A 1153433-nucleotide genomic window follows, 5' to 3' on the forward strand; every position below is an offset into this window, starting at 1 on the left:
ATTAACCAAAAGATTCAGAAGCTCATAGCTTTTCTTATATCTTGACAGTGAATGGCAGAATGAGCAGAAAGGGAGGATGTTTTGAGGCAAGGACTGAGCAAAGTTAACAGTTTTCCTTTGTTATCGGGCAGCCTCATTGACAAGGAGGTGTCTTTCTTTTTTTTTTTTTGTTTGTGAATTTGAGAGAAAGCAACTGTAAAGAAAGGGCTAGATATTCCTTGAGATTTCTTCTTTTCAAAATTGGTAATAAATATTCAAAAGATGCCACAAGCCGTCCAACGGTATGAGTGAGAGAGTGAGAGAGCAAGAGAGAGACAAGCTAGATTTTCTTTAAACCTTTGATTTTTCTTTAAATGCAAACACAATAATAAATATAAAAATTTACTTACCTGAAATTAATAAGAAATTTGCTACTATTCTTTTTTATATTTTATTAGACAACAAACTTCAAAAGCGAAAGTGGATTATTTTTACTATTTGTAACCAACAAAAAATGATATTGTATTAAGTATGGAGCTGATGTCATCCCTCCTTGGTGTGTAGGAATACGTGCATTTACAAAGGGTTTTCTTCAACATGGGCAGAGCACTGATTAGTAAATGAACTCTTTTTTATTAGATGGTCACTTTATTTATAGAGGAAGGCATAGAAACTGCCTATTCTATTTTTAGAAATCATGAGTGTGGAAGTCCTCAAAGTGATAGTTGGAAAATGACAAAATTTTAATTTGAATAACTCTCTGGTTGTACATTCTTCTGTGATTGCAATGGGTTAGCAAATCAAGTAAGGGAGCTCTGGAATACATAGTTACATAGGTTATGAGTAACTGTGTATTGATATGTATCCTTCCTATATCAGTGGGAGATATCTACATACTTTGTGGCATTACATTACTTTTGTATACTTCAAATTTCAAGTAAAATTAGTTTTATTCAGTTAAGGTTTGGGTAAATAGAAGTATTTGTATACTTAGCTAGGCCATTGCAGGGGCCATAAAGAAAAAGAGATTTCCCCTACCCTTGATAACATATAACTTATGTCATTATGGGGAAAAAATAACATGAAACAATAATAAGACTAATCGTAGCTACACGTCTTTAATGTCTACAGTCTACTACACCTGGTCTTTTGTTGGATGCCATATGTATATTTTGTAATCCTGTTTATAGTTCTGTAAAATAAATATTGTTCTTGTATGCATACAGGAATCAAGGTTCAAATAACTTCCTGTAGGTCACAGTGCCAATAAGTGGCAGAACTAGGATTTAAATCCATGTCTACTTGATTCCAGTGGTTTCTCTCCTTCCAAAATGCACACTGCCACCTTGGAGTAATGAATTAAATAAATATTTAATTAAACAAAAATTTAATGAGATCTTACTATATGCCAGGCATGATGCTAGATAGATGCCGAGTTTATAGAGGGGAACTAGAGAGATATGGAACCTGCCCTCTTCTTGGGCGTATCATTCGGCTCATTGCTCCCTTTTCCCAGACTTACCCTTCCTTTTCCTTTATGAAAACCTAGTTGAGCAAACTATAAGTCAAGTGTGAGGAATACAACAATGAGTCACCATCTCCATCTTCTATTACAGCCTAGTAGATAAGTACAATATTAGTGACGTATGCTATGACAGATGAATACACAGACCTAGGTGAGCACTCACTGTATTGCAGCTACCCTGGAGGTGCGGGCTGGGGGAGGAGGGGAGGAGGCTGGACTCACACATGTACTGGTGTCATTCCAAGGCAGGCCTCCTACTCAAAGCCACTTCCTGTTTTTCACAGGAAAAACTCTGCTCTGTAGAGGCTGCTCTTCTCTTTCCAAACCCATCTTTCTTTTCCAACATCTCAACATCCCAATGGAATAAAAATTATAAACACCATCTCTGTGCCCAGGTGCTTCAGTGTTCTCACTTTCTTTTGGTTAGTATAAACCCCCCCAAGTGGACAGTATTCTTGTGAAGGTTTGGCTAGTAAGTTAATGGTCTTTAACTTAGGCACACTACAGAAGACAGAACAGTTTTAAATACTATTGAGCATGCGCTCCAGCAGGGAGCCACCTCCCCAGGAGGCATTGCTCCTAGCTGGACCTATAACAAGTCTCCTCACGATGGGCTTCACTCTCTCAGCTAAGAGTCTTATCTTTCTAATACAATCCGAGAAGACACCTGGCTTTCCTTCCTCCTCTGCAATGCATATTCTCACCACTAAGCCTCTTGACACTGAATTTGATTCTTCTGCTCTAGCTCAGAGCATCTATTATCTGATGCTTTTTTTTCATTTTTCTTATCTTTTCTGTTAAGAAAAATTCATCTTTTCAAATAAGCTGGACGTTAAAGAAAGAGTCCTTAAGATGTTTCATTGCCAGCAAGGACACCAGATTGTAATTTGACACATATACAGCTGTTGCCTCTGGTGTGGAGAAAACCAGATTGCGTCTCAGGAACAGTTTCTTCAGTTTCATGTCCACTTTTATATGAAAGGGAGAGACCTAAATGGAATCACTGTGCTTTGTGTCTTCCCCATTTCTTTGCAGGTGGACTCTTTTAACTTCCTGCTCTCAAGTCCCATGGTCTGTGCTTTGAAGGGCACCAAGCTCCATCCTTTTTAGGCTAGTGTATGCATTTTCCTGCTCAGTCAGATTTTGACACTAGCTCTTAGTTTCACAATGTGAGCTGTCCCACTGATAGTCACTGAATTAACATATGAGACCATTCATCGAAATATAAGAAACAGTTATTCTTTTATTTCTTAAATAACCTGACTTTTATGTTTATTTAGCTATTTACATAAGCAATATTAATCACATGAAAATAACATTGAAACATAATTCCAATGTATGCCTTCAAAAGGAAATACAGGCATATATTCTTCAAGAGTGTCAATAAGGACATTGTATTAAACTACTAGAATATAATGAAGAGTTTTTTTTAAATAATAGATTTTATTTTTTAGAACAGTTTTAGATTTACAGAAAAATTAATAATACAGAGAGTTCCTATATGCCCGTATGCCAGGCACCTAGTTTCCGCTTTAACTAACATCTTATGTTAGTGTGGTACATTTGTTACCATTAATGAACTGATATTGATACATTATTATTAACTAAAGTATATAGTTTATTCAGATTTCCTTAGTTTTACCTGATGTCCTTTTCTGTTTCAGGATCTCGTCTCAGATACCATATTATATTTAGTTGTTTTGTCTCTTTCGCCTCCTCTTGACTGTGATAGTTTCTCAAAATTTCCTTGTTTCTGATGACCTTGATAGTTTTGAGGAGTACTAGTCAGGTAGTTTGTAGAATTCCCCTGTATTGGAATTTGCCTGATATTTTTCTCATGATTGGGTCTTTAGAAGGAAGACCACAGAGGTTGTGCCATGTTGACATCATATTCAGAGTCATACTATCCATGTGACATCACTGTTGATATTGACCTTGGTCACCTGGCTGAGGTGGTGTTTGTCAGTTTTCTGCACTGTAAAGTTCATATTTTTCCTTTATTTTTCATATGGACCTTTTCAGAAGGAAGTCACTATATGTAGAACACACTTAATGAGAGGAGGTTTGTGCTCTCCCTTTTTGAGAGAAGAGTATCTACGTAGACTATGCAGAAATCTTCTGTGATGGAAATTTGTTGCTTCTCTCCCTTTTTGTATGTGTTCAATCACTTATTTATATCATGTGCATATCATATATATATGTATTATACCAAATTTGTAACCTGTTTTCTATTCCTTGTACTTGCTCTTTGTTTACTTTTTACTTCTCTTTTCATGCCTTCTCTGGATTTAATCGAACATTATACATGACTCCATTTTCTCTTTTCTCTTTGCATATTATTATTTCTTTTTAATTTCTTTTTATTATTGATTGCCTTAAAGCTTGCAGTATACTCTAACAGGTAATCTAAGCCCACTTTCAAATACCGTTGTACCATTTCTGTGGATAGAGCACATCACTTATAACAGTATTCCCAAGTTTTCTCTCCTCCCTTATGATTTTGCTATGATTCACTTCGCTTATCCACATAATATAATCACATAATACATTGTTACTATCATAACTTTGAACAGAAAGTTACCTACTGTATCAATTAAGAATCAAAAAAAATAAAATTTTTTATTTATCTTATTTTATTCTTTTTCTGATTATTTTCCTTTATTTATGTAGATCCAAGTTTCTGACCTATAGCATTTTCCTTCTTGTAGAGCTTCTTTTAACTTTATCTTGAAGGGCTGGTTTCATTGCAAAGAATTCCCTTACTTTTTATTTTTCTGAGAAAGTCTTCATTTCTCTTTCATTTTTGAAGGATAATTTTGTCAAATAGAGAATTCTAGATTGGTGGGTTTTACTTTTAACACTCAATATTTTATTCCACTCTTGCCTTGTTTGCGTGGTTTCTAATGAAAAGTAGGCAGAATTTCTTTTTTTTTCTGTAGGTAGGTATTTTTTACTTCTGGCTTCTTTGAAAATTTTGTATTTGGTTTTCTATAGTTTGAATGGATATGCCTAAGTGTAGTTTTTTTGGTAATTATCCTGTTTGGTATTCTGAGCTTCCTGTATCTATGGATTGGTATATGTCATTAATTTTGGAAAGTTTTCAACCATTGTTACTTGAAATATTGCTTCTGCTTTCTCTATCTTTTTTCCTTCTGGTGTTCCAATTATAAGGATATTATACCTTTTAAAATTGTCTCACAGTTCTTGGATGTTCTGTTTTTTTCATGAGTTTTTCTCTTTGTATTTCAGTTTGTGATGTTTCTATTGACAAATCTTCAGGCTTACTCACTCTCTTGGTAAGCCCATCAAAGGCATTCTTCATTCCTGTTAGTGTTTTTTATTGTTAGCATTTCCTTTTTATTTTTTCTTAGTTTCCACCTTTCTGCTTACATTACCCATCTGTTATTGCATGTTGTCTACTTTTCCCATTAGAATTCTATTCATAGTAATTATAGTTATTTTAAATCCCTATTTGATAATTCCAACTTCTGTGTCATATCTGAGTCTGGTTCTGATGCTTGCCTTGTCCCTTCAGATTATATTTGTTCTTGCCTTTTAGTGTGTCTTTTAATTTTGTTGAAATATGGACATGATATATTGAGTAATAGGAATGCGAGAAACATGCTTTTAATATGAAGTTGTATGTTAATTGGGCTAGGAGTTGGGCTGTGTGTAACATTTGCTGTAGGTGCAGGTTCCAGGGTCTTCAGATTCCTCCAGTATCCCTGTCTCTCATGCTGTCTTTGATTCCCCAAGAGCTCCTTAGATTCTGTGTCTTGTGGCTCTTTCAGCTGCATCCACTGTCATTATACTGGAGTCATTTGACATGTTGGTAAGGAGTGGGGGATGGGAAGTGTTCTGTAATCTCTGATGAAATCTCGGTTTTTTAGTAGGCTTGTGTGCCTGGGATGTGACCTTCACAAGTGTATCTTAGCTTTTTTAAAATTTCTTCCCCACCCTAGGTGAGACAGGAAATGTAGAGGGCCTCCAGTTGGGTGTATTGCTCTTACTCCTAGGTGAACTGAGGCTCTGATAAAGTCTTTTTTTATTGGAGAGCAAGCCTTTCTTACGGAAAACACTCTGGGTATATTTTTAAATGGCTACTTTTACTTCTCCCTGCCAGAGCCATGAAGGGATCTTTCCTGGCTCTTCACCATGAGAATTTTGTGGGGTTCCTGGAAGTAAAATCCACAGAAGTGTGGGTTCTCATAAGACCGAGCCTTCAGGACTTTCTTACTCTCAAGCTAGCCTACATTCAACCTCCAGAAATTCATGAAAATTGCCATTTAAATGTTCCTACCAGTGTTTGGCGCCAGTGGTTTCTGCTCCAGGTAAGCTGATCTGGGTGGTGATTCTCTGTATTCACTCGCCTCTCGAGAGTTCTGGGAAACTATTTGTCATGTTACCTCAATTCTTTGATGGGTCTAAGAAAAGTCATTGATTTTCAGTTTGTTTAGCTTGTTTCATGTTGTAACAATGGGACTGATGCCTTCCGAGCTCTTTATATGACTAAGCTGAAAACAGATATATCGAGAAGAGATTTATTAAATAACCAACATATTTGAGTTGAAAGAACAACTTAGGCAGTATTTACCTTATTCATGATTACGATTTTACTTCAAAATCATATATTTTCATGTGCTCACATCAATATAGTAAATTGAATTTATAGAGCCCACACAACCACTTTAGTTAACTTAATCCCAAAATCTCAAACTTTGACATTCTTTTTTTTTAAACATTTATTTATTTATTTATTTATTTATTTATTTATTTATTGTGAGGAGATCAGCCCTGTGCTAACATCTGCCAATCCTCCTCTTTTTTTTTGTTGAGTAAGACTGGCCCTGGGCTAACATCCGTGCCCATCTTCCTCCACTTTATATGGGACGCTGCCACAGCGTGGCTTGATAAGCAGTGCATCGATGCGCGCCTGGGATCCGAACCGGCGAACCCCGGGACGCCGCAGCAGAGTGCGCGCACTTAACCGCCTGGGCCACCAGGCCGGCCCCCCAAACGCTGACATTCTGATACTGCTTGAAATTTCCAGCTTGAGTGAATGGATCTTTCACATTAAGAGGATAATTACCTAGCCTCATTTGATACTTTATACACACATTCATATATATTTTATCATATAGCTTAAAAAATGTTTAAAATAACATAATTTATTCTGTATTTGTTCCAAGGTTTCTATAGCCTATCTCAGTTTCTGTTGTTATACAACAGAGCAAAAATTATTAACCTGGCTGGTCTTGAAGAACAGCTGGTAACCTTGACTGCCAAACACTCCACAGACAGAATCTGCTAAGAACAGCCTGGATAACACAAGTTGTAACTTCCAACCCAACGCATAATACCCTCTCTGAGCTGAATAAATGCTCATGTTCTTATTTATAATTATACTCAGTTCAGTTAAGCAACATTTTTTATACCCACCTGGATTCACTGGAGATTTGACTTGATGTTCAGTTCTTAAATTGTCAGCAGTAACCCGAAACTAAAAAAAATGCAGGCTGAGTAGAAAAATCATTACGAAAACTTAAGTTTTGCGTATACTTTGTAGAGTGTTGCCCCAGTCGTCAGACTCTGATAATTCCTCCTGCACTTGATCTTCTCTCTCATCCAAGGTCATTACCCATCTACTCCCACACCTTTTGATTCAAAATGACAGAAATGGTGTTTTTTAAAGCTATATGCTGCTCTATTTCTATGTCATATTGCATAACATAGACAGTGCACTTATTTAGACATATGAGTAAAATATACACTGTGGCCTGGTCTCGGAGCTGTAGTTTACTTTTAGATCCTGCACACAAAAAGAAATGAGTGGAGTCTGCTCTTTTATAATTTTTAGTCTGAGTGTGCTGACTGAGAAAGACTCCCTCGAGCTGAAGGATAGTAGAGAACTAGACTCACACATTATGTGTTTCAGTTTTCACATCTTTGATAGGCACATAAGGGATACACAAATTGATAGAATGTAGTCATTTGTGGAGTTATTCTTATCTTTGAATTTACAGTCTAATAGCAAGGAGTGTCTTAGCAAATTTTGACATGAAATATTATGGAGGCACGAGCGATACTTAACACACTTCATAATCTAAGATTAGAGAAAGTTTTGAGAAGGACCACCCAGAAGAACAACAGCCTTTGATTCACCGGTTGCCTAAGGTAGGGGTACAGTGGGCTTAATACTTAGTTACTTACTCTATTTAGCCGCTTCTGAAACTTGATATGATTTCTTTGGCATGTAAGCTCTACTTCTTTGGTCAAAAGTTACAGTACTCTTTGGGGGTAAATGTAATGCTTTAGCCATTTTATTAATCTCACCAGTAAGAATCTAATTCTATAAAACTTATTTTTGTGATTGTACAATTAAAAAAATAAAAGATTCCGTAAGAGAGGATAAAGTAATTTGAAAAAAAAAAACTACTCTGATGTTTTGTTGGGTAGAACAAAAAAGGTCAAAGAAACAGTTTTATAATATTTGTTATGATAACTCTAAATCAGACCTATGTAACATATCCTATCTTGTGTGTTACCTATGTAACATATCAACACATCGTATGTATTTCTTGATGGTCTTTATTACCCTCACTTTTCTAAACTCTCCCCTCTGCCAAAGGAAGGTAAACCCTGAAAACTATTTTTCTCAGCCTTACTTACCAGCAGTATCCCACAGAGATTTCCTTAACAAGAGGCATTTGACATTCGAGCAAGATGTAAAGGTGGAAGAGAAAGGGAAGTTATTAATCTCCAGTTTTTACGTGGCACCCGATTGGATTAACTGACCTTATTCTGAAATCTACAGCATCACATAGGATGTGTGAAAAAAGAGAGAGTAGGCTCCTCTTCCTGGGTATATACATCACACCAATAATGCATTTTCAGAAATTGTGAGCTTATGTTCTGAATAGGTGGATACATTTGTTTACGGTAAGATCCTTGAAAATTTAGGTAAATCTAGTGGAGGAAGGAACCTCTAGAATGGCCTAAGGTAGTCAGAATTTTGCAAGTGCCTGAGGGAATCTGGCTCTCTACCTTAGGCTGACGCTATCCCAGGAAATGAAACTACAGTTGGAATCCTGAGTGGGGATGACTCCTGAAAACCGTTCAGAATCAAGAGTTAATTGATTTTAGTTTCTGCTACGGGAAACTGTACAACTATAGTAACAACACTGTTGTTTGAGGCTGTGATTTTAAGCTTTGCTACTGAAGGGGATCAGAATATGCTACCTCAAAATATGCCACTTTGGAATACAGATTATTTTGAGCTGAAGGCAATTGAGAATCAATAGATTCAGGAAGGAGTCTTCTTGGAGCTTTCTTTGTCTGACTAAAAGTAGAAATTTCTGAGAAATGAAGACTGCCATAAATTCTTTCCCCAGGGGAGTTTTATGGCTACAGGGAAGACAGGAAGTCAGCACTAAGATGATTCTGCACAAACAAATCTTACTAAAATAACCCTTATCTTCCATTAGTTTCCCCATATATTTACCTTCCCACAATTTACTGCCCCTAGAAGCCCAAACTCCCTTTCCTTTGTCTAGTCACTTCTCCAGAATTTATTGCCCTGTGTTAAAATGGTATATAAGCTCTCAAGTCTAACCACCTCTTTGTCTCTTCTTTTCTGTGAAGTCCCTGTGCATGAAAAAACATTAACATCAATGAAATTTGTATGCCTTTTCTCCTGTCAATCTGTCTTTTTCTATATAATTTGTTGGGCCCAGTCATTAAACCTAAGAGGGTAGAGGGACAGTTTTCTTTCCATACATTACTTCCATAGAAAAGAAGTGACTAATAATATTTTTTCCTTTTGCAAGATGAAAAATTACGAGATGAGACAAAGTGACTTCACAAGCTTTTGTTAGAGTTGGGAATAAAATTATTCATGTAATGTAAAAAAAAAAAAGCTTATTTTCTAAATCCTTAGTTGATTCAAGAATCCGATCTTGCCCCTATTATCCTTTTTCTTCCATAAATTCTCATTTCTGGATTTTTATGGATTGGGGTAAAAGCACGGGTTCCCAGGTCTTGTTCTGCTACCCAAATTCAAAGCAGGCTATAAAGTAGTGGCAGAAGGGGAATACTTCTGGAAATATTTTTTATGCCAACTTAGACTGCACCAGCCCTAATATCAGTTCCCCTACGTTAAACCCAACATATGTGGGCTTAAAACCAAAGGCATTCATCCTCTTTCCCCGCTTCTCTAAGTTACATTCATATGTAAACATCGGTTTTTTTAAACCTTTGTGTCCCTGAACTTCAGAAGGCAAATAGAAGTTACAAATTGTTAAAAGTGGAGATGAACTCACACTGGGCTTACACTGAAGTTTTGGCTAGGGATGGGTCTTTTGAAGTTTTATTACAGGGAAACTGATACCCAGAGAATATCAAGAAGCTGAAGCTTCCCAGATCCCAACTCCTGCTTCCTGGCACCAGAATCCACCCTCCACCACGGAGGCAGACAACCAAGGACACCCACCTGCGGATTCCCTTATCTCACCGTTCCCTTCCCTGCAAGCAGCCTCACAAGGCCAAACACAGGCAGGTGGGAAAGCGCCGACCAGCAAGACCACAGGCTCCCCCTCCCTACAAGCAGCCACATTCCTCTCAACCTTTAAAACCCCTTGCCTCCCATCTTTCAGGGAGATGAGACAAATTTGAGGGCTCACTCTCGTCTCCCGGCTGACATCACCCAAAGTAAAAACCCTTTCCTTGCCATAAGCCTGGTGTTCCAGTTTTTATTTGGCCCTTCTTGTGTGGCAGGTAAAGAACCTGTGTATGTGTCCGGTAACAAAAGCCAATTTGAAAATTTAACTTTAATTCTCATTATTTAGTGTATTTCACTATGCCTTATTTTATTGTTTTTCTTGCCAAACACAATTTAAAAAAGATTTTGCCTCTATAATGGCCAATTACAACAACCAATCAACTAGGAAAACAAAAATCAGCCAAAACTTGCATAATAGCTGAGAGTATTTTTCCCTTAGGGTATATGTATATTTGACACGTTCTATGATTATTGTTATCTTAGAGGCAGGAGTACGCATTATCTGCTCAGAGACTCTATTTCTCAAGAATTTCTTTTTCCTTTCTGTAAATTCTAATCTGAAGCTTCACCTTCTAATTTTTTCCCTCACGTCCAAAACAAAACAAAAACAAAAAGACCTCTAACAATGCTAAATACACAGCAGTGCTTCAATAAATACCTAATTGTTTATCATTAGTAGAAATTTAAATTATTTTAAAGCTGAGGATGTATCTTCATTTTTGTATTTTTGCAACTGCCTTTATTCCTTTGATATACTAGTTACTCAAATGTTTATTTTGAATAGGAATAAATTAGCTGAGTATATACTAATTTATTACTTAAGAAACATTTAATGTTCATATGAATTTATTCCTTATGTTAATTTGCAGTTTTATGTCTGTTTTCCCTTTCTTCATTCAGATGTACTACTGTGTTAATGGGAACAACTGCTGATTTTTAAAGGTAAAAGGTCTACTCTCTATGTGTATATGATTTGGCTGAAAAGAATTTTATTTTATATAGGAACAACTAAGTGTAAATGGACAAAATAATAGTAATAACCACATCCAGAAAAACTCAGGGCCTTCAAGAAAATAGAAATATTTCAATTGCTATGGTAATTTCAATTCTAATTCAAAATAGAAAATAGAAAATTTCAATCGCTTCACCCTATGTATGAGAAGACTGGGTGAGAGAATTGTTAAGAATTTTGTCTGGAGTCTGTTCAAGAGAAATCTTTTATTTCAAACATTTTGCCTTCCTTTCTATTTGTAAACATAGATACCTAGAATATATGGCCTTTTGTTTGCCATCTAAGGGTTTTGGATGTTCAAGGATAGTTGTTTTGGGAAAATGGAGAGCTAAATTGTTCTGATTAGGATGGTAGCAGGTTGGAGCTGGCATCCAGAGAAGAGTGAAAGATGTAGAGAAGAATGTAGTAAATGAGAACCAAGAGGAATGTGGCCAAAGAGAAAATTCCCATGGCAGCAAATGGCCAGTGAGTTTGAAAACAATGAATTCCTTGAGGTCAGGGGTTATGTCTTATTCATCTTTTTATCTCCAGCTCTTCATCAAGTGCTGGTCATTTGCTGGGACCTAAGTATACGTTTGTTGAATTGAGTCAATTGAACTATCTTATAGCAGTTATACAATGGCCCTATTAGGTCTGTAATATTTCCTGTTCACATGTGGTGATATCATGGATCAAAAATTTAATTAACAGAGGCAGAACTGGGAGGAATTGGGATTTGAATGTACAGTAGTCCCCCATATCCGTGTGAGATGCGTTCCAAGACCCCCAGTGTCTAAAACCATGGATAATACAAACTCTATACTATATACTATGTTTTTCCAATACATACTTATCTATGATAAAATTTAATTTATAGATTAGGCACAATAGCAGATTGACAACAATAACTTCTCTTTGGCATGTCCGAATTGCCAGCATCACTACTCTTGCACTTTGGGGTCATCATTAAGTAAGATATGGGTTACTTGAACACAACTGAGAACTGAGAAGGCTACTAAGTGACTAATACCGGGTAGCATGTACAGCATGGATATGCTGGACAAAGGGATGATTCACATCCGAAGCGGGACAGAGCGGAATGGTACAAGATTTCATCATGTTACTCAGAATGGCCTGCAATTTAAAACTTATGTATTGTTTGTTTCTGGAATTTTCCTTTTACTATTTTCAGAGTGTGGTTAACCCAGGTGACTGAAACCATGGAAAATGACACCGTGCATAAGGGGCATCTGCTGTAGTCTTCAGGAATCCAAAACCCATAATATTTCCACTATACCAAGATTTTTAAAAATATGTCTTCAGTCCTATGATAAAGTTGAAAACAGAAGGGTTCCATGGTTACAGATTTTCAGGAAATCTCATACCCCATGTTGCCCCTCCTGAAATTTCATAAAGCATATTATAATATTAAAATCTCTGATAAAACTTTTAGTTAAGCACTTGTTCTAACTTTCTGTCAGCATTTCTCAAAGCTGGTTTATGGCAGTTTTCATATCTTTCTTAAATGGGCTATTTTTTGAAGGATGGGAGGAAAATAGCAGGAAATGTTTACTATCCATCATAGTAAAATAAATTATATCACTGCGTAAAAACCATGATGAAATATCATAGTCATTACATTCTGGAAGAAAATAATTTTAGCTTTTAGGAAGGTATTGAGAGAGTATAAACTAATGGTTTGTAAGTTTTCAGTACTTGTAAGGGTATTTATACAGAGCTTAATTAGCTGTCTACATCGATATTTCCTGAAATGACAAGACTTACAATGGGAAACATGCATTTTTAGCATCTACTACTTCCCTGAAATAAAATGACAGGAGAGAATTTTCCTTTACTTGTCCAAATATTTTCTATTCAATTATATTATAAACTTTGATATTTGGAATTACAAAATCTTTTTCCATTTAGGGAGTTTATTGTAAGTGTTGTATCACGCATGGCTCCTTCCTGTCTTTATTTAAAGTTCAAACAGATTAAACTGTGGATGAAATTAGAGATACTGTAGTCTTTAAAGGAGGTGGTCGAAAGCAAATTAATTGATTCTTAAGTAGATAGTGGGCCATAGAAATTGTACCTTATAAGTGGTTAGGTAAGATATTAAACTAAAATATTCTCTTTTATAGATAAGATGTTTGACACTCACAGGCATATATCCCCATATCGATAAAGCCTAGGAGAGAGAAATAAGCAAAATATACTTACAATGAAGTGTTAACATAGCCTACTTAATGTTAACAGCAAACAAAGTCATGATGATTTATTCTGAATTTCGCTAAGTTGATTTGGAATAAGACAGCTTATATTAATAGAGCTTAGGCAAACCAGACAAAATATCTACTAAGTTTCTGGCATTTTCATTATACTGTATAAAAATTTTTCCAAAGACAACCTACCATTTCTCTAAAATCTTCCCAAGTTAGAAAGGAAAAAATGAAACTCACTTTACCTTCAAGAGAACATCTTATTTTCTTAATAAAATGTATTCATTAATTTTCATTAAATAAATGTGTACATTAAATGTTTATCATGTGCACAATTTCTCTATCATAGGAGTTGAAGACTAAACAAAGGATATTAATAAACAGATATTGATTGAGCAGCTTGGTTGTGGACCCAGTGTCTGACACATGTTATGAAATCAATATATTATTGTTTTTAGATGAAACATAAAAATGTGAAAACAACACATTATGTTGTATTCTAACAGCATAAGAATGCAAAGAGTAATTACTAAGGAATTTAGGATAGTGAGCTATCAAAGTGGATTGGAACACAGGAGAAAGCCTCAAGTAGAAGTGGGGCTTAACTTTAGAATTTCAAAGGTGAGAATATTTTTTGTAATATAGGAAGTAAGAAAAACATTAGAAGACAGGCACTAATGCTTAAAACAGAGGCATTCAGAGATGTAAGTAAATGTGGCACATTGGAGTAAAGGGAGAGAGATGGCAAAGATGGTTGCTGGTTTGATGTAAGAGGAAGATACCAAGATGGAAACTGAGATTGTAAGTATACATAAGGGAAGACTTTTTTAGAAGAAATTAAATGAGAGGCAGGGAAAATCTAGTAGAATATGAATTTTAGCCATTGAACATTTTTATTGGGGAGAAAGGCTCATTTCCATTTGCTACTGAACTAGGTTCATTTTGCCTGAAGCATGAAAAGACATTCACTGAGATGACGAGTTTGCAGCAGAGAAAGTGTTTATTCACAGGGCAGCCAAGTGAGGAGATGGGAGAACAAATCTTAAATCCACCTCCCTGAAAAATGGGGATTAGGGATTTTTATGGGGTAAAGGCGTGGGGTGGTCTGAAGTGTGGAAATAGATGATTGGAGGCAAGGAGGAGTGAGGTAATTGATGATCTGCGCAAGCACAGTCAAACTTCATGGCTCTTCATAGAATGCATGTTCACAAAATGGCGGTGTTGACATGGTCTAAGGGTGGAGTTTTCGGCTCCCTGATGTCAGGATGTCACCTATTCGACCCCTTCACTGGCCCTTGGTGGCTTGGTGGTCTCGATCAGCCTGAACCAGATAGGGTTGACTCTTAGCTCCTGAAAAACGACTCAAGCACCTGTTACTATGGTGACCCAAGCGTCAGAGAGATGTTATCTATGAGGAACCTAATGGGAATCAGATAATATATTGCCTATCTACTTGACTTTTAAAAATAATCAGTACATGAGCCAGCCCTGATGGCCTAGCGGTTAAAGTCTGGCACGCTCCGCTTCGGCAGCCCAGGTTCGGTTCCTGTGTGCAGAACCACATCACTCATCTGTCAGTAGCCATGCTGTTGCAGCAGCTCACGTAGAAGAACTAGAAGGACTTACAACTAGAATATACAACTGTGTACTGGGGCTTTGGGGAGGATAAAAGAAAGAGGAAGATTGGCAGCAGACGTTAGCTCAGGACAAATCTTTCTCAGCAAAAAGAAAAACATAAAACAGTACAGCTAACAATGAGTAGGTGAACAAGTAAACACTACAATTAATAATTGCCAAAAAAACTTTAGTTACTAGCTACCTAATCATTAATAGCTAACTATCCACCGGTTTTACATTCATTAAGAAATTCTCTACGTGGGGCCGGCCCGATGGCACAAGCGGTTAAGTGTGCACACTCCGCTGTGGCAGCTCGGGGTTCACTGGTTCAGATCCCGGGCATGCACTGATGTACTGCTTGGCAAGCCAGGCTGTGGTGGCATCCCATATAAAGTGGAGGAAGACAGGCGTGGATGTTAGCCAGCCCAGGGCCAGTCTTCCTCAACACAAAGAGGAGGATTGGCAGATGTTAGCTCAGGGCTGATCTTTCTCACAACAACAACAAAAAAGAAATTCTCTATAGGCTAGATTAGGGTTTGGTGAAGCACTAGACAACAGACAGATTTGAGAAGCTGTTCTGGAAATTCAGGCCTGATGAGAATGGGGACCTGGTGTAAGAAAGTACAAGATGAGGTGCAAGCTAGTTAGGCGTGAGGAAGGGACAGATGTGAGAATATTTCAAAGAGAAATGCTGCAGGGATTGCAAATTACTAAAATTAATAAAATAGCAAATTTACTGAAAGTAAGATTGATATAAAATAACGAACTTCATTTCTACCTATGTTATCAAAAGGAAAATTTTACTTAGCATAGCAATGAGAATAGATTACCAAAGTACCAAAGAATATATCTGAATGCTACTAATAGCATGTGAGGGGCTGGCCCAGTGGCATAGTGGTTAAGTTTGCGCACTCCGCTTCTGTGGCCCGGCGTCTGCATGTTCGAATCCCAGGCACGGACTGATGCACCACTCATCGAGCCATGCTGTGGCGGCATCCCACATACAAAATCGAGGAAGATGGACACAGATGTTAGCTCAAGGACAATCTTCCTCACCAAAAAAAAAAAGCACGTGTATGTTGTTAAACAAAAAATCCCTTTTGCATAGCAACAACATCAATAATAAGTACCTATGAATATATATAGCAAAGGTATGCAAAACTTTGTGGAGAACATTATAAAACTTTATTGAAAGATATTAAGTAAGACCTAAATTTACTAGAGAGATGTAAAATGTTCCTAAGGTGTCATAACAATGTCAAATTCCCTGAAAACAGATCAAGCCATGGAATTCCAACCAGAAAGCCAGTATATATATATTTTTAACTTGAAAAGCTAGTTCTAAAATGTATATGTAAGAATAAGTAGGGGGAACTTTTGTACTTGGTATAAAAAATTACCATAAAATTGTAGCAACTAAGGCAGTGTGCTTTTGGTTAAATGATAGGAAAAGTAAAAAATGGAACATAAAAAAGAGCCCAAGATCAGACCCATGCACACACAGGAATGTGGTATATGAATGAGATGGTATTGCAGACCAGTAGTGAATGGGCAGACTGTTCAATAATAGCTATCTATCTGAAAGAATATATTTATTGGGATCCTTATCTCATACAATACACAAAAATAAATTCTAGATATGTTAAAGATAAATGTGAGAGGCAAAATTTTTAAAATTTTAGGAGAAAATTAACTTTGGGCTAGGGATGGATTCACTAAATCAAACCAAAAAGTTTTGGTAAATTTAATTACATTCAACTTAAAAACTTCTTTGCAACAATGAAATCATATGAAGAATATATAAAAACTTTTGAAACACAGCAAGCAAGTGACAATAAATCCAATAGATAAAAACAACAACAGACATGATCAGACATTTCATATAAGAAATAAGAATGCCTCAAAACAAATGAAAATATTCTGCACATCGAGTCATTAGAGAAATGCAAATTTAAACTAAAATGAGGTACTAGTTTACATGTAATACATTGGCAGAAACTAAAAATATCTGAAAATGATAGAGATGTGGAACAGAACACTTGGAACCTGCTTGTGGAATGTAAATTGGTACAATCTTTTTGGAAAATATAATGATATTACCTATTAATTAGATATGAGACAACACTATGACCTAGCAATTTCACTGCTAGTTATATATCATATGAAAACTATTTCTCATATCCACAAGGATAAGGTTCATAATAGCATTGTTTATAGTAACAAAAAATTGGAAACCACTTATTGTCTATTAATGGGAAAATAGATAAGCTTATTTTGGCAAATTCATATAATGGAATAGTATACAGCAGTGAAGTTGAATGAATGATAGCTATACACACTAACAGAGTCTTCGAAACATATATTGAATGTAATTCAATGAGAAAGTAAATTACTGAAGAATTTATACACCTACATTTATCAAGGTTTGAAAACATAAAGAAAAATCAGAGAATGACAAATATAGAATTCAAAATAATGGTTAACTTTGGTGGGTAGGAAAGATAAAATTGGGAAGAGGCATTCGGAAGGTATCAGTAATATTGCCAGTGTTTTTTTCTTAGGCTCAGTAGTGGCTTTTTAATAAATATTGTATTATATATGTGTAAATATAAAATATATATAACTTTTTGTATATTCATAGTTCATTCAAAAAGAAAAAAGCACCAGGAACGTTTCATAAGAAGCTGTAGCTATGAAATGACTCCTGAATTTTAAGCCTGGTTTAGTGTTTGTGTTAAAACACTGATAGTCATAGAAAATTTGAATTTTGAGATGGAACACTCTTGAGTATGGGGTGATGACGTAATGATTTGTTTTTTGCACATTAATTTAAGGTGCTGGATAGTACAGTTCATATTGTTAGCCTTAGATTTTTGGATGTGTCAGGAAAATTTATACAGATTTGACAAACATCACCAGTTGATAGGACTCCATGAGAGCACACGAGTGTGTGGTTCCTGAGAAGTATGACTGGTGCCTCTTCCTCCTCCCTGTGCTCTGAATGGCTGGCATCTTTATATCCTTCCAGTTCCAACTCCTCCGAAGGCCTGCTCTGTCTAAGCTGTCTACGTGTGTCCTTTCCCTTTGAATATTTACCTAGCTTCTGATTTGATTCTACCATAGCATCATTCTCAGGTTATTTCACATTAGTGTTTGATTGTTTACTTGTATGTTATTTCTCTCTTCCTCTAGACAATAAGCTCTAACAAAGAAGAATATGTCTGTTACATTTGCAACTGTGTGTAGACATTTCTGAATATATATTTGTTGAATAAATGAACAAGGACTGTGAACCAACCAATAATGGAGAGTGGAGAGATATCTTTTCACCTCCACACATCACTGAGAGCAAGTCCAGACTAATTTCCTGAAGGCTAGTATTTTTCTCAGTGAAATAGATGCCCCTTTGTATTATGGATGATCCAGGACCCTTAGGTCTCAAGAGATTAGACCCAAGCCACGTCATTAGACCCAAGCCACGTCAGATTGCTTCCTTGTGTGTTATACCCCTTGTGGACTGAGCTTAGAGATATGTTCTGTGGAATCCTGCAGGAGTAGAAGCGTCACTCATACGATTCCTTTGCCATGACTTCATCAGAATTGCTGCCACTCTATTACCTTATTCTTTCATTTTCAAGTATGGGGTCAGAGAATTGAATTCCACATTGTCTTTCACTTGTTTTCATCTTCCATCAATGCTTGTATATTCTTAGCTCCCTGGGCCCTCAGGCCAAGTCAGTCCATTAGCCATGCCCCAGACTGTGACAAGACATTAATTTGTATCTGCACTGGGGCCTCAGTGTCCACAGTCCTGAATATCAAGCCCATAATTTTCCTGAACCTTGAAAATTCACTTTCCAAACAAAAATGCAGACCATACTACTGCCGCTATATTTCTCCCATCTATTTTACAGAGAAAAACACCAAGCTTGAGAAAATTAGTCTGGACTTGTTCTCCCAGATACATGGAAGTAAATACTTATCTCTTTGCTCCCAGTGTTGGTTGGTCATGGCAGTCTCCATTCATTTGGTTGCTTCACACCTCCAGTGAGATTCTTTTCCCTGCCACCCAAAGTTGCTTCATCTTACGGACCTATTGTGATGCATTAGGAATAGAAGTACTGATAACTTAGACTATTATAGTAATAACCTCCATGGCTAGAAAGATCAGGTCGGAAATTTTCAAACTCAGTATGGACCTTAAATACGACAATATAATTCACAAATAATTGTTTTATTTTAACCTCACTATCCCGTAGAGTGATAATAACAGGTATTTATAAAATGAGCCTCCAAAGATTTTAAAAATTAAAAAAATAATACTCAGTGAAGATGGTATATTAAAACATTTAGTTCTATCTTTTTACTTCATTCATCTTCTCTTTCTTTTTTTTCACTCAGCGTATCCTAGAGAATAAAAATGGATTGTGTGTTTTCTTAGCCTTTCCAACTTGGAGAGAGATGAGGACCTGTGAAGCTGTTTGCTCTAATGTATTTACTAATAATTAGCACATGGTTTGCACTTGTATGTACATTAGACAATGCAAAAATGCAATGCAAGCAACTTCTTTTGGTGATAAAGTCAAATTATTATTTTTTTAACTTATCTATCTATCTATCTATCTATCTATCTATCTATCTATCTATATATACAAAATTTGATGTAATCCTAGAAATATTCTGGTTTACATTCCATTCATTTAAGTTGAAACCAAACAACAACAACAAAAGTTTTCACCAAATGTTTGCATTACTAGACAAAGCTGGGGATGTGCCAATTGTTCAATAATCTTAATCGACTAACTTTCTAACAATTACTTCATTTTTCTTGATAATAATTACTTCATTTTTCTTCATTTTATTTTAGGATATTGTGACCATTTTGCAGGTGAGGAAATAGAATTGTATGGAAGTTAACTAATATGCCTAAAGCTGACAGTTAATTATAATTTGAGCTACTATTCAAAACCAGATCTGTAAGCTTGAGAGCTTGAGCAATTATTCAATATATTATGTAACAGTCAATCAATAAATCTTTGTTTAAGTGAATTTTGCTACCTGAGAATCAAAGTGCCAAATTATAAGCTGAAAGGATTGAAGAAGTGAATTCAGAATTTGAGAGAATGGCAGAATGATTATAATGAAACTTTAATCTTTTAGAAAATGCTGGACTATGTCATCTGTGTATATGGGGTGGAGTGGGGGGTGTGTGTGTGTTTCTTTGTAATTTGCAGTGCCCAATATTCAGAGACTCTTTTCAATAAATATTATAAAAGGCAATGATGAAAAGTATAAGTGGCAAACCAAAAAGAATTTTGTGCTCCATAATTACAAAAGGCAAAGAAACCAAATTACTTTGAAATGAAAATATTCACATTCTTTACCTGTTCTCACAGTTCCCAAGTGGAGTCATAATTTGCTTGATTTCTTTCTTTTATGCTAAAGCTACTGATGAATTAATTAAAAAGTATGTACAAAACAGCAGGTGTTTCTTGTTTTTGTTTTGGGATAATACTCATAAAGAGCTAGTGAAAAGAATTATGAAATGAGAATAATCTGAGAATAACAAGTGGAGCTCTTCCTCGTGTAACTAAGGGTTCTGTTTCCACAAAGTCGTTATGGTTGCATGAACCACATACTGAGAAAACAAGAAGCTGGGAATAAACTGTTACAGTATGTGTTGTAAAGCATTTGACGATGAAAGCAATACACTGATTTCTTTTATTTAATTTACTTGACATTTTCTTTCTGTTTGGGGGTTTCCATTTTCAAATTCCCAGTTTATCTTAATCTTTCCGTGATAATCATATTCTCCCATACCAGAAAAATGTATCCCTACCTTGCTGCAAAGCATACACACACTCTCTCATGCAAATGTACATGAAAACACACACCCCCATGCCCACAAACACACACACACACACACACACACACATCTCCCAAAACATACAAACAAGCCAGTACATGTACATGCTCACTTAGATTAGAAAAATCACCTTGATGTAAATATAATTTATAATTGTTAAATAGCTTCCTATTTCCAAAGTATCAACTACTTTAGCAAATGACAAAACGAGGAATAAAAATTTTCAAAATATTTTTCAGGCTGTTCATCTGTATACCTTTTTTTTAAATGAAAATTTGACACATATACAGAAAAACAAATGAAACTGAAATGTAGGTTTTATGAATTGTTATAAGGGAAACATTTATTTAAACCCTATCAAGGTCAAGAAATAAAATATTTGCACAACCCCAGAAACCTCCAGTCTTTCCTCTCCTTACAAGTAACAATGATTTTGAAATGTTGTTAGGGTTTTAGTCTCTATGAATGTCTATCCAGTAACGATAGTTTAGTCTGTTTTTGACATTTGTGAGCGTGCTCATAGAGTATGTACCCCTTTCTGTCCTCCCCTTTTACCTTAGGTTTATATGTGTATGATTCATCCATGTTGTTCCACTGTTTCATTTTCATTTCTGTAGTAATCTATTCTATAACAAAACTATGATTTATTTATTCATTCTTCTGCTTTTGAGCAATTGGATTGTTTCTAATTTTAAGCTCTTATAATACAGCTATGAAAATTTTTGAACCTGTCTTGGTGATCTCGTGCATGAATTCCTCTGGGTAAAGAACAAGGGTATTACTTATTCATAGGCAGCATTACCATAGAAGTTATTTGTAGACACTGGAACACTGTGGGAGTTAAAGGTGTTCTAAAACAAACAACATTATTAATTTTAAGTTGGTATTTATTGACTGATAAATAGGTTATAATACATTGGTTGACGAATTAAATAATCCAGTCCTAAAACTGTTTTTAGGAATCAAATTATTTCTGAAAATTAAGATAACATCTGTGTACAAGGAATAAAATTGAAAAAACAACATTATATTTATTATTTAAGCATTTAAATAAATAAGCAAAATAATCTTAGATTTAGATATAATCACTTTCATTAATCAGTTGATTAATCAGTCTCCATTTGCATGTTGAATGTATTTTTTTTTATACGGTCTTAATATTTTCAAATTTCTTCCATAAAATTGTCATGTTTTTTGAAATTTTATTTTATAGATTATAAATCTAAATTTTTCACTCTTCTTTGTAATTGGGAACAATATTCTCTCTATAGGAGTAATATAAACCTATGCTCAGAGAAAATTTTGCTCACTGGAGAATATTTTGTATGGAAAATTTTCAATATTTTAGCCTAAATATTTTCATAGATATTGTCTTTTAGTGTACTTTGGTGTACACTAAGAATTCTTTTCTTTTTCGAATAGTTTCAGTAGAAAAAAAAACTCTTGAAATAAATTGTTTTGTTTATGCTGCAAAATTATAGGCCTTCTTAATTTCATTCCACACTAGTAAAAAAAATCCACTTATCCTGTTAAAAATAGAAACCTCATGAAAAATTTCCTCCTGTATGTCAACATATTATAGAAAGAGCTTATACAATTTACAAGTGAAATTGTTTGAACAGGTTGCATGCTCTTTCTTTAATTTGTTCAGTTTCTCTCTTGATCTTCTAATGTATTTTTGTTTGTATACTTTGTTTATTCAGTAAAAGCTTCAAACATTTTTGATACTATATTTATTGAATAATTTGATTAAATATTTTAACTGGTGTTGGAAACAAAAAGGCTCCCAGCTTTAGTGGACCCATTTACAAAAAAGTTCAATACAATTGTAGTATGCTCAGGTTGATTTACAAGATAATTCTTCAAAGATTCAGACATTTCTAAAATCCAATATGTGGTACACACTACTGTGCTGAAGGATTATTTATTTATTTTTATTGAGCTATAGTTGACATGCACTATTATGTTAGTTTCAGGTATACAGCATAGTGATTTGACATTTATATACATTACAAAATGATCCAGGATAAGTCTAATAACCTTCTGTCACCATACAAGTTATTACAGTATTATTGATTTTATTCCCTGTGCTATATATTACATCCCCAAGACTTATTTATTTTGTAACTAAAAGTTTCTACCTCTCAATCCCCTTCAACTGTTTCACTCAGATCTTCAAACCCCTCTCCTCTGGCAACCACCAGTTTGTTCTCTGTGTATATGAGTCTGTTTCTGTTTTGTTTTGTTTGCTTGTTTTGTTTATTTAATTCCACCTATAAGTGAAATCATATAGTATTTGTCTTTTTCTGTCCGACTTATTTCACTTAGCATAATATCCTCTAGGTCTAATGATGTCGCAAATGGCAAGATGCCATTCTATTTTATGGATGAGTAATATTCCATTGTATATATATATACTGCTTCTTTATCCACTAGTCTATTGATGGACACTTAGGTTGCTTCCATATCTTGGCTATTGTAAATAATGCTGCAATGAACATATGGAGTGCCTATATCTTTTTGAACTAGTGGTTTTGTTTACTTCAGAGAAATACCCAGAAGTGGAATTGCTGGATCCTATGGTAGTTCTATTTTTAGTGTTTTGGAAAACCCCCATACTATTTTCTATAGTGGCTGCACCAATTTACATTCTCACCAACAGTGCGCAAGGCTTCCCTTTTCTCCATGTCCTTGCCAGCACTTGTTATTTGTTGTCTTTGGTGAGAGCCATTCTGACAGGTGTGAGGTGATATCTCACTGTGGCTTTGATTTGCATTTCCCTGATGATTAGTGATATTAGGCATCTTTTCATGGGTCTATTGGCCATCTGTGTGTCTTTCTTGGAAAAATGTCTATTCAGGTCCTTTGCCCATTTTTTAATCATTTTTAATTTGTTTTTTTATATTGAGTTGTATGAGTTCTGTATATATTTTGAATATTAACCCCTTATCAGATATATCATTTGCAAATATCTTCTCCCATTCAGTAGGTTGGCTTTTTATTTTGTTGATAGTTTCCCTTGCTATGCAAAAGCTTTTTCATTTGATGAAGTCCCATTTGTTTATTTTTGCTTTTGTTGCCCTTGCCTGTAGAGTCAGGTCCAAAAACATATTGCTGAGACTGATGTCAAGGATATTACTGCCTATGTTCTCTTCTAGGAGTTTTATGGTTTTGGGTCTTACATTCAAGTCTTTAATCCGTTTTGAGTTGATTTTTGCATATGGTGTAAGGCAGTGGTCCATTCTTAAAAGATAGTTTCATTCTTTTACATATAGCTATTCAGTTTTCCCAAGACCATTCATTGAAGAGACTGTCTTTTCCCCATGTATATTCTTGGCTCCTTTGTCATAAATTAATTGATCGTATAAACATGCATTTATTTCTGAGCTCTCTATTCTATTCTATTGATCTATGTGTCGTTTTTTGTGCCAGTACCATTCCTGTTTTGACTACTATAGTTTTGTAGTATAGTTTGAAATCAGGGAACATGATACCTCCAGGTTTGTTCTTTCTCAAGATTGCTTTGGCTATTCAGGGTCTTTCATGGTTCCATACAAATTGTAGGATTATTTATTCTAGTTCCGAAAAAACGCTATTGGTGTTTTGATAGAGATTGCTTTGAATCTGTAGATTGCTTTGGGTAGTATGGACATTTTAACAATGTTAACTCTTCCAATCCATGAGCATGGTAAATCTTTCCATTTATCTGTGTCATCTTCAGTTTCTTTCATCAATGTCTTACAGTTTTCAGAGTACAAGTTTTTCATCTCCATGGTTAAATTTATCCTAGGTATTTTATTATTTTTTTGATGCAATTGTAAATGGGATTGTTTTCTTAATTTCTCAATCAGATGGATTTTTCTTAGTGTTTAGAAATCCAACTGGTTTTTCTTTGTCGATTTTGTACTCTGAAACTTTACTGAATTCATTTATTAGTTCTAATAGTTTTTTGGTGGAGTCTTTAGGGTTTTCTATATGTAGTATCTTGTCTTCTGCAAACAGTGACAGTTTTTCTTCCCTTCCAATTTAGATGCCTTTTCTTTCTTTTTATTGTCTAATTGCTGTGGCTCAGACTTCCAATATCATGTTGACTAAAAGTGGTGAGAATGGGCATCCTTGTCTTGTTCCTGATCCTAGAAGAAATGTTTTCAGGTTTTTAACTGTTGAGTATGATGATAGCTATGGTTTGTCGTAAATGGCCTTTATCATGTTGAGGTATATTCTCTCTATACTCACTTTGTTGAGAGTTTTTATATAAATGGATGTTGGATTTAGTCAAAAGCTTTTTTCTGCATCTGTTGAGATGATCATATGATTTTTATCCTTTCTTTTGTTAATGTGGTGTATCACATTGATTGATTTGTGGATATTGAACCATCCTTGTATCACTGGAATAAATCATGTGATATATGACCCTTTTAATGTATTGTTGAATTTGGTTTGCTAATATTTTCTTGAAGAATTTTGCATCTATGTTTATCAAGCATATTGGCCTGTAATTTTCCTTTTTTATAGTGTCTTTGGTTCTGGTATCAGATTAATGCTGGCCTTATAGAATGAGTTTGGAAGTTTTCCTTCCTCTTCAATCTTTTGAAATAATTTGAGAAAAATAGAGATTAACTCTTCTTTCAATGTTAGGTAGAATTCACCTGTGAAGTTCTCTGGTCCCGGACCTTTGTTTGTTGGGAGTTTTTTGATTACTGATTCAATTTCATTACTAATAATCAGTCTCTTCATTAGTTCTATTTGTTCCTGATTCAGTCTTGGAAGATTGTATGTTTCTAGGAATTTATCCATATCTTCTAGGTTGTCCAATTTGTTGGTGTATAATTGTTCATATTAATTTTTTAGGATATTTTTGTATTTCTATGGTGTCAGTTGTAACTTCTCTTTCATTTCTGATTTTATTTATTTGGGCCTTCTCTCTTTTTTTCTTGATGACTCTGGCTAAAGTTTTATCAATTTTGTTTATCGTTTCAAAGAACCAGCTCTTAGTTTCATTGATCTTTTCTAGTTTTTTTTTTTTTAGTCTCTATTTCATTTATTTTTGCTCTAATTTTTATTATTTCCTTCCTTCTACTAACTTTGAGTTTTGTATATTCATCTTTGCCTAGTACCTTTAGGTTTAGGTTAGGTTGTTTATTTGAGATTTTTCTTTTTTCCTGAGGTAGGACTGTATTACTCTAAGTGTTCCTCTTAGAACTGCCTTTGCTGTGTCCCATAGATTTTGAAATGTTGTTTCCATTTTCATTTGTCTCAAGGTATTTTTTTATTTCCTCTTTGAATTCTTCATTGACCCATTGGTTGTTTATTACCATGTTGTTTAGACTCCACATGTTTATGTTTTTTCCATTTTCTTCTTATAGTTGACTTCTTGTCTCATACTCTTGTGGTCAGAAAAGATGCTTGATATGATTTCAATCTTTTAAAATTTATTGAGATTTGTTTTGTAGCCTCACATGTGATCGATCCTGGAGAATGTTCCATGTGCACTTGAAAAGAATGTGTATTCTGCTGGTTTTGGATGGAATATTCTTTATATATGTATTAAGTCCATCTGGTCTAATGTGTCATTTAAGGCAAATGTTTCCTTATTGATTTTCTGTCTGGATGATCTATCCATTGATGAAAGTGGGGTATTAAAGTCCTCTTCTATTATTGTATTACTTTAAATGTCTCCTTTTATGTATGTTAATATTTGCTTTATGTATTTATGTACTCCTATGTTGGGTGTATATACATGTACAAGTGTTATAACTTCTTGTTGGATTTATCACTTGATCATTGTGTAATGCCCTTCTTTGTCTGTTGTTAGTCTTTGTTTTAAAGTCTATTTTATCTGATATAAGTATTGTTGCTCCAGCTTTCTTTGCATTTCCATTTGCATGAGATATCTTTTTTCATCCCCTCACTTTCAGTCTGTGTGTGTCCTTAGATCTGAAGTGAGTTTCTTGTAGGCAGCATATATATGGGTCTTTTTGTTTTATCCATTCAGCCACCCTAAGTCTTTTGATTGGAGTGTTTAGTCCATCTACATTTAAAGTAATTATGGATAGGTATGCACTTATTGCCATTTTGTTAGTTGTTTTCTGGTTGATATTGTAATTCTTCTCTGTTGTTTTGTTCTCCTTCTTTCTTCCCTTGTGATTTGAAGACTTCTTTTAGTATTATGTTTGTATTCTTTCCTCTTTATTTTTTTGTGTATCTATTATTGGATTTTGGTTTGTAGTTACCATGAGGTTCTTATATAATAACATATATATATATATATATATATATATATATCAGTCTATTTTAAGTTGATAGTGGGTTAAATTTGAGCAAATTCTAAAAGCATTACATCCCCCCCAAGTTTTATGTTTTTGAAGTCATATTTTACATCTTTTTAGTCTGTTTAACCTTTAGCTACTTATTGTAGATATAAACAATTTTACTACTTTTGTCTTTTAACTTTCATACTAGCTAAATAAGTGATTGATCCACTACCTTTACTATATGTTCGCCTTTACTGCTGAGATTTTTTCTGTCATAATTTTTATATTTCTGGTTAGGGTCTTTTACTTTCCATTTAAATAAATTCCTTTAACGTTTCTTGTATGGTCAGTTTAGTGGTTATGAACTCCTTTAGCTTTTGCTTATCTGGGAAACTCCTTATCTCTCCTCCAATTCCGAGTGATAACCTTGCCAGATAGAGTATTCTTACTTTTAAGTTTTTTCCTTTCAGCGCTTTAAATATGTCATACCATTCCCTTCTGGCCTGAATAGTTTCCATTGAAAAGTCAGCTGATTGTTTTATATAGGCTTCCTTGTATGTAAATAGTTTTTTTTCTCTTGCTGGTTTTAAGATTCCATTTTTTATTGTTTACTTTTGACATTTTAATTGTGTGTCTTGGTGCAGGTCTCTTTGGGTTCATCTTGTTTGAGACTTTCTTTGCTTCCTGGACCTGGATGTCTGTTTCCTTCACCAGGTTAGGGATGTTTTCAGCTATTATTTCTTCAAATAGGTTTTCTTTGCCTTTCTCTCTTTATTCTTTTTCTGGAGCCCCTATAATGTGAATGTTAGTACATTTGATGTTGTCCCAGAGGTCCCTTAAACTATCCTCATTTTTTAAAATTCCTTTTTTGTTTTGCTGTTCTGATTGGCTGATTTCCACTACCCTGTCTTCCAGATTACTGATCCTTTCTTCTGCATCATCTAATATGCTGATGATTCCCTCTAGTGTATTTTTCATGTCAGTTATTATATTCTTCAGCTCTGATTGGTTCCTTTTTGTATTTTCTATCTCTTTGTTCAAGTTCTCACGGTATACCTCCATTCTTCTCCTGAGTTCAGTAAACAACTTTATGACCTGTACTTTGAACTCTTTATCTGGTAAATTGCTTATCTCCATTTAGTTTAGTTCTCTTTCTGAGGTTTTGTCTTGTTCTTTTGTTTGGAACATATTCCATTGTCTCCTCATTTTGCCTAAGTCTCTGTGTTTGTTTCTATGTATTAGGTAGATAAGCTATGTCTTCGGTCTTGAAGGAGTGGCCTTATGTAGAAGATGTTCTGTGCTGCCCAGTAACACGGTCCTCCCTGGTTGTCAGAGCCAAGTGCTCCATGGGTGACCCTGTATAGGCTGTGTGCACCCTCCTGTTGGGGCTGGGCTGTAATTGCTGTGGGCATGCTGGCAGGTAGGGATGCCTCTGGTGCACCTGGTTATGAGGCCTGGCTGCAACTGTTGCAGGTGTGGTGGTGTTCAGGGCTGGAGCCCCAGGACAGAAACCACTTTGGGAGGATGCCAGTGCCTGCTAAGGCCAGCCACCAGGTGTGGTGAGGTGGGAGAATACTTTGGAGGGAATCTGGAGCTGGCCAAGGCTGCCTGCCAGGTGTGGTGGGGTAGGGGTCCACTTTGAAGGAGGGCCAGCCTGGGCAAGTCTGCAGAGGAATGCTGAGGAAGGGCAAATAGTGCTAGTAAGGTAGATGGAGAGTCAGAAATGGCACCTGCCAACACTAGGCCAGCTAGGCAGAAGGTGAGCAAAAAAAATGACACCCACCAATGCTTCCAACTCCAGAGAAAGTTCCAACGGATCCTAGTCCCTCCATCACATGCCCTAAAATTAGTCAATAAATCTTCTTCACATATGACCTCAGAGCTTTTCACTACTGCCATTGTGCTGGTACTCAGAGTAAGTGAGTTTTTGCACATGCCTTTAAGAGTGAAGTTTTGGTTTCCAACAGCCCTCTGGCTCTCCTGGACATGAGCCCCACTGGTTTTCAAAGCCAAACATTGTGGGGGTTCATCTGCCCAGTACAGATCTCCCTAAGCTGTAGAGCCCGATGTGGGATTCAGACCCCTCACTCCTCAGAGAGGAACTCTGTGGGTGTGATATCCCTCCTAACCATGGGTCACCATTCTGGGGGTGTTGTCCCAACTAGACTGCATCTCTGACCCTCCTATCTGTCTCGATGTGGCTTTTTCTTTATATCCTCATTTGTGGAAAATCTTTTCTGCTAGTCTTCAGGTCCTTCTTGGGGATAATTGCTCTACATATAGTTGTAGTTTTGGTGTGTCCATGGGAGGAGTTGCGTCTAGGATCTTCCTACTCTGCCATCTTGAGCCCTCCTGAAGAATTATTTTTTGCTTGTTTTCAACATCAATTTTGTTATAAAAACTTTATAGGGCTGGCCCCATGGCTTAGCGGTTAAGTGCACACGCTCCACTACTGGCGGCCTGTGTTCGGATCTTAGGCGCACACCGATGCACTGCTTCTCCGGCCATGCTGAGGCCCTGTCCCACATACAGCAACCAGAAGGATGTGCAACTATGACATACAACTATCTACTGGGGCTTTGGGGAACAAAAAAAAAAAAAGGAGGAGTATTGGCAATAGATATTAGCTCAGAGCTGGTCTTCCTCAGCAAAAAAGAGGAGGATTAGCACGGATGTTAGCTCAGGGCTGATCTTCCTCACAAAAACCAAACAAACAAAACAAAACAAAGAAAACTTTGTAGTTTAGTGACTCAAATTGTGTACATTGTAAAACTTGACAAATACAGCTTCTGTTTAGGTCACTGGGATATTACTGCTTTTTTGGATGCTATTATGAAATTTGTATGTACCACAAATCCAAGTATACTTTGTTAATTTTGTAAGAATATTGTATTACCATGATGCTGTTTCATCAAAATTTGTATTTTTATTATCACCATAAAGCAAGTAATTTTATCTTCAGTGTTAAACATTTTAATATGCTCACAAAAGCATGTATTGCAAAGTTGCTTATTTTACCTTTGTCAGATGAGTTCCTAATCACTTTACTTTGATTCCATAAATTCAATGAAAAAAATTTTATTGGAATTAACTGATTTCTCTTGGAAGCATCTGATGAAACTGATAAACCCAGGCATTTTTTAACAGTAAAGTTTTTCTGTTGATGAAGTCAACACGTTAAAAGGTATTGCTTCACTTTTGACTATTCACAATAGCACATGGAGATGAAAAAATTTATTTAGGAGAATAGTCATTTGATTTAAATGAAAAGTCATGCTTCACAGACTTATGTTTCCCATGTGAATGCATCTTCTTCGGTGTTGTATGTTAAATCGCCATTTTTTTGGGTAGTTGTGCTAAATTCACTAAGTTTTGAAGTAGATGTTGATTCTCCTTCCACAGGATTATGTCTTAAGTATTTCTTTTTAAAAAATGTTGACAACAATATTACTTCAGCACATAGGAAAACCCTAACTATTCATAAACATTTTGTGAAATGTTTGTCCATTTCAGCTTTCTAAGAAATGAAAATTCCATACTTAATTTTTTCAGTTTACATGTACTTACAGTTTATAGAATTTTATAGCAACTTTGGACATTTGAGCCACTTATTCTGAAAGATGTTTTGCAAAATAAAAGGAATATTACCAAACAATAAAATAAGTAGTTATAGATGTATACTACATGATAAATACCAAAAGTACTTTAGCAAGAATATTCAGATTATTATTTAGAAATTCTACAGCAAGATGGCTTGGCCTCTATTTCCTGTATAGTTCACATATATTTTAACTATAATTTCCTACATTTCCCTCTGACCCCACCAATTGGTGGCCTGAAACTTTTCACATCCTGCAGACTGCAATGCCAGTTTAGGAAAAACTGGCTGGTAGGCCAAGTGGCTGCCAAGGACACTAATGTTGAATAACTCTCTGACCACTACCCTAGACCAGAATGAGTTAGCTGCCTCAGTGCTTTTATCAGCAAACACATTAACATTACTGAAAGTAAGGTCTGAGCTATATTGCGTCTGGAAAGAGTTAGGAAAGAGAGATGAGTTGTCACTGATTATGTTTTTCAGATTTCACTACGTGTTTACATGAGAATTATGTTTTCTGATAATATGTCTCACATACTAGTAGAAAAGAGCATAGGAGAAACTAGAAGTACAAGTGGAATTCTCTCTCATCCTTAATTGTTTCAAAACAACTACTAACAATAATCATTGTTAGAAATGAGAAACATCTGGGGCAAGTACTAAACAGGGCTGGATGAGAAAACAGGTAAATTGGAACTATCTTGAGCAAATTATGATTATATGAATCATCAAGTTAGTAAATAATGCTAGAGTATTCCAAAGTATATATATTAGTGTGCCCATTGTTTCATGTTTTCTTTGATGCAGTAGAATGGAGCTTTTCTCATTTGGTATTTCGTTTTTCAAGTTCATTAAACGATATATATTTTATTTTTATTCTGCATCTCATTTCTCAAGTGTTTCATTATCTTTAGCAGAGAAAACCACATTTAATTTAAATTTATTAATATACAATTCAAAGCAATAATATATACTATAATATTAATAATTCAATGTAAACTATGTTTTTAATTTTTTTGAGTATACACATATAAATGTGTATATATATGTGTGTGTATATACACACACAACTTAAGTGTTCCATCTGAAAAGTTAGAAAATGAAAAATAGACTAAACACTATAATAGAAATTAGAAAGACAAGAACATATATTAGACAAAAAACAAAACAAAAAACAGTACGAATGATAAATGAAAGTTCTAAGGAAAGAAGGGACAAAAGGATGGTGCAATTTAAGAAAAAGACAAATGATAAAGTGTTCCTAATTATAGATTGAATACAACCTTAAATTTTAAAAAATCCCACCCTTAATACTATACTCTTCAAAAAGATGCTAGGACTAGATCATTTTTATAAATACAGGTTTCCCTCACTATCTGAAAGTTCACTTCATGCCACTTCGCTTTTATGAAAGACCTCCATTAGTATCTGTTTTCGTGAACTGACAGAAATCTGAAGATTTTCGCTTCGACAAAAAAGGGTGAAAAGTGAAAATGACATTCAGCGGTTGTTTTGCAGCGAGCTGTTATAAAGGCAGCACGCACTCCAAGCAGTAAGAGTGGCACCTCCAAGCTCCTTCCCCAGGAACCACACTCGGCTTCTAGGCATCAAGCCGCCACAGCTTTGAACTGAGCCTGTGAGCATCTGGGCTTTATCTCAACTTATTTTGGTAGGTTATTTTTTGGGTTTGGGAACACTTAAAAATGTTTTCCATAAATTCATGGTCACTGCTTCTTCCGTTTACACCATTTTGGCTTGTGAAAGTTTTCATAGGAACACTCTATTTTCCTGTAGTGGGGGAAACCTGTAATCATCTTTCTAGACCAGAGAATAGAAAGAGGAGGCTGGTGGCTGTAGGACAACTATGTAACTATCAATAGTACTGGGTGACAATGAGGAGGTAAAGACCGGGCCCACACCCCACTTGAGTAAGTAAAAAAAGTTTGGCTTAATTATCTACTGGATACTTAAGGGAGTTGACGCAGCCGAGGATATACCTCCAGCTTGACCTCACAACCATCTATCCTTGACTCACTTGAATAAATAGGCATTATTTAAGGGCTATTGTTAAAATGGCCCCTTCTCCTTCCTTTCAAAAGGCCAGATGTTCCTGACATTTTTTATACTAATTTTTTTCTCATTATTTAATCATATGACTTGCTTTTCTTTGAAACCTCTCCAAATTATGCACATTTATCTAAAATAGTGGGCTCTAAAAATAGAACCATAAAGTAAGATCTAGAAAATTATGCCCAGGATAAAAATATTTCCATTGAAGTTAAATGTATTCTGATGATTCATACAATTGTCTTTTTTTTTTATCAAAGATTCCATTGCTGGTGGTTTTATAACATCTATGAAGGAATTGGTCAATTGAAAAGTTTGTCCATAGGAAAGTTGTTTTCTTAGGTCAGGTTTCCTGAGAAATAGTCTCAGAGAGGGAGATTGTGTGCAGGAGGTTTACTGGGGAGTACCCTTATAAGCACTTGTAACATCTGTAAGGCAGTGAAAGAAAGATGACTGGGCTCCTGGAGAAGCTGCCCTGCAAGAAAATTAGAGCAAAGGTCTCAACAATTTCAGAACCGTTCTAATTTGAGATAAGATGTGGTCTTCATACTCCACATCCACCAATCAATGGATGTTGGGTGTCCCTGGATGGAGCTGTAACCTTGAGCTAGGCAGCTTCCATTGGTCTGAGCGCCTTACCTAGAGAGGGAGTGAGACTTGAGCCTTCTCATTCACCTTGGTCCTGTGGAGGGGGTCTGGGCAGCATGGCATCCAGTATGGCTGCTTATTGATTTGTAGTTTCAAGTACTGGTGATAAACAGTATTTATCCTTTTGTGTGTCTCATCATTCCAGATCTGTTACTCTATATCTGACTCTGAAAAATTGCTCTGCTTAACTACTCATTCCTTACAATCTGCCGTGGCTCAAGCGTCATTCTCATCTCTCCTGTAGAGGCTCTTTCTAACCACATGTTGTGCAATCTGCCAAATTTAACACTTCCTACTTCTCTAAACTGAACTGTGCTTTGATTCTTTAATTACAATAGGATGGGACCAAAAGCCAAAAAACCAGTCAAAACTCTTTCTACATTAAAAACAATGCATCGAACAATATGGAGAGTACCTATTCCACTAGACTTAGGTTTATTCTGCCCAGCTTCCAGCAGTTTTCCTGAAGGTAGGAAACTTTAATTGTCCTAATGGTCCTGAGCTCTACAGTTGGTATTTCTTATTACATGTTTGTGATGAAGGTGGTAGGGGAGGCAGCAGATAACAGAAGATTCTGGATAGTAGCTTACCCCTGAGCTCCTGTTGGGAGTAGTAAGTGACCACTCTAGCAAGCTGCAAGTTTTTTAAAATTTTTATTTACATTGCTTTGGGGACAAATTGTTGATCCCCGAGGAAATGAAATGTCAACATTCTTTTGCCTTATTTTGGATACGAAGGGAAAATTTCTTCCTTATCTCTACATATGAATAAACAAAGAAACAGAATTCCTAAACGAAGGGCTTTTAAGCGAGGGGTAGTATTCATCCTCCATGAATGCAAATAGAAATAGGTCATAGTGAAATTTTCATATCTTGCTTAATGAATATTGTCATTATTTTTCTATTTGTTTTATAAACTCATTCAAGTAGGATATCATATTACATACTGGTGTCCAGAGTTTCACATCTGATTGTTGTATTTTCCTAAGCATTCCCCCATCACATGTCACCAGGAAAAAATGATCTCTCTCATCTTTGAATTCATATGGCGTGGTGATTATGAGTCAGTATCATGTATCAATAAAAGCAGTATATTGGTCAATAGAAAACCTGAGTGTGAGTTGAGGCACTGCCAGTTACTTCTCATATTATTTGCCAAGGTAATGTGGAAGAAGACTAACCAGAGTGCATTAAACATCAGCCTTTATTTGTAATAGCAGTGGCATGAGAAAACTCTGGAGCAGCGTTCTACCTTGCGAAGGAAAGGTGGAGTTTTTACAGAGCTTTAGCCAGAATCATAAGCTGAAAGTTAGCTAGTTTTAGGAATCGTTGGTCAAACAGTTTTTGGAAGACAGAGGAGTTATTGTTGCAGTTTAGCAATTGCTGATTGGACAGTTTAGGTTTAGCAAGAGGTGAAGCAGGAACTGTAGCAGAGGCCAATGTCGTTGACAAAAATGGTGAGAAGGAACAGCTGCAGGGGCTCAAAGTAATGCTACATTCACAATAGAAATTGTTGGTCTTTCAGGGTCTCTTATGTGTCCTCCTGTTGATCAACAGGGAAACTGTCGTGCTGTTCTGACCTCTAGAATAACTACATCCTTGCGTCCATTGCAGCCTAGACTCTCTGGACATGACTGCCATCAGGAATCTTGTGGCTTTTGTCGCTGTAGTTGGGTTTCAATCATTTGTTGAATGAGGAGCTGTGCAGAAGAATTTAAGAATTGGAAATAAACCCAGTAAACTGTGGTAAAACAAGCATTGACGTGAGAATTATCAGAAAGCTTGGGACAATGCCTCTTAGACCAAATCCTGCTCCACCTGGAATCAGCCAGGAGAATAGATCTATCCCTTCTGGAGTTTATAGATAAGACAGGTTTGATATCCATGGATTTGTGTTCATTCTTTAGATTTGCCTAGAGAACCAAGATTAGGAAAAGAAACTTTAAGAACTTCATTTTAGCAATCAAAACTTTAAAGCAAGAGAGATGGGGAAAAATGGCAATGGAAAGACGAAACGAAAAGGAATGAATAGACTCTGGTAGTCAGGGGCCTGGAGTAAGGAGGTCTTGATCTAAAGGTCTTGAGCAGAAGCCATCCATGTCTACTTGGATGATTGATTTGAAGTTCTCGGGAGAGCTGTCTCCATCGTGAAGAAGTTTAATTCTGGAGAATCCCAACCCCTTTCATCAGTGCGGATATTGTTGAGGCCCAGCGCGGGCCACCCCCAAATATCCCACAATAGCATATTAATTATTTTGAATTAAAATTGTTTGAGAAGCAAAGAGGGCATTCTGACCCTCTTATCTCTGTTCCCCCTGAAAGCAGGAAATAAATCTCCCAGGTGAAAGGTGCTCTCCCGCATCCTTATCACCAGAGCTAGGGAACTCAGGGCCAAGAAGCCTGCAGAAATAAACCTCGCTAATTTACTACCTCAAGCCTAAACTCTGCTTAAATTCCTCACTGATTACATACCCCAAACCTAAGTTTCTTTGTCCTGTCAAATTTTCACAAATTTATGTTTCTTTGTGTAAAAGATATATATACTACCTACTTGGTTCATTCTCAGAGCCTCACCTTCATGATTCTCCCATGTGTACATAATTAAATTGGATTTTTCTCCTGTTAATATGGTCTTGTGTCAATTTTACTATTAGTCCAGCTGTAAGAACACAAGAAGGGAAGAAAGGGGATTTTCCTCCGCCCTGACAATATCTAGTAGGTAAGCGCAGGAAATCTCTTAAACTTGGAAACAAGAATCCAAAAGTTTAAAAAAGCAGTGGAAACTACTTTAAAAAATAAAATTGAATACTGTATGATATTTTATTAAATAAAACTAATAAAATCTGAGCCATTCTGGTTGAGGTAGAGGATGGGAGAGCTAAGGGCTATGCTATTGTCAGTTCTCTCCAGGCTTCTACCTGCCTTTGTAATAATCCCTGTGACCTTTGGCTAGATCCTATGAACAAAGCTTTAAAACACTGTTATGGAGAACATAACATAAATATGTATGTGTGTATAAAATGCAAACTAGAACACATAAGATGTAGCAATATTTAGAAGTAGATTTTATGACAGTTCAAGAGGGAAATATTATCATTACCTATTGACATGCATGATGTAAACAAAAAATCTCAAAATGCTGTTGATGATTATTAACCCAATGGCAAGGTCCAGTTTTGGAAGAACAGTCAGTGAATGGAAAGGTCTAGTGAAAGACAGTTTGAAAGTAGTTTTTGGACAGCCTGATAAGTTATGCTAATGAGTTATCTTATAAGCAAAGGGGAGTCCATTGAAAGTGTTTGATCAGGGAACAGGGATTAAAGATGTTCTTGAGGAAGTTTCCTATGGCAACGGTGTGTGGTTTGGCTTGAACAGAGAGAGCCTAGAGTCAATAGGACAATTTAGAAGTTATTGGCATAATCCAGATAAGGTAATAAGGGTTTAAACTAATGAGGTGGCAGTGGGAATAAAAAAAGGGACATCTCTGTATATCTCAGAGATATTTTAGAAGTAGTATATTTTAATTTATAGGGCTTTGCAACTGATGAGATTTTGAAGGGAGAGAAGAATTTAAACCCAATTTTGAGGTTTAAAACTTGGGTATCTAGGATGATAATGCCTATTAACACAAATAAAAGCAGCAAGAGTACAATCAGGTTTGGTGTGGCTGGCGGATGTACCAAGGATTTGCTTTTGGACATTGCCAGGTGGTCATCTTGTCACTAGTTCTCACTGGTAACATATATTAAATAGAACACATCAGATCAATCATTTCGATTAACCTACATTTGTGAAATGACTATTAGGCCTGAAGTGTGTGCATCATCTTCTCACAACTTATATTTTTAAAATAAATTTCATAATAGCTTTTATGATGACCATAAAGGCAACTTGCACTGTACAGTAGGTTTACAAAGCCATTTATTCTAATGAATTTTTAAACTCTGAAAGGTAGAAAAGTCCCTGTACTTGTGCGAGAAATAAACTTGATAAGATAGAAACACAACACAGTACTGGCAGATAATTGGCAGCTTATTTTGGTGCAATAATAAAAGGACAATTTAAATGGAAAAATGTTCCTCAGATATTATTGCAAATGTGCAACAGAGCAGCAACACAGCTCAGACAGACATGAAAAGCTCTTCTCCCATTTAAGCCCACTTGTGTACCAATAGCACAGTTTCTTTCTTTCCTGATATAGAATACATTCTCCTAACATTGACCACTGCTCTTGTGTGTGTTGATTCTTTCTCTACAGGCACAACTGAATAGGTGACAGAGATCCTCAGCTGTAGATTTGTTGTGGATTACATGGTGGAGCATGTACGAGAGGGAAGTTGAACTTTTTGTAGGCGCAAAAGTAAGGCTAGGCCTTACTTTTAAACCCCAAGGCAAACAATTTAAAAAATTCTCCTTTGTCATTGATAAGTTGCAAAATGAAAGATCTCCTTGCCTTTCTGTAACTCATGAACTTATTTTTTGAGAGAAGTAAGATTTGTACACTTTATGGAGGAAAATCTGAGCTATTATCTGAAACACAGATGTGCATATAATAATCCTTCATTTGGGTACCTGCTATCTCAAAGACAAATTCACAACTCCATGTCAATACCCACAAAATATGTCCCAACGAAGCTTCAATCTCCCCAACCCTCTCCACCCTCAACCACACTGACTTCATCCTTTCCCAGAACACCTTTTTCAGCCTCTTGTCTTTGGACATGGTGCTTCTTACATAATAAATTTTTCTTCTAATCTATCTAGAAAACCTGTGGTTTTTTTTTTTTCTGAAACTAAATTCAAGTATGCCATTTTCTATGATCTTTCTGGAATTTCTTTAGGCAGCTCTATATTTAAAGTAACCATTATCCTGTCATATTTTGTTTTCCATTGAACATTGAACACGTCAATGTGTTTTCATATACATATATTAATTGTTCGGTTGAGGTCTGTCTATTCTATCTCATGATATGCTTCTGTGGGAGATCAAGATTTGGCCACCCTGAAATATATCTCTTTACCTTGATTGTTTTCTCTGAGGGACATTTGACCTCCCCCACAAACTGCCTAAAAAATTTAAAACAAAAGATCTGTTTCAGGAAGGAGTTATTATCATGACTGCTATAAAGATAATGTAGGATAGAGGTTACAATAGAAAAGGCACCAACAAGCCCATCTTATGGGGAGTTCTGTCTCTCTGGCCACATTCTTTGGATGGCCCTGTGAGGAGTTGCCAGATAATCATTTACAAGGGAAGTCTCCATTTGTAAAGGTATCTCCCTCTCTGTATTGGGAAGAGGGGTGATGAGTTCATTTCTAGAGACTTATCAATGTGGAAGGTGAGGCCTTGGGGCTACATAATAAATCTTACTCTTGTTTACTGTGCTTTAGTGGTAATCTCCTGTAACTGACTCCCCCCCTCCAAAATCCTCCTTTGTCATTGGCTGAACATGGTATTTAAGATGAGAATTTCTGCTATTGTGTGGAGAAACGCAGTGTCCCTGCTTTCTCCCATGTATACATGCTATTAAACTTGATATTATTTTCTCCTGCTAACCTGTCTTGTTAATTATTTGGCCAGCCAAAAGAACCTTAAGGGAAAGGGCAGAGGGAGATTCTCCCTCTTCCCCCTACACTTCTAATTCAGGGCCCTCTCAGAAACTCAATTAACGAGAAAAAGTCTTCATAATAATTATTATTATGTACCAGGAGTTGTAAATACATTATCTCATCTAACCTTAGAGCAACGTTCTATGTGGTAGGAATTATCATCCTTAATTTACAGATGAAATGGAGTCCCATAGAAGCCTAGTGACTTGTCAAGGTGACATACCTAGAGAACAATTGAGGAATCAAACCCTGGTTTACCTGACTCCAAAGACCTTACTCTTAAACATAATAGTATATGTTTCCTTTGAGATGATCCTACTTCTAGAGAGTTATTAAATTATACATGCCTTTGTAATAGCTTGGTCAATTTCTAATTTATTTTCTTCAAAATACAACTATAGTGCTTGAGCTTAGTTGTGAATATTCACACAAAAGATCAGGATGAAGCCTGTTCTACTACTAATTTTATTTCTAAAGGACTCCTGAAAAATTGTACTCTGAAACATTCATTTCCAATCAGCTATCTTAGCCACAGAGAAGAGCTCATTGAGATGAGTAGTGCGTGAATTATGAAACATTGCTTGTTATAAGTAGACTCTCAATAAATTATTGTTGAATAATGGATTAATTATTCAACAATAATTGTTACAAGTTTTGACACTGTCCTAACTCTGCTTTTGACATATAAATGTTGCTCTCACGTTGCTGAACTTGTAGTATGTACTTAATTAATATATACTATTGGTTACCTTAAGCACTTTATCTGGGCTTCTCTAGTAAAAACAGAGGGTAATAATTACTTAAATGGATCATACTCCAGCTCTAAAAATTAATCAACTAGCATATATTTAAGTTTATTGGGAGTTAAAAAAGAAAGATGCTGCTATAGATGTATTTTCTAAATTGCAAGTGCTTTCTTCTTCTTGTGCCGCTGTACTTCAGGCTGTTGGATTCCATTTGGAAGATGTTGATACTGACAAAGATTCTCTCTTTGACCAAATTCTCTCCAGCCTCCTCTGAGCCCTCTTCTCTGCTAAGTCTCAACTCTGTCTTATAAAGACTTGAACAAACACTAACATAGTTTCTAACAGCTCAAGGTCACATCCCTAGAATGACCCTAGCCCCCCTTAAAGTGTCTGCCTGAGAAAGCTCAAGACTACCAAAAGAATTGGCTGCTCTAGGATAGGCCCCTTGAAGCTGGCAAACAGCCATTGATGATTAAACAGCTAGTAACTATGGGGGATTGGAATTTGGGAACTCAAAATATGTCTCTGCCTGAATGACATTTTGACCCCCGCCCCCACTAACTGAACAAAGGAGTTTGGGATGGGAGTCCTGCCCCCAGAAAAGGCCTTTACTATAGATATCTCTGCATACCTGGGTGGGTCGCGCTAAGCCCATTCTTAGTTCTAGTTTCCCTTTATGAGAGACATTTACATTTGTAAAGAACATCTCCATTTGTAAAGGTAACTTCTTCCCTGCACCATGAAGATGGGGGGGATGGCCTTACCTAGAAACTTATCAAAATGGAAGGCCAGGACTTAAATCTGCATGATAAACTTACTCATTGTTAACTGTGCTGTTTGGGCAATATGCTATCTGACTCCCATTAGGTTCCCATAGATGACATTTCCCTGGAGCCTGGGTTACCATGGTAATCGGTGCTTGAGCTATTTTTTTTTCAGGAACTGAACCCCTTGTCCACTTCAGGCCTGATTAAGACCACCAACCCATCACCTGGGCCCTTTTGACGGCAAGAGGTTGGAACTCCACCCTCAGGGCGTGCTAATGCCGCCATTCTGTGAAGATGTGTCCTACAAAGAGGCATGAAGGCTGACTACACTTGCACAGATCATCAATTACCGCATCTCTCCCCACCTCCAATCATTTCAGACCACCTTGCCTCCTTCCCCATAAATACCCCTGAGTCCCTATTTTCCGGGAGGTGGATTTGAGACTTGTTCTCCTGTTTCCCTCACTGGGCTGCCTGGTGATTAAACCCTCTCTCTCTGCAATCTCATCGTCTCTATGATTGGCTTTCTGGGCAGCGGGCAAAAAGGGACCTGGTGCGGTAACACCCTCACCATCCTTTCTTAGAGCATTTATTAAAAACGGCTTGCAATTGTGAATCCTTCCTCTGTCCTTTTGAGACGTATATGTATCTCCTACAACTCAGGAGTGTCTTTCTCAAGGTTCTGAAAACGAGCCTCTGAAATGTAATCATCAGGAAGGATAGGGTCGCTGTCTGCTGGTCTCTGTGGGAGGACGGAATCCTAACTTTGAAAATTGCCAGCTAGCAGGCACAGCTGGCCTAATCAGCATTTACATTGACCAACTCTTGGTAATTTTTCATTTCCTTGACTCTACTGAGCCTCCACTTGCCCCCCTCCCTACTCCTTCATTCTTCCTTTAAAATGCCCAATCACCTCTGTACAAATCCAAGTTGAGTTCAGTTCAAGATGGATTCTTCCCTGATTAAAATCTGTCCTGAGATGGACCTTGAGGGTATTATACTAAGTGAAATAAGTCAGATGGAGAAAGTCAAATACCTTATGATCTCACTTATAAGTAGAAGATAAAAACAACAACAACAACAAACACATAGATACAGAGGTTAGATTGATGGTTACCAGAGGGGGTGGGGGAGGGAAGAGGGTGAAAGGGGTGATTAGGCACATGGGTGGTGATGGATTGTAAATTAGTATTTGGGTGGTGAACACGATGTATTCTACACAGAAATTAAAATATAATGATGTACACCTGAAATTTATATAACGCTATAAACCAATGTTACTGCAAGAAAAAAAAAAATCTGTCCTTACCACCTTAAGTAGTGTCTGGCTTTGTTTATCTTTGACCATAGTATGGCAATCACTTGATCCTCGTTACACTTAGATATTGGAAAACTGAATCTAGATTAGTCAGTTTACTATGAGGTGAAATATCAAAAGTAGGAGTGATTTACATCATATTGATAATTGAGATAATATAGAGAATATTGGCAGTGCGTCCATTTTGATTTGCAAGGATAGATACAGTCTAAATACACCTTTATTATATAAAATTCAAATTTCTATGTAATATTCTTATGTTTATGATAGATTTAATATTTATTCTTTGGAAAATACAGAATATATGGTAAATAGGGAATCTCACAAATACTCACCACCCTTAGCTAGCCACTGTTAATATTTTGTAGCATTTCTGCTAAGCTTTTTCTGTTTTCTTACAATTAACATTATATCATTAACAATTCTCAAAAACCTGTATTTAATGCTTACATAGTATCCCAATATATGTATGTATGTAGAACTGTTTATAGAACACCCCTAATTAAAATGGTTCTGATAGACTTGCTGTAGAATAGTGCAGAAAAGAGTACCTGGATAGACAAATACTTTTATTCATTGGGTTATTTTTTAAGCTTCATTTGTAGAAGTGAAATTACAAATTCAAAGAGCAGAAGCGCTTTATGCTTTTGATGTGTGTTACCAATTTGCTTTCTTTCCCACAAGTCTATCTCAATTTAAAACCTCTTTGGAAGTGTAACAAATTGCTGCCTGTAAACATTCTTAAAAAAATATTACTCCTTTTAAGTTTTTTCTCATCTGATTGATGAAAAATGGTCTTTTACATGTGTATTAATTTCTTCTTTGATTATTGGTGAAGCCTAATTAAATCACCCGAAGAGAAGTTTAGGATGACGGTGAGGCTGAGGAATACAGTGTGAAAGCCATAATGATGAAGTCTTCCTTCCTGGACACCTTTCAAAATATGTAGATATTTGTATCCTTTGAGAGGTTTCATCTAATGCCACCTGACAAAAAGAAAACATCACATTCCTAGGACATCACCTATTATAGTTCATCTAAACCAGTGGATCTCAAATTGTTCTTCAGGTTGGGAATTCTCCATTCAAATGGAATCTGATGCAGACTTCCAAGATAGAACAATTGCTCAGGCTGAAGCAGAGTGAGGGCTACAAGCCTCACTGATTTAGGTGCTCCAGATCAGAGAAATGCCTGAATGGGCTACAGGGAACGTTGTTTTCACATCACTGATATGGATAAAGAACCAACAAACAAAATGAAGGAACAGAGAGATTATACAATTTGTCAGATGTCACACAGCTCATAGTGATGTAGCCAAAACATCTCACAATGCTTTACAGACTTATATACACCATGTATATTTTCTCACTTTTTCTATCTTTTATGCCTCTATAGTCCCCATTCTATTTGGCAAGAGGACTGTTTTCCTAAAAAGGTACCATCCTATCCGTTGGCAATATTTGCTTCAAGTGTTACTCCTGCCTAACTTCACAGCTATGGATTTCATGCTATTCTCATAATCTAGGTTTTATTTGTTTCTAAAACATACTTATATGAAAATATTGAAGAACAGAGAAATAAAAAGACAAGTTAAGGAAACGAATGGAAATGACAGTATTTTAATGTTCCAGAAGTTGCTGCATTTCTTAAAAATAAGCATAATGTGGTTACTTGAAAGAAAGAAGCACAGAAAATGTTGGTTTCTTTTAACCATTAATGGGTCATTGGTAGCTTTCTGGTGAAATTCATGTCAGGGGCTCCATTTTTCTTCCATGTGAAAGTAATAGTTGTTACTATTGATTTGGCAACGTTTTTAGCCTCTCAAAATAGATCACTAAATAGTGAAAACAATTTTTCTTTCTTTCACATGAAAATATTGGAATTTTTCAGTTTTTTTTTCTTATTGGTTAATCTTATTCCCCCTTTTCAAATGGTATCACAAACATGTAGAATTTGCAATAAGGAAAATTTCAAGAAATACATAATTTATTGCTTTTTAAGTCTCTAGTTGAGTCTCTGTCAGCTAAATAACCAGACTATGACATCCTGGGTCGACTCATTTAGCTCAGTGGGGTTGAAGTTCTGGGATGTTACATGCTTTATGAATCCAACATATAATTCTCTCACTCAGTCATGTATGTTTGTATCTAAATTCCACAGCTCACAAAAATAGTCCTGACTCACACCAAGGCTAGAGGTCACCTCTGGGCCTCTGTGTGCCCAATTAGCCATTAAATATTTAACAATCTTTTCACTTGTCAATGTTTCCTCTTACATAATAGGGCCCAGAATCCTGGTAACTCCATTTCTCAGAACCTCAGCCAGCACTTTAGAGGCATCAATTAGAGACATTTGAATGAGATTTGGGAGGTGGAAGACAAACAATAGGCATAATGGCCTCTTGGCAGATTCAGGCAGGAGTGTGGGCTTTGGCCTTGGAAGCTGTGAGATATTTCCAGAGATTCTGGGCATCCTGCTGTGAGTCACGCGTCCAGGGCAGCAGGTATCTGAGCTCACTGGCTGTTGTCTCCTGCAATTCCTGACTTCTTGAACATCAGTAGCATTTTTCCTAACCTTGGTTGCTAGGTCTCCAAATGGTTTTGAGAGCTGCTAATTTTCTGTATCGAATGCCTTCCTTCTTGAAATACCTGCGGTAATGTCTGTTCTCCTAAGGAAACACTTACTGATGTGCGACTTTTCTCCGTTCCTGAACAAAACTGATCTCAAATTTCCTTCTACAGTAAATCATTCTGTTTGCTAAGTTAGACAAGGCATTACTTTATTCACTTCTCAATTTAACGTGACATACACACTTCTTGAGTTGCCATAGTGTGTGTGTACTCTTTGTGAAGAAGCATTGCTCGTGGTACTGGTAAAGCATAAAGATGAATAAGATTCAGGAGCTTAAACAACACGTGCTGGAAGAGAAAAAAGCCCACCACTTATATAAGGTAGACTGTGAAATGATATGTGAGGTGTAACAGAGGCAATAAAAATAGAAATTAAAAATACTTGAACTAGGGAGATATGGGAAAGTTTCATAAGGGATGTGAAATTTATACGTTAAAAAGTTGGGGAAGGGCCACTGTAGGAATTCAATAAAAGGAAAAGAATAGTGTCATGGAGGTATATGATATACTTGTAAAATAATGTGAATTTCCATAGTGAGTTGAGGGTAGTGGCAGACAGAAAGATGTTGGGACTGTTTGGCAGATGACTTTGAATGCCATGCCAAGGAGTTTGTTCTGTATTCTGTAGTGAGCCAACTTTCAATAATTTTTGAGCATGGTAATGGTATAATTATATTGGTCTTTCTAACATGAAACTGTTTAGGAAAGAATATTGAGCAGTATCTACACTTAAGGCATGAGTGGAGGAAGAGTCACCATCAATAGAAAGGTAGTTTGAGAGTGTGAGACATTAGATATGGGGTGTTCCAGATGTCTAGAGAAGAGAGATTTAAAAATGAGGATACAAATAGCATCTATTTGTCGTTTCTTTCTGCTCGTCTCAGGTGGAATGAATCCAGAAATCTTACTATTTACGCCAGCTACCCAGTATCTTTGATAAATGGAAAGTATGTTAAAGGAACTGCTTTCTTCTTTACTCCTTGCCATTCTGCTCTCAAATGTTATTCCTGAACCTCATTTATCTGGGGAAGAGTGGAGGGAGAGAGCTGCTGCAGGGAATCAGTCACTCACTGGCAAGAAGGGAATAGATTTCAAATACAATGTTTCATTCAAAAGACCACTTTCTTGTTCAATTAGCCTAAACTCAAACATTGTCGGTTATCCTCTACCCTCCTGTCAGTGGGGGTACTTCTTAGGGAATAAAAACGGAGATTTCATAAGCACTCGCAAATATACTGCCAAAGGCCCGATAGAGTGGGTTGACAAATTGAAGATATAGAACTTTCTTATTTAAAGTATTATTTACAAGAAGGGAAACTGACCTTCCAAGGATCATGGTGAAAAAACACACAGTGATTCAAGTTAATGTCATGAAGGCAAAGCCTGGGGAGAATAATTTGAGTTTTATTTCTGCAAAGTTTGATCCAGGGCATTGGGAGATTTGAATAAATTAGATTAATTTTCTTGTAGCAATACATGGGTAGTGTGGTCCAGCAAGCTGCTGCAACTCAAGATTGGAAGGAGCATCCCTAAAGAGAGGTGGTCTGCAAGAGTAAATGAGTAGTGGATGAGACGCTCAGGAGAGGGGTTCCAGGACCACCTCTGATACAGGCTTATTGTGTGTCTTGAGCAATTGATTTAACTTTGCTGGCCATCCATTTTCTGACTTCTTTAACCTGATGAGGTTGAACTGAAGGGGCTTAACTTGTATTTTAAGTTCTCTAAAATTCTATCACTATGATAGAAAAAATAGTATAAAAACTTCAAAAACTCTCTTATGTGTTCCTTAAAATTCACCCTGATTTTTCTCAGGGATTTATTATTTGCTTTTTCTTTTTTTTCAAGAATCCCTAAGGTAATGTGCCACCGCCCCCTTGTTTTACTAAAATTCCCTAGACTTAATTTTTGGTGGAGAAAAGCTTTTGATGGGGAAAATTTTTCTGATAAAATTATACTTACTGTTTTTGTTTCTGAAAGGGGCCTCAAAATATTGGGTAGTGAGTGAAGGGTGGAGGTGGAAAGAATAATTTGAGCATGTTTACCAAAGACATTAGTATAGGTACTTTAGGTGCTTGGCATGTGTTCAAATTAAACTTTGTATTGTCTGGCAAATATTTATATGATTTAAAGAAAGGATGATTACAAATAAACTGAGAACCATGCTTGTGCAGATAATGGACATCAGGGTGATTTTCTTTTTGTGTGTAAATTTCCCTTTCTTTCCCACCGGTAATTCATGTGCAAATTGGAAGATATTTTCCTTTGACAGAAATAGCATTGCAATTTGATATTTACTATAGATTGCCTACATTTTAATATTTTATTTATCCTATTCATCAACTTTAAAGTAGACTAAAAATTTGCGTGATTTCCGTTTGTGCTGAAAATCTGCTATATCAGTTTCGCAAAGGGAGAATCCATATGGCTTTGTTCTATTTATAGGAACCGTTGTATTTGGTTAATATGTATTCATTATGGTTTTCATGCTCATATTATTTGCATGTCTTTTTCATTTATTCGTAATGATCCTGGTTAACTTTTCATGAATGTGATTCTGAGTTTTCTCTTCATAACATCAAGCAAATGACTCAGTTTAAGGCAGATTTTTTTTGCTTGTGTTCTTTACTGTATAGGGTGCTTTTATCTCTTTCTGAATTGTTGAAAGCTAGACTGTTTTAGACCTTTTCTGAAGATTTTGCCAGCTTCTGCAGAAAGGAAATTCCAATTTGGAAAAACGTGGAGGGGATTGAAAACACCTTGCACAACAGAGACAAATAAGCAGATATTTATAAGTATTTCACATGATGATACTGGCTAAGGAGGGAAGCAGTTCCTGCAGTACATCACATTGTCAGCCATCTGATACCAAGGGCGGACATCTTGAATATTTCTGCAGTGAGAAGAGCCAGATTTCTTTTAGTTTTCAGGACCAACTTAATGAAAATCAAAGCGAAATAAAAAATGCTCTTCAATGAGGTAATGCATCTCTGAGGAAGTTGGGATGAGTATCTAGAAATCTGCTTTTCATACATGCATAAATGACATTTCTCTGGATAGCTTAAATATTTCTGTCTTCTGTCCTATCTCCAGCTCTTCAGGCTTTTGATGTCATGCTTGTAATAACCAGCCACTTTTTCTTTTTGGGAGGTTGTTTTCTTTAAAAACAACTTTTCTTGAAATGTAGTAAACATTCAAAAAGCCTACAGCTTAATGGAATGTTCACAAATTGCCCACACCTTTATAAACAGCATTCAGATAAAGAAACAGAACACTAAGCTACCCTTATGTCCAGTGACTTTCCCAGCCAAGAGCAACTATTGTCTCGATCTCTAATAGCATAGTATAGTCTTGTCTGTTTTTGAAATTTTTATGAATGGAATTATACACTGTGTACTCCCTTTTTGTCTAATTTCTTTCAGTCAACATTAAGTTTATGATATTTATCCATTTCATTGCATACAGTTACAGTTTGTTCATCCTCAGTGTTTTATAGAAGTTCATTGTCACTGTAGATTATTTTTTCACTCAACTGTTGGTAAGCATTGGTATAGTTTCTAGTTTTTTGTTTTTACAAATAATGTTTACTTGAACACTTTTGTGCATGTTTCCTGTAAATGTGAATGCGTATCTATTGGATATATACCTAGGGGTAGAATTGTTGGGTCATAGATGTTGCACATATTCAGCTTTATTAGTCACTGTCAAATAGTTTTCCAAAGTGACTATATTAAAATACACACCACTAACGATGTGAGTCAGAGTTTTACTACTCTCACCTAAACTTGCCTTATATTTTCTTATCTTCTTTCACCTTCTTTTTTAATTGTATGCATTCTAATAGGAATATAATTGTATAACATTGTGCTTTTTGCATTTTCCTAATGTCTAATGAGATTGAGCACATTTTATATGTATTTTGGCCCTTTGAATATACTCATATGAATTTCATGAATGAGTGTTTTGCCCATATTTTAATTTTATTTGGACATTTTCTTATTGGCTTGTAGAAATTCTTTACATATTGTGGGTACAAGTCCTTTGTCAGATATAGCAAATATCTTCTCCCACTCTCTGGCATGCCTTTTTCTCTCTATTAATAAAAGTCCTTAATTATAATATGTTCTGTATCATCAATGTTTTTTGTTATTATTTATGATTATTTATTTTCATGTCCTGTTTAAGAAATTTTTACCTATTCCAAAGTCCCAAAGATATTCTTGTATGTTTTCTTTGGAAAATTTTATTATTTTGTCTTTTTAATTGAGGTCTAATGAACATGGCATTAATTTTGGTGTGTAGTGTGAGGTTTGAATCAAGATGCAGTTTTTCCAAATGAATATCTAATTGACACAGCAACATTTAGTAAATAAAATTCCTCCGTGCACTGCAGTGGCATCTTTGTCCAAGTATCCCATACGTCTGTGTGGTTGCTCTCTTTTTTGAAAGTACAAAACTCGGGTAAACCAAGAAGTATATAGTGGTTTGGTATGTGTGTGCAGGTGTGTGTGTGTGTATGTGCTTGTTTTAGTTCTATTGCAATGTAATTTACATATGACAAAATTCACAGCTAATAGATGGATACTTTGATGGATTTCATTAACTGTATACAGTCATATGACCTCCATCAAACTCAAGGTATAGAAACATTTCATCACTTTCAACAGTGTCCTCATGTCCTTTTGTAGTCAGCATCCTCCAGACTCCCATCCACAGGCAACCACTGATCTGCTGTCACTATAATCTTGCATTTTCAAGAATTTGATATAAATATGATCCCACTGTGTGAAGTTTTTCGTATTAGACTTAACTCGCAAGCATAACGATTCTGAGATTCATCCCTGCTGTTGTGTCTATTAATATTTGGTTCATTTATATTGTTAAGCAGTATTCCATTGTATGAATATACCACAATTTGTTTATCCCTTTACTAATTGATGGACAATTGGTTGCTTCCAATTTTGCACTACTATGAATAATGCTGCTATGAATACCAGTATATAAGTTTTTGTTGACGTATGTTTCCTTGTGTTTCTCTTGGGTAATATCTCTAATGAACCATGATATAGTAGAATGTTCTGTGATGATGGAAATGTTCCTATAGCTACACTGTTCAATATGGTAACTATTAGCCACATGTGACTATTTAGTACTTGAAATGCGACTGAGAAACTTAATTTTTTATTTTATTTCATGTTAATTTAAATTTAAATAGCCACATGTGACTAGTGGCTGTTGTATTGCACAAAACCATGAGTGGGATTACTAGGTCAAATGGTAGATATATGTTTAATTCTATAGCATATTGACATAGTGTTTTTCAAAGTGGTTGTACCATATGTCATTCCCACTAGCAATGCTTGATAGTTCCACATTCTTGCCAACACTTAGGAAGGTCAGTTCTTTCCATTTTAGCTCTTCTAATGGGTAGTTTTAGAATGTAGTTCCCTAATGACTTGTGATTTGGGATATCTTTTCATGTGTTTAGTGGCCATTGTATATCTTCTTTTGAACTATCTGTACAAATATGTTGCTTGTTTTTTATTGGATCATTTGTCTTATTATTGAGTTCTAAGAGTTCTTTATGTATTCTGGATACAAGCCCTTTGTCAGATTTATGTTTTGCAAATACTTCCTCCCAAATGTAGCTTGTCTTTTAGTTAACTTAAATATGTCTTTTGAAAAGTCTGATAGTTAGTTTTATGTGTCAACTTGGCTAGGCCACGGTGCCCAGATATGTGGTCAAACATTATTCTGAGTGTTTCCATGAAGGTATTTTTTGGATGAATTTGACATTTAAATTGACGGATTTGAGTAAAGTAGGTTATCCTCCATAATGTGGGTGGATCTCATCCAATCAGTTGAAGGCCTTAATAGAACAAAGACTGACCACCTCACCAGCAGACTGCCTTTGGACTCCAACTGCAACTCTTCCCTGGGTCTCCAGCCTAACTGGCCTACCCTGCAGATTTTGGACTGCCAAGCCTCCATATTCACAACTGCCAATTCCTTAAAATAACTCTGTCTCTCTCTCTCTCTCTCTCTATATATATGTGTGTGTGTGTGTATATATATATATATCCTGTTGGTTCTGTTTCCCTCGAGAACCTGACTAACACAAAGGGTAATGTTTTTAATTTTGATGAAGTTCATTTTATTAATTGCTTTATTCTTTTATAGATTGCATTTTTTGTGTTCTGCTTAAGAAATCTTTCCTTACCAAATATCACACAGGTTTTCTCCTTTATTTTCTTCTAGAAGTTTTATGGTTTTCACTCTCATATTTAAGTTTCTGGTTTATTTTGAGTTATGATTTATTTCTGGTGTGAGGTTAGGGTTTATTATTTTTTTCCATATAGATATCCTATTTTTCTAATACCATTCATTGTAAAGATGATGTTTATCCATTAAACTAAATGTCTATCTTTGTGGAAAATAAATTTACCAAGTAATTATGGATTTATTTATAAAGCTATTCTGTTCCATTGATCTATATATCTCTTCTTATGCCAGTACCACACTGCCTTGATTAATGTTGCTTTATAATAACTCTTGAAATCAGGAAGTGTAAGTTCTTCAAACTTGGTCTTCTTTCACTTTTAGCTGTTTGAAGTATTTTTATTGACATATAAATTTTAAAATCAGCTTGTCTATTTCTTTTAAAGTAAAATCCTGCTAATATTTTGATTGGAATTGCATGGACTCTATAGATTAATTTGGGGAGAATTGCCACTTTAACCATATTGAGTCTTCCAACACATGCAATATTTTGTAGTTTTCAGTGTATCATGCATTTTTCAACAATTTATTCGCAATTATTTTGATGTTATCATCAATGGAATTCTTTCATAATTTTATTTTCTAATTGTTCCTTGCTGGTATATACAGATACAAATTATTTTTCTACGTTGATCTTGTATCCTGTGATCTTGCTAAACTACTTTTTAATTCTAGTAATTTTTTTCTGATAGATTAATTAAGGTTTTCTAAATATTTGAACATGTCACTTTAAATTAAGAGTTTTATTTCTTCCTTACAAATTTTTATGCTTTTTGTTTCTTTTTCTTGCCTTACTGCACTGGATAGGACCTTCAGTACTATACTGAATAGAAGTGTTGAAAATCGACATTCTTGACTTGACTCTGGTCTTCTCTAGAAAGCACTATGCCTTTTGGTGTTGACTACGATGTTAGCTATAAATTTTATCATCATTGCCTTTAATCCTATTGAGGAAGTCCCCTTTTACTCCTGGTTTCCTGAGAGGTTTGATCATGAATGGGAGTTGGATTTTGTCAAGTGCTTTTTTCTTGTATTGATTGCAATGGCTATATGTTTTTTTTCCTTATTTCATTAATATGGTGAATTACACGGGTTGATTTTAAATGTTATATATCCTTAATTTCTGAAATAAACCTCACGTGGTCATGAAGTATGGTTCTTATACATATATTGTTGAATTCTATTTGCTAAAATTTTGTTAAATATTTTATATCTATGTTCATGAGGAATAATCATCTGTAGCTTTCTTAACGTTATCTTTGGCCGGTTTTGGTGTCACGGTAATAATGGCCTCTTCAAACGAGTTGTGAAGAATTTCCTGCTCTATTTTCTGAAAGTTTGGTTAAATTGGTAATAATTCTGCCTAAAATACTTGAAAGAATACACCAGTGTAACCATATCAAAATTGTCTTTTGAATTGAATTTCTTTAATTGGTATAAGGTTTTTAAGTTAAAAATTTTTTTTTAGGTCAATTTTGTTGTTTTCCTTTTGAGGAATGTGTCCATTGCATCTAGGTTGTTGAATTTGTTGTTATTAAGTTGTTCGTAATACTCGCTTATTATCACTTTAATGTATGTAGGAAAGGTAGTTATGTTCCCTCTTTTATTCCTAATATTGCCAATTTTTGTTTTTTCTTTTTCTTTTTAGACTAGTCTAGTTAGAGGCTTTGCAATTTTCATGACCCTTTCAAAGAACCAGCTTTCATTTCATTCATTTTCTCTATTTTTCTATCTTCTGTTTTACGGAATTCTGCTTTTATCCTTATTCCCCCCCCCTTCAACTTATTTTGGGAATAGTTTCTCTTCTTTTTCTAATTTCTTAAGGTGATGAACAGATTATTAATTTTCAATTTTTCTTTTCCCCCTAAAAAAAATAAAGTCTGAGTGTTCCCTCCTCAGTGCAGGTGGGAGATTCAAACCCCACCAGGACTGTCTGAGCACAGCAGCCATCACTGCAGCCCCAGTGCCGAACTACAGTAAAGACTCAGGCTGTTCCTTGTGAATCTGCTTTAGTGGTGTGCCCTGCTCTCTGCAAGGCTTCAATTATGTAAGTCATCAACCTTTTCAAGCCCTTTTGGTGGTGTGTCTGTGATCTCATCAGTCTTGACATCTGAACCAAATTGTGGGTCGGGGTTCATCTGCCTCTGCAGGGGACAACAACAGCTGTTCCTTTAGCCACTGCAGCCTTCCTGGCTTCCTGTTTGCACGGCATATGTTTTCCACATATTTACTTCATCTTACCTCTCTTATGTTTAAAGCTTCACTTGTGTAGACGTCCTATAGTTGAGACTAGTTTTTAAATCCATTCTGACAACCTCTGTCTTTTAGTTTTGTTCAATACATCTAATATAATTTTTCATATGTTTGACTTTGGGTCTATCATTTTATTATTTTTTATCTACTTATCTCTTCTTTTTTTTTTGTTCCTCACTTTCTCCTTTACTGACTTTTGTTAGACGATTTGAATATTTTCAGAATTTCATTTTCATTTTTCTTTCGGCCCTTTAGCTAGAATTACTATTTTTTTAAGGTGGTTTCTCTCCAGTATTAAATATATGCCTCAACCTTTCAGAGTCTAACTATTGTTAATACTGTATCAATTCATATAAAACGTAAAAACCTTGCCACCATATAGGTCCACATCCCTCCCCAATTTCATCTTATAATTATAATATGTGTCATATCCACATAGATTATAAACTCTATAAGAAAATGTTATAATTTTTGCTTTAAATAGTTATATGATTTATACAGAGATAAAGAGGAATAAAAATCAAAAATAGAAAATTCTTTCCTTTTTTTTTCGTTTACTTGGACATTTATCCTTTTTAGCATTCTTTTTTCTTTCTGTGAATCTGAGTTTCTGTCTGATATCATTTCCATTCAGCTTGAAGAACTTCCTTTATCGTCTCATATGAAGCAGATTTGCTGGTAAAGAATTCTGTCAGTTTTCTTTTATTTGAAAATTTCTTTATTTTTGCCTTCATTTTTGAAGAATATTTTCACTAAGATATAGAATTCTGGGTAGATTTTTTTTTTTTTTTTGCACTTTATAGTTGTTCCACTTTGTTCTGACCTCCATGACTTCTTATGAGAAATAAGCTATTACTTTACTCATTCTTCCCCTGTTTGTAATATTTCATTTTTCCTTGGATGCTTTCAAGTTTTACCCTTTATTTTGACTTTCAACAGTTGCATAACGGGAAAGTCTAAGAAGCCAAGCAGGTTCAGCCACTGCAGATGGAAAAAAAAGGGAAGATTGCAGAGGGGACCATGGGAAACTGCTGCACTGTGTAGCTCTTCCTCTGTGGGTACACATCCAAGGGCTGGTGGAGGACCTGGGGCTGTTCTTAATCAATAGGGCTACAGGGTGGAAAGATAACATGTATATGGAACAGAGAAGAGAGAATAATCTGAGGCCTGCTGGACACCTTTACTTTTGTTTTTCACAGTATCTGACCCACTATCACTTTCTGAGAGCAATGAATTCTATCCTTCAAATCTTACTCAATTAGGAGCAATGAAGTTTTTCAAGCACATATGAATACAGTGTTTTATAGGTATTGCTCTGGCTTAATTTTGGAGAATGGCTTGGAAGAGGGGAGGAGTGCTACATCAAACCTGTGAAGGCAAAAACTGATAATAGCTAGGACAAGGAATGCAATAGTGTGGGTGGTATGAAGAAAATGTAATCGAGGTACCTGCTGGAGGTAGATCCAAAAGAACTTGGCAGTGGATTAGATGTGAAGGAAAAATAGGGAGGATGAGTCAAAGATGATTCAAGAATAAATGGGTAGATGGTGGGGATGGGAGCACTGAAGGCAGAGCTGGTTGGAAGACAGCAGAAGGAGACTTGACTTGGGGACATAAAGGCTTAAGGTTCTTGTGTCACATCCACATATTATGGGAACTAAGCAGTTGGATGTATGCTTCAGGATCTCAGGGCACTGAACTGAGATGGAGATCTAAATCTGAGCATCAACAGCAAACTGATGGTAATTGAAAGCATTATAGATATGATATCCCAGAAGAGTGAGGAGAAAAAAACAATAGGATAGAAATTATAGGATGGGTAGAAGAGTCCACTAATGGGCCTGAGATGGAGGACTGTCTTTCATACAACAACATATATTTATTGTTGGTGATGGTAACAATTTGTAAATCTCACTCTGGCTGTTCCTTGCTGTGTTTTAGAACATAATGCAATACGAAGGTTCACCTTTCCTTAGGTTTACGCTGTGTTCCACTTTTTATTTTGTTTTGATAACATTCATGTAAAGTGTCTTGTTAATAAACCATATAATGCTCGTTTCACTGTTCTATATGACCATCAACCTAATACACAGACAGACAACCTGTCAGGATTTCTCTCTGGGCATTTCTAATTACGTGTTTTCTATTTACGAGGCAAATTGTACTTGACAGCTTTTCCCCAACTGCAATCTTACTTTAAACTGCTATCATTTTATCAGTGGAAAGGAGAGAGAGCATTAACAAAATTACAAATGACTAGCTGGATAGACAGCTACGGCTTTCAACTTCCACATTCTGTTCACTTGGATGGTAACCAGTATGGACCGCCATGTCTAGTTAAAGACTTACTAAATACAAATAATCTTATTTGAACGTTTAAAGGATAAATTGTTTAAATTTATACTTTCTTGAAACAAAAGTGATATCAGACTTTATAAATGCAACTGCCAGTGTCTGTCCCTCAGGCAGTTACTGAAGGAGATTTTCATTGTGATCTTGTGTATTGTAATTACAGTTCAAACTTGAAATATATGCAATTATTAGGATTCTCTAAATTAAATATCAGTTGCCTCTCTGCCGAATTATCCTTCAGGGAATGTTATTATACTGTGATGTTCTATCTTTTCCATTTTAAAAAATAATTTTATTATTAAAAATATGAAAAGTTCTCAAATGCAACCATCCAAAGATTTTGTCTGTGTAGCACTCTTATGTAAAAAATAATATTCAGAGAAACAGATTAATTCAGAGACTATGTGGAATAGTTACCTTTAAGTAACACATTGTCACTGGTAAAATCATTAAGGATATGACTGTGGACTTGTCGGGGGAAGAGGGAGAATCTCCCTCTGCCCTTTCCCTTAAGGTTCTTCTGGCTGGCCAAATAATCAACAAGACAAGTTAGCAAGAGAAAATAATACCAAGTTTAACAACATGTATACATGGGAGAAAGCAGGGACACTGCGTTTCTCAACACAATAGCAGAAATTCTCGTCTTAAATATCATTTTCAGCCAATGACAAAGGAGGATTTTGGGGGTGGGGGAGTCAGTTACAGGAGATTACCACTAAAGCACAGTAAACAAGAGTAAGGTTTATTATACAGCCCCAAGGCCTCATCTTCCACATTGATAAGTTACTAGAAATGAGCTCACCCCCCCTTTTTCTCAATACAGAGAGGGAGATACCTTTACAAATGGAGACTTCCCTTGTAAATGATTGTCTGACAACTCCTCGCAGGGCCATCCAAAGAATGTGGCCAGAGAGACAGGACTCCCGATAAGATGGGCTTGTTGGTGCCTTTTCTATTGTAACCTCTATCCTAAATTATCTTTTATAGCAGTCATGATAATAACCCCTTCCTAAAACAGATTTTTTGGTTTTAAATTCTTTAGGCAGTTTGGGAGGGGAAACTCAAATATTTTTCCTGAGCTCTCTGAGTCCTTATTGTTTTCAGCTCGAAATAATCCGCATACCAGAGTGGTGCTTCCTGGGGCAGCTTGCCCTGAGCACCATCAGTTCCCTCCTCTGAAACTTCTCTAGAAGTTTCACATATTAAAAGCCGAGCTGGTGACTGTGGAGAGAGAAATCGTGTTAGTATCCGAGTGATAAGAAGTCTGCAAAGAAAGAAAAGAACGTAGATTAGAATGAGGATGAACAGGCAGAAAAGAACAAATCGGAGCACATTTCCCCACACTCCATTAAACCAGTCCCCCAATCCTGGAAATAAGTCAGTCCAATAAAATGTGTGAGCTTCGTTTATCTGATGAAAAATGTCAATCTTCTCTTTTAATAGATTTAAGTTAGATATTACTTGACCTGTTTGATTCACATAAAAGCAACATTTTTTTGCAATGATTGCACATGTTCCTCCTTGCTGGGCAGTGAGCACATCCAGAGCACGTCGATTTTGGAGCACCACAGATGCTAGGCTGTTAATCTCTGACTGGAGTATGTTCAAGGTTTGCATGGTGGTGTTGAACTCTTGCTCCATTACCATAGAGGGATTTAATATTGCTTTTTCTAACTCATAATCTCCAAAGCTGGGGAATAGGACTCTCAAGGCTGAAAAGAACTTGGAGTTGTGATACACAAATGGATTTTTCACGATTTCTCGACTGGCACGTTTATGTGGCACAATCTTATGAACAAACGAACCCAAGTTTGTAATTTGGCTAGCATTTAAGGTGGAGTGTTTGGTGACAGAAGGAGCCAGGTATCCAAGTCCGCATCGTCCTGACCAATTAGGTGGGAATCCTTTATACACTTTGTTGCCGCATAAAATGAAAAGACCAGTGTAGTTTAAAGACAAGGTTAGAATTGAGTCTGTAGTTCCCAGGATCTGGACTATTTCATGATCTGTGCCACTTGCACTGTTACTACCTAAACATCTCTATTTCCCATGAGCTCTTGTCAGTCTACGAGAACAGAATAGATTGCGGAATAGCTGGTACAGGAGGCCTGCAGTCTGATTTTGGCAGCTATAAAGCCTGGTCTTGTCACCTGACCAGGTGAGTCCAGATTTTTGATCCACCCATATATAGTCTGTGGCATTGGGCAGCCTAACCACGAGGATAGCTGCGATACCCCAAGTTGCACACGGGTGGCTCGTAGGCCATCCAGAGCACTTTGTGATTTGGCAAATGTTTGTGTCAGAGGGAGTAGTGATAGAGTCACTTACAATTCCCTTGAGAGTTCTGAAGATGCCACCTGCGGAATCAAACCACAGAGTTTGCTCGGTATGTCACCCAGGAAAGGTCCAGCGCCATGTTTATTTTCAATGCAGAGGGAAAAACTTTCACCTATTGCTTGTACTTGGGCAGGGGACAGTCCTTGACCTTCTAAGTAGTCTTTCTGGGGCCCAAGTGACTCACCAGGAGAAGAAGCAGAGTGAAGTTTCCCTTGTTGCGGATACCATACTCTGTTATTCATCCATTTTTCATACTTAGTCTACCAGGTGTTCATATCAGCAGGAACAAAGACTAGTTCAGGTTCTTTTGCACTATCTAGCTGTTGACATAACCAACAGTCAGATTGATTAGTTAGCGTGGCTAGGGCTTGGTAAACTGGCATAAGGGGGTGTTTGGTCTGTGCCCGGCCTGTTGAAAAGGAGAGAGTTAGTAAAAGCAAGACATAGATCGGAAAAGAGCCCATAGCGGAGACTTAGAGAGGGGAAGAGGGACAGATAGAGACCAGCACTCTCCAGTCAGCTTTCTATTAAATGATTAAAAAAAAAATATATATATATATATATATCTCCACTAATAGTTTGTGTGTGTGAGTGTGTATATATATAGGGAGTTTTGAAGCAAGGGGGAGGAAATGGGTCAAAGTAGGTTTTCTTGATCCGTGATCTTGGGAAAAGCTGTCTACTTTGTGATGTGGGCTGCTTCTGGGGCCTGGGTTTTGGCCCTTGAAATCCTTAGTTTAAGGTCTCCTGTGGGGATTATCTCCCAGTTGTCTTGAGAGCGATGTTCTGGGTCTATTTTGGCGTGGCTCGCATGGATCTAGGAAAATTTTTCCTTTATTTTGATGGCAGTGCAGGTCATCAGTAAGACTTTATAAGGTCTTTCCCAGCGAGGTGACAGTGCGTGTTTTCTTCTAAAGATCTTGATGTACACCAGGTCTCTTGGTCGAAAGGGATGGCAAGGCTTGTCAGAAGGTGGTGGCCATGCCTCTTTTACCTGTTGACGATATGCTTCAAGTATATTAGTTAATTTTTGTATATAACAAGTCATAGCATCAAATTGTTCACTTAAGTTCCCATAATATTCATTTAATCCAGAAATTGAAGGTTTAGAGACGCCAGTAGGCATCGGACGTCCAAAAACTATTTCAAAAGGAGTCAGTCCATGCCTTCTATTTGGAGTATTTTGAATCTTCATAAGGGCCAAGGGCAGAGCCTCTGGCCATTTAAGTCCAGTTTCTTGACAGACTTTTCTTAGAGTTCTTTTTATATCTAGATTTTTACGTTCCACTTGCCCTGATGACTGAGGGTGATATGGGGTATGAAATTTTAATGAATACCCCAGAGTTTTTGTAAGCAAGTGGTTTATCTCTGCTGTAAAATGAGTTCCTTGGTCTGATTCAATCCATAAAGGAATGCCAAAGCGAGGAATAACTTCAGTTATTAATTTCTTTACCACTGTTGTGGCATCTGCATGTCTGGTCGGATAGCATTCAGTCCATCCACTAAACATGCAGACAATAACCAAACAGTGAGAGTAACCTAAAGCTGAAGGCAAGTCTATAAAATCCATTTGGAGTGCCGCAAAAGGCAACGTGGGCCTGGGAGGACTTCCTGGATCACACTGATTTTTCCCAGAGACTTGGTAAGATTTGTAAGTTGTGCACTGGGAGGTGATTTGGCCAGAAATTTTATGGATGCCGGGGCAAAACCAATTGTCTTTCAGTTCCTTAACTATCCCCCGTTTGCACATATGTCCCACTTGGTGGGAGATAAGTGCAAGTCAAAAAGTCAAAAGAAAAGGAGTTACTGGAAGTCCATTTGGTCCAATGTATAATCTATCTGATAATTGTTTGGCACCCTTTTGTATCTAATTGTCTTTTTCAGATTGTGGGGCATTTGCCTGATAGTTAATAACATCAGTCAGGGATAAAGGCAGATTTAAAAATTGGGTGGAAAACGGATAAGGGGGTCCATAGTGAGCTGTATGTTTAGCAGTTCTGTCAGCCCTGTCATTCCCTAAAGATATGACATCAATCTCTTTAGTATGGGCTGAACAATGAACAATGGCAATTTTTGAAGGAAGGTGAATAACTTGTAATAAGGCTGCAATTAAGTGTCCATTAGCAATAGGAGTTCCTGCAGAAGTTAAGAATCCACAGGATTTCCAAATTGTGCCAACAGCATGGCAGATTTTAAAAGCATATTTGTGTAAATGAAAGAAAAACAAGGTTAATGGTTAGAGCAAATTGTAAATCAGTTTTTGAGTTCAGAGGACAGCCAGTGAAGAAGAATTTTAGATGTCAGCGTCAAAGTATCTTTTGCAGTTTAAAATGTCTCTGATGGTGTCGTCAGGTCATCTCTTAAGTTTATATCAAGTTTATCAGCTTTAGTTTGTAAGGCTTCAGGAAAAAGTGCAGGTTCAGTTCTTAGTGATTTCAAATGAAAATGATGGAAAAAAATCAAAAACGTTAGTTTGGACATCTGTAGCCAGATATTTCAGGAGACTAGAAGAAATCAGGATCCAGTCTAGTCAACAGATATAAAACAAAAACCTCAAAAGACAACAAAACTAGGATCTAATATCTAATAGGTACAGCAAGAATAGCAGTTGATCACATAGGCTCTTTTAAATCTGCTTTGCTGGAACTTTTTATAAGGAATCTCAGATTGAACTTTAAAGGTCTCTCAAGGCCAGGAAAGCCAAGCCAAGGATTTTGTCATCAGACTTTGTCTGTAATACCTACAGATTTGGGTGAATCCTTCTCTTCCGAGGTTCTCCCCAAATATTTCGAGGTTCCTTGTACCTGTCAGATAAGTGACATTCGTTACTTATCCTGGTAAGTGCTGCTTGGAACATAAGGTACCAGGCCAATATTTCCACGTGGCTTTATTCTATAAAGTCCAATCTTCATTTTTCAAAAGCTGTATGGTTATATGGCAAATATGATGTTCCAGTCACAACCTTGGTAATATAACCAGTGTTTTCAATTGTGTCCTGTTATAAGGAGAACAGATTCTTACCGAACTTATGTAAATAACTATATTGCCATGAAAACAACAATACTCACTTACTAAGAGTTTCCAAATCCTGGAGGGATCAGGTAGAGAGAAAAAGATAAATATTTTCATTTTATTTACAAAAGTATCATTTACCAAATTGTTATAAGTCATAGCTATCTCGGGAGAAAAGAGAAAAAGTTTTCTTTAAAGCTGAAAAAACAAAACATTAAAAATTCAGCAATACTTCAAATGAAAAATCATAAAAATTATAAGCATCTTTATCAGTTTATTCAGTCCTGTGTAATCCATTTTTGATCCCACTCTTTTTGTTAGTGGCTTTATGAAGTCATCAGTTTCTCCATCGGATTTCTGTAATTTTTTTACCAAGTTCAGTTTTATGATCAGAAAGTTTGTCAGAAACCTGTACTCCAGTGTAAATGTCAGAGTCCTTTCCATGAATTTTTCTGAAGTCGAAACATTTTGTAAAAGCATTAGAGCAAAGAAATAAGTCTGTAAACAACAAGACCTCAAAATGGCAATTGACAAGGAAATTTGGTTAATTTTGTGACATACAACACTTTAAAATAATAATAACCAGAATTATGACTGATAACCCGGACAGATCAGAATTTCAGTAATGTTATACAATTTTAAAACACCTATGTCAATAACATTTGCCCACATAATAGCACCTAAGCAGGCTTATCATCACTGTTCTGACAATGCTTTCCATGTAATTGAACATATTGAATAAGCCTAATAAGTTTAGTATCTTTCCCCTTATAGGAAGAGAGCAAATTTTTTTGAGAAGTTCCAGGGCCCTTTGAAAATTCCCAAAGAAATAAAAGTTAAAAAAAAGACTTTAAGATATGAATTTTGGGGGAGCTTGTCAAAAATATAAACAATCAAAGCAAACAGAGATTCCAGGAGGCTGACGTGGTAAGAAGTCTTACCTTTTGCTGGCTTTCGTCAGGCGTTCCCGTATCTCATCATCTGCAGTAGTCCAGGGAGAAGGCAGGTCTTCCAGCCAGAGAAGGCAACTTACCAGCCGGTGCTTCTCCTGCCTGGCTCGCCAAAACTGTCGGGGGAAGAGGGAGAATCTCCCTCTGCCTTTTCCCTTAAGGTTCTTCTGGCTGGCCAAATAATCAACAAGACAAGTTAGCAAGAGAAAATAATACCAAGTTTAATAACATGTATACATGGGAGAAAGCAGGGACACTGCGTTTCTCAACACAATAGCAGAAATTCTCGTCTTAAATATCATTTTCAGCCAATGACAAAGGAGGATTTTGGGGGTGGGGGAGTCAGTTACAGGAGATTACCACTAAAGCACAGTAAACAAGAGTAAGGTTTATTATACAGCCCCAAGGCCTCATCTTCCACATTGATAAGTTACTAGAAATGAGCTCACCCCCCCTTTTTCTCAATACAGAGAGGGAGATACCTTTACAAATGGAGACTTCCCTTGTAAATGATTGTCTGACAACTCCTCGCAGGGCCATCCAAAGAATGTGGCCAGAGAGACAGGACTCCCGATAAGTTTGGGCTTGTTGGTGCCTTTTCTATTGTAACCTCTATCCTAAATTATCTTTTATAGCAGTCATGATAATAACCCCTTCCTAAAACAGATTTTTTGGTTTTAAATTCTTTAGGCAGTTCGGGAGGGGAAACAAATATTTTTCCTGAGCTCTCTGAGTCCTTATTGTCTTCAGCTGGAAATAATCCACATACCAGAGTGGTGCTTCCTGGGGCAGCTTGCCCTGAGCACCATCAGACTTAACACCTGTTACAATACAAAGTACTATCATTTGTGTAAGATACAAGTCTTTATCATCTGTAGTCTCCTGTAGGTAGGGTAGCTGTCTTTATGTTTTCATGAATGTAACACCCTTTGATGCTCTTTATTTCATCTTGTAAAGCTTCTGAATTAACATAGGCATAGAAAGCAAAGTGCTTTTGTTTGCCATGTTTTGCTTGGTTTGCATATTGCTTTACTTAAAAAAAAGACACTGTGCATGCTTTTTCAGATAAGGGCTATTTTCCCTAGTTCACTAGGGACCCCTCCACCACATACTGGATTTCTCGTTTAACTGACTGGTTTTCACCCTTGTTCAGCATTTGGATGTGTAATTTTTGTAATGATTTCCTTATGTGGAAACTTCTCAGTGGCTGTTTTAAAAAGTCTTATTTTTCAAATTAGTTCTTATTATTAGTGTGTCAACACTACTGTGGGAGATCAAGATTTGGACACCCTGAAATCTATCTCTTTACCTTGGTTGTTTTCTCTAGGGACATTTGACCTCCCCCACTAACTGCCTAAAGAATTTGACATGGTAGCTCCTTCCTTCCAGATCTATCATGATGGCTGTAAAGATAACGTAGGGTAAATATTACAATAGGAAAGGCACCAACAAGCCCCTCTTATCAGAAGTTCTGTCTCTCTGGCCACATTCTCTGGATGACCCTGCGAAGAGTTGCCAGACAATCATTTACATTTATAAGGGAAATCTCCATTTGTAAAGGTATCTCCCTCTCTGTTTGGAGAAGAGAGGGGGATGAGCTCATTTCTAGTGACTTATCAATGTGGAAGGTGAGGCCTTGAGCTACATAATAAACCTTACTCTTGTTTACTGTGCTTTAGTGGTAATCTCCTGTAACTGAGTCCCCCTACCCCCAAAATCCTCCTTTGTCATTGGCTGAAAATGATATTTAAGACGAGAATTTCTGCTATTGTGTTGAGAAACGCAGTGTCCCTGCTTTCTCCCATGTATACATGTTATTAAACTTGGTATTATTTTCTCTTGCTAACCTGTCTTGTTGATTATTTGGCCAGCCAGAAGAACCTTAAGGGAAAGGGCAGAGGGAGATTCTCTCTCTTCCCCCTACACTACAAATCATATTAATAGGGCCTCTTCTTGAATGAATTAGTTGATATGGGATACGATATGCTGATATCACACATAGTGAATCAACCAGGAAGAGGCCTGGCTAATTCTACATTCTTTAAAGAGAAGTGTTTACGTGGTCTACACACTCCATGCATGAAAATTTTTTTTGAAATAGTATTTGGGTTAACTTCAATCCAGTCTTTTCAATCAGTCATAAATAAACATCATAAATAAAATAATAAATTGAGAACACCTATACACGTGGATGCTGACATTGGAATGAGAACTACATATGATTATTTTATGGCTAAATGTAATTTTATACAAAATTTATAAATAATATAGAGATAGACTTATCTTAACCTAATGTTTCCTATTGAGAATTGGCCCACTGTGGCTAAAAGGATACTCTGTAGTGCGTTGATTCTACTTTATTTGACATCCAAGTACAGTGGGATCCTCTTTGGGATGCTGCATGTTGTTTTGTGCCCTCATCAGACTGGCCAGTATTGTCTCTTCTTGGTAAAAACAGCTTTATTTACTGGTTGTAGAGGTGTCTCACACTCTGCACGTGTCGTTACTCAAAGTTAAGGTTTTTTAATATTGCTTCTTCTTGAATTGTGTTATATCAAAGTCCTGGCATTTGTCAAGTCCCTGAAGCTATTTACTCACTGCCTGGAAGTGTTTCTCTTGGTGGGCCTCGCCCTCTTGCCTTCCTCATCCCCATCCCATCCCCCTTCCTCACACCCTCCTGCTGCTACTGGGGCCAGGTCTTGGCAGTGGGTGAAGTTTAAATTTGCTCTTCTTGTAGGAAAAGTAAATTCAAGGCTGAGCGAAAGCTCAAAAGGATCTCCCCCATTGAGGAGCAGCACAGATTCTATGGTACGTTTAAATATTCTGTCTTGCTATAGCCATTTGGATTTATTCATGTTTGGAATTATGTAGAATTCAGTTATTGTGTTTGAGGTAACTTTAAACTAGTCTCTAAAATATTAATTAATACTTTCATCTAAAATATCACGCACTGTGTCCGTTAGGTGGGACTTATTTAATAGTAAAATATAAACTATCTTCCAACTCAGACAAATGTAACTTTATTTAGAGATAACACACGGTATATCTGAAAGGAAGTCTTACAGATTGAAGTTGGATTTGGCTGATTTGCTTTATTTGCTAGAGAGACATATATTTTAAATATATGAAATGTGGGTCTCTATTTGTACTCTTGTGCTGAGCAAGATGATGAGTAGAGAGCAGAGTGTAGCCACAGTTCCTCCATGGGGCTAGCAGGCTATAGATGTCAAATGGGAAACAAATTCTACAGTGTCTGTGGAACAAGCCACGCCTAGTTATCACACTGAGTTCGGATCTGACAAATCAGGGTGGGTCGGTGAGGTCTTGAGTGAGTGTGAAAGACCGAAGAGTCCTGTGTGGTCTTGAAGGAGGCGGGTGTGGAGTTGGAGCCTGGCTGTCAACTGCTGCTTCTGAGCTATGTAGCTTAAGGTTGGCCAACATCACTACAAACAGACCGGACTTGAAAAGAGGACTGTGTGGTTTGCTAGGCTCTTGCACACATTTCCACTGGTCTAGATTTCTCATGAGGTTTTCCCCAGGTCCTCCTTTAGCGAGTGCACGGAGGGGGATTCCTCTAGTGCAGGCTAGTTCCTTTGCGGTTAAGGCACACATGATATGCTTCTGGGCATGGATTCTGCACAGATAGTTGTGCAGTAAATGTACACCAACTCTTTTTGAATAGCCAACTAATTAGCTGCCTTAGTAACTAAATATTACACCAAGTTACATTTAAGAAAATGGACGGTGGAGTCAGACAAGCAAATTCAAATGATGTTTCTTCCACACACTGTTGTGTGATTTAGGACAAGTTAATCATTTTGAGTCTTAAAATTATTTTCTCTGGGAGAATTTTCCATACTTTCTAAACCAGATTAGGTGGTCTTTATGTCTGCTTTTGTAGTATCTCCTATGAACGTTTTCATAACATAAAAAGCCATTACAAAAACGACAAACAAATTTAAAATAACAATTTGTACAATAGATGTGTTCACTGACAGACATAAACCGCATGAGGCCAAGAGACTGCATCCACGTTAGTCACCGCAGAACCCTTAGAAAATAACACCATGCCCAGTACACAAGACTTTCTGGTAACTGACTGCCTGAGAGATTAAATAAACGATGCCTGTTTTCTTGTCTTTGAATTGGAGAGAATGTAATACTTACCTAAAAGGTTTGTTATGAGAATCAAGTGAAAGAATATGTAAAGCACCTAACACAGTTCCTGGTTCTCCATAGGTTTTCAATGTGTGCTAATTATCTGAGCAAACTGTACACATAAGAGAAAAACTACTTACAATGTATTTATAAGGTATTTCTAAAATGTTATTTTATGTATTTGCCTTCTAGAAATATTTTTGTGATGTGCTTTCTAAAAAGTGATCTAATGAATCCCTGACTCTAACTTGGTCTGGATTTGACAATAACACAAGATGGTTTAACAACAAACTATTTTTTTCTACTAATACTGCATTCACTAAACTAGTTTAGAAGGGTACACTTGGAAAATGTATATTCTCTTCAAAACAGAATCCATTATTTCTCTCTCAGCTTCTGTCAGCCTGATATATTTTTCTATCACCCCAGGCAGAATACCCTTCAGTTCAAAGGATGATAGTTCACATTCTGCACAGGCACAGTCCATTAAAGGATAGCACATTCCTTGCCTCCCTCACTTAAACACAGTGCACAGAGCTTAATCCATAACACAGTTTTTCATTTTAACAGAAAAGCATTAAGATTTTATAGAAATAGTTGTGTCATACAGGAGAAACCCTACCAAAGGAATGGTATTATAAACAGTATTTATAATGCTAAAGAAATGTACAGTTGGGAAATTTGGTCCATTAAACTCTGTCTATGTCAGTCGCATTGAACTCCTTGTTGTAGAATTACTTGAAGTGCTCTGGCATAAATTCACACTTGGAATTGTTTCTAAATCATCCTACTTTTAAAAAATGGTCTACTGTGTATGAGGGAGGGTGGATATTTTCTCCTATGAACTTTAACTTTATAAACTTTTTGATGCCATTTAAGAATCTTTTCTCTTTCAGGAATTGAGCTGTAATAATGTCACTACATATTAGGGATTTATGCTTTCCTTTAGGTTACTGAATATTTTTGAACTAAGGGCTGATGAATGCCTGTTTCAAATATTTCAAAAATTTCTTATATGGGTCTATGTTAATAATTATTGAAAAAGAGTGTGGAATTGAATTTGGTTGTCTAAAACCACTCTTTATTCTCTATTCAACGCTATAGTCATTTGCTGTTCACTGTTGAAGGTTCTTTCAGACCAAGTGCCTCTTTAAGGGATATGTTCATATTAAGATAGGATGTGAATTTGGTAATAGTCTGAGGTATTTATTTTTTTCTCAATGAAAGGCCATTCGTTTTTGGTTTGTATTTTTACTTTTTAAAACAGGTTTCATAACTATGCTTAAGAATTATTAAAAAAGAAGGTCATTTAATTGGTTTTGATGCAGGCTTACTCTGAGTTAAAGGAAAATTAATTGGTTAGTACTCAGAAAATAAGTATACTTGAATATACATATCTATGAATATATAAAATGAATATATATAATGAATATACATACATATATGCATTTTACATATATATATTTACATATATGCACCTTAGTTATTGCTAGGTAGAAAATTTAATTTCCTTCAATTATTATGATGCCAAACAATTTTATGGCTTCATTCTTAGAAATTTAAATTAATATTTGTGATATATTGCAAATTATATTGAATTAAGAATGGAAATATTTTAAAAACCATTAATTTTGTGCTAATATTTATTTCAGATTTTAAAATACTCTTATTTTATTAATTATTGTTTTACCTGGAGCCTAATGAAAACTGATTTCTGAATATCATTAGAAACAGCACAGGCAAATAATATAGTCTTTTTATTATGCTTCCTTCAAAAGATATCATAAACTGTCTTTTCCCCAGTACATTATTAATTAGAATTTGAAGAGGCGAGTAAGATCATTTTCTAAATTTTAAAATTGTAGTAATTTTTTCTTGGACTTCTTGTGACTAAGTGTCTACACATATCTGTGTGGTGATTAAACTTTGATCTCTTTTCATTGTTCTTGCTCTGGGATTGACAATCCTACTCACAAATACTCATACAGTAATTAAAATAAAGCTAAGAGGAATATTTCAACTCAATTAAAAAACACTAAAACACTAAACACACTCTTGTAATTTTTATTTAATTTCCTCATGCTTGATTCCATTAATTTGCTAATCTCTACTTTTTTTTGTTCAGCTTTGACTTATTTTTCTGTATTGAACTTGAGTGTAACCATTTCAGGACGGCCTTCTTGACCCCTAGACTCCTCTTTTTTATGCTCTGATTACCTGCTGCATTTTGCTGTTCCATTTACTGCAATTGATTTATTTACTTAATTGTTCTTTTTTTTTTCTTGTGATAGTCTGTAAGTTCTGTGAAAGGGAGACCCTTGTCTTCTTTTCACCATTTTATCTCTCAACTCTAGGACAGTGCCCAGCATATAGTAGACAGTAAATTATTGCTGGGAGGGATAAATGGATAAAAAAATAAACGAAGTGACCTCCATAGTACATGTGGTAAAGCACGTGTCTTGGAATTGCAAATCTGTGATCTCACCATTGGGAACATTGCTTCTTATCAAGGGTCAGAAAACAGTGAGCATATACTAACCAGGTAAGGAAGATATCCTGAGAGCTGACCTTCTCTGGATCCTGAGTGGGCTATTGCAGATATCTTAGAGGAATTAACTGGCATATATAGTCATAGGAATGTATTTCTTAAAATGGCATAGGTGTTTCAAAAAATTTAGATGAATGATAGTGATTTTCTGTCATTTTCAATGTGTAAGTAAGCAAACCAATGAAAGATTGTTGCCAAGTTGTCATGAGTGCATAAAAAATAATCCTCCCAAAGACGAAGAAGCTTCAGAAGAAAAGATACAACTCTGGTTAGATCTTTGGGTATGATTTTGAATCATGAGATGATCCAGGTGAGCTATGTGCAAAAGATTTGGAGTGAAAGCAAAACTAGTCAAATTCATTTTACCCAAGTCAGCTGGAATTAAATGATCAGAGAGAATGAGAAAGAGAAGAGTGTTTTTTTTGGTTTCAGTTTTAGTGGCCATGATGAACTTCACGTTTCAGCTCAGGGATGTAAAATGATGGAAAGAGCATGACTCCCACTCTTAGGACAAGAAAAAAGCTGGATAACTTGCAAATTAATGGCTTTCCTTGAACACTTCAGAGAACAGAGATTGCAGAGCAAACAACCAGGCGAGAGATGGGTGCCTATGGAGAGATACAGGACCCCAGCATTTGTGAACCAGACATTGTCAAACACCATTTAAGCTGCTAAAAAGATTTATCTAGGGCTGGCCCTGTGGCTTAGTGGTTAAGTGCACGTGCTCCGCTACTGGCGGCCCGGGTTCGGATCCCGGGCGCGCACCGACGCACTGCTTCTCCAGCCATGCTGAGGCTGTGTCCTATATACAGCAACTAGAAGGATGTGCAACTATGACATACAACTATCTACTGGGGCTTTGGGGGAAAAAAAAGGAGGATGATTGGCAATAGATGTTAGCTCAGAGCTGGTCTTCCTCAGCAAAAAGAGGAGGACTAGCATGGATGTTAGCTCAGGGCTGATCTTCCTCACAAAAAAAAAAAAAAGATTTATCTAGAACTGTTTAAAAAATTGCTAAAGGCCAAGTATGATGAGTGTGTGAACCTCCTTGGAAAGCAGACATAAAGGGGTTCCCACCCTCTTGCAAGCTTTTCCTCCAGTGATTCCACTAGATACTCAGGGGGAAGATCAGGGAGAATTCAGAGAAGGATCCCCTTTGGTACTGGTTGGCTGGGGAAACAGCAACCAGTACCAAAGTCGACTCACACTGTGTCTCCCATCTCCCCTATGGAACAAAAACCTTAATTAGTCTCCTTCCTGTGCCTTGGCTTGGAAACTTTCTCTAGGCAGGAAGCTACGCAATTAGAGGGCTCACCTTGTTTGTTTCCTGTCTCGCAGGCATCACCATCCTTCATTGCCTTATGGTCCACATCTTGAAAACTATTGACATATAATTTCTGGTTGTTTGTTTTAGGGAGGAGGGTACATTGGTCTCTATTATTCCATCTTGACTGGAGACACAAATTCCCCACCAAGATTTTAGCACCAAATTTATAAAGAGATTTCCCCAGAACCTTTTGCATTTTAGAATTATGAATAAAGGATTGGGGATCCTTATAGTCTTCACTTGATCTAAAGTATAGGCTACAAAAACTTGAGATGCACAATCAATTCTCATGCTGAAGAATAAATGTATTCTGATATGGTTATTTCTTATAATCACAATTTTACAGCATAGGATCACTACAAAGTACATTTATTATTATTTCCACTCTAAGAAAATATCCTATTCATTTTTATATAAATTGTATATTTTTTCACTGAAAGCATTTATAAAAAATTGATGACATTTTCCCAATCATCTTCCAATCCTATTTGACAGTTTTGTTAACTATTTTAGTAAGAGAGATACCTTGAAGTGTTTTTAATTCTATTTCTTGAACTGAATATATTTCAAGGAATCTTTAAAAATTCTTTCAAAAATGTAAGAGTGAGTCATGGAGTTTTCAGGATTATTGCTTGTCAAGGTCTTGTATTATCTGGCAAAATCTTAAAGTAACATTATATGTTTCTAAAACACTTTGTTCAATGTGGCAGTCTTGTTTCTGGATTGCTGTTCCTCTAAATTGCTGTAACTCTCATGAAAGTAAAAAGATTGTATTTTATTCATTCTCCTTTTCAGGCAATTGCTAACTCAGTTTCTCCTATCTTCTGTTTTGTATTCCCAGTCTGATAGTTTTTCATATGTTGCAAATTTTCTCATATTAATTCAAGAGAATATTCCCTCAATTTGTAATTTATAATCAGAAATTTTTATTATTTTATTTTTATTGGTGCACAAGTCCCCCAAACTGTGTGACGAAGTGCCCTGGGGCATCATGGCAAACTCACATGGCACCCTGGGGTATTTTTAAATGATAAAGAATCACAGGGATCCTAGCCATGTTGGACACTGTGTGAACTCTCAGCTTGAGTTAGTTCAAAATGTGCAACATTCTTTTGATTAGAATATATCTTTGCACAGCTGGTTTTTGGCATTTGCTGCGATAAATAGGAAGGGCCATGCAAAAACTGATGTGAAATAGGAAATGAGGGCAGTGTTGCCCAGTCTGATCCCCAGGTTTGAGAAGCTGTAAATGCCCAACAAATGCCATAACTCAGTAACTGTGATTTCTTTCTTTTTTTTTTTTTTGGTGAGGAAGATTGTCCCTGAGCTAACATCTGTGCCAATTGTCCTCTGTTTTGTGCATGTGATGCCACCGCAGCATGGCTTGACGAGCAGTGTGTAGGTCTGTGCCTGAGATCCGAACCAGTGAATCCAGGGCCCCCAGAGCAGAGCGTGCGATCTTAACCACTATGCCACTGGGCTGGCCCAGTAACTGTGCTTTTTTAACAGTGAAAGTAAAATATTATTTTTAATTCATGTGTATTATATTTTTAAGTAGTTACTAAATTGTTAAGACAAATATTATTGAGTTATTTGGATTTGTTTACTTAATACAAGAAACAATTGTTTTGGAGTAGGGGTGCTATGAAACAATTACAGAGATACTAAGGGAGCCATGAAGTAAGAATGTGTGCGAACATTTGTGTAATGCCCTTCTGTCAATGGCCATAACAGTAAAAGTAATAACAACGCAAAGTAGAAAAAATATGTATTATATACACATATATATATATATATAAAGTTGAGCACCTTCTTTGTGCAGGAGTATTATATGTATTCTCTCTAAAATATACTATAAAACTGTAATGTTAAAATCATCTCAAGATTGAGAAAAATGAGCCTCTTTTTCCTTAACCATATGCGGAATAGGAAATAATGCATAGTTATGAAGTGACAGGCAGTTCTGTTTTGAATCTAACTGTGCCTGGAAAAGATAAAGATATTTTACTATCTTTTTCATGACAATAAAAAAAATAACATATAGTATAATCATTAACTGAGTCTCATTAGAGGTATCTAGTTAGAGGTAGCTAGATCTAATTTTAAGTTTAGCTCCTTTTTCTTTTTTTTTTTAATTTTTTATCTCCAAGTTAAAAGTGAAAAGAGACTGGAAAAGAAAATATCTTGGGCACTAAGATTCTATAATACATAGATCCTTATTTATCCACTTCAAATTTCCAAAATTTTTAATTATTCTTAAATTTAATATCACTTTCATTTTTTTTCAGTGTCATAATTTGTGTTAGGTTTTGTAAGAGCCAACCAATGAAGCAGCATTAAGTTTAAAGCCACTGCCTACTTATTTAGATCCATGTAACACGTCTAAAAAAGGTTTGAGGCAGTGAAATGTGGTAGGATTTCAATACAAAGAATCTTTGTTATACCAATCAAAAAAGCACTGTCTTGTTAATTTGAACTATAGAACTAATGCAATAATCTGAATTAATACAAAACAGAAATACAGATTTTATTTAAGAAAATTTACTTTCATTACCTTCAAATTATTAGTCAGCTTATAGTAGATGATTAGCTCATTATCAAGCAGAGACTCTTTACCTCCTAAGTTGAACTGAAGATTTTGTGAAACATATTAACTATAAAAATATGTCCTACTTACATTTTGCCAAATAAAAAAAAGATTGACTAACAATGAGATTATTCAAAACTACTTTGATTTCCTACGCTGTGTTCCAGCCTCAATGTTTTAATACTTAAAGTACATTATGAAACAAAAAATACTTCATTGAATTTAATTTGCCTGAGAAAAAATCAACAAAAAGAAATGTACAAAATATTCATTCATTTTTGGATTTAAAAAATCATGTATAATTACAAAGTATAAATGCACAGTCATAAGTACATAATTTGATGAGTTTGACAAATAGTTACACTTGTTTCATCCACTCTCCAGTCAAGATATTGAACACTGCTGTTACCACAAAAATCCCTTGTCCTTCATTCTAAGCAATCCCCTTCACTTTGAGAGCCAACAGTTATCCTAATTTCTACCCATGTTGACTTCTTTTGCCATCTAGACCTTCATAAATGGAATCATATACTATGTTCATTTTTAGATCTGGATTCTTTTATTCAATACAATGATTTTGAGATTCAGCTCTGCCCTTGCATGTGTTACTAATTCATTTCTTTTTACATCGAAGTAGTTGTTCATTTCATGAATATACCACAGTGTATCAATTTCACTGATGGAGCACTTGTATTGTTTTAATTATTTTTTTTATTATGAATGTAGCTGCAAAGCACATTCTTGTGCAAGTCTTTTTGTGGGCACATGTTTGATTTCTTTTGGGTTAATATGTAGGAGTTGACTTGTGGGTAGATAAAGTAGGTGTACTTTATAAGGAACCTTCAGTTTATCAAAGTAGTATTTTATACCCTAACCAGTGATATATAACAGTTGGACCATCTGATATTGTACCACAGATCTCTGAGGTTTTGTTCTTTTTTATTCAGTCTTTTTTCTTTCTGCTTTTTTTTTGTTTTTGCATAAGATCATTTCTATTTCTATCTAATCTGTTCATTAATTCTTTTTCTGCCATCTCAATCTGCTCTTGAGTACATCTAGTGAACGTCTCATTTCAGTTATAATACTTTCAAGTTCTTGAAAATCCATTTGGACATTCAAAAAATATTTCTTTCTTTTGACATTGTTTGAATGCTAATTAAACATATTTTAATTTAATTTATGTTAATTATAGCTGCTTTGAAGTCTTTGATAGCTAAATCCACCATCTGAAACCATTCAGTATTTCTTTTTATTGACCATATTTCTCACCTAGACATGCTTCACGTTTTTCTCTTTTTTCCATATTTTGTTATTTGGGGGAGAACCAGACTGTGCATAATATGTTATAGAAACTCTGGAATCTGTTTTGCTTCTTTGACGATTGATTATTGTTTTCAGTTCTGGAAGGCAGTTGTCTTAGACCCAACTTGTACAATCTGTGTCCCCTGCAATGTGTGGCAGCTGTTCCAATTGCTATTGCTGTGTAACAAATTATCCTAAATCTTAATGGCTTAAAACTATTATTTTACTATGATTATGGATACTGTGGGTTAGCAATTTGAGAAAATCAAGTCAGGATAGCTTATATCTGCTCTATTGGGATGAGTTCATCTGTGAAGAGTCAAAGATTGCTGTGACTTGTTGGCTAAAGGCCAAATTCAGTAAAGGACCATTTATTGCAGTTGGCCTGGGATAACTCAAACACTAGGGTTGCTGATGAAGTGCCTATATGTGGTCTTTCCCTGTGGCTTGGATTTTTCACACTATAGAAGTCTCAGGGTGGTGAGACGGTTTCGTTTGTGGTTTAGAGTTTCAAAGATGAGTGACCCAGCCAATGTGGCAGAAGCGGCATGGCTGTTCTGTTCCGCCTTCAGAAGTCATGCAGCATCACTGCCACCACGTTCTGTTTAAAGTGAGTCAGCAGCCTGCGAAGATTCAAGCAGAAAAGACATAGATTCTACCTGTGGATGGGACGCGTGTCAAGGTCATAATATAGAAAATTATGATGGGAGCTATTGCTGTGGCTGAGTCATTTGTAGTTTGGCATTTGTGATTTTCTTTTGTATTCTCTCTTCTCTCAACATATTTATATTCTTTTCATACTTCCTCATATTTAATATTATGCAGTACTTTGTATATAAAAAAATAGTGAAGATTGAAGTAAACCACTACTTTGCTTTTACTTTTTTCAAAGAATGTGAGCTGTTTTTCTTATATCTGGAAGATAAAGTGAGGTGGTGGGCTTTCAGATTTTACGAAGTTGTGAGTATATTGGGGACTAGGCTGCAGTTTTAAGACCATTGAGCTATGTGAGTTCATTTTGCTTTACAATCTGAAATTACTTGCTCTATCCTCAGCAAAATTCAGAGGTGAAAGTTGGGGAGAATAATTGTAATGCTATGCCAAAAATGTTGTATTTGGGAGTCTTTTAGACTCTAATCCATTCCTGCCTATCCTTACCATTGCCAGTGGCTCAAGTGGTGTCTTCTTTGCCTTTAGCAAACCTTCTCTTTTACCTAATGTCATGTTTGCCCACCAACATTGCCACAACTTGGTACTAACTTATGAAGTTCTCTAGATCTCTCTGGAAATCAGTTCACCAAGGAATTATGTGTGTGTGTGTGTGTGTGTGTATGTTTCTCCACTGCTTTTTGATGGTGCCATTCATAAGGATGCTTTTTTATTTTATCTGGATTTTTCTTAGTCCTACCATAATGGTGAAGGTCTTTTATACCCTTTTACATCTTAGTCAGAAGAAAAATTTGTTTACTCCATTTTAACGTGACAAAATTTTAAAGAGATGGAAACAAACCTGCAGAAACAAAAAATTTTTTATTGTCAAACCCAATCCCACCTTCTAAATCCCCCCAAATTTTTTCTTACTGTTTTAGACAGTAAATAATAGTCTATATTTATTTACTTTTCCACAAATAAATCAATTGAAATATTTAAGTACTTATTACATAATATGCTTACACATACACAAATTACGCATACAAGATAATCTTTACTTGGTCATGATATTCAAGATCACAATTTATTTAATAATATAACTTACCAGAACAAAAACAAAATAATATGTGAGCAGTTGAGTTGAATTGGTGTTTATAATTATAGGAGTGCCTGGAAAATACTCTTTCAAGATTAAGAAGGATTTAAAAAATACTGGCTAGCTCCCCAAATAGATTTAACATCCAGGATTTCTAATTTATTTGGTTACAGAATCTAATTTTGTAGAGTTTTGGGAAACCAGTGTTCTCAGAAAACACTTTGAGAAATATTCCGTATAAATTCTGAGCACGGAAAAATACTTTTGAGTGGAGTCATCAGCAGAAATTTCTAAGGAAGTGGAATTTCCGGTAAACTATAAGAAGGTAGAGGTTCAGAAGAGATGAAAGGAAGAGGTTATGACAATTCTAGATAAATTTTGTGGGAGATGGAACAGCTGAATTAAGGGAGCAAGATGTAGGCGTACGAGGTGTATGGGCTTGGGACGGATTGGATGCCAGCTCTGTCACTAAACTGGTTTGATGACCCTAAGCATTTTAAATTCCCTGAGACTTAGTTTTTGTTCTGTAAAATTGGCAGTACCATTCTCCTCCCGGGCTGTCTTATGGATTAAATTAGATCAAAGTGTAAACTTAGAGCAAACATTAGCATGTAGGGACACTCAAAAAATGTTGGTTTCCTTCTCTCCCCAGGGAACAAAAGAAGCAAAATGTGGGAAAATGAAATTAAACAGGAGGTTGAATTAGTTTAAGGATTTTGTTACTCCTTTCTTTAGAAATGTTTTGCCGCTGTTATCCATGTCCAGGTCCTTATGACCATAGACATATGACAGCAAGAACAATCTACTCATTCTTCTTCTCAAGTCTACAACATTACTTTAATTATGTCACTCTTCTGCCAAGGATTCTTCCAGAATAAATATCAGTGATGCTTAAGCTCTAATGTTTATCCTGAATTGAACTCTGCCCATTCCAGAAGGAACAAGTGCCTCAAACCAAACCTAATTCTTTGGTTAATTCCTGAACACCTCCACCAAATCTGTACTTCGCACATTATTCATTCTCTTCTGGATAGTAGTCTTAGTACTTACACCCCCCTTACTCTCCCACTTCCTTCAAATTCTGTGCATACTCTGGCTGATTCCTTTACCTTCCCTGGCTGACTTCACCCATTCCTTTGGCTTCAGCTATACACTGATCTCTCTAAAATTCATATTTCAGGTCATCAGCTTTTAAGTTTCATACCCATGTCTCCAATTTATACCAGAAATCTCCAACTGCAAAACAGAAGTGCACCTCACATGTACACATTTTGAATTTATGATCTACAGCCATCCTTTCCCTCTTGTCCAAGCCAGGACCTAATCCTATTATATCTCAGTGAATAGCAATGTTATGTACCAGTAGCTCAAGGTAGAATGCTGGAAATCATTAGTAACTTTCCTCTTTTTTTTTTCCTGAGGAAGATTCACCCTGAGCTAACATCTGTTGCCATTCTTCCTCTTTTTGCTCGAGGAAGATTTGCCTTGGGCTAACATCTGTGCCAATCTTCCTCTATTTTGTACGTGGGTCGCCACCACAGCATGGCTGCTGATGAGTGGTTTAGGTCCATGCCCAGGAACTGAACCCAGGTCACCGAAGCAAAGCGTGCCGAACTTAACCACTAGGCCGTGGGGCCGGCCCCATAACTTTCCTCTTTTATTCTTATTCCTGCAATCCACACACTCCTCTCCAATTAAATATGAAGTCCTGTTGATTCCACCTTCTCAACATTTCTTGAATTTATCCCTTCGAAGAGGGAAGTGAAAGTTCATGAAGGAAAAGTTTTACTGGTAGTATTTCAAGTTCTTCACCATGTTGAAGACCCTAGTCTTCGATTTTGAAGGCCCAGAGATGCTATCTTGTCAGTGTGTAGAGAGAGTAGGCCTTGAGAAACTGATATAGTTAGACAGGAAGGGGGGCTAAACAGTGCAATTGACTATTAATAAATTACAAAGAGAAAATGCCTATCGCAGGAACTAGAATGTCCTTTTTTCCCTTGGGCTGTTTGGATATCTTCTTTTGTTATTTGTTTCGTCCCTTTAGGGGTATTCATAACACTATTTATAATAATGTATTAATATTCATGCTAGTAATGCCAAGCTGCCTAGAACTACATCCTGTTGGCAGACTCAGAGGGATTATTTTTTCACACTCAAGTTATTATTTAGGCTCGTGGGTTTAGAACTGACCAAATCTTCCACTGTGTGTTACTTTTATAATTTAAATATCAGAGAATAATCTATTTTTCCTCATTTACTGGGATTTTTGGGACAACATGCCATGTGCTCAAATACACAATAATTTACATAACACTGCCACTCTCTGATTTCTACACAGCCTCCTATCTGAACACTCTGTGAAAAACCTTGTCACTCTCCAACTGCTTTTTCCTCTGCCACCAGAGTGAACTTTCTAGAATGCAAATCTGCCTGTGTGATTGTCCTGCTACGACATCTTCAGTTGCTTCCTATCATCTTCATGATCAAGTCTGCCCTGCTCAGAATGTTGCAGGGGCCCTCGGGGTCAGCCCTTTGTTCATCTCTCCCCTCCACACTCACAGATGTGTGGTTTTTTTCTCACTAAAACATGTACAGACTGCCACAAATATTTCATTTTCTTTTGGCCTCTGATCCTTTCCACACAACGACTCTTTTTGACTTGAGTGCCCAGATCTCTTAAGAAGGATAGTCCTGCTCATCCTGGATTCCTTGCAGAGTTTCTCCTCTAGATAACTCTTCCTGATCCCTGATTCCCTGATACCCCTTGGACCTCAGCTGAATGCATATACTACATCCCATGTGATGCTGTGTATATGTGTGGATTCATCTCTCTCTCATGCAGTCCCCTCATTAGTATCTAACTCCCTGGCTAGATTCTTGAGAGCACAGACTTGGTCTTAAGCCCGGTGGTCACCTTTCTGTTTGTACAATGCCTAACATACAGTAAGCCTGTGACAAATGTTTGCTGAATAAATGAATAACTATTTGCTTAATCATTCACAACATAAATAAATCACTCATCTCTTCATTTTTCTGAATGGAAATTTGTTTCCCTGACTATGATTTGCCTCTAGAAATATATCTTATATCCATTTTATGTTTTTGACAGTGCTAGCATAGTGTTTAGCATATAGTAAAGTCTCAATAAATAATTTCCAGTGGATAGATTAATATGTCACATTCTGTAGTTTTCTTAATTTTATTTTTGCAGTTGTGTACATTTTATACTATGTTTAATTTATGCTGTGTTTCTAAGACTATAATCATGTGCTGCATGACAACATTTTGGTCAATGACAGACTGCATATACGACAGTGGTCCATAAGATTAGTACCATATGGCCTAGGTGTGTAGTAGGCTATACCATCTAGGTTTGTGTAAGTACCACAGAGGTGGAAGAAATTTTCCTCTATCCGTCTAGGTTCTTCTGGCTAGTCTAAGAATTAAATTGACATGAGACAGATAACAGGAGAAAATCAAAAATTTAGTAAGATGTATATAGGGGAGAAATCCAGGTAAACTGAGTAACTCACCAAAATGGCCAAAGCCCTCACCTTAAATACCACCCTCACCTAAAGACAAAGGAAGACGTTGAGGGGGCTGGCCCCATGGCCTAGTGGTTTGGCATGCTCCGCTCAGCAGCTCAGGTTTGGTTCTTGGGCACCGACCTACACCACTCATTGGCAACCATGCAGTGGCGGTGACCCACACACAAAATAGAGGAAGATTGGCACAGATGTTAGCTCAGGGCTAAACACAGATTTTTAGCTCAAGCAAAAAGAGGAAGATTGGCAACAGATGTTAGCTCAAGGCGAATCTTCCTCAGCAAAAAAATAAGAAGATATTGGGGGTAGAGAGATTCAGGGACTTCAAAACGAAGGAAGGCAATTCACAGGTAGATGAAAAGGAGCAAATGTTTGGAAAACCAGTGTTTGTTTGGCCGCATAGAAACAGAAGAACACAGAGGGGAGACCAACAAACTGGCTTTTCTAGTTTCCTTGCTGTCATGTTATGCTATGGTGATAGCTCGCTTCCTGAGATAGGTTTTTTTATCTGAATACTTTTAGGCAGTTAAGGGGGACATAATAAGAAAAACTTTCTGAGTCTTTTGTTTATTAAAAATAATCAACCTATAGCGGTTAAGTGCGCGCGCTCCGCTACTGGCGACCCGGGTTCGGATTCTGGGCGCGCACCGACGCACCGCTTCTCCAGCCATGCTGAGGCCGCGTCCCACATACAGCAACTAGAAGATGTGCAACTATGACGTACAACTATCTACTGGGGCTTTGGGGAAAAAAAAAGGAGGAGGATTGGCAATAGATGTTAGCTCAGAGCCGGTCTTCCTCAGCAAAAAGAGGAAGATTAGCATGGATGTTAGCTCAGGGCTGATCTTCCTCACAAAAAAAAAAAAATCAGCCTAAAATAATCCTCATTTTAAAGAGAGATATTTTGGGGTGGCAAATTTTGTTCCCCTTCAGTCCACACAATCATGTTCACACGACGACAAAATTGCCTAAGGAGGCATTTCTCAGAATGTATCCCCTCGTTAAGTGACACATGACTGTAGTGATAAAAACATAAACATATCCAAAATGAATACAAGACTGAAAGATTATTATTAATTAAATAGTGGCTATTTTCATAATAGAACCTCCTGAATTGCGTCAAGTGTTCTACAACCGTTTAAGTCCTACATTTTTCATACCTATTCTCTTTGTTTGATGGGGAAGGACAAATACCAAATTCATAAGTGATTTTTATTTATAAAAAAATTCCCTAGGCAATTAAGTCAGGCTTTATATTTTGATGAAAGACAAGAAATTATGTGCTGTTTGTGTGGAATGGAGATTGTGAAATGAAAACATGCTTCTGAAATTCAAGTGCACTTTATTATTAGTGAATTCTAATGGGCTTTAATTAAAAACAAAACTGTTAGGGGGCTGGCCCGGTGGTGTAGTGGTTAAATTCACACGCTCTGCTTCAGTGGCCCAGGGTTCTCCGTTTCGGTCCTGGGCGTGGACCTACACACCGCTCATCAAGCCACGCTGTGGGGGCATCCCACATACAAAATATAGTAAGATTGGCACAGATGTTCACTCAGGGACAATCTTCCTCACGAAAAACAAAAAACAAAAAACAAAAACACCCACAAAACTTTTAGAAAGCAAGAAGTAAATTGTAGATGGTTGTTTTTGATACTGCGGTAAAAATAAAACTGGACAAAACAAGTAGTTTTAGATCAAATACGTGAAAACCTGCTTTCCAGGATGGACTTCCTTTCGATAACTTGCATTAATTTTCTTTTACTGCCATAGCAACTTACCACAAATTCAGCAGCTTAAAACACAAATTTGTTATCTCACAATTTATATAAGTCAGGCTGAGTCCTCTGCTTAGGGTCTCTGAAGGCCGAAATCAAGGTGATGTGAGGCTGCATTCCTTACTGAAGGCTCTAGGGAAGGATTCACTTGCAAGCTCGTTCCAGTTGTTGGCTGAATTCAGTTTCTGGCAGTTGTAGGATTAAGGTCCCAGATCCTTGCTGGCTGTCAACCAGGGGCTGGGCTTTGCTTCTAGAGGCTGCCCATATTCCTTTCCATGCTTCCCTTGTGGTCCTGTCCCCCTCCAGCAATGGTAGTTGGTAAAGTTCCTCTCTCTTTGAAACTCTCTGACTTCCCTTCTGTCACACCTCTCTTGCCTCCAGCTGGAGAAAGTTCTGTTTCTCCCCACCCGATAATCCAGGATAGTCTCCCAATTTTAAGATCCATAAACTTAATTACATCTGCAAATCCCATTTTTCATTGTAATGAAACAATTTAGATTCCAGAGATTAAGGTGTAAACATCTTTAAGGGGCCCTTTTACTTACCAAATAACCTGTGATATTAGAATATGGAATAGAAATCCTCACCACAACCTAAACTTCTTGTGATAAAGCCAGTGAATTATCTCAATTGATTTTTTTTTTTGAGGAATATACATTTAACTTTAATCCATCATCTTTACTAACATCTCCATTTAAATTCTTAGAGAGATGTGTGGATTTTTAATGTCAAAACCAAGAATTTCAATGTTATATCCAAATATAATTAATTTCAATAACAATATTTAAATTGTAGTATTATAAATACAGGTCTAACAAGATGGGTTGAAACAGACTAAAACATATTTCACTGAGACTCACTTTGTGTTGACTGCATTCACTGTTTTTCTTTTGGTGAGGAAGACTGGCCCTGAGCTAACATCTGTTGCCAATCTTCCTCTTTTTGCTTGAGGAAGATTGTCGCTGTGCTAATGTCTGTGCCAATCCTTCTCCACTTTGTATGCAGAACGCCGCCACAGCATGGCTTGGATGAGTGTTGTGTAGGTCTGCACCAGGGATCCAAACCTGCAAACCCCAGGCCACTGAAGTGGAGCACAGGAACTTAGCCACTCCTCCGCCAGGCTGGCCCCTGGCTTTGCTTTCGAGAAATGCAGGTTAATACTGAAAGGCCAAAAAAGGGACTAGCACCAAAACATGTGGAGAGACACGGATCTAAAAATCCTATGATTCAATAGATGGCATTGAAATCACTGAAAGCTGATGCAAATTCTTCAGAGGAACTTGTGGAGTTTCGGGAGAAGAGAGAGGATTGTACAGGCAGATCTCTTTTTGAGATAAATTTTGCTAAGGAAATAAAACCTGAAAGAATCTCTCTGAAGGAAGTAGGGAATCTAACTTTTTCTTGATACATGTTTTATGTAGGTTGTAACTTAAAACACTGATAGTATTTGAATATAGAAAAATGAAAAAAAAAAACTATGGATTTTTACAATGTTCAGTCTTGAAGAAATTAAAGATATAAATGTGATAAATTTATGTCCTAATTTGATAGGAATAGTATAATATGTGAAAATAATCTTGCAAGGACTGCTAAAATCTTTTTCTTACCATTTGTCCCTCCTTCTGAATAAAATTTTGCCGTGCCATAGCAGGTAGTGTAAGCGTGCCCTTGACGTGCGGTCTTCCCACTTCCTTGTTTTAACCTGTGAGTGCAACTCTGCCACTTAACACCTCACTGAGAGCCTTTCAGAATCATCCAGGCTATAAATCAGTGAAAACAGCTTGGTGGGGGGTTTCTGGTTGTTAAATATAAAGTTTAACTTGAGATTTTTATTTGAAATGTGTATCAGATATTCCACACCATGCTACCACTGACCCATGACTAAGTGGGACAATATCCACTGTTCGTTATCTTATTTCCAAAGATTTCCAAGTATTGCTAGGTGTGAATGTACCATTTTCTTAGTTAAGAGGGACAAAACTGAATTAGATGAACAAATTGTCATTAAAGGCTACAAAGAGTATAATTGAGATGCTCTTAGTCAATAGGAAAGGGCAAGAAATACCAGCATAAATGTCAAATATTCTTTTGAGGTCTTCTTCTTGGAAAACTTCTTGGTTGATATCAATATTTTACAACTCCTCTCACATAGAAAATTTGAAGTAAGGCCTTTAATTTTTGTTAAATGACCCAAAACCTGAGGAACAAAGAGAAAATAAAGAAAACAAAAAGAGAAAAACAAACAACGTGAAATGTCAGCCCCCAAGACGGCTTTATGTGTGCCTGTTCCAATTTTATGCATTATGATTATTTTCATTTTATACCAACACAAAAGCTGAAAACAGTATCTTATTTTGTAAGTTATATTCATTGCAATGCATGTTTATGGACATATCTTTTTATGTATATCAGCTTGACCACTTGTGTTTCTTCTTTTGCAACATATTTATACAATTGCCTATTTTTCTCTTGAGCACTTGTTCTTTCCCTACAGAATTGTACGATCTCTTGATTTATTGAGGTTATTAGCTTTTATCTATGATACATGTAAGAAATGCTTTTCACCAGGGGCTTTTTTGTCTTCAGCCTTGTTTATGGGGTTTTACACTTAAAAATTTTCATATTTTTATTTATTCAGGTTGACTAAATGTTTTTTGTCATTTCTAACTCTTTAATTGTACTCAAAAAGACCTTTCCATCACAATATTTAAAAATTTAAATATATATACTCCACCTTTTATGTTTTCATATTTTACATAAAAATCTCAATCTATTTGGATATTATTTTAGTGTTACTGGCAATGTATTTTTCCAAAAATAGCCTAAGTAAACACTATTAATTAAATATATTGACAAAATAATCAAATCCTTTTGATTTAAAATGACTTACTGTAGATTAAAATGTATGTGTGCTTGAATCTGCTTCTTGGCTCTATCTATTGGTCTAGTTGCCTATGATGCCAAGAAAACATACTTTTTTGATTAATTAGCTTTCTACTTTAAATGATTGATGGGGTTTATCCTCCTTTATTTAAGCTAAAATTTCAGAAATTTCCTGACTATTCTTTCACATAAATGTAGCTGTATTTTTTAAGATCCAAAAAATTAGATTGAGATTTTAATTGGGATTATTTTAAAATTTTAGATTTATTTTGGGGATAATTCAGTCCCTCCCTTCAGTACTCCCAACTATCTGAGAAACAGAACAGTACTCCCTCTACTTTCTACCGGGAGAAGTTTTTGCATACACGTTTACTATATTATAGGTCTATCTTGGTCATACTCATTTGATTTAGAATAGGTCTACTGACGTCTACTTTTGTGGAGAAATCTGATAATATTTTTACTATTTTTAACCTCTGCATTTAACAAATTTTCTCTTGCCTCAAGAATTCTATTGGTTCTTGAAATAAAATACGTTAGTCATTATTAAATTATAATCTAGATGCTACCTGCTGATGATTAATTTTATATGATGAGCTCCTTCGATCTTATAGTTTAGGAAGATTTGTATTTCTAGTATTGCTCTCTGTGTTGTTAATTTTAAATTTGGTCTTCTCTCTTCTTCAAGGAAATCTTTTATCTATGTGTTAGTATTTCATTGGCTGTTGTCCTTCATTAATATCTTCCCTATAATGGCTTCCACATCTTTCTCCCTTTCCTCTTTTTTTTTTTTTTTTTTTTTTTGTGTGAGGAGATCAGCCCTGAGCTAACATCCGCCAATCCTCCTCTTTTTTTGCTGAGGAAGACGGCCCTGGGCTAACATCCATGCCCATCTTCCTCCACTTTATATGGGACGCCGCCATAGCATGGCTTACCAAGCAGTACTTCGGTGCGCGCCCGGGATCCGAACCAGCGAACCCCGGGCCGCCGCAGCGGAGCGCGCGCACTTAACCACTTGCGCCACCCGGCCGGCCCCTCCCTTTCCTTTTTTATGTATGTGATTTTCTCATTGTCATTCTCCACATCATTGATCCAAGTTTCAATACTGTTGATTCTACTCTTTACTTCTTATATGCCATTTTCTTCCATCATGTTTTTCTAAGTTTAAAATCATCTCATATTTCACTAAGTTCAATTTTTTGAAAAAAATACGTAGTAGGATTCAGACCACCTCCACATAATTTTTTTTTGCGTATCATAGAAAACATTGATTTGTAATTCCTTAACTATGCTTTAAATATTTTCATAAATGCTTTCTCAGTTCTTTAGGGAAAAATTAACTGGATAAATACATGTACCATAACCATGAAGTAAAATCAGTGATATATTCTAAAAGAATGGAAAATAATGATATTTCATTATATTGTGTACTGATAATGCAGTAATACCCAATTAAATATAGAGATATAAGTGAATCAAATCTTTTTAAACATATCACCCTTCCTCTCACACATCTATGAAAGTGTCAAACTTCAGAATCTATATTTCGTTAACAGAATATAACGAGGTGCTATAATTGTATCTAGCATAAATTCATTCACCTACATAGAACATTTTACTAGAATGGCGGAAATCATCATATCCCTGGGTGGTTACAGTGACATCATGCCTCAGATGGAGAGTCTGCCATAAAAAAATCATCCTATAAAGTACTTTCATATTTTAATAATGGTAAGTAACCTTTTCATAAAGTTTTACATACAAAAATAATTTTATATATGTTATCTCATTTGATTTAATCTTGAAAAAACTAAAAAGGCCTTATTACAGTGTATCATCTCCATTTGTGGTGGTTAATTTTATGGGTCAACTTGACTCGGCCATGAGATGCTAAGATATACAGTGTCCCTGGTTCTCAAGCCTTTGGACTTAGACTAGAACTACACCACCAGCTTTCCTAGGTCTCCAACTTGCAGATAATAGATCGTAGGACTTCTCAGCCTCCATAATCACATGAGCCAATTCTTTATAATAAATCTCTTTATATATCTCTATCTAGTTATATCTATCCATCTATCTGTCTAGCCATTATATTCATATATATATCTCCTATTGGTCCTGTTTCTCTGGAGAACCATGACTAATACACCATTTTTCAGAAGATTAAAGGTAGGCTGAAATTTTTATTTATCCTAGGTAACTTAACTAGTTTAGGGACAAGATTAATGTCAAACAAATGTCTTTAGCCTCTGAAATAATGTCCCCTTTCACTGTAGTATGCTGCTTTTCAATAAGGGTGATGCTCCCAGCTTTTATGTCATGGAAAAGTTTATTTTTTATAGATGGGAAGAGAATATATTTGAGGAAATGCACCAACACTCTATTCCTTATGACTAAATATTCCATTTTCTCTATAGGCCAACGAAATTGGAGACTATAGCAAAGTAGAAAAATAACTGGATCCCACAAAACTTTAACCTTGGCTTCATCAGTCCCCTGCTTTCACTGAAATAAGTTACAGCTAGCAGCTTCTGGGCATTTTGACTCAGCAAAAAGTGGAGAATAAAATTGTAATTCCTAGTCAGATTTAAAAGTTGCATTTGCCTTTATATCATTTTTCATTCTATGTCAGTTAGAATTCCTCACTTTAACGTATAAACTCTTGTGGAGAAAAGTTTGTCATCATCAAAAGCTAAAATCTTGATCTTACAGAGCTCAAATATGAGTTACTACTCTGCTAAACTCTTCATTAAAACTTCCCCATAAGCTCTAGCTCGAACAAAAAAGGAAATACCTTCCACAGTTAAATCCCAATTTCTGACCTAAATGCAATTTGCAGAACTTTCTGAAGTGTTTGTTCTTAAAAGACTCAAGGGTCAGCTGACGTGGGAAGCAATCTGGCAGGGCTAAGAGAGCTAAACACGATTATATTAAAACTGTCAGAGGGACAGAGTAGAAGCAAACTGGAAACCTTGACGTGTTTCAACTCATCCACCACATGATGGCTGAGGCTATCATGGGATAGCACTTTTCTAAGTTCTGACACCAAATTATATTCTACTCTTTAAGAAAAATTAAAAATGAGTTACTTGCATAATGTTTTGCATTTTGTATTCTGAACTTCTTTTTTATGGTGTTGTATCCTAAAGTGGAATATTTAGGTGACCATATGGAAAACTTAGTTGTCCAAACATAAACCACTAAATTATACCAGCGACTGAGGTAAATTAGCTTGACTTAATTAGCAAAATTAATATCAATTTTCATTCTAAGTTAAAACCACTTTTTGGTTATCAGAGGTAATGCAATTTCTTTAAAAATCCTGAGGAAAATAGGATTCTAAGGAGAAATCACACGTAGGCAATTTGGGTTGGTTTTCCTGAAGCTGCTGACTTTCTAATGCCTACTATTCTAGAATTTCCTTGTTGATTTCCAAAATAAAAATAACTTTTTTTCTATTAAAGTCAAGTTCTAAATAAAGAATTGCTAGGCTCTTGGTGAAAGAAAACCATGGCTATTGGGCTAGATGATTTTATCTATCATTTATCTACTATCTATCTATCTATCTATCTATCTATCTATCTATCTATCTTTCTATCTCTTTATCATCTATCATCTAACTATATCTACATACATACAAGCATATATATAAATGTTTATGTGTTTATATCTATGTAATACTGTATATGTGTATATATGTAGGTGTGTGTGTATATAATCTCCATGTTAAGACATTTAAGAGGTTTTCCCAAGTATTCCCAAAGAGTAGAAATTATTTCTCATCATAGTACTTTTTGCAATGATTGTAGATTTGTGAGTTATTTTCTTGTAATTTTCCTCTAAGGCATGCTTTCTGGTTTATATTCTTATAGCCCCTCAAAGTATATCCTAGGAGCACCTTACCTGTAGTATTAATCAGATAACGCTAATTAATACATGACAAACTATGCAGTAATTTTTCTTTTGTGAAGAGCACATTGTAAATAAAAAGCATATACATTAACCTGATGAAAAGATTATTTTTTATTTTCAATGATAGAATATATCTATTTTCTCCACCTACTTTTTAAAGAGATATGTACATTGCTAAAGCTACGAAGACTGTCAGGTAACACATTCAAGGAAGTTTGATTAGAAGCTTACTGCTTTTAATCACAGCTCCATAAAATGTGGTTTCATCTCAACAAAACAGAACAATAACAACAAAAACAAAACAGGATGCAGTATTTTTATAGTTCTGTTTAATTTCCGCCGCTTCGTTTGCCTAAACTTTTTTCTTTGATATATTTTTTTGTAACTAGAAAAGTAAATACAAGCCATTTCAATAAGTCAAACTATATGTATATACAATAGATTAATATATATATTAACTTTACCCTATCATTTACCGATATCCTTGTTTTAAGGTAATCTTTCGTATCAGCAGTTTATTTTTATCATTCCATACAAAATATTTTCCAAATACGTACAAATATATTACATATCTATATATTCTATATATTTACTATTTTGTTTTTTTCAAATATCTTCAAATATATAGAATACATATTCTATATATATATATATTTGTGCATGCATAGACTTACATACAAACAAACATAGATTAATTTCTGTAACAGTAGATATAGCTTACAATTCTGGAGACTGACTTGAGAAGCAGGTAAATTTTTTTTAGGATAATGGCAGGAAATGGTAAAAAAATATCCTCCTGTCAAAAAATCTTACAATGGATGCAGCCAAAAACTACAGAGCTGCTAATATGATGTATAAATGCAGGCTACAAAGAGAAAAGAACAGTTTTCTGCTCTACAACTTTTACCACAAAAATACACACAGTGGAACATTTCTTTTGCACCACTTCAATTTCTCTCACTTTATGAATCTCTCCTTGTCTCCTATACTGAATATGTGAACTGTGGGGAATGTAGGGAACTCACTCCGATTGCAGTCCTGTGGGTACAACCTTCAAGTGGAGGGGTGGCATTTAAAACCACAAGGTAACTCTTGATCGACGGAGACAGGACCCAAGAGATAAGTGCTCCTCTCTTTCTTTTCCCAAGCACCTGATCCAAGATACATTTCATATGATCAGTCAATCAATCACTTATTGGTCAGATTATACTATTGGTACATAACTTGGTAACATATGCTTGTATTGGCTTTTCCTTTCTTCCTGTTTCCACCTCCTTGCTCCTTACTCCAGGCACTGGATGACACTTGCAAATAAACTATCCACAAATAAACCTTTTTCTCAAGCTTTGACTTGGGAGAAATTAAGTTTACAACATAGAGTAAAATTACAGTTTGAATCAATATAAGGATAAAATGTAAACTCATTTAATACAAGAATATTTCACTTTTTTCTCAATAGATTCTCCACAATTTTATGTGTTACCTTTTGCCGTAAAAATCCTGTTACTTCTTTTTGATAAAAACCTGCGTGGGAAGAGGAATGAAAACAAGATCAAAGAAAGGCTGGATCTTTCCCATGTTAGCAGTCAATATAAAATTCTCCCCTAGACTTAAAATACTAAGTTACACATGTCTAATTTCCTAGGTGAATGGAAGATTATAACTGAATTGAATTGTTTGTAATATTAAAGTTGTTTAAAAGAACAAAACAAACTAATTACAATGAAAAGGAAGTCTTACTAGGCAGCAATTCAAGAAGTTTTCAAGGAATCCCCTCTAATATGTAGTCCCAGAATCCAAACCAGAAACATTACAGGTAAATTTATCATAATTTTAAAGAATAGAAACAGGTTTTATAAACTATTTTAGAAGCACAGAAAATAATATAGGCTCTTTTAAATTCATTAAGTTATCAAAATCTTATTCCTGGGTTTCAGTCATTTGCTCTTTAATGGCATATTTAATAAATAGCTACATTCATTTAAAAATAAATTCAAAAGACAGAAATAAAAATGAACTCAATGATAGCAAGAAAGAGTTCAAATTTCCTAGAAAAAAATTAACAAGAAATGTACAACTCTGTGAAGCAAACTATGCTTTATGTATGATAAAAAGAGGAATTAAATAATTGGGGACTCCTAGTTACTTGACAAACCATTTCAAAAGTAGAACAGTGGTTGCCAGGGGCGGGGGGTGAGGGAAATGGGGAGACGTTGGTCAAAAGGCGCAAACTTTCAATCATAAGATGGATAAATTCTGCAGATCTAATGTACAGAATGATGATTATAGTTAATAATACTGTATTGTATATTGAAAATTTGCTAAGAGAGTAGATCTCATGGGATCTTACCATAGACACAAAAATAGTATGTGAGGTGATGATGTGTTAATCTATTTGATTATGTGAAATGATTATTTCACAATGTGTAAGTGTATTAGAACATCATGTTGTCCACCTTAAGAAATCATGTTGTACAACCTAAATATATACAAGTTTTACTTGCCAATCATACCTCAATAAAGCTGGAAAAAAATTTTAAATAAAATTAAATTTTAAAAAAGTTCATGTGGGAAGAAAATTAGGACAATATTAGCCAATATAAAAATGTAAGAAAGGATTGTACTTTCATACATCACAAACTCTAAATTGTCAACTTTTGTGTTATTGACAAGAATAGACAATATCACTGGGCGGAAAAGAAAGTATGAAAAAGGATTAAGTTTATCATTTAGATTACTGTGATTTAGAAATGTATAAATAATAAAATAAATTCTCAATTATATGATCAACACCAAAATAATATGGATTCAATCAATGACTGTATATAATGCCATAGTTACTATATTAGCATATACTAAAATATGATTTATAAAAACATGGTTCAGCATTTAAATTGACAGCAATTCCTCAACAAAATATCAAATACCTAACTAGATCTTACCTCAAATAGGACTTCAATATTGCCCTGAGATTTTATTTTGTTCAGATAGTAAGTTGGGTCATTGAGATATGTTGGATCTCAATGGATTCTAACGTATCATTCTCTTCAGAAGCACTGACATCTCAAACATAGCATGTCCAAAACTGAACTTGTGATTTCTGATTAACTTCCAACTTAATCTTTTCTCTTCAATTTCCAACCTCAAAAAATGCCACCCTATTGGCACAATTGCGCATGTCTGGGATGCGTCTGTGATAACTGGCTTATCATCACCCTTCAGATCCAATTTAATATGAAGTCCTGGCAAACAACATCTGAAATGTCATTTTCATTGAGTCTAAGATATCATCATTTGAAAGAAACACAGTTATCATATATACCCTTAAGAGAGATTAAAAAAAACCCAAACTGCTAGCTAAACTATTTGTTGTTAGTGCCCTCGAATCAATTCCTTCTAGTAGTGACCCTGTGTATAGCAGAGTGGAACCCTGCCTGGTCTGTTTTGCACCATCCTCTCGCCTTCCAGGGCAATATTAGAAAATGCTCCACTGCTACTCATAAGGTTTTCATGGCTAATTTTTTCAGAAGTGGGTGCCCAGGTCCTTCTTCCTAGTCTGTTTTAGTCTGGGAGCTCCGCTGAAACCTGTCCACCGTGGGTGACCCTGCTGGTACTTTAAATACCAGTGGCACAACTTGCAGCATCACAGCAACAACTAAACTATGGCATACCTTAAATTATAAGATACATCTTAATTTCAGAGATCTTAATACTTGCAAAGTTCACAGCCATCACACTAGCAAAAGTGATCATCACTCTCACTTGTATGATTGAGATGACTTCGAATGGTCTTCCTGTCTGCTTTCTTGCCTTACTCTAATTGGTCCACACAAAGCAGCCAATTATCTTTTTTTTTTTTTTTCTATGAGGAGATCAGCCCTGTGCTAACATCTGCCCACCCTCCTCTTTTTTTTGCTGAGGAAGACTGGCCCTGGGCCAACACCTGTGCCCATCTTCCTCCACTTTATGTGGGACGCTGCCACAGTATGGCTCCTCAAGCAGTGCATCGGTGTGCACCCAGGATCCGAACCGGCGAACCCCTGGGACCCTGCAGTGGAGCGCGCGCACTCAACCTCTTGTGCCACCGAGCTGGCCCCCCAATTATCTTTTAAAAGTGCAAATCTGATAATGTTTCATGTGTGTAAATTGCACTGATTTTCAACTTAGAATATGACTTTTAAAAGTCATTTTACCATGGTCTGCAATATTTTGCATGAACTGGCCCCCGACTCTCTCAAAAACTTGACGGCAAGCCTCTAACTCATTATGGCTCAGCTGCATGACTTGAAGTATCTCATATTTGCCATGCTTCTTTTTGTCATGTGTCTAGATTACCGTACCCTTTCTCTCTCTTTCTACTCGACCTCTCTAATCACTACCATGAGTCTCGTTGATCTTTAAGGACTCAGCCTTCTCTGACCTTCAGACTAGGTAAATTTCCCTTGTTTTAAAGTCTAACTTTTTTTGCACTTGTCATAGAACTTTATAGAACTGCATAGAATTATCACTGTAGTTTCTGAGTCATTGGATGATTTGTATAATTAAATTTAACCTTTTTTTTTAATCTATTTTTTTTTTGAGGAAGATTGGTCCTGCACTAACATCTGTTGCCAATCCTCCTCTTTTTTCTCCCCAAAACTCCAGTACCTAGTTGTGTATCATCGTTGTAGAGTTGTAGCTCTTCTTTATGGGACACCGCTTCAGCATGGCTTGATGAGCGGTGAGTAGGTCCACGCCCAGGATCGGAACCGGTGGACCCCGGGCCCCTGAAGCAGAACGTGTGAACTTAATGGCTATGCCACGGGGCTGGCGCCTGAATTTTAGCTTTTATTGCATTGAAGCACACATACAGAAAAGAAACAAAATGTAAATGTACAGTTCAAAGAGTTGCCAAAAAATGAAACACTCACGTAACCACTACTATGAAGAAAGAGAAGGCTGTGGACATGGCAGAGCATCCACCCAACATGCTTGTCTCAATAGCTACCTCTCCATTGATTTCAGTTACTCTCTTTTCTTATTATATCATTGTTTAAGTATGATTGTTTTCAACTTTCCAATCATACAGCTTATTTTATTTCATGTTTATTTTCGCACTTTTTATATTTGTATAATTATCTATGCAGTGTGTAAGTAGTTCTTTCTCATTAATGTAAAAAAATTATCCGTCTTCTATTTTTGAGTATTTTCTGTCTTACTTTATTACCCATAATGCTGCTAGGACATTCTTGTACACATCTCTTAGTGTATATCCTCACATATTTATTTTGGAAAAATGACAGTGGATTTTCTTTGTCATAAAGTATACATCTATTCAGATTCGGTAAATCACGCTAAACTATTCTTCAACGTGGTTGTAATGATTTAAATTTCACACCAATATATGGCCGTTTCTATTGTTCCAAAGCTTTGCGAATATTTTACATTTTAGCCTTTCTGCTGAGTATGGAATGATATCTCATTGTATTTTTAATTTGCCTTTCCTTAATGACTTATCAATTTGATCGTATTTTATTATATATAACAAAATTGCCCATGTGGCTACATTTTTTGAAGTGTCTGTGCAAATCTCTTGTCCAATTTTCCAAATTTTCTTGTCCAAACTTTTCTTACTTATTTGGGGACGTTATTTATTTATGTTGAATATGAGATATTTTTCAGTTTTTCTTATACTGTGGTTTGCCTTTTCATGGTCTTAATGGTATTTTTTAAATTAAAAATAAGGCCTTAATTGTAATGCACAACGTTCACCTGTATGAAATTGCATTTTCTGTTGTCAAAAGTGGTCAAATCATGGCAATTTCATATGATTCCACCCAATGGTTCAATTTTTCAATTGTTCCCTTTTAAGGATGTATTTTTCCTGTTTTTAAAGAGTTATTTCCCTCCATCAGCTCATGAAATTCTCATATACTATATTTGAGGAGATTCCTTGTCTTTCCACTTACATTTAATGCTACAATTCATCTGAAATTCATTTTCTTGAGATTTTCATACACACTATAGTGTCATCCGTCTAAATCACGTACCCATATTTATGGATCTGTTTCTGGACTTTTATTCTGTTCCATTGGCGTATTCATCTAACATTGCTTCAATATAACACTCCCTTAAATACAGTATTTTAAAATTAATATCTATTAGAGAATGTGTTCCCACCTTACACTTCTTCAGGAGCCTCTTTTCTCTTCTTGGCCTTTTAATTTTTCACATAAATTTTAGACTGAGTGCATCAAGTTCTAAAAAAAAAAAGTTAAGACTTTTGTGGAATTGCATTTATTTATTTATTTATTATTTTATGTTATTTTATTGTGGGGCTTTGTTTTTCTTTTGGTTGATTGTAAGATATTATATGAAAATTTCAAAAATAACTTGAGACCTAGGATACTATTATCTTCCATTCGACATGATTTAAGTCTGACTTTTAAAGGTAGCCATGGATGCTAGAAACCCATTCTTATCGTACTCCAATTCTAATATAGTTTTAGGTTAAGCTATTTTTCTTTTCGAGCCTAGTATATTTCTGGTTCACCCTTTCTTTAAGGCAGAGGTTGACAAGCTATAGATTGTGGGTCATAATTAGCCTACTGCCTGTTTTTGTAAGTAAAGTTTTATTGAAACACAGTGATAGCCATCTATTTATGTATTGTCAGTGATTGCATTTCTGCTACAAAAGCAGAACTAAGTAGTTACTACAGATTGTATGGCCCGCAAGGCCTAGAATATTTACTACCTTGTCCTTACAGAAAACGATTGCTGACCTGTGTTTTAGGATACAGTACTTTATGGTGTCAACACAAAGTATTGGGGGGTTAACAAAGATTCCCCTCTTTGGAATGATCTGGATTCCAAATGTGTCCTCCAGCCCCAGGAGCCTGCCACAATCACTACTCAGTATCTCAGCCTCTTGTCTGCCTCTTTAGGAAGTGGCAGATTTCCCTTGTGAAAAAGATGTCCCAAAGGCTAAGTTCAACTATTTGTGTTCCCTTCTCTTACTTTATTGTTTTATAATTCTCCTTATGCTGCAGCATTCCTATGTCTTCAAATACATTTTTAAAATGCATTTTCCAGTATTTCTCACTGTTCTCAGTAAAAAGGTTGGTACACATTACATAATATGCCATTGGTATAAGCAGAATATTCTCTATTAAAAAAAAAAATTTTCTGCTCTGCTAGGATATCGGTTCCATGAAGTTCAGGATTGTGTCCTTGTTCTTTCCAGCAATGTATGTCTAGGCACTATCATAGAGTTTGCATTGTGTTAAGCAAATGGGTGTGAAGTCATATAAAACTGTAGAATTCAGGTACATTCATAATCCAGGATTCTTGTTAAATAGAGCATCACTTCCCTAAATTGAACTTTCTTTCATCAGTGGCAGCAAGGACAGACAAGAGCTTGATAAATACCACTCCCATTACAAGATATGAATAATCCTGAGTTGCAACAAAATGGTACTTTGTTTTATGAGAAATGTAAAGGTGAACTTTATCGGTTCAACACTTGAATTTATTTAAACTGCTTGTGACTGTTAAAACCCAAGAACTTGCTTTAAACTTTGAAAAAGTGCCTTTTTCTCCTTCTGGGAATAGATTTTTCATATAAATAATAAGTAGGCTTAGTGCTTCCCCTCAGAGAGAAGACCCAGATGTTTGTAGAATAGAGCTCTAGTTCCAAATAAGATTCATTTTTTCTGAGGGCCTATAATTGTAATTCAAGAGCTTTTGAGTTGATTCCTTACTGCAATGCAGAGAGGGTCTTAAAAATAGACTCTTTTTAAAGATTGTAATTTATATGAAGTGGTCATTCATGTTATAGGGTTAATTAACCCATCTTTATGATTTAGAAGAAATCACATGTGCTATCACATTTTCAGGAAAGTTCTGAAGAGGTTTGTATTGACTATGCTGATGTGCTAATGGGGATTGTTCAGCTATGTGTGTTTAGGATAATAGTATAGATAATTCATGCAGTTATTCATTACAAAATCATTTTAGTTTTTAAATTTTCTCTGTTGATATGCGCAGTACGTCAATGGTAGTCAGAAAAACAAGCTCGCAAAATTAAATTTAGTCTAACTTTTTCATCTTACTTTGATTTCTTAATTTAAAGAGACTCTCTAGGTACCTCTGTTCTGCTATGTAAAAGGCTAGTGTTTCAGATGGATTAGCAGACATTTAGTCCTGTCCAAAATGTCCATGAGCAAGTTTGGCCCATGCCAAATGGTTTTGGACAGGACCAGATATGACCACATATCAAGGAGTTTTTGGTGTGGACCCAATGTCTCCATGAATGTTTTGGATGGGACCAAATCTGACCAAATATCAAGGACCTTTTAGTGTGGACCCAATGTCTTATCGACATTTTGAACAGGACCAAACGTCCTGCAAGGTTTCAGATCTCTTCCTTCCCCTCCTTCTCTTCTCTAATAGAGTATCAGTACTGGGGACAGATCTAGCTTATGTGGTCTCATGGCAGCTGAGAGAAGACCAGATCCTAAGATCCCTGCTGTGGAGCTAGACTGATCTATTGCTTACCTTTTGAACATGGAGGAGTAATTCCTTTGGCTATTTGGACTGGTTATACTGGTTCCATTACTGCAAATGAGATTTAGCCTCTGAACCAACATCCCTGACCTCTACAAGCATTCAGGTGTGTTGCTACCTAACACACCACCTCAGTGTCACCTTACTGGGCAATCTGCAACTTCCAGGATCCTTGTATCCCATGTGTAGGTCATATAGAAGCAGATACTACTTTAGCTTATTCACCTACTTTCCTTCTGCTAACACTTTCACATCATATCTCTTGTGATGTCATCAATGGTTTATTTATACATTATTTGTATTTTTTGTGTGTGTGTGTGAGGAGGACTAGCCCTGAGCTAACATCCATTGCCAATCCTCCTCTTTTTGCTGAGGAAGATTCGCCCTGGGCTAACATCCATGCCCATCTTCCTCTACTTTATATGAGATGCCGCCACAGCATGACTCGATCAGCGGTGCATCGGTGCGTGCCCAGGACCTGAACCTGCGAACCCCGGGCCACCAAAGTGCAGCGCGTGCACTTAACTGCTTGCACCACTGGGCCGGCCTCTATTTATACATTATTTGAATAAAAAATTTTGAGTTCTTCCTATGTACAAGTTGTTGCTATATGTATATAGCAAACACCTAGCTACTATACATATAGCAAAACACCTATAAGCCTGTACCTTAAATGCTAGTAGTGTCTGTGCATAATCTAGTTCATTTGGCTTTTACATTTTTCAGTTTTCTAAAATTTTATGCAATACTTTTGTATTCAAAGAAAAGAGAAATAAGTGAAAACAAAAAACATGAGCAGAGTGTTTTATTAGAAAACAAAGGACATAGCCTGTTTGATAAACGTATAAAAGCAGTAATTGCATTGGAAAATAAATGGTAATTAAAATAAAAAATATTTGCTTTTTTTCACTTAACAAATCAGAAAATATACCAATTATTTTTCTGCTATACTACAGATAAATTTTGAGATTTGGGTGAAGACAAATTATGATGGCAATCAAAGAGCAGGCAGGAAGAATTGATTCCCACAGTACTCCACTAGGGACTAATTTTTTCCATTACTGGATAGATTAAAAATTGTTTTTAAGGTGGTCTTGACAATCTCATCAGTATCGTAATGTCAATAACACATTAGTGATACTTGTGAAAAGTCTCTAGTAGTCTTTAAATGTGAAAGAGAAAGGAACTTTTTGGAACTTAAAAAAATAAGCATCTTGAGGATGAAATTGATATGAAAAGAGAAAATAGGTCTAAATTTTAGTTAACACTTTGGTTGAAATTCAACCTGTTTCATAACACTTATGATTTTTATTTAAACTAATTTTCACAGTCTTTTTTTCCCTATAGAATCAGAATTGCTGGATATTAATCTAAAGCTCTTTCTCAGTGCAATGGAGTTTTATTAACTTGTGGTTGTTAATTGATAGTTTACAGACCCCCCTCCCATTTAATAAGGTTGTTTTCTTAGATTGTAAGCACCCCAAGTGGTATTTGAGATTAATGTACATTTTAGATCTCTTGGAACACTGCATTACTTAAAGTATATTGTGTGATGTGAATACTTGTTAAATTAGGGACTCTGTCTAAATAGATTTCAAAATTTCAAATATGTGTATTTTATTAGAATTGGTCAGAATTATTCATGACTTTATTATTATGAACACAGTTAAAATTTGTGCAGCAATTTATTGTTTAAAATGGACTTTCAAATACAATATCTCATCTGATCCTCACAACAATTCATTGATGTAGAGTTGTTATCCCAGTTTCATAACGTGGAAACCAGAGACCAGAAAAGTAAATGATTTATGCAAGATCACATAGGTTGAAATTGCAAACATTGGAAACTTACATTCAAGTCTTCCATTTCCACTTTATTGTGTCATCTCCCTTAGTTATAGAACACACATAAGATTCACAGTGCCTCTTCTGTTCTGGAGCTTGGTTTCAAACTCAAATGCTTATAGAGATTAGATATATAAAGTGAATGGGTGAAGCGAGAGGATGGGAAATATATTGAACTGGAAAGCCCAAGCGTAATCTAAAGGGAAATTTCTATTTATCTACTGATATTTGTCTTGTGGAATTGTAGGCCTAAGTCTCCAAATTTCTAATATTCAAGAGAAACTAGAAATTATATATTTTCATATGAAATTTTACTATTTTAAGTGACTGACACTAATTCTATTTTATTTTATGCTATGCACATCAGAAGCAAAACTAAACTACACTAAACTAACTAAACTTAAAAAGTATTTGTGCAAGCTAAAACTGCCGTTACTGCCGTTTTAAGAACTCTGTTCTAGAGTAAATGGTAACTAAATTGCTATGATTCCTGAGTACTCAAAGCTAAATAGGGTAAAAAATATTTTTGTAGGCTTCTATCTTTGAAATGATTTCAGACCAGAAAATTTGCAAGAATAGTGAAAAGAATTCCTATATACCCCTTTTCAAGCTTCCCTTATTTTAAATATTTAATTGTATTTGCTTTACAGTATTTTCTCTACACACACACACATAATATAGATATAAATATTATGTATCTATATGTGAACCATTTGAGAGTAAGTTGAGGGTTGAGGACATAATGCTCCCCTTTACAAATTCCACGTATGTTTCCTAGGCGTAGTGACATTGTTTTAACATAAGCTCAAATTTGAATCGGGAAATTAAATGATTCACACTATAATATAACCTACAGTTTTTATTCAGATTTCACAAATTGTCCTTAAAATTTCCTTTATAACAACAGAAAATCTCAGGTCATGTGTTGCGTTGAATCATCACATCTTTTTAGTTTAATTCGGAAGAGTTCCTCAATCTTACCTTGTGTTGCATGACCTTGAGATTTGTGAAGACTACCGATAGTTTATTTTTTAGAATGTACTTCATTTTGGGTTTGTCTGATGTTTTCTCAAGATTTGATTGAAGTTTTATATTTTTGACAGACATGGCACAAAAGTGACTTTGTCCTTCTCAGTGCATCATTTCAAGAATCACATGTGGTAGGTTCGTCCCATTACTAATGACATTGACTTTGGTCACTCAGTTCATTAAGATATCGTCTTACAGTTTTCTCCACTGTAAATTTATTATTTTTCCTTTTGGAATTAATATTGCAGGAGAATATTTGAGATGATATAGATTATTACTAGCATATGTATCAAATAGTGATTTTCTAACTGCATTGTTATTACGACATCTATCATTTGGTATTCTAATACAACGAAAGCATGTCTTTCTTTTTATTCATTTATTTATATCAGCATCGTCTCATGAATTCCTATTTTATTCAATAGATTCTAATTAATGTGTTATAATCCATTAATATAATTACTTATTTTTCCTCTGAAATTATCCTAGACTTGGTCAGTGGGAGCTTCTTCAAGGTGACTTCTGTGTACATATGACGATTCTCTATCATTCTTTAAGCACCTCTTTACTTTCTGGCACAAGAAGCTGTTCTATGTTCATTGTGTAGTTTCTTGCTCCAGTGCCGAAATCATCTCTCTGAGAAGCCAAGCTTACTTTAAGTGAATGGTATTTAGGAATTAATATCTGTGTGCCAGATGTGTTCAACTGTGTTGCTACTGGGGTTCTATTGCTTCTAGTCCCTCACAGTGAACAGAGATAGAAAATAAATATTTTAACAACCCCTTGTGATGCTGAAGGAAAAGAGCAAGCAGCATGCTTATTGCAAGAGTGTTAGGTATATCTTAAATGAAGTCAATGAATAAGATAACACTGCAAAGTTGTGTGGAGTATCTGAATTAATATTTGAAATATCCTTTCAATTCTTTGCCTTAAAATATCTTCTATGGGATTTTCAACATAATATTAATTATTATCAGAGATGGATTCAAATTGCATACAACAATCTATTACTGCAAGAATCTCCAATAATTTTAGTATCTTTCTATTTATGTTAAACAAATTGTTCAAGTAGAATTACATTTTACATCTCTCATTTGATAGATTCTGGCATATCAGCCAATACCCAAAAATTAATATGAAAAGAATGGTTCCTAAAAGGATCCTCTGCCTTTGTGAAATTTTATTTCAAAGGAAAGTTTTTCACAAAAACACTGTCTTCTCTCCAGGTTTGCTGTTCTTAATAGTCAAACATATTTCTTCCTTTTTAAAGAGAAATGCTTCAGGAAGATGAATCTTGAAAAATGTGTAACTTCATATAAATAAAAATAACAAATTTTCCGTCAAGTTGAACTTGTTTATTAATAGATTTCTGGGAGGTTACCTTCCTGAGAGAGACATGAAAGAGTCCCTGAGCTCATAATTTATGAGACTGATGGTGTACAAGGGTATACTTTAGAAAGCCATAATAGTACTGAGGTAAGATAACATTCTAACATAAGTTTATAATAAAGGTCATACTTAAGAAAACAAATGTCCCGATGTTCTAACATTGTTTCAGAAATATGAACATTTGTGCATTGTTTGAGGAAGTATGAAAAAATTGAAACCTTGAATACGGCTCAAAAAATATCTTGAGAACATAGTTGCTCTTCAATCTCTAAATTAGAACTCTTCTACATTCTTGGCCAAGAGCTGAAAGTCAGTGCTTTGTCTTGTTTGCTATATTACAAGACAATACAATATAATAAAATATAAAATAAAATGAAATTCCTCTATTTCTGAAATACTGTTTGGATCTGATCAAAGACCTTGGCAGAATGTTGATTTTCAGATCAAATCACAGGTAAATAGTTCCGTTAATTGAATAGATTGACATTTGTGCTGATTGCTTATTGGAAGGGATCCATCCTTAAAAGATACCACATCTTAACTAAAGTATTATGATTATGCAAGAAGGATGATTCTTGGTTTCTATATTTAAAATTTAACATTTTAGTACATAATCATTTAAGTAAAAGAAAGCCTTTTAAATAAAATTTCTTTTTTAGGAAATAGTTTATTTTTCAAAATTGTTTTATCAGCACATATTATTTTTGTACTTATATAGGAAATACATGAACCTTGAATTTTTTTCTCATAATAGTAAATTTATAATGGCAGAAATTTCTTCTCTGTAAAAAATGATTTTAAGATCTGCCAATTGCTAGATTTGATTTTTTAATGAATTACATAACATAATTATTTAAGCAATATTGTAGATGTTTCATCACATGTGATATATGTTTTTTTTATATTGATTTACTATGTTACTCAAAAGGAATTGGTTAGCAAAATCCTCAGGTGATGTGTCTAAGAGAAATACCCCAGTTCTTATCTGGCCCAATTTTTCTTCTTGTGTCAGATTTTTCTTCTTGTCAAATCCTTCTGATCTTCCTGGTGTCCAACATGGTTCTTTCCCTTCCTCATCTTGCTGCATCTTTGTAATTATAGGTTTGATTGAAAAAAATTTCTCAGTCTTGCTGTGCAATTACTCAAACTTGAGACTTGAAATATCAAATCCCTTTTAAAATAGTCTTGTTGGGGCTGGCCTGGTGGCGCAAGTGGTTAAGTGTGTGCACTCTGCTGCGGCGGCCCAGGGTTCGCTGGTTCGGATACCGGGGCGCACCGACACACCACTTGGCAAGCCATGCTGTGGCAGCATCCCATATAAAGCAGAGGAAGAGGGACACGGATGTTAGCCCAGGGCCAGTCTTCCTCAGCAAAAAAGAGGAGGATTGGCATTGGATGTTAGCTCAGGGCTGATCTTCCTCACAAAAAAAAAATAAATAAAAAATAAATAAAACAGTCTTGTTAGTAAGATTTTATTTTCCTTCGGATATGCTCTGTAAATCTGCATGTCACTTACTTTTGATTCAACAAGGGCTTCTCTTTCATTTGTATCCCATCCTAAATCCACTCCAGATTCTGTCTATATCAAGTCTGAGATCTTGTGGACATTTTTAGTGTTAAAATCAGAGAGTTCTGGAACTTTTAGTAGAAAATTCTTGAAAACATACCAGTGAAGGGACTTGCTTTTTTATTTCCTTCTAGTTAGAAAGAATTGAGGGAGAAATAAAGTAGGAAGTAGGTAACACTTACTGACATTACTTTTATTGTGAAAATAAAATCTATTACCCACTGGTACATTTCAGGCAGTGTATTGATTGGAGGTTTTTTTTGTTTTTGTTTTTTTTAATTGGGAAAGAACTGAGCACTAATTGAGTTTGCCTTTTTGTTAGAAATCTATTGAATTGAACTGCTGTAATTCTCTCACATAGCAATATTGTTGATGAACTCCTTTAGGTCCAAAGTATTTGAAGTATATTTTTGATGTCTACTTCTAGTAATGACAGACCAGCAATATTGGTTTTGTTTGTTTAGTTTCATTTTTCTTAGTGATAAATTTTGTTGCGCCAACTACTGAATCAGAACTTTGTTCTGTTGATAGCATGGTTCAACGAGTATCGTTACTCCATGATAGTGAGCGTTGATGTTAGTCTGATCCTTGTTTTTTCTTTTTCTTTCCTGCCACAATGATTGTCACATTCCTTGGCACCTTGACCTCGCTGCCACTGCTGAGGTACCAATTATACATTGGAGATCTAGGATGCAGACATTCATGTTGTGGTCCTGGGCATATTTGTACTTCACCCTGACCAGGTATAACAAAAATGACCTACTAGTAAGGCTCATCTTGTTCAAGTACTATTGTGACCAAAAGTAAAAACAAATACTTCTACTGAACTCTTTTATTGAAAAATGCTAAAACAAAATTGAAACATGAGGAAAAAAGAATGAATTTTCAGTAACTAAAGAGGATGATGCTTAATCATATGTTACCAGATATTTATAGATATATGCAACATACAAATTGGTATATATAAAAATAACATATTTAATCCTGAGTTGTGAAGAAAAAAACACTGTATATTTAACAGGCATCTAAATATCACTTAAACATTTATAGTAAATTATGATGTAAAATTAAGAAGTAAAGCTTTGGAATTGGAAAGTAAGAGAGTTCTAGAATTGGATTTTAATTTTAAATCTTACAGTTTCTTGGCATAGGTTTGTGGTGAAGTTACTCAGCATCTTGTGTTTCTTTCTCCATATCTGTAATATGATGATATTGATAGTATGTACCTCAAAGAGTTTTTGAATGGTTAAAATAAGATAATGAATGCAGAGTTTATAACTACCCACACACCTGAGATACCCAGTAAATATTTAGTTATAATTATTATCATTATTAATAGCTGTTACTGTGGAATAAAATCCAAAATTTGCCTGATGTTTGAGAAATAAATGAATAATTTAAATAAATTTCTTGTGTATTTATTCTACCTGTACCTATGGTCAAGTCCTTCCTTTACCTCTCAACTTGATTCCGCCTTCATTGTGACTTCCTACCCACAAGGTGAATGATTTCCTGATCATATGTGTATCATATCAAGAGTATTTCTGTAATGTTTAGTTTGGATTTATAGTTATATTGAGTTCACAGAAAAAAAAAAAATCTAGTCTGAGTGGTTTGACTAATTCATACCACTCTACTCTTATTCTAACCTGTGTGGGATTTTGAGAAAAATAACTAATTTCCTGGCAAAGGAAAATGAGGAAGATTAAGCCAACAGGAAAACAGAAAACCAAACCAATCTGTACTATATAACCTTCTCCTGCCTATCATTTAAATGGAAGCCCAACTACGTACTGGTGACAGGGTCTTTAGACTGTTCATATTTTTAACACTTTAAATGGTTTATTATTTCCATAAGAGCTTTTACTTTTGCTAAATTAATTTAACTATTTTGGGGAGGTGGGGTTGCTGAGATGAGGTTAGTTCAAACAGAGGAGTGACCAAAGGCATATATAAGGATAAGACTGAAATTCAAAGATATTTCCCCAATCCCTAGTTCATTCATTAGTTTTACTTATTTACCATACCTGTTCCCGTTACATAGCTAGTTATGAATAAGTGATGTGTTTTAACAATAAAAGTTCTGTGTGTTTCCTCTTTTCCCACACTAGCCACTATATTACATTGCATAAGATATTGGACTAATGATTTGTGAAATATTTTACTTTCCGATGGGAGCAAATGTTCCATATCTTGCGACATAGAATTTAGTTTTTAAGAATGAATTTTTTATTAATAAATCAAGAATCACAAAATAATTTTATTTACACTAAAGCTCACAGAATCCAGGGAAGGTGTCTGTCCATAAACATGACTACTGCAGCAATGATTATTCCTGTGCACAGAGATGGAGGAAGTCTGGGAAGCAGTTGTGCCTTAATGTGAACTCCATGGGGCTGAGTTTTGGAGCAACTGCAAGCCCCCAAGAAGATTCCATTAGGCAGTCTGCGTGCATTCCCATGAACATAGCATGGCAGTCTGCCATAGCATCTGTGCTCGTTTTCCACTGAGTCACCCTGATCGCTCCTAAACTCACCCACTCTTCCCTAAATCCTTCATCTCAAAATATGTGGTATACTTAGGAGCACTCCCTGAGTGAAATAAATAGAAATCTGCAAACTAAAAATAATAGATGATATGCTATGGTAATTGTCAGCCTACTCAATCTTCTCAGGCTGTTCTCTACAGCTTTTAAATATAAATTTTTTCTTTTTCTACCATCTGCTCTAGTCCAGTGAGAGCATTTCCTGCTGTGCCGCTCCTTCAAGTCCTCCTATGCCAACTCTCTGACATTCTTTTAGATCCTTCAGCATAGCTCCTTTTTATTCTCCAATGCTCCTTCTCTCCTATTTCAGGGCTTAGCATCACCAACCCATGCTTCTAATACTGCAGAGACGTCCAATCTTTTCAGAATTTGCTACTGGCCTAATCTGATAGCTGGCAAACTTGAGTGTTGTTGAAAATAGGATTATCAGGCAAAAAAGCAACCACAAAATAAGATTTAAGAATAAAATTCCAAACAAATGAAAGTAAAATTTAAAATTTTATTAATCACAAAGGAGATAGAAAACCTTAAAGGAAAGCTTAAAGAAAGCTTGTATATTTGCTCTTCAGAAAAGCTTCCCAGGTCTCCTCATTCATAGACTCAGACAGGTTCCTCTCTTTTTCATATTAGCCTCTCTGTACACATACCTGTTATAACATTTACCAAACTGATATATTCTTGGAGGTTTATTTATCTCTCTCTTTTATTAGAATGAAAATTTCCTGTGCATAGACACTCTCTTGTTTATCATTGGTGCTTGGCACATATTATGTAGTCAGTATATGTTTTTATGATGAAATAAATTATGGGAGACTATCTCATTCTTGATGGAATATGTATAAAAAGAAAAAATATTATACGAGTTAGCTTTATCTCAGATTTAAGAATTTCACTATTGATATAAATAATCATTAATAAGCTTATAAAGGGAAAAAGTAAATAAGAATTGTTACCCATTATATGTCCTAATCTATAGCAAGAACACAAGAGCTCTACGACCTGCCACTTATGTCTTCACTGAAAACCTAATATATTCAGACGCCTGTTCTTGATACAAAGCAATTGCACAGAACTTATCACAGATTTGATTTCTCAGCTCCAAAACACTTGCTGTCAAGTGATTGAACCAAAGTGTGCCCTCACCTTGATTGCTCTCTGATTTGAAAGTTTCTTACACTAAAAATTCACCATCTTAGATTTCAAGCTGTCTCACTTTGCTAAAATTGAGGGAATTAATAGGGAAAGTTTTATATAAAATGAATCCTTAGTTAACTTTTAAATGACAAGTATAAAATGACCTATTTTCTTACAAATGATTAGTATTTTTAGTAACATACAAAATTTGAAAAAAAGTTTAAAAACTACAAAGAGTATATGGAGAAAAGTATGACTTCTTCTCTCCCCAGAAGAATCCTATCTTCTCTTCAGAAGTACGCACCCTCTTTTATTTATTGTCTTTATCTCAGAAATGTTCTACACATATTAAAGCATGTATTTACATACAATACTGTCTTTGTTATCTATTGTTACATAACAAATTACCACAAAATTGGCAGCTTAAAACAACCCACATTGATTATTTCACAGTCTCCAGGAGTCAGGAATCTGGACATGGCTTCACTGTACCCACTGCTGCAAGGTCTGTCACAAGGCTGCAGTCAACATGGTGGCCAGGGATGGGGTCTCAGCTGAAGGCTTGACTGATGAAGGATCTGTTTCCAACCTCACGTTTGTTGGCAGGATTTAGTTTCTTATAGGCTATATGACTTAGAGTCTCTGTTCCTAGCTGATGGGATTCCAGAGGCCACCCTCACTTCCTTGCCCCATGGACCTCTCTGAGAAGGCAATAAGGAGAGCCTGAGAACAAGACAGAAGTTAAAATCTTATGTAATTCTAATCATGAAAATTATATCCCCTCAACTCTGAGGTACTCTATTGGTTAAAGGCAAATTACTTAAGGGAAGGGGTTTGCACAAGTCCATGAACACGAAGAGGCAGGAATTGTTGGGAGTCATCATAGAAGCTGCCTGGCAAAGTCTGTGGTCTGGGCCCAAAATATTCACATCACTTTCACATGCCAAACACATTAATCACCCACCACCCCCCACTCCAAAAGTTCTTAAGAGTACTGACTTATTACAGAATTTTCTCCCACTCCAAAATCTCATCTTCAAAATCAGCGTTAGGTAGGGATGAGTGTAGTTTGTTAAGCAGAACTCCTGGAACACAAGTTCTCTTGATCTGTGGACATGTGAAACTAAAGAAACAAATTATCTCCTGCCTACCTACCCAACATACAATGGTGGGTGAGCCACAGGGTAGCAGCTGCAGACATTCTTATTCAAAAAGGGAGAAAATGGGAGGTAAAAAATGAGTTCATAACTATTTTGAAATTTAGCTGGGCAAATGTTGGAACTTCCTTGATTAGGTTTCAAGGCTTAAGAGTCTTTTTCTGTAACTTTTTTTTTTGGTATAGATTCATACATCCAGTTTAGAATCAATTTTTTCCAGGAATCTTACAAAAGTGTTAACTGCATTACTAAATTTACTAAATTTCAAAATCCCAGTGGCCTTAGTTAGCAAATTTAGAAGAAAAAAATTTAACTGCTAGTTTCTGGCTATTCAATTTGCCACCTCTTAGGACATATCCCAGAGGTCAAGACAGCTTATGGTACACATATCTTTGCAGATATAAAGGTAGTGAAAGACTCTATTTCTACCTCTAAAAACTTCTATCTGTGGCAGTAGGAGAAATGGCAGTCACCCACAGGCCACCGTCCTCTTTAATCCTTTTACTGAAGTGAATCCATCCTAGACTAGGTGAACATATACTTGAGAGACAGCATTAAAATATTGCCCTTTACAAAGACTGACAGATGGGGCCAAAGTGCAGAAAGCAACAGTTTTCACTCAGTTTGTTTCCCTGTTAATGTCACAGCTGTGAGAGGTCTTGGCTCTGCCTTCTGCACTCTTGGTTTCATCCTCGAAGTCTTTCTGCATTTTTCATGAAAAGTAGTGTGTGTTTGCACCTGAGTAAACTAGTATGCTTCCTGTCAGTAGAAATTTAGCGGAGACGGACAGTGTCTTTTCATTTTCCAGTGTCTTTTTTCCTTTTAGTTCAAACTGTCAGTATTTTTGGTAATATAATATTCTCAAAAATTTGTGGGCATTCTGTGAATTTCACTGGGATTCACTCCATTACACAAAAGCCACACCCACAAATGTCTTCTAGGTAAACCCTTTTCTACCTTGGGTTCCCATAGAGATAGCTGAGGACAATGCCCTAAATCTTCCTAGATACTCTATGGTTTGATTGAAGGGTTCTATTAGGCTCACCAGTAATCTGTCTATATGACTCTTTTTGTCACGTAAATGTTTATGACCATTTAACAAGTTTACTAAGTTTATCAAGTAAATGTTCTGTTTTCTACATAATTGAAATGAAAATTTTTCTAAGCTTTCTGCCACTACATAATAAGGATCCCCCTCCCTCCAGTTTCCAATAACACGTCCCTCACTTCTTTTGAACCCTTGCTGGCAGGGTCCTCAAGGTACAAATTTCTACTAACATCCTGGTCAAGGCAATTTAGGCTTTCTCTATTATTTTCCTCCAAATCCTTCCAGCCTTTGACTACTTCCCAGTTCCAAAGCCATTCCCACACTTTAATTGTTGTAGAAACACCCCACTTCCAGGTACCAAAATAAGTATTAGTTGTCTATTGCTGCATAACAAATTATCACACAATAAGCAGCTTGAAATAATGCATATTTACCATCTTATAGTTTCTCTGGGTCAGGTGTTCAGATACGGCTTAGCTGGGTGCTCTGCTTCTAGACATTTTCTAAGGCTTCAACCAAGGTGTCGTCCAGGCCTTGGTCTCTTCTGAACACTCAGCTGGGCAAGAATCCACTTATAAGCTCTCTTTGTGGGCTGTTTGATTGAGGGCTTCAGTGCCTGTCTGACTGCTGGCTCAGGCTGCACTCAGTTCCTTGGCTTATGGACATCTCCAACATGGCCACTTGCTATATATCAAAACATGCAAGCCATGGAGACAATAGAATCTGCAAGCAAAACAGAAGAATTATATTATATTAAATAATATATTTGACAGTCATTTCATAGAAGCATATAGATATTTGTTGTTGCTGTTGAGTTGATTCTGACTCCTAGAGACTGTACAGCAGAGAGGAAACCTGCCTGGACATTTTGCACCATCCTCTCACCCTCCAGTGCTGTATCAGACCCTGGTCCCCTGCTATTCATAGAGTTTTCATGGCCAATTTTTTGGAGGTGAGTGGCCAGGTCCTTCTTCCTAATCTGCCTCAGTCTGGAAGCTCTACTGAAACCCGTCCACCATGGGTGGCCCCGATGGTATTTGAAATACTGGTGGCATACTGTCACCTGCTAACTGCCCCGAGGAACTCAAAGGTGAGTTCAGAAGCATTTAACTGTTTTTCCAAATTACTTTTTCCTTTTGTTATGTTAAGGAGATGCAATTGCCAACCACCTTGAACCAGAGGAAGCCTCACCACAGAGCTAAACCTATGACCTTTGCCATATTTTTAATGCTAAAATCTCTCCAGGAGGAGCTTAGGCCTTATGACCATAACCTGCAGTGTATGTGGAAGCCTGTTTTCCAACTGAGCCTGTGCAAGAAAATACCCAACTCTCCCTTTTGAATATTCATTCCCCATCCAAAATAAAAGGTCCCTGCTTCCCTTTGTTCAGAGACCCGTGACCTTGGAAATGATTCTGCATGGTCTCCTATTTGCTGCAACTATACCTTACTTTGTGTGACAACTACTTCTGGTGGAGAGTCTGATTTAACAGGCCAGGAGGGGAACCCCATTTGGTTTCGGTAACAGCACGACATCTGACAGATGGGTGGTGTGATTCCCCGACTGGGATAGGAACCCAGGCGGTGGTGGTGAGAGTGTGGAATTTTAACCACTAGACCACCAGGGCTGGCTATATGTAGATATATCTCTTTCTTAGAATGGCTTCTTAATATTTTTATCTACAAACAAATCTTTCTGTATATTATATCCTTGCTCAGCGGTATTGTATAAAGAAAAATGCAATGAGAAAGGAAAGGTATGTGAAAACTATTATAAGTAAGTTTCATAATTCTATAACATGTAAGTGAGCAAATTTTACTGAATTCTACTCCACAGAACTGTTTTTTATTTTATTTCTTATTTTAGTTATTACATCTTTTTATTCAAGTTGTGATTCAACACAGTGGAGAGAGTTAAAATCTTGGCTAAGAATTAAAATCTCTCGGCTTGATATGTAGCATACTAAAGGCTTAATCATATGACCACAATGAAGTTAAACCTGAAAGTGATAATGATTATACTAACCAAACTAGTAGGTGTTGTGAATCTAAAAGTAGAGCTGGTATCACTTCGTAATGAAGAGAACATGTAGAAATTTCTCTGGGTCAAATACTTGAGTTGAATCGCCGAAACTATGACGAGGGGATAGAAGAAGGATTGTGCTTTGAATACTTTGTTGATTCATTGCATTTAGAAATCTGTTTCTGTATCGCTTCTCCCTCTCAAGTAAATAGCACTGTGTTTTTTTTACCTCACTTCGTTTTTAGGCTCCACACCTTCATCTGACCATGTGTTTCATGTACATTCTTGTCAAAGGAAGTAGAGAAAGTTGACGCTTAAAACAAGCAGCTTATTTCAAGACTCTCTTTGTGAATCTGGAAAAATTACAGTTGACTTCAGGAATAGGAAATTTACTAAATTCCCAATATCACATGCCTCCCTTTTATAATAGAAAAATATATCTGGAAAATACTCTAGAAATGTTGAAGCAAGTCTCTAATGTATAAAAATATTGCCTTTTAAAAAACTTTCATTGATTACAGCAAGACTGTTTAGCACTCCCATGAATTTCCAAGAAAATCTGCCTATTAATAGGAACTTATTTTCTTATTTATTATGTTTGGTAAAAAAACTACATTAGAAGCTTTCTTAATAGAAAAGACTCTTTATATATTTTAATACAAAGCATGATTGACTTGTAATATGACCAAATCTGGTAAAGTGATTTTGTAATAAAGTCTTGACTTATCTTACGTTAAATCTCTGAGTAATATTATTATTTTTACTTTGAAGCTAATCCAAACTTTCAAAACTTTTAAAGTTGAGTTAAAATTTATAGTATTTTCTTCACAGTACTAATAAATATGTACTTAATGAATTATCTTGGCTGAACCACATATTCAGAGTAAGATAAAGTTAATATCACTTCCTTCTCCTTTTTTGAACAATTTATTTTTTTAATTTTTTGATCATAGACTATGTTTTCCTATTTAAATGTTTATGTTGCTATTTCTTTGAATTTATGAAACACAAAGTGTGTATTGGCATGGCACTTGCTAAATTTTGTAATTGTTTACCTTTTCCTGCAATGGACTTTACCTCTTGTGAAGAAAATGTTATAATTTTCTTCAGGAAGCATAATTTTTTTACAGAGCTATAGATTTCAGCATTATCACACATTAGATTTCAAAGGGACACATTGACAGTGCCAACTAGAGATTATTATCTTGAACTATGGTCACAGTAGCAAGTCCCAAGAAATTTAATCACATAGATAATTCTATCCTTTGTTGGTAGAGCACATGTATTTTTGACTCAGAACTGGGTTCAGGTTATTATTTGAGCAAATTTCTTACCTTCTTTGATATTCTTGGTTTATATGCATACGATAGATATGACTTTTAAATGGATGAAAATACCCAAGAATATCAATCCTGATACTTAATAAACACTCACTAATTAGCAGTAATAAAATATGCCAAATATGTATATCACACCTAACTCTCTTTTTAGTCTCTTTCTAATTTTATGTCATGTTGTTGTGAAGCATATACTCCAGAAAAATAAAATTTCTAGTTATAAGTTGCATAGCAATGGAAGTGATTGTTGTTGGCTATGTTATATGCTGAACTTCAGTCCCAGGGCTGTTTTTGACTAATTCATTACAGACATGCATGACTTAACAACAGACGTATGTTCTAAGAAATGCATCGTTAAGGTGATTTCGTCATTGTGTAAACATCATTGAGTGTACTTAAACCTGGGTGATATAGCCTACTACACCTAGGCTATATGGTACTAATCTTACGGGACTACCATTGTATACATGGTCCATTGTTGACCAAAACATTATGTGGCGAATGACTGTATATTATTTCTAGAGCCTAGTAGGCAGTTGGATAGAATATTAATTTCCTAGGGCTGTTGTAAAAAAGTATCACAAACTGAGTGGCTTAGAACAATAGAAATTTATTGTCTCACAGTTCTAGAGACCAGAGATCTAAAATCAAGGTATCAGTACCACCATTCTCCCTCCAAAGGCTCTAGGGAAAAGATCTGTTCCAGGCCTCTCTCCTAGCTTCTGGTAGTTCCTTGGCTTGTGGCAGCACAACTCCAATCTTCATATAGCATTCTCCCTATGTGCCTCTCTGTCTCTGCATCCAAATTTCCCCTTTGTATAAGGACACCAGTCATATCGAATTAAGAGCCCACTTTATTCCAGTAAGATCTATCTTAACTTGAATAATTACATATGCAATGACCTATTTCCAAATAAGATCATATTCTGAGATACTAGGGGTTAGGACTTCAACATAAGAATTTTTATGGAATGCAATTCAACTCATAATAGATAGTAATTAAATAAATATTACATTGCATTCAGTCGATATAGGATATAACCTCAATAAATAACCTTTAAAGTATTTGTAAAAATTGCTTGTTTTAAAAAGAGTTTTATGTGATTTTTACCTACTAATACAATTTCACAAGAAGTTACCTTTTATTTTCCTTAATTGTATTTTAATATATATATTTTTAATCTGCCCAATTGGTTTACCTCAACTTGTGGGTTTTCTCTCCCAAGAAACACCATGAGGTAAGAATGGAAGACACAGAAATTAAATCCCAGTCTGAAGACAGACTAATTACCACACTGATATTTCTGCAGAAGATGAGTGTGTAGCTGGGTATTTCGATTTCTCCTATTTAATCAGTGTGTGGCTGTTTCAGATCTCTATTGTATTCACATCTGTTCAAAATCCAATGGTGGAACACTCCAAAGAAGCTATCATGTATGTTGTTGCTTCTAATCAGTTAATCAGTTTTATTAATTGTTTCCTAGTTTTCAATAGAATAATTGCCATTGTTTTTCATGCAATCCTTTTTTTTTCTTTTCTCTTTCTCTCTCTCTCTCTTTTTTTTTTTCATTTTGGGGGCCAGTGATGGAATATAAATCAACTTTGCCATTATTTGGATATTTTTGTGTTCACTAATGTTTTTTATTTTCCAGAAATGATCTTTAATGTTTTTAAGTCTGGGGGTGCAACTGACTTTTTTAGTGATTATAAGCAACTACAAAAATAGGAAATGCTTAACATTAGCAGTTCTTATATGTCGGTAGTGTTCTAAGCACTTCAGATATACTGATACGCTTAATCCTCACAATAACTATATGAAGTAGGTACTATGATTATAATGCTGATTTTACAGATGAGGAGACTGAGTCACAATATGCAAACAGTAATATATTTCACAAGTGTTATAAAGCTGGAATATGTTCAATCCTAATTTTAGGTAAGTGCTTAAATTTCACTCTGCTTATCTACAAGATGGGTGATCAGCAAACTTTTTCTCTAAATAGTCAGATTAGCTGGCCATGTAATCTCTGTTACGACTAATGAACTTTGTCGTTGAAAATATGTGAATGAATGGATATGGCTATATTTCAATAAAACCTTATTTATAAAAACAGAAGCTGGGCCACATTTGGTCCATGGACCATAATTTAGCAATTTCTGATCCAGAATATTTTTTAAAATACAGTATTCACTTATTCTTAAGTTGAAAAAAATTTACTTAGCTCCTACTTCAAATGATGCATAGATTCATTTCCTTAGAGAACATTTCAGGACCCTTTGTAAGGGAATGCCTTGCCTTAAAAATTAAAGATTTTCTTCCGTTTTTAATTTAATGTTTATGTTAAATGCATATCTAAATTCAGAAAGTAAATGTAATAAAAAATGCAATATTGCATCAATTCTAAGATGCACTCTCTTTATACTTCAATATCTGTGAAATCAGGACGTGTCTTGCAATTTACAGTGTCTTACATTTGAGGAAATACAGAATTAGCTCATTTTGTTATATTATATTGTAAATACTTTTTGGTGAAAGACACTAGAAACACCCCTGGTAGTTGAACAAGTTGTGTTTATTACTCATTTCAGGGAGGGAGAAGGCACACCAGAATAAAATGGTATTGAAAATGACTTACAGGATTTGAGTTAGTGTCAGCAGATTTGAGGGAGTGTTTATAAAAGTGGATATTTGTTCTGGATTGGATGCTCTTAGAAATTGTGGGTGATTCTATCAGTGGTATCTTAATAAATCTCATCTAGAAGATGGGCGGTATAGATCAAGGCTAAGCTATAGTGGTAAAGGGGCAGTAGTCACTCATATTATCCAGAATAGAGGGATATTTTGTCACTTTTGTGCCTTGGACAATGGTCACAATTACAGAGTGGTCTTCTTTTTTGTCTCAATCCATCATGGTCACAGAGTGGCCTTGTCTGATGTTGATGTTCTGTGAAAGTGTTTTATGTTCAAGAATAGAACGCCACAGCCTCTCTGTGCATGCCAGGCCAGCCTCTGGATGACAGACACTGCTTTTCTCTATCTCTGTATAATGTTACATTAATCAACTTATCATATTTCTATAAACTTTTAGTTGATATCAAAGAGCTCTATATGTAGTTTTGTTTTGTTTTTGTTTTTATTTTTGTTTTTGTGAGGAAGATCAGCTCTGAGCTAACATCCATGCCAATCCTCCTCTTTTTGCTGAGGAAGACTGGCCCTGGGCTAACATCTGTGCCCATCTTCCTCTACTTTATATGGGACACCGCCACAGCATGGCCTGACAAGCGGTGCATCGGTGTGCGCCTGGGATCTGAACCGGGGCAGCCAGCAGCAGAGTGTGCACACTTAACCGCTACGCCACAGGGCCAGCCTCTATTTGTAATTTTATTCTTAGAATTTATGATTACTTGAAATAATTAAGTTTGAACTATCATACTATCAGTTTCCTGACTACAGTAGGTATTCATCAAATAATTACTAAATGAGTTAATTCCACTTTTCTAAGGTATAGTTTTCCCCATGAAAATTGATGAGTGAACTCTAAATAAAATGTATAGGAAATGAGTGGCATGTTAGACTGATGAACTTCTGTTATTTCATTGCAACACTGGACGTTTTTCAATCTATTTTCTCACTCTTGCCCAAGGTAATACCACCTTCAAAAGAAAACAAAATGATTTACAATTAGGCCAAAAGACCTCTCAACTATGAAATTGCATTAGAGAAATATGTAAACTATTCACCCTAAATGATAAAATAAAAAGCTAAAAATGATTCCAAGAGCCATAAATTTTAATACTTCTGACTGGAGAGTTATTGACTGATTTATTGTGGCTCCTAATTCTTTCCAAGTCTTTGTCGCAGAAATTATAGCTTCACATAATAAGGGTCAAAAATCTCTGTTGCTAAGACTTAGAGTAATAGGGGGAGAAACAAAGGTAAAAGAAACATAGTAAACAAAGCACAGGATCTGATACAGTGAGAACATTCTGCACTAATAATGGGCTTGAAGCCATTTAAATTTCTTGTCTTAAATTTTTTGGTTAAGCACATCATTCTTTTCTAAAATGTCATCTTTTTCACAGCAACATCCTTCTCATAAATAAAACGAAAAGAAAGTTGTTTCTGAAAGTGTCATTTTTTAACACCAAAAGCAGAGTTGTAAAATGTGTTTCCTTACATAAGTGGGGAATCATGGCATCATTTAAGCAAAAAGTTTTCTGAAAAAATTTCTAGAAAGTCCTATGTGTATCTTGTTAGGATGGAGTTTAGCTCTGACTTATAGGATCGCTAAAACACTCCTTATTAAACTGTCATTCAGAGGCTACATCAGTAGAAAAAGCTATTACTGATTTAATTAGGTCTTTGGGATTTTGCAGTTTTATAGTGACAATTGCCCACATGTGGACAAGAATGCATTATTGGTATTTTGATGTCATTAAATTTAAAGTTGATGATAGAGTGAAGGCAGAACACTGCCCTTTTCTTAGCTGTAGTAATGGTTTATATCTGATGTCTCTCAGTTATGGAACATGGCTTTTTAAAATTCAACTCCATTAGGTTTTTCAGTATGGCATGGGCTGAAGAAGAAGGGACTAGAAAGTGGTTCTAAACAATAAAAGAAGACGTGTACTTTTTGGAGCATAAGGAGGCATGCAAGAGTAAAAGAGTACAAAGCCGTGTTTCAAAAAGCATGCTCTCTATTAGGTCATAAATTCCTTCTGCCTGGACACTTTTTTGTTCATCAAAATACGTAACTGCGTTTCTTGGCACATGGTTAGATTATCTATTGAATCTAACCATTTAGTGTAATCTCTCAAAAACCTTATTTTAAGGCATCATTAAGGATCCATTTTTAAAATGTAGTTATTTGTGATAATACAAATTGGCTAGTTCAATAACTAAAATTTCTTGTATAGAGTCCAAGATAGGCCCAAACTTCATATGAAATTTCAAGTTGCAATAAAATGGAAAATTTAGTATATGATCAGTCTAAAATACCTACACTGACTGTTTCCATTCTGGGCAAGATTCTTCACAGCTCTAATTATCCATTATTCCTGAGCACACCTTTTGGGAAGATATGAGTGAACAGAATGTAGAAGTTTAGTAATTTAGGCAAAACATGCCACCCCACCCACAAAGAGGTGCTAGGATAACAAATCTCTCTACTGGACATGGGTGGTGGGGGGAGGCGGGAGTGAACTCCTATTCTGAACACAAACCATACCAGAGATCTTGCTACATGGCATCACATTCAAGATGTCTTTGAGTGGAGGGGAAAAATAGCCCTATCAGACAGGTCAGTAACTGAAGATCTCTTGGTAAGCATACTCTGTGTGACCTATGGAATCTTGTAGAATCTCTTCTCCACGCTGATATTACATTTTTATGCTGTTAGTACTTATACTGCACTGATTAATCCATGAATTCAGTGATCTATACTGATCAACAAACTCTCCCAGTGTGAGCCTTTCTACATGTAGCGTGCATAAACTTTGTTAGCTTCATGATCCTATTTTGACCAGGTTTTTTGAAAATCTGCAAAAACTGTCATCTCCTTCACGTTAAATTCGTCTGTACTCCTCATATGAGTGTAAATTGGTATAAATACCCTGGAAACTACTTGGAAGTATCTGAAAAAACGAAATGAGCATATATCACACGACCCAAATTTCCATTCCTTGGCATATGTACAATAGAAATGTGTAGCTGTATGTTCAGTAAAAAGAAAAAAATGAGTAAGAATGTTTATAGCAGCTATATTTTAACAGTCCTTGTATTATCTTGCTACGTTGCCATAACAAAGTACCACACATTGGGTGACTTAAACAATAGAAATTTACTGTCTCACAGTTCTGGAGGCTAGAAGTTTGAAATCAAGGTGTCGGCAGGATTGGTTCCTTCTGAAGGCTTTGAGGGAGAATCTGTTCCAGGTGTCTCCCTTAGCTTCTGGTGGTTTGCTTCAATTTCACATGATTTTCTCCTTACATGGATATCTGTCTCCAAACTTTCCCTTTTCATAAGGACATCGGTCACCTTGGATTAGGGTCCACACTGTCAGAGTGGGGGAAAATCCTCTTTCTTCCCTTCTTGTGTTCTTACGGCTGGACTAATAATATAATTGACACAAGACTAGATTAACAGGAGAAAAACCCAGTTTAATATATATGTATTGGCGATCATAAAAAAATGATGCTCAGAGAGTGAACAAGGCAGGCAGGATATATATCTTATACACAAAGAAACAATAAATTTGTGAGTAATTGACAAGACAAAGAAACTTAGATTTGAGGTACATAAATTGTGAGGAATTTAAACAGAGTTTAGGCTTGAGGGTATATTAGCCAGGTTTGTTTATTTGGGCTTCTCAGTCCTGAATTCTCTAGTTCTGATGATAAGGATGCAGGGAGAGCACTTTTCACAGGGGAGATTTATTTCCTGCTTTCAGGGCAACAGAGACAGGAGGGTCAGGATGCCCTTTTTGCTTGTCAAGGAGCTTTAATTCAAAATAATTAATACGCTATTGTGGGATATTTTGGGTGGACTGCCCTGGGCTCCAACAACATTATGATCAGTTTAACTTGATTACATTTCTAAAGACCTTATCTCTAAATGAGGTCACCTTCTGAAGTACTGAGGATTAGGACTTCAACGTATGAATTTCTGGGGATCACAACTCAATCTCTAACAGTCCTAAAATAGAAATGGCCTAAGTATCCATCAACTCAGAATAGATAAATAAAATATAATATATTCCTAAAAAGGAAGAAATGCTATATGATAGTAAGAATAAATGATGTATTGACAAATGAATCAGTGTGGATGAATCTCACAGTCGTAAAACTGAGCAAAAGCAGCCAGAAATTTACATACTGAATGAGATATGAAGAATACATACATACTGAATCAATGCATATAAAGTTTCAAAATAGCCGCTATGCTTCAGAGATAAGCGCAGTAGCGACTAGAGAAGGCTCAAGGATTGTGACTGGGGTGATCTAATTCTTAATCCAAAAAATGGTCAAATGGATGGAATCACTTTAAATTAAATTAATCAGTTAAGAAATTAATTGAGCTGCACACACATGATTTGTGTGCTTTTTAAAAAAATTTATAAAGATATAATATGAAAAATTCTAGGGCGCAAAAGAAAGGCACAATATGCACTACCTTTAATTAAGCCACCAAAAAATGTCTCCAATCAATTTCAATAAGATTATTTTCCAATTTAAAACATTGCTTGTAGTCTAGCAGAAAATAAATGTTTTAGTAAATACACAAACATGGTCATATTGAAGCCCAGAGGTTGGAGTAACTAATTAGAAGAATATGTGCAAACTTCACAGAAAAAGTGATTTAAAGACAGATTTTTAATGGATGAGTAAAAATGCTACAAGTGGAAGAACATTTCTAGAAACAGGAACTAACTGTGGATTAGCTGAAATTCATAATAAGACTCTCTGACAAAGTTTGAACAGGAGTTACTGAGATATTCAATGTGAGTAAAACAGGAAGGACAAGTCTCAGAATAGTTGGGTTATGTCTTCTGCCGATAACCTACAGAACTCAGATCTTGGAATGCTTTTCTGTACTCTCCTTTGACTATTGACCCCTTTAACATGGTTTCTGTAAGCTAAACTTGTTTTGATGCCTTCCTAAATATCCACGTCTTATAACTGACAACATATTGAATCTCAAACAGATATTTCCTCTATTCAGCAGATAGAATACACAGTGTGGCTAAGAGTGTTGGCTTGGAGTTTAGTTTCTGGTCATATGGAAGACCTTTAGACAAACATCTCCTAAGACTGTTAGATAAAATATTCACCTAAAAACATCTTTTCTAATGCACAAGTAAGTGGAATTTAAAATAGCAGTATGAGTCAGTGATCAGACATACAATAAAGGGCAACTCCATAGAGGTCAGGGGTTCTATAACAAATGTTTGTCCCAAGTGCATTTGTCAAACCAAAGTGTTCTGATGTCTGACTTTTAAGGGCCACATATGTGTGACAGAGGAGACAAAGACTGGCCTGAGCAAGGTGGAAGTTCAGATTAGAGATCCCCTGAGTAAGACTGAGACAGTAAAGGAGAGTATCTCCCTCTGGTTTGCATTGGTATAAAACAAAGTACGCTTCAGAAAATGATCTGCCTTTCCCAGCTCTGTCTCTAAGTGAAGAAAATTCTCACTTAGAAAGCCTTAATAAATCAAGTGATTGAGGTCATTATTCATACTACCTATCGGGACCCTAAAATCTAAATTCAAGATTTGCAGTAAATATGATATTGATGAAATGATTCATAAATTTGAAAATTTCACATTCATATTTATTAGCTATGTTGCATATAAATATGAAATCTGAATTTCTAATGCTACTAGGCATCTGGCAGAAACCAGGGCAAATTCTCTTCAGAGGAACTCATTTAAGTGCTGGTCTCAAAGTTTTCCCAAAATTAAAATCAAAGAAAAATAAACCCAAACTCAAAAATCACTGAAAATAGTAGGAAACAAAACAATGCAAATGGGTCAACAGAAATCAGCAGAATCACTTTTTAAAAGCTTGTAGACTAGAATTTTTAGAGAGAATATAAAATAAATTATGTTTAATATATTGAAATACATAAAGAACAGAATTAAAAACATGAGAAAATAAGGGATTATAAAAACTGACTAAAGCAGATTTGTAAAAGTACTAATATGAACTTTCAAAAATAAAAAAATATATAAATGAAACTAAAAAATCAATTGATGTATTAACATCAGATGTGTCTCAAGAAAGAACTGACAGATTGGAAAATATATATGAAGAAGTAACACAGAATTCAGCACAGAGAGATAAATAAAATATAAAAGAGAGGTTTACAAATATATAGGATAAAGTAATAATGATCAAAATTCATCTAATCCGAGATCCAGAAGTACATTTGGGAAAAAAGAAGCAATAGCCAAAAAGAAATTTCTAGAACTGATGAAAAACATCAATCTTTCAACTGATTGGAGGAAGATTAATGAATAACAAACGTAGTAACTCAAAAAAAGAAAACTGAAACACCTTAAGATTAAAGGTAAAAGGCAGATTTTCCATAAATAAATAATTATTTGACTGAAAGCAGCAATGGATGCCAGAGACTTTAAAATAAGTTCTTTACAATTTGGAGAGAAAAAAATAACAATTCAACTAGAATTATATATATAGCAAAATTATATATCTAAAATGATGGCAATATTAGGTGAATAAAACTTGAAAGATTTTATTAACCACACACCCTCAAAAAAGGTATTTCTAAAGAATGAACTTTAGAAAGAAGAAAAAGATTCCAAAAGAATGGTGTGAGGTGAAAAAGGTAGGATAAAATTATAATTGTGTGTAAATCTATTCAAATATTCTGTATAAAACAAAAAAAACTCTCTGGAATTTGTGGAGTTGAAAGATCAAGATAGAATAAATAATCTAGAGAAAAGAGCACATATCTTACAATGAGAGTGATAGTGTTTTAAAAGTTCCCCAGTCTTGATTTTCTTAAACTGTCTAAAGCATCCCCTAAAAGATTAGATACATAGTGTGCAATTTTCAAAATAGAACAGGCAAAACTGAAAGGAAAGGAAAAAAGGCAAATGAATAAAAGGTAAAAGGGATAGAGGAAAAAGAAACAGAGGAAAAATGTAACAGAGTACAAAAATATAATGCTAGAAATGAATCTAAACATATAAGTAGTTTTAATCAATATAAAGGGATTAAATTCTCCAGTAAATGACAAAGATTGTCAGAATGACTTTTCAAAAAATACAGTTATGTGTTGTTTACAGGAGACATACTTAAAGCATGAGGATATAAAAGTTTAAAAGTAAAATTGCTAGTAAATTTTATTCCATGAGTCTTGATTAATATTAGTCAAAATAGATTTAAAGCAAAACATTGTAAGTGATGAACAATAACCATATGCTAATAAAGACTTTGTTCATCAAGAATCTTTATCGATTCTTCACCAGTATACAGTCAATAACATGACTTCCAAACTTATGAAGCAAATATTGACAGAGTAAGAAGGAAAATGGAAAAATTCACAACTATAGTAGAAGATTTTAATTCAGTAATCTCAATTATTGTTGGTTCAAGCAGAGAGAAACTCAGTATGTATGCAGGTAGTTTAACATATCTAACAAGCTTGATCTGATAAACCTATACACAATATTTCATTGAATAACTGGAGAATGCACATTTGTATACAAATTCTTCCAAAAAACTAAGAAAGAGGAAATACTAACTAATTTTCTGAAACCAGTATTACTGTCTTACCAAAACAAAGATATTATAAGAAAGGAAATTTTATTAATATTTATGAATCATTAATGTAGATGCAAAATAATAAGATTAGTGAAGCTGGTGTGGAAAACAGTGACGGTTCTTCAAAAAAAATGAAACATGCAATTACCATGTGGTCCAGCAATTCCACTTCTGGGTGTATACCCCAAACAATCGAAAGCAGGGACTCAGACAGATATTTGTACATCTATATTCATTGCAGCATTATTCTCAATAGCCAAAAGATGGAAGCAACTCAACTGTCCATTGATGGATGAATGAATGAACAAAATGAGTTATATGATATATACAATGGAATATTATTTAGCCTTAAAGAGGAAGAAAATTCTGACCCATGCTACATTATGGCTAAGCCTTGAAGACATTATACTAGGTGAAATAAATCAGTCACCAAAGGGCAAATATTGTATCATTCTACTTATGTGAAATATGTAGTCAAATTTATAGACAGAAAGTGAATGGTGGTTGCCAGGAGCTGGAGAAAAGGGGAATGAGGAGTTAGTGTTTAATGGGTATGGAGTTTCAGTAGGGAAAGATAAAAACATTCTGGAGATTGATGGTGTTGATGATTGCACAACAATGTGAATGTGTTTAATGTTACAGAACTGTACACTTAAAAATGGTTAAAATGGTAAATTTTATGTTATGTATATTTTACTAAAATTAAAAAATCATAATGAAATATTTGCTAATTGAATTTAACAGTTTATAAAAATTAATATGTCATGATATAGTTGGATTTATCTTAAGAATTGAAGGATGATTTAATATTTAGGAATACATGCATTTTTAACAGATTAAGAGAAAAATATTATCAAGAGAGGTACAAAGTATTTTTAAAATTAAATACTCTTCATGAGTATAAAAGAAAAAAAATCTTATGAATAAAAATGGGGAAAAGAAGGGAACTGTATTAACTTAATAAACCGTATCTATAGATGATTATAGAGCAAAGTACATCATCCTAAGTGGAGACCTCTTTAAAGAGAAGCAATCTGTTTAAAACCAAGTGAAAAAGATGATCACTATCACTACTTCCATATCAATATACTGGCGATCTGGACCAGGATATTCAGGCAAAAAATAATAAACAAACAAACAAATATAAATAAATAAACTAGAGGATAAACTAGAGGAGATGAAATGAGGAGATAGGGTGGTTAGATACAGGACATTGTTCAGGTCCTAGCTTTGGTTTTGGGTGATGTCTAATATAATATAATATAATATAATATAATATAATATAATATAATATAATATAGTATAATATAAATACGTTATAAATTTTAAAAACTAGATAAGAAACTAAAGTGTTTACACATGGACCAATAATGAGAGTCCGTCACGATGTTCATGTTAAATATTTGTTTATATTTATAGGTTACCAAAATGGCATTGACACAATTAACATTTGGTTAATGTGTCTATTATAAAGTTAAAATATTTTTTTCATCAAAAGTCACCTTAAAAAAGGTAAAAAGATAAATTACAAATGAAGACAATATATGTGTCCTCGGTTGTCCTTTTCCCATATATGAGGAAAACCATAAGTTAAAGCAAAGGAATGATTATCCCAATTCATGTTAGTGGTTAACTCTGGGCATGAGGGAGAAGGCTGAATGAGGGAGGACACAATGGAGGCTGTAAAGCTACTGGTAATGTTCTGTGTATTAAGCTTAGAGGTGGATATAGGGCTGCTTTTTCTTATTACATCATTGTTGTATGCAATATTTTGCATTTATATTGTGTTAATATATATAGGCTCTGGGCCAAACTATCTGGAATCATCAATTTCCACTCTAATACCTTCTAGTTGTATGAGATACATGATTCAAACTGATGTTAGAGTTAAATAATTTACTACATATAGATAAATTAGAACAGAGTCTAGCACATAGTAAGTCCTCAATAAATGTCAACTGTTATTGTTATTGCAAAGCTCCATAAAAACCGTTTGCAGACTTATTTAATCAGCAAGACCATCTTCTACAGTGGGCATCTTTAATGACATTTTACAGATAAAGGGTTTTATGTTTCCCAACTTAAATGACATTCTCTTGGTCATATTTTGAATGTGGAATAGAGTCAGAAGCCAAATTATTATACTCTAAATCATAATCAGTTTACTATAAAATGCCTAAAAAGAACTCAGTGTTAAAAAGAAGGCAGAATGCCATGGCTGGAAAGAAACGTGGCCCGGGATTCAGGGTACCTGAGTTCAGCCTCCGTTCTGCTGCCTTTTAGCCTGTGACTGTGGCCCCTTAACCTCTGTGGGTCTCAGGAAGTGATTTGGGCTGGATGCGGTTATATCTTAAGCACGATTTCTAGCTCTAGGATTGAGTCACATCTCTGATTTTTTTTTTCTTATTACCACTGATATTTTTGTAAGGTTTGACAAGAGAGTGGGTGGAGGGGGGGGGATACATCCATGTTAATTTTCCAAGATAAATTTAGCTTCCTGTTAGTCTATTTCTTATCCCTAATTGCTTCACCTCTATGTTTCCTTGTCTCTTTTTCTTTTTATGTGTGCCAACATAAAACTATCAATTATTTTTTTCTCTTCAGCATTTTTTATTAGGAAAAATAAAATCCGCGTCTTTGGTATAGAACCAGAGCTTCCTAAAATTATACACAGCCATAGTCTTTGTGGATAATATACTTTTGTTTGTTTGTTTGTTTATTGCAGTAACTGTATAAATTTCAGGTGTACATCATTATACTTCTATTTCTGCATGGATTACATCATGTTCTTATGTTCACCACCCAAATACTAATTACAATGCATCACCACATACATGTGCCTAATTATCCCTTTCGCCCTCCTCTCTCTCCCCTTCCCCTCTGGTAACCTCCAATCCAATCTCTGTCTCTATGTGTTTGTTTGTTGTTGTTATTATCTACTACTTAATAAGTGAGATCATATGGTATTTGACCTTCTCCCTCTGACTTATTTCACTTTGCATAACATACTTTTGACCAACTCTATAATCCAGTGGTTCAGAAGTGAGGTTGTGTTGTACATCTTTAAATTGTTGAAAATATTTTATTGGCTATTTTGTAATCCATGAAGTTTAAGCTGGGGAAACACAGAAAGACAGAAAGAATAGAAGGTGCTCACATTTCTATTGCTACTTGAAAAGTACTTAAATTGTCTAGCACATAAGAAACAATGACTAAAAATCAGTTATCATCATACTAATACTAATAAAGTGGAATTAGACCTAATAAGTGAAACACTTTTAAGTCGTCAGTCAGTTACCTGGTAAGATAAATAAAAATTTCAGTTGAGTTTGGAAATTGTTTTTTATAATATATAACAGACAGGCACTGGGTTCCTGGAGAGATGAGATAAGGTCCAAAACCAGTTACTGGAGGCACTGAAAACATACTTCACTGATTTTGCATTTGCTTAGGGACAGGCTTTGAAAAAGGAACCACACAATTAGGTAAAGATGTTAAAACAACTTCCATGTTGATACACAAGCCTTAAAACACTGAGCCCTTAAGTTAGGTGACCCACTTTGGAAATAATAATAAATATTTACGTTAAGTGCCATTTTAATGTACTTCACATACATTAGACAGTCCTAAAATTATACTGTAGATGGAATAACCAGAAAAATCTAAATATTAAAGGAACTAATATTATTGGGAGTGTTAGATGTAATTTTTAAGGTAAATGAGCAATGATTACAAGAAAATTGTGTGGATAATGAGAAAATAAACATTGTAATTAGAGGGAATTCAACATCCATTCAAATAACATCAATTCTATACCTAATATGAGTAAAGACTCCGTTAGGTATTGGATTTTATGGTTTTAAAGACAAAAAGAAAAATATCGATTGCTTTTCATAGGAAAGAAGGGAAGATTTTTAGAACTACATAAAAAGTCAAATAGTTATTGATTCTCCGTCCACGGATGTATTTGAATAGCAATTCTTTGGTGTTACAATGTCAGAGAATGCAAAAGACAACAATTGCCTCCAAAGGAAGCAATGTGCATATTTTCTGAACCTTCCAAAGATCTCCTCCAACGTACTATCTGTATATGTTAATAAATCATCCAAAATTCTTTCACACCAAAACCTTTTCCTTTTCTAAGCAAGTATTTCAATGAAAGACTCTTATTTTTCTCTAGAAATATATTTTACTCTTAAATGATGATATGTTCAGATTTTTTTTCTGAGACAAAATTCTACTATATTTGTAGCAATTGTGGTATAAAAATATAGGTGGAGTGGCAGATAATAGTGGTATTTTTATTAATATACTTTCTGCATATCCTTTTTCAAAAGCATAATTTGATGGACTATATTAAGAAGCTCATCAGTTGCCAATCATCTCTAAAGAAATATTGATTTTATAAGGCCAAATATGTAGAATATTTATATATTCGACATTCTGCACCAAATAATTTGTGACAGTAGTATATGCACTTGGTATAATGTAAAATAATAAAATAACTTTTTCATGTTTTTTTCTCTATTCCATTACTCTGGCATCTTAATGTCACTTGAAGATTGAAAGGCAGCCAGGCATTTTCTTAGGAAACATTTAGAAGACTGAAGTACTTAGAAAATTGAAGATTTCAAGAGTGCTATATTTCAAACGTATTATTTTCTAACGTATTTTATTTTAATTTTTAAATACTTATTTTTGAGAGGAGAAAGAGGAAAAATTGTGAGTAAAAAAACCTTATAGAAAAAAAAACACCAATTAATTTGCACTGGTTCTTTCCAGGAAACTAATTAGGCAGTTCAATAATGAGTCAATGTAAGATTCTAAAAGCAGTCTATATTTTAACTCATTTATTGGTTGCATACTAATTTGAAAAAAATCGGAAGATTCTGGGAAGATCACAGCCTTAGTACAATAACACAATTTTCTTTTTCCCAGAAGTTGACCTTGTAAGTATTTGTGCGTGCACAGGAACATGCATGTGCATTGGTGATTAGAGAGGGAGAGACGAATCTGACTTACTAATTAATCCCTAAGCATACGATGGGGGATCTCTAATCCATTTCCAGTGTGCCATCATGGTGTGGGTAGGTGTGGGTATAAGAAAGAGAGGATCTAGTGTTTTGGAAGGAAAGTTCCCTATCCAAGTAAGCCCAGATAACTGCACCTTGGTATGTTTGCTGACGGAGGGTACCCAAAGAATTTACATATCGTATCTTCTTAGCCACCTGTTTATTCATTCCTTTGTGTTCATTCATTTTACATGCATTTATGGAGTATTTACAATTTGTTGGGAACTAACTCGGTATTGGGAATATAATGGGAAAAAAACAGACATGGTCCTTATCCTCATGGAATTATCAATCTGATTGGGATTGGGGTCATGGATGTGTGATGGGAAGGAAATAATCAAATAAAAAAATATATTCTCCTTCAGCAAAACATACAGGAAATGAAGAGACTATAATGAGCACAATCTAGCAAGAGGATGTCCAGAAAAGCTCCCCTAAGGCAGTGACATTTGAACTAAGACTGGAAAGATAAGTAGGAGGTAATTAGCTCAATAGACAAAAGACTTGGCAAGGGCATTATAGAAAGAAGGGGCAGCATGTTCAAAAGTTCTGAGGCAGAAGGGAGTGTGGTTCATTTAAGGAACCGAGAGTTGGACAATTTGACTGGAATGAAGAGAAGGAAGAAGAATTGTACACCATGATGCCAGAGAGGCTGAGAGTAACCAGGTTTTGTCCTTAAAGCTAAGGCAAGTTATTGATTGAAGTATTTAAACAGAGGAGTGTTGTGATTAGACCTGTGGTGTATAAAAGGCCCCTGTTACTTCAGTGTGGAGAATGGACTAGATCGTCCCAAGAGTAGATGTGCAGAGACTATTAGCAGGGTACTACTATAGCCAAGGAGAAATTGATAGTGGATGGGACTAGAGATGGTGAAGAGAGGACAGACTTATGAGATATTTTGGGGAAAAAAATATCATGTACCGGGATGTGATAAAATTTAAAGGACTATCAGTTTATTGCAAAGGAGTATTTTGTGTTGGATATATTGAGTTTGAAGAGCAGTTAAATTGTCCATATGGAGATTCAGAATAGTAGTTGGATGTGTGTAATTGGAAATGTCGCACATGTCTTGGACTAGAGGCTTATTTAGATTTTAGGAGTCAACATCATATGTAAGTGATATCTGAAACTGTGTAAGTGGCAGAGTTAGCCAGAATCATGTAGAAATCTGAAGGAAAAGAAAATTACAATAGTAGTTTGAGGAATAGGAAGAATGCCCAAATGAGACCAGAAGGAAGAGGCAGAAAGGTAGGAAAAGACTGACAGAAGAGTAGTAAATTTTTTAATTGGAATGATATGGAAAGGTCTGAGATAAAGACTGAAAATGTCCATTTTTAGGAATAGGGAGGGTCACAGAAGTTATTGGAGCCTTTGAGAAGAGCAATTTTAGTGGCGTGGTGGGCATAGAATTAGGCTTGCCTTGGGCTCGGGAGTAAGTGCAATGTGAGGAAATACAGAGAGCGAGTGAAGCTAGTGTTGTAGTAGGAGAGAGAAGGAGGAAGATAAGAAAAGACCACTTGCCCCTGTGTGTCCCATCAAGGATGGGAACGAGTTGAGTATGTTGAACTGCTGATGGAGAAGGAACCAGTTGAGAAGGAAATGTTGACTATAAGAAATATAAAAATAGAGAAAATCTAGAAAATGTTGACCATGGAAAAGTAGTAGGAGTCATTGGGGTCACCTTAATCCAATCAGGCATTTGACTCAAAACTGGGGTGCAATTTTGGTATGGCTTTTTCTACCTTTGCTTTCCCCCATGTTGTAGGGTGTAGATTTCCAGGGAGACCAACTGCTTTATAGGACACCTATTTAGTATAATCTCGGTTTTATCCCTTAATCTGTTTGAGGCTACTGGTGACTCTGCTCTGCTTTTCTAGTGGTTTTACGTTTCATTTTTAGTATCTTGCTCTTCCCTGGTTAAAAATTCAGCAAATGCCTCCAGGGGGAACCCCTGAAGTTTGGCATTACTTCCCTGCACCTCACTTCTCAAGATTTTAGCTTATCGAATCATGAATGACTGGCCAGCAGCTAAGTCCAATTTTTGTCTCATCTTCTCCTTGTGAGGTTTTCAAAAGTTTACCTTGCTCTGCTGATTATTTGCTGCATTCCTGTGACTGGTTTATCAGCCTCTAGATCTACATTATGTATTCACAAATACCCTTAACAGAAAAGCAGCTCCCGTAGTACTAGCCCACCTTTCTGGGGTTCTCTTTCCTCCAAGATCTTGACCTCTCAAATGATAGTTTCTTCAGCAATTCTGTAATGGATTCAAACAACTTGATTTTATGTTTTATCACACTCTTCTGGTTGTTCCCAGTGGGAGCATGGCTTTGCCGCAAGCTACTTCATCATATTCCAAGGTGACTAAGTCATGCTTCATCTAATTCTAAATTCCATGATTAACTCAATAAAAATCTCAAAAGTTATGCTCAAGGCACTCTCTTATTTTATACTGTTATGTCATTATAGTGGAGATTGATTCAAGGTTCTGATTTTGCATAGAAACGATTAAAATTTTATGCTGTCAGCATCCAGTACCCACTGTAAAAGCAAAGTTCTTTTAATTAAAACACCCTTGTTCCTTAGGGACAGTGCACAGTTTTCTAAAGATTGGTAAAGAAGGACCAAGGCTTTGGATCCAAGTCACAATTCTCAGGCCATAGATTTTAGAGTGTCCTCAGAAGAGGCAAAGCAATTTTTTCTCATTCCAATGATTTCAGGCACAGAAAGGTGCCAGATGGAGTCTTTAGGGCTAGCAATGCTCCCTTTAATCTATATTGTTTTTAACAGAGAAGATTTAATTTTGCAAAATTTATAGAATTAAATAATGAAACATTTTTTTATATGCTTCAGTTTATTCTATAAGAATTTCCTGTTCTAGAGCGTTATAGGAGGCAATTAAACAGCATCATTCCTCATGTATAAAGTTGAACTGAAATTATGATTCACTTGATTAGAAAGAAGAACTCCATAGATGGCATGTTGTCAAGTTATGGCCCTATTAAATTCTCCTCCTACCATCATCCTTGCCTTTGTCTGGATAGTGATTGGACACAGCCCCTCCCCAGTGGACTGTGGACATGAATGTATCCTGATTCAGGGCCTTGTCTTTTAAATTCTGTATTTCCGATCCAAGTTTCCACTAGAAATCAAGGAGAAACTTATCTCGACACTAGGAGATAGCTAAGCACTTATTTATCTACAATATTCTCGGAACATATTTTTAGGATACCAGATAGAAGATTATTTTTTACTTGCTAAATAAGCTGAAAAACTCTTTCTTTATCAGGTGAGATTTGTTAAATCTCTCACAAAGTTTCAATAATTTGGCTCTTAACTTCTTGTTCTCTATTGCTTTAGTGTTTAAAGAAGGGGAATTGAGTATAGGGGTGATAATGTATGTTTCTTTTGAATACTGAAATGTAGTTTCCAAAGAATCTAAACATCAACTTTCAGCCTTTGTGTTGACGTGTTCATCATTGGTACAAAGTGTTAGGCATGACGTAATGTCAATAAGAAGGACTTTAGAGTATAAAAATTCTGATATTTACTAGCCATATCCTTGGGCGAGTTGCTTAATTACTACTCAGCTCTATAAAAATGGAAGAATATAACAATGATGCTGTCCTCAAAGATATTTCCTAAAATGCAAATCAAAGAATGCATGAAATCATTTTCTAACCACAAAATACTAGGCAAATGTTAGATCTGACAATAGTTAATAATAAGTAATAAGAAAAATATCAAAGATGGTCAAAAGGTAAACACTTTCAGTTATAAAATAAGTAAGTCTTTGGGATGTAATGTACGGTGTGGTGACTACAGGTGATAATATTATATTGTATATCTGAAAGTTGCTAAGAGAGCAGATCTTAAAAGTTCTCATCACAAGAAAAAGAATTTATAACTATGTGTGGTGGTGGATGTTAATTAGACTTACTGTGGTGATCATTTTGCAATATATCTACATATAATGAATCGCTATGTTGTACATCAGAAATTAATATAATGTTTTATGTCAATTATATCTAAATAAAAAAACAATTAAAAAAGTCAATAAAGATGAATTTAACTCTGGACTTAAAGATCATAGTAAATTCCAAACCACAATCTAATACTTTCATAGAGTAAACAATGAGATTTAAATGGAGAAAATGGAATTTAGAAAATAGTGTTTCCTGTACCTCTTAGTGGTATAAAAATCATTGTGGACCTTGTTCTTAACATCATGACTTTTAAACACAAAATGAGATTTGTCATTTTGTGTGTAAGCACTTCCAATATTTTAACTTGCCAGTGACCAGTCATCTAATTTATAACATGCATGAAAACTTTGGGCTTCCAAATAATTGTTAATTCCATAGAGAAGGCAACGTAGATAATCCGAAAAAAGCTTTTAGCGTTGTGTAGTGTTTTCGTTTGGGTTAAATTCCCCTTCCAATCTGAGTTAACATTTATAAAGCAATTACTCTCCATAAAAGCTCTGGCCTAGGCTTGGTTCAGAGCTTATTTCTTTCTTGGTCTCCATTTTCTGGAACAATCACATTACAAACTACTTTATAGATATTATGGTGTATCACATTTTTTTCAAAACACATCTATTGGGGTATTGTATAAAATATAGCGTGAGGAAAGTACGATTCACTGCAAATCATTGACTAAATGCTTCTAAGAGTCCATTTCTATTTTGTTGAAGGTCTGATTTTAAGGATGTATAAAAGACAATAAAAAGAAAGCTCAACTGAGAAATCACAGGCTCCTGGGAAAACCAAATAATAAAACCGTAATATTTAGCGAAAGCACAAAGTTATATTACACAGGTGCCTCTATACCTATAGAATGAAAGTGTTTCTGTTCCTTTTAAGATAAAAGCAAGGGTAATTTAGGAACAAGAATGAAGAAGTTGAGCTTCTCCTATTATTTACTTCCTTGAAAAACTTTCTGCTTCATGCTTCCCTTGCCTGAGGTGGTCACTGGGATCTGAATCCCAGCCACGGCCTCACAAAGCATTGAGTGAAGGAAGGAGGGCCAGGTGGGCTGTGTAGGGAAGTGAGCACTGCCTTCCTTTATCACTTGTTTTGTGAAAATTCAGTTGAGAAGTTTTTGCCCTCTCTCCCTTTTTTTCCTCTCTGGGTCCAGTTCTAGAGGTGGGTGGGTGGCAGGAGTAGCTGAGGGCAGGCAGGGGAGAGCAGTAGAATACATGCTTATGTTTGTGTACACACACATGATCAATACAGATTACCAGGAATTAACTCACAGACAGTAACCAGAAGAGCCTTCTTGTGGCTGCCAACTCAACAAAGATACAACAATGACCCTGTTTATTTTGGGTGTTGGTTGTGATTGCCCTTCAGTTTCTACAGGTTTTCCTCTCATCTCTCTCGTCTGCTTTTGAATTCCTTGGCTCAAAGATTTCCCAGTCTCTTACTATTGTCTCTGGGATGACACGCCCAATGTGACAGGCAAAGTCTCATACTTTAAAGTTCTGCATCAATTTTTTTTCTTGGCTTCCCTGCTCCCCACTCTGTGTGTTTACACTCTGGCACAGGTCCAGCCTGCTGCTGAGTATCGGTAATGAAAGATTGGATTCATCTAAGGAAGCTCTTAATCCTATTGTGTTAGTTAACATTATGAAATACTTATGAAACTGCAAATACTTGGAAAAAGCCCTCAATAGTTTGTCACAAAAAATACTAGAACTTAAAAAAATAATACATTAAAAGGTACCCTGTGTACATATTGATATGAGCCCAACTCAAAGGGTATTTATTATACCCTTACAAACTAATAAAGCATTTACGAGAAAAAGACAGATTAAAAGGCACAGTCCCTGTTTTTATGGAAATTCAGGGTGTAATACAGACACAAACAAATAACTAGTCACACAGAGATTGAGCATGTTATTTTTTTTTATGATGGAGTAATAATCATACAGAGGATGAAGAAAGTATTTTGATTGGCAAGATGAGAAAACTTCACAGAAGAGGTAACATTTGACTGGAGATTTACATAATTTCAGCTGACTGAATTGAGATTAAGAGGGCAAATTCACCAACATGAAGGAAAACGTATGAAAAAAAGTAAGAAACTAAATGATCAGAGAATTGGGAATCATCCATGGGTTTCACCTAACAAACAGTTATTGAACATTTGCAAACAATGTTTAATAGAATAACATGGTCTTACTTTCAAGGAGTTACAGCCTAGCATTGAATACAAACATTCAATAAATGAGTAATTGTAATTGTGACAAATACCATGAAAAATATTGTAATTGTGACAAATACCATGAAAAATATCTGTGACTGTGTTTTCATAGGTCCTTACTTAGGCAACTCAGGGTAGAGAAGTGGAAAAAACCATCTGATAAAGAGATTTTTGAATACTTAAGTTAGATATGAAAATTATTTATATTTTGCCATATTTATTTCATCCTTTTTGCTAAATTTTTGAAAGTAAATTATAGAAATTATCATTTCATGCCTAAATATTTTAGTAGACATCTCTAAAATATAGGAACATTTTCTACGTAATCTTAAAATCATTATTAAAACAAGAAGGTACTAATATTTCCCTAATATCATATAATTCCCAGTCATATTCAATCTTCTCAAATTGTTCCCTTAAAAATGGTAAAACTTATATTTTTAAACCAGACTATTACATTGATCTCCCTTAGTCCATAACATTGTCCCCTTTCCTGCCCAACTTTTTGTGTGTGTGTGTGTGTGTGTGTGTGTGTGTGTGTGTGTGTGCGCGCGCATACGCACACACATGTGATATTGGCTTGGGCAATATTCTACCTTCTGGATTTGTCTAAATCATTTCCTTTTGGTGTGTTTTAATTTGTTTTTCTATACTCTGTATTTTCCGTTAACTTAAAGTTAAATATTGAGACTGCATAAGATTCACTCCATACATAATATTGAGTACTTTCTATCACATCAATTCAAAAGGCATATAACGTATAATATACATATAACGTATAATGTAGGTTTTCTCATTATCAGTTATTTTAAAGCTTGATCTCTGAGTTAATGCAGAGCTGGCAAGATGTCTCCAATATGAGCTTATATTTACCCCCAAGACCAGCAAGTAAGAAACTGAGACAGTACCTCAGCTCCTTGCAAAGCATCCAGTTACCAACATAGTTTTAGTGTCCAATGATTATACGTCACTACCAATTCTACCATTACAGTTGCAAAATTGTGGTTTTCCAAATCAATATATTTTTATTAGCTGATAATTTTTGAAGAAGTTCTTTCCAATATCAATTGAGGATATTTGGTAATCTTGAAAAACAATTGTTACTGAAAAGGCAACACGAATGCCTATTTTTTTTCCTGTAATTACCAATTCTCTAAATGAGCAGTTAGTTTACTAACTCATTTGATCAAACAATTTTAAGCTAGAAACAGAAGGAAGAACAAGAAGCAGAAAAGAATTTTTTAGACAGGAGGAACAGCATTTCAGAGTGTAGACTTAAAAAAGGATACAGTTCATTAAAGGAAACAGAAGAATGGAGTGAGGATTGGATGGGGAAAGCGAAATAATGCTAGAAGAGAAGAGGTGCTGATTGTGGCCTTAGAGCCTATGGTAAGGAGTTTGGTCTTCATGCCTACGTAATTACAAAATCATTCAAAGATTTTAAGCAACAGAGCATAATGTACAGATGTGCATATTTTTACATACTTCCATTTTTTTCTTTATCTCTAGTTTGTAAATTAAAGCATATCATACATGGAATAAAGTGCACAAATTGTAAGTCTACAGCTTGATGAATTTTCTCATATAAATACATTCACATAACCATCACACAGATCTAGATATAGAACATTTCCAACACCCTGGGAGGTTCCCCCAAGCCCTTTCCCAGTCAAAGATAGCCCTATGATAGCCAGCCTCAAAATAGATCCCAATGAACCCTGCCTCCTGGTTTCCATATCCTTGTATAGTCCCCTTGTAAGTTAAATAAGGTGTTTTTTTTTTTATTGTGGATAAGATAGTGTGCAATTTTTCAGACTAGCTCATAAAAGTCATTGTATCTTCTTTCTTGCTTTCCTGGATTATACATTCTGGGAGAAGCTGGCTGCCATATCACATGGACACTCAAGTAGCTCTAGGAGGAGGTCCACATGATGAGGCTGAGGTCTCCTTTACAATGGCCATCACCAACATTAATAGCCATACGAGTGAACCGTATTGGAAACAGATCCTCTAGACCCAGTCAAGCCTTCAGATGACTACAGCCCTTGTCCATATCGTGACCGCAACCTCATGAGAAACCTTAACTTAGAGTCACCCTGCTAAGGTGCTCCGCAATATGACCTGTATATATCGTGTGAGATAATAAGCCTTCATTGTTGTTTTAAGATATGAAGTTTTGAAACAGTTTGTTATGCAGTAATAGATAACTAATACAACCCCCTAGAGGTTATCACCTAGATTGACAATCTACCCTCGTTTGCCGGAAAGTGAGAGTTTCCCTGTGTGAGACTTTAAGTATAAAAATAAGGAAGATTTTTGGCAAACTTGGATGAGTTCATCATCTAATCATGACTTTCATGTCCACAGATTATATTTTTCTGTTTGTAGACTTTATATTAATGGAATCATGCAGTATGTACTCTTTTTTCCCCAAATTTATTGAGGAATAATTGACAATAATAATTGTATATATTTAAAATGCACAAAGTGATGATTTGGTACACATATACACTGTAGAACGATTACCGAGATCAAGATAATTGACACATCCATCACCTCACATAGTTAATTCACATAGTTAATTCTTTTTTTTTGTGATGAGAACACTGAAGATTTACTCTCAGCAACTTGCAAATATACAATACAATAATACTAGCTAGAGTCACCATGCTGTATGTTAAATACTCAGAAATTATTATTCTTATAACTGAAAGTTTGTACCCTTTGACTTACACCTCCCCATCGCCCTCTTCCCCAAATCTTGGAAACCCCTGTTCTATTTTCTGTTTCCATGAAATTGACCTTGCAAATGACAGGATTTCCTTCTTTTTTATGGCTGAATAAATATCACATCTTCTTTATCCATTCATCTAATGAAGGACATTTAGTTTGTTCCCATATCTTGGCTATTGCGAATAATGCTGCAATGAACATGAGAGTGCAGATATCTTCTCAAAATGACTTCACTTCCTTTGGTTACACACCCAGAAGTGGATTGCTGGATCATACAGTAGTTCTATTTTTAGTTTTTGTGGAACCTTCATACTGTTTTCCATAATGGCCTCACCAATTTACATTCCCACCAACAGTGTCTAAGGATTCCCTTTTCTCCACATCTTCACCAACACTTATTATCTCTTGTCTTTTTGATGATAGCTATTCTAACAGTGTGAGGTGATATCTCATTGTGGTTTTGGTCTGCATTTTCCTGAGGATTAATGATGCTGAGCACCTTTCCGTACACCTTGTATGTGCTGATTTCACTATTGGGATTCCCTTGTATGTGATGAGTTTTTTCTCTTGCTGCTTTCAAAATTCTCTTTGATTTTTGAGAGTTGGATTATAACACGTCTTGGTGAAGATCTTTTGGGGTTGAATCTGTTGGGGATCTTTAAACTTAATGTACCTGGATTGCCATATCTCTCTCCTGATTTGGAAAGTTTTCAACCATTATTTCTTTAAATGTTTCCTATCCCTTTCTCTCTCTCTTCTCCTTCTAGGACTCCATAATGTGAATATTGTTTCTCTTGATGGTATCCCATAATTATCATAAGTTTTCTTTACTCTTTTTCATTCTTATTTATTTTTTCGCCTCTAACTGGATAATTTCAAGAGATCTGTCTTCAAGTTCACAGATTATTTCTTCTGCTTGATTGAGCCTGATGTTGAAACTCTCTATTGCATTTTTAAAATATCATTCATTGTATTCTTTAGCTCCAGAATTTCTGTTTGTTTCTTTTTTATGATTTCTATCTCTTTGTTGAACTTCTCATTTTTTAATGCCTTGTTTTCCTGAGTTCATTGAATTGTCTATCTGTATTCTGTTAAATCTCACTAAGCTGTCTTAAAATAAGTATTTTGAATTCTTTTTCAGGTATTTCATTGATCTTCATTTCATTAGGGTCAGTTACTGGAAAATTATTGTGCCTTTGGTAGTACCATGTTTCCTTGCTTTTTTGTGTTTCTGATGGCTTTGGGTTGATATCTGTGCATTTGAGGGAGCAGTAATCTCTTCCAGACTTTTTAGACTGGCTTCTGTGGGGAAAGACTTTCACCTGAGGGTGGCAACGAGGGCATTGGCTGGGTGGGGTGCAGTTTCTCTGGTTCTTGGGAGGGCATAGTGGTGGAAGTCTCCATGCAGCTCTCTCACCTGAGGACAACATTAGTGAAGACTGTGGGGTCTTCTGTGGCCAAGACTACAGAGGTCCTGTGGGTGGCAGTGGTGACAAGAGCTATTGGGGTCCTCAGAGGCAAAGGCTGCTGGGGTCATCCTGATCTCCCTTTTTGCTTGTGGAAAGAAGTTGTAGCTGAGGGCATCCCTTTTGGCAGCAGTTTTGGCATGCTAGCAGTCAGAGCAGCAATTGAGTTAGGGTCTTGGGAGCAGGTGCACCTGGTACTACTACAGCACCTGGATCCTGGGCACAGGTACACTTGCTGTGGTGGTGGTGCTGGTATCTGAGGTGTGGGTCGGTGCAGATCTCCCATGCCGTTGTGGTCTGGGTCTCTGGGTCTTGCTGCAGTGACTCAGGCTTTGTAGGGGCAAGGGGAGAGTAGCAGAATGGGCCCTGATTTGACAGGGTGCAGCAGTGGCTTGAGCCCAGAGGGCTGAGTGCAGTAGCAGCATGCCCTGGGGATGGTGGGTAAAAGTCCTGACTCTGGCCCCAGGGGACAGTCACAGAATAGCAGTAGCTCAGATCTGGTTATGGCAGGTCAAAGACCCAACCTGGGATCCAGGTGGGGTGCAGAGAAGCAACAGTGCAGCACTGTTATAATAGGTCAAAGCCATGACATAGAACCCTGGACATGGAACATAGAGCTGCAGCAGAGCAGCCTGGTGACAGAAGGTCGACAGCCCCAACTTAGGACCAGGGAGTGGGGTGTAGAGCAGTGATAACTCGGGCTTGGTAATGGCAGGTCAACACTGTGACTTGGACCTAGAGTCTAGAGGTGGAGTGCAAAGCAGTGGCAGCTCTGGTCTTGTGGATGGTGAGGAGCTGTGGTGTCCAGATCCCAGAGATCAGGGCACAGCAATTAATGGGGTCCCTGGGGGCAGGTCTCACCACAGCAACAGCTCCAACCCCAGGGAAGAGACATAGTGGCAGGGACTCTGGCAGCTCCATCAGCTGCGTTTAATATTAGTAAAGACTGTGGAGATCCTCAGTAGCAAAGGCTGCAAAAGTCCATGGCAGTGAGGCTTGGTGGGGTTCTCCTGCAGTCCTTTTCCCTTTGGAGTGAAATCTCTCCAAGGGTATCTCCCCTGGTCCCAAGCTGCTCTGGACTGGGGGATGGGGTGTTGCAGGTAAAATGTTTCCTATACTTTTCTATGCACCATCTTGGATTTTGAGCCCTGCAGGGTTTTTGCTGCTTCATCATTGTAGTCTAGAGCTTTCCCAGAGCTATTTTCTTTGGTTTGTGGTTGTTTATTTATTGTTTTTATTGTTTTGCTGTTTTTGTGACAGAGATGAGCACTGAGATCTCCTAGCCCTCCATCTTACTGATGTCACCCTTGTGTAGAATGTACTCCTGTTCTGAAGTCTTTTGCTCAATATAATGTTTTTGAGATAGATTCATATTGTTGGGCATGAATAATTTGTTCCTTTTTATTGTTAAATATATATGATTATGTGGATATACAACGTTAAAAAAATTCATTCTACCATTGATGGATGTTTGTTTTAATTTTTCCAATTTGGGGATATTATGAATAAAACTGCTATTTTCTATAAAGCTAGGACATTCTTGTGTATGTCTTTTCATGGAGTTATGCACTCATTTCTCTTAGGAATACGCATAGATGTATAACTGATGCGTCATAAGGAAGAAATTTGTTTAGTTTTTGGTAGATTCTGCCAAATAATTTTTCAAAGTTCTATCACGTTACACTCCTACCAGCAATATATGATCATCCTAATCACTCCACATTCTCACTTCCACTAGGTATTGCTCCATTTTGGTTTAAGTCATTTGGGTGGATGTATAGTGGTATCTTGCAGTTTTAATTTGCATTTCTATGGTAAGTTTTAATGTTTCATAGTCTGTGGCCATTTGGATATTGCCTTTGTGATATATCTGTTCAAGTCTTTTGCCCATTTTACTTTTCATTTTGATCTATATCTTACTGATTTGAAGAATTTTTAGGACTCCTTTATATAGTCAAGTTATGAGTCATTTGTTTTATATATGTATTGAAATTTTCTTTTCTCAGTGAGAGATTTGCATTTTCAATTTTTTAATGCTGTCTATTATTTAGCAGGAGTGATTAAGTTTAATAAAATCCAACTTATCTATATTTTGGTTTTATGTCTAGTGGTTTTTGTGCACTATTTAAGAAATTTTTGCCTACTCCAAGGTTATGAACTTATTATCCTAAGTTTTATTCTGAAAGCTTTATAATTTAACATGTCACACTTAAGGCTATGATCCATTTTAAATTAACTTTTGTATAAGGCATGGGGAATGGTCAAAGTTCATGTTTCTCTACAATATTCAGTTGCTTCAGTATCATGCTTTGAAAGGCCATTCTATGCCCTATGAATTGCAGTGATTATCTGTCAAAATCAGATAACCGTATAGGAAGTGGGTCTTTAAATGCAATGAATGGATCCTGGAACAGAAAATGGGCATTAGTGGAAAAACTAGTGATTCTTCAATGAAGTCTGGAGCTTAGTTAATAGTAATGTACCAATGCTGGCTTCTTAGTTTTACAAATGTATCATGATAATGTAAGATGTTAACTTAGAGGAAACTGGGTGAGGATATATGGAAACTTTCTGTATTATCTTTGCAAATATTCTCTATATTTTATGTTATTCCAAAATAACTATTTATTTTAAAGAAGTGGGATCGGCTTGGACTCTATTTTGACTATTTAGATTATTTTTCTACCTTTGCATTGATAGCACAGTGCCTTAATTACTGTAGCTATATATTAATCCTTGATATCTCTGATGGCTTTAACCAATTGAATGTGGTGGAAGTGAACTTTGCCAGTTCTGAGATTAAGCCTTAAGAAGTGCTGTCAGATTCTGCTTCTTCACTTTTAGGAGTCATGAGTCTCCAAGGAAGTAGTCCCAGCCAGAGAGACTGTATGGTCTCTATGACATGGAGAGATGACATGGAAAGGAATAGAGAGAGATGCAGCTATCCCAGATTCTCTGCTGAGCCCAACCTTCAAGATGTGCCCTTATGTCAGCAGACTTGGGAGTGAGACCTCTTAGAACTCCAGATTACTCAAGCTACTGCTGATATTATGTGGAACAGAATTCTCCAGCTGAACCCAGTCAACCTATAGAATTATCAAAGCTACTTTTTAAGCCAGTGAATTTTGGGGTGGTTTATTATGCCACAATAGCTGACCAAAATAAAAGCTCTAACAAAGTCCTAGGCTAGAGGTAGGGTATTTTGATGATTATTGAGGTGAAAAAAGAAGATACGAGTGACTGGGGAGGGGAGATATATAGATGTGTAGAATAAAAGGAAAGCGAAGGATCTAAAAAGATAGTGCTCTGAGGGATACGCTGCACAGCTCTTTCAGGAGGTGAAAGGAAGGAAAAAAGAATAATGAGTAACCACCTCTACTTCTAGACATGAGAGAATTCATGGATCAGACTTATTCTCCTGCCTTAAACAGTAAAATAAATATGACAAAACATAATAAAAATTGTTTTCACATCTTGGACAATAAGCAATGTAGGACTGATTCTTAAGAGAAGGAGAACAAACCCAGTGAGCCACATGAGTGCACCAGATTTTTGCTCAGAAGTAATTTCTGAATCATGGTGCAGGAAAAAGGAATTGAAACAAGGCCAATGGTCTTGCTTAGTAGAGGAGACAGAGATCAAAGTTCGGGAAAACTGCTGCAGGCAGAATTTGTAGGGCAGAACCCTGAAAAGAAGGGCACCATGAGGACAAAGCTCCAGAAATCAAAATGGGGTCCTATTGACTCTTTAGCTGAATACCTATCTACACATACATAGGTTAAAACCTCACAAAGGAGGGGGAATGCCAGGAGTCTTTAATGGCAACAATTCCCAGTCTTCAACAGGCCAGTGTGGAGACCACTTTGAACAATTTTTAAAGTGGAATCAAGAGAGACTCACAAAGGGTCAATCATTACTGGTAAGGCTAATTTAGCCCCGAATAGAGGATACTGTAGATCTGCCCTGCAAAAGCTTAAAAGTAAGCTTCCAAAATATCAACCTGATGTGCAAGTAAATTAATTGCCTACAAAAACAAACTTCTAAACTCTGAAAGAAAGTAAAATTCAAACACTCAAAACTCTTTAAAGGAAGAAAACAAAATCCAACACCCAATATGTGAAAGTCAAAATATCACAAATCCAAAAAAAAAAATGTTAAGCATATACGGACACAGAAAAAGGTGACCCGTTACCATAGTATTTAGTCAATAAAAACAATCAGAAATAATAGAGATGATAGAATTAGCAGACTAGGATGTTAAAGAATATGTTTTAAATATGCTCAGCATGTTTAAGGATTAAAGGATATTGGCATCAGAGCGAGGGAAGAAAAGAAAGAAACACATGGAAAAAGAACTGCAGGAAACTTCTAGAGATGAAAAATAAAATATCTAAAATAAAAATTCAATTGGCATAATTATAAGTAAATTAGTAATTGCAGAAGAAAATATCAGTGAACTTGAGCACACGGTAAAATAAACTATCTAAAATGAAGACAAAACAGAACTCTGTTGACCTGGGTGCATATATCAAATAGTCTAGCCTGACTCACCAAAGCATAATTATAAACACAGAGGAATTTCAATCCAATACAGGACAATTCTGATGGACTATTTCAGCTCCAGGGCTCTCTGCGGGGTAAGGTGAAGTTATAAAGTCTATATGACATCTTGACTTCTTTCTCTGTCCAGTCTTATTTCCTCCTCCATCACAGGTGTTAATCCTAAGGGCAGTCCCTAATAAACCTTACATTCTGTCTCACAGTCTACTTCTTAGAGAACCCAAAATGTGATAACAATCACTGAAAATAGAAGTCAAAGTGGTATAGCTAATAAGCTAATTGTTGAGATAAAATAGAATACAAGAAAACATAAAATTAATCAAAAAGAAGGCAGGAAAAAAGATGAAATGGAAAAGAACAGATGGGAGAAACGGAAAAGAATTGGACTACGATTGATTTAACTCAATCATGTCAAAAATTTTATTAAACAAGAACAAAAATCTAATCATTCTGACAAAGCAGAATTTTTAAATACAAAGATACCAATCATTTTAAAGAAAGTAAGAATTTTAAAGTAAGGTAATAATTTTAAAGTAAAAAAAAAATATATATATATATATCCCACTCTAATCATAATAAAACAGCAGTGGACATATTAATTTCAGAACAAATGGACTTAATAATGAAGAACATTACTAAGGATGAAGAGAAACACTTCAAAATGATGAGGAAGTCAATTTATCAAGAAAAACAGTTCTAACTGTTACTCACCTAACTATATAGCTTCAAAATACATGAAGTGAAAACTGGCAGAACTGAAAACAAAAAATAGACAAGTCTACAATAAGAGTAAAAGTTTTCAACACTCACAGCTTAGTAATTAATAGAACAAGTAGATAGAAAATCTCTAGGGATAGGGAGGATTTATAAAAAAGATTACCCACAAACGTGTTAGAATAAATTTTATAGAACACTCCACACAGAACTAAAAAAAATGAACATTCTTTTAAGTGCACATGGAATGTTCATCAAGATAGACCATATGATTACTTATAAAACAAGTCTGAATACATCCATAAGAACAGAAGTAATTCAGACTGTATTAACTGACAGCATTGAAATTAAACTGGAAATTAATAACAGAAAGAATGAAAAATTGCCAAATATTGGCGAAATATAACCCACACTTCTATAGAACTCATAGATAATAGAAGAAATCACATGAGAAAGTAGAAAATATTTTGAGCTGAATAAAGATGGCAACAAAATATATAAAAATTTGTGTGATACTAATGAACAGAGATTTGAGGGAAATTTATAGCTTTGAACAATGCTGTTAAAAAAGAGGATACATCTAAAATCAATGACCTAAGCTTTTCCCTTAAGCCATGAAGAAGAAGAAAAAGGAGAAGGAGGAGAGGAGAAGGACAAGGAAGGGGAGGAGAAGGAAGAGGGAGCTGGAACAGAAGAGGGAATTAAATCCAAAGTAAGTAGAAGGGAGGAAGTAATAAATATAATATAAAGATTAAAATCAGGAAAAGGCAAAAGAAAATATAAAAAACAATTTTTAAAAACCCAATTAAACCAAATGCAGATTTCAAGAAAAGGTCAAAAAATGGAAAAAACAAAAAAAGTCTAGTTATGAAAGAAAAACAAAAAGCCAGAGAAGACATAAATTTCTAATGCCAGGAATGAAAGGGGGCCATCTCTAGAGATTTTACAGACATTAAAAGGACACTAAGGGACTATCATGAGCAACTTTATGCCAATTTATTGAATATCTTAGACGGAATGGACAAATTTGTTCAAGAACACAGCTTACCAAAACTGACTCAAAAAGAAATAGAGTGCCTATCTCTTAATAAAATAAATTAATTTTTAACTAATGATAATTTGCCACAATGATAATTTTATCTCCAGAGGAGTTCACTGCTAATTTTTACCAAACATTTAATGAAAACTAATATCAATTCTGCAAAACTCATGAAGAAAATACAGGAAGAGGAAGTACTTAACAAATCATTTTATAAAGCCAGCATTACTCCAATATCAAAACCAGACAATGATATCAAAAAGAAAGAAATCCACAGTGCAATTTCCCTTATGATCATAGATGCAAAAATCTTTTTCATAATATTAGCAAATTAAATTTAATAATATATTGAAATGATAACATACCTGACCAAGTGGGATCTATCTCAAGAATATAAAGTGTTAACATTCGAAAATCATTCAGCGTACCTTACTATATTAACAGAATAAAAGAAAGAAAACGTGATTGTCTTAATAAATGCAGAAGAAGACATCTGACAAAATTCGACATCCATTCATAATAAAGACTCTCAGCAACTCAAAAATTTTCAACTTTTTCAAGTTGAAAGTAGACATCTACAAAATTTCAAAGCTAAAATTATACTTAATAAAAGCACTAACACTGTCCTCGTGAGACTGGGAAAATCAAGAATGTTACTCTCACTACTTGTGTTGAACATTGTACTGGAGCTCTTAACCAGTGTGCTAAGGAAAGGAGGAAAAAAAGCATACACACTAGTGTCAAATTAATAAACAGAAACCTCATTAAATTGGAGTTGGGAGGCCAAAAGGAGGAGCTCCCACACCCTACTCAATAGCAGAGCCCAACAGGAAGAAGAAGGTCTCCCTCTTCTTGATCCACAAGAAGCTCAGCCAAGAAAAGACTGTCACAACTCAGGCAATGAAAGGTCACTACACCTCAAACTCTTTGTTTGCAATAGCCCTCCCAACCTCCTCTTCTCCTCTATAAAAGGGTTTTTCCTCCTTTGCTGCAGGGGACTTGCACGTGGCTAGCCATGATTGCAGACCCCGAACTGCAATCCTTTGCTAATCCCAAATAAATCCATTTTTGCTGGAGAAATAACTAGGTATCTATTTGTTTAAGATCAAAACTAGAAAAAAAGAAGTAAAACTGTCTTTATTAAGTAGGCAATATGATCATATATACAGAAAAGTCTTAGAAATCTACAAATAGCTACAAGAGTGATTTTAGTAAAACTACTTGACACATGGTCAAGATGTAAAATTAATTGTATTTGTACATACTAGCAATGAAAATTGGTAATAATATTTTTAAAAAGTTATGATTTATAACAACATTAAACAAAATAATTAGGAATAATTAAAAATAAACAACCAAAAGTATGTGCAAGAATGGAAATGCAAAATTACAAAACAATACTGAGACAGTAACTAAAAGAGACCTACATAAATGTAGAAGTATACCATGTTGATATATCAGAAGATTCAGCATCATTAATGTTTCAATTATCCCACACCATGTTGGTGGAAAATTAAATTGGTACAATGACTTTGGAAATTGGTTTGGCAGTTTCTTAAAAAGTTAGACGACACCTATCACATGTATTTACATCCTTAGGAATTTATCCAAGAGAAATGAAAACATATGTCCACACAGATACTTGTATACAAATGTTTATAGAAGCGTTATTTAGAGCGGTCAAAAATAGGAATCAGCCTAACCATCAAAGGTAAATAGATAAATGAACTCTGGTGTATTCATACTATGGAATACTACTCAGCAGTAAGAAAGAACCAACAACTGATACATGCAACAACATGAATGAATCTCAAAAGTAGTATGCTGAGTGAAAGAAGACAGACACCAAAGAATACATGCTGTATGCTTGTATTTGAATAAAACACTAGAAAAGAGCAGTTGTTGTGGGTGGCTGGTCGGGTTAACGGTGTACTGGCAACAGCTACGTGGAACATTTTGTGGTGATGGGTATTTCTGTATCTTTACTGTGGTGATAATTACATGGATGTATACACACAAGTGTATACATTTGTGAAAATTCATCCAAACGTACGCCTAAAATGGATGCATTTTATAGTATCAGGGCTGGGGAAAATTCCCTTTCTTCCCTTCCTGTGTTCTTATGGCTGGACTAATAATAAAGTTGACAAAAGACCAGATTAACAGGAGAAAGACCCAGTGTAATACGTATGTGTTGGAGATAGAGAGAAATGATGCTCAGAGAGTGAACAAAACAGGCAGTATATATTATACCTTTTACAAAAAGAAACAATAAACTCGTGAAGAATTGACAGGAAAAAGAAACTTAGGTTTGGGATACATAAATAGTAAGGAATTTAAGCAGCGTTTAGGCTTGAGGTAATAAATTAGCAAGGTTTGTTTATGCAAGCTTCTCAGCCCTGAATCCCCTAGCTCTGGTGATAAGGATGCAGGCAGAGCACCTTTCACCTGGGAGATTTATTTCTTGCTTTCAGGGCAAACAGAGACACGAAGGTCAGAATGCCCTTTTTGCTTCTCAGGTAACTTTAATTCAAAATACTCAATACACTATTGTGGGATATTTTGGGGTGGTCTGCCTGGGCCCCAACAATAGTGTATTGAATCTAAAAAATTAGTTAAAAAATAGAGTATACAAAAAAACACAAAAACCCCGGAATAAAGGATCTGGATTGAGAGTGAGAAGAGGAGTGGAATAAATATTTGGAATTGCATATACCTTCAGATAATGGAAGGTCTTTAATTCCAATTTTGCATTTTGAGACTTTATTCTGCTCTTCAGGCTGTTGTAGTATCAAATCCTCACATTTAGTGTCAGACACTCAACTTTATGAATCATTTTACTGTTGTATCACATAACTAGACATATAAGAGACCTATACAAAAATCTAGATATGGACTAACAGATTTTACAAGGAAGGGTTCGCTTGGCCTGATCGTTGGGACTGGTTGTCTGAGGAACTGGCCTTTATTTGGAAGTCTACTCCTTAAACTATTAGAAGAAACTTGGTGAGCATACCATAAACAAAATAGCCTTCAGTATTCTGAATGGGGTATTTCTATGGTGGAGTGATAAATCTTCCTCTTCTACATTTAAAAATATATATTTTTTACCATACCTTTTAGGTGCTAATGGACAAGCAATGAACTCTCCTTTTTCATGTGTGATGATCATCCTCCACATTAACAAATTCTAAAACGTGACATAGCTTTACTGTTCGCAAAGCATTTTCATGTAAAGATATATATTATTTTTTATTAATTATATTAGTAATAGACAGTACACTGGATTTATTTATATTAGCTTTATTAAAGCTCCTTTGTTGGAGATAAGGAAACTGTGATTCCAAAAGTGAAGGGGAAGAAGATACAAACAGAACTGACCTTTATGGAACATTTCTTACTGTGGGCGTTAGATACAGAACCTCTATCTGCCGTCTGAGTTCATCCGCATAGCACCCTTGAGAAATAAGTCTATCTCTGTTAATAGTTGAAGAAACAGAGACTCAGGAGCAAATGTCCAGGCTAGTAAAGAATTAGTAAAGAGCAGAGCCAGTGTTTGAATCCAAATGTCTACCTTCGAAAATCAGTATGTTTCACTAATCAAACTGCCTTATGAGCATTCCTAAAGAAAATATAATGTGAATCCAGCATTTTCCATCTCAAATTTAGTTTTCTTCACTATGCATCTACTAGTCAAAGCTGATATTCCCCAACTTACTGTTCATTTCAAATTAGTTTTATAATGTAACAAATTTTAATTAATTCTCAAGCTTATAGGTAAATTTTTACCCATTTATGTGACCAAAAGTAGTTAAAAAACATATAATTTTATCAGGAACATGATGCAAACCAAACTCTAATACTGGTCGTTTAAGAAATGTTTAGGGCCGGCCCCAAGGTGTAGTGGTTAAGTGCTCACGCTCCGCTGCTGGTGGCCTGGGTTTGGATCCTGGGCACGCACCGATGCACTGTTTGTCAGGCCGTGCTGTGGCAGCGTTGCATATAAAGTAGAGGAAGATGGGCAAGGATGTTGGCCCAGGGCCAGTCTTCCTCAGCATAAAAAAAAAAAGAGGAGGATTGGCATGGATGTTAGCTCAGAGCTGACCTTCCTCACACACACACACACACACACACACACACAAAGAAATGTTGAGAGCCAGCCCTGCCAGCCTAGTGGTTAAAATTTGGCATGGTCCTCTTTGGTGACCTGGGTTCAGTTCCCGGTCGTGGAAACACACCGCTCATCTATTGGTAGCCATGCTGTGGCAGCGGCTCACATAGAAGAACTAGAAGGACTTACACTAGAATATACAACTACTGGGGCTTTGGGGAGGGGGAAAAAAAAAAGCTCTATGGAATATGAGAACCAGTCATGGCCAAATCCTCTAGTAAAAAGAAAAAAGAAGAAAAAGAAAAACAAGAAAGATTTAATTTGACATCTGCTCATTTCTATAATTTAGAGATTTTTGTAGACTGCATTCCCAGAAATATTTTCGGATGCAATTATCCCATCCTTTTATTTGACTTTTAACAATTGACTCTAGTTTTATATTTTGGGACATGTTTGTTTTAATTGTTAGTGAATAGTATGTTCTTTCTCCAGATGTCAATATTGACTTTTCTCATGTTGAGAGGCATTATGGTTTTCCTCCAAAGTCCACAATTTTAAATCATTTGCTGAGAGTCATGACTCCAAATTTATAGTCCAAGAATCCCATGAGATGTAAATATGGACTCATATGAAGGCAATTTTAAAAAATTTTCAGAACGAATAAGATAAGTAAGTTTATAACAAGATAGCACAAAGTAATCTTACAAAAATACAGATATACTTAATTTTTTTTTGTGGGAATCAACAGGCAATTAACAGGGTCATTTTGTTCCCACAGTGCTATCTACAGTGAAAAGAATCATAGACTCAAATGAAACTTATGGAAACTTATGGAAGAAGCTCGTAATGTGCTTGACCAATTTATACTCTCTTTCTAAGAATAAAACAGTAGAGCTGGCCTTCAACCACTAAAGTTTTCATTTAAATAGAATTGCAAACACTTGATCTCTCAGCAGATATTGAAATGCTCTTAATTTTTGAAACAATGAACTAGACTAATTCAGCAATGTTTAGGAATGTAGTTCTCTGAGATTCGATTTGTTCTCATTTCAGTAACAGCTGACAGCACTTGCTATTTATAACTAGGAGTAGAAAACAATTTTGGACACTGTGGACCTAACTAATAATATTGGAATAACTTCTAATGAGTTGATGAATTGCATAAGTCTTAAAGTACTGCTTTTCTTCTCTTTGGTTTTCTGGTCCATGAGATTTTAGAGTGAAAAAAATCATGCTCATTCAGCCTTTAAACAAGTGAAAAACCTCACTCATTTATGTTAATATTACCCAGATTTAAGCAAAACTTGTGCTTTCACTTCCTAGAGTTTTGTTTCTGTATGCTCGACCTCACAAAGGTTGTGATCTTACAAATTAAATTCATGCAGATGTTAATGGACCCAAGTAAGTTTGTCTAGTGAGTATTCATAATTTAAGCAATTTTGCCTGAAGAGGGCAGTGCTTCACCAATGGAAGGAATCTCTAAGGGTAAAATTTTGGAGACTGCAATGACTCTAGGAAAAGAGCCAATTAAAATCCACTACTTACTCAGCATACCTGAACAAACAAGTAGTCTTTTTGCTTGCTATTAATATAGTAACATATAGCTAATATGTCATCTTTATCTATCTTTGCCTAGTGGATAATTTCAGAAAATAGAGGCCTGCAGCTTTAAACATTTAAAAATGTATCTACGCTACATGAACATATTTCTTAAATATATTGTTCTTGTAGGAGTATGATGAAAATTACTGTTTTTACTAGCTGAAGCCAGAAATTCTTCTTAAGAATGGTCTTTATTTAGGAAAATCTCTTAATGAATCCCTAGAAGGTCCAAGCTGAGGTCTGATGGCATGGATGTGAAGGAGACTAGGAGGAGACCATCAAACTTTCCGCAAAAGAAGAAAACAAACAAATAGAACATATGGTAGCTAGGAGACATTGGGGCCACCTAAAATTGAGAGAGAGTCTGGGGTCTGATTAGCTGAAATGATTGAAGAGTAGAGAGTTCTATTCTTTATTTTTAAATTATCCACTGTATAGTCTTATGAAGTATCTCTCCCACCTTGTTGTTAAGAATTTCCACAAAAAACCTTTTCTTCCCAGTTGCCTTGTGTGCTTGACATTTAAGGTGGAGCAGAGACATCAATAGGCAAATGAGTCCCATGTGTTTCAGCAGTGAATGAGTTGATGATCATTCTTGTATGCATTCTCTATGACCACTGTTCATAATTATACAAGTGATGTTCTAATACTGAAAGACCACTCAGGCCCTCAAGATCCCTAGGCCAATTCACACCTCCATTAAGAGTCCCTGACTGTTAGGCTTCTGTGAGTTCTTAGGTTTGCCTTGTGCAGTTTTCCATCTTGGTCTTTCTACTGGGTTGTCAGTTGTACTTATGCCTTCAGTCGTTATATCTATTCACTGTGTTCAATTTTCTTCAGTGCACTAATGGTGTGAGTTGAGAACGTAAATAGCTGAAGTTATTAAAAATAATGTCAAAAACTAGAAAATAGGCTGTGATTCAGGTCAGGGACCATGTGTGATTTTGCAACTAATTTGCATAAATTTCAGCACATGATCTGTATGCTAGCTGCTCAGGTGGCCACTTTTTCCTCTCTTTTGTTGTCTTTCAGATATGTTCTTAATAGTTGAGATCACTAAATCAGTAAGAAGAGATCCTATTTGAGGACACCTTGGAATGGTGCAAGGGCACATAAGAAACAGAAAAAAAAATGTCAGGTGTGAACGGCTGGAGAGGGAAGAAGTCTCAGAAAATGAAGATAATGACAGTGCTTTACATAAATAAAAAAAATAAGTATCCATAACGATATGTAGACTGGTATAAAATTTATTTCAGATTAGAAATATTTTGGAACAAGCCATATGAATGCAATGAAAAGAAATACGAATGTTCTTCTGTACCTCAGCTAATATATGCAGGATTATTTAATGTGTGTTGAGAAATGTGCTCTCCTGAAAATGACATTTTCGATTTTTTTTTTGACTTGAGGATATCACTGCCAAAATGAATGTTAAAGAGGAGTAAATTCAGTAAAAGTGAGCAGAACAACACATTAACATGTCTTAAAAATAGTCCTGCATGTGGGAGAGAAGATGGTTGAGCTAAACTTCATTAAGCCAATTGTTGAGAAGACATCTGGAATCTCATACCAGAGGACGCCAGGCAATAAACATGCATAGCTATGTTATATTAAAATGCAACCATTTAAGTAGCATTTGTTTGAACAAAATGCATTTTTTGGTACTCATCAATTGAGTTGCCTCTGTGGGTTCTTGTTGGTGTTAGGAGAGGACAAGAGAAATGGGAGGTGAAGAGTTGGGGTTCAGTCTCCGTGACAGGACAAAGACAAGTAAGTGATGGGTAGTCCTAGGCCTGCTCCCCAAACTGGCTCAGTCTAGATCTGACTTACATATGTGAGCGATTTTATTTTTTCTTCCAGTATTATAAACTCATTGATGGTAAAAAAACCATGTGTTTTCTGTCTTCCTATCAACTAAAATAATGGGTGTTCAATGAAAATGAATAGTTTATTTCCCAATAAATAAAATGAAAGTTTTATTGGAAGAAAAGTCATTCAGAATTGGATATACCAGGAATTTAAAAAATTGTTCTTGTAAAATATCAAAAGGTTCATGAACCACTGTGTGTATTGTTTCATTCAATGAAGGATTAGGCTCTACTGTTATAAAGGTGAATAAGACACAGCAGCTACCTTCAAGAAATTTAAAAGCCACCGGAGTCATGCTATAAATAAGTACACTAAGTTTTTCTCTGGGAACTTCATATCTAATATTCCCTTAATATAAATCCATTGTTTATGCATGGAAAATGAAGTCTTATATTCAATGATAAAGTGGATGTCAATTACATATCCAAAGACATTTTTACATACTTTCATTTCTACTTTTATGATATTTCCCAAGACCCATCACAACATTGGTTTGGGGTTACACGTGATATATGGAATACAAGGAAAAAAAATTTTTTTCAAATAAAAGCAATAGAAGTAGGTTTGTTTAGCAATCTTATACTGATGTTATAATCTTTCATGGTATCTCTGCCTCAATGACGAGCTTTCTTTCAACTCTGGTATTGGCGTCAAATAGCTCATCTTTAATGTACTTATGAGTTCCTATTCATTCACTATTTTATTGTTTTACTTCACAGGCATTTATTGAGTGCCTACTAGAGGTCAGGGACTGTTCTGGACAGTGGAGATTTAATGATGAATAAAAGACATAAAAATCTTGCCTTCAAGGAACTCCTATTCTAGCCCACTCAGAGCCATCTCTCCCTTCCCATACCACTCGCACTACCATGTTATGTCTACTATACATATTTTGGCACCTGTGTAGCTTGTCCATAATGGTCGTTTTCCTGCAACTACTCATTTATTTGTATTCCCAGGGATTCTGAATATGTATAGGTCCTTAAAACCACCATCAACTCTTGCCTGACTCTGGTTAACAATCTCAGTTTTTATTAGTTTGTCATCTCTCCATGTGTCTTCTCTTTCATTCATCAAAGCACATTTTAAAAGGGCTGGGACTTTTTTTCTTTTTTGCTATTTCAAAGCAGATTTTTCAAAATATATACAAATAAGTTTATTTAAAAAGTATTGCCAAGGATTGTGCTCAACATAATCTCTTTGGCCTTGACTCCCACTCCAATAGCAGAGCATCTTTACTTTCTATTTTATACATCCGTCTACTGTTTGAAGATTCACAAGCATGTATTGCTTTTTCTATTCAGGGAAAACAATAAAGATATTAAAATTTTGAGTGAGCAGCTAAGGGGATGTGTCAAGCAAATATATCCTTAAAGAGTTTTCAAATATTAAATATAATTTGTATAACCTATTGAGAGAACTGTGAGAAATTTAATTGAGTTTTGCTTATGCAGAACAGAGATGATAAGAAATATTTTCCCAATCTCATCTCCTATATAATTAGGAACACCATGAAAGGTAGACATGTTCATCCTCTAGAATAAGTGGAACACTGAACAATTCCCATTTTCAGCATAGAAATTTATTTATTACTTCAAATAAATTACTGCAATCAAAGACTTTAAGCATAAAAGAGGGAATTTTTGAAGGACACCATTCAAATTATAGTGAACAGACCTTAGAATTTGATTGCAATTTTCAAAGGCCTTTACATGACTCCTGATTTTATGTCTTATTTCTATTCTAATCCCCATCCCAATCATTACCCTATTCTATAGACATTTCTTACCTCTACCACATCAGGGTCCCCAGTCCAGAGGCTAAAGGTTGAGATGAGATGAGAATCGTGGATATGATTCAGTCATCTATGGGTCTATGACTTTGACTTTCTTTTTCATTCCTTTATACTCACTGAGTCATCCAGAAATGCTTACATATCTCTTGTGTAGTACTTCTCCCACTGATATATGTTTTTTGTTGTTTCCAAATAGCTCTATACTGCCTGTACCTGAGATCTTTAAGAATATTTTTGTAACCCCCTTCCTAAAAGAGAGATTGTCACATAATAGGGGATAAATGCATTTGTGGAAAATAACATTAATGAATCTTTAACATGGGAAATTAGGCAACAATAATGCTATAAAAAACATAAATGCCATTTAAGAAACGTGAATCTAGGATGTAATGCTATACGTGGAAAGAATGAAGTCTGAGAGCATGTTTCCAGTGCTTTTCCATTTGTTGTCCTGTTTATTTGGGGGTAGACAGAGAATCTTTTCAATGGTTAGAAAGTAAAGATAGACAGTTGTAGTAGCCAGCTTCAAAGATGGCCCCCAGTGATTCTTACCTGCTGGTGGCATGCCATTGTCTTATCCTCCCACATGGAATAGGGCTCACCTAGGAAACAAGTAGGAGATTGGGAAAATCATTGCAGCTTCTGCCTTTCTTTTTTGGATCATTTGCCCCGGGTGAAAGCAGCTGCCATGTCATGAGAATACTCAAACAACCTTTGGAGAGATCTATGTGGCAAGAAATAGAGTCCTGCCAACAGTCAACACCAACTAGCCAGGTATGTGAGCAGACCCCCTTGATCCTCCAGCCACAGTCACACCTGCAGATGACAGCAGTCCTGGCTGACATCTTGAGCACAACCTTATGAGAGGTCCTGAGCCAGACCACCCAGATCAGCCGCTCCCAAATACTTATCCCCAGAAGTGATATAATAAACATTTATTATTTCAAGTTGCTAAGTTTTGGAGTAATTTGTTAGGCAGCATTGGCTAACTAGTACAAGCATCTTTAGTAAAGAAATCACTATAACTTTTAAAACTCTTTCTAACTTTCATTATACTACATTATAGCTATAAAATATATTTAAAATCAGAAAAAAATTTTCTAACAGAATTTAACTACTTTGTATGAGGTTATAAACATGAAAACACTCTAGGATAGGCATATCTAAATATATGTTGCTCCTGATATTTTTTATTTTTAACAATGCCAGCAGGCAACATAACAAGTCTTCTTAGTGCAGTTATGGAAACTTGGTCTTAGAAAAATTTTTACAGCTTTTGATTTAAAAATAACTTGAATATTTAATTCAAATTGTGTTAAATTAAAATGTATCTCTTAATTCTACTACTCCTAACTTCACATAATTTAATTTTAATAAGGTGTCCTCAAAATTAAAAAAATATGAACCGTAAATATATGCATATAATTCATCTGAAAACAAAGCGATACCTATTGCTAGGTTTTGACCTGCTATGCTTACCATGTTTTTAAAATCCTTTTGTAAATGGTGACTAAGATGCACAGCATTCGAAGATAAGAATCTGTCTTGTTCTAAATTAGAATGATAGGCTGACATTGCAGTTCATTTCTCTCTCAACCTTTATACTGGAAAAGAAGTGCAAAGAGAGAAAAATAATTCACCCATCCTCCTAGTAATTGCACTCTGTCATACTTATAACTGATCTATTCAAATAAGCTGCTATAGTTTTTCCTTCCAATATACACCTCTGATATTACCTCTGAGGTAATATCTATTCCATACTCTTCCCAAAGAATTTAATATATCCTTCATAAAAGAGCTACATTTTATGCCTCTTTTGAATAAATGTATTTTTAAGAATTTTGAGGTCCAGTATTTCTGAGGTATAGGTGGTAACTGGATTGAAATGTTAATATTATCAAATCAAAAAGAAACTCAAAACTATGAAGCCTGATCCAGGTACTTAACCTATTTCTCTTGATCAGAATTGACAGGTCTCAATTGGAAGCTCATCTCTCAACAAGTACTAATATTAAGTGCTGTTGTTTCTTAGATCGTTAGGGAAAAGTTAAATATATTTCATGGGCATAAATGGTTTGTAAGTCTCCCTGATTACTTGTCAATTGAGGGAAGGGAGAAAAATAGCATTGTTTTCCTCACCTAACTCCCTTAATACTGAAAAACAATCTGAGTCTTCCCTTGGTGAAAAGGTGTGCTGAATATACTCAATTCTCCTGCAGTAAAAATAACAGCATTTTTTACATTCGATCATTTCTAGATATTTTCCCTACATTGCTCAAGATATTTATTTTTTTAACCATAGTAATGTTTAAATCAGATAGACTTGGTTTGCTACTTTCTAGCTACCTTGGATACATTTTTTACTCATTTGTATTATACTTCTTATAGTGATTATATTTTTTAATCACTCTGAGCCTTAGGTTCCTCATCTACAAAATGGGAGTGATAATATCCAACATTATTTCTAAGAAATATGACTGATTAGTTTACCTTGAGAAAAGAGAAAGCGAGACCACCTAGGAAATATTTTGGTTTAGAATGCAGTACTCTGAAGATCACTTTGAGCTGGTCAATATCACCAAGATTTGGTGGCAGCAATATCTTCTTTTTAGGAACATTTATTCCCCCTGAATAAACTAAAACGGTTTAGCATTGATAATCATACCCTCACTTCTCTTAACACGTCTTAGGAGACATTAGCTTCTCCCTTGGGAAGATGTTGGGCAGCCAGTCTTCTGATGGACAGGGCTCCAGATGGTGGTACAAGATACCCTTAGAGGGCTGAGGCCAGGTATCCAGGTATGCCTATAATGTGGATTTAGTTGTTCCCAAAGCATTGAAGTCCTAGGGAGGCTCCCTATAAAATAACAAAGGAAGATAGGTCCTAGTACCAGCAAATCATAGTTTAACACAGGTCCCTGAAATCTGCTGCTGGCTCAGATATTGGAAGGGAAAATATCCAGTGTATGAGCGTTGTCTCTTACATCCTGGGGCACAACAATGGCAGAGATGGGAGACTGGTTCTTTTATTGTCCGTTGAACCTTATCAATCCTCCTTTTCCCTTGCTTCATCCTGAATGCTCTATGCTATGACGCATTTGTGTAATTCCTCTACCTAACACAGAAGCATACAGAGCACCAAAATGCACAAGGTTGTGGTGACGGTTAATTGAAATATGAATGACCATATAAAGTACCCAGCCCAATATCTGGCACATGGTGGGCATTCAGCAAATCATATATGTTCCCTTGCTCTATGCTTTGCATTCTTTTATTCAACAAGGCTTACTTTCAAGGAGTTTCCTTAATTAAACATTTTCTCTTTTTGTCTTAAAAATGTTTAATTTATGAAGGATTTTCATCTAAGCATGTTGAATGAAGTTATAGGTGATGAGAATTGTGCTCAGATTTGAGATCAATGCACTTTTTTAACATTAAAAAGACATCTGATCTCAGTTTAAGGCAGAATGACTCTTTGATTTGCTTACTTTAGCCATGGCCAGTGTCTCCTGCTACATATCAGTAGCCCTTGGGTGTGACATGTGAATCACTGAGCAACAAAGGGCTGAGAGGTGGCTGTAGTTGGATGTGAGGTACTGACTGGGCAGTGGGGAGGGGGCAATCCTGGCAGAGTGTCCAAGGGGCACAGCACTTTCAGCACTATTTCCAGAGCAGTTTTTTCTGTGACATCTAATAAAGTGGAAAGTTGTGATATCTCAAGGCAATCCAGGTGGGGATTAAAAATTTGGGAGTGGAGGCATGAAGAACATCATAACTACAGGTCTGTACATAGGTATCAGAGCGTTTCTGATCAGAGTTTAGTGCAAGGTCTAAGATGCTGGGGATAAAGGCTTTATGGAAAGAGTGATATAGAGTTCAGAGGGATAAGTTATACATTTGCTCAATTTATGTGGATAGAGATGTGAGACTGACCCACCCACCCACTGTCACCTTCCTCAGCACAACTGTATTAATTACGTTACTATATAATATTATTTCTGCTGCTTTGGGAAGAATTAATATTAAAGTCATTCTTGTGAATAATGCTTTGGTGTGTTTTGGAAATGATGCTCATTTTGGTTCTTGAGTTCTTTTTAAAAATGTCTTTATGAGAAATTTGTGAATTCTTATTTTCGGGATAAAATAGCTAAAAGATTAATTTAAGTTCCCTTTTAAAAACCAGATAATGAAATACAGCTAAACAAATATGTTTTTGTTTTTACTAAAACATTTCTTCTCAACTGTAGTAAGGGATTAAAATCAAGTGTACTTTCAATAGGTTCTGTTTTGTTTTATCTCAAACAGCTTAAGTTTCTCATCATCCCCAAACAGTTAAAGGTTAAATGGGATGAGTTGGTCATAAGAACAATGAAATATAGTATCATAAGGGCTTAAATAGAAAAATATTCCTTTGGACAAAAATCTCACTTTCTGTAGATTTTTCTCATGGAAGATGCCTAAAAAGTTTTACTCAGAGATTCAGATATTTGAACATATTCCATTCACTTTTGCATTTTTCAAAGGGTGAAGTATGATCTAAATTTATGTTGAGATTTTTAATATTTAAAAGTCTATTAATAATATTTAGCAAGACAATGGAATGTGCATTTATATATCCTCTTGAATCTGTGAGAAAAGAAATCCAACCTAATATTGAGCAAGAACATTGAATTATGGATCCTAACATATTCTGGATTTTTGTAAGACTCTACATCCTTTTATTCAACAAGTAAAACAATGTGTAAGACTCTGCGCTAGGTCAGAAAGAGTCAATGTATTCTAGGCCTCATGAATCATGGAATCTAAGAAGTAGGATAGGCTTTAAATAAATTAACTACATTTGGACAAATGAAAGCATTTATCAGAAGAAAAACTTGAAATATAATCTGAAGGGCCAGAGAAATATCCCTTGAGGGATATTGGCTGAGTCCTAACGGACGTGTAGGAGTTATACATGGTAGAGTGAGACAGCAGATCAAGGTCTAAAATAGCCACTATCTTTTAGTGTTCAGTTAGAGGGGGGAGGATGATGAAGGAACTGAAAATTAGGAGACGCCATAGAGACAACAAAGGCAGGGGGTGGGGGGCGGTAAAGGAATTGAAGAAACAAAACTAGAATTAGAAGTGATATGAAAGTTAAGGGAGGACAGTGTAAGATGAAGGAGGCCTTGGTCAAAACTGCCGACTGTTGTAGAGAGAGAGATAAAGTAAGCTGAATGTTGATAGCAGACCACTTCATTTGGTGACCTGGACATCATTTGAAACCTCAGCACCATTATGACACCACTGAGTGAGAGGTAAGTAGGAAAAGGGAATGAAGACAAATATTTACCACTCTTAAGAAGTGCAACTATGAAAAGATGAAAAAAATAGACATTCAAAGAAAGTAAGGGCAGTTGGAGAGGGTTTTTGTTTTGTTACGTTTTGTATTGTTCTGAGAACGCAGTGCTATTGCTATTGTCACATATAACCCAATGGGAGCTACAATAAAGAAAATAATTTGAACATGTTAATAAAAGTGAAAAAGTGTTGAAAGTGAATTTCTTTCTAATTAACAATTTAATTATATACAAAAATACTGACAATATGAAACTTAAGCAGAATTATGAGATGAGTGTGATTACATCTCAACATTTTAATGTCACATAAAATTCAGAATATTTTCAATAGCACTTAAATCTTCAAAGCTAACTCCATTATTCAAATTGACTTGAATGGTTCATGGCATAATGCCTGATTATTTTCTCTGCTTTCACCCAGGATATATAAGGATATTAAATAAAATCAAGCAGAAACTAACTCTACTTAAGAAAAGAGGCTTTGTCTAGCCTATAATTGTGTCAGATTAGATGGCTTAACAACCTTTGCTTTAGCTTAAATATAAACTCTTGATTTAGGTGTTGAAAAAGAATAACTTTCTGGACTAACTTCTAACAGACTAGAAGTTTTTAAACTGCTTCATTAACGAATGGGTGAACCAAAAATCAAGAGCAGTTTGAAAAAATACTCAGTTTTTTGGACGAAAAGTATCCCAAAGTGGTTCATGTCAATAACCACTAATGTTAAATTAAGACTAATTTAAAGTTAATGAGGGAATCTATTTTATCACTGTGACCTACAATTGCCAAATTTCTCAAAGTTCAGTATTATTTATATGTTCGATTAAATGATGGCCTTCTATCAATTATTAAGCACTTACCACTTCATTCAGCGTTTAGTAACTACTGTCTTATCAATTAAGATAATTTCATGGTGGCTTTGGATTAGTCCATCAGATGTATTATTTTCCGTGATCATGATTCTTTCTATTATAATTCTGTTTTCAAAAGCAGACATTGTAGCAATAAAATAACTGGCAGTGTTCATGATTTCTAATATTAAAATTATTTGAGTCAATTCAAGTAGGAATTTGTGTAAAATGCAGGTGAAGATTAATAGCTGATAATTTAATAAATGATATTAGAAAAACTGGGTAGCTGAGGTTGATAAAAATAAAATAAGATTCGTACTTCATTTTTTTTTTACATCAAAGTAAATTCCAGATGCATCAAAACTTTTAAAGTTAAAAATAAATCTACTTTTCTGGCTTCATCTCCAATATGCAAAGAGCTGGGAAGTTGCTATTCTCATTCTTACAACATGAAAAAGCTGGACAAAATGAAAATTGATAACTTTTTCAGGACTCATCAGATAACTGAAGTCACAGGACAGACTGACACCCCAGGCACATCCAGATACAGAAACCCAGATCTGGCTACCTGGAGCAGAATCCTCTGAAGTCAGAACCTGATAGGAGGAAATAAATGGTAATTTTGATTAATTGCTGGAGACTAAGTGTGGACTTGAGTGAGAGTTAGAGACTCCTTGGGCTCTTAGGGAAGCCCTCACACATTTTTCACATTGAAGGTCTGAGAATATCCCCTCCTAGCTCTGACAGGGTGCGGGAAAGAGTAATCATTGTGAAAGAAACCCAGAGCACTCTCCACCCAACTCTCCAAAGGATGAGGCATGTGGGGAAGAAGGAGAGACAGGACTTTGCCTGAGCTCAATTCTGAAAACTTATGTCGTTTGGGAGAAGGGAATTCCTCCTGCTCACGTTTCAACAGAGGATAGGGCTTCAAGAAAATAGATTGGAAATGTTGCAGCCAGGAAAGGCAGAAGAGGACAAGGAGAAAAAGCTATAGAGTCCAGAGGCACGGGTCCACTAAATGGCTGAGAATCACTCAGAATATTATAGAATGCTTCTCCTTCCCCTATTTTCCTACCACACCAACAGGGCTCCAATATAATAATAATAAATTATGGTTGAAAGAACAGCAGGATGTAGACTCTTTCTGATAAAGAGCTCTTGGATAAACCCAAAGTCAAGAGTAGAGACAAAAACAAAAGCTTTAGAGAAATGTGAAGTATCTGACACTCACAGCTACAGCAAGCATTAAGCACAGCCAACTCCTATCAGATTAACAAAACTCACACTGAATTCCTGTTACCTGATACAACATATCTGGCTTTCAAAGAGCAAAATTACATGGCTTGAAAAAGGCAAGAAATAACACACTATGAGGAGACAAGCAAGCATTAACGTCAGATTCAGATATGATACAGATTTTGGACTTATCACACAGGAAATTTAAAATAACCATGAATAACGTGTTAAGAAATCCACTTGAAAAGGAAGACAACATGCAAGGACAGATGGGTAATGTAAGAAAGAGATGGAAATTCTAAGAATGGAAAGGATATCTAGATATACAACATAAAGACAGTAACAGATATGAATACCTTTGACTGGCTCATCAGTAGACTTGACATGGCCAAAGAAAGAATCAGTGAACTTGATCATACGTCAATAGAAACTTCCCAAACTGAAATGCAAAAGAGAAGAGAGAATAAAAACAAACACAAACATCCCAAGCTGAAATGTAAAGAGAAGAAAGAATAAAAACAATAACAACAAAAAAACCCCAAAACATAATAGTGCATCCAAGGACTGTGGGATAATATTGAAAGATGTAACACGTATATAATTGGAATACCAGGAGAAGAAAAAGTAATGAACAGAGCAGAAAAAATATTTGAAGTAACAATGGCAGAGAACTTTCTAAAATTAATTATAGACCCCAAACCACAGATCCAGGAACCTCAAGAGACACCAAGCAGGATAAACACCAACAAAGACACACCAAGTCATATCATATTCAAATTGCAGTAAACCAAAGAAAAAGACAAAATCTTAAAGGACATTAAGGGGTTGAGGAACAACTTACCTATAGAGGAATAAAGACAAGAATGACAGCAGGCTTCTCAGTGAAAACAATGCAAGCCAGAAGACAGACCTCTCAAGGACTGAAATCAAAAGAATAAAATTGTCACCTTAGGATCTATACCAACAAATATATGTTTAAAAATGAAGGTGAAATAATGACATATTAAGGCATACAAAATCTGAAGTAAATAATCACTATGAGACTCTCATTTTAAGAAATATTAAAAGAAGTCCATCAGCAGAAAGAAAATGTCACCAGTTGAAAATATGTATCTATGTAAATGAATGAAAAAGACTGGAAATGATCTACATTTCAGGGAAATTATTGTTTGTTTGCATGATTTTCAATGGTTATAGCATTTCTATAAAACCCACAAAGCAAATTGTGCAGACTATGAGTGATCATCAAATGGGTTATATCATATTTTTAATTAGTAACTTCCAGACAGGGGCCACATTATAAGAATTTCTGTTGCTTGACTTTTTTCTGATGTATTGTTCTTTTCTGGTTTTTTGTTTGTTATTATTTTTTCATGTCATAATTTTTCGTGTAAACTGCATTTTAGATAATATATTGTAGCAAATGTGGTACTACCCACCTCTCCCCTGAAATTGTTATACTTTATAGTAAGTTGTTTTATTTGTTTAGTGACTCACTGGATTGTTTCATTTGAACATATTCTACTCCCATACAATTAACCCTTTATTGCTGTTCCTTAGGAGGCACAGCCTTGGTTATACCCAGTCACACTGGAATGTCAGTGGTTTTGGCATGGTTCTCTTTGTCTCTTTCCTTAACCACACCCAGCTCTTAAGTTCCATCAATAGCTCTACAGTTATCAATAATGTGCTGGGGCATAAATTCCTCAAAAGACTATACCAATCAATTTCAGACTCCTTTGAAAGAATAGTTCCTGAGATTAATGTTTGACATGTGTTTGGACCCCAATCAAGCTCTTCCTTGCTGTCTCTTTCCCAGGCTCTCATAGGCAAATCAACCAGCCTATAGTGTAGCTTATATGGACAATGAATCTACCAAGCTCTTCCTCACTGTCTCTCACTACAACCTCCACTGTTTTTGAGAGGGGTCTTAGGCTTGGACTTCTCCACACTCTATTGCAAATGAAGTCAGTCTGTTAAAGTAAAAGATTAGGAGCTTTTTAGTGCCCTGTTGCTGCCCCCAGGAAAAAAATCTCTGAACCTTGGATCTGGAGCTGGTGTTGGGGACAATTAAGTACTTCTGATTTCAATCACTGCATTAGGAGTGAAGTGCTTGGCAGAGGGGAAGGAGTAATCTCAGGTTTTCTATGCTTGCCTCTCTTGGCATGGAACCATTGTTAGAGGGAAGGTGATTGAGGCCCCAGGACTCTCAGCTCCATGCCCAAGGCAGACTCTTTGTCCCACAGTTGAGGGCTGAGTGAAAGAAGAGAGTCCCCACTAATCAGCTGCACTCACCAAGAACTTAGGCTCAGCAACTGTACCTGGGGCAGGATGAGAAATTCTCCTGTCTTGCTGTTTCCAGTAAGACAGCCCTCCATTAGGGCAAAGGCTGGAGAGAGAGCCCTGTTTCTTTGGCTATACCAGCCTGGCTTGGGATTTTCATCTAGCTGAATTGGGAGGGGGAAGGGAGGAAGCAGGTCTCTGTTCAAATTCCACAAACTCTGACTGTTCTTACCAAATGTTAGTAGAATTTTTTGAGTAAATCTTTCTTCATTTGCTGTATATCCCTGAGACCATTTCCAGAGACTGTTGATTTATAAATATATACATATATACAATTTTCCCCAGCATCACTGAGGAGTGCATCCACAGAGCTCCTCAGACTGTCATGCTAGACTATAATACTGCAAAGAAATTCTTAACAGCTGCTGATGTCCAATTCAAATAATGCAACTCAAGTGCTTGGGTTTTAATCTGATCCAAGGTATTATAATATAGAATTAACTATAAAGAAGATAAAAGGAGGAAGCAAAGTGATTCCTATTGTATATTAAAATTCTTCTGTTTGGAGCTCATGTGCTTAATTCAGTAACTTCATTTATTTTAAAGGCAGCAAACAAACATAATGAATAAAAAACGATGGTGACCAATTGTAATAGATGTTACGAAATCCGTACTTATAATACAAATACATGCTTATAATCAAGTTATTCAAGTCTTCATTCAGAATCAATTTACTTTCAATTTATACAGAATTCTAACTATCTTAGTTATCTGGTTTTGAAGCCAAAGCAGATGAAAAGCAGCTACTATGAAGGTGAATAAATTTTACTGCTGAAAAATTTAAAAGTGTAACAGAATAGATCCATTTAGTATAGGGGAAAATAGTCTGCGGAAATACAATAATTTATGTTAGTAATGATCATCTTGACACAAAAATAATTAAAATGTATTTTGTGTATTACTTTAGAAGACAGTGGTGCATATGATACATTTTATAAAGATTTCCTGCAAAATCAACTCACAATTTTGAATGCTATATGGAGGTTGAACTCTCAGCTCTACAGAAAATTTGGATATCTAGAGCAACACATTCCCCGAAATTCCAGCTAGCCAGAACTTACCGAATTATACTTGCATCTTTAGTCTCAACCCAATAGTTCTAAAATAGATACATTGGAAAACAGATTTGAAGTCACATACACAGTACTGTAAATTTTGTTTTTGCATCTCATTTAGAACAATTAAAAAGAATGAAATATTCAGCACTTTCCTGAAATAAATACAATTATGTATTGATTAAACACATAAAAATGATTAAAATCCATTTCTCTTTCAAAGACTGAATTCATTAGCAGAGTTGTAGAAACATGGATATATGAAACTGATTTAATACTTGAGTTATATGGCGAACACATACTCAATTCAGTATTTTGGCAAGTTCTTAGTGAAGAACTAAAAGGCTAAGGAGGTATGACAAGCATTGAAACTGGTATTACAAGGTCCATGCAGTTTACTGATAGAGGGGCCCTTTAGCCTTCTCTGAGTTTACTTATTCTTATTTTAGGCACAATTATAGAAGCTTGGCGATGCAGTTTTTCAGTGCGCAGCAGATTAGAAAGCAAATTAGGGGCCTCTTTCAGGAAGCAGACACATAGGCAGCAGCAAAAAGTGACAGCGGATTTAAAGGAAGATGTAGAAACATAAAAAAATTGGTGTAACTCAAAAAGCATACAAATTTTGGTACAAGTGGGAAAGAGCAAATGGCATTACATACTTCAGTAGCCCCGAGCATACCTTTCTGTTTTATTACACTGCTGTGTTCTTCATGATGACCAAGAAAAGTTAAATTATGTTTAGTAGTTTCTAGGAAAAGTGGGGAAATAGGAAACATATTTTAGCAAATTTTTTTTGCCAACTAAGTTGAAATAAACTGGATGATCAAATGAATTTGCCTAGGTTGCCCCAAAAATTAACATAGATAAGTTACTTGCCCGTCAATGATAAAAAGTAAGTGAATTGTTACAACATTTCAGGTATTGTTTCCATGTCTTCTCTTTCAAAACTATTTGTGGCTTCATTTTTTAATATGTGTGAATTGCACAGATGTGTTCTTACAAGTAGAAGTGGCAAAGTAAATCAGTCTTTATGCTTTGAAAAAAAAAAGATGATCAGGTAAGTGATATTTTGGTTCCTCCAAAGAAAAATCTGGCTTGATAACATTATCACCTTACAGAGAAGTCCAAGATTTAAAAGACCCTGTTCATAAATACACAACTTCCAACCAGATTTAATGTCTCTCTCTTAATGACTGGATTACACATTTATTGTAATTTAATTAGCAGTGAATTTTTTTTCTGTGCAACCTTGGATTTTATGGAATACACCTTAGACTGTGAGAATCAGCGCAGAAAGGAGGAAAATCTATAGCATGAAAGAGAGTCCAGAATAAACAAACAGAGCTAATAGAAAACAGAAATAATAGGGGCCAGCCCTATTATTTAACTGGCCAGCACGGGTTAAGTGTGCACGCTCTGCTTTGGTGGCCCGGGGTTCGCAGGTTCGGATCCCAGGCACGCACCAACACACCACTTGTCAAGCCATGCTGTGGCGATGTCCCATAGAAAGTGGAGGAAGATGGGGACAGAGGTTAGTGCAGGGCCAATCTTCCTCGGCAAAAAAAAGAGGAGGATTGGCATTGGATATTAGCTCAGGGCTGATCTTCCTCACACACACACACACAAAAAAAGACAGAAATAATGTCTGAAATAGAAGAAAACTAAAAAACTGAGAGGTAAGAGAAGATGTTACATTGGTGTGAGGAGAAGAAGAAAGGAAAAGCTGTTAGATATACATCATACAAACACACTGATTTTAAAAGTTTAGTATGAAATTTGAAAGTGCAGGAGAGGAAAATTTGGCAGATAGGGAAGGAGGAAAAAAGAGAGAATAGAAGGAAGATGAAAATAGAACTAGAAGATCAGTCTAGGAGAATTAGAAAGAGAAAACAGAGAAAATAAAGGGGCTAAGAGCTAAAGAAAGATATATTTGAGTAGATTGATGGAATTTGATTATGGACCAGTTATTAGATAACGGCAAAGAGTTATCATTTTTATTAAATGTGATACATTTAATAAAATGTATTGTTATCAAAATATCATTTTCTGTTAATTATGAATATTAAAATATTTACATGTCAGGTAATATCTACTGTGTTTTCAAATATGCCACAAAACAAGGAAGTGAGAGACAGATGAAATGAGACTGGCAAATGTTGATAACGGTTTAAGTTAGGTGAAGGGGTGAGGGGGGTTATTATATTGTTCTCTTTAGTTTTGTGTATATTTAAAAATGTGTCCAATAAAAGGTAAATGTATGTACAATGTATATAGACAATGTATATACAGTACAATAAAAATATGTAAGAATGACATTTTTTTCTAGCCGGAAACAGCTCACCAAGTGCCCAGGAAAATAAATTAGAAAAGCTTTCTACCTGGTCATTTCATTTTGAGAAATCTTACTAGAGATAAAGAGAAGATCTTCACAGCAAAATAAAGGAAGAAAGGAAAGGAGGAAGGAAAGGAGGGAGGAAGAAATGAAAAGAAAGAACTAAAGAAAGAAAGGAACTTTGGGTTCTGTAGGATAATTGTGCAGGCAGATTTCACCACATATGTTTGCAGTCACTATATAGATAGATTATCAAAAGAGCAACTAAATCCATTCAAACATAAATTTTCAGAATTACTAGGATAGAGAACATAAATTTCCTCTTACATGTAAGTGAGGAAACAAATATTTAAATCCAACAGAGCCGGCTCTGGGGCCTACGTTGGGAAAAAGTCAGGTGAAAAATGAGCAGAAAACAGGTGAATGCACTTGGTAGTGACTGAGTAACAGAGCAGTGGTGAAAGGACACAAACAGATCACCCCACACCAAGGGTCTCACACTGAAGGAGGAATTCCTGAGGGCCGGGTTGAGACTTGATGGATCAGAGTGCTGTATCCTGGGTAACTGAGAGGAAGGGCTGAAAAGCATGTGGGCGTAGACGAGGTGACCCTGGGAAAACAAGGCTTCTAGGGACGAGGGAGGCCACTTAGAAAAGGGAGTCACCCGTGGAAGCACTCTGCTGTGGGGAGAAAAAGAAGGAAGTGGTGCATATTAAAGGTCCTAATGAAATAGAGTATTTTCACACATCAATCCCCACAGATCCCACCTCAAAGAATCTCAATGTGTGAAAGAACTGCATCCCAACAAGCCAAGAAAAGTGGGTGCTCATACAGCGAGGAAACTAATAAGGAAACCCAAGTCCTCTCCCACTCACCCCTGCAGATAAACACACTATTGTTGGTCAGAAAAAGAGAAAACATTAAGAAAAAAAATGAATGGGCTGTATCTATACAAACTATGGGGAGACAAAAATAGAAAGTGAACCTCAAATAGAGGGAAGAATGTAACATGGTACCTCAGTGTGAATTCAGTGTAATTCAACAAGCACTTGAGAGTATGAAAGAATACCATGAGTGAGAATTTCAAACACTCAGAATAGAAATAGACATAAAGAAACACATAAAGTGAGACTTGCCTTAACCAAAAAAAAAAAAAAAAAAAGACAAAAAGAAAGAAAAAATCTCAGAAATGAAGAATAAATTATGAGAATTGATATTACCAAATATATAATAAAGGACATTGAAGAGAAGAATGAAAATAGCTAAGAAAGCCAACATAGAAAAGGAAAATGGTAAAATTTATTCTCTTAAAGTGCAGGCAAATGATATGTCAAACAATGCTAGATGTTAAGTACATGTCGCTTTTATCAGATTTTATGTGATCAGAATAAACCTAGGGTATTTCCTATCAACACAGATGTCTTCTTTTGTGATAATGTCTAAGAAGAAGTGCTGATAACCTGAGAAGTTTTTCAGCTAAAGTTTTAGTATTTAGGACAGAAGCATGACAATAGAGAAAGTATTTGAGGACTATAATTCTCTTTTTTAATTGCCTTATTTGAAATGAGGTGCTTCTGAAATAGTTATGTGCTAAATTTATACATTTACCTCGTATGTTATTGTTGTTAATGAGACACTGCTTTAAGATGAATGCAAATGCTTCATTTTTTTACAGCTATGCTGATGTATAATTTACCTACATTAAAACCCATCTATTGTCATTCCCGTTTTTAAGTATAGTTTTTGATGCAAGTAAAATTAATGCAACAAATTTTGATATTTACCTCGTCACATTTTTTTTTTTTTTTTTGTGAGGAGATCAGCCCTGTGCTAACATCCACCAATCCTCCTCTTTTTTTGCTGAGGAAGACGGCCCTAGGCTAACATCTGTGCCCATCTTCCTCCACTTTATATGGGACGCCGCCACAGCATGGCTTGCCAAGCAGTGCGTGGGTGCGAGCCTGGGATCCAAACCAGCGAACCCCGGGCCGCCGCAGCGGAGCGCGCGCACCCAACCACTTGCGCCACCGGGCCGGCCCCTACCTCGTCACATTTTTCACATTTAATTTATTCTCTTAGATTGCATGATGGTGGGCAAGATCTGCATCTTTTATAGATAAAATTTATTAGGTTAACCAATCATGGAATTACTCTACTTCCTGACATCTTATACAATCCAGAGCAAAGCCCCACTTCCTTAAGCTCTCTCCAAAATCACTCAACCCAAGACCAAATGCTATTATAGGGCTACAGTACCGAGATGTCCCTCAGTTCCCCATGGTGCTCATTTTCATTGCAACAAGTAATAAACCCAACTTGCTCAACTACATGTTTGTTCCTATTGGTCTTTGGCTGTAGGGTGTGGATAAATGTGAACTCTTAAAACATCTGTCTTCTGTTTCCAACTCAAAAACAAACACACAAACAAAACCAAATAACAACTCTTATAGTCTGTTATGTATTGTAAATGCTCAATAAAAACTGGGCTGATGAAGGAAGGGGTTAGATTCAATTGTTTTTATTATTTTCAAAGTGAAAACTTTTATGGTTAAAATAGATAATTAGTAAACTACAAATCACCTCCACTAGTTGAAACCACCATCATCTCTCCCTTAGATTAATGCAATGACTTGCTAAATGACATCTCTGCCTCCATCCTTACTCTCTATAATATCTTAACTCAAAGACCAGAGTCATCCATTTAAAATATGTTGAAACATGTTACTCTTCTGCTTAGAAAGTTTCAGTCTTTCCATCTCACTGAGAATAAAAGCTAAATCTTAACACCACTTACAACATCCTGCATGATCTGGTTTTCCCATTAGCCATCTGAACTCATCTATTTCTCTCGACCTATCTCTCTCTGCTCTGGCCATTTTGTTCTCTTTTCTTTTTTTGGAACATACTCTGCCATGTTCCTACTTCAGAGGTATGGCATCCCTCTGTCCTCTGCTTCAAATCCTCTTCCCCGGATATCCACAGAGCTTCTTTCTTTACCTCTGTGAAGTGTTTGCCCGAGTATCAACTCTGTAATTAGTCTTTCCCTGCCTTCTCTGTGTTAACTTGTACACCTCCTCACTGACATTTCCTATGCACTGTCCCTGCATACTCTCTGTAGCACCTGTCACCACCAGACGAATTTCTCTATTGTCTAACTCCCCTATGTAGGATATAGGGTCTATGACAGCAGGATTTTTTTTGTTTCTTTGTTTTGTTGATTGCTAAAGCCGAGCTCCTGGAAAAGTGTTGTTAGAATATACGTCCTGAAGAAGTAGGTTTTGAATGAGTACGTATGACCGGAACGCTATTCAGCTCAGGCCCTTAAATTCAGGTCGAAGAAGGAATCAAGAAAGATCATTTTGAGCAAAGAGAGAGGAGAAAGTAAGCCATACAAGTCATGGGTAGGAAGAGTCTCATGAAGGTTTGGATCAATGAAGAGTTTAAAATGTTCTAAGTCATAAAGATTTTGAGGTCAGATCATGTACTTTGAAAATAGGAGCTTGGTGATGAGAAAGAATCTTCCACAGAAGAACGGGTGTAGAAGCCACATTACACCCATGTTAAGAACGATTTGGAGTAGATGAAGTCAAAGCAGCAATATTTGACCATTATGTTACAAAATTAGACAGGGCAAAAAGAGATAGAGATTGAAAACAATTCTATGTGGATTTAGGCTTGAAAATATATATCTTTAGGATGTAGGATACTTGAGCTGAAAAGAAGGCTGAAAAGAAGGAAGTCAGTAGAGGTGGACTGTGAAAAATAATACAAATAAAGTTTTCTGTCTCCATGATCAATCTAACTGAAGAGGAAAAGCCGGAAATCGCCGTAAAGAACAAAATATAATCAATGTTGTTCGAGGAGTAATGGAGTTCAGCCACAACAGACAAAGGAAATGAAAAAGCTTTCATCAAGGTTCTGACACATGAGACAGGCCTTGGAAAATACAACAATACATTCACAGTATGTATATATTTAGACAGTTATAGTTTTCACCTAAGTATAAAGTTTGGCAAAAAAACATAGCTTTTACTTCTGAGTTTCATAGATGCAACACAATAAGCAGAATCAAGCTTCTGTATACAATTATTAAGGTGCAAGGAAAAGCAAACTGTATAGAAACACACTGTAAAGCTGTGATCCTGATAGTTTTAAGAAGTTCCAGAATGGATATGCTATACAGAAGAAACTCCAACAACAGCAGAAAACAAACCAAACTGAGCCAGGGAAAGGGTATTTTGAGGCAGTTACAGTAGCCTAAACCTAAAAATAATTCTTTGTGTTTTAGTAGGGAAATTTGCCTGCAGAAATTAGGGATTTTGGAGGTATAGTCCTAACTCAACTATTTTGATTGATTTCATTTTTTCTGGAGAGTGCTGTTAGGTCTTGAAATTTCTGGGTACATATTTATTTATAAAATTGGTTGTCTACTTTATTTGAAGGGTATTATAAGAAATGATAAATAGAATTAAACTTCAATGTCTTTGCTGTGCAAATAACAGGCAAGATGATATTGCTTCTTTGGTTTTAGAGACAGCACGGCACTGATATTTGAAGGTCTTTAAGTGTGACACAGCACTGGCTCTTGGCAAGGTCAATCTAATCCTAAGGATGTGACTATATGGCTCCCACATCTTGTATTACATGTCACATTGAGAAATTTAATGGTTAAGAATTCTATTTGATAATATATAATTTTAGAAAGCTTTCTAGTGAGGCATATGATATTGTATTTTTGTGGATAAAGACAACATATGTGAAGGAGTAGCTATTTGGAGTGCTCTTATGGGAACATTATTCAAATTGTCAAATCAATGTTGTTGACATGAGAGTACTTAATGAAAACAAGGATGGGGAAATACAGGGAAAACGATTTCTGTCAAGAGAAAAAAACATAATTTTGCAATGTTCTAATACATTAATTAAATATATTTCATGTTTGCTTTTCATTTCCCAGTGGTATGCTAGTTGAAGATGATTAGTGCTCTGAAAAATACATTATTTAAGTAATTGAATGTTGTGGGAAATTTTTTACCTATTTCTATAACAGTCTGGATTTTGTATTAACACAGTGATACATGGTTTCTGGGAATACAAAATTCCAGAAAGGGTTTTCATTGTATTTCAGGGGTGATGTAAAAATTATTTTCTTTTAGGAATACTTCCTTGGAAATATATTTTTTCATTGTTTAACTGAATGAAAAATTATCTAATACAGGTTATCCCCTTTTTCTTCTAATATGTAAGAGAAATAGAATGACTAGGATTTATAATGTCATTAAAAATGAGAATCATTTAAAATGTAAAATTTATCATTTTAAAAGAAGTGATTTCTGAAAAAAAAATTTTGTACTCATTTTAGTGCTATATATATTTTTAGGAACAGCTTTTCCTGCTGTTTTGTTTTAAGCAGAAATAATTCAGTGCCTTCTCAATATTAACCTCTTTTTTTATAATGTTAAATTATTCCATCTGTTCTTTGATTAGAGATTGGGAACATGAGTGAGTCAGTTAACAAAAAAATTTGCATAATCTCAGAGCTTAGACATTGGTAGCTCTTTGGCTTTTTAACTGTCAATGAATAAAAACACTCATCCCAATATTGACCTCTGAGTCATTGAATTAATCAGTTCTATCAATGATCACCTATTGTTATACAGTAAGCACCGTGCTAGGCCCTATGAGTGTTGAACAAGACTAACCTCAGGAAGCTCACAGTCCAATGGCAAAGAGAATAAAGAAAGAAATTCACTATAGCGCTGTAACTATATGCGGCTAGCAAAGGAAACGAACTCTACTTACCTTTAACAGAAATGGCGTTTATGGGAAGAACACTGGAGAGCACAGGGACACAAAGGGACCAAGGAAGGGTGGTTCTGGTGATGGAGTTGTTGGACACCCCCACTGGCATGTCCACTTGATAACTGCTTCACCACTGCTGGATTCTTGCTGGGTACACTGCTGTTGCTGTGAATGATGTCTCCTCTGGCCTTGCAATTCTGGGTCACTTGCTCAAGGTTGAAACTCGAGGAGGGCTATGGGTTTAGCTGAACTTAAGTTATGCATCCCATGCCCTGGCTGTGAAGAAGGGAGAAAATATTTGCCCCGTGTGGTCCCCAAGTCAAGATTCAAGGCCAAGGTTCTCATCACAAGAGTCAAGACGAGGGAACATGGGCTGACGGAGCATCCAGAAGAAAGCAGTTAAGTCTTGAGTGGTTTATGCCAGGGTGAGGTAAGTCCAGCTCTCATTTACATAAATTTGATAATAAAAAGAGAAAAATGTAATTTTTTAGTACCTGTTTTAGCAGAGTTCCCACCTGCTCATCCTCTATATTTATCCATATAACTACTATTCTTGGTTTTTTACATATCCCTCTACAGTTTCTTTCTCTATATTCAAGTAAATAGGAGTATAGAGTCTTATTTCCTTCCTATTTACACATAACAAAACATATTAAGGGGCTGGCCCTATGGCGTAGCAGTTAAGTGCATGCGCTCCAGTGCCATGGCCTGGGGTTTGGATTCTGGGCGCGCACAATGGCACCAATTGTCAGGCCATGCTGTGTCAGGGTCCCAAATAAAGTGGAGGAAGATGGGCATGGATGTTAGCCCAGGGCCAGGCTTCCTCAGCAAAAAGAGGAGGATTGGCATGAACGTTAGCTCAGGGCTGATCTTCCTCACAAAAAAAACAGAAAAAAAAAGAAAACATATTAAACCACGCTTGTACATCTTGCTTTTTGTATTTAATATATCTTAGAGCCCTTTCGCTATCAGTATGTATTTTCCTCCTTTTTTGTTTTATAGTTCCATACATCATTATTGATTAGCATAATTTATCTTGAATTTAAATTACTTAAAATAAACTGATTTAAATTATTTTAATTTAAATTACTATGATTTAAAATAAATCAATACCTTACTGATGTATAAGTGTTTCCTTCAATCTTTTGCCATCACAAACAATTTTTGCAATGAATATTCAACTTCATTTTGCAAGTGTGTATACATATCTGTAAACAAAATAAACTCCCATATGTGAAATTTCCAGGTTAAGAAGTATATTTATTTGTTATTCTGAAAAATATTGACAAAATTTTCTCCATTAGGGTTGAATTTTTGCTTCCACCAGCAGTGTATGACAGTGCCCTATTCATCACACCCTCTCTACAGAAGAACATTGAGCTTTTGTATTTTTGCCCATCTGATACAGTTTCAAATTTTTTTGTCACATTTTTTTTTTTTACATTTGTTTATAAAATTTTGCCAGTTTTAAATTTGGCTTTTAAAATTTTGGTTGTTGCTATTTATTAATGTAGTCAAATTTAATTTTCCCTTACTGTTTCTAGATGATTAGTCATAGTGAAAAAGTCCTTCTTCCCCCACAGAGTTATAATAGAATCCCCCCCATTATCTTCCAGAGCTTCTACACTGTTATTTTCACATTTAAATCTTTGATCCATTTGGTAATAATTTAGTGTAATGTGTATGATGGAGCTCCAAACTCATCTTTTCCACATGATATCCAGTTATGCGTTTATTTATGTCTAGAATTTGCTCACTCTCTTTGGTGTCAGTTATCTCCTACACTAAATTACTGTACATATTTGATTTATTTCCAGATTTCCAATCGTATTACATTTGTCCATTTGCTTCTCTTTCTGAAAGAATGAATTTCTCACCCACCAGGCTGGTGATTTACTTCTTAGAACATAAAGCAAGAACTTGATGCAAACTGCTGCACTGGATTTAATTCTAACTGCAGAAAAATAACTGGTAATATGAAAGCATAAGGAGGCTTGGGAGAAAGGTAGACACAGTGAAAGTTCGTTTTCGTCAAAAATCTCTCCTCTACCAGCCTTTCCATAATTCTTGAAATTATCACATAATGTATTCTTTAGAGTGACAGTGTTGACAGCTCCTTTTCAAATGCAAATATTAAACTGCTTAGAACATTTTTTTAACACAATAAAATGTAGCTAGAGGTAAACCCTTAGACACAGCAGTCAAAATCCAGGGTAGATTCCATTGCATCAGAGGCACTGGAGAATCATCCAGGAAGTCTTCCATTTTAAAAGATTTTATGCCTTTCTGTTATTTGTCCATCTATTTCCATAAAACCATATTAGATTAATCCCATAGTCGGCAATCTGCTGAGTACTGTGTCAGGAGCTCAGTGAAAGTTCAATATATGCTTTTAAAATGAGGAATTTTTTATCAAGAGTAAGGATTGATGTTGACTGCTGCCAGGGAGAGTTTGGGGATTGTTGGGCTAGGATCTTCCCTTTATCATTCTTACGTGTGACAGATGCAAGCTGAACTTCATTTCAAAAACTCACAGATTGTTCCCTAGAGCAGGGGCCCAAACATAGGTCCACCTGATGGCAAACCATAAGCTTCTTGATTGCAGCTGTTACAGTGATTTTTAAATGTGCTAGAATACATGAGCTACCCACTTTATTGCACGTCATGTCTCAAGCCCAACAGATCTGAAAGACAAAACCATCCTCTCTTGAGCCAACTTTCGTTTGCTCATTGGTCATTTGTTATGATATGAAGAGTATCTAAATCCTTAAGAGAACACATAAAGGGCACCCTTACTTACAATAGATTATTTTCTCTTTTCTCTCCCTTCTATTTACTGTATTTTACTATAGTTTTCTGCATGCTTTCTATTGAGTATAATTTATGCAATAAAAAATAGGTACATTTTGCTTCAAAATTAACTGTTTTAATGTGTAATGTCATAAAATAAAATGCACCTGTTTTAAGAGCACATTTTAATGAGTTTTGACAAATGTATACACCAAATTATACACTTCCCTCCAACACACACATACTCAAAGCCAAGAATGAAAATGTTTCCATCACCCCCAAAAGTACCCTCATGCTCCTTTGTCTCCTTTGCCGCTAATTGTGCACTGGTCTTCCAGGTTCCTCACCCCAGGCACCCACTAACATGCTTTCTGCCAGCATAGATCAGCTTTGCTTGTCTAGAATTATGTATTAATGGAATCACAGGATACGCACTTTTCTGAGTCTCTGTATTTTCTCTTAACAGAATATTTTGGCGATTCATCCGTGGGACTCATCGTCAATTCATAAATCTTTTGTGAGGTGCTTAGTTATATCTCCTGTCCATTCAAATACGGTTACTGTCTTTTTAAGTTGCAGACATTATATATTCTAACACCAGTCCTTTGTCAGATATATGTGTTGGAATATTTTCTCTAGTACGTACTATGCCTTTTCACCAGAAACCAGAAGTTTTTTATTTTTGATAAAGTCCAACTTATCATTTCTTTTTATGCTCCAACAAAGATATCTCTGCCTATCTTAAATTATAGAAGAAAATTCTTTCTCCTATGTTTCCTTTTAGAAGTTTTGTAGGTATAGATTTTATGTTTAATTATCGATTTTTAATTTTTCTGTGATGTGAAGAAGAAATTGAGGTTCGTTTTTTTCCTCCCAAGTGATATCCAGTTGGTCTGGCACTATTTATTGAAAAGGTGTTAATTTTCCCATTGAGTTACGTTGGCACTTTTGTTAAAAAGCAATTGCCCATATATGAATGATTTACTTCCTGGATCTCTCTGGTTCATTGATCTATATGTCGTCAGCTGCCTTCATCACTGCAGCCTGTTAATAAATCCTGAAATAAGGTAGTGTAAGTCCAACTGCTCTAAATATGTTCTACTTTTGCAAAATTCTTTTGCCATTCTAGGTGCTCTCTATTTTCATATCCTTTTTAAAATCAACTTATAAATTTCTACAAAAAAAAATCTTATTGGGATTTTGATTGGGATTACGTTGAATCTATAGATCAATATAGTGTTGGGGTGGGGGAAATTCCTCCTTCTACCCTTTGTGTTCTTATGGTTGGGCTAATAATAAAATTGACACAAGACCAGATTCGCGAAGAAAAACCCAATTTAATTAAGTGCACATGGGAGAATCATGAAAATGATGCTCAAAGAGTAAACAAAGCAGGTAGTATATACACATCTTTTACGCAAACAATAAATTTGTGGGGAATTGACAGGTCAAAGAGACTTAGGTTTGGGGTATGTAATTAGTGAGGAATTTAAAGAGAGTTTAGGTTTGAGGTAGTAAATTAAGATTTGTTTATGCAGGCTTCTCAGCGCTGTATTCCTTGGCTCTGCTGATAGGGATGCAGGGAGAGCACCTTTCACCTGGGAGATTTATTTCCTGTTCCCAGGGGAACAGAGACAGGAGGGTCAGGATGCCATTTTTGCTTCCCAAGTAACTTTAATTCGAAATAATCAATATGCCACTGTGGGGTATTTTGGGTGGCCTGGGCCCCAACAGTAGGGACAAATGATATCCTGACATTTTCCAAACAAGGGATGGTATATATCTATCTCCATTTATTTAGGGCATCAATTTCTCTCAGCAATATTTTGTAGTTTTCAGTGTACAGATCTTACACATATTTTGTTAAATAACTCCTCAACATTTAATGTTTTTGATGATGTTGGAAATTGCTTTTTGTTGTTGTTGATATTATTTTGAAATTGTTCATGGCTAGTGTGTAGGGATACAACTGAGTGTTGAAAACTAACCCTGTATCCTGTTACTTGACTGAATTAGCTTATTATTTGTAATAGCATTTTATAGATTCCTTAGGATGATCTACATACCCAGTCATGTCATGTACAGATGATAACAGATTTACTTCTTCTTTTCCAATCTGTATGCCTATTATTTATTTTTCTTGCCTTGTACTGGTTAGGATCTTCAGTACGAAGCTAAAGAGCAGGGATGAGAAGGAACATTCTTGGCTTTCTCAGTATCTTTAGAGAAAAGGTTTTGGGCTTTCACCATTAAGAATACTGAGAGTTTTCATCATTGGTGGGTGTTGAATTTTCTCGAATTATTTTTCTTCACCTATTAATAGAAGCATATGGTTTTACTACTTTTTTTCTCTTAATAAGGTAAATTACGCTAATTAATCTTTACGTGTTAAACTCCATGTTGCATTACCTCAAATATTGCTGCATTCAATTTGCTCATATTTTGTTAAGGATCTTTGCATTTATGTTTAGTGGGGCATTAATATGTAGTTTTTTTCCTTCACGGATTTATAATATTTCACTTTGATTAGTTTGGAAAATTGTATATCTGTGTAATGACTACTAAAAAAGGATATAGGACATTTTAGTCACACCAGGAAGTTCTCTCATGCCTCCTCACCCCAGGGCCAAGCACTGTCCTGATTTCAATCATTACAACTTGGTTTCCTTGTTCTAGAACTTCATATCAGTAGAATTATAGTGAATTCTTATGTTTATGTCCTTTTTTACTCAACTTGATATTTTTGCAATTCATTCATGTTTTTCCATGTAGCAGTAGATTTTTTCCCTCTATTACTGAGTAGTAGTTCATTTAGTGAATATATTGCAATTATTTTAAAACATTCTATTGTTAAAGGATGTTTGACTTGTTTCCAGTTTCTAATAACTGTGAATAAGGCTCCTAGGAACCTTCTTGTCGAAAGCTTTTTGGAACATATGGTCTTATCTCTCTTGGGTAAATACCTAGGAGTAGAATTGTTAGATTATAGGACAGATGTATATTTAACTTTTTAAAAAACCGCCAAAAAGTGTTTCAAAGTGGTTATACAATTTTGCATTCCTATCAGCAACGTATGAACATTCAATTTGCTCCACATTCTCACCAATATTTTGTATTTTCGGTCCCTTTGATTTAAGCCCCTTTACTAGGTATAAAAAGGTACTTAAATATTGTTTTAATTTGCATTTCCATGATAACTAATGAGACTAAAAACATTTCTATGTGGTTATTGGGTATTCACTTACCTTCCTTTTTAATTATCTGTTTATGTTCTTTATTCATTTTTAAGTAGTTTTTTTTCTTTTAATAGTTTAGTAGTTCATATTTTCTAGATATTAGTCTTTTGCCTGACTTTGGCCTACTGATTCATTTTCTTAATTTTATTTTTTGATGAGCAGAAAATTTTAATTCTGATGAAGTCCAAACAATCATTTTTTTCCTTTTTGATTAGTGATTTTTATGTCCCAAATCACAAAATCTCTGCTTATACACATTTGCAAAAGTATCATCTTATGTTTTCCTTTAAAAACGGTACAGTTGTAGCATTTATATTTATGCCTATGATCTATCTTGAATTAATTTTTGTATATGAAGCACGGTAGTGGTAAGGTTCTTTTTGTTATGTGGGTATACAGTTTTACAAAATCATTTATTAAAAATATTTTCCTTTTTTTATGTAATTGAATTGATGCCTTGGTTGAAAATCAATTACCTGTATATGTGTGATTCTATTTCTGGACTCTTCATTATGTTCTGGTGATATATATGGCTATCCTTCAACCAGTGCTACACTGTTTTGATTCCTGTAGCTTTACAGTCAGGCTTGAAATCAGATGTTGAGAGTCCTCCAACTTTGTTGTCCTTCTTAAGCTTCGTTTTTTTTCTTGGCTATTGTAGATCCTTTGCATTTCAATATTAAATTGAGAAGCAACTTGCCAATATATTAAAAAGAGCCAGTGGAATTTTAACTTAGATTGCATTGAATCTGTAGGTCAGTTTCATGAACATTCTATATGTTTCTATTTCTTTGTTTCCTTTAATTTCTCTTGGCAGTGTTTCATAGTGTTTAGGTCCTGCATATCTTTTGTTAAGTTTACTCATAGGTACTTGATGAGATACATTTAATTATTTTAAAATTCAATTAATTTTAAATTTAATGTCAAATTTTTTATGACTACTATAGAGATATAAAATTGATTTTATATTGACCTTGCTTAATTAATTTATTAATAATGATAGGTTTTTTAATAAGTTTCATAATGTTCCTACATACACAATCATGTTAACTGTGAATAATGACAGTTTTACTTATCCCTTTCCATACTTTGTGTCATTTTTTTCTTGCTGGAATCCTCATCAACCACTATAGTAGTCCCTCCAGATGTTATTTTTTAAACTTCTGTTTTGATAAAACTTTTTTTCTCTTTTTTTGTTAACAGCTTTCATAAAATATAATTGACTAAGACTGCACATATTTAAATTGTGCAATTTAATAGATTTTGATGTATTTTTATCTGTGAAATTATTGCCACAATTACTATAATTAATATACTAATTACCCCCCAAAGTTTCCTTTTGCCTTTTGTAATCCCTCCTTATTGTCCCTCCCCACATCCATCTCCATTCCCCCATTACTAATGGGCTGCTTTCTGTCACTATAAATTAATTAGCATTATGTAGAATTTTATATTAACGGAATCATACAGTATGTGCTATTTTTTTGTGTGTGTGTGAGGAAGATTGGCTCTGAGCTAACATCTATTGTCAATCCTCCTTTTTTTTTTTTTGCTGAGAAAGATTAGCTTCAAGCTAACATCTGTGTCCATCTTCTTCTATTTTTTTTTTTTTTTTAATATGTGGGACACTACCACACATGGCTTGATGAGCGGTGCACAGGTCTGCACCCAGGATTCGAACCTGTGAACCCTGGGCCACCGAAGCAGAGCACACAAACTTAACCACTACACCACTGGGCCAGCCCCTGTGCTATTTTTTGACTGATTTCTTTTGTTCAGTGTAATTAGTCTGTGTAAATAGTTCATTCTTCTTATTGCTGAGTGCTATTTTTTGGGTTTGACCTCAATAAATAATAATAAATTATAAAATGGGGTTAATAATTGTATCTAACATGATAGGAATAGAGATTCACATGATCCAGTATATTTATAGCACTTAGAACAATGTTGTGCTATATTAGTGTTAGCTATTTTTCAACAAGGGTGGTGGCAACAATGATAGGAAAAAGATGACAGATGAGATTATATTTAGAAAATGTGAGATTATTTGGAAATTTACTGGTTATAAAGGAGATGGAGTGAATCTGAGATTTTAAGGATGATCTTCAGGTTTCTGGCTTGATGCAAATGACTGTACCGTTTTCGGTCAACATGAAAAGCATTAAGATATCACATCTAGGGCCGGCCCCGTGGCTTAGCGGTTAACTGCAAGCACTCAGCTACTGGAGGCCCGGGTTCGGATCCCAGGCGCGCACAGACGCACCGTTTCTCCGGCCATGCTGAGGCCACGTCCCACATACAGCAACTAGAAGGATGTGCAGCTATGACATACAACTATCTACTGGGGCTTTGGGGGAAAAAAAAAGGAGGAGGATTGGCAATAGATGTTAGCTCAGAGCCGGTCTTCCTCAGCAAAAAGAGGAGGATTAGCATGGATGTTAGCTCAGGGCTGATCTTCCTCACACACACACACACAAAAAAACAAATTAAAAAAAGAAGATATCACATCTAAGGGAGCTCAGTTTTGGACATGAGGCATTGGGAATGGCAGTGGGATGTGAACACAGAGGTGTTTGGTAGACCGATAACTGGGTATAAAGCTTAGGGGTAAGTGCTGTCAGGCAATATCAACATACGAATTGCTAACATGTGGATGATAATTGCAGGCATGGAAAAGAATGAGCTATGGATGTTCCAGGGAGAGTGTGGGCAGTGGGAAGGGTGAAGGTATTATGCCAAGGCTCTGAAAAACATCCGCTTTTAAAGGGTAGATGGGAAGGATGGAAAAATGGAGTAAGAAACTAAACAAGACTAACTGGAAAGCAGGAGAGTATATTGTCTTAGAAGTCAAAGGAGGAAAGCATTTTGAGGAGAAATTATCCTATGTGGAAAGCAAACAGATTTAGTGGGGTCTGTGCATGAATCATTGTGAGTACTCTGTACTGCTTCTTTTCCTCTGCGCCAGTTTTATTTTCCTGGTTAGTTTCTACCAAGGAATGTATTTCAAGTGTCACCCAAAGGGAGAATGGTGTGCAAAAATAAAGGAAAGAAGAATGTTATTCATTATAATATCTTTGATAAAAGCTAGGAATGATAGTTTCAATATATTCCAAAGTAGACACATGCTTTTTTTTTTTCCTGTGCTAAATGACTACAGTATTGATTAAAATAAATGCATAAAAAAGGCAGAAATTTTGAAAATGAAAATTTAATAATTTGAAAACTTGAAAGTTATTAACATTCATTGAAAATGGAGAGGGAAAGAATGTCAATCTTTTAATTCACAACTAAACAAACCAAATAAATATCATAATTAAAAATGTAAGGAGTTGTGAACACTCCAGATTACTGATGGACTATAAGGACCATGCAATGATGGCCAGCTGCCTCACTTAACTTGTGATGCTTTTTGAGAAAGAATATTGACCTGAATGCAACATTGGCCTATACGACGTTTGTCACAATTCCTTGACATAGTTGGTAGATTATTTTCAAGATTGTGTTATTCTTAATCATTTTAATTAAGGAATAATTTATGAAATATTTGCAGTTTCTGAAGTGATGCCTATCATGGAAGATATTTATAATCTAGTTTTATAAACATTGTTAGGGAGTGAAATAGCCAATTATATACATATTTCCATATAATTCTGATACAGTGTTCTAAAATTAAGTGTAAAGGTAATAGAAAACTTACACTGATGGAAATTTATATTGCAAATTAATTTGCACACCAATCTGAATCCTAATGATTAAATATTATTTGTTTGTGGGGTGAGAAGATTGAAAGAGGGTCATTAGTGATGTAATAATAAAATCACTACTTATTACATAGCACTTAATTCTGTCATCTAAAAATGGAGTGTCAATGTTACTATGTTCTTCTCCAAGAAAATTGTGTGAAATAATGTGTTATCATAGATAAATGTAGATGAGCTGGGCAAGGGTTAGCAGGGCAGTTCCTTATAGTTTCCTTGCAGAGTCAGCCTGTTTCATTATTGACCACTAAAAAATTGATGTCCTGGCTTAACAGGCTGACCAGGCACTTTATGTCTCTTGGATTACTTTAAGGAGGCGAGGGAAGAACAGGAGGGGGTGAGGGCCATTAGTTGTTGGCAAAAAGCAGTGTATATAGCAGCAAGCTAAGTGGAGTGGCTGTAAGATAAAAAACTATTAGAGACTTACAGTTTATCAGGAGGTTAATTGGAAAAAGAAGAAAATAAATCACTAGCATAGAAGAGGAGATTAGGCGAAGAAATTAACAAAGTAAGTCAAGTGCAAATAAAGTGCAGAACAGGAGAAACAGGGAAAATGTTATCCTACTCACCTGGAGATAGAAAACTATGAATTCAGAAATACCCACCAAACTGACAAAATGAGCATTTCTGAGTATGAACTCTTACGGTTCGTTCAAATATCTGATATAAAGCACCATACGGGAATTGGACTGAAATAATTTTGAGCGTTTGAGAGGTCCACAGATTTAATGAAATGAAAATGATTTGAAGATGGGGATTTTGAAATATTTTATTAATTTATAGTTACTTTTAAGTCTTATCATGCATGGTAACGTGAATTATCACTGATAGTAGTTATCATTTTCCAAATCACAGATCTCTACCATTGCTTTCATTAAACTGACATGGCAGGTATATCAGTGGCATTTTTCCTCCAAGGTCTGGTAGGACACTCTTTAAATAAATGAGCTGGAAGTCACCTTAACTTTGGGCAATGCTAAGATAAATCAATACTAAGGATGAGAATGCATTTTCATTAAGAAAGGACATAACAATAAAAGAAAACATCCAGCAGATCACAACTCTTCTCCGATGGGCTTTAGAATGAAGCCTCGTTCTGTAGTTCCCTTTTAGTCAGAAAGAACAATATAATTTATTTTTTACTTCTCTTGAAGACTGTTTTAAAGCAAGCTTCAGCACTTACCTAAATAACCTTAAATAACCTAAATAACTTGCCTGCTCAAAACTGAATTTCTCCAAACTTTCTCAGATTCTGTTAAAACTAAGTGAAAATGCATATTATAGTATTAAACTTAAAACGTATTCCTTAGAAAATCTGACAACTTTTACTTCTATTGATTACTACATCCACCAAATAGAACATCAAATATATTATTTCTGATGTTTGTTTTAGGAATTTTCCAGAAGGTACACAGAAATATGAAATAGTACTCCATATTAGCAAAAAAAAAAGAAAAAGAAAGAAATTGGCACACCGGGTAGCACCACGTAGGAAAGTGGTCAAGAGCAGGGACAAATCTTGGGCGTGCCATTTACAGGCTGTGTGATGCTGGACAGCTCTCCACTTCAGATTCCCCTTGTGGAAATGGGAATATATTAGTACCTGATTCCTGGAGTTGTTGCGAGGATTTTATAAGGTGATGAATGTAAAGGACATAGAATAGTGCCCTGTGTGTAAGTGCCAATACATATATATTTTTCTGTTATTGCCTAAGGTAAGCCAAGGATTGCTGACTAAATTATATCTATAAATGACAACAGGAATTGGATTCATTTATAGTTTAGAGAGCCACGTTAAGTTATTAACAAAATTTAACCTTATTTCTTAATTTATGGAGAAAATTGTCTTATTTTGTTCGGTCTGCTGTAACAAAAATACCATAGACTGAGTGGACTATAAATAATACAACTTTATTTCTCACATTTCTCGAGGCTGAGAAGTCCAAGATCAAGTCACCATTAGATTTGGTGTCTGGTGAGATCCCACTTCCTGGTTCATAGATGGCTGTCTTCTCTGTGTCCTCACATGCTGGAAGGGGCTAGAGAGCTCTCCAGGGTCACTTTTATAAGGGCACTGCCCACCCTCATGGTGTAATCACCTTCAAAGGCCTCCCCTTTAAATAACATCACAGTAGGGACTAGGTTTCAACATAGGAATTTTGGGGAGACACAAACATTCAGTCTATAGCAACAATCCAGAAAACATATCTGTGTGAATGTGAAGACTATCTCCTACAATTGTGATCTAGGGACAGTGTTGCCCAATAGAAATTGTGTCATGACTAGCATGTTCTATAATCTCTACTGTCCAATATGGCATCTACTAGTCTCACGTGGCTCTTGAACCCTTGAAACGTGACTAGTTTAAATGAAAAACTAAAATTTTAATTTTAATTAATTTCAATTAAATAGCCACACGTGCCTAGTGGCTATGATATTGAACATCACTGGTGTAGGAAACATGATAGAGAACTTGAAAATATATTTTTTAATTATATTTTTTTGTTTACAGGTTATAAAAAGATTGCACAATCTTTTCAACAAATTTGCATGCTATATAAACAATAATAAAGGAAAAATTGCTTATAATTTCAAAATTTATAAGAAAGAACCTCTCATAAAACCTCAGTGGATTTTCTCCCAGATTTTAATGCATATATATAAAAATTCTACATACTTTTACTTTTTGAATAATTGGTATCATAATGTATGAAAACCAGGGAATTTTGAAAAATAGGCCCTTATCATGGTGAATGTTTTTTGGGGTTATTGGGTACCTCTAAAAATGGAGGGAAACATGTTTTGTATTTCGAGAAGTGTCACCAATATCAGACAAATTCAAACTGAGAGACATTCCACAAAATAACTGATCATTACTCACTAAAACTGTCGAAGTGATGAGGAGCTGGTTCAGGTTACAGTGATGTGGAATGCAATGTGGAATCCTAGATTGGGTTCTGGAACAGAAGAACAAGAGAAGTACATTATGAGTGAAAAATTGGTGATATTTTAATAAAGTTTGTATCTTAGTTAATAGTGTTATAGATGATAACTGTTCTATGGTTACATAAATTGCTAACACTAAGAGAAGCTGAGGAAACGGAATATGTGAACTCTGCAATATTTCACAACTCCTTTGTAAGTCTAAAATTATTTCGAAATAAAAAGTAAAATTAAAATAAGTTCTCATCAAAATATATAGGTTTAAATATAGGCATTCAATACATTCTCTTGACCTGAGTTAAACTTCAGTCAGCGTTACGTACCTGTATCCCTTCTGTATTACTCCCTCCCATTTCCCTTCAGCTTAAGGATAATGGGACCACATATCACACAAGTTGTGTGTCTTCAGGAAAATTGCTTAATCTCTCCGAGATTTTGTTCCTTCACTTAAAAAATCAAATAAAAACATATTGCCTGCCTAACTCAGGATGGTTGCCAGATTCAGATAAGGTTTGGAAAAGTAAACTTTAGCCTAATGTTCTTCTTTCCTTATTGAGCCTGAAAACCTAAATTTCGCTGATTTGTCCTGTAAATATTCAATGAATATCTAGTATATGCGTGTAAAATCACAGCTTTCAAAGTGTGCAAATCTAGTTGAAAAGACAAGAAAGTCAACAGATAATCAAATCCTTTAGGATTTCCTGGTAGGAGAATCTTATTTCAGGTTTTGGATATCAAAATGTTTTCCCAAAGGTGAATGTGAATCTGAGATCTAAAGAATTAATAGGTGTTATCAGATGAAATAAGACTTTCCCAAGTAAAAGGTACAAAGACCCAAAAACATGTAGTATAACCTATTTAGGAAACAAACTTCACTAGGACTAGATAGTGAAGTGAACAATGAGATCCTTAATTGTTATTGTCTAACTTAAAACAGAAACTGTATCATGAAGGCTCTTGAGCACTGTGCCAAAGGATTGTTATTTTATCTTTAAGGTTTTTGGGAGACAATACAGATTTTAAGCAGTGTTTTTGGGGGGCCTGCCATCATAACTACATTTTGGAAAACTCTGTTGAAACGTGTAGAATAAATTGGTGAACCTGTATGATTTATCCGAGAAGACTAAAAATAAGCTTTGGTGGGAAATTGTAAAAATAATTATAGATGCTATTGTTATTGCAGTAGCAGTGGGAGCAGAGAAGACAAGATTCCATAGGTTTAAGGAGAAATAATTGTTATGTCTTATGTACCAGCTAGATATTAGGAATGAGAATAGGTAATTGGTGGAATAAAGACGAACTACAAAGCTTTTGACTTGAATGAACAATGGGGATAGTCATCAAAGAAGGGAGTTAAGTTGATGAGATAAAAGATGGACTTGTCAGAATAGACTATAAGCTTAAAAAAAAAAAAAAAAGATGTCCACTGGGCAGTTAATTATGCAAGATTACGTATCCGGGATAAAATTGTGTGTGGAGATGTGGATTCAAAAGACGTCAATAAATATATTGTAGTGGAAAGCAACCAAAAAAAGAAAAGACAACTAGTGGAAATACATATACACATGTCACAAGAAGAGGTAAGGGCTGAAGAATGAAGTCCATGAAAGAAAAAGAGTCTATGGAGCAGTGTTGTGTAGGAGTAGCAAGAGAGATTGAAGAAGTGTCAAACATGGAGAAGGTTTCACAAAGAAATACATTAGTCGTGTCAAATACTGAAGAGCAGCCAAGACATTGACTTGGTGGTCAGTTGTTCACTGGCAACCTTCTGGAAAACAGATTTGGTAGAATGGCAGGGATCCAGAATGCAGAGAAGGGAAGAGTAAATGAGAGATAGTAAAATTGGAAAGGCAAGTATATAGTTAATTCCTTCAAGAAGCAACCCTGAGTCTATTTCTCTAGTTAAACAAAGTTGTTATACTCAATTATCTTCAAGAACACTCAGCAACTCTAAAATCCCACGTAAATAATTTTGAATGGAGCCATAGCATCACTTCTCCATATGTTATATGTTTGAACTGAGTGATCAGGATTCTTAGATGGTATGATCTTAGAAGAACCATGTCTTTTTTGAATTCTCTAACCCGCATACACATTACTGATGTTACCATGATCTAGGAGGTTATTAACGTCTCCTTGTTTTTAGTTTTGTCAGAGAATTTGATAAGAATAAAAAATTCAGCAGTTTCTCTTTTCTCTACCCAAGTAATAATCACACTTCTTAGCTCCTTTCTATTTATTTCTATGTTGAAATGCCTTCACTTGCATTATTAGGCTTCCAAATTGTGATTATATTGGTGACAATAATTCATCTTCTCCAAATAAATATATTTAGCTTAATCTGAATATTTACAGGTGAAATAGGATTAGGATACTCTCATTAATTAGAGGTTAAATGCAATTTGTGTCTAGTAAACAAAAAACCTAAATTTGTAAGGAAATCAGATTATTACTGGAAATAATACATTCAGTAGGTGCTAACTCTAGAGTACATACATTACATTGAACTATACATTGTACAACTTTACAATACACTGAGTAGAAGATCCATGAAAATATACTTAAATATTTCAGAATCCATGCTTAATTTTCCTTTCTATAAAACAGAAGTATTGAACTATGTGTCCTTTAAGGTTTCATACGATTTTTAAAACTTTTCTAACAGTTATATCTGATATTAAATAATATTGATTTTATGACAAAGCAGAGAATGATTAGTGTTAAATGACGGCACAGTATACCTTTACAGTAGAATTGTGGAAGAGCTAATTTCTTACACCTGTTGTCTCTTTGCCATTAGTCACTACTTTTAGGTCTACTCTTCATACTCTCAGGAGTTATAATCCTTTAATAAGGGAACAAGATAACACAATGTAAAACCCTCAACCGACTTTCTAAAAAAATACACAACAGTAGAATTGCGGAAGAGCTAATTTCTTACACCTGTTGTCTCTTTGCCATTAGTCACTACTTTTAGGTCTACTCTTCATACTCTCAGGAGTTATAATCCTTTAATAAGGGAACAAGATAACACAATGTAAAACCCTCAACCGACTTTCTAAAAAAATACACAACAATATAAAATAGAGCGGAAGCAAGGCCGGCCCTGCAGCGTTGCAGTTAAATTCGCACATTCTGCTACTGCGGCTCAGAGTTCATAGGTTCGGACCTGCGGCGGGGACCGACATACTGCTTGTCAAGCCATGCTGTGGCAGCGTCCCATATAAAGGAGAGGAAGATGGGCACAGATGTTAGCCCAGGGCCAATCTTCCTCACACACACGCACACACACACACACACATGCAAATAGAGAGGAAGCAAATAATATCAACTCCTGAAAAACCCACAACTTGATATCCCCCAGCATCTCAGAAGGCAGGGGTTATACTGAAGTTTAAAAATGGAGGGAATGTTCAACCTCAGCGGAGGGAGCAGTTGCATTCCTATGTCTCCTTTGAAACCTCTTAGAATCAGCTAGATAGTATCCTTTCTACTTATACCGCTACTGGAGACTGGATTTCTTCTCTGAAGACTTAAAAATCTGATGACCCACAGACTAACGATTACCAGGTACAAAGAAAGTTAAAGTTGAGGTTCAGGAATATAAACGTGAAATGAAAGCCTCAAGATTGAAAGAAAGTATTCATATCCCTCTTGCTCCACCTCATCCAAGAATACAGGCAGTCAGGAGAATCCTCTCCAGAAGGAACATTCCTCTAGATATTTGGGAGATTCTGAGTAGAAAATTAGCTCACTCTCTATTCATTCTACAAAGAAGCCTACGTGTTAATAAGAATAAGTCCTGCCCATGCACACATAACTTCCAATCAGCACATTTAGGTTGTAAAGAGCAACAAAGAATTCTACTTCAAGAAATATGGCTAACTAAGGAGAGTTGGTCCTCTTCCACTGTAAACACATGGAGATGATATCAAATAACCCAGATGAACTGGGCCCTACTGCCAACATTTTGTGACCATTTAGGCATAAATGTGACTTTGTTTATTTATTTTTTTTGTTGGGAACGATTCACCCTGAGCTAACATCTGATGCCAATCTTCCTCTTTTTTTTTCCCTCCTCGAAGCCCCGGTACATAGTCATATATTCTAGTTGTAACTTCTTCTAGTTCTTCTATATGAACTACCGCCACAGCATGGCTACTAACAGAGGAGTGGTGTGGTTCCATGACTGGGAACCGAACCGGGGCCGCTGAAGTGGAGCGTGCCGAACTTTAACCACTAGGCCATCAGGGCTGGCTCAAATGTAACTTTATTAATAGATAGCATCATCTACACATTAGTCCACAGTAAAAATTTCTTTATAATAAAGAACGTATAACAATGATCCTTGTTAATCTAATATAATACTATGTTATTATAATTATCATGATTTTGAATCTAATGAGGTACCTAGGAAGTTACTTCCAGCAAATGGTCATGCCTCATAACACTATTTTCAATATTTTCTTCCACATCAAGAAAAAAAGTGAGAAATATTATCTACATATAGATTGTTACACTGGCCTCTAGTTACTTTTTGTTTTTTAGCTTTTAGTCTATCTGTTAAATTGTTTTGAAAATCCTCCTTGTACAAGACCTAGAAAGAATTAACTAAAGCAATACCAAATAATTGTAATTGTGGTATAGAGAAAATAATTTTGTTTTTTACCTAGAAAAATATTGTTAGCATAAATAAATCTTTTTTCAAACCATTAAAAGAGTGGGTTTAGAAATGTTAAAATACTAATTTCAAGAAAATAATGAGATTTAGTACTCTGAGTCATCTACATGTTATTTTTCTTAATGTAAGCAGCTAATTAAATGGGTTGAACTCGATGAGGGTATAAATGCCTTAATTTTTCTCCAACTGCTGACATCTGTATGATCTCTCACTTCTTCTCCCTCTGGATGACATCTCAGGCACACACCTTCTTGGTCCAGAAGTCGAAGGGAGTGAAGGAGTAAGAGAGGAAAGGGACAAGTTATTTGTTTGTTTGTTGTTTGTTATTCATGTTGTTGTTTATTCACATTTAACTGTCCTGCTATGGCAGATCTTTCTTGGTTGGCCATAAATGCTCAAGATGTAACGATCATGCCAAATCTCATTTGGGGATACATGCATATGCTCTCTGGAGGTCCCTTGGGAGAAACACTACTTAGTTTCATGACATGGACAATGCACATTCTGACTAATGTCTTGTCACCTGCTCCCTATTTTAGCTCCTTTGCCAGAAATAAAATCCATACCCTCTAAACAGTTGGGTCTCCTAAGCTCAGCATTATGCCTACTTGGGAGGAATACCTTCAAGATGACTCAGTTCAGCTATCATCCAATGCATCCATGTGCCAATGGATTCCCACATCTTTGTATGCCAATCCAGAATGCTCCTCATCTTCACCCTCTCCTGACCCTACCATGAGGGGCTGTTCCAGATCATTTCATATATTTATAATTCTTAAGGCAGAGAGGTCAACCCCAGTTTCTATGTTTTCATATGTCCTCAAACTCCAATAGATACACGACCTTCCTCAGTAACTTTCTAATCACATTCCCTTTTTGTGGTGCCACTGGGGTATGCCTAAGAGTTTCTAAAACTCAGTCTTTCAGGTATCCTAATCTCTACAAAATATTCCCCCTTACTGTGTGTAACTGTAACATTATGTGAAGCTTGATATTTTATGAGATAAATAATCCATATTCATTAACTTCAAAATTGGCTTTGCTATTCTTAATAACTTGTTCTTCAATATGAATTTAATGAGAAGTAGCCCAGTGTCATTGTAAAACACTTCTGAGATTATTAGAATTACATATAATTTATATATTATAATGGAGAAAATTGTCATAAGATATTTAATCCTTCCATTTATGAACATGGTTTAATTCCACAATTAGATTCTTATTTGTTTATTTCAGTAGAAATTTTAAATATTCTTTGAAAAACTCTTACACATTTTTATTAGTCTGTATTTTCAGTTATTGTTACCATAGCATACAAAATGTTTTCTTTATTGAGACAAAATATACATAACATAAAATTGACCATTTTAACAATTTTTAATTGTATAGTTCAGTGGCATTAAAGACATTCACATTGTTGTGCTACCATCACCACTATGCACCTCCAGAACTTTTCCATAATTCTAAATTAAACTTTATTTTTTAAAAGTTAAATTGCCTAAGTTATGTTCTTGCTATTGTAAAGGATAACTGTTAATTTTGTATAGTACCTTTATATGTGGAAAACTAACAAGAGTCTATTATTTATTCTGATATTGTACCTCTAGATTCTTTTGGATTTGCTATATAGAAATTCATGTTGTCCTAAAACACTGACTATACTGATTCTTAATACTTTCACATAACATAATCTCTCATATATTATATCACTTTATCTTTCTGTTCCAAATCTTGTATATTTTCCTCACTTTGTTCTTAAATTTTTACTAATTTCCTTTTCATCTGTATCTAATTAGCTGTTTAACTCAGTTGCTGAAGTTTTAAGTTCCAGATTTTTATTTTTCTCAAATCTACTTGTTCTTTTGTTTCTAATGCTGGTTCTTTCATTATGACTTCTCTTCTTATATGTTACTTTAATAGCTCTAAATAATTTTTGCATCATTTTTAAATTCTTTTTCTATTTTAGTTTTTCTGGACGCTAATCTTCACATATGTTGTGCTTGTGTTCTCTTCTTCATGGTAAATTGTTTAATACTGAATTATTTAATTCAATTTTTTGCTCTTAGTTCATCTTCAGTTGCTTCCTCCTATCCTGTGGTCATCCCATAAATTATAGTATTAACTGTTCCTAAAGAGTAATTTCAAGTTTGTTCCAGCTAGTGCTCAATGGATTTCACTAAAAAGTGACCTATTTTTCCCTTTATATTAATTATTGGCTTGTACATATCTAAACAAATGAAATTCAACAATATGGGGCTCAGAATTTGTACCTGCTGGAGGCTATAGCTTTTTCCACATCCTGAGTTCAAGTTAAAGCCAAGCTTCCTATTCTATCTTGAGCTAAGGTAGGTTCCTTTTCACCTCCTTTGCATGTCAGGCTTCCTGCATTATGCAGATATCTCAGTTCTCGAGTCTGATTTTGCATGGAAAAGCCCTCATGCCACTTACCAAGGAATAACTTAGACATCCGCTCATTGTGTCCTACTTCTGGATCTAATTCTCTCAGACTGTATACCGTTATGTCAAGTTCGCTCTAGGTTTTGCACATTGACAAATTTCCTTTTCTTTTGTAAAATTTTTTCTGCTATTTAAAAAATTCTTCCTGTTATATTTCATCCAGGATTTCTATGGGTAGCAGAAGACTATTAGGTTTATTACGTTTTATTTCATATTGCTAACTCAGAAAAAAATCAAATAGTAAATACTGTATGGCAGTTTGGGTTCAAGGAGGAAAACATGATTTTGCGGCAACATGGAAATCAATACCAGCTGGGTCTGGGAAGTTAGAAACATCAATTTTGTAATTACCGTGTGCTTCTCTGCAAGATAAGACAAGGGATTAAAAACAAGGATCAGAAGTCAGTCAGGCTATGGTGAGATGGAGGTTGCCTATACTCAAACCTAATGTCTTATTCTGAAGACGGAGACATTTGTGTTCCCACAAGCCAATCAGGTCTCACAAGACTCCTATTTCTGGTTCTTCTTCTTTAGGGAGAATATTTTCCTGTATAGCCACATATGGAATTTTAGCTACACAACCGAAGTCCAAATATGCTTGAACTTTCAGCAATTAACTTTCTAACTCTACATTTTATCAACTTTCTTGGCAGAACTTGCTTTACCAGAGACAGTATTGTAAACTCTTTTGCCTTTCGTGAATTGTAACATTTTGAACTACATAAATAGTATCATTTCCCTTAAGATTTCTCATAATTTTACTAGGAGATACTACATTCATTTATTGAGAATACAGAGTACAATTTTTTTTAAATGTTCTTCCTTTAATTCAAGTCCTGAGAACAGTTGTTAAAGGTCCTGAATCTTGAAGTTTGAGTATAACCACATTTTAATGAAAAGATAGATGCTGAAAGAAATTGAGAGATCATCAAGTCTAGCCACTTCATTTTAGAGTGATTCTTCTTATTTATGCATGTTTCGCTACCGGCCAAAGTGAATACCTCTTATTCCCCTGATTTTAAAAGGAAAAAGTCCTCCAAATAATCTGACTAAATTAAAGTACAATAATATAGTCTATTTCTGTTCTATTTCAATACTAGACATTGCAGAATACATATATTTTTCTATCCTTTTTTTTTTTTTTTTGACTACTGATGCTTTATCAGGAAATGCGAGTAGCAGAAAGGATTATAAGGCAAGGAAGAATGAGAAATAAAGAGGTGGTGCATTACACACAGGTCTTTGCTTCATGAAGAGACACAAACTTTCCCTCTGTTACTTGCAACATCTACAGACAGGATACAGAGAAAACTTCATGCTCCAAAATGGACATAGATGGGGAAATGGAGAGAGATTTTATCTGTCTGCTTCCACCATCTTCCGTTGGTCAATATTTGCCATGGGGAGCTCAAGTTTGCATCTGACAGGGCAGACAATGGAACTGCCCAGACACGCATGGAGAGTGGCTCTCTCTTGCAGCAGCTGGAGCTGAGCAAACCGTCAAGGGCTCCAGAAACAGGCAAACTGAGAATCTGAAGCAGCACCTAAGAGGTGTCAAATAGTATATCCAGACCTCACCATCTTTCCTTCAACAGATTTGCTTGAGTGTGATGCAGCATCAAGTTTCCTTTCTTGAATCTCTGGAACTCTTATTATTAGATTTTAAGGAGACATGGATGACAGAGGTCTTTCAACATCAGAAACATCTGTGTAGTGGTGTCACAGCACAATCTGAGGGATACAATGGAAGATGACTCTGAGCATCAAAATTAGATATTAACCTTCCAGTCTTGTCCAGTCTTGAGCTGTTCATAGAGCTGTGGCTCTGGGCAATAGATTCTAGTGCTACATCCCTCGTAACACAGAGTTGTATGCTCATCCTGAACTTTCAAAAGAGGTTTTCGGTTAATAGAAATTGGAAATTTTGCCCTAGAGACATTCTTTTTAGTTATAAAAAACATCTTCTTAAAACACATAGAACCTGAGAAGGTAAATATTATAGACAAATTAAAAAGTGGTTTTAATTATGCAGTAAATCATTGGGATAGTCATTGTTGAAGGTAGATGCAGAATTCCTTTGTATTCTCTCTGTGAGTTGTCCTAAATGAAGGATGTTCTCTGAACTGTAACTTAATTATTTTAATATGTTTTAAATGAATAGATTTCAGAAATCATTTGAAAACATATTAAGTCATAGTTGAGTATTTCTCTGGATTTCTTTAGTTTTTATCTGTGGATTATGAAAATGAATTTGGTTAAGTTTTATCTGTCCTTCCATTGTGCTCCAGAACAGAAGTCATAAATAGTTCCTCACACTGGCCTGCTGACTTGCAGAAATAAAAACCCCTAAACCAGATGGAGCTCTTTGGATAAAGGATGCTCGATGTGCCTTGCATTTCAATTCTTGGAAAAGGATTATCGCTTCAGGAATTAGAGACATGGTTACTGCAATTTAAACTTTAAAGGGAATCACTTCAATTTTCCTTTTCTTTCATATACAAGTCATAGTTTTCTAGTAGTAAAAATAAAATGTTTATCCTGTCACAGTTTCTGTGAGTAAAATGATAAAGTCTTATGCCCTGAAGAGTCCTCAGGATATTTTCTTTACTTTTATTTCCAGTGCCCCTGTGCTTCTGAACCTTTTCCATGAAATGGTGCACATAGAAAATGACAATATTCTAAAGTTCACTGAATGTAGTAGATGGAGAAGGCTGCTCATGGCCTAATGTTACAGAATCACAGCTATGATTCCATAGATCCTGGTCAGCTGCCCTGATGGCTGAGGGAATCAATAAATGAATACTTATAATCCATATGTCATGGCACACATGATTGAGAAACTATGCTAAACAAGACCATACCAATCATTTCACAAACATAAAATGTTACATTTTAAGACTATCCGAACATTGTTAATTCACTAAATATTTATTTAGCATGTACTGTTGTGAATAATGCTACAGTGGATCCTGTGTTTCACTGCTTGGATCCCCTTCAGGATGGCACACTCGTTTCCCCAGCTGCTGGGAAGGTTGGCTCTTGGCAGCTCGTGATGAGTCTATCTCCAGGGAATTGCCCTCAGCAGAAAGGAGCTGCCTCACTCATGGTTATGTCACTCCTTCCCTCGGGGCAGCTCAGATCCAGTGTTTGTTCGATAGGGGAGGAGGCTAAGAAATCCATGACTTGGGCCAACTCTGAAGAGTCATCCTAGCTCCAGAGCTCTCTGAGGGATCAACTGAGGTCTCCGTTCCAACTGCTGTACCACCTAACTTCTCCCTCTGCCCAATCCCACGTCCCTCATTCCCTTAAAGAACCTGTTCCAGAGAGTACTTCCCAACAAAGCTTCTGTGGGTGAATCTTTGTTTCACTGTCTGTTTCCTGGTGAATAAACTGAAGACAGAAAAAAATAAATAAGGCTTAGAGCCAAACCTCAAAGAGCTTAAAATCCAGAGGAGGGAACAATATGCAAAAAAGTAAATATTATTATCATGAACGATGCCACAGTATATGTTTAAATAGGATATATTGAAGCGCAAAAGAGAGAGTGATCACTAATACCTAAGGAAGAGGCAGTGCGAAGGGGATCCTGAGAGGCATCTGCATTGTCCTCTGTGTCATCCTGCTCACTGTCCAGGGTATGACACTGCCTGTTACATAAATGTCTATTGAATGATAATATTGCCATAGTCTTAAAATTTATCATTTTACTATTTATCATTGTAATCACATTATTAGTTTAAGGGAAAGGTTGACAATATAGTAGATGGTGGTGGTGGGTCTTAAATGATAAAGGAGACTTCAGTAGACAGAAAGTGAGAAAAGGCCATTTCACCTAGGGAGAATACCATTTTTAAAATCCCAGATTGGTGTATTTTCAGAGATGCACAAGGAGTTGGGTATGATTCCAGCAAGGAGGAGGGAAAAGCTGCCGTGGAAGGAAAGGAATAGATTGGAAATGTTATCCTATCATATCAATTTACAAGCCAGGAGGTATTTTTTAAATTTTTTCTTTCACAAACTTGTTATAACGTGTATTGAATGAGTTACCGTATTAGTTCAGGTAATTGTTTGCTGCAGTAACATACAGTTCTCAAAATAAACTGGCTTAAATGAGATCGAAATGTTTCTTTCTCGTTATTATTTCAAGAGCAGTGGTACAAATTGGCAAGATGTTTAGCTTTCAGAGACACAGCTTCCTTCATTTTCCTTGCTCTGTCTTCCCCTCATTTACATATTATAAGCTGGGACACTGCCACATTTGTGATCTAGCACAGGGAAGAGGGAACGGAGGAAGAACAAAACTTTAAAAATATTTTTTATTGTGTTAGGAAGATCAGCCCTGAGCCAACATCCGATGCCAAGCCTCCTCTTTTTGCCAAAGAAGATTGGCTCTGGGCTAACATTCATGCCCATCTTCCACTACGTTATATGGGATGCCGCCACAGCACGGCTTGACAAGCGGTGCGTTGGTGCACATCCAGGATCCAAATCTGTGAACCCTCGGGCCACTGAAGCACAGCGCGCACACTTAACTGCTACACAGCCGGGCCAGCCCCCAAAATGTTTTAAGGTTAAGCCTGAAAGGTAGTCACTTCTACTCACATACCATTTGCTTGAACCCAGCGGCATGACATGTCTTATTTGTAAAGAGCAAAGGAGTTGGATGAGCACGGTTCTAGCTTAGCAAGGTGGAGAGACAGAGTACCACCACTAATGGAGAAGAAGACAAAGACACCAGTGAACATTCAGTGGGTTCCATCAGAGCTGCCAATGTTCAAAAACTTGGAGACTTCACATCTTAAGCAAGATTTCCGGCCTCTGTTGAAAAATTGGGCCTATATTTATATATGGCGTAAGTCAGCTGGTTCTGCGAAATGTTATCAACCCTCAGAGTATACAGTCCTTGGTTCAACATGGGCATAAGTAAAGAAGAAAAGACATGAGTAAAGAAAACCTTTATATACTTAAAAGGCAATGTATAAATATTTTAAAAGAATACAACGTGAAATTTGTTTATAAAATATACTCTAATTAGAATTGTGATAAATAGGGAAATTATCTTTAATAAAACTTTATGAATTAAAAAAATACTGGAATTCAAACAAGTGTTTTAAAATGCAGTTATGTATTAAATAAAAATACATGAAGTAAAAAATAAAGTGAAAATCCATTTTTTAATGATAGAGCATTTATAATAGTATTTATTTAGTCCCAAAGAAATTATGTATCCTTAGCAGAAATAAGCATTTGCAACCATGAGTTAAATTAGAAATATCATTGCCCAGAATGTGAAGATATGGCTAAATTTTTACTGGATGTGTTGGTGAAAAATGTAAGCCATCTGTGTCATTTACTCTCGGAAATGATGACAGCATAGATATATATATAACCGTCACACCTACTCCACATAACATTAGAGATGGCTTCAGGTTTGGATTGGCATTCTCATTCGCACAACCATGGGCCATAATCTGGCACCATGTTCACTTTAGTTTTGTGCAAAGATGTAGGACAGGAGTCTTAACACCCCTGACAGCTTCAGGAATGTTGTCTTCAAGGAGAATCCTTGTAGCTCTTAAGGACACATTGTTTAGGCCACACAGCATCAGTCCTTTTATAAGGGATGAGACCATATGTGCTGAGGTGGAAACCACCCTGGATTTGGTTAGTCACACTCAGCATTGGACCAGTATCTCGTAATATCCTTTGAGCAAAACTTTCAGGTCTCCCAAGGACCAGTTTGCTTAGAGGAGTCCACCGCACACAGAGATCTGAGCTCTCTGCTTCTGTATGTTTTAGTAGCTCACTCCCAGCCCTGCAAGCCCAAATGCAGTTTCTCAAATATGGATCATTTTTACAATAAACATCATTGCTTAGTAACAGAGCTTATATGCCACATTTAACTTAAACCATTAGGTTTCCAGGGAAACAGTGTTAGGAGAGGTAAGTCTGAGTTCATTCTTGCCACAGAAAAAGCATTTAGACTTGCTGTTAACTCTTCTCCTCAAATACCACTGAACTGTATATGTATATTTATAGTTTTGATAAGACTTGTGGTGTTAAAAATACTTTAGTCATGGTATCTAAGACAGTCTGAGCAACATGAAGCATCTTACAATTTTGACGAGAATAATCTTGAAAATATTAGAAAACATTGGTCAATATTTTGGGCTTGGCTAACTAATACTGCTTGTACCACACTGCCTCATACCCCTTGTGCAAAGTCATCATCACCGACTTTTTGCTTTTATTGTGCTTGGTAGATAATGATCATCATGTTCTTTAGGATTAGGATCAGAGTATATAGGAAACTTTCTAGTTGACAGTAAAGCCAAATCATTCCAGTCTCTACTTACTCTCCCTCTCCCACAATTCTATTGCCTGTGTGCATGTGTAAGTGTGTGAATGTATGCATAGATTTGTGTGCTTAGCAAATGAAGCTAACATTTAATCAAATAAAGAAGATTCAGGAGTTCTCAACTATAGTATTGACTCTTCTCTGACTTAGAAAATAACTTCTGGAAAAATGGTATCTTTGCTTCAATGGACTTTTGGGATCAATTTTCAGAAGAGTTGATTTTGGTTGGAGAAATAGATCTCTATATTTAAATACATAGACAGATATATGATGGATAGATGGACAGTATCTTAGTCAGTTTGGGCTGCTATAACAAAAACAGCATCGACTGGGTGGCTTAAACAACAGAAACTTATTTCTCACACTTCTGGAGTCTGGGAAGTCTAAGATCAATGTGCCAGCCAATTTTGTTCCTGGTGAGAACCCTCTTCCTGGTTTGCAGAAAGAGATCTTCTTGTTGAATCTTCATATGACAGAGAAAGAGAGAGAGGAAGCAAATACTCTCATGTTTCTTCTTATGAGGGCACTAATTCCATCATGAGGGCTCCACTCTCATGACCTAGTTACCTCTCAAAGTCCCCATCTCCAAATGCCATCACATTGGAGATTAAGGTTTCAACATACGAATTCTGGGGGGATACAAACATTCAGTCCATAGCAGATAGAGAGATAGATAGATGATAGATAGATTGATAAATTGATGATAGATAGACAGATAGATAGATAGATAGATAGATAGATAGATAGATAGATAGATAAACTCAAAGGAAAAATAATGACAACAACTCCCAAATTTATATCCCCAGCCTAGACTTTTTTCCTGAACTGCAGACTCATATATGTAACTCAGTATCTGGACTTGGATATCTAAAACACATTTTAACATAACAAGTTCAATAGTGAACTCCAGATAATTTTTCCACTCCTGTACTGCACCAATCCTGCTTCATGTCAATTTTTCCATATTGTTTAATGAGAACTTCATTCTAACAATTGCTCAGGTTAAAAACCTTAAAACCATCTTTAACATCTCTTTTTCTTTCAAATCCTATATCCAATCCATCAGAAAATAGGTTAGTTTTTATCTCCAAAATATATCCAGATTGTCACCACCAGCTCACTGTACCACCCTGACCTGAACTACCATTTTCACCCTCTTGGCTTACTGCAATAGCCTCCTAATGAGTTCCCCTGCTTCTATACCCATATCATGGGAGAATATATTTGCAAATCATGTATCTGCTAAGGTCTAATAGCCAGGATACATAAAGAACTCCTATAACTCAACAATGAAAAGAAAAATGCTTTATTTAAGAAATGAGCAAATGATATGAATAGACATTTCCTCAAAGAAGATTAAAAATGGCCAATAAGCATATGAAAAGATGCTCAACGTCATTAATCATTAGAGAAATGCAAATGAAAACAACAATGAGAGACAACTTCATACTCACTAGGATACTTATAGACAAAAAGTCAGATAATAACAAGTGTTGGAGAAGATGTGGAGAAATTGGAACACTCATACATTGCTAGTGGGGAGGTAAAATTGTGCAGCCACTTTAGATAGCGGTTTGATAGTCCCCCAAAAGTTTAACATAGAGTTACCATATGAACCAGCAATTTCATTCCCAGGTATACACCAAAAGAATTAAAAACATATGTCTACACAAAAAATTGTGCACAAATGTTTATAGCAGTACTATTTAAAATAGTCAAAAAGTGGAAACAGCTCAAATGTTCATCAAGTGATGAATGGAAAAACAAAATGTGATATGTCCATACAGTGGAATATTATTCAGCCATAAAAGGGAATGAAGTACTGATACATGTTTCAATATGGATGAACCTTGAAAACATTACGCAAGTGAAAGAAACCAGACACAAAAGGCCACATATTGCATGATTCCATTTGTATGAAATGTCCAGGATAGTCACATCTATATAAACAGAGTATGGATTATTGATTTCCAAGGGCTAAGGGGAGAGAGGTATGGAGTGTGATTGCTAATGGATATGGGATTTCTTTCTGGGGTGATAAAACTGTTCTGGAATTAGATAATGGGATGGTCACACAAATTTGTAAGTGTACTGAAACTACTAAATTGCATGCTTTAAAAGAGTGAATTTTATGGTATATGAACTATATGTTAATAAAAAAAACAAAAACCACAATGGTTAGGTACACTAACAGTTAATAAACCTAAAGCCAATAAGAGGAACTGGAATAGCTATAAGGAATGACAATATAACCAAACAAAAAAAAAAAATCACAATCAGAAGTTCCGGGCAATGGGTCCAGTTCTCACTGTAACGAATCAATTCTGAGATCCACTTTGTAATTTCGCTGCACTGTTTGGTTGTCAGGAGGAGTTGTCAGCAGACTTTCCAGAGCATTTCAAAGAAAATTTTCGGTAATGTCTCTTTCAGAAGACTTAATTTTCAGGTCATAAATAGGCTGTTCGATAGGTGTTATAGAAAGGAACTTTACACTTGTAGATGATAAGAATTAGAATATTGACTTAGTCTTTAAAAAATATGTAGCTAGATTTTCATGAGGCAAGGCAGAATTAGTGATGAGTGGTGATATTGCAAGACCATAGGTCTTCCCATTATTATTTTATAGAGTTTTAGTGTGTGAATTCTGGAAATGACTAACATATAATGGCCATTAAAACTAAGGTCAAAATTCTTGGCCAAAGGAATTCAAGATTCTCTGAAAGCTTGGCCAATATAAGTTAACAGTATTGTTTGTATGCTCTACTTTTCCTGAAGATGTGGAAAATGGAGACAATAAGATTTTAGATCAAGTGCTAATATTTTGTAAATTTCCTTTATGATGATTCCAACAAAGTAAGTACTTGTATGTACTAACTAAATATCAAGGACAATATAGCCCAATAATTTCTTTGCCACGGTTACTTCAGTGGTCTTTTTGCATTTGAAGTTTTCAATATCATTCAGAGAGTTATAAGATAATCATAAGCACATATTCATAAAATTGTAATTGAGCAACTGGATAATTCTACCTTTAGGAATTCAAATGTCCTTTGGAACTGCTTCAAAACTGTATCCCGTCTTTATGGTTTGCCTAGACTATTATGGCAGCAGATAGGGCATAAGCCAGCCTTATTCTTAGCTACAGAGGTGAAATTCTCCATTTTGTATGAAATGTCCAGATTATGGAATTATTATTCAGAACTACAACCATTTTATCTCTTCCAATAAGGTCTTGGTAAAGTACCTTTTTCAGGTGCAACCAACTGGTTGTCTTGGCCAACCCCACAGCCAGGAAAATGGACAGACATCTTGATATTAGCCAATGCTTCTTTTTGGAAATCTGGGGCTACATTCTATATGTTTGAATTATATTATGTACATATATAATGATTTCTAATATTTTCATTATCTTTAAGCAACCTCTGTGAATGAAGGTCAAAAAGCTGTTTGCTTTTCATAATGGTTTTCCAGTACATTCCCTATGGATTCTTCAGTGTTTCTTTTACTGTGTACCTCAATGTTTATTATGGACATTTCCATTGAGAACATCAGCACTACTAAAAATCCCCTATTGAGTCTCCATTTGTGTAGGATAACAACAGTAATTTAAAATTAGTTACTTGGATTTTGAAAAAATGCTCCGTTGAGTATCAGTAATCTAGTTTGATCAACATATAGAACCCTTCAATTTACTGATGTGGCAAGGACAACATCTGTAGGAATATCTACCATTGTTTAAGCTATTATCACCTGCATGCAAAAGGAGGTTAAGCCCTAGCTCATGGATCTGGAGAAGTATTTACATAGGAGATGAGTTTCTAGTGGTCTTCGTCTTACGGAGTTAAAATTCCTAATGCACATCCTATTTTTGGGACAAATAAAGAAAAAAATGCATATATTTAAAAAATTTCAGATAGACAGATAATTGAGGACATATGATTAAGATTAAAGACTGGGGGGCCGGCCCGGTGGCGCAAGCGGTTAAGTGCGCGCGCTCCGCTGCGGCGGCCCGGGGTTCGCTGGTTCGGATCCCGGGCGCGCACCGACGCACTGCTTGGCAAGCCATGCTGTGGCGGCGTCCCATATAAAGTGGAGGAAGATGGGCACGGATGTTAGCCCAGGGCCGTCTTCCTCGGCAAAAAAAGAGGAGGATTGGCGGATGTTAGCACAGGGCTGATCTCCTCACACACACAAAAAAAAAAATAGAAAAAAAAAAAAAAGATTAAAGACTGGCTGACTGATTCAGCCTCAAGAGTCCACGGTAGGAATTCCTTCATCCTCCGGTAGGTTTGTAAACGGATTGTATTATGCTGAAAAGATTGGGAACTCATTGCCTGCAGTATTCTGTAAATCTAAAAAAAACCTCAATTTTCTCTTGTTGTTGATTTTGGGTATTGCTTGAATTCTTATAACTATTTCTTGGCTAGAATGTGCCTATCAATAAAGAGATCAGGACCTAAATAATATACATGACAGAATTCTAAGTTTTTTCTTTGAGACTGAAGATATTTAGGCGGCCATAAGTTTGTTTACGAGGTAGATGGAGTCTTCCTGGGAGCTTTTCAGAACAGATGTACACAAGAGAAGATCAGCCATATACTGAGCGAGAGTTGAAAGTCTTGGCAATGTTATGTCTTTTGTATCATTATTTAAGTACTGAAAGAAATATTTATGCACCTCTGTGGACCCCTAAGGTAATATCATCTCAGTATCCTTTTGGTCATTCCAACATGAGGAGTTAGGTTATAAAGCAACAAAGCAAAATAAAAGCACATTCACAAACAGTGCTTATTTGTAAAGTCCTGAGTCTGTGTAGCCCCACTGGGAGCAGTGACCCTGGAGCCCCGGTGAAGGGTACTCTACATCCCATTGCATTGTTCTTTCATCAGGATGATGTCCTCAACAAACCTAATGTTACTAGTAGCCAGAAAAATTGGGAATTAAGGCTTATAATGAGAGGAAGAAGACAAATTGCATGAAAATTTTTCTTATTTATTTATTTAGGGAATCAGCCAAAGGAGAAACAAGGGAGACTGAAACCAAAAATTCTGCGCCTTAAGTCCCTTCCTCAATTTTGGGGCCAAAGTTGCTGAGATAAGTGCGAGGGCATTGATGGAGCAGGGAAAACTACCTGGAACGTCCCTCTGTGTTATGACATGCATTTAACCTATGTTGACTTCAATACTTTATGTCCTGGGAGGGTTGCACAAGAATTTCTTGAGAGTGGTTGCAAGCCTGCACAGACATATACACACAAACATGTTTCCACAGTGTTCTGCTTTCTTTGTTATATTATCTGGTCCCTATAAGCCAGTGCTTTATGCTGAAGTCAATCTCTTCCTTGCAAGATTTCTGGAACAATCTTATCATGATTCTGTCATTGGACAATGAAAGCAGTTAGCTGTTTCACTTTTTTTGCCTTTTAATATTCTAGGAGCCACCACCCAAAGAGAGGATCTGTTGCTGTCATAAGACCACTCTTTCAGAACACAGCATGTGAATGCAGAGAGTAAGGTACCCTGAGGTGCTTGTCAGTCTGTGAACTTTCTTAAGTAAATCCTAATAAAGGAGAGCGATACACAAGGGGGATGGGGTTGGGTGAGGAGGAGAGATCAATGTTATAACATTTTCCCTTCCCCCAGTACACTCAACCACTGAGACTTGCTTCACCCTTTCTCAGGAGCCTACTGTAGACAGGGCATCTCATTGATTGCTTTCTTGGCTTCTGAATCAGTCAGGTTAAGCTGCCATAAAACAATCAACCACAAAATTAAAAGAATTTATACAAGAGAAGTTTTTTTCTGGTTTGCATGAAGTCCCAACTGTGGTGAGAGAAGGGAAGAGGCTCTGCCCCACACAGTCATCTGGGGACCCATTCTGTATGTTAGTGCTCAGAGAAAAGGCCCAGATAATGGAGGAGAGAGAACATGGAGAATTGCACGAAAAGCTTTTCATAGGGGATAATTCCCCTGCCACATTCTGCTGTGTGTCTACAGCACAGTCACAGTGAACTGCAATGATGCTGGGAAATGTGCTCTAACTTTGTGCCCAAGGGGAAAAGAAAATGTGTTTTTGTGAAGACCTAGCCATCTATGTTCCAAATTTTACAACATCATGCTTTATTAAAGTTCCTCCTCAGTTAGTGGTCACACCTTCAGATATCCTTTGATGGCTGCTTCTTTTGACAACTAACTCTAAACATTGGTTGTCTAGGGGATGGGTCTGGACACTTGGGTCTTCCCTATATCTTTTAATTATAGTTTTCAAAGTTTTCTTCTGAATCATATATTGTGTCTTTCTTTCCTTCTTTCTTTCCTTCCTCCCTTCCTTCCTTCCTCCCTTCCTCCCTCCCTCTTTCCCTCTCTCACCCTTCCATCCTTTATTTCTTTCTTATCTATTCTTTTTAAGTCTCTGTCTTACATATAGAAGACTTGCTCAAATATTTAGTAATATTTGCTTGTCCATTCATGCTTAAAGATAAGTAACTAAAGGCCAATTGGATGCCCTATACGCATGGGCCATCAACTGGGAGCTTCTCTGTAAGGTAATCTGTCGGAAAACAAACGTGCATGTGTATACGTGTGTGTGTCTGTGTGTGTGCACACCATGTATGTATACATGTGCATATGCAATGTATCTATACATATGCATTTGGGCTGCCATCATACATCGAAAGAAATAGAGCAAATGGGGGAGAGGGATAGGAGTCTCATCATCCTAAACATAAACTTTTTCTAAACCTCCTCTTTCAAGTATGGCATCTTTCTGCTTAATATATCTGTAAGGGAAATTACTCTGGCCATTTTTAGCTGAAGGGATTTAACACAGCAAATTGTGTGCTTAGAAAAATACATTGGGAAAGTTAGAGAAGTAGTTCCAGGTGGACTTTCCAGGAATTATGTCCAGAAAAATACTCCAGAACTGGCCTGTGAAAGGACCCACAATATCTGTCAATCTTAAGAAGATCAGGAATCAGGAAATTATCCCTGGCTCTGTTGGTGCCAGGAATAAACTCTCTTACCAGCATTCCCATGATCAGGAAACCAGAGCCAAAAATATTTAGCTCAAAGAATATACTGCTTTGTCAAGAATCAAGAATCAAGAAGCCACCTCACTGTTGATTTTAGAGCCAACCACATCTGCTTTATAAACATGGCAAAACTGTATGATCTACCCCTTGCCTCTAGACTCTCGTACAACTGGTGACTGGCCATGGAGCCTTGTTAACAGTCTTGGAGAATCCCTACACCTCCTGGCCTCGATTTGCTATCAGAGTTGAAGAAGCAGGGCAGATTTGGCCTTTAGATTGAACCTCAGCTGCGAGGAAGTCTAGCAGAGGTAGTTTCTAGTTTTTCAATACAAGTGCAAGGTGGCGCAGGTACTATCCAAACCACTCGTTAACTCTCCCTGATCTGGATAGTTTCCTGGTTAAATTTAGAGCAGGATAAGGAGGGGAATCTGGGGTTCTAATTGCTCTCCTGTATAAGTATGCCACCAATCTTTCTGTTCACAGTTCCCTGCCTCACGTGTACCTTTTGCATTAAATAGTTCCTCTGATATTTCAGTCATCCTAGAGTTTTCTAGAGGAGTAAATTGTTCTTATTGGCCTCACCCTCCAGGCACTAGTATTCAGTTTCTCCGCCTCCTAACTCTTGATGTGCTTTCTATCTTCCAAAAGTTATTGACCACACTGCACTTGTTCATTGCCGTTTATCTTCCAATAGATTTGTTCTAGTAGGGAGACACAGTTTTAATTACATTACCTTTATTTAGTGGGATTTTGGAAGAAATCAGAGATAAATGTGTTTAACAAACTAAGTTTAAGCTAAAATCCACTCACATTCTTTTCTATCTTTAGTTTTTCCAAGGTGATCTATTCCACTATTCCATTGGTTGTAAATACTATATGCATGCCAATAACTCCTAAATTTGTATTTTCACCCTTGATTTCACTACAGAATTCCAGATTCTTATATCCCACTGTTTACTTGGCGTGCCCTCTTGAATATTTAATAGACATGATGGATATAACTGAGCTAAAATAGAATTCTTGATTATGTTCTCTTCTTGCATCTTTTTCTCCCTAGCATCTAAAAGACATACAAACAGACAATTAGGGGTTTCCATCTTGTTTGATTAAAAGAAAACTCACTTATTATTATAATATTAATCTTCCTATCTCCCAATGGCCAATATTCATTGTATTTCAGCTTCAATCGTCAATTGTAGTGTTTCAAGATTCCTTGTGTCTATTCTCTTCAAAACACACACACACACACACCATGAACATTTTACTTTTGCTTTTATTTCTCGGGATAAAAGAAGTTTTTCATGTTTATCAGATAAGTCACAATCCTGTGGATAAATCAGGATCTTTACAAGTTATTATTATATTTTTTATTTAAAATCTGATTTTAAAGCAAGTTTGTTTGTTTTTGTATCTTCTGTTCTGTGTGGCAAATGATCCCTAGATATAGTGAGTACATGTGTTTTATTGCTTTAATTTACTCTAGTTCTGATTTCCTTTAGAATGAGACTTTGTGTTACAAACCTCAAGTAAACATTGCATAATTTTTTTTATTACATAAAACCATACCATCAATAAACAGTATTATCATTTAAAAAATATCCTTGGAGACAGTTAAAAAAAGTCCAAAAAATATATGTTTTGAAGGTTGGGTATACTTTTTGTAATTGAGTTATAAATTCAATAATGTAAATATAATGTGTTGACTATATTAAGGAACCATAATATAAAGTCATATTTTGGAAAGAATATTTTAACTAGATGTTAAAATTATCTAGATGTTAAGGATGTTATATAGATAAGTCTGGTTAGAACTTCTTCACTATATTAAAAAGCAAAATAAAAAATGCCAAAAATTTAGGAAGAAAATCAACTCAAATGAACAGTCAAGGTTCTAACATGTTTAGAGTTGCATCTGAAAATGATGGATATCTCTGATTCCAATGATGTGTGCTTAGCAGTGCCACATGTAGTCTCTCTAAAATTCTAATTAAAATTCTTCTGAAGACATGAGGAAAGACAGACAAAAATTCCAAAATACAGAAAGTAAAGACTGGCAGAACACTTACAGCTAGATTCTTGGACTATTTGACAGTAATTATGAGACAGACAGATCTGAATTGGGAATCATCTTCCAAGACTTGAGCAGGTAGTGTACTTTGACTCTGCTTCATGAGACAAAGACTACCTGAAACAGGCAGGAGGCTGTTGAGTAGCTCCCTCACCATATATTATCAGGCTTAAATACACAGAGTGAGCACCAACCCGTGTTCCTCACTTGTGGAAATATTTTTAAGTCCAAGCAAATAATAAGAGGCCGATAAAATAACTAAGTGGAGAGTCAGGTAAACCGGTAGTGTATTCTGAGTGTAGTCTCTTGAGGAAAGGCAGGCATATGCCTTCAGGAAAAACCCTGATTGCAATGTATGCTAGGAAATTATGGTTTTACATTTACTATATCTTTCCGGAGGATTGGGGAGTTATGCAGCAGGAAATGAGGCTCAATGGAGATAAGACTATTGGATGTTCCATTAGAGCAGGACTTTTGTTTGTTTTTATCATTGCTTCAAGCTGGTGCCTAGAACAGTGCCTGGTGCACAATGGTTATTGAATATATAAATATAGAGAACTGACTGGAAAAGTGTTCTTCAGCTTTATTCCACTGCAAATTTTAGGGTAAATCTAAAGGATATGGGATGAACCATATAATCATTGTCATCATTACTATAAGTATCATACTTGAGTATAATTATAACTAATATTTATGGAGTTCTGTCCTTAGTGCCAGACACTCTGCTAACATTAATTTATTTTATGTTATTCATATGACAACCCTGGGATATAGGCAATAGTGTTATCCTCATTTGAAACAAACCTGTCAGAGGTTACTAAAAGTAGCAGATCTAGAATTTGAACTCAGGCATTGGCTCCATAACCCAAGCTCTTAACTGAACTAAAAACAAAGAAGTCATCCAGTGGCAGATACTGCTCTCTGAATATTTTTTCTCCTCACTTATAGTGTAATAGCTTTTCTTTTGGCATATGACTGCCAGAAATAAAGATAACATTTTACTGGCTCTGTTAAAAGCAGATGTAGTCATATGAATACGTTCTATCTGATGTAATGAAGTAGAAGTGATATGTGTAATGCTAGAAAACTTAAGGGAAGAGATTGCAGAGAATATTCTTCTTTGCTCCTTCCTTCTTCTCACTGGTGGCTCTGTGGCTGCAGCCTTATGTTTTGGAAATTTGTGATGTAGCTTCTTTGAAAGCAAAAAAAAAGAAGGAGGGAGGATGAGAAGAGCACAGGAACCAGTATGTATACGATCAACTTTTAGGCTTAAAAACTATGTCTAGACAAAAATATTTGGCTATGGTTTCTTGTACACAGAACCAAGCAAACAAGTCAAAACGCGTCTAAAAAAGACTTGAAGTGAGAAAAATCACGAGCCTGGTCTACAAAAATTTGGGAAGACTCATCCTTTAAAACCAACCGCTGGGGCTCCCAAATCTGTACCATCTGGAAGTGGGTCACAGAAACTTTGGACACTCTAAGAAAGGCATTCTCGGATGGGGCTACGGAAGGTAATGACCAGAAACAATTTCCCAAGGACAGAGACAGGGACTACAAATGAAAAAGGATTTTTTTCCCCAGAAAGTAAAATCAGAAGCTACCAGCTGGAATGCTTAAGGACTTTATTACCAGCAAAGGAAATCATTCTAGGAGGTGTTACCAAGGAAGGCTGGATAATTGTTATTTACCAGAAGCTTGCTACTTTATAGTTTAGACATTTTTATTATTATTACCCTAATGGTTTTCCACTGTTTATAAATATTCAGGCCATTGAAAGCCATGTCTTGGCTTAATGGAAAGAAATGAACGTCCCTAGGTATACTGGACTTGGAGTTTGTGCAGTAATTGGAAGCAACTTTGGAATTGCCTCTTTGGGCGTGCAAATGGGTATGTTCCATGGACAATGAAGGGTGCTCATGGATATATTGTGTCAGAGACTGATGGTTGTTGCCTCGTTTTATTTAGCCTTTTTCTTCACTAATAGGATCTTTAGATGTGAATTGGGCACATGACTGCCTACTATGAAGGTGGCATTTTCCAACTTACCTTGAAGCTAAATGTTGCAATGTGACAATGTTCTGGTCAATGGCACATAGGTAGAGGTGGTGTGTGTAACTTCTGACAAGTCTTTTTAACAAAGGCAGTGTCCCAATGTTATCATTTTCTGTTGGGTTGAATGGCAATGTGATTGACAGAGTTAGCACAACCGTCTTGGACTATGAGATAGAAATCTGGTGTAGAGAATCCTAGGTCCCTGATGATTTTAAAGCCACCATACCTGTCTTAAAATGCCTATGCACATGAAAGAGATAAACTTCTGTCTTTTTTAAGCCTATTAAAATCACTGTTATTTGTTTTTTTATTATTTCTATCTAAGTTTTATCCTGACTAATTCATGTTGAATGGTAATTTAATGAAAGAGAATCATATCTTGATAAACCCTGGAAAATTTTGAAGTAAATAATTAGGAAAAATATAAAAAGAGAAATATATGAATATTTTTGGATGCAAGTAATTAAATTGGATTCTTTTTTCTTTTATTTATTTATTTATTTTTGGAATATTGGCTCTGAACAAACATCTGTTGTCAATATTCCCTCTTTTTTTTTCTTTCTTCTTTCTCCTCAAAGCCCTGGTACATAGTTGTATATCCTAGTTGTAGGTCCTTCTAGTTCTTCTATGTGGGATGCTCTCTCAGCATGGCTTGATGAGCTGTGAGTAGGTCCGAGTCCAGGATCTGAACCTGCGAACCCCGGGCTGCCAAAGTATAGAGCAAGAACTCAACCGCTAGGCCACTGGGCCAGCTCGGGATTCTTAGTTTTAAAGTACTGTGGAGTAATGATCAGAGAAACTTCTTTTTTGAGTGCACACCTAGAAATGGTGGTTGAGGTATAAAAATACATCTTCCTAAATACCTGACGGAGCTGATATGAAAGGAAGGGAATTCTTCAGAAGTGACAGACTTCAACTTCATTGCGCCAAGCAAGTCTTGGATCTGTTGCTTTCGTGTGGCATATTTGCTCATTCCTGTTGACACAGAATCTAGATGTCAATGGATTAAAGAATTAGGGAACAGGAGGTGAAATGGGAGATCCATTCAATAATGCTGGAACCACTGAGAGTCCACATTCACAGCAGGCTGACTATATGAAAAAAGAGAGAAGTATGCTACAAAGGATGACTGTAGTATCTACAATTATCTTGGTCTTGGCTCTGAATAGAGTGGGAAAAAAAATTTACCTGAAAACTTCTAAACAAAAGCCTACTCTTGCTTAGATTTAGGGCAATTCATATTAACTATGTGGCCAGAAAAACTCCAAGCTGAAATATGTATTTTAATTGTTCCCAAGTTGTAAGTGCTGTTAGGGAAAAATGCAAAGCTTCTTTGGGACATGTATTTTATAAACAGACCTCAAAAATTTTCTAAATAAAGTGGCAAGAAACATAAACTCACAATCAAATATCTTTAAATATATGAGGGAAAAAAGAAAATAATCATTAACAAAACCAATAAAATGTACAACTGCAGATAAGAAAATTTATACAGCATACATATAATGGTGATTTTTATGTTGTTAAAATAGACTACAAAAAAACTACAAAAAAAATTTATCAATGTAATGAGGCATATTTGATTGAAAAGCAAATAGAATTTTAAGAAATTAAAAATGTAAGAATTGATTTTTTTAAAAAAATATCACTCGATGGATGGGATAAGCTGATAACAAGGCACACTTGGGGAGAGAGTAAACTGGATGAGACTTCTGAAAAAAAGAAAACCCAAGATAAGGAACCCAAAAATGGGAGCTGGGAAATGTGAAGGAGAGGAAGATTGAAAGCAATAAGTGTTTTGATATAAAATACAAAAGATTTATATATATATAGAAGATATACAAAAGCCGAAAGAAGAGGATAGAAAGAATGGAAGAGATGAAATTTGCAAAATATGTAAGAGCTGATACTGTTCAGCATTGGGGAAAGACATGGGTCCTTAGTTTCAGGAAGTGCAATGATTGCCAAATAGGAATAACAAGCACAAATTTATACCCAGAGACATAATAATGAAACTCAGAAGATACTCAAATCAAAGAGAAGATTTTAAAAGTCACCAAAAAGAAGGTCTAGACTGCCTACAAAGCAAGGGCAATTAGTGTGATAATTTCTTGCTTCTTAGCAATAACAATGGCAGCCAGAAGACAGTGAAATGATAACTTTGAATTAGGAGAGAAAATTGCCTTCAACTTAGAATGTGATGCTCTCTTTCAGAAATAAAGACTTTCATGAAAGAGTTTATCACTAAAAGATCCTCTCCACAGGGACTTTTAAAGATTGTGCTAAAAAGGAGTAAATACTATACAAGAAGGAAAGTGTGAATGAAAGAATGACACGTGAATGAAATGTTACACAGTGAGTAAATCTAAAAATAAATGTAAAAGTTTCAATTTTCTCTGCAACAATTTCTAAAAATCAGTAGAGCCATATTAATGAAGTTTAAAGAAAAAGATGAAAAATCAAGAGTTTTAATCTCTTTCTTTAATGTATAAAAGCTATACAAAGTTCTTCTAATGTATAAAATTTTTCTTTATAAAAACAAAAAAGAGGGGCCGGCCTGGTGGTGCAAGCTGTTAAGTGCGCACGCTCCGCTGCAGCGGCCCGGGGTTCGCTGGTTCGGATCCCGGGCGCGCACCGACGCACTGCTTGGCAAGCCATGCTGTGGCGGCGTCCCATATAAAGTGGAGGAAGATGAGCACAGATGTTAGCCCAGGGCCGTCTTCCTCAGCAAAAAAAAAAAAAAGAGGAGGATTGGCGGATGTTAGCACAGGGCTGATCTCCTAAAAAAAAAAAAAAAAGAAAAAAAGAAAGAGAAAATGAAAATTTAACAAGTTTAGGTAATGAGAAAGCCAAGGTATAAAAAGATATTCTATGTGTACTAAAATCATTTAAAATAGAGATAAGGTAAAATAACGATTATGAATATTACCTTAAAGAGAAGGCAAATGTAAAATTTTTCTCCAAAGAAGTTTTATTTGATGTAAAATCATATGAAATAATAAACTATGAAGAAAACATATTTAAAAAAGAAGTAACAGGTGCTATGAAAACAACATGGACGAAAAAGACTTGATATTTGTATAATTAGCTAGGATATGAACTATGTCTTACATTTGATTCTAAAATATAGAAAGCTTCAGATAATAAATACCTCTGAAAATCAAAAGTGTAATTATTAGTAGAAGGAAAAACACCCTGTAAACACACTCTAGAAACAGGAGAAGAAGAGAACTAAGAATTATAGTTGATATCACAGGAAAATTACAAAAAGATAGAAGCAAAACAACAACAAAAATAACAGAATGCAATAGATAAAATCAAATACACCTAATGTATCACTTATAAGTGCTGGCCACTGCAAAAACAAAGAATTCTTTATTATTGCTCCTCTTCAATTCATCCATCTCATGATGATTTGCTAAATTAAGGATTTTTTTCCAAAATTAAGCAAAATTGCTAAGTACATTAAAAGTGAAAACTATTAAAATATTTATCTTTTATATGTTAATTATAGAATTTGAATAGTTAATAAGATTCTTGATATATATATTTATAAATATATATATAGTTGACAAGCCTAAATATGCATCTATATTTATATTGATGTCATTCTGCCCTATATATGCAGGTATTTGTTCTAAATATTAAAGAATAATTTTAAAAATGATTTCCATAGAGAAATAACAGTTGATTCCAACAATAAAAATTAAGCAGGCCCCCAGATATTAATATAACATTAAATCTAGCAATCAGTTACAAAAGTAAGACAAAATGATCTCAACAAAATTATAAAATACATAGGAATACTAAAATAAGAATTGTTCAGAATCTATAGAGAGATAATTACCAAATTTTCTGAAGTGTTTAATAATTTAATAAATGGAAAACTATTTAACTCTCTTGAGATTTGATGAAATTTTGATGAAATCAGCAAGGTTTTCCTTTTCTTCACAAAATAGTTCTCATATCTATTTGGACAAATAAATAAGATAGAATAACCTAGAAAATTTTTCTAATGTAAAATTGCCCTCCCAGCTATTAAGTCATATTAATAGAAAGAGTAAAATAAATAGTTGTCAAACAAATTTCAAAAAGACAAAACGTGAAAAGATTTTCCAGATGTATACCTCTAATCTGTAATAAAAGGGCATCTCAAATCAAAATGCTAGATTGTATTATTGCTTTATGAAATTGGAAAATATACTAAATAATTTAATAGTTCAATTTCTCTTACATTGCTTACTCAAATAAATACTGGATGGACTAAATATTTAAATGTAAAGTGAGAAACCATAAGCATTCTAGAGGGAAATACAAGCAAGGTGGGGAAGGACTCTGAAGTGTGAACTCGAAGGCAGAAAATGTTAAGAATACATAGATAAAACTTCACTAAAGTGAAAAACTTCAAAGTTGGCAGAGTTTTGCCACATACGCATTCAAATACATGTTAAAAATTAAGCATTTAAAAATCTGTATAATAAAAAGAAATTGAAAGGTGTCTTGAATACATAAAGAGCTCTTACACATACTAATAAAACCACAAATAAAAAATAAGGAAGTAAATGATTCATAATTATATGGAGATGTTTCAACTCAAAAGTAATCAAAACTTAAAAATTTAAATGTTTTAGCAGAAATAAAAAATATTGATAATTGTCTGTATTAATGAGAGAATATACAAAATATTGTCAAGGGAATGATAATGGTATATATTTGAGCAATTTGATAATAAAAGTCAAAACACTTGGGCAGCACATGTTATTGGACATTTGATTGCCACTTTTACTTCTCATAAGGAATGCATTAAAAGGAATAATAAAAGATTTTATGAATCTTAGCTCTCTTACTATCTGTAACTAGCCACAGTTTTATTGTCCTAAAGGGGAGGAAGACTATTCTTTACCCACCCTGGGTCCTTTCTGGCTGGGCTACAAATTAAATTGACATGAGACCAAATAGCAGGAGAAAATCAAACAAAGCTTTATAACATGTATACATGGGAGAAACCAGGGAAACTGAGTTTCTCGACAAAATGGCAGAGGTTCTCTTCTTAAATAGATTTACCTAAAGACAAAGGAGGATGTTGGGGGTGGGGGAGTCAGCTATGGGAGATTGCCAGAAATGAAGAGTATGCACATGTAAGTCCTCGCTTTCCGCAGTGATGAGAGTTTCTAGAGATAAGGTCATCCCTCCTTCTTCCTGGTACAGAGAGGGACATACCTTTACAAATGGAGATTTCCCTTAAACAGAACTTTGATAAGAATGGGCTTAGCAAGGACCTTCCTAGTCTAATGCTTTTAGGCAGTTTGGGGGAAGGTCAAATGTCCTTCAAAGAAAATAATCAAGGCAAAGAGACATATTTTGAGGTGGCCAATTCTGATCCCCCACAGTCCATAACATGAGAATAGCAATAATATTTTCCTTTTATGTATTGTATTTATCGACATGGAAAGAAATTAACCTGTTATAAAGTCAGAAAAAAATACCTAATTGTATACATCCAGGTTCCCATTTATGTACATTAATAAATATAGGAAAAGGGTGGAATATAAACAAAAGTTATCCCTGAAGTGATTGGTTTACTTTATTTTTTTACCATAATAAACTAAAGCAGAAATTGTACTTCCCTACCCTTAAGTATAATCGATTATAGTGCCATTTACTGACCAACTTCATAACGCTTTCCTTATTGTGTTATCAGTTCTCCATATTGAGAGATTACTCCAAGTCTCTTGTGTGGATCTAACTTCTAAGTGAAGTCAAGGATGCTGACATCCTTATTTCTCTATTTGCAGGCTCCTCTGACCTGTGTTTTGTGCTATTGGAGCGCCAATGTTCCCTATAGCTTATTGGCCTTAAGTGTGATGCAAACCCCAGTCTATCATCTTACGGAGAGGGTGTGACTTTCTCTATTAATTTATTCTCCCTTTCCTGGCTTCTTACCATGTTTTCGCATTTCCTTGAACTCTTAATTATTCTCTATTCTGACACTAATAGCTTTAGTGCTAGCCTCATTTTTCAGTTAGTCCATTAGCAAACCAAACAACAACCTCACATTAAAGGATTTAGATGTCTTTCACCAGCTGAATTATCAGGTGATAAAGGTATTCAGGGAGATAGAATTTTGGTGACCATGACTTCCTTCTTTTAGGTGCACCATTTAGAATACCACATCATCTTGGCGCAAAACATGTTCAGAGATGTTGTAATATATGTCTAACACTGTAGGTTGCAATTCTATCTACATTATATGCAAAAGAAGAAGAAAAACAGGGCTATAAAGGAAGAGTCAATAGAGTACCTACAACAGCTGTTACTTGTCATTTATTAAATTTGTTTTAAGGAATAAGCAGGAAGCTATACAACTGTAGTGAAACTTCTACATTGCTTTCAATACTGCATAGAGCTAATTAAGGTTTTTATTGTAAATGTATATATATATCTCTTAAGGTTTAACTTTCAACTACATAAACACATATTTGTCAATTGCCATCTAATAAAACTCAGAATACTAATATTTAACAAAATTCTTATGAAGTTCTTTGTAGTTGGATGGTGATATATTTCATCAAATATTTTTATGGAGATGAAAGCCTGATACATTTTTCTACAGTAATAAATTAATCATGGTAGACTCAGATATAGTATTTTTTTCCAAAAATTTCTGAGGTTTAAATAATAGTTGGGATTGTTTTTATAACAATACCTGAATAATATTTTAAATACAAAATGTCATGGCTTGAAAATTGGAATGGCAAGATAGGATCTAGGATTTTTTTAACTAGAGAAGAAAAATGCAATAATGAAGTTAGAATATAGCAACAAAAGGAACTCAAGTGAGTGAGTTGGGCAAATTCTTTTCAATTTCCCACTAGTAAAATAAAAGGGTTGCAGCATGAACCATTATCAGAATGCTTGCTGAGATTTGTCTTTTTTAATGAACTCTTTTGATTCACATTGCCTCAAAGGGCGTGAAAAAAAGATGTTGGATTAAGAACCATTTCCAGCTTGTGGCTCCTATTTCTTTACAGATGTCTGCTTACATTCCTGGGTTTGGGCCTTGAAGGATGATGCCAGACCCACTTTTAAAAGAAAATGTTATCAGCCATCTCACACTTCTGAGCAACACTATCATGACACGTAGACACCTCACACTAATTTTTCAATGCAGGCATTCAGTGTGCAAGGCAATGGCCTTTAAAAAACCCCAAAGTTCTTAATTAGCTAACTCCTAGGCCATTGTGTATTCGGTCTTCATGGTTTTTACCTAATTTTAGTGGAAATAGTTTTTGAAGATGCGAGTAATTTTATGAAAAAAAAATCTGTTTTTGGAATAATTTAATTTTGAAGACAGCATTGTATCTGCCCATTGAATTTCATGTTGAATTGATTTAATTCAGAAGGAATTTATGAATTATCCAGCTGTTTTAATTTAAATTTTTTTCTAAATAGTTTATTTACTTACCTCTTAGTTATAAACTTAAATTTTGTTTTACTAATGGATATTTAGAATCTAATTGATACTTAAAAATTTTTAAGTTTGCTTTTTACCTTCAACTAGAGCCTGTCTAAATTAAATGAATGGTTAAAAGATTTAAAAATTAAGGCAATAGTAGATATTCTAATAGAAATGACAACAATAATTTCTAACTACTTATATTTAATTTCAGCGAAATATTATCTGTGCTTATTATCAGAGAACAATAACCTGCACACAATACAAAAAGCTGTCCCTATTTTCAATGTATTTGAACAATCTCTAGTTAGCTGGTTCTCGAAACTAAGAAAAGAAGAAAACGTATATTTTAGGCTTTGTATTGTGTGTCATATCGTAATTCAGAAACTGTATCATCAGCTTCTTTGCAGCACCTACATAGTGGGTAGATAGAACACAAAACACCCAGAAAAGACTCTAGTTTAGAAAATTTTATGTTTATTATATAAGCTCATTATCTGAAAGAAAAAAATCATTTCTTTCTTTTGGTCAATATTGTCTGAATTTTCTATAATCAGTGTACATATAAAATAACACACATTATCTGTTTGTTTGTTCTTTTAATTTGTACTTTCCTTTGCTTATTTTGTATTTTTATTCTCAGCCAATTATGCCTGGTTGGCTTGTTTAGACAGAGTTTCATAATTTTTCTTTTAAATTTTGCATATTATTACTCAATGATTTCATGACTCTAGAGCAATACATCAAGAACACAATTCTACCCATTCAAAAACAAACACTCTCACTGTATTGGAATAATAAAAACAACAAGAACATCAATATAACGATATCGAATATTTTTTGTGAAAAAAACCCCAAGTCTTTAATAAGCTAAATATGAACTGTACTTAATGTGCCCTTATTTATTGTGAGCTTACTGTATTCCAGGAACTATGCTGGGAACTTGAGCGTTAGTAAATCTTTTAATCTTCATAGTAATGCCTTGAGGAAGATACTGTTATTATGAACCTTAAGTCTTTTCTACTCTGGTTGCTGGAGGATCAAGCCACTGAGCAACCGTTGACAAGGTCAGGAAAGACCAGCAAGTCACTGAATAAGCTAAGCATTTTCTGTCCTCATCTACCTGGGCCAATCCTTGCTGCATTCTCCACCCCCTCCAACTCTCTCTCCCCTCTCTTGTCTTCCCTCCTCTCCTCTCTTTCTCTTTCTCATTCTTTTCTCCTTCTCTTTATCTTTCTTGCAGTGAGGTGAGGCTGAGCCGTTATGCCCTTCAGAAATACAAAAGTAGCAAAATTAATACGAAAGTCGCCGTCACTTCTCCAGTGTGTCACCTACCTACCATTTTTTTCTCTCCAGGGTAGATTTTCTTCTTATCGTTTAACGTCAGGGAATATGAAGTTTTGTTTCGCACTGTGGAATGGAGCCTTACTCTCCTATCTTCTCTTAGAATTTTGCCTTTGTTTTTCATGATGATTTAGATTCCAGTGGAGATTGTACCATTAGCTGTGGATTATTTATTCATTTGAATATTGTTTCAATTTATATTTATGAACATCTCCTATTTTGTAAGTACAGCACTGGTCTCTGTTCACGGGAGATGCAGTGGTGCAAAACCCAAAAACGTTTCCCCCAGAGGCTTTATAAATTTTGTTCAAATAATCCTGTGAACTGAGATAAATTGCCAGAAAGAAAGGAACATCTAACAAAGCAAATTAACCCAGACTAGAGGAGTTAGGGGACTCGGGGAGAGTGGCTCTGAAGAAGCTGTTTTTGAGCTAAGATCTGGTGAAAGGAGTGAGAGGAGCTTTCCTGGCAGAGGGAAAAAGTATTTGCATTTTCTAAACCTGCAGCCTCTCTTTTAAAGTGTATTTATCAAATCTTCCTGATCTCTCAGGTTGCAAGTTAGCTCTTGAAAGCCAGCATGAATATGTATGAAGCATACCATCAACTCTTCATACTCCTCTCTCAAACTACAGCTCTAAAATTCTGACTCCTCAGCTCTGTAGGTTAAACCCAAACACGTGCACACAGCATATAAAATAATGGAGATGCTTCTAAGGAAGAAGTAAACCCTTAACTGAATTTTCAGGTTACGATCCAAAACAAGTTATTACTTCCTGTGTTCTGAATTTTGTTGTTTTAAATTAAGAAGTGTGGTTATTTAAGGGAGAGATGCTGAATTATTTTATTGAGAATATGAATTCCCTCCCTAAAAGAAATAGATATGACAGGTTTCTTAATAGCTATCCATTGTTAAATTACAAGATATATTTGTCATTTATCATTGATGCTCGATCTTTGCATCTTTGCCGATTGAATTAATCGTGGATTTCAACTTCTTTTCTTACATGTCCTCTCTCATATTCTATACCTTTAAGCCTGAAACATTAAAATTACTATCAGTTTTTGTCATGATGAAATAATTTTGGGAAAATAGATTCATGAACATATTATCAAAGAGAGGTTATACTTTCCATTGACTAATCTAGATTTCTCACTTTGGAAATGCAAAAAGGGAATAACAAATAGATATAGTCTTTCCCCACCTCCACCCATCACAACCTCTCAGTAAAACAAACCCTTGTCAATGTCGGCCGATGAGTGGATAAGCAGACTGATCTATAGAAGTTCTAGTAATGAGTGGGCAAACCGATTCTAACCTGGGACTGGAGCCAAAACACATATCTCTTTTTTTGCTCTTTAAATGTTTGACAAGCAAAGTACTATAATGTCATGAGAGAGATGGTTCTTGTCATATTTCCAAATTGGCTGACTTGAGGAAGCATTGCCAGAAGTTTTTTATTCTATTATGATCCCTCTATAAATTCAAGACCTAGACTATCCAACTTGTCTCTCTACGCTTTTCTGTTTCGTTGTCACTGCCTTTTGTTTATGGTGGCCAAAACATCCCTGTCAGATTTGGTAATTTGGGGAAAAATCTTTTAAGGTAGCTACACAAAACAGTTTGTATATTACCCTTGGCCATCGATAATGACAGCATTTTTTCTTAAAACCTTGCATGCCCTTTAATAGAATTCATAAGAGTTTAAGTAAATGAGCTATAATACAAGGATGCACAAAAAAAGAAAATATATTCTATTTCTTTAAAATAAAAAAAATTGAGTTTTGAAATAATGAAAAACAAGTGAGTTGTGAAGAGAAGCAGAGAAATTAGGTGTAAACAATATAACCTTTGACCGTAGGCAGATTTGGGTTCAAATATTCTCCCTGCCACTTATGAGCTGTAAGACTTAGAAGCAATTTTTAAAATTTTCTTGAGGCCTCAGGTCCTCATGTTTAAACTGAGAATAATAATATCAATTTCTAAATGTTCTATGACAGAGAAGATTAAATGAGCTTACATATAAATATTACATGTTGTCGTATGTGTCATTTGTTTAAATTGTATCTTTTTTGCTGCTGCTGCTGCTGTTATTATTATTATGCCACCATCTCCATGAAGCCACGTCAGATTTAAGGTATGGGTGTTACCCCCAGTTTATGGATAGTGACTAGCCTGTGACTTCAAACATCTTTCTGTCAAATTGCATTTCAGATTATATGAAGGTTAATATATTAAAAGGCACGAAACGTTCAAGAGGAGATAACCACAGAATAAAGAACAGTGTCTCTTGAATCTTTAAAACATTGTGGTTTGATTTGCTCTGTAATTCGCCACAGACCGTCCTTGGTCGCAATATCCCACTTTCCCTTCTCATCCCTCTGCTGGAAAGGAGCTCTCTATCCTCACCATCTTACAAATTTCAGCTCAAATCTTTTTATGCCTACCCAAATTGTAAATTCTCGCAGGAAGAAACATGCTTTTATTATTTTTGTGTCTGGCCTGCTTACTAATTACGGAGTCAGGCGGAATGCTCTCTTAATAGAGGTTTATGAAAGGATGAATGAAACTAACGGGCGCCTCGGTGAGAATCTTTGGTTTGTGCTTCATTAATAAAAACAATTTACTTCATTAGCAGGGGGGAAAAAAAACAAACCAACAACACATAGTTGCTTTCTGCTTTAATTTGTGCTTGCTTACTACTTTGCAAGTATTTCAAAATCTTTTGCCAGGGTGTCAGTGTTATAAGGATCATTGAGTTCTTCTAATAGCATTATTAAATTTTTGAGCTTTTGTACAGAGTCTTCTAATTTTATTTTAAATTTCCATTTTGATTTCCTATGATCCCATGTTGATACAGAATGAATGTTGGTTGACACACTTCAGTCTTTTTGTTTTTACTGACTTCAAATAGTAATTGTATGCAACTAAATGATCTTCTAGGAGGGTATTATCCCATTTTTAACAATTACCTGCACTTTCTTCATTTTACTAATGTTCCTTAGTACTTAATGTTGTTATCTTAACACAATTCTTTCATAGAAATAGATATATAGAAAAATTTTTTTCAGGTTTTGTTAAACTTAGTCATAATTTAATTAATTAAACTCAGTACTTAGGAGCTATTTAGAATTTCTTTCAATTATAAAAACAATCAAATTAAAATTATCATACCATTTTAAATAATTCTCAAATTTGAGTGGTTAGTAGTATTATCCCCTTAGTTATAAAAATTCTTTGAATGCTAATTTCACTCTGTTGTTTACTTATGTAACATATTCAGCTTTTCAATATGTTCTCTAGACTAATTTAAATTGGAAGAAAGTTAAAAGATAAAGTTATATTATAAACCTGATGAAGCCAAGAAAGTCTTAATGCATGCTGATTTTGCACAATTCAATTTATACTGCCTATTTCAGTGACTTGAACGCTTATAAATTAACATTTCAGAAATTACTTGCTTTTATTTCATTTTTTTCTCACACAAATATAAAGAAAAGTTCTATCTTATCCTTATCAGTAGTAATCTGACAATATAAAAAAGGAAATATTTGAAACTATAGTGTAAATTACTTAAAGATACATCTAGTGTATGATCTAGCATATAACATATATTTAAAATAAAATTCTTTTCTGTTGAATATCATAAGACAAAGAAAAATGCTTTGCCTAAAATGAGATTTCAAAAGGTACAAAATTATGTAGTTCATACGTTTTTAAAGCAACCAATCCTACAGTTGAGAAAATATTCCTCTGAAAATAGACTAAAAAATTTCTCTAAAGCAGTGGTGATCAGTGCCACTGAAATGAAATATAGAATCCCAAACATGAGCAATTTTTTCCAGTTTTAATTAAATTGACCTTAGCAGTGCAAATATATTTCTGTCTTTAAATTGAGCAGAATTTAATGCAAACATCTTTAAAGTAATGGCCTCTTATGAATAATACTTAAAAGTTCTCATTTGCATTCTATGCTTTAAATGTCTTTATCTTTAGGGACACATTCTACTTTATTTGATTCATTTTTTTTCCTCTCTCTCAACTCTTATTCACCAAAAGCCAAAAGTTTAGTGTCTCAGTGGTTATAGAAAAATACATTAATGTAAGTTAAATAGCAGAATAAAGGAGGATATCTCTTAAAATCTTTCTCATACGTTTCTCTGTTCCACTCTCCATTAATAATCACATCTACTTCCATAGCTTGAGCCATAACCTAAATGTGGGCGATTCTGCTTCCACAAAGCCAACCTCAGACATTTGCCTGTGATTACTGATTTCTCTGCTTCTCTTTGTGCCCGAGTGTTCTTGAGCTTCACGATTCTATGGGAGCAATCAACACTAATGTTCAAATTATAGTGCCTTTTACTCTCATATAATGTCTCTCCCAGTTATTTCTGGGAGTCCCTGTAGAAATGTCACATGTGCTTTTTCCTTGTCATCAAGTGCCCCCCTCTGCCTCCCCATCAAAGTACCTGACCTCCTCTGTGCCATTGCTAGCTTCATTGAGAAGCTCAGTTACCAGGCCCAGGTGTTCCTGCTCTGCCTTTAGGGTGCCCCATCTGAACTGTGGCTTCCGGGGTGTGTGGCAGAGCAGTGAGGAGAATGGGACCGTAGTCAATCTGTGTGCTTATTATGTCCAAAAAACCTCTGCTGGTTCCTAGATGCTTAGACCTCCATGGATTCAGCTCTTGGGTTTTGATGTCTCTTTTCGTTGACTTCAAAAATCAGTCTATTAAATCAATCAATCAATATTGTAATAAATTAATCTTCTCATACCTCTCTTTCTACACCAAAATTAATTTCTTGCATCTAACCAATAATAACAACAAAAAGAAATAAGTTACTTAGGAAAGTCTGAGCCCACGGGTTTCATGAAGAGGCAGATCTGTCTCCCTTATGGACTCAGGTTTTGCACCCTACTAGTTGGTAGAATTAATATCCTTCCAGTTTCTCAGCCTTAAATTCTGAGTTCTTTGACTCCTTTTCAAATTGACTGACATATGCAGTCAATCTTTTTCAATACAGTGTCTCCTTATGGCCCTCTCTCTTCCTAAAGTTACCATACTATATAAATTTTGCTTTTTCCTGACTAATGCATTAGTTTTTGTGGAGTATGTCTATGTATGTGGGTGTGTGCATACATGCATTTAAATTTTGGATCTAGCTGTGACATTATGACAGTCGTTTAAAAATAGAAGAAGAGGAAGAAGGAGAAGATTAAGAAGATATTAATACATTTAGAGAGGGAGAAACAAAGTAAGTAAGTGGTCAAACTTAGGAGGCCCACGGAGAATTAAAGAATAGAGCTAGTCTAACACACTATTTTTTCATAAACCTAGGTAGGCAAAACCAAAATAATGCCCAAATTACACAATATTTAAAGGATAAGATGGCTGATAATATAGCTTAAACTAAAAGGCAAAATAGGCTTGTAAAATTCTCAGGTAAGAGAAAATATAGAACAGCCAACCAGAAAGAGTGGATTTGTTTAGTGCAATCAGGCATTACTATTTTATGCAGACAATTGGAAATAAGAGATTATTCTGTTGATGTGTTTGCATTTGAATAGAATTTTAATATTAAGCTAAAAGTATAATCATAGAGTAGTGATTTAAAAAGTAGGGATCAAGAAGATTGTGGTGTAGAAGCAGCATTAGAACTCCTATTGGTATTTAATCTACAAAATAAAGAGACTAAGATTTACTAATATTTAAATGCATTTTTAATTTACAGATTGACATTGGCCCGCTTTCCTGGTCTGAATACCAGATGGTCACATATCATATACATTAAAAGGCTGATCATATCCAACACTGAGATACTGACAGGAGTGCCTCACTCATTCTTTCACATTTGACAAATAGGAAGGTGTTGCATAATACGTCCCCAATTTAGAGTATCTACAGATTATACTTTCTAGTCTCAACTAATTTAATTTTCACATATAAAAATTCAAATATTTCACTCACACAAAGAGGGTTGCAGTGAACTTTAAATCCAGTTTGCAGATATTCTTATACTTTACAATAATTTCCAAACTTTTCTGATTGTGTACTACTATTAGGTAAAAGTTTAGCATGCATATTAAATGATTACTATGCACTACTATGCCAATACATTTTTTGTGTGTGTGTGTGAGGAAGATGGGCCCTGAGCTAACATCGGCCAATACTCCTCTTTTTGCTGAGGAAGACTGGCCCTGGGCTAACATCCATGCCCATCTTCCTCCACTTTATATGGGATGCCGCCGCAGCATGGCTTGACAAGCAGTGCATCGGTGTGCACCCGGGACCCGAACCGGGGGACCCTGGGCCGCCGCAGCGGAGTACACACACTTAACTGCTTGCGCCACCAGGCCGGCCCCTATGCCAATATATTTTGAAATTAAAAAACAAGAGAAGAATTTTAAAAGGATTAGATAAACAATATTTTAAAGTATCTTGCTACTTTCAATGGTTTCCTACTTTTATTACCTAACATCTTAATGGCAAACTGTTCATCGTTAAGAGTAGTGGTTGCAAATCAAATAGTTTGGAAAATGTCTAAACGTTTTATGACAATTTGTTGTCATATCGGATTAGATACCCATTGTGTTTTCCTGCTCCAAGCATTGAAAGAGTGTCAGATCCTCCTTTAATTCCTGATTAGGTCTTTGTTGTTAGAATGTTCAGTCCGTGATACATTCAGAAAAAGTATGTTTAAGGCCCTACTGTGAGGCATAATTTTGTTAATATATGGTGATGTAACCTGTGAAGTTCCTAAATCTTACTCTTTAAATATTTGACACTTTATAAGAATTTCTAGATAAACTAGTTTATCTAATTTGCTACCAAATTTATAAAGAAGTCCTCAATGTGGCATCCAAGCCTTCTATAACTCTAGCCTTGATATAACACTTTAATTAAGTTTCTAATTACAACCCTTCAAGCCCTCTTCTGTACACTCAAACAGATCTCTTTACGATTCCTTGGATACATTTCTCCTTTAAAGCTTTCGTTCAAAGTATTCTTTAGCCTTTTGAGGCCTTCCCCACCCTCAGAACTCTGAGTGTTGAAATCCTATTATCTCTCTCGACTCTCTCAAATGTGACCTTTTCTATGAGGCCTTCTTTGATCACACCAACGAGGAGTCACCTCTCCCTTCTTTGTATTCCCAGAGCACTTCATACATCTTGTATAGCAGTTATGATAGTGTGCTTTGTAGCAAAGTTGTTTATAAATACTTTTCTCCAACTAAAATATACAATACACCAAATCTTATTACTTGTCATATACCCTTCCACTCTGTAGGGTACTCGCTCAGTAAATAAATGATAGCAAAATGAATACATAAAACGAGTATCTATATTACCATTTAAAAATCATGGTTTAGAAGCAAGATTTCTTTGCTCTTTGGACTCTACAACAAAAATACCAATGACAATGTTTCTGAACCCACGCCTCATATAATATTTTGGACAATGTTAAAATTGTCATGTGTGTTCTCCATGCAGGAGTTCTTCTTGGTGTGACTTTTACCTTTTTTAATTCAGATTTTAAAAAATTTCTACCATTTTAATTTGTTTATTTCCACCCTCATCTAACTTCCTGCACGCAGTATTGATTTTCTTTGGTAGTCAACTTTCCATTTCACTTACTTTTACTGAGAAAATTTAACTCATGTTTATAAGTTTACATGATATTAAGTTAATGTCAAGTATTCAAAATCAGACTTCCTTTTGGAAAGAATAGAGGGTTTCACATCCTTCAGCAGGAATTATGCTAATCTTTTTTGTTTCAGATTTAGTACAATTGTCATTGAAACAAGCATGTCTTGTGTCATTTTAATGGAAGCTGTAAATCCTACAGCAATAAAGACAAATATAACAGTGAATTTAACCATGAACATTCAGAACACCATCTATAGAGCATAACCTCAGGATTGTAAAACTTGTTTTAGAACTGTCTATAATTAGGAAGAGTGAACATCATTGGGCGGGGAGGTTATCAGTATATATATCCATTTGTATTTACACTTTTTATCACTCTGTACTAAGCACCATGAGATGTTTTATGGCCATGTAGGTAACACATCTATGAAAATTCTGTGATGAAACCAATAAAACTCCTTCTTTAATGTTTTATTCAAGATGTTCAAGCTATTCTATCTTGTTAGAGGAAATATAGTCTCTATTTTATACTGAAAAGAACTTGAGGTCAGAGAACCTACTTTTAAGTCTTATTTTTCCCATTATATATTCACTATGGGATCCAAGGCAAGAGGTCCCTTCTATGCCTCCTGTTGTGCTTGGTGATAAAGATTATATTTTGTACCTTATAAGATTTTTGTGAATATCTAAGTTTAAATCACATTATCATTTAAATAGAGTTACAAATATTAGTTAGTATATATTATTGCTTGAATCATTCAACTTAATCACAGAAATTTTGTTATTAAATAAATTTATTTAAAAAGTATTCATCCTCATATGTGACCTAAGCCTATAAAATGCACATGAGAAGGTTAACTGAAGTCAGGGAGGCAAAAAAGTCGTTCTTTACTTGTTTGAAGAAAAGAGAAACTTTTCCTACAAAGTTGTGAGGAAAAAATATTATGACCCAGGAATTTCATGCCTTGCCAACTTATGATTCACATGGGTGGCAACATAAGTATTTAGAGGTGGAGGTATCCTTGTTGGAAAAGAATTACACAAGTAAATCTTTTCTCTGACTGACAAATTATTCAAAGTAAAAAGAACAGGGCAGGGACAATCTGATAATAAGATAATGATGTCAAGCAACAATAGTAGGAAAATACGTACTGTCTGTGTAAGGTTCATGGAACTATTCGAGGTCTAGATTCAAGTCCCCTAATAGACACATGCTTTGTAAACATTTTCTCCCATTCCGTGGGTTAGCTTTTCACTTCTTGATGTCTTTTTCAGTACAAAAGTTATTAATTTTTAGCTTTTTTTTTAATTGAGGATAATTTGTCTACTTTTTCTTTTGTTGCTTGCCTTTGGTAGCATAGCAAAGATACTATCGCTTTATCCAAGGTCATGAAGATCTGCACCTATGTTTTCTTTTAAGAGTTTATATTCATAAGGGATATTGGTCTGCATTTTTTTTTTTTTTTCTGTGTTGTCTTTGTTTGGCTTTTGTATCAGGGTAATACTGTCCTCATAGCATGAGTTAGGAAGAGTTACATCCTCTTCAATATTTTGGAAGAGTTTGAGAAAGATTGATGTTAATTCTTTAAATATTTGGTAGAATTTACCAGTGAAGCCATTTGGTTATGAGCTTTTCTTTGTTGGAATTTTTTTAGGTCACTGACTCAATCTCTTTACTTGTTAATGCTGTATTCAGATTTCTGTTATCTTCCTGGGTCAGTTTTGATAGTTTGTGTGTTTCTATAAAGTTGCACCTTATATCTAGGTTATCTATTTTGTTTTTTCTGGCATACAATTGTTCATAGTATTTCCTTAGAATCCTTTATATTTCTGTAAGTTCAGTAATAATAACTCCTCTTTCTTTCCTGATTTTGGTTATTTGAATCTTTTCTTTTTTTTCGTTAGTCAGACTAGCTAAAGTTTTGTCAGTTTTGTTGATCTTTCAAAGAACTAACTTTTGGTTTTATTGATTTTATCTATTGTATTCTATTCTATATTTCATTTATTTTTTTTCTCTAATTTTCCTTATTTACTCCCTTCTTCTTTTCAGTATAGTTTGATCTTTATTTTTTTTTGCTGTGTCTTAAGGTAGAAGGTTAGGCTATTGATTTGAGATCTTTCTTCTCCTTTATGTAGGTGTCTACAGATCTAAATTGCCCTCTATGCATTGGTTTAGCTGCATCCCATAAGTTTGGTATGCTGTGGCTTCATTTTTATTCATCTGATAATATTTTCTAATTTCACTTGTGATTTCTTCTTTGAATCATTCATTAATTAAGAGTATGTTGTTTAATATCAACATATATGTGTGTTTCCCAAATCTCTTTCTGTTATTTATTTCTAATTTCATTCGATTGTTGTATGAGAACATACTTTATATGGTTTCAAACTTTTAAAATTTATTGAAGCTTGATTTATGGCCTAACATATGGTCTATCCTGGATAATGTTTTACATGCAATTTAGAAGAATCAGTATTCTGGCTATTTCATTGAAATCTCTTTCTCCTTCATTGCAAAGACTAGAATGTTGATCTTCAGAGGTTGCAGCCTTGAGCATGCACACAGTCACCCTGGGATGACAGTGGTTTTAGCCGGACTCTCTTTGACTGTTGATTTCCCTGATGTCTCTGTTAATCTGTCTTCCTCTGTTGGTATTCTACTCAGCTTCACTAACTGCAAGCTGATTGTTCTGTTGTTTTTGATGACGCCTTGGGACATAAATTGCTCCATAGTCTGATCCTATTAAATCCAGGCTCCTTGGAAGAGGTGGTTTTTGAGGCAAGTCTTTGAGATTTATACTGACCTCAGGAGGTCTCATCTTAGCTGTCTCTTACCATGGTTCTCTCTAGTAAACTATATGGACTAAGGTTTAGCCTGTTGCTCTTAGTGCTTACCACTAAAATCTCCATTGTTTTGGGAGTACTTTTATGCTTGAACTTCACCACACTCTTTTTCAAATAAAGGCAGTTTCTGTGGGGAGAGCTTCAGAGTTGTCTTTTATTATGGACTGCCTTCTCCCTGGGAAAAATCTCTGAGCCCTTCTGCTGAGCTAGAGGAGGGAACAGTAGCCCCCTTCTCTTAGAATAACTCCCTTGTCTTAGAGTACAGTGCTGAATGGGGGCAGTAGCCTCTAGTCTTCTTTGCTTGCCTCTCCTGGAATGGAACCTTCACCACATGAGTAAGCAAGAATGAGGGTAATCAGAGCCCCAATATTCTCAGCCTACCATTCCTGGGAATCTACCTCTGCCTGATGATTGGGAGCTAAGTGAGGAAGGAAACTCCCACTCTCATGGCCACACTTACCAAGAATTTAGCCTCTGCAACTTGGAGTTTAGAGAGATGAGAAATGCTGGTGCCTGATCCTCCTAGTGAGACATCATATCCCTTGTCTGGGAGATGAAAGGAGAAGGAACCCCATTTTCTTGGCCATACCTACTGGATTGGAGATGAGTAGGAGAGGGATCAGGTCATTATTCAAGTGCTACAGACTCTTGCTGTTTTTAACAAAATTTAATAGATTTTCTTGAACAAATATTTCTTCATTGTTATATGCCCTTAGGACAATTTCCAGAGATTTTAAATGGTTATTTTTTAAAAAAGAATAATGTTTAGCACTTAGATTTGCTTGTGGAGAATGGGTATGCAGAGCCCTTCATGCTGCCAATTTGGCTCAAAGGATTTTTGTTTACCAGAGAGGCTGGATCTAAAATTTAGTAATAAGATCAAGTACTACCAATATCGTTTTGGAGAAGGATAATTTGGGGGTGAGGTACTTCCCCTTTGTCATATAAAGAATTATTATGACACTATGGTTAATTAGAATAGTGTAATAAGGATAGTGAGTGGACATGTAGACAGAATACAGAGCCCCAAAATAGATCCATTAAGGTATAACGTGATATATAAAGAGTGGTATCCCTTATTAGTAGGAAATCGTTAGACTTTCCAATGAATGGACATTCATTGGACAACTGATTTTACATATTAAAATGACATGGAGTCAAGAAATATGAATACTTTTAATATTTTTGAAAAATCACCATAATTGATTAGATCATGCCTTTATTAAATGTATAGTAATTACATACAATGACCTACAAACTATGAGAAGTTCCAGAGATACCTAGAGGATGAAAGAGAATGAGGGGAGAAGGAGGAGGAAGAGAATCTATGAACACTGCTCTCATGGGGTTATTCCACAATGGAGATTCATAAAATTATTTGCTAATCCATTATGTAAGAGCTATAAAATGCCCACAGTCATTTGAGATATATTAATGAAATAATTTGCCTAATATGGTGGTGAATATAGGGAGAAATTCCTCTCCAAGAATCATTTTCTTCTATTATTAGTTGTACACATAGACTGTATTTTAGGATGCCTTGCACGTAGGTGTGACCATTTGACTCTTTTCTAGCCAGTAGAATTTGTGCACTTTTGAGGTGTTCCACTTTCATGCCTTGCATATAAAATCTTCTGTGTCCCTTTATGTCTGTTTCCTCTTCCATATGATAGATGTAGACTGTGACAATGCCCTCGATGATGGAGAAGACACAAGAAGAAAGGAGCATGAGTCTCTGAATGATCATGTAATGAAGCTCTCCTGACAATCTTAACACCCACCCAGGACTCTTATATTAGCAACATATAAATATGTGTTATTAAGCCACTGAAGTTTTGGAGTATGTTAGTTCAACAAACCTAGTCCACAGGGTCTGTGTTTTAAAGATTTAAGCATGTTCAAATAGTATCACACTCAAATGGTATTACACTCAAAAAGAGAGTGTAAATTTGAATAATTAGAGGAAAAGGAGACAAACAATATCACTATATCAGTCATAAAACAAGAGAGATAAGGACAGAGTACACAGGTTGATGAATGGCCCATAGACAGAAGAGTGTTCAGGTTATCTATTCTGAAACTTAACAACTTAAAGCAACAATCATTTCATACTATCTTCTTAAGTTTAAGATTTTGAGGGTCAGGAATTCAGGCAGAGCTCAGCTGGACTATTCTTCTGTTCCATGTGGCATTGAGAGATTGTTGGTGGATGGGTGGGTCTGGACGATCCAAGATTACTTCATTCTTATGTCTTGTGTCTTGGTGGAAATGGCTGGAAGGCTGGGCTTTGTTGGGATTATGGACTGGGGGCCAGTATGTGATTGCCCCCCAGATCTCAGAGTAAACTAACTTCTTACATAGTGCTTCAGGCCTCCCAGAAGGAGAGTTCTATGAGACTTGGTTGAAATCTGCAAGGCTTCATGTGATTTAACCTCCGAGGTTCCAGCTCAATTTCAAAGACATAAAAATTAGATTCCACCACTCATTGAAAAGGATGGCAAATAATTTTCAGTCATCTTTAATGTAAAGCAGAAGGACAACATTTTTTTAGCAATCTGCAAGGAAGAATTAATTGATAAGGATATCAGTTTGCTTTTACAATCTCTGGGAAAAAAACTTGAGGAATTTCTATTGATTCTGAGGGATAGGACTATGATATAATATTTCTGAAAGTTTTTAGACAGAGTGTAGATGACTAAGTATACCGGTTCAAGTCCTTTTGGAAGCAGACACCAACATGGAATTGGACGTTCAAAAGATTTATTTGCGGAAAATTCAGTGAAGGACAAAAAGACAGAAGGAACAGGAGTTAACAGGGAGAGTTTTAGACCAAATGCAGGTCTGACAACTATTAAAGGAGATAGGGATGGGCTGGCCCCATGGCTTGGCGGTTAGGTGTGTGCGCTCCGCTGCTGGCGGCCTGGGTTCGGATCCCGGGTGTGCACCGACGTGCCGCTTCTCTGGCCATGCTGGGGCCACGTCCCGCGTGCAGCAGCTGGAGGGATGTGCAACTATGACATACAACTATCTGCTGGGGCTTTGGGGGAAAAATAAATAAATAAATAAAATTATAAAAGAAAAACAAAAAAAGGAGATAGGAAAGGAAGGATGATTGAGTGGGAGGAGTCTTAGACTGAAGTGCAGTTCTGAGAAATTCTCAATCAGTGTGATGGGGAGTTGCAGAGCAAAGAAAGCACATTTGAGGAATCCTTCATCAGAGAGAAATAATGATCTCCTGCCTCCACCCTGCACAACCACTGGCTGGGAGTAGCCCAGGGAAAATACGTCCTGTATGTGAATGCTGGATGGATCCAAAGTTGTGGCAGCTGGACTGAGTAAACCAACTTCGTTGCTCCCAGTGGATCTCTCCTGAAGGGAGATCTGAGAAGTACACATCCATGGCTGCTGCACTGGGTTAGAGAATAGTTGGGAAGGTGTGGAAAATTGTTGCATGGAATGGGAGAGTTGGTTCAAGAGACATAGTAATGGATTCTATGATTGATATAGCTAGCTTTAGTGTCCATGGATTTTGAGCAGAATAGACTTTCTGCGAATTTCTCTTGCTCAGCTGTCTAAGTTCAACATTAGACTCTTATTCCCTATTTTTCTCCACCCCTTAGTGCTCTGTCTTGTAAATTATTACACCACTCACACAGTTGAACTGATGTAGAAGAGAGGTTTGAATGACTTTAAAGCATACATTCAAATGATTTTTAAAAAGTTTGTTCCACTTTTTTTGACTAATCAGATTGGCTAAGTTAAAAACATTCATGCACATGTCCCTTGAAACAAATGGCCACCTATTCCAGGTGAGGGTATATTTATGAGTGAAATTTTCAGGTCACAGAGAATGCATATGCTCAAGTTTAGAAGATCAAGGAAAATGTTTTCCAAAATATTGTATTAATTCCCAGTCCCAGCCAGAGAGTCTAAGAATTCCTGTCGCTCCACTTAGTATTGCCATTTGCTTGTTTTCTGTTTTCTTTTTGCCATTCTGGGGGATGCATGGTGGAATTTAATTATGCTGTAATGTGCATTTTCTGATTACTACTAATAGACATAATATTTTTAGGTCTTTATTGGAGATTGGAATATCTTCCATTGTACAGCATTTGTATGTCTCTTGCCCATTTTATTACTTGGTTATTTGTCTTTTTCTTATTGAATTCTAGGAATTCTCTACATATCTGAATATGAAATCTCAGTCAGTTTTATATATTGCACATACCTCCAGCTGGTTTGTGGCTTGTATTTTCACATTCTTAATGATACTTTTTAATAATGTCTGTCAATGCTAAAATTGATACATAAATGGTGTACATTTGTATAAGAGAATTCTATAGAGCAAAAAAAAAATGAGTAATACAGCAGCTACTTACAAAAATGCATAGATCTTAGAAACATACTCTTTATAAAATAAATGATCTGTTAAAAAGAATACATCCTTGGGCCAGCCCCATGGCTTAGCAGTTAAGTGCGTGCACTCCGCTACTGGCGGCCCAGGGTTCGGATCCCGGGCGCACACCCACGCACCGCTTCTCCGGCCATGCTGAGGCCGTGTCCCACATACAGCAACTAGAAGGATGTGCAGCTGTGACATACAACTATCTACTGGGGCTTTGGGGAAGAAAAAAAAAATAAAAAAGGAGGGGGATTGGCAATAGATGTTAGCTCAGAGCTGGTCTTCCTCAGCAAAAAAAAAAAGAGGAGGATTAGCATGGATGTTAGCTCAGGGCTGATCTTCCTCACGGAAAAAAAAAAAAAAGAATACATCCTTTATGATTCCACTTATTACAAGTTCCAAAACAAGCAAAGCTAATCTATGCTGTTAGAAGTCAGGGTTGTGATTGGGTAGGGGTATGGAGGAGGTTTCCAGGGTTCTGGCAATCTTCTCTTATTTGATCTGAGTTGTGTTTACCTTATCATTTGCTTTGTTGGACACTGAGTTGTATGAGTGTGGTCTCCATACTTTTCTGGCATAGAATGTATACTATAACTCACCTTTAAGAAAAGATTAAAAATGTGAAATGTTAAGTTTTCCAAGAAAATACAAAAATTACCAAGAAAAGAAAAAGCATTCTTAATGCATGGTGCATTTCAAGGGAATCTCAGTGAAGATGGATACAAAAAAAAGCACAACACATTCAGAGAAATATTGCATCAACCTTCGTAAGTGTTATCATGTTTGATGTTACTATAGAACTGTTTTGCAGCCAAGAGGATTTTTTCAGTTATACATTAAAAATTCAGATTCAAACTTGTCTGAACAACATGGAAATCTATTGTCTCAAACAAGAAGTGCAGGATTATGGGAGCTCCAGATCATGTTGGACCCGTGTGTTACAGACTGAATGCTTGTGTGCACCCAAGATTCGTATGTTGAAACTCTAATCTCCAATGTAATGGTATTTGGAGATGGGGCCTTTGGGAGGCAAGTAGCTCAGCAGAGTAGAGCCTTCACAATAGGATTAGTGTCCATCTTAGAAGAGATATGAGAGAGTTTGCTTCCTCTCTCTCTCTTTCTTTCTCTGCCATGTGAGGATACAAGAAGATGGCTGTCTGCAAACCAGGAAGAAAACTCTTATCAGATTTCTAGCCTCCAGAACTGTGAGAAATAAATGTTTGTTGTTTCAGTCACCTAGTCAACGGTATTCTCTTATAACAGCCCAAAATGACTGAGATACCCTGGTTCAATAATGGCCTTAGAGACCTAGATTTTCAAAATCTTTCTGCTTTGTTATTTTATGTAAGATTATCTTAAGCTGGTTCATCTGTGTCACAATATCTCATTTAGCCCCTATAACATGCAGGGTTATAAAAGAGACTTTCCCTTAAGAGCAAGGACGTATTTCCCAGAAGCCCTTCAGAAGTTTCCCTATGTCTTATTAACCAAAACTGTGTCTCATAGAATTGTTTAATCCAATCATTGGTGAGGAGAGTAGAACCATTGTGATTGATTTAGATCAATCAAAACTCATTCCTGTGCTTGAGATGGGCATATCTACTGTGAATTATAGAGGCCAAAGGGGGCAAGAAACAGGGTTCCATTTAGAAGCAGAGGAAGTAAAAAGAAGAAAAAAGAAAAGAAAAAGAAAAAAATAGATTAGTGGAAAGTAGGAAGGAAAGAAGGAAGGAAGAAAAGAAGCAGAAGGTAAGGTTGTAGATACAATGATTAATTTTACTTCCAAGAAGAGAACATAGACATCTTTAGTAAGAGGAAAATAGGGTGAACAAACACACCATTTATATTTCTTACATTATACTAAATTGGGCCAATAAAGCTCATTAGCAGACAGACTGATGCAGATCAGTTCCTGGTATACTGTGAAATTATAGGATATCTTCCAGGGAACTCCATCATGTTTTTCAGTTTGCTTCTGCCTTACATATACTATGTTTTACTTTCCCTTTGAAATGTGATTTCTTTTCTAGCTACTTATATTTTATTTATAAATTTAGAATTCAGTTGGAATTTATTAAAACACTGTCTTGTTTTTTTTTTTTTTTTAAATATTGGCTGTATTATCAACCGATAACAGATTTATAGTTCTTTTACTCTTTCAAAGTAAATCTTTTCTCATTTTTCATACCAAGACAGGAAAATATTTTAAACTTTTCACTATTCAGTTTCAGAAAGTAAAATTACATTATATTTTTATTACCATATGTGTTGTAGCAATGTCACTCAAATGCTTAATAATTTTATAGTATATTATAAATAATATTATAGTTTTCTAGTTTATGTAAATTTAACTCTTTGAAGATAGAAGCCAAAAGAATCATTCTAGATGATTTGTAAGCATAGGCCATGTAATAATAATATTAATTCATGTAATAAATAGCAAAAAGTAATTTAGACAAACATCATAAGCATTCACAATACTAAAAAAAATTTCCACAACTATAAGAATTCTGAGTTATATATTAATATTTCTTTCAACAGAATTATTGTGTATCACTCTTCTAATAGGTATCTAGCATACACAAAGCACAGAGAATACAAAAATGAAGAGGAAATTAGTTTTGTTCTTAAGGAACTTAATCTAACAGAAGAGACAAGTGAAACCACTGCAATATCCCACAAATGCAGGCATTATTTAAAAGGAGCAAGGAGAGCCCAAAAAGAGGAAGCAATTAATTCTATTTCAGGCTTAGGAAGAAGGTTTGACAGGGTTCATGGCAATTGGGCTGAGTGTTACAAGATAAGATTTTCCAGGTATAAATAACAGTGTATATGTCTTAAAGATGTAAAATTTATGGCTTCCTATTACAACTATTTTTTCCCATAACTTAAAATAACCTGTACTACATTGCAAAAGGGCTTAGAACTTCTAGTTGGTACCCTATGCATATGTATATTTTGATATCAGAAATTTACAGATTTTAAAAATTGCTTCAGAATTTTCCAAACATGTGCCAAAGCAAAGATCCATAATTTGATGTCTTACTTATGTAAAATAAGTTCTACATAATTTATTTTATGACTTTATTAAGTCAGATATTGAAAGACATATACTTTTATGAATTAATATAATAATTAAGTTAAACTAACATTACTCATAGATGAAATCACAAAGCAACTTTGTCTTCAAGCCTCTTAAAAAACATATTCGTTAGAATTTTTTTCCATTGCCCTGGGTGAAAACTCAAGTGATGCCGGGATTTTTCTAATCACTTATCATGATTCCACATTATATATTAAAACATCATCTCATTTCAAAAACTAAATTACCGGGCCGGCCCCATGGCTTAGCGGTTGGGTGCTCGCGCTCTGCTGCTGGCAACCAGGTTTGGTACCGGGCGTGCGCCGACGCACTGCTTCTCTGGCCACAATGGGGCAGCATCCCACATACAGCAACTAGAAGGATGTGCAACTATGACATACAACTATCTACTGGGGCTTTGGGGAGACAAAGGAGGAGGATTGGCAATAGATGTTAGCTCAGAGCCAGTCTTCCTCAGCAAAAAGAAGAGGATTAGCACGGATGTTAGCTCAGGCCTGACTTTCCTCACGAAAAAAAAACAAAAACAAAAAAACTAAATTAGCTGGCACCATTATATAATGCAAGCTTTGAAATTACTTTTAAGTATATTTGCTATTCCCAGGTAAGAACTGCAGGAAGGGATTATTTGACCAGTGAAAATTTCCTCTTCGGCTTCTGGCTTCCTCTTTATTTACTTGTTTTTCCTCTCCAGCTTGTTAACTGTAGTTTCTGAGAAATAGGAGTGAAGGGAGAAAAAAAGAGGGAGCAGGAAAGTTCTCACTTGTACTGTTGATGTTTAATTGCTGTTGTGAGCTTCATTTTAATTTATAGTCATGCATTGCTTAATGACAGGAATATGTTCTGAGAAATACGTCATTAGGCAATTTCCTAGTTGTTCGAACATCATAGAGTGTACTTACACAAACCTAGATAGTATAGCGTAGCACACACCTAGGCTATATGGCACTAAGCTTATAGGACCACCATTGTATATGCAGTCTGTTGTTGACCGAAACATCCTTATGTGGCACACGACTGTATTTATTTTTTAAAGCATTGTTAAGTTACTGATTTTCTTATATTTATTTTATAGAAGAACACTTTACTGAAAGTTTTAACAAATCTACCAATGTGACAGATAGTTCTCTTGGTTCTTCTAAATGAGCCATAATAACATTGACATAAAGATATCTGTCTCGTCCGTTCTGATATTTATACCTCTTTTATTTTTATATCTTAGAGTGTTATGTAGGAACTTCAGGCAAATATTGAACAGTACAGATGATACTGAGCATCCATGTTTTGTTTGTTGTTTGTGATTTTACTATAAATGTTTCTAATATTTTGTTATTTCGTATAATGTTTGCTATAGATTTTTGAAGCTATTGCCTCAGATTATATAAAACTAATATGTATATAAATATATAATTTTTTTTCTTTTACACGGAAGGATTTGCCCTGAGCTAACATCTATTGCCAATCTTCCTCTTTTTTTTTTTCATCTCCCCAAAGCCCCAGTGCATGTTTGTATATCCTAGTTGTAAGTCCTTCTAGGTCTTCTATTCGAGCCACTGCCACAGCACGGCAACTTACAGACGGGTGGTGTGGTTCCACGACCGGGAAATGAACCCAGGCTGCCGAGCCAGAGAGTGTGGAACTTTAAGCACTAGACCATCAAGGCTGGCTCTCTCTCTCTATGTATATATATTTTTGTTTTGTGAGGAAGATTAGCCCTGAGCTAACATCCAATGCCAATCCTCCTCTTTTTTTTTTTTTGCTGAGGAAGACTGGCCCTGGGCTAACATCCATGCCCATTTTCCTCTACTTTATATGGGATGCTGCCACAGCATGGCTTGACAAGCAGTGCGTCGGTCTGCGCCCGGGATCCAAACATGTGAACCCCAGGCAGCCGTAGTGGAGCGTGCGCACTTAACTGCTATGCCACCAGGCCAGCCCCTCTCTATATATAATTTTTGAAAAGAGTTCTGCTTTGGGATCTTTTATTAGTATGAGAACTTATCAGAGAAAGTAGAATCAAGAAAGAAGAGGAGGGAGTTGGGGGTGGTCTCAGTAAAACTGAAAGGGGAATAAAGCTTGCCCCTCTGTACCCAAGAGATGGCAAGTGTAGAAGGAAGACAACAAAGTGGGACAATGATTAATAGGCCAGGTTTTTATTTCCTCTACTACTCCTTGAAACTGACCAAAGTGTTGCTTTAAAAACACCTAAATAAGTGTTGAAGAATATTGTTTCCCGTGCTCTGCTTCCCAAGACTTTGGCCCAGTACAATATCCAACGTGGGGTGGGAGTGATGGTGCAGAGACGAGAGTGGAAAGAGGCCCCATCGCAGAGTCTGAAGGCAAACTCCTGGGTGCACGTGGCCTGCCTGTGGTGTGAGAGGACCGAGAAGTTTCTGCTTACCCTAGTGAGAAAATACACAAGTTCTATGAGGTCCTGTGGACACCCAGAGGCCTAATCAGCGAGAGGAGGGTTCAGAAAGCATGAGAAAATGGCCAGGGCATGCGCTTGGATGCTGTATCTCAATATAGCCCTCAAAATTCCCAGTGGAATCTGTCACACTAGAGAGTTGCCAGATAACAGGTCAGATGGAAACTGCAGCAGAAAGCAAATTTGTAAGACACCGTGTGGATCCGAGTGCAGATCTTCTCTGCTTCCATAAAAATAGAGTGGACACCCTCATATCTCAGATTTTCTTTGGAGAAGAAAGGAGAAGTGGCATTCTGAAAGCATGTAACTCAAGAGAGAGAATCACCAAAAAAACTTTAATTCAGCAACCAATAAGAATCCGAACCTTGGAATATTTACCACATTACAAATTAAAACTGAGAAAAATTTTAAGTATTTATTAATTCACTTAAGATAGCACTAATAAACCCATCATGTGTTAATGTATTTTTGTTTAAAATAATTGTATTTTGGAATCCAAAAATAATTGTGGGAAGAATGGCACTATTTTACATTGTTGCAAATGTCTTTACTATCTTGATGGACTTTTATATCTGCTCCTAAATTCATTTATCACATTTGATGTATTTCATTTGCTTATCATACTTCTTGCAGCCTCTGGAAACTCCACTCTATACTCTCAAGAGAATAGCAGTGAAAAAGACACGCAATGTCTTGGTATCATTATGAACAGAGTTTTGACTATCTGAGCCACTGAAATATTGTCAATTTATGGTTTATGGTCAGGGTTTATGGCTTTGCTATAGAGATGTTTGAAATACCAAATATATCTCTAAGGTTTGGTGCATATCCACTGGCTTGAGTATCTTGGTGCCCACCACATTTCCTAGCCCAACCTCTGGTCTCCCCCTGGACTCCACTTATCTACATGTGATACATATTCTAAGGGGCACCTTCTAGCCATGGCTCTTTAGGATTCCACTCCAGTCCAGGCTGGTGCGCTTCTGCGTTGTTAGTGGCATGGGACTCAGCTGGCTCCCTGCATATCCCACCACTTGTGTAGCCAGTGGCTGCTTGCCTCCAAGCCTACTATGATGTGAGTTACTGTTACCTTGCAGGAATAATTCAGAAACTCAGCCAATTATCTACTAACAAACACATATTTGGGGTTCAAATTTTTGAAATTATTGGGGCGAATATTGACTGTTCTGTTATGCTGGTATAGACATAAGAGGTAATAAAACCATGAGTTTTTATTTTCAAAAAGTAGTTCAGTTTTTCTAAGACTATGGGCCTTTTCCTATTCAGACTATACTAAGTTTGGAGGTAAATTTGTGAAATTAGTGCCCCCTAAAGCAAATCTGGCTCCTGTGATAGGAAAATCACTGTTTCATATGCTAAAGCCTGCAGTGGCAGGGTGGAGAGTTGTTTGTTTTTATTTTTATAGAGCCTAAAGGATGTTTTGCTCTATATAAGCCTGCGTGCCTGTGAAGTTAATGATGTCTGAGAATACCAAAAAGGAAGTTTCCTTTGGATAAAATTTGAGGATTGCCCTCATGTGAAATTAATTTAACCAAATTTTGACAACTTAGACATAACAACTACTTTTAATGAAGTACTAACTCTTCGCCACAGATAGTAGATATTCGGAATATGTCAATTATGATTTAAACCATATAAAATTGCTATCACTTTCAGATTCAAAAAGCAGTTCTTCTCTCTCCCCCACCCTGAGGATGTATTGTCTCTCAATATTTCCAGTTAACTTCTTAAAACTCAGAAATTCAAAAAAAATTATTAGCAAAGAATAAATTGAAGAAATGTATGCATAGCCTTTATCTCAACCAAAAAGATGTCACAGTACTGGAAAGAAATTAAGCTTGTTTTAAAGTAGGAAATTAAACTTTTTGTATCATTCAGTCCTTTAGCAAACTGATGAAGTTTTGACTCCTCTCTCCAAAATCGAAAAATGAACAAATCCACAAAATGCTCCTTAAATTTCACTGAGTTCATGATATCTATCTATAAACTTTGAAAGGTTTCATGGATTTCAGACAGTTTAAGAAAACTTACAAATGAAAACACATATAAATTTTAATGAAATGGAAATTACCAGCTGTACTAATTTTGATAAATGTTTCAGTCTTTTACATTTAATGATTGTTATCTATTGGTGCAACCAAAGCTGAAAATTCCAAAAATTATTATTCCAGACAACATTTATGCATGCTTCTTTTGAATGAAAATTCTGACAAGTTCACAATGGTGCTTTCTGATTTGTGTCTACTCAATGCCAAAACTCAGAGAAAAATTCAGTTTGTTGAAAAAAAATCAGTCAAATGATGTCATTAAGCTAAAAAAAATTGTTTGAGTGAATATATCATATTTTATTATACGTTGTCAGATGAGTCATTACTATAGTACTGAGAAAAGAATGGCTGATCAAGAGTTTTGTGCTTTTTTCTTCTAGAGCAGCTGTCCACAAGAAATATAATGAGATCCATATATGTATTTTTCAATATTCTAATAGTCATGTTAAAAAATAAAAAAGCTGGTAATATTAATTTTAATATTATAACTTTACTTATCATATATCCAAAATATCATTATTTCAACATGTAATCAATATAAAATAAATGTCTATTTTACGTATTTTTTCCTAAGTCTTTGAGATCTAGTTCATATTTTATACTTATGGTTTATCTCACTGTGGAATAGACACAGCTCAAGCATTCTATACCCACATGTGGCTACTGTATTGGATGATGTGGGTCTAGAGACTGGTCTAAAGCAATCACAATGCTTTTCTTTTCTATATTTTGAGGAACTATGAGCTGTTTATATTATTCCATTTTAAAAACATTCTGTTAAAGTTAACAAATAAGATTAGAATTCTCTATTTATAATTACCTGTAACTGTGCAGTTTTTAGAAATTTTAAAAATTAGGAATCTGATATAAAGATATTGTAGTTTATAGATATTTTTAATATGCAATTTAGCTTGCGAGTCCAGTAGCAAACCACAGGGAAGGTCTTCTGATATGACATACACATACATATATGCATATATATGTATATGTATATGTATATTCTGATAGTTGCCTATTAAAAATCACAAAATTCTTTATGATGATTAAAATTATAAAATGTATCTATTTTCAAATTTTCAAGGTTTTATTTTTGCATTGAATGCAATTTGAAAAGACTAGTGTATAAAATGAAATTGTTATGTGATTTTTTTAACACATCTATAAAATATAGCAAAAGTGTCTTGACTAGGATAATCAAAGGCATGTGCACACCCTTTCAAGTATGCAATTTCATTGATATAATTTATCTATTATATAGAGCCATTAATTAGTTTTTTAACTTAACTTGTAGGTAATTAACATTGGCGGAGTCTGTGTTCCTTAATAATTAATTTAAGGTAGATCTAGAAAGCTGAACATATGAAATAGACTTAGAGGTGAATATTTTGGTCCTTGATCATTGACATGTAATATAAATTGGAAAATGCATTTGCAGGCTTACTCAAATTAGGTAACATGAAGAGGGTTGAGCTGCTGTAGCCACATCAATTTTGCATTTGCGTCACTTTTAGAATGACTGCTTTTGATATGTAAAGTTATCTTTTGTATCAGTTTACCAGCTTCATTTTCCTTCATAACATCTATGTAGGTTTAAAGCACACTTGGCTTTTTCAGCAATTTTTTATTAATCAGGAGAATGAGGTGAAGAGAAAATAAGAAAAAGATGGGTAGGGAAAGCTGTTGGTTGACTAAATAACATGAATAGAATAACATGAATAAGGACTCAAAAAATAACATGAATAAGAACACTTAACCAAGAGTTCTTGGCCTAATGGTGATCCAATCTTGTTTAAACCATAAATATTAAGATTTGAAACAATGTATTGAAATACATCTTCAGAATAAAATACACACATGCTATTGAATGTTAGTTTTGTGCTTGTTGCTTTTGCATATATTATTTTATTTATTTTTAATTAGATCTCATCAGGAAATTTTAACTGATTCCAATATCTTAGGTGAGAAAGTTGAAGATTAAATGCTTTAAAAAAATAATTCCTAATATCTAGGTAGCTCCTTAAATAAGGTCAAAGATAGATAATATCCAAATCATATCCATAAAGATTTTTAACATGTAGTATGCTCAGTCATGGTGAAAAATAGTATGCTTTTTTCATTAAATTTCAGAGCAATATCTCAAAATTATTTATAGTCCAAAATATAGCTGAAGTCTAGAATTATGCTAGCTATTCTATACTGCTACAGTTCCATGGGAAATTACATACAGAGTTAAAACTTGATAAATTTCAACTTCACATATCTTTCTGCAGAAAGAGGAAATTTTAGATCATTAATTGTTCTTCCAACACCTTCAAAAGGATATCTGACCCAAGAATGCTTGAGAAAGGAAAACAAGTAGTGTGGAGGAGGAAAAGATCACTCAGGGCTCTGAAAAGATGTGCAGTGGATAGGACACAGTCTCCCCTATGGCTACAAATCTCAGAAGCCAAAGGTATCAGCTCTTGGTATAACCCATTTTTTTTCTTTTATTCTTTTTTTTTTTTCTTTCAATAAACTTATTTTTTGGAGTGGTTTTAAGATCCAGCAAAATTGAGCAGAAAGCCCAAAAAGTTCCCATATATTCCCTTACCCCAATATGCCCAGCCTCCCCCACTATCAATAACCCTCACCAGAGGGGTACATTTGTTACAATTGATAAGTCTACATTGACATATCATTTTGACCCAGAGTCCATCGTTTACATTAGGATTCAGTCTTGGTGTTGTACGTTCTACGGGTTTTGACAAACAGATGTTGACTTGTATCCATTAATACAGTGTCATAAAGAGTATTTTCACTGCCTAAAATTCCTCTCTGCTCTACCTATTCCTCTCTCTGCCTCCAACACTTGGCAACCACTCATCTTTTTACTCTCTTCATAGCTTTGCCATTTTAGAATGTCATACAGTTGGAATCATACAGTATGCAGCCTTTTCAGATTGGCTTCTCCCGCTCAGTAAGAAGCATTTGAGGCTCCTCGAAGTCTTTTCATGGCTTGATGGCTGATTTCTTCTTTAGCGCTGAAAACGTGCCATTGTCTGGATGTACCAGTTTATCCATTCACCTATTGAAGGACATTTGGGTTATGTCTAAGTTTTGAGAATTATGAACAAAGCTGCCATAAACATCCATGTGCAGGTCTTTGCGTGGATGTAAGTTTTTGATTAAACTGCTGGATTGTATGGTAAGAGTATGTTTAGTAAGAAGTTGGCTGTACTATTCTTACAAAATGGCTGTGCCACTTCACATTCCCACCAGCAAGGAACGAGAGTTCCCCTTGCTTTACATCATTGCCAGCATTTGGTGGTGTCAGTGTTTGGGAGTTTAGACATTTTGATAGGTTTATAGCTGTATCTCATTGTTTAACTTGCAATTCTCTGATGACATTTGATACTGAACATCTTTTCGTATGCTTATATACCATCTGTATACCTTCTTTGGTAAGGTGTCCAGATCTTTGGCCCATTTTTAAATTGACTGGCTTGTTTTCTTATTGTTGAGTTTTAAGGGTTCTTTGTATATTTTGGATTACAGTCCTTTTTCAGATGTGTTTTTTGCAAATAATTTCTCCTAGTCTATAAATTGTCTTCTCATTCTCTTAACATTGTCTTGCATAGCAGAAGTCTTTTTGTGTGTGTGAGGAAGATCAGCCCTGAGCTAACATCCATGCCAATCCTCCTCTTTTTGCCAAGGAAAATTGGCCTTGGGCTAATATCTGTGCCCATCTTCCTTCACTTTATATGGCACTCTGCCACAGCATGGCCTGACAAGCGGTGCATCAGTGCATGCCTGGGATCCGAACCAGGGCTGCCAGTAGCGGAGTGCATGCACCTAACCACTACACCACGGGGCCAGCCTCAGAAGTTTTTAATTTAAAAAAAATCCAGCTTATCCATTTTTTGTTTCATGGATCGTGCTTTTGGTGTTGTATCTAAGAAGTCATCACCACACCCAAGGTCATCTAAGTTTTCTAGTATGTTTTCTTCCAGGAGTTTTATAGTTTTCATTTTACATTTAGGTCTATGATCCATTTTGCATCAATTTTTGTGAAGTGTGTAACATCTGTGTTGAGATTCATTATTCTGAATATGGATGCCCAATTGTCCCAGCACCATTTGTTAAAAGACTATCTTTTCTCCATTGTATTCCTTTCTTTCCTTTGGCAAAGATCAGTTGACCCTATTTATATAGATCTATTTCTGGGCTCTCTATTCTGTTCCACTGAGCTATTTGTGTATTCTTTCACTAATACCTCATTGTATTAATGCCTGTAGCTTTATTGTAAGTCTTGAAGTTGAGTAGTATCAGTCCTCCAACTTTGTTCTTCAATGCTGTTTTCGCTATTCTGGGTCTTTTGCCTAATTTTTAACCTGTCTTTATATTTAAAGTGTTTTGTTTTTATTTTTGTTTTAGTAGACAAAGTATAGTTGAGTCTTGTATTTTTACCCACTCTGAAAATCTCTTTCTTTTAATTGATATATTTAGATCATTTTCAATTAAAGTGTTTATTCACAAAATTGGACTAGTATCCATCATATTTGTTGCTTTCTCTATTTGTTGTCTTTTTTCTTATTTTCTTCCTTTTTTTCTAACATTTCTTATTTTAATTGAGCGTTTTCTGTGGTTTTATTTTATATTCTTTCTTAGGATATCAGTCACAATTCTTTAAAAAAATTGATGTTTCTCTTAAAGAATGATATAAAACTAATCTAAGTCCACTTTCAAATTACACTTCATGGGTAGTACAGTGGTATCCTATATCAATGTATTTCCGATATCTCACTTCTGTATCTTATGACATTGATGCCATTCCTTTCACTTATCCATTTTATAATTACCAATGCATTGCTACTATTACTGCTTTAAACAATGTCTATTATATTAATTGAGAATATAATAATATATATATCTTTTATATTAATAAAATAAAAACTTTATTTTACTTTCATTTATTCCTTATCCAATGCTCTTATTTTCTTTATGTATACCTAAGTTTCTTACCTGTATCATTTTCCTTTTTTATGAAGAACTTCTTTCAACATTTCCTGAAGGATAGTGCTCCTAGCAATGTATTTTCTCAGTTTTGTCTCTGAAATTATTTATGTATCCTGCATTTGAAATTATGAAAGATAATTTCACTGGCTATAGAATTTTAGATTGACAAATTTTTCTTTCAACACTTCGTATGTATCACTCTACTGTCTTTTGTTTGCATGATTTCTGACTACAAGTCCATCTTAATTCTTACCCTTGTCCTAATGTAGGTAACAGATTTTTTTTCTCCGTCTTCTTTTATTATTATTCTATCTTTGTCTTTGGTTTTCTGCATTTTGAATACAATATGGCTAGATGTAGCATTTTTGGTATTTGTCCTGCTTTGAATTCTCTGAGCTTCCTGTATTTGTGATTTTTGTGTCTGTCATTAATTTTGAATTTTTATTTCATATAAAAATATTTTTATTTCAAATATGTTTTCTGTGCCATCCTCTTTCTTCCCCTGCTAGCATTTCAATTAAATATAAAATTAACACTTTTTGAAATTGTTCCATTGTCTTTGGATGCATTGCTCTGTTTTTTTTGTTTTCATTCTTTATTCTCTTTTACTTTCAGTTTGGGAAGTTTCTATTTACATATCTTCAAACTCAATTATTCTTTCATTGGTCTTTTTTAAGCCGATTGTTGAGTCAGTAGAGGATATTATTCATTTCTGTTACCATTGATTAATATTTTGGATTTCCATTTAATTTGTCTTTTTTTTTGATTTTATGTCTTTCATTTAGCATTACCCATCTTCTCTTGGATGTTTTCTACTTTTTTACATTAGAGCCCTTGGCTATTGGACTGTGTTTAATATTTTCTCTAGTGGTAGGTGTCAGAGGCTTCAATTTTCCTCTAATGCCCTTGTTTTTTCTCCCTTATTATGTTTAGACTTCCTTAAGATCTCCTCATCAAATGGATTTTTTGCCTTGCAGCTCTTTTAGCTGTAATCCATAGTTATCACACTATAGCCTTGTTGCTGTGATGTTAACATATGAGGGAGGGAAAGCATCCTATGATCTTATGATTAGATCTCAGTATTTAGCAGGACTCTGTGCCTATGCTATGACCTTCACAAGTGTTTCATACTTCACTCTTTGCTTCCTATGGTTAGACATGAAGGATAGAGGGAGCATGAGTCAGGCAAATAACCTTCTGCCAGGTGTAATAAGCCTCTGATAAAGTCTTTTTCCTTGGAGAATAGGCCTCTGTTTTGAGGAGTGCTTTGTGGTACTTCAAATGGTTAATTTTCTCCTCCCCTTGTAAGAACCATAAAGTTATATTTTTGGATCTTCACTATAAGAACCTGGAGGGTTCCTTGAAGCAAAATCCACAAAATCCTGGGGAACCCCCAAGAGTGTGGTCCCCAAAAGAAGATTCTCTTTTGCACTAGTTCCCACTCAGCCTTTAGTAATCTTCAAAATTACTATTTAATTGTTCCTACCTCTTTATTGTTCTTGTTCTGCTCCAAGGAGCAGATCACAGCTGTGACTCTTGATTCACTTATCACTCCAGATTCAGGGATGGCAGATTTCCCTGCATTCAGTTATCTGAAAGGTCCAAGAAAATTCATTGATTTTTTTATTTGTTCAGCTTTTTCTTACTTTAAGAATGAGAGCAACAAAATTCAAATGCTTTACATGTCCGAGTTGAAACCACAATTCCCTAACTCCTCCTCAATAATGTTTTTATAGTAATCAGGTAGGATTTCTCTTCTTCTCACATACTACACCTTCCCCTTTCTCCCTTGCATGTACAAACATGCCATCACACACACATGCACACTTCTCAGGATGTCTTTGGGCTAATTTTAATACTTTAAAGATGTATTGGAAAGATCTTGATGGGTGTCTGGGGCATGTATGTGGGTAAGGGGTTGAGGGTATAACATATAGTAATTTTCTAAGGCCTTGGGGCTTTTAATGCTACTCTGGTAGATGCAAACTATTCTTTTAATAAGCACAGTAAATCATGCATGATATATATATATATTTTGATAATTTTATTTATTTATTTTTCCCCCCAAAGCCCCAGTAGATAGTTGTATGTCATAGTTGCACATCGTTCTAGTTGCTGTATGTGGGACACGGCCTCAGCATGGCCGGAGAAGCGGTGCATCAGTGTGCGCCCAGGATCTGAACCCGGGCCAGCAGCAGCGGAGCGCGCGCACTTAACCACTAAGCCACGGGGCCGGCCCCATGCGTGATATTTTGTGAACATTATTTTGAAATACTCACACTGAGATACCTTTCTAGGTAGGCTGAACCATAGTAGATATAGCTTGTGTAGGGAGTCTGTCTGGCTTTTTGAAACAGAAGCAAATAATCTTAATATAACTTAACATTTGTCTTAGGTCTTTATATGTATCCATTTTTATATGTACTACGTTATCTAAGAGTGGATTAATTTCTACATTTCAGACGTAATATATGAATTCTTACCATAACTCTGCAGAGCTGTAAATTTCTGTGCTTCAAACTCATTACTATTCATAGGTTATCCTCATACCCCATAACCTTCTATATGGAAAAATAGAGAATTACTACTGCTTGGCTATAGATACTTATAATGGGGGTAAAGGATAAAAATATGCATAAAATTTAGAATAAAATTTATTTTCATTTATATGTTTAGTTCTGAAGATTATTATTGATGCCAGATGTATGCTTCTCATTTGGGAGAGCACATTCCACATCAGTAGTGGCACTGAAAATTTGATTTTGAAAGAAACTGAAGCTCTCATATATCTCAGGAATTTCAATTCCATGCTAGTAATCACTATGCTCTTAAGAGCATTCAGCAACCACATTTTGAGAATGTGTTTGCACTGTTGATGAGATAAAATGTCATGAGTAGACCAAGTTAAAATAAAACTCAAAGGCATATATTCAATGGTTTCTACTAAAATAATCCTTTGAACAAGTGTATTCTTGAAAATTGCCAAGAAATTGGGGGATTTCAGCTGCTTCAAAATTACTATACCATGGACAGCTTTACCAAGCATTTTCTTTGTGACTGACTAAAATTCTGCTGAGATTATTTAGCTCATTTAAAAAAAGAAATATTTGAAATGTTGGAGCCATTGACTAACCAAGATTTTCTCTTTCTTTAACATTTCAAGATTTAATTACAAGCATACTTGGAGGTATATAATATTTTAGTATAAAAGAGAGACTACTGAATGAGATAAATCATTAATGTCTGACATGACTGATGCAAAAATGAACTAATAAAATGATGCATTATTCTTTTCTTTCCCCTTAGATAAACAAATGTAATTTGATATACAGCGTTCCAAGAAGTCATTAAGAAATAAAGGAAAGCACATCTGTGCTTGTATGTGTTTCTATACAGCGTGGTATAAGGAAAGAGATGTTAACAATTTTATCTATGCACCTCAAAAGCATGACTTAATGGCAAGAACTAAGAGAAAGTCAAATTGTTTTCTTAGAAAGATGTATCTTGTATAACCAAACACATTTATTTGTTAAGAGGTACACGGCAATATGGTTCATTCTTTGAAACTGAGAAAAAGAGTAGCGTTATTTCAGACATTTCTTTGCAGAACATTAAAAAACTTATGCCTTTTTCCCTACCTTCTTCTCATTATAGACAGAACATTTTTAAATTGAAAGGAACTCTATCTTCAGATTTTCTCAATATTTGAGATAATGAGAGTTTTGAATTCTGAACAATTCTGACAAAAGGAAACAGCTTGATATGCATGTGTTTTAATTTATATTAATCATATTAAAATTTCTGAGACAGGCTACCTCAATTACACAAAAAGCACTTACAAAATGTGTAATTTAAATAAATGTAGAATTTGAGAATAGTGGATGAAGAAACAGTCTACTTTTAATATTTCTGTGAATCAATACATTTTTCTCCACATATACACTTCCATATGAAAATAAATGCTATACCTTACCACTAGAAATATGAATTTTATTTATCATTATAGAATTAGAGGCATTTATGCTGTACCTTAACAATTTGGACTAAGCATTTCATAGTATATGGACTTGGAAGGATGTCGTTAACAGACATGGTAAGCTACATTTGATGGATGGTCCATCAAAATGATTTGATATTATTGTATACCTTTTGCGATACTTAGAGAAAACTGAGGCTCATTTTGTAAGATGGTTATATATTAGAAAACATGCTGATTCTTATAGTGAATATAATTCAAGAACCTTATTTGCGTGTTCATGAAATATAAGTTTGATATGTTCTGATGGGCTACCAAGTTAAAAAATAATTTCTGGAGACTTTCACTTCTGTCCATAATGGAGTAACTTGTATTGATGGTTTTCGACTTCGGACAATAGGCAGGTCAGGACTGAAAACTCCGAGAGAAAGGAAAGTAACGTGTTGTGAGTCTTAAGCTGGCCCAGGCTTTCTGCCTGGAGGCATTTGTTAAAACTGCGGAGGGTGGGAGAATCAAGAGAGCATGACTATCTCATTGAGCTAAAGATATAGGTATTGAAGTTATGGGACTTAGGAGATACAGAAATTGAGAGGTAGAGTATCAGAGAGAAGGAAGATATGCAGGGAAGATCTTCAAATATCCATTGAGTGTTTCCTTGAATATTCATGTGCACATACAGAGGGTAAATATCAGGTATAAAATTGGGTAAATAACTACCAGGTTGCTGTAAACTGAAAAACTAGGGAAGCACGCACAGTTAGAGTTTCAATTAATCAAATTGGAGATATATTCATGGATACTTGCAGAAATCAGGAGAGACCAAGAAAGGTAATGCCTGAGGAGTAAGGTTACATAAGCCTTAAGGTAAAGCTTAAAAACAAGCCTTAAAATGACCACGCTAATCTGCAATTAAACTGACTTCCTAAGAGCGCAAAACTCAATACCCTTTAAAGAAAGGCAATAACATTCATATACTTAATAATCTAAGATTCAGAATGTCCAGCAAGAATCCAAATTTACTAGACAGGAAGGTATGTCACATAATCAGAAAAAATTAGTCATTAGAAACAGATTTAGGAAAAAAAAGAGTTGAAAACTTTGGAAATTTTTCACATTTAATAAAATCTATAAACACACATATCCTAGATGCTGAACAAACTCCATAGTGGATAAACAAAGAAAATCATACTATAGTAAATCATCATAATCAAATTGCAGAAAAGCAAAGATAAAGAGGAAATGCAAAAAGCAGGCTATTACATATGGGGAAAAATAAAGAATGACTAACTGTCCTCAGCAAAAATGCTAGCCAGAAGAAAACTGAATAACATATTTAATGTGCTTAAAGGGGAAAGGGTGGAAGGGGGACATCAAAATCTGTCTAGCAAAAAATTCTTCTGAAAATGAAGATTGAATAGACGTTTCCCAGCAAAATTGGTTGGTAGCAGACATGTACCTCAATCTGTTGATACATGTAGCTAAAGCCTATTTTACAGGCTGAAACAAAATGATACTAAATATAAACTTGAATCTATAGAAAAATATGAAGACAAATAGAGAAAATAAATGTGGGTAAATAAATGAGACTTTTGTTTTATCATTTTAAAATTGTTAATAGTAAAATGTGAAAAAAGATACCATATCACAACAGAGTTAGAGTGACTATATTAGTATCAGAACAAGTAGACCCCCCAAAAAAAGTAATATTACCACTGGCAATGAAAGACATTTCATAATAAAAAGAATTAAGTTCCTCAAGGAGTTAATAATTCTAAATATGTGTACATCTAATTACAGAGCTGCAAAGTACATGAACCAAAAACTGATAGATAGGAGAAATAGACAAATCTGCAAATAGAGTTGAAGATTTCAATTTCTCTCTCAGTCATAGAACAATTACACAGAAAATCAAGAGATACATAGAAAGTGTGAACAACTATCATCAATCTTGTTCTCACTCATATTGTAGAATATTACACACGAAAATGTCAAAACATATTGTTTTCAAGTAACATGGAACATTCACTAGAAGGACCATAAGTTAGTCCTAAAAAAAATGTTGAGAGGCTGGCCTCATGGCGTAGTGGTTAAGTTTGGTGCATTCCACTTCTGCAGCCCAGGTTTGCAAGTTCAGATCCCAGGTGCAGACATACACTACTTGTCAGCCACGCTGTGGCGGCACCTCACATATAAAATAGAAGATTGGCATGGATGTTAGCTCAGGGCTAATCTTCCTCAAGCAAAAAAAAAAAAAAGTAAATACTTTAAATTCTTTTGAAATAATACATAGTTTATTTTCTGACTACAGCAGAATTAAATTAGAAATCAATAATAATGAGATATGTAGGGAAATAAAAAATATTTGGAAATTAAACAATACAGTCGTGCACAGCAGAATGACATTTTGGTCAATGACAGACTACATATGCAATGGCGGTCCCATAAGATTAGTACCATATAGCCTAGGTGTGTAGTAGGCAATACCATCTAGGTTTGTGTAAGTACATTCTATGATGTTCACACAATGATGAAATTGCCTAATGACCCATTTTGCAGAACATATCCCCATTGTTAAGCAACACATGACTGTATACTTCTCCATAATCCATGGGTACAAAGAAGAAATCATAAGAAAATTAGAAAAAACTTCAAAATGTACCATATTGGAAATACAGTCTATTAAAGTTTGTGGAATGCCACTAAGACAGTTTATTGAGGGAAATTTATAATTTCAATTACTTAAAGTAGAAAATAATAAAGTTTAAAACTAATGACATATGTTCCACTTCAATGAGTTAGAAATCAAAGGCCAAAATCAACATAAAATAAGTGAAAGAAGGGAAACAATAAAGATGAGAACAGAAATCAGCAAAATAGAGAACATGCAAGCACGAAAAAATAAAACTAGCAAAAACCTGGTTCTCGAAAACATAAACAAAATTGATCGATTCTTAGTTAGATTGATCAAGAAGGAAGGGAACATTTGTCTTCCATATCAGGAACAAAATGGATGCTATTACTATAGATCCTAATGACACCTGAGGGATAAAAAGTGATTTTTGTTAACAATTTTATGGCCACACACTTGTAAACTTCCATGAAATGGGCAAATTTCTTGAAAACTACAATTTAATGAAATTGGAATACAAAATTTGAATACTCCTCCATTTGTTAGAAAAATTGAACTCGTGATGAAAATTCTCTCAGAATAGTAACTCCAAACCCACATGGCTTCACTGCTGCATTCTACAAAATATTTTTTAAAAATTTAGCTGCAGTCAACAAACTCACAAAACACAGAAACAGGGAGCACTTTACAATTAGTTTCATGAGCCTGCTTAACCCCAAAACCAAAACCTGACAAAGACATTAACAAAAATGAAAAACAATCAATATTCCTCATGAATATTGATAAAACTATAGCAAAATATTAGTAACTCAAAGGTAACAATATGTAAAAACAATAATACACTACGAGCAAGTGAGATTTAGCCCAGCAATACAAAGTCAATTCAATATTCACACATCATTAATGTAATTCACTATATTAGAAAACAGAATAGAAAAACAAAACACATTCTCACATTTCTATTCAACCTCATAATGCTTTTCCTTGTCACTGCAAGAAAAAGTTAGATGACATGGTTGTCTACATAGAAAATCCTAAGAAATTGATAAAACAACTACTGGAACTATTAAATGAATTTAATAAGCTTGTAGGATACAAATTTAAGATATAACAACAAAGTATAATTTATATATTCAATAAATGTTGACTATTATACATTTTTTCTGCTCTAAACTGACCAGGGCTGACTCATAGTTTGTTGAAGGAATGAAATGATTTGATAAATATGAAATGGCTTTTTGTGTTGTAAAGGGCTAGTTAACTAAATGGTATTATTTGTCAATAATTTTCAAATAATGTTCTGGTACTAATAATCATAATTGGAAGTATTCAAAAATGATCAGATTTTAAAATAATACTGAAAAATCAATTATAGTTTTGGGTACTGGTAGAAAAAAGTATAACATGAAATTAAAAAGGCATATTTTACAATAGTGCCCAAAAAACATGGAATACTTAGGGACAGAGAATATGCAAGTCCTTTTCACTAAAACTACTGAATATTGCTGAAAGATATAAAAGAAGACCTAAATAAATGATGAGATTTATTGCATTTATGAATTGAAAGACTTAATATTTTCAAGATGTAATTTAATTACAAATTGATCTATAAATTCTAGAGAATTTCAACTATGATTCCACTAGGAATCTTTTAGAAATTATCAGGTTTATTTTAAAATATTTATAGAAATATTAATGACACAGGAGAGCCAAACAATTTTAAAGGGATGAACAAAGTTGGAGGAAAATACCGTTTGATTTCAACACTTAAGATAAATTCCAGTGCTAGCCAGAAGGAGTAACTGGAAGAGATTTACCCTCCATCCTTAAAAACTGGAAAAAGAAAAAAAAAGAAAGAAAGCAAAAAAAAATTTATGTCTTCAAATTTTGATTACATCTTATTTAATTAAATGTTTTACACTGGTTCATGTACGATCTTCCCAACTAGACTATATGTACCTTGTGATATAGTGCTATGTCTAATACTCTCCCTATATGTACTCTGACATTCATAGAACTTATAAACCACCAACTTGAAAGAGAGCTTTAGACCAAGTTTAAAGTACTGTGCTAAATACTGTTTATATACCCATATGAGGTAGAGCATCTTATGAAAGAATATGTTTTGCAGTTATTCAGATGGGTTTGAATTTATCTCTGCCACCAGCTAACTGGGGCTCCTTGAGCAAGTCTGCAATCCTAGTTTTCCTACTTTAAAAATAGCTACAAGAATGCCTACCTCATTGAATTATCGTGAGGATTCAGTAGATTATACAGTAAATTACCTTGCATAGTAACGGGTACACTATCTGCCCATTATAGGGAAATTCTCTGATTTCCTCTTCTTAGCATCTCCATATTTTATCTGGAGAAAACCATGTTAAAATAAATGCACTGACTTTTCTGTATGCTGGTGCTTCTGCATGGGAATTTGAATGGCTGAAAGTAGATGACAAGTCCCAAGTGGCCCCTGAACACACATATTCATTTTCTCTGATATGCAGTCACTGGTAATTCTCAGACTCAAGCTCTGTAATTGCTGCCTTTCAACTCCGCATGAACAGAGTTGATTTAGGACAAAACCCAGGAGAGAATAAAAAAGAAATAGATAATCAAGACAAAGTAATTTTCCTCAACGGAAAAGAAAGAGGACACCCTAGGAATCTGTAGATATCATTCCAAATCCCGAGAGATAGAAATGACTTTTAGGAAACAGATGGTTGCAATCAAATAAGTGATCACACTCTTTACACTGAGTCAGATACCATATCGTTGGAGATAAGATAAAATACAAGCTTTAGTGAGTTGAGAATCAACCATGGACTCGCATAGAATATACTAACAAACTTTTCCAATAAAGAAGATTCACTTAGAACTTGCTGTTGCCTTTACATTTTTACTACATAAAGTATTGTCAACTTTTTCTATAAAATGTCTATAAAATGAAGACATATGATTCTAGGTATGTTGGAAAAAGTATAGTAATTATATGGAATTTTTCAAAGTTACTGATTTTAAGAATTACTTTTTGTTTTTCTCTTTTCTTTCATGTATACTTATTTCTTATATTTTATAGTTGCAATCATCTCAACTTCTTTCTTGATCATTGATAATAAATGTATATATTTCAAATACAATGAGTACTTTATTTTTGTATTTATATAGTAAATTCGGTAAATTTCAAATGACGTCATGTATTCATTAAACAAATATTTATTAAACACTTATTAAGAGATTACTGGGTGTCTTGGCCCATTTGAGTTGCTATAACAAAATACCACAGACTGGGTAGCTTATAAATAATGGTAATTTATTTCTCACCCAGTGCTGGAAGATGGAACTCCAAGATTAGGGTGTCAGCATGGTCAAGTTCTGATGAACGCCCTTTTCCAGGTTGCAGACTGCTGACTTATTGCTGTGTCCTTACATCGTAGAAGGGGCTAGGGAGCTCTGTGGGGTCTCTTTTATAAGGGCACTAATCCCATTTATGAAGTCTCCATCCTCATGACCTAAGCACCTCCCAAAGGCTCCAAAACCTAATATTATCACATTGGGCATTAGCATTCCAACATATCAATTTGGGGAGACACAAACATTCAGACCATAGCACTAGGCTAGGCTCTGAGATTATAATAGTGATTAATGTAATAATATAATAAGTATAATATTATATAATATATTCAAGATACTACCAGTTTAAAGAAGGAATGACTGGCATGATCATTGCTCTGTTAAGATCATCTTACTATATCAGAACACAGAGAAGAGACTTCTAAGCTAGCTTTAGCAAGGCCTATGTAAGGGATTGGTCAATGATATGGAAGAAGTCTAATCTAAATTGAGTTGTGAAAGATAAGTAGGAGCCAGGTTTGGCAGGGAGAAGTGGTGGGATGAGGATATTCCAAGTTGAAAGAACAAAGTACATGAATTATCAGAAACCAAAGAGAACACTTGAAAAAAAAAAGTGCAAAAAAACCCTATGTATTTGTAGGAGAAAGAAAAAGATATGCTAGGTAGGGGGCCATAGCAAGAGAAAAGCAGATGTAAGTAAAGACTAGATAACGATATCATGAAGGGTGGTAAAGATTTTATTCTAAAAATTGAAACCACCAAAATGTTTTAACCAGAGGATTGCCTTGTCTAGGGTTGTGCTACAAAAATACTCTTCTGACTGCATTGTCAAAATTGATTTCAAAAATTTCAAGACTGGAGTCATGGATATTATCCAGAAGAATTTCCATTCATTCATCTGTAAACTGAATAAAGCTTGGGGCTATGTAATGACTCCATCTTGATCCAGTGTAACCTTCAAAGACATACAGGGTGGCATACGAAAATAATTACCAAGCAATTTAAAATCTTTCCAATAGTTTCTAAGAACATGCCAAAAGATGGGATGATAGGGTTAAATTTATAATAAAGAACAAAATTCCTCAAATCCTTTTACCCTATCTCTCTGTTTCTCAATATCTCACATGTTTCTCAGTTATTCCGAACGTCTTTCTTCAACTACACACCCGAGCCTCTGAAACTTGATTTCTAAACGCTCTCTAGAAAGGCTTATTAGCCCTTTAGTCTCTTTTAAAACCTTATTTCTTAAGGATAGGTATCTTTCGGCCATTTATAATGTAAATTAAGCTAGACTCTAAACCCTGTGGAACTTCTAGTCCTAGCTTCATCTATTATCTTGACCTGCCAAATAATATTTAAGATTAGAGTAGGTAAAACAGAATTTTTTGTGTTATGCATTCATTCAACAAAAATTCAATGGGCATATCTTTATGCTGGATACAGTTAAAATCCATTAAAGCAATTGTAATCCAGAGATCATGACAGTGATAAAATTAAAGTATGAATTCAAGAGATAGAAGGAATTAACCAGTAAATGGTTGTAAGCAATGAGGAAAGAAGATGACAAAAAAAAAAAAAAATTATATAACTTGGTAAATAAATCAATATTTATGATGTTCAAAATATGAACTCAGGGGCCAGCCCTGTGGCATGGTGGTTAAGTCTGGCACACTCAACTTTTGCGGCCTGGGTTCACAGTTTCGGATTCCCAGGCACGGACTTGTACCACTCGTCAGCCATGCTGTGGTGGTGACTCACATGCAAAATAGAGGAAGATTGGCACAGATGTTAGCTCAGGGCTAATTTTCCTCAAGCAAAGAGAAAGAGGATGATTGGCAATTGATGTTAGCTCAGAGCTAGTTTTCTTCACCAAAAAAAAAACCAAAACAATGAACTCAGGAGTAGTAACAAGTTGGGGTGGAGATGAAGATTTCCATTTTGGACTTTGGGGTTCAAATTGTTTGAGGAACACACTAAGAAAGGTATCCAGTAGACAAGTAATTTGGTGTATGGTTCTGAAATTCAGGGGAGATATCTAGATGCTAATACAGATTTGGTTGTAATTAAACTTGAGGTTCAAATTAACACTGCAAAAAGGGATGACTTTATGAAACAGAGTATGTAGATGGGGAGGGAAAAAAAACGGCAATGATTAAACAAAATTAGGAAATCATTTACAGAAGTCAAGGATAGAGAGCAATTTAAGGTGGAGGAAGTGGTTCTCTTGGGAGTTGAAGAAAAAAAATCATATGCAAATTTGCTTTTTGGATTTTTTAGCAAGTTGATCCCTTTCACAAGAAGCAGTATCAGTCGAGTGGTAAGCATTGATACCAATCTTCAAAACATGTCAAAGGAAATGAGAAGAAAGGAAGTAGCACCTTGAATATAAATAACTCTTAGAAGTATAATTGAAAAAATTGAAAAGAGAAGAATATTATAGGCAGTATATGCTTCTTCTTTTTTTTTTAAAATTTTTATTTATTTTATTTTTTTCCCCCCAAAGCCCCAGTAGATAGTTGTATGTCATAGTTGCACAGCCTTCTAGTTGCTGTATGTGGGACCTGGTCTCAGCATGTCCGGAGAAGCGGTGCATCGGTGCGCACCCGGGATCCGAACCCGGGCCACCAGCAGCGGAGCGCGCGCACTTAACCGTTAAGCCATGGGGTCGGCCCTGCTTTTTCTTTTTTGATACGGAAACTCCTTTGTGCATTATTCAGTGTTATTGGCTTTTCTGGAAATATTAACTCTGTACACATATAAACTCAGATTTTTTAATTATTGGGGGTCTATATGATATTCACTATTGTTAGCATTCTGATAAATGGTGAGCATTCTCAACACATTTAACATATGGAAGAGACTGGCATTTGATGAAATATAGTCGTTGTCAAGGGCTGTGACCAAATGGAAGAACTGGTCCAGTTGAATATCTTCATTCAGCGAGGCTGTGCTTCACTCCTGATCTACCCTTTCCTAAAATCTCTAATATTATTGGTGCCTCTACCTTAGAGTCAGTATTGCTCTCTTTCTTTCTTTCATACCTTACATTCAATCAATCAGGAAATCCTTGGCTCTGCCTTAAACATAAACCTAGCATCTAACAAATTCTCTTACGTCATCATCTCTCTCTTGGGTTTTTGGAACAGGTTTCACATTTATATCTCTAATTATGCACTTGCAGCTATACAGTCTATTCTTAATGTAGCAACCAGAGTATATTTTCTTTAAATTAAGCCAGTGTCCAGCAAACCAAAGAGAATTGCAAGCAGCTCTTATTGGAAAAAATTCATTGAGGCAACAGAAACAGCAAGAGTATGGGTCCCTTGCTGCCAATTTCATTATAGGAAAGTGTGTAGAAATCTAATGTGGATGGACATAAGACGTAGGGAGAATGATGTTGGCTTTTAAAAGCATGATTATGGAAGTGCTCCTCCATGGCTTGATTAGGGACTGAAATTCAATACTAAAATGGCATTTCAAATCCTTGGCTCTAGCCTTAATCTGCCAGCTCACAGTTACAGGAACACCACTGCCACTGGAGTGATAAAACACTTGATGTAGTCTCACAGTTGCAGCTATATGATGAGGTGAGCCAGTAGCATGATTTGTTGCCTCAGTACTAATGGTTGGAGAGAAGAGGAAGGCCTTTTGATGCAAGTCTTCCAGTTGACTGAGATTAATTTTTTAATCACTAGACAGTAGCTGGTCTCCACAGAGCTCTCTAAGAGACCAAGCTCTCTTCTGGGAGGCCAGCCTGAAGGAGATCATTCTTGGACAAATGGACCCTTACCTCTCTGCCAGATAACATCACTCTCCTACTCAGTAATTTCCAACGGCTATTCACCTAACTCAGAATAAAATTCAAAATTCTTACCATGGCTCTTAAGGCCTAGATGACCCAGCCCTCTTATCTATCTCTCTGATTTTATTTTCTACCATTTTCTCCTTTGTAACTGCACTGCAGCCACACTGGTCTCACTTCTCTTCTTCCTTATGGCTTTGCACAGGCATTTTCAGTGCCATTGCAATTCTCTCGTCATCACTCACTTGAAGATGAGTATTTGCCAAAATCTTGCACATTTTCAGCTATTATGCCTTCCATTGGTTTATGCGTCATTTTTCTTCTTTAGTTTGTTGATTTATTTTCAACTGTAGAAAAAAACATTCTTTTAAATTTTGTCATTCCAGTAGATATGTAGTGCTATCTCATTGTCATTTTAGTTTGAATTTCTCTATAAGTGATGATGTTAAGGATATTTTCATGTTCTTGCCACTCATATATTTTATTTTATTATTTATTTATTTTTTTAAAGATTTTATTTATTTATTTATTTTCCCCCCAAAGCCCCAGTAGATAGTTGTGTGTCATAGCTGCACATTCTTCTAGCTGATGTATGTGAGACGCGGCCTCAGCATGGCCGGAGAAGCGGTGCATCGGTGCGCGCCCGGGATCCGAACCTGGGCCGCCAGCAGCGGAGCATGCGCCCTTAACCGCTAAGCCACGGGGCCGGCCCTCCACCCATATATTTTAGTTTTCAAAGTGTCTTTCAAATTTTCTATCAATTTAAAAATTGATTCATCTTATTATTCTTGAGTTATGTAAGGCGTTTTTTATGTATTTTGGCTAGAAGTCCTTTGGCATATTTATGTTTTAAAATATTTTCTCCCTATTTGTGGATTGCCTTTTCTCATTTGTAACATTGTTCTAAAGAGCATTTTTTTTTCATTTTGAAGTCTAGTTTATCAATTATTTTCCTCTTATAAGCTGTGATTTTTGTACCCTATTTAATTAATCTTGGCCAAAATCCAAAGTCACTGGGATTTTCTCCCACATTTTCTTCTAGAAGTTTTATAGGCTTAACAACTACATCTAGGTCTTTTGGCAATAATTTTTGTATATGGTTAAAGGTAAGAGTAAATAATTATTATGATTTTTTGTGGTGTATGAATATCCAATAACTACAATACAATTTGTTGAAAACATTATCCTTTCTCCATTTAATCCCCTGGAACTTCTGTCAAAAATCAGACAATTTGAATGGGTCTATTTCTGGACTCTGTATTCAGTATCATTTACCTATGGATCCATTTTTATACAAATTCTACACTTGTTTAATTATAGTAAGTTTAAAATAAGTCTTGAAGTCAGGTAGTGATGATGTTTTACATTTTTTATTTCCTTTTTTCAAATTTGTTTTTGGCTGTTTTAGGTCTTTCGAACTTCCATACTAATTTTAAAATGAGCCTATTTATTTCTACCAAAAGCAATCTGGGATTTTAACTGTCACTGCATTAAATCTACAGTTCAATTTGGACAAGAATAGACATCTTAACAATATTTGAGTTTCTGAATCCGTGAATGGAGTATATATACCTCTCCACTTATTTTATTCTTCTTAAATCTCTCTGCAACGTTTATAGTTTTCAGTGTACAGATCTTATGCATCTTTTGACAAATATATCTGTAATTATTTTATACTTTTTGATTCTATTGTAAATAGTATGATTTAAGTTTTACATTTTCCCTTTCTAGAAATTCAGGTGATTTTTGTATATTGACCTTGCATTCTGCAAACTTACAAAACTCTACTAGTTTTAGTAGCTTTTTTGTAGATTTTTTCAGATTTTCTATAGATAGGATCTGTGAATAAAGATAATTATCTGTGAATAAAGATAATTTTAATTTTTCCTTTCCAATGTCTATAGACTCATGACTATTGTGAGTAGAACATTTATATCCATCTGGCTAAAATTGTTGGCGCACAAATGGATTTGTATTTTTAACTTAGGCATTTAGTATTTTTTACAAGATTTTATTGTCACATATGGAGAAGGAAAAGCTCTCTTTCAGCTCTGGATATATATGTAAGGATACATATCCACATTTCCTGTGGTCATAAGCCCAGCTGCATGGGGAAACTTAGAGAATAGAGATGAAAGTTGAAAAGAGAATGTTCTGACAGCATTTGAGTTTCTGGATCCAGCTATTTCTACCCTCTGGCTACTCTTATCATTTCTGTACAGAAGACAAGATCTTCCTCCTCCCTTTTAGTTTTTGCTCAACTTAGTTTAATTTGGGTTTACATCATTTGCAAGTGAAATGATCTTGAATAATACAACAACAATGAATTGCGAGAATTATAACACTTGTAGAAGTAATATGGATTCCAAAAATAGCACAAAAGCTGGGAGAGGGGGAATGGAATTATACTAATTGACAGCCTCGTAGGTAACTGCATATTTAGACTTGGGCAACAGCCACCCCTTATAAGGAGGTTTTGATTTGAGTGAAGCTAAATATAAACACAAATATATTCCATATAAGTCTAATTATTAAGTAATTAGAAAACAAATACAAATGTAGAAATCAAATCTATGTAGTTCATAAAAAACAATATAGCAGAAACTCTGTCAAGATGTATCAAAAATAAAAACACATGTGTGCACAAATACACACATAATTAAAAATTATAACAGGATAGATTCTGCCCTATATGGCAATTCTATGGCAAAACATTTTTTGTAATCCTGATGAAATAATTTTTCCAGGCAAAAAATTCAACACTCCTTCATGATAAAAGTTCTCAGTAAACTAGGAATAGAAGGGCACTTCCTCAACTTGATAAAGAACATCTACAATGAACCTACAGCTAACATCATACTGACTGGTAAGAAACTTGAAACTTTCCCACTAAGATCAGGTACAAGGCAAGGATGTTCCCTCTCACCACTTCTTTTCAACATCCTGCTGGATGTCCTAGCTAATGTAGTAAGACAAGAAAAGTAGATAAGCGTAAAAATGGGGAAGGAAGAAATAAAACTATTTTTTCCCCAGATGACATCATCATCTATTTAGAAAATCTGAAAGAATCAACAGCAACAACAAAAAACTCCTGGAACTAATAGTGATTATTGCAAGGTTGACAGAACATGACTAATATACACAAGTCAATCACTTTCCTATATACCAACAATGAATAAGTGGAATTTAAAAATAAAAACACAGTAACATTTAAATTAGCACCCCCCAAAATGGAGTATTTAGGTATAAATCTAACAAAATATTTATAGGATCTAATGAGGAAAACTACAAAACTCTTATGAATGAAATCAAAGAATAATTAAATAAATGGAGAGATATTCCATGTTCATGGGTAGGAAGACTCAATATTGTCAAGATGTCACTTCTCAAATCAATCTATAGATTCAATACAATCCCAAACAAAATTACAGCAAGTTACTTGGTGGATATGGACAAACTGATCTAAAGTTTATAAGAAGAGGCAAAAGACCCAGAATAGCCAAAACAATTTTGAAGGAGGACAAAGTTGGAGAACTGACACTACTGGACTTCAAAACTTACTATAAAGCTACAGTCATCAACATAATGTGGTAATGGTGAAAGAATACATAAATAGATCAGTGGAACAGAAGAGAGGACCCATAATTAGACCTATATAAATATAGTCAATTGATCTTTGTCAAAGGAGCAAAGGCAATGCAATGGAGAAAAGATAGTCTTTTCAACAAATGATGAAAATATTCATGCAAAAGAATGAATCTAGGTGCTTATCTTTCACAAAACCTAACTCAAAAGGAATCACAGACTTAAACATAAGAGGCAAAACTATAAAACTCCTAGAAGAAAACATAGGAGAAGACCTAGATGACCTTGGGTATGGTGATGTCATTTTAGACACAACATCAAAGGCATAATCTATGAAAAAAAATTGGCAAGCTGAACATAATAAAAATTAAAACTGCTCTTCAAAAGACAATGTCAAGAAAATGAGAAGACAAGCCACAGAGTAGGAGAAAATATTTGCAAGGACACATCTGATAAAGGACTATTATCTAAAATATACAAAGAACTCTTAAAACTCAGCAATAAGAAGACAAATAATAAAAAAATGGGCCAAAGATATGAACAGACACCTCAACAAAGAAGATATGCAAATGACAGATAAGCATATGAAAAGATACTTCACATTACATGTCATGAGGAAAATACAAATTAAAACAACAATGAGATACACACTATATACCTATTAGCATTTTCAAAATCTGGAACACTGACAACACCAAATCCTGGGGAAGATGTGGAGTAACAGGAACCTTCATTCTTTACTGGTGGGAATGCAAAATGGTACAGCTGCTTTGGAAGACAGTTTGATGTTTTCTTACAAAACTAAAATACTCTTACTATGTGATTCTGCAATCACGTTCCTTGGCATTTATCCAAAGGGGTTAAAAAGTTCTGGCCACACAAAACCTGCACAGAGATGTTTATTGCAGCTTTATTCATAATTACCAAAACTTAAAAGTAACCAAGGTGTTTTTCAGTAGGTGAATGGATAAACGAACTCTGGTACATCCAGACAATGAACTACTATTCAGAGTTAAAAAGAAATGAGCTATCAAGTCATGAAAAGATATGGAGGAAAACTTAAATTCATATTACTAAGTGAAAGAAACCAATTTGAAAAGGCTACATACCGTATAATTCCAAATATATGACATTCTAGAAAAGGTTATCAGGGGTTGGTGGGGTAGGGATGAATAGACAGAGGATTTTTAGGGCAGTGAAAAAACTCTGTATGATATCATAAGGGTGGATTCATATCATTATACATTTATTCAAACCCATAGAATGTACAACACCAAGAATGAATCCTAAGATAAACTATGTACTTTGGATGATTATGATGTGCTAATGTAGGTTCTTCAATTATAATAAATGTACCACTCTGGTGGACAATGTTGACAATGGGAGAGGCTATACATACGTGGGAGAAGGAGACACATGGGAAATCTCTGTATCTTAATCTAAATTTTGCTGTGAACTTAAACTGCTGTCAAAAAAATATAGTCTATAAAAAAATCAATTAAAAGTAGAATATCTAGATAGTCTAATAAATATATGCCAAACAACTGTTAATGAATTCCAGCCAAAATGTGCCAGGTACAGATAATTTTAGAAAATAATTTAATTAATTTTCAAATAACACGCAATGTAGGTAGCATAGTAATTTTCCAGGCAATATAAGAATTTACATATTAACTGTCCCAATTTATTTGAAGAAGATAACATAGCTCTAATAAGAAAACACACAGAGAACCCATTTACAGAATATAAGATGTTTTTCCCAAGGCCTTCCTCCTCTTTTAGGGAGCGTATTTCTGTATTTGCTTCCATCTGCACTGCATCTGATACAGTTCCTTAAAAGTTATTATATTTTGGTAGCTCCATGCCTTAGTTTTTAGTATGCATGGTTGCTTCTCCTTATTTTTATATTTCTTAGTTTATTTTAGAATTTTAGTAGGAAATAAGAGTATACTATTAAGCTTCCATTATTCATTTATAAACTCTTCCTTGTTAAGTGATAGAATTAGGGAAAACTCATAGATCATTGAGATTATAAAGAAGTAATAATCACTTTATTTCTCTGGCATCTGCTCAGTTCCCATTTCAATATCTGGTATTGCAGTTGTCCTGATTTAACTTCAAATTTTCTATTTAGAGGACCTTACTAACTTTTTGGATGACCTATTTTGTTTTGAAGTAGCTCCAATCGCGAGAAAGGAAAGACAAAATGTATGTATGTTCAGCAAATAGTCTTTTTATTTACAGGTTTATTTTATTTATTTTGGGGGAGAGATGAGTGTGTTTAGGATGTTGGGGTTTGGATCTGAGTATACAGCCTGTTAAAAACCATACGTTGCTATTGGACTACATTTTTCATGATGTGCTTTTTACATCTATTAATTTGAAGGCAGGGCACTGTGCCAGAAGGGAAGTGTGCTTTTGGCTCCATGTCAAAGCAGATCTGAAGAAATCTAAGGAAAAGGCAAAGAAATGAATATGAGCTGAGTACATCAGTTGGCTATAAAAAACACCATTAAAGATTTTTTAAAAAAATAGCTAACCATATAATTGTATTGATGTAGCAAAATTCTTATTTCTGACTTTGATTCAAATGATGGTATAGAGGTGATTTTGGGAATGTTATTCATATATTCTCACTGCAATGTGAGAATGTTAACATTATTTGTGACAATTTGTAAAGAATGTTAATGTTGTTAATGTTCTGTATATTGTTAAATTGTAAGAAATTTCTACTTAAAATAAAAAATTGAAGACAAGTTATTCATTATGCAAATTAACAGTAACAATAGTACTTCATATGTATTCATGAATAGTAACCATTCAATTGTGCTCCAATTTTCCTCAGTCAGCTTTTCATCCTGACATTTTGTTTTAAAATGGTGCAACATGGTTTTCTTTTAATTTTCGCTTGCATGAACAAGTTCAAAGCAACCAGTCTATAATTATCCATTCACAAACAATAGCTAATTGATTTTTGCAATTTTCTACTCTTTCATTTACCTACAGAGAAAATTAAGCACACATGAAGAAATTATGCGCTCAGTTTAGGTGTAGTGTAGATTTCATTTTACCTTTGGAAATGTTGATTAGAATTTTTGTTTGAGAATTGGACTCTAAGAATTTGTTTGCATCTAAGCTAAGGTGCTTATAAAGAAGGGATAGATTAATGCAATATCGCCACACATCTTGAGGTAAAGCAAAATATGTTTGACACTGTAAATACTAAATTGTTAAAATATATACTTTTGTTAAAAAACTAAATATTAATTGTTGATTTTTATAGAGCATATCTGTCAATTATTAGTTTATACTATTTAAAAATAAAGATGGCAAGTAAGCATTTCCCTGGGATAATTGGCAAAGCTACAAAAAAGTACTACTGAGGCTGGAAAGGGAAGAGGTTCCAAAGAATGGAGATATTAATTCTTGGCAATTGAAACATGATAAGGGCAGGTTTTGTGCTCTCAGGAGCGCCTAGGCTGTTTAATACAGTTGCCACTAGCCACGTGTGGTTATTTAAACATTAATTAAATTAAAATAAAATAAATAAATTCTGTCCCTCAGTTACTCTAGCCACATTTTAGGGGTTCAATAGCCACGTGTGGCTAGTGGGTATGCTACTGGCAAGTACAGAGAATATTTCCATCATCTTAGAAGTTCAATTGGACAGTCTTGAGGTAGACTACAAATAGAGATGTCTTAACAGTTGGGAATGTGGATTCGAAAGTGAGAAGTGGGATTCTGTATAGAATTCTTGATTTTATGGTCACTCATAGAAAAGTGAGATTTGGAGCTGTTGAGTTTAAACAGAGAGCCAGTTATTTCTCCAATAAAAATGGGTTTATTTGGGATCAGCAAAGAGTTGCAATTCAGGGTCTATAGCCATGATGAGCCACGTGCAAGTCCTGAGTGACAAGGGGAGGAGAAACTCTTTCATAGAAGGGAAGAGGAAGTTAGGAGGGCTGTTGTAAACAAAGAGTCCATTCAAGGAGACTGGGAGTTCCAAGTGTAGTGGCTTTTCATTGGCTGAGTTGTGACAGTTTCACATTGGCTGAGCTGTTGCTAGTCAAGAAGAGGAAGTCTTTCTTCTGTTGGGCTCTGCAATCATCGGAGGGTATGAGAGCTCCTCCTTCTGGTCTCCTGACTCCATTTTAAGGAGGTTTCTGTTTATTATTTTCACAAAGCCATGAAATAGATGATTGTTAAGAAAGCTAAGGTACAACCCTTTCAGAACATCTACTGCTAAGAGAAGAAGAAGGACGATTGGACAACCAAACAGAGAATGTTTAGTTAGAGAGGAAGATTCAAACTTGCTGATGTCATCAAGGTCTTGAGTAATTGGACCAGCCTTTCAGTATCACCCTGACATTATGCATTTCCAAAACTTTGTGCACTGTGCAATCTCACACTGAAGAGCAGAGACATTCCTCAAAGTAGCCAGATTTAAAAATATTGTCCTTTCAAGGACTATCACTACTCCTAGTTTGGGAAAATTTGCTTCTCTTTTTTGCCTTTACGATCTGCAGCAAGCTGGATTCCAAGTACACCAGAGTGTCTTCCTTTTGACGTAAATGAAAAACTTGTGGCAAATTCTTCTTTTGGGTAATTTTGAGGAAGTTTTCTATCTCTGAGAGAGTTTTAATTGAAAATGTAAATAAGTATTTTAAAATGAAATCTGTTTCATAGTATCATTTGGTATTCCAAAGGCTGTGTAAACTGAGTTAGCATCTCTATCAGTGGATCTGTTCTGCAACTTGTCTCAAAATATTTATGCTTTTTCTCACCTCCCACAGGTGGTAGGACAGTCACATCTTCAGCATTGCTCAAGGATGCCATATTGGAAGTTCCTGTTCATAGTCTCAGTGATTCTTGATATTAACAGACTTAAAATTGTGCATATTGTTGGTGTCAAATGAGACCTTACTTAATTTGCGTTTCTCTGAATAGTAGAACGTTTGAGCATCATTTCACATAATATTAGCCATTTCATACCAGCTCAACACGAGGTTGACATAAGGGAAGCCATATTGTAGAAAAGAAGCCATATTGCAACTGAAAATGACCTCTGGGGAACTAGCCCAGGTGGATATGCTCCAGGTTGCACATGGTCTAGGTAATTAATAGCCCCCTTTTAGGGAACATGCATGCTTTATAGATTTATGGGCCCTGCTTGTGTATATACCTCCCAGCTGTGATAAGACAGCTGTGATAATTTTTAAAGTTCCCTAGGAATGTAGTGACCCCCTGATGGAGATTCTATGCTGGTATCCATCATCGATGACAGCTGAAAGATCTGGTAAGGTGACTCCCAGTCTGTAACACCACATGGTCAACACTCCTAACCCTCTTCCCCTATAACCCACTGGCCTATTTAACTGCTTCAATATTCTGTACTCCCCCTTAAGATGGTTCTTTAGGATGCTAGTCCACTGTCTTCTGTTCAGCTAGCTCATTGCCTAATAAAAGTCCTTTCTCTACCACCATTTTGTCTCTTGACAGATTGGATTTTGTCTTGCAGTGAGTAGATTGTGCCCTTTGCGTGGTAATGCATTCAGTTTCTTTTTCTGTGAATTGGCTTGTTTCTCTGGCGAGTTAGTTTTCTTTTCCTTATTTTCAATAAAACGCATCTATTTATTTATTTAAATTCTTAATATACTCCCTTGATTGTTTATTCACATTTTAAAAAGATTCTTTTTCCATGGCTTGTCTTTTAACTCTCCTTATGGTGTCTTTCTATGAACAGAAGTTTTGCATTTTAATGTAGTCAATTTTTATTAAACTTTACTTTTATGGTTTATGTGTTTTGTACCTGTATCAATGCTACCCTACCTAAGGCTAATGACATGTTCTCTGACATTTTCTCCTAAAAGATATAAACCATTGCTTTTATTTATATATTTATGATAAATTGAGTTTATATTTGGTTTTTTAGGAGACAATTTTTTAGAAAAAGTATGAACAACCAATTGCTCAAAACCAATTACTGAAGAGTTCATCATTTTAGTATTACTCAGCAGAGCCATATATTAAGTTTCCTTATGGGTGATTCTGTGTGGGTCTTCTTGCTTTGTTTCATTGGTCCCTTTGGCACTGCGCCAATACCACGTCATCTTAATTACTATTGCTTGATATGAGATCTTGATATTTGATGGGCATAATCCTTCTGCTCCTTCTTCTTCAAAATTTTGATTTTTTTACTGGCTTAGGAAGCTGGTTAGCTTATTTCTCAGCTCGACAATCTCTTTTATTTATTGTCACTTTCAATATTTTATCTATGTTTATGGCAGGTATTACGCATCAAATCCTGAATTTACTATGCAGGCTTGCCCTTGTGAAGAGCTTGAGTGCCTCCATGCTGCTGATCTTGTTCCTATGTTTGATCCATTCAACTGTGGTCATAAAAGTGGTTATATTGAACGAATATGGTGCTTCCACTGTATGCTTGGAAATAGAAGAGTGCAAAAGGCTGGTAATTATCAGAAAGGAATGAATCACTAAAAGCTGTGCAGACAACCCAAATGTGTCTTCAACACAACTCTACTTCTGACATCATTGCAACTATAATTTCAATAGTTTCTTCTTGATAGTTAGGGTCAATCATTCCAGTCGACAGTGTGATCCACCTTCCAGAACCAGGTAGCAATATCAGATTCAAAGACTATAAAAACATTGTTTTGTTCCCTGATTTAAGTCTCCTATCCCTAGGAACTCATATACCACACTACCGCAGTTCAGAATCATAAGGATCAGAAACAACTATTTTAAGTGTCGATCATTTGTTGCAACTATAGGAGGTGACAACTCTAGCTTCACCTCTTGATGGGTGGGCTCGTTTTAATGTGCTAGCAAGAGGATGAAGAGTCTTCTTCATCATGGACCATATTGTGTCTTTTAAGTCAGTTCCTAGCTTCATATATTGGTATCGCCCAGCTTTTACAGTAGGCATTCTGTTGTTATGTAAGATCTTAACTCTCAGTTGATAGAGTGCATGACAGTATCAGTAAGTGAGTCCTATAGCTCTTCCCCACCTTTTTTTTAGTCTAACATGTATTTGTGTGTTAGGAGCAATGATGTGAGAAATACTCTGATGTAGTGTAAGACATTTAGCTAAGACATTCTTATAGATTGAATGTTTGTGTTCCCCTAAAATTCATATGTTGAAACATAATCCCCAATGTTATGGTATTTGGAGGTGGGGCTTTAGGAGATGATTAGGTCAAGAGAGCAGATCCCTCATGAATGAGATTAGTGCCCTGATAAAAGACACCCTAGAGAGCTTCCTTGCCCCTTCTACCCTGTGAGGACACAACAAGAAGACAACCATCTATGAACCAGGAACTGAATCTGCCAGCCCCTTGATCTTGGACTTTCCAGCATCCAAAACTGTGAGAAATAAATTTCTGCTGTTTATAAGCAACTAAATCTATGGAACTTTGTTGTAACAGCCTGAAATAACGAAGATGGACATAAGTAGCACATCTCTGTGATCAGCTGCTACATGACTAGCTGGCTTGAGAGAAATATGGAAGAATATTAATGACTGTCAGTTGCATTTGTTACTAAACAGAACATTTGGTTGATGTGGTAACCAAGTTGGATTTGGCTGTAATATCGTATCCATGTATAGTCTCTCTTCATACTTTGTTTATTGCACAAGTAAATGGTAGACTTTCTGAGGATAGAGGAAAAACAAAACTTTACACTGACTAGTTATAAAGGAAAACATCCACTCTCTTTCCTTAGTTTATATGAAACAAACTAGTCTCTACTTCTCTTTATCACTCACTTTGTAGTCATATTTTCTCTAAACTATATTTTAAATGTAGGGGTTCTTCAAGGCTTAGTTAGAGCCCATCTTCTTTTTTACCAATCTTTTATGACTTATTTTCTATGTCTAATGGATTCTTAAATGTACTCATCAAGTCCAATCTCTCCACTCAGTTTCAAAGGATGAGCACACATCTCGATTTTACTAGGAAATTTCTATCCTTTCTGATTTAGAATTTCTTTTGCTTTATTTTGGGGAGTAGTTCATTTATTACAGTGAGTTGTTAATTATATTGCCATTACAGTAAGCTACATTTATTTCATAGGACTTTGATACCTGCCCAAAGAAAGAATTTCCTTCTTTCTTTCTTCTTTTTTTGTAGTTTCCAATTTTATGCTTACATTCTCGATCAGTTCATAGATTATCCCCATATTTTTATTTATATCCTGAAAATATTTTAACAGGTTTTTGTGTGTGTGTGTGTGTGAGGAAGATTGACCCTGAGCTAACACCTGTGCCTATGTTCCTCTATTTTGCATGTGGGACACCACCACAGCACGACTTGATGAGCAGTGCATAGGTCTGCACCCGGGATTCGAACTTGTGAACCTTGGGCCGCTGAAGCGGAGTGCACGAACTTAACCGCTACACCACCAAGCTGGCCCCTTAATAGGTTTTTTCAAGCCATTGTCTTGTAATTCCAATGTCTTTCGTATCTGAGTCTGTTTCAATTGACTAATTTTTCTTATAGTTGCATGTCATATTTTTCTGCTTTTTTGCGTGCCTAGTAATTTTTTATTTTATGGTGAGTATTGTAGATGCTATATTGTTCAGTTTCTGGATTTTGCTCTCATTCTTTAAAGAGCAGTGAATTTTGTTCTTGGAGGCAAATACCTTCCTAGCAGATCAGCTTGACCTTGCTGAGGTTTAGCTGCTTCATGTTAGGCATTTTGATGGGGATATCAAGAAGTCCTTAATTTAAGACTAAACAAGAACCTCTCCTCAGATCACAGCTTTCTGGAGTCTCAACTTAATGCCCAGGTATTCATTAAGATAGTTCCTTTCTGGAGGCTGGAACTCCAAAACCTCATAACATTGTGTGGTCTCCAGAATCTTCATAATTTCCCACCTCTTTATAGCTGTACACTGCAAGGTTTTGCAGACTATTGCCCTGCACACATTTTAACTTATTATTTGACCAAATGCTCAAGGAGATGAGCATACAGATTTGGGAGCTCTCTCGCTGAGTAGCTACTGTTATATTCCTTTGAAAATTCCATCTGCCTCAGCAATTCTGACCTCTGATCTGCCCAGTGAGATTGTTCCCCTTTAACCTCCACTTCCTTATTCCACAATTTGAAAAATGCCCCAGGACAGAAGAATTGATGACTATGAAGCTCGGTTCATGTGTTTTCCTTCTGTCAAGGATCAAAGCTCCACATGTTTCTTGAGCAGTGCCTGAAAGAGTGGCTTAGTATATTCTTTCCAGTTTAACACTTGTTTACAGAGGATGGGTAAGACACCTCTTTCTCCATCATGGCCAGGAACAGAAACAATCTGATGAATATTTGATTTCATATTTGATTTTCAGTTTTAGGATTTTCATCTCGTTCTTATTTAAAGCTTCTGTATCTTTGCTAAAGTTCTCATTTTCTTACCTATTAAATCCATCTTTTCTAGGAGACTTTTAACATATTTGCTATCATTTTTTTACAGTCCTTTTCTAATGATTACAACTTCTGTGTCCTCTCTGAGTTGCTCCTATTGATTGTGTTTTTCTCTAGATTATAGGCCACATTTTTCTGCTTATTTGCATATCTCGTATGTTTTTATTTTTTTAATTTTATACTGGCCGTGTTGTATACTACCTTGTAAAGCTTCTGGATTCTGCTTTCTTTTTTTAAAAAATGTTAAGTTTTCTTCTAGCAAGCCAATCACCTCAATCCCGTGGAAGCTTATTTTAGCTTTTGTTGGGGCACATTTAATTGTGTTGTTTTTTCTTTAATTCTAAGGCATGAACTTTAGTCCTGAACTTGGTCTTTACTGCTAAACAATGGCTATTCTGAGGTTTTGTTGTAAAGCCCGATTGCAAATCTCCTGTAGATTGACATGACATAGATTTTGAACATGTTCTCCCTAGTCTTAGAAATTTGTTGGACTGTTTTGGCCTTCCATACGCTGCTTTCTGCTGGGCTCTTGTAGTCTCACCTCACACACGCAGAGTTGAAAAGTGAGCTAGGGCAATCGGCATTTGAATGCAGAATTAAACCTTCCCCTTTTGCAGCTTTGATGTTCCCCTGGTTTCATCGCTCTGGATTTACTGAATTCTCACCACCACTCTACCTCCCAGTAACACTGCTGCTTTTCTTCCATTTCTGGTATGCTACACAGACTACCTATGCGGTGCTTTCAGAGGAGAAAATGTTTAAATGTAGGTATCACACAGTGCACATCCCTGCTCTCGGGATCCTATCAAGAACTTTCGTATATTTTCTACTCTTGAAAAAAGTGTATTTGTTATTTTTCAATTATTTTAAGGTTGCAGGATTTGGAATGTGCACTATTCTGTTTTATATCCTCGGTGCCTAGTATAGAGTTTGGCTAGAGAAGACAATTGATATTTATTGAATGGTTTAACTAATGAAATATTTATGTCACATAACAACAACAACAACAACAGAATACTGTGTTACCATTGGATAGCCTTATACATCTTGGCCTATATGTAACTTGTTTAAGTTAGTGAAAATTGAAAACAAGTGTTGTTTACACAGATCAGCAAACTACCTAAGTGGGCCTTCTCAGAGTGACACTGTCTCATTAACGTGACCACAGATTAAAGTCTGATGCTTGGCTTTATTGTTCCAGAAATTCGATTTTGTCAAAATATCTCGAGAGCATAGTATTTGATGAACAGCTAGCCATAACCAAAAATACAAGGAGCTAATGCCTAAGCTGGAGGGACCATTGAGCAATTTCCAAAGGAGTCTATTTTATACTGTGATTAAAATATTCATAATCACAATCCAGGGGAGACTTCACTGTTTTAAGTAATTAGTAATAAGAATCCTGGTTAAAGTTTAATTATGAGAAAAGGAATACAGAACACAATATCTTTAATAAATAGTTTATTTAGATAATTCATGCAAGTATGTGCTAAGATCTTACTATGTACCAGATACTGTTATAATTATTGGTTGTGGTGAAATTTTGGTAAAATACAACTGTTAGCTCCATTTCCACAGAACTGATCCTGTGCCTATTTCCCTAAAAAGTGATGAATAAGTAAAGAACTTCCTCATTGAATTTCCAGTTTTACATTTCAAGAAGCTCAACCTAACTCTACTAGTGCAGTTTTTCTTAGGACAATGCATGATGTAGTTGATTAAAATCAAAATTTCTTACCACAGTCACTTTTCACTCCTACTGCCCTCAGATTTTACTTGAATCACTTTGATTAGAATTTGGGTATTTACTAAAAATTCACAGTCTATCCCATTGTGTGATGTCATACACAGATGAAATTATAAATGCTATTATGTACACACACATACAAACATATATACATACACATACAGAAATATATATACCATGCTAATCGTGGATATATGCTATGTGTAAGTTATACATACATATATATGTGCAAACACACATATTCCCAAGAGACCATCTTATTTTTCTTATTTTCAAGTTCTAACAATATTAGAGTAGACAAATGACACTGTTATTCTTTCTTTAAGAAAATATTCTACTAATGAATTAGTCAAGTGAATTAAGAAGGAGTACAAGATATTTAAAGAAATAGATATTGAGAATATAGCAGTAAAATTGTCATGGTGGTCACTCATTCATTTGTTCACACGTCTTTTGTGCTCAAATATTAAGTAACAGGCACTGCATCACTTGACAGAATTCCCAGGAAATTTTTTTCAGACACTAAATTACTTGATTTAGTATTAAATTTTAAAAATTATAACTCAGTATTTAATTTTATTGATGTCAATTTTTATATTTTCACTTACAGTAGGTAAATTATTGTCCTTTGAAAATCTGAGCAATACGTAGCATGGTGTTGGAATAATATGTATAAGCTCTAGCTATGTACATTCAAATATTTTCTTATTCTGTCTTTCCTCTCCTTGATTAGTTCTTATGTCTAGAAAATATTTCAGCTTCCACTACTAGCGAGGGAATGTCAGGTACACAGATTATGAGTCTATTATTCAGGAAAGAGTTTTAGCTAAAGATATAAAATTGGGAGTCTTCAGCTATAAATGATATCCAAAGCCATGTGGTCAAATGAAATGTACAGGAGAATTAGTTAGATCAAGAAGAGATTATGACCAATTATTGGGTCTAGGGCCTCTTCTACATTGAGTGTTTGGGTAAAAAGAAGACAAATCAGGAGCAACCAGTGAAACAAGGGCTAAAAAAACAAGGATTTGGGGCCGGCCCTGTGGTTTAGTGGTTAAGTTCAGTGTGCTCCACTTTAGTGGCCTGGGTTCAGTTCCCGGGTGCAGACCTACACTAATCGTTAGCAGCCATGCTGTGGTGGCAACCCACATACAAAATAGAGGAATATTGGCACAGATGTTAGCTCAGGGCTAATCTTCCTCAAGCAAAAAAAAAAACAGAGCAAGATTGGCAACAGACGTTAGCTCAGGGTGAATCTTCCTCAGCAAAACAAACAAACAAACAAAAAAACCCAAGGATTAAATAAAGATAGTGTATGAAAATCTGATCATAGGTCATACAAAAGAAGAGTCAAGTATAGATCATTGAAATTTGAAACAGATATCTTTAGTGCTCTTAGCTAGCAAATTTGGAAAAATGATGGGAAAAAAAACTCATTGGAATAAGTTTAAGGGAAAATGGGAAGAGAGAAACTAGCCCCAGTGAATACAGATAACTCTTCTGGTTTTGCTGCTGAGTAAAGCAAATAAATTATGTGATACCTGTTGGGCAAGTGAGGTTAAACAAAGATTTTTCCTTTTTTTTTTTTTTTTTAACAAGATAGATATAATGGCCAACTGTTGAGAATGACCCATTAGTGAGATAATAAATGTTAATATAAGAGAGAGACAGAGATTTGCTAATAGATGTCCTTGAATAAGTGAGAGGGAATGAAATGGAGTGGGCAATTGGAAGGGATGGCTTTTGGCTTTAGGTCAAGGGATCTTAATTTGCGTGTTTGTGTGCATGCGTGCATTCTATGGACCCCATTGAAGCTCTATGGATGCCTGTGGGCTCCTTATCATGAATAATTTCTAAATATATGAAATGAATTCCCATACAATTATTTTTAAAAATACAGTAAAATATTGCCATCAAAATATTTTAAAAATTCTACTATATTAATATACATTCATTACTAATTAGTTCAATAAGATAAAATATAACATGGACAAATTAAACATAAACTTATTATTTTAAAGACATAAATGTCACGGTTACTGTTATTTAGCTTGAATGATGGCTGAACAACTTTGCTTGATAGGGATAGGTATAAAAGACATTTTAATTGCCTTAGTACATTTGGGCTGCTATAACAAAATACCATAGATTAGGTGGTTTATAAACAACAGAAATTTATTTCTCACAGTTCTGGAGGCTGGGTAATCCAAAATAGGCATTTTTTAAAATGTTGGAAATAAAGCCATAGTATCTGCTAATACAACCATGGTTTTTCACCTGCATTTATGATTGAAAGGAATCCTAATTTTTTTTTTTGGTGAGGAAGATCAGCACTGAGCTAACATCTGATGCCAATCCTCCTCTTTTTGCTGAGGAAGACTAGCCCTGAGCTAACATCCGTGCCCATCTTCCTCTACTTTATATGGGATGCCGCCACAGTATGGCTCTATAAGCTGTGTGTCAGTGCGCCCCCGGGATCCCAACCAGGGAACCCTGGGCCTCTGCAGCAGAGCATGCACACTTAAACTGCTTGCGCCACGGGGTTGGCCCCCAGGAATCCTAATTTTTATTAGTGGTTAGTAAAATAAAGATATAGGTTTGCTTGTTTTTCCCCCATCTGGGTTTACTAACCATATGAATCCTATCCATGGACACCAGGCTCCCAGGTTAAAATAACTTTGGACAGTAGAATGGATTCGTAGTTCATCTATAGCAACAAGAGGGGAGTCTGAATGGCATGTGGAGACCCATATTTATAGGTGCACAGATGTGAACCTAGAAGTATCAATACTATTGTTTTAATTTTCTCAGTTGAAAAGGGAGCAAAATTTTCAAGATCGAAGATGTAGAGGAGGTGTTGGAAATAAGAAGATAGAAGAAGAACTGTAGAATACACATTGCAGGTCTTCAAGAGTGAATAAACTAGGGAAGCAGGATTAAGCACTCAATTGACATTAGTTGTCATGAATTCAAAGTGGATTTGGTCAGCATATTTATATATTTATTTACAGCCTTGGTTACCTGCATCGTGTATGCACAAGGCGGGTGGAAATTTGGATTTAATAAGTGTTATGATTTTGCTATGGAAATAGAATGAGGGTACAAATGAGTGGAGATGTATATCAGGAGTGATTATGACATGAATATAATATAATTGTTGGAAGAGCATATAATAACTACCACAATAATACATAATAATTACAGGATTATGTAAAATACATAATGGCATACAGTATTGCCTTAGTCTGTTTGGGCAGCTATAATAAAATATCATAGACTAGTGGTTTATAAACCACAAAAATTAATTTCTCATGGTTCTAGAGGCTGGAAAATCCAATATCAAGGCATCAAGGTGCTGACAGATTTGGTGTCTGGTGAGAACCCACATCCTGCAGTCTTTTCTTTGTAATCTCACATGGAAGAAGTTGGTGAGGGATCCCTGTGGGGTCTCTCTTTTTTTTTCATGATTTTATTGAGGTCATATTGGCTTATAACATTGTGTAATTTCAGGTGTACATTGTTATATATCAGTTTCTGTATAGACTGCATGGTGCTCACCACCAATAGTCTAGTTTTTACCTGTCACCATACATATGTGCCCCTTTATCCCTTTCACCCACCCCCCACCACCTTCTCCTCTGGTCACCACTAATCTGCTCTCTTTATCCATGTCTTTATCTTCCACATATGAGTGAAATCATAAGGTGTTTGTCTTTGTCTGGCTTATTTCACTTAACATAATATGTGGGGTCTCTTTTATAAGGGTACTAATCTTATTCAGGAACTCCACTCCAAACATCATCGTCCTGGGGATTAGATTTCAACATATGAATTTCGGGGAACACAAGCATTCAGTCTGTAGCAGATGTATAACGGCGATATACAATTTAATGGTACATAATACATAATAGATTGCCATAAGATTATAATATACATAATGATGTAATGATCGTGATGACAATAATAATAAGACAATGCTCTGGACATGATCAGTTAGTGTGCTGTTGGCTAGCTGAATGTATTTTTCTTTGCTTCTGCCCCTTTACAGTGATGAAGTCACATGGTGGACCATGAGGTTCTGTTGCTCTCCCACTTGTCTGAAACAAGGATGCTGATAACCTCCTAAGTGGCACCATTAAACATGGTACCAGGCTGCTCCTTTGTCATAATTTTACAATCCTTTTTAGGAACTCTACTAATATATGGAGCTATAGATATGCTGAATTTTATTTAAGAAAGCATAAAGCCACAACATAGAAAAAATATTTCCTATAATTCTAGCTTCCCTTTTCCCCATTGTAGTTGATCTTTGTCAAAAATACAAAATTTAGAAACATCTTTTTGTATACCGAATACGTTAAGATCTTCCAAATTGTTCTGTATCTCCCTCTCTCCCCCACACAAATTACTTTAACTCCAAAATTCAAAATAGTCAGAGAGATGTACCTGAAGATTTTATAGTTCCTGTTTATCCGTGTGTATATTATGAAATTAATTTTTATTAAACAAAATCATCATATTATTTTCAAATTTGATCTTAGCCAATGTTTTAAAATAAAATTTGGGAAGCTAAAGTCTAGTTAAAAGTATATGCTAATTAATTGAATACATATACAAATGATCATATAAATCTACGATTGACCCATATATTTTGTAGCATATTGAAGCTTCTTAATAATCCCATGCTTATTTAGTAAATATATTGGAAACTGGTTGTTTTAAAAAGGAATTTAAAAATCACTCTTCTAGTATGTTACAGTAATATAAAAATGGCATTTTCTGGCACCATAAAGTTAGGTTATAATTTTCTTATTTTGTCTCTAAGTTGTGCAAATTTGTACTGTCAAGGTAAATGTTAGGAGATGAAATAAAAGAAACAAATATGTATGGTTTTTGAAGAAAATTCATAGTGGTTGAAACTCTTACTTTTTCAATATTTTCAGTTTTCGTTTTCACAATCACGGAGACAGAAAGTCAAAAAGTAGCTAGATATGGGTGCAAATTTCAAAGTAACTCATATAAACTCCACTTGGGTCAATTAATAGGATGCTTCTATTTATACCTTTTGATTAACCATTGAATTTGTACACTGACCCAGAGGTGATCAGCCATTATTTTAAATCAAAGCAATTGCACTTCACTAAATAGAACAGGCCACTTTTACAGCAAAATCTATTTAATTCTGATGGTTTTAGCATATCTTAAGGATATGCATCAAATATAATAATATTTTAAAAGAGAATTACTATGTAAAATAACTTTGTAAGTCTGAAATTATTCAGTATTATACACATGTTCTTTGTAATTCCATTATCCTCCTAATTAACATCTAGTCTTAATTTAATTGGTGTGTTTTCTTCTTATTACAGTTCATTTGTTATTTTTAAAAAAATATATTTGCTGGGAACACACGATATGTCAGACCATGTGGAAATTATCATTCAGTAAGGGAGTAAAAAAAAAATACAGTGAGCAAGAAATGAATACATATTTGCCAATTGTGAACAGAACTAGAGAAGAAAAGCAGAAACAGGTTCTTCAAACATCGAAGAGCTTATGCTGATTACAAAACTTAAAGAGGGAAGGTTAAAAGTTGAGGAAGGTAGAAGACAGAGACATCTGAGACCTCTGGATCATGGCAAGTTTTGAATTTTATCCTGAGTGGTTGGAAGTCATTGAAGGGTTTGGAGTTTGAGGCAATACTACATTGGTGAAATCTGAAGTCACTGAATATGACTACAGCATCAACTAAACCCAAATCCAGCTCAGCTACTTATGAGATTCATTAAACCCACCCTAATATTGTACTGAGACAGGAAGGGGTATGCTCACTTCAGGGCAGGAAAACTATCTCGGTTGCTAATGACCAGAAGTCATTAAAAAACTATGAGACACATAAAGAAGTGGTAAAAATAACTGATTGATAACAGAAGAAATAGTCACCTGATGGAAATCCAGATATGGCCCAGATAGATGGAAACTATCTAAGAAGGCCTATAAAATAACTATGAGTAATATCTTCAAGGTTCTGGAGGAAAAGGTAGGCAATATGCAAAAATAGATTTAACTCATGAGCGAGTAGTGGAGATAAAATGAAATAAAAGAAATTGTCAAAATAGTCCAAAAGAGGGGAAGTAAAGAAGAAAAATCAAACAAAGAACACATGGGAGAAATAGAAAATACCAAGATGTTTATACCCAATCATATCCATCACTACTCTAAACCTAAGTGATCTAAATACTCCACTTAAAAAGCAGAAATTATTAGACTGAATTAAAAAGTAAGACCAAATTGGATGCTGTCTATAAGAAACTCACGTTAAATATAAAAACACAGATAAATTAGGGGTAAAGAAACAGACAAACACTTAACAAAAGAAAGCTGGAGTGGCTATATTAATTTCAGATAAAGGAGACTTCAGAGCTAGGAGTCAATTCATCAGGAAGACATGACAATCCTGTATAAGTATGCATCTAACAACATAGCTTCAAGATTCATGAAGCAAAACCTGATTGAACTGGAATGAGAAATAAAACAAAAAATCCAAACTATAGTTGGGGATCTCAACACTCTTCTCTCAGCAATTGATTGAACAAGTGGAGAAAAGATTAGCCAGGTTATAGAAGACCAGAACAACACTAGCCGTCAAGACTCAATTTGACCTAATCTATTCAAAAAGGGCAGAATCAATGTTTTTTTTTTTACCTTAGAGTGTTCTTTATTTCAATTTAGAGGACCTCTTTTCTGATTATGAAATTAATATACGCTTGTTGTAGAAAATTAGGAAAACATAAGACATATATAAGGAAAAGCATTTTAAAACCCTTAGTTCCTTTCTTAGAAATAACTACTACTTTTATTTTGATATAAATTCTGTTAAATAAATAAATATTCAATGATGCTTGTTAAAGATGGTAAGGCAGACAATATTCAGGACCATTGTGATAGGTACAGGCACCACTGCAATGGATTGTAGAGTCAGGGAGGGAGGGTGGGCTCAACTCTGAATACAGCATGGGCACTTGGGAATTTATAGCCAAGGAGCACGATGGGGTCAGTGAATGGAAAATTACTAAGTGGAAACATCAGAGGTAAAAGGGATTCTGGCTGAATTGACCTAACAGGATTCTTGGCTGAAGACAGGCCAGGGTGATCAGACATCCCCCGGGGGATGGTGGAGGATAAGGAACCAGATCAGATATCAAGGGTGATCAGATACTGACGGTAGGCGGTTCTGGTTAAATTGACTTCGCAGGATTCTTACTAAAACTAGATTTACAAGGAAGTGCACAGATGGGCCTAAGAGAAGGTTCAGGAGCCTGACTAAAGTTTGGTCAAGCAAACTATCATTGTCAATACTTTTAGGTAAGTTATTAAAAAGTACACACTTACCTATTGTTAATACAAAATTAAAATTATATAGCATATATAGTCTTTACCCACATAATTGTTTTTTACACTATGCAAATATATAGATGTACTTATTCTATGTAAGCAACATAATTTATTTCGCTAGCTCTTTCTATTTGGGCATTCAGGGAGTTTCCTTTTTGTTGTTGTTGCTGTGATCAGTGACTGATGAATTGTGCACAAAAACCTCATTAGCTCATTTATTTATTTATTTATTTTTTTTTGTGAGGAGATCAGCCCTGAGCTAACATCCGCCAATCCTCCTCTTTTTTCGCTGAGGAAGACGGCCCTGGGCTAACATCGGTGCCCATCTTCCTCCACTTTATATGGGACGCCGCCACAGCATGGCTTACCAAGCAGTGCGTCGGTGCGCGCCCGGGATCCGAACCAGCGAACCCCGGGCCGCCGCGGCGGAGCGCGCGCACTTAACCGCTTGCGCCACCGGGCCGGCCCCCTATTTTTTTTTTTAATAATGGAAACTTTAAACACCATAATGTGATTATATCTGTGTCAAATTCCTAGAAACAGATGCTTGAGTAAAAGGGTAGGAAGACTGTTAAAATACTCTTGCTATACAACTTCAAACTGTCCTCCATAAAATTTCTTTTAATGTATACTGACATTATCAGTTTGGGAGAGCATGTTTCCTGCACATTAATAATTTTTAAATTAAACTTTCAAAAAATTTTTTTAGATAATTGTAGATTCACATACAGTTGTATGATATAATGTAGAGCGATCTCATGTACTCTTTACCCAGTATTACCCAATGATAACATCTTGTCCACCCGGAGTAAGAGATTACTACCAGCATATTGCATTCATACAGTCAAGACACAAAACATTGCATTCACCACACAGGTACCTCATTATTAATATCATTCCCTTTTATATATAGTTACAGCCCACCTCTCCTCTGTCTCCATTTCTTATCCCCTGGTAACCACTAATCTCCATTTCTAAAATTTTGTCATTGCTAGGATGTTACCATACGATATTGGCTTTTTTTCACTCAGCATAATTCTCTGGAGAGTCATCCAGGTTGTTGTATGCATTAATAGTGCCTTCCTTTTTTTTTTTTTTGCTGAGTAATATTTCATAGTATGGATGTACCATAGTTCATTTAACCATTAACCCATTGAAAGGCATCTAGGTTGTTTCCAGTTTTTGCCTATTACAAATAAAGATGCTATACAATTGTGCAGAGATTTTTATGTGGACCTAAGGTTTCGCTATTCTGGGATAAATGCCCAGAGTGCATTTGCCGGCTTTTGTAATATGTGCAGGTCTTGTTTGTTTAAGGGACTGCCAAACTGTTTTCCAGAGTGGTCTTATCATTTTATATTCTCACAAGTAACGTATGAGTGATCCAGTTTCTCTGCATCTTTGCCAGTATTTGGTGGTGGTGGTGTTTATTTTAGCCATTCTGATGGGCACGTAGTGATATCTCCCTGTGGTTTTAATTTTCATTTCCTAACGGCCTTTGTGTGCGTATTTGTCATTTGTATATCCTCTATGGTGAAATGTCTGTTCACTGCTTTTGCTCATTTTCTAATTGGAGTTTTTTTTTTTAAACTGTTGAGTTTTGAGAGCTTTTCAAAAATGTTTTATTCTAGATACTAGCCCTTTGTCAGATATGTGGTAGATATGTAGTTTGCAAATATATTCTAATTGTAGATTTTCTTTATAGTCTCTTTGCAGGGTCTTTCACAGAGCAAACATTTTTAATTTTGATGATAGCCAATTCATCAATTTTTCATTAATGCATTCCATTTTGGTTTCAAGTCTAAGAATGCTTTGTCTCTTCCTAGATTCTGAAGATTTTCTCCTATTTTGTACCTAAAAGTTTCGTAGTTTCACCTTTAAGTTTGTGATACAGCTTGAGTTCATTTTTATGTAAGTTGTGAAATAAGATTGAGGTTCAATGTTTGACTATGGATGTGCAACTGGTCCAGTACCATTTGTTGAAAGGCTATCTTTCCTCCACTGAATTGCTTTTGCACTTTTGTCAAAAATCAGTTGGGCATATTTGTGTGGGTCTATTTCTGGGCTCTCAATTCTGGTATTGATCTATGTGTCTATCTTTCTACCAATATCACAAAATCTTAATTACCATAGCTCCATAATAAATCTTGAATCAGGTAGACATTTCTATCAGTCGTCTTATTTTTTCACAGTTGTTTTCATTATTCTAGTTCCTTTGCGTTTCCATATAAGTTTTTAAATAAGCTTGTCTATCTCTACCAAAAGGCTTTCTGGGATTTTTTTAGGAATTTCATTAAAACTTTATGTTAATATGCAAATAATTGACATCTTGTGTAGAACCACCCAATGATGAACACAGTATGTCTCTCCATTTATTTAGATCTCCTTTGATTTCTTTCATCAGCATTTTATAGATTTCACCATACAGGTCTTGCACATGGTTTGTTAAGTTTACACTTAAGTATTTCCTTGTTTTTTCTTTTTGAGTGATTTTAAATGGTATTTGTATTTGGCATGGTTCTCCAGAGAAGCACAATCAATAGCAAATATATAGATATAGATATATTTGAGGAGATTTGTTATAGGAATGGGCTCATGAGGTTATGGAGGCTGAGTAGTCCAACAACTGACATATGTCCCCTGCAAGATTGAGAACCAGGAAAGCCGGTGGTGTAACTCAGTCTGAGTCCAAAGGCTCGAGAAGCAGGAACTCTGATGTCTGAGGACAGGAGAAGACGGATGTCTCAGCTCAAGAAGAGAGAGAGAGAATTCACCCTTCCTCTGCCTTTTTGTTCTATTCAGGCCCCCATTGGATAGGAAGATGCCCACCCACTTTGGTGAGGGTGAATCTTCTTTACTCAGTTCATTGATTCAAATGCTAATCTCTTCTAGAAACACTTTCATAAACATACCCAGAAATATTGTTTTACCAACCATCTGGGCATTCCTTAGACCAGTCGAGTTGACACACAACATTAACCACCACAGTATTACCATTTAATTTTGGTATATGTGTGTTCGTTGCTGGAATACAGAAACGCAATTGATTTCTGTATGTTTACTTTGCCTTCTGTGATCTTCCTGGCTCATTGTTAGCTTTAGGAAGGTAGTTTTTTTTATGTACATTCCTTAGGCTTTCATGCAGAAGTAATCATGCCATCTGCTGACAGGGATAATTTTGTTTCTTCCTTTCTGATATGTATGCCTTTTCTTTCCCTTTCTTTGCCTCATTGCACTGGCTAGAGCTTCCCACGTTATGTTGAATGAGTGCTAAGAGCAGACCTTCTCACCTTGTGCTAGATCCTAGAGGGAAAGTACTCCAACTTTCATCGTTAAGTAAAATGTTAACTATAGATTTTATGTAGATTCTCTTTTTCTCATTGAAGAAGATCCTGTCTATTGCTTTTCATCTGGGAGTTTTTATCATGAATGAGTATTAAATTTTGCCAAATCCTTTTTCTCCACCAGTTGATATGATCATGTGTTTTTTCTTATTTAGCCTGTTGATATGGTGGATTGGGTTGATTGATTTTCAAATATTGAACTAGCATGGCTTCCCTGAAATAAATCCCACTTTGGTCGAGAATTATAATTCTTTCTATTTATTTCCACATTCTATTTGATAATACTTTTTCAAGGATTTCGTATCTGTATCACAAAGGATACTTTTCTTTTTCATTTTTCGTAGTCTTTATCTGGCTTTGGAATCAATGTAATATTAGCTTTATAAAATGAATTGGAAAGTGTTCCCTCCTTTTCCATCTTCTGGAAGAGACCGTGTAGAATTGGTGTTAATTCTTCTTTAATGGCGTGATAGTAGTCCAGTGAAACTAGCTGGGCCTGAAGATTACTTTTTGGGGAGTTTTTAAATTATGAATTTATTTTTCTGAATAGTTGTGGGGCTGTGCAAATTATCTGTTTCATATTGAGTGAGTTGTGGTAGTTTGTGCTTTTTAAGGAATTGCTCTATTCTACGTAAATTGTTAAATTTATGTGTGTAAGGTTGTTCATAGTATTGTCTTATTATCCTTTGGGTGTTTGTAGGGTCTGTGGTTATATCCTGTTTCATTCTTGATATTGGTAATTTGTGTCTTCCCTCCTTATTTCTTTGTCAGTATTGCTAGAAGTTTGACAATTGTATTGATATTTTCAAAGATCCACAATACATATTCTTTTAATTTGCACCTAGAAAATTCATCAAAATAGATCATATTCTGGATCAGAACAAGAACCTCAAGAACTTTAAAATGTTTAAAATCAAACAAAGTGTGTTTTCTGACCACAATAGAATCAATAACAGATATTTGGAAAATGCCAACATCTTTGGAAATTAAACAGCATACTTCAAAATAACCAATGGATCAGAGAAGAGAAGCCTAGAGAAACTAGAAAATATTTTGAAGTAAATGAAAAAGGAAAAATGAGCATGTAAAACTTCGTGGAGTGCAGCTACAGAAGTGCTTGGATGGAAATTTAAAGAAGTGATGCTTAGGGCCTGCCCCATAGCGTAGTGGCTAAGTTTGTGCCCTCCACTTCGGCAGCCTGGTGTTCGCAGGTTCGAATCCTGGGCGCGGATCTACGCACCACTCATCAAACCATGATGTGGCGCCATCCCGTATACAAAATAGAGGAAGATGGGCACAGATGTTAGCTCCGGGCTAATCTTCCTCAGCAAAACGAGGAAGATTTGCAATAGATGTTAGCTCAGGGCTGATCTTCCTCATAAAAAAAAGAAAAGTGATGCTTATATTAGAATATATTAGAGGAAAGGTCTCAACTGAATGATCCTAACTTGCACCTTAAGAAGATACAAAAACTACAGCAAATTAAACCCAAAACTAGCATGAAAATAAAATAATAAAAGAGAGGAAAAGTCAAGGAAATCAGGACTGGAGCTGTGGTATTGAGCCTGGGAGTCTTGCAGCTCTGAAAGAATCTGCTCCCCTATGTGATGCTGAGCTCCCCAAAACTTGGCACCCTTGGAGTCAAGATCCCAGCTGGAAGAGTCAGCACCAGCTAGTCCCTGGTGGGTGCTGCCTTCAATGTCAAGCACTAGGGCCACTGCCTGGACCTGTTCAGCAAAGGCCGGGGTCCTTTTGGAGTTCCTGAGCTCAGTGCCCCAGAAAGATTTCAAATTGCACAAGAAAAAGCCTAGAGAAAGAATTGCTTGCATTTCCTATACCACCTGGGCCCCACATTGTGCTGCTCTTGGATGTGCTCTCAGATACCTTGTGCAAAGTGGTTGGTTTCGTGAAGATTGCTCACCCAAAGCAGAAGAACCTTGTAGGTATATTGGCACCATGGGAGACAAGTTGAATATGAATGTGGAATTATATCAACGTTTGGAAAAACTGTTAGCTGATTTAAAAACTTGTGGATTCCTTTGATTCAGAAACCAGGCAAGTGGCTGACTTGTTTGTGTTTGACTTTGAAATCAATAGAATCCGTCTAGAGAAAGAAAAGCATAAAATAACAGTGGACCTTAGTGTTAAAATCTTGTATTTGTGTAGTACATTTCTTATGGGAAAAATTTTCCCAAGATTGATAAGCATTTCTTATCAGAACACATTTGTCTATAACTTTACACTTGATGGAGGCCATGTAATAATTGATGGTCTACATGCAGAAAAAGCAGATGACTTGTGCAAGAAGCTGCTTAGAAAATTTTTCATTATCCCAATGCTGGCCGGTTGAAATGTTTAGAAAAATTGCTCAGCAGCAGAGATCTTATGGCAAAGTTAGTGGGATATTTTACATTTTCTCACTGGGCTCTCCAAAGAACAATAGCTAAAAATCCAGAGACTGTCATGCAATCTCTTGAGAAACTATCTGACAAGCTTTCTGAAAGAACTATAAAAGATTTTTAGATGATATAAGGGACAAAAATGAAACTAAATCCTGAAAATTCTGAACTAATACTTTGGGACGCTCATACTACTGTGGTATGTTTCATGCAGAGAGGTATATTGCCCAGTTTATATTGTCCATTTTTCTCCCTTGGAGCATGAATGCAGTGTCTGAATGTTTTGTTTAACAAACTGTTAAGAATTTCACTATCTGCAGAGCTTCCTGAAAAAAAGACGTGTAGTATAAAGATGTTAAAAAACTAGCTATGGTTCATGAATCCAAAGGATTGTTGGGGTACATATACTGTGTTTTTTTTTTAGCAAACAGATAAACCACGTCAGGATTGCTGTTTTATAATCTGTGAAGGCAGATTAAAGGAAGATAGAGCCTCTCAAGTCCCAGTCCTAGTTCTTAAGCTGAATCTTACTCATTCCTCAAGAAACTCACCAACTTCATTAACTCCTGGAATGATGGAAAAAATCTTTTCCATGAATTAAGACATATCATGCATTCTATGCTAGGATGTACTCATTAGCAACATGTCAATGGGACCAGATGTCCCATGATTTTGCTGAGGTTCCTTCTAGACTGATGGAGTACTTTGCAAATGATTATCAAGTGGTTAACCAGTTTGCCACACATCATCAAACTGGGCAACCACTGCCAAAAAATACGGTGTCTCATCTTGTGAATTTAAAAAGTTTTGCACTGCAGCTGATATGCAATTTCAGGTCTTTTATGCCACTCTGGATTCAATCTACCACAAGAAGCATCCCTTGATGTTACCAACCACAGACATTCTCAAAGAAACAAAGGATAAACTTTATGGCTTACCATACATTCCAAATAGTGCCTGACAGCTGCGATTCAGCCACCTTGTGGGCTATGGTGCCAGATATCACTCTTACCTGGTGTCAAGGGTAGTAACTTCCATGGTTCAGAACGAATGTTTTCTACAGGATCCTCTTAACAGGCTACAGGTAAGTGCTATTGCAGGGAGATGCTAGAACATAGTAGTAGCAAAGAGCCCATATTCATGGTTCCATGAACTCAAAAAGGATCTATTGCTAAGTATGTTTGGGAAATGCCACATAAACTTTAAAGCTTTACTGTGCACATTAGAAGACCTACAATCACAAAACATATTTAGCTTTGCATGCGTAACTCAACATTTCCCCAAAATATTTGACTATAGGGTATTTACCCCTTTTTTGGACTATTGATGACATTTTTCAGAACATCATTCGGGTAGAAACAACAGGCTTACATATAAAGGGTAAAAAATCAATGGGATCGCAGAATACAATTGTTCATCAGCATCAAAAGCCAAAAGACAATGAAAAAAATTTTGACTGGTAAAGTCTGAGATACAAAATGACATTCCCAGATATAAAAGGCTCAGGAAATATCTCAAATTTGTATTCTTTAAATCTTCTTTAAAAATTGCTTAAAGAATAAGTAATTTTATTCAAGAGTTAAAGCAAAGGAAATCTTTAAGGAACTTCTGAGAACATGGAGAAGTCACTGCCTCTTTTCACAATAACATCTGGATAAATCATAATAGCAAATTATTTAATTATGAATGTCTTTCCTAATCATGAGAATAAACACAGAAGCACACAAGCAGTTCCTCTGGGAAAAATTCTCTCCTGAGTTTATCATCTATCACCAGCTTCCAAAAATCCAATTTAAAGTAGTTATGATTATGTAAACACTAAAACAAAATCAATCTAGGGAAAGAACTGGAGGAAAACGAATAAAATGCTAATGTATCTGCCAAAAAAAGTCAAGGAAATCAAGAACAAATAAATCAATAAAACCAAAAACTAGTTTCTTGAAAATATCAATAGAATTGATAAAGTTTTGGCCAGACTGATAGGAAAATATAGAAAAGACAAAAATTACTACATAAAGAGCAAGGAAAGAAAAGAGAAACCTCACAACAGATCCTATACACAAGTATGATAAAGAATATTATGCAAAACTTTATGCCAATAAATTGGACAACTTAAGTTAAATGGTCAAACTTCTTAAAATACCTAAACTAACAAAGATCATGAAGATCAGTTTTTAAGAAATAAGTTACCTGGAGCAAAACATACATTTAATATATATATATATATATACACACACACACACAAAGAGAATTCCAGGGTCAGATTTAGATGACTTCACTGGAAAGTTCTCACCAATATTAAGGAAGAAATAATACCAATTCTATACAATTCAAACAGAAATTTGAGCCACAGAGAAATTTCCTATCTCATTTTATAAGGCTAGCATTATACCAATACCCAAACCAGACAAAGATATCATGAGGAATGAAAACTACAGACCAATATCTCTCATGAATAAATACAAACATTCTTAAGAAACATTAGAAAATCAAACCTAGAAGTATTCTCAAAGAATGCTAAATTGTCACTAAGTGGAATTTTTCCTAGAAATCAGTATGTCAATATTTGAAAATCAATCAATGCAATTCACTATAGGTACCCACGAGTTTATTCTAAAATGTATATGCACATGCAAAGGGCCTAGAATGGCCAAAATAATTTTGAAAAATAATTAATTATATAATTAATATATACATAATGTACTTAATTATATACTTAGAGTAAAGCTATAATAATCAAAATAATGTGGTTTTGGGGAAAGGGTAGCTGTATAGGTCTCTGGAAGAGAATAAATAGTCCAGATGTAGATCCCACATATATATGGCCCATTCATTGTTACAAAGAGAAAGACAAATCAATTGAGTAAGGATAAGAGTTTTCAACACTTGGTGCTGGACTTATTGGAGGTCCATTTTGACTATTACTACATATCCTATAAAAATTAACTTGAAATGGATAATAAACATAAATGTCAGAGCTAAAACTACAACTCTTATAGAAGAAAACATAAAAGAGTATTTCTGTGATCTTGGCTTCAGCAAATATGTTTGAATTAGGACACATAAAAAAAATCATAAAAGAAAAAAATGATAAATTGGGCTTCATCAAAATTAAAATCTTGTGTTTTCTGAAAGATTTATTTTTAAGAAAATAAATAGGCAGACTACATACTGAGAAAAAATATTTGCAAAACATATATTTATAACATACTTGTGTACAAAATATATAAAGAACCCTTACAACTCAATAATAAGAAACAAACAACCCAATTTAAAAAATGAGGAAAAGATTTGACAAGACACTTCATTAAAGCAGAAGTGTAAATGGCCAATAAGCATAGGAAAAGATTCTTAATATTATTAGTCATCTGAGAACTGCAAATTAAAATCACAATATTATGACAATACATACTCAGTAGAATGGCAAAAATTAAAAGTGCTAACAAGACCAAGTTCTGGCAAGACTGTAGAGCAGAATGATGCATCATATATTGCTAGTGGGAATGCAAAATCACACAGCCACTTTGTAAAATTCTTTAGCAATTTCTTAGAAAGTTAGACATGCACTTACCATAATATTTAGCAAGCACATTCCTAGGTATACAATGGGTTACTACTTGAAATAGAAAAAGGAATGAAGTACTGATAAATGCAACAACATGAATGAATCTTAAATGACTAATGCTAAATCAAATAAACCAAAAGCAAAATGCTACATTATGTATGATTCCATTTGTAAGACTTCCTGGAATAAATTATATCAATAGAAAACAAATTAGTAGTTGCCAGTGGCTGGTTTTTGGAGGAGGAAATTAATTGCCAAGAGCCATGAGAGATTTTAAGGGGCCTATGGAAATATTCTGTATCTTGATTATTTTGGCAGTTACACAGCTGCATATATTTACCCAAATTTATGGAACTGTATGCTTTAAAATAGTGCATTTCATTGTGTATAAATTAAACCTCAATATAACTCACTTAAAAATCTATCCTTTTATTCCACCGGCTGCTCTACCAACAAAAGTAGCCACCCAAACTAGAAGCCACTGTAATTACTGCTACCTTGAGTCTATTTGGTGATGGATTTGGGAGTCTGAGGGTAGAGGCAGAGGATCAACAGCATGGGTAAAATCAGTGTGAACTATGTTGAATAATTATGGCTTTGGGAGCTTTTAATTAAAGCTATAGGCCAAGAACCTCCGTACTTTACTAGATTGTAACCTTCATTAACAGAACTCTCTTTTTTGTTATTGTTTTTGGACTTTTTGGTCTTTTTTGGATTGCTATGGGCTAATAGTGTAGCAGGTGCTTAATAACTGTTTATTAAATGAACGAAGGAGTGCAAATGAATGCCTTTAAGAATTGTAATTACAGATTAGTCAAGACGGTTAGAAATGAATGTTTCAGAAGACTAGGATGGCCTATAAGAAAAAGTTCATTTGGATACTTTAGTGACTGCATTTCAGCAGTTTCCAGTTGCTGGGAAAGAAGGAGACGGCAGTTCCATCCTCCATAGCAGATATTTTGCAAATATCTGAGGGCAATTTAGGTTGTGACAATGATTAGGAGAGCTACTGACATTCAGTGGAAGTGGGCCACGTGTGGTGTTTTCCTGCAGTGCCTGGGACAGTTCTGTGTAATTAATTATCATCCTTTATCTTACTTGATTTTAGAAAGTCATGTGGTTAAAACACCTCTTTATAATTATCTGAGCTTAGAAATAACTCCATTTTACACATAAACAGAAAACCTTTGTGCATAGTTGAAAGCACTCTGGACTTTCCAAGAATGCAAACACCATGAAAATTGCGAGAAAGTATAATTCGTTTCATTAGAAATTTATTGAGAAGTACTCACTAGTTAGAAAAATGATCTAGTGCCATGAATGTTGTTTGAGTTGCTGATAAAAAGTGTCTACATAAGAATGCATCTATAGTTAGTGCATTTACAGTGACATTCTATAACTACAAGCATCTATGATCTTCATTATAATTTCTGGTATAATCTTCTCCAGTATTTACATACTGAAAACAAATCCTTTTATAAATTATTTTTATTCTTTTTTCCTTTATACTACAATTTGGGTATTATATTGATTTTCCTAAAATTACACATATGGGTAAATTTTTTTTCCATATACATTTTCTTTTGTCCTAAAGAGCATCAAATCTCGTAGAGTTAAAAACAACTTATATGTGGTCACTGAGTTACTTAATATTTCTCTTCAGTGTATACATATGGCACAATGCAATCAACCCACATTTTATTCTCCTATTTTAGTTTTTTCTATTATGCTTTTAGAAATGTTTACCAGCTTTATTGAGGTATAATTGACAAATACAATTGTAAGGTATTTAAAGTCATCAGATGCTGACTCGATATATGTATATGCTGGAAAAAGATTCCCGCCATCAAGTTAATTAACACATCCGTCACCTCACATATTTACTACTTTTTTTTTTTTGGTGAGAACTTTCAAGTTCTACTATCTTCACAAATTTCAATTATACAAAATAGTATTACCAACTATAGTCTCCATATTATACCTTAGATCCTCAGACCTCATTCATCTTACAACTGAAAGTTTGTACGCTTTTATCTTCTATTATAGTTTTTAATTTTAAATAGTCTCCTTCCACATCAAACATTTTATTTGCCATGTTTAAGTATAAAAATAGTAAATAGCAAGAAGAGCACAACCTTTCCAAAAGAACTAAGCCACACACTTCAAATAAGTATGATTTATAATTCACATGACCTAAAATATATCAGAATATTTTATGTCCTAAATTCAACAGTAGAAGTGATGTCAGCATCGTGGCAGAGTGAGTTATTCCCTTTGTCTCTCCCCTCTTAAGTTACAACCAAATGGACACCCACTGACTGACAGAGGATTCCATAAACAGTACAACAGACCTAAGAGATCTATGTATCTACACATCTAAAGGTGGGTAGACTGGACCCATGGGAGGCAGTGGAACTAGAGGGCAGCTCCCTCCCCTGGCAGCAGTGATCCAGGGCACAGGTCCTCACACATGGCTCCCATGACAGTGAGAGGAGGTGGCGAGCAGCCCAGCCCCCATGACTGCTGGCAGAGCAGAGGTGAATGCAGGCATCACAGCCAGTACAACTGCAAAGTGACAGAGCAGAAAAAGCAGTCCCTGCCCTACCTCCAGCAGTGGAAGGTAGAAACTGTGACAACAGGCATCGGGAACCACAGCAGAACTGGTGACCCAGCCCCCATTGACAGCACCCCTGACACCAACTCCACCAGCAGTGGGGGCTGCATACAAGTTCCTGGGTCCCCAGGCCCCTGCCAGTGACAGTAACACCCAGGAACCCAGCACCCCTGGAAGTGGTGCAACTAGACAATGTGGGAGCAGCAGCACAGGTGGTGCACAGGGCACAGCATCCAAGCCCAAACATATAAAGCAACTATTAACAGTCCTAAGGGAGAAACTGACAGCAACACAATAATAGTAGGGGATGTTAACACCCCACTTATGTCAATGGATAGATCATCCAAACAGAAAGTCAACAAGGAGTTACTGCAATAAACAAAAAATTAAAAAAATAAAATAAAATAAAAAGTACACCTGAAATTTTTGCAATGTTATAAACCAATGTTACTGCAATAAACAAAAAATTAAAAAAAAATAAAATAAAATAAAAAAAAAGAAAGTCAACAAGGAAACATTGACCTTAAATGAAACACTAGACCAGATGAACTTAATAGATATATATGGAACACTCCATCTAAAAACAGCAGAATACACATTCTTCTCAAGAGCACATGGAACATTCTAAAAGATAGATCATATGTTGGGAAACAAAACAAGACTCAATAAATTTAAGATTGAAGACATATCAAGCAACTTTTCCAACTACAATGCCATGAAACTAGATATCAACTACAAGAAGAAAGCTGGAAAAGTCATGAATATGTGGAGACTAAACAACATGCTACTGAACAACTATTGGATCAATGAAGAAATCAAAGGAGAAACAAAAAATAAGTGGAGACAAATGAAAATGAAAATACAATATACCAAAACTTATAGGGTGTAGCAAAAGCAGTTCTAAGAGGGAAATTTATAACAATACAGACCTACCTAAAGTAACAAGAAAAATCTCAATTAAAGAAGCTTACACTATAACTAAAAGAACTAGAAAAAGAAGAACAAAGCTCAAAATCAGTAGAAAGAAGGAAATAATAAAAGTCAGAGCAGAAATAAATGAAACAGACACTAAAAAAGCAATAGAAGGGTTAATGAAACTAAGATCTGGTTCTTTGAGAAGATAAACAAAATTGACAAACTCTTTGCCAGACTCACCAAGAAAAAAAGAGAGAGGACTCAAAAAAATAAAATCAGAAATGAAAGAGGAAGAATAACAATGGATACCATGGAAGTATAAAGAATTGTAAAAGAATGCATATAGCTATGAAAAGCTATATGCCTTCAAATTGAATACCTAGAAGAAATGATAAATTCTTAGAATGACGCAACCTCCTAAAACTGAATCAAGAAGAAATAGAGAATCTGAACAGACCAATCACAAATAAAGAGATTGAAACAGTAATCAAAAATTTCCCATAAAACAGACGCCCAGGACAAAGATGGCTTCTCTGGTGAATTCTACCAAGCATTCAAAGAAAATTTAATACGATCCTTCTCAACTATTCCAAAAAACTGAAGAGAACAGAACACATCTTAACTCATTTTATGAGGCCAACATTACTCTGATACCAAAACAAGACCAGGACAACACAGAAAAGGAAAATACAGGCCAATATTGCTGATGAACATAGATGCAAAAGTCTTCAACATAATATTAGCAAATTGAATACAACAATACATTGAAAGGATCATACACCACGAGCAAGTGGGATTTATTCCAGAGATTCAGGGATGGTTCAAATCAATCGATGTGATACACCACATTAATAAAATGAAGAATAAAAATCACACGATCATCTCAATGGATGCAGAGAAAGCATTTGACAAGATTCAACATCCATTTATGATTAAAAGCTCTCAATAAAATGGGCATAGAAGGAAAATACCTCAGGATAATAAAGGTCCTATATGACACCCACAAACAACATCACACTCAATGGTGAAAAACTGAACACCATTCCCCTGAGAACAGGAACAAGACAAGGATGTCCCACCACTCTTACTCAACATAGTGCTGGAAGTTTTAACCAGAGCAATTAGGCAAGATAAAGAAATAAAGCAGAGCCATATCGGAAAGGAAGAAGTAAAACTGTAACTATTTGTGGATGACATGATTCTATATATAGAAAAACCCTAAAGAATCTACAAAAAACTATTAGAAATAATCAAAAAATACAGTAAAGTTACAGGGTACAAAATCATCATACAGAAATTAGTTGCATTTCTATACACCAATAACCAATTAGCAGAAAGAGAAATCAAGAATACAATCCCATTTACAATCACAAAAAAAGAATAAAATACTTAAGAATAAATTTAACCAAGAAGATGAAAGACCTATACACTGAAAACTATAAGATGTTACTGAAAGTAATCAAAGAAGATATAAAGAAATGAAAAAATATTCTGTGCTCATAGACTGGAAGAACAAATATAGTTAAAATGTCCATATTACCTAAAGTGATCTACAGATTCAAAGGAATCCCAATCAGAATCCCAATGACATTCTTCACAAAGATAGAACAAAGAATCCTAAAATTTATATGGAACAACGGAACACCCTAAATACCCAAAGCAATCCTGAGAGAAAAGAACAAAATTGGAGGTATCACACTCCCTGACTTAAAATATATTACAAAGCTATAGAAATCAAAAAAGCATGGTACTGTCAGAAGAACAGATACACAGATCAATAGAACAGAATTGAGATCCCAGAAATAAAACCACATGTCTACGGACAGCTAATCTTTGACTAAGGAGCCAAGAACATACAATGGAGAAAGGAAAGTCTCTTTGATAAATGATGTTGGGAAAGCCAGACAGCCATATGTAAAAAAGTGAAAGTAGACCATTATCTCACACTGTACACACAAATTAACTCAAAATGGATAAAGGCTTGAATGTAAGACCTGAAACTATAAAAACCCCTAGAAGAAAATATTGGCAGTATGCTCTTTGGCATCGGTCTTAGCAGTATCTTTTAAAATACCATGTTTACTCAGGCAAAGGAAACAAAAGGAAAAATAAACAAATGGGACTACATCAGACTAAAATCTTCTGCATGGGAAAGGAAATCATAAATAAAATGAAAAGACAACTCACTAAGTGGGAGAAAATGTTTGCAAATCATATATCTGACAAGGGGTTAATTTCCAAAGTAGATTAAAAACTCATACAGTTCAACAACTAGAAAATGAACCACCCATCAAAAAAATGGGCATAGGATAAAAAACAGACATTTTTCCAAAGAAGATATACAGGTAGCCAACAGAAACATGAAAAGATGTACAATATCACTAATTATTAGGGAAATGCCAATCAAAACTACAGTGAGATATCACCTCATGCCCGTCAGAATGGCTATAATTAACAAGACAAGAAATAACAAGTGTTGGAGAGGATATGGAGAAAGGAGAACCCTCATACACTGCTGGCGGGAATGCAAACCCGTGCAGCCACTATGGAAAAGAGTATAGAGATTTCTCAAAAATTAAAAGTAGGAATACCATATGATCCAGCTATTCCCCTACTGGGTATTTATCCAGAAAACATGAAATCAATTATGGAAATGATTTATGCACCCTTACGTGCATTGCAGAATTATCCATAATAGCCAAGACATGGAAGCAACCCATGCACACATCAATGGATGAACAGATAAAGAAGATGTGATATATACATACAATGAAATAGTACTCAGACATAAAAAAAGACAAAATCATGCCATTTGGGACAATGTGGATGGACTTTGAGGGTATTATGCTAATCAAACTAAGCCAGACAAAGAAAGACAAACACCTTATGATTTTACTCATACGTGAAAGATAGACAAACACATCGATAACGAGAACAGATTAGTGGTTACCAGAGGAGAAGGGAGTAGGGGTAGGACCAAAGAGGTAAAAGGACACATGTATGGTGACAGATAAAAATTAGACTATTGGTGGCGAACACAACGCTGTCTACACAGAAACTGAAATATAATTATGTACACCTGAAATTTATACAATATTATAAGCCAAGATGACCTCAATAAAATAAAAAAAAATTTTTTTAATTCAACAGTAGAAAAGTCATTTGAGCCATGTAATAAAAGAAAAAAATAATAATCTAAAAATACAAAGGAAAGATCTGATGTAGAAGAAAGCAAGCAGATTAATAATTGATCTAGTAAATGTAGTGGTGCTGAATAGTAGAGGAAAATCTAAGGTAAAATTCAAACTTTGTACTATGAAAGTCCTTCTTTATTGTTTTTCTTTACATTTCTAATCTTTTTTGCTACCTGTTATGGGATGAATTTTGTCCCCCCAGAATTTATATGTTGAAGTCCTAACCCCCAACGTGACTGTATTTCTAGGTAGGAGCTTAAGGGAGGCAATTAAGGTTAAATGAGATCAAAAGGGCCGAGTCCTAATCTTAAAGGACTAGTGTCCTTATAAGAAAAGGAAGAGACTCCAAAGATGTCTTTCTCTTTCCCTCTCCAGGAAAAGCCATGTGAGGACACAGCAAAAAGGCAGCTATCTGCAAGCCAAGAATGGAGTCCTCACTGGAAAAATGCATTTTCCATCACCTTCATCTTGGATTTCTTGCCTCCAGAACTGTGATAAAATAAATTTCTGTTGCTTAAGCCACCCAGTCAGTGGCATTTTGTCATGGCATCCCAGTAGAGTAATACACTACCTATTGTTTCCAATAACCCCTTTAAACCCCAGAACACATCATATTGCCCCTTTAACTTAGTCATATATTCCCAGATATATTCTGTATGTTGGGTACGGTTTCCGTTGTGAGGGATATAGCAATATACGAAACATATAAAAATTCTGACCTCATAGAATTTATATTCTAGTAGGAAAGAGAAAAGTAAATAGATCAATAATTTCACAATATAAAATCAGTTAAATGCTAGGACAACGTCGATAAAGAATAGGGAGGAAAATAATGGTAGGCATTGCTACTATAAAGAGTCAGGAAGTCTTCTCTGAGGAGACGGCAGTTGGACAGAAACCTGAATGAAGGGAGTGAGGGGGCTGGATGCACGTGCAGCACAGACGACTCACTCTGCAAGATCAACAGCCTTGAGACAGTAACGCGCGTGGCACATCTGAAGAATCACCCAAAGGCTGGAGTCTTGAGCTCTGTGAGCAAGTGAGAGAAATAAGAAAGACAATTGGGAGAGTATCCAGCTTTGGTAAGAACGTTAGAGAGAGTATTGGGAAGAGGTGTGACCATGACCTGATATAGTTTTAAAGGGCTATTTGGGCAACAGTTTGAATAACCGGATTTAAGAGGGGCAAAAGGGGAATGAAGGAAGACAACCAGGGTAATATTAATAAGAAGCAATTGTCCTTTATTTTCTCACTTTTAATTCTTCAACAGTGGCCAATGGGATCTAGCCCCTCAAAGGTAGCAGTTGAAGAATAAGAAGAAATAAGAAGAAAATGAGGCAGTATGAATTAATTCCCCTGTTAATATAAACCGTTTTCAGGGAGTCAGACAAAGTGAATTGTCCCATAAAAAAATTTACTCCAATCCCTCAAAGATTTAGTGAGGCCAGCATTAAAAGTTTGAAGATATTAAATCCTTGTTCTGTTAAGAAATTGTGATTCTGAAATCAACAGTTGCACATGTGCATTTTAAAAATACAGATGCTTATTTTAACAGGCTTCAGCCTGTTCATGAAAAAAGTCAATTACATGAGGTTATTAGAGATTTTTAGAGTCATGTAAAGTACAATCAACTAAGTTATGCCTAACCTCAAATACGAAATTCCATCTTGAAAAAGAAATGAAATATCCTATTTTTCAAAAAACTAGAAAGAAATATTACCTTTGATAAACCATGAAGTAAACATTGAGTAAGTTTTTATGTATACGTGTCGTGTGTTTGTGAGTGTGTGTGTGTGTCTGCGTTTAGGGGAATTTCATTCATATATTGCAAAAAAATGTTTGCATTCACGTTACCTAGAATACACACTTTTAATATAACTATCAGGCAATGAAATGTCATGAATCACAGTCGTTTTTATGGCTATAGTGTATTAAGTGATTAAACAATTAAATGGCTACATGAGACAATAATGCCAATATTTCCAAAACTGTTTATTGCCTTTCCTTAGAAATTGCTTCACTGATTGTCCTCTGTAGCTCATGTTTTCCCAGGCCAAAAATCATAAGAGGTACAGTGTTTTATTAATAATAATAGTCAATATTCTTTCTGGCTTTGCTTGAATCTGCCAAATTTCCTGAATTATTTTCAAACTGTGAAAATAATCCTCTAAGAGTTTTTTCACATATACGACCATATGTAATGTGTTTCTTTCTTGTTTCCTAACAGCAGTGATCACATGGATCTCTGTTGTTTCTGATGCAAAACTCTTCCTTCATTATCTAATAGATTTCAACAGCATCTGCTTTGCAAATACTGCCCATCAGACCCTCGTGAGACTTTAATCCACAATTTCTCAATGTTGTCAGCACCCAACCAGGATCTTAAGGACACTGGTGACTGGACTCTTTTCTTCCAGAGGCTTCCTCTGTTTGGGGGAGAGTGGACTGGTAGATTCTCCAAATGATATGCACTATGCTGTACCCAAATGCAAGCTATCCCCTCAGATGTTTCAATACAGACATTCTGCCAAACTTGTGCACATCAGTTCTGTATTAAAATGGATTTCTTACCATTAAAATCCTTAGCTTTCATGACTCCGAATTAGTCAAAATGATTGAAATTTAACTCTGAATGAGTCAAAATGATTGAATCTTAAACATCCATATCATCCCAAATTATAAATCTAAAAATCCAGGTCACTGAGGTAAACCCAGGCCCCATGAGTGAGTGGCTTAGGGATGCGGATATGACAAAATTCTCACCAATGAGACCTAAAGATAAATCCAAGGAGGAGTTTCTGGAAAAGTTTACTCGTTCCTAAAGTGAAACAACATAACAAATAGTCTCTCTTCTCTGGATTTTTCATATGTTAATATAGTTCCTGGAACTGCTACAGCTGTCTGTGATCACGAGGGAACCCCCTCTGTACCCTCTGCAGATGGCGGAGAGGAGAAATGGCAAGTACCTGTGACAGTAACGAGCAAGCCAGACATTGAAATCCAGAGCTAGTATTACTCTTAGCTCTCCCAATGTTATCATGAAATGGGAATACATAATTGCAAAAAATTAATGAGAAGCAGGCAATTTATCCAAAAAGAGCTATTTTCATTTATTAATTTTATTGAAGAATCATTAATTGAGCATAAACTCTATGAAACAACAGCTAGTCTCAAAGAACTTTGTGTATAGTAGAATGTGTCAATATTATGTGTCTGCAAGAAACTCAACAGCTAAGAAACCAAGGATTTTGACAAATCTAATGAAGGTTCCTTGTTTAAAGATATACCTAATCAAGCAGAAGAAATTCCTAATACTTTAAATATATTTTCCTCCACTCACAGAAAGAGTCTAATATTTGCATGTAAGTTATTGACCTGTCTTCCACATTGGTTTCTGAAAATTCAGAGTTGAAATGTGCTTTATTATTCTTTGTATTCTTGGTAGTCCCCAATACCTGGTCTACAGTAGGTACTAATAAATATATGTTGAATGAGGAGTGAATAAATTCCCAAGCATGAATTGGTAAAAAGAAAAACAAAATGAAACATAGCTACTATGACTTAATTCAACACTTTAATTGGACATAAAAGTGGATTATTTCTATTTATTTATTTGTTATTATGGGGTTTATGGGATTGAGATAAAGTATAAATTATATTGCTTTTGAACTTTTTAAAAAGCCATATTTTAATTTTATTATCAATTTTTTTGTAGAAATCCATCTGAAATGAAATGGTAACTTTCTTGTTTGCAACAAATCAGCATTTCACATCTATTCTTATATTGCCCTAGTGCTATGCTTACTTAAACCCACATTCAATTGGTAAAATTAATCATCGTATGTTTTTATTTCCTAAAAAGAGCTTACTACAAATTTACTGATACATTCATTAATATCAATATATGGCTGAGATTTTTTTTTTAATTTTGCAGATGATGGTGATTTTCAAATTTCAATAGCAAATACATTAGTCAATTCAGAGTCAGATGTCCCTCGATAGTTAAATCAAATTTCAGTGGTAATATCCTACCTGGCATCTATACAGAGATTCTTGGCTTTGATGTAAAAATCTGCCATGGCAATCTAGACGTTCTTCCTTTGTGTTCTCTGAGAATTGGCTCTGTTCTTATTTTCTGCCATCATCCCAGTGAGAAATTCAGAAAAATTGCCAGATGGCTCATCCTTTGAAGAACTCTGTGTAATCAGGAAGAATTTTGAAATAAAGCAAGCCTTGGCAGAAACCAGTTAACAGAACTCATCATTATTGCTGCTGTTTGAAGATCCGTTGTCCTGTTCTCAAGAAAAAATGCAATAGCTGGAAACCGAGATTTCCACAGAGTTAGATATCATAAAATCACTTTATTTTATGGGAATCTTTACTAATTATCCTGTACAAGACAAGATTAGTCCTTAGCACATACATGACAGAAAAGTCTAATTTGAACCAAAGAAGAAAAGCTTTCAAATTATCTCCATGTTCAATATGTGATTTATTTACAAAGAGAATCAATCAGAGGAAAATCTATGATTGAATATGCACTACAATTTTTGGATTAAGACTCTTGAAATAGAGACTAAGTCTTTTATATATAATGATATACAATGATGTGACAAATTAACAATATGGTTTTTGTTGAATAATATGAAGAGAAAAACATGAACTAACAGTCCTGTTGAAACTAAGACAGCACATCTCTTAAATCATTTTACCCATATATTTATTATCACCTGTCAAATTAAACTTAATAATAAATATTAATTTTCATTGTATCATTCTAATAAGGACCTATATTTCACCTAATTATTTGCCAAATCAAATGCAAACTCTTGAAATTGGAACAATTCCTTATTTCATATTCATCCTTGTTTCCCACAACTCCTAACACACAGTAGACAGTGTCTACTGTCAATTCAGTAATAGCGTCTTTATCCCACCACTATGCTATTTCCCTGACCTAGAATATACTCTCTCCGTTATGCTCGAATCCTATTCTTACTTTGTAATTAATTTTTCCATCAAGTCTTTCAAATCTACAGCCACCAAAAACGACTGTTTACTCTGAATTCCTTACGTAATTGTGTATATGCTGCACAACATTTGCTAATCTTCTGCCTTAAAACAATCTTTAACAATTCTTAAACACAGCAAAAGACTCGCTGACGTCACCACTATCAGTCTCTCCCATGTTTCCATTAGTCTCTTACTCAAACATCCACCTTATTAATAATTCTGAAACAATTTAGATTGTGACTCTTTCTTATTCTAAATCATTTCCTCATTCTTCAATGCCAATAGAAAAAAATTCAGTTCCTTGTTTAGGATTTCTAGGTCTGCCTTTTAAAAATCGCCCATTTGGGGGTGGCCCCGTGGCTTAGCGGTTAAGTGCATGCCTTCCGCTACTGGCAGCCGGGGTTGAGATCCCGGGCGCGCACCACCGCACCGCTTCTCCAGCCATGCTGAGGCGGCATCTCACATACAGCAACTAGAAAGATATGCAACTATGACATACAACTATCTACTGGGGGTTTAGGGAGAAAAAAAAAAGGAGGAGGATTGGCAATAGATGTTAGCTCAGAGCCGGTCTTCCTCAGCAAAAAGAGAAGGATTAGTGTGGATGTTAGCTCAGGCTGATTTTCCTCAAAAAAAACAAAACAAAATCGCCCATTCGTATACCACACATACATGAATAACATGGAACAGAATTGAGGGAAAAGTAAGTGTTCAATAAACAAGCAGTTTTCTTGGAAGGAGAGAATGGTAACTAGAACGTATAAAGTTGAGAGAAGATGTCTTTTGATGAATTTTGAGTTTGTTTTTTCAGTACTTCGATGATTGTGAAATACTATGTGATCTCTCTCTGTGGGTAAGGAAGAGAGGAATGTGGATGCATTGCAAGTCAAATCTGAGTGTATGAGGCAGGTGAAAAGCCAAGAAAAGAGAATAATGTGTGGAGGCTGAAAATTTGGAGCTATCTGGCAGTAACTGAGCATGTACAATTTGGAGAACAGGGGAAAATCCGAGAGGGAATATTGGTGACCTAGAAACAACCATTTCCTTTGGCATGTGACACTACACTCATGTTTTATTCCTCTTACCCCAAATTCCACATGCTGGCCCCCTACCTATGATGCACTCTCTCTTTTTTGCCAACTCAAATTTTATGTTAATTTCAAGCCCTGGTTTCCATCCCACACTTTTTCCTAGTCATTCTACTTACTTTTCTTATCTCCTCCTTTAGTGTGTAAATATTGGTGTTCTTTGGAGCCCTGTCCTCGGCTTTCCTCTATTTTTTATTCTAAAGACTCTTTCAGAGTTATTGAAAGCATTGCCATTTCTTCTTGCATTTGTTTGTTTGTTGTATGGATCCTCTTGTGTTTTTAATTGCCACTTCTACTATGATTAATCCCAAATCAAATCTCCAACAAAGATCCCTCTTGCAAGCAAGCTACAGACCTGTTTACCCACCTGCCTATTCCGTATCTTCACTTAGGTGTCTTCCGAAGGTCTCAAATCTCAACATGCCCCAAATGGATCTTATCATCTCTGGAACCCTTGCCTCAAAACTTGTACTTCTGTCACCTGTTGCTTGTACCAGAACTTGGAAGTTGTTGTTGATTCTTACTCATCCTTAGCCTAGGTCCTCAACATATAATCAATAAATTTTACATAGTTTCTACATATAACAATTTCAAATCTTAAATATTTACTGTTATACATTCCTACTTATACTAACATTATTTTAGCACAAGTTAATGCCCACTCTTACCCCATTTACTGAAGCAACCTTCTAACCCTACAGCTCTCTTTTCCCCCCATCTATGACTATTGTATCTAGCCACTTCATTTGGCTATATCTATTGCTCTTTTAGGTCTCAAACACAGGAGGTAAACTTACTTAGTTTTCTATGGTTCTTCATATTATATTAGGCCCTTCTAATTTATGCTTCCAAATAAACTGGTATTTATCTTTCTTAGCATACTTGTTCCTTAGAATTACTCAGCCAGTGTCTGTTTTCCCACCTGAATTGTGAGATTCATGAGTGAAGAAATGTGGTAGGCAGAATAATGGCCTCATAAAAGTTACTCACTCACATCTGATTTCAATGGTTTATATGTTGAGAATTTTGGAATTTGAATTGATGAGATTTCAGATGGGGTTAATGTATTTTGCATGTGGGATGGATGTGGAACTTGAGGGGCTCAAAGGCAGACTGTGGTCCCCTAAAGATGTCCAGGTGTTAATCCTCTGAACTTGTGAATACGTTACATTACATGGCCAAATGGATTTTGCCAATGTAATTAACGTTATGAACCTTTAAATAAGAAAATTATCCTGAATTATCCAAGTGAGCCCAATCTAATCACATGAGCCATCAAAAGCAGAGAGCTCCCTCAGGTTTGGAAGCAAAAGAGCTGTGTCAGAAACAGAAGACAGAGATTCCAAGCTTGAGAAGGTTTTGATGCACTATTGATGGCTTTGAGATGTAGAAGACTATGTGCAAGTACCAAAGAGAGGCCTCTGGGAGCTAAGGACAGTTCCAAGCTGACAGCCAGCAAGCAAATGAGGTGTCCATTCCTACAACGTCAAGAAAGTGAATTCAGCTGACAACCTGAAAGACCTTAAAAATGGACTCTTCTCTCGGATACCCCCAAAAGGACAGCCCTGTGGACACACTGGTTTCTGTTTTGTGAGACCTAGAGCAGAGAAACTTGTTAAGCCCACTTGGACTTCTGACCTACAGAGCTATAGGATAATAAATTTGGGCTATTTTAGGTCACTAAGTTTCTGTTAATTTGTTATAGCAGCAATAGAACACGAATTTTTTTTGTTTGTTCAGAAATTATCAATACATGTATTATGAATAATTAAAAGAATAAAGAAATGCAAGCTGCAAAGCTAGTTTGTGCTCATGGTGGACCAAATTTGTCTATGCATCCAGAAATGTTAGGGAATACATATTAAATATTTATTATAAATAGATATTTCCTGCAAATAATTTAATAAGCATAGGATGTAATAATATGCAGATTTCAATCAATTAAGAAGTGACTGGATGATGACTGCAAGTATAAACTGTTTGTTTGAGCATTTTGCATGAGACAGGAAAAAGAAGGACTAAAATTGGCAAGGGGCATACACTTTATCTCTGGATATATTAAAGTTGAGGAAATGAACGACTCAATACAAGTCATCGAATATCTGTAGTTTTCTCGTTTTATAAAGTGGTATACAGAGAGTTGTAAAGCTCCTGAAAACATTTTTAATTATAATGCAATGTATTTAATACATGAAGAAGATGGTATTCTTATAGTCAGCAGATATTTTATATTTTAGTCATTTTTAAGTTTTAACAAAACAAGACAAATAGTTGAGCAAATAAGGATTGCCCATATTTCTAACCAATTTGATTTATATGTGAACAATCCAGTTCATTATGAACCAGCAGTTTTGATGCAGCCATTTTTCTGCACGTGAATGGACCAGAAAAAGAAATAACATCTACATTATTTTCCATTTTTCTTTAATTTGAGAAAACTTTAATATCCTGAAAAATACATTGAATAACATAAAACGCTGTGACTTCTATAAACCCGGAACTAAATGATAGCATTTTTACAGCAATAGACTTTTTTGGTGAAATTATTTCCAGGAAACCACTAGCCCAGCTCTACATCTACCTGTGCTCTAGGATCAGGAAGAATCCTGACACTTCACCTACTGCAATAAGCTGTTATGTTAGTCTAACCTGCCATCAACTTTTACTTGAACTATTACAACAAATTCCTAACGTTTTTGTCATCAGCTCTTTCAGCTTTACTCAAACCAAGAGAGAAATCCTGACTTCTTGTTTAAATTTGAATTTCCAAATTATGAGTGCTTGAGGAACTTTTTTGTGTTTGTTAGCCCTGCTCAGTTTTCTTCTTTTGTCAATTTTTTGTTTCTCCTTTGACTTCTTTTTACTAGCTTTTTTTTAGTGATTCAAAAAATGTATATATTCTGTATGCTATTACTTCAACCAACGTGTATGTTGCATTGATAATATAATCATTAACTAGTCTTTAACATTGGCTAAGATTATTTTTGTAAAAAAGTTTTAATTTCAATGTAGTCACATATGTTGACACACTATTTCATGGTTTTAGGTTTTTGCAGTAAAGACCCCAAATTATTCTCTTAATATATTATCATATTACTTTTGGTCTGTGCTCTCAAAATTTGGTCCTCAGTCTCTGTATAATATTTTTAAATTATGAACATTGGAGATAAAAATTTTAAAGCAAAATTTTACTGAGGTATTAAATAAACACTAATAAGTGAATAAATCTTAAGCATACATGCGATGAAAGACAATGCTCTCTTATGGTCATCAGCCAGTCTAAAAATTAGAACGTTACCAATGCCCAGAAACCTCCTTCATGTCTTCTTCCAGTTACTAGATTTTTTTTACATCTAGTACAAGATAATCCAGGCCCATCTTGTTGTTTTATTGCCCCATCCCTGGAATCAGACATTTTTCCAAGGAGCCCTGGACTTAGAAAGCAAGAATAGTATTTAGAAACCAAGAGATCGGTGAAGATGATGTTTAGAAACCAAGAACTGAGTAAGCTAGTCAGAGCTACTACAACTTTTCACCATACTGCATAGGTACACAAACACATACAAATATAAATACATCAATAAATATATATTAATATTTGTTCATTTTTATCTCTTTGTGTATAAATTACACTTCATGGATATATAGCCCTGGATGTCTAGTGGTTAAGATTCAGTGCTTAAGTGGTTAAGATTCAGTGCTTCATGGCCAGGTTTCATTTCCTGGTCAGAGAACCATACCACTTGTCTGTTGGTGGTCACGCTGTGGTGGCTGTGCATTGCTGTGGTGCTGAAAGTTATGCCACTGGTATTTCAAAGACCAGCAAGGTCACCCATGGTGGACAGATTTCAGTGGCAGACATAGTGCTCAAATAAGGATGTTGTTATGAAAGCAAAAAACTAGACTTTTTTTTTTTTTTTTTCCGGTGAGGAAGATTGTCCCTGAGCTAATATCTGTGCCAATCTTCCTCTATTTTGTATGTGGGATGCCGCCACAGCATGGCTTGATGAGTGGTGTGTTGGTCCATGCCCTGGATCAAACGTGCGATCTCCAGGCCGCCAAAGTGGAGCATGCAAACCTAACCACTATGCAACTGGGCCGGACCCAAGAAACTAGACATTTTAATATGCAAGTAATGAACTTTGAGTCTTTTTGGATCATTGCTATATGCCAAGGGAAAGCTAATATGGTCGTTTGTAAAGAACATACTAGTTTTATTTAGTCAAGAAACTCTTGATTGTTTTATATACACATTAACAACTGTAGAATAATAGTATGAAATTTCTTTATTCTTTTGTCCGTCAAAAATGAATATCACATTTTTCTTAAGAGTTTTTAGGCATACCACATGCTAATTATATAATTTTTCTCTTTATCTCTCTCAATGTTATGAAATGCACTTTCTTTTGTGTGCCTACATGTATGTACGTATATGTGTGCCTGTGTATGTACTATATTCTGGCATGTTATTTGTTTTTTAAATAAAAGTTTATGTTTTAGAGCAGTTTTAGATTCACAGCAAAATTGAGGGGAAAGTATAGAGATTTCTCATGTGACCCCTGACTGCACACATGTATAGCCTCCACTATTATCAACATCTCCCATCAAACTAGTACCTTTGTTACAATTGATGAACCTACATTGGCACATCATAATCATTCAAAATCCATAGAGTATGTTATGGCTCGCTGTTGACGTTGTATACTCTACAAGTTTGGACAAATGTATAATACATGTATCCATCATTATGGTATCACACAGAGTATTTTCACTGCCCTAAAAGTTCTCTATGCTCTGCCTACTCATTACTCCCCACCTCTACCCCTGGAAACCACTGATCTTTTTATTGTCTCTGTAGTTTTGCCTTTTCCAGAATGTCATACAGTTGTAAGCATACAGTATGTAGTCTTCTCAGATTGGCTTCTCTCACTTAGTAATATGTGTTTAAGGGTACTCCATGTCTCTTCACGGCTTGATAGCTTTTCCTTTTTGGTGCTCAATAATATTCTGTTGTCTGGATGTACCACAGTTTATTTATCCCTTCAACTACTGAAGGATGTCTTGGTCACTTCCAAGTTTTGGCAATTCTAAATAAAGCTGCTAAAAACATCTCTGTACAGGTTTTTGTGTGGACATAAGTTTTCAATTACTTTGGGTAAATACCAAGAAGTATGAGTGCTGGATCATATGGCAGGAGTGTGTTTAGTTTGTAAGAAACCTGTCAAACTGTCTTCCAAAATGACTGTATCATTTTGCATCCCCACCTGCAATGAATGAGTGTTCCTGTTGCTACACATCCTCTCTAGCATTTAGGCTCTTCAGTGTCCTAGATTTTGTCTATTCTATATGTGTAGTGATATCTCATTGTTGTTTAATGGGCACACGATTTTTTGTGTGTGTGTGAGGAAGATCAGCCCTGAGCTAACATCCATGCTAATCCTCCTCTTTTTGCTGAGGAAGACCAGCTCTGAGCTAACATCTATTGCCAATCCTCCTCCTTTTTTTGTTTTTCCCCAAAGCCCCAGTAGATAGTTGTACGTCATAGTTGCACATCCTTCTAGTTACTGTATGTGGGACGCAGCCTCAGCATGACCAGAGAAGTGGTGCGTTGGTGCGGGATCCGAACCCGGGCTACGAGCAGTGGAGCATGCGCACTTCACCGCTAAGCCATGGGGCCAGCCCGCACGCCATTTTTTAATAAGAGAGTATTTAAAAGTTGTAAATTTGCTTAGACAGTCATTACTTTTTCAACTTCTTTTTTCCAACTCTACTTGAGTAGTTAGTTGTATAACAGAATATGGGATTTTCCTTTAGAACTTAATAAAATGTTGCTAATTTTCCTTTTTCTAGAACCACGTGATACTGATGAGAAATGTGATGAAAATTCTTTCTCTTTCTTTTATGGTTAAATTAAAAGTGTTTGGGATTTTCTTTTAACCTTGGAATTCAGAATTACTCCAGGAGGTCACTAGCTATTAAATTATTATTTTTGTTATTAATTATTATCATTATTTTATTTTCATTCATTCTCCATAGCACTTGGTGGGTCTACAATAGTCTGAAGACTCATTTGATTTCTGCCTTTAAGCATGCTCTATTTCTTCCTCCCTCCATTTCTCACTGTCTTCCTCCCTCCATTCCTTCCTTCCTCCCTCCATCTTCCTTTGTTAGCTTCATTCTCTTTTCTCACACTGTAGAATTCCTAGTAGAAGATATTTGACCCTTTAGATCCATTTTTTGTGTCATAATTTTTAGCTCATACTTTATTATCCTATTTTTTTAGTGTTAATCCCTTGTTTCTATCTTCCAGTTTATTTATTCACTTTTCATGTGTATCTCCTTTGTTATTTACTGAGATTTTGTTTCATTTATTACAAATTGATTTGGAATTTCTAGAATCTCCTATTGGCTCTATTACGTTACATACAATTCTTTTTTATGTAAGTTTATCATGTATAAAATTATATAAAATTCTCTTCAGCATAGTATAATTGTACTTAATTTAAAGTTTTCCCTTATCTGTATTAATTACTTTCTCAAACATTAATTTTTGTTTGAAGAACTTTGTATGATTATCTTTTTACATGTAATATGTTGTTTGAGTGTCTGCTGGTGCCTTACCCCTAAGCCATCTCCTGCTGTGGTCTCGAGGTACTGTGGGAAGGGAGTGAGATATGTTTCTGCTTATGATATGTTTTCTGGGCATAGTGTTTCTCTCTCCTTCTGGAGTTTGCAATTACCTGGTAAACTGATCAGACTCTCTGGTTCCAGTGCCTAAATTCACAGTCCTTAGGGGGAGAAGGAGAGGGAGAGGGACAAACAGCCTAGCTATGCTGGGACTTAGCTGCTGGAGATTTCCACAGATCACACTTCCTCCGGTCTTTGGTTGCCCCATCTTCTACCTTTCTGCAGTCCTCTCTTGCATATGTTTATGCCTAGGCTTTCCTTCAGCTTGGCTTCTGTATTGATCTTATCCTATCTCCTTTAGTACTTCCAAGAATTTCTCAAATATCATATATGTTTATGGTTCCATATCAAATCAATGTTGTTCTGATGGATTTATTTTTTTTTAAGTTTACAAATATATTCTGTAATTTTTTACAAACCTATGTTGGGGATAGTAGACACATATATTAAATATATGTAAACATGTATTTAGTATACATATACATATTTTCTCCCCCATAAATGATACTAGATCAATTGGGTATCCACAAAAGAAAAAAAAAGTACCTTGACTCCTATCTCATAGAAAAAATCCATTCAAGATGGACCATAGACGTAATTGTCCATAGACAGATAAAACAACAAAGCTTGTACAAGGTAACATAGCAGATGTATTTATTACTTTAGAAAATAAAGATTCCTAAAGTAAATAAAGATTTTTATAAAGTAGGATACAATAAAGTATGGATCATAAAGAAAAAGGCTGATAAATTGGACTACATCAAAATTAAAAACTTCTGTTAATGAAAAGACATGATTAAGAGTGAAAGATAAGTCACAGAATGAGAGAGATTCGTAATACTTCTCTCTGACAAGCAATTCATGTCAGAATACAGACTTCTGACACTAAATTAATTTTTAATAACAATTCTTACTTCCTATTAAATTCATATAATATAAAATTACTAGAGCATGAAAAATACTTAATAACTGAACAATGGAGTAAATTTCCCAAGGTAAACTTCCAAGTCAAGTGAGTAGTCAGGCTGAAAATTTAGTCTAACAAAATAATCCAAACATGGAAAAATGCTCAAATTTCTTAATTTGATCCAAAATTATCTTAGAAAAACTGATGCTTAGAAAAAGATGGCAAAGAAATAAAGACTTTTAATTAAATGTTTAATTTTTTAAATAGAGATATAAAATGAAGCATATCAAAATATATGAGATGGTTTCAACTTTTTAAAATATCTTAAGAAGATATGGGAGAGAAATATACCAAAATAACACATTGTCAGCTTAATTAGTGGTGATAATTTTTTCTTTATTTTTTTCCTAACTTTCCTCTAAGTGATTATTATTTTATAGTTAATTAATAGTGTATAGTCAGATCTTTTCATTGGAAAAGATATTATCTGGAAATCATCTGAGTAAGTGTAACAATTGTGTTTCCATCTGTTTTTCTTGTCATTTTGATTTGCCAGAAGATTGAAGACAGACGTCCAATCCTACAAGGCTCTCACAGGTTGCATATATTTTTAGCATGAAATACTACACTCATGTAAAGCTTGTTAGTTTTGGCAAACTTTTAAACTGCAAACAGATAAATAAAAATAAATTGCTTCATTTTACAAATATTTTTTAAAAATTTGTTTGATAAACCCTGGATAAATTATTTTGGAAGATTTTCTTATTTGAATGCTTGTAGAATTTTTCTAACTAAAATTGGTAGATCAAAATTCAAATTAAAAATGCTGCCTATATCTCAGTTTGGAAATGAAATTCCCCATCATTTCCTTTTCACAGAAAATGGTTTTAAGACAGGACTCTTCCTGTATTGGTTTCAACTGAAGTGTCAATATGATAGCTATTCATCCCCAAATAGAGTTTGAGACAGTTTGTTGTATGCAGAAATTACAAGCGAAAATTTTAAGAACTAGTTCCATGACCTTAGATTCTTCAGCATGATAAAAGATTTAAAAATAGGTCAGAGTGGAAAGAGATGGAGGGGATTTTGAACAGATTTTTTTGGAAAATTTATTTGCCAGACTAAGTCTGCCCACAAGAAAGGATGGTGGGATTACTAACTCCCTCACCTCAAGCCAGCAAGTGCATGGCTCCAAGATCTTCAAATCTGTGTACCCTTAAAGACACAAGGAATAGTGATTGACTCTCCCCCATGAAGCTAAAACAGCACATGGTAGACGGTCAGAAGTGGCTGCATTTGGAGTCATCTCCCAGTTCAGAGTTTACTGAGGCAAGGAAAGTGCTTTTTTTTTTTGGTAGTTATAGGCTACATGGGGGAGAAAAACAACATGGGGTCAAAATGGGCCTTATCTTTTAATGTCTCCAAGAGAGACAGAGAAAATCCATCAGCAAAAAGCCAGAGAAGAATGTGGTGTCTCTAGTGATTATATGAAACGTTACAAATGAACATCCTGAATAGAAACGCATCCACCTAGGCCCGTGCAGGAAAGAGGTCTCCAGGGATGGAATTCATTGAAGAATCTAAAAAGTGCTGCACAAGAAAGTGAACCTAAACATTTGCCTGGCCTTTTAGGAAAATACTCATTCAAGCAAGACTTCTCTTCCTCTCTTACCACTTGCAATTCCCACAGCTGAACTTAACCAGACTCAAAGGGATCAGAAACTGTCTAGCCAGTTGGGGGTGGATGGGAGAAGTTCAAGGTGAAGAAACAAAATGAAGACACCATGAACCCCGTCTCTTTAATTCAGGTAGCCACTAACTACAGATTTAGCAAGGGTAGGGAGAAGAAAATCTTATCTTTGAATGAAGACAAGAATTGATTTTTATCTTGACTCGGGGAACACTTTTAATTATTTAATCAAGACTGTATTTGATATCTAAATTGACATAGGACTGTCTAGTAGCTATGGGGAAAATTTAGTTTTGGATGTTCAATTATATTCTAGCTACGGTGGCTTGTTTGTGAGACAGAATTGAGAGCTATCTTCATTCCAGGATATTTGTATAATGCTACAAAGTAAGGAAAGTGTTACATACTTAGGCTTGGAATTTGAAGAAACCAACAAAGACTCTTGAACCTCAAGAAGCAACCTAGGCTTGGCATTGCTGTGGCAGCAGACACTGACTGAATATTTCCTCTTTCACCTGGCCTACCAGGGCACTGCTGATGTCCTGAGGTCCTCTCATCAGTCTCTTAGACCCATCGGGCTGGAGCTCTTGTTAAATGGTAGCAGTACCTTGCTAATCTCCTTTGACACTTGGCTTAAATAAAATGAATTAGCTTTTCTGGTGAAAATAACTTATTAAAAATATTGTTTTAGAGAAAAAGAAGACTTACTTTGTTTGTCTCAACTGATATTTATGAGTCAGGAAACCACAAAATGTTCTGCTCATATGTTGAATTTATTCATTGCCTTCTCACACAATTAAAAGTAACATGTAATTGGACAACATAGAACCAGAAAAACAAATGTGAATTATATATTAGGTAGCATTTATTGACTATGGAATATGTTTCTTTCCATAATGCACAATTATATGTAAACTGTCAGATTATACTGATTTCAATTAAAATCTCAGAAATTTTACTTTTAGTACTATCTTGATTGTTTAGGTATCTTTTCATATAAAACATAAATTTATATATTTTTCCTATTCATAGTTGATGAAATTTTAAAACTTTGCATTGTCATAGAAAATGAGAGATTTTTAATAAATTTTGCAAAGGGATACAAGTAAAATACAGTTCATCTAAGGGAAAAAGGATGAAAATTATGAAACAGTAATATACTACATTCCACTGGCTATGACACATACTTTCTAAGTTAGAAATAAAGTGCCTTCACAGATGAATATTTAAGAGAAATTACATTACTTAAGAAAAATTAACGCATGTAATAGTTGAATATACTGATTATGATTAACTTATTGTCACTCAGAGAACAATTATACAATATAAGAATAATACCTATATTTAGACAAATATTGAACTCAGAAATTTGCTGTTGTGAAGGAAAAATATAATCTAGGGATTTGAAATCTCACTAAAAATATTTTATTTGCAGAAGGTAAACACATCTTTCCTGAGTGGCAAAAGTTCCGGTGGCCCTATGTATTAGTTTTCAGGGGCTGCATTAACAGAGTACTGTAAACTGAGTGGCTTAAACAACAGAGATGTGTTATCTCACAGTTCTGGAGGCTGGAAGTCTGAGATCAAAGTGTCAGCAGGGCCATCCTCCCTCTGAAGCTGCTAGGGAAGGATCTCTTCTAGTTTTCTCTCCTAGTTTCTGGTAGTTCCTTGTCTTATGTCAACATAACTGTTACTTCATATGGTGTTTTCCTTGTGTAGGTGCACGTCTTTGTCCAAATTTCCATTTTTTATAAGGACACCAGTCATATTTGATTAAGAATTCCTCCTATTCAGTATGACTTTGTCTTAACTAATCACATCTGCAACAACACTATTTCCAAATAAGTTTACATTCTGAGGTATTGGGGTTAGGATTTCAGCATAAGAATTTTGGGGAATACAATTCAAACCATTACAACATGATATGAAACAAAGAGATAGAAAGCCTCATGGGGTTGATGACAGAATGCTATGACTTTTACTCATCCAAAATCTAGATGATCTGAAATAAATTAAAGATTACTTTTAGAGAAAACAGTTTCACATAGGGAAAACAGCATCAAATTTAAATATGTGAAGAACATAATCTATTTCTGGCTAACTGAGTTATTTCCTATTGGAAAAGATTGTTCTCTTTATCAGAGAACTGCAAGGTACAGTTTAATAAAATAGATGCAGACAGATTTATAAAGAATATTTCTTCAAAGATTGCACTTGTTTAAAACAATCTACCTGAGAGTAAGCAAGTAATGAAGCTTGGACATCAAAAATTACCAACTATCTTTGCTTTTACTGTGACCTCAGAAATAATTAGAAGTTGAAAATAGCTGCGTTTCTCAATATGTAGCCCAAGGGAAGAGATAATGTGATACCAAGTCCAAAATTTGATCTTGCTATGAAGACTAACACTCAATTACTAGACGGAAGGGAATTTCAGAACTGCATAGACAGCTGACACTCTGTGTTCACGGGAGCTGTATTAGTTTTCCCATAAATCTCAGTGATTTACAACATTTATTTCTGTTCACGCCATATGTACATGGTGGTGCATCAGCTGCCACGGCACTGTCCTCCCATTACAGATTCCAAGATGCAGGAAGAGACTTTATTTGGGTCATGCTTTTGTTATGGCAGAGGAACAAAAGTAAGACATAGTGGAAGCAACAGATGTCTCTTAAAGTTTCCGCTCTGAATTGGCAAGCTGTATCTTCCAGGCACATTTCTATTGGCCCAAACAAGTCACAAGACAAGACAATGGAGCAGAAATATTGTCTTCCTACAGGGAGGCAACACAAGCAATGTGGAAACAGGCAGTGATGCATAAGCTTCTTATAGAAAGAGAACAATAATGTCACTCATCAAGGAAGATTTTATTATTGTCCAAAATGCTGTCTGAACTAATTTTCATGAAATGATCTTTGAATTTGATATTGAAGAAGCCTCTTGCCTCACTTTAAGGAGATACAACAATTTGAATTAGAATGAAATCTAATCTTGGTGTAGCAAATATAGCAAGAAGAGTTAGAACTATAGTTGACTTTAATAAATCAAAATTTATTAAATTTAGTAAAACATACATTGCATAATAGAGTAATCAATCAATAATATAGGGGAAACAATATGATAGTATCTTTGTTAACTTAACGATTTCCTTGGTACATATAACTTTGAAATTGCCCTCAAATATTTTTTAAGTAACTGGGCTTTTTAAAAAATTCACTGGGGCCGGCCTGGTAGTGTAGCAGTTAAGTTTGTGTGCTCTGCTTCCGTGGCTTAGGGTTTGCAAGTTTGATCCCAGGCACAGACCGACGCACCCCTTGTCAAGCCATGCTGTGCAGCATCCCATATAAAGTAGGGGAAGATGGGCACAGATGTTAGCCCAGGGCCAGTCTTCCTCACACACACACACACACACACAAATTCACTTATACCTCAAGTGTAGTGACGTATGTGATATTATATGACACACAAGAATGTTACTGATAGAAAGATACTTGGCTTTGATATACTACCTCACAAATTTGAATAATTATATATTAAATCACTTTTGTTTATATGCTAAAATTTGTACTATTAGGTAATAAATCATTATAAAGTGAATCTGTGCTACTTAGGGCTTATATTCAGTAATTTAGAATGAAGGAAGAAAACATTTGTTTAGTTTGCTAGATGCTGCATTTTCTTCTCCAGATGCCTCATTTAACCCTCATGTCAACCCTATAAAGGAGCTGTGCTCTCCATTTGATGAACGAGGAAACTGACAGAGGGATTAAGTGGCCGCATGGCATGTCTAATTTTATTGCTATTTACTTTATACTAATTATGCTAAATTGTGAAAGAGTAAGATACATAAGAGAACTTAGCTCTTACAATTAAAGAGAAAAATGTTACACGGTCTGACAATGACAGAATCACTGCATAGCAGAATAATCTTGCTCATTGGTGCAAGGATAAATGTTCAATGATGCTACAGGCAAACCCCAGAGATATTGCAGGTTCGGTTCCAGACCACCACAATAAAATGAGTATTGCACTAAAGCAAGTCACACGAATTTTTTGGTTTCCCAATCCATATAAAAGTTATATTTACACGGGGCCGGCTCAGTGGCGCAAGCGGTTAAGTGCGCACGTTCCGCTGCGGCGGCCCGGGGTTCGCCGGTTCAGATCCCGGGTGCGCACCGACGCACCGCTTGTTAAGCCATGCTGTGGCGGCGTCCCATATAAAATAGAGGAAGATGGGCATGGATGTTAGCCCAGGGCCAGTCTTCCTCAGCAAAAAAAAAAAAGAGGAGGATTGGCATTGGATGTTAGCTCAGGGCTGGTCCTCCTCACAAAAAAAAAAAAAAAAGTTATATTTACACTATACTGCAGTCTACTAAGTGTGCAAAAACATTGTCTAAAAAAACAATGTATGTACCTTAATTAAAAAATACTTTATTGCCAAAAATTGTCTTCAGTACCTTCAGTGAGTCTTAATCTCCCTTCTGGTGGAGGGTCTTGTAAAAACCATAGTATCTTAGAAGCCCAATCAAGCCAACGGCAATAAAATGAGGAATGCCTGTATTCAAAATTGACAAATCTCGTAGTAAGCACAGTTAAGAATAAAAAGCTAAGCCTTGAAGAAAAGGTACTGTTTTCCCAAACTTGGTGGTAATATAAAAGGATGGAAAGGGGGAAAAAAGGGATATATGCTAATGGTATACAGATATAAGCTAAACAAAGAGAAATAATGAAATAAATGTAAAACATATGTGTATAAATTATCACTAGAACAGATTACAAATCTTACTAAATATAAAGTTTATAAAAGAGAGACTAAATGGTGAAAGATTTTATATTTTAATGCATTACACATATATGCATGTATACATATACACTTAGAATATAAGCTGAAAAAATAATATAAAATAGTATGACAGAACTACAGCAAACTTATCTGTCATATCAGTAAATGTAATAAAAGTAAATAGTGCTAACTTACTGTCTTAGCTCAAGCTAAAAAAATACCATAGACTAAGTAAGTTAAACAAGATATTTATTTCTGCCTCTTTTGAAGGCTGGGAAGTCCAAGATCAAGGAGCTGGCTGATTTGGTTCTTGGTGAGGGCTCTCTTCTGGGCTTGCAGACGGCCACCTTCTGGCTGACTCCTCACGTGGAGCAGAGAAAAAGCTCTCGTGTTTCTTCCTCTAGGAACAGGAAGGCACTAATCCCACCATCGGGGGCTCCATCCTCATGACTTCATCTAAACTTAATCACCTCCCAAAGGCTTTACCTCCTAATACTGTCCCATTGGGGATTGGGGCTTCAACATACAAATTGGGAGGGGCACAAACATTCATTCCATAACATTTAGCAGTTAAAATACAAAGATTCTCAGATTAGATCCAAAAGCAAAATCCAAATCTTTGCCAGACATACCTAAAACGAAGTGATCAAAAAAGGCAAAAATCATAGGCCAGGCAAAGGTAAATGAGGCAATACAGGTTTCCCCCGCTATCCGAAAGTTCACTTTATACCACTTCCCTTTTATGAAAGACTTATGTTAGTACCTGTTTTCACTCATTGAAAGAAATCTGAAGAAGATTTTTGCTTTTACGAAAAAAGGTGAAAAGTGAAAATAGCATTGAGTGTTTGTTTTGCAATGAGCTGTTATAGACGCTCAGCAGTCAAGCATACCGTCATGCTTCAAGCCTTCCACATCAGCCACAGCAGAGAATGGAACCTCGACCTTCAACATGGAGGCACACAGACATAGAAGAAGATGTAGACCTCCCACCATCCCAACCTCCGATGCCTCAGCCTAACACTCAATCATCAACACCACCTCTTCTTAGTCTTCCAGTGTTTGCTGTCTTCCTGATTCTGTTAAGTGAAACTACACTATACATACATTATTTCTACTTTATACAGGCTGTGTATTTATGTCATTCCTGCTTTTACTACATGTTAGTGTTATTTTAGGTTTTATGTGTTATGTGATGTGATCTGGTAGGTTATTTTTTGAGACTGGGAATGCTAGAAATTTTTCACATATAAATTAACTGTAATTGCTTCTTTGCTTTATGCCATTTTGGCTTATGAAAGTTTTCATAGGAACACTCTACTTTTGGATAGGAAGGGAAAGCTGTATATAAAAGCAATATTTAAAGAATGAGTTACTAGCACATTCACCACAAAATATCAAAAACGGACATTTGATAGTACTAAAGGATTTGATTCATGAACAGGATATGACTATCAGAAATATCTATGCAACAAATTAGCAGCAGTGTTTATGAAACAGAAATTATAGGAGATGCAAGGAGAAATAGTAGAAATGACACAAATTTTGCATTTTCTTAACCCCTCTCAGATCAAGTTAAATCAAGCAGAGAAAAAAATATTAAGAAGACACAAAGTGAAAATCAAGGTGGTATAATGGATTTATATAGAACATCTTATTCTGATAATAGAAAGTAAACCTTTGTTTCAAGATTCTAAGGAAATTCATATGAACTAATAATATACTGGGTCACAAACAAACCTTAATAAACTCCAAAGTATAAATAATGTAACAACATTCTCTGACCACAAGAGAATTAAAATAGATAGAAAACAGAAAGGTTCTTCAACTTGGAAAATTAAAATATAGATCTATATTTCATTCAAATAATTCTTCAAATCAAAAAAGAATTTTAAGGAAACTATGATAGTGAAAACACTACATAGAAAAACCTATGGGGCTCAGCTACAACAGTACTTCAAGGAAAGGTCAGCATGAAACAGTAATTAATAAGAAAACATGAAAATTAATACAGTAGGAAGCTAACTCAAAAAGTGAAGAAAAGTATAAAAATAAAACTAATGATATCAAAAGTAAGAAATTAATAAAAATGAAAGCAAAATTTAGTGAGCTTAGAAACAGAAAAATTGTGGAATGCATAAATGCTTGCTCTGATCCTTAAAAACCAGTAAAATTAATAAACCACCAGCAAAATGATCAATTAAGAAGTTGAAAATATGCAATGTAAGAAATTTCAAGATGAAAATAATCACAAAGTTAAAGGAAATTTTAAAAATCAAAATGGACTAATTTACACAATTCTGTGCAAATATATTCTTTGTGAAAATACAATTTACCAAAAGTGCCCATGAAAGACAGGATTAATTTGAATATAGTAATTTCCGTTAGAAAATAGAAAAAACAAAATTTAAAGAATATCTTTCAAGGCAATCACCAGATAGTTCCACACACTTCACAGGTGCATACAATAACAACTTTTTTAAAATTAACTTTCAAATTTTTAATAAAAGTAATACATTTATGCATTTTTTAATTAAGACTTCATTTTTTCAGAGTAGTTTAAGATTCACAAGAAAATTTGCAGGGAAGGTACAGAAATTTCCCATATACTCTCTGCCTTCTCCAGATGCATTGCCTTCCCCATTATCAACATCCTCCACCAGCGTGGTACATTTGTTACAACTAATGAACCTACACTGGCACATCATAATCACTCAAAATTCAAAGACCAGAGTTTACATTACTGTCTACTTCTGGTGTTGTACACTCTATGAGTTTGGGCAAATGTATCCATTATATGGTATCATACAGAGTACTTTCACTGCCCTAAAAATCCTCTGTGCTCTGCCTACTCCTCTCTCCCTCCCCCAGCAACCACTGATCTTTTTACTGTCTCCATAATTTTGCCTTTTCCAGTATGCCATATAGTTGCAATCATACAGTATGTAGCCAACAAGGCATAAAGTGTAATGTTACTTAAATAGTTTCAGACCATAGAAAAAGAAGAAACATATCCACAATATTTTTGTCAAGCAATATGACAATTACACTGAAACAACAAATATTACACATATACAAAAACTAGAGTTCTGTGTCATTTGTGAATATTGAAATAAAAACTTATATATTAAGGATTTCAGCAACATATAAAACAAAAAAATTTCATGATTAATTTCTTATTCCAACAATAAAAACATATTTTGATATTAGTATATCTATTAATATATTTCATATTATAAGGAGAAAATTTATAATCTCATCTTCATAAATTCAGCAAAATACATGTTAAAATTTAACAGAGTTTTTGATTTTAAAAAATGCTTTCAGTAAAATGGGAATCAAGATGTATTTTCATATATATCACAAAACTCGGTACATCTGTCTATCTGTGTTTCTATGTATCTATCTATCTATGTGTGTGTGAGTGTGTGTTTGTTCTAAAACCCAGCAACATACTTAATGGGGAAAAAAACAATACTGCAAAAAGTCCAACTAAAGTTTTACTAATCTCAGGAACAAAACAAATAACGTCCTTAACATTTTATAAGACATATTAGACAATGAGATTAAAATATAATCATGTAAGAGAAAGGAATAATCAGTATCAGAACATAAAAAGTGAAGGAAAAATATTTTGCTGATAGAAGATACTATTTTACATATAGAAAATTCTAAAAGAGTGAACTAAACAAAATCAATGTGCAGAAATTGATAGACTTCATATATACAAACAAAAACCAGTGAGAAGGTATAATGCCAAATATTGCTCCATCTAAAATAGCAACACCAACCAAAAAAACCCTCAGGAATAAAATTTAAAAGACTGGTATCAAACTGATGTAAAGAAAACAACAAAGCCCTCTTAAAGGACACAGAATGCGACTTGCATAAATGGAAAGACATCCTTCGTTTTTGGATCGGAAGATTCAAAACAATAAACAGGTCAATTCTTAGATTAATTTAAAATGATCTCCATAATAATACTTTGAAGTCTTTTACTCTGGAATTTTAAAAGTCATTCTAAAGTAAACAAGTAAGGCTATTTAGGAAAACTCTTAAAAGGTATAATATTGAAGCATATCCAAACGCCATATAAATTAAAACAAGAGAGTCCTGGTAAATGAATTCGCAACCAGACTAAATTTGCAAAATGGGAAGTCCTGATACAGCTGTAAATGCATAGGTGAATTCAGAATGTAAAAACAGCGTCTTGTATTTGTGAAATAAAGATAAAATTTGTAATAAATGGTGTGGCAAACAGAAATATCAATGGCTCATAAATACATGATGAGTCTACTCATAACAAGAGAAATGCAAATTAAAGCCAAATTGAAATATTTCTCACCCCTCCCCCCCATTGGTAAAACACCAAAAGTGTGAATACGCTTTGTTGGTGAGACTGTTAACAATGATTAAAATATCAAAGTAAAATATTTCCCTTTGACTAAGTACTTTTATGTGTCTGAATAGTTTTCAAATATTTTTGTATACTTATGTCATTAGGCCACAGTTCATTTAATTTCTAAAAAGTAATACACGAAAAACTTTTATAAGAGGAGAGGGAGTAGAGAGATCCTGGCAGGTGAAACAGAGATAGGAGCAAGACTTTATATTTTCACGTCATTTTGATCTTTACAGGTCTCCCCCGCTATCCGCACGTTCGCTTTAAGCCACTTCGCTTCTAGGAAACATCTATATTCGTACCTGTTTTCGCTAACCGAAATCCGAAGAGGATTTTCACTTGTACAAAAAAAAAGCGAAAGTGGCTTTCAGCGATTGTTTTGCAGTGCGCCGTCCTACAGAGTCAGCGCGCACTCCCAGCAGCCAAGAGCGGCGCCTCCAAGCTCCTGCCCCGAAACTATGCTCACCATCTTGGCATCAAGCCGCCACAGCTTTGAACTGTGTCTGTGAGCATCTGGGCTTTACCTCCATTTATTATACTAGGTTATTTTTCGCGTCTGGGAATCCTCAAACATTTTTCCCAAATAAGTGAATGGCAATCACTTCTTCGTTTTAGGCCATTTCGGCTTATGAAAGGTTTCATAGGAAGGCTCTACTTTCGGATAGTGGAGGAAACCCATGAAATAAGTACATCTACCAGCCGTATCCCTCTCTTTTAGACAGCTGTTTGTTATGTCTCTGCCTATGTGTCAATTCTTCTAGCAAACTGACCTGTCAGCTTGTTGAATGGTTGATTCAAATGAAAGGAGGCCGCTAAGATTACTGTAGGTCTACTAAAAAAAAGGTGACTTGAAGTAAACTTTTTTTGCATTTTGCTACTTTCCATTTTTGTTCATGGAAAATCTTTAAGTCCTTGAACTAATTAATTTCAATGTCAGAGATTACATCATTGCAAGAGAAAATTTGAAACAACCAAAAACTCCACATAATGATATGAAAAAAGATAAAAAATATAATGACTTCTTTGGTAAGTTATTAATTTAGAAGTTATATTAAATAGTTTATGCAGAAACAAAGTATGCAGATTTGCCAGGTTTGAAATCATATATCAGTACTGTTCAACATTTCTTTATTTTCAAATACATAATTAGCTTATTAAATGTGTTAGATCTCTGTCGTTCCTTTAATGAATTCCTTGCCAGATCAGAGATCTTTAGCATGATCATCCATAAAACAATTAGTAATAGCAACAACTACATGTATAATTCTTAAAGTGAAATTCAGAAAAAAATACTGACATCATAAGCTATTATTTTATTTTTAATGTTTTATTTGATCTCACCTAGACATCTTCAATTCAGTTTTTTCTGCAATAATTAATTTTATCTTCTCAACGATTTTGCAAATGGTTTTGTTTGTGTAAAGTTAAGCATTTTTATATATCTTGTTATCCAGTTTGGATAAAACAATTTACAGTAAATATAACCTATCAAAGTGATATTTGTATTTTCTTTCCTATAAATATACATTCTTTTTTATTCTCAGATAAAAAAATAAACCAGGCACATTTTAATTTCTAATTGCTGATTTTTACTTTATCATATAAAGAAAGAAGAAAGAATTCTTTCCAATACTAATCACATAAATGTATAAGCATCATGTTAAAATAGGATTGAACATATTTTTATCTGGATTGTTTTAAATTGTTTGAAAATATCTATGAATGGTAGATATAGAGTTTGTTTCGTGTCTGAGTTTTTGAACAAAGTTAGTGCCAGCTTGTTTACTTTGGTACTCTTTAGCTAAGATGTCCCTTACACTTAATTTTCTCATTCTTTTCCAGGCTGGATACACATTTGTTGACTTGCAACATTGTATGAGGTACAGGTCATATTGTTTTGAAATATATTGCAATAGGTTATTAGGTATTATTATCATATAAAAAGTCTAAAATATAGACTATTTCTTCAAATTATTATCCACAGTTTATACATTGTTAACTAAGTAAATATGTGTTAATAACTTTGTATGGGCATAGGATTCCACACTGCGGCTTCAAGTAATTTACAAGATACTTGAAGTGAATGAAATTTGTATCAGTAACATGATGTAGTCAGTAATTTTGACTATTCAAGTGTTATTATTCTTATTTGGTATATAAACCCAAATGAAATTGTGACCAAACCTGAGTCATGGAGACTAAGCATGAATTATAAACTGAAGATATTAAGTGTTCTAAGAGTTCAAAGAATAGATTTATCAATTATACTATTTGTAGTTAATAGATCCATTTTAATGTAAGTAGGAGTGAGCTGAGCTTTAAAGGCTAAAAACCTTACCTGAAAACATACTCTTCTGCAGTCCCCATTCTTTCCATCTCAGATGCAAGAGCGTCTGTCTCTTGCCTGCCATTTCTCAAACTGCCTGCCATTTCTACTCCTCTTCTTGGACTCCCTCACCCAATAAAAGTCAACCCAACCAGATTCATCTGAAAACCATCGTTCAGCCCAAACAGATCACTTAGTAGGGTTTTATAAATGTGTTTGTACCATCAGTTATCATGGATATTTAATTGTATAAGCTGTGATTAAGTCCTCAATATGTTCCATAATTCTAGCTGATAATATTTCCTGTCTTAAACCTTATTCTTTGTTGGGCTCAGCTGTAAATTCATTTATACTTATTTGTTACCCACTAATTATGCACTTCCATCTTTCCCAAGCTATACACTGCAGCCTTTATGCTATCCGTTATAACTATCCTTGAAACGCCCAACCACACAACTCCTCTTTTATATTTTAGCAGAGATTGCTAGAAATTCATCAAAACCCATTTCCATTTCTTTGTGCACATATAGCTGAACCACATTTCCCAATCTCTCTTGCAGTTAGGTATGGCCACATCAGTGATTTCAAACCAATACTTTGTGACCAAAATTGAGCTCTGCCACTGCCAAGTCTGTTTCATAAATCTTTCCAACACATGCTTCTCCATCTCTTTCTCTCTTCAGTGGGGCTGAGACGGAAACAACACATGAATGACTATAGGACACACGTGGAAAATAGCAGAGTTCCTGTAAATCTGGGAACTGTCTTGATCTGTTACATAATAAAGAAAAAAGCTACTATTACATTGAGCTATTCTTTATAGACCAACATGTTTAGCTCTATATCAGAACCAATGTACAGATAGTCCTTAATGTTAGTTGCAAATTTAGCTTCCTATGTCTGTTACATAATGTAAAAATAAACTTCCATTTTGTGGAACTATTACATATCTTAGTTTATGTGTTAATGCTGTCTACCCTAACCAAACAAATATACAAATGGATCCCACTGTTGTTGCAAACTTAACTTTTATTGTTGAGATCCTTGGGTCTTTGAATTGTGTCATTAAACATTGAGTTCAAGCATTTTCCAGGATTTCTTATTCAATTCAATGACAAATTCTAAAAGCTAAAAACTGCAATTTGGATTTCTAATGATTCTCTTGCGGTCAGGGTCTCAGATTTGTTTTGGGATGCTCAAGCCCAAGGCTATAATTTGAAATTGAACTACATAGAAGGAGGGCACAGTGTGTGGCCTCCATTTATTTGGTGTGGATCATGGCTGGTAGAGGCAGCATTGTTTTAGGTTTTGCATGTGACTTGCAAAGTCAGCGCCTTCCTGATCATAGCAGAGGCACTGCAGTTGTGTGGCTATAGCTTGTTTATCTACAGCCTCCTCAGTGTGGTAGAAAAATTAGCTTCTTTGGAATTCGTGTTGTGTGGTGAATTTTAACAATCATTCCCTGAAGTTTAGCTTAAAGTCTGTTTTTCAGCCCACTCTCTCTTTATGTCCTAATTAATGTCTTTCTGCTCAGTAGAGTAGATTCCCTGTCTACAAATAAGAGCTCTCACCAATGCAGTGACCTATATTTCTTAGATCTGCTCTCTTCCATAAGCTGCAGCACTATCTAGACCATCTCCTCTGCTTAATCTATTCCCAAGGTACTGTCAATGAAAATCACAATAGACAGTGAGGGAAATGAAGGTACTGTCATTGAAAATCACAATAGACAGTGGGGGAAATGACAGAGTTGGCTGAAAGGGGAATAATCAGTGTAGATATGGGTAATTAAGCCAGTGTTTATTGAATCCATGTTTTGCTCTATTTTGTCCAGAGTGTAATCATACTTCAAAACTTTGCATCTCTTTCTTATACATTAGCTATTTTTTTAGTGGAGGTCATAGTCTTCACGAACCAGTCAAATATGCTTTGGTCTTTAGTTTTTCATATTGTAAGAGCACCATTTGTTCTCACAGGATAGATGCAGTTCGAAATTAGAGAAAATATTTTAAAATACAACAATTTTTTGGAAATATTATAATCCAGCTGCTGCTGCTTCTTTATTAATGTTTAGAAATTCAGAACTGCATTGTTTATGGAAAAACAAACATCCCGAACTCAAATATGCATACGTAAAATCTTGAAGATAGGCAGTACTGTTTTGTTGCTTTTGTCTTGTTTCCTTTTGTTAAAGAAAACAGCACTTGGCTTCTGACAATAGCACTAGAGGGTTTTGTAACTAAAAGTACAAGAGGAGAACAGGAATGGTCAGATTTTCTGTTCCAGATGTATGCCTGGGCAGTATCTGGAGAGTGGAATGCCTAGAATGACTCTAAGTTATTTGTTCATTGAAGTTTTGGGAAATGTCTCAAGTTTTTAGGATATTAGTTTGTTTTTCTGTACACTCATGTAAGACTATTTTATTGGAACATATCCACGTATTGTCTATGTAATTATCTAAGGCTGCTCTTGTGTTACAATATCAGAGTTGAGTAGCTGAGACAGAAAATGGATGGCCGGCAAGCCGGAAATATTTACTGTCTAGCTCGTTGAAGGCAGGTCTGCAGACTCCTATGTAAGATCTTTAATATGCATCTTTAGTTTATCATAGTCTACTTTTCTGTAAGATCATACCAATTCAAGCGTAACATAACAGCCTTACAATTCCTGCTCTGTTCACTGTTTTGTCAAATATTTTTGCTGTTTTTCTCAAATATTTTCTTTCCGTGTATGTTACAAAACTCACAAATCATTTTTATTGATATTTTTTACTAAAAGAGTCAATACTTCTTTCTGGAATTTAAAACATGAGAAATAAGTCCTTTTAATTTCTCCAAGTATTTAGTCTTTTCTTCTCAAATGTTTCTCTAGTGCAGAATGGAAGATTTGTTGCTTCACATGTCCATCTTATTCTCTGTTGCGTTGGCACCTGAGATGAGATATTGTGCTTATGTTTAGGATGGAGTGCTCCAATAAAATTTTCTATGATGTTGGAAATGTTCTATAATCTGAACTGTTGAATATTGTAGCCTCAGTCAAATACTGTAGCTATAAAGAACTTGAAATATGACTAGTGTGACTGAAGAATTAAAATGTTAATTTCATTCATTACAATTAAATTTAATACAAAGAGCCACGTGTGTCCTGTGTCTACCATAATCAACAACACAGATTATAAAACCATCATGCTTCTGATTTCCAAATCCTACACATCCTTCATGACCCAAAAAGTCATCTCGTACTTTAATCTTTTCCAATTACCACATTTAGAAAGGATCTCTCCCACCTTGAAACTTCGTATACCTCATACTATTTTACCGAACATTTATTTTACTTTTCCTTTTTATTAATTTATTATAAATAAATAAGTTTATATAATTATAACTATTTATTTATTTTGTTTAACTATGAGCTTCTTGAAGGCAAGATTTGGTTTCTATGTCTAGATATGTAGACAGGGCTTTAGAAATAAAATATAGTCACTAAAATAACTAAATTGTTAAAGGATAATTAAATAAAAGAACCTAGTTTAAAAGCTGGGATGCTGTTTGCTAATTACTCACTGTGCCTTCTGTTATTCAAATTAAATGTTAATATGTATTAATATCTTTCAATATGAAAATGGAGCGTTTTTTCCTAAAAGCATACATGGAACTTACAATTTCATAGAATGAAAACCAGTTATGTTCCAATATATTTGACATATCAAGTGGTGCAAGGAAAACATTTTTGAATATTAAGTCCCATTGCTATAAGGCATTCTTATTTATCAAATATTCACATATTGTATAGTTGCTAAGTGTGAATTTTGTTCATTAGATAACTCAGAAATTTGCAAGTGCACAATTATTACACAAATAAGGAAAATAATTTTACCTGGATATTTTAATTTATATTTTGATTTTCAAATTAATGAACTTTACTGAGATAATTAATATTAAAAAGTGCAACCATTTCAAGTGTATATTTTGATGAGTTTTTACAGTGAATTCACCCATGTAACCACCATTGCAATCAAGACATAGAACATTTTCATCACCTAAGAGTGAATTCCAGCCATCCATTGGCCAAGACAAAAAAAGATCAGCTTTCTGCCACCAGTTATTAGATATGTCCTTATTAGAGTTTCATACAAATTTAATTATTTATTTTCCCTATTGTTTGTTGATTTTCTATTTATTTCAGAGTTCTTCTCTGGTCTCTATTTTTTTCCTTTCTTATATTTATTCTAGATTTAATTTTCCCATCAATTTTTAGTTTCTTAAAGTGAAAACTTAGATCATTGATTTAAGACCTTTATTCTTTTCTAGTATAAGAATATGATGCCACAAATTTACCTGTAAGCACGTTTTGGCTGTATCCCACAAATTTTAATATGTTGTGTTTTCATTATCATTCAGTTCTTATATTTTCTGCTACTCTTGTGGTTTCTCCTTTGATCCATGGGTTACTTAGAAGTGAGTTTTTAAATTCCCAGTTATCTGTGTTTTTCCAGAAATCTTTGTGCTATTGATTTCCAGTTTGATTCTCTTGAGATCAGAGAGCTAATCTGAATGATTTCCATCCTTTTATGTTTATGAGTGTATTTTTATGGCACAGCGTATGGTCTATTGATGAATTTTCCACATGTACATGAAAAGAATGTTGTACATGTTTAAAGCACATGTTTAAAATGAGGAAAATATATATTTATCCACATATGTATCAGTTCTAGTGCTTTTCTTTCCTTTGTGTAGATCCATGGAAAGAACTATTTTTCACATTTCTTATAATGCAAGTTTCCTGGCAAGAGATTCTCTTGTTTGGCTTGTCTGAAAAGAAAAAGTTATTATTTTTCTCTCCTTTTTGAATAACTTTTTTTACTGGATATAGCATTCTAAGTTCATAAAGTTTTTTCCTGGAAATTCATTATGATATATTTTTGTCTGATTTATTTTTGTATGTGTTTTTATCTTGCTTGGAGTTGGTTGAACTGCTTGAATATGTTGCTTTATGGTTTTCATAAGATTTTGGAAAATTTCCAGCCATTGTTTCTTTAAATATTTTTCAGCCCACTTTTTTCTTCTAATACTAGAGTTACTAGAGTTCTGCCACTTGATATTTGCTTTGATATTTTACATTAGTGAAATTGTGAAGAGGGAAACAAATAAGAATGTATGGGATTAGATAACTCATTTCATTCATTTTATATTTGCAATCTAGAGGTTAGTAGACTGAAAAAACAACATAGGTAGAACCATATTATGGTATATTTCATGCGCGTCTATTCAATCCCCTAAAGTTAACTAACTTCTACAACAGAGTAATGTGACTACTACTTATTTACTAATGTATAAGATATCTCTAAAATAAATGCCATATGGGTCACACACAAAGTTATTAATCTTATATAAATGAAGTTTTACAATATTTACCTGATATTAGTCTGCATGTAATTTATGTTTAAATGATATTCATTTAAGACTTCGTTAAGCACCTGCATAATTCCTTACACAGCTAAATAGCAAAGTAATCACTAACCACTCCTCCTCAAATATTTTTTATTATATTTGGAAAATGTCAATTTAAGATACTTTCATTCTTACTATAGTAATGCCTGCTTCTCAATTCTCAAGAATTTTGGAAGGTGCCTAGAATTATAAGGTCAGAATGAATCTTTGGTATCATTTACTCAGTGTCTCTCTTGCTGAAAAACATGTATACTGATGCTAAAGTAGCTGCTCATTATGACACAAATATCAGTGCTCAGCTGCAAAATTCAAGGCACATTAAATTGCCTTTAAGTGAATAAGTGACTTTTTCAGTGAATTTAAAGGAGAATTGGTTTTGGCGATTGCCTTATGAAAGAATGGTCCTGAAAGGTCGATGTGTTCAGGACAAATCGATTTGCCACAGAGCAGTCTGATTATTCAGGCCTTATGGAATACTTCACATGATTTTTAAATGTGGTGTAGAACTACTGTGTTACACAGTCAGTAAACATTTTAAATTAATTTTAGAAACAATTTTTCAGAAATTTTTAAATTCATTTTTCAGATCCACTGTTTAACACAGTAAGCGTGTCTTCTCAATTGACTAGGGATAAGAATTGCTCCTATTAACTTTTCCCCATGTGTTCTAGTTATCAATTGCTGTGTACTAAACTGCCCCAAACTTTGTAGCTTAAAGCAAAAACAATTATTATTCTGGAAATGAATCTGCAATTTGGATAAAGTCAGCATGGACATCTTTTTTCTTTGCTACATACCATCATCTAGGGGCAAATCAGAAGCTAGCATGACACGACAGCTGGGGGCTGGAATCAGCTGAAAGTTTTTCACTTCACGTGTCTGATGATAATGGCTGCCCTCAGAGTACCTCTCTGGGGCTGTGTGGCAGAACCCCTATAAGATGTCTTCCCACATGGCTGTTTAGCTTTCTCACAACATGTGGGCTGGGTTCCAAGACTGAAGAGCCCAAGAAAAGGGGGAGTGCATGGCATTTTTATGGCCTAATTTGAAATGTCTAAAGTCATATAGCATCACATCTAACATACTATATGGATCAAGTCAGTCATAAATGAAATATTTCAAGACGAAGTGACATATATACCACTTCTTAAGGAGTAGTGTCGATGCCATGTTTTAGGAAGTTTGTGTGGATATATGTGTAGATGTTGTGATGGACATCTTTGGAAAATAAAGAATTTGCTCTCTAACCACAACAATTCATGTGTCTCCCACATGCAAAAAACACTCAAAGCCCCAAGTCTCATCCTGTCATGTATGGCATTATATGAAATTTCAGATTCTCATCCTCTGCATCAGTGTGCAAATGCGGTTCCTTGGGTGTGGTTCATCAGACAATGACCTTTGAGTACAAGCCCTCTCTATTTAAAACTTGTGAACTAAGCGTAGAAGCTATCCAACATAAAACAGTGGGGCACACGTAGAAAAACTACTAGAGACGTTTCTATTCAAAAGTAGTGTGGGAAGAGTGGTTGGCAAACAACAGTCACTGGTTCACACCACTTCTGAAACCCAGCCAAGCACAATCGACCATTTCTTGATTAAGGCTAGAGCCTGGGAGTGATTCTTCACGGCCCTGAGCTCTGGCATCTGGGCTCTTAGTCTGCCTTCTGAGTCATTCTCTCTTTTCCACAAGAAGTAACACGTTTGCAGGTGAGCACTTTGAGTGTCCAAAGGCATCTTTTCATTTTGAACTGACATTGTTGTTTTCAGTCCAAGCTGGCATAATTAATTTAAAAACCTTAAGAGCGTTATGGAAATCAATGGAAATGTACTCCTTTCGACAAAAGGCATGCCCAAAATCTCATTGAAATAAGCATTTCGCTACCTTGGGCTTCCTGAAAATCTGCTTTGGGATAATAGCTTTAAGATTATTTGAAGCCATGTTGTTTAGCAGAGAGGATCTATGGGGTTCACCTTTCAGATTTTTAGAAGGCATTTTGTCTGTTTCAAAATGTATAGTCCTTGCAAATATTTTATTAATTTTATTCCTAAATGTTTAATTTTAAAATTTAATTATAAATGTTGTTTTAATAATTTGGTTTTTCAATTGCTCATATCTAGAATATAGAAATACAACTGATTTTTATCTAATCATCTTTTATTCTGCAACCTTGCTGAAATCACTTATTAGTTCCGGTAATTGTTTCTAGACTCTTTTATGATATATCATGTCTTCCACAACTAGAAGTGGTATGTGTGGTCATACTTGTTTTGTAAGTATTCTTAGAGATAGTTTTCAATATTTCATCATCCAATATAACATTGGTTGTAGTATTTTGTAAAAGTCCTTTATAAGGTTGAAGAAATTTCCTTCTATTTATAATTTTCTGATAGTTTTCACCTGAGATGGACTTTGAATTCATTAATTTTTTTCTCCATATGTTTGTTGATTTTTGTTTTTCTCTCTTATTTTGTCAATATGGTGAATGCCAATGCATCTGGTTGTCCAACGTTAAACTTTCATTTCTGGGAATAACCCAACTTGATCACAGTATAGTATCCCCTGTATAAATTATTGAATTCAATTTGTTAAACTATTTTAAGGAGATGTTTTCTATATACACGGCTGACATTGGTTTGTAATTGTAATGTCTTTACTTTTGATAGCAGGGTAATGTTGACCTCATAAAATGATTTGCATTTAAGCATTTCCTCCTTCTCTATTTTCTGAAAGAATTTGCTTATATTTGCTATTATGTCTTATTTAAATATTTAAAAGAATTCACCACTGAAGCCATCTGGTCCTTTTGTTTTCTTTTGGGAATGATTTAATTAATAATTAAATGTCTTTAATTTATATAAAGCTATTCATATTCTTTATTTCTATTTCATCTTAATCAGTTTTGGTGATTTCTGTCTTCCAACAAATTAGTCTATTTCATCTAATTTATCAAAATGATTGCCATTAAAATGTTTAGAATATTTTGTTATTATCCATTCAATATCTGTAACCTCTACAGACATATGCTTCTTCCATTTCTGATATTGAGCATTTTGTGACTTACCTGTTTGTTCGTGATCAGGAGTTCATCAATTTTACTCATCTTTAGACAAAAAAGCTTTTGGTTTCATTCATTTTCTCCATTTATGTCCATTTCCTACTCGATTAAATTCTACTCTCATCTCTATTACTTTCTTTCGTCTACTTATTTTGAGTTTGATATACACTACTTTTTCTACTCCGTATGGTGGAAACTTAGATTATTGATTTTCTTTTTTCATTTTTTTTTTTGTGGGGAAGATCTGCCCTGAGCTAACATCCAATGCCGATCCTCCTCTTTTTTGCTGAGGAAGATTGGCCCTGGGCTAACATCCGTGCCCATCTTCCTCTACTTTATATGGGACACTGCCACAGCATGGCTTGACAAGCAGCATGTTGGTGCCCGTCCTGGATCAGAACCTGCGAATCCTAGGGCTGATGAAGCAAAGCATGCACACTTAACTGCTAAGCCATGGGGCCAGCCCATAGGTTATTGATTTTAGACCTTTTCATTCTAGTCAAATATAAACATTTAATGTTCTAAAATTTCCTCTAAACTTTGCTTTAGCTGTATCTCATGAATTTTGATATGTTGTTATTGTTTTTAATTTTAGTTCAGACTATTTTCTAATTAGACTTGTGACTTGTTCTTTGGCCAGGGGCTATTTAGAAGTTCATTCTTTCATCTCCGAATATGTGAGAATTTTTCAGATTCTTTTCTCTTATTGATTTTAACTTAACTATTTCTTAATTTTGGAGAACATACTGCTTGTGATTTAAATTTTCTTATATTTATGGAGATGTGTTATTGCCTAGTGTGTGGTCCTTTGTGTGTGTGAATGTCTTACATGCATCTGAAAAGAATGTGTATTCTGATGTTATTGGGTGGAGCGTATAAATGTCAATTATTAGTAGTATTGTTCAAATCTTCTATAAGCTGATAAGTTTCACTTTATACTATCAAATACTAGGAAAAGTGTATTAAAATTTCCAAATCTAATTTTAGATTTGCCAGTTTCTTCCTTTAGTTCTTGTTATTTCAAGTGTTTTCAAGTTTAGTTATTAGGTGCACATATACATATTTAGAATTTTTTTGTCTTCAGGATGAATTGACCCCTTCATCATTAGGAAATATTCCCACTTATATCCTTGGCAATACTTCTTGTTTAAAGACTATTTAGTCTGAAGTTAGTATAGGCACTGGAATTTTCAAGATTTTTTTCATGAGTTTTTTAAGCTCTCTCTATCCTTATATTCCTTATATTTAATGTGAGTGTCTTGTAGACAGCAAATGATTGAGTCTTGTGTCTTTATCCAATCTGATGTTCTCTACTTTTTATTTCTTTTTTTTTGAGTGTTTAGGACCTTTACATGTAATAAAATTATCAATCTTACAGGCTTTAAATCTACCAACTTGCTATTTGTTTTTTGTTTGTCCCCCTTAATCTCTTTTTCCTCTTTTGTGGAATTTTTAATTGAATTGAGTTTATAATTTTATTTTTATCTCTTCTATTGGTTTTTGGTTATAACTTTTGTTTGAAATTTTTAGTCATTAGCCTACAGCAGGGGTTGGCAGCTATAGACCTGAGATGGCAGTGTGGTTTGCAAATTAAGTTTTAATACAACTGAGACAAACCCATTCATTTACATATTGTCTTAGGATGCTTTTGTGCTACAAGGTCAGAGTTATGTAGATGAGATGGAGAAGGAATGGCCTGCAAGCCTACAATATTTACTATCCATCCCTTTAAGGGAAGTTTACAGACTCCTTTCTAAGGTTTTCAATATGCATCTTTAATTTATCATCCTCTACCTTCATGTAACATTGTATCAATTCAAGTATAATGTAACAACCTTTCACCTGTACACTTTCCATCTTGTTCTTTGTACTGTTTTGTCAAATATTTTATTTCTATGTGTGTTCAAACCTCACAATGTATTTTTATTGATTTTATTTTTCTTTAAACACTAAATACTTTTTTATGGAATTTCAGAAAATGAGAAAAAAACTCTTTTAATTTATCCAAATATTTGTTTCCAGCATTCTTCATTCACTTTTGCAGATCCAAGTTTCCACTTGGTGTTATTTCTCTTCCTCTAAAGAAATTTGTGTCATTTCTTATAGTTCAGATCTGAACTGACTCCTCTAAATTTTTGTTTGAATAAAAACTCTTCATTTCACCTTTATTTTTGAAGGATGTGTTCTGTCAATATAGAATGTTGAGGTAACACCTTTTTTCAGCACTTTAAAAATTTTTTCCATAATATTCTGGTTTGCTTTGCTTCTTGTAAGAAGATTGTGTTCTTCTTATGTTTGTTTCTCCGTGTATTATGTTTCTTTTTTCTCTGGCTGTTTTCTCCAGGTTTTTTTTTTTTTTTTGTGAGGAAGATCAGCCCTGAGCTAACATCTATGCCAATCCTTCTCTTTTTGCTGAGGAAGATCAGCCCTGAGCTAACATCTATTGTTAATCCTCCTTATTTTTTTCCTCTTTTCTCCCCAAAGCCCCAGTAGATAGTTGTATGTCATAGTTGCACATTCTTCTAGTTGCTGTATGTGGGACGCGGCCTCAGCATGGCCAGACAAGCAGTGCGTCGGTGCGCGCCTGGGATCTGAACCCAGGCCGCCAGTAGCGGAGCGCACGCACTTAACCGCTAAGCCACGGGGCCGGCCCTCCAGTTGTTCTTATACAATTTGATTATGACGTACCTTGGTCTGTTTTTCTTTGTTGTTTAATCTGTCTAGGGGTCATTGAATTGTGGATTTCTAGTTTTCATTAAATTTGGTAAAAATGGTCTATATTTCTTTGTATATAGTTTTTCTAACACTCCCATTGTGACTCAGATTTCATATATTTAATTGCCTGAGATGAAATAATTGGTAACTGTTAATTTTTTTAGTCTTTTTACTCTTTGTGATTCAATTTGGATATTTTTCATTTATACATTGTCAAGCTCAAATATCTTTTTCTCTTATGCAATGTCTAATCTGCTATTAATTTCGAGTACATTTTTCATTTGAGAGAGTGTTTTTCGTCTATTATAGGATTTTTAAAAATGTTCTGTTTGCCTTTCCAATATACTCTTTTCTTTCCTCTAAATCTTTGTTCATGTTTATACTAGTTCTTTATATTACACTATACTCTATACAACTCTTTGTTGTTTGCCAATTCCATCAACTCTGTCCTCTCTGCATCTGTTTCTATTGACTGATTTTTCTCTTGGTTATGAGTCACATATTCTTGCTTCCTTTCAAGCCTAGTAATTTTGATCAGATGCTGAACATTGTGACTACATCTTTGCCAAGTTCTTGGATTTTGTTGTCTTCTTTTAAAGAGTATTGAGTTGGTTTTGGCAGGAAGTTAAACTTAATTTGTGAATCAATTCAATAATTCTAACTTTTGCTTTTAAGATTTGGTAGGGCAGGTTTAAGGTAGCCTTTACTCTAGGGCTAGTATAGCCTTCCTGCTAAGGAATGGGCTATCTGGAGCCCCTATTGAATGGCCTGGGTATTTCACGAGGTCTCTCCTCTCTGGGTTATCGGAACTCAGCAGTCTCTCAGGCCTGAAAGCTCGTGGAATTGGTCACCTTACAGATCCTCAGAAGTACTTTGCCTGGCCTGCTGGATTTCAAACAATTTGTGTGCAGATAATTCTTTAGTAACAGATTTAAGGGAACTCTTATTCAGATTTCTGGAGCTATTTCTCAGAACGGTTCCTTCCTTTCTCGTATTCGTCCCTATAAATTCCAGCTGACTCATCACTCTTAAGTTTCAATCTGTTTTACTCAATCATACAATACCAAAATGCTCTACTTGGTTCCATCACACCATTCTACTGTCTGGAATATACTTCCAGAAAAGAAAAGCTAAGTGTATCATAAGTATCACCTCATTTGATTCCATTTTATTTTGGAATTATATACTGCATGTAACCTAACGACTGAAAACTGCTGTTTTATATATACTGTCCGGTTTTCCAGTTCTTTATGATGAAAGGGCAGTAACATGGCCACTGGTAGAAATTATACCTCATTGATTTCTATTCATATCTTTGTTATTTTCTTCTTTCTAGACTTTTAAAAAATTTTGCTATTCTTTTTCTAACTTCTTAAGTTAAAACTAGGTTAACTTTAAACTTTCTGTTTTTCTAATACATATATTTGTAGGGATAAATTTCCCTTTCACCAACTCTTTTAGCTTAATCTCAAAATTCTATTATGTCATATTTTCATTGTCATATAAAGTCAAAATATTTTCTCATTTCTCTTCTACTTCTTAGACTCAGATTATTTTATGTTTGCTGCTTAATTTCCACATATTTGGGCATTTTCTAGTTAACTTTCATTATTGATTTCTACTTTAATTCCTATGAAGTCAGAGGAAATACTTGAATGACTTCAATCTTTTCTAATTATTTATACTTGCTTTGGAGCCCAAGATGGGGTCTATTTTTGTGAATGTTCCACATGCACTTGAAAAAAATTTGTATTCTGCAGTCTTTGATGTGCATTCTAAAAATGTCAATTATGTCAAGTTCGTTAAGATTCATTGCAAATCTCTCATATTCTAACAATTTTTTTGTCCGCTTATCTCAGTAACTAAAACAGGTGTTTTAAAAGCTTCCAACATGATGTGGATTTGTCTATTCCTCCTTTCATTTTGTCAATTATTGCTTTAAGTATTTTAAAAGCATATCGAGCGTATACAATTTGGGATTGCTATTTTATTGTATTGATTCATCTTTTTTAAAAAATTTGTACTGTATCTTTTTATCTCCACAAAATTATACCAAGTGAAAAAAGCCAATGCCAAAAGTTACATATTGTACAATTCCATTTACATAAGTTTCTTGAAGTGACAAAATTTTGGAAATGGAGGACAGATTAGTAGTTGCTAGGAAAAGGGGGGAAACGGTGGGGAAGGATGAAGCAAATGTGGCTATAAAAGTGCAATATGAGTGATCCTGATTATGGTATTGTATTATAGTGTTGCAAGATGTTACCATAGGGGGAATTGGGTAAAGAATATTTGAGATGTCTCTGTATGATTTCTTACAATTGCATGTGAACCTACAATTATCTCAAAGTAAAAACTTTAATTAAAAAATGCTTCCTAAAATTTTAAATTGAATAACAGTAACCTCTATTTTTAAAAAATTCTACATTTGTATATTTTGCCATTTCTTTCATTATGAAGACTTTTTTTTATGTTACATAATAGTCTTTATGCTTATGTTGATTTCTTCAAGATAGCAATTCATAGTTTTTCCTTTGTGTGACTTTTTATATTTAAGGATAGGAATTATGCCATAAAAAAAGGGAATCATGTATTCTCTCTTCTACTTCCTAACTTGAAATCTCCTGCTGGTTTAGAATTTAGCCTGGTGTGAATCAGAAGTAATATATATGATTACTAGAGATTGACGTGTGGTTACAGGGAGCATAGGAATTGATTGATGTTTTACTACTAGTTGCATAGCTAATTTCTTTTGATCTAGAAGTGAAAATTGGCCTTTGTCATATAAAATATACCTTATGTTTATTTCCTATGGTCTCTCTAATGCAAAAACTTAATTGGGTGATATTTATACATTAGGAGAAGAAAAGCAAACGATTCCTTTGATATGTCTCTGTTTTGAGATTTTGTACATCTTGTAGTAGTGGTATACATTGCTGAGGGTTCATAGAAATTCTTTTCCTCTAAATCATGGGCACACAGTTAGATTACATTTCCAGCATCCCTTGGGGTTAGGTCTCGTCATATAGTCAAGTCTGCTGAATGGGATGAGAGCAGAAGTGATGTTTATCACTTCAAAGTCTGCCCCACATTCTCTTCCCTGGTATCTGGCCTGATGCAGAGGATCAGTGGAGGATACAAAGGCTCTAGTCATTGGCTGGTCCATGAGATGGGAAGAGGCCAAATTCCCGAGTGACCAGAAAAAAGGTCACTTACTCATTACAAACATTGACATTCATCACTGAATGAGCTGAAAATTAAAAATTAAAAATTAAACTTTTATTGTTTTAGTCTGCTCATTTTTTGAGGTTTTTTTTTTTTATAGCAGTCAGCTTTTCATTACTATAATTACATTGGAATTTTGTTTAACTTGATAAGAAACTGGTTTTTTCCCCCAAAGTGGCTGAGTCACCTTGCTTTCTTACCAACAATGTGTGCACTTTCCAGTTGTTCCACATCCTTGTTGACACTCAGCGTCGTCAGTCTTTTCAATTTTAGCAATTTTAATGGGTACACAATCACATCATTGTTACGTTTTAATTTGGATTGCTTTAACAAGTAATTATTTTAAGCATCCTTTCATGTGCTTTTTTGCCTTCCACGTACTTTCTTTTTTGAACTATCTATTTATATTTTTTCTCCTATTTTATTAAGTTGCTTATAGTGTTATTGAGATGTAAGAATATTTTAAAATATATTTTGAATAAGATCCATTATTGGATATATATTTTATAATTTTTTTCTCAAGTCTGTGACTTGTATCTTCATTTTAATAATGTTTTTATTAGAACAAAAGTTCCTAATTTTGGTAATGCCCTTATGAATATTTCTTTTATAATTCCAGTATTTGTATCCTATCAAGGAAGGTTTTGCCTAACCTAAAATCACTAAGACTTTTTCTTATGTTGTCTTTAAAGTTTTTATAGTTTTAATGCTTAAATTCAGGTATATAATCTATTTGAATTAGTTTTTTTATGGTGGGAGGGTTTTTTTTTTTCTTTTTGCATAAGGATATCCAAGTGTCCCAGCACCGTTGTTGAAAAGATTATTTCTTGTCCATTGAATAGACATGTAGATCTATTTGTATGTAAGATATTTCTGGACTTTCTATTCAGTTCCATTTATTTATGTATTTATTGCTTATCTTTTTGCCAATATTGTACTGTGCTGATTACTATAGTTTATAGTATGTTTGAAATTGAGTGGTATAAGCTCTCAGTTTTATCTTCCTTTTTAAAGTTGTTTTGGTTATTCTAGGCCCTTTATATTTTCATACATATAGTGCACAATTCAGTTATCATTTTCTATTTTAAGAATGTTGCTGTGATTTTAATTGAAATTTCATTGAATCCACAGAACATTTGGGGAGAAATTAAATTTTATTTTTTTATTTTTATTATTTTGTGTGTGTAAGGAAGATCAGCCCTGAGCTAACATCCCATGCCAATTGTCCTCTTTTTTGCTGAAGGAAGATTGGCCCTGGGCTACCATCTGTGCCCATCTTCCTCCACTTTATATGGGATGCCGCCACAGCATGGCTTGACAAGCGGTGCGTTGGTGTGTGCCTGGGATCCGAACCTGCGAACCTCGGGCCACCGCAGCGGAGAGCGGGCACTTAACTGCTATGCCCCCAGGCTGGCCCAGAAATTACATTTTAAACATATCTCCTATGTAATAAGCATGAGATATCTCTTTATTAAGTTAGATCTTTTAAAAATTTTTCTGAACAATGTTTTGTAATTTTCAATGTACTGGTCTTGGGTCCTGGTTTAAATGGTATTGTAAATGGTATTTTCTTTAAATTGAATTTCATTTCTAATTTTCCATTGCTAATTCTATAAAAACAATGGTTTTTTGTATATTAAAATTGTGTCTTGTGCCCTTGGGCAACTCGTGTTATTTCCAGTATCTCTTTTGAGGATTCTTTATCCTTTTCTACAGAGATGATAATTTCTTCTCAAATAAAGACTGTCTGTCTCTTTTTTATCTATCTGTATGATTTCCTTCCTTTTCTTTCTGTATTGAAATAGTTACAACTTTCAGTACAATGGTAAATAGAAAGAGTGAGAGAGAACATCCTTGCCGTTTTCCTAATTCTGAGGAAAATATATTTAGCTTTTTCCCATTTTAGACTGTTAAGACAGTCTACTAGACTGTTAACTATAGGTTCTCCATAAATTTACTTTACCAGTGTGAAGAAGTTCCCTTTTATTCCTAGTTTCCTAAGAGGATTTTATAATGAATGGGTGTTGAATTTTTTTTTTTCTGTGAATATGATGAATTACATTAATTGTGTTTCCCTGGGAGGAGTGGTGGTGGGAAAAACTCACTGATCATGATGTATTTATCCTTTACACACAATTTGAAAATATAATTTAATCCAAATAATTTTATGCTTTTTATTAACTTTTAATCACAATGTTTAAAAAATTAAAAAGCCTACTTACTATTATTAACGTTTAACTTTTGCATGCATAAGGCATTTTAATGATATATTGGATCAGTAAAATGAGCAAAATGTGGTCAAGAGAAGCATACAAAATGTTAAGGACGTGACTACATCTAGATTAGAATTCAAAGTTTAAAATTTTACCAACAATTTTAACAACAATAACAATAAAAAAGATAATAACCTTTCACGATAATACTTAGTCCTTCCTTGCAAAGGACACCATGAGAATGCCGAGTACCTATACTTATTCTGAAATATGAAGTTATAAGTACTGTTATTACCGCAACTTTTCAATTCCATTGCCAATGCCAATCACAGAAGTTTGATTTGTAGTCCATGAGACAGAACAATGGGCATAAACTTGGATCCAGTATATGTAATTACAAGATCTTCTTAAAAAATTTGTCTAGTCTAAATATATAGAGATCGTTTTATAATAATTAAAAAAAATAGCATCCTTTGTTTTTCTTAGAAGATATTTTCCCACATGTAATATCCAATGTTGGCTTCTGTAAAACCGTCTAAATTGCTATGAAAACTATCGTTTTTTTTTCCAAATAAGGAAACAAAGGCATGGAATTATAAAATGTAGCACAGCACCCTTTGGCATATCTTTATGATTGCATTTGTTACATTGTACCTACAAATCCCTGAATTTGTATAACATCCTCCTGTAATTGCAGACTTCTTGAGCACAGGGAACTTTGTATTTCTGTCACCTAGCACAGTGATTGACGTATATTTTATATAAAGTAAATATGTGGTGGATTCTAAAGAAATGAACTAACTTATTTAAGTTGACTGTGTATGGCCAGAAATAGAGTTCTTATATGGTGAGATTATTTCTAAGTATTTCAGGCTAAGTCAACTAAATTTTAAATGAAAGAAAAACCCATTCATTATGCTCTTAAGATATTAAATTGTCTTTTAAGACAATTTAATGTATTTTTATGAGGAGCTTTTATTTTGATGCGATATGATGTATCTCTGCCTTAAATTTATTTTGTCACTAAATCATTAGTTATTTCGATGATTACAATAGTTTATTTGAACTTCTTTGCCTGAATACATTTTAATCTGCTGAAATTATTAAGAAATGCCGTGTTTGTATATATATATAAAAATATACATATATATATATTTTTGAAATGTTCAATTGAAACCACAAGTGTATAACTCTCTGGAAACAAGACACTGCTTTGAAACTGATTATAATTATAAGTTTTTAATAAAGTATGCAGACACATATATTATTTGTAATGGCCCATGTGATTAGTTGTTTATAACTCTTTTTGTGCAGATGTAGGTTTAACGTCTAAGCTACTTTTTCATCTCTGTTGCTCATAGGTAAAGATTTTTGTCATTTGAAAGGAAATATTTGGGGGCCATGTAGTAAACATTATCTATTTTGGTACTTAGTAAACTTTTGTTTCAAATATTACTTTTTTTTTTTTGCTGAGGAAGCGTCACCCTGAACTAACATCTGTTGCCAATCTTCCTTTTTTGCTTGAGGAAGAGTCACCCTGAGCTAACATCTGTGCCAATCTTCCTCTATTTTGTATGTGGGTTGCTGCCACAGCATGGCTGCTGACGAGTGGTGTAGATCTGCGCCCAGGATCTGAACCCAGGCTGCTGAAGAGGAGCATGCCGAACTTAACCACTAGGACACTGGGCGGCCTCTACAATTTCTATTTTGATCTTAGAGACCATAGAAAATACCACATAATATTTTAGGTCCTAGGGATCTACAAATCAGAAATTTATCTTTTGTAGACATGGAAATCCATGGAAAGTGTTTTATTGATGGAGAGTGTTTTATTGTTTATTGTTGAAGATTGTCAATCTGAAAGACTCAAAGTGCTTCTTACAGAATACAGAGGTGTGTTTGCTGACAGGTTAGACCATCCAAGATTGGCAGAAAGTGTTTTCACTTTAAGAAATAAAACCCTTTCCTAACTTAGACACCATAAACAGGAGTGAGATAAATTTGGAAGTGAAATGTATTAGCTTGAACATCACAGTGGTTTGCTTGGCGACCTGGATGACAGACGTGGGGCTTTGGTCACTTTTATATGTCGCCATAGCTTGGCTTCACAGCTTAACTGGTGTGCAGCCCCGCCAGACACAGCACTCAGCAGTCCACCCAGAGAAGATAATGTCAGGAAAGGAAGAACAAAAGACGTGGGGAGCTCATAGAAAACAGTGAGGGCTGTGCAATTTTAAGCTATGCTCTGGATTGTTATCTAACTGGTATTGCTTCCAGGTTAAAAAATGAAAAACTTCTTAATGTATTCAGGGAGCCTATTGGAGGCAGATAGGTTAGTTTGAGTTTTATACGAGGTAGTTGTTACAGTGTGCAGTCTAGAAGCTTTATAGACTCCTACATTTTCTCAGCCAATATCCCTAGCTCCTATTTCTTGAGATTGTCTGTATTAAAACTCACTTCTTTTATCTACAAAGGCAAAACTCTCTAAAAAGTCCTGTAGAAAACCCAGATATATTTTGATCTTAAATATTTTGGACTCAGTATAATTTCATAGAGTCACAGGACTTCAGAACTTAAATTAATAATAAATATCTTCTAGCAAAACTTTATTATTTTTCAAATAAGAATAAAGAGACACAAAGGTTACAGATAATCTATGTTTTTCTTCCTCTAATTAAGAGGTTTTCTCCCTTCATTTTCTTCTTATTTTCTCACTTTTAGCATTTTCTTGTTTGGTATTTATTTTAAAAACAGAATTTTAACTATTATTTATCACAACACTCTAATGTTATTTTTCTTAAACAATATCTTAGATTGTTGACTTTTCCCTCTGCTCCTTTATTCTGTGTGTGTGTTTGTTTAGGAAATAACCATTCCTTAGTTTTCCTAGACATGCCTTTTATGTCTCACTGGGACAGCAGCCCAGTGAGAGATGACGATGGCATGTCAAACGCTAGTAATTATTATGGTTTATCAATGCAAATCTGCCTTGATAATTTCATTCAGATTGAAATGTTCTTATTTATATCTGCATAATTCTGTCATTTTCCACACAGATCTAATTGCAATCCCAGATACACTTTGATCAAATATCAGTTTATATTTAGCCTGAGAAAACAAAACATTCAAACTCTATAAATCACAGGAGTGCTAGTTTGCCATATGTTTTAGGAATGATATTGGTAAATGACAATTATAAATTCAAATCTCCATTAATGAACTCCAATATCAGTCTATGAATAATGCAAAATCATATTTTCATTCTAAGCAAACAAATGTTCTTCTATTCTAGAACATCCATTTATTTAAAGGCTCTAACCTTTCTCCATTTCCCTAAGAGATTTATATTTTAAATCTGAAAAACTTAGATGAAATGGAAAATTTTCTAGAAAAATATGGAGAAAGATAAATTTAATATTACTTACTCATTAGATAAATTGAATTAATAGTTAAAATTTCTCACCAAGATAACTCAAAATATAAACTTGTCACCAAATATTTTATAGGTTAATTCTACCAAACATTCAAGGGATAGAAGTAGAATAGAAGAAAGAAGATCAATAAAATATTTACTTTATGAAGTTATTATCCTAACATCAAAATCAGGCAAGAAAAGTACTAGAAAATATATTTAAACAGCAGTCTCCTTCATGAAGGTAGATGCAGATATGCTAAATAAAATTTTAGTAACCAAATACAATAGAGTTATAGAAAAAAAAAAAATACCTTTAACAAAGGAAGATTTATTCCAGGATGTACTGAAAAGTCAGAAGCTTAGAACGCTTGGAATATTTATACACACAGATACACACACACACACACACACACACACACATTGACTCTAATAAAGTGATAGTGGAGTACATGATAAAACCACATTGGAAATATATGTCCAAGAAAGTTTACAGCAATGTTATTAAAAATCAACAAAACTTTAAACAAACAAAATATTAATTAACAGTAATATGAACAATAATTGGAGTGTATTCAAACAATAAACATATGTGACAATGGAAAAGTAATGAACTGAATCAATATGAGAAAACATGCATGACTCTCAAAGAAAAAAATAGTGAAACAAATGACACAAAAGAGTGCATGCTGTATAACTCACTTGATTATGTGTTCAAAAATAGGTGAAACTAAACTATGTTTCAAAAGAACAGTGGTTACCTTGTGGAGGTAACGATTGGGATGGACACTCAAGAGGCATCTGAAGTGCTGGCAGGTTTCTGTATCTTGATCTGTGTGTTGGTTGCACAGATGGGCACAGCTCATGGAGCAATAACTTAACATACACACACTTTACAATTTGTATGAAATATATTGTACTTCAACAAAAAACTTTAAAGAAAATATAAAGAAAAGACAGAAAATTAAGGAGAAATATGTTATAAACAAGTATATAAAACAAATGACAAGCTAGGTGAAACCACACTATATTCACATATCCAGATTATATTTAAAAACCAAAAGCCTGCAAATCAGTTAAAAGCAACAAACAAGAAACCTCTCACGACAAATGGAAAATGGGTAAATTATATAGAAAGAGGTTTCACAGACAAGCTAAACTTAATGATTTGTGGATAAAAAGTTGCTCCATCCACTAGAAATTAGCAAAATGCAAATTAAAAAGGAGACATTCATTAGGTTATTAAAATTAAGCTCCAACCAAAAAGTCTAGCAATAGCAGATGATCAGAGGGTAAACTGGCATTTCTTTGAAGAAAAATTAAGCCATATCTTATAAAATTCCAAATGTACATGCTACATAACCTTGCAATTACATTTCTATATCTAGAGATATACTCAGGATAATATTCAAGGACATATTCATAAGGATATTTCAAATCAGAAAAAATCAGAGACATATTAAGTATCAAATTTTAAATGTATAAATAAAACATTTTTTCCTTGAGTGTGATTTTATACAGAAATAAAAGGATTTTAGTATATCCATTTGTATAATTTGGGGTATATTTCCAAAATTAATTGTAAATGAATAAAATAAAAGCCAAATGAGATTCATAACCCACTATCATTAATGTAAATTGAAACAAACAGAATGAAAGTATATATTTTCATAGATATCCATCAATATGAAAATATATTTGTGTTATATTTGAAACACATACATTGAAAGTACAGTCATGTGCTGTATAACGATGTTTCGGTCAACGTCGGACTGCAGATACGACAGTGGTCCCATAAGATTAGTACCATATAGCTAGATGTGTGGTAGGCTATACCACCTAGGTTTGTGTGAGTACACTCTATGATGTTCGCACAATGACGAAATCACCTAACGACACATTTCTCAGAACACATCCCCACCATTAAGAGACACATGACTGTATGTCAACCTGCATCTTGATATATGTGCATGTCATTGGGAGGCTAGATAATAGGGTTGGCGATATCAAACGAGAGGGAAAACCTAAAATAACATAGAATTAAATAATAAGACAAAAGTGTTAGAGACTTCTAGTCTGTCAAGATGGAGTAGCCCCATTCTTCCCACGTCCTCCCTTTTACAACTAAAAACCTTCAGTTTTTATATCTAAAACAGCACAACAAACATAGGGAGACTCTGAAAGGTGGAAAGAAGAAAGTGGATTGCCTAGGGAATCTTGGGACTTTTCTTTTTGGATTTCTTATTGGATCTTACTGGATTTTCTTAATGGCACCCACGTATCCCAGACAGGATGTTACAATAGTCTCCATCATAAAACCACCAACAAGCATAGACAAAAAAAGTTTCAAGAAAAGTCTGCTCCCTCACACCCTATCAACAGAAAATCTTTTTGGCAATACCTGCTTTATTCCAGCCAATAACAGTGTAAAAACTGCATCACTTCCCCTGAGAGTTCAGTGAGCCAAGAGGGAAGTTAGTTATCTTCCAACCAACCCCTCTGTGTCACAGAAGCAGGTAATGCTCCAATTTCCCTGCCAGGTGGTTTCTATAGAACCCAGTGGGCAGCTGATCTTTCATCCCCCACCCATCAGAACCAGAGGATGCTCTGATCCTCCACTCCTACCCAGTAGTGGTAAGACTTAATGAGGCAGTCTCCAGAAGGTTTCACCTCCACTCTCCACACACACATACACATGGTATCATCAGAACTTGTGGGGAGCTGAGTCTTTATACCCACCCAACACCAAAGAGGCTGAACAAGGTGTTGCAAGTCAGAGGTAATAAGCACACCACTTCCCGCTACCTCTGGTATTAGCAAGGTCCATTATGAGGCTGCACCTCTCCACCTGCCTGGCAGGAACAAGGCTGAACAAGGCAGTGTGAAGTAGGCTTCTACCTTGCCCTGGTATCAGTGAGACCAGGCGAGGAGCTGAACTTCCACCTGCACCTGGTGTCAATGAGGCAGAATGAGGTGCTGAGAGGCAGGGCTAGTTGATACTCTACGTCCTCCCCCCTTTCCCTTGGTGTCAGCACACAGGTCGGGGGAAAGGGGCAGTGGGGAGCTGAGTTCCTATCTCACTCTATGGCAACAAAGCAGAATTTGTCGGCCCTCCATTTCCCTACCCCTAGTTGCAGCACAGCCCAAAAGGGAGCAAGGAGGCAATGACAGTTGTTACTCCACCTTTGGCAGGAAAATGTCAGTGGGGTCAGGGGCAGCTACACTTCCACCCCACCTGTCTACAGTGGGGCAGCATGAGTCAGTGCCCCACATTTGTTGGAGTGGTGTCAGCAGTCAAGTGGGAAGGTAAACATACATACCCACGAGGCCTTCAGCTACAATTTAATAGAAGGACTACTCCCTGAAAAAGAAGTAAATAGGATCCTGGGTCACATAATAGAGTATACAAAATGTCTAGGATAGAATTAAAAAATTACTCTTTATACCATAAACCAGGAAAATCCCAATAAGAATAAGAAAAGACAATTGGTGCCAAAATCCACATTAATCAGATGTTAGAATTATCTGACAAGGATTTTAAAATAGTCATCATAAAAATACTTTAACAAGCAATTATGAATTCTCTTGAAAAAATAAAAAAATAGAAAATGTTAGGAATGAAATAGAAGTTAATAAAAGAAGTCAATGAAAATTATAGAACCGAAAAATACAATAATCAGAATAAAAATCTCAGTTCACTTGCTCAATAGCAGAGAGGAGATGACAGATGATAGGATCAGTGAAGCTGACAACAGATCACTGAAACTTAGCCAATTTGAACAGAGGAAAGGTTGACTGAAAAGAAAAAAATAAAACAGAGTTTTGGGGACCTCTGAGGTAACAATAAGAGCTAAAATTTGTGTCTTCAGAGTCCCAGAAGGAGAGGAGAAGGAAAGTAGGACTGAAACATATTTGAAGAAATAATGGCTGAAAACTTCCCAAACTTGGCAAAAGACATATACCTACTTGTTCAAGAAACTCAGTCAACCCCAAATAGGATAACCTCAAAGAAACTCATGGCAAGCCACATCATCATATAACTTTTAAAACTGAAAACAAACAAAAAAAATTGAAATGAAACAGAAAGAAATGACACATTACTTGTATGGGAACACCAGTTTGAATGACAGTAAATTTCTTATTTAAAACCATGGAGGGCAGAAGGTAGTGAAACATTTGTTTCAGGTACTGAAAGAAAAGAACTGCCAACTACAAATTATATATGATGTTAAAATACACTTTAGGAATTATTGGGAAATAAAAATGTTTTCAACAAAGGAAAACAAAAATAAACTGATGTTAGCTAGTCTATCCTTAAATATCTATAGAAAGTTCTCCAAAAAGAAAATAGAAGAAATTTTGGAAATTCAAAAAGAAAAGAAGAATATTAGAATGGTAAATAAATACATTATTCTAATTCTTATTAGTTTCATAAATAATATTTGAAGATTGAAGCAAAAAACATAATATCACCTAATGTGGTGCTCAATGTGTATAGAGGAAATACTTAGAGGAATTGTATTTTAAAAGTGGGAAGGTAAAGGAATCTAAGTAAAAATTAAAATTCCTTTTTTCGAAGTGGTAGAAGTCAATACCAGTTGACTATTATTATTTACATTTATATATAGTAATATCTAGAGCAATTACTAAGAAAACCGTCAAAATTATATTTTCAAAAGCACTATAAAAAATAAAGATGAAATCCCAAAAAATGTTAAAAAATCCACAAGAAGTTAAGAAAAGAGAAACAGAGAAATGAGAAACAGAAAAAAACAGAAAACAAAAATAAAATGACAAATTTAAGCCCTAATATATCAATAATTATTTTAAATGTAAATGGTCTAAATATACTAATTAAAAGATGGAGGTTGGCATATTGGATAAAAAAGAACAAAACCCAACAATCTGATGTCTACAAGAAACTAACTTCAAATACAATAATATAGATAGGTTGAAAATAAAAACTTGGAAAAAGATATGCTATACAAACACTAGTTTTTTAAAAAGCAGAAGTTGCTATATTATCAGACAAGGTGCACCCCAAAGCAAAGAAAATTACTAGAGACAGAAAGAGACATCACGTGGGGCCGGACCCGTGGCTTGGCGGTTAAGTTTGTGAGCTCCGCTGCTGGTGGCCCAGGTTCAGATCCTGGGGGCGCACCGACACACCGCTTGTCCAGCAATGCTGAGGCCGCATCCCACATACAGCAACTAGAAGGATGTGCCGCTATGACATGCAACTATCTACTGGGGCTTTGGGGGGAAAAAAAAATTAAAAAAAATTAAAAAAAAAAAAGAAAGAAAGAGATATCACGTAATGATGAAAGGACAAATCTACCAGGAAGACATAACATTTCTAAGTCTGTATACACCAAACAATAGGACCTCAAAATACATTAAAAACTGATACGTCCAAACAAGAAATAGATAAATCCAAAATTAGGGTTAGAATTTCAATACGCTATTCTTAACAACAGATAAATCTGCTAGAAAGAAAATAAGCAAGGATACTGAAGAGCTAAACAATGCCAAAAATCCCCAATAGGACCTAACTGACATACATAAAACATTCAAAAGTGAAGAATGCATGTTTATTTCAAATGCTCATGGAACGACATTAAGATATACCAAATCCTATGCCATAAAACAAACTTCAACAGATTTAAAAGAATCAAAATCATACAGCCTATATTCCCTGAACATGATGGAACCAATCAAGCTAAGATTCAATAACAAAAAGAAAACAGAAAAATTGCAGAACACTGGAAATTAGCACACTAATAAATAATGCATGGGTCAAAGAGGAAAGCCTAAAGGAGATAATAAATACACTGAAATGAAAGAAATTGAAAACACACCTAACAGAATTTGTCTTTAAAACGATTTTTACAGCAGTACATGTATACATTAAAAAAGAAAGAATAACTCAAATCAGTAAACCAAACTTCCTCTCCAAAACCCCAGAAAAGAAGAGTAAAATAAACTCAAAGCAAGGGGAAGGAAGGAAATAATAAATATAAGAGCAGATATCAATAAAATCGAAAACAAAAAATAATAAAATCAATTTTTTGAAGAATCAATAAAATTGATTAACAGCCAGTAAGATTTGGGCCAGCCCAGTGGCGCAGGAGTTAAGGGCATGCGCTCTGCTTCAGTGGCCCAAGGTTCTCAAGTTTGGATCCCGGGCATGCACTGATGCACCGCTTGTCAAGCCATGCTTTGGTGGCATCCCATATAAAGTAGAGGAAGATGGGCAAGGATATTAGCCCAGGGCCAATCTTCCTCAGCAAAAAGAGGAGGATTGGCATCAGATGTTAGCTCAAGGCTGATCTTCCTCACAAAAAAAAAGACGAAAAAGAGAGAAAACACAAATCACCAATACCAGGAATGAAACAGGAAATCAGTACAGACTCTGCAGCTATTAAAAGGTTAATAAAGGAATACCACAAAAAGTTTACACTCAAATTCAACAACTTAGAAGAAATAGACCAATTACTCAAAAACTACAAACTACCACAATGCACCAAATATGAAAGACAAACTGAATTGTCCTATGACCATAAACATAACTGAAATAGCAATTTAAGATCTCCCAAAAGACAAATCCTCAGACCTATGGATTCATTGGAGAAATTTACCAAACATTCGAGGACTGATCATCAATATTAAACAATCTCTTCTAGAAAATAGAAAAGAAAGGAACACTTACTAATTTTATGTGGCTAGTATTACTGTGATATTAAAACCAGATAAAGACAGTACAAAAAAAGAAAAATACAAACCAATAACTCTCATAAATGTACAGAGAAAAATTTTTAACAAAATAGTAGTGAATTAAATACATCAATGTATTAAAAAATTATACACCACTACCAAGTGGGATTTATTCCAGATATGTAAAGCTGTTTCCACACTGGAAAATGAATCAATGTAATCTACCATTTCAACAGGCCAATGTCAAAAAATCATATGATCATCAATTGGTGGAGAAAAAACATTTGACAAAATGTAACACATTCATGATAAAAACTCTCAGCAAATGAGGAATAGAGGGAATCTTTGTCAACCTAATAAAGAGCATCTACAAAAAAACTTATCACTAACATCATATTAAATGATAAAAAATGGAATGCTTTCCCCAAGACTGGGAGCAAGGCCAAGATGTCTACTATCACTGGTCTTATTCAACATTGTATTAGAAGTTCTATCCCCTGCAATAAGACAAGGAAAAGAAATAAAAGTAATACAGATTGAAAGGAATAAATAAAATTCTCTATTTATAGGTAACATGATTGTCAATGTAGAAAATTCCAAGAAATCTACCAATAAAAGAACAAACACACAAATGAACTCCACCTAGAACTAATAAACAAGTTTAGCAAGCTCATAGAATATATGATCAACACACAAAAATCAATCACATTTCTATATACAGTCATGTGTCACTTAATGATGGGGATGTGTTCTGAGAAAAGCATCGTTAGGTGATTTCATCATGGTGTGAACATCATAGAATGTACTTACACAAACCTAGATGGTATAGCCTACTACACACCTAGGCTGTATGATACTAAACTTGTGGCACCACTGTTGTATATGTGTTCTGTCATTAACTGAAACATTGTTATGCAGCACATGATTGCGCTAACAATGTACTAGTGGAAACCAAATTAATAGCACAATACAGTTTACAATAAGTCAAAAGAAAAGTAAATATTAGTATAACCTTATCAACACATATATAGGCTTTGTGTGCTAAAAATTATAAAATGTTAGTAAATGAAACCAAAGACCTATATAAATGGAAAGATATACCATGTTCATGAATAGGAAGATCCAACTTCCATACATCTCCCATAAAGATGTCTAAATTCACATACAGGTTTGATAAAATTCCTATCAAAATTCTTACAAGGATTTTTGTAAATACAGATAAGCTTGTTCTAAAATGTATATGGATAGCATAAGCCCTAGAACAGATAAAGCATTTTGAAAGAGAACATTTGAGGAATCACTCTCCTCAATATTAAGACCTACTATATGGATACAACAATCAATACAGTATGGTATTGGCAGAGGGACAGACATGTAGATCAATGGAACAGAACAGAAAACCCAGAAATAGACCCACACATACATGCTCAATTCATTTTACCAAGATGCAAAAGCAATTTAAAAGATTTGGTTAGCCTTTTCAATAAATGGTGCTGGAGCTAATGGATATCTACAGGCAAAAACCAAAACCAAAAGCAAACTTAACCTAAACTCATACTTTATACAAAAATTAACTTAAAATGGATCACAGATTTATGTGTAAACTATAACAACAACCAGTTTACACAAAAATCATAGAAGAAAATATTAAAGATCTACGTTTAGACAAAAGGTCTTAGATTTGGCACTAAAAAACTATCCATCAAGAGAAAAATTGATGTTTGGCCTTATTAAATTAAAAACTAGTCTGTGAGAACCCACGTAAAGGGGATGAAAAGGCATGTAACAGCTTGGGAGAAAATATTTGGAAACCAAATATACAACAAATGACTTGTATCTAGAATATATAAAGAGCTTTCAACCTCTGCAGCAAAAAAAAAAATCAGTTAGAAAATAGTCAAAAGATGTGGAGACATTTCATAAAAAAGGATATATAGATATCATTACACTTACCTATAATACCAGCTAAAATAAAAACGAGTGACAACACCAAATACTGACAAGATGAAGGGAAACTGGGTCACACATTCATTGCTATTGAGAAGGAAAAATAGTACAGGCACTATGGAAAACTGGTTGGCAGTTTCTTGAAAAACTAAACATGCAATTAATATATGTACTCTTGAGCACTTATCCCAGAGAAATGAACATTTACGTTCCCATAGAAACTTGTGTACAAATGTTCGTAGCAGCTTTATTAATAACGACCCAAACCAGAAACAATCTTCAATGGAAGGATGGTTAAATAAGTTGTGGTACCTCCATTCCGTGAAATACTACTAATATATTCCATGAAGGTGGGTGTGGCTATAAAAGGGCAAGATGAGTGATGCTTTTATGTGTGATAGATTTGTTCTGTACCTTGACTATATCAATATCAATATCCCAGCTGTGATATTATACTATAGTTTTACAAGATATTAGCAAGGGGGAGGCTGGATAAAGAGTGTATATGCTCTATCAGTATTATTTCTTACAAATCCATGCAAATCTATAGTTTTCTAAAAAAATATTCAATTAAAATTATGTCTTTAACATCACTAATTATTAGGGAAATGATGTAAATCAAAACTACAATGAAATATCACCTCACACCCATCAGAATGGCTATAATTAACAAGACAAGAACTAACAAGTGTTGGAGAGGATGTGGAGAAAAGGGAACCCTTATACACTGCTGGTGGGAATGCAAACTGATGCAGCCACTAAGGAAAACAGTAAGGAGATTTCTCAAAAAATTAAAAATATAAATACTATATGATCCAGCTATTCTATTACTGGGTATGTATCCAAAGCAAGTGAAATCAATAATTCAAAAAGATTTATGCACCGCTATGTTCATCACAACATTGCTCACATTACCCAAGACATGGAAGCCACCCAACTGCCCATCAATGGATGAATGGATGAAAAAGATGTGATGCATATATAAGGGAATACCACTCAGCCATAAAAAAGACAAAATTGTGCCATTTGCAACAACATGGATGGACCTTGAGGGTATTATGCTAAGTGAAATAAGTCAGACAGAGAAAAGCAAATACTGTGTGATTTCACTCATATGTAGAAGATAACCAAACAAACACGTAGATAAGGAGAACAGATTGGTGGTTACCAGAGGGGAAAGTGGTGGGGGGAGAGTGAAAGGGGTAAAGGGGCACATATCTATGGTGATGGATAAAAACTAGACTATTGGTGGTGAACAAAATGCCATCTATACAGAAGCTGAAATATAATAATGTACACCTGAAATTTACACAATGTTATAAGCCAATATGACCTCAATAAAATAATTTTTAAAAATATATGTCTTTGTATTGACAACAATGATAATCTTTCATGAACTGAGGTTTAAGGTCTATTAAATTCTATTCATTTAAGGTTAAAGGGGAATAATGGATAGCAGTAGGGCCCTTTTTTCGTTTGAACTAGTTCCAGTTGTTAACATAATCATAAAATAATCATGTCTTTTCCATTTAATGAACAAAGGTCAGCATCTTCTTCCCATTGGAAACAAGAAAACAAACAAGAACACAAAACAAACTGCAACAAAACAAAAAAAGCAAGGGCTGCATCAGTCTGCACACCAAAATCTGATTTTTTTATAAATTGTTAAGGATTTGTTTTCCAGACTGGGGTATCTTTTTCATCCTAAGACTGATCACCCTTTCTTCTAGCACCAGGCTCACCCGATGTTCCCAGTTGATTGTTTGCTTCTTTAGGGCAAGGACACTGGTCTCTTCACCTCTGTATTTCCAACTGAACCCAAACTCCAACTGAAACTCAAGTTCCAACTGACTCAAATAAAAATATATTAAAAATAAAACTTAGGAAATATAAGAATTAATTTGTTGTAAATTTTAATATAATGGCCATAAAATGTATAATCTACACACAGCCGTTAAATTTCTCTGCAAAAAAATCTACATGGGAACTCAAGTCAGAATCATAATGAAAATGTATTAATTTAAAAAGAGAAATAATAACTATGGCATCTTAAATGTATAAGAAAATCATATTTTCTTCAGAAGACCATTGGTTTTTAGGCTGTATTTCATATGCAGACTTCAATGCTCCATTAACCTTCTGAAAAAGGTTTTCTGAATAAGTACATAATGTCATATTTTTCTGGGAGATGTTAGTTTTTGTTATGTAATACAGGCGTCTGTGCTGCCCCCAAAGTTGAGAATTACTGTAGATTTATAGAAAAACCTACAGTATTTTAGAGTTTTCTTTGAGTGTGGAAATAGAGCAAGAAGAATTAGTTGTAAATATAATATAAAATGGTTGCACAATATAATGAGTCCAAGGTTTAGAGAGTTTGATATTTCCATGACAAGGCAAACATTAATATGAGTGTTCCCAGAATTTCTTTCTACTTGCTCTCCCTTCTCAGCTGTTTTGCCTCTCTTTTCTTTGAATTTCCTCTGCTTGGTACATCTGTTCTGTCAGACACGTTGTGTCTATTGGGATGAGAATTGGAAGGACATGGAGATAGGAGAAATCTAATGGGAATTTAGATTTGGGACCAGAAGATTTTTCTCCAGTGTGTTTAAAGAAAGGGTATCAGTTCACATGATCCTACGCATTTTTAATTTTTGGAAAAAATGAAATAGATTCAATTACTTTTTTCTTTATTATGACTTTGCATATCTTTATTTTGATGTATTATTTTCTTCAAAATTTTATTTAAAGAAAACAAATTTTGTTTTATTAATTTCTCACTTGGGGAAGTGAGAACTATTTCATGACCATTTCCAAAACAGGCAAAAAAGGCTAACAAATTTGTTCATATTTCAACATTAATCACTGACACTAATAAGTATTGATATGTGCCTCATTTATAATAAGACTCATAGCAGTAATACAGTAAATGGATAGAATATTTTCGAAATTACTGAGTAGTTATCTCTTTCATCAAAGATTTTACACTCTGATAAACAGGACACGCTATACACACATATTCAGACATAGTGTCTCATAAAAATACTAAATAATAAAAAGTATGTGTCTGATACATGGTATGTATGGAATAAATATTTGATAAGTACATGAATGTAATTACATACTATTATTTTTAGAATACATTATAGCAGGAGTGAAAAACTAAAATAAATTGGCAATAAGTTAGAACGACGTTTAGAGCATATACAGCCTAAGCTGGAACTTGAAAGAAAGGCAAGATATGGGTAAATAAAGAAAAGATATAGGAAGATTCTAGGCTACCGATATGCATACATTCATAGAAGGAAAATACGGCCAGATTACAGTTTTTATATTCATGTTATAAAAATTTACACAATTGTGCCACTGTTAAATCTTTCTGACTATTCCCGTTTTCAAGGAAACATACAAAGAAAGCTAAATATATATTACATCATTTAACTTTTTTGTACAACGTTATTGTACTTTTTTTCTTAAAACGGAGCTGGAGGCAGGTATTTCCAAGTTCATTTCTGCTGTGGTCTAACCTAAAATGGATTGCTATCGCAACTTGTGTAGCACCTGATTTAACTGAGTGAAAACTTTTCATTAGCTCGTCATTTTTCTTTACTAACGATCAACTTATGTCTTTCTCAATATTCCAGGTAACAAGTATAATTAACACAATGTTACCTGTTTATTTCATTCTTTCCAGTTACTGGAAGTAATACACACAGTACGTTTTCCTCTCTCAAAGTTCCTTCCATGTATACTTCTGCCATAACTTCCTCCCCCATTTTTCTATTTGGAGTCACAATGTCTTTTTATGCTGAGGTCTACAAAAAGTCCTCAAAAAAAGAAAAAAATCACTGTTCTTTCTACCACTCACAGATTTCATTTTCTTCTTCTTTTTTTTTTTTGGTAGGGGCTTAGTATAGAAAGGAGGTGTAGAAATATGACGTTCAAGAGCATATTGCAGATAGACGTTTCAGCCATCACCTGTGGGAGCAGCTAACTATGCCTCATCATATCAACTCTGTTACTTAATTCAATGTAGTGAATCAGAGTTTCTAAATTAAGTATCCTATAATTTGCTCTTCAAGGCAATCCCTTGATGACTCATCCTGTTTTCAAAGTTGTAGTTATAGTTTCCGACAGATTAATGGCGGCCATGCCTTTGCCACCTGGGGTACTCTTTGAAACCCTTTATTTCCATTGACTTGTCCAAAACATTTTCTTGCCTACATCTCTCCTGCTTCAAAAATTTAAGTAAGCAAATCTTTGAATAATTTAAGCCTTTGAAAAGCTCTTATTTTAGAATATGTGCAAATAATAATTTAAAGAACAGAGGAAAAATTAACCACTTCCCTTCTTTTATATGTAATATGGAAGCACAAGCCACTTTCAAGGAGAAGAAATAGAATTGAGCTACTGAAATCATTTTATCAAGGCTAAAATTTGGTAACAAAGACAAGAATGGGTTATTTATTTATTATTGTTATTGTTTTTATACAGATCTTCCTCAACTTACATTGAGGTTACATCTCAATAAAACTATCATAAGTTGAAAATATCGTAAGTTGAAAATGCATTTAACAGACCTAACCTACCAAACATCATAGCTTAGTCTAACCTGCCTTAAACATTCTCAGAATACTTAACATTAGCCTACAGTTGGGCACAACCATCTAACACAAAGCCTATTTTATACTAAACTGTTGAATATCATGTAATTTATTGAGTACTGTACTGAAAGTGAACAACAGAATGGTTGGGTACAGAATGACTGTGGGTGTGTAGGTTGTTTACTCTCGTGATCAGGTGGCTGACTGGGAACTGCAGCTTGCTGCCGCCGGCCAGCATCACGAGAAAGTATCACACTGCACATCACTAGCCCGGAAAAAGATCAAAATTCAAAATTCGAGGTATAATTTCCAAGGAATGCATATTGCTTTCACACCATCATGAAGTTGAAAAATAGTAAGTAAAACCATCGTAAGTTGAGGACATTTAATGTTTGTTTGTGATAAAATAATACATAATACCAAAAGACAAAATACGCAGTTAATAATGTACTTATTTCTTCAAATATCCAGAAATTTTCAATGTTAAATGTTTCTTATGTAACGTTTGAGGAATTTTGCAGGTATATACATAAAAATATATATTTAATACAAATATGGTGTTTATACTCTGAATATTATAATATAGCCTGCCTTATTTGTGTACAATATATCTTTAAATAATTTCACAATATCTGTTTACATTTTATCCTAATTTGAAAAAAATATTTCTGTATCAAAAGATACTAGGTAGTTCCATACTTTTACTGTTGAAGGTATCGTCAAAATGAACATACTGGTATAATACCAAGTGGCTTTTTAAATCTGTATTAACAAAGTAAAAGGGAACATACATTTAAGTTCTACCATAAAATTTGTATTTGATCATTAATTGAGGGGTTTATGTATTTATTTGATATATTTTATTATTAGAAAAATAATTCAAGCCCATCTTATACTTCAAAGTGCCAAACAAAACTAAATGTGTATTCTGGAAAAAAAAATTTTCCTCGTGCTTCTGTCTACTCGTTCCTTTCTTTCAACAGAAACAAAATTTAGCAGTAATTTCCAGTACCAGAAATTTCCATTAATTCGTCACATTAAAGTTGTGGATTAATTATGGTCAAATTTACATATTTACAATATTTATACTTATTTAAGATATTTTTCCCTCTCACAGGAACTCTGATGTTGCTATTGTTGTTTTGTGATGCTTGTAAACAATAATTTATGTCACTGTATTTTAAAATTGATCACATTGGTTAAAATAAAGCTATTGTTATTAATTTCAAATGTTAAATTTTATACCTTTTGAATTTGCTTATTTTTTCCCTGCATTGTTCATGAGTGCAGTCATATATTTTTTAGCACAAAACATAGACTTGTATTTTCCTTTTCAGTTATACTGAACCATTTTGTGCTTTGATTGATTGCATTGGCCATGAGTTCCAAAGTAATTTAATAACGGCGATGCTGAGCATACTTGTCTTGTTCTTGATTTTATACAACTGTTGTAATATTTTATCAGGGATAATGATGCTAATGGATTTTTTGGTCTGGTTTTGTTTTTTATAAATGTCCACCTTTCCTGTTAACTTAATAAAATTCCTTAATTTTATCAGGAATGCATGTTGAAAGTATATATTTGGAAATTATGATTTTTTTCTCTAACATTAATACAGTGAAAATATTAATATTTTCCTATTCTGTTTTCATACCTAGAATTAATCCCACACATTAACAATGCACTATCTTTAAACATGTTTACAGATTACATTTGATGATATTTTATTTACAAATTTTTCATGAATATTCATAAGATTGATTTCTTTCATCTTTACACCTCCTTCTTCCCTTCATCCTCCCTCTCTTTCATCTTTTCTAATATTTTTGCAATATCAGTGAACTCTTAAAGGTAAAGCATTGAAGCTAAGGAGTTACCAAGGATGAGAGACTGCAGTAAAATATCAATCTTTTTAGTGTGAGACTCTGGACTAGCAGGAAGAATGAATCAGAAATACACCAACTCTCCCTGAAAACTAGACCCTAATGACACAAATACCTTCTTGATAAAGATGATCTTATTCTACTGATTAAAATCCTTTAAAATAAGGATTTTATCTTAAATGAGATAATATTTTCCTTAATCATTTTTCATATTCAATGTCATATATACAATTAAAATCGAATATGAAACATAACAGAAGATAGGGCCAAATGAATAAAAACCGGGTTAAAAAAAGAGAGAAAGAGAATAGAATCAGACATAGAGATGATCTATGTGATGGCTTTATCAGGTATGAAATTTAAAACAACTAGCATTAATATCCTCCAAAATATATGAAAAGATGGAGAAATACACCAGAGATTTGGACTCCTTAAAAAAGACTCAAACCAAAATCTTAGACATTAAAAATAGATACTTAGACATAAATTTCAAAATACAGGGTTAATGGCATATTAGACACAACAACAGAAAGGACTAGTGAACCCGAAGGTATGAGTCAGTAGAAAATATTAGACTGAAGAATTGGGAAAAGAAGAATGAAAAAATTATAAAAGAAAGAAGAGACATAGAATATGGAGACAAGTTTTACTGCATATATTAGAGTCTCAGAAGAAGAGGAGAGACAGAACAGATCAAAGGAATATATTTGAAATGATACTGGTCAGGTAGTTTTTCTAAAACTGATGAAAGATATTAAGCCATAGGTTAAAGATGCTCTGCAAATACTTCCCTGATAAACAAAGAGAAAACTGCACCTAATCGCCTTGTAGTAAAACTACCGATAACCAAAGACAAAGAAATAATAACTCTTAAAAGAAACCAGAAAAAAGACATGCTAACTCCAAAGGATATATTAAAAAAACACTGACATCTGAGTTTTCAACAAAAATAATGGATGTCAGATGATCATGAGCTGACGTTCTAAAACCGCTGCTGCAAAGAAATCATAACTTCCAACTTAAAAATGATCTCAAAATGAAGACATCTTAAAATGATCAAAATTGAGATATTTGTCACTTGCAGACTCACACAAACATAAAAACCTAAAAAGAGTTATTTAGGACTATGCATATGGAAACGTGGAAACATAGGAAGGACCAAAAAGTAAAAAGTAGGTAAATATTGACCATATAAAATCAATATAGATGGTATAAGCATCTATAATTTTTTATGAAGTTTAATACACTCATAGAATTAAAACAAATGACTATAGTACAGTAGAGGAAGGAAGAAGTTAACCGTAATTTGAGTTCTAAAAGTCTTTGAATTTCCCAGGGAGTGTTAAAAGTATCATTTTAAGTGGAGTTCCATAAATGAAGGATATATACCTACCATAACCTCTTAAATATTTATAAAAGAATATTAAGCTAACCAGATAAATAAGAGAGAAATCAATTAGAAATTTATAGTAATCCAGAATTTAGCAAGTAAAGGAGAAAAAAGAGTAAAAAATAACGGAGAGGACAAATAGAAAGAAAACAAGAAGTTGCAAGACATGAACTCATAAAGTGATTAATATAAATTGCAATCAAAATTTAAAATAAATAACACTGGATAAAAAGACAAAATCAGGGGCTGGCCCGGTCGCGTAGCAGTTGAGTGCACCTGCTCCACTTTGGTGGCCCGGGGTTTGCAGATTCAGATCCCACGCACACCGCCGCACAGCTTGTCAAGCCATGCTGTGGCGGCGTCCCATGTAAAGTAGAAGATGGGCACAGATGTTAGCCCAGGGCCAATCTTCCTTAGCAGAACAAAAAAAGAAGGATTGGCAACAGATGTTAGCTCAGTGCTAATCTTCCTCACACACACACACACAAAAGATAAAATCATTAATCCCAAATGAAATGATGAGGAAAAAATAATAAAATGAAGAAAAAATATATCATGCATGTATTAATACCAGAAGACTAGTATAGCTTTACTAATATCAGGAAAAGCAAACCTTAAAGCCAGAAGTGTTACAAGCATTAAAGAAGACTTTCATGAATACAACATAGTCAATTCCCAGAAAGAAATAAAATTCTATATCTTCACCTAATATATTTTCCAAATATATAAATCTAGCAAAAATAATTTTAAGAGATAATTTTTCAATCATAGTGATAGATTTTGATATACAAGAGCTAGTAACTTATTAAATGTGAAATAGAACAAAAGTAGGAAATAGAGAAAGGTTGAACAATACAATTAATAAATATATCTAGAATGCATGAAACATTCATGAATATTTATTATATAGTAGTCCACATAGAATTCATACAGTGTATATTCTAGTACCACAGTGGAATTATTCTAGAAACCAGTAGGAAAAAGATATCTAGAAAATATTTGAATATTTTAAAACTAGGTAATGCAGCAAAGCCTATATTGAGAAGGAAATGTATGTCTTTAAATGTATTTGTCTAAAAAGCAGAATGGCTGAAAATAAAGTAAAATTCTACATAAAAACTTATTAAAAAGAACAATATTTTACGTCAAAAGGAAACAGGGGGCCCAACAACAACAAAATACACATTCTTGTCAAGTGCGCATGGGACATTTTCCAGGATAGACCATGTTAGGTCACAGATTAAACTTAAATAGATTTAAAAAGAAGAATATCATACACAGTATCTTCTCCAACTACAAAGGGATGAAGTTAGAAATCAATAACAAAAGGAAAACTGCAAAAGTCACAATATTGTGGAAATTAAACAACATATTCTTAAATAACCAAAGGACCAAAGAAGAAATCAGAAGGTGAATTAGAAAATACTTAGAGATGAATGAAAAAAAAAAATACAACATCCTAAAACTGATGCGATACAATGAAAGCAGTGTAAGTGGGAAATTTATAGCTATAAATTATTACATTAAAAACAGGAAAGGTTTCAGATTAATAACCTGACTTTAGAACTTAAGGAACTAGAGAAAGAGAAACAAACAAAACCCAATGCTAACAGAAGGAAGGATATAATAAATATTAGAGCAGAAATAAATGAAATGGAGAATAGAAAAACAATAAAGTACATCAATGAAACAAAAAGTTGGTTCTTTGAAAAGATCAGCAAAATTGACAATCTTTATCTAGATAGACTAAGAAAAAGAGAAAACACAAATTACTAAAATTGGAAATGAAAGTGTGGGCATTGCTACCTATTCAACTGAAATAAAAAGAATCATTATAAGAGAGTACCATGAACAATTGTATGCCAAAATTGGATAACTAGATGAAATGGACAAATTCTTAGAAATGCAAAACCTATCAGCACTAAATCACGAATAAATGAAAATCTAAATAGACCTATAACTAGTAAGGATATTGAATCAGTAATCAAAAATCTCCCAACAAGCAAAAGCCTTGGACCTGATGGCTTCACTGGTGAATTCTACCAAACATCTAAAAAAGAACACCAATCCTTATTAAACTTTTCCAAAAAATTGGAGAGGAGAGAACACTTAGTAATTCATTCTTTGAGGCCAAATACCCTGATACTAAAGCCAGACAAAGACACTAGGAGAAAAGAAAACTACAGACCAATATCTTTTATGATCATTGATGCAAAATCCTCAATAAAAACTAACAAACCGAATTCAGCAGCATAATAAAAGGATAATATACTGTGACGAAGTGGGATTACACCAGGAATGCAAAGATGATTCAATGTAATACACCGTATTAACAGAATGAAGAAAAAAAATGATCATTTCTATTGATGCAAAGAAGTTTTTTGGTTTTTGTTTTTGGTGAGGAAGACTTGCCCTGAGCTAACATCTGTGCCAGTCTTCCTCTATTTTGTTTGTGGGTCGCTGCCCCAGCATGGCTGGTGAGTGCTGTAGTTTGGCACCCAGGATCTGAACCCATGAAACTGGATCACTGAAGCAGAGCACACTGAACTTAACCACTACGCCATGGGGCCGGCCCCCGGAAAAGGTTTTTGACAAAATACAGCATCTTTTCATGATAAAAACACTCAACAAACTAGGAATAGAAGAAAATTACCTCAACATAACAAAAGCCGTATATGAAAAATCCAGAGTGAACATAATACTCAACGGTGAAAAACTGGAAGCTTTTCCTCTAAGACCAGGAACAAGGCAAGAATGCTCTCTGGCCACTTCTATTCAATATAGTACTGGAAGTTCTAGTCATAGAAATTAGCAAAAACAAAAAAAAGAAATAAGCATTCAACATAGAAAAGAGGAAATAAAATCATCTCTGTTTGCAGATGATATAATTTTATATGTAGAACACCCTAAAGAGTCCACACAAAATGTTATTACAACTAATAACCAAATTAGCAAAGTACCAGGATACTAAATCAACACACAAAAATCATTAGCAATGAACAATCTGACAAGGAAATTAAGAAGTGATTTCATTTACATTAGCATCAAAAAGAATAAAAAAACTTAGAAATTAACTTAATGAAGAAGGATCAAGACTTGTACAATGAAAACTACAAACCATTGCTGAAAGAAATTAAAGAAGACATAAATAAATGAAAACACATCCCATGCTCATGGATTGGAAGATTTAATATTGTTAAGATGTCAATACTACCCAAAACTATCTACAGCTTCACTGCATTCCCTGTTAAAATCCCAATGATCTTTTTTGTAGATGTATCTATGATAGTCATATCCATTGTCAAGTTTTGATTTTAAAGTTTTTCTGGCTTAAAATGATTTAAATTTGGATTCTACCTTTTCTTTTCTCTAATGGTATTTCCATAGGTTTGATTTATCTCTTTGCTTAATGAGTGGCAGAATTTGTCACTGAAGAGTTTTCTTTGTGGGTTGGTCATTACTTCTGAATCAATTTACTTCTCAGTTTACGATTTCTATTTGTGGTTTGTTTTTATTTTTGGTGTGGTATGTTGTTTTAAATAATATTTTATATTATCTATCTCATTCAAATTTTATTATTACTACTCATTTCACTCAAATTTTATTACTATCCATTTCATTCAAATTTTCAAATGTATTGTTTTAACAGGTTTAATGATTTTAATTTCTTAAGATATGGTGGGATGATACTTTTTAATTGTTAATGGAAATATGTTCCCCTTTTTGGATCACACTCATTTATTAATTTATTTAGTCTTTTTCAGATTATCAATCTACAATAAATCAATAATCCTGATGTTTGTTGATTTCCTTTATTGTATGCTTGTCTTCTGTTTTTTTGATATCTTCCTTTATGTTTAATGTTTCTTACCCCATTGCCTTTTTTTATTCATAAATATTTCAGTAGGTATCTTTTGTCCAGTGTTTTTTGTTGTGATAAAATAGATATAACATAAAATTTACCATCTTGACACTTTAAGTGTATAGTTCTGTGGTATTAAAACCATTCATAATGTTGTGCTGCCATCACCTCCATGTGTCTCCAGAACTCTTTTCATGTTATAAAACTTAACTTCTATACCTATTAAACAGTAACTCCCTACACCCCCACTTCCTCCAAGCCCCTGGTAACCACCATTCGATTTTCTGTCTTTATGATTTTGAATACTCCAAGTACCTCATATAAGTGGACTCATACATTATTTATTGTTTTTGTGACTGGCTTATTTAACTTAGCATAATGTCCTCAAGGTTCCTTCATGTTGTAAATATGTCAGAATTTCCTTCCTTTTTAAGGCAGAATAATATTCTATTATATACAACATTTTGTTTATCTATTCATCCATCAGTGGGCACTTAGGTTGCATCCATATTTAAGCTGTTGTGAATAATGCTGCTATGAACATGGGTGTACAAATATCTCTTCAAGACCCTGTTTTCACTTCTTTTGGGAATACACTCAGAAGTGGAATTGCTGGATCATATAGTAGTTCTATTTTTAATTTTTTGAGGAACTGCCATATTGTTTTCCACAGCAACTGTACCATTTTACATTCCTACCAACAGTGTACAAGAATTTCAATTTCTCCACATCCTTGTCAACATATGTTATTTTCTTTCTTTTTTTCTTGATAATAACCATCCTAATAGGTGTGAAGTGGTATCTCATTGCTGTTTTGATTTGCATTTCCCTAATGACAAGTGATGTTGGGCATCTTTTCACATGCTTCTCAGGCATTTGTGTATCTTCTTTAGAGAAATGTCTGTTCAAGTTCTTTGCATATTTTTAAATTGGGTTGTTTGTTGTTGAGTTTTAGTTGTTTATTTATTGTGGATGTTAATCCCTTATCAGATGTATTATTTACAAATAATGTCTCCCATTCTCTGGGTTTCCTTTTAACTCTGTTGATAGTGTCCTTTGATGCAAATTTTTTAAAAAATTTTCATGACGTCCAATATCTCCTTTTTCTTTTGTTGCCTGGGCCTTCTGCCAAACATGTCAGCAAAAGATGAATCACCTTACAGAAATATCTTTAGAGAATAGAAAAGGTATACTCCACTTGCAAGTCAGAATAACTTTAAAATCAAAATGACAGTGGATATAACAATCATAAATATATCTACAAAAGTATTAACAAAGTATTAGCAAATCAAATCCAGAATATATGTCATATCCAATTTATGTTCACGTGAGTCTAACATTTAACTTTCAAACAATGAAATTACCACATTAATACAAATGAGAGGGATATCATATAACCATCTGAACAAATTCAGAAAAAAACTATTTCTTGAAATTTAATATCCACCCATAGAGAGTGCTCGCAAAAAACTAGGAATAGAAAAGAACTTTCATAACCTGATAAAGAATATGCACAAAAACCTACAAGTGAGGGTCCTGCCTGGTGGCGTAGTGGTTAAGTTCATGCACTCCACTTTGGCAGCCTGGGGCTCATGGGTTCAGATCCTGGGCACAGACCTACGCACCACTTATCAAGCCATGCTGTGGCAGGCATCCCACAGATAAAGTAGAGGAAGATGGGCATGGATGTTAGCCCAGAGCCAATGTTCCTCAGCAAAAAGAGGAGGATTGGCAACAGATGTTAGCTCAGGGCTAATCTTCCTCACCAAAATAAAAAACAAAAAACAAAAAACAAAAAAAGTACAACTGACATCATAGTTAATGGTGAAATATTGAGAACTCTCCCTCTGAGATCAGGATCACAAAAGTCACAGTGGTGCTTGAGGTCTTAGTATAATAAAGCAACAAAAATACAGAAAAAAAGTAAATTGGGAAAGAAGATGTAAAATTATAATTATAAAAATACAGAAAAAAATGTAAATTGGGAAAGAAGATATGAAATTATAATTTTTGAAGATGACAAGATTGTGTACTTAGAGAATAAAAAAATCTACATATACAGCAAGTTTTTGAGGTAGATGTTATTATACCTACATTTTACATATTGGTATACTTAGGCTTGTAAAGTTTAATTAACCTGCCCAAGGTCAGATAACTAGCATCACTGTGCTATAAAGCAAACTCAGGCTTTCAGGCTCTAGAGACTTTATTGTTATCTGCTTTGGCATTTTTTTCTTTGTCTCTTCTGAGAATTGCTGTCCTTGTAGATGCGTAAATATGAGAGGTTACTCAGGTTACTTTGTTTGTCTCAAAATGCAGCATCCCAGTTTAAGAAAAGGCTAGTTTCCCTGGTTTAAGATTTCATATACCTTAAAAGGGTATAGAGAAGACTAGAGAGTAGAGGCCAAGTGAGGTATCTTCTGTCCTGTGTGATTGACCTGTTCCGTTAAGAAAGCATGGACAGTCCCCTATTGTCTACGTTTTGGTACTGCAGAATGCATTTCTCAGACTCCCTACAGATACACATTTACACATATGTGACTTCTAACATATGTATAAATATACATATATAAGTATATATATGTATATAAGTACAATTTGGAAGATTTGATAAAGACAGAGACTATATGTTAATCTTGTTCTGCTGTTTCTGAGTGTACTTACTATTGTCGATATGCCTGATTTTTCTGCAGTGTCTTCTTGATCATAAAATTTTCTAAATCACAGATGAGGCAATGATTTCCTTAATACCCTGATTCTGCCATGTGGATCTCAAGTTATTCCTGATATCTCAAACTAGAGGCTGTTTCTTCAGCTTTCCAAGAGTTTCTGTAGGACATTCACTGCCCTTTAATAAATCTCTTTCTCCTTAAATAAGTTATTGCTTTAATTCTTTACCTGAACCAAACCCTTGCAGGATCATCGTCTCATAGTGTGTAAAAATAATAGTTAATTCTGAAGAAAGACTGTGAACTCACCTTTATATTTATGGCAAAACAATATCTGTACATCAGAAACATTTACATACAGGAATGCATCACATTTCACTGTCTCTCTAAGCCATCAAGTACTAGACTTACATTATATTCAGCCAGATAGTGTCATTGTAATAAGCTCAAAATAACTTACAGCTTTTGTGACATATAATAATCATGATGTCCCTTCTCTTTAACTCAGGAACATATACTTATTGACCAGAAAACTTTCTTTGGACTTATTAAAATTCTCTCAATTTGCATAAGAAAACATAGTTCTGGTGCCAATTTATTGCACATTTCAAAAATACTATCTATGAAGGCATTTTTTAAATTAAGACTTTATTTTTTATGGAGCAGTTTAAGGTTCACAGCAAAATTGAAGGGAGAAGACAGATTTCCCATTTACCCCTGCCTCCACGCATGCATAGTTTCCCTGATATCATCATCCTCCACCAGAGTAGTACATTTGTTACAATTGATGAATCTACATTGACACATCGTAATAACCCAAAGTCCATAGCTTACATTACTGTTCACTCTTCATGTTGTACATTCTACGGGTTTCAACAAATGTATAATGACATGTATTTGTCATTATGGTGGCTTTTTTTTTAAAGGCAAACACTAAACTGTCTAAAATAGAAACATTTTTTAAGCAAGGAATTAGAGAGAGTAAATCCTTGAGGTCTGTTTTATTGTTATAATCATTTTAACTAGGCTCTATGTTTATATATTTATATTTAAATTGAATATAAATAAACAATTTACATATTAATTTATCTTCTATTTTCTTATTACCCAAGAAGATGGAAAATAAATAATCAAATGTCAGCTTTTTGGGAAGCTCACTGGAAAGAAAAGAATAGAAAGTGTGGGGGAAGAGGGAGAATCCCCCACTGCCCTTTCCCTTAAGGTTCTTATGGCTGGCCAAATAATCAACAAGACAGGTTAGCAGGAGAAAATAATACCAAGTTTAATAACATGTATACATGGGAGAAACTCAGAAATGAGCAGCTCGTCCTTCTGTCTAAGCTGCTTGCTTAAGTATTGTAGCTAAAGGAGAGGAAGGTGTTGAGGGTGGGTAGTGGTTTGGGATTTCAGAGGGGAAGAAGACAATTCACATGGAGATAGAAATGCAAATGTTTGTCTGACAACACTTTTCAGGGTCACTCAAAGAGAATGTGGCCAGGGAGAGACAGAATTTTTGGTAAGAGGGGCTTGGTGCCTTTCCTAGTGTAACATCTATTTTACATTAATATTATAGCCATCATGATAATAACTCCTTCCTGAAAGAGATCTTTTGTTTTAAATTCTTTAGGCAGTTTGGGAGGGGAAACTCAAATGTTCTTCCTCAGTTTTCTGAGTCTTTATTGTCTTCAGCTCGAAATAATCTGCATACCAGAGTGGTGCTTCTTGGGGTGACCTGCCCTGAGCACCATCAAAAGGAAGGAAGGAAAGAAAGAAAGAAGGAAGGAAGGAAGGAAGGAAGGAAAGCGAGAAAGAGAAAGAAAAGCAAGAAAGCAAGAAAGAAAGAGAAAGAAAGAAAGCAAGAAAGAAAGGAAGAAAGAAAAGGAGAAAAAGAAAGAAAGGGAGAAAAAGAAAGAAAGGAAGGAAGAAAGAAAAAAGAAAAAGAGGAAAGATAGATTATTGTCTGGTAAGGATTTGCTCTGTCAACATCTCTGATGGCCAAGTCAATAACCTGTTTTAGAATATTTCTCTAACACATATGCATGTGTCTTTATTGATCACACATATTCTTTCCAGCTCTTTCAGTGCCCTTGGCCCATTTTCCTTTCATTTGTTCTACAACTGTAGAACCTCAATTTTGGCTCATTCTACCTAATTGCACAAAGAGCTACAATACATGGGGAAAATCAGAAAATTTCTTCAGTAAATTTTTGAATTTCAACATAGGTTGGCCCCACAGAACCTCTCAAGATCCTTTTAGGTGAGGTTACTGAGTTTCATTTTTCATTCTACAAACATGGCCTAGTTTTTTAGATTGGGATAGTTAGTTTAAGGATATTTCATATGAACTTTCCAAGGTGCTCAACTGGATCTCCTACAGATTCAAAATACATGATTGGATGCTTCACACATGATTTTAATTCTATGATTTGATTTTATTAAACATTTTGATACAATATATCAATCCAAAATAATTGTACAAGATCTCTTGGTCTCCCCTCTCCGTGTAACAGAGAGCATCAGGTAACTGTGGCACAGATTTCTGCCAAACTCCTGAATTTTTTTCCCCTTTTCCATTTCCAGGCTCCTGCTCAGCTCATCACTGGCTTTCCCAACACTTCATTATAAGTCTCGAAGTCATCTATTATGCCCTCAAAACCACATAGAATGTATTTTCAAATTCAAAATCCTCAGAAGAATGCTGAGCAAGTCTTAGTCATAGACAGTCTTAGTCCCTAGTTACAAAACTGACATTTTGAAATGAGAGCTCCTCAGACTTTATTCAAATGCTAATGGCAACAACTGGTGGAGAAGTTACCTGCTATGGATTACACTCACACTGGTTCAGGGTATGTTGGTGTCAACATCCCAGGTTACAGAAATCAGGGGGAAATAGCCTGTTGACACTACTCTGGCTTTCTCTTTATGTGGTGCAGAATGTTGCCCTCGGATTTAGAAAGTCAAAGCATGTTTTCACCTGATACACCCCACTGAGAGAGGTACAGGGATGGCAGCGTGCCAGCCAATTCTGCAGTAAACTTGAGTTTTTGAAGATTTTCCTTCCAGCTGAGAGGTGAAATAGCTGTTAAAGGAGAGATTGAAAGATGATTTTTTCAATCTCTGTCATTACTGTTATCAAAAGACACATCAACACTGTGTCACTTGCTCAATGTGCAAATAAAAAAACATCTAGGAATTGGTTAAAGCGTCCTCTGGGATCAATCACACGGTATACTTCAACAAGCATGTTAGTCTAATGGCTCCAATAGTTTTATCTAAAATGTAAGTCTAAAAGCAAAATATATATTCCCAGATCATTGATGAAGGTGAATAGCCTCTTATATTGGCAGCTCAGATTCATTTTCCTTAGATCAGAGCTTCTCAAGCTAGCCTTGATGAAGGAACATGTTTTTCGTTTCAAATACTTCATGGAATATTAAATTAGTAATTGCTAATAGACTACTAATAATAGAAAATTACAGGTTTAGATCTAGTCAGTAATTAGTAAATTACTAATTAACAATTAGTAAAATATACTTTAAATGAAATGCGAGGAAAATAAATGTAAAATAATATATAAAATAAAGCCCCAAATTTTTATTAGATCAACAGACACAAGTCACTTTGTCAAATTGCTATAAAAGTTTCTAAATGCTTACCCTCAATTTCTGAACTTATCTCTTTGTGGACCAGTGAGAAAATCCATGGGCCAGCACTAGGCCAAAGAGCTCCTTTGAGTAGTCTGACCTTAGATCCCTTTAGTTGCTAAGAGGCATCCATGCTTTCAACAGTATCCTAATTGCACTGAAGAATATTCCCAGATTTTGTGTAAGTAGAGAGCTATAATTGCATATGGGAACATAATATTTACAAAAAGTAATCATTCCTAATGTCATACTCCAATACCTCCATAGTATCTACTGTTCAACAATGATATATTAAAATTAGATAATTTCATAAAATATATTTAATTATATTATATCTATGTAATGTTTTTAGTTTTACTGAGGTATTATTGACAAATAATATTGTTTATTTAAAGTGTACAATGTGATTATTTGATACACATATATATTGTGAAAGTTTTCCCTCCACTGAGTTAATTAACACACCCATTACCTCACATATATACCTTGTTTTTTTTTCTGGTGAGAACATTTAAGTTCTACTCTCTAAGCCAATTTTAATTTTACAGTACAGTGTTATCAACTATAGTCACCACATTATACATTAGATCCTCAGACCTTATGCATATTAAAACTGAAAGTTTGTACACTTTTACCAACCTCTCTATTTCCCCCAGCCCCTGGCAACCACATTTTTACTCTGTTTCTATAAGTTCAACTTTTTTATTTTTTAGATTCTAGAGATAAGTGAGATCACACAGTATTTGTCTTTCTCTGTCTGGCTTATTTCACTTAGCATAATGCCCTCAAGGGTCCATCCATGCTGTTGCACATTCACATGCAAAAGAATGAAATTGGACCCCTACCTTACACCACTCACAAAAATTAACTTAAAATGGATTAAAGTCTTAACATAAGACCTAAAACTCTTAGAAGAAAACAGAAGAGAAAGCTCCTTGATGTTGGTCTTGACAACGACTTTTTGGATGTGAAAACAGAAGCACAAGCAACAAAAGCAAAAATAAACAAGTGGCACTGTGTCAAGCTAATAACCTTCTGCACAGAAAAAGAAACGATCAACAGAATGAAGAGGCAACCTACAGAATGGAAGAGAATATTTGTAAAGAAGGTATCAAATAAGGAGTTAAAATCCAAAATATGTAAGGAACTCATACAACTCAATAGCAAGAAAACAATCTGATTAAAGAATGGAAAGTTATCCATCTGTCCCTGGATGTAATTTATGTGGTATGAAATATGGGTCCAATTTCGTACATTAATGTAAGATATACTGTTGTTAGAACTGTTTATTAAAAAGTCATTCTTTCTCCACTGACTTGCTTTGCCATTGTAGGGGAGGAAGAACTATTCCTCTACCCTCTAGATCCTTCTGGCAGGTCTAAGAATTAAATTGACATGAGACAGAATAACAGGAGAAAATCAAACAAAATTTAATAACATGTATACCTGGGAGAAGCCCAGGAAAACTGAGTAACTCACCGAAATGGCTGAAGCCACCACCTTAAACATCATCTTCAGCTAAAGACAAAGGAGGATGCTGAGGGTAGTAGTTTGGAACTTCAAAGAGGAGGAGGACAATTCACATGGAGATGAAAAAGCAAATGTTTGGTAAACAAATGTTTGCTGGGTCATCTGTAGACAACAGGGTGAGAGAGAGAGAGGGAAAGAGAGAGAGGTGAGAAAAAGAGAGAGAAGGAGCTTTGATAAAAATGGGTTTAGCAAGGATCCTCTTAGTCTACCACACCCAGAGTTATCCATGGTGATGGCCTGTCCTCAGGACAGGCCTATCTTTTAGGCATTTACTGGGAAGATCAAAGATTCCGAGTCTTTTGTCCTTAAAAATAATCAAATCAAAGAGACACATTTTGGGGTGGCCAATTCTGATCCCCCATACCACCTATGTCATACAAATATTTATGATCATGCTTCCAGGTTTTCTTTAAGTTGTTTTTACCTGTTTGTGTTTCTCTGTGCTGAAATCATATTATTTAAACTACTATAGTTTTTAAGTATATCTTGACAACTGGTAGAAAAAGTCCTACTGCCTTGTTCTTGGAAATTCTTTCCTTTAGAATTATCTTGACAAATTCTACATAAAGATCTCCTGGGGTTGTGATTCAAATTTTAATTTAATTTATATATACTTCTGTGGAGAATTTACATATGATGACATCAGTATTCCATGAAATCCATGAAAATGTTATATCACTCAATTTATTTAGTTTTGTTTACTGGATTTTGATATTTGTCTATAATTATAGAAGGAAAATATGACATATTTTATATTAGACTGATTTCTAAGAAAATCAGTTCATATTAGTTGCTGCTATTTTAAATGATAATCTTTTAAAACTTAATTTTCTAATTGTATATGGCTGGAATATGGGAGTGAATTAAATTTTGTGAACTAATATCATTTCCAGCAACTTCTCCAAACTCTCTCATTAAATCTAATATTCTATATGTGTATTCCTTTGTACTTTCTACAGATACAATAATATCTGCAAGTATTGATGGTTTTATTCCTTGCTTTGCTCTCCCTGTGCTTTTTGTTTTTTTCTCTTCTTTACTTCATTTTTTAGGACTCCTGGTACAATGATGAATAGAATTGGTAACAGCAAGCATTTTTGTCTTGTCTCTGATCTCAAGGTTGCTAGTTTTATTTTAGTTTGCTGAAAGTTTATAATAATAATTATGATTATGATTATCATATGTATGATATCAGTATTCATGATTGGATATTGAATGCTATCAAATTATTTTTCTGAAAAGATTAATTTTTTGTGGTAGGCAACTTCTAAAATGGCACCCAGTGATCACCATCTCCTCATGTAATCCCCTGGAGTTTGGGTTGAATCTGATGAATAGAATATGGAAGTTTTGATAGGATGTCTATCTTTCAAGATAAGATTATAAGTCTCTGGCTTCTAACTTGCTATCCCTCTCTTAGAGCCAGATGTCATGTTGTGAGCTGTTCTATGGAGATCATCTTTTTATCAACTTGCTGAAGTAAAAATACTCATGAATTCTGGGTAGTGTTCAACAGCTTTCTGTTTAATCAAAGCCTGGAAGGAAGAAGATCAAATGATCTGTGACTAAAAATCAGGGGAAGAGGCATGAGGATTCACCTATGGGTGTGGGCGAAATGTATGCAGTGCTGTGGGTCTCATTTCCCTGCTCGCTAGAGAGCATCCACCAGAGAGAATACCCTGAACAGCCAGATCAGTAGAACGACTGATCCAGTATATGTTGCCACACTTCTGTTTATGGCTTCTGTTTATGCACTGGGCTTGTGCTATGGCTCCATGGCTGATTTACCTACATCCACGAGGGGTGAAGCTGTCGCAGTAGAGACCAATGTTAAGCACTTAAATGGTACCATCCTTTGAGGAGTCTAATGAACTAATTGACTGAAAGTTGATTTCATTGGAAAACTTGAATTCTGAACGGGGAAGCAATTAATCTTTACTAGGAGTTATATCTATTCTTGGTATGGATTTGCTTTTTTACTTGTAGTGGCTCAACCAGCACAATTATCCGTGTCCTATTTCTTCTCATTGGATCCTGCATAATGTCACACTGACCAAGGGACTTGTGGGAATAGGCATGTGACAATGAACATACATAGAATTCTCTGGTTTTACCTACAAAGCAGTCAACTCGACACAACACTAAAATGTTCAGTTAGGATATCAGCTTGAGTATGACACCCTGTGGGTTTAGGATATTGTTCTTCAACATGTGATGTATACATTGAACCAATGACCATTAGCTGAAATTCATGGGTCCTGAATCCAAAGGGTGAAAGTTAGGATGGGTCCTTCTCACCAACGCTTCCAGTGAAGCACTTGGGGAATTTCTTCTTTCCAAGTCTACTGTATTAGGCTCTGATATTTCCAAATAGAATGCTTTACCAATGGATAGAGTAAGGGAATGGCTAAATCTAAAGTGTGCTTCTTATATAGTTATTTTGGGCTATTCCTGTCAGTAGGCAGCAGGAAATAAAGAAATTATTATACGAGTAGGGGACTTTACCTTGATAGGGTTGTTGCTCCACAATGGGGAAAAAGAAGAATATTTATGTAACATAAACAAGAAATGACAGCTACTATGAGCCTACAAGGCAAAATAACCAGCGGTGTAGACCAGCCAGGAAGAAGATCTGGGCTGCTCCATCAGATAAACAACCTAAACCAGCAGACATGCCAAAGATGAGAGAGAAAGAGAATAGATGGTAGAGGAGGGAATTTGTGGATATTACTTATGGTCTCAAGATCACCTTCAATAGCAGAGACCTTAGCTTCTTCCACTCATCCTACTATTGTTATTAGTTATTTTTATTGTTACATTTGGAAAATCAATGAGAGGACAGAACACCCCTAACATGGGGCATTAATGCACTGAGTGGTGTACAGGGAGAATTGTAGCCTACCCTGTCAATGCCCTACTATATCCCTTCTACTTTCACCTCGACACATCAAAGACTACCTACTGCAATCATGTGTGATTCACTGCTGCAGGATTTTTATCCAGCTGCAGAGACACATTGGAATGTATGGAGGCAACCTGAAAGTGCCAGCAATCTCAAGCTTTCAGAAGCAGTCCTAAACCAAAGATAGACAGGGATGTGGTGGATAAATACACCATTTTCCCCATTCTTTGGTTGAAGCTACTGCAAGGCCTGTTCTACTCCATCTCCCAGAGTTGACCAGTTTAATTGAACTCCAGTTGCCTAGATGTTGTAACTGTGTTGATAACACACCCTCTACTGGCATCCTTCTCTTTCCTGCCTCAATTCCCCACTGGGTTACTAGTGTTTCCTAGGATGACCTCCTAAATACATTGCCCACACTTTAGTTCTTTTCTTGGACTCTGTCCCTAAGTAATCCCAAACTAAGGAACATCTACCACAGATTCCTAAAAATCTGTGACTTAGAATTGAAAAAGATTTTCTTGCAATTCTTCCTTTTTCACATTCTCTTTATAACAGGAATGAGAGGGCAGAGTATTACATACTGTTTTCATATTGTGATCTTGCATACAAGTACCTTTGGACAATCATGCAATTGACTGCTTGAATGTAAATTATTTATGCACAAAATTAGCCTTCATACAGAGACATCATGCAAGTTTTGTCTATAAAAATGTTTTTAATTTTATTTTTAGCTATTCATACTTTTATTATTTAAAATATTAAAACCAACTCATAGCTATTCCAAAATTTGAGCTCCCAGTGTGTATTTTTTATGGCCCTGATATCCTTCTACTTGCCTCAATATAGTAAGATTTGTTTTCAGTTTATTAGTGGTCAAATTATCATAATTTATTATCAAATTCTTAGGAAGTAATTTTGGAGGGGGGTAGCTTTGATAGCAGCTGCCAATTTATGATAAGAGAAATCACTGCTTACTGACAATATTTGGTAGCATTATTACGACTTTTCTCAATTTGATCCTCTTGGAAAATTCTGCTGCAAGTTTCTTTGATTCATTAATGTTATCTGCTTAGCATCAGTTTGCTGATTTCTTCAATTTTCATCCTGAATTATTTTACCATAAGATTTCAAAAAAGAAAAAACAATAATAATATAACAAGGCTTGAAATTTTAGATTCTAATCAGTATCTAGATGATAAAATATAATTTGTTTCATTTGAGCAATGCCAAGAACAGACATACGTGATACAGAGTTCTCTTTTCAGAAGTAAATACTGTGACGGCATTCAAAATAGGACCTAGACACTCTGACTATAGTTAGCCAGGTCGTATTTTCAAAATAAATCACCCACCCAGAAATAGTGCATCCAGGATAGGTAGAGTAAATGATGAGGATCACAGAATAACTCATGTATCTCTATCACCACACTTGTCAAAAGCTTTGAGCTTGAAAAATGCAAGTCTATATCCATACAATAAAAGACAAATGAGCTTACCCAATGCTTCTCTCTACTGTAGCTTATCAGATACTGAAAAATTCCCACATAAGATACCAAAAATATCACAAAGAAGGCAACAAGGAAATTAACTATTTTTAGAACCCAGAAACGAATTCCTACTGGCGATAGAAGGGTAATGTATGGAAGTCTATAACACAAAGGAAAAGCAAAGGTGAGCTCCACAGCCTCAATGAAATAATGGCATTAGGTTCTTCCATGAGTTAGAAGATGAATTCAGATTTTGGGGATAAGAAGCAGTTGCAGATAAGAGGCCTGCCTATGCTTCAAGTGGTTTAGTTACTTCAGCAAGAGATTGCTGTGTTGCTTGTTACAACTCGGGCAATTTGACGTTAAATCCAGGATTATTTCCCGTACCTAGTGCCTCTATGTGCTCAATATTGTTTAGCATCTGTGAGAAATTTAGCATCTACCATTTCCTCAAATATTTAATTTTCTAAGGAAAGAGTAATCAGTGGAGGTTATGTGAAGAAAGAAAGTACTGAATTAGCCTTTGAAAAATGGGGGCATTTGAGCACGTGTTTTCCATGATAAATATTTATCTTGGGAAAATTTTGACTTGATTTTCAAAAATGTTTTTATTGATGTATATTTATTTAACTTAAAATGCACAAAAGGTAAAAGTACACCACATTTAATTATCGCAAAGCAGCCTGTTCACACTAATGTAACTGGCACGCAAGCTAAAATTTGAATATTACCAATACCCTAGGGTTGCCCCCTCTGAATCACTTCCCCTTTTCTCCTCCCCAAAAGTAACAACTATTCTGATATCAGACACCCTAGATTGATTTTTGCCTGTTTATTTATTTATTTAGAAAATGGAATTAAATGGTACATATTATTTTGTGCTGATTCCTTTTGCTCAACAAAATGTCTGTGAAAGTCATCTTTGTGTTCAGCAGCAGTTTTCTCATTTTCATTGCTCTGTAGTATTCCATCACTCACTCAGATTATTTATCCTTTTTACTGTAGGTAGACGTTTGAGCTGTTTCCAGATTTTGCCAATTACAAATAATGTTACTGTAAACATCTTTGTACATGTTTGTTGGATCAAATATGTATGCATATCTATTGGATACAACCTGAGAGTAAAATTGTTAAGCAGTTGGTTATGCACATAATCAAATTAAACAGTAATGTAAAATATTTTCCTAAAGTGTGAGTATTCATTTGCACTTTTGCTTGTATGAAAATTTTCCAAGTGTTCCACACCATCCCCAACATGTGACAATGTCAGTAATTGTAATATTTGGCTATCTTGGAGGCAGGTAATAGAATCTATTTTGACTTAATTTGCATTTCTATGATTACTCATGAGATTGAGCAATTGACTATCATCTTTTATGAAGTTCCTGTTCAAGGTATTTGCCCATTTTTATTATGAGTGGTCTGTCCTTTTCTTATTGATTTGTCAGCAAATTCAATTTAACAGCCTAGTCTGGCCAGCTTTCTGTTTTTTTGTGTGTATGTGTCCCATGAGCTAAAAATTATTTTTACAGCTTTATACAGTTACATTTTAAATGGCTGTATAAGGGCCTGTATAATATCCATGGATGCATCTTGGCGCTAAAGCATAAAATAATTGCTATCTTGCCCTGAAAAAAAAAAGTTCACCAACCCTGAATCTGAAAGATGGTATTATCCCAAAATTAAGTTTTATTTTTTTCCACACAGTTATCCAGTTGACCCAGCAATATTTATTAAAAAGACTATTTCCCTACTGCTCTTCACTGTCGTGTTGTCAAAAATAAAATCTAGTGTCTGTATATGTGCAGCTGTGTTTTTGAGTTCTCTATTAAGTTCCATAGTTTGATTTGTCTATTTTTGTACCAATATCACACTATACTAATTAATGCCATTATAATAAATCATAACAGCTGGTAAAATAGGTCCTCAACTTTTAAAATTTTCTTCAAGGTTGTTTATGCCGAATTTGGTCACACAAATTTTAACAACAAAACTTATAATTAGCTTATAATTTTTTACAAATCCTGCTAGGAGTTTGATTTGGATCATATCGAATCCATACATCAATCTGAGGAGAATCGATATTTCTACCATATTAAGACATTCAATTTAGATACATGATGTATTGCTTTATTTATTTAGAATTACTTTAGTTTTTCTCACTAATTTTATGTTTTTATTATGTTTCTTCCCATAGTTCATGCTTTTGATGACTTTTTAATTGATATTTTAAAATGTTTTTCATTTTCTAATTGTATTCTAATGGTGAATAGAAATATATTTATTTTTGGATCGAGATCTTAGTTTCAGTAAACTTCATAAATCTGTTTGATACACTTAATATTTTATATGTAGATTCTTTTGACTTTTCTACATATATAATTCCATTATCTGTGAAAATGACCATATTAATGCCTTCTTTTTATTATTAATATTTTTTGTTTGTTTTTTCATTGCACTGGTGAGTACCTAAAGTAAAATATTGAATAGAAATTGTAGTGTCCTTTCTTATCTGAATATTAAACTCAGATGTGACATCTTTCAATTTTTCAGTATTAAACATACTGTTTATTTTCTGGAGATGACCTCTACTGGACAGAGGATATTTCCTTCATCAATTCAGTTTGAACGATCAGCAAAGTTGGGTTTAGGTTCATTCTCAAACCCATGGGACATTATCGACTTAATTCATCGCCAAGTTTATGTAGCTTTAAGAAATGTAAGGAAAGACAACACAAATGCATAGTGATAACACAGCAGAGGATTCGTGATTCCCACCGGCAGCTTCTGATGTCCCCATATTATATCACACTTAGGAATCACATTGTCAACAAGGATAGCACTTCGTGGGTATCAGCCACCTCAGCTTAGGAAAGGCAACAGCAGTGCAGTCTCTTCAGCTTTTGTTCATTACTCAGTACATAGCCCACGCGGGTATGTTGTTTGTTTCTGCTTTCTGTGCAGCTGCACCTTATCAATAACAGGTCACTCAATAAACAATCTCAGTAGGGACATAGCAAGTTCATCAGGATGCTCATTTAATTTTGATCCAACACATTTCTTAAGTTACTTTTGAAAGAGGAGTTCTCTGAAGCTAGAGTAAAGCCATGGAAAAGGTATTGATACTTTTCTTTTCCCATATATTCCTAATTTTCTAGAAGTTTTACACTGATATAGATATTGAATTTCATCAAATGCTTTTTCTTTTTTCATCTTATTGATATGATTTAAAAGAAAACTCTTAAAAAATCTGTTCTCTCCCTTGGGTGATTTACATTGAAGAATTCTCCAATACAAAATTCAATTTGTGTTTGTGAAATAAGTTCAAATTATTTATAATGTATTATCCTTTATCATATATTTCTGTATTCTGTTTGCTAATATTTTGTTAAGGACTTCTGCATTAATGTTTTTGAAAGAGATTAGCCTATACCTTTACCTACTTGTTATCTATTTGTCATGTTTTGGTATTGCAGCCTCATTGAAATGAATAGGAAATTGAGTTTACACAACAGGTTGAATTGTCAACATAGCATTATGTGAATTATATATCTTACCCAACACTTAACTTTATTATTTAGTCAAAGAATTTTGGCAAATATCAAGTATATATTAAACATTCTTTTCTTGAAGGTGTCCAAATAATTTGACATAGCTCCGCAAAGTGTCCCCTTTCTTCTACACTAGGATGTGTTTTGATTATGAAATAACAATCAAGTTTTAAAATGCATGAGGAAATATTACTCATGAAAGGAAACCAATTTGGATTAAGAACACTTAGAATATATAATCAATAATTGCATGACTATCCCTCATTTTTCATCCAGCCATGCCACATAAATTCAAAATATGTATAGGAAATATCCAGAATATACAAGAAAACTCCTAAAAATGAACTCAAACAACCAAATAAGAATAGGCAAATAATATGAACAGATATTTCACAAAAGAATACATGCAGATTCCAAATACACTTATGAAAAGATGCTAACGTTATTTATCATTAGGGAAATGTAAATAAAGACCCAAATGAGATTCTACTACACACTTATTGAGTTGGAAAGGGGAGTAGTTACAATATCAAATGATCCTGAGGGCAAGGCACAGTAGGAACTCTCATTCATTGTTGGTGAGAATGCAAAATGGTACAGAGACTCTGGAAGACATTTTGGCAGTTTTTTATAAAATAAAACATAGACTTTTCAATTGACTTGACAAAGGAATTCCCAGGTATTTAGCCAAGTAAATACGTCCATACAAAAATCTGAGCATTATCATTTATAGATGGTTTATTCATTATCAACAAGATCTAGAAATAACTAAGATGTATTTCAATGGGTGGCATAAACAAACTGTGGAACATCCATGCGATGGAATTCCACTCATAAATTTTTAAAAGGAGCAAGCTATTGATTCACACATCAACATGTATGAAACTTAAATGCATACTGATAAGCGAAAGAAATCAGACCTAAAATGCTATATATTATACAATTCCATTTGTATGACAGTCTGTAAAAGACAAAATGTAGAGATGAAAAACAGATCAGTGTCTGCCAGAATTTGAGAGCCCAGGGAGAGGCTTGCTATTAACCTCCCACACAAGGGAATGATTGGTGATGAAGTTGTTCTGTAAGATATGAAGCCTGTGGATACATGACTACGTGTTTGCCAATCCTATAGAATTCAGCACCACAAAGGGTAAATTTACTGTTTGCCAAAAGACAACAACGAAAACAGGATGTCAGGGGATCCCCATATGCAATACAGACTGTGACAAATGAATCTAACTGTATTACAAATGTGTGACACAACCTCACTGAAGAAGTGGGCTAAAAAGAACTAATAGAAGTAACTTCGGAAAATTTATATCTTTGACTAAATACAATAATGCTAAAGATAAGAGAACTATACTTTAACATTATACTCTAGTTGGTAAATTTGTTTCTGACAGGGATATTGGTTAACAACTGTCAAAACACTTGACAGAATATAGATTTGTGTGTCTACATGGGATAATATATAGATATTTGTATCTCTCTCTGCTGAGAGTACCTACAGGCTGTGACATCTAAGTAGAAACAAGCATACCCAGAGTCCAGATGTGGATTTCTAAATACTATTCTTGAAAAAAGAAATCAGGATTCCTGTAGAAATGGCTGATTCCAGTGCTGGTGCAAGGAACTACAAGATGAACTTGGAGAATTTTAAAGTGGAAAATAAGGAACTGCTCAAAAAAAAAAGGATGGGGGCATTTCAAAGTACATGAGAGCCAATCTAAAAAGGCTTCTGATGACAAAAACTGGAGGAACTTGAGTAACAAAATAAATAATAATAATATTAGATTATAACACAAATAATAAAATAAATATCCATGAGTTAATAATGACACAAATTGATGAATAAATAAATAAATTGAGGAGAAAGGATATAGATTCTTACAGACAAAATCCAAATAGTACGTATGATAACATTACAGTAGGGAAGCCTGGCACGTAACTAACACCTTAACCAAATCATCAAAGTTACCACTGCATGTAATTAAAGACATATGCCTTCTCATACAGTGCTCTGAGACACACTTAGCATCTTCTTTGACATGCCTCCTAAAAGTGCGTACCCTGAATTTAATGATAAGGAAACATGAGAAAAATTTTATAAAATATAAAATAATAAATATAAAATAAAATAATTTTATAAAATAACTAAGAGTACTGTTCAATAATTTTGATGTCATGGAGCCATAAATACTGGCACTGTTCTGGACTGAACAGATGAGACAACCGTATGCAATGGCATGATATTGTATTTTCTTTTGCTATGATGGACCTTCCTGGGAAAACTGGAGAAATTGGAATAAAATCTGTTGATTAAGTAATATATGTTATCAATATTAATCTTTAGATACTGATAATTGTAATTTCTTTGCATAAAAGAATATGTTACTTTTAGAACACATCCATTGAAATATTCAAGCATATTTAGGCATCATGGTTTCAACTTACTCTGCAGTAGTTTAGAAAAATAAATTTCATGTGAGAGGGACAGAGTGAAAAAAGCTGTGTGGGAGTTTTTAAAACACAATAAATTCGTTTATTCATTTTTGGCTCACCTAATTTTTAAACCCAATGCTTATTGAGTCTGATAATTTTTTCCTGTAAATTTGTTCATTTCACTTAAATTTTGAAATGTACTTGATAAACTTTGTTTCTAATTATTAATTGTTTTAATTTAGCTGTATCTACAATTATGCGACAACTTTTCATCCCCAAGGGTGTTTATTAGTTCATGTCCCATATACACTGCATTATATTTTTATTTTGAGGTTTATATTTAAACCTCAATCTGTGATCTCTTGCATTTGAAAGAACATACCTGTTTACTCACTCCATCAGCATTGAACACTAAAAAGCCTTTAATAAATTAAGTTTGATGATTATGTCATAAGGAGAGTGGCTTTCTCTACTTTATGTGACTTATGCTATTGACTGTGTTCTTTTGAATATAAATTTCTGTGTCTAGTCAGCACAATTTCAGAAATATCAATCATCAAGTCAGAGGTGAATTTACAAAGCTCTTTGACATATCTCATATAGTCAAATTGGTCACAATCCATCATTTATAATGTTATTATTTTTGAGCAGTTTAGCATTTGCTAAAATATTAATTAGACATAAGAGACCCAATAAAATGTTGATTATATATTTTTTAAGAAATAACTAATCACAGCACTATTTTATTTTTGATCCAAGTTAGAGTATGCTGTGCATTTTTAATTTTCCTAAAACATTTGTAATCTTGGAGTTTATTTAGAAAATTCTAGTATCTTGATCATTTCTGGAAATTACAGTGTTACTCTAAACTCTGAATAGCTTATAATATGTCATAGTATATCCAATTCTACAATTTTTTAAAATATGCATTGCCGAATTGAAGGGTTACCATAACAAAAACTAATATTTGAAAGGGTTGTGCGTGTTTAGTCTGAGGACGGGAAGAGTAACTGTCTCTTCTGTGACAGTTAATGAGGGTTACTGAGTGAGTATAACAGGAAAGAGCTTGTTTTCTCTTGTGTTTATTCTTCGCATTGTTTTGAAAGTCAGTATAGAGCCAATCTATTATAGTTATAGATCATCTTTGATGGAAAGGATTTACTAATAGTGTCTTCTAACTGTGGAATAGACCGTCTTGAATGTCATGATTTTCATGTGTGTGTATGTGTGTGTGTGGTTATTTAATCTGGAATTTGACAGCTGTATGCTAGAATATTGTTACTCAGTAGAACATGAACCAAAATAGCATGATTTTAAGATTATATTTCTCCAGTTGCTAGTGATGTACCCCAAGACTAACATGGGCATTGAAAGGGAGAGAGTCATTGAGATTCCTGGCTTCACATCCTCATTACAACCAGATCAGCTCCATTGTAATTTCTTTACGAACTAGGCCACGTAATATTTAGTATGAACAGAAGGATTTTTGCTGCTTTAATATTTTTTAAAATTTTGTTTGAATCGTCTCCTTGTTGGTACCCAGTTGGAAGTTTCCTTCCTGGTTTGCTTTCAGATGTTTTAAGAGGACTGATATAGATTGTTCTAACTGGACTGCAGAGTGCATGCTCGGCAAGGAGTCTTTGGGAGACTGACTCAGTGGTGGGAAGGGACTGAGAAGCCAGAGTGGGAAACAACCATTTATTCATCAAATACTTTGCTGGCATCTCCCATGCCTCAGGAACTGCACTTGGTGCTAAATGCATTAGCCAAAAAAAGAGATAAAGCCCCTACCTTCATGGAACTTACATCCTGATGAATGTGGGGAATAGATAGATAATAAATAAATGAATAGACATACAGTACACTAAAATATGAGTTAGTGAGAAGTGTTCTCAGTGGATAGGGAGTATAAATTTTGATAATACTGATTAAGAAAGGCCCATTGAATGAAGTGATGTCTAAACAGAAGTAAAGTCTGAGCAAAATGAGGGAGACAGACTTTATATACGAGAGGAAAGGGTTTTATTGCTGCGAAATACAACATGTGAAAGCTTTAAAACAGCAGCATTCTTAATTTGTTTGGAGAAACACTGGTAAACTTCGTCTTCTTAATGGATTGCAGTTAATCTTCATTAAGTAGAAACTACCTTAATAAAAATATATTTAAAGTTTTACATATACTGTAATGTTGCAAATATGCTGTGTTATAAATTTGATAAATCTGTTGGTGTTCAAGTTCTTTTTTGTGCAGGAACACTAGAGAATATTTCTTCCATATGAAAAATAATGAAGATTTTATGTAGACGTTATCTCACAACAGCCAGCACACAGAGAAATCAGTTAATTCAATCAAACTGATCAATCAGAGAAAAAAATGTAGCAATCTTTTATATTAGTTTTATTAGTCAATTTGATTACAATATCTGATCTATTGCATAGTTAAATTTATTTTTTATATGAAAATGATATGAATATGTACCCTAGTAATATCTGAATCAAAAAGAAGAAGCAATTCAAGTTCAATCATTTTAAATAATAATTTTTGGAAATTTCTATTCATTTCTAACCTATTTTAACTAAAATATTTGGGGAAGCAGATAAAATCATACTTTTAAAAAATCAAATCCGTTTATGTTGTTAAATGTTCTGTGACAGGAACCTTTCTAAGTCCTTCATATTTATTATGTTGTTTTAACTCAGATAACAATACTTTGATTAGAGTACTATCACTATCAATAGTTATCTCTGGATCCATCTCAGGAAAACAGAAGCCACACCAAGTGTTTCAGCCAACAGGTAGGAGTTAAATCAAAAAAAGTGTTAAACATGTATTGAAGAACTGAAAGAGCAGCCAAGCAAAATAGAAATAGTAAGTATAAGAAGCAGTATTCATTCTTAAATCTGAGAGAAGCAAGGAAAGGGTAGGTGTTAGCAGGATCTAGAAGCTTAGAGGGGAAACTTTGTGAAGTTGGGGAAATCCTTAAGTTGCAAAACTAGAAATCTCATATTAACTGGTTTACGAGGTCTGTGGCCTACTGAGCAAACGTCATTTGCATCCCTAAGTTTTAAATATACCACAAAGTTTAGAGAATAACACAAAATACTTAAAATTTGGGGTATATAATATTCACCTGTTATTTTCCTCAAGGTAAAAATTAATACGTAAAATCAGTTGCATTTCTGTACAATAATAACGAAGTAGCAGAAAGAGAAATTAAGAATACAACCCCATTTACAATTGCAACAAAAAGAATAAAATACCTAGGAATAAACTTAACCAAAGAGGTGAAAGATCTGTATACCGAAAATTATAAACCATTGCTGAAAGAAATTGAAGAAGACACAAAGAAATGGAAAGATATTCCATGCTCTTGGATTGGAAGAATTAACATAGTTAAGATGCCCGTACTTCCTAAAGCAATCTATAGATTCAATGCAATCCCTGTCAAAGTTCCAACAACATTTTTCACAGAAATAGAACAAAGAATCCTAAAATTTATATGGAACAACAAAAGACCCCGAATAGCTAAAGGAATCCTGAGAAAAAAGAACAAAGCTGGAGGTATCACACTCCCTGATTTCAAAATATACTACAAAGCTATAGTAACCAAAACAGCATGGTAGTGGCACAAAAACAGACACACAGATCAATGGAATAGAATCGAAAGCCCAGAAATAAACCCCCACATCTATGGACAGCTAATCTTTGACAAAAGAGCCAAGAACATACAATGGAGAAAAGAAAGTCTCTTCAACAAATGGTGTTGGAAAAATTGGATAGCCATATGCAAAAAAATGAAAGTAGACCCTTACCTTACACCATACACAAAAATTAACTCCAAATGGATTAAAGACTTGAATGTAAGACCTGAAACTATGAAACTTCTAGAAGAAAACATAGGCAGTACGCTCTTCGACATCGGTCTTAGCAACATCTTTTTAAACACCATGTCTGACCAGACAAGAGAAACAATAGAAAAAATAAACAAATGGGACGACATCAAACTAAAAAGATTCTGCACAGCAAAGGAAACCATCAACAAAACGAAAAGACAACCTAACAATTGGGAGAAGATATTTGCAAACCATACATCTGATAAGGGCTTAATCTCCAAAATATATAAAGAACCCATGCATCTCAACAACAAAAAAACTAACAATCCAATTAAAAAATGAGAAAAAGACCTGAACAGACATTTCTCCAAAGAATATATACAGATGGCCAACAAACACGTGAAAAGATGTTCAAAATAATTAACTATCAGGGAAATGCAAATCAAAACTACAATGAGATATCACCTCACACCCATCAGAATGGCTATAATTAACAAGACAGGAAACAACATGTGCTGGAGAGGATGTGGAGAGAAGGGAACTCTCATACACTGCTGGTGGGAGTGCAAACTGGTGCAGCCACTATGGAAAACAGTATGGAGATTCCTCAAAAAATCAAGGATAGAACTACCATATGATCCAACTACCCCACTGCTGGGTATTTATCCAAAGAACTTGAAATCACCAATGCGTAAAGATACATGCACCCCTGTGTTCATTGCAGCGTTATTCACAATAGCCAAGACTTGGAAGCAACCTAAGTGCCCATCAAGGGATGAATGGATAAAAAAGATGTAGTATATATACACAATGGAATACTACTCAGCCATAAGAAACAATGAAACCCAGCCATTTGTGACAACATGGATGGACATCGAGGGTATTATGCAAAGTGAAATAAGTCAGAGGGAGAAGGTCAAATTCCGTATGATTTCCTTCATTAAGTATTAGATAATAACAACAATAAACAAACACAGAGACAGAGATTGTATTGGTGGTCACCAGAGGGGATGGGGGGAGGGAGGAGGGGGAAGGGATAATTCAGCACACGTGTGTGGTGATGGGTTGTAATTAGTATTTGGGTGGTGAACATGATGTAATCTATGCAGAAATAGAAATAATGATGTACACCTGAAATTCATGCAATGTTATAAACCAATGTTACTGCAATAAACAAAAAATTTAAAAAATAAATAAAAAATAAATGGATTTTAAAAATTGGAAAAAAAAATTAATAAGTAAATAAAGTTCGGTAAATAATCTTCCCGTATAACGATTTCTCTTTCTTCCTTCCCATAAGTAATGACATAGTAAATTGGTGTTTATTGTTTCTATGAAGAATTTCATGATTAGGTATAAAAACCATATATTGTAAACAATATTGTAAACATATATGTATATATATTATGTATATTTATGATTGCCTGATTTTTAAAATTATTTTCTTGGGGTCATATTGGCTTATAACATTGTGTAAATTTCGGGTGTACTTTATTATCTTTTAGTTTCTGTATAGACTGCATTGTGTCCACCAATACTCTAGTTTTAATTTGTCACCATGCGTATATTGCCCTTACTCCTTTTGCTCTCCAGACACCCCATTCCCCTCTGGTAAACCAGGATCTGTTCTCCTTATCTATGTGTTTGCTTGTTTGTTTATCTTCCACGTATGAGTGAAATCATACAGTATTTGTCTTTGTCTGACTGATTTCACTTAGCATAATACCTTCAAGGTCCATCCACATTGTAGCAAATGGCAAAATTTTGTCTTGTCTTTTAATAGCTGAGTAGTATTCCATTGTATATATATATATACACCACATCTCCTTTACCCATTTATCTATCGATGGATACTTGGGTTGCTCCCATGTCTTGGCTATTGTGAATAATGCTGTGATGAGCATAGGGGTGCATGTACATGTATCTTTTTGAATTATTGATTTCATGTTCTTTGGATAAATACCCAGTAACAGAATAACTAGATAATGTGGTTCTATTTTTAACTTTTTGAGGACTCTCCATACTGTTTTCCATAGTGGCTGCACCAGTTTGCACTCCCACCAGCAGTGTATGAGGGTTTCCTTTTCTCCACATCCTCTTCAACACTTGTTATTTCTTGCCTTGTTAATTATAGCCATTCTGACAGGCATGAGGTGATATCTCATTGTAATTTTGATTTGCATTTCCCTAATAATTATTGATGTTGAACATCTTTGCATGTAGCTGTTGGCCATCTGTATAGCTTCTTTGGAAAAATGTCTGACCCCATCCTCTGCCCATTTTTTGATCAGGTTGTTCATTTTTTGTTGTTGAGTTGTAAGAGTTCTTTATACATTTTGGAAATTATCCCCTTGTCAAATATACGATTTGCAAATATTTTCTCCCACTCGGTAGGTTGTCCTTCCATTTGGTTGATGGTTTCTTTTACTGTGCAGAAGCTTTTTAGTCTAATGTAGTCCCATTTATTTATTTTTTCTTTTGTTTCCCTTGCCTGAGTAGACGTGGTATTCGAAAAGATACTGCTAAGACCAATGTTAAAGAGCATACTGCCGAAGTTTTCTTCTAGGAGTTTTATGGTTTCAGGTCTTACATTCAAGTCTTTAATCCATTTTGAGTTAATTTTTGTGTATGGTGTAAGATAATGATCTACTTTCATTCTTTTGCGTGTGGCTATCCAGCTTTCCCAACGCTATTTATTGAAGAGAATTTCCTTTCTCCATTGTATGTTCTTGGCTCCTTTGTTGAAGATTAGCTGTCCATAAATGCAGGGTTTTATTTCTGGGCTCTCAATTCTGTTCCATTGATCTCTGTATCTGTTTTTCTGCCAGTACCGTGCTGTTTTGATTACTATAGCTTGTTAATATATTTTGAATTCAGGTAGTGTGATCCCTCAAACTTTGTTCTTTATTCTCAGGATTGCTTCGGCTATTTGGGCTCTTTTGTTTTTCCATACAAATTTTAGGATTATTTCTTTTATTTATGTGAGAATGTCCTTGGAATTCTGATTGGGATGCCATTGAATCTGTAGATTTCTTTAGTTAATATGGACATTTTAACTATGTTTATTCTTCCAATCCATGAGCATGGAATAGCTTTACTTTTTTTATGTCTTCTTCGATTTCTTTCAGTAATGTTTTATAGTTTCAGTGGATAGGTCTTTCACATCATGGGTTAAATTTATTTCTAGGTATTTTATTCTTTTTGTTGCAGTCGTAAATGGGATTGTATTCTTGATTTCTCTTTCTGCTAGTTAGTTATTAATGTATAGAAATGCAACTGATTTTTGTATGTTGATTTTATACCCTGAAAATTTACTATATTTGTTGATTATTTCTAACAGTTTTTTGGTGGATTCTTTAGAGTTTTCTATATATAGAATCATGTGATCTGCAAATAGTGACAGTTTCACTTCTTCCTTTCCAATTTGGATCCCCTTTATTTCTTTTTCTTGCCTAATGGCTCTAGCTAAAACTTTCAGTACTATGTTGAATAAGAGTGGCGTGAGTGAGCATCCTTGTCTTGTCCCTGTTCTCAGAGGAATAGCTTTCAGTTTTTCCCCATTGAGTATGATGTTTGTTGTGGGTTTGTCATATACGGCCTTTATTATGTTGAGGTACTTTTCTTCTATACCCATTTTATTGAGAGTTTTTATCATAAATGGATGCTGGATCTTGTCAAATGCTTTCTCTGCATCTATTGAGATGATCATGTGTTTTTTATTCTTCATTTTGTTAATGTGGTGTATCACATTGATTGATTTGTGGATGTTGAACTATCCCTGCATCCTTGGTATAAATCCCACTTGATCGTGGTGTAGGATCCTTTTAATGTAATGTTGTATTCAATTTGCTAATATTTTGTTGAGGATTTTTGCATCTATGTTCATGAGCAAAATTGGCCTATAATTTTCCTTTTTTTTTTTGTTATCCTTGTCTGGTTTTGGTATCACAATAATGTTGGCCTCATAAAATGAATTAGGAAGTGTCCCATCCTCTTCAATTTTTTGTAATAGTTTGAGAAGGATAGGTAGTAAGTCTTCTTTGAATGGTAGAATTCATCAGAGAAACTGTCTGGCCCTGGACTTTTGTTTTTTGCATCTATGTTCATGAGCAAAATTGGCCTATAATTTTCCTTTTTTTTTTTGTTATCCTTGTCTGGTTTTGGTATCACAATAATGTTGGCCTCATAAAATGAATTAGGAAGTGTCCCATCCTCTTCAATTTTTTGTAATAGTTTGAGAAGGATAGGTAGTAAGTCTTCTTTGAATGGTAGAATTCATCAGAGAAACTGTCTGGCCCTGGACTTTTGTTTTTTGAAAGGTTTTTGATTACTGTTTCAATCTCTTTACTTGTGATTGATCTATCCAGAGTCTCTATTTCTTCTTGATTCACTTTTGGGAGGTTGTATGAGTCTAAGAATTTATCCATTTCTTCTAGGTTATCCAATTTGTTTGTGTATAGCTTTTCATAGTATTTTCTTATAATCCTTTGTATTTCTGTGGTGTCTGTTGTAATTTCTCCTCTTTTCTTCCTGATTTTATTTATTTGAGTCTTTTCTGTTTTTTCATAAGGAGCATGGCTAGGGGTTCATCAATTTTGTTTATCTACTCAAAGAGCTAGCTCTTAGTTTCATTGATCCTTTCTATTGTTGTTTTTAGTCTCTACTTCATTTATTTCTCCTCTGATTTTAACTATTTCCTTCCTTCTATTCACTTTGGGCTTTGTTTGTTCTTCTTTTTCTAGTTCTTTTACATACAGTGTAAGATTATTTGAGATTTTTCTTGTTTTTTGAGGTAGGCCTTTATTCTTATAAACTTCTCTCTTAAAAACATTTTTGCTGCATTCCATAAGTTTTGGTATGTTGTGCTTTCATTTTCATTCGTCTCCAAGTATTTTTTTATTTCGCCTTTGATTTAGTCCTTGATCCAATATTTATTCAGTAGCATGTTGCATAGTCTTCACATATTTGTGACTTTTTCAGCTTTTTTCTTGTAGTTGATTTCTATGTCATAACATTGTGATCAGAAAAGATGCTTGATATGATTTCAAGCTTCTTAAATTTATTGCATCTTGCTTTATTTCCCAACATATGGTCTATCTTTGAGAATGTTCTATGTACATTTGAGGAGAATGTGTTTTCAGATGGGATGTTCTATATATATATATATCTATTAAGTCCATATGGTTTAGTGTTTCATTTAAGATCAATGTTTCCATGTTGACTTTCTGTCTGGATGATCTATTCATTGACGTAAGTGGGGTATTAATGTCCTCTACTATTATTGCATTGCAGTCAAATTCTCCCTTTAAGTCTGTTAATAGTTGCTTTATATATGTTGGTGCTTATGTGTTCAGTGCATATATTTTAATGAGTGTTATGTCTTTTTCATTGTATGTCCCTTTTATCATTATATCATGTCTATCTTTGTCTCTTGTTATCTTTTTTGTCTTGAAGTCTGTTTTGTCTGATATAGTTATACCTACTCCCATTTTCTTTTGCTTGCCGTTTGCTTGGAGTATCATCTTCCATCCCTTCACTCTGAGCCTCTGTTTGTCTTTAGAGCTGAGATGTGTTTCCTGGAGACAACATACTGTTGGGTCTTGTTTCTTAATCCATCCAGCCACTCTGTGTCTTTTGATTGGTGAATTCAAATCATTTACATTTAGAGTGATATATGAGGGCTTAATACTTCCATTTTATCTTTTGTCTTCCAGTTGTTCTATATTTCCATTGTTTCTTTTTCCTTGCATTTCTGTCTGCCATGTCAGTTTGGTGATTTTTTTGTGATGTTTTTCTCAGTTTTCTCTTTATTTACGATTTAGAACTCTGCTCTGATTTTTTGTTTTATAGTTTCCATGAGGTTTGTATAAAAGATCTTGTAGATGGGTTAGTCTTTTTTTTGATAGCCTCTTATCTCCATTAGCCTATGTAGGTTCCATCTTTTTCCTCTTCCCTATTTATGTTTTTGTTGTCTAAAATTATTCTTTTTTGTGTTGTGAGTTTGTGACCAAATTGAAGTGCTTATAGTTATTTTTGAGGCTTTTTCTGCTTTATCCTTTATGTTATATTTAGGTGTTTACTAGCCTATTCTGATAGAGAGATTTAATTTTGTGATTCTGTCTATCTGTTTATCTCCTTGCTCAAGTTGTGTAAACCTTTGCCTTTTTGTTTCAAGTAGAAGGGCTTCTTTCAATATTTCTTGTAAGGCACGTCTAGTGGTGGTGAACTCCTTCAGCTTTTGTTTGTCTGGGAAAGCTTTTATTTCTCTGTTATATCTGAAGGATAATTTTGCTGGATAGAGTATTATTGGCTGATAGTTTTTGTCTTTCAGTATTTTGAATATATCATTCCACTCTCTCCTAGCCTGTAGGCTTCTGCTGAGAAATCTGCAGAAAGCCCAATGGATGTTCCTTTGTAGGTTATTTTCTTCTCTCTTGCTGCCATTAATACATTTCCTTTGTCATTGATTTTTGATAGTTTGAATATTACATGCCTTGGAGAAGGTCTTTGTGCATTGAGGTAATTAGGAGTTCTATTAGCTTCATGTATTTGCATGTCCAGTTCTTTCCTCAGGTTTGGGATGTTCTCAGCTATTATTTCTTTGAATAAGCTCTCTGTTCCTTTCTCCCTCTCTTCTCCTTCTGGGATACCTATAATCCTTGTGTTACTTTTCCTAATTGAGTCAGATATTTCTTGAAGAATTTCCTCGTTTTTTTTATATGTTAGTTCTCTCTCTTCCTCCACCTGAATCATTTCCAGGTTTCTATCTTTGAGCTCACTAATTCTCTCCTCCAAATGGTCTGCTCTATTTTTAATGCTTTCTACGTTATGTTTCATCTCTTTAATTGTGTTCATCAGATCCAGCATTTCTGTTTGTTTGTTTTTTTTTTTTTTTTGAGTTTCAATCTCTTTGGAGAAATACTCCTTCTGCTCCTTAATTTTATTCCTGTGTTCGTTGAACTGTCTTTCTGAGTTTTCTTGTAATTCGTTGAGTTTCTTTATGACAGCTATTTTGAATTCTCTGTTAGTTAGATTGTAATCTTCTGTGACTTCAAGTTTGGTTTCTGGATAGTTGTCACTCTCTTTCCGTTCTGTGATGTTACTGTAGTTCTTCATGGTACTTGAACTGATCATCTGCTGGCACATTTGTGGTAGTAACCACCTTTCTTATTTGGGTAAAGCTTTGGTTACTTTGGTTCTGATGTACTTCTGGTTATATTTAAGAACCTGCGGTTTCCACCCTCCACTGTCTTTGCTAGAGGCATCATCAGTGCCCTCCTTGTGCTGCTTGTGCCTCTGAGGTTGCAGATGCCTTTCTGCTTATGAATGTCACTACAGTCTCAGTTGTCACCACTGGGGTCACCAGGCTGAGAGCACTTTTGCTGCTTCTGAAGTTGCCTGGGTCTCATATTCCTCCACTGGTTCTCCATGGGCTTAGATGCTGCTGCCCCATGTGCCACCTTTGCTGCTACCCCCTGGTTGTGTGGTGATGTGGGCTGCACCACTGCCAGGGGTGCTGGGTTCACATGTGTTGCTGTCACTGCTGGGGACCCATGGACCTAGGGACTTGTATGCAGCCTCTGCTGCTTATGGAGCTGGTGTCAGGGGTGCCACCGCTGGATGCTGGGTCACTGGTTCTGCTCTAGTTCCTTAAGTCTCTGGTTGTGGATTCCACCTGCTGCACGTGGGTGGGAGAAAGGACTAAGCAGGGAGAGGTTGTTGCTGCTGCTTGTTCATGCAGGCTCTAGTCTCTCATACCAGCCAATGTGTTTTGAAAACTCAGGTCAATGTGCCCTGCTCCAGCCAGGAAAATCTGAGTTTTGTATCCTATCCCCACCATTGGAAAGACATGGACACTGCCAGAGGAGGGGGAGGGGATGCTTGTGCTGGATCCTCACCTGTTTTTTCTGTTCTTGCTGCATCCACTCACAGTTGCATGAGCTTTGGCATCTGCTGTTTCTGCTCTGCTTGCAGTTCAGGAGCCAAGTGCCTGCTGTCTCTGTTCCCACAGAGATCACTTACAGGTGCATGTGCCAGCGTGAGGATCTGTGCCCCGGATCGCTTCTGCTGGGAGAAGGTGAGGGGGCTGCTCCTCTAGTTCCACTGTCTCCCAGGGGTCCAGTCTACTCACCTTCAGATGTATAGGTGTATGGATCTCTTGTGTGTCCTGGTGTGCTATGAAGGGAATCCTATGTTGGTCAATGGATGTCCGATTAGTTGTAACTTAGAGGGGAGAGACAAGGGGAACAACTCACTCTGCTATGATGTTGACATCAATTCTCCAATTTTTTTATACATATGCCATATTAGAAATATCTCTCAACAATATCCCCACATTTTGAACTTGACTTACTACACCCACGTGATGTCCTTTAACATGTTTGTTTTTCTTTAGTATTTCTTATATCAAGGTATTTGTATCTAGAGTCTTGATTAAATTCGGGTTTAAGTCTTCTGGGAAATATTGCATAAGTAATATACTATATTGTCTATTGCTTCTCATCAGGAAGCATGCAATGTCTGGCTATTTTACCTTAAATGATATTTGCATTTATGAGTAGGTGGTGGTGGTGTTAGCATTCTACATTCACTATAATTTTCCCCATCAAGCTTTCAACTAAGGCTCTTTGGCAGCCATTGTTGATTGTTGTCTAAGTCCATTATCGCATTATCCCAGTAATCTAGAGAGCCTCTCACTCTTTGGCATGCTATTTTGTATAATTCCTGATTCAGATTTGTAACCAGTCATTTTTTTCCCAAAGAGGCTCCACTCCTTTTAGTGGGAATTGTTATTTAAAGATCACAGTCTTGGTGCTGTGGTTGCTCATTGTGACTAAATAATTAATTTCTTCTCAGGTTTTTCAGTGACAAAAATAGGTAAAACAAATGATATTGGGCAGAAAAGATGCATCAGGAGTTCATATTGACATTTCTCATTCAAATTTAAGATTGCATGGTTTATTATTTAACTTCCTTAAATTCTTTTTCTATACACACACGTAGTATATGCACACACATAATACGTGATAGTTTTAAAATAATGACATCAATATTATTACCAACAACACAATTACTCAACACAGTTTAATGTTTTTGCCATTTTTTTCTTAGGGTATATCCCACTTAATATGTAAAATCAAAGTACTACCATTTAACACCATCAAAATAATTATGAGTGGTTGTGCTACAATATGATATTCAATTGTTTTATTTTCCTTTTTGATATAATTATGTCTTTTTTAACTGTGTAAAACTGTAGCATAGTTTAGAATAAAACCTACACAACTACTTACGTTCAAAAAGATCCCCTTATCTCTCTTTCATCCCTTCTCCTATAAGTAAGTATTTTAAATAGCTTTTGGTCCATCTCTTTATGTTCCTTTCAGACAATGTAAATTTATACACATACATGTATTTATAAGCTATTTTTACACTATAGTTCCTATATTATAGACAGTCTTCTGAATTGTGCTTTGCTTTCTTTGACAACATATCCTGGAAATAATGTATAGTTGTACTTAGTGGCCTTCCTTTATCCTTTTGGTAGCTGCATAACAATATATTACATGGATATATCATATGTCTTTAACTATTTCCCTATGAGTATGTAGGTTTTTTCAAGACATCGGGTATAACCAGTTGTGTTGCAAAGATTATCTTTATGCATTAATCATTTCGTATTTGTGTCACAGTAATTTTGGAATAGATTGCTAGAAGTGGGATTTCTTAATCAAAGGGTAAATTCTAAGATAATTCTGCTAGAAAATGTCAAACTCTCCTTCAAAGAGGTTGCATTTTGCATTCTTACCAGAAATACATAAGCATGCTATTTATCCACAGCCTTATCAACAGTATATATTTTCAAAATTTCAGATGTTTAACAATTTGCTAAAAAAATGAATTGCAGCTAATGATAGTATTAATTTGCATTTGCCTTGCTATGAATGAAGCTGAACATCTTTTCATATGTTTAAGCATCATTTGTGGGTTTTTTTTTTTCTATGATCTGTTCTTTCATATCTTTATCTGTATTTCTATTGGGTTGTTGCTCTTCTGGACTTTTAGAAAATCTTTCTATTAGTCAGGGAACAGTCAGAAAAATATAAACCACACTAGATAGTGCCACAAAGGAAATTAGGTATAAGGAGAGATATCTAAACACATGTTGATCTAATATAGCAAAACGTTTATACTGAGTAATACAGTAACTGCAGGAAGTAGTTCCTCCCTTTGGGGCTGGGGAAACAAAGAAAAGCTTGAGATTATCAGAACCTAAAGACTCAGAGGAGGGCCGGCCCTGTGGCTTAGCGGTTAAGTGCGCGCAGTCCGCTACTGGCTGCCCGGGTTCGGATTCCGGGCGTGCACTGATGCACTGCTGCTCCGGTCATGCTGAGGCGCCGACCCACATACAGCAACTAGAAGGATGTGCAGCTATGACATACAACTATCTACTGGGGCTTTGGGGGAAAAATAAATTTAAAAAAAAAAGTTAAAAAAAAAAAAAGACTTAGAGGAAAGGCAAGGCAGAGCAGAAACTCAGATCACTGCGGATAATTCAGGAGCTCAGAAGAGGAGACCTGTGGGTCGGTTGATCGGATGCTGCCCATTTGCTTCTGGTACTTCTGAGGGTGTGCAGTGAGACTCGTTCTGGACGTGCTCAGTATGAGAACCTAACTGGAGCCAATCTCTTCTACTGGGACAAAACTCTCAGGAACAGCTGGTAAACAAGGGAGCAAGTCCTTTCTTCCCTCTTCTGTTTTCTAGTCTCCATCTGGTGCTCTATCAGCACAACCTACAGGGAACACACCTAGCCAAGTTAGGAATATAGCTTGCAGATTGTGAGAACCAGCCTAAAGAGCGCTGTACAATAGAGTTGATTTGGAGTTGAGAAATAATAGCTTAGTAACCAGCATTATCTATTCTAGGAATATTAACTCTTTACTGTGAGGTAAGTTTCAAATGTTTTCCCTCAGTTTATCATTTGTCCTTTTATTTCACTTGTCTGTACAGTAGCCTTGTAAACTTTTATTTCTTCAGAAATATCTATCAATAGTTATCCTTATTGCTTCTGGATTTTTATTTCATTTTCAGAAGAAAGTATTCCCCCTTTCAGATCATAAAGTAATTCACTCATGTTTAATTCCAACATTTGCATGTTTTTTTTAATCTAAACTTTTGAATCTCTTGTGTGTGGTGTGGGAAAAGTTTTATCTTTTTTTCTATATTATTTTGATGTCTTATTTCATAACACTTTTTTCTCTGTTCATTTGAGATATTAGTTTTATGAGGTATAAAAATTCCATTTACATATTTCTGGGTTTTTCTAGTCTGTTCCATCATACTTTCTACATGGCCACTATTACCGTACATTTTTTTTTTTTTTTGGTGAGGGAGATCAGCCCTGAGCTAACATCCATGCCAACCCTCCTCTTTTTGCTGAGGAAGACTGGCCCTGGGCTAACATCTGTACCCATCTTCCTCTACTTTATATGGGATGCCACCACAGCATGGCCTGACGAGTGGTGCATCAGTGCACGCCCAGGATCCGAATCCGGCTGCCAGCAGCGGAGCACGCACACTTAACCGCTACCCCACGGGGCCTGCCCCCCATACATTTTAATTATAGACATTTCATTAAAAGTTTTGATTTGTGATAATGTTAGCTTTTCCCTCACCCATCAATACTCTGGGGATTTTTCTGGCAACATTTTACCATTTATTCTTTAAAATGAACTATATATTCAACTTACCTAGTTCCTAGAAAATACAAAAAAAGTTAACGGTATTTTGAGTAGATTGCATGAAATTTAAAAAATAACTAGGAAAAATTAGATATTTATGATGCTGAGTTCTATATAAAAGAATATTTAGATCTTATTTTTCCTTATGAATATCCAATAGACCCAGAATTTTTATATTGTGATGATGTATTGTTTTTCAAATAAATGTGTTGTGTTTACTAACTGTATAGTTTCTCTTCCTGCCCTCAACATCTTTCCATTCTTTACTCTTTAGAAGAAAGTCACTGTGCACATCCCACACTCAAACAGTGGAGGCTTATTCTACATCACAATGGGGTCTTATCTACAGAAATTATTGGGAATTCTTCTGCATGGGAAATCTATTCTCCCCTGTTTGTTTATTACACTTTGGCTTATAATCCAATACTATGTTTTTTATTTTGTTGCTCAAATTGTTCCAGCTTTGGTCATTGGGAGCCCTTTTAGGTTGGTTTTGTGTCCTTTTGACATAGCCCATCATTTTGTTTTATGAGCACTTCCTTGCTTTCTGGCACCATAATATGCTCCAGGCCTATATCTATTTCCTGCCCCAACCATAGAATCAGCCATTTCTCCGAGGATCATTGATTTCTTTTATTATAGAACAGTGATAGAAATCAAGATCTGGGAGGCGGGTATTGCTCATTGCTACTAGGGTATTATTGCTAGTCTAGGCCCTTTCTGTGGACAAAGCTAAGAAATACATATAGCAGGCAAACATATCTCATGTGTGTGTGTGTATCCATCTATATCTATGTTAGGCTAATAGTATATGTATATCCATCTGTATCTATATTAAGCTGAAAATAAGTTCCCACTGTCTCCTACTGTCTCCACTGTATTCTATCTAGCCTCTTCCACTTATCTGTATCTTCTCACTCCAACAATGAGAAATCTGTCTCCCACAATCTGCCATCTATTTACTTATTTTTTTTCAATCCCAACATACATAGAGAGTGGTTTCAGAGTTGTTCACGCATACTCCCATGAGAAACAACATTATTGACTGAAGTATAGTGGTTAATACAGTTCCCTTTGTCTTCAGTCTATAGTTTCCACTCATTTCCAAAACTGGGTATGTCAGCAACTTTTCCCCCCACCACTTTAAGTGAAATAATGTTTTACATTTGTAATACAGTTACATTATTTTTATCACAGTTTGTACTTCATTCTGGGGTCCTTCCATCTTCTATTTTATTGTTATTTTTAATTTGAACATATTTGCTCTTTGCTGTAGGTTCTCCAGGTTATCACAAGTACATAATTCATGTGTGTATCACTATAGTATCATAGTTCACTGCCCTAAATATTTTCCTCTGTTTCACTTCTTCAATCTCCCTCCCCAAATCCCTAGCATCCACTATTGTGATTTCTATCTCTCTATTTTTGCCTTCTCCAAAAGGTCATATAGACAGAATCATACACTATGTAGCCATTTCAGATTGGCTTCCTTCACTTAGCAATATGCATTTGAGATTCATCCATGTTGTGTGGATTGACAGGTCATTCCATTTTATTGCTAAATAGTACAGGCATAACTTGTTTTATTGCATTTTGCTTTATTGGGCTTGCAGATGTTGTGTTTTTTATGAGACATTGCACCAGCAAAAAGACTATAACTTGCTGAAGGCTTACATAATGGTTAGCATTTTTAGCAATAAAGTATTTTTTAATTAGGGCATGTACATTGTATTTTTAGACATAATACTATTGCACACTTAGTAGACTACAGTATAGTGTAAACATAACTTTTATACACACTGGGAAACCAAAAAGTTCATGTGACTTGCTTTATTGCAATATTCACTTTATTGCAATAAAGTGGTCTGGAACCAAACCCACAATATCTCTGAGGTATGCCTGTATTCCAGTGTAGGGATGTGTAACCAGGGAGCCAGGCAAAGAAAGTGGTACCAAAGATCTGGTAAAAAAAAAAAAAAGCTAACATTATCTGTTGAGTGTTTTGCAGATGGAAAGTTTCAGGAAGAGCCTAACCACAGAAGGTTCCCACAAGCAAACTAACTGAAGCCAGATTTAACCATCTCAAACTGCTCTAAAATAAACTGAAGTGACTATTCCCATTATAATCTCATTACCATTTTAAAATCTCCTCCTCTGGGAGGGACCAAGCTGCCATTTTCAGATCATGTGATGTATTTAATAGTATGTATACATGCCACGCATGCACCTTAAAAGAACATAGTTGTTACACAATAAGCCCCAATCTCCTGCCTTTTCCTTAGCTGAATATTCATGAACTTCCTTCTGATCTAACAATAAAAGGACCTCTCAAACCCCTGTTCAAGGAAACACTGCTTTGGGAACTATCCTTGGTGTTCTCCATTGCTTGTGCAAGTCATAAACATCTCTTCACCTACTTCTGCCTTGGTTGTGCTTTTCGGCTCTGCACTCACCAAGAGATGAACCCACTGTATTTGGTTGCAGATGTACCATAGTTTCTTCATCCATTCACTTACTAAAGGGCATTTTGGTTGATTCAAGTTTTTAGAGATTATGAATAAAGCTGCAATAAACTTTTGCATGCAGCTTTCCCTGTGGACATAGGTTTTCAAAACAGTTGGATAAATATCTAGAAGCATGATTGTGAATTCTTTTCTTGTTGTCTATTGATATGCTCACAAGATTCCTTCAATTCAGTCTGTTAATATGATGAATTGCTTTGATTGATTTATGAATGTTGAAACAGCTTTTCCTCACTGGAATGAACAGCACTTGGTCATGGGTTGTTATCCTTTTTGTATACTGCTAAATTTGATTTGCTAACATTTTGTTAAGGATTTTGGAGTCTATGTTCATGACAGATATTGGTCTGTAGTTTTATTTTCTTGTAATGTCTTTATCATTTTCTGGTATTGTCTTAATACTGGCCTCATAAAATGAGCTGGTAATTGTTCACCCTTCTTCTATTCTCTGGAAGAGATTGTGTATGATTGGCACTACGTCCATCTGAAGTGTTTGATAGAATTCATCAGTTAAACCATCTGTGTCTTATGTTTTATTTTCTAGAAGGGTTTTTTTCCTTCATACTTTATGCCATTTATTCCTCATAACAAGGGGTTAAAGGAAGAGATTGAGGCTTAATGAGATGAAGTGACTCCAAGGTCACACAGCTTTTTAGTTTGATGTAGTCCCACTTATCTATTTTTGCTTTGTTGCTTTTTCTTTTGATGTTATATCCATGAAATCATTGCCAAGACCAATCTCATGAGGCTTTCCCTCTGTTTTCTGCTAGGAGTTTTACAGTTTCAGGTCTTACATTTAAGTCTTTAATTTGTTTTGAGCTGATTTTTGTGTATGGTGTAAGATAAGGATCCGATTTCACCCTTTTGCATGTGGATATCCAATTTTCTGAACACCATTTGTTAAAAAGACTATTACTGTTGTAAATTCTTGGCATCCTTATTGAAGATTAGTTGACCATATGTGCATGAATTTATTTATGCTGTCTCTGTACTGTTACATTGGCCTATATGTCTGTCTTCATGCCAGTACCATATTGTTTTCATTATTGTAGTTTTGTAACATATTTTGAAATTAGGAAATGTAGTGACTCCAGTTTTGTTCTTCTTTCTCATGACTGTTTTGGCTATTCAGGTTCCTTTGTGTATCCATAAGAATTTTACAATCATTTTTTTCAATTTCTGTAAAAATGCCATTGGGATTCTTATAGGGGATTGCATTGAATCTGTAGATTGCCTTGGGTAGTATGTTCATTTTAACAATATTAGTTTTTTAATCCATGAATATGGGATGTCTATCTGTTAGGTTGTGTCTTGTTTAATTTCCTTCAGCAATGCTTTGTAGTTTTTAGCATATGTGTCTTTTCACCACGTTAGTTAAGTTTGTTCATAAGTATTTTATTCTTTTTGATGGTATTGTAAATGGGATAGTTTTTCTAATTTCCTTTGTTCTTTGTTAGTGTATCTAAATGCAACTGATTTTTGTGTGTTGATTTTGTATTCTGCAACTTCATAGAATTCATTTATTAGTTATAACATTTTTTATGGTTTTATTAGGGTTTTCTATGAATAAGATGATGTCATTTGCAAACAGGGACAATTTTACTTCTTCCTTTCCAATTTGGATGCCTTTTATTTCTTTTCTTGTCTAATTGCTCTGGTTGAGCCTTCCAGTACTATGTTCAATAGAAGTGGTAAGAGTTGGTATCCTTATCTTTTTCCCGATCTTAGCAGAAAAGCTTTCACGTTTTCACCATTGTGTATGATGTTAACTGTGAGCTTTTCATATACAGCTTTTATTCTGTTGAGGTAATTTTCCTCTATTCTTAGTCTTTTGAGAGTTTTACCACAAAAGTTTGTTGAATTTTATCACATGCTTTTTCTGCATGTATCAAAATGATCAAGTTATTTTTATCCTTCATTCTGTTAACCTGGTGTATCACATTAATTGACTTGCATGTGTTAAACATAGTTGATCCCAGGGATAAATTCCACTAGGCCATGGAATATGATCTTTTTAATGTGCCGTGGAATTCAGTTTGCTAGTATTTTATTGAGAATTTTTGCATCTATGTCACTTAGGGATAAGAGCCCATATATTCTTTTCTTTTGGTATCTCTCTGGGTTTGGTATCAGGATTATACTGACCTCATCAAATAAGTTTGAGAGTGCTCCCTCCTCATTATTAATTTTTTTGTAAGACTTTGAGAAGGATTGTGTTAATACATCTTTAAATCGTTAGTAGAATTCACCAGTGAAGCCGTCTGGTCTGAGCTTTTCTTTGTTGGGAGATTTTGGATAATGATTTAATCTTCTTATTAGTTATATGTCTGGTCAGATTTTATATTCCTTCACTATTTGGACTTGACAGGTTGTATGTTTCTAGGAACTTCTCCATTCTTTCTAGGTTTTCAGTTTTTCAGCGTATAATTGCTTATAGTAGTCCCTTATGATCCTTTTTATTTCTGTGGCATCAATTCTAATGTTTCCTCTTTCAATTCGTATTTTATTTATTTGTGTCTTCTTTCTTTTTTCTTCGTTATTTTAGCTAATGGTCTATCAAGTTTGTTTATCTTTTCAAAAAACATATCCTTAGTTTTGTTGTTTTTTTCTATTGTCTTTATAGTCTCTAGTACATTTATTTCTACACTAATTTTTGTAATTTCCTTTATTCTGCTAACTGGGCTTAGTTTGTTCTTCTTTTTCTATTTCCTTGAGATACAAAGCTAAAATTGTTATTTGAGTTCTTTCTTCCTTTTTTAATATAGTTGTTTATCTCTATAACTTCCCTCTTGGGACTGCTTTTGCTACATTCCTTAAGATATGATGTGCTTTCCTTTTTGTTTGTATCAAGATATATTTTTATTTCTCTTTTGTTTTTTTAACTCATTGTTTGTTCAAAAGTGCACTGTTTAACTCTTACATATTTGTGAATTTACCAGTTATCCTTCTGCTATTTATTTACAGTTTCATTCCATTGTGGTCAGAAAAGATACTTGGTATGATTTCAGTCATCTTAAATTTGTTAAGACTTGTTGTGACCTCACATATGATCTATGCTGGAGAATGTTCTGTGTGAACTTGAGGGGAATGTGTACTCTGCTGCTGTCAGTTGGAATAGTCCATATATGTTTGCTGGATTCATTGAGTCTACAGTATTGTTCAAGTCTGCTGTTTCTGTGTCAATTTTCTGTCTGGTTGTTCTATCCATTATTCAATGTGAGGTACTGAAATCCTCTGCTATTATTATATTGCTGTTTATTTCTCTCTTTATTTATGTCAATGTTTGCTTTATATATTGTGATGCTCTGATGTGGAATGCATATATGTATTTATAATTTAGAAGGTTTTAAAATACTGATTCACTTAATTGGATATAGGGCTATTCAGGTCATCTAGTTCTTCTTGAGTGAGTTTGTGGTATTTGGAGTCTTTCAAGAAATGGAAATTAGTCTAGTTGGTCAAAGTCACCAAAATTATATGTTGTTTGAAATATTTTCTTATTATCCATTTAATATCTATGGGATTCATAGAGATTACTTCTGTTTCATTTATAATATTGGTAATTTGTGTCTCCTCTTTTTTTTTCTTGATCAGGCTGTCTAGAGGTCTATAAATTTTATTTATCTTTTCAAAAGTATCACATTTTTATTTCATTGACATTCTCTATTGATACCTGTTTTAAATTTTATTGATTTATGCTCTAATTTTTATCTCACTTCTTTTCCTTGCTTTAGGCTTAAATTGCTCTTCTTTCTCTGTTTTTCTAATATGGAACCTTAGTTTATCAATTTTATATCAGTCTTCTTTTCTAATATATGCATTTAATGCTATAAAATTTCCTCTAAGCACTGATTTTGTGGCAGCCCATAGACTTTTATAAATTGTATTTCCTTTTTATTCAGTTCAAAATATTTGAGACTTCTTTGACCCTTTGATAACTTAGAAGAGAGTTTACTTCCAAATATTTAGGAATTTTCCAGATATATTTCTGTTATTGTTTTCTCATTTAATAATACTGTGGTCTGAGAGCATACTTGTATGTTGCTTTTAAATTTGTTATAGTGTATTTTATAGCTTTACTTCTTGTTCCTGTTTTTCTGTAGGTTAGGTGTTTTCCCCCCCTCTGTCTCCTTTGAAGATTTTCTCTTTGCCTTTGATTTTTTGCTGTTTGAATATGACATGGCCAACTGTGGATTTTTGTTTTTGGTATTTATCCTGATTGGAGTTCTCTAAACTTTTGAGATCTGTGATTTGACATATGTCTTCATTTTTGGAAAATTCTTGAGTATTATTACCTCAATAATTTCTTCTGCTCCATTTTCTTTTTCTTTTCTTTCTGGTATTCCAACTGGGTTTATGGCACACTTTTAGAAATCACCTCACAGTTCTTGCACATCGTGTTTTTTTTTTCCTTCATTTTATTTCTTTTTTTGCATTTTAATTCAGAAAATTTTTATTGACCTATCTTTAAGCTCACTGATTCTTTCCTTGGAGGTCAAGTCTATTGATGAGCTAGTCAAAGTTTTTCTTAATTTCAGTTACTATGTCTTTCATTTCTAGCATTTCCTTTGGTTCTTTCTTAGAGATTCCATCTCTCTGGTTCCATTACTTATCTGTTCTTGTATGTTATGTACTTTTCCCATTAGAACCTTTAACATATTAATAATAGTTATTTTAAATTCTCTGGTAATTCTAAAATCTGAGTCATATCAGAGTTTGTCATGATGTATGCTTTGTCTCTTCATAATATGCCTATTTTTGCCTTTTAACATGACCTATTTTTTTTGAACGATGGACATATTGTATCAAGTAAAAGATAATCACTCCCAATCAAAATTCCAGCAAATTATTTTGTGGATTTCTAAAAACTGATTCTAAAGTTTATATGGAGAAGCAGAAGAATCAATATAGTCAGCCCAATATTGAAACAGAAGAACAAATTTAGAAGACTGGCACTACCTGACTTTAAGATTTACTATAAAGCTACACAGTAACAAAGACAGTGTGGTATTAGTAAAAAAATAGATAATTATGTCATTAGAATAGAACACAGAGCCAAGAAATAGACCCCCATATATGTAGTCAACTGATCTTTGACAAAGGAACAAAGGCAAAACAATGGAGCAAATATAGTCCTTGAACAAATGGTGCTGGAATAACTGGACATTCACATGCAGAAAAATGAATCTGGATACAGACCTTATGCCTTCACAAAAATTAACAAAACTGGATTACAGACATAAATGTAAAGCACAAAACTACAAAACTCCTGGAAGATAACATAGGAGAAAACCTAGATGACCTTGGGTGTGGCAATGATACAACACACAAGGCACATCCATGAAAGAAAGAACTGATAAGTTGGACTCCATTAAAATTAAAAACTTGTATTCTGTGAAAGACAATTGTCAAAAGAATGAGAAGACAAGACATAACTTGGGGAAAAATATTTGCAAAAGACACATCTGGTTAAGGACTGTTATCCAAAATACACAAAGAACTGTTAAAACTCAACAAACAGAAAACAAACAACCCAATTAAAAAATGGACCAAAGACTTTAACAGACACCTCACCAAAGAAGATGTACAGGTGCCAAACAAGTATGTGCAAAACTTCACATTATATATAATGAGGAAAATGTAAATTAAAACAACAATGAGATACCACTACACACCTATTAGAATGGCCAAAATCCGGGAACACTGACAACACCAAATGCTGGCAAGGATATGGAGCAAGAGGAACCTGCATTCATTTCTGATGAGAATGCAAAATGCTAGAGCCTCTTTGAAGACTTTTTAGAGGTTTTTTTACAAATCTAAACATACTTTTACTATACAACTCAGCAATTATGTTTCTTGGTATTTACCAAAAGCAGTTGAAAACTTATATGCACATAAAAACCTGCACATTGTTTATAGCAGCTGTATATATAATTGCCCAAACTTGGAAGCAACCAAGATGTCCTTCAGTAGCTGAATGGATAAATAAACTGTGGTACCTCCAGACAATGGAATATCATTCAGCATTAAAAAGAAATGAGCTATCAAGCCATGAAAAGACATGGAGAAATCTTAAATGCATATCACTATGTGAAGGAAGCCAATCTGAAAAGGCTACATATTACATGACTCCAACTATATGATAGTCTAGAAAAGGAAAAACTATGGAGAAAATAAAAGATTGGTGGTTCCAGGAGTTGGAGGAGGGGATTAATAGGGAGAGCAGAGAGGATTTTTAGGGTGGTGAAAGTACTCTGTATGACACCATAATGATAGATACATGCCATTATACATTTGTCCAAACACATAGAATATACAACACCAAGAGTGAAAAGTAATGTAAAGTATGGGCTTTGGGTGATTAAGATGTGTCAATATAGGTTAATCAATTGTAAGAAATATACCACTCTGGTGGGGGATGTTGGCAGTGGGGGAGGCTGTGCCTGTGTGGAGCAGGGGCCATATGGTAAATCTTTATACTTTCCCCTCAATTTAGCTGTGAACCTAAAACTGCTCTTAAAAATAATGTCTTATTAAACAAACAAACAAAAGGTAATCAGGTAAATAGGACTTCAATGTGAGCATTTAATTCAATCTGGCAAGGAGTTCGGTTGTGTTCATTGTTATTGTAGCTATAGGTGCTACAAATTCTTCTGGTATCCTTGTTTTGTCTCTTTTCTTGGCTTTGTGGATTCCATTTTTATTGTTCCACAAGAAGTGTTGTACCTTGTAGATATTTCAACTTCAATTCACTATTTCTATGCTGGAGGTTTGTTGGTGTGCTGGTAGCATGTGAAGTAGGAGTGTCCTATATTCTTCTGATTAAGTCAATCTTTAGTGGGACTGTGACTGGGGTGTACCCTTCACAACTGTTTCTGTCCCTCCTCGTGCAGTATATCTTTCCCCACATCTCCACACCCTTCCCTGACTCTACATGCCCAATATTTCCTTGAAGTGCACTATCCTGCTACTTTTTTTCTCTTTGTTTTTCCCTCACGGAGATAGAAGGCTGTAGATGGGGCAGAATTACCTTGCCTCAGCTGAAAAGTTTCCGAAGTGCCTTCTGGCTAATTTCTTTTCCCTGGAAACTAGATCTTTTTTAAGAAGAAGAGACTGGGGATGGGTCTCAGGATGGCTGCCCTTTCCCTCCTCCAGACAAGATCATGGGGGAGTTTTTCTCAGATCCTTACCACGAAAAGTTGATGGGATGCTTGGAGCAAAAGATAGACACTTAACTATAGGGGGCCCCCATGTGCATGACCTTCCATAGTTTCTCACTCTCATGCTAGCCCACTCTTATCTTCCAGCAATTTGTCAAAATAACCATCTAATTCTCTCTACTGGTTTATGGGTTCCAGCAGCTTCTGTAAGCAAATCTCAGAAATCATATCTCTCTACATGTGTCTGTCTCTTCATATTTTGAGGTAGTATTTGCCCTGTGACCTCAGTTCTCTGTTGGGTCCAAGAAAACACTTTCTTTTTTTTAGTTATCCCACTTTTCTTGTTGAAAAGATGAAATGACGACTGCTAAGCTCTTGACATGTCAGAGTGAAAACTGGAAGTTCCAATTCTTTGGTTTTTGGAATTTAACATCTAATAATTCAACTCTGGAAGAGTCCAATTTCTTACTGTTTTTTTTCCCTATCCATTTTCTCTTCTGTTGTTTTCTCATTTAATTTTTGTCTGAGTAAGGAAAAGTCTTGTCACTGTTCTCACCACCTCCTGTCTTGTATCATTACAATCCTCAATCCTCCTCCCAAATTTTTGTTACACAGATCTTTCTGAAATACAGATTTGTTCAAGTTACTTTATATCTAAACTTGCTGAGAAGGTAAAGTTAAAATCTTTGACAGCTCATTCAAGGCCCTCCATGATGTGGTCTCTGTGGGTTTCTCTAATCTTCTTTCTCCCCACCCAAAACCAGGAGCTTTTTATCCCATTCTTCAGCTACACTGAGCTGCTTACAGGACCTCAAGAAAGTCTTGCTTTTTCACACCTCCTTACCTTCTTTTTCTATTTATTTATCTATAGGGTTTTTTTTTTTTTTTTTTTGGTCTATTTTAGTTCTGGAAAGCTCTTCACCTAACTATCTGAAGTATGAATACTCAGCTCATTTCCTCTATGAAGCTTTTCATGTAACAATCATTCCATTTTTTCTGGGAAGAAGTGACCACTCTAACCCTCACATTAGTCTTGTACACTCTAGATCCTTTCCTCATCACACCTGTAACACGTTGACTTCCTTATTTTCATATTGGTCTCACCTTTTGAGTCTGTCAGCCACTTCAAGTCTGAGCTTTGTCTAATTCATCATTATAACCTCTTGATTTTTACACTATCAGTCAGAAATATGTGCTCAGTAAATATTTTTGAGTTATTAAGTAAAAGACTATATTATTTTGAATGTGTTCCATAACAGACTTTTAAATTATTGTCACATGTGTCTGAGATTTACTGAATTAGTGTTTTGATTTTACCTGATATACATTCTGAATTTAATAAACATGTTTGTGAAAACACCATTAATGAGGGAAAAAAAAAATTTTTTGACCACCAAGGAAAAGAAAGATATGAGGTTTATTTCAGAAATTTTTCTCAGCAGCTGAAAATGAAAGGACTCTTTTGAATGATTTAGGAAGATAACAAAAGGAAAAAAAGCATGCTTGTTTACATTAATGATTTGTTGTTGCTAGAAGATTACATTTATTGATCTTTCTAAAAATAGCATTCAATGCTTGGATTATTCTATCAAAAATCCAATAACACCGGGTTTTACTCTTTTCAGATATATTCATGTGAACATAAGTCATAATGTACTGGAAAAAAATACCGTTTTGATTCTTAACATTGAGACATTATGTTTGTAAAATTTTCACTCTATTTTATTAACAAGGCACTTATCTATGCTATAATATTAGGCAATCTCTTGGGGCCTGCCCAGTGGCACAAGGGGTTAAGTGCACACGCTCTGCTGCGGAGGGCCGGGGTTCGCTGGTTAGGATCCCTGGCGCACGCTGATGCACCGCTGGGCAAGCCATGCTGTGGTGGGTCCCATATAAAGTAGAGCAAGATGGGCAAGGATGTTATCCCAGGGCCAATCTTCCTCAGAAAAAAAGAGGAGGATTGGCATCAGAATGTTAGCTCACGGCTGATCTTCCTGATTTCCTTCATTAAGTAGTAGATAATAACAACAATAAACAAACACATAGGGACAGAGATTGGATTGGTGGTTACCAGAGGGGAAGAGGGGAGGGAAGAGGGTGAAAGGGATAATTCAGTACATGTGCGTGGTGATGGGTTGTAATTAGTATTTGGGTGGTGAACATGATGTAATCTATGCACTAATAGAAGTATAATGATGTACACCTGAAATTTTTACAATGTTACTGCAATAAACAAAAAATTAAAAAAAAAAAAATTAGGCAATCTCTTGAGATAACATAACAGTTTAGCGGAGTAGGTAAAGTCAGGTTCCACAATGGATTTGATTGGCTGCAAGGCCTGTAATGCTTCCAGAACAACTTCATGTATCTCCAAAGCAGATAAAGGAAAAAATCAAACTGAAAAAAAGAAGAAGAAAAAGATAGAAACAAACTTGTTCTATTAACTGATCTGCAGGGATAATTAAATACAAATATTCCTCCTCCCTTTATAGATCCAAAAGGCAATCCTTTCAGATGAAAGAAAAGGACATTTAATCTCCTTTCCTAGAATATTAACTCAATAGTCCTTTAAATAAATGTCTGTCAGTTGCAGCTTTGATATAAAGCATTTTGTCAGGAGAGCTTATTTATGGAAGAAATGGATGATCTCTTAGTGATGTTGCAATGAATTAAAGAAGAAGCTGACTGTTTGTTTTTGGTTTAGGAGAAAAAAAGGTTAAGAGCAGGTGATCAGCAGCCACTCTCCTCTCCCTTTCTTTCTTTCCTAGTCTCTCTTATCTCCCTTGTCTTGGAAATCCAGAGACGCTTAAGATGTGGCAGATCGTGTAGACAGACTCCACGTAAAACTCATTTGTTGTCAGTAGAAACATTCTCCTTCCACAGAAATCTGAAAAACTAGGACCGAATGCTTAAAAATTCCTGTATATGCTCACTGAAATTTTTCAGGGGGTAAAAGAACGAGCTTCAAGGAAGATAGTTTACAGAGCTCTAGTTGATTTTACTTGACCACTAATTAACTTTGTTAGTTAACTTTGTCAGTTTGGCAAAAATAAGTAGTCTCTCAAATGTTGCTGAGTAGCATTGCATATAAAGGCAGAATATAAAACGCAAGAATATAAATTAGTTTCTTTTCCCCAAAATAAATATAAAAACATATATAAAGAAGTGGGAGTAGTTCAGGGAATATATAGGAAAGGGAAATCTAAAGTCAGCCTGCCAATATTTCAAAATGAAAGTGATAGAAAATATTGACAGTCATCGTCATATTTCAAAAGATTAATAATGCATTTCGTGAAACATATAACAGTTATTTCCACCTTGCACATTGAAATACATCTGCAATGTATAGGTATATAATCCATATTAATAACAAAAATTGACATTCTTGTGCCGCGAGCTGTGCAGTGAACTCTCTCCAGAGTTCTATGGCCTGAAATCTCATTATGTTTAATTATCATTACTAACAGGAATAGTAATAACAATATCTAAGATGTTCTGAGTCGTTACTCTGGTCCAGGCAGTGTGATGAGAGACTTACAGACATTGTTTCCTTTAATCCTCACAAGACCACTATAAAATACATATTCTACATTTTTCGGTCTTTTTAAATTAATTTTTAAAGAGAGTTATCTGTAACAATTCATGCAGTTGACAAATAAAGACAAAATCAAAACTGGATCTGATTAATTCTAAGGCCTAGACCTGTACTTATGTGGCATAATGATAATTGACATTTACTATAATAAACTTAGGTGATTATAAGACACTCAATGGGCTTATGAATTTAAAAGGTATCAAATTATGCATAGTAGGGTTTTAGTATTAAGTAAACTGTTCTATATCTCATTTATTGTTAAATACTGATTAATTCTTTTCCATGTTTAATTACCTTTTGTTTATGATAGAATCTCTAATTTTTACTACTTGTAACTTAATCACTTTCTGTATTGTGTTGCTACTATCTGGGTACACTTTTCTTCAACTATTGGGAAAGGCCTCAACACTCATTATTTTAGTCTGCATATTGCCAAACACAGTGTCTCACATAAAGCAAATCCTCAATATTTATTCTGAATCAGTGAACGAAGAGGGGACTATTATATTAGAGTAGTAAGTTCCTCTTTAAGTTTATAGCTCAGTAGTTCCAGCCATAGAGGCTATTAATAAGAAAGAGTGAACCCTCCATTTGTTGTACTCCATTTGAGAATGTTAATGTGTACAAACAAGTGAAGATATCTGGAAAGACAGTGAGCTATAGGTAAAATGGAAAACTGTGACCTCGTATTTAAAGTTAAAAGAGTATTAATCATTGGTGAAAGCTGGTGAAAAACAATTACTTAAGCTTAAGGAATTGCTCACTCTCCAGTGAAAAAGTGAGTCAGACATGGAGAACAATAGATCGAATTTTCTAAGAGTTTTGGTACCACTACATTTTCACTTTTAATATGTTTATGTAAGTTTGTATTTGGCATTGTAGAATTATTTCAAATGTTAAATACGATATAATCATGGGTCATTATTAACATAACTTGTTTTAAATGATTACTCGAATTATCAATGCTTGTGAAAATTATAAGGAATTTGATGATGTCTTGTGAGTGCATTTACAATGATAAAATAAAAATAATAAGAAAACATGGTTTGCTTAAAAATTGGAAGACGTTTACTTGGTTTATGGATATTCTTAATGGCAAATATAATTATTACATTATAGTCATTATAATTATGGTTACTGTTTAAAGCCTTTCATTATGTGCATTTCTCTACCTCAGAACAGTTAGATTTAATAAGATTGGACACATAAGTAAACTAAAAATTAAGTTTGTACTGATTGATTTTGGCATACTTGAAAATAATTTTCTGATAAGCTTTATATTTTAGCATGATATATATTAAAACAGCACAAATTTTACATTTGATGCTGAAAAAGTAGTGAAATTTTTGAGAAGGTGCTTTTAGAGACTACTGAGGATATTTCCTCTTATTTCCATTAATAATCAGTTCCATTATAATAATCCAAATGTGCGTAAAATAGGAAGTGTATGTATGTAATTAATTTCTAATTATAATATGCACTTCTTTCTCCCTACTTATATCCTGGGATCTTCTGATTTTTCATACCGAAGCAGCTATTAAAACTGCATCTTATTTTATATTTGACTCCATAAAAATGGCATCCACACTCTTCACCTGAAAGTAAAGAAAATGCATCACGTATTTTAAAAGTTAATTAATTCTTCTTGATTCTAAACCTTACTCAAATGAGTGTATTTTGGCATGTCCCATTTTTTTCCATGTTTCCACAAAGTTCTATATACCTTGCTAGCTTGCTAGTTACAATCCTATCCCCAAATTTGTTCATCTGCTGTTTGAGTTTTTCTAAATTATCCAAATACTATTTCACATTTAAATTTAATGTTGAAAATGGAGTTTATGGCAATTAATACTCAATTATAAATTTCTCATCCTTTCAAGAAGAATTTAAATGTTTAAACATTCTCCCATCATATTTTAATTGATCTTTAACCTTCCAAAAAAGGTAGTCGTTGAGACATTACTATAATTTTCAATGCACACTTGTGTCTATAAACGTATATATCCAATTCTACGTGTTATACTTCCTGGTTTTCACTTAATAAAATATCTCAGAGATGGATATCTTGTACTGTTATTGCATACACATCCTCTACTAGAGGATCAAAAGGAAGGATCAAAATAAGAAATCAGTTAATTAACTTTTTAATTGCTGTGACCATTTCAAATAATCTGTCCCCCATGATTTGTATTCAACAATATTAAACAATGTGTCAGAGGAGCTTGATAAATGGCTGTTGACAACCTATGTAAATCTTGAAGAAAGTAAGAGATGTTAGGAGAAAAATTGACAGATTTGCAGAATTTCAAAATTAAGAAAATTCTTAAAACTGAAAATTAGTATGGCAATTGATAAATATAATAGATTTTTAGAAATAAATATACAAATAGATATAATAGAATATATTCTATTCTCGATATAATAGAATAGAATTATATATAATAGAATAAATGGAAATAAAATAGAATTATTTTTTGTGTACCCAGCTAAGTGAAGGTCACTAGGATCCAGGATATGTTCTTTAAGAATAAATACTCCAGAACATATTCAATGATCAGACATTGGACTTTGAAATCATGGTTCCATTTTTAGTGTAACGAATGCTGAATCTAACTAATCATGTGTCAGATTCCTCATTGGAAAAAATTCCTAAATGTGGTCTCTCACAATACATTTAGATAATTTAATAGAAGGTTCCCATGAATAGGTTGTGTTCCTATGAACTTATTTAGGTTATTAACGAATAAATTAACATCAACATGAGGGTATCTAAAAAAGAACTGTTTTTGACTTTATTCTTTTCAATGGCTTTTAATAAACAATTGGTTAGACAACAAGGGTGGGAAACCACAGCAAGAGGAATATTTCTCAAGAAAGAAAAAGAGAACTATGAAAAGGAGAAGAAATGTAGGTGAAGGAGATCCCATCAGACCCTGATTCACATGGCTTAATATCCCTTAACCTTTGTAGTTTTAGTATGTTTTGAATAACTTACTTTGTGGCTCTCTCCTTACTTCCGCTAACAGATTATCATGTCAGCTAAATAATATTCAAAAGACGTCTTTCTACTATAAAAGAGTCCCTGTTTGCTTAAAAGTATAGAGTGATGTATTATAACGTTGTGCCATTTTTGTGGACATTTTTTTCCCCTAAATTTTATACACACTGTTACACTTACTTTGAAATATAGAAATATTCACAGGAATAGCAAAACTGAAACACGGTTGAGCAATCAGCAGCTGATAATAGATAACACTCCATATAATAGCTCAAAACCAATATTCACTGAACATTGATGTAGCCAAAGATCTGTCAATTGCACCTTACACCACTAGATTCATATCCCATAGGAACTCTTGCCAAGTGTGCCAGGATATATAGAAGTACTCTGCATAACTGCGAAAAACTTGAAAGCTGTTCTCATAACTGCAAAATGTAACATATATGGCAACATATTGTAATATAGTCACATGATTTAACATCATACAGTAAGAAAAATGTAATAACTGAAATTATATTTAACCAATATAAAAGAACCTTAGAAATGTAGTAATGCGTGAGAGTAAAGTGTCAGAATATTTCACATAGTTAGATGATCTTATATAAAGTGAAAATAAAGCAAAAGCAAACAATATTTTTGGCACATAACACATAAGTAATAACATGTGGTAGTGGACACTCTGCTGCATGAACCAAAGGCCTCCTTGCCCCAGATGTTGGGAGAGTTGCCTGCTGTTGTCTCACAGCTTGGTCTCTGCCCAGGATTTGCCCTCAGCTTAGGAAACTACCTTGACTGTGGTTATGATCTCTCTCTCAAGGGAAACCTGCACCCAATGACTGGTTGATGTAGAGGTAAAAAGGCCCAGCCCCCTTGAGATCCCAAATTACCATTAACAGGAAGACTAACTAAAACTGCCTTAATTAGAAAGAAAATGAATTGGCTCATCTAACTTGTTTGAGATATTGTCTGTTGGGATTCAAAAACAGCCCTTCCCTTTTAGATTCTCTCCTAAACCACAGAGTCTGGTTGCAAGTATATGTACATTGATAAAATGGAGAGCGTGGAATCCAAAATCTAGCGATAAGATGTTTAGAGTGACAGTGTACTCATGGAGTTCTAAACTTCTTCTCAAACTATTGAGAAATAAATTGGAGAGTATTAAAAGCTTTCTTAAAATGAAGACTCCTGGAGGCTGTACTCTTTAGGATAATAATGAAGGTAGGAGATGCCCCACTGAATTGTGCCCCCTGATTTCAATAAACATGATGGATTACTGGAGAGGCAGTTGCAAGTTACATCTCTTAACCATTAGAGTCAAAGTTCATGTGTTTTCCATCATGGACTGCAAGGCTGGAGCAAAAATCATAATGGTGTGTCCCTTGGAGATTTTGGGTGGTCACTGATTAATCATTATGTACTAAGGACTTCAGTATTTCCACTTTGATCCATATGAACGGAAAAAATTTATGGGGGGTTGACTAGGACTGTACTTGAGAGTCATGGCCTTTCAATCCATTGTCTTATCAGAGCCAGTTCGCAGACTCAGAGTCCATAAATGAAAGGAAGGGTCATCACATACGAAAGAAACCTGCAGCATTCTTAAGTATGTACTCAATATTCCCCCAGACCTTCCCTAAAAGACCTATGAAAACGTTCCAATATAATTCATAATTTGGAGGATTTACTGGGTAGTGAGTCTGAGGTGCTGTAAATCCCTGAGGATAGAAAATGTCACTAAGGTCTCCTAATCAGAAGTGTCAAAAGAAGTTTCATTCTAGGAATTTAGTACAGTGGGACAAGTGGATCCAAGTTCCCAAGCTTTGATTATTTCCACAGCTCCCAAATTTACAATTTTGAAGTTTGAATAGAAATACTAAAAAAAAAAAAAAGAAAGAAAAATTCTCTGCAACAGTTCCCTGACCAGTGGACTAGCACTGTTATCACAGGAAAAAAACAGGTGGAAAGCCCATTGTCTGCCCCTCTCCAGCAACTTAATAGTAGTTGCTATCAAACTCCATTTAGTTCATTTACTCATTTATTTGGCTTATGCAGGAGACACATGGGCTTTGGAAAATGACAGTCAGTTATCATCAACTTATTCAGGTAGTAACTCCAATTGCAGCCACCGTTCCAAATGGAATCTCTTTAGTGAGGCACATAAATATAGCCCTCAACATCTACTGCACAGATATTGATTTAGCCTTTTCTTTTTTGCTACCTTTATTAACCAAGATCATTAGAAGCCGCTGGATTTTACTTGTCAGTGACAGCATTACTACACCATAGTCCCTCAGGGCTATGTTAAAACTTAGATTCTCTGTCATAAGCTACTCTGAACAAAGGTTAACGATTTTGCTATCCGACAGAACATCATGTTGGTCCACCACTCTGATAACATTACGCCAATTTGGTCTGGTGAGAGGGAATTGGCACATATGCTAAATGCCCTAAAAGAAACATGCATATCATGGTGGGAAATTAACTTCATGAAGATAGAAGGGTTCACCTATCAGTTAAATTTAGGGAATTTATTGACTTAAAGCATAAGATACCTCCCAAACAGCTTGACAGATTACTGTGCTTTGACCCATTATAGCTAAAAGAAATAAACAGTGCTTGATGAGACTTTTTATCATGTTTAGGGGGGCTGGCCCGGTGGGATATTGGTTGGGTTCACGCACTCTGCTTCAGCAGCCCAAGGTTCACAAGTTCGGATCCTGGGCGTGGACCTACACACCACTTATCAAGCCAGGCTGTGGCAGGTGTCCCACATACAAAATAGAGGAAGACAGGCACAGATGCTAGCTCAGTGCCAATCTTTCTCAGCAAAAAGAGGAGGATTGGCAACAGATGTTAGCTCAGGGCTAATCCTCCTCACCAAAAAAAAAAAAAAAACCATGTTTAATTATGAGATGGCATGTGACCAACCATCCTAAACTGTCAATCAGAAAAAAATCTGACTTATCAAGCCACACATATGGGGGTGTATAGCAACAGTCCATCCTTAAGTTTAATGAAGTATAGAAGACAAGGTTCAGGTAGGCCTGAATGTATAAGTTGCATACTCATCACTTCCTCAACTCACATTTAGGGCCTCATGATGAATGCCCTCTGACCCTATAACTGAGGAAGAAAAGTATTAGACTCTAGTTTTCAGGTGGGTCTGTAGTTTATGTTCTATCACCTGATTGTGAACTGCTACAATATAACAGCCCTGCTTTGGAGTGCCCAGAAAGTACAGTAGAAAAGAGGAATCCACTATTTGCAGAATTTTGTGCAGTGCAACTGGTTATTCACCTTGTCTAAAAGAAGAGTTGGTCCGACTTACAGAAATACACCAGTTAATGGGCAGTGTTCAACGTTTTGACTGAATGGTCATTTTCCCGGAAAAGATAAGATAAGAAGATTGGTGATAAAAAGATGGAGGAAGAGATATACAGCAGATATCTAGGAATGGCACAGAGTATTGGCATAGTTTTGTCTAAGTCTGAGAATATTTCCTGGGTGACATCCACTTGCATATAACATGCATCACCTCCACCTAAATTCTATTTATAGGGCCTGATTCATACGACAGCATCAAACTGCAGGGGAATGATCAGGTGGACAATACGACTTGCTGCAGACCTTAAATTTTTTCCCAAGTCAACATAGTGATCACTTAATGGGCTCATGACAAAACGAGCACAGCAGCTGGGGTGGAGATTATATATGTAATCAATAGCATGGATTTTCCTCTCACCAAGGTTGATCTTGCTACTGCCACTGTGGAGTGCTTAAACCATCAATATCAAATACTAACACCGAGCCTCCAGTGTGGCAGCATTCTTGAACAGGTGAAGACAACTTCCCAGCAGGAGAATAATTAGGTGTGAGAGGTTTACACAAAGATGAAGCATAGGATTATAAGAACATATAGGTCATGGTTAGAAAAGAAAATATTAGAATTAAGTTGTAAGAGGGTATATTAGTTTGCTAGGGCTGCCATAACAAACTACCAGAGACTGGGTGGCTTAAACAACAGAAACTTATTTTCTCATGGTTCTGGAGGCTGGAGGTCCTACATCAAGTGTCAGCAGGGTTGATTTCCTCTGAAGCCTCCCTTTGGCTGGCAGATGGCCACGCTCTTGCTGCCTCTTCACATGGTTGTCCCTCTGTGCATGAGCGCCCCTAGTGTCTCTCTGTGTGTCCTAATCTCCTCTTTTTATAAGGACACCAGTCAGATTGGATTAGGAGCCACCCTAATGGCCTCGTTTTAACCTAACTACCTCTCTAAAAGCCCTGTCTCTAAACACAGACACATTCTGAGGTGCTGGGGGTTAGGGTTTCAACATATGAATACTAAGGGGACAAAAAACAATCCATAATGGAAGGTGAGAAATTGTTAGTGAAAATAAAAATGATCATGACCACTATGGATGAAAATAAAGAGTACCAGAGAAGGGACGTTAAAGGAACTGAAAGACTAGGGCAACTGTCAAAATTTAGCGACCATATATGAAACTGAAGGTAATTTTAATATTCAGTTTCCTGAGACCCAGCTCTAGAGATTCTGTATTTCAACAAGCAAAACAGATGATTCTGAGAAAGTGTATTATAGACAGGATGTTGAGAAACACTAGATTATGCTGTTAGATGGATCCAGAGAACACTGGAGTCACTCAGGATGACAGCAGACCTAGGATGGATAGGAAAACTGGGCTCTAAGACAAGGCACTATGTTTTTTACCTTTTGATTATAGCGCCTGGAAAAATTTTTAATGCCTTAAATCCTGCTTGAATAAATGGGAAGAATTATACAGATTTTAGAATTTTGAAAATTCTACACTAGCTAGAGCACACTTACTATTTCATGTTCAGACCTGAGCTCAATGTGTTACCATTGAATGGGATTTTACAAAGTGACTGAAATACTGACAAAACTATAAGACATGGCATACAAGTTGTAATATAGTTAAGTAATTCTATCAGGCCTAGAAGACAGAATAGGGTAATTGTTTCAATATTTGCAGAAATATAAGTGGAAGTGAGTTTCTTTTTCCCTGTCTAACTTTATGGGCAGCACTAACATCAATGAATAGGAATTATAGGGACTTAAATTTTGGCTCAATATATAGGAGTCTCTAACAAATAGAGCTTTCTGAACATGGAATGGACCACCCATTTAAGCCCTGATTTTTCTGTTTCTAAATGTGCTTAGGCAGAATTTGGATTACCACTTGTTGGAGATGATATAGAGGAATTTGTACACCATGTCTGAGACTGAATTAGACAGTTTCTAAGCATCAGTTGATATCTGTTCAAAAAATGAAATTTCAAGAATTTGACTTTTTTTTAAATTAAAAAAACACTGGTTTTGCAAAATACATTAAAATCTCAAATTTTTCTTTGTATCTTACAAAAATGACGTGAACTACTTACTCATAGTTACCTAAACCTGGAAATATAGTAAAATATGGTTAAACATTATACCGTCTTAGAAAAAAGTAGAATGAGCTTGAAGTAGGAATTGTTTTTTTAAATATTAGAAATAGAATTCACAAGGAAATCGAATAAGACTATTGATGGCAGATGCATTAGATAAAAAAATGGCAGAAGTCTGGCTGCTGTAAAGCTTCTAATCCTTTTCACCCCAGGAGTTTTCTCTGCTGTGTTCTCAAGTAATCCCTGTTAACAATCAGATTGACAGAAAGGAGAACCTCAGTTCTAAATGCTAATCTGTCTCCCTCTCTTTCCAGGGCTCCACTTATCTCAGCACAGTGTACCTCTGCCCCGCCAGCCTGTGTTGCCTTCTCAAGATTTTAATCAGCTATTGGCACTTGGCCCTTAGTGATTTGGCATTAGGGGAACTTTCTATGAAATGATGGAGAGCTAATCTAACCTTGAGCACAGTTTATCACATTGTTTTGTTGTTGGCTTACCTTATCCCTGCAAAAAGAGTTGTTACTGATAACTCTATTCACAGTAGGTTATACCAAACTAAAAATGCATGTGAGGTAACACTTGCCATCTTCTGCTACACCCAAGCCAATTTAATGGACTCAAAAGAGACCACACAATCTACCCTCACATTTGTTCATAGCAATATCTGCAAACAAAAATAGGTTTTCTTTATATCATAAATTATTAATATTGAACATTTTGATATACATTTTTTTTCTGTATTTAGATATATTCTTAGTACTGGGACAAGTCCCTCATGAGAGTCTTGCTTCCCCTCAAAAAAGAGTATATTTCAAACACCTACTCTAAGGGTAAAAATGATATTTCAGATTTCAAATGCTGTGTGTTTTTCTTTCATTTTTTCAGAAAAATGTTTAAAAGAGGATGGTCAAGGCATATGCTAATAATTTAATCCTAATCAGTATATTTATTATGGAAGATCTTGCTTTCTATCAAGAGCTAACAATTACGCTGACTTTTAGTAACCTTTCTCAAGACTACAAAATCCATTTAATAAATATGATATGAAAGAGATTTAAAATATGGTGATTGCTTACATCTCATATAGTTAAAAACAAAATAATAAACTAGTACTGAAAGGTACATTCAAATTAGCAGCAATAGATCCACAATGTATCATAATTTTAGAAGAGAAATTGGGTTACATTTTCATTTTATGGGTCCTGGGACTTTACACAACTCCTGAAAAAGGTTATTTTAATGAACAAATAAATTAATGAATAAATGCTTCTGTCTGAGAAATAGAAAATACCAGAAATATTTAACAGATCAAACTAATAAATAATTAGTAATAACTTTTATGTTGTTGTATGTAGCAGTAAATGTGTTCCCAATATCGTAAATAGTTGATTAATAGTGTCCTTTGTGTGTGTATGTGTATACATATGCATACATACATATATATATAAAGGATACATATATATCTTGGTTTAATTTTATGAATTGAACATTGCTATGAGGATTTATAAATATTATGGCTTATACAAATATTTCTTAAATAATAAAAATACATTTTATTTATTTCAGTGCTTAAATTAATTTAAATATTATATAATTACATTACTAAATATACTCATATTTTATAAAACTCTGGGTATATTATTTTAAGAACTAGATGCTTTTTAAAAATAAAGATATAATTTTCTTACAGCTCACCTCAACTATGATTTTAGAGAATACTACATTTTAATTTAATTCAAAAAGCAAAATTCAGGACAGAGTTAATTCCTTCTGTAAAGAGTTATATTTAGTTTTAAAAGGATTTTTAACGAATGTTTAAGGAATGCAAAAATTTTGATTAAAATATATTAAACTTTTTGCTACAATGACTCAAAAAGTCAAATTCATGTTTCTAAAACTTACTTAAAAGAAAAAATCTGAGGGGCCGGCCTGGTGGCACAAGCAGTTAAGTGCACGCACTCCGTTGCAGTGGCCCGGGGGTTTGCTGGTTCGGATCTCCGGCACGCACCGACGCACCGCTTGTCAAGCCATGCTGTGGCGGCATCCTATATAAAAAGTGGAGGAAGATGGGCATGGATGTTAGCCCAGGGCCAGTCTTCCTCAGCAAAAAGAGGAGGATTGGCAGATGTTAGCTCAGGGTCGATCTTCCTCACAAAAAAACAAAAAAAGAAAGAAAAAGTCTGAATTGCTTCCTTAATCCTTTGGAGCATATGCTAAGAAAAAGTAATAATTTATTATATAAAATTATAAAATAGCCAAAATATTCCTAGTTGACTATTATCCCCTTACTTTTGAAGGGCATATACACTTTGGGTAGTGCCTATTGCTCACACAACCTAAAGAGCACAAGCATATGATCAACATTTTTTAAGAGCAGGTATTTTTTTTGAAACACAGAGAAGAATGGAAGTCACGAGACGAAAAACAGAGGTAGAGATCGATGTGAAAGATAAGGAGTACAGCTCCTTCTCTAAGATTAGAGGAAAGGAAGGGGTGTGTTTGTGGTTAACTTACACATGAAATAAGGAAAATTGTGAGAGTTCATGTTTTATAGCTTTAAAGTTTTAATAGCCTTGGACATTATATTTCCAAAAGAGCGTAATAGGTTTTTGGAGTCAGGCTTAACCAGGGCCGTTTCTCTACTCTTCCTAAGCATAGCCACTGATGGATAAGTAGTGTGTGTATCAGACAAGGGATAAGGGGAATAGTGGATGAGGGGGAAGGTGAGTAAAAAGCTTTCAAATAACTCTCATCTTGAAGAAAAACAGAGGGGAAAGAATAGAATGTAATCTGAATTATAGACATTTCCACAACAGAAAAAGATCCTCCCCAACCACTTCCGTTTCTTACCACGGTCATGAAAAAAATAGAATTTTACTTATTTTTAATTTCCACAAACAGAAGATGAAAAAGAAAAATGTATTCTCTGATTTAAAAGTCTACAAGATGGGTGACATCATAGAAAAGAGCAGACTAGGTAGCTCCACAGACTTGTCCCTCTACAGAAACAACCAAAAAATCAAGCAAAAATTTTATGAATAAACTTTGTCAGAACTCTGCAAAACAGTCAAAGGTTTATAGGAACCAAGCGAATGTTGACTCAATTCAAAGGCAATTTGTAACTGGTGGGGAAGCTTTGTGACCTTTGTGCTTGCCCTTGTCCCACCCCTCTCCCTGGCTCAGCAGGGATCTTGAAAATGGAAGTCTGTCTTCCCAGTTTGGGATGCTGGTGTTTGGTTCTGAAGGGAACAGAGCAGATCTTATGCTCAATGAATTGTGTTTGTCTATCCTACTCTGTCTAGGGACTACCTAAAGGGTGACACAAAAGCTTGTCTTTGTTTCAACTAACTCAAAACTCGCCAAGTTTGGAAAAGAAGTGGGCATCCCTTGAAAACATTGTAAGACAACCAACATGCAGCTGCCAGGGGCAAAATGTTACACTTGAGGAAAACAAGGAAGCACTGAAAGCCCGGGAGGAAAGGTTGAGGAGAGAGCATCTTTGGGAAATTAAGGCACTCAAAAGCATTTGTGCACACTAGGGAATTTAGAAAGCCATGTGTGTGCCCAAGGTAGGCCACATGTTCAGAAAAGACCAGAAGGACACTAAGTTTCCACCAGTGGCTGATCACTGGACTCAGTGAAAGCAAGAATTGAAAGCTGATAGGTTTGTAAATGGACAAAGAGTTGATGGAGTGGCCAAGCACAGAGCCAACTCTCAAGGACTAGAGAGGGTTTTTTTCCCTTTTGTTCTTTCTTTTTAATTATCTTTCCTTCCTTCCTTCCTTCCTCCCTTCCTTCCTTCCTTCCTTCCTTCCTTCCTTTCTTTCTCTCTCTGTCTCTCTCTCTCTTCCTTCCTTCCTTTTTTTGTTTATTTTCTTTCCTTCCTTCCTTCCTTCCTTCCTTTTATCTATCTATCTCTGTCTACCTACTTTTATCTTTTTTTGGCTCCTGGCATTGATGGAAATCTCTGTTAAAACACTAGCTGAACATAAGTTAAACAGAGAATTCAGAAGCCACATATAACAAAGAATACAAACTCTACAAAAATAGTTTAGAAACAAACAGCCACAGAGAAAAGCAAAACACAAAACAAATCTTGAGGAGGGGAAATAATTTGATTTCCAGAGGTACTACATTACAATATTCAAAAGGTCAAGTTTTCAATAAAAAGAACTAGGAAGCACACAAAGAAAGAAACAAACAAAAATGACCTATTAGAGAAAAAAATAAAAAATCCCCCTGAGGAAATAAACATTGGACTTAATTATCTTAAACATGCTCAAAGACTAAAGGAAACCATGGGCAAAGAGTTGAAGGAAACCAGGAGGATGATGTGTGTACAAATAGAGAATTTTAATAAAGAGACAGAAAATATAAAGAGAAAGTCAATAAAATTTCTGTAGCCGAAAAGTACAATAATTTAAGTGAAAAACTCACTAGAGGGTTTCAATAGAAGATTTGTATGGGTGCGAGAAAGAATCTATGAATTTGAAGATAGGTCAGTTGATATTACCTAGTCTGAAGTGCAGAAAAAAAAAATAATGAAGAAAAATGAACAGAGTCTAAGAGACTTCTAGGATACCATCAGGCATACCAGCATACACATAAAGGGAATATCAGAAGCAGAGGGGAGAGATAAAGGAGCAGAAAGAATTTTTGAGAAATAATGACCGAAAATTTCTCATTTGATAAAAGACACAAATGTACACATTCAAGAAGCTCAATAAATTCCAAGAAGGATAAATGCAAAGAGAACCACTCTGAGACATATAATCAAATTGTCAAAAGACAAAGAAAGAATCTTAAAAGCAGCAAGAGAGAAATAATTCATCAGTACAGGGGACCCTCAAAAGATTAAAAGTTGATTTCTCAACAGAAACCATGAAGGCCAGAAGACAGTGTGATGATATATTTAAAGTACTGAAGGAAAAAAAATGGTCAACCAACAATTCTATATCTGGCAAAGCTATCCTTAAAAATGAGGGATAAATTAAGACTTCCCAGATAAAAAACAGCTGAGGGAGGTCATGTCTAGTAGATCTGGCCAACAAGAAATGCTGCAGAGAATCCTTCAGGATGAAATGAAAGGACTCTAGATAGTAATCTGAAGCCATATGAAGAAATAAAAATTCTGGTAAAGTTAACCACAAAAGAAAAATATAAAGCCAGTATTATTTTATTTTTGGCTTGTACCTTTTCCTGTAATTTTCTATATATCTTTGGAAGATGGAGAAGAATGGGTAGTCATAACTGCGTGATCACTCAGGAAGCAGGATCCTTTATGGGAAGAAGAAGAAGAAGAGGAAAGAATTATAGGAAGAACTGTTTTTAAGTTCAACTTACTGGAACCCAACTCATGAGACTGCTTCAGTTAACTTTGGGTAGTGCCTAGGAATTTGAAAAAATTTAGTTTTTGAAAGCTTAGATTATTTTTAAGTGCAGATACTTTCTCTTAGAGACACCTTCATCAAGCATTAACTTTGAAGGGAAAAGTACTGAGATCCAACAGAAGAAATTTGGGCTTCACTTTGTTGATGCCTTGCTCACAAGTTTACAAAATGTAAATTCTATGTATTCTAGTGATTGAAAGAAAAACCAATGAAGCAATTTTCATCTCTAACACCCCACATTATTATGAGTGATAATGCAGTTTAGTAAACATTCTTTGAGCAACCCAAGGGATCTAATTCATAAATGCATATTTTAAAAAAATATATATAAAAATAACTTACTTTTATTGTCAAAGGAGAGAGATTCTCCCATCTACTTAATAGAGAAAAAAATAACAACGATGAAGATGAGTGTATCCATATACTTTCACAGCTTGATTTTATATTTAGAAACCCGCAAAAATGTACTGGAAGAAAAAAGAATTACATGCATTATTACCTAATACAGCAGGATTGACTTGCTAGAAGGTCTTCTGAGATCAAGGACTTGCTTCTTACAAAGTAAATACATTGTACTGCACCTGCACTGCAAAATCTGTTGAGCTAAAGGAAAGTGTTAAGAATCACACCGTCAAAATGAGGCAGCTGTCATAGCTAATTGCTTGTGCGGGTCTAATAAATGCTGTTCGGACACAGTGGATTTGTTAACTTTTCTCTCCTATTATATCTAATAAGCAGAAAAAAGAAAAAGAAAGAATCTCATATTTATATATGTATTTGTAATTTATTTTTTATGTTAGATTTCAATTTACCCACGAACGTGATCTGTAAGGATATATTATACAAAACCCATTGTAAGAAATAACTTCTATTTATCAGGCCTGCATACAAGGAAGTTATTTGAAAGGCCTGTGAAGACATGGTGCAACTTTGTCTGACTAGGACTCATTTTACCCTGATGAGGCAAAGCAATTATACTCACATAAGGAAAAACTGATGCTATGAATATTAGTTTTTGATTGATTTAGTCTCTTATCCATTGCCCAACTCACTAACTTAACTAAAATTATTGATTAAGAACCAGTATCCAACGTACGGTTATTTAACCAAAAGTAAAGAGTAGCAGTTCATAAATGATACTGATTGACTAGAAAAGCAGATATTTCATATAGAAACAAATTATAGAAAATTTAAGAAATAAATTTAAATAAAGGAGCAGATATATGTAAGTTAAGTCCTGGATTCGCTGTTTCTTATTTCTAGATTTCTTTTAATATTTAAATATACAGTGTTCAGAACTTTTACATGCAGATTGCAAGAACCACCACTAATTTGTGTTAGAGCACTTTGGTCCCCAATGTACACAGCTCCATATTTTGGATTTTAATGAGGAAGATTTAAAATTACTTTAACAAAAATATTCTTAAGAATCAGTGGTAAAATCTCTGAGCTCAGTTTTCTAGTAGTAATGATGTCCTTATAATTTTGTCACATTTTATTCCCATATTCCATGAAATCACATGGCATTGAAAGATGAATCAATTGCAACACTCCCCGATACTCCACAATCCATCTATGGAAAGGAGAAGCTTATCCTAAAAATACTTTCTGAAGATTAAAATAATTTCCCTTCTGTTTTCCTGTTCCAATAGGGTTCGTGGGTCCCTATGATTCATGAACCGCTTTACAGGTTTCTATGAACTTCCTGAAATTGCACGTAGAAATGTTGTCTGAACATGCTCTTTTCTTTGAGAGCTCATGTTATTACATTTTCAAAGGCGATGTGACTACTAAATATTGGCAAAAACAACTGGCAAAAAAAATCTGATCTGGGGGAAGGCCCAGTGGCATAGTGGTTAAGTACATGCACTCTGCTTCAGCAGCCCAGGGTTCGCAGGTTCAAATTCCAGGCGTAGACCTATGCACCACTTGTCAAGCCAGGCTGTAGCAGGCGTCCCACATATAAAGTAGAGGAAGATGGTCAAGGATGTTAGCCCAGGGCCAATCTTCCTCAGCAAAAAGAGGAATATTGGCAATAGATGTTAGCTCAGGGCTAATATTCCTCACCAAAAAAAAAAAAAAAAATCTGATCTGGACATTAGAATGATACCATTCAAAATCTCTCTGTAGTAAAATCTCTCAGTAGTAGATGTTTAGTGACAGGGATAGCTGGATCCCTCCCTCACACCACACATAAAAGAATAACTCTAAATGTGTCAGAGATCTAAATATAGACATTAAAGCTCTGTAAGTATTGGAAGAAAATATATGTCAATTCTTTTATAACGTAGGTATGGTGGAAAGTTTTAACTATGTCTCAAAAATCTAGACACAATAAAAGATTAAGTTCAACTACTTAGAAAAGGGAAAAAAATTTTGGATGGAAAAAACTACTCTAAGCAAAACCAAAAATCAAATGACAAATGGGAGAAACTATTTGCAGCATTTAACATAAAAAGGATTAATATCCCTGGAATATTAATAATTTAAAAATTGAGGACAGTAAATGACCAGAAGCCCAATAAAAACAAAAATGGGAAAATATGAACAAATAATTTACAAAAATGTATAAATATGACACTTAAATCTAGGAAAATATGCTCCACTTGATTCCTAATAAATAAAGCAAATAAAACTATTAGGGTATAATTTTTCACCTATTAGTTTAGCAAAAAGTCAAAATGTGGTAAAATATTCTGTTGGCAATGGTATAGGGAAATAAACATACATTAATATATGCATGCATACACACATTATTTTCTTCCCATGAATGAAGTGGCTTGAGGATGGTTGATCTAGTATTTTCAGCCATCTTCACAAAGAAAAGCAAAGCAGTCTTGATTTTCTGGAACAAAGTTGTAAGAATTGTGAAGACTATCCTTTTAACTGCATTGTGATCTGGTTATTTTAACAGTATAAATGTGTCAGTATTTTAGACAATGCTTCCTATAATGAACTTTTACTTGGCTTGAAGATGGATCTTCAAAATTAGAATGTGAAGTTAATGAAACCCATGATTTAAAAGATTAGAGTAAGCCTTAGGAATTTGAGAAATATTGATTAGGCTTTAAGGTAAAGGGCAAGGGCCATGAAGGTGAAAATAGACAGCATAAACATTAGTTCAGTGAAGAAACCTTTAGGACAAGTTTGAGCAAATGTACCTATATACTAGAAAAAATTTGTAGGATTTGTTCTTAGAATACATTAGTGGACGACTTATTTAGAGTTTTTTATGTCGTCTACCTCTCTGTTTTGGAATATTACCTCTTGCTGCAAGTTCTACTTAAACATTTCCTTGCATAAAATATTTAATATTTATATTGTTTTACTTTCTTTCTTTCTTTTTTTTTTTTTGTGAGGAAGATCAGCCCTGAGCTAACATTCATGCTAATCCTCTTCTTTTTTTGCTGAGGAAGATCGGCTCTGAGCTAACATCTGTTGCCAATCCTCCTCCTTTTTTTTTGTCCCCCAAAGCCCCAGTGGATAGTTGTATGTCATAGTTGCATATCCTTCTAGTTGCTGTATGTGGGACACGGCCTCAGCATGGCCAGAGAAGCGGTGCATCGGTGCATGCCTGGGATCCGAACCCGGGCTGCCAGCAGCGGAGCACGCGCACTTAACCACTAAGCTATGGGGCCGGCCCTTTATATTGTTTTAAATGAAGGTATATCTATTGTTAATTTAGAATCAAGTTACAGGCATAAAATCGAATATAAAGAACTATAAAAGAAATTGGTGTACGAATCCATAGAATTGGCTTAATAAATCCATAGAAGTTTAATTCTGCTTTTTTTTTTTTTTTTTTGTGAGGAGATCAGCCCTGAGCTAACATCCGCCAATCCTCCTCTTTTTTTTGCTGAGGAAGACGGCCCTGGGCCAACATCGGTGCCCATCTTCCTCCACTTTATATGGGACGCCGCCACAGCATGGCTTACCAAGCAGTGCGTCGGTGCGCACCCGGGATCCGAACCAGCGAACCCCGGGCCGCCGCAGCGGAGCGCGCGCACTCAACCGCTTGCGCCACCGGGCCGGCCCCTCTGCTTTTTTTAAAATAGCCATAAAATAACTTCTCTTTTATGTTTGACCTTCACATGATAAGTGCTAGACTTTCGTCTTCTTACATAACTTTTGGTAATTTCTTAGTTAATAAGCAATGCTGTTAATTAACCAAAGAAAAATCTTCATCATCCAACAGACTAAATAAAATACAATAGATTAATCTGGACATCTGCAAAAAGAGATACTTTTTACCATATATCATGAAGTAGGAATTCATATACACAAAAGTCTACATAGGCATAGTTAAAATTTCAGACTTTAGATAGTATCCTGATTTAACAGAATGATTAGACACAGCTGGTTCAATGTAAGGAAGCCCACTACATGTTCTTACCACCAACATATACTTGTGATTGTATTGAGGAGGAACTAACAGATGACAACAACCAACCTAACAAAAACAAAATCTTTCACATTAAAAATTTAAAAATCTCAGATGCACCTGTAGAAACAACAAAAAAATTGACCATTTTAGGGAGAAACCATTGCCTAGGAACCAACAGATACTTCCCTTTGGATAACACTTTTTTTTTCCTGCAAACCGAATGTATTAATATTTTCAAGGAGTTCCTGAGCAATACTTTATTCTTTTTGAAAATTATTTCAACGAACTTCCTTTAAAACAAAATTAGATGCAATGAGAATTTTTTAATTAATTCTAAACTTGCAGATATTATTATTTGGTACCAATTGTAGTCAACGGTGCCGCTCTTTCTGACTACCTAGCACCTGAATTCACTTTTTCTGTTTTGCGAATTCCCCACTTTAGGAAGAGGAGTCTGCCTTCCCCTGTAAAAGTTGAAGAAGCAAAACACTCACTTTCCCAGCTGTGAAGCTGTGTCGTGCACATCTGTATCACGCGACCTGAGCTTTGTCTATCATACGTTCTCACGCTGAAATTCGAATCATGAAAAGCAGCAACTACTTCTTGATGTCCTGCGTGGCGTCTGCAGCTACTTCCGTTTCCTGTGGGTGGAATCGACAGACATTCTGGCAGCAGCTCCTATTAGTTGCGTGAGCTGTGCCCTCCGTGGCATTCCTTCCCAAAGGTGACGCAGATACAGAATGAAACAGGGTTTATTTATTTATTTATTTACTTCAGATATGTGTCTATGTGTTGTTGTCAGTTTTCCTGGATATTGGGCGCAATCAATAAGCAACTAAGAACCTTGACTAATAATGAGGACTTGCAAGCAAGTTGCCTCTGATTGGTAATAGTACAAGGACAGCCAGAGGTTAGATGGCAATGCCTCTGCTCACAGCTTGAAAGCAGTTGACACTAAAACAAAAATCATGTCACTCCTCTTCCTCCTCTGTCATTATTAAAGCAAAAACTTCTTTTTTTTCCTAATCCACAGACTTTGAATAATTATTTTGTGCTATCTTTCCCCTTCATCGCTGCTCATTGTAATCATTTTTACCATATTCCTCATAATGAAACATTGAAAGAAGAATTTAGCACAGAGTCTAAATTCTGAAACTCTAAGATTGATTAATATTTTTATATTATAAAGTGTTTTTGGTTACAGAAGACATTGTGTTCTGAATTTTATATTGGATAGCATATAGGAGGGCCTATCAGAATATATATTTTACTAATCAATTGTGTATATTTATATGGTTGAAGAGAGTATCAGTGCATATGTTTAGTCATTTAATCCATATTAAGGAATTGTAAGAAGAAAGAGTTAGGTGATTACCTAAATTGAGACAAAAATGTTAAGATCAAGAACACTGTATTATATATCCTTCTGAATTACCCATTACTTCTGCATCAGTAGAGCCATGTAAAATCAGCATGCCATTTAGAAAATTAGCAAAGTAAATGTTTTTTCCCTAAGCAGCATGATAGAGAAGATGATTTTAAATGATTAAAAAAAAAAAATTTCTTTTATCTAGATGGATTGCCCCCTCGCCATCTTCTGGAAGCTGCTATTTGTAATGATCTTATAGATTTCCTTTGCTTCATGTATCACCCATCCTTCAGCAAAACTGATTTTGATAAAGATGAAAATTATTTATAATTAAGGAAAAAGCCAATGTTTGATATTTTAAGGAATTGATAAATTTCTTGCATTATATATATATTTATGTTCTCAAGATCTAGGACCATATGTTTACTATTTGCTTTAGGTATTGAATAGTAATTTAAAGTAGTGTTTACCTCTGATACTATATATTTAAATAGTTGAAATTCTATCAGTCATTAAATTGTAGTTAAAAAGAGCAAATTAATATTTACATTATTCTAGAAAGGACAGCATAGCGTTAAAAAAGAGATAGAGTTCTACTCTCTGTAATGGCAAAGGACCTTATTTCAGAAACAATTATAAATTTAGGAAAAATATGAAAAATAACTTTTTGAAGACAGTGAAGAGTGAGTAAAAGAGGTAAGAACTGCAGGTAATACCATCCTTGAAAGGAGAGAAACACTCCAGGTAAAACCTGCATTTAATTCTCTGGCTCACTGAATCCATTCCGAAATTTGGGCTCACAGAGAGAAGGCACACGTACAAATCAGCCATCTTATAAGCATGAGGAGTTAGTGTTCTGAGCTGCCTTGGAGATCGGTTACTAAAAGGGAAAATCCTGAAAAGGAGGACATCGCTGTGCGGTAACCCAAAATCAAATGAAAAATTTCACTGCGTTCTTAGATGACTTCAAAATGCACATGAGCAAGCCAACCCCCCAAAGTACCGAAGGCAAAGTAACAGGTAGAGAAAGTCTAGAATACTGTTTCCCTCTGTTGTGGTTTCTAGTTCACCCTTTCAGGTCTTCATCCCTCTGACATAGCAGCTTTTACATAGGAATCGCCAATCTGAGCTCCCAAATCCTAGTCACCAGGCTTGGTCATCTATATCCCAGGCTAGTGTTTAAATCATGATTTCTACTCCACCTTTGGCGGATAACCTCAGGATATGCACTGGGCTCTATGCTCATTTACCTCTCTGAATTCACACTTTCCCTTCCTTCCTTCCTTCCTTCCTTCCTTCCTTCCTTCCTTCCTTCCTTCCTCCCTCCCTCCCTCCCTTCCTTCCCTTCTTCCTTCCTTCCTTCCTCCCTCCCTCCCTTCCTTCCTTCCTTCCCTTCTTCCTTCCTTCCTCCCTCCCTCCCGCCTTCCCTTCCTTCCTTTTTCTTTCTTTTGCCTCTAAGAATATCTTCTATTTTTCTCCCAGCCAAAGCATCCATTTAAGAAGTTAAAAACTTTTTTATCAAGAATTGTAGTTGATCAGTGCAAGAGAGGCTACTTTGAGTAACTGACCTGCAATATTTCTTGAAAGAGAAGCTCATTGCACAGTTTTAACAAAGTATTGAGAAAGTACATCTTTTTGATTGGAGATCAAATTGATTCTGCCACGTGACTGAGTCAAAGGTTCCATGATTCAATAGTAAAGTTTCTTTTTTTTCCTATCTCAGTGAAATACTCAAAGGAATTTCACTGTGAGGAAAATTGACTGTTGATGTTACTTATAACTCAAGTTTTAGCTTTTCATCAAGTGTAAAGGAGCCTCAAGCAATCAACCATCTTCAGCTACCGCTTAATTTTCATTGCTGTGATGTTGTCAGGTGCAATTAAAGGAATTTGCAAACCATGATAAAGGGTATGCTAAGTCTGATATTAGAGTAAGTTATCACGGTTGTTTCCCATTTCTTCATAAAGAGCTCCACGAAGATCAATAAATTAGTCACCAATTTGAACACACTTTATCATTTTTACAATATCATTGATATTTTCCACATTGTGGGAAACCTGAAGTAAATTCCTAGAGATAAGCTGTTGACACAACTGATAGAGGCAACTGGTACATTTGGTCTGCAAGTGCTGTTAAATATCTCACAGTATTAGTCCATTCTGTAGACATATCCACATATTATTTTAAAAGTAATTTAAAATTGATATCATAATTGTTCATAATTGATTTTAAAATCAAGCATTCTTTATAAAATATATCTTCATTAAAAGATCTATAAAATGATCTAATCACTAATGTTTTTATAAACTTTAATGTAAAAAAATTATCTTTTACTTAATAACCAATTATTTAAATATGTCTTATGTTTTACATTTAAAATACATTTAAAAGCATTTTGATAGCATTGTATGTTATACATATATGTGTAGATGTGGCACTCTCTCTTCTGATTCATATTCAATTTAACTATGTCTATAGCCCAAAGTTTCACTAGCTATTCTGTTATTGTTGTAACATTATCTGCTAGGATGCTTTTATAACTCATCTTGAAGGAGATAACAAACATAAAAATATTCTCATTTTATACCTGTTGTATTATTGGTAATTCTCTCTTTTTATTTAGAAAAAATTGAATACAAAACCATATTTTCATGCTTCAAAAAAAAATTAATGTTGAGTAACGTATTCAAATGGTTAAAAAAGGATTAAACGGAATTGAAGGATGTAAAATTAAAAATAAAAGTCTGCTTTATATCATCCTCAGTTATGTCCTCTTAAAAGTAACCACTTTTAGGGGCTGGCCTGGTAGCATAGTGGTTAAGTTCATGTGCTCTGCTTTGGTGGCCTGGGGTTCACAGGTTCGAATCCTGGGCGTGGACCTGTGCACCACTCATCAAGCCATACTGTGGCAGCATCCCACATACAAAATAGAGGGAAATGGGCACAGACGTTAGCTCAGGGCTAATCTTCCTCAGCAAAAAGAGGAAGGTTGGCAATGGATGTTAGCTCAGGGCCAATCTTCCTCATCAAAAAAAAACCAAGTGGCGACTTTTGAAAGTTTTTGTTTTAATCCTCTTGGTGAAATTTACATAGCAAGCATGCATATCTACTTCTTAATTTCAGATAATACTTGTTAACTAATAAAAAATTTAACTCATGGAAACTATTTCCATCTCTTCATTCACTGCTCTCAAATTTTATGTGTTCCAATATTGGTTTTATTTATATGATATATTTTTTAATTATTTCTTAATCTGTCAAAATTAGAAATTATATTTCAGTGTTTTAGTAAGCATGACAATGGAATGTATACGACTACATGACAAATGAATGTATATTTCCTCTCACTCTGCAATCTCCTCTTCAATTACCAGCTACTGTTTCAGTATTATTTCAACAACATTGGACATGTTATTTATAACTTTTATATTCTGATCAGTAACTATAACTCAATCTTCTCTGTTTTTTCTATAGGTTCATTCTAGGGGGAAAACAAATGAATGTTATTTACACCATATGATTATGTAAACATTAATTTATGCACCAAATATGACATTAAATCAGTAGGAAAAGGCATTTACCCACAATCCACTAAATCTGCTACTCTGGATGAATGATTCAGGGATAAATTTAAATGCATTCTATCTTCCATTCTTCAATTGTTCAAAATTATACCATAGTTTACTTTGATTTATAATTGAAACATTACTTATCATAAAATTTATTTTTCAGGACTTTCCAGTTGCCTTTCTAATTTTCTGTTTGACTTAGGAATCCATGACATCATCTGATCACTAATAGTGTCTAGTTTCTTCTTCATAATTCTTTTTTACACAAATCCATTTTTTCCCCTAGGGATCCCATGACCTTCCTTTCTAATTTCAATTGATTGCGTGCATGCTAACTTTGCGGCTCAGCTGTAATCCTGAGACTTATTTTTCTTCCACTATGGAATGAAATCTATGGGCTCTTATATCTAATATCGGTATCATTTTGTATTCCTTTACTGTCTTGAAGGAATATATCCCTGAGCAATTTTTTTAAGGAAGGTTTGGAAAGCAGGTCAACATCTGAATAACCTTGTATTTGGTGATGTCGATTTTGCCTGTTTTGATTCGATTTGGAACTGTGGGTTCATAATCACGTGCTCTTAGAAATTGGGAAGTATTAATCTTTTTTGCATTCAGTATTGTTAATGTGATGTTTGATTCTAATATGGTTCCAACTTCGTGTTAGTATCCTGTTCTTTGTCTTTTGAAGCTTTTAGTATCCTCTGTTGTTCTTACCTCTCACACTCAAGTTTCAACTCAGTAATCTTTTCATGCACATTCAAAACATTCACCATTTTGTTTCATAGTGGTTAAGTTAAATTTCAGACTTGAAACAGAATATGGTAAAATTAAGATTTTATAAATCAGTCTTTAACATTACAATAAATATACTTGCTTAGTCCTTCTTTACACCAGAAACCAAAAAGTGTTACATAGTTAGGTATGAAGAATTACGTCTAGGTAATGTATTCAGGTAGTAATACTTCAGGGTGTTTAGTATAAGTGGAATCAGAGTTCATTTGTATTTCAATACATATTTTATGTAAGCAGTTGAGTATATTTTCTACAAAATTTCCTGGTATAATTGATGAATGCTTTTACATTCCTTGTCAAAATCTTTGGGCGTTACATCAGGAACTATTCTGTCTGTCATAGCCTTAATTATTTTGTAACTTCTTTATATTCTAAATTATCTTGTGCATTTTTAGTGGATTCAAGCTTATGCTTTGAATTTATGCCTTTAAGATGTCTGTGAAACAAAATAAACTAAAAACCAAAAATATTGAATTATGAAAATGAAGACGTTGAAATTTTGATTAATTTATGCCCATGTATGACAAAGTGTTTTGAAGGTACAAAAATTAAAAATGTTTTCTCTAAATATTTGAGTGAAATTAATTTTCTAGGGAAGATATCCATAATCAATATTCATTCTGTAGTTTTCTATATATGGATATAGTTTCATGGATATCCTTTTGAGAAGCAGGGAAGCATATGAATCAGAGGATCCATGAAACAAAAGCAATCCAATTACCATGCATGCCTTTTTCTGATACTGAGATCAGAGAGACATTTCTCTGGGGATCTGTCATAGGAGAAGCAGTATGTAGCATAAAAGCAGCAAATGCCTTAGGGATGTTTCTTACACTATCCCTCATTGTATGATGGTGGCATCTTGCCAAAAGGCAATTTTGTAAATGCAATTGTACTAGGAGGTGGTAAAATTATGTGGTCTAGGCTACTGGTACACTTATGCTATGGATTAATTTATGTATAGCTATTAGAGCATTTAGAGATATGAGTGTACTTCTTACCATTCAGAAATTTTTCCATAAAAGTGTGTCTCTCAACTGTGCTTTTCATAAATATTGAGCAGTAGTGGATTTGAGGTTATGCACCCTGACAAGTAATTGGATTGCCACCATTCCGTATTGATGATTCAGTTCATAATAGCATTCATTGACAGTCAGCTGATGTGGAGAAAAGAGTAAAAATGACTTGTGAAAGCTGAGGTACCACAGAGGGAAATATGCCACAATAAAAAAAAAAACCACCCTTCCGCTGCACAGAGGTTGCCTAAGCGAATATAAAGAAGCAGGTATACACCCCCCAAAAAAAATTATAAAAGAAAGAAATCTATTTTCAAAATTTTAATGATCATATCAAGATCACAATGAGCATAAGACATTTGCCCCTGGACCAAACACATTTTACATCTTTTATGCTGGCATACAGTTTGGGGGGATAAAACACATAAAATTAGAAAATTCCACAAAAAATTCAAAATTCCTGGCTTCCTTAACATGTTAGAAAATATGTCCACACTGGATTCAAAATCCTTCGTGACAGCATTTGACTGGAGCTACACATAGTACGTCTCATTTGGATGGGGCATGTTTTATCACCGGTCCTTGTAGGTATTTGCTTTCATGGCCCCTAAAAAACATGGCTTCATGAATGTAAGCTAGGAAGATTTTTTTAGTGTTTTAATTGATGTATATAACATACATACAATAAATTGCACATATCATGAATCTTCAACCCAGTAAATTTTTACAAGGTGCATAAAGCCATACAACCATATATAACATTTTCAATACCCACAAAGCTTCTCTGATGCCCATCCACTTATCCACAAAGATAAACAATATTCTGAAGACTAACATCATAGAATAGTTTTACCTGCTTGAACTTCATATAAATTGGATTATAAAGCACATGCTCAATATTATTACTCAGTAGACGTAGTATTACTTCATTCTTTTTCATTGATGTTTAGTATTTCCTTTTATGAGTATACTAAAATGTGTTTATCCATTTTACTGTTGATACACATTTTAATTGATTCCAGATTTTGTCTCTAAATAATGAAGCCACTATAAACATTAATGTACGTGTCTGTTGATGGCTGATCACCTCACTTCTGTTTGCTAGATTCCTAGAAGTGAAACTGATATCTTAGGTATGTTTAATTTTAGCTTAGTAGATATTGCCGTTTTTCCTAAAATATCTTGCCCCCAGTGTTTGAGAGTTTCAGTTGCTCATTTGTTAGTGTCAATTTATTTTTAGTCTATTCTGATAGGTATATATGGGTATCTCATTTTGATTTTCATTTGAAAATCACTGATAGCAAATAATGCAAGGTAATTTCTCATATTATTATGGGGTATATAGGCATCATCTTTAGTGAATTGCCTGTTCAAAACCTTACGTATTTTTTAGAGAGTCTTCCCACGTTTTCTTATGGATTTGAAGGTATTCTTTATATATTCCAGATGCAAGTACACTGTCTGATATACGAAAATTATTTGAGGAACAAAAGTTCTTAATTTTTATAAAGTCAAATTTATCAAAATATTCCTGTACGTTTAGTGTCCTTTCCTGTCCTTCAATAAATCTGTACTTATCTCAGGGTCATGAAGATAACTCTGTGATGTCATCATCAAAAATTTTACGGTTTGACTTTTTACGTTCAGGATACCACTCCGTCTGGGATTGATACTTGTTTATGCTGTGAGGTATTTTTCAAGATTTTTCCTCTTATATGTATCAGATAAATCCAGCACCATTTATTAAAAGACCATTCTTTCTCCCACTGCATTTCAGTGACAGCTTTTTAAATCCAATGACCATACTTGTGTTTAAATGTTTCAAGAATCTATTTTCTTCCATTGGTTGGTTTGTCTATTCTTTCACTCATACCAACTGTCTTACTTATTATGGCATTATAATAAGTCTTGATGTCTGATGGTATATGCTCACCGATTTTTATCTTCTTTAATATTACATGGGTTCTTCTTGACACTTTTCATTGTCATATAACTTGAAGAATCGGCTTTCAATTTTGACAGAGACGTCTATTGGAATTTTTATTGAGATCACATTGAATCTATTGATAAATTTGGCAAGATATGGGATGTTTAACAATATTGAGTCATTCAAATTCTGAACATAGTATATCTTTCCATTTAATTAGGTCATCTTTAATTTGTCTCAGAAATATTAGGCAGTTTTTGGGCTTACATAATTGTAGATGTACTCCTAGGTATTTGATGCTTTCGGTTGTTTTTATAAATGATGTCTTTTTAAATTTTATAATTTAATTATTTGTGACTAGAGAGACCTTGTTTTATCTTGTGAGCTGGTTAAATTCATTTATTAAATTTAATATTTTATCTCCAGATTCTTTTGAATTTTCTATATTAAAAAACAGCAAATAAAGACATTTTGATTTCATTTTTTTTATAATTTCAATTTTGTTTCTTTTTCTTTTCTTACTAAAGTTTCTAGAGCTTTGGTCCAACTTAAATGGAAGTAGTAATGGTAAGTGTTTTTATCTCATTCCTTATTACAGAGAGAAAGCATTAAATATTTCACCATTAAGTATAAAGTTCACCGTTGCTTTTTTTAAGATATATTTATGAGACTCAGGAAGTTCACTTCTATTCATATTTTGACAAGAATTTTAACATGAATGTGTGTTGTTTTGTATCAGATGCCTTTTGCACTTCTATTTGAGATGATTATGTAAGTTTTCTTTTTCACTCTAAGTAAAGAAATGATTCAGTTTTGAAAGTTATACCAACTTTGTAGTGCTAAACTAAATCACACATGGTAAAATTTCATATTTTCCTTTTTACATATTGCTGTATTCAATTCATTAATGTTTTGTTTAAGATTTGTTCATATATGTTTATGAGACAGATTTGCTAAACACCCTATATTTTCTTCTAAGAGTTTTATAGCTTTAGGTCTTACATTTAGGTCATGGATCCATTTTGAGTTAATTTTTGTATATGGTGTTAGGCAAGGGTCCAACTCCATTCTTTTGCATGTGGATATACAGTTTTCCTTGCACCATTTGTTGAAAAGACTGTCCTTTCCACATTGAGTGGTCTTGGCACGCTTGTCAAAATCATTTGACTATATATGCAAGGATTTATTTCTGAACTCTATTCTATTCCATTAGTCTGTATGTTTGTCTTGATGCCAATACCACATTGTTTGGATTACTATAGCTTTGTAGTAAGTTTTGTAGTTTTGAAATCAGGAAGTGTGAGTTCTTTAGCTCTGTTCCTTTTCAAGACAATTTTGGCTATTCAAGGTCCTGTGAGATTCCATATGAATTTTAGGATGAGGTATTCTATTTATGCAAAAACTGCCATTGGGATTTTGATAGGGATTGAATTTAATCAATATATTACTTTTGGTGGTATTGACATTTTAATGATATTAAGAGTTCTAATCTCTGAACATAGGCTGTCTTTCTATTCATTTATGTCTTCTTTCATTTCTTTTGTCAATGTTTGTAGTTTTCATTGTGCAAGTCTCTTACCTCCACATTAATCCCTTGGTATTTTTTTCTTTTTGATGTTATCAAAAAGAAGTGTATATAGACGTGTTTTCTTAATTTACTTTTTGGTGTTCTCTTTCTTCAAGTTTTTACAAAAGCTTGGGAAAGATTGGAATTAGTTAATTTTTTAAAATCCATTCTGAAATCTCTGTCATTTGATTATAAAGTTTAATCCATTTGTATTTAAAGTAATTGCTGATAAGGAGGCACTTGTCATTTTGCTATTTATTTTCTATGTCTTATAGGTTTTTTTTGTCCCTCATTTCTTGCAATACTGCTTTCTTTTGTGGTTAGTTGATTTTTGTTTGTAGAAAACGTTTAAATGCCTTTCTCATTTCCTTCTGTGTGTATTCCTTTCAGTTGTTGATGTCACAAAATTATACGTTTATGACTTGTTTCTCAAAAATATAAGCTAATAATTTTAATACATTAGTCTCTTAAATTATATAGAAAAAGAAACAAGGAGTTACAAACAAAATTTATAATAATACTAGCTTTTAAACTAATATTTGTTTTATTTTTTAATGTATTAGTCTCTTAAATCACGTAGAAAAGAAAAAATGGAGTTACATACCATTGTTTCAATAATATTAGCTTTTATAATTGCCCATTTATTTACCTTTACTGAAATCTTTGTTTCTTCATATGGATTCAAGTTACTGCCTAGTGTCCTTTCATCCTAAAGTCTAAAAAGTATTTTTTCAGGGCAGATCTAATGGTAATAATCTCCCTCAGCTTTTGTTTATCGGGGAATGTCTTCATTTATCCTTCACTTTTAAAGGACAGTTTTGCTGGGTATAGGATTCTTGGTTAACAGTATTTTTCTTTTGGCATTTTGAATATATCAGCCCCCTTCCTTCTGGTCTCCATAGTTTTTGATGAGAAATCTCTTCATGATCTTACTGAGGATCCCTTGTATGAGACGATTCATTTCTTCTTTGATCTTTCCAAGATTCTCTTTGTCATTATCTTTCAACATTTTCATTTGCATGTATCTCATTGTGGGTCTCTATGAGTTCATCCTACTTGGAGTTCATTAAGCTTCTTGGATGTTTATGTTTACACCTTTCTTCAAATGAAGTCAAGTTCTCAAGCATTATTTCAGATATTCTCTCTGTCTCTTTCTTTCTCATCTCTCCTGGGACTCTCACAATGCATATGTTGGTCTCCTTGTTGGTGTCCCACAGGTCTTAGGCTCTCCTCACTTTTCTTCAGTCTTTTTCCTTTCTGTTCCTCAGAGTTGATGATTTTCATTATCTTATCTTCAAATTCACTGATTCTTTATTCTATCTGATCAAATCTGCCTTTGAATCCCTCTAGTGAATTTTTCATATCAATCATTGCATTTCTCAGCTCCAGAATTTCTTTTAAGTTTCTTTTTATGTTTTCTAACTCTTTATTGATATTTCCATCTTGTTCAGACATTATTTTCTTGACTTTTTCCATGTCTTCCTTTAGTTCTTTAAGTGTCTTTAAGACAGCGATTTCAAAGTCTTTGACTAGTAGATTCATCATCAGGTCTTTTTCAGATTTTCAGGTCTTTTTCAGAACCTTTTTCAGGTTCTCTTGGCATGTTTTTTTTCCTTTGAATGGGCCATACTTTCCTGTTTCTTTGTATGCCTCAAGATTTTTTGTTTAAAACCAGACATTTGAATCTAATATTATGGTAACTCTGGAAATCATATTCCCCCCTTCTCCAGGATTTTCTGTGGTTTAATTTGTCTGTTTCTTTGTTTGTTTTATTGTTATAGACTGTGCCAGTGCTGAGGATCAGCCTTAAGTGTAAACTTATGGTCTTCTCAGGTCTTTTCTGAGCCTGTGCCTTCCCATTGTCATGCACAGTGTCTTTCTAATTTCCCCTGCATATGTAGTTTCTTTTTAATGTCCTAGTCTTCAATATTTGCTTCCTACAAAGGGAAAAAGAGAAATTTGAAGATGGAGGAAAGGTGCTGGCTCTTTAAATCACATAGAAGTCACTTGAGCCAGAGGAGGAGGGGCTTGCAATAATGGAAGGAGGTCCAACAACTATGGCTGCCCTCTTTGTCTGAACCTCTGTGATTGGAAGCAACAATCAGTGATCAGATCCCCAATATTTGCAGGACAGGATCCTTTTTGCCTATCTTGGCCCCCACAAGGTATATGCAGGAACATGTGCAAAGTTGCCTGTCATAGGAGATAGGTAGCTGCTACTGTACTTAGAGCTAAAAATGACCAAATTTAACTGCAACTTACCTCCAAGTTTTCACCTGGAAGTTGCAAGCCTTCAGTAAACTCCAGACTTTCAAAGTAGTTACACCAGATAGATTCTGCCAATGCAATTCTTGTCTAGGTGGGAAGACAAGACTTCTGGTGCTCCCTACTCCATCTTCCTAGAATTCCCTCAAATGATTTTTTAAAATTTATTTTTGTTTTATTTTTCTCTGTTACTGAAAAAAAATTATGCTAAAATCTCCTATTTTGTTTTCACATTTATCTACTACACTTTTTAGTTTTGTCAGTTTTCACTTTTGTTTCCTAGGCACATAGAGTGAAGGACTGATTGCTTTAATTCAGTCAATAATGTTCTGACTCAATTGTGGATAAGGTTGCATGCATGTCTTGGGGCTCTGTTTACCTCTAAGTAACTCCCACTGCTAGAGCTTAGTCAACTGAGAATGTTGTTCAATTTGGAGACTGGGGCTATCGCCAGGGTATTACTTGCTGCAGAGGCCTTAACTCTACGCCTTCAGCTCTGCTTGTCACAGAGTTATGTTTTGTCTCTTAGTTTCATGTCCCAAATAACTTATGAAATTGACAAATATTTTGAGAAGAAAACAGTCAGATTGAAACCTCAATTCACCACTCTTTTCCTCTTAGTAGAACTTTGGTACCTCAACTCTTAACGTGTTGTTGTTACTGTTATTGTTGTATTCTGTCCAGCCTCTGAAGATTATTAAAAGCTATGCTGCCTTAATCATCTCTTATTTTCATAACTTTGTCCAAACCTTAGAATCTCAGCCTCTTGCCTTGTGCACAGAAATGGCTAGTGTTCTTCTGGGGAAAGTTCTTATGGCTGCAGAATGTAGGCTCACCTTTTTCCATGGAAATGCCTTCTACAGAATTTTGTGCCTTTAATTTTTTATTGCCTAACATGGCTTCAACAGGCACTTGAGCCAAGAGAGAAAGCCTAGCCTAGTGTAAACTTATTACCATTTATGACCTAGCCTCAAAGACTATGCAGTGTCATTTCCTTTGGAGTCTATTGGTCAAGGCAGTTACACAGATCCATCCAGATTCATGGAGGAGGAAACATAGATCCTACCTCTCAATGGAGAAGTGGGGATTTATATAAATATGGGTACAGCCATCTTTCAAAATTGTATTCTGCAATATCTATGTTGTTATGATTGTTAATTTTATATGTTAGCTTGACTGGGTAAGAGATGCCCAGATAGCTGGTGAGCATTACTTCTGGGTGTGTCTGTGAGAGTGCCTCTGGAAGAGATTAGCATTTCAATCAGTAGACTGAGTAAAAAATATTGCCTTCACCAATGCAGGTGGGTATCATGCAATACCTTGAGTGCTTGAATAGAATAAAAATATGGAAGAAGGGTAAATTTTCTGCTCTCAAACATAGGTGTTCAACCTAAGACCAGGACTTATGCCATCAGCTCCCCTGATTCTTAGGCCTTCAGACTCAAACTGATTTACACCACTGGTTTTCCTGGTTCTTTAGTTTGCAGGTTGCAGATCATGACACTTCTCAGCCTCCATAATTGTGAATCAATTCCTATAATAAATCTCCTCTTATCTATATCTATCTATATCTTATTGGTTTTGTTTCTCTGGAGAAAACTGATAAATATAGTTGTCGTACATTTTTTTAAAAATAATGAATGCAATGTTTTCTAATTTTTTGAAAATTTTCTATTGGCTACCTGGAATATGATTTTTCCACACAGATCAAGTAATAATTGGCTTACCAATTGAGGATATATCAGCTTAAAATAGAAATAAAAATACAAGCTTCCAGTCTTAAATTTTAAGGCTTGTGTCAAGGTAAAGTAACAGCACGAAATATGTGACAACAAGATTCGCTTTGGCTTTAGGGAAACTATAATTTACCAAAATGTTTATATCCCTAAGATGATTTATTTGTACTGTGCCTCTGAATTTTCCCTACTGTCTGGAAAAATAGTTCTCTTGTTGACGAGTACAAGAAACAGTAGCCAGAGCTAATAAACCTTAGGTAAATTCCTCTGAATAAGTATTAGCTGTAGATTTATACCTTGTTACATGGCCATTAGCACAGTTATATCTTACTACTTACAGAGCTTTCAGTTAGAAATTTTGATCCTTAGCAGCCAGTGGAGTTATATGTGTGATGTTAGCAAATCTGTGTGTATATGTGTGTGTTTGTGCATGTGTATGTGTAGCTTAAACTGCAGAATCTCATTAATTACTCTCCTTACTCCAATAAGAATAATGAGAGAGAAATAGTCATTGCTTAAGTGAGAATGACTTTTTCAGAAATCAAGATCTATATCATGCATATCCTTTCAAATCATTAAACCCCTTTTTGCTTAAGCTGCTTTTCCTCTCTACTTGTCTGTACTTTTCATGTAGAGTTACCCTTTAGGTTGACTATTTCTTCTATCTTCAACTTATTTTCCTGTTCTACAAACTTTATGTGTCCCTCTCAATCATATAATCTTTTCCTTTTTCTCTTTGGAATCTTGATGGAGTTTATTTTCTGTCAAAATCAGCTGTCACATGATTTAAACTAATGTCAGAATAAAGATTTCCATCTCTTAGGTTTCTCTGTGGCAGGTTTTACACTAGTTTCTTGTTATGTATTATTTCATTTAGTTAGGATTGTTCTAAAACATAGATTTTGTTATCCAAATGGTAGAAAGTTCATCTAGCTTGTAAGAGGCTTGGGAAAGAATGGCCTGAAAGGATGAGAGGTGACTGTGCCTGGCTCTAACACAGGATCAGGAATAGTGCCTGCTCCCATTAGCCAGACTGCAAAGCCTCATGTTCCACAAGACAGTGGGGAGAGTTATGCAGAATGTCTTGCCTCAGTAGTCAAGAATAATTAACCCTAGACTGACACTGCTTTAGTTTTGCCTGACAAATCATAAAACCAATACCTGAAAGAATCAAACTGTTTCTAAGTAGCTTAACTACATCCCTGAACAAAGCTCAATATTTTCAGGCATATAAGACATCCATGACACCAACAAGGTCAAATTTATAATGTCTGCAATCCAGAAAAAAAGATTACCAGACACACAAGAAAGAAGGAAAATAAGATCAATAATGAGGACACAAATTAATCAATTAAATCCAATCTAGATGTTGGAATTAACAGTAAAAAGATATTAAATCAGTTATTAAAAATGTTTTCTACTTCTGGTTTCAGGTCCAACATGTAAAGACCTTGGAAGTTGTCGTTTACGTCCTTAGAACAAATAAAAGCTGAACAAACTGATTATCAATGATTTTTCTTGAAACTAACAGAGAATTGAAATATCAGGGTAAACTACCAGCCAAAATTCTGGAGAGTCACGTAAATACAGAGAATGATAGTCAAGATCATCTTACCTTGAGCAGAAGACACTGGAGCAATACCAGGTAGGAACACTTAAATGATAATTTTGACAAATTCCTGGTAAACTAACATAACAGTGAGAAACTCTTGGGGGCTCAAGTCTTAGGGGGCCACCACATTTCCAGGGGGTTTTACCTCCAGGTAAAACACAATTAGTCACAGTGAAGAGCCAAGAAAAAATCCCCTACTAGCTCTGTCAGGAGGAGGAAAGAGTAACCAACTTGAGATATGCCTGGAGTGTTGTCCTGAATAAAAGCCTACTCTCCAGGGAGAAAACTTTACCAGAGCCTTGTCCTACATAGCAGAAAGGGCATTTACTCATCTCCAGCCCTCTTTGGCCTTCCTGACTCACACTTGTGAAGGACACAAGGACACAGGACCTCTAATGACTGAAACCACACAGAAGATTATAGAATGCTTCACCTTTCCCACACCTTAGCACCATGTCCGCAGATTTCCCATATAATAATAGTGGATTACATACAGAAGAAGAATTATGCCAGACAGAGATATTCTTCTACACCGAGGAATAAAGAGCATCAGAAATGATAACTACATACATACAAGATTTTTTCTTACTATTTAAACTGACTCTTGCTTTAAAAATAATAACCATGGAATGTGGAACGTATAACATACATAAAAAATAAAACATAAGGCAATAATAGTACAGAGGTGGATGGGAAAAATGAAAATATACTATTTTAAGATACTCATAGATGAAGTAAACCATGACTTGAAGGTAGAATGATAGTTTAGTTGCATACACTATAAAACACAGAGCAAGAACTGAAATAATAAAGAGTTAGAGCTAATTTCACTAATGAAATAGATAAAATGGAAAAATTAAAAAATAATTAATCCAAGAGGTAGCAAAAAAGGAAGAAAGGGGAACAAAAAAGAGATGAAGCAAATAGAAAATATATAACAAGATGATACACTTGAACCTAACCACAGCAGTAAATACATTAACTATAAGTAGCTAATTAAAAGATCAAGATTGTTAGAGTTGATGAAAGTGCAAAACCATACTATGTGATGCTTATTTTAAAAAACCCACTTAAAATAAAAGAACAAATAGGTTACAAATAAAAGATAAGAAAAATATATATCGTGATAAAACTAATCAAAAGAAAGCTTGAGCATCTATATTACCATATAGATATCAAGTACAGTAGACATTAAAACAAAGAACATTGCCAAGGACACACAAGTTTTAAAACAATAAAAACTTTGATTATTTAACAGGATTTTCTAAAAATATAGGTATTTATGTACTTAATAATGAGTCTCAAAATATAATTATGCAAAATGATAGAAATACAAGAGAAATAGACAAATTAGAATTTACAGTTGGAGATTTCAGTATCCTCTCAATAGTAGAACAAATATTCAGTGTTGATAAGGATGTAGAATACTTCAATAACACTGTCAAGAAGCTTGATCTAATTGATATTTATGGAACACTGTATGCAACAAAAATAGAATACTCATTCATTTTAAGTACACATAGAATATTTACCCAGATAAGATATATTTTAGAACATTAATCAAGTCTCAATGAACTTAAAAGGATCCAAGTCTTACAAAATATGATCACTGACCAATATAGGATTAAATTATAAATCAATAAGAGGAAAATAACTGGAAAATTCTAAATCTTTGGAAACTAAATAGCAGGCATTTAAATAACAAATGGGTCAATGAAGAAATCCAAATGGAAATTAGAAAGTGCTTTGGTTAGAATGAAAACAAAAACATAAAAATTTGTAGGATGCCATGTAAGCATTATTTATGGAAAATGTATAACAATAAATCCCTGTATTAGAAAAGAAATGTTTCAAATCAATGACCTCGCCTTTCACCTATGACACTAGGAAATAGAGCAAATTAACCCAGAGTGAGTTGAGAAAAGGAAGTAATAAAGATCAGAGCATAAATCAGTGATATCAAAAACTGGAAAAAAAATAGAAAAAAATTAAAGAAGCAAATTAGTTCTTTGAGAAGACCAATAAAATTGATAAACTTCTAGCCAAACCTATCAGGAAAAAGGAATGACAAATTAACTAATGTCAGGAAAGAGAGAGAGGTCACATCACTACATATACCACAAATTTTTTAAGGAGAGTAAAAAAGTATTATGAATAATGCTATGCCATTAAATTTGAAAATATGATTGAAATGGCCAAATTTCTTAAAAAGACACAAACTATCAAAGTTTATTAAAGAAGAAATAGGTATTTTGAGAGGCACTACATCTATTAAAGAAGTTGAGTTCATAGGTAAAATTCTTCCCACAAAGAAAACTTAAGTCCCCAATGTCTTCGTCAGTGAATTCTACAAAACATTTCAAGAAAAAATAACAAAAATTCTACACAAACTCTTTCAGATAGTTTAAAAGAGGGAAAATAATTCCTAACTCATTCTATGATACTAAAACTAGGCATAGACATTAGAAGAAAAGAAAACTACAGGCTGATACCTTCATGAACATAAACACAAAAATTCTAAACAAGAGTTGAGCAAGTGGATTCCAACAATATATAAATATAATAACACATCATTGACCTCGAGGATATTATGCTAAGTGAAATAAGTCAGACAGTGAAAGACAAATACCATATGATCTCTCTTATATGAGAAATCTAAAAAAAAAAAAAAAATAGCTGAAAGATACAGAGAACAAATTGTTGGTTGCCCAAGGCAAAAGGTGAGGAGTGGGAGAAATGGGTGAAATGTTTTAGTTTTTGTTTTAACTTAAATAAATTGAATAAAAAAATTAATACATCATGATGAAGCAAGATTTATCTTGCTTGAATACATGACTGGTATAATATCCAAAAAATTGTCAATGTATTATTGGAACACAACCACACGCGTTCACTTCTGTATTGTCTCTGACTGCTTTCACACTACAGTGGTGGAGCTGAGCAGTTGTGAAGAGATTGTATGGCCTGCAAAGTCTAATATTTTCTTATATGGCCCTATCACAAGAAAGATTGCTGATTCCTGTTCTCTGTAGAAAATCTGAAAATCTACAAAAAAAAAAAATAACTACCAGAACTAACAAGTGAGTTTAGCAAGGTAGCAGGATACAAGACGAACACACAGAAATCAATTACATTTCTATATATTAGCAATAATAAACTGGAAATTGAAATTTTAAATGTCATTTAAATAGCATAAAAGCATGAACAACTTGGGAATAAATCTGACAAAAAAATGTGAAATATCTGTAGACTAAAAGCAACAAAACACTGCCGTGACATATTAAGAGGACCTAAATAAATGGAGAGATGTACTATATTCATGGATAGAAAGACTGAGTATTATTAAGATGTCTACTCTCCCTAAATTAATTCTTAGCTTCAATACAAATATAATCAAAATTCCAAGAGACATTTTTGCAAAAATTGACAAATTGATTGTAAAATTTATATGGATGTGCAAAGAAACTTGAAATGCCAAACAACTTTGAAGAAGAACAAAGTTAGTTTGCTGGGAAAACTAAGTTTGTTAACATATAGAGAGGGCTGCAGCTCATGCTTGGCATATTGTTGTTGTTACTGGTCTCTGCACTACAGCTTTGGGCAATATAAATAAAACTAAAGCCAACGCTGCTGGGCCTTGAAATTTCATCGGCCAGGAATACACTTCCTCGGAATTTTGCAAGAAGGACAAAGCAGTCAGCTATGTTCTAGGATGAGCTCAACATGATTAACCCAAGAGGAAAAGTAGTGTTAAATATACATGTATGTGAAGTAAATAAGTTAAATGGTTGGATCTTGTATATGGGTCTTTCCTATTTTAACGTAAAATTAACTAGAAAATAAAATTGATGCGTCACTTTAGTTCTCTGTCCAAATTACCTTGTGTTTTTGTGGCCAAAACTTGTGAATAGGGAAAGAGTGACCAAAAATATCTTACACAAGTGCACACAGCTGAATATAAGAAAAAGAGTTATTCAGGAAAAAAGAGTAATTAATGTTATCTAAAGTCCATCAGGTCAGGAAGAAGATGAAACTTGAAATAAATATTTAGAATTTTATACAAATTGAACATACAAGGAGGAGAAAATTGGATAAAATACAGGAAGAAAAACCCAATATTATGAACTTGGAACATTCACAGGACACAGACCTGACAGGGTATACATAAAGAGAAGTGAGAAATAACACTTTTTCTGTAACGTTATTTACAGAGAGTAAGTTTGCTAATTCTATCAAAAAAGAAATTGGTCATATCCCATTACTACTGGTGCCAGAAGAATAACATAATTATTCTGCATTCCTCCTTACCTAGGAAAAGGGAGTGCTTTTTATACACATTTGAGTGCATACAACAGACTTCATAGACTAAGGAAGATGCAAAATGCTCAGTGCTTGCTTAGGGGATTTGTTAGTTCTGGGATAGCGTTTATGTAAGTTATGAACTTTACCCTTGAAACGCTTGCTGCCAGAAAGTTTGCCTCCAGAGGCCATGCCCTCGCTTCTTCTTCGTATTGGCAATGACAGCAGTAACACTAACAAGAAAATATGTAGGTCATTTTTATGAGGGTTATGTCTAGAAAGTGAGTGGAGAAAATATGAAGGAGGTTATAGAATATTGATATAAAGAACAACCTCATATATATATCTTGAAAGAGCAATTCTGTAAAATTAGAGCTGTCAGATTAAATGAATTGTCCAATAAATGAAAAACAGTTGCATATAAAACATGAACTAGCAAATAAATTTCAGCAACATCTTTGACAGTTTTAATAGAGCTATCAATTTACATTTGTGACATAATATTATACAAAGTAAGTAAAACAGATATGACGGTATATTTGATGCACAATCTAAGAGAGAAAATTCTCCTTTCTATATAATTCATTTCTCTAGATGTAACATTCATCTTTTCATATTTATTTTGGCATCATCAGAATATATAGGATATTTTATTCATCTGGCATTTCAAATATGTGACCAATACATTTTGATTTGCATTTTGATTGTTCCCATTTTTATAACGAAGTCTCATTCGCCTTTGCTTTGCAAAGTACATGGTTCTACTTGGAGAACTTTCCCAAGCACATTTTCCCCCTAGGGTGGCAGAATGATTAAATTGAGTCAAATTGATGTGTTAGGAGAGTGACCTAAAACTTTTAATATACAAAATTAAACTAAAGTTATAATTTGGTTTGGCTCAACCCTAAGAAAAATTTTACATATAACCTCAGTTGCTCCTCTCATAATATGGTTTGCTCCTCCCTAAGTGCTCTTTCTCTCTGAACAACTGAAACAGAATAGTCACATCCTCAAATCCTGCACTTAGAAATTATGTGATATCAATCATTCACTAAGTGCATACTTAATCAAATATGTCATCTTTCTCAGTAATAGTTACAATTTGGCTTTCATTAGAAATGTAAAACTCCATAATAAAAGACCCTGGGAGCTAATGAAGATAGAGGACAAGGAGCATCATCACTTTGTAGACAAATCTAATCGTTAGAACTTTCTTGTTTCCTTATAATTTCTACCCACTAGTCCTAGTTTCTTTTGTGGGAGCCGTGTGTTAGTCAAAACAATTTCAAGTTTATCCTCTATATGATATCAAAGGAAAAAGAAAATTGCCTTTACTAAAATAAGTAAGCTGACCTCTGTTACTCAATTGGCCATAGACCCCAAATAACGAAGAAATACGGAAGCAAAATTTCAAGTTAAGGTGAGGAATAACTATCAGTGCTTTCAATCTAACTTTGATAGTCTAATCTGTAAGTTTCCTTCATATATTTCTACCATATTTTCTCTTTGCCTGTGATGTAGGACAAACAATAAGGGGGGAGATATTTGCTTTCTGCCATTCCCACTTTGGACTTCAGTGATTCTTTCCTGGTTTGTGACTAATCCAAGAGTGCAGTTACATCCCCTGAAAGACCTTCCAATCCTGATGTTTTCAATATTTCTAGTCAATAGTAAACTTCTAAACCCCATCCTTCACATATGCACAAAAACCGAGCCATGCAAAGAAACTATGGAGCTGCTGGTTTGGATATTGTTCTGTTTGGCATCTGATTAATAGAGTCCTGCTGGGATTAACTTTGGAAATGAAATTTCAGCAACAGAGAAATCAAAGGGAGCCAAACAAAGCAAGTTATTAACCTGGAGCCAACTCTTGGACTTAAATTCTGGAAATAAGAGACTTTAAGTTCAATCTAATAGTAAAAATATAAAAAATAAATAAATAAATACTCTAATAAAAGGAATTTGGGTTTTTTGCTCTTTATCTCCCTGACTGAGAATGTGAGCTATCCTACACAGCCTAAAGCAGAGTGGGAATAAATCAGTCAGCAGAGCATAAATTTAATCTCTTGGCAGCCAAAGAGGAGCTAAGGGAATGCAGTGCCTCCTTCCATAGAAATTTCTTCAAATGAGCAGTGGACCAAAGCAATTCACACAGAATGAATATAAATTTTCTTTCCTATTAGCATATGAAGCGATTTTCCCACCACCTACACAAACCACGAATCTTAATTGATTTTTCACAACTGTCCGTATGACATATTGTCCTGTTTTATTACTATTGAACAATTTTTCTAAAGACTTACATAGTGGTCCTCATAAATTTCAGAACTCACTGTGGATATAAATTTAAGTTTGATATAAACTGGATAAGGTTAGAAGATCAACCTTCTTCATTATTCTGAATACTGGATTTCTATTGATAAAATCTTATATGTTAACTAGTTGTCAGCTAAGTCAGCTTTGTTTGACTCATCATTTTATTTGACTAACTCATAATTACCCTTTGCACATAACATATTGGTAGGTGAATCCCTTCCATCATTCAATAGTTCATTTGTTGAGCCTAAGTGCAAAAATGTATTTGTATCCTCCCAAAATCTTATGGTCATATTCAGCTCTTTCCACTAGATTACTGGGATAATTTTTTTGAAAAGAAACTGTAGTCTAAATAAATGGAAAATCAAAACAAGCAAAACTCCAAATATAGGAGAGGCACTAACTCAAAAGAGAACAGAGCCATCAATATAGGTAGTAACTGAGATATTTTTTAGCAATAAGCAAAAGGATATATTCTTCTTTAAATGAATGAAATAGTTGGCTACTCATTGGGAAAGAAATATAGTAACAGTCTTTTCTCAAAATGCACAATACATATATTCAGATAGATTAAATATAGAAAAACTAAGAAAATTTAAAAGCTTCTTTTATTTTACAATAGAAAAGCGCTTTCTATGTAGAAAAAGCTCTCCATCGAGGGCAGAAACCATGAAGATAACAGACTTGACATTATAAAAATTCACCATAAAGACAAAATTAACACCAAATGATAAATTGGAGTATTTACAACATAAATGCATGAGATCAATTCATTTAAAATACAAAAGAACTTACAAATTATTGCATAGGCAATTCAAAAAAGAACAAGAAACTCGATATATGCAATTATTATATGGTATAAATATTATGATATTATTATGCAATATGCTGCAGCTTAAAGTCACTAATAATAAAAGGCATTTAAATTACAGCAAAGAGATATAACTTAAATATTTCAATCTATCTGATTGACAAGGTTTTGTTCAGTTGATCATTCTTAAATGACGATTGATAATACTTCACATTCTTAAGCGTTTATGGAAACAGATACTCTCATACATAATGTGGCCACGTGAAAATTACAAGTTTTCTAGTTTTCATTAGCGAACACAGAAAATAACATAAAATGACTATCAAAACAGCATTAGTAAAATAAATTAATAGTATATTCATAAAATATAGTATTAAGCCGCTACTGAATTAATATAGGCTTTGATGTGTGTAATACATCAATGTATTGAATTAATTGAACTGAAAAGGAGAAATATTATAAAGTAACTTTATTTTTCTACCAAATAACTGTTTCTGGAAAGTAGCAGACCTCATAGCTCTTAATAATACTAAATATTAATAAATAGTCTCTTTATCTAGGTACTAAAAATCAACCACAGGACAATACCACAGCATCATTCTGTCATATATTGTCATAACTTTTCTCCCCTCTCAACTCAAGTTCAGAAGTTTACAGTTAGGAGGGGTGGTGTCTATGGTTCTTAAAGTTGTAATCTGGCATCGGGGCCTTCTGTGTATTGAAATAAAATTCTGCTTCCCTCATGATGCAATTTCGAGGATTCTTCAAAGGCCTTATGGCTGGGGATCTTTCAGTTGCACTTCCTGAGGCCAGCAACATTTCTTTCTTTCTTTTTTTTTTTTTTTTTGTGAGGAAGATCAGCCCTGAGCTAACATCCATGCCAATCCCCTTCTTTTTGCTGAGGAAGACCAACCCTGAGCTAACGTCTATTGCCAATCCTCTTCCTTTTTCCCCCTTTTTCTCCCCAAAGCCCCAGTAGATAGTTGTATGTCATGGTTGCACACCCTTCTAGTTGCTGTATGTGGGACGCGGCCTCAGCATGGCCGCACAAGCAGTGCGTCGGTGCACGCCCAGATCCAAACCCAGGCCGCCAGTAACAGTGCACGTACCCTTAACCGCTAAGTCATGGGGCTGGCCCCCAACAACATTTCTTATGGAAGGCCACTTATGATTTTATGCTCAGCTGCTGGCCTTCAGGGGCTCATCTGCTACGCACACACATACACACACACACACACACACACTCTGCTAGGATCAAGGCTCACCATCAGAGTTATTTTGTCTAAGACTTTTCAAGATATTCCAAGTCCAGAACCCCTCTGAGGTGTCCACATAAAGCACAGATAAATTTGCTCTGTGTTGGGCCAAAAAGCAACTTGCTTAGTATTTAAAATTAAAACAAAGATTGAGGGGAGTCATTAAGATAGATCTGACGAAGCATGTTAGATATACCCCCACCCCCCAAAAAAAGCATGTTATCCTTAAAGTAGAACAGAAAGGTATGGTTTTCCATTTAGAATCAAACCATGTTATATGGAGACTTAGTTTAACAGCACGTCTTACTGTGGGGAACTAAGTTTCACTTCATATTTTCTGGACAACTTACTTTGGGACTTTCACAGGACAGCAGAATTTCTGACACAGGAACTTTGAGAAAACATGACAGCAATCTTCACCTTTTCGATTGTCATAGTGTCTATCAATGAAAAGAAAAATCATCTCTCAAACAAAAGTTACCTGTAAAACTAGCTCATGTGACAAGACCACAATTGCAATGACAGCTGTAGCTGTTGTTTCACTGTATCAATTTACCCGAGTAAATGATTAGGAAAAGGCTTGCCTATCCCATGGACCCACACGATCACGGTTTCACACCACATTACTTGTCTCTTGGGAAGCTGTGGGAAACGGAGCCAATGTTTGACCTGTGTCCTTTGACAATGAGTTTTCATACCATTTCAGTAGTGTTTAATATTTCCTCCTATATCTGAGTGAACCATAAATCATATTCTATGCCCAGAGGAATAATATGAGTGAAATCATTAACTTGTTGAACTTTGTGATTACCTACTTATGAATTACTGAAAGAACGCTGGAGTGGGGCTCAGGCATCCTGAGGACGTCTCTCACCCTCTCTGGCCTTACTTTCCTCCTGTAAAGTGAGGGGTAGACTAAATGATCTACAAGCTCCCTTCCAGCACTACCCATCTGTAATTATCATAATGTGTAATTGTGTTCAACACACGCGTACAGGTGACCACCAGGCATGGGAATGTAACTTAATGAGTAAATGCTTTGGTTTGTTCAGAAAACACTATGAACTTCTTTCTAAAGATGGGTTGTAGTGAATATTGGATATTTTGGTTATGAGAAATATAGTTTCTTTGAAGCTTTAGCTGCAGATGCAGCAATAGTATGCTGTTTCTACAAATATCACAATGTATTCAAATACTTTTCTATCAAAAACTATTGTGTAAAAGCTATCAGGGGGTTTTTTGCAACTTGTGATAAAAAATGTTATCTTTATTTCATAGCTTAAAAAAAGTAACCTGCAATCATTCATCCCTGTGTACTAGCCTCAATATGTTGCCATTAACCAGTTTCTCGCTTTGGACTTCCTCAGGCAGGAATCCGACACCAGTCCCGGTCCTATCCACTCTAGACACCAGGAACATAAGTCAGTTTTTCAATGGTTTTCTGAATTTCCCATATGTGGCTGATTCCAAATCAGTCATCAACAACATTTCTCCTCTTTCATGGGGAGGGATGAAATCCACATTACATCATCAACCCTCACCAAAGAAATTCTCACTGTGATATCTCCTACAAACTCTTCAGTTCTCTGCTCTAGCCTCGATGGAGTATAATGGCGGCAAAAAGTTTGGGCCAGACTAATTGCTGGTCTTGCACAGATGCCTATCACATTAATTTCAAACAAAGGGATAAAAGGATATTCTGCACCATTTTGTTTCTCAATTTTAAAACTTGAGCGAATATACTGAAGGAAGAAAATTCATTTATTAACATCATGTTAAATGTGTGTGTGTGTGTGCACACATTCCATATTGTTGCCTGAAAAACAATTTCAGAACAGTTTATAAGAATATTTTTTTGAGTGTGAAAATCTATATGTGTGTAAATTTTCGGAGTATGTTAACCGTAGTTCTCTCTGTTGGTTCAATTAAATAATTGTAAATTTTAAAAGTGAATGTTGGCCCAGTTATCTACGCTGTATAACCAACCTCCCAAAACTATGGCTTAAAATAATGATTTTTATTTATTTTGCTTCACTGTCTCAACCAAGTAGTTCTCACTCTGGGTTCCTTCTCACTCAGGGCTCCTCATAAGGTTGCAGCCAGATGGTGGTTGGGCTGGGGTCTTCTCTAAGGCTTCTTCATTCACTTGTCTAACTTCTAGGAAGGGAAGACAAATAACTGGTGGCTAAAACAGTTGGGCTCCATAGGTGGGTATGTGTCTCTCTGTATGTGTCTCTGCCTCTGTCTCTCTTTCTCTTTCTCTCCAATTGGTTTCTACATAGTTGTCACTCCACATGGCAGCCTCAGGGCAGGTGAACTTCTTAACTGATAGCTGAAGAATCTCAGAATGAGTGCCCTAGTGGAGACAGCTAGTCATAAGGTATGCAGACTTTTCTAATCTCACCTGAGAAGTCTCACTGTGTCACTCCACTACATTCTATTTGTTCAAAGCAGGTTAGTAATGCCAGCCCATATTAAAGAGAAAGGGATTAGACATCACCCCTTGATAGGAAGGTCAATGAATTAGGGGACATGTTTTAAAACCACCACTAATATTTATTTATATTTCATATGTAATCAATGAAGAAATAGATATTTCTTCTTGGAAAAAGTCATGGAAATATAAAACAAAACAATAAGAATCAGTTTGACTGATTATTCAATAACTAGATTAAAAGTTATGGCAATTTGCCATGGCATTATAGCCAACGATCTTGAGAACTTGAATTCTCTGCGATTCCCCTCAGTATATAAAGTTTAGTTTAATGCAGGCATGAATGAGAATCATCTTTAGGTCAATCAAGATTTTACATTTTAACATATGTGTAAGCATAACATATCACAAACTGATTTATCACAAAGCAATTCCTCACAGAGCAAATACTCCCAGAACCACCAACCCAATCAATTAACGGGACATTGTCAGCACCCCTTACGGCCCCTCACAAACTTTTCCAATAGTTACCCACGAATTTAACTCTAAGTAGAATCCCTATTTTTACTTTTATGGTAATTATTTCCTTCCTTGCTTTTACATTTTACAGCCTATGCATGCATCCCAAACTATATGGTTTAGTTTTGACCTTATATAAACGGAATCATGCAGTGCATAGTGTTATGGTCAGGCTTCAGGATCTCAAATTGTGTGATTTTTTTCCCCTACTCAGATTATGATGTTTATTCCAATGCTAAGCACGAGGAAGGTGCAGCTTTCTCTAGCTTTTGGCTGCCATGAGCTTTCTCCAGACAGCCTCCAGTGAGCTCTTAGCAGACAGCAACGGCATAGCCAGGAGCCTCAAACAGGTGAGTCCTATGCTCTAGCCCAGGCCGCTGCTCCTGGCATCTTCTCATCAGGTCCAAGGACATGCATGCTGCGGGGCCCAGAGGGCTGGCCATCTACAAAACTGTCTATCTGATTTTTAACCTTTCAGTGACTCAGAACCACCCCAGTCCAATCCATGTACAGAAGTGTGCTAGATTCCTGCAGAGTGAGGCCATTGTTGTTCCTGGTTCCTGCGACTCTTATAGCAGAGTCTCAGTCCACACATATTCATCAACCTCAGCTCACTTGCATCCTCGACGTTTGTTTCTCAATGCCTTCCCACTTTGGACACTGAGTGCTCCAGGCCCGAGCCTACTGTGGCATGCCAACTCCCTCTGTGCATAGCCTATCAAACTCAGCTCACCCACACCCTGGTACTTTTTTTCCTGCAGCTGTCCAAATGTGGATACTGCCTGCACATGTCTGTAGCACCCAGCACACATGTCCCAACTCCCTCTGTGCCCTACAGTCCCTCTGTGTGCCCGCCTGGCAGCCTGCATTTGCTCCATTCCAAAGGGTTGCTCCTTCTTGCCTGGCAACCATGGACCAGCTTTGGCCTGGGCTTCTAGAGAACTTTGCCATCCGATGGGCTGCAATCATACCTTATTGAATTAGGTCTGAACCACTTTTAAGTTTTTCTTTCTTTGGTTATACTTTCTCAGCCCAACGGGAACCTTTAGAATTCTCTTTCCGTCTTTATAGTTCCTCTCATATCATTGCTTAATAATAATTTATATTAAACTTCTATTTAAATCACTGTGGGATTTCTTCCTTCTGATTAGACCCAGACTGCTATGCTTTGGCCTGAAAATATATCCTTTGAAAGCAGGAGGCAGAGCCCAGGCCTTTACCTGTACTCCTTCAAGTAAATTTAGAAAGTGCAGATGGAGAGCCACATCAGATGGAGGATTGCTTCTGACGTTACAGTCTGTACAATCTGCCCATTGTTCCCACCATGACAGCCTGAGGGAACCCTTTCTGTACCTCTATCTTGATTTTATTTTCTCCTAATTGTGACTTCTATAATTTTCTAGCTTTCAAGTCTGTGAGAGGGGGAATGGGGAAAGTGCTCAGAGACCAGCCTATTTTATTGTGTCTTATGTAATCTGATTCCCATTGACCCAGTTTCTTGTGATATGTTCTAATAATTCCCCATAGCCTAGAATTAACCCTGGAATATCGCTGTGGTGTTTCTGCTCAGCGGTGGTGCCAGTTTGGGCAATGGTTTATCTAGGACATGTGTAGGAGATAATATAGCACAGCAAAGCTTTCCTCTAGCCTGTTCTTCATAGATGACACCACTTCTCTCACTATTTACTAAATGATCCCAAAGATATTGAGACCAAACTGCCTTTTTCAAATCCAAGTGTTTCTTCCAGTATTTATTTTTTCTGAGGCCAAGCAAACATACTCTATTTCTGTAGCCTGTACAATGTTGAGTTCAAGGAAGATAGACAGCATCTTGAGTTTCTTCAGCGTCTTATCAGATAGAGAAGTGTCTCAAGCATTCCTTCAAGCAACAATTATTAAATCTATACCATGGTTTGGCACTATGCTATGTGCAATAAAGTCAAAGTCAAAGTAACAATCGATTTCCTTGAGGTGTTTTACTTATAGCCAAATATTTGTAGTACCATATAAGTTTTAAGAGAGAGAGCAAAGTACTACAGTGATGCGAAGGAGAGTATAACAAACTCTCTAGAGTAGTGAGGGAAAGCTTCATGGAATGGGTGATATTTGAGTTGAATTTTAAAGAATCATTAGGAATTTACAGGATGAAAAGCAGGTTTGTGAATGGTATTGTTGGCAAAGAAAGCACCAAGAACAACAACAAAGAATATTGATAAAAGCTTAGACTTGAGTATCTTTTAACGAGGAATCGATGGAAAGAAATTTATAGAGGTCTATGGAATTCCTAGAATTATTCACCATTATGATGTGTATATGAGCTCATGAATATTTTCTGGAAAAAGAGTCTATAATGCCCAACAAATCTTCATATTTTTATTACGAGAAAAGATAAATAGTAACAGGCTTAGAGTTTTGAAATTCTAACCACAAGCTATGACATTGGAAGAGTAAGGTGGCAACATGCTTCGCACAAATCTATGTCTTAAGCTATGGGTTTAAAGGCTATACTCTGAGTCAAAAGCAGCAAAGCCAAACGTCACATCTATTACGGTTAATTTTATGTGTCAACTTGACTGGGCTAAGGGATGACCTAGATAGCTGATAAACATTATTTCTGCTAGGTCTGTGAGGGTTTCTGGAAGAGATTAGCATTTGAATCAGTAGACTAAGTAAAGAAGATGCCCTCACCATGCTGGTGGGTGTCATCGAATCTGTTGAGGGCCTAAATAGAACAACGAGGTGAAGAAGGGCAAATTTGCCTTTTTGCATGAGCTGGGACATCCATCTCCTGCCTGTGGATATTGGTGCCCCTAGTTCTTGGGCCTTTAGTCTTAGACTGGGACTTACACCATCAACCCCCAAACTCTTGGATTCTCGTCTTTGGACTCAGACTTACACCATCAACTCCACCGCTTCTCAGCCTTCGGACTTGGACTGAAGTAAACCACCTACTTTCCTGGTTCTCCAGCCTGCAAACAGCAAATCGCGGAACTTCTCCCTCTCCATATTTGCATGAGCCAATTACTAAAATAAATCTCTCTCTTTTCGTATATATACACACACACATACACATATATGTGTATATATAAGATATACAGTTTCTCTGGAGAACCCTGACTAACACAACTTCCAAACCCTGGAGCTTTTTCTCCTTTAACACCAGATATACCGAGACCTCTGTGCAGCTATGATTGACATTGGTATGTCAGCTAAAACCTATTTTCTAACCTGTCCCTGAGCAATATGCAGACAAAAGATACTGTTAAGCAGCAGAGTTACATGATGAGCTTGAGTCTAAGGCTATGCCAGTTTGGCAGTAGAATGGAGCATGAACTTATTGGAAAAATCACTAATGACACAAAACAGAGTGAAGGCTCTCACAATGAATTTGTATAAAATACTGGACCAAGACAGTGATTGTGGAAAACAAGAGTAAGGAGAATGAAATGGAAAAGCACTTTAAATTTGGTAGTCTCTTCTGACCAAAATGAATCCGGACGATTAAAGGAGTAGGGGTTCAGTTTGGCATAGAAATTTCTACGTTGGAGAATTTCTTGGACAGGTCATCATTAACCAAGTTTAAGAATTTAGGACGAGAAAACAAAGAAGAGTAAGCAACTAGTGATTGTGTTAGAAAATACTTTATTAAATACCCTTGGTGGAGTAACATGCATAAAGCTCAACTTCATTGCAATTTTTCTAGAAGTTACATCAAATTAACATTACTGTGGAAATGAACTATCATCATATTCTGGCATTGTATTATCTCTTATGAAACAGGTATGACATAAGTTAACTTAATTTGGATTATTTTTAGTTTCACTTTGAATATTTTATTAAAAATTTTAATACAATCAATGTGTCATCTGAGGAAATAATTTTTATTTCTGATTTTGATGGATATGAATTTAAGGTAATGTCTCAACTATTGATTTTAATATGGTTAAGTGGGGTTTGTGTACACAATGCAACAAAATAACTGAGTATAATAGTGATAATCCATTTAGGCAAGCACTTTTAGAGAATGTAAAATATTTATATTATTTAGTAATATGCCACATAAATGTAATTTCTTAGTTTTCTATTTTATTTTTTGATGACTATTAAATTTCTTAAGTTCTCTGACCCTTTCAGTTAGGATTCAATCAGGAAAATAGAAACCACTCTAAGTATTTAAAGCAAAAAGAATTTAAAACAACAAATTAGTTACACAAATGAAGAAAAATGTGAGAGGTAAAATGGTATAGTGAGACAATGGAGAGATTAGCAACAAGATGACGCTTATGTTCCTTAACTGAAGAGACAAAAAATAAATATATGTCATCATCAAATCCCAGGGGACAGGATCACCGAACGGAAATTGAACTATATAGGGAGCGCTCCTAGGGAGCTGAAATCAAGAAGGAGGCCTACCCACAGAGGAAATCTTATCTAATTTTGAAAGAGGAAGGGAAAGAGGAAGAGACAGAGAGATAAAGTGAGGGGAAGAAAGAGAGAGAAAATATCTTTGGATTTACTTTCTTTTTTTCTTTCAAATTCACACCATTGCCTTCAACAGGCAGAACAAATTTGGAAGGCAGCTGACAAATTTCACAGGAAACACACCTTGCAGGGGTCAGATCCTCTGGGATATAGAGTGAAGAGGAAAGGAATTAAAAAAACGGTTTTAGAACTGAAACTGAGGGAAATTGTTTACCAAAATTTTCCTATGAATCTTTATGCATTTACTACCCTTCAGACCTCTTTTTCTTCCTTTGTTTTATTTTGGTATGGAATTTCAGGAATAAATTTTATATTACGTTGTTCAGATAATTTTCAGTTGAGTTACTTGACATATTTCATGTTACCTATCAAAAGGCCTATGGAGTTAAAAGAAAGAGAGAGGAGGAAGGGAAGGAGGAATATCTTGAGAAGAAAAAAAGAAAAAGAAAAAACAGAAGCAGAGAGAAGAGAAGAAAAATAGAATGCTCTCATATTCAAGTATACAGAAAGGAAACTCAGGTGTGGTTGATACTTTGGTTATGTGATAGAAACCAAACAAAGAGACTAGTTCTTTACTGTCCCACTTTCCATGGGGGGTGTCAACCATAACCATAAAATTTTAGAATAGCCTAAGAATTGGCTCACAGTTAATGATTTTATAGGATGAATAGTGTGTAATTGGAATCTTTTTATATAGTTTAGCATTTTAGAAATAAATGTTTAATTCTGTCTCTTTGTTAAATCTTCATACATCTAGAGAAATGGAGGCAGAATTATTGTAATCTTACCTTATTTTATTTTAATTTAAAGTAAAAATAGAAATCTAAAATGAAATAGTTTAACTATTACTTGACCATTTGGAGCTGTCTGGAACAGGCATATTTATTTAACGAAAGGTGAAACTCACGGTATATAGACATGCAGTCAATCCTCATTATTCACGGATTCACTATTCGTGAATTCATCTACTTGCTGAAGTTTACTTGTAACCTCAAAATCAGTACTCGCAGCACTTCCACAGTCATTCACGAATTTGCACACAACGGTGAAATTTTGAGTGACCTGTAGCGTGTTCCCAGTAGAGGTTAAACAAGGAGATGCTCTGTCTTCTCATTTCAGTGCTCAAACTCTAAACTAGTGTCCTTTTTGTTGTCTATTAGTATCACGTGTTTCATACTTTTGTTCAGCTCTGGTACACATGTACACACTTGTAGTGAATGTGATGGGTACATGTGAAATGGCAAAGCAAGTGCTTCTGGTTTCTGAAAAACTTACACAAAGAATAATAAAATAAAATTTTCACATCTTCCTCAATTTTTCTTTGAATAGAACAGAATTTGGAGAAGAAAACCTCATTGTCATGTGAAAAATGAACAAACAAAAAAACCAAGATAGTTCACCCCATAGAGCTTTAAAAGGCCCCTCAATTGTAGACCCACATTCAAAACACTTGATGAACTTCAATTTAGCGGAAGTGCTGGGAGTGAGTATGCACTTCTTTTTGCCTCATGACAGGCACTGTTGACTTAGGTTTATTTAATGCTTATCTGATTATATGATATTAAACAAATTACTTATCTGTTCTCTGACTCAATTTCCATATTTGTAAATTAAGAATAATGAAAGACCTAACCCTTTGAGTTGTACAAAGGATTAAATAAGATAACATATGTAAAACACTTAGTAAAATAACTACTGTTATTAATAAATTGATAAACAAAAGATGTTTTCTATAACCATCATGTTTAATGTTATTGTTATTATTTCCAAAACCTCTAGCAAATTACTCAGTCTTCAAAACTCATATTCTAGTGCAAAAGTTTTAAATTAGACCTAGAGACCAATTTTCTGTTGATAAATATTATTAAACACTTGGATGATTATCAAAAAGTGTAATGTAAAAAAAATAGTTTTATTTTCCTTTAGATGCAAAAATTCAGGATAGATTAAATTTATCTGGAATAATTTGTGCCCATCTTCACATGGTTATTAATAACATTGATGTGCTTTATTGATTCTTTTAGCATTGTAATTCAATTAATTGTAAATGATCTAAATATTGGGTCTAATTTCTTGAAGAAGGAGTAGCAGTAGAGAAGAACTTACAACATAGTATTTTGCTCTTTGCTTCTTGTTTCTCAAGTTTATTATTAATATCAAATATTTACCACTAGGGATGTCTGTTGTTTTGATTTGTATGAAATAGACATGTGTTCCATTGAGCTTGGTCATCGCAGTTTTAGGTTGTGAGTAGAGACTGACTACACACTCAAACTAAATATTCTCTTAATTAGTTCTTGCTTGTTTTCCTAATACCCAGCATAATGCCTAACTTATAATAGGCATAATTTCTTGGATGAATGAATAAACAGAAAAGTGAAGACATCAGTCATGAATTTTATTCAGTTAGTTACTTAGTCCAGAAATATTTTTCAGGGGCCGGCCCCATGGCATAGTGGTTAAGTTTGGTGTGCTCTGCTTAAGTGTGCTCTGCTTAAGTGCTCAGGGTTTGTGGGTTTGGATCCCAGGCATGGACCTACACTTCGTCAGCCATGCTGTGGAGGTAATCCACATACAAAATAGAGGAAGGTTGGCGCAGATGTTAGCTCAGAGAGAATCTTCCTCAGCAAAAAAACCAAAAAATTATAAAAAAAGAAATATTTTTCCTAAATCTATTAAAGTATCTGAAGAAAATAAAATAGATATAAATATAATAGTACTCACTGTAATTAAAATGAAGTTGAAAATAAATTTGGGAAAATAAGTTACTGGTAAGATGTGAATGACATAATTAATAAGGTTTTTAAATTGAACATTGTACCTTATGGAGGATATATATTATTTTTCAACTTTTCATTAAATATTTATAAAAGTAGCATTTACAAGTCAACAAAGGAAAATCCACTTTTTAAAAATAATCCAGAAACAACATGGGTCAAATTTCAAGCAAAAAGGCAAATAAAGAAATGATTAACAATGTGTTAAGACAAAACAATAACAGAAATAAATACAAGATTAAGAAATTAATTTTCAAAACATTAAGACAATAATCCAAAGAAAAGCCAATGTTAATATTGAAATCTGCTAAAAATAATGGAAGCTCACATATTAAATGTAATAAAATACAGCCACAGATACACTCAAGGCAGTTTCAATACTTTAATACTGTCATCCCTACATATCCAGGGAACTCAAAAAATAGACTAGCTGGTTAAGGAAGATGTAGTCATTATATTAAGAATATTCATAGCCAACATTTAGAACTTAATGTGCAAGACGGTAATCTAAGTGCTTTGCTTGCATATTTCAGTTCTCACCACTACCCTATCAGAAGGTAGTATTATAACACAGATTTTAAAAGTGATAAGGGTTAGAAAGCCTTTTCTTTCTTTCTTTTTTAATGTTAAAGATCACTCAGCTATTAAGCCATGATTTGAGCTCCAGTTTCTCTAACTTCTCAGCCCAGCCCATATTCAATATTCTCTACAGCCTGAGTGAATTTAAAAGGAAGAAGAAAATAAACATAAAAAAATAAGGAACTGATTAATTAGAAAATGAATTAATTTATCATTTAATCCAAGAATTTATTCATATAATTATGAGTATTCTAAATGCAAAAATATATATAGTCAAATGAGACATTATACAAACAGAAAACATCTGTTTATAGAAAGATTATAAAACTTTCAACTAGGACAAAACTGTATCCTGCTAAGCTAGCTAATTTGTACATCATGACAAAAAAAGAAATATAAATTAAGAACATTGACTTAAGCAGTAGATAAAAAGCTATGTATAGTATTGGAAGAAATTGAAAAAGTGATTTGCAACGTTTTCCTCACCAAAAACCAAAAACTGAGAGATCTAATTATCTTATATAAATTTTGATAGAGAAAAGTAAACTATTACCCAAATTTGTTAAAAATCTACAATTTATGCTGTAGAAAGGAGCAGTAAAAAAAAATAAAACAATAGACTGATCTCAGTAATATAAATTGAATATTAGAACACTGATCTATCGGGATAATAAAAAACTATCACACTATGAAAAAGAAGAGTGTATTCCAAAAATGCTAGGGTCATTTAATAATAAAAATTATTTTCCACATAACATAAATAAGACAAAAGAGAAACGCTTTTCACAGTGTCTTGACTAACTAGATTACCCTTTTAAATTATTGCACTAGTAATACCATCAGCTTTTAAATAAATTGATGAAGAGTGACTTATAAGTTTTCTATACAGAAATTCTCTCCTACTGAAAAAACGGTAAGTGACAGTTCAATTTCAGATTTGTATTTTTGAAAATATTTCTTTAGTCATCAGTACTTATTAATGATTATGAAGAACACTGGAAGCATCTATATGCCAAAGCCAAGTAACAAACTAAAAACTTAATTATTTTGGATCTCACACTTATTTCTGGAAAGAAGAGGGGGGGAACAACTGTAAGCATAGTCATAAGTTTATTATGTGTAATTTAAAATGCAAGATTTCATCTCTTGCATAATACCTAGCAATACCTGAAAACTAAGGCATGACATCAAGCAGAGAGCTTAAAAATTCCATTTTATAGTGTTCCCTCATCTTTAAAGAGTATTACAAAGCTGAGCAGGACGATTTAGAAATAAAGATATGTTTGCTGAAGACTTACCTCTTCCAGAGCAGTAATGGGTCTAGTTGGATTGTATAATAAAGAACTATGCCCCATTTGGGTTCACTGGTTCATTCTTTTTTTTTTTTTTTTTTTTTTGCTTTTTTGCTTTTTTTTTGTCTAAACGAATCTTCTCCCTTATTTGAGGGGTAGTTTCTCTGTCTCTCTCCCCAGAGTTTGATTAATTCCAATAATTGATTCATGACTATTACTACACTCATCTATAAATGTTCTCCAGAGAAACAGAACCAATAGGAGATATATAGAGGCAGAGAAAGATATAGAGATAGATTTATTCTAAGGAATTGGCTTACTCAATTATGGAGGCTGGAAAGTCCAAACTCTGCAATGTAAGCCTGCAGGCTCCAGACTCAGGAGAGTCAACAGTGCAATTCCAGTCTGAAGGCTGGCAAGTGTGGATACCCAGCAGGGCCAACGGTGCAGATGAAGTAGGAAGGCAGTCTGCTGTAGAATTCCCTCTTGCTCTGGGAGGCCGGTCTTTTTGTTCTATTCAGGCATTCAACTGAGTATATGAGGCCCATCCACATTAGGAAGAGCAATCTCCTTGCTTAAAGATCACCAATTTAAATGGTAATCTCATCCAAAACACCCTCCAAGTTTACACATAGAATTAACCACCACAATTTATCAGCCTGTTCATGTACCTCTATTTTCTATTTTTTCCTCCCTCTTCCTTCCTTCCTGCCTTCCTTCCTTCCTTCATCCCACTCTTTCTTCCTTCTTCCTTTCAATCTTCGTTTATTCATTTTTTAATAATATGATGGTCATCATTAAACCACCACACAACTCAATAACTACTATGCTGCCAATCACTTGGATTTACTTGTTTATTCTCTCCCAACTTCATTTCCTGTTTCTCCTTCTCCAACTGCACACACAAAAGTGAGCACTACCAGGAATTTCCTATATCCTTGCATTTCTTTCTTGCCTCTCATGTATTCTCTCTTTCAATGTGTGTGTGTGCGCGTGCGCACAAAAAGCTTTGCTTATTTTTGAACTTTTTGAACTTTCCAAAAGTGTATGACCCTGTATGTATGTCTTCCTTGAGGACTTGTTTTATTCCCTCTTTCAACATCATGTTACCAAGAACATTTATGTTGTTACCTTTTTTGCTTTTTGCCAGTATGAACAATGATTTTAAAATCTTTTGTAGGGGAGGAAGACAAATCCTCTACCCTCTAGGTCCTTCTGCCTGGGCTATGAATTAAATTGACATGGGACAGAATAACAGGAGAAAATCAAACAAAGCTTTATAACATGTATACATGGGAGAAACCCAGGAAAACTGTGTAACTCGCCAGAATGGCGGAGGTTCTCATCTCAAATACCATCTTTAGCTAAAGACAAAGAAGGATGTTGGGGGTGGGGGGAGTCAGTTATGGGAGATTACCAGAAAAGCACAGTAAACACAAATAAGGTTATTATGCAGATTTAAGTCCTTGCCTTCCACATTGATAAGACTTTCTAGACATAAGGTCATCTGCTCTCTTCCTGGTACGGAGAAGGAGACATCTTTACAAATGGAGAGTTCCTTTACAAATGCAAATGTCTCTTACAAAGGGTAACTTCTACTTGGTTTTCAGCCCTTTTCCCATGTCTGTAGTTTTTTAAAAAAATAACCAGCCAAAAATAATCCTCATGCCAAAGAGACACATCCCGAGGTGGAAAATTCTGCTTCCCTACACCTTCTTATACATATCTTTAGTATATGTGTGCAAGAGTTTTTATAGGGTATCTATTTAGGAATTGCTGGGTCATAGGAAATGTACATGTTAAAACTAATTATGTATTTCTAACTCTTAGCATCTGTTCTTAAGTCTATTGACCATGTGTGTTTCCTTTTTTTTCTACTAGGCTGTTTATTTATTTTGATTTTTAGGATATATTCTGCGTTATTTTTTCATTTTTCTGAGTTGCAAACATCTCCAAATCTCTGGTTTTTCTATTCCACTATCTTTAAAATGTTTTTGAAGCAAAATAAGTTTTTAATCTATTTTATTTTATTATCAGTGTTATTTGTGTCTTAACATTGATTCTCCACCCCATGAAGAGAAAAATATTCACCTCTATTTCCCTCTGAAAGATTTAGTATTTTCCAATGGTATACTGGAGACAGTTTTCTTGCACTGGCTTGCAAGAGTGAATTGTACACATTTCTTCTCAGTCTTCATTTAGTGTCCTCATATTGCTGGCTTGAAATTAGTCATGGGAATATTTACAGCACAGAAGTTAGCAAATGCTACAAATCAGGGTTGTTGGGTGTTTTGGGTTTTTTTCCCCAGAGACCTAGTTGTTAAAAAAGTACCAGCACAATACTGATTTTTGCCATTTATTCTCCATTTGAAGATTATTGTGAGTCCTGTAAGATAGAGATTCCATAGCACTTATCCCATATACATCAAGCGATGTTTCCAATTCCATTTAGTGATTAGTCTCTCCATTTTTCCATTGATAAACCGTGTCACAAAAAAAGGTCAATATGCGCATGGTCTATTTCTGAGCACTCTATTACATTGATCAGTTTGCTTCTTCAGATGCCATTGGCTCAGTGATTTGATTAGCATAACTTTATTTCAGACACGGCGTGCTATTCCTCCACCTTTGACTTCTCCAGCAATGTCCTTACTATTCTTCAAATATTTCTCTATGTTTATTTCTACAGTAGTTTTTTTCAGACACACTTTATTAAATGTGAAAAAATTTATAGAACATGAGATTATCTGTTTCTTGAAAGTTTAGTAGAACTCTTCTGTCAAGCAGTCTAAGCACAGTGAATTTTTTTCTGAATAGAGTTTTAATAACTTTCAATTAATAATAGTCATAGGATTCTATATCACAATTTAAACAGTTTCAGTTTATCACAGTTATAGGATTATGAAGGATTATAGAATTTTTCCATCTAAATCAATATTTTCAAATGTTTTGCTGTAAAGTTACTAATAAAATTTAGTTATTATTATTTGAATCTCCACTGTATATGTAGTTGTATTTTTCTATATAATATTGATTTGTGCTTTTTAAACTTTTTTAAAGCAATAATCAGAGATTGTATATATTTTTACCTGTATTAACTCATTTCATCACAACAATCCAATTATCTAGATTATTTTCCTCACTTTACAAATTAGAAAACTTAGTCACAGAATGGTTGTGTACATCTACTGATTGACAAAACTAGGATTTCAACCTCAACAGACTGACTCAAGTGTTCACCCACTTTACACTATGATACAAGGATTTTATCCGTGTGCATGAGAATCTTATCTTTCTTTACAGATTCGCTTGTGGGTAGAATTGAAGCAGGTTAAAATAATTGTACTGTTAATCTAGCAATAAAAGAACCATGAGATATATGTGCACATCCAGGTATTTCAACTATTCATTTTTGTAGTATATATAATTTCTTGATTATTTACCTTAAAGTACAATTTTAATAATAGCAATAATTATTTTCATCAATTTGACAGTACTCAATAATTATGAAAAGGCTTATTCCCATATTACTTCTTTCCACTTTTCTCTACTAATTCAATCTTTCCTTATATACAAGTTTCTTAAAGTTTTTTCTTAAAGTATTTTCAAATTAGTCCAATAAGAATAATCTTCTTCTGAATTCCATTTGTGGTTGGTATGATGTAGCTGATTATTTAATCTTTCTCAAAGGCATTTATATTTGTGTAGCTTTATATCTACCTACCTAGGTTGCAATTTTGTGTAGGTTTATATCTTAGGTTGCAATTTCCTTTAAAGCAGGGATCATATGGTTTGTTTTCAAATTTTTATAGGTTATTTTCAAATTGGTACTTGTTGCAAGATAGATAAATCTTAATTCAGCATATGGTTTTTCACCATAAATGTGAAAAATTTATGAAAGCAAATTAAAATTTACTTTCCTGTAGGATAAGATGACTTTTCAATTCAGACTCATAGATTCCATAATTCTGTCAAGTTTAGATAATAACGGCAAGAAATAAAAGATAGATCTTCAGAGCTAATACCATTTAAAATGTATCTACACATACAAGAAATTAACAAAAGTATATTTTTATGTATTTTTTTCAAACATTATGTTATTATGTTCTATTACATCAATGTCCACAAAACTTCATGTGGTTATTTTATTTGGAAATAACATTTTTTATTCATATATTTCTGTCCCATTTCCCACAGGCCCCTATTGGCGTGAATCCACAGAAGGCTGCCATTTCAGATTTTAATGATTCCAGTTATGATGCTATAACTTAAAGTAAAACTTAATTTGTACATTTCAAAATATCATAACATAGAGTTGAGTGGAAAATAAAGGGAACATAAGGGTTAGAATTAGGAGCATGGCATGTGAGTTTATGCTATTATTTGCATCTATGATAGAAAAACTAAGAACATAATCCAGAAGCTTTATTCACGTAGTAAACTTTGTAATAACACACTCTAGCATATATTAACAACTTATTCGTTAGGCTTCTCAAATGGTTTCAACATGATTTCTCCTCTTCAACTTCCTTGTCTGTCATGGTACAATCCAGTGTTACTATTACGATCCATTTTCTTTTCTTCTGCAAAATTCAAAACCACACACAAAAGCAATATTCACATCAAATTATTAATGCCCTCTCTATAAATTTTGGAATCCAAATTTTTGCCAGATTGGACACAATTTTGTAACAACATTATTCATGTTTTATTTTATGACTGCATATTTTAAGTAGAATATGTCTTATTATTTAAGGAAGAGGCTTCATACTTTTAGCTTCTTCTAGCCCTGGGCTAGTTCAAACACATAGTACATTTCCAGTAAACAGCTTTTGCTTACTTAATTGGTATCTCATCAAAAGCTGCAGGGGTTTTTTTTGGCTTTTTTTGGGTGGGGGAAGATTAGCCCTGAGCTAACATCTGTTGCCAATACTCCTCTTTTTTGCTGAGGACGATTGGCCCTGGGCTAACATCCGTGGCCATCTTCCTCTACTTTATATGGGATGCTGCCACAGCATGGCTTAATAAGCAGTGTATCGGTCTGCACCTGGGATCTGAACCTGCAAACCCTGGGCTGCCCAAACTGAGCACATGAACTTAACCACTAGGCCACCGGGCCAGCCCCCAAAGCTACAGTTTTTATCCTTAATTCTGATGGGATTTTAAATTGATATTGATGATCAACAACACACCAGATTATTTAATTTCTTTGTCCTACAAGAAAGATCACCTTGGAAAATTGGACATTCAACAGTTTAAGCTTGAAATTATGAAATATTTTAGAGAAGCATTTGGAAATTGAACTGTTCCCATGTTTTGAATTAAAAGGAACATTGTTAATATATTACTGGGCTCAAATTCTTGAAAGTTTCTATGCCATTGTCTACAGTTTTGAACTAAAAGTTCTAATTTTATCTTGATGCTTAATTGATTATTTGAATAAAATTCTACTTCAGGTTACTATCATAAGCAAGCTGCTTCTTGAGCGATTTCATTAAAGAAAGAACACAAATGTGACTACTATCCAGCTAGCTGTACTTTTGTGACCCGGGGGGAGGTAATTAGTCATCAATAAGGTATGGAACTTAAGAGGACTCCTGGCCAGGTAGCATCTATCTCAGTAATTATTTTTAGATCACTGTTCTGTTTTCCATTAATTTTTCTTCTCCTACTCTCTTAATATTATTCCTTTTCCTGACCTAGATACCAGCCACGGCAGAGGAAATGAATTATAAGCCCACAATTCCCTTTGAAACAGAATAATGTTGTATCTAAATCACCTTGAGCTCTATTTTTGAGTAATGAAAGATACTTGATTCCCGAGGAGATAAACACCACTCACATACCAGGAAAAAACAATCTCAAAACAAAAATGATTTACAAAGATATGAATTCCTTGGATAATATAGTTTCTTTATGAGCACTATACTTATCAATTCTGGCACATTTTAAAATTATAAAATGAGTCAAATATGATTTTGAACCAATCTAGAAACATATGTATTTCTTTCACTTCTTTTTTATAAATCAACTCATATAACGCTGAGAACCATAAAGAAAATTACTATGACCTGTGTTCTTTTTGTCTCTCAAAACAGATTCTGAAGCACTCCAGGGGAAAATGGCAACATAATAACATTTCTTGAGAGAGAAACCTGAACTTGGTTGAATTCTGTTCTTTCAAAAAGACAAATTTTGCTCTATTGTTAGGGGCTAAGATAAAGTAAATATATTGTAGCTGTACATAATTTTTCAGCTCTGTCAGCTTGCTTATAGGATTAGTGTAGACAATTTTATCAGACGATTTGTCCAAATGACTGTATTAAAATCTTCTAATTTATAAATCAACCAAAGGTTTAGAGCATCCCTAGATAACTGCAAGTTGGATGACAAAAGTTTTAGGGTCAGAGGAGCCAGATTTAGATCACCAAAATTGCCACCTGACCATTTCTACACCACATACCCCTCCTAGCCTATTACTTCCTCTGTAATATGTCTAGTATTAGCATCTATTTCATAAATTTGCTGTAAAGAGTAAGATTGTGTATGTAATGCATTCAATGTAGTATTTGCTGTTTACTAATAAATGAAAGTTTTATGACTATTATTTCTTCAGAAAGTATTATTATTGTTGGTTCATTCACTCTGCAAATATTTATCAAATGCCCACAGTGGACAAACCACTGCTCTAGCTGCTGAGGTTTTAGCAGGACAGAAGAGACAGTAGCCATTGCTTTCTCGGAGCTTGCATTCCACTAGGGAAACAGCAGTAAAGAAGACAGTGATAGTGCAAGCCAGAGGATGAATAGTGCTAAAGACAAAAACTAAAGAAGGGGAATAGAAAGTATGTATATATGGGGGTGAAAATTTTTGATAGGAAAAATAAGGCCACATGGATGAAAGAAGTGAGGGAGTGAGTCATCCAGATGCCGACCGTTTAGGGCAGAGGGAACAAGCGTCGAAGCCCTGAGGCAGGCACGTGGCTGAGGAAGAGTGAAGGCTAGCGTGACTGCAGCGCAATAAGAAAAGAAGGAAAGGGGAGTTGAATTGAGGTCGTTTTCAGGAATCCTAATCTTGAGAGACTTTAGTGAGTAGGAGGAAGGACTTTGGCTCGCAGGTGAGCCATTGGAGCAATGCGCAAGGAGGGATGTGGTCTGACCTGAGCTCTTGCAGAATCCCCTTGGCTGCTGTGTAGAGAACAGACTGACAGAAGTCAAGGTCTGAAGAGGGGATAGCAATTAAGAGTCAATTGCTGTATACTCCAGGTGAAGACCAGGTCTCAAAAGCCCTTGGTGATAGTATCAATGTCATGTATCATGGTCATAACCTGGATGCATTTTGAGGATGAACTGATGGGATTGGCTGACAGGAGAGATGTGAGATGTGAGAGGGAGACACGTCAAGGTGATGCCCAAGTTTTGTCCCGAACAACGAGAGGATGATTTGCCATACGTTTTAGGCATCTTGAGTTAGACATACTTAATATACACCCAAGTGAAGATGCCTCTGTTATGTTTGCAACTTCTGAGAGCAATCCAAACATTCTATTTGATCACATCCAAATCACTTATCTGGCATCATTTAACTGACTGGTTACAATAGTGACTTATTTTAGATCTTGGCATATTTTGCTATTTACGTATAAATGTAAAGCTGGATAAATCTGGATATTTTTAATAACATAGGAATATATATATGCATATATACGTGTGTATAAACATGAATGTATACGTGTATATGTGTGTGTATACTAACACAAAGACACACGCACACTTTTGTGTGTATTTCTTTGTCCTCTGAGTTTTAACAGGTTGTTAAGACTTAATTGTATCTTTAGCCACCACATCTCTGATATTAATGAAACACAGTGGTTAATAACATTGGTTTTAAATTCAGAAAGAACTAGTTTGAAATCTTGGGTTTAACGCATACTGATTATTTGTGTGGTCTTATATAAGATATTTAATCTTTATGAGTCTCAGTTTGATCCTTTGTAAGATGCGTAAATAGAGTTTGTTATAGGTGTTTTATTAGGATTACCTAAGCTATGTTAAGAAAAGTGCCTATCAGAGGCCGGCCCTGTGGCACAAGCAGTTGGGTGCGCGCACTCTGCTGCAGCGGCCCGGGGTTTGCCAGTTCAGATCCCGGGCGTGCACTGATGCACCGCTTGGCAGGTCATGCTGTGGCAGCGTTCCGTATAAAGTTGAGGAAGATGGGCGTGGATGTTAGCCCACAGCCAGTCTTCCTCAGCAAAAAAAAAAAATGAGGAGGATTAGCAGATGTTAGCACAAGGCTGACCTTCCTCATAAAAAAAAAAAGTGCCTATCACACAGCAACAGGCACATTGTGATTAAATGATAGCCATTATAATATCATTATGATTATCACTAACATTATTTTCATGTCTTCATTTTGAACCTGTAGCCCACCTTTATACTGTACTGCCTGTTTTTCTCTTCATAGTTGTACATTTTATTTCTGCTGACATACTTTTATCACCCCTTCATATAGATAGGTCTCAAATGACGCAGTCAAAATTGCATTTTCAGCTTATTTCCAATGTCTTTGAAATGCCTCATTGTATTTGCATTGCTTTGCTGAATCTGTCACCCCCCTTCTCTTCACAAAATCTTCTGTGGAACCTTTATTCCTTGCCTTCGTTGTTCTTCCACACACTCTCTTCTCATTACACTCCACAGTATGGAATCTTTTAGCTCTCTTGTCTTTTGCTTCCTCAGAAGTTCCATCTGGCCAAAATCATAGTTAATAAGTCAGAGTTCCCAAATAGAGCACCTTAAAGTGCAAAAAGAAAACCAACAGAATCCACGTGTCTGGCTCTCTTCTGACTGCCTCTTTGCTCTTCACCACTCACTGTCTGTCATTACAAATACATGGACCATCGTATTGAACCTTTCCGTTAACTTCTAAGAGAATTCCTAGTGTAATACATAGGAGAGGAAGACTTCAAATTTTTATACGTTATACTGCATTACCGATTATTCTTCAAATCTACGTTGCTAAAAGGGAACATTTTTTGAATTTAAACAGCACGGAAACACACTTTGCTGAACTTAAAAAGAATAGCCTCTCTGATAGAAACATTGCTGTTTTCAGTCCTTATATTTTATTGAATTAAGGCCTTTCAGAAGGAGCATATGCTTCATGAATTTGTTTATTTTTTAATAAAAATGGATCTTTAACTTATACTTTAAATTGGCTAAATAAACCATCATATTATGGAACTGTGGCATATATTTGAATTTTTTCTATTTTTTTGTTGAGATAACTTTGGTTTCTAACATTATATAAATTTCAGGTGTACATCATTCTATTTTGACATCTGTATAGACTACTTCGTGTTCACTGCCAAAAGTCTAATTGCCATCCGTCACCATAAAAATGTGTCTCTTTACCCCTTTCACCTTCCCCCCACCTCCTTCCCCTCTGGTAACAACCAATCTATTCTCCATATCTTTGTGTTTGTTTATCTTCCACATATGAGTGAAATCATACAGTGTTTGTCTTTCTCCATCTGACTTATTTCACTTAGCATAATACCCTCAAGGTCCGTCCATGTTGTCACAAATGGCAAGATTTCATCTTTTTTATGGCTGAGTAGTATTCCGTTGTATATATACACCACATCTTCTTTATCCATTCAACCGTTGATGGGCATTTAGGTTGCTTCTGAGTCTTGGCTATTGTGAATAATGCTGCAATGAACATAGGGGTGCATATATCTTTTCAAACTAGTTTTGTTGTGTTCTTCAGATAAATTCCCAGAAGTGGAATAGCTGGATCATATGCTAGTTCTATTTTTAATTTTTTGAGGAGTCTCCATACTGTTTTCCACAGTGGCTGCACCAATTTACATTCCTACCAGCAGTTATGAGAGTTCCCTTTTCTCCCTATCTGCTCCGACACTTGTTGTTTCTTATCTTTTTAATAATAGCCATTCTGACTGGTGTGAGGTGATATCTCATTGTAGTTTTGATTTGCATTTCTCTAATAATTAGTGATGTTGAACATCCTTTCGTGTGCCTGTTTCACATCTGTATATCTTCTTTGGAAAATATCTGTTCACATCCTCTGCCCATTTTTTAATTGTGTTGTTTGTTTTTTTATTGTTGAATTGTATGAGTTCTTTATACATTTTAGATATCCCTTAACAGATACATGATTTTCAAATATCTTCTTCCAATTAGTAGGTCATCTTTTCATTTTGTTGATGGTCTCCTTTGCTGTACAGAAGCTTTTTAGTTTGAAGTAGTCCCATTTCATTATTTTTTCTTTTGTTTCCCTTGCTTGAGGAGACATATTCAAAAAGATATTGCTAAGATCTATGTCAAAGAGCATACTGCCTATGTTTTCTTCTAGGGGTTTTATGGTTTCTGGTCTTACATTGAAGTCTTATTCCATTGTGAGTTAATTTTTGTGTATGGTAAGATAGTAGTCTACTTTCATTCTTTGGAATGTGGCTGAACAGTTTTCCCAACAAATTTATTGAAGAGACTTTCCTTTCTACATTGTATGTTCTTGTCTCCTTTGTTGAAAATTAGCTGTCTATAAATGTGTGGGTTTATTTCTGGGCTCTCATTTCTGTTTCATTGATCTGCATGTCTGTTTTTCTGCCAGTAGCATACTGTTTTTATTACAATAGCTTTGTAGTATATTTTGAAATCAGGAAGTGTGATACCTCCAGCTTTGTTCTTTTTTCTCAGGATGGCTTTGCCTATTTGGAGTCTTGTTGTTCCATATAAATTTTAGGATTGCTTGTTCTATTTCTATGAAAAATGACATTGGGATTTTAATAGAGATTGCATTGAATCTGTAGATTGCTTTAGGTAATATGGACACTTTAACTATGTTAATTCTTCCAATCCATGAGCATAGAATATCTTTCCATTTCTATGTGTCTTCTGAGATTTCTATCACCAAAGTCTTATGGTTTTCAGAGGTCTTTCACTTCTTTGATTAAATTTATTCCTAGGTATTTTATTCTTTTCCTTTGGTTTTTAAATGAGATTGCATTCTTGATTTTTCCTTCTACTAGTTCATTATTGGTGTATAGAAATGCAACTGATTTTTGTGTGTTGATTTTGTAGTGTGCAACTTTACTGTATTCATTTATAATAATTTTTTGGTGGCTTCTTTAGAGTTTTCTGTATATAAAATCATATCATCTGAAAATAGTGATAGTTTTACTTCTTCCTTTCCACTTCAGATAGATTTTATTTCTTTTTGTTGCCTAATTGCTCTGGCTAGGATTTCTAATACTATGTTGAACAAGAGAGATGAGATTGGACTTCCTTGTCTTCTTCTCGTTCTTAGAGGAATAGCTTTCAGTTTTCACTAAGTATGATGTTAGCTATGGGTTCGTTGTATACTGCCTTTATTAAGCTGAGGTTCTTTCCCTCTATACCCATTTAATTGTGTTTTTATCATAAATCGATGTTGAATCTTGTTGAATGCTTTCTCTGCATCTATTGAGATGATGATGTGGTTATTATTCTTCATTTTGTTAATGTGGTGTATCACATTGATTGCTTTGCGGATGTTGAAGTATCCTTGCATCTCTGGAATAAATCCCAATTGATTGTGATGTATGATCCTTTTAATGTATTGATGTATTTGATTTGCTAAGATTTTATTGAGGATTTTTGCATCTATGTTCATCAGCAATATTGGCCTGTAATTTTCTTTTTTTGTGTATTGTCCTTCTCTGGTTTTGGTAGCAGGTAATGTTGGCTTCATAAAATGAGTTAGGAAGCAGCCCTACCTCTTAAATCTTTGTGAAGAGTTTGAGAAGGATAGGCATTAAGTCTTTGAATGTTTGGTAGAATTCACCGGAGAAGCCATCTGGCCTTGGAGTTTTGTTTTTTGGAAAGTTTTTGATTACTGTTTCAATCTTTTTGTTTGTGATTGATTTATTCAGATTTTCTATTTCTTCTTGATTCAGTTTTGGGAGGTTGTATGATTCTAAGAATTTATCCATTTCTTTTAGGCTATCTAAGTTATTGGCATATAGTTTTTCATAGTATTTTCCTATGATCCTCTGTATTTCTGTGGTATTCATTGTAATTTCTCCTCTTCCATTTCTGTTTTTATTTATTTGAGCCTTCTCTTTTTTTTCTTAGTGGTCTAGCTAAGGGTTCATCAATTTTGTTTATCTTTTCAAGGAACCATCTTTTAGTTTCATTGATCCTTTCTATTGTCTTTTTCGTCTCTGTTTCATTTATTTACACTTTGATTTTTATTATTTCCTTTCTTATACCACTTTTGGGCTTCATTTTTTCATCGTTTTCTAGTTCTTTTAGTTGCACAGTTATTTGAGATTTTTCTTGTTTCTTGAGGTAGGCTTGTATTACTGTATACTTCCCTCTTAGTATAGCTTTTGCTGCATCCCATAGATTTTGGTGTCATGTTTTCATTTTCATTTGTCTTCAGGTATTTTTTTATTTCTCTTTTGATTTCTTTGTTGATCCAATAGTTGTTCAGTAGCATGTTGTTTAATCTCCACATGTTTGTGACTTTTTCCAGTTTTATTCTTATAATTGATTTCTAGTTTCATAGCATTGTGGTCAGAAAAGATGCTTGATCTGATTTCTGTCTTCTTAAATTTATTGAGATATCTTGTTTCTCGGCATATGATTTATCTTTTAGAATGTTTCATGTGTATTGAGAAGAATATATATTCTGCTGCCTTTGGAAAGAATGTTCTATATATATCTATTAAGTCCATCTGGTCTAGTGTTTCATTTAAGGCCAATGTTTCCTTTTTGACTTTTTGTGTGGATTATCTATCCATTGATTAAATGAGGTATTAAAGTCCCTTACTATTATTGTGTTGCTGTCAATTTCTCCCATTAGGTCTGGTAATAGTTGCTTTATATACTTTGGTACTCCCTTTTTAGGTGCATCTATAATAATAAATGTTATTTTTCTTGATAGATTGTCCCCTTCATCATTATATAATGCCCATCTTTGTCTCTTGTTATCTTTTGGGGCTCAAAGTCTATTTTGTCTTATATAAGTATGACTACACCTGCTTTCTTTTGTTTGCCATTTGCTCGGAGTATCATTGTACATCCCTTCAATTTGAGCCTATGTTTGTCTTTAGATGGGTCTCCTGGAGGCATCATATTGTTGCGTCTTGTTTTTTAATCCACCCAGCCACCCTGTGTCTTTCAATTGGTGAATTCAATTGGTTTACATTTAGGGTGATTATTGATATATGAGAACTTAATACTGCCATTTTACCTTGTTTTCTGGTTGCTCTATATTTGCATTGTTTCTTTTTCCTTGTGTTTCTGTCTGTCATTTCAGATTGGTGGTTTTCTGTGATGTGTTTCTCAGTTTCATCATTTTTTTTTGTTTCCTGAGTCTGCTCTGAATTTTTGTGTTGTGATTACCATGAGTTCTGTATAAAGGATCTCATAGATGAGATAGTCCTTTTTCTGCTGATAGCATCTTATCTTCATTTGCCTATACAGGTTCCATCCTTTTCCTCTTCCCCTTCTATAGTTTTATTGTCACAAATTAGCCCTTTTTGTATTGTGAATTTGTGATCAAATTGAAGTGCTTATAGTTACTTTTAATGTTTTCTTTCCCTTTAACCTTTATGCTATAATTAAGTGTTTACTAACCTATTTTGATATGGAGTTGGAATTTTCTGATTCTTTCTGTCTATTTATCATCTTGCTTAAAGCTTTGTATACCTTTGCATTTTCATTTCAGGTAGGGGAGCTCTTTACAAGATTTCTTGTAAGGCCAGTCTAGTGGCAATGGACTCCCTCAGCTTTTGTTTGTCTGGGAAAGCCTTTATTGCTCCTTGATATTTGAAAGATAACTTTGCTGGATAGAGTATTCTTAGATGACAGTTTTTATCTTTTAATATTTTGAATCTATCATTCCACTAGCTCCTAGCCTGTAGAATTTCTGCTGAGAATTTTGCTGATAGCCAAATGGGAATTCCCTTGTAGGTTGTTATTAATTTTCTTCCCTCGCTGCCCTCCATATTCTTTCCTTGTCATTGATTTTTGACAATTTTAATATAATATATTTTTGTATTGAAATAATTAGGTGTTCTATTAGCTTTATGCACTTATATATCCAGTTCTTTCCCCAGACTTGGGAAATTGTCTGTTATTATTTCTTTAAATAAGCTCTCTAGTCCTTTCTCCCTCTCTTCTTCTTCTGGGATAACCCTTATCCATATGTTGCTTTTCCTAATTGATTCAGATATTTCTCATATAGTTTCTTCATTTTTAAAAAATCTTAGTTCTCTCTCCTCTTCCACCCAAGTCATTTCTAGATTTCTATCTTTGAGCTCACCAATTCTCTCTTTCATGTGGTCTGCTTTATTTCCAATGTTTTCTACTTTATTCTTCGTCTCATTTATTGAGTTCTTCAGCTGCAGGATTTCTGTTTGGTTCTTTTTTAGAGTTTCAGTCTCTTTGGTGAAGTACTCCTTAAGTTTGTTAATTTTATTCCTAAGCTCATTGAACTCTCTCTTTGATATTTCTTGTAGTTTGTTGAGTTTCTTCATGACTGTTATTTTGAATTCTCTGTCACTTAGATCACAATCTTCTGTGACTTCAAGTTTGGTTTCTGCAGAGTTATCATTTTCTTTCTGTGCTACCATGTTATTGTAGTTCTTCAGGGTGCATAATGAGTCATTCCCTCTGCCAGTGCATTTACGGTAGTAAAAACCTTTCTTATTTAGGTAAGGCTTTGTTTACCTTGATTCTGAGCTGCTTCTTGTTGTATTTGAGAGCCTGCATTTTCCACTCTCCGCTGTCTCTGCCAGAGGTGTCATCAGTGCCCTCATTGTGCTGCTTGTGCCTCTGGGGTTGCTGGTGCCTTTCTTCTTTCAGTATCACTGTGGTCATGGGCTTCACCACTGGGGCCACAGGGCTGGTGAGCACCTCTACTGCTTCTGGGTTTGCTTGGGTCATGGGTTCCCTGACCACAGTGTGGGGGAAGGGGTGCATGGAGCAGGAGCCAGGGTCACAGGTGCCTCCACCACATCTGGGGTTGTTGGATCTGCAAGCACCACTGCCACAGGTGGGTGGGCTGGAGTTGTGGGAGCCACTGTATCTAGGGGGAGGACTAGGATTGTGGGCTCTGCTGTCACTATTACTGGGCTCCCCCCAGCCTCCAGCATTGTTGATGTACCTGCTGCCTCCATTGATGCTCCTGGGTTTTCTGAGGGTGGTGGTACCACCACTGCTGGAGGTGCTGGGTTCAATGTGTCATTGCCACTGCTGCATGGGCTGGGGTCACTGGTGCCACTGCCACCACTATGGGGGGAGGGGTACCTGTGTCTGGGGCACTGCTGCAATTCCTGGGGCCTCTGGCCTTGGGCATCACAGCAGCTCCTGGAGCCTCATGTAATGCGCACCATTGCAGCTGCTGGTAGAGAGCGTGGGGCTGAGTTGCAAGCACTGCTACAGTTCCTGGAACCTCCGGTTGCTGCCACCACTGCTGAGGGAGAGGAATGGCTGAGTCCTGAATGCTGCTGTGCTTCCTGGAGTCTCTGACTGCAGGCACCACCGCAGTTCCTCTCACTGGTGCCATGGCAATTCCTCATGTCATGGGCAGTGCCTTGGTTCCTGAGGCCTCCATTCATGGGTGCTGTTGCAGTTTTTGGAGCCTCAAGTCGTGTGTGCTGCCTCAGTTCCTGAGGCCTCCATTTGTGGGCATTGCTGCACTTCCTGGAGCCTCTGGTTATGGGTGCCGCTACAGTTCCCAGAGCCCTCAGTCTTGGGAGCCACTGCTGCTGCTCTTCTGGTTCCACTGCCTCCACGAGGTCCAGTCTACTCACCTTCAGATGTGTAGGTGCGTGGCTCTCAGCCCTTCTGGTGTGCTGTGCAGAAGATCCTTTGTTGGTCTATAGATGTCCTACAGGCTGTAAATCAGAGGGGAGAGACAAAGGGGGCAACTTACTCCACCATGATAATGATATCACCTCTTAAATGTGAATTTTGTGTGTTCTTAAATTCTGATTTCTAATATTTCCCAGAAGTGTCTCCTTAATGATGGCTGTTAAAAGCTGCTTGAATGTTCTAGTTATAATTGAATAGGCCATGGAAATTTAGACTGATAATGAAAGATACACAGCTATTTTGTTGATAATTTAAAAAATCTGATTACTTAAAGAAGCATAAATGAATAAAATAGATATTTAAATGGGATTTTATTTGATATGCTCTTCATCTAGCATGGACTGGAGTTCAGAAAATGAGGCTGCCCTAACATCATTTATTTTGCAATAATAGTTATGGAAGAGGCTTTTGCATTGTTAGAAACGTCCCCCGACCACACTTGGGGTGTGTTGAGCCTCAGAGGGAAGCCTGTCTATGGGCACAGAAGCCCTGTGGCTGCTGTCATCATTTGTCTATCTCTCCACAGTGATTAAAAGGATGCCACCATCTGTAGGCAACAGCAGGGTGAAATGAAAACATGAAAAGAAAAGGTAGCATTGGACATGGAAGGGTAGGCAAATGTCTGTTACTCTCACTAACACATTATTGAGACAGCTGTGTTTCTAAAACCTGGAGTTATATATTATTATTTTGTGTCATAGAATTGCTTTTCTTGACACTGATAAAAAAAATCCTATGAAAACCTGAGGAAAGTCATTGCTTTCTTTTTTCCACTACTTCCTGTCCCTGAAAACCCTCTTTTCCCACTCCCCTCCAAAAAAATCTTGATCTATATAACACATTGCACACGAATGATTAAAGGCATAATGTATCAACATTAGAAAAATTGCATGTAGTTTCAAGGTTACCGGTACACTGTGGTTCCCCAATGCTTCAGAGATCCCTGGATGGCAGACACTGATCTGAGTGGTTAGACTGATCAGGAAAGTCTTGGAAGCTGAGGAATTCTCAGACCTAAGGAACCCTTTTTATGTATAGGGAACTCCATGCTGGCTTCTTCCTAGAGATGACTAGAACAGTGACTGCATATTAATATCACTGGTGCATTGGTTTCACATCCCTGCTATAACAAATTATCACAGGCATAGTGACTTGAAGTTTATTATCTTACTGTTCTGTAGGCTATAAGTCAGATATGTGTCTCACAGAGATTTATTTATTATCTTACCATTTTCTAGACTGGAAGTCCAAAATGCATCTTACAGAAATACAATCAGGGTGTCAGCACAGCTGAATTCTTTTCTGGAGACTCTAAGAGATAATCCATTTTCTTTCCTTTTCCAGCTTCTAGAGGCCACCTTCAGTCCTTGGCTCATGGCCCCATTCATCCATTTTCAAGGCCAGCAAGGGTGTGGGGGTAGAGCCCTTCTCGTGTGCATCTCTCTCTCCTTTCTTCTGCCATCATGTCATCATGTCTCTCTGACGACAGCTGGGAAATATTTTCTGCTTTTATGAACTCATGTAGTTACGTTGGGCCCATCTGGGTAATCCAGGATAAACTCTCCATTTAAAGACCCTTTTAACATTAATCACAGCTGCAAAGTTACTTTTCCCATGTAAGGTAATCACAGGTTCTAAGGATTAGGACATAAACATCTTTGGGGGGCTATTATTATTTTGCCTGCCATACATGGGAACTTTTGAAAATATGCAGTTACTTGGGTTATACCCTACAGTTCCTAGTCTATTTGTTCCAGAGTAGGACCAACGAATTACATTTTATTCAAGGTTTCTCAGTAATTATCGAGTACAGCCAGAGTTGTGAATCACTGTAGATCATTGCTACCAGTGTTTCTCAAACTTCAATGTGCCTAAGAATCACCGACACATCTTGTTAAAAATGCATATTTAGATTCCAAAGGTCTGGTGTGGGGGTGCTTCACTATTCAGAGTGCAATCCATGGACCAGCATTAACTAGGAGCTTGTTAGCAATGCAAAAACTCAGACCTACTAAGTCAGAATCTGCATTTTAACAAACTCTCCCATGTGATTTGTAGAAACATGAAAGTTTGAGAAGCATTGCCCTATGTCTGAGTTTCAGGTAATAGTAATAACAGGAAGCATCTAAGCATGATCAGCTTAACAAGAGCCATTCATCTCAAAAACACTATTTTTACATTTTTCTGATATAGTGATTTACAAACAGTAGTTTTTCAGGGAGTATTTGAAGTTTGGTTATCTAATATCTCATTTCCAATTAGAAATACTCCCGATCTTGATGACAGAGTTATAACACATCTTGTTGCTAATAATTTAGGGCAATGATACTACCCACCTACAAATACCTCTAACACAAGGCTAGATGAGGAAGAGATTTTGTTCTCTTGAAGAGAACAAGCCCAAGACATTCTGATTCTCAGAACTGTACAATTTCTCACATTGCCAGTGAGCCCACCTGCAGTGGCCACCTCAGTCCTCCCACACCCTAGTGATGGACACATAAGTGAAAATGCTCATAACTGGCTTGGGAGAGCTTATGACTATGAATGCCATTTCCTTAACCCCTCCTTTCCGTGATGGCCTCTGTGTAATTTTGTTAAAAGGAAACTCTCCTGAGCTGGAAATCTCTGGTGAAACAATCATAAAATTATCTAACCATTTCCATAAGGTTGATATCCTTCCTGCAGGAGAAATGATTTCAAATTACTTTGAGAACAGTGGAAGGCCTGTTGATGCACAAATTGCTGGGCAGTAACCCCAGATTTTCTTTTCAGTAGGCAGAACTTTATACTTTATGGGTTAATTTCCCCCTCACATTTCTGTATATGGATTATTATCCAATCTTTGTCTTAAAGCACTTATCCTTTATTATTTCCTATCACGATAATGTCATTGGTATAAAGGAAAAGAAAATCTTTTAGATTTTAGCTAGATCTTAGCACATTGTATAGTAATAAGTGATGGATTTTTTTAATCAACCAATAGTAATACAATTAACTGTACATTTTGCAGTGAGGCAGATTAAGGAAGGCATTGGTCAAATGGGATAGAAAGTAAATTCTTGATCAAATCAGCCCATCAGTACAACACATCTGGATATACAAAACATTATCATGTTAATATATAACAAATATAAAGTTATTAATGAGATATTATACATACTTTTATCATACTAAATTTTTGGATTCTGGTGTGCATTTCACTCTTATTGCACATCTCAGTTTGGACTACCCACATTTCAAATGCTCAGTAGCCACAGTGGCTAATGGCTTCATACCAGACAGTGCAGGTCTGTAGGATACTTGCAGGCATCATTTGTCGTTAGTCTTCCTAACAGGCCCTGCAGGAGTGCTAAATATCAAGCTGGTAAAACTCAGAAGTTCATTCTTAAGTAAATATTGATGAGAGAAAAAATTTTAAACTGTTCCTCCTACTTTTCAGTACTGTTTCAAATTTATGCTTCCTTGTGCTTCTGGTACTTTTAGTAATCATTTTCCACATTCCTGGATGGCACACAGAGTTGTATGTCTGACAGAGTCATGATTCCTTCCCCACGCAGCCCTGCCCCCAGTCTAGGGAATATAAATCCTAGTAATACATTATGAATGATCAATTAGAATCTCATTATTTAATTATTTTTACTGGCCAGTGAAGTCTTCTCTAATGAAATCTACTTGTAAGGCTGCATATAGGAAGTACTGGTTGCTTCCCATTGATATCAGCCATTACTACAATAGAGGGATGTGGTTACCTAGGTAGGCAGTACACCCTCAATTGTATCTTATGGATTTTCTCTAAAAGTGGCTTTTCTTCAGGCCCTTCTAGTCACTGATCCTGTGACTCTGTCTTTTCTCATACACTTTCATCTTATTGGGTCATTGCTTACCAATTGCCTTGCCGAGCAAATGTAATAAGTAGGCTATTTATTTTGTTCTGAAGCACATGCCAGGAATGAAAATGCAGCATAAATTGAAGTGTAAGTGGGCAATCTCATAACCACTGTATTTGATTATATGCAGGTCAATTTATACTCCTGTGGCCCAAACTCTTCCTGCTGAACATCATCACCCTTTGTAGTGAATTCGTATATATCCAATAATGTTTATCTTTGACCATGCTATTCTCGAACATATTCTTTTAATATCTCATTTTATTTCAAATCTTTCTGAAGATTACAAAAGTCAAAAATGTTGTTCAATTAACATTAAGATATACATGGCATTGTTTTCTATGTCTCATTTCTAATATGATGTGCTCAAGTACAAAGAGTATCTCTCTTTTTTGTCATTGAGAGAACCTAGTCAACCACTTTTTTAATTCATCAGTTACTGGATTCCAGGGAACTATATCTGTCCATGTGAGTTTCCAGAGGTTTTCAATATCCTTAATAATTACCATACCTTATCTTTAAAAACTATCAATTCATTCACAAATAAACTTCTACCTTTTGAGAGAGAGAGTTCATTATTTGTCACGCAAGTGAACAACCTTAGTAGTGTATCAACATTAGAAAACTAATGTGATATTTATATTTAGGAATATAGTTATAGAAATGAAGAATTCTGCAGTTCTCCCGAGCTCCTCTGGTGACTTGGTGATCTACTACTAGACCAGTGCTCTCCAATAGCACTTTCTGAAGAGATAAAGGAAAGGTTCTATATCTACACTGCCCAATATGGTAGCCACTAGCCAGATGTGGCTTTTAAGCATTTAAAACATAGCTAGCTGGACTAAGGAATGGGATTTTTAATTTCTTTAATGTTAATTAATAGGAATTTTAATTTAAATAGCTACATATTATTGGTGGCCATCATAGTACAAGACTGTGCACTCAGATCTACAGCACATTAGCTAATCCAAAAGTATGCAATCAATGGGAGCATTTAGAGCCCTCAGCAGAGCTAAAGAAACCTAGGCATCAGTCACCAACTTCCTCCTAGATTCAGTGAGACATTTGGTACCTATCGATTAGCAAAAATAGGGAATTTCTGAACACCTTTAGCTTAATCCAAGAAACTTCATTTATAGAAATTATGTCTTTACATTTAGATTACTACTGGAACTAAGAGGTTTAGAATTTGAACATCAACTCCATATGAATCATTTCTATTCCATACTGCACATGTGTTAATACGAACACTTTTTTCTTCACCTTATTCTGAACACAATCTCTTTGTCATCAAACTCTTAGTGTTTTCATACAAAGACAAAGTATTTTCAACCTCACTGAGGCTCATCTATTTCCTCTAAACTGTCAATCTCATCCTATCTTTGGTTTTATTAACTTAGAGCCAATGATTTATCTCTTCTCCTTATCAATACCCTTAATAGCACTTCCAAGGCTTTTGGTCTCCTATTGCATAATTTGGGGAAAAAAAAAAAAAACAGAAAAAACCTTGGCTCAATCTGCTTCAGTGCTCCCACACTTAACAAATTGAGTAATGCTGAAGAAAATTGCACTCATTTGTCATTCATTCATTTGTTCATTCATCCATAAATCTATGAATCATTTACTCATAAAGTTTTTTTGAGTATCTTCTAGATCTAGGCACTGGTGTTAAGGAAAGGAAATGACAGTGAGGAAAACAAAGGCCCTCCTCTGATGAACCCTATATTCTAGCAATGGATGGAACTTCACAAAGAAGCAGCTAAATAAATAAATCTGTCAGTCCAAATTAACTGACACAAAGAAAAAGAAAATAGAGTAAAAGGCAAAGAATGTCAATGGTGTGTGTACCGTTTCATATTTTGCGATCAAGGAAAGCTAAGTGGCATTTGAGTAGACAGCTGAAGGTAGTGATGGATTGGCAGGAGGGCAGTCCTGGCAAGTGGACAGGTTCTGGGACAGGAGTGTACTTGGTATGTTTGAAGAAGACAAAAGAGCAAAGTGAGTGAAGTGGATTTAGAAAAACAAAACTAAAATAAGATGGGAGAGTTTGTGGAGAGATTCGTAGGCCATGGTAGGGATTTTTATTTCATTCTGAGAGGGATAGGAGATGTTGAAGGCCATTGAGCTGATGAGTGACATGATATGACTTCCATTTGTGTAGGGAATATGGTAGGAGGGCAGGAGTGAAAGGCTACTACAACAACACACAAGGGAGTCATTATAAACTTGTATTAATCTGGTGGCTGTGGAAATTATAAAACGTGGTCAAATTGTAAACATATTTTAAATTCACAACCAAAAGAACATGCTGATGGATTAGACGTGAAATGTGAGATACAGATAGGAGTCAAGGATAACTCAAGGTTTCGGCCTAAGTGACTGGAAGAGTTATGTAACCATGAAGATCATTTTGCATGTATTAGAATGTGTTCATGGTCTCCATTCTGAACCGGGCACAAATTGTTCTTCATATCTCAAGTCCATTATCTTTTCTATATTTTCCTATGACTATTTCAGAACTCTATGACTTCCTCACACTCAGAAGAAAAGCTTTGCTACTTTAGAGTATCTCTAAGCCTCAATATTCTCATCTGGAAAATGAATTTAATAACAGCAACAATAATAGTAGTGAACACACTGAATGTTACCCTCATTGAATATAATCAACATAGTCAGGAATCTCTCTGTTTCCACTTGTTTAATGATGCATCTTAAGTGCTTAGAATAGTATGTGACACACATTAGGTGGTCAATTATTTTTGCTCTTTTAATGAGTTTTTATTTTGTAACAATTGATTAACTGTATATTAATTCATTTAACCTTCATTACAAATTCATGAGGTAGGCTAAAGATTTATAAATGAGAAAACTGAGGTAAAAAGAGATTAAACAATAGCCCAAGGTCACATATTTAGTAAGTAGTAGCTGGGATTGGACCCAGGTAATTGGTTTCTGACCTTATGGACATTACTGTGTGACACTATCTCCCATGTGCTTTGTAAAGTTTGACTGAAATAAGGCAACTATTGCTTAGCACAGTGCTTGGCAAACAGTAAGCACCAACACATGTTAGTGATTTTATTGTTATTATTACTAATCATAGAAATAACTGCTCTTTTACCTGTCTACACATCGCATCAGTAATAGAGGATTCATTACTGTCAAATCCCTCCGCTCAGACTCTCTTAGACGTGTGCTTTCTTTTTTAACCACACCAGTTCTACCACAGTTTGGGGCAGAATCAGGTGCCCGACAAAGAAAGCCATCATACTTTCACTGTTCTTTCTTTATTGTCTCCAAATAAGCAGCACCACACAATTCATCTTTTAAACATCGACTCTCTACCTCAGTTTCCATATGAGGATGATGAGTCAAGGCTCATGGACAGATAGGGTGGAGTCAGGGATGGCCTGAGAAGAGAGGATCAAGTAACTGGAAGACTATTAAGTACAGAATTAGGCTCATGGATAGAGCTGGCATCAGGTTTGAGATATGAATCCTGATTTGGGTGGGATGAAAATTGTAAATATTGTTTGATAGTAATAAAGCTGAAACATTTAATGTGTGTATGTGCACACACATGCCATATGATCTCTCCAGCCTCAAAACAATTATGTTTTATCCCAGAAAGGGATATCTTTATAATTTAAATTAATGATGAAAATTATCTCTGTATATTAAAATATCTATTTTATTTGTGGTGTTAAGAATAGTGATGGCAACAGTGGAAAACTCTAAATTTTAACTTTAAAAAGGATCTCCTCTTATACTACAAGCATTTTGCTCAATTTCAGTAGAATGCTTACTTTTGAATTATATTTTAATTGGCTATTTTAAGACCATATTGCTACTGGTTAATATGCCATCTTAGTAAAGAAATTATTATGTTATTTATCACCTGAATATTCTCTCAACTTAAGTTTTGTCTTATTAGACCTATGAAAATTCTGTCTTGATTCAAATACAGAAATGGAATGTCTTTAATTCTGAATTCAAAACAGCCTTAGATGAGTGCATTCTGTCTCAGTATATGGTAATAGAAAAGTGGCTTGCAACTTAACATAACATCATCAGTATGCAAATATATATCAACAACAGCTTTGTGTATCAAAAGTCAGTCAATATTGGGTCATTTCATTACCAGGATGTCAGGAAGATTGCTATTTCATTAGAGTAACACCTCATCTGGTCTTATGCAGACATATATATAAATATTGCGTTAAAATGTAATTAGATTTCTTTCCTTCTCTAGTAGGAGAAAAACAACAACAAATATGTCTGACTAAAATTAAAGATGATACATTGAATAAGTAAAGGTAACATAATTACAACACTAGTTTAAACAATGACTAAGCTACCTAATCAAATATTTTATACCTCTTTCTGAAAAGACAATTGCTATTGAATTGCTGCTTTATTCACTCTGCTGTCATGGTGACAGTCATTTTTAAAGGTCAGCTAATTGAGAGAGTGCTTTTGTTCTGACAAATAAAATTCAAGTGAAGTTAAACCATTTTGACCATTTGAATCCTAAAATGCGTTACAGAATCAGTTTACTTCCATCACCCTCTCACTCCAAACTTGAACAACAATTAATTTGTAGGTTTAGAAAATGAATTCATAAACTTCCTCATACAACTTTTCCCTATAGTGGAAGAATATATTTGGGGAGTAGGAGGTGAAAGACAGAGAATATAAGAAAAAAATCACCGACATCTCATATTCCCATGCTAAGCCTTAAAAGGGTTGCAATTTGCATAAATAGAAGGAAGCTAATGGATCGCTTCTGGGAGAGTATTGATGGAGGTCTGCAAATTGGGATGTTATCATAAGTTGAAGGTGAGTTTGCTTTTATTTGTGCACCCAGAATGGAAAAACACTGAAGGGTTAATTACCGTTGAATGACAAATCAGTGTTTTATTTTATTTCTTTAAACTAAGAGTTATAACTGCCAAAGAGGTTAGAATACTCATGTTAGCTAGTCAGCATGCTTACCATCCAATAGAAAAATCTACTTGGGAGACCAAATTAATGAAAGAAAATCCCTTAGTTAATATAATACGGATAACAGGACTTGAATGCTCTTAAGGAAAGAGGTTAAAAATTTTAATAGTGGATCAATATCTGCCATAAAGACTTAAGTGCCAAATACACATAACTTATATTGTTAGCAAATCATGATTTCAACTCTCTTCAGTCTTAGAGATACAATTAGCTGACTTTGCTAGTTGTATATAAAAATTTATTGTATATAAAAATATTGATGAATATGTTTAACTTATTAGTGATCCAAAGCTTTTGTTCTCACAATGTTACTTCACATAGTATGTGTTAAAATGAAGTGATTCCAACATTTAAAAATAATATTATTATGCATCTGTCTTCCTAACTAGTAATCTTTTTTAAGGAATTCATTATCTTTAGCTACATTTATGACTCACCGCTTTACTTTACTAGATTTCTTCATTGGAAGAAATCTGCTCAGAGTTATTTTTCACCCTCCTTACATGTACTCTGTTCAATTTCAGAACATGGCATTTCCCCCCATCTCTAAATTTTTTGCTCCACCCTCTTGGGGTGCTGCTACTTCCAAAGCACTGCTTTTCCTTATCTGGCAATATGACAACCAAGAGATTCAAAGAGAACTTCACGCAGAGATGGGGAACTATCTAAGTTGAAAGTATCTTCTAGGTTCAGACCACCCTTCCTATCTGGGTAAAAACAAATAGTTTTTACTGAATTAACCCATTGAACAGATATAAGAACAGCAAGTCCTTGAATATTCTTCAAAAGAGATTCAATCCAGTTAGCTTATAAGTTTACTTCACTACATAATCATAGATAAGTCTAGTAAATTGTAGATAAAAAGTCAGAAGTTTAGGGCAGGACGTTACTTTAGAAATCCAAATTCCAAGGGGTCTAATAAGTTGGACAAGGTCATGAAGCTAGTGGTGTAGGCAAGACTGTAATTTATATGTCCTAATTCAAAGACAATTGCTTTTGCAATGTGGATCTTTTCTGACTACTCTTTGGTTATATTTTTAATACACCTCCTGACATAACTCAGAGTATGAGTAATTATAATGGCAAAACAAAACTCCAAATAGTTTGACAGACTGCACTCTATGCTGTTAGTGAACTTCAGTTATTATCCTTTGGCAATTCGACAAACGGTGATTCACTGACAGTGGAGGCAGCGCTTTGTGGAGGAAAGAACAGCTGATTTGTAATCATTCAAACATAGGCCCCAAAGTCTATTTCTCCATTTACGAGTTGCATGTCCCAAGTATTGTATGTGCTAAGTATTTACTTTCTTTGAACCTCAATTTCAAGTTTTTACCACAGGTGACTTATGGCACTTAACTTTAAAATTTTTATGTCTTGCACAATGCTTGACACACAGTAGGTCCACAAATAATAGGCTTTTCTTCTCCCCAAGAATAGGACTCATGACAAGAATGAGAACCATATGAACCTCATTGCAATGAGTAATTACAGATATTTATCAACACTGGGAACTTTGTGAAACATTTCATCTCTGTGAATTGAGAGGTGAAAGAAGCACAATGAAGAATACCAAGATTTTTTTTTAATTTAATTAATGAGGCTAGTAAGTAATTAAGTTAGAGATGTGTTAATATTAAATTTTATACTTTATTAACAATATAACCCTTTTAATGACATTAGAAATATAATTCGAAAATTAAAAATTACAAGGTCTTTTTTTTATTTCTTTGGTGGTGAAAGATTAAAGAGATAAATATTAAAACTTCTCATGCTGTTTCTTAGTTATGAGTACTGAGCCATTGGGATAGTGAGGTCTAATGCTTAGAATCCTGTAAGGGCTCAAATCATGTCCTCCACTATGGGATTCCAAACTATGTAAAAGCGAGACTACTTTAAGATATCCTGCAACTGATCACCACTATGTTTTCCTTACATATGTCAAATGAAGAAATGGACTACTAAATGGGCTTTAATTTGCATGCCTCTTCATAGGTTACTAATGTATTTGATTTGTCCATCTGTTCCACTTATTACCCCAAATTTTATTATTTTCCTATGTTTTATTTTCATGCACATTCCCCTTTAGAACAGAACAATCATGTGAAGCACTTGAAATATAAAAACTATCCTTATTTTAGGGTCAGACCAGTGGCATAGCACTTCAGTTCACGTGTTCCTCTTCGGCAGCCTGGGGTTCGCATGTTGGGATCCCAGGCATGGACATATGCACCACTTATCAAGCCATGCTTTATATGGCAGCGTACCATATAAAGTAGAGGAAGATGGGCACAGATGTTAGCCCAGGGCCAACAATCTTCCTCAGCAAAAAGAGGAGGATTGGCAACAGATGTTAGCTCAGGGCTAATCTTCCTCAAAAAAAAAAAAACAAAAAAGAAAAAACAGAAAACTGTCCTTTTATTATTGCCATAAATAAGCTCCCAGCATAAATAGTTTGGGTCTATTCACTGTCACACACATTTTCACAAACTGGGAAAAATTAGTCAATAAGTCTGAACCTAGATTAAAACAAGACCTACAAAAATCAAGACCCATAATACAAGAGCCACCCATTATACAGACCTACTAAAGGAAGGTACCATTTTTCCTCCCATCTTCCCATTGAATAACCCAGTGACACTAATGATCAAATCTGATAAAAATGAATGGTACCTAACAGTGGATTATCACATCTTTAATACCATGGTTTCCTCAGTTACATCTTCCACACCTGCTGTTACTGAAATTACTAGTTCCATGCAATCATCAACTGGGAAATATTTACTACTATAGATTTGGCTAATATGTTTCATTCACTGCCTATTTCAATAGCTTCTCAGCCACAGTTTGCCTTTACCTTCAAAGTGACACAATACATCTTTACCTGGCCACTCATATGGCATCTCAATGACACTTTCACCTCACACAATCTTTGCAGGCAAGATTTGAATCACCCAACTTTCTCCAGGATCATGGGTGTGACATTACCTTGATGACATCTTTCCCTGAGGAGATTCTTATGACACACCCAACACATACAAATATTCACAAAATAGCTCGCAAAAAGGGATAGGCCATAGCCCTACACGTAGTACCAGGCCCTACCATCTCAGTCAAATTCCTGCCATCATTTGGTTAGTCAAGTACTGCTCCATTTCTGAAACTGTCAAGAAACAACTATTGACCCTGGTAGAATCCACGTTATTAATACAAACTCAATATCTTTTAGATTTTTTTGGCTTCTGGAGGCAACATTTCCTTATTTACAAATTTTACTTAAGTGCATTTATACTGTTGCTCTCAAATTGGTCCACGTTAAATGGGATCTCCAATAACAAAGAGTCTAAAATCTTTCCAAAATGCAATAAAACAAGAACTACCATTAGCACTCCACAGACACTCATTCATTGTAGAGAATAGCAACTTCCTCTCATACGTCCTGGAGCCTCTGGACTACCCATGATGGCCATAAGTTGCTCATAGGCTTCTGGTGCAAAATACTGTCTTCTTTGGCCCCAAATATAATCCATTAGCACAACCGTTGCAAGCTGCATATTGGGCCTTTGGGAGACTGAAGCTAACTGGTTCTGCCTGATGTACCTTAGGACTCACTTGACTATTATCCTTTGGAACACGGAGGCAGCACCCTCCAGATTCAGCACAGCCACAGAAGTCTTCTTATTGAAATGAAAATGATACTGACAGGATACAGTCTCTGGCATATCCCACTTACAGAAAAAAACAGCTTCCCTTGTCCTCAGTCATTTGTCAGATACAATGATACTGGAGATCATCTCTCTCCTGGACTCATTGACCACCTGGAGAGCCCTTTGGGATCAACTGAGTGAACAGAAAAGGTAGTTTGTATACTTTTGAACAGTGTCACCATTGCATGTGATGGTGTCATAAGAGGTTGGCTGCTGTCCAAACCTAACAAGGATGTCCCTGACCAAGGACAATAGCCAGGGACACACACAGTTGAGCAAACTCAGTCATCTTAACACTAGAAAATGCCCTGGCCAACAATTGGCCCCATCTGTATATTTTTCCATTGCCTATGGTCTTTTTGCCTGGTCCAACCAATCACAACAATTCCTTTTCCAAAGTTTCACCCTTCAGGGTAAAAAATACTAGGAATATCCTCACAGATACCAAAAATACAAACCAAAGTTACATCTATCTCTGCACATACCAAAGCCATAATTCAAGGCTTCACCAGACACTTTTGAAGTTCCAGACATTGTTGAGAGTGACAAAGGTCTTCATTTCACGTCTCAAAATACTCAAGGCACTATATGGGCTTTTGAACAGGTCTTCAAGTGGAACTTTCACCTCCCTTACCAACTTCCGGTTAAGGGCTTCTTAGAGGACCAAAATGGTTTTCTGCACTGAGTTCAAACACAATTAAATTAAACATCACTCTTTTAGTCATCAGTCAAATAGCAGGGGTGAATTTTAGTAGAATCTGACTCTATTTTTGATGTTAGTCCTCTGACAACTTTAAGACTCCATCCCTCCCTCCTCCTTTCTTGCCTCGCTTCTGCAAGCCAATATGAAAGTCCTTGTGCTCCTTCCCTGGTCACTGAGGAAGATGAAACTTTGGAAAACCAGTCTACTGTGGTGGGGAGAACCCTCACTCCAGCTGTACCCTCTAACTCTAACAAAAACCAGTTGCTCCCCTCCCTTCACTCAAATTGTTTTCTATCAACTTGGATGCCTGTCCTACTCTAACAGAAAGTCTCATTGTGTGAGTAATCTTTTATGTCTCTTGGGGTGTGTGTGGAGGCTCATCAGTTTCAACAGTCAAACCAATTTTGAGTTGGGGGTTACTAATCCTGACTTTGGTGGGGCAACTGTAAGACAATTTATTATTTGTAATATAATTAGAACATAAGCTCCAAAAGATCAGAGTTTTAGCCCATTTTGTGCAATCCTATATCTCTGCGACACAGAACAGACCCAAGAAATAAAACACACTCAGAAACATTTGTTGAATGAATAAATTAATTTTCATCAGAGCTTCCTGACACCTAGCCTAGTTATTCTTCCTTCTAAATCACAAAACCACCAATGATTGAGTGATAAATTGTTAGAGGAAATTAGGCAAGAGACTCAGGAACTAAGCTAGAGATGATTTTTTTCATTCATCTGAAGAAAATAAATTAGTATCTTTCTATCCATTCCTACCAGTAGTTGTATGGGAATATATTGAACTTGTAGAAAAAGATGGGAGAGAAAAAGCAGTGCTAATTTCTTTTGATAGTTTAAAATATTTTCAGAATTTTGTAATGCCTCTAGGTATTCACATTTATTCCTTAATAAATCATGCAAAAAATCCTAAACAGAGCTACCTGATCTCACAAACCATATGCTAGTGTTGTAAGCTTGGCTGAATTGTAAATACTCCTTGATTATTGCTGACTCTGTCTGATCATATGTCTACAATATGCAGAGTGATATAAGATAAAAATTAACTATGTAAAGGTGTTTTAAGATGATTAGTTCTTGAAATTTATCATTTCATAAGTAGATATGGTTTACTATATCTAGGCAAAATCAATTTGCACATTCAAAGAACAAACTAAATTTGAAGCATGAAGCAGAAACCAGTAAGAATAGATAGTGGAATTCCACAAAATAAAAGTGTCCAAGTGGGAGAAAAATAGGGGGTTAAAATCATTTATTCATTTAGAAATAAGGTAAAAGGCTCTTAGCTAAGGTGATGCAGTGAGAGATACATAGGATTTATGCTCCATGGATTCTCAGATTAAGATGCCTTACAACTCATTACCTGATCCTGCACCATTCCTGAGTTTATTTGGCTGTGTATGACTCAGGCTTTTAGTCATACTGCTACTTACACTATATCTTCTCTTTCCTAACATATGTGCCTTAAATCTCTTTCTCATTATGAGCCAGGAAGGAAATGAGCTGTATAGTCAGACATCCAACTTGAGCGATTGTTATGAAAAATAAAAAGTTAGGAAAGTCTACTTATCTGTTGACGTGCCAAAAACCACTCGAAATTTTCCTGACTTTAAGTACATTCATTTATTTGCTTGTGATTCTGAGAATCAGCAGATAGGGTTGGGCTTACCTAAGCAGTTCTTCTGTTCTTCTCATCTAGAATCACATTCACAATTGCAGCTGGCTTTTGTTTCTGGCTATTGGATGAATCACCTCAACTCTCCTCATGGTGTCTCATCTTCCAGTAGGTTAGATTGGGCTTTTTCAAATAGCTGTCTTATGGCAGTGTTTTAAGAGGTCAATACCAATACACAAGTCCTTATCAAGTTTCCCCTTGTGTCACATTTGCTCATTTATCATTATCCAATGGAAGTCCCACGGCCAAGCCCAAAGTCAGTGAAGAAATGGACTACACATGGGCATGGAAAGTAACTCACTTTGACTAAGGAATGCCTCTTAAAAGATTGTAAAACCCTGATGCATCCAATCATATTTCTTGCTTTAAGAAATATATTCTAAGTTGCAACATACCAAAACAAGGCTTTGTTTGTTTGATCGTTTGTTTTTGATATAAGACTATACAAGTCATGCTACTGTATATTCATGGAGTCTATATGTATACTACATATAACTCAGAGATTATACTCAAAGACTAAGATAAAGGTTAAAAACTTTCTTCCAATATTTCTAGGAATCGAATAAACTTGGTGCTTATAGAGAGACATGTTCTAGTATTCTGACCAATATAAAAATGAACTTTTTTATCTGCACATATATCTTACTGAAGTTTAAAAATCATTAAACAATAATTTAGTTCATGATAACATCATTTTAGAGAACTTTGTGTATAAATGACAATATTCATTCTTGCATTTTGATGCAAATGAAGACACTTTAACATCCCCCAATCCTCGTTTCCCTCTGCCTATTAAATGTTTAATGTATCTAATTGACTACTGAAATTCTGTTGGAATTAACCTCAGTAGTATTAATTAAACTTGAAAAAAGTCATAACTAATTACGAATTACTATCACTTGCTCCTTTTTAAATAGTTTCCACTGTGAATTTTTGTCCAATGGGAGGGTAATCAGAGATCTTAACAATTATTACTGATCATACAAAGCTAAATTTATTTTTCTTTCTACTTTTACACACTCTCCTAAACTTTGAGTTAATAGGTTTCCATACATCTAAATAATCCTATAGAAGGGCATGATTGCACCAAGATAGGGAATGCTAAGGCTTAAATCCAACTCTTGTCATAATTTAATGGATTCATGGCCAACCATTGATCCACTTCTACCTCAATAGATCTCAAATTTAGACCTGGGAAAATGCTTATTCTCTACTGATGGAATTTTATGAAAATAATTTTGAATTGGAATAAGAATTTTTGTTCTTTGTGTGAAATCAGGCACCATCGCAATTCATGTTATCAGTAAATGTTAGAGTGAGTTTGAATGTCTTCCAGGATCAGAGAGCAAATTCAGACATATACTTCGAGCCAGTAAGATTTTATGAAAGACGAAAATTGAAGGAGAAAACTCCCAATTAAACTCCATTGTTTGATATAATTCTTATATCGCACAGACAAACTGGAGCAAAAATAAGTGAAGAATATGCACCAAATATGCTAGTTCTATATTCCTAAAGTCAGGCTCTTAATTACATGGGGAAAAAGGCTATCTCCTCTGTAACATGCACACACACACGTGCGCGCGCACACACGCACACACACGAAATATGTGAAGATACCCTGGCATTTTATTCACTGCTCCATGAGTCTCAGTTCCTTTTTCTTCTCAGCTGATTTACTCTTCATTCAAATGATCACTGAATTTTGAACTGAAAATAGTTGTAACAACTCTTCATCTGAGCATCACAGAGAAGGTTCTGACAGGTTCTAGAATTCAGAGAAGCTAGGGAGGAAATAAGACAGTTGATTTGAAATAAAAAAATGCATGCACCTAACAAATGATTTATATTAATTATGAGTCTTCTATTGCTGATTCTTCTCACATGCATAGCTAAACATTTTAATAATGTGAGTTTAAGTTCTTTCAGGAATAAAATGTGCTTCAGAAACCTTACTCTATTTTCAATCCTGCTAAATTTATTTCTCTAAGTATTTGCTCTCGTTATTATGTAGACTTCAAATTAACAGAACACCTGCCAAAGATTATTTTAGACAGAGATTTACAAATCAAATCAGTTTTTTTATTAGTTTATAACATATTTTGTTTGCTTTTCAAAATGAATGATTGTATTATCTTCTCCAGAAACTTTCAGATAGATTTCAAAATTAATCTGGTCTTTGTAGAATCTGTTGAATCCTAGAGACACCTGAGTTATATACAATTAAAAAAAATGGGTACTTGTTTTAAATTAAAATTTTGTTACTCTTCCTATATATTGTATTTTTAATTATAAATATAACTGAAAAGTATTAAAATGTTTGAACTGTCTTACTTTTGAAGAGAATGTGGAAAGTTTTCTAAATATCCTATTCACAAATTTTTAATAAATACTTCTTATCAATGAAATTTCAGAGTAGTACATTTTATGTGACAGCCAATGAAGTTAAAGGCAATTAAACAAGTACCATAAGTATCATTATAGACTGTGGAACTACCCTTAAACTCAATATTGAATTCCAATGTGGTGAAACATATTCAAAAAGCATTTAAATCTTACTGATTTATAAGGTTTCTTAGTAAAGATATTTCCCAACTTTCAGATGCTCAGCTTTCTAGTTACCTATTTATTTATTAATACTCACTTCTCCTTCCCTATCTCCTCTGCTTCCAAAGAGACTTTGCTTAGACTACTATGAGAAATAGATTAGTAAGTGTAGAATGTGATGAATAGATAGATGATAGAAAGACAGGTGGGTAGGTAAGTAGGTAGACAGACAGGTAGAGAACAGACAGGCAAGGACTTCTCCATATTATCCCCTATCATCTTCCCTATCCTGTGCTCAGTATCTGATAATTATTGAAAGCATGTCTGAGGAGACCAACACCAAAGCTAAAGCACTAAAAGGATTGACTAGACTCCATGTCTTTTTAGAAAGTCCTCTATAAATGAGATCATGCAGTATTTCTTTGTGTCTGGCTTATTTCACTTATCATAATGTCCTCCAGGTTAATCCATGTTGTCACAAATAGAAGAATTTTCTTAATTTTAAGACTGAATACTAATATTCAATTATATATATATAAAATATTCATATATGTAATATTCATACATATACATAATATTTTCTTTATCCATTCATCTGCCAACAGACACTTAGGTTGTTTCCATATCTTGACTATTGTGAATAATACTGCAATGTACTTGGGAGAACAAATATTTCTTTGAGATACTGATTTCATTTCCTTTAGATATGTACCCAGAAGGGGGAATGCTGATCCATATGGTAGTTCTATTTTCAGTCTTTTGAGAAACCTCCATACTGTTTTCCATAAAGGCTGTAACAATTTACATTTCCACCAACAGTATACAAGGGTAGACTTGAAAAAAAACAAAAAGGAAGGGTTCCCTTTTCTCTACATCCGTGCCAACACTTGTTATTTTTTGACTCTTTGATAATAGCTATGATAACAGGTGTGAGGTGATATCTCGCTGTGATTTTGATTTGCATTTCCTTGATGATTAGTGATGTTGAGGACTTTTTCATGTAACTGTTGGCCTTTTGCATGTCTTCTTTGGAAAATGTCTATTCAGGTTCTTTGCCCATTTTTAAATTGGATTTTTTTTTGCTATTGAGTTGTATGAATTCCTTATATATTTTTTATATTAGCCTCCTGTTAGATACATGGTTTGCAAATATTTTCTCCCATTCCATAGGTTGCCTTTTCATTTTGTTGATGATTTCCTTTGCTGTGCAGAAGCTTTTAGTTTGATGTAGTTCCCCTTGTTTATTTTTGCTTTCATTGCCTTTGCTTTTGGTGCAAAATCTAAAAAAATCATTGCCAAGACCAATGTCAAGGACCTTTTCACCTCTGTTTTTTTCTAGAATTTTTATAGTTTCATGTCTTATGTTTAAGTCTTTAATCCATTTTGAGTTGATTTTTGTGAATGGTGTAAGATAAAGGTCCAATTTCATTCTTTTGCCTGTGGATATCCAGTTTTCCCAGCACCATTTATTGAAGATACTGTAATTTTCCTAAAAGGTTATTTTCTCATACTTAAGACATCCCTTATTTTTATGCCTAAAATTCTATTGCCTAGGAGATAATAGAACAATAATCATATTTCAAAGTTAACTGTTGAAATAATAAAAGGTTCCAGCCATATATATAGCACTGAATTAATTATAGCACATTCTTTTTCTCTTGATTGAGATAAACTACACTGAACAGCTGATGCTTTGGAACATAAAGCATATGGAATACTGAATAATGCAAATTAAGAATCTTATAGTGACATGAAAATAATTAGGATTTAGGTGATTGGGGACATTAAAATTAAAAGTGATGCAGAAATATTATAGCAACTATATTTATATATACACAAGTACACATACACTCATGCACACACATATATGTCTAGATGAATATTTTTTTCAATGCAAAATTTTACCTGAAGTTAATTTTACCTATTCAAAAACTCGTCTACAGCTAACTGTGCCCAGAAGAAAGGATAATTTCTTTTTCCTTTATTCTTGCCTTTTCTTTAAATTCCCAAGGTCTCAATTCCTAGGTGGGTAGTATTATGCAAGTTATATTTATACTTGGCGGTCAAGTGATATGCAAAATGTTAATGACAGAAATTAACTTCACCCCAAAATAATTTTACAAAATCACACTTTAATCAATAGGAATATATTTTATTCTGTAAATAGTTGCCACATGGAATGTTAAACATTTTTAAAAGATCTTTACCAAGTTGATAAAAGAGAAACAATTTTACATTATTATTTGAATTTGTATGGATATCGGCAAGATTAAACAATTTTTCATATATATATTAAAGATTTCTGTATCCTTTTTTGTAAATTATCTGTGTTTATGCTGAATTTGCTACTGGAGAGGTTCATTTTTTTCTTTTGATTTGAAAAGTCATTTATATAATAAGTTTATTAATCCATTTTTGTTATATTCATTTTGTGGTGTGATTGACAAACTGAAATTTTCAATGTTTATAAAAACCTATCCTTCATGTTGTTTATATTTGATATGTGCTTAGAAAATCCTCATCTATTGGACCGTTATCTGCACAATCATCTATATTTTCTTGTATTAATTTTTATCGGTCCGGGTCTGTCATATGCACACACACGCACACACACACACACATATACCCCAATTATTAATTTTGATTTAAGGTCTAATGACCAAGATAGGAAGTTTCTAATCCTATTCTGTTGAGTCTTTGGTCTTAAGAGGCCTTAAAAGTATTTCTCATAGCCTCATGTCATATATCTTAAATTCTAAAATACCTTAAGACTATGTACCACTTATTTATATTGTATAGACTCAGGTCTCTAACTGATGTCAAGCAATAATGCCTCATCAAGTTATTTAATTAGTTGGGATAATATTAAGAAATAAAGAAAGGGATGGGATCACTGGGAAGGCCACTATGTAAATGTCTTTCCATGGAAAGTCACAACGCCCTATTGCCTTCAGGGCATGATGTTCAGCATGGAGGGCAAATTTTTGAAAATGTTAAACCCTCTTAGTGGATGCCCAGAACCACTGCAGTGTTATAACTACATATCAGGTTTCTGTAATACTAATAAAGTATACCTTCAAATTCTAAGATGGCAATCTCATTCTTCTCAGTCTGTGCACATCCTCCCAAAGTCTTATTATTTCCCCACTGATTTAAAATATTTATCATGTCAAATTGTTACATATTGTTGAATCTATTTTGGAATAGTGTTAGGAGTTCTCTCAGAGATGTCTGGATTCCTCTGAAATATTTCCGGATAATATTTCTGGAATATTAAATATTTTGTCGCCAGTAAAAAATATATATTTCTGGCTCTTTTTTGCAAGGTTGTAGACTTGTCAACTTAAAAAGTAAATCAGCCAGTTGTTTTGCTTGCAAAACAAGTGTATTTGGGAATAGCCAAATGAATTGCAATTTGGGATGTATATGCTATGGTGGACCATAGGCAAATCCAGAGAAACAAAGGAAGGAGCTTGCTTTTATAGAAGAAAAGGGGGGGCTAGGAAGGGATGAAATAAACAAAAAGTCCATTGGAGGAAACTGGGAATCCAAAGTGTAGGGGCTTCCCATCAGTTGGGGTGCTACAATTTTTCATTGGTTGGGCTGTTGCTGGGTGGCGAGAGAAATCTTCCTTCTTACTGCTGAGTAGTAAAATAGTAAACACTTTTCTTTCGGAGATGCAAGCGTGGTCTCGCCCTGTTTGGAGTAATTGACAATGTATGACAGGGCATAAGCATTCTCCCTACAGGTCTTCCAAATCTAATTTAGTTGAGGTTTCTTTTATTAATACTACAGACTCTAAGCCAAGACTTCAAATCCACCTGAAGTTATGCTATTCCCACATGTTGCCCTTGTTAGCAGCCAGCTGCAGCAGTCTCTCCTTTTGATCGATTACTCTCTCTGCCATGAGTCAATTGTGAATAAGTGCCACCCCAGCATCTCTGCTCAGTGTGCCCGTGTGTTCCTCAGAGATGGTAGGTGTGCTCACTCTCATACCTGCCCCCAAACAAATGTCATATGGTTCATTCTAATCTCAGCTCAAGCCCTTCTTGGATTATAGTAAATTAGTAAGATTCTCTCATATTGTCTTTCATTTTATTCTAGTTGAACGCTCCTTCCTGTACAGGGAATGTTTCTGTCCCTCCAAAATTCATATGTTGAAATCCCAACCTCCAATCCAATGGTACTAGGATGTGGGACTTTTGGGAAGTACTTAGGTTTTGATGAGGTCGCGAGAGTGGTGCCCTCATGATGGGATTAGTACCTTTATAAGAAGAGGAGGAGACTAAAGCTTTCTCTCTCTCCACCATGTGGGGATACAGCAAGAAGACAGTGGCGTTCTGCAAGCCACGAAGAGGGTGCTCACCAGGAGCTGAATCTGCTGGCACCTTGATCTCAGACTTCCAGCATTCAGAACTGTGAGAAATAAACGTCTGTTGTTTAAGCCACTCCTTCTATAATATTTATTTTATTACAGCTGTCCAAGCAGACTAAGACAGGAAATTATAAATTATGGATTTATTTCCTACAATAAAGTCCATCTGCACTATATCTTGCAAAAGAGTCTTAATAAAACATTTTCCTCAATTCACAATGTTACTTAAAAGTCAGACCTAAGTGAAATATGAAATAATTTTGCAAGAATTAAAATAAAATTGTGTGCATTTATAAGAGTGAAGAGAGGTAGGTTGATAAATATAGAGGTTTTTTTCAGAAATAGTTGATATTAGCGTATATTTTCTGATTTCTATATTGTTTTAAGGTATATTTGTTATAAGCTGAATTGTGTCTCCCCCCTCCCCCAAATTTTTGAAGTCCTAAATCCCAGTACCTTAGAATGACTGTATTTTGGGATAAGACCTTTAAAGAGGTAATTAAAGTAAAATAAGGTCATATGGGTGGGTCCTAATTCAATCTGACTAGTGTCCTTAAAAGAAGAGGAGATTAGGACACAGACACACACAGAGGGAAGACCATGTGAAGACAGAGGGAGAAGACAGCCATCTGCAAGCCAAGGAGAGAGGCCTCAGAAGAAACCAACCCTGCCAACACATTGATCTTGGACTTTCAGCCTCCAGAATTGTGAGAAAATAAATTTCTGTTGTTTAAGTCACCCAATCTGTGATACTTTGCTATGGTAGCCCTTGCAAACTAATACATTATTTTATCTCTCTGACATTAGGGTATTGCTCCTTCATCTGGGTATGTTTAGTATTTATTATTGTTTCTAAGAAGAGGTTTATTTTTATTTTCTCTTTTCAGTATGCAGATACATATCTATAGATCTGATGATTGGCAACACTGTATTATCGACTTGACTCTGATTACTCTCCCTGGGACAGAGTTTTTGAAAAGTTTCAAAAGATAGGCTTTTTGTCTCACATACCCTTATACCTAAGTATTCACTAGCTTGCAGTGCAAACTAAATAGTGAACAAGACCACTAATGTGCAATGCATTTTTGGTATATCCATAGCTTTACATCATGATCAAAAGCAAAAATATGACTGCATATTTAAAAACTGGATCCCTGGAAAGTCTACACTTGGGTTCCTACAGAATCACATTCATAGTTCTATAGCTACAAAACAAGCTGTTTTTCCCCCATTTTCTGCTAATTCATAGACATCCATCAAGGCTGCTCTCCCACTTTAAGATGCACTGCTCTTCTAACACTAGTTCATAAAATCTGACACTTGCAACTAACATAGCACCTGAAAATCTGGTCTTCAACAGAACTGTTACCAGTGTGTTTCCTGTCTATAGCTTTACTACAGTAATTTACCTGTTAGAATTAAAACATCCGGAATGCTGTATGTCATGGACATTCTATACCACTTCTTCTACTGTTGATGTGTGACTTTTAGCTACTTTGAGTTTCAGTACAATTAAGACAGTATGCAGAAAGTGATTATATTCAAACCATATCTCATAAAAACAACTCCACATAGTGAAAGGCAGCTGTACTCTTTTCTTGTTGGCATACATGCTGCGTGGGTGACCAGAGCTGAGTCACAGTGCAAGAGACAAATTTTTTCAAAGACTTTCAGATCAGTCGGTTTGCTCTGTGTCAAATGGCAGTAAAGCATGTGTCAGTATCAATTGTAAACTGTGATTCTTGCATCAAATCCATAGGTTAATATTTCAATTCTATGAGTCTTTACTGGAAAATCCTCTGTAGTTTTGACAAACAGTTGAAAATAAGTTCTAGTTTTTAATGTTATTGTTTTTTTAAATTATTTTTCTGAAGTATCCCTTGGAGTTTAGTAAAAAAACATGGCCTCACTACATTGTTTATTCCTAATCCCTCCACATCTATCGTAATGCTATGCATATAGTAGAAATTCAATGTTTGTTATATGAACGAAGTTGGAAGAGATTGAATTATGGACTGCTAATGAAAGAACATTTTAAGCCACGTGCATTTATTTGTAATTTTATAGAGTTAACAGTGACATTTTACAGTAATTTAAAAATTAAAAAATGAGATATGAAGTCTTATTGCTATTGCAATCACAGTGATTAATGGGTCATAATATTAAAGACCTTATGAGAAAAATTCCACTTGCTGTTAGGATAGACAACATCAGGAAATTACTCTACTTGCAGGGCAAAAACAAGAAAATCCCCCCAAAAAATAGAATTTTTTATATCAGGCTATCAAAGAGTGGTGGACACAAGGGAGCCCCGAGGAACTAAATTTTGGAAATCAATAAGCTGTCGCAGAAGAGTGTAAGGCCAGAGTGGTGTGCCTAGACAAAGTATGGGCAGACAGAAGAGTGAAGTGGCTGTAGATAGATATTGCAGGGGTAAGGAGAAATCAGGTGATTCTTACAAAATGCTGTGGACTGAAAGGGAGGATTGCAATTTTAGGAACCCCAAATACAAGAATATACTGATCAGTCAAATAATCCTCCCGGAGTTTTACTAAGAGAGAGGAAGTGGTGAAGGGCTGAAAAGCAGAGAGAAGAAGCAAAGGTTTGCACATTCTCGGAGTGAATGCATTCCAAAATTGATTGAATCCAAAAGGTGAATCAAATATCTAAAACAACAATCTAACATTTTGGAGCTCACATACTGACAAGGTCAAAAATGTGGTTAAGACCCAGAAGGTTGAGAGTTTGGATAATCCCACATAAATTCTGTCTAAATAAAATCAACTCAAAATGGATTAAATACTTGAATGTAAGACCTGAAACCATAAAACTCCTAGAAAAAAGCATAGCAGGTAAGCTTCTTGATATCAATCTTGGCAATAATTTTTTTGGATTTGACACCACAAGCAAAGGCAACAAAAGCAAAAATAAAAAATTGAAAATACATCAAACTAAAAACCTTCTGAAAAGCAAAGGAAACCATCAACAAAATAAAAAGACAACCTACTGAATGTGGGAAAATATTTGAAAACCATAAATCTGATAAGAGGTTAATATCCAAAATATGTAAAGAACTCATACAACTCAACAGTGAAAAAAACAGACAAGCCAATTAAAAAATGGGCAGAGGAACTGAATAGATATTTTTCCAAAGAAGACATACAAATGGCGAATAGCTTTCCTGAGTACCTATAGGAAAAGGTGCTCAACATCACCAATTATCAGGGAAATGCACATCAAAACCACAATGAGATACCACCTCATATCTGTTATGATGGCTATCGTTAAAAAGACAGCAGGTAAGCAGCGTTGGCAAGGATATGAAGAAAAGAGAACCTTAGTGCACTGTTAGTAGGAATGTAAATTGGTGCAGCCACTATGGAAAATAGCATGGAAGTTCCTCAAAAAATTAATAGTAAAATTATTATATGATCCAACCATTCCACTTCTGAGTATATATTTGAAGGAAACAAGATCACTATCTCAAAGTGATATCTGCACCCCCATGTACACTGCAGCATTATTTACAATAGCTAAGACATGGAAACAACCTAAGTGTCCATCAGTGGATGAATGGATAAAAAATATGTGGTTTATATATACAATAGAATGTTATTCCACCTTAAAAAGAAGGAAATCCTGCCATTTTGTGACAACATGAATGGACCTCGAGGGTATTATGTTTAGTGAAATTAGACAGAGAAAGACAAATACTGTATGATCTTACTTATATGCCAAATCTAAAAAAACTGAACTCATAGAAACAGGAAACAGACTGGTAATTGCCAGAGGCAAGGGATGGGGTAAATGGGTGAAATTGGTCAAAAGGTACAAATTTCTAGTTATAAGATAAAGTTCTGGGGGCTGGCCCAGTGGCCTAGTGGTTAAGTTTGGTGTGCTCTGCTTCGCGGCCCAGATTTGGTTCCCGGGTACAGACCTACACCACTCATCAGTGGCCATGCTGTGACAGCGATCCACATACAAAATAGAGGAAGATTGGCACAGATGTTATCTCAGGGCGAACCTTCCTCAGCAAAAAAATGATATAAGTGCTGGAGATATAACGTACAGCATGGTAACAATAGTTAATGATACTATATTATATATTTGAAAGTTTCTAAGAGAGTAGATCTTAAAAGTTCTCATCACAAGAAAAAAGATTTGTGACTATGTGAGGTGACAGATGTTAACCAATCTTAATGTAATTGTTTTGCAATATATACATATATCAAGTCATTATGTCGTACACCTTAAACTAATACAATGTTGTATGTCAATTATATCTCAATAAAGCTAAGAGAAAAACAATATATTTTTTTCCTAATCCAGCTCAACTCTAGGAAGAATTTACATGATTGACTTCTCTCATTCTTTTTATTTTTCTTTAATTTTTTGTTTTTTGTGAGGAAGATTCGCCCTGAACTAACATCTGCCAATCTTCATCTTTTTTTTGCTGAGGAAGACTGGCCCTGGGCTAACATCCATGCCCATCTTCCTCTACTTTATATGGGATGCCACCACAGCATGGCTGGACAAGCGGTGCCTCAGTGCATGCCTGGGATCCAAACCGGTAAACCCCAGGCCACCACAGCGGAGTGCGTGAACTTAACTGCTTGCACCACTGGGCCGGCCCTGACTTCTCTCATTCTTATTGTTAGATAACAACAAAATAAAGATTGCGTGCTCTAGAAAATAAACAAAACAAAACAAATATATCTGTATGTATATATAAATGGGGTGTGTATATGTATGTGTGTTTGTGTATTCTATTGTTTTATATACAATGGAAGAAAATAAAAATATGAGACAAATATAAATACAAGGAAAGGTGGCTTGTAATAAAGAGAATACATAATCAGTAGAAGTAGACCCATAGGTGACTCAGTTATTGGAATCAGAAAACAAGGACTTTAAAACAACTATTATAAATATATGACAGAATTTACAAGAAATTTGGCTGTAATCTGTCAACAGATGCAACATTTCAGAAAAAAAATGATAAAATACACAAAAAAGAAATTTCAAAACAAAATTCAAAACTGGGAATCAAATTTTTATTGGATGGACTAAACAGAATATTGGGAAGTGCAGAATGAAAGAGCAGTGATCTCAAAGATATTTAAATAAAATTTACTCAAGCTGAAGCAAAGAGAATGCTAGTATTTTTTAAATGAATATCAGTGACATGAAGGACAGTATTAAATGTTCTAATGTGTATAAGTCTCATCCCAGAAGAAAAAGAGAAAGGGGCAGAAAAAAGTTTTAAAGAAATAATAGTTTTAAATTTTCCTTTTTTTTAATGAAAACTGTCAACATAAAGTAACTTTATATCCAAACCAGGGTAAAAAAGGAAATCAGTTCCAAGCAGATCATGGTTGAATTGTGTAAGCAAACATAGGAAAATAAAGGAAAAGGTTCTTTGAGATGGAAATAAAATTTTAAAAACTGTAGCCAAACTAATAGAGGGAAAACATTAAAATTTTCTTTATCATGAATGAAGGAGGACACAGGATATCAATATCTGTGTCCTCTGTGTCCTGTAGTAATTTAAAATAAGAATAAGAAGACATAATGAACAATTTTATGTATGCAAATTTGATAATGTGGAGAAGAAAATACTTTGAAAAACACAACCTATCAATTTGTCAAACTGAAAGAAGAAAATTACAGAAAATCTCAACAGATTATATCATTTAAACAAATTGAATTTGTAATTAGGTACTTTCCATAAGGATGACTCTGGGACATGGTGGTTTCACTGTGAATTCTACAATCATTTAAAGAAAAAATAATACTGATTTAACACAAATTCTTCAAACAATGGTGGAAGAGAGAACATTTCCAAATGTGTTTTATGTTGTCAACATAACTCAAGTATATTAGTTTCTTACTGCTACTATAACAAATTCCTACAAAAGTAGTGGCTTGAAACAACACAAATCATTTCTGTAGATCAGAAATCCAACATGAGTCTCACCAAGCTAATATCAAGGTGTTGGCAGGACTTTGCTCCTTTCTGTAGTCTCCAGGGGAGAATCCGTTTCCTCACTTTTCAGCTTATAAAGGCTGCCCTTATTTCTTGGCTCATGGAATACTCCCTCTATTTTCAAAGCCAGTGATGGAGGGTGGAGTCTTCTCATCACATTTCTTTTGCTCTTCCTCCGTAGTCAGAACTCCTTTTGATCTCAGCCAAGAAAGATTCTCCACTTTTGAGAACCAAGTGATTAATTGGGGCCTTCTGAATAATCCGAGTTACTCTCCCCATCTCAAGGTCCTTATTTAAATCCCATTTGCAAAGTCCCTTTTTCACATAAGGTAGCATATTCACAGATTCTGTAGATGAGGATGTGGATTTCTTTGGGGGGCCATTACTCAGCCTACCACACCAAGTAAACATAGCAACCCTGAAAGACATTATAAGAAGCGAAAATAAATGATTAGTATCCTCATAAACATAGACACAAAATCCTGAACAAAATAATAGCAAATAATACCAGTTATGTTCTATCTTTGCTCTCTCACCATAAAAAGTAGAAAATTGGACAAATTATATGAATAAACTCTTTTTATGTGTTAAACAATAGATGCAGCAGAATAGTTATTCCCAAGAGAAAGAAAATAAACAAAAAGAGCCTTACAACTGCCCTGGATTTCTCCCTTGAGACATTTTGCAGACCGTGGTACAAAGAGGAAAACCTAAGTAGAGTGCAGTATCCTTGGAAGGTTGAGGAGATACAGGTTAGAGTTCAGGGAGGATGAAGTGGCTAAAATATATGTGTCAGAGTAATAGAGAAGAGGGAACAGAGAAAAATTCCAGAATAGGGGTCAGCTTACATTGTTGCCTAAATACTGAGCTGCATATGCACAGGGGGAGGTTTTACGAGGCTTGAGAAGAACAAGTCCGAGGTTGTGGCTAGGTAAAAATGTCTTAGAGAACACACATGCTTCAGAGACATTGGAGTTCCAACTGCTGGGAGTGGAGCACGTCGCTGAATACCTGAGGCATTCTGTAGACATCCCAGAAGGGCCAGGCGTTGGTAGAAGAGCTAAAATTGCCCTTGAATGAAGAATGCCGAACATCTGTCATGAGAAAGCTAAAAAACAAGTCTCAAAAAGTTTAAGCTGGTCTGCAAGTAACTTACCCGTCTGCCAAAACTAAACCTAAGATTCTTTAAAGTAGCATCACCTGATAGAACTTTATGCTTTGAGGGAAATATTCTTTTTCACTCCCTGATACAGTGGCCATAGCACATACAGATACTATATGCTTGAAACGTCACTAGTGTTTCTAAGGAATGGAATTTTAAATTTTATTTAATTTGAATCTATATAAATTTTAATTTAAAATTAAATGTAGCTAGTGGCTACCAAATTAAACATTGCAGCTTTAAACAAAGAGAATAAAATTCAGACATTCAGCCATGTATCACTCACAAGATGCAGTATCCGATAATAAATTTAGCAACATTCAAATATACAACAAAATATGAACATATTGAGGAGAGAAATTAGTCAGTAGAAAGCCCTAGAAATGATAGAGATCATAAAATAAAGGTAAGCCTAAAATAATGAGAGAATAATAAGAAGATATAAAAATAAATAAATAGTATATTTTACTGGCTTATTTGGTATGTTGTACATGCCAGTCAATGCATCAGTGATCATTGGTCAGTGTGCATTGCTACAGTTAAGGAAGATGTGGATCATTTGCTTTCTTTAGTACCTAGAAAATTATATTACATTTCTGAACCTTTGTGAGCCTATTCCCACATGCTATTCAAAGAAAAAGTGCCAAATACTAGTTATTACTTTCATATATTAGCTCTGCTGTTTTTAACTTCTAAACAGGCTATTCTTGGTTTCTTGGTTTGTTGTTAGAAATCATAGCTTGCATCCAAGTATCCTTCTTAGGAAATTTGAAGTCAATACTCCTCAATATATTATCTATCTAAGGCATTATCCCTCCCAATAAACAGTTTTTGCATTTTAACAAACTAACCCCATGAAGGAGCTTTATATTTTTCTTATGATAATTTTAAATCCCAAGCAAATGATATATAATAAGCAAGTATATGTTGTCTTCTGCATTATTGGGTCATTTAAGCATAAACATTGAACATTAACTTGAATTAAAAGAAAAAATACATTTGAAAACCTAAATAAGCAGTTAAAAAGATCTCAAGATACTTCTTTTCCTTTTTTTTTTTTTTTTGGTGAGGAAGATTGGCCCTGAACTAACATCTGTGCCAATCTCCCTCTATTTTGTATGTGGGACGCTGCCATAGCACGCCTTGATGAATGGTGTGTATGTCCGTGTCCGGGATCCGAACCCGCGAACCCTGGGGCACCAAAGTGGAGTGTGCGATCTTAACCACTATGCCACTGGACTGGCCCTTCTTTTACTTTTTTTTTTTTTTTGGTGAGGAAGATTAGCCCTGAGCTAACATCTGTTGCCAATCCTCCTCTTTTTGTTCGGGAAGATTGGCCCTGGGCTAACATCTGTGCCCATCTTCCTCTATGTTATATGTGGGACGCCTGCCACGGCATGGCTCGATAAGCGATGCATAGGTCTGAGCCCAAGATCCAAACCAGCGAACCCTGGGCCACCAAAGCAGACTGCACAAACTGAACCACTACACCACTGGGCCAGCCCTTCTTTTACTTTTTTAAGATTGTGTTTTGGTTATCATGCTTATGATCATTTTTATTCAGGTGATATTTTTATAGCATTAAGTCTTCTTAAATTGAATTATGTTGAATTATGCCGAAGAATATATTTGGTCTACAACCACTTGATCTAAAACCACTAATCATCCAATATTATATTTGAAACATAGTGAATGTAAACATACATAGTGAAAACACGTATGTTCACATAGAAAACATGGTGAATGTAAAAATACAGCCATAGATATGGACATGAGTAAAGAAAATATTTTCAGAGCTAAAGGATTATTGACCACTTAAAATCTATCTCACTTTATGCACTTATTTAAATCTCAAACATACATGGTGACATTAGAAAACTATGAAAACCACAATTTGAAATATTATAGTACTTCCATTGTGAAGGGCAGACTAGTAATGTTTTGAATGATATTCTTTATATTACATGAAGGTAAAGTAGTTTGTGAAGTACTTTCCAAAGATAACTGTTATAATAATTCAAGAGGCTTTAAAAAATAGACGTTTTGAATAAATTTTAGCCTATTTAAGTTTATATGGTCTCTAAAACTTTTAAAGGTCAAGATTTGAAAACAATGTCTAATACAAAATAATTCCAAAACATAAAACATATCTAAATATAGAACAATGTAACAATATAAAAAAAATTTTTTTATGTTCTTTGTAATGTAGAAATGTCTTATATGTAAATTTCATGAAATAACAAATAATAGAAATTTAAGTCTGTTATATGTCAAAATATACAACACAAAAGGGAAAAAAAAGACACAAAAATACCTATGCATCTAGTTCATACAATACCAAACATTTACATATATTTTGTCATTACACTTACATTTCCTATGTGGTACATTTTCATCAAAACAAACAATAAAGCTTCTTTGACATAGTCTGCTATTTGCCCTCTGTTTGCTTTATTGTGTTTCATTCATTAATCACACATTTATTAATTTATTAACCATTACTGTGATTTGAAAAACACTGGGGTAACTTGGAGCATATAAAGACCATACAAACCTAGATATCAAGCAAATTACAATTTATTATTATGCTTTCAGTTAAACTTTTTATCAGGCATTTAACTTGTCTGTTCTTTTCCCCATTCCAAGGAGGCACCAAGTTGCTTTATGCTCCTTCTCTCCACTCAGACAAAGTTTGTTATTAAAAGCTAAAATCAAACTCTGATTACAGACAACCAATCTTCCTATCTTGATTTTCCAAATTAATCCTGAGCTCTTTGACTGGATTGCGGTGGAGGCTTATTTCTTTGAAGTCAGTAATTAGGAAATTTTCCAGTGTTTGGAAAGGAAATAGAGGGTGCATAGAGGGAGTTTGGATTCTGAATCTGACTGCTCCCAGCCCCGGCAAAGAATTCTGTGCCCCGTGTAGAGCAGAAACAACAGAAACCTCAACTGTAAAGTGACTTTACAGTTTGGACAAAAGATGTTTCAAGAATCTCTCTCTATTCAGAGGATCAGATACCACGTTGTTAAGATCCCCACGGCCATTGCATGATATTTCCAGGTGGAGGTTAGGGACTCCAAATAATGACAGTGATTGAATTTCCTGCTGACTCACTGAAATAGGGTCATGGAGTCAGACTGAACTTGATTTAAAGCAAATGATAGCATGTGATATTTTTATGGAACCAAGCTAGTGGAGTACAAATCACAATCAACAGAGGTAGATTCGGGATATCAATGACAGATGAATTGGACTGCAGTCCAGAACACGGTTCTATATGGACTTTGTGAGTGAAAAGGGTATTTACCAAAAGAAAATCATGTCAGACTATCCTCATGTCCTAGTGAACCTAGAAAATGCATACTACTTTGTAATTCTCTCATGACAGCCTTGAAAACCAGATAGAAAAACAGATGCTAGAGCATAGCAGCTCCATGAAGAACCAATAACTGGTTGAATAACCAGACCAAAAGATGATGGTAAGGGTGGGGTTAGGGTCCGTCTGTCACACATCTGTAATGACATTCTTCATGGCTTTAATGTCATTGATGAATATGTTGATGATTCTTTATTCATTCACTAAGTTATTCATTCAATAATACTACTTTAGTTCTTTAAATGTGTCAAACACTCTGTATAGATCAGATCAAATCCCTATTCTTATTACCATCAAGGCCTCAAAATACTTGTGGAGATAGATAGTTATATGAATAATGCTGAATAGTGAGATCAGTAACATGTGCTAAATTGGAGTATATTAATTGGAGTCCCTGCAGGAAGCAAATAGCACACTCGTAAAAGTTCAATTAATGATTTAATGAAGGTGCCATGTAAAGTGGTGTGAGCAGATTTATTTTTTTATTTTATTTTATTTTTTTTGTGAGGAGGATCAGCCCTGAGCTAACATCTGCCAATCCTCCTCTTTTTGCTGAGGAAGACTGGCCTTGAGCTAACATCCATGCCCATCTTCCTCTACTTTATATGGGACGCCGCCACAGCACCGCTCAATAAGCAGTGCGTCGGTGTGCGCCAGGGATCCAAACTGGCGAGCCCCTGGACGCCGCAGCAGAACACACGCACTTAACTGCTTAAGCCACTGAGCCGGCCCCTGGTGTGAGCAGATTTAAGGGAACCATTAACGGATGGTGACATTCCCAGGAATTAGCAACAGCAGACAACTGTTACCAACACTCAGCCTGAAGGATCAAGAAGAGCCCACTGTGAGCTCAAGCTGTAGAAAAACCACTCAAGTAGAACTAAAGCCAGAAAGGGATGCAGCCATAACCCAGAAAATGGGGTGAGCCTAACTGTAATCTATTTATCAATGAAGATAAAGCAAGTCAACACCACAGGGCAAACATTAGGGAAACAAATGACAAAAATGGGTCTGGAGACAAAGATAAACCAACACAGACCACCAATTGTGTCAATCAGCATCTATTCTTGCCCTTAATTCATTTCAGTTAAAAGAAGTTGTGTACCCAACGCAGAAGAGAACAAAGTTTCTTCATATAACTGGAAAGTGATGTCAATTTAGTCTGGCTCACGCTTGGAACCTAAATTTAATATTACCGTCCACCAAACCTGTTCTTATACAGCAGGCAGAGAGAGATGAAGAATGGATCTGAAGGCTGGAAGGAGAATAACAAGCACAAATGGCATGTTCAAAATATCAAGGAGGATGCCATCAAATTAGATTTCTGGGGGGTGGTGGTGGGGGAGGGGGGAGTCCAGAAAGGGTTCACAGAGAGGGAAATCCCTAACCAAAACCAGGAAAATGAGTTGTAGTTCACAAAGCAAAGGGAGAAAGATCATGCAAAATCAAGCAGGTCTGACATGGCATGGTGTTTAGGCATGTCATAGTTTATAGGAGGGATTGGGAATATGTTGTAAAAGAGTAAAAATTAGCCCAGACTGAGAAACTGAAGATCTGCTCAGTCATTCATCAGGCTGGAATACCTGACAAAAATAAAGCCAGTGGCAAAGTTGACAGGAAACAATATTTTTCCCAAATACACATTACATTTATAGAGTGCCATGATAATCCCTTCTTTGAGTGATTATTGCGTTCCTTATTCAGTGAATAGCTTTGTTCTCTCAAGTCATGGACCATCAAAAACTTTGGTATGACCGGAGGATCTAGGTCACTTTGACACAGTGAAGTGGTTCTATCTCCAACCTAGATACACAGCTTCTGGTATTGGGTTTCTGTAAACAAAATTCCACACTTAACTTTGTAGTTTCCAAGGAAATAGAAACTGAAGTTCACCTTGCAGTCCAGATCTGGTGCTGACTGCTTTAAAAAGCCCTAACTTTATTCTGAGTCTATCAAACCAATGTTTTATTTAAAAAAATAAAAACAAAAAAACAAAAATGCTGATTTATTTAAATGACAATACTTCCCCAAATCCTACAAAACCTCTATCTGGTCCTTTGCTTGGTGAGATGCCTCCAGGTTCCACTGGTGTGCTTGCAATGGACCTATTAACCAGATTTTGTTGGGCTACAGATTTTTTTCTGGTGGTCATGGGCTGATTGGAAAGTTGATTAAGGAGACCAAAAACAAACCAATAAACAAAGTTATATTCTTCAATTTAATACATTTCTAACTACTATGTGTGTAGCCTCTTCAAACTTGAAGTCTTTTCAAAATTCCTCTCCATTTTCCCCAAACCATTAATGGCTCTTTCCATTGTTTTCTCAATGGAATCTGCTTACAGGTCAACTACAGTATTTATCACATTATTTCTTCTTTTCTCATATTTGTATACCACATGAAATTATAGCCCTTCACTTTAACGTGAGTCCTTGCCAGTCTATAATTGTTTCTTATATAACTTATCTAGCTCAATGATAGGAATAAAGTGCTGTTCATAAATATTCGCAGAATGAGTAACTTTTTTTTTTTTAATTTTATTTATTTATTTATTTTTGCCCCCAAAGCCCCAGTAGATAGTTGTATGTCATAGCTGCACATCCTTCTAGTTGCTGTATATGGGACGCAGCCTCAGCATGGACGGAGAAGCGGTGCCTCGGTGCATGCCCGGGATCCGAACCCAGGCCTCCAGCATCAGAGCGCACGCACTTAACCACTAAGCCACGGGGCCGACCCAGAATGAGTAACTTTTGTCAAGGAGAATATGGCTAAATCGATGAGATACTTTTAACCGTTTCAATAGATCCATGACAGCAACTATAGAAGTATATAATGGGGCTCCAGTGCTTAACAGAAAAGTGATTTTGGGACTGGCCCCATGGCTTGGCGGTTAAGTGCGTGCGCTCCGCTACTGGTGGCCCGGGTTCAGATCCCAGGTGCGCACTGATATATCGCTTCTCCTGCCATGCTGAGGCCACGTCCCACGTACAACAACCAGAAGGATGTGCAACTATGACATACAACTATCTACTGGGGCTTCAGGGGAAAAGAAAGAAAAGGAGGAGGATTGGCAGTAGATGTTAACTCAGAGCCGGTCTTCCTCAGAAAAAAAGGAGGATTAGCGCAGATGTTAGCTCAGGGCTGATCTTCCTCACAAAAAATAAAAAAAAATGATTTTGGAGTTTTCTTTGCTTGAGAATCAGAAATGAGTTAATTAATGTGATACAGCCACCAGGAAAATAAAACAAACTACAACAATTTCAAAAAAAGTAAATAAATGAATTTTAAAAATCTGTAAGATTATTTTAACTGAAGTATAAATTCTAGATTAAGTAATACAATAAACACAATTTTCTTTATCTGATAAGGAAAACATTTTCAGTGAGACATGTTTTAAGAGGAATACTGAAAAACTGAAGTTAGTACAAAGTAACCAAGTATATGCAGGGTCTTAAAGTTATAGTCTGAACAACTGAAAAAGATACTTGCATGTGCTTGGAGAAACAAAAATTAAGAGGAACATATTTCTAATGAAACATTTAAAAACCCATTATATCAAATAAAGACTAGATTTGTTTTGTGTTGTTCTGGAGTTTAAAACTTGATCCAGTAAGTAGAAGCTAACCGGAGGAAGACTGGAACTCAACTCAAGGAATAATTTTGTAGTGATTAGAGCCACCTGGAAATGGAAGAGATGACCTTCAGGGCTGAAAAGATTTCACGCGTAGGCAGATTTAAAACATTCAGAGACGAAGGTCAAACACTGGCGTGAAAACTGAACTGGAAGACCACCTTGATTCTTTGAAGCATTTCAGCGTATTGGGGGAGATCGTTTGTTGGTTTACTAATTGTTCTTGTTAATTCTCTAGGTATCTTTATTTTAACCACAACCCCAGAGGATGTGAAATATTTCACATCTTCGCTTTTTACAAAAATGTTGAAATACGGTTATTCATACAGTTACTAGAGTAACAGTTTGAGATATTTCCCCAATAAAGACTGGCCTGTACAATCAACACTTCTCGAAGAAAAAGTGCCCAATCCTCCAATATCCTACAAGCACATTAGGATTACTCTGAGGACCAAAGAATCAATTCCTTATATAAGTGGGATCCTGAATTAAATTAAATGAATGCCATTTATTAATAACAAGTAGGAATATGATTAAACTGAACCTGTTGTCATAGATCTTTCAAGTTCATGAAACTTTAACATCTAGATTCTATCTGTAAGAGCAGGGTTTCTCAAATTCACTATTCAGAAAATCACCTGGGACGTTTATTAAAATTCACCTCTGAGTTTCAGCCCCAGGAATTCTAATATTGTCATATGGGGTACCTGAGGTAGGGTCCAGGAATCTGTACATTCAGCAAGCATTCCAGATTAATCTGGCCCTTGCTGTTCTTTAAGAAACAATGATCTAGGGGCCGGCCCTGTGGCCCAGTGGTTAAGGTCTGCATGCTCTGCTTCAGCGGCCTGGGTTTGGTTCCCAGGCGCAGACATACACCTCTCATTGGCAGCCATGCTCTGGCAGTGACCCACATACAAAATAGAGGAAGACTGGCACAGATGTTAGCTCAGGGTGAATTTTCCTCAAGGAAAAAGAGAAAGATGGGCAACAGATGTTAGCTTAGGATGAATCTTCCTCAACAACAAAAAAAGAAACAATGATCTAGCAATGCAGCACCGTACGAGAAGCAGAAGGAAACAAAGCCAGAAAATTCAGGCTAGGTGTAAACTGCAAGTTGAAATATTTGCTAACGGCAAATTTCTGAGTTTCTCTAATGTATTAATTAAAGAAAACTACACTGCTACTAAAGTAAGACAGCACCTATTATTTACTTATTCTATATAAGAAATTTAGAGTTGAAAGCATTTAGTGACAAAGAGCTATTGATAAACAGAATGCCATTAGTTGAAAACAGCATATTCTTCTTTTAAAAGTACTAGGTGTTGAAATCAAAACAATCATCTTCTCTGCAGAATCTATTTCAAATATCTTTAGCGTTAAGAAATAAATTAGTTCCATTCCCAGTTTATATTCTAAAAAGAGTTCTCATTTCAATTCAAATCTGAACAAAAAAATATAACTTTCTGAAAATATCATCTCTCTGATATTTTATTTCACTTGAAAATGTGTTGATTTAGATCATTCTGGTGTTGCTTAAAAGAAAATTGGATTTGTGCATTAGATGAAAACTATGACGAGGTGTATTACAAAAGGAATTAACTGAAGGAAATAACAGCTGTGTATTGGGAGTTGGCATTAACAACTGGAATTGAAAATCAATCCTTTGAAAATTGCCAAAAAAGCCACTTCATCTTGGCAATACTTCAAACTTAGTTGTTAAGAGTCAGAAAGAAACAAAGTAATGAGGGCATGTTAAAGGAAGGTTACTGACATTTCAGCACCTGTTCATTTGCTTTACAAATTCAGACCGTTATAGGCTTTTTTTATTAAAGGATTACCTTGATTCTAGAATCAACATTTCTCTCATTGCTTGAGAAGATGTCTTGAACATCAGTGTGTGTGCGCATGAGCACAAGTATAACACATCTATTGCCTTTCTTTTCATGAAATTTAATTAATTAATTAAATTAAAATTTATTGATTGAATTATATATTTATATTTAGTGGCTGTCAGCTTCAACCAAATGAAAAGATAAAGTTAAAGCAAAGAAGATTTTTTGAGATTCTCTTTACTTTAAGATCAGATTGGTCTTCTGAAAATTATATTTCCAGATCACTCTGTTTTTCCCTTGATGAATAAGCCTGATGTGCTCATGCTTAACTCTCTTTCCAAATAAGAGGAAGATTTCGTGTTTGAAAGTGGAAGACTGGTATGAATCCTCAATATATCCATCATGTAGGGACATCTACTTTATTGTCTTCAGATCTCTTTGTTCTTTTCTGTGGACTGTGTCACCACTCTGAGATCTTATCTCTTATCCACTTCCTAATGTTTCATATGGACTGAGAAACATAGAAAGCAAGTTTCCTCATCATAACTTTAAACTTATTACTTAAACAACTTTTATTTTGTGATTTGTTTAGTTGTCTTCCAACCAAGTAACATCCATTTAGAAGTGTACAACATATAAATACTGGTATAAACCTCAATTAGAGTTAGTTAATCTTCTCCAGTGAGCAGTTCTGCATCGCCCTGTTGCATTTTGTAGAATAAACTAGAGAAGCAATATTCTACTGTTGACCACCTGGCATGATTCGGACATTGACAGGTCCCAAAGGACACTGACTGTAAATATCCGGTGCCCTCACACCTGCATGTACTAGCTCAATATCAGCCCCCATGAGCTGCATTTTCTCTGCCTTTACTGAAAAGGAGACAAGAGTGAGCACCACTGGTCTCACTCAGTAATACACTCTGCTTAAAGGATTTGCAAGTTATCCAGTCTGAGGTGTTGGATTTTGTTTCTTCTTTTTTAGTTTCACTCCTGATTTAGAAAAAAGTTGGTTCAATGTGGCATTTATTGTATAAAACAGTGGTCAAGGTAATGATGGAACAACAACAACAAAAATGATGGAGATTTTTTTTACCTTCAAGGATAAAAATGAAGGAGACTGATACCTAATTCAACTGTAAATCAGAATAGGATAAGCAGTAAGGAACAAAGAAAACTATACACATTTAGTAAAGGTGATTTGGTATTATTAAATAATCCAAATTAATCATTCCATTTTCTGTTGCACCACTGAAATTAACCAACCATGCATGATTTGTTGAACTGTGCAAGACAATGAAATGTAGAACAAATATATGATAAATCACACTGTAGCTTTATGATTTCTACCTTTGTGAATCATGCATACTTTAAGAAGATAAACCTTCTAGAACATCAAAGTACACTGTTGAGAGATTTCAATAAAAGAGTATATTGGATTACTCAAAATTTAGTCTGTTTTGTTAGGAAACTCTGAACAGGCATTTCTGGCAAAGAATCAGCCACCTAGGAAACCTGCTGCAATGAAATTTAGATATGTGTGTAGGAAGCCTAATTAGAGTTAATGAGGCTTGATATCCATTACTCGCTAACATTCTTAGAGTATCTACACTTTTGAACTTTCTAGTTCTGCAAGTTTTGCACATTTTCTCTCTGTTTTGTTTTTTTACACATAATCCATGCTAGAATTTTGAGAGTAATAGACAAGGTCATTTTTTATAATTAATGTCATTATGTCTAAGTTATGCAGAAAACTAAATTTTTCCACAAATTAATTTTTGTTCTTATAACCAATGTATTATTTTTAATCAGTGGAAGATGTGCCATTTATTTTTTCTGCCAAAATTAATAGCAGTTACTATTCACTTATAAGGGTATAAGAGTGAATTTATCCTATTTGCTTTTTCACAGGGGATCTAGAGAATGAGAAGTTCTAGAAAAATGTTCAAGAATAAAATTAAGCCCCCACAACATTCTGAAATGTGTTTCTGAACTAACAGAGATACTACTTTTCTTTCCTCTTTTTAAAGGCAAATCTTTTCTGGACCTGTATATAGATTTGGCTTGAAGTGACTGAAAATTTCAAATAACACTGGCTTATATAAGATGCAAACATAGTTATCACTCATATAAAAGTCTGAGTAGGCAAATTAGGGCTGATTTGGCTCTTCGTGAACTCAGAGGCACAGAGTCCTAGCAGATTAGTGTTCACTGAGAAAGACCTAAATGTCTGCTCTGAGGTGATGGAATGTATAGACCAGGCAACTGTATAAAGAAAGGAAAAAGCAGAGAATTCTTCCTCTGGCAGGAACACAGACTAGAGTAACTTGTTATTCACTCTGCTGTGTGTTTTTATAATTATTAGAGCAACTATTGTTTAATTGTGAAAATAGTAGAATTTAATCATTACTATTACGTCCTTAACTCAGTCATTTACCGAGTATTTCTTAAATTACTATCAAATTATGTGAAGAAGAAAAAAAAACCCAAAGATTAAGAAAACATGATCCTGCAGGAAGGAAGGTAAGACATGGGTAGAAATATTGTAAAATATGCTAGTATGTAATGCTAATATATAAGGCTTTATCCCATTGTATAATAATCAACAAACTTAAGAGCAGGAAGTAATTTCTTCTAGACAGTGTAATCCAGGAAGATATTATGTAGCAAATATTTTTGTCTAAGCCTCAATAATAGGAAGCATTTCGTAAAAAAGATTGGGTACCACTTGCAAAAAGCTATAGAAGGATGTGAAAGACCTTTATTCACACCAAAACAACAAGAAATCACAGAATAAACCAAATATCTCATACTTTTCTTTAAAGTCACTGAAGGTTTATAGAAACATAGAAGTCTATATCAACTAAATTCCAAAAGAGTGAGCTCTTCCCGAGGGAGCAAGCGGCAGAGTTTGCATGCGTTCCTGGGCTAATTGCTGAAATTGGGGAGGAAAAGCCTCAGTCAGAAAAGCCTGACTGGGAACATTCATTTCTCTGAAAGGGAGAAACAAGATACAATTTTGAAAAATTTGTCGGCCAACATATTAAATTTGAATCTGGAAGAGTCCCAACTACCAAGATGATCCTTCTTCCTCCATAATTTTATTATTTGGGACTTGTGCTGAGCAAGCAGAGGCTGGGTATAGGATGAGGAAAGAAACATCTTGTCACCTTACAGCTCCACAGTCTCATGGTCTCATGTTTACTAATCTCATGGTCTTTCATTCCCATGATATCAAATTTTTGGAGCCCTAACCTCTCATCCTCTCACAGTCTCAATGTCTAACAAAGTGAAGATCTGAAGTCAAACAGATTCAAGGTCTCAGTCTTGAAGTGACTGGCACCAGTATCCTATTGGAAGGAGAAGCCAGAATATATCTTCAAAGTATTTTGAATCCAGAGTAAACAGTAAAAGCAAAGCTGAAATCAAACTCCAGGCTATAGTAACTTTAATTAAGATCAATAATGTCAACACTGTGGCAATGCAGGAACTTGAGGGCTGGTGTAAGAGTAAAGAGATTTCTCCGTAGGTCTTGACACTGAAATGCCAAGACTCTGGTAGAGGTTATCACAGCTGAAATCTGTTGCCAAGAAGATCAAACTTGATTTGCTGAAACAATATACTCCAAATTGACTTTAACTACCTGAAAGAGGAACGGGCATTAGGTTTTGGGCTGGAGGCGGGGAGTATATATCTATATATCTATATCTATCTATATATTTATATCTCTATCCCTATCTATCTAAAATATTCACATGATCAATCTCCAGTGTTCTTAGACACGCTATTCAGCCTTATATAAAAAAATATGAGGCACATAAATAAAAATGTGTGTGTAAATAAAAATAAGATAAAAATTATAACTTGTTTTTATATTTGTTTTTTCTGGTCCTTTTTCCTTTGTTTCTCTTTTCTTGCTTTCCAATTGGTTATATGAACATTTTTCAGGATTCTGTCCTAGTTTTTTAATAATGTTTTGAGTATATCTCTTTGTATATAGTGGTTTCTCTGGGTATTATGATACACATATCAGACTACCACAGTCTAGTGGTAATAACACTTTTCCACTAGAGTGAAGTGTGGAAACCTCTCTCCTATTTAGGTACATATACCTTCCTCTCTTAAAAACCATTGTCTTGCATATTAAACGGCATTATAATTTTTGTTTTTGTCATCAAATATAATTTGTAAAACTTACAAGGTAAAGATGGTTTGTTTTCCATTTTACCCATTATTTTTCTCTTTTTTTTTTCTTCCATCTTACTTTCTGGAACTCTAAAATTTCTTCTTTTGTCCTTTCCTTCTGTTGGAAGAATGCCAACTAGCTGACTTTTAAGAGTAGCTCTGGTGGGACAAATTCTTTTTGTTTCCTTCTTCTGAGAATGTTTTTAGTTTCCTGTTTATTCCTGAGAAATAGTTTTACCGGATGTAAAATTCCCAGTTGACAGTTTTTTTTCACTCAACACTTTAAAAATATTATACCATTTCCTTCTGGCATCCATGGTTTCAGATATGAAAACTTCTCTAATTCCAATTTGTGCCCTTCTATAGGTAATGTGTCCTTTCTCTGCCACTTTCAAGGTTTTTTGTTTTGTCTTTAGTTTTCATAAGTTTTTTTGTAATGTATCTTGGCATGATTTCTTTGAGTTGATCTTATTTGGGTGGTGATTACTTAGTTTTTTGGACCTGTAGGTGTGTCTCTTTCACAAAGTTGAGAAACTTTCAGGCATTATTTCTTCAAATATTATTTTAGCTCCAGTCTCTTTCCCCCTCCTTCTGCTGGATGATAGCAATTTTAGATATTTTTTTTATTGTCCAAGAGGTGCCTGAAGCTCTTCATTTTTTGTCTCTTTTCTTTCTCTTTTTTCTTTTGTTGAAATCTCAATACAACTTTTTTTACTTCTACTGAATAATCTGAGGGATTTGAAGACCTTAGCTTTTTAATTCCTATTAAACTCTGAAAAAAGGCTGCCAGTAAATTAGGTCTTGTAAGTCCTTCTGAAATCAAATTCCTATCTTCTATCTGCTAGTGTGAAATGAGTTAATCTTATTCATAGCAATGAAGCAAGATATAAAGACATTACTTTTTATATCATATAAAGCTTTTGTGTTCATATCTTGTTATGAACTTTTCTTCCCAATGATAGTTTATTTTATTTTTTTAAATTTTTTTGTGTCTTTACTTTTATTTTTTTTATTTAGGTAACATTGATTTATAACATTATACAAATTTCAGGTAAGCATCATTATATTTCGATTTCTTGGATATCAAGCCCTTATTGGATGTATGATTTGCAAATATCTTCTCCCATTCAGTAGGTTTCCTTTTCATTTTGTTGATAGTGTTCTTTGCTGGGCAAAAGCTTTTTAGTTTAATATAATCCCATTTATTTATTTTTGCTTTTGTTACTTTTTCCTTAGGAGACTAGTCAAAAAAATATTGCTAAGACCGATGTCAAAGAGCTGACTGTCTACATTTTCTTCTAGGAGTTTTAGTGTATAGAAGTGCAACCAATTTCTGTATATTAATTTTGTATTCTGTGACTTTACTCAATTCATTTGTTAGTTCTGAGTTTTTTGGTGGAGTTTTTAGGATTTTCTATGTATAGTATCATGTCATCTGCAAATAGTAACAGTTTTTCTTCTTCCTTTCCAATTTGGATTTCTTTTATTTATTTATTTATTTTTTCTTGACTAATTGCTGTGGCTAGGACTTCCAATATTATGTTGAATAAAAGTGGCAAGAGTGGGGACAGGGATGCCCACACTTCAATGTTGGATCAAATATACTCTTTTCTAGCTACTTAAAAGGTACAATCAGAGATTTTAAGAGAATTTCCATTTCACTTCCTAAGTGTTTTAATTTTGATGGTGAGTAATTTGTATCTCCAGAGGAGAACAAAAACTTTAAAAAACATGTTAACTGTGTAGTAAATTATGAACACAGTGTTTAATCATCCTCATTTTCTGAAATACTGGGAAGGTGATATTTGCTGTCTGATACCTGACTTCCAACTCTGCAACAAGTTTGAAAATCAGAAATGTGGTAGACCTATGAAAACTAGGTAGACAAATATGGAAAAATTTATGGATTAATAGATAAATGTGAGGTTAATTGTTTGCATATAATCTTGGACAATATTGGATATAATCTGAAACCCCTTTGTGGTATGTGTTTTTATCTACTACAAGAAGAAGATCATACAAATTTACTGCTCTATAGTGTGATGATGTCTACTAATGATTCCTATTATTGTGGTAATGAAAGCCCTTATACATATTTTAACTTTGGTCTTCTTATTATTATGCCTTAAAATAAAAAATATCTAAGTTAAATCTAATTCCACAACTACTAACAACTATTAAATTTTCCTGAATCACTTAATATATGTATATATTTTTGATTTACTTAATTTTTTAATAACTTTTTTATTCTGAAAGAATTTTAGATTTATAGAAAAATGTCAAAGATAGTCCAGACAGTTCTCACTCAGTTCTGAACATTCATCCAATTTCCCTTAATGTTTACACCTTACATATCCTTGGTACATTTGTCAAACTAAGAACTTAAACATTGGTACATTAACTAAACTACAGATTTTATTAGGATTTCACCAGTTTTTCCACTTGTACCTTTTTTCTATTCTAGGACCCAATACGGAATACTATATTACATTTAGTTACCATGGCTCTTGTGGTTCACGACAGTTTCTTAAACTGTTTTGTTTTTCATAACCTTGTTTTGAAAGTACCAGTCAGGTGTTTTGCAGAAAGTCACTCAATTTGAGTTTTTCTAATACCTTCTCATGATTAGACTGAAAGTTTTGGGAAAAAATAACAGAGAGGTGAGGTACCCTTATTATCACATCATATCTGGGGCATAGAATGTCTACATGACATCATTAACGACGTTGACTTGGATACTTGGTTAAAGCAGTGTTTGTCAAGTTTCTCCACTCTAAAGTTACTATTTTTCCCTTTCTATGTTTTATTGTTTAGAAGTGAGCCATTAAATTCAGCATACACTTTAAGGGTGTGAGGGAATGGAGTAAGCTCCACCACCTGAAGAGAGATATCGTCATATATTATTTGGAATTCTACTTTAAGGAAAATTTGTCCCTTCTCTCTCATTTATTTATTCATTTAATAATTTATACCAGTATGGACTCAAGTATATTTATTTTATATTTTGAGTTATAGTCCAATATCATAGCATTCTTTTTGTTACTCAAATTGTTCTAGCTTTGATTATTGGAAGCTTTTTTAGGCTGGCTCCTGTGTCACTTTCACATGACTCCACTACCTCGTTTGTTGAAATCTTCTTTATTCTCTGGCGTACAATATGCTCTGGCTTCGTGTTGTATTTACCTTGCCCCAGACCTAGAATCAGCCATTTTGCCAAAGAGCTATGATTCCTTTTATTGGACAATGGTTTTTAGAACCAAGATCTGGATGCTAGTTGTGTCTTTTGTCATTTAAGTGTAACTGCTTCTAGACACTCTCTGTGGAAAATTCCTGACACTATTTCTTCATATATTTTTTCTACCCTTGTCTCTTTTTTTCTCATTCTGGGATTCCAATTATGTCAATGTTAGAATGTTTAATACTGCCTCACAGCTCTTGGATACTCTGGTCTGTTTCCCTTTTTTTCTTTCCCACCTTTTTCCTCTTTGTACTCTAGTCAGTCTTTGTGTTAATCTAGTCAGGAGTTTGGTGAGTTTGATGTTTGTTGTTGCTATGGTTACCAGAGATGGAGTTTTTTGCTAAGGGCGCTAGAGACTTCAAGTCCCTCTAATGACCCTCCATGTTTATCTTCTTGCTTGATTTTGGGTCTTTCCTTTGTGCTGCTCCGCAGAGTCTTTCTTTAACTGTATTACCCTGTCATTTTAGGGGAGGCTTATTAGAATGACGGTGTGGGTGAGGGAAGCATAAACATTCCCTGGGTTCTTCTTGACTTCGGTCTTAGACGCACACTGTGGACCCGTGTCACAGGGTTGTGGCCCTCACAAGTGTTCCTGTCCTTCCTCCAAGGCTGAAGCTTCTGTATTTTCCCCCTTGCTCCCCTCTCTCACTGCAATATCCTTAAGCTACAGTTTCGATGCCCTTTCCCTGCAGATTAAACTTGTGTGTCTATGTGTGTGTGCTTATTTATTTTTTACTTAGGGAAAATGGGGGCAGGTGTTGAAAGAGTTTTGCTTAGAGCCTCAGTTCCCCTCTCCGATATGCAATAGGGTTATGTCAGTGCCCTTCTCTGAAGGTAAAGTCTATTTTTCTGTAGTGGAGATGGGTGGGGGAGAGAAAATGAGGGGGCAGTTTGATTATATTTTGACAGTGGCTGTTGTTCCCCTCCACCATGGGAGCGGCTTTCTCTAGATTCTCTCCAAACATCCCCATGAAAGGCTAATGGGTTTCCTGGAGCAAAGCCCTGCAACAAGGGGGAGAAACGGTCTATGTCTGCGTTTCCCAGGGGTTGCACGTGCTCACACTAACACACACTCTGCCTTTAGCAGTTCCTTAAACCTTTCCAGTTTAATCTTTCAACTGATTTACATAGCATTTAGGGTGTCTCTTCTGACTGTTTCTCCTTGCCCATGCCTGTCTGCCTGTCTCTCTTGGGATGTCTAATCAGTTGTCTACAGTGTGACCTCAGATCTCCAATGGGTTTATGAAAAGTCTTCCATTTGAAGTTGTGCACCTTTTCTCTTGTTGTAGTATTGGTCCAAAGCCCTCTCCAGCTCTCTACATCTCAGTGCTGGGACCAGAAGTGCCAAAACCTTCCCAGTCTAGTAAAATGTAAGTCACAAGGATTATGACTCAGCTATAGATCCAGTCCTCAATACATTTATAGTATTATAATTATAATATACGATGTGTGTGTATATATTCATATTCATATACAAATATTAAAATACTAATTAAACTAACTAAATTAAAATATTAATTTTAATAATAGAGGTTCACATGAATGTTCTAAGAGTTCCAAAAAAATCAAGACTACTTCTAAGTGGAGAAGTTAAGATATAATTTCATTTGAAATTTAACTACTTGATAAATGCTGAAGATAAGTGTTTTGCATAAACAAATACTTATAATTATTTTATTTAATTACTTTCTTTTAGCATATTTTAGCTCTTTATGATCTCTTCTTCTAGTTACCTTTACCTTTTTTCTATATTTCTACTCTTCTAACAGCTTTACTTAATAAACTAATATAAACAATGATGAGAAGAACAAAGTAGACGGCACATTTTGTAATTGTAATGTAATCAATGAGTCACTCTTAAAATTTATTTTACGTCTGAACCAAGAGTTGGTGGAAATTTAAATGGAAGATTTGATAACAGTCAAATAGAATTTTGGTTTCAATCAAATAAAAAGCCCTCCTTCCAACACACACACACACACACACACACACACTCTCTCTCTCTCACATACTCACTCTCTGACTTACAGAATGAAAGTAAATGCATAAAAGTTGCTCTTTTATTTGAAAAAACAATTTTATTTTTTAAGCTTACAATTATTTTTCACAATAATAGCCACAGAATGGTCAGCCCACAACACATTCTATTGGACTAACTATTCTTTTTCATTGCTGAACATGCACAATTTGGTTTCAAGATAATTGTTTTCTAGAGAAAATAATACATGCATAATTTTATTAAAATATTGTTATTGTAAAATACATACTTTCCTTTTGAAAACTCTTCAGGAAATGAGAAAATATAAAGCAGATAATAAAAATTACCTACAATCCTACAACTCAGTGATGAACATGTGGAGAACTGTCAAATTTCCTGCTCTAAACTTAGACTAACTCCCTTGTTCCCTGATATTAAGGACTGACCCACTCCCTCTAAATTCGTTCTTTGAGTCAATAATTCCAAAAACAGAACATAACTGATTGAAATGGGTCAAATCACAAAGAAAAAGAACTTGACGATACCCACGTGACTAAAGTCTACCAAATTTGCTGATGATGCTCTGTACCTTTATATCTTTCTCTTATAAAGCCCTTGAAATTCCCCATGTTTGGGGGTGGTGTCTATTGCAACTACCTGAATAAGTATCAATTCTCCTGCAGCCTGACTCTTGGAAAATTTTTGCAAGTTTGGCACAACAATAATCCATAAAGATATGTTGTTTTCTAGTCTTTATTTTATGTATATATATATTGAGAGATATATAGGTATACTATATATATTTATCTGTGTACATCTTTACATTACATAGATATATTTTTAAACAATACTATAATATAAATAGAGTTTTGTAATACATCCTTTTGTATTAACCCTACAGAGTAGACATTTACATATCTTCATTGTGTGTGTATGAGTACGTGTGTGTGTGTATATATATGCATTTGTGTCCATATCACAATTTTTAAAGCAAACATTAGCAATACATAGTTTGTATATACCATAATTTCCGTGTGTGTGTGAGTAAGATTAGCCATGAGCTAATAATATCTGTTGCCAATCCTCCTCTTTTTGCTGAGGAAGATTGGCCCTGGGCTAACATCCCTGCCCATCTTCCTCTACTTTATATGTGGGACACCTGCCACAACATGGCTTGATAAGTGGTACAGTAGGTCTGTGCCCAGGATCAGAACCTGAGAACCTCGGGCTGCTGAAGCAGAACATGGGAACCCAACCACTACACCACCGGGCCAGCCCCTACACCAAAACTTTTAAAATTAAAATTTACCTTTATATTCATCAACATTTGGATTGTTTCCTTCATGAGCAAGGATGGGAAGGTAGAAAGAGCTAATATAAACCATTTGCTTATGAGCATGCTGGAATTCACTTAATTATTTTCTTAGGATAAATTTTAAGATCTCAGGTTATTAAGGTATATATACTCTCTTGTGAAGTATTTGTTATATACTGCCAAGAGGTCCTTAAAAAGTATTGTACCTATTAAGAATCAAATTACAAAGAGGAGGAGGAAAAGAAGAGAAAGTAGAAAAAGAATCTACACTTCCGAATATTTACGGAATGGGTAATTGTAGGCAGAGGGGCTAAGAGTGAGTACTGGCAAAAAGAGGAGGGGTAGGTTTCTGTGAGCCATTGTTGAAAGTAAAACACAAAATGACAGAGATATTATAACAGTGTTTGTTGAACCATTTTGTCTGCTGTTATTCCGCCACAATTTTAGATTCTTTCTTGAGAAGCATTTTTTACTTTAGTGATCTCATTTTTGCGAACAGCAATTTGCTAAACTGCAACTCAGGGAACACTCACTGTGAAGCCAAGAAACATAAGTGGGAGTGGAAGCGGTGAGCTGAAAGATAGAGTTTTAGGATATTTCAATCCACAGGAGGACCATGTTTTCAGTAAAAATCAACAAGAAACTGTTGCATTGCAGCAAAAAGCAGTATTGATTCCAGAAACATGCTAACAGCACAAATGTTATGATTACTGAAACAGAATTTGAAGGTGAGGTAATGATATGACAAAAACAGGTGAGTTGTGGGGCCCACCTGGTGGTGCGGCAGTTAGGTGTCCACACTCTGCTTCTGCAGCCCGATGGTTCGCGGGCCCGTATCCTGGGCCCGCACCAATGCACTGCTTGTCAAGCCATACTTTGGCAGGGTCCTATATAAAGTGAAGGAAGATGGGCACGGATGTTAGCTCAGGGCCAATCTTCCTCAGCAAAAAAGAGAAAGATTGGCATCAGGTGTTAGCTCAGTTGTGATCTTCCTCACAAAAAACAAAAACAAAAACAAAAACAAAGTGGGTGAGTTATACAAAAATGGACATATAGGGAACATATCTGTGAAAATATGAATATATTATTTTGAGACAGAATTATTTATAGGCATAACACATTTCTCTATAAATCCCAAAGTCCATGCTGGTCATCTTTTGCAAAAGCAAATGCTAGGCTTCCTGTATCATGTGGGACTATTCAATATATTCTCTTGGATTGCTAGCATTAATCATTTTGTTTTCTTTATCTAAATAACTAGAATGCAGTTTCTATTCTGTGGACATGATGTGATTAAACAATAAATTCCTGATATGTGCTGTTAAACAACGTTCACAGGAATATCATAGAATTCAGTGGGAGAGCTGAATTTGAGTTATCAACCAAGAACTGCTTCCTCTTTCCCAAGGCTAGAGTGAGAAATAATTTTATTTCACTTGCAGCACAGGGCATACTAGGGAAACAGAATTCTGCCCAGCTGTCTTGCAGAATACAAAGATGCTCTTCCTATGTGCACTAATAATTGCAAATAACATCAGGGAAAAGCAACCTTTTCCTAAGTAGAGTTGATGGTGAGGTGATAAAAGCAAAAGAGTTGAAAAATTGCAGAAGGAAAATTGTGACTCGTATTTATTCGCTAAATGATTCTGAACAGGACTATTGTGAATTCTGTGGTACAGAAGAGCGCCTTATGATCAAGCAAGAAAAAAGATACAGTACAATTCTGAACATAAATATTTTCTTTAATTACACCATTTTAGAAAGGTAATGCAGAGTACTTATTTGGTTTTACTAAATTTACTAATTTACTAAGCTTTATTTGTTAACTACATGGTAATCATATCACTCATACAAAGTTATCATTAATTAGTGCATAAGTTTTCTGCTATTTCTGTTTTATTTTCAAATTCCAACCACAAATATCCCATATCATAATTTAACAGGTAGAAATCTGGACACTGGACCATAAAGTATCAATGCAGGACAGATTCTGATATTAAGAACTGGCAGATTTTAAGAGGAAAATTCTTTACAGAAGAGTAGATAAAAAAGGCATTCTTTTTAGAATATACTACCACCAGGACAAATCAGATCATTTTTTGATAAGAAAAAATAAAAGTCGTGAGGATGTTCTCAAAAAGGAATGGCCAACATCATATCTAATGTTACTGAGCAAATAGAGGCTAATCCAGGATAGGACCAAAAGCATCCATTTCCTTAGTGGGAAGGAAACTAATTTCTAGGCATGGTCAGAGTAACATGCAGGCAAGTAACAGAACAGTGACTTTAGAGTGGTCTGTTTTGCACACTCCTCTGCATTTGTTAATTCGTTGCTGTCTATCTGTAGCTCGTTAGGGAGATTGTGAGCCTAGACTCTATGTGACTTCTCTTAGAGCTAATATTTACCTTCATTGGGACCTAAATGTCTGGCAACGAAATTATACAATAAACTGGCCATTTAGACCTTTTCAAAAACAAACAAGCTAACATATAAGCAGCACTACTCAGAATCATGTACCCTTCGGTGAACAGATGTCTCAAATGTTCCAGCAGTGTACAAAAATTAATACATCATGGCTCATTTGGTCTATTATTGGTTGACAATGCTGGAACATAGATGTAAACAATTCACTTTATTTACACTTTAGTAAAGGAAAAACAAAATTATCCTAATAGATGTAGAGAAAGTGCAATAAATTCAACTTTCATTGATGATAGAAACTCTTAGCAAACTATTGACAGATGAGAACTTCCTTAATCTGATAACAAGCATCTTCATAAACCTGCAGAAAACATACTTATTAGTGAAAAGTTGAAAGCATTCCCTTTAATATCAGAAACAAAAAAAAGATGTGCCCTATTATCACTTCTTTTTGGTATTTTAATATAAATCCTAGTAAGTGCTAAAAACAAAAAAAATAACAAAATATTTGATAATTAGAAGGGAAGAATAGAGATGATTGCTGATAATATGACTGGGTACACAGAAAATCTCAAATTGATTTTTAATACACCAGTAACTTACTGTTAGAAAATGCAATTATATGAAAAGTTATAATTTGCAAGCCCAAAATCAACAAAAAATGACCTGGGAATAAATCTATTAAAAGCTGTGTAACAATTCATTGAAAAAACATAAGCTTTAAGAATATTTTAAGAATACATTGTTAGATTCCAATTATCATCAAATATTTCTATAAATTCAATACATTTCAAAAAAAAAACACCAATTTTTTTATGCAACTTAAACAGCTGATTCTAAAACGTGAAAAGGCAGAGGGTCTAAAGAAGCCAAGATAGTCTTAAAGAAAAATGAAATGAGGAAGTTTTCCTTCTTAGATATCAAGGTTAATAAACCTATGGTAATTAAGAACATGTGCTATTGGAACAAAGGTAGATAAATTGATATATGAGACAAATTACAGATTTCAGAAACATCACATTCTAAAAATGAGTCCCTCGTTGGGTCACATCTGACACTGCAGATAGACGAAAATGAAAATCTATTCATAAACAGTGCTGGGAGAAGGAGAAGGGGAAAATAATAACATAAGATGCCATATCACACTTAACACAAAATCAATTCCCAAACAATTACAGATGTAAATGAGAGAGACAAAACTGTAAAACATTGTCACAACACGTAAAATAATGCCTTTTCTGCTGCCCTCGCCCTATTTCCCTGAAAACTCCTTAAAATCTAACCGTAGTTGGAACTTTCCAAGGGTTAATACTTAGCCCTCTTCTCTATCTCTGTCTACTCCCTCTATTATTTCACCTAGCATAAAAAACTTTAGGCCACATTTCTATGCTGACAACTCCCAAACACATATTTCCAGTCCGGAAGTGTCCCCCTGAATTTCAGACAGCTTATTGACATCTTCACTCATGATTTATGGCCATTTCAAATTAACATGTCAACAACCAAACTCCTGATCTCTCCCCTCTCCCCGAAACAGTGTCCACCCACAGGTTCGCCAGCTGTGAGAGTGGCAGCTTCGTCCTTTTAGTTACTCTGGTCAAGACTTTGTAGTCGCCTTGACTCCTCTCCCTCACACACCACATCCAGTCTCAGGAAACCTTCCTCCAAGATGTATACAGATGATTACTATTGCTCATGACTACCGCTGCTACCCGCCTCTTACAAACCACCACCATCACCCCCTCGGATTATTACATCACCCCCTAACTGGTCTCCTTGCTTCCTCTCTGGTCCTCTACAATCTTTCTCAACGTAGCAACCAGAATAAAAAAAAAAAAAAATGTCAGAGTGTAGCATTCCTCTGCTCCAATCTTCTAAGACTTCTCACTTTCTCAGAGGAAAGAACAGTCTCCACATGCTCTGCCTTTCTCAGTGTGATGTGGCTCCTCCACTGCCTCTGAGACCTCACAGTATATCGAATGTGCCAAACACTCAGTCATCCCGCGGGGTTTGCACTTGTATTTCCCACGTCTAGAAAACTTTCCCCAAAGATTCCTTACGGATCACTCCCTCAAGTCTCCCGTGAAATGGCACCTTCTCAGTGAGGCTTACCCTGCACACCTATGTAATACTGCAAATAGAGTCAGCTTCCCCCAGCATTCCAAGCCCCCCATCCTTGTCTATTTTTCCGCTTAGCATCATTTGATATGATGAAATATTTATTATTATTAATTGTCTCTTTCTGCTCCACTGCGTTGAAATTTAAGTTTGTGACGGCACTGGTATTTTGTCTGCATCATTTCCTGGTGTATATCTGGTGTGCTTAAAACAATGCCTGGCACACAGCAGAGACTCAATAATTATTTCTTGTATTAATGTATTTTTACAGATCACCTGTAAATCAAAGAGAAACATACAAATAACCTGAAAAATGGGCAAAATAAGTTAACTGGTGTATTACAAAATGACAATTTACCGTGTATATCTGTAGGCAATTTCATTAAGAATCAAAGAAGTGCAATTGTAAAATCACAATGAGATAACACTTCATACCCACCAGATTGACAAAAACTAAAAAAGTGTAACAATATTAGATATCAGTCTGTGGATAAGGCAGACACATATTTTATAAACTCTCATCTGTATTGATTATATTCATAAGTTATTATTTTGGATCTGGGAAAGTGGACTTCCGCTGTTCATGCAATTTCACGCAACACTTTTATGTATTTCTGGAATTTTGCTGCTTACTGCATTACCATCAGATCAAATGTAATTATATCCAGAGTCCATGTGGGAAGCACTATGGACAAAGGGAAATAAAAGTAAAATTAATTTGGTGTAGTAAAATAAATGCTAGCAAATTCTAGTAGCTGAAATATTTATTAAATATAAACAGATTAATTATACAAATTCATTAATTACACAAAACATAAGTAAACCAATCAAAACCTTTAACCAAGGAGAATAGCTAATTCATTCACTAACGGACTTTTTATAAAGTAAAAACACTATAAAAAAGATGAATCGATGAATTGTTTTATTCCTCTTTGACAGGTAAAGTTGTAGCATAAAGTACTACTTTCCATTATTTGACTTAATCCAAATAAAAACATATTTTACTATTTTTATGCAAAAAATCATGCTTTGCATTTTTAATCCTGTATATATTTATTCCTGATTTCTCTTTCCGTTTTGACTCCGGTTAGGCTCACTTACACACTTAAGATAAAAACAATTAAGGTTAAATTTATTAGGTTAATTAGCCTAACATAGCTAAGGAAGCAACCCTAAGGCTTATTCACCACTCCGCTCCAGGTTAGAGTTTTGAAATCTTAGCTTCACACAGAAAATGTATGTTTGAGTATTTAGTGTCCAGACAAGTTTGGCCAGGACCCCATTCCACATCCACTGCCTTGGCCCCATGGCGGAGCTCCTTCCCCAAGGCCTGGGATTCCATTCTGGCTCGTCTTCCTCTCCCACAGCTGTGTTGCACAAATTTGTAGTTCTATTTTCCCTTCTACTTTTCTCTCTCAATTCCAAATTCACCCTTTAAAAAAATTAGCAGCTGCTTATACTAGGTAAGTATTTTTTACATAATTTGATGATTGTTGGTAGTGACCTGTGTGACCTAAGAGAAAATCCCATGCCTCAGGAGATTTCCCAGATAGGACCAAGTCTCCTAGTCTAGAGATCAAATACTTCCCTTTCATCTTGTATTCTGATGTTCTCAGGGCTCCTTGGTTGCCCAATATAGATTCTCTAAGTTAAAAGCCTCTCATAGCAATGACTTAATGAACTTATTTTTAAAATTCTACTTGAGGTAAGCTCTACAATGGCCAGCTCCTCAAACTGTTATAACGAGGCAAGGAAACTGGCAGAATCATATAAAAACATAGAATCCTTTTATGATCTTACCAGAAAAAGAGAAGCAGCCCAACCAGAAATATGTATATATATAATTATCAGCTGGCTAATGCAAAAGTGATAAAAGATTTCATATATGCTTTTCTGCGCTTCCTCTCATGAAAATTGGGACCTTCCAATTCAGTGAACATTTTAGCTTGGCTCTTCCAGAATCATTACATGAAGGACTGACTGTTCCCTAATACAATCTATTGGCCATTTCCCTCTGACTCAAGATATAATATTAGAAAGGTATTCCCAAAATCCAGTGATTTTTCTGCTGGATTTCATGGAGGTAAAAATACCTAACTTTCAGTATATGGTTTGAGAACAAGGGCCTGATAGTAGGAGATGCCTGGGGGGTGGGGGTGACACTGTTTTAACATGTGTACCATATATACAAAATACTATCATTAACCTAAAGAAGTTTTAGAAATGACTTTCTATGCACAAAATATTGTCATAAACCTAAGGAAGTTTTAACAATAACATTCTTAAGTCTTGGTTATGATTTTGTCCTTTTTTTGTTGGTTTTTTTGTTTTTGTGTGTTAATTGGGGAAGGGGAGACACCCAGACAAGAAATGAGAAAGAGGCCTCCAGGACATTATGTAGGGAGAGAAGATGGACACTCTCATCTGTTATGTTCTCTGCTCTGTCTCTGCCTCACACTCTTATAGGCAAGTCTCTAGTCAGCCTTTACAGAAGCACATCAAAAGGTACAGAAAAATTCCAGGGAAGAAGAGGAGGGGGAAAATAACCATTTTAAAATAATGAGAACAAAGAAGAAAATTAAAGGAGATTGTGATATTAATGATTAAATCATTAAAGGATATTAAAGCTTTAAAACTGAATTACTATCACAAAAGTATAAACTATTTTTTAAAAAAGGCAAAGAATTTTAAAATAAAAGTAAAAAGTTAGAAGCCAAAGATGTAAGCATAAGACTAGAAGAATCATTTTTTTTTTATGTGCTGAGGAAGATTCGGCCTGAGCTAAAATCTATTGCCAATCTTCCTCTCTTGTGTATGTGAGTTGCTGCCACTGACGAGTGGTGTAGGTCCGTGCCTGGGAACCAAACCCCAGCTACTGAAGCAGAGTGCATTGAACTTAACCACTAGACCATGGGGCCAGACCCCAAATTTTAAAAATAAAAAGCTAAAAAATTTGCATTAAAAAATTAGAAGCAAAAAATTTAATTAGACAAAGGGCTAAAAATAAGAAGCCGTATCATATGATTTAAATGATTATGAAGATTAAGGGAAAATATATATATTTAAAGACAACAACAGAAAAAAACTAAAAACAAGAGACCAGGATTACATGAAAAGCATTGCATAGAAAAAGGGCATTGAGCAGACGGTAATCCACACTCCTGGAGGAGATCCCATGGTTTAAAAGCTGAGGTTCTGCATGGCTGGAGAACACAGGCACTGGGAGGAATGCTGTACCTTCCCTTCTGGTCATTTATTCAAGTCCAAGGAGTAAAAGTCCTATTGTTACCTCACACGGCAGGGGAATTTCTCTTTAATAAAAATAAGCAGTCAAAAATCTTCTAATTCTAGGCAGAATAATCTGTGGCCGTGCCAGGCACCACCAATTACATTTGGAGGATATGCTATCTGTGTTTGTTGAATCTAGCAAATCTCGACCTGTGAGTTCAACAAGGAAATGGCAATGGCAGGATAAAGTGTGACAGCATTTAAAAAGGTTTACATGGCCCTTCAGAACATGGCGTCTGCACAACATGCTAGCCATGCTTCCTGCCACGCTAGTATCTTTCAGTTCTTTGAAACATCTTTCCTGCCTCAGAGCCCGCAAGCATGTTGTGTGCTGTTCTCTCTGCTTAAAACATTTTCCCTCACTTCCCTCTTCACTCAACTTTTCATTTTCATATTTTAAGACAGCACAAAACTGGGAGTCACTTTCTGCCAACTCTCCTAGTTACAATACACACACTCACACACACACACACACCTGGTTACTTTTCTACATTTTTTTTTTTAAAGATTTTTATTTATTTATTTTTTCCCCCTAAAGCCCCAGTAGATAGTTGTATGTTGTAGTTGCACATCCTTCTGGTTGCTGTATGTGGGACGCGGCCTCAGCATGGCCGGAGAAGCGGTGCTCGCCCGGGATCCGAACCCGGGCCGCCAGCAGCGGAGCGCGCGTACTTAACCGCTAAGCCACGAGGCCGGCCCTCACCTTCTCCTCTTTAAGAGCCTTCCCTATTCAGGAGATTAGGGAGAGAAAATAAGATATTTGTTATTGCAACCCCATTCGTTCTTGGGACCTACAAAACTCTACTGAGAGCCTGGGGGATTGACTGCCAGGGGTACAAAACCATTGACCTCAGGATCACTCTCAGGGAGCAGGCCCGTCACCCCAGATGGAAGGAGGAGCACTGTCTGCTTCAGCACCACAGCCCTGTCAACCCCTCCACCACAAATGGTCTGTTTACTGGACAGGACAAAGATGTTGTGTTTTTTTCTCATGTAAAGGCTGCAGTCCATTGTAGATTCTCTCTTTACCACAAAGCAAGAAAATGGAGGATTTTATCTCTCAATATCCTGGGCCCATTCCTGAATCATTTGCATATGTTCTGGGATTTGTGAAGTGTTAGAGACTTGAATTTTCAGAAATATAACAAACTAGGCACTCTACAGGGTCTGGCAACTATAATACAGCTAGAGTCAGGGAAACTAAATGTATCTTTCATAGCATTGCTAGGGTAATAAATAAAGCAAAGAAAAAATCGCTAAATCTCTTCCATCCTACACACACACACACACACACACACACACACACACACACACACGCCTCAAATAGTGGATTGGAAAAGGAACCAAGCAGCGAAAGAAGTAGAAGCAGAAGAAGCTCTTCCTCCACTACCCACTCTCTCTCCCTTTTTCTCCATGATCAAATCTGCCATATATTTGACCATGTTTAATGTTATTTTTGAAAAATCGACTTCTCAGGGGCAGGCCTGGTGGTGTAGTGGTTAAGTTCACATGCTCCACTTCGGTGGCCTGGGGTCTGTAGATTTGGATCCCAGGCACGGACCTACACACCACTCATCAAGACATGCTGTGGCAGCATCACACACACAAAATAGAGGAAGATTGCACAGACGTTTAATTGTAGTGATCTTTCACTATTGTCTCCAGTTGGGCACTTGTAATCATCAGCCTCCCTTGTATGGTGGTAAATCAGATTCCTGTTTTAAAATGTTCACGTCCCCCCACCACATCATGGCAGAGAAAAGTACTCCTTACTACTTGATTTTGGGCTTGGTCCTATGACTTACTTTAGTCAAAAGGATGTTACCAGATGGGATATAACCAGAGCCTGGAAATATGTGTGCTTCTTTGGCCTTGCTCCCAAGTACTTTCAATCTGTGCATGAGACATGTTTCTCTTGGATAGCCACCATGCATGTCTTCAGGCTCCAGAACCAGTATTCATGAAAGTAAGCTGCTTGAAATGACCTACAGACCAGCAGCATGACGCAGAGTCACCCTGGCTAACTTTCAGATCCACAAGTGTGAGATTAAGTATAAATCATTCTGTGCTAAGGATATGAGCAGGGTTTTATTACAGACAAATTCTGACACGCTCATTTTCCAAAATAATAATTAAAGTCAATAACTTGCTTTGAATCCCTCTGCTAACAATTGAGAAGCACATAGTATGGTCAGTACATGGCTCATTCTTAAAGCCATATGTGATGAGATCATCCAAGTGTATAGAGGAAGAAGAGAAAAAAGAACAGAACAATGAGAAACGACAACTCTAAAGGTTTGGCCCAAGTTAGAATTCACTGTTATGTGAGTATGTGGTAGGCACTGAATGAAGAGATGGTTACTGAATGGACACTTTTGCAATGATTGACCATCAAGCAGGCTCTTGAATCTTAACAAATGATTAGGAAAATGTTTATTTAAATATTTTAATTTTTGCTCCACAAATTAATGACCGCAAAGTTACAAAAATATCAGTGGTGATGCATATCATTCCTAACTGCAGTTTAAATGAAATAAAAAATTCTGTTTCACCTCACATGCATTTTTTAACGTGACAGCTCCACTTCCCTGCTGAGAGGTGGCAACCCAGAGGAAGACAGTCCTTTAACTGGTTCTGCTAGTTAGTACCTACCTCTTTTCCCAATTAAATAGGAAGAGCCCAACTTCAAGAAAAATCAGTTTTTTAATAGAAAAATTGTTTAGTTAAAAATTTCTTTTATGATATGTATATATTTATATATATTCAGAAAATATATATATTTTAAAATCAGTTAATATAGCTTTCAATTAATTTAATTACTTTCATTTAATTAAGTTGATATGTTAAATGAGGTCAACTAATTCCTACAAAGTTTTTTCAGAAGCATCAGCTGGGATCCTGAAGTAAATATACCAAATAAACATTACACCATAGTGGGAAAATATTGGGTAGTATTAACAAAAACTGACTGCAAATTCTTGTTTCTGCTAAAGATTTTCTTTGTTACTTGAAAAGTCATACACATTCGTCATCTTTTGGTTACTCCGAGAAAAAGAGAAAGCATATCCAAATCTTGCATCATACTATGTTGAATCTATGCCCCATACTACTTTTTTAAAATAAGATTAATTGGCAAAACTATAGACACGGCCAAAAGATCAGTGGTTGCCAGGAGTTAGGGAGGAGGGAGGGATGAATAGGCAGAGCACACATCTTCAGGGCAGTGAAAATACTCTGGATGATATTACAGTGGTAGATAGGTATCATTATCCATTTGTCCAAACCCATAGAATGTACAACACCAAGAGGGAACCCTAATGTAAACTATGATTTTGGCTAATAACGATGTGTCAATATGGGTTCATCAGCTGTCACAAATGTACCACTCTGGAGGGAATATTGATAACAGGGGAAGCATCATGCATGTGTTGGGACAGGGGGTATATGGGAACTCTGTACTCTCCTCTCAATTTTGCTGTGAACCTACAACTGCTTTAAAAAAATAAAGTCTGAAAAAATGGTAAAGAAAAAAACTTCAAAAAATTAAGATTAATTGAGTAATTATTCTTCTATACATTTAATTGATGTTATTTTAGAAATGATGTTTTCTCTATTTAAGACAAAAATGTAATTTTGGAAATTTCTTTAATGTTATAATCCATTTCAAGTAGACTTTGTGCTATAATAAAATGAAATTTGTATAAACACAACATGTAATCACAGGATTCATTGTTAGAATAAAAGTTAAAGTCATAGCTGTTTCACTGGCAGTTTTACATTTAATTAGCCAGTTTGAATTGTTCTCAATATTGTCAACTAATTGTATTTTCTTCATCATGGTTATAACAAATAATTCTCATTGGTCTGTATCCTCCAACTTCCTGTAGTGATTGACACTTTCCTTTCTGGTAGAGAGAGACATTAAAATATCTTTCCATTATCCATCACCTTTGCCTTCATCTCACCTCAAGTGAATCACACCTCAAGGAGGGAGGAAATTAAGAGTAACGAAAAACAGCGTTTTTAGACACTGTGAAGGTTTATACAGGTGCAGATCACCTCTGAGCGAGTCCAGGAACCTGACCCTGAGCACTGCTCCACGGTCAGAGGCCATCTCCGGACAGCGCTGCATTTCCTCATTGACTCAGCACTCCAGACAAATGGCCAGGTCTATGAAGAGAGGAGAGCTCTTCATGAAGCCCAAGCCACCAAGGCAGGGCAGCCACATTTGCCGCTAAGCGCTGAATGGGATGTTCGCTGTTACTTTGTGCCTGTGGTTGTGCTCATTTTGTGTGCTCTTTCTGATGATGACGTACCTGACTGTAGCACTAAAAATTAAGCCAGGCAGGGATTGGGCAGCTGGAAAATATTTGCTTTGATTTTTCCACCAATGAATTTAAAATTCAGTGAAATTTCTTAGAGCACAGAAGAATTTTCTTTTTAATTTTTTGTTTATTGCAGTAACATTGGTTTATAACATTGTATAAATTTCAGGTGTACATCATTATACTTCTATTTCTGCATAGATTACATCATGTTCACCACCCAAATACTAATTACAACCCATCTCCACACACATGTGCCGTATTATCCCTTTCGCCCTCCTTCCTCCCCTCTGGTAACCACCAATCCAATCTCTGTCTCTATGTGTTTGTTTATTGTTGAAGAATTTTTAAATAAGATTCTTTTCCCTTTTGTCATAGTATATACGGATTCCCCTTAAGTATTATATTGCACATGAAATTAGATGAAACATTAATATTATTTGCATACTCTCAGTTACTCTTATTATAATGTAATGGGTAGATAATTTACAGGAAGAAAACAATTTGAGATCATAGATTGTCAAATATTATAAAATATATTCATATGTAAAATATATTAGTAAGTATGTCTATTACTGAACCAAGTGGGCTCGCCCCCTGGTGAGTTAAATAAGACTCTACACCAGTGGAATTTGTCTTACAAAGTAAGGCATATTTGCAGCAAATAGGAGACCATGAGGAATCATTTCCAAGGTCATAGTGTCCCTAAACAAAGGGGGAGCAGGAAATTTTATTTTGATTGAGGAATGAATACTCAAAAGGAAGAGGCGGGTATTCGCTTGCACAGGCTCAGTTGGAGAACTTGCTTCCACATGATGAGGCCAAAACTCCTTCTGGAAAGATCTTTGCATTAAAAATAAGGCAAAGGTCATGGGCGTAGCTTTTGTGGTGAGGCTTGGTAAGTTTCAGGATGGTTGGTGGTTACATCTCCCTTGAGTTTCTCACTTGCTCAGTTACAGGATGGTTGGTGGTTACATCTCCTTAACATACAAAAGGAAAAGAAACAACTTGGAAAAACAGTTAATTGCTTCCAAACCCACCTTTGAGTTTCTCGAGGTGCCTCGTCGGTGACACGTCTATATGGCAAATACATAATAATGATGTCAAATAATGGCAAAAACATAAGTATTAACTCCCAACTGCCATCTGGTAAACATCACTTGGTTTTGTCAAGGTTATCAGATAATGGTTAAAATCAATGGCAAAAGCACGAAGTGGTGAGTACCTTACTCGTGTGCATCTTTTTAGAGGAAAATTGTCTGAAATTATTCTATTAAAGCACACAGCTGCTTTCTGTTTTAGTATGTAATAATGTGACCCATCTGCAAAAATTGGCATTAGTCCCAATCTTTTTTGAGGACAGTGAAGCTTCTTGAAACTCAAAAATGCCAACTCTTCACCCAGGGAAATCAGCATGCTCAGGCCATTTTCGTGCTGAACCACCATAGTTAGATTCAGTAATAGGCGGTCTCTTGCTTCATTGTTTTACAAACTGTCAAGTGTCCTTTACTCGTTGTGAAAACTTAACTGAAATCTTACGACAATGCATAAAAGTGCCTTGTAAATGTTATGATTGGAAACAATTTTGTAAGATTTTGTAAATCATCAATTGTTCATTTAAGTGTTTTTGTAGTTATATTCATAATAGCTGGAAGACCACTTAGAGATTAGACTAGTGAGCAAACTAAACCCCCGGGGACAATATTTGCTGAGGTTGCTTCTTTAGTGACAGAGCAGGGCTTCCACCCAGCCTAGTGCTTGTTTTGCAACATCTCACCATCATTTCTTTGAAATCCACCCATGCATGTGAATATCTCAAAACATTTAACCAATAGCCCAAGTTTGCTAAAGAGTCAAATATACTACTCTTTGGATCACAAGGAAATATTATGCTTCTTGGTTGTGTTTTGACAAGGCTCGTTGGATGTTCAATTTACTTGGGATTGTTGTTTCTAATATACACTATCGAGGGAATAGTAAGAATAAAATAGTACCTCATGGATATATTCTGTTTATCTGTATGCTTATTTGTTTTTCCAATTACATAATGTATGTAATGCTTAGAGCTTAGAAGAGTATCTTGCATATAGAAAACACCCAACATTTTAGCTTCTTCTTCTTCTTCCTCAAGCTATGCTTATCTGCAATACCATTCTTATAATTATTGTGCTTATGATTACTGATTGCTAATTATTTTCAATAATTTAAAATTTTTCTAACCCTGGTCCAGTGTGCCAAACACTCTGCCCACTGCTTACACCTAAATCATCTGCCCCTTCCACTCATCTTGTGTAATCTTAACTCAGTCAGATCCTACTTGCCCTGTTCCTGGGATAAATGAAATGCCACACTGCATGTGGCCATCTGCCATGGGGACACTGCTTAGAAGACAACTGGGAGAGGAGTGAATCAGCTCTGTGACAGAACTGGAAGCAGTAGACAGATGCAGAAGGCCCAGAGAGCCCCACAGAGTTCCTGAGAAGCAGCTGCAGCCCAAGAAGGAAATGGAAATCAGAAACCTGAGGGGTTGTAGTCAGAGATGGGAGAAGAATGCATGTTGAGTAGTGATGCAGTGCTTCAGGGGCTTTGCGGGGGCTATCTGCACATAAGCAGCTTTCCTCTTTCTATGTCTTATACAGTACAAGATGCAATTGGTGACACACAATTACTTTAAATTTAAGAAGTGCAGCCATTGAGATATACTTTTTTCTTCATATTTTAAAAGTAGTGTTTTTTAAAAAACATATTTATGAATTAGTTCATTGCTTGGGTTTCAAAAACCATGTTAAAGTTTAAAATTATCTAATTTTTAAAAAATTTCATCAAAATTAGCAAATAAATATATAAATATTTATATATATAAAATTGAAGGTATTGATTAGAAAGAAATTTCCATAAAATAGGGAATTAAATTCATCCTCGATTTCACTCTTATTCTACCTGTCTCCATAAGACAAAACCCCCTTCTTCCAATTTGGGCAATAAAATAATCTGGTCTAGATAAAAGAGAAATAAGTGACTGACTATTAAAATATTTCATTTGTCTAATATAAGGGAATAGCTGAAATACTGACTTTTTAAATTTCAAATAACTCACATTCATTCATATAACCACTGCTATTGTAGTTACATAAAATTTCCTATGTACTTCAAAAAAAGAAGTAGTTACATATAATATTCTGTTCTTAGCAGGCCAGAAGACCCTCTGGCAATCAAACTACATTTTTTTTTTTTTTTGGCTGAGGAAGATTAGCCCCAAGCTAACATCTGTGCCAATCTTCCTCTACCTTATATGCGGGTCATCGCCACAGCATGGCTGACGAGTGGTGTAGGTCTGTGCCCAGGATCCAAAACCAGGAACCCAGGCGGCCAAAGTGGAACACGTGGAACTTAACCACTATGCCACAGGTCCAGCCCCTCAAACTACATTTTTAATTAAATAAAATGTTCCTTAAAAGGTATGGGAACTGCAACTGTATATTTTATAAAGGAGAAAGAAATAAGCGTTTTTATCCTTTTCATCCCTCATAGCCTAGCCTCAGTGTTTAACACTCTGACAATCCCTGTCCAGGGCCTTGCTTAAAGACTAAAACTCAGGCCCTCCCAATGCTCATAGTTTCTGAAAAGTGTGCCCCAATATGTGGACTGACTTGCTTCTGGAAACATTACACAGTTAAACACTAGCCAAGGTGAGAATGTTCAGGGTATAAAACTGAAGTTTATTGATATTGTGCTCAGTACTGTGCCAAATGTTATATTTGCATTTTCTCATTTACTTTTTACCACAACACTAACAAAAGAGTTAGTTAATAATCTTTATTTTACAGAGGAGATTGAAATCTAGAGAAAGTCAAGCATTTAATAGTAGTGGAGCTGAGGCATAAGTAAAGTAGATTGAGTACCAAGTTCATGTCTTAATGCCTCTTCAACAAAAGCCTCTCCTTAGAAAACCTATTACAGGAGAGAGAAAACAAAAACACCAAAAACAAGTGGAAATTCATTTTCAGGCTGATTATATAGGACTGTGCTTCAAAACAAGCTCTCTGAATTTTGCTCTTTTTTATACCCATATCTCTTTCTCTCCTCTAATTTCCCAGGAGACTTCAGTACTACCTCTGTATTTAGTAATAAATTACCCTATGATTTCATTTCATCTTTCATTTGTTTTCCTTAAATTCAATTATTACAGTCTTAGGAGTATTAGACCTGAGACCTCTGTCTCACAGATATTTTGAGTTATAAATTGGAAAAGGCTCTAACTGCAGGATGTCCTCATTTACCATGGTCTTCACCACTCAAACGAGCCCACAGCAAGACTATGTCATCTAAACCTCAGGACAGCTCAATGCATTCAAAAGCACTAGATATATTTCTCAAATAAAATCCCTGAGGGTCGTCACCAAAGCTCACCCAGATAGCAACTGACAGGGCTGAACTTGCTTGAGCTCTGTCTGACCGAGACCTGCTCCCTTCCCAGGAGATCAAACATTCCACTACAGTTGCTCAAAATCTATACGTGTTTCAGAAACATTTAAAAATAAAAATGCAGTTTACCACTTGACTATTTCCCTGCCAAGGACAAACTTACATACTACAAATTCAAAATTATTGCTCTAAAATATAACTAAAAGGTCAAAAATCATTAGAATTTTTTTCCCACAATTTTAAGGACGTGTTTTCTGTTAATATGTGAATTTTTCTGCCTTATCTATTTATGAAATTCACAGTTTTACTTCCGTTAACCTACAAAAACACAAACCAGTTTAAGAGACAAAGTATTTATTTGGGATAAAAGAATTGCATTTTGGAGAGCATAGATTCAGGTAGAAACCCAAAGAGTGTCCCGATTACAGGAGAGGAGCTCAGGGTTTTTGTGGGAAAAAGGGAGGTAGGTGAGATAAGTTGTATTAAAGAAGAGTCCGTTGGTGCTAGATGAGGTGAGTCTAGGTTTGTACTTCATAGACTAGCTTGAGGTTTGGTCATCAGGCAAAAGACTAGACTTGTACTTCATTGATTGGTGAGAGATTCAGTCACCGTCAAAGTCCATCAGTTCCTACAAATAGGATATTCTTGTCCCTACTAACTTGTTGGAATGTTGGCAGTTTAGTCCAGCTTAGAAGATAAAGAAAACAAGACGTGTATGGCACTTCCTCTGAAATGGCTGCTCTGGATCTATTTTACTATGGCTCCACTCACATCCTCTTTCACACTTCTCAATGCTAATTTGTTATTTTGAAAGCAATGCAAGATCACTTATGTAAAATCATTCCCTAATTCAATTGTTTTTTTTTAATTATTTCGGGCTGGCTTAATTTCACTTTGCTCAGGAGAACAGCAAAAATTACCACCTCATTATTGTAATTACACATTTACCTCATAAAAAAAGCATAAAATAAAAAAATTTTAAATAGCACCGCAACAGTTATGTATTTTCAATGTGAAATGAATTAGGTATTGAAGTACTGGAATGCAACAGCTTTTTTTCAGTAAACTGTTCTTACTCTAGCATCAGGTTTTATCCTAATTTGAATTTAGAATAGGTCCATTTGGAGAATATCATTACTATTATTCCCATAAAAACTTGCTATAATCAGCTAATTGAAAAATTAAAATAAATTGGATCAGTTTTCAGGAGCTATTGTTACAAAAATAGACTTACCCACACAAACAATTAGTATCCACGAAATAATAAATTTTCAGAAAAGGGTAATGTAATATTGTGGTTTATAGTAAATATATATTTGGTCTTCAGCCCCTTCTGGACAGAGCTCTAAAACCCCTTGGAATTTCCTAAGTGATAAGAGCCATGAAGCTCTCCTTAGTTATTCATAACAAGCCCCTTTCAACCACACTTAAGTCTATGTTAATGAGGTGACTTTTGGAAAGCCCCTAATGATAGAGGCTGGTTGCCAGGGGAACGAATTGTGATTAGAGGGCTGGAACTTTCGGCCCCACTTCCTAATTTCTAGGGAGGAGAGAGGGGCTGGAGGTTGAATCAACCACCAGTGGCCAATGACTTAACCAATCATGCCTATGTAGAAGCCTCCATAAAAACCCACAAGGATGGAGTTCAGAGAACTTCCGGTTTGGCAGATATGTGGAGGTGCTGGAAGAGGGGAGCACCCGGGTAGAGCCTGGAAGCTCCTTGCCCCTTCCCACACACCTTTCCATATGCATGTCTTCCATTGGACAGTTCCTCAGTCATATTCTTTTATGTTAAAGCCAGTAATGTAGCAAATAAACTGTTTTCCTGAGTTCTATGAGCCACTCCAGCAAATGACAAAACCCCAAGGAGAGGGTTGTGGGAACCGCCGACTTACAACTGATGGGTCAGAAGTACAGGTAACAACCTGGACTTGGCTATTGGCTACTGAAGGGAGAGGGGTAGTCTGTGGAGCTGAGCCCTTTACCTTTGGGATCTGATGGCATCGGCACTGGTCGGATCAGTGAAGTGGGGTCTCAGGTTCTTGGTCCACAGACAGAATAGAATTTGAGAGTGGACACACAGCAGAAGTTTTAACAGAGGAGGATTTATTAACAAAGCAAAAGTACACTCCAAGGGGAAGGGCGGGCAGGCTGGAGGGGAGCAACTGCCCTGAAGTTGTGCTGGTCAGCGGCTTTGGAATGTGGGGTCCCAGGAAGAGTGAGGGTCTTGGAATGTGGACCACTCGGGCCGTTGTCTCCAACCCCATGTCGGGAGGGGGAGATTTTTTCCTTACATAGGTATCTCTGGAACTGTTGTGGTGGTGATCCCCTGCAAGGGGTTGAAAACCGCAATGCAAATGAGGGTATGATGAGGCTTGGGGTTACTCTCAGTCAGGGTCAGGGGGAGTGTTGCACATCCAAAGAGCCGCTGCCTGGTAATTAGGATGTTGCACCTGGTAGAGTAACCTTGCTTCCAGCTCATATGTACCTCCCTGCCTATCTCATGATGATCTGATGCTATTTCCAGGTAGATAGCGTCAGAACTGAATTGAATTGTAGGACATCCAGCTGATGTTGCAGAATTGCTGGGTGTGGGGAAAACTCCCATAGATTTGTTGATCAGAAATTGAGTAGAGTATTGAGAGTAGAGACACACAGGAGGAGAGTTTTCCTTTATGGATTTTAAAAGGTAAACCGAGGCACATTAAATTTTTGAAGAGTTTATTTGAGCAAACATCGATGTGAATCAGGCAGAGCCAAACCAAAAGTGGCTACGGGCTCTCCACCAGCAGGGGCTGAGAGAAAGTCTTTTATAAAACAGACCCAACAGCAAAACAAGGAAATTATTTGATTAGCTATAGGTTAAGCAGTTGCCTTATTTGGGAAAGCTAGTTGGCTGTTCGTGATCGGTCGTTTAGGTTTCCATTTCCTAAACGAGAGGCGTTTAATAGAATTGACTTTGGCTTAGGTTTTGGTTAATTATATAGGCTGCCAAGGCATTAGAACCATCTCAGTCTAATTGTCTCATTTAATTACTTTAGCACAGGTAAGTAAATGTATATAATATTGCTGAAAATTTACCTAAGTTCCAAAAAAATTTAAAAACAAAAAGATGTTTTTTGTTTTATTTTTTCAACATTACATACAATATATGAACATATACACATAAAGATACAGGGATTTATGCCATAATCTGTGTATTAACGTTCAATGACATGTTTTTCTGAAACTATAAAAAATTCAACATGCCTTTGACATTCTAGTTTCTTCTGGAATCTGTCCAAATTTTGTATATTTTGAATACATACACAAATACACAAACAATGTGTTTGGATGTTAGGAATTAATTTTTATATAGTTTGCTATATAGCAGTTTTTGTCAGAGACAAATAACCTGGGCCATTTGGGTGCTTTTTCCCAAGCAATAGGTTTCAGGCAATTTAATCTATCCCTTCTAATGTACAAGTGTATCATCTATTCTTGTTACCACACTATATAGATGATTTCTTATTGGGAAGATGCCCAATTATGCCGCAGCAGAATTACGTTAAACTGTAACCTAGAGAGGTAAATGAAACGGGGTTTCTGGACACCCCTGCCAGGCTGGCATCAGTTATTCAACAGCCTCTGTTTGCTGATGGTCTAGAAGGTGTCCATGAAGGTTCCTTATAATTAACAGCCTTCTGATTTTCCCAGGGCACCCAACAGACCATGTACTGCTTGGCGTATAGGAAGCTATGGCTGCGTCACTGACAAATAAGACTTTATCCTCGTTTGATCACTATAGATCTGATCTGAGCCCTGGTGAGAGATCATACATTGTACTGACCTATAAACTTGAATTGGGAGAAAGAAATCAGTGTTCAGTGTACCCTATAGGTATTGCACAGGCAAGCTACACACACACACACACACACAAACACACACATAGAGGTAACAACAACTACAACTTTTCCCACCAAGATTGTTCTTTTGTTCTTATAGATATTTTAAAATTCCTTTTCAGAAGCAAGTAAAGGGTTCACTTTAGAGTCTCAGTAGGAAATCCTGTGCCTAGGATGGCTTCAATACAATCTCTGGTTTATTAATCCACAGCCGTATTTTCCACTCAGGCCTCTTGGAAGGATGTAATGATGCAAATCGATGGTAGCCAGTCATTTGACCTCTAAACCTGGAGTAGTGGGTATTTATCAGCCAAATCAAGAAGGATGTTTAGCTACTACCATACAAATCAGTGTGGGGTCTGCAACTGGCTAGCACTTATGTCCCCTACTTTGCTTAATTATGGAGCCTCATATTTCTCCTTATAAATTCTTGTGTATACTGTTTCTTTTTTGTGTGTGTGAGGAAGATCAGCCCTGAGCTAACATCTATTGCCAATCCTCCTCCTTTTTTTTCTCCCTTTTTCCTCCCCAAAGCCCCAGTAGATAGTTGTACATCATAGCTGCACATCCCTCTAGTTGCTGTATGTGGGACACCGCCTCAACATGGCCGGACAAGCAGTGCGACGATGCGCGCCCGGATCCCAACCCGGGCTGCCAGTAGCTGAGCATGGGCACTTAACCGCTAAGCCATGGGGCCAGCCCCCTGTATACTGTTTCTGAGAGTGCAAGCATCTAGCAAGGGAAGCTTCCTTTGCTGAGCAAAACTAGACCAGAGAGAAGGTAGGTGAAGAAGAGGTCTCTACCCAGTCCAATTCGCTATTCCCTAGAGATGAGCACATGTCAACCTGCATTACACAGTACATTTATTTCACGCACTAGGGAAAGATTTAACAAAATTTAAAATGCCACATCCTAAGGAGAAATTCATACAATCTTACGTTTCTTAAGGGGATTCTCTGTCGTTGACTCTACAAAATGAAAATGTCCCCTCATTTCATCTATCTTTATTGATCACATCTTATTTATCATCAAATTCTGTTATTCTGTCTTCTGAATATTTATTACTCAATCTCCTACTTACTGTCTTCATTGCCACTGCCTTAGTTCAGAATGTCATTTCTAATCTGAATTATTACTGTGTTCCAGGCATTGTACAAAACTCTAGAGATTAAAACAAGTAGATAAAGCAGTTGTTCTCTGCCCTCAAGAAGATCACCACAGAATTCTTATGTTAGAGTCTCCACCTTGCCTAAGACCCTTTTCTGTTAAAACTAGTCTCTCAAGTCAAGACGGGTGAGTGCATAGCTGTGTTTGTACTGTGTTTAATCCTGCTGTCTGAGCAAGAAAGAGCTCAAGGCTGGACTCCTAACCTCACTTGGACCCAAATCCTCCATCCCAGGAATTCAGATTTGGGGCAGAGTAATTTTATTTAATGTCTATTGGACCATGGACCAGGGCAACTATTTTCTACCATGTCTGAACATAGAGTATCTAATAAATCAGTTTGCAGAAAATATAGCTATAAAACACAGGCAAGCAAAGAGAAGTGAGCCCCTGGGCCTAGAGGTAGAGCTGTCCATGGAGTCCCAGCCTGGGTCCCAGGGCCTCAAAAGGCCCAGAGGCACTTTCGGCCTCTATTTTCCATTTTGAAAAATAGAAGGTCATTCCAGTAAATTTTCCTTTTGCTTATACAAATTTGAGAGTGTCTGTCTTTTTGTTACTTAGAACTTAGAGGATCTTAACCAAGGAAATAACAATCTTTAGGGAAGGGAATTGAAGGGAAGACAAATACGTAACTAATAAATTATAGTTTACGTGGTAACTGCCTTAAGAGAAATATAAATAATGTGTAAAAAAGATTTTCATACACATAAAAGTAAGATATACGAAAAGATAACTCCAAAGCAAAAAATAACATTGCTTCAATTAGTAACTAATAAACAATTATTGTAAGTTTAGGAGTTTTAACTGAAGGGAGAATTTCCTTTAGATGCAGTGCATTGTGAGGTCTTAGAAATCTTATCTAAGGGGTTATTTGTTCAGATAAGACCTCACACGTAAGTTGATGCTTTGTGTTTGAATTATCTGAATGGATTCTCATACTGTGAACCGGGTTTCTAAGCCTAGTGGAGCTGTAGAGAAGGTGGATTTACCTATCAACTTGGCACACAGTTTGAGAATATTTTCTTCTTTCTCCTCATCTTTTGACCAGTTAATTTCATCATGTAGAAGGTGGTTAAAGCTCTCTCTTCCCTTGACATCCCGTACAAGCCTGTATCCTAGACTTTATCATTCTTCTCTTTATCTATTATTTAACTTTTCCTGTGTATTTCACACCAAAATGTAATTAATTTAAAGCTTGAAATGTTTTACATATAATAGGTGCTCAATTGACGCTTGATGATTGAATGCATGCAAAATTGAATAAATACTCTATGTCAAGGGCCAGCCAAATACGACTTGCTGGTCAAATTCAGCCCACCATCTGTTTGTGTAAATAAAGTTTTACTGTTACACAGTCATGGTCATCGATTTGTGTATTGTCTATCGTACTTTTAAGGGTATAACAGCAAAGGTGAGTAATCACGACAGAGATCATGTGGCTTGCAAAGTCTGAAATACTTACTATTTGGCCTTTTACAGAAAAAGTGTGCCAACGTCTGCACTAAGTTATTGTCTCCATATAAACATTCTAAATATGTTTTGTAGCTGAAAATTTTCTGAGCTTCACATGTAGTCTATAAACTAAGACGATGGCCTTTTTACATAAATTGGTTCATAGATGATGTTAACTAAAATCCCTTTGTATTAGAAGGAAACATTAATAAGTGACAAGGGCAGAATTAGATTATTTGTTCAGATATGATAAAAATAATAAAAAACAAAATGCAATTGGAATGTTGCTATTCTTTAATGACTATTCTTTATGTAATGCTTAATAACTATAATAACATTAGCTTATTTACACTGCTGGTTAACTTAGTATCTCAAATATACTTTGCCTAAAATTTAGTTGACACTTTCTGAAGCAATTTATTTATCAGTCTTCTGAGGAATGTCAATTTTCAGCTTCAAAAATATTATCCAAATTTCAAACTTATGACTATAAGATATCAACTTATTTTAGTGTGAATCAATATCCTTTATCTCCAGATCTTTACTAGTCTTTACTGGGAACATTTAAAATGCCTAGGAAACGTCTTCCCATGTTTGGCTACTCAAAAAAAAAAAATTCATACATTAGGGTAAGAATACAGGACTACTTTTTTTAGGTAGCGCTCAATATGTTACCTTGGGCACTTCTGTCTCTTGGGGTCTTATTAGTAAAGGAAGAACACCTGCAAAGAAGTTCAAAGGGAAAAAAGGAAAAAATTAAACTCTTGTTCTCTATGGAAGTCTGGACTTCATAGAAAAGAAAAGCAACACAAATGTAAAGTATTATTGCAGTATTCGGCAGAAGAATTCTGGAACTAAAATATTTCTGGTTCATTTTTGAATGTTTGTGTATTTAAAAAAATTATCACCACTGTAATCTTCTTGGATGGTCTACTGCAAAGGAATTTAAACTGTGCCCTCTGGATCCTGAAGGTTCCCCAGGGGGGCCTCAGGGTGTGATGTCATGTTCCAAAGGAGAAGGCTGTCTGGCAGAGTTCTCATCTCTTTCAACGGCTTCAACCAGAGTGTTCTGCATTCTCATTCCAGATATTGAGATTCTGTATGAGATTTTCTTTGGAAAAATGGTTTACATGTTAAAAAATATTGTCATTTAATGTTATGGGATTTGTTAACTATCCCTCAGGGCTGTGCAAGATTTATGTTTGTGATAAGTTAGTTAGCCAGGCAGCCACAAACTCAGACAAATGATCCCTCCTAGAACCACATATATAAAGGTCTTCTTGATATGACATTTTCGAGTTGTTGTCTCCATGTAAATATCCCAATTACGTTTTGTAATTGAAAGTAGATTTTCTAGGTTCATGTACTATCTGTAAATTAAGTTGGTAGCCTAAGTTTATATTATTGCCCCACCCCAACCCAATATAATAATAAATTACACATGCACACACACACCACATTCCTAAACAAGCTAGGGAATAAGAGGAGAAGCATGGGGAACCATCCATTTTGAGATATGCCAAAAGAGATTACCTCAAGAAGTGGAACTCCAACCTAGTTTCCCACAGGAAAGTACCGGTAGAAACCAGGGCATGGCAGCAAGACTGCTTTCTGTGTACGTACCCAGCAGCGAAGCAAAGTGTCAGAGAGAGAAGACAGGAGGGCAGACTTGAGGCAAAGGGTAGATAATTAACTAGCTGAGGTGGAAGAAAAGGAGCAAACATGTGATCACCCTATCTCTAAAGCTCACTACACTACACTTGGTGCCAACTTGTACTGGCAGGGCATTCTACCTCAGGAGCAGTGAGTGTGTCAGCTTGTGTCAGAGAGACAGGGCCGTTCTTACACCTGGTAACAGCCAGGAGAAAAAGATCAGAAGTCTAGCAACCAAGGTACCCAGCCAGTTGTTAGGTGAATACTTTCAGACATCTGCTCATTCTCATCAAAACAGGATGGAAGATAAGCATCAGAAATGTATATGGCACCTTCCCTAAATGGATGTATAATTCCCCAAATTATTTTCTAAGAATAATCACATAATCAAAATTAAAATTATGATCATTAGATTAAAAAATCTCAGTACGTGGACTGATGTGTCAAAAGGAAAAAATGAAATACAGATTAGCGTTAGGAAGACTGGGTGGAGGGATTCTTCCTGTATAGAAAACAATAAAATATAAATATGAATAACAAAGCAGAAACTTTAAAATTTGGAGGTTAGACTCCAAAACTTAAACAGATTTCTATTAGGTATTCGAGAAATAATGAATGAAAAGAGGAGAGACATACATTCATGAAAACTCAATAAATTCATAAATCTTTAGGTTGGTTATCTACCAAGTACTTAGCAAAAACATTTTTAATAAAAAAAACCTGTGTGTCTAGATGCATTTTAGTTATATTTAGGGATATTAAGGATAAAAAGATAATTTTGGGAGCTTCTAGGAACAAAAGAACAGATTCAATAAAACAATGAAAAGATATCTTAAAATGCTGATGGCAAATACATTTAGGTCAACATTATATACTTAGTAAAATTTTCATTACAAACTTGAGTGTTAAAGGCGTTTTGACCTTGCCTTAAATCTCAGACTTTACATAGAGAGTAAGTCAAAATGGATCATGGACTTAAAAGCAAAACAAAAATCTATAAAGATTTTAGAAAGAAAAAATAGAAAATCTTTGGGATCTAGGGCTAGACAAAAGTTATGGTATGTAAAACAAAAAGCTGATAAATTGTACCTTATCAAAACTAAATTTTTTTGCTCTCTGAAAGCCCATGAGAAGGGGATAAAAAGATAATCCCTAGACTGGGAGAAAATATTTGTAAACCACATATTTGACAAAGGACTTGTATCTTGACTATATATAAAACTTGCAAAAGTCAAAATAAAAAACAAAAAGTTGTGGTATATGTATACAATAGAATATTATTCAGCCATAAAAAAGAATGAAATCTTGCCATATGCAACAACATGGATGGATCTTGAGGGAATTATGCTAAGTGAAATAAGTCAGACAGAGAAAGACAAATACCATATGATCTCACATATGTGTGGAACCTAAAAACAAAAACAAAACAAACAAATAAACAAAGAAACCAAGCTCATAGGTACCGAGAGCAAATTGGTGGTTGTCAGAGGTCAGAGGTGAAGGGTGGGAGAAAGGGTGAAGAGGGTCAAAAGGTACAAACTTCTGGTTGTAAAATAAATGTCAGGGGATGTAATGTACAGCATGGTGGCTATAGTTAATAGTATTGCATTGCATATTTCAAAGTTGCTAAGAGAGTAAATCTTAAAAGTTATCACAAGAAAAAGAATTTTGTAACTATATGTGATGACAAATGTTAATTAGACTTATTTTGGTGACCATTTCACAATATATACAAGTATCAAATCATTATGTTGTACACCTGAAACTAATACAAACTTATATGTCAATTATACCTCAATAAAAAAAAAAGGGAAGACAAAAATAAGAACAAAGACAACATATACAATTCAGTGACAAACATGGTAGATATCAATCCAAGTATATCAAAAAACAAAATCACAAATCTTAAACATTATTCATGTTGTTAATAGAAGTGTTTACTTTTTATTTTAAAACCAAATTGTATTTTACAATAAGACACATCAACCATTTGAAATATATGAAGTTAAATATATGTATTTGGATCCTCATTTGAAAAGATTGTTACAATGTTATGAGCTAATGGAGACATTTGAACATTGGCTGAATATTTGATGATAGTAAGGCCACAAATTAAAATTGAATTGTAAAAGTATTATTTTGTTTATTTTTTAAAATCCTTTTCTTGTAGAGATACATACTGAAATATGTATGGGCGAAATGCTGTGCTGTCTGATATGGCAAAATTAGTTTTTGGGAAAGGGAACAATTGGTTGGGGGGAATAAAGGAAACAATACCAGCCATCAGTGAATAATTGTTGAAGCTGGGTGATGGGTATATTGGGATTTATTATATTTTCCAGCCTTTTTATTTTGTTATATGGCTGAAATCTACTTAACAAAAAGTTAAAAAAAAGTTTTCAATGATTAAAAAACATGAGTACCTAATTAGGATTGCCAATATGTCATAAAATGGCTGTAGGAGAAATCCAGTAGATGGTAATGCTAAGAATTTTTTTCTGGAACAATAAGATTAAACAATTAAATTTTGATTACTGTTATGGGCTGAATTGTGTCCCCCCAGGTTCATGTGTTAAAGCTCTAACTTCCAGTACCTCAGAATGTGACCTGTTTTTGGAGAAGGGTTAATTGAAAATTAAAAATAATCTGTGTCGTGAAAGAAAAACATAAATGAATGTAGGAATTTTATATAACATTTAAGCAAAAAATAATTAGTATTCTAATAATAAAAGCAGTCCTTAAAATCACCTACATTGTTAACAATAGCACTAAATTACTTATGGTGCATGCACGGAGGAAATATTATGCAAACATTCAAAATCATATATATACACATAATTTCCTAAACTTTGTGTGTTTTATTGTTCTTACGGCCAGACTGTAATCCATTTGTTATGTTTTGCTTGTTTATGTGTTTAATGAGAACAGAAATCAATTTTAATGTGTACTTTGCAAGCTATTTTTGCTAAGGAAGAGACACAATAGTTTGGATAAATCAAATATTAACTAGTCCGTTTGTTTATTTTTGCAATTCAAGATGTTGTGAATGTTCTTTTTTTCCTCACTAAAATGCCAAATCAACATTTAAAACTTTTCCTCTCTACCAGATCACATATACAGTAACATCTATTGCAAACAATATTTTATAATGAAAAATAACAATTTAGTTCTAAGTAATAGTTATCAAAAGTAATCTTATGTGCAAATTATTTTCTTTATAAAATATGATCAATATTACTTTATCTATATTTTGTCTACTTAAGAATTAATTAAACACTAACCAGAGAGAATCTTATTGAAAATTCTTTACAGATACCTTTTTTTTGCTGAGGAAGATTTGCCCTGAGCTAACATCCATGCCAGTCTTCCTCCATTTTTTAGTATGTGGGCCACCAGCACAGCATGGTTGCTAATCAAGTGGTGTAGGTCCACGCCTGGGAACCGAACCTGGGCTTCTGAAGTGGAGCATGCTGAACTTAACTGCTAGGCCACCGGGGATGGACCACAAACATTTTATTTTGGAATAGTTTTAACTCTCAAATTCCAAGCAGAAGCATATGCTTGGAAATTCCAGAGTCCAAATTCCTAACCAGATGTAAGGTTAAAACAAAATAACTAAAGAAAACCCCAACCAAGTGAGCAAAACAAAAACACGTAAACCCAGAGATGGTCAAATTATTTATCTCTATATAAGAGACTCCCATTCACCCCAAAAAAGGATTTACTTTTATAGATTCAGATCGAAACAAAAACTTCTTAAACTTGCCCCCAAACATCCCATTACTTACACTGTTATGATTGGATTATTTTTTGTATTATATGTTCAGATTTAAGAAAATAGAGCTTCTGATTCAGCATATTTAGCAAGAGACTAGTTGTTTTTAAGGAGATATATATATAGTTATACACATATACAGTCATTCAATTTTTCCTTAATACTGTTTTCTCTCACTTTCTCTCTCCATGTTACACAGAAACGATGGTTATTACCATTGTCTAGAGTATATGATGTGCTGTGTTTGTGTTTATCTATGTGTATAGAAAAAAATGGCGTTACCTTGGTGCTTTTCTATATTTAGCAGTTTAAAATAGTAAGCATGTTAAATTGTAAAATATTTATTATGTACCTTACTTTTCCTTCTTTCCTTTCTGTTTCACATATTAATAAAAACGATGGTATCCAGATAACAAAAATAAAATCCCTTACTATAGTATATAAAATATGTGCAGTACAATAAAAATATGACAAATTTGACAAAAAGGATGTGCAAATTGTACATCACAAAGTAGCAATGAGAATGAAGATATTTGATACTTGGAGACATTATTATTATGAAGACTAGACAGACCCTTGGTTGACCAACTAGCATGAGAAGGAGTTTGGAGAATTTATGATAGGAAAAAAAAGAGTTTAAAATGACTCCTATGTCTTCAGGTTATGCAGCTGGTTAATTACTCACACCATATACCAGATCATGAATAGACTAGGAGGTGTAGGTTAGAGAAAAGGCAGCTATGCTACTGCTACACTCAAAATTGGGTAATTGCTTGGCTCTCTTAGAGTACTCCATAATTAAGAAAAAAAATTCTACCTTAGGTTCTCTAGAACCTGCTCCCTGCAACGCATATACACACACACATACTCTCACACTTCAATTCGCAAAATAAAAAGCAAACATATAGTGAAAAATGAAAGAAACCAAGAACTAAAAAAAAGCATAGTGACAATTTTGAATGTGCCATTGGGAAGATTAAATTTGTTTTTCTTCCCAAGAGAGTATTTTCTATCTTGGGCGAAGTTGAAACTACCATAAGGGAGATGATAATTTTAAAGATCTTTTCCTCCCTTTCATACCCTAACATTCAAAATCATCAAGTTGTGCACTAAATCTATTTGTATGTACGGCTTTCAATAAAATATAAGCAGTATAAACATTTTATCTGCCAAATCCTAAGATTTAAAGTGACTTCTAAAATATACATATCATGTCCTACAGTAGTTCACAAAAAGGCCCATTCTCTTACAAGGAGAAAACTTCCAAGTAAAAACTTAATAGAGTAAATGGGTTTACTTTCCCCCAAAGACTTTTAAAGTCACTTTGGAAAAAGAATGCTTCCTAATTTGCATTTCAATGGTTTCAGTTTGAAACAAACCAGTTCCTAGCAAGTTTCATATTGAAAGCTTTAGGAATTCCTAATTTATATACAGACAGCTGAGACAAGCTTGTCATACCATAGCAATCTCAGTGGAGCTGCTGAGTTACAGGGCTGTCACTTCTGCTCTACTGAAATTGCAGCACTACACCAGGTTACAGGAAAACTGTCATGTGCAAGTGATATGCTATCTGAACTGGGGGAAAGAAAGAAGAAAATCAACCTTTCTACTCTTACTCCAAAACTCTTCTTTTTCTCTAGCTCATCTCTATATATCTAGTACCTAGCACCTGAAACCAATAAGAGATCAATAAATGAAAACTGAATTGAATATGATTGGACTGAGTTGACTTGTCTGGAGACATGAAAAACCTACAGTTCCACTGGTAAATAGAGACTGTAGAACTTTTGGCTGTACAGAGTTTAAGTTACTAAGGGGAAGTTACATTTAGGGACATTTTGTAAGGCAGTATGGCCCTGGAGTAAGAGTGACCCAGTTTTGAATCTCATTGCCACCACTCTTGTGACCTTTAATAAATAATTTAAACTCTCTGAGCCTCACTTTTCTCACTGATGTGAGAGGAGGGAAAGAAAAGTTAAATTTCCATTGATAGCATTCAGGTATGAGATCGTATTCCTAGACTCTGCTTACAAAAGCTATTCTTCTTGCCAAATCATTGGAGAAATGAGGGGACTTCATTGAAACTTGGCTTTAAAATTGTTAAAACATAATGACTATGGTAGAAGCTGCAAAATCTGTCATTTTGAAAATGCAAAAGTTGCTTTTGAATATCACTTTAGGGTAGAGTATCACTATCACTGCGTTATTTTTTGAGCGATGGCTCCCAAGTTCAGAAACCAAGACCCAGAAAACTACAGGAAGGACATGGAGATATTCATCTTGACCTAATATTGGACAAAAATTTACAAAAATGAAATGAAAATGTGAAATGAACATATATATTCTAAGTAAGCTTGAAATTTGGAAAATGTACCAATATCAGTTTATTGTTCTAATGGGATTGCAATCTTTTCCTGGCTCAGTCAGGGCTGGGCCCAGGAGACAGGAATGTCAGCTTTTTTGCCTGGGGAGGTTTGGAATGATGTCTTCCTGCAACCAGATGTAGTGCTGTGATGCCAGGAGTAAGCTCTGGGAGCCTGCAATTACAGGCTGTAATGTAAATTTGTCTGAGCTCTTATGTAATTCTGCTATGTTTTCTTCAAGTCTTCTTTTTGCTTCCTTTGCTTTTTCCTACCCCCTTCTCTCCCACCCCAAGCATGCAGTAACACAAGAGAGGTTGAAGGTCCCAGAATAACAGGTTATCAACACATCAAAGGGAGCCACTTTGGACAGATATCTCGTAAGTGGTTCTCACCCATAGGGGCCTGGAAATGACATAGCTGTACTCCATGGCAAGGACTGAAGAGAGAGGAGATGTGAGATCATCAGACACTAAAGATGAGGGAGCATCACAATAAGGACCTTCAATCATACTAGGTATTCTCTTGTCTCTCTCAAACTTCTCATGTGAATTTCATACCACAAACAATCGTCAAGTTATGCTTGCCGACATTCATAGATTCTTTCCTGTAATTCCAAGTTAACTTTTTTCTGTCAGGGTATCTGTATTTCTGCAAATGCAGAATGAGGGTGCCCAGTAACAGCAGCAGTGTTTCTTAGCATTCCATTCTGGAGTCTCTTAGAGTTCTACTAAAAGTAAAACAGACATTATTCAATAAGACTGTTAATTAGTTATGCCCCCCTCCCCAAGTTAAAACTTCAAGTATTCTGCACAAAACTAATCTGCTTTTTTAATTTCAGAATTTAAAAACATAAGTAAGGTTTTTCTGATGTCCCCACTGTAACTCGTGTACTACTCACCACAGCCCTTCTGGAATGTAATGTCACTATCCCAGCTTTTTAGAATACTTACCCTTTCCAGGTTCACATACTTCATATATAATGTAGACAGATTTTGAACGAAGGTTTGATGGAATCCTTTCAATTTTGTATGTTGTATATATTCATTCATCAATTATTTTTGAGTACTTCTATTCTGTTTGCTAAAAATTGGCAAACTTATGGACACATTAAATGACTTTACTTTTGCAGAACAATTACAGGATATTTTAAGATAGTTAAGAGTAGTTGATCCAACGCCTTCTTAGGCCACCTGATTTTTTTTTTACTAAATTGATATCTCTAACATGCACAAGCTTATATAGACAAAAAGAGATCAATTTATTAGGTGATTCAGATATTCAAGGACATTATAGAAATCAACACTAATTATTCTTTTTTCCATTTTTCAACTCTCATCAAAATGCATACTATTCTCCAGTTGGAGAATCTTCCTCAGTATAAATAGGACTGGGGCTGGAGTGATGCTCACCCCTCGTGGACCATGACCAGGCACCTGTTGATCCCATTTTCCACTGTTTCACTTGTTTCAACTGGAAAAAGCATTAAAATAAGTCTGGAACTCAAAAGAAGATAAGTACTTAATAAGTGATTCAGAAAAGAAAAATTAAACCAAAAATGAGATACCACTAAACAGTTATTAGAATGATTAAAATTTAAAATTCAAAGTGTTGGCTAAAATGAGGATTTTAAGGAACAAATTATGACTACTTCATAATTTGAGGATAGAAATCTAAAATAATATAACCCTTTAGAAAAAAATTTTTTTAATTAATTTAAAGGTATACAATGCTTGACCTTATATCCCAATAATTCTACTTGTAGGTATTTATTCTGTATGTCTGCAAAGAGATGCATATACAATATTTCATAGCAGTTTTATTTATAGCAACAAAAAATTGAAAGCAATTCAAATTTCCATCAGCAGATGAATGGCTAAAGTAAATTATGGTGTTGGAATACTATTCAGCAATAAAAATGAGCAAACGACTTATACCAATAACACCATGAACTTTGAAAAATTATGCTGAGTGAAAGATTCCAGATACAAAATAGAAACTACCATAGATACCATTTATATGAAATCCTAGAGGAAGCAAATTTTAATGGCAGAAAGCAAATTATTGGTTTCCTAGGCCTGAGAAGTTTGGAGAATTGACTTCAAAGAAGCCAGAAAAAACTTTTGAAAGTGATGGAAATACTCTGTATCTTTTCTGTGTGTTACACGAGCATATACATTCGTGCATACATCAAAAGTGGGTACCTTCTATTGTATATAAATTGTACCTTAAAAATACATACAATTATCTGATTTTCAAAGAAATAGCTGGCATTTTTGTCTGAAATTTTTGTAGCGTTTTTCAGTCATTATCTCTAACAAAGAAATAAAGGAATCAGAAATCCAAGCCTGTCAATTCAAATTGAAGAGGGACACATTTGTAATCGGGAAACAAGAATAACATGCTTAGGCATCACTAATTTGGGAAAATTTGAAACTTGTATGAAAATATTGTGGGAGATCAAGATTTGGCTACCCTGAAATCGATGTCTTTACCTTGGTTGTTTTCTCTAGGGACATTTCACCTCCCCCACTAACTGCCTAAAAAATTTGACATGGTGGCTCCTTCCTGGAACAGATCTATCATGATGGCTGTAAAGATAATGTAGGGTAAATGTTACAATAGGAAAGGCACCAACAAGCCCCTCTTATCAGAAGTTCTGTCTCTCTGGCACATTCTCTGGATGACCCTGCGAAGAGTTGCCAGACAATCATTTACATTTATAAGGGAAATCTCCATTTGTAAAGGTATCTCCCTCTCTGTTTGGAGAAGAGAGGGGGATGAGCTCATTTTTAGTGACTTATCAGTGTGGAAGGTGAGGCCTTGGGCTGCATAATAAACCTTACTCTTGTTTACTGTGCTTTAGTGGTAATCTCCTGTAACTGACTCCCCCCACACCCAAAATCCTCCTTTGTCATTGGCTGAAAATGGTATTTAAGACGAGAATTTCTGCTATTGTGTTGAAAAACGCAGTGTCCCTGCTTTCTCCCATGTATACATGTTATTAAACTTGGTATTATTTTCTCCTGCTAACCTGTCTTGTTGATTATTTGGCCAACCAGAAGAATCTTAAGGGAAAGGGCAGAGGGAGATTCTCCCTCTTCCCCCGACAATATCATCTACAGTTTACACATGATTTGGTCTATAATACATGGTGGAACTTGACACCAGAAATCAAGATGTCATTTTAACCTTTGGTTTGTTCATTTACTCTTCTCCATTTTGGTACCATGGGTGAATATAGCTGGTGATACAAAATATAATGACAGTGACAACCAATCGCTTCAAAACTTGAACTCTTCTCCTATAGAGAGAAGAAATTAAAATCTCTTATTATGAAGGGATTTCTTTCTTTCTTGTTCATATTTTCTCTAGGTGTTATATATAGGTAATTTAAAATGTTTAAAATTCACATAGCTCTTAATGATCCCTAGGCCTGAGATTGGTCACTGCTTTTGACCCTCCCAGAAGCTGTGTGAGTAAAGCTCCATTCTCAACAGGGAACAAATGTATAAAATACATATTATCAGGTATAATACTCTAAATGGCTTCCCTTTTCCAAATTTATTAATTTAATAATCCCAAATTAAATTTTTAATATTTAATCAGCTAAAAACTCCTCCATAATGACTTTATCGCTTGGGTTTGCTCCCAACCTCGAGTTTCAGCTAGACAAACGCACTTTTGGTGCAGTCTAACTGTCCCCACTCTTCTGAATCTTGGCTTTCACTCAAGCTGCTTCACAGCTCAAATGTTAAAGAAATCTGGAAGAATCCTACTGGATAGGAAACTAGTCTGATGAGACATCACAGATATCCAGTTTGCATTTTTATGTTTTTCCTGTCTTTTATTACCAGAAACATTAGCAAGAAAATAGAAAAACTGGCTCAGAAAAACCCTTTGTTCTTGTTGCTGCTTCACTAACTTCTTCTATGTATAGCGGCATCATAATTAGTAGTTTAGGGGAGGTTTTATAACGTCGCAAATGGGATGTTACCACTTCTGAAGAGTTAAAAAGCAGAAATGAATGCAAATGGGTAATTTAATACACGAGTACATGCATTCACTCACACACAAACACACACACACACACACACACATACTGCTCTGGGAGAGAGAAGAAAGCCAGAAAATGAAAACTGAAAATTTTAGTAAAATTGTTTCTCCTTTAGTAAAATTATTTTTAAAGGCATATTTGTGTTAGTGCTATAGCAGCATAGTTTTTATAGTATGCTGTGTTCTTAAGTATATTAGAAGATATTTAAGTATTTCTTGATTGATTAGTGATGTGCTAAATATTCTTCATTGTAACCAATCTAAGACCTGAATACAGATTTTTTTTAAGAAGACATCTTTGTGGGGGAAAATACACATTTTTTTCCACTTTAGATATTTTCTTAATTGAACGAGATATGGAAATGTGAAGAAATAATAAAGCTCATACCTAAAAATAACTCTTTCTTTTATTATAGAATTTTACCAAGAAGAGTACCAAAACCTATCTGGATCACTATCTTCACATAGCATGAATTTAATCAGAAACTTAGACATGTTCTTCTCACTGGTGAGGAGAAATGTTTCTAGTTGAAGCGCAAAAAGTTAGTAATCTATACATTCATTCAATAAGCATTAATTGGATTCAAACGTATTAAATTAAAATATTTACATATCATTATTATCAATATGTGTCACTAGTACTCACCGCTAGAATATTATGACAACGATTACGCTATAGATTGAAAGACGGCAGATGTTAAAGTTTTGTTCATTGCTTTCTTTCCATTTGGCAGTACATGGCCTGCCTATGGTAAGTGATCAACCAGCATTTTGTGAATGAACAAATAGATGTAATGAATGCTTTATGATTCTATACATTTAAAATCTTAAAGTATGATTCTTCCATGAAAAGAATGATTTTCAATTTTTCATACTTTATGATAATCATTTTACATTCCGAAAGGATATATGGGTCCAATAAATTTTATGTTAACACAATTAATCCTCGCATTTGACACATGGAATTTTCCTATATAAACAAATTGCAATTGGGGAATAGAAAAAAATTTATAAAATACATATACACTGTTTAAAGAATTCTAATGAGATAAATATCTTCATGATATGCCTTAAAACTCAGTGCATGTCTCGCCTGTCTGCCCCTCCTTTCCCACTCTTTCTCTTTCCAGGAAACCAGTTTCCTAAATTTTACGTTAATTATTCCCTTGAATCTCTATATGGCTATTCACTTACACTGTAGCCTTAAATAACATATTGTTAGATTTTGCATGCTCTTATGCTCTATTGTAATGGAATTATACTGGATTTTTCTTTGTAAGATTTATCCACATTAATGCATGTGATTGTATTTTATTCATTACACTGCTGTATAAAATTCCCTTGTATAATTATAAAGCAACTTTTATCCATTCTACTGTGACAAACATTTGCTTTGTTCCCAGCTTTTTGCTATTATAAATTATATTGTAATTTTGCTACTAGGTACAATGTTGGAACACTTTTTTTTTTTTGTAAGGAAGATTCATGTTGAGCTAACATCCATGCCGGTCTTCCTCTACTTCGTATGTGGCGAAACCGGGCCGCCGAAGTGGAGCTGGACTTAACCACCACGCCACGAGGCTGGCCCCAGGAACATTATTTTTTTAATGTCAAATATATATTAATTTTATTAAATAAATATTAACTTCTTATAAAATACATATTCCGAGGAGTGGAATTGCTGGTGCATTCAACCTGTTCGACTTCATTAAAATCCACACAGCTGTTTTCTGAAGTGGTACAATTAACTTATACGACCCCAATAGATGAGCATATCCCTGTTCCACATCATTGTCAACACGCAGTATATAGGGTTTCTACATTTTTTTACATGTTGGGTGTTAAATGGTGTCTCGTGGGGGTTTTAATTTTGTGTATCTCCAGTGATCTCTTTGGCTTTTAATCCCTATTGGATTTCCTTAAGTTTTCTAGATACTAAGCATTTTGGGGCCATATAAAATGCGAATATCCCAGTTAGTATTTTGTTTTATAATGTCTCTAATGTCCTTTTGATGAGTAGAAATTCTTAATGTTAGTGTAATGAAATCTACCAAGCTTTCACTTCAGATTTTTAGTTTTATATTTTATAATTTTATGGCTATGCTTTCCACATTTAAGACTTAAAGCAATATGGAATAGACTTTCATGTATGATAAGAAGTAGAAATTCAGTTTGATTTCTTTCCATATGAATAATCAAATGTCCCAGGACAACTGAATAGTCTCTTGTAATCCTACTGATCTTCAGGGTTAGCTCTGACTTATATCGACTCTCCATATTTGCATGTTACCTGTTTTTGGGTTCTCTTCTGTTACATTGATAAATTATGTCTGTACCCTTATAGCAAAAATGTTACTGCAGTAATATAAAAGGAAATTTTAAAGATTCTGACTGGTGTAGGAAAACTTCTAATTTCGCTTAGAAAAGAACCTAGAAGAAAGTTTGTATTTATCTAATGCAGTTGTTTATTTTTTATGTGTGTATACATATACATATATATTCCTTTCCATGTAACATGTTATATCTATTGCCATGCAGTTTGCTTTTATCAATTGAAAATAAATCTTGAAAAGACTTGCATTCTAAAACATGTAAGGTTTTTGCATTTCCCTGAGCAGCTGCACATTTTTTCATGTATGGATTTTCTATAATTTTTTCAATCATTGACTTGTTCATGGACTTTTTTTTACTGTTTTTGTTTGGAAGATCTCTTACCAACTGTGAAGCAATGAGCACGCTTATCCATACCTCTTTGTGTGCAAATTAATGTTTAAAAAGAATGGATTCCTAGAAACAAAATTGCCATATCAAAGGGCATATTCATTTTTTTATTCTGATAGGTAATTCTAAATTGACTTCTAAAATATTTTCCCAATTCACACAATCACCCACAAATTATAGTCGTTTGACATACCCTCATTTTTGTCAGATTTCATACGATGAGTCTTTCCATTTGGGGTGAATTTCGATATTTATTCCTAATTTTTCATATATATTGTGGATATTTATCAGTTTTCTATTGTACAGTTTGCAAATGTGTTTCTCCAAGCTGCCACCTTATTTGACCTTCGTTTATATTTTTGTAGTCAGTTCCACTGTAGATATTAGTGTCTATGTCAGTAAGACAAGGCTCTAGGAGAAGACAGATGACAAATAATTACATGCATGAGGATTTTAAGCCAAGAGAAACAGAATATTTTACCCTGTCTGAGCGGTCTCACTAGCCCTCCTTAAGAGACTGAGTATTACTGTTTGTTACCTGGTATCTGAATCTCAAACAAAACAGTTGAAAGTGGAGAAGAAAGTTTTGTAGGCAGGGAAACAATATATTCAAAATCTTTAGATAACACAGAGCTTATTACATTTTGGAGAATCAAAGAACTTCAGAATGACTGCTATAGAGTAAAAGGAGGAGGTGAGAATTTGGACAGACAATCAGAGGTGAAGATAATCAGGTGGTGAAGGTCCTATATAGGATTTTGTATTTTCTTCGCCAAGGAAATGAGAAGCCATCCGAATGTTATAAGCAGGTGCTGAGATCATCAGATGTGATTTTGTTAAAAATCTCTCTAGCAGCAGATTGAAGAGTAGATTCACGAGAAGCAATATTAAATGCAAAAAATCAATGTGGCAGTTATTATAATAGCATAGTCTGTAATACTAGGGATAGAGAGAAGCACATATATTCTAGAGATAGAAGGTATAATTAACATGATTTGATATGGCAAATGTGAGAGAGGAGGGTATTCATGAAACTCCTATTTTATTGATGGGGAAAATTCACATAGTTTATTGAATAGAGAACAAGGGAAGAGGTGCAGGTTTGAAAGAAAAGAAAGTTTTGAGGAGAAAATTGTGTCAAGTGCTGCCAAGAAGTCCAGGAAAGTTAAGGGTAGAAAATGGTCCAGTAGATTCATCTACAAAGACTTCTCTAGCGACACTGATGAGAGCAATTTGGGTGGAGATTTTTGGCTCCAGGGTTGTTACTTTTCTTGGGTTTTATCATCAAAAAACTCAAGGTCTTCATAACTGTTAATAACAGATCTGATTCCCAGAAATTTCAGATTCTCTCAGTCTGAACGATGTAGGTACAGTGGTTGTTTTAGTGCCTTTTGATTTTCAAAACTATTATTGTTCTACCCCAAAATGTGTGCTTTGTTTGGTAATGGTTAAGAATAGTTATATAGCTAGAAAAATTTGTGTTCCTCTCCCTAAGGAAGAAGAGTTGCTTTCACTAATTGGTTGCTAGTAATTATAAAGCCAAAGACCCAACTTATCTCAAGCTATTCAAGACAAAATGACTTAAAGACCCCCCCAGATACCATTCTCCTAGGCTCCGGTTACCATGGGACACTTTTAATAGTGGGTGTCCTGTTGAGCATGGAGCTCTAGTCGCACAATTTCTGGGAGGGTGGGAAGCAATGATCAGTCTTGGGTTTAGGGATTATTAAGAGGTATATGAATTTTAAATATGTCAACTTATATAATACCTAGAGAAAGATATGAACAACAAAAATAGAAATCTGGAGTCACCTATTTAAGAATTAAATAAGAGATTTTAATTTCTTCTCTCTGTAGAGGAAGAGCTCAAGTTTTGAAGTGATTGTCATTATCATTATTTTATGTATCAGTCACTATATTCACCTGCGGTGCTAAATTCAAGGAGAGCGAACCACCTACCCTGGGGTTGTAACCCTGTCTCTTTGTTTTTACTCAACTTCTTGGTAAAACTGATACCATCAATCACTCCATCCTCATGACTTCCAAGAGACCACTCTCTCCTGTAGTTTTTCCTTTTCACTGGTTATTTGTTTGCTTCATTTGTTAGCTCCTCCATGCTTTTCTTTCTCACAATATGAAGTTTCTCCTGGACCAATCTTGAGATCTTTTTTCTCTCTATATGTTCAGTCTTTAAATGATGTCATGCTTCCACAACTTGCCATGACTTCCACAATTTTATCAACTTATTTGAGCTCTAGACACATATATTCAACTACTTCCTTTGCATTTCCAATTGACTATCTTCTAGACACTGCCATTTATAATGTCCAAATGGAACTTTTGATTTTATTTCCTAAACCCACACCTCAATCTCCAACAGCTCTGCAATTGGAACCACCATCCTCCAAGTAGCTCAAACCAGAAGTGTAGGAGGTGTCCCTGATTTCTCCTTTTCCCTTACATAGCAACCTTTCTGCAAAACCTATTCTTTTTATCTTCAATGTACATGTATTCAATATTCTTTTTCACAACGTTTCCACTTCTAGAGAGTTCATAGAGAAGGCTATCATCTCATATCTAGATTAGTGCAGCAGTCTTCTCCTTACTCACTTCTCGATCTTTATGTTGAGCCCCTCCAAACCTTCCTCCACATAGCAGTGGAAGTGAATCTCTCTGTCTCAAACTTGCTTCTGTGGAAGAGAGCCACCAGGGGAGCCAAAGTTAATTATTCCTATTCTAAACGTTGTATATATCCCTTACACTCCGTTGCTAACTTGATAGTAAACAAAAGGAAAACAATCTTCAACTGGTCTGTGCCTTCATTCTCACCAATCTTAAAATATAGATCCATCTTTGAGATGTCAACATTTATTTTGCTTTCAAAATTAGGATGCAAAATCCACAGTTCTAGGAAGAACTCTGTCTTCTCATAATTTAATTCTCAGTGACTCATATAATAGATACTAAAATATCTGTGAAAGACGAGAGAGAGAGAGAAAGTGAAAAAGAGACAAGGGGGGAGGGAGAAAGAGAAGAAGAGAGGGAGGAAAGTTGTTTGGTTGTTAAAGAAATGGACATGCTTTCTTTCAGAAGTACCAATAGAACAATTTTAGAATAATCATTTATGAATAATGATAAACATGGGGAATTATATATGATGTTGTTCTCATCAGTGTTAGAAAACTAACCAAAAAAAAATCTAAATCACCGCTAAAAGATATTAAATAAACGATATTAGTTTCATTAGAGCAGGTTGCTAAGCATGCATTAAAATCATGCATGAAAATGATATTAAGAGGAAAAAATGCTCCTATTATAGGTTTAAGTGAAAAGTCAAATTTAAACTAGTAGAAACATTATATGAAATGTTAAATGTGTTTTGCACTACATTGTGCAAGTTGTTTAAAATGGCATAGAAAATTGGTCTTTAGATATTTACATATAAAAGAAAATTATAGAAATAATAAGGTTAAAGTTTTTTCTTAGTACTTTGTGAGTTTTTAAAATTTTCTATTACTCTATACTTTTTTGTAAATATTGTATCAATGTTTAACATTTATATAAAATTCATAAGTATTACTAAAAATGATATCTGTAAGATAATATGAATGTTTATTAGCATCAACATAATCAGTGTATGCTACCTAATCAGATGTCATATTTTATATTTCAACAAAATACAGCAATTGGATTATATATTAAAATATATACACATATGCTCTTTCAGATTTAATTTTTAATCTGTAAGTATAGATAACAGATTCATTTGGGAAAAATAGAGGATTCACCCAGAGTTAGAGTCCCCAGTAAAATACATATAAAGGTTATTTCTTGACCATAGTCAGGCAATAAAACCCATGGTCTTATATAAGATTTTAGTCTTATTCATAGTCGTGAATGCAAAGGTCTGATGAGACATAGGAATGAGTACACTGCAAGTTTATCAGTATGAGAAAACTAGAGAGGTGCCACAAGTCTCCTGTCTTACTTCCAGACTAAGAAAATTAAGTGATTGATACTGCACAGTCTTAGCAAATATTTGAATAAACACTCATGCGTTGCTGATATAAATATAAATTGGTGTGGCAGTTTTGGAAGACGATCTGGAAATGCACTTTTAAGTTTCATATATTAATACCTGTGACCTAGTAATCCCACCATTTGGAAATATCCTACTGAAAAATCAAATGTGCACTCAAACTCATTTGTGATTATTGTGTGTTCATTGCAGGAGTATTAGTCATGTTGAAAAACTAGAAAGTATTTACATGTGAATCAGTGGAGAAATCATCAAATAAATAATGGTACATCCATACTCCATGTGCCAGAGACTGGCTAGATAATAATCGACTTTACTTTGTCTTCTTCTTGATCACTTATCTACATTTCCCTGTTTCCTTAGCAGATAAGGAAGTGTTGCTATGTAACTAAATTATAGCTGATAGAAAGGGGCTGACGTAGTCATGTACATCAGGCTCAGCTCATGAAATTTCCTTTGTTTGATCCTCCCGAGTGACCTGGTCTGTCAGCTACATGGAAAAGATGCAACAGAGAACCCTGAGTCTCTAGGGATGGCAAAGCCACAAAATGGAGAGAGCCTAGGTGTCTGAATCAACCTTTGGAGGAGTTACCTGATCTTTCACAAGAGTTCGGATTTTCTGTGACAAGCAAGAAGTTTTTATTCTTTAAGCTATTGAAATGTTGGAGCTACAGCAGGTGTTATTTTCCCGTGAATACTTTCAGGAAATAGAAGCTGTCATTTTCTAGAATGAAGCAAATGCTTGTACACTGACATTGAAATATACTGATGCTATTCTATTGTAAAATGAAAATACCAAATTTTAGAGCAATAAGTTCTATATGATCCCATAAAAAGATACGTAGGTATATATACCTATACGTTAATATTTATATACAAACATACATGCAGATATAAACAAATATTCTTTAGGATGTTTCAAAAGAGATTTCCATTAAGTAATGATTAATTTTGCCTTAAGTTGGCAGTGTCAAAGTGGAAGTGCATATGTATATATTTGATTAAAAAAACTTGAATCATATTTCTAATAACTTTGGGCTACATGTTTGGGTTTATTTCACTTTATTTAGGCTTTTTGCAGAATATATTCAAAAGCAAAATTACAATTCAAATCTATCTGCCTATATTCCAGGAGAAAGAAAGGATTGCATGCCAAACGAATCTGTGAGGTTATGAATGATTAATAACTAGTACAAAGGACCCTAATCTGTTCAATAATGTCAAATCCAATGTATTAAAAATATATTGGTGGGACCAGCCTGGTGGTGTAGCAGTTAAGTTCACGTACTCTGCTTTGGCGGCCTGGGGTTCACAAGTTCGGATCTCAAGTGTGGACTGACACACCACTTGTCAAGCTATGCTGTGGAGGAGTCCCATATAAAGTAGAGGAAGATGGTCATGGAGGTTAACCCAGGGCCAGTCTTCCTCAGCAAAATGAGGATTGGCAACCGATGTTAGTTCAGGGCTAATCATCCTCACACACACACAAAAATATTGGAGGAGGCTCAACATAATGAATGTTCCCTATGATCATACTGTTATTGCTACCTTTTGAAAATTGAACAAAATATAAATGTACATTTTGAAGCATCTAAATGGACTTTTGAAGATTTTTTCCAGCTTTAGTCATTGAAATAATTTAGAGATAAATCATTCACATAACTAGGAATTGTGTCATAACTAGATTAGATTGCTTAAAGAAAAATAAGTCATGGCAATCATTCAGTGACTATTTTTGAATGAATGAATAAATACAAAATGATGGCCTAACTTCACAGATTAAATTTGTAGCCCCCTCTTTGTTAACATATAAGTAAACTATATATTTGTGGGAAAACACTTGAAAAATACTTATACATCCACCATGTTTCTTCATTTATTCATTCATTCACTCTGCGAATAATTTTTTTTGGTTTATTGTGGTAACATTGGTTTATATCATTGTATAAATTTCAGGTATACATCATTATACTTCTATTTCTGCATGGATTACATCATGTTCTCGTGTTCACCACCCAAATACTAATTACAATCCATCCCCACACACATGTGCCTAATTATCCCTTTCGCCCTCTTCTCTCCTCTCTTCCTTTCTGGTAACCACCAGTCCAATCTCTGTCTCTACCTGTTTGTTTATTTTTGTTATTACCTACTACTTAATAAGTGAGATCACACGGTATTTTATCTTCTCCCTCTGACATATTTCACTTTACGTAATACCCTCAATGTCCATCTATGTTGTCACAAATGGCTGGATTTCATTGTTTCTTATGGCTGAGTAGTATTCCATTGTGTATATATACCACATCTTCTTCATTCATTCCCTTGATGGGCACTTAGGTTGCTTCCAAGTCTTGGCTATTGTGAATAACGCTGCGATGAACACAGAGGTGCAGGTATCTTTACGCACTGATGTTTTCACGTTCTTTGGGTAAAGACACAGCAGAGGAATAGCTGTATCGCATGGTAGTTCTATCCTTAATTTTTTGAGGAATCTCCATACTGTTTTCCATAGTGGCTGCACAAATTTGCACTCCCACTAGCAGAATATGAGAGTTCCCTTCTCTCCACATCCTCTCCAACACTTGTTGCTTCCTATCTTGTTAATTATAGCCATTCTGACGGGCATGAGGTGACATCTCCTTGTAGTTTTGATTTGCATTTCCCTGATAGTTAATGATGTTGAACACCTTTTCATGTGTCTGTTGGCCATCTGTATATCTTCTTTGGGGAAATGTCTGTTCAGGACTTTTGCCCTTTTCTTAATTGGGTTGTTAGTTTTTTTGTTGTCGAAATGCATGAATTCTTTATATATTTTGAAGATTAGCCCCTTATCAGATGTATGGTTTGCAAATATATTCTGCCAATTGTTAGGTTGTCTTTTCATTTTGTTGATGGTTTCCTTTGCTGTGCAGAAGGTTTTAGTTTGATGTAGTCCCATTTGTTTATTTTTTCTATTGTTTCTCTTGCCTGGTCAGACATGATGCTTGAAAATATGTTGCTGAGACCCATGTCGAAGAGCGTACTGCCTATGTTTTCTTCTAGAAATTTCATAGTTTCAGGTCTTACATTCAAGTCTTTAAATCATTTTGACTTAATTTTTGTGTATGGTGTAAGGTAGTGATCCACTTTCATTTTTTTGCATGTGGCTGTCCAGTTTTCCCAGCACCATTTGTTGAAGAGACTTCCTTTCTCCATTGTATGTTCTTACCTCCTTTGTCGAAGATTAGCTGCCCACAGATGTGTGGGTTTATTTCTGGGCTTTCGATTCTGTTCCATTGATCTGTGTGTCTGTTTTTGTGCCAGTACCATGCTGTTTTGTTTACTATAGCTTTGTAGTATATTTTGAAATCAGGGAGTGTGATACCTCCAGCTTTGTTCTTTTCTCTCAGGATTTATTTGGCTTTTTGGGGTCTTTTGTTGTTCCATATAAATTTTAGGATTCTTTGTTCTATTTCTGTGAAAAATGTTGTTGAAACTTTGATAGGGATTGCATTGAATCTATGGATTGCTTTAGGAAGTATGGACATCTTAACTATGTTAATTCTTCCAATCCAAGAGCACGCAATATCTTTCCATTTCTTTGTGTCTTCTCCAATTTCTTTCAACAATGTTTTGTAGTTTTCAGTGTACAGATATTTCACCTCTTTGGTTAAGTTTATTCCTAGGTATTTTATTCTTTTTGTTGCAATTGTAAATGGGGTGGTATTCTTAATTTCTCTCTCTGCTACTTCGTTGTTAGTGTATAGAAATGCAACTGATTTTTGTATGTTGATTTTGTATCCTGCAACTTTACCGTATTCATTTATTACTTCTAAAAGTTTTCTGGTGGATTCTTTAGGGTTTTCCATATATAAAATCATGTCATCTGCAAATAGTGGCAGTTTCACTTCTTCTTTTCCAATTTGGATCCCTTTTATTTCTTTCTCTTGCCTGATTGCTCAGGCTAGGACTTCCAATACTACATTAAATAGGAGTGGTGAGAGTGGGCATCCTTGTCTGGTTCCTGTTCTTAGAGGGATAGCTTTCAGTTTTTCTCCATTGAGGATAATATTAGCTGTGGGTTTGTCATATATGGCCTTTATTATGTTGAGGTACTTTCCTTCTATACCCATTTTATTCAGAGTTTTTATCATAAATGGATGCTGTATCTTGTCAAATGCTTTCTCTGCATCTATTGAGATGATCATGTCATTTTTATTCTTCATTTTATTAATGTGGTGTATCACGTTGATTGATTTGTGAATGTTGAACCTTCCCTGCATCCCTGGAATAAATCCCACCTGATCATGGTGTATAATCTTTTTAATGTGTTGTTGTATGCGATTTGCTAGTATTTTGTTGAGGATTTTTGTATTGATGTTCATCAGTGATATTGTCCTGTAATTTTCTTTTTTTTGTGTTGTCCTTCTCTGGTTTTGGTATCAGGGTAATTTTGGCTTCATAGAATCAGTTAGGGAGCTTCTCCCCCTCCTCAATTTTTTGGAAGAGTTCGAGAAGGAAAAGTGTTAACTCTTCTTTGAATGTTCGATAGAATTCACCAGGGAAACCATCTGGTCCTGGACTTTTATTTTTGGGGAGGTTTTTGATTACTGTTTTGATCTCCTTACTGGTGATTGATCTATTCAAATTCTCTGCTTCTTCTTTATCCAGTTTTGGAAGGTTGAACGATTCTAAAAAATTTATCCATTTCTTCTACATTGTCCAATTTATTGTCATATAGCTTTTCACAGTATTCTCTTATAATCTTTTGTATTTCTGAGGTGTCCGTTGCAATTTCTCCTCTTTCACTTCTGATTTTACTTCTTTGAGCCTTCTCTCTTTTTCTCTTGGTGAGTCTGGTTAAAGGTTTGTCAATTTTATTTATCTTTTCAAAGAACCAGCTCTTGGTTTTATTAATTTTTTTATTGTTTTTTCAGTCTCTATTTTATTTATTTCTACTCTGATTTTTATTATTTCACTTCTTCTACTGATTTTGGGCTTTGTTTGTTCTTTTACCAGTTCCTTTAGGTGCATTGTTGGATTGTTTATTTGAGATTTTTCTTGTTTGTTGAGATAGGCCTGTATTGCTATAAACTTCCCTCTTAGAACAGCTTTTGCTGTATCTCACAAATTCTGGCATGTCGTATTTTCATTTTCATTTGTCTCCAGGTAGTTTTTGATTTCTCCTTTGATTTCTTTGTTGACCCAATCGTTGCGCAGTAGCATTTTGTTTAATCTCCACATATTTGTGGCTTTTCTGATTTTCTCCTATAGTTCACTTCTAGTTTCATACCACTGTGGTCAGAAAAGACGCTTGATATTATTTAATCTTCTTAAATTTATGGAGACTTGTTTTGTGACCTAATATGTGATCAGTCCTGGAGAATGTTCCATGTACATTTGAAAAGAATGTGTATTCTTCAGTTTTTGGATGGAATGTTCTGTATATAGCTACTAGGTCCATCTGTTCTAGTGTGTCATTTAAGGCCAATGTTTCTTTATTGATCTTCTGTTTGGATGATCTATCCATTGGTGTAAGTGGAGTTTTAAAGTCCCCTACTATTATTGTGTTACTGTCGATTTCTCTTTTATGTCTGTTAATAATTTCTTTATATATTTAGGTGCTCCTATGTTAGGTGTATAGATATTTATAAGTGTTATATCCTCTTGTTGGATTGTTCCCTTAATCATTATGTAATGCCCTTCTTTGTCTCTTTTTACAGTTTTTGTTTTAAAGTTTATTTTGTCTGATATGAGTATTGTTACCCCAGCTTTCTTTTCATTCCCATTAGCATGGAGTATCTTTTTCCATCCCTTCACTTTCAGTTTGTGAGTGTCTTTAGGTCTGAAGTGTGTCTCTTGTATGCAGCACATATATGGGTCTTGTTTTTTTACCCAAACAGCCACCTTGTGCCTTTTACTTGGAGCCTTTAGTTCATGATGTTTAAAGGAGCTATTGATAAGTATATACTTACTGTCATTTTTCAACTTTTTTTTCTTGGTGTTTTAGTAGTTCTTCTCTGTTCCTTTCTTCTTAGCTTGCTCTCTCCTCTTGTGGTTTGATGGCTTTCTTTAGTATTATGTTTGGGTTCCTTTCTCTTAGTTTTTTGTGTATTTATTATAGGTTTTTGGTTTGTGATTACCATGGAATTCATATAAAATAACCTACGTATATAGAGGTCTATATTAAGTTGATGGTCTCTTTAGTTTGACCTCTGTCTGAGAGCTCTACTCTTTAACTCCTCTCCTCCCACATTTAGTGATTTTGATATCATATCTAATCTCTTTATGTGCATTTGTATCCATTACCCTCTTATCATGGAAATAGACATTTTTTCCTATTTGTGGTCTTCTCTTTTCCCCTTAAATAAGTCCCTTTAGCATCTCTTGTAGTACTGGTTTCTTTTTGACAAACTCCTTTAATTTTTGCTTGTCTGGGAAACTTTTTATCTCTCCTTCCATTTTGAATGATAACATTTCCAGGTAGAGTATTCTTGGCTGTAGGTTTTTTCATTTTAGCACTTTAAATATATCATGCCACTCTCTTCTTGCCTGTAAGGTTTCTGCTGAGAAGTCAGCTGATAGCCTTACAGGGTTTCCTTTGTATGTAACTTGTCTATCTCTTGTGGCTTTTAGAATTCTCTCTTTATCTTTAATTCTGGACATTTTAATTATGATGTGTCTTGGCATAGGCCTCTTTGGGTTTATCTTGTTTGGTGCTCTCTGTGCTTCATGTACCTGGACGTCTGTTTACTTCCTTAGGTTAAGGAAGTTTTCAGCTATTATTTCTTCAAATAGATCTTCAGCCCCTTTGTCTCACCCTTCTCCTTCTGGGACACCTATAACACGGATGTTAGTGCACTTGATGTTGTCCCAGAGGTCTCTTACACTGTCCTCACTATTTTTAATTCTTTTTTCTTTTATCTGTTCAGCTTGAGTGATTTCTTCTAGTCTTTTTTCCATCTCACAGATCTGTTCTTCTGTATCCTCTACTCTGCTTTTGAGACGCTCTAGTGAATTTTTCATTTCCAGTATTGTATTCTTCATTTTTGTTGTTTTTTTTTTTATATCTTCCATTTCTTTGTTGACATTTTTGCTGAGTTCATTCATTCTTCTCCCAAGGTCAATGAGCATCCTTAACACTCTTTGTTTGAACTCTCTGTTGAGTAGGTTGCTCATTTCTGTTTCACTTAGTTCCTTTTCTGGGGTTTTGTCCTGTTCCCTTATTTGGAATGTATTCCTTTGCCTCCTCATTTTGCCTCATTCCCTGTGCTTGTGTCTATGTATTAGGTAGGTCAGCTACGTCTCCTGCTCTTGGAAAGTTGACTTTATATAAGTGATGCCTTATGAAGTCTGACAGTGTGCTTCCCTCAGTTCTGAATGTTCCAGGAGTGACCCCTATGTGGGCTACATGTGTCCTTCTGTTGTGGTGTGGTTGCCTTTCCCGTAGGTGCCCAGAGAGGCTGAGCTATGCCCCTGGCCAGCTGTTGTAATGCTCAGCTGCTTCTAGTTGGGCCCTTCAGTCTCTTTATCAGGTGTGGGGAGCCCCAGCAGAGTTGGCTGCAAGTTCTAATAGCACATTCCTGTTGCAGTATTTCTATTAAGTGAGTAGTCCCCCCATGTGGCAGGTTGTTAGGCTCAGGGGCTTACGATTGCTATAAGCCTCCAGCCTTTAGGTCACTTGTCAGCTCTCTGAGGATTGCAGCTGGGTGGGGCTGGCCTCAAGCATGAGAGCACTCAATTGTTTCAGGCTTTGGAAGGTGGGGCCAACCCCCTATGCAGCTCTTTGAGAAGCACAAGTCTTCTGTAGCTGACAAGCCCCACCATCCACAGGTCCACACACAGAGTCAACACAGTCCTGCCCTGTGTGTGTGCCCTGACATGCCGAAGTGGACCCAGTCTCTCCAAGGTGAGAACCCCACACTCTCCACCCACTCCTTGCTCACGCCCTGCTCCACAGAGGTGGGCCCACTTGCCAGGCTGCAGAGAATCCAGGCAGCTCACTTAGCAGGCCTGCAAGTTGCCCAAGGGCTTGTTGTTGGGTGGGGCCAGTCCCTAGGGTGGGCTGCCTGCCCTGGCTGAGCTGGATTAAGTCGGTGCTCTAGTGGGTGGGGCAGACTCTGGGCTAGCAGGCCCCAGGGAGAACTCCAATGGCATGTGCCAGTGTCTGTGTCATCACGCCCACACCATGCCACAACAATGGCCACTGCCAATGTCCCAGTCTCTGGAGAGGTCTCACCTCTCACCAAGATGCACTCGGAGCCTATCCGGTGAGTCTCTTTTCACCAAAGGACTGTGCACCTTTCTTTCTGGTGATTTTAGGTTGCTTTCTGAAACAGGTGAATTTGTGCGTGGGCCCTTTAAGAGCCAGCTTCAATTTCTTTGTGTACCAGCTTTTTGGGGGTTACTCCCCAAGTTTTAGTAGCAAGCAAGTCAGATATTCTGCCACTCGTCTCGATTGTGCTGGGTCCAAAAAATGCCTACAGTGGGAGCGCTCCCCAGCTCAGGGAGCTCCTCCAGGGAGGGCTGCATACTTTTGGGCTGCCCCCGGGCGGCCATGAAGTGCTGAGGCTTGTGAGCATGGCATTTTTCCTCTCCAGAAGGGAATTTTTGCCTCTTCCACCTCAATTAGGATTGTCGTTTGTTGCAGGAGGTCCTCTTACCCAGTTTTCAGTTGTCTCTGAGGAGTAATTTTTCCAAGAGTAGTTGTAAATTGACTGTTTCTGTGGGAGGAGGTGAGTTCAGAGTCTGCCTGTGCTGCCATCTTGACTTCTCTCCTCTGCAAATATTTTTAATCTCCTAACATTCCAGGCACAGATCTGGCTGCTGGACTAGCATAGTGACCAAGACAGACAGTGTCTGAATGATGAAATCGTGGCTGTGCCCATGTATCCAGCTCCATGTATATAGTCATTCTTTTACTACCCGAAAATAATAATAAATGATAAAATCCTGTCCAATATGACTAGATTGTAGAGTAAACTAATAAATTTTTTAAAATACAGGTAATGAAAATACAAAGTAACTTATAGGCTAGACTTCCAATTATTTTTAGTTTTAAAGCTTATCTGCTATTTTATTCAGGAGCACTGATAAGTAGTTAAGAGAATAAGTAATGGTTTGTATTTTATGTAATCTGTATATAAAGTTTATATAAATTTTTCATTTGATGTAAAAAATGTTTTCTGTTTTTTTTTTTAAATAATCACTTTTTTTTTTTTGTGAGAAAGATCAGCCCTGAGCTAACATCCATGCTAATCCTCCTTCTATTTTTGCTGAGGAAGACTGGCTCTGAGCTAACATCTATTGCCAATCCTCCCCCTTTTTTTTGTCCCAAAGCCCCAGTAGATAGCTGTATGTCATAGTTGCACATCCTTCTAGTTGCTGTATGTGGGCCGCGGCCTCAGCATGGCCAGAGAAGCGGTGCGTCAGTGCGCACCCGGGATCCGAACCCAGGCCACCAGTAGTGGAGCGCGCGTACTTAACCGCCAAGCCACGGGGCCGGCCCTGTTTTCTGTGTTTATTAAACTCAACTATAACTGTACTAAGGGATGGGGAATAAGTTTGTGTGTATGTATGATCAGTTATTTGATTAATACTCTCTTGTTGGCAAGATAAAAAGGAAAAGAATTTTAATCACGGTGAACTAACAGAGTATTAAGTTTTGATATCATTTGTACTTCCAAAGGAAATTCATTATAATTTATTTTTAATTAATATGCATTGTTAGCAAGTGTTATCCAAAAAGAATAAAGTGCATCATTTCTCTTTTAAACTTAATTAAATAATTCCAGTATTTTAAAAGCCCCAGTTTTTTATTTGGTTTTAAGAGCCAGATATAGTCTTAATTATTTCTTACCTACCAAGTTATAAGATGCCATTTTCTTAACCTATTGTTTCTTTAATGTTCATGTTAAACAGTTTTTATTTCAATTCAATACGAAATCATATCCTGGACTAACTTTAGTTTCAATATAGAACAAAACAGTAAAAAATATTAACTCTGAGTTGAAAATGTACACATGCATTTATAATACAGGCATGTACAACACACTTTAACTCATTTGTATAAGTAGTTGATGTTTTATTTTGAGAGTTAAGTATGCATTATGTAAAATGGATCCTTTTTATTTCATAAAAGCAAAATTGGTTTGACAAATCATCTTATCTTCCCACATATGAATTTGGTGGTCAGATAAAAAAATTACAAAAATAAATTTATAAATAACATAATTTAGCATTTGTTTTTGAAATACATTTAGGACAATAGACTATCCACTGAAAGAAGATGAACTACACAAACCTTTAAAGAGAGGACATCTACTCTTGTTTTGTTTTCTCCTCCATCTAGCTACGCGATGTGTGTTTCAAGAAGCTAGTGCAGGGGGAAGGCTCTAAGAATTGCTTGCTCTATTTGATTTCCAGTGAGTCAGACATTCCTGTAGGTAAAATGTTCTTAGCAGACTCCTTGGGAAACACTATTCATTTTTGTCAAATTCCTCAACTCCTTCCTTGGTAGCACATTTCCCTCATCCCATGGAGACAAAATATAGAACAAAACACAATCTAGGCAAGGATCTCAAACTTTCCACGAATGAGAATCCCCTGGAGGACTTGTTAACACACTGATGCTAGGCCTCACCCCCAGGATTGTGATGCAGGAGGTCTGGGGTGGGGCCTGAGAATTTGCTTTTGTAAGCGGGATCATACTTTCAATTACACTCGTAAAGAAAGAGTCACTTGTAAAAAAAGGTACAAGAATCACTGTTGTAAATAAAGAGTCAAAACGAGAGCAAGTTTTCAACCTTAGTAGGAAAAAGCTTCCTTTTCTTGAGGACTTCATTGCCTTATTTCCTTAGTCACTACATATGAAGTGACCTAGGTAGACAAATTTGCTTTGAGGGAGTAAGATTTTTGTAGTTTCTGTTTATCATCAATGAATAGTTATTTGTTCATTATAAAATACATCAGATATTTGATTATGAAAGGACTCTGATGCATTTAATTTAAATCCAGAAAACATAATTGATACTTCATATAGAAGATTCATTATTGTAAGCTTCTTGGCATTTTGGAACTCATTGCAGATTTATATTTTAGTTATCATGACACAACCGATTATATAAATTTTCTGCCAAATTCTGGCATGACCTCCATTATTTGAGTAGTGTGGTAGACCCGATGGATTATCTTTTTCCCTTTGTATTACTAGATTGGTACATGGTTTTGGTTTGATAAAAAAAAAAATTTCTGTATCTGAGAAAAAAAAGAAAAATTGAAATGGGCTTGCTATTGCTGTGAAATTGAATTTTAGTCAAGCTTATACATAGTATTTAATATGTATTCAAAACATTTTTGTTTAAACACATAAAATTTCTAATATATGCATTCAATGTATGGGCTAAAATTAACCTAGTTATTCAATAATAATTATTTTTTGTGTAATATTTGAGTGCTGAGAGTCTACCTGACATTTATTAGGGGATCTGCAAAATATTTAAAATATAAAATCATATCACCAGACCAATTCGAAACTAAATAAACAAAATATCATAATCTTTGAGTGAAAAATATTTTTTTGGTTCCTTTACTTTTTCAAAAGTATTACAGAGAAAACATTTGTTGTGAGGCCCAGCCCTGTGGCATAGTGGTTAAATTTGGCATGCTCCGCTTTGGTGGTCCGGGTTCACGGGTTCAGATCCCAGGCACAGACCGACACCACTCATCAGCCATACTGTGGCAGTGACTCACATAGGAAGTAGAGGAAGACTGTCATGGATGTTAGCTCAGCGTTAATCTTCCTCAAGCAAAAAAAAAAAGAGGAAGATTGGCAACAGATGTTAGCTCAGGGAGAATCTTCCTCAGCAAAACAAAAAAAGAGAAAACATCTCTTGTAAGTTTTTTGGTTAATAAATAATGTTTATAAAATTGTGTGTGAAAGATAAATACCCTATACGGGCAAAATAGGTTTAGGACTGTCTGATCCTAAACAAACCATGGAATACAGCTCATACTGTCATTTTACTGATGGCATTAAGGAACCTGAAAAATTTGGAAAATAAAGTTGAAGAAACCAATTAAAAATTTGTAATTTAAGAAAAAAATATAGAGCAAACCAAAAGAGTAATAGAAGCTTCAAGTTAAGAAAAAATGACTAAGAGGGAACATATCTGAATTCTTTTTTATATCATATTTATATTTATAATGCATTTTATATTCCTGTACTACTAGAAATCAATTCAATTTCCTCTTTACTTCCGACTCATTGTCTGCAGCAGCACTTTGCAGTAGCAATATAGTGCAAACCACATACGTAATTATATATTTTCTAGTGGTGATATGGAAGAAAGGAAAAAAAAGTAAAATTAATTTTAATAATATAGAATTTAATTCAATATATTCAAAGTACAGTTTGAGCATACAATCAATATAAAATTTTATTAATGAGATATTTTATATTCCTTATATTATATCTTCTAACTCCATGCTCTATTCTACATTTATAATATACCTCAATTTGGGCTAGCCACATTTCAAGTTCTTGAGAGCCACACTTGGCTAGTGGCTGCCATAATAGATAGTGCATTTTTTAAAATTATAACAAGAGTCCATTACAAGAACATTCTACATACAAAATATTATGTATTTTCTTTAGTTTCATATTCTGCATATGTTCGATACTTTCCCTTCAAATAACTGACAGTTCTAGCCACTATCAAAAATGTACGCCCTCTACAGAATCTCTTATATTTCTCAAACTCAATAACTTTTTCTCTACATTTTTTTCTTTAACATATAAGTTTTAAAAGAGAGTTCTTGAATTATAGTTAGTTCATTTAGAAATATTTACTTAGTCCCTTTCGTATTTGATATACTGTGGAATTTGATGGGTTTTTGAGGAGTTTAGGAGCTGGTGCATTGAGGGGGTGTTTGCATATAAAAAATAAACGTACATGATAATATAAATGATACATTAAGGATGATGGTTATGAGCTGTTGGAATATAAACTGGAGAAGTCATCAAGAAAAGCTACAGAGGAAGCAACATTTCAGAGAGCCCTTGAAGGAAGGGTACAGCATGAGTACAGGCAAAATAGTGAAAAGTCCCTTATAGGTAGTACAGAATAATAATTTTAGCAATGCCTTTAGACACTTACCAGAGCCTCATCTACATGAGTTTATCTCATTTAGTCCTCAGAAAAACTCTCCTAGGTGAGGTATGATTGTTACCTCGATGTTTCAAAAGACAGAACTGAGACGGACTGAATAATCCCCCAGGACACACAACTAGCAAATTGAGCCAGGCATAGAACTAGCCAGATTTTCTCCAGACACCAGAGTCCTTGCACTATTGTGGGACAGTTGTGATGGTTGCCATAAACGAGAAATGGCTTGCGCTGACATGCTGCGATTACTGTCACAGATTCCTTCTAAGTGAATCTGATGCCAGCTGTGTCCTTTAGTAGTCTGAGCTGATTGTTAGTTAAGCAAAGAAGACCTGTAGGTCTTAATGAGGGCAAAACCCCACTTGACCCATTTGACATGCAAAACCCCACCTTGACCTTCCTTTGCAGGCAAATCTACAAAAAATGTGTAGAGATACGAGAAAACAGGAAGGAAAACAATTATTTAAACTCCCTAGATGGAAAGACTCCATGTTAGAAGATAAATAAAAGTTTTGATAAGTTCAAACAGAAGAGGATCTGGAATAAACTTTTCCCAACACTATTGTGATGATGTTTTCTTTCAAAAGACTAATTATCTCTCTATGGTTAGCAGAAAACGATTTTGACTTTGAGCATACAAGAACTACTTGGTAGACACGTATTTCAAAGTTTTTACTCTTTCAAAGTTGTCCGATTTCATTATCAAAATCCAACGTATGCTTAAAAGATCAATGATTTTTATCCTTCACTAATAGTAATTCCATTTGCTTAGTAAAATATGATGTAAAATTAATAGCTCATAACTTTTCTCAAATGTTATGCATGAAATTTACCAGCACTTCATTTCCAGTCTCTGGTGACTCGGTTTCAGTCAAGCTGATATGCTTTCATAAGTTTTAATGGACTGTTGGTACTTATCTTTACAGTCCTGAGACTAATTGCAATCCCAGTTTTGCATAAATTCATGAAAAGTGAGAGTTTCTCAAACATGTTCAGTATTTTAATTACTACTACATAAAATAAACTGCTTGTTTTCAATAGGGCAAATGCACATTAAAAAGTATTGAATTGAAGAAGCTCTCACATATTAATACAAAAAAAATTTTCTTAAAAAAGTTTCAAGAAGTGAAAATGCAATTTGGAAGACTGGACCAGAAAAAATTAACTTATAAACACTTTTTGTAATTTAACACACCTTATTTTCAGCTTTCAGATGAGTACATGTACATTCAAACACCCATTCTTATATACATGCATAAAATCTAATTACAGTACCTTGTAATTATGCAAAGCTATAGAGAGTGAAAACATTTTGTAGAAGTTGATAGGCTCTAGAATACTTTTGAACCTAAAGGTCATTCCTTAAAAGGGCAAAAATTGAGGAAAATTCATATAATTATTTATGATCTGAATTTTTCATGCAGAAGGTTTGACATACTATAGTGATTTGGGTAATTCCTGCATTGCTATTTTATAGTTCAAGTCCTTTTTATTTTGATGTCACTATGGGGGAGAATAGTGGAAAATAAGAATCTAGATGGGAAAATCAGGACAAAGGGAAATTTTCCAAATGTGAAATAAGGTTATCTACATAAAATTTAGAATGAATGTTTATTCAAATCATAAAGAATAAGTTGTACTTAAGTGTGTGTTTTGAGTTAGATTCTCCAAGAAGACCCTGAGATGAGGAACTGATTACAATGGCTTATTTGGTCAGTGGTCCCAGAAGGAAAGGGAAGTACACCTTATCAAGCTAGGTACCACTCTGAGCAACCAGAGCTCAATCGCCCAAGGAATTCTAGGAAACAGCTCATACCTTGGAGTGATTCTCAATGACGATAAAGAAATTGGTTTTTATCTACCAGGTCATCATCTTTCTATAGGTGAGGGCCATTTCCAGAATTAAATCTCTGGCACTTACATCTTATCCTGTGCTCAGGCCTACCTTGTTCTTGCAGTCAGAGAAAAAAGTCTTCAGTCAGAGTCACATGCAAGTGTTTTCAGTGGAGCCTTCAGCTTTAGAGATGAGTGCTAAGGGGTCAGGGTCTGAGCACCTAAAGCATCTGCAGCAGACCACACCTCCTAATGTTCAGGTCCGTTCACGACCCCTGCTAAGTTCACTATCTCCTCTCCAAAAGTTGTTCTCTTAATGGCTGGTCATAGTTCCTTTAAAAAATGGCTTATAATAGGAAGGACAGTAGGTTCCAAGAATGTAATTGATAGTCTTCATCTCTGTGTTCTACTAGCTATTCTAAGTTTTTTCCCCGCTGCCAGCACTTGTGTTCATGTAGCCTGCTTGCCATCATAGCCTCCAACTCTGCCCCCATAGTTGCACCCTTCATGGGCACAGCACTCAAGTATGGAGCTGGCTGAGGACAGAGGCTGGATGACTTTCCCTGCTCAAGTCACTCAATCCACACGGTTGTTCAGGTGTTCCACTGTGGAGGATACTTTCTGGAGGGCATTGATGGGAAGAACAAAGATTCATACACTCCCATGCATCCATCTACACACCTCCCCAGTCTTGTCTCTAATCTTCCAATCTTGCTTCTTTAGACCCTGATCAACTAGCCAGAGCAGTTTGCCCCTGCCCAAGAGCCAGTGTATTTCCTTTCCTCAAACCATCTCTCCCTTTACACCATGTAAAAGACTATGTGTCCATTTCAAATCTCTGCCCACTATAGAAGAATTTTCTCTTTACTTCCTTCTCTAAGAGGCACTTCTGGCTTGGGCAGTTTTATAGTAGCAACCATTTTCTGCTCACATGAACCTATAGAACTTATTTTTCTGTGAAGTCGGTTTCCTCCTTCATCATCATCTTGTTGCTGTAGTCTTGCAAAAGCACTTAGATGGAAACTAAAGAAGATATGTCTGTGCGATGAGGTAGATGACATAGGGGCGAGGGCCACCTGTTTGTGTACTCATTAGCACCTTTAAAATCTACTTGAATCAGTTCCAAATATACTTTTTCCAGCCTATGAGGGATTGTTGCTGTGCCTACCCAATGGTATAAATTTGTAGATCCGATCCTACTGTGCTCAAGATGGGCAGCTCTCGTTGCATAGTCATTTGAAGGTCCATGATCAGAAATGGCATGTTTGATGCCAGCAAAGCCAGGAGCTGCTTTTTGAATGATGAACTGTCCTGTGCTGTAGATGGCATGGCCTTGCTCTGGATCCCTAAGTCCACACTGTGGCTCTCCGACTGGGGCTGACTAGAGAGTCCTCACAGCATCCTTAGCTATCCTTGCTAGCTCTAGCACTATGGATCTGCCCATTCACATGGGCCTAGCAGGAGGGCTTTTTCTCTAGCCTGAACCTGTTGAAGAGCTTGCTTTTGATAAAGCTTGCTCAAAGCAGTATCCTAAGCATTACATGTATACTATCTCCAAAATCTAAAAGGTGTAACAAGTCTGCACCTTAGGAGCCCTTGGTTTCCATTCCAGTCTTCTTTCCTATTACAGTAAGTGTATCCACTCCTCTTCTGACAATTATTTGCTACTATTCTGGAAATCTACCATTACAATTGACATTTGGGAGCGCAATTATATTAAAGAATCTCCTATCAGTAGTCTTGGTCTACAGAGTATAGCTATCCTTGAAATTCTCAACAATGACTATTTTCTCCACACTAGGGCATTCCTTAATGCTGTGTGCCTCAGTCTTTGAGCTTTTTCACCCCTCTCTCAGTACTCTGCTATGGCACTTCTAGAACCTCCATCTCATTTACTGTTGACTATTTTCTTCACAAGCTTTAAGAAACCATCCTAGCAGTGTATTACAAACATCTCCAGATTTCCTTGTTGGGAAGTTACATTCTATGTCAAAAGAGATTGCCCCTGGGACTGGCCTGGTGGCGTAGTGGGTAAGTTCATGCACTCCGCTTCAATGGCCCAGGGTTCGCGGGTTCAGATCCTGGGTGTGGACCTCTGCACCGCTTATCAAGCCATGCTGTGACAGGCGTCCCACATAAAATAGAGGAAGATGGGCAGAGATGTTAGCTCAGGGCCAATCCTCCTCAGCAAAAAGAGGAGGATTGGCAACAGATGTTAGCTCAGGGCTAATCTTCCTTACAACAACAACAAAAAAGAGACTGACCCATTTCAATAAATCCCCTTATCCAGTTTTATATTTCATGTCTACACTTGAACCAGCACATTCCAGATCCATTCCCAGCATCTCAGTTCCTGTTGGTACCTACCAGTTAGAACCCAGTTATTTTGGCGAATAATTTTTTTCTCTTATAGCAGGAATAGTACTTCTGCTGTTGGATCATGCTGAGACCTGACCTTAGTTATCGGTCTAGATTAAATGAAGGAAAATGGTGGCATTTCTTGAGGAGGGCCTTCACCATAGACCCAACCTTTATGTGGCCTATGGACTGGTGCAGTTATCACTAGAAAGAAAAGGAGAACCCTCAGAAATTATCAAATAATCTGGGCATTAAATGTTATCAAGTTCATCTACCCTAATGTTGCCATCTCAGGTACCAAAGTACCAAACTCTTCTATACAAAGCTTTTCTTTCTTTCTTTCTTTTTTTTTTTTTGGTGAGGAAGATTAGCCCTGAGCTAACATCTGTTGCCAATCTTCCTCTTTTTGCTGAGGAAGATTGGCCCTGGGCTAACATCCGTGCCCATCTTCCTCTACTTTATATGCAGGACTCCTGCCACAGCACGACTTGATAAGCGATGCATACGCCTGCCCCCAGGACCCAAACTCACAAACCCCAGGCCGCCCAAGTGGAGCATGCGGACTTAACCACTACTCCACCAGGCCGGCCCCTATACCAAGCTTTTTACTAAATACTTTAAGACATCTTTGTCATACAGAAAATCGGTGGTACAGCACACTTTTGCAATCTTCAGAGTTAAGACAGCTAACAACTGAAGAATTAGGATAATATTAATTCTAATTTACCAATAATTAGATACCAGTATTTGTATGCTCATTTGAGTCCATTACCCAATAAACAGAATATATAAAAATTAATTTTATAGTTATCAAGCATATATTTTGTAACCCCACAAAAGGGAGGTTTTCAAGTTTGTAGAGAAATTGTACTATTAATAAATATTTATTTAATTATCCATATGATGCTCTTTATATCTAGGAACTGTATCTTAAACATGCGAGAAATTTTCCACTATTATTTCAGAGAATCTGTGAGTAAGATTGAAGAAAAAAAAATCACAAAAGATTTAGAGATCCTTGAATTCTTCTCTTCCCTAAGATTTAGTTATCTATAAATCCCTAAGACTAATTCCTTTGATAAAGAAAGATTTTACAAAAGACTCAAAATAGCCAACACAATATTAAAGGAGAAGAACAAAGTTGAAGAACTGATTATCTCCGACTTCAAGACTTACTAGAAAGCTGCAGTAATTGAGACAGTGTGGTATTGGCAGAAGAATAGATGAATAGGTCAATGAAATAGAATAGAGAACCCAGAAACAGACCCACATAACTCTACTTAACTGATCTTTGACAAAGGAGCAAAAACAATACAGTGGAACAAAGATAATCTCTGCAACAAATGGTGCTGGGACAACTGGACATCTGTATGCAAAAAATGAATCTATATACAGACCTTATACTCTTCATAAAAATTAACTCAAATGGATCAGAGACCTTAATGAAAACCGTGAAACTATAAAAGTTCTAGAAGACAATATAAGAGAAAGCCTAGATGACCTTGGGTATAATAATGTTTTTTTAGATACAACAACAAAGGTAGAATCCATGAAATGATTTGTTGATAAGCTAGACTTCATTAAAATTAAAAACTTCTGTTCTGGGAAAGACAATATCAAGAGAATGAGAAGACAAGCCAAATAACAGGAGAAAATATTTGCAAAAGACACATCTGGTAAAGGACCATTATCTAAAATAGGCAAAGAATTCTTAAAACTCAACAATAAGAAAACAAACAACTCAATTAAAAAATGGGCAAGAGATCTGAACAGACACTTCACCAAAGAAGATACAGATCGCAAATAAACGTATAAAAAGATGCTCCACATCATACATCATCAAGAAAATGTAAATTAAAATGACAATGAGATACTACTACACACATATTAGAATGCCAAAATCAGGAACAATGACAACACCAAATACTGGCAAGGATGTGGAGCAACAGGAACTCTCCTACTTTGCTGGTGGGAAGGCAAAATGGTACAGCTGCTTTGGGAGACAGTTTGACAGTTTCTTACAAAACTAAACATATTCTTACCATATGATACAGCAATCAGGCTCCTTGGTATTTACCCAAAGGAGTTGAAAATATATGTCCACCTTTCATCTGCAAATGGATATTTATTGAAGCTTTATTCATAACTTCCCAAACTTGGAATCAACCAGATGTCCTTCAGTAGGTGGATGGAAAACTGTGGTACATCCAGACAGCAGAATATCATTCAACAGTAAAAAGAAATGATTATCAAGTCATGAAAAGACACAGAGGAAACTTAAATGCATATTACTAAGTGAAAGAAACCTGACATATGGTATGTCAGTTTGAAGAGCTGGCATATCATATGATTCCAACTATATGACATTCTGGGAAGGGCAAAACTATGGAGACAGTAAAAAGATCAGCGGTTGTGTGTGGGGGTGGGGGATGAATAGTCAGAACACAGAAGATTGTTAGGGCTGTGCCAATACTCTGTATGTAATTATAATGATAGATTTATGTCATTGTACTTTTGTCCAAACCCATAGAACATGCAACACCAAGAGTGAATCCTAAAGCAACTATAGACTTTGGGTGATTATCATGTGTTAATATAGGTTCATCCTTATTTAAAAAAATGTACCATTCTGGTGAGCAATGTTGATAATCAGGGAGGCTATGTATGTGTGGGGACAGGGGTATACGGGGAATCTCTGTACTTTTCTTTCAATTTTGTTGTAAACCTAAAACTGCTCAAGAAAAAAAAGTCTATTAAAAAAGACACATGAAAAAAAGAAAGAAAGGTATTTTAACATTAAAATTTTGAGAATTTCTGGTTTTCAAGTACACTTTATCAAATACAATTTAATAGAGGAGTGCCTAGATAAAACCGAAGAATGTTAATTTTTTTCGTGATATAAATTGCTCTAATACAGACGTTTCTGTTGAAGTTTTAAGACTTTCCCTCAGAAAAAAAAAGATGCTTAATAAACTATAAATTCAAGGACAGTATGATACATTTTACTGTGAATAAATATGAGTTTCAAAAACTGAGCCTCTGAGTTATTAAAATCATGCCCACAATAAAAATTACATCTCCACGGTAATACTAAACATTTTTACAAAAACCACATCTCTTGCTTATTCATGGCCGGAATTACCTACTTTTTAGCATGTGTTCTTGCTTGTTCAAATGGATTTGACCTGCCCACAGGTCTCGCTTGTAATAATCCTGTTGCAGGTGACAGGGCGACAGAGTAGAGAATTCACACATTTATCATTCTGTGTGCTTCTCCTGACACCTGCAATGACTCCTGACAATTCCAGTGCTAGAAAACAATTATGGTGAGAAACTACATGGGGAAAATTACTTAGGTGCAATTCCAAGGAGACTGAGCAATTTGAGACAAAGCATTGGAAGATGATCAGAGCAGAGCAGTGCAGTTGGGGGAGAAACTTTGTGTAAGAGATCTCTTTTAGAGGCATACAAGGTCTTGTTTACCAATCACAGTCTAAGCAAGGTAAGCAAAACTAGTTTAATATTAAGTTTGGAATAATAAAATTTCTTATATCTCTGAAAATTTTGCGTGGAAATTTAGAAATATCACAGAAGGAGAAAGTGCCTCTCTGAAAATACACTATTATTCCTTCGTTAATACAACCGACACAGTTCTCTTTTATAGACAAGCCGGTTTGCTATGCAACAACAGGATTAATTCTTCATATTAGTATGCATAACTAAACACTAAATCTCCATGACCCTTGATTTTATCATTAACAATATGGGGATGATTATGTTAATAATTCAATGAAATATCAGAGAGTTTGCAAATCATAAAACTCCCAAGCAAAAGAGCTTTTTCCTATGTTCTTGACTTTTATGAAGTGAATGAATTTAAATGATAAAGTTGTACTTTTATTTTGGAAGCAGCTCTGTAATGCGTGGAATACATTCTACTCTCTTATACACAGGTACATATATGTACGCACATATATATGTATCAAGTACTCGTGGATTTTATATTTGTAGAAATCTTTATATTTTTCATTACAGGTAACCATAAACATCTTATAATGAAAATTAACCACTCTAACCCTATAAAAAAGTGTTCTAACCTTCTGGCTGGTAAGATTTATGAAAATCAGTGACTCAAGGAGACAAAGGCACCGCAAGCAAGAACCAGTAGAAACAACAGAAAATGCCAAAACACTTCACATGTTGGAATTTTCTTGAGATTTAGCTTATTAAATTGGCTTATTTGTTTTAAAGACATAAATTGAAGCTACAAACTCACTGAATAAATGTATATACAGTCAGATGAGGAGACAACAGAGATAATAGAGAAAAGGAAATATTTTACAGAAAATGACTAAGAATTTTTCAGCTAGTTTAAAACGCAAAAACGAACAAATAAAATCCAAAGCAGGACAAGTGTAAAGAAATCCACATGTAGAAATATTTTGGTGAAATAACAGACATAAAAGACAGAAGATTTTAAGAGAAGTCTCAGAGACCATCAAAAATATTTTAAAAGTTACATGATTTCAAATATATAGTATTTATAATGTAAACGTAAACAAAAATATAGAGTGAACCTAGTATAACTTTATCGAAATATGCTGAGAAACGTTCTCTCCTTCACCAAACTCTAACCAGGCTCCTTTGAATCATCTTGACTAGGCCTTACCATTGGCCTATAAAAACTACAGATTCTTAACACAAACGATTTTATCCATCCCTCATCTCCCACATTAAAAGATTTAAACAAACACTGACACAGTTTCCAACAGCTCACTGTTGCTTCTCTAGGATGACCCTGCCCCCTCTTAAAGTGCCTGAGAAAGCTCAAGGAGGCCAAAAGAATTGACTGATCCAGTTCATACCTGCGGCCTCTGATTGACCTTTCTTAGAGCATTTTCTGAAAAGAACTTGCCATTGTGTATTCTTCCTTTGTCTCCTTGAGTTGAATCTCCCATAACTCAGGCTTGTCTTTCTCTAGGACCTGAAATGTAATTTGGAATCCAACCATCGGGAAGGATGGGGCCTCTGTCTCCCCGTCACTGTGGGAGGGTAGAGTCCTAACTTCCATAATTGCCAGCTAGCAGGCACAGCTGACCTAATCGCATTTATACTGACTGGTCGTCTTGTACAATTATTTATAGAATATCTTTATTAAGACTGAGGGTGAATTATCTGTATTCTTCCAGAGAGGATTTAAATTCATTTCTGACAGATTTCTAAGGCCATGGAAAATCCAGTGATATGAATTCATAAGGGCTCACTAGTTGGATTTTTTCCCCTGTGTCCTGTTCGATGCCAAGGTAACTTTCTTCTTAGTTGCCGGGAGGAGGTGAGTGGGGTGGATTTACGTTAGTTCTCTTTTTATCCTACAAGTGTAGTTCTCGTATTAATAGGTGGGGAGACCAGAGTCTCTGATACACTCTCTCCATCATGGACAAGCATTGGATTTGTCTCGAGGAGCCCATGCCTCCAGTAAGACCATGAACACTCCGACTGTCACATTGGCAAATTGAGCTCAATGACTTTAGCCTTTTGGGGTCTAGTCTTGACGTACGTTCAGGCATGATGATTTATTATTATCTGAACAAGTTTATTTGTTGATGCTTTTAATAGCATTTAAAAATATGTCATTCACCATTTTTACTTGTTTTCAGTAAGACAACTGATGAATAACTTGATTTATCGTATTACTTCTAAAATTGAATTTCCTGGAAACCTATTAAATGCTGAAGAAATTTTACAGCAAAAAAACCCCACAAGCCTGCAATTTTTCTATCCCTGAAGCCACTCTCTGAGGCCCTTCAGCAAGACTGGCTGGCTGGGGCTCTCAAACCCTTGAAGCTCCCCAAGAGGAGGTTTGTATTCAGAACTTTATATGCAAAACTAAAAAAAATTAAAAAGTGACATGTGAAGGTATAATTGATGTAACTGTATAAAAATTTCAAAAGCCAGGAAAGGTCTTGCCCCAATATTCACACATAACAAGAGGTGAAATCTGAAAACCTCATGATTCATCCTCTCTCTGCAAAAGCCACGATTCAATTTGGAAGATTTATCTCAACTGGCGTTTTAAATCAGACTATTTTTAATCAGAAACATAATTCTTACAGCACTAAGAGTATAAAACTTCTGTTATTGTGACTGGCTAACATCCGTGTACATGTTGGTAGTGATACATATACAATACCAAAGGAATGACATCCTAAATTTATTGAGTCAACTAAAGGGAAAATAAAATTTCCCAGGATATTTTTCAAACCACCTGGGAATTGAGTAGTGGGCATGCCAAGCTCAAGGATCCAGAACAAAACAAATATGCATCTCTCAAGCAGGAGTCTGAACGATTTTCACACAGAGACTTTAAAGTACATACCTCTCAACTAAAAATATACTGCATAGAAATGCAATAATTAGGTATATACTATCTTGAGCTAGATTAGAAAAAGGAAAAGCTGCCTTGCAAAATAGCATCTGATTAGCTATTCAAAAGCCATCTGAACTTTATTTCCTATCATCTCACAGACTGCCTAACTTCTCGAAACTGGAGGTCTCTGCACTTACAGGGAATGATTGTCTTACAGTGATTACATAGTGTCGGCTTAGTGCTAAATTGTAAAGTCATGAGCGCACTCAAAAAGTGCTTCTGAAAATATATTGCAAAAATTGTTATTCTGGAAAATAATAGAACATTTGGGACTATTTAAGTAAAGAAAATCTAATTTTAAAAAAATGTGGTCAAAAGGTACACACTTCCAGTTATAAGATAAATACATCTTGCGGATGTGATGTACAGCATGGTGACTATACTTAACAACACTGGATTGTATACTTGAAAGTCGCTAAGAGAGTAGATCTTAAAAGTCCTCATCCCAAAGAAAAAAAATTTGTAACTATGTATGGTGATGGATTTTAATTCAATTACTGAGGTAATCATTTCACAGTATATACATACATCAAATCATTATGTTGTACACCTAAAACTAACACAATATTATGTGTCAATTATATCTCAATAAAAAAATTTAAAAAGGTAATGTAAAGTTTTGTTGGTTTTGTTTTGTTAAGCAATAGATCTGTCAGTATTAAAAGTCTTTAGTGTATTTAGCTACTTCAGGATTCCAAACTCTATTTTCCTCCTTATGTATCAGTCTATTCGTACCAGAACATGCCCAAATTCTGATTAAACAAATCTTTTAGCAACAACAGTTAATAAATTTGAATCACTGACTTCATTTGTTTAATCTCTGCCATCATTATGCTACACTAAAAGTCTGAAGAAGAATAACACAATACCTAAGAAATAACAAAAAATGTTATGGTTAAGCCATCTATTCAAATATAGACATTTTTTAGTCAGAAATTTACAAGGTATTTATACTTAACAATAATTAATATTTATTTTGTGGGTAAATATACAACTGAAGAAGATATTACTAGGGCATTGACAGATTTTAAGAAGTTTTCAAAATAGCACGTAACGCATGTGATTAAAATTCCCATCTAAAAAGAAGAAACTTTCCTACCTAGTTTGGTAGGAAAACACAAAACCAAAAATATGAGACTATGATGTATCAGAAACCAATGGAAAAAATAATTTCAAGGAGGAGGGCATTATTAACTCTGTCACACGCTGCCAATTGATCAGTTAAGACAAGACATATATGTTCATTGAATTTAGGAACTTGAAGGCCCTTCTTGACCATAAATATTTTTGACTTACCTATTTGTATGTACTTTGAGGTCTAATGCTTTGATTTTCTTACTAAACTAATTAATTTTATTTATTTATTAGGAATATTAATTTCTTATGACAATTTGCTATTTTACCTTTACATTGTTTTACTGACATCCATAAAACTTTTCAGTGTAGGCATACAAATTATTTGCCATTTGGATTCCTTTTTTGTTTTTAACAAAACGAAACTGGTTTTGTTTTCTGACTCTAATGGTAACACTTACTCATTAAAAATTCAAACAAAAAAGAAACGTGTGAGATGAAATGAAAAATTAAAAATCTGAAATCCTGCTTTTATACCTTAGAGTTTATAAATGTCATAATATTTGTGAACATCTCCCAGAAATCTATCTGTACATATGCACACTTCATACATATTGGAATAAGATTATACTTAAAACCCTGATTTTAATGTTTTTGCATAATACTATACCATGGAGATTTGCGTCTTATTCTCAAATATTCTACTAAAACCAAAACACTGTTTTTGTATGATTTCCAGGTGTAGTTGTAACAAATTCCCACATGTATATTATAGGATATTTTACATATTTTTAATAATAATTTAAATATTTTTATTGCTAACATAAAAGGCAATACTATAACCACAACAATGCTTTGTTTTATAGTTTTGTAATTTCTAATAGGAAACAAATTTATTCTTCCACAATTATGTGAATATAAGTTGATGGAATATGTAAATGTAGTTGCCTTCTTGAGTTTTTTTCTTCTCTTTTTTTTTTTTCAGTCTTTAATGCATTAAACAAAAGTTCAATTAAATAAGAAATGACCCAGAAAATAAATGAACCAACAGAGTAGAGGTGACTGGAATTCAATCAACCTCTAAAAGTAAGAAAAATTGATCCAGTTTCAATGTTTTTGGTTTTCTATACATTTGTCTGATTTTTTAACATTTCAAACTACTAACATTTTGCCCAAATAATTTCTCCTTTGTTAGGACCTACTAGATAAGATCTCAGGAAGGAGAGAAATATTCTCAGTAGTTCTTTATACCCCTGGAATGTTAATATTTTTAAGGGAAATCAGGAAGTGACTCTGCATTACAAGAACTGTAATATTGCCACAAACATTTTCATCTCACTCATAAGAGTTATTCACAATAGGTAAGTAGGTAAATGTAATCTTAAATACAATAATATATGGAAATAGTTGCAGGACAAAGTGAAGAGGAGGATGGAGAGGCAAAGGGGAAAAAGGTCGAGCAGGAAATGTAGGAATGAATGTAACACAGATTAAACTTGCTTAATTTTTCTCTTTGATACCACGGAAGTCATACTTCAAGAATCCATAGCTATACATCTTGTAGATAACACAGCTGTGGGAAAAATAGCTGATACTCTGAAAAGTTACACTGATTGGATCCCATGCCCTAATATGTAGGCACACAAGAAGAAGGAATCAAGTATTGTGACAATCAGGCTGCTAGGGTGTTTGCCCTGGCTTGAATCCTGGCTCTGCCATCTTTGGGCTATAAGCTTTGGATAAGTGGTTTGAAGATACTCATCTTCAAAACAGAACAAATATAACACAGTGTATGATAATTGTAGTTAAATATTTGCTGCAAGTTTGCCATTCCACGCCAGCCCCATACCAAGCATATTACAACAGCCATATGAAACAGATACTCTTATTATTCTCATATCTCTTATGAAGAAATTGAAGCACAGAAAAACTAAGTAACTTGCCCACTGTTGGTGCATAGTGTAGGCAGAATTCCAAACTGTGCTTTTAATTCCCATGCAATACTGTTACTAGAATATTCAGAATTAGGAAAACTGTATAAAACATTGGAACATCATAGGAATTCAGACATTCGATAAAAAGTAGCTAGTACTATTGTTTTTGATATTATTTATTTCTCAAAATTGAAATGTAAAGGGATTTCAAGAATATTTGTTTAGAAATTAAGAAATCACTATCTCCGATTGAGAACATATTCCTAGATAAAGTGGTATTAGATTAAAGACTAAAAGAAACTATTTAATTTCATGCATTTCAGTTACTCAGCTTTTTAAGGTGTTTTTTAAAAATACATTAAAGAGAAATTCCCCTACATTATTTATTAATTATACCCAATTGCAGGGGACAGACAAGGAAAAGAAGCATTTCAGTAAAAAAGATATATGTTTAAATAAATAAACTGTTAAGGCAAAAAAGATGATGGGTAAAACCACATTGCATTTACTTTACTAATTAATCTTTATTTGGTTTTAAGTGAAAAACAGTATATGGAATTCTGGTAGCAATTCATCCCTAAAAACTAATTTTATGTAAACTCTTTTAAAACGAGTTTCAAAAGAAAGAAAGAAATACTAGTAGATTACATTTCAAGTAATAAAAGAGTCTCAGTGGCAGCAGTATACAAGCTTTTAAAAGTGAAACAAATTCTTTAAACACTTATTGTAATAGTTTACTTCCCATACGTTGAGAATTAGGGTAGGAAAGTTTGTAAAATAACCGCTTTATTTTTGTTTAAGGCAGAAAATAACAAGGAATCTTGTTAATTAAAAAAACAGTAACAAAAATAAATGAGGAAAAAAAAACCACGTCACATAGTAATTGCTTAGCTCCTAATTTCTTATTTAGAAGGTGTCGTATTTGGAAATACTTTAGGGCTTTGCATTTGGCATAACTAATCTTACTATTAATTTAGTAGGTGATTTTCCTTTTGTCTGAGGATAGTTTTGCTCTGACTAGAAAAGGATTTGATTTACTTTTCTAGTTCATGTGATTTAATCATTGCTGAACTTAAGCTTCTATATACAGAGTCGCTCAGTTTATTTTCTGTGAAATTAGTGGAGGAGATAATTAGGATTGCAGTGACTTCTATGTACTTCAATTCACAATGTGTCTTCTCCTTTTTCAAAGCATTACTCTCTTCCCCAAAGATATAATTTTGCATTGAGAACAGCGCCTAGAGTGTGCACTTCGACTTAGTGGAGAAGAGTAGAGTGAGCTTCTGAAAATGAGAAGCAGTACTCTGTCTCCATCCATCAAACTAAACACTCTAAGAGTCAATATTCCTAGTATCATTTTGACCAAAGCTATTTTCATAGTCAGCATAGGACAATAATTACTGTCTATCCACATATTTGGTATCATTCTTGGATTCATCTTCACAAATGGATTTACTGAGAACAAAGACATCCCACATAATATAGTTTGACATAGGAGTAGACGAAGTGTGGCCCATTGTCCCAGAATATCCCAGAAGGACTTTTTCCGTATCACTAACTTCCATGCAGTTACATTTCTGTCGGTGATCTTATGTTTTCTGCACGTAGTGTCATACCAAAACAAACATTATTTGACTTTCAGCGAACTTTGCTCTGGCGATAATGCTTTGGATTTTTTTTTTAATTTTATTCTTTCATTATGGAGCGTATGTTGGTTTAATTCACAAAACAGAACTGTGTCACCACTGTGGATATTCTTCTTGTTAACGTATCTGGTGCTTCTTTGTTCCAGCCAAGCGTCACTCCTTCTTAATTTTTTTTTCTTTATCTTAATTACCATCTCAATATCATTTCAAAAGAGTTACTGTTCACAAGATGATGAAGGTGACGACCCTGAAATGAGAATGCTGGAAGGCTGCCAGGGGTTTCTCTTCAGTCACTCCCTCAGTGTCACAATCCAGTGTCCCCAATCGCCTTAATTTAAATCTCGATGCAGGAAAATGACGAGTTACTGTGGTCATTGACCTTCTGGATTACTCACAAATAAGGAAAAGAGAAAGTTTTCAGTCCACACATGAGTTTATATAGCGCATATTTACCAGGGTTAAAAAAATATGCCTAAAGCCAGAGCTGGGCTAGAGGAAACAAGATTATGACATCACCCGGATGTCCTTATTGTTTCCTTTTCTTCCCTGGTTTCTGTATGCCTTTTCCACTGACTCTTAACACCAAATGCTTCTAGTTGCCCAGAACCTTCCAGGTCTTGGCCAGTTTACCCGAGGGGCACATCTAATCCAGAATTTTGATGACAAACTATAACAAATCAATAAAATTTTTTTCTCCACTGTTCTTTGTGGTTCTGGGATTTATAACAAATGGATTTATTCTATAACATGCATTACAATATCAGTTGAAGATAATGATATTCCCTCCAAGAAAATATGTTTATGTGAGTTTGGTCTTTAAGTCTTCAAACCAATTTAACTTTTTTTTTTTTTTTAAAGATAATTTTAGTAAAAGTGGAAAGCCCATGATATTAAGAGTAAGGGATTTCTGAGGATTTGGTATTAACTACTCACATCATGGTGGCCTGTCCTGGTCGCTTCCTCTAATATAAGTCAGCCATTTCTCAGACTGTGAATCCAGATGAAAGTTTTCAAGATCGAGATGTTTGAAACAAAACTGCAAGATTAGTTCTTACCTGTAAAACTAGATGTGGTGACTAGAATCCTATTATCTGATGTTCATTTCAGTTATAAGCTGACTCTGGCCTGAAGACATGCTCCCTGACTTGTAAACACTTAAAAGGGCCTGGTGTAGCTTTGTCAACTCATGCTGTTCTCTAAGTTTTAAATGTAGCTCAAAAATATCTTGGATTCCTAAGGAATATTTTCCCACATTTATTTTTTTCAATGAATACTAATTAAGCTTCTTCTGTGGAAAAAAATATGTAGTCTTTGCCCAGTTATAGTCATTTGAAAATACATGCTCTTCTGAATCATCAGAGTTGTTGTTGGGATGGGTGTGTTTTCATCTGTAAAGTGGTGGTTGTACTAGCTGATCCCAAGGATGCTCCACCTATGTGATTTTATTTGTTTTATTTATCTGACTACCACTGCAAGGGAGTGAGATGTTACATAAACTCAAATTAGCATCATGTCATCAGTATTGTGACGTTAGGCAACAATAAAGCCTTCTGATATGTGTTTAGTTGGTGAGAAGGAAATATGGAGAGAAATAGTGCAATATGATATAGAGACAGATTATTTGGGCTAGCCTTCTAATTCCATCCTTTTATTAACTATATGATATTGTCACCTAAGTAATCTGACCCACAGTCTTGTCATTTGCAAATTGGGACAACATTATCTAACTAGAGACTTCACAGGGTCAAGTGAAACAAGAAAGAAATGCATGTTAAAATGTTTGCAGAATTATAAGCTATACAAATGCTAATTAAATATTTATTCATTCAAACATATTGCTTTGTTTAAATTTCTCTCTTGGAAGTTCAGGGGGTGATTGAGTTGGATAATAAATAAATAACGCTGATAAAGATCAGGAAAATGAGCTTATTGGGCAAGAGAAAGAATTCTTATAGGAAATAAGACTAACGTTACTGTTATTATGTAAAAGAATGCCAAGTTGTTAATGATGTCTATTAAAAATAATTATGTGGTAAATAAATGGGTACAAAGTTGGTAAATTAGTTCTAGGCCAAGGTAAAAGTATAGATAAAATTAACCACACTATATATATATATTACTATGTCCATGTTAAAATTGAAAATGTGTTGCCAGTATGAGTTATCAATATGACAATACCAGGAAATTATCTGAACACGTTAAGCAAATATCTTCACGTAGAGAAAATAATTTTTAATCAATAACAGGTTTTATATAAAAGATTAAATAGAAAATATTTTCATATCTTCATTTATGACTATGGCTTTTATATCTGCAATCCAAATGCAGTTCTCTAACACAAAAATGAAATAATGGAGACAAAAAAGTAAAAAGATACACTATTTGACATATTGGATACTAACATTTTATATATAAGCCTTATCCATTAAGCCCCTGGGGCTTCAACCATTTGATATATATGGTTATTTTGATAACAAACTTGAAATAAGGATTTAGAAACACTTATGGAAACTAAATTCACGATAGATTTAAATAATTCTTTGGCACATATCTCTAGCTTTTGAGAAGATCATCTAAATGTCAACCATAAAGGTATCCATTTGTGCCAATTAGAAATAAGATCAGGGTGTTGCTGGAACACAGGACTGACTCTACAGAATATATCTAGGGCCATTACATAATTACGGTGGATAAAGCAGATGGTCTTGTCTTTTCCACAGCCATCACGTTGCCTCATGTGGCTCCAAGGAGATCTGGTTTTACAACAAGGTCAACATTTGTTATAATTCTACCTAGAGAATTCAGCCCTAGACTTTTCAATTGACAGAACAGTTTAGATTCAAAATCAGACCTCTGAATATGAAGGACCTCTCAACGGTAAGCAGGACACAAATTTTAGTACCAGCAATCGCAATAGGAATGTAAGGTGATTAATATAGACAATAACAAAGAAACAAAGAAATGAGTAAGCTAGTTCTTAGAAAGATATAGTTAAAATATAGGAATATATGCAGTAAAAATATCTAAAATAAAGAGTTTTGAAAAAGTTACTGAGGGAAAGAAAAAAATCAACTCTGGTCAGAATTAGTTCTTACTTGAGTTGCACATCAGAAACTCCTATTTCCTGGTTCAGGATATAATGATCTCTCTAGACTTAAATATTTAAAGTCCTCTTAAATTTAACGATTTCAAAATGACATTATTTTTACTTTTTGCAGTAGTAAAATGCATGGAGGGCAGGCCTTTATAGGTGGCATGCCTGGTTGTACATAAAATTTGATTTTGCTTTAAAATCTTATGGGAAGTTCAGTTTCAAATAATAAATGCTTCGAGAGCCTTGTCATGAGATCTCGACCAAAATGTCATCTCCTCAGAAATGCTTTCACTAATGACAATATAAAACACCCTCCAGTTCACTATCCCATCATCCCATTTAAATTATCTGCATGGTGCTCACCACTATTTGATCTTTTTTTCCTAAATATTCGTTCAACAAATTTTGATTGAACATCTACTTTATCTACTGTCCTAATACTGTCTTCGGTATTGGGCATCCATCAGTGAGCAAAATAAGGTAATCATCTCTGTCTTAATAGATTTACATTCCTTGCATTTTTATATGTAAGTGTGAATGTACCTATTATTTATTACACTTACATAGAATTTAAGCTCTATGAGGGAAGGCACCAAGCTTGCCCTGACACCACTCTATCCCTGGCCCCTAGAAAAATCTCTGGTATAAAATTGCCACTCATTAAATATTTGCTGTAAAGTTGAATGGTTATGTTCTCAAGGTCATTAGGAGGTAATTAATTCCCAAGGTAATTAATTTATTCATTCCAACAATCCATAAAATCACTGAGAGCCTCTTATTGACCCCTTAATTTTAAGCATTATGCTAATTCCTGGAGATATAAGTGAATCCTAGGCAAAATGGAAAGTGAAGAAAATTGTGTGAATAAACTATCATAATAAAGTGAAAATAATAAAGACAAAAAAATATCCCTAGAGCAAAGATAATGAAACTTGTCACTAACTGAGGAAGTCAGGGAACACTTTTCACAGGAAGTGATGACAGAGTTGGTATACAAGTTCACAAGACAAGGAGAGTTCTGTAATGACAAATCAACTGGTAGCACAGACGCCAACTGAGAAATTATTGCTATGGATTTCTGGAGCCTTTACCACCTTAAAAAGCCATAAAATCAGCAGAATGGATAAAAATAGAAACTAACTTCACTTTCACGGAAACAAGGCTGAAGACACAACTTCAAGCCATCAACTATGAAGTATATCCCCAAATGCTGCCATCTCTGAACCAAAATCAAGCAAGAGGCTGAGACCCAACATAGGCCTTCTCAGACTTTAGGCAAAAATACAGATTTGTGTAAGAGGTCATAATTCTCAAAAGCCTGTCAAGATCTCTTTGATTAGAGCAACAAAGAGAGGAACACGGGCAGGTCCTGGAAGATGTGAGGTAATATCTGTATGAACTGTTGTTCAACACCAGAGTCGAGGGGAGTTAGAACTCATACTGCAACGTTTTTTTTTTTTATCTTCTGCAATTTAAGGAGACAGTTTAAGGATGGAGAATAAAAAGAAATTGGCATACTTAGAGGGTTTTGCTAGCAACCATCCTGGAAGCTGGAATCTGAAAGAAAGCATGCCCAAAAGTCAAAGAACACAACAAATTTAATGAGAGAGATTTTGGCAGGAGTAGGGGTAAGGGTTTGATTCAGAGCTGTACCCTGCCTAAGATTATTCCGTGACCCACTCCTCAGCACAGAATTTAGCAAAGACCATTCAAAGACTGATGTTACTAAGGAATCAGTGATTCAACCAAAGATGGAGGAAATGTTCTTGACAAATAGTTTTCCACAATATCAAAAATTATGCTGACAACAAACTGAATCTAAAAAAAAACAAAAAAGAGTTGAAGGGAGAAAAATAATGCTTTAGAGAAGAAATTATAAGACAATACAAGGAGATATAAAAAGATCCTGGGAGAGCTCAGAAATAACACTGAAAGGCAAAATAAAAATATTATAAAAATGAGAGTTATATTTAAAGCAACCAAATGGAAAGAACATTATTAATCTTGCATATGGTAATCAGGCTTGAGGAAACTATACAGACACAATGGAGAAAAAGGAAAATTAAAAAGTAATTAGAGAGAAGAGGATACATATAACAAAGGAGATCAAACACACAGTATTATTTATGGAGAAGAGAGCAAACAGATTTAAAAAGTATTAAAATATGAGAGATTAATATTAAGACTGAAAGAAAAAATATTTACAAAATAGAATGGCAAAAGTTTTAATGTCTACTAACCTGAAATAGTCAAGATTATTGGGAAGCAGTTTTGTACTTTAGTAGTAAACCAGTGTGTAAAGCTAAGTTTCAGGCAATTTGACAATATGTAGTATAAGTTAAAATGAGCATGCCCTATGATTTGGCAATACTATATTAAATTCCTCATCTTAAAGAAATGCTCACAGACAAGCATAAAGTTATACATTGAACTATGTTTATTATAACATTGCTTATAACAGAGAAACAGGATAAACAGCCTAGATAGCCAGTCATACAAAACAAACATATGGTAGTTACTAGTATGGAACCAGTGCGGTTGGCTTCAACATATATTGTATATATGGCATCACTCGTGGATTGAGCTCAAAACACAAGCTGATGATTGAAATAAAAGCGGGGCAGATGGATAGCTATGGTATGATAACGTGCATGTAAAGTTTAAAAAGACACAAAAACACACAATCAGACACCAATATTATGTATATATTTCTATGGACATAAAGAATATATGCAATAGTATAAAAGTGAAGTACATGTATCAAATGTATTATACAGGCTGATTCTAAGTAAAGGAGGAGGGTATAATGATTATATTTAGTGTTCAAAAGAAAATATTAAAATTCTCTCTACTGTGCTAATTTGTTAAAGGAATATTGTATTCATACAGCATGTAAGATGTCTTTCAAAAGCTAATTTAGCTTTAAAAGAAAAAGACAAATTACCAGCATTTTGAAGAATATAATTGGGAAAATACAATGCAGATAACACAAACTTGAAGAGGAAAATATTTCTAAATAATGAAATGCTGTCCAAAAAGCAATAATACCAAATATAAAACTCAAGAATGGCGAATGCTCACTGCTGGTAAACATAGAATCAATTTATACATAAACTTTAAAAATGTTGAAATTATATTACAAAACGAAGTGTACGTGTTATAAAACCTAACAATTTTAAATTATATATCTAACAAAAGACAGAGATGAGAGAATGGGAAAACAGAAATTAATAGAAGTTGTTTAAAGTTGTAGTTAAAACACTTAACAAGTCCATATTCTTAATGATTTTCATAATTCCCTCATTAACAGCAGCAAACAACAGTTGTTGGAAAGTAATCTCTTTTGAACAAATTTTTTTCTGAAATTCAAACGTCCTGATTTTTGCTACAGATCATGTTTTTGTTAAAATTGAGTAAAATCTACTCAATCATTACTAAAATAGTGTTGTACTAGTATATATAGTCCTATTTTGGAAAATCTCTATGGATAGACAGATGGATAGACGGATAGACAGATACCTCTCTTGTTACCAAGCAAGGGCTCACTGCCTGATGTGCATAGAAGCCAATGCTATGGCTCTGGCTTTTGAGAGAAGAAAGAGCTTTATTGCATGGAAAATCAGCAAGGAGACAGGAGGTAAAGCTCAAATCTGTCTCCCTAGCTGAAGGGAGTGGGAGTGCTTATGCAAAATACTAGCTTGGAGGAATCTGATTGGAGGGTGGGAATGTAACAGTCCTGTAAGTCTGGTGTAATACAAATCAAGGGACCCCTTGCTTCTTATTAGATTCCTCACACCACTTTCTCTTAACATTGAGTCCTGTACTTAGGGAACTTTTGGTTCCTAGGTGCCTCCAAGTCATCTGAGGGCAAGGTTTCCATCTTCTGAGCATGCTTCAGGTATGTGATTTGCAGTTTTGTTCCTTGCCCTGCAAGATAACTTAGATACTTTGTTATTGATACGATGAGTTATAATAGGGCCACTATGAATTGGTCTATGATGTTACACTCTCTATATATATTTAAAAATAGATTAATAATTATGTCAAATAAAGGCTTAAAATGTTTCTGGAAGGAACTTTGAGGATTTGGGGGTGTTTTTGCTTTCCTCTTACATTCTTATATTGCTTAATTTAAAAAATATATAACGAATACATGTTATTTTTATAATAATGGTAATGTCATTTTACCTTTAAAAGAGGGACAATTGGAACATATATATGTGTGTGTGTACACACACACATATATATGTATATTAAACATTCATATATAAAAGATTTGAGAGTCAACAAGGAGTCAGTTCCTGAATCCTTTAGCTATGATATATTTAATAATGGTGGTATGATTTATTTAATTTCAAAGGTACAAATAAGTTATGTAGGTTTTAGATTACTTAGTTATTTATAATAATTTTTATTATGAACTAATTTTGCTAGACAGAAGATCCATAGAATAAGATGATGCTCATCATTGATGTAACACCCAGAATTAAAATATGATGGTAACATTTTGTCATATCTGGTTCACATTTTATTTAAGAAGTAAAAGGTTGCAAATAGAGTTAAAGCCCGTTTTGCCCATACTCACTTAGTCCCTCATCTCTCCTCAAAGGTAATCAATATCCTGACATTAGTATGTATCCTTTCCAAGCATGCTTTTACACAAAGACTGCATACATATGCCTCCATGAAATATTAGGACTGATGTGCCTACTTTTACCCTTAACATCAATATTATTCTGCAGTTTGAACCACTCAGCAGTTTTTCTGTCATTTCAGTTGTTTCTGAGATTTATTCATATTCATACATGTAACCCTAGTTCATTTGTGTTAATTATCACATAGTCTCTTGTATCACTATATCACATTTTATCCATCTCCTATTAATGGGTATTTAGATTGCTTTCAAATATCACTATTATACGTGGTTCTACTTTGAAGGTTCTTAAGGTGTGTATAGAAATGGAATTCCTGAGTCAAAAGAAGATATTATAAAATTGTGTCCAATTGTGTCCAAGGGGTGTCACTAACTTATCTTTCTACGAGCAAGCCAGAGTAGCTCTTTTCAAGATCCCGGCCAAAGCTTGGTATTGTCAGACTTTTAAATACTGGCTAATTTAATAAGAAATACAATAGTTTCATTATCTTTCAGTTATTTCTTTCATTTAACCTAGTATTGTAGTGAATAATGTTGATATAATGTCTGATATAACTTTTTCACACTTGGAATTCATCTTACATGGTTACAATACATTTTATATACATCGTGGCTTCAGCAAGCTAATATAGTATTAGGATTTTTGCACTTATGTTTAAAGTAAAATTGGTCTAATGATTTCTTACAGTATACTCTCGTTTTCCAGGTTTGTTACACATGTTCAAGTATACACTTAAAAAATGAGCTAGGCAGAATTCCCTTAAGACAATTATATCAAATTAGGACTAACTATTCCTTGAAGGTCTGGTAAAACTCAGCTATAAAATTCCATAGGCCTGGGACATTTGGTGAAGTGTGCAGCTTTTAGACCACTCATTTTTTTAAACAGAAAGTGATATATACAATTCTACTCTCCTCCTGACTTAGGGTGAATAATTCATCCTAGTTTTCTCCTTAACTTTCCCAGTTTTAGCATTGAAGATTCCACATCCTGGGAACTCCCGCAGTCTCAGGCAAACCAGATGGTTGGTCATTCTGGCGGTAGAGTCAATACTGACCATTTATGTTGTTTAGAAAATGTGTCTAAATTGTAAAATTTACTGAAATAAATATGCTTCCAATGTTATCTTTTTTTATTGAGGTATAATTGATGTAATATTGTATAAGTTTCAGGTGTACAACATAATGATTTGATATTTGCAAAATGATCACCAAAATAAGTCTAGTTAACATCCGTCATCATACATAGTTACAATTTTTTTTCTTGTGATGACTTTTGAGATCTATTCTCTTAGCAACTTTCCAATATACAATACAGTGTTATTAACTATAGTCACCATGCTGTACTTTATATCCTGATGACTTACTTATTTTATAACTGGAGGTTTGTACATTTGACCGTATGTTGTCTTATACAAACATCTTCTATACTGTAGTTAGATCCCCATTTGTTCACAGAATGTGTTAATTGTGTCTGCTCACTTATGCTTGAGATCAGACATGCTTGGACTTTATCAGTTTTATCGTTCTTTACAAAGAATCAGCCTTGTCTTTATTGATTATTTCCATTGTTTTCTTATTCTTTACTTCATTTATTTCTGCCCTACTGTTTTCACTTCATTTCATGAACTTTCTCTGGATTCTTGTTCGGGACAGTATTCTTAGGGACAGCCCCACCCGCTTTACCTCTCACCTAGTTGGGAGCCAGACCATACAAGTTGAGGGCTCATGTTATTTTTCCTAAAAAGACGTAAAGGTTAGAGAAGTTTTGCAGAATCAGAAGGAAGGACACTCAAGAATTAGAAAAGAAAGACTTAATGATCGATTTTAAAAAAAAGAATTTATCTATTTAATTACTTTCTTAACCTTTCTTTTATAAAACCGCAGTTTACATTTTTGCTCAGGATATTCAGGTATGTGTCCCAAAATGTTTTGCCAGTTTATTTCAAAGACTGTCCTCAAAATTAAAACTATTGAAGCATTAGTCTTTGGTCAACAAAAGCTATTCAAAGATGTCTAAATGAACACTGTCCTCAGTCATTGGAGCTGAAGTCTTACTTTCAGTCATCTCCATTCTTTATTTTTATGATAAATTATCCTTTTCTTGGTGTGAAGATCTGTCTTCACTTGGATCACAAGCACTAAATTGATGAATGACACATCTTTGGAGATAGAAATACATGGCAACTTGTAGACATAGATACTTATCACCTCACACTGAGGAAGAGTAAAATTAAAGGCAGAAAATATAATAGAAATGTCCAAAGAAGGTTTGGATATTCATTCATTTTGGTCACTCTTCAGAAGTGCTGGTTTCCCATGGACTGCCTGTGTGCTTGGTACTGGATTTCAGAATCTAGCTGCTCCAAAGGCAAATGGAGAAGGGTCGGATCAAACAGGGGGGAGATACAGGTAAAGAGGCTCATTGCTGTGATTTGTGGGGGCAAGTTTTCCTTACCCTCACACGACAGCAAACAAAGAAATGTGAAAAAATTTTTTGGCTGATTTTAGCAAGGTGAAGTGTTGACAAGGTAGGAAAATGATTTTATCAATGTATTTTCTGAGAATATTTGCTATCTACGACCCACTTTATTCTGGTAACAGCACACATGTTTTACTTTGATAAAACCATCCTTCTTACACTTTATTCCATGGCATATGAGTTTATTAATTCTACCCACAGATGCAGAACTGGGCATTCATTGAAATTTCTAATCACTTAATTGCTTCAGAGGTGTACATTATTCAAATTGGTCCAATTAGCTATCAGGAAAACATATTAGCTTTCTGCTGACCTAGAACTCCCACTGAATTTGACAATACAATTTTTCAACTTAAAGAATTCCATAATGGGGCTGGCCGGTGGCGTAGTGGTTAAGTGCGCCAGCTCCCCTTCCGCGACCCAAGGGTTCGCAGGTTCGGATCCCGGACAAGCGCCCAAGCACCGCTTGTCAAAACCATGCTGTGGCGGTGTCCCATATAAACTAGAGGAAGATGGGCATGGATGTTAGCCCAGGGCCGATCTTCCTCAGCAAAAAAAAGGACGATTGACATCAGATGTTAGCTCAGGGCTGATCTTCCTCACACACACACAAAAAAGAAAGAAAATAATTCCTTAAAGTTATTATACCAGAATAGTCTTGTACCAGTGCAAAATTAACTTTACGGTTGGACAAAACTAGTATCTTTGTGTTCAACATAAATAGATTTGTTACAATTAAAGTTTTGTGGTTTATTAAATATAACAAATTTGCTTATAAACGAAGAATAATAAATGGTAGTCATATTTCCAGAAACAGAAAAAAAAAAAAGAAAACCACACTTCAGTTCAAGGTTTTCTTTACTTTCTGTTTAAATTACTGGTTTAACTCTTAAAAATTGTTTTCAATAAAATTTTCTAATTTTCATAAAATAAGCTTTAGTCTTTTTATAATTCAACGTAATTTTTTCTGAGCTGAAGAAAGATTAAGTCACCAGTGCATAAGTCACTATTTAAAATGCAAAGATAATTTCCAGAGAGACAATTTCAGACTCTCAAGGTCAGTCTTACATATTTCCTTTATCTCTGTGCAAACAAATGATATGGGAAGAAAGTGACAAAATGTTCTTCTTTTTTCTAAACCCTATTTGCTGACATGTGCACACACCCACCACACATGTGCATGCACATAATTTGCCCATAATATTTGCAGAAGTAATTCTCTTGGTGACAAGCTAATGGAAGTATAATATACCAGCTGCTGGTTGAAAATCAGAAATGATCCCAGGTGAATAATGATGTAAAAATTCAAAACTAGATTTTATTTTCAACCTAAGTTAATTTGTTTCTTCCAAAAAATGACACTTTCTTGCTAACATTTAGGATATTGCAGCATGTATGGAGGTTTTTTTATTGTACTTAAATGACACCATATTTAAACACAGGGACCCTGAGACTAACCTCTTAACATCTTAGCATCTGAGCAATCAGCAGTAGACCTTTCTTGACAACTAAGAAAAAGCAAGGGTCGGTAGGATTTTTCTCATCTTACACCAGGCTTCACCTCAAGAGGATGTTCATCTGATTCTAGTTGAAGCACAGTTTGCTACAGGCTATGAGGATGACTCCTGACTAGTATCTTTCCTGCTTCATTCCACCAAGCAGCTCTAATTCAAATTTTTTTTTCTCTCTCTCTTACTCTATCTCTGTCTCTGGCTTTGTCTTTCTCTGTTTCTCTCTTTCTCTCTCCCTTTTTCCCCTCCCCTCTTCCTCTCTCTGTTTCTCACCTTTCCCTGTGTACAAGAATAGTCTTCACGGTAGCTTGGTCAGTGATGGTAGTAGATCTGGGTCTTTGGAGGTTAGGCATACCAGCCAACAAATTGGAAAGGGAATTTCTATGAGCAATTGCTGTTTGCTCATAAATATCTTTTGGAACATCAAAGAGATGATAGTCGTGATTTGCATCAAGTTTTTATATTCCTAGATTTCCTGGCCATTAAACTCCACAAAGATTACTAATTGAGGCTCTCTGAAGGATGACAGATACTTGAAGAATGAATAGGAGACTTACAAGAGAAAGTTTAATTTGCTTCACAATCTTGGGTAAAATTAGCCCCAAATAAAATTCTAATTGCAGAACAGATGTCCTGGAAAATACCAGCTTATGCTGTCAGAAATGCGTATCTGCTATGACCTAAAAGGAATAAAATACTCCAGAAATATTTCTTTTTTTTTTTCTTCTTGTGAGGAAGATCAGCCCTGAGCTATCATCCATGCCAATCCTCCTCTTTTTGCTGAGGAAGATTGGCCCTGGGCTAATATCCGGGCCTATCTTCCTCCACTTTATGTGGGACGCCGCCACAGCATGGCCTGACAAGCGGTGCCTCGGTGCACACCCAGGATCCGAACCCGGGCTGCCAGCAGCAGAGCGCACGCACTTAACCGCTAAGCCACAGGCCGGCCCCCAGAAATATTTCTAATACAACACGAGAGAGGCACTTCTTAATACTGCCATCAGCCAGAGAATCTCAAATGTACTTAATTAAACCCTCAGTCAATGCAGGAATCATAGGTTTCATAAAGGACATTTTAGCAAACACAAGATATGCATCGGAGTGTGATATGTATTTCAAAGTTCAGGGCTACGTATTGAAAGCCATTTACAATTGTGTTCTTGATAGTCTCTCCTGAAGCTATTTTCATCAGTATCAATGTTTGAGAGTATTTTCACGGATTAAATTAATTCCTCAAAGGGATTTAATGGGAAAAAATCATGCAAGTTCTACCTCACAGAAATTCAAACTTTGGAAGGGATTTCAAAGGAGGGAAGTTATGAAATGTTTGATGTGAAAATGGTTTTAAACAACTCAGCATGAAATTGACTTACGAGGTCTTTTGGTTTTGGTAACTGCGCATTTGATCACAAAATCATCTTTCTAAAGTGCCAAATCATTCCACTCCCTATACACTCTGTCCTGAGATAAAGAGAAATGAACACTAAACAGCTAGCCACACAGTTTAACAATGTTTTATCCAAGTAATTTTGTTTATCCAGTTATAATTGACCATTTCACACTTCAATATGTTTCATCTGGCGCTGAAAATATTCAACAATAAAATGGAGTAAACACCCCTGTAGGAAATGTTTTTAGAACTAAATCTAGTGACAGGGTGAACATTGCACGGACATTAATGCAGTTTCTCACTTGCACACTAGTACATCGGTAACATTTCTACTGCAGACACTTAGATTATTAAGGATTGCGTGTTTTCCCCACTCCTACATTGCCAGACTAAAGACATAGGTCTCCCACTGCCTCTTCTGCATTACTCTTTCACTCCTACTACACCACGGAAAACAAATGGTGGAGGGTGAATAGGAAAACTTAAAGAGGAGCCTACATTCCTAGGAAAGAGATCTGAACTTATAGCCATCAACAGCATCTATCCAAGTACAAGCCTAAGGGAGAGCATCTGCTTCTTGCAGATCATGGTCATAGATCAAGAGCTTTCCAGGGCCTGGAATCAAACTTGGAGAAGATTGTGATAGTTTGCTGTGGGAGGGAGAGAAACAAGATGGCTACCTGGACTAGAGGAAAGGAGAAGCTTCTGAAAAATGTGAGGGCAAGCATGGAAAAGGAAATTAGAATCTATCCCTGATTAACCTCTTCTGACTCCCCTGCCCCCTGCAAAGAAAGAACTGTACCTGCAGGCACTGTTAATTGACTCTTTTAGTTAAAAATTTATATTATTTATTATGAAATAATTAAGATACCAAAAATGTATAAAGAATAGTGTCAAACAAGGAAGTTTGAAAAAAAGAAATTTTTTCTTCACTAACTGATAGGGAAGAGAGCCTTTAAAGAAACTGCTTTGAACAATTAAGCAGGGAAGGATTCTTATAGAGTTTGGAGGAATGGAGACACTTGGAGGAAAAGTGACAGAGGTTCTGGGAATGGAAATCATGTTTCAAGTACTGTGACATTCAACTTTTCAGCAAAACAGAATGTTGGTTGGCTTGAAGGTGAACAAAATGACATTTCTGCTGTTCCCTTAAGAAAGACATAGGAGGTTATTCTTCAATGACTTAAAGGAGGTTATTCTTCAATGACTTAACTCTAATGGGGGCCAAGTGGAATTTTCCAGCTGGTATGAATGGAGCCTGGATAAAATGTTATGAGAACAGAGGGATTCTAGATAGTCAGGAAAACAAATTATGTAAAAAGATATAGAATTTAGGAATAAAAACATGCCACCACAGTAATATATTCACTGTATATTCACTTTCAGTCATCTCCCACTACCTCTCTGGCAGATAATCACTATTGTTTACACATTTAGTCAAAGTATGAACTTGTACTAAAAAATGTATCACCACACTCTTATAATATTGTTTAGCCTGTTTTAATTCTTGTATAAAGAGGATACTATTACACGTAATCTCAAGTAATTTTTTTTCTTTTCAAAAGTATGTTTGGGAGATTCTTACGCATTTAAGGTGTAGCTCTAGTTAGTTCATTTTCCCTTTTGCAGAGACTTTCCTTTAGGAATATAACAACTTGTTTATCTATTTGCTCATTGATAAAATCTAGATTTTAAAATAATTTTTACAAGTACTGACAATGCTGTTAGGAACACTGCTGTGTATATCTCTTGGTGTATGTGTGTGATTTTCTTTTTGTAATGCTAGATTATAGTTAGACATCTAATAGGGCGATATCAAGGTAGACTCCCTCTGGTGGTATATAATGATTTCTGAGGCTATGCAACATGCCAACACTTAGTACTATCACACATTTTAATTTTTTCAAACCAATATATAAAAATCACTATCTTATTTATTAATAATTTCAATTTTTCTAGTCATTACTGATGTTGAATCCATTTTCATATGTTTATTGAATACTCTTATTGACTTTCTGGTGGATTTCATGTTTATATTTTTGCCAATTTTACTAATTTATGGTAGTTCTAAAGCATATTCTGGAAACCAATATTTTGTCTGTTATATGTGTTAAAAATATCTCCACTTTCTATAGCATTTGGATGAACAGCTGTTTTTTGAAAAATTTTGTGATACCAAAATCAGACAACGACAGCACAAAAAAAGAAAATTAGAGGCCAATGTCACTGATGAACATAGAGCAAAAATCCTCAAGAAAATATCAACAAATTGTATACAAAAATACATTAAAAAGATCATACACCATGATCAATTGAGATTTATTCCACGGATACAAAGATGGTTCAATATCTGCAAATCAATCAATGTGATACACCACATTAACAAAATGAAGAATAAAAATCACATGATCATCTCAACAGATGCAGAGAAACCATTCAACAAGGTTCAGCATCCATTTAGGATAAAAATTCTGGGTGTAGAAGGAAAGTACCTCAACACAATAAAGGATGTATATGACAAACCCACAGCTAACATCATACTCAATAGTCAAAACTGAAAGCTATCCCTCTAAGAACAGAACCAAGACAAGAATACCCCCTTTGCCACTCTTATTCAACATAGTATTGCAAGTCCTAGCCAGAGCAATCAGACAAGAAAAAGAAATGAAAGAGATCCAAATTGGAATGGAAGATGTAATACTGTCACTATTTGAAGACGGCATGATTTTAAACATAGAAAATCCTAAAGGATCCATCAAAAAACTATTAGAAATAGTAAATGAACATGGTAAAGTTGCAGGGTGCAAAATCAACATAAAAATTCAGTTGCGTTTTTATAAAGTAACAATGAAATAGCAGAAAGAGAAATCAAGAATACAATCCAATTTACAATCACAACTGAAAGAATAAAATAACTAGGAATAAATCTAACCAAAGAGGTGGAAGATCTGTACACTGAAAACTATATGACATCGCTGAAAGAAGTCAAAGAAAATACAAAGAAATGGAAAGATATTCTGTGCTCATGGGTTGGAAGAATTAACATAGTTCAAATGTCCATACTACCTAAAGCAATCTACAGATTCAATGCAATCCCTATCAAAGTTCCAATGACATTTTTCACAGAAATAGAACAAAGAATCCTAAAATTTATACGGAACAAGAAAAGATGCCAAATAGCAAAAGGAATCCTGAGAAAAAAGAACAAAGCTGGAGGTATCACGCTCCTTGATTTCAAAGTGTACTGCAAAGCTATAGTAATCACAACAGCATGGTACTGGCATAAAAACAGACACACAGATAAATGGAACAGAATTAAGAGCCCAGAAATAAATCTTCACATTATGGACAGCTAATATTTGACAAAGGAGCCATGAACGTACAATGGAGAAAGAAAAATCTCTTCACTAAATGATGTTGTAAACTGGACAGCCATGTGCAAAAGAAAGAAAGTAGACCGTGATCTTACACTATGCACAAAAATTAACTCAAAATGGGTTAAAGACTTGAATGTAGGACCTAAAACCATAGAATTCCTAGAAGAAAACATAGGCAGTGCACTCTTAACATTTGTCTTAGCAATATCTTTTTGGAAAGGTCTCCTCAGGCAAGAGAAACAAAAGAAAAAATAAACAAGTGGGACTACATCAGACTAAAAGACTTCTTCACAGCAAAGGAAACCATCAAATGAAAAGACAACCCACCAACTGGGAGAAAATATTTGCAGATCATATATCTGATACGGTGTTAATATTTAAAATATATATAGAACTCATACAACTCAACAACAACAACAAAAACAGCCCAATTACAAAATGATCAGAGGTTCTCCTCTGCTCAAAGAAGATATACAAATGGCCAACAGGTACATGCAAAGTGTTCAACATCACTAATTATTAGGAAAATGCAAATAAAAACCACAACGAGATATCACCTCTTGCCCATCAGAAAGGCTGTTATTAAAAAGACAAAAAATAACAAGTGTTGGTGAAGTTGTGGAGAAAAGGAAATCTTCATACGCTGCTGGTGGGCATGTAAATTGGTGCAACCACCATGGAAAACAGTATGAAATTCCTCAAAAAATTAAAAATAGAACTACCATATGATCTAGTTATTCTACTTCTGGGTTTTAATCTAATGAACACAAAAACACTAAGTCGAAAAGGTATATGCACCCTTGTGTTCATTACAGCGTTATTTACAATAGGCAAACTTGGAAACAACCTAAATGCCCATCAACAGATGAATGGATAAAGAAGATGTGGTATATATACACAATGAAATACTACTCAGTTATAAAAATGATGAAATCTTCCTGTTTGCAACAACATGGATGGACCTTGAGGCTATTATGAAAGCAAAGTAAACCAGACGGAGAAAGCCAAATACCATGTGATTTCACTCATATGTGAAAGATAAAACAACAACAACAAACCCACATAGATATAGAGATTATATTGGTGGTTAACAGAGGGGTAAAGGCTAAAGGGGTAAAGGGGCACATTTGTATCCTGACGCATGGAGACTTTTGGTAGTGAAAACAATGTAGTCTATACAGAAGTAGACATATAATTATGTAAACCTGAAATTTGTATAATGTTATAAACCAATGTCACCTCAATAAAAAAATTCACATCCAAAAATTAATTCATCTTTTGTTTTATAATTATACTTTTTGCAACTTTTTAAAGTAAATCCTTGCTTCATTAAAATAAAAAATGTATTACCCTTAATTTCTGTCTAAAAAATGTGAGACGCATATGACTTTTCATTCTTGTGTTGAGTCTCTACCTGAAAGAAGTCTCTCTCTCTTCTGAGATCCAGTAGCGTTTTTAATATAATGGTGTGAAAATAAAGGCATACCCACCACATCAGCTAGAGCTAAATATTTCCTGGCTAATGGCTTTCTCCTTTTCCCTACACACACACACACACACACACACACACAAACACAAACACACACACACACACCATCAACCTGGTAATCTCTTGAGACTCTTTCTTGTCCATTCCTCCTCGCACACAGGAAGGGGAAGAGTTTGAATCTAGAATGCAGACCTTTATCAAAAATTAGTCCTAACTCTCTTAGTTTACAATTGAGATTTAGGAGAATCATTTTCAGCTTGCTTTGGACAAACAGTTGATGATATAAAATTTATATTATTTCATAACATCCCAATTTTTATCCAACTCTTTCTTTTGGCAGGAAACGAGCTTTACTTTCAACATGAAATCAGAACCCAATCAGAGTCAACAGATACTACAGATATTACAAGTGTAATTTTTGACCTCTGATTCAGAAATTTAATGGAAGTTCAAACAAAATCTTAATGGTGATGAGAACGGTGAGAAACATGACCAAGTCATTCTAAATTTTTTGGACAAGGAGTTATAAATAGCTCAGAAAAATTGGGGAAAAAGTAATAACAAATTTTAATACCATATAGTGAATATTTTATTAAGCAGCAAATATCCATACTATAGAACTGCTGCATAGACAGTAAAATGGAATAGGAAAAAAATCCCAGGAACAAACACATATAAGAGAGGATTTTATAACAGTGAGGGTCAACCACTTCTAAGTAGTATTGTAATAACTACTTGATTAATGGTTATCTTATAATGATATTGGGAAAATATTCTCTAGCTAACATCAGTCAAATCATTTCTGAGAATTAATAGCATTATGAAGAATGAATCAATAATGTAACTCAAAAAATTATGTTTATAAGCTATTTGAGTTGGAATGATTTTAAGGAACAAATTCAAAAGAAGAATGTGTAAAATTATATATTTAAATATATAAAAATTTGAAAATGTGTTTATATAAAAAAAGTCCGTAAATCAAACAGGAACTGAAGAAGTAGACAAATATTTGTACAATTTTTCAAAGCAGTATATTTCATGTAGTGTATATTATACAAAATTAATAATACTCATATACTATGAAATATATAATATAAACATACCAATACATACATAATACATATAATATTTCACATAACATATAATCATATATCATATAAAATATATACTATAAAACATAATATATCTATAACTATTACCTAGATATATTAATTTATGATATACAAATACATTGTATATAATTACATAAAATTCATTGTATATAAGCATGCAATTTTATTATCAATGTACTATTTTAAACATATACAATATTATAAAATATTACTTATTACAATTTTAATATTATTCTTAAATATGAAGTGTTTGTTCAAATTGTTATAAAAATGGTGAAGTACATTTAAGGAACATTTAGGAAAGGCTATGAATGAAACAATCATCCACACTCTTTAAGCATTAAACACAATAGAAATATATATTTGAAATACTTTACCATATTACTAATCAAATAACTAGAAAATAGTATATTAACACTAGTGTTTAGATACTTTCCAAAAATAATATACAATTATAAAATGGCTTTAGTGAAATGGCACCACCATACTCTTGTGGTAATGTAAATTTATACAAGCATTCTATAATATTTAATTAAAATCAACTCGTGCATATTTCATATAGGAATTTATCAAAAAAAATAATCTGATTTTTTTATAAATCAAATTTTTTAATAAATTGATTATAAAATAATCAGCTTTATACCCCGAAGATATATAATTGAAAATCTTCATTAAAATGTTATGTAAAAAAGTTACATAACCAAGTTATATAGGAGACCAACTAAATTTTGACAGAGAAAATGGTGATAGGTGAAAGAATATCTATACATTGGAACACCTTGCAATGGAAATTTGATGTCATAGAAAATGTTTATGGTATAATGGTAAGTAAAAAGCAAATATTTACACACATACACACACACATACAAGTTTTAGAGGACATATATTGCCAGTTACCCCTAGATGTGGAACTGTGAATTTTTTTCGCTTTTTATTTTGCAATATTTTCTGAGATCTTCAAAATTGCTGTGTCTGTAGAGTTATTTTACAATAAGAAAAAGTTGAAAACTTCAAACTTTTAAGAAGAGATATTTTATATTTGGAAAGAAAAGGGTTAGTGGAAGGCCTACAGTCTATTTCGCATTTATAGGGGATGTCTGGGGAAAGGAAGAAAGAGATGACATGTTCAAATTCCTTTGCAAAAATGCAAATGACAGTACACTAATTGTGTGTGGTAGTGGGAGAGTCCTTATCTATGGAATGCTTTTAGCAGAGTATACCTAGTCAATCTATCTTAACAGAATATTAAAAGGAGATGATCCATACCAAAAGGGCTCACTTTGTGCAAGTGATGCCCTGATGCATCAATTAGACCCTCACATATTAATTTGTAAATAAAGCAAGTGGTAAGGGAAGGAGAAAGGGAACCTGCATTATTGATCTCAGACTTCTCCATTATTTTTTCTGCTTCTTACAATTGCTTGCATCCTTTCTATTAATAGTAAAATTTGGTAGTGGCTGGATCTACGATTTCTAGAAGTCTGATTTGATTTGACCCTTTGTGTTGTCTAATAACAAAGTTTTTAAAGCAGGCAAATATTGGGTATGGGCTAGAGTTACTTTGTACACTGATGATTTGGAAACACTAGATAATGCCCTGCACTTTAGCAGAATCAAAATATATTTGTGTTGATTTGTTACAGCTGTTGTGCTTCCCCACGTTACCCACTTCAATTTTGTGTTGTCTCTCACAGAATCCCTAATTTGTTTTTCATTTCTGCCATGTTTAAGTCTATTTTATATAAAATTAGAGAGAAAAAAAGTGAATCATCAAGTCCTGAAAGCATGCTGGGGAGAGAGGTTTCATTTTGTTCACATGAGAAGGATGTATGAGGAGGCAACTTTGTTCTCCACCTGGGGTTCATTTACATCTCAGTGGAGAACAGCAAAGAAGAGATGCTCCTGTAGAACATGCAACACGCGATGCGATCTTTGCAACAGTGACACAGAGGTTAAGAAATCTTAGGGCATTATTTATTCCTTAGTCAATGAAAGATGTTTATTCAGAGAGATTTAGACCAGCTAACAGTTCTTTTAAGTCCTGGAGAAAGAAGCAACCATCAGCTCACAGCTAAAGACTAATCTCTTTTTTTCTTCTGAGAAGTTGAATAGTATATTTTAACAAGGCAGCAACTGGAAATTTACAGTAAGAATTTGTTAAAGAAATAAGTACTAAATAAAAGTCCTTGGGAAGCTGTCCCTATTATTTAAGACAATATATGCATATAAATTTTAAATTATTCTCATCAGATAATTATTTGCCCACAGACTTTTTTACATACGCACACACACACATTTAACAGAGGAAGTGTCTGTTAGTTAAGCATGAGTTTATAGTCCCTGAGACCTGAGTTTTACTGTTTCCTTTTGTGAGGCTTATGATTCACTTCCTAGCTCCCCAACTATAAAAGTGATACACAGTTTCCTATTTCCTTTGGCTTCAGAGAGTTGTCTGAAATGCTTCACCCATTGAACATATTAATCAATATGCAGACAAATCCATACATCTCTGTATATAGTTATTTTCCTAATTGCCAGCCCTCCTCAGCTTTGAATTACTTCTAAGTGATCATTTCACTTTAATAAGCACCTATTGAGCACATCCCATGAGCAGGTACCTGTCACATCACAGCAGGTTCTGTGATAGGCATTTGGAATGGGTAAGTTTATTCAGAGATTGTGTTTATTCTCTGTATTATTATTGTGTTGTATATATAACAGGTTAAATTTTAAGATCTTTTACAGAAATTAGAGTTTTCTCCACCTCTATCTTGAGATCATTAAATGTTTCACAAATACAATTAAATGAAAACATTATAGGGCTCTACATTTTGCACATAATCTAAAATAAGTACTCAAAAACCGTAGGATCAACATATTTATTACTATGTATATACTCCCTTGTGTTGAAATGCCAAGAGATAATGAATCTAGTTATGAATTAAATACTTCAGGTAAATTTTACTCCTGGCATTATTTTCTAAAAAAAAAAAAAAAGAAAATTTAAGGAATTTTCTTCACATAAAAAGAAATTGTTCAGTTAGTATTAAATGATAAAAATCAACACTTGTTTCAATTTGAAATTGAAAGAGCCTTGGTGTGAGTTCTGCTGTTATAATTCTTGTCATTTTCTCCCATGCATTATTGAGCATATAAACAGGGGAAACATTTTGTAAATGGTGTAGTAGAGAGTGATTGGAAAATTTTACTCAAACAAATGTGTTTTGAACATTTACTTTCCTTGGAGAACCATGATACAAAAATATTTTGTATATATTCTAATACAAGCAAATTTTAATTTCATAGAGAGGTATTTGGAGTGTTTAGCACATTAAATTTACATCAGATTTCTTTATTGATTTTACGCCTGTCTATTTGGCAGATTATGAATTTTCCCTCCGTCTCTGTGGACCTGAAATTAATCCGATTCCTTTATCTGGGCACTCAGTGCTACAGTTGAGTGATTTCTTTTCTATCCCCAGGAGCACAACCAAATTCATCTCCACTGAAATCTTGACTCCTCTGTGACTCGGCTTTGCATCTGTGTTTCCATCTGTCAGATATTTCACTGGGTTGTCTCTATTCTTTTCTGGGAAGCTGTTTGAAGACAATAAGAAAAAAAGCAGAGTGGACCCAGCGATGTTCAGTGGCTACAATCATAATATAGCACCTCAAGATTGCAGTGATTCCCCATCCACTGGATAAATAAAAAATGGAACACAAGAAACATTATAATTTAATCAGTGAATTGATCTGCATTGAGTATTTTTGGAGGTTTTTTTTCCTTTGTCTCCATTTAATAGATGAAACTTAAATTTAAGCTTACCGCATTCTTTTAATTCCTTAGTTAGACAATTCTGAAATTGTCCAAGTAAGGATCTAATAAGAAGTCTCCTCTTTCTTACTACCCTCAAAACTTTGATATAAAGGTACCACAAAGTTAAAGCCTCTAACGTTTTCACAATCAAGCAAGGACCTTTTATATTACTCAAGAGAGCAATATGATTATATATTCCTGATACCATGAGTTTTCAGACCATCATTAAGTTTTAATGATAAGAATTAGAATATAGCAGGAATTGGAATATTGTTGCTGCTGTTTATAATTTGAGGCTCCAGAGGGAGATACTAAATTCAGTGTTATAGTCACAGTAATGTCTAAATGTGACATTTGATTTAATATTCAATTTGCATGATGCCAAAATAACCTATTAATTACGCAAAAATAAATCAATTTGTTGTTATGCCATAAATTTCAACAACTAGGCAGGTCATCACATATATTTTTCTCTGGATAATAATTTCCATGGAGATTTTAATTTATTTATTCATTGCAAAAGTGAACATCCACCCCCTAGTTATGGCTCTTATATACCAGCATTTTCTACTTGTTACTTTTAGAGTATTGGGGATAACATTTTCATGTTAATTTCCACATGTGGTGAAAATACAAAGTGGAAATTGAAGGAAGATTAACAAAGATAAGGGAACACAGTCTCTCAGGGGCAAATGAGGAATAGGAAACATTCATATCTGCCAGGCTCTTTGTTTGGGAGAGTACAAGTATCATCTCACAATTTTACAGCCACTTTTAGCTCTCACTCTCTGTCTCTCTTTTTCTCTCTCTATCTGTCTCTATAGATAGATGGGTAGATAGATACAGATATAGATATCTTTTCTTATCTCTCTCTCTTCCTCCCTCTCTACCTCTCTCTTCCTCTGTATCTCTTTATATTATATATTCCCACTATTTTATAGGATTCCCAGAGAGGAGAATTTGGAAGGTAAAGTAAGATGTGAGACAACAACCAGTTTATTAAAAAAGGATTAATTTGGGCCGGCCTGGTGGCGCAGGTGGTTAAGTGCAGGTGCTCTGGTGCGGGGGCCCGGGGTTCACCAGTTCAGATCCTGGTCACACACCACCTCACCGTTTGGCAAGCCATGCTGTGGCGGTGTCCCATATAAAGTGGGGGAAGATGGGCATGGATGTTAGCCCAGGGCCAGTCTTCCTCAGCAAAAAGAGGAGGATTAGCAGATGTTAGCTCAGGGCCGATCTTCCTCACAAAAAAGAAAAAAAAGGATTAATTTAAGAAAGTAGTTAGAGGGCCGGCCCCGTGGCTTAGCGGTTAAGTGCGCGAGCTCTGCTGCTGGCGGCCCGGGTTCAGATCCCCGGCGCACATGGACGCACCGCTTCTCCGGCCATGCTGAGGCCGCATCCCACATACAGCAACTAGAAGGATGTGCAACTATGACATACAACTATCTATTGGGGCTTTGGGGGGAAAAATAAATACATAAAATTATAAAAAAAAAAGTAGTTAGAAAGTACTTTCAGACTAGAAGACTTTAAAAATCAGCTTAAGACATTTGCCACTTTGTTCAGTAGGCGTAGAGATTTGGCGAAGATTTGTGTACCAGGCAGTAATATGTTAGAAAGAACTCTAATTCTGATTCCTCTGACTACCAGAAGGCCAAAGACTCTATTGGTATCATTGGTACAAATCAGGTAAGCTTGGGAAGTGGCAGCCTTGGATGCACTCTAAAGCCAAGTCGATTCTTACCTCCAGGATCCCCAAAACCACCGTGGAGGGGACTCTACAGCTGTCTTACCCAAGGAAGTGGGCAACGTTAGGAGATAGGCATGGTGGAATAGACTTTTCCCTTAAAATACATGCGACTATCTCCTGGGACAAGAAAAGCACATGGCGTGACAAAGGACCCTGGCTTGGGAGAATAGAATACTTAGTACCAGCCACCACGTTCTCTAATAGTGTGACCACAGGAAAGGCTCCTAGAACCTAGAGATTTCAATTCTCTATTCAATAAAAATGGCATAAAATTACGTCTAGGAATCTTCCTGCTATAACTTTGTGATATAACAAGATCCAGAATTATCTACTTGGCCTCTGAGTTTAAGCACACAGAAAGAGTTCAAAATCATGTCACTCTGCTTTGTGCCATGAAAGGCCAGTTTTTCACACTTACAACGAGCACATTCAAAGCACGTCGCGTGGGAACCCATCTAACAGCTAGAGGCACACATAAGGCTTTGCTCTCCTTCCCTGGGAAGCTGGGAGACATACTCTCTACAAACAGCCAATTTCTGAGCTGCCTTATTCAGGTTGTGGTTTCAGGGGCACACAGCAGACCTCGTTTTCAATGAGCTTGTGAGTTCTTTGTGTCCTTAGAAAACTATCAGAGAACTCAGCCATATAAGAGGAGGTCAATGCCTACAAGGATTCCTTTAAGTCTTATGGAAACTCATTACTCTCCTATCTCTTTTTCCCCACCTACAGAAGAGAGAATTAGACTTGTTGATATTCCATTTGCTATCAATAACTCATAAAAAATGTAAAGAAGCAATCTATTGGAATAATTATGCCCAATACCAAGGCTTTTAGATTTTATTTATTTATTTTTTCCCCCCAAAGCCCCAGTAGATAGTTGTATGTCATAGCTGCACCTCCTTCTAGGTGCTGTATGTGGGACGCGGCCTCAGCATGGCCGGAGAAGCAGTGCATCAGTGTGCGCCCGGGATCCGAACCCCAGCCGCCAGCAGCAGAGCGCTCGTACTTAACCGCTAAGCCATGGGGCCAGCCCTCCCAAGGCTTTTAAAACTGCCTAATTTTACCTGGCAGTTGTTCAGATCTGAATTCTCAGTTCAGTTAGCAGAGAGAAGAGAAAAGAATGAAGAAGAGCATTTTCCTCAGGTAGGAATATTCACTGACTTTTGAAGTGCTATTGATTCCTTGGATTAAAAAATAGGTTGACTTTTTGGCTTTTCTTCTAAAGATTTGATTTCCATGAATATGGTAGTAAACTGACAGGTGTCAAATCACCTGGGCTACAAGCAGAACTAGGACCCTCATATCGCCCCCAGCTGATGCTCACTTCTAGGGCTCGTCTGGGAGAAAGAGACATTTTCATCGTCTGTGGGGTGATCTGACAGCACCCATGTGCACACTAGAAAGGAACACAGTTGACAGTGTAAAAAAAAATCTCCCAAATAAATAAGTTTCTGTGTGAAATCTATAGTAGCGTGGATTTGGAGCTCTGAGCCACCATGATCACATGACAGAACTCTGGTATTTCACACGGTTTTTAATCCTTTGCATTTTGTAACTTAGAAATCTGCTTTGAGAGATCAGCTCAGTAGTTTTGCTTCTAACTTTTCCAGTGAAAATTATATGGAATGCTTTCTGCAAGCTCTTGTTTATTTTTTGATGTGTCATGTATTTTCTGGGTTTTTCCTTGCAAAATCAGACCCCCTTCTTTCAGTTAGCAACAAAGCGTTAGAATGTTAAATGGCTGCATTTGCCAATACCACACTGTACTCTAGAAATACAGAGAGCTGAGAGTTACAGAAGACACGTTATCAAGTTTCTAGCAACTTCAAAAGCATACAAATGTTGGCACATCAAAGATTCTGATTCATTTTTAAAGTAGCACAGAGCAAGTTTTCGAACTTAACAATAATTTGGCAATTTGAAACGAGTAAGCTATGGAATGTTGATCTGCTTTGAGCCTGCAATAAAAATCACAGGAAAATGCCCTATTCTGATGAGTTGGTAGAAATCAGCAAATAGAAAAGCATAACATGTACTCTCCTTAAAGTTTGTTTGCTGGCACTATTCCTCTGCGTTGAAAAACTGAACTCATTAACCGATTGAATACAAAGCAGTGCCCTCATCATACTGCTTTAAGCATATTAAATTAGCTCTATTCAGAAATGCATGATTTTCACTAAGTCCATAGCCACAGAAAATAGTACCTGGGAATTGGGAGTATCCTATGGATTGAAAATCTATCAGAAAGGAAATGGAAGTGAAACTTAGAAAATAAAAGTCACTCATTTTTCTAGTTAGAATGTATAAAACTCCTGAAATTAGCTTGATTTCTTGTTGGGTTTGGGTTATATTAATTCATTGGTATGTTATGCAGTCAGAGAATCTATAGAATGACCATCATACAATATGCACTATACTAGGCAATGAGAGGGCTAAATATAGTGTCCTGAATTGGAAAGCTTTGCAATATATTTAAAAATATAGAATATAGAAACAAGTATAAAATAAGGAAACATTTCCAAAGTTGCAACTCATGCAGATAGTACCTAGGGAAGTAGACACAAGAATGAGGAGAGGATAATTAGAGTAATCTGATACTGAAGTATATTTTGAAGTAAGGAGATGAAAACAGTTGGTATAGAAAAGAGAATTAAATTCAACATAATTCATACTTATCAGGTATACAGTATGTGCTAGGCATTGAGCTAGGTACTAAGGATGCCAACGTGAACTGTATTTCATCTATCTAACAACAGACATAAAGGAAAAAGAGGGAAGTCATCCTATTTAGGATGTTGCAAGGATTTTAGCTTGGATGATAAATCAGCATCGGGTGGTAAGAAGAAATAGGCAGATAAGATAGGAAGCTCCAACGAAAACATATACTTGACATTTAAGCAGCCGTATGATTATAGACGAGGAGACAAAATTGATTGGCCTGGAAATACATTTGAAAGTTGTGTCATTAGACTGTCACCAAATTGGCAGTGGCATGGAGGATTCTGTAGTCAAGGCCACATCAATGTTCAATGATCACTCCATCTGTCACATTGCCCATATGGCAACTCAAATCAAGCTTTAAGGGAGCCAGAGTAACACATGTCCCTAATGATATGTTGTATTCCAGCATGGCCTTAATGCACTTCTCTTCATGAAACAGGGCTGACAGCTCTGATTCTGTCGAGCAGAAACCAACGCCGAGAGAGTCCAGAATTATAAGCAAAACATTTCTTCTTATCCATGTTACTACTACAAAGCCCTTGAATTGCTAGCACACAATCAAGTCACACAATTCAGCAGTGGGGAAGCAGATAAGAAATGTACACTTCACAACCCAGTAAAAGAATGCTTTTCACAGATAGCTGAGAACTGCAGGAGTGTGAACTGTCATCAGGCTAAGCTAACTCCTTCCCCTTAGGGAGGAGGGATTTGCTTCAGTTCTGTACCTCAGTCCTTCTCCAGCAAGGCCAAGTAATAGCACCAAGACGTAGGCCATTTGCAAATTAGATGCTGCAGATCACAACCCCATGGCCAAGCTCCCAGGACAAGTTTCTAGCACTGAAGAAGCAGCTTTGAAAGATATGAGGCAAATCTGTACCCTGAGGGAATCATGGCAGTAGCCCTGGCATCTGGGCTGTGCTGACTTGCTTAGAGAGCAACATTTAGACTTCTTGAAATATTTTAACACTAATATGTACTTTAAAAAAATAAGACAAACCCCATCGTGCCAAAGCATCATTATACTAAAACAATGGGTTAATTTATTTGGTGAATAGAATCTAAATGTCATTTAGTACTAAGCGGATCCAGAATACTCTTATAGTACAGTTCTCAAACAAAGTTATTTGTTTGTGCCTGTCAATATTTTATTTAGCTTATTAATGAATTAACCAGCAGGTAGGGTAAGAGCTATTTTTAAAAACATTTGAAGAATGGAGATTCATATAGTCAGTTTTGAAAGAGATGCCTAAATAAGATTGCTAAATTAGTTAAAAGACTGGTTATCTTTGTACAGGTCATGAAATCACAGCATCTTCTCAGTTTTTGCAGATTAAATTCTAACCTTGAAGAATGTATTGGCTGAGGATTGTTGGCCAAATTAACTGTCACAATAAATTTCAGATGAGGCTCAAACAGACTTACTAGAGAATGCATGAACTTGATAGAATACATATCTTGTAATCATCATTTATCTCTTTCCTAGCGTGGGATACAATTTGTTTCGCAAGGAAACTCTCCTTTATTGTATTCACTTTCTTCTTTCCACCATGTATGTTCCTGATAATAGAGACATAGCCTCAGGGTCAGATAAGTTTATGCACTAGACTCTAAGAATCACTACAACCTATGAAGAAATCTTGTCACCTCCTTCATCTTTCTCATGTGAAAGTTTATGGCAGGAGAGTCTTAACATTATGCAGATCGTTCAGGCTTTCAGAAGCAGGAATGGAGCTGGACCCCAGCATTCTTGACTTCCCTTTAGAATTCCTCTCCATGCCCCATGCTGCTCATTTGTATTAAAATTATAAAACTTTTTATGCGTTCTGTAAGCTTTATGCATTTTGTGTAGGATTGAGGAGGAGAAAAGTTTTACAATGGAGTTCTCACTATCTGGTTCTCATGATGCTTTATTTCTGTACTTCTTAGGTTACATCATAACTAAGTTTTTAAAGCTACCATGGGAGAGTTAAGCAGGTAACCACCTGCTTAATTGCCACCAAGCATGGCTAGTTCTAATTGCCACCATGCATGGCTAGTAAGTAAACCATAGACAATGGTGCCCTAGGATGAGTTACTACTCATAATTCATATTCTGGATCCTAATAACTCTATATTACAAGAACCGTACAGCTAAAAGCAAAGACTAAAACCCCAGGAGTCATAAAACTCTTAGTACAATTCAAGGCATGCAATTCTGGAGAGGAAAATTGGGAACCAACGGCTAAGTCAGTGATTCGTCTGTCAGCTTATCGAAGCTCTAAACTATTGCCTTTAGGAAGAAAAACAAGCATCCTCATTTTACGATCTTAAATTTCAAAGCTAACAGGTTTCTGGTCCTGTATTTTAATATCTATCTTCTCAGTAAAAAAAAATATATATTAAATGAATTATTTTCCCCAAGTTCTATCATGTGATGAGCTTAAAATCCTTATATTAAATCTGTTCTAAGTTAAAAAAGTCATTTTTTTCACACAGAAACAAGTTCATGCATATCAAACAAGTAATAATGAGGGTTCCAGGCAATAAATGCCAACGGATCTTACAAACTTAAATACAAAAATTGACATTATAGAGCCTCTAGACTCTCATCATGTTTTGCTTTGTTTGGGGAGTAGACCTCTATAATACTTAAAGTAAACTCATCTTTATCTATTGAATGAGCCATGTGAATATAAACGGTTATTAAAATCTGTTTTCTTAATAACAATGTAATTGAAGGAAAATGAACTATTCTAGAATTCTGAAATTGGGGAAAATAGTTAGGAGGAGAGAAGAAGAAACCATAAATGAAAGTCTAAATCTCACTTCCCTCATCTAAATTGTTAGTAATCATTTATGTATAAAAAATTCAATTTCCCTTCTCCATTTCCTTTTTATCAGTTAATAAAAGATATGTGAAATGAATGGATATAATTAACTTTCCTATAGATGATACAATATAGAATTCCATCTAATTATATGGTTTTACATTATTTGTACCATTTTAAATAATCAACTTGACAATTAAGTGCCCATAAACACAAAGCTCTGTAGTATATAAATAATAATACATATTTAAAATTATGTATAGACATCATCATCTTTATCCTTATAATTATCACTAGAAAACAAATATTTTTTGAAATAGCTCCCCTAAAAGTCTTCCACTTTTTAGAATTTCTGCTATCCACAGAGAGATCCACACAAGTTATCGTTCATGGGTAAATCAGTCAGGTATCACCTGAAGTGATTGAATGTAGTTACACCTTTGTTTTTGGTCTTGTGGTACCAGTGAGAAATATAACATCCAGTGCTGTCAGTTGAAACAACTGCTCGCATCCTAGTGCTTTTATTTAAAACAACACTTGTATACAGTCTTGAGCCTAAAGTACAGGCACCTTCATTTTAGAATGAGAAACACAAAGCTGTACCAGACAAACAGGACAGGAACTGAATTTCGTCTTTTGTAGCATTAATCAGAATAATGCCTCCTCTCATTTCCTGTCATTGTAAAACAAAATCCCAAAGATGCAAGTCTCCTTGCTCTACATATTCTTTTATTCAAGTTCTGAAATCCCTTGATAATGCTATTGTTCACTTATTAATTCCACAAATATTTATTGAGCACACACTATATGCCAACACTGCAAATGAGAAAGAGCAGGGTCTATCTCTCACTGAGTTGACATTCTAGTTGGAGAGACAGACAGTAAATAAAGAAATACAACTTAAGGCAGTGACAAGTGCTAAGAAGAAAACCATGTAAATTGATAAGAAGTGACCCACCAGGATAGAGAAAAGGTTAGTTTATATAGTGTCTTCCTGGAAGACAACTCTGAGGAAATAATATTTAAACAGAGACCCAATGGAAGTAAAAGAATAAACCAAATGTCGATCTTGGGGAAGAGTTCAGATCATGAGAACAGCCAGTGTAAAGGCCCTGAAGCAGGAAAGTGTTGGAGGAACCAACAAGAAAGCCAATGGGGCTGGGCAGAGGGGTTAGAGGTGGGTGGGACGGGGAAGGAGTGGTGCATGTAGCATAAGATGACTGAGATTTAGGAGGGGATCATTTCATGCAGGACTTATAAGCTATGTAGAGTTTGGTTTGCATTCCAATTGTGCTGGCAAGCCACTGGAGGGTTTTGAAAAAGCTAGTGATGTGGTCTGATTTACATTTTTAAAGATCACTCTGTTGCTATGTGTAAAATTGAGTGTAGAAGGAAAGAGCAGAAGGATGAATACAAATTAGAATTTTAGTAGGCGAGGATGGTAGATTTGTCTAGAATTTTGGCAATGGAGGAAACGAGATGCAGATGAATGTTGGACACATTTTTAAGGTAGAGCCCACAGGATTGGCTGATACATTTAATATCAGGTGGTAAGCAGGAATATTGTAGCAAAAATAACACCTCATTTTTGGCTTGATTAATTGGGTTAGTGTTGGTACTGTTTAATGAGATAGAGATGACTATGAGAATCAGGTTGAAGTAGGTAAATAGAATTCTGATTTTGATGCCTTAGGTGTGGGATACTTATCAGATACACAAGTGACGATTTTGAGCAGGTTGTGTTCTGGGCTGTTCAGTAGAACTTTGAGAGATAACAGAAATGACCAACAGCATAGCCATTAGCCGTATGTGGTTATTAAAGCACTTGAAATGTGACTCATGTGCAACCGCGGAAACTTAATTTTAATTATGTCTAATTTAATTAATTTAAATCTAACTAGAACATGTGGTTAGTGGCTGCCATATTGGACAGTTCAAATTTAGAGGAGGGGAAGTGGAGGAAGAGCCAGCACAGGAGAGTTGAGAGACTCAGGAAAGCAGGGGAAAATCAGGAGTATGTGACACATGTAAAGACATTTTTCCAAAGAGAAGTAGAGAAATGCAGAGGAAACTAGAGATACATGTGGGGCCAAGTGTCAAAACAAAATTACTGGTAGGCATTACATTATCTGTTGGTTAATGGAAATGATCCACTAATTAATATAAAAAGGTGGGATTATGCTGATGATGGAGAAAGGAACTAGCTCTCTTCTCTTATTATTGGTTCTAAATTCCTCAGTGAAATAATCTCTTTAGTTTAAGATTGGAGGGTGGAGTTTTCATCCCCAGTACACCTTTTTCACTCCTTACTCCATCTCAGCTTCTACTTCCCTGAGAACCCAGCACTGCACAGTTAATACCAGGGGTGGTGGAAGAAAGCAAATGGTAAGATGGGGTTTAGGGACCAGATCTCTTACTGCAAGACTGGTGGAGAGGACGCCAGCCTACTGATAGTAGGTGATATCTTACCTCCTCCACAACCTTGACTCTTCTGAAACTTTTCAATATAATCAATGCTGTTCATAATGTAATTCTTCTGTCTTCATTTATGTGACCTCAGCATAATGTTATAGAAATGACCACTCTCTCCTTCTTGAAACATTCTTGTCTTTTTGGCTGTAATGTCACTTCCTTTTCCTACTCTTTCCAACTCTTCTTTTTCTCTTGTCCATTCAACTGCTAAACAATGTCACTCTTCAGGGATTGCTCCCAAGCCTTCTTTGTACTTCTTTCCCTAACTTCCATGACTGTGTCATGCTCTTATTCACCCAGCAGCAAGACTGCGTTCTTAAAAATCTAAATAAGACCATGATGTTTCCTGAATTAAAGCCCTCCAGTAAACTGAAGTACCTTTCCAGCCAAGAGGGTGCTGCTTGACCTCCCACTTGGCTGTCTCCCTCGTCCCTCATGGTGTGCCCTCTCCCTCACCCACTCTGGGTTTCTTTCTGTTGCTTGAATTTGCCATGCTTTTGTCCAGCTCACGGTTTTTGTACCTGCTATTAACACTGCCTTTAATGTTCTTTCCCCCAAATTACACATCCACTCACCCTTTAGTTATCAATTTTTAGTTTCTTTAAATATGAACATTCTGTGTAAAGAAGTTGCTCCCACTCTTCTTCATTTGAGCTCCATTTTATTTTCTCTGTAACTTTTATTATAATTTGTAATTATTTTATTTATTTGTTTGACTATGAGTTATTCCTTCTCCTAACAAAAACAACAACATAAACCCTATGAAGGCAAGAATTTGTTTCCATTAAATCCCTTGTCTACCAAAAGTATAACTTTAATAAATATTGGTGAAATGCATAAATAAATAAATTTATAATCACTTTACTCTCTAGGCCTTGATGTTTAAAAGGAGGATATGAATACCTACCAAAAATTTTTGTTAAGAAGATTGGAGTAAATTTATGCAAAGCATTTATCATGGTGTCTGGGGCAGAGTGTTGCCCAAAATATGGTAGATACATTTTTAAAATTATAATTTTCATCAGTTTTATGGATAAGCTCAGTTTATGGCAAATACAATAAAAAGTTGAAATAATAAAAAAATTATAAAATAATTGCATTGAAGAAACTCCAGTACTTATTTCTTTATTAGATGAATTCAGGCCAGAGCCAAGGGAAGGATATTTATTGTCCACAGATGACCAGGAATAAAACTTCCTTAAAGGAAATTGGAAGTCAAGCCAAGCCTACCTAACTCTTCTCTAAACTTTTAGGAATCCTGATTTGCCAAACTGAAGACAATCATCTTCAGGACCTCCCTCCTTCTTTCTGCTTTCTTCTCCGAGCCCTGCAAAATTCACACAGACTCAGCTCTTCTCGTTCCTGAGCCAGAGCTGTACCTGACTTCTTAGAGAACCAGACTGAAAGTGTGTGGCCTCCATAGCAGGTATTCTGAAGTGACACCCTCAGAGAAGGGTCTTAGAAGCAACTCTGAAGTGAGATCAAGACATATTTGCATTGAAAAAAGCCTAAAGAAATGGGCTTTGTTTAAGTTTTTTCTTCTCTCCTTCTTTTCTCAGAGAACACATGCCTAACACTCAATAATGATTCTTCTAGATGAATAGTATATCTATCTAGTAACATATCTGTATCTATATATAGGTATGACTTTCTACCACCCAAATATTCTCTCAGTTGTTGGTACTACCAGGCATTTTCTAGTATTTAAATCAATTCACCTGGAGAAACAAATGATCTCTGATCAACTTATACAAAACTAATGCTAGATGTTCAGCTAACCGCAGAGTAACTAGGCAATTGAGTGCTTGTTTTCTGCAATAGGAAAACTGATTTCTTGCTTGAATGTAATATTGGATAAATTGCTTCCCTTGACCAGTAAATATTTCAGCGGCAGCTTTGCAGCGTGGAAATGCTTCTGCCTTGCCAGCATTGTGATGAGGCTCAGTTCCCCAGGTAAGCTTTTCTGTCACTGAGGAAGCACCCCATGCAGCCTGATTAGTGCTGAGCTGAACCAATTCCAACTGAATTTATTTCCTTTGTACCACTTACAATACTTTCAAATTATCTCTTTCCCCCACACTCCTTCCCCAGTAGGATTCTGTGGAATAAAGAGTAGGCGGTATGGGCAAGTACGAAAATGCTCAGCTGCTGGGGAGTGTTTTCTTGCATAAAACATCTCTCTAGCAATGCTTGCTGAGGAATGCTGTTAATAAGAACAGTTCAGCAACCCAGGTATCTATTAACTTATTTCCCAGCAAATGTCCGTATTTCTTGGTCTAATGGAAAAGTATCCTTCTTAATTTTAATGGTCCTCTTAGAGATGGCATTAAAGACTATTTCCTTGACAGAATATGAAAGGTGATTCCTTCAAATCATACATTTCTTTTATATTCAGCATCTAATTTCTTTCACATTTTTAAAGCTAACTCCAGTGTACATGCTACTGAAATATAGTTGACTGATTTTTAATAACTAATAAAAAGTACAGATAAGATACTAAGTATGAAATTATTTTCATACATTTATTATGGAAGTTTTTATTAATTTTTTTGGCAGGTCAAGAACTCAATATAATTTAAATATATTTTGCTCAATATTATTACAGTTCCAGTCAGTTCAAAGCACAATATTTGAACTCTTGCTTTCCTAATTTTGAATGTGACCTGAAATCACATTAAATTTTCATTTTTGGCCAAGTAGATAAAAATACTAATATATATTGAATATATAAGCTAGTAAATATTTTTCATGTGGCAGAAAGAATCGGGTCAAGATAAGAGGTAGAATGATTTTAAGCTTGTTGAGAGGAGGAATGCTTCTTTCAATGAGATAAGAAAGAAAACTAAGTAAAGGATTAAATATATTCATAAGCAAACAGATGAATTGATTCTCGTCACCCCTAATGAGCTCTGAGTTTTGTGGGGAGGATGCTAATTCATCTCTTGAGGGTGTACTAGGGAGACCTTAGATTTCGTGTCTTCTAAGAGCAAGCAAATTTTATTTTAGGAAGTGTTGATTTCACTCTTAAGAACCTCTAATAATAAATTCCACACTTTTCATTATTTCTTTAACTTGGCTAATGCTTTATTGTTATAAAATGTATCTTGTATTTTCTTTGATCTTTCTGATTCATCAAGTCTAGCTTTTATCTAATTTTCTTGAAACAATAATACATTTGCTCTTTTTTTTTTTTTTTTGGTGAGGAAGATTAGCCCTGAGCTAACACCTGTTGCCAATCCTCCTCTTTTTGCTGAGGAAGACCGGCCTGGGCTAACATCTGTCCCCATCTTCCTCTACTTTATGTGGGATGCTTGCCACAGCATGGCTTGACAAGTAGTGCGCAGGTCCCAGCCCAGGATCCCAACTCGTGAACCCCAGGCCACTGAAGCAGAGTGCGCAAATTTAACTGCTACACCACCAGGTTGGCCCCCACGTTTGCTCTTTTAATTTTTTTTGTTGCCTGGAAGAGATCTTGGCTCAAAAATGGAAATTTGTACAGATAAGATCTAGTACACTTTCCTTTAACACTTAAATGACAAGGGAGAGCAGCTACAGGCACCAGCACGTCTTTTTAAAGTAATCTATATTATTCAGGCTCTTTCTTGTTTGTTTTTTTGTGTGTTTGTGTGAGGAAGACCGGCCCTGAGCTAACATCTATTGCCAATCCTCCTCCTTTTTTTCCCTTTTTCTCCCCAAAGCCCCAGGAGACAGTTGTATGTCATAGTTGCACATCCTTCTAGTTGCTGTATGTGGGACGCCGCCTTAGCATGGCCGGACAACTGATGTGTCGGTGCGCGCCCGAGATCCAAACCCAGGGACACCAGTAGCAGATTGCGAGCACTTAACCGCTAAGCCACTGGCCGGCCCCGATTCAGGTTCTTTCTTAATCATGTCTTTTGCCTCATCTGCTTTATGAAAAGGAATGGGGCTTTCCTTTGACTTTATCATATCATATCTACATAATTTCTTGGAAACAGAATATCTCAAACTAAGCTTACTACTTCTGTTGATTATTAAAAGCTTATATGCTTAGTTTAAAATTAAAATATCAAATTATAAATCTAATGAGTATTAGCTTTTGCTTATACTGTAATAATGTAAATTCCTCTAAAGTACTTGAAAATAATGAGTTCTATTGTGGGATACACTCTCTTAATCTATGGTTTATATTTATTGTTATATTCCTCCTCTTTAGATAGTACATAAATAGCGCTAATAGTCCTGCTTTAGGGATTAAACGTTCTTAATTAGAAAAAGTCCAAATTTATGCAATTAACAATTTTGGTATTATTTGCTTAGCTCACACATATCTGAGCTTGAAAGAGAAAGGAAAGTAGCCTTGTAACGTATCTGCATAGAAAATTGTGAATTTCAATTTACTGAGATTAACATACACAAAGTGGTAATTTTCCTTCCTTAGTATTGTGGATAAATCAAAGTTCAGCATTTGGAAAGAAGCTAGCTTGTCTCTGCACGTTAAGCTTCTTAAGCAAATACACAGTTGGCTACAGTGAATGCCGTCCATTTGAGGAAATGTAAAAAACAGGGCTTAGAATTGCATATTTTAAATGCAACCTATTACAGATCTTAATGCTTAGTGATGTAAAAGAATAGTTGATATGCTAGGTAGTTGATATTTGAACATATTTTCCATTTGTACAAACGTATTTAAGTGTAGCTATCCTTTTAACAATTACTTTTCCGTTTGTTATTTCTTATGATTTCTATACATCTTTTAACCTAGTTTTATCTTGAGACAAAAATCTTTATTTTTTTAATAGAGCACAAAAATAACATCATATATTAAAAGATTCTCTTAAACATTTTCAAGTTGAATCTTCATAGTAAGAATTGAGAAGAGAGGTCATAATTTTTTTTTTTTTTTTTTTTTTTTGGTGAGGAAGATTATCCCTGAGTTAACATTGTGCCCATCTTCCTCTACTTTATATGTGAGATGCCTGCCACAGCATGGCTTGATGAATGGTGCGTAGGTCTGCGCCCGGGATCCAAATTTGTGAACCCCAGGCTGCCGAAGCGGACTGCGAGAACTCAACTATTATGCCACCGAGCTAGCCCCAAATCACAAACTTTTAATGGAAGTAACTTCATCCAATATTTTCATTTTACACAGGCATTAAACATGCGTGTCTCAGACTCATATAGTCAATTACTGCTTGTTAAAGTGGCCACAATCAAAATCAAAGTTGCAGAATTTCAAGCTGATTAAACTTATTCTTTTCTACTACTCTTATATATGTTTCCCAAAGTCTTGAGCCAAAGTTCACCTCACATTACTTCCAATTCAGTAAATATTTACTGAGTTTTTACATAGCATATATAAGATTCCACAGCTTAATCTAAGGCCAATATTTTAAGACCTCTGCATAAGTTTTAAAATTTTATGGTTTCTAATTGTTTTCAAATAAATCTTTCAAGGTAAAAATATAAATAGATACAAAAGGGGCTAGAGATGAGTGGTGAATTGAACTAAAGAGAGCAAACACCAAACCCACTGGAGTAAATATTTTGGATGATTTCAATATTTGCATAAATAATGGTGTTTGAAAACTGATTGCAAATCTGTCTTAAAATCAGCAGACCACAGTAAATAGCCTAAATTTAAAATAACAGTAACTATGTAGTGGGGCCAACACGTAATGAAAAATCTAACTTTTTCTAATGTTAAATTTAATTTTTCTTTCCCATTAGAGAGGACTGGGATGCATTATCCACCCTCCCACATATCAATGTTTCTGTCTAATACCAGAGAGAAAAGGGAAACAAATTTTGGAGGCCTTATTTATTTCCTGGGAGCAGCAATAGGGCAGCAGTGTCCTGACCATAACTTTTGGATAAATTACTAGTTGCTTTCATCAGGTTCATAGAAGTTTACCTATGAAGATTTTGCTGCAAAGTCTGTGAAAATGGTCCAGATCAATCAATCCCTCAGTTCTGCTTTTTAAGATACATATCTCCATCTTTAAATATTCATCATCTAGAAAACACTAGTTTTGCAGAAGAGATGTAGTAGAAGAGATTTATTCATTTGAAAAAAGATTCTTGACTGAACTGAAAGTTTGTACTTTTTACTAGCAGGTTCCATGGGCATTACATGGTTTTCTACAAATAATTCATTACTCAATTTTAGAAATCCATCTCTTAAGAATTTTAAAGTACACCAATACTATACCTAAACTTTAATACATTGTTGTGTACTTAGATTTCTCGTAGCTTATATTTTGTGTGGCTCACAGTTACACTGTATGTGGTTGGAGCACAAGCATTGGCACGGTTATCAGCAATTTGGAAATCTATCATTTAGGGAATTAAAAGTATTTCTTGCTTATTTTGAAATTATTTGACCAAACTATGAAATGAATATAAAACTCAGTAGAGCCTAACCCTGGTATCATTGCAGAGTTTTTATGATAATTATTTAAATTTGAAAGAATTTTCATCTTTATACTTATTAAAAACAACTCATCTGAATTAGAGCTTTGAAGTCAGAGTACTAAAAATGTATGAGCCACTAGTTCATGAAAAATAACTGCATAAAAGGTCGTCCATGCATTCTAATATCCAAATATTCTTCTCAAATGTTTGGCCTCTGAAAATCTTCTCAAATGAATAAATATTCATTTTTTAAAAGCTTTTATAGAAACAGTGGTAGACACTGGGTGATGATTGTGATCCAGTTGAGCATTCCTCTGCTTTTGCTCATCATTGGATGACTAATATTTACACTGAGAAATCGTGTTAACAGTGACTTGAAATAAAAGAGCTTCTTGGAAGGTTTTTCTTTTAACTTGGAGTTTTATAAGCAATTAAAATTGGGCTAGAAGTTGCATTACCAACAGAAATATGTTGTTTAATCATGTACTTTAACGCATTAAATATTTCTTAGCAGTAATGAAATCATTAACATGAATAAAGGTGGATATCAGGACTAACAAAGATAGCTAGCAAGGAACAATTAGTCTCATAATCTTTCATTTGGTTGCAGAGTAATGAGAATTTGTGTGCGCATATTTTTAGTTTATATTTTGTTAACTTAAAAACAAATGAGATATATACTATTTGGATGCAAAATATTTTCACTCCATTCTATATTTAAGTATGTAGAGCATTTTCTACAAAGCTAGGTAGCTAGGATATGCTATTTTTGAAGAAATTGATATATTATGTCAAAGGTGCAGTCCACTTGGACTTCTGTAGCTGCAATGTGGTCTTCAGGCTCTAAGAACCTCTTAAAGGACAACAATATATCTGTTTTATTAACCCAATTTAAATATAAATTTTTGTTTGAAAACTTTCTTCCTTTTAGTTTCAATTTATATTGCCAAGATTATTAACAATCAGGTTGAATTCTTACAGAATGTAAATTTCTCATTCACAATACAAAATAAAAATTATGAATTTCTCATGTACATAACTCGGTGTTTGATTTATCACTAAGCATACTAGATCCATTCATTCAACAAATACGTTGATGCCAGCCACAGACGTATCCACTGAGAAAAACCAGTGTCATTTATTGTTGACAAACCAGTTTATTCATAGGTGTGCTGATGTAGTTATTGTTTGTCACCTCACTAGAATATTAGCACATAATAGGTCCTTGATACAAGTGTGTGCAGAATGAAGGAATGAAAGCTATCAACCAGTACGCAGCGTGTTACCCAAAGGCCTATGTTCACACTCTTAGAAACACAGATTCAACGAAAAACACACCATAAACCCAATCTTCTCCAATAATTATTTTTTTCTAATAGTTCTTTTATACTCTTTATTGATTGTTATTTTCTGTTTGAAATATTGTTTTCCAATTACAAACATTTTTAACACTTTAAGAGGAAAATTTTAAAAAGCAGTTGGGATTACAGGGGGAGAATGTTGAATCAAGCCGAAACTCTGTCTGTGTGATTACAGTTGTATCATGTATCAAAATAGCCAATCAATACTACACGAACAGAAACACACAGAGGTGTATTTTATAGCATTATCAACAATCTCATGGCAGTAAAGGTAGTTGAAATGTAGAGATCAACTATGTTTGTGGTATACATACATACCCCACAGGCCTTAAAGATTAGTCCCAATAAAAATAATCAAATATTATATAATTTTCATCATAAATATACAGAAAGATCAGAGCACTATTTTAATCCAACAACACAAAGGACAAAGACTGAAATGATTCCACCACATCATAATTGATTTGCAGATTTCAGCCTCGCTCAACACCTCTGCTCATCATCTCAGTAATTGCATTAATTTTAAAATGCCAAAAGTGGAAATTTCTTTTTTTATTAAATAGAATTTAAAAGGGACAGGGTGATAACAGCATTTATTTTAGTTTTACATGTCCTTCAGGTACCAGTTCAAATATTTTATTACACATGTTATTTAAATAAATTCAACCCTCTATAACAGTTCCTTATTTTAGATTTACAAAGAATTAATTTCCTCAATAATCAATTAATTCCTAATATATACTATATTTTATTGATTTGAATAAGCTAATTAAACTACAAACCTTATGCAGGCAGATCTGTACTTTTTATCCCATCAAAACTCAAAAACATTTTTTGTATTCTTGAGGCTCAAATGCCTTTTGTAGCTCACTCCAATCTTACCAAAAAAAAAAAAGTTAGAAAATATAGCACAGCAAAGTAAAATTAATAATGTAACCAGTTTATTCCAAGTAGCAAATCCATATTTCACGGTTGACCATTTGTGTTGTTCCATTTCTAGCGGTGATACTGAGTGAGACGACCTTCTAATGAAGAGCGTTGGGAAGAGCAAGTGCCTTGGATTGTTTGGGAACTTGATGGCAGATTACTAAAATTCCCAACCTCCTTCTTCTGTGAAAATTTCATTTTACAATAAAAGAAATGTTATATCAAACTCTCAAAAAAAACACATAATTCCAGATAGCTGAGTTTCACAATCACCTATTAAAAATTATTTAATTTAAGGTGGAAGAACTTTGTGATATATAATGAAATTTACAGCCTTCTAGTGGCACTTACCACGTTTGCCCAGCAGTCTTAGTGCTGCGGACTGTACATGACTATTGACTCTGTCCCAGAGAAATCGAATTCACTAGACATATGGTTGGTTAACTAGCATGTTAAGCTTTAGGGGCGATTGACAGATGAAGCTGTCATATCTGCAGTAAGCTCAGGCAAATAACTGCTGCTTGATTTCATTTCATGGCAAAGATGTCTTACTATTGCACCAAAAGCATATTTTCTTTTTCTGGAGCCTACAGTGATAACCAGAAGATTGACTTCCGGCAAGGTGAAGTCTCCTTTCCTCTTCTGGATCCCTACATGTGAACACTTCTTTCTAGCTTATTCAGGACCATCCACCTTAAAATTTTTCTTGTGGACACTGTGTCAGGGCCGTGGTTTCCAACCTGGATTATGCTTCCTGTTTACCTGCAGAAATTTTCAAACTGCAGACGCAACTGTTCAACAACAAACTAGAGAATCAGAATATTTAGATCCCCCCCTTTTTTGAGAAGAATTCAATGAAACGTTTTCTGTTATGTATAGTGTAAATTTTTCCTCAACTTTGTTTTTATGTAAATAATTTTAAGACAATTCTTAAGTTTTCTCCTTGAAATAAATAAACTCAACCCCACAGCTTCTTTGTTCCCAAATCATATTGATATATGGATTACCAATTCTAGAGATTGTCGGTGGTACACCCACCTATAACAAATGAATCTTCAATTATAAAAGAAGTTACTTTTTATTTCATTAATTCAGATGGTAAAGAAAAAACATCTGTTTAATACTGTAAGAATGAATAATTCATGTGATTTTGTGGCACAATTTTTACATTTATTATTGTGAGTCGTGGATGACACAACTCCTTAGGAACAGCTGAGGATGGAGGTGTTAATGTCACTAGGCATTTCATGGATTTCGTGTTTTATTAGTTTGGATGCATGTTTTACAACTTACATTTTATACTTTCACAGACATCTTCTAGTGGAAAAGTAAATTACAGCCCATTTTAACTAATAAAATATCCAGTTGTTTACACTTTAGAGATAAAATTGCATAGAAACTATGAGAAGGGAAGAAATTGGTTACACCATCCGCCACTCACATATTATAGTGACAATATTCACAAATTTGGGTATTTTATATCATTTCAGACCTTTAAGTGAATTTAAGGGATTTAGAGATCAGTCCAATCAGGCAAATTTTCTGGATTATACAAACAAAATTAATAATTTTAATAAACAAACAATTTTAAATGGCTTATTGAAATTTATTGATACTGGCTACATTAGAGTTCAAATTTCTATCAACTTCTTAGGGATAGATAATGCCTTAACCAGAACTGAGTGATAGAGATATCACTGATTTAAATTCATTAACTTTCTACATGCATTTTAATAATTTACCCATCAACAATAACCAAAGCCGCTTCCTTAGCATACAAAATGACTTACTTTTAAATTAATTGATTTTTTCTTTCTCTAAACAACCTCTAGTTGACATAATGAGAAACAAAGACATTATGGCAAAATCTGAACAGCAACCATATCGGAATTCCTCTTAGGTCATGAGATTGCAACTCATCATGATTTAAGCATCGTCAAGCCAGTAATCAAGAAGTGCAGGCTTTGTCGTTTATTTAGTGTATCCACCTGCCATGTCCATTTGGTGTAATTTGTAAATACAGTTCGTACATGAGATTCAAGACAGGGGCTTGAGAATTATAGACATTATTTTTAAATATTTAACTTGATTTAGACTACTAAACTTAGATGAATTTGAAGCAGAATTTTAGAATATTGAAAGAAAAAATGGAAAAGAAAGAAAAAGAATAAGTCCTAAGATAGAGGTTGTAGCAACCTTATTACAACTTAGTTATATTCGGTGGTTTATGCAAACCTAAACATATAAACCGATTCTAACTATTGTTAATGTACAAAATAGACAACCATTCTTATGTCATAATAGTATATAACATAATTTGTTTCATCCTAAACAAATTGCATCTGAATTAATGCCCCTGAGTAAATGTGAGCATATGTATACAGATCCTATAAATGCATATATGTTCTAGATGCAGAATAATTCCGCCAAACAAAAGATAAAATTACACTTTATTACTAACTGAAACCTCTTCCCAAGAGTCAATGTAGAATTTCCGTGGGCTTAATCACATGACATAAAGATTTCCTTTCCCTATCTTAGCGGTGTCTTCCCTAAATCTAAACCTAGTCTTGGGTCTTAACAAAGCATTGGGAGGAAAAGTAGATCTAAAGTATTTTCAAGTCTTGGCTATTGTGAATAACGCTGCAATGAACACAGGGGTGCATGTACCTTTGCAAATTGGTGTTTTCAAGTTCTTTGGATAAATACCCAAGACTTGGAAGCAACCTAAGTGCCCATCAAGGGACGAATGGATAAAGAAGATGTGGTATATATACACAATGGAATACTACTCAGCCATAAGAAACGATGAAATCCAGCCATTTGTGACAACATGGATGGACATTGAGGGTATAATGCAAAGTGAAATAAGTCAGAGGGAGAAGATCAAATACCGTATGATTTCCTTCATTAAGTAGTAGATAATAACAACAATAAACAAACACATAGGGACAGAGATTGGATTGGTGGTTACCAGAGGGGAAGTGGGGAGGGAGGAGGGTGAAAGGGATAATTCGGTACATGTGTGTGGTGATGGGTTGTAATTAGTATTTTGGTGGTGAACATGATGTAATCTATGCAGAAATAGAAGTACAATGATGTACACCTGAAATTTTTACAATGTTATAAACCAATGTTACTGCAATAAACAAAAAATTAAAAAAAATAAAAAATAAAAAATAAAATAAAATAAAGTATTTTCACCAGATCTAGAAGAACAGGAAGAGGATATCATCTGTGTTAGCCTGGGGTGTAGTGTGTGGTACTAGAACCTCTCTTACTAGAGAGGGAATATTTCTGAGCTTAGCAGCCATGTAGGAAACCCAATAGAGAAGAAAACAGAAATTGTCAGGGCTGTCAGGGCAAGTCAGGACATTCTTAAGACTGAGCCTAGTATAAAGAAGAGAACCAGAAAGATCACATTCGAAGTGTTTACAATATTTCTGAAATGTTTTTGAGAGCGTTGCTTGATAGGAGAGTGGCCAGTAAATTTTCTTGATATTTAATCACTCTACGTTCAAGTTTTCCCTCCTCTTTACCTCTTTAAGGTAGAATAGAAGATAAAGTTTGTTTCTTATCACCAGGAGTTTCTTTGGCTTCCACATACACTTAATCAATTTCACTTTTATGGTTGTTGGGCAGATCTACCACTTTTGCCAGGACCACACATATTTATTCAGTAGTGATCAACTTCAATGCTTTGTGCTCGGTATGGTGGAGAGAGAGAAGGCACACTAGACATGTGATCTGCTCTTAAGGAACTTGTAATACACCTGAGGAAATAAGATGCAAGATACAAGAAAAGAAAAATATTATGACACCCATTATTTTAAATTAATGGCATAAATGGTATTTACCATAAATACAGAGGAAAATTCTATCATTTTTATTTGGGGTTGTCAAAAAGTCTCAATGCAGCATTTGGAATTTGAATGTCTTAAAAGTTGGGTAGTATTTGATTAGGCAGAGAGAAAGGATAAGTGCATTTCACGGGGAGGGTCTTGATAAAGAAAGGCATGGAAGCAGGAAAGAACAAGGTGTATTTAATTTTTGTGATAAAGCTGTAGCAAACATCCAATCTGTGCAAGACGCTGTGTTCCCAAGGGCAATATGCTACCTACTTTATTAGACTAGAGTTGAGGATGGAGAGTTCACCCAAGAGTAGAATAAATACAGTTGGTTCTGCTGTAAGGGGCCATTTGCATCCTTAATAATCACTGCACACGTAAAGTGGAGCGATAAAACCACAAGGCTTCTGAAGAAAATGGGGTTGGGGCACAACACCCAAAACTCCATCAGTACACAGAAAACAAAAGTCTAATAAAAACTGCAGCAGAGTTTTCTACATGGTTAAGAAATACATAAATACTACAATAAATGGGCACTTGAACTTGAAAAGACCTGGAGTTTGCTTATGGAAGTGGCTGTTGGAAGGATTGCAGTTTGTGAGTTATTATGAGGTGGAGGAAAGAAGGGTATCTGAAATCAGTAGGAAAGTTGTAACATCTGATGGGATGGGTGTGGTCATGACACACATGGCAAACTGAGGTAGCTAGTGTATGTTCACAGTGTGTTCATGTGTGCATTTTATGCATTCCTACATTGCTAATTTTAGCTGGGTGCAGTTTTCTGCGTTCACCTAGTGTTTCTCACAGACAAAATCACAGATAAGCAAATGGGAAATGTGCATGATGCACCAATCATTCCATAATTTAACAGTTGTATTGGAGCAAATTCATGTTTTCCAAACAAATATTATAGAGAATCTGACTGTATGTGTTTCCATGAGTGCACTGCAACTTTCTCCAGTCCACCCCTAGGGAAACACTGATATATGACAAAAATACAAGTAAGCCAGCAAAGTAATGGTTAGAGTTTTAGTTAGATGAATAAAGGAATAACAAATGCAATGGTATAGGCAAAAATTCTCTTCTTTTGAAATTCCTGGTTGGAGATTAAACTTTTTCCCTTCTCCTATGTAGCTCGTTTAGTAAGATATAACCATTTTGGGAGAGTGCCCTACATTTGCAAGGTCATGCAGAGCTCGGAGTCCAGGGAAAAGGAGTTAGTTCAGTGCCTGCTGTTTTAAGTGCTAAGTTAAATGGGTAAAAAGGATTCTACATGTTTATGCAAAGTTGAGTCTAGCTTATCTGAATAGAAGACCATACCAGATAAAGATCTGGTACTAAAGCTTAGATCATAAGAGAAATTATTTACCTGTAATGTCTTTGAGCAAATACTCTTTAAGGGTCTGAAAGTCTAGAAAGAGTAAGATAGGAAATAAAAATATTGAGATCTTGACTAATATTGCCATGACTAACATTGTTCATCAGTGGAAACATCATCGGTGTCTCATCATGGTAATGAAAGTATACCTGTCAGCAATACGAGAATGTCAAAACTCTCCTGAAGAAGAAATAGGATGAATTAATAAATGGAAAAAAGGACTTATGCTTAGTTAGGAGGTCAATTTCCTACCTATTTATTCATAAATGTTATGTGATTCCAATTAAAATACAAAAGATAGCTTTTGGGAGGAGATAGTGTTGACAAAATGATGGTTAAGTTTGGGAAATTATGTATGATAAAATGAGCGGGATCTATCTGGGGAGACAACGAGAGAGAGAAAAGTCTAATTCTTTATATGTAAGACTAGCAAATTTTTTTTAAGCTTGATAAAACACGTTTCTGGAGACGACGTGGTTAAACACATATTCACAAACATAAATATAAATTGGTGAAACATGTTTGGAGGAAACATGTCAATACCAATAAAAGAAAAATGTCATGTGCTTTTTATCCAGAAATTTCACTGTTAGGAATTTATCTTATACACCTACTTGCAGAAGTATACAACGGTGTTCATCGAGCATTATAAGATATGGAAATAATTTAAAACGTTTCACTTTAAAAGTTAATAAAAGGCTAATACTTAAACGTTTGGTTATATATTTTATGTACTTGGCATTCTTTAAGTAAATATCATCTAAGTCATTAAAAGATTCTATTCCCACAATAAAATTTAAGATAAGCTCCCAACAGTTCCATGAATCAGATAGTTAATTGATTCTAATTAATACCTGAATTGACACAAGGTTATAATTAGTGGTTATTTTGTGTTTCAAGGTTATCTTGGAATTGTAGGTTTCTTTTGATATTTGTTTTGTTGTTTGTTCAGGTGTTTTTTAATTTGGTTCATTGAAATGGAGTCAGAATGGCTGTTCAGTCAAACTGTACACTGCATCCACCACACTTCATTCAAATGATATTAAATTCATATTTAAATAGTATATCTTGCTTTCACAGAATTAGTATTCTCTATTTTGTGGGAACTCAATATTCATGGAGCACTCCTCTCTTTAATGTATACCCTCACACACTTAATTTGTATCATCTGAAGATTAAGGAATCAGAGAAAGGTATACTTAGCCTAATCAAACTCATTTATTATATATAAGCAATATTGAATTAAGTTAATTTTCACCTAAAATATAAAGCATTGGCTTGAAGCTTCTATGCAAAGAAAAATAAACCATGAGCCAATACTTTGAGTTATCAGATGATTAAGAACCATATTCTAAACTGATGTTTTCATAGGCTTGGGGAACCAATCATATGCGTGGAGCCCACTGAATTTAATCAACTGTCATTTCAACAGATGAGATATTAGTGTAGCAGGGGGCTAACCAAAGAAATATGTTTTTCCAAGTTATTTCATTCAGCTAACATTATGTAGAAAGCACTCGGGCACTACAGTGCAGGAAAGGAAGATGGTATGGTCCCTGTTCTATACTAAAAAAGAACAGGACAACATAAGACGCATAGAAGTAATCACATGCAAGAGATATGTTATGTGAGTTCAAAGGAGGCAGAGGGTACATTGCCAACCTGGTAAAGGCCCATCAGGTTATGATGTCAGGAGCCTGGTAGATGAAAGCCATAATAATAGGGAGGAACATGATTAGTGTCAGGAGAAATATACCAATGAGGTATAGTGAGTCTTCAAATATGAGGGAGATGACCTTTAACTTGAGAGGGAAGGGAGCAAATCAGTGGAGGGCGTTCCAGTCAGTCCTGAAACAAAGAGCAGGATCCAGGCATAAGAAGTTTGACACATGGTCCAAGTAGGGATCTCAAAGATTGTTTTAATAGAATAAATGGAATATAAAACTGAAAAAACAAATAGCTTGAGCTCAGAATGTTAAAGAATATGTATGCCAAGCTTATAAGTATAGAATTTATTTGGAATTTTGCAAAGTACAGCAGAGATATGTACAAACATTGGTGGTGCTGAAAGGAAATTAATCAAGAAACAGTGTACCAGGTGGAATCCAGGAAATAAATGATTAAAGAGACATTCACATGGGTATTTTTAACACACATAAACACATCAATTAGAAGTTATGAATTATTAGAGAATCATTTCCTTAAAGAAATGCTATTGTTTCTTTATAATCTGTTCTTTGGTTTATGACAATTCTTTAGCTAAAGGGATATTTTAAACCTATTTTTTCTACATAGTTCTAATGTTATTTTTTCACATGTAAACATAAACACTGTGTCACAGCTCCCAGCCCAAAGACTTCAGGACTCTTGTTCCCTAGACTCATATCTGTAATGAAACTTCTCCATTTTTCATACACTGTATCTTGGGACAACGGCTGCAGAATATGTTTAGGAATATAGGTTAAATTACTTTTCATTTTCTCATTCTTGATTCTGCTACTTTAATATAGACCCAGGAAACTGGCTTTTAGCAATTTTCCATCACCTATGTCTTTTTTATCTGATAAGAACACCCAATAAGTATCCCAGTAATTGTATTCCATATGCTTTTTAAAGATTTTGTGAACTTTTCTCCCCAATGACAATGTAATTATTAAATCAACAAAAGTTTAGTCAAATTAATTCATTCGTCACCCTCTAATTTAAAAAAAAAATGAATAATTTTATTTAAACATTTCTCTGGACGTACATAAAAATCATCTCCAATAAATGTCATACAGAAGTTCAGAGCCTGAAATATTTTGGTGGCAGTATTCCTGAGAAATCTGGAATCTCAGAACTTTTCATATATGTGTACCTGTAAGAGTTACAAACAGCAAAAAACAACCCTGACATTTTTTAGCCAGAAAAATGAAGCAATTGAAGGGATGATATTTGGAGCTCATAGAATCAACAGGGGCCTGGAGTCTATCTTCACACGGCATTCTTCCCGTGTGTCTCTGTTTTCATATGGCATTCTCCCCAGGTGTCTCTATCTTCACATGGCATTCTCCCTGTGTGTCTCTGTTCACATGGCATTCTCCTTGTGTGTCTCTATCTTCACATGGTGCCCTGTGTGTCTCCATCTCCATGGCATTCTCCTCTTCTTATAAGGACATCAATCACATTGGATTAGGGCCCAGCCTAATGATCGATCTCACCTAAAATTGATTACATCTGTAAAGACCCTGTTTCCAAATAAGGTCACATCTAGAAGAACCAAGGGTTAGGATTTCAACATATCTTTTGGAGGAAGCAATTCAACCTATGACAAATGATGTATATTTTCAATGTTATCAGCATACATCAACTCACATGGTTATCTGTGAAAACATGTCAAGTGTCGTCTTATCTAGCCATGGTGCTCAAATTCCAACATATTATAAAACATGGATGAACCTGAATACACTACGCTAAGTGAAGTAAGCCAAAAACAAAAGGACAAATATTATATGATTCCACTTATATCAAGTTTCTAGAATGGGCAAGTTTATAGAGAAAGAAAGCATAATAGTGGTTATCAGAGGATTAGGGGGAGAGGAACTTGGGGAGTATTGTTTAACGGGTACAGAGTTTCCATTTGGGATAATGATAAAGGTATGAAAATGGATAGCGGTAATGGTTGCACAAAATTGTGAATATACCAAATGCACTGAATTGTACACTTAAAAATGATTAAAATGATAAATTTCGTGTTATGTATATTTTACCACAATAAAAAATTTAACCCTTTAGAAATGGGCAAAATACTTGAACAGGTACTTCATCTATTAGTTATCTATGGCCACAATCAAGGTTTTAGCCAGGGATGTGGTTTCATCTGGGGCTTGACTAGGGAAAGCTCTATATCCCAACACAAGTAGCTGTTGGCAAATTCATTTCCTTGCGGTTTACAACTAAGAGCCACATTTTCTTACTGGCTCTTGACTAAAGGCCACCTGCACTTCCTCACCATGTGAGGAATTACAAACAGAAACCACAATGAGCTATCACTACACACTCACTAGAATAAATAAAATTAAAAGGCCTGAAGATATCAAGTATGTATGAGGAGGTCGACACATCCACACCACGACTGGCACATGAATATTTGTGGCAGCTTTATTTATAACGGCCTAAATCTGGTAACTTAAATATGTATCAACAGATGAACGAATAAACAAAATGTAATATATCCATACAATGAAATACTACTCAGCAAGAAAAAAAAATGAAATAAATTCTATTAATAAAAAGGCATGAACTAGTGATAAATATAACAACTTGGATAAATCTTTTTTTTTTTTTAACATTTTTTTGTGTGTGTGTGTGAGGAAGGTCAGCCCTGAGCTAACATCCGTGCTAATCCTCCTGTTTTTGCTGAGGGAGACCGGCTCTGAGCTAACATCTATTGCCAATCCTCCTCCTTTTATTTCTCCAAAGCCCCACTAGATAGTTGTATGTCATAGTTGAACAGCCTTCTAGCTGCTGTATGTGGGACGCGGCCTCAGCATGGCCAGAGAAGCGGTGTGTCATGCGTGCCGGGATCCGAACCCGGGCCGCCAGTAGTGGAGCGCACGCACTTAACTGCTAAGCCACTGGCCCGCCTCAACGTGGATAAATCTTAAAAAGATTTTGCTAACTTAAAGAAATCAGAAAAAAAGAGTACATACTATAAGGTTCTATTTCTACAGCATTCTAGTAAAAGTAAACTAATCTGTACTGACAAAAATCAGATTGTTGTTGCCTGCGCCTTGGAGTAATAGGAGAGACGCACCACAAAGAAGCTTTTGGGGGTGATGGAAATGGTCTGTATTTTATTCTGTTGGGTTTTATTTCACAGGTGAATACATCAGCAAAGCTCTTCAAAATGTGTTCTTTAAATTAATGCAATTTATTGTACTAAACATATTCCTTAATAAATTTTGAAAAGTAATAAAATAGCTAAACATAAAAATGAAGTGTTCTACTAAACATTAAAAAAGAATCTCATCTCCTTTCTTCTCTCACCCACTTGTTTCTCTGGTACTTGATTACAGTGTGAGCTTAGAAGCAGTTTGAAATTTCTTTGGCAATTTAGCAACTAAGAACAATTGTTTGGCCAGAGTGATGAAAAGATTACTCACTGATGCAATTTCCCTCCTCTGTCAGCAAGAAATCAATGTGTTAAGTCTTGTCACTCAAACAAAAGGATTACAGGGACATGGTGGTGAGATAAAGGAACAATATGGTGATTAGTTGGGAGTAAGTGTCATAGACACACTGTTTTATAAAATAAAAATCCTCCAAACTTCGAAGTAAGATGATATCTTCTTTTTCCACTGTATCTTAGTAGGTAGATATCAAGATTGATAACCACTCTTTTTATGGTACCATCTAAATAGAGAAGGCATATGAACCTAAGAAGTTTTGAAAACAGTCTAAATACAATTTCTCTTCTTGGAAGTGCATCTGATGTAACTCAATTTTTATAGTTTTATTGTGGAAATTGTACAAAATTTAGTCATAGAATTCAATCTTGGTGATAGAAAAATTGGGTCATACAGAAGAGTCAAACTTGAGTTTAAAGAAATAGGTTTAAAGTATTGGAGAATGGTATATTCTCCAATATACCATTGATACCAATGACATAAGAGAAGGTGGATTAGATAAAAGAAAGAGAATAAGTTAAATTATACATTTGGGGTAAATTCTAAACTGTTCTGATTGCATCTCCCATCAATATAAGAGTTTGAGCATAAGAACCTCTCCATTTATTTATGCATTTATCTATTTCTTACATAGTTAGCTATCATTAATTATATTTATAAACAATAGCAATATTATGTACCTTACAAAAAATAAGACAGATGAAATAAGATTTTAATGAATTTAAAATTTTATATTCTTCATCAACAGTACAAAAACTAAGTAGCACTTTGTAATATGGTTACAGAAGAGTATGATTCCACATTAAATATATCTTAAATTTTGGTTTTAATCATTCCCCAAACTGAAAAAGCAACCTTTTAAAGATATTTAATACAGACAGGAGAAGTGTCTCATTGGCTTCTTTTTCAATCACATCTCCATCTTGGGAGTCAGTCCAGGATAGATTATTAAGTGAGTTACCTTTTGAGTAACCTTTTATGTAAGAGAGAGGTAGAAATAAAAATATACATACATACATATTTGCTTAAATTTTGCAAAGAAAACAATGGAAGACTAATCCAAAAATTAATAAAAAGAAAGAATTGCACAAATACAATTATTAATTTTGTTGTGTGCCTTGAGAGAAAACAGCAAAGTGTTTTGAGAGTTGCAATTTGAGCTCTGAATTTAAAATGATTAGGGATGAAAGAACTCTTTGAAGAAGTGATGACTTGAGATTTGAAAATGAGAGCTAGGTTGCTGGGAGGTGTGTGTGCACCTGAGGGAGTAGACAGAGAAGAGATGAGATATAGGTCTCTTTAGCTCCAGAAACCATCACTTTTACTATGACTTTTCTGACTTGTACACTTAGGAGGATACTTAATGAAGATGTAATTAAATCAAGGAATTAACTATAGTGGAATTACTAATTAAGTCATGGAATTAGCGATAGCAATAAAGCCTTGAAGAGACTTTGTTGGGCAGTACAACCTTCCCCAGAAGACAGTGGATGTTAGACTTCCCTTGGGAAGTCCATAGGTACCGCTTTTATACACGGGTGCCTTCGTCTACTTGGACTGTTATAATAAAAACATCATAGATTGATGGTTTATAAACAACAGAAGTTTATTTCTCACAGTTCTGGAGGCTGAGAAGTCCAAGATCAAGGCATTGGCAGATTCGGTGTCTGGTGAGAGCTGCTTCACAGACAGTCTTCTCTTGTTATGTCGTCACGAGGTGGAAGGGGTAAGAGAAAGAGACCTCGCTGGGGTCTCTTTTCAAGGGCACAAATTCTATTCATGAGGGCTCCACCCTCATGACCCAATCACCTTCCAAAGGCCCCACCTCTGAATAGCATCATGAAGGGAATTAGGTTTCAACATATGACTTTTGGTGAGACAGAAACATTCAGTCTATAGCAAGTGATTTTTCAATAAGAACCATGATTTAGGCTATAGCTTTCTTTATTTGATACTTAGTCAAGGACTCAGATTTATCAAATTCCTCTTCTTCCTCATTTTAACCTTAAAAGTTTTATTCTTTTGAGATGACATCTGCAAATAGCCAGTCTCGTCCAATATGTATTTGTTTGACTATTCAACTCTCAGAATATGTTTTTCCTTATCCCCAAGTAAAAGGGGGTAGAGGCGGAGATTAGTTTATAGCCAGTTCAGTGGACTGTCTATTCTTGCCGGCAAAATCTGTGCTGCATTATTTGTTATATTGCTATCAGTGCCTTGGAAACGTCAGGGGAGATGTAAGTACTGCATAAATATCCGTTACAAGAGGAAAGGAAGGAAGAAAGACAAAAGGAAAAGAAGGAGGAAAAGAAGGGAGGTGGAGAGGGGGAGGTGGGAAGGGAAGATAATATATAAAACAAGAATCCTATTGTTCACAAGGGTCATCACTCTAGCTATTGTGTAAAAGTAGCTATACCATTTTTTGACTATTGTACCAGTCACTGTGCTAAGGAATGTGTATATATTTTCTTAGTTATACCGTTTGACAACATTGCTATGTGGATATTATTATTCCCATTTAAGAAATTAAAAAACTGATATTTATATGAGTAAATTATTGAAAATAATATAGCATGAAATATTGAAATGAGAAAATAATGTCCATTGAGGTTTTGGGAGCTGGAATCAACGTATCTTGACCTCAGGAACATCAAGGATTTAGTGTAAAAAGAATGTCTCATTTTGATGAGACATTTGTTTGTTATTTTTTTGTTTGTTATTTGTTGTTTGTTATTTTTGATGAGATATTTATTTGTTATTTTTATTCAATAAAATTATAAATAACTATTTTGTTTTAGTTAATAGTATGGTTATTTGGATTATAAACATTAAGAATTTTTTTTTGGCATTTTGAATTCATGTAGCTTTTCCTACACATGCTTTGATTCTAGGATGCAACGTGTTGCCTTTTCTTCTAACACTATTTCCAATTTTAAAATCCATTCCATTTTAATTGCAACCCATACCCCCTTAGATTAAAATGGATATATATTTTCTATCAGAATTCCTTATAGTGCATAGTTATCATTTTGTGTATATATTTCCTTGCTACATTACACATTCCAGGTAAAATGCAAATAATTAGTGGAAAACTATAGACTAGCAAAATGAGGCATTAAATTGGGGCGAAAGCATCAATAAATAGTAAACTGCTGATTGTAAATGGTTCTGAGACTCATTTCAGTTTATAAAGTAAAAGAAAAATTGATTAGGAAATGGAAAAATATAAAGTCTATTCTGTACAAATGTTCTTCAGTTTTCTGAACAGCAGAAATGTTTTCAATAGAATAGGATTATTTTATACAAATCATATGTACTGTTCATTTCTATTTTTACATGTCAGACATTTTGTATTAAATTAAAACAGGTTAACACACTCAGGAGAACTATGCAATTTTTGAAATAACAAACTGGTTGTGTTAGGGTGAATTAATTCACTTAGAGCAATACCATCATTTTGTGATTTATAACACTACATAAGTGCTTTTTATGAATGAATAATTTTTCTCTTACATGATATATTTCATCTTAGGAAGAGCTAAGGCCCATAGATAAATAGATATGTAAGTCACATACATGTGTATTTGTATATATTTGTATGTATGTATTGTGTATCTAATATCTATATCTATATCTATCTGCATCCAGATAGAAATGATATCAAACATTTCCAGAGAAAAAGAGACACTGAATCAATTTCATTCAAAATATGTCAGAACCATTCTAAAATTCATAAGGCAGCTCTAGAGAACTTTTGCATTAGGGCTCAAGAAAGATAGTTTGGATGCTACATTCTTTGATCCAGTGCTGAAATGTGGGGCAAAAATATTTTGACAGAAAGTTTGGAGGGAGAAAGAGATTTGGAACTCCCTGTAGAATGAGACAAAACTCATTTTTATGCCAAAATAGAACACATACAATATAAACTGCTCATGAATATGATGGCTGTGCTTCATGTCTTTTATTATTCCTTATATTACAACACTGTGTGAGATTATGAGTGCATGAAATAAATGCATACATGGGTGAATTTATTCATCAATCAGAAATTCAATTAAATAAAAAGATATGACTAAATTTCCCACAAAATAAGCTGCCTTTAACGCAGAATGTCGACCTCTCCCAATGTCCTGAAAGAGACTAAAGACTGTAAAGTGTGATAGACCTTTACCAGAACTGTTAGTCATACTGAAACTTCAAGGAGACCCTATGAATTATAGAAAATAGAATGCAAACCTTCATACTTAATTGTGGCACAGCAAGAATATAATTTAATGCTGATATGCCTGTCCTGTCTTTCCCCAATCCAAAAGAGTATATATGAATACAGAACACTAGTGATGTAGACAGTTAACAAGGCAGAGCACTCACTCAGGGCAGGCTGCAGAGGCTTACACACTATAAGATTGCCTCTTTGAGGCACAATGGAGGTATCAAGTTGCTACATCCGAGGAATGGTTTCCATTCAGGTATACCCTCAGGTGAATTTTTGCATTGCTTATCTTTGGGGAAATTAGTATAGCAAGGAAAAAATTCATCTTATAGTCAAAATCCATGTTAAATTACGGGGCCAACCAGGTGGCATAGTGGCTAAGTTCGCGTGCTCCGCTTCGGCTGCCTGGGGGTCACATGTTCGGATCCTGGGGGGTGGGCCTATGTACCACTCACAAAGCCATGCTGTGGCAAGCATCCCACATATAAGGTAGAGGAAGATGGGCATGGATGTTAGCCCAGGACCAGTCTTCCTCAGCGAAAAGAGAAGGATTGGTAACAGTGTTAGCTCAGGGCTAATCTTCCTCACACACACACACACACACACACACACACAAAATCCATATTAAATTTGCCAAGTTTAGTTAAGTTCACAGGTCATGAGTAGGGACAGGCACAGAGGAGCCAATCCATAGCATTCATTAAAAGGCGAATGGAAAGGAGGAAGAATGTAAAGATGGAAGAAAAGAGAATGGGAAAGAGTCAGGGAGAAACGAAGAATAGTAATTAGACAGACAAAACACAATTTAATTTTTGCTTGAGGATTAAAGTTTATTTTCATAAACACCATGATTCTATTAATGATGCAATAAAGGTTACCAACTATTGATAGTTTACTGTATGCTATAAAATTTTTTAAATTATTGCTTTCAACAGCACTGCAAATTTGATATTAATTACATTTTTGAGATGAGATCGCTCTAGTGCAAACTTTACTGCTGCTGATAACGGTAAACAGCTCTGCAGCTACTTAGAAACTCTGACAGTACTACACTCAAAATCCAGAAGCTTCTGCTAAACCTTAACCCGAAAAAGAATTTCATTGAACATGGATTTTCTCACACTGCTTTTCCAAATCATTATTGATAGATTGTAAGTCTTATACCTATGCAAAAGCTTCTAAAAATATGAAATAAGCTGTGGTTTCAAATTCTGACAGCTGTATTCACAATGTAAAAAATGCTTCCAATATTAGAAGGAAGTTCAAAGGGTGTCTTCAGGGCAATTTCCAGTTCAGGCCATAAAGGAGTAATAAGGTACAAAATTACTCTCCTACTGGAAACAACTAGAAAACTAAAAAATATTTAAAAATTACTATTTTCAGATATGGGATAATACGTATCACAGGATTATGATTATTAAGAGAACAAAAGCAGAGAGTGACGTCAGCATCATGGCGGAGTGAGCTTTCCCGTGAATTCTTCCCCCACAAAATACAACAAAAGTAACAGCCACAGACCAACAACGGAATCCCAGACAGTCAAAAGCTGGAGCGGAGGGATCCACACTGCCGCACATCTGAGAGCGGAACGTGCTGGGCCCCCGGAGGAAGTGGGGAGAGGTAAGGAGAACTCCGCTCCCTCCCCATCAGATCAGCGATCCGGTCCGCGCGGCTCCCAGAGAGGGGGGAGGGGCGGCCCTCGGCGGGAAACTGTAGCTCTTCGGGCTCTCTCAGCCAGTGGGAAACTCCCGCACAGAGGGCTCAGAGGAGCCACAGGGCTACCATCAACATCTGAGCAACCCAGAGAGCGGATAAAGAGGGGCAAACGAGAAGCCTCCCACGTCAGGGACCCAGAGGGCAAAAGAGAGAGCTCCCCCCTCCCCGCAACCCGGAGTCTGCAGCTCGACCAGATCTAGCGGTCCGAGGCAGACCTGAATAAACTGGACTGGACCCGTGGATCGCAGTGGGGAAAAGAAACAAAACAAAACAAAACAAAACTGCGGATCGCAGCAGAAAAACTGGGGCAGAGCGCAGGGGGCTTAGACTACACAGCCCTTTACCACCACACAGTGGCGGCAGGTGGAAATTGCAACCAGAGACTTCCAGGATGAGGAAAATCAAAACCAACACAGGAACCACAATGCAAAAATATATGAAATCACCAGACCAGAAACAAAATGACAAGCACCCAGAAATCAACCCCGAAGACACAGAAATCCATAAACTAAATGACAGAGATTTCAAAATAGCTATCATAAAAACACTCAACGAAATACGAGACAACACAGACAAACAATTAAATGAGATTAGGAGTTTCTTCACAAAAGAGATTGAAATCATAAAGAAAAACCTATCAGGGCTGATGGAGATGAAGAACACAATGGAGGAGATAAAGGAGAATCTGGAATCTTTAAAGAACAGAGCTGACAATATGGAGGAAAGAATTAGTACTTTAGAGGATAGGAATACAGATATACTCCAGATGGAAGAAGAGAGAGAACTAAGACTAAAAAGAAATGAAGAAAGACTCCGAGAAATATCAGACTCTATTAGAAAATGTAACATAAGAATTATAGGTATTCCTGAGGGAGAGGAGAGGGAAAGAGGAACAGAGAGCCTATTCAAGGAAATAATAGCTGAAAATTTCCCAAATCTGGGGAAGGAGCAGGAAATACCAGTAAGCGAAGCCAACAGGACTCCTATATATATTAACAGACAAAGGCCTTCACCACGACACCTAGTGGTAAGGCTAGCCAGGGTCAACGACAAAGAAACAATATTAAGAGCAGCTAGACAAAAACAAAAAATAACGTACAAAGGAACTCCCATCAGGCTCTCAGCGGATTTCTCAACAGAAACTTTTCAGGCTAGAAGAGACTGGAATGATATATTCAAAATACTAAAAGACAAAAACTTTCAGCCAAGAATAATCTATCCAGCAAAAATATCCTTCAAATATGATGGAGAAATAGTAACTCTCCCAGATAAACAAAAGCTAAGGGAGTTCATGGCCACGAGACCGCCACTACAAGAAATACTCAAGAAGGCCCTCAGGCCTGAAAACAAGAAGAGAAAGGGAACACAAAGCTTGGAGTAAGGAGAAAAGTAGGTAGACAAAATCAGAGAAATAGTAGATCTTTACCGGAATAGGTTAGCAACCACTTAAATACTAAACTCAAAGATCAAAGGAAGAAATTCACCAAAAATAAATTTAACCTCATCACTGTAAACACACAGCCACAACACAAGATAGAATAAGGTATAACAAGAGCAACTTAGAAGGGGAAGAGGAAAGTGACTGAATTGACTTAGTATAAGGAAATAGGAGGCTATCAGATAATGGACTATCTCATACAGAAGATTTTTCGCCCAAACCTCAAGGTAACCACTAAACAAATAATCAAATTAAAACCACATATGATAAACAAAGAGAAAACTAGAAGAATCATAAGACAGAACAACCAAACTGAATTGGCAGTCCAAAACAAATGGGACAAGAAACAAAGGAAATGCAAAAGAACCAGAAAATAAGTGACAAAACAGCAACATTCAACCCTCATATTTCAATAATTACCCTAAATGTAAATGGATTGAACTCTCCAATCAAAAGATACAGAGTGGCAGGATGGATTAAAAAGCAAGACCCAACAATATGCTGCCTTCAGGAAACACATCTTAGCACTAAAGACAAGCACAGGCTCAGAGTGAAAGGATGGAAGACAATACTCCAAGCTAATGGCAAACAAAAGAAAGCAGGTGTTGCCATACTCATATCAGACAAAGTAGACTTCAAGATAAAACAGCTTAAGAAAGACAAAGAAGGGAAATATATAATGATAAAAGGGACACTCCATCAAGAAGACATATCACTTATAAATATATATGCACCCAACATAGGAGCACCAATGTACATAAAACAACTATAAACAAACCTAAAAGGAGAAATCAACAACAACACAATAATAGTAGGGGATCTTAACACCCCACTTACAGCAATGGATAGATCATCCAGACAAAAAGTTAATAAAGAAATATTAGACTTAAATGAAAAACTGGACGAGATGGACCTAGTAGACATATACAGAGCACTCCACCCAAAATCAGCTGACTACACATTCTTCTCAAGCGCGCATGGAACATTCTCTAGGATAGACCATATGTTGGGAAACAAAGCAAGCCTCAATAAATTTAAGAAGATTGAAATCATAACAAGCATCTTTTCAGACCATAAGGCTATGAAACTGGAAATGAACCAGGAAAAAAAAACTGGGAAAGTGACAAAAATGTGGAGATTAAACAACATGCTACTGAACAACCAATGGATCATTGATGAAATTAAAGGAGAAATCAAAAACTATCTGGAAACAAACGAAAATGATAACATGCCATATCAAACCATATGGGACGCAGCAAAAGCGGTCCTGAGAGGGAAACTCATAGCGATACAAGCCCACCTTAACAAACAAGAAAAAGCCCTAATAGGCAACCTTAAATTACACCTAACAGAACTAGAAAAAGAAGAACAAACAAAGCCCAAAGCCAGCAGAAGGAGAGAAATAATAAAAATCAGAGCAGAAATAAATGATATTGAGACCAAAAAAACAGTAGAAAGGATTAATGAAACAAAGAGTTGGTTCTTCGAGAAGATAAACAAAATAGACAAACCCTTAGCCAGGCTAACTAAGAAAAAAAGAGAAAAGGCTCAAGCAAATAAAATTAGAAATGAAAGAGGAGAAATTACAACGGATACCATGGAAATACAGAGGATTATAAGAGAATACTATGAGAAATTATATGCCAACAAATTGGACAATCTAGAAGAAATGGATAAATTCTTAGACTTATACAACCTCCCAAAATTGAACCAAGAAGAAATGGAGAATCTGAATAGACCAATCACAAGTAAAGAGATTGAAATAGTAATCAAAAACCTCCCAAAAAGTAAAAGTCCAGGACCAGATGGCTTCTCCAGTGAATTTTACCAAACATTCAAAGAAGATTTAATACCCATCCTCCTCAAACTATTCCAAAAAATAGAGGAAGATGGAACACTTCCTGAATCATTCTATGAGGCCAACATCACCCTGATACCGAAACCAGACAAAGACAATACAAAGAAAGAAAATTACAGGCCAATATCGCTGATGAACATTGATGCAAAAATCCTCAACAAAATATTGGCAAACCGAATACAACAATATATTAAAAAGATCATACACCATGATCAAGTGGGATTTACACCAGAGACGCAGGGATGGTTCAACATCCGCAAATCAATCAACGTGATACATCACATCAACAAAACAAAGAATAAAAACCACATGATCGTCTCAATAGACGCAGAGAAGGCATTTGACAAGATACAACATCCATTTATGATAAAAACTCTCAATAAAATGGGAATAGAAGGAAAGTACCTCAACATAATAAAGGCCATATATGACAAACCCACAGCTAACATCATACTCAACGGGGAAAGACTGAAAGCCATTCCTCTGAGAACAGGAACGAGGCAGGGCTGCCCACTCTCACCACTCCTGTTCAACATAGTACTGGAGGTTTTGGCCAGAGCAATTAGGCAAGAAAAAGGAATAAAAGGAATCCAAATAGGTAACGAAGAAGTGAAACTCTCACTATTTGCAGATGACATGATTGTATATATAGAAAACCCTAAAGAATCTGTTGGAAAACTGTTAGAAACAATCAACAACTACAGCAAAGTTGCAGGGTACAAAATCAATCTACAAAAATCAGTTGCATTTCTATATGCTAATAATGAACTAACAGAAAGAGAGCTCAAAAAGATAATACCATTTACAATTGCATCAAAAAGAATAAAATACCTAGGAATAAATCTTACCAAGGAGGTGAAGGACCTATACAATGAGAACTACAAGACATTATTGAGGGAAATCTACGATGACATAAAGAAATGGAAAGATATCCCATGCACGTGGATTGGAAGAATAAACATAGTTAAAATGTCTATATTACCTAAAGCAATCTACAGATTCAATGCAATCCCAATCAGAATCCCAATGACATTCTTCACAGAAATAGAAAAAAGAATACTAAAATTTATATGGGGCAACAAAAGACCCCGAATAGCTAAAGAAATCCTAAAGAAAAAGAACAAAGCAGGAGGCATCACAATTCCTGACTTCAAAACATACTACAAAGCAATAGTAATCAAAACAGCATGGTACTGGTACAAAAACAGACACACAGATCAATGGAACAGAATTGAAAGCCCAGAAATAAAACCACACATATACGGACAGCTAATTTTCGACAAAGGTGCTAAGGACATGCAATGGAGAAAGGAAAGTCTCTTCAATAAATGGTGTTGGGAAAACTGGACAGCCACATGCAAAAGAATGAAAGTGGACCATGTGCTATCGCCATTCACAAAAATTAACTCAAAATGGATCAAAGACCTGAAGGTGAGACCTGAAACTATAAAACTCATAGAAGAAAATATAGGCAACACACTATTTGACATTGGGTTTAAAGGAATCTTTTCAGTTGACATGCCTACCCAGACTAGGGAAACTAAAGAAAAAATAAACAAGTGGGACTTTATCAGACTAAAGAGCTTTTATAAGACAAATGAAATCAGAATCAAGATGAACAAACAACCAACCAGCTGGGAGAGAATATTTGCAAAACATACATCTGACAAGGGGTTGATCTCCATAATATATAAAGAACTCACACAATTGAACAACAAAAAAACAAACAACCCGATCAAAAAATGGGCAGAGGAAATGAACAGACACTTCTCCAAGGAAGATATACAGATGGCCAATAGGCACATGAAAAGATGCTCAACATCACTAATCATCAGGGAAATGCAAATCAAAACAACACTAAGATACCACCTCACGCCCGTTAGAATGGCTATAATCACCAAGACAAAAAACAACAAATGTTGGAGAGGATGTGGAGAAACAGGAACCCTCATACACAGCTGGTGGGAATGCAAATTGGTGCAGCCTCTATGGAAAACGGTATGGAGATTCCTCAAAGAATTAAAAATAGAGATGCCCTATGATCCAGCCATCCCACTACTGGGAATCTATCCAACGCACCTGAAATCAACAATCCAAAGAGGCTTATGCACCCCTATGTTCATTGCAGCATTATTCACCATAGCCAAGAAGTGGAAGCAACCTAAGTGTCCCTCGACTGACGATTGGATTAAGAAAATGTGGTATATATATACAATGGAATACTACTCAGCCATAAAAAAAGACAAAATCGTCCCATTTGCAACAACATGGATGGGCCTGGAGCGTATTATGTTAAGTGAAATAAACCAGAAAGAGAAAGACAAACACTGTATGATCTCACTCATATGTGGAATATAAACCAACACATGGACAGAGAAAACTGGACTGTGGTTACCCGGGAAGGGGGGGTGGGGGGTGGGCACAAGGGGTGAAGGGAGTCATATATGGGGTGATGGACAAACAAAAATGTACAACCCAAAATTTCACAATGTTAGAAACCATTAAAATATCAATAAAAATCAAAAAAAAAAAAAAAAGAGAACAAAAGCAAATGAGGGAGGTCCTGCCTTTGCACCCAGACAAGAAACCCAAAGTCACCCTCAGCTCCTCTTATTTTCTTCCCTCTAAGAAGTCTCCCACTAAGTTATGTTACATGAATCTGCTCTTTACTCTTCATCTCTACTAATACTACATTAGGTCAGGCACTCATCATCTCCCTCCTATACTGTTAGTAATGACCCTGTGCTGAATAGACTTAATCGGCTGACTTCGCTTCAACTTTTATCTTAAAAATCCGATCGAAGAATTTACAAAGCTGAAAATACATTTCCCAGACTCCCTTGAAGCCAGGAATCTGGAATATCAATAGGCTCAGCCAAGCTAGATGTACTCACTTGATCTCAGGAAGGCAGAAGAGAGACAGAGGCAATAGTCCTTGGTTTTAGCACTTGGCTATTGCTGCTGGCAAGCAAGGACATTGAAATATAGGATAGTAGCTACCTTAAAGTTATATTATTTTGGAAGTCATTCCCTGTAGCCTAGCATAGAAGGAGCCCCTTTAGCTTTTCCAACTGTATAGAAGCCCTCACTTCTCTCTATGAATTCCCTTCTTGATTAGAATATCTAGAATGTTTCTGTTTTCTACATTTCTTACTGACATTGTCTCCAACCCTTCCAGCTTGCTACAAATGTCTTCCTCATTCACTCTATCCTCTCCTTGCTTCCTAAAAAAAAATGTGGCCATGTCACTCTTCTGTCAAAAGTTTCCAGCAATAACTCATTTCCAACAGGATAAGTCCAAATTCCTTGGCTTATAAAACTTAGTATATGGCTGAATTTTTTAAGGTAGGGAGCAAATCACGTTCATGGCTATTATCTCAGAACTTTGCAAGCTACTTTACATAGAATAAGTGCTCAAAAAATATCTATTGGATATCGGTAACTTCAATGATTGCTTTGATTAATGGATAGATGGATGGCAGGATAGACGCATAGATGAGAGGATAAACTTGAATAACTATAATAACATGCATATGTTTCTCTGTCTTTATAATATTTTATTATATAACATGCATATGTTTCTCTGTCTTTATAATATTTTATTATATAATATACTAGGATTCCATTATGTAATTGTGATGGAAAATGAATAAACCTTCCTTTAGTCTCGTGGCACTGAGGTTAGAAACTAATGATTAAATGAAATGACCTCAATATAATGATAAGTGGTTCCAGGTAATCCACTTAAAGAAATGTCTAAACAGTTAGAGGAATTACTTTGATACATTCAATTGAAGACTGAACTAGTCACACACACACACACACGTTCACACACACACAAACTGTTGTAACCTTGTATCATAGAATATTACCAAAGGATACTATAAGGCGTAGAACAAGTTTATTCAGAAGAAGTAATGATGAGTATAATATAGAAGATGAAATGTGAATTAGAGTAATCACAGTATCTTGATGAGAGTTGATTATGAGGAAGTCTACAGGAAGAGCTAGGATCTGATATACTATGCAATGGGAAGCCATGATAGCTTCTTAAGGAGAAAGGCAAATGCCAAGTTCATGATCAAGAAAGGAGTACTACAGACAACCTAAGGTCACTTGAGCACCTGCTGGAAATATATTTTGACCTTAGACAAAGTTTTTTTACTTTAAGAAGGAGAACAAACTAGTCATGGAATAAAGCAAGATAAGAAGGAGAAAGCATTGAAGTAGCATTATTTGTTTTGGAGTGCAAGTTCATAACAAAGGAGAATAATCACACCAAATTGCATTTCAATTAGTTGATTGGAATGAGATTAATGATGTATATTAATATAGTTTGTCAAAATGAAGATGAGGATATTTACAAACCACCATTAGTAACAAGTTGAGAAACTATACTTTGAAATTTATAGTTAGAATCATTGACCGCATATTGGATTTCAACTGTCCATGAAACAGTTGAGTGACTTTAGCTTGAAATTATTTTAATAAGCTATTTCATAAAAAGTCTATAGAAAATTTGGCATCCTTAGCTTTTTTTTAATAACTAGGCCATAATTAAATATGGGACTTTAATAATGAAGGACAAAGTTTCAGGTTGATAAATAGAACAAAATTATTTACGTGCCAACCAAGTGTGTCAGAGCAATGAATTGAAAGCAATCAGAATTGCCCTGATCTTACGGGAATAAGGAGGCTGAGATAACTGGCATGCAGATGTACTCAGATCATGTTGTAATTGCAATTCTTGATTGGATCAGGGCAACACATCCCAATGTGCTTGCTAATCCCTCTATGATATCAAAGATGTATTTTTCTTGGGCTAGTTGTGAACAAACCCACAGTGTTACATTGAAAGCCCTCAAAGGCTTTATTTAAAATGGAATTTAATCATTGAATGTGCAAATGAGAAACTTGAATGTTTTTTCACCAAAAAAACAACAAGGAATAGAATTTCTGGGGAATGTAAGGAAATATTTTGATATTTAAATTTAGAAAAAACAAATGTAAAATAGAATTAATTATGTCCTATATATATCAGTTCTCATTAAATATTTATATATCTAAAGAAGAGCTAAAATACACAGAAATATAAGATAGCATTCTTCCATAAGTATATGGAATTTGACAGATAAAATGAAAGTATGAAAAATTTCGAAAGTAGGCAAAAATCATAGGGAACATTGTTTTACATAAGTTTGGTGAAGGAAAGAAAGTGAAAAAGCTGTACTGGGAGCTCAAGGAAGCAAAGGAAAACAAAATGGAAATCAACGTATTAGTGGGAGATTAACCAGAGAGTGGCCTTAGTGACCAGAATAAATCCACCCTTCGTTATCCATTGTGAATTTGCTGTTCATATAAGCAGAAAGTCTATATTTTTCATTCTTGTGGATTCTCTTTCCCCAAAGTTAACTTTTTGTATTTGTAAACATTCAAATAACCCTCTTCTCAATTTCTCTTTATTTTCCAATCATTCTGCAGTGCTAGTAAATGATTTGCTATTTAAAATTTGCCACTTAACACTCTTGAGAATTATTCCATTATCTCAGTATTGCTTGCGGATGGTTGAGAGTGTTCATTCTCATAATTGGGTTCCTTTTATCATTTTATTTTATGTTTACTAAATTATCTGAAATTTCCTTTCTTTTGAATTCTGATAGACAAGAAGATTACACAATACTTGCTTTCTGTTCGAATTGCTCCAAATCAGTTTTGATGACAAGGTATTAGAAACAAATTCTTTCAAAGTAAATTCCCAAAACCCACAGGCTCCAATTTACTTTTTGGCCTACGTCATTTCAATTTAGAGGGACAATTTCTTCTTTTCCTCTTGATGCGAGGAACACATGCCAGCTCCATTCCCTCATTGATTAACCACTCTCCCCAGCACCCCACATGCTCTCGTGTGCACACACACACACATATACAAACACACAACTTAATAAGTAATTACAACTTTTGGTTTCAATCTGTATATTTAAAATTAAACTGTTATATGTCAATTATATCTCAATAATGCCAGAAAAAAATAAAATTAAACATTATTTTCTTTTTTCTTCCTTTGTAGTTACTGAAAAAACAAATTATGTGTGTGTGTATATATCATTTATGATAATGACTTCATCAAACAATATGATATGAACAATTATATATTTGAATGATGAACATAAACTACAAATAGGGAGATAATTTTACTGAGGTTCTTTTTTTATATTTTGTTTAAAATAAACGTGTTATAAGAAATGCAATATTGGTTTTCATCAAAGAGAATATATTAAGCAAAACATTTTCCGTACAGTAGGGGAAAAAAATTATATTGAGCATCAAGTAGAATGTTGTATTATATTTATGATGAGGAAAATATTTATTTATAATTATAGACACTTTCTAACTGCAGAGAACTGAAGATTTCAAGTAGATATACCAGTGTGAAAAACAATTGGAAAAACTGAAAATATAAACACAAGATAATGGAGAGGAATTCATCAATAACTGCTTAAGTTAAAACTAAAACCAAAACAAAATGAAAGAAATACACAACAAAAAACCCACCCTTTTTCTAAAGAAGTCAGACACCAGATTTACAACTTAAAATCATATCTATGATTTATATATAACCAGCTGGTTTATCAAATACTAAAAATACTCATATATTTATAATTATTGTTTCATAGAGTTCCATGTATCTGATAATATTTTCCCTCATATTCTCATTAAAAACTTTGCCAATGAAGTTGTCAGTTATTTGTTTCATTCTTTCTTTTTGGTCAGTACGTGGTTTACAGTACAGCTGTAAATGTGGGCACTGTAATCATTTGTATATTTAAATATTTTTGCATATCAAACAAATCTATATACACCTCTTTTGTGCACATGGCAATAATTGTTCCTCAGAAAATAACACTTCTAGAGAGATTGCATGCAAACACAAGTGAGCATTGTTTAATATGGCCTAATTTAAATGGGTAACTATAAACTCAGCAATAATTTGTGTGTATACATATGTATATACATATATATACAAACTAGTTCCAGTAAAATATAATGTACATTAAAATGTCTACTTGAGTTAGATTTACAAGAATATTTGAAATTCATTAGATTAGATTTCACCAAATCATCTCGTCTTATGTGACTTTTTATCTTTCCTCAGTGTCTTTTATTTGGCAGTAAGGGTCACCAATCGCTACGTAAACAACAAGCTATTCCCACGTTATTTCAACACAAATTGAAATGGGGAGACAATTTATAGGAACAACAAAAGTTGCAAGATTCCCCATTCAGTTTTTGACACCATCTAGCCAGCAGACAACCCAGGGATAACCATACCTGGGTTAAACATAGCATGTAATCATCCAACTTTTAGAATACATTTGTTGACAAGTTCTCTTTTTTGTCTTTGAAGGTGACCTTTAAAATTTTACGAAAATGGAGTTTAATGGCTGAGGTAGGACAAAAATGGGGGAGAAAAAGTTAGTTTGCAAGAAACAAAATATGAAAAGAGTGAATTCCAAGAAATACTTTACCCAGCCATAACACTGTGCCCCCCCAAAACATTGGGGGAAAAAATTGAGATTAGTGACTCCAAATTTGGCAGGATTGAGATTTTCATATGGTTGAGCACAGTGAATGAGAATTATGAGATTAAATTACCTTAGTGGGGCATATATTTCCAGGAATTTTTGTTTCCTTGTTTGTTTTCAGCACTTAAAGTAGCTTCACAAAGAGTACCAGCTACACTCGAGCAAAGACCAGCATCCGTGGGTCCGCGTCCAGTGTTGGCCATGCCATCTACAGCTCGGCTACTTAAACTTGACTCAAAAGGATTTGAGAAGTTTGTGCTGTAATCCAGCAGTTCTCAGCCATGATTTTGGGACATTCTGAAGTACTGTGTTCACTTTTAAGATATATCAGAATTAATTTGTCATAACTAATAAATTATTCAGGTTACAAATTAAATAGCTTCTTTCATTAAAATAGACTCACAGTTGTGTCTCTGTAAAAGGTGTTCTCAATCACTGAGGGCCACCATGCTGCAAACTGGCACCTAAACAAACATTTATTTTATTTCTGGAAACAAAAAGTCTTACAGTTTAGATTTACCTACACATGACTATGCACATGTGAATCTCATCTCTTACACATACTATAGAAAACAAGGAGATGAGTCGCTAAGCTGCCGCAGATGAAAATTGAAAAATTAAGTGTACAAATGTGTGCAAGAATATATGTTTGTGTGTGTATATTAGCATATATGTGTGTGTATTAGCTTACATATATATTATCTTGTTCCAGCCAGAGCAATTTTTGGTTTCTCTTGTTCACTGATGCTCCTAGAATAGCCTCTGGCACCATAATGGATATTCAGTAAATGTTTGGTTTAAAAGTAAGTGAATGAGTAAAGTTGTCCTAGAAGAAAGTGGAGACCTAATGTAAGATTTAACTGTTGTCACGATGAAATATCTGTGTTTCACAGCACAGCTTAGAAGAGAGTTTCTCAACCTCAGCACTATTGCCATGTTGGAGCAGATGATTGTTGTGGGGAGCTAGCTGCCCCATGCATTGTAGGCTGTTTAGTAGATCCCTGGCTTGGTAATATTTTCCTGAATGTTCTCCTTTAAAAGGTTGACAATCTACCTACCAGATGCCTTAGCACCGCCGCCCCCCCCCCCCCCGCCAATTGTGACAACCAAAAACCTCTCCAAACTTTGCTAAATGTCCCCTGAAGGTAAAGTCTCCCCCAGCTGAGAACCACTAGCTTAAAGAAAGGCTATATCTATCCAGTATTTTTTTTCTACTCAGTATTAAAGTTTCAATTATTTAGCTGAATGAAAATTATTTGTTTTATATTAATTTGCTTTTCCAATTTGTAGGTTCATGAGTACCATCACTAAATTGTGCTCTTTAACACACAAAGCCCTAGCAATGATGCACCGTCCACACCCTGCTCTGGCCATGGTGAACTCCATCACCCAAGCCAGAAATACAGGCAATACTCTGATCCTCCCTCTCCCTGAATGACAATATCCAAACAATTACTTTATTCTGTTGGCTATTTTGACCCAGTTCACTTCTCTCGCCCAGCAGAACTATTAAAGGTATGAAGACCACGGTTTTTGTGTTTGGAGAAAAGAAAAAAAGTTAACTCTGTCCTCAGTCACTAGGGCTTGATTGTCCCATCCACACGGAATACTCGTTCCTTATTCTTCGTGTTTCTGTAAAGAGCAATCTACATTTCCCAGGTGTATTGGATTGAATTGTGTCCCCCACTCCCCATCCCCAAACTTGTGTCCATCTAGAACCTGTGAATGTGACTTTATTTGGAAAAAGGGTCTTTGAAGATATAATTAAGTTGAAGATCTCCAGATGAGATCATCCCGGGATTAGGGTGGGCCCTAAGTCCAATGATGGTTGTCCTTAAAAGAAGATGAAAGGACACAGACACAGAGGAGAAGGCCATCTGTAAACAGACGCAGAGATTGGAGTCATGCAGCCCCGAGCCAAGGAGAGTCTAAAGCCATCAGAAGTGGGAAGATTCAAAGAAGGATTTTCCCCTAGAGCCTTCATGAGTGAGGTCCTGCCAACTCCTTTATTTTGAACTTCTGGTCTCCAGAAATTTGAGAGAATAAATATCTGTCATTTTTTTTTTTTTAATTATTTCATTGAGGTCATATTGGCTTATAACATTGTGTAAATTTCAGGTCTACATTATTGTATATCAGCTTCTGTATAGACTGCATCATGTTCACCACCAATAGTCTAGTTTTTATCTGTCACCTTACATATGTGCCTATTTACCCCTTTTGCCCTCCCCCCCCACCTTCTTCCCCTCTGGTAACCACTAATCTGTTCTCCTTATCCATGTGTTTGTTTATCTTCCACATATGAGTAAAATCATACTATGTTTGTCTCTGTCTGGCTTATTTCGCTTAGCATAATACCCTCAAGGTCCATCCATGTTGTCACAATGGCATGATTTTGTCTTTTTTATGGCTGAGTAGTATTCCATTATATACCACATCTTCTTTATCCATTCATCCTTTGATGGACACTTGGGTTGCTTCCACGTCTTGGCTATCATGAATAATGCTGCAACGAACATAAGGATGCATAAATCTCTTTGAATTGTTGATTTCATGTTCTTTGGATAAATTCCCAGTAGTGAGATAGCTGGATCACATGGTATTTCTATTTTTAATTTTCCAAGAAATCTCCATACTATTTTTCACAGTCACTGCACCAGTTTGCATTCCCACCAGCAGTGTATGAGGGTTCCCTTTTGTTTACATCCTTTCCAATATTTGTTATTTTTTGTCACAGTAATTATTGCCACTCTGATGGATGTAGGTGAAATCTCATTATAGTTTTTATTTGCATTTCCCTAATAATTAGTGATGGTGAACATATTTTCATGTGACTGTTGGCCATCTGAATATCTTCTTTGGAAAAAATGTCTACTCATATCCTCTGCCCATTTTTTGATCAAATTGTTTGGTTTTTTGTTGTTGAACTGTATGAGTTCTTCAGTTTGGAAATTAACCTCTTGTTGGATATATGATTTACAAATATTTTCTTCCAGTTGGTGGGATATCTTTTCATTTTGTTCATAGTTTCCTTTACCTTGTAGAAGCTTTTTAGTCTGATGTAGTCCCATTTGCTTATTTTTTCTTTTGTTTCCCTTGCCTGAGTAGACATGATATTTGAAAAGATACTGCTAAGACCTATGTCAAAGACAGATTAAAAAACAATAGAAAGGACTATGAAACTAAGAGTTGTTTCTTTGAGAATATAAACAAAATTGGCAAACCCTTAGCCAGACTCTCAAAAATAAAGAGAGTAGACTCAAATAAATAAAATCAGAAATAAAAGAGGATAAACTACAACAGATACCACAGAAGTACAAAGGCCTATAAGAGAATATTATGAAAAGCTATATGACAACAAATTGGATATCCTAGAAGAAATGAATAAATTCTTAGAATCATAAAACCTCCCAAAACTGAATCAAGAAGAAATAGAGAAACTGAAAAAGACCAATCACAAGTAAAGAGATTGAAACAGTAATCAAAAACCTCCCCAAAAACAAAAGTCCAGGACCAAACGGCTTCTCTGGTGAATTCTACCAAACATTCAAAGAAGATTTAATACCTATCCTTCTAAAACTATTCCAAAATATTGAAGAGGATGGGATACTTCCTAACTCATTCTACTAGGCCTACATTATCCTAATACCAAAACCAGACAAAGCTAACACAAAAAATGAAAACTGCAGGCCAATATCACTGACGAATATAGATGCACATGTCCTCAGTGAAATATTAGCAAATCATATACAACAAAACATTAAAAGGATCACACACCATGATCAAATGGGATTTATTCCATGGATGCAGGGATGGTTCAACACCCACAAAACAATCAATGTGATACAGCATATAAACAAAATGAGGAATAAAAATCAGAGGATCATCTCAATAGATGCAGAGAAATCATTTGACAAGATCCAACATCCATTTATAATAACTCTCAATAAAATGGGTATAGAAGGAAAGTACCTCCACATAGTAAAGGCCGTATACAACAAACCCACAGCCAACATTATACTTAACAGTGTAAAACTGAAAGCCATTCCTCTGAGAACAGGAACAGGACAAGGGTGCCCACTCTCACCACTCTTATTCAACATAGTACTGAGAGTTTTAGCCAGAGCAATTAGACAAGAAAAAGAAATAAAAGGGATACAAATTGGAAAGGAGGAAGTAAAACTCACTTTGCAGATGACATGATTCCATATCTAGAAAACCCTAAAGAATCCACCAGAGAACTATTAGAAATAATCAACAACTGCAGCAAAGTTGCAGGGTACAAAATCAACACACAAAAATCAGTTGCATTTCTATACACTAATAACGAACTAGCAGAAAGAGAAGTCAAGAATACAATCCCATTTACAATCACAACAAAAATAATAAAATACCTGGGAATAAATTTAACCAAGGAGGTGAAAGATCTGTACACTGAAAACTATAAGACATTATTGAAAGAAATCAAAGAAGACAAAGAAATGGAAAGACAGTCCATGCTCATGGATTAGAAGAATCAACATAGTTAAAATGCCTATATTACCTAAAGCAATGTACAGGTTCAATGCAAGCCCAATCAGAATCCCAATAACATTCTTCGTGGAAATAGAACAAAGAATCCCAAAATTCATATGGAACAACAAAAGACCCTGAATAGCTAAAGCAATCCCAAGGAAAAAGAACAAAGTTGGAGGTATCGTAATTCCTGACATCAAAATACACTACAAAGCTATAGTAATCAAAACAGCATGGTACTGGCACAAAAACAGACACACAGATCAAAGGAACAGAATTGAAAGCCCAGAAATAAACCCACACATCTATGGACAGTTAATCTTCAACAAAGGAACCAAGAACACACAACAGAGAAAGGAAAGTCTCTTCAATAAATGGTGGTGTTAAAACTGGATGGCCACATGCAAAAGAATGAAAGTAGACCACTATCTTACACCATACACAAAAATTAACTCAAAATGGATTAAAGACTTGAATGTAAGACCTGAAACCATAAAACTCCTAGAAGAAAATATATGCATTACCCTCTGAAATATCTGTCATTGTAAGGCACCAAGTTTGGGGTAATTTTTTATGGCAGCCCTAGGAAACTAAAACGCCAAGCATAAGACATTGGAAGGAATACTCCCAGTTTCTCTTCCTGGTTGACCTGTATAGGGAGAAGGAGCAGGGAACACTCACTTTATCTTCCCCAGGGTTTTGTCCATTTCAAATCTACCCTGCCACCTGAGAGGGTACAGGCTGCTCTGTGTTTTGCTGTGGGGCAGTGTCAGCCCTATGAGGGGCAGTCCTCTGATTGTGTAAGGTAAATTCATCTGGGGACGGCATGAGTACATTAGAAAAACCATTTGGCTGCACTCCAAGCCACATCCATCTATAAAGCTATTAATAATAAGTACTTTGTTAGTAATAAGGCTACTGCTTGATCGCCTTCATTCTGACTCTCCTGCCTAATTTTTTTAACTTCTTTCTTACTCGGAAGGAAAAATAAAAGTGTTATTTATTTACCCCCTAGGAAACCCCAAATTGAAGAAAACCTAGGTCTACTTTTCCCATTGCTCTGATCCTAATCAGAGAAGCTGAAAAAATGAGTAATTTCTATACAAGGAACAGGACGCTGAGGTTGGGGCTTTAATTCGTGTCTGAAAGACAACGGCTGCTCAATAAATTTTATTAGGTGAATGCAGACGGGCTTGAGATTAGATGATCAATGTCCTTGGATCAATTGAACTCAAAGTAAAAATATAATTGCCCCAAGTTGTCATTATAGAGATGGTGGGCTTACTGACTAAATAGAATGCTAATCTAATGGGCAAAAGAAAGCAGAGAACCCTGCACAGAAATTATTCCCAGTCCCCTCTAAATTAAGGTGACCAAAATATCTGCAACATGTTTTCACATTCTGTCAACATGCTGAAATACAGTATACTATTGAGTAAAAGGGGAAACTCCACTATGCTGCTGAGAACCCATGATCTCAGGCACAAAACTCAGCTCAAAGGAGGTTAACGAAAAGGTTATTGTTCCCAAGAAATGTGTTTCCTTTGATCAGATGATCCCTTAGAAGAATTCTATTTCCTTTCCCTGAAACCTCTGTGTGTTACGCTTGTCTGGACAATGAATTACTTTAGGATAGAGTTATTTTAAGTTTTGATAGCCTTGACAGATATGGAACAGATACTTCATATGTGTTTAAACACTTCCCAATAAAACAAGCATTTTCTTCCAACTCATTTTCCTCTTACCTTAAAATGCAGAAAGGAGTTTTATTATTTTCATTCCTATATCATCAATATTTAGGCAAGTTTATTTCCCCAAAGTTGAGGTACCCATTTAATATTTTAAAAAAATATTTTAGAGAATATTATGTACTATAAACACAAGAACAGATATACATAGAAACACACACATATATTCACATATAGCTATATAATAATAAAAATATTAATGAATAAAGAGCTATATAACTACCACCCAGGTGAAGAAATAGATTACCATTATCATTGATGTGCTATTCGTCTCCCTAAGGTCATCTCTCTCCCCTCCCTCCTGGGGAAACCACTATCCTGAATATTACGTTCACATTCCATTACTTTTCCTTACAAATTTTATATAATTATATATCTGTGGATCTATTTATATCGGTGTATATGTATGTATCTTTGTGCATGTATGTATATCAATATCTATGTATATTGTGTTTATAATTCTAGTATGTATGTGTATCTATATATATACATATACACACATATATACAATAGTAAACTAAATACTAAATACATTAATTCTATATATGCATATATATGTAAGTGCATATATATACTAAATAAGTGCATGATATACTAAATAATGAATATATTCTATATGAATATATAAAATTAACAATGTATTTGATGTTTAGTTTTGTGTGCTCTTGAATTTTATATAACAGGAATTATACTCTGTATACCTCTGCAGTACATTTTTCAGTCAGAATTATGTTTATGATTAATACATTATGAAGCATATTATTGCTATTCATTTTAATTACTGAATATATTTCCATTATATGGGAACACCGTAATTCATTTTTAAATTACTCTGTTAAAGTACATTTAAGTATTTTTCATTTTTGCTATAATGAGCTGTGATGATGTGAACATTCTTGAAATTATCATTTGGCGAATGTGTGCAAAAGTTTCTCTTTACATCATTTCTGGGAGTGGAAAATATATTCCACTTTACAAGAGAATTGTTTTTCAACATAGTTTTATTTTTAAATTAATAAATAAGAGTTACCATTAAGCGTATTATCTCCAATAACTGGGTTTGGCAGCTTTTTATATTTTGCCAGGTCTAATGGATTTAGAATAATATCTCTTGTGGACTCAGTATGCATTTTCCCTAATTAATAGTAAAGCTGAACATTTTTATATGTTTATTCCTCATTTGTGTTTGCTCTTTTGCTAAATCCAGCTCATGTCTTTGTCCCTTTCTCTATTAGTTGGCTTTTCTTTCCCAACAAAATTTCTTAATATATTTTCATTTATAACTCTCTTAGTTATAAAAATCAAGAGCGTCTTCTGATGTTAGATGACTTGGTTTTATATTTCCACAATATTTATGTTGTATGTGTAGCACATTTTTTTTATTTTAAGATAGTTGAATTTTCAATCTTTCTTTGTTGTGTGTGTGTGTGTGTGTGTCTTATTAAGTGATACCCTCTAGTCATATAGAGATTCTTTTATATTTCTGCTAAAAATCTTAAGGTTATTTTTCACATATAAGTCTTTAATCACATAAAATGTATCTGTGTACATAATGTGAAATAGGAATCCATTTTTGTTTTGCTCACATATAGAAAGAAATCTGTCCCAGTATCATTTATTAATCATTTCATTTTTTCTCTCTGGCCTGTAACGGCATCTTTATTATATCATAAAGCTTTCATGTACATGTGGATCTGTTTCTTAGCTCTATATTCCACTCATGGAATGGGTGAAAAAGTGGGACAACCCCACAAGAAGTATTGAAGATGGAGTGAAGAGGGTGTCCACGTAAAAGTATGACAATAGTGACAGCAAGGAAAGATCAGGTACATACAGGGGAGTTGTTCAAATAAGTAAATATAATAGGGATAATAGAAAAGAGATTTCTCACTGTTGAGAAAGGAGTCATAAGTTTGGAAAGGGGGTGAGCCACAATCATCCCTATGGTGTTGGATGGAAATTGCGAGGTAGGTATATAGACGTATGTATGTTGGATGTGTGTGAATACACCCACACTTCCACATACACATGCACACAACACTATCAATTAGCATAGTGCATGCCTTGATTTGATCTCTCCATGCCATGCTCCATCAAAAGGAACTAAGGCTCTCTGGAGAAATGTCTGAATCCATAACATAGCTCAGAGAGTACAAGATGAGCAGGGAACAGTTTCTTGTGCTGACAAACAAAGAACGCTCCAGTGAGGATGGGGACATGTCAAAAGCACACAGAGACCATCTTTAAGGGGCCTCTACAAGCAAAATTTGGAAGAATTTCAGCATTGAAATGAGTAATAGCAACAGATTATAACCCACTAGATACTGAATGATGTTCCATCATCTGCCACACAAGACAGGTCAAAAATGCAGGTACCTGTTTTATACACCATTGTCAACCATGAGTCTAGATCCCACATCTCATCAGAGAAGCATTTCTCTATTCCAATCTAAAAACAAAACCTAAATCAACAAATAAAATAATAGGAAATACAAAATGGCATATTTCCAGCATTTACTAGTGAAAATCATCAAGATAGTAACATCTCCTTGGCTTTGCCAACCTAAGAGGATGGACGCAAATTGTGAGGTCCATGTTAACGGTAACATGAATTGCAGTATTTTTGCAAAACTGTGCCTGAGGATCTGGAGAATGAGGTAATTGAGCACAAGAGGGAAATATAATATTTTTTCCCTTGGGAAAGTTAGCATAGTGTTATATATTTTTATGAATGTTATTATTATTTTATAATATCTGCAAACTTGCTAAGTATTTTTGCTTCCTTTATGCTTTTATATAGTATTAAAGTCAGGTAAAAGAATGCCTAGGCCTCAGTAAGCTCACTTATATTTATAGCACACTAATATTCTAGAACCCAACAAATGAAACACATACACACACACACATTCTGTGCGAGTGTACATAGTATGTTCACCACAGTGGACTATATGCTAGGCCATAAAACAAGTCTGACTAATTGAAATTGAAGTCTCTATGAAGAATATTTTCTGACATAACAGATTCAAATTAAATATTAATGACAATAAGATATATAGCAAAAACAAAATTATTTCCAAACATATTTGTAAATAATCCATGGATCAAAGACAAAATATAATAAGGAAAATTATGAAATATTTTGAACTAAATAACAATGGGGAATGCAGCAAAATCAGTGCTTCAAAGAAATTTATAACTTAAAAATTTGTATTTGAAAAGAAGAAAAATCTAAAACCAATGACCTAAGGTTACATTTTAAGCAGCTAGAGAAAAAGAGCTTATCTATTTTATACAAAGTAATTTGAAGAAAAGGACTATAAAGGCAAAAGCAGAAATCAACAAAATAGGGAACAGAGAACAATAAAGAAAATTAAAGCCAAAAGCTGCTTCTTTGAAAAGAACAACAAAATTTATAAACCCCTAGCAGCACTGATTAAGAAAAGAGAGAGAGCTGAAATCACTGTATCAGGACTGAAAGAGAGTTATCACCAAAAAACCTTCAACCATGAAAAGGATAATAAAGACTATTATGAACAATGTCATGCCAACAAATTTGCAAAATTTGGTGAAACGAGCAAACTGCCTGAAAAACAAAGCTTACCAAAATTAACATAAGATAAAAAAAAATTTGAAGAGCCTTATATCTATTAAAGAAATTAAATTTGTTACCTAAAACCTTCCCATAAAGAAAACGCTATGCTCCAATGATATCACTAGTAAATTCTATCAAACAGGAAAAACACCACCACCAATCATGTACAAACGCTCAAAAAATAAAGGAGAAAAGAACACTGCTGAACTCATTTTAAGAGGCCAGCATATCCTGATACTAAAACTTGACAAAATAATAGACTACTACTCACAGAAGCATAGAATCCCAGGAGCTCTAGGAAATTTAGTAAGTGCTGAAATTATTCTTCATTGATTGTGGGGGTCAGGGGAGGCAGCGAGCATGGGCATATACATCTGTTAAATCACCTGAATCACACATTTTAAATAGCTACAGCTATTCATGTAAATTACACCTCAATAAAATTGAAATTTTTAATTTATAAAAAGAATGCTAGGGAATTAAAATGGCACAATTGGGCTAGAAATGGAAAGCAAAGCATTTAGTTGGATTTTAACAACTGAAACAGAAATGAAACTGAATGTGTAGGGGTCAGGAGACACATTGTAGTTAAATCATCCGTAGTCCTGTTGTCAGCGCTGTCTTTATTCAGGCTGCTGCATGCACGCCTTTAAATCATCTTAGCTTACCTTTGGCAAGCTACCAATTGTTCTGTGGAGCAGACATCCCTTCTGAGTCGGATTACAGGTGATGAGAGTCAATCAGATGTCTCTCCCACAGCTTCTTTAGTTGTCATCATCTGAACACCACATGGAACTGTAGACACCGGAGTAGGAATTAGGACCCCACAGCCTGCGTACTTGAGCAAAGAACTAAGAAGTAGGAATTGATGTCCTGCAAAGACAATCTCTTAAGCTTTCAATTTTCGGCTTTAGTCACCTGGAAAACAAGACATAAATACTCCCTAAGGGATGCGATTTCAAAGAAGATATTTACTTGTAAGATTTTGAAACTGACATGCTAGGAGGGTTCATGATTCTCACTCAGACGTGTACTTAGTATCCTCTGAAACCAGGACTCCAGAGTACTTGATAATTACAGTCATTCAGCTTCTGAGAACACAATCAAATAGTCCTTTAGCAAGTTGGTTCTTCCTCATTTTAGTCGCAAGGAATATAACCTTAAATGATGGAAACTGTCAACTTAAAAATCAAATTTGCCTGTTATTCTATCTCAAAATGAGTTTATTGGGAAATAGACAAAAGAATTGTAATTGAGGATGTGCATGCTATGGCAAACCACAGGCCAATCTAGCAAACAAAAGAGGGAAGCTGCTTTCATACAGAAAAAGGTGGAATACGGACTGGCTACTCTAAACGAAAATCCTTTGGGGAAAAGTAGCAGTCCAGAGCTGCAATGGCTTGAAATTGGCTGAGCTAAGGTGTTTCTCATTGGCTGGGCTGTTGCTGGGTGGAGAGAGAAATCTTCCTTCCCTAGTAAAGTAGCTTTACTTCCTGTCCAAGATGACAGAGTTGGTCTCTTCCTGTTTGCTGTAATTGATGATGTGTGATAGGGTGTGAGAGCTCCCCCTACAGGCCTCCCTGACTCCAATTTAGTTAAGGTTTCTTCTATTTCCACAAAACTTTACTATGTGAGATAGCACACTTTTTTTACAATAGTAAATCAAAACCTTTTCTCTACCAAAAAGTTTATGTAAACATTGGAATATAACTACATATTATGAGGAAAAATTATTGTCCTCACCTAATTTTGATTTCCACTTTTTGTTTCTGCATTAAAATATAAAAGCTGCTCCCCAATGTAGTTTTCTAAAGATTGATAACCACTTACATCAGGACAATTATTAACTAAGATTTTAGTGATTTTCTAGAAGAGGAAAGAGATGGCTGATTTGCATTTCCTCTTTGTCTTCTGGCCTCTCATACCCACTAACTATTTTTGCAGTTTTATTTCCTCCTATTATTTGTTGGGTCTGTGATGCACCTGTGGGACTCAAATCACAGATGCATCTTGGTAGTTCTTTCTATACAACTGAGGCAATTATGCCTAGATTTGAATGGAAATTCTATATATAGTCTCAAGATATTTTTCACTTATAAATTATACTACAGGCAGCAGCAATATGGAATTGGGGTTGACATAAGGCATACATCAATGAAAGAGATGAGTTCAGCAATAGATTCTCATGTGTATGGTTGATGGATTTTGACAAAGAAGCCAAGGTAGTTCAATGGGCAAATGATAGTTTTTTCAAGAAATAACACTGGAACAACTTGATAACCATATAGAAAAAATTAAGCCTTGACACTTAACTCTTATCATGCACAAAAAGTAATTTGAAGTTGGTCATCAACCAAAAAATAAAAGCTAAAAGTATAAAGCCTTTGGAAGAAAGGATAGGAGAAATTTTATGACCACCGGTAGGCCGAAGATTTCTTAGATAGGATATAAAAAGCACTAACTGTAAAAGGCTTTATCAAAATTTAAAACTTCAGCTCTTCGAACACACAATTAAGAAAATGAAAAGGCAAGCCACAGAATGGAATAATATATTTGCAATACATATATCTAACAAATGCATTGTATCCAAGATTTATCAGGAACTCCTACCAATAAATATGAAGACATACAATCCAATTTAATAAGTAGTCAAATACTTGAACAGACATTTCACAAAAGAAAGTCTGAATATAAGCACCTGAAAAGATCCTCAACATCATTATTCACTGCAAAAATGCAAATTAAGACCACAGTGAGATATCATCAAGCCTCCATGCGAACAACTAAAATTTTAATAGACTAGCAATACTAAGAGTTAGGGAGAATGTGAAGTAATTGTCAAATATTGCTGCTGGGAGAGTGAAATGGTGCAATCACTTTGGAAAAGAGTTTAGCAGTTTCATATTAAGTGAAACATATACATACCCAGTGATTCCACTCCTAGGATTTACCCAAGAGAAATTAAAATGTATGCCCATAAAAGTACTTGTATATGAACATTCATAGAGACTTTATTCAAAATGTCCACAAGGTACCAATGACTCAAATGCCCATTAACATTTAAATAGAAAAACAAAATGTGGTATAGTTTAGTAATAAAAGAGAATGAACTGTTGATGCTCCCAACCACATGGATGACTCTTAGAAACACTATTTTGAGTGAAAGAATCCAGATACAAAAGAACACACACTTATGAAATCTATATATATGAAGCTCTGGAACATACAGAGCTAAGAATAGAAATTAAAACAGCAATAACCTCTGAGCATGGAGTAGGGGAATTGACTGGAAAGTGGGCATAAGAGAACTTTCTGAAATAAACAAAATGTTTTTTATCTTTATTGGCGCAGGTCTTTACAAGAGTGCAAGTAAAACTCACTGAGCTATTCACTTAAAGTCTGTGCTCTTTGTTGTATGAGAATTTCACACCAATTTAAGAAAATGCAAAAGTTTTGCAAATTGTTTTAGTGGTTCGAGAGGTTTTTTATGTTTATTTTTCTTTTTCAAATGGAGTGTTTATATGCAAAATCCATATTTATATCGCAAAGTCAAAAATCCCCTCACTATAGTTTTTGGTTGTTACATCTTTTTTGATGCAATAGAGACCAATATAATATTGTTATATAGTATTTGACACTCCAAATATATTTTGAAGTGAGGAGAGAAATACTACTACCATTGCACTTGCAAAGAGAGAGGAATGCTGTGGGGGACCTCTTCCGGCTCTGGCAAGGCTATTTATGGCTGTGGTATTTGCTGCTGTCTCCAAAAACCCTGGTATGGTCTTCAGAATCATTCATCCAGAAATGCAATTGTTTCAGTGTCCTCAGCAAAGCTCAAGCCCTTAAGAATTGCCTCCTGCTAATGAAACCCACTAGAGATGGATGTATAAATGAGTGTTTCCTCTCTTATTATAACTGGAAAAGCTTCATTATAATAAAGTCACTTACCAGCATAGTGTCAACAAGAAAGGGAATTGGGTCATATCAAGGGCTGTTTCATTCTGACTGTGAGATTGCTGAAGAAAATAGGTGATACGTTCAAGCCTTGTAGTTCTCATACCTATCTTTTGAGCCATTTACATTTACCATGACAAATTCTTACACTTTCTGTCTTATGTACAACAAAAGCTTAGTTAAAACATTCTGTAAGACTATGAATTTTTTGATCTAAGCTTGACGGAAACAACACAAAAAACTGCTATTTGGATTTAGTCATATTCTGCTCACTCCACAGAACAACTCAGGCAAGCACACTGTTTGCCAAAACTTGGAACACCAAACTGAGGAAGAAACAAGCAGAGAGAGGTGATGATCAGTTGGTGCTTCAGAAAGGTCAATGGAAAATAAATTTCAACCTTTAACTGGTCATTTTTGTAGAAGGTAGAAAATGCCCAGGATTTTATTTTCATAGAAAAGGAAAATTTGAAGCCTACAGATCTCTAGTGCCTGAGGGGAGCAGTTAAAGGTACTTGTGCTTTGTAGCAATTGTGTTGCTTGAAGCAATGCCCGTGGCATGACTGCCATGGGAGTCCACGAGAGCAAAGCCAGTTATTTTTCTTCTGGAACTTTCTTATTTTTTTCTCCTAATATAATCTCTTGAAGGGCACAGAGACCAATATTTGATATACTTAATAGATGTATTTATTTATTTACCAGACTACCTGTCACTGTGTTTACCATTTAAACATTTCTCTCAGGAGAAATGGACCATTTTTTTCCCTTAGGGAACAGAGGGACGCAGCATTACTGCAGCAGAGCTAGGGGTTGACTTTCAGATAGAGTTTTGATTGTGGAGTTTGCTGCTAAGTGTATCCATGATTTGGAGCCAATGCAGAAACTCATTTCATTATTTGGGCAATTTATCATCAAAGTTTCACCCATCACCTTTGCTTACATTTCTGTACCAGATACACTTGACTGTGGGAAGATAACCCAAAGTAACATAATGTTAAATTAATATGAATTGGAATAGTGTCACGTTTTATCATATTGATTTTACATTTTAATATAACTGCCAAAAAATCAATCATATGCTTAATAGTGACACATCAGTCTTCCTTCCTCCCTCCCTCTCTCTCTTTCTCTCTCCCTTTCTTTCTTTCTTTCTTACTTTCACAAATAGATTCTTTTTTCCAGTCTGGTTTATTGAAGTATAATTTACATACAGTAAAGTTTTCTCTTTTGATTGTAGAATTCTATGAGTTTTGACAAATACACTCAGCTATGTCACCACCACAGCCATCAATATATAGAAAATTTCCATCACCTAAAAGTGTTCTTTCGAGTCCCTTTATAGTCAACATCATTCCCACTCCTACCCCCTGGAAAACACTGCACTGTTTTCTGTCCCTATGATTTTGTATTATCCAGAAAGTCGTATAAATGAAATCATAGAGTACATAGCCTTTTGAGTCTGGCTTTTTTCACTTAGTATAATGCATTTGTTGCCTATGTTGGTGAGTATATCAGTATCACATTTTATTCCCGAGTAGCATTTCCTTGAGTGGACATACCCAGTTTTGTTTATCCAAACATAAACTGAAGGACATCTGGAGTTTTCCCAGTTTTTGGAGATTATGGTTAAATTGCTATCAACTTTCATATAGGTTTTTGTGGGACCATCGTTTCCATTTGTCTTATGTAAATATCCAGCAGTGGGGTTGATGAGCCACATGGTAAGAGTATGTTTATCTTTATAAGAAACTATAAAACTGTTTCCAAATGGCAGTTCCATTTTGCATTCCAACAGGATATGAGAGTTCCAATTATTCCATATCCTTGCCAGCACTTTGAATGGTAAATTTTTTGTGGGTTTTGTTGTTGCTGTTTGTTTGTTTTATTTAGGTTTTGTTGGGCCAGTCTATTAAGTGTGCAGTAAGTAGATCGTTTTTGAGTATCTAACATGTATGAAGCATGTACCAGCCCCTGGAGATAGAGACAATGAGGTATTGGAGCTGGTTTGCTGGCAGACTGTGTGCATCTCTTCTCAATTCTGCATTTAATTATGTCACATCAGTAGCTTGAAATTGGCCATGAAACCACAAGAACAACCACAAATCAGAGTGGTTGTGTTGTTGTTTTACTTTGTTTTGTTGTTTTTTTCCAAAGAATCAGCTCTTTAATATTTACTAGCACACCACTTGTCACTGCTCTCCCCAAGTGTGTGTTTAGGACATACACGGTGAGTGTAACAAAGGGGGAAATGAATGTCTTGTTGGGCATTTAGGAAAAACACTTTACTATAGTGTATTAAAGGTACAATGGGGAAGGCAAATGTGTTATAGACACCTAACTCAGACATAGATTCAGACTACGATTCAAATTGATAACCACAAAATGAAATTATCCAGCTAAATGCTCATAGTGGGAAGAGCGGAATCAGAAGGAATAGCTGGTGAGGGACAACATTAGAGAAGAGAAAGAATCAAGCCTGCAAAAGTACAGAAATCATGAGAAGAGGGGCAAATATTGCATCTAGAGGTAGAAATCTGTGTCAGATAGTAAAGGGTCTCATGAACCATGTTAAAAGTTTGAACTTTATCCTGAGAACTAGTGGGAACCACTGAAGAATGTATAGCATAGAGTGAAATCACCAAAATTTTATTTTCAAGAAATATCTGGCAACAGTGAGGAAAAAGATGCATTGGCTATCAGAAGACCAGAGAAAGGAAATCCGGTTAGGGCGCTATTGCAACAATCAGTGGAAGAGAGCTCAGAAGCTTTTGGCAGTAGTGGCTATGGTGACCCAGAAAGGTGATGGCTCTTCTATGTGAAAGCCCACATTTCAGTGTGTTATAAGTTAAACTGGTCTGATTCAGAATACTTGGCTGGCCTGTATTAGAAGAGTGGTGAAAAAAATAGTACAGACTTGGGTAGGCATGCCATCGCTTCAATTTCCTACCCCAGATACAATCTACACACACACTGTGCAAAAGATATATGAGTCTGGACATAAAGAAGGATATCCACATCATTGAGGCATGATGGTCCCGTGGCCTATACAGACTGAGGAATTAGCCAGTAGAAAGAGCCTAAAACCATGGGTACATTTCATCTTATGCCAATAACAGAAGGAGACACCGTATCTATTCTGCACTCAAAGATTTGCCCTATTACCATATAAGGAAATTCTTGCTGTACTACATTTACCACTTTCTCATTCTTCTTCTTATTTGATCACTCAGTCTTCAGCAAACTTGACTGTGTCTTTGCCTACTTGACTACATTGAAATGAAGTTGGAAAAAAGTTTTCTTTCCCATTTAACAACTGAAATTTAAATGTTGAATAATACAGTCAAGTTTTATGAGCTCAAGTTGTTAAGAAACAAAGAAATAAACAAAAAACCTCATATCCTAATTTATATAGAAATATTCTCCCAAAGTTTATTTTTTGCATTCTATTTTTATATTGGTGTAAGAGCAATACCATTTCTCTTAAATTTCATATTGATGTAAATATCTATAATGCAAACGTAAGGAATACTGTATTTCAGGGAGGATAGACAGAGGAGGACAATTACAGCTGTTTAGTTTTTGGCAAATTGGTTAAATCTTATGAGAAGTTCATTTTGGGAATTAAAATCTCAACTGACTCCAATTCAGCTCACTCCCTAATCTAGTCCAGCATACTTTTAATTAGGCCAGTGTCACCTATTTTATTCCTCATCTTTCTCTCAATGGGACAGGGAAGATCAAGAAAAAGATTAAATAAACACATAGAATCCCATGACATCTAAAGAATGATCTTTTATTATTTTGGATTTGTGCATATTTGATGCCCCAAAATATGTGACAAAAGAATAAATGAATATTTATTTTACCAGTTTCTCAATAGAAATATCAATTTTAATCTTGCAATTCAGACAAAATTTATATTACCTTTATATAATATTTAGATAGATAGATACATAGATAGATCATATGTATACATATTTATGGGGGAAAAAAACAGAACTGCACTAGACAGTTTCTACAAGCGTAAAGGTAAGGTTTTAAAACCTGGGAGAACTCTTATTCAATACTGAACTCTAACTGGAAAGCAAAAAATACAAGAAACTTTGGAGGACTCTGTTTCTCGAGCATAGTCCACAGCACTATTTGCTGCTTGAATTCGCTCATTCATTCACTTAAAAAATATTTATGAAGCAACTACTATGTACCTAACACTTTTATATGCTCTAGGTCCCTAATAGTAAGCAAAATAGACAGTCAAGTCCCAACCCTCATGGAGATAAAAAATATTGGATAGATTTGTCATGTATTTTGGGAGATTAAAGATTTATTATTAAAGGATGTATTATTACAATCTTACTAAAGATTTAAGGATTTATTGAGCGATTAAATGTGAAGGATGAGGAAAGGGAAGAATAAGAGACGAGTGAGATTAGGAAGATAAGAAGGAAAAGATTTGGGAGGAGGGTGTATCAGGATTTAGTTTGAAGTGTCTGGGGGAATTACCTTGGAAATGTCAAGTAGGCAATTGTTTATTAAGCGAGCTCTTAAAGGAAGCATATGAGAAAGAAAAATTAGAAGTTGTGAGAATGTGCATCTTATTTTAAATCATGGGATCGATGATATTGCAAGACAGAGAAGAGCACAGGGTGAAGACTAAGTCTTGAAGAGCTCTGACATTTAGACATCAAATGAAAAGGAACCCAGCAGTGAACATCATGAAGAAACAGCAAGAAAGGGAAACAGTAAGCTGTTATACCACATAACGCAAGAGAAGCCTGGGGAAGAACATTACCAGAGAGTCATCAACAGTATTGAATTCTACTTTATGTTATGCACTAACACTATTTACAGAGTAATATGTTTTTTATTTCAAGTGTTTCCTGTACGTTCTAGATGTTTATTCTTAGCACCAGGTGAAGTTAGGAAGACACTGTCAATCCCTTATGTTATCTTGGACAAGTCTGAGGCGTGAAGGTAAAATGTTTATTCTCCTCTATGCCCTCTTATCCACTTCAAGCAGGCAGTGAGTTTTCATGATTTGTGTCTCCGTGATTTAGCCAAGTTATAAAGAAGAATCAACTTGAGGTCAATGGCTTTTCCTGTATTTTCTAAGGGCCTAACGCCATCAAAGACTTTTTGTTGGTTAGTCTGGAGGTAGGTTAAAAGTAAGAGTAATATTATAAAGTCAGAGGCAGGAAGGTGAGTTTCCCTGGAACTAGGGAGAGAATAAGAGAGGCAGGTCAGGGAATTTCCACAAGCATGTGGGCACCTTCTTCCCCATCCTGATCCCAGGCAGTGGTAACGTGGCAACCCCTAAGCAAGAGTGCCTCCATAGTGCACTAAGGGAGACTGCAACCTAGTACTGATGTTGCCAACCCCACCAAAGATTTCTCTTTCCCAAGGGTGACCTAGAAGCAGAGAATGTCAAGGCAACAGGGGCATTCAGGAATGCTGGGACTAGGTGACCTTGGGAAACATCAGGGACCTCTCCAGTGCCCAGTACTACAGCTTTAAATAACTCCTAGGCACCTTAGTGAAAACCAAATATTGAGAAATAGAATGGAGTCACTAAGATGGAATTTCCCAGCAGTACAGGCTCATCAATGAAAGATGAAGGCTGAAAATACAAAATAAGCTGAATTTTTAAAAAGGAAGAAATTCTTATTTCTTACACACACCCCTGAGCATATAGATTGAGATTCCTATGTACTTTGTCATTTTAAAAATTTAAAGAAATAATGTATGTATATTGTCTGGTATCTAGCAAGTGCCCAATAAAAATAAGATCTTTTTATGCTTCTGAACTAGATTGAATTGACTTATAGGTGAAGGAATCCACCATCAATATTTCTGATTTAACGTATATGGAAAAGCCCTCATGCCTCAAAGTATTTTGCTTACATCATGAGATACTCTGGGAAATAACTCCTTAAATAACAGCTGTTCCTTAAAGCTTATTATTGCAATTCAGTTGTAACTAAAGTCTTTCACATTTTAATGAAATGCAATTTAGTCATATACGTTTATGTAAATAATTTGTTGAATTATTTGTTCTTTTGCTGCAGTAATAGGATAGACTATGGAGTAATTTTGAACCAAAGAGACTTGGGTGTGGACGCTTCAATAAGATTTTGGGTAGTAGGAGAAAGGCAAAGGGAATGGGAGAATAGCAAGTGTCCATGGATGAAGGCAAGGGGGAGAAAGACAGAGAAGAAGGGAAATGGGGCATAAATGAGGACTAAAAGAAGATTACTGTTCTAATTTTGCCGAATGCTAGTGTTACTGACTGCCAAATCTAAGCCTTAACAATCCTGAGATTCTTCTCCAGACCCTACACTGACTCCTACGTCCACTAAATTAGAATAGGAATTTGGACATGAAATGTAAAGTAAAATCATTTTGAATTAAAAAAAAAACAAAAGCCATGACCAGTACACAGGGATAGAAAAGAGGACAGTAACCTGTGCCAGAGCCCAGTTACCTGTCTGTCGTGCATTTAACAGCGCCCTCTAGTGACTGGGCAGGTGCTGGGTTATTTTATCCTCACACGTGGGTTAGCAATTATGTACATACCTAGCTGAAGTTTACTTGCTCTTCATTAAGTTTCTGAGCAATGATTCAAAACTCAATTCTTGGTCAAAATAATTGAAGCCTGTTGTGAGAAGTTCATATTCTATGGAAGATCATTGCTTTTCTATAGGTAATTGGAAATGACAGTTGTTTCCTATTGTTACTTTCTTCTTTAGAAAGAGTAGGCTGAAATTTGCCCCTCCGCCCCCACAAAAAGGAAAGGAAATTTATTGAAAGGATTAACTTGCATTTCCTCATGCACTGTCAGATTCACAGGTCATTCTTCAACTGTTTACTCCTCCCTAAGTGTGGAGCAAATACTCTGAGTTTAAAAATTGCTGAAAATGAACAACAAAAGTAAATTTAAGAATCGTTCCACAGACTACATTCATTTGCCAAAAAAAACTATAAAACTCTTGCCTCTTGTTGTCTAGAAGAGATTTAAGGGCACGTGCTGGAGATTTTACTTTGCCTAGGTGTCCTTTAAGCTTTGCCTTTGAAAAGAGCTTCTCAGAAGACAGCAGCAATAAACGTGCATTCAACATGGTATTCTCAAGGTGCCATAGTACCTGATCAAATTACATCTGATGACTAGAAAAAGTTAGAGACTAAACCCAAAAAGAGACCAATGAACAGAGATGTGCATGGGGAAGACGGATGAAAAATAGTTCAATTTAGGAGTTAAATTGTAAAAGTCCGAGGAGATTTATTGGAGTTTACAAATACAGTGGTTTAGTACAGTGTGTATTTCAGCCCTTAGAACTCATTTCAGGACTAATGGTTAAAGGGAGATTTAAAATGCCAAATCAACAAAGCTCCCTATTTCAGAGATGATGTATTTTCTTACTGTTAACCTTTTTATTATCTGTGCCCTAAGGTCCCTCTACCTTCCTTTGAGAATGAATTGTTGGATTAAATCTTAATGGATCTTCAGAGAAGATTGATGTGTAGGAGCATAAAATAAGATGAATTATGTAATGAGTTTCCTCGTTACTGCAGATTGATGGCTTCTTTATTGTCTGGTTGACTGAGACTGGCTTCCTAAAGAGTTTGAGATAATTTACTTTTTAAGACAAATCTTTAAAGTGTCGTGTGAACATGGGTGCATATGTGTGCACAGATACCCATGCACATATGCTTCTTGGTGAGTCAGTCCAACTCCTTAAATGTCTCAGTGTTTTCTTTGCAGAATAGGAATCAGTAATGATGGTAGCCAGTTCAACTTTGGTGAGGGAAAGTCCATGGAGTTAAATTTACGTATAATTTCTTTCTCTTTCACCAAAGCCCGTGAATAAACCCTGAAGAAGGAGCCTTAATAGGCATCACACAATGGCATCTGGTCATCCTGATGATTGAGAGCCATCTCTACATTTGGTACCTTTGGGGAGCATTAATATAGGGTACAAATCTCCTCATACTCTGCAGCCATTAGCAGTCCATCCTCAAGCCGTTTCATCAAGATTTCTTGTCACCAATATGCCGGTTTTGTCCTTGTTTCAACCTGTATGTCTTTTTGCTCTTTCGTGTCTTATAATTGTTGGCTCTCATATTTTTTAAACTAATATAAGCATCTCTGTGTTTTAATTGGTGAGCTTAACTTGCTAACAATTATTATATTTATTGTTATACTGAGATTTAGTTATGCCATTCACATTTTCATTTAATAATATTTACTTTCTGTTCATTGTTTCTTCATTTCCGTTTTCTATCAGATAAATCAACTTATATGCTGCTGGTTTAAAAGCTACACATCATATTTTAGTTCTATAAAACTTAAAATCCATAAGCAAGTTTATTCATTTCTTTCAGCTATCAATATCTTTATTGTCTTCCTAATAAGGCAAGTCTTAGCCAGGCCTCATGTTTCTTTGGTCTATATATACCTTCCATGCCACTTTAAGAGAGCTCCTTGACCTGGTCTTCTAACCCATTAATTAATTATCCAGCTATATCCATTTTACCATTTATCTCATTTATTGCATTCTTTATTTCCATCATTAATTTCTCAGACCCGATATTTTCACACAATTCCTTTTTATGATTTTTTTTCTTGTTTCATAATACTAAGATTTTTCCTTAGCTTCTCTCTGTATATTTGGCTTGCTTATTTCAAAAGTTTGGTCTATCTTTTCTAAAACTTTTGATTTGGGTGAGTTTGTGGTAAATATTAGCAACGTTTTTCCACACTTGGCTCCCATTTCCATATATCCAGAAATTTACATTCCACCCACACCCTTAAAGTCGGGCATGGCAGTATGTTTAGTGCCGGGCCATGAAATGAGTGGAAGGTACATGTGTCTGTTTCAGGGTGATTGCCAGTACTTCACTCTCCAGTCCTCTTTTTCTCTTCTCTGGTGACCAAGACGGCACATGTTTGCAATGGTTCAGCTAAAAGATGCAGTCATCAGCCTGGGTCTCTGACTGAGAGGAGAAGAGCTGCCCCAAAACACATGCTTGCCATATCACATGAGTGGTCAACGGTATTTATTGTTTTCATATGACTGAGATTTTTGTTAGTTTTGTTACCACGGCAAAACCTGTCCTGTTCTGACTGAGGCGCTCATTGTCTTTCTTTAATATTGTAATTATATTGGCCTGTGAGCTTGTGATCTTCAGGGGCATGGGACTGAGTACAGCTATTCTATCTGGTATTACATATTGGAGAAAAGCCAAGTGAAATAGAGGAAAGGAAATGAACCCTAATGGAGAGAGCCTAAAACACCTCACTCAGTATTACCATTTTCAACTTTAATTGCTATCACTCCTTCAGATAACTATTCTGGTGAGGATTATGCCCTTAAACCCTCAAGGTAGAGGAACAATAGCTGGAGGCAGTCTCAAACTTTTAGATTTTAATGCACAGCCTAATTTAACATAGGGAGTGAACGCCCCAGGGCAGCTGGTCAGTTTCCATCTGTTCTTATCAAATCTTCCTATGAGCAGAGCTCGGGGCTCCAGCACCAGTAATCTAAGTCATTCCCATCAATTTATTCAGTGAATGGTGAGACAACGGCAAAAAGTTCTATTGGAAGAAAGGAGGTATCTGCGAGCTATCTAAATCTTGGTCCCAAATGAACAATTTTTAGAACATTTTGAGGAAATGAGCTGTATGTCTCATAAGTGGCACTTTACACAAGAATAATAATATCTGTAAAGTTGTTATTATATAAATTTTGTCTTCTTATAATTTATCATGAGACATCCAAAGGTCACAGCTATAAAAGGGGCGTTGTAGAGCTGGTCACAATCACGTTTTACAGAAGTTGATCTACCACAGTCTATTATATTTTTACTGTTGTTTTAGATAGAACCCCATATAGACAACTATTCAGTGGACATTTCTGAGTACTAGCATATTTTGAAATGTGTAATTTGTATCTGCTCCATCATCGTTGCCAATATCACACCAGAAATTTAGCTTCTAGTGCTTTAAAAGCTTAATAAGCAACAATGAAATGACTCCACAACCCAAAAAGTGTTGGGGTAAAACACTGTACCCTTCCATCAGTAGTGTACTTTATATTGTATTGAAATATAGGCATAGTTGTAGAAGGTGAATGCACTGGTCCATTTTTCTTAGAATATTTATGCCAAGATTTCCCTTAGCATTTATATAAATAGGACTTAATTTATTGTTACATGTAGTAGATTGATTGCATCAGTGGCCCCAATTCTTTACCCTCCCTACATCATTTCCCTCTGTCACGTGTCTTTGTAGTGCCTTCCCAAACTGACTCTGCACCAGGATAGGACTTGCTTTAGTCAATGGGATATTAACAAGCATGACTTCTTTCCTGCTCTTTCACATCTGCCACCTATGTGGCAATAGATAACTGACGCAGTTAGCACAGGATATTTCGCCCAGTATTTGAGAATACCAAATAATGATCATTCCCGATAAAGAAATGGTAATTATCCAGTGGAGAAAAAGAAACCTTCACATAATGATTGAAATTAACATCACTAATAAGGAACTAATGAACAGCATATGCCTCTGGATATGATACCCCAATAATATATAATGCATGATGTTTACCATTGAGAGATAACACAATTTAGGGGATATTTGTGAATGTGTTTGCTGAGATTTGGGAAGTGTTGACATAGAAGTCAAAGAAGATGATGGCAATAAATTTTTAAGAATTTGCCTTCTCTGAGCTATTCTAGGGCTCTGTGCTTCCTTCTGTAGTGCATGTTGGTACTTTTCATTTGTTCATCCACTAGAGTGTGTCCTCCATAGAGGACGAACCACTTGGAATCCTCTTATTCCCAGCACCTCATCAAGTGCCTCCAATAGAACCTGCAACCTAATCCACTTAGTAAATGTTTATTAAGTAAGGCAATAAATGAACCAGCAAAATGAAACTTAAGAAAACTGTCACCTAATAAAAGCACTTATTATGTGCCAAAGACTCTTGTAAACAATATACTTACATGGATTCTATCTTTTAATCCACTCAACAACTAAACTAAGAGTATACACTGTCATCACTTTCACTTCACAGATGAGGAAACTAAGGTCAAGAGCAGTTATATAACCTACTCAAGGCCACACAATTGGTAAGTGGTGATCTGTGTTCACAACCTCTCTGCTACAATGTCTCCCTAAACAAACTGATTTATGGTGCATCAGTTTGAAGTAATATTATAGTAACTGAAGGGGGGTGGTATGCACAGAGCAAATATGAATGGAGATTGATGGTGAATGTCTGTCAGTATATCTTCAGATTACTGAGAGAGTTTTGATGAACAGGTTTTGATACAGGACTTTAGTGTAACTGTCCCAACCTGGCTATGTATAGTAAGGCATTAGGAACATTCAATATCACCAAGCAATTAATGGTTATTTGACATCTTACAAAGGTGTATTTACCAACTTAGCATAGTTGGGACACAAATGATTAAGCAATTGCATGAAAATTTTATTTCTCACGATAACTTACATTGTTATTTTATGAGCTTTATTAACATGTATAAGACCTTTAAGTCTCTTAGTTCTGGATCAGTTCAATAGAATTCCTAACACCGAAAGCCTGAAAAATAGTTACCGCCATGGTGAGGATGCCTAGTGTGAACTTACATACAGGAGCCTTTCAGTATTACTTCGTATCTCACGTTATCTGTCACGAGTCACATCAGTGCCATTTAGCATTTTGGTGAACAATGATTGTGAGTAAACCAATGCTCTTTCAAGAGTTCAGAATGAGATTTTCCATTTCTTTTTTACTTTCTTTACTGAACCCGCAAAGAATGAGTTTTTAAAGAGTGGTATTAGCAATAATTAAACAGAACAGACTAGAAAACTGGCCTGTGGTAGCAGTCTGCACACCCACCTGGATGTGGTTGTCATCAGGGAGCCAGGAGTCCCGTTTATTTTTGTTAAATATGTGTTTGTGCAATTTCAACCTGGGACCTGAATACTATGGCAGATCAAACATTGTGCTTTTAAAAAGGAAAATATTTGTAGGAAAAGGAAATGAACTAATTAACATTCTCCGGCTTATTCTGAATTGAGAATTAAAGAGAAAAGATTCAGTACTCTGAGGAAAAAAATCCTTATTAGAGTTAAATTGTTTTCTTCTCAATAAATGAGTAAATACAAATGTTTTTTTCTCATTAGGTAAATGCATTTGACTAGAACAGCTTGTGAGTTGCACTAATCACTTTGGGCTCTCAGCAGTCCAAAATGGAAGCAAGAATGGTGCCTGAGAAAGCCCTTGAATTTAACGTATCACTTAGATAAAAAAGGTTGGTCATATTTTAAACACAAAAGCACATTCCTCTTATATGTTAGCTTGTAAGTTTCTACGGGTAGAATTTGTGCCTTGTTCTCCCTCTTCCCCATGGTAGCTTGTGCTGTGCTCTACACAAAATAGTTATTAAACACACATATCTTGACCAATTGTTTGACAGGACTGTGGGAAGGTCTCTTTTTTCACAATGGTCTGTAATACATAAGAGATCTGGAGTCAATGATACTTATGAATTTTCATATTCCCGTAACTTCACAGCTAGCTTGAATCACATAATGAATTAATAAAGGCTTCTGAGTTTCTTGCAGCAATAGATATTAAAGACTTTCTATTTAGAATAATATTTATAAAGTTCCCTTGTGAGTATGGTGTTACAATAAGACATAAAACAGAATTCATCAAATTATTGAGGATAATATTTTAGCACAACATGCTTTAACTTACCAAACAACAACAAAACCAAGATACTTCTGTTAATTACACTTGAGAGATGCCTCTCTGTTGTTATAGTTACAAATTCACTTTCAAAAATTCCAGAAAGAATGGCATGCTTCTCCTTTAAGTCTGCTCTATGACCCCTGCTTCCTGGAGCTCTGCTTAAATTAATATTCCGGAGGTGGAAGGGCGAAACAGCAATGATTCTCTAACTGCCAATAAAAGGGCGACCTCAGAAACTGAAATGAACCACCCACCTATGCAGTCCCCGAGTAGTTGCAGCTTAAAGGTGAAATGTGAGTTAAAGAAAGAAAGATGGGCCCTGTCTCCTTCCTCAAGGAGCCTTACTGCCTGCTGGTTCTAGATTTTTAAATGTGCTCCCTGGGACTGTGTGTTGTTATTAGCGCTAGTATAACTGGCTACACGGAACTTCAGCACAATTGGCATTGAATAAAGTTAATAAATGTCAATAAAATTGGTGTTAAATAAATACTATTTAATGTTCAATATTGTGTGCCTTAAGAAAGCCAGAATTATCTCTAAGCTGTTCCATACTCCTCTCAGCAGCCGACGTCTTCTAATCTTACTACCCTTGGCATCTATCAGAGACCACATACCGCGTTCTGCTGGTGGGTTTGGACTTGACTTGTTTCTTCTTCTCTAGGCTACATTTTTAAAAATTACTTAATTAGATATTTTTCTTTCTTTTCAAAACTAGGCTCCAAGCTCTCTCCAGTCTCTTAGCTAATTTCTACTTTTAGAGCTTTGTAAGCTTCCCTTTTCTGTGCCTCATTTCATCCTCTTTCTGGCTGGAATTCTCTCTTTCCTTCCTCATCTGCCTTTGTTGGACTCCTGCCCATTTAGTAAGATATTGCAACACTGTTAGCAGGGACATTGTTCTCTTTCTCTCTCTCCTTATCTCTCTGTCTCTCCCCTATCAGGCTGCACTCTGTAGAATATGCTCTTTCCTTCCTTAGGATTCCCCAAAGCATTGCGAACATCCTTAACTGAATTAACCATAATCTGCCTTGTACTAGAGTCCTGTTTGTGCTTGTCTAAGTGTTTTTTTAAATCTTCATATGGAAAGAGACTGAGTCATGATTATCTATAAATTCTCTAGAGGAATGTAGTCTCTTACACGTATTTTCCAAATAGAAACTGTTGAGTTGAATTGCTCTGTCCAATCTTGGGTTCAGATGCACTTTATCTCACCTATGAGCTCCTCGAGGACATAAACCTTAATGCAGCATCTTTCAAAGCATTAAGTTTAGAGTTAAGAGGGAAAGCTCTGGACTGAGATATACCTTAGGTTGGAATTCTACTCCATTTTTTTTATAGGTCTGTAATCTTTGGCAAGTTATTTAGCCACTACAAACCTCACTTCATCTGTAAGATAGTTGTAATAATATTACACTTAACATTGAGCTGTCCTGATGATTAAATGAGATAATGCACGTAAAGTAGTACTACCACTAGATGAAGCTGTTATTTACTAGCTAGTTGGTAGTTTTTATCAGTTAAATGATTAGCGTTTTAAATATTTCTCAAAAATTCTACATATCTCAAAATTCTTATGTATTTTACCTTGAAGTTCTACAAGGTAAAATATATAAGGTGATGTATATTGTATTAACTTGTATAACAATGTGTATGGCATCCACTTGGCTAATAACATATTAAGAAAGCTTATTAACTGTTACAAGGCTAGGTTATGAAAGTTAAAACTTGAAAGTGACATCTGAGAGGTAACAAATTAGACCTAAGAAAAAAGAGACAGAGGGCTGAGATGGGCATTCTGTCATACTTTAAGTGTGGCAGGATTTAAAAATATTGTAATGTAACGCACAGATATCTACTTATGCAATCTTCAAGTGCTGTGCTAGGACTGTGGGGTCACCAAAGTGAATAAGATATGGTGTCTGCCCTTCGGGAGTACGCAATTCCTGTGTAATTTGCTGCCTGCCGGTGTTCAAGTTCTTTAGTTCACTTCCACAGAGGGCATTAAAAGGTGGTATGCATAACATAAAAGTGGATAGAATAAAGACCTAGAATTAGCAAATTTAAATGAAAGTTTTTGCTAAGTTTATGGATCACATACATTTTAGTGAGACAGGGGCAAAAGAGAGAAGAAGTAAGTTTTTTCTGAGACAGAACATTTGTGAGGGTATCTGAATGGAAACCACAGATGAAATTAACCAGAAACACACAATGTAACTTGCTTCTATTTACAGCTAGAAACAATTGTGTTCACAATCCTGTCTCTCTGAACGTTGCTGAATTACATAAATGAGACAGCTGCAGTGCACTGGCGGAGAAGACAATGGATACAGAGAAGTCAGGCAGGGATAGAAACAATCAATGCAACTAAAGGAAGGTCAAAGATTTGTGTCCAAAAAAGGGAGCAACAAGCTTTTGCCTAAAAATACTGGGAACCTCCTATTAGTATCCATGTCTACTATATAATTTCTAGAAAATATCCTATAATCAAAGTCAGATGAGAATTGAGAACTGGGAAAGACTTGAGTAATGGGGGACTAGAAACACCCAAGAAATATTAAAGGAATGGAAGTATAAATAGTGACAGAACCAGGGACATATTCCATTGTTGCTCTAGAGAGGACAGATTCTTGTCTATTTAACAACTGCTCCCAAATCATACTGGATTCACCCCAATCCTTTCTTCATCCTGACCCCAATAGTTCTTCTTGGCTTCATTCCTTTTTGCATTGCCTGGTTCTGTGCATTTCTATGAAGAGTTAATAGGTCATCCTTTAGCTCTAGGAAAAGCATTCAAATGATAGGTTTCGATGGTTTAAAACCAAATGATCTTTCAAATCTAAAGACTTAACTTATATCTAGTTATTTTGAACATGGTCGTGAATAAAAATAACGTTAAACATCTAACTTCAGTTTGTGAAGGTATACGTAGACCAGCGACAGCAAAATTCTTGAGAATAAATCCCATGCATTTTATATTGTTCTACCTTCAATGTAATGCAGGGTAGCGCTCAATAATCTTTAATGAATCAACTTTAAATGCTGAGACAGAAAGGAATGAAAAAACTTCTGAGTATTTGTAGAACTTTTTTTTATCCCTATCCAGTAGACAAAAGTTTAGGAGGATTTTCTACAAATTTCGTAAAGCAAAAAGGTATCATTATTAATATTTTCATTGGATTACGCAGTAACATTGATTTACAATGATAGGATTTGGGACTGTCTGACTATCTTTGAGCAAGTCACTTAACTCTTTATAGTATATTATTTATATATGAAGTAGAGATAAATTTTTATAATGTAGGTTACAGCTTTGTTAAGAGGATTGAATAAGCTCATATTGTAAAAATGTTTACAGTTGGAAAGTACATCATTAGAAGGTGTAAAGAAAAGAGACAAAACTTTTAAAGTTATTCTTACAGCAAATATTTTTGAGAACTATTCTATGTTGCACAATATTCTTGAACCTGGTAGATAAAGCAATGAACAAAATAGATCAAAATCTTTACCCTCATGAAGCTTAGATTCTAGTGGAGAAAAGTGACAATAAAGAAATAAGTAAAAAACAATACATAGGCTGTCACATGGTGTTATGCTCTATGGCAAAAAAATTGGAAAACAGAGAAAGAGAATAAGAAACACTGAGGTCAGGGAGGGTTGCAAGTTTAAATTGGGTGAACCAGGAAAGCGAAATTGAGGTGGTGATATTTGACTAAAAATGTGAAAAGTTAAAAGAATGAGTCATGCGGATATATGATGGAAGAAAATCCCAGATAAAGAAAATAGAAAATGCAAATGCCTTGATTTGGGAGTGTGCCTAGTGTGTTCAGTAAGGGCAAGAAGGCAGTGTTGCAGCCAACTAAGCAAAGAAATCGTGTTGGTATCAGGGAGATTGTATAACTCCTTGGAAGCTCCTGGAAGGACTTTGCATGTTCTCTCCTGAGGTGAATGCCAGTAGAGGGTATTACAGAAGATAGACAGGATCTGTTTACATTTGGAAGGATCTCTCTGTTGCACTGATAGACTGAAATGAGATTTAAGGGTGGAAATAAGTGATCACTTAGGACCTATTGCAAAAACTTAGGCAAGAGATGGTAGTGGCTTGGCTTGGGGTGGCTATGTTCATGGTAGGAAGAAATGGTTAGACTCTGGATATATTTAAAAAATAGAGCCTAGAGTATTTCCAGATGGATCTTTGAAGAAAAGGTAAGGGTTAGAGATAGCACCAAGACTTTTGGACCAAACGAACAACTGAAAGGATGAGTTGCCATATACTGAAAGATGTAAGACTATGAAAAGATGAGGTTTATGAGTTTGGATTTGCATTTATAGATTTGAAAGGCTATCTTATAAGATAGCCTAGAGGAGATATTGAGTGACAGTTGGAAACATGCCTCTGGAGCTCAGGGGAGAGAGCCAGTCTAGAGGTGTACATTTGGAAGTCATCAGTTTACAGACGGCATCCAAGTACTGAAGACTGTGGTGTTTGAGCATTTAGAAGAGATAAGAAGAAGCCTGCCAAGCCACCAGTAGGAGAAAAGTCAGGAGAGTATGATGTCCTGGAATCCAAAGGAAGATAGTCTTTTGAGGGGGTGAGGTGCTGGTTAGATACATCATGTGCTGGTAAACCAAGTAAGATGAAGACGGAAAATTGACTATTGGATTTGACAACATGGGTGTTATGGTGACCATGAAAAGAACAGTTTGGTGGGGAGAGAAATGAGGAAAATCAGTTGGAATGTAATCGAGAAAGAAGAGTTGGGGAAACAAAGCACATAACCCTATAGGAGTTTCCCTTTCATCGAGTTTTGCTTCAGGGATAGGGTGAGGAGGGCTACAAAAATGGGACAAAGGCTGGAGGGACTGTGGTATTTTTGTTTGCTGGTTGATTTTTAAATGAAAGATATTGCAGTATATTTTTATGTTGATAGCAATGATCCAGCAGGGAAAGATAATTTGATGATGCATAGAGAGGAAAGGATGAAGAGCTGAAGTGATGACCTTGAGTGGGGGATGCATTACAGTTTAAAAGTGCAAAGAGCTTTACCACAATGACAAAAGGATTGACATCGGATTCAGATGTGGTCAGATGACAGAGCAAGAGGAAGTGTATTTGATTGACTCTTTTCTCAGTGAAATAAGAATTACAGTCACCAACTTGCACAGCTCTTGCCATGTATGCTCCAGGCACTGTTCAAAGGGCTGTATTTTAATTAGTTTATTTAACAACATCGTGAAGTGAGTATTATTATTATTCCCAGTTTATAGATGAGAAAACCAAGACAAAGAGGTTAAGTGACTTACCTGAAGACTAGTCAGCTAGTCTGTGACAGCCAACTAGGAAAGGGGGAAGTGGACAGACGGAAAAAGCATAAGAGGATTGAGGGTACACTGAGGGCCTCTGCGAGGTTAGAGATTGTGAAATTAAAGGAGTGGGTATAATTTACTAAGACATAGAGAAAACTGAGTTCAATCATGAACCAACCACTTGCTACAAGTTTCACCCTGGGTATAAAGCTTAATTTCAGTTTCTTCATTTGTAAAACATAGATAAGGATTAAAAGTTACGGATGTTAGCTATGTATACGACCTTTCCTGTTATTTTTATTATTCGTGGCAAAGTTCTTGTCTGGCATTTCAATTCAGACTACCTTGCCCTTGCCAGTTTTGTCTTGACTGTTTATTGGTCAAAAGCCAACAAGCTTGCTTTATGCCTGAGGTTAAGCCTTTCTCCTTTGGCATATATTTCAGGAGTGACATTTAGTTTTCATGACTTTTCCACAAATACATGAGTGAGAGCTTTTTGCCGTCTTCTGCATTTCACAGTACATTAGTTCTCAGGCCCCCAGTGGATCAGGAGCCACACAATTGGGGCTGGATCTAACTGAAGCCTGAGGAGGGGTCTGACATAATTTTAAAGGAGTTTTAACTCCTGATTCCAGCACTTTGTAGAAACACTGTACATGAGTGATAGTCCTCAGAGAGGCAGAATCTGGCTCTCTGTTTCTCCACCTCATAAGACAAGCTATTGCTCAGAGCCAGCTTGTTCACACTCTAGTTGGTATTTCCAGGCCACCCTGAGAAGTGTGCACAGTTAGTGTGCTCATATCCAGGTTTGGAAGAAGCACAGCAATGCTGGCATCGTTAATATCGGGAAGCACAGAGCCAGGAGCCAAGTTTATTATAAAAATGATAACAGAAAAAAAAAACAACCGGTAATTTAACATTTTGGCAACTCTTAAAGTGATGCTGGGAAAAGAATATTTGTATTATGCTAGTGAAAAATAAAAGGGAAAGGAGTGAAAGCAAAAAACCAAAATCTTCTTTAACATTTGTGGCTCATCAAGAATGGAGGTAGTTAACTTATTCAACTTGACATTTAAACCTTCTTTAGATAATTGAAGGTTAATTTATTAAATTGTTTGTAGAATTATGGAGCCATCTATCATTTGGCAGTGAAGTTATCTAAAATTCAGTTTGAGTCACCTCAATTGAAAACTCATCCTTTCTTATCAATTCATCCATACATACTATCAAATTGCTCAACTATTGATTTTGAAGATGTGCGCTATGTGTGACATCGAAGAAGATTTAAGGTGTATGGGTCTCTTAATTCCCTATGTTGTGTTAGACATAACACTAACACAGGCATAATAAGTAGATGATGTTTAAAAACTCATTTCCTATCAAATAGCATAGCAGTCAAGAGAGCGAAGTGTGGAGGCAAACAGCTGAGTTTAAAATCCAGCCTGGACGCTTACATGCTCTGTGACTTCAAGCAAGTTATTTACTTATCTGTGCCTCAGGTTTCTAAACTGTAAAATGAGAAAAATAATTGCTCCTACTTCATAGAATCACTATGAGGATTAAGAAAGATAATACACATAAAGCACTTAAAACACTCCTTGCCCATAGTGAGTACTTAATAAAAAACTAGATGGTTTTTAAAAATACTTATTGTTATTTGATTATGCATCTCCAGTACCTACCACATTCTCACATGTTTGATGACTATGTAGCAAATGTGGCAGAGAATCTTGGGGGTAGAAAGGTGCTGGCATAAGCTAGATCACACAGAACCCAAGCGTAAAAGGGGCACATGCCCTTATGTTGGAAGGATGCATCAGGACTTATAGCCAAATTGTGTCTCTTGGGGCAAATCCTCAATGGATGTGGTAGCAAGTGTGTCCTTGGGGGTACCCTTTCCCGGATTGTCCTCCTCTGCCTCACAGCATCCTAAGAAGTTAAGTGTATTTGTGTCTGAGGGTGGAAGAGGTGGCTCTAAAGGCCACTAGAGAGATTGTAGAAAATCAGGCGGTAAGCTTTTATCCAAGAAAAATACCATTTTGTGGTGCTTATGACAATATAGAATCACAACATTATCAACAATATTGTATTATTTAAAAAAAAAACAGAACATACTGTAAAATATAGTATAAATGTCGAAGTGAATTAAACATACATTTGTACATTTTATCAAATAAACTGACCATCCATGTAAATACTACCCAGGTCAGAAAAATGAACCCTGGCAGTGCCCCTGCAGCACCCCCACTATGCACCCTGCCCAATCACAGTGTATCACTGCCCTTTAAGGGGGGCCCGTATCCTCACCTTGGTCATGATCATTTCATATTTTTTTCTGTATGGTTTTACCAATTAGATATGTATTGTTAATCGATGTAGATTAGTTTAGCCTATTTTTGAAGTGTCTATGAATGACTCCTACCATTTGTTTTGCTTTATTTCTTGATCCTTTTGTTCAACGTTAACTTTATTTGTGTCCAGGTTGGTTGGTTGGTTGGTTGCTTGGTGGATTTTTTAGGGAAGAGGCTATGGTGTACAAGGCTGATAGGAAATAAATAACAAATTATTGTGTATGCAGCTTGGTGCCTATATGTGAGATTTTCTCTAGTTTATACATATAGGGATGGAGTTGTTATGCCATAGGATGTGCCTGTATTGACTTTATTAGATAATGCCAAATAATTTTCCAAAGTGAATTTATATTAAACACCAGCAATGCTGGATTGTTTCATTGGTCCACATCTTCGATGGCATGATATGTTTTAGACTTTGTAATTTTACATGCCTGTTGAGATATTTATGGTATCTTGTGGTTTTAATTTACATTTATTAATCGTAAGTTAAAAACTGTATTGATGGCCTTTTTGTTAAATGCCTACTCAATTATTTTGCTCAATTTTTGTGTTGTGTTGCCCGACCTTTTTTTTTTTTCCAATTGATTTGTGAGAGCTTTTTGTATGGTTTGGAAATTAATTCTTTATCATTTATATGTGTTGCAAATTTATATGTGTTGAAAAAGTAGCTCCTCTTTTTGCTCTATTAATGCTGTCTTTTGATAAAGAGAAGTTGTTGAATTTAATATGGTTCACTTTATCAATCTATTATTTTATGGTTCATTCTCTGTGTCCTGTATAAGAAATCCACGTCATAAAGGCATTTTCCAATATTAACTTCTCAAAGATTTATAATTTTGGTTTTAACATTTTTCCCTTTCTGCTGGTTGTTTTTCAAAATTTTATTATGAATAATCTCAATTATAGAGCAAAATTGAAATAATTTTACAATGAATATCTGTATACTTTCCATTTAGATTATACATTAACATTATTATACATGTTTTACCAAATACCTATCCATCCTTAACCCTCTGTAATCCATTAGTCATCCTCTTTCTTGGTAAATTTCAAAGTAAATTGCAGATAGCCAAAGACCTCCTCATAGGTAATCAGCCTGCATATTATTAACTAGTGGACAATATTTATTTACAATTTTTTTTGTTTAGATGTGAAATTTGCTTAAATGAAATGAACAAGTCTGACATGTACATTCAATGAATTTTGAAAAAACGTATACACCTCTGAAACTCAAACCTCTTTCCAGGTATAAAATATTGCTGTGACCTCAGAAAGTATCCTCACATTCCGTTCCAGTCAATCCTTGTGCCTACACTTCCAGAAAAAAATACTGTTCTTATATTTTTCACCATAGATCAGCTTTGCCTGTTCTAGAACTTTATATCAATGGAATTAAGCAATATGAATATGAATCATTCAGCAAAGCTCTTCTAGATTCACTTACGTTGTTGTGTACATCAGTAGTTTGTTCCTTCATATTGCTGAATAGCATTCCGTCATGTGAATATGCCACAGCTGACTGTTCTCGGCACTGTTTATCCTTTTGTGTGGATCTAAATTGCAGCTGATATCATTGTCCTACTGTTACAGAATCTACTTAACATTGCGTGCAGTCCAGGTATGCTGCTAATGGCTTCTTTCATTTCACTTTCATGTTTGAATGATATTTTTTCTGGATATAGAATTCTAGTTTGACCTTTTTTTTGTCGGTACTTTGGAGATTCCATTCTTTTTTTTTCTGGATTTCATAGTTTCTGAAAAGAAGTCTCCTATAATTGTTGTCTTTGTTTCTCTATATGTAACATCTTTTTTCTCTACCTATTTTAAGATTTTTTTCCTTTATAACATGTTTTAGATAGTAGATTATTATGTGACTTGGTGTGGTTTTATTTTTGTTTATTCTTCCTGAGCCTTTTGGATGTGTAAGTTTATAGGTTTCATCAAATTTGCAAAATTTTGGCCACTATTTCTTCAAATATCTCTCAGGCCCTCTCCCTTTTTTCTGGAACTCCAATTACACGCATACCTCCCTTGTCTTCTTATCACACTCATATTCTCCAATTTCTTTTGTTTTCTCGGACCATATTCTCTATAATTTCTCTGACCTATCTTCCATTTCACCACTTGTCCCCTCAACAGATTCTAGTCAGCTGCTAATCCTTCACTGAATATTGAATTTCAGATTGTTTTACATTTTTATTTTAATTTCTAGTTCTACTTTTTCAAGTATAATTAGTTATCTTTTAAAGTTTTTTATCCTGCAGATAAATTCAAGCTTTTATTTTCCCTCTATATGTAATAAACTAGTTGTTGTCTAATCTATTTTAAGTACAATATCTGGAGTCCTTAAGAGTCTAAATGTTCTTTCTATTGTTTCTACAAGTTTTTCTTCACTGTGCCTGCTTTTTTTTTTTTTTTTTTTTTTTTACTTTTTTTCTGCATACCGTTCTTTAAAAATATGTAGGTAGGGATTTACCAAGTCTGGGATGACTGATCCTTATTTTATAGTAGATTTGAATTTCCTTCTGTCAGGCTCTTGGAGGCACTACTAGCCTAGAGTCGCTTAAAGCAAGTGCATATGTGATGTTCCCTGGACAATAGAGAGCTAGTGTGTACAGAAGCTATAAATTCACATCAGAACTGGATCTTTGCCACAACTATTCAGAGTCAGGTTTTTTTTTTTACCTCTCCTTCTTTATTCTGTTCACACAGAATCAAGGTATAGTAAATGGCATTGACATCCTGACTATACCTCATCAAAACACATCATTTCCGTTCATGACAGTGGCATCTTACTCCAAGTAAGAAATTCCTTCTCTGACTGTGGAGAGAGCCAGCATATTTTCCAGATAGGCTGGAGATGCTGGGGACATGACAATTGACCACTCTGAAAACCACCCTCAATCAATAATCAGAGGAAGTTGGTAGAAAATACCTGTTTCATTGTCCCTCTGAGGAGAGTTCTGTACTGTCTCCCAGGGCTCCCCAGTGATACTGAGCCACAGTTGTCCTGAGCAGTAATCAGTTGCTTAACACAACCTGTATTGACCATCTTCCCTTCCCTTCCCTATTCTCACTCTCTGGGATCATTTCCTGTCAGACATTAGTTTCCCAGGAAACAAACTCTGAGGCTCTGAGATTTTATATAAAAGATGCTTATTGGGGAGTACTTTCTCCATATGTGAAGACAGATCAAGCAGGATTGGGCAGAGAGAAAAGTTGAACCTAATGCAACTGCACCCAAGGCCGCAAAGGACCCCACAGGGAGCTCCAGAGTTACAAGGGCCTTCAGAGATTTCCCACATTGAGACAAAGATGGTACGCCTTCATATCCCCTGCACAGACCAGTCATTAGATGCTGCCAGGCAGGGGATAACCTTGGATGAGGGCAAGTCCTCAAGAAAGACTCACCTGAGAGCCGCTGCAGCCCACTCTCATAGGCGTAGGGAAATGGGTGTGTCATTCCTGAAGGGGGAATGTAAGCTACATAATACAGCATCCACTACCCCTGCCAATAAACTGTTTGCACTCAAATAGGACTCTAAGTCAGCTTCTGTGGAAACCTAATCTAAGGCACAAAGCAACCACTTCCCTGCTGCCCCCTGTGGTGGGTGAGATATAGGTACAGATCTAATTCATCTCTGCTCTGAGAGGGTTGCCTTTTGGGATCTCAGATTAATGTAAAGTGTTCACTATTTGACTCGTCTCCTTGAGCAGGCCATGGGTCCACAATCGCTGAGATCTACAAATAACCTCAGGGTAAAGTGGGTGGTCATCTGGTGCCCTGGTTATCTCTCTCTCCTTCATTTCCACTTAGATGTTGGCCCAGGCGCTCTTTCGTTTCTTATCAGCAATTTGATATTTCTAAGGAGTTTTTAGGCATTTTCATTGAAAATTTGATCTGAATATCCCAACTTCACATTACTGGAAATGAAAATCTCTGATAGAAAACTTAAAGGATTTTTAGTAGCCAATCAATAGTAAAATGGGCCATTTGGGATTGAAAAATGCTGCACACCATTCAGTTCTTTTCAAAGCGGATTTCTACCAACTTAAAAAAAAAGAAACTGCATTCTCTTGACCCAGTGTCAAGAAAAAGAATGATTTCTACCCTTATCTCTTTATACCACCAGGAAAAAATGATTAGATGTCTGAGAAAAAGACCTGCAGGACTGTGGAAGCTCAAGCTGTGTAGAAGGGATCAGATTCATCTTTGCAGGGATTGTTGCAAAGGTTTAGAGTACATAACCTCTGCATTTTCTGCAGCAGATGCCTCACATACAATGCTTTGGACTTGAAACTGGACAAGTATAACTCAGGATATAAAAGTATACCGATATCTTATTTTTTAAATATTTCACCATATTTAAAAGAAGGTAACAAAAAGTTACATTACCGATTTCACTATCAGCCCTACTATAAATTTAATTAAAAGTGACGCCTATTGTATTGTGCAGGTCTGCATATTTTGCAAATATTCTGTTATTTTGTGATTTCTAGCTGCACTTTGCTTTTTTGTCTTGCTGCCTCCATGTCTCTCGCTCCACACGCCTTCAGTGTAGCACAAGCAAGCTCCAAGCTCCAAGTACAGGTCCACTGAGTTACAATATGTAGAAAATCCATCAATATTTGAATAAATGAATAAAATCCCATGATGATTTAATTTCAAAAATATTGGAAAAGTTGGTATGAAAAACCAAGAGGAAGAAATAGGAAGAGATTTTTGATGGCACATAAGTGACTTTTCTATTCAATGTTTCCTAGCCCAGCATTTTTTTTCCCTTAGATTTTAATGTCAATAAACCAGAACTGAAAATAAAATTAAATGGTTTAAAATTATATTTGCAATTTGGTCATCTCTGTTTTCCTTTGTTTCTATGATTTTAATAGAAGTTTAGGGGAAAAATTTTCAGAGCAATAGAATTCTGGTTTGATTATTAAGTCAGTAGCAAAGAGTGCATTCTCCATAAAGAAATCTACTTCATGATGAATTTTTCAGAAAGGTGCCTATTATCAAAACTCTTGTGATAACGTATTATATGTAAAACAGATACTCTTCTTTCACTGAGTCGTCGTAAACATGTTCGCAAAAGCCTTTTCTTTGAGTGCTCACTATGTACTAGGTGTGCACTACACACTGCCTTCTACAGTCTTGATGCTCATCCTCTGCGTGACTACCAGTGTATTTAGGTCTGAACTCGACGGGGTGTGGAGTGGGCAGGGGGAGTTGAGAATTAGAAGAAAATTGTAAAAAGTTTTGGACACCAATGCATTCAGTTGTCAATATTTGTGTTTCCAAAGCTGTGTGTCAGAGAGCAGGTGAGTTTCTTCAAGATGCACTCCCCAGACACAGACAGACAGACACACACACACACACACACACACACACCCCGGCGTCTTCTGCACTGCATTTTCCCGAAAGGAACAGTGGACTCTGCCTGACCTCTCAAGGATTCCCTGCCACCAGCTCCCACTACACATCCAACTTGCCTCTTATTGCTAAAATCTCCTTGTCCAGGACTGACCACGTTTAATAGCATCCAGTTAGCCCCTAAGAAATGTGTGTATTCTTACCAAATGGTGAGAGTGAAGCCTCACCCGACCCTTCTCTCCTCACTCTGCATGCCTCCCACATCCAGCATTCTCCCAGCAAAGTCTCTACATCTTCATATGGGTCTCACTTCTAAGGGCATACTTCAAGGCCTTCCAGAACTTTCTCACCTTGCCCCATACCGTGATTGCACACAACACACCTCCAGCCAGAAAATCTCTGTGAGTATCCTCCTGAGATCTCTCCCTACTAATTTGAACTGGGAATGGGGAGCACACACTCCACTCTCTGACAGAGAAAGAAGAAAATCTGCCTTAGCACTCCCACTGGACTGACACTATTTTACTCTCTTGAACGTTTCCCAAATTCTCTAGTCTTCTTTCATTATAGGCCTATTGAGATGGGAAGGTGAAGGTCATGGTAAACCCTGGAGAGGCTCCTAGGTTCCTGCTCACCTTAATCTTTAGAATAAAAGGGGATTCACCTATCACCCATTGTTTTCAGCTTTGCAAGTTTGGCTGAAACTCCAAGGCAATAGGAAAAGTATCCTTTAACAATCAAATAAAGTAAGAATTATGATCCTGTTTTATTCCCAAGAAAACTGAAGCTCAAATGGTGAGATAATATTTCAAGGTCACTTGATTATCAGTAGCCCATGTTGTCTCCACTTCAATAAGCTTCAGGCTTTCAGTCACATAAATCTCAGTAAGAACAGGCTGGACACACATCAAGTATACATGAATAAATATTTGTTGAAAGTTTGCATTGTCTTTGTTCTAAGTAGGCACTATACTACTTATAATTTGCTTCTCTGCAGGTGTTTTTCCAACTTGGATTTGGATATGATCCTTTAATGAATTTTTAAAAGAGAAAGGTCTTTATATGACATATCTGAGAATGGAATGATTTCTTTCACCAATGGGCTCCAATTAGAATTCCTCACCAATAGCCTGCCACCTTCCTCTGTGACTTATATTGCTGGTATGGAATGGCACAGCACACGCCTTTTCTCACAACCACAGAACTAATTCAAATTCAGTGAAACTCCCCAAACTGAAATCCTGAGCTTGCTTGACCCACCTAATGATTGTTTTCTCCAGCAGTGTGTGAGCTCTGAAACTGCAGTGTCAGAACCGGTCCGAACAACTTTCACCTGCATTTCCACTGGTTCCATTTAACGGAAAGTGGCGGGACAAAGCCCTCAGTAAATGAGGTTCTGAATTGCCGTTGGTTCTAAGAATAAAGGGCAAGTTTATTGGTCTCTGGCTATACTAGACTAAACATGTGAAAAAAATAAGATAAAACCTTGATACAGAAACAGCCAGCTTGGTGAATTGAGTGAGGGCAACTGGACAAAAGTCAGGAAGGAGAAATGTGTAAGGAACACATTGTAGTACAATCCAACAAGGGTCACCGGAATATTCGTAATGGAAAAATCTCAGGGAAACTGCCAAATTCATACAGCAATCAGAACACTGGCCCTTCCCTCTGTGCCAAAGTGCCCCGCTCCCTGTGAGGCTCAGATGCAGCAGGTTACTCAGCAGGCAACAGGCCCGGAGGGAACTGCTAGGAAAATGAGGAGCCATCAAAAGAGATTTGCGTAATTATGTCATAGCCCTGTATACATAGTCAAATGGTTTTTTAAGGCAAATGTAGTCTTTTGCTTCCTTATTTCAACAAATAAAAAAATATTTGTGGGCTCACTGTATCCAAGACTGTGAGCTCATACTGTTAGAGAAACGAAGATAAAGGTATATTTTCTTCCCCCAAACTTATCATGTGGGAGAGATGACATGATGACAATATCATAATGTGTACAACCTTTTTCAATGCTTTCAGGTAACTACTTTGTTGATATGTTGACTTGAGGCAATATTTCTCTTTCTCAGCAGTCCTGAAAATATCTGAGGTCCAAGACTGCATATAGACATTGAGACCTGGATGACTCATGATTGTAAACCTCATTCGCCTTGGCTGAACCCAGTAATATTTTCCCACCTTTCTAGTCCATGAAAACTCGAAGCATCTTGAATTCCGCCGACCTGGTGCTGATGCTACAATCCATAGAATTCTGCCGAATTCTATGAGCGTGGTGAGGATAACTGCCAGAATTTTCACAGACTTTAGGCTGATATCATGCTCCTGGTTGCTTTATGGGTGACCACTTTCCCCTTTCTTGAAATGACTGCCATGTTTGTATCTATTTCCTGTCTAAGTCTATTTTTCACCTGAACAGGGAAAATGCTGGAGCAGGGAGAGATATGGAGGACCAAACTCTTTCTTTGTTTTGGTCAGAGAACTTATTTTCCCTGAGTTCCTCCAGAAGATTCTCAGCTCATTGAGTTACCCTATACCAATACATTGGCATATCATAGTCTTATAATGCTAGAATAATGCTTTAAATGTTGCATATGTTACATCGTGTCATTTTTATAACTCTCCCAGGGAGGTATTTCTGCCCTGTTCTACAAATGAGAAAATAAAAATTCAGAAATGTAAAGAATTGTGCATGCTCACGGAAGTGAATAATTAGCAAAGTTAAGACTAAAATAATGCTCTCTGGTATAAATCTCATCCTGCAATGAGCAGAAGTTAGAAAGTGACCCACTGCCTGTGTCAAAACCAGTTGATGATGGAACCCTAGGGGGTGGTGGGATAACCTTGAAGAAGGGAGTGAGATTTTGATGCAAGGAGCTTGAGCACTGGATGGGATGGAAGTAGATAATGCAACCCACATCTATCTCAAAAACCGGTTGTCTCCTTGTGTCAAACTTCAAACTTCTAAACCCTAGTGAGGAAGAGGCTGCAAAGCCAAACCAAGAGATATGTTTCTTTCGTGAAACTTTGGGGTATAGGCCCATGTAACAAGATGTCAAATCAGCTGGTGGTGGAGACAGTGTCCTCCTCACACAGCACAGCCCCACCATCCTGCTGGTGATTCCAGAGACCAAGAATGTGCTGCTTTGACATCTCTGCAGTGTATGCGTCAGCTGTGGTATTGGTAGTGGTGACAGAGGAAACAGGAATAGGGCCAAAATGGGAGAGTGATTGATGATTACACTTGGAACTTAAGAAGACCTTCTCATAAGCATACACATGCTCTAGAGACTCACAAAAATAAATGCACATATTGCACCAAGATTGGAGATTCTGCAACTGCTGGTGGGGGTAAATGTCAAAGTAATAAGAGATTATTGCTAACTAGGCCCCATTTTAACCCCTAAAATTATGTGATCTGAGGCATGAAGTATAAAAAGGTGCAAAGAGTTGTAGAGATTCATAGTGTTTAAAGAAAACACAATCATCATCATCATCATCATCATCACCATAACCAGCCACAGAAAGACTTGCATGTGAGAGGATTATACATATTTTTGTAATTTAATACCATAATTTATAAATTAAAGAACAAAAGTAAAGTATACATTTAGGGCAGGTAAGTTTACCATGTCCTCGTTTCTCCCTTCTTTTTATACCCCTTCACCTCTACCCTAGATCACTTCCGCACACAGCGTTCCCACATGACAAAGGTCTTAGGCACCTGCTGAATGTCATTCTTTGTAGTTTTGCTCTGGATATAACCTCTACAAATTGTAAACTCAAAGCACAGTCCAGGAAAATAATTCCTATGTTGTTGGAAAGCAAATCTTTCCCTTGAACAGACTTCAAAGGAAAACTTCAGTGCACTTGCAGCATGCTAAGTGATCTTGCTTCATGTGGGTTGGTCCCAAAATCCACTTCCACACAATATTCTGACTTGTAGTAATTCAGTCAGAAATAGGAGCATCAAAGGCACACTCCTCATAGTGCAAGCATGCCTGAACACATCCTGGAATGACAGTACTGGGATTAAAATACTCACTTACATAACCCTCCAGGAAGAAAACTCTACTCGTATAATTAATAAGAATGACTCTGTAAAGAATGGATTGATTTGCTTTAATCTTGACAGCCATAGTTTATTAGAGAAGAATCCTTGGTTGCTCTGTGATCTTTTTTTCAACTGTTTGCATAGTTTTACCAGAGGTTTACCATAGATTTCCATAAATTACTAGAGACCAAGATATAATATTCTGTATTCCTTGTTTTTATAAACCCAATATATACCCAACCCAATTCCTTATTTTTAATAAACCCAAGAAACTCAATATAATCTCATAATGATTAAAATACATTTTTGTTACTTACCTGAAGCTTCTCAGAATTATTTTGGATTCCATTGCAATGGGATCAAAATGTGGAATAAAATCTATATCACTAACTGACCAAATGTATCAGCAGTAAAAGTATTTGCATTTAAAAAAAAAATAAAGCATGTTTAACCATTAACAAAGCAAGGACTGTCTATTACAGAAAATATGAGAATAAATAAAAGAACAATGAAGTTGATAATCATCTGCAGTCTGAGCATCTAGAAAAATGACAACAATTCTGGTACATTTCTTCATAGACTTTTTGCTGAATATACTTGTTTACATAGCTGCATTCTTGTCAAAAATAATTGCTAGGTGCCTACTTGGGGGACTGGAGTAGTGGATACACAGTGAACACTCCTCATAATGTAACATAATGTAACAGCTCAGAAATGTAACATACAGAACTTGGATTAGCACAGTTAACACATTTTAATCAATCAGTAAGGTGTTTTAGAAGGAAGAAAACATTCCGAATATCATTAATTAATTATTTCAATAAATATTTGTTGTGTCTACTACATCACCAGGTACTGTACTGGGTGTATTTAATATCTAATTGAATGTTTTGTGATTCATAAAGGAATGTGTTTATTATTAGGAGCATTGAGAACAATATCTGGGTTTGTCTGATTATGTTAATACTTGGCATCTAATCATAATATGTATATTGAATGGGTTAATCTTCTTGTTTGGGAAGGGTTAAGAGTGGAGCATCTAGTGAACTTGGAGCATTTAGCAGTGGAGCAACGAGTGGACTTGTTCCATGTTCACTCTCTCTCCTCCTGAGCCACAGGATATCTGTTTAAATAGGGAGATAATAGAGATTTCATGGAATACAGAAGTATGTGAAAAGCCCAAAGCGGTTTTTTGTTTTTCCCCAATGAAGACAGAATATCAGAATCCTAAGATCTTAGACAATAGAAATATTTTAAGCATGACGTTCTGATTGCACAATTCATAATGACCAATACTGAAACACGGGTGACTATCCAAAGTAGGCCATCGTATCTAACTTATGCCAAAACCCCAAATCCAAACACCTTGGCTGCTGGCCTGGTTTATCCTCTCTTCAATCTTTAGAGAAAATGTGAAGTGAAATCCCCATCAGAAGAGTTATTTTTTTGTGTTACAAAACAAAATCCATCAAAGCCGAAACAATTAGAAGAACAAAATAAATAAAATAATATTGGATTGTAACCCAAAGTATACATTAAATATCCATGGGTCCATACTGACATTTAAAAAAATTATTGAATAAACAAATAAATGGAGGAGAAGAGACAAATATCCCTTGCAGAATTCCAAATATGTATGTAGATATTCTGCTCTCAAGAAAGTGGAGCATAACCCCTCACTCCTTAAGTGTGAGCTGTGCAGTGACTTCCTTCCAAAGAGCACAGTATAGAAATGGGGGGAAAAGGTATCTTTACAGTGCAGAAATCTGACAAACACTACCTTGACCAAGTGATCAAGGTCAACATCAACAGTGAGAGTCATGTTGATAGTATGTACACTTGATATGATGTGAAGAAAATGGCACTTGACCTCTATGATCTTCCCCCTCAAAGCTCAGAACCTCAGTCTAAACATGAGAAAAACATCAGAAAAATCACTGTTGAGGGACACTCTACAAAATATTTGACCACTATTCTTCAAAACTCGCCAGGTCACCAAAAACAAAGAAACTCTGAGAAACTGTCACAGCCAAGGGGAGCCTAGGGAGACATGACAGTTAAATGGAATATGGTATCTTCCATGGGACCCCAGAATAGTAAAAGGTAAAAACTAAGGAAATCTGAATAAAATGTAAACTTTAGTTTAAAAAAAAAACCCAGAGTATTTTCCTCAGAAAGCAGGTTTCAAAAAACAGGTGTGGAGCTGGCCTGGTGGTATAGTGGTTAAGTTCATGCACTCCACTTCGGTGACCCAGGGTTCGCAGTTTCAGATCCCCAGCGCGGACCTATGCACCGCTCATCAAGCCATGCTGTGGCAGCATCCCATATACAAAATGGTGGAAGATAGGCACAGATGTTAGCTCAGGGTTAATCTTCCTCAGCAAAAAAAGAGGAAGATTGGCAACGGATATTAGCTCAGAGCCAATCTTCCACACTAAAACAAACAAACAAACAAACAAAAAACAGACGCTCTTCTGGTGAGCTCTAAGCAGGACAATGGAGCTGCACCTCCCATGTTAACCCATCCGTATTATTCATGGACTGGCAAGGATTGCCATCCTCCAATAACCAGTGTCACTTCGACAAATGAGGGCACAACAGAGGAAGGAGTTGGCTCTAAGAAAAGTTTTTTTTTTTTTAATGACAAAGAGACAAAAAGAAAAACTCTTTAGGTTAAGAAAAAACAGAAAAACTGTTATATTCTGCTGTGAAATGAAAGGCAAATTTAGTGGAAATGCTTGCTAGGTAAAGGGATGCCAGTGGAATCCAGTTGCATTATTTACTACAGAAATCAAACACAAGCCCAGATTGAAGGGCAACGGGGAATTCTGATCCTATGGAGGAGCTATGATTAGTGCCAGAGAATCAGCATCTTAGGTGCAGGAGACAAGAAATGAGACAAAAGCTCAAGAGACGGGGCAACCAGAGCCGATAAAGAAACAGTACAAAGCTTGACAAGGGAAGATGGTTCAGAATATAAGCCATGGGTAAAGCAGGACTTTTGAGATCTCATTGCTGTTGGGATTCTGCTAGCTGGGTGGCCAGGGTTCAAACTGGATGACTTAAGGGCTCAAAGTGAGAATGGAGAGTGACACGAAACATTGTGACACCAGAATCTGAATTATGGACAATCAGACACTATTTTAAGATTTAGTCTCATGCTGGCTCGTGGCACAGATGAGAAGTTAAGGAAAGAAAGAACAACTTTCTGGTTCTATTTTAGCAAATATTACTCAATTGCTGCAGTTCTGAGAGTGTGCAAATTGCTCCAGTGTAATCTTATCTTTCACTCCTGTGTATACCTCCACTCTCCCCTCAAAGTCTGATGTATGGAATCTGGAGAAATATGTTTAGAAGCTAAGACCGTCTTCAAGAAATGAGGCTTGGAATGACATTAGCCCCTTGTGGTTTGTTTTTCCCCCCTCTCTATTATAATCCTAAATTTTATAGGGTTCATTCTCATTTACTCATCACTTCTACAGTTAGTTGATCACTGTCTTTAATACCTAGTGTATTGATGAAGAAAAAAATTGATAGGAAATACAGAAACATAGGAGTTGAATAATTTTTGATGGGTCTGTCTCATGTAACATAAAACTGACAGTAAACTCAAAATGGAAATTAGGTTTGGCCCACTTTATGTGTAGTGGCTACTGGAGAACTGTGTGGAGATTTGCAAAATGCTGTTAGTCCTTGGTGAGAAAGGGTGCTGCGGTCAAGTAGCCATGCCTGCCACGTGGGAGAGAAGGGCAAGCGGAAGCACTAGAGTCACAATTTGCAACTTGCCCTTTACACTTGGTAAAATAAGGAAAATATTTAAGATTCATGCTGTCCATATCTATCCACTTAAAACTTAGTTTCTCATTTTTCTTCTTATTTTTTTCCAGTTTAGACTACCATGTATATAAGGATGGACCGAATTGAGAGTCCTGAACATTCCTAATAAATGATGTTGTTGGTGCGTGATGATACACATATAATGGAGCACCATGTTGGAGCCACATACAATAATATGTTCGACCATGCTTTGGTAAAACAAATGCTCTGTTCCTTTGCTCCAAATTCATGAAGTGTAACATGCTAATGAGGCTGCCCAATGGTATAGTCCAGTGTGAAACGGTCATGACTAATTTCAGGGTTTATTTGCAGACAGAAGTTTTCTTTAATTTGCATTATAGCTGTAGGGAGAAAAAAACATAAAACACATCCCTGAATCTGTTAGCTTTTCATCCAATTTGTAGTATTTGATTGGTTTAATTAGTACATTACCAATTATGCACATCAACATCTGTCACCCTCTCCCCTTCCCCAATCTCCCTCAATTGTTAATAATATTATATAACTATTAATTAGATAACTAATTAATTCAATTTGGATGAAGTACATTTACTACCTAATGATAAAGAAGAAGTAATGAGGCTTCAAATCAAAAACACCCAACAATAAGCAAATCCATACAGCTCATTGGGGGTTCCCTGGTGTGGAACACATGCTGTAGTTTGAGTTCATTCTCTGACCAAGACTTTGTAGATCTACCATTGCTTTCCACAAATTCAACAAGGGTTTCCACTAGAAGATCAGTGATTAATTAAGGTCACCTATAAATTATTTATATAACAGTGCCTACATTAAAAAAAAAGGCACATCATTAAGAGAGGAAGGACTTTGAATTACAAGTAACATATAGCCCTAAATGTAATTCAGCCTGGCTCTCCAAGTTGGTAAATTTCTGATGCTGGGATGTTTGTTACTTCGAATCTACTCTGCCCTCTTTTTATTGTTTCTTTTATCGCTCACTTCTGCATTTTTGTTAGTCCTCTTTCATGTGCCAGAATGGTACATGCTTTTCAGCTTGGACTGAGCATATTCTTGTGCCACTATCAATACACCAACTGCAGACAAATATAAGTTACTGTCAATTACTGAAAGTTCAGAAATTAAAGTACAGACTCTTTCAAGTCAAATTCTTCCAATGTGTGTTCTACTAGGCTGCGTGTTGAACATGCTTACTAATATTAAACTTTAATTCTCCTTCTCCATTATTATGGCAACAAAAGATGACCAGATTTGGCTTTTGCCAGGAATATATCTTCTAAATGAAATAACATTGCGTTAAGATATCCTATTATTCCCCCAAACTCTTGCTCTCTAGCAATATCAAACAACATGTTTCCTCAAATTTCTGCAGCCTAAGGATTTACAATTTGTAGTTCATTCTGGTCTAAAAGGCATTTTTGGTATACTCTGTGGAGATTCAGGGCAAAAAGACATGGCCTCTTGTATTAATAATCTACTGAAGGAAATAATTACCCAAATATGAAGTTTTACCAAACATAAGAAGGTTATGAAAAATGTTGGATTATTTCCCACAATGGCTCCTAAAATCTAGTCTACAGAGTTATCACTCTGAGTGCCTCTTAAAAACACAGCTTCTGGATGCACCCAAAATTCTAGTACTATAGATTTGGATACTGTCATCAGTCTCCTTAAAGCTGAGCAAATCTAAATAAAAATAATAATAGTATTTGATATAGAACAATAATTGTTTTCCTCTTATAGAATGTCTGAAGAAAAGGTTATTAGGAAACTCTGCTATTTTTATTAATCTGTATTAGTCAATTCAAGTACAAACAGTGTCCGTACTATATTTATACCACATTAAGATGGATCTTCTGGGGACTGTAACTCCCAAAAAACCTTTTAAGAGGATGTCTCCTATAAGCATTTTTTGTAGGAATGCTGAAGCTGACACAAGAACAATGATTCTGTATTTTTAATAAGCTCCTTCCTTCAGATGAGTGTGAGAATCCCTAATATAAAGGGATCAGCCAAACCTTCAGAGACATGTAGAAAATTTCAAGTTGAGGAATTTGATGGAAGCAAGACAGGGCAAGATGTGTTATGAAAAAGTACATAGATTAATTTTTCTGGAGTGTAAGTTGAATGTTATATGGTGAACTAGAAATGAATAGGTAAATTTTAGACACAGGACAATGAACTGTGGGTGGTTGGATTGGACAGGCAAGAAAATAGATGGAAAGACTGGTCTAGAGGACAATTGCAACTTTTATTTGGGACAGAGCAGTGGCCTAGAATCAGGGAGAAGGGAAAGCAAGATCAAGTTTCAAGAGACAAAGATCCCCAGTGAATCTGCTCCCAGTCATGCAGAAGATTCCTCACGTGTGTGTGGGCATTGGCCTCCACAGAAAGGAATCACTTCAAAGTACGCCATCTAATCGAGGGGTGTTTTTTTTTTTTTTAAGTGAAGGAAGATTAGCCCTGAACTAACATCTGTTGCCAAACCTTCTCTATTTTTGCTTGAGGAAGATTAGCCCCGAGCTAACATCTGTGCCAATCTTCCTCTATTTTGTCTGTGGGTCGCTGCCTCAGCATGGCTGACAAGTGGTTTAGGTCTGTGCCTGGGATCCGAACCCAGGCTGAAGCGCAGCATGCTGAACTTAACCAGTATGCCACAGGGCCAGCTCCAAAGGGTCCTTCTGACTGCTTTTCTCTTTGAAAATATTTGCTTTCTCTCTTTGCCTTAAGATTAGCTCTTTGATCAGTGTGTCAAGGTTCTCATTATTGACATCTTAGTCAGAAAAATGGCAAGTATTTACATTCCAGGACACAAACAAGTGTTTCAGAAAGACCCCTTTATCTGGCTTTGATTGTCTGACAAAGAGCAGTTTTTGGCTTCCAACTGCAGTTTGTGGACTACTCAAGGAATAGTTAACCTCAGAATAGAGACATTTTCTGAAATGTCACAAAGGACAGATTGAAAATGCCTTAATCATGTTTGGTTCCACTCCGCCACTTGAATTTATTCTCCAGCATTCATTTTTAATGTCACATTTTCATAAGGTGTGATATATTGGAAAAAACTCTCAAACACAAGTCAAAAAATGAAAATGTTGATCCTAATCCCCCACTCTTATTCAGTGCGGAACATATGTGCCAGGACCTATGCGAGGGTCTGGGGAAGAGGGCAAATAAGACAGTTTCTGCCTTTGGGAAGTTCACTCTCTGGAAGGGGACAGAGACAAACAGGAAGATGGAATTGGAATATGACTGTAAGTGCTGGGACAGAAGTTTGCACACCGTATTCCAGGAGCACAGAGGAGGATCCTGATGACTTTCCATGAAGTCATCCTTGGGAGAAGATGGCTGAGCTGAGGCTGAAAGGGGATATAAAGAGAAGAGCAAAGGGATGGAGGTGTTCCACGTAGAGACAACAATGAGCGGAGCTGACAAGTAGCATAGTGTGTGCAGTGGAAATGCAAATTATTTTGTTCTTGTTTTAGGATAAAGCACAATTTCCTTGCAAAAGTGATCTTAGATGAAGCTGGAAACACAGAAAGGAGTAGGACTATGGGGCTCTTGATTGCCCTTCTCACAGCCTTTGAATCTATCCTGGAGATGTGGGGAGCCGTTGAAGAGTTTTAAGCAGAAAAGTCACCCTCTACAATTTGTCTCTTAGGTGTATCACTATAAGAAAAAGGTGAGAGACTAGCTATAGAAATGGACAATGGCAAGACCATATGCAAAAACAGACCTCTGATCCATAATCTGCCCAGCAAATCAATGCCTTATGTACTGTAAACAGCCCAGGAAGCCGGCCTGCTATAGTCAGACTTATGGGAGGGCAGACTGCTATCTCCAGTAACATTCCGGGAAGCCAAACAATAACTGCTGTAAAATTGGTCCAAAGTGGCCAGGACTTGATTAATAACTGACATATTTCCTAATTTGTGTTCCCACTTCCAACTTAGGACCAACCAGACAAAGCCAAATATGCTTCCCTAACCAGCGGCTGCCCCGCTTCTACTTTGCCTGCTTACAGCTTCCCCTCTCCAACAGCATAAAATCAGGGCATACCTGAAGCTTCCTCTTTTTTCTACTCTAAAGCATTCCCACTCCTCTGCTGCCTTGAGTGTCTTCCAACACACAAGTGACGATGATCGACTTCCCCACTATAGTAAGTTCAGAATAAATAGCGTTTGCTTTTCCCACTTGGTTGGTCTTCATTTATTCCCACAAAAGTTGAGAATAGATTACAAGCACTGAAGAAGAGCAAACCTGGAAGCAAGAGGAATCAGGCAAGAGGTCATCATGACCAATAATCAAATAATCAAAATAACCCACATGTCTTGAGCATTTACTCTATATCTGCACCCTACTAATCAGATTACCTCTTAGAATCTCACTAATTCTCCAAACAGCCCTTGTTAAATGTACTACATGTTATCCACATTTTAGAGTAGAGGACACTGAGACTGAGGAAGATCAATGACTAGCCCACCTCTCAATTTTAACATCTAGTTAGTAACTACAACTAGGTCTTTCTGACAAAAAGGCATATGCCCTAAGCATTCTGTAACCTGCCTCAAAATCAAAGCTAACTTAGAGTCAGAGCTTGAACTAACTCAAGCATGTCACTCCCTCTCTGGATGGGAGGAACTCAGATTTGAGATGAAAACAATAAGGTGGTAAAATATTTGGGAAGTAAAACATCAGAATTTGGAAACTGACAGGCTACAGTTGGTGGTGGAGGGCTGGATATGGAATCCAAGGTAATGCCGTGCCCTGAGTGACTGGTTGTTCCTCATCTACTATCCCCACAGGACCTCCCTGACCACATGCACACAAGCTCTGAGAGGACAGCAAGGGGATTAGGGGCTAAGTCTCACTGGGGACTTGGGCTAGTCACCTAATTTCTCTAAATATCAATTTCATTGGTAAAATGGGAAGAATGACTGCCTTTTGTATCTCCTGTCATTGTTTTCCATATAAAATAAAACAATGGAAATGAAAATATTGAAAAGCTGAATGCAGATACTAGTTTCAGACAATTTCTGGTAATATGGAAAATATTTGATGATATATTTGATGATAAATTAGAAGGGTTTCATTGTTTTTCAAAGATAAAATAGATTTTCAAAAAATATAAAATGTATATTTCTCACCAAGTTATGTGATTTAACAATTACTTTTATTTTGCATGGTCACTTCTATTTTCTTTCCATACTAAGAATCTGAGAAATTGCCTGAAAGTGTTTTTGCTTTTCTAGCAAGTAAACACAGCCAAGAATTCTTACATGAGACTATGTAAAATGTCAAATCTCATTTGGCCATTACTATTTGTAACACCAGGAAAATAATGCAATTTAGAAGATATAAGCATGCAGAACCACCCAAAGCATAAGGCTTTGCCTCAAAGTGGCCACAATAATTGAACATTCTTTCCCCTTCTTGACTATTCAGCTTGCCTTCCATGTCACAATACAGTTCTTATTTTCCAAAATAGTAAAAATATATATAGAGATAGATATAGATATATACTTGTACACATAAATATAGGTATATAGATACAGATATATAATATTTTCCAATCTAAGTAGAAAATATAATAAAAATAAATTATGTATGCACACACACACACACACACACACAATCCTTTCTTTAGAATTCAGCAGTCAATTCAGGACTGCTTATAAAATCCAGTCGAAATCAGGCACCTGGAATACAAACAGACAGTATGCTAAAATAACCTTTAGGAACTACTCTATAGGTAACTTCAGACCTACTGAAGGTCAAGTCATAAAATAAGTGGGTGTTAAAGGATCATGATGATGACAACAGCAACAAACAGCTACCATATACCAAGAACTACACTATTCCATTTAAAAAATTTTATTTATCTCATTTAGTCTTAGTAACCCTAAGAGCTGGATACCATTATTTCCCCCATTGCATACTTAAGGAAACAGTATAAGAGAAGTTGAGTAATTAGCTAAAGTTCACATAGCTAGTAAACTGTGAAGCAGGTATGTGAACCATTTATAAGTCAGGATAGGTAGGTTAGGTTGCAGCAAAAAACAAAACCCAAAATTTCGGTGACTTAAAACAACAGAAGTTTATTTCTCTTTCATGCCATATGTCCATCATGGGCTGATAGCAGGGGTCTGCTCATCACAATTTTTCAAGGATCCGGGCTGATAGAACAGCTACCATCTGCAAGTTCACCATTTCTTCTAACAGAAGGACAGAAAATCTCGCAAGAGCAATTAAATGCTCCAGCACAGAATGAACCATCTCAACTCATTGCCCAGAGCTTATCACATCGTCCGATTCCTGACTCACAAGGAGGTCAGGAAGTGCAATCCAGAAAGCTGGAAACATTTGGGGAACAGCATTAACAACTGTCATAAATCATATCTATCCAGAACCTGTAGCAGTGCTCTTTTCCACTATACCATGTCAGACACAACGATCATTCCATGAAGCATCTGAGTCTTTGACAGCATAAAAATAAAATTTCCATTTGAAACCTGTAGGTTTTAATACATATTATGACAATTTTCTGGTCTCTTTTGAATACAAACAATAATCTCTCAACAAAAAGATATAATTAGATCATTTAATTTCTTCTCTTTTTTTTCCCTTAAAATTTATTCTTTTATTTTCTCAGAGAGGTCATTCCATAAACATTGTTACCAACTGTACTGGATTTTTATTACCATGTAACAAATTACCACAAACTTAGTGATCTACAACAATACATATTATCTCACAGGTTCTGTGGGTCAGGAGTCTGGGCATCGTTTAGCTGGGTCCTCCACATAGTGTCTCATAAGACTGCAATCAAGATGATGGCCAGGGTGTGTTCTCATTTGGAGGCTTGACTGGGGAAGAATCCTCTTCCAAGCTCAATCAGACTATTGGTAGAATTCATTTCCAACGCACTGTATGACTGAGGGCTTTGGCTTTTTGCAGGCCTTTTGCCTTTGGGTTGCCCTTAGATTCTATGGGCTGCCCACGGTTTCCTTCCACATTTCCTTCTACATAGGTAGTTCAGAACATGACATTTTGCTTCTTCAGTTCCAGCAAGAGTCTCACCAGTCTGCTCCTACATTATAATGTAATGAAATCCTGGGAGTGATATCCCATCACTTGTGCCATATAATATGGGTTAGAATCAAGTCACAGATTCCACCTACATTGGGAGGGGGATTACGAAGAGGTACAGACACTAGGAGGCAGAAATTATTGGGAACTGCCTCACAGTTCCATCAAATCAACAAAGAGATAGAATATGAAGGCTGGTTCTTTGTATGATTATATCTGATCTGCGCAAGTTGTCTTTGACTTATGCTTTGTAAATCTTTGTTGCTGTACCCCTATTCATTATATAAATTAACTGTTTATGAGCAAATCACCACTTACTTAGTAATATCTATAGATAATAATAAGTAAGCCCAAAATGTCTTAGTCTTTAAAGTGTATTAGTCTTTAAAGGATCTTTCTCTCTCTATCTCTAACTCCCTGAGAATCAAGGACACACATTACTTTAATGTTTAATGTTCTCTTATTTTTAAAATAAAATAATTAGTGGTACTTCTAGTTTTAGCTTCAACATGTAAAGTTCTTAGAAGTCATCACTCCTTACACAAGAAAGAGCTGGAAAATGACTGTTCATGGACCTATCAAAGAAATGAGATTACAGGGCCAGTAGCCACCCCAAAATCTGGAGATTCACGGGCATCCAGAGAGACACAGTCGAGATCTGCTTACCTGGAGCAGAAGCCACTGGAGCCATAAAGTTGTAGCAGTACTTAAATGGTGATTTTGATAAATTGCTGGAAGCTGAGCGTGAACTAGTATGACAGTGAGAGACTCCTGGGGACCACAGGCTTGTGGGCCAAGGTATCATGGCTTTTATCTTCAGGAATTACACCACATTCTCAAGGTAAAGATCCAAAAAAGTGCACCTCATGGCTTTGGTAGGGGGAGAGAGAGTGTAATCATTGTGAAACACATCTAGATCCTTCTTAACAAAGGCGTACTCTTCAGGGTAAAAGACTTTTGCAGAGCCTTATCCCATTATTCCTCCCACTTTAGTGTCTGTTGCACCTAAGGAAGAAAAAAAAGTAGTCAATGGCAGAACAGGGCTTCAAGGAAGTAGATTGGGAATGCGGTAGCACAGGAAGGAAACAGAGGGAAAAATGGCAAAAAAAACACTGGAGAAACATTTGTGGAGGTACAACTTGCAAGACCAGATAGGTAATACAAGCAGAGAGATGGAAACTTCAAGTATCAAAAGGAAATGGTAGAAATAAGAAATACAGTAACAGAAATGAAGGATGCCTTCCACAGACTCATCAATAGACTTGACAGGGCCAAGGAAAGAATCAAGAACTGCAAGATAGGTCAATAGAAACTTCCCAAACATAAATGCAGAGAGAAAAAAGAATGGACAAAAAAAAAGAAGCACAGAATGTTCAAGAACCATAAGATAATTTCAAAAGGTATAACACAGGTGTGATTGGAATACCAGAGGAGAGAGAATTTTGAAAGAAGTCTGGAAAGAGAGGAATCTTAACTATAGAGGCAAAAGAATACAAAGTTACTCTGACTCCTCATCAGAAATGATGCAAACAAGAAGAAAGTGAGATGAAATACATAACTTGCTAAAAGAAAAAAAAAAACCCCACCAATCTAGTATTATGTACCCAGGGTAATTGTTCTTAAAAATTGAAGGAGAAATAAAGGCTTTCTCAGACATGCAAAAACTGAGGGAATTTATCACCAGGATACCTTCCTGCAATATATGTTAAAAGTTCTTCAAGTGGAAAGAAAATGATATAGGTAAGAGAGTTGGATCTACATAAAGAAAAGAAGTGCATCAAAAAAGAAATAAATGAAGATAAAATAAAATATTTTATTTTTATTATCCTTAATATATCTAAAAGATATATTTTTGTTTAAAAGCAATAAAAGTAACAGTATTTTGGATGATTATAGCATACGGATAAGTAAAATGAATGACAGCCATGTCATAAAGAATGTGACGGAGGAATTGGAAATATTCTATTATAACATACCAGCACTACACAGAAAGCAGTTTAGCGTTATTTGAAGGAGGACTTTTGTTAGTCTATCTAGAAGCATTCCAACCAGTAGGTTATTTTTAAAGCATAATTAATATACTAAGAGAAGACATAAAATTGAATTGTATAAATACTCAATTAAGCCCAGAGAAGGGAGAAAAATAGAGAAAAAGAGAAACAAAAAAAAATTCAATGAATAGAAAACAGTTACAAAAATGATAGATATTAGTCTGACAATATCAAAGATATTTTTAAATATAATGATATAAATACAGCAATTAAAAGACAGAGTCAGGGCCAGCTCAATGGCGTAGTGATTAAGTTCTCGCGCTCTGCTTTGGCATCCTGTGGTTCCCCAGTTCGGGTCCTGGGCGTGGACCTAAGCACTGCTCATCAAACCATGATGAGGCAGCATCCCACATAGAGCAAGCAGAAAGATGTACAACTATCTACTGGGGCTTTGGGAAGAAAAAAGGAAAAAAGGAGGAAGATTGGCAACAGATATTAGCTCAGGACCAATCTTCCTCAAAAAAAAAAAAAGATAGAGTCATCAGAGTAGATAGTCAAAGAAGACCAACTGTATGTTTTCAACAAAAAACTCACTTTAAATATAAAGACTCAGGATGAAAGTAAAGGGATAGAAAAAGATATACCATGCTATCAATAAGCAAAAGAAAGCTCGAGTGGCTATATTAATTTCAGACAAATCATACTTCAGAACAAGAAAGATTATTATTAGCATTAAAGATAGGCATTGCATAATAATAAATGGTCAATGTTATGAAAACATACAACAATCCCAAATGTATATGTACCCAATAACTGAATGTCAAAATACATGAGAGAAAAACTCATAGAACTGAAAGGAGAAATAGATAATTCCACTACTATAGTTGGAGACTTCAACACCCTCTGTCAATAATTAATACATCAAGCAGACAGAAAATCAATAAGGATATAGAGGACTTGAAAAGCACTATCAAGGAACTTAAGCTAATTGATACTTGTAGGGCCGGCCTCGTGGGTTAGCAGTTAAGTGCGCGTGCCCCGCTACTGGTGGCTTGGGTTCGGATCCCGGGCACGCACCGATGCACCGCTTCTCCAGCCATGCTGAGGTGGCATCCAACATACAGCAACTAGAAGGATGCGCAACTATGACGTGCAACTATCTACTGGGGCTTTGGGGAAAAAAAAAGGAGGAGGATTGGCAATAGATGTTAGCTCAGAGCCGGTCTTCCTCAGCAAAAAGATGAGGATTAGCATGGATGTTAGCTCAGGGCTGATCTTTCTCACAAAATAAATAAATAAATAAATAAAATAAAACTAATTGATATTTGTAGAATATTCCATCCAACAAGAGCAGAATATACATTCTTCTCAAGATTCCATGGGATAGTCACCAATATAGATAAGACAGCATTCAGGGCCATAAAATACAGCTTAACCAATTGAAAAATGGAAATCATGAAACATATATCATTATTCTACAAGAAAATTAAACTAGAAAGATAGCTGCAAAATTCCAAAATAATTGGGGATTAAACAACATACCTCTAACACATGGATCAAAGAATAAGTTTCAAGAGAAAGATGAAAATATATTGCAATAAATGAAAGTGAAAATACAACTTAACATTTCTCTAGCCAGGCTGACCAGGGAAAAGAGAAAAGACACAAATATTAAAACCAGAAATGAAAGAGAGGTCATCACTACTGTTCCTGTGGACATTGAAAGAATAACAAAGGAATATTATGAACGATTCTATGTCCACACATTTGGTAACTTAGAAAAAATGGACTAATTTCTTAAAAGACAATCAAAACTCACACAAGGAGAAATAGATAATATGAACAGCACTGTGTCTATTAAACTGAGTCAACAATTAATAAGCTTAAAAAAAATAGCACCGGGCCCAGATGATTTCACTGGTGAATCCTACTAGACAATTAAGGACGAAGTAACACCAATATTCCACAAAACAGAAACAGGACTAATACTTCTTACCTTACTCTATGAGACCATCATTAATACCAGAATGATAAAGACATTACAGGAAAAGAAATCTATAGACCAATAACTCTCAAGAATATAGACATGTAAATCTTCCACAAAATATTATCACACCAAATCCAATAATGTATGAGAATAATTATACACTATGACAAATTAGTGTTTATTCCAGGTAGTGAAGGCTGATTCAACATTTTAAAACCATTAATGTAATCCACAAGCTAAAGAAGAAAAATCATATGAGCACACAATTTGATACAGAAAAATCATTTGAAAAAATTCAACACTGATTCGTGATAAAACTCTCAGCAGACTAAGAATAGGAGAAAGTCCTCAACTTGATAAAGAATCTCTACAAAAATCTTACAGTAAACGTTGTACTTAATGGTGAGAGACTCTTCCCCTTAAGATTAGGAATACAGCAATGATGTCCTCTCTTACCATTCCTACTCAACATCCTACTGACGTGATTGTCTATGTAGAAAATACCAAAGAATGTACCCTACACCTACCACCCAAGAAAACAAAACAAACAAAACCCTTGATTTTGATAAGGAAAAATGGCAGAATCTCAGGATACAAGGTCAATATACAAATGTCAGTTGCTTTCCTATACACCAGCAGTGAATAACTGGAATTTTAAATTCAAAAAAATATATACAATAAGACCCAAGAAAATAGCAATAACAAAATATATATTTGAAACTACAAAACTAGAAAACACTGATTTAAAGAATCAAATTAGATATAAATAAATGGATTGCAATACATAATATTGTTAAAATGTCATTCTTCCCTACTTGATCAGTAAACTCAATGCAATCTCACTCAAAATCCCAGCAAACTATTAGTAGATATAGACAAAATGATTGTAAAATGGAAAGGCCAGAGACTTAGAATGGTCACCACAATAGCTATGTCATGACAAAGAAGTCATGTTGATAGTATGTTTACTTGTTATGATGGATGAAATGGCACTTCTGCAATCTTCTTCCCAAAGCCTCAGAACCACAGTCTCATCATCAGAAAACCCATCAGGCTAATATAAATTGAGAGTCATTTTACAAAATATACAACCAGTACTGCTCAAAAATATCAGGTCGTCAAAAACAAGGAAAGTCCAAGGAACTATAACAGCCAAGAAGGAAACGTGATAAATAATTGTAATGTGGTATCCTGTATGGGATCCTAGAAAAGAAAAAAGACATTAGGTAAAAACTAAGGAGATCTGAATATATGGACTTCAGTTAACAATAATATATCAATATTGGTTCATTAATTGTGACAAATGTACTATAATAATGTGAGATGTTAATAAGGGAAGCTGACTATGAGGTACATGGGGACTTTCTGTACTATTTTAGCAACTTCTTTATAAATCTAAAACATAAAATAAAAGGTAAGTTTATTAAAACAAAAAAGTTATTGATGGTTAAATTATCTCAAATTACATACATATAAGACATCTATATATTTGCATAAATTACTACCAAAATTTGGAACATGAACACTAAAAATATATATATATATGAGAATTTATGTCATTGTGTAAACTCTGTTGTGTACATGTTTAGTGTTAAGACTTTTTATTCCAAGTTCATGTTGAGGCGAGAATTAAAAATTCACTTGAGCCTTGGATTGGGCAAAGGTTTCTTAAATATGACAGCAAAAGTACAGGCAACAACAAAAATATATCAACTGTACTTCACCAAAATTAAAAACTTTATGCTTCAAAAGACACCATCAGTGAAGTGAAAAGATAACCTATAGAATGTGAGAAAAGTTTTGCAAATTGTGTATTTGGTAAGAAACTTGTAGCTATAATATATAATAAACTCTTACCTCTCAATAAAGTATAGATAACCCAATTTTCTTAAATGGACAAAGGATTTGAACAGACATTTCTCTATAGAAGATATTTAATTGGCCAATAAGCACATGAAAAGATATTCAACATTATTAGCCCTCAGAAAAATACAAACTAAAACCACAATGAGATAGCACTTCACACCCACTAGGATGATTATAATTAAAAAGACAGATATAACAAGTGTTGGCAAGGAGGTGGAAACATCAAAACCTTAATATACTGACGATAGAAATATACAATGGTGCAACACTTTGGAAAACAGTCTGGCTTTTCCTCAAAAGGCTAAGCATAGAGTTACCATATGCCCCAGCAATTCTAATCCTAGTTCTATACCCAACAGAAATAAAAACAAATATTGACACAAGCATTTCCACATGAATATTCATAGCAGTATTATTCATTATAGCAAAAAAAAAAAAAAAAAATGGAAACAACCTAAGTGTAAATCAATTGATGAATGGATAAATAAATGTGGTATATCATATAATGGAATATTATTCAGCATTAAAAAGGTCTGAAATACTGAAACATTCTACAAGATGGATGAAGCTTAAAAATATTATTCTAAGTGAGAGAAGTCAGTCACAAAGGACTACATATTATATGATTCCATTTATATGAAATGTCCAGAATAGGCAAATCTACAGAAACAGAAATGGTTTAGGGTTGCGTAAGGCTGGGAGTGATGGGAATACTGGGGTGGGGGTGATGCTCAAGGTGTACAGCGTTTCTTTTTGATGTTGCAAAAATGTTCTAAAATTGGTTCTGGTGATGGATACACAATTCTGTAAATAAACTAAAAGCCATGGAATTGTACACTTTAAATGGGTAAATTGGATGATATGTGAATTATGTCTCAGTAAACGAACCTGTTTGAAAAAGCAGTGTCATAACAAATGTGACCAGTAAATATTTGTCAAGTGCTTAGAACACTGCCTGAAATAAAAGTAAGTGCTAAAAAAATGGAATATTAGTACTTAAAATTAAGTACTAAAAAAATTGAAAATTATAGAGCCTTTGGATTTAGACATCAGAGAAATTTAGTTTATCTCCCTCATTTGACAAATGGGAACACTGAGATTTGGGAGCTAAAGTGATTTGCCTTTTCTCCTATCAGTAACTGAAACTTATTCAAGAACTGGATCTCATCTCCCCTGATTTCCATTCCAGGATTCATTTATTAGATACAGTTGTACATGAATTGGTGCACTAATATACATTTAGAGCTGTGCAAAATATAATGTAGAACTACTTGTTAAATTGACTGTTTGCTAGAGTCCTTTTAAGTATGCAGTGATTTATGATGGATAGTATTGAAATAACATTGTTTAACTATAATTTTATGGATTTAAATTGTTTTATTTCAATGTGTGGTTGAGTAGCAATTTAAATCAGAATTTCAAGTAACTACCTATCACAAAAACTATTTTGACTGAGCTTGTAAATTGCAGCATATGTCTAAAATGATGTTCCAGTTATTTTATTCTTACTGGAATGATCCTGTGGATTCTGGAGATTGAAATCATAATGCATAATGATAAAGACCTTGGAAGACAGAAGGGAATAAATGTGAAACCTCATGTTTTTTAATGTAGTCTTTATTAAGCAAAAGAAGCTGTTTTGATGAAAAGGATTGAAATTGCTTCAGCTTTGAGGTCTCAAACTGAGAAAGGTTTTCTTTTCTCTCTTTTTTTTTTCAAAAGTGTGAGTTAATATTAATTACTTCATAGATTGCTTTAATTAGGTCTCAAATGAGACATTCTGCTGTGTTTTTACAAATACTGTTATTAACAGTCTTTATATGATTTACTCTAATCTTATAAATTACTGGAAATCATAATGTTACAATAAATACTACTGCTTTCTTAATCATTAGCTGAAATCTAGGGACAATAATAATTATGAAATAGTATAATTAAAGTTTAAGACTGATTAATGAATACCAAAGGCTCTTCTCTCTGGCAGTAATATCTACCCCACGGAAGCAACAATATTGAGTCATATGTGGAGCTGACATTTATAAGTTATCTATTTATTCTGTTCACAAATAGGAATATGTCAGAATTATCCTAGAAAGTGAGGACATAAGCACATACTCTGACCCCTTTTAAGTTGCTTATGCACCCATCCTTGTAGACAAAATCCATCTTTTACAGCCTTTATGTCGCAAGACTCTTTTATTCATCAAAAATTTTTCTAGCTTATACCTCTAAATTTTATGTTTTTAAATTTTACATAATCTATGATGAATCGAGGCTAACTCTACTTAGTTTGAAGATCTTTTAAAACTTTAAACTCACAAAAATTCATAAACAATAAATAAAATTAAAATGCAATGCTCCCTAGCAAATGCAACACTTCATAAATAGATAATATTTCTTTGATTGTGTAAAAGTGTGGAACTGTGTAGACTGTGTGGAAGTGCGCTTTTGGTAGGAAAAGCTTACGTGTTAAGCCACTAACTAGCTACGTGACCTTAGGCAAACCCTTTAACAAACATTACCATTCTTTGCAAGATAAGAACCAATATTTCTTCAAAATTGTCTAAAGCTAAGGAAACGGTGCTCAAAAAGCCATCAGCGACTTCTATGACTCTATGGTTCTATAAGTACATTCGAAATCTTCCATTAATAGTAGACTGAAAACAGTAGACAGAGTGGAGAGGTCAAAATAAAATAAAACACAAACCTTGTATTCAAATTCTGCTTGTGTGTTTTAGTAGCTGTTTGGCTTTTGGGTCAATTACAAAATCTTTTTGAAACCCAGCTTCTTCACACAAAAATAATGCCAATACCCAAGTAATAGTTATCATAAATCCCTCAGGGTTAATGAGAATTTTGTAAAGCAGAACTATTCTGATTCTCTGCCAGCCCATTAGATCACTCCTCGCATAGTTGGCTGGCTTCATAGCCTTTGCCTACCCTGCTGAAGGCAAACTTCTCCCTATGTTCGGTCCTAGATTCTCTACTCTTCCTCTTGTTCCAAAGATGTCATTTATACTCACAGTTTCACAACTTTTTCTAAATAGATGAAAACCTGAAATCCAGCATTCAACATCTAAATCAGTGGATGCATGACAATGCATGGATAGATACTAATAATAAAAGACATGATATAGTTATTGAAATAAATTAAAAATGAACACCCATAACGTTTTAACAGAGGAAAGGATAATATGTAGTAATAAAAAGACTCTCCATTCTTATTGCTTTCCAAGGTACGTTATGAGGTACTTCTTCCACAAAATTTGAAACCCAGTTTCCTCACGTAAAAATAATGCCAATACCCGAGGAATAGTTATCATAAATCCACTAGATGAAAGTTTATATAGTAACTGAATTTTGATTTTTCCCTTGAAAAATTAAACATCTATATCAATGAAAAGATTAAATCATAAAGTGCACCAAGTTACCCCACAGAGGCCCCAGTGTTCTTGGTAGTCATCTTCTCCCGTCTGTGAAGACCAACCTGTGCAATATCAGCTCTAGCATTTCAGATCCTTTTTCAACCCTTTAGCCTATGCAAAACTGGACATCTTGGAATCACCTTGGACTATGGGAGAAAGTTATTTCTAGTAAGATATTTCATAGAAAACAAATTCATTGACATTCATTTCATAATTTATAGATGTTCACTGAATTGCTAATTAAATTTGTACCATTTTGAAAGACTAATATTCTCATAAACTTAGATGAAAACAATGCAAATATCTGTGTTTCTAATTATGCCTAAAAGTTGTAAAATAAATTTCAAAGACAATAGGGTACACTTAGGGAAAATTCAATAATCAATGTATTTGACATTTTATGCCAGAATTAACCACAGGACAATTGCAACATGATTTAATTGATAATACTAACCATATCCATACTTTTCAAGAATGCCTTTTAAAGTCAAGACAGAATTCTCAGCCCAGATTTTTATCTCAGATCTATAGGTTATTTAGTTTTCTCCATCTAAACTTCAGTTCTGTCATCTTCATATTGATAACTATATTCTTATTGTATAATCAATTACATCTTATTTCAAGGTTTAATGTTTATGATATTACCTGTTAATATTACATGGCATATTTATTTAAAAATTCATTTTGATATTTTAACTGTAATTGTTCATATTACCTTTAATCTATAAAAGTTAAAAAGCTTCTGTATTAGTTTCTTGGGCCTACTCTAACAAATTACCACAAACTGGATGGCTTAAAACTACAAAAATTTATTCTCCCACCATTCTGAATGTCATAAATTCAAAATCAAGGTGTCAGCAGGGCCGCACTTCCTCTGAAGGCTCTGGGAGAAAATCAAATCTTTGTCTCTTCCAGCTTCTGGTGGCTGCCTGCAGTCCTTGACTTGTAACCACATCACTCCAATCTCTGCTGTCATAGTCACAATGCCTCCTCCTCCCTTTCTGTTTGTGTTATCTCCCTTTGCTTCTCTCTTATGAGGACATTTACGATTGCATTTATGGCCCACCTGGATAATCCAGGATAATCTCCCCATCTCAAGATCCTTAATTTAGTCACATAGGCAAAGAGTCTTTTATCAAATAAGGCAACATTTCCATATTCCATGGATCATGACTTGGTGTCTTAAGGTGGCCATTATTCAACTTACTACAGCTTCTTTCACTTAAAAAAAAGTAATAATAATACCTCTATATTAATTACATTATTGTTCAAAACTGTATTATTGTATAGATAAAATGTGCTAATTTCTAAATTTTGACTTATTGAAAGATTTATGAGTTAAATTTTTAGTCTAATGCATAATTTTCCTCATCTGTTGGGACTCTGATCTGTGATTTCCCATTTTTAATTCATTTGTTACATTTTCCCTAAACTCTGAAGTTTAGATAAATAGAAAGGTTGTCATTGTTTCTGTATTTTTCTTGATTTTTCCTCCTCCAAACTCCTTCACAGATGGTAAAGAATACACCCACTTCTGGGCCGGCCCTGTGGCTTAGCGGTTAAGTGTGCGTGCTCCGCTGCTGGCGGCCCGGGTTCGGATCCCGGGCGCGCACCGACGCACCGCTTCTCTGGCCATGCTGAGGCCGCGTCCCACATGCAGCAACTAGAAGGATGTGCAGCTATGACATACAACTATCTACTGGGGCTTTGGGGATAAAATAAATAAATAAAATTATAAAAAAAAAAAGAATATTCCCACCTCATTTTCAAACTTTCTCACACCACTATAAACATCTGTCTGTTTTTGCAGGAAACATCTTACATAAATGATAAAGTTTAATATAGGTCAAATCTTGTTAAAACAAATACTACTATATTAAACATCTCTAATTAGTGAAAACATTACCAAAACATCTACTGCTGATCTACTGATTGCAGGTAGCTCCTAATACGACAAATGCAGTACAACACAGATAATTTGGCAAACACTTCCATGCATATTATAATGAGATTTGACCCATAATTTAATGATATTTGATGTATTGATCCTTCCTGACATTTGTCTTCTATTGAAACCAAGTTTCTGTCTCATTCCATAAATATTTTCTCAGATTTTGCTGCATTTGGCAAGAAGGCAGAAGATACATTACTAGATTAGGAGGACTTTAAATTTAAATTTGAAGGAGGGTGCTGCAAAGATGAATCATCTTAGATATAGTTCCTGCTTTCAAGGAGCCTGCTATTTGGGAAGCGATACAGTTAATCACCTAAGCGATTATACAAAAAGCAATCAGGGATAATTGATACAATAAATCTAAAAATGAAACACAGATGAGTGGGAAACAAATTTTAACTACAAAGATTATGGAAGGCTTAACAGAAGACTTACCTTGCCATCTCTTCTCCATCTGTTCAATAATTTTCATACTTTTAGATCTGTATCAAATATATCACCTCCCTATGAGGGCTTCTCCAATGTCTTCAGTGAGAATTAGTTGATATGCATTGTGGCACTCATTTTGCAAATAATTTTGTAAGTAACATATGCCAGTTGGTATATAATGCATCATATTATACTTATTACTCTGTATGCCTGTTTTTGTTTTTTTTTTTTGCCCTAGGGTTTTAAGATCCTAGAAACAGAGGATACTGCCGCGTTTGGTAAGGAATTAAATACATGTTTATTGAATAAATCACTAAAGAATACCTGCAACTTCCATTTTGCCCATGAAGGATTAAAAATTGTTGGAATTTCTCTTCCACTGTTATAAACTAATAACCCAGAAAAAAAACTATGAAACAGATATTTAGAAGGGAAGAAAAGGTTGTGATTCTTACCATCCTCCCAGGTTACTGCCTGGAGAAGTTTCCATACCTCAGTGCAGAGAGAGAGAAACTCGAGGAGACCATGGTGGTCTCTGTGGATTGAAAAGACAGAGGTCATTGTCATGGGAGGCAAAGGTGGTTAGGAAAATGCCTGTATGAACGAACACATACTCAGCAGATCAAAAAGATAAGCTCAGAGGGGCCGGCCTGGTGGCGCAAGCGGTTAAGTGCGCGCGCTCCGCTGCGGCAGCCCGGGGTTCGCTGGTTCGGATCCCGGGCGCGCACCGACGCACTGCTTGGTGAGCCATGCTGTGGCGGCGTCCCATATAAAGTGGAGGAAGATAGGCACAGATGTTAGCCCAGGGCCGTCTTCCTCAGCAAAAAAAGAGGAGGATTGGCGGATGTTAGCTCAGGGCTGATCTCCTCACAAAAAAAAAAAAAAAAAAAAAAAGATAAGCTCAGAGAAGCTAAGTGACTTCCCCAAGTAAACACGCTTATATTAGGTTAAACAATTTCAAATACATTAGTTCATCAACCCTTTGAAGTAGAAATCTTTTTTTTTTTAATTTTTTTAATTGATGTTTTAATAGTTTATAACACTGTGAAATTTTGGGTTGTATACTTTTGTTTGTCCATCACCATATATATGTCTCCCTTCACCCCTTGTGCCCACCCCCTACCCCCATTGCCCCTGGTAACCACAATACAGTTTTCTCTGTCCATGTGTTGGTTTATATTCCACATATGAGTGAGATCATACAGTGTTTGTCTTTCTCTTTCTGGCTTATTTCGCTCAACAAAATACCCTCCAGGCCCATCCATGTTGTTGCAAATGGAACGATTTTGTCTTTTTTTATGGCTGACTAGTATTCCATTTTATATATATACCACATCTTCTTGATCCAATCATCAGTCAAGGGACTTTTAGGTTGCTTCCACTTCTTGGCTATAGTGAATAATGCTGCAATGAACATAGGGGTGCATAAACCTCTTTGGATTGTTGATTTCATGTTCCTTGGATAGATTCCCAGTAATGGGATAGCTGGATCATAGGGTATTTCTATTTTTAATTCTTTGAGAAATCTCCATACTGTTTTCCATAGAGGCTGCACCAATTTGCATTCCCACCAGCTGTGTATGAGTGTTCCTGTTTCTCCACATCCTCTCCAACATTTGTTGTTTTTTGTCTTGGTGATTATAGCCATTCTAACGGGTGTGAGGTGATATCTCAGTGTTGTTTTGATTTGCATTTCCCTGATGATTAGTGATGTTGAACATCTTTTCATGTGCCTATTGGCCATCTGTATATCTTCTTTGGAGAAGTGTCTGTTCATTTCCTCTGCCCATTTTTTGATCAGGTTGTCTTTTTGTTGTTCAGTTGTGTGAGTTCCTTATATATTATGGAGATTAACCCCTTGTCAGATATATGTTTTGCAAATATTTTGAGGTTAGAAATCTTTTTAATTGCCATTTTGCAACCGGGAAAATAAAGTTCAGAGAGAACATCAGCTGCCCAAATGTTCAAGGATGGTAAGAGAACAGACCAAGTACTTAAACCCAGACATTCTACTACCAAGTTTATCCTCTGATGCTAAAGGCAATTTGACCTCTAATTCCTCTTCATATAACTAATCCTTAAATATCTGAAGACAAATTAGCCTCTCAACTTCTCCAGACAAATATCCTCAATTACTTTCATCACATTAACTTTTTTGATAGCTACATCAAAATTCTGATTTTTATTAGATTTTTGGAAAACTAATACTCATAAGTGCTTTCTACATATTGACTCAAGAGAAGTCAATAGCTCTGACGTTCGGCTGCATATGTATAGGATGAAAGAAACTGAACTTGCTGAGTGGTGGCAGTGTGTGAACAAGGCCTAATGGTAGTAATTGATTACTAACTATTAGCTCCATCTGAGACAGCACTGTGCCCGACTCCTGAAAATATTTGCTAGAATCTTCAGCAACATTAGAGGTGGAGGACAAAGTCTCCAATTTGAAAGTAATAATCCCACTTCCTCTGATAAGGAACAACTGTTTTGTGATGTTTGTTTCTAGATAATACATACAGAAACTGAAGTATGTGCAAAGAGAGTTTGTACAAATATGAGTACAGATTTCCTTTTAGGGATTACTGGAAAAGAATTGAGATATTTAACCTGATAAATGAAAAATCCAGAGAACATTAATTATTAATATTTAATATTTAAAAGTATTTCCACAGTGGAAGTACCAAGCTTATTTTATGTAGTTCTTTCAGATAGGTGTGTGTGTTTAGAAGTGTCAAAGTGAGAATTTGAGGTCAATACAAAGAATAGCTTCCTAACAAGGTAGTAAAACTTAGGTGCCATTTTGTTACTGGAAATGTTGAAACAGAGGCTGTGTGATTTTTCGGAAATGTAATGTAGTAAACCATCACACTTATCCACTCTGACCTGAGTTTCCTTAAGCTAGCCCAAGACATCCAGAGACACCCATGTGCCTGCTGAGATAACAGATGTGAGCCATGGCCACAGAGCTTCTTTGAGACAAGGAGACAAGTTCTCTCTTCTCTGTTTCAAATACGCCCAGTTTCTCACTCCTGGCCCCATCTCCTATTGAGAAATGGCTCCTGTCTTCTGGATTTGTTACTGATATTTGGATTCTCAGAATTTGATTTCTTGTTCTCCATAAGTCTTTTTATCTTGGAGTTAGTCCCAGTGGTTCTTTCCTTTCTGGAAACCTCTTAGTAAAATATGATGCAGTCTAAAGAGCTAACATTAAAAATAGGATCGTATTAACAATACGGTATAGAAGATTGATTTAGATAACCTGCAAAGTCTCCAATTAGTCTAAGTCTCTATCATTCTATAATTGATATTCCCTGCATTTTAATCAACATAGCTTCCAAATTCTTAAATGACAACAGTAATTAATTTGTTAATTGAAAAAGCTGTACTTACATACCTTAAAATAGCGACATTGGTTATTGTTTTTACAAATTAAAATTTCCATAAAGATGTTTATAAATTAAATTAATCATTTCCCAACATGCTACCTCTGATGAACATCATTGACTTGATTTCTACGGTTCTTCAATTAAATACGAAATGATGTCTCTCTCTGGTTCCTAAATTATTTTACCTTAATTTGATCTCTCCCCATCCTTTTCTCCCTCCGCTTTCCCTTCCTTCTTCCTCATACTTAGATTTGTTCATTTGTTTTGCACACTGCATGGTTCCAACTTTATTCTTAATTTTTAAAATATCATTTCCACTAATCCATCATTGTATGGCATCTTCCTGTAAATTATTGGAACTTTCATTGTGTCTGGGATTAATAAATAACATGCATTTTTCATTATATCTTTGCTGTACAGGATTTTTGTGTAGAGTTGTCAATCTCAGGCCAAGTTTTCCATAAGTTTTAGCAAATTTATTGGGAATCACACTCTCCACTAATGTAACAAAAGTAAAGAACATGCCGTATCTTGACAATGTTTTAACAATTCTGTAAGAATTTTCTTCTAAATTTTTCAAAAATATAACTCAGAAATTTCTTCCTATATCATCCCTTTCAAATTCCCAGGGCTTCTTGATCCAGTGGGATCAAAGTTATTACGTGCGCTGCTAAATAAATGACTTTAAGTTCTTCACAATTAGAAAAGAAATGCTATCTAGAAATAATTTTTCATGTAAGTTATGTTTTCTTTAAGTATTTAACACAACGTGTAGATTCATGAAAACCTTGGAATGACCTAGCATCAATCCTTACTGATTTTTGTAAGGATAGCAAAGATAAACCATAAAAAGTTTTAAGAGCCTTGAGATTTACTGATTTTCTAATGACTACAACACTACAAAAAAAATGAAAATCCGTAATTTGTAAGTTCTGGTTGTCTTGCTACAGGTGATTCCTATGATTTATAATTTTTAAGTTTATTTTGATTCTGCTCTGATTTTTGTGTTATCATTTAAGATTGGAGTAAACTTTATGCTTGTTTGATTCATAGTTTGAAGTTCTTCAGTGGAGACTAATCAACTTTAACTTTCTATTTTTGAGCACAGGTGAATCAGAGGAAAATTTTGTTTTCTCATTAATAAATGAATGAGATGAATACTACGAGTTTTTTCCTGACGTCGAAACCACCCATATTTTGATGTAAAATATTGGTTCTGAAAATCTTCAAGGGAAGGTCAAAGCTAGTTTGTTGACTATAGTTCTATTGATGAGAGTTCCACATATCATTTGTGTGTGTGTGTGTGTGTGTCTGTAAATCACATCTATAATTCATTGTGTACAATCTTTAGCTTCAGTTTCTGTGGCATGGAGTAAGAAATAGGAGAAAATTGTAAAGGAATCGTAGAATTCTAAATTTTTTATATGATTTTCATACCTAATTCAATACTAGTATTTTAGGTACTTGCATTTATTGTTTTTTTCTAAATAATGGAACTCTTTTTGTTCACAGAATCAGTACCACTTCTTTGTTGTTGCACGCATATATCAGCAGTTTTTTAAAATATATAATTAAATTGGAATACCTACAATAACAAACACAACCAAAATTATGGATTAGGAACAACATAACTGCCTCATACATTTCATAAAATGGAAATCTAGAACAAGGGTTGACTAACTTTCTGTTAATGAGATAATAAATACTTTTGGTTTTGTGGCTGAGAAGGTCTCTGCCACAACAATTCAATTCTGCTGTTTTAGTACAAGAGTAGCTATAGACAACAAGCAAATGAATGGTCGTGGTTGTGTTCCAATAAAACTCTATTTGCAAAAACAGACAGTGGTCTGTGTTTTGTTCATGGGCTGTATTTGCCAACCCCTGTTCTAGGACATAGTCCTCTATGCACGAATCTCAGTGTGCCATAGGTCCCAGTCATTACCTTTTAGAGATGGGACACACAGCGTCAATTAATTGGAAGACTGGATTAAGTGAAGAACAGTTAAGAGTTTTCTACTGTAGCTAGTATCAAGACACAGAGCTTCATTCACACTACCAGAGGGGAAAACATGACCTTGATTTTAATAGTGTAAGTATAAATAAGATGCTGATTTATAATTTGCTCTTTTTCCAGTCTGAGATCTTTGACCCTCACTTTGGCTTTGGCCCATAGCCTAAGATAACTAAGCAAAAGCTTCGCAAAGGTGCTTTGTATTTAAACTTTATTTTATTTTTTAAAACATAGGTGTTTCAAAGTAGAACCAAAAGTTTAACTTTCTTCAGATATAAGGAGTAAAGTTTAAGAAACGACCCTTCAAAACATTTGTGAAAAGGAAGTTGTGCTGTCATGCAGCATCGATTTTATGATGTATCAGTCATCAGTGCATTAGAAATGGTACTTAATCTTTAGGATGTGAGTCATCTCACACCTATAGCCTCTAGAAATTTTTCATAGAGTCATACAATATAGGAAGCCATTAGCTGAGGAACAGTAACTTTAAAATGACGCATATATGCTATTGGCAGCTTCTACATTGTGCCCATTTGGCAGAGCCCTATCACATTTCCTGTGCCCTCCGTATCTGAAAACCTTTCCATGCTGATGAAGCCCTCATCTAACCCAGATTTATGTGATGTTTCTTGAGGTTGGACTTACCCCTCAACACTCTACCTTCCTGCTCAAGTTTTCTCTCTTTTTCACCATACTGCCAGAACCTCCTACCTTAGCTTGCTGGCCATATTCCCACAAAAATTTACCTTAAGAAGGTTTGAGTTAAAACTAAAATGCTGAAGTTTTCAGAATTCAGGATTACCTTCATGAGGGCAAAACTCTAGATTTATGGCTAGGGGTATTCATTCAACAAATATGTATTTACTGCCAACTATGTAGTAGGGTCTTCTTAGGTGCTGAGGGATCAATACATAGTATCTGCCCTCCCAATGCATAGTTAAGACGTGCGTGTGTGTGTGAAACAAACAAGTAGATCAATTATTACAGTAAAATTACAATATTACAACATAATATTGTGTGGCAAAAGAGTACAACCAGAGTGCAGATAAGTAAGTCATTATCATCCTGGCATAGAGCAGTACAGACAGGTGTAGGTCTGAGGCCTCACGAAGGAAATAGACTAAGTTTTTAAAATGAGATGGAATTTAAAGAGAAAAGAGCATTACAAAGAAAGGGAACCACATGTACAAAGGCTCAAAGGTGTGACGAAGCGAGATGTGATTTCATCTAGGAATGAAAAATAATCTATATGATTAAGCTAAGAATATAGGTAAAGAAGAGACAAGAAATAAAGCTGGAAAAGTAAGTAGGGCTTAGAATTGATAGGCTAAAAGTAATAGGAAACTGTGAAAGATTGACGCAGGGTAATGTGGTCACTTTGGTGATTTACTTTCATTACTAAACGATATCCAAGTAAATGTATTGGATGTAGAACTCACCAGAGAGAGTTCTAGATTGGAGATTCATGTTTCATAGTCAACTGCATGTATATGATTTCTGAAAACATAAACTTGGAAAGTAAACAAACTAACAAACGAATAAGTAAAATAAACACATAGAGCACAAAATGAAATCCAAAGGAACACACACACCTCTTGAGTGGACAAGGAAAATTGGTGAGCAGTAACCATAAAACAAAAAAAGAAAACCAGGAAAGAACATTTCTAGAATGTGGTCAAAATTAACAGATATCCTGTAAAATAAGGAGTGAAAATATGACACAATATGAAGACCATTACTTTAGTAAGAGAGTTATATGAAATGAGAGGCATGGAGGATAGACAGCAATCTGTTGAGAGGTGAATGGGAGGCCAGAAAGTATAAACAGTAAATTTAAACTACTCTGCTTCAACTTTCAAAAATCAATCAATGTAATTCACCACATTAAAACACTAGTGAAGAAAAAATATATGATCTTCTCAACAGATACAAAAAAATCATTTGAAAAAATTCAACATCTATTGTTAACAAAGCAAACAAAACACTGGTAGCAACCTAGGAATAGAAGGGAACTTCCTAACCTGATAAAAGGTCTCTACAGAACACTTTAGAGTTAACATCATAATTAATGGAGAGACTAAAAATTTCCTATTAAGTTTGAGAGCAAGAGAAGGATGTTTTTTCTCACCACTTGTATTTTACATTGTTCTGGAAGTTATAGCCAATGCAATAAGACAAGGAAAATAAAGTCATACAGATAAAAATATAAAAACACAAAATTTTCTCTATTCACAGAAAACATGATTGTTTATATAGAAAACCCTAAAGTATCTACAGAAAAGCAATCCTCAACCTAGCTGTATACCCAAGAGAAGTAAAACTGTATGTTCACACTCACACAAAAACTTGTACATAAATGTTCCTAGAAGCTTTATCTATAACTGACAGAAATTTGAAATAGCCCAGATGTCCTTCAACTAGTGAATGGATAAACAAACTGCAATACATACATCCTAGGCAATAAAGTAAACAAACTATTAATTAGACAACATGGATGAATCTTAAATGCATTTTGCTAAGTGAAAGTGGAAAGACCATAAAAGCTATATATTCTATGATTCCATTTTATATGACACTCTGAAAAAAGTCAAAAAATTATCTCAAGGCAATCAGTGTTTGCTGAGGTTGGCAGTGGAGGAAAGGAGATATCTATGGAGGGATAGCACAGGAAGATTTTGGGGATGTTGGTATCATTATGAATGAAGTGCAGTAGTGGATATGCGATTCTATGCACTAGTCTAAACTGATAGAACTATAAACCACAAAAAGTGAATTTTATGTTGTGTTAATTTTTTGTAATCTACCAGATCGTGAATAAACTGTATTACAAATGAATCACATAATCATATTTGATGATATGACAAAGAAAGAAACTGACTTAAGAAACTCTGGAAAATGCTGTTTTGGTCAGATACTGAAAGGCTAAAGAAAAAAGGAGCTGTACACAAACACTGTACTGTAGTTGGTAAATTTGCTTCTTGCAGGGGCTTAGGTTACAAACTTTGAAACTACTTTAGTTGTATACTAGGGTTGAACAGACTAGTAAACATGGTAAATAATGGAAGCCAGTTTTCTCACTGTTGAAGAAAGAAGCTAAACGTAAGAAAAGAGGGAAGGCTAGAATGAACTCTGTGGTGCTGGATTGGGGTCAGAGCTATAGGCTCTTAATTTAACATATATATGCCAATAGAGAGATAAAGAAATAAATATAGTTATATGTGTATGCACGAGTTGGTATAGATACATGTATATTCTAACTCGCTTCACCGCGAGGGGGTAAAGGAAGTGGCACTCTAGCAAAGAGCATACCTTGTGCCTAGATCTTTGTTTCTAAATATCATGCTCCAGTAAAAGGACCCAGGGCTCATTGGCAAAGTGGTTGATTCCAAGACTGCAGCAGGAAAAATATAAGATGTCCTGGAGTGTCATGTGTGCTGGAAAGTAAAGAAGTGATAAAAAATAAAACAGATAGAGATAGAGATAGATAGGGATAGAGATAGAGATAGATAGAGATAGAGATAGAGATGAGATAGAGACAGAGACAGAGAGAGAAAGAGAGACACAAAGAGAGAAGTAGAAAATCACCAGTAGAATACTCCAGCAATAATGGCCACAGGCAAGATCCACCAATGAATATTTAAAATCATATCCAATTTTGAGCTACATCAATTCTAATACAGTGTTGCTGGACAATAAAATCACTGTGGTGTCATTGCACAAGATAATGAACTAAGTTCAAATAATTCAGTGAAAACACATTTCAACATCTATTTAGACATAGCTATAGAAGATGAACGGTCAATTCAGAATTACTTGTGTATATGACCAACATTCGGTTTACAAGTTTGAAATTTGCATGGCTTAAATGGCTGGCTAATTTCATGACCATTTCATGTCAATCTTGATTTTACTAGTAGAGTCACACAAAAATTAATTGTTTTATTTCAAATACACTGAGAAAGCCAGTCTGGTTCAGTCCATTGATAAAAAATAACTATTGAATAACTGAAATTATCCTATTCTCCACTTTCAGGCTCACAGGCCCTTCCCCCATCCCTCTGTCTCTTCTTGCGTTCCTTATTTGGTGAACAATAATAGCACCCACTGAGTTGTTCAAGCCAGAAATCTTGACTCATTTATCATTCAGTTCATTCACTGTGTCTCTAAGTTATATGAATTTTCATTAAACAAATCACATGTCTCTATCTCCACTGCTAAAATCTCCGTTTAAGACTTTCTTTCTTTACTGGGTTACCGAGACCACCTTTAACTTGTCTTCTTGCTTCCTATCTCATATCTCACTCCGTTCAAGTGTCAAAGTGATCTTTCAAAGACACAAATCTGAATGTTCCACTCTCTTGCTTGAAATTGTCCTGTGACTCACAACTTCATGCATGAAAGCTCCTTATGGGTCACCCTTCCTGATATAACTCCTATTTATATTTCCAGCCCTAATAATTATTTGCAGTTCTTTGAAGGTCACATTTTCCTAAAATGGCCTCTGTATCTGCTTCTCCTTTCCAAGGAGACCTCCCATCTCTCTCTCCCCATGTCAGTGGCTGCCAAACTCTAACTTAGTTTTAAGTTCTGCTTGGCTATCAGCTCCAAGCTCTCTTGGGACCCAACAGCCAGGAACTGGTGCCCCATCTACCATTCCCACTCCCTTCACTCACTCTTACCATATCACTTTTCACATTGTTTTATAACTGCTTGTTTCTTCATATGCTCCTCCTCCAGACTGCGACATCTTCTACGATAATGCCATATTTTATTGTTATTTTTAATCTGCCGAGCCTAGAACTGAGCCTGTCTTAATACACATTTGACAATTAATCAAAGAATGAATTAAAAAAACATAGAGCACCCTGTGAGAAAACCTGCTTGTCGCCACTCCAAATCTGTTACCTTAGCTTGCGATGTCAGAATATTGAAAATGACAGCCTTATCACATACCTATGGGTGCAATTATCCTTAACAATCAAGATTTTCTTATAGACCCCAAATTACAATCAGCAGAGATTTTTTTTTCTTACTTGGATTATTTTCTCACAGTTTGGTCTTTGGGGAAGCTACTGTTAGACCATATTCCAGGTGAAAAGTGTCAGCTTGTTTCTCCTAATTACAGAGTTTACGAAACACTCAGAATTGCATTAAACTCTATTCGCCTTAAATACTAAATTTACAACTTTTTCATTTAGAAATACACTGAAAGTCTAGCTGAATTTTCTTTTTGTAAAACATGGAGTATTGAGGAAAAGGATTTACATTTATAGATTACATGAACTCAGAGAGGATGGACAATGAATCTTAAATGCATTCTTCCAGTGAAGTCCCAAAACAGGTGTCAGATGCTTCTTAGGCTCTTGACCTCACCCCACCGTCTTGTTCTAGCTCTGAGTGGGCTCTGTCTTCACACAGATGCAGTCTAATAGGACCTCGCATCCTGCCTTCACTGCATGCTTTCAGCCCACCGCCACTGGGTGTCCCTGTTAATGCTGCTTCAGAACCCTGCTTGGTGTTAATACTCGCTCATGCAGGCGCAACGTAGAAGTTTAGAGAGGTTAGTGTCCTGTTATTTCATTCAACCAATTGGAAAAGGGGGGTAGTAGATAAAGCCCCACCCCCTTTAGCCTCCCCAGGAGTGATCCTGAGCTGTGTGGTACCTTAGTACCAAGCAGTCAGTCACAGTACAAGCAGCCAATTCTCTAAGTTATCTTTGTATTGACTCTCCCTCCCTCCTTTCCTCAGCCTCCTCACCCCTCACTTCTTCTGCTTCCTAGGTTGGACTTTCCAATAAAGTAATAGCTCATAAATCCTCTGCCTCAGGATGTGCTTTCTGGGAATTCCAGGCTGAGAGACCTCATCTAGGAACAGTGTCTTTGCAGGTGTCTACTCGCTGGGTTAATCCTGGAGTTGATAAAATTCTAAGTCTCAGCATAAATTTTTAATGAGATCATTTCTTCTCTAGCCTGGCATTCCAACATCTGAATTTATTTTGTATCTCTAATTCTATAAAGGTTCAAAAGAAGTAGACCATAATATTGCACCACATTCTCATTGGCATTTAACACTCTTCTATTACAGCCCAGTTTCAAAGATCTGACTGTGACCTCTACTTACTATTCCTTTTGGTTTTATAGTACCTGTAGACATGGCCCACATCTCTAAGATGCTGCATTAGTATAGACTTTAATTCCATATAAACACAGTTCAATTTGATATTATTGTTGCTGCTGCTGTTGTTGTCGATGTTATTGTTGTTTTAAGTGCAAGATATTTTGTCAGCACCAGATGTGGATTGCAACATTGAGTCAGGGACTCTTTCCCTGCCCTCAGTGAGCTCACACCATAGGGCAGGGAGAGATAGTACATATAACCCCACAAGTCAGACAGAGGTGCTCTTCCAAGTGAGTGAAAAGGAGGCTTAAAGGAGCAGAGAGGATGTGGGGCTTCATCACACAGAGTGACTGGAGATGTCAGAGAGAAGTTCAGAGGAAGGATGGTTAAACTAGGCTTTCCTACATGTGAATGATTAGGTTATAGTTAATAAATATTTTTAAATGATCCACATTATGTGAAAGTCAACTGAGTTGCTTACCTTGACATTGATTTCCAAGGAACCCAACACAGCAAAAAGAAAATGTTTCTTAAAGTTCAAGACAGTTTCTTATATATCTCTGCAGCCTCCACAAAAACCTGGTCTTCCACATACTAACAGGGTGTTAATTGTTTATTGGATGGATTCATGCATAAACGAATGGTAAGAGAAATATACACAGTAGCCTCTTCCCTCCGTATCTTTTCCTTATGGCAACTTGCAGCCCAACACACAGGCTTCTAGCCACTGGCTCCTACTCATGTCAACCATAATCCACAGTCTTAGTCTCATAAGGTTTGAACGATGTCAGCTGTGCAGAGTGTGAAACAAAAAGAGAAAGCAAAGACTTTTCATTCTACTCAGTAAGGCTCAAGGGAGATGCCAAGCAAATGTTAGACACCATTTGGAATTTTTTTTCGTCTGTAAAGAAAAACTGGTATTTATTTGAAGATTAGCGCAATGTGGTGGTGATTTCAACTTAGGCTGGGAAGATTATTTGGATAACATACAACACAACTCAACTGTAATCCTTAACATTTAAAATGTCTCTAATTTGGAGGGTTGTCAGCATTTTCCCAATTACTTCTTGCCATTTTCTGGTTTTGTTTCTGTGTAGGATTTTCAAAAATATAAGCAAGATAACTTTTTTGCTTTCCTTACTCACAATATGTTCATAATTTGTTCTTACTAAAGTCATCCCTTCTATTCTGTTAACTGTTTTATCCCTACAGGTACTGGCTAGCTCTGCAGGGTCTGAGTATTCCACATATCATCTCAGTCCTGGGAATAATATACCCTTGTGATACTGTGTATCCTCTCCTAACAAGAAGGGATCAGTATACTAGTCTTAAACAGAAGATCAAGCAATGGCTAGAAGCTTATACATTATCAGAGATTATATTATTTTGTACCAAATATCCCATTTCCCTCTTTGCACTGACTTTCACTGGGCTGGAGGGGGCAGGGTACACATACCATGTGACTTGCTTTAATAACATGTGAGAAGTGATGTGTGTCATTTCTGGGCAGAAGTGTTAGATGGGTCTTTACGTCACTATTTTTTTACTCTACCATGATCACTTGCAATGTTCCAGATAAAGGATGCTTTGTCACCTTGGGTTCTAGAGAGAAGATGATGCAAGGCAAAACAGAAACCAAACTTTGATGAAACATGATCAAGAAATAAACCTTTGTTTTCATAAGCCACTGAGATTTTTATGTCATGTGGCATTTTTAGGTCATTTAGCATCATCAAACCAATTCTGACATGTATACCTTTCTCCAAAGAATTCTCTAACAAAGGTGTCCTGCTAGGTGTGGTTTGCAGAGTGGCCCCTATAATGTGCATCTCAAAGACGTTCCCTAATCCCTGGAACCTGGGACTATGCAACTTCACACAGCAAAGGGGACTTTGCACATGTAAAGAAAGCTATGAACTTTAAGATAGGGAGGTTTTCTGGATTATCCAGGTGGGCCCAATCTAATCACATGAGCCCTTAAAAACAGAAAAGTTTCTCTGGCTTGAGGCAAGAGAAGTACAGTAGAAGGTGAAGTCAAAGACATGATTCAAAGCATAAGGACTCCATCGAGCTGTTGCTGATTTGAAGATGGGGGGTGGGTGCAATATGACTAGGGGCACAGGTGGCCTTAAGGAGCAGAGAGCCTCCCAGTTGACAGTCAGCAAGGATGTGGGGACCTTGGTCTCATGACTGTAAGGAACTGAATTTAGCCAACAACCTGAATGAGCTTGGAAGCAGATTTATTCTCAGAGCCTCCAGAAAGAATGCATGAATCGTGGAAACTTGATTTTCGCCTTGTGATAGGCTAAGCGAAAAATCTAGTTGAGGCACACTAGACCCGCGTTCTGGCCTCAGAACTGTGAGATAATCAATTTGTGGGTTTTTTACAACTGAATTTGTGTTAATTTGTTATGACAGTGATAGAAAACAAATACACCAATTTTGCAGTTTAAATGATAATGCGTGTGGACCAGTAAAGGGACATGTACTTTTCCAGTAAGATTACATGATCTAACTGAATTAACCCTGGTGGTTAATGACAGCAAAAGCAAATGCTGATAACAAGATTTGGTCTCGCACTTACTAGCTACTCCAACTATGGCAAATTAGGTATTTATAAGAGTTTTGTAACCTACAAAGAAAACTAAACATGTTTACTTCACAGAGTTGTTAGATAAATTTCTTTTAAAAAGTAAATGCACGTAATCCAGTCCCTGATACGTAAGTGATCAATTATTGATAACCAAATAAATGAAGAAATTAACAAGTAAATAAATGAAAAGTGGTTGAAACTTGCCAAATGATGCAACTTGTATGAACATTAGGTTTTCTATATCAAGATTGGCAGTATTCTATTCCAATCAGTAGTCTGTCTTTGATATTTACCACAAACCTGCTCGACAAAAAGACAACACTGCTATTTTCCAAATAGGACAGGAATATTCCACCAATATCATATATTCAATTAATTAGCCTTTTAAAATCTATTTTATCATGAAACTCTTGTCATGTCTTCAGGAAATGGTTGCAAATAAGATTGTATCATCATTTCTAACCATGCCAGGCTGCCCTGTTTATTGAGAATATTTCCCCAAATTTTGAAGGAATAAAATAAATAGAAATGTCAAAATCTATTGCAATTTCTTACTTATAATAACCATTCATTCATCCTTTCTTTTAACCAGCAATTATCACGTACCTAGCATTTACTCAGCCCTATTGTAGGTATTAGTGAGTAAAGATGAATAAAATATGCTCTTTGCCTTTGTAAATATCATAATTTATTTAGGAAGCCAAACACTGAAACAACAGTTAATGTTTCCATTGCTGTAAGTGTACTTTGGAGCACAAAGAGAGGGACAATTAACTTTCCCAGGACAGTAGAGAAAACTTTACAGAAGAGGAGAAATTTGATTGGGTTCTTGAATGATTATTTGCACTATTATTCATTTTGCACTTGTCAGCTCAAAATTGTTGTCATGTAAGGTGTTTCATATCAATGTCAGAAGCTACGAGTATATAGGCTTTTTTGTCATAGTGTCTTCTCCTTATATCTAGGCTAGGCAAACTTTTCTCTAAAGAGCCAGGTAGTAAATATCTGTCACAACTACTCAACTCCGCCATCCTAGGGGAAAAGCAGCCACAGATAATATGTAAACCATAATATGTAATTGGGTGTGGCTGTGTTCCAATAAAACTTTATTTACAAAAATTGGCAGCTGGTCAGATTTTGTCTGTGGGCTGCAGATTGCCAACCCCTGTCTTAGATAAATAACGTAAAAATATAAAATAATTGAAGGGTATTATACTTTGTGCCAAGGCTTGTGAAGACATATAGAAAGAAAATGAATGGTTCTTGCCTTCAAAAAGTTCACCAATTTGCAATATTCATATTAAAAGAATTCTACCAAGACTTTAGTTTATCATTTTAGCCTCAGACTCTTAGTAACCAAATTGAATTAGAGAACCATACTTAATCTGGTTTCATCTCATTTTGATATGTGGCTACAGATATTAACGAACGTACTAGAGATTGTTGGTTTGTTTGTTTATTTCAATAAATCCTTGTTTGTTTGAGGGAGTTCATCCCTTTTTGGTCACAGGAAGACACTCATCCCCTCCTACTGTGTTGAGAATATGCGTCAGACAGTGTTAGGATAAGATTGTGTTTCTAGATTAGAATCAGAAGCAGGGATCAGAAGGAAGAACCAAAAGGAATTTCATTTTTATATGTGCTCAGTTTCAGCAAATGGAAGGAATAGCTTGTGGTTCAGAAACAAAAGATATGATTGGAGAGGCAAGTCATCAGTCAGTAAGGTACAAGGGCCTGAGATCCCCAGGATCCAGCAGACTCCAGGCTAAGCTTAATGTGCTCAGGCAACATTTTCACTGTGTAATATTAACACTACCTTAAGGACAAAATTTAGTGCCTTTAGTGAGAATAGTGCTGGGTTAATCTGAAAGTTGAGAGATGTGAGAGACTATTGAAAACCAAGCTAGTTGTCTAAGCTTCAAATTTCAGAGAGGAGAGAATCAGGGCATTGAGGAATGAAAAAGAAAAAACACTGAATTTGAGGAGAATAAAGATACTGGCCCTATCAGTGCAGAAGCTTCAAGTTGGAAAATATTGGGAAATAAGACGGAAAACAGGACACAGAGAGAGTGTGGAGATATTTGCAAGAGAGCCTTGATTTAAAAATAGAGGCACAATTTAGGTTTTTCAGCAGAGGAGTGACACCTTGCTTGAAAGATACTCATTTGGTGTCATAATTAGAGATGGGTTGTGGTGTGGGGACAATATTCTTGAAATCCAGTCAAATGGTTTACTGAGTGGAATGAAAATGAATTATTGTAGGCCTGGATTTAGAAGGTGTCAGGGGGAACAGTGAGGAATTTTAAATTTTTGACATAGTGAGAAAAGGAGAGAGATCTGTCACAGAGAACTCCAAGGTTTTGAGTGAAAGTAATTGGAAAAATGGTAATATCCTTAGAAGAGACAAGGAAATTGAGGAGTGAATCTAATTTGGAGCATGTAAGGCAGATTCACCTAAAGAGACGTCTAGAGGAAGAACTTTCTATTAACTTTCAATCTGGTGCAAATGTGCAAGAGACTTTTTTTTTTAATAATAGAGAAGCAACCTTGGGAAAAAAAGCACTGACTTTCCAGGCAACTTCTCTCTCTAATATCAAGAGCATTTGATTACAAAAGGTGATTTGGTAACACTACGCTCCTCCTCAGACCTGACAAATCCACTTTACACAGACTGCTCTCAGAAGGATGTGGACCAAATACGGCTTCAGGGTACAGGAGATTCTGGGGGGCTGCACAGCCAAACTTCAGCATTAGCTTATCTCAGATCTTCCAGCCGTCCAGATGAAACACACAGTATCATTTATTATCTGAGTAAATATTTTAAAATAAATGTCTGTGTGTCAGTGTTTTCATCATGGAATATAATTCATAATTTTTAGTACTCATTATTAAAGGAAGCATGGTGACTAATTTTATGTATATTGATTTTACTAATAAAAAATTACATAAAAGTGTAAAGGTCCAATGTACAGATTGAGATATGAGAATGGACATTTTCTAAGATACCAAGGATAGAATCATATATTTGGGTAGCCATGGAATTTGAAACTATGGTGGGTGAGTTCTCCAAGTGTGAGAATATAGAAGGAGGAACAGAGGAGTGGGGACTGACTGCAGGAAATGGTTTCAATGAAGAATTGTCCTCTACATGAAACTAGTACACAAGCAGAATCATAAAAGGGGGTTCCCATACAAAAAAAATAAAAGCTAGTGTTATAATATCCTGTCAGGAAAACAAAAGGACAATTGAAATGTATTGAATGAACTCTGTAAAGCTTTAATAAAACGACAAGACTATTATCTATATGAGATAAGTGAACTGTGTCTTTTCACCAAGAATTATTTTCCAACTACTTAGTTATTTGAGTAACGTTTAGTGAAATGGAGTTGGAAATCAACGATACATATTTCTAGGAGTCTTACTACCCCAATATCATAAACTTTTTGAGGCAATAATAAATTTTCTTAATGATACCCTTAAAATGCAATATTGCAAGTCCTTTCTTAATGAGAGAGCAGTAAAGAGAAGAGGCAGAGTGCTAAAGAGTATAGAGGTTGAGACTAAGAATCTCAGGAAACAAATCAGGGGACCTTGGACTCATCCCAACCAATTTGGTGTCACTTCTGCACTATCCTGCTTTCTTTACTCTGTCTAGGTTCTTCCTGGGTTTAGATTCTGTCATAGAAGACATTTGCATTGACCTTTGCCTCATTTAACAAACTATCAAACTGTGTTCCAAACAGCTGTATGTTAGTTCCATTGACAGATCAGACATTAAAGTACCTATTAGTGATGCTGCTTTGTCTAGATTATTTTTAGAACAACATTGACTGCTGAAAATACCTTTGTACTGAGAAGAAATATATTCACTCAAATTGTACATTTGCGCAAACTGACTTAAAAGAGGTTTGGCTTTATCTTTTATAAAACCAATATCCATCATTGAGAGAATTGGCTCCTCCAGTGTGGTCCTGGTGTGTGTAAAATACGTGTGTTGCCAATCAACCATATGTCTCCTTTCTCTCGAACTTGAACACAATCTATGTTGTCATATTTTATCATGACAATTCTCACTTCAGTCAGGAAAGAAGCCAAACCTTCTCTGAAAACATAGAATAAACAAATGGAAAAGATAGGAACAAGCTTATTTACTGAAATAATAAGAAAATGTAGTTAAAAGCAGTAAAATGCTAAAAGGGGGAAATATCATTTGTTAGGTTGATTTGCTATGGAAGTGGAAGGTGTGAAGAGAGAAATTACATTATATTGTTTAAGAAAGCAGGTCGATTAAGGGAAAGAGAGAAAGTGATGGCTTAAAATTAAAAGGGTAGCTTGGAAAAGATGAGAAGTTTTTGTGATACAAATGTGGAAAAAAAAAAGAGCAGAGAGGAGAAGACTTGAATGAAGCAATAAAGAGTCAGTAGTAAGGCAGGGTTTAAGGTATAAGACAAAAGGAAGAAGGAGGACATTTGATGGATTTAGGTCCAGAGTAAGGATGACAGCAGGCAAGTGTCTACGTTTTAGTAAGGAAATGGTCTCTTTTTCTTTTGAGACAAGAAAGGTAGAGTAATTAATTGTGATGATAGTGGGGAATTTTGAGGTGGAGCAGGAAAAACTTTTAAAAGTTCGAATCAAATTTCTTCTTTGTCTTCTCATGGGAGTAGGAAGAGAGGCCCTTATGGAAAATGGTATTGGACATTTGAGAGGAGTGAAAAACAAATCGAGTAGCCATTGGAAGACATGGCATAGAATGCTGCAGAACGATTCAAAAATGACTATAAGAAGAGGTGTTTATCTGAGATTAGGTATAGACAGTAGCTGACAGACTAGAGGAATAGAGAGGGGTCAGGGAGAGACAGGTATGAAGAGCAGAGTTGGTGGGAGGAGAGAGGGGGGAAAGGTGAAAGGAGGGAGCTTTCATGGAGAAATCATGAAGGTGGTCAAGGTCCCTGGCAGCACCATGAGTGAGGGACACTGAGGGAGAATGAAGATGAAAGTTATTGAAATTGAAGAGTTTGAGGAATTGTCAAAGCACGCAAACATTCTATCTGAGAAGGTAGAGACTGAAAGTGAGTGCATACGCCAGTCCAACTATGCTCCCAGAGCAACATGAAGTCCCAGCTTCTGATCTGAGCTTCTCTGTGCTAAAGGTATATAAGATTCTCAAGAGTTTACTTATTAATATGTTTTACCTTTGTTTGCTGTTTATCCACAACTCTGTGTGTTTGAAAATGGAATACCTCTACTAACTTGCCCTAAATTATCTGGTTCTGATTCCACTTTCTCTCTGCTTAGCAGTACTCTCTCACCTTCCCAGACTCGGGCTGACATGCTGAACAAAACAGCATCAGTGTGATGCTACAGTATCTCAGAAGAGATGGCAGGAGACAGAATATAGAGAGAAATAGTGGGTAAGGACCAAAGGCATTCAAGAGGCATTTGCCCTAGAGATGGGCAAAAGGCAGTTATGAGGAATGAATAGAAAAAACAGATCAGCATGGGCTTAAATGGAGAATGGGAAAAAAAAATATGGAAACCTAAAGTGGGTTAAAATTATGTTATCCTTCCCAGATGTCTAGAGATATACACGAATTTCCATACACTTTTTTTCTTATATAGTCAAAACCTTAGTAAATAATCCTGCCACTTTAAACAAAAGTTAAATTTTGTTTCATCGAAATAAATAGAACCTGTAAACTATTTAACAGCCAAATGATAAATAAGATTTAATGATAAAATAATCAATTAGATCTCAAAAGGACCAAGCAAATTCTATATCTACCTCCACAGAGATGCCACACCAACCTTTCTAAAACCTTCATTTGATTATTTTCCTGCCCTCCTTAAAAGATCTCTGATTCTTGATGGCTTATGAGAGTCAGCCCCCTTAGAGAGTTCAGAGTAACTTACATTCCTGTTTTCCTGGGACAGTCCCATTTATACCAAAAATCTTGCCATAATTACTGAGAGCTTCCCCCTCACTCTAAAAAGTATATTGGTTTAGAAAATAAATCACATAGTCACCACATATTTAAGGATTTTGATATCTCACTCCAACCTACCTTTTCGGACTTATATACTGCTATTCTTTCAAAAATCCTTTAGACATAGAATATTTCATAATTTCTGAACATACTGAGTACTTCCGTGCTTCTATTCTTTGTAATGTACAATGTCCACTGTTTTTACTGCCCCTGATTCTTCTTTCCCACTCTTAACCCTATCCCTGTTTGTCCATCCAGCAAACTCCAATTTACCTTTCAGATCCTGGGTCAGATGGTACTTTCACTATGAGGCTCCAATGATAAAACTGTCACTTCTGCTTTATTATCCACAGCACTTTAGCACACATCTATTGTAGCATCTACAGAATTTACTGTAAACATAGGTTTATCTGTCTATGTTCCTCATCAGACTGACATCTTTGAGAGTATATTTAAACATATCCAAAATAATGCATTTATGAGCTCAACCTCCCTCCAAGAAAACCCTGGTCCCATGGCAGCATTCCTCATTTCAAAAAATGAAAGCAGAATTTTCAGTAGAAGAAGTCAGAATTCAGACGTCATTCTTGAATCTTCCTTCTCACTCACCTTTTACTTTTTCACTCCATCACAAAATCTGGTAAGTTTTATCTTCTATCTATCCTCACGTCTATCATATCCACCAAAGGCCAAGAACAACCTTCTCTGACCTGGACTAAAGCCATGGCATTCCAGCCAGTCCAGTTGCAGGTACTGTGGCCCATTCTCCACATTTTGGTCAGAGTGTTCTTTTTGAAAATAAAATAATAAACTCTACTGTCACCTTTGTTGAAATTCTAACAATTATTTCTCATTATTCTAAAGACAAAAATCCCGGGCTGGCCCAGTGGCACAAGCGGTTAAGCGTGCACGCTCAGCTGCGGCGGCCCGGGGTTCGCCAGTTCAGATCCCGGGTGTGCACCGATGCACCACTTGGCAAGCTATGCTGTGCCAGTGTCCCATATAAAGTGGAGGAAGATGGGCACGGATGTTAGACCACAGCCGGTCTTCCTCAGGAAAAAAAGGAAAATTGGCAGATGTTAGCTCAGGGCCAATCTTCCTCAAAAAAAATAAATAAATAAAGACAAAGATCCAAATTCTTAGTTTGGTCTGTCAATGCCTTTCATCTAAATATTAATGCCTGTTCATCCTTAAAATTTCAGCTCAGGTATAACCTTCTCAAGGAAGACTTTGCTGATGTAGGGGAAGAAGAAAAATCCTCTACCCTCTAGGTCTTTCTGGCTGGGCTATGAATTAAACTCATATGACACAGAATAACAGGAGAAAATCAAACAAAGCTTTATAACATGTATACAAGAGAAATACTCAGGAAAACTGAGCAACTTGCCAAAACGGCAGAGGCTCTCATCTTAAATACTGTCTTCAGCTAAAGACAAAGGAGGATGTTGGGGGTAGTGGTTTGGGACTTCAAAGAGGAGGAAGGCAATTCACATGGAAATGGAAACACAAATGTTTGGTAGGTAGAACTTTGATAAGAGTGGGCTTAGCAAGGACCCTCACAATCTACCGATACCCAGAGTTATCTATGGTGATGGCCTGTCCTGGGGACAGGAATTTTATCTTAAATTCTTTTAGGCACTTAGGGGGAAGGTCAAAGTTTCTTTCAGAGTCTTTTGTCCTTAAAAATAATCAAGGCAAAGAGACACATTTTGGGGTGGCCAATTCTGATCCCTCATACTGACTTCCCGGAGTGAAATCTACCCATTAAATGTCCCATAAAGCCATGCACTGCCTGAGCATTGAGCACAGCTGTAGTTTGTGTGTATGTGATAATTTCACTTATATATGTGAAATTATAGTTAGAGACTTATACAGTCTCTAACTAGACTGTATACTTCACAAAGACAAGGTGACTTTTCTGCTTTAATTCACAAGGCTATACCAGCAAACCTATTCATAGCAAATAAATATATGTTGGATGAGTGAATGATGAATGAATGAATGAGTGTCTTGCTTGTCTTTATAACCTCAGTTTAAGGACGATACCTACAACTTAGATATGGCTAAGTAGGAAGCATCTTCCAATAAATTAAAGTTTTTGGATAAGCATTTAATCTTACTATTCTCCTTTTTGTCAGGAGAAAAGTGAGTTTGTATGGTTTGGTTTGGAAGAGTTGAAAGAAGTAAAAGAAATTTTCTCTATTTTTAATTTTTTCTCTCCCCTGGACCTCTTATTTCTTTAAGCCACATTCTAGTATGTGATACTTTGCTCTAAAATTCTGGTTATTAAAATTACACCTCAGGTAGATCAAGTGATGGGCTGCGGTTGCATCAATGGTGCCCAAAGATATAGCAGCTGGGGCTTGAATTATTTAGTGAAGATCTGAATTATCTACAGTAAGTAGTAATACAGTCAAATTACTTAAAGGGTCAGGCCGGGAAGGTAAATGAATGAAGATTGTGAGTATAAAATAGTATGGATAATGGGGGCTGTGTAGTTTTAGAAAGTGCATGTCCTGCCTAAAATCACATAGATTCAAAATTAGTTTTAACTCTGGAATGGTCAGAAAACCACATATTATCTGAAGGGCTGTAGTATATATAATATACCCTTATCTAGTGTATCATGGACATCTTTCTATGGTTTGACTTCATTTATTTTAAACCCCCAGCCTAAGTTGTAACAGGCTATGTAGATACAAGCTGTCAAGTTAAAATAAGGATATACACATATGTATGTATATATAACTTATTTTATATAGATACATATGTGTAAAACTTCCTCAACACTATGCTTTAAGTCAAATGTTGAAAAAATAAACCCTAAAGTGTAATTGTACACTTGTTAATGGGTTGATGAGATGTTCGATTTAATTGGCTTTCTTCATGCTGTGTTTCTGGTGTCAGGGAAAAAAATAGTTCTTACTGTCAATTTCTTCCTAATTTATCTCATGTTCTATGCTCCCTGCCAATTTAGCTATTCAATTACAACAAATCCATTTCTCTTACTTAGAGGAGTTTTGTTCTGGAATGACCTGCATATTTGAAAGAGATGATTAAACGAGAGTCAACTGTTACTCGTGGTAATGGAGGACAGGGATATTACGATAAATGAAATCCACTTGTAATCCAGAAAAGCTCATTTTAGGCAAATGCATCAGCATTCTAAAATGACTTGCCAACAAAAATCAAATAGTCAGTGCATTTCCTTCCTCAATAGGTCACTTATTAGAAGTGCAAAAGGGCAGCGTGTTGGCCAATGGGGGAAGAGCAAGAGGAATCAGAGAAAGCAAAGGCCCAGGATGATGTGCACACACCACAGTCAGCTCAGGGAGAAATAAATCAGCCATTTATTTGTTTTATTTTATGTGATTTGTTTAAATGAGAACAAATAAATAAAACATTTATTCTAGTAGAAATATTGGAGGATTACTGTGAAAATATCTTATTTTCTTAGCTATTAGAAGGTACAATTTTGTTGATTAGACAAACAGTAGACCTTCATTCACTTTTTTTATTTTTTATTTTTTGTGTGAGGAAGATCAGCCCTGAGCTAACATCTGATGCCAATCCTCCTCTTTTTGCTGAGGAAGCTTGGCCCTGAGCTAATATCCGTGCCCATCTTCCTCTACTTTATTATGGGATGCCGCCACAGCATGGCTTGACAAGCAGTGCATCGGTGCGCGACTGGGATCCAAACCGGCGAACCCCGGGCCGCCACAGCGGAGCGCGTGCACTTAACCGCTTGTGCCACCGGGCTGGCCCCCTCATCCATTTTTATAGGTAAGGAAATTATAATTAATATCAGAAGCATAACGACAAAAACATAAGTTCTAAAATATAGGCGTAAGCAACAGTAAGGGGTAAAAATTAAAAGCTGACTTCTACCAGGCCACATCTCTGTAGTCTTTTCCAAATCATAGCTATCTTAATATCTCCATTTTTTTCCATCTGTAAAATAGGGAATAATATTAAGCTCCTCTCCCAAAATCACATAGCTGGGACCCTATTAAATCAAATGATATATGTGGAAGATGACAGGCAGATATTTTGAAAAATATTTGATTTAGATATGCTGAGGCTGCATTTTTGGGCTAAAACAGATTATTTGTAATGGTATCTTCTGACAGGGAAATGGTTTTCCCTGATGCTATGCCAGCTTCTTATAAAACAACCAGTAATAAACAGTACTTTGATTCCTTAATTTATTTGAACTTATGCAAATTACGTCACATCCATCAATCACCCTACTTTGCTTGATCGCTCACATAAAACATTTTTAGCGGGCCGGCCCTGTGGCTTGGTGGTTAAGTGCGCTCGCTGCGATGCTGGCGGCCCGGGTTCGGATCCCGGGTGAGCATCGAGGCACCACTTCTCCGTCCATCCTGAGGCCGAGTCCCACATACAGCAACTAGAAGGATGTGCAGCTATGACATACAACTATCTACTGGGGCTTTGGGGGGAAAAAATAAAATAAATAAAATCTTTAAAAAAAAAAAAAAAAACATTTTTAGCAAGGTTTGAAGACTGTTAATGTCTGGCTATTTGTCATATTGCATGAATTTATTTGACATATGCATATTTGGATTTCATGGATGTCTGTGTTGCATTTTTTTTTTTTTTGGCGCGGAAGATTAGCTCTGAGCTAATAGCTGTTGCCAATCCTCCTCTTTTTGCTAAGGAAGATTGGCCCTGAGCTAACGTCTGTGCCCGTCTTCCTCTACTTTATATGTGGGACATATAAAGCACGTGGGACACATGCTTCCTCTATTTTATATGTGAGACACAGCATGGCTTGATAAGTAGGTCCACGCATGGGGTCCAAACCTGCGAACCCTGGGCCACGAAAGCAGAGCAGGTGAACTTAATCACTACACCACCAGGCCAGCCCCTATGTTGCATTTTTATATTATTATTTATACAATCTTGACTGATTAATTTAGACTCATAATATTTTTAAATTCTATTTTTATATAAATACGTTTTCATTTTATTTTTCCCTATGCTGCACTGAAAACAAAAACAAAACAATTCATCTACTCGCTTGAAATCTTTCAAAAACCCACTTTGCATGAGTGGCAATGGGATAAAAGAAGAAGAAATTTCTAAAGAGGGAAATGTGGTAAATTGGAGGAGTAAGGGTAGGAGAAATCTTCAGAAAAGTGTTATTCTCTTTGCAAACATTCTATTTCTGGTCAAGTTTTTGGCACCACTACACGCACCAATGGAGAGTTTAATAATTAGATACAAAATCAATGACATGTGAGTGTGTCCTAAAGTTTCCTGGTTTAAAGGAATGGGAAGATGCTTTTCTTTGTTTCCAGTAAATGTCCAAGAATAGCAAAGATAATTTTCAAAAAAAAAATGAGGCTGTGGGACACGCCCAACCGGAATTAAAGACTTACTCCAAAACTATAGTAATTAAGACAGTGTGGTTTTGCTGCAGATTTAGAAAAATATATCATTGGAATAGAATAGAGGCCAGACACATGCTTATATGGAAATAGGATATACGATAGAGATAGAATTGCAGAGGAATGGAGAAGGAAAAGACAATAAAATACATGATGTTTGGATAATTATCTGTCCAGAGGGAAATCAGAGCCCTATGATACCCTGTAGACAACAAAATCAATTTCAAGTAGATTGTAGATCTAATTTTTTTTAAAAAAATGTACATAAAAGTAAATGAAACAAGACACAAACAAACAAAAAAACACAACTTTCACTTTCAATGTTTAGGAGAAAATGCAAGAGGATATTTTTGTGGCTTTAAAGTAGGAAAGAATTTGTTCAACAAGACACCAGAAGCACACACAAGGACACCATGATAATGATAATAATGATACAGTGACAAATGTGACTATTTAAAAAGGGTTTACAAAAAGGCATAGTAAATAAAGTGAATAAACAGCCTTCAGACTAGAAGAATATATTTGCTATGCATTTAAATGGCAAAGGTTTGGTATTCTAAAAGTAAAAATAACTCCTATAAATTAATAAAAACAAAAAATAGAGAAATGCAAAAAGGCTATGAATAGGCAATTTACAGAAAAGGAAGTCCACATGACTAATATCCAAATGGAAAGGTGTTCAATCTCACTAAAAATCAGAGAGGAACAAGTCAAAATAATAGATACATTTACATCCATCAGAATAGAAAAAATATTAAAGTCTGATAATATCAAGTGTAGATAAATATCAGAAAAATTATTTCCCACCGTGCTGATAAGATTGTATATTTGCATGTCAGCCTTGGCAATAAACCTGCCAAAACTTGTAAGTTTGCATTACACTGAAGAAGCAATTCCGTTTCTAAGCTCATACTCTAGACTAGAGGAATTCTTGTATATATGTTCAAGGAGACATTGATGAGATTGCTCATTGCAGCATTTTAAATAACCAAATTGTTCATCAAATATAGAGCAGATAAATTGCAATATATTTATTCAAAGATTTATCTCAAAAAAAACATTGACTTCAAAAAGTAAGTTGCAAAAGGATATATGGTATTTGATACTTTTTATATAAATTTTTAAACATGATAGACAATATTCTGGAAGGAAATAACGGCATTGATTTTATGAGATTGGTTTCCTCTGGACGTGAGAGGGAAATGGAAGCAGGGAAGGGCATGCCAGAGGTCTCATTTGAGTCTGTTATTTTCTTTTAAAAGCAAAGATAAGAAACAAACCTGGCCTGATATTTAGATTTAGTAAGAATAAGTCTATAAGTTTACAATGTTTTACAGTAAGATAAATAGATAAACAGTGAAATAAAATAAACCAAATAATGTGCTATATCTTACCTTGGATATTGCCAAGAAAACAAACAACAACAAAAAAAACTACACAGAATTCATGAGACTCTTCTCAGCCTAGGAAAACCTGCCAGTCTGCCCAGCAAAGTATCAGTCATAAAAGTGCTTTCTTCAGCCGTTTTTTGTACTAACTTTTTAAGCCCCGCCACCACCCCAAGAATTACAAAGAGGCACAAAGCAGTTAAACAACTTGCAGGAGGTCATTCCTACACAAAACGCAGAGCCTGGATGTGACTGCAGGCAACTGGCCTGGAGTGGGCCCTCTGAACCTTTACACAGCACTTCCCGATGATGGGTGACAGAGGATTAAGAATTGAGAAGACTTTTCAGCCCTTAATGAACACTGGCATCATGGGCTAGGGTTCTGTAGTTCCAGAATCCTTTATACACCACATTTTCTCCATTTTAAAGTACCTCGATTATAATAAACATGTATGGCGCACTGTGGTGGGCCAGCCAAATCCCCTGTTCAGGACCCAGGCGTGACTCCCAGCTGCCAGAGTGCGGGCCGCAGACAGCTCCTGGCTGAGGCCACCTCTCAGAACTGTCCTGACAGAAAGGGAGCTGCCTCCCCATGCAATGGCCAGTCCATGTGGGGCCCAAGGCTCCTCCACCCTGTCTCAATTTACAACAACTCTGAATGGCCACCCTAGCTCCACGGGCTCCCCTGAGGCCTAGCTTATGGCCGACACCACAGTTCACTTGTCTCCTGCCCTCATCCTTTTTTAGGGGATGTTCTTGAGAGTGCGCCTCAATAAGCTGTCGGCATGCAAAACTCCCTTTTGAGATGTGTTTCCTAGAGAAGTCAACCTAAGAGAAAGTTAATGCCAGGAGTGATCCCAGGAAGACGACTCCAAGGCAGAGTGGCTGAAGATCGCCCACCAGCCCGCTGGCCCTGAGGCTGGTGATAAGGGAGGCAGGATAGCCCTCCATGCTGTAGCTGGGCGATTGTTACCACTTCCACCATGGGAACTGAGGTGGGAGGCTGGTGGAGGGGGCAACACCAGCAGATGCCTCATCTCAGGCATTTGAAGCAGTCATTGTGAGGACAGGAGATCCAGATGACTGTGTCTGAAGGTTACCAAGTCGCTGGAGAAAGCCAAGGAAAGGCTGAGGGTGATTACTCAGCAATTTTTGGCAAAATGTGAAAGCCAGAGAGCCTTCTTAGCAGCGTATGAAGAGATTCTCATCTCCTGTGGCTGGAGGGAGGGAAAAGCTGATCGAGCCCTGGACATAGTTATAAAAGTGACAGGCTCTGTGTGTCCAGAACAGCACTACCCATTATTGTAGTCACTAGCCATCTGTGGCTATTTAAATTTAAATGAATTAAAATAAAATAAAGAAAAAATTCAGTTCCTTGGGTGCTCTAGCCGCATTTTAAGCGCTCAGTAGCATATTTGGCTGCTGTATTGGACAGTGTAGAATTAAAGAACATTTCCACCATCACAGAAAGTTCCAGTGGACACATTGGTAGAGGTTCTGGTTCCCACAAAGGGAATGATTTCACCAGGAAACACAGTAAGAATCCCAGTAAACCCTATGGTGTGGTTGCTGCGTAATCCGCTGCAGGCTCCTCATGCTGAGACCAGTACGCAAGAAAAGGTGAAACCAAGCTGGCCAGGTAACTGACCTTGATAATCAGAAGGAGACAGGGCTGCTGTGGGGACAGGGGAGAGCTTGTTTGACGCCTGGGGAGCCTCTTGGTAGTCTCTGGCCCAGCAAAGTTGATAGGCAAGGGCAGGGAGAATCTCAAGTGGGCAGCTAGGAGAAAGAGCAGCAATCGTGTTCTCAAGAGCAGCTGTAGCAGTATGGGCTATAAGTCCATCCTTCTAGTTTTCCTTTTGTAAGTTCTGCAGACAAGGAAACCAACTTGAATTCTCCGGGGCCTATTGACTTATGAAGCAAATAGATTCAAGATGCCCAGCACTGAGTAGACCTGTTCCCCTATCAGGACCGACAGGCGCATTTTCCCAGCTGCTGGGAGTGCTGGTTGCTGACCACTCACAACCTCTCTACGACTTGCCTTCAGCCACAGGGAGGCACCTGACTCAAGTTATACCTCTTCCCACTGGCAAACGGCATCTGACTCGTCAGTATGGGAGTACAAAAGCCTGACCCCCTAGCCTCAATTTAAACAACTCTGAATGTCCATCTAGATTAGTTTGATATGGCTACCATAACAAAGTACCATAAACTGGGTGACAGAAACCACAGAAATTTATTGCCTCCCGGGCCTGAGATTGAAGTGTTGGCAGGTTGGTTCTTTCTGAGGCCGGTGAGGAAGAATCTGTTCTCTGGTTCTTTGGTTTGCTGGCAATCTTTGGTTTTCTTTGGTTTCTACGGCATCACCTGATCTCTGCCTTCATCATCACATGACTTTCTCCTTAGGTGCACGTCTGTATCTAAATTTCCCCTTTTTATAAGGACACAGTCATATTGGATTAGGGACCTATCCTATTCTAGTATGACTTCGTCTTAACTAATTATATCTGCAATGACATTATTTCCAAAGAAGGTCACCTTTTGAGGTATTAGGGGTTAGGACTTCAACGCGTGAATTTGGAGAGGGAGAACACAATTCAATCCTTAATACCATCCTAATGTTAATTATTAATGCTTACTACTTCCTAATATATCAAATCTACGCCTCAGTCTCTTTTTCCTAAAAATCCAATGGAAGATAAAACACCAATGTAATGACATTTTTGAAGATAAAATGTTAATATTGTATTAAACACACAGCTTCATTTTTAGTCTTTCAACAAAAATTTACGAAATACCTGAAATGTTCCAGTAATTGTTCTAAACATTGGAGAAATCAGTAGATAACAAAACAGACTAGGTCTTTACTAACAGACAACTTATATTTTAGTCAGTGGAGATAGACAGTAAGCAAGTAAGCTAATTAATTGTGATAAAGGCTTGCAAGGAATTAAAATAAGGTGATATATTAGTGAATACTTGGATGGTTACGTTACACTAAAAATTTAGTAATTAGTTATTTCTAAGTAGTATCATTATTAGAAAATAGTAATTATTAGTAATTAATATTAGTCAGTAATTGCTGAATTACTCTCTGCCTCAGCGACATTTAATCTGGAGTCTGAATAACATGAAGGAGCCAGCCAGGCAAAAAGAGCTTCAACAGAGGGAGAAGCTACAGCTAAAGGTCTGCAAATGGAATGAGTTTATCATATATAAGGAACAAAAATATAGCCACTGTTTCTGGAGGGTAGTGAGTGAGAGACAGAGCAGGCAGAGTTGAAACTAGAGAGAAAAAGAAGGCCCTTCTCGTGTGGGCATTTATCAGCAGGTAAAGGAAATCAGACGCTATTCTAAATATGACACGAGTAACTGGGGAGTAATAGGATCTGACTTACTTTTATACACAATATCTGGTTAATGACCAGTGCTGTGAAAGTGGAAGCAGGAAGACCAGTTAGGGCGCTTTTTCAATAACCTAGCCTAGTAATCACACTGTTCTTTCCTGAATGATAGTAATGGAGATGGAGAGAAGCAATGAATTCAGAATATGTTTTTAAGCTACAGGTAACAGGAGTTAGCATGACTTGCTGATAGATTGAATACAGGAGTGAGGAAATGAGATGAATTGAGGTTAATTCATCTGGATTCGCCAATTTAATGGGCAGTGGTACCAATTACTGGTATGAAGAAGACCAGAGGAGGAACAGGATCTCTGGGAAGAGATTAAGAATTCCTCTTTAATCGTGATAAGTCTGAGATGTATATTGGATAGTGAAATAAATATATCAAGTGTTAACAGGTGATACATGAGTCGAGAGTTCTGGGAAGTGGTCTTGTCTGGAGATATAGGATGGGGAGACATCTGTATATAAAAAATACTTAAAGCCCTGTGTTTGGATGAGATCACCTAGGAATGGGGTGTAGTTAGAGAAGAGGAGACGCCCTGATCATGACAAAGCTCTCAGGCACTCCATGATTTAGAGGATAATCGTTCATACAATAAAAACAAAGAAGCAACCAAAGAATTTGTCAACATTTAAGGTCTTTGACATTGTCTGCGGAGTAGTGGAGATGGAAGTTCTGTTGAATGGATGGAAGAAAGAAAGTTAAAGTGAGAAAGAAAAAACAGTATAAACTCCTTCAAGTTTTAAATGGTGTTGGAGAATGGAGAGGAATGTGGGGTCAAGAAAAGGTTCTATATTAATTGCTTTTGTTTTCTTAAGATAGGAAGATTGACGATAATGTTTCTATAGAGGAGGTAGAATTTTCTGATGCAAGAGGTAATAATTTCAGGATTGGCTTTGCACAGTTTGAAAATAGGTATTCTTTGCCGCAGGCTGATATATTTATATCGAATTTTAGATTCAGAATTTTTATTTCTGAAATTTGTCCATCAACTGTTTTTATTCTCTATCTCCATTGTGACAGATATAAATATAAGACCATAATATCTAACTTGAGTTTCCACATCCAAGTTCTCCTTTCCACAGAAGGCCTATCAGGGGAAGTATCAGTTAGCATCCTGCTAGGAAGCAGAAGGCACGCTGAAATGGGATTCTCTTTGAAGAATTTTGAATGTTATTGAAAATTTGGGTGGTAGTTGGAGAGGAAGAAGGAACAAAATGAATGTTCCTTGATAATATTTTAATTAATTGATAGGAGATATGATAGCATGTTTACATACTAACAGGAATGATCTAATGGAAGAATAGAAATTGCTCAGGAGAGAGAAGTAATAATTTCGGAAGTAGAGCTTCTGCTAAGTTAAGCAAGAATATAACACAGAGCTCAAGTGAAGGAATTCGTGGGGTTTTTTCATAATGAAAGCATTTTATTAGATGAAGAAAAAAAAATGACTGTAGGTGACATTAAAGATGTACTCAATTAGCAGGAAAACGATACCACAATCCCCTAAGCATCCAAGCTAGAAACTTGGAAGTTATTCTTGATTCTTTCTCTCTTTCACTGCCCACATTTAATCACCAACTCTTGCCTAATACTGCTAAAGTTCATCTCTGTCCCATTTATGCCATCACTGCCAACATCTCTCATCTTGGTGACTGCAGCAGCCTCTGGACTGGCCTCACTGTCTCTAGTTCTGTGCCTCCTCTGGTTCTCCCTGACATCGATGCTGGAAAGATCTAACTAAAACCCTTTGGTAGCTCTCCATCACCTCTAGGAGAAAGTTCCAATTCCTTAACATGGTTTAAAGTCTCTTCAATAAATGGTGCTGGGAAAACTGGACAGCCACTTGCAAAAGAATGAAAGTAGACAATTATCTTACACCAAACACAACAATTAACTCAAAATGGATTAAAGACTGGAACGTAAGACCTGAAACCATAAAACTCCTAGAAGAAAATATAGGCAGTACACTCTTTGACATTGGTCTTAGCAGTATCTTTTTGAATACCATGTCTACTCAGGCAAGGGAAACAAAAGAAAAAATAAATTAAATGAGACTACATGACATTTAAAATCTCCTGCAAGGCAAAGGAAACCATGAACAAAATGAAAAGACAACCCACCAACTGGGAGAAAATATTTCCAAATAATATATCCAACACGGGGTTAATATCCAAAGTATGTACAGAACTCATACAACTCAGCAACAAAAAAACAAACAACCCGATCAGAAAATGGACAGAGGACATGAGCAGACATTTTTCCAAAAAAGATATACAGATGGCCAACAGGAACATGAAAAGATGCTAATTATTAGGGAAATACAAATCAAAACTACAATGAGATATCACCTTACACCCATCAGAATGGCTATAATTAGTCAGACAAAAAATAACAAATGCTAGAGAGGATGCGGAGAAAAGGGAACCCTCATACACTGCTGGTGGGAATGCAAACTGATGCAGCCTCTACAGAAAACAGTATGGAGATTTCTCAAAAAATTAAAAATAAAAATACAATATGGTCCATCTATCCCACTACTAGGTATTTATCCAAGGAATATGAAATCAACAATTCAAAGAGATCTATGCACCCCTATGTTCATTGCAGCATTATTCTTGATAGCCAAGACGTAAAAGCAACCCAAATGACCATCAACTGATGAGTGGATAAAGAAGATGTGGTCTATATATACAATAGAGTACTACTCAGTCATAAAAAAAAAAAAGACAAAATCATGCTGTTTGCAACAACATGGATGGACCTTGAGGATATTGTGCTAAGCGAAATAAGCCAGATGGAGAAAGACATACACCATATGATTTCACTCAAGTGTGGAAGATAAACAAACACATGGATAATGAACAGATTAGTGGTTACCTGAGAGGAAGGAGGTGGGAGGAGAGTGAAACAGGTAAAGGGGCGCATATTTATGGTGACAGATAAAAACTAGACTATTGGTGGTAAACATGGTGCAGTCTATACAGCAACCGATATATAATGATGTACATCTGAAATTTGCACAAAGTTATAAGCCAATATGACCTCAATAAAATAGTTGGAAAAAAAAAGATGAATAAGGCACAATTCCTACCCTCAAAGAGCTCACAGTTTTCTGGGGTAGACATTAAGAAATAATTAGAAAACAATGAGGGTCCGGCCTGGTGGCACAAGCGGTTAAGTGCGTGCGCTCGGCTGCGGCGGCCCAGGGTTCCCCGGTTTGGATCCCGGGCGCGCACCGACGCGCCGCTTGGCAAGCCATGCTGGTGCTTTATATGGGATGGTGGCATCCCATATAAAGTAGAGGAAGATGGGCACGGATGTTAGCCCAGGGCCAGTCTTCCTCAGCAAAAAGAGGAGGATTGGCAGATGTTAGCTCAGGGCCGATCTTCCTCACAAAAAATAAAAAGAAAAAAAAAGAAAAAAAAAAGAAAACAATGACAAAAGTGAATTATAGGCACATGAGGAATTATAGAAGCATCAGGGACGGGTGCCTAATTCACTTTGGAATGGGTATGTGGACAGGGACACCTTCCTTAAGATGGGTCTTAAAGGAGAAGCAGCCGTTAGCAAGGTCAAAAGGAAAGAAAGACTGTCTAGCAATGAACATTCAGGCAGCATGCGCAGAGGTGAAAGGCTGGGACACAGCCTGGTGTGCCCAAGGGAACAACAAGCACTGCTGTGGCCCCAAATGGACTTTTCAAGGCAGGAATGGCAAATGATAGACATGGAAAACCAAGCACCAGACACACCTTAGAAGCCACTTAACACTGTAAACCATGTTAAGGAGTTTGTGTTTTACAGGAACAAGAGTACTTCCTCCGTAACGTGGCCAACCATGCACCAATCCACTTCCTCCTTCTGATTGTACGACTATATTTTCCATTTGTCTTGCATCTGGATAGGGCCACGTGATTGGTTTTCACAAAAGGAACATAGAAATAAAGTGTCACTTCTGAGCTAAAGCAGTTAAACCTACTCTACCATCTCTCTTTTGCCTCTATGGTGACCACAGAAGCCATGTGTTGAAGGTGACCTCCAACAAGATAGTGATCTGAATCTCTAAAGCATTGCTTGAAGGAAGCAGCCCAAGAAAGCCACACAACCGGAAGAGCTGCACTGGACATCGTGTGAGTGACAGGTAACCTCTCATATGGGAAGCCATTGCAGGGCTGGAGCTGTTTCTCTTAGTTGTCAACCTATCTTGGTAAATATTCAAAGGAGGAAAGACAGAGAGTGTGTCTAGGGATTGGTGGGCTTCATAGAGGGCAGATGGGGATAGCTTCTAAATTTGTGTTATTAAAAAATAAAGCAAGTTTATAAGTTAAGAAAAAGGGAAAGAAGAGTTGGTATTGAATATTTGAGGAGGAGAGTAATAAATACGTCATTTTGGTGAAGGAGTAAGCAAACATACTCAATGAGTTTAGTAGAATTCTGGGTAGTGGCAAAATCCTGTCTGAGATTTGGGTTCACAAATTTAAAGTGTCTATCATTGCTTGTAAGACATCCTAATATGTTAAGTACTAAAATGAATAAAGTTTGTCTTAGAATTTAGGTAAAGAATTTAGACTTCATCTAATTACACTCTGGTAAAAAAGAGAATATTATCAAATATTTTAATATTAAAGGATAGGATAATTTCAGGTGCACCTAAGGATAGGTCAAGGAAAGGCAAAGCATAGGACAACAGCCTTCATTGCTGGAAATAGCACCATGGGGCTACAGGGGAGTCAAAAAGGAGAGAAACTGGTTGCAAGTTGAAATATCTCCTGAAGACTTTTTCTTTTGAAACTAGGCATCTTGTATGCTTAGTTGCTTCCCCCATTTTAGGCCTCCCAACACAACTCTGCTCTTTATTGCTATTTAACTTTTCACATGTCTAGCTTCCCAAGATAGCCCATAGCTCCTTGGTTGACAGAGATGATGTAGAAAACCTCCTTGAGTTCTGCAGCACCAACAATTCTATTATGAAGAAGAGCTCAAAAACTCTATCTTGCTGGAAGATTTCCTGGGGAATAATAGCATCTCTGGTTTACTGAATGCTGACCATGGGCCTAACGATGCCCTAAGTAGGTTACATATTTCACCCTATGTAATCCTCACTATAAACCTGGGAAGTAGGTATTGATTTTCATGTCCTCATTTTAAATATGAGGAAGTGAAGGCTTAGTGAGGTTAAGAGATTTGCCCAATGATGAACTATTAGAAAGTGGTACAGTGAGCTTCAACCCTATAGAACTGACTCCAGAACCAATGGGTTTGCAGAAGCTTTAATTCCCACTCCCTCTCTGCTGAGGCCCTTTCGGTAAGACACCCAGCGATTCTTTTTCCATCATGTCACTACTCCGAAGCCGGAAAAGGGCTGAGGGAGGTGGGAGCATGCAAGAGAAATTGTGCTTCCACTGGCATTTCCACAAAATAAATGGAACTTTAACCTTACAACAAAAATCATTAAAAAAACACAAAAGATGCTGATACCATTCTTATCTTCCTATCTCATTCTCCTAGCAAGTTCCTCTAAAATTTCAAGGAGAAAAACTGCTTATGATGTTCCTTTTTTAAATAAAGAATCTATATTTAATCCATGTGGGCTTAGTCTTTAGTCAAAATACACTTGTCTCCTACTCAGTCATCCTTTCACTGCTTTGAAGCAATTAACCATGTTATGTCAATTTTAATGTAAAATGATTTGCTCCAGAATGATTTTGTTTCTTGGGAATTAATTATAAAATAAAGGTGTCGTGAGATCACCTGCATGTCTCCTGTCAAGCATATTTCCATAATGAGAAAATTTCAAGAATTTTTGGTGAGAAAAGTTCACCAAAGTTAAAAGTGACATTATAATCTTAACCACCACCTATGTAAACAGTTCACAAGGAAAAACAATTGCACTGTCAAATTAGGTTCCTCTAGTTCTGGCACTATCTCCTATCAGGTGTTTTGCTCTTGAAAGAGCTAAGATTTCAATATTGCCTCCCTGTTCTGTCTTCCTTGTCTATAATTATTTTCAGCCATCTATATCCTCTATTGTTTATGAATTGAATTAATCAAGTAAATCTCATTAACTGAGACCTCAGCCTCCTCATGTAATCACTGTAGGGAAAGTAGAAAATGAATAAATGAAGCTATTTAAAGGTAGTGTTTCCTGTAGCATCTAATAGAGACAGGATATATATATATATATATGTATAACAAGAAACAGCATAAGTAATAGCAATATCCTGAACCATTTCAGTGGCTTTGAAGGCTGGGTAGTATATTAGTTTCCTATTGCTTCTATTACAAATTACCACAAATTTACTGGCTTAAAACAACACGAATTTATTATCCTACATTTATGAAAGTCAGAAATCCAAAATCAGTTTCTATAGGCTAAAATCAAGGTGTCTGCAGGGCTGCGTTCCTGCTGGAGGCTCTAGGGGAGAATCGGTTGCTTCGTCTTTTCCAGCTTCTAGAGGACACCTACATTCCTAGCCTTGTGGTCTCTTCCTCCACCTTTAAAGCCAGCAGTGTAGCATCTTCTCTTCTTTCTGGTCTCTGCTTCCGTCTTTATATCTTCTCTCTCTAACTCTGACCCTTCTGCCTCTCTCTCATGAGGACCCTTGCGATTATATGGGATCCAGGATAATTGCCCCCATATCAAGATCCTTCACTTAATCACATCTGCAGAATTCCTTTAGCCGTGTAAATAACATACTCATGTGTTTCAGGGATTAGGATGTGGATACCTTTGAGGGGCCCCTATTCTGCCTACCACAGCTAGTGGAGTGGGAAATCAGCTGTCCCTGTCCTGCCATCTAAGTAATCAGACATTATAGCTGGGGTGGGCTCAGACATGATCTGGTGCTTCGCCACACCCACCTGCTACCCAGACATCCCATTTCACACCTGAGAAATCTAGGCCCAGAGAAAGCCCCTGAATTGCTCAAAACCAAAAGCCTAGAAGTGGCAGAAGAAGAAGAAAGTACAGGTTGGGTGCCCCGTGCCATTGCCCCTTCTGCTGTTTCACACTGACAAGTGACATGGTGCACCCAACGTGTGGGCAGGGGATTGTTGAGAGAAACAAATGAGACAGTACAAGTGAAAAGTTTTTTCTCTATAAAATGCCATATTATAGGAGGCATTTTTTTTACTTCCATGGTTAAAATATCTGCCAAGCATGTGTCAGGTCTCTTTCCTCCCAATGGGCAAAGACCAAAGGGAACATAGAAAGTGAAAAGTCAGTGTTTAAAGTAAGGAAAAAGAAAATTAAATACATTCTGCCCAGTAGTTTTGCTGAGGGCCAATCCCAGTTCCCCTTCACTCCCAGAGAGAAATCTCAAACTCGGCATCAAATTGGTTATTTGCAAAATGCTTAGACGTTTAAAGAGCAAAGGCCTTACAGGAAACATCAGCTTTCCACTCCATATCTGCTCTGCTGATTCCCATTGCCCCGCACAGAGACGAAAATTCTAAATTCAGCTTCAAACATGGTTAGGTTCTCTCCTCAAAATTAAACTGCTGTTACGATTCACAGAATCATATTTAATCTGCGGTTGTTTCAGGGTAAGTTTGACCCTTCGGCACATAGGAGCATATTGAGTGAAATAAAACGATTAACACTTAAATTTCATGGATTAAATTCAGCATCTCGGTGATGATGGGAACAGACCACCCTTTTGGCTCTACTGCAGCTTGTAAGCACACCCTTCAGATCCCAGAATCACTTTTGAACAGGAAGGCCTTTAGGAGAGAGTTAATGTGTTGAATTTTGGGAAAGGCACACAGGCTTCACTTAGCTTCATCTCCAAAAGGACTAAATTACTTCAGGGAAAATGGATTCTCCAAGTTCCACGCCTGGGTACGTGAGAGGCCTGCCAGTTTTCCTGTAGTCTGAGTTTGGTTGGGGAAAAAACTCCCCACAGGTTCTGTGAGCCCTTTGTTAAGAAGACGGAAAGACTGTTATAGACCCTACTAGCGATCTGACACTGGAGACTCTTACTCATTTGGCTGCTTCTGTAGCCTTGATACTGGATTACTGCAGATGTAAGGCTGAATCATTAGATTTAGGAATTCAGGGCTAAAGCTCTGTGCCCGACTTTATATAATGAGCAGGGTCCTCAGCATGGCAAAGCCTACCTCTTACATTTTCTTCACTTTACTAGAGTTGGTAATCTCTGAATTTAGCAGCTTTAAAAAAATTGCTTGAATCACTAAAAAGGATTAATTAGTCACAGAGACTGTTGTGGATTCTGTTTCTCAGGTTAAGAGGTTTCTAAGTTATGTCTTGGAGTTAGAAAGCAGGACACACCTGTGTCTCGGTGTTCCCTCTAGACAGAGAACGAAGTGCAGAAGCCCCAACTGGTGAAAGCAAACTGAATCCGCTGGATGCTCTTTCCACAGAACATCACCCGAACATCACCAGGAAACAAGGAAGAGATGCGGAGGCAGATTGTGTCTGGTAGTAATCTCCCCACCACTCTCTACCCATCAGAATCTTGGTATCCTATCATCTAAATCATGTCATTTCAAGGCTGGGTCAGCCAGAGAGGATTTCCCTACCACAACCAGTCAGTTGATAAAATGTGCTTTAACCTCTCCTTTCCTGCATCTACAACACACACACACACACACACACACACACACACACTCACACACAATTGTATCAGTCTTTAACAACGTGTCCTCTTTTTTCTGCAGTTGTGGGGAGGACAACATAAACAATAGAAAATCCTAAATCTTTTCTACATGGCATTGAATGGCAATGAGAAGGCTGCCTTCAGCTGGGCACATCGGAACTTGAACACACACAAATGCACACACAATCCCACATACTCGGCCATGCTGGTGAAACGTTGCCACTGGCTTGGTTCTCCTGCTAGCAGCCAGGCTACAGATCGACAGTGCAGTGGAAGCCATGAACAATACCCAGAGCTGAGAATGGGTCCTCGAAGCCGTGTGAGGGCGCTGATTCTCCATCCTGGGTATAGTCACTATCATGACACACGTTTATACGACTGAGAGAGCTCTGGCCTCCCCCACTACCACAACCTACCTGCAACCAGGAAACAAGAGCAATACAGACATGGTACAAGGAAGCAGACAAAGGTAAATGTTGTTCTAACAGCTGTATTGAGGTATAACTGATATACAAACATCTGCACATATTCAATTTGATGAGTATGGACATATGTGTATCTGTGTGAAACCATCATCACTATCAAGGTTATAGACATATTCATCACCTCCAAAATTTCCTCATGCTCTTTGTTGTTTTGTTGTTTGTTTCCTTTGTGGTAAGAATACTTAACATGAGATCTACCCTCTTAGCAAAATTTTCTTTTTATCCAGCTTTACTGACATATAACTGCAATATACCATTGTGTAAGTTTAAGATGTACAATATGATGATTTGAAATATGTATACATTGCAAAGTGATTACCACAATAAGATAAATTAACACATCCATCACCTCACAGAGTTGGCTTTTTTTGTATGTAGTGAGAACTTTTAAGATTTACTCTCCTAGCAACTTTCAAGCATACAATGTAGTATTAACAACAGTCACCATGCTGTACATTACATCCCCAGATTTACTCATCTTACAAGTGGAAATTTGTACCCTTCAACCACCTTCATCCATTTTCCTCACCTCCTGCCCCTGGCAACCACCAATCTACTCTCTGTTTCTATGAATGCAGTTTTTTTTAGATTCTACATATAAGCGTTATCATACAATATTTGTCATTCTCTGACTTACTCCACTAGCATAATGCCCTCAAGGTTCACCCATGTTATCATAAATGGCAGAATTTTCTTCTTTTTTATGTCTGAGTAATATTGCATTGTATATACGTACACCGCAATGTCTTGATTCATTCATGCATTGACAGACACTTGGGTTGTTTCCGTGTTTTGGCTATTGTAAATAATGTTGCAATGAAAATGGGAGTGTGGATATCTCGTCATGATAGTAATTTCATTTCCTTCAGATATATATCCAGAAGTGGGATTGCTGGATTATATCATACTTCCATTTCACATTTTGGGTAGTATGGCCATTTTAACAATATTAATTCTTCCAATCCCTCATACTGTTTTCTGTAGTGGCTATACCAATTTACATTCCTACTAACAGTACACAACAATTACCGTTTCTCCACATCCTCACCAGCGTTTGTTATTACTTGTCTTTTTGATAATAGCCATTCTGACAGCTGTGAGGTGATATCTCATTGTGGTTTTGATTTGAATTTCCCTGATGATCAATGATATATATTTTTGCTACTGAGTTGTATGAGTTGCTTATAGAAGTTGGATATTATCTCCTTATCAGATACATGATTATGTGATTTTCCCATTCAGTAAGTTGTCTTTTCATTTTGTTGATCACTTCTTTTGCTCTGCAGAAGGTTTTTAGCTTGATGTAGTCCCAGTTGTTCATTTTTGTTTCTGTAGCTTGTGCTTTTGGTGTCATATCCAGAAAATCATTGCCAAGACCCGTGTCAAGGAGCTTTTCCCCTGTATTTTCTTCTAGCAGTTTTGTGATTTCAGGTTTTACATTTAAACCTTTAACCCATTTTGATTAATTTTTGTAACTGATGTAAGGTAGGGGTTCAGTTTCATTCTTTTGCATGTGACTGTCCAATTTTCCCAGCACCATTTACTGAAGAGACTATCTTTTCCCAAATAAGTATTCTTGGCTCCCTCATCAAATATTAGTTGACTGTATATGCCTGAGTTTAAGTCTGGACTCTTGATTTTATTCCATTGATCTGTGTGTCTATTTTTATGCCAATAACATACTGTTTTGATTAGTATAGATTTGTAATAAAGTACGAAAATCAGGAAGTATGATGCCTCACACTCTGTTCTTTCTGAAGATTGCTATGGTTATTTGGGGTCTTTTTCGATTCATATGAATTTTAGGATTTTTTTTTTTATTTCTGTAAAAAATGTTATTGGATTTTGATAGGGATTGGATTGAATCTATATATGGCTTTGGGTAGTATGGCCATTTTAACAATATTAATTCTTCCAATCCATGAACATGAGATAACTTTCCATTTATTTGTGTCTTCTTTGATTTCTTTCATCAATGTCTTATAGTTTTCAGGGTATAGATTTTTCACCTCCTTGGTTAAATTTATTCCTAAGTATTTTATTGTTTTTGATGCTATTCTGAATAATATTGTTTTCTTTATTTCTTTTTCAAATAGTTCCCTGTTAGTGTATAGAAACACAACTGATTTTTGTTGTTGATTTTGCATCCTGCAACTGTACTGAATTTGTTCATTAGTTCTAACAGTTTTTTGGTGGAATATCTGTGGTTTTTCTATACATAAGATAAGAAAGCATCTTATCTTATATATATCTGCAAAAAGAGAGCATTTTACTTCTTCCTTTCCAATTTGGATGCCTTTTTGAGTTTTTTCTTGCCTAATTGTTCTGGCTAGGACTTCTAGTATATGTTGAATAAGAGTGATGAGAGTGGACTTGTTCCTGGTCATAAAGGAAAAGCTGTCAAACTTTCACTTTTGAGTATGATGCTAATTGTGGTCTTGTCATATGTGGTCTTTATTATGTTGAGGTACTTTCCTTCTATACTCAATTGGTTGAGAGTTTTTGTCATGAAAGAATGTTGAATTTTGACAAATGCCTTTTCTGCATCAATTGAGATGGTTATATGATTTTTATCTTTCATTCCATTAATGTGGTTTATCACATTTACTAATTTGAGTGTGTTGAAACACCATTGCATCCCAGGGATAAATCCCATTTGGTGATGGTGTATGATCTTTTAATGTGCTGTTGAATTTGGTTTGCTAATATTTTGTTGATGATGTTTGCATCTATGTTCATTAGGGAAATTGGCCCGTAATTTTCTTTTCTTTTGGCCTCCTTGTCTGACTTTGGTATCAGGATAATGCTAGTCTTGTTAAGTGAGTTCAGGAGTGCTCCTTCTTCTTCTACTCTTTGGGAGAGTTTGAGAAAGATTGGCATTAATTCTTCTTTAAATGTTTGGTAGAATTTGCCAGTGAAACCACCTGGTCCTGGACTTTTCTTTGGTAGGAAGTTTTTAATTACTGATTCAATCTCCTTACTCATTGTTTGTCTGTTTAGACTTTCTATGTCTTCATGATTCAGTCTTGATAGTTTGTATGTTTCCAGGAATTTACCCAATTTCTTCTAGATGGTCCAATTTTTTAGCATATAATTTTTCATAGTGGTTTCCTATGAGCTTTTGTTTTTCATGAGTATCACTTGTAATGTTTCCTCTTTCATTTCTAATTTTATTTATATGACTTTTCTCTCTTATTTATTAGTCTAGTTAAACATTTTTCAATTTTCTTTATTTTTTCAAAGAACCAACTCTTAGTTTTGTTAATCTTTTCTATTTTTCTTGTTCTCTGTTTCATTTATTTCTGCTTCATCTTTGTTATTTCCTGTCTTCAACTAACTTTGAGCTTTCTTTCTTCTTCTTTTTCTAGTTCCTTGAGGCATAAAGTTAGGTTGTTTATTTGAGATCTTTACTTTTTTTGAATGTAGACATTTACCACTCTAAATGTCTATCTTAGAACTGTTTTTGCTGCATCTCATAAGTTTTGGTATGTTTGTTTCCATTTTAGTTTGTCTTAAGATATTTTTTACTACCCGTTTGATTTCTTCTTTGAGGCACTGGTTTGTTCAGGAGGTTGTTGTTTAATTTCCACATATTTGTGAATTTTCCAGCTTTTCTCCTGTCTGTTGTTGTTAGTGTCATGCAGTCGATTCTGACTCCTAGTGACCCTGTGTACAGCAGAGTGGAATCCTACCCAGTCTTTTTTGCATCATCCTCTCATCTCCTGGCATTATATCAAACATAGGGTTTTCAGCTCCATTTTTTTCGGAAGTGAGTGGCTGAGTTCTTCTTCCTAGTCTGTCTTAGTCTGGAAGCTCCACTAAAACCAGTCTACCGTGAGTGACCCTGCTGGTATTTGAAATACCAGTGGCATAGCTTTCAGCATCACAGCGACAGGTAGCCACTACAGTTTGACAACTAACAGATGGGTGGTATGGTTTGCTGACCGGGAAACGAACCCAGGCTGTGGCAGTGAAAGCATCAAATCGTAGCCACTAGACCACCAGGGCTGGCGTCTTCCTGTTACTAATTTCTAATTTCATACCATTGTGGTTGGAAATGATACTTGATATAATTTCTATTTTCTTGAATTTGTTGAAACTTGTTTTGTGCCCTAATATATGATCTCTCCTAGAAAATGTTCCATGGGCACTCGAGAAGAATGTGTATTCTGTTGCTCTTGGATGGAATGCTCTGTATATATCTGTTAAATCCATTTAGTCTATAGTGTTATTCAGGTCCACTGTTTCTTTACTGATTCTCTGTTTAAATGATCTATCTATTATTGTGAGTGGGGTATTAAAGTCCTCAACTATTATTGTATTACTGTTTATTTCTCCTCTTAGTTCTGTTAGTATTTGCTTTATATATTTAGGCGCTGTGATGTTGGATACATAAATGTTTACAATTTTTATATCTTCTTGATTAATTCACCCCTTTTTCATTACATGATGACCCGCTTTGTCTCTTGTGACCATTTTTAGCTTAAAGTCTATTTTGACTTGTATAAGTGTAGCTACCTCCACTTTCTTTTGTTTACCATTTGCTTGGAATACCACTCTCAGCCTAGTGTGTCCTTAAAGCTAAAGTAAGTCTTGGGTAGCCAGCATATCACTGGATCTTGTTTTTTATCCATTAAGCCATTTATGTCTTTCAATTAGAGAATTTAATCCAATTAAGAAATTATGAATGAATAGGGACTTACTATTGCCATTTTGTTAATTATTTTCTGACTTTTTCAGATCCTTATTCCTTTCTTCCTCTTTTACTTTCTTCCTTTGTGATTTGATGTCTTTTTTAGTGGTGGTATATGTTGACTCCTTTATCATAATCTTCTTTGTATCTACTATAGGTTTTTTCTTTGTAGTTACCATGTGGCTTACATAAAATATCTTATAGTTATAACATCCTGTTTTAAGCTGATAACAACTTAAATAACATATGAAAACTTTATACTTTTACTTCTCCCCACTCACTTTTTAGGTTATTTGTGTTATGATTTATGTCTTTTTTTTATATTGCGTGTCCAATAATAAGTTATTGTAGTTATAGTAATTTTTAATATATTTGTTTTCTAACTTTTAAACTAGAGTTATAAATGATTTATGTACCACCATTACAATATTAGAGAATCTGACTTTGATTACATATTACCTTTACTAATGAATTTACACATTCACATGTTTGTATGATATTAATTAGCATTCTTTCATTTCAGTTTGTAGAATGTACTTTAGCATTTTTTGTAAGACATGTCTAGTGGTGATGAATTCCCTCAGTTTTTGTTTGGGAAAGTCTTTATCTCCTTCATTTCTGGAAGATAACTTTGTTAGTTATTGTATTCTTGGTGGACAGTTTTTTTTCTTTCAATATTTTGAATAAATATCATCCCCCTCTCTACTGGCCTGCAAAGTTTCTGCTGAGAAATCTGCCTATAGTCTTATGGGGGCTACCTTTTATGTGGCAAGTTGATTTTCTCTACCTACTTTCAAAATTCTCTCTTTGTCTTTGATTTTTAAAAATTTTATTATTATAACATGTCTTGACATAGCCCTTTTCAGTTGCATCCTATTTGGGATTCCTTGAGCTTCCTGAATCTAGATGTCCATTTCGTTCTCCAAATTTGGGAAGTTTTCTTCCATTATTTCTTTAAATACTTTCTGTCTCTTTCTCTTTCTCTTCTCTCTAAGGGATTCCCATACTGTATATCTTATTTTTCTTGATTTGTTCCATAAGTCCCACAAGCTTCTTCATTCTTTTTTAGTCTCTTTTCTTTTTTGCTCCTCTGACTGGATAATTCCAAATTATCTGGCTTTGAGTTCATGGGTTTTTTCTTGTGCTTAGTCAAGCCTGCTGTTGAAGATCTCTAATGAATTCTTCAGTTCAGTCATTATATTCTTCACTTCTAGAATTTCTATCTGTTTTTTTTTTTTTGATGGTTCTATTTATTTGTTGAACTTCTCATTTTGTTCATGTATCAGTTTCCTAATTTCATTTAGTTGTCTGTCTTTGTGTTCTTGTAGTTTGTTGAATTTCTTTAGGAGGATTTTTCTGAATTCTTTGTCAGACAGTTCATAGATCTTTATTTCTTTATGGTCGGTTATTGGAGATTCATTAGTTTCCTTTGGTGGTATCATGTTTACCTAATTCTTTGTCATCTTTGATTCTTTGTGTTAGTATCTGCACATATGAGTAAGCAGTTTACTTTTCCAGACTTAATAGCAAAGAACTGTTTCAGCAGGGAAAGAACTTCACCAGTCAACTCATTTTGGGGTACTAGATGGGTCAGCTGGTAGCATCTCAAGCATGTGGGGCTTCCTATTGGGGTCTCTATTTGGGCGAGGCCACTTCTCATGCTCTTAGGTCAAAGGTGATGCTGCTAGTTGGGCTCCGCAGTTGGGTGGCCACGCTGGCTGGGGTCTACATTCAAGTGGAGCAACTTGGTGGGCTCCCTGGTCTGGCAGGGCTGTTGTCAGTGTTCCACGATCAGATGAGGCCACTAGCTGATCTCTGCCATCATCTCTGGTCAGGCAGTTCGCATACTGTGTTCTTTGGCAAGGCAATGCCACTAGTTGGATTTTGTGATTGGGCAGGGCTATGAGCTATGCACCACAATCACTCCTGGTCTAGCTGTGCCTTCAACAGGATGGTGCTGTTGGCTGTCCTCTACGTTGAGGTGAGGCCACCGGCCATGCCTGAAGTTGAGTGGAGCTGCAGGCTGGGCTACTCAATCAGGTAGGCCATTGGCTGTGCTCTGCTATTTGGCCTAAGTCCTGCTGCATTTTATCTAAATTGAATACCTCTAGGGATTACACAGTAAGGATTTGGGAAAATGGATTTTATATCAAAAATATTAAAAGACTTTTCAATCTTCCAGATCAAATCTGATAAGCATAGACTCCAGATGCTGCATTTGTACAAGGGACCAATATATACCATATTATAAACTACTGATGTCAGCAGAACTACTTGCAGACATTATAACTTGCAGTGTGATTTAGGTAGTAACTGAATTTATATGCTTGGCTTTCAAGGCCCTTTATATCTTACCCTGAATATCATTTCAAGCCTCTTCTTCCACTCTCACACACCTATTCTCTGCTTCACTCAAATGGAATAACTCTGTACTACTTTTATAGAATCTGCACTTTCTAATATTTCTGACTTGTCAGTGTTAGCCTTTTCACCTGCATGATCCTTCACATCTACAAGTCCACATTCCATCAATTCTTTAAAGCCCAACTATTTTCAACTTACTGACCAGTCTCTCTGGTTGAGCAGGGTCTCCAGCTGTACTCCACAGTTAGATGGGACTGGAGAGAGTACTCTGCAGTCATACATGGTCACTGTCCTATGTCTCTGGTCAGGTGAGGCCTCAGGCTATACTCGGTGATTGTATGAAGTCACTGGCTGGGCTTCCTTTGTGAGGCTGCAGGCTGTGTTCACCAATTGAGCAGGGCCATATGCTGGGCTCCATGATTGGGCAGTATAGTATTCTTGGCTCCAAGGCTTCTCACAGCCACTGTTCAGGCTCCCTGGTTGTATGGGGCCAAATGCTATGCTCAACAGTTGATCAGGGCTACTGGCTTGGCTCCCTGCTCAAGCTGGCTATTGTAGTATGTGCCATGTGGCATCCAGGTGTCTATGGCCACACTTCTTGGTAGGGTGGGACTGAACGCTATGCTGAGCAATTGAGTGGGACTGGGAATTTTCTCCTCTGTCTGAGTAGGGTGGTAGTACAGACTCCACAGCCAGTATGGGCCATTGACTGGGGATCCAAATCAGGCAGAACTGCCAAGTGAGCTCACTGGCCAAGTAGGGTTAACAGGTTGACTCTGTAGATAAGCAGAGCTGCTGGTTGGGATGTTTGCTTGGGTGCCAGTGCAAGCAGGAATGTGGTCTGCCAAGAGCTGAGCACCGGTTACTGTAAGCCCTGCCCCCTTTGTAATCTCTATCTGATCCCCAGTGGTCAACTGCACCCATTTCCCCAGTGATCCTGAGGAGGTGAGACCTGAGTGAGCCTCCCAGGAAGCGTCCCACAATGCTTGGGAAGCTGGATATCCATCTTGGGTTCTCTTTTTCCCACTGGAGAAACTATAGGCCCAGGGAGGCCCTCTCAGTGGGGCACTGTGCCAGCCTGGGGGAGAGGTGATGCAGTCAAAGTTAAACCACTTGTCTCACCTTTTTAATGCAGCCCTTCTCTGTCTCTATTATTCAGAGGGGTGCTTCAGTCTCATCCCCAGGTTCCAGGATTTTCACAATAGTGTCTTATCTATGGATGGTTGCTAGTTGGTCTTCTTGCGAGGGAGACGGAAGTCGGGAATGACCCATGTCACCATTTTGATGACATCACTCTCCTGAAAGTAAATGTTGCATGCACAATCTTGTCTGGCATATTTCATGCCACATTATGATGCAAAGTCTGTTCCTTGAATTCACATCTTTAATTACCAAATCCTGTCCTGATTGAAGAGAATCTCCTCTTTCCCACAGAAATCCATCTTTGCTCTGCCTCTTTGGGATCTTTGTAGAACATGAAGATGGAGTAGGATCTGATTTACACACAAGGCTCACAGTTCTTCCTCGACTATATTTCTTAGCAAGGCCTGCATAAATAGTCTCAGGATTATATTGAAGAGACCTCCTTTTGGAGAAAATCTCTATAGTCTTAATCTCTCTGTAATCTAAAGGTTCAGGCGGCATCTTTGAGTTGAAAATGAAAAAAAAAAAAATCAAGGCTCAGTTATAACAAATGTACCACTTTGGTGGAGGATAGTGATAATGAGAGAGTCTGTGCATGTGTAGGGGCAGGAGTATATAGGAAATCTCTGTACCTTCCCCTTAATTTTTCTGTGAACTTAAAACTGGTATAAAAAGTAAAAATCTTATATAAAAAAATCAACGATGCTAGTAATAACTCACATCCCTAAGGAAGGTTCTAGTTCAGTGGTTCTCAACTGTGAGTCAATTTGCCCCATATGGAATATTTGACAATATCTGGAGACATTATTGGTTGTCAGAACTGGGGGAGAAGAACTACTAGCATCTCATGGGTAGAGGCCAGAGTGCTGCTAAACAACATACACAGCACAGGACAGCTCCCCACCATGAAGAATTACCAAGCCAAATATGTTAATAATGGGGAGGTTGAAAAATTCTAGCGTAATTAATGCTTAGGGCACTTCTAAATCATTACTAAGAGAAGAACCTTAAAGAGTGAAGGGAGAGAGAGAGAGAGTGAAAGTCTCTGTTTTTTCATTCTAAATGAGTTACTGTATTAGTTTCCTATTGCTGCTGTAACAAATTACCACAATTTAGCAGCTTAAAACAACACAAGCTTATTATCTTACAGTTTTGGAGGTAAGAATTTCAAAGAGAGTACCACTGGGATAACCTCAAGGTAGTTGCAGGGTTGCACTCCTTCTGGAGGCTCCAGGGGAAAAGCCATTTCTTTGTTCTGAACGCTACCAGAAATCCTTGGATCAGAGCCTCCTCTCCTCTTCAAAGCCAGCAATGGTGTTTCAAATCTTTCTCATGATGCCATCTTTCTGGTTCTGACTTTTCCACCTCTCTCTTCCACATTTAGAGGGCACTTGTGATTACAGTGGGCCCACCCAGAAAATCCAGCATAATCTTATTTTAAGGTCAGCTGATTCTCAAGTCTAGCTGCAAATTTAATTCATCCTTGCCTGGTAATATAACATATTCATATCTATATTCATATTCTGGAGATTAGAGCATGGATATCTTTGCAGGGCCATTCTGTTGCCTACTACAGTTACTGATTTGTAAGAAACCTAAGTGATGGTGACATGTATGCCAGCTCAAGAGGGGCAAATCACAAAATATTATAGAAACATCTGGGTATTCATGGCACTGAACTAGGAAATTTATATTTCAATTTTGTTCTTATTACTACCAATAGAATGCTTGATCTTCCATAGAATTGAGTGAAAGATAATAAGTGAAAATGGTTCAAGGTCAATAAAGTTCTAGACGAGATCTTCTTTCTGCTTGCATGGCCATGTCTGTCCTTGGCATTTTAGACTTCAAAGTCCATCTAATAATCCACCAGTTCCTTCCTCCTTTACCCAGTTCCCCCTAAATCAATACCAATCCTTCTTTAAATTCCTTGTCACTCTTTTTTTTGTCATCCATCATATTAGAATGTAAGTGTCCGGAGGAAAAAGAGAATGTCAGTATATTTTGCTCAGTGCCACGCATATGTAGTTTTCATTAACAAATATTTGTTAAAGTAAATTGAATGGAATTTTTATGTTTATTGTGGTTATGTATATTCACATATAAACATAATATTTATCATTGTAACCATTTGAAAGCGCACAATTCGGTGGCATTAACTACATTTGCAATACTGTGTTCTCATCACCACTATCTATATCCAAAACTTTTTCACCATCCCCAACATACGTAAACTCTGCACTCATTAAACAATGACTCCTCTTTCTCGCCTCATCACAGCCGCTGGTAACCTTATTCTGCTTTCTGTCTCTGTGAATTTTCCTATTCCACATAATTCATATAAGTGGAATCATATAATATTAGTCTTTCTGTGTCTGGCTTATCTCACTTAATGTTTTCAAAGTTCATTCATACTGTAGCATATATCAAAATTTCATCCCTTTTTATGATTGAATAGTATTGTATTGCATATATACCACATTTTGTTTATCCATTCATCTGTTGATGGACACTTGGATTGTTTCCAGCTTTTGGCTGTTGTGAATAGTGCTGCAATGAGCATGGGTGCACAGGGATCTGTTTGAGTCCCCGCTTTCAACTCTTCTGGGTGTATGCCTAGGAGCACATTGCTGGCTCAATATGGTAGTTCTATGTTTAACTTTTTGAGAAACTGCCCAACTTTTTCAGAGTGGCTGCACCATTTTGCAAATGAAAACAAAAATATGTTTTCTAATTGGTACATGCATTTTAAACTCAAAGCATTTGCTTCACTGTACTCATTTACAGCATTCTTAGAATCAGGAAAATAGGTCATTTGGTTTAACTTCCTGTTCTCAAAGAGGATAAGTAGCAAATGTGTCTTTGAAAATGTTAAAATTTTTAGTCTGTGAATATTAGTAATAATAAGGAGGTATCTCTAAGAATTCTAAAATAGGTAAAGTAACTAGATAAAATACAGATTTAATAAACTATATGAGGTCTGAATAATAAATATATAAAATAGCATAAATATAAGTAGTGATTCTAAACAGATAAACATTAACAAAATAATATGATTATTGGATGTGTGTCTTGAAAAAGATGTTATCGAAAGCCATAAAATTCCGTTTAACTTTTATTATATATCTGTGAACTAATTTCAATAAACTGAGAAATGTACAATTTTAAACATTCTGTAAATTTTTTTTTCCAATTAGGTCAATTTATATCTTTCTCTTTACAAAACAAGTTGTTATGTTTGGTCCAATCTAATTAAGAGCATAGGAAGACAAACTCACATTCAGCAATGTTTCATTGTTGGTATAATTAATTTTAGTTGCATTTGTCATACTTGGTTAAATAAAGAACCAGAATGTTTTAATGAAATGATAGTATCGTGGAGATTTTTTTTCATACTACTCCTTCTGATATAAAAATATTCTAACATACAATATAATTTTAAAATTAAAATATTAGTATCTTGACTCTCCAAGAATAAATTATTACAATACTAAAAATGTAATGCCTAGGTCAACCACCATCTGCCATTGTCATTGAGGCATATTAATGAAACTATCTTTTATTTTATCTGCAGAGGTCAGCATAACAAAATTTACTCAATATACTTAAAAGTTTGAATGTTTTGAATTGAGAATGTCACAAGGACTAATTTACTGGAAAGCCTCCTCTTTCAATAAGTAGACAGTACTTATACTGTATAAAAAGAACTATTCTAGCTGCTTAAACGTCTCTTGATGTTTGTGATGTCACTTGATGATTGTGCATCTCAACTACTTACAGCTATCGTAACTGGAGACTTTCGCCTCCAGACTTAATCTTGCCCTGGTGCTAAACTAATCTTGACCAGGAGGCTGTTTAAGCAAATTTAGGCCCCATCCACTGGAGGAGTCTGAGTTAATCTGCCATCTGCTCGGTACTCGAATCACTAAGGATGAGCCCTGGGCTTCCATGTACAGTCAAGGGTCTCCACGTTTCCCTAATCACTGCCAAACCAGGCTGAGCAACTAACTGAATTTCCTCAAAAGCACTTCTATGTTCCACAATGATTTGACACTTTTCCCAGTTTCCTAGATTAAACCTTGTTTTGTTTGTGGTTGAAAGGAAATGGTGGATGGAAATGTAGATAAACTGGTATAACTAGTATGTGTAGTCCTTTCAACCATATGGGTCTAGTTCTTCTCAATTGACTCTTTTCTTGACTTTATAAACTTCAAAATAAAAAGAATGCCTTTGCATAAAACCAAAGAGAAGGGCCTCAATTTTATATTTACGGTGTCTTCACCAGATAAGCTTATTTCTTCAGAACAATGTCCGAAAGGCAGCTTAATTATTTATGGCACTCTCCCTTCTGTCCAGTCTTATCCACTGTGCTTGTTATCCTCATTTTGCACCTCACCTTTTGAATTCTCTGCCCACTGTGCTCTTGGGGACACTGCTTTGACTTCATCCCCCAGGCTACCTTTGCCCTCTTACTTTTGATTATGTTAAGCCAGTGGGACATACCAGTAAGAGACTAGAAGGTGTTAGGAGATAGAGCTCTGGATATTCCATCCCCAGCTCTCTCCCTATTCTGGTGTCATGGTTTTGGAGGTGGCTGCGTCCACATGACTAATGCGCTTACCAGAGCAGCCACTTCTCCATGGCTCCAGCTTTACCTCCTACGGACCTAGCAGTGGAAATGGGTTCCCAATTTCCACAGTCGCTATCCCTAGATGCCTCAGCATCCTCTATTAATTTCCTAAACACCTTAAATGCCTTTGTAAATCATCCCTTCATTAAATTGTCCTCAGAATCTGATCTCCATGTATCCCGTGCCTCCTGCCAGAACTCTGATTGATGAATCTCCCAAAAGGTCTTCCCTGAAGGGGAGAATTTGGATTTAGAAACTCAGGTTAGATCTCTAAGGTCTTATATCCATGTACCTTATATCCACTTATGATAGGAAACAAAAGGAGTTGGTGGGAAAGTTTCAAATGTAATACTCAGATCACATTCAATACGAGAGCAACAGACTGTGACAGAGAGCACACAGAATACTTATTTTCACCCTGTGCAAAGCCCTGCCAATGGAGATGGAGAAAAAAGACAACGCCTTCATTGAATACATTTCACCTCCCTTCAATCCCTGTATGTCATGCTCTGAATCTGTTAGCTCTGACAGGTCTCAGATGTTCAGCTGTGCCAACCTCACTTGTCAACATTTATGAACTACCTGTAACTATAACCCTTTCAAAAGCCCTTTTAATAAGAAACTCACAACTCTTCTCCATGTTTAAAAACTTGTTATTTATCGTGGCTAAAGTAGGTTTTGCATTGTAAGTAATATTAAATTTTACCCCCCATGACTTTATAATTTTAAACACTTGACAGATGGTTAATGAGGATTTTGTCTCCCTCACCTGGCAGAGCTCTTCCAAATAATACATGGTTCTCTCATTCACCAGGTGTCACTCCACATAATGAAAAGGAATGCAAATGAATTTCATTATGTTAGTAATTTGAATCATAATTCTGTTTCCCTTCCATTTACAGAAGCAGCATGATGAGACAAAATCGATGTCCTCTAGAAAAAATATCATTACAAGTGGAATTTAAAATATACTCTCAATTTTGCTGTATTAATAAATTGCTTCATGGTTACTGTTGCCTGATTCCTTTGAAGGAATTATTAAGTGATGTGAACTTACTTTCAGTCCCTTGGTGATGCCATCAATACCTTGCCTGTCACTGATAGAGTATTGAATTGTGCACATGACCCACAAGGACCAACAAGTGCACGTGCATTTGCAAGGAACAGTCGCCAGGGATGGGTGTGTGTGTGTGCATGTGTGTGTGTCAAATTATCTAAACACACTTCCTTCTGCCATGGGGAACTGGTACAGGATATCTCACTACAAGATCGGTCTAGATCGGCGCAATTACTTCAGAGTCAGTTCAGAGGGTACAGAATTAAAAAAAAAAAAAAAAAGTGAAGATTAAAGACAGCCTTCCACATGGGAACATACATGGGAAGAGGTAAAGACTTCCCAGGTTCCACGGAGAGTCCTTCTAGTCACCCCAGAAATGCTAGCCTGGTGACCCTACTCCCCACAGCAGCCCAGCAGCCCAGCCTCTCATAAACCAGAGTCAGAATCATGGGGGAACCTTTTACAAAGGAATGGGAATTTTATTCTAAGAGAGTGGAGGGTTGTATTTTTAACATTTGCCTTTGGTGTCCTATGTTTTTCCCAATTCCTGCCCCTTCAAGCAATACTCTGGCTATGCCAATAAACATCATTCTGAAGTTTCACCATCATTTTCCTGCAAGAATCCACATAATTTTTATGTGATTATGGCACAGTGTCTGGTTAACCAAAGATATTCCATATAGGCAGTCAGATTTGTTATCATCTTGGACGTTGCCACAATGAGTTGATATACTTCCATCTCAAATCAAACAAACTACATCCTTAATACAGTTAAATGAACAAAGTGTATTAAGTTTTTGATACACTGAAAATATTTAAAATAATGAGAATCCTTGAGTGGCTAATTAGCACAGATTAGAATTATACCCACTACTCCTTTTCTTAGTAGCTGTGGCTTCTTGGTATTCTTGGATAATTGAGAACAAGTAAAAGACTTGTTTGACCAAAATATACTTAAAAATGTGATTAATCATGAGCAATTCACCATGTCACAAGAGCAGCCCAACAACCAATCACTCCCTAACATTGTGCATGGGGAGCAAATAGGAAGTAGCCCTTATGCTGTCATGTTCTGACCTTCCTGTCCTTAGAATTTTCCATAAACACAACCACCATGGTGATTTGAGGGTGTCAATTCGCCTAAAGTCCATGTATCAGTATTACTTTGTTCCTATAAGAGGATAAGGGAAATAGCAGACATCTTGAAATAAATTAATTGGGGCATCAGAAAGACCAAAAAAGAATAACAGGAAAGTCAAGTGTAACACCGTTCAAAGTCATTCTGATTTTTAGAAGCCAGTGTAAAAAGCCGCCTTTACTGAATTTCCCATAACTTTGTTTAAATATCAAACCTCTATATTATTATGGATATTCCTTAATAAATAACATTTGAGTGATATACTCTTCTCTGCCCATATGTGCCTGTAATACGGCTGCAGTTCACACTCGCCTTGGCCTTTCTGCTAGTATTTTACTCCCTGATCACACTTAGATTTACTCATATGATGTCCTACTAGACTAGGTGTTCCTTCAGGAAGGGGACTGTGTCTATTATCTCTAGTGTCTTCAAATAGCAAAATGACTGATAAGATAGGATCTCAAGAAATAGTTTTTGTATCAGAAAACCTATTTAAACACATTATAATAACATTTTATTTCAAAAAAGAGCCTGGGTTGTATCCTCCTGTCTCTGATTAAAATCTGGAGTCAAGTTAAAATAGGTGTTTTGTTAATGCAACCTATGGTTGCAGATCAGATAGCCATTGGGCATCAGCATGAAACTAGTGGTTCTCAAACTTAAGCCTGCATCAGAATCAACCAGATAGCTTCTTAAAACACACTTTGTTGGGCCCCAAAACCAGAGGTTCTGATTCAGTATGTCTGGGGTGGGGCTCAAGTGTGTGCATTTCTAACCAGTTCCCAGATGATGCTGATGCTCTGGTATGGGAACCATACTTTGAGAATCACTTGTCTAAACCTATCAGGGTAATTCTATTTCCTTTTCCAGTGATTTGTTTAGACATAAATATATGGAATAATTCTGATGGATTCACTCAACAAATATTTCTTGTGCACATATCATGTGCCAGACATTGTCTTATGCACTTGGGACACATCAGTCAATAAAACAAAGATCCTTGCTCTTGTGGATCTTACATTATGGTAAAGGAAACAAACAATGAATAATAAACACAATAAATGAATTTTTAAGGTGAACAAAGAAAAAGTAGAACCAACCATAGGGGTGGTGGAGAAGTGGGTGGTGCAGTTTACAGAATTGAATATGGTGGTCAGCGTATGTCACACTGAGAGGGTGGGCTATGGTGTGAAGGAGGAAGGGGAATTCACTGAAGGGATATCTGGGAAGGAAGATGCCCGGCAGAGGGAACAGCAAGAGCAAAGGCCCTGCTGTAGACTGAATGTCTGTGTCCCCCAAAAATCCATGTGTTGAAGCCCTAATTCTCAATGTGATGGTATTCGGAGGTAGAGCCTTTGAAAGGTAATCAGATTTAGATGAGGTCATGAGAGTGGAGCCCCATGGTGGCATTAGTATCCTTATAAGAAGATGAAGAGACTGGAGATTTCTCTCTCTCCACCACGTGAGGACATAGCAAGAAGGCGGCTGTCTGCAAACCAGGAAGAGAGCCCTCACCACAGGTCAACCATGCTGGCACACTGATCTGACTTTCAACCTCCAGAACTGTGAGAAATAAATGTTTGTTGTTTAAGCCACCCAGTCTGTGGTATCTTATTATAGCAGCCTGAAATGACTAAGACAGGTCCTTAAGCTGGAGTATGCCTGGTGTATGGGAGGAACAACAAAGAGGCAGGTGTAGTGCCATACATGTATGAACACACAAAGCTAGGGCCCTTCATCTCTTGATACTCTCACAGTCTTGATAGATTGATCCAGCAAAGTGATTATAAGTGTGTACCACTGTGTGCTGGCTCTCCAGTCAAATAGACAGCTGTACTTTTGAGGCTTTGAACCAAGAGCAGGATTCCTACACAGCAGCAGTTGAGGAGCCCTGGGCTGGGAGTCACAGACCAGGGTACTCATAATGATTCTGCCACCATTAATTACACAGGTGATATTAGGTTAATTACTTGAGCTCTCTGGGGCCCAGTTTGCTCAGCTGTAAAATGAAGGGGCTGGACTGCATCATCTCACAAGTGCCTTCCAGCTCCAACATTCTCTTTCACCCCCAGCGATTCTGCTAGGGCAGTAGTGGCGCAATCACCAGCAGTGAAGTTGGGAATATACTGGTACAGGTCAGCGGAAATAACCTCACACACTCTGGCCTGAGTGGGAAAGGCCAGAGGCTGATGGATCACAACTCAGAGAAATACAGTCACATTGTCAAGAAGACCTCAGGTTCAATTTAAAAGCCAAGTCAGAAATAAGCAAAGGTTTTCCAGAGAGTAGTGCTAACGCTAGCAGAAGTACACTTTGTGCTGGAATGTAATAATGACTATTGATCCTGAATTAGATTTTCAAGTCACAATTGCACCTATAGATCTTAGTCAAAACCACCGTACTTTAAAGAGATTATACAAAGAATTCTCCAGCTGTTAACTCTCCTTGCTCTCACACATAGAGTATGTGTGTGTATATCCATTATCACTAGCCTTTTTCTGAAAAATATGAGCATATTATAGTCCTCATTACCCTTACTATACAATCCTCCAAGTTAGGAAATCATCACTGATACAACATTATCTTCCAATCCATAGATGCCATTCAAATTTCACAAACTATTCCAGTGAAATCTCTTTTTTCTTTCTGGTTCAGAATTCCATCCAGGAATACACATTGCATTTAGTTGTCATGCCTCTTCAGTTGTCTCTTAACTAGAAGACTTCCTCCATCTTTCTATGTTCTTGAGCCTCACAGTTGTAAAGAATATAGATCTTAAATGTGGTTGGATTACCCTGAATCCACCTGAGGTTTCCTCACTACTAGACCCACATCACGCTTTCTTGGCAAGAAAACCACAGCACTCGTGCACTTTCCTCCGAGCTTCATGTCAGGGGCCCACAATGTTGATACAGCCTACCAGTGAGGAGGTTAACATTTAACACCTGGTCATGTTCTTTTAACCAGGTTTCTCCATATAGTCCTCTTCTGTCCCTTTTGTAAATTATATATTCAGTTTATGGGGGGATAGCCCAGGATTATATCAATATCCTGTTCCTCGTCAAACCATTACCCATCAGCTCAGCCTCCATTGACAACTCCCTCCTGAATCAATTACCACAGTAATAGTGAACCAGTGGTGTTTTTCTATTCCATCATTTTTTCCTACACTTATTATTATCATTCTGCCATAAGGAAGAGCTTTTCTTTTTCCTCAGTTATTTACCAATCCATTCATTTAGTTATAACAGTATAGACTTATAGATTCTAATTTTTCTTAAATGGGTTATATTCCATCACCACTATTATCTACTTGAGGTTCCAATTATACCAAATTTAGTGCGAGTCTCTAAAGTGGCTATGTGGCATGTTCCTATCATTCTTTGAGCAATTTATTACTTACTGGCACAACAAGATATTCCAAGAGAACTTAGACTTCCCATGCCCTAGCCTGGGAATCAACAATTTCTCCAAAGAGTCCTGGTTCCTTCAATGTAGAATGTTTATTTAGAAACCAAGAACTAGGTGTTTTCTGTGCTCATTGCTACCCGATTGTCAATACTTCTAGGCTTACTCAGCAGACAGAGCCAGGAAATATATGTATACATGCATGCACAGACACACATACATACATACACACACATTTCTCTAATTTTACATCTCTATATCTATATATAGATGCAGATATATTTTAACCATGAGTTACTACTGATACTTCCAATTTCAATCCATCATGTCATGATTCTTTTTAGCCTTATTTGTAAATACCTTCTCCAACAGTGGTAAACCTGGCTCTAATCATCATTTTCAATATATTGACTCGTGTGATCAGTTTACTTATTTGCTCAAGCTATGTGGATTCCCTACCCACCGCAAGCACTCCACATCCTCAGACACTGCAGGCACACTGCTGATGGGCCTTCACACCTCCAGGCAACACCTCCCCACCCAGCACCCAACATCCTTCGGCACCTGTGGGCATGCCAACTACAAGCCCCGATGCAGAATCCCTCTCTCCATCTCATGGCCCTGTGGTGACCCTGCTGCCAATTCCTCCATGCTTAAAAGAGAAGGACTGACCACTAGATTTGAAAATGAATGATGACTACATAAGAACAGAGGTTGTCTTAGGTAACATTGGGTTGTAAGAGAAGCTAATTTTTAACACCACTTAACCCTCTCCCTGTGTTTTCTGACCTGCTGGCATCCTCTCCCTTCCCAGCGCCGAGCACTCCAGAACCGCGTGCTGCCCTCCAGCAGTCCAGAGGGCCTCACCAAGAGCCCTGGACTGCTCTGCCTTTGTTCCTCCTTACCAAACCCTTTCCTCACCCCTTCGTCTTGCAGTTTGATTAATCTTCTTTAGACGTTAAAGGAAAATTAAATGAACCAGTCATCGGTGGAATTTCAGAGAGCATGGGAAAATGAAATGATGACTTTCAAATCGGTATTGTGGGGACACTTGCCAGTCTCTCTTACATTATCTTAAAAATATTACTTTACTCTGACTAATAAAGTAAATACACATGCACCATAGTGATTTTGTTTACTATTTTTGGATTCCATAATAAAAACTAAAAGCACATAGAAAAGAAGTGCAAAATGTATTTATTATCAAACTTTCTGAATAACTGTTGCAGATAATTTTCCACTTTTTTGGTGGTGAGTACATCAGTGTTTGCAACTACTAGTCTTGGACTAATTTGGAAAGAAAATACTGTTAAGCTGCCAAAAGAAGCATTAAATAATAATCATTAAAATAATATTTTTTAACTAGTAAATATTTTTCTGTCATGTGGCTTTTTACCTATAACAAATATTATAAGATAAAATTTAGATGTATCTTCTAAATTATGACTACAGATTCGAACTGCCAATGTAATGAAAACAGCAATTAATTATATAGAGTTACCTTGAGACTGATTCTGTTCTAAATCCTGTGTATACATATTTTTTTCATTTAATCCTCACAGTGACCCACTTAGCCGCTATACACACTGCTACTTATTAACATGGTGACTTATTTAATGATCAAAACATATTTAAAATAAATACGGGACTTCTTTTAAATGGCATTTCTCAAATATTTCACATTTGCATAATAGGCATTTTAATAATGTTACTAAAGTCATGCATTTTGAGGAAACACAATTACCTTCTTGTAATGAAAAATCAGTTATGTACATGGGATGTTAATTTATACAACCATCACATCTATCCACCTATAGAGACTTTATATTTAGTTGTTAAAAATGCCTGAGCAAAGATCCTGGTGACAGCAGGGAATTGAGTAGGTGAATATTTTATACAGTAGGAAAAGAGAAAACAAAATTCTATGTTTTAATTCCAAAATTTCAACTAAATGAGAATAAAAACTAGACAAAATAGTTTGCATTCTTTGCTATCCTACCAAAAAAGAAAAAAAAAAATTGGCTATGAGAGAGGAAATTCATCTTTCTTCTTTTTTTTGATATCATGTAAAGAATCTCTTATAAAAGAAACAAAAGCATGGAGAATATCGAATTACTCAGGGGGTTGACTGAAAGATATTTAAGAAAAAAATTAGCTGCTTTTATTTCAACAGACAGGAAAATTAGGACTTAAGGGAAATTTCTCTAACGCTACCATCACCACTTACTGTGCAAAATCTAGTCCACGGAACAACAGAATTGGCATCAACTGGCACTTATGAGAAATGCAGGTTCTTGGACCTTACTCTGGAGCTACTGAATCAGCCTTTGCTTTTTCACAAAATCTCCAAGTGATTCACTGCTCTAGAGTGTAACAATGTGCTAACTTGCCCTCATCCAACTTATCCTCCATGTAGCTACCAGCGGGACTATCAAACAAATCTAGAATTTATACACCCCTTGCTTAAAACTCATTAATGGAGTTTCGTTGCACTTATAATAAATCTCAAACTTCCTACCATGGCCTACAAGGCCCTGACAGATGTGGTGCCTGCCTCCCCTCCCCCCTCATCCAGAGCAACTGTCTCCTGAGCTCGTTTTGCTCCATTCACATTTGTTCAGAGCCTCATACACACATTTCTTCTGCGTGGAATGACTGTTCCCTTCACTCTTCATTTGACTGACTCTCACTCAGGCTCCAGGTCTCTGCTTGAATTGGAATACTTTCCTCAGAGAAGCTCTTTCTAAAGCCTCACAACACAATTCACCCCTCATTTCTTAGATGTTCTCCATTTTTGTTTATTATCTTTCATAGTAATTTAGCTTTGTCATTGTTGTGTGTGTGTTGGTGTGTGCACTTACTTGTCTAAAGTCCATCTCCTTCATTAAACTGTAGGCCCTCAGAGGGCAGAAACAGGTGTGTCTTGTTCCATATGGTATATTTATTACTTATATAACTACCCAAACATTTGTATTTATTGAGTTAACAAATGTTGATGAAAAAACAAGTCAAAGAAAGAGATAAAATGAATTATTTTACAGTGATTTTTTTAATGTTATTCTCTATTCCTTTCCTTTTCAGTATAAAGATAAACACAAACAGATGGTGTGAAAATTATTAAAATTAAGCATAGCTATGGGTTGATTTCATCATACTATCCTTTTAGGTTTGCTCAACATAGCCATAAATTTACAAATATTGTTTATTAACTCTGCAAAACTGCACAGGCTGCAGCCTTTTTCATCTCAAATACCTGAATTGGTCTTGTGTCTACTTGTTTCTAGCCATATTACAAAAAATACAAAATGCCTTCCTTCAGCCAAACTTATTGAAAGCTCTCTTGTTATAATTTTCCTGAAAACAGAACAAAACCAAAAGTGGTAACAGTTGAGATCCGAGCCTCCTTTGGTTTCTTGTACTGCCCAATGTACTACACATCCCCTCCCTGACTGGCCTTTTCTGCCATCTCTGAGGATTCCAATGCAGAAGTTTTTGCAAAGGCATGTTTAGAATACATCCTCCTCTTGAGACTATTGTATATCCCGCTTTCTCGTATCACATATATTTATGCAAGCAAATTGGAAGTGAAGTAGCTACAGTGAAAGGATATATTAAGTCTTCTGATTAGCTATTGCTGCATAACAAGTTACCTCCAAAGCTTCATGGCTGAAAACAACAACAATTACTCACACTTTGTGGGTAAGAAATTTGAGAAAAGCTTAGTTGAGCTATGTCTCTGCTTCACTTGATTTCAACTGAGATGATACCCAGCTGATGGATGGGCTGGTCTGAAGAGTCCAAGATAGCTTCACTCACATGTCTGGTCCCTTGGCAGGAGTGGTTGGAAAGCTGCAGTCACCTGCATTTGTGACTGGAGCATCAACATTTGACCTCTTCAGCATTACAGTCTCAGAAGAGTTGGACTTCTTGCATGGAATCTCGGGTGTTCCTAGAGACAATGTTTAAATAAACAGGAAGTGAAAGCTAACAGATTCATGAGACTTGATCCTTGAAATGGACATAGCATCATTTCCACCATATTCTATTCATCAATCAGTCACAGAACCCTACCACATTCAAGAGGAGGGGATATAGACGCAATCTCTTATGGGATGAGAGTTGAAGAATGGGTGGCCCTCTTTCACTAACCATATTGAAAAGGCAAATCTCTGTGCTCTAAAAACTGATTATTAAATCATTGCATATTAAGATATGGACACTCTTTGAAATTGGTATATTGGCACAGACATAAGTAGGCTATTTGTACAATGAGCCAGCATGAACCAACATGGAGAGCGGATCAGCATGAGACACAGAATCAGACCTACCAAAGAAGAGACTCCAAACAATTCAGGAACGAGGCACTAACCTACCCATCCCTTTATAAGAGTTTCACCAATAACCTAGAGGAGAATTGATATTTTACCCCAGAAATATACTCTAGTTAGACTGGTGTGCTACTTAAAGATATTGGATATATAATAATGACTAAGTGATTCTAGAAACTCCGTTCCATTGTTTTGGTTCAGTTTTTCTCAACATTTTCCTTTTTTTGTCTTCCTAAAGTACTTATTTAATCATCCCTTTAGGATTGCCCTGGTTTGAACATAGCCAACTGACGTATGCAGTCAAGATCCTGTCACCCAACTGGGCAGAATATACTGCAGCCTGCCAGGCAAATGGAACCATTCCTGCTATTTAATGTGAGTGTGCTCAACTCTTCTGAAAGCATTCAAAGTTCTCCACAGCCTCAATGCCCCACAGTATGCCCCACTCCTCAGCTTGAGCCTGCCTCTCTAGGGAGATCTTCACTAACTCTCTAGTTCACCTAAGTGTTTCTCAAACTTTAATCTGAATAAAAATAACCAGAGGATCTTGCTAAAACGGCCAACTCCTGGGTTCGTGACCAGTAGATTCTGATTCGTAGGGTGTTGTGTGGAGCCTCAAATCTATATTTTTGACCAGTAGTCTGGGTGATTCAGAAAACTATGAAAATAACAATCTCATCATTCAAAATTCAGTTCAATCTCCACATTCTTTGTAAGCATAGCAATACCTATATTTTATTTATCTAAAATCCTCCCACATTTCTATTCTTCATAAAATTTAGCCTTTGTTATATATTTGACTTATTTTCTTCTCTAATTATTTCTTTGTTTACTACTTTTTTGTTCAGTGAGATAATATGTTCTTTACGAGAAGAACATTTTTTGTGCGTGTGAGGAAGATTAGCCCTGAGATAACATCTGTTACCAATCCTCCTCTTTTGGCTGAGGCAGATTGGCCCTGGGATAACATCCATGCCCATCTTCCTCTACTTTACATGGGACACCACCACAGCACGGCTTGACAAGTGGCGCGTTAGTGCGCGCCCGGGATCCGAACCTGCGAACCCCAGGCCGCCGCAGCGGAGCGGGCGAACTTAACTGCTACGCCACCAGGCCAGCCCCAGAGAAGAACATATTTTTTAAGAATTACCTCACAGAACTTCACCTTTATATTTATAGGGTGATCAAATGATTATCTTTAAGTGCACTAAAATATTTCAGATCACTTAGTTACACAAGCATTACATGTCTTTTCTAGTTTTCCTTCATTTACCGTGCCAAGCCAATGCTTGATACCGTATTCAGAAGTGGAATTACTAAGACAAATAAAAGAGTTTCTGTCTTCACAGAGCTCTCAATCTAGTGGGAGAAATAACATATAAATATACTGACAATTAGAATACAGTGATCTAAGTTCTGAAAGAGGAATGTTATATGAACTGTGCCTGGGAAGTTCTCAAGAAGATATTGGTATTTGAGGAGATTCTTGCTGGAATGGCAGTTCACTAGGGGCCCAGCTGGCACCATGGTCAGAGAGCAGCTCATATGACAGGTTGGTAACATGCAATAGCATAAATAGTTGGAGGAGATGAAGGCTATAGTCTAACTAAAGTAAGAAAAATGAACAAGGAATGAGAGGAGGTAATACATAAAAAATAAAGTCTACTATTATGTCAAGTGAAGTTTATGGTTTATCTAAAAGGACAGTCATTCTTAAAGGATGGGAAGGATAATCACCCTCATAAAAACCAAAAAACCAAATATTTTTTCTGATGACATGCCTTATAGGATCCTGGAATGTATTGTGAGGTGCTCTGTTAAAGAGACGTGGCATCTGTTTGAAAATTCCTGCAATAGCGAATGACTGTTGACATGGGGGAGGGTCTCACACATTCCATATTCCGGGTGTGTGTGGGCGGAGGGGCGTGTTAGAGAACTACTGCTCTACTGTAGTCATCACAGGGTAATGACATTGTCAGAGATGAGTCAGGAAAGCATCTTGGGACAAAGAACCAAAGAGGAGCTGAAGATACAGGTCATGTAATGCTCCCTAATTGGCAGGATGACAAATTAAAAGCCTGCTTGCCAGAGAGGATGAGAGGCCCAAACAGAGAAATAGAGGGAGCAGTGGGGGAAAATTTCATAATCCCGAGATATTCTGGAGTAGAATCAACAATGCTTGATTATTAGTGTACTGTGGAAGAGGAAGGAGTAAAAGATGATTCTAAAGCTGCTTTGGTTTTTTCTCTTTTTTTCCCCACAGCTTTATGGAGGTATAATTGACAAACAGAAATTATACATATTTAGGATGTATGATGTGATGATTTAATATACATATACATTGTGAAATGATTACCATAATTAACATATCCATCAACTTACATAGTTACCATTTTTTGTGTGTGATGAGAACACTTAAGATCAACTCTCTTAGCAAATTTCAAGTATACAATGCAGTATTATTAACTATAGTCACCATACTCTACATTAGATCCCCAGAACTTATTCATCTTATAACTGAAAGTTCTAGCATCATTGACAGGAAAAAGAAAATAAGCGTTGTTTCAGGTCAATGGTAATGAGTTCAACTCATATGTTGACTTTGACGTATTGTGAGATATAAAAAGTAGGTCATCCAATGGGTAGGAAATTTGTATGTATACATATGTATGTATAAGTGTGTAAATGTATATCATATATGTATATATACACATATATACATAGATACACACACACATATATACATTTGTATATATGTGTGTGTGTATATATCTATCTATCTATCTATCTATCTATATATATGAAAGGAAGCCAGTGAAATGTGGCTAGAATAGAATCAATTGTTTCATTCATTATCAATTGTTTCATTTCATTCTTCTATTAGTGAATAGAATCAATTGTTTCATTCATTCATCAAATATTTGCTGAGCATCCATTACTATGGGACAGACACTTTATTAGGCTCTAAGAATACAACAATAAAATAAAGAATCAAAAATGCATACCTTGTGGAAGTTGCATTCTAATGAGAAGAAAAAAATAAAATACAGATACAGATAGATATAGATACAGATAGAAGTATAGGTACGGCTATAATAAGGAGTGTTGAGAAGTGGAGACGAAATTTCAAATATTTCAAGTGGTCAGAGAAGGTCTCACCGAGAAAGAGACTTTTGAACAAATACCTGAAGGGGGTGAGAGGAAAATGAGCCATGTGGATATCCGAGGAAGAACATACAGGTAAACAGGGCAGTGAATGTAAAGTTCCTGAGATGGGAGTATTCCTCATCTACTCAAGGACGACTGTGGCTAGAGAAAACTGAAGCAGGAGAAGGAGAGAGAGTGAGCAGTGGGAGATATAGTTGATCATAAAATTTTGGCTTTTGCTCTATGGAAAAGGAAGTGAACAAAGGAATGAAAAGATTCGACTTTTTTTTGTGTGTGTGTGAGGAAGATCAGCCCTGAGCTAACATCCATGCCAATCTTCCTCTTTTTTGCTGAGGAAGACTGGCCCTGGGCTAACATCTGTGCCCATCTTCCTCCACTTTATATGGGATGCCAGCACAGCATGGCCTGACAAGCGGTGCATCAGTGCATGCCTGGGATCTGAACCTGGGCCGCCAGCAGTGGAGCACACACGCTTAGCCGCTATGCCATGGGGCCGGCCCCCGACTTTCGTTTTAACAGACTGTCTCTGGCTATAATATTGATAATAAACTGAAGGGGTGCATGGGGCGATGATATGTAGTATGATACAGTGAAAGGAGTATAGGATAATGCCATGGGTTTTGGCCTGAACAACTGTAAGGCTGGAATTGCTTTTTACTAACATGAAAAAGACTGAGAGAGGAGCATATTTGGGGAATGAAACAAAGAGGAAGAGTTCAGTTTGGCAGCCAGCTCTGAGGGCCTAGTTATTAAAGTTCGGCACGCTCTGCTACAGTGGCCTGGGTTCAGTTCCCAGGAGTGGAACCACACCACTCATCCCTCAGTAGCCATGCTGTGGCAGTGGCTCACACTTCTAGAAGAACTAGAAGGACTTACAACTAGAATATACAACTCTATACTGGGGCTTTGGAGAGAAAAAAGAAAAAAGAGAGAGAGGAAGATCAGCAATAGATGTTAGCTCAGGGCAAATCTTTCCCAGCAAAAAAAAGAAGCCAGTCCGAAGCCTTGCTGGTGGCTTTGAATGTTAAAAAAAAAAAAAAGAATTCAGTTTGGTATCTACTTAGTTTAAGAAGACTGTACTAAACATCACAAAGTCTTGGACATCCTATATAGAAATATCCTGGGGGCAATTTAATGTACAAGTGTGTGGAATTTACAAGTGTGTGGAATTTACAAGTGTGTAGGAGAAGGCCAGGCTGTAAATATACATTTGGAATTTGTGAATTGTAGCCATGATATTTAAAGCCATGAGACTGAATGAGATCAGTAAAGGAGTGAGTAGATGGAAAAGAGAAGAATGTAGTTGAAGCCATACAAGTAGAATGTTTTCCCAGGGACTATGTAGAGTCAGAAGAAATAAGAGTCACAAAAAGAATGGAAACTTCTGCACTTAAAGAGTAGAGAAAAAAGAGAACCTTAAGAAGGAGGCAGAGAAAAAGGAAAATGTTTTCACATTTGCCTTTGAAAAATAGAGATTCAGAGAGAAGGCAGTGATCAACCTTGGGACAATAGGGCCAAACCATTTCCACTGAGAAGGGCAGTCAAGTGTGAGTAATCAATACACTGAGATCAATTTCATTGTGTGGTTTGCTAACAAGTGAAATTGAAGAGAATATGAGTAGGAGGTGAGGCGGAGAAGACAGTGAATGTAGACTAGTCTTTCAAGGGAAGGAGGAAGATAGGGCAGTATATAAAAGGGCTTGTAGAGTTAAGAAGAGAGTCTGGTTTTGTTTCATTTTCAGTTTTCGTTTTTGTTAACTTTTGAGAACGTATTTCAGACAGTCTTAAGCTTTTATAGACTAAAGGAAGGAAAATAAGAAAGAGGAGCAGGTCAAATAATAATGAGATCAAATAATAAATGAGGATAATTAATAATGCATACCCCAGCAAAGATGAAATGGTTAGGATAAAGAGAATTTGTCATTGGACAGAAAGAAAAACACCTTTTCTTCTGAGATCTAGTAAGTAGATAAGGTGGGTATAAATACAATATGCCTTAATAAATCATTCATTTATATGATTTAATATATTTAGCAAAAAGCATTGCTAGTGGCAACATTTAGTACAATTATAACTCAGTTGAAAATTGTTAAGATTTATTACAAACATAGTTTTAAAATATGAGTCTTAAACTCTAATAAAAATGTGGAAGAGAATATTAATATACTATACATGAGAAAAATAGAATTAGTAACAGAGGCAGGCCTGAACAAAAATATATACTTAGCTGATATTCAAAGAAATGAACCCTTAAACAATAATGAGCTATAATTTCTCTACTTCTTGAACTACCAAAAATATTTAAATTATAATCTACAATATTGGTTCAGATGAAGTAAAAATAGTGCATTTATTCATTGCTACTATGAGTATAGTTAGAAGGACTATACAAAAAAAAAATATGGGAAGACTGTATAAAAAACGGCCTAGATAGCTTTAAAGATTATAGAAATCAAATACATAGAAATCAATTTGATCAGTTTAGTTTTAAATACTGATACTTTCTAGCTTCTCCTGAAGATGGCACCAAAATTAATTCTGGTACTCATACCACCCCACACAGACCACGGGCTTTGAGGAAAGAAGATGGTGTTCCTAGCTGAAGATGTGGGGCGTGATTCTCTAGCCACATGTGGCGTAGACTACCATGCTATTCACCAAACCCATTTCTTCTTATTATTGGACTAAGATATTTATGGCTAAAATATTCATCCCAGCCTTCTTTACACTTAGGTGGGGCTGAGTTACTGAGTCCTGGCCAACTGGATGTAACTGGAAATTATGTACATCATAAGGTTGGTCCATAAAAAGATGCCCCATACAAGCCTCCCTGTGTCAACTGGCTTGATGCAGATGAGCATGGTGACCTTGGAAGTCACATGTTGAAGGTGGCAGAGGCATACAATGAAAGAAGCCTGGATCCCTGAGCCACCTCCCAGAGCAGAGTTGCCCATTAGTCAAAAGCATCTATGTCTCAGCCATTATATATTTAAGACGGTTTGTTATAGCAGTCGTCATTACACTAACATATCAAAAATTTGTCTCTTAATTTGGGATGCTGTCACAACAACACACTAAAATATGTGATACTGGCTCAGCAGTCAGATAACAGACAGTGAAGAAATTTATATTACCTTGTGGAAAGTCGGGAGATTCCAGTTATGCAATGCCTAACTTTTGGTAGAACCATCATCTGTGAAATTTGGAAGGAAAGACCTTGTGGCTTTCAAGCCCAAGGTCTAGAGGAGGAAGAAAAAACAGAGTAGCAATGCGTATTGGCTGCCTTTAGCGAAACAGTACGTGAAAAAAAGACCTCAGATAAGAATCAACTGTTTTTCAAGCAAAGGCTGAAGAAAATGGAGTAAAGAAATCAAGAGCCTAACAAGATTGGGAAAACCAACTGCCTTTGGAACACAAATATTAAGGAGCTCCTCATTTGGGCCAAGTGATTCATCTCTCTGGCAAATATCAGATGAAGACTGTTACACTTCCACAAATTGTTTCAAATGTCCTCATTTGAAGGTTTAGCTGCCATTAAGTTGAGAGAGGGAAGCCTGGAGGAGAAAAGCAAATAACAGATTTGAGAACAATGTCTAGAAAAGAACCCATGTGTGCTTTTTGGCACATTGAATTAATCAAAAGCTAATAGATCAAGAACCAACTACATTTTTTTTTTTTTTTTTTTTTTTTTTTTTTTTTTTTTTTTTTTTTTTTTTTTTTTTTTTTGTGAGGAGATCAGCCCTGAGCTAACATCCGCCAATCCTCCTCTTTCTTTGCTGAGGAAGACGGCCCTGGGCTAACATCGGTGCCTATCTTCCTCCACTTTATATGGGACGCCGCCACAGCATGGCTTACCAAGCAGTGCGTCGGTGCGCGCCCGGGATCCGAACCAGCGAACCCCGGGCCGCCGCAGCGGAGCGCGCGCACTTAACCGCTTGCGCCACCGGGCCGGCCCCCCAACTACATTTTTTTAGTTGAGATATAATTGACCCATACCATTATTTTAGTTTCAGGTGTAAAACATAACAATACAATATTTGTACACATTGTGAAATTCTCACCACAACATAGTTACAATTTTTTTCCTATAATGAGAACTTTTAAGATCTACTCTCTTAACAACTTTCAAATATACATACAGTATTATTAACTATAGCCACCATTCTGTACATTACCTTCTGAGGACTCATTTACTTTATAACTAGAAGTTTGTACCTTTTGACAACATTTTGATGGAAGGGTAATGAAAAGGCTAAAATGCTTTGGCATTGAGACTTAACACAATCCCTTGCACCTCCAACACGCATGGACAGGAAGTCGACTGTGAAAAGTGTGGAGAACTCAAGGGTGACATATTACACAGTACCCATTTCAGATAATGAACTAGCAAGAACTTCCAGAGGCCCACGAAAACCATTTACACATAATCATCCTTGGTTATTGTTTCCCTTCTACTGGCTGTGTGTAGACATTTATGGCTACATTAAAACACACTGAAGATGTTGGAGCCGTATGATGGATGGAGTCTATGTCCTTGAATCATTGCATGGAGGAAAGTCCTCCAAAAATTGGTAATATCCATTTTGAACTTCGTGAGCAAAAATATAAATCCATTCTATGTATGAGATTTGAGGATTTATTTGACCCAGCTGCTATTATTTCCCTATCTTTTATACCAAGATAATCGTCTTAATCCTAGCCCTTGATAATAAAAATATTGGCCCAAGAATGGGCACATGCCAGTGTGCCTATCAGAAACATTTGCTGGGAGTTTCAAGGTAAGAAGTTTTTTTTCTCTTTTCCAAGGAGCTGCAGCAAGCAAGCCTGCATCTTCCTCTGGATGAAGTTGTATATGCTGGCTATCTAGAACTACTGCTTACTGTTTTCTACCATAAGGGAATCCAGACTGAGGAAAAGTTGCAAGCGGTAGAAAGGAAAAAATAAAAATGAAATTTAGAAAGCTGGAATCAGAACTTCAGTCAAACAGGATTTTTGGTTAGCCAAGAAGAATACACATCATCCACGAAAGTCAGTTTACTTGGATTTCTGTTACTTACAAATAAAGGCATTCTAAATCCTAACTTTGAATGAGTTATCATCTCTAGAAAAATAAAGAAAATATATTTTAAATTTTTAATTTAATTAAAGTTAAACAAATTTTAAAGTTCAATTCTTTACGATTGCAGTTCATTGAAACTTTGTTTGCATGTTTTAAAAAGTGGAAACAATCAAAATGTTCATTAATAAGGTAAATGTTAATTTAAACATGGTATATAATTTGATATAGGGCTATGCAAAATAAAATAATAATTATGGAAAATGTATGGCACTGTGTATGGGAACATATTCATGTATAACAGAATGTCTCAACCTGTGTTGAGAAAGACATATCAGTAAGCTGTGAAAATGTTACAGATGAGCTGAAATATTTATATTTAGCTGTACAAATATAATTTCTTTGTGTTTCATGATATGAAAAAGTTACAAAGAACTGATTTATGTAGCGACCTCTACATGTTATGATGATTGCATTTGTGTTGATTTTATTCTTAGTTCTCAAACATTTTCTGGTGTAGGCATATTGTATGAACAGCAAAAAAAGAAAATGAAAATACAATATTACTTGATGCTCTGGAAAAAAAGACGTAAGAAATGAAAATAATGTCAAAGAGCTTTCTCTTACTGAAATTTAATCTGCTCGATACTGAATATAATAACAGGTTACGTAGTTTTAATTCTCTTAAAGTGTTTGGCTTTTAAAATCCCTAGCCTGTGTGTTATGAGCATGAAAGTTCTCTGAAGCATGGAAAGCAGTATGCCATAGTGGTTGAGATAAAAGATTCTTGGTCCTTTGTTGGCTTCCAATTCGGATTCCGAAGTTGCTAGTTGTGTGACCTTGAACAAGTTACTGAAACAGTCTGTGCCTTAGTTTCCTATTCTATAAAAGGGGTTTGATAATTACAACACTCACCTCATGAAATGTTGAGAGACTTAAATGACCTAATATATATAAAGTGCTTGGACAAAGGCCTGGCATATAGTAGTAAGCAAGTGCTATAAAAATATTATGTATTATTATTATTCTAATGCTGAAACATACATAAAATTTCTATGAAGCTAATGTTATACTAATTCAATTAGAAAAAAAATAGGAGTGATATATAGTATATTGGTAATCATAGGGGACTTTTAGAATTATTAGAGGCATATTCAACTCCATTTCCTCCTTCTAAAAGCTATCTTCCACACCATACTTGTTATTTGGCAGCTGGTATTTGAAAATAGCCCTTTTGACAGCAAGGGAACTGTATTGTGAAAGAGGGAACTGTACGCATCCAGTATATATAGAGTTATTCAGAAAATATAAAGCTACATTCTGTAATATCCTGTGGTAAAATTAACTCTCAATGGACAAATGCAAATAAAAATACATATGAGGAAATGTAGTGAAAAGTTAGAATGAGGGGGTAGCACTTATATCTAATTCCCACCCACCTAAGAACCACTTGCTGGATTGGGCTGATGTTTAGCACAGTGAGAGAGTTTACTCTACAAGGGAATGCTTCCACAATCATAACACCAACAGCCTCCTTGGAGCTGACCCATGGCCTAGTGGTTAAGTTCCACATGCCCCACTTCAGCAGCCTGGGTTTGGATCCTGGGCGTGGACCTACAGCACTCATCAGCCATGCTGTGGCAGCAACCCACATACAAAATACAGGAGTAGTGGCACAGATGTTAGCTCAGGGTGAACCTTCCTCAGCAAAAAAAACAAAAAAGACCAAAAAATAAAAAACAGCCTTCTTGGGCCACCCACAAATCAGCTGCAGGATGCCACAGGAGAGGGAGTAGATTTGTCTGCCACATGTCTGCTAGCTTTGTTCTCTGCTCTGCACTGCAAGTAGCTTCTGTGAAAATGAAGAGGTCACTTTTTATCTTCAATCAAAACATTAGAGTTACTTTTTTATTTTTGGATTTGAAATTATTCTTGAAATATAAACATTAATTAATAGAAGTATTAACCATCTCAGTGTCAGATTTCTACACAAAAGATAATGATAAAAGGCAAAAGTTATAAGTGGGGAAACAAAAGATAATATTCTTAATGTCTTGGTGACCTTGCAAATGCACTTTCCCATCCATTTATTATATGATAATAAGACTGTGTACCCTGTTATTCCCTTATGATGTCTCTTATGCAATGAGTAAACACATCCCAAGTTCTATGAACCATTTTGGAAAAGGACTTGACTATTATAGCAGGAATCTCCTAAGAAATGAACTCAAAGAAAATCTCAAAATAATGTTTTTCAGTGTTTAAGAAGAGAAAACAATGATAATTATATCCATTTCAGGAAGGTCTTATTTTACAACAATGCTGCTATACACTGCATGCTATTAGTTTAGGGAACTTATGTAGGGTCAGTGGTTCAATGAGCAGATTCAACTGCTCATTGCAAGATGCAGAGTGAGAATGAATAATTATAGTAATTCAACGCTTTTGATACAGTTGACATTTGCGGAGGGGAGAGCCTTGAACGTTTGTTCAGATGTCCTAAATTTTTAGGTTTGGTTCAGAATATGATAAAAATGTTAAAAGGTATATTTAGCAACTGGCTACATGTGGTGCTATACATCAGTGTCCTTCAGAGATATCTATCTACTTGGAGGTTACTTTAGAAGAAAGTGCTTTATAAAGTGACTGGGACACATTATCTAAGAGCTTCTGGATGAAAACATCTACACTTCTCTAAAGAGAGATTCAGATCAAAACAATTACATCAACAGAAACACATGCAGTAATTACATACACATCACTGATCTGCTATTTTAAATGTTGTTCCATATGTATGTTGATGACCTTAATTCCTCTCTTCCACTCATTTTACCTTCCTTTCATTTTCCTTTAGCCTTCTTTCTCATCTACTCCACCTTAAAATCAAGTTAGTAGGGATTTAACAATCACGGTAATAGCTGGAAATAAGCAATTCTTTTTTCTTTCTGTTATAATTTCCATCCAAGGATTTACAGAGCATCAGGAGACAGACCCAAAAATATTGCCTTCAAGTACATATGAATCATCACTGAAAATAGTTTTAACATAAAGCAGAAAGCAAATCAGTAGTGCACACCTGCACTCTGGTTTTTTTTGTTTTGTTTTTTGCTGGGAGGATTCGCCATGAGCTAACAACCATTGCCAATCTTCCTCTTTTTTGCTGAGGAAGATTAGCCCTGAGCTAACATCTGTCCCAGTCTTCCTCTACTTTGCATGTGGGTCACCGCCACAGCGTGGCTGGTTAGTGTGGGTCCATGTAGGGGATCCAAAACTGTGAACCTGGCCTCCAAAGCGGAGTGCGCTGAACTCAACCACTATGCCATGGGGCCGGCCCCCTGTGCTTTGTTTTTCAGTCTGTTTTTTCCCAACCCAGAAACGTATAGGTATTTTGAAGTTATCTGGTCTCAAAATTTCAGGAAATATCACGAATAGTTAACCACATTTTTGGTGCAAAACTAAAATGTAAATAACAGTAAGTGTCTGCAGATTTATTAAAACCATACACTCATGTTACAATTTATAATGGAAGTCACATAGTGCAAACATAACATTCTGATTTTTGAAGATAATGTTTAAAACATATACAAATGACAAGTATGTATATTCACAGACCTATTTAAATTGTAAGCGAATTTCAGCTTATCATTTTTGAGAAGTACTTCAAGAATTGTCAAATAAACTCAGTTCTCCACACCAAAGAAACTGTCAGAGAACCTGTCAAGTGAAGCCCAGTGCTTAACTCAACAGGAACAGTGAGGGGAGGGAGAAGAGGAAGTCAAAAGCACACTCACGCAAGCAATGTGGTGTCTTCCCTCAACTCCAAAACTTTAAGATTGTTATGACTCACTTGCATTAAACACATACTTAGCTAGTGTTAGGAATAAAAACATCAGTGAGCAAAGAACTCAGAGTATTTGTTGGAGTGAAAATATTGGAGAAAAAGAGACACAAACATGTAAAGATATATGCATGCCCATGTTCATTGAAGCATTATTCACAATAGCCAAGACTTAGAAACAACATAAGTGCCCATCAAGGGGTAGATGGATAAAGAAGATGTGCTATATATACACAATGGAGTACTATTCACTTATAAAAAAATATGAAATCTTGGGGCCAGCCCGGTGGCGCAAGCGGTTAAGTGCGCGCGCTCCGCTGCGGCGGCCCGGGGTTCGCTGGTTCGGATCCCGGGCGCGCACCGACGCACTGCTTGGTAAGCCATGCTGTGGCGGCGTCCCATATAAAGTGGAGGAAGATGGGCACCGATGTTAGCCCAGGGCCGTCTTCCTCAGCAAAAAAAGAGGAGAATTGGCGGATGTTAGCTCAGGGCTGATCTCCTCACAAAAAAAAAAAAAAAAATATGAAATCTTGCCATTTGTGAAAACATGGATAGACCTTGAGGGTATTATACTAAGCGAAATAAGTCAGAGGGAGAAAGTCAAAGACCGTATGGCCTCACTCATAAGTAGAAGATAAAAACAACAACAACAACAATAAACAAACACACAGATACAGAAATTAGATTGGTGGTTTCCTGAGGGGAAGTGGGGAGGGAGCAGGGCAAAAGGGGTGACAGGGCACGTGTGTACTATGATGGATGGTAATTAGTCTTTGGGTGGTGAACATGATGTCGTCTACACAGAAATCAAAATATAATGATGTACACCTGAAATTTATATAATGTTATAAACCAATGTTACCTCAATAAAAAATAAATTAAAAAAAAGACAAAGATCAGCGTGAAGAATGGAGTATATTCATTTTTAAAAAATATTGAAGGGTCCAGCCCAGGGTTCACAGGTTCAGATCTCGGGCATGGACATATATACCACTTGTTAAGCCATGCTGTGGCGGCATCCCATATACAATAAAGGAAGATTGGCATAGATGTTAGCTCAGGGACCATCTTCCTCAAGCACAAAGAGGAAGATTGGCAACAGATGTTAGCTCAGGGCCTATCTTCTTCAACAACAACAAAAAAAGAAATATTGAAGACTCCAACTCTATGACATTCTGGAAAAGGCAAAACTACGGAGACAATAAAAAGATCAGTGATTGCCAGAGATGGAGGGAGAGAGATAAACAGACAGAACATAGAGGCTTTTTAGGGCAGTGAAAATACTCTGTATGATATTCTAATGGCGGATATATGTCATTATATGTTTGTCCAAACTTATAGAATGTACAACACCAAGAGCGAACCCTAAGGAGAACTACGGACTTTGGGTGATTATGATGTATCGATGTAGGTTGATCCTCATTAATAAATGTACCATTCTAGTGAGTGATGCTTGGAGAGGCTATGCATGTATGGCAGCAGGGGTTATATGGGAAATCTCTGTACCTCCCTCTCAATTTTGTTGTAAACCTGCTCTAAAAAAATAAAGTCTTGATTTTTTTTTTAATATATTTGATAGGTTGGTAGTGAAATATGTGTTGGACACACGATTTAAAAGCAGATATAGAAACATATCCCTTCATGATTTTGTCTAAATAGAATCTTTATAACAACAGATTGCATCGTAATTGGGTCGCAGTACTTCTTTTTTCCTACACTGTAAACTTATTGACATGGTGAATGCTTCATAATCTGTAAACAAACAGGGATGGAAGGAGTCTGCAGATGGAGAGGCTTCCTGGGGTCTTGTATGTGAGCATGTGGGCTCTGCACCATTAGTTGCTGATTGAAACACAGAGTATGCTACTCACCACTTGTGGGCCTAGCACATTACCTATAAAATGGAAATGGGATATCTACATTGCAGGACTGTTTTGAAAAATAAATTAGGTAATATGCTTTATATAGCACAGGCACTCCCAAATGTTAGCTCCTCTGGTGAACACACTGACTCTGTACTACTTCAGTGAGCAATATTCTCTGTATACCTATGGATAGCACCACAGGAATGGTCATTAAATTTTGCAGCATCCATTTAGCTCCTCAATTTCATAAACATGATTGTAAACTCCCAACTGCTTCTTTAACTGAAATATGTTGTAAAGATGTTTTGATTTCTTCCCATCTCAATTTTAGACACCTCTCTTGTCTTTTTTTCCCACCTTAGTACTGTTAATCAAGTAAGAGCTAAACTTTGGGGAAGTCATTTTTTTTTTTTTGTGAGGAAGATAGGCCCTGAGCTAACATCTGCCAATCCTCCTCTTTTTGCTGAGGAAGATTGGCCCTGGGCTAACATCCATGCCCATCTTCCTCCACTTTATATGGGACGTCACCACAGCATGGCTTGCCACGCTGTGCCTCAGTGCGCACCCCAGGGGTCCACGCCACGAACCCCCTGCAGCTGCAGCAGAGCGTGCACTTAACTGCTTGCGCCACCAGGCCGGCCCCTGGGGAAGTCTTTTTTTTTTTAAAAAATAGTCAAAATGTAAAGAATAAAAAAATTATCAAATATCCATTTGTTTGAACATACAAACACAATGGACTAAATTGTCTTTTACTTAAGATTATCCCAAAGCACGGACTTGCTAAATTAATTCTGCTTTAAATAATGTACAAATCACCCATTCTGCTACGAATACTTTTTAAAAAGATATTGAAGTGTTTACAGTGATATATACAGCTTGCACCATTTCAGTAAAATTATATCTATAAAAAGAAGTAAAAGTTTAATAAGTAATTAAGACAATTAAGAATGGGTGCTAATACAGATGAAATGCATAAATTCTTACCTAAAATTTTAAAAGAACTTATTTTATATATGTTTGAAATTTTACAAATTGATAAGAATTATATATATATATATATATATATATAAAACATATGTGGGTATATATATATATACATACATACATAATAGGCAAACTTTTTAAAGCAAAGAATCAAAAACTTAGAAATTACTACATTCTCCTTCCAAGTATAGATGTCCTAATTGGTTATGGCACTTTAAAGAAGTGACAAAATCTGACTCCAATACTTGTATCTTTATAGCCCAATGTAATTAATGGTTTGCTCTGACAGCAGCAAACCGGCAACCACCCAGACTGACCACAGCCCCTGTGAGAGAAACCAGCAACCCCTGCTGGAGAAGACGCCTTGTTTCAATGGCAGGGTCTTCTCAGGACTCAGCCCAGCTTGCTTGCTCTGAGGCTTATGGAAACTTCTTTATCTTTCTGGAGCCCTGATCTATCACCTATTCTTAACTCTAACTTAGGCCCCTCTCCAAGTGACTCTGCCCTCCATAATTGCTTGCAATGTGCCAGCAGATATAATTCCTAAGCCGAGAGGAATGGAAAGGGCCATGTGGGACTCTGGCTGATGCTGCAGTGGAGGGAGCAGGAGATGGCCTGATAAAGCCATCCCGGCTCTGGGCAAGGGCATCCCAGTGCAGAGACACGAAAAAGCTGCGATGGCCAGGATAGTGTGAGAAGAATTCTGAAGAGAATCCTGGAGTAACTATTGGTGTTATTTCAAGAAGAGCTACAATCATCACCCCATAATGGTCTTCTCGATTTAATATTAGCCACAATCACACTTTTTTTTTTCGAGTTTTTTAGTTTTATTCTTCTAGAGCACAATTTTATGGCCTGTTACTGAGTATGGTCTTCTAACAGGTACATAATTAACTCATAGAAAGACAATACAATGGCAGTATTTGGTATCTGCCAGACTTATTAATAAGCAGAAAATAAATGCATCTATGTGAGTATTTTTAACAAAAGTGGACTTTTCTGGATCAACTGAAATTTAAGATTCAGAGATTCTCACTTGCATAGTCCCCTGTCAAAGCTGTGGGAGAACTCTACATAGTCACAAGATCACCTTTTGTGCAAAAGTTGTAAAAGTGACAAATTTTAATTGCAGTTGGTTAAGACTACTCTCCACGTGATCATCTTGCCTTCAGCATCCTTCTTCTTGTGAATAACAGTGTTAGTGTGGCTGTGAATAGCCTGAGATCCAGTGAAGGGGAGGTTGGGGATACAGTCGTCCCTCAGTACCTGTGGGATATTGGCTCCAGAACCTCCCACAGATACCAAAATTCGCCGATGCTCAAGTCCCTTATTTAAAATGGTGTAGTATTTGCATATAACTTATACACATCTTCCCATATATTTTAAATAATCTCTAAATTACTTATAATACCTAATACAATGTAAATGCTACATAAATAGTTGTTATACTATATTATTGATGGAATAATGACAAGAAAAAATGGTTGTACATGTTCATTACAGACACAACCATTGTAGGCCTTTCCATCTACCATTGGTTGAATGGATGCAGAATCCATGAATGCAGAGGGTCAACTGTACATTCAATTTGGGTTTAGTGGGATATTTATTTGTTGTTTACAGTTAATTTTATGTATCTTTGTGTTATTGCTACTTGATCTAGTTTAAGATTACTCCTGCTCCCTACTATGCTGACTCATCTGGGCTGAGATATCAAAGAGATAGGCCAGAAGTCCATCATGACATAAAAATGTCCTGTGGTGCTTGCCACCAGTAGTATGTGCTGATGGAGGAGAAACAAGATTTGAAATGCATACAAGCTGTGAAAAATTCCTAAAACAGGAACCAACTTGATGATACAATGTACATAGCTATCAATGTACCATTTTTTTTCTTTTTTTCATGGGAATAATGAAAAACAGACTTTACCAGAATTCCTGTCTTTATAGGGTACAAATCTTTCAGTAATACTACAATTAGATAGTACATTTATAGAAGAAGTCATATGATTTTTGCAGATCAACATATCAAATTTCATCTTAGAGTACCTGATGCATCTTGTCCTGAAAAAGTCTGATGGTTCAGATGAAATGGCATGCAACATTGAAGCAATGCAGAAAACAATCTGAAAAAATCTGTCTATAGATCACAAGCATTCTCATTAAAAAAAAAGGTAACTATGTGAATTAATGGATGTTTTAATTAACTTGATTTTTGTAATCATTTCAAAATGTACACATATATCAAATCATCATGTTCTATATTTTAAATATATTCCAATTTTATTTGTCACTTTATACTTTAAGAAAGCTGGAAAAGGAAAAAACAACAACAACAGCAACACCAATCTCAAGAACCAGGGGGAAAAAGTCTATGTATCTATCTCTACATTTATCCCTATATCCATCTCTCTATCTACTTATCTATCTTTCTGTCTATCTATCTATCTATCTATCTATTTATCTATCATCTATCATTCACACATATTAAAGAATCAATGTTTGCAGCATAAGAGCAATTTGATTATACAATTATGTAGCTCAGTATAAAATAACAATAATTTTGAAATACATTTATATTACTCTTGAGTATTTTTTTCAGATTATTTTTATATATTTTCAGAAGTATTAATCTATTCAAATACACAAATATGATAGGAAGGAATTATTCTGATGGAAGCCAAAAATGTAAAGTAAAATGAAGAAAATTGGCAAAACCTTTAAAGTGTCAAAAATTCTTATATCACAGTAGAAACTAAAATCGTGATCGTCAAAATCATGGGTAGAATTTGCCAGTCTACTCATTTTAAGTACACGATTCAGTAGAGTTAAGGCCATTCACAAGTTCTGAAACTATCACCACTATTCGTTTCCACAACTTTTGAATCATCCCAAACAGAAACTCTGTAGCCTTTAAACAATAACTCCTTCTCACTCCCCCACTTATAACCCCTAGTCAAACACAGAGTTTTTTAAAAAATTAGTATTTATACTGTTTTTGATCCTGTGTATTATATTCCAAGACTAAAGTTTGCATATATGCTTTCGTTTGTATACTGTGTTCAACAAGACAGACATCACTTACATGACATAAGTTTTCAGACTGAGAGAATATACTGAGAAACCTGTAAAGTAATGAAGATCCCACAGAACACAAATGGTTATGCCCACTTGTTTTACAAATAATCATTAGCCCCCATACTAAAGACCTAGCAGCAAGAAAGATGTGTTCATCTCTAAGCATAAAAAATATTTAGCTCAGTATTTACTGTCTTATATAGCAAGTCTGTCTTTCAACAAAAAATGATGAGACACACAAAAAAGGAAGAAAACAAAATCTAAAGAGATAAAGAAATCATCAGATTCAGACTCAGATATGACATAGATGATAGGAATATCAGACAAGGAATTTAAAATAACTATGATGAATGCATTCAAGGCTCTAATGGAAAAAGTAGGCAATATTAAAGATCAGATAGGTAATTTCGGCAGAAGTTATATGAGAAATAATTCAAATCAAAATGCTAGCAATAAAAAAACAGTGAATAATGACTTTGACAAGCTCATCAGATAATTCAATATAAATTAGGAAATCACTGAGCTTGAAGATAAGTTAATAGAAATTAACCAAACTGAAATACAAGGAAGGGAAAGAGTGGGGAAAAGAAAGAAAAACCAGAGCACTCCAAAGCTATGAAATAATACCCAAAGGTCTAACACACACGTAATTGGAATCCCAGAAGGAAAATACAGAGAGAACAGGGCAGACTCAATATTAAGAAAACAATGGCTGAATCTCATTCTGACACCAACTACAATGTGGTTTTTTGCCCACACCACCAAGCAATTACCTCTGGAGATAACACCAGATCTCACAGGTTGAGGGCTCAGTCCTACCAGACTGTCCCCTGTCACTTCAGAAGCCACTCACTAATCCAGGTTGTCACCCATACTTCTGTCCAACTGGCTACAGATAGGAGGTTCCAGAGACAACTCTCCTTTGGTTTGATTAATTTGATAACACAGCTCACAGAACTCTGAGACACATTTTACTTACTAGATTACCAGTTTATTATGAAAGGATTCAACTCGGAACAGCCAGGTGGAAGAGATGCATAGGGCAAGGTATTTGGCAGGGGCACAGAGCGTCCATGTTCTCTGAGTGCACCACTCTCCCCAATCTCCATGTATTCAACCAACCCAGAAGTTCTCTGAACCCGAACCTTTTGGGTTTTTATGAAGGGTTCATTATACAGGCATGATTGATTAAATCATTGGCCATTAGTGATTGTAGTCAATCTCCAGCCCCTCTCTCCTCCCTGTAGGTCCAGGTGTTTCTCTGGTGACCAACTCCATCTGTAGGTTATCTAGGAGCTTTCCAAAAGACACCGCGTTAACAGAATAAAGACACCTCCATAGTTCTCAACACTTAGGAAATTCCAAGGTTTTAGGAGCTCTGTGCCAGAAAACAGGACAGGACAAATACCAAATATACATTTCTTTTTATAAACCACAATATCACACTGAGTATTTTCCAGAATTAATATTAGAGACCAACCTGTAGATTCAACAAGCTCTGAGAATACTAAGCAGGAAAACTACTCCAACAGAAACCTTATCTTGACATATCATATTTAAACCACTGAAAATCAAATACAAAGAAAGAATATTGAAACAAATGAGAGAGGGAAATGCGTTTCCTACAGAGGAACAAGGGAAAAAAAGTCACAGTAGACTTTTCATCAGATAGCAAGAAGACAAGACACTTGAAAGTGACACAAGGAAAAGAAATCTGTTAATTCAAAATTTTTACCCAGTAAAAATTTTCTTCAAAAGTGAAGGAGGAATAGTTCTTCACAGACAAAAACTTCATTGCCAGCAGACCTGCTCTAATGAAAAGTTAAAGGAAGTTCTTCAAGCAGATGGAAAATGATCTAGGTCAGAAACTTGGATCTACACAAATAAGTGAAAAGCTGTCAAAAATGAAATAAATAAAGGTATAATAATGTCTTTTTAAAATTGTAATGCTCCAGGGCCGGCCCGGTGGCTTAGCAGTTAAGTGCTTGCGCTCTGCTGCTGGCAGCCCGGGTTCAGATCCCGGGCGCGCGCTGACGCACCGCTTTTCTGGCCATGCTGAGGCCGCGTCCCACATACAGCAACTAGAAGGATGTGCAGCTATGACATACACCTATCTGCTGGGGCTTTGGGGGAAAAATAAATAAATAAAATTAAAAAAAAATTGTAATGCTCCAAAAGATAACTAAGTCAAAACAAGTAACAATGGATTGTGTGTTAATAGCATTTGTAAGCACAAAATATATGATGATGGCATAAGGAATAGGAGGGAAGAAATCTTGAAATCCTGAAATCTTACCGAGTAAGATTATGCTGTAGGAAAAAAATATGAAAGATGTTTTGTCCCAAATTTTAAAACAATCCCTAAAATTACAATGATTGCCAATAACGAGTTGTGAAGCTGAACGAACTATTACTCAACTATCAATAATTTTTAAAAGGCAATTGATTATGCTAAAAGAATCACTCTATTCTCTCTTTTAAAAATATTATATTACCTTTAGTTAAAATAATAATATAAAATTGTTGTCATACGAAGAGGCAATCAAATGTGTCCAGTTTAAAAATGGAAGAAAAATATGGTAATGGTGTATTGGCAGTTAAATTAATTATGATGATATTGTTTTGGATTTTGCAGTGTGTGTGGCAATGGCCAACTAAAAGTATTTGTGATTTCTTTTCTCATTTTAAATAAACTTTTATCTTTATTCCTAATTTAGTATTTATCATTTTGTATTCTTTGTTTATAAAGTTTTATACACTTCAAGTTTCACAAAAATCTGAGTCTATTTCTTGTTTTAAATAATAATTCACAATTGTATAATACTTTATAGTTGATTGGCACGAGGTAGAAACTTCACAAGTAGCTCAACAATACCCAACTTCTCAGAATTCTCTTCTTCACTACAAAGGGAATAGGGAAAAGGAATAAAACTTAAATTACTTTATCATAGATTAATAAACCACTTATTTTAAGATACCATGAGAATACAGCATTAGGATAAGGTTTTTTTCAGCGTTGAAAAAGATGAAAGAGATTATCCAATACAAATCCTTCCCTAACAGTCGAGGAAGCTCATGCCTGGATCAAGTAACTTTTTTAAAGTCAATGGTAGTTGGTGGTGATTTGAGTTGATAATTCGGTTCTGAGTAGTTTGTCACTGAAATGAGACTGGGAAAAGAAACAGGATGGAACAGGTGAAAGAGGAACCCAAGAGGAAGTGAAGGTCTCCAGAAGCTGAGGGGCTAGCTCTGCAAGAGCCCAAGGACACAAAAGCTGCAGGGGTACATTTTCAAGTTCAGGGCCATGTTATAGGTCAACCCAGTGCTCAGTATAGAGAAACTCCCTAAAATACAAAAAGTTTTGACTTGTGTTCCTTTAGAGTTGCCCTTCAAATGAGTCCAGCTCGCCCATGAACTTGCCCTCTGGGAATATTTAAAAACTGCTACATGAGGCAGCTCTCAGCTCTGAAGCTAATCAGGTCACCTCTCTTTTGGTCTACTATAACATCCCTACCCTCACCGCTGTCTACATACCCACACTTGCCACCACATTTCTACTGAACTCACATTATTTATTTTCCTGCCTCAACAATAGCCCAGTTTAGACTTATTTTCTTGTGGGATCACACAACTTCCCTCAGCAAGAGACATGCTCTCACTTTAATCTTCAGAAAATAATTTGCTACATCCAGTTTTTTCTGGTTTCCCAACTTCAGAGCAGTGAGCTGGATGAGAATAAATAAAATGTGGCCCTAAGATTGTGGCCCTAAGATCTATAATTTAATAAAGCTGGATGTGATCCCTGAAGCATCTGTACAAAGTATGGATTTTTACCATTTCTCTGAGTCTGCAATCTAATCCATTATGTCAGTTTTCTGTAGTTACTCAGGCTCTGTCTATGTCCAAAAAAACATTTTGACTGAATATCAATATGTTTCAACCCAAACGGAGAAATAAGCACAATCAGGACTTTTGCAAGTTCTTGAAATCACCTGGTCTCTTACAAAACTATTATAACTGAACATCAACATCAATGCAGGATTTTTGCAGAAGTTCGTGAAAACTCATAGTATGCCTTAACTACTTTATCGTTGATGGAAACCAACCCCCATGCAAGAAAAATCAAATTATGACACTTTTCCTTTCATTTGAAATACAAAAAAACCTTCTAAAGTGACACTAAATAATCCTAAATGAGTTTTTATGAACTTTGGCGGTTTTATCTAATAAGATAAGCAAATAGACATAAATTATTCATACCATTTTTTGTGTAAATAATTTAAGTTTTTGAACTTTTCTCTTCTCTCATGTCATTACTGGTACACTAGAAATAATAATAAGAATAGTAAGTGGCTAGTATTATTTAAATAATAATACTATTTACCTAAATTTTTGTTACCTACTATATCCTGGGGCCAATAAATTTGTTATTTATATTACCCACAAAATGCTTGCAAGTTAAGTATTATAATCCCATATTTATGACTTGAGGTTCATAAAATTGAGGTTCATAAATTGAGGTTCATAAAAGTTAAATGATTTTCCCAAAACTATGCATACAGTAAGACTTTGTTTTTTCCTCTGCTCTATCCCATGCATCTGAAATAATGCTTGCACATAGTAGGATGGCCATAAATATTTGTTTGATGAATAAATGAATATGAATAAACACAGGTCTGGTTGTGTCTAAAGCCTATATTTACCCTATACTGTGTTCAGCTTCATTTTCTTGTGTCTAATAAACATTTCACAGTCAGTGGTAAAATGGGAGCATAATCCTAAATAAAAGAAGGAATGCACAGGGATGGGTTTTTGGTTCCAAAATATTCTAATTTAGAGTATCACAATCAAAATGCATTCCACTTGTTCCCATTTCTCTGTGTTTTTCAAGGAAATTTCAAACTATAATTTAACACCATTGATAAACTGTGAGCACCAGTCCACACTCCAGCATAGACCAGTGTGCTGAATATCCCCGAGTCATGTCTCCACAGCTCAGGAGCCCCACCTGTTAGCCAACATTACCCAGTACTGCTAGCATCAAGATTTACAGAGCAGATATTTATGGTTCTCAAAGAGAAGATAAGGCATAATTCAGCAGGCTATGCCTTTTGCTTGAATCAGGAATCTGTTTCTCCTAATACCACAGCTATTGGTAAAAGAACTTGACAACAGTGAAGAAGGTTACCAGGTTTTCCACCTGTGTGCATTACTCAGCTAGATCAAGAAAATAACATACAGGAGGCTGGCCCCGTGGCTTAGCGGTTAAGTGCGCATGCTCCACTGCTGGCTGCCCAAGTTGGGACCCCAGGCGCGCACCGATGCACCGCTTCTCCGGTCATGCTGAGGCCGCATCCCACATGCAGCAACTAGAAGGATGTGCAACTATGACATACAACTATCTACTGGGGCTTTGGGGAAAAAAAAAAAGGAGGAAGATTGGCAATAGATGTTGGCTCAGGGCCGGTCTTCCTCATCAAAAAGAGGAGGATTAGCACGGATGTTAGCTCAGGGCTGATCTCCCTCACAAATAAATAAAGAAAGAAAGAGTGGTTTTCTGGTTTGACAGTGTTTTTCCGTGGAGTTGAAGTATACCCATTGAAACTGACCCAACCTAATTCAAAGGATCCTGTTATAGACAATATTGGTTTCTTCTCCCTGGATGGATAGTTGGGAACCCAGAAGACCTTAATACATTCAGTTCCCTTCATGGGCAGATAGTACCCCCAGAGGACCCACTCACCGACAGGTCTCCTGAGCTGCCCATAGGTCTACTGACAAGAGAGAAAACATGTCAATAAAATGCACAGATAAACAAACCTTGCCATCTCTTTTACATTTTGAAATGACAATTTTATATTATAAGACAATATTAGGGAGAGTTTTGTTCTCTGCCAGCTATAAATAGTGCCATCCAGACTATGAGTATGACAAGATGATTATACATAGATTGGGATGAAAATTTTCTCTAATGTTCTGAGGAATTTTCATCATATAGAAAATTTATCCCTTCCAATTCACTCTAAAATACTATTTTTAAGGAGAGAAGCATAGACATTATCTTATTTAGTAATAGTCACAATTATTACAGTTGCAGAAACCTACCATATTTTTATGAGAATTCCTCACTTTACAAGTAATGTAGGTTATTCTGTCACTCAAAGCATAACTGCTGAAAATTGGAAAGTTGGGAAGGTAATGGTTATTTCCATTGTAAATGTGTTGTAAAGGTGTCACAGAAGAAAATATTATTTTTATAGAATTCAGAAATACAAAAGAAACCTGCAATAAATCTGTATCAAAGGTAGAGATACTTTTAAATTAGAAAAAAAGTATTAAAACTACTTTATTTTTCTTTTAATTTCTAACTATTTTGAAATTTAAAAAATGGAATACATTATTATGTAGAGCAAAAATCAGCCAACTGATTTTTTTCATTTTTTTTAATGTCTAGAAGTTTGGGCATTGCATGAAAACAGCCTATAACTATCTCAGGCCTTTCAGAGATGCTGGTTGTGTAGGAAATGGTCTTAAACAAATAACATGGGAAAGTATTTCTTAAGAATCAAGCTCATTGTGTCTGCTCATGCAAGCATGGCTTTCAGTGTTGAGATACTATCGCCAGTAGACCTAAGAACGTTCCACTCTCCTTCTAGTTATCTATTCTCCCACCAGAGTTCTTAAAAAGCTATATAAAGGGGGCCAGCCTGGTGGCGGAGTGGCTAAGTTTGCTCACTCCACTTCAGTGGCCTGGGGTTCGTGGGTTCGGATCCTGGGTGCAGACATACATGCCAATCATCAAGCCATGCTATGGTGGTGTCCTACAAACAAAATAGAGGAAGATTGGCACAGATGTCAGCTCAGCCACAATCTTCCTCACCAAAAAAAAAAAAAAAAAAGCTATATAGGCAGAACAATAGCACCATATATGCCAAATGACCACTGTGTTTATTGCTGTGACTGTGCCTAAGAACCCAGTGGAGCTTCTAATCAAAGGTGATCTGAGAACCCATCATAGATCTAAGGGGAGCTTGTTGCCTCCCTCACACCTCAAACTTGTGATGGGTGCACCCTGGCCTGACCAAACTCAAGGGCAGCATAGACTCAGTTTAGCAATCCTGACGTGGATAGAAGAAAGACAGCATAGCCATGTGGTTAGCCATATGGATTCTAAATATGTTGTGTGACCTTAATCAAGGAAGTTATTTACACTCTTTATTCCTCAGTTTCCTCATCTGCAAAATGGGGATTAAAAAGTATGCCTACCTCACATCTGTCTAAAAATCATACCTACTTTACTTTTGTAAGAACTAAAGGAGTTAGCATATGTAAAGGGTATAGAAAGGTGATTAATATATAATGAGCACTATGTGTTTGCTATTATTATTATTATTATTAGAGTGTGGATCCAGGACACTGAAGTCACAGTGATCTTACTCACTGCAACTTAGTTCAATTAGTGCCTGAGTTTTAATGGATGCTATTAACACCCATCTCTTCTGAGGGGAGAACTAGGAAATACATCAGCCTGGTCTGAGGGGAAGGGTAGGTCTGGATTCAAGCCTACGAAGTTCATTTGTGTTTTCTATTTAATTCTAGGGTTGAGCTAGGTGTATAAAGATGAATAATAAATGTACTACCCTTGACCTCAAGTGCCACATATTTTAATGGAAAGAAAAAAATGAAAACCTCATAAATAGAAAAGTTTAAATGTGTGTAAGTGGTCATGGTGATTTACCTCACCCAGCCTAGGGGCCTGAGGACTTCCTATTGGGGGTGTACATGGATAGAGTCTTATCAAATAATAAATAATTAGATAAAATAGAAAATATTTCATTTTCAAAATATGTAAAGTCACAATTTTTACCACACGTAGATAGTCATAGTAATGGATGGGTGGGTGGGTGTGGATGTGGGTGTGTGTATGAATTATTTTCGGTTGCATTATTTTATAACTGTCACAAGTATTTGAAATAGATACAAGTTCATAAAGTATAACTCTGAAAATATGTATCAATTTGAAAGGAAAATAAGGAAAGATATTTCCTGATTTGTTCACCTTCTTTTCATGAGGAAAGTATGGTGAATTGTCAATTGCAATATCAGATGTGGATTCTGAGACAAAGACTCACCCACATAACTTTCTCCAAAACATATAAAAATTTGGTAAAAGAAAAAGAATATCAAGCATATTTGAAACTTTGCACCTGATTTACATCTTTGAAATCAAAATGACTATCACAGCAAAATGTATATGGTATTATATGAAGGCAGCTGAATGTGGAATATATATACACATGGAGTCCCAAACAGATGGCTAAGGACCACAGATTTCAAAATATTTAAACAACCCTGAGAAACTCTACAAGCTCCTTGTGTCACATCTAGGCCTCTGAAGACCCTTATTTGATTCTCATTTAAGGTAAAAACAAAGTGAGATATTTTAGTACATTTGTATAAGAACTGTTTACATGCTCATACATTGCTAATAAGCAACTCTTTTAAAAAAATATTTTTAGTGTGGTAAAACGTATATATAAAACATAAAATTTGTGATTTTAACCATTTTAGAGTGAACAAGTCAGGGATATTGAGTACATTCACAACGTTGTACAAACATCACCACTATTTCTAAAACTTTTTCATCCCCTGCATGGAAACTCTGTAACCATTAATCAATAACTCCTCAATACCTCCTCCTCCCAGCCCTTGAAAACCTCTATTTTACTTTCTGTCTCTGTGAATTTGCCTATTATAGATGTTTGAGGTAAGTGGACTCATATAATATTTTTCCATTTGTGTCTGGCTTTTTTCACCTGGCATAGTATTTTCAAGGTACATCCATGTTCAGAACTTCATGTAACATGTATCAGAACTTCATTCTTTTTTATGGCCAGATAATATTCTATTCACAATTTACTTATCCATTCAATTGTTGAGGATACTTGGGTTGTTTCCACCTATTAGCTATTGTGAACAACGTTGCAGTGAAGATTGGTATACAACTATGTGTTTGAATCCCTGTTTTGATTCTTGTGAGTATATACATAGGAATTGCTGGGTCATAAGGTAACTCTATGTTTAGCTTTTTGAGGAACTGCCCAACTGTTTTCCACAGTGACTGCACTGTTTTACATTCCCACCAGCAAAGCCCGAAGTTTCCAACTCCACATTTTTGTCAATATTTGATAATTTCTTTTTTTTAATTATAGCCATCAAAGTAGATGTGAAATGGTATCTCGTGGTTTTGATTTTCATTTCTCTAATGACTAATGATGTTGAACATCTTTTCATATGCTTATTGGCCGCTTGTATATCTCCTTTGGAGAAATTTCTATTAAGTCCTTTACCAATTTTTTATTTGGGTTGTTTCTCTTCTGTTGTTTAGTTTCAGGAGTCTTTACATCTTTGGGATTTTAAACCCTTATCAGATATGATTTGCAAATATTGTCTCTGTGAAGGTTGCCGCTTCACTTTCTTGATAACGTACTTTTATGCACCAAAGTTTTTAATTTGATAAAATCAAATTCGTCTATTTTTTCTTTTGTTTCTCATGCTTTTGACATTATATCTTAGAATCCATTTCCAAATCCGAAGTCCTGAAGATTTACCACTATGTTTTCTTGTAAGATTTTTATGGTTTTAGTTTGGGCTGTTGATCCATTTTGAGTTAATTTTTGTATATGGAGTGTGGTAGGGGCAGCAACTCCCTTCGACTCTGGAGTATCTCTCTACCAGCAAAGTCTGTGTGGCTAAGACCCTTTAAGACTGCACGGTGGGAATGGTATTTGTGACTTCTTTTTCCTTGGGGACTTTTTAAGATATAAGTAAATATTAATTATTTTTTTCTTTTAACATGATTGTCCATGTTTAAATAGTTACCTTATACTGTGTCTCACTCAGAGTAGATTTCCTATAAAGCCAATGAAGCTTAGACTTCAGGGCCCAAACTTGTACAAGTCCCTTCCAAGATCCTAGGAAGGACCTTAGCAGTACATTCACAGGCTCCTATTTTTGTAAAACTTGCAAATGTAAGATATTTTTGCTGCAATTGACTAATGCCGCTATCTCTTTCCACTCAGACTTTCCCTGCTACACTTTCTTCATATCAAGTGGCTCTGAAATGGCCACAAGCTCTTGAAATCCAGCTAAAGGGAAGTTGGAAGTACATCATTTTAACTGCAATTTAGGAAAACATTTGGGACATTTCAATTTGTAAAAATGTAAAAACTTTAAGACTCTTGGTTTAAAGGGCTTTCTTTTTTCATCCTTAAATTTATGTATTACAGAACAAAGACAAAACTCTGATGAAAAAATGGAATATGAAATAAATGTAATAAAAATGAGTGATGAAATGGAAATACATGGTTTGATATCAAGAAACAAATTATAACACATTTTTCTCTTTCAGATCATACCAAAAGCAGCAATTCATTAGAAAGAAGAGATAAATTGTGAGCAAAAGTAATGGATAAGCTTTTGGCTTGTTCCCTAAGACCAATTAATGGAGAGGAATGAATCATATGAACACAACGGAAAAGGTTAATTTTCAATACTGACTGATCAAAGTAACATAAAATTCATAATATATCTCTACAATGAAAATATTGATGGCAAACTGGTTAGTGAATGTAGATAATTCAAAGAATATTTAAGATTATTCTCTGCACAAAAACTTGAGCAGCCGTGAAGCCTCTTACTATTGATATATAAAAGAAATTTGATACATGTTTTCCCAAATTTGACTACAACAATACCAGTATGGAGTTGTAAAGATGAAACTTTCTAAACTCTCACTAGTTAAAAAATATAATTGATAAACCATGCTAAAGACTGAAAGATCATTTTATTGTCTCCACCAAAAGTGATATTACATAATCAGTATCAAGAGGTCAACAAAACACATGTTCTCCAGAAGTGTAGAAAAAAGCATATAGAGATAAGTCAGGCATTTAATGAATATATTGTTATTTTCTGGATTTTGGTGATATTTGTAGAATTTGGCAGTTTTTCAAAAGTTACAATTTGTTGGGGCTTTTTTTTGTTTTAAATAAATATTCACTTCTTCTGTACTTAATTTTGCATTTGTACTTTTTAAATTCTTTTTTACCGAGGACTGTCAAATTTTGTGATGGATAGTGCTGCCCAAGAATTCCCAGGTCAATTTTTAAACATATTCTTCGTGTATTATTTTATAAGTAATGCCTTTGTATGCATCTGTTTTGAGAATTATGGATCTGTATTTTAATATTTTAGGGAATTCTGCAGAAGAAAATTATATCAGTCCAAGAATATTACAAGATTCCAATTACCAGAGACATGTATGTAAAAGTGTACTACAAATACAAACAACTTTTTGTATATACATAATTTATTATGTAAGATTGTTTTGGCATGTAGGTTTTATTATTATTCAGGTATGATAAGGCCAACAGATTAAGAGACCACTGCCCTTGAAAAGATGGTTTGTTACTCACAGATCCTGAGAGGGGGCGTCGAGCCCTGCCCTGGTGGCCACACAGGAGGGAGTTCCAGGCTAGGTCAGGAGGCAGAGAGAAACAAGAGGAAAACACGGCAGGAGCCTTGACTGTGGTTTCTGGGAGAAGGAACAGGCGAGTAAGCGAAAGTAGATTTAGCATTGGCTAGATGGAATAATTTCAGTGGGCTTTTGGGTATAGGGGCCATCCCGAGTTGTTTGGTACCTGACACTAAAATACCAGACAGGGTGTGGAATATAATAGCCCTGTGACAATCCAAAAAGGAGGCGGGTGGGGAAGATGAGCTTTGGATTGGTTAATTTGCTATAAATAAGGTGCACTCACAGGAGAGTAGTTTGCTATCTCTAGGAATTAGCTAACCCTGGGAGAGGTAGTCTTTTCCAGGTAGGCAAGGCCCCAGATGTCAAAGGATCATAAAATACAGAAAAAAACATGATTAATACAAAGATGTGTTATTTGTATCACTGTATTATATCCACAATTAGACTGCACTAGTTATACACAGTTTAGGCCTTATTATTGAAATGACTGAATGTGTAATTTCGCCCCAATATTATCTAATTTATAAACAGCCAATTCTCTTGGCATTTTAGTTGATTAATTTGACAAGACCTATCGCTATCTGCTTTGGTTTTAGCTCTTAGTGTGTAAACTATAATTCCATGAAATTAAAATGAGTATTTCTAATACACTATAGCTCTGCAGTCACATAGCAAAAGGAATCCCTCCAAAAATAATTGTTAAAGATTCCCAGTGACCATTTTTTACTGAATTTCTGAATGACTTTGGTACTTTTGATGGTTAGTTTTATGTTTATGTTATGCTTATATCAATTGACTGGGCCACAGGGTGCCCTGATATTTGTGAAAACAGTATCCTGATACATCTGTGAAAGTCTGTTTGGATCAGTTTAACATTTAAATAGACAGAATGAGTACAGCAGATTTGCATTCTTAATGTGAGTGGGCCTCATCCAATCAGTAGAAGGCCTGAAAAGAACACAAAGTCTTACCGTTTGCCAAGTAAGAGAGAATTCTTCCTGTCTGATGGCCTTTGAACTGAAACATGGGCTTCTTGGATCCTACAGCTACACAACTCACCCTGCAGATCTTGAGAGTTGCCAGACTCCATAATCATGTGAGTCAATTCCTTATAATAAATTTATATTATAAATATATCCTATTGGTTCTGTTTCTTTGGAGAACTTTGTCTAATACCGTAGTGCTAATGATCTATCCCTAATAGAACTAATAACGTAATAATGAGTAGCTCACCTGGTTTTTGTCATTTGTGGACTCAAATTTATGTTAAGATGCCTCCCAAGTCTGAGATTTGATGACAATTAATTCTATAACTGCCAAGTAAAAACTGACTCTTTTTTTAGTCTTTAACTACTCCTTTAAGGAAGCAACATTAACAAAATTACCATATTCCCACATTCTGGAACAACGACTTGTGAACTCACACCTACAGATTCCCTCAAGGAAACACTAGTCAGTGATTTTTTTGCTCATAATCATAAAATTACTTATATATTATAGACACAAGTACAGTATTTTGGATTTTTAATAGATAAAAATATCCTATTAATCATAACAACAATAGATATGCTGAGTAAGTATCCTCACTTGCACGAGGACCTCTCATAATGGAATCAGAGGAAGAGAATAATCATCACGGAAAGAAAAGCCACATTGGAAGCTGCACAAAGAATGGACGCCACTAGAAGCACAGTAAGGGATGTGCAGAATAGGATTGTGAAGCAAGTAGCATAATATAGAAGCGAAGAAATTTTTTACATGTTAGAATAAAATTATAGCTACAGAAGACAGAAACAGGAGGAGAGCTCATATACACAAAACTGAAGGCGCGAAAAAGTGAAAAAGAAATGAGAAAATATGCAAAGATATACTAATCTACTTGGGTATGTTATTGATGCCTTACTTAACAAAGACTTTGCACTTTTTCAGTTATGAGTTCCATGTAAATTATAAGGTCCTCCATAGCAAACCCAGCCTTACATCCACCACAGTATCTGCCCCAGTCATACATGACAGGCACCACACAAGTGTATTGGATTAATACAATATAGCCTGAAACTCAACCGATCATGTTTACATTTTTTTTATTAAAGTCAGAAGTTGATATTAAACATAACCAATAATTTTTGAAATTAATGTGTTAACAATAAAGCTGCCATGGAGCATAACATGAATTTTATAATTTGAAATCTACTGAGGTACAGAAGCATATTTTATTTTATTGCAGACATTTTCAACTACACAGCATACTCACTTCCTAGTTTAATAATGGAAAGCAGGCTAATGTCCCATCTGTCATGTAGCATTCTGCCTCAACGTGTGATCTTGGTGAATTCTGAAAGACTTTGTTGCTAGATTGGAAACAAATATCTTTTTTGACATGTTAAATGCTACTTGTGAATATTCATTTGTGGATTCTTTACATATTCTTTCTGTATAATCCTCCTGTACTAAAATTATTAAGTGAGATCTGAGGTGACTTGGAAAAGAGTCATACTGCTTTTACAGTTAGGGCTGCTAGATTTATCAAATAAAAATATAGGCTACACAATTAAATTCAAATTTCAAGTAAACAAATATTCTTTCAGCATAAGTATGTCCTATGTAATATTTGGGATATACTTATGCTAAACAAATTTGTTGTTTATCTGAAATTCATATTTACCTGGGTAGCCTGTATTTTATCTAACTCTACTTATAGTGGAATGAATCCTGTTCCTTATGTGTGTTATGATACAATTTACTGCTTTCTTAAATACGAAAATACAAATCATGTAGATCTCTTATATTTTGTCAACGACAAACACAAATGGATCACTTGCGGTGGTACAGTGCAGAATGGAAGAAAACAAGGTGTGCAGCTGCTGGCACGGGGGCTCTACTATGACCATCAGAGGACATCCAGCCAGACGCCCAGGAAATGGTGTCCAAGAATATGAGGCAATGGACCATGAAAAGTGGGATAGGCAAACTAGAATTAAAAGCAGAAACCCACAATAGAGGCATCCACACAGCTGGCAGAGCGTGACACTGGGGAGTCAGGGCATCCCAGGCTGCTTCTGATGCATGAGGCTTGATCCAGAAAGGAAAGCAGCACTTCAGTTAGTGGGGAAAAAATCCTAGACTCCAGGTTTGGAATCCTAGATTCATGCTCGTGTCATTTTGGGCTCATCTTTTACCATCTCTGACCCTCAATGTCTTGGTAGCTAATAGAAAGATAACAATATCTGTGCTGCCAATGGCTGGGGACCAATTAAGATAAAAACTGTCATCCATATAATCCATTATACAAATACAATTTGTTATGCTTATTCCATCACTGATTAAAATAAGTCAAGTATTAAAGTATTATTGGGACAAAATTCTAAGCATACAAGACAGCAAAGGTAAAAATAATCTGTATAGTGACACTTTTTCATTAGTAAATACATTCCTATATTCAGGTCCTAGCTAGTTTATATGGCTCTTATTAAAATTATTTGGGAAAATTCTTCCTTTTATTCTCTTTCTTAATTTATTAAGTGGGGAGAATTGTTATTTCATAGTCTTATTTATTTCAGTCAGAATAACTAAAATAACTTATCATTAGCTCTTCGACCTCCCAATCCAAATATTTTACTTCTATCCAATTTCTCTTCTCACGTTTGAGGAATTTAGTTTTCTTCAGCCATTATAAAAAAGAAGAGATATTTCAAAAATGAAAGTTTTCTTCTCCACTATCTCAAGAAATCTCAAAAAAATGAGAGAAAAAAAGGTAGATATAATGAAGTTGCCTCTATTGACATTAATCTTTTTTGAATCTGAGCATTATTCATGAAGCTCATTTTCATTCCATAAAGAGCGACACATCTCTTAAAACAAACTGCTATAATAAAATAGCTGCAGTAAGCTCATTTCACGGAGAAAGCCAAGGCCTCATTTTCCCTCAGTACTCATCTGCCAAACAAGGTCAGAAAGATGTTGAAAGTGATTTCACATATATTTGTTCCAGTAAAATGGTGAAAGAAAATGTAACATGACTGATCAAGACAGAACAGAAAAATCAGAGTGAGATTGTCAAATCTTGGCTATATTTGCTAACTTGAGAATATAAAATAATTGTCGGGTTTTTCTTGATATTTAGCTCAGTAATTAAACAGTTTTCTAATATTTCAAATGAAAACTTTCAATTTTTGAGATCATTTCTTTTCATCTATTGTTAACACTTAAGATGAGATATATTATACATTCCATTCTCACGTAAGATCTTCTCCTTGGAGGAATTTATCTGCATTATTAAGAGCTGCTAGCTGTAAATGTTAGTGAAGGTTGACTCAGTTGGTTAAAACTGAATGCAAATAGCACTACACTTATAGGTCCCAGCCCCATGAACCATGTGAGCTCTTCTCTGTTGCACAACTACAGTCCATACAACCTGAGTCTTTGTCCACTAATTACATAGCCATAGTCAAGCAGGACACATAACAATAAAGTGTGAAAAGGTAACGCAATGGGCTCACTTAACAAATATTAATGAGTGTCTCCTATGGGATAGGGATCGTGCTGACTGCTGGAAATGTGCCCAAGGATAAGACAGATGGAACCTGCATTCTAGTAGGAAACGAAGGACAGAAGTAAGGAAGGAAGGAAGGAAGGAAGGAAAGGAGGGAGGGAGAAATCACAAACTAAGCGCTACAAATTTGGAGAATAAGGACTGATAAGTGATATAAACTTAAAGAACTGAAATAAAGATTAACAGAAGGGTATTCCTCTTAGATGGGGTGATTAGGAAATCTCTCTCTGAAGAAGGAACATTCAAACTCAAAACTGAAGTTTAGAAATGCGTTACCCATTATCACCATTTGGACAACATTTCAAATTTTATGTCCTGTGAGTTATTCTTTATATATTATTATATCTAGCACATCAAATTAAGCCAGACCTTGTTTATTGAGACAATGCAAATTTGGAATCCGAGCTGAGACTGGACTTGAAATGGAGTTTAACTTTACCCATAAAAAGGTAGTTGTCTTAGAAATGGGTATGGTGTATATGATGAACAAGATAAAAGACAAAATGTATAAATTGCTTTGCGGATCAATGTTATTTAAAATGCTGATAAGAACTAAACCAACAAATTGGAGGCTAACTACACATATTTTCTATGCAAAATTTTGGTTAGTTTGCCTGAGTTGCCACAAGGAAAAGTCCTTGTCATATCTTGTGTAGGGACCACTGGTTGCCTTCCCCCATCCATTCCCTTGAATCATCTTGACAGCCCCAGATTTCTATAGGGGATTTCATAATGTAAAGGAGAGAAATATATTTTCCTGATGTGGATCCCACAAGCTAGGTTAGGCCAAATAGAACGTTCCGCTCCCCTTGACAAAAAAGTAAGTTTAGTGTTGGCCTTATGACCTAAACTGAACCAATGAGTGAATTTTGAGGCTTTTTCTGGGAGTTTGGGGACCCAGATACTCACTCTCCTTATGAATGGTGTGACATGTAGCAGTGAAGACAGAAATTGCTGAAACTATTTTATTACACATAGGGAAAGGATAACATAAGAATAGAGACGAACCAAGTGAATCAGAGATACAAGCTGGAATCTTAATCACATCACACCAGAAACTTGCACTATTTCTGCCCTTTTCAGTTGCTGGCCTCTGTGCTGAGCCAATAATTTCTACATATTACTTAATCCAGTTGAGTTAGGCTTTCTAATTAGAATTTCTTCTCTCTATCCATGGTCCAGCTCCTTAGATGGATTTTTATGCATAGGTAAACTATATTTTCCCCTCATTGATTCTGGTCATCCTGGGCAGATAATGGATTTCTCTTCTAGCCTTATACCTTCTTTCCATCTCCCTGGCCTCAGAAGCTTAATAGACCCTTCTACCATGAGGAAGTGCTTAGCTATGAAGCATCATATCCTAAATGAACCAACAGACCAGGCCAATAATCATGGAATCACTCGGGCCTCAGGTTGCATATTCTCTGACACTGTAGCCTTCAAGGCAAGTAGCTACAAATTACTAAAAATTCTCTCCTAGAATATATATATGGATTGAAATCTGAATAAAATGCCCTTGGCCTAGTGGCATATATTTCGAGTTTAATATGATTTTTCTATAAGCAAGTTGTATTTTAGAAAATAATTACTTTTACTTCAAGTTTAAAGATTTCAGTTATTAAAATTAAATGACTGCCTAAGTCTTGTATGAATAAAAATTTTAAACTAGGTTAAATCATGTGTCTCCATGTAGATGAGACTTTCTTGTGGCATCTAGCTGGATCATCACCTCTGGATGAATTCAATAAGACATGGAATTATTCATGAAGTAGACACTTATCAGTATTCTACTTTGTATCAAACACTACTCTAGGCCCTATGAAGTCTGTATTGGGAATAACAAAATCTCACCTCTACTCTCAAGGAACTCACATTATCAGAGACCCAAACAGGTAAAATCTAATAACAGTGCAGAGTGATAAAGTGTTGCCATCATAGAGACACCAGCCGTGCAAATGAGCCAAAGATTCCTCCATATATTGGCCCTTAGTTGTTTATTTCTTTACGGCAATCTGAGACCTATTAGCTCAAAAGCCCACCAGTGGCAAACTCTAATTTTTACACATCCAGTTGTTTAACATCACCCAATTAAGAAGATGTTTAGCCATTTAGAGTTTCCCTGCTTTGTACCCAGTGCCTGCTAGCCCTAGATAAGGTAAAACCACAGAGCTATTAAAAACCTCAAGGCACCTCTCCCCTTGGGAGCTGTCTGACCAAGAGACTCCCCACCAGACTCATGAGCGACATCACCTCGATGCATTAGTCCCTCTCTGAGCCCCCCTACCCCTGGAGTCTTGCTCTCCTCCTCTTCTAGATGGTGGCCCCCATACCTTTTGCCTCTGGATGTCTCAAGCTGTGGGGTACTTCCCCTGTATGCATACCTATCAAAATAAGGCTTATGAGTGCTACCGCCACCTCGTGGTCATACGTTTTTCCTTGCTCAGCCCGAAATCCTCAAATACTCCCTTCAGACTGTATATCAGATTCAGTGAGAGGGAAAGATACAGGAAAGTTGTGGGGACAATCAAAGAAGGGGATAAGAGCAATCACAGTAATGGGGACAGAATGCCCAAAGTTCTGAAATGTGGTACATTCTGGATATGACCTTTCAGGAATTCAGTGTGACCGGGGTGTCAAAAGCAGAATGGTGAGAAATGAGACCAGACAAGTACACAGGTAGACTGAGTCAGGTCAAGGGGGTTGTATTTATTCTGGCAGCATTTGAGGGCTGTTAAGAAAATATTTCTTATTAATAAGAAATTATTATAATAATATTATTATTATTATAAGAATTATTATTAATAAGCAAGGCAATAAGTGATCAGAATTGCATTTTATAAAGATCTACCTGGCAGCAGTGTGGAGAATAGTTTTGAGGAAAATAATACCAGAAAAAAGGTTGCCCAAACAAGAAGCCGTGACTAATATCAGTGAGAGATTATGAGGCCCTGGGCAAAGATGTGACAGAAGCTACGGAAATGAGTGGTTTTTGTTTTTTGTTTTTTTTAAGAACAAGAATTGAGAGGATTTTTCAGATTGATTTGGCATAAAGGGTGAGAGGATATGAAGAAAAATAATATGAGGTCAAAATAAATATGACCTCATTATGATCGTTGAGCTACGCTCTTTAGATGGTGAAATGTGGTTCACATGCATCAAAATCACTTGATTTTTGTTTAAAATCCAGCTCTGTCTCCATGAATGTGAGTCAGTGGTCTGGGATGCAGATCTAGGAATCTGAGTTTCTCGGCTTTCTAGGTTTAGATACACATGTGCGTCCTACTGCCTTACCAGGAGCTTGAGATAAGAGCTCCCTGGAACTCAGGAAAGTAACTGAAAACCAGGTTTAGGGTACGAAGTTTGATACTAAAGATCTTTAATCCTACATTCTGCAGTGTATGTAAACCAAAATTGTAAAAAATAGCTAACTGGACAAGAAAGATCAACCTGGTCATCAGTTTCTGAATTTGATCGAATCATTAGTATATTTGGAAAACAAAATAGATTCATTTCATGAACCATTATCTATATGTTTTTAATGATCAAAGCAAAAGCCATAAAATGCCAATCTGTGTTGACAATTAATTGACAAAAGGAAATGAGAGCTTCACCTATTCCAGCCAAGCTAGTAAAATTTAGAACGCACACTAATTTTTAAGTGAACGGAAATCTTTAAAGTTTATCTCAAACTGCTCTTTTTTAACATGAGAGTTAAAGAAGACATAAGTAGTTGGATGACCAGCTCCTATAACAGAAATAATTAAGCTTCATAAGAACGGAGACAGCTGTCTGGTTTGTCAGAGCATGCCAATGCTTAGCAGCGTGCCTGGTATGTAAAGTGCTCAATAAATGTAGCTCTAATAGATGGGTTTGAGATTCAAACAGAACAGTGTTCAAATATACATCTACCACATACCAATCCTTTGACCTTGAAAAATACATGTAACCTTTCTATATTAGTCAGGGTTCTCTAGAGAAACAGAACTAATAGAATATATTTAGATAATTAGAAAGAGATGTGTTATGAGGGATTGGCTCAGCAATGCTGGAGGCTGAGAAGTCCCGCCTTCTGCCATCTGCAAGCCCCGGAAAGCTGGTGGTGTAGTTCCAGTCCAAATGCAAAGGCCTGAGAAGCAGGGGAGCCAATGGTGTAAGTCCCAGTCCGAGTCTGAAGGCTCAAGAACCAGAAGAAGTGATGTCCAAGGGCAGGAGAAGATGATGTCCCAGCTCAAGCAGAGAGAGCAAATCTGCCCTTCCTGTGCCTTTGTGTTCTATTCAGCCCCTCAAGGAATTGGATGATGTCTTCCTGCGTTAGTGAGGGCCATCGTCTTTACTCAGTCTGCTAATACAAATGATAATCTTTTCAAGAGACTCCCTTACAGACACACCCAGAAATCATGTTTTACCAGCTTCTGGGTCTCCCTTAGGCCAGTCAAGTTGACACATGAAGTTAACCATCACACTCTCTCAATTTCCCTGTAAGCTTGTTCTAGCATTATATGGTACAGGATGAAAAGTGACTCACACGGCATAAGCAGTCAATACATGCAGAGGCAGACTGACCTTGAAGCTAAGGAAGCCTAAGTCAGGGCCTCCCATGTGCACATGCCCCTCCCACGGCCCTGCATGGGCCTCTACCACTGGGTTAACGTGGTCTGGAATTTTTGTAATGTTTGCAAAAGTAACAAATTTTTTATACTCTTTTTATGAAAAAGAGTCCCCTAAATGAGGTTTAGGCCCCACACAAAACTTGGCTTTGTTCATGAATATTTGATAGGTATTATTATTATTACATGAGAAACAAATTATATACAACCTATAGAAAATTCCTAAAAATATTACTGGCCCTCCTAAATGTATTATTTTTATGTATGTTTTAAATTGTTTATTTATAATATAACTTGTCCCAGCAAGTGTACATGGTGGTTTATAAATACACATAAAATATATAAAAATAAGTGCAAGAAGATATCAGAGCAGAAGTTTTCTAACAAAACAGAGGTAAGATGAATCCACTTTCTAGCAGTCAAAGCAAAAAGGGAGATAAAATTTGGTACTTATTGAACAGTGTGCATGAGACTAAAACAGACGAACTGCTAAGTAGAAACTCAACTATTTCCTGTGTGGAGTAAGATATTTATTCTAGGAGTTTTTCATTAAAAGAATACTGTAATGGAGTGAACAACATCTTCAGGGCATCTTTAGAGTACAATCAGCAACTGATATCACATTTACATTAAAGCCTCTGTAAGAAAAGTTTGATCATAATTGCAATTCTATTTTTTAGATGTCATAAATTCTTAGTAAAATGATGTGGAAAAAAATTTAGGTGTGAATTTAGTTGTTGAATAAAGACTTTGATGGACGAGATAGGAAAGGCCAGATGATGACAGACATTTGCATTGTGAAATGGGGTCATGTTTGGATGGTAATAGTTATAGCTAAAAGAGAAAGAATTTATCGTGTAGTGACATGAGTGGTGGAAAGGTGATTAAAAACAGAAAAACATTTTGGATTGAGAAATTGATCCAGAAAATATTTATATAAAATTCTAGAAACAAGCCCCCCTCTATAAAGTCTGAAGCATAATGGTGGCTGAGAGGAATGACATTGAAGCTCAACAATCTAAGGAACTAAAGCGCATTCCACAAACAAATAATAGGATGATTTTACCCTTTTAAATGACATCTATTTTGTCCTAGAAATTCTTGATTAAAAATTTTACATTTTCTATGCTCAATATCTAAAATTTGAATCCCTATATCAAGGAGAGACAAATTTTTTTTGTAAAGGGCTAGAGAGTAAATATTTTGGGCTCTGCACGTCATACAGTTTCTGTCACAACTACTCTCTAGTAGCAGAAAAGCAGCCATAAACAACTGATAGATGAATGGGGATGGCTATGTGCCAAGAAAAGTTCATTTATGGACACTGAAATTTGAATTTCCTATCTTTTTCATATGTCAAAATATGATTCTCATTTTGATTTTTTTCAATTATTTAAAAATGTAAAGCAATTTATTTAAAAATGCAAAAACCAGTGTGGGCTGTACAAAAAGAGGCGGCAGACTGGATTTTGCCATTTTAGGATATAGTTTGCCAACCCCTGGCGCAGATGTTATTCAATTAGATTTCTTTTTTCCCCTCCAATAGAGTAATAACCTTGATTAGCTATAACTTGTAATCAACCTCAAAATAGATGACTAGGAATAAATTTTTCCTAAATTAAGTCTTAAGTGATATTTTGTCATTTTAAACAAAGAGAGTATCCCAAAATGTTAGAGAATTTGTCATATCTTGAGATATATATTCTTAATAATGTGAAGTAAATTTCCTATATTCTGATGTAATTTTTGGAAATAAGTATCAAGATATCCTATATGTAAATAAGTCTTTGTCTTCTTTAAAATCATTTTGAAAAAATTTTAAGTCTCTCTCTTTTCAATCTGCATGTCTAATTTAATGCCTGATTGATTCTGAGAATATTGATTGAGAGTAATTTAACTTCTTAAAAATTCTTAATTTTATAGATAGCCTTATCTCATTAGTATATAAATATTTATAAAAGTTTGAAAGTAAAAATCATATGGCCTGAAGCTTTGCCACTTACCTTTCAATATATAAAATAGACATTCAATATCTTATTTTTTACCTCTTCAATTTATATGCAAATAGTTTGTGTGCTACTTCATATTCAAAATCTTAGTTCAAATGATCTTTTTTGCAATGAACTAATGTAAATGATTCCCACCTAAAAGTTTAAAGTTAACCAAAATGAAATGTATATATGCGTATTTCTTAATTTTAAACCCTTTCTTCCCATCAAGTGTATTTTTGTATATATATGCACTGATATTCCGTTTCTTCAGATTGATGGTTAGACCCATGTGAGCACCAACAAACCAAATGCACACAAAGTATCCAATTCACTTTTGTGATGTGAGAACTAAATTGTCGGGTAGTGGAGATCCTAAATTTCCGACCTCTGGTAATCGACATTTCAATGTCTTCATATACCAAACAGACAAACTTACCCAGCTCTCAGAACATCTTACTTCCCTTCTGTTTCGATAAAGCACATCTCACTCCTCCTATCGATGATTAATCCTTCCACTTCAACTTCGCTTTCCCGCCTTCTCAAGGATTTTACCCTGTAATTAATCTCTTCCATTTTCTGCCCATTCAAACTCTTGTTCTCAATGGGTTCCTTCTAACTGGAGGTTGTAGTTTTCTTCTTCTTCTTGTTTCGGACCTTAATTAGGACAAAATTAGATTAGATAACCCTGTTTCATGACACACTCTCATTAATGCATTCATTCACCTATTTTAATTAATTAGCTATTTACTAAGTTATTTTAAATAATATAACAAACATACCCAAATCCTCCAACCAAAACAAAATGCCAGAATCTTGACCTACTTCTAAACATTTGGTCTCCCTATCTGATGTAGCATCATTATGAATTTTATGCTATTCATTTGTTTTCCTAAATATATAGTTTTATCATCTGTGTATATACTTGAGTATATTTTTCATATTTTTAATTTCATGAAAAGGGTATCATTCTCTATTCAATCCTTTGAGACTCTTTCCATGGACTATTATGGTACTAAGATTTAACATTATGTTTCCTTGTAGCTTATTCATATTGACTAACTGTATAATATTCCATTGTGGGAATATAGCACAGTTTATTCTTCCATTTTCCCACTTAGAATTGAGTTGTTTTTGTTATTATGAAAACAGTGTTTCTACGAATATTCTTATACATGTCCCTTATTAACACATGAAAGAGTTTCTTTTAGATAAGTACCTAGATGTTGAATGGCTAAATCACAGAATATGTAAGTGCTTGACTTCAGGAGGCAATGTCAAAATGTTTTCATAGGGGCTGCATAATGGTTTTAAACTTCTATTTACTCTCCCACTAGCAGAGTATAGCAGATTCTATGGACCCACATCTCTCCTACACTTGGTATGAATGGAATTTCTCATTTTGCCCATAGAAAAGTTATAAAATGCTATTTAATTATTGTCTAGAATTGCATTTGCCTGATCACCAATAATCTTGAACTTCTCTCCATTTATTTATTCCCTTGCCATTTTTCTGTTGGGTTATTTGTGCTTATTTATTCTTGATATAAATCTAGTTGTGTGTATTGTGAATATCTTTATCTTTTTCCAGTTTTTAACTTAGCTTTGAAATGTCTTTAATTTCAGAATTAATCTTTGAGGAACAAAAGTGATGAATGTTAGTATTTTAAGTTTAGTAATCTTCTATAGAAAATTGTTTTCATGCCTGATTTAAGATGTTGACCATATCCTGAACACTAAAAATATTCACCTATAATTTTTTCAGAGTGCAAATGTTATGTTTTTTAGATTTAGTCCTAAATCCATATAGAGGCGATTGTTTTAAACGGTGTGAAGCAGGAATCCAATTTCAACATTTTTCCATATAAATTATTTTTTCAACTCAATTTATTGAAACATCCCTTCATTCATTCCCCACTCATCTGACATGCCACCTTTGGCCTATATCTAATATCTATACCTACGTGCATCAGTCAGTTTCTGAAATCCATTCTATTGACCAATTTGCTTTTCATGAGCAAAAACCACACTGTCATATTTGCCACCACTTCATAAAAGAATCATAGTAATTGCTCTGCTTCTACACACGCCCATGCATATGCACACACACACACAATTCTTCGACGTTTTAGAATTATCTCTTAAGTTGTCTGACAAATTCTGTTCAAAATTACATTGAATCTGAAGATCAATTTAAAGAGAAATGACATCTTTGTAATATTGTCTTCCTATATATGAACATGATTTACCTATCCATCTATTTAGTCTTCTTCAGTATCTCTCAATAAAATTTTTATAATTTTCCCAGTAAAGGTCTTAAACATATTTTATTAGATTTATTTCTGATTATTTCTTATTATCTGATAGTCTCATAAATGGTGTACTCCTTCTAATTACATTTTCTAGTTATTTACTGCTGATATATAGAAATGCATTACCGTTTCTACATTAATCTTATATCCAGCCAATATTGCAAACTTTCTTATTATTTCAAATAATTTAAATGCATATTCTTTGGGGTTTTCTGTGTAAACTTAAGTATAGACACAGTTCATTAATTTGAAGCTGTTGTCTTTACTTTATAAAGTATTTATAGTTATAATGTACTAGCTTCATACCATTTTACAGCTCTCCCCAATTTTGATACATATAGTTTTCATAATCATTCAATTCTAAATATTGTTTAAATTTCCATTTTGATTTCTTCTTAAATCCATGCATTAGTTAGGAGGTTTTCTTTTATTCCAAATATTTGTGGATTTTTTTTAGTTTACTTTTTATTGTTTAATTCTAAATTAATTATTTTGTGGTCAAAGATCTTGGTCTGTATGAAATCTATTTTTTTTAATATTTTGAGGGTCTTTTATGTTCTAATACCTAATTCATTTTATAGATGTTCCACATGTGCTTGAAATAAAATGTGTATTCTTTTATTGTTTGATGCATAAATCTCTTTTATGTTATTTTAATTCTGTTTTAAACACATGGTCCATCTGTTTTAATATTTCTGCTTCTGTTCAAATCTGTAATCCTGTAGGCTTTTATTATTTTTTTTTCCTTAATAATTGTGCTCCTCCAATGTCTTTGTGAGCTCATTTTATCCTAGGAGGAAAAGTATATCTGTTGGATAGGGAGTAATTTACTCTGCTTTTTTATAACCCGAGTGTCTGCAGAAAAGGGACCAGCAATTTGAAATTACCTTAAACATATTAAAAGAGATAAGGGAATTTGAAGCAAGAAAATAGAACAGAACCTAGCTACTCTCTTAAGCATTTTGCATGAGGGAAGGTCAGACCATGCTCAGTGGGCAGAGAACAAGTGAGCCCAAGGGTACGTACAGACCTAATTACAGATAAGCTCTATCTACTAGAGAGCTACAGTCAGTTACTCACCATCCCTGAAAACACCTCTTAGGTCTGATTTTCACCCTTCTCCTACAGCACCACAATAAAGTGCAGATTTTACTTCAGGAGGCCTGGGAGGAGCCTGAGATCCTGCATTTCTAACAATCTCCCAAGTGATGTTTATGCTGCTGTTCCTAGACAACGCTTTAAGTAGCTAAGCAAGATCAAAACTCCCCAGTTTGGAGAAGGAGAAAATCAAAAATCAACTGCCCAAAGGCTGTTATTGCCTACTGGTTTTCTTACAATGAGAAAATGAGGGCTTGTGCATTTTGCTGACTATACTTACTCCTAAGAACACCGGAACAAGAGGTCTTGCTCAGGGCAAATGTGGAGGCCAGTGTCGTTTGTCCCAAGGCAGGGTGAGAGGAGGAACAAACACGGCCAGCAATTCCCCTATTTTATACAACCACTGACTTGCTGGGTTGACTCCTGCCATTACCCTACAAAGAAAATCTCTGTCTTTCTCTATGTACATACACACACACACCAGAGGTTTCTGATATTTCTCTCTCTCTCTCTTTTTTTTTAGTTCCTCAGAGTAAATCTTCTAGGGAGGAGACAGCAGGCACACAAATTCAGCACGTTGGACAGGGCCCACTGGCTAAACAGGCTTAGCAACTTACTATTTTAAAGACAGGCAAGTGAATAACTCCCCATATTCCTCCAGCTGTGACTCATCTCCCTCAATCCTTTTACAGTTAGTCTTTACAGGATGTGTCTCTATTACTTGTCTGTATTTTTTCTCAACCTCCTATTCTCTTCTTAACCCATCTAAATTGGATCTTAAAATCCTCACTAAAACAGCTCTAGCAAAGATCATCAATGACTACATGTCACTAAGAACAACAGACAATATTTTAGTAATGACTAAATTGAAGGCTCTATATTTAGACTACTGGCTGTGGAGGATTGGTAAGGATTACAAGAATCAATGAAATGAAACTTTTAAAACAGTGCCTGACACATAGTAAACACTCAAAAATGTTAGCTATTATGATCTGACTTGAATTTTCGTCATCATTCAACTCTGTTGATCATTATTTGAATCCTAAAATACTCTCTCTTTGGCTTCTGGTAACACATTCATCTTGTTTTCTCCTGACCTTTGTAGCTATTTCTTCTCTGTCTCTTTTGCAGCCTCATACATCTCTAACTAGCCATTAGATGTTAAAGATCCCCAAGTCTATATCTTATAATCTTTTTTTTTCTCTCTCTCTAAATGTTTGCCCTAGATGTTCTCATTTGCAGCTGTAGCTGCAGTTGTCACCTCTACACAAATGACTCATATTTATTTTTGTTCTGAGCCTAGATCTCTCTTTTGACCATCAGACACATATAATGAACTGCATATTTGACATGCCCTATTTGGAGCCACAAAAGCACCTCAAATTCAACATGTCCAAAATCAAATCCATCATCACCCCTCACTCTAAATCTGGACTTTCAGAATTAACTGAGTCAGTGAAAAACCAATCCTTTGTGTTAGCTAGAAACTCACATCAACATATAATACCCCATCAATCTCCATTGTTTTTATCTCTGATGTGCCTCTAGCATCCATCCAGTTTTCTCCTTTTGCACATCACCTGGTCTAAGCTTCCATCTTCTCTAGCTTCAAGTAAACAAATAGATTTTTCATTGTCTGCATACCACCAGTTTGAATCTCTTCAAAGTGTATACCACATTACCACCAGATCCATCTTTTAAAAACACCAATCGGGGGCCGCCCGGTGGCACAGCGGTTAGGTGCACGTGCTCCACTGCAGTGGCCTGGGGTTTGCAGGTTCGGATCCTGGACGCGCACAGATGCGCTGCATGTTGAGCCATGCTGTGACGGCATCCCATGTAGGGTAGAGGAAGATGGCGCGAATGTTAGCCCAGGGCCAGTCTTCCTCAAGAAAAAATGGGAGGATTGGCATCAGATGTTAGCTCAGGGCTAGTCCTCCTCACAAAAATAAAAAATAAAAAAAATAATAAAAATAAAAACACAAATCGGACCATAATACATCTCTCTTCAAATCAATCAATGGCTTTACATTATACTTTGGCAAATAAAAATGTCTTAACTTAACCAATGAGACTCTATATGATCTAATCTCTACTTTCTTTGACAGCTCAACCTGAAACCATATAATTTTGTTCTCTCTTATTCAACCATACCAATGTCTTTTATCATCTCTTTTTTCTTGCCATGCTTCTTCTCCCCGCAAGATCATTGCATATATTATCCCCTCTGTCTGCAATGTTAATCTCTCCTCTCTTGACTTAATTAACACCTACCCAACCTTTTGGTCTCAATTCAAGTATATCTTCCTCTAGAAAGCCTTCCATAGCCTCCCAATTCATTCAAATTACCCAATATGAGTTTGAATAAATCCATGTGAACCTCAATATAGTACATGTCACAGTTGAAATTTTATCTTTGCCTATATTATTATGTGATTTGCATTATATCCTTTCTTAGAAGAAAGTTCCCTTTGGGCAGAAACCATGGATTTAACAGAGGATCTGGCTTTTAATATACATTCAAAAATGTATGTTGAATAAAATATTATAAATGAGATAAACTGAATGTATGTGCCTTCCCAACAGCAGAACTGCATTGATTATAAGAAAGATTACCAAGTTATCAGTGAAACCCAGCAGTACCAGTTCTGGGATTAGTTTTGGCCCAGGCTTTCCATGGCCTCACTCTATTCTCCACCACTATGTGGTTTTACATTTCTCTATAGATAGATAGACATAGACAAATAGATGATAGATAGATGATAGATAGATAGATAGATAGATAGATAGATAGATAGATAGAGAGAGAGAGATGTAGAAGGATTTCTATCTCTAGTCTTTTTTTTTTTCTTTCTCTCCTCCACCATCATGTTTTCTCTTCCTTTTGTACAAAAGATTGGTCTGGCATTTGAAAAGTAATCAGTGTAATTTAACACAGTAAAATTAAAGGGGTAAAAACCATGTAATCAAATTCAATAGATGCATAAAAGTTAATCCACAAAATTTAATGCATTTTCATAATAAACTGCCTTAACAAATTAGGAATAAAGGGATCTTTCTAATTTGATATATATGTTCTACTACAAAATCTATAGAAAACATTTTATCAAGAGAGAAATAAAGATATTTTCCCCATTAGATTGGGAATGAGACAAGGATGACTACTGTCACCAATTTTATTCAGCTTTACACAGGAAATCCTAGCTAGCGTAATAGGGAAGAAAAAGAAATAAAATATGAAAAGTTTGGAAAAGATATAAACTCCACTCATTTATAGATGATATGATTGTGTTTTGAGAAGATTGAAAAGAATCTATAAAATACTAAAATAAGTTACTTTAGCTAAGTTTCTAAAACCAAAGAAAATATGCAAAGATCAATTATATTTCAATAAACAAGCAGGTAACTACTAGAAAAAAACTTTTAGAAATGATTCCATTTACGATAGCTATGTAAATGTAAATATAACAATATATGTGCAAGATCTCTATGCAGAAGCCTACATAACATTATTAAGAGAAAATTAATATAACCCTAATAAATAGTTAAAATATAGTCATAGATTATAAACCTCACTATTATAAATGTACCAATTATCCCCAAATTTATATATCTCCATTAAAATCCTTGTGGGAAATACAAAGGCCTAAAAACAGCCATGACAATTTTCCAGAAGAAAAAAAGTCACACGACTCACACAAAATAATAAAACTTATTGTAAAGTTGCAATAATCAAAGAGTGTCTTCTTGTTGCAAAGACCAATGGAATTTAACAGAGTCCATAAAGAGAGCCAAACATGCATAGTCAAGTACTTCATAACAAATATAACACTGCAGAACAGTGAAAAAGAACACTACTTTAAATAAATGGTAGTGGTTTATTGGATATACATGTTGAATAAAGGAATATTAACCCTTACCTCTCTATTCCCTAAAATTTATTCCAGATGGCTTATAAATCTGAATGTAAAAGTATCTAGAAGAAAAGATAAAAGAGTATCTTTGTGACTTTGATGTGAGCAAAGGTTTCTTAAACAGGTCACAAAAAGCCTTAACAATGAAGGAGAAGATAGATATATTGAATTCAATTGAATTGCATTGATGAATTTATTACATTAAATTAATGAATTCTATTTTTCAAGGTTCCTTTGTAATTTCTTCTTTGAACTGTAGGGAATGCCTAGATATCTTTCTATTATTTATTTACAGTTTAATTCTGTCGTGGTCAGAGAACATATTTTGTATAATTTCAATTCTTCTAAGTCTATTGAGACTTTTATAGCCTAGGATATGACTCTATATTGGTAAACATTCCTGTGTACACTTGAAAAGAGTATACTTTCGAGGTTTTGTGGTAGAGTATTCCATACCTACCAATTCATGAGGTTGGCTACTAAAGTTGATAAAATCTTCTGTATCCTTACTGATTTTCTATTTATGTGTTTTATCTATTATTGTGAGAAAAGTGCTGAAATCTCTAAATATAATTGTAGATTTTTGTTTTCTTCTTTCAGCTCTATCATATTTTCTTCATATATTTTGATGTTCTGTTATTAGGTGCATGCATGTTTAGGGTTGTTATATTTTCTTGATGAATTGAACTCTTCATCTTTGGGAATATATCTTTTTATCCTAGTAATATTCCTCTTCAGAAATCTGTTCATCTGATAATAATATAGCTAACCAGCTGTCTTTTCATTAGTATGTACATATTATGTAGTTTCCTTTTTTTCATTTTTATCATGTCTTTATATTTAAACTTGATTTCTTTGACATAACATATGGTTATAACTTTTTTTCTTGTCCAATCTTACAATCTCTGCCTTTTAATTTAAATATTTAAGCCATTTAAATTTAATGTGATGATCAATATGGTTGAATGTAAATCTACCATCTTGCCATCTGTTTTCTATTTGTCTGATGTTTAATTTTTTTTCCTTGTTCCTGCTTCCTCTGGGTTGAGTAATTTTTATGATTACATTTTATTCCCACTGTTGGCTTACTAGTTACAGCTCTTCTTTTATTTATTTTTTGTAGTTGCACTAGGGTTTACAACACACATCTTTAATTTATCATAGTTTACCCTCAAATAATATTAAACCACTTCACATATAGTTCAGGAACCTTACAACAGTATGCTTCCATGTGCCCACTCCTGTCTTTTGTACCATTGTGTTGTCAATTTTACTTCTACATATGTTATATAGCCAATATTACTGTTAGTAATTTTTCTTTCAATACTTTAAAAAAGTCACTCCACTTTCTTATGATTTGCATAGTTCCTGAAGAGAACTCTGCTTTCATTCCTAACTCTGTTCCTCCGTGTGTAATATGATTTTTTTTTGAGTCACATTTAAGATTTTTCTGTTTGTTAATAGTTTTAAGAAATTTGATTATTATATAGCTTGATTTTTTTAAAAAAATAATATTCTATGTGCAGTTTTTGAGCTTCTTGGATCTATGGTTATATAGTTTTCATGAAAGTTGGTAAATTTGAGGACATTATTTTTAAAACTATTTTTCCCTCCCCCCCCAATTCTGGCACTCCAATTTCATAAACGTTTGCCGACTTGATATCCCACAGATCACTGAGGATCAGTTCACTTTATTCACTCTTTTGTCTCTTTGAGCTTCATTTTGGATAGATTCTCCTGCTGTGTCTTCATGTTCACTGATCTTCTGCAGTGTCTAATGTGCTGTTAATCCTATCCAGTGTATTTTCCATCTTAGATGTTGTATTTCTTATCTTTACAAATTCTATTTCCTTTCTTCTCAGCTCTTTATGCTTTCCTCTACCTCCTTGATTATGTCAAATCTATCCACTAGCTCTTTTAACATTGTTGTCTCCTTATTCCATTATACTTGTCATTTCTGTGTCTATTAATTATATTTTCCAGGTTATGGATCATATATTACTACTTCTTAACATGCTTGGTATGTTTTAACTGGATGCTGGGACTTATGAATTTTACATTGCTCAGGGCCAGATTTTGTCGCATTTCTTCAAATAGCACTAGACCAAGTCCTAGCACAGTAAATTGTGATAACTTTAATCTTCCAATGCTTATTTAGAAGATTTGTTATCTCAGGGTCAGAGTAGCCTTTTTTCTAGAGTTAATTCAACCCCACTATTAAGGAAGACTCTGCCCTATGCCCCCTGTATCATAATGTCTTTCCCATTTTGGTTGGTAAGAACAAAAATTATTCCCATCCAGTGTGAGCTCCAAAAATTGCTCTACCTATTCATTTCTGGTGCTTTTTTCCCTTGTATACACAGAGCAGTACTTAACTAATGATCTGTAGATAAATGAACTCTTTCCTTTCCTGCTCCTTTCTCTCTGGAGAAACTTGCCCCACAAACACTAACAACTTTGGCCTCCTTGATCTCTGATGACTGTCTCCTGAATTAAGTCAACCACCAGGCTCAGTTTACTTCCCCCTCCCTGTGCTGTGACAACTCAAGCAATGAGTTAGGACCCTAGTAGAGTGCACTTCATATGATTCTCTTTCGCAGGGATCACAGTGCTATGTTTCCTATTGTCCAATGTATGAAAACTTGTTTCCTATACTTTGTTTGGTTTTCTAGTTATTTAAGCAGGAGAATAAATCCAAACCCTGTTAATCCATCATTTCTGAAAGCAGGAAATTTCCAGATGCCTCTAATGCTTTCACTATAGCTATACAATACAAATAAAAATAAACCAGCTAGTGATCCTTCCCATTCTGCCATCTAATATTAAATTTCATATCACCTATAAGAACTCTTCTTGCCTTTTGAAGACAAAGCATATGTGAAAAGGATCTACTGAACTCTTTTGGTCCGTAACTAATTTTCCAAATTGCCACTGACTTTGGAGCTTTTGTGTATCGATGATCATACTTTAAGCACACCTTCAGAAATATAATGCTCTCCCTTTAAAATTTTAACACAAGCCAAAATAAAATTTCCTTTTCCTTGATTCCCTTTACCATCACAACAATTGATTGGTATTTTCAGAAGGAACAATCATAATTGACAAGAGGGGAAGAAAAAAGGGAATCACTACAAAACATACAAATACTTTAGAAAATCTTTCCTAATTAGATGTTTGGAAATCTATGTGTTCCCCATTCTAGATGCAAAAGGCTGGTAGAGTATAACCGGGCTGTCTGCCTTCCCACTCTGTTCCTGGCTAAACCCCACCACCCTTCTAGCCATTGAAGAACAGCCTTTGAGCATCCTAATACCTTCCCAGCACTTCACTTACTTAATGTCTTAAACTTTTCATATAAACAAGCTGAATGGGATTATGGTGTCTGATACAAAGAAATATCAAAGCTTGTAGCTAACATCCCATCTCTACGTGGTAGGGCTAGCTTCTTGTAAATTCACAGTGAGACTGTATCTTGATAGCTTGTGCAAAAATTATATTCACATACAAAAAAGAGTTTATTATCTCACAATACCTCTTGCCACATTGGAAATGGGATCTTATAATAATGGGCAAGATCAACCATATGTTGACTACATTAATATTCCATAGTCAGTCCTTCTCTTTCTAAATGTACACAATGGTACCTAAGAAGGTATTAATATTATTTTTATATCTAGCAATTAAAGCATAATTCCCAAAGAAACCCTGACTCCTAAGAGAAACACAGCGCTTGCCTGCTCTAGTTGCTTTTTGCCTGCTAGAGCAATGTATCATTCTCTGTTGTTACCATAACAAATTACCACAAGTTTAGCAGCTTAAAACAACACAAATTTATTATCTCATAATTTTGTAGGACAGAAGTCTGCATTGACTTGACTGGTCCCCCTACTCTGAGTCTCTTAGGACTGAAATCAAGGTGTCACCTGGTCTGGGCTTTTATCTGGAGGCTCTGCTGGAGAATCCACTTTTGAGTTCTTCCAGATTGCTGGCAGAATTGAATTTCTTGCAGTTGTAGGGCTGAGATCCCCATTTCCTTGCTCACTGTCAAGTGGGAACCTCTCCCACCTCCTTAAGGTCCCTGGCATTCCTTATCTCATTGACGACTCCATCTTCAAATAAATAACAGCAGGTTGAGTCCTTTCCACACCTTGGATCTCTCTGACTTCCCCTTCTGCTGCGTCTCTTCTATCCCAGAGAACTGGAGAAAGTTCTCTGTTTCTAATGGCTCATGGGATTAAATATGGCCCATCTGGATAATCCAGAATAATCTCTCTATCTTAAGGTCTGTGACTTTAACTATATTTGCTAAGTCCCTTTTGCCATGTAAGATAATATGCTCACAGGTTCCAGAGATTGGAGTTTGAACTTCTCTTTTTTTGGAGGGGTTGGTGGGAGGGCGAGCATTCTGCCTGCCATAAGTGGATATACATTATTTATCTGTTCAGAATGAACCTTCCTCCATTAGGGAACTCAATCATTCTGCCTCACCTCCATTCCAGAAGGGTAGGGCCTTAACCAATGTCTAAAAGAAGACTTGCTCCATTTTAAGCAGTTTTTCTTTACTCATTCCCTCAAGTAAACTTGAGGTCTATTATAGCGTACCTGAATTATCAAACCCCGAACATTATAGGCTGATAGAATTTGCAGCTTAGAAATATTTATTGCCTACCTACTAAGTGATATGAACTACGTTAGTTCCTTTCGTGGGCTTCACCTCATTCTATATGTCTTATCTACTCTGATTATTTTGATGGAAAGTATGGTGGTATTTCCTGCTGGTTCCCAGACCACAAGCTGATAGCAAAATAATAGATATTTTAAATTTCTCCCGAGTTACACAGCAGCCAACATCTCACATCAAGTTATTAGGACTGGTTATTGAGAAATACAATGTCTGAAAGGGTAATTGCTTTATTTTAACCAATTTTTTTTCAATACATGCTCTCAAGTAGGTTTGGGGTCTACTGCTGTGTTGTACCTGAATTGTCCAACATAATGCAAGGAAAAGAGGGTCTGGGAGGTAAATCGGCTTTGCCTATTGATGTTCCCTTTCATTTTATACAGAACACAATTGACTAGTGTGGATGAACCTAAATAAACAGAAAGAGGGTGTTTTCCACAGTTGATCACTAGGCTGAGCTGTGCTAAACCATGAAAAGTTGAAGTCTTCTCCATTTGACACTGCACTGCTTTCCTTTCTCATTGTGTAGGAGCTTTATGAATCTGAAGAATTTTCTCCTAAACTTATGTAAAGACCAAAAATTCAATGCAACCTCCTCATCTGGATACTTATGTTTAAAGATATTTTGTATAATAAACTCTAGGTAGCTAAGCAAACACCATTCATTTTATGAGAGAGCTGGTTTTAAATTGAGGAATCAGGGTGATGACCAAAAGCAATACAGTTTCTGGCTTCTGGAACTATAAAATTAGCTAGGTAATGACATACTTTTCAGTTGATTAATTTTTTTCTAGCTGGGACATCTGCTGTCATTTGAAAACTGTCCAATACGAATTTCTGAAGCAGATGGAAACAGCATGGAAGACGTCAGATTGGCTTGTGGTTGTAAGTAATATTTACTTCTTTTGGATAAGTCATTCTACAGTAAAGGATTGCTATTTAATCTCAGCGTTAGCCTTAGGCAATGGTCAACAATCACAGGTAAAAGTAGGCTTGGCATCCCAGGAGAGGAACTGCCTTCCATGAAGCAAAGTCTCCAGGATGCTACTTAACATTGCTTTGATGCTCACATGTTGTGTGATTAAACACTAGGTGAGATCCTGGGGTTGCCAGCTGGACATGATTTGACACCCTTATTAATCTTGAGAAATGTTCCCACTTTCATCCAATTAGAAAAGTTTTGGAAAAACCCCTGTGCCATGTGTCTGTGTTGCTTTCAGCAGATAATGCCAGTTGGTGGTTTTCTTTTCCTTAACTGGCCTGAGTGTTTCAGGATAACTCCTGTTTATTGTAATTTCATGGGTAACGGCTGTCAACGAAAGTGGATGTTGCCTGTTACAGGCACCTGAGAAATGTTGGAAATCTTAAAAGATCTTCAGATTCCCTCGAGCCACAATATGGTATTTCTCCTTCTGTGATTGGTTTCCCATTGAAGCCTGGCCATGAGCCTCAATTCCTTGCATCTAGCTTGCTGGTAGCAGTACATGACTTTGCCAATGTCATGGTCATCAGCTGGGCTCGGTGGCAGGGAAACAAAAGAGCACGGAGTTCTTGAGCCTAAAAATTCAGTCTTTCAAGAAGAAAGTTTGTTTGGAGTATTTATGACAGTTTGAATCTTTTTCTAGGTGCTGATAAATTAATGTTTAAAAGACAGTGTCTATCCTTCAAGATGTCACAAACTAGTGAGACATCAGACATGCAAAAAATAATTTAATGCAGGAAGTTCTATAACAGAAATTTGTATAAATAATTATTAAAGAAAATATGGGAGAATCGGAGTAAACAAGCTTTTAGTTGAATTTTTAAAGATCCAAAGAATTCACTAAGCTACAAAAGTGAGGGAACACTATTCCAGGGAGGAACAAATGTACGCAGGCATAAAAATGCATTTGTGAGCATTAGGCATGCATCAAATGAGTAAACAGAGAAGGGCATTCCACGTGGGTGGTTCCCAAACTTTGTGGCCTGAGAACACCTTTACACTCTTAAATATTATTAGGAATCCCAAAGAGCTTCTTTTACATAGGTTGTATCTATCAGTATTTACCATATTTGAAATTTAAACTGAGATATTTAAAAAATATTTATGTATTAATTCTTTCAAAAAGATACACATATAATATACTAACATCAATAATGTATTTTATGAAGCAATTATATTTCCTCAACAAGAAAAAACAGTAAGAAAAGTAGCATTATTTTATATTTTTGAATTTTTTTTTATTTCTGGGTTAATAGAACACAACCAAATTCTGATATCTGCTTCTACATTCAGGCTGTTGCATTGTGTTGTTTTATTTGAAGTATAAGAAAAAAATCTGGTCTCACACAGATAGTTACCTAGAAATAGGATGAGTTTTTTAATAGCTTTTACAGATGATTGTGGATATTATTCTTTAACACTACATAAAAACTCTATCAGTGGCAGTTTCTTAAACGTTTGTTGCAAAGAGAAATCTGAAACTACAGTCATGCATCACTTAATGATGGGAATATGTTCTGAGAAATGCATCATTAGGTGATTTTGTCTTGCGAATGTCATAGAGTGTACTCACACAAACCTAGATGGTATAGCCTACTACATATCTAGGCTATACGGGCTACTCTTGCTCCTAGGCTACAAACCTGTACAGCATGTTACTAGGGAATACTCTAGGCAACTGTAACATAATAGTAAGTATTTGTGTGTCTAAACATAGAAAATGTACAGTAAAAATACGGTATAAAAGATACACAATGGTACACTTATAGAGGGCACTTACCATGAATGGAGCCCGCAAGACTGGAAATTGCTCTGGGTGGGTCAGTGAGTGAGTGCTGAGTGAGTGTGAAGGCCTAGGACATTACTGTACACTGCTGTAGACTTTATCAACACTGTACACTGAGGCTACACTAAATTTACAAAAGTATATTTTTCTTTCTTCAATAATAAATTAACAGCTTACTGTAACTTTTTTACTTTATAAACTTTTAAATTTTTTTAACGTTTTGACTGTTTTGTAATAACACTTAGCTTAAAACACAAACACACTGTACAGCTGTCCAAAAATATTTTCTTTCTTTAAATCCTTATTTTATAAGCTTTTTTCTTTAAAAATTTTTTTTTTGTTTACTTTTTAAACTTTTTTGTTAAAAACTAAGACACAAACACACACTTTAGCCTAGGCCTATGCAGGGTCAGAATCATCCATATGACTGTCTTCCACCTCCACATCTTGTCCCACTGGAGGTTCATCAGGAGCAACAACACGCATGGAGCTGTCATCTCCTATGATAACAATGCCTTCTTCTGGAATACCTCCTGAAGAACATGCCTGAGGCTCTTCTTGAGGAGATGTTGCTCTTTTCAGAAATATGTCCATTGTAGTTTGCTTGGTTTGTTTCTTTTGTTTAATCATAGATTTGCTTGTAAGCAGATAATGCACCGTGAACCTTCTCCTCTATTAATGAAAACCTTTCAGTGTTGGGGCCCATGTTTTCAAACTTTCTAAGGAGCTTGTTGAGGTCTTCAACAGCTTCTGCTCAAGCCTTCACTGTGAATTTCCTTGGGTGTTCTTTTTCTTCTCTTGCAGTTTCCTTTTCTCTTGTCTTTTCTCTTGCTATGAGGCTAGCATGGATACAACATCACTAGGTGATAGGAATTTTTCAGCTCCATTATAATCTTATGGTACCACTGTTGTATACGTGGTCCATCATTGACCAAAACATTGTTATGTGGTGCATGGCTGTATACTAATAAACTTTTCCTACTCGGTTACATTAAAATCCATTGATCTCTCTTGCACTGCGGATGGACCTTTTACCCATGAATGATTTTGTAACGTCATACATTGGTCATTTTGAAAATACTTGTTCACTGTGTTATGCAGATCTTCTAAATGTTGACACATTTCATTATACAATACCAGAGATAACATTTGTTAATATCACCACTAATCTCATCAGAAAAGTCTGTTAGTATTGAGAAACTGTCAAGTTCACAGTGGTGGATACCAGTTTCCCCAAATTCTAATATTTGCTGGAAACCTTAAATTTTATCAGTTATTTTCCTTAAATTGGCAAGCCAAATCTGAAAACCTAGTGTTAGTCTGTCAGTCATTCTTTCAAGAAAAACGATGTTCTGGGAAAAATAGTGGCAAATGCAGTTTGCAACTCAATCTTACAAGTGCTTTTCCTCAAGAAAACCATTGTACTTGGGTATGCAGCAAAAGTACTTAATGTGTACTTCCCATTTCACCATCCAGAATATTAAAAAATTATGTACTCAATATTAAAAAAGCAAGACTCATGGGTCAAGATTTAATAAAATTAGTTATTTTTATTGCTTCCTCATGGAAGTGCTTACATGAAACTAGCTAACTAGCTTTTTCTTTTTCCTGCAAGTGTATGAAGGAAAAGAACACAATGACTCTTTGTACAGTTTGGTGCCACTGCCCCGATTTGTGCTCAGGCACCAGCAGTTTTCACCACCATTGTTTTTGAACCATCAGTGCAAATGCAACACAATAAAAAGAGCAAATAATGCCCAATTTCGATCTTGCAGACCCCCTAACAGGGTCTTAGGGACCATACTTTAGAAACTACTATTCTATGTAAAATTATGAAGTAGATAGAAGAAAGGAAACAGAGGAGAAAAATAAAATTCATTGAGCAACCACTGTGCATTAGGGACTAAAGCATATTAGTCAGGGTTCATTTGGTTGAAAATAACTAAAAAATGAAGACAATTAGCCAAACGAAAATAAAACTCTAACAAATCAGCTAAGGCAAAAAGGGACTGCATTGGCTCACATAAACAAACTGAGGTCAGGATAGGAGACTCACAGGAGCTTGAGAATAATCGAAAATGGAAAAACACACAATCATCAGGCCACCTTCCATTTCTCTTTTTGGCCTTGAGGTGAAGGCTTTATTCTCTGACCCACTCTTCCCATGAAGTTGGGGCCTTGGCTGCTGGAAACTACTGGCTCATCTTTCTAATGCTGTCATCAGATATGAAGAAACTCTCTTCCATTATTAATTCTAATTTGAAAATTTCCAGGTAAAGAATGGTTAACTTTGGGTAATATGCCATCTCTGTGGTCAGGATGGGGGTGGGAGAGGTAGAATTGGGAATGGCTTCTATGATTGGCAGGATCCACTGGAATCAGCTGGCTGGATTAAGGAGAGAAATGGTTCCAAAAAAGTAATGTGAGACTTGTTTTCAGGAAGATGTTCTTGGCCAATTAAAAAGATGTCTATTAGATAGATAGATGGATAGATAGACAGTTAGATAGATACCAGATGTGTGTGTGTGTGTGTGTGTGTGTGTGTGTATCCCTCAAAATATATTGTGAATCAGCCAAATTTTGAGTCAGCCCATTTTTTTTTGCCCAGGAGATTTCACCCTGAGCTAACATCTGTTGCTAATCTTCCTCTATTTTGTATGTGAGTTGCCATGACAGCATGGCTGACGGGTGGTGTATGTCCATGCCCAGGATCCGAACCTGCGAACCCAGGCCACCAAAGCAGAGCACACTGAACTCCATCACTATGCCACAGGGCCAACCCCTTAGCCAAATTTTTAAAAGGAGGAATCTAATTGTCAGAGTGTTTAAGTAACCTTCCCAGCATCACGAAACTATTAATTTGGGGGGGCTGGCACAGTGGTGTAGTGGTTGAGTCGCATGCTCCCCTCCAGTAGCCTGGGGTCCGTGGCTTTGGATCCTGCGTGTGGACCTACACACCGCTTGCCAAGCCATGCTGTGGCAGCATCCCACATACAAAATAGAGGAAGATTGGCACAGATGTTAGCCCAGGGCCAATCTTCTTCTAAAAAAAAAAACCTATTAATTTGGGGTGCCGCATTTCAACACCTAGTTCTGAAGCTTCTGAGTTCAACTTTGTCATGCTGCTTTCTAATGAGAACAGGAGAATGGGTTTGGATGATTCAAAGGGTCAACCTATCCATAAAGCTCAGAAAATCTGACTTTTTTCAATAGATTTACTTACCTAGTACTGCTTTTGCAGCCTAATATTAATATTTAAAAATTTACTAATTATTTGACAGTGTAAAATGATGAATTCATCTTAAATGCACAATTGGATGTTTGGTAAAAAATTTCTGTGAAAGCTTATCCACAAAGAGTTGCTATAATATCAAATTTGTGTTATGTTAATGACTAGTATTTATTGAGTTCTTACTATGTGTTGAACTCCATGTTAACCACTTTATACACATGGTGATAATTTAATCCTTTCGCCAGCCCCATGAGCCAGATAACTATCATTACCTCCCTTTCATAGGTGAGAAAAATGACTTTCTGAGAGGTTAAATACACTCCCTCACCACCACATCACCTACTCACCTACACTATTAGTCAGGATAAGTTAGGTTATGCTGACCTAAAAAGATTGGTGGTAGAAACAACACAGTTTTATTTCTTGTTCCCCCTTCAGTTTATTGCAGTTGAAAAGTCGTGCACTGCTCATTATAGTTCCTCAGGGACCCACACTGATGAAGCAGCCAATGCCTAAGAGGGGAGAGAGTTCTGCAGGGTTATGCTGGTAACTAAGTGCTCCAGCTGAGAAGTGACATGTGGCTCTTAAAGTCACAACCTGAGCCAGAACTGGGCATCTCTCAACCCCAATAAGTATAGGAAAAACAACCTTCTATGTGTCTGGAAGGAGAATAATCAAGAATATTTGACAAACAGCACAAACACCAGAAGTATCTCTTCCTAACTGCCTGAAATTATGATGTCTGGAAACTCAATGTTCATTTCTTCAACTGAAGGCATTATTGTTCCATAAGAATAACTTACTATGAGGGAAATCTCAGTGAGATCTTAAAAGTCATCATTTTTAATCTTTAGTTTATAACACTCTTGCTGAGATAGGAATAGAAGTAATTCAACAATACCTTTCCCAGCCCAAACTGAAGATTATTTTATAGTGAAATTATATATCTTTAGACACAGTTTTTGGTAAATAATAGAGGGCTCCACAAAGCTGTTATACTCATGGTTATAGTTTATTACAGCTAATGGATACTGATGAATGTCAGCCAAGAGAAGAGGAATACAGGGCAGAGTCCAGGGAGATTCTAAATGTGGAATTTCTAGTTGTCCTCTCAGAGTGCAGTTGTGGATAGCATTACTTTCCTGGCATAACTGTGTGACAATAAGCACTGAGGGCTGCCAACTAGGGAAGCTCCCCCAAACATTTGTGTCCAGAGACTTTATTGGGGCTCCATCACTTAGGCATAGTTGACTGCCCACATGGCTCATCGCAGTCTCCAGCCCCTGTAAAGTCTGAGCTGATACTGTGTGACCCAAAGCCCGCACCCCAAATCACATTGGTAGACTATCTGGCATGGCCAGCCCCCACTCTAAATCATATTGTTATGCTCATATCAGGAATCCAAAGTCTTAGAGATTACCTCCCAGAGACCAAGGCCAAAGTTCTCCTTGAACAAGGTTAAATTCTTTACTACACACACACACACACACACACACACACACACACACAGAGCTATACCCAAATCTTTCACACTTGAAGCCCATTCATGAGTCATATATTGTCCACTAGGGGAAAAAGTGGAATAAAAGAAAAATAATATTTATTGTAGCCACTAACAACTTCTGTAAATAATCCCCTTTACTGGGAAGATTTTGCAAAGAAACGGGAATTGTTTCAACTTTTTCAATAGTATATCATGCAAACAATCCACAGAGAAAAAGCTAGGGTGCTGGCACCCTTAAATAAGTCGGGTTAGTTATGAGCTTGTCACTATTTTAAAGGAGCCAGCAAAGTGAGCTTTACATACGCTTCTTCCCGTTGACCTAATTAACTCAATCTCTAGAGACCTTGGGCTTTACTCTGTAGTGTAGGGCATGTCACTGCAGATGAATAAATTAATGACATAGAGGAATCAAAGTCAAAATTAGCATGAAATTAGTATCCCACTGCTCACTATCTTCAGGAAAAACTAAGTTTATTAGGAAATCTTTTGATGAGAGAATCAACTCTGACATAAATTTTGGTTTTCATTTTAGATACCTTTGGTATAATATTGTCATTAACCACATGCTATGTCAAAAGCATAACATCTGGGTCCTTACCAAATAATTGTTATTATTTGATCTCTTCAATATTCACGGTCTTTAGGAAATAAAACCTTGTCACAAAAGAGAGTCTTGGCTGTGAAATTGCATTGATTACCGTTTAAATTGATTTTATTTATGTCACCTTGTGGAGACTCCGGATTTATAGGGACTGTTACATTTTAGTGCAGCTTACTTTAGGGGCTCTAATGAAGAAATAATCACCTAAATGGGCTTCAGATAATAGTGATAGAAAGAGCCAATATAATAAGGAAGTACCCACTCAGAAATAGTCAACACATCCAAAATTTATATTGTCCATAGATCTTTGTAACTTTTATTATTATTATTATTATTATTAATCTTCCTTAGAGTATGCCATACCAGGAAGACTTTCCAGAAAGAAAAAACAGACTTGGAGAAAGGGATATCACGTGACAACAAAAAATTTAAGTGTAAATATTATTAGAACCTGTTTCCCATCTATCTCTCTACCATTTTCTCCAATACCTTTTTTGTGTGTATTTATTATAATTAATGAAATGTTTATTTCCCAACTGATTTCTTTTGAGTCTTAAAAATAGGGTATCTCAAAGTAGAACAAACATAACTAATATTTGAGAAAGACCACTTAAAGTACCTGGTAATCACATGCCTGTAGGGCCAGGTGGCCTGAGATTTATGCGATCATCACAGAGCAGAGGAGGTTAACAAATTATAATTTAACATTGTGACTCCAGACTTTACTATGTTTAAAAGAAAAATCAAACAAGATGTTTGCATCTCCTGCAAACCTGTTGTTGGAAATATTGTCAATTTTGATTTTTTTATAATGTAAATAAAATATAAAGTAAATCCTTTTAGAATGTAGTGCCAAGTAAAGGTTTGCCTCTTCTAAGGTGGTGTGGTTTGTTTTATCAGATAAGAAAACTCTCTAGCAAGTCATGTTTCTCTGTGCTGGTTGGCAGGAAACTCAGGGCTAATAACTTTCTGTTATCACTCTCCTGGTGGTCGTCTTTCTCCCTATGGGGGATTGTGGCCTCCAGCAATATAAGGAAATCCAGACCCTCTGGATTTAAACCCAAAAATAGGCCCTGGAGATAGGAAGACAGCAATGACTAGACATTTCTGACTTTGTCCTATCAAAACAGCTATTCTCTTGGTTCACCACGCCTGAGCCTAGGCTCAATATTTCAATTAAAGGAGTTAACTAAATGCAAAGAGAGAGCAAAGAGAAAATAGAGAACAGGTGTTAACATTATCAGCAGTTTGTCTTATAATGTGCTTGTTGCAGATCCTACCAAATTCCGTTGGCTCCCTCTCTGAACTCCTCCCCTTCTGCATCCTCTTCCACAAGGGAAAAGATGATCCTTCACCTGGATTCCTCATTTCCTGGTAAAACTTTGTAGATTCCAATATTTATTTTCTTACATTTTGTTCCCTCAATGTTTTCTTGACTTCAGTCTTTATTTTTAACTTCTGTACGTATATTTATATTGTAAATTGTTTCAAATTACTTCTCAAAGTAGAGAGAGACTAAAACACAAGTAAATCAACACATAAATTGAGATCCAGGCTAATTTATAATGCTTCTGAATGCTTCTTAAGGGACTGGAGCCCTGGCTTCAGATTGGATTGGCAGGGCATGTAAATGCCTTATGGATAACAAAATTCCACAGGCCCTCAGAGATTTGGTGTAAAAGAGCGAAAAGTTTACAGTCCTTCTCCATATTAAAGAATGTAAAATTGTTTTGCATCTCTGTGAAATAGCAATTCAAAGTAAAGGAAAACTTGATCTGTTTTCTATTTCAATGTTTGTTGCTTGACTTAATTACGACACATATTTGCTCTCTCTCATAACCTGTTTTGGTATTTTAGGAGGTCTGTTTTCAAGCAGGCTAAAGTAGATAGAACACCTCACTCAGAAAAGTATCATATATGAAAATTATTCTGCTGAGGGCAAAGCCTGAGATTTTGTGCTGCTTCTCATGTAATGGAGCTGAAAAAGATTCTATAGATTCACCATCTTCCAATATATAACAGCGCTACTCCATTTTAATAACCTCCTCTGATCCTATTTTCTCCCTGGAAAAAGCTAGGTGACAGCACGGCATTGCTCAGTGGAAGATATTCTGTTTCTCATTGTTTTAGAGTAAATTGAATGTACATAGTAAATTGAACAGCAAAGGAGATAAACAAGGCTATGACCCCAGCTATAGAATGAGAACTTTACATTTGCTGTGACACAAAACAGCAACAATCTCCTGATATTTATTTTATCAGGACTGCATTACCCCTCTGGACTATTACTGCCATAATGGGCTATATGTTTTGCTTCAGCTTCAGTTTCTTCAGTGATATATCATTATTTGCTACAGACGCTGCACGTTCCACAAAGGGAAAAATGTGATTAATAAATGAGCCCCATTCCCCTATTAAAGAGCCAGTGAGAATGCAGGGACACAGGGCAGAAGGTGTCCTCAATTCCAATGTCTGCAGTGTGATTGTTTACATGTGTTTAAAAGAGACTATCCAAAAGGGAATAAGCTTTTAAATATGTATACATATTTATAGACATTTTATGTTAAAATTTTAACATAATTTATAATCAAAATAAATTATGTTAAAATTTTGATTACTTATACACAATATATAAATAATATTTAATATATGTTCTGCAATATAAATTCTGAAAAATCTGAACTTCCACAATGAATGTCACTTTAAAATTATATATATGTATTTGTGTATGTGTATGTAAATATTAATATATAGAAATACATGTGTGGATATATATGCATATATCCAAATAGGTGTATGTATATATAAATACACATATATAGGAAATGTATCCACATACAACTATAATGCCTTATTGCATTTAAGAATCATAAATACTAGCTGCTGATACAAAATTCCAGCCTTCGTTAAATTCATTCAAACATTTACTCATTTACACATCTAACAACTAATTTACTCAACAAATATTTATTAAGCTTTTTGTGCAAGCCATTGGGCTCACTGATGGATTTTAAAATGATTAAGACTGGTACTTGTCCAAAAAGAGGTTATAGTCCATTAGAGGAGATAAGACAATTGTACAAGCAACTATTATGGAAGTGAGAATAATTAAGAACCAATTGACTGGTGCCAACGGAGTACTGTTCTTTCAAATAAATAGACTTTGGAAAATTTTCATGGAGGATATGGCACCTAAGCTAGGTCTTAAACAATCAGTAGAGTTCCAAAGGCTAAAGGAGAAGGTTAGGACATTTAATTAGAGTAAGTGACTTAAGAAAATGCAAAGAGATATAGAAAAGAAATTTTTGTTGAACTTGACAGTCATCAAATTTGGTACAATGTCAGCTATATTTTTAGGAACTATTACAAGAGATGAAGCTGGACGAGGCAGTTAGGTTCAGATGATAGAGGATCTTAAATGTGTGACCAAAAGGTTTAGTCTTCAATTAATAAACAGAAAGGATTCATTGAAGTCTTCAGATCACTGAGTAAGGCAAACATAGCTGGCTTTGTAGGCTTCATCCAATGGTGGCATGAACCATAGACTGGTTTAAGGAGAAGCCATCAAACAGTGAGCTTGTGTCTGACTCCACATGAAAGTGATCATAAAGAGTTGGGTGATGATAGTGCTGAAATGTAAAGCAGATGCAACATGTTGGTGCCTGTGTGTGTGTGCACACACAAGTGCCTGTGTTTGGCACAGGATCATTGTAACAGATATAAGGAATAGATTGCTTTTTGATAGTAGAGGTTTAGGAAAAATAAAAAATAGATTACATCTAAGCTTCATGCCTGGGAAACTGAGAATATAACAATGTCATTAACAGATACTGTACTATAGGGAAATCAAGAAGAGAATAGTTATAGAAAAAGGAGAGAAGTTCTGGATTTAAGGATGGAAACTTTTTACTGAGGGGTCACTTTTGTTTTATTAGAAACTGTTAAGAGGTGCTCAATATCTATTTTATGGGTGAAAATTCATATTTTCCCTTTGATGTGCTTTTTTTTTTTAACCCTTCTTACCTTCACTTTGAAATTGTCAATATTGAATCTAATGCACTGAAACTTATCCACTGTTTTATGTGTTTCTCACCAGTCCTCCACTGAAATCCCAATGAAACTCGAGTGGATGCATGTTTTATACCTTCACAAGAGGCAAACCACTTAAAAGGATCATAAAACCAGATGGCTGGGAGAGGCTCAGACATGATTCCCCACCCCACTGATGATGGGGCCTGATTCAGGGCCCCACTCCATTTCACAGTTGGCCCTTGTCTTACTTTTCCTGTCTTTTTCTTCCCCATCATGCTGCATTTGAATCTACTAATGAGCCCTATTTGTACTTTGGAGCCTACTTTGTTCCTGAGCCAGTCCTGTGGGTAGGACAAGCACGGTAATAGCTACAGTAGGACAAATGTGCCAACGTGTTATCAGGGCTGAATTTCTTCTGGAGGCTTTAGGTGAGAATACAATTTCCTTGCCTTTTTCAGCTTCGAGAGGCTGCACACATTCTTGGTTTGTGTCCTTTCTTCCGTCTTCAAAGCCAGCAGAATAGTATCTTCAAATCTCTCTATGACCCTCCTGTCTCCCTCTTTGACTTATGAGGACCCTTGTGATTGCATAGGGCCACTCGTATAACCCAGGTTTATCTTCCCATCTCAAGATTCTTATCTTAATCATGTCTGCAAATTCCTTTTTGCCGTGCAAGGTCACAGTTTCAGTGATTAAGACATGGACATCTTTGGGTGGAGGTGGGGACATTATTCTGTCTGCCACTTAGAATCCCTAGTGGTAGAGCCCAGGAATCTGCATTTTCATGAGCTCTCCAGGTGAGCTTGTACAAGTATGGAGGCCCGAGGATTGGTTTAAGGCTTGAGCAGTCTAAAGATTTCAAAGCCAAGCTTGTGGTCTCTTTGGCAATATAATTCCTTCTAAAGTGTAGTAGGTTTCCTAACTATGTGCTTCCAATCAGCTCTGTGTGCCATTATCCATGATCAAATTAACTTTCTAGAAATAGATATTATATATCTGTTACTTTTCTGATTCCTTGCCCTATTTCTGCATCTCTAGCTCTTGTCTTAATGGAAGCCATCTGAAACATAGGCTGGGATGGAGAGGAAGCAGCCTTAACTGCCACTGTTTGGGAATTAGGAGCTTTTGGTTTTCCAACTGTGTACGGCCCCAAATATCCTGACTCTCTATTTTCCCTTCTCTATCCATCCTCAAATCTGTAAATTTTTGCTTAAGCTCACCTTAAATGGAATATCATACCAAAAACAGAAATAAAAGTCAAACTACAACACTTCCCAACCACTCCTCCTAGAACTACAAGCAGCCACATGGTCTGCCTTGCAGGTTAGTACAGATGACCATTTCACTAAATGTGAGACCAAGCTTTGTCAATTTTTCAGAGTATGATATCCATTTCCACAGTTCCAGTCATCCCACAATTATGCCAATGTCATATTGTTATTGGTAGAGCAGCATCTTGCTTCAAGATTCCTATTTCTGTATTAAATAGAATAGGCAAGCCTGCAGCAGCAAATAGACCTAAAACAGGTGTGCAGCTCATTACAATAGAAATTTATTGCGTTATGATAGTTTGATGCCGGTGTTCCTAGTCATCAGTAGTTTTCCTCCAAGTGGTGATTTAGAAAACTATGTTCTGTCCACCTTGTGGCTCCAGCATCCTTAAAGTTCTCATCCTGACCTGCATCAACCAGAAGAAAGTGAAGATAGCAAAGGAAGGATAAAAAAAGTGACACATGTCATTTCCGTTCACATCCTATTGGATAGAACTCAGTGACATGAGTTACATGGCACATCTAATTTCAGTTAAATCAGGGAAACATAATCTACCATATTCAGAGGAAGAAGAGATAGATTTGTTTTGTTTTTGGTAAACAGCTAACAGTCTCTATCATACCAGCAAATGATTATTTATACGTCATCGTTTAGGTTATTTGTTGTAGCTTGTAAATAAATAGAAAACTTGATTCAGCCTGTGTAAATCTATATGTATATATTTCATATAGTTCCAGACACATAAAGATATTTAGCAAATCTATTCTGATATTTCTTTTAAGAATTTGGGTCAGACTCTGGTTTCTTAAAAACACAAGAAAAAAAAACCTTTCTAGTCTGGTCTCCAGAAATATTCTTCCCTGCAGTCCCACCCCCACCACCCCCATAAGCTATTACACTATGGATTGCTGCTCACAGAATGACGTCTTGAAGTCTATGGTTCACAGAGAGTTCTCTAAACTACCCGAACCATTCAGAAACAAAACTGATAACACATCACTAATTAGAAAGTGTCATTCCATTCTATCCAGCTCTTCACATTCCCCTTTGAGTTAGTCCATGTGTTCTGGAGGTTCTAGTATAGATTGAGGGATTAGAAATGTGCTTGGAGTATCATCACATCTCAGCATTTATCCTCTGTCTAACATTATTGAATCACTTCTTTATAGACTGTATTAGTTTCTTACGCCTGCTGTAACAAATTACCACAAACTTGGTGGCTTAAAACTACAGAAATCTATTCTTTCACAGTTCTGCAGGCCGGAAGTTTGAAATAAGTATCACTGGACTGAAATCAAAGTGTTGGCAGTGTTGCACTCCCTCCAGAAGCTCTAGGAAAGAATCTGTTCCTTATTTCTTCCAGTTCTAATGGAAGAAATGCCATATCATTGCAATCTTAAAATCTCTCTGCTCTGCCTTCACATTACCTCCTCCTCTTGGTGTAGTCAAATCTCTCTCTGCTTCTCTGTTATAAAGACATTTATAATGGTATTTAGGGCCCCCCCACATAATCCAGGATAATCTCCCCATTTCAAGAGCCTTATCTTTTTTTTTTTTTTTTTTGTGAGGAAGATCAGCCCGGAGCTAATATCCATGCCAATCCTCCTCTTTTTGCTGAGGAAGACCGGCCCTGAGCTAACATCTATTGCCAATCTTCTTCCTTTTTTTTTCCCCACTTTTTCTCCCCAAAGCCCCAGTAGATAGTTGTATGTCATAGTTGCACATCCTGCTAGTTGCTGTATGTGGGACGCCACCTCAGCACGGCTGGACAAGCGGTGCGTGGGTGAACGCCCGGGATCTGAACCCGGGCCACCAGTAGTGGAGCGCACACACTTAACTGCTAAGCCACAGGGCCAGCCCCTCAAGAGCCTTATCTTAATCACATCTGCACAGACTTTTTTTACAAATAAGGTAACATTTACAGATTCCAGAGATTAGGACCTGATATTTTGGGGGGACCATTTTGCAGCCTACCGTGGTTTATTATCTGACTTCCAAAGATTCATATCCATCCTTTATGCAAAATATATTCACCCCATCCACAAATTCCCAAAAGTCTCAACCCGTTACAGTCTCAACTCAAGTCCAAATTTTCATCTAATTGTCATCAGCTCCAAAGTCTCAAATATCGTCTAAATCTAAATCAACTATGGGTGAGACTCTGAGTATGATCCATCATGGGGTAAAATTCTTCTCCATCTTGGACCTCTGAAGCTAGAAAACAAGTTATCTGTCCCCAAAATACAATGGTGAGACAAGTATAGTACAACAGTTATAGCCGTTCCCAGTCCAAAAGGAAAATGAGAGGAAGAAAGGGGTTGGGTTCAAAGCAACTTCAAAATCGAGGAGGATCCAGAAAATTCTGTTGGGTTTCAAGGCCTAGAAATAATCCTCTGTGGCTCACAGTTCAGCCATCTGCACCAACAGCTCCACCTTCTAGGCTCAGGCTTTGCCCTGAGAATCACTCTTCCTTTTTCTTGAAGTATAGCACATGTTTGCAGCAGAATGGTTTTATAAACCTGTTTAATGCCTATAGAATTTTAGAATTCTAACAGTCTTTTTTCACTTCATCCTGTGTCTGCCCTGTTCAGTACAATCTGGCAGTGTTTCTGCTGATATAACATTCCCCAAAACCTCGAGGGTCTCTTATGTATGTCATGAGAGTTCACACCATTAGACAAGAGGGTCTCCCACAGATCTTTCCTGGATAATCACATCTCTATTCTCAGCTTTTGCTGAGATGATTGAGTAGGTCCATGAGTCACATGCCTAATCTTCACCACTAACAAAATGTTGTCCAGCCAAATCCTTTGACCTCACTCCAGAGCATGCTCTCCTAACAGTGAATCTCGTAATTTTTGCATCATCTACAATCTGCATACATTTAGAATTTTTAATATCAGCAAGTGATGGTTACCTTCTGCTTAATAATTCTTTCCTCAATTTCTCTCTTTCCTCTCACATTTTACCACAAGCAGCAAGAAGAAACCAGGATGCACCTTCAACACTTTGCATGAAAATCGCCTCAGCTAAATATCCAAGTTCATCATTTACAAGTTCTCCTTTCCACACAACTGTAGAACACAATTCAGATAGATTTTTTTCTGAAAATATAACAAAGATCTCCTTTCCTCCAGTTTCCAATAACATTTTCCTTATTTCTTTCTGAACCCTGGATAACAGCATCTTTAATGTTCATATTTCTACCAACATTCTTTTTATGATGATATATGTATTCTTTTTGTGTGTGTGTGAGGAAGATCAGCCTGGAGCTAACATCTGCCAATCCTCCTCTTTTTGCTGAGGAAGACTGGCCCTGGGCTAACATCTATGCGCATCTTTCTCCACTTTATATGGGACACCGCCACAGCATGGCTTGACAAGCGCTGCGTCTGTGGGTGCCTGGGATCCGAACCAGCGAACCCCAGGCCACCGCAGCAGAGTGCGCTCACTTAACAGCTTGCGCCACCGGGCCGGCCCCAAAATATACGTATTCTCTAAGATGATACAGTCTTTCTCTACTGTGTTCTTCACTTTCTCCTGAGCCCTCACTGGCAAAGACTTTAACATCCATATTTCTATCAATAATCTATTCAGGGTATATAGATTTTTTTCAATCAGATCTATAATTTCTATTTCTTTTTCCATCATTTTTATCATCTGCCCACTACTCAATTCTGAAGCCACTTTCACATTTTTAGGTATTTGATACAGCAGCATCTCACTTCCCCGTACCAAAATCTGTTTTATTTTCCTGTGGCTGCCTTAACAAATTATGACAAACTTGATGGCTTAAAACAACAGAAATTTTTTATCTCACAGTCCTGGTGACCAAAAGTCCAAAATAAGTATCACTGAGCTGAACTCAGGGTGTTTGCAAGACCACACTTCCTCTGGAGGATCTAGGGAAAAATTCAATCCTTGCTTCTCCTAGCTCCTAGTGGCTGTCAGCATTTCTTGTCTTATGTCACATCACTCCAGTTTCTGCCTCTATCTTCACATTGCCTTCTCTTCTTCTGTCTGTAAAATCTAGCATGCTTTTCTCTTATATGGACGCTTGTGATGTCATTTAGGGCTCATCCAGATAATCTAAGATAATCTCCCCATCTCAAGATATTTAACTTAATCACATCTAGAAAAATCCTTTTTTCCAAATAAGGTAACATTTACAGCTTCTAGGGATTAGGACCTGATATCTTTAGGGGTGTCATTTTTCAATCTACTACACAGATACTCAATGTTGAATTTTTATTTCAGAGAAACTTGAGCACAAGAGGCTGGGAGTAGGGCAGCTGGAATGTTAGGCATAGGTTATGCTTGCTATTTCGAATGTCTTCCATGTACCCACTTTAATCTTTCCTCACAGACTGGATAAAGAGCAAGCAATCTGTCTTCTTTCTCTTTTTTGCTTATATGTTATAAAAATGAAAACTAGATGACAGTAAGAATATCACACAGAACCAAGTTATACTGAAGATTTAGCTTAGTTTTACTTGAACATTTACTCAAAAGAGTTGAGGACTTGATTAAAGGTAAATAACATCAGTAAGACACTTGCTCTCTAGGATACTTCACCTGATATAATCACTAATAATGGATGGCATTTTTTTCCAGCTGAGAATCATAGATTCTTAGAGCTAAAAGACGTCCCTGAGATTGTCAATTCTAATTCCTTTCCTTTACTTTATAGATGAAAAAATAGGTTCATTAGGGATTTGCCAAAGTCACAAAGTTAGCCTGCAGAATTACTCCATTTTTTCCTTTTGCCTTGTTTTAATGTCCTGATCTTTTAGACCTATTGCTATCACCATTTTCTTTATTGTTTCACAGAGTTGCAACGTATCATTCCAGATGATTAATCGTCCCTAATATAGAAAGGTCTAGTTGTTACCCTTTAAATTCTCTATTCATATTTGGACATAAAATAATAATGCTCTCCCAGAATCCCCATAAAATATCTGGGACAATGTAGACAGAGAAGATAAGTACAGAGGAAGGAATTTGGAGGAAGTTGCTACCACAAGAAACAATGTCTCTTTACTAGACCACCATTGTCTCCTTAATACACCTAAAGTTTAAAATAATATTAAATATGTAAAGTGCCAATTAACTTAACTTAAAAATAACAAAGTATTTAAAATATTACCTGGCTGGGTAATTTTATTTTATTGTAATAGCCTTTAAAATCATTTTCTTATGTTCTTATGGAATTAAGTATGTTATTCCATGGTAGTAATTTGCATAGAAACTTGGAGGGAAGAATTACCTGTGAGGGTTTCCTTGAAAAGTATAAAACAGAATTAAGTAGATATCAAATACAAAGACATAATAAACCATGACAGACAGTTTATCTCCTTATCTAATGTTTACATGCTAGCAACCTATTCAAGCATCAGAAACACTAATCAATTCAACTCAGCAGTTAAAATGAATTGAAATTATCTTCACAACTTTGGAAAAAAGGGAACAAATGATATGTCAAATTTTCTGTCTATGTAACCATGCAAAGCATCCCAAGGAAAGCCATTTTAAACCTGGTTTGTGTCAGAGCACTTATAAACTCAGGCTGTATATTTATTTCTAATTGTATATGACCTATAGTTGCTTTGTCAATTCTATAGGATTTATTTTATATTTCAGATATACCTTTATTGAATGTCAAACTATTTATGGCCTTAGGGCACAAGACTAAACTTGTATATATCCAAAGAAATAGATATCATCAAGTCTGAAATGGTGGTAAGTTACTTTAGTCTACCTTTCCATAGTAGAAAGTGACTGAAGGGCCATATTGGATGGAAAAGGAAAACACAAAGAGAGAAAGAGAGAGAGGGGCATTTTTTGAATGCCCGGTATGTTCTGTGCCAAGCACCATATTAGGTATTTATTTTATCTGTATAACTTCCCTCTTCTCCACCCTCTTCCTACTCCATCAATGGAATGAATATTGGAATACCTTTTTCTAGTCCAGCTTTTCCACTATAGCAGTGAGATCTCAAGAATTCTCTTAACCTCTTGGGACTTGTTTCCTCATCTAGTAAATGAAGGACTTGGACTGAGCCATTGCTAAGGTCCCTTTCAGCATAAACAACCTTCATGTTCTTCTACATAATAGTGGACCACAGTAGAAGCCCCTGTGGTTTCAGTACATTCCTGCAGCAAATCAGCGAATTACAATGTATCCGTTCCTACAAAGGCAGAGCCCCAGATGGTAAACTTGAATAGGAGGATCATTTTACTTTTCGAGGAGTAGCTCCTACTAAGACACATTTTGAAAAAGTTACTTTATGTGCCCTTTTTAAAATTGTTTTGGAGCCCACAAACAGAACATAATATGACTTGTGTGGTGGTGACACAGAAAGCTGTTTAATCTACTGTCGTATGTTCTTACCCATCATTCATTTTCCTCTCTAAGGAAAATGTATACAACCTTAACATAGCTTAGTGGTTAAGAGCATGGTTTCTCGAAGTACTGAATTCTAATCCTGTTTCCATGACCCTATTTAAACTTGGGCAATGTACTTAACTTTCTGTGTTTCCATTTCTTCATATATAATATGGAGTTGTGAGCATTCAATGGAGTAATAATTATAAAGCTTGTAGCACAATGTCAGCATACTGTAAATATTTGAAAAATGTTAGTGTTTACTTTCTCCTCACTCTTTTACCCCACTATGTAAAGCAGGAGAATGATCCTCAATAGTTTATCTCAGCTCTAAGTAAATAACCAGCAAGGTTAAGGATGATAAAGGGATTGGCAATCTTTTGCTGAAAGGGCCAGGCAGTAAATATTTTAGGCTTTGTGGGCCATATGGTCTCTGTCACACTACTTAACCCTGTAGTTGTAGCACAAAAGCAGCCATAAACAATATAGCAACAATGGGCTTGACTATGTTGCAATGAAACTTTATTTACAAAATAGGTAGCCGACTCATATATCCCTGCATAATATTGCATAGTGAGCAGCCATGACATGCTCTTCTCCACTCTCTCAACGAAGGAATCCTGGATTGCCACCCACTCCATATTTCTCTTAGGAACACGTCCATGTTCATGTCCTTGGTGGACAAATGTGAGATTTTCAGAAGCATAATTGCTGGATCACACACTATGTGCATACTTAATGAACATAGTAGGGCTCTGGCAAGACTATGCCTCTCCAGAAGGACCATATTGGTCACAATCAAAAGGGCAGAGCAGGAGACTTCCTACACCCCACATAGCTGCCAAGACAGAGCTTACTAATTCTTGCTGGCCTAAGAGGTATACAATAGTATATTTTATATTTTTTTATTTTCAATTTCTCTATTTACTAAGTCAGAACATCTGCTTAATGGCCTTGAATTTTTCTCCTATAAATTGCCTGTTCATGTACTATCTTTTTCATGTGATTTGCAGAAGTGCCTTGAACGTTGTAGATATTAATATCTTGTCTAATTTAGACATTGAAAATATTGTCTCTAATTCCAAAAATTATCTTTATTTATGGAATTTTGTTTAATATAAATTCTTAATTTTAATGTAATCAAATTCATCAAATTTCACTTTTTTGTTTGAGCTTTTAAAGTTTGATGTGTGTATATATGTGTGTGTGTGTCTGTGTGTGTGTGACATGTAAAATACTTACTTGTAGAGAAAAATCTGTTAGAAAATATGCTAAAATAATAATAGTTCAGTGGTACCGTAAAATTTACTAGTGCCACTCATTTGCAATTGCAAATAAAGCTACTTTATTTTATTTTTTTATTATGACTTTAATTTTTAAAAAATTTCAGGGGCCAGCCCACTGGCATAGTGGTTAAATTCACACACTCCACTTTGGCAGCCCAGGGTTTGCAGGTTTGGATGCCAGGCGCAGACCTACACACCACTTATCAAGCCATGCTATGGCAACATCCCATATACAAAACGTAGAGGAATACTGGCACAGGTGTTAGCTCAGGGACCATCTTCCTCACCAAAAAATAAAAATAAATAAACAAATAAATGAAACAGTTTTAGGTTTACAGCAAAATTGAGGGGAAGTTAGAGGCTTCTCCATATACTCCCTGGCCCCCCCATGCACACAGCCTCTCCCATTATCAACATCTCCCACTAGAGTGGTACATTTGTTGTAACTGATGAACCTACATTGACATGTCTTTATAGTTCATTCTTGGTGTTGTGTATTCTATGGGTTTGCAAAAATGTATAATAACATGTATCCACAATTACGATATCATACGAGTAGTTTCACTGCGCTAAAAATCCTCTATGGTCCACCTATTCATCCCTCCTCCACCCCCCAACTTCTGGCAACCAATAATCTTTTCACTGTCTCCATAGTTTTGCCTTTTCCAGAATGTCATATATTAGGAATCATACAGTACGTAGCCTTTTAAGATTCACTTCTTTCTATTAGTAATATGCATTTAAGATTCCTCCATGTCTTTTCATGGCTTGAGAGTTCATTTCTTTTTAGTGCTGAATAATATTCCATTGTCTGATGTACCACATTTTATTTATCCATTCACCTACTGAAGGACATCTTGGTTGCTTCCAAGAATTGGTAATTACAAATAAAGTTGCTATAAACCACTATGTGCAGATTTTTATGCAGTCATAAGTTTTCAACTCTTCTGAGTGAAGTTTTATTTTTTTAAATAAGTCCTTCTTTCCTAGATCACATAGTTACTTGCCTACATAATCTCCTATTAGTTCTATAAATTATCTTTCAACTTGGCTCCTTAATCTATTTGGAGTCTACCTCTACATATGTTAAGTGAGGAGGCAGCTTTATTTTCCTTGATGTAGTGAACTAGTTTTCCTAGCACTGTCCACTAAAAAAATTGTCTTTTCTTTATTGATGTGAGGAAGATACAACATTTATTTTACATTTAATTCCAAATATAAATGACTCTATCTGTAAGCTATTAATTTCTTCCATTTTGTCCATTTGTCTGTTCTTGTGCCAACTCTACACTGTTACACTTGCCTTGTTCCAAAGAATAACTTAATATCTGGTAGGGTTGGTTCGCCCTCTTACTCTCCTTTTTTAAGATGCACTGAATTATTCCTGGACTTCATTCTTCAATAGAAGTTTTAAAGTAAGTTTATGAAACTCCACAAAAAACATACCTGGAATTTGATTTGGCATTTAATTACACATATATTTATTTGAGAGAAATTGGTCTTTTGATAATATTATGTAATCTCATTCGAGAAAATAAACAGTTCTCCATTTATTCAGATTATTTGTGATGTGCCTTACTAGCGGTTCACAGTTCCTTACTAGTAAGGCACAGTTCACAGTGCCTTACTAGTTGTTCACAGAGGTCCTGTCCACTATAGAGTAAGGCAATTCATAGGCACTTTTTATTGTTTATTACTACTGTGAAAGATGACTTTGTTTCATTACAATTTTTAGTTGGCTTTTGCCAGCATAGGGAATTATTAATTTTTATATATTCAAATCTGACAACCTCACTGACTGAACTCATTCATTGGTTCTATTGCTTTAATTGTTGATTGCGTTATTTTTTTTCTATTTAGATAGTCATATCAAATATAAGCATATGTAATTTTCTTCCTACTACCAGTGTCCAAGACATCTAGAAGTATGTTTAATAGTGGGAAAAATAGTGGGCATCCTAATCTTATTCCCAATCTGAAAGGGAATGAATCTAACTAAATGTTTTCCATTAAGAATAATATTTGATATAGATTTTTGGTACATAAGCTTCACCAAGTCAGAGAATTTCTTTTACAAACCAGGATTGCTAAGAGTTTTTTTTTTTAATCATAAGTATGTGTTAAAACTTCAATTTTTTTTTTCCTGCATGATTTTGGAGCTATCTGCTGATTTGTAAGCAGTGACTAAAAAGCCAAGCAGAGGGTAGTAGCTAAAAGGATAGTATCCTGAGCTGAGCTTTTGGCAGTCTCACATGTCAGTTGAATCAACAATTGTAAATTTGATAAAATTAAATCCCAGAGAGATTGAGAGAACACTGAGATATACCCGACATTCTGTGCTGCTTTTCCTCTTGAGGTGGTTGCATCTTAGGGCCAAGAATCTATGAGAGTGAGAAGAAGTTTCAGCTAAAAGGATGGGAAACTGAGTGAGCAAAAAGAATTTTAGCAATTTCTTATGACTCTTAAGGCAAGACAAAAAAAAAAAAAAAGACAAATAAAATCCCAGTTAGGAACTCTGAAAGGGCTATACTGTAGATGTACAATGAATTTGAAATAGATAAGCCTTCAAAAAAATTGATACACAACTCAATCTCCACGTTTGACAATCTTCCCCTACTCTATCTCACTGCCAGGAATAAAAAGAAAATCTTCTGAAAGGGTATGATATCATCCAAAGTCTCAAATTATCTCTCTAATTTGCATATACAATATCAGAAAAGCATTAAAAAATATCCAAGAGTGCTAGAAGATAGAAGAAAATGACTGAAGACAACAAAAAACCAATAGACCCACAAGTTAGAAATATACTGAAGTTGTCATACACATCCTTTAAGATGAATATAATTAATTTCTTGTGTTAACAAAACATACTTTAAAAGATAGAGAAATTCACCACAAGACTGGAATCTTTAACAAAAAGAATATAATGGTCATGTGGGTATTTTAGAATTGAAACATACAATAACTGAAACTTAGAATTTAACATAGAAGTTTAACAGCAGATTAGAAACAACAAAAGAGAAAATCAGTGAACTGGAAGATTGGTCATTGAAAATATCCATACTGAAGCATGGAAAAAAATGGTAGAAAAAAAGATGAAAAAACATGTACTGTGTAAAATATATAAATATATACTATGTAAATACTAAAATAAAGATGATATAGTTATATGAATATCATAAAGTCTAGGCTTTGAAGCAAGAAACATAAAAAAGTGATATTTTATAATGATAAATAGTCAAAGTATAAGGAGTTATAATAATTATAGATGTGTATGTTCCTGATAACATATCTCAAGATACATAAGGCATGAATTACCAGAACTAAAGGAGAAATAGATAAATCTATAATCACACTTGGAGATTTTAACAAGCCCCTCTTAGTACCTAATAAAACAATCAGACAATAAATATCAGCAAGAATATATAAGATATTAATAACATTATTAACAAGTTTGATCTAATTAACAAAAATAGAATATTACACCCAAGAATGACAGAATACACATTATTTTCAAGCACACATGGAACATTTACCAAAATTTATCATATGCTGGGATATTAATAATTCTCTGTATGATTTCAGTCACAGAGAATATAGTTTTAATTATATATAATATAACTAAGCTGGAAATAGGAAACAACAGGTTATGAGAAAATCCTGATGTTTGGAAATTAAGCATATATTTGTATATATCTCATGAGTGAAAGATAAATCATTAAAAGATTTATCACTGAAATTGATAAAATATTTTGAACTGAATGATATTGGAACAATATGCTAAAACTTGTGTGGTGCAGCTAAGCATTTCTATATAGAGAAATATCTTTAAATACATATAATAGAAACATAGAAAGAGTTATAACTGATGATTTAAGTATGCACTTCAAAAATCTAGAAAAATAATAGGAAGAGTATAGATTAAAGAAATAACAAATATAAGAACAGATATCAATGATGTAGAAAACCAATAAAGAAAATCAATAAAACCTAAGATGGTTCTTTAAAAAGACGAAAAAATTAGATAAACCCTTGGAAAGAAAAAACACAAATCACCACTATCAGAAATGAAAAACCAGAGGTCACTAAAGACCATACAGACAATAAAAGGATAACAGGTTATTACGAACATACTTAACCCAAATAAATTTGATGTAATAAACAAAACACAACTTAACCAATGTGACACAAAGGGAATAGAAAATGCAAGTACATGTGTGTCTATTAATTATATGCATTCATGATTAAAAACTTTCCCACAGAGAAAAATCCAGACCCAGATGGCTTCACTAGGTTTTTATCATCTTCTAAAATCTCTTCTAGAGAATATAAAAAGAAGAAATACTTAACCAACTTGTTTTAGGAGACCAGTCAAACCTTGATACCAAAACTTAACAAAACATTGGAAGAAAGAATAATTATAGGCCAATCTCTCTCATAAACAAAAGCGCAAAAATCCTAAACAAGGGGCCAGCCCCATGGTGTATTGGTTAAATTTGGTGCACTCAGCCTCAGCAGCCCAGTTCATGGGTTCAGATACCAGGCACGGACCTACACCACTCAGCCATGCTGTGGTGGTGACCCACATACAAACTAGAGAAAGATTGGCAACAGATGTTAGCTCAGAGCTAATCTTCCTCTGCAAAGAAAATTTAAAAAATCCTAAACAAAATATTTGCAAATTGAATCCAACAACATATATAAAGAGGCTAATACATCATTTCAATAGGATGTCTATTCCAGGTTATTTTTACATAAAATGATTAGACAATGTAATGCATAATATTCATTGACTAAAGGAGAAAATGTTATCTCTGATAGCATCCCTTATTATGCTATAACAGAAAATTTTCATCAAATCCCAAAACAGAATACTATGAAATTTAACACAAATTTTTTTATATAAGCTCTTAACAAACTAGGAATGGATCAAGGCAGTTTCCTTAAACTAATAAAACTACCTACAGAGGCCAGCCAGGTGGCATAGTGATTAAATTCAGCATGCTGCACTTCGGCAGCCCAGGATTTGCAGGTTCGGATCCCAGGTGCAGAGCTACACCACTCGTCAAAGCCAAGCTATGGTGCTGACCCACATACAAAATAGAGGAAGATTGGCACAGATGTTAGCTCAGGGCCAATCTTCTTCACCAAAAACAAAACAAAACAAAACAAACAAACAAAAAAGTATCTACAACATACCAACAACGAATTTCATACTTAATGCTAAAATATTAAAACTTTCCTTCAGAAATCAAGAATAAGGCGTGGTTCCGCTATCAATATTTGTATTCAACGTTGAATGAGAATTCCTAGCCAGTTCAATAAGAAGATAAAAATTGAAAGGTATATGGATTATATACAAGACATAAATTCTAAGTAATTTTATACATAGAATCTCAAAAAAAATATAGGCAAATCATTAGCTTTATAAATAGCTTTAGCAAGATCACGTGATATCATTTATGTATAAAAATCAACTAAATTTCCCAATACCACCAATAAACAAATACAAAATTAAATTTTTAAAATTATGCAATTATAAGAAAATCAAAAACCTCAAATACTTAAGAACAAATCTAAACTAGTATGCACCAGAACTGTAAAGAGAAAACTAAAAAACATGATTAAGAGAAATTAAAAAGTTCTCAGTAAATGAGGAGGACTCTTTCATATTTATGGATTATATTTGATATTGCAAAGATGTTTATTTTGCCCAAATTGATTTGATATCTTCCCAAAAAAAACTCCAGCAAGTATTTTATAGATATTGATAACACTATTCTAAAATTTTTATAAAAAATACAAAGGGCCGAATACAGCCAAAGCAATATTGGAAAAGAACAAATTTAGAGGATTTACGGTATCAGATATCAAGAGTAACTGAAAGCTATAGAAATTAACGAGATGAGGTATTGAACAACTTTAATGCTTTGAGTGTCCTGGAACAAACCAAACCTTATATGGACACTTGATTTATGATAAATGTGATACTACAGATTAGTGAGTAAAGGACTTTTTTTCAATAAATAGAGCTGAGACAATTGATATCAAATAGAAAATTTAATATTGATTCCTTAAGTCATACAATAAACAAAAGTCAATTTCCTCTAATTGTTAATTTAAACATAAAAGGCAAAACAATACACTTCAGCAAGATAGCATTGGAAAATATTTTCAGGACCTTGGGATAGGTAACAATTTCTTAAACAAGCCACAAAAGCAATAATCACAAAAGAAGATTACTACATTAATCTACATTATAATTAAGAACCTTTGTTTATCAAAAGAAACATTAATAGAAAAGACAAGCCACTGAGTGGTAAAAAGTATTGTTTTTTTTCTTTTCTTCCAGAATACTTATATCCTAAATAGATATTTTTAAAACTCTCCTATTTAATGAGAAAAATGATGAATATTCAAAATATTTGAATCAATACTTCATAAAATATATATCCAAATAGCCAGTAAACACATTAAAAGATGATGAGATTAATCTCATCAGTCATCAGAGAAGTGCATCAAAAAGCATGAGCTACAAACTAAAGACACATCACAATGGCTACAATTATATCAATTTTAATAATACCAAGTCTTGGCAAGGATGTTGAAACACTGATACGCTCGTGGCAGGAGTTTAAATTGGTACAAGAACTTTGGAAATGTGTTTGGTAATATCATAACCCTAAAATGCAACAATTCCACCCTTAGGTCCAGAGAATAAGTATATATATGAGTAGAAACACATAAACAAAAAGTCAAGTAAGTAAATATCTTAGTAACGGTTTTCATAATTACTCCAAACTGGAAACAACTCAAAGATCCATCAAAATGGATAAATTGTATAGCATTTAAGACAGAAATGAAATTGAACACATTCTTGTTGCAGGTAATAACATGGATGATTCTCACAAACATGATTTTGAGTGAAAGAAGCCTTACACAAAAAGATTTGTACTATATAATTCTAAATAGAATCAAAAGCAGGCAGAACTAATCTACAGTGGTAGAAATCAGTATAATGGTTACTTTTGGGAATTGCTGAGTGGTGGCTGATTTGGGGCAAAAGTGGGCTGGGGTGCTCATAGTGTTCTATTTCTTGATCAGTATTGTGGGCACACTGGTGTGTCATCAGGTGAAAAATCATTGATGTGTCACACTTGTGATGTGCAAATTTTTTATACACATTGTACCTCAATAACTGAGTTTTTATATGACTTTTTAATGACTTTTTGTATGAGTTTTTATATAACTGAGTTTTATAGTTTTATGTGGAACTGAGCAGCTGTCCCATAAAATAACTCAATGGAAGAGACCACCTACTCATCTGATGTGACTTGCTGGAAGGATGAGCTTCTAAATCCTCATCACATGGTATCATCACGCAAATACACAAATAAAAAGTATGAATGAGATATCATGTCATTTGTAACACACATGGAGTTCGAAATTTGGAGCTGTGTTTTACTTGACAATTAAAGAAATCTAAGTATTATTGATTCTGAAATCAATAACATACACTGCATTAATTATATGTTATCAGGTTTTATTATTTCAGTAATTTTTTTCTAAGAAAACTAATAGTCTAATCAGGATTTCAGTGTTGTGTTTTAACTACTTGAGAGAAAATGTATTTACTCTCATTAAACAGAAATAGATGCTATTAATTACAATTAGCCACTTCACATTTTTACATTATGCCATTTAGGTCCTCTATTAATACTTAAAGCTATACAATCTTGAAAGTTACCAAACTACTTATTTTTCAATATTACCCAAATTGATTTCAGAAATAGTTATAATCATTTATCAAGTAAAATTTAGAAACGATATAAGCTATATAGAGAAACAATTTCTCTTTTAGGATATTTATAAGCAGAAATTTGCTGCACTTAATTTGGCAAACATTTTTAACATTTTTTTAAAAATAAAATTAAGTCATAATGATTGTGAAACTAATTAAATATTCCATACTTCAGATATTTAACAAAGTAAACTGGTGTTTCCTCATTGGACTCTCAACAGCGAGGGTTAACCATATCAGGTCAAGGGTGGCATTGCCGGAGGGCAGCGCTGAGGCGCGGTATAGGCTACACACCTCTCCGTGGCCCAGAGCCCCTGGCCGGCAAAGCCACCTTCTCTGATAGCTCTGCTTAGCACAACTGAAAACTAATACAAGAGTATCCAGCCGGTCAAAAGGTCTAACTGTTAGAAGTACGCTTCTCTTTTACTTCAGGTGCAATTTTGCTTTTGAAAATGCAAATTTTAGCTGCAGACTTGTTATTTGATTAAAAATAGATGTGAAGCCAACTGAAGTGAGATACTGAGATAACTACACAATAAAAGGGAAAGTAATGGTTGATATTAGGTAACAATAATGTCTGCTTTTTACTTTTATGGCAATGGCCAATTTTTCACCTCAGTGAAGCCGGAGCGGGTGTGGTGCGGGACGGGGTTGGGGGGGCTCTGCCTGTAACCAGACACAGTCTAGTCAGATTATACAGGCCTTCAGGCTCCGATTTATAACTGGGTGATGTTCCTCACACTCACTTGAACGTCTGTAAGTTACACAACAAACCATAGTCCCAGAGCTCATGCAATTTTTAAAAATCTACAGTTACATAGGACAACTTATGAAATTACATTTAAAAATCACTAGTCTCCCCTGAGGGAGGATACACTTTAGACATTGTTGTGATGTAATTCATTCATCTATTTCTTTGTTTTTATTTGTTTCTTTGTTTACTGGAAAGGAAGGGAAAGAGTTTTAAGAGCAGTACAGATACTGAAAAGGAACAGTAGTTAATTTGGAAATGAAATACTGGGTAGTTAATTTGGAAATGGTATAGACAAATTGATAATAACATTTAATATATTATTATTCATTAAAAGCACCATCTAACACTTTCTAAACATATACAATCTGACTTCACAATAGGTGACAAAAATACAATTACTGTTTTACTGATTCTGCTTGAGAATTTAAACTGTGGAATGAGGCGAATATAGAAAATTATATAACTATGAAATCTATGTTTCTAAACATGGCAAGCAATGTAAATAGTACATCCTTTCACTTTTTTGTTTAAACATACATTTTTGGTGGACCTATTTAAAATATGAAAGTGAATATAATGACTTTCTCTGATATTTAATTTTTTAAAAACTTAAGCTACTTTCCACAAAATGCACTCTTTGAAGCATGAAAAAAATTCACTTGAGTTTTACAATATTATTAAGATAAATAGCAAAAACATAAAAGGTGTTACTAATTAAGCCACCAAGGCTATATCAATTGCATGACAGTGAATTCAGTAGACATTGTCTGTACTTAAGTATTTAATTTCCAAAAAATGTGATTGCTTATATGAGATAATAAATGTATGTGTAGTTTTAAGCTGCTAAATAAGTGGTAATTTGTGCTATAGCAGTAGAAAATGAATGCAAATAGTAATTTTGTTAAGTTTTTATATCACTTTTAGGAGAAATGACACTTTCTGATATTGTCTTCTCATGTACGAATATGGCATATATTTTCCATTTGTTCTGATCCTGTTTTATAATCTTCAATAAGACTATAAACATGTCCTTGTGATTTTTGTATGTTTTCTATATCATGTATTTTTTCACTGAGGATTTTATATTTTTGTTAAGTTCATTTTTAATCACGTTATCACTATTATGGAAAAATATTTTCACAATTTTATTTCTATGTGAATTCGTAATAGTGTTCTAGGTGAATTAATAGAAAAAAGTTACTTGATTTGTGTACTTATCTTGCATCCAGATGTCTTATTAGATCCTTTACTAATCTAGTAGATTTTTAACATCTCCTGGATTTTTAAAGATACAACCATTTCATCAACAGAGTGATAATTTTATTTATTCTTTCATAATGTCTCTTTTCCTCTTTTATTTGATCCCTCTCTAATCACCTAGATGTCTACTACCCAGTGTCTTCTGGCAATTATCTTATAGCATCACTTCCTCCAAATTCACCGTATGTTCTTTTAGGTCCTTCTGCACTCTTTCATCATAGCTGGGGAAGTGGTCTGTTTCCTAGACAGCCTTCCTCCCTGCATTGTTACTCTGGGTGATGACTCCAAAGTTAGAAGATTGTCTTCCAAGTGTGTACAAACCATGTGATGCTCCTGGAATCAAAGTTATATTAGAGATTGATATTCTCTTTCCATTCTATCTTCTATAAAATGTGAGCATGTTGACACTAATACAAAATACAGAGTATAAACACAGAGATGAAGCAAGTGAATCAAGACCCAAGATGATTTTGATTAAGAACCCAAAACAGGAAAGTAATATGAGAGCAGAAAACACTAATTCTGAAAAATGAAATTTATTGAATCAGTGATCTGTTCATCCATAGACAACAATATAGTATCTTATGTGAAATTTAGTCAACTAATGACACAAAGCCATTAATGTATCTATATATTTTTTAAAGTACATATACCTGTATGAAAAAAATTTTTTTCCAGAATAAAAGTAAAATAATGTTTTCTACTATGAAAGTCATATATTAGGCCTCTAAAACTCAAAAATGAACTAAAATGCAAAAACATAATTTAAAATTGTATCACTCATAGCAAAAACAGATATAAATCATATACACTAAGGATTTTATATGTGTGTGTGTGTGTGTGTGTGTGTGAGGAAGATTAGCCCTGAGTTAACATCTGTTGCCAATCCTCCTCTTTTTGCTGAGGAAGACTGGCCCTGGGCTAACACTTGTGCCCATCTTCCTCTGCTTTATATGGGACACCGCCACAGCATGGCTTGATAAGTGGTGCTTAGGTCCGCGCCTTGGATCCGAAGCTGTGAACCCCTGGCTGCCGAAGCAGAGTGCACGAACTTAACTGCTACGCCACAGGGCCAGCCCCAGGATTTTTTTTTAAAGGAACAAGTTAAATGATTAATAATATGCTGGGAGGAAAAAAAAAACAGAAGAAGATAGAACTATAAGAGTGGGTTTCCCATTGAAGCCCAAGAAGAATGCTAGGCTTAAAGTAAAAAACAAAAGAAATGGGTGCAGCTTGCATTCAAAGGGGTTCAAGCTTCCCTCTTTTAAATGAAGCAGAACCCTGAGAACTGCTACATGAAGAATGAGGACAACTTGCTTGAGGCATCTTCCTGAGGGCATTGGGTTCAAAAAAGAAGCAGAACAGAATTTGTGGCCTTAACGCACTCTACTCCAGAGAAAAGCTGTCCTTACTTTGATTAACTGAGGAAGGGGGAACTGACTGTAACTGCAGGCCCTCCAGGACCAGTTCAACTGACCCCTTCTCTTATCAACAGAATAGTTAAGAATTGTCTTTCAGAAAAACTGCAAAGTCACATAGCCAGGGCATGTGTAAAAGGAAGAAATCATGACCTGAAATGACCTCAGAACTAAAGATCCTCCTTCCCCCAGAACCCAAGGACTGGGACACAGCCAGAACTTGTAAGTCAGACTCTTATCAGGAGTAACGGGTCCCTCATTCAGGAAGATCAGTGTTAAAATTCCTGCCCCATCTCATCAAAAATGTTTAGAACCCCATCATAAATGTTTAGAACCCTGTCATAAATGTTTAAAACCTTACCATAAATGCGTGTAGCCCACCAATCAAAGCCCGTCCCACCAGCGTTTCCACATGCCAGCCTGTTCTCCCTAACGTCTTAAATTTCACCCCAAATCCTGAATCAGGCACATGCCCCCTGTCTCCCTGCAGATCAATCTTGCAGAATAAAAGCTGATTTCTCCCCCCGAAGGCTGATGCCATAATTAATCAGCTTGGTTATGTGTGTCAGGCAGAGAATCCCGATTCTGTGGAGTAGCATGACTTCTACATAATTCAAGGTTAAGGCCTATTGGGTAAATTTCCATACAACTGCAGAGATCACACACACCATTGAAATTAATTTTTTTTTTAATCATTTTATTCCCCGTGACTTACACAGCACCCAGCACCTAGCACCCATTGAGTTGAATTAAATAAATTAGACCTGATTGAGTTGAGGGCCAGATTGTGTTCCATGACTTTAGTAAGGCTGGACATAAATGTTCTCCTGTCCCAACACTCACCCCACTTCCTCAAAATATCTCTTGAAATTTGCCCACTTTTCATCCATAACAAGAAAGCAGTCCTGAGAATAGAATGACAACAATCTAAATTTAAGTCTTGATGTAAATGATTTAAAAAAAAATTATTTCCTGAAGGAGGAAAACCAAGAAAAATAAATTATCGGTTGAGTGTGTTGAGATAAAGGCTAACCAGAGAGGAGACATTTTATATAAAATGAAGATAGGGAGATTAAAGATAAAATCATCAGATCTTTAAGGCTCCACTTTTCATATTCAAAAGTTAAGCTTTTAAAACTCAGAAAGCTTTTATCTCAAGGAGTTTTCTCTGTATGGATTTCAAAGATCTATCTGAAAGTAAATAAGTATTAAATTATCAACACCTCCATCTTTGCATTTCTATTAAAATAATTCTGCCTGGAAGAGAATAAGTACAGAACACCTTGCTACTCTTGTACTAGGGAAGGGTAGAGCTAATAGGAAATAATGCCACACACACACACACACACACACACACACACACACAACAACCTAATATTTCAAAGCACTATCTTATCATATGACCACATGATGTGACAAGAGGGAGACATTGACAAGAACATTTTTGTAGGGGATGGGGAAGCGTGAAGCAAGATAGAAGTGGACTGAGGAATGTATGCATGTGCATGAAGAAGTTAGGACAATGCGCACATAACTCTTTTGAAAAAAATTCACAATAAAAGGCAGTGAGAGGTGGTAAAAGGAGTGGGGGTTATTGATGATCATGTAAATAATGTTAACGTTTAGTAAGCTGTCAGGGGGTGGCATTTCTTATAAAATACAGGGATAGAAGTAGCAAAAAACCCATGTGTAGAAATTGATCAGTTTATCATACATTGTAGTTACTGACAGAGAGAGTAATCAAGTTTATAAAATTGTTTCAGAGTTGTTAATTAAACATTCATTCATTATTCTATGTGTTTTGCTATATATACAAGTGAGGGGGGCTCAAATTGAAAAAGATTCAAATCCTGTCTCCATACAAATTAAATTTCAATAGAAGAGGCAGTACATAAATTAGACTAGACTATATATATATGAAGAAAATCAGAAAATGTCCAAAGTGGGCAATTCAACCAATGAGCTCATCTCCATAATTTGTTCTGATAAGCTCATTTTTAAAATGCTGCTCATATTTTTTAAGGAGAAAAATGCCATCTTTGCTTAATTGATTATTGTTTTGCAAAGGTAACATTACATTTATTCTTATTCTGATATTTTTTTAAAAATAACATACCAACCTCAATCACTTCTGGCTAAGTGTTAGTAACCTACTCTCTTCTGTTTGATTATATATGTTTTGCCCCATCATGACACCAGATGTTGTTCACATCACTGCATATATGTAAGTCATTGAAAATTCCAGACACTTCAAAGCAAAAGTGTCATTTGTTACTTTGTATGAATATTTGATGAGAATTGATGTGACAAGTATTGGCCAATATTTTAGAATAATTGATTTTAAAAATTTAAAATAAAAATTTAGGTCCATATCTATATAATTTATAGTCCTGTGGAAGAAAGATATATCATTTTAACTTGAGAATTTAACTGTTATAACAGATCACGTGCCAAAAAACCAAGTCGCCTGTGGGAGCTGGGGAAAGCTTAATCACAAAAGGTCACACTTGATGTGATTCTTGAAGAATGTTATATTATTCCCACACAGCTACAGTATTTTGACATCTGATATCTAGAAAAATCAGTACTGTTCACTCAAAGGAGTCATTCATCTGTATATTGGTATATATACATCACCAAAAGACAAAAATTATACTTCACTGATTTATTTGACGAGATACTAAAATAATTCCTGATAAGATGTCTTGTATGATTATATTTATTGTCTTTGCCATAATTGTTACACCTTTTCTAAAATGGCATAAGTTCAAATGAAAAAAATAAGAAGAAGAAAATGAATGTTACAATCTGGTTTACAACATGCTCATTTTCAATCATTTGTTTTATCAGGACACATCTTGCCTGCTGTTAAGTGATAAACTGAGGCAAACGAAAATTTTCAAGAGTTTATTTGGGTATATAATCATGCATTGCTTAATGACAGGGATATGTTCTGAGAAATGTATCATTAGGTGATTTTGTTGTTGTGTGAACATCATAGAACGTACTTATACAAACTTAGATGGTATAGCCTACTACACACCTAAGCTATATGGTACTAATTTTATGAGACCGCTGTCATGTATGCAGTCTGGTCCATTGTTGGCCAAAATGTCGTTATGCAGTACAAGACCGTATATCTATTTGAATGGAGCAGTATAAAACATAAAGTGTTTAAGAGTGTTCCCCCAACAGGAGCTAGGGGAGAGGTTTTCATAGAGAAAAAGAGGAAGTAGAGAAAGGAAATTATTTGATTGGCTATAGCTTTATCAGTTGCCCTACTTGGGAAAGCCTAGTTGGCTGTTTGTGATTGGTTGTTGTTAAGTTTTATTCTCTTGGATCCAAGTGCATTGACTCTGACTTAAGTTTTGGTTTGCTTATGTAGGCTACTAAGGCATCAGCACCATGTCAGTCTAATAGCCTCCTTGTTTAATTACTTTAAACAGTTTCCCTCTTTTGTTCATCTTCTCATACATGAGTGATTGACCAATAATCGAGTATTAGCGCCACTCTCAGTCACCATCAGGGTTAAGTTGTTCTCTCGTCAAGAAACTTATAGGTTATGATTTCAGGTCCATGGAAGAATTGTTTTTGCTGTTCATCTCATTGTTCATCTTGTTTTTATTTCTCAAGACCATCTAATATACTGCTGATGGCTACGAACATGTGTTTAAGACCTTTGAGGAAATATAGTGCACAAGGAAGGCTATCGTGATGACTATGAGGAGGAAATTACCAAGAGACTGAAGTATGTTCCTTAGCCAGGGCCCACAAAGAAACCAAAGCAGCTGGTATCAAATAAATCAAAGAACATACCTCAAGAGGTATCGGTCTGTTTTAGCCAAGTGGCTCATTTGTTAATTTCTTGTATTTGAGTTTCTACAATACCGGAGGTTTTGTTACAGGTATAGAAGGAAGTGTTTGGTACAGACTTCTCCTTGCTTAGCCAACAAGTAATCTAAAGCCATTCTATTATCTAGAACCACCTTACTATCTCAAATTAATCCTTATGCCAAAGAGGCGTATTTTGGGGTGGTATATTCTGCTATCCTTCATTCCTGCCTTTGAAATTTTCCCAAGAAGTTTCACAGAAGGCTGAGTTGGAAGATGTTCCATATCTCATTGAACTAGTCTCTTAGTCCTGAGAATGGGTCAGTTCAGTTAAACAGTAGTGTCCCATTTCAGGAAGCAGAGTTATGTAGTGTGAACAATCAGGTATTTCTACAGAAAGAAGAAAAACAAAGGTTAATGGTTGGAGCAGACTATAAATCAGTTTGAGTTCCGAGGGCAGCCAGTCAAGATTTCTAGGTCTTGGGCTCCTAGATGTTGGTTTGAATGTCTCTGGTGATGTCATTGGGTATTCTGGGGAACTTTCTGAGCAGCCCACACATCAACAGGCACAAAAATTGCACTCTTGTCATGACTTCTCTGAAGTTTATACCAAGCCATCCAGCTTCGGTTTGCAGGGCTTTGAAAAAAGTTCTTTGTGTTTCCAAGCCAAAAGTGTAGAAGAAAATTGAAAACATCAGTTTGGAGAATTGTAGCCAGATATTGGAAAAGACTAGAAGAATTCAGGATCCAGTCCAGTTTACAGGTAGGTAATAAAACTTCAAAGACAATGAACAGGACTAGAATCTGATATACACAGAATGTATTATCATTTTCTACTGAAACACAATTTTTCTCTCAACAATTGCCCTAATTTATAGCAAAAGTAATCACAGTAAGACTAATTTTTTTGCAAAATAAGTCTAATCTCATTAAACTTGGCCTATTTATATAAGTCCAGCAATAATAACAATAATATATGTATATTCTTAAAGAGAATATTCCAGTTAAAGTTTTGGTGATATCTAAAGGGCTTTATTCACTCCATAAAGGTAACCTTAGTTTCTTAAAACTGGTGATAAGGAATCTCATATTAGATTTTTAAAAGCCTCTTTGGGTTAAGAAGCCAAACCAAAGATCTGCTCAATTATGTCCTATTACAAGAGAACAGATTTTTATTGAACTTATGCAAATACCTATGTTGTCATGAAAAATAAGAGCACTCAATGAGAGTTTCTGAATTCTGGAGGGATCAGGTAGAGAGAAAAATATAAATATTCCATTTTCTTTTATGAAAGTATACTTACCAAATTTCCGTAAGTTATGGATAGCTTAAAGAAAAGAGACATAGTGTTCTTTAAATCTGGAAAAAAATATTGAAGAACCAGCAATATTTCAAAGTCATAAAAATTATAGTCATCTTCATAGTTCATTTAGCTTCATGTAATTAATTCTTGATTAATGTTTGTTCTTGAGTTAGCAGTTTTATGAATCCATAAGTTTCTCCAACAGAGTTCTGAAAATTCTTACCCAGTTCAGTGGTATGATTTTAAAGTTATCAGAAACCTAAACTTGTCAGTCTTTTCCATGAATCTCTGAAAAAAAAAGAGTTTTTGCAAAAGCATCAAAGGAAACAATAACTGTCTGTAAATGTCAAAAGACTTAAAAGTGGCTATGCTTAAAGATCTGATGAGAGTTCATTATAATGCAATTGACAAGGAAATTTCATTATTTCTGTGGCATACAACATTTTAAGATAATAACTAGAATTATGACTGATAACATTATACCAAGACATATTAGATCTCTAGGAATTTCATACAATTTGTGGAACATCTATATCAATAACACATATCCATACAAATATAACCTAAAGAAGGTTTAGCATCACTTCTTATTTGACAGTGGTTCCCATGGGTAGACATGCATCGCTTAATGACTGGCATACATTCTGAGAAATGCATCATTAGGTAATTTTATTGTTGTGTGAACATCATAGAGTGTACTGAAGGGGAATAAAATTTGCCACCCCGAAATGTGTCTCTTTAACATGAGGATTATTTTATGTTGATTATTTTAAAGAAAGAAAACAGAAAGTTTTTCTTGTTGTCTCCTTCTTAACTGCCTAAAACAATTCAGATTAAAAAAACCTGTCTCAGGAAGAGAGCTATCACCTTAGCATAACATGAACTAGATGATACACAGGGAGGAACCTATAAAACCCTGTTTGTTGGGCTCCCCTCTGTGTTTTTCTGTTTCTGTGTGGCAAAATAAACACTTACTTTCCAAATGTTTGCTCCTTTTCACCTACCTGTGAATTGTCTTCCTTCCCTTTGAAGTCCCTGACTCTCCCCACCCCCATCATCTTTTGTCTTTAGCTGAGGATGGTATTTAAGTTGCAGGCTCTAGCCATTTTGGTGAATTACTCAGTTTTCCTGGGTTTCTCCTATGCATACATATTATTAAAATTTTGTTTGTTTTTCTCCTGTTAATCTGTCTCATGTCAATTTAATTCTTAGACCAGCCAGAAAAACCTAGAAGGGTAGAGAAAAATTTCTTCCTCCTCTACAGTACTTACACAAGCCTAGAGGTATAGCCTAGTACACACCTAGGCTATAGGATACCAATCTTATGGGACCACTGTCGTACATGTGGTCCATCATTGACCAAAATGTCATTATGCGGTGCATGACTGTAATTTAACATACCACATAAGTCTAATTAGTGTAACATCTCTCTTTTATAAGGAGAGAGAATGAATCTTTTGAGAAGTTGTAGGGGTCCTCTGGAAAATTCTAAAGTTAGTTCAAGGTCAAAAGATTTCATTTAGAATTTGATTATTGGAATTTTATAAACAATATCAAAAGATTTGAACACTTGATTAAATATGATCTTGATTATTTATTCAACCAAAGTGACAAAGACTTATAAGGCAAACACAGAATGTTACATGGTTGTAAAATATTTTAGCTCTTTTAATAGAGAAGACTCAGGTCTCCTAAGTAATCAAAGCCCTGATACAGACAACATGAAGCACAGGAAATTATTTTGGTAAAACATAAAATCTTTGCTTTCAAAGTGGATTACTCAAAAGTTAAAAAAATCCTTTCATAATCTCTTACCAAGAGCAGACCCATAGTCCAATAAAATTCTTTTAATAAATTCATTCACTTTTAGCCTGTTGGACCACATAAGATTTCTCAATCTTTCTCTCCCTTTCCACTTTCTATAACCATGTAGGTTTTGTCTTTTATTCTCCTGTTTTTTATTCTGAAACAACCAATTATTCCACTTTAGTACAAAATTACTCTCTTTTTCCTTAACAAAAATGCATTTCCATACTTCATACCTTTCCTTACCAAAACACATCCTACTTTCCTTGCATACAGAGTTGTTTCTCTTATTATTTCTAGTATTTTTAGTTACATGTATCAATTAGAGTTATTAACACTTAGAAAACTTAATTTCTAGTGAAAACTAAGAAGTGAGCAATTGTGGACTATCTGTTATATCAGCATTCTGTAGATTAGCAAATGTATGAATACATTTCATAATTTCTAGAAGCATATTCTTCCTCATAGTAAATTTTTCAATGTGACATAGATATGTTTATTAATAGACCCAAGTATCTTCGGTACCTCTGCAAAAGAAGTCAAAGGTAGATAAACCTATGTTCAGTATTTCGTCTCATTTGGAAATTGTTGGTAATGGTAGTCTCATACATGCAGTTTTTCAGTCCCTACTCGGCACATAGACATGGTATTGGGCCTGGAACACTTAACAAGAGATAAAGAGCCCACACAGCTTGTGCCAGGTTTATCACCTTGTGTGGGAATATCTTTCCCTATTTCAAGCTTGATGTATGTTTCTTTGTTTTGCATAAGCCTGAACATCATATGGCACTTGGGTAACCCACTGTTATATCTGTCCTCTGCAAAGAGGAGGAAGGGTTCCTTCCACTGCAGTGTGAGAGGTGTGCACATGGGCCAATTGCCCTGCATAGGCCACAGGGAGAGACCCACTGGCCATGAGAGACCAATACTCACTATGGAAGCTGATCTTGCTCTGTCTCTCTTCTTAAATAAGTAAAGCATCGTTCCACCCAGTGCTTGACTGTGTTATGTTTTCTTGGCAATTCCAATATCAAGATACAGCGGACAGAGGTGTTTAGAGACCTCCTTTGGGATTGGTAATCAGTGCACAGTACTTTACTCGATTGGGATTGATAAAAGGATAGGTGGGCTTTGAATTACTTTTAGAGCCTCATTTCTGTTCTTGTAGACTCAATGTGTAAGACTAGGACAGTTGATTTAAATTCCTCAATGAAATGGGTAGTAGCCTCAGTGATACCGACGGGCTGACGTATCCATCCAACTACGTTATCTTCAATTTGCTTCTTTATATCAGGGAGAAGATTTCCAATTAAGATGGAAATCAAAAGATTCCATGTTCTAGATTTAGGTCTGTGTCTTTGGAATGTTTTAATAAATCCTTCTACAAAGGCTTCATGATATTTTCTTTCCCTCTGAGTACGTACTTCCATTTTAGCTTAAGAAAAAAACCCTTAAAAAAGTTTCTATCAGGCTAAGAATATTAGTCTCCAATGCAGCCAATTTCTGACTATAGAGTTCCTTTTAAAGAAAAAATCCTTTCAAATATCTTATCAAGTTTCAGCTGGGACAAACAATAAATATTCCTGGCAGTGCTGAATTCTTTTAATGAGGCAAATTTTGATTCTTTTAGTCTTAGAAGCTTCTGCATTCCAGTCAAAAATGAATCTCTTTATTTTGGGGAAGTTTGGGACCCCTTTTTCTCTAGGGGACCTTGTAAATGGATAAGCGTATCTAGGTTAAAACTTCCCCACTGTGGCAACATAATCTAAGATTATCTTTGGTAAGGTTAACCCACTTGTTTGGACAAACACAGATTCTGGGCCCATAATTTTTATACATATAGTTAACTGGAATCTCAGAGGGAGGAGTCCCAGACTCTTTGGAGTTGGAGGAACCCATTTTTTTCCTTTTTGGTTTTTTTCTTTAAAATGAAATTTTACCTACCAGAGGCCTCACACTGGACCCATTCCACTTTAAGTCAGATCTAATCTGACACCAGACCCAGTCCACTAAAAGAAATGCTCAAAGTCAGGGAGCTCATAATGATGCTGGGTCCCTGAAGGTTACCGTAAATATTCCATAAGAACATGGTTACCCTCCAACCTTGTTCCCAACACAGTCACAGTTGAAAAGAAGTGAATAAATAACCTTAGTCTCCATTGGATGCATTTGTTGAGTCCAAATGCTCGCTTCACGGCCAGCGCATAGTAATAGCTTGGTAACTTGTTTTCTTGCCTAACCAAAGGGGTGACTCAAGGGTCACAAGGATTTATGATCTTGTTTTTCAGAGGAAAAAGAATGGCTTTAAGGATGTTACGACCACCAGATAACCAGCCCTCAGTTGCCTCTGACGCCATGAAGTCTGGTTGCTAAAGGTCTTACCTGAAGTGAAAGAAACATGGCCTTCCCCTTTGTTTCCCTGAAACTCCTCCTCTCAAGCCCCTCAGTCCTTTGAAGATCCCCTGCTTCCTTCTTTTGTTAAGGTGGATCTGAGAGAACCTACTCTCCCGTCTTCTCATTTTGGTCAATTCAAATAAACCTTTCTCTATCTCCAAGCACTGGTGTCTCAGTGAATGGCTTACTGTGTATTGGGCACAGACCTGAGATTAAGAGGTTCAGTATCGGTAACACAAAAGCTACAGAGCTCAGATATTTGAAAGGGACATAACCACGACCTTCAGGTGCAGCAAAGAAGCAGTGAGTGCAAGAGGCTCAGCAGGTACCTACGCCTGGTTGCTTATTGCTCCCACGGGTTGTCAGAGGTCTACTTCAGATCCCATTTCTGACACCAGAACTGTTAAAAGAAAAACTGAGGCACATTAAAAATGTTAAGAGTTTATTTGAGCATACATCAATTCAAATTGGGCAGCACGAAACCAAAAGTGGTTAAGCGTACTTCATCAATAGGGGCTAGATGAGAGGTTTTTATAGAGAAAACGCAGAAGCAAAGCAAGGAAATTATTTGATTGGCTATAGCTTAAGCAGTTACCTTATTTGGAAAAGTCTATTTGGCTGTTTGTGATTGATTGTTCTTAAGTTTCATTTTCTTGGATTCAAGCATATGGACTCTGGCTTAGGTTTTGGTTTGCTTACATAGGCTACTAAGGCATTAGAGCCACCTCTGTCTAATGGCGTCCTCATTTAATTACTTTAACACCACTCACTTATTACCCCACACTTAAAAACTGGGCTGATAAAAGCAGTGGTAGTTATATTTTTAAGCAGCAGGGCTCTATGCTCAATCTAAATCTCCTAAAAGCTCATGCCTAAACAGGATGCGAGCAACGTTCCTTCATTTAGGTTGGAAGAGTAAGGTCAGAATTAAGCCCTGCCAAATTGCCCATCCTTTCTAGAGTACAACTGAAATGCACATACAGCAAACCACTTGAGTCTACTTCTAAAAATTAAACCGTCTCCATTGGGAAACAAATACAAATGAAATAATCTGATTTAGGAGTGTGGTGGTATTTTCATTATCTTGATAAAAATTACAGTAAAACTTTAGCCAGAATGTTAAGGAAACATATTATTCCAGTAGCATTGGTTTAGCAGAAATGTCCCTGATTCCACTGGAAAAAATTTGCCTAAAATACATGAGCAAAAATACAAAAACTTACAGTGCCTCTAGTGCGCAAGCTCCATGCAGGCAGGGACCTTGTCTTATTGATCTGTCTTGTCTCAGAGATCCCTGGCATTCAATATTGGACTGACTCAATGAATAAACAATGTCTTAGGGACATTTTTCTAGTCTTTCACTGTCAAGTCTTTAGATATTAAAGTGAAAGCAAATCTTCACGTCACAGCAAATGCCTTAAGGCAAGAATTGTGTCTCATTAACATTTGATTCTCTAGCACGGAGCTAGTATATAGATTGTCATTAAATAATGAATAAATGAATGAATAAAAATGTGGGCTTCTAGAGATCTCTTTCATAACTTTTATATATATACATATACACATATATTTTAATATCTGAGCAATAATTTTGTTTCACTTACTTCCAGATTATCAAGATTTTTATCATGTTCTTTTTGCATTACATGATCACTTCTTGATAACTAAGCTCTTTCACTAAATATATAAGGAAAACAGTCGTGGTTCTGGTGCTAATTGGCAATACAATCATAGGCAAATTGCTTAATTGTTTTGTCTCATCAACTCAATAATTCTGATTCCTCAAACAAAAGAAAAGTAGGAGTGGACATCAGTATGATCATTGCTCTGATAGTTTCTTCATGAGCTTGCTGATACATTGCCTTTTTTAGTTCATTTTAGTATACATGGTAATAAAATATTTGTATGGTGATAATATTGTCTTAGAAAATTCAGCGTGCTCTTGTATACAATTATGTGTCATTTGACGAACAACTCTATGAAGTATTTAGTATAATACTATTGTTATATCCATTTTATACTGAGGAGACTGAGGCCCAGGGAGGTCAGGTGGTTTGTATGAAGGACACTCAAGCCTGGGCACCCCGACTCCACACTTGGATGCACTTTTCTTTACACCATGTGATTCTTCAAAAATGAACTTTGGCAAAATCACCAAAGCTGATATGAGTGTATTCTTTCTACACTCATTATAAATTATATAGAAATTATATAGAAAACATTTATATTCTTGTCTTTAGAACTTATAGGATAATCAAATCAGCCTGTATATCACTTCACCTTCGCATATCAATTATGATGAAACACACAATGCATCATAATGTATATGAGTAATTTCTCAGTCCGAATGGAATATTTCATGGTTTATTTCATTTATTTATTTTCTCCTTGCATCTTTTTCCTATTTTAATCTGTTTTTAAAGTAGTGGGTGGGGGAATGTTTTTAATAAGGCAGTAATTTTAATGACAATATACTAGATGGATCTTACATCACAGGCTGGAAAATATTTCCTGAAAAATAATATAATTATAGAAGGGACTGGAGATCGATGGTTGCTTAGGTCTTTCTTAAAAATGTTTTTGCCAACTTTTTAAATCAGAGATTTGCTTTATGTATTTGCTATTTTATAAATGTTGGTTTTTCACAACAGTTCTTAGATATTTTAAATATTGTCCATAGATTTGTTTTTGTGTGTGTGTGTGTGTGTGTGAGGAAGATCAGCCCTGAGCTAACTTCCATGCCAATCTTCTTTTTTGGTGAGGAAGAACGGCTCTGAGCTAACATCTATTGCCAATCCTTCTCCTTTTTTTTATTCCCCCCTTTTTCTCCCCAAAGCCCCAGTAGATAGTTGTATGTCATAGTTGCACATCCTTCTAGTTGCTGCCTGTGGGACGCCGCCTCAGCATGGCCAGACAAGCGGTGCACCGGTGCGGGCCCGGGATCCGAACCTGGGCCACAAGTAGCAGAGCGTGCACACTTAACCACTAAGCCACGGGACTGGCCCCCGTCCATAGATTTTAATATGAGCTGAGAAAATAATAACAAAAAATAATATTTAAGCTAAAAGTCCAAAAGTATGAAACTGTGCTTGTTATGCATGTAGTTGTCATTTCTAGTATTTGTTACCTAAAGGGATATTTGTTACAGCTTGACTCTGATTAATTTTACTGCCCTAGCATTCTTCCAACAAATTCACAAATACTTTTCTATCGCATATAAGATACACAAGCTTCTTAGAAAGTAGAAATAATTCAAGTGGCTGGTGGCAGCTGAAGAAGGGCAAAAAAATGCATGTCTAGAAATAATAATATAAATTCCCAAGGGCAAATTTAGAATGTCCAACTAGGCACAGTTCAGACAGCATTATTTTTCCTAACTAAATGGTGGTCTTGTGAGTTGTTAAATAGCAATTCGGTTTCCACATTCCACTCGGCATTGGTGTGGAAATTCTGCACTCCCTGACCTCTGGCAACCTCTATTACGAGGCAAAGAGGAACTAAGGTGGTTAATATTCATGAACACAAATGCAAAGTTGGAAAATATAAGGAATAGTGCTCTTCATTGATCTGTAACATTTCTCAAAGTAAATCATGAATTTCTTGAAGCATGATACCAGATATCTACTCAAAATAGATTTCTCACTGCATTGGGATACCTTACCAGCAGAGATTCATCTGAACTAAATTTTCACTACAGCAAATCTTATTGCAGAAATTCTTAATTGATTCTGCTTTACCAATTTCAATGAATAAGTATGTTACAGGAAAACATAAATAGTTTTAATTTACAAATCACATTTCTAACATCTTTCTATTCTAATTTTTATAAAGCATATTTCTAACATCATTCTATTCTAAGATTATACGACTCTATTAATTATATACATCAGACAGATATCGTTTAGGTATCTATGAAATGGTCTTCATAAAGAATCATGTTAAATTTATGGTGACTTTCATCTGTATGCCTCATAATTTAATACTTTTAAGTTAGATACAGCTGTTCTCAAATTATTTTTTAGGTTTGGACTTTGGATATCTTATGCCTAATAAAGAGATTACAAATCTCAAAAAATACATCATGGAACTTATCTGTTTAATAAAATATCTTCCAGAAGATTTTTTTTTCCATGTACTGAAATAAAAGAGCAAAAAACTAGCAGGAAAACAAATGCTTAAGAACAAATTCACTTTAAAAATTATTTAAATTTGCATTATATGAAAATATAATTATTTCTAAAGAACAGCAGATGAGAAAAACAACTAAAGCTCGAAATCTGAAGACAAAAATGACTTGAAGAAAAACACAAGTTTTCTCTTATGGTTTTTAAGATGACTAGAGGGAAAACAGCTGTTAAGAAACACAAAATGCTAATTATAATGTTTAGTTAAGAGGAATGATTATCAGCAAAAATGAAAAAAAGAAGGGAGGGAAAATTATAGCAATGTAAATTGAATTACACAATGTTGGCTTTCAACAGAATCCATTTTATCTTGTTTAGAGCAATCAAAGAGGTAAACAGAAAGAAAATTTTTTCAAGAGCTTGCAAACATGCAGAATTAGGAAACAAAACAGTTGGAGCTCGGCTGCTGGCTTGAACAAAGGCAGGATGCAGAGATAGTGGGGAAGAGGCTGCTGAGAAGGAAAACCTCTGCTCTATTCTCTGTTTTGTGGATGCTCTTTTAGGTATTGGGAGGGGTAAACCAGAACTTTGGGAAATTTTATTTAAAAGACACGAGAACAAGCCCATTAAACACATTTTCATTGGGCTAATTATCATCTGTATGGCTATAGAGCTAACAATTGGAAACACCATTTTACTTGGGATATCTGTATGGCTATAGAGTTAACAATTGGAAACACCATTTTACTTGGGATATCAGACCCAAGGACAAGCATGAATCTCCTTAAAACTTGAAATAATTGCAGCCTGGTGAAAGTTGAGGAGGTCAAATTTCCATATCGCCTAAACTCCGTTTATTTACAGGAAGAAGAAAGCCACATTCAGAACATGTCTACACACAGAGCACATTGATCCGTGTTTGGGTCCTAATTCCCTCGAATAGGAAAAGGAGTCCCCGTCACAGTTCTCCTACCACAGCTTTGAAGACTTGAGAGTTTTTGTTCCAAAATACACTAATATAAAGAAGTTAAGAATATTAAACTTCTCTATGTTCCCATTTCTTCCGCCTAATTCTGGCATTTTTCTTCCTCTTCGCAGGTAAGCAATCACTCTTGCAAATTTTCTTCTTTGAAAAAAAAAAAAAAACGCAAAGCAGATTATCAAGACTAGCGGTGCATCCTTTTTCAAACCTGGATGTCACGTGAGCTCCTGGCTTTACCTTCTGTTCCTGCAGACATTACCAAGTGGCTGCTATGCACATGCTCCACCCCACCTTGATCACCTAGAATCTTAAGGCAGATATGCAGCCTTATGTGGACAAGAGGTTAAACTACGCCTGAGCGTCCAAACACACTAGAATCTCCTATTTCTACCCTCCTCCATGATAAGTCGGTCCAGAAATGAGCAGAACTTATCCAATTAAAAAAGTTTATGTCCAAACTAAATCATATATATTGCATTTTAATTCAACTAACACATATTGAATTCCCATCGTGTGTCAAGCATTGAACTAGTTGCTCTATGGAATAAAAAGGTTAGCAATGCATGACTCTGAGCCTCAAGGAACTCATTATATGTGGAAAGCATGGAAATAATGGTAGCTGCCATTGGTCCAGCACCTATGTGAGCCTGGGTCTAACAGTCACAGAACCCTGCAGTGTCAGTATCATTATCCCTAAATTAAAGATGAGGTCACTAAGGAAAAAAAAGTTTAATAACTTTTGCAAGATCATACAGTTAGCAAATAGCTGAACAGTATGTGAAGCCGGTCTCTCTACCAGGTTACACCAGTCTCTTCCATTTGCCGAGGTATGAGGTCACTGCTCAGCCTTCTTCCTTGAGGTTGAAAAACCCTAGGTCCTTTACCACTTCTATTTAGTTGTTATGGTGTCTGCAGTTTCTTGTTCATTCATTTTAACACTTTCTGAGTGCCTTCGTGATTGAGTAGAAATATGGAGTAGAATTGAATGCCTGAGAGCTCTCAATTATTCATTCTAGCATCCCACATTTCACAGCAAAACAGAAAAGCTTCCTGAGTCCTGGTAAACTTTGAACCCTCCTCCAAACCTGGTACATCCCACATATGCTCTCTGCAGTGGAAGTATTCAGAGAGAAGGGGCTGAGGGATGAGGAACTAGAATGTAAAGACTGGAATTATTAGTGGAAAACATAGCATTTTATTCAGAGAGTTGTTGCTGCTGCTATTAACATTTTCAGAGGCCACCTTAGGCATTGACAATGACAAATGGTCTATATTGTTAGTTCAGGCTATAAAGTCAACAGGAAAATTCCAAACATTAGTCAAAACTTTGACTTAACTGAAGCGCTTTAACATCCTCGCCAGGCATGGTCTGACATATACCACTGCATTAATTACCCTCTGGCTTTGCCTAAAATTTTATTTTATACCCCACTTTTAAAATTCCTTTGACATATGGGTCACAACATTTGGGATAAAATTAGTCTTGACATTCTTGAGGAAGCATATTTGTTAGCATTCCACTTCATTCCTTAATCATCCACGAAGAATGGGGAGGAGAATTGTGGAGAGGCAGTGTATTATGAAATCTATGAACAATGGATTCCATTCACTGATCTAAACAACCAGAAATTCTTCTTAAGGGGATTTTCAAATTATATCAAAGTGTATCTGCAAAGATTCAACTCAAATATATTTATTTATCTCTTTATCACAGCACTTAGGACTGTGACTGACACTCAATAAGTTTTTGTTAAACAAATGAATCTCCTTAACTATTAATCTTCGTTGCTCTAGAAAAGGAGGTTTTTATTTTATTTTACCTTTTCAACTTATTTACAGTGAAATTTAACATAAATTCAAAAAATTTACATCATCTTCACAATGACTAAAGCGTCCTGCAATGTTTTCTGATTCTTTCAAGAAATATTATATTTTCCTCAAAATAACTTTAGTTTTGAGTGCATTTTATCATATTCTAGTGCTCTGAAAACCATCAACCAAGTATGGTCACTCTCACTTAGCCAGAAGGACAAGTATCTCTGTGAACTCATTCCAGGCGTATTAATTTCCTCCGGCTGCTGTAACGGATTACCACAATCTTGGTAGCTTAAACAACAAAAACTTAATTCTCACAGTTCTGGAGGCTCAAAGTCCAAGATCAAGGAGTCAGCAGAGCCATTCCCTCTGGAGGCTCTGAAGGACAATCTGTTCCATGGATTTAGGGCCCACCGGAGTCCAGTGGGACCTCGTGTAAAGTTGGCTACATCTACAAAGAGCCTATTTTTCAATAAGGTCACGTTCACAGGTTCTTATTGGACATTGGAAATGAATTTTGATGGGACACCTATTCAACCCAGTACACCAGGGAAAGAGAAGATTAGTGTATTCAGGTTAGTATCATCATTCTACAGTAAAGGAGGATTATTTATGAATTATTTTATTTATTTACTAGTAATGAGTTTGTTCATTAATACAGAGAATATATCTGTGTTCAAGAAATTAGATGGATCACACTGGTCTATAGAATGGCCAATGATAGTCTTTAATGATAGCTCAACTTTATCAAAGGAACGTGTGCATAAGGTTGACTTACAATCAATAGCTTTTATTCCACCATATACAACCACTCAATCACAATTCTGCTATATGAATAGCTCCAAGTAGTAAATATTCTTTACCGATGAATGCAGATAAGCACATCTATAGCTCATCATTTTCTTCTGTGATGATTTGATATGGCCTTTTCTGAGTGGGTACCCAGTTGTCCCTTCCTAGCTTCTCCTCCTATTTCTCATGCCACCATTTTGTTCTAATCTCCCTCTCATTCCTTCCAAAGAATCAGATATATCATGGGAGAAACTATTTGAGCTTGTAAGAAGAAACTGTCTCTGCATACGTTCTTTGTTTTCATATGCATTACTTTTTTTTTTTTTTTTTTTTTTTGTGAGGAGATCAGCCCTGAGCTAACATCCGCCAATCCTCCTCTTTTTTTTGCTGAGGAAGACGGCCCTGGGCTAACATCGGTGCCCATCTTCCTCCACTTTATATGGGACGCCGCCACAGCATGGCTTACCAAGCAGTGCGTCGGTGCGCGCCCGGGATCCGAACCAGCGAACCCCGGGCCGCCGCAGCGGAGCGCGCGCACTTAACTGCTTGCGCCACCGGGCCAGCCCCTGCATTACTTTTTTTTACACTTGCAATTCCCTCTGTCTAAGGTTCATCTCCCCCAAATATTTAGATGGCTTACCTTCTCCCTTCATTCTGGTCTCTGCTCAGATATGGGTTCCTCACAGAGGCCTGCCCTGATCGCCTTATCTAAAGTAGCCACCCCTCCCCATTACACTCTATCCCTTTATCCTGTTCATTTCTTTCCTTCATATCATCTGTGCCAACCTGATAATATAGTTTAATCATAGATTTATTTGTTTATTGTCTATATACCCCACTAGAGTGTAAGCTCTGTAAACGCCACGACTTTGTCTATACGGTTCACTGCTCAGCACAGTTCACTTTGCACTGACAGCAATAATAGTAGCCTGCCCCACAACAGGTGCTTAATAAATGTTTGTTAAATGATTGAATAAGTAAATGATTCGAGGTACATTATATCTCTGAAAAATCTCTTCCTACACTATCAATTGGTATAAAAAATAAACATGAATAAATGTGTGACTTACCGTAATTCTCATTCCCTGAAATGTATCTAATTCTTATAGATTCCCAGGGATATATACACAATTGGGAGGAGCTGCTTTCCTCATGATAAGCCCTTACAAATACACAATTGACAATACGTAAATTAGCCAATTATTCATTAAAAATTCCACATCTCCTGGCAAATTATATTTTACTTTAGCATACAATTGGACCAGGCAAACATATTTTAGTAATGATAACCCATTGTAATAACTTATAATAGCTTTTTAAATGCCATCACATGAATACATACTATATAAATTCTACAGTTAATGTAAAAATTTTTTCCAGTATTTTAAGCTGAATGTGAGCTTTAGGGCATCAATTCATCATACCATTTGTGCTATTCCTGAGTTTGGGGCCAATTGAGAAAAGACACAGGAGACATATAAGCGGAAACCAAGATGTCAACCTTGTTTCTGATTAACAGATTAGAAAGTATAGCTTAGATCCACAGTCAAAATGACTTTCTAACACCTCATCCCAGAAAAAAGATGACCCATCTTATCATATAAGTGCTTGGTAAGAATGTTTCTCCTCTATAGGAACAGAACCTGTTGTACTAAGTTAACCCCATAGGAAAATCAGATGTATCAGTTTTTCACTGTGTCTTTAATCATGTGTAACAAACAACCACAAAATCATAGTGGCCTACACAAGAAACGTTTATCTGTGCTCACAGGTCTGTGAGTTGGCTCAAAATTTCTGCTGATCTTGGCTGGGCACATTCATGCACCCAAGGCTGGCTGGCAGGTCAGCTAGGTGGAGTCTGGTTGGTTTGGGGTGCCTTCAGTTGAGACAACCTCTTTCTGCTGCAAGTGGTGTCTCTTCCTCCAGCAGTCTTGTTCTTATGGCACAGTAAGGGTTCACAGAGAGCCAGGATAACACAAACATACTGTCACTTCTACTGCATTTTACTAACTAACCAAGTCACTGAACCAGTCTACACCCAGCGGGTGAGGAAATAGACTCCACTACTTCATAGGAGAGGATGCAAAATTACATTACAAAAGCATGAATACAGGACAGGTAGAGAACTGGTCAATTTTGTAATCAATTCACCCTGATCAGACTGAACCCTCTTTGTAGGCGGCAGATCCAATAAGAGACAGAAGACAAGTCAGAGCTGATCCTGCCTATTCCTTCCCCAAAAGAGGAGTGAGTGAGGAACAGAAAAGGAGGAAAGGTGTGTCACCATCTCTGAAGCTGTCCCACAAATTGCCTGATGCTAGGAGAAAGGATGGCCTCTCTAACATGTGTGTCTACTTGACATTGCCGATCTCGTTAATTCAACCCAAAATAAAATAAAATGAATGAATAAAGGTAAAACCAGTATTTTGTGCAATAAAAAAATAACACTGTTGACTGACTAAATCTTTCACACTCTAATGAATTGTTTTGCTTTCTTTTTATCAAGTAAACACAGCCTTGCTTGCTATTCTATTCTCTTTTTATTTCTCAGAAAGGTACCATATTTTTGACTTTTCCAACAAACACAAACAACTTTGCTTGAAAGATTTTACTTTGTGTTTTAATTACTTCAGATCACAAAATGGACTATTGTACATCTAGAAGTGGCAGGGCTGCTTCTCTTAAGTTCTTCAAGGCTATGGTAATTGAACTGGAACATTAAGCTTGGGATATATGACAACCGAACAAGGCACTTCTCCTCACGAGTTACATATAATGCTTTTAACTTGAAGGAATCATTTGAAAGAACTATTTTTTATGGACTTTCTTGAAGAAAGCTGTTCTATAATTAGGCACTGTTATTGCTATCACCACTCACAAGGTAATATTTGAGAATGTGTTTTTCAAGATGAAAAGAAAAAAACTGTTGGATAAAATAAAAATAAAGCAGTGTATATTTTAACAGAACACTGTTACAAGGAAACTTGGTCAGGACCTTAAGACAGAAAAAGAAATTTTTATTTCACAATACAGATATTGACGTAATTATTAATATATTTAAAACAAAAAATATTATTTTCTGTTTTTATATTGTTTTACAATAAATAGTTAGTTTGCCATGTTATAGTTTTATTATTATTATTAACATCTATTTTAATAGCTTTCCAGTGATAGTTTTTCAATAGCTTTCAAATTTAATAGATCTTAAGTCTTTCAGAATAGTGGTCTCCAAATTTTTTTGATCACACAGCTCTGAGGTAAAAAAGTAATTAAATGCCTCCTTATATGTAACTCTATGTACATATATAATATATTATATACCTAACAAATTATGCAAAAAGTGGACATTAAAAAATATAGGCTAAAATAAACACGAGTATAAACTTTCAACACTTTTATTCTGACCCCCAAGATAATTCTGCTCACACCAAAATGAATGAAGCATTGTAGGGAAGCAGAACGAAGACTGAAGGAAGCAGTTGTTCAAAGAGTCACGTAAATATTTAAACCTCTGAAGGCCATCTGCTACACTCACTTTTCAAAAATGTACAGATCTTCAAATACAACAGAAAAGTCACACACACCACATGTCTCCCTCATTGCTTCTGCACGAGAGGCTTTGAGGAAGAGGTATTCTGGGAGCTATTGCTAGTGTCTGCACAGACACTTTCCCAGCATGAACACCTATAACAGGTCCTAATACTCTGATCTTAGTGGTAAGCACTTGAGGTTCTCTGGGCCAATGAGCTTCTCTCCTCTGGGATTGAACACACAGGGACAGGAGGTAGTTGTAACTTCCCACCTGAAGGCAGTGCCTTAGAAGTTTCATGAACTTCCCTTGGCTAACTACTCAGAACTGTGCTGGGGACTGTCTTCACAAAGCTGGATTGTTCATCCCTTTTTTCTATTCCTGAACTATCTTACCAAATTTTCATTTAGCCTCTCTTTGCTCAGGCTAGTCAGAGGCAGATTTTGTTCTTTCAACCAAAGAATGTAACTGATATTTGCTCTATCACCTATGATTGAGTTTAAGTTCAGAGTCTCATTCATTCATTCAGTCAGTCATTCAGTCTTTCTTTTAACAAATATTTATTGAGTACTATTGTGTGTTTGGTGCTAGGCCACAGAATAAAAAGATGAGTAAAGCATGTTTGCTGTTCTTAAAAAAAAGAACAACTTTATAGTTGGAGAAACAGAGTTCAATAGATAGCTGCCTTAGAGTTCTGATTGTGATAACAGTACAGGATGCTAAGGGACAGAGAAGAGGCACAAACCCCGGCATGAAAAGACAGAGGCTGCTTTTTGAAGAAGTTGATACAAATGCTGAGCCTTAAACTATTAATCTTTGAGAATGTGAATACTGTTTGGAGTGTTCTGAGCAGAGGGGAACCACACAGCAGCAGATGCCTGAGGAGAAAAGTCAATATGGCATATGGGGAACTACCGTAGTTTGGAGTTGAGTATAAGTTATGGCACCAGAGGCAAAGATACTAAGGTACTGAGGAGTTTGGACATTGTCTCTTATACAATTTTTTTGAAGGCCTTATTATCAAATTAGAATGCTTAGCTCATCTGCAATAAACCGTTCGATGTTCTGCAAATTCTTGCACCATTCCTGCAATTGAATCATAATTGAATAATTCACTTATAGGAAGTAACAAGCCACAAAGACGGAGGCCAATATCATTTTCAGTTCCTAATCTTCTTAAAGCAAAAGCAGAAACGAACATTGGCTCCATGATCAAGGATCTTTTGATTTATATTTAATCAACACAAGGATGCATCAAAACCCTGAAAAATAGCGGTAAACATGCTGCTGGTGGAAATGTGCCTGGTAAGATTATGTAGAGTCATAAACTTCAGCTCCATAGTAGTAAGGTTTTGCTAACCACATAACTTTTTCTTTTTACTGCTATCTTAGGTTGTCTAACTCTACTTTCAGTTTATTACATAGCGATGTATCCCAAATATAATTTTGAGGAGTCTTTTTCTTTCCTTTCTTCCCTTATTCAACAATACAGACTTTAAACACGTGCCTTAAATTGATGTTCTCTAATGTCATCCAACTCAGGCCTTATCCTGGCCAGCATCCTAACAAGAGAGCATTCTGAAGGAAGCAATTACAATATTTACTCCTTCTGGAAAGCGGCAGTTGATACTTTGCATTTTAATGCTCATTTGCCATACCCAATGTTTTGCTTTTACAAAGCAGTTATCTTTTCAATATTGAAAGCCCTTTGATAACTAAAGTTCTATTGTTGCGGAAAAAAAGAAGAGAGATAAGACCACAAAAAAAATCAAATCATGGATTTTCACCTTGCATAACCTTTTCATCTTGGGCCTGAGAAACAATTTTATCAAATGGCTTTGCAGGTATCCTTCTGAGAGGAGATTAAGTGCGTCTTGGCGCCAGGTAATTATTTTTCCCCACACCTGCTTTCTCTAGGTCTCGTTCAGACACCTGCACATGTTTTTGGAAAATGAAAATTAATTCAGAAAAAGGCACATTTAGAGGTCTTGGTTCCTAATAAAGGACTTTCAACTGCGAGATGAAAAGCCATTTGATTTTCCTTTTGAGGTGCCTGATTCCTGTTCCCCCAAAGGGGATATAATCCCTCTATCAGGGAACTCCAACCTCTAAAGAGAACACTGGAGATATGAAAAGCCACATGAAATTATGCCTGAAACAGCTTCTCTTCACTAAATTCTGCTGTTTTCCTTCTTTAATCACTTAACCATTCCAAAGTGTCTTCCTCTTACAAGAGATACATCAAAAAGCCCTTGGGTCTTTTATTTCACAGCTTTCATGAGCAATAATCAGCCCTACTCTTCCTTTGCAGCTCAGGAAAGCATTCCAACGCTTCTCCGAAGGGTAGAGGAACAACGTTTGCATAACCTCTCCCTGTGACCCCTCCGCACACACACACTATCTGGGCTTAAGGACATCCTCCCAAGGCTGCTACTGGCTCTGACTCTACAGCTATTAGCAAACTTTTCATAATGCAGAAAAAAACATCTACAGACCTGATAGAGAAATGATTCAGCTCCTCCAAAAAAATCTTAACTTTGGGCATGAGACACCTTCAGAGTGAATGTCACTATGAGATGGGACTGGACACCGGGAATAATGACATGCCTGATAGCTTCTAATGAAAACAGGTTGCCTATTCATGAGGACACGGAAAGACCCAACTGATCCAGAAGCACTAATGGAGAGACTATCATTTATTTGAATCCCATTTTGAATTTTCAGTAACATGTATCCCGTACACAGTTTTTATGAATGGAAATTGTAATCGAGCTTCCTGTTGCAAAGGGGGCAATGTGGCAATGTCCACCCACTGCCATATCAAAGAAGCTAGTTCCAGAACAGATTTCTTCAGTATTTGTTGGGCTGGGAGAAGACGTTAGAAACGGAAGGGCCACATTGGCCCCTCTCCATAAGCTTGATCTTTAGTTTCTTTTTTCCTCTGCTAATAATCTCAATCTAGTAGTTTACACCAAAATATTCTTCTGTTTTCTAAAAAGAATCTACTGGATTCAACCGGAAAGATAAAAAGAGAACAGATACAGTCCATGTCTTCAAGTTGCTTAGAGTCCAATGGGAGACAGGTTGACACAGAAGGTGTGGAGGACCAAGGGGGTCAAGCTTATTTATAGGGTAAACTCTTTTACTATGAGTGTATGTTTTCACATACAACTAATTGTATCCTTCTTAAGAACAGGACAATAACTATGGTCTCTTTGTGTTTCCCACATCTGTTGACACAGAAATTCGTAGTTAGTGAGTAATCAACATTTGATTTTGAAAAAGAATGGATAGGGCCGGCCCCCTGGCTTAGCGGTTAAGTGCGCGCGCCCCTCTGCCGGCGGCCTGGGTTCGGATCCCGGGTGCGCACGGACGCGCCACTCCTCCGGCCATGCTGAGGCCGTGTCCCACATGCAGCAACTGGAAGGATGTGCAACTGTGACATACAGCTATCTACTGGGGCTTTGGGGGAAAAAATAAATAAAATCTTCAAAAAAAAAGAAAAAGAATGGTGTTGAGTGTCATTTTTAAGAATTATTGTAAATATTTTGGAAAATACCTGTTTCCTCTGCCAATGCAAAGATTAAATAGATCGAAGCAAATGGATTTTCAGTGTAAACAAATCAATGACTACTAAAGTGTGTCTTAGAGTCACAAGAGATAATTTAATTATTAGTGCTATACTTTTGATGAAAACGCTGATAAATATTAATTTCTTCAACTCAATGGTTTAAAAGTCCTCAGACTTTAAACGTGGTGCATACCTAATATATGCATGACTGCCTTGGATAGATGCTGGAGATAGGAGCAGTCAGGACCTATTGAGAGATGGCTATTGACAAAACTCTGTGGGAAGTCCAGAACAGGGATCAGGGATATTTGTAAGAGTCAGGGCCATGGGACCCTGTTGTCAAGCAGAGCACCCACGAGCACCACCAAAGGTGGGTGATGTGGATGACATCCAGCTGCTCTGAAACAAAAGAGATATCCCCAAGAGGAGATTCAAAAAGTATTGTTAGGGGACAGCCCGGTTGCATAGTGGTTAAGTTCGCATGCTCCTCTTCGGCAGCCCAAGTTCACTGGTTCGGATCCCAGGCACAGACCTACACACAGCTCATCAGGCCATGTTGTGGCAGCATCCCACACACAAAATAGAGGAAGACTGGCATAGATGTTAGCTCAGGGACAATCTTCCTCACACACACACACACAAAAGTATGGCTAGGATGATCAAGTTCTCCAAGCAGGAATTCAGAAGACTAGAATTATTAATTTGCATATTATTTAATAATATGCATATTTGCATATTATTAATTATTAATGTGAAAGAAATCTGGGCTCCCTTTCCCAGGTAGTACCCTGAGAAAGTGAGAAGAGAAATACTGATACTGAGTTTTCTCCCTCTATCTAAGAAGAGGGAGGTCTGAGGTCTGTACAGACACAAACAGCCTCACCACTCCACCTGTGAGTACAGAACTTGAAACTAATTTGCTCCTTTGTGCAAGACAGAGAAAAATCATTAAAAATCTGAACAGGGATTTGCTTTGAGACGAGGGAGTGAGCTAAATGACAGAAGCATAAGGGAGCAGCACAGCAAGACAGCAAGGTCAAGAGGTTCCGAAATATGAGGCTTCCCAGGCTGTGGCAGATGGGAGAAGCTGCCAGAAAACCCAAAGAGCACAATCTGCAAGTTGCAGAGGCACAAGATGGAAGCAGAGCTGGTGATCATCCTTAGTCCCTCCTGACCCCTGTGGAGGTCTAAAAGGAAAAACTCTCCTGTGTTTCTCCTCTTCTTTACCACGACACTCTATATTTCCAGTCACCAAATGTGTAAGCGTTTTTCCACACTGAGAAATTCTCCAGTGCTTCAGTGGACACTGACTGGGTGTCCGACCAATTTAACTCAATTCGGACACCATCTACCTTGAGTTAGCACAAAACCTATGGGTTAAGGGCTCAGTCGCATAAGATTGCCCCCGCTTCAGACACTTATTGCAAGTCCAGATTGTCACCTGTGCTTCTGACCAACCTGCTATAAATCAGAGGTTTCCACAACCCACTCCTCAGGATCAATCATTTACTAGAATGGCTCACAGAACTCCGTTTACTTACTATTGCTGACTTACTACAAAAGGATATAATTCAGGAACAGCCAGATGGAAGAGACGCATAGCGTAATGTCTGAGGAAGGGGTGCAGAGCCTCCATGCCCTCTCTGATCATACCACCCTCCCAGCACCTTGATGTGTTCATCAACCCAGAAGCTCTCTGAACTCCATTCTTTAGGGATTTTTATGGAGGCTTCATTTCATAGGCATGATTGATTAAATCATGGGATATTGATGATTGAACTCAATCTCCAGCCCCTCTCTCTTCCCCTGAGTTTGGGGGCTGAAAGTTTCAACCCTCTAATCATTTGGTTGGTTCCCCTGGCAACCAGCCCCTATCCTTAGGGGGTTTCCAAAAGTCATCTCATTAACATAAACACAGGGGTGGTTGAAAGGAATTTGTTGTGAACAGCAGAGGACAACTTTATCTCCTACAACTTATAAAATTCTAAGAGTTTTAGGGGCTCTGTGCCAGGCATGAAAGAGAAGATCAAATATATATTACTTGTTATAGATCACAATATCAGAGTCGGACTCCAAGATGTCCCCCAATGGCCCCACCTCCTGGTGTTCATGCCTTTCACCTATCCCCTGTCCTTGAACGTGGGTAGGACTTGTGATTTCCTTCTAGCCAATGGAATATTGTAAAGGTGATGGATGTCACTTCTATGATTAAGTTATATAAGAGTGCAATTTGTGTCTTGCTACCAGCCTCTCTCTACTGCTTTCTTGACTTGCATAGTTTAATGAAGCAAATGGTCATATTGGAGAGGCCATGTGGAAAGAAAGTCTTGGTGGCCTATGGCCAACAAACGGCAAGGAACTGCCTTGGTGCAACAACCTGAAAACAACTAATCCTGCCACCAACCAAGTGAACTTGGAAGCAGATCTTTCCTGAAGTGACTCTTCAGATGAGACCCCAGGTGTGGCTGACATCTTGACTGCAGCCTTTTCAGAGACCCAGAAGCAGAGGACCCAGTTAAGCCATGACTGGACTCCTGACCCACAGAAATTGTGAGATAATAAATGAGTGCTGTTTTAAGTCTGTAAGCTTTCAGTAATTTGTTACACAGCAATAGATAATGAATAGAATCCCTGTGGCTTGGTGGATGCCTACAGCTTAGAATCTATGAGAGGTGCCCATACTGGACTTGGTCAGACAATTATCTGGCCATGACTGTCTCTGGCGGGATCCCTTGATACTCGGGAAATAGTGTGGTGGTTAATTTCATGTGTTAATTTGACTGGGTCACAGTGTGCCAGATATTTGGTTAAATGTTATTTGGATGTGTCTGGGAAGGTATTTCTGCATGATATTAACATTTGAATCATTAGACTAAATAAAGCAGATTGTCCTTCCCAATGTGGATAGGCCTCATCCAATCCATTGAAGACCTGAATAGAATAAAAGACTGAGAAAAGAATTCTTTGTCTCTGCCTGGCTGTCTTTGAGCTGGGATATCAGTCTTCTCCTGACTTTGAATTCAGACTCGGATTGGAACTTACGCCACTGGCTCTCCCGAGTCTCCAGCTTGCCAACTGCAGATCTTAGACTTCTCAGCCTCCATAATCACATGAGCCAATCCCTTATAGTAAATCTTTATATATATATGCAATCAAATATATATGTGTGTATATATATATAAACATTCTTAAAAAATACATATATATGTATGTATACATGTATGTATATGTACTGCCTTTTTTCCTAGAAGGGAAACCGCCCTTCTCATTTTTCCTTCACCCAAAGCCACACCCTCAAGAGGACTCTACCTGTAAGTAATTATATTTTTCATCTGGGAAAAGAGTAACCTAAGAAGAATTTAATTGAAGTTTGTTGCATGTCAAAGATATACTTTGGAACTCATAAAACATTGTAGAAAGCCCTGGATCCTTCTGATGAGGACTGGAGGGGATGCAGTAAGCAAAGCTCAGAGCCCTGTTTTGCCTTTCATCATTCCCATCCCCACAGCCTCACATCCACACTCTACCCCATTTATTTTGGTCCTTTTTTTTGTTTCAGTTTCTAAACATATCTATAAATGCTAACCAAATATAAATGTGTATTTTTATGCTAACTGTAGGTGTGGCATTCAATTTAATTCTACTAAATAGTATTTCATTTTTTTGACGAAAGTAGTGGTAAGTGTTTGAGACATTTACTTCAGATATTGAAGGAAACCCACATCATTAGAAGCTGAGAAACAGCTAAAAACTCCAGTTTAAATAACATATCCTCTGACATATATACCCTGAGACCTATTTTTCCAGGGTCTTAAAAATACTTTACCAACATTAACTTCACTCAGCCTGACATCACCTCTATTAATATTATCATATCCCCATTTGAAAGATATAGAAAGAGTCAGACTGAAAAGTGTCACAGGGAGTCCAATGTCACCAGCTTCTGTGCCTGGAATATAAAACCTTTAAGAGTCAGGCATTTGGGATGTTTTCTTTTCCCCAACTGACAAGAACTAGTCATGCAAGTGACAGCTTAGGAACACTGTCATTTGTGAGTATCCCTTCCCTCTCTTGTCCAAGACATTTGCATAGCCATTTACATAGAGGTCCATGCATTATACATCAGTCGAATCTCTCTGTATCCTTCATGCACTTATGTTTCAAATAGTTGTACAATCTTGAATTCATCATATTGACTTTTCTTTCTGTACTCTCCTTAATTTCTGGTAAACGCTGTTCCTGCTACAGGCACACTACCCCTTGCCACAGCCCTAAGAAGTTAGAGGGAGAGAAAATTGTGCCCTTTCCTTATTCATGTTTTATCTTCCAAATTAATGAATACTCTTCTGACTTCCAGCTGTGGCTGAGTAAGGAGGTCAGCAAATCCTCTCCCCAAAGAGCAACTGCAAAGCTGAGAAAAAGTAACAAAACTAATCATTTCAATGCTATAGAAAATGACCAAAGATGTATGGCAATCTGAAAAGAACTTATGCTTGAGGAATTGCTGAACTTCAAGTGAGAAGAGTGGGAGAACGGTGAGAATTCTTGCTTAGAGCTTCTCCCGTCTACCGCCCAGCTCAGTTAGCACAGAGCTTCTGCCAGAGCGGAGTAGGCCACTAGGACCAGCAGCCTTGCTGCAGTGGTTCAAAGGGGCTCACTCAACTTAGAGTGGCGGAAGATGCCTATGCCCAGTGTTACTGTCAGTGAAAGTGACAGTCTTGACAGTGGGTAGGCAAAAGGGGCCAATGACTCTATTATCCTGATGTTTTAATCATAGTTGAGGAAAGTCTATTCCTGGATAAAGCTACCTACACAGTGGAGACCAAAGAGGGACCAAGCTATCCACAAATTTCTAGCTTACCCTAAGACTACACAAATGCACAGAGACAGAAAAGAGCTCAAGCGAAGGTAAAAGCTGGGCTTGCTTGAAAACAGATTGAACTTTGAATGTACTCCTTTGCCCACACATAGATCCATTGGCAGAGGACAGAAGCCTTACTGTCTTGAGGCATTTGAGCACAACCTCTGTCTAATCATTGGCTGACACTCGCTATGCAGACATAAGGGCAACCCCTAGCGAGTCAGGCTTAAAAATAAATAGAACAACTTGGTAGAAAATCAGCAAAGATATAGATGACTTAAACAACATAACTGACATATATAGAACACTTAACACAATGACTACAGAATAAAAATTCTTTTCAAGTGCACATAGAACATTCTCCAGAACAACATTCTCCATATGCTAGGCCATAAAACAAGTCTTAATAAATTTCAAAGAATTAAAATCATATAAAGTATGTTTTCCAACAACAACAGAACTAAATTAGAAATCAACAACAGAATGAAATCTAAAAACTCACCAAATCTTTGGAATATAAACAGCACTCTTCTAAATAACTCATGGGTCAAAAAGGAAATCACAGAGAAATTAGAAAATATTTTAAACTGAATTAAAATGAAAACACAATGTAAAATTTATAAAGTGAAGTTAAAGCAGTGATTAAATGGAAATTTATAGCTGTAAAAGTCTACATCAGGGGCCGGCCCAGTGGCATAGTGGTTAAGTTCACACATTCAGCTTCGGCAGCTCAGGGTTCCCAGGTTCGGATCCCAGGCAAGGACCTACACACCGCTCGTCAAGCCATGCTGTGGCAGCATCCCACATACAAAACGAGGAAGATTGGTGCAGATGTTAGCTCAGAGACAATCTTCCTCAAACAAAAAGGGGAAGACTTGGCAACAGATGTTAGATTAGGGCCAATCTTCCTTACCAAAAAAATAAAATAAAATAAAAAATAAAAGCCTATATCAGAAAATAAACAGGATCTCAAATCAATAACATAAGATTCCACTTCAAGAAACTAGGAAAACAAAAGCAAACTAATCCCAAAACAAGCAGAAAAAAGGAAACAATAAAAAGTAGAAATCAATGAAATAGAAACTTGAAATAGAATAGAGACAAATGAATGAAACTACAAGTTGATTCTATGAAGCGACAAACAAAATTGATGAACCTTTAGTTAAACTGGTGAAGAAAAAGTAGAGAGAGAGATAAGATGCAAATTTCTAACGTCAGGTATGAAAGAGGCTATTGACCCTACAGATATTAAAAGGATTTAAAGGACTATTAGGGACAACTTTATGCAAACAAATGGACAATTTAGAGGGAATGGAAAGAATACTAGAAAGATGCAAATTATCAAAATTAACTCAAGAAGAAATAGAATATATGAATGGACCTAAAACAAGTAAAGCTATTAAATTAGTAAACTAAAAACCTTCCTACAAAGAAAAGCCCAGGCCCAGGTGGCTTCATTAGTAAATTCTATCAAATACGTAAAAAAGAAACAATATCAATACCTCACAAACTCTTTCAAAAAACAGAGAAGGAAGGAACATGTTCACACTCAATCTATGAGGCCCATATTATCCTGATAGCAAAGCTAGACGAAACATAACAAATAAACCGCAGATGAATATCCCTCATGAACATAGATACAAATACACTTAATAAAATATTAGCACATCTAACCCAGTAACATATAAGAAAGATCATACACCATGACCTGGTGGGATTGATCCCATAAACACAAAATTGGTTTAATGTCTGAAAACCAACTAATGCAACACACAAAGCACAAAACACAAAAAGCAATAATCGTCTCACTAGATGCATAAAACTCATTTTTAAAAATGCAATACACATGAATGATTAAAAGAAAAAATTCTCAAAAATCAGGAATAGAAGGGAACTTCTTCAGCCCAATAAAGATTATCTAAGAAAACCCACAGGTAACTTCATACTAAATAGTACGGGACTGGATGCTTTCTCCCAAAGTGATAATAAAGCAAAGATGTCTTCTTGCCATTTCTATTCCACAATATACTGAAATACTCAACCACTACAATAAGAAAAAAATGAAATAGGTCTCAAGTGGAAAGAAAGAACTAAAACTGGCTTTATTCAGATAACATGATCCTATATGTAGGAAATCTCAAGGAATCCATAAAAATCTGCTAGAACCAACAAATGAGTTTAGTAAGTTCATAGGATACAAGATAAATATACTAAAATAATTGTATTTCTATATATTAGAATCAAAGATATCCAAAACTAATTCAAGAAAATAGTTTTATTCACAATAGCATCAAAAATAATAAAATATTTAAGAACACTTAACAAAAGAACTGTAAGATTTGTACATTGAAAACTACAAAACATTGCTGAGATAATTAAGGAAACTCTCAATGAAAAAAGAGACATTTCATGTTCATGGATGGGAAGACTCAATATTGTCAATATGGCAATTCTCTCCAAATTGATCTATAAAGCCAACACAACCCATATCAAAATCCAGTATTCTTTTTTTCATAGAAATTGACAAGCTGATCCTACAATTTAAATGGAAATACAAAGGACCTAGCCACAACAATTTTGAAAAAGAACAAAATTGGAAAACTATCTGATTTCAAAGCTTACTATAATGCGACAGTAATCAAGACAATGATATTGGTGCAAGAATAGACATAGATAACAGAATTGTCAGTCCTTTACATTCATAGTCAATTTATATTTAACAAAGCTATCAAGATAATTCAATGTGGAAAACAGTCTTTTCAACAAATGGTGTTGAGACAATTGGATATTCACATACAAAAATACTTAACTTAGACCCTCATTTATACCAAAAAATTAAATAAATAACTCAAAATGGGTCATAGATTTAAACGCATGAATGAAACTTCACAAATTCTGGAAGAAAACAGAGAAAATCTTCATGACCTTGGGTTAGGTGAAGATATAGCACTAAAACCAAGACCTATAAAACAAAAACCTGATAGGAATTCATCAAAATTAAAACTTACTGCACTTCAAAAGATATTATTAAGAAAATGGAAATACAAGCCACAGACTGGAAGGATGTATTTACAAATCATATACTGATTGATAAAGGACTTGTATCCAGAATATATAAAGAAGTCTTACAACAAAATAATAAGAAAGCAAACAACCAAATTTAAAAATGAGCAAAAGATTTGAATAATCATTTCACAAAGAAGATACATGAATGGTTAATAAGCATACAAAAAGATGTGCAACATTGTTAGTCAATAGGAAAATGTAAACTTTACCCCAACACTATACCACTACACACTCATTAGAATGGCTATAGTATAAAATCAGACAACACTCAATATTGGCAAAGATGTGGATAAACTAGAACCCTCATGCATTGATTATGGGAGGGTAAAATGGTACAACCACTTTTGAAAACAGTGGTGGTTTCTTAGTTAAATATAAACTTACCATGAAACCCAGAAACTCCTAAGAAATTACCCAAGAGAAATAAAAACATATGTCCACACAAAGACAAGTATGTGAGTGTTCATAGCAGCATTATTCATAATAGCCTAAAAGTGGAAATAATCCAAATATCCATCAATTGGTGAATCAATAAAGAAAATGTGATATATTTGTACAAAGGAATATTATTCAGCCATGAAAAGAAATTAACTACTGATACATACTATTACAGGGATGAATTTCGAAAACATTATGCTAAGTGAGAGAAACTAGTTGCAAAAAACTAAATATTGTATATTCCCATTTATGCAAAATATAAAGGAATTGCAAATTTATAGAGAAAGAAAGAGATCTGTGGTCGCTTAGTCCTGGAGGTGGAAGGGAGGACTGACTACAAATGGGAGCAGGAGAACTTTTGGGGATGATAGAAATGTCCTAAAACTGGATTGTAATCATAATTATTCTATAAATTTACTAAAAATAAAGAAAAGAATCTTCTGATAGTTTATGCAAATGTGAAAAATAAATCAACTCTAAATCAATTTAGACCAAAGTCAAAACAGCAAGGAATATTTAGAAAAAGAATTTGCTTTTCACTTTCCATAATGTATATCCCGACAAGTTCAAAATGTGACCCAGAAATCCTCAGCTTTCTTCAATATATAATTATGAATTTATCAACCATGAATTTACCTAAAACCACATTTACCCAATTATATTTATATAAACTGAAATGTGCTGTTTCTGGTGACCTTGAATAAAAAGTATAGAATCAAAGAAGAATTCATAAATTTTTTTAAACAATGTCCTCGTCCTTTCTCTTTGGCAGTTTATTGATTTCTTCTTTGGAAACATTCTAAGATATCAAGCTAAGATCTAGTTAGAAGCAAATCTTGCTTATAAACAAGTGTATTCCTTGTTGAATTTTATGTATCCAAGCTCTATTTTTCTATGGTACCAACAACTCATTGCTGGTTAAAACACACACACGCACACCAGCATATTCACATCAGTCTATTTCTTCACACTGATAGCAGTCCAGATATTTAATTTGTTTTATTCATTTTATGTGGCAAATGAATAAGAAGCTAAATTTACATCAAATTGCAATTCAAAGAGACTTACACAATATAAAATGGCCACTTTTTCCTTAATTAGATTGTCAAAATGGGAACAGAAGTGAGCTTTTGTTGTCAGTTAAATTCCAAAGTAACCACTCATTTAAAAATAATCTTTGGCAGGCTTATTTGTAAATTCTGAAAGAGCTCTGTGCACTGAAAAAAAGATAGCCATTGCCTTCTTCTCACCCAGGTGGAAGGATAAGGGCAGTTTAAATTGTGCCAAAATTAACTGGGAATTTTAAGACATCAAGGGTAGATTTTTCATATCCGGTTACAAAGCCAATGTTTTCCTAAGAAAGACTTGAAATATTATTAAAACACTGTCCCAAGTCATAGTTAATTTATTTTTTAACACTAAGCTTGTCAAGCTACGAGATTGGATAATTACAAAAATTCAGAATGATTATACAACAAATTGAAGAAAGAAATTAAGTTTAAATTTACAAATAAACTATGTACAACAGACCCACCACAAAGAATATTTTAAGACAAGAGGAGATCAGAAGTAAGGTCTTGAAAAGACTAGTGTGGAGTCCAAGGAAATGAGATGTAAACATTAAATACTTTACTGAGCAGAAATTCAACACAGGTTACAGCTCTAGGAATGACCATCCCTCCAACTTTTATAATAAATTTCAACAGGAAAGCTAGATGGTTGTGATGTCGTCTTACACATCTCTGAAGCTGGAGAAACATCAAGCAAAATCAGTCATTTTTTTTTTAATTATTCTGTCAAATAACTGAGTCATCACAAAATCAACAAATCATCTAGTCTAGAGCTGAAATGTGTAAATGTGTGGCAGTATCTTGAAGCACTGCATTAACTTGTTCTCAGTTACATTCATAGGCATTAGATATAGTAAGTGTACCTTCAAAAGAATGCTCCTCTTTTATTCTTAAACGTAAGGGGATGAAACACAAAATGAAAAACATATAGGACACATGTAATGCTACTGAACTGTACACTTAAAATCAGTTAAAATGGTAAATTATATGTTATGAATATTTTACCACAATAAAAAAAATAGAGCAGATTCAAGCTCATCTCTATGGCAACTTTGTACTCACTTGCATTCTGATGTTTTCTTAAATGGAGAAAAAAAAGAAATGGAGTTAGAGCCAGCACGGAAATTCACACCAGTCTGGGAATGCCCATTAGGAACAGATATAGGACAGAGCTCTCATCCTGTGAAGTGATTAGTAAGTCAATAAGTATAAAGTGCATTAAAAATATACAGGCCCTGGGGGCCAAGACCATTCAGTGGGGAAAGGACAATCTCTTCAACAAATGATATTGAGAAAGCTGGATATCCACATGTAAAAGAAACAAGTTGGACCCTTATCATACACTATATACAAAAATTAACTCAATATGGATTAAAGACCAAAATATAACATACAAAATTATAAAAATCTTAGAAGAAAACATAGGGGGAAAGCTTAGTGAAATTGGATTTGGTAATGATTTCTTGGAGATGACACCAAAAGCACAGGCAACTAAAGCAAAAATAGACAAAAGGGAATACATCAAACTTGAAAACTTTTGTACATCAACAGACACAATCAACAGAATGAAAAGGCAACCTATGGGAGAATGGGAGAAAGTATTTGCAAGTCACATTTCTGATAAAGGGTTAATATCTAGAATCTATAAGAAACTTCTACAACTCAACAACAAAAAAATCAAATAATCTGATTTAAAAATGGGCAATGGACTTGCACAGACATTTCTCCAAAAACTACATACAAATAGCCAATGAGCATATGAAAAGACGCTTATCTTCACTAATCATCAGGGAAATGCAAATCAAAACCACAGTGAGATATCACTTCACACCCATTAGAATGGCCACTATCCAAAAACCAGAAAATTACAAGTGTTGGCATGCATGTAGAGAAATTGGAACCCCTGCATGCTGTTGGTGGAATTGTAAAATGGTACAGCCGTTATGAAAAACAGTATGGAGATTCCTCAAAATATTAAAGATAGAACTACTGTATGATCCACCAATCCCACTTGCGGGTATATACACAAAATAATTAAAAGCAGGATCTTGAAGAGATATTTGTACATCCATGTTCATAGCAGCACTATTCCCAATTGCCAAGAGGTAGAAGCAAACCAAATGTCCATTGGTGGATGAATCTATAAGCAAAACATGGTATATAAATAGTATGAAATATTATTCAGCCTTAAAAAGGAAGGAAATCTTGTCACATGCGACAACATGGATGAAACTTGAGGACACTGGGTGAAGTGAAAGAAGCCAGTCACAAAAAGACAAATACTGTATGATTCCATTTGTATGAGTCAAATTTATAGAAAGTAGTCATATTCATAGAAACAGAAAGTGGAGTGGTGGTTACCAGGGGCTGGGGAGAGGAGGAAAAGAGGAGTTACTGTTTAATGGGTATACAGTTTTATTTTTGCAAAATGAAAAAGTTCTGGAAATCTGTTTCACAACGAAGTGAACATACTTAATACTCCAGAACACTACACTTAAAAAATGGTTAAGGAGTGACGTCAGCATCATGGTGGAGTGAGCTTTCCTGTGAACTCTTCCCCCCACAAGATACAACAAAAGGAACAGTCACAGACCAACAATGGAATCCCAGACAGTGAAAAGCTAGAGAGGAAAGATCCACACTGCCACACATCTGAGAGCAGAACGCGCTGGGCCCCCGGAGGAAGTGGGGAGAGGTAAGGAGAACTCCTCTCCCTCCCCATCAGATCAGGGATCCTGGTCCACGCAGCTCCCAGAGAGGGGGGAGGGGCGGCCCTCGGGGGGAAACCGTAGCTCTTCGGACTCTCTCAGCCAGTGGGAAACTCCCGCACAGAGGACTCAGAAGAGCCACAGGGCTACCATCAACATCTGAGTACCCCAGAGAGCGGATAAAGAGGGGCAAACAAGAAGCCTCCCACATCAGGGACCCAGAGGGCAAAAGAGAGAGCTCCCCCCTCCCCACAAACCCGACCCTGCAGCTCAACCGACCAGACCAGACCTAGCGATCCACGGACCAAGAGATCCGCGACAGACCAGACCAAGCGATCCGCGGCAGACCTGATCAAACGACCAGACTGTGGATCGCAGCTGGAAAAAAACAAAAAACAAAAAACAAAACTGCGGATCACAGCAGAAAAACCAAACCGGGGCAGAGCGCAGGGGGCTGAGACTACACAGCCCTTTATCACCAGACAGTGGCAGCAGGTGGAAATTGCAACCAGAGATTTCCAGGATGAGGAAAAACAAAACCAACACAGGAACCACAATGCAAAAATATATGAAATCACCAGACCAGAAACAAAATGACAAGCACCCAGAAATCAACCCCAAAGACACAGAAATCCATAATCTAAATGACAGAGATTTCAAAATAGCTATCATAAAAACACTCAACGAAATACGAGACAACACAGACAAACAATTCAATGAGATTAGGAGTTTCTTCACAAAAGAGATTGAAATCATAAAGAAAAACCAATCAGTGCTGATGGAGATGAAGAACACAATGGAGGAGATAAAGGAGAATCTGGAATCTTTAAAGAACAGAGCTGACAATATGGAGGAAAGAATTAGCACTTTAGAGGATAGGAATACAGATATACTCCAGATGGAAGAGGAGAGAGAACTAAGACTAAAAAGAAATGAAGAAAGACTCTGAGAAATATCTGACTCTATTAGAAAATGTAACATGAGAATTATAGGTATTCCTGAGGGAGAAGAGAGGGAAAGAGGAACAGAGAGCCTATTCAAGGAAATAATAGCTGAGAATTTCCCAAATCTGGGGAAGGAGCAGGAAATACCAGTAAGCGAAGCCAACAGGACACCTATATATATTAACAGACAAAGGCCTTCACCACGACACCTAGTGGTAAGGCTAGCCAGAGTCAATGACAAAGAAACAATATTAAGGGCAGCTAGACAAAAACAAAAAATAATGTACAAAGGAACTCCCATCAGGATCTCAGAGGATTTCTCAACAGAAACTTTACAGGCTAGAAGAGACTGGAATGATATATTCAAAATACTGAAAGACAAAAACTTTCAGTCAAGAATACTCTATGCAGCAAAAATATCCTTCAAATATGATGGAGGAATAGTAACTCTCCCAGATAAACAAAAGCTAAGGGAGTTCATGGCCACGAGACCCCCACTACAAGAAATACTCAAGAAGGCCCTCAGGCCTGAAAAAAAGAAGAGAAAGGGAACACAAAGCTTGGAGCAAGGAGAAAAGTAGGTAGACAAAATCAGAAAAATAGTAGATCTTTACCAGAATAGGTTAGCAACCACTTAAATACTAAATTCAAAGATCAAAGGAAGAAACTCACCAAAAGTAAATTTAACCTCATCACTGTAAACACACAACCACAACACAAGATAGAATAAGGTATAACAAGAACAACTTAGAAGGCGAAGAGGAAAGTGATTGAATTGACTTAGTATAAGGAAATAGGAGGCCATCAGATAATGGACTAGCTCATACACAAGATTTTTTGCCCAAACCTCAAGGTAACCACTAAACAAATAATCAAAACAAAACCACATATGATAAACAAAGAGAAAACTAGAAGAGTCATAAGACAGAACAACCAAACTGAATCGGCAGTCTGAAATAAATGGGACAAGAAACAAAGGAAATGCAAAAGAACCAGAAAATAAGTGACAAAACAGCAACATTAAGCCCTCATATATCAATAATTACCCTAAATGTAAATGGATTGAACTCTCCAATCAAAAGATACAGAGTAGCAGGATGGATTAAAAAGCAAGACCCAACAATATGCTGCCTTCAGGAAACACATCTTAGCACTAAAGACAAGCACAGACTCAGAGTGAAAGGACGGAAGACAATACTCCAAGCTAATGGCAAACAAAAGAAAGCAGGTGTTGCCATACTCATATCAGACAAAGTAGACTTCAAGATAAAACAGGTTAAGAAAGACAAAGAAGGGAAATATATAATGATAAAAGGGACACTCCATCAAGAAGACATATCACTTATAAATATATATGCACCCAACATAGGAGCACCAATGTACATAAAGCAACTATTAACAAACCTAAAAGGAGACCAACAACAACACAATAATGGTAGGGGATCTTAACACCCCACTTACAACAATGGATAGATCATCCAGACAAAAAGTCAATAAAGAAATAGTAGACTTAAATGAAAAACTGAACAAGATGGACCTAGTAGACATATACAGAGCACTCCATCCAAAAACAGCTGACTACACATTCTTCTCAAGCGCGCATGGAACATTCTCTAGGACAGACCATATGTTGGGAAACAAAGCAAGCCTCAATAAATTTAAGAAGATTGAAATCATAACAAGCATCTTTTCAGACCATAAGGCTATGAAACTGGAAATGAACCATGAAAAAAAAACTGGGAAAGTGACAAAAATGTGGAGATTAAACAACATGCTACTGAACAACCAATGGATCATTGATGAAATTAAAGGAGAAATCAAAAACTATCTGGAAACAAACGAAAATGATAACATGCCATATCAAACCATATGGGATGCAGCAAAAGCGGTCCTGAGAGGGAAACTCATAGCGATACAAGCCCACCTTAACAAACAAGAAAAAGCCCAAATAGGCAACCTTAAATTACACCTAACAAAACTAGAAAAAGAAGAACAAACAAAGCCCAAAGCCAGCAGAAGGAGAGAAATAATAAAAATCAGACCAGAAATAAAAGAAATTGAGACCAAAAAAACAGTAGAAAGGATTAATGAAACAAAGAGTTGGTTCTTCGAGAAGATAAACAAAATCGACAAACCCTTAGCCAGGCTTACTAAGAAAAAAAGGAAAAGGCTCAAGTAAATAAAATTAGAAATGAAAGAGGAGAAATTAGAATGGATACCACGGAAATACAGAGGATTATAAGAGAATACTATGAGAAATTATATGCCAACAAATTGGACAATCTAGAAGAAATGGATAAATTCTTAGACTTATACAACCTCCCAAAATTGAACCAAGAAGAAATGGAGAATCTGAATAGACCAATCACAAGTAAAGAGATTGAAATAGTAATCAAAAACCTCCCAAAAAATAAAAGTCCAGGACCAGATGGTTTCTCCAGTGAATTTTACCAAACATTCAAAGAAGATTTAATACCCATCCTTCTCAAACTATTCCAAAAAATAGAGGAAGACGGAACACTTCCTAAATCATTCTACAAGGCCAACATCACCCTGATACCAAAACCAAAGACAATACAAAGAAAGAAAATTACAGGCCAATATCGCTGATGAACATTGATGCAAAAATCCTCAACAAAATATTGGCAAACCGAATACAACAATACATTAAAAAGATCATACACCATGATCAAGTGGGATTTATACCAGGGACGCAGGGATGGTTCAACATCCGCAAATCAATCAACGTGATACATCCCATCAACAAATCAAAGAATAAAAACCATATGATCATCACAATAGACGCAGAGAAGGCATTTGACAAGATACAACATCCATTTATGATAAAAAATCTCAATAAAATGGGAATAGAAGGAAAGTACCTCAACATAATAAAGGCCATATATGACAAACCCACAGCCAACATCATACTCAACGGGGAAAGACTGAAAGCCATTCCTCTGAGAATAGGAACGAGGCAGGGCTGCCCACTCTCACCACTCCTGTTCAACATAGTACTGGAGGTTTTGGCCAGAGCAATTAGGCAAGCAAAAGGAATAAAAGGAATCCAAATAGGTAACAAAGAAGTGAAACTCTCACTATTTGCAGATGACATGATTGTATATATAGAAAACCCTAAAGAATCTGTTGGAAAACTGTTAGAAACAATCAACAACTACAGCAAAGTTGCAGGGTACAAAATCAATCTACAAAAATCAGTTGCATTTCTGTATGCTAATAATGAACTAACAGAAAGAGAGCTCAAAAAGATAATACCATTTACAATTGCATCAAAAAGAATAAAATACCTAGGAATAAATCTTACCAAGGAGGTGAAGGACCTATACAATGAGAACTACAAGACATTATTGAGGGAAATCTACGATGACATAAAGAAATGGAAAGATATCCCATGCACGTGGATTGGAAGAATAAACATAGTTAAAATGTCTATATTACCTAAAGCAATCTACAGATTCAATGCAATCCCAATCAGAATCCCAATGACATTCTTCACAGAAATAGAAAAAAGAATACTAAAATTTATATGGGGCAACAAAAGACCCCGAATAGCTAAAGAAATCCTTATTAAAAAAGAACAAAGCAGGAGGCATCACAATCCCTGACTTCAAAACATACTACAAAGCAATAGTAATCAAAACAGCATGGTTCTGGTACAAAAACAGATGCACAGATCAATGGAACAGAATTGAAAGCCCAGAAATAAAACCACACATATGCGGACAGCTAATTTTCAACAAAGGTGCTAAGAACATGCAATGGAGAAAGGAAAGTCTCTTCAATAAATGGTGTTGGGAAAACTGGACAGCCACATGCAAAAGAATGAAAGTGGACCATGTGCTATCACCATTCACAAAAATTAACTCAAAATGGATCAAAGACCTGAAGGTGAGACCTGAAACTATAAAACTCATAGAAGAAAATATAGGCAACACACTATTTGACATTGGTTTTAAAGGAATCTTTTCAAGTGACATGCCTACCCAGACTAGGGAAACTAAAGAAAAAATAAACAAGTGGGACTTGATCAGATTAAAGAGCTTTTATAAGACAAATGAAACCAGAATCAAGATGAACAGACAACCAACCAGCTGGGAGAGAATATTTGCAAAACATACATCTGACAAGGGGTTGATCTCCATAATATATAAAGAACTCACACAACTGAACAACAAAAAAACAAACAACCCGATCAAAAAATGGGCAGAGGAAATGAACAGATACTTCTCCACGGAAGATATACAGATGGCCAATAGGCACATGAAAAGATGCTCAACATCACTAATCATCAGGGAAATGCAAATCAAAACAACACTAAGATACCACCTCACGCCTGTTAGAATGGCTATAATCACCAAGACAAAAAACAACAAATGTTGGAGAGGATGTGGAGAAACAGGAACCCTCATACACAGCTGGTGGGAATGCAAACTGGTGCAGCCTCTATGGAAAACGGTATGGAGATTCCTCAATAATTAAAAATAGAGATGCCCTATGATCCAGCCATCCCACTACTGGGAATCTATCCAACGAACCTGAAATCAACAATCCAAAGAGGCTTATGCACCCCTATGTTCATTGCAGCATTATTCACCATAGCCAAGAAGTGGAAGCAACCTAAGTGTCCCTCGACTGACGATTGGATTAAGAAAATGTGGTATATATATACAATGGAATACTATTCAGCCATAAAAAAAGACAAAATCGTCCCATTTGCAACAACATGGATGGGCCTGGAGCGTATTATGTTAAGTGAAATAAGCCAGAAAGAGAAAGACAAACACTGTATGATCTCACTCATATGTGGAATATAAACCAACACATGGACAGAGAAAACTGGACTGTGGTTACCAGGGGCAGTGAGGGTGGGGGGAGGGGGGTGGGGGGAGGGGGGTGGGGGGTGGGCACAAGGGGTGAAAGGAGTCATATATATGGTGATGGACAAACAAAAATGTACAACCCAAAATTTCACAATGTTAGAAACCATTAAAACATCAATTAAAAAAAAATATGGAAAAAAATGGTTAAGATGGTAAATGTTATTTTTTAATCATAATAAAAGTGTATTTATAGCTACTGAATTCTATTTGATGATTGTCTAAAATTAATTTTTAAAATAATAATATTATTACTATAAACTAACATAAACATCTGTAATATGCACAGAAAAAGATTGAAAAAAGAGAAAATCATGAAAATGAAAACTGCAATTATAAATAATGAGAAGTAGGTTCATGAATGATTTTCCTTATACTTTTCTTTGACTTAAGAAATAAAAATCAACTAAATAAAAATTATTATATTAGCCCATTGTAATTGTTGAATGAGAATGTAATTTATCTCTCTTATTCACTCTTATATAATCTCTGTCTAGAAAAGGGCCTGGCATCTAGTTAATACTCAATAAATATGTTTCAATTGAGTGAATTAGGAAGAAACATTTCTCCTCACTCTCTTCCATCTCACCCTTTCTCTACCCAGTGACACTAGACATATTACGAGAATTACAATAAGAAAAGAAAGAAAATTGTCTCACTAACCAGTAGAAGAGGAGGAGATTGCAAAATACTAAGAGTCTTCAATGGCTACTTGTTACACAATTAAAGAAAATAAGAATAGATAGATAGATAGGTGTGTGTGTGTATATATATACACACTGATAATAAATTCATATTTATATCTCTATATAAATATTTTATGGATAATTATATATTAATATTTTATTTATTTATTTGTTTATTTATTTATTTATTTTTGTGTGTGTGTGTGACAAAGATCAGCCCTGAGCTAACATGTGCCAATCCTCCTCTTTTTGCTGAGGAAGACTGGCCCTGGGCTAACATCTGTGCCCATCTTCTTCCACTTTATATGGGATGCCGCCACAGCATGGCTTGACAAGCAGTGCGTTGGTGCGCCCAGGATCCGAATCCTGTGCTGCCCCAGCGGAGCGTGCGCACTTAACCACTACACCACCAGGCCGGCCCCTATAATTTATTTTTAATTATATACAATATATAATATATATTTTTAACATATAATTAAATATTATTAATTTCCGAGCAAAATGGCAATGAAAAGAAGAGCATCTTGGAAAAATTCGCCAACCTTGCCCATACTCAATGGACTATGCTTTACGTCCTTCGCGTATATTTACATTTTCACACTCTATCTACCACAACATCTTTCATTTATGTGTTTTTGAAAACTTCAGAAGGAAAGATTAAAGAATAGAGTAGAGACAGAATGAAGCAAACATCTGAGAGAGGGTTAATGTTTAGACCACATTTAAGGAATGAAACAAAAAAGAATGCTACACCTAATGTTTGGTGACTCTTTTGGTAAATGAGAACTCAAAGTTTCATTTTGAAATTTTAACCTGTTTAATGAACAGTAATTAGCATTGAGAGGAAGTCTTGTAAGTGAATAGACCAAGCTCTGTGAGATTAGAAGTGACACTGCAGTGACTTCAGAAACATGAAATAGAAAAGCATCAATTAATAGAGGATAATCATTTAATTAAATTGGAAACAACACTGAATAAATATATAGAAGTGTCTTTTATCCAAGAACTCAAAATACAGTATATTAACTCTTTTTGTCTTTTTCTTCATCTTATCAAATCAGTGACTGGAAATCTGAATGCCTTTATTCCAAATAAAGAATTGAAACCCACAATAATAATACCTGTGCTGACCAAAGAATTCTACCACATGTTATAGACACATGACAGAGTTTTTAAAACTGTGAAAATTATACAGGAATTTTAGCTTTTTAATAATCTATGTGAAGTCATATATTGCCATTAGAAGAGGCAATTACTTGGCAACATTTGAATTACCAGGGAACAAAAATGACCAGCTGGTAGCCTCTAGATGGAGTTTAAATCTTGATTTAGGGGCTAGTCTGTCTATACTCTCTACTAAGTAGAGAGAGAGAACGTACAGTTTAAACGTATAGTATACGTAGTATAGGCAAAGAGAAAATCCTGAAAGTAGCAGGAGAAAAATGATTCAATCACAGTGAAACACATCACATACAAGGGAAGGCAGCAAGGCTAACAGTTGACTTCTTATCAGAAAAACTGGAGACCAGAAGAGAATTGGATGACATATTCAGGTGCTGAAAGAAAACACTATCAACTAAGAAACATATCAAACAAAATTACCTTTCAAAAAAAGAAAGTGAAATAAAGAAATTCCCAGATAAAAACTGAAAGAATTCATTACTAGCAGACTGAACTTATAAGTAATATTAGAGGAGGTTTCTTTAGGCTGAAAGCAAATGACTCTAGACAATAATTCAATCCAAACAAACAAAAAAGGAATTATGTAATTATAAAAAAACAGTATAAAAATAGATTTCTTCTCTTAACTGATTTAAAAAGAAATTGTATAAAATAATATGTAAAAACAACACTAATTCAAAAAGATATATGTACCCCTATGTCCATTGCAGTATTATTTTCAATAGCCAAGATATGGAAACAGCCTAAGTGTCCATCAATGGATGAATGAATAAAGAAGATGTAATATATATATAATTATGAATATACATATCCATATATATATAATGGAATACTGCTCAGCCATAAAAAGGAATGAAATCTTGCCATTTGTGACAACATGGATGGACCTTATGGGTATTATGCTAAGTGAAATAAGTCAGATGGAGAAAGACAAATACCATGTGATTTCACTCATATGTGGAATCTAAACAAAACCAAACAAACAAAACAAAAACAAACTCATAGATACAGAGAACAGATTGGTGGTTACCAGAAGGGAAGGGGGTTAGGAGGTGGACAAAATGAGTGAAGGGTGTCAGTTGTATGGTGATGATGGTAATTAGATTTTTGATGGTGATCACGTTGTAGTGTATACAGCTGTCAAACTATAATGTTGTACACCTGAAACTTATATAGTGTTATATAACAATTTTACCTCAATTAAAAAACCAACAACAATATTATATTTCCATCAAAATTCTAATGTTTTGTTTTGTTTTGTTTTTTGCAGAAATGGAAAAGCCAATCCTCAAATATACATGTAGTTGCAAGGGGCACCAAATAGCCAAAGCGATACTGAAAAAGCAACACAAAGTTGGAGTACTCACAAAACTTTCTACAAAGCTACAGTAATCCAGACAATGTGCTACTAGATAGACATACAGATCAATGAAATAGAATGGAGACCCCAGAAATAAATGCATACACCTATGGTCAATGGATTTTTTGAAAAGGGCACCAAGATCATTCAATGGGGAAAGAACAGTTTCTGCAAAAATTGGTGCTGAGAGAACTGGAGACCCACATGCAAAAAAAAGGAAGTTGTAGCCCTACCTTATACTATACACAAAAATTAACTCAAAATGAATAAACAATCTAAATAGAAGAGTTAAACCTATAAAACTCTCAGGAGAAAACATAGGGGTAAATTTTCATGACCTTAGATTTGAAAATGGATTCTCAGATATGACACTAAAGGCATGAAAATAACTCAAAAAGTACAGTGAAAAATCTTTAAAGTAATCAAAATATCCAATAGAAAATATTCACTTAATGCAATAATCAAACAACAACAAAAAAACAAGCAGTAAAGGAAGAATAGTGAAACAAAAAAGACATGAGAGACTTCTGGCTTCTGGTCCAACCTGTAAGAAGTTTGAAACTCACTACCCCATCCTAATAACAATCAAAAAGCTGAACAAACTGAAAAATCAACAAGTCTTCTTAGATCTATAAGACAAGTGAAGTCACAAGGCAAACCACTGCCGCCCAAATTGGAGAGACCAACAGGTAAATACGGAGAATTACAACTTCTGATGTGAATCAGAAACACATGAGCTGAAACATCTGTAGGAACCAGTGCCAGGAAAACTTGAACTCAGAAACTCAGATCCACATAAAGAAAGGAAGAGGATCAAAGAAGGAACAAGTGAAGATAAAATGAAAACTTTTATTTTTCTTATTTTTAATAGATCTAACAAATAATAGTTTCTTCAAAATAATAATAGCAACAATGTATTTGATAATGTATGCTTATATATATGTATATATATGTTTATGTGTGCTTATGTATAAGTGAAATGAATGATAGAAATGATACAAAGGAAGGGAGGGAAGAATTAGTATTATTTTATTATAAGATCCCTGTACTACTCATGAAATTGTGCAGTGTTAGTTGAAAGTGGACTTGGATCTGGTGTAAATATGTATTGCAGACTCTAGACCTCCCAACATATTGTCTAAAAGAAGTCCACTTTCAATATAAAAACACATATGGATTAAAAGTGAATGGATGTAGAAAGATATACCATGCTAACACTAATCAAAATAAAGCAGGGGAAGCTATATAAATTTCAGATAGAGCAGACTTCAGAGCGAGGAAAGTTATCAGGGATAAAGACGGGGGGTGGATTATATAATGAAAAAGGGGTCAATTCATCCAGAAGACATTAATGTGTATGCACCTAATAAAAGAGTGTCAAAATATATGAGGTAAAAACAACTGCAAGGAGAAATAGATGAATCCACTATTAAAGGTGAAGACATCAACATGCCTCTATCAGAAATGGACAGATACAGCAGGCAGATGATCACTAAGGACAATTGAAGTCAATAATATCATCAATCAACTGGCTACAGTTATGCACCTCATAACTAATGTTTCAGTCAACGGTGGACTGCATATATGATGGTGGTTCCAAGAGATTATAATGGAGCTGAAAAATTCCTATCACCTAGTGACATCATAGCTGTGATAATGTCATAGTGCACCACATTACTCAAGAGTTTGTGGTGATGCTTGTGTAAACAAATCTATTGCACTGTCATCCATATAAAAGTATAGCACATACAATTATGTACAGTACATAATACTTGATAGTGATAATAAATGACTGTTACTGATTTATGTATCTACTACACTATACTTTTTATCATTATTTTAGAGTGTGCTCTTTCTACTTATAAAAAAAGTTTACTGTAAACCAGTATGCCTGTTACATTGGCAGCAGCCTCACACATCTCGGGGTTACTGAGGTTCTTGATTGCATCATTTTCTCTTGTGCTTCATTTAATTTCATGTTGTTTTGCTCATTATGGCCCCTAAGCATGCAAAAATCCACTGCTAATACTGCCAATAAGAGGCTACATCAAGTGATTCACCTGTAAATGAAATTAAAAGTGATTAAGGACTATGAAAGTAGAAAATTAGTGATGATTGTTGCTTGCCAGTCAGGCATGTCCCATTTTGTTATAGCTACGATCTTGAAGAACAAGAAGAAAGAGATAGAAGCTGTTCAAGGGTCAGCTTCATTGAAGGCAACAAAAATTTGAGAAGGGCCTGTCTCAGACATGGAGAGAGTTTTAATGACCTAAATTGAAGACCCAACACTGAAGCATATCTCTCTTAGTATCATGATGATCACCCCCAAAGCAAAAAGTCTGTTTGCAATGTTGAAAGAAAAGACTAGAACAGGCTATGATGTTAAATTTACTGCCAGCTCTGGGTAGTTTAAATAATTCAAGAATTGTTATACATTACATAATGTGAAAGTGAGGGTGACTCTGTGCATGCTGATGTGAAGGCAGCTGAAGAATTTTTGGAAACTCTAGATAAGAAAGTTACTTGCCAGAGCAAATATTCAGTGTGAATGAAACCTCCCTATTCTGGAAACGGATGCCTGAAAGAACCTTCTCCCATAAGGAGGCCAAGTCAATGCCAGGTTTCAAGGCTTTTAAGGACAAGATAAGTCTTTCTTGGTGGCAATGCTGCAGGCTACAAATTGAAATCCTTTGTGATCTGGCACAATGAGAACCCCAGGGCCTTCAAGCATATCAATAAGCACACACTGCCAGTGTACTACAGGAGCAAGAAGAAGTCACAGATGACTCAACTTCTCTTTCAAGATGCCCTCCTGAATTGTTATGCCAATGAAATGGAGAGGTACTCTTTGGAGAATAACATACCTTTCAAGATATTGCTTATTGTTGATAATACTCGATCTTCAGCCCAATATCAAAGCAGTATTTCTCCCTCCAAACATCACCTCTTTGATTCAACCAATGGATCAAGGAGTTAAAGCATCTTTTAAGGCCTACTACCTAAGGAGGACCTTTGCCCAGGCTATTACTGCAACGGAGGAAGACACTGAAAAGATCTGATGTAGTTCTAGAAGGATTACAACATCCATGACTGCATCAAGAATCTTGCTTGGGCTTGGGGTGATGTCACCAAGTGTATGAATGGCATCTGGAAGAAGACACTCAAGAGGTTCATCCATGACTTCAAAGAATTTGCCAAGGAGAGGAGGTTGCACAAATCAACAAGGCTGTGGTTGAGAAGGCAAACAACTTTAACTAGAGTGTGGATGAGGATGACATTGAGGAGCTCCTAGAGGTGGTTCCTGAGGAATTGACTAATGAGGAATTGTTGGAACTGGAACAAGAACGTACAGCTGAAGAAGAGGCAAGAGAAAAGGGAACTGCAGGAGAAGAAAAAGAAGAACCCCCAAGACAATTCACAGTAAAGGGTTTAGCAGAAGCTTTTTCAGACCTCAACAAGACCCATAAAAATTTGCAAACATAGACCCCAACACCAAAAGCTTTCCGTTAATAGAGAGGAATGTTCATGGTGTACTATCTGCTTACAAGCAAACCTATTATGAAAAAAAAGAAACGAACCAAGCAAATCACCATGGACATATTTCTGAAAAGAGCGACACCTCCTCAAGAAGAGCCTCAGGCAGATCCTTCAGGACTTATTCCGGAAGGAGGCATTGTTATCACAGATGACAACTCTATGCATGTTATTGCCCCTGAAGACCTTCCAGTGGGACAAGATGTGGAACTCATAGACAGTGATATTAATGATCTTGATCCTGTGTAGGTCAGGCTAACGTGTGTGTTTGTGTCCTAGTTTTTAACAAAAATGTTTGAAAATTTAAAAAAATTAAAAATAGAATAAAATTTATAGAATAAAGATATAAAGAAAAAATATTTTCGTACAGCTGTACAATGTGTTTGTGTTTTAAGCTAAGTATTATTACAAAAGAGACAAAAAGTTAAATAAAATTAAAAAGTTTATAAAGTAAAAAAGTTATAGTAAGCTAAGGTTGGTTTATTATTGAAGAAAGAAAAATATTTTTTTATAAATTTAGTGTAGCCTAAGTATACAGTGTTTGTAAAGTCTACAGTAGTGTACAGTAATGTCCTAGGCCTTCACACTCACTCACCACTCACACACTGACCCACCCAGAGCAACTTCCAGTTCTTTAAGATCCATTCATGGTAAGTGCCCTACACAGGTGTATCATTTTTTATCTTTTAAATCATATTTTTACTGTACCTTTTCTATGTTTAGATACACAAATACTTACTATTGTATTACAATTGCCTACAGTATTCAGTACAGTAACATGTTGTACAGGTTTGTAGCCTAGGAGCAATAGGTTATACCATATAGCCTAGGTGTGTAACAGGCTATATCATCTAGGTTTATGTAAGTACACTCTATGATGTTTGCACAACAACGAAATCACCTAAAAAAGCATTTCTCAGAACATATCCCTGTTGTTAAGCAATGCATGACTATATAATGGATATCTACAGACTACTTCATCCAACAACAGCAGAATACACCTTCTTCTCAAGCTCACATGGAATATTCACAAAACACAGACTGCATTCTGTTGCGTAAAACACACCTAACAAGTTTAAAAGAATAGAAATCATGCAGCATATGCTCTCAGACCACAATGGAATTAAACTAGAAATCAACAACAGAAAGAAAACTGGAAAGCTCCAAAATATGTGGACATTAAACAACACTCTTCTAAATAACATATGGGTCAAAGAATAATGTCAAGATAACTTAAAAAGTATTTTGAACTAAATGAAAATGAAAACACCATTTATTAAAATTTGCAGGATGCAGCGAAAGCAGTGCTTAGAGGGAAATTTATAACATTGAATGCATATATTAGAAAAGAAAAAGAATCTAGAATCAATAATCTAAGTATCCACTTTAGAAAACTAGAAAAAGAAGAGCAAATTAAATCCAAAGTAAGCAGAAGAAAAGATATAATAAAAATTAGAGCAAAAATCAATGAAACTAAAAAGAGGAAATCAATAGAGAAAATAAAAAAAAACCTGAACGCTAGTTCTCTGAAAAAAATAGTAAAATTGATAAGCCTCTAGCCAGGCTAACTACAAAAAAAAGGGAGAGAGGGAACAAATTACTAATAGCAGAAATGAGAAAGAGGACATCACTGCAGACACCACAGACATTAAAGGGATAATAAAGGAATACTATGAACAACTCTATGCCCACAAACTTGACAACCTAGATGAAATAGACTGATTCTTTGCAAGACACAGTCTGCCAAAACTCACACAGGAAGAAACAGACAATCTGAATAGGCTATATCTATTAAAGAAATTAAATAAATAATTAATAACCTTCCAAAACAGAAAGCACCCAGGCCCAGATGGGTTCAATAGTGAATTCTACCAAACATTTCAGGAAGAAATTATACCATTTCTCTACAATCTCTTTTAGAAGATAGAAGCAGAGAGAATACTTCCTAACTCATTCTATGAGGCCAGCATTACCCTAATACCAAAATCAGATAAAGACATTACAAGAAAAGAAGATTACAGACTAATATCTCTCATGACATAGATGCAAAAACCCTCAACAAAATATTAACACATAGAATCCAAGAAAGTATAAAAAGAATTACACAGCATAATCAAGTGGGATTTATCCCAGGTATGCGAGCCTGGTTCAACATTTGAAAATCAATTAATATAATATATCACACGAACATTCTAAAGAAAAATTGTATGATGATACCAATAGATGCAGCAAAACCATTTGACAAACCATTCATATTAAAACATTCATTCATAATTTTAAAAACCACCCATTCATAATAAAAACTCAAAGTATTAGGTATAGAAAGGAACTTCCTCAACTTGATAAAGAACATCCGCACAAAACCTACAAATAACAAAATACTTAATGGTGAGAATCTAGCTTTTCCACAAAGATCAATAACAAGGCAAGCATGTCCCCCCATTACTGCTTTTCAACATCATACATCCTTGTCAATGCAATAACACAAGAAAAAGAAATAAAAGACACGCAGATTGGAAAGGAAGAAATAAAACTGTCTTTGCTAGCAGGTTACATAATCATCTTTGTAGAAAATTCAAAAGAATCAACAAAAAAGCTCCTGGAACTGTTAAGCGATTATAGCAAGGTTGCAGGATGCAAGACTAATATACAAAAGTCAGTAGCTTTCCTACATACCAGTAGGAAAAGCACTGAATGTCTGTGTCCCTCCAAAATTCATATGTTGAAATGCTAACCCCCAAGGTGATGGTATGTGATGGGGCCTTTGGGAGGTAATTAGATCATGAGGGTGGAGCTCTCATGAATGGGATTAGTGCTACAGAGAGCTGTCTAGTATTCTTTCTACTATGTAAGGACACAACATGAAGATACCCATCTGTAAACCAGGAAGTGCGTTCTCCTCGGACACCAAATCTGTCAGCACCTTGACCTTGGACTTCCAACCTCCAGAATTGTGAGAACTACATATTTATGTTTAAGCCACCCAGTTTATGGTAACTCATTATAGCAGACCATACTGACTAAAACATTTGGATGTATGTCTGCCATCTGCCACTCTACTTTTTGTTCTCTGTAGTCTCATGTCTTATTTTTTTGCTGGGAAAGATTCACTCTGAGCTAACATCTGTTGCCAATCATCCTCTCTCTGTTTTTTTTTTCTCTAAATTATAGTTGGGGAGAAATTAACTAACTTTGTGCCCCAAAGCCTCAGTACGTCATTGTATATTCTAGTTGTAAGTCCTTCTAGTTCTTCTGTGTGAACTGCTGCCACAGCATGGCTACTGACAGATGAGTGGTGTGGTTCCGTGTCTGGGAATCGAACCTGGGCCGCTGAAGTGGAGTGTGCCAAACTGTAACCACTAGGCCATCAGGGCTGGCTCTCATGTCTTTTTTTTTAAGTGACTTTATTTTTTAGAGCAGTTTTAGGTTCACAGTAAAATTGAGTGGAAGGTACAGAGATTTCCCATATACCTCCTGCCCCCACACATTCACAGACTCCTCTATTGTCAATATCCCCCACCAGAGTGGTACATTTGTTACAAGAGATGAACCTACGTTGACACGTCATTTTGACTCAGAGTCCCTACTTTACGTTAGGGTTCAGTCTTGGTGTTGTACATTCTATGGGTTTGGACTAGTTTATAATGACATATACCCACCATTATGGTATCATACAGAGTAGTTTCACTGCTCTAAAAATCCTCTGTGCTCCATCTACTCATCTGTCCCTCCTCTCAACTCCTGGCACCACTAAACTTTTTAATGTCTCCATTGTTTGGCCTTTTCCAAAGTGTTATGTAGTTGTAATCATACAATATGTAGCCTTTCCAGATTTGTTTACTTCAGTTGGTAACATGTATTTAAGTTTCCTACATGTCTTTTCATGCCTTGATAGCTCATTTCTTTTTTAACACTGAATATTATTCCATTGTCCGGAGGTACCTCAGTTTATGTATCCATTCACCTACCTAAGGACATCTTGACAGCTTAAGTTTTGGCAATTAACAATAAACCTGCTTATAAACATCCATGTGCAAATTTTTGTGTGGAACAATTGTTTCTTATGTATGACACCAAAAACATAAGCAATAAAAGAAAAAAATAGATAAATTGGACTTCATCGAAATTAAAACTTTTGTACTGCAAAAGACACCATCAATAAAAGGAAAGACAACACAAAAGAGAAGAAAATATTGGCAAATCATAAATCTAGTAAGTGACTGTATCCATGATATATAAAGAACCCCTATAATTCAATAATAAAAAGACAACCTAACTTTTTAAATGGACAAAGTATTTGAATATACATTTCTCCAAGGATATACAAATGGTGAATAAGCACATGAAAAGATGCTTAATTTCATTAGCCATTAGAGAAATATAAATAGAAACTACAAAAAACATACCACTTTCCATCTTCTAGGATGACTGTAATCAAAAAAATAGAAAAAAACAATGGTTGGCAAGGATGCAAAGAAATTGGAACCCTCATTCACTGCTGGCAAAAATGCAAAATATTAATTTGTTTTGGAAAAATATTTGGAAATTTCTCAAAAGTTTAAATATAGATTTACCATATGACCCAGAAATTTCACTCTGAGGTATACACCCAAGAGAAATGAAAACGAAAACATTTGTCCTTCTCCTCCTGCAAAAAATCAACTTGTACATGAATATCCATAGCAGTATTATTCATGATAGGCAAAAAGTGGAAACAAGCCAAATGTCTATTAACTGATGAATGGATACATACAATGTGGTATATCCATACAATGGAATATTATTTGGCAATAGAAGGAATAAAACGCTGATACACAGTACAACATGGATGAGTCTTGAAAACATTTTGCTAATTGAAAGAAGTCAGTTACAAAATATCACGTTGCATGATTCCATTTACATGAAATGTCCAGAATAGACAAATCTATAGAGACAGAAAGTAGATTAGTGATTGTCTAAGGCTTGTGGGTTTGGTAGAAAATGGGGGATGAATATTAAAGGGCACAGGGCTTCTTCAGGGGGTGATTAATATGTTCTAAAATGCGTGGTAGCAATGATTGCGTAATCTTGTCAACTTAAATTGGTGGATTTTAAGATATGTGAATTATATCTCAATAAAGCTGTTGTAAATTATTCTGGATTTTAGTTCATTCATACATCCATTTGACTAACAGATTGTAAGTCTTCCATATTCCAAATATTGATTAGTCTATGGGAATACAGAGATAAAAGTTGCAATCTCTGCACCAAAATGTTCAATACAATGGGAGAAACAGACAAGTAAATCATCAAATCCACCCCATTATATGAATGTTATGATGCAGTAAGCACAGAATGCTATGGGAGCACAAGAGAATCCAACACACTCAATTCAGCCTGGAGCTGAGAGATCAGGAAAGGATTCCTAGAAAGGGAAACATCTAAGCTGAGTCTCAGAGCACACTGAAGGTGAGAAAGATAAAAAGAGCTTCTCAAAGAGTTGGAGGAGGATATGCAAAAACAGAGAAATATGAGACTGCAAGACTCATTCTGAGGACTACATATGCCTGAGACACTAGGTTCGAAGGTGGGAAGGTTGAGAGACGAGGGCTGAGATGGAGTCCGGGACTATATACAGTATATTTTATATGTCAGCACACTAAGGAATCTGCACTACTAGGCAATAGAAAGTCACTGTTGGTTTGGATTTGGAGAAGACAGGGATGATCAGATCTGCATTTTTACAACACCATTTTGGTTGAAAATCTAGGGATTTGATTAGATGAAGTAAATTAGGAGACAACATTTGCTATAATCCCACTAAAGCAATGATACTGAGGGCAGAGGGAAAGGCATGGATTTGTAAGGTATTTGTAATATAGAATTGATGTGACGTGGCAATGGATTACACAGCTATCAAGGATGAGGAAGGAATCAGGATGGTTCTCAAGTTTCTGACTTTGGAAACTGCACGTGCCAGTCGTGCCCATTCATCGTGATAATGGCTACTGGAAGAGGGTAGGACTAGGAAGAATGGGAAAATGAGTTTAGTTAGGGACATATTGTGTTTAAAGTACCATTATGTCAAAGCAGATATGTCCAAAGGCAGATGGATATAAGGAAATCGAGATCAAGAGAAAGACATTTCTGGAGAAGCAAATATGAAAGTTGTCATAATATATGGACATTGAACTCACTGAAGTGGAAAAACATCAATAGAAAGGGTATACCATAAAGGCAGAGAATAAAACCCTTGAAGAACTAGATTTAATGCTTAGCAACTCAACTTTTTCACTCATTATCTGTGTACTAGGAGCAAGATAATGCTCTGAACTTTGGGTTACTTATCTCTAAAATGATTGTAATAAAAAAAGAAATAAGGGAAGGAAACTATGTCTAACATTTGATGTAGTGCCTGACATGTAAATGCAAATCCATTGCTCCATTCCCCTTATGCAATGAACATTCATTCATTCAATTAATAATTTTGAGCACTTACAATGTGTCAGCAGTGTTCTAGGTGCTGGGCATATGTTGCTCTGGATAGCCCTGCATTACATTCTTAGAAGAACCAATGCTTCCCCTTTCCATGTGGCTCTCGTGGAACTGATAGTTCGTACTCCCTACAGCCACAGTGATGGGAAAATGACTTAGGTGGGCCAAGCATAATATCCCATTTGCTAGGCAGAAGTGATTGACCTAAGGGAGTGTTTAAGGTATACAGGTAGGACCAATAAACTCCTGGAATTGATAGCTATATCTTTAGAAAAAGAATGTCCATTCACTGGATTTTTTAAGCTGAGTGTGCTAATTAATGTCTTGGCACCTGGAGGAAGTCCATCTGATTTGTGAGAGAATGACTCCTACAGAAAGAAGTAACCCAAGCCCAGAGATGTGAAGACAAATAAAACATTAGCGATGTCATCTGAGCCACTAGAGCCAACCATAACTGAAGTGTGATCATGGCTGGACTTCGTAGTTAAACGAGGCATTATGTCTTGCCTCTACATGGTTTTGCTTGAGGTAGTTTTATTAGTAGTTTCACTTGCAACTGAAAGAGCTCTGACTCATAGACCTTTCCCAGCTCACGTAAAGGTCCTCTATCCTCTGAAGCCTTTTGTCTATAGGAAGACTACAGTCATCAAAGGGATTCCACCCTTTAGAACAGATCTCTCAGGGGCTAACACAATCCCCGATTTCTTTAAGATGTGGATCATTTATCAAAAAACAATTTCAAAAACATCTAGTGAGTGTTTACAATGGGCCAGGGGCCATATTTCATGTCATACAGCAAGATCACAATCTCCACGTTTGGAAATTTATATTAGGAGGTGAAAAAGAATCAATATTCTTGGAAGACCAGCAAGAATAAGTGTGAAGAAAGTCCTAGCGCTTAGATTGAGATCCTAACTTCCTCTTTATCCAGATTTCTCCTTTAAAGATGGACTTTGCAGTCATGACACCAACCCATTTGAAAATTGTCTATCACATGGAATGATGGGCAAGCTGAACAGTTCACAGTCCAGGGAATACACTAGCACAGGCAGATGAACATTGTATAGTGACAAAATCCCTTTTTATAAAGCACAATCACTGGGGTAAGAAAAGTCCATCTAGCATTGTGAAAATAATATACCTCTAATTGTTGACTAAAATGACACATCTTTAGAGACTTTACTTGCAAAGGGCTATCAAACATGCAATTTTATAAAAGGTTTCTTTTTCTTCCTAAAATATTTATTTGTTCATTTGGTCTTCACATAAATAATCTAAGTTCATTGTGGAAAAATTGCAAAAGATAGACAAAGTAAAAATAATGTACAATCATCCAAACAACCTTAGTTAACTACTATTACCATTTTGGTGGTAGTATTGGTGGGGAGATGTGTGTATGTGTTTGCACATACTGATCCTGCTATTATCATATATCATATATATCATAAAGGTCTTATAATCTGTACATGTAAATACATATAATCTGCAGAATTATTTAAATAACTATATAGTATCATAATCTACAATATCTAGTGTTTCAATGTACAAATGTTCTATAATTTGTTTAGCCTATCTCTCAGCATTAAACTTTTAGTTATTTTCCAAATTTAGCTATTACTGGGCTGAAAGTGTGTGGGTATTTTTTTTTAGCTTTTTATGTATTTTGTCAAACTGTCCTCCATAAAAATTGTAACATTTTACATTCCCACCCATCCACAAGCAGGAGAAATCTTACTACCTCACACTTTCACCAACATTATCATTTTAAAAATTATTACAAGTAATTTATGAATTGAAAATAATGATATAAAATAAACATGCAAATGAATATGTATAAATACTATTAAATATTATTAATATTATATTATTTATTAATATTAATAAAATTAATATTAGTTAAATAAATATTAATTTTCTAAAGAAATAGACCTGAGTTGATTCTTTATAAGATAAAGTTAAGTTAAACTGAAGAGAAAAGCTGTATTAAAAATACAATTTTACAGTAATTTGCACGCATGTAATTCACTTTTCTATGAGTAACATCAATTCTCCTTCAGGATTATGTCAAATAGATCTGTTTTCAATGAATCAAAACTGAAAATAGAATTGTTTACAAGATCAAAGTTTCTCAAATGTACTATTAGAACATCAATCAGACTGTTAGATATTTACTGCTAAAGGGTACATTATTTAGAACATAAGAGTTTTATAGACTGGCAAAAATAAGTAAAACAATCTACAACTTTGTGAAGAAAATTGGTATTTAGTTTTAATAATAGTGGTTTGGCATGAAAAGTTCATAAAGCCTGTTAAAGTGTAGTAGATGAGGAGAAAATCTGCCACAGTGTGACTCTTGTTTTAATGATGTTGGGGGCTCTCCTTGTAAATCAATTATTTTACATTAACCTTTATTATTTAATTGTGGCAATCCAATCCACATTTGATTCAAGTCATGTTTGAATAGAATTTTATGGATTTGAAAGTAAATTACCATATTTATAGAAGATATTTTGATTATGGAAGCATTTCCAAAATGTTTTCTATATCACAAGATACTCCATTTTAAAAGTGTTTTGTGGTCAAATGTTTGAAAAATAGCATTTACCATATCCTTCTTTTGGAGATTTGCAATGTACATTAGTAAATTAAAGATCTGAGAAGTTCTAGAAACAAGCATCCTGTTTTACTTTATTTTGGTATATTCAAACTTTTCAGCCAGATTATACATATGTTCCCTCTCTCACATTCTAAGTGCTTTCATTGGCTTCACTGGTGACAGCTTCACTTTTCGCTAGCCCTTTTCTTCTCAGCGAGTGTAAGGCCTGGTGACATGAACTGCTCATATGATTGCCTCCCAGGATGTTGAGAGGGTAGGAGGCCCGGCTGCTGAGAGAGAGTGGAAGATGACCAGACCGTTACAGGCAGCACCGGGGGCTTGGTCTGCCTCTGTGGCATCAGGGACAGCTTGCTTGTGCCTCCTGAGTTCTCGTTTATGCTCACAGTGGCCCCCTTCCTCCATGACCCTCCACTCACCATTTGGGATTTATGGGTTACTGATTTCTGTTGCTTTGCTGACATCTGTTTCATTCCAGAATTGTAGTGATAAGAGAAGATAGAGCTGAAACTCCCTGAAGCCTTCGTTCTAGTCTTGGCTCAGTTACTAACTGAGTTTATTTATTTAAAAAACACATAAGGTGGGGCTGGCCCCATGGCATAGTGGTTAAGTTCTGGGCATTCCACTTCAGCAGCCCGGGTTCACGGGTTTGGATCCCTGGCACAGACTTACACCACTGGTTAGCCATGCTGTGGTGGCGACCCACAGACAAAATAGAGGAAGATTGGCACAGATGTTAGCTCAGGGCTAATCTTTCTCAAGCAAAAAAAAAAAAAAAAAAAAACACATAAGGTACTTACTGTGTGTCAGCCACTGATCTAAATACTTCACAAATACTAACTCATTTAATCTTCATACAACCCTGTAAAATGCATGCTCCTTATTGGCCCCATACTATGGATGAGAAATCTGAAGCACAGAGTTCATTTGCTAGTTACTGCTAGTGCTAGTTAGTGGCTGAGCCTGAACTCATACTCTTAACCACTAAGCTACAGTGCCTCTTGAAAATCACTCAACTTATTTGCTTCTTTGTGTCTTTAACCATAAAATAAGATATGCGCTAGAGAATGTCTCCGAGTTCTAAGACTCCATCTCTGCCCTGCTTTATCTGCTCCTGTGTGTTTTTGAAGAACTCTTCCCCCAGCTCAGTCAAGTTCTCTTGTTCTACTGGCAATCACGGTCCAGCTTGACAGGCCAGACAAAGCAATTGCAGGTGAGGCTGACAGGTCATGACAGACAGCTGGCAGATGCTCCCCACATATCAGTGATTTTAAAGGTAGGGTCAGAGATACGAAAGCCACATTGTGCTACTGGGAAATTTAGGCCTGTAATCAGCTGGCAGAGTGCTTGGCACAGAGTGGATACTCAATAAATGTTTGCTGACCAGAAAGGGTGCACTGTGATGGAAGACGATCAAGAATTTGAAACTCTGACCCTTTAAAGAGTAGAGATGGCTGGTTCCAATGTGACATTTAAGATAAAATTTAATAATAGAAGAGTAAAATTTAGTTATCAAGAGGATCTGTCAGCTTAAAGAGAAAACCTCTTACATGGATGGTGAAGTCAGAAGTCTTGACTATAAAGTAGTTTTAGAGTGGAAGATTGGCCTGGATGCGATTAAGTTACCAAAACAGTAACTGACCTGGGTCATTTCCCTGAAGCTCTTAAAGGTTTCATTTAGCAATCATTAATATATCTTAAAGTTTAATATAGGTGTCAGCAAATACAAGAAAATCGTTGCTTAAAACAACAGGAAAAACATTAAAATGCCATTTAATGTTTACCTATAAATTGCAATTTAACTTTATTTAAACTGTGAGAATACACAAGTAGAAACACACAAAGGAAACATGCAAAAATGAAAAAAGACATATAAAGTATTATGGGTACCTTTTACTTTGTTTTTCCAAATTTTCCCTATCGCTTTATAGCCTTTACAATAATTTTTATATTACTCAAAATAAATAAAAAGTGCCCTTTCTACAGTTTACAGCGAAATGCATACCTTCATATTAACGCTTCATCATTCGCAAAACCCTCTTTCCTTCCTAGCCTTTTTGAACCTAACTTTTTCTTTCAACTTGTGTCTATTGTGCATCAGACAGTGATTCCTCAACCAGGTCACAAAGCCAATAAGTAACAGAGCTAGAACCAATCACATAGTTTTCTAAATCCCATTCCAGTACTCTCTCTAATATACCCTACTTCTCAGTAATTCACTCTCTGGTCATATGAGACAGATGAGTAAAATTGTACAGAGAGGAACAAATTCAAGATCGTACATTATGACAGGAGATACTCAAAGTAAAGCAATTTAATTATAAATATTTCTATCCAGGAAATAGGTCCACCAAGCGGAGATTTTAGCCCTTCCATTTGAATGTGAATTATACTCTTATTAAATAGTACACATCAAGGGATTCAAAACCAAAATATTAAGCAAACATTTATTATTAATTACTATGGGCTAAACTGTGTCTCCCTATCAAAAAAAGTTCATATGTTGAAGTCCTAACGCGTAGATCTCAGAATGTGACTGTATTTGGAGACAAAGTCTATGAAGAGGTAACTAAGGTTAAAGGAGTTCATTATTGTGGGCCCTAATCCAATATGACTGGTGTCCTTATATGAAGAGGAGATTAGGACACAGACACACACAGAGGGAAGACCATGTGAAGACACAGGGAGAAAACAGCCAAGGAGAAGGTCCCAGAAAAAAAATGAACCCTGCTAACACCTTGATCTTGGACTTCTAGCCTCTGGAATTTTGAGAAAATCAATTTCTGTTGTTTAAGCCCTGTGGTACTTTGTTATGGCAGCCCTAGCAAACTAACACATGACTCTGTTATTATGTTATCTTCAGTTTACATAGTTACAGTGGATCATTCTTTGTACTATAAGATTCTATTTGCTAGTCTTATTTAGGTTGTCCACACATATATTAATAACAGTTTTCAATACCATTCATGAGTGATAGTTTTACCAGATTTTAAAATAAGAATTATATTAGCTTAATAAAAAGAATTGAAAATATTTCTTTTTCTATTCTCTGAAATAGTTTATGTAACATGGAAATTATTATCTTGAAAGTTTGAAAAAGAAATTCCAATAAAACCATCTGGTGCCACAACTTTTTTTAAAATGGATTTAATTTTTTTTCCTTTAGCAATTAGTGCCGTCTTTCTACATCTTGAGTTAATTTTTATAATTTATTGTTGTTAACCAATTCTTGAGTCTCAAATTTTCTTCCCTCTAAACTCTATGAACATTATTCCATTTTCTTCTGGTATCTAATGTTAAAAAGGAAAACTTGGATGACAACCTGATTTTACCATAGGTAAGTTGCTTTTCTTTGTATATTTTTGTTTGTTATACTTGTGATGAAACTGTTGCTTGAATGTCTCTAATTATGGATTTTTTTCATTAGTTCTTTATTGTATACAACAGGATGAGTCATTTAGCTAACATATTCCGGTAACTTTTTAATTCCAGAAAGTTTTCTTCAATTATGTCTTTGATTATTACTTCACTTGAATGAATTAATCTGAATTTTTCCTCAGAAACACCATTTACCTCTACTTTGGATCTCTATTTTGAGCCCTCTCTATTATTAATCATGTATTTCATAGATTCATCTCCTTATCATTTTCCTCTGTAGGATATCAAAATTTTTTCTGGGTCTTTACATTTATTCTAGGCATCAGATTTTATTTTCCAGTTTCAATTGCTGAGTTTTAAAATATACTTAACATATATGCTTAACAAGCATGCTTGGATAAAGCAAATTTAATTCTCCCATCTAATTTTAATTTTCTGGAATTCATTAATACCTTATTTCAATCAACTGCATTGATATTCCAGCTTTTTTCTTTGTCACTCACGCTTTTTTTTTAACCTTAGCCTATACTTCCTTTGTCTTCATGCATTACATTTAGAAGGCAATTTATTTTTTCATCAAGTTTCCTTCACTGGCTTTTTGATGGGCTGTATCTTTTCCTGTTGAGCCATTTTCAAATGCTGAATAGGGAATTCAGAATCAGTGTTTACCAAGAGAAAAGGAGAGAGAGAGAAAGAACAAAAATAATACTTGAGGTAATTATTTAGCTTCTTTAAATAAAATGATGTGACATCTGTAATTGGCTTCAAAATAATGACTGGAAAATGGCACAGAGTTATACATGAAATGAATTGGCTATGACTTGACAATTGTTGAGGCTGAAAATGGGAGTATAGATGTCCTAATACTATTATGCTGTATATTTTATATGTTTTAAATTTTCCATAATAAAAAGTTAAAAAGTTTATCCATGATGGTTAATTTTATGTGTCAACATGACTGGGCCACAGAGTGTTCAGATATCTGGTCAAATATTATTCTAGGTGTTTCTGTGAAGACGTTTGGATGAGAGTAACATTTAAATCAGTAGACTGAGTAAAGCAGATTGCCCTTCCCAAAGTGGGTGGGCATCATCATCCAATCAGCGGAAAGCCTGAATAGAACAAAATGTCTGATCTCCCCCAAGGAAAAGAGAATTCTTTCTGCCTAATGTCATTTGAACCGAGACATCAGCTATTTCCTCTCTTAGGACTCCAACTGAAACATTGACTCTTCATGTGTCTCGAGCCTGCCAGCTTTCAGACTGGAACTTACACCATCAGCTCTCTTGGGTCTCCAGCTTGCTAACTCACTCTGAAGATCCTGGGACTTGCCAGCCTCCATAGTTGTGTAAACCAATTCCTTATAATAAATCATCTCTCTCTCTCTCTCTTCCTCTCTCTCTCTCTCTCTATATATATATGTCTACTTCTCTAGACAACCCTGACTAATGCACTATCTAACACTGTGTCAGTGACTTCTAAAGTGGCATGTGCAAGATGATCTATTGTGGAACATGAAAAACAAATTAAACTTCTATTTATAATTACTTCTATCTTGCATCCCTTTTAATTTCATTTTTAAGGTTTTATAATTCACGTAATACATAGGTAAGGTAGTAGGTGTTAAGACTTTCAAAAATACATATGTTAAGGGTTCATACCCAAATATTTTTTTAATCAATGGGGTATACATTCAAAAAAATTTTATGAAAGAGTGTCCCAATTGAATGATGCTGAATTTGCTTATTTTTTCTGTGGCATCATTCTCAAATTATCTCTCCACCCAGACTCTAGAAGCCTGAAATCTCCACGTAGTTGTGATTTTGAATTCATTTACTGCAACACCCTGGATAAAATAGGTGGTACAGGAAGGAGGATTTTGAACTAACACTAATTGACATTTTGGCTTCTATTAGTTTATCAAACTAAAATAGCATGCTCTGAGGAATCTAGTCACATAGACATAAAAAGTATAACGTACAGAAGAGACGGGAAGTTCAGAAACCAAAGGAACTTTTCGAGAAGGCAACATATGTTTGGTTCTTGACAACGCAGAGCTTTAGGCTTCCTGAGTGCACAGATAACCTGCCTTGAGGTGAATAGTAAAACAAAAGAGTCTCAAAGGGAAGAAAAAATTGACCAGAGTAGAACTCTGCTTACTTCACAGTTGACTGGTCATCAGCCTTGGACAACAGATGGGTGCTACAGAAAAGAGCAGTAACTCTTTAACTTCAGTAATATTCAACAAAGTATTATTTGGGGTAATGTTCATTATTGGGAAGTAATTCTCTGCTAATAGATCCCATTTCTACACAGTCCAAATCCTTTGAGCAAAACGACAACCTTGGAAGCTAGAGATACTGTCTCCCTCTGTGTTTGAGGATAGATTTATTTCTTGACCACTAGAATACAAATAGAAAACATTTCCCTTTTGGAAGACATTTCAGGATGGTAAAATCCTCCTATCTTGTGTCTAGAGAAGACTTGCTTACATTCTAGAGCAAAGGTAAGATCTTTCTCTCTCTGGAGGGAAGGTTAAGCAGGTCAGCAGCAGTTCCGTGTAAGTTCAGAATCTTCTGAACTCAAGGTTCCTCTTCTGCAATGTCCCCTACTATATGAGCAGATGTCATTCGGTCCTCATCGCATCACCCCGTGGGGATTGGAGCTCAGGGAACTGATATAAGATATTGCTCTGGCTGCTGCTTTTGCCATGAGTAATAAGCTGTTTTTGTCTCTGACCCAGCAGTTTCATATTTTCTGTCAGTAAATGAGTATAAAACTGTGTCAAGCTAACTAGTTAGCTTGACAGAAAGGTAAAATCTCAAACCTTTCACAGTTCTGACCTAACATTAATCGGCAGAGTAAGTATCTGAATGAATTAATGGAGCTACCAAGGATGTCTACCTTAAAGTAGTCTTCGTTTAGTTATGCAAAAGAACATGTTTCTTTCCCTTAATAATTATATTTTCCATGTCTACTCAATTAAAGTTCCCCTAGTGAACACATTTCCAGATAGTATAAACAATCCATCTCAATTCTGTGATGTAAGGTAGGATTGTAAGCCTACATAGTTCTCAGTAACCCCATCAATCCTGCATAGTTCTCAGTAATCCCATCATTCATTTATTTCACTCAGCCAAAATCAAAAGTATTTAATAATTTAAAATAAAATACTTCTATGTGCCAGGCACTATGAAGAATTCTGGGAGGAATCAATCAAGAAAGACAAATAGGATATTTTCCTTATGTTAAACTAGTATGGTAAATGTGACGAAAAATAAAAGAAGGAGGGGAAAAATGAATAAAAATTGTTCCAAGCAGAGGCAAAATCAAGTGTGAAGTCTCTAGGGGGGTGGGGTAGGGGAGAAGAAAGGCACTTCTAAGGAAATGACAGATGTCTAATCTCAATGGGACAAAGAATGCAACGGGCAAAGTGGGACAGGTAAGCTAAGGAGGAAGGCAAAGGACAGCCATATTAATGACTTAGAATTATAGATCCAAGGAACATAAGAATAGGATTCTAACTTGATAAGACACACAATGAGATTTAAATCTTTAAAATTTTACAGTGTATGTTGAAGAATAATTTAGATGTCAGCAAAACAAATGCAAAGAAAACCATTAAATGGCTATCATGTACACCAGTGATAATGAAAATTCAACATATTTGAAAGAACTGAAGTTCGGGAGTAGGATGGATAGTCTGTGACTAATGGTTTGTAGAGTGTGAGAAAGAGTTAAGCCAAGGATGACCCCTAATTTTTGACCTTTGGAATCATTTACTGATGTTCTGACACATCGTGTCTTCTTCGTAGGGTCCATAAACTTGCACCAGAATTCTTGCCAGAATATCTTGAAACCAGCAAACAGTTAGCCATTGATGATTAAGTAGCTAGGAACTAAAGTTTTTTTCCTTTTGCAATTACTGGCTATAGCTTTTAGTTGTTTACCCACCCACTGTTAACTGTGCTATTTGGGCAAGACGCTTTCTGACTCCTACTAGGTTCCTATAGATAACATCTCCCCGGAGCCTGTGTCACCATGGTAATGGGTGTTTGAGCTATTTTTCAGTAATTAGAGCCCCTTGTCCACTTCAGACTGGTTGAGACCACAACCCATTAACTGGGCCCCTGCAGATGTCAGATAAGTGACCTTTTGATGTCAAGAAGCTAAAAATTCCACCCTCGGGTCATGCCAATGCCACCATTTTGTGAACATGCGTCCTATGAAGAGGCATGAAGTCTGACTACGCTTTCGCAGATCATCAGTTACCTCATCTCTCCTCACCTCCAATCATCTATCTCCACATTTCAGACCACCTTGCCCCCTACCCCATTAATATCCCTGAGTCTCCATCATCGGGGAGGCAGACTTGAGACTTCTTCTCCCGTTTTCTTCACTTGGCTGCCTTGTGATTAAACCATCTCTCTGCTGCAATCTCGTTGTCTGGGTGTTTGGCTTTCTGGGCAGGGGGCAAAAATGAACCTGGTTCAGTAACAATCCTGACACTACCTGCCTGGAATTCTGAGATTTTTCCCTTGCCATGTTCCATCTCCACATTGGGACACTCAATAGCCTCATCTTTGACTCACTCCTGTTGACAGCTCACCTGAATTGCGATCTGTTAATAAATCCTCTTAATCTTCATGTTGTGCCCACTAGATGGAATGATCCCTGTGAAGACTGAAATTGGACCATTTGTGAGCACTGTCCAATGAGCAGATCTAGTCCCAGCCTTCAGTTCCTCCTCAGAATGACTCCATCCTTCATTCTGCTCTAACTAAATGTTCTGCCAATTTTTAAGTTATGATGGCTATTCTTTTTCTTCCAAGAACATTTAATCTTCTAGTAAATTGAAATAGTTCAATCTCAACTTGTTCAAGAAATGGAACCAGGTAAGAAAAGAAATTAATACTTTGTTTCCTTTCTTCCTTCCTTTCTTTTTTCATATCTATGTGCTTTAAGACTTGACACACTAAGGTATAATTCCCTTCTCTGAACCAGACTTAATTTGTTTCTTTTAAAATAAGTAATGAGAAGGAAATTTCAAGTGCCAAAAGAATGAGATTAGTCAAAATAATTTTTCTTCTGCCCCTTTATTCTATACCTTAGATAATGTTTAAAATAAATTAAGATTGTACTACAAAGATTTCAGCTAGAGAGCTTGTCTTTTTTTGTTTTCAGAAACCCATACATTTCTGAAAATCCCACTTTTGGGGCCACAGGAAGGAGTTTTGCCCATGCTTGGGCAACTGCTTCAAAGTAGGAAGGTGTTGGAGATCCCTTTTATTGTTTCTCCTGGGACAAAAATAATTGGCCATGTAGAGATCCCATGCCGAAAGGTTTTGCCTTACTTGAAGGAGGGTGCTGCCTTAACAACATCAATATGTGACACTGACTTATTGGTTGGGTAGCAGGCAGCAGGTGGTGAGCAGTAAAGAAATCAATGTCAGAGGCTGGAACAATGGTGATCAGTGTTATGCATTGTCAAATATTTAGTAAACTATCATCCATGGTAACTTGGGAGAGAGCTCACATGCCATATTTCCTACTCTACTTTTGGCTGTGTTTGGGTAAGTATTATGAGAAAAAGATAAGTTCAGGAAAGAATTAGACAATTTACACACAGAAATAAAAGAGAATAAGTCCAGAATTTGGACAGTGAAAGGGTTGGAAAAGCCAACTGCTTCTGAAGTTCAAATAGTAAGAGATGAGATTTTAAAAGACTTTTGGAGACAAAGACCCAGTAATTAAATGACTTTTGAATTAAATGACTCAAGCAAAGATTAAATTAAGGGTGTGGACCTCCTATTCAGGCCTAATCACCTTGAGGTAGCCACCGTTATGTTTAGAGAAAGAAGTTTGAGGGCAAGAAAATAGACAACAAAATGGAGAGAAGGGGGAGGGAAAGAGGGAGGAAGAAAGAGAAAGGCAGAGAGAGGAAGGAAGGAAGAGAGGGAGGCAGTGAGGGAGGGAGGGCAGCCAATTAGAGAGCTGGGTCTAGGAAAGAATATAAGCTATGCTTAATGAGAATGAGTCACTGACTGGAGGCAAAATCTATAAGAAGTCTTCTAAGTTTTCTCAGGGAATTATTTTTTAAAGGAAACCAGAAGCACCGGACCAAAAAAAACCATAATCTTAAGACTATTAAAGAGTTAAAACAACTCTTGGGCTCCAATCTTCCACAAATGGGATATAAGCTCCTAAGCCTATACAGTCCCTAAGAGGGGATACTCGCCAATGCCTGCTTCACACGGGGCCAGATGACAATAAACAAGATACAAACCTCACCCCACCCCTCAGACGGCAGAGGCAGGAGCCATAGCAAGACAAACAAATAAAAACAACAACAATAACAAAAACAAAAAAAGAAATAAAGAAAACAAGGTAGTTTTTTCCAAAGAATTGAACCCGTGTCCAAGCAGAACAATGCTCGCATTGATAAGACCTGCCTCACAGGGTAACAGGGCTCCAGCAGTACCGGGGACCAGAACTTCTTTGGAATGAGAGTTTTTATCGAAATTATCCTATACCTGCTACATCCACTACTGAGGGGCTGTGGGGTGCGGGGGTGGGGACACCGACATCTTAATTTTTTTGCTTTTGCACCACACATCACAGAGCCACGTCTGTATCTGATGGAGAGATCTCTGCAACACGTAGGCTTTGATGGGGTTGAAGAGACTGGATGACAGTCTAGTTTGTTTCCTTAAGGAGATGTTGATTGTTCTATGTGTGGGAAAAAGAATGAAAGAGATGTTAGATGATTAGAAGGGCAGATGATGGCAGCACCTGGTTAAATGATTAACAACCATATTTCCTTTTCTTCTTCAGTGCATAGTCATACAGTTATACTACATTTTCAACTTTTCTTGCAAATGGGATCACCATGTATCTACATGCTAGCTAGTGGCATGTGAGCAGAAGGGATAGATGTGTGATTGTCCAGGCCCAGTTCTCTAAAATCCTCTACTCTCTACCCTCTTCTTCATCTGCAGCAACTGTGGAGGCTATGTGATAAAGACAGAGGCATCACAAGATAGAAGGGACCCCCCTGAAAACTGCATGGAGCAGAGCTTCCCCGCCCTCCAACCCATTTACACTGGACTGAAACGTGAGAAAACATTTTATTATTTTTCATTGTTAAACCTCTGAGATACGTGAATTGTTCGTTACTACATTTAGCACACCTGCACTAATATAGAAATTAGTCAGTGTTCAGAATTCCAAACAGCAAGCAAGCATTTTATGTTCCCTTTGTTCTAATAAATGTACTCATTTTTCTGTAAAAGCTACAAACAGAGCTTAGTGTGAATTATTTAAGAACAATTGACAACAGTAACAATTTGCTAACACCATTTGTTTTCTGCCCAAAATAAAGGGTAGGGGGAATCACTTATGTGAAGAAAATTAGGATCATAAACAGGAACTGAACAAAGGTTCTCCCAGGACGTAATGTCTAATGAATGGATTAGATCATGACTGATGGACTGCACTAGTGTTCGTCTCAATCTCAGAAGATTAGATTTATGTGATGGAAATAAGAAAGGGCTACCCCAATACCACTCACTCAACACCCTTGTACCAATCACAGGCATGAAGATCATTTAATGATGTGATTATTTCCATAGAAAGTGAAAATTAGAATAAGCAAATGTTATAGATGTTTGTGACATCTATAACAAAATGACACACATATAGAATGAATATAATGAAAATTTAGCTAACAAAAAACTATCTATTTAAAGATAAATAATGCCAAGACAAAAATTTAAGCATCAGTCATTATCTAATGGTTTCTTAATAATTTGTTATTTGGTGTTGCCATGTAGACAAAATAATTGGAAGACAGAATTTTTATGTGGATGTTCTAATTCGAAGATAACATATCACTGATAGTCATCTTTCAACCCTTCAAATGTAAGCAATATTCTGATAGAATAAAATCTTTCTTAATCTAGAATGAGTAATATAATAAATTATTAATCTCACTATGAATAATTTATACCAGAAAACTCAGATATTCAAAGAGTATTTCAAACTCAGGCATATTTGAGAGAGATGTAGAATTTTTCAATCCCAGAGATGTACATAAATTATTTTTTCAAGGGCAAATATATCTTACAGAGTGCTTCATATCAATATGAGCAATTGAGGTTGATTTCATATTTAAATTTATACCTTGCACCTGGCCTCATTCTGTTTCCACTTCCTAATCACTATGGTGTAACAATATCTTTTCAAGATATTGACAATGCTGTGATATTTTGGGAATGGTGCTTTAGGGAGGATCAGTGAAGATAATTATTCTATCTCCATGAATTTACAGTTTAGCATTTCAACTTGATATGTTAGCATATAATCTTGTAAATGTAATTAACTCAAGGGCTCTACAATCAAAATTCTTTTAGCAAAAGCTGAATCTTTCAATTTTTTTAATATCTCCCTTAATTCTTTTTTCATTTTTACATATTATACTTTTCTAATTAAAGTTTAAAAAGGGTTCAAATGTTGACCTTAGATATTCATTTACAAAATTGACCTGATTATCTGAGGGCAAGGATTGGCACATTACCCCCTGAGGGAATTACACATGTTAATTGAGGGTAGACACTAGCCCTTGATATTAATGGAAGCTGTTCATGCTCATTGTGCATGTAATCTCATCATTTGCAAGTCTTTTATTAGTGCATAGCAATAAAAAGACTGAGAAGCCCTGATTTTCAACTCGAATATTAGAGTGTGGTAGAATCTTCCATATAAAGCTATAGTTTTTAAATTTGATTGTTATATGGTTTCTCTTTTCCCTACCATCTATGCCCTTACTCTCCCTAGTTACTTCTTTTTACCCAGGTAGTTATTTATAATCCTTTGACTAGTATCTGATTGTCCTGGCTGGTATAAAAAAGTCCACATAAATAAATCATAAAATTTAAAAAAAGAAAGGAGAATTAGTATATTGTTACTAAATTAATGTTTTATTAATTTATTATTATTTATTGTTAATATTTTATTAATTTCTTGGTTAAAATTTAAAACTGTTTTGTATCTAAATCCTTTTGGGATTCCACTGAGACCTGTGCATTCTATTTATAGCAAGCAAACAAAATACCTGTTTGCAAATCAGGACTAAAGAATGTAAAGAATGTGATATTTTAACATTATATTTTTGAAACAATTACAGACAATGCTGAGAGAGATAAAATATGATTAAAGGCAGAGAATCTACAGAGACAGTAGATTTAGTAACTGATGTTGTCAGAAATTCTAAGACCTATAGCTTATTTTATTCATGCACCCCTGATTTTGAGACTGTGAAGTACTTTAATATCCTATCTGATGAGCAGCCTGAGATCACATAACTTCTGAAATTCACCTGCTAACTCAAAAAATGTGAGTTCCCTTCCCAAGGTACGTCTCCCTGATGACAGGAACAGAGCACGTAGTAGCATGGGCAAAGCACTCAAAGCCAACTGAGAGACTCCATGAAATGAGTGACGGCTGAGTAATTCACTGGTATTGACTGTCCTCAGCCACTGCCACTCATTAGATGTTGCTAAGCTGAGCACATGAGGCATGTGTGAAAAGAGACTCCTTTACACAAGCATGCTATAATTTTTAAGCACTATTTTACTAGTAAAAAGGGAGGGCTATCAATAAAGGGTCACTTGCATAACTAATACACAATAGGTCACACTACTTCAACGTGATTAAGTAAATAAAGTAAATAGCACAAGGTTTTTTCTGCCCCATTTCACTAAAATTGATGCTTTAAACAGATGACTCATAAAGTCAAAACTGCTGAATCCTCCAAGTTTAAGCAATCCTCCACAATAAATATTAGTTTGCTTTATTTTATCTTCTTTTTTTTCCAACAAGCAAAACCAGAACCGTTTGTCTTTATGGTAATACCAAACTGTTCAAGAACCAAGAAGAGTTTTCCAGTTTGGGCAACAATCATAACTACATTAGAGTCGCTTTCTATTTCCTCCTTTTTCACAGCGCAGCTACCAGCCATAGTGCTGGCCCCAAGAGGGGTGGTGAGAGACACACTTGAGAGCATATATTCAATTTTTAAAGGCAACTCACTTTCAATTTGAAGGACGAGGAAAGGGCCCAATGCAAATATAGGACATCTAAGCCAGACTTGAATACACGTATTTCCTCCATACTGAACAGTGACTTTATATCTACACACACTGGTGGTCTGAAGTATTACAGCACCATCCATTGGTATCTAGGGTACTGACTAAATAAATTAGTGGGAGTTTTTTTTAAAGGAAAGATGTCTGTGCCTATTTAGGCTGATGCCCTCTTTGGTCACTTTTGTGAACTCAATGAGCCCTGTGCGAGACAAGAATATGTGGGCATCGGAGCAGTGTCATTCCTGGGAGTCAGGCCACAAGGCCAAGTACTGATAGTGTAGGGCTCACCCGACTGGCTGATGACCTCAGGCAAAGCGCTTAGCATCTCCTACGTGGCACTTTGCTCCTCTAGGACGTGGGGCATGCTAATATGTCTCTCAGTGTAATAGGTGAGGGTAAAATGAACTAATGAGTGTGACAGCACTTTGACAAGGATAAATCACTCAATAAAACATGAGACTTTTCAATGCAGCCTGTTCTTCCCTGCTTTAAGAATGACTCTGTTTAGAACATTAACTGTTTTGCTAAAAATAGTACCTAGAAATGCACCCGTTAATCAGGAGATCTTAGATATATCTAGATATGTCTATATCTATACTTACATTTATTAATGGAACAGTCCTGGCATATATAGGATTATCTTAACTTTGTGCACATAACCTATACCATACAGTACATATCTCCACGATACCAAATCCCTAAACTTTTTTCAGGTCTGCACATCCACCTCTAACCATCATTGGATATTTAATCAAGGAATTTCTATATTTTGGAACTGAGACTGGAGGAATGTGACTAAGAGCCTCGAGCACCCAATTCACATCCTCCATGGATACCAAAAACATACAGACAATAAAGTTAAGGTCGTTTTTAAGCAGATTGTTAAAAAAATTAACAAATTTCATGTTTATTAATAGGAGACAACAAGTATGCAGTCAGGTTTAGGAACTGAAACAAGTAACAGAATTTTGCATTCGAAAAATGAAGTTAAGAGTTTAAAATCAACATCGTAAACCCAAAAATAAATATAACATAAGTAGCATTTATAAAATGAGATACCATATTCCATCAAATCTCAGATGCCAGTTTGTTACCAAAAAAACAATTTCAGAGAGGATACAAATTAAAAAAATGTAAGAATATCTGCCTTAAAATTTATGAAATATAGCATATTATTGAGAAATAGAAATGTATTTGACCAATAGAATCTTTTAGGAACACTTTACTTTTTTTACAGCTGTATTGAGATATATTAACATACAATGTTGTATAAGTTTAAGGTGTACAAGGTGTTGATTTGATACACTTATATATTGCAAAACAATTAACATCTTAGTGTTAGCTAACACCTCCATCACCTCACATAATTATCTTTTTTGTGTGTGTGGTGAGAACATGTAAGATCTACTCTCTTAGCAACTTTCAAGTACATGATACAGTATTATTAATTATAATCACCATGGTCGTATATTAGATCCCCAGAACTGATTCATCTAACTGAAAGTTTGTACCCTTTGACTAACATCTCCTCTTTTAGGAACACTTTACCTGTTGTATCAAGTCCAGGAAAGCTAGCTGGCTATCTGGGGTCCCTGGTGGCATGTGTGTTGAGGTTCAGCTCCGTGGAATAGGCACTAGAAAGAGAAATTAAGAGTAGGTCTTGAAAAATTGGTCAAGGTTGAGTCCATCTAGAGACCACATGTAAAGGAGTAAGGCACACCCTCCCTACTGATATTTGAGGGAATCACGGAAAATAATTGGCTCTTAGTGTTTCAGAGAGTCACTCGGAAGGTAATGAAAGTCTTGATTCTCATTGCATTATCAGAGAGTCAAATCTTGGCCAGAAATTGATATTTCTTTTCCTGAAACACATTAACTTAAAATGTTTGGCTTCAAAGTATTATCAATTCCAGTATTTTCCCTTCTCAGAGTAGACCAACAATGTGGCATGTTGGTTAAAGGAGGGCAAGTTGATACTGTTGATGAATTTTCTTGCAGGACCCCAGTCTGTCATGTTTTGTCACCGGTGTGTAAAGTGAGTTTTAAAATCAAAGTATAGATTTATTCACTCACTTTCACATCCTTCTTTATGGATTTCTTTGCCAAAAAGCTTCCTGAGAAGTTCTGGGTAAGCCTTCTTGCTCAAAAATATCACCTCCAATTCTATACTTGTCCATCAGGAAACTTCATTATTTTTTATAGAAACAATGCTGGTCCATCTTTTCCACTGCTAAAGGGAGCCCATAGAATACAGGTTTCGTTCATACTGTGACAGAATTTTAAAGAGTAACAGAGAAGAGAGCAGCTCACACAGTCCCTGAAGTGACACCATTTAGTATTTTGCTTGGGTTTTGAAAGAACCTTGCTAAAATGCAATTTTTCCAGATGGGTAAACCATTTCTACTAATTCTACTTAATAACTCTTCTAGGATTGTTGTTAGCTGGGAAAGAAAAAGATGTATAGAAATGGAACTCAGGAAAGCAGATCTTGAGAAGTCAGGGGCCCCAAAAGTGTGTTCAGAGGAGAAATAGAAAACCAACACGGAAGGTGTAACACCATCAAAAACAACTTTCTTCATTGTTGTGCATAAAGCTGTTGGTTCAAAAACTGGCCCCCATACACAGAGGGCAAGGAGAGACCAAAGAAGGTGGCAGACCTCTCAGATTGGTAGGTGGCAGGTTTAATAAGCAAGAGAATTGACGTATGAGGCTTGTCTTGGGCAGCTGCAAGATGAGTAGATGTTCGCACCTGCCCGCCAGAATCTTAAAAGTTTATATAGAGGCCTTAACTGGGTTCAGTCCCATATACTGTCCAGATGTTCTCAACCACAGCTTACTCTCAAGGCTACATCCTTGGAACAGCTCCCACTGCAGGAACAGTGGGCAGCACATACATTCCAACAACAGGGGAGAGGGTGAAGAGTCTCTGATTGCCCAGGTCCAGCTCATGGATCAACCAGCTGTCATGTCCTCTTGATTACCTCCTCCAACAAAAGAAAACCTTAACATTTATCTGCTGCATCAATGCAAATGGTGATTCAATACATATTTAGTGCATGATTTTCAACAATAAAGACAGTAGACGAATAGTTATCAATTTTTAAATATTATCTCCCAGTATTTTTTAAGCCAGTGATGAAAAATGAAATTAGTGACATTAAAACAGTGAGATGGCAACTGCTAACACCTAGTCATTAGGGAAAAATGTGAAATTAAATTAAGTGATCTTGTTCTAAAGAATAATTTAATGCTGAAATGCTTAATCGCATCATTTCTGTTGTTTCCTACTTAAGCCGTTATTCATGCCTGGATCTTTGAAGAATGGGGCGAACAAATAAGAGGCAGTTAAGTATAAATTTGGAATTATTTCCTGAAGGGGAGAAGAATATACCATCCCAAAATATTCCACTTTGGCATATTAATAATTTTGAATTGAAGTTGCTTCAGAAAGAGCCAATTCAGGAAGGACACTCTGACCCTTCTTTGACTCTGAAAGCAGGAAATAAATCTCCCACGTGAAAGGTACTCTTCCTGTACTACGAGGGTAGAAGACATCTTTATCATCAGAAACAGGGAATTCAGGGCCAAGAAGGCTGTATAAGCAAACCTTGTTACTACTTGCTAATTTATTACCCCAAGCCCAAACCCCTTTGTCTTGTCAATTCGTCACAAATTTATTGTTTCTTTGTTTAAAAGGTTTTCCTGCTTTTGCTCACTTCTTTGAGTCTCATATTTTTATGGGGCTCTTGTACACACAAAATTAAATTTGTTTTTCTTTTGTTAATGTCTCATGTCAATTTAATTACTAGACCAGCCAAGGAACCTAGAAGAGAAAATGGGAAATTTTTTCTACCTCTACATCCCATTTAATTTTGGTAGGTGATTTTTGAAAATCTTAAGAAGGGATCTTTAACTGGACTGGAAATAATTTTTAAATGTAGAAAAGTATTAAAATCTTTAATATTCAATAAATTTTTACTTTATTCTGTAATATTTATAGATACAATTTTAGTAGATTAATATCTCTGATAAAGTACGTTTTGGTTGCAGAGTAAAAGGTGGGGTCATGTGATCTATGTTCCTTAGGCCTTTTGCCCTATTTGCTTTCAGAACTTGGGAATTCCTCTCTGTCTCCTTGTTCTTTTTCCAGTCTTTCCTACCTTATCCTCATATTCACCAGAGACAAGCCCTAAGCAAAGCACTAAACTAGACAAACAATTTGGTGATCCCATTCATTGGAGTTTCCCAAACAGCTGAGCCACATAAAAAAGCACTTGGAACTCTAGTTTTATCATTTATTCAGTGTGAAAATGCCTCTATTGGTTTAAAAAGAATTATTTTCTCTGCATTGGAATTATTTTCAGACATATTCATGTATTTATTCAAAAGAGCTGCCTTTTGTTGAATTCCTGTAGTGTGCCAGGAATATAAGTTAGTGAACAAATCAGATATGGTCCCTGCCATCTTGAAGCCAAATATACTATCTTATCCAAGTTCAGCTTCTGATTCATCTCCTTCCCTTCATTTCTCCCCTCTAGGATTCTCATGACCAGGCTTTGCTAAAACAATCATCCTGTGCGTACTTAGATGATTTCTAAATTGGAACAACTTTCTTAAATGATTTCTTGCCTCCATTCTAGCCTTACTGAATTTCAAAGGGTTACATAAATGAATTTAATTAACATGCTCATGAGTCTCCACATTCTTATTATGACTGGAGATATTATTATTTCTCTAGCATCGAGTGCAGTGCAACATAATCTGATACCATTTGGCACTCCGCTTGTGGCAAAAGGAAATCTCATTTCATAGTTCCCTTAAGAGGCTTCCAATTTTTGCTTCATGGGAAATTATTATGAAGTATCTTTCAGAGTTTTTCAAGATGAACTTCAGTTTTCAAATTAACAATTTCCCTTAGAACACTGTGGTTTTGTTAAAATTTTAGGTTGGTTACTTTAAAATACACCTACTCCTGTCAAAATGCTGTGGTGAGAGGCGAGGAATAGCATTGAAGTAGGAAAGAGTGTATTTTATATTGACAGCTCCACAGTTCTTCAATGTATCACAGTTCTTCAATAATAAAATTGAGACTCAAGCCTACTCTAATCTAGGCATATTTTTTTGTGTGTGAGGGAGATCAGCCCTGGGCTAACATCCATGCCAATCCTCCTCTTTTGCTGAGGAAGACTGGCCGTGAGCTAACATCCGTGCTGATGTTGCTCCACTTTATGTGGGACACCACCACAGCATGGCCCGACAAGTGGTGCAGTGGTGCTCGCCCAGGATCCGAACCCGGGCCGCCAGCATCGGAGCACGCGCACTTAACCGCTATGCCACAGGGCCGGCCCTAATCTAGGCATGTTTTTATATAACTCACTTACTGAATTATCCCAGTCCCAAAGGCCCTATTCCAGGGAAGTAAATGCCTCCTGAGGTATGATGTGGATGGGAAAACAAAACTCCACATCACATTGCTAATAAATGAAAGATTTTTCTCTCTCTTACGTCAAGGCAAAAATACTAGAAAACGAGTCTTATGAGATAAGTACATTAAAAAGATAACATGATGTGCTGGAACCAAACTGGGCCAAGAGTCAGAGCGATGGATATTAATGCCAGCTCTGCCACTGATAAGTTTTTAACCTTGGAGGATTTTCTTAACTTCTCTGAGCACAGAGTTCCTAATCTATAGAAATAGGTTAGTAATACCTCTCTCATGGGATTGTTAAAAGGGTAAAAATGAGACAAAATACATAAATACATAGCATAGTGCCTGGCAAGTGGTCGGCCCTCAATAAATATTTGTTTCTTCCCTCTCTTCTCCCCCACTTCCTTACTGAAGAATCCCAGGTAAGGCAATGGAGATCCTCGATTTCACTGATCACACCAGGAAGCTGCAGTCTGTATATGAACTAGAGCAACTGCTGTAGAATGTGGAGAAGCCGTTGCTTCTTTGGTGTGACTTGATGGCTGTCAAAACATCCACTATGAGACAAGGGGCCCTTCACACGACAGGTATTGTCATGTTAGTGACTGTGCAATATTAAGCTATGGTTATCATGCCGTTAGATTGTCATCATTGAAAGCTTTAAGCCTACTGTGAAATTTAACCATCATTCTCTCCAGTGCTTAGTTTCCTTCCCTCCTCTTATTCAACTCTTAGAAACTGCATCTCTGGCTGCTTTCTTCTCATGCTCCGTGAAGGCCCTTCCTCCTCTTGACTTCTAGATGCTGGAGTGACCCAGGGTCAATCTAGGCTCTGTTCTCTGTATTTAAATTGACCTCCTGGACTTGAACTTCCAACTACATTCCAATGACTCACGTAGATATTTCCCCAGCCTACACCTCTCCCATAAGCACCAGATAGTATATGCAACCGCGTACTGCTTAGATGTGTAGGGGAGGAAAAATAATTTTCCCTCTACCCTTCTGAGTTCTTAGCTGAGATGCTTTTAATAAAAGACAGATTAACAACAGAAAAACAAACAAAAGTTTATTAACATGAATACCTCATGTATACATGGGAGATACCCAGGGAAAAATGAGTAACTCCCTGAGGTGGCTTAGAATTCCAGTTTATATAGCATATTCAACAAAAAACAATAAATCTGTGGAGAAATGACAAGACAAAGGAAAGCAGTTTTAGGCTTTCAAGGGAGGAAATAAAAGCTAGTCAGTAAAGTTATGTTATAAAGATTCCTCTGGTGACTTCACCAGGTTGGTGAGAGTCTAAAATCGTGGGGATTAACTTTGTCCTTCCTGGAAGGGAGGAGAGGACGAACATCTTTGTAAATGTATGTCTCATTTTTAGGCAAACAGAGGGGAGGGCAGAGTGGTTTTTTTGTACCTAGAACGTGAAGCCCAGTGGAAGCTTCTTAGCTGTACATTGGGTGCCATGAGAAGGAACAGAGTGGACAAGCTAGGGCGAAAAATAGTAAAAAGGAAAGAAAAGCCTGTAATTGGAGATAGAGGGACACACTTAAGACATTTATTTCAAATGTTTGTTTGCTAGCAACTTTTTAAAGATCAAGTCTAACTAACTTCTAACAGTTCTAACGAGGGCTGCCCCATTGTGCAGAGCTCAGAGTGGGCATGGCCAGTGGTTCATCCTTGTCTCCTTGTCTTCCCCAAAACATCTGGTCAGTGTTTGGCTTTTTTTTTTTTTCCAAAATTGTTAAGGAATTTGCAAAAGTGAAACTTGCTTGTTAGGTTAAAGTCAGTGGTTGGAAGATTTTATGAAGCCAGTTCCCAAGCCACAAGGCATCTTTGGTGAGCACACCAAGTAAGGACACAGTTTTTAAACTTGACTCAAGATCTAGCTTAAAGCTTTGAACTTTCACAAGCAAGCTTTGGGAAGATCACACTTTTACAGTGGTGAGAACAGGGCTCTTTCTGACAGAATCAGAATTAGCTCTTCAACACTTGCCTGGCCTCAGAGAACACCAGAGCTAAGGCAAAGAGTGAAGTGTGCCTTGCAAAGTTGTCATTCTTTATGGGGTAAATAGAACGACTTCAGCCAAAGTGGCTTATGTTGCTGCCAGGCGGAAGCAAGGCAAAATCTCCCATGGTGCCCGCATGGCCCCTCCAGTTAAGGAGTTTTGTATCTTTACTTTTACTTGAAATGAGCAAAGAAAGATCCTCTGTCTCCCTTAAATATCAATGTTTTATGTAAATATTTGTGTTTTGTTTTGTTTAGGGGGGATTTATATACTCTGCCGCAGGGAATAGAAAGTATCATTTCTAATGCTCTTAAAAAGTTAGAAGCTAAAGTTAGAAGCACAGTTATATCAAATGCATAGTGATTAAAAGTCCAGATTCTAGAGTCAAATGCCTATATTCAAGTCATTACTCTGCCACCTTGTAGCTGTGTGAGTCCATTTATATTAAGCTCCATTTTACTCAGAGCTAATACATATACAGCATGCACTTGTAATCATGCCTGGCACAGTAGTGAGTTCTTATTATTCTGGCATGTTTTATGCATTACCTCACTTGTTTTAGCCATTCCTCAAGGGTGTGTTAGATATCTCAACCAGTGCTTCTCAGAGACTGGACTGTCAACAGAGACAATTGGACCATAAATAACAAAAGGAAACTCCACAAACATCAAGTCAATTGAAACTCTGTCATACTTTATTAACTTAGGGGGGAAATAACCCACCCAGTCTTGAATTCTGTCTGCCTGCCAAAGAAAAGTAAACCGGAAGGAGCCAGAGTACGCACTGCTATAAAGATACAAGACACAGTCACTCCCTTGAGTAGATGATAATCTGGTTGGACAGATTAAACATTGTACTCATACCTGCAAAATATCATTGCAAGTTCACCACATAATCACCAATGGGATGCACAATACTTGATCAGCCTAATATAGGGTTAATCGAGCAAGAATTTTAGAGCGAATGGCAAGTGTGGGCTCTTCAAAAAATGCAGTTGTGTGGTTCAGATATTAAATGCTATAGGAGTTTTGAGTTGGGGAGATAATCACTTTATTGTAGGGCTAGGATTTGAACTAGGTCTTGAAAGAAGAAAGAGATTTGGATAAATGGACAGGATTGAAAGGCATTCCAGAAAAAGAGAAAGCATGACTGAAACCATGAGGATAAGAAGTGCAACATGCCTGGGATAGGAAAGGAGAGAAAGGAAAGAAAGAAAGAAAAAAAAAAAAAAGACTAATTAAAGAAGGTAAAACATATAGTTGTGAAAGCGATTCGATTTACAAAGAGTTTTCACAAATGATCAGTTACCGCTAACTCTGTAAAGAAGAGCCGTGTAGGTATTAGGGCTCCCACTCAAAAAATAAACAAAGTTGGGGCCAGCCAGTTGGTGTAGCGGTTAAGTTCACACACTCTGCTTCAACTGCCTCAAATCCTGGGCATGGACCTACATATCACTCTTCAAGCCATGCTATGGCAGCATCCCACATATAAAATAGAGGAAGATGGGCACAGATGTTAGCTCAGGGCCAATCTTCCTCACCAAAAAAAAAAGTAAAATAAAATAAACAGAGTTTAAGTAACATGTACACAGGCATACATCAAATTAGTGTTTTACTAGCATTAAAAACAGAGTCTTTAGCCTCTTTTATTTTCATTACACTTTGCATTTCCTGCAGTAATAGGATAGAGAAGAATTAGACTCTTCAAAGTCAGGAAAAGGATGAAATAAGCATTACAGAGTCAAATGTAATCCTAATACATCAAATGGAACAGCTTCTAATACACTCAGGATGTTACTATAGGGTTCTATCTTATAGGATATCTATATCGATCTGTCTGTCTATCTACATCCATATATGAGGTGTCTATCTTAAGAATCACCTCTTAATGTTCTTTCCCTAAGTTTATTTCCTTTATTTAAAAGGTAAGCTTTGTTGGAAAAAACACTCGTAAAGTGGAACAAGTTTGACTTTAAATCACCATGGTCCACTTTCAATGTCTTTCCCTCTCTCTTCTTAAATTTTTAACTTAGACTATATGCTAGTCTAGAATCTTTGAAGATTTATTTTTTGAAAATACTCTTCATAAAGCAATTGAGATGATAGAATTTTGAAAACATTCATCTCCCACTCATATAAACCCACACAATAAACGAAAATGAATTTTATTACTTATGTGGAAAGCTTCTGACATAAGATGGAAAGTTTACATAGACTTTATTTTTCTTACCTTCCTCAGAGTCACAGTCCAAATGACTTGTGCATTGTGGTTTATACTGAAAGTTGAAATTCAGGTTAACACTCACCATTTCCTGAAAAGGGTCATATATAGGACCTGTCTTCATTATGCATTTGTAATGGATTGAGGTTGCTGGGACTGGGAATCTGTGTCTTATAAGAAACTTAGATAAAGCCAGAAGTCCATAATATAATAATAGTGGTGACGGCAGTTACTGTTTGCTGATGATTTACAGTATGTGAGACTTCGTACTAAGTGCTTTATATACATTATTTCCTCTTCACAAGACCCTTTTTGGTAGGATTTTTTTCTGCCATTTTACATCAAGGAAACAGGCTTAGAGAAGGCAAGCAACATGCCCAAGACCATACAAAATATTAAGTGAGAGAACAAAGAACCCATCGTGAATGCCTCTAAAAAGTAAAAATGCAAGACATACACTCCCCCTGTTTTATGTTCAAGGGTTATACACGACCTAATTAGTGGACTCTGTAACCACCCCTAAACTTCCTGACTGTGAAATAATATCAGTGGTGCATGAGAATCCTTAGCTTCTCTGAAAAAGATGCCATCACTATCAGAAAAGGGAAATAGATACGAGGTTTATTTTTAGGGACAAGTTGAAGGGCCTGGTCCTTGCTTGAAGAAAGGAGATCAAGTTCTGGAGGGGGGCGGGTGTCAAGTAGACTTCAGCAACTCACAAAGAGCAAACAGGGTAATTACCACCCATGGGGGGCCAGACCAGCACACAAGTGAGAGAATCAGACTGAGGGCCTGAAGAGGTAGCATCGTGGAAGGAGAGCTGAAAACAAGCCCAGAAGCGATGCATGGGCGAGAGAGCACGGCCAGGACTTGCATACTGAAGGCGCGTGAAACAGAAGAGAAAACAAGAGAGAGACAAGGGTGCGTGAGGCATCTAGGGAGTGAGATTAAAAGTGATGGGGAAGCAAGGTGGTTACTGCAATCTGCCACCTGCTACTGGGCAGGGCTTTAGTTAATTAGCTTGAAAATGGTTTTCCTCCAGTTGGTTAGTTTGCTGATGTGGGCAACCAGAGGGAGCAGCTGGCTGGAATGAAGTGGGTTAGAGTGGCTGTAAGCAACGGGAGCCTTAGAGGCAGCCGGAGCTTCACATCCCAGCTCTGCCTCTCATGCACTGTGTCACATTTAATCCTCCATTCCCACATCTATAGAAATCACCATGATAACAGCATATAACAATAGGGTTCTATGTGGATTAAATGACATAGTTAATGTAAATAATGAGCTTAATGTAGTGCCTGATATAGAGTAAGTGCTCAAGAAAAGCTATTAACATGGTACAAAAATATTTAGAGTCTCTGTTTAAGAAGTAGAGCATTTGCAGGGATTATCATTTTACCTGTTAATGTTTTATCTAAAAATATGAATTTATCTGAGCAGGAAGGAAAAAGAAGAAGTAAAAGAGAAAAGAAAAAAGGCTGCAATTAATATAATAGTGTCTGTTCCTCCCAATATCACTAAAATCTCTCTAACCCAGGCTTTCTTGCAGAAGCAGCTGGGCACCTGGCAGGAGGGCATCATGTCCTCCCAGAGGAATGCAGTGTAGTAATGCAGTGATGCAGTGACGCAGTGCAGGAACGCAGTGGTGCAGTACAGTGATGCAGTGATGCAGTGCAGTAATGCAGTGATGCAGGGCAGTAAGGAATACTGGGGCTCTCTAATCACACCTGCCTCCTTCCATCACATCCTGCAGAAGCAAATATATGCACTTTCACTAAAAATAATCACAAATGGGGGCCGGCCCGGTGACTTAGCAGTTAAGTTCACGCACTCCACTTTGGGGGCCCAGGGTTCACGGGTTTGGATCCCGGGTGTGGACCTACACACCACTTGTCAAGCCATGCTGTGGCGGCACCACACATACAAAATAGAGGAAGACTGGCACATATGTTAGCACAGAGACACTCTTCCTCATCAAAAAAAAATACGATAAAAATAATCACAAACATCACTCAAGACATGTAAAATTTTTAGTGTCACAGCAGGAGAATCTTACCCAGAGTCTTGCCCCAAGTCACTCAGGTCTCAGATCATTGTCCATTTGGGATAGGAACTCAAAGAATAGATCACTTGGCTTCTGGCTTCTGCATCACTCTTCTTGGACCCTCTCCTTATTCCTGCCCAAGCCCCAGCCGGTTGCTTTAGTGTCTTTCCCAGCCTGACCCTCAATGTCAGCCCCCATGTGCAGCTCTGCCATGGAACCCTAACACTTCCAGCTCCAGTGTGACTGTGGCTTATTTCTGCTGCTGCTACCCTGGCAAATGTGGCTTCTCTGGAAGAAGAAGCACGAGGCTGGGAAGCACACCTTCTAGAAAAACCCTCAGTGGGTTATTTCCATCATATCACTCCCAGACAGCTCTAAACAACGATGGTCCTGTTATATTGTCTTTTATTTCTAATTTACACTCTAATTCGGTTAATATTTACTTTGTGTTAGTCACTGTTCAAAGCACCTTTACGTCCATTTACCCACTCACTCTCACACGAAATCTGAGCTCAAAAGAACTGAAGACTTGCCCAAGGCCTCCCAGCCACGCGGTGGTGGAGTTTGGATTGAACTCTATCTCGTGACTCTATTTGTTCTGGCTGATTCCTCATGTTACCAAACAACGTCTTCTCTACACAAATAGTTTTTTTAGAGTCTGTGCTCTGACAAAATGTTGTGTGCCTCACGTCCCCACTGGGAAACAGCCATTGTTTGAAAACACAAAGCCAGGCTACTTCAGCTGGAGTCTGGGTTGTCTGGAACTTTAATCTGTAATTCTGTGGCAGGGTCCCACATACAAACACTGTTTTTATTTTTATTTAAAGTTCCAGGAGGAAATAGAAAATACTTTGACTCTGTACTCAGCATGAATGACCCGGGAGACCAACTCTCTGGGATCTATAGCTGTCAGAAAACGAAACAAAATGCCTTTCTTTGCGGCACAAGCACTGACTTGAGATGTTCTGCAGAGTGTATGCTGCAGTAGGCAGTGAGATTGTTTCACAGGGGTCAGCCAAAGTCAATAGGCTTTTATTCCCGGAATATCTTAGCCCAAAGACATAGCATCCTTTGTGAAACGGCCTCAGAAACTTGACTGCTTGTCTGCAACTGCTCATTCCTGACCATAAAGCAACTTCTTTGCAAAAGCAGGAAGGAACTAGGCCAGTAAGTTTAAACTGTGGTCCCTCTGGCAAAATGTCATGGTAAATTTATGATCCCTGATTATGAATTTATTTATGGAAAATCAGAAGTAAGACCATGTAAGCCCTATTAATATATTCCATGTAATATATACTCCCTTAGTATTTAAAAATGATGTTGCAATCTGGTTGGTGTCTGTAAATCTACATTATAGTAGTTCTCATTTGATTATAGACTATGTTATCATATTCTCTGTTTTCTTCCTTAAGGATAAGTATTTATTTCTCTTCTTTTACAGTCTCTATTCAGAGTATTGGGCACTAGGGGCACTTAATAGGTAGGTGTGGCTCAGAGCCTCAAGATATTGACCTCAGTTCCTTAAATGCCATAAATAAAGACTGCTGTTTCTTTCTGGCTATAGAAGTTTGCTGTCTCTGTCTCTAACTCTTAGCCCAATAGGTTACAAAGTAACTACATTTGGCTCTAAGTAAGATAAATATTGGATCAGCTCCTGCCCACTCCCACTCCCACCCCCAACCTTCCATCTTGGGGTTCCTAAACACTTAGGGCTTCAGTCAGCCCCGAAATTGTCAGCAAATATTGTGTATATGCACTTATTTACAGCTTTTTCAGGGTCGTTAGCTTTTATCAATTCTCAAAAGATTATGGATACACGATTAAGGATGCTCTGTGAGCCTTAGAACTTCCTTTAGAGTTTTCTATAAGCAAGTCTTTACAACGTTTCTTCTGCCCACTGATTTGCCATATCCTATATTGCCACAGTTTTATAATCCATGGTCCCTTTTCCAAGTGTGTCCTGTGTGATAGAGTGGTCATCAAACAAACATTGCTCAATGCCAGCAAAAAATCTTGATTCTAGAATCTTATTTCATTTAAGAATGACCAGTCACTGTTTTTGAAGGGGTAGATGTTCTAAAATTGACCCACAATTGGTCACAGTGGAAAATGGTACCGAGTCATCTCTCTAAAAACTTAGGGATTGCTTTAAACTTGACTCTTGCTTTTCCCAACGTTGTGATTCCTCTCTAGTGGCCATGAACTCCCTGAAGTCATAAGGGTAACAAAAGCAATTAGGTTTGTGGAATCTTGATACTTGACCAATGGTGTTGCCAACACACCAAGACAAAAGAAGTAAGCTTTCCACCATCATGCATGTAATAACGCCTCTGCTCACACATAAACAACTGTCACAATTATCTTCTGGTTGTGCATGCTGCTAACCGCATTGCAAGACTCTTAAGAACACTTACAAGAAACACAAAAAAGGTAACCTAAATATATGATCTTTGCCTTCTATTTGGAGAATTGTGCCCTCACAGACCTCATCCAGAGATTTCTGAAAATTTACCATTTAAAATCTTCATTCTGGATCAAGTCTCCCAAATTCTTAACGCTAGATATATTACTCCGATCTATAGCATCTTGCACAAGGATAAGCAGGATTATCTAGATCTGTGCCATCCAGTATGGCAGCAATTGGCTACATGTGACTACTGGGCACTTGAATGTGGCTAGTTCAAATTGAGGTGGCTGTGAGTGTAAAATACACAACAGATTTTGAAAATTTAATATGAAAAAAAGTAAACAATTTCATAAAATATTTTTACTAATTTTTTAAAAAGATTACCATTTAGGATACTAATATACTAAAATATTTTATATTAAATGGTCATCTTTGGATATGTCGGGTTAAATTAAATATATTATTAAAATTAATTTCATCTGATTCTTTTGACTTTTTTAATGTGGCTAGAAGAAAATTTAAAAATACATATGTGACTCACATTATATTTCTATTAGTTTGTACTGATGGCACTGCTCTAGATCTTAAACAGCAAAATGGGGAAGGTAAACATTTGAAGCTCTTGTATAAACGAGGCTTCATCCCCAACCCATAAAGGAAACTTAAAAAATGCTAGGATAGGGCCCAGCCCCATGGCCTAGTGGTTGAGTTCCACGTGCTCTGCTTTGGCAGCCTGGGTCCACGGGTTTGGATCACAGGTGTGGACCTACACGGCTCATCAGCCATGCTGTGGTGGCAACCCACATACAAAATGGAGGAAGATTGGCACAGATGTTAGTGCAAATCTTCCTCCGGAAAAACAAAAGAAATGTCAGGATGAAATGGAAAGAAAGAATGTCACCAAGAATGCAAGATGTTAGAAAGCAAAATGGAAGAGAAATGTAACCAAACAAATTAAATGCAATAGAGAAAAAAGAAATCCATTTTTAAGTCCCAGTGACTCAGCAACCTCAATGTAGTAAATACAATGATATAAGTGTTAGAAAAAAACACCAGTAAATTTCTCTACAACCTGATAGTAGGGGAAGGTGTTTTAATTGTAACAGAAAATCCAGATACAAAAAAAAAAAGAAAGAAAGAAAAGATTGGTAAATTGACTATATGAACAGTTTTTAAGTATTTTCTTTTGAATAATAAAAAAAACATAAGCAAAGTCAAAAGACATATGACAAATTTGAAGAAAATGTTTGCAACATATATGACAGATAAATGACTAATATCCCTGCTATACAATAAGAACATTAGAAAATTAAGAAAACAAAGACCACAATTCTACAAAAATGGGAAACAGACTTGAACAGACAATTAACAAAAACTACGTAAAAATGGCCCTTGGACAAACGAAAAGGTGATCAAACTCATTCGTAGTAAGAGAAATGCAAATGAAAACTATACTGAGATATCATTTCTCATCATCAGATTGGCAAAAATTCAAAATCTTGACGTTACCGTCTGTCGTCAAAGAGCGGAGAACCAGGCACTCCATACGTTGCCAAATGGGACTACAGAACAACAGGTCTTCTAGGAAGGGAAATTCGTCAATATCAAACAAAACTACAGTCACATTTCCCCTTGGACTCTTATTAATTTGATGCTCAAATTGTTCCACATTTGGCCAGTGAGAATTCATTCAAGCTTTCTCCCGGGTCTTCTTGACACGCCTCCCTCACTTTAGAGCACTTTCTAAGTTTCTGTCACAAGATATTCAGATTATTTCAAACCTTTTCTGCTCCAAGACCAAAGTCAGGCATGTTCCCAAGCAGACCTGGTTCCTCTTCTAACAATCTGCCCTGAAATTATACCTCCAACAACACAAAAATACCTATGCAGAAGGTCATGCATTGCACGTTATTGGTAATGACAAAATACTGGAAACTACCTAAATGGTCAAACCTAAAAGAAGAGTTGAAATATTGTACAGTTGTAAAAAATGAATAAGAAATATCTCTGTGAAATGATATGAGTGATTTCCAGGATATACAGGATATCATTGAAATAATCAGAGCAAGGTGCTCTTTGCTAGGGGCTCTTACTAGGCATGACCCACAGCCTGAAGATTTTAATAGATATGTTAAAATCAAAGGGGAAACAAGAAAGTATATGTGGTCTTTTCAATTTTTCAAAAAGAAACACAGATAGAATAAACCAGAAGCTAATGAAATTGGTTAACTATAAGGGATTGGGGATAGACAAAAAGAATTACGAAGTAGAAAAGGGAGAGATCCTTGTCTGAGTATACTTTTTGTATGGTTTTGCTTTTTTGAATCATATTAATGTTCACTGTATTAAAAAATAACATTAAATCAACAAGAATGGGTGGAACCCTGGACTTAATGCTTTATTTCAAATGAATAAATAACTACACTGAGAGAAAACAGTAGATCCAATCCAAGTAACTTCTGAATATTGTACTTTGATTATACCTACCCTCATCTAAGGAGGGATAAAGACCCACAAACGCATCTTGGCTGGTTTGTTTATATTTTGTAGCAGTATAGGAATGACAATTCTGAAACTATTTTGCATGTATTGTAGGATCAAGTAAATAAATATGTTGATGTTGTTGGAAGTCAAGGACTTGCTGTGGAAGAAAAGGAGCAACAATTATGGAACAGGATTAGGCAAGTAAGAACACTACAGGACTCACAATCCCATGTGTATGTTTCTAAGTCTGTCCTTTGAAAGGGCCTAGAAGCAAAGAGCACACCTAGGGCCCAGAATTGGTTTCTAAATATCATCCCCAATGAAAAAGTATCTGCATCCTTGGAAAAAAGACTGATTGTGGGGCTAGTGCAAGGAAGGTATAAGAATGGAACATCGTGTACCACAACATAAGAAAGTGCCCCCAAAGTTAAAGAAGCATATCAAAAAGACACAAGAACAAGCTTGAGGCTCTTGCTGGCCACATGTAGGACAATTTGATGATCAAAATGAATGAGGACATTAAAAGCTTATAACCCACTATATAAAATAGGATCCATGAGTCTGTACTGACGATAGAGATAGATGATGGTGATGAAAGATGATAGACAGGTGGATAGATAGATATGCGGACGATAGATGAAAAGGGAAAGCTCTTCCTTACTCTAGTATACCAACTTATACAACAAATGATGATCAGAAAGTTACCATTTGCAGCTGTCATGGTAAAAACCGTTTTAAGCAAGCATTATCAATAAGTGTTGGGGGGCAGTTTTGCTAAGAAACAGAACATTATGTAATCTCAAAACATTTATTCACAATATACTTATTAATTACAGAAGGAAAAATAATAATTATGTAGTGGAGAAATGGACAGACCTTAACCAAATGCTCAGAGTTAACATCTCCAATAAGGGCCACATGGAAACCACGAGCCTCCAGACAGGATACTCTGACTAGGGCACAATGTCATTCATGCAGTATTCTAGCCAAACGGATAAACCATCTAATCATGAGGAAACTTTGCAGAGTCCCAAATGAAAGGATGTTATTTCATTGAATTCTTCACAGATACAGATGGTCCCTGACTTACAATGGTTCAATTTATGATTTTTTGAATTTACGATAGTGCGAAAGCAATACGCGTCAGTAGGAACTGTACTTCGAATTTGAATTTTGATCTTTTCCTGGGCTGGTGGTATGCAGCAGATACTCCTGTGTGATGCTGGGCAGCAGCAGCAAACTCCAGCTCTCAGTCAGCCACACAATCTCGAAGATAAAATACTGATACACTTACAACCATTCTGTGCCCATACAACCATTCTGTTTTTCACTTTCAGTACTGTATTCAATCAATTAGCTGAGATATTCGACACTTTATTATAAAATAGGTTTTGTGTTACACGATTTGGCCAAACTGTAGGCTAATGTAAGTGTTCTGAGCACGTTTAAGGTAAACTGGAATAAGCTATGATGTTCGGTAGGTTAGGTGTATTAAATGCATTTTCAACTTATGATATTTTCAATTTAGGTTGAGTTTATCTGGATGTAACCCCATCATGAGTCAAGGAAGATCTGTATCCATAACATGAGAGACAAAGAAAAACTGATGAACTGTTCCAGATTAAATGGTATTAAACAGAAATGACACCTAAATGCAATACATGATTCTAGACTAGAAAAATAAAATGCCGTAAAGGACATAATTGGGACAATTGATGAAACTGAAATATTGACAAATTGGAATATGGACTGTCGATTAGATAAAAGTATTGTAACAGTGTTAAGTTTCCTGAGTTTAATAACTGAACTATGGATATGTAAGAGAATATTCTTGTTCTTAGGAAATACACACTGAAATATTATGGGGTAAAGTGGCATGATTCATGCAATTTACTCTCAAATGGTTGAAAAAGTAAAAATATGTATTTATAGAGGGAGAACGATAAAGCAAGTGCAGCAAGATGTTAAAAATTAGTGAAATTGTATTAAGAGTAAATAGGGTACTTTGTACTAGTCTTGCCATTTTTTCTGGAAGTTTTAAATTATTTCCAGATAAAAAGTTTTTAAAGATGTCTTTTAAATAGTCTTGTCAGATCTAAGAACAGAGGCATACTATGTCCACTTTCCAGATAGAACCCAGGAATGGGCAAGATCGCAAAAATAAATAGTTGTATGGACTATCCAGGTGGGGATGGTTTAGCTAATTTGGGAGATGTCTATGACTTCTCTTGAAAACACAAACAGCACAGATTCCTTAAGGGTCCAGGAGTGGCTGAGAAGAGGAAGAGACAGCTGTTCAACTGAAAGGGACATATCTTAGACACAGAGATGGTCATCTCAGCTAATATCTAATTGGCCAGGTGATACCAACGACAAAACTCACCTCCCCCTCAACCTCACTAGTACCCCTAAAACCTAGCCCATACCTGGCAAAACTTAAATCCCTTGAAACCTAAAACTCAACTTGGAACCCAAATCTACTGGGATTAAGGTCAGTCATCTTGGCCAAATGGGGGACTCAAAATAAAAACCAAGTTGAATGTTAAAATAAAAGCATTTAAAAGAATTTCTGAGTTTTTCAACTTGATAGAATGTATTATTTACACTTAAGAAATAGCAACTACCTCTCAACTTGACTCTCTAAAAACATATATTTTAAACATGAGTGACTTTTACCTACATATAAGCAGCTTTAAAGAATTCTCCCTTCAAAGGGAGAATGTGTCTGCTGGAAATAGGTCAAATTTCAGAATTAGACCTAAGAAAATCAGCATATATCAAAACACATCCATCTTGACAATAACCAAAAGGCAATTAAGTTCAGATTTAATTTCAGCTCATTCAATGCATGAAAGAACTACAAGAAAAATTCCAGGACCAGCAAAGTGCTATTCGTTCAATTTCTCATTTCCACAATTCATAGGGCCACATGCTGCCTCCTGTAAAGGGAATTTCTATTTTCTCTGCCTCTTAAATTGATCTGGAAGCCAAGAAATTTCCTATGAGAGGGTGTAAAACAACCACTCTGCCTGGATCTCGCTGTAAACAAATTTCCAGCTCCCTGTTTCCAGCCTCTCTGCCTGCTCTGCTCTTCACTCAAGGAGTGGAATCCCTGACAGATCCAGTTATCCTTCTCCACTCGTGGGTGGCCTGAGGGGACGCCCTGAAAGTGATGTAATGTCCTCTGCAAGACAAGGGCTTCTTCAGCAGCCACAGGGAGGTTGCTGTCACACCCAGGCTTACAAAATTGCTAATTGTCCAATCTCAATAAAAGTTGATGCTTCCAAACTACTACCATCCTGATTATAATAGTAGAATCTTTTTTTTCCAGTGCTTTATTGCTTAGTAAATCATCCTCATAGATAATCTCATTTCAAACTCACACTTTACTGTCCTCATTGAAAAATAAATTGACTAAAACTAATGGCTGGTAACTAGTAGAGAAAAACTCAAGCCTGACCTTCTTGTGCCCTGTCTAGCATTATTCTACCTCAACCTAAATTTAAACACATGATGTGGTGGATAATTTTATGTGTCAACTTGACTGGGTCATGGGGTCCCCAGATATTTGGTCAAATATTATCCTGGGTGGGTCTATGAGGGCGTTTTTGGATGAGTTTAACATTTAAATAGATAGACTGAGTAAAGCAGATTGTCCTCCCTAATAATACCAACCTCTCCTGCTTATCAGCTATGTGAACTTGGTAAATTTCTCTAATTGAGCTTCAGTTTCTTCATATATATGATAATGATCAGTATGTCTCCTTCAAAGAATTGTGAAAATTAAGCTGAATAACTGAGGTGGAAATCCTGGTCTACAAAAGAAACAAAATGAACATTAGTTTCTTTGCTTTCTCCACATTAGTTTTGGCCAAATTTGAGGTAACTTCTTTGCCTTTAGAGACATTTAATAGTTATAATTATTTTTGAATTAAATTTTAATAGCATCTTAAGTTTGAGAATTGAAAAAGGAAAGTTGGCTAATAGGTTATTTTTGCCAGCGCTGTTGTTTCTTGTCACACAACTCTTCCGTATTCGATGCAAGTTAGGAAGAACAATCTACAGTTTTTTTCTAACCCTCTACTTGTCATTAAAAGATATTATGCTTATGGTTCCAATATGATGCAGATTTCGGGGGTGAACCAAGTTCACTGAGGATTGTTTTTAATTTCCTTAGTGTATAAAACAATGTTGTTTGTATTGTTTTGTTGAAATTAATTACTTCTGCTATCCTCTTCTTTACCCCCTCTTAGACTTTGGCTGGAATCAGTGTAAAAGTTTTTTAATGAAGAGATTACGCTTTATGGGGAAAAGATATAAAAAGAGTTCATTAAATAAAAACACTCGTGGGAAGTGAACTTGTAGTTGAGTTTTGTGCAGTAGGGAAGTGATAGGGGTATACACCAAACAGCCGCCCATATTAAGGATTTTTCCTTCTTATTTAATGGAATATAACTATATTCCTCACAAAATTTATTAAAGTGATGTTTTATCATTTTATATTAGTATTATTTGATCATTGCACACGGTTATTCCCATTTTTTACTCTTTTCCCAATAAAAATGTCGTAAGATCTCCTTGCCACCAGAGATACTTGTGTGGAGGAGTGCTCTAAGACTGTCCCTCACTATTTCTGAAGCCTGGCCAACTAGAAGGAAATGAAACTTTTATTTTAAAAATTTTCCTACATTTGCTTCCAGAAATATAAGTGTGAAAATGGATTTTCTGGGGTTCGGTATAGACTGGTCTGGGAAGGACCCCTTGGCAGAGCCATCCTGGTCACCGAGAAGTAAGTCAAGTGTTTAATCACTGTCCGTGGGGCAATCCCAAGCACTTGTGAATTAATCCAAATGCTAATGTTCTGACTTGACCAGAAGTATTCTGATTAATGATGCAAAATTATGTAAATGACCCAATAAGGGCTTAGATTGCTACAGAAAATGTATTTGTATGTTAAGGTATTTTTCAGTCCGTTACCCATTCATGAGGACCAGATAGAGAAGGAAGGGAGGAAATGGAAGAGAGGGGCTGCTCTAAGTACTAACAGAGCCCAGCAACTTGGTGACAGGAAGGGAGTAAGAAGCACGGCTGCGAGATTTTAGGGATGTCTGATGTCCAAGAGAGCAATTCTCTTATCAATTACGTAATTAATTCTCTAATGCTATTCCTTCATTTCATTCAGCCTACCTTGGCCCAGCCCAGATGTGGAATAAAAGAAAAGGACCTCTGTTTTCCTGCAAGAAATGGAGACCAAGGTAAAGTGACTCAACGAATAGGAGCTTACTTTTGCATGTGAAAAAAAAGAGTGCTAGGCAGTACAGGGTTGTTAGGGAAGCTCCACTCTGCCTTCTGGGCCGGGGCCACTTCCATCGTTTGTTCTGCCATCTTTAGTCCTTGGCTTCTATTCAAGTTTGCCCCATAATCAGAGGATGGCTCCTGACATTCCAGGCATCATCTCTGCATTCCAAATAAGAAGAGGAAAACCTCCCAGATAAGTCAGTGGCTTTTGTATATTTCCCCACAAGCCCCAGCCAAGGACTGTTCTACTTAAATCTCCTTGACCACCCCTTGATAGGGGGTTGGCGTGGGGAGCTAAGAAATGTGGTGCTTAAGCTGGATACATTGTTTTCCCAAATAAATGAGTCTTCTGTTAAAAAGAAAGAAAGAGAAATGGATACTGAGTAGGTCACAGTTTCTTCCTGGGTTGTGTCCATTCTTCCCAGCATGGAGGAATGAAGATAGAAGCTCCAGATAGTCTTGGAGCTCACCGAGCAAAGAGGTCAGAGTATTTCCCAAGGAGCTAACAAGACCCCAAACTTCCCCCAGCCCGTTAAAGTGAAAGCAGAAGAAATTAGAAAGGGAAGACCAGACAGGCATCCCTTTTCCCCAGCCCAGAGCAGCTCAGGAGCTCTCAATTTACCGTGTAAGGGAGCACACATCACTGTCTGTAAGTTTTGAAAGTCCCCTCCTTGCTGCACACCATTTCCCACGGGGTCAAGCTTCCTGCACTAGGTGACATGGCACCGATTCTAGTCCTGGACTGTGTTTAATCTGTGGTTCAGATAACATCACACAAGGATATTTTTAGAAATCCCACATTATTCACCACATGCAGTGGACTCAAGTCTCAGTCGCAAATTCAGGTGTGCAAGAAATCTAATTTCCTTCCCCCTGTTGTATCACCAACTCCATTCTGTCAGATAGGATGAACTTAATTGCAGTCACTGCATGCTCTCTCTTTCCCTCATGTTAGCCTCTGAGACCCAACACGGAGACACACAGCACGTGAGTGCTTACCATAAAATGTGCTAAGTGCTGTAAGTAGGGGGATCACAAGGTGCTAAGTAAGGAGGAGGGAGAAGGACCTGACCCATCTGTGGGAGGTCAGGGAGGCTTTTGTGAGCCATTAATTTTCCTTTCCCTGTAACTGCCAATATTCCTCTCACCTGTAAATATTCAAATCTATGATCTGACAATCCTCAATGCATGAGTATTTTAGAAATTTGAAGCAAATTATTTTCCTTTCTTGCGCCAGCCTCGATGGCCTACTGGTTAAAGTTCGGCGTGCTCTGCTTCTGCGGCCTGGGTTTGGCTCCTGGGCGTGGAACCATACCACTTGTCGGTGGCCATGGTGTGGCGGCAGCTCACATAAAAAAAAAAAAAGAAAAACGAGGAAGATGTAACAGACGTTAGCTCAAGGTGAATCTTCCTCACCAAAAAAAATAAATAAATAATTATTTTCCTTTCCTCAGTTGAGCAGTGTTTCTCGGTGGAGTTGCATTACTTAAGAAAAGGCTGACTCTGAATGTGTCGCCAGGCTCTGATTTATGTCTTGCAGACAAGCTTTGGTTTGTAGGACGGGTTTTACAAGCACAGCTGCAACAGTCTTGGGTTTATATGGTGCTCGTTTGGTCTCGACCTCTATGATCTCACTTTATTCACAGGAAAACCACGTCAGGGTGACAAGAAACATACCCTCGACTCCACTTACGGTTCAGCTAAATGCAACCAATGTAGTTTGATTATGGATTTTATGTAAGGTCATAAATACATGGTTTCAGTATGCTCAGATTATCAAGTCTTCTAATAAAGTCAAAGAGCTACGGAAATGTATAAAGGTGATAGAGTGTAGCAGGTAAGGGCGAGTGCCCTGCAGTCAGACTGCCTGGGCTCGTATCTCAGCTCCACCATTGGCCAACTGTGTGACCTCACGCAAGTTACTTCACCTCCCTGTGGCCAGTTTCTTCATCTGTGAAGTTAAGATAGTAATAGGACCTTCCTCATCCTGTTATCAGGATTAAATAAATTTATGTTTAGAATAGTGCTTGGCATAGAATGTGCTGAATGAGTGTTGCTACTTATTATTAATTTTCATTGAAAACAATAGATTTCATTGATTTTACTTCTTCTATCTCCCTCCAGAAGTATGCTAGGAGGTAGCTGGTTATAAACCGTGTGGCTTATTTTGTTGGTCAGCTCCTTTTAGGTTCTAAAGAATAGATTTGATCAAGATGCCTTAAAGTAATATGGAATTAATATACGAATATTCAGGGAGGTAAGAAAGCCTTCTCATAAGCTGGGCTACTTGGTGTTACACAGAACAGGAGAACCGTTCAGGACAGAGCAGGAGCCAGGCGCCCACAAACCCTCCTCCCTGCAGGAGTAGCTCCACCAACACTGTGACCTGGCCCTGGTCCCTGGGCATCATCTTCTAGTTGTCCTGCAGCTACCACTGCTTCAACTTCACTATCTTGAACCACTACACTCTCCCGGGTCTCACCTTCCAAATCCCAAGACAGGAGACCTGATTTAGTGGATTAGTCACTCTCCAATATAGGGCATTCTACTGGCAGATGTCTCACACCCAACATCCTTCTGCTTCATTGTAGCACGCCTGCGCCATGACAGGCCCACGTCCCCAGTCCAAACAATGGTGGCCAAATACTCAGGTCACGTCACAAAGCACAGCAAATTTTGAGGAAAGAAACCCTCCTATGGTAGCTTTTATGAGAAGAAAGCTGTATAACTGGTAGGCGCATGGAGATGTCCTTCTTCCCATGTTCTGTTAGGAGTTGATTTTTTAAATTTTGTCATGTTTTGTTTTTTTCACCTATTTGCCAATCTGTTTCAATTAAGTATCTCACTGGGTCAAAACATCAAAGACCCTAAGAACTGCCATTCTGAAGAGCCCTAACTGGTTTTGAGATGAAGAACAATGTCCACAAAAAAGAGGCTCTGAGGGGCTCCCTGAGGAGCAGCGCCAGCAGACTCACCTTCTGCTGGATTCTACTTCTCTTAAGGATCCTGGACTGTATTGTTCAGTCGTTATGTCCTGCCTTTAACAGCATATAACAGACATTATGTCATATCACTTCCTTTCTACGGACTGAAAAATATCCTCAAAAATTTTTTTTTTCAAGGGAAAAGAGGTCTTTTCTTTCTGGGGTGAGAAACACTACTCATTGTAAGAGCATTCATCTTAAAGCAACAGGGGTTGAGAATTATAGAGCAGTTAGTTGCCTTTTAGCTGTTCAAAAATTGGAACATTTTCAACATTTTGGGGCATCAAAGATGTCTTTGCCTTTATGTATAAATCTTGGAGAGAAAAAAATGCTAGTATTTGACAGACCCTGAGTGATTGTGTCAAAATATTAAGCTACTTTTGTTGCCTACTTCAGGAATTAACTTTACAAAACTTAATTCTTGCTGTCATCCTTAGAAACCAAACCAACAGAGACTCAACCCTCACAACCCCTGCTCCCCTTTCCTCGATACTGAAAGGATTTTCTCCAGTATGAGGGGATGATGCCATGAGTTTGGATATCTGGCCAAAGGACATACAAATTAGGAATGTTTAGATTTTCCAAGGATGGCCAATCATGGAACAAAAGAGAGGAAGGAGTCTGATTGCAAAATTCGCTTACCTATCTGAAAAGAGTTCGCATTTGAGTTAGTCAAGACTTCTAGTTGCAAGTGCTAGAAACAAATTAACTGAAACACAGCTTAAGCAAAAAGAGGATTGTAATGGAAGGAAATTGGGCTATTTCATATAACCAAAGGAATACTTTAGCCACTAAATGAGGAGATGGACAGATGTCTCAGGGTGACAGCAACTCAAGACTCACAGGCCACCAGGGCGTGTTCCATATGTCCATTTATTGCCCCTGCTTCTCTTGGCTTCTAGACTTTCCCCTCTCACTCTGCAAAGGAGGGAGATGTGGTCTCAGACACATCACCTAGCTTTCCACCGCCAGCACACGCCCCATCTCCTGAGAAAATGGACTCCTTCTCCTAATCCCACAGAAAGATTCCTGGTTCAGTTGCTCACCATGAGCCAATGAGCCGTCGGCAAAATCAGGGCAAGCCTCCACTTCTGGGCCAATCCACTGTGGTTAGCGAATTAAGGCTTGGAAGAACATGGCAATCTCCAATAAACTAGAGAGAGAAAACGTTTCCCAGAGAAGGCTAGGTTTCTAGACGAAGAGAGTACACTCACTAGACAAAACAGATTTCTGCTCCAACCTCAAAAATAAAAGACCATGAGTCTTAATGTGAAAACAATTTGACTCTGGTTGGTGGCCACTGACTCTAGGGATTAAAAGAAAGAATTTTGCTGTCTCTACCTGGTGCTACCGTAAGCATTTCTTCTTCTTTGCGTTGCTAAGAAATAAATGATGCCCACCAACAAAACAAATATGAGAAATAAATATTTAATATTAGAAAATAAATTTTAGTGTTTTTCTCTAAGCAAATAAAAATATTACATCAATGCCTATAAACACTAATATATTACTATAATTTTAAAATATCAACAAAGTATTCAAATTCATAGACAGCCTTGGTCCTCTTGCATTTCTCTGGAATGCTCATCAGCTTAACGAGTTACTTAAACACTAGACGCCTGAATTCATCCCTACAGTTCATGGTCATACCAGGATTTTAACCTCTGTTTAACCCCAGCCCCACAGCCTATCCCTGCTCCTCTGGAGTAAAGATCTAGGAGAGTGTTTCCGAACGGCTTTCGTTCTTTGCAAGAAACAGGATGCGCCACTTAAAGTTCCTCTTCAAAAAAACTGCTTAGAGTTTTAATCTTTATAATAACGTGCAGCATAACATTGGAAGAGAAATTGATCTCCAATTTCTAAAAAGTGAGATAGATGAAATTCAGACTTCCCCTAGTGACCAGTATGTTGTAAGCTTAAATAGAAAAAAATGTTTATCTTTTGCATTTCAAATAGGTTTGATCTAACTCCATTTTCTTATATAGTTGCATTATTTTGTTGTTCGGGAAAAGGTATAGAGGAAAGAGAAAGACATATTTTTTATTATAATGAGATATACATAACATACAATTTACCATTTTAACTATTTTTAAGTGTATAGTTCAGTGGTATTCAATACATTCATATTGTTGTGCAACTGTCTCCACCATCCATCCATCTCCAGAAAGAGAAAGAAATCTCACATTTAGCAAAATCTTACCCTTACTAAAAAGACCTCTTTCCAACATTGTAGTTATTGAAGGAAATAATAGACTCTGCCCCAAATATTTTAAGGCCAGCTCCAGAGAGGGTTCCCCTCCTACTCTCTCCAAAGTGCTATTTCGCACCAGAGACCAAAAACCATTCTGGTCAGATCCTTATCCTGTCCCACCTTTATACTGGAAATCACACTGCCTACTTTTTGAAAGGAAATTTGGATAAAGTATATCCAAATACTTTAAGGGAAACATGCATTCTCTCCCTTTAGTTTCCACCAATAAATGACAGTTAATTACAATTTTATGTTGGCCCTGACAGGCTGCACTGTTGAGCAGGTTTTCACACAAAATCTTGATGGGAAAAGAAATGGAACAAAAGAATCAATTACGAGGATAGATTATGCCCTCTTCACGCAATCAGAATTAACTTCTGAATCCTGAGGAGCACTCGATGCAGAACCATGAGGAATAACAAAGAGATAATTGATCGATCTTTCCTCTGCATTTTAAAACACACATAATGTTTCTTGCTTGACTGAATTTAGCAATCTTTCCTGTCAAGTAAATGTCCAAGCTGTCTTTTAAATATTAAATGGAAGAAATTAACATTCCTCGAAGCTTTTAGTGTAATGTGTTTCATACTCAATAGCCCAGGGATTTAACTTGCTAGGGTGATGACAATGTCTTGGCTTACAGTGCTGACTGGAAATAATATATGATAATCACTATCATGCCAATATCCTAAATGCTGTATTGTGTAAACTCACTACAGTTTTCCCTGATAACCTTCATGAAAATATTATCCTGTTTTGCCATCCTGACCTCTAGTCTCTGATATAACAGATTAATGTTCAGAACCACAGAAATAATTACAGAGATTAATAGCTGAGTAAGATGAGAGAAGGAAGAAGAAAATTTTTTCTATGCTTTTGTTTTCTGGCTGGAGGTTTGAGTCATATACTTAAGGCAAAATGTTGGCGCCAACTAAAGAAGGGTATATCCAAACACTGATTATAATCAGCATTTTAAAATTCTGGCATCATCCCAATTGCTTTTGTTACTTTCACAAAACAGGCAGCTGACGCTCTTATAGCCTTCAATTTCAAGGTGAACTTGTGGAAACAACAGAAAATAATTCCCATGATTGTGCACGGACTTCCCCAGGAATGTAGCACCCCCTCATAGAAAAGAGTACTCAGAAAATGCCGTTTTTAATGTTTAAACCTTGGAAGTTTCCTTTTTATCACTACAAAGATTTATTTTTAGGCTAGCACATCCATCAGAAGTCCCATGGAAGTACAGAATATTGGAATCAGAAGGGCAGGTCATCCCCAAGCCCTCATTTACTGGGGAGGAAACTGAGACCCAGAGGAGAAGAGTAACCTGGCTAGGTGACACCCCAGAGAGATTCAGAATGGAACTGTTTATATTAACCCATTCCTCCACGCCACCATTTTGATTCCCAAGTCTGCCCTGCTCCCCTCAACTCTCAGCATTCAAGTTGCTTAGGTGGTAAACAAGCTAGTGCAGCTCACTTGGAGGTGAGTTAAGTCATCAGCCAGTTGTGTGTATTACAACCCATCGTTCTGCTCCAACTGTGAAGCCATGTGGGACTCAAGAGAAGACTGAAAGGTGGAGATGATGAAAGTGAGCCCAGGAACAGGTTTATGGCAGATATAGAGCCTCAGACCCAGGACCTGGGTGTCTTGATCTGGATTCCAAGGCTAGCTATTTCATAAATGTGCATTGCTTAATTTCTCTGGGTCTCAGTTTCATATAGAAAGATGATAGAGATAGATAGATAGATAGATAGATAGATAGATAGATAGATAAAGTGATAGATACATAGACGCATAGGTAGATAGAAATACTTATGTATTTTTTCTATCTCCCTGGGTTCTGAGAATATTAAATGAGATAACACATATCAAGGGCCGAGTATGATGTAGAGCATCTTCATTTTCTTCCCTGGACACCAAAGACATCAACAAGGAGCTCTAGAACTCCACGCATGTGAAGCTCTGGGAGATCCTCCCAGGGGCAACCTTCAACTAATGGGGAATGCGAGCGGAGCAGATGGATGAAGGCTCCCACTTCTGTTCTTCCAGCAGACGATTCTGGGAGGTATCTGTAGGCCTTAAGGCGTCCTGTAGAATTGAGCCTTCATTGCCCACCAACTCAGCAACAAACTCTTACACTGGGTTTTCCTCTGTCCTGCCCTCGCTCTTCCCAGCCCCTCACTCTGACTCCCTGGTCTCATTTGTTTCCCAAATAAACCACTTGCACATAAGTTCTTGTTCTGGGCTCTCTTATCAGAGAAATCCAAGCTAAGACAGCCATTTACCAGCTGTGTGATCTTGAGAAAATTACTCATATTCTCTCAAATTCAATTTCCTTATTTCAAATTGTGAATAATAATACAACTTTCACAGGACTGTTGAAAGGACTAAAGAAGGTGATGTATATGAAAGTACTAAACCCTGGACTGGCACCTCCTGTGGTGACCGCATATGGATGATGCCATCCCTCCACTTGCTTAGGCCAGCACCTCAACACCTTCAGTCCTTGCCTTCTCCCACGCTCCACATCCAATTCTGCAGCAAATCCTCTCCTCTCAACCTTCAAAAAAATCCAAACCCCATCACTTCTCACTGTCACCAGGGCCTCCACCCTGGTCTAGGACATCATCATCTCTGCATACAGCTCCAAACTGGGTCCCTGATCCTATACTTGCCTCCTTTAAGTTCTGTTTTGTTTTGTTTTCCTCAAAATAGCAGCTATTTTTAAGCATAAGTCAGATCATTTAACTCCTATATTCCAAACCCTTCTCTGATAGCTTTCCACCCCATTGAAGTTATAAGCCAAAGTCTTTTCAGTGGCTTGCAAGGCCCTGCAGGGACTGGCTCCTCACCACCTCTCTAACATCTGCCACCATCTTCCCCCTTCACTCTGTGCCTCCACGGTGGCTCCATCACTGCACTGCACATACACACCTGCCCCAGCCCATACAGACTCTTCTCGCTGTATGAAATGCTCACCCACTGCAGATTTCCACTGCTCACTCCCTCACATCATTTCATTCTCTGTCCAAATATCACACATATCAAAGGTTTTTATTCTGACTGCCTATATAAAACAATACATACTCTGACCTAAGAAATCCCCTACCCATTACCCTCTATTTCTTAAAGAATAATTGCACTGGACAAGATGAGCAACCAGAAATTGATTTTACTCTGATACTATCACCAGTGATAGGGGTGAGAACACAGATGAAGTCCGGAAACTCATCTCCTCTGAAACAAAGGGCAGGCGAGTTTTTAAGAGCTGAGGTGGGAGGATCTTCGGCCATCTATATTTGCTAATTGACTTTCCCCAGAGCAAAAGTAAACTTTCTGTCTTTGTGACAGGAGGTAGTTTTACAACTTGGAGCAAGGTGTACACCCAACTTATTAGGCTCCTCTTCTCCCAGAGAGACTGAGATTTAGGGGCGCTATCTTCCTTGATGATTTCTTTCCAAAGGGATGACTCCCAGGTCCTTGAGAAAGAAAGTCCTAGGTAGTAAAACAGGCAAGAAGCTTTTAAAAGACTTATATCTCAAAGGGGCAGAGAAAGAATTCACAATTACAGGTTTTCAAAAGTAAATGCTCTAAGAAAAGAAAGGTCGGGGCCTAGAGACAGGAAGAAACCTGTCTAAAGTTTAGTCAAGCTGAGGGAATGTTAAGGCCGTCTTGAACACGTCGCCACTTACGTATCATATATTCTCTTAGTTGTTTCCTCTCTCTCCTCACTAGAACACAAGGAGAGCAGAGATTTGATCTGCTTTGTTCACTGCTCTATCACCGCACTAAAAGATTGCTTAGCAAGTAGTATTTGCTCAATTAATAGTGAATGCACAGAGCATTCTAGAATGTTTCAATTTTGCTTTTAGAATTAAATCATTTTGTTTTGATTTGCTTTTAGTGGACTTATTAATCATACCACACATTTTGTTCAGCTTCTATGCTATACAATTATTTTGAGATAATATTTTCTGAGAACACTAAAATTTCTTTCCTGAGTCATGACTCAGAGCCCTTCTGTGTGTGCGTGTGTGTGTGTGCAATATATGTGTATTTATATGTGTGTATATATACATGTATACACACACATCAATTCAACATGCATACTATATACACATAAAACTCATACATGTTGGATTATTTTCATTCCTAAGCACTTTCATTTAAACAGGGCCTCAATAAAATTTATATACCAATTTTTATACTTACTCATACACATTTACTACCTAACTCCATCCACTATTCTTCTCAGCTTGGCTTTTCACCATCTGGAAGACACTAATGGAACAATTTTCAAAATGTTTTAAAAACACTGGGTTAGAGACAGAAAGATCCTCTGCTAAAGTCAAAAGCAGATTGGAGTGATGGCCTCTGGAGAAGGGCTCGTCCCCATCCCGGTGGTGCTCGCTGTCCTCCCTGCCTGCCTCTCACCACCCCGGCCTGCCATGGAGAAGGCCCAGCTGATCTAGAGCCCGAAGCTTCAAGTCCACTTGGAGGGTCGTCTGGAGCATCAAGCAGAAAACTGTCACCCCCTAGAAGAAGCTGCAGCTATTATAAGGACTATCAGGAGACACTGTAGTGTGAACTAAGATCCATCTACGCCCCTGTCCTGCCATTGTTAGGTAATTATTTAACAGTCAATGCAACTAATCCAGAGATTAAGGTCTTCAGTCTGAAAGTGAAGAGAGATTACTTCCAGTACCTTGCTGAAGCTGCACATGGTGATGTTCAAAAACAAACAATAGGGCTGGCCTGGTAGTGTAGCGGTTAAGTGCACGCGCTCTGCTTCAGCGGCCCCAGGTTCGCAGGTTCAGATGCCTGGCAGGCACCGATGCACCGCTTGTCAAGCCATGCTATGGCAGCGTCCTATATAAACTAGAGGAAGATGGGCATGGATGTTACCCCAGGGCCAATCTTCTTCAGTAAAAAGAGGAGGATTGGCATCAGATGTTAGCTCAGGGCTAATCTTCCTCACCAAAAAAAAAAAAAATTTTGATAGATAATACGCAAGGAATTTACCAACAGACCTTTTATATAAACTAGAAAGAGACGTAACCCACACATCCAATCTGCCTGGGGCTTGCTCTTAACTCTTCTGTATTTTACTAGGAGCTCCTTAACAACCCAGAGCTTGCCTATACACTGACTAAAACGGCTTTTGATGAGGTCATCACAGAACTTGATACACTGAATGAAGACATACAAAGACAGTACTCTCCTCATGCAGTCGCTTAGAACAATCTACCTTTATGACAGATGGTGCAGGAAAGAAAGTGATGAAAACTAAATGCATACAGGGAGACAGCCTTCTTCTCTAGAAACCTTTTTACACATCTCCATTCCTTATTCCACTTGAAGTCCCTATAGCAAAGAAATCCATTCTTGTGTATGGAATCCACTGTGTATAGTCTTTTCACACAGCAGCTTTGGGGAAACTCCATGCCTTGATTTGTGTTTGTCTTGGCCTTCTTGGCATGCAATTACTGCTGTAGAAATGTATTAATAGCTTCATTTCATATAAATATACGTAATTTCCAAACACTTAATGGAGAGGACTAAAAATGCATCTGGTATTGCAGTAATCTGAACCAGTTCTGCAAGTGACTGTGTTTTATGTTATTGTCAAGATATGAAAATGTAGTTAATTACAATTAAAGAGTGTTCTCCATAAACATCTTAACTTTTACATTCTCTCCCTCACTCTTCTTTAGGCCTTCCTTTTTATGTATTCCTTTTTAGTAGGAATTCGAAGTAGTAGATTGAATGGAAAGCATTTGACATTTCTGGCCTGGGGGTCATACATTGAAAAACCTCTTATGTAATACATCGTGGAGGTCTTGTATATCTCTGACAAGAGGGAGTTTCCTCATTCACTCCTCATTTGCTGTTATTTAGGTTGACAACTTGACTTTGTGGTGCTGGTATTCATTTTACTATGTAATAGAAGTAACATGTTGCTGCCAGAATACAAGCATTGTTTTTGGAAAATTAAAGTGCTTGTCATCTCCTTATATACTAGAAAGGGGAGATAAATCAAAGCACACAGGCTCAAGTCTAAAACCTCAGTCTTTTTCTGTGTAGATTTGTGCTCAAGTAAGCGAGTGTCCAGTTTGTGTAGTGATGGCTGTTTAGAGAGCTGGACCACTATTGGGTATTGCTTATCATTGACTGTAGTTCCAGAAAAGCCTTGTGAAAATGTTATACCCTGTGTAACAGCGGAGTGACATAAAATAAAATTACATTTTATAAACCATTTGTAAACCATTGCATGCTCATATTTTAAGTGACAGATGAACTTATCGGTTTCTGAATTTGTTGATGGTTCTCTTTTATTTTATGTAAAATGTAGTAAGGACACCCATATTTCTTGATTGTGACACATTTGTCTAGGAGTGCCTGGAAATGTATAAAATTGGACTCCATTTATTACAGTAAGTGTTTTACCCCGGATCAGTCTCATGGTCCAAGTATTCTTCATATGTAAATAACATCTGTTTAAGTATTATATGGAATAAAGTAAACATTTTAAAACTTAAAAACATTAGGTTAGACACAATTAACAAGTTTCTGTACCACACACCTTCTCAGAGCCCTTCATACATTAACATCTAATATACATTGAGAATTTCCAAAGGGGGATATAATGTAGAGCTTTTCCTCACAACTTTTTTAACAGATTCTCAGAGGACACACTCTGTGATCACACTTGAGAAACTTTGCTATAGTGTCAGATCTGTGCATACCTTATTATTTATCATTTATAGAAACGAAAAATGGCTTGTTTTAGCACTTATTCCTAAAACAATCAATTCTTCCATTTCTGTCTAGAAAAAGTTGCCCGTTTATCAAACTTTGGTTTCACGTTTCTAAGCCTTTCCATTCTATATGAGAAAGGGTATATGGCATCTTATCTGTAGTGTGAGAACTTTTGATAAAATTGCTAACGTCTGTATCAACTTAACACATTGAGTTAGGTATTCATGACATTTCTCTTCCAAACAATTATTTTTGTTAATGTGCTTGACTATCTTAACTTTTACCATACATTTCACCAGATTTTTCCACTATGGAAGAAAAATTTACTGACTTACAGATTCCCTCTTAATATTTCCTTTGTTCATGGATCAATCACGGCTTCTGATTTGCCTCCGGAAACTTCTGATTCTAATGCTTCTTTCTAAGTTATCTCTAATCCGTCCACACTCTACAGTGCGTGTAAATACATTTCCTATCACTTCCCAACACACTGCCCAGTCCTCTGTCCAGCTCACCTCCTGCCTATCCTGAAAATAATCATACTTCTTCCCATCCCACCTGCTTCACTCAGGGTTCAGCTGCCAATCAGAGCCCCTGTAAGTATAAAGGAAATAAGGGATTTATTCTGGGAATTAGATATTATATCAAAGTGGAAGGACCTGGGGAAGTGAAAGACTGGAAGGGAGAGTCAGGAAATGAGAGTAATTCTCACTAATCAGTCCATCAGAAGCACTAGCATGAAATGATAATCAGGTTTTCAGGGAATTCCAAGAAGCCAAATGCTATGGCCTGAATGTTTGTGTTCCCGCCAAATTCATATGTTTAAGCCTTAACTCCCAATGTGATGGTATTTGGAGGTGCCACCTTTGGAAGTAATTAGGTTTAAATGAGGTCATGAGGGTGGAGCACTGATGATGGGATTGGTGCCCTTATAGGAAGAGACTAGAGGGCTCTCTCTTTCTGCCGTGTGAGGACACAGCAAGCCAGAATGTAGGCCCTCACTAGACACTGAATCTGCTGGCACCTTGATCTTGGACTTCTCAGCCTCCAGAACTCTGAGAAATAAATGTCTGTTATTTAAGCCACCTGGTTTATGGTACTTTGTTAGAGCAGCCCGAGTAGATGAAGACACCAAAGCTGTCTGGTTGCCAAGGTGGAACAGGGGAGGGCAACTCACCAAGAGGTCTAGGGGAAGCTGCCACTTCTGTTTGGTCGCTGTCTCTGGGGTCCACCAGCATTTGTGTGGAGGGGGGTCTGGGGCTGCTGTTGGTCGGGAGGGTCAGCAGGGGTGAAGACAGTTGGGCATGGAGTCAGGAGAGTGAGGTATTGGAGCTCCCAGACCCTGTTGAATCTGTCAGTCTCTGACTACTATAAGCTTCTGAGAGAAATGGCTCTTCCTTCCTCCTTTCCAATCTTGTACAAGTTCCTTTATTTGCCTCTCTAAGTTAGAAACCTATAGACAAGCGGATTCTAGGAAAAGCAGTTCCCAGCCTTAACCAAGATGACCCAGCACAATCCCACAGAGTCTACTCCTTGTCATTGTGGTGTAGGGGAAGAAAAATTTTCTTTTTCATCCACCCATGTTAGGTTCATTGGCTGAGACCCTGAAAATTGGACTGACAAAAGACAGATTAACAAGAGAAAAACAAAGAGAAGTTTATTAACACATTCATCGCACATATACATAGGAGTATCAGTGATGAGCAATTCAAAGGAGTGTTTAGAACTTGGGCTTATATAGCATCTTAACAAAAAAACCAAAAAATTTTGTAGAGAAGTGACAAGACAAAGGAAAAGGACTTTGAGTCTCCAGAGGCAGCAAATTATGGGAAGTAGATATGTAGGGAAACTAATGGTATAAAAAGGCTAGTTAGTGAGGTTTGTTGTCAACTCCAGATTCATAAGGGTCTAGAGTTATCTCTGGTGATTAACTTCTGTCCTTCCTTGTAGAGAGGGGAGAGAGGACACCTTTACAGATTTATCTCCTGCTTTTAGGCAAATAAGGGGAGTGCAGAGAGCTTTTCTTGTGTCTGCTTCTTGTCAATTGCCTTCAGCTCAAAATAACCCTTATGCCACAGTGCTATATTTTGGGGTGGCATAGTCTGCCACCCTTCAGTGGCATCCATGCACACCATCTTTAACCATATGTATCTTTCAAATAAAGACATTAGCAAAATCATGCTTCTACCTAACAGGATGCAACTATCCTTCACATAACCAAACACATGCTAATCCTCCCCCCAAAAAGGAGATACCTAACCATGTACTTTATCCATCACTGGTTAATGTTTTTTGCTCCTATCACTCCCTCTTTAATATTCAGTATCTCAAATACTGAGATATGAGATTATCCCTATTAACGCACCTCATATTACATAATAAGGAAATGAGAAAGGGGGAAAATGAAAAGAATTGATTAATATATATGTGAATATATTCATATCAAAGGGAGGAAGAAATACTCATACTACTCTAGTCCTTGTTTCTGAAACTGGACACGTGGTTATAGTATTTGTAAAGTGGCTAACTTTTCTTCCACCCGTTCCATGTTCCCTGTGCTCTCAGCAGGAACTTCAGCTGGTCCTGGTTCCTTGCCTGGTGGGGTGACTAAAACCTTCACTCTTTTTTTTTTTTGTGAAGAAGATCGGCCCTGAGCTGACATCTGCCAACCCTCCTCTTTTTGCTAAGAAGACTGGCCGTGGGCTAACATCCGTGCCCATCTTCCTCCACTTTACATGGGATGCAGCCACAGCGTGGCTTGCCAAGCAGTGCGTCGGTGCGCGCCCGGGATCCGAAGCTGTGAACCCCGGGCCGCCGCAGCGGAGCGCGCGCACTTAACCGCTTGCGCCACCAGGCGGGCCCAAAACCTTCACTCTTGAAGGGCCCAAAACCTTCACTCTTGAAGGGCCCGTGCCCTTTGTTAGCATAATTGCCACAGGACAACAATGTCCCGCTGCAATTCCTCAAGCTGTCAGAGATTCCTCCCTGTCTGCATTGTGCCACCAATACTGCTGCTTCCCCTCCGCAGTAACAATCGATCATCTCAGCCCCTTCACCACCTGCAGTTGCTGTGATTAGACCAATTCAATCCCCACATCCTTTTCCAGGGGTTTCTGGGATTCACTGATTTATTATCTATTCTACTGATAATCTGTTTTCAGTTAGGGAGGGAGAGATTGGGCAGAGGAGGAAGTTCAATTTTTTGCATTACGTATCTTTGAAGCTTAAGGTCTTCTGCCTCTTTAGCTCCTAGAGACATACTTTTATTAACAAATCCTCTTGAGAAGTCTTAAGAAAGTCAGTGGAATTCTCTTCTGGAATGCAGTATATTCAAAGTGCCAAATTTTAGAAAGAAAACCTGATACAAATATTTCAACCTTGATCGCTTCTGAATCATTCATCCCTGATACATATTTTGCTCCATGGAAGATTTTGCCTGTGTTTTAGCAACCTAAGCTGATGGTGACTTACTGAATGAAAAGGAATTTGCAAGCACATCGTGGCTGGCAAAAATAAATGCTAGATTATCTACTCCAGATAATATAAATATAAATTTTTTGCATTATCTTCTCCACTGATTCCAGTCTTTAAAAGATGGCTGTAAACCTAGTAGTATATTCCAGGGATTTACTGACTGTCTCAACATTCTTGTGACCAAATAAGAACAGTCATATCAAAAACATATATACATAGATAAAAGGAAATATTTAAAGTTAAATAATTGTCAAGAAATTTCACTCATCCCAAGACTCTCCAGGCCAAGGGACATGTCTTACCAGTCTCTGTATTCCCTTGTTTTGTATGGTATCTGACACAAAGCAGACACTATATTATTAGTGGTATCATTGTGATGATTGTGGTTATCATTATTTTACAGACTGAAGTTAGTGTAGCAGTGATGGTAACAGGACATCATGTCATCTCAAGCGTTTCTTTGTCTTCACTGGGAAATCCTTTTATTATTGTCTTAGTTCAGATTTTCCCCCAGGGAAGCAGACTCCGATGGAGAGCCAGGTACAGGAGCTGTGATGGGGCAGACACTGAGGATCTACACCTGGGAGGCAGAGATTGGGCAGAGGAGGAAGTCAAACTGGGATGCAGGGCTTCATCAAAGCCCTCAGCAGATCCACAGCAAGCTCCAGAGCTGGGAAAGCCCCTCAGAGTTAATCTTCCCTGAGGCATGGAGACCTGGCCCTCACAGGACCAGGCATTCGCATGCAGGCTGCTCCAGAGAGGGGCACCTTCCTCAGGAGAGGCAGCTGCCTTCATCCAAGGCAAGGACTAGAGAGAGACGCAGCTGACAGCCCTCAGCAGCAGCGCTCCAGGCTGCAGGGGAACCAGCGTCTTCGCCCCGAAGGGAAATAAGGACGGGGCATTTCGCCCTCCATCACATTTTCTATTGAATTTTCCAAATAATTTCCTCAAGAAATTTCCTTTTCATTTTGTGTGATCAGAACTTGCAAGTACATAGTTTGTATCTGAAATTTTTCTGAATAAGCTGAGGTCTATTTTTCACTTATTTTAAATCTCAGCTGTACATACACATCTTCTCTAATAGGGTAAACCTACGCTTTAAACATAAGAAATGACAAACGTTAAACAGAGTTTTTAGTGGATTGGAAAATGTAGCAGGACATCTAGAATACTAGGGTTATCAGCAAATGAAAAAACCCACTTCTCCTAACGAAAAGGAACAACATTAAACTCAGTATCTCCCTTACGTCCCTCCCTTTTCCTCTCGATAATGATTGAAAGAGGATTATTTGTAGTGTATTATATGTGAAGGAGACAGGCAAGGAAGAGTAAGGAAGCAAAGACAATGAATATTTATGGCCTTCTTATTAACTGTTCAGTAAACTGTAAAATTCCATGGGGCATGTTTGGCATCTTTCAATTCATCTTGTTCTGCAAAGAATCCATTAATGTGTTATTACAAAAATTTCTTCCTTCCTTTTTCTTCCCACCTTCCTTCTTTCCTTCTATTTTTCTTTTTCCTTCCTGTTCTTTCTTTTGACCTCAGATACAGAAGTTGAAATAAATCACAGTCCTCAGTTCATTACAGATAATCATTATTAATCCTGCAAGATGTACTTCTTGCCTTAGAAATATTTTTTTATTTGTTCATTAATTTTTCATTCATTCATATCTCCAAAACCCTCCAGGCAGATGTAAATGCCTAATATGTTTAATATGTACAATTGAATTTGTGAAATACGTGGAGTCTTTGTGTGTCTTTGATTTGTGCAAATTTTACTATAGATCTTATTCTGTTTCTCTTATTTTTTTCTCACTCGGCACCATTTTCTGGGATCGAGCCTCTGCTCCCTACTACTACACACAGTTCTGCAACTTCTACATGTTTCTTTATGGATGTGTGTGAGCAGTTCTTTGGTTCTTTGGGGATATATACGTAGAAGTGGGGTTGATGGATCACAGCTTATTTGCTCCCAGCTAGGTCGTCCCACGCTTCCTCCAGAGTGCACAATAGGTTGTTCATTTGACAGATGGATCACGACTTACAATTTCAGTCAAAATTTTCATACCCAGAGTACACATACACCAGGCAAGACATACCTTCAAGAAATGGTGATGTCATTGTACATAAGCCTGATATTTTGAGAGAAAGCTAGATTTAGCTCTTTAGAAAAATAAGTCTTTGACTTCCGTTAAAAGTGGAGTATTTTTACCCTTAAAAGTGAATTAATTTTCACTAAATTAATTTTAATTCAAACTCAATTTAAATACCTTCATTTCTTTCACATGTTTGGACAAACAACCCCCTTAACTAGAAGCAGAAACCTCTTTCAGCTACCCCCAGACATTCAGTAAGATCGTCTCTGTTCTTTCAATAGTCATCTTTTCTCTCTATCTGCTCTCCTGTCACTATAGTTTGTCCTGTATTTTTCTTCTGTCTCTAAACCACTGCTTCCCCATCACCACACCACCTTCACTCTCAGAAGCACTAAACACCTGATTCTAAGTAGACACTTTACATGTACTAACTTCCTTAAATCTCTTCCTCCTCCCGAAGAAAGTCACCAAAGCATTTATTCCTTCAGCATGAGCTGTTGCTTCGTCCTGCCGTCTTGCTGTTCCAGCCATCACTGATCACACTGGGCTGAATACATGAGCTGAGTATTTCTAGCTCAGTGATATTTTCCCCATCTGCTAAAATCAGGAGCTTAGACTAGAAGAATACCAAGGGATATCCTAACTCAAAAATTCTATAATTCTATACATTTTTTTTTATTGATATTTTAATGGTTTCTAACATTGTGAAATTTTGGGTTGTACATTTTTGTTTGTCCATCACCCCATATATGACTCCCTTCACCCCTTGTGCCCACCCCCCACCCCCACTTCCCGGGTAACCACAGTCCAGTTTTCTCTGTCCATGTGTTGGTTTATATTCCACATATGAGTGAGATCATACAGTGTTTGTCTTTCTCTTTCTGGCTTATTTCACTTAACATAATACGCTCCAGGCCCATCCATGTTGTTGCAAATGGGACGATTTTGTCTTTTTTTATGGCTGAGTAGTATTCCATTGTATATATATACCACATTTTCTTAATCCAATCGTCAGTCGAAGGACACTTAGGTTGCTTCCACTTCTTGGCTATGGTGAATAATGCTGCAATGAACATAGGGGTGCATAAGCCTCTTTGGATTGTTGATTTCAGGTGCGTTGGATAGATTCCCAGTAGTGGGATGGCTGGATCATAGGGCATCTCTATTTTTAATTCTTTGAGGAATCTCCATACCGTTTTCCATAGAGGCTGCACCAAGTTGCATTCCCACCAGCTGTGTATGAGGGTTCCTGTTTCTCCACATCCTCTCCAACATTTGTTGTTTTTTGTCTTGGTGATTATAGCCATTCTAACGGGCGTGAGGTGGTATCTTAGTGTTGTTTTGATTTGCATTTCCCTGATGATTAGTGATGTTGAGCATCTTTTCATGTGCCTATTGGCCATCTGTATATCTTCCTTGGAGAAGTGTCTGTTCATTTCCTCTGCCCATTTTTTGATCGGGTTGTTTGTTTTTTTGTTGTTCAATTGTGTGAGTTCTTTATATATTATGGAGATCAACCCCTTGTCAGATGTATGTTTTGCAAATATTCTCTCCCAGCTGGTTGGTTGTCTGTTCATCTTGATTCTGGTTTCATTTGTCTTATAAAAGCTCTTTAGTCTGATAAAGTCCCACTTGTTTATTTTTTCTGTAGTTTCCCTAGTCTGGGTAGGCATGTCATCCGAAAAGACTCCTTTAAACCCAATGTCAAATAGTGTGTTGCCTATATTTTCTTCTATGAGTTTTATAGTTTCAGGTCTCACCTTCAGGTCTTTGATCCATTTTGAGTTAATTTTTGTGAATGGCGATAGCACATGGTCCACTTTCATTCTTTTGCATGTGGCTGTCCAGTTTTCCCAACACCATTTATTGAAGAGACTTTCCTTTCTCCATTGCATGTCCTTAGCACCTTTGTCGAAAATTAGCTGTCCGTATATGTGTGGTTTTATTTCTGGGCTTTCAATTCTGTTCCATTGATCTGTGTGTCTGTTTTTGTACCAGTACCATGCTGTTTTGATTACTATTGCTTTGTAGTATGTTTTGAAGTCAGGAATTGTGATGCCTCCTGCTTTGTTCTTTTTCTTTAGGATTTCTTTAGCTATTCGGGGTCTTTTGTTGCCCCATATAAATTTTAGTATTCTTTTTTCTATTTCTGTGAAGAATGTCATTGGGATTCTGATTGGGATTGCATTGAATCTGTAGATTGCTTTAGGTAATATAGACATTTTAACTATGTTTATTCTTCCAATCCACGTGCATGGGATATCTTTCCATTTCTTTATGTCATCGTAGATTTCCCTCAATAATGTCTTGTAGTTCTCATTGTATAGGTCCTTCACCTCCTTGGTAAGATTTATTCCTAGGTATTTTATTCTTTTTGATGCAATTGTAAATGGTATTATCTTTTTGAGCTCTCTTTCTGTTACTTCATTATTAGCATATAGAAATGCAACTGATTTTTGTAGATTGATTTTGTACCCTGCAACTTTGCTGTAGTTGTTGATTGTTTCTAACAGTTTTCCAACAGATTCTTTAGGGTTTTCTATATATACAATCATGTCATCTGCAAATAGTGAGAGTTTCACTTCTTCGTTACCTATTTGGATTCCTTTTATTCCTTTTTCTTGCCTAATTGCTCTGGCCAAAACCTCCAGTACTATGTTGAACAGGAGTGGTGAGAGTGGGCAGCCCTGCCTCGTTCCTGTTCTCAGAGGAATGGCTTTCAGTCTTTCCCCGTTGAGTATGATGTTAGCTGTGGGTTTGTCATATATGGCCTTTATTATGTTGAGGTACTTTCCTTCTATTCCCATTTTATTGAGAGTTTTTATCATAAATGGATGTTGTATCTTGTCAAATGCCTTCTCTGCGTCTATTGAGACGATCATGTGGTTTTTATTCTTTGTTTTGTTGATGTGATGTATCACGTTGATTGATTTGCGGATGTTGAATCATCCCTGCGTCTCTGGTATAAATCCCACTTGATCATGGTGTATGATCTTTTTAATATATTGTTGTATTCGGTTTGCCAATATTTTGTTGAGGATTTTTGCATCAATGTTCATCAGCGATATTGGCCTGTAATTTTCTTTCTTTGTATTGTCTTTGTCTGGTTTTGGTATCAGGGTGATGTTGGCCTCATAGAATGATTCAGGAAGTGTTCCATCTTCCTCTATTTTTTGGAATAGTTTGAGGAGGATGGGTATTAAATCTTCTTTGAATGTTTGGTAAAATTCACTGGAGAAGCCATGTGGTCCTGGACTTTTATTTTTTGGGAGGTTTTTGATTACTATTTCAATCTCTTTACTTGTGATTGGTCTATTCAGAGTCTCCATTTCTTCTTGGTTCAATTTTGGGAGGTTGTATAAGTCTAAGAATTTATCCATTTCTTCTAGATTGTCCAATTTGTTGGCATATAATTTCTCATAGTATTCTCTTATAATCCTCTGTATTTCCATGGTATCCGTTGTAATTTCTCCTCTTTCATTTCTAATTTTATTTACTTGAGCCTTTTCTCTTTTTTTCTTAGTTAGCCTGGCTAAGGGTTTGTCTATTTTGTTTATCTTCTCGAAGAACCAACTCTTTGTTTCATTAATCCTTTCTACTGTTTTTTTGGTCTCAATATCATTTATTTCTGCTCTGATTTTTATTATTTCTCTCCTTCTGCTGGCTTTGGGCTTTGTTTGTTCTTCTTTTTCTAGTTCTGTTAGGTGTAATTTAAGGTTGCCTATTAGGGCTTTTTCTTGTTTGTTAAGGTGGGCTTGTATCGCTATGAGTTTCCCTCTCAGGACCGCTTTTGCTGCGTCCCATATGGTTTGATATGGCATGTTATCATTTTCGTTTGTTTCCAGATAGTTTTTGATTTCTCCTTTAATTTCATCAATGATCCATTGGTTGTTCAGTAGCATGTTGTTTAATCTCCACATTTTTGTCACTTTCCCAGTTTTTCTTTCCTGGTTCATTTCCAGTTTCATAGCCTTATGGTCTGAAAAGATGCTTGTTATGATTTCAATCTTCTTAAATTTATTGAGGCTTGCTTTGTTTCCCAACATATGGTCTATCCTAGAGAATGTTCCATGCGCGCTTGAGAAGAATGTGTAGTCAGCTGTTTTTGGGTGGAGTGCTCTGTATATGTCTACTAGGTCCATCTCGTCCAGTTTTTCATTTAAGTCTAATATTTCTTTATTAACTTTTTGTCTGGATGATCTATCCATTGCTGTAAGTGGGGTGTTAAGATCCCCTACTATTATTGTGTTGTTGTTGATTTCTCCTTTTAGGTTTGTTAATAGTTGTTTTATGTACATTGGTGCTCCTATGTTGGGTGCATATATATTTATAAGTGATATGTCTTCTTGATGGAGTGTCCCTTTTATCATTATATATTTCCCTTCTTTGTCTTTCTTAACCTGTTTTATCTTGAAGTCTACTTTGTCTGATATGAGTATGGCAACACCTGCTTTCTTTTGTTTGCCATTAGCTTGGAGTATTGTCTTCCATCCTTTCACTCTGAGCCTGTGCTTGTCTTTAGTGCTAAGATGTGTTTCCTGAAGGCAGCATATTGTTGGGTCTTGCTTTTTAATCCATCCTGCCACTCTGTATCTTTTGATTGGAGAGTTCAATCCATTTACGTTTAGGGTAATTATTGAAATATGAGGGTTGAATGTTGCTGTTTTGTCACTTATTTTCTGGTTCTTTTGTATTTCCTTTGTTTCTTGTCCCATTTGTTTTGGACTGCCAATTCAGTTTGGTTGTTCTGTCTTATGATTCTTCTAGTTTCTCTTTGTTTATCATATGTGGTTTTAATTTGATTATTTGTTTAGTGGTTACCTTGAGGTTTGGGCGAAAAATCTTCTGTATGAGATAGTCCATTATCTGATAGCCTCCTATTTCCTTATACTAAGTCAATTCAGTCACTTTCCTCTTCCCCTTCTAAGTTGCTCTTGTTATACCTTATTCTATCTTGTGTTGTGGCTGTGTGTTTACAGTGATGAGGTTAAATTTATTTTTGGTGAATTTCTTCCTTTGATCTTTGAGTTTAGTATTTAAGTGGTTGCTAACCTATTCCGGTAAAGATCTACTATTTCTCTGATTTTGTCTACCTACTTTTCTCCTTACTCCAAGCTTTGTGTTCCCTTTCTCTTCTTGTTTTCAGGCCTGAGGGCCTTCTTGAGTATTTCTTGTAGTGGCGGTCTCGTGGCCATGAACTCCCTTAGCTTTTGTTTATCTGGGAGAGTTACTATTTCTCCATCATATTTGAAGGATATTTTTGCTGGATAGAGTATTCTTGGCTGAAAGTTTTTGTCTTTTAGTATTTTGAATATATCATTCCAGTCTCTTCTAGCCTGAAAAGTTTCTGTTGAGAAATCCGCTGAGAGCCTGATGGGAGTTCCTTTGTACGTTATTTTTTGTTTTTGTCTAGCTGCCCTTAATATTGTTTCTTTGTCGTTGACCCTGGCTAGCCTTACCACTAGGTGTCGTGGTGAAGGCCTTTGTCTGTTAATATATATAGGCGTCCTGTTGGCTTCGCTTACTGGTATTTCCTGCTCCTTCCCCAGATTTGGGAAATTTTCAGCTATTATTTCCTTGAATAGGCTCTCTGTTCCTCTTTCCCTCTCCTCTCCCTCAGGGATACCTATAATTCTTATGTTACATTTTCTAATAGAGTCCGATATTTCTCGGAGTCTTTCTTCATTTCTTTTTAGTCTTAGTTCTCTCTCTTCTTCCATCTGGAGTATATCCGTATTCCTATCCTCTAAAGTACTAATTCTTTCCTCCATATTGTCAGCTCTGTTCTTTAAAGATTCCAGATTCTCCTTTATCTCCTCCATTGTGTTCTTCATCTCCATCAGCCCTGATAGGTTTTTCTTTATGATTTCAATCTCTTTTGTGAAGAAACTCCTAATCTCGTTTAATTGTGTGTCTGTGTTGTCTCGTATTTCGTTGAGTGTTTTTATGATAGCTATTTTGAAATCTCTGTCATTTAGTTTATGGATTTCTGTGTCTTCGGGGTTGATTTCTGGGTGCTTGTCATTTTGTTTCTGGTCTGGTGATTTCATATATTTTTGCATTGTGGTTCCTGTGTTGGTTTTGATTTTCCTCATCCTGGAAGTCTCTGGTTGCAATTTCCACCTGCCGCCACTGTGTGGTGGTAAAGGGCTGTGTAGTCTAAGCCCCCTGCGCTCTGCCCCAGTTTTTCTGCTGCGATCCGCAGTTTTGTTTTGTTTTGTTTTGTTTCTTTTCCCCACTGCGATCCACGGGTCCAGTCCAGTTTATTCAGGTCTGCCTCGGACCGCTAGATCTGGTCGAGCTGCAGACTCTGGGTTGCGGGGAGGGGGGAGCTCTCTCTTTTGCCCTCTGAGTCCCTGACGTGGGAGGCTTCTCGTTTGCCCCTCTTTATCCGCTCTCTGGGTTGCTCAGATGTTGATGGTAGCCCTGTGGCTCCTCTGAGCCCTCTGTGCGGGAGTTTCCCACTGGCTGAGAGAGCCGGAAGAGCTACAGTTTCCCGCCGAGGGCCGCCCCTCCCCCCTCTCTGGGAGCCGCGCAGACCGGATCGCTGATCTGATGGGGAGGGAGCGGAATTCTCCTTACCTCTCCCCACTTCCTCCGGGGGCCCAGCACGTTCCGCTCTCAGATGTGCGGCAGTGTGGATCCCTCCGCTCCAGCTTTTGACTGTCTGGGATTTCGTTGTTGGTCTGTGGCTGTTACTTTTGTTGTATTTTGTGGGGGAAGAATTCACGGGAAAGCTCACTCCGCCATGATGCTGACGTCACTCCCTAGTGAATTTTTTATTTCTAGAATTTCCATTTGGCTGTTTTTTATAGTTTCCATCTTTCAGCTGAGGTTTCCTGTATAGTCACTCATTGTGTCCACATTTTCCTTTAAATCCTTGATTATATTTGCAATAGCCATTTTAAAGTCCTTTTCTCCTAATTCCAAATTTTCTATCATTCCTGGGTCTATTCAATTGATTATTCTGTATCCTGGTTATGAACATCATTTTCTTGCCGCTGTCATACATAATATTTTTTTATTAGAATCTGTGCATTGCAGGTGCTACATTGTTGAAAGTCTGGATTTTTTTTCCTTTAAAGAGTGTTGTGTTCTCTTCTGGAAGGCAGTTAATTAGTGATAGATCAGCTTATTTCTTTCAAGGCTTGGTTTTACACTTTGACAAGACAGGTCTAGGGTAGCCATTATTCTATATCAATGCTATCCAATAGAAATTTCTATGATGATGGAAATGTTTTATATCCTTATTCTTCAATATAATAGCCACTAGTCACATGTGGCTATTGAGCATTTAAAATGAGGCTAATGCGACTGAATAACAGTATTTTAAACATTTTTCCATTTTAATTAATTCAAATTTAAATAGCCACCCGTGGCTAGAGGCTACCATTTTGGACAGGACAGCTCTAAGTCTTGAGTAGCCCTACTCCTTAGGCATAACGTTTCTATGATCTCAGATAAATGCTTGGGATGTTCAGCATGGTTTCTTCACTCTGACTAACCTAAATTCTAATGTCTCACAGCATTGTGTGACCTCTTATGTCCTGTTTAGCTCACTGTCCTCCTGCAGCTCTTATCTGACCAGTCCTTTGGAATCTCATGCTACACATGAACAACATAGTATTCAGCCAAAGATTTGAGGGGACCCTTATGCAGATTTCTGGAGCTTTTCCTCAGCACAGCTCTCTCTTCTTCTGTATCCTGTCCCCAAAATTATAGCAACCTTAGAATCTCTGAGCTCCAATTTATTTTTTCTTTATTCAGTGTATCCCACTGATCTCTATTTGATTCTACTTCCCAGTGCTGTTATGGAAACTGCTCCAGGTAGAAAGCTGAAGTGAATGTGGATCTCATCCTATGTGTTTCCTTTATCTCCAAGCATTACAGCCACAGCTTGTCTGTATTTATGTGCCTGGAAACAGTTACTTCATACATTTTTGTTCACTTTTAAAATTGTTTACATTGTGAGTATAAGTACGAAACCCACGACTCCTTCATGATCTGATCCAGAAATAGCAAGGATTGCTTTTTTTTCATTGATTTTTAAAAATTATATAAAGCTTTCATATGATTTTAAATTTAAAATTATATAACCCAATACATGCACACAAATGTCAGTTCCAAACTTGTCCCCTCTGTTCTATTCCTTCCCAGAGTTGAACGTGTTGTTAGCTTTAGGTTTATACTTCTTTAGTATGTGTGTTTATACACATATATAGTTAGTGAGATAGATAAATAGATTTTCATACCCCTTCTTTCTTGTGTAAAAGGAAGCCTACTATAAACACTGTCTGCACATTGCTATAATTACTTAAAAATAGATCTTGGACATCCCTCATTTCCTTTTATTTCTGCATAGCTCTCAATTATATGGATATGCCATTTTTCATTCAGCCAATCTCCTTTTGATCTACATTCCAATCATTTCCAGTTTTGTGCTATTAAAATAACACTTCAATGAATAGCTGTGTACATTAGCCATTGCCAGAGTATCATTAAGAGAGATTCAAAGAAATGGGACGTTTGAGTCAAAAGAAAAATCTCTTCATTTTACCTCCTTATCTCTCTACAATTTTATGTGCTACACACTATGTACTCCAAATAAACTATATTATTTGCAGTTTCCTAAGAAAGTATTCTCTACCACCCTGGATCTTGTGCATGTTAGTTTCTCTACCTAAAGGTCTCCTTTTCCATTCTCTTCCCAACTCGACTTCATTGACCTGACTCCGTGGGACTTAATTTCTGATATGACTTCCTCACAGAGGCATTCTCAGACCTCCACTCTCTGCCACACACACACACACACAGCTATTACGTGTTTCCATCTCACTCTTGTTCTTACCCATGTTGCAGAGCTTCCCAGCTTATATTAAACTCTACATCACAACTGTCTTTTTACTCACTCACTTCCCCCTTAAATGACATTTCATGAGACAGTGGCTTCTTTTTCCCTATATTCTCTAATTCTAAGATAATGTCCAGCAAATACAGGCATACTATAAATATTTGTTTAATAACTGTTACGTATGATCACAAGCTTATCGTGAATACTAAAGTATTCCTTTTAAAATTTTACTCATCCTTCAGCTACTCCAGAAAGATTTCAGATTCTCCACTTTCTAAGAAGAATGCTTTGTTTATTTTCAGTGCTTTGATCTCTCCTCGCAAATAAAATAATTTTCACAATGACGAGCCCAGTGGCTAAGTGTCTTTCTTTTGCCTATGAAATTCACAAGAAAAAACTAGTGGACTTGAAGATGTATATTCATCTCCAAACACCAGCATCAATGGAAAAGAAATGCAGAATTGGTGTGTGTTGAGAAACAAAATTAATGTTTGAAAGATCTCTGTGCTGCATAGGAGCATAAGCAAATGTGAACCGATCAGGTGAAAAGCCTTGCTGACAAAGAAAAAAATAATATAACAACAGAAAAAGAGAAATAGTAGCATGAATGGTGGAAATAAGATACAGCAAAATATGGATAGTGAAAAATAAGGAATCCTATCTCTATAAGCACAATTAATAACAAATTAGCTCCAGAATTTGATAAAAATGTAGACGCCTGGGAAATTATCCTTGAGGAAAGAAAAATTCAAGGAGTTCCTGAAGGAAAACAGCAGGCACAGGTTGATGATTAGTCATTACCCTGTGGGGGGGTAATGGGGGGGCCGTTGAATAATGAATGATTAACAAAATAACAGCAAAATAGGTTAAACACGAGAAACAAACATCCTTGATCCTATGGGTTTTATGACATTGACTCATTTATTGGAGAAGGCTGAGGAATCTGATAACATACTGAGGAAAAACCACCTTTGAAAATAGTATATCAATAATGTAACAATGAGAATAAGTAAAAGAGAGAGGAACTAGCATAGGAATGGACAGAGAGATCAATGCAACAGATTATAAAATTCATGAAAAGATACAAACAGACGTATATAAATTAAAATATGATAAAAGTATTAATTCAACCACAAGGAATTTATCCAATGAAAATAAATAATGATGTACACAAATATTTACCTATAAGGATATGCACGGTAGCACTGAATATAATAGCAAAGAAAAACAACCAAATTTTCTAGCCACTTTAGTGTATCTGAACAATTAAAATGCTAGAATCTATTAAAAGCATTACTTTAGAAATATGCTCACTGATATGGAAAATGTTTGTGATATGATATGTGATTGAGTGAATATAATGGATTACAAAACAGCACATACAGCACATTAGTATTTTGTAAATATATCCATACCTATACACAGGATAATTGTTCCAACATATGTATAGGACAACATCTGGAAGTTTATACTCTGAAATGTTATCCATTATTCTTGGTGGTAGAATTATGGATTATTTTTTCTGCTTCTTAACTTCAGAATGTTAATGAATCATAATATAAAAATGCAGTCATAATATTACTTTAAATGAGATAGACTACTTCTAGTCTAACTACTGAATAATAATAAGTAGTATTAATAAGTTATTTGAAATAAAATAAACAACTTCCAATCTTTCCTAGAGGCACGAGGAAGAAGAGAAGGATTCTTCCTTCTCACCCTTCTCCCACGATGACTCTTTTTAGATGGTAAATAACCGTGACCTAGTAGATATAATTGATCAATCTGGTAAACACATTTTACTATAGTTCTTAAAGAGTATCTTAGTACTCATAGAATTATTTAGACGTTAAAAGCAAATCAGAAAGACTGAAAAATTTTCTCTTGGAGTTTGTTCTGTGGAATCTATAACTTTAGCTGCTGAGGTTCTATAGACATCAACTCTAAGAATTTCACAGAGCCCTAGAGACACACAGCAAAAATATAATATGCTATTTAGGCAGAAACCTACTGCTTCTTTTATAATTTGGAAGCAGCTTTAAGTCATTGAAGGTTGAGTGACAAGACAAAGATCCTACATCAGACACAAGACTATTGTATCCTGCGGATTCTCAAATTAAAGCTGAACAAAAGAATTTAACAAGCTCAAAAAGACCTACAATCAAAAGAGTCCCTTCTGTGAGTTGAAAAATAAACTGTAATTGCTGTTTACTTTAAACTTGTATTGAAGGGTACATGGGAAGTCTTTCCAGGGAGGAGAAAGAATGTAAATTTCATCTCTCATTCAATTTCTTTGGTTACTACTGTATTCTTTGAAGGTATTCATCATTAATTTTATGCATCATTTAACAACATTTTGGTGTTACAGCTTTTATTTAGCCCCCAACTGTTTTGTTGCAAAGTTTTTAAGTTATTGTAACTTAAAAACACAAGTGACAACATGCCTCATATAAGTGGAAGGAAAAAACATTTTTTCAATATTGACTGCTTGGCAACCTATTCCCACCAGCGTCTATGCAGAGAAAAAAGATAATTCATTTGTTTTTTATGTCCACTCTGATGTGATAATTTCTCCAAGCATTTGCTAAGATTTTACTAAGTTTGATTATCTTTAAAAGTATTATTCTTTACCTTCTTCTCCATGCTTCCACTTCCCCACATACACTGCCATCCTAATGTACACAATATGTCATTCTCTACTAGCTTCACTATGTCCAGAGTAGATACTAGTATTTGTCCACAATTCTTCCTTTCCTCCTTGCCACTGCCATGCTTTTCCTGGATATCATATATATCCCCACCCCACTGACTGAGAAGAGCTTTCCTCAAACAGCAGCTGCCCCTTGCCAGGATCCCAGGAAGACAGGCAGGTGTAGGAGAACTGACCCCAACCAGTAGCTTGGGACCTAGAGTTAAGTCCAGGCAAGATAAAGGAGCTCCACGGACTCCTGAGCATGAAGTAAATATTTATTGCTATAAACCACCAAGTTATGAAGGTTTGCTATGCAGCACATCTAATTTCTCACAATGATATATCCCCAGAAAAGTTTAAGCAGGTCACTCCCAGCCAAAGGAATTCTGAGTAGATTAAGATAATCACATTGAGTTGTCAATTCCCAGTGCATTTTCCTAACATAAACAGTGCTTTTTTGTGTGGCTCTCTCATAGCTCTTGTATGAAATAAATATCTAGTCTCTAATATCTAAAGAGTTATAATCCTACACACAAAAAATAAGAAATAAGCAAGAAGGAACGGACATATGAAAGGAAGAGCAAATTTTGAACATTTTGGCTAGAAAACCACTGGTTTTGTGTAAACCATCTGGGTGTACTTTTATTTATATATAAAGATCTAACACATTGATGGGTAATAAGATGACTGGCTGAGAAGAGTTTATATTCACGGCCACTATAACACTGTTATTCTAAAATCCTGGTCCTTGGTCAGATGACCCTCCTCCGTCTTCCATAGCACCTGTATTACCCTTGTCTCTGCACTTTTATACTGTGTTACTATTGCTTTTGTGTTTCCTGTCTCTCTCACTAGACCATGGACTCAGGGAAAACCATGTTTCTCTCATTCAATGCTATAGCTATAGCACAATTCCTGGCACATTGTAGTCACCACTACTTATTTTTCAGTGAGCTTTTCACATGTCATTTGAATTGCGATACTAAGCATATAGTATTGTAACTAAAAAATTTTGGGGGCTGGCCCCCTGGCATAGTGGTTGAGTTCAGCGCTTTCCACTTCAGCGGCCCGGTTTCATGGGTTCAGATCCCAGGCGTGGACCTGCACCACTTGTCTGCCGTGCTGTGGCAGTGACCAACATATAAAGCAGAGGAAGATTGGCACAGATGTTAGCTCAGGGGTAATCTTCCTCAGCAAAAAAAAAAAAATTCATCTTCCTATATCCTCTGATAAAAGTTGTGCTCAGTTACATCAACTGGCCAGTGAAATGTAGCATAGAAGAACAAACGCAGGACTGACCTAAAGGATATAAATTCTCAAGTAAGAAACAGGTAAAGCATATAATGTTTTCCCTTAATTCTTCCAGGTCCTCAATTGAGTGTTCTTTTCTTCCTTTATCCAACTGCAGATTACACTAAAGCATTGAATAAAACTTAAGCACCTGGGAGATGAAAAAATAGATAAAATTTAGGAAATTGATACGACAAGTGAAAAACTAGAAGTGCAGATCTTAGTCAATTAAAAGAGAAAAGAATAATCATGACATCTTCTAGTAATCACAGAATAAATGTGATGACCCTATTACTTAGATTTGATAACCCAGGTAAAATCAAATTTGAGTTACTTTCAGATAAAGTAGAAGAAAGCAATGATTGTTATGAGCATTCCTGGAAAAAACTCAGATGACATACTGTGCAATACTCAGAGGAAGAGATGAGTCAACAGAAGAGGGAATGTCTTTGTCACAATTTTGAGTCAATTCTTACGCGAAGTTTGGATGAAAGGAAAATAATAGACCTCAGATAGAACGCTTCCTTTTAGACTTCTCACCCATAACAAAATATATGATAGTGTTGGCAACTGTTTTAAGTGTTTTCAATAAGTTCAGCATCAATTAGACTATCAATTGTGGCCTGAATATGCTGTCAAAGGAAAACAGATATGTTTATCCTTATTCATATATACAATAAAACCCCCAATTTAATAACATTTTTGATGCAAGTGTGTGTTGTGTATAAAAATCTCTCAATCTATTATCTAAAGGCTCATATATTTGGCAAAATAGTGTAGATTTTAATAAACCATAACAGGTGTTTCATATGATTTCTTTAAGGATGAGGATGGCTGTAATTTTCCATTAGTAATAATTTTCCAGAAACCCTTGGGCGAATGGGTAGTTTCTGCTCAATTTGAAGAAAAGAAAAAAAGCTGCCTAACAGAAATCATAGCCCATAGAAAAAACTTGGGTGGAAAGCAAGATCATAGCAGCAAATGGTTTTTTCTTCCAACACTATGAGGGAGTTTTTAGGTGACAATTACTAGAGAGCTGGATTCCTAATGGAGGAAGTGGATCTATGGGGCAGATTTGTAATTCAGGGTCCATGGATCACTAGATGATCCATGGATTGGCCAAAAGGGATCCTTGAATCCCTTTTGTACGAAGAAGTGTGTGTATATGAGTATTCACATTTCAGGGATGGGGAGGACATGAAGTCCATAGTCTTTCATTGGAGTCTGAAAGAAGTCCGTGACCCACAAAGGTTTGAGAACCACTGGCATATGACCTCAAAATACAGGAGATATAGTTAGAAGCTAGCTAATTAAATATCCAATCATTGAGGAGAAAATTTAGGGAATAAAAGGATCAAAATGTTTCAGAATATATAGTGGAAACTACCTGGGCTACAAACAATTGGTAGACCAGGACTGGGACTGCTCTCCTTCTGACTCCAGCACCAAGGGAACCCTAGCCAGGCTATAAATGCCAGTTATCTTTTAAGGTCTCCTGCCATTTCTCTCCTCTGTACTTTCTCTCAATAGTTCCCCTGGCATCAATGTGTCTGGGGTCCATAATTCTCCATAATATTCATCAGTCAATGGTATATAGCCTCATTGCCTGCTGTAGATGAACTGTAAACTGCAATGAGAGGATCTGAGGCAGTGACATCACAAATTAGTATAATGAACACCTTCTGAGGTGACTCCTGACAGCTACTCTGCAGACTTGGCATAGGGGTTTTGAAGCCTCCCAAGGACCTGCAGAGGCCCAGATGGCTACCAGCTTGCCAACTGTCATAGAAACAGAAAATCAGAGAGCATTCACAGAAGACAAGATGAATGTCCAGCTTTGTCAGTATGCTCATCTGCAGGACAAAGAAAATCTGTACATCAAAATTTTTCATTTGTAAACAATGATACCCCCATTGTTAGAGGTGGATGTGAACTCCACCCATGACATATCCTTGAGGCAACAATCTATCATTATTGGATTATTGTTATAAATGAGTTACTTATTTTTCTCATCGATTTAAGTTGTATATCTGAAAAGATGGCTCAGCAATGTTCCCAAAACTGAATTTAAGTGATAATTCTGAAGGAAAAGGTTTTTGACAGTCTGCCCACAATTGACCCTCTCACCTCCCATCGTTCTTCTCACAAATGAGTGCTAGAGAGGGTACACCACAAGGATTGAGGGCATGAGGTCTAGACCAGGCAGGCGCAAGTCCTACATCTTCTGTTTACTAAAGGGATACCATTGCACAAAATACCTGACTTTTCTTTGTCTCATTTCCTCATTTTCAAAAAAAGGACAATTATAATAAATACCTCATAAAGTTATCATGAGAATTATATGAGATAATATAAGCAAAGTGCTTATTGTAATCAACAGCTATTCGCTATTATTGTTGATGTCCGTGGCATAGTATTTCTGTTACTACTATTACTGCTATTGCTACCACTACTACTTTAACTTCCTCCTGCTACCACTAATACATCATACTGGGTCTGAGCTTGGACTGAGCCAACTCAGAGAGGGCCCCTGCTCTACGGAGCACATCGTCATTTACAGATGGGCAGACAGGTTAATGAATGAGTGTCATAAAGCAGATACTCTAATAAAATGTTTGCACAGGGTTCTAGAGAGACACAAAGGGAAGAAAGCAGGAATTGAGACGTGGACTTCCAAAGTAACTTGTAATATTCAGGAATCATTCATTGTCCCGTAGGCTGGACCCTCAGGGGCACGTGATGGGGCTGAAGATGGAAGCAGGCCAAATCATGAAGGGTTGCCAGCACTATGTTTAGGAGATAATGGTCAGCATCTCAGCCTTTTGAACAACTCCTATGTGGAAGGAATTTCCAGATCTTTTTCTCAGTCTTTACAACAGCCTTTTGTGGTGGACAGCAGTAAATCAATTTTAAAGAGAGGAAATTGAGGTGTTGGGGGTGGGAGATGTTAAATAAATGCCCAAAGTTACAGAGCTAGTTAGTGGTGGTGCTGGGGCTTGAGGCCAGAAATCACACTCTCGGCCTCTAAGAAGCCTGCCTGTAATTAGCTGGTGAGTGGTGTTGGGCAGGGTCACATGAGCACACTTGTGGCTTGGAGCATCCTCTGGCAGCAACATGGAAAACAGCCTAGAGAGTTACCAGACTTATAAGAACAGCCAACCACGGTCAAATCATTTCCTCTCAAAGAAGGAAGAGAATTCCAGAAATTTTCTGTCCGCATCCCCTCTCTTAGTTTTGGGGTCATTTGGGGTTTTCTGAGCACATAGACTCTTACAGGTACTTATGTACCTCAGTCCTGCCAACAGGGGGTCTGATCATTCCTCCACCAAATCTCCCTTCTCTGCTCCACAAAGCTTGGCTCACTGAGGTCTGAGCGCAGCCTCATGCTCCGACCCTTCTAGATAATGCTGGTTTTCTGTGTGAAATTCTTCAAGGCAAACGAAAGACTGAAGATTCCTCCCGGAGGGAAAACTCAAACAGTAAGTTCTTATGTTCATAGCTTGGGCTAACGGTCTCTACCCATCACCCATTGCCCATTGTATACCTGAGAGGAGAAGGGAATCAAATCGCAATTATTTGGGAGTTTGTCCACTTCACTGCAGTTCTGGTAAAACGCAAAATAGCCAGCCTTCCTTGCTTCCTTGAGGCAAGGGGAAAGAGAGGTCGCAAGGAGAGTTTACTTGGAATTAGCAAGACATTTTTACTGCTGTTGATGCGAGTTAGCTTACAAGATTGCAATAGACTAATTTTTCTCACTTCACAAATCTATGCTCTTTGCCACATTCTTCTTTCTCTCTCTTCATTGTCATGTAAATAAGGATTTTTTTTTTTTTATCAGTACAGGCTGTCCTCAATTTATAAGCTGACAGTGTTTCCAAGTTTATTTGTAAGTCAATTGCTGGAAATTCAGAATACATTGTCTCAAACTAGCAATTAAGATAAATGTCGAGTAGGTCCCAGACCAGCCCACAAGATTTAACCCAGAGTGTGACTAAGTCTAGTACCTCCTAACATTTCAGTCCCACAGAACCACCACTCATTCATAGTCCCATTTTCTTAAGGAAATGGATCCTTAGTTCTGTGGAACATAGTCCTCTTTCTGACACGAGAAAAATAGTTAGACAATCCTCAACAGTTGTCACTTGTTATCCTCCACTTTAGTGAAAAAATAAGTCTCTTTCTATGTTTACTTAAGAAAAAGTCCCTTTCCATTTCTATATATATTTACCTAAGAGAAAGTCCTGCTTTATGTCAAATGCCTTTGGCACTGATTTTTGGAATTTGATATTCATTCACATTATTCCTGAAGACTCTAATTTAGTCTATCTGGAGTGGGGCCTAAGAATCTGCATTATAAACACTCTCCAGTGAAATTTTTTTTAATTGAGATATAATTTACACAGAAGAATAATATGCACAGACATTAAGTGTTCAGTTTGATGAGTTTTGGCAGTGGAGTACCCACCACTTCAAACAAGATATAGATCATTTTCTTCCTCTCAGTTCCTGATACTCTTCTCCATTCAATTTTCGCCACACCGAGTGGAGTGGGAAGCACTTTCTGATTTCCATCACTGTAGATTAGATTTTACTCTTTTATAACTTCATATAAATGAAATCACACAATATATTCTCTCTTGTGTGTCTCATGTTTTTGTTACATCCATGTTGTAGAATCCATCATCGGTATGTTTCTTTTCATAACTGAGTAGCTTTTTATTGCAAGAATGTACTCCCAAATAGTCTATCATTCTCCAATTCATGGACATTTCCAATTTTAGGCTATTATGAATAGGACTACTATGAACATTTGTGTATAAGTCTTTTTGTGGACATACGTTTTCATTTATCTTGGTTTAAATACCTAGGAGTAGAATTGCCAAGTCATAAGTAGATGTATTTTTTACTTTGGATTATCAAAAAGTTCTCCAAAGTAGTTGTACCTTTTTACACTGAGATCAGTAATATACAAGATTGCTCTACATGTTCCCCAATTAACAGTTTCTTTAATTTGGCCATTGTAATATGTGTAAAATAGTACTTTATTGTGGTTTAATTTGCATTGTCTGATAAGTATGATTTGAGCACTTTTTTCACGTGCTTATGGCCATTCTATTATCTTCTTTTGGAAAATGTCTGGCCAAGACTTTTGCCCATCTTTTTATTGGCTTGTCTGTCTTCTATGTGTAGAAGTTCTACATATATATATATTCTAGATTTGGTTCCTATGTCATATACATGGATTGTGACTATTTCTTCTCAATCTGGGACTTGACTATTGATTTTCTAAGTGGAGCCCTTGGTGAGCAAAAACTTTTCATTTTGACGATGTCTAATTGACATCGTTTTCTTTTACGATTTGTGTTTTTTGTGTCCTCTTTAATAAATCTTTACCTACTGCACAGTCTCAAAAACATACTCCTACGTTTTCCTCAAGAATCTTTAGGTTATCATTTTTACATTTATGTCTGATCCAACTTGAATTACTTTTCATGTATAGAGCGAATTAGAATTTTAGATTCATTTTTTATGTGTATATTCTGTTGTTCTAGCACCATTCATTAAAAATATATTTCTTTCCTTATTGAGTTGACTTAATAGCTTGATTGACAATCAATTGACAACATAGGTATATGTATATTTAGGACCATCTAATCTGTTCCATTAATCTGTTTGTCTATTTTTTTACATCATGTTGATTACTTATCTTTAATTTAAGTTGGGTAATTTTAGTTCTCCAACTTTTTCTTCTTTTCCATGATATTTTGGCTAGTTTAGATTCTTTGCATTTCATACAAATTCTAGAATTAGCTTATCAATTTTCTAAAAGGTTTTCACTGAGAATTTGATTGAGATTGCATTGCATCTACATCTTAATAATATTAAGTATTACAACTCATGAATACAATGTATATTTCTATTTATTTAGGTCATCTTTTATTATTCTCAACAATATTTTGCAATTTTTAGTGTAAAGACCTTCAATATATTATGTTAGCTTTATTAGGAAGTATTGGATTTTTTTATATTACTGAAAATATTTTTATTTCGTTTGGAAGTTTTTTATTGCTAGTATTTAGAAATACAATTGATTTTGTATTTTGATCTTGTATCCTATAATGTTGCTCAATACTATTACTTCTAGTAGGTGTTTTGGTAGAGTCCTTGTGTAGTAGGCTAAATAATGGCCCCCAAAGATATCAAATCATAATCCTTGGAACCTGTAAATGTTACTTTGTATAGCATAGGGGAAAAAGGACATTATAGATGTGATTAAGTTGATTATCCTGGATTCTCCAGTTGAGCACTATACCAATCACATGCATCCTTACAGAAGGAAGTAGAGGAAAATTACACAGACACAGAGAAGGCAATACGAAGATAGAGCAGAGAGAGATTTGAAAATATTGGCAATGAAGGTTAGAGTGATACAGCCATAAGCCAAGGAATGCTGGCAGTCACCAGAAGCTGAAAGAGGCAAGGAATGCATTCTCCCCTACAGCCTTTAAAGAGAACATGGCCCTGCTGATGCTTTTATTTTAGCCCAGTGATACTGATTTTAGACTTCTGGACCCCAGACATGTGAGACAACAAATTTCTCTTGTTTTTAGCCACTAAATGATGGTAATTTACTGCAGAAGCCACAGGAAAGATCTCAAGTATATTTTGTTATCTTTATTCCTAGGTATTGGGTTTTTTATGTAAAAGGCATTTTTAGTTTCATTTTCAAATTGATTATTGCTAGTTCTTAGAAATATAATTGATATTCTGACGTTGTATTCCATGACCTTGCTAAATACTCATTACTTCCAGTAGTTTGTATGTGTATGTATATGTATATGTGTGTGTTTACAGGTTCTATAGGGTTTTAGAGGTACACATCATGTAATCTGCAAATAAGAGTTTTATTTTTTCCTTTCCAAACTCTATGTTATTTATTTCCTTTTCTTGTCTACTGTCCAGGATTTCCAGCATAAAGGTTAATAGAAGTGGTGAGAGCAGACGTCTTTGTCTTATTCCTGATATTAGAGAAAAGAGTTTAATGTTTCATCATTCAGTGTAAAGTTGGCTATTGTTTTTTTTGTCAGTGTTCCTCATTAGATTGGAGGTGCTCCTTTCAACCTCGAGTTTGCTGATAGGTTCTTTTTTTCTTTTATGAATGGACTTGAATTTTGTCAAATGCTTCTTTCTCCATCTATTGAGAGAATCATATATATTTTTCTCCTTTATTGTGTTAATGTGGTGAGTTTCACTGTTTCACTTTTGAATGTTAAACCTATCTTGTACTGTGGGGATAAATTCCACTTGATCACGATGTATTGTATATTGCTAGTTTTGACTTACTAATAATTTGTTAAGGATTTTTGCATCTGTGTTCAAGAGGGATTTTGACGTATGATTTTCTTTTCTTTTAATGTGTTTTTCATGTTTTAGCATTAGGATCATAATGGCCTCATATAACAAGTTGAGAATTATTTCATCTTCCTCTACTTTCTGAAAGAGTTTATGAAATATTGGTAATATTTTTGCCTGAAATGTTTGCTAGAATTCACCAGTAAAGTCATCTGAGCCTGGAGTTTGTTTTAGGAAGGCTTTTTATTATGATTACAATGGCTTTAATAGATATATAGTGCTGTTGAGATTTTCTATTTTGTCTCCTGTCAATTTTGATATGTCATGTCTTTTCAAAGACTTGGTTAATTTCATCTAATTTGTTGAATGTATTGGATAAAGTTATTCATAGCATTCTCTTATTATCCTTTCAGGGTCTTTGGTGAAAGCTCCAAAGGCTCTGGAAAGGTCTTATCTCAGCATTTCTGCCTGCTCCAGCATTTGGCATCCATACTCAGCCAGTGAGGGACACTGGAGAGAGAGAGTGGGTGTGTGCATGCTCACTTTGTGGCTGGTTTTCCTCAGTATTCTATTTTGTTTTATCAGCTCAAACACAGTCATTAAAATTTGTTAAAATTTCCATTGGTTTCTCTTTGCCGCCATCTATGTGGATTCCTCCCACTCCCACCACTCTGCCAGGCATGAGAGGAAAAACATATCTCTTAGCTCCTGGAAAGGACTTACAACTTCCTGGGTTTTAATTTATTGAGGTCTATTTCTGTCCTCAGCTCTCTGTTGGATTTTTTTAAACTATCATTTTGTAGCTTGTAGCTTATCTGGCTTACTATTATTAGGATAGAAGCAATAGTCTCTTGTGTCACTGCACATCCCAACCAGAAAGGAAGTCTCCCCAGCTGACTCTGATGCAAGTGCCCTGTCAACAACACTTGGAAAAGCCTTCCCCAGGTGTTCTGAAAAGGGACATAAAGAATAGCTGGTCCCTTTATGGTGTAGATTAAGACTCCAGTTGTAAAATTCTCTGTTGCCATTGATATTCATATATCTTGTCAGGGAGTGCTTGTTGCTTAGAAAATTTCAACAAATACATGTACTACTTTTATTATAAAGTAAAATGGAATGTTAGGATGTTTTATACTGAGAACTTTAAATACCAGACTTGAAAATAAGTGTTTTACCATGAAAATCTTAACACCTCATTTCTTCTCTTTCCTAAGAATGAAACTCTAGAGTTAGCAATCATCAATTTAACTCTGCAATAATAAAAAGTTTTCCTTTTATTCCATACCAGAACAAACTTTATTCCAGATGGTAATGCCCAAGCTAAGGAAACAGTATTTTTAATGAATTTTAAAATTAAACCAGAAAGATGTTTGACAGTTGGAACAGGAGAATATAATTCTAGATATGTACTTTTCCACAAGAAGTTTTTATTACTTATTTATAACTAGTATTTACAGTGTCAAACTTTTCTATTTTCCAAGGAGAAAAGAAACTTTTTCTCTATGTTTTTGTGTCTGCATTGTCTGAACTCTGACAGTCTCTGAAGAGATTCACATGCTTAACAACTTCTGAAAGATCTTTAATGAAACAGTTAACTTTATATATCACATCCACTGTAGTTTAAATTAAGGGTCCATGCCTGTGAGGTCATATTCATGCCTTCTTTTTGAAGCACACAAATTTATATTTTTACTCTTCCCTGTGAAACGTACCCTGACTTCTGAACAAAGTCACCAAAGGTAGAGTCCAGGTAACATTCTCAGGATGGCAGACAGGATATCTTTGCCTGTTCTTCTATTGGGTACCATATCTCAAGATCTAGTCCCCAGCCTTTCAGTTCACCACATTGGATTTTCGTAATTTATCTTCAGGCTCTTATGAGCACTAAAACTAAGTGCTCATATGAACTAAATACACTCCAAAATGGTACATAAAGTAAAAAGCTAATTAATAATGGACTCATGACCAGATTGCTTCAGTTCCTACTTAGGACACTCTATCCTCACCAAACCAAGGCACCTAAAACCTGCATTATTCATCATAGCTTTGCTCTGTGATCTTGTCATTCTAATGACAGAGGTAAAAAGGTTTCAAGGGTGTGTTTCACCTGAGCTCTAGGAAAGTACAACCATATATTGATTACACAGGAGAGAATATATGCTGCTCAATTTGCATAGATACACTATCTCTTAGAAAACATGTTCACTTTTCCTTCCAATTCTAAACCATAGATATATTGATCACATTCCTCGTGACTATGATTTTTCTTTTTTCAGATGTGTTATTATCACTTGTGAAACTACTGCTAAGGATCATTTTCTCGAGCATAGGAAACATTTTGTGTATATCATTTGGGACTCTTTATGGTTCAAATAAAAGAAAATTCAATCATAATAGACTTAAACAGTAATTTAAATAGAAAAGTATTTCAGTGCTTAACCCAGATGTTGTATCTAGCCAGGATCCAGTCTCCCACTGTCCATTTTTTGGGTCAATGTCATTGCTTTTGGATCTCATCTTATGTAGACTGTCTTCTTGTGGTCCCAGGGTGGCTGCCTGTTATACTCAGGGCTAGCTCTCTTCATGGCTATGGACTGGGAAAAGGAAAGTCTCCTTCGACCAATTCCACAGGAGAAAAAAGAGGTGCCCTACAAAATGTGTCTTCAAATCTCCTTAGCTCTGACTGGGTGATGTGCCTATCCCTGAACCAGCCACTATGGTCTGGGGGTTGGGAAATCCCAATTTGCTGAAGTCAATCAAAACCTAGCCCTGGGGCATGCAGTGGAGTCAAAGCCACCCAAACCACATAGCCAAAATGGGAGGGAGTGAATTCCTCAGGAGAAAATCAGGCAGATGATGGGGAAACAACCAACAATAGGCTCTATGGGTTCCTTGAATAATGAGTTCATTAAATTAATAAAGTCTCATCATTTTGGGGATCTCCATTATAGTAAGCCACAGGAATAATCAAAAATTTCCCAAGGGAGGTCAAGGAAACATAATAATGGACACAAAAGTAGCCCCCCTGGGCAAAGAGCTATGCTAAGAGAGTGGGAAATCCTTACTATCTAATACTTAAACTTGTGCTTGATGGCTGTTAAGATTACTCCTAATATTTAATCAAAACAGGATGAAATCATGGAATGGGAACTTACCAATTTTTGTACATTATACTCCTAAGTCACACATCAGTCCCTTTTCCAGAATCAGGACCATAGTGAGTAGACTGACTCAGGAGGATTCCAACATCAGGCCACACAGTAACAAGGGCCAGTGCTCACATATGACAGCCTAGACTCTGCATCAAAGGCATGTGATAAATACAGCTAGCCCATCCTCTCCTCCCTCCCTCAATCTAAAGAGGAGTTTTTGTTCCAAAGTCCTTTTTGTCCTTTCCCCACAACCAGTTTTTGATGGAGCCATTTCAGTTTATTCAACATGTTGCAATAAATTTTAAACTCAAACTACTCAATGGCACCATTCTCAGAGGACCCCTGGACTCCTCATGCTATTTGCCCACCCTTTTCTCAGCAACTTCCAGGCTCCACATATCAATAGAAATGAGAACCAAAGTAACGGGGTCCCATTCACACTCCAAGTTGATGCCAAGGCTCTGGGTCAATACAAATGTACAGTGTGGGACCAAAAACAAGTGGGATTTGCCCCCAAGCAAAAGGTGTATGCTCAAAGATTACTTAGCAGTCCAACTACTCAAAATTAAAATTGTCAGCACTTTTTAACTGAAAGTTATCAAGGGAAGGAAGAAGACAAGAAAAGAGGAAAAAAAGAAGGGAGAAAAAAATTCTACCTCATGAGAAATCTCCTTTTCACTTGTTCTGGTTGTAGAAAAGAAATAAAAATCACCAGCATTTATCTGGCTTACTATCCACATCTAAATACTAGGTGGCATAGGAATCAACTCATTCATGAAAAATGGTCCAAACCTGCGTTGTTGTTATTTTATTTGATTAGGATACTCAGTCATGTTCATTCCAGTTCCGCTGTCCTAGCTGGTGGAGTGAGCGGCATGTTTATCCATTGAAACATTGCCTTAACTCAGTAGGCTCATTGCCCTCCATCACGTGCACAGCACTGTAGTTTGGGGGTGAGAAAGGAGTTGAAGGGAGTGGGAAACACAAAGAAATAGACATGACCCTAGTTTCAGGTCACCAAGAGGCTGAAATCGCAGATCTACGTTAAAATACAATTAAAATAAAATCTCAGAAATAAAAAATATAGTACAATTATAACATTTACACACACATGCATGCATACACACACACACAATTTTGTGGACATATTAAAACCAAGATAAAAGTCTTTGGTTTTATATACCTTAATGTGATCTGTAAACAAAGAAAATTAGATGTAATACAAATTGTCCTGCATACAAGTTTCAACACCATGGATGGGTCTAGCCTTCACACTTTGAGATACTTTTATTTTCAAAATTCACTATATTTCAGCTGCAAGAATTGTTTATGCCAGTCAGTTTAAAAAACTGACAGGTTGCAGTGGAATACTAAAGAGTAAAACAAAGAAATGTCAAGAGTTTGATCATGTGTCTTTGACTACTTGGATATAGGTGGGACTCATTGAGTGAACAGATAAAGAGGGTGTGGATGATACACAGGACATAATTAGGAAATGCCAAATAAGCAGAGAAGGATAATGTGAAAATACAATAATTGGGAATGGGTCTGTATTAGATACGTGGAAGTTGCCCTAATTTCTAATACGTGATTAAAATATTCTAATTTTGAAGTTATAATTTGTAGTTGAAGCCTACACATTAAGTTTGCATTCTCTTGTCATTCTGCCGTAGAAAATAGACAGAGTGGCAGGGCTCTGGGGGCGACAGGAGAGCTGGAAGGAACACAGCAAGGGTGAGTGCAGTGATGTCTCATCTTGTTCTTACCACCCATTCTTCAGCTCCACTTGCTTTATTCACGTCAATAGCTCCAATAATCAGCAACTTTGTAACTTACAGAAACATTTCTAAACTTCAAAAAAGCGCAAAAGAATAGTACATCAAGCTCTCCTATACCCATCACCTCAATTCAGCTATTTTTATCATTTGCAGTAGTGACTCTCACTCACTTGCTCATTCTAGAAAGAATATATACTTTTTAAAAAGTCAGTATATTTTAATCTGTTAATTACTTTTTTTATTTCACTGAATTACTAATGGTTAAAAAAAAAAAAAGGAGCCCATACTTCATTTTTACTCTTCTCTTTTCTTACCATTCGCCCATCTTTACCAAGTTTGGCTCTCCCACCCCCTGAATGATTTTAAATCCTTGTCTTCCAGTCTGTTTGCACCCCCACTGCCCTGGTTCAAGCCCCCATTGCTTCTAAACTATGTTATAGCAACAGTCTCCTGTATAACTGGTCTTCCTGCTCTAACATTTCTTTCCTCTAGTCCATCTTCTGTTTGCATAGTTGTGCTTCTAAAATGAATAATTGCCTCACTGCCCCGACGTTCACAGAATAACGTCCAAACTCTTTAGCCATCTTGTAAACTGACTCCAGTCTCCCTTTCCATTTTCACTGTCTGCGTCTCTCGTTTGTGCTCCCTTTCTTTAGCCACAGCAACACTATTGCCATTCTCCCAAGGAACTTTCCATCGCCTCTATCTCAAATGACTTTCCCCTTTGCTCTATTGGATAAAATCTCACTCAGTGTTCAAAATCCTACCCTTGTGTAGTCTTCTTTGACTCTACCAAGCTGCTGGATTCCTCTTCTATGTTCCTGAAACATTTTAACATTGCAGAGTAACCATTTATTTTCAAATCTGTCTCCTCAGATAGACTCTATCTCCTCCACTTTGCCCTACAGCTAGAACACTGGACATTTATTGCTGCTGTTCCTACTTATAAAATGAGACACTTCATATTTTCTAATTATCTGAATTTTAGCAATTTATGAGGAGTGGAGAGAAATATACCTTTAACACTTGAAAGAAAAGATATTAGACCTTGTTTTCATTAGTTCTCCCAGTTTCTACATGTGCTTTCACACTATTAGCAGTTGCTTCTGAGAATCGCAAAGCCATGTTCTAAAGTGTTTTGCCACCTATAGGGATGGAATTTGACTGACAATTAAAAAACAGTGACTATGGTTTGTATTGGTAACAAGTAAGATCCCAAAACAAGTAAGATCTCAAATTAACTAACATATAATGTCCAATAATTAAATTTCAGCCCAAAGTGAAAAAAGTGAAGCTCAAGGAACAGAAAGCATAAATCTTACAAGAAATGGATTTTTCATAAGCTGATAATGTGGGGACCAGCACCCATGTTTATGTGCTTAAAATTACAGTATCTCATCCAAACCAGCTCCCTTCAGATAACATGATCTTTCTTTCATCTGAGCTTCTGACCTCTGCTTCACATTCAGGCCTTTGATTTTCTCAAAGAAAAGGCTTCAAATCTAGGGCCACACACGGAAATTGAATGCAGACATATATTAGTGTACTGGTATTAGTAGAAAACTACTAAGAATAGCTTCTTTGTCAGGTTTTGTATCCAATTTTTTTCTTCCTATTTTTTCCTTCGTATCTACAGGAAACATCACTGCTTCCTCTGTTCTCTAGTTCATAGCTTTGCCTTCCCTCCTTATCTATCATTTCCAAGTGTTTCTGAATTATGTGTGTAGAGGGTCACTCCAGCTCACAAGACAGCCAGAAAATAACCATGTTGGTTTTGTCAAACCATAACAGTGGGACTCAGACAATTTCCTGTAAGCAAAAATTTCTGAGAGTAGTCGTCTTAGGCCTGGATATAGCCTTCTGTCCCTCTCATCATCCCTTTAGAAACAGCCAATTATTAAATTCTTATCTGCTACCCCGAATACACACACACACACACACACACACACACACACACACACACACACACCTTAATTCAATAGAAGGCTCGAGGAGTTTCTGGCACCTTGCTCTTGACTGCTCACTAAATCTACCTTAAGATATCAACCTGGACTCTAGCCTTAACGGGAGCCACTGTGAATTATAACTCTTAGCCACTCTGACTATGGGAAGTTCTCAGACTCCCACAGAGTCTACAGCTGACATGTCAGCACCATTATAAACCTCCTACTTGCCTAGTGAGTGTTTGCCTCTCTGGTAGATAGCCACTCAAAGGTTGTGCTACTTAGACAAAGATTCTGCAGTATTTGAGGAGACATCATGATGGAAGGGTCTTTTGTCCCAGGGCTTGAATTTGCTGTGTGTAGAGGCCCACAACACGTCATAGGGAGATAGATTGCCAGAGAGGAGCTACACGTCTCACTGCAGAAGAGCAGGGTCATTGGCCCAGTCTTCCAAACTCTGACAGGGTAATCAGCTGTGCAGTCCCAGGACTCAATGAAGATCTAAGCCTGAGAGAACCCCATGTTTCTTGTGGTAAACAAAGTCACCACCCCCTCCCCATTGAGTTCCAGCAAGAGTCCAGACTGGGCTTGCACCTTCTGCCCCAAAGTATTATAAAATTGCCCCCATAATTATATTAGAGAAAAAAACAACAACAACTGACTATCTTAGTGGCCCATCCCACCTCATCCTACACACTGGAGGTTGCTTGCTCAACAAATATTATCAGGACTATGATCACATTGTAGCTTGTACACTTCTGTGTTTGTATTTGCTCTATATAAATATAAAAATAAAATTTCTCTTTTGCATGGAGAAAGGAGAAAGAGAGCTGTCACAAAACTGTCATGTCACTTGATTACCATGTCAAAAAGTAATAAATTCAGCTCAGAATTCCTGAGCTATCACCTGCAAATATTTTATGTCTTTTTCAAAAACTCAAATTTATTGCCTTATTTCCCTTTTATCACTGCAAACCATTTGCATTAAAGATGCTGAATCAATACATGAGCATTAGAAAACAGTATTTCAGTTTAATTCAATTAGATTAGTTCACTGGAAAGAAACTGTATCTTGTCTATCAGGTTGAGAGATATTTGGGTTTAGTGATTGTTATCTCTTTAAATCATAATTTTTTATTGAAAATTCTTTGGAGCAAATTATCAAGTGGTTTATTGACTATCTTCAAAGTTCAGAAAACCATATCTAGGCAAGGAAATAAACTTCTTCTTTATCATAAATAACCCACCTTATAATCATAACTATCCAATAGTGACTGACAGGGATAATATATGGTGGCTGTTTAAGATCTTGCCTTATCAGACAGTCAATGAAATGTGGGTTTTTCCCTAATAACTCAATGGTTTCATTTCTGACCTCTACACTATCAAAATTTGGTGTATTGCACCCGGAGAAAAGATATTCTCATTGATTTTGAGGAAATCAAAATCAAAAGGAAAATAAAATGAGTCCTATGAGGCAAGTAACTTACAAGATAAAGTTTGGATTTTTGAGAATTACAATAAGGAAAAGATAAAACCCTACCACTAGCTAGCTAGCAGAGCACTACAAAATAGGAAAAGGGTTATGTAGCTCTCAAAACACAGCTGTTCATAACCTAAGTCTAATCATGAGGAAAACGTCAGACACATCCAGCTTTGAGGTACTCTTCAAAACTGTCAAGGTCAGGAAAGATAAAGGGAGATGCAGGCATTGTCACAGCCAGGAGGAGACTGAAGAGATATGATAACTACGTGTAATGCGGCATCTTAAATTGGATTCTAGAATGGAAACAGGACACAAGTGGGAAAAAAAGAGGGGGGAACACGCATAAAGTTTGAGGTTAGTTGATAACGTTGTACCATTATTAATTTCTCAGTTTTGATAAGTGTGCCATGCTTATGTATGATGTTACATTAAAGGAAGCTAGGTGGAGGATATTTGAGAACACTCTGTACTATCTTTGCAATTCTTCTGTAAATCTAACAATATTTCAAAGTTCCAAGTTTAAGAAAAAATATAACTGTTAGGACATGCCAACATATTCTCCCAGTAGCTGCAATATTCTGTTAAGGACACTTAAGTTGAAACACTTGATCTATATTTATGAAGTCCCCCCACCATCCCTGCCAAGTTAATCTCTGCCCCTACCATACCCAAGGCAGCGATTTTAATTGCATTATACAACTTTAATATCCTTTGCAGATTCTGTACTTAAAATCGCCTGTCCTCTTCAGTTTGTCTAATCCATTTAGCTAATGATACACCAATTCCCAGCCAAATTTCCATGTCTATTTCCTTGACAAGGAGCATTTCCTTCTCCACAATGTCTCCTTTAAAAGTCAATGGTTATCCCAATGAGAGTCATTTGGACCTAAATCTTACCTAGATTTCTTGCAAAGTCTGAGCATGTAGGGGCCGGCCCAGTGGCATAGAGGTTAATTTAGTGCACTATACTTAGGTGGCCTGGGGTTCACTGGTTCGGATCCTGGGCACGGACCTACACACCACTCATCAAGCCATGCTGTGGTAGTGTTCCATGTACAAAATAGAGGAAGATTGCCACAGATGTTAGCTCAATCTTCCTCATCAAAAAAAAAGGAAGAAATTCTGAGCATGAATAACACTCAGATGACCTTGTGAAAGGGAGGTATCCTATGCAGCCTCTTCAGTAACCCATCATTGTTCCACTGCTCTAGCTCACTAGGAAAAAGCATTTCTGAGAAGATATCGTTCCAAAACCATTTCAAGTCTTTTTCTCTTCTCTACAATGGTGCGCTGTGGACATGAAGCAAAAGAAAGCAAAGTTCAATATTCAACAAGTCTGGCCTATTTCATTTTTATTAGGCATATTTCAACTTCAGCAAGGAACAGCACAAAGGGAAAGCAAATGCAAGAGTGGAAAGAAAGTAAAACATGGAGCTGTTACAACCCAGTCAATTATTTGAGCCATCAATTAATTGACCAGATAGATTTAGTGTGGGTTTGTTATACTTACTATAAGATCTCAGAATCTTGGATTTGAACTAGGATCACAAATAGGAGAAACTGAGCAGAGCACCTTGGCATCCGTAGTCTCTAAAATCTCACCTCCCACAATATCCTTTCAAATATAAAGTGACCAACCCCCCAGCCTTACGGAATGGACCATACACTTTCCCACCATTGCTGACACTGGTTGTTCCCTGGAGTGGCAATGCCTGTTATCCCATTCTCCCTCAATCGGATCCAACCATTTCCTTCATTAGTCTGCATGAATTACCCCAATCAAAACTGTTCTGATTATGCTTCAAGTTACTATAGTCTATCTCCTTCTAGATATGTTGTAAGAAAACAAAAGGCAAAATTGGTCAGTCTTTACTCAAAAGTGTCACTTGATTGTCCTACGATATCTTCATTTCTTTACTGAAAGTTCCATTTTGCCATCTACTTTTTATTCTCCCCGTAAAATATCTGAGTAATTTTAGTAATAATCTTTTAGCACTGTAGTTAAGTTGCTTAACCTTCAGAAGCCTCGATTCCTCATCTCTAAACTGGGAATAATAAAACCTACCTAATAAGGCTTGCATGGTAGTGCTTAGCAGAGTACCTGGCCCACAGACAAAACTAAATACAGGTTAGTGGTGGTGGTTGCTATTGGTGCTAACATTTTAATTGAATCTCAAATACTTGATTAAAAGAACTCAAACCTTACTTTCATCTTTCAGTTAAATAGATGTCAATCTCCATTTGAGAGTATTCAGAGCACATGACCTACTTTCCTTCCCACTACAAATCCTGTGAAATGATAGTAAATTTATTTTTTAAAAGAATAAATGCCAGAAAACAAAAAATCTTTTCATTTAAAAAAAATAAAGAAATTTGGAGAAATTCTTACAACACAGAAAGCAGATGAGATCTGACTGATAAACATAATTGAAGAAACCACAGCCCAAAATTAACACAAGAAAACATATTCCAGCAAACATAATTCCAGAGAAGCTTTAGTTCAGATAAGTAGTCACAGAAACCAAGGTGGGTCCTGAGACAACATAACAAAAATCTCTTAAAGAACTACATTTGGAGAAGGGAACCAGCCTCACTCTACCCTTCCACTATTTTGAATGGCAGGTGGCAGCAGCATCCCCGCTACACACAACATTAAAACCCCCAGAGCCACTTGGTGGAAAATATTCCATGCCCCTGGAGAAGCAAGGGGCCTCAGTGTTGGGACTAGAGAGAAAAGCAGAGATGGGTCTGCCTGAACTAAGGTTCTCTGAAGCAGTAGTCTTGTCCCAGGATTATTCACCTGTGTGCCCTGGGGCCAAAGACAAAGGGCTGGGGAGCACCCAAATCTAGAATATAAGCCTCTTCAACCCCTACCTCAGACTTCACATCCCAGGCCTCCTCTACAATAAATTATAAGAGGGAAAATCCTGTCATCAGAACCTACATTCAGTGACAAGCAAATAAGGATTGCCAATAAGAAATAGGAACAATATGCCCAAATATTTGAAGAAAATCAATACTTGTAAGAGAGGCCCCAAAGCCAACAAAAAGGAGAATTAAAACTTAAAGAGTCAGAGTTAATAAACAGAAGAAAACAAAAATAAATTTATTTTGTATCCTCAGAGAGAGTCAAGGCAAATCTCATTCAAAATCGAAGCAGCAGCTATAAAGAAAAATTATTAATATTTTTGGAAACTAAAAATATGAGGGTTGAAATTTAAAAAAATGCAACAGACAAGCTGAATAGCAGAACTGAGCCAGAAAAAGCTTAAATAGTGAGCTGGAAGATTAAGGTGAAAGACTCTTCCAGAATGCATGCAAAATATTGAAAGTATGCATGAGTATTCATATAAATGGCTAAAGAGATCTCTGTCTTACATATCTATAGAGGAGAGTAGAAATGCTGAAAGTGAAAAAAAAAAGCAAAGGAAAAATTACAGAATTTAATTGACTTAGTTTTCACAGTATAACAGGGGAAAACCTGGAGATTGTAAAATACACAAATTTTTGGCCAAAGAATTTTGGATTTGTTTTTAGAAAATATGCTTTTAAGTAGCTTGAGGAAAGCAGGCTGTTAAATAGAATCCCATCCAGGTTACAAGCTGTCTTTATGTTGAACAGAATAAAACACACACACATCCAATTCTAGCAGCCATTGAAGTAAAATACAAACAGAACTAAATATGGAAAGGAGACATATGTGAGATGTGTGTGCCTAGTTGGAGCTCGAGATCTGAGCTTCATTCCAAATCTGTATACTATGTTACAGCATAAGGTAAACAGATGTATCTTTGGAAATCAAAACCTTAAGACTTTTTTGCCAGCGGATGCCAACTGTGAGCCCCTATGTCATGGATTCACTCCTCCAATGACAATATTTTTCCTTCTCCTGACACCCACGAACAACCTTACTTGCATCTTCTTCCACTCCATTTCTTCTCTTCTCTCAACACAAGCTGAATCTCTCTTGTCAAAAGCTAATCTTGTGCTCTGACATTCTTGACTACTCTCTCCATCTCAAGCCTCCAAGATACCAGCTCCTGGTTTTCCTCTGCCTTTGATGACCACTCTCAATCTTTTCACAGGATTCTGTTCTTCTACCCTTCCTTAATTATTAGGCATTGCCCAGAGTTCAATCCTCAGTTCTCGTCTCTCCAATCTAAATACACCATAACATCAACTAACACTTCTAGATATGTGACTACTACATCTGTGTAAACACAAATATCCAACCACCATAGACATCAGATAGAGAAACATTGTCCTATGGGGAACTGGAATTCTGTTTCCCTTTCTAATATTTATCCGTAAAAGACAGCTATAGCCTCAGATGTGACTTACAAAGGGGCAATGGAGCTGTAGTCCTTTGGCATAATTAAGAGTTTGATAGTCTCTTGTCATCATAGTCCCAATAATAGTTGGCAAAGAAGTTAATAAAAATTGTGTTGTTATTGCTGCTTTACAAAATCTCAGACAACTTGGTCTATTAACACATTGTTTTCTGACACCCTATTGAAGTACATGAGTCTATTTTATATTCTACTTGATAATCTGTATTTTATTCTTATTTTAGAAAGACATCAAGGTAGATTTGGGATATTATTATAGACTAGAATTTTTATTAGGAAAAAACCAAATGATTACAATTTTAACAATTTGTTGTATGGAATATGTCCATCCTGGATTTTATAAACAAAAATAATATTTAAAAATGAAATTAATCATAACTCAAAAACAAAGACTCCAAATCATATGACTCCTGAATGTTATAACACTGAGTACTTTAGAGTATCATTCCTAGGATCTGTGATTACCTCTGAGTATTTACCAAATTGTTTTGAAATTCTGTGTCATTTTCTTAGTTTTTGACAGTAATGACAGTTTCTAATATATCTTTATCCCCCAGCACCTAGCACAGTCATACAAATACAATAAATGACACCTTACATTTCATAGAAACTCAATAAATGTCTGTGGAACAACACTGAAATGGGAAGGTGCCAAGCACTTCAAAAAACAAGGCAACATAGTCTATGAATTCAGATACACATGGAATCCACTCTGGTTTTGCCACTTGTGGGAATTGGGGCAACTCTGTTCTTCTCAACTAAAATAAAAAGCATGATGGCAATGCGTATATTCTAGAGTTATCGTGAAGATTAAATAATAACACGAGATTCGGTAGCATGAGACAAAATGAAGTAGCATCATAAACCCAATATTACGTGATTTTTGTTCTGGCTAAAATGACGGTTAAAGCCATAAGCAATCATTTTCACTAATAAATGATGAGAAACAAAAGTACTCATAAGCACTCATAATTTAGTGCTTAATGCAAAGCACTAAATTAACCCTTTGTTTAGGAGGATAAGTGTCTTCCATTTCTGCGGCCGGCCCCGTGGCTTAGCGGTTGAGTGCGCGCTCCGCTGCTAGCGGCCCGGGGTTCGGATCGGGCGCGCACCGACACACCGCTTCTCCGGCCATGCTGAGGCCGCGTCCCACATACAGCAACTAGAAGGATATGCAGCTATGACATACAACTGTCTACTGGGGCTTTGGGGGGAAAAAAAAAATAAATAAAACCTTAAAAAAAGAGTCTTCCATTTCTGGAAGTATGGTAGAATAGAAACTCTGATAATCCTTCCTGCTACAAAACATCTAGATGATGCATCTATTTCAATAAATATCATTTTAAGTGCGTAGTTGAGCTTCCAAGAATATAAGTAGGCAAAACTCAGGGGCCAAACTCAGGGGCCCACGCAGAGGGAGCCGAAAATATAGTCGTGAATTATCACTGAAACTGTGGCTGTCCTAGGACATTTGATATTACCCAAAGCCTAATGTTCAGGTTTTTACCAACACACAGCCACTTAGAGAACAGAAGACAAATCTTGTGTGCGCAAATGTCCGGAGTTGGAAATTAGATCTCCACATAAAGCTCAGGCTCTCAGTTACTACACCTACAATGACACAGAGAGTAAGGGGGAAAAGTGTCTTACCTGCAAAATGACAAGAAACGGCTCTCAACATAAGCTCTGGATGGAAAAAACATATATCAAAAACCATCTCCACTGAGATTTTAACAGTGTGTTAGGATACAAAACAAATCTCAACAAATTTCAAAGAATTAGTATCTAACAGTCCATTTTATCTTGCTAAATAAAGTTAAATTAAAAATCAATAACATAAAGATAAAACCAAAAAAGATTTTAAAAATCAAAAATATTCATCTAAATAACTGACGGGTCAAAGAAGAAATTAAAATGGCAATCAAAATACACTTTTTGTCATAGAAAGTTGAATTTGCTGATATATATCTTGAAAATTAACCTGCTAATTGTGGCCTCTTTGATCTTATCATAATATGTTGTAATATAAGATCTTAGAATGACCTTATAATAATATATTGTAAAAATGACCTTGTTTCTTTTTTTCTTTTTAAGTTAGAACATTATTTGTAAGTATGACATTTACAGAAGTAAAGATAAAATAAGAGAATCTAAGGGATTATCTTTAAAGCAAAAGTCCCTGGTTCATAGTAGATATTCGATAATTGTTATGTATTTCTACAAGAGGTGATGCAATATTATAGCAATAAGTAAACTATATCCTCAGTCATTATTTATCTTTTTATCAAGAATGCTATCTTGAAACTAGCGTTTTCCACAGCAACCCATAGACCACCTTTAATTTTTCATTGGAAAATTAATAGACAACACCCCTGACCATTTTACAATTGGAAAAGGAAAAGTTACTCTGTCTCCTTCTGTGGAATGGACACTTTAAGAGACGTTTTGTCATTAAAAGGCGAATAATTTGGTTGGGGTAAAAATGTTAATTTTTAAAAAATTCTGGACCATTGTGTCTTCTCTGTGAATGGTTGTTTAATGGGTATGTGTTACCTGTGTGATACATCCCTCTTTGTGGAACCTAGAATCCTCTTTTTAGCTTTATATTTTATAAACTGCCAGACTGTACAACTTTAATGTGTATTTTTAAGGCTTGATGATGTGAGGGTAATTAGCTAAGTTAAACAGCCTATTTTTGTACCTCCTGTACAGTTTTATAATTCTGCTGATTGATGATGGCATCTCATGTTAAGCCAACCACAAATAAAGGTAGTTTTAGTTTTGGGAAAAAATACATGAAAAGGAGAAAACTTTTAATGGTCTTGTTATTCTTTTTGAGCTTCTCTGAAGCCCCAAAATGGCTCTTCCCACTGCTATGGAAAACAGGATGGCAGTTCCTCAAAAAATTAAAAATAGAATTGCCACATGATCCAGCAATTCCACTTCTGAGTATATACAGGGACTTGAACCGATATTTGTATACTCATGTTCATAGCAGTATTATTCACAATAGCAAAGGGTTAGAAGCAACTCATGTGTCCATTGACAGATGAATAGATAAATAAAATGTGGTATATAAAGACAATGGAATATCGGTCAGCCTTAAAAAGGAAGGAAATTCTGACACATGCTACGACACAGATAAACCTTGAGGACATTAAGCTAAGTGAAACAAACCAGTCACAAAAGGACAAATACTGTGTGATTCCACTTATATGAGGTCCTAGAAGAGTAAAATTCATAGAGACAGAAAGTAGAATGGTGCTTGCCAGGGACTGCGGGGAGAAGAGAATGGGGAGTTGTTTAATGGGCACGGAGTTTCAGTTTTCAAGAAGAAAACAGTTCTAGACATGAATGGTGCTAATGGCTGTACAACAATGTGAATGCAATTAATGCCACTGAAATGTACACTTAAAAATGGTTAAGATGATAAATTTTACATTATGTGTATTTTACTATAATTTTTTAATATGGTTCTTCCACTTTAAACCATACAATCTGCCCAGGCTCCACTGGTGCCAACTAATTTTTGCTCCAAGCTGAAGGGAAAATGAGGCTACACTTAATTTTATTAGAACTATTTCTCTTTCTCCCACATTGAGTTTCCCTCCATCATTTAAAGCAAACATATATTTTCTGAATGCACAAAGATTAATGAAATCTGGCAGGAATACTGATAAGAAACCCCATAAGAACCAAACATATGTATTCTTTTCTAAATATAGGCTACTCTCCAGCAGTAATAATAGTTAGCATTCAAATGTTGAGTGTTTACTTCTACTAAATCAGGCAGTCATTATTCCCCTATTATTTGTTAGGCTTCATTATAACAGAAGTATTTCTAATGTATAGTACACACTCACTGCATAGATTGCCATTTGCAATAAAGTGTGATTGCTCAATTTTATAAGTGAGCTCATGATTTTTTATGAGAAGGGAAATTGCTTTACCCAATATAAACACCTACAGGGCAATACCATTGTCTATGGAAAGGGAAGGAAATTTTTGTTCTCAGTATGGTTTCTTTTCTAATGTTTATTCTTATTTTTAAATTTGACGAGACTTGAAAATGTGCCTAAAATATGCACGGTCTATTTGAGCATTTTCAACTAATACATTCTGGACCTTAATCTCATTTTCAGTGGTTCCACTTTAAGTGAGGAGAGATGCTACTGGGCTGCAGAGTGACAGAGAAAGAGAAACTGGCTTATCCCAGGGGTAAGCCAAGAACACATTAAACACTGCAGTAACTGTATTAAAATCATGAGCACACTTTTCAAAAATAATCCAGTCTTCAGTTGCTGCAGTCCCTAAAAGTAAGAGCAGTAAGCTTCTTGGAGATAAGAACTATAGGTCACTGACTTCTTTTTCCCTCCACAGCACATAGTTCAGTGTTCACCTCTTAATTCAGGTGCTCAGATATTTATTGAGAAATTTGTATATTCCAGACACTGTTCTAGGCACTGGAGATTCAAGCGTGAATAAAACAAAGTTTTGTTTTCCTGGTAATTGCATCCTAACCTTGAACATGCCCTGTGTTCAATAAACTGGGATAGATTTATGAAAATGAGAAAACTTTTAATGGTTCTATCTTTCCGTAAGCCAGGACTCACATAAGTAGAGGAACTCCAGTTGTGAGATATTCCCTTATCTAAAATACGTCTCTTTACATATGCTGCAGAACTTCTGTTTTTTCACTGTATGATCTCTTTAAACAGAACGCTACGAAAATAAATGCAATCTCGGAGCTCCTGTAAAGGCGTATCCTTTCTGACACCATGCCCAGGAAGATGGCCCTTTAGTGCTCTAAGCTGCTGTTTGAAGAGTATATTTGCTTCCATGCAGGCCCTTTCTCACCTGTAAACGAACTCAGTTTGCATTCTTTTGGTGTGGCATTAAGTATCTGTCTGTTGCCCAAATTTCCTGAATTTAGGGAATCTTTTCCTGATAAGCCCCAATCAGCTCTTTTTCACTGAATCCCCACTGACAGTGTATTATTTGTACTTTTCAATATTTTGCATGCTAAGTTTGCTTCAAGGGTTTCTTGCAAGAAAGATACTTGAGAAAAAGAAAAATATTTTCTGTGACTTTTAAATTCATAACATAAAGAAGAAATTATGAATTGTCAAACAGTGATTTCCAGAACTATATTGCATCATTTTACCATTAAAATACATCTGTGCTGGTTCCAGAAACAGACTAAAATATCTCTATTTGTTCAGGCTACTTATTAAAAATACATTTCTATGAAAGACGGCTTTCATTGTTCAAAGCACAACATGAACTTTATTCCCAGCAGATTGAAAATTTTGAGCTTAACATTATGAAGAGATTTCCAAGAATGTATGTGCTTCGCAAATTCCATTTAGCATAATTTTCTCTAATGATTTTGTTTTTTGGTTTATCTACCTTCACAACTAGAGCTTTGCGGTTCTTTAGAGTAATGCACTTTTAGTAGAGCAAACGGTGCCTCTCACAGTCTTTAACATCTCAGCTGCCTCTTTACAACCAACGTCAAGCTCATTTCATCTCCTCCTCTTAACAAAGGCACTTGATGCTCTTTTCCATGAGCTGGAGATTAAACCAAGACCACAGATAAAAAGAACCCTGCTGGACCGGTGAACGGATGGTAAGATGTTGAAAGGTGGTATTTACACTTAGGATTCCATTTCCTTTCAATTTTAAGAGTGAAATTTATGAATTTTGGGAGTGAGATCCATAGCACCCAGCTGAAATGGTCTCTTGGGTTTGAGGATCCACTCAGGAGTTTTTTCAGAAGAAATAAGAAAAGGATGGAGCACTTTCCACAAAGGACGGGCTGAGAACCGACCACATCAGAATTCCCTGAGATATTTTTAAAAATTTAAATTCTAGGACCTCACTTCTGAACTAAGAATAAGAACACCCAAGGTACTACCCAAGGTTCAGCATTTTTATATGCACCTTGAGTGATTTTTATGCACACTAAATTTGAGAACCAAATATACTAGAGATGAGAGGTAAGAAAGATAAGACCTAGACCTTGGGACATTTATTTTCCTCTTCCATATTCCACCCAATACAGAGTGACTGCTTCTTAAATATGTTGGTTCTTCTGATCTGTTAGGTGATGCAGAAATTATTAGCTAAGAACATGAAAGTTGGGGGATGGAAGAAAGAAATCATCAAGAAAATGGTTCACACACACACGTGCATGCACCAAGACAGACTTTGGGTGCACTAGTCTCATTCATTTGGAGATTTTTTTTAAACAGAATTAAGTCACCTCAAATCACTGGAAAGGAAATGTGTATAATCTGACATTCAAATCAATAACATTGGAATTTCCAATTAATACATATTTCACACTTGATTCTTTAAGATGCTGCTACCCACATATCAACCCACCAGTGAGCCAATCAATACGTTTAATGGTCACAGTAGAAGAGTGTCTTAACATAAACACACAAACATATTGAGTTAATGAGAGTATTAAAAAATAACAATGAAAGTAAGTTCTGGTAGAAGCAGAATTGGGAGACTAATTGTGAACTGCCGGTAGCAATTTAAGGAAGATCTGAAACTTGACTGAGGATTTTCAGCACAAGTGGGATTTTCACAGGTAGAAAAGATTAGAGAAGGCATGACTGAGTGAGGCGGTCAATTGTTTAAATATTTTACTGATCTGTCTGTTGTTTACTGAAGGCAGAATGCAAAGGTGTTAGCTTAGTTCAAAAGTGTAAACAGACAAAGTTTCTTACTTCACTCAAGATAACAATTCTGTGAGATCTCTTGCCAGGAGAAAAATTACTTATTTTCTCCTTCTTTTACCTTCTTTCTACTGTTCTTGGTTATAGGTTTTTTTAAAAAAAAAAAAGCATTTTTTAAAGTAATATCCAAATAGATTTTGCAATTTGAGATATCAAGGGGGAAGATGAATCACTGCCTGACACAGAATGCTGACTTCTTAACAGACTAATTAATCATAAGGGTTTGGCCCTGCTCACATATCTAGACACCACCTCTTCATGCCCAAAGGACATTTTAAACCTTTAATTTGCACTTTAAACTTTACCTCTTCTGCACATTATTTTCTCATCCACCATAGAACCAGTTGCTTGACCCCTGTGCTTCTATAGCACTTTCCACCCTTTTTACAGCAATTATCACACTCCTTTGTGACTGTTTTCCTGTCCATTTTTCCACTAAACTCTAAGTTACGTACTTCTACAGGATTGTGGTCTTGACTTTTTTTTAAATTTTAATGCCTAAAATGGCATATGACAAGTACTTAATAAATGTTTGATGAATAAATGAATGAATGATATGCTGTGATATGATACGATACGATCCTATATGATATAATATGATAGCAAAGAGATTGTGATAGACCCAGCTGAGCAGGGAGAGCAGGGTTCCCGACATCATCCTCTGTGATCTCCTCTAATTTTTCCCCCATTAACGTCTCACCTCTCTAATTTCAGTTCTAATTCTCTCCTGGTTCTCTTTCCTCTGCCTATAAGTAGTCTCAAGTCTCTCAGATCTTTCAAAAATTAGAAGTAACTAAATGTTCCTACTGTCTACACTCGCTGTGTCCACTTGCTGAGCTCCCATTCCCTGTGCCGCTGGAAGCAACTTGGCTTCTTCCGCCTTCCGCCTTTCCATTGAAACCGCTCAGGCAAAGAGCGCCACTGACATCCTACATGTCAAATAAATAGTCACATAAGTCCTTATTTTATTTTATTTTTTTACTCTTCTGTTTTAAATGAATTAGTTGAAAATTCTCCTTAAAATTCTCTTCTCCCCGGACATCTATGACACTCCTCCTTACTTCGGGCTTGACTGAGGACATTCCTTAGTTTCCTTCACGGTCACCCATGCTCACCACACTGCTCTCCTGGTGGTTGCTGGTGACCTCTAAATGATTATCTGACCCCCCTCAGTTTTGGATGACTTTATTTCTATGACTGTCCATCTGTGTCATCAATTGGATTCCCTAGAAGCAGAACTTGAGGTGGAGCTTCTTGTACAATGCATTTATTGAGGGAGCAATAAAAATAAGCTTTTTGGGCTGAGTCTAAAGTTGCCTACGAACACCCAGGTTGAGAGGAAGCGGTGGCATAACCTCAAGTCGGTGTTCAAATTCAAAATACTGAAATGTCCAACTCTAAAAATTCTATAAACCTCATTTTTAGAGTACTCTACTTTTTGAGTTGAGAGTCTGAACTTATCACAGTAAAATGTCTTTGTTAATACCTCTGTGGTGATATAAGATTTTGGAAATACTAACCAAGACTTCTGTTCCTGGTATTTCCTTTTACCCCAGCTCTTTCCCTAATGAATCAGAGCAATGTGTGTTCACCACCTCAGAGGAGGGACGACAAAACAGATGGAGAGGAAGCCAACTAATTTTCAAAAGTCTAAACTTTGGTAAGGGATTCAGGGCATAAAAAATAGATTTATGAGACTATCTGATAAGTCAGGGCAAGGCTTCCACGTCTCAAGACTACATAAAAAGTCCACAATTTGGGGCAGAGTAGGGGAGAAGATGTGTAGAGAGGAAGCAAGGAGAGCTTAGACTTTGGGCTTTGAGAAGGGGCTGGACACCTGCTTCCTGAATGTAAGGTCTAACAGAAAGCCAGAAAGTTTTGAGGAAAATATGAGCTTATTCCCAAGTGAAATGCCCTAGAAGAGAAGTGGTAATATGAAGAATGTAGGCATCTTGTCCTAAGATAATCACACCAAATTTCCTGTGCCCAGGGTGGAGGGAAGCAGCCTAAAGACCCTATGTGCCCTGAGAGGGGCCCTGGAGTTGCAGAAAGAGCCTTAACTGAAGAGATCTTGTGGTCAGGAACGAAGGGTGACACAGCTGTGACCCAGGAGAATGGATGACCTGAGAGAATGGTGCATGTCTCAGAGGATGCTTGGATAGATAAGAGTAGAGAAACAGATATCTCACAATGCCCAGGAATGGAGGAACACGAGGGGAAAGGTTTCCCTGAACTGACACTGACTTAATGTTCTAACATGCACTGACATGGGAGCTCATAACAAAATTTAACTGACTTTTAAAAATCAAGAAAGTTCTATTTCTTGCACAGATGAGGTTTTAGACTGAGATGAGCAACTAAAAATTCATCTTATCTGAAAATATAGTTTGGCCAAGAAAGTATTTTACTGCATTATATTTTTCTCATGTACAAGCAAGAGCATTGCATTGAGAAAGGAGCACCAAAGGGTGGGTTAGTTTGGCTGTGTGTATGCATGCATGCATGTATGTGTGTGAGAGGTGGGTGTGATGTCTGTGTGTGAGGGGGAGTGTGTGTTTGTGTGTTTGTGTGTGTGAGTGTGCTGGGGCTGTCTGGAGCATGTGCTTCTGGGGCAACTTATTCAGGGGGAGAGGTTCCAAGCCTTACCTAAAATTACCACTTTGTAACAGATGTTTTTTCTTTGGTCCTCACAACTTATTGAGTATTACCATTAGTATTAAATATAGAACTTGCTCTAGTAACTATGATAATTCAGTAGTTTGAACTGAAACACAAATAGTGGTGGAAATCTAGGTGTATGAGAAGCATTTAGCAGGGCATTTAGAAATTATTGGTTAATTCATTTTTCCAGGGCTGCGTGGCCCTGAATATCAGGCCACATTCAGGAAGACTCAAGATCATCCTCAAATGAACCCATAAATAGAGCCCCATTGCCTTCTCTCCAAGAACAAAATATGGTGATAAGACTGGCCCGGCCTGGGCAGTTACTGTTCCCCTGATGGAATAAGAAGGCCTGGGTTCCTTCAGGGCCCCACAGGTCATGTGGACACTTTCTGTGATATTGGAGTGAGCTGTACCCTGCCTGGGGGTGACAACTGTGACATTTTATTCTCCTCATTAGCTAAGAATCCTCCCTTTTCTTCCCTCACAAATTTACAGAAGCACAGGAGGCAGTATTAAAGCTAGTTTGAGTTTCTATGTAAAGGTCCAGTCATTAGATGGAGAAGAACCTGCTCAGAAACAGAAAGTTAGGCTTAATCAAACTCACACTCACATTATGTGAGTTGAGGCAAGTCCATGTAATTTTCAATGGCTTAGTCCACATCTGGAAAATAAATACTTGATATTAGATAATCCCTTAGGTCCCTCCCAGCTCCAATATTCTACAATCAGGGTTAAGTAACTGCCTTGGTGTGAGGGGAGTAGGGGTGAGGGTCATATATATCTTCCGACCCAATCTGTTTCCCTAAACACTTCACTCTGTCGGCGCGGCACTCTCCCAGTTTACTCATATCCCACAGCTGTGCTACACTGGAGACCAATATCCACTGCCCAAGGCATCAGAAAGCTGGTCTTAAGATAGTCTTGCTCTTATTCCCACTTTTTCTGAGAATTTACAAAAAAGGCAGATTTTTTTAAAACCTAAATATCATGTTGAGTCCCCAGACTCATCTTGTGTGTCGTACACATTTGAAATAGAATGCCATACACGGCATTCAAGAATTTTGTATCCACATTTGGTTTCAAACCTCTGAAAAAAAAAATGAATCAAAGAATCCATGTAGCTCTGTGTCTCAGCCTGTCTAGACAGATGGTTGTCTTTCCTTTTCCGAAGAGTCTCTGAAGAAGATCTTACAGTTTCTCTTCTTAATCCTTGTCAGTCTGTGTTCAACGTCCGTTATAAAAGAGTGGAGTGCTCTCTATGCAGGCTTCAGTGACAATGAAGCCTGTTACACTCTCCACTCTTGGCCTGCAGTCTACAAAATGGGGTCCCTGGAATGCATTTGCTGTCTGTTCCTTGTCCTGTCATATTCATAGTTCTAAAGCCTGACAGACAATGAAAAACAATCTGATGCCTCCCTCTCATCTTCCTGCCCTTATAAGCCTCCTTCTTCCAATTCAGAATCTGAATATACAGACATCTTACTTTTAATTCTAGACAATATTATACAGAAAACATTGTTGAACTTTGTATTATTTATCAGAAAGCAGATGGCACCCTCAAATTGGATAATTTGATGTTAGTTTAATACAGAGACTATTTACAAAGGTGGAGTCAGAGTTTAGGGAAAGCAGTAAGATATGTTACAGTACTATGGAGCTTAGAACAAGGGGAGCCATCACCACCTCTAGGCCTGAAGGGGCAAACGGTTAGGGGTGGTTATTCAATCCAAAGACAGAGTTGTTTGGCAAGAGTCACTTGAAAGAGACTGTGATCTTCAGCAGAGGTTCACAACTAACCTGCTAAGACCTGGCAGGGAGGGAATCAAAGAAATAAATAGCTCACTCTCCTCCCAGCCAATAGATCTTTTGCTGGTGCCTCCATCGCCTAAAAGGAACCAGAAGTCAGAGGGCAATCTATGTGGGTCAGCCCACTGGGTCATAAGGCAGGTTGCAGAAGTGTGGAGAGTAGATATGGAGAATCAAATGGGAAGTGATAGATGTCTAGGTCACAAATGGCAGAAAAAGCATAGGCAAACTCGCTTTTCTGGTATGGCTCTGATTCTAAAATTTTCAGTATCCAAATTATATCAGCTCTTCTGCCTTTTAAACCAGGAAGCAGTGTGTATTTGTTATCTATTGTTCCATAACAAATGACCACAAATTTAGCAGCCGTTGCATCATAGTCTTTGTGTGTCAGCAGTCCAGGGACAGCTTAGCTGGGTTCTTTGCAAGCCCGCAATCAGGGCTGGATTCTCATCTGGCAGCTCAACTGGGGAAGGATCCACCTACTTCTCACTCAAGTTGTTGGTGGATTTCATTTCCTTGAAGCTGTAGGACCAAGAGCCATGGCTTATTGCTGGCTGTACTGGAGGTCATCCTCAGCTCCTAGAGGTGGCCCACAGTTCCTCACCACGCGGGACCCCCAACATGGCTTCATCAAAGCTGACAAGGGAGAGAGAGTCCCTAAAGTGAGTCTGCTTTTCTATAACATAATGTAATAACGGAAGTGATACCCCTTCACCTTTGCCATATTCTGTTGGTTAGAAGGAAGTCACCAGCCCCACCCACATTCAAGAGGAGGGAATTATACAAGAGTGTGAACATCAGGAGGTGGGGATCACTGGGAGTCGCCTGAGAGTCTGTCCACTACACAGTAAAAAATCAGTTTATTTGACCATGATATCATTTTTTTGTGTATATAATCAATATAGTACACCTGATTTTGGTTTCTATACTGGACATTTTACAGATTTGCCTGCCCATATCTCTTGCAATGTAGACAGCCCAGCATAGCTCCAAAGACCTCATCATGTTTGTGCTGTGACCCAGGTCCTCTTTGGGCATGGTTGATTAACCAGGTATGGCACCTGATCCAAGCATAGCCAAATCACAGGATGGCCCATAAACCTACTAGCTGTGGGGCCAGTCTTTAAAACGTGATTTTCACCCTTCATATTCCTCTGACAGGAATAGGGTATTGGGAAATAAAGAAAGTAACATTTTTGTGGTGGAATAAGGGTAAAGTGATGCCAAAAGGCAAGTTGAGCCCCTAGTAAGCCAAATAACTTCCCAAGTGGAAGTTCTAAGGAAGTTGAAAAGACATGGGTAGCAGTTGAGGTAATAATAAATCGGGAGACAAGAATGGAACAGATACACAAAGGGAAACAGATGTGCCATGAGGGAGAAGCTGATTCCTAGGGCTGCCTTACATCCTAAGTTTTCCAGCATCAGGCTACGTGCATCTTTACCAGAAGCACTAATTCTCTCCAGTTAATTTGAGTGAGTCTCTGTTCTTTCACAAAAACAATTTCCAAAATCCCTTCTCTCCCTGGCTTTGATTTTTTTTATTTTCCCATTTATCAAAATAATCCTACTTATCTGTTTAATTTGCTTGTATTTAACAACAGAGTTGTTATGTTTTGCTTTGTACAAAGTTAGCTAAAAAGATTTGATTCCACATTTATAGTTTTTTTTTCGGCCAAAGCAGAAAATCATGTAACATGAACTTGAACCAACGAACAGCTAAGCAATAGACAGCTAGATGCTAATCTCATCACTGCGTGAAACGCTTCACCGAAAAGCTCACATCCCTGAATGTTGATTTTGTCACGTTCTTGAATACGTCCTTCGATCCCCTGAAGTCAGATTTAATATTTAGAAATTCGATGCATTGACAACAGTAGAATGAAACATATATAAATTCATCGATTTCTTTCCTATCCCTTCCATCTATTTTTAAGCATTTTACCATGAAATCATATTCAGGAGATTAGGAATGTTAATTCTGTTTATTTACGTTATATAGTATCAAATATTTTGTTATATATGGTACAACCAACATGTCTTTCATATTAAAAGATAAGACATTGCAAAAGCCATTTAATATTGCTTCAGACGCTGCTCAAAGTCACCTTGGAGGTCTTGGGCCCTTGGTTCTGTTCTGTTAGTGAGCTCTCTTTCTTTATAATATTCAAGGCACATAATTTTTTTTATTGATATTAATTTTTGTTTTTGTTTACCCATATTATACACCAGAAACTGTTTTTCATCCATATTTCTTCTGAGCTTAGCTTCTGCTTTTTAGGTTAACATCTTTTATCGAAGGGATAGTTATAAAGAGATAGGATAGCAACTACAAGAAATTCCACTCAAAATTCACATGGAATAAACAAGAGGAAAGGTTTCTGGTGTGACACCAAATTAAAATTACAAAAGCTCAAATTATACATGCATGATCTTAACTATGCAAAAAAACTAAAAGCAAATATAACAAAATATTCAGTTGTTTCTAAGAATACAATTATAGATATTCTTTCTCCTTCTATCTACCTGCATTTCCCAATTTTTTTTTTCCCACTGAGGAAGAGTGTCGCTGAGCTAACACCTGTGCCAATCTTTCTCTATTTTGTATGTGGGATGCCGCCACAGCACGGCTTGATGAGTGGTGTGTCTGTCCACGCCCAGGATCCGAACCCGCAAACCACGGGATGCTGAAGCGGAGTGTGAGAATTCAACCACCATGCCACTGGGCCAGCCCTGCAAATTTTTATCCTTAAAATGAGTTGTGTTTTATTTAGAAAAACAAACCTTATTAAACAAGCACAACACATTTATTTGGGACTGGCTAAATTATTATCTTTGCTATTTGGTGGTACATAAAATTTTTTGGTAATCAATTACAATTGAAAGTGCAGATGAAAACATTCTTATGAATTCATTATTGCAGAACAAAACTTTTAAGGAGACATGATTTTAAGTTGCAGGATATATTTATGATTACTTCTCACTTTTTAGTGTCCAGTGGGATTTAGTTCATTTATGTCATAATGATTTCATTGCCTTTCTTCATTGTATCAATGTTGTCATAAAATTTGCCGACATGTGCTGATATAATATTCATAGTATTTGTCATACTTATAAGATTTCGTTTATTCAACAGGAGAAGGAATTTTTAAAATCTTTTATTATACAAACACAGCCCTCATCATGAGCCTAAGTAATAAAAGTGCTTAGTATTAAAAACTTAATTCCTACCCTGAGTCAAACAGACAGGGAATGTGGCACACCTGACCATCCAGGGACACCGCTGGATGCCTGGCTGTGCTCTTTGAATACCTATGGGCCCCACAATAACCCAGTCATCCAAGAGGGCTCTGAAGAGAGCTTATTCCATCACCTCCACCAGCCAACAGAGTCCATCCAGTGAGGTCCTCTAGCTCCAGGATCTAGGAATGAGGAAAGAGACTGGAGAGAAGAAACGGGCTGCCCCACACTTGTTTTTGACTGCTGCACATGCACTAAAATTTCATGGGCCTTACATGAGTCTCAAAGAAAATCATAAATTCTAGTTTCTGCTAATTTGCTTCAGAAACAGGGACCTTACCTGGAACTCACACATGGTTACAATTCACTCTATAACTTTTGTAATTCATTGCTTACAAATTATATATTTTATTACTACAGAGTTTGATTCAACCATTCACATTAAATCATATTATAATGTTCACGGGATCCCAAGTTAAAGAATTTCCTATAAATAATGTTGTAATACATATTGACGCCTGAATTCAGTACATCCATTATATTATAACAGTCAAGGTAAGCAGCAATCCTGAGAGAATTTTGCCTTCATTAGGCTTTTTTCTGCCTGGGTTTGCTGCATGCTACATTAATAATTTCAATAAAACCAAAATCTCAGCATGACTGAATAATATTGAGTGTTTTAGCCTTGTATCACCAATAAGTTATTGAAAACAAATAGCCAGCTTTCAAGTCATGAAATTAAATTCATTCGTCCTTTTCCTTTGCCATTCAATGCTTTACCCATTGTTATTAGGCGTGACAAGGATGATCATATTAAATGGTTTTAATCTTTCATAGAGAAAGAAAGGGCAATTAAGATTCTCGATGTGATTTCTTATGAGCAAACTCAAGTGGTAGAAAGAGACAAAGCGTATCGTGGCAGATTTTGCAATAAGGTTACTACCTTCCTTTTGTGTAATAGGTAAAATGATAAAGATTTTTATTGAATAATAAAAATGTAAAATAAAAGTGATAATCAAATAAAAACATCTGTTATAGACTGGGCAATCAATCAATATTTGCCTAAAAAAGAAAGAAGATTGAATAAATTTTCAAGAAGAATATTTGTGAGCTAAACTACATGGGTGTTTCAGATATTACGTTCAAAGTCCAACTTCAATCATAAAAACGAAAAGTTTTAAAGTCTAAATACATTCTACCTCCACCAGTTATTTTCGTCCCTCCCTTTCCACTGTGTTTTATTACTTGCTCCTCCTCTACATCTGCTCTTGTAGTGAATGTATGGGTGTCGTGTGCAATATGCACTGGAGTATTTATTGTCTGGCTCCTCATTAAGGCACGGATATTGTATGTCTTTTTCGTTGCTACCTTCCCAGCACCTAGAACTGATCATAAGTACTCAATAAATATTTGTTCTGTCTTTTTCCCCCTTCTCGATATACATGTGACAGATTCCAAGATGCCTGAACCCACTTAGGTTAGACTATTATGTGGCTCTCAGTTTCTTCACTGGGATTTGACTATTTCTTAAAACTTACTTCATTCACATAGCACAATGTACCATGGAGATTCCCTTTACTCTCTTTTTGCCTGGCAATAAGTCTCTTACAATCTATTTCTGCGCAAGTTGTGAGATATAGGATTGTATAATTAGGTGGGAATAAGGTAAATTATCTTATTTGAAGATTATGTCTGCAAAGGGCTGAATAATCATTTAGTTTCAACTTGGAGAAGGAGCTCTAGAATGATGGATTCCAAACCTGCCTGTGCATCAAAATTAACTGAAGGAGGCTTATTTAAAACAAAAAACAGTGGGGATGAGGTAGGAAGAATAATAATTTATATTAAGTAACATGTTATGTGTTATACAATCTGATAAATAGAAATAAAGCAACTAAAAAAAGGCAGAGAGAAGCAGGAAAGAGGAAAGTTGAACAGCTCGTTGCTTGTCGTATAGGCAAGGGGAGGGAATTAAAATATACTAATAAAGACTTATAAATCAGATAGCAGAAGGTTAAATTTAAAATCATGAGACCAAGGACATTAAAAAGGAGAGAGGCAAAAAGATAACCATTACAAATTAGAAACCCTCAGGGCTGGCCCCGTGGCGTAGCGGTTAAGTGCACGCTCCACTACCGGTCACCCGGGTTCAGATCCTGGGCGCGCACCAATGCACCACTTGTCAGGCCATGCTGTGGCGGCGTCCCGTATAAAGTGGAGGAAGATGGGCACGGATGCTAGCCCAGGGCCAGTCTTCCTCAGCAAAAAGAGGAGGATTGGTGTGGACAGTAGCTCAGGGCTGATCTTCCTCACACACACACACAAAAAAATACAAACCCTCTTAAATACTAAAAGAAATTTTTTAAAATAAAAGGTCCAAGAAAATACATCATACAAAGAAACATAGCAAATACACTATAATAGCTATAACTTAAAACATATGACAGAACTGAGACAAAGAGTATCAGTCATATCGATAAATATCAACGGGCATAATTTAGTTGTTAAAAGAAAAATATTTTCTCTTTGGCTTTCAAAGTAAGACTTAACTGTAATGTAAAAGGAACACACCCAAAACAAAGAGATTCAGAAAAGCTAAAACTAAAGGAAAAGTGCAAAAAAAAATAGAGATATATCAAAAGGACACAGATGTCAGCTTGAAGGAGCTCTCACTAACCAAATCTGGGACAATTTGAGCATCAAAATAAGTAATGGTGATAACATCGTATCAAATAAAGTAAGAATCCATGAATAAATAAATAAATGGGGAAGAAGGAAAAGCTCTTCCTTAGAGCAGAATGCCAACGAATAAATGTAGGAAGAATGATGGAATAATAAAATCACTATTAAGCAACTAAAATAAATAATTATTTTAGGCAAAAATCATTTGTACTTGCTAAAACTAGTTTATAAAAGTTGATGCTAGGAGTGGGCCCAGTGGCGCAAGCGGTTAAGCGCGCGCGCTCCCCTGCAGTGGCCTGGGATTCACCGGTTCGGATCCCGGGCGCACACAGATGCACCGCTTGGCAAGCCATGCTGTGGGGGCATCCCATATAAAGTGGAGGCATGGATGTTAGCCCAAGGCCAGTCTTCCTCAGCAAAAAGAGGAGGATTGGCAGATGTTAGCTCACGGCCGATCTTCTTACAAAAAAAAAAAACAGTTGATGATAGAGAATGGCCTCGTGGCATAGCGGTTAAGTTCGCGTGTTCCACATCGGCAGCCCAGGGTTCACTGGTTCGGATCCTGGGCGCAGACCTACTCACCACTCATCAAGCCATGCTGAGGCAGCATCACACATAGAAAATCTAGAAGGACCTGCAACTAGGATATACAACTATGTACTGGGGCTTTGGGGAGAAAAAAGAAAAAGAGGAAGATTGGCAACTGATGTTAGCTCAGGGCCAATTTTCCTCAAAAACAAAAAGTAAGCTTTTTCAAAAAAAAAATTGATGATAAACAGAATATTTACACAGTCTCAAAGCATCTCTTCACAATAAAACCAAAGAGAAAAAATAGCTAAGTTACAGTAGAGAAACCCAGCAGACTTACCCCTTACCCAGTGACTGAAGTTAGCATGACCTATGATGGGACAAAAGCCATCACGTTCCTCCTGTTGTGATGCACTGGAAGGACAACAACACTTGGATGGTACTCCTGGATGTTTCTTTTGGAAAAGTACATTATCCTGGATCAAATCAGGAGGAAACAGCAGACAAACCCAAATTAAGGGATGTTCTACAAAATAAATGGCCTGTTTTCTTCTAAAATGCCAAGGTCATGAAAGTAAGAAAAGATTGAGGAATTGTCCCAGATTAAAGGAGACTACAAAGGCACAATGAAATGCAACATGTGATCCACAATTGGACACTGCACCAGAATGAGAATGTCCTTATTCCTAGGACACGAACATGGAAATATTTAGTGGTAAAGGGGCATTACGTCAGCAATTTACTCTCATATGGATCAGGGAAAAAAGTGCTTAAATATGTGTATAGACGTAAAGAAAGAGAAGAAAATAATAAAGCAAATGTGATGAATTCTTAATATTTGAGGAATTGGAGTGAAGGATATATAGAATTTCTTAGTACTATTTTTAATTTTTTCTGTAAATCTGAAATTTTTTCAGTGTCAAAGTTACCTTAAAAAAATGACTAAAATTGAAAACAACCCATAACAAATGAATCTAACCATATATCTAATTGTTAACATAACTAACAGAGAAAAATTTGTTATACTTTATATTTATTTAGTGGGATGTTGTGTAGGATTGAAAAGAACTATAAAGAAATTTCAAACTTCACTAGTGTTTCACTAGAGTAAACCTTATGAAGTTATTGTTAGTAATAACACATCTCGTTATTTTGATACTTTTTCTTTTATATTGTGGAAATAAATAAAATAAGTAATTCTGTTAAAGTCAAAAACAAGATTTTCAGGGGCCAGCCCCATGGCCTACGGGTTAAGTTTAGTGCTCTCTGCTTCGGTGGCCCGGGTTCAGTTCCCAGGTGCGGACCTACACCACTCGTCAGCAGCCATGCTGCGGTGACAATCCAAATACAACATAGAGGAAGACTGGCACGGAAGTTAACTCAGGGTGAATCTTCCTCAAGCAAAAAGAGGAAGATTGGCAACAGATGTTAGCTCAGGGTGAATCTTCCTTAGCAAAAAAAAAAAGATTTTCAGTTTAGCAAAAAAGATGCAATTGTGAAATCAAAGAAAACTTAAAACACTGTAATGTTAAAATGAAATTGAAAATTACCAATATGAGCCCATGGTTTCTAAAATATCTCTTTCCTAACTCTGTTCCATAAAATGGTAGAATGGTATTTCAGCAATGTCAGCCCAGTAGCAATGACCTTCCCCCACACAGATTTTGTCTCTAATAACATTCACACTAAACAGGACAAGCTTTCTTAAATAATTGGCTAATTTTACGCCTAGAACATGGAAGGCAAAAGGTGGGCTTAATATTATCATTGTAGTTAATACCACTGAACTATAAAAATGGTTAATATGGTAAATTTTATGTTATATGTGTTTTACTATGGTTAAAAAAAATTGAAAAAAAGAAGAACATCTTAACGGGTTGGAAGACAAAGTTTTTAGTGCTACATCAAAAGGACATAGTGGCCAGCTTGAAGGGGCTCCCAGTGGCTGAAATCATGACAATTTGAACATTAAAAAGAATAGTAGGAGATCATGACACATTGAATCCACGGACATGCATGAGTCCATAATGACACTCACAAAAGTCAGAAAAATCTCATTTTTTCACCATTCAAGAGGCTATTAAATCAACTCCTCAATCCGAAAATTGGCAATTAAAGGGAAAGAAGTAAGCAGTTATTCAGTAAGAACTGAATTTCAAGATAACCAAGTGCCCCTGTTGACAAGGAAAATTTCTTTAGAAGAATTCTAATTAATAAATGTATAAGAAATGATACCACCTTTTCAAATTCTAACAAAATTATTGAGGAAGGCAAAAATTGACATTAAAACCATTAAGCAAGTGGTCGATGGGAAGTAAGCACAGAGCTTTATTCTAAGAGGCGAGAGAGAAGAAAAAGATCAAAAGAGAAACTGACTTAATTCAGTTACTAATTTGAAAAGTTAACCCTAATGATAAGCCAGTAAGGATAATTCTACTTATATTGCTTAAAATGGAAACTGCTAGCTCTTAGATTTTCAAAACTAGTGCTTGCTGTGTCTCTTTTTGTAAATTAAGTTAATGTGATGTTCTCACCTATGACTAGGATCCAAGTAAAATCCTCCACATACAGTATTCTTTTGGGGCCACAATTGATAATTCTCCCTGTGAAAGCCCAAAAGTAAAACTTTGTCTTTAATCTTCTTCACCTTGACAATTGGTAGAAACTCAGTGCTGGGGGACCTAGGAAAGCTCTACAACTTTGCTAGACAACATAAGTTGACGATGCTTATTGTTACTCATGTGTAGTTGTAACTAATTAATAACTACCATGTTTTGTTGTTGCATAGCGATGGCATACCAATGACTCTCCAAGAATAAATCACATCTACTTTTGTAGTACAAAATGTAGCGTGATAAAAAATTAACTCTGCACACAACTTTTATGGAGGATCCAAAGAGCAAGGTCCTCCAAGCTTGGATGGTGAGATGCTGATGTAGGGATAAAGGAATTTAGAAAATCATTTCTCTCTCAGGAATGCCTGATCCCTCAATCTTATTTCGTTGTTGCAGATCCTATTCATAAAGCCAGAAGATGAATATTATTCCTTTAAAGGGTCTTGCACAAACAGTACAGACTAAAAAAAAAGCAAATTCACAATTTTCAAAATATTATCCCCATTACAAAAAGGTTGCATTAGATGATTTCCAGACACACGTTAGGAAATGCTTTAAAATAGCTGTAAAATCACCACGTACAGTTAGATCACCAAAATCATCATGAATATATTATGAATTTACATTTCACTCTTTTTGCCTAACTACAAATAATTCCATGCTGTCACGTTATTATTAGTGACATTATCTCATTATGCTGGAGTTTTCAGCAAATTTCACCAATGGTAACATCAATGAATAGCTTAGCATTAAGATTTTCTTATCAATATTCCTTACTAAGCTAATTTGAATTAGTTGATTAGATTTATCCTCAGGATAAAGGCAGCATTATTTTATGTAATGCTATTTTAATGAACTGTACATTTTCCACAAATGCTGATTAGTAACAGTATTGTTGAAAAAAATAGTCTCAAGTTTTAGTAGAACTTGGATTCTACTAAAGGTTAGTAGAACTTGGATTATCACATGGATTCACTGCGTAATCCTAAGAAATCTACAGGTTTGAGTGCCATTCACTCTGAGCTATAGATAGACCAATAATATTCCAGATCCAACCACTAGTTGTGTTTCCCTGAAGAAGACACCGGGCACCCTTTGCTTATGATTGGAAGAGCAGCTGAGAGCTCAGGCCAGGTTTAAAGAGCGAACAATGAACCACAAGCTGGCAGAAAGCCTACCTTCCAATAATGGAAAGAGGGCCGTACCCAGAATGGAAATCACAGGATCCCAAAGTCCTGGTCCAGGTGCAAGAATCTTCCAAATGACACTCCTTTCTTTTGTTCTTTTTTCTTTCTTTTCTCTCTTTTTCCTCCATTTACCTCTCCTCAGTTTTGTCTAAGGAGCCCAATCCTGTTCCCTTACTGTGCTCTAGGGCCTTATTCCCCTTATTTTTATCAAAGTTATATAATCATATAGTTTAAAAAAACAACAGAAAAGCATAAATGTAAAACTACTGTCCCCTGTCCACAGAGGGAACCTCTTTCAACCATTTCTGTCTTTAGACATGATAATCACTTCTCTAACTCTAAATCAGGGTTGTCAGCACAAATACCTACAGAGACCAAGAGGATATTATAAATTTGGGAGTGAGCTATGTGTAAGGCACTGCTCCCATAAATATTCTAGACTATAACAAATGGAGAAAACGTACTTTGTGTAATGTCAAATTTAAAAAAAAGTATTCTGTACCCAATGATCCTATTTGTCCAAAAGATCTAGCCCATAGGCAGCCAGTTTATAACCCTTGGTCTAAATAGTATACTTATACCACCATTAGAAACCTACACTTAAGATGTTGACTCCTCCACTATAAAAAATCAGGATTTTCTGATTCACATTAACACTCTTTTTGCCCATCCCTCTTTCCAAATTTAGGCTATCATATTAATTTTTCATACTATTATATTAAGTTTCTATTTCTTGGTCCTTCAAGTTTACATAGTACCTGTAGTACCCTGTTACCCCATACAATTCAAACCTTCTCCTTCACCTTCCATCTTCCATTTTCTGTCCCCTAGAATTTAATTTTTATGTTGTTATGGCTAACATTTACTCCTTACCTTTAACCATATTTAAATCTTTCATGTTTTGTTCTATAGGTTTATGGTGATCGATTTTATATGTCAGTTTGGCTAGGCCACAGTGCCCAGATATTTGGTCAAATGACAATCTGGATGTCACTGTGAAGGTATTTTCTAAATGAGAGTAACATTTAAATCAGTAGACTGTGAGTACAGCAGATTCCCCTCCATTGTGGGTGGGCCTCTTCCAATCAGTTAAAGAGAAAAGACGGAGGTCCCCAGAGGAAAAGAAATTCTGCCTCCAGACTGCCTTTGGACTCACTGCAACCTCGATTCTCCCCTGAGTCTTCAGCCTGCCACCTGCCCTACAGGTTTCAGACTTGTCAGCCTTCACAACCATGTGAGCCAATTCTTTAAAGTCTCTCTCTCTCTCTCTCTCTCTATATATATATATTTATTTATTTATTTATATTATATATAAATAATTTTATATTTATAATAATTATAATTATAATATATATAAATCTATATATACATAAACCAATAAACAGCATTTCCATTGTAATGATTTCCATTATATTTCCATCAATACAATTTCCATTGTAAGGATTATTAAACTAGCATTCACTGCTGGACCAAGTAGTGTACTAGGATCACAATCCTTTCTCCACAAACCAAAAGAAATAATTCCCGTGTTACTTGAAGGAAATGATGTCTAGTGTCCAGGACAAAAGGATTATACTTTCTCACTGTCTATCTATGACTTAAAATAATGCCACATTGTAATTTGCTTCATATTAAGACCATGATTTTTCTTATGTACATTTTTTTCCTAGAGTTTCTAACTGCCTTTCCTTTTTCTTTTTAACAGAAGAAACATAGGTTACCTCTCCACATCATTTATGTCTTTAAGCCCCTTGGTCACTTTGTCTAACGCTTAGAATGAATCCTTCTTCTTAAGATATTCTCTTTGGAACCCAATGACTTCCTCTTAGAATTTAGGCCATTTTTTTCCTTGGCCAGAAGCACATGTGTCATGCTAAATTTCTTTAAAATATACTCCTACATTCATTTGATTATTTTTAGTATTTCATACCTGCCTCTCTCTCTTGTTTTTCACCTTTGTTTTATCAGAGTATGTATTCAGGTGATTCTTTCAGAAAGGATTCATGAAAGGTAAATTGTCTAATTCTTTGGAATCTTTATTTTTTGCTTACATTTGATTGATAATTTGTCTGCTATAAAATTGTAGGTTCCAAAGAATTTTGATGGCATTTCTTTATTGTCTTCTAACAGCCATTATTGCTGAAGATAAATCTAACACAATTCTAATTCTCATTTCTTTGTCGGTTACCACCTTACTCAGGGGAAAAGCTGAAAGGAACTATTTGTGCTTACTGTTCCGAAATTTTATTTGTTCTTTTAACGAGAAGGTCTTTATCTCTCAGATCTGGGAAAATTTATCCTATTCTTTCTTTGATAATTATTCCATTTTCTCTGTTTTGATTTTCTAGAATTATTGTCATACTCGATCTTTAAGTTGATCCTTTTGTCTTTTTATCTCAAATGCTTTTCCAATTTTTCTATTGTTTTTATTTCAGCCGTTATTTTTAAATTTTTCAAAAGATCTCTTCTTATTCTCTGATGTTTTATGGATGCCATATCTTTTTAAAATTTTTCTGAAGATAGTAATCATAATTTTTTAAAAGAGCTGTATGTTTCTTAAATTTCTCCATGGGTTGATTAGTTCTTTTTATCTTGGTCTTTCTCTTTCATATTGGTGATTTTCTTCATATGTCCAGTATTCTTTAGTTATCTGCACATATTTGAGAATTGGTTCTAGGCAATGGTGTGCCTTGTTGTCTTCTGTTATCCTCTGTGGAGGTCTGCCTTCCTGCTAAGATCTCTCCCTGAACAAGAAGTTAGCTTGGAGCTCTGATACCTGGGTAGAGAGTGTGTCTTTATGCTGTGGGCCCCAGGTGTCAGAATGGGGAGAACTTTATTTGAGGTTCCTATACTGACTTCAGCAGCCCTAATTTTCCAAAAGGAAGACATTAAATTTATTAATTTGCAGAACAACCTGGTGGCAAGAGAGTGCAACCGCCCCGTCACACTTGTCACGCTTCCCCTGTCCTTACCTCCACCCGAGCCTGAGACTTTCACAGTTCCACTAAGCAGCTTTCTCTTTTTTCTGTTCCCCATCCTGCATGTTCTTGGCTGCTGTTTCTTTGCTTTGTTTTATCTAACAACAAGCTGCCATCTCCCTCTGCTTTCCAGAAATTTATAATCTACCACTTATTCTCTTCACTACATGGAGTTGATTCATTTTTAAAATCATTTTGTGAGTTGCTTAAGAAGGAGAGAGACACCATTGCTCTGCCATTCTTTTTTATTTTAAAAGAACATTTTTTATGAGCAGTTTTAAGACTACAACGAAATTGAGAGGAAGGTACAGAGATTTCTCATACACCCTCTACCCTAAAACATGAGTAGCTTCCCCCATTATCAACATCACTCACCAGAATGGTACCTTTGTTCCCAAAGATAAACCTACATTGACACATCATAATCACCTAAAGTCCATAGTTACATTACAGTTCACTCTTGGTGTTGTACATTCTGGGTTTGAACCAAAGTATAACGACATATATTCATCATTATAATATCATACTGAGTGTTTTCACTTCGCTAAAAGTCCTCTGTGCTCTGTCTATTCATCTCTCCCTGTCACACACCAGTGTGGCAACCACTGATCTTCTTATAATGCTATATAGGTGGAATCATACAGTGTGTAGTAGCTTTTCAGATTGGGTTCTTTCACTTAGTAATATGCATTTAAGGTTCCTGCACGTCTTTTCATGGCTTGATAGCTCATGCCTTTTTAGCATTGACTAATATTCCATTATTTGGATAGACCACAGTTTATTTACCCATTCACCTACTGAAGGACAATCCAAGATTTAACAATTATAAATAAAGCTGCTATAAACATCTATGTGCAGGTTTTTGTAAGGACATAAGTTTTCATCTGCTTTGGATAAATACTAAGGAGAGTAATTGCTGTATCATATGGTAAGAGTATGTTTAGTTTTATAAGAAACCGCCAAACTGTATTCCAAAGTGGCTATATAGGGCCGGCCCTGTGGCTTAGTGGTTAGGTGCGCGCTCCGCTGCTGGCGGCCCGGGGTTCGGATCCCAGGCGTGCACCGACGCACTGCTTCTCCAGCCATTCTGAGGCTGCGTCCCACATACAGCAACTAGAAGGATGTGCAACTGTGACATACAACTATCTACTGGGGCTTTGGGGGAAAAATAAATAAATAAAATTATAAAAAAACAAACAAAGTGGCTGTATATTTTGCATTCCCTCCAGCAAAGAAAGAGGGTTTCTATTGCTCCACGTTCTCGCCAGTGTTTGGTGTTGTCAGTATTCTGACCTTTAGCCGTTCTAATAGGTGTGTAGTGCTAACTCCTTGTTGTTTTAATTTGCATTTCTCTGATGACACATGATGTGGAGCATCTTTTTATATGCTTATTTGCCATCTATGTATCTTCTTTAGTGAGGTGTCTGTTAAGATCTTTTGACCATTTTTTTAATTAGGTTGTTTGTTTTCTTGTTGAGCTTTAAGAGTTCTTTGTATATTTTGGATCATAGTCCTTTACCACACATGTCTTTTGCAAATATTTTCTTCCGGTCTCTGACTTGTCTTCTAGTTCTCTTGATATTCTCTTTTGCAGAGCAGAAGTTTTTAATTTAATGAAGTCCAGTTTATCAATTATTTTTTTCATGGATCGTGTGTTTGATGTTATATCTAAAAAGGCATCACCATACACAAGGTCATCTAGGTTTTCACCTATGTTATCTTCTAGGAGTTTTATAGTTTTGTATTTTTCATGTAGATTTATGATCCATTTTGAGTTAATTTTTGTGACAAGTGTGAGGTCTGTGTCTAGATTCATATTTTTGCATGTGGATGAATGCAAAAATGTTCCAGCCCCACATGTTCCAGCCCCACATGTTGAAAAGACTATCTTTTCTCCACGTACAACCTTTGCTTCTTTGTCAAAGATCAGTTGACTATATCTATGTGGTTTTATTTCTGGGCTGTCTATTCTGTTTCATTGATCTATTTGTCTATTTTTCACCAATACCACACTGTCTTAATTATTGTAGCTTTATAATAAGCCTTGAAGTCCTCCATTTTGTTCTGCTCCTTCAATATTGTGTTGGCTGTTCCGAGTCTTTTGACTCTCCATATAAACTTTAGAATCAATTTGTCAACATCCACAAAATAATTTTCTAAGATTTTGATTGGGATTGCATTGAATCTATAGATCAAGTTGGGAAGAACTGACATATTGACAATATTGGGTCTTCCTATCCATGAACACAGAATATCCCTCCATTTATTTAGTTCTTCTTTGATTTCTTTCATCAGAGTTTTTTAGTTTTCCTTATATAGATTTTGTACATATTTTCTTAGACTTTTCCATATTTTTCCATTTTGGAGGGTGCTAATGTAAATGGTACTATGTTTTGAACCAAAAGACTCTTGTCCTCTTTTTTTCTACCTTTGTATTCTTTTGTTTCCTTCTCCTTCTAGTTTCAATTTTTTCTTCTTGGTTTCATCTGTTCCTATAATTACCAGAATAAAACCAAAATATTTTATTTTTGCTTTATCTAAAACCTTTTCAGTATTTCTTCTTAAGTATCTTCAATGAAAAAGGGATCAAAATAAAGAAAATGTAAATAAAGTTAATCAAGTTTTAGAATAGGCTAAACACATTTTTTTAACTAAATTACTTTCTAGCAAGAAATACACCACTTGTGAAAATAAGTGACAGGCAGTGGGATGGATGGAGGACGGGAAAGAGACTATGATTTGATTTTTTTCAAAAATTCCTCCAAATTTATTTACTTTTGCTACTGCAAAAAAATACATTTAGCGTCCCATGCAGCTTTTTCCATAAGAAGGTAACATTGACCTCGTGCATTCTATTTTATAGTGTCCTATTAATGGTTTTCTATTTTATAGTGTCCCCTTAATAAACCTCTTCAGAGGAAGTTTATTGATTTGAAAGACATGATGATCAATTTCATAACCTTCTGGGGAAGGGAACAGCATGTGCAACATTCAAAAGAATTTTATACATACAATGCTGAGGGAATTAATGTGTTCTTAGACATGTAGCCGCTGGGACTTTCTTATATCAATTTAAAAGGCTAAGTTTTCACAGTCAAGCTATGCATCCAAGGAGTTTCAAACACATTCTAATACTGAACACAGAGAACCACATCTTCATTATTACATTGGTAAGAAGGTTTCCATTCTCACCTGTAGTCTATACTGTTACCTCAAAACCATATAGGGGCCCGCCCCACAGGCATAGCAGTTAAGTGCGCGCGCTCCGCTGCTGGTGGCTGGGGTTTGGATCCCGGGAGTGCACCAATGCACCGCTTGTCAGGCTATGCTGTGGCAGCATCTCACATAAAGTGGAGGAAGATCGGCATGGATGTTAGCTCAGGCCCAGTCTTCCTCAGCAAAAAGAGGAGGATTGGCATGGATGTTAGCTCAGGGCTGATCTTCCTCACACACACACACACAAAAGAACCATATAAATAGAACCAAATCTCTTTCTCTCTCCTCTTCCGTCTCTCTCTCTCTCACTCTCTTTCTCCGTTCCCTCAATCTCTGATATTTTACTCAAGTTTAATATAACTGGCCAGTAAACATGGCAACACTTTTGATAGACAGTCTAAGGACAAAGCACATTAAATCTAACAGAACATCATTTATCTCTAATATCAGGCCCATTTAAGCAATAATTTTTGGTAAAATATAATCCAAGTAGCTATAAAGATAAAGCTTCCAAGAAAATTTTAGGAGTCTGTAAATCAGATCTCTATAGTCCAGGTAAAACATAACTGATATTCTGCATCACCTGTCATGATTCAAAGTCATCATAACTCCTTAAACTATGACAATTAAATGGCTCATTTCATATCATCATCATAATATCCCTTTATAGTCTTGGTTTAATTCCCTTCCCCAACTAACCCTTTTAGTAAGTACAGGAACCCCTCTTTGGTCTTTATTTAGTAGTTGGTACTATCTGTATCTCATGAAGAGAAAATCAGAAAATATAATTAGGCCTCTTGTAGATCTCATTCTCTTCCATTGTTCTGCTGTAACCACCATGTTATCTAGTCAAAAATAAATGATCTTTTATTTTTATTTTTTAATATGGTGGAATGCAATTTAGAATATTTATTAAAATTTTAAGCATACTACCAATCCTTCAAGATTGTTTACTTTGTGATTGTTTATAATATTAAATAACATTTTTAGAAAACAAAATCATCCTAACATCAGTCAAAAGAGAAAGTGTTAAAAGAACTGGAGTACAATTTTACTGTGGAATACTATGCTCAGATTAAAAGAAATATATATATAAAGAGAGATAAATAGATGGATTACCATGTACATATACTAAATGTGTGTGTGTGTGTGTATGTGTGTGTGTGTGTGTAAAGATTACCACAAAAGATTGGAAATATTGGAAATGGAATCCAAAGATTCTATTACTTGGATTGCAACAGTCTAAAGATCCAAAAAGTGGATTCAAAGATTCTAATCTTTCCAAAGATTACCAAGACACATTTCTAAGTAATTAATAGAAGCAATTTGCAGAATTAGACATGCAGAATGTTACTATTTATGTCAAAATGAAAGAAGGGGGAAGAAAAACTATAAGTCTTCTGGTAGGTGGAAATAGCTTATGACAGACTTGCCTCCCGCGGAGAATAATTAGAAAAACCACAGTTAAAATACAGAGTAAAAAACACATAAAATGCAGAGTTGGTGTGTTTGAAGGCTGCAGAGAGCTGCTGGGACAACAAGAAGTAGAGAGAGTTAAGGGGAAACATGAACACTGTGCAGAGTTGACTCTGCAGCTGCTTTCACCACAAAGCAATTGCCAATTTGGGGCACAGACATGAGGGTAAGAATCAGGGGTTCACCCCCTTAAAGAGTACGGTCAAGGAACAAGAAATCAGCAGAGGTTCTGGCAGAGAATCAAGTGGCCTCAAATTTCCCCAGTTCATTTGCCATATCTGCAGGCTGAGTGAGGTGGCACACTAAAATCCTAAGCAAAAACCCTCTGAAAAGCAGAGTGGACTTTTCAGTGTTTGCGTGGGACAAAAATGAGTTTCAGTGGTCCACAGTGGGGAGGGGCTTCAGAAAATTCTCCAGGCTTTCAGATGCAAATCCTAGAGGACCAGGGTCAATCAAGAGGTGAACAGAGCCTTACCAAAGCTGTGACCCAGCCCCCAATTAGCACAGAGGGGTCACAGCAAGTTATTCTCAAACAGATCTTTGTTCTGCAGGTGATTACTTGAATGGCAAGGCGGGCAGACACCTATGATTCTGGGTCAGGATGTAACAAGACATTTTCTGGTTTGATTTAGCTCGGTAGGTAGAACAGGCAGCTTCTCTTGCCTCATTAGGCAGCCACTAGGAGGAAATAATAGCCATCCCTACAGCCTGAAAGCAAATGACCCGATTGTCCTCTTTTCTGAATATGCACAGTACATCTCAAAATACTGACCCCACTCTAAAAAATTCTGTGAACATGACTTGCTTTTAGCTTGCTGGTAGGGATGGGATTTTAGGACAAGACCTAATGGAGCCCCTTTGATGCAGCGTATGTTTAGTGTCTGCTCACATTGATAGTCAGAGGTATCACTAATTGTGGATGGAGATGCTTGTTCACAATGAGAATGGAAAGAGGCTGTGCTTTCCAAAATAAAGTGGCCAGCCCTTAAAAGTTTAGATATTCTCATCCTTATTTCTTTCAGATGATGAAATGAAGTTTTAGAGAGATTAAGAAACATGCACAAGGTAATGTAGCTACTGTAGGGCTGGGAGTCAAACTCTGGTCTGTCTGATTTCAAAATCATGCTTTTTCTGTTACAAAACAGTGTCTCAAAAAGCTGCCGACATCAAGTCATCATTGTTTAAAGTGTTGGAAATTACAAAGATTTTAATCACGCTCACGTTCAAAACCTAGCACAAGACCTATATAGCAGCGTGAATAATCAAGCTTGTGCCTTGGATCTAAGGCATTAAGATAGAAGTGAAATTTAACAATCAGGACGAGGAAGGGCATTTGCATGGAGAAGGCAGGGTAGAGGCAAGGAAGAAGGGTTTGATGTAACGTGTCAGTTAGAATAGGCTGCATTATGCTGAGTAACAAATAATCCCCCAAAACTCAGAGGGTTAAAACCACAAAGATTTATTTCTTTCCCATCCTACACTTCGCCATGGGTCAGCTTGGGTCCCATTGTCTCTCCAGGAACCAGGATAATTCAGCAACCACTATCTTGAAATATTCTGGTCACCAAAACAAGGGTTAAAAGATCTTGGGAAAGTACACATTGGCCCGCAAAGCCTGCTTGCAGGAGGAACATACATATCTCCTAAGCACATCGAATTGGCTAAAACAAGTCCTGCAGACTCCCTAACTGTAAGTGTGGGCAGAGGAGCATAGTCCCACCACAAGCCTGCAAGGAGAGAGAGCCAGATTATCTAGAATATCTATCAACAGCCCTAATGGCTACCACATAATGAAAGCTCATTTGAGTGTTGCTTTTATTATCACCAAAGTGACCAAAAACGCCAACTATATCAAATAAATTATAAGAAGGAAAGTTGTCATTTATTGAGTTCCTAATATGCAGAAAGCACACTTCTGAGGCCTTTTTAAAATTCAATATGGTTGTCCTCATATTTCAGAGAGGAATCTGGGGCTCTAAAAAGTTAAGTAAAGGCTTCAGGTTCAAGATTGTGTGCTAAGAATGTGCATTTAGCTTCTATCCCTTCAAAAGTCTTTGAAATGAAGGCAAAGAACAAAAGGGAATAAATTTGTAACAGGGCAATGAAAAGGGGAGAGATACTGCAGAAGAGAGATTTTCTCAAAGTAAAGTACGGACAGATACAACAGAGTAGAAGGGAGGCTCATGCAGAGTTAGCTCCTGACTCTAGATATTCAGGCATGGGGGGTAGGAATGGAAACAATGACAAGAAGCAGCATGATGACTTGAAGATAAGTCTATTGAACAAATTTGCCAGTCAGACCACCCAGATATCTCATCCCCTCCCATATGTTCAAACCACCTGGCAAAGGTGACATTTGTCACAGGCAAAGACAATGGGACCCAAGCTAACCCATGGTGAGGTGTAGGATGGGAAAGAAATTCCCATCATTCCCTACATTCCACTCCTGGGAATCTGCTTTCTGAAGCAATTGAATGATTTTCTAGGTGAGGGCTAGTGTCCCTATTGTGGGTGTCAATCCCCTCTTCTCTCTGCCATGTGGCAGGTCTGGTAGGGGTGATTCAGCTGCCTGCTCCTCACCCATGCACTATGTCATGCCATGCACATAGCACTGAGTTCTCAATAAGCCCACCAGTAGGCTGAAGGGCTGGAGGCCTCACCATCACCATCATCATCATTGTAATAAAATAGTAGCTAAAATCCTTTGTGTGTGGAAGCTAAACTAGTGATATCCCTGTTTCTGCCTGGTTGTGGAACCATTTGAGAGCTAGACAATGGGGTAAGTCTGACAGAAAGCAACATATCAACTTTATTAATTAAAAAAGCAACTGGAAAACCTGAACTAGATCTGCAGCAGCAATGGCCTTATAGTACTGCACCCTTGAATTAGGAAGGTCTACCAACCCCATTACAGCAGGACCACCTGAGTCCTCATCGCCAGGGGCTAGCCCCTTTTACCAGAGAGCAGGGCAAGATGCGTGCTCTTCGCAGGCTGGCCAGCCCGAAAGAATAAAGAGAAAGGAAGGAGATGAACAATGTATAACTTGTAACTATGCCCCTGCCAAAATCCCCAATCAGATTAGTTATCGCTCCCTGTTTGGGAGGAATGAATGAAGGGGCTAAGAGGCTAGAAATGCTACTCTAACGAAAGCTCCTCCAAATGGAAACATAAAACCAGAGGAAAAAAAGTTTCTACGCTCAACACTTTATCAGTCATCATTCAACCAGAGAAACGAAACCACTCTGAGTTTTTTATTACAGAGGGCATTGAGTACAGGGAATTGGTTTCATAGGAGATGGAAGAGGCTAAATAGCCAAACAAGAAATAATGAGGCAACAAACAAATTAGCAATCACAGGAAGCCAAGACCACCTACAAAAAGATGAAGCAGTGCTATTGGAGCCTAGGGGGGTCTCATCCCCTGGAAGAATCTGGAACCGCAGTAGGCATAAACTTTGGGGCTGAAGCTATGGAAAGAAAAAGGAAACTGTCAGAAATGCCACCTGACGCAGAAAAGGAGGAGGAGCAACATCCTGGCTTCTCACTTGCTCCTCTCTCTGGCCAGAAACCAGCAGACACGCAGCCCTGGAAGCACAGCCTGAAGGGACTGGCAGAACCAAAAAGTGGGGGGTGAGGATGGATCTGAAGACAAACAGGCCCTGAGCTGGCACAAACGCTGATGTCTATTTGTACACTCACTCTGTACCAGACACTGAACTAAATATTATACACAGGTTATCTCACTTAATTCCTACAACAAGTCTATATGGTAGATATTTACTGTCATTATTCCGCTGGATAGGCAAGGAGCCTATTTAAAGTTGAGCAGTAGAACTAAAATAATAATATAACTAGCAGTAATTAACGGAGAGTAATTAGTTTTGCAGGGGAATCGGTGGACAATGTTTAAAACTGATAAAGGGAACCTAAACATATAATAATACTATTTAGAGTTCTAGAGGAAACCAGTAGAACTAAATCAAGAAATAGTTAAGAGGATCGTCTCTGTGCAATAAGACTAGATAAAGACAGGAGACTTTTGCTTTTCTATTTTATAGTTTGCTATAATATTTGGAATTTTGGCCAAATGCATAATTTCTTTTATAATAAGAAGGGGGAAAAGAAAGTTACTTGGCAGAGCCAATTTCATACAACTCTAAAGTTCATGCTTTTACATTACACTCTGCTGTCTCTGTACCAGGATTGACTTGTAAATAATTTCTCTGCCACAAAAACCAGCCCCACCTGTGGCCATATAACATACTCACTGGACAGTCAGAACACATGGCAGAAAATCCTGGGGTTAGGGAAAATTGCCTGGGACCTCAAGGGCAAAATAGTGTGCTTCTTGGAGATTCAACATATGAGCAGCCATCAGGCCTCTAAGCAACCTCTTAATCTACTGAAACAAGGATTGCAAAGATACTGATTGCTGTATGAGCAACAGCCACAGTGAAACAACGTTAGCATAGATTTTGATAGTCAATTAGTTATTTGGAGACATTGCCAGCAAAATTTCCCTACGATGGGTTTAAATAACCAAACGTTTCATGTGTGAAGTGTGTATAGGATAAATAACGTAATCAGGTGATGTGATTGGTTTTATGGAATTATCTCTAATCAGTGATAAAGCAATTAACATAAAATTATTTTATAAACTTGAAAGGTACTCTCTTTCTTCACCTCAATGACCACCTGCCTTAATCTAAACAAAATCTCATTGTAATAGCCAAACACATCATCATCAAAGTGAACTTGACTAATCCTCCAATAGCTCAGATAATTACCCCTATTTTTTTAAAAAAAGGGAAGGAAATGGAGAACGTAATGCTTTCAGTCCTATGTAATTTAGTCTCCAATCTCTTTACCATAGTATTCAGCAAACCAAAATTATGATTCAACCTTGCTACTTCTTTTCTTCCTCCCACAACCCTGGTGGGAAGGTGGTCTTTTTGTATAGAGGTGTTGTTAGCATAATAATGCAAGTGAGTTACACTAAGAGAGGGGGCCAATATTAGGAAGGAAAAGATGAGTCTCCTATCTGGGTTGGTCTCAGAGACCTAAAGCTTCCCACTAAGATGCATGGTGACATCCTACTGGTGTTCCACAAGGATGGAGTAGAAAAAGGGCTTGGAACCTGGAGGCAGTTCCAGCTTCATGGGTGTTCAACTTGTGCAGCCACACTGGGCCCCACACTCAGAAGGACCCTGCACTTGGTTTAATGCTTTGCTAAGGCCAACTTGAAATTTTTAATAATTTCTTAATTAGGGGACCTGCATTTTTGTTTTCACTGGGCCCCCCAAATTATGTAGCTGGTCTTATATTGAGGACTAAGCCAAGACTCTGGGGGTAGGACTGAGGGGCATATGGGTAAAGATGAAAAAAAGGAAGACCAGAAAAAGACAAGATTCCAGGGCACCCAAGTCCAGGTGAACTTATTTGGACTGAAGGTGACACAATGGAAAAAGACAAGAAATGGTTGTGCATTATCTTCTGGGCTGGTAAAGGACTGTACTCACATGTTTGTTTGTCCTAATCCTGGATCCATAATAGAGGAGTGTAGGTTTCCTTTAGCTCATATTAACTATCTTGTCAATTCTTCTTTCAACTGAAGAATTCATATTTAGACTAATTTCCCTGACTTTATTATTTTCATCTTATTTTATATGTGTTATTTATTTTCTTTTTTCCATTTTTGATATTTTGTTACCTGACCTTATTTGTCAATATAGTATTTGCCAAAATGTTATTTGACACTATTGGGACAATAATCCACAGCTAACTTAAAATTTCTACCGTATTTTTTTTATTCCATCAATAATTACTTTCTCTAGCACTTAAAATCAGACACAGTTCAGTCCTGTTCAAGATGGCAATGTAGGAAGATCCTGAACTCACCTGCTCTCATGGACACATTGAATATGCAGCTACATACAGAATAATTTCCTCTGAAAGAAACCCAAAGTCTAGCTGAGTGGCTACTACACATCGGGCAAATAAGAAAAACCCACATTGAAATGGATAGGAGAGGCTGAGACAAGCTTGCCATAAACTCCACACCTGACACGGTGTTTCACAATTGGGCGAGAACTCACAACCCTGAGATTCTTCCTGAGGAGCAAAGGGTTTGAACCCCACATCTGGTACCCCAACTTTTAACACCTGCACCTGAGAGATGAGCCCCAAAACATCTAGCTTTGAAAGCCAATGGGGCTTGCATCCATGAGACCCATAAGGTTATAGCAATCTGAGAAACAGTTCTTAAAAGGCTCACACAGACTTACCCATCCCAGGGCCCAGTGCAGAGCCAACCAACTGAAATTCATCCCCAGTCATTCTGTGAAAGAAGCCTATTAGCTTATCTTCATAGCTGTGGCCTGAGGGGCAGTTATCAACTTAAAAGTTAACAACTTAAAATAGAATCTTATATATATACAAGTTGTTTCATGTAAGCCTCATGGTAACCACAAAGCAAAAACCTATAGTAGATAGACCACAGATAAAGAGAAAGGAATCTACGCATACCACTACAGAAAATCATCAAATCACAAAGAAAGAGAGCAAGAGAAGAAGAACAAAGGAATTATAAAACGTCCAGAAAATAATTAACAGAATAGCAATAAATATACATAGCTATCAATAATTACTTTAAATGTAAATGGACTAAATTCTCCAATCAAAGGACATAGAGTGGCTGAATGGATTAAAAAAACAAGACTCATCTATGCGTTGCCTACAAGAGACTCACTTCAGGTGAAGGACACACACAGACTGAAAGTAAAGGGATGGAAAAAGATATTCCATGCAAATGGAAACAAAAAGAAAGCTGAGGTAGCTATACTTACATAAGACAAAACATATTTAAGACAAGGACTGTAATAAGAAAAAAAGATAGTCGTTATATAATGATAAAGGGGCCAATCCACAAAAGGGCATAACATTTGTAAATATTTGTGCACCCAACATAAGAGCATCTAAATATATAAAGAAAATATTAACAGACCTAAAGGAAGAAATAGGCAGCAACACAATAATAGTAGGGAACTTTAATACTCCACTTTTGTCGATGGATAGATCATCTAGACAGTAAATCAATAAGTAAACATTGGCCTTAAACAACATGTTAGACCAGATGGAGTTAACAGACATATATAGAACATTCCAACCAAAAGCAACAGAATACACATTCTTCTCAAGTGCACGTGGAACATTCTCCAGGATAGATCATATGTTAGGCTACAAAACAAATCTTAATAAATTTAAGAAGATTGAAATCATATCAAGCATCTTTTCTGACCACAATGGTATAAAACTAGAAATCAATTAAAAGAAGAAAACTGGAAAATTCACAAATATGTGGAGATTAAATAACATGCTACTGAACAACCAATGGGTCAAAGAAGAAATTAAAAGAGAAATCAAACAATATCTCAAGACAAATGAAAATGGAAATACAACATACCAAAACTTATGGGATGCAGCAAAAGCAGTTATAGAGGGAAGTTCATAGTGATAAATGTCAAAAAGACAAGAAATAACAAGTGTTGATGAAGATGTGGAAAAAGGGAAGACTCATGCCTTGTTGGTGGGAACGCAAATTGGTACAGCCATTATGAAAAACAGTATGGAGATTCCTCAAAAAATTAAAAATCGAACTACCATATGATTCAGCAATTCTGCTTCTGGGTATTTACCTGAAGGAAACAAAAACACTAACTTGAAAAGATATATGCATCCACATGTTCATTGCAGCATCATTTACAATAGCCAAGACATGGAAGCAACCAAGGTGTCCTTCGATGGATAAATGGATAAAGAAAATGTGGCATATATATACAATGGACTATTATTCAGCCATAAAAAAGATGAAAATTTCATCACTTGCAACAACATGGTTAGACCTTGAGGACGTTATGCTAAGTGAAATAAGTCAGGCAGAGAAAGACAAATACCATGCCATATGATCTTACTTATGCATGAAATCCAAAAAAAACAAAAACTGAACTCATACATAGAGAGAACAGACTGATGGGTACCAGAGGTGGGGTGGGAGAAATGGGTGAAGGTGCTCAAGAGATACAAATTTCCAGGTACAAAATAAATAAGTCCTGGGAATGTAAGTGCAGCATGGTGACTATAGTTAATACCGAATTGTATGTTTGAAAGTTACTAAGAGAGTAGATCTTAAAATTTCTCATCACAAGAAAAAAAATGTGCAACTATGTGTGGCAATGGATGCTAACTAGACTTATTGTGGTGATCCTTTTGTGATATATACAAATATGGAATCATTATGCTGTACACCTGAAGCTAACATAATGTTGTGTATCAATTATATCTCAATTAAAAAAATCAGACACATTTCTCTCCTATTATTTGATAATAACAAATTAATGTTTTCCACTGAGAAACACTATTTTTATCATCAAGGTGTGCTATTTCTTACCCTTATTCATCTCTGCCACACACCTAATAAGATGAGACTTTTAAAATTTCAGCTCTTCTTCTCCTCTCTTACCCAACTCTAGATGAGACAATTTTAGAAAATTTTTCTTTCCCCTGCTCACATCCTGCCCCCAAATCATAGATTTTTTAAAATAAAAATTCCCCTTATGGGGCCGGCACGGTGGTGCAGGGAGTTAAGTGCATACGCTCTGCTGTGGCGGCCCGGGGTTTACCGGTTCGGATCCCAGGCTTGCACTGATGCACTGCTTGGCAAGCCATACTGTGGCAGCGTCCCATATAAAGTAGAGGAAGATGGGCACAGATGTTAGCCCAGGGCCAGTCTTCCTCAGCAAAAAAAGAGGAGGATTAGCAGATGTTAGCACAGAGCTGATCTCCTCACAAACAAAAAAAACAAAGAAAAAAAAATTCCTCTTACTAACATTTTTCTTCCTTTTTTTCCAAAATTCTTATTGTGAAAAATGTCAAACCTACCAGAAGGGTTGAAAGAATAGTATAATGAATATCCATTCAACTTTCACCCAGATTTACTACTCATTAGCATTTTGCCATGTATGCTTTCTATTTTTCTCTCTTACTTGTTCTCTTTCTCATAGAGATACACGTGTACCACATATTTATCTTTGTTGAATTATTTGAAAGTAACTTGCGTATATGATGTTAACCTCTAAATACTTGAGCATGTATCTCCTAAGAATAAAAACATTCTTGTATACAACCAGAAGACAATATCACTCTTAAGAAATGTAGCATTGATAAAATCTTAGTATTTAATATCCAACCCTTTTAAAATTTCCTTAATTGTCTCAAGAATGTCCTTATAGTTTGGGGATTTTTAATCTGGGAGCAATCAATTGACCACGCATTGCAATTAGTTGCCACATCTCTTTAGAACAGTTCTCTTGCCTTGTTTTTCAATCTCTCATGAGTTGGCATTTTTTTGTTTGTAAAAATATTCCACAATGTAGATTTGTCTGATTGCTTCCCTCATGAATAGATTCAGGTTAAACGTTTTGACAAGAATATTGCATAGGTAATATTGTGTCATTCTCTGTACATCATATCAGGAGGCACATAATTTTGGTTTATACCATTAGTGGTGACACTGAGTTTGATTATTCAGTTAAGGTGATATTTGCTGTATTTCTCTATTGTAAAGGTAGCATCTGTCCTTTCTATCGAGGATAACTTATGTAGCACTTACATTCCTAGGTAAGTGGATAGGTAGACAGACAGATAAATGCATTGACAACTACTGTTTCCTTTCCTAGTCATCTTTTCTTGTCTTAAGGTCTCATTCTGGTTCATTTGATGCTTAAAATCTTTCCCCTACTATTTTTATCAGATGGAACATGCAGATAATTTTCTGATTAAGTCCTTACCTATCTGTAAAATCTCTTTTCCCCCAGAGAAGTGAATATATTTTGACTGGATAAGGTTATTATGATATAATCCTTTCTTTCAATGTTTATTCCACTACTTATAGCTCTCAGGGTCGAAGAAAGGCCTGATGGCACGTACACTTGTTCTTTCTGTCTGTAAACTAGTACTTCTCTTTATCCTTCAAGTTTCCAAACTTTAACAAAATATGTACCTGTGTCTTTTCTCACCAATCCTGCTTGGAAACTGGATAAGCACTTTCAACATCTGGAATCATGTTTTTCTTCTGCTCAGGAAAGTTTGTTTTTCTCATTCTGTTTCTTTCTCTTCTTACAAAAACCATACTCTTCAGATTTCTTCCAAAAGATTAGATGGAGAAGATCTTGATCATTTTACTTCCACACAAGCATTTCAGCCTCATTTACACTATTTCAGTGAAACAGTGCTACAGAAATCTGGATTGAGGGGCTAGAGAAAACCTTACAATAGGTCGGTATCTCTTCAAGAAAATAAACTCTTTTCCTGTGGTGCTAAATTTAGAAAAACTGTTCATGAGCCTGTACCAGTAGCATGCCTGGGGTATGAAATTTCATGAGTAGGTCAAAGAAATGATGCTGAATGTCTCCTTCCCCGTCCATATGATCCATATCTTTCAACTATTTCTAACACCAAGGGACCTTAGGGAGCATTTATGAGATTGTCTCCCAGTACATCCTTTCTTCTTATGCGAGCTCTCCTCTGTAACAACCTTTATGTCCATTAGAGCTTCCGTGTTCTTGCCAGCTCTGACCCCCTGGCTACATTCATTGGTTCAAGGGTAGAATAATATTTTCTTGTGTGTATCCATCAGGAGAGAGAAGGCAAGACAGTTGGGCCTTCCTGATAATAGCTGCTCATGTGACAGCCCCAGAGGGACTTTCACAGCTGCCAACACAGAGGCTTACCGATTCCGTCAAGGAATAAATGCTGTCATGAAAAAATATGCTTTACAATTTTTATAGCTTTCATCCATATCCTTCGACAGACCATCTGTCCCATCCCGTTCTCTCCCCTCATCTCCCCCGCAACAGTCTCCATGATACCAGCTGCCTTTAAAGACAAATGGAAGAGGGAAACGTGGATAAGTGGGGTTTCTTCCTTTCTTTTTACGTGGCAAAATTTCTGAGGTGAATAAGATTTCAGGGACTTTAATGCAGAGGAATGGAAACTGGAATGATTTTGCCCAAATGGTGAGAGAGATTCTTAGCAGTATAAATCTCCCTCACCAAAAACTCTCATGGCACTATCAAAGGTAAGGCCTGGTAGACCAAGCAGAACAACCCAGCTCTGCCCTCACCCACCCATCTCCGGCTTCATGTGAGATTACCAGTTGGTCTGAGCTGAAGCGGCGGATACATCCCCTAGGAACTGACTCAAACCCGTTTTACTCAAAGCCAGACTATTGCATTTTTCTAATCCGACAAAAATTTTTTTTGGGGGAGAACAGCCAGGTTAAATTGGGCACTGATGTTAAAATGAATTTCCTCAAAAGCAACTTCTCCTACAATTAGGCATGTGGAGTGACTGTAGTCCTTGGCCTTCTGGCTGGTGACTGGTATAGCCCAGGGTGGAAGTAGAAGGTTAATAACTTAAGTTTTATCTAATTTAGCCAATAAGATTTTTCATGATGTTTTTAAGCACAAATAAAAACTTATGCTTATGTATCCCTCAGTAGTATGCACATCTAGGGAATATAAAGAAGCAAAAAAAATCCAATGCACATTTATACACACACGTACTCCCCACACCCACAGTAGAAATTTACTGACAGTTTCCAGCTCCAAAAAAATATAGCATTGCTCGGGGCCTCCTTACCAATCTGTTTACACCGAACGTTGATCACAAGTTCTTTATATTTTCTGAGCCAGACAAGAGTTTGTAAATTGATACAGTTTGTTTGCTATCCCCAGCGTAATGAAGAAAGCATCTCTCATAAGCAACTGGCTCAAATAATGATTTGGGGAAAGAAAACAATGTTTCCAAAAAAATATACACAGTCTTCCTTCAGTGTATCGCCCCAACTACAGGGCATAATCAGCATTTAAATGGATTGTGGAGTTTTCTCAGAGTTCTGAATCCATTTCTCTCTTCTCCCTAAAGAATCTTGATCTTATTGTTAGCCCTCCTCCCTCCCCACCCCAGTAGCATCCTAAACTTCCCCCTCTCCAGTAGCATCTTTCATTTTTTCCTCCTGGGTAAGAGCTCCTTCAGCTTACAAAAACTTGCACTTAACTATCTTCCATCCATTTCTCCTCCTCCCTTATTTTCAAACTGCTTACAGTGTGCATTCATTTAAGAGTTCCTTATCCTTTGATTTATCCTCCTTCCACATTCTGTTCTCTGTCTACAATAACACTTTTTTCTCTCCTCACCCACCACATATGCACACTTTTTTTAAGGATGTGAGGAAAAGATTCAGATATATGGACTTCAAGGTTTAAAAACATAGTACAGGGGCCGGCCCGGTGGCGCAATCGGTTGAGTGCGTGCGCTCCCCTGCGGCGGCCTGGGGTTCGCCAGTTCGGCTCCCAGGCACGCACCGACGCACTGCTTGGCAAGCCATGCTGTGGCGGTGTCCCATATAAAGTGGAGGAAGATGGGCACGGATGTTAGCCCAGGGCCATTCTTCCTCAGCAAAAAAAAAAAAAAAAAGAGGAGGATTGGCAGATGTTAGCACAGGGCTGATCTCCTCACAAAAAAAATAAAAATAAAAAATAAAAAAAAATAGTAAAAAATACTACAAGGAGAAACAATACCTTATTTGACTCTCCAGCACCTAAAACCACCTCTTAATTAAAATAAGAGATTTTATATGGTGGTTTTATCAATGGGTGTCTTGTTCAGAGAATGACCATATGAAGAAGTTGGCCCAGGGCAGGCCTTGTTTACCTCTGTTGTCCCAACATGATTATGAATAATTTCCCATCTCATTCTCAAAAATGAATAGTGCCCTTTTTGCTACAGGTTTGAATAATAAGTTATATGATCACCCCATCCTACTTATGAGTATAGCAAATATAGTCCCAAATAGGACCAAAAATCTTTGAGGAGATGTATATTTTAGTTTCTGTAGTAACCATTAGAATTATAATAAAAGTGTGCATAATTATAAAGCAAATGAAGGGGAAAATTGAATGAATAATTTAAAACAATTTGATTAATCTAAAAAAAGTCAAGAAATAAGAGGGAAAAAGAACAGATGGGACAAATAGAAAAGAAATAGTAATACAATCAATATAAACACAAATGCATCAGTATTTTATTAAATGTAAATGCTTCCAATTAAAAACACTGTCAAACTGGATTTTTTTAAATCCCACTGTATGCTGCCTACAAGAGAGACACAGAAAGTTTGAAAGTAAAAACAAACAAACAAACCAGAAGATATATGATGTAAACACTAACCAAAAGAAAGCTGATGTGGATCTACTAATATTTGACAGGTGGACTTTAAGGGAAGAAGCATCAGTAGGTATAAAAAGGACTTTTCCTAAAGATAAAGGGTCAAATATAAATAAAAATGTAATAATCTGAAATTTATATTCACCTAATAACATAGCCTAAAAATATATAAAATCAAACATAACAGAACTGCAAGGAGAAGTAGAAAAAGCCACATTTATAGTTAGAGATTTTAAGATATCTTTCTCAATAACTGATTGAAAAACAGACAATAAATCAGAAAAGCTGAACAACACAACTAGCAAACTTGACATGATTGACATATAGAACAGAACACCCGATAGGTGTAAAATACGCATTCTTTTAATCTGCACATGGAACATTTGCTGAAATTGTCTATAAACTTGGTCTGAAGCAAGCCTCCAAAAATTACAGAGTATTGAAATCTCACAGATTATGTTTTCCAAACACAGTAGAATAAGCTGGAAATCAATAACAAAAAGATAGCTAGAAAATCTTCAAATATTTAAAAATTAATGACCTTAACCAATGAGTCAAAGGAAAAATCACAATGAAAATTAGAAAGTATTCTAAACTGAATGCTACAGTAAATAAATCAGGCCAAAACTGTGGGCTGCAGCTAAATGCATCCTTATGGAAGAGTTGTAATCTTGAATAAATGCCTTAGCAAAGAAGAAAGACTAAAAAACCCAATGCACTAGTAATCCAACTCAAAAAGCTACAAAATAAACAGCAAATCAAATGTAAAGAATGTATAATTAAGAAAACAAAAAAGAAAATAAATAGAAATAGAAAACAAATATACAACAGAGAAAAATTTAAAAGTAGTTTCCTTAAAACTAAAAGTAATTTCCTTGAAAATATTTATAAAATTTATAGACCCAAACAGGACTAATCAAGAAAAAGAGAAAAAGCACAAACAATTAATATCAGGAATGAAAAGGAGGACATTACCAACACCCCAGGGACATTTAAAAAGTAAGAAGAAAAGGGGATAACTTCCTTACAGAAGAATTCCATATAATATATGTAGATACTGCCCCCCTAAAAGGTGGAACTTAATCCCCCTCCTCTGGAATATGAGCAGGACTTAGTGACTCAATTCCAAAGAGTAGAGTATGGAAAGGGAAAAAGTAATTCTACAGTGGATAAGCCTGGGAGACACCAGGTAATTAATCCAAAATTACAGAAATAGCCAACAGATGAACACAAATCTGTTACCTAGCAAAGTGGAGATTCTAAAGGTATGCCTGTCTCTCTATGGGAAACATATTTTTCCAGATTATTAATTTGGAATCCTACAAAAAGATTCTTTTCTTTGCTTTAATATCCCCACTTCTTTGCTCTTCTTTCTCTTCCGTTCCCTATAAACCTGTAGAACGGAAATATAAACAATATCTAGAAAATTATTGTAGTAGACTGCAAAAGGTGGCTCCATATGCTTCCCATTCCTGTATGGTTGTTTCTTTGCAATGTGATTTTTGCAGTTTCTCCCATCAAGAGTTGCACTCCATTTCTCTTCCCCTTGAGTCTGGACTTAGCCAATATCTTGCCTCAGCCAAAGGGACAATAGCAAATGCAAGCAGAGACTTGGAATGTTGAGATTGCCATGTGAAAAGTCCAAGTTAGCTTGCTGAAAGATGAGAGACCACATGCAGCAGAGATAAGCTGTCTCAGCTGAGACCCCCTCTCCCAGGTCAACCAGTCTGCCAAACATCACACATATGGGTGAGGACATTGTAGACCATCTAGCCCCAGCCATGCCAGCCTAAACTAGAAGAACCACTGGGAAAATCTACAGAATCACAGGAAATAATAAATGTTTGTTCTTTTAAGCCACTAAGTTCTGGGATGGATTGTTATGCACCAAGAGTTGACTGATACAATCATCTTCTCTGCTTTTTATTCCCTCTGAGAAAGTCACTCTAAAACACAAAAATCGTTATAATTAATGATCAGACACCCACTGCCATTGCTTTTCAAACTCCACAGTACTAGTTTCTTCAGGAGTTTGGAAGATGGAAGAAGTTTGGAAGTTTGTAGGACTACTCGGAACTCGCCTCCTCCTACAGACACAACAAACCTACAACTACCTATGGAAGAATTTCCTCTGAGAGATCTGGAAATTGGATATAAAGAACATCCACAACAACGGACAACACAAACGGGGGTGGAAGAGGAAGAGATACAGTCCTGCAGAGGAAGAAACCACACCCTCGCCACAGTGCTTCACAGTGGGGAGAGATCTCAAAGGTACAGAGCTTTTCCCAGAGGAGCAGGGATTCAAGCTCCACATTCAGCACCCCAGCCCTTAGATCAAGCATATCAGAGACAAGATCCCAAAACATCTGGCTTTGAAAACTAACAGAGAATACCCCAGGAAAACTATAGAACTTCAGGGAAAGGAAAACCTAATCTTAAAGAGCCCACACACAGACTCACTCAACCTGGAAACCAGCACAAAACACCAGCTAGAAAAGTGCATAGTCCATTGGTAAAAGAGACTCACTTACTAAGCTTGGAGCACACCCCAGAGAGGCAGGAAGCAGCAGGCCCACTCCCCAAGGACTGAGACACTGACAGCAGCCGTTATCGTGACCTAGTTTCGCTGTGCTGACACAGACACTGGCAAGTGCCATTGGAATCCTTCCTCTAGCCTGTTTGTTGTTTGTGCAGGGGCCTGCCCCGCCCACTAGAGCACCTGAGGCAATTGAATGAAGACAGGCAGCAGGCAGACTGCCCCAGGGACCAACCCCATCCACCAATGAGCCTGCAGCAGACTTGCTCCTCTGTGCCTCACAAACAGCCACAGAGGGGATTTGCCCTGCCCACCAAAGTGCCTGAAATGGTTGCACACTGCCATGCTGAGGGCCTCCCCTGCCCATCGGTGCTCTTGAGACAGCTGTGCATTGCCAGGCCACATAGCCAGTGTAGTCCATGCTGGAGGCCTGCCCCACCCAAGATCCAGCTAGCTACAGCTGCTATGTACCACACAGCTAGCAGCTAGACTCACTGGAAGCCAGCCCCACCTACCAGCACCTCCAGGCCACAAGCCAGACACACCAGGGGCCTGCAGCAGTTGCATACCCCCAGGCATAGCAACCAGCCACACTGGGGGCCTGACTTGCACAAAAGGAAACCCTTAGTAGTTGTGCGCTATCAGACTTTGCAGCCAGTCATGCTGAGGAGGTGCCTCACCCAATAACATGCCCATAGCAGCCACATGGGGCTGGGCTTTGTAGCCACTCAGCCCAGGGGCCAGCCCAGCCTACCCATGCACCTGCAGCAATAGCAGGCCTGCCACAACAGAAAGGACACACAACTCACACAGGGGACATCCCTGAAGCATTTCGCACTGTTGACGAGAGGGGAGCATGCTGCTGGGCCCCATAAGACATCTCCTACATAAGGCCACATTTCCAAGATCAGGAAATATAGCTGATCTACCTAATACATAGAAATAAGCACAGAGATGTAGGCAAAATGAGGAGACAAAGACATGTGTTCCAAGTAAAAGAACAGGACAAATTGTCAGGAAAAGAATGACATAAAACAGAGAGAAACAATCTACGTGATAAGAGTACAAACTAATGGTCATAAGGATGCCCACTGAACTGGGGAGAAGAATAGATGAACACAGTGAGAATTTCAACAAAGAATTAGAAAATATAAAAAAAAAAACAATCAGAGTTGACAAATAACATAATGGAAATGAAAAATTCACTAGAGGGAATCAACAGCAGAACGGATCAGCATTGTGGATGAAAGAGTAGAGAAAATCAGACAAGCGGAACAGAAAAAGAAAAAAGAATTAAAAAGAATGAGGACAGTCTAAGGGACTTCTGGGACAACATCAAGCATACAAACATTCACATTATAGGTGTCCCAGAAGAAGAATAGAGAGATAAATGGGCAGAGAACTTATTTGAAGAAATGATAGCTGAAAACTTCCTTCATCTGGGGAAGGAAATAAACATCCAGGTATAGAAAGCACAGAGACTACCAAACAAGATGAACCCAAAGAGGCCCACAACAAGACATATTATAATTAAAATGTCAAGATTAAAGATAAAGAGAGAATCTTAAAATCTGCAAGAGAAAAGCAACATAAAAAGGAAACCCCATAAGGCTATGAGCTGACTTCTCAACAGAAACCATACAGGCTAGAAGGGAGTGGCACGATATATTCAAAGAGCTGAAAGAAAAAACCTACAACCAAGAATGCTCTACCCAGCAAGATTATCATTCAGAATGGAAGGAGAGATAAAGAGTTTTCCAGACAAGCAAAAACTAAAGGAGTTCATCATCACTAAACCAGTCTTATAATAAATGTTAAAGGGACTTACTCAAGTGGAAAAGGCCATAAATAGGAATAAGAAAATTATCAAAGAAAAAATATTACTGGTAATGGCATATATATAGTAAAGGTAGTGGATCAACCACCTATAAAGCTAATATGAAGGTCAAAAGACAAAAGTACTCTAATCATCTATATCTATGATAAGAGGTTAAGAGATACACAAAATTAAAAGAATTAAAATATGATGTCAAAAGCATAAAACATTGAGGAGCAGAGAGTAAAAGTGTAGGACTTTTAGTATGAGGTCAAACTTAAGAGATGGCTCAATTTAATATAGATTGCTATTTATGTGGGTTATTATACATGAACCTCATGGTAACCATAAACCAAAAACCTATAAGAAATACACAAAATATAAAGAGAAAAGAACCCAAATATAACACTAAAGGAAGCCATCAAATCACAAGGGAAGAGAGCAAGAGAAGAAAGGAACAGAGAACCACAAAAACATCCATAAAAATAGTAACAAAATGCCCCAATAAGTATGTACTTATCAATAGTTACTTTCAATGTAAATGGACTAAATGCTGCAAACAAAAGACATAGAGTAGCTGAATGGATAAAAAAAAACAAGACCTCTATATATGCTGCATACAAGAGAGATACTTCAGACCTAAAGACACTCACAAACTGAAAATGAAGGGATGGAAAAAGATATTCCATGCAAATGGAAACCAAAAGAGAGCTGGGGTAGCAATACTTACATCAGACAAAATAAACTTTAAAACAAAAACTGTAACAAGAGACAAAAAAAGGCACTACATAACGATAAAGGGAACAATCCAACAAAAGGACATAACACCTATAAATATCTATGTGTCCAACACAGGAGCACCTAAATATAGAAAGCAATTATTAACAGACATAAAAGGAGAAATTGACAGCAGCACAATAATAGTAGGAGACTTGAACACTCCACTTACATCAATGGATAGATCATCCAGACAGATGACCAATGAGGAAACATTGGCCTTAAATGATGCAGTAGACCACTTGGACTTATTAGATATATAGAGAACATTCCACCCAAAAACTGCAGAATATGCATTCTTTTTGAATGCACATGGAACATTCTCCAGGATAAATCACATATTAGGCCACAAAACAATTCTCAATAAATTTAAGAAGATTGAAATAATATCAAGCATCGTTTCTGACCACAATGGTATGAAACTAGAAATCAACTGCAAGAAGGAAACTGGAAAAGTCACAAATATGTGGAGATTAAACAAAATGCTACTGAACAACTATTGGGTCAATGACGAAATAAAAAAAATACCTGGAGACAAATGAAAATGAAAATACAACACACCAAAATCTATGGGATACAGTAGAAGTGGTACTAAGAGGGAAGTTTATAGCAACACAGGCCTACCTCAAGAAACAAGAAAAATCTCAAACAATCTAACATTACACCTAAAAGAACTAGAAAAAGAAGAACAAATGAAGCCCAAAATCAGTGAAAGGAAGGAAATGATAAAAACCAGCGAGAAATAAATGAAAGAGAGACTAAAAATACAATACAAAAGATCAATGAAACTAAGAGCTGGTTCTGAAAAGATAAAAAAGATTGACAAATCTTTAGCTAATCTCATTAAGAAAAAAAGACAGAAGGGTCAAATAAATAAAATCAGAAACAAAAGAGGAGAAATTACAACAGACACCACAGAAATACAAAGAATTATAAGAGAAAACTATGAAAAGTTATACACCAACAAATGGGATAATCTAGAAAAAATGGGTAAATTCTTAGATTTATACAACCTTCCAAAACTGAATCAAGAATTCACTGGGGAAGGGGGTTGGGGGTAGGGTGAAAGGCGTTAAAGGGCATATGTGTACAGTGACAGACAACAACTAGACTTTTGGTAGTGAACATGACGTATTCTATACAGAAGTTGAAATATGAGAATGTACACTTGAAATTTATATAATGTTATAAATCAATGCTACCCCGATAAAAAATTTTAATAAATAAATAAACACACACACATACACACAAAAGAGGTTCTTCACCACACATCTTTAAGTAAAGCATACCCAGACTCTAGGACCAATTCTGACCCTCAAGGATGACATAATCCCTAGGGCAAGTATGCACATGCCCAGCATTGAGTCAAGCTTGCCCCTGGTCTTCCCCTGATTTGGGACTTCTGCTTCTTCAAGCCCCTGGTTTGTGCCCCTGAGTCAGTCCTTGATTGAATCCATTTAACTAAATTTTCTAAATAGCTACCTGCGCCGAGAGCTGTGCCTGAGGGGTAGAAACATAAAGGGGAATAAGACATAGCCTTGCTCTTGAGACGCTGCAGTGTGCAGGGGACACAATTTACCAAGAGGCAAAATTAAGAAAGTATCGCCTAGAACAAGGCTATATCTAACCGGTACCTCAGTCCCTCACAAACGTGCGTTAGCTTGTTGCCTGAGACTGCCTGGCACCTCAGTAAACTAGGCTGTTGTTTCTGTGAAACGGCAGTTTTGCTTTCTCAAGCTGCTGATCTGCCTGCCTGAGCCTCCACCGGTTGCTTGCTCTTTGAATCTTTAGAGTCACAAGCCTCCTTCTGTTCCTGCCTGGATAGAGGCCCAAGGTCTGAGTTTGGTTTGGTCCCTTGGCTAAGGTAATTAGTCGTGCTTCTCCCCTCTTCAAGATATGATCTGTTTATCTCAGACATACCTCCAGATTCATGTCCCCAACAACCCATCCCCTGATCCTGTCCCTGCCCCTGCTCTGTCTTATGACCCCAACCAACGTTCACCCAACCCCATATGTCTGCCTGGATATCTGATTGTATCTTTCACTCACAACTCGAGTCCTGTCCCATCAGGTCGCCTCTTGGTGCTACTTGTCAACGTAGATATCGGACATTCCATCACCACCCTCCTCGGGGCTCTCTCTGAATTTATTCCTCTTACTATTTTCTGTGCTCCATTCCACTGCTTTTCTCTGCCCTAAACACTCCTACCTATTTCATAACTCACGTCATTATTGTGAATGTCCTAACTAGAAAACATACACCCAACATGAAACAAGATGGAATAACTCAGTCTATATTAATCAAAATCACTTCTTAGAATGTATTCATAAGAGAATAAATAATTTTAATTAATAGGAAAACGTTTTTAAGTTTTCTAAAAAACAAGAAGGTGTGGGAGAGTTATCAACATCTCAATGACAAATTCTTTTGGAAATATTTGAAAGGATAACTAACAGGGGAGCGGGGATGACCTGGAATCTGGTTCCATGTTACTGAGGGCTTTTGCCTTAGTGGTGAAACTCGGGAGCAAGAGTCGTTAGCTCGCTGCCTCAGAATCTCCTGTCTAATCCTTTCCCTCCTCTGGGCAGCCTGATTAAAACAAAGGCAGGAAACAGCCCGAATGAGACGCAGAATATCTCCTACCAGAGCAAGTAAACAACAACAATAAAAAGATCCAACTGATGAAAACCAGAGTTGTTGTGTAGTCTACAAACAACCTTGAGGGGACATGAACCCCAGTGCAGAACTCAGATTATTCTTCTGGGGATCCTTGTGCCCTGGAAACTCCATCAGCAATCACCCCTACCCTGTACAACCTCACTCTTCTCACAGCAGTATGTGTAAATAAAATAAAACCTTCCCTGAAGGCAAAACTAATGGCTGCCCATTAAAATGAGACAGTTTGTCCCAAACAAATAGTGCACAGCGTATCTATAATTCTGCATGAAATGATAACGTGTTTTTGAACCAGCTGGGGTGTTAGTAAGATCATTATTGGGCTGTATTTAATGACTCTAAATGTTAAATTAGTCCAGGCTCCCCTGAAACCAATTTAAATTGCAAGGAAAAAGTGTCCAAGTTAGAAATGACTGATTTGTGCATATTATGTATAACTTCTCATGATAGTTAAATAAAAATTTGCTAGGGCTCGGGCACTGGCTAGATATGAGACAAGAGAAGAAAAAAATGAAATATTGTAATGCGACTCGCAGAAGTAGGAGCCAGTATTGGTAGGAAGATGGCAAGTTTGGTTTGTGGTGTAAGCCAGATGTTAGCTGCCCTTAAGAAAACTGCTGAGAGTTGACCTGAATTTAATTCCAAGGCCAGTGACTATTCGCAGCCCCTCACTATTTCCATGAGTTCCTCTGGCTCAGTTGGACATGCTTCTCTCTGCCCCGTCCATCCTGTGCCACACACGTTCGGTGTTTCTGCTCACCTTCACCAGCTCCACAAGACATGTTTTGGATATTCTGATGATGTGGGATTCACAGGGAGGGATGAAACCAACCATCTCTCTGGCTCCATACCCACGAACTTTCTCTTTCTCTCTCATCACCCATCCTTCCTTGCTGAAGCATTTGAAGAGCTGCCTCCCATCACCATGTGCGGATCAACTCTACACACAGCCAGCTGTCCCCTCTTTTACCCCAAGTAGTTATTATGGAAATTTTACAAACATAGATAGTTCCTTCCTTAAAATGAATAGTGGTGAAAACTGTTTCTTTATCCCATTGAATTATATATATTTTCATCTTCGGAGTGTGTTGAAATTCCATTTATATTCTAGACTTTCTTCCCTTTGTTATTGCTACTGCTGCTGTTAGTAGTGGTATTATTAGTTCTCCTACTCAGTTAACATTTTTAACAGCTCTATTGAGGTGTAAGTGATACATAAAGAACTGCAGGTGTGTAACATATACAACTTGATGAGTTTGGACGTATGCAAACACCCATGATATTATCACCACAATCAAGGTAATAGATCCATCACCTCCCAAAGTTTCCTTGTGCCCTTTTGTCTTTGTTTGTTTGTTTGTTTTGTGGTAAGAACACTTAACACGAGATCCACCCCCTTAACAAAATTTTAAGTGCACAACACTGTGTTGTTAACTATAGGCACTATGTTGTACAGCAGATCTCTAGAACTTATTCATCTAGCATAACTAAAACTTTATACCCATTGAATAACAACTCCCCATTTCCCCGGCTCCTGGCAACCACTATTGTATCCTCTGCTTCTAATAGTTTGGCTATTTCATAAACCTCACATAAGTGGAATCATGCAGTGTTTGTCCTTCTGTAACTAGCTTATTTCACTTAGCATAACGTCCTCTAGGTTCATCCTTGTTGCCACAAATGGCAAGATAACCAGGGAAATGCAAATCAGAAATCAGTACTACAATGAGCTATCACCTCACACCTGTTACCGTAACCATTATAAACAAAAAAGATAATTATTGGCAAGAATGAGGAGAAATTAAAATCCTTGTACACTTCGGGGTATATATCTAAAAGGATTGAAATTAAGATCTCGAAGAGTTATATGTACTCCCACGTTTATTGCAGCATTATTCACAATAGTCATGATATTGAAACAACCTAAATGTCCATCCATGGATGAACAGATAAAGAAATGTGACATACAATGGGATATTATTCAGCCTTAAAAAAGAAGGAAATCCATTACCATTTGAGCGAACTTTTTGGTTTACAAAGTGCTTTATAGGTTATAAAACACTTTCCACAAACTTTGTCTTATTTGCTCCTCACAAGATCCTATGAGGGAGTCAGGGAGTTGTAATTATTGTTTCCAAGTTATAGAGGAGGACCCTGAGGTTCAGTCAGGCTAAGTGACTTGCCCAAGGTCCCAGGGCTGGCTCATGTTGGCCCTGGGTGGGATGGAATGCAGGACTTTTGACTCTTAAGTCTAGGGTCTTTCCTGTTGATGAAATCATGCTGTATCAATATGAACATTCTATAAATGGCTTTCTGAGTTTATTAACAGATGTGAGTTGTATGATCTGACACTTCCAGATGAAGCAAGGACAATGGGCTTTAACATGCAGAGAGAAAATGTCAGCCGAATGAAGAGAGCATAGGAAAGAGGACCATGGATAATAGACAAGGTAGTTGTAATTCATTAGGGGAATAGGTGAGCTGGTGGGAGAAACCAAAAGTGAGATATTTCTCAGTGGTTTCCAAAAACATGCACTGGAGATCATTTGGGGACCATCATTTCATTGATTCAGGTACTAAAATCAGCATGGAACATGTGCATACATGGTAAAGAACATGCCAACAGCTCTAGATCAGAGGAGAGATAGAGATAGTGAAATATACATACACACACATATATGATGTTTGTACATATATCATATGTATGTTTAATTTAGAGAATATTAATTGAAGTATTAGGGACTTTTTTTTATTATTCTGCTATGTAAGTTGAAAATGTTACAGTGCAATGAGTTTAAAAGTCATCATTTCTGTCACCAAAATTTTGCATATATATTTCATTTATCTTTTTTCAACAGCAGATGTAGCTTTAGTCTAGTTGGCCACATGTACCCTAGACCATTTTTAACGTTCCATCCCAAAGCATTAGTCAACTATGGCCAAAATTCTATACCTGGCCCGTTTCATTAAATTCAGTGAACATGTTTTAAATAAGTACACGCACGACACTGTGCTAGGTGCCATAAAGAAATTTAAAAGAATGAGCAAAATACCATCCCTGCCCACAGAAATCCTATAGTCTTGAAGGAAAAATAAGACAAGTTTGCAAACAATAGTGAAACAGAGAGGGAAAGCTTGTAGAAGATACAAGCAAAATATTAGTCACTAAGAGGACTCTACTCCAAGTCCTGGGTCTTTCTGTCAAGTTCCATTTCATTCAAAGAATCTGATTTGCCCCTTTGGGATCAGTATCCACCTTAGAGCCATGGTCAGACAGAAGGATCTCATAGCACCAAGACAGCCAGTGACCTTCAACCCCTTCCAGAAAAGAGAAAAGTGTATTAAATCTAGTAGGTTCACCCCAATTATTTCTATTACAACGTAGCATATAAGTTAGATCTTGAATAACTGACAAAATGTTCGCATGAGATGATACAAGGTGACAAAACGGGAGGAAATGCAACCTTGCATCATTTTTTCTGCAGTTCTCCCATGTGGTGGAGCATAGGGCATATAAAGATCAGTGGAATGTGCTAAAGCTGGAAAGGTAGTTTGAAAGTATATTGTTATGGGTTCTGGTGATAAATAGAGAGGGATAATTTTAATTCAAGTGGCTAAAAGGAGCCACATGCTTTGCTGCATTAGGTATTTGTGTTTGAATACTACATATATTTATAAAATTCTTTTAGCCTCATAGGAGCACTTTTGGTTAGAACTACTACGAATCAGTCAGCCTCCACGTGGGGCCAAAATTACTTAGAACAAAATTACTTTCTCTAGTGGGGTGCTTCAAATCTTGCTACATAGGTATTGGATCTTTTTTGCTAAACGGGGAAGATGGGTAGTGACCAGAATAGCTTTTGTTCAAACAGCAGCAGCATAACAGCAGGAGAGATCTATCATGTTCACTGGCAATGTCAACTGTTTGCATTTAGCATAAATGCCCTCTGCAAATTGGCCTCATCAGGAAAATCTTCTTAGAATTTTAAATTGCCTTTTCTTGCCAAGTATAGAAGTTCTGTCCTTTTCTCAACAAAAATCTTGTGTTTTCCTCGATTGCAGAGCATTCTATTATGTGAGGCGGAAAAGAGTCCTGGAGAGGAGCATAGTGAGAACTCCGTGGAGCATTAGTGGGAAAAGAATTCCCATAACTGAGATTTGAGATTTTGTCCTGAAGGATAGCCATTGAAGAAAGAGAAACAGCATATTCTAGTGGAGAAAAGGACTAAACCAGAAATTAGGAACTGGTAAACATTTTTTTCTAGAGCTCAAAAATGTTCACAAATTCTTGGACAACTAATTTTCTCCTTTATTGCCTCCTTACAAAAAACTGATGATGTATTATAGCCATATTATGGTTGAACATGCACAGATTGCTTCAACGTGAGAAGCTTCCTCTATAAAAATGTTGATTCCTGTACTCTATTTCAGAAAGTTTCAAGAAAATTAGTAAAGCTTTTTTCAACATTCACAATTTTTGTGAGTGCTTCTGAACTCCAAAATCTAGAGGGCTTTTTCTTTCATTTTAATTTTTTTTTTTTTTGACATACCAGATGTTTTCGCTTTACCACAATTAAAAGTCAAACCATCTCTATGAATTTCCACTGACATTTTAAACTTCATGTTCTCTGGGGCAACTCTTGAGGGTTTTTATAATTTTCTCAGTTCAAATGCAAATAATATAAATCAAGTGTATTAACATTTGAAAATAGAAAAATGGTACTCTTTAGTCTTTTTTAAGGAGAAAATACATATACAGTGGTAACTGAAGTCTTTGAAAATAATGTGTTCTATTCTCCCTGGAACATATATAATTTCTTTGAAGTTAAATGCCTAAAGAAACTAAGGTAGACTAAAGGGAAACCCTAAGGTCTAAATTACTGTTCTTCCACTTATATCTAAATGCTTACCACGGAGCTATTTGAGCAAAAGGAATGTTTTTTTAAACTGAAAGAATTTTTGAGAACCAAAGTCACTAATGGTTACTATTTTCATATTTCTCACCATAAGTTTGCATTTTTATGATGTTAAGTAGTCTTTAAGATGAAATAATGCAAACTCAACTTAGCCATTATTTAGATCCATAAGTGATTAAGGTAAAGCAATAATTTGACTTTTTTATTAGCTGGTGGTTTTTGTCATTGAATGGAGTATTCGACATGATGCAGCCATCTTGCCTCGAGCCTTTCAGTCTGGTCACCATGGATTTGTCAGTGGCTTTTCTCATTCCTCATGGTAGGACTGAGATACAATTTGAAAGTACTCTTGTTCCTTTTGTCTTAAACCCTAGCTATAAAAATGTAATAAGGGGGGCCAGCCTGGTGGCATAGTGGTTAAGTTCATGTGCTCTGCTTCGGCGGCTCGAGGTTCACAGGTTCAGATCCCAGGCACGGACATATGCACCGCTCATCAAGCCATGCTGTGGCAGCGTCCCATATACAAAATAGAGGAAGATGGGCACAGATGTTAGCTCATGGCCAATCTTCCTCACCAAAAAAAAAAAAAAAGTAATAATCACCTCCCAAAAGGGAAAGGGCTTAGTTGGCAGTTTCAGCTCTGGGAACTTAGGGAAGCATCACATCCTAACTAGTTTCTCATGTTAGTTACTTGTGAATATGTCCCCAAGCTATAATTCCTTTGAGAACAGAGACTGTAACTTATTTGCTTCTGTTTAGCACCTAATATATGTAAGTATTCAAAGCCTATTTACAGAATTGAATGAACAAATGAATGAACAAATGAATTAATCAATTCTTTTCCCTTCACTTTGGTGAATTGCCCTAAGCCTTCAAAGGGAAAATGATAAGAAAGAATAGGAAGGCTGGGAAGTTATTATACATTGGACACTAACTATCTGCTTGTTCACATGTATTATTTCATAAGGTTTGGAGATGTTCCATGACATTGACCAATGTCACACAACTAGAACATGGTAAGGTTCAGTTTTAAAACTAATTCTGTCCTGTGTTAAAGCCATAATATTTCCACCATCCTAATTCCTCTACATGCTGATTTACAATATGTGGGGATGAGGAGAGAATAGGAAGTCAAAGTCTCTTTCCTCCAGCTAACAAAGGCTTTTCTCTTATCCTAAACTTGGGAGATTGCATTTTGGAGGACATGAGACTAAAACATCTTTAAGACCACTTAGGGAAATCAGTAATCATGGAGGAAGAAAAGGCTGGATCTGCTGTGTATTAAGGGACAGGAGGAAGAAAGGCTACACTATTCTGTAAGTATTCAGTTCTGTAGGGAAGAAATTTTCCTCTACCCCTCTGGGTTCTTCCGGCTGGTCTAAGAATTAAACTGACATGAGCCAGAGTAACAGAAGAAAAACAAAGTTTAATAACATGTATACATGGGAGAAACCCAGGTAAACTGAGTAACTCACCAAAATGGCCAAGCCACCACCTTAAATACCATCTTCATCTAAAGACAAAAGAGGATGCTGGGGATAGTGGTTTGGGACTTCAAAGGAGAGGAAGGCAACTCAGAAGAAGAAGGAAAAGCAAATGTTTGGAAAACAAATGTTTGTCATGCCTTGTAGAGACAAAGGGACATGGAGAGGACTCTGATTTCTAGGCCCTGCCAGTCTCTCCCACCGCACATAGCCCACATTCTTTTCAGGTATCTCTAGTGATAGCTCTGTTTCTGTTACAGGCCACTTATCTAAATTCTTTATGCAGGTAAGGGGGAGGTAAACGAAAAACTTCCTGAGTCTTCTGCTTCTGAAAATAATGAGCCCAAAGAGACACATTTTGGGATGGCAAATTCTTCTCCCTACAGTTCTTTATAGCCATTCATCATCCCTATTGTGGTTCATCAGTGAAGCATCACTGCCCCAATTCAGCAAATAAATTGCCAAAGCCAATAGTTAAGATATTTGCCCCAAATTCAGGAAATAACACATATTCACCTCGGATCTGGGTCTGATTCACTGCGTATAATCTTTAGGATGAAAGTTCAGTCCTCTTTAGCACTAGTAACCCCAAGTCCTGAGGAATGTTCCTGCAGGACATATATTTTCTGTGACAAGTCTCCTCCTTGCCCTTAATATCCTGCAACAAAAACAAGCGTTAAGCAAGTGTCCTAAAGTGAGTCCAGTGCACCCCTGTTGGTTCATGCGTGCACTTCAGAGAATCCAAGAAGACCTGAAATTGTAGGCAATGATTGCTGTGTGTGTGCTTTCTGTTTTTGGCAACAAGTTCTCTAGCGATTATTAGATTCTAAAGTGGTTCAAAACTGAAGAGGTTAGAGATTCCTAGGAGAGAAAACCCTCCTCGTGGTTTTAAATTCTTACTTTAGCTTCTATTTCTCTGATGATAACATTTATATTCTCATTTATATTTTATGATTGGATAAAGTATATTTTTGCTACAAACTCCCCAGTGGGAGAATTTAAACAAATAAATCCATATTGTGTTTAAATCAAAGCAGTAATGACACTGCAAGTAGCTGAAGTGGAGCCTGCCAGTGGGCGCTGGCCAGAGGATTCAACTCAGAGCTCAGACTTCCACTCCAGAGAAGGGCCTCGCACAGAGGACAAGGAAAAATGCCAACAGCTTCTTAAAGGAAGTTCAAGTCTATGCAAGCCATGCTACCAGGCACTGCCATAAAGATGCCAAGGTCATTACTGTTGAGGAAGCAGTTGCCATCTTAGTACAAACACAAGGAGAACAATGACACGTAACAGCATTACATGGAGACATGCAGCACTGCAGGAACACAGGGCTGAAGGACACAGACACCCCTCTTGTCATAAGGCAGGTGGGGAAAAGGTGTAAAGTCATTTCAGTTCCACACGCTGCCACTTTCCCAAAGGGCATCCTATTCAAGCATTGGCTACTTGCACTCAGCAAAGTCCCTGGGAATCATTAGTACTTGTTATTACTCTGCTGACCCAACCAGTATGTTATGTGATTCCTATATACAAATTGGCATAATAAACTCTAACTACACTCAAGGAACCAATATGGCACATTATATCGAGAGTAGTATAAAAGATTTCCTAGATAGATACTGTTAAGTCACAGTCTAATACTTTCAATAGAGGCATTAATGTGCATTTTGTCAAACAGCTGTATGTTAAAGACTCCCTAAATAGGTAGTGACATGACAAGAATATATTAGCAGCTGCTTTCCATGCCAATCATCTGAAGCTAATGTTATAAGATATAAGATACTGCATATAAAAACTAGAGGGAAAATAGGTTTGTTAAAATTCGACTAAGCCTAGTTTGTGGATTATCATAACCTTGTCAAACCCCTTGGTATTTTGAATTGAGTGGTTGCACTGCACAGCCTTCCCAGATTCTAACACTAAAGTAAACAAGAATGAAGCTCAATGATCTGTGCTGGTTTGTACACAGAGCTGTTACCACTAATTCATAAATCACAGATGAGCTATTAAATCCATTGTAGTACAAGATGCTAAGGAGGCAAGAGTCAAGATTTGACCCCACATGTGCCACTTAGTTTTACCGAAGTCTGTGACTAAAGATAAAATACCTGTACAGCTTTTCTGCTGGTGAGCACCAGAGGACTGGATGGGAAAGGGTCAATCTCCCACTACACCAAGCAAGGTTGGGGATGGGGTGAGGCCTGTATTTTACGCAATTCACAACCAGTCACATTTAGAACCAGACTACAACTTAGTTCTTCTTTTCCCTACACCTTGCTGCATTCTCTGTTGAAGGCAGAGCAGTAGCACCATCTAGACAATTTAGGCCTCTTTTGTATTCCCCACAGAATGTCACACGGCACTACGAACTTTGACTACTTTATGGAGTTAGAGTAATAGGTAAATATCTGTATTTTTTATACAAATAATAATAGTTTTTCTTATCAAAAAATAAGGCAATAATAAAATCTATATCCCACTAATCTCATATATATACATATATATATACACACACATATATCTACATACATAAGTAGATATGTATACATACATATATGTACACACACATATATACATATATATAAAAATACAAATATTTTTGTGTATATGTTTATTTTCCACAAAACAGGATCACACTACATATACTATTTTGTTACATAATTTTTTTCCCTTAGTGATATCATAAAAATCAGATAATTTTAAGAAATATAATTTCTTAATTATGCCTAATAGTGTTACATGAAATGATCAGAAACATGTATCTTCAGTGGAAATTCTTCTTGACCTTTAGAAAACTAAAATCTGTAGCACTGCCAAGGTTTAAGACTTTGGACCAAGTAAACGTCCTATCTTGATTGTCCCTCTTCTGCCTTGTCCAAACCCCTGCCTTTAATGGTGGGAAGCTATGACACTCCTTTGCTGCCAACTAGTGGTAAGTTTCAGCTTTGACCTAGGTTTCTCTTGTCTAAGTACAATGACCACCTATCGTTCAAAACCATTATGTCTATTTGGGACCCTAAGGGTTTGTCTAGAGGAGCATCTTCAGATGGCAGGCCACAACCCTTTAGTATATTGTGAAATCAATTTTGTTTTTTAAATAAACCTATTAAAAGAAAAGGCATAGAAAAATATCAAGTACATCACATGAAGTAAATGCAGATGTTGGATTATGAAACTCTACTTTTAGTTATGTGTGTATGTGTTTTCTTGGGTCACAAGATAAAATGGACAAAATTTTCAAACTTGGAAACAACTGCTCTAGAGAGAGGAGCCTTTAGAACAGCAGAATTCCAAAGTTCCCCTAGAATCACTCTGTACTTTAAAAAAAAAAAAAAAAAAAGGAAAGAAAGTTTAATGCATAAATCCATTAAGTCTGGAATTCCTCTAACAGCTTCAGGGCTGGAGGTAGCTGGTCTCCATATTTGTTAAAAGAAGCAAACCTTTGACAGATTCTTTACTGCCTGCTGCTGAGTTCTTACAGGAAAAATGAAATGTGTGCAGCCTGACTTATTTCAATCGTAAAACCAGGCATGTTTCTGGAATAATGAATCTTCTGATTAAAGATTGCAAAGTTCAAAGACTCGTTTCGGCTGCAGGAAATAAAATGATTTGGAATTAAAGAAGGAATTGAAGCAGGTGAAATGTGAAATGGTTTAAACTGCTGCTCGTGGACAAGTCTCTTGCCTTCTAAGCAATCTCAACAAGAAGAAATTATCAGAGGCAACAATTTGTCTTGGACCCATTGCTCAGCCCTTGCACAGCATCCATAAATTTAGGACACAATAAAAAGTTTCTATTTTGACTTTTGACAGTTATCAACTTTATCAGGGGCCGGTCCCGTGGCTTAGCGGTTGCGTGCGCGTGCTCCGCTGCTGGCCGCCCGGGTTCGGATCCCAGGCCCGCACAGACGCACCGCTTCTCTGGCCATGCTGAGGTCACGTCCCACATACGGCAACTAGAATGATGTGCAACTATGGCATACAACTATCTACTGGGGCTCTGGGGAGGAAAAAGAAGGAGGACTGGCAACAGATGTTAGCTCAGAGCCGGTCTTCCTCAGCAAAAAGAGGTGGATTAGCATGAATGTTAGCTCAGGGCTGATCTTCCTCACAAAAAAAAAACAACTTTATCAAACGAAATGCAATGATCCCCATAGCCTGTTGTAAGATATAGTATTAATTCCACTAACTCATTAATGTAAATCACAACTCAAAAAATGTGGGCATCAATTGGTAGAGCTTGTATTGACAGGCTTAAGAGTTCACTTTGGGAATTAATTTGAGAGTTCTAAGTCTATGTCCTTTAAAATGGGCTATTTCTTGTGAATATTATGAATAATTATGTAACTATATAACTCAAGATCTATATCCTTTGCAAAGCCTTCCGTGACTTTCCTTTTCTTTCTCTTTTAACAGTGATGACACATATTCTGAACCATACTAAGGCACGTAAATATATATATATATTACACTGGACTATTCACTATTTAGTATGTGATCGTTTTTTTTAACCTGACTCCTTAAAAGTAAGGACAGTGTTTTGTGTATCATAATCCCCAGATTATATAGGACAATACTGAGCACAACCTGGATCCTCAGCAAATATTGCTTAAATAGTAAAAACAGAAAATGAGAAAAAACCCAGCATTTATTGAATGATAGCTCTGTGCCAGGCTCTTGGCATGCATTGTGTCTTTTGAGGCCCACATGGATTCTGACTGGCGTGGACAATTATTCCCATTTTACAAATGAAGAAACTGAGTTCAGTAATGTCCAACAGTTCACAAAGCACGCCCCTGCGTCTCCAGAACCTGGAGATCTTTTTACTACGTCAGGGATGGCAAATGTGTGCCACATCCCTGGCAGACAATCATAGTGCTCTTCCCTACTGTGCCAAGACATAACCTCAGAATCCCACTCAACACAGTGGTCTGGGCAGCTTCAACCCATTGATCACAGTTCGTTCAGGAGTTGAAAACAAATTGCAATCCTTGCAATTCAGCATATAGTCTCCAAGAAAGTTTCCAACTCAGATATTCTACTTCCTACCCACACCCTTTAAAGAGTTTTATTATAATAATAAATTTATAGAATAAAAATTTAAAGTAAACTACAATAAATTGTTTTTATTATAATTTAATTATAATAAGTTAGAAAAGACATAGTGCTAGTTGAATGAAGCTTTAAGCTGTCACTTTATCGAAAGAGTCTAACTGCCAGTCAAGACTGTCTGTGCCTCCGGTGTCCAGCCTCCATCTCTGATTTACCTTTCCCCAACCATCTCTGCTTCACTGTCTCTTTCCTGCCATTACCTTAGAGCTGCCCTGTCTGATATGCTATCACTATCCACATGCAGCTGTTGAGCTCATGAAATGTAGCTAGTTCCAACTGAAATGTGCTGTAAGTATAAAACACACTCTAGATTTTGAAGATGTGGCATGAAAAAGAGAAGGTAAAGTACCTCATTAATAATTTTTTATGTTGATCACATGTTGACATTATAATATTTTGAACATAATTGAGTTAAACAAAATATATTGTTCAAATTAGTTTCATCTGTTTCTTTTGACTTTTTTGTAATGTGGCTACTAGAAAATTTAAACACACATGGGACTCATATTTGTGGCTTGCCGTGGCTTCCTATTCCATTTTCAAGGCTGGACGGTCCTCCCTCTTCCTTTGTTGCTGGCTCCTGGCCGCAGCCTTATGTCTGACCTCCGTGTGTTGGGGCAGCTAGTCCATCTTCTCTCAGACCACCATAGCCTCCCTCTGCAACAACCATCTGCTGCCCACCGTGGTTGCCAAAAAGCCTCTGAACTCTCTCAGCCAGATTTCAGTTCTAGCCAAACCCCGTCAAATTCCAGCAACCTTAGTTTCTTACAAGTTCTTTTGGAGATACGCAGCAAAAGATCAAATTTGAAATAGGGAAGTGGGAAGATAATCAAAGCTCTTCCTCCTTTGACTTGGAGCACACCTTCTTTTGCAGAGCATTCAACCAGCTCAAAGAATTCCACCAGCAGCTGATTGACAAAGCATCAGAAGTAGGTGATCCATGCTGCTGATAGCTTACCGATTGTCACAGCTTGGGCACTAGTAACAGAAGTGGAACAGCTGAGACCACAACAGGAAGGAGCCAGAGCAAGTCAGGTGGCTATGAGGGGTCCAAATATGAGATTCAGAGCAGGAACCAATTCTTTAGGGGGCAGAGAGTAATCACAGGAAGATTCAAAGGCAAGAAATTCTCCTATAGAGTATAGAAAAAGAGCAAGCCAGATACAAATCACATTAATCAAAGATTCAACCACCAGGAAGCAGTAGAAAAAAGTTGTCAAAGATCTGAGTTCATGTCTCAACTCTACCACCTTACTATACTTTCAGTTGTGTCATTTAATGTTTGCATCTGAAAACTGTAGACAGTAATACTTATCTTACCCTAGGATTCAGTCAGTGACATAAAGCCTATGGAGGAGGGATAAGTTGCAGGAGGAGAGGGTAATAGAAGGGGCGGCAATCTCTTCCCCAATTTCCCAGATTGGGGAAAAATGTGTAGCTATAGGGAATGTGATATTGACCGCAGAAGCACATGAAAGCAGCTGTGTGTGTATCGTAAAATATAAATCATAGCTTAGTTGCTTCAAAACAACATAAAAATACAATTTTTTATCATGAATGAAAATTTTAAAGAAGGAAAGAAAAAGTGACTCCCAATGGAACTTTGAGAACACTGCCTTTGGAGGGCACCCTCATGACCACACCTACTTCTACAAAAGTTTAGCCACATGAATGAAATCGTGGATATAAAAATTCTCTGGACTCTGCCCAGGCTATACTAGCCTTCTCGCTTTTCTGCAGTAATGTTAAACTTATTTCTGCTTCAGGGCCTCTGTACTTGCTGTTCCCCTGGCCTGAAATGCTTTTCCCCTGGTTCACTCTCTCACTTCTTTTCTGCTCATCAGGATCATTCCTTCTGCTATGCCTACTAGGAGACCTTCTAAGGTTAAACTAAATCTGCAGTCTCAGAAGACAGCCACGGGCCAAACATGGCACCAGTTTCGTAAGAAGGCTATCCAATAGGAAAAAAGTGATTCTGCCAAACCATAGCCTCAGGCGTTCCTCTTCTGCAGTGGGCAACCTTGTAGTAACTCAGGTGCCACAGTCCACTCTGGGGCAAGGAGAAGAGATCCACGTCGGGTGGTGCGGGAGCTACCCAGGCTTAAAAGTTTCATCCCCTGCAAGAGCCAATAACTCTTGCAATAAATTCATGGGCATATCTTACAGAGTCCCCAAAATCAACGTGCCAGTTATAAGACTCATGGACTCAGAGAAGCCCAAAGCACAGCACCTCTGTCAAATGCTTAGAGTCTATTTGCAGTACTTCCTAGTTCAGGCGCAATTTACCAATATGGCATCATTTTTATGATAAACAAGTTTGCTTAATAACATAGTTGGCATTTTTACCCATGTCAGATCACCAGAGAAACATCTAGACAGTTGTCCTGAGGCTCAGACTCCCATGAAGTGGGAGATTTGGTGAACCCACACCTTCTAAAATAGCCATGTGTTCTGTAACTCTAGATTTTCAACACTCTTGTTTTATTTCTATGCACAGCATGCATCATTGTTTACTTATTTATGTATTTATTTGTTGCCTGGTGCCCCCAATATCAGCTTCATGAAAGTGAGAAGTTATCTGATATGTTCCCAGCATCTAGAAGAATGCTTGCCATAGAATAGGCACTCAATAAACATTTGTCAAACAAATAAATAACATCCAATATCCAGGATCTTGTGCAAAGAGAAGGAAACCAGGCTGTTATTGGTAGTCTAATTGGCAAACAATGAGCAGACATGCAACTAGGCAGGCGATCTGTTAGCAAGCTGTTAGCATGTCCAGCAGCACACCTTAGAGACCTGATCCCAAGGGCATGAGGGTTCAGAGAAAAGAGTCATATTCCTAAGAGGAATGGGGTAGCAGTCATATCTTTTGTCATAGAGCAGGAAATGGTGACCTAGTTTCAAAGACTTGAAAAACTGGAAAATAACAACAAAAAGAAAACAACTTAAGGCAGGAATCTAGCTGCTGGGACATTAGAATACCAACATGGAAACGGGCCCATCACCAAGACGCCTCCGCCACACAGCTGTCCAAACTCTACAAGAGCCTTTGGCACAATAGAGCCAGTTACCACATTTTCCACCAACATTTCCCCGAGTTCTGCGAGATGTTAGCAGCCACTATTTAGTAAAGGGTTCTAGCCTGGGAAATCTCAGGTTAAACACCTTTGTCTGTTAAAAGACTTCTCTGAGAATTCGCTTTGTAAATCCCAAAGAGAGAACACAAAAGACAGCATTTTCCAAGCTTTAGCTGTAGACCCCTTCCTTTGTGGAGCATCTCCCTGTACTTTAGAACAAGTTTCATAAAATTATTTTATACTCTTTGGCAGAAAAATCATATATTGCATATGCTTCATAGCAAAACCAAAACTCCCCAAATAACGAAACAGGAACTAAGAGCTGAGAGCAAAATTAATATATTCAATGTGATTTTGAGTGTGTAATTTAACTATAAAAATATACTATTTTTAACTTAAAAAGTTATTTTTTTCAGATAGATGTATAGAAAGTTCAAAATTTTAAAAATCTGTCCCTGAATAACTAACAGTTCCCCTAGTTCCCCTTATCACAGTTCTGTTCCAGTGTCCACAGAATAAGCTTTTTTATGTCTTCTAAGAACCACGAATGTTCACAAAACTATAGTGTTTATACAACTTGAACCATTTCAAACGCTTAACAGCTAGCTTAATACCTACCTTTGATAATAGGCAATTGAAGAAAATAGCAATTTTATGTTTAATCAGCTACTGAATGGAACATTCTTTTCCCCAAATGTACCAAAAAAAAAGAGAGAAGAAAAACAAATTTGAAAATCAGTCTGCCAGCTTACTTTATGAGCTAGACTTGCACTAGCTGTTTCAAATGAGCATCTGGGTCTCTAAAGGCCTCTCCCTCCTATATGTCCCCAGTCTGTGACACAGTTGTCCCTTCCCATGCCCTTTCTCCTGGTCTCAGCCAGACGTGCCAGGGGAGAAGACTAGGTATTTGCTTTGACCCTTTCTGGCACACGGGAAATTTGCAAAATCTTTCTAAGGCAGAATAATGTGCTCCCATGCAGAAAAAGACTAGCCTGCAAAGAAGTCTAAATCAACCCAAAATAATGCTCTTTTATCATTGCAGCCCTTGGATGGCTCCACCCAACAGCCAAATGGAGCCAAAGACCATCTTTTTACATAAAGAGAAATAACCATTCATCACTTTCCACACAAGCGAAGCTAATAGCAAGTCAAGGTTCTCACATTTTCACTAAACATATGAACAAAGGTTGTGTCCAGCATTAATATCCATCTCTATGAAATACTGACGTGTTTTCACTTCCTATAGCTCTTACACTTCATGACAAGCAATTCATTATACATAAAAGAATTTTAAATGTGTACTTCTGGCAGAATAATCATCAATTTTTTACAATGAATGACCAAGGAAACATCTTAATTCCAATTCTCCTTTCAGTATATTTCACTGCCTGGCTCCTGGCTACAGAACTTCATATACCCAACGTAACATCTGAGCAATCTCCTCCCCTGTCTCTTACCCCAAGGAGGGTCAAATGAGGATGAGGACACTGAAAACCTTGACTTGCCACACAGCTTTTTGACAGCCAGCTTACATTTTAAGCACAACATGAATCATAAAACATTTTAAATCCTATCTGTCTCAAAGTTGTTTTTTTAAAATGTCATTATTGGTTTATAGAAAGCAGAGAACAAAGTTGAAGTCATTCTAAAAACAGAAATGGTTAGCTTCCCTGTTCATATGCTGATATCTCATTCCCAAATTTGCAAAAGTAAAACTTTCCAGATGCAGAAGTAGCATTCTCAATGCATATGAGAACATCGCCATACATACATGGTAATAACAGGAGAAACACAAAATGCCTAGGATTCAATTGCTGCACCAGAAGGCGGTACTGCACTCCCCTTGGGAATCCTCCATCATTCAGTTGTTGCCTGGTTACCCTGCTCGTGGTGTGCGTGCTTTCCCATTTCCAATTTGGTCATTTGTCACAACACAAATATCAGGTCGTTATTACATCAAAACCTATCCACACTTGGCAGTCTATAACGTCACAGTAGACGAAGCACTGAGAAATACTTTCACTGGCTCTGTTCCCGAGGCTTCGGTAGTGAGCTCACATGACGTGGGAAGAGGACATGTGCACTGTGTGACCTGGAAAAAAATACCACCATGCTCCTTCAGACTTCACGTTCCAGCTGGGGTTCTTTGTGACTCCATGCCAGGTGCTTAGACTGTTGTATTCCAAAAGAACCTTAAGATTATGTGTGTTCTTTGTCAAGACCACTTGGAGGCAAATTAAGTGAAACCAATTCAAGCCAGCTGAAGCAATAAAGACTTTATTATGAGAAAAGAGGGATATTTCGTGAAACCACAGAGAAGTGCTGCTGAGCCTCAGGAAGCTGCTGGAACCAGAGCCAGCAAAACTTTCAGAGGTTTGTATCCACATTTTCTATCTCTTTGCTTCTGTCTCCACTCCTGGCAAACGGGGCATTTTCTGCTTTGCTCAAGTCCCTAGGGTGGAATATGGCCACCCCAGATCTCTAAAGAAACTGACTTGATGGTTCTCAGTCCCATTCCAGATTCCTAAGAAAAATTGAAGTGACCCAGCCTGGGCTGAGTGTCCACCCCGAGCTTGAACTGTGTTCAGGGAAGTTGGGTCAGGAGATGTAGAAACAGTTGCCAAAAGTCTGCCCTATGGATCAGTGGTGTAGAGAGGCATTCACCCCCCAAAAGGGCAGTCAGTAACTCACAGACAAGCCAGACACCCAAAAGTTACATGCTCCAGTGGGCAATTATGAAATGCAGGAGGTGGGGTTACTGCTTCAGAGACGTTCTCTCCTTAAATATAATTTTTGTCCTAACTTTATTAATTCAATGAATATTCAATTACCTTGATAAATGTGTCTGCTATAAAATATCATCATTTAATTTACACTGACTATATCAAATGAAACTGAGACAGAGACTGTTTATTATTTCTGATACATTTTAAAAGAGAATTTAGTAACAGAAGTTTGGCGTGAAAAATTTGTTTCATTTTATAACTATATATTTATAACTATGTGTATACACATGCATACACAAACATATCACATTTCCAACTTTGCTATGAGGTCCACATGGATTTTTTTAATCCCCTCAAATTAGTTCTTGTGATGGAAAGTCACAGACTGATTTCATATAGGCCTTGGTCTGAATCTTCTCTCTGCACGTAATAGCTTTGAAAACATAGTCTGCATTAAGCTTCAGTTTTTCCTCTGTAAAATGGCGTTAATAACTCCCTCAATAGTCTTTTATGAGGATTTTAAAAAGATAAAGTATGTTAAACCGGTAGCACAGTTTGGCACACAGTAGTTGTTCAGTTAATGTCAATTTCCTTCCTCTAGAATAAGTGGAACATAAAATGAATAAATTTTTTACGTTGAGAAAGGCTACAAACACTTAAGACTAGAGCAAGATTTACCTTACTAATAAAAATAGATTGACTACACAAGCTACCTGAGATAGAGTACCCAGGCATATGCTCTGTGACTCTGTGCACTTGGAGGGAACCAGTTTGAATCCCCGCTTCATCCGTACGTGTGTTCCTGTGCTCCAATTAGGGAAACTTGTTTCAGGGATTATTTGGCAGAGGAAAAGGTTTGAGCTTTGTCATCTAAGCTATATGTAATTGAATTAACTAGAAACAGGGTAGAGCACACAGTTAAGAATATCAACCCAAATCATCACCGAAAATGAAAGTGAGAGATGGGATCAGGGTCAAGCTGCCAAACAGGAAAAGAAACCCCAAGATCAGATTTTGGAGGTGAGAAGACACAACTAATAAGAAAACACTAATGAAAGAGACCAGAAATCCATCACTTAAGGGTGGCACTTCTGGAGGAGTCTATTCCTCTTGTTGAGCTGATTTTCAATCGAGGTCTGAATCAGGAGGGGTAGAGAAAGCAACACAGTGTTCTGGCTCACAGGCCGGGACAGAATAAGGGCTTAGAGTCAAAGTTACGTGCTGAAGGGAGATCCCTATGGGCCAAAACTGTCTGGCTGCCCCTAGCAGGATCTTTGCCCCCTCTCCAACCCCCAACCTTGATTCATCTCATGTGATTCCCGCCAGGATTCTAAAACAATTTGGGGCAAGTACGGCAGGATGAATTCACCACAAATGAAAAGTGCAGAACATCCTAAAAAGTCAGTACATAATAAAAATTGACTTCCATGCAAACTTGTGTGTGTGTGTGTGTGTGTGCGTGTGTGCACGCGCACGTGCTTAACGTTCCTGCAATAACAGCCAATCTTATAGTATGAACCCATAAGTGTAAGTCAAGGGGGCCACCTAATAAAAGACCACCCCACCTGTGCTGCTCTACCTGATTTTCTGAGTTCTTGATACCTCAGTTATCCTTGTCTCCAGCATCTCCAGTATGAACTTTTCTAATGGGTCGTCTTCTCTCCTTCAAACAAGCACTGTTACTTCTTGGGGAAAAGACCATCACTCAGCCCCATCACTCCAGTTCCAATCTTCCAAACCACATCTCTTCTTGGCACAGGCAAACTTCTCCACTGATGAGCTGCCCTCATTGCTTTCTTTCCACACACCTACTCCTTTAAAACTTCCTGAAATTCCTCAGCAGCTCTAATGAACTGTATCCTCATATAATCTCAATGATTTCCATAATACCAAGTCTTGCTCAGTCATTATCATTTCCTGCAATTCTACCTGCCTTGATTTCTGCAGCACCATTTTCTCATGATTCTTTTCCTACACAGACTTTAGGGTCAGGCTTCTTTGGTTTATCTCTTGGCTGTACTACTTACTAGCTGTGTGAGCTTGGGTAAGTAGCTTATCCTCTCTGTGCCTCAGTTTCCTCCTTTATAGAGAGGAGATAATTATGGTGGATGTTGTGATGAAAAGCTCAGATCCCTCTTCAAGAAAGAAAGACTTACTTCCCCCAGCTGTTGAGAGTGCTGCTGGAAGGTGGTCCTTAGCTCTCAGCCCTCTTGGGGATTGCCTGGCTGAAGAAAACAAGGTTATGCCTCCTCCAGGGGTAACCCATATCCAGGGACGAATTAACATGAAAGATAAAGAAGTTAGCATATCTGAAGGCCTTGGTAAGACACACGTGCATCAGAGGGGATACATAAAACCTACAATGATTCTGAAGCCCGACATATCAATAAAATTTTTAGGTGTCCAGTGGCATGGGGCATGTGAGGATCCCTTCCTCCAAAGTAGAAGACAACTTATTGCAAATTAGCATTTGCACAGTAAAGAAGTAAGCATAATGTTTGGAAAGATGTTTGGGGTTCTAGATGAAGCATATTCCACAGCTGGGAATATTGCCCCAACCCATACACCAAGTAATATGATAGGCTGCCACCTCTGAGTGGGGTCCAGAGCAGGAAAGGGCTCCGCAAGTAAGCCAGACTGCAATGCAAGCAGCCCTGCTGCTTGAGCCATATGATGCAGTAGATTCTATGGCAATAAAGGTGTCAGTGGTGGCAAAGGATTCTGCACAGAGTTTGTTGAAAGGCACATGAGAAAGTCACAACACAAACCTCTAGTGCAAGACGATGCTATGTGCAGCAAAGAAGCAAACACCATTCACAAAAGGCTTTGATCTCGTAGAGATGGAATGCCTGGCAATGGCAAAATATGGAATAACAAGTGACCGTGTAGAAAGAGCTGCCCGTCGTGATCCAGGTCTATCTGGCCCACTAAGTCATAAAGTTGGGACAACCCAACAACAATCTTTCATAAGATGGAACAGTAATATCGGGGATCAAGCACTAACAGCATTGGAGGGCACAAAGAAGCTATATAAGCAGGCAGGCCAGGCCCCAATGTCATCCACTACTGCTGAACACAGTGAACATGGGAGAGTTGGGGTTCCTTAGGACAAGCTGAGAGAGGAAGAAAAAGTTGGATCTTGGTTCACGGGTTAACTTAGCATGTGGGTGCATGATAAAAGTAGAGAGCAGCTGCAATAGAGCTCCACTCAGGGATGGCTTTGAAAGACAGTGGTAAGGGAAGACAGATCTTCCCAATAGGCATTTGGTCATCTACTTTGTGTTAAAAAAGAAGTGGTTTGAAATTAGAATATATATGGACTCCTGGGCAGTGTTGAATATCTTGGCTAACTGGACAGGGGCTTGCAAGGAGAAAGATTGGACAAACTAGGACAAAGAGGTCTGGGGTAGAGTCCTGGGAATGAACATATGGGAGTAAGAAAAAAAATGTGAATAAAGAGCTTTGCATTGCATATTAACACCAACCAGACAGCATTCACCACGGATGTGGCAATGAACCACCAAGTGTACAAAATTACTTGGCCAGGTGATCTCACTAAGCCTTTGTTCTTGGCCACCTCGGTGCAGGAACAATGGACATATGAATGAAGCAGACATGATGGAACAGATAGAGGCAATGCAGGTCCCCAATAGCATGGGATCACACTTAGAGGCTGAAGTAGCTTCTGCCATTGCTGAATATCCAACCTGCCAGTAAGAAAGACAAACACCAAGTCCTCGATATGGCACCATCCTTGGAAGAGACAACCTGGCCACTTGGTGACAAGTTGACTGCATTGGACCCATTTTCCTTTGGAAAGTGCTACAATTCTCTTATAGATACACAATCCAGGTATGGATTTGCCTTTCCTACCTGCAAGATCTCAGCTAGCACCACCATCCAATGACTAGCAGAGTGTTTGATCCATAATATTGCATCAGACCAAGGAAACCACTATACATCAAAGGAGGTTCAAGAGTGAACCCATGACCATGGGATCCACTAGTCCTCCATCTAGAAGCTGCTGGCCTGAGAGAGTGTTAGATAAGCCTTCTGACAGTACAGCTGAAGAACCAACTAAGTGGCTATATTTTACCAAGATACAGTGCCATCATCCCAAATGGAGTATGTACCTCAATAGGTAGAATATGTGGGTCCAGGAACAAAGGGGAAGAAGAAGTGTCCCTGCTTATTCATAACATCATTTCCAGTGACCCACTTGGGGAATTTGCACCTCCTGTAACTCTGGGCTCTACAGGTTTAGAGGTTCTGCTCTCCAAAGGGGAACACTCCTACCAGGGGACTCAGCAAGTGTTCCAGTGAATGGTAATCTATGGCCGCCACCTGGGCACTCCCTTGTGCCAAGGGAGAGAACAGCAGGCAATGAGATGAGTGTACACCTTGGCAGGGAGAGTAGGACTGCTGTTACACAATCAGGCAGAGAAGAATAGGGTTGACACCCAGGTTATATGCGTGGGCTTCTCTTGGGACTCCCTTGCCCCATTTTTGGGGTAAATATGCAAGTTTAACAAACCCAGCCTGAGAAAAGAATGCTGAGCAGGGGCACAGACACCTCGAGAAGGAGTGTCTGAATCATACCACCAGGTATGTGAATCCACTGAAACCAGCAGAGAAACTAGCTTAGGGTGAGGGAAATCTAGAATGTATAGTGGAGAAGTAAGATGACAAGTGTTCACTGCAGCCCCAAGACCAACCACAGCAAAAGGGGGCTGAGGTATGTCCCACTAACTTTCTTCTCCTAGATTTTCCCCTGGAAGTCGGGCCCACCAGAGCCCTGGAGGAGCTGCTCCCAGAATTTATATAAAGATGTAGTTCTGAGCAGCATAAGAAATGGACTGTGGCGGATGCTGGGAGGTAATTCTATCCTTCCCATTGCCCAGGTCAAACTTGGCATTATCCTTTGCTATTCTTATTCTGTGACATCACATTCCTCATCTGTCAGCAATTTCTGATTGTACTACCTTCACAATATTTCTAAAATCTAGTCACTCCTCATAACCTCTCCTATGAAAGAAGACCCTGTTTCTTGCCTGGATTTTTACAATAGCTTCCTACTTATTCTTCCTCTTTTAGCCCTTGCCTCCTGTGGTGGATGCTCAGAAGCACTGCCCAGATCTCCCTTCAGGAATAAGGAACTTGGATTCCCCAGGTGCTGGGCATGTTTCTGGAAAAAGACCCTCAACTGCCATCTCTCGTTGAGGATCACTTCTGCTGAAGAAAACTGCCTCATCCAAGGTCACCTCTCCTCCTAAGGCAGCTCTCATTGAGTGACTGAGAGTATAAAGACCCAGCCACTCGCTCCAACTCAGAATAGCTCTGAAAGGCGATTGCATTTCTGGGTGCCCTTTGGGGTTGGCTGAGGCCTTTGTCTGGACTGTATGTCAACTTAGCTTCTCCTTCTGTCCACTCGTGCTTCTCTCCCCTTCCTTCCACTGATGTTGATCCCAAGAACTCTCCAGACAAATGTCCTACACACCAACGTCTCTCAGAGTCTGCTTCCCAGGAATCCAACTTACAATAAGTATACCTACCTCTGTGGCTTGAAAGGGGATTAATCATCTACTACATGCAAAATCCTTAGGAAAGCATTTAGCATATCTCAGGTGCTACATAACTCTGTGCCAAGATGTCAAGGGTACAGACACATCTATAAATCTAATACATGAAAGGAATATAAAAATTTTGGACAGCCTTTCCAAAATGAAACAGTAAAAGCTCCCCCTTTTGTCTCTTGTGATAATGCCTCTTTTATCATAACATGAGAGTCCCTGTATCAGAGGAAGTGTTTGGATGGAGAGGAGAATGAACAGAATACCATAATGTGGGGAAGGGACCTGATACATACAAACTTTAGGAAAATTAACTCTTCACTTGAGCATAAGTACTTAATAAGCACCTGCTCTCAGGATGTATATGAGAGCATAAGAGTAATAAGGCTTTCTAAGATGATGTGAGCACAGTGTAGTCTCTCCAATGCCCTGAAATCTCAAGCACTTCAACATAACAAAAAAGAGGCTGTGGTTGTTAACAACCTGCCACTCCACCAACTAACACTAATGATTAATTTTTGCATCTACCATTTCTTTTCCTTCTGTTACCTACTATTTTCTTAGTTGAGGTTAAGTTTGGTTTCTTAAAACAGAAAAATTCCAACTAAGAGTTGCCTAAACAAGATAATAGTTTATTTCTCTTTCCCATAAAAAAAGTCCTGAATTAGGCATCCAGGGTGGTGTGGCAGCCCCTGAGGTGATCAGGGACCGTGTACCTGCCTTCTTTTCTCCTGCACCATCCTTGCCCATGTCTGCCATCTTCAGGAGTACTTTGTGGTCCAGGATGGTAGGTGGTGTTCCCGCCATCAGAAGGCCCTTCTAAGCCAACAGGAGGGAGGTAATAAAAAGAGGGAGCCTGTCCCTTCTCGGAAGTTCACAAGTACTTCTGCTTACATCTCATTGGACAGAACTCAGACGTGTGCCACATCTAACTGCAAGGAGGCTGACAAATATAACGCCTCAGCTGGCTGGACCTGTGCCCAGTGGAAAACCAGGGTTTTTTCACACGCAGGAAGGGGATTAGGGATGTTGGGGTACACAATTAGCAACCTTACCCAGAACATTTTCTCTTCTCATAGACTTCAGCCAGAGACTCATAACCGGCCCCTTCTGCTGCTACTTCTTATCTATCACTAAAAAAGTCAATAATCAAACAGCTCTTCTACTTACAGAGTACAAGATTAGACCAGGCAATTCAGATCCACATTTCCTAATCATCTAAATTTACTCCACTTCTGAGAAGTAGTATCCAAAACCACCCTCTACAAAACCTCTCAAAGGCTCAGTTCTTCAAGGACCTCATTCACCCAGCCACAAGACACACCTCCAGGTTTTTCAGCTCAGGTCAGGGCTCCAGTTAAGCCCTTCACTCAACATCCTCTGAATGCAACCGGGGTTTTCCTACCTTTGAAAACTTTCTTTCATTCTTTACCACCTACCTAGAATTCATTCGATCTCATTCTCATTCTCATTCATTCCTTCTCTCTCTCTCTGCTTTTCTAATCAAAATGTTTACATTCTTAAAAAGCCAAATAAACCCCATCTTCTCAGTGACACACAGTCTGGAATTCATCTCCCCAACTAGGCGTAGTTTATCTGAATTGTGTAGCCTTTATTGTCTCTCATATATTTCATACTTATTATTAATCTACTCAGCTCTTACCTCTCCTCTAATGCTGTCACATTGGGCTTGTTACTTAGCCTTTCTGTTCCTTAGGGTTACATGAAGTTTAAAGGTATATTGAAGCCTACCATGATACCTTCCACATTCCTTCAGAATGTCTCTCCTGCTCTCTTCCAAGGCGAGAAACCTGTCTTGCTTGTACTCGCCACAGCTCCCAGACCACACATAGTAAACATGCAATGAACACTTCTGGCCCAGATGCCTCTACTTGCGTCTAATCCTATGACCTTAAACTTTATTTAAGATGTTATTCTATTCTCCCAAAAATGCCATGAGGCATGAAAAGCTGGTGTCATCCTTCTCTAGGTGGTATAGGGTAGCCAAATTTTTAGTATTTTATCTTCCATCCCCATACTATTTTAGTATTTCTTATGGCAAAGCAGAAAAATAAAGTCTCACATGAAGCACATAATTTTCTTAGCTAGAAAAATCATCATAGTGCTTTCTTGAAACTTCTTTTCCATGTATGTCTCCAACCTAATGTTTTATCCAGAAATGACTCTTGGGGCAAGGAGAACAGACATTACATTTTGTGCCAACAGCCATACAAGCTACTTCTCCGGAAGACAGATTTTGAACTGATGCTTTTGGAAACACCAAATAGATAAATCAAAGAAAGGGGAACTAGAGAGAAGTTTCCTTTGGATGCATCTATGGTTAAATATTCGTTTGGAATGGAGTCCACATTTGGTGGATAATGATGTTTTCCCAGGTTGTCGCTTTTCCCACTTAGAGAGTGCAAGGCTAGACCAAGAAATTCAGATCCACACTTCCTAATCTCCTAAACTCACTTCACTCAGCTCCTAAGAAGTAATATACAAAATGGATCCTTCTGGCACTCTTTGTAGGAGTACAGATTATTTGTTTTGACCACAATCCCTTGGGAGGAATCACATTCCCTAAGCTTAAATTAACTGCCTGGAAACAATTGAGCTTGGCGCATTCCTTCCTGAGCAAGTGGAGAAAAATTTACCAAGTGTTTCAGGATTATGGCCTTGGTTTTCAAAAATCCCAATATGGAGTGCCTTTTTTTACTTACACTGCAGGACACTGAAAACATTTTATTTTCCTGAATCGAGTATAATATGAAACTAATTTTCTAAATATTGGATCCTTCATGACCTCCTTTAAACAAGTAAATGCTGAAACATTTCAGTGAACTGGCTTTAGAAACGTTAATAGAGTAAGTCACAGTCATGATCTCACCCAACGATGTGATGCTGGAGAAACAAAATTTTCTATTAGCTACAGCAGGAACATAAACTAAGTCCTACTGATGTGTTGGGAATAAGCACTATTATTAATGATAAACTCCCATGTCTATTGAATATTTCCTAGGTGCCAGATGTGGGTAATACTAGCATCCCCATTTACAGATGAGGACCCAAGGATCCGAAACGTTAAATAATTTGCTCGCAATAATACAACTGGTAGATGGCAGAGCTGGGATAGCGCCCGGCTATTCAGCATCAGACTCTGTGCTCCTAACCATGCTGCTGTTCTGTAATGACGTAAGGAAGTGATTCTCCAGATGTCGACAAAAAACACAGTCTACCACCAGGTATCAAGTATCAACTTAAGAAACAATAGGACTCTCAGAAACACACCTGGCCTGGCATCCTGTTTCACCTACAGGAAAATAAAAGAAAGAAAGAAAAACTGTAGGGAAAATGTAGTAAGAATTTGGTAATGAAGGGGAGGAAGACCATCCTTTATCCACACTGGGTCCTCTGTGGCTGGGCTACAAATTAAATTGACATGAGACCAAATAGCAGGAGAAAATCAAACAAAGCTTTATAACATGTATACATGGGAGAAACCAGAGAAACTGAGTTTCTCAATAAATGGTGGACGTTATCACCTTAAATAGCATATTTGGGTAGACAAAGGAGGATGTTGGGGGGGGGGAGTTAGCTATGGGAGATACCAGAAATCACAGTAAACAAGAGCATACAGATTTAAGTCCTTGCCTTCTGCACTGATAAGAGTTTCTAGAGATAAGGTCATCCCCCCTTCTTCCTGATACAGAGAGGGAGATACCTTTACAAATGGAGATTTCCCTTATCAATGTAAATTTTTGGTCTTAGCAAGGACCCTCCCAGTCTATTGATAAAATCACAAAGGTAAAAAGACATATTTTGAGGTGGCCAGTTTTGATCTCCCACAGTAGGCAAGTAATTATACTTTCCCAGTTTTCACAAGCACATGCAAAGAGTTATATAACATGTTATATAACACTTTATAAACTGGAAATCTCTGGAAACCAATACTTCTGGTCCCACCAGTATAATATTGGGTCTAGGAACTGATATCAACATACATGTAAGTTAGTCAGGCTGTAGTCTATTTATCGGGGTTAGTGAGGCTTTTCACAAAGTTGTTACCTATGTTTCACTAGGTATTCTTTAATAACGCTGATGATTTGGCAATAAAACACCTTTTATTTCTTTATTCATCTTATAAAGGACAACAACAGATGCCACAAAGAAGTAGTCTTCTGAGGCAATATTAATTATTTCTTTGCAAACCTAAAGGGAAACAATTTAAAATAAGATGCTCATAATTTTCCTTAAAATCTTGTGTCTAAGTCAATGTGAAAGTACACGGAATTATAAATATGTAATGACAAAGTATGGATTTGGGTAATGGGATATGAAGAATAAATTTAATTTTGAATGTAGTTATCACTGAATATTCACATTTAAAGAATACCAGTTGATAACACTCCAACTGTGTTTACTCTACTTTTCTAAGAAAATCCTCTTTGCTTTTTTAAAGAACAAAGATTTAGCATTAAGCTAGCTGCTTTCATTAATATTAAAATCACCCAGCAAGTGTTGCTGTTAACCAGAGTCTAGACATCAACAGTATCATCTTCCACAGGGTCCATCTTTGGCAAGTACCACATGGACTCCAAAAAAATTATACAAGTCTCAGTTTGATGAGCCTCTGGAGATGGCAGATAAAAGAAGCTATTCTAACAGCTTGAATTCTCTAGATGTTTCAGGAAATGTCACAGAAAATAACAGGGAAATTTGGAAGGATGTAACAAATTGATGATCCCTGTCAGATTAGAGTACATATTTTTCTCAATTTCAAAGGATTTGCTGAGAGTACTCTCAGAGCTTTAATCATTCTAAATAATAGATCTAATCGATTCATATCTTATTAGACAAAATTAAAGCTTCTTTAAAAGTTCAAAGTATTTTCTGTTTGGAAAATCTTATTTTAGAGTTTCTAATTCATAAGGAAAAGTTGAAGAGGCTTTCTCAGAAAAACATCATTCTGTTATTTAAAACATCCAATGTTAATATCTGAATAATCAATGTGAACATCAGCGCTTTCAGGGTCAGGGCTCTGAAATCAGACTTGGTTAAAATTTTGACTTTTCCAATTAGTGACTGTGAGACTAAGAGCATGCCTCATTTTCTCTAAGTTTAATTTTGTCATCTGTTCAATAGGCTCAATACTGCATACTTCTCAAGGTTGTCCTTAGTTTGAAATTCGGTGTTTAAAAAGTGTTTAGCATAATGTGTGACATATGGTGAAGGTCTCAATTATGCTGGACTTTATTTTTTTATGCATAGGTATCTCTTACTGTCTCTCTCTCCTGATAGAATGAAGGTGGCTCGGTGAGTACAGGGACATCAATTTGTTCAGTGTTGTGCCTAAAGCAGAGTCTGGTACATTGTGAGCACTCAATAAATATTTGTTGATTGGAGGACTGATACTTTATTTTTATCTCTTCTACTATAAAATAGAATAGGGGCCATCAGTACTGATCCAATGGACATTAAAATGTTAATAAAGAAATATTATGAATAACTCTATGCCCACAAGTTTGATAACGAAGATGAAATGGATCAATTCCTTGAAAGACACAATCTACCAAAACTCACACAAGGAGAAATAGATAATATGAATTGACCTTCAACTGTCAAAGAAATTGAATCAATAATTAACAATCTTCTAAAACAGAAAGCACCAGGCCCAGATGGCTTCTCTGGTGAATTCTACCAAATATTTTAGGAAGAAATAATAACTCTTTTCTACAATCTCTTCCAAAACACAGAAGCAGAAGGAACACTTCTTTATTCACTCTATGATGACGACATTACCCTAATACCAAAATGAGATAAAGACATTATGAGAAAGGAAAACCATAGACCAATATCTCTCACAAAGAGAGATGCAAAATTCCTCAACAGAATATTAGCAAATTGAATTCAACAATGTATAAAAAGAATTATACATTGTAACCAAATGGTATTTATTCCTGGTATGCAAGGCTGGTTCAACATTTAAAAATCAGTTAATCCATCACATCAACAGGCTGCAGATGAAAACTTATATTATCATATTAATAGAAGCAGAAAAAGCATTTAATAAATTCAACATTAATCTATGATAAAAACTCCCAGAAAACTAGGAATAGAGGTGAACTTCCTCAACTTGATAAAGCATATCTACAAAACACCTACAGCTAACATCATACTTAATGGAGAGAAGCTAGACATTTTTCCTCTAAGGTCGGGAATAAAGCAAGGATTCCCCTTCTCACCACTCCTATTCAACAATACACTGGAAGTCCTAGCTAATGCAATAAGAAAAGAAATAAAAGGTATACAGATTGGAAAGAAAGAAATAAAATTGTCTTTGCTCTCAGATGATATGATTGTCTATGCAGAAAGATCTCAAAGAAGCAACAACAAAAACAACAAAAAACTCCTGAAACTAATAAGTGATTATATCAAGGTTGCAGGTTACAACATTAATATACAAAAGTTAATCACTTTTTTATATACCAGCAATGGGAATTTGAAATTACAAATTAAAATTCCGTTTACATTAGCACCAAAGAGATGAAATACTTAGGCATAAATCTAGCAAAATATGCATAAGATCTATATGAAGATAAGGTAACTTAAATAGGGGAGGGACCTTTGACGAATTTTACTGAACTTACAGGGGGTGTTACATTTCCACTTTTTAGAGTCCTTTCCATGCAGAAGTCAGTATTTTCAAGGACATCACCATCCCGTAATAATGACACTATGAATGTGTCTGTAAGGACAGACCCATGAACACTGATAAGACAGCCTTACAATTCTTATGGAAAATACTAGATTTTCGAAGTGTGGAAGATTCTTCTTAGATGATATCCTTGTTCTCTCTGAAAAACACCCTCATCCACCAATTTGTCCATTCATGCAGCCACAATCTCCAAGCCATATGACTTGAGACAAATTGGTTGACCACTCTGAACTTAGTGGTTTTTTTTTTTGTATTAAATGGGGATATTAATCATACCTCCCTCATTGATTTATATTGAGACTTAAAAAAGGTTATCAATCTAAAGCTCTTAACTTAGTGCCTTGCACATAGTAAACATTAGCTGTTCTGTATTTGTTTTTCTACCTAATCTTCAAAGTAGAAAGGAAGAAGGGGAAAGAAAACCAAATTGCCTTTCCATTTGTTCCGGTCTGATGCTGCATGGAAATCTCTGGCAGAGCTACTTTTCTGCAGCTAGACTAACACATATCTTTGTCACCTGAAGGGTCATCAGCCAAGATAAATTCTAGAAAAACAAAATATTGAAGATGAAAGTAAACAGTTGTTACCAGAGATGAAGTACACGGATCTTGTCAAAATACATTTAATTGGTTTGTCAGGGCAATTAGACAAAAAATGAAAGAAAGAAAGGACATCCAGTTTGGAAAGGAAGAAGTAAGTGACAGATGACATGATCTCGAATATAGATAATTCAAAGACATCCATGAAGAAAATTATTAGAACTAATAAACTAGTTCAGCAAGATTGCAGAATATAAGATCAATATACAAAAACCAATTCTATCCTATCATAGCATTAAAAGATCCAAAAATATGAAATTTAGAAAACAATTCCATTTATAATAGCATTCAAAAGAATAAAATACTTAGGAATAAATTTAACAAAAGAAATGCAAGACTTGTATACTGAAAACTATAAAACATCATTGATAGAATTTAAGTAAATGGAAAGATCACTCACATTCATAGATTGGAAGATTTAATATTGTAAAGAAAACAATACTCTCCAAATTGATCTACAGATTCAATATAATCTCTGTCAAAATTTCAGTTTGCTCTTTTGCATAAACTGACAAGCTGATCCTAAAATTCATATGGAAATGCAAGAGACTTAAGTAACCAAAACAATCTTGAAAAAGAAGAACAAAGTGTGAGGATTCACATCTCTTGATCTCAAACCTTACTAGAAAGATACAGTAATCAAAACTATATGGTACTGACATAAGGGTAGATATATAGATTTATGGAATAGAATAGAGAAACTAGAAATAAAACTCCACATATATGGTCAACTGATTTTTGGCAAGGGTACCAAGACAAGTCAATGGGGAAAAAAAATTAGTCTTTTCAACAAGTGATGCTGAGACAACTGAATATGAACATGTAAAAGAATGAAATTGGACTCCCACCTCATATCACATACAAAAATTAACTCAAAATGTGTAGACATAAATGTAAGACCTAGAACTATAAAACCCTCAAAAAAAAAGCATAGGCATAAATTTTCATGACTGTGGATCAGGCAACGATTTCCTAGATATGACACCAAAGCACAAGTGACAAAAAACAAAAAACAGATAAATTGGACATCATCAAAATCAAAAATTTTTTGGCTTCAAATGACATCACCATCAAGAAAGTGAAAAGACAACTCACACAATGGGAGAAAATATTTTCAAATCATATATCAGATAAGGGACTTATATCCACAACACACTTAAAAAGAAAAAAGAGAGGCTGGCCTCATGGCCTAGTCGTTACGTTCTGTGTACACCACTTCAGCGGCCTGGGTTCAGTTCCTGGCACAGACCTACACCATTCATCAGCAGCCATGCTGTAGCAATGACTCACATACAAAATAGAGGAAGATTGGCACAGAGGTTAGCTCAGAGCGAATCTTCCTCAGCAAAAAAAAAAAAAAAGAAAAGAAAAGAAAAGAAAAAGAAGCCTTACAGCTCAACCATAAAAAGACAAATGACCCAATTTTAAAACAAGCAAAGGACTTGAATAGACATTTCTCCAAAGAAGATATACAAATGACCAATAAGCACATGAAAAGATTCTCAACATCATTGGCCATTAGGGAAATGCAAATCAAAACCATAATGAGATACCACTTCACAATCACAAAGATAGCTATAATCAAAAAGACAGACAATAACTAATGTTGATGAAGATGTGGAGAAATTAGAACCCACAAACATTGTCAGTTGGGTTGTAAAATGGTGCAGATACTTTAGGAAACAATTAGGCAATTACAGTCATGTGTTGCTTAACGACAGGGATATGTTCCATGAAATGTGTCCTTAGGCAGTTTCGTCGTTGTGCAAACATCATAGAGTGTCCTTACAAAAACCTAGGTGGTACAGCCTACTGCACACCTAGGCTATATGGTACTAATCTTATGGGACCACCATCATACATATGGTCCGTTGATGACCAAAACATTGTTATGTGGCTCATGACTGTACTAGAAATACAGAATTATCATATGACCCAGAAATTCCACCCTGTAGTAGCTGCTTTGAAGAAAATGATCCGAGATCCCATCTTTGAGGATATGTCCCAAATTAAAAGAATGCATATGAATTCTGTCATTAAAATATCACAGGCCACTTTTATACACATGTGCAAATCATACCTGACAAAGTCCTTCTGAATTCTACAGAGGCAAACTCTCATGAAATCCTTATCAATATTAGCACTAGCATTAGTTCTATTTGCTGTTGTTCTGCCTTTTCAGTCCATCATAATATTTTACGTCCTCTTACATAGTCAATGCACATTTATACCCATGTTAGAAGACTTGGCATTGTATTTTGGCATTTTAAATAATCATAGGTTTATAGTTATGTTATCTTTCCTTTGTCCAGCAGATAGCTCTCCTTTACTGAAACTGAATCCTTGGACAGGAAAGCAACCTTAGTGTGTACATTGAAGGGGGTCTCTGTACTCTGACCCAAACATCGCTGCTGCCCATCTCCCCTCCATTCCAGCTTCCAATATATTTTCTGTTCCCTCAACAGGCAGAACGCTCTCCACTCTGGGCAGTTCCTTCTGCCAGTGATTCCTTCTCATTCTCTCCTCTTTTCTCTCTCTCTTGCTCTCTCTCTTTCACACTCTCTCTCACTCCTTTGGTCCCTCTTCCTCCACTAATCAAAATCCTACCACATCCAACTTAAACAACAACAACAAAATCTAGAGAACCTTTCTTATTCCATCCATCATCATGTATTGGTATTTTCTCTGTGCTCAAACTGAATAAAAATGGTAAATCTACCATGTTGAGGGTTTACTGTGTGGCAGACCCTGAAGCTAAACACTACAGAGATCACCTCATTTAATCCTCCCAATATCCCACATAATAAAGGTTTTATTAATCCCAATTTTACAGAGGAACATAATATACAGAAATGGCAGGAAAATGCATGTCATAAGAGGTAAAGCTGGGATTCAAACCCAGGCCGACTGACTCCAGAACCAGCCCCGGGCTCTTGATCCCACTCGCGAGAATCCTACCTGTATTAAGGTTACAAGTTTCTGGGCCTGCTCTTCTCATTTGACTGTGAATCATGGGGCAGTGGTGGTGGGGATGAGGGTGGAAAAGCATCATCTTATTCTTCCTTGTACCTTGCCAGCCCCTGGCACAATGCTTGGGACAGAATGGTGCTCGATTCACATTTGTGGAATTAAATTATAATAGTGTTCCTTTGGGAAATTACAAACAGCTTTAGGATAATGCTTCATGATATTTGTCCAGAAATGTCTTGTGGCTAGAAGACTAGACTGCAATGATGTGCTATTCACCCGCTCCTTATTATCTGGAATGATCTGCCATATTAATATTACCCACTCGTGCTCCTTAGCACTCACATGGAAAGAGGCTACAGCTCTGTCCATTCACCACAAGAAAAGATAAAATAATCATTATAATAATTAGCATCATCGCCATCATCATTATAAATATTAGTATTCTAAGTGTTTTGTACATACATCGTTTCATTGGTACAACAAACCTATTAAGTATGTACTATCATTTCCATTTTAAAGATGAGGAAACTGGGATCAGAAAGGTTAAGTAAGCTGTCCAAAGTCACAGAATTCCTAAGAGGATCCAATCCCAGCTGTCTTACTGCAGAACTCAGGCACATGAACGGCTCACCACATGGCTCACCAATCCTGCCATTGGAACGGGACTCAGTGCCTGTATCAGGACAGAGGGTGTGCGAGCGGCTCCCATCACATGCCCTCTCTTCTCCCTGAAATGTCCTCCAGGTCTGAGAAGTCCCACAACACTCCTCAGCCCCAGCCAACAACTTTTTACATAAGCAACCATTACTTATTTGTAAACACAAAATAATATTTTGTTTTATTGGTGTTTTTTTTTTCCTTTTCTGTTGCCAACCTCGATATCTCCACAAAATTGCTAGCAGCATAATGATCAGATCAATTCCATTTCAAAGAACTGACTCACAATTGCTTTTTTGGGTATTGTTAACACAGCGTGCTGTCTCCCTGCTCCTCTCACGTGGGTTGATGGAGTCAGCAGTCTGCATTTTAGGCTGAAGTATGCACTCTACAAGTGAAGAAGTAGTTCATTGTGTAGTGTTGTTGTGTTGTGCTGTATTGTTTTGTCTCATCTCATCTGGTATTACCGGCATAGTAAAAAATCTAATGGTGAGGAGAAACTTCTTCTGGGTCATTTCAAGGTCACAGGAAATTCCTCTTCCAGCAGCAAGAGAATTGTAAGTTGTTGATGTGAGTAAAAACATAACACCTTAGTGCTGTTTCCGGGCATGCAAAGTGCCTCACATCTTTTTTTCTCTCTTTCTTTCTCTTTTTAATCCCACTTTTCTTCATTGACTTCCTTTGGGTCCACAACTGATCCTCAATCCAATCAGTTATGCCAATGACTACTAGAGGCAGCGGGAGGCCCAGCGCTGCTCTGTGGACCCACTGCCCCAGCTCTGCTCTTGTCACTGCTGTTTCTGCAAATCTGCTCTTCCCAGTTTGCGGAGGCGCCAACTTGGGGGGAGCTGCTGAGAGCCGGAGCAGCTGTGCCTGGCTCCCAAGGGCCGTGTGGGGCGCCTGGAAGCCCCAACACCCAGCCCTGCCTGGAGCCTCCTGGCTGGGATCACAGCCCTGCAGCGTTCAAGCTGCTGCCCACCACCCGGCCCCCTGGCATTCAACAGGTGTACCGGGAAGCTCTTTTGGCTGCTCTGCACAGAACTGAGCTGTGGATTAGGATAAGCAGCTCAAGTATGTCAGATTCTTCTCTATGGCTTGTATGTGTGTGACTCGTGAAGCGTTCTTTTGTTTTTTTATTTCTTTGCTTCAATAAAATACCACTACGCTAAAGACTTCTATCATAGTCTACATAAAGGACCCAGCCCTCTCGTTTCATTCAACCCACTCATACCTTTGATACTTTCATCAAACGTTTATTAATAACCTATTGTTCTCCCATTGCCACATGTACCATGTGATTTCAGATCACACTGGTAAAAACATTATAGATCTCTCTTCTTCTGTTTCCTCTACTCTTGTGTCAGAAAGGTTAAACAACAATAATGGTAGTAATGATATTATAGCTGACTTTTATAGCACTTACTACATGTCAGACACTATTTTATGTATTTACATATGAAGTCATGTATCTCTTCATAAAAACCTCTATGCAACAAGTACTGTTATTATCCTGTTTTTGCAGATGGGGGAACTGAGTTTAAGTGACTCAGGTCACAGAGTTGCTGTAGAGGCAGAGTCAGGACTCAATCCCAGATGGCCTGACCCCAGGGTCTGTGCTTTTTGCCGCCAGGCTACATAACCTCATATATTTAGTGGCTATGCATTCAAGAGCAGAATCAGGCAAACTTGGATTCAAAATCCAAGCTTTTCCACTTTTAGTTGTGGGGCCTCTCTGAGCCTTGTTATAATCTGTAAATTGAAGATAGTTCCCCCATAGCATTGTTAGAATAATTAAATGAGATCATATATAAACAGCACTTAGCCCAGTGTTTAAAAAGTAGTAAGCGACTACAAGTTGTAGCTCATTATTACTATTCTGAGCCCTATTCAGAATGTTATCATCATATCAATATTAAATATCAGCTATTATTTGTCTCTCTCATAGAGGCATACTGAACACTGTACAAACAAAAAAACAGACAGGCATAGCGTTCACTCAGGTGTCTTGGAGTCTGAAACTTGTAATGCTGCTCTAAAGTTCAACAAACAAAGTACAGGTAACTAACCACTCATGAAATGTGTGAACTGAACACAGGATTGGACAAATCAATCAATCTGAGGAAGAAACATGGTGATTGAGGAGGGACAGTAAAGGTTATGTGTTGGGCTGGTGTGGAATGTGTATATGGAGCTGGTACCACATCCAGCCAGCCAAGGAAGACTTCATGAAAAAGTAAGAACTAAGGAAAACTCTAAAGGTGAGGAAGAGGACTGGGCAACTTTTGACAGGAGAGAAACAGAAGGAAATTTCCATATCTCCTTGTGAAGGGACAGAGGACTGAATTTCCTGAGTCTCTCTCACCAGATGATTTTCTTAAGTGATTCTTGAGCTAAGATCATTTTCCCCTTTGTGTCTTCCCAGACGATCAGGATTTGATGAGCTGTCTGTTCTTATAAGCCATCTATTGGTGATTCTAGCTGCTTAAGGGCAAAATATGCATTCATCTTTTGTCTCCCTAGGCCCCAGCACAGTGCCCAGACTCTAGTATGTCTTCAATGACTACTTACTGGATGAATCTTAGTGACCATATGCAGCTAAAACTCCTACATTTCTGACAGGGTCCTGCATGCTTTAAACATATAACACAGTGTTACTCATTTTCAGCATCTTTCTTACACCATCGTCCTATTTGATGTGTTCCAAATTGCAAAGACACATACTTGTTCCTCCTTAGAAAAAAAGAGCCTCCAGAGGCATGATTAACACAAGTTCACATCCACATATGATTGACAGCCCCTAATAAAAGCATCTAAAAAAAGATGGCAGAAGATTGAAGAAAAGAATTGACTCACAGATCTCAGCAAACTAGCTAAAAAGTCTCTATGGAATTGTTTTATTGGCCAAAAAGTAATTCTGTATTGACATGAGTTTGGACAAGGTTAACAAAAGATTTTTCAGCCCCTAATTTAAATTTAGGGCATTTGCATTAAGATAAATGGGCAAAAGTAGCTTTAAAGTTTTAATATATATATATTCTGCATGAATGGCAAATTGTTAAATGAGGAGGAAAAAACATTCTGATATGATCCCTGCTTCATTTAATTCAGAGTCCAAGAAAAACTAACCTGTCTGAGATACCTTATCTTATTCAGTGGAATAGCTCAACTTTTATTTTTCCCTCAAACTTTGGTATTTATCATTACTTTTCCTTGCACTTTTAAAAGAAAGATATAGTTTTAAGAAAAAACTCAAAATGGGTTATATTTTGTTAACATTGATCATTCATATTCTTAATATCACATATGTCACTGTAAAGTTAATTCCAATTCAGTGGCTTCAGAAAAGAGTTTTTGTTGTTCATAATAACTGCTAATCATCTTTAAGCATAAAAATGAAATGTGCAGGCATTTTTTAGACTATCATAACATTACATAATGGAAATGACTTTTCAAATCTAATATTTGAGCTTTGTGATCATAAAATTAATTAAACTTGAAGGGAATTCTAGCTTTTTTTGCATGAGACAGATACATTACTTACAGCAATCGATTATTACAAGGTAAAAAATGCTGGAAGCAATAAAATACAAATGGTGTCCATGTCAGAAAGTTTTTCAAAAGAAGCATTTTACACTGCCTCTTTTTCTAATCCTCTAGTCATCCAACAAAAGAACTCTAGTTCAGTGTGAGTTCTGGTTTACCCTTCCGATCGGATACACACAGTAAACCCTAGTGGAATTCACTTAAGCACTGCCCAATCGATGCACTTAGGAACCAGTACTGCCCAGTTTCCTTCACATTCAGTAGATGAATGGTCTCACCTCCTACTTCACAAGAATAGACTCCATCAGGAGATCTCAACTTTCTAATATTAAACCTATACAGTTTTTGGAGGTGAAATATGTCTGTTTCTTCCCGTCACTATGGAAGAAATATTCCTTTTCCTATCTAAGGTCGGTGCCCCTATTTATGTTGTAGGCTCATTTCCTCCTGTTTTTTCAGGCTTCTTACTTACACTACCAATGATCCCTTCTTTTCCTGTGTTTTTTCTTCTCTCTCTATTAATGATTTCACTCCATCAGTCTGAAGTCTTGCTCATCCTAAAGTAAATTTTCTTCTACTCTCACCACTTCTCCAGCTACTGCCCTATCTCCTGTCCTTGAGACAAAATTGTTAAAATAATTGTGTTGTCTCAACACAGTATCTTCATTTCCTCACTTCTCCAAAGTCAACTCTCTTCCATCTGGCTTTCATCACTTTCTCCATCGAAACAGCTCTACAGTGGTTGTCAGTGACTGTGACAACAATAAATCCAATGGGAATTTTTTAGTCTTCATCTCACTTAAGCTTTGAAGAGACTCTGTGGACCTTCCTTCTTAAAATGTTCTCTTCTATCGGCTCTGATTGCACTACACACCATTGGTTTCCTCCGGCCACTCTCCACTCTCCCTGGTTAATGCATCCCTCTCTCCAGACCCTTTTAAATATGGGGGCTCCTCAGGAAATAGCCATAGGTCCCCTCTTCTATTTTCACTCTATACTCTTTGTTTAGGCAATCCCATGGCTTCAAATACCATCTGGGTGTCAATGAGTTCCAATTTAAATATGTAAATAGGTAACCCAGATCTTTTCTTTGAGTTTCAGTAACGAAACATGCAACTGCCTACTCAACATCACCACATGAAACTCTGAAGGCACGTTAAATTCTGCACATCCCAAACCAAGCTTAAGATCTTGCCCCCACCCCAAACCTGGTCTTCCTCTAGTCTTCCACATCTCGGTGAACAGCACGAACACCATCAGGCTCTACACACTAGAAACGTAAGAACCAATTCTTATACCACCATCTCTCCCTTCTTCACCAGCTCATTTAACATATCACCAAGCTCTGGCATTTACTTTTTTACCTAATTTCCATATCCTTCACTTCTCTCTGTCTCTACCACTACCACCCTAGACCAAACTACCATCTTATCTTACCTGGACAATTGCTAAAGCTTTCTAACTGACCCTGCCCATATCCAATATTCACCTTCAATCAGCTTTTCACACCACAGCCAAGGTAAGCTTTTCAAAATATAAATCCTTGTAATGGACTTCCATTATTCTCATGATAAGGAGCAAAATACTTCACGTGTTCTACAAGATTTCATGTGATCTGACCCAGGCCCGTCTTTGTAGTATCCTCCTCTTCTCTCTCTCCACTCCAGCCACAGTCTCATAGCACCCTCAATTTTTTCTTCATTGCATTTTTCATAATTTTTTTTTGAGGGAGGTTGGCCCTGAGGTAATATCTGTTGTCAATCTTCCTCTTTTTCTTTTTTCTCCCCAAAGCCCCAGTACATAGTTGTATAGCCTAGTTTTAGGTCCTTCTGGTTCCTCTACGTGAGATGCTACCTCAGCATGGCTTGATGAGCAGTGGGTAGATCCATGCCCAGGATCCGAACCGGTGCACCCCGGGCCGCTGAAGTGGAACACGTGAACTTAACCACAGTGCCACCAGGCCAGCACCCACAATTTTTATATATCTATTTTTTGAGCATTTGATTACCTATCTCCCCCCAAAGACTGTTTTCAAAGTCATGTATATTTTGTTCAATATTTTATTCCCAAGCATTTTGTTACAGCACTGTAGGATGAAACTATTGGATGAATATCTGAATTGGAGATATTAGATTTGTGATTCATCAGTTAAAGCCACGGGAGCAGATGAGCTCAGCTAGAATGAGAAGAGAAGTAGGTCAAAGAAAGAATCCCAGAAGAGCTGACATTCACAGGTACCCAAGGAAGAACACATAGGGTAGTTAAAGTTGTAGGAAATTAAACCAATATGGAATATTTTAAGTAGCTCTGGAAAGATATTTCCTTGGCATTCATTATTTTTTTTCCCCGGTGTTACTTGTTTCTCCTGATGTATTAACAGAACTGAATACAAAATTTCTCATGTATATACTGTTATCCTTTCCTTATGGAGTGAGACTTGCTTCATAGCCTAAGGTTAAATAAGTACCAACTTTACCTGTTTTCATTGATGAGGAATTGTCATTGAGTTCTCTCCTTAGGTCCCCAAGGCATGGTTCCCTTGGGGATTGGCAGCACAGGTGTGTCATACACGTATCTGCCAGGTGCAGAGTCTTGAGAGGCCAGTGGGAATGTAGGTAAAGGAGCCACTTGCTTGAAGAGGCTATGAAAATTCTTCACTGCTTTCTGAAAGTCACAGGTCAGTCATCTCTCCCTTCTCCTGGGAAGGACAGCTTAAATATCCCAATAACAAGGAAGGAAGAAATATAGCAGAAATACTGAACCTAATAAAAATGATGCCAGATAAATATAGGACACTCACTTAAATTTGAATTTCAGATAAACAAATAATTTTAATATAAGTATGACCATGCAATGTTTAGACATATTTATACTAAAAATTTATTCATTGTTTATTAAAAATTCAAACTTACTGGGCATGCTGTATATTTATTCGCTAAATGTGATAATCTTAACCAAAGTCCACTCACTGATTGATTCATTCATTCATGTATTCATCAAATACATTTTGAGTGCCAACTATGGGCCAGTCTCTGTTCTAGCTGCTAAGGCTCAGCTGTGAACAAAATAAAACCCCTCACTGAGCTATAGTCCATAATGAAAACCAAACCTAGGTGCCTGTGGAATCTGATAGGCAGCACTGCCTGAGGAGGGGTCCCCACCCACCACGCTGCACAAGATGTGCCCTGTCAAAAGATATACAGTGGTCGCCCCTCAAATACTTGCAGTCTCCTTGCTAAACCATTATTTTCTTAGGAGAATAGATAGTCACACCAAAATGTTAACAATGATTGTTGTTGGGTTTGGCAGTTTGAATGATTATAATATTTTCTCTGCATTTTCTACTTTTTGTAAATGAGTACGTATTATTTAGAAAAACAGTATGACTTGTTCCATAAACTCAAGTTGTCATACAGTCACTTTTTAAACTTAATTTTCAATTAATGATTCAAGCTCTGATCTAAATCATTAGCAGGAAGTCCATTATCTACTGAGACGCTCTTTACACCTCCAGAATTGTCCGGGCACTTTAGCCCTCCTACAGTGGGGGGGTGGGGAAGGACAGAGATCTTATCACCCAAGCAGGGCAAGTGCCAGAGTCTCAGCCTCACAAAGACTCCGTCCCTGTGGAGGGCGCGTCCTGTGCCCACTCCAACAGCAGAAAGAAGGCTCCGTCCCTGTGGAAGGCGCGTCCTGTGCCCACACCAACAGCAGAATCCGAGCCTCTAGTGAATGGCTACCTACCTAGGCCTGCAGGCTCTGTATAGTAGAGTCCACCCACTCCTTTAATGTTAAAATAAGCCAATGTGCCCCTGAGTCTGCAGACTTTAGAGTTTGGATCTTTCCATTGCCACACCCAGCCACCTCCCACAGGACCAGCTGGCTTTCTCATGCCAACTCAAGGCTGGTTGTGATGTGTCTCACCACAGTCTCTTTCCCCTTTTCCACCACTCCCCTCCCCCACCTCCACCCCAGAATCCACCCTTTAGATGTCCCCAGCCTTTCCTTTTAAATACACAAAGCACAAAGAATCCAAGTATGCTCCCTTTTTCTACAGAAGCTAAGTTATTGCTTAGCCCCACTTATCTACAAGAAGCTTCTTCAATGATCCCAGGTGCTCCCACTCTTCCTAGGGGAGCCGGGTAAGGCATTCCAGGAAGACCAACACCCATGGTTGAGGAATTGGCAGTTCCCTCCCAAGGTTCCAAAGTACTTTTCTGGCTCTTCTTTCAGTGGACAAAAAGGTACAAATGTAATATCTAGAAGAGCATCCCACTGCATCTATAGAGGATAAGTAAAAAAAACAAAATAAATCGTACTGAGCCACACCTCACGGTTCACCAACAGACTTGATATGGATTTCTTAAGCCCTTATGTCAGCCAAAGCTTTTCTTTCATTACCTTTATCTTACTAGGTAACTCATAATGATAAAATCACCCATTTGGGCTAATTTTTAAAATTAGAAATAAAGCTGAACAGACCAAGGTAATGTGTCCTGACTCATGCATTTAACTGAAACTGTTCATTTTTTAAATAATATTTTATTTCATTGGTATCGGTAGGGTCTCTTATGCCTAAACAATTCATAACTATCTATAGATGAATTTTTTTAAAAAATAGAGGTTGCCTTAATCAGAATTTTCATCACAAAAAAACCAGTAGGAAGATTTTTCAATTCGTACATCACAGGCCACAGTTAACATTTTTATCAGAGTGAGTCAAAATGATAATTAAATAAAATAAGCTCAAATGTCTCACAAGGCCTGAGTCATAGGATTTTAGTGCAGTAAAGATGATCAACAAGGATGCTATTATTTTCCAGTGGGGGAAAGTGAGACCAACAGAGGCAAATGTACAAAGTCCTACAACTAGCGTGTCATCCATTCAGCAACACATTAGTTGACAACTCTTATATGCCAGGCCTAGGGTGGGAAGTCCGAGGATGAACACATTGTACATGGAACAGTCTACTGGAACCAGAATCTAGGTCTCCTCACTCCTAGGCCAGAGTTCTTTCCTTCCCTAGAAGAAAGGCTGTTGGAATGGCCTCTGCTGCCTTTGAGACATTGAAGTGGAATGCCTTTTAATGCCTCGTTGCATTAGCAAACACCCACCCAACGTCCCATGCCCTCAGAGTTTCACTTACATCACGGGGTCACTTACACACCAGTAGACTAATAACCTCCGTTTGAAAATAAAGACGATTTGCAAAATTAATTATTTCCAAAGTCACACAAATAACTTTGAATTCAATGCTATTATCAAATCCCCACATGACTTGGAATGCTTTCTCCTTTATTTTAAGCCACTGCTAAATTTTCTATGCCCCGGAGCATGAAAATGCGGTGCATAAATCAAAAACAAGTGAGTTTTTTTTTTTTTCTGAGCTGTTTCAGAAATGTCAATTTGCCACATCATTTAGCAGCAGAGGGATAGGGGAAGCATGAGCAAGGAGCCTGATCACTTGGGGATAAAACAGGAATTTCTGACCCAAGTGAATTCCTTATGGTTTCAGGGAAAGGTATTAGCACATAGATAAAATGTGAGGCCAGAAGAACTGCTTCCCCTTCCCGATGGTCTCAGTTTTTATTTCAATTGTATTTACTTCTAATTCTCTAACCCCATCTGACCCCTTTGGGCTATCCAGAACATCATCATCATCCTAGTCATCTTGGTGTTTCCTTTTGAAATTTTTTTTTTTCAATGTGATTGATGGTTTCCCATGCTGAGACAAAAATCCAGGTTCCTTATCTATCTTGGCAAGCATAAATCTTTGTTTTTAAAGGACACAGAGGAAAATCCATATGCACACGCCACCAGAGGAAACAGCTGCAAAAAGCTATTTGCTTCTGTGGGAAAGCCCTTAAGCTAGAATTTAGGAGAGCTTGGTTCTGTTTCCAGGTCTCACATTTGAACATAAATGTCTTCGAATCTAAATTACTCATCCCTGTACTTTGCTCCCAGTGCCTGGCACATGACAGGAGCTCAAGCTACATCACCTATCAAATTCCTCTCTGAACAGAGATCCCCTTGTCCACTGGGCATGAGGGTTTACTCTCCCACCTATATCCTGTTGATTCCTTAGTCTGTTTATTCATGTCTTTAGTCATTTAATTTTCATTAGTCATTCATTCATCAAAATCTAGACTAGCCTCTTTCCTTACCATCTATGTTATCCCACCATCCATCCTTAACTGAAACTCAAATTCCACCTCTGGATAGCTTCAATTCCAATGACGTTGGCCTTGGCCTGCTCTGAAGTCCTAGCCCTTTCTACTTATACAATGTCTCATATTATTGTTTTGGAATTTTTTGCATTATTAATTAATTGCTTCATTGTGTTCACTTTGGCCCCCTTCTAAGTCTCAAATCCCTTCTCTAAATAATCAAAAGTCCTAGTGTCTTGTCCCAATTCTCAATTACTCCCGACTGCTCTGAGCAAAACCAATGATCTTCCCATTTTCTTATATAAAAAATAAGAGATCCTTAAAATTGCTTCCACTTCTAATTGTCTAAAGTCTAAGATTTCATTTATTGTTTAAAAATTCAGATTTATTCTTTTGAGTTTTACTATTACTCCTTTCAATTCCCAGCAAAATTATAGCACATAATAGATACTTCATCAAGGAGGAAGTTCAAATGAGATCAGTGAGGTCACACCCCTGGCTACTCTGTGGAAGTAGCCAGAATTCCAAGGGTTAAAATGAGGTGTCTTTGGAAGTGTCCCTCAACTCTCAAAGTATTTGCTATTAAGCTATGAGCATCAGAAGTCTTTGTTTCCCCTTCAAAACATGGGAGGGGATGATATAAACACAGCTCAGTATTTATTGGAAGCAAAAGGCTTCCTAAAAATCCATCTTCAAAGCTTATAATTTTCAACCAATGAGAAGCAATTCCTTTACCTCCAAAGGGCAGGAGTCGTCTGTCTTTTTAAATAGAGGGAAAAGCACAACCTGTCACACGACAAGCCGACAACCTGACCCAATTTAAGAAGAAAGAAATGAAATGATCAACAGTTTCAGTTTGCAATTTGGAAAGAGAGAGTGAGATCTGATAACCCTGGCATGTTCCTCATTTTCTGCTTGAGGAAAAAAATAAAAGGTATTTATGAGAACTGTCCTCTGCTATTAAAGTGAGATGATTACTTCAGCCCTTCTAAAACGTTTTGTAATATTAATTTTTTACCAGTGACATTTTTAATATACTATGTGATAAATCCCTGCCAAAGTCTCGCTCTCACCGGCATCCGCATGTGGGGCTGTAATAAGCATGACCCCAGTCTCTTACACAGATTGGAGTCATTCATTACCCGATGCTGTGGCCAATTTGCATCTCTGATCCACAAGCAATCTTTCTCCAGCTGTTACCTCAATTTGTCCTTGCAACCATTTCCATCAGTTCTGGAGAATTTTGTGTAATAGTCTAACTTCGCAAGTATCACTGGGAGTGGAGGTAAGGGAGCGAGGAGAGATTACGTGCTCTGCATCAAGAAAGTCAAATGAGGCCCTAGTCAGTTTCCAGGGGAGACTCACAGGAGCAGCCCCACTTGGCCTTTTGAACCTGTGGCTCTCCAGTCACAGACACCAGCCTAAAAGCTGGTTTTTAGCAGGCTCCTGCTGAATTTGGAGGAATACGACTTCAAATTAGTTAACATCAAGTAATTCAGATGGCTCTACAAAACTAGGACTTTGGAGTTTGGGGGGATAAAAAAGGAACCTCAGATAGGCCCTCCAGCTCTGAGTCCAACCTATCACTTATCTGCATCACTAAGGAAGAAAGGGAAAGGAGGGAATGAAAAATAAATGAAGAAGGAGAATGTTGGAGGGATTCTCCAGAATACTTAGCACCCAGTCAGAAACAACAGCCCCAAATCACGTGAGCTGCCGGTTGTTCCTAAGTGAAATGTACAGAAACATTTGAAAATAGTTTATTCGTGATTTTATAGTGTCATTCATTTATCCATTCATTAACAAGCATCTATTGCCAGATATTGGGCTAGGCATAGGGAATACATGTGTGATTAATTATCAGAGAATATCTTATCTGTAAGGTCTACGAGACCAAGTCTCTCCTATTTACTGCTAGATCCCTGAGCCTAGCATAGTACCTGGCACAGAGTACATCTGATGCAAGACAGACTGAGATGGAGAGAAAGAACCAGAAAAGAGGGCAAGAGAGAGCTGAGTTCTATCTCCAGCATCTAGGAAAACATCTGACCCAGAGCAGAGGCTCAGTGACTGTTAGCTGTTGTTCATACATATGGTGGAATTAACGTGATTTTTTCCCAAAGCATTGACTATTCTGGATGTCTCAACTTATTTGTGTTCAGGCTGGATAAAAAGCTCTTAACACAAAAAATTGATGCTTCCATTGATGTTTGCTTCGAGGGAAATGAACGCAGTCGGCAGCTACTCTTCTTCACGATATGTTTTTGTATATGCACAAATATGCTTTGGCAAGATCATTTAACTTGTCCCACTTCTAGGGAAGGTTGTAAAGAAGGTAAAGAAAGCTCTAATTTAATTCCAAGGAAGACTGCCTGTCATGAGTGTGGAATGCAGGGCAGAAAGAGGCAAGGGGGGGTGGAGGGGCTTTCAATGGGATTTTTAAATTTTGTTTAAGCTGAATTCTCAGAACATTATCTGCCCATTTCATAAACATTTATTGAGGCCTTGCTATGTTGAAGGCATTAAGCTAGAAGAGACAGACCCCACACTCAAAGACCCTGTGGCCAAAAAGGACCCAGACAGAGAGAGTAGCTGATGCACTGCGAAGAGCTGTGGGAGCAGAGGGCACTAAAATCCTCAAGAGATACAGCCCCCAACCCAGCCGGGGGGCCAGAGAACAATTTCCAGAGGAGGTGATGCCTCAGCCATTTTTTAAAGAGTAAGATGCAATGAAATAAGTAAAAAGAAGCCAAGCAGGAGCAAACAAACAGACAAAGCAGAAGAGGGTGTTCCAGAAGAGAAAAGAGCACAGGCCACAGCATGGGGAGGGGAGAGGTCAGAGCAAGTTTGAGAAACCTCAGAGGAGTTCCATATGACCAGCCACTGGGAGGAAAGAGGCCACATTGGACACATAGGCAGGGACACTTGGGAAGGACTTGTGGGGCCAGCTAAGGAGACTGGATCTTATCCTGAAGCTAACAGGAGGTTTCCCTCACAGGCTGAGGAAAGCGCAAAAACACAGGCTGGTAGCAAATACAAAGTAGGCCCTGCAAAACCAGCTCCCCTCTAAAGCATGGATGCAGAACATTTAAGTAATCAGAATTCATTTATCTCAAAAATACTGTCAGAGCACATGGTGAGCAACATGGAGAATACAAAGGTGAATGTGAGGTGCCTGCAAGGAACTTACAATCCAGGAGGCGAGAGTAGAGTACTGCATCACACCTGTCCAAGAGGAATGCAGATAAAGAGCTCTGGAAAGCCAAATACAGAAGGAATTACTTCCAGCTGGGGGATCAGGAAATGCTTCATGGAGGACTGGAAAGCTCCACCCTAAGGCAGTGGTTCTCTAACTTGAGTGTGTGTCAGAATCACCTGGAAGACTGTCAACCATAGACTACTGGTCTCCATAACCAGACTTTCTGATTCACTAGGTCGGGAGTGAGACCTCAAAATTTACACTTCTAATAAGTCCCCAGGTGAGGCTGATGCTGCTGGCCCAGGGACAAGACTTTGGAGAATCTTGGTCCTAAGTGAAAATTAGGAATTGGGTCAAATAGACAAGAGGCTGTAGGCATCCCGTGAAGAGGAAACCGCGTATGTAAAGGCTCGTGGTTAGAAAAGCAAGACTGTGTCCTGATTACAATTGAGTCAGGGTAGAATATAAGACACGTGAGTAGATAGGGTAGCATCAGGCACAACTTTGGTAAAGTAATTACCCAGTCAACTCCAGTTGGCTGAGAACAATTGTGCTAGAGTACTTATCAAGCATAAGGTAATGGCCAAACGGAGCATGGCTTCCATGTGGCCTGCACCTCTCCTCCTCAATTTTCTATCCTTCAACTGTCCAATTCACCAGGTCTGCCCTGCTCTCTAAACTGAAACAACCATTAGGACCAACAAACTCAGCCATTGGGTGCATTACTGATCCCTTCCCTCTAAACAAAAAGGAGTTTAAAAATCCCTTTAGGTTAGCCAAAGCAAGACTGGGAATTTTCACAAGGAAATAAAAACTATAAAAGTAAAGAAACAGAGGCATTCGCATGCACACAGTTCTCATGTCATCTAAAAAAAGAAAGACTCAAAGATTAGCTTGGCTGATGCAGTTCCACAATAGTTTGCAAGGTGTTTTGAGTTGAACTGTGCCTAACAAAGATATGTTGAAGTCCTAGCCCCCAGTACCTCAGAATGTGACCTTATTTGGAAATAGGGTCTTCATAGAGGTACTCAATTTAAAATGAGGTTGTTAGTGTGGGCTCTACTCCAATATGACTGGTGTCCTATGCTTAAGCTTGGGCGTAATTAAGGAGCCGGGCATGTATTTCAATAGACACCCCGTATGGGCCAGAAAACTCACATCAACTTCATCTATAAACCCCCACCCCAAAGTCCTTAATTTTAGCTTTATCTTTTTCTTTCTTTAACAACATACTCTCCTACCCCTTTCTTAATCTCCACTTCCACTTCAAGAGAGAGGCACATCAGTATTCTGACACTCCTTTCAAAGTCCAAAAAGCTATTCAGCTGGGTCTCCTCCTGCCTGCGAAAGAGGAAGGATACCTCCCCCTACTGATGGTGGTCTCAGTGGCAAAGGAATGGGTGGAGCAGGAGAGGCGAAACAAAATCAGAGCAGGGTGGGTGCTGGGCAGCCAGGGCAGTGGGCCCTGGGGAAGCAGGTTGCATGGGCCCAGGATGGAGAGGGGAAGTTGAAAGAAGAGACCCGGTGATGGGACTGGTCACCTTATGACTAACTCGGGCTTACATTTCATTCTTGCTTGCTGAAAAGGAAAACCATGTAAGTACTTACACTAAATTAAGTTTGACATCTTCCTTCAGAAGAGGTGTCCTAATTTCCACCACAGGCGGAGAACAGCTGGATGCTCCCTCATTACTCCCTAATTACTGATTAGCACACACAGTGGTCTAATTGTTCCTTCATATTTGGGGGTTAGTTGTAATTATTGCTTCTTCACTATCGAAGAGGGTTTCCTGGGGCTTTGTTTACCTGACACCTCACTGTTCGTTCAGGAGGACCCACTCCACCCACAGCAAGGTAACCACTGTAAGTGTTGGATCTCAAGGAACATGTGTCCAAGGGCCAGGAAGCATCATAACAACCCTGGTAGTCTGAAAACACAACCAATTTCTAGAGAAATCACTGGGTATACCATATTCCAGTAAATGGCACATTAGTAAACTTTACATAGCTATACCCTTGTTCTCTAGTTTAAACTGAAACATTCAAACGTGACTCAAGCAAAATATGCCCAGATCGAACAAGATTGTTGGAAATCACAGTTTGCTTTTCCCCAGTGTCACAGGCTACCTTTGTCCTCCCCTCTCACCAAGACCCTCAGCAGCTAGACCAGTGAATGAGGAATGGGCAGTGTGTTAGTCACGGTTCTCCAGAGAAACGGAACCAGAGACAGAGATTTACTATGAGGAACTGGCTCACTCGTTGTTAGAGGCTGGGGAAGTCCCAAGATCTGCGGCCTACAAGATAGAGACCCTGAAAAGCCAGTGGTATTATTCCAGCCTGAGTCTGCAGTCCTGAGAACCAGGGGAGCCAATGGTGTAAATCCTAGTCCAAGGGCAGGAGAAGAGGGATATCCCAGCTAAAGCATGCAGGCAGGAATTGAAAAGGGGTGAATTCCTGGGCTGGCCTCGTGGCTTCGCAGTTAAGTGCACGCGCTCCGCTGCTGGCGGCCCGGGATCGAATCCGGGCGCACACTGACGCACCGCTTCTCCGGCCATGCTCAGGCCGCGTCCCACATACAGCAACTAGAAGAATGTGCAGCTACGACATACAACTATCTACTGGGGCTTTGGGGAAAAAAAGGAGGAGGATTGGCAACAGATGTTAGCTCAGAGCCGGTCTTCCTCAGCAAAAAGAGGAGGATTAGCATGGATGTTAGCTCAGGGCTGATCTTCCTCACCAAAAAAAAAAAAAAAAAAAAAGAAAAGGGGTGAATTCCTCCTTCCTGGTCTTTTGTTCTATATAGGCCCTCAACCTATTGGATGATGCCACCCACAGTGGGGAGGGCAATCTATTTGACTGAGTTCACTGATTCAAATGCTAATTTCATCCAGAAACACCCTCACAGACACACCCAGAAATAATGTTTAATCTGGGCACTCTGTAGCACAGTCAAGTTGACACATAAAATTAACCGTCACAGGCAGTTTAGCTTCTGTGTGGGACTCCCCAGTACTTTGGTAGATGACACAAGGTGGATCCTTAAATATGTCTATAAACTGTGGATCAAATGAACACTACAATGATTACAGGGCTTTTGATAAGTCTCTACAAGTTATGGCGATTTTTATTCTGTCTGTAATCCCACTAAAATTATTTTAAATGATCGGGTGAGTCTAATATAAGAGAATACTAAGAACAGCATCTGCCCTTCCAAATTCAAAGGGCAGAGTGTTACTTTTGAGATAATGGTGGGGGGGGGGGTGGTAGGATGTTTTATTGGTTAAACCTGGGGCTCCTCGAGGTGGATCACACACATACATTTTCTCTCCAGAAATTGAGTGATGCTGTTGAATGAAGATGTCCTCAGAGGATTTAGTACAGGAGAGAGCATGAAATCACCTAATCCCAGCCCTGCTGGTGTTATCTTGGGATTCATCCTCGACCCTCTATGGCATCAGGGTGACTAGTGTGAGCCTGGGTGGACTCCAGACATCTCCACACAGTTCCAGACTTTTATGTTTGTTTCTTAACTGTGTAAACACATAACCTCACTAGGGAATGCAGTCCCACTAGTACAGGCTGTTCCTCAGACTCCCCAGTGATCAAAGGAGTCTATTGCTTGGCACCTGCCTCCCACCTCACCTTTAACTCCCAAGCATGTAGACTGGTCTTGTTGATGTTAGTAACAACTTAACGAGTAATGATTATGCAGCAAGCTTTGTAATAAGCACTGTACGTACATTACCTTATTTCATCTAACAACAACCTGTCAGTTGTAATAATACCTCCCATGTGAGATAAATGTTATTTTCCCCACTTTACAGATGTAAAATTGTAATTCACTCGCAGAGGTCACAGAGCTAGTAAGTAATGACTCAGAATTTGTACCCAGATTCACCCCTTGCCAAAATCCATGTAACCACTACACTATACTGCCTCCAAGCATTAGCAAAATGGGTAACTCTCCTGGATTTTTCACTACTTTAGAGAGCAGCGTTAGTAAGTCTAGTGGGGACTTTGGCCTTTTAACTGTTGAGACATCTCGCACAGTCTAATCTTCATCGTCTTTCTTATACTTGCAATCAAATGTATCGTTAGTTGAAGAGAAAATACCGGAGGGTTCTGAGTTTGAGCTCATCATAAAGGAAATGTGTCTGCACCAGTGAGGTTTGGAAACCACATTTTCAAGGGGGTTAGCCTTAGGACATGGCCACTAAGGAAAACACATTCATTGATTCATTCTTTACTCAGTGAACACAGAGTATGCACTGTGTAAGGCATTCAGGATGCAATGAAAAATAAAACACAGTCCCTGCCCTCAAGCGCTTCTAGTAGGGACACTGCATACATAAGAGGCGATTAAAATCCCATGTGGTAAGTCCTGTGAGCAAATAAATGGGATATGACGGGCCAGTGGCCAAATCCAACCCAGGCAGAGGATGTCAGGAAGCCCCATCCAATCCATAAGGGCAGAGTACAGCATCCACTCAAAGTTGTTTGTCACCACAAGGTTAAGTGAGTCACCCAATTTCCCCAGGAAGACATGTGCTTATTTGTTCTCTTTTATCAGTTGAAGAGAATTAGAGATATTTGGTTATACATTCTCAGTATTTTGGCTATTTTTAGTCAACTTGGGAAATTTTTTCATATGATAAATATTAGGCTAAATACAATCAGAAGACCATTTGGGGACATTGGTGGAAGACCATGGAAGCTGGTTTCCATGCTCTCACCTCACCAGTAAGGAGTGTATCCATTCATCCCTAAATCTCTGTAACCTGGTCTGACACTATTTCCTAAACTAAACAGTGACCAGACCATGTACATCATAGGTCATAAGAAGGAGAACAAAAATGTGGAAAGCAAACAAGTAAGAAACACCAAGGTATTTATGAAAATATAACCAAAACATAGGTAAATGGTAAGAGATTTTAAGATATCCACAAGAGGCAGAATTAGTTTGAGGAATTCATGTCATAATTCACATTTTCACCCAGATTTTCACCACATTTCTCCCCTGTATGGGAGCCCAATAGGACAACTACGGCAAATGAAAGCTTTGAAATCTGCCAGGAAAAGACTCTTGTGGCGCAATTCTCTCTTAGAACCAGGGAAAGGTTCTAAGTCAACTTTTCTCAGAAATCAAGTTTAAATTCTGGAATTTCAAGTCAGCATCCGACTGTGCAGTGACTTCTCGTGAAACCTTAGAACCAGTGGAGAAAGTGACAAGGGTCCTTGAAGGCCCCGACAACGTTGACTGAACACTCTTTACTTGGCAAAGCACTGTGCCAGACAGTTGACATAGAAGATCTCACTGAATCCTCCAGAACACTCCTGCCAGGAGATATTATGCCAAACTTACAGATGAGAAAACCAAGATTCTGAGAAGTGGTAACTTACCCAGATCATATAACTCATAAGCGGCCAAGCTGGGATTCACACCCAATTATGCAAGAATCTAGAGGAAGCTCTTCTGAGGTCAATAAGCTAGTAAAATAAGTGCTACTCCGAGCAATCTTGAGGAAGCTCTTGTAGCTAAAAGGCACCACATTTTTCCTGGGCTCTGAAGACCACTCGGATTGCAATGTTTAAAGTAACGCAGCTGCAGACTGTGGCCTAAAGTGAATGAAGCTGGAGGAATCACCCTTTCCAAAGGAGTCCCACCTGCATGTTACACAGATGTGCACCTGAAACCAGCTTTCCTTCTGTATATAAGGAAACCTCCCGGAGCACAGGGAGCACTGGCTCTTGGCAAAGAGAGTACAGGACTACGGCCAGTGGAGGCTCCTAGTGGCACTATGTGGCTACTGCAGTCCCTCTTGCTCTATTTTTCATTGTCTCTTGCTTTGAGTGGCCAGCATAAACCCGGGGCACCAGATTATCCTGGTGTACTCCATTGTGGACTACAGAGCTTTCAGTTCACTGTAAACCTTCTCAGCCAGGAGACAGCAACTCCTCTTGCACTAATAGCTTGGGGTGAGTTTGATGACTCAGCTGGCTTAGCCAGGCAATTGTATGTTTCCTCCACTGCCTAAAGCTACCCTCTGGCTTCCTGTCCTGACCCTTTCCCCCTTTGGTAAGCTCTGCAGCTTCTCTCTATAGAATGAATCATCTAAAATATATCACTTCTGCATCTGATTCCCCTCTTGTTTTTCTCTCTTAGCAGCTGTCCCTTGGGGTCTAATGGTAAAGCTAGCTGTCCTTTCCCAGCACTGCTGAACTTGGGGACTGACCACATGTGCTTTTTGCCCCCCCGCCCCCCAGACAACCGTGGGATGCCACGCAGGCTGCAGAATGACTCGGACTGTGGCACCTGGGTGAGGGAGGGCCCAGGCAGCTCCGTGGTGTTAGAAGCATCCTACAGAGGCTGCTATGTCACCGAGTGGGTGAGTAGGACCCAATCATCGGGAACACTGAGACACCTCATGCCGTACCCAGGTTGACTCCCCAGGGCCTGTCTCTCCAGGACTCGCACTACATCATGCCCGTAGGAGTGGAAAGAACAGATGCGGCGGGACACAGGACAGTTACAAAGATGGAGCTGCTCAAGTGTCCTATGGCTCTTCCAGGTAAGGGCTGGAAAATTCCAGGCTCTGAGTGGTGTCAAGCTGCCTGGAAGATGCCCTGGGGCCTCTCCTACCTGCTCTGAACAGTGCCACCTGACACTCATGAAGGATTGTCTTCCAACTCACATCTCTACAGGCCAACTTTGGGATAACTATCACCTGAGAGATTACTCAGCGCCAAGGCCCCGTGGGGAGTGCTTCACACCTCCCTCCCTAGTCTTAACCCAGTGCTGTAAGAATGATTGCTGCTCCCCAGGAGCAAGCTTGACCAAGGGCCCCTCACTAGTGGGTGGCAGAGCTGGGGTTCAAACAAGAATTGGCCCAAGAGCAGGAACTCCTCGGTCTTGAGAAGAATAGAGCAGGAAGCAGAAGCTATCAAGGAGACTTGGCAAATGCCTCCAAGAAGCGGACTGTGTGCTAAGAATAGAGCTCAGCCCCTTCAGCTAGAGGCTACTTGCTTGCTTAACTGGGGAATTAGTAGGAAGTATGATGCCTACCCAACTTCAGCAAGTCTTGCCTTGCAATCTGAGAGCCTACCTCAAAGTCAGAGCAGATTGAAACTTTGTGACTCTTCTCACCTGCCTTGCCACTCAAAATATAGTCTAGAGGGGTAACACTGATCAAATGCAGAATCACAGGCCCCACTCCAGACCTACTGCACCAGAACCTGCATTTCAAAAAGATCCCCAGGCAATTTGTAGTACACTAAGATTGAGAAGCACCTCTAAAGAACAGAAGCAAGGATCCTGACTATAAGGAAAGAGTAAAGGGCCGCACTGCTTCTACTGATCTTGTTGGCATTCTCTTCTTTCAAAAAGTACTGATTCCAGGGGACTCTTGTACAAGGTGATTTAAGTTACTTCCTGAGACTTAATCTCTAGTATATAATATGGACATATCTATTCTAATAATCTAGACATATGGGAATTTTAATGCTTTCTAACAAAATGGTCTTTAAGACTAAACATTTTTACCTAGCTTGATTACTCTCCTCTTCAAAAATCTAGCCCTAAGTGCTCCAAGTGCTGACCTGTGTGACTCTGTGCCAGAGGGGGACAGACTGCCATGTGCTCCTTCACCCATCACTCAAGGAGACTGCACGGAGTTAGGCTGCTGCTACAAGTCTGAGGTGAATTCCTGTTACTATGGAAACACAGGTGAGTTAGTGCATCTTTGAAACCAGAAGAAAAATGCCAGTTATTTGAAACTAAACCTGGAGGAGGGTGATCTTCTCCCACTCCTCAGGCAAATACTGAAGATGACCAAAGGTTGATGCAAAAGCAATGCATCCTAGAACACTTGACCCTAAGTGACAGAGCGTTCTACAGACTTCTGCTGTCTATTCTCCTAGAAACCAAACACAAAGCAAATAACATTCAATGAATTCAAGAAGCTAAGCCTACGTGCAAGATACTAGCTAATTGACAGAAACAACCTATTCCCAAGGAATAGACACTGTGGTGGCTGCTAGTCTAATTACGTGTCTAGAGAGCCTTATTTCAAAAACATTACTTTCTATAGGTCCCAAGTCATGCTCTAAGGTTTTCTAATACAAAAGAACCTCATTGAGCACATATATGCCACACTCGGTTCTAAGGTCTGAATACTAACTGATAAGTAAAACAAAGCAGGTACTGCTATCTGCATTTTACAGATGATGAAGCCGAATCAAAAATGTTATTTTGCTTGAGGTCTCACAACAAGTGGTGAAGATTCAAACCCAGGTGTGCAACCAGAGCCTTGATTAAGCTCTGGACAGCTGGACTTGCTCTGAGGTCACTAGCTGGGAATGCCAACTTCTCAGAGGGAGAATCAAAAATAACTAAATCATTAGACTTTTGTTTAGCTGGCTCAATAACAGGAAAGATGACCTGCCTTCAGCACAGCCACTCTGGTATTTCAGTGACCTCACACTGTACCCAAGATGGCCACTTCTCCATTGCTGTGTCTCGGAATGTGACCTCACCCCCGTTGCTCTTGACTTCTGTGCACTTGGCCTTCAGGAATGACAGTGAATGCAACCCTGTGATGGCAACACACTCCTTTGCCCTATTCCGGTTTCCATTTACTTCCTGTGGTACCACAAGACGGGTGAGAACAATTGACCATGGGCTCTGTTCCTGACTCGAAGTTAGGCAGGAATGTCCCAGTGACTGGTGGGAAAGCTGGAATACTTAGCCGTGAAGGCTACACCTGATTACTGCCTGGTGTGTAGAATAGCCTCTAGGACTGAAAAGAGCATCATCACTGTGAAAGCTGAAAGCTCCCCTGGGCATTCAGCTAAGACTATCACAGCTGCGCTGCAGCAAGGGGCTAGCACTTGCACCAAGCCTAGAAGAGAGGAACAAGTAACGGGTTCCTCCTACCGCACTGCCCTGGGAGTTCAGCTGAGATTGGTGTTCCTGGCTGCCTCGTATGAGTATTCAAAGCCCTTTCCCATTCCTTTGTCCCAAAGTAAGGTGAAGTGATAACTTCCCGGGTTAGTCAATGCCACCTGTCATTGCCTCTGCTCATGGAGCAGAAAAGGCAACATGCAATAGGGTAGCATTGCTGAGTGCTAGATCAAAGCCAGTTCTGAGTGAAGCAGCATCTGGCTAGCAGGAATGACAAGACTACTTTACCCACTCTTCTAGGTCACTGGAGACCAGGCAGTATATGAAAATGAGCTGGTTGCCACTAGGGATGTGAGAACTGGGAGCCGTGGTTCTATCACCCGTGACAGTATCTTCAGGTAAAGTTCTTAGTTAACCTGATCCTGCTTGACCAGAATGACTTCCCTTCCTCCATAAAGCAGGAGTTCTAGGGTAAGTCCTGAATCCGTAAAAGAATGTTTCCTCATGATGACAGAACTGTCTACCACCTTGGTTGTCCAGTCTCGCTGTCCACTATTTGGTTAAGTCTCCCTGCATTGCTGCCACCAACTTGGCCTAAGCCTCAAACTCACCTGGACTTCTTTCATTTAACTGAGTTTTCTCTTTCTCATTTTGGGCTTCGTCCTTCTCCCTCCATGGTCCGTGCTGTAGCAAAAAGAATCTCTTTAAAACCTTGATCAGATAGCATTCTAAAAGCTTTCTCATTGTCTTTCCATCGCTTAAACTTAACATCGTGAGCGTAACCTGCAGGACCCTGCGTGAAACAGCTCCTACTTGCCTCTCCAGCCTGATCTCATCTAACGTTCTCTCACTCCCTCACTCGCTATTCCGCAACCCCAGATTGTCCTTCTATAGGGTCTTCAAAGAACCTCAAACTCTGCTTGCCTCCATACCTGTTCTTTGTCAACTGTTCCTCTCCCTCTTCTCCCTCTCAGTTACTGCTTTTCATCTTCCTTCATATCGATCCCCTGCAAGAACTTCCCTGACGATCCTCTCTACAGAAGGCACTTGTTTCTCACAGTGCCATGTCTGTTTCATGTATGGTTCTTTTATCTCCAACTCACAAACATTGATCCCATTTACATATGGTCTCCAACTAAAATATAGCTCCCACAAGGCCAGGAACCATGCCCATCACGTTTACAAACTTGCTAACACCTAGCACTTAATGGTTCCTCAACCCTTAAAAAATGAAAGGTGGCACGGCTCACTCACCCAAGCTAGCTAGCTAAACTCTTATTTTTCTGCAGGTTCCAAGTCAGCTGTAGCTACTCTGTAAATAGCAATGCCTTCCCGGTTAATGTCCAGGTTTTTACTCTCCCACCACCTCTTCCTGAGACCCAGCCTGGACCCCTCACTCTGGAACTTCGGATTGCCAAAGGTAGGAGCCTCTTGGCTGGAACATTTGGCCTACAGTCTAAGTCCTGTCACTCTTCTGGGCATGAAGACCCTACCTTGGTAACAAGATACTTGCTAGACGTGTTTATGTGGGTGACAGTCGGTCTCAAGCAACCTCGAGGTTCCTAGCTCTGTCGTGACTGCTTCAATTCATTCTGGCCTCTCGCAGATAAACACTACATCTCCTACTACACTGTTGGTGACTACCCAGTGGTGAAGTTACTTCAGGATCCCATTTACGTGGAGGTCTCCATCCGTCACAGAACAGACCCCTACCTAGGGCTGCTCCTACATCAGTGTTGGGCCACACCCAGCACAAACCCCCTGCATCAGCTACAGTGGCCCATGCTGGTAAAGGGGTAAGTGAATTTTTCATGCACCTGTGCTGGAGTCCCTCAAAGAAGCCCATCTTGACCACTGGATATCTTTGCTTAGATGCCCCTACACTGGAGACAATTATCAGACCCAACTGATCCCTGTCCAGAAAGCCTTGGATTTGCCATTTCCCTCTTACTACCGGCGCTTCAGCATCTTCACCTTCAGCTTTGTGGACTCCGTGGCAAAGCGGGCGTTCAAGGGACCGGTATGATGCCTCCTTCCGTGCTCTTCAGCAGGGGTCTGAACCCCCTCATCTCAGAGTTGCTTCCATATCGTACTATTCCTCATCCAAAGCTGCCCTCTAATTTTGGCTGTTGGTATTGCCTCTGAGCAATCCTTGATACCAATGGCATGAGTGACATCTGTCAACTAAATGAGTTCTTTAGTGCTATTGTGATATCAGCTTGGTTTATCAAGATTTTCTGATAACTTTCTCAGCTTCTTCCTGGGGAGATAAAGCAGGTTTGAAGACTTACCATATGATGTGGTGCTATACGATTATCCCAATTCTGTTGGCTCCCAGGTGTATCTGCACTGCAGTGCATCCGTCTGCCAGCCTGCTGGGACACCATCCTGTATGATAACCTGTCCTGTGGCCAGGCGTGAGTATCCAAGTAGTCTATGCCGGAAGAGACAGATTTGAATGAATCTTGAGTCCCAGAGCTAACCTTTTTTAGCCTGTGGGCAAATGACTCAAACTGAAGATTCATGTTATTAATGAGGTTTCTTTAAGTATGTCTATGATGCAGCAGAATAGAAAGATAACTAGCTTCTTAGAATCCCAGGGCTTCTAAATATAAGCTATAAATCCTCAAGTAACTCTCAACCTTAGCTTTTTACATACAAATTTTGATTAAGCTAGGAGTCAAACTGGTTCATGGCCTACATATGGCTCAATATAACAACATTTATATCTGGATAGTTCACAAATGTAGACTTCTATACCTGCTTGAAGGCAGATCTGGCAACATGGCCTGAAGATCTACAGGTGGAATATGATCACGGACTTCGAGCATGTGCTCTAGTTGGTCAGGCCCAATGTTCCTAAAGTGTGTGTCTGTACCCGTGCGCAGTCATGTGCCTCTACCTGGTCCACTAATATTTACCTGTCCACCCATGAATTAAATGGGATTCATGACCACTGAAGCTTTAAGTCCCTTCTGGCAAAAAAACTCATAGTATTTCTCATAACTGTCATTTAATATACTAAATATATAGCATCTAACCCCAATGGTATATAATTTTAAAGAACTAAAACTTTTTGACTTTTCCAAGGTCCCACAACCTGCAATAGAAATAGGATTCAAACAGAGCTCTGCTGTTACTGTCTTACCAGTTACCTTTGTATCATAGGAAAAAGGTCTTAGTATTAACATGCTACCATCCAAGTATCCTTTTTAGGAAAGGATGGCAGTTTGGAGATAGTCTGACATCATAATCTCCATTCCCAAATTCTGGTGAAACTGAGGTAACTGTTAGATATGAAATCTCAGAATTTCTTCTTTGTATTAACACGCTAATGAGGTTTTCCTAAGGCACAGAGTAGAGCTGTACGTGCCACAGGACCTGGCCTTTGTGTTAGACTCGCTTCCTAACCACCCCCACCACATGTGCAAAACAGTTCTAACAAATCCTTAGCTCTCTTCTCTCCAACAGGAAGAAGAAGCTCTGACATCCACTTTCAGAACAGCACTGCTAGCATTTCTAGCAAGGGTCCCATGATTCTACTCCAAGCCACAAAGGACTCTTTGGAAAAGCTCCATAAATACTCAAGTGAGTTGGAGAAGACCTAGCTAGCTACCCGAAGCCCCATACCTGAACCACTAGTCAAACCAAGTGACTTCCTCACCCCTACTTTCTATCCCTTAATGATATAATCAATGTGAACCACAAAAGGAATTGACTAGCTTGTTTTTCTTATGGGTGGAGATTGCCAGTCTTTATCAGGATACAGAATCACTTGGTTTCAGTATACACTAACCTACTTCTCCATCCTACAGATTCTCCTGTTGACTCCCAAGCTCTCTGGATGGCAGGCTTTTCTGGGACCTTAATCATTGGAGCCTTGTTAGTGTCCTACTTGGCTATCAGGAAATGGAAATGAGTTCCTCAGACCAAATGTGTTAATAAAACCAGATTGCACTACCAACCTGTGCCCAGCTTCTTATTTAAAAGGTAAAAGGTTAACTTCTTTAGTTCATCTGCTGTTGGCATCTCATCTTTCCAGCTTAGGGTGGTATTTTACCTGAGAAGAAAAACCTTATACCTCATCTTTCTACTTCAGCCTTTCTATCTTCTGAATAGAACAACATTTCAGTAGAATTTCATAGTTGGTTGACAACTCAAGCGGTATACACAAGGACTAAATATCTCAGACTTAGCAGAGATTTTTACAGGCTCAAGGGATATAGAACAAAACTTTTCCACAAGATTGATCAAACTAAGTTAGAACTAGTCTAGAGCTAGTTATGGTTCTCAAACTTGAGTGTATACCAGGATCGAAGGAGGGCTGATGAAGAGAGATTCCTGGCCTGCCTGCTAGCATTTCTGATTCAGTAGGTCTCGGCTGAGGCTTAAAAACCTGCATTTCTAACCACTCCTCAGGTGATACTGGTCTTCCCATTCCAAGCATCACACTTTGAAAACCAATGTCTAGACCAATGACTGAAAGGAGGTACCTGATCATGGATTGGTCAACTGGAGGTGGTTTGATCCAAAGAGGCTTAGTTTTAGCCAGAACCGACAAGTAATTTCCTAGTTTAGTAGGTCTTAAGACTAGTAGAAAAATGGGGGAAGAATGAATCATGGTGACTTCTCAAGGTAAATGTCCTGCACAAAGAACTCTCTAGTAACTAACACTGTTGGTCATACTCCGGGAATAGTCTACTTTCCCATGGTGGGGCTCTGAAAGTAATTCTGGTTAAGTAAGGTTTCCTCATTCATCTTCAAGGAGTAACTTCTAGGTCACTTGACACTTCAAAGTAGATAGTGTTAATCTTGCTTCTTAAACAGCAGCTGAGTAGTCAAGCACCCCACTTCAAACTGCTTCTAAGTAGGAAAAAAATTTCCTTAATCAATTGACAGAGATAGTATATGCTTTTCATGTGACAAACTCTCCTAGATGCTTGATGACACATCTGAGCCTGAAAATCTGATAAGGTGGCTATTCATCCCTGATATCCAGGATTTGGGCCAGAGAGAGGTCAAATAACTTACCCAGTGTCACTTGGCCAACTAATGGTAGAGCAGGAACAGGAACTTACGTCTGATTCCAGAACTTGTTTTCTTAACTCCGTATTGTACTGAAAATACTCAGATCTTCAGTGGGACAAATTCCCAGTGGTGCATAGATTCAGCTTGACAAAAGTTTTTCTGAGGCTTGCCTGTCTGCCTGATAATTGGGAGATGTGGCTAAATTGGATGCCTAGAGCAAAGGTCTATGACTATTGACTGCCTTCTAGTGTGCTCAAGGCCAAATCTTTTAAAGGGAAGAGCAATGGTCTTTGCATTGGTGATACTGGTTAATGTGGTCATTAAACAACTTAAATGTAACTGTAGTTCACCTGGGCAATCGGGAATAGATGATATTCATTTTAATTGTATTTAACCTGCATCTAAAATATTATCTCTTTTATACAACAAAAATTTGAGATTTATTCTTTTTAATGCCCAGCGTATATTTATAGCAAATCTCAATTTGCAAGTTGAATAGTAGCTAGAAATACTGCATTTTTAGGTCTTAAGATTTACAGTTGTAAAACTAGATTCACATACCCAAATTGTTCCAAACATAAGTTTTCCAGTAGCTGAACAGACTAGCTGTTCTTAAATTAATTAAAATTCTTATACTAGCCACGTTTCAAGTATCTATAACCACGTCTGGCTAGGAGCTACTCCAGTGAGGAGCTACAGCATAACTAAAGTCCCTAAATTCAAACATGTATGGACATGCTATGTGACGGGCATTATACTATGCATTGGGAGTAAAGCAACAAAAACCAGGAAAGCTTCCCCAGTAACTAGGGCAGACAAATGTCAGGTAATAAATAAGGAAAAAGTCAAGTAAAGAATGACTGGGAGAAGGGAATTGCCAAGTCACATCTCACCCTTCCTGTGAGAAAACTAAATGGATATGGTCATGAGCGCTTGGCCTACCCTTCTAAAAGAAAGCAGGTGTGTGGGTCATCTAAATGAAACTAATTTGATAAGCCAGGTGTCTGGGTTTACAGCAGAGAAAGGAAGGCTTCTCTACCAGAGTGCCTGGCATGTAGATTATTTACTCAGTGTTGACTTGCCTTTTGGGGGAGGCTGGGGGGCTGGTAGGGTGGCAACACCTATACTAATACTGGATCCAACCGAAGAAAAAAAGTCCTGATGCTTAAGCCTTGACCTAGAACCTGCCAGGTTATCTCTAGCAGGGCTTCTCAGGCTGATGATATCAGTGTTCTGTGAACCTCCAAAGGATCTAAAAACTTATTTCCCAAACATATTTGACCATGGAACCTCTTTTCAGAGAATCTTACGGGAGTAGCGTTCTACATAACATACTTTTGTAGACCTAGAGTGTTTCTGCTTTCCTAACCAGGGAATCCTTAATTGGAACTTAGCCTGCTCAAGAAGGAGAAAGGAATATTGCAGGGAGAAATTATTACAATGTATCTCTGAGTTGAAAAGGCCCTGGCCAAAATTAGGTAGTTTGAAGTTGAATCACTGCTGTAAAGTGAAATATCAGTTGGGACCATTAACTTGAATAGCTTATTAATATATATAGTCTCTTAGCTAAATTGGAAACTTTATTATCCCCAGAGGCTTCTTCTTAAAGTTATACTATTTCTTGGCACTTGTCTAATTTTAAGTAATCTTTTTCTAGTAGCTTCTTATAAAAGACTTATATCACCACCCCAAACTCTTGCCTATCTTTACCATATCGTCCAAATTTAGCAAAACTGATTTCTAGTTAACTCTTTACCCTCTGATTAAAGGATTGTTCAAATCCAACCAGAATAATGTAATTCGTTCTTGTATATTTTGGGTTTTTCCTGGATAAAATCATCGCTGGTTTTATTTCTTTGTGTGCTGTCACTAATTTGTAGAATATTCATGTGATAACGTAGCTTCCTATTCTAATATGGAGTGGGGGCTCTCTAGGCCTACTGCACAGCTGATAGCCTAAGATTTCCCTTCAATGTCTTCCCTTTCTCATAGGAGGAATCCCAGGTCATGTCCCTTCGTTCATTACCTAGCTCTAGTGGCATATACCATTTTGTATCAATTGATACAAATTTTGTATCAAATTGATAGATACAAAATTTGTATCAATTTGAGAAAGAATGATGCACAAGGCAAACTTTGAGAACTTGTGTATCTGCAAGTATCTTTCTCCCCTGCCCCCACCACTGCCTCTTGACAGTTTAGCTAGGTACCAAATCACAGGTGAGGAATCGCCTAGTCTCTAATTTGAAGATATTGCTCTATTGATCTCCAGCTTTCAATGTTGCAGTCTGACATTCTGATTTCTGATCCCGTATATAGTGTCCTGTCCTTGGATATTTCATATGCTTTGGAACTTAGAATATTCTCTATCATCATTCTAAGAGTTCTTGGGTCTTTTATTTGTGCTTGACTGATGGAAAAGAATTTCAATCTAGAAGGTGCATGGCTTTCAACTTGCAGAAAAGTTCTTATTTCTGATTTACTTTTCTGAAATTCTGAAATAATAATTCTTCTTCCTTGTTTTTCTGGAATTCTTAATTGGCTATTAAACCACCTAGTTAATATCATTTCTTTACCTTTTGCGTATCTTTGGGTTTCTAGTTCTTCAAAGTCTGTTCTTAAAAAAAATACTTCCATAGTACTTTTTTATTCTGTCCTTTTTATAGTTTCCTACTACCATTTAGATACACTCTCAAAAGGATAAGAATAACTAGAGTTTTTACTCCCCTATGGGGTTTATTTACAAATATCAAAATGATATATGTAAACAAAAACGTGAGAAAGGAACATGTGGACCTGCCCCCAACCTCAGAATTAGCACATCACCAAAATAAGCTCTCAGGAAGCTTTCTGCTGACTCTATTCCCCTGACTCATTTCCAGATGAAATGCTCTTAAACTCTTTTCTCACTTTCTGGATTTCTCTTTAGTTTTAACATATGACTTACTGAGACTTACAGAAATATTGTATATTATGATTGTTCATTCAAACACAAATCCAGCATTTTCTTCTCACACCTTTTTTCTTAATTTATTATGTCTTCACATATCAATCTTGCCCATTCACATGAGAAAGTACAAACGCCAATGGGAAGCTCTGTGTGGATGTGAAGACTCAGAAGCTCCAACTTTGGGCCAAAAATTACCAGTGCTCATATTTTGTCCCCATTATGATGGATCTACTTGTTCAAAGCAATACTGGAAGAGTTTATAACACTAAACTCTGTCTTTGAGGGTGAATAACACCCCTAAATTCCAAGAATCACTGGTCCCAGGCCAATGCATCCACTGCCAGGATAGAAGAGGGTAAATCTCCTGGTTATGTGACAAAAGGATCAGGTGTTTAACAGCTTCTGATAATTGTTTTATGCTCTTATTGAGTTGTTATACACATACAGTGAAGTATACAAGGTGTACTAATGTTGTACATGCTGAACTTTTATATGTGTATATACCTGTCTAACCACCACCTGGTCAAAGATAGAACATAAGTAGCATCCCCAGAATGTTTCTTCATTCCTATTCCCAGTCAACACCTCCTAGAGGTGATAACTATTCTGATTTCTATCGCCACAGATTAGTTGTACTTGTTCTTGGACTTCATATAAATCGAATCATATATACTCTTCTGTGTGTGGCCTCTTTGATCTAGTGTCTGAGATCTATCTATCACGTGTCAAAAGTTCTTATGTGCTATATTAAAAATATCAGTTTATCAATTCTCATAGTAATGGGCATTTGAGTTTCCAGTTTGGGGTTATTGGTAATAAAGTTGCTATGAACATTGGTAGCCTTCTCCTTCCTAGTATATAACAACCTTATGTAATCTTCTCCTACTTTGAACTAAACTGGTCCTGTAACAATAGAACACAGTGAAGGTGAGGATGTGACTGCGCCTACGTTATACAAGATTGCACAGCCTCTGCCTCGGCCCTTGGATCACTTGCTCTGGAGAAGCCAGCTGTTATGCCACAGGAAGAATGCTGAAGCAATCCTGTAGAGAGGGACTGAGGACCCCCTAGCCAGCAGCCATGTGAGTGGGCCTCCTTGGAAGTGGATCCCCCAGTCCATATCTGACTGCAACCATATAAAAGACCCTGCACTAGAACCACCCAACTGAGTCACTTCTGAATACCTGCCCTACCAAAACCACGAGAAAAATTATTGTTGTCATAAGTCACTACAGAGCTTCCAGACTAAGACAGACTAGGAAGAAGAACGTGGCCTCCCAGTTCTGAAAAAATTGGCCATGAAAAACCTATGAATAGCAGTGGAGCATTGTCTGATACAATGCTGGAAGGTGAGAGGATGGTACAAAAAAGGGTAGGGTTCTGCACCGCTGTATGCAGGTTGCTACGACTCAGAGTCGGCTTGATGGCACTAATAACAAAGCCACTAAATTTGGGGGTGATTTTTTTAAAGGCACAATAGATAACTAATACAAACATTCCTTAAGTTTTTTTGTGGAGAAGTCATATCTTGGACATCATGGAGTAGAATTGCTCAGTTGTAGGACAAGCGTATGTTTAACTTCATAAGCAACTGCCAAACTGTTTTCCAAACTATTTCTACCATTTTTACATTCATTCTAGCTATGTAAAAGAGGTCTAGTTCTAAATCCCTTAAGGATAGGCACCTATTGTCGGAGGTAAGACAAGCTGTAACCCAGTGTCAGCTCCTCCTCCTTAGGTTACACCTAGTCCAACCTAGATGAGCCCACAGCTGCCTTCTGAGCCCTCTGTGTCATCACTTTAGTTTCTGATGCTGCATAAGTTTGCAACTGCAGGTCCTATTAGACTGCTACCTCCTCAGTGACAGCAAGCTGGGGGGTGGTTGCTGCCTATGTCTAATCAGCCCACAAGCAAGGGAATTTTAAAATAAGACAATGAAACATCCTAGAATTCATAAAAACTATAAGATTGAAAGACAAAACTAACTTTTTCAGAGTCAATGATGATGATTTGCTGGTCACTGACCACTTAGGGATCTAAGAAGTGTTAAGATTCCTTCATTCTGTCACTGTCCAGGGAAATAGAATTTCATCTTATGGCAAAGATGAAGGAAACCCAAAGCAACTGGAAGATGACTGGAAACAGCATCTTGACTTCACCCTCAGGTATTGAAACATTATTTTACTGAATCTTCATATTTGGCTAAATAAACTCCCTTTCATATTAAGAATTGAGGGCCGGCCCCATGGCTTAGCAGTTAAGCGCGCGCATTCCGCTATTGGCGGCCCGGGTTCGGATCCCAGGCGCACACCGATGCACTGCTTCTCCAGCCATGCTGAGGCCGCGTCCCACATACAGCAACTAGAAGGATGTGCAACTATGACATACAACTATCTACTGCGGCTTTGGGGAAAAAAAAAGGAGGCGGATTGGCAATAGATGTTGGCGCAGAGCCGGTCTTCCTCAGCAAAAAGAGGAGGATTAGCCTGGATGTTAGCTCAGAACTGATCTTCCTCACAAAAAAAAAAAGAATTGAAATTAGAGTACTGTATTTCAATAACCAGCAGGAAACTTACTTACATGATCTGGGAACAGGAGAAACAATAGGAAACCAGAAGTTGAACCTGATAACCACAGTGGCCATTCAGGAGGAAGCCTGTTCTTTCTAACAGATAATGTCGGCCCCCGCCACGCCATTCTTCACCCAGAAATTCAGACCAGGATACGAGCTATGTGACTGTTGGCAAAACATTTAATCTCTATGGACTCAACTTTTTCACTTCTGAAATAAGGACTAAATTATCTCTATCTTTTGGCTCATTGAATATTCTTAATCTCCTTCAGTCATTTTCCGTTAGTCCTGATCCCTGGTTCTCCCTTGGAAGTTCTACTTCCTGGACTCCTAGTTCAGTGTTTACACGCTGTGAGCTGGCAGTGTGCTTTCGCGTCTTACAACGCTGCACACTTCTGCCTTCTGAGAGCTAAAGCCTAGTTTTTTTTTTAATAAAAGTCCGAGCAAGCCTTAGTGCAACGGCCACAGGCCAGGGGAGCAGAAGTTAGGTAGTTCTGCCACTTACCAACCTTTTCTCTTCCCACTTTTTCCAAGAAGTATTGCTTTTCCGTCCTTGCTGATATGAAAGGGACTGAAGACATTACCACAGAGAAATGAGTAACCTTTCCCACCACCTCCAAGTAGCCCAGTCAGGTGACAAGAAATGACCAAATCAAGAGAAGTCTCTCCTTTGAAAGTGGGTGGGAAGGGTAGGAGCAGAGAGCAAAGGGCTGACTGTAGAGATTTGTGGTGGTAAAATAAAGAATGGGCTTCAACGATATTGGATAAAATGCATTGGACCTGCCAAATCTTATCTTTTAATCTCAATATAGGAGTAAGAGGTTGGATTATAATAGCCACTGCTTCCTGCTTACTACATGTTCTTATTATGTGCCCAGTCAGTTAATTTAGCCCCTCATCAGTACATAAGCACAGCCCTCTCACAACATTGAATTTATTTTACGTGGGTCAAAAACACCTATGAGGCTAGTTTTCAAAGAAAGCAACTGCTCTGTTACCCTCATAATTACTTGGTCTTATTGTCCTCTGCTGGGTAAACATTAGGGACATGAATGTGAGTGTGGGTATAGGGCAGGGGGAGCAGAGAAGCACCAACCTGGAGAGAGAGACCCATGTGTCTACCAGCCACTATTTCCTCACAACGGCAAAGGGCGCACCCAGGAAGTGGCCCTAAGGCTGATAAGGTGGTTATTGGGAGGTCTGTTTCCTGTTGCCAATCACATGAGTGGTTGTCCTACCCAGACCTTATCTAAATCCAACTTTTATCCAAAAATTTCCCTTGTCCTTGTCTAGGACAAAGGGCCTGGCACAGACCAGGAGCTCAGGGGACATTTGCTGCATGAGTCACACCAGACTCTGACATAATTTAACCAGATTTAAAGGAGCCTAGAAAATTCCCAGAGAATGGCTGGATTTTAACCAAAACACATTCATTCCCTAGAGTAGGAATTCCTGACCAGGCAGGCCTTTTAGGGCATGCAGACTCTGCCTCTGTCAGCAGCCCTTTCTTTACTCCCTGACTCCTCATGGTTCACAGGAATGAGAAAATCTTCATGTTAATAAAGTTAATAAAGTCCCTTTTCACAGATTTAAGTGTTTTTACCTTTTGATGATTAGGAAACCCACCGACTTCAGATTTCCTATTAAAACACCCACAACTCATTTCTCCCCTTGAGGAAAAGTACTTGACCAAGGACTAAAAATGCCACAAAGAAAAATCACAAATGCAGTGGCAGCTATAACACTATTTTATTCATAAACCTAGCCTTTGGTTCTCATAACTTAACAGCTTTGTTGAGATATAACTCACATTTCATACAATTCACCCATTCAAAGTGTACAATTTGGCGGTTTTCAGTATATTCAGAGTTGTGCAACCATCACTATACTCAGTTTTAAAACATTTTCATCAGCCCAAAAGAAACCCCATTAGAAGTGACACCCCAGGGGCCGGCCCTGTGGCTTAGCAGTTAAGTGCGTGCGCCCCACTACTGGCAGCCCGGGTTCGGATCCCGGGTGCGCACCAATGCACCGCTTTGCCAGCCAGGCTGAGGCGGCATCCCACATACAGCAACTAGAAGGATGTGCAATTATGACATACAACTATCTGCTGGGGTTTGGGGAAAAAAAGGAGGAGGATTGGCAATAGATGTTAGCTCAGAGCCGGTCTTCCTCAGCAAAAAGAGAAGGATTGGCATGGATGTTAGCTTAGGGCTATCTTCCTTGGAAAAAAAAAAAAAAGAAGAAGAAGTGACACCCCATTCCCCCCTCTCCCCAGCCACTGACATCCATTATTCTACTGTCTGTCTCTATAGATTTGCCTATTCTGGTATATTTCATATGAGTGAAATCATACAATATGTGGCCTTTTGTGACTGGCTTCTTTCATTAGCATGTTTTCAAGGTTTATTCATGCTGCAGCATGTATCAGTACTTCATTCCTTTTTATGGCCCAATAATATTCCATTGTTCCATTTTATGTATCCATTTATCAGTTGATGGGCATTTGGGTTGTTTCCACCTTTGGCTATTGGGAATAATGTTGCTATGAATATTCGAACATTCGTGTTACCAGTTCTTGTGTGGACATGTGTTTTTATTTCTCTTGGGCATATACCTAGGAGTAGAATTTTGGGTTCATATGCTAACTCTGTGTTTAACATTTTAGAAACTTTATAACTGTTTCCCAAAGTGGCTCCACCATTTTACATTCCCGTCAGCAATGTACGAGGGTCCCAATTTCTCCACATCCTCACCAACATTTATCATCTTTTGTCTCATATTGGAAAGTAACATTTATAAACTATTTTTAAATATAAAAAAGTATAAAGACAATAAAAAGACCCATAATCCCATGGATAAAAATACTAAAGGGTATGACCAAATTAGAAAAAAATATTCAAACCATATAGAAAAGTGAAAATAAACTGAAAAGTGAGAAGAACTCCCATTCCCTACCCCCAGTCGCTCTTCCTGAAAGGAACTGTCCTCAACAGCTTCTGTCATTCCAGAAACAAGCCTTGTGTGTGACAACTCCTCCTCATGATCTCCTGTTCATGGTGTCACTGTTGTTTTTCTCTCTGTGTATAAGTTATGTATCTCTTGTCCAGAAGGCATGGCTAGACTCCTCCAGGAGTCCTGGAGGGCAGAGCAGTATCTATTCCTTTTGTGTCTTCCCACAGGCCTAGTAAAGTACTCTATATACAGGAAAAACCATTCTTACAAGACGACTTTTATTTGACCATAGTGGGAAGAAGCAGTATGTGTGTTGGCATTTTTGCTGAGCTCCCTAAGGTAAATCCTGGGGAGGTGGGGGAGGCGGGAAAGACTGGGCCCAGGGTCAATGGTGCTTTGATGTGCCTGCATCTAATTCTGCATTAGGCCATTAGATCAGGCCCCATGCTCTTGATAATGCTCTGCACACTATCTTCCTTATCTCTTTCAAATGGTTTATACCTGCAAGCATGCTGTTTCTGGTATTTGCTGTTGCCCAGGAAGCTACCGAGACAGGTGATGGGAAAGTGCTCATAAATAAGTCCGTTCATAATGAAGGCTAGGAAAGAAGCCCTCTGTCAAAGTCACATTTAAATTCGATGAGTCAACCCTTTTTGCAATTACCACGCAGACAAGCTTAATACAATCTATTGGAGTGGCCTCCATAAAATGACCCCGAAGCCCTGTGACACCTCCGGGATGACTCGGTACCCTTGATTTGGGGGCCAATCGACTCAATGTTCTGTGTTTCCTGTGAATGAGTCCTTACCCTCATTTCACCCTACTGTCTACATTATAAGATTGTCATTTTAGCCTTTTTTTTTAATCTCTGGTACCTCAGAAACCATCTTCTTTTGGCCACAAAAGAAAAATAAAATACAGAAACTCTAATAATTTAAATGTGGTAGCACAATGAAAGTACTTCCCCAGCTGAGGTCTGATGAAAAAGTATACCAGAATATATTAAGAGAAAAGTGGAAAGAGCACAAAAGCAGTGTTATTTAAATATTATGATTGTAATAAATATTTATTTCATGTTAATGATGCACTGGGTAAAATTAAAAACAAAATGAGATACAGAATTAGTCACGAGTCTACCCTGGTGAACTTATCTAAGTAGAAGGTTATTCTATGAAACAGATGGCATTGAAAGGAAAAGATTAATTTCTGCATTTAAGCCCTGAAATAAATGTTTAGAAAGCATAAAATAGTAATTACCATTGTTTAGCACATACAACATGCCACACACTGTGGAAGCAGTTTCCATGGATTTATTTAATTCTCACAGCAACCTATGAAGTGGGTAATATTATTATCTGTGCCTTAAAAGAATAGATTTCTGAGTTTTATAAAGTTGATGATACATAGAAGAGCATGGTTTATCTAGGAGACCTTCACTAAATATTTCGTGAATGAACAGTGAATAAATGGATTTTGTCCATGGCCCATACCGCAGCACCAGGCAGGCTGACCTCTGCAACGTTCTTCCAGTTCCAAGAGTCCAGGAAGTAAAGGGAGAGCAATTCAAATCCCTAGTTTTCCAGGACATGCCCATATATCCCACTCCGGATCTCAAACAGCATTTGAATTTTTGCTTTATGACTTTCCAGATTCTACAGAGCCCAGGAAACTGAGAATCAGAGCACTTGTGGTTCCACTTGATAACCCAAATTTGGATTTGAATTTTTCTGATTCCAAAGACCATGCACCTCCCACTTCAGCACTTTCCTCCATTCTTCCCCATTCTGGTATTTCTGTTTATTTTGTCCACTTTAATTTGGAAATACCAAATTACTGTGTTCCATTTCACAACTGCTTTGGCTTCATGTCTGTTTGTAGGTGCTTGCCCAGGGCGTATAAATGGGAAGAAGCCGGTGGCTGCAGTATCTGAGCACCCCTTGAAGCTCCATAGGAGAGCTATCTCCTCTCAGGCCCTCTGTTGGTCAATGTATTTGGATAACTGCCTCTGCATTCTCGTCTGTGTAAACTGGAACGTCCAAACAACCTGTGGCTTAGGTCACTAATGTAAGATAATATTTTGACTTTTAATTTATCACAGATCAGCTCCTCCTAAGACTTTGGGGATCTGAGCAATTTGTCTCAAAAATGGCTCTTCTATCACATATCAGTCCCCAGCAGGACCTACAAGATCCTCCACCAACTACCCCATAACCACCTTCCTCTAACCATGCCCCTTGTCCTTCCTGGCCCCTGAGCCTTCAGCTGCCCCCATTAGGTCACTTGCTGGGAACTTCACCCAAGTCCCCTGCTCCGACTGGAGCATACTCTTCCTTTCTGCCTTCAAACCTCGTTTCAAAATTTGCTCTCCCCTTAAAGCTTCAGAGCATACTTTGGGAAGATGGAAGAAGCAAATGACATTAATATATAGAAAAGAGTTGTGAGAATTAAATACGATAATATTTTTAATAAGCTTAGCACAGTGCACATAAAATGCACACAAAAAAATGGTAGAGTCCCAATATTGATATCATCACTATTATTACCACTGTTATCACCACTTATTAAATATATAATCATTTACAATGTAGAACTGCTTTACAATGTAAAGCTGCACCCCCAAAAATGAGCAACATTAATGAGCCATCCAGGACCCACCCCCATCCCTCCTTCCAGACAGAACTGTCATTTTAATCAGATGTCCACCCCACCCCCACACATCTGGGTTCTTGAGTGAAGCTGACCCCACCCCAGCTCTAGGAGGAGGCCTCTGTGGTATGGGTGATCCTATGCGCCTTACCAGTAGCTCTTTCTGGAGTGAAGGTGTGAACACACTCCAGCTCTGAGACTGGCGCATTCCTGCTGAGGCAATTTGGAAAAATCTGCTCACTCCTAAAAGAGAGCTCTGAGGGATTCTCTCCTCTTCTTCCGTGTATTTTTGCATGCAGCTGTGGCATCTAGCACTGCTCAGGCCATGTTCTTTGTGCCTACATGTAAAGGCAGTACCAAAGATGGCAGAGCGAAGACATGGAAAAATACTGGCGTTCCAGCTGACATCTTTGAGCCACCCAATCGACCTGTCTCTGGACTTCTAGTTATATGTGGTAATAAATATCCTTATTATTTAACCCAAGTATCTCTAAAAGATACTGCAGTTGCTAAATATATAAACACAGAGACAAAAGTAGCAAAACCTGCTGAATATTTATAGTATACTGCATCATCATACTATGAGTATGCATTCCTTATTTTACATAGAAGATAAGATAATCGTAGAAAAGCAAACTCTTACATATCTACCAAAATATCTCTTTTGAGTTTAGCATGGGAGGTTAACTAAGATTGTTTTGGTTTCCCACCCACCTGGTACTTTCCTTGGCAAGAATGAGGGACACACTCCCTCATGGAAGCAAAAGAAAACTGGTTGTTCAAAGATGTTTCTTAAACACTCTCTCTATAGCAGGTGCTATGTGAGGGAGGTACTGAGGATCAAAATTCACAGTCTGGAGGATAAAAACTTATCGAGGTCATTCTAATACAAAGATAGAGACAAGGAAGTGTATTGATTATGGCCACGTGGAGGGACCCAAAGTGTGAGGTAAGGGCTTAAGAATTGGGGGGTTAGACTGGTGAATGACTGAGGTGAGAAGGGCAGAGGTAGAGCAGGGGGCTTGGAAGGAGAGAAAGGAGGACATTCCAGGCAAAAGCAAAAGCATAAACAAGATCAGAGAGGTGACAAACAGCCTTGTGTGTCCAACAGATGCCAAAGCATATAACAAAACTATCAATCTGTAAACAATATGAAAATGGTTCTGGAATGGACAAGCATATCAATAGAACAAAGCAGAGTTGAAAGGAAACCACTTACATCAGTGAATTTAGTATATCAAAAAGGCAGCATTTCTAATCATTGCAGACATGATGAGGGATTTCACTTTTCACTCTATATATCACTATATTGTTGGAATTTTTCACAGCATACTCATGTATTATTTATAATGTTTAATGAAAATAGAAATTATTTACGTCCTTTCATGACTATAAAAGTAGATACATGCATTGAGGATTTTAGAAAACATATAAAGTAAAAAGATAAACATTATCCTTGGGTGTAGACTCTTCCAAACTTCTTATATATGTATTTTCCTTTTTACCAAAACAGGATTATACATTATGACGTTGTGTTTCTGTGTTTCCATAATTTTTGCCAATTGTGCTGGTTTTAAAATATTTTTGCAAATTCTTTGACACTCTTTCCTCCAAGAAATAGAGCCTTAGTCCCTCCCTTGAATGTGGGCCAGGCTTAGTGACTGGCTTCTAACCGATAGAGTCTGTTGGAAGTGACAGGGAGTGAATTCTGAGGCTAGGTCATAAAAAGGATACTGCTTCTGTCTGGCACTCTCCGCCCCGCCCCCAGGACATCTGCCCTTGGACCCCAGCACATGTTACGCGGATGCCTCTGCCATGGGGAGAGGCCACGGAGGGTTATCTGGCCGACAGTCCTAGTTAGTCCTCCAGCAGACAGCTGGCATTACCCACCAGAACCCAAGAGATTGCACCTCAGATGACTCCAGCCCCCAGTCTTCAAGTCTTCTAGGGGAGACCCCAGACAATTGTGGAACAGAGATCAGCCAGCTCCACTGTGCTCTCTCTGAACTCCCAACAGACAGAAACTGTGACAGATAATAACTAATTATTGTTGTTTTAATCCACTAAGTTTTTGAGTAGTTTGCTGTACAGGAATAGAAAACAAATACACCAATATATCATGGACATCCTAACACATGTAAACCTGCATTATCGTTAAATGGTGTGGCAAACTGACCTTAGCCAATCTGGCCGTGTATAAATCTGAAGTTCTTCTTGGTAAATAATGGTAGCCACAGAAAAGTTTGAGGTAATTGAGAGTTAGCGACGCCCCCGGACGAATGAAAGCCAAGCTCAGACCAAATTCACACTCACACACAAATGAGAGGTGAGCACAAAACAGTCACGCCATCTGCGCTGTGAGCTAGGTGAAAGCCCAGCTCTGTGTCCTTGACCATCTTGCACAAAAGCTTCAGCCAGGCCATGCGGAATATCCTAGAATTCAGTCAGCCTGGGCAACCAGGCAACCAGAATCCAGACCCAGTCAGAGCACTGTTTAAAGACCAGCCCGAGACAGAGAAGTCAAGATGGCGGTGTAGGCAGACTCTGAACTCACCTCCTCCCGTGGACACAGCCAATTTACAACTACTCGTGGAAAAATTACCCCTGACACAGAAGTGAAAACTGGATAAGAAGAACTCCTGCAACAAAGGACAATCCTAACTGAGGTGGAAGAGGCAGAACTCCCTTCTGGAGAGGAAAAACGCCGCCTTCACAAGCCGCCAGCTTCACGGCTGCCTGGGAGCAGCCCACAGGTAAGCAGCCCTCCCTCGAGGAGTGGGGCCCTGAGCAGGGGAGCGCCCCCGCTGTGGGCATTTTGTGGACCCAGCACAACTGCGACGAGTGGCATAATATCTGACTTTGCCTGCTACTAAAACATTGGGGAGTACCCCAGAAAACCTGGTTCACAAAGAAATTAAAACCGGCTCTTAAAGGGCCCACGCCCAAACTCACCCGTTTCAGAAAGCAACCTAAAATCACCAGAAAGAAAGGTGCATAGTGCTTTGGTGAAAAGAGACTCACCTGATAGGCCCTGAGTGCATCTCGGTGAGAGGTGAGACCTCTCCAGGGACTGGGACATTGGCGGCGGCCATTGTTGTGGCCTGGTGTGGGCGTGCTGACACAGATGCCATTGGAGTTCTCCCTGGGGCCTGCTAGCCCAGGTCTGCCCCACCCACTAGAGCACCGATTTAATCCAGCTCAGCCTGGGCAGGCAGCCCACCCTAGACACTGGCCCCACCCAACAACAAGCCCTCAGACAACTTGTGGGCCTGCATAGACTGGTGACTGGATTCTCTGCAGCCTGGCAACTGAACCCACTTCAGTGGGGCAGGGCGTGCACAAGGAGCAGGTGAAGAGTGTGGGGCAGTGGTGGAGTGTGTGGTACTCCCGCCATGGAGAGACTGGGTCCACTTCAGGTGGTCGGGGCGCGCACACGGGGCAGGACTGTGTTGACTGTGTGTGTGGACCTGTGGGCGGCAGGGCTTGTCAGCTGCAGAAGACTTGTGCTTCTCAAAGACCCACATAGGGGGTTTGCCCCACCTTCCAAAGCCTGAAACAATTGGGTGCTCCCATGCTTGAGGCCAGCCCCACCCAGCTGCAATCCTCAGAGAGCTGACAAGAGACCTAGTAGGCTAGAGGCTTACAGCAATTGTAAGGCCGTGAGCCTAACAACATGCCATGCTGGGGGCCTACTCACTTAAAAGAAATACTGCAACACAAATGTGGTATTAGAACTTGCAGCCAACTGTGCTGGAGCTCCCCACACCTGATAAAGAGACTGAAGGGCCCACAACAACTACAAACAGCTGAGCATTACAACAGCTGGCCAGGAGCATAACTCGGCCTCCCTGGGCGCATACAGGGAGAGCAAACAGGCCACAACAGAAGGACACACGTAGCCCACACAGGGGTCACCCCTGGAACATTGAGAACCAAGGGAAGCACACTGCAAGCCTCCTAAGGCATCACTTATATAAGGTCACCTATCCAAGAGCAGGAGACGTAGCTGACCTACCTAATACATAGACACAAGCACAGGGAAAGAGGCAACATGGAGGGAAAGGAATACATTCCAAGTAAGGGAACAGGACAAAACCCCAGAAAAGGAACTAAGTGAAACAGAAATGAGCAATCTACCTGACAGAGAGTTCAAACTAAGAGTGTTAAGGATGCTCACTGATCTGGGGAGAAGAATAGATGAACTCAGTGAGAATGTCAACAAAGAAATGGAAGATATAAAAAAGAACCAATCAGAAATGAAGAATACGATACTGGAAATGAAAAATTAACTAGAGGGAATCAAAAGCAGAGTAGAGAAGAATGGATCTGCGAGCTGGACAAAAGACTAGAAGAAATTACCCAAGCTGAACAGGTAAAAGAGAAAAGAATTAAAAGGAGTGAGGACAGTCTAAGGGACCTCTGGGACAACATCAAGCACACTAACATCCGTGTTATAGGTGTCCTGGAAGGAGAAGAGTGAGACAAAGGGGCAGAGAATCTATTTCAAGAAATAATAGATGAAAACTTCCCTAACCTAAGGAAGGAAACAGACATCCAGGTACAGGAAGCACAGAGAGCCCCAAACAAGATAAACCCAAAGAGGTCCACACCAAGACACATCATAATCAAAATGTCCAGAAGTAAAGATAAAGAGAGAATCCTAAAAGCTGCAAAAGAAAGACAAGTTAAATAAAAAGGAAACCCCATAAGGCTATCAGCTGATTTCTCAGCAGAAACCTTAC

At 36.2% G+C, this 1153433-nt stretch overlaps 1 protein-coding gene and 2 pseudogenes across 1 annotated transcript; all 3 read left to right on the forward strand.

The window, feature by feature from the left end:
- The first annotated feature begins 285919 nt into the window (after positions 1-285919).
- Positions 285920-287863, forward strand: LOC131406895 (mitochondrial intermediate peptidase-like; annotated as a pseudogene).
- A 695584-nt stretch (positions 287864-983447) lies between these two features.
- LOC131406896 (14-3-3 protein theta-like) lies at positions 983448-986735 on the forward strand (annotated as a pseudogene).
- Positions 986736-1129439: 142704 nt separating this feature from the next.
- Positions 1129440-1136500, forward strand: ZP4 (zona pellucida glycoprotein 4). The gene is made up of 12 exons (XM_058542952.1): positions 1129440-1129617; positions 1129906-1130027; positions 1130108-1130210; positions 1131215-1131364; positions 1132111-1132298; positions 1132841-1132938; positions 1133830-1133960; positions 1134147-1134336; positions 1134413-1134560; positions 1134879-1134957; positions 1136012-1136128; positions 1136356-1136500. Exons 1-12 carry the CDS (start codon positions 1129440-1129442, stop codon positions 1136457-1136459), a joined length of 1608 nt encoding a protein of 535 aa, XP_058398935.1. The 3' UTR covers positions 1136460-1136500.
- The last annotated feature ends 16933 nt before the right edge of the window (positions 1136501-1153433 follow it).

Source organism: Diceros bicornis, chromosome 6 (assembly GCF_020826845.1).
Source record: "Diceros bicornis minor isolate mBicDic1 chromosome 6, mDicBic1.mat.cur, whole genome shotgun sequence".
In the NCBI taxonomy this organism is placed as follows: domain Eukaryota; kingdom Metazoa; phylum Chordata; class Mammalia; order Perissodactyla; family Rhinocerotidae; genus Diceros; species Diceros bicornis.

What these genes read in the sequence shown, in the direction of transcription:
- ZP4 (XM_058542952.1), top strand. Translation starts at nt 1,129,440, where the DNA reads ATGTGGCTACTGCAGTCCCTCTTGCTCTATTTTTCATTGTCTCTTGCT. An exon ending in TCTTGCACTAATAGCTTGGG is followed by an intron (nt 1,129,618 to 1,129,905) that starts GTGAGTTTGATG and finishes CCCGCCCCCCAG; the next exon opens with ACAACCGTGGGATGCCACGC. An exon ending in GTGTCCTATGGCTCTTCCAG is followed by an intron (nt 1,130,211 to 1,131,214) that starts GTAAGGGCTGGA and finishes TCAAAAATCTAG; the next exon opens with CCCTAAGTGCTCCAAGTGCT.